The 1,153,433-nt window shown below is 44.2% G+C and overlaps 2 protein-coding genes and 8 pseudogenes across 4 annotated transcripts; 9 read left to right on the top strand and 1 right to left on the bottom strand.

The window, feature by feature from the left end:
* Positions 1–494,777: 494,777 nt before the first annotated feature.
* Positions 494,778–494,896, top strand: LOC146856702 (5S ribosomal RNA; annotated as a pseudogene).
* A 112-nt stretch (positions 494,897–495,008) lies between these two features.
* LOC146856701 (5S ribosomal RNA) lies at positions 495,009–495,127 on the top strand (annotated as a pseudogene).
* Positions 495,128–495,921: 794 nt separating this feature from the next.
* On the top strand, positions 495,922–496,040 carry LOC146856700 (5S ribosomal RNA; annotated as a pseudogene).
* A 116-nt stretch (positions 496,041–496,156) lies between these two features.
* On the top strand, positions 496,157–496,275 carry LOC146856699 (5S ribosomal RNA; annotated as a pseudogene).
* A 1,667-nt stretch (positions 496,276–497,942) lies between these two features.
* On the top strand, positions 497,943–498,061 carry LOC146856698 (5S ribosomal RNA; annotated as a pseudogene).
* A 115-nt stretch (positions 498,062–498,176) lies between these two features.
* On the top strand, positions 498,177–498,295 carry LOC146856697 (5S ribosomal RNA; annotated as a pseudogene).
* A 778-nt stretch (positions 498,296–499,073) lies between these two features.
* On the top strand, positions 499,074–499,192 carry LOC146856696 (5S ribosomal RNA; annotated as a pseudogene).
* A 4,739-nt stretch (positions 499,193–503,931) lies between these two features.
* Positions 503,932–504,050, top strand: LOC146856695 (5S ribosomal RNA; annotated as a pseudogene).
* A 4,740-nt stretch (positions 504,051–508,790) lies between these two features.
* FLI1 (Fli-1 proto-oncogene, ETS transcription factor) lies at positions 508,791–1,064,221 on the bottom strand. 3 transcript variants are annotated; one of them, XM_085647184.1, is made up of 9 exons: positions 1,062,294–1,062,629; positions 794,708–794,919; positions 687,182–687,324; positions 672,464–672,667; positions 649,034–649,102; positions 525,759–525,824; positions 516,691–516,753; positions 514,625–514,672; positions 508,791–513,594 (listed from the first exon to the last, which is right to left on the bottom strand). In XM_085647184.1, the coding sequence occupies exons 1-9, from the start codon at positions 1,062,309–1,062,311 to the stop codon at positions 513,065–513,067; spliced, it is 1,353 nt and encodes a 450-aa protein (XP_085503310.1). In that variant the 5' UTR covers positions 1,062,312–1,062,629; the 3' UTR covers positions 508,791–513,064. The 3 variants fall into 3 exon arrangements, with proteins under 3 accessions (XP_085503310.1, XP_085503309.1, XP_085503311.1); XM_085647183.1 differs by lacking the exon at positions 1,062,294–1,062,629 and adding an exon at positions 1,063,789–1,064,221 and having other exon boundaries at positions 508,828–513,594; XM_085647185.1 differs by lacking the exons at positions 525,759–525,824; positions 1,062,294–1,062,629 and adding an exon at positions 1,063,789–1,064,221 and having other exon boundaries at positions 508,828–513,594.
* LOC146856694 (uncharacterized) lies at positions 956,843–968,262 on the top strand. Its single transcript, XM_085646763.1, has 2 exons — positions 956,843–956,952; positions 960,869–968,262. Exon 2 carries the CDS (start codon positions 960,912–960,914, stop codon positions 967,374–967,376), a length of 6,465 nt encoding a protein of 2,154 aa, XP_085502889.1. The 5' UTR covers positions 956,843–956,952; positions 960,869–960,911; the 3' UTR covers positions 967,377–968,262.
* Positions 1,064,222–1,153,433: the final 89,212 nt, after the last annotated feature.

The raw sequence follows: 1,153,433 nt of genomic DNA, 5'->3' as shown, positions 1-1,153,433 counted from the left end.
AAAATATAGTACCGATTGGGGCTATATTGATTTCCTTTCTACTCTTTGCTTACTCAGGGACCACTGTCTCTCAAAATAAGTTAGTTCCCAAGGTCCCTGACCGATCTAAAATTGGGTTCCCTTGTACTTTACAATTTGCTCAGTTAGACTTAAGACCAAAACTCAAGTTAAACTGAGGCAAAAGTCTAACTTTGGGGAGAGGAGTTGGCCTAACGGCTAGGGCGCTCAACCTCGGACCTGGGGGACTGGGTTCAAGTCTCGGTAATGACACTGAACATCCTGTGATTCTGGGCAAATCACTTAATCTCCCCATGCCTAACAAAGAATGAATGGGTGTCCTAATGTAACATAACTGGTGCTATGTAAAGCGCTCTGATACCTGATTGGATTCGGGTCAAGTTCGCGCTATATATACAACTCTGAAAAAAAAAAAAACTTTATGACTTTTGGTATTCACAAAGGGCATTTACGAGTAGTGAAGTTAGACTTTTGTCTCAGTTTATCTTAAGTTTGCACTCAGCTAGACTTAACACAAAAACTTAAGTTAAACTGGGACAAAAGTCTAACTTTATTAATCGTAAATGCCCTTTGTGAATACTGAAATTCATAAAGCTAAACTTTCGTCACTGGTTACCTATGTGAAGGACTTAGACGCAAGGCTATTACAGGATGGTAATCTTGGCCTCTAACCCCTGGATTTGTCTGATTCTGCTTTGATTGAATTAGGGGAGAGCAACCATGACATGAGTAAATAAGTCTTACTCTTTACTGATCAAGTGAGGTGAAATAGTCTCAGCCAGAATAATAGCCTTAGGAATGGCAGCACCATAGAATGGATTGACAATGGCTCGCAAAATACGGGGCTGTCGCTTCAATAGCATGGCTTAGGGCATAGTTTGTCTCCCTTCCCCGGTGACTCATCCAGTGGCGGCGTGCATGATTCGTGGGTGGGGTGGTCGCGCAGAGGGGGTTAATAAAAAAATAAAAGGTTACCTTCCTGGGGCCCGCGCTGTCTCAGCTCCTGGCCGGGTCCCGTGTTTTCCTGCCCTCCTGCCTCTGGCAAGAACAGGAAGCAGGCGGCCTCCCTCCCCTCCCCTAAGTCAATCACAATGGTGCAATGGCAGCGTTGTGATTAGTGGGGACGCTGACTAGCCAGGCTTCTATGGGGAGGCCATTTTCTCCATGCAGGCTGCATGCAGCCTATATGGAGAAAAGGGAGAGTGCACATGGCTGCTTTGGCCGGCCCCAGAGGACTGACCAAACTGTCAGGGCCCACAGCATGGGGCAAGTCACTCCTCCCCTGACCTTGAGCAGACCCGCCCACATGCCAGCCTCCAACCAAACCGTTCTGCATTCTCGCAGCGCAAGATGCAGAAGCATAAAATGGTAGTTTTACCATTTTATGTTTCTGATTTTCACGATGCGAGAAAGCAGTGGGCCGACGCTCCTCCACCCTAATGGAGGAGCCACCCCTAGAATCATCGCTAGGCACCAAGAGAGACTGTGAGTAACTAATGCTAGAGGCTATCATGGGGCTCAATCGCACCTCATATTGCATCAAGGTCTCTAATACAAGCATCAAATCATACTGATAACCTAAGTTCTTTGTCTCGCCCAAGAAATCCTTTAACAGCTGCCATTACTTCTATTGCTTCATTATTGTCTGCTACTGTTGATGCCATGAGTTATCTATCTATTAAAATAGACACTCATATAGACATCTTATTAAAAGTTGATGAGCAACTGAAAGGAACTGCTTCTCCAGCGAAATTATTGTCAAACTTGGAACATTACCAAGCATGATGCAGACAATGATCTCTTCATCGCAAAAAATTTGATTTGAGCACATGTGCAAGATAGGCGATCTGCAGATTTATCAGAGGCAGATCTGGTTCTCTACTCGAACTGATGTTCGGGTGAGGTGTCTGGTGCGTGTAATCTTTTGAATCAGCTTGAGATACTGCCTGATATGTTGCTAGAACAATCTCTTCCTAAGTCCGGCAGCCCTATAGTGCAACCGTTGGCTTCAAACATACCCGCCCACTCCACGGACGAAGCCAGGCTTGTCACAGTTGCTGCAAATCATTTGTCTCAGAAAAACAGAAAAAAAGTAAAAAAAGTTAATTAAGTGCAGGGAAACTAATCTTCCAAACTTTTTTCATAACTTCATATAAAAAAATGCAGATCGAATTCCATTACAGAGATACCAACTGAGTCTGCAATTGAATTTCACTAAATGCTGCCCCCAAATAGAGAGTCGGAAGGTGCTCAGGAGGCTGTAACCAAACCATACTCCAACCTGGGTCCTAAATCAGCACTTGAAAATTAAGAACTGAATACAATCATCCAGACTGGCACTACCAAGTCTAATGTGGGAATACTGAAAGTATGTAAGAAGCCCAGAGTGACTTAATTGGGAAACGTCAATCAGATGAAAAGAAGTAAGCTCCCTTCTGAGACTGTCTAGGAGGAACCAAGAGTGGCACATCGCCTCTTTCAAAGCTTGGAGGGTGATATATCCAATCATAAGTAATGTTTATCCCGCAAAAGAAGGGCCCTAACATAAAATTACAGTGTACCCTTCTCTATATCAACGCTCCCCAAAATTGGGATTCAACTTAACATCTCAGGAGACCAAGGGGCATAGTTAACAGCCCCTTACACCACCAGAGCACCTTTTTTTGTGGTGCTCTGGCGGCGCAAATGATGAATTCATATCTATGAAGCCATACAAAGCCACTATGCATGGCTTTAAATGGCCTCATAGATATGGAGTAAGGCAAGGCAGTGCAAATCACTGTGTTGCCTTACTCTGCACTCAGGAGGCATTTCATGGGTGTTGCAATGGGTTTTTTCATACAAAACCCATGGATTAGGTCGCTGCCACAGATTTACAAGAGCATGTAAACCTGGAGATGCACCAAATCCTTGAAACTTTTTATTTCTCCTAATTTTTAGGTCTTGCGCCTAGCGTTGCAGTGCGCAGCCCTGCTTGGCAGCACAAGACCTCTTGAACGGGTTTAGAAAGCTACCCACACGTTCATGCGTGTGGTTTTGCTTTCCCCGTCTGGCATTGGCTTGCGCGTGTTTTTTTTTTTTTTAAACGGCACCCGATTGGGCAAAGGTGGGACAGTTTCCCGCCTTTGAAACGGCCATTCCCGACGGTGGCCAGCACATGCAGCAGCGCACGTTCGCCTTGCTGTCGCTGCCGCGCTCCCTCCCCCCTCCGCTCCTCTGTGGTGCACGGCACCACTAGTTGTTGACAATAGCGATCGCGACGCGATTGCTTTCAGTGCCGCTTGTTTTCTTTACTTTTGGTGTAATCGCAGCACCCACGCCTTACTTTTGATGTTATAAGTAAAGCGCGGGTGCTGCGATTATACCAAAAGTAAAGAAATAGAAAAAAAATCAATTTCTTCACTTTTGCTATAATCGCGGCACCTGCGCTTTACTTTTAACATTAAAAGTAAAGCGCGGGTGCCGCGATTATACCAAAAGAGAAGAAATGATTTTTTTGCTATTTCTTTACTTTTGGTATAACCGCGGCACCCGCGCTTTACTTTAAGGGGTCGATTCCAATTCCGGCCGCTAACCGTATCGACCGACACGGACCCGGACCAGAGACTGACCGACACAGATCAGCACCGTACGACCCGTGCAGTACAATGCAACGCGTGTGAATTACAACCGACACGTACGGAATACAAGCTGTACGACCGAGCCGTAGGGAAAATAGTGATCAGGCCGGAAATCGACGCGAGTTTCACCGACCGACACAAATCCGGAATGAACCCAACCGACCCGTACCCGCGATGTCCGATCCACGCAGTACGATGCAATGCGTGTAAACCCAGACTGACTCGCACGGAGACCAAGCCGCACGACCGACACGTACAAAAACCCAGGCCCACAAGTAATAGAAACCTCCGCGACCGACGCGTATGAAACACAGAAGATAGGCAGCGTGAACGAGGTTGGGAAGCCCGCAGGAGACGACATCAGCGTCCGTTTCAGTCAGAAGAACGTCTCCTTCATGCCTACAAAACCCAAAGGAAAAAAGACAAAAAAAGGACCAAACAAGCAATGACAAAGCCAATAGATATCAAATAAAAAAAACCTGGGACAAAAACACACCCACAACTCCAACTAGGACTACAATCACTACCATGATCCCTTGCAAACAGAAGACACAGCCAGCAGCAAACACCATCACACAGCAACCACAGACACACTCACAACTCACCCATCACACAACTCACACACCATCAGCACCTCACCAAAAGCACTCACACATACAGCTAGCTAAACCAACACTAACCCACCCTCACTTGCACCCTCACACACACATCACTCACCACCACCACCCACCACCATGCCCCCAAAGAAGAATCCAAAGTTCACAGATAGTGAGTTAGAAGTGCTGGTAAACGAGATCATCAGAGTAGAGCCACATTTGTTTGGTACATTGGTCAAAAGGACCCCCATGTCACAGAAAACCAAGATGTGGGCGAGGATTGTGGATAAGGTGAACACTCAAGCACCAGCAAGGCGCACAAAGGACAATATCCAGAACAGGTGGTATGACGTGCGCAGGAGGGTCAAGAAACTCATCGAAAAAGATCACACCCTGAGTCAGTGCACCGGCAGTGCCAAACCAGTCTACTTCAGGACCTGGGAGGAGAAGGTGCGGGACATCCTACCACCAGAGAGCGTCCATGATCTAACAGACATACCAGAGCCTGGTGAGTACAAAATCAACATACCCAATATTGTGTGGTAAGGGGACAGTGAAACCATGCACCACAAGCAAAGCCACAGTAACTAATAGATAATCATCCCAAGATGTGTTTGCCAGTCAGACAATCACAATACCTGCCATCTCATAGTGAGTTGGAACTGTCATGACATGCACCAACCTACAAACAAATAGAGCATGCCAGTGGCACAAAGCTAAATAAACACTTCCAGACAGTTTGCCACCACAAACACACTACCTCACAGTGCAGCTGACTGACAGGAAGGAATAGTGGGGATGCAGGTGAAGTGAGTGTATCCAAAAGCATGATGGGGTTTATAGTCACAGATAATGCTCCCCCTCCTGATTGGCCCATCAAGACCTCTCTGAACCATGCCCACATCACAGGGAGTGGAAAATGACTGACAAGATGGCTGACACTGGGTCCTGCTGTGGGGAGCACAAGGCTCTGGTAGGGCTTGTGCGCAAATCAGAAGCAGGACACCACTGACTGACATCCTGAAAGACAACTTGCACACCCTACAATGGAAGCACGTTTCATGGTGGGATGTCTGGCCGGGTGGAAAGGAGGACTGACAGCTCTGACCATACTTACCAGCATGTGGAGACACCCCCCCTCAACACAAACTCCACACAACTCACCGGGTAGAATGCATTGACCCACACCTCAGTGAAATATCAGCAAAAGATACCCCGTACTGGGAGCTGCTGTGTGAAGCACAGGTGCTCTCTTTGGACTTGTAGCCAAACAAACACCAGGATTCAGCCATCATGCCATTGTTGCCACACCCCCTCACAGGGAAGCAGAGTCAAGAGGGAAGAAGTATGGGCATGCTAGGAAGGGGGTGTAGCCAAGAGTATGACGGAAGTTGCAGTCACAGGCAATCCACACCCACCCACATGGCCCAGCAAGCAAACACTGAACCATGCTCACCTCACAGGGAGTGGGAAGGGACTGACAAGATGTCTGACACTGGGCTCTGTTGTGGGGAGCACAAGACCCTGCTAGGAAATGGGCAACAACAAACACCAGGACTTCACAGTCAGCCATCTTGCCATTGCTGTCACACCCCCTCACAGGGAAGCAGAGTCAAGAGGGAGGAAGTATGGGCATGCTGGGAAGGGGGTGTAGCCAAGTGTATGATGGGAGTTGCAGTCACAGACAATCCACATCCACCCACATGGCCCAGCAAGCAAACACTGAACCATGCTCGCCTCACAGGGAGTGGGAAGGGACTGACAAGATGCCTGACACTGGGCTCTGTTGTGGGGAGCACAAGGCCCAGCTGGGAAATGGGCAACAACAATATCAAACTCTGTCCATGACAAGCTGGAAAAAAAGCAGTGTACAGGCATCTGTTCGTACAGTAGAAAATGTCATGATTGTGAACCATTGATGCCTGTAGAAACATAACTTACATTGTGTGTCTCTTCCAAACACCGGTGGTGCTGGGGACCCAGCACCAAATGAAGAGGATTCTCAGTCCCAGACTCTGGTGGACACTGAGCTCTCTGGTTTGACTCTGTCTCTGTCCTCTTCGGATGATGACGACCAACCTGGCCCCTCCGGTGTGAGTCATCATGCAGCACCAGCAGCATCAACATCTGCAGCACCTGTACCCACGCCTCCAGCATCTGGAAACTGACAGGGCACCCCCTCCAACACGGACAGACCAAGGCCACTGAACACCCACAGCACAGGGACACAGGACCCACCGGAAACTAGAGCAAACACCACCAGCAACACCACCCAAGGGGTCCCAGTGTCACCTGTGCGTCCTGCCGCTGGTCCTGCCCGTGTGGATAGGGGTGCTGGGAGGGGTGGGAGGCAGAGGGTGCGCCTTGCAGAGAGGTCTGGACTGCATGATGACCCCCAACTGGCACGCATCATAGATGCGTACCAGGATAGCACCGGAGGATTTGGCCAGGTAGTGGGGATCCTCAAGGACATGCAACAGGAACAGGCTGCTCACCATGCCCGCATGGAGGCAAAGTGGGATGCCCTTACTGCGGTGCATCGGGACATACTCCAATGCTTCCGCCAGATCAACACAAACCTGTCCACACCTCCCTGTGTGGCCACAACATCTGTTGCAACACCATCTGCCAGCGCCACAGGGAGGGAGGAGGACTCTGGTGGAGAGTCTCCTGCACCACAGAGGCCTGCACCTGAGGACCCCCCCCCCCAAGAAGAAGAGGGGTCGTCCGAAGAAGGATGTGTGAGAGGCAGATGTCCCAGCACAACCCCCAGGGCCTCTAAACCTGTTCTGGACAATGTTCTTTGTGCGCAACCCGTTCACCTTATTCAATCGCACACAACTCGCCCACATGACATGGAGGGTTCATGTTGGTCCAATGTAGCAGATGACTGTGGACTTTACTCTGGACATTTCATCTACCAACACTTCCAACTCTAATGTGAACTTTGGATTCCAAAACCAATGTACAGCACCCACCATCCTGTGCACTTTCCTCACACATGTTCGAAAATAAACTCACCAGTACACCATACTTGCCTCTGTTGTGATTCCAACTTGTCATGTGTCATGGAGATGTCGATCTGCTACACAACACAGTGCATGCCAAATACCGCAAAAATGTGATCAACGTTAGGTGAGTCATGGTGATGTGATACATGTGAGGGAGACACACCACTATGGCAACACAACACATACTCACTATGGCCATGTTACTCATCCCACACAATGATGTTGACCTGAAACACATAGGTATGCCCAAACAGAACACCTATCCACAGTCATTGGTAACAAGTCCACAGGTGAGGTAAGCAAATGTCACTCAGATGTGGGAAGACAGAAGGATGTGTGAGAGGCAGATGTCCCAGCACAACCCCCAGGGCCTCTAATCCTGTTCTGGACAATGTTCTTTGTGCGCAACCCGTTCACCTTGTTCAATCGCACACAACTCGCCCACATGACATGGAGGGTTCATGTTGGTCCAATGTAGCAGATGACTGTGGACTTTACTCTGGACATTTCATCTACCAACACTTCCAACTCTAATGTGAACTTTGGATTCCAAAACCAATGTACAGCACCCACCATCCTGTGCACTTTCCTCACACATGTTCGAAAATAAACTCACCAGTACACCATACTTGCCTCTGTTGTGATTCCAACTTGTCATGTGTCATGGAGATGTCGATCTGCTACACAACACAGTGCATGCCAAATACCGCAAAAATGTGATCAACGTTAGGTGAGTCATGGTGATGTGACACATGTGAGGGAGACACACCACTATGGCAACACAACACATACTCACTATGGCCATGTTACTCATCCCACACAATGATGTTGACCTGAAACACATAGGTATGCCCAAACACAACACCTATCCAGAGTCATTGGTAACAAGTCCACAGGTGAGGTAAGCAAATGTCACTCAGATGTGGGAAGACAGACAACACATCTAACAAAGCATAGCACAGGTTCATACACATCAGCAACATGTTTATTCAAAAATAGTTGCAAGGCAATTGTACGTTACGGTGGACACACGGTCACAGAGTGTCTGAGAATTATAGTCCAGGGGTGTGTGGCACATCACTTGATGTCAATTGACTACTCCCACACTGGTGTCGGATTCTGGGTGTTGGGGGTCAGTGTTGACCAAACAACAGGCAAATTACCCTGTGAAGGACAGACACCAGACACAGTCAAAAGCACAGCAGAACAGGAAAGAAATGCAATACGTATGCACAAAACATGTCACAAGAAACCTACACAGAAACAAGTTAGCAGTACTACCCTATTGTGGAGTACACACCACCTGAATGGACACATCACTACACGCATCCAGTCAAGTGGCACACAGACACACTCAGACAGCAACAGAGCAGCCACAACACATTCCAGGCTAACTTCATACATTGACATAACCCTGGAAACTCACATTCAGGTGAAGAAGTTGTTGATGAGCTGTGAGCGGACGTCACCCTCATCCTCATCATCACTGGCATCGTGGCCCAGGCCGGGATCCTCCATAGGTGGCGGAGGTTGGTCATCGTCATCCTGGAAGGCACCTTCTTCCGCACTGCCATGTTGTGTAGCATGCAGCATACAAGGATTATTTTGCACACCTTTGCAGGCTCATATGGGAGGGCCCCTCCGGTCTTGTCCAGGCAGCGAAAGTGGCTTTTCAGGAGGCCGAATGTCCACTCAATCACCCTCCTGCTCCGACCATGTGCCTCATTGTAGCGCATCTCGGCTGGTGTCACAGGGTTCTTGAGGGGTGTCAGCAACCACCACGGCATGTTGGGGTATCTGGTGACACCTACACACAAAAAAATGAACAAGTAGCTGATTTTTGTAGGAGTGTGGAATACAACATTGACAAACACACACAATGGAAAACAGTCAGTACACACTGACAAGCCAGGCACGCTGATCTGGCATCTGTGACATCAGCGTTGCAATGCGACTACTCCTCATTATGTAGGCATCGTGCGCAGAACCAGGGAACCGTGCACACACATGTGTGATAGACATGTCTCCAAGACATACCACCAGAGCATTGATCGAGTGGAAATGTTTCCTGTTACGGTATGCCTGCTCATGTGCCTGTGGTGGTATCAGGGCCACATGTGTCCCATCAATAGATCCGATGAAGTTCGGCATCCTCCCCAGTGTATAAAAGGCATCCTTTATTTCAGGGAGTTCAGCTGGGCTAGGGAACTTGATGTACAGGTCAAGGAAATGCAACATCCCCTCCAAGACATTGTGTAGCACATGACTAAACATAGTTTGCGACATACCACCTGCTGTAGCCACAGTGTACTGGAAGGTACCAGTAGCAAAGAAGTGCAGGGCTGCCATCACCTTCACCTCAGGGGTCAGTGCTGTAGGGTATGTCCGGCCAGGTAGCAGATGTGGCGCCAACTGCGCCGCCAACTCCTCAATCAGTGGCCTGGTGAAGTGGTACCGGCGGATGCAGTCGCGTTCCTGCATGGTTTGAAGGTCTGGGAACGGTCAATGGACAGCTGGTGCCCTGCAGAACAGAGATGAACAAAGGAAGATTGTCAGTTCATCCAACCATGTGGCCATGACCAGGCTCAATATCACATGATACATCATGAAATTACACAATGGACTGAGGTTTGTGCTGTTGGGCATGGACACATATGTCACCTACATGACCATCACCTCACATCTCAATTCCACATGTCCACATAAGTCCCTTGTAGTGCAATGGCCAATCATTTGGCTGTGTCACCCGACCTATGTACTGCTGTGACGTTACAAACACATACCACAGTGACAAGTGAGGCCTGATGTCTCCCAGGCATCACAGATCTTTGCCATGGAGATACCCAGGGTCCCTGTATTTCCACATCGACACTGGCATGGACATGGCGTATCACGTACACACCACAAGGCAAGCGTGAGTCCCACAGGTAGTGGCCACTGTTGTCCCTGCAGGCCCTACATGTATATCTCTTAGACACACACACACCATCAAGGTTGCTGCATGTACCACATGGATGTGGAGACTGTCTAACCATTGGGCACATTTGATCAGACACATCTGAGACACAACATGCACACAGACTGTTGGTGCACATCTGAATTGTGGCTACAGGTCTCACTGTGACGTACATGCCATCACCCCCCGGACTCAGGGTGTATGTGACATGTCCTAAACATATCCAACCTGCAACTGTGTCCGTGACTCATGCCCATTACTGTACATTTGCACATTACAGTGGTAATGTGCACAACACACACAGGATTCTGCCCCCATGTACACGTGCACAGCCTGGGAGTGGCTGAACAAAAGTGCCACCAAAAAAAACAAATGTTGCCCCCAATACACAGGGAATGCAGCCTTACATGCTATGGGACACTGTGTGGCCAATGCTGTAGTGTGGTAGGTGTGGACAGGTGTCCCTGGCAAGTAACTGTGTGTTTAATCCGTCAAATAGTGACACCAATGAGGTTTGAAGCGGGTGACAATGCGTATGCATTGCACGGTTCATGACCGAGCCGTGTGTATGCTTTGCCATTGACTGCAATGAGGTCCGCCACGGGTGACAATGCGTACGCATTGCACGGTTCATGACCGAGCCGTGCGTATGCTTTGCCATTGACTGCAATGAGGTCTGCCGTGGGTGACAATGCTTACGCATTGCACGGTTCATGACCAAGCCATGCGTACGCTTTGCCATTGACTGCAATGAGTTCCGATGCGGGTGACTATCATGCATGCGCGTCGGGCAGGCTTGGTCCGAGACAAGCGTACGCCTTGGCCATTGAATCATATGGAGATGGGTGCATGTGTATTTTCAAAATATGCATTGTACAGGCAGTTGACCGCACCCATTGGATCTGGACTGTCATGGAGAAGGATGCGGATTCAAAACTTGTACGAGTTGTGCTCTGGAAATTCAGTTGGATGCCTACAACAATGTTGCAATTCCTAGGGTTTCATGAAGGTGAAGATTTGAACAATGCGGAAGACGTGTACGAGTCTTACATTTCCATGGATTGGCCAGATTCATAGAATGCAACCGTGTTGAACCTATCACTTGGGACACATGGCACAGAGTCTGCCTCTGCAGCACAGACATAAGGCTGGCTGGCCCCCAGGGAGCTCACTTGCCTGCACTACATGCTACTGGACCACATCCCTGCTACCACTGCTGCTGTCTTTGCATCCTCTGACTCCTGCTATGGTACGTACTCTGGACAGGTTCCAGGTCTTCACTGAGGAGAAGAACCAGGCCCTGCTGGACGGGCTCCTTCCACAGTACAGCAAGCTGTATGGGAAACCAGGGGAGCAGGTGAGTGTGTAGTCCACTGCCTTCCTAATTGTGCATGTTGTCTGACTAGCAGTACTAGCAGTGTGTACACCAGCTGCAAGCATTCTCACTGACTACTTTCATCACCCAAAGTGTGTAGGTAAATGTAATGAACACGTGTTCTGCTGCTAAAGTGCATTAGTGCAAGCTTAAACTTCCCAGGCATTGTTAACATGTCAGACATGCAGGTTATTTGTCCTTTCCCATGGTTGCACTACCTGTGTAACTCGTTTTCCTTTGTGATGATGACATGTATATCCAAATGTGTGCATCACAAATATGGGGCATGTGTGTTAATGGAATTTTAACTTTGTCATCCTCACAGGTTGATACCCACCAGAAGCAGGAGATATAGCTGACCATCGCCCGGGCAGTTCGTTCGGTGGGGGTCTAGAAGCGCCGGATCAACAACTGCCAGAAGAGGTGGCAGGACCTTCGGGGCTGGACCTGGAGGATCGCTAGAGTCCAGCTGAAGCTGTCACCTCCACGCAGGAGGGGTGGACACCGGACCCTGACCCCACACATGCTAAAGATCCTGGCGGTGGTCTTCCCGGACCTGAATAGGCAGCTGAAGGCCAGACAGCAGCAAGGAGGGGGTAAGTCTATGCCTAATCTGTGTACTATGTCTGACATGCTAATTGCAGTCTTTTGGCCTGGTCACACTTCCACATTACGTAGGTCTTGTAGTCCAATACTCAGGCCCCTCAATAGTGTGATGCACCCTCCTCATCTGTTCCACAGGTGTGGCCCCTACAGTCTGTTGCTTGTGTCACTAGGGCACTGTGTCCCTGCAGTCAGCTATGCTTCAGCTTCCGGACAGCATCTGTTCCTGTGACTCTGTTGTGTGTTTCATGGGTGGTTCAATTGTTTACCCAATGTCTGGGATCTGACATGTGATCTGTGTGTGCCCTTGATATGTGTTCCAATTGCTGGTCTGACTCGCCACATGTGGCTGGGGTATTTCAAACAAAAGTATGCAGCAGGGGACTCCAATTTGTGGGCCTCAGGAGTAGGTATATAAAGTATGCCACACTTGCTTAACCACATGACTGCTGTCCAGGGCCAAACACTGTTTCACGTAGACCTGGGCAGTCATGCTTCCTCAAGGGCATTTAGAAACACTCTGTAATCCCACTCCTGTGTATCAACTTACAGGTTGTGCTTAGTGACATGTGCCTTCATGTGTCTGCCTCTGTGTCATTATGGTGTGGCTTCCTGTTACGTACAACTGGGGTGTCCATGATTTTGAGGGTCAGCAGGACATCTGAGATGTGACTGTGAGAGAAAAGACCTGTGTGACATATATGTGTGTGATCATCTGACAGTGCACAATGGTGAATGCAACTGTGTACTTCAGGCAGCTGGGTTACATGCACGGCAGACTGTGATGTGCTAATGTACAGGGAGTTGTGTTTGCAGAGACTCATATGTCTGATTTGCATGATGTGGGGTCTTCTGGGTCCTGGATATGTTGTTTGCAGGGGATGGGCACGTGCACTTGTCATCTGCAGAGTTTGCTTTACCCCTGAGCTATGATTGTGACACAGTGCATACTGTTGTTGTCTGGATGCCCTGCCCCTGTGACAGGAGACAGTGTTGACTGACTTTCCAGGCATGCCAGTGCCATGGCATTTAACTTGCTATGAGTGATCCTGCATTGTGTTCAAGTGTGCACCATGCACCCCATTGTGGCATTGACTATCAGGACATGAAAACATCATAGTGTGTGTTGCTGGCATGCATCACAAGCATGTGAAAGGAGTCTCTGCCCATCCCTTCATCCGGACACCTGTACTGAGTCAGTGGCAAGAGATGTGCTGTGTGTATAGTGACATACTCCTACATGTTCACTTGCATGTCCAACTAATGTGTGGGTGGTGCATGTCAGGACATTGGGGTATTAGCATCCAACATGCAACATTCATATGGGTGCAAGTCCAGGAGGGATATGAGTGCCATGGTTGATGGTGAGACTGACAATTGGCTTATTCTTAACAGTGTGAGCACTTTGAGCATTGTTCAGCTGATGATGCCAGGGCTTGCCCTGTGATGTGATGTACTCACTGTGGTGTGGTACAAAAGGGGGTGGTGATGGACGCCATAAGTTGGAAGGTTATGCTCAGACGTTAGTCCCTTGCTCACTTTGCCACTGGATTCAAGCAAGCCTGGCTGAAGACGGCTGAAATGCCAGAAACCGGTCCTAGGAAGCTTGTTTCCGGTCCAGGGAAGGCATGGCTTGGCAGTTCGGGCTGGACTGTTCCCATGAGGCACAGGGTCAGACTGATTTGCATATGGCCATGTCTGAACTGGGATGGCAGAGTGGGCTAAAGAACGGTGATGGATCAAACCCAGATCTGTTGCCTGGGTGTGAGTGTTTGATTGGTTCTGATGCTCCGTCCATCACCACCCCCTTTTGTACTCACTGTGGTGTGTGCAGTCAGTGCAGGTGACTGATGTTGTTCTCTTTCTTCCTATTCCTATCCAGACACGGCCACAGGAGGGTACAGCTCCATGGACCAGGAGGAGCCACAGAGCCTTACAGGGACAGAAGGAGAGAAGTCGGGGGGACCCAGTGGCATGGAGGGCGAGTGGAGCCACACCAAGGAGTCGTCAGCACCATCCACCCCAGGTGAGGGCCACAGCAGCTCTGAGGATGACTCCCTTGTGGAGGTGGGTGTCAGCAGCCACCAAACCCCAGCTAGTGAGGCTGTCCCTGCCACCACCACCATCACCACCCTCCCATCGGTTCCCATCCCAGAGGTCCGTGAAGGCTCCCGTGTTCAGGAGCATGTATCCTTTGTGCCAGACACCGCACCCCCAGCCCCTGTGTCCCCTGCTGCCTGAGTGAGGAGTCTGTGAACTTACGTAGACAGATCCATGTAGGGCAGACATCGATGCTGAGTGTCCTCCATGCACACACCACTCTGTTGACGCAACTGGTGTCGTTCATGGAGGGCATTTCATCAGGCATGTCTGCCCTACAGAGGACCAATCAGTCCGTGGCCTCCTCCCTGACGGCAGCAGTGTCCCTCCTCCAACAGTCCCGCACCCCTCCTACCCCTGCACCACCCACGATTCCTAGCACCCTACCTGTCCCAAGCACACACACACCTGCACATTCTCACAAAGTCACAGACACGGGCAGCACACAAACAACCAAACCAAGGGCTGGACGTGCACACAAGCAAGCGCAGGGCGCTGATACCACACTCACAGGTGCTGGTTTGCAGACACACACACAGTCATCCACAACCCCTCTGCAGTCCTCCAAAATCTCTCCCTCCCAGCCCCCTTCCCTTGCCTCACCTGCAACCCCATCTCCACAGAAGCTCTTCCTCTGTGACCTTGGCCTCTTCCCCACCGATCCAGCAGATCTAGATTACAAGGGGAAGAGGAAGTCCCCACACACAGAGGGGAGTGCCCCTTACACCCAGACACCCTCCCCCAGGCGCAGTCAGACTGAGGCCCCCACCCGCAAGTCCCCCCAGAGCCGGAGGAGCAAGACCCCACCACCGCCATGCAGCTCCAAGGCAAAGTCTCCGTCCTTCATCGCCCAGGCCACCACTCCAGATGTTCCCCTGCCCCACCCTGCCCCGGGTTCCCCCACCCACAGATACACCATTCCCAAAATGCTGAGGCCCTCCCCCCACCACTTGCTCCTCCACACCCGGTCAGACGGTTAGTGCCACTGATGTGGGGACTGTGTCCCCCCCTCTGTCCTGCCGACCTCACCTGCACCCCATTCCGCTCACATGGATTTAGGGGACCCAATCCACTCCATCTGACCTGCCCACTGAAGTTGTGCCGGCACCCACCCCATCTGACTTGTGCCCCACAGTTGTGACTGCACCCACCACTTCAGTCAGCTCCACTGCAGTTGCAAGTGACTCTCCTGAATCCACCACCCCTTCGCTGCCTCCTTCTGCTGCGCCCTGTTCCTGTCCCTGCGGTGCCTGGCCTGCCCCCATGTATGCCCCTCCAAGGGGATGTCCACTGTCCTTACCAGTGTAGGCAAGCAACGTGTGACAGTTGTCACTCTAGTTTACTCTTTGTCATTTAATAATGGACTGGCCATTGGCCTTTTGTTTGAACGGACGTTTAAATTTTCATATGCTGAAGAAAGCTTTTTTTCGTTATCCTTGTGAACTTGATTTAGCTGTACATTAGGTTGATGATGTTTAGCATGCCCTTGCACCTGTAATGCTTGGTTTCCAATGTTGAATACTGAGGTGTTGATGTGAGGTACTCCATGTGGTCCATGAGATATGTACCCTATTCTGGTCGGTATCCATGTCATCCTTTGCAGCAAACTAGGTGTGTCATGATCAACAATCTGTGGACATCTCTGTGAACATTTCATTTGCATGGTCACATCTGTGGCTTGCACCCATGCACATATGATGTGCTTCTCATTGTCCAATTTTGTCTATTTCCCTGACTTTGGGCACGTCTCCACAGGACCTACAGGTGTGGGCATCATTGGGATAGGAGCAACTGGGTCCTCTGTGCAACTTGCTCTACATATGTGTTGAGCATGTGCAGATGACTTAGGGGAGACTCACGTACCCAGGCTGTTGTGACCAGAGCCTTCATTGTGTGGTAACTGATGGCTGACTGACCAAGTGTTCTGCTGACATGAGTGAGACGTGCTGTGACTGTTTGGCACAGCTGGGCTTCCACAGGAGTTGGGTCCCCTCAGGCTATGTCATGGATGTGTTGTTCCGTGACATAGCCTGGGCCCATGGTGAGTGTTGTGTGAGCATGTGTGTGTGTCCACATCCCTTTTCATACACAGGCAGAGTTCCCTTGATATGTTCCTGTTGTTGATGCTTGCTGAGTTGTACTGTGTTCATCCCACAACTTTTCCATGGGCTACCAGATGTGTGGGTGCATGACACACTACTGTTAATTGATGTTTATCATTGGGATTTTTCAGTTCTGAGTTGCGGTGATGTTGACAGACGCAGATGGGACACAGTCAGGGGTCCCCAAGGCACTTGTTAGTTCGCATTATCATGTAGTTGTCCCTAGGTGCTACCTTTCAGTGATTGAGACATGTGTAAGTGTGTGTGACTGCTCCCACTTGTCGGGTTCAGGGCCGCAATGTTGGCAGGTGTCAGCATGTGAGCCTTGTGGTTCTCCTTGGCTTCTGCATTGTCTGGGACTGTGGGAGGTATTCTGAAGGTTACGTGAGCTTTGACATCATGGCCAGGTACCACATACTGTGCAGTATGTCTGTCATTCACCAGGGTTGTGAACTGTCCTTGTGTGATGAGTCTGTGCACCTTAGTTCCTCCCAACATTCCTGTGTTTGTCATGGGTGCATGTGCATGTGGGCTTCACAGATGCACATTGTTGCAGTTCAGGGTGTGTGGTGTTGAGGGTGGACTGATGTAAATGTTTGACTGGATGGGTCCCTAGTTCCCGTTTGTCCATTGATGATTGGCCATGCTGAGTGATTTGTGTTTGTGTAGATGTGATGTACATTTGTGGCACTGGACACATGTCTGGTTTTCACAGTTTGTACGACATCTACCTTTGTCATCACAGTGGAGGTGTTATGCATGCTTGTGTCACCCCAATGTCTGGTCCCTGGGGGTAGTGCTGTTGTGTGTCAGTCTCTTGCTGTGTTAGTTTATATTCATTCCAGCTTGTGTCACATCGGTCTGTTATGCTCCCTCTCATCTCAATATACCTGATTGCCCACTAAGGGGGTCCCAGTGATCGTTTACTTTTGTATGGCACTGTGTCCACATCTGTGTTTCTGTGGTTCAGCCCCCCTCATGTGTTGTGTAGTTTCCTGGGGATACTGAGACACACACACACATGTTGTGTCAGATGTGCAGTGTGAGGTTGCCTGTTTGTGTTTGTGCATCTGCGTCAGTGCATTGGTATTGCTGTTGTGGGCCATTGTCCGGATGCTGTTTCTGTGATTTTCCCCTGCTGTCCCTGTGAGTCATACCACATCATTCTGCACATTCCTCCTGGTTGTTAGGTGCCATTGCTGGCATGGAATGGGAGTTTGTGACCTGACACCTACAGTCTACATAGGTTGTTTTGATTAGTGTGTCTATTTTCGTGATGTGTGTATGCTTTGTGATGGTCACTTCTGCTCTTGTGTCATTGTACACTGTATGCATTGTCAGCCCCCATGTGTGGTGCTTGCCTGCACATGGCCGAGAGTATGTTTTGTTTTCACTGCACTGTTAGCCTCACCACATCTATGTGGGTATGGGACACAACCACTAGTTTGCCCCAAAAGTGTTTCATGTGTTGGGAGCAGGAATCATACATGCTGTTTGGTATTTGCAGCTTTGACCATGATGACACTTACCTTCTGGTCACTGTGATGAGGTGGGGTTTAGACCCCATCACCACAATGCTCGACATTTGCTGCAGTTTGGAACCCCACACTTAACTTTTGTTCTACACAGTGAGGGGGTGTTCTTTTTACATTGACACAGTGCTATAGTGATGCTTACCTTGTGTAGGCCACACTCATTTGTGGGTCACACATGTGCTGTTAGTTACATTGTATGTTCGAAGTCATAATCACTTTTGGGCATTTGTCACAGACTACACACTGTTGTCATGATGTTAGGGGGGATGTATTTTGCTGACATACCTAATGTTAGAGTATGATGGATGTGTGGCGCATCACCCATCCTATGGGTGGGGGTGGCAGGGGTGATGGGCAACAGATCCCCTATGAGTGGGGGTGGCAGGGGTGATGGGCAACAGGTCCCCTATGAGTGGGGATGGCAGGGGTGATGGGCAACATAAGCCCTATGAGTGGGGGTGGCAGGGGTGATGGGCAACAGGTCCCTTATGAGTGGGGGTGGCAGGGATGATGGCAACATAAGCCCTATGAGTGAGGGTGGCAGAGGTGATGGGCAACATAAGCCCTATGAGTGGGGGTGGCAGGTGTGATGGGCAACAGGTCCCCTATGAGTGGGGGTGGCAGGGGTGATGGGCAACATAAGCCCTATGAGTGGGGGTGGCAGGGGTGATGGGCAACAGGTCCCTTATGAGTGGGGGTGGCAGGGGTGATGGGCAACATGTCCCCTATGAGTTGGGGTGGCAGGGGTGATGGGCAACATAAGCCCTATGAGTGGGGGTGGCAGGGGTAGTGGGCAACAGGTCCCCTATGAGTGGGGGTGGCAGGGGTGATGGGCAACATAAGCCCTATGAGTGGGGGTGGCAGGGGTGAAGGGCAGCAGGTCCCCTATGAGTGGGGGTGGCAGGGGTGATGGGCAACATAAGCCCTATGAGTAGGTTGGCAGGGGTGATGGGCAACATAAGCCCTATGAGTGGGGGTGGCAGGGGTGATGGGCAACAGGTCCCCTATGAGTGGGGGTGGCAGGGGTGATGGGCAACAGGTCCCCTATGAGTGGGGGTGGCAGGGGTGATGGGCAACATAAGCCCTATGAGTGGGGGTGGCAGGGGTGATGGGCAACAGGTCCCCTATGAGTAGGGATTGTAGGGGTGATGGTCAACATAAGCCGTATGAGTGGGGGTGGCAGGGGTGATGGGCAACAGTTCCCCTATGAGTGGGGGTGGCAGGGGTGATGGGCAACAGGTCCCCTATGAGTGGGGGTGGCAGGGGTGATGGGCAACATAAGCCCTATGAGTGTGGGTGGCATTAGTGATGGTCAACATGTGCCCTAGAGGTGGGGGTGGTAGTGGTGCTGGCCATACAACCCCTATGGTGGGCTGTTGTTAGTGGCCAGGATGTGGATCCCCTGTCTGTGTGTGTGCCATTTTGCGGGTACGTGTCATTTGTTTGTGTGGTAGGTGTCTGACTTACCGTCTACGCGGTCTGCGTCTGTTCCTGATCCGGTCATAGATGTAGAGTACTGGTATGACCTGCGCGATGGGATTCATGATGTGTTCGTCTCGTACACGCTGCTTGTTGCTCCATCTCACACCCGTTGCAAGCAGGTCCGTCTCGTAGCCATGGATTGAGTTGTGGCGCGAATCGTAGCTGATATGCTTTTTTTCCAGATGCTGTGACATGCCGTACGTGGCGACCCGTCCGGCGCATAGGAAGTACGCATCGTACTTGTCAGGGCAGAAACTGCTATGGATACTGCTTCCGGGCGACTTGGTTCGGCGTTCGGAGGTACGGCTCGGACGGAGAATGAAGCTTGAATCAAAGCCTACGTGTCGGTCGGGTTTTTGGCAGTTATGCGCATCGTACTTCATCAACAGGACGGACCGGCTACGCGTACGTGTCGGTCGCAAGGTAAGGCTACGGACAGGTCTCGGAGAGCTGCCCAACCCGGATCGGAATCGACCCCTAAATGTTATAAGTAAAGCGCGGGTGCTGCGATTATACCAAAAGTAAAGAAATAGAAAAAAACATCTATTTCTTTACTTTTGGCATAATCGCGGCACCCGCGCTTTACTTTTAACATTAAAAGTATAGCGTCGGTGCCATGATGCTTGTTTAGTAGATTTGATCAGGAATTTAGTAAGATGTATTTGCTTCCGGTTGTCAGGAACCGGGGCATTCAGAGCTCTCTGGCTGTCCAGGAATATCTGCAAACTATGGAGTCACCCTCGAACTGAGTCAATATTTGCTCCTTGCTAAAATGTGCCATAAAAAGGAGGCACTCGTTTTAGTTGGTTTTGTCTGACTAATTTTTAAGCAACGATAATAGCATCACAGCGCTACCTATTTAGTTCCTCTAATTTCAGCTGTTTTTATCTGGAGTATCAGCCACAGGAGCTAAAAGATATATGCCCTTTAATGCCAGTAAGATCACTGATTGCTTTTATCCTCATGATGAATTTTTCACTAACTTGCGATGCATTTTTAACTGGACATGTACTGTCTTTTTTTCTATTGTCCTTTTATACCCACGTTTATGGGCGAAATAATGATTGAAATAAAATAATACTCTCACGACTTGTGAATGGTGAGTCCATGAGTGAGACAAAAGTGGAAATTGTTGTTTTTCCACAATCAATTGTTTACAAAGTAGGAATTTGACACTGCAGTGTGCATCTTTTTGAGGCTCTTGTACCATGACAAAATTCTGTGTTGGAATATGCAAGAAAGCCAGTGATATTACCTATGTCACAATGAATTGGAGCCTTTTCAACGCATTTAGTTTTCTTTGCAAAACTTTTTTTTATGAATTTACATATAAACTGACAGCTTGCTGCAGTCAGACACAATTATTTTTAATGAATTCAGTATTTTGATAGTCTTTTGTCCCAGCGAAAATGTAGTTGCCTGCTGTTCCATCCGGCGAGTAGATTTCAGTTCTTCAATTTGGTTCTCTTTAGGCTGTGACATGACAGAGGTAAAACCAATGTGTATCTTTTTGACTGTTTAAAGCCATATAGTTTGGCGCAGACACTGTACTGGGAGGCTAACCAAATATTTGCTACCTACCTGAAATGTGTCTTGTTATGCCTGGGTTTGTTGTACACGGACTGCCATTACACTTGTGCTCACTGAAGGTGGTCTGAACATACAATCAGTTTGCCTGCAAACAGTATGGAATTCTCAATACTTATTGAATCTTGCAATGTATGATGCATACATTACAATAGATACCGGACCTGATTCTCAAAGGGAGTCCCTGCACTCGGGGTGGAATCGCCGCAAAGGTCCACCATGCTCATCTCACCGACAAGCAACACCTCCGTTTTAGGCAGCTCTCTGTGAACTTGATGGAATTCTTCACCTGGCAATTAGTGAAATTCCAGTTTGTTTTCGGGTTTAACTGGCAACAAGAGATACTAAAGAGCCATTGTATAGGTCGAGCCTGGGCAGCGCATGTGCTGCTCTGCGAGGCATGCTGTATTCAAGTATGGACTTGAAGCTCAGCCCACTCTGCGCCCTTATTTTTCATTGGCTTTGTCATTGTCGACTGTAAACTGTGGGTTTTCACTGGACAATAAGCTTAGTAGTCCCTCCTTAGTATCGCCTTCTCTCATTTTGTACCCTCCCATGGCGACACCCCCTGTTACATGTGCCTATGAGTACTATTTTCTCAAATAGCTTTGACATGTTCTCTCCTGACATTTAAAAAAAAATCTTTATAGCACGGGCACTAAACACATATGCAAAGCAATAGGTCTTGCATTTGCAAGAGTTTAAGCTATTGGCATTGTAAATGACAATGCCTTTTATTTATCTGTTTTAAAAAAAACACAATAAAAGGCATTGTCCTATACAATGCCAATATTTCAAACTCTTGAAATGCAGACCTATTGCATTGCAAATGCTTGTTTCTTCTTTCTATGTGTGCTGCTATCTGCAGCACACCTAGAAAGAGGAAACATCTCTAAGGATTGCTTCCGTGCAGAAAGATGCCCCTTCATGCACAAAAAAACAATCCTGCCGACAACGCAGGCACCCTTGTCTGCTTTGGCGCTAGGCTGCTGAAACTGCACCAGAGCAGGGAAAAAGGACAAGAATGCACTGTATTGCATAAATATGGTGCAGCCTGCCCTTTCACTTTGGTGTAGGGCAGTGAAGCAAGATGACTTGTTGTGCTGCCCACTCCAAATCCCCGCAAATGAGGGCCGATTGTTCTACCTCCTCTCACATTATTGATTCGGATGACAGGATTAGAACATAGCAAAGAGATGAAGGGTGCCCTGCCGTGAGGCCTGATCACTTAAAGCATATTATTGCTTTGGACAACAGAATTAGAACATGGCCAACAGACAAAGCACACTCCTTCATCTATTCTCATTAGTTCCCACGCTCCCGTCAATTAAAACAACTGACAATCAGTCAGTGGAGTTTATTCCAAATCAGACAACCTTGTGCAGAAAAATAACTTAATGATTTCTATGGCATTTGTTGTAAAGCATATATGCATTGACACAGTTAACTCTAATAACATCCCGCTATGTGAGGACTTAGCCCGAGCATAAAACTCCTCTCAGTTAGCTGAGTTTGTGGAATTTGGCTACTCCGTGTTTTGTGGAGAATGTGGAGTTACCGTTAAACTCCGCACTTCACAATGGAGCAGGTTTTTTTTAGTGTGTATGCTTCAAATGTCATTTTGTGTGGGTGCCACTTGCCGTGAGCTCGAAACCGCTAACGAGATTTTCAGGGCCGTTCGCGTGCAGCATGAGATTTGCTTGCCGGCCTTATGCTCCAGCAAGATTTCGTGGTTGCCAATACATCATTCGAGCGTGACAGTGACTTCTGGGTAATGTTTTCTGCTGTACGCAATCCCGTACACGCAGGATCTACAGTGGCTGCAATCTTGGGAAGATTATCTCCTCCAGAAGCATCAAAATCTTACCGAACTGATGATTTTGGAGTTAAAAACCTCCTCAAATTGACATTTGGCTTTGTTTTGTTTTTGTGTATTATGAGTCTTTTTTAAGTAAGGATGTGCTCCAAAGTCTCCAACATCCTGTTCCTATCCAGCAGGCTCCTCTCAGTTCTTTGTCCAGCTCCTGGTCACTTTTCATTTGGATTTAGATCTGGAAGGATCGCTCTTTGTGTCTGCTGCATATCCCATTGGATTTAAGGACTTTTTGTATTTGAGATTTCACAAGTAAGTTGAAAATCTAGTATTTTTTGTTTGATTAGGGCCATGCACCGGGATTGTAATTTTGATGGATTTTTAAAATGTATTGTGGTGGGTGGCCTGTTGTTTCAGTACGGACATAGTGATCACTGATTTCTTTGCATTTTATTTTTCTTCTTTTGTAAAAGAAACATGTTTCACAGTTTACTAAATTTTCTCCATATTTTTAATACATTTTCAATATTGATTTAATTCACTACGTGGACTAGTCTGCCAATTAGCCTTCCACCCAGTAGGCCCAGTTGTGTGCACGTGAAACAACTGTTTCTGTGGTGTCTGTTTAATTTGAAAGAGCATTTAGGCCAATAATGGATTTGGATTGAATAAAAAAAACGTTTTATGGTATTTCACATATTTGTTTTCCTGCAAACAGTGTATAGGACTATCTGGGATAATGACTTTGAAGGATGTGTGTTGTTGTAAACATTTTTTCTCACCCTGTTAATTTTCATGTTTGGAATTGTTAAATTAATGCTGTGTTCTGTGTTTACCATGTCTACTTTGTCTGGCCAGTGTGTGTGTATATGTGTGTGATTGCTTGCCATAGGCCACCATTGCCTTTATTCCAGATGCCATGTGGCTACTAGCCAGGGTCCATTTTGTATAGTCAGTGAACTATCCATAGGCGTGCATGTGCTCTTTGCTTTACAGGCCTCCTGCCTCTTGTTGTGAGTGACCATGTAGCTGTCGTCCATTTTGTGTATCCAGCCGGTGTGCTTTTACCATTGGTCTGCATGCGTTCTTTGTTCTAGGCCTCCAGCTTCTTGTTGTGATAATGTGGCTGGAGGCCATTTTGAGTAGGAAGTCAGTGTGCTTTTGCCATAGGCCTGAATGCGTTGTTTCCTAGGCATCCTGCTTCTTTTATGACCATGTGGCTCACTGCCCTTTTGTGTAGGCAGCCATTGTGCTTTTGCCATAAGCCTGCAAGTGTTCTTTGTTCTAGGCCTCTTGCTTCTTGCTGTGGCCATGTGGCTGGCAGCCATTTTGTGTAGGCAGCCAGTGTGCTTTTGCCTAGGCCTGCATGCGTTGTTTGTTCTAAGCTTCCTGCTTCCTGTTGTGACCATGTGCCTGATGGTGATTTTGTATAGGCAGCCAGTGTGCTTTTGCCATAGGCCTGCATGCGTTCTTTGTTCTAGGCCTCCTGCATCTTGTTGTGACCATGTGTTTGGTGGCCATTTTGTGTTAACCCTAGCCATCCAGTGTGCTTTCCCCATAGGCCTGCATGTGTTCTCTTGTTGTGATCATGTGGTCGGTGCCTGTCTATTTTTTTGTGTAGGCTAGACAGACAGTGTGCTTTCCCTATAAGCCTGCATGTCTTCTCTTTATTTCTAATACCTTCCTGCTCAGTATTGTTATAGATGACAATATGGCACTGGCTAACCAAATTCGACCCTTTGCCATAGGGTGCATGGATAGTTGAACAATGAGATAGCAGTGAAATAACTTATTATTATATATTTTTGGATAACTTCACTTATGTTAAAAAGAATTAATTTTAAGTTTTTCAATTTATTAATTAGTCAATTCTATTTTTTTGTATAATTTTTAATTTTTAGGTTCATAGTTACCACTTTTCCACTATATCTGGCATCAGTCAAGTCAACCCCATGGCTGTTATAGGTGCACAACATCATTCATTGTCTAGGGATTATTCCTTCCATTGTCATTTGTCAGCTGCACCTCCTTGAGTGCCACATCACATGTGAAAGACGTCCGTCACATGATGCACATAAAGTAAACAGTTTCATCTGGTTGTTGGTGTTGTATTTGCTGTCCCTTATCCTTCCTAAGTGTACTGTCAGTCACCATGAAAGTTAATTTTGGTGTGTTTCTCCGTAAAAATACACTGTCAGTGGCGTAGCTATACGGTATGCTAATGCTTTTGCTGCCTGGCCGTCGGTAAGAGAGGGGGTAGGGGGGTGCTGACGATTTCTGCTTGACCCGCGATGAACGTAGGTAAGAGCAAGGTGGGGCGGACCACTCCCCACTCCTTCCTTGCTACGCCACTGTACATTGTATTGTTCATTATTTATAATAGGGAGTAACCAGTGACCACACTAAAAGATATTGTGTTTGTTTGTACTACTAATCGAACAGCAACAATGCCATGTTTCACTGATGTCCTTCTTGCTTCTTTTCTTTTAGGTGCACTAGAGATAACATCACCCACAGTATTGCCAGAAAGAAGACCTGTGCACAGCGTGATGCGTGAGTGACCCACATATCACAGACATCTCTTCCATTTGTGAAGCTAAGTGCCACTGCTAAGTGACAGCTTCAAGATGGCCCCAAAGCAACGTGCTAAAACTGCTTCCAAGAAAGTGGCAAGTGAGAAGAAGAAGGAGCTTACTACCACCACCACCACTTATATGTCACCCCAGATCTTTTTTGCAAAATAAAAAACTGTGCCTGCCACTCCAGCCTCGGAGTAGCAAGCTTGGAGCAACACCCCCCAATCTAGGCCCAAGTCCATGTCTGTCACAGAGGCAGCCAGTCTAATCATGTCAACGCCGATGAGTAGTGATGTTGAAATTGACTTCTCTATACCACAAAGTAGTACCCAATCATTTCAGGGAACTCAGAGAAGTGGACATCAACAACAGTCACAACTGCCAATAGCAGTTCGTCCCACAGTAGGAGGAGTTCAAGAGATTGAGCTTCATGCTGAGGAAGTAGAGCAATCTGCTGCAGAAGATCCTTGTCTTCCAAATCTCCAGCTTGAAAAAGGAGGGTTAGTAGTGCATCTTCTTCTTCTTCAAGCCCCCCTTCTGAAGATCTAGACACCACTTGGATCCCACCTCAGTCTGAGAGTGAGACATACCACGAGATGAGGCTGGGAAAAAGGAAGGTTCCAGAAAGCCTTAGAGTTATGAGGCAGATGTAGAAGAGGAGGATGACAACGAGCCAGTCATCATGGATGTTAGCCCAGCCCCAATGGAGATCGACGTTACCCTATCCCAACTTCCCGGGGGATGAGGTAGTGGCACCACAGATCCTACCACCGCCAGCTGATATATTTTCAAAGTCCCAGCAGTGACATACATCCACAACCACCTCAGTAGAAGTAGGTACTGCAGAGAGTCAAATGTCAAAATGCTCACCTACCGCCAGTTCATCTGACATTGGCAGTGGCACCAGCATCAGAAAGTTGTACTCCCAAGTTTGAGAGTTCTTTTCAGTTAGGTAGAAGAAGGCGAACATTGCCATATGTTCCCTTTGTGGAACAAGTGTTAGTCGGGGTAAGCTTGGTACAAACTCTGGTACTGGGGCCAAACAACCCATTTGAGGAAGCACCATACGATCTGTTGGGAGGTGCACCTTAGTGACCAAAATAACTGCAAGTGTTGTTGGTGAAGGGGTGAAGGATGGCTGAGCAGGGAATCTGAATCCAATCCGATCACAGTGGAAGGCGAAGAAGAGGAAGACATCTTCATTATGCAAAGCAGCCCTGTTCCCAGCAATGCAGTAGTATCACCCACATCAGCAACATCGCAATGGCAGAAGACTCAGGTTGACACACCAAAGTAATAGAGGACAGTGACTTCCCCACCAAAAATCATATTAAGCCTACCACCACCTGCTCTCAAGGAGTCGCCTGCATCAGGGGCATCAGGAAAAAAAAAAATGCAGGCTACTATTTCTACCATGTTTAGGCTGAAAGGGCAGTATGAACGCAACCACCCAATGGAATGTTTGTGCAACATGAAGCTGGCTAAAATGTTAGCACTGGACCTACTCCCTTTTTCTTTTGTGGAAGGGGTTGGTTGTCCTCAAATTAGTGGGAGCCATCTGTCCAAAATGAAAGGTTCTCAGCTGGTCCTATTTCTCCAGAGTTGCTGTTCCAGCGCTACATTACGATGTGCTAGAAATGCTTGGACAAGCTTTGCAGCAGAGTGCTTTTCAAAATATCCACCTGACAACACACATGTGGACTAGTTGCCAAGCCACTGATTACATGTGCATCACTGCTCACTGGATCTCTATCATGGGGTTAGAGAAAAGATATCTGCAGGTGTTGACACTGCTGAGATTTTTAATGGTGCTCAGAAGCATGCAACTGGAGCCCTGTTCACCATAGAAAAATCCCATACTGCTGCAAACATTTTGGAAGACTTTAACAACTAGGTCTTTGAATGGCTGTGACCAAGAGGGCTTAAGATTAGATTTGTTGCCACGGACAATGGCAGTAATATATTTAAGGCCATGGCTGATGGTGGTTATGTGGTCCTGTGTTTGGCGCACTGCATCAACATCCTTGTACAGGACTTTCTCAAAATAGAAGGCCAAGTTAGCAACTTACTCTCCACCTGCAGAAGATTCTGTGCTCATTTCAGCCATTCGTCAGTCAGTCAAAACACTTTATTCGATTAAATTAAAATCATAAAAGTACAGATTTCATACAATAGATAAAAACAATCAAAGAACATGATGTATACAGACAATATTTACAACATATCCACAAAGTTAAAAATGCCATACCTAGAAACGATCACTAAAAGGTCAGTCAGGATTACACAAGCTGGGAGGGATTTTTAGTTTGCAACGAACGGCTGCGACCAAGAAATTTGCCGCACTAAAAACAGTGCGGGTGCTGCTCAGCTGCTAAAGAAATAACAGAGCAGGTCTAACTTGTAAAAAGCCGGCTTCCTTCAGAATTGGGAGCAAATATTTTTTCCGGCTAGCAGAATAAAACTCACAAAACATGATAAAGTGCAGTGTGTCTTGGAATGAGAAATTATCACATTGGCACAGCCTGCTACATTCAGGTTTGACCCAGGACGGATAAAAACCAAGTGAATAATGAATCAGGTTAAATCTAAATCTCAGCAGTAAAAATCTATGGTGTGGATTAGAAACAATGCTTAAGTAGGGTTCCAGCGAGGGAGATAAGAGAAGCATAAAATGCGCTCTAAAACGTGGTTTTGTAAGTTCCCTTTCTTCGCAATCCAATTTTGCCCTGTCTATAAAAGACTGCTTAATCCATACTTCATCTGCCTTAACAATATGTAATGGGGATGAGAAAAGCTCAGGACGCCCAAGACGGGAGAACGCCGCTCTAACGTACTCCAGCCAGGGTAAACTTTTAACATTGTCCATAGCTAGAATATCATTAAGAATCATATGGTTGAGAGTGATTTCCTGATTTAACCAGGTTTTCGCCCAACACAATAATGAGGCCATCTTCAGTTTATCCGTAACATAACCCAGGCCAACCTCCGAGTGAATAGAAAAATGGGAGTAGATTGGGGAATTGAGAGCAAGTGTCTCAAAAATCTATTTTCTTCCACTTGAATCAGGTCCTGAGCAACATAGCCCCACAGTGCGGCGCCATAAGTGGCGATAGCCATGCATTTCAAGATGTAGACTTTCAGCAGGGCCTCCATCGGCCTTGCCCCCAGTCTTTTGGCCAAGCTCAACAACGCTGAGGTGGACCAGGCTACCGAGTTACTTTTAAGCTTGATTTGCGGGCCCCAAGTGCCTCTCTCGTCAAAAAGGACCCCCAAATAACAGAAAACCTTTACTCTCGAAATCTCTTTCCCATTACAGAAAAAAGACCTAGATTTAAACTTTTTGCCCTGTTTCCCCACTACCATAAAATGAGATTTCTTTATATTCACCTTAAGGTCTATGGCAGCCATAAAGGCGCCAAAGGCATTCAGCAGTCTCTGAAGCCCCACACCAGTGCGAGCCAGCAGGATAGCATTGTCCGCGTATAGGAGAACCGGTATAACTAAATCCGCTACACGCTGCGCGTCCGCCCTCGGGATCCCCAGGGACTTTTCCAGGCCGTTAATATAAATAGTAAAGAGGAGTGGGGCCAGGATACACCCTTGCCTCACCCCTCTCTCTGACCTAAAGTGCTTAGTGCATTTCCCGTCCTGAGTGACCCTTACTGAGGCAGAAAGATCCTGGTGGAGTGCTGCTAAAAAACTCACTAGGGGGGGGGTCAATACCTAATTCCAGCAAAATAAGCCATAACTTTGCGACCGATTAACTAAATCAAAAGCAGACGACAGGTCCATAAAAGCCATAAAAAGGGACCTGTCCTTCGCCACCGTATATTTACTAATTAAAAGCTGGAGATTTAAACATTGATCCAAAGTTCCCCTATTTGCTCTAAACCCATATTGCAAATTGGACAAGATACCCCGACTGTCTAAGGCATCCCTAAGTTTGAGGAGTAAGACCCTACCCAAGATCTTCACTGCTGAATCTAACAGGGAGATGGGTCTATAGCAAGAGGGGTCTCCACGCTGACCCTTTTTAAAAATTGGTATGATGACCGCGGTAGCCCACGATGCGGGGAACCTGTAGCCAGAGACGGCATTAAAAACATTTGTTAAAATCCTTGCCCATAGTTTAGGAGAGGAGCCATATAAGTCCGCCGGCACGCCATCGGGGCCCGGCGCCTTGTTTCTAGAGGATTCCTTTATGGCTCTCTCCACATCCAAAAAATCAAAGGGTAAGCAAGGCAAAGAATGGGGTTCTAGAGAAGTACTGCTGCTTGAGGGACTTAAACCACCCGCACCATACATGTTGCTAAAATAATCAAACCATTGCTCATCCGGGATTACGCAATCCAGGTCTGAGCCCTCAATGCCTGAAAAGAATGGGTGATTAATTGTTGCCCAGAACTTACCACTGTCCCGTAGGACGTCAATAGATAGGAGATTATCCCAAGCCTCCGATTTTATCGCCTTTTTCCGTTTGGCGATAGCCTCTTTATAAGCCCCTCTCGCTACGGCAATTGCCGCCTTGTCCCTAGGACTGCTTTTTAGCGCCTGGTGCAAGACCCTATGGGCCCTGGAGCAACTTCCATCAAACCATTTTAGGAGATTACTACATCTGCGGGTATTGGTGGAAGTCAGGTCCCTAGAGATCTGTAAACAGATTGCCTCAAAAGCACTGACTACCTCTGCAGCTGGCAAATTGTCATTGAGGCAAGTGGCCCAAGGCCCTTCAATTTTTGCACAAAGCACCTCCAGAAAAGTTGCAGGGACCACCTTGGCCCATTTGATCCTACGACCCTGATCTTTCGTGATCAGGGGAAGGTCAATTTGGCAAGCATGGCGCGATTCGCCCCAGCTCTCCACCATATCCAAATTCCAAGTACACCGGATTGTGGTCGCTGAAGGCAGACGGGACGGCTTTGTAAGCTCTTGCCCTCGCTAAGGCACCAGAGGACATAAAAATATAATCTATCACTGTCCCCGAGGTAGTGCCTTTATATGTGGTAACCCTGCCCCCTACCTCTACAAAATTGGACTCAAAGATGTTAATAGTGGCAAGAAATTCCTCTAGGGCCTCCCCCTGCCTGGTGTGCTCAAAATGAGAGGCGCAGCACCTATTGGCCCCTCATGAGCTTCGTAGACTCTCGCATGACACTCAACATCACATGGATGAACATTAAAATCGCCCATAAGGACGATCTCGAAACCAGTGTTTTGTTTTTGACTGTACTCTAAAATGAAACATTGCAAAGCGGCCACATGTTGATTAAAGTCAACACAGTCCCTAGAGTTATAAAAATTAATCATTAGAATTTTTAGAGAATGGAAGACGGACCATTCAACACAAAGAAAGTTATTCGAATCAGAAACCAGACGAATAAATGTGCCCTTCAATTGTAGTGCAAAAAGAAATATTAAACCCCCTTTCACTCGTCCCGCCCCATCCATGACTGCCGGTACCACAAAGCTAGATTAGCCATCCAGACAAAAGTTGCTTGAGGGGTCCCATGATTCCTGCATGGCAATAATATCGTATTTACCTAAAAAATCAAGCCAAATTGGATTCGCTCTTTTGGATCTAATCCCAGCAACATTCCAACTAATTAATTTACAACTAACCCCTGCAGCAGGGGTTACGTAACAGGGTACGGGTGGCTGATCCGACACTGTCAGTCAATCGTTTGCCTCCAGATTAGACAATGGGGAATAGTAATTGTTCAAAAATCAAATTAGTGGGATGGAGCAAAGAAACATTAGTAGGTAACTGCCAGTCTCCAAGCCTTGGCATCTCCCCAGAACTTTGACACCCCACTATGGTTGGCTGTCTGTGAGAAGGTTGTGACCTAGGGGGTGGGGGGAGAGTGTTTTTAACAGCACGAGCTTCATCAGAGTGACTGTGTGTGCTGCATGACATTTTTATTGGGGGTGGGTAGAAAAACCCTAGGGGTACTGGTCTAATTCCCTTTAACACTACCTCTGACCCATCCCAAAACAGTCTATCAGCTATGTCAGGGCTGTTAAATTTGACTATTACACAATCACCCACAAGCCGCTTCGGCCACCGCCCAACCCACCCCACCCTTCTCGCCATGATGATATTGGAGGAGATGTCCAGTCCCCCACAGCTGAAGGCTGTGCACCAAGATCTAGTCACCCTCAACAGATCATGAGTAGATTCCAACAATCCCACACGGAGGGGTGGGACCCCTACAAATACAGCCACCAATGGGGCCGCTTCCGGGGGAAGGTCAAGGGTAACCGGACAGCCCCTTGCCTGCCTCACACTTCGACCCAAGGGCTCGACCACATCATGGCTAGCCATACGTGGCGTGTTACCAGAGGTGTGCCTGCCTAATAGCGGCTGGACAACGGAGGGGGCTGGTCCCATGCTCTTCACCCTGCCTGGGGTACTACAATTCACACGAGGACATGGCTGGTTCGTTGGCCCCAAAGGCACTCCCATGCCCCCCTCTGGCCTTTGTGGGCTATGCATAGCCTGACTAACCCCCATTTGTTGTGAGCTAAACTCTTTAATGGAGGCAACAATTTTGGTACATTTGTTAAGCAGGTCAGCAACACAAACGTTCAACGTCTCCACAATATCTTTTGCAATGCCCACAAGTAGCGGTTCCAATCATGAGGTAATTATGTCTTCCAATAGTTCCACCAAAAGGTTCCCTGTTGGGCCCTCAATAGTCTGCGGAGCTTTAGGGGGTTTGGACCGTTTAGCATTCTTCTTACAGAGCCTTTCAGGCCCTACATTATCCTGGACATGTTGCCCCAGTTGAACAGCAACAACCTGGGTAGCGTTAGCAAAATCGCTCACGATGGGTGGATTAGACACAACCACCACAGGCTCCAGGGGTATGCTAGGCACTGCCACACAGTCAGTAGGTTCGCAGGGCAAAGAGGGAGGTACCAAACCAAGTTCCTGCTCTGCGTTAGTAATTTCTTTAGATAAGACCCCAACTGCAGTGGACAGATAGGAAATTATGCTGTCCGATTTTCTGGCAACCTTCGCTTTCTTCCCTTCCGCCTCCAAAGTAACTTGTTTGCGCTTACCCATCGCAGAGCTTTGGGAGGGTAGCCCGGCCCGGCCTCTTTCGGCCTCTGACGGCCGTAGACGGCCCGCCCTTTGCCCGGGCTTTGCCCGGCGCCACCCGCGCGCGTCCCGCGGGCCGGAGGAAGCAACTGTCAATATCCGGAATGAGGGGGCGTGGCCGGGTAGCGCTCGTGCCTCTCGCGCTGCTTCCACCCGCCGCCCTGCTCTGATTGGCTGGTCCTGGGCCTGGGCGCTGCGTCTCCCCATTCATTTAAAGCCCAGAAACAGCCAAGGGTCATTCAGCATGGTAATAGAATGCCAGTTAAAGCACTCATGCAGGAGGTGCCAACATGCTAGAACTCCACTTATTACAAGCTTGAATGCCTGTTTGATCCGTACAGACCTATCGCTGAATGTCATGCAAAGAGGTGATGCAAATGTGAAAGGCATGATCATTGAGTTGGATCAATGGGGCCTAGTAAAATGCCTGACAGAGATGCTGCTTCCTTTTGAGGTGTTCACACGGGAAGTCAGCAAAGCAGACAGTGCCATGGGCCAAGCTAGCCTGTTGTTGCACCTGCTACAGGAACAGCTAAAGGAGGTGTCTGCAATGTACACAGATGTGGAGGAAAAAAAGATGTGTATGATTTGATAGAGAGCTTAATTCTTTGCTTGTCTGCAGTGTACACGGTTGTTGAGGAAAAAGAGGCATATGACTTGGTGAAGAGCTTAATCCTTCACTTGTTTGCTTATACAAGGGTGCAAAGAGACATTATGTCCTCCAAACATTACAACTGTGCCACAATTCTTGATCCATGGTGCAATTCATTACTGTACACTTTCATTCCTTTTACAGACAGGGGTTTTAGAAAATACAAAACATGGATAACTGAGCAGGGCAATGAGCTAGAAAAAGAACATGAGGGAATTAGAGTCCTACTCCTCCAGGGCACAAGTCCTGCGGGTGAGGAAATTCGATTTTCGATCGTGATCGAATCGACCCGCCATTTTGTGCTCCGCCGCCATTTTGTGTTGCCCTCACTCAGGCAGCACGGCGAACATAGTCTTTTCTGCTTTTTCTGCAGCTTCGTGTCGAAATAAGCCTTCTGCCTCTATTTACAAAGCTGATGTTAGCACTGGCCGAGTACACTAATCCCCGTCTGGTTTTTCTAATCCCTGTCTCAACTATCTGTTGGTTCACGCTATTCTCTTCTGACTTTATCTTATCGTCTGGCCTTCGCTGTCCTCTGCTCGTATTCTCTCGTTTCACAACTGTCCTCCAAAACATACAAACGTAGCTCGTCACCTGCGAGTCGACCACAAACCTGTTAAGGAATTAGTTCTTGGGGAGGGGTGACAAACACATTTGGAGGAGAGGCTCTTTGAGTTATCCGATACTTTGTTTTCAAACCTTTCCTATTGGTTCTGTTCTATTTTCCAACTTTTCTTATTGGCTCTTTCTATATGCTTTAGGTGTGTTCTTGGTTAATGTATATTTCACGTATGACCTAGATAAGATTGTGCGCCACGGAGTGAAGTGGCAGTCTCCTGAGAACATACCGTGTGTAATTCTAGGACAACTGTACTAGCTGCAGCTAATACAATCTGATCTTTTACGCCGACGGAGTGTCCCCGTGTCTCTGTGTAGCTGAGCAGGAGAACCCAGGAGATTAAGGCGTACCCTGCGCCGCCGGACCCAAAAGGATCCGGTTCTTCACGGGGCAGCCTTCAAGTTCAAGGCCTGAGGGCAGTGCTATTGGCTCACAACAGCCAAAAACAACAAGAAGAAGATCATCAACAACAAGACCAGGAACATCAGCCCCAACATTTGCAACTGAGTGGTTTCTACTAGGAGTGCTCACGTCCAGTGCAGAGGCAAAGGCAAAAGAGGTCAAGCAAAGTGAGGCACCAGAAATGAACACTGAGCGAATGGTCTAGGCATATCTGGATGATGCAACAGAGGTCTACCTTGACCAAAACCCATTGGTGTATTTGTATGGGAAGAGAGGCCAGTGCTCAGCAGTCTGGAAATAAATGATCTGGCTTGCCCTGTAGCCAGTGTCTCAGCTGAGTGTGTTTTCAGTGCTGCTGGTGCCATTGTCAAAATGAGAAGAATCAGTCTCTCTCCCCAAAACGTGGAGAGATTAACAATGATCAAAATGTATCAGCACTTTATCTTTATACCACCGGATTACACCATACCTGAAGTACCACAGAAGGAAGAAGAGGGAGACTCAGGTTATGGAAGTAGTGTGTTAGATGACCTGCTTCTGCGCGCACCACCAGAGTTTGAGGATGAGCTCTACTTCCCTGACTAGTTGGTCTGGGCCAACAACAACCATAGAACTTTCTCTCTCCGTTTGTAGTTTAACACTGAGCTACTTTCTTTCTTTCTTTGACACCCAAAAAAAGAAATTGCTACTAAGGAACAATATTTACTTTATTATTTGTGTGTGTCTGGTTGACCAATTCATCCCCACCGTCTTACTCTTAGACATATTTTATTGCCGGATTTGAGTTGCAACTGTGTGCAGGGAAGAAGTCCAGACTCCATCCACTTCCATTTCCCTCAAGCCAAGCATTGGACGAAGAATACAAGCAAATGTGTGCCTGCCTCCAATCCTGGGCCATGGCTATCTATCCTTTCCTCCCCTAGAGAGACTGCCCCACATGTGACATTCTAATTCGATTTACACTGGCAATTCTCTGCTTCATGAACAAATGGATCTGCATTTTGCAATGTACCACAAATCGATCACTGTGAGCACACCAGAAGAACAAGTAAATACTGGCATGTATTGAACGCTGAATGATTGTTGTTTGTTCTGATGTGAACGTGTTGTGATGTGTCATCATCATATGTGTTGAGAAGAGATGATTCATGTGGTAGTAGGCAGTGTAACACTGGGTGTTTATCTGTAACTATTACACTTAATGTGTCAGTGATGAATTATAATGTTGGTGGTCTACTGACGGTTGGCACAACCCTCAAATGAACAGCCTCTCCTGGAACCTCAGTTGCATGTGGCAACTGATGACAATCAACTGACTTCAAAAATCAGTTTCGGTCAGGATGAATTTCTTGCTTTAAACAACTCTGGTTAGATGCTGCTGTGGATCCCAGAATTTAAACTGAGGGGCTTGCAAGACCTCTTAAATTGCTCAAACATCCTAAAATTGCTTAAAGCCTTGCCGGGCCTGGCTCATGTAAAGTCTGATGACATCTTTTCAATTAAGTTCCTGCTGGCGAGAAGAAGTCAGCTCACGGACTCCACTCTAGTCACCATCTCATCCTCGGTGCTTCTGGCTGTGAATTTGGAAAAGAAAAAGTATCTAAAAGCCTGGGGCATTGAAGTAACTTCCTATCATGTGCTCTTTGCAGGGCCATCAACAAGTGAGCAACTGGCTCCCAGTGTGTCAGTACTAAGAGGAGCTGGCGGAAGGACCCCCCTGTGGTCCATCACAAATTGGACTCAGATTTCACTAAAATATCTATCAAAGTAATTAACGAAATAGTCGCTGGCCTGACGCGAAGACTGGTAACAACCAATGAGCAACAATTCTCTTGGGGTTTGTTACCGCAGGCTTTGTCTCGAACTAGGAACAGTCAAGACTGAGGCGAGGGAAGGCCACCAAAAAAGGTTCCAGGCTGCCTGGTAGTCTGTTCTTGGAAAATCAATGGTCTACAGTCAAAACATTTGGGTCCAGAATTCATAGGATTCCTAAGATCCTTTGATATCTTAATGTTCCAGGAAACTTGGGCACAGACTTCTATCTCTCTCATCGGCTACAAACAATACACGAACCATCAAAAGAAAGAGCGCCTTTGGGAGGACAAAAGGGGGCCTGGCAATTTATACAAACATTAACATAATAAGTGAAACGGTGGAGGTGTTCGTGGACGACCCAAATATGCTGGTATTAAATCTGGAAGGTTGGGCTAATAATTTTAAAGAACCAATTATTGTTGTAAATCTGTACATCAATTCAAAGCAAAAAAGTGACATCTTCCAGGAGAATAGCAGCTCACTTATCCCAGTTAAAGATAGCCATGTAAAGGCACAATGGCTAGCTTCCGGTGACTTTAACCTTAACCTTTTTCATTTTTCCTTGGAGGAACACATGGTGGGCCCCCTCCCAGAGCAAGCAATACCATCAAACTTACGGAGGGACAACTCAGATAAAGAACTCATAAAAGCCTGTGAACTATTGTGCCTGCTGGCACTAAATGGCCAAAAACCATCTGACATTCCACCAGTTTGGTCAAGGGTCTGTGGTAAGACAGTTTCAATTAAAGATTATACCCTCGTTTCAGTGCCCCTTTACCACCAGGTTTATGACTATAGTATATGCCATGGTGTGGAAAGCGATCACAACCCTAAGGTCATCAGGGTGAATGTATCCCTGCGCAAACTTGAGGCATTTCGTATGTTGTTGGGAAAACACACCCAGAAAACCTGAAATGCCCGAAGTGGAGCCCTGGCTCCATTAACTCATTAGCAGAGGTTGCAGTCTCAAGTTTACAGGACCTAGCTCAACTCATTCTCAATCCAATAGTAACATGGGAGACTCTTGCCAATAATATGACTAAAATCCACAGTGAGATGAGCCAGAAGAAGGGAACTCGTCTTGATCATGGCAAATCGTCCATTATCCCTGTCCACATTCGGAACATAGGAAAGGAAACAGGCAAACTTTTCCGGCAATCACGACCTGGATCTACTACAATAAATCCGCAATGAAAGACGGCAGCTACAAAAAGAGATCTGGAAGCATAAACAAGCCAAACAAGAAACATTATGGGCTCAGTTACGACTCGCCCCTAAAACGCACAACTCGAAAAGATTCTGGCAGATAATTAATAGGAATGAGAAAGGCCCTGCAGCTGCAAAATATGCTAATATCAACAAAACAGAATGGGTACATTACCTAAAGTCACACTTCAAGAGCGGTTTGACTCCTTCAGCTAGTACATACTGTCCTAAGAATACCACTGTGGCACAGTGGCAAATTACAGCAACTGAAGTAGAGAAGGTCATCAATACATCCCGGGCCGACTGTGTCCCCGGCCCAAATGGGCTACCACAGGCATAATTCAAACATCTTTCCCCACAATGGGCGGTCAATGTTTAATTTCATTTTGGAAAATGTTATTCTTGATAGCTGGAGGGGCTCCATACTTCATCCCATTTTTAAAAAAAAGGCTTGGCATGTTTACCTAGCAACTATAGGTTAATAGCATTGATGGATGTTGAGTTAAAATATATTTCAATGTTGCTACTCCATGATCTGGAATCCTGGTTGCACGACAATAGAAGAATCCCCTTAAATCAAACTGGCTTCCAAAGGTGCCAAGGTACTTCACCCAAACTTATGGCCCTGAACCTAATCAGGAACAGAGCAAAAGCAACTAGGACACCCTTTAATCTGCGCTTTGTAGATTTTAAAGCAGCTTTTGATGGTGTCCCCCAGGACAAATTATGGGTCACGCTTCAGGAATGGGGCATCCCACCGAACTTCCTACAAGAAATTAGGCTGGTATATTCGGACACCTGGGTCAAGATTAAAATTGGAGATGGCTTGTACATATCAAGGAAGGTGCTAACAACCTTAGGCGTAAAACAGAGCTGTATCCTAGCCCCCTACTTCTTTAATCTATTTTTCGCAGATCTCTCCACTGAGCTAGACGAACAGAAGGTTTATGCTCTGCGCGTTGGAGGACAACAAATGTCACATATCCTCTATGCTGATGACCTAGTGCTGTTCAGCAACACTCGACTAGGAGTTCAAAGGCTGCTTAACACTGTTGGAGCTTGTACCGAAAAGAATGGCCTAGAAATACATTTTTCTAAAAGTATGATGATGTGTGCAACCGTCCTTCTAAGATCAATAAAAAATGGCTTATCAAAGGAAACAAAATTGACGAGGTCAAACTCTATGTATACCTAGGAGTGAAAATAGATGCAAATGGCTCCTTAGTTTCCCAGAAGAAGGCGATATGGGCGAATGCGCAGGCCCTCAATTATGGCTTCTCGTCACTGGCCAGATCCATTCAAGGCCATGATCTAAAGCCCATGGGATCAGTTTGTCAAGAATTCCTGTCATACAAGGGAAACACGCCCTTATGTAAATAGGAGAGCTGTTACATAACTCAAGGAAAACACGCCCTTATGTAAACAGGAGAGCTGTTACATAACTCAAGGGAAACACGCCCTTATGTAAACAGGAGAGCTGTTACATAACTCAAGGAAACACGCCCTTATGTAAACAGGAGAGCTGTTACATAACTCAAGGAAAACAGGCCCTATAAAGGGAGGAACCGGGAGGTACAACGCTGTCGGATATTGTGTTCACACCGACGTACCTGCTTCGTGAAGAGCAGTGTTCCGGAGTGGTGCTCCAGTAAGGCAAGAACGGAGGTAGGTCGAGTCGTTACTCCCTGGGCCGTGTCTTGCCCCATCGTCACCTGTGAAGGACCCGGAAGCTCTACCGGTCAACCATTGAGCTTCGCTTTTTGACTCGGCTGAGTCCAAGCGCAGTGGCGCTTTTGCTGGTTGGAGTCGTAACTCCCAGCCCGACCAGAGACACAGGGACTGCCAGCTGTAACGCACACCAGGAGGTGTTTGCCGCGTTACAGACTCGGAAGTCCACAGGATCGATCGAGCGGCTGCTCTCGGTTCAGTCTTCTTGCTTGTGATTGGGGTATCGGTGACGCATCACCAGGAGGTGACTCCGCGTCCCGGTGCAGTCTGAGGAAGAGGTTGAGCGGCTGCTCCCTTCAGGTAGAGACCCCGGCTGGGTGTTTCCCTGACTCCTCGATTCTCCCCAACACTCTTCGTGCCCCTCACAGCCTACCGATTGGCATTGTCGGCCATTTCATTTCTGCCCTCTGTTGGCATACGCCGGGACCGGCGTATATGCAGAGGACGGTTAGGACCATCCGTGCTGTGGGCTGGTAACGTACTTAGCCTGGAGGATTCCAGTGACTATAACTTTTGTTTATTCTTTGTATTATATTTGCCTTCATTAAAACAACTAACCCTTCACTAGTGGTTGCGTCCTCATTGTCGTGTCTGTTAAACGATCCTGAGACGTTCAGGGCGTTACAAAATATCCGACCGTCCAAGTCTCCGGCCGCCTCGCCACTCTTCTTCATCCCGAAGGCTAATGGGGAGCTGAGAGCCTGTGTGGACTTTAGGGCATTGAATGCGATAACCATAAAAAATCGGTACCCCTTGCCTCTCATCAGTGTACTTCTGGAACAGGTCAAGAAAGCTCGTATCTACACCAAGTTGGATTTGAAAGGGGCATACCATCTGGTGCGCATGAGGGACGGAGACGAGTGGAAGACCGCCTTTAAGACCAGGTTCGGCCTTTTTGAGTACCTCGTCATGCCGTTCGGTCTGTGCAACGCCCCGGCAGCCTTTCAGTACTTTTTGAATGAGGTATTCAGAGAGGAGTTGGATATCTACGTGGTCGTATATATCGACGACATCCTCATCTATTCGTCCAGTGAGGAGGAGCACGTACACCACGTCAAAGCTGTGCTCCAAAAGCTGAGGGAAAACATGCTGTTTTGTAAACTCAGCAAGTGTGACTTCCACGTCACATCCGTGGAATTCCTCGGAGTGATGCTGAGTCCAGAGGGACAGGAGATGGCAGAACGAAAGATCAAGGCGGTGAAAGAATGGCCGGTGCCCCAAAGCGTGAAGGACGTCCAAAGTTTCATTGGCTTCGCCAACTTTTACAGGCGGTTCATAGATGGATTTTCAGGAGTGGTGGCCCCAATCACACAGCTACTGAGGAAGTCCAAGGAGTTTGTCTGGTCCCCTGAAGCGAACAAAGCCTTTGAGGCCCTGAAAAGCGCCTTTGGTAAGGCGCCGGTGTTGGCTCACCCCGATCCGGATCTCCCCTACGTGGTGGAAGCGGACGCGTCGGATGTGGCGCTGGGGGCTATCTTGTCCCAACGCAACCACGACACAGGGGTGCTTCATCCCGTTGCGTACATGTCCCGCAAACTCAACGACGCCGAACGCAACTACCATATTGCGGAGAAGGAGCTTCTCGCAATCAAGGACGCCTTCACCGAATGGAGGCATTGGTTGATGGGGGCAAGACATGTGGTATCGGTGTACACGGACCATCGGAACCTACAGTTCATGACGGCCACTAGACACCTTTCTCCCAGGCAGCTGCGGTGGATGATCTTCTTTGCGGGGTTCAACTTCCGCATCACATATCGGCCGGGGACGGAAAACCGAAAGGCGGACGCCCTGTCCCGTCAATCTGCAGTTAAGGAACCATTGCCTGCGACCGAGCGTTCCATCATTTCCCCGAGGATGGTATTGGGGGTTATCCAACCGGATACTTTCCTGAGGGGAATAAAGAGAGGGATCAGGTCATTCGCATGGCGGAGGTGGCTCCTCAGTCACAGAGAATGGCAGCTGAAGGACGGGATACCCCTGAAGGGCAGGTGCCTATTGATACCCACGCCTAGGCTAAGGAAACAAGCATTCATCTGGTGCCATGACTCTCCATGCGCAGGTCATTTGGGCTTTGAAAAAACGGTGGCTAGCATGGGACGGCATTTCTGGTGGCCAACCATGAGAGTGGATGTCAGGAGGTGGGGACAGGAGTGTCCTACGTGTGCTACCATGAAGGCCGACCATGGCCGAACCCGAGGGCTCTTACATCCACTTCCAACCCCGGATAGACCATGGGATAGCATATCACTGGACTTCGTGGTGGGCCTACCGGTAGACCAGGGGATGACGGCAATACTGGTGGTGGTGGATTACTTGACGAAAATGGGGCACTTCATCCCCTGCAAGAGAGTCCCTACGGCCGGGGAATTGGCGTCACTACTCCTAAAGAATGTGGTACGACTGCATGGATTACCTGGGGTGATCGTGTCGGACCGGGGGTCGCAGTTTACTGCGCAATTCTGGAAGACTTGGTGCACTGCGCTGCATGTTAAGACCGCCCTGTCCACCAGCTACCACCCTCAAACGGACGGCCAAACCGAGCGCCTGAACCAAACGCTCAAACAGTATCTGCGATGTTTTGTGGACCAGGGCAGGGAAGAATGGGTCGACTTGCTATGTGTTGCAGAGATAGCCTATAACAACGCCACTCACAGCTCCACACAGTCATCTCCGTTCTATAGCAACTATGGCCAACATCCCAGGTTCTTGCCATTTCTACATCCGTTCAGAGAGGACAGGATTCCCGCCACAGCGGACAGGGTGGCACACATAAAAGACACATTGATGCGCTCAAGGGCTGTCCTAATAGAGGCCAAGAGAAGATACAAGGCTGCGGCAGATAGGAAGAGAAGGCCCGGGCCACTGTACCGCACTGGAGACTACGTCTGGATATCCACAAGAAACATGAGGTTTCGAAAGAACAGTGTGTTCCATCCCAAGTACATGGGCCCCTATCGAATTACCAAGTGTATGGGTCCCGTGAACGTGAAGGTGTGCTTGCCCCAGTCATTGCGGATACACCCTGTCTTTCATGTATCATTGCTCAAACCAGCACCCTCCAAGCCGTCTGGGACACCTCTGCCGGTATGCGTGGAGTCGGAGGTGGAGTATGAAGTGTCGGGCATACGGGCGTCCAAATGGCGCAGGGGGAAGCTGTGGTACCTGGTTGCGTGGAAAGGCTATGGCCCGGAGGAGCATTCATGGGAACCGGCTGAAGGGGTTCATGCTCCGCGCTTGGTCTCCTTGTTTCATCGGCGTTTTCCTGCCAGCGCTGGACCCGTGGGGAGCCGCTGAGAGGGAGGATGTACTGTCAAGAATTCCTGTCATACAAGGGAAACACGCCCTTATGTAAACAGGAGAGCTGTTACATAACTCAAGGAAAACACGCCCTTATGTAAACAGGAGAGCTGTTACATAACTCAAGGGAAACACGCCCTTATGTAAACAGGAGAGCTGTTACATAACTCAAGGAAACACGCCCTTATGTAAACAGGAGAGCTGTAACATAACTCAAGGAAAACACGCCCTATAAAGGGAGGAACCGGGAGGTACAACGCTGTCGGATATTGTGTTCACACCGACGTACCTGCTTCGTGAAGAGCAGTGTTCCGGAGTGGTGCTCCAGTAAGGCAAGAACGGAGGTAGGTCGAGTCGTTACTCCCTGGGCCGTGTCTTGCCCCATCGTCACCTGTGAAGGACCCGGAAGCTCTACCGGTCAACCATTGAGCTTCGCTTTTTGACTCGGCTGAGTCCAAGCGCAGTGGCGCTTTTGCTGGTTGGAGTCGTAACTCCCAGCCCGACCAGAGACACAGGGACTGCCAGCTGTAACGCACACCAGGAGGTGTTTGCCGCGTTACAGACTCGGAAGTCCACAGGATCGATCGAGCGGCTGCTCTCGGTTCAGTCTTCTTGCTTGTGATTGGGGTATCGGTGACGCATCACCAGGAGGTGACTCCGCGTCCCGGTGCAGTCTGAGGAAGAGGTTGAGCGGCTGCTCCCTTCAGGTAGAGACCCCGGCTGGGTGTTTCCCTGACTCCTCGATTCTCCCCAACACTCTTCGTGCCCCTCACAGCCTACCGATTGGCATTGTCGGCCATTTCATTTCTGCCCTCTGTTGGCATACGCCGGGACCGGCGTATATGCAGAGGACGGTTAGGACCATCCGTGCTGTGGGCTGGTAACGTACTTAGCCTGGAGGATTCCAGTGACTATAACTTTTGTTTATTCTTTGTATTATATTTGCCTTCATTAAAACAACTAACCCTTCACTAGTGGTTGCGTCCTCATTGTCGTGTCTGTTAAACGATCCTGAGACGTTCAGGGCGTTACACAGTTATGAAAGCCAAACTGTTGTCAACCCTTGCATACGGTTTGGAGATTATGCTGGACGACGATGCTCTTTTGTTAGAAAAACTGATAACAGCCTATAAACAAATCTTTAGGCTCCCCAAGTCGGCCTCTCCTGCGCAAATCCGGCTAGAATTTCTGCTTACAAAACAGACACATTTTCTAGACAGGCGGCCTTCATAAAGATTTGTCATAACCTGCGAGCAACAGCTGAAGACACCCTGGCTAATCTAGTCTGGATCGAAATTAACTTACAACGAGGCAATGGTGCTCACAAGAAATATTTGAAAAACAGCATTAGGACGCTTGAACTGAGTGACCTTTGGTCCTCTAACACCTCTGGGCAAACCTTTGGGAATCTATTAAATAAATCTTCTGAACTGCAAAGTTGGGTGGTAGACAGAGAAAGCCTGTCTAGACGTTGCCATGGGTGGCTGGTGTTGAAATCATATTCCACTCTGAGAGAATCAGCCCTGCTAGCCGCACCTTTCCATCGGAAGATCACGCTAGACCTCATGCCAAAATGGAGGATGACCGGTCTAAGTGAAGATCAGTCCAGCCGTCTATGCCACCAGGGGAATGAAACACTGCTTCACATTATAATAGTTTGTCCTGTATTGATGGTTCAACGAAGATTTCTATCAAGGCGGGAGTTCCTTGAACGGGTAATTAGGTGGTGTAGGCCTGCACTGGTGGAGTTTATGGACCCAAAAAACACCATGCTGAACATTAGACTGACTCAGTTATTGAACATTTTCAAGAAAACGATCAGCTAACAGCTTATGCGATGTGTAATCTGGAGGGGGTCCCTGAATGTGATTCTAAAACGTGATAACTCAGAAACCTCTTATGCTAACTTATCATGCACAGATAATTGTTAAGGACGGGCTGCTAGGAATTGCAATAATCAGCTGCTCTTTGTCTATTTTTGTTCTTTTAATTGATGTGAAGTCTTGCACAATTGCATTTTAACAGCGGGACTCATAGCCCATTTGGCACTGTATTTGTGCCCGTCTCGTCTCGGCCCTGCTTATACGCATCTTAATTACACATATTAATTTACTTAAGGGACTTTTTAGCTATCTGCATGGCAAGCTTGCGTTTTTAGACATTAGGGTAAAGATGAGCCCCTGTTTAGTCACTTTTATCCAAGGTAGCTTAGTGGTTGGTATCCCGACTAAAATACCTAGGAAGGAAAGTTGAAGAAAGCAAAGGGCTTGCAGCGTGATGACTGGTGGCTGTATTAGTTGTATGACAAATCTCCTTTTTATCCATTTTGTATGTATCTTTAAACTGGGTGATTTTGTTTATGGTTTTAATTGACTAATAAACTAATTAACTACTACTAACGGCTGAGCAATAATTTTCCCCTGAAGGTTATTTTTTTTTCCTTCCCCTCTGAGAGATAGCAAGATTCCTTCAGCAGATCCGCTCCACAGTCCACACTGCTTTGTTTTATTGTTTTCTTCTTTCAACTCCTCAAAGAGTCAGACCCCATCAGTCCCTTAGATAATGCAATTACAAATCTTGTCTACACAAAAAGAACTCAACATTTCCCTTCTTGTTGTTCAACATCAAAACTGTACTACAGGGCAAACTACTGCATTTGAGTCAGGACTCGGGACACAGTTAGTATGGATTTGGACACCACACTTGGAGTCAGACTCGGGAGGATCAGAGATAATGGAATGACTCAGGGTTTGAATGCGACTACTTCGAGAACTGTCACCTGAAGAAGATGGAACTCTTAATATTCACTGATACCAGCCAATTTGGTGATGACTTTGAAGTGGCCTGAAGGTAAACAACAGACCTACACAACTCTGTGTAGTGGGGGTGAGTGGTGACTGACAGTGGTACGTTGGATTGGGAAAATGTTCTGTTGCTGGGGGCGTGTGTGTGCTCAGAGATGTCTGACTAAAATTCTAAGCTAAGTAGTGGTTGGGTGGGGTGCCTGTTGTTGAAGGTAAATGTAAACAGACATTTAGCCATGCTGCCTTTGAGTCTTCTCGGGGCACCCCTTATGCAGTTTAACTTTTTTCCTTGATTCTCCAATATTATGTTTGTTTTTCAATCTACAGGCTCTTTACCCTGAGACATTCTGGAAAAACAATATAACATGCTCACACTTACCTTACCGAACTGCATCCGCCAGGCACCCAAGACTGACGGACATTCCAAGAGGAATGCACATGCAACTCCCAATTTGGGAATACAGTATCATTTCTTCTCTTTAATCCAGAGCTTTCCAAACTGTGTGTCCCGACACAGTACTGTGTCACCTGCAAATGGTGGGTGTGTCGCGGGATTACACTGGTATTAACGGGCACTTAGCACATAACTGCTGCTAATTAAGAGGCATTCCTGTGAAAGCGTTGTTCTCACTATGCCTCATCTATTGCATAACGTCTCCCAGTAAATGGTCTTTTAAAGACCTGCGAAGTACTCAGGTGTGGCTGTGTGTGTGCCCGGGAAGCTGGGGTGAGGTGACAGAGGGTGACAGACAGAGGGAGATAGAGGAAGGAAGACAGAGGGAGGGAGACAGAGCGAGAGGGAGACAGAGGAAGTGAGACAGAGAGGGAGAGAGGGAGGGAGAGAAGGAGAGAGACAGAGGGATGGAGACAGAGGGAGACAGAGAGGGAGATAGAGGAAGACAGAGGGAGACGGAGGGAGGCAGATAGAGGGAGACAGAGAGAGAGGGAAAATGTGGGAGCCAGAGAGGGAGACAGAGGGAGGGAGACAGAGGGAGACAGAGGAGGGAGTCTAGGGTAGACAGAGGGAGGGAGGGAGAGGGAGACAGATAGAGGAAGACAGAGGGAGACGGAGGGAGGCAGATAGAGGGAGACAGAGAGAGGGAGAGACAGAGTGAGGGAGACAGAGGGAAACAGAGAGAGATAGAGAGAGGGAGGGAGACCGAGAGAGAGGGTGAGGGAGTCCAAGAGGAATGCACATGCAACTCCCAATTTGGGAATACAGTATCATTTCTTCTCTTTAATCCAGAGCTTTCCAAACTGTGTGTCCTGACACAGTACTGTGTCGCCTGCAAATGGTGGGTGTGTCGCGGGATTACACTGGTATTAACGGGCACTTAGCACATAACTGCTGCTAATTAAGAGGCATTCCTGTGAAAGCTTTGTTCTCACTATGCCTCATCTATTGCATAACGTCTCGCAGTAAATGGTCTTTTAAAGACCTGCAAAGTACTCGGGTGTGGCTGTGTGTGTGCCCGGGAAGCTGGGGTGAGGTGACAGAGGGTGACAGACAGAGGGAGATAGAGGAAGGAAGACAGAGGGAGGGAGACAGAGAGAGAGGGAGACAGAGAGAGAGGGAGACAGAGGAAGTGAGACAGAGAGGGAGAGAGGGAGGAAGAGAAGGAGAGAGACAGAGGGATGGAGACAGAGGGAGACAGAGAGGGAGACAGAGGGTGACAGAGGGAGACAGACAGAGGGAGGAGGGCGACAGTGGGAGGGAGACAAACAGAGGGAGGGAGACAGACAGAGGGAGACAGACAGAGGGAAGGAGACAGAGAGCGAGGGAAAATGTGGGAGCCAGAGAGGGAGACAGAGGGAGACAGAGGAGGGAGTCTGGGGTAGACAGAGGGAGGGAGAGGGAGACAGAGGGAGGGAGACAGAGGGAGAGAGAGAGAGAGGGAGAGAGAGAGGGAGACAGAGTGAGGGAGAGAGGGAAACAGAGAGAGATAGAGAGAGGGAGGGAGACAGAGAGAGAGGGGGAGGGAGACAGAGGGAGGGAGACAGAGACAGACAGAGATAGAGACTGATAGAGGCAGAGACAGGGCAGACAGATAGAGGCAGAGACAGACAGAGAGAGAGACAGAGGGAGGGGGACAGCAACATACAGGGACAGACAGAGACAGGGACAGACAGACAGAGAGAGTCAGGGACAGGGACAGACAGATAGAGGCAGAGACTGAGACAGACAGAGACAGAGAGGGAGACAGAGAGGGAGACAGAGAGGGAGATGGAGGGAGAGAGGGAGACAGAGGGTGACAGAGAGAGGGAGGGAGACAGAGAGAGGGAGACAGAGGGAGGGAGACAGAGGGACGGAGACAGACAGAGACAGAGGGCGACAGACAGAGGGAAGAGGGCAACAGAGGGAGGGAGACAGAGGGAGACAGACAGACAGACAGAGGGAGACAGACAGACAGACAGAGGGAGGGACACAGACAGTGGGAGGGAGGGAGACAGATAGAGGGAGACAGAGGAAGTGAGACAGACAGAGGGAGGGAGGGAGACAGAGGGAGGGAGACAGAGGGAGGGAGACAGATAGAGGGAGACAGATAGAGGGAGACAGACAGAGGGAGACAGACAGAGGGAGACAGACAGAGGGAGACAGACAGAGGGAGGGAAACAGCAAGAGAGGGAGACAGAGTGAGGGAGACAGGGAGACAGACAGAGGAAGAGAGAGGGAGACAGAGAAAGGGAGACAGAGAGAGAGAGGGAGACAGATGGAGGGAGACAGAGGGAGGCAGGGAGAGGGAGACAGAGAGAGAGAAAGACACGGAGAGTAAGACAGAGGGAGAGAGACATAGGGAGAGACAGAGGGAGGGAGAGACAGAGGGAGGGAGACAGTGGGACGGAGACAGAGGGACGGAGACAGAGGGACGGAGACAGGGACGAAGACAGAGGGACTGAGACAGAGGGACGGAGACAGAGGGCAACAGACAGAGGGAGGGAGACAGACAGACAGGGAAAGAGAGGGAGGGAGACAGAGAGGGAGGGAGACAGACAGAGTAAGGGAGACAGAGAGAGCAGGAGAGAGAGGGAGAGAGAGATAGAGAGAGGGAGGGAGACAGAGAGAGAGGGGGAGGGAGACAGAGACAGACTGAGACAGGGACAGACAGAGACAGATAGAGGCAGAGACAGGTACAGGGGCAAACAGATAGAGGCAGAGACGGACAGAGACAGAGAGAAGGAGAGGGAGAAAGAGGGAGGGAGACAGCGACATACAGGGACAGACAGAGACAGGGACAGACAGAGATAGAGGCAGAGACCGTGAAAAACAGACAGATAGAGGCAGAAACTGAGACAGAGAGAGGCAGAGAGACAGAGAGGGAGACGGAGGGAGAGAGAGAGAGGGAGACAAAGGGTGACAGAGGGAGGGAGACAGAGAGAGGGAGACAGGGAGGGAGGCAGAGGGAAACAGAGGGAGGGAGTCAGGTGAAGACAGAGGGAAGGAGAGGGAGGGAGACAGACAGAGAGAGAGGGAGACAGAGAGAGAGGGAGACAGACGGAGGGAGACAGACGGAGACAGAGGGTGACAGAGGGAGGGAGCGGGAGGGAGACAGCGAGGGAAACAGAGAGATGGAGAGAGAGGGACAGAGACAGAGGGAAGAGGGCGACTAGGGGGAGGGAGGGAGACAGAGGGGGAGAAGAGGGAGGGAGGGAGACAGATAGAGGGAGACAGAGGGAGGGAGACGGCCAGAGGGAGACAGACAGAGGGAGGGAGACAGAGGGAGGGAGACGGAGGGAGAGGGAAACCGTGGGAGACACACAGAGAGAGGGAAACCGTGGGAGACACAGAGAGAGGGAAACCGTGGGAGACAGAGAGAGAGGGAGACAGAGGGAGGGAGTCCGGGGTAGACAGAGGGAGGGAGAGGGAGACAGAGGGAGGGAGAGGGAGACAGAGGGAGGGGGACAGAGGGGGGGTGACAGCGCAAGAGGGAGACAGCATAAGAGGGAGACAGTGAGAGAGGGAGACAGAGGGAGGGAGACAGAGCGAGGGAGACAGAGTGAGTGAGGGAGGGAGACAGAGAGAGAGAGGGAGACAGAGGGTGACAGAGGGAGGGAGAGGTAGACAGAGAGAGGGAGAGGGAGGGAGACAGAGAGAGGGAGACAGAGGGAGGTAGTCTGGGGTAGACAGAGGGAGGGAGAGGAAGACAGAGGGAGGCAGTGTAGACAGAGGGAGGGAGTCCGGCGGAGACAGAGGGAAGAAGAGGGAGGGAGGCAGATGGAGAGAGACAGAGGGAGGAGACAGAGGGAGACAGAGGGAGGGAGACAGAGGGAGACAGATGGAGGGAGACAGATGAAGGGAGACAGACGGTGACAGAGGAAGGGAGAGGGAGGGAGACAGAGTGAGGGAGACAGAGGGAGACAGAGAGGGAGGGAGACAGGGAGAGAGGGAGGGAGAAAGAGAGGGAGACAGGGCGACAGACAGAGGGAAGAGGGCGACAGAGGGAGGGAGACAGAGGGAGGGAGGGAGACAGATAGAGGGAGACAGAGGGAGGGAGGGAAACAGAGAGAGGGAGACAGAGGAAGGAAGACAGACAGAGGGAAGGAGACAGAGGGAAGGAGACAGAGGGAAGGAGACAGAGGGAGGGAGACAGAGGGAGGGAGACAGAGAGAGGGAGACGGGGAGACAGAGGGAGCCAGAGGGAGAGAGACAGAGGGAGGGAGACAGGGGGAGGGATACAGAGGGAGGGAGACAGAGGGAGGGAGACAGAAGGAGGGAGACAGAGGGAGGGAGAGAGAGGGACAGAGACAGAGGGACAGAGACAGAGGGACGGAGACAGAGGGACGGAGACAGAGGGACGGAGACAGAGGGACAGAGACAGAGGGACAGAGACAGAGGGACAGAGACAGAGGGACAGAGACAGAGGGACAGAGACAGAGGGACAGAGAGAAGGAGACAGAGGGCAACAGACAGAGGGAGGAAGACAGACAGAGGGAGGAAGACAGACAGAGGGAGACAGAGGGGGGAGAAGAGGGAGGGAGGAAGACAGATAGAGGGAGACAGAGGGAGGGAGACAGAGGGACGGAGACAGAGGGACAGAGAGAGAGGGACAGAGACAGAGGGACAGAGACAGAGGGACAGAGACAGAGGGACAGAGACAGAGGGACAGAGACAGAGAGAAGGAGACAGAGGGCAACAGACAGAGGGAGGAAGACAGACAGAGGGAGACAGAGGGGGGAGAAGAGGGAGGGAGGGAGACAGATAGAGGGAGAGAGAGGGAGGGAGACGGCCAGAGGGAGACAGACAGAGGGAGGGAGACAGAGGGAGGGAGACGGAGGGAGAGGGAAACCGTGGGAGACACAGAGAGAGGGAAACCATGGGAGACAGAGAGAGGGAAACCGTGGGAGACAGAGAGAGAGGGAGACAGAGGGAGGGAGTCCGGAGTAGACAGAGGGAGGGAGAGGGAGACAGAGGGAGGGGGACAGAGGGGGGGTGACAGCGCAAGAGGGAGACAGCATAAGAGGGAGACAGTGAGAGAGGGAGACGGAGGGAGGGAGACAGAGGGAGGGAGACAGAGGAAGGAAGACAGACAGAGGGAAGGAGACAGAGGGAGCGAGACAGAGGGAGGGAGACAGAGAGAGGGAGACGGGGAGAGAGAGGGAGCCAGAGGGAGAGAGACAGAGGGAGGGAGACAGGGGGAGGGAGACAGAGGGAGGGAGACAGAGGGAGGGAGACAGAGGGAGGGAGACAGAAGGAGGGAGACAGAGGGAGGGAGACAGAAGGAGGGAGACAAAGGGAGGGAGAGAGAGGGACAGAGATAGAGGGACAGAGACAGAGGGACGGAGACAGAGGGACGGAGACAGAGGAACGGAGACAGAGGGACGGAGACAGAGGGACGGAGACAGAGGGACAGAGACAGAGGGACAGAGACAGAGGGACAGAGACAGAGAGAAAGAGACAGAGGGCAACAGACAGAGGGAGGAAGACAGACAGAGGGAGAGAGACAGAGACAGAGGGAGGGAGACAGAGACAGACGGAAAGAGAGGGAGGGAGACAGAGAGGGAGTGGGAGGGAGACAGAGGGAGACAGAGTAAGGGAGACCGAGGGAGACAGAGAGAGAGCAGGAGAGAGAGAGAGGGAGGGAGACAGAGAAAGAGGGGTGAGGGAGAGAGAGAGACAGAGAGGGAGGGAGACAGACAGACAGAGATAGAGACAGACTGAGACAGGGACTGACAAACAGATAGAGGCATAGACAGGGACGGGGCAGACAGAAGCAGAGACGGACAGAGACAGAGAGATGGAGAGGGAGACAGAGGGAGGGAGACAGCAACATACAGGGACAGACAGAGACTGGGACAGACAGACAGAGGCAGAGACAGGGACAGACAAACAGAGACTGAGACAGAGAGAGGCAGAGAGATGGAGAGGGAGACCGAGGGAGACAGAGGGAGAGAGAGAGGGAGACAGAGGGTGACAGAGGGAGGGAGAGGGAGGGAGACAGAGAGGGAGACAGGGGGAGACAGAGAGAGAGGGAGACAGTGGGAGGGAGGCAGAGGGAGACAGTGGGAGGGAGTCAGGCAGAGACAGAGGGAAGGAGAGGGAGACAGTCAGGGAGACAGAGTGGGGAGAAGAGGGAGGGAGGGAGACAGAGGGAGGGAGACGGACAGAGGGAGACAGACAGAGGGAGACAGATAGAGGGAGACAGACAGAGGGAGGGAGACAGAGAGAGGGAGACGGAGGGAGAGGGAAACCGTGGGAGACACAGAGAGAGGGAAACCGTAGGAGGCACAGAGAGGGAAACCGTGGGAGATAGAGAGAGAGGGAGACAGAGGGAGGGAGTCCGGGGGGAGGGAGAGGGAGACAGAGGGAGGGAGACAGAGGGAGGGAGACAGAGGGAGGGAGACAGAGGGAGGGAGACAACGCGAGAGGGAGACAGCGTAAGAGGGAGACAGCGAGAGAGGGAGACAGAGGGAGGGAGACAGAGGGAGGGAGACAGAGGGAGACAGAGCGAGGGAGACAGAGTGAGTGAGAGAGGGAGACAGAGAGAGAGAGGAAGTCAGAGGGTGACAGAGGGAGGGAGCGGTACACAGAGAGAGGGAGAGGGAGGGAGACAGAGAGAGGGAGACAGAGGGAGGGAGTCCGGGGTAGACAGAGGGAGGGAGAGGGAGACAGAGGGAGGGAGGCAGAGGGAGACAGAGGGAGGGAGTCTGGCGGAGAGAGAGGGAGGCAGAGGGAGGGAGGGAGACAGAGGGAGGGAGACAGAGGGAGGGAGACAGAGGGAGAAAGAGGGAGACAGGGAGGGAGACAGAGGGAGGGAGACAGAGGGAGACAGAGAGGGAGGGAGACAGATGAAGGGAGAGAGGGAGGGAGAAAGAGGGAGAAACAGAGGGAGACAGGGCAACAGACAGAGGGAAGAGGGCGACAGAGGGAGGGAGACAGACAGAGGGAGGGAGACAGATAGAGGGAGACAGAGGGAGGGAAACAGAGGGAGGGAGACAGAGGAAGGAAGACAGACAGAGGGAAGGAGACAGAGGGAAGGAGACAGACGGAAGAAGACAGAGGGACGGAGACAGAGGGACGGAGACAGAGGGACGAAGACAGAGGGACGGAGACAGAGGGACGGAGACAGAGGGACGGAGACAGAGGGACGGAGACAGAGGGCAACAGACAGAGGGAGGAAGACAGAGGGAGAGAGACAGAGGGAGGGAGAAAGATGGAAAGAGAGGGAGGGAGACAGAGAGGGAGTGGGAGGGAGACAGAGAGAGGGAGACAGAGTAAGGGAGACAGAGGGAGACAGAGAGAGAGCGGGAGAGAGAGGAAGCGAGAGGGAGGGAGACAGAGAAAGAGGGGTGAGGGAGAGAGAGAGACAGAGAGGGAGGGAGACAGACAGACAGAGATAGAGACAGAGACAGACTGAGACAGGGACTGACAGAGACATATAGAGGCAGAGACAGGGACGGGGCAGACAGAGGCAGAGATGGACAGAGACAGAGAGATGGAGAGGGAGACAGAGGGAGGGAGACAGCGACATACAGGGACAGACAGAGAGTGGGACAGACAGACAGAGGCAGAGACAGGGACAGACAAACAGAGGCAGAGACTGAGACAGAGAGAGGTAGAGAGATGGAGATGGAGAGGGAGACCGAGGGAGACAGAGGGAAAGAGAGAGGGAGACAGAGAGGGAGACAGAGAGGGAGACAGAGAGGGAGACAGAGAGGGAGACAGAAGAGAGGGAGACAGTGGGAGGGAGGCAGAGGGAGACAGTGGGAGGGAGTTTGGCAGAGACAGAAGGAAGGAGAGGGAGACAGACAGAGGGAAGGTGAAAGAGGGAGGGAGACAGAGGGAGACAGAGGGAGAGGGAGACAGAGGGAGAGAGAGACAGAGGAAGAGGGAGACAGAGGAAGAGGGAGACAGAGGAAGAGGGAGACAGAGGAAGAGGGAGACAGAGGAGGAGGGAGACAGAGGAGGAGGGAGACAGAGGGAGGGAGACAGAGGGAGGGAGACAGAGGAAGAGGGAGACAGAGGGAAAGAGAGAGAGGGAGGGATACAGAGGGAGGGAGACAGCCAGAGGGAGGGAGACAGAGAGAGAGAGGAAGTCAGAGGGTGACAGAGGGAGGGAGAGGTAGACAGAGAGAGGGAGAGGGAGGGAGATAGAGAGAGGGAGACAGAGGGAGACAGAGGGAGGGAGTCCGGGGTAGACAGAGGGAGGGAGAGGGAGACAGAGGGAGGGAGGCAGAGGGAGACAGAGGGAGGGAGTCTGGCGGAGACAGAGGGAGGCAGAGGGAGGGAGACAGAGGGAGAAAGAGGGAGACAGGGAGGGAGACAGAGGGAGGGATACAGAGGGAGACAGAGAGGGAGGGAGACAGATGAAGGGAGGGAGAAAGAGAGAGAAACAGAGGGAGACAGGGCGACAGACAGAGGGAAGAGGGCGACAGAGGGAGGGAGACAGACAGAGGGAGGGAGACAGATAGAGGGAGACAGAGGGAGGGAAACAGAGGGAGGGAGACAGAGGAAGGAAGACAGACAGAGGGAGAAAGAGGGAGACAGAGAGAGAGGCAGACAGAGAGAGAGAGGGAGACAGAGGGAGGGAGACAGAGGGAGGGAGACAGAGGGAGGGAGACAGAGGGAGGAAGACAGAGGGAGGGAGACAGAGGGAGGGAGACAGAGGAAGGAAGACAGACAGAGGGAAGGAGACAGAGGGACGGAGACAGAGGGACGGAGACAGAGGGACGGAGACAGAGGGACGGAGACAGAGGGACGGAGACAGAGGGACGGAGACAGAGAGAAGGAGACAGAGGGCAACAGACAGAGGGAGGAAGACAGAGGGAGAGAGACAGAGACAGAGGGAGGGAGAAAGATGGAAAGAGAGGGAAGGAGACAGAGAGGGAGTGGGAGGGAGACAGAGAGAGGGAGACAGAGGGAGACAGAGAGAGAGCGGGAGAGAGAGGGAGAGAGAGGGAGGGAGACAGAGAAAGAGGGGTGAGGGAGAGAGAGAGACAGAGAGGGAGGGAGACAGACAGACAGAGATAGAGACAGAGACAGACTGAGACATGGACTGACAGAGACATATAGAGGCAGAGACAGGGACGGGGCAGACAGAGGCAGAGACGGACAGAGACAGAGAGATGGAGAGGGAGACAGAGGGAGGGAGACAGCGACATACAGGGACAGACAGAGACTGGGACAGACAGACAGAGGCAGAGACAGGGACAGACAAACAGAGGCAGAGACTGAGACAGAGAGAGGTAGAGAGATGGAGAGGGAGACCGAGGGAGACAGAGGGAAAGAGAGAGGGAGACAGAGGGTGACAGAGAGAGGGAGGGAGACAGAGAGGGATTCAGAGAGGGAGCCAGAGACGGAGACAGAGAGAGAGGGAGACAGTGGGAGGGAGGCAGAGGGAGACAGTGGGAGGGAGGGAGTCAGGCAGAGACAGAGGGAAGGAGAGGGAGACAGACAGAGGGAAGGTGAAAGAGGGAGGGAGACAGAGGGAGAGGGAGACAGAGGGAGAGGGAGACAGAGGAAGAGGGAGACAGAGGAAGAAGGAGACAGAGGAGGAGTGAGACAGAGGGAGGGAGACAGAGGGAGGGAGACAGAGGAAGAGGGAGACAGAGGAAGAAGGAGACAGGAGGAGGGAGACAGAGGGAGGGAGACAGAGGGAGGCAGACAGAGGGAAAGAGACAGAGGGAGGGACACAGAGGGAGGGACACAGAGGGAGGGAGACAGAGGGAGGGAGACAGAGGGAGGGAGACAGAGGGAGACAGTCAGAGGGAGAAAGAGGGAGAGTGAGACAGAGGGAGAGAGAGAGACAGAAGGACGGAGACAGAGGGAGGGAGACAGAAGGACAGAGACAGAGGGAGGGAGACAGAGAAACGGAAACAGGGGGAGACAGAGGGAGACAGAGGGTGACAGACAGAGGGCGACAGAGGGTGTGAGACAGAGGGAGGGAGACAGCGGGAGGGAGTCAGACCGAGGGAGACAGACCGAGGGAGAAAGAGGGAGACAGAGAGAGAGGCAGACAGAGAGAGAGAGGGAGACAGAGGGAGGGAGACAGAGGGAGGGAGACAGAGGGAGGGAGACAGAGGGAGGAAGACAGAGGGAGGGAGACAGAGGGAGGGAGACAGAGGGAGGGAGACAGAGGAAGAAAGAGGGAGAGTGAGAGGGAGAGAAAGAGACAGAAGGATGGTGACAGAGGGAGGGAGACAGAAGGACAGAGACAGAGGGAGGGAGACAGAGAAACTGAAAGAGGGGGAGACAGAGGGAGTCAGAGAGCGGGAGACAGAGGGCGACAGACAGAGGGCGACAGAGGGAGTGAGACAGAGGGAGTGAGACAGAGGGAAGTAGACAGAGGGAGACAGAGGGAGACAGAGAGAGGTAGGGAGAGAGAGAAAATGGGAGAGAGATAGCTAGATAGATAGATAGAGGGAGGGAGACAGAGAGAGATATAGAAAGGGAGGGAGACAGAGAGAGAGAGAGAGAGAGAGATGTGTGTGTGCCGGGTCTGGTTGCTCAGTGGATGAAGGCATCCGCTGCAGGGGCCTGTGTTCAACCTCATGGTCTCAAATTTGCTTGACAATGCACCATTTGCCCACTTTTATTTCAAAATGTTCTTCTGGGGAGAGGACCCCCCCAGGCCCCCCTTAACACCAACTCAAGGCAGGGCGAGGATCTTCTTCAGCTCTAAGTATACCCCACACTAGCAATATTATATGTATTCAGATTACTCACCTATGCACAGTATTTGATATTTAATTTTTTTTCAGAGGAAAGTAATTCATAATTGCCAGCATCATCATCCTTCTGGCACTGTGTTGCGTGCATCAAAGGTTATGCTTGTCCACTTCCTAGCTCGAGTCGACTTCAGTTTGTAACTTTTACTAGCTCAACATTCTGATTATTTTAACTTAGCATTGTTTATCATATTTTCTCTATAGACTCTTTTATTGTTGTGTACTAGTAGTACTCTAGTCTCCCTCTAGTGACTGTCTCATATTTTTTGTAAATCTTGCATATAAAATGGCATTATATTCCTAATCCTACAGTTTGAGTTCGTCTAGGAGGGAGTGGAACCTCACTTCTGGATTTGGTACTTTCATTATTCAACTAGTGCACTAACATGCTTCTACTGTCTACTACCACCACCATGGCACACTGGGGAACAATGTAACCATTGCTTCATCTAATCACAGGTAAGAGAAGAGCTGGTGGGGTTCCCTGTTGAGCTGTAATAATCTATATACAATGGAAATTTACACACCCGCTCCCCCTCCGAGTCCTTAATAGTTCATATAGTTGCAGACTGTAGAGAGTAGGAGATACAAGTGAGGATACTGCATAACTATTTGTTGGTGTTTCACTATCAGCAGATCTTTAAAACTGGCTGCGGGTCTGCAGTTTAGGAAGCAGTGCAAAGTAAAATAGTAACCCCCAAAAAGATTTAAATCACATGTACAACTATAAAAAATGTATTTCCCTCATAAACTAGAAAACCTGGCCACCCCTCTCCCTAACCCCCAAACAATGTCCAGAGTAAGCTTAGAAAGAAAGTTCAAAAACTTAATTGTCCATAAATGTCCATAAATTAATAAGCAAAAAAACCAAGAATGCCCCAATTCCAACATTCCCATCCTCTCAGCAACACGTTCCACCCACCAAACAAAAGATTCAAAAAGGGACACGAGCGTTCTAGTGGTGGGCCTGGAGCTTTCTCTCCAATCTGTTAAAACGCTCCTCTATCCTGGCTTCCAGGCACATCATCCTCTGGAGCATACAGCACTAAAAGGCTCTATACAGTCTATAGAGGGAGTAGCAGTGGTTGAATGGCAGCGGGCAGCTGCCTGACGATGGTGCCAGACTACCAGTGGCCCTGGGGGCTTCCTAGGGCCTGGGGTAATGGAGGCTGCAGCTGCTGCCACCTCCTCCTCCTCCTCCAGGACCACCAGCTGCTGATTTGTGGCCCTGATGGCCTCTAGCTCCCTCTGCCAGGTCCTGGCTGCTATCTTCTGCCTGTTGGGTTGTTGTGAAGAAGATGATGATGGATTGGCAGGAGTAGCTATATCAAGGAAGAAAAAAGCCAGATTGAAACCAATACTTGAAGCAAAACAGTAACACATAAAATTATCTAGTGGCACAGTAGCACTGGAAGTACATAACATTTTCTGGTATCCTCGATTCCTCGCCCATTTGATTTGGATGTGATTAGAGTTTCAGGCATTAAGCAATTTAGAGTATACAAGTATTCTTCTTCTCTTTCTTGTACAGCTAAATGAATGTAGGGATGCCAGCTCAGCTTGCACCCTAGACAGACATACTAGTGTTGCGTTACTTTGCTACTGTGTGCAGGTGGGGCAGCTGTACTAGACAATTATCTCATTTCCTATCATGGCCAGGCTCTGTTAAAAATGCCTCAATTTCTGCCCTGACTAAAAAAAAGGCAGCTAAATTCTATATACCAATATATATGATATATATATATATGATATATTTCACGTGAGATACTACTATTATAACCATGCAGCAGATAGGTCACCCATGGTCATCACTGGTGAAATGCCATGGGTAGGGACTTGGAGGGAGGTGATTGATGAGGATGGGTGGGTACATGATATATATGTTGCACTTGAAAACTACTGTGAGTTAAGGGAGTAGTCTGAAATACCACCTCAATCCTTCGCTGCCAGTCATATTATATTTCACCAGTTCTTTCTCCTTCCATTTTTCTTTACCCTTTCCACCAACCCATCAAGGTCTGACTCTTCATGAAACTTTCTCTGCTGAGTTGAAGATAGAAGAAGCCATTAGTTACTCAACTCCCACTCTATATGTTATTTAAAGAGGGATGTCTTCAACTGTTCACAAGTCTCAACAGTACAATGTACACTCTTTAAGCGAGTATATAAATCGTCAATAAACAAGCAATATAACTTACCACTGCCTGCCACTGCCGAAGGCTCCAACCTGCAGCTACCGCATCGGTTTCCTGGATGGTGCTGCCGTCCCGGCTGCCCCCTGCAGTCTTGGTCGGTGCAGCTAGAAAAAACATTACATATTTTTTAGATGCCATATATGCCTCTCCCCTATTTATTTATACTTGTAGCAAAATTGAAAATTCATACACAACACTCATCACTACAATTTGAATACAGACAGTATGTTCTATCAAAATTATCCGGTTGGGCATTTTGTTGGTGGCATTTTTTGAAAAGCCTCTCAAGAAGACTACCTGTAAAGGACTAGACTAAGTGGCTAGAGTGGTTGTATGACATTACCACACGTTTATTCAGCTTGCATGTTTTTACTCCACATATTTTACAACACATACCACTACCATGCATTCACATTCACTCTCATTTGAAATACCTTCACGACGCAATTCACTTCCACGCATACTTTTACCACGCTTACTGTTAGTTTAAAAAGCAGTCACAGTCTAACACTGCTACCTACTGTCCAATAGTTACACATTAATTATTAATACTTTAATATATATATAGAACACCGCTAAACCTCCCTTTTAAATATATAAACTACTTATCACATGTGTTGTAAACATTTACGACTTGTGCGCTAAAGACTTGCTTGGTAAAAGTATTTATGATGTTAAAAATGTGTTGTAATTGCTTTTCGCTGTAAAGGCTATTCCCTGGCAAAAGCTATTGATGAACCTGAGTTTTTGAAAAGAAATAAGAGTGGCCAACTAGACATGCACAAGGTCTTTTTGGATGGCAAATGCAGTGGGGCCATCCTTCTCCTCCTCATACTTCCTTCCAGCCATGAGGCACTGTAATCAGTTCACCATCAACTATGGCTAATGATACTAGGCCAAGATACAACACAACTTTGGTGTATCCAACATGACCATGCCACTCTCTCATTTTACTGGTTGAGCAATGATAATATGAGAAAGTAAAAGAAAGCCTTCTTATCTGAACAAACATGCAAAGAATACATTACTTGGGCATGCAATCTGCACGGCAGAGTAGTAGTACTAGTACTAGTAGTAGTAAGTGACCATAACCAATGGATTCTCTGAGTCTTACAGTACCACCACTAGGCAGTCCACAAAATATGTAAGGGGAGAGGGAAAGCTGACTGACAAACCAGAAGAAATTAGGCTACAGACAGACCAGTATAGACAGAGACAGTTTGAGGAAAAATAGAGACAATAGAAATATAAAATAACTTAGTAAATAGGATAATACAGGGATAACAAGAATTTAGAAATGAATAGATCGAAGAGGATTTAGGAAAAAAAATAAAATTAGGAAATGGGTACAAATAAATAGTTCAAAATAAAGAGCTGTAATAGTTAGGGAAATATATATTATTATTAACAACAGGAGGACTTACTGGGGCCAGCAGAGCCATCAGCCGATGAGCTTTCTTCTTGGGAGGCACCTCCAGCTCCTGCACCCACCTTGGACGACCTCTTTCCCCTGGATGCTGATGTAAGACATATTTAAAGAGATAAAAAATAATTAGTGGAAAATAAATATTCCCTCCCCAAAAATTGTTTGACAGGAAACAGCAACTGCAACAACATTGAACTTTTCTAAATCAGATGGACTAGTAGTAGACTAGTATCATGGTCGCGGACCATCCTATTTATTTATTCCACATTTGCTAAACCTACCTAGCCTGCCTATTCCAAAGACTTTGGAATAACAAAAAATTGCAACTAATTATATTTGCTTCTAAGTTACAATCTAATTCGCAATCATCCTCCCCCCCTTTGACAGGCCTATTCACTAAGTCTGTAATTTGTCTTTAAATGCATAGATGGACACATGCATACTCCAAATTGGTTAGTTGCTTGTCACTGTGTGAGCTACAAAAAAGGTTCTAAGAACTGAATCGAGAGGACGCGCACCACTAAATTACTAACACTAACTACCACTATCTTAGTAACAGGATAAAGGAAAGGAGTCTCTCTCTAGTCTGCATTACTTAAGTTCTTACATAATCAGCCCAAGCGAGTGCAGAGTTGCAAACAAGTACAATTAGGTAGCACCAAGCAACTGTTTAGTGCAATTCACGTGATATTTCCGGACGAACACGCAATCCGCGTTGCGAAACAATCAACTCTGCCCACTCATAGGATGGCAGAGTTTTTTTACTGCATTGCGGAGTTCTGCATAGCACAGCTACGTGATGACTGCCTAGGCTTAGTGAGGACTGGACATAGCTTGTAGGCTCTATTGTACTGGGGCAGGGCTCATCATAGCTCACATCAGATCATGAACTGGATGGTTAGAGGCTAAACATCAAACTATTTCCATTCTTTCATGGAACATCGCCGGCATATCAAAGCTACATTTTGAGCAATACTCCCCACCATACACCAGACATTTATAATTGGGGCAGGGTTGCTGGGAACCTTGCCCAAAAGAACCAGAGACATTCCTGGCATAATGCACACAAAGGATCGGGGTGGGACAAGTTAGAAATAAAAACATCAACATAGTGACCTGGAACTTGGCCGCTATCACTAAGATCCTATGGAGCCAGGCTGCTCTTGCACTTCTATATGAAGCAGTTATCGTCTACCAAAAGGAGACATGGCATTAATACCTACCCTACTATCTGGATATGTCGAATTTCACAAACCAGCCAAAAAGGCACACTTATTTGGGAGGCCATCGGGAGGGATCTCTACATTCATCAAACACTCAATAAGCCTATCTTTTTTTAAAATAAACAGCGCCTCAGGAATGCTTCAAGCAGGCACCCCAAAAGGTCTTACAAGTCCTGCAGGAACTCTGGTGATATTAATCATCAATGTCTACTTCGATGTCCAGGGAACCGGCATCAGAGAAAAACTAGACCAGCTGATTGGCCATTTGGAAAAAGTAATAACTATGCACCCAGGCTTGGAAATTATCTTACTGGGAGATTTCAACATGCACTATTTTCGAGAGGGTAGCACAAGCACCAGGGCGGTCAGTGAAACAACACAGACACAACCCAAAGATTTAACCCCTACTTGCAGACGTATAACCTTGAATCAGTGCACACCGCATTAAAAAAAGAACAAACCATGGACTAATTTACACACCCTTTTTCAACAACTTAACTCCAATTGACTATGTCTTCTTGTGCCAGGGTCTGAGTGGATACTTTGCAAACTATGATGTGATTCAACAAATTGAGAATGATCATGCTGCCTTGATGGCTCACCTGGATGTATCAGCTAGAACTCCTGACCCCCTGTGCACAATAAGAACTACCAACGGCAAGGAGCACTACAAACTCCCATAGAGGATTAAATGGTCAACCACATCCATGAAGAATTTTGAGAGACAGAAAGCGAACTGGGAAGGCTTGCCTGCACGGCATCAAAAATCAGCTATCATCAAGGGCTGTTCTGGGCTGGTCCCGGAACTGTGTGCATTCCTACAAGGGAAATCCCCGACTACCGTCAAAAAGGAGGAACCCATATGCTGGTCCCAGTTCCAGAGATCAAAAAAGCACCCAGAATTTAAGGGTGAAACAGAGGGCACATAGAAAATTGAACATGCGCATCTCAAATGAGGAGCTGATGATGGAGCATAAGAGAAAAGTGCAAGATGGCAAGTAGATTAAAGTATTTGACTTGATTGTAGCCAATTAACACCAACAGTTTTGGCAGTATCTTAACATCTTATGTCACAGAAACTGCAATGGAGAGAATTCAGTTACAGGAGAAAATTGGATTGCACACTTTAAAGTCGTCAACACCGAGTCCTATGACAAACCCAGCATAGAGAAATTAGATCCCAGGAGGGAAGTAGAGGAAGTCAATATGACAGTAGCATAAATGGGTTACGCAGTACTGAACGATCTTGTGGTCAGCAAAGTCTTGAAGGAGATCAGAAAGGATGGCCCTCCCAGACCTAATGGCCTGCCAGGGTCATTAATTAGTTTTGGGCCTCAGCGCTTGCCCCACTGTATGCTGATTCCAGACTCCTTAAAGATGTACAGAATTCAAGGAGGGGCTCTCTCCTGCAGTCCATTTACAGGAAGTGCAACAATACTGATCCTGGAAATTATCTCATAATAGCACTGACGGACATTGAGGGTAAGGCCTATGCCAGTATGTTGCTGCAGGAGCTAGTAAACTGGGCTTTGACTGAGGGGCTGCTTCCCTTCTATCAAACAAGGTTCTAAGCAGGAAGATCAACAGTCTAACACTGTTTCCCTCTCCTATCTTGCCCATCAAGCGGTAACCCATAGATCACTCCCCATCTTCACCTGTTTTATTGACTACTCCTCAGCCTTTGACGGAGTAGTTCGGAACATCCTCTGGCATAAATTAAAGTGGTGGCACATCTGCCCTAAATTACTGCCCTTATTCATGTCACTTTACACCAGTACTTGGGTAAGTGCCAATCTCACAGGGGACACAGCAACAGCTAAAATTGCCACTGATCAAGGGTTAAAACAGGGCTGTGTGCTGGCCCCATATCTAATCAACCTATACATGGCTGACCTGGGCCTGGCTCTATCTAGTGAGAACTTAGCCACCTCAAAGGATTGGAGACAAGAAAATTCACCTCCTGCAATACACAGATGATTTTGCCCTTTTAGACCACACAAAATGTGGTCTCCAAAAAGTCATCAATGCCAGAATACATATAAGATAAAGAACAAGCTAATGCAAGCAAAACAAAAATAGTGATCTTCGAACGTTACCTGAAACAAAGGACCACAAGATGGTGTCCATGGCCACAAACGCTTGAACTCATACAAAATTACAACCACCGTGGAGCATGGCTGAATTAAACTGCAAGACCGACACTGCACCTACAAAAGATGAAGACTATAGGGAGGATGGTTACATATGCACTTTGCAAATTAAAAAAATACCCTAGACAGTCCAATGACTATGGCTATCAGGAGGGTGATTCAGGAAAAACTGCTTCCCTCTGTCATTTATGCTCAGCAGGTGTTTCCTGGCACGTTGGTGGCCGACCTTGAGAAGATCTAATGCTTGGGTTACAATAAACTGTTTCAACTACCCTCTTACACAAGGAACACGTTGTTTAGGCTTGAATTTGGCCTTGTTAATCAAAAACTTGAATGCCTGATTAAATATTTGTATAAAACTACAGCTGCTCTTGACAACACTATGAAGGCAGGCTGTATATCTGGATGGGGTTAGCCGAATCACCCTCTATGGCCTTGACTAAGTACTGAAAACACTCATACAAAGAACGGCCTTTGAGGGACAAATTGTATGTATTGTTCCATATGCAATAGAATATTATTTACTATTGAGTTATTGCAATCGCTTTGCATACATTACTGTAGAGATTGTCCAAAGAAAATGCTCTAGACAGCTGCAGCTCACATCATTCATATTTTTATTTTCTCTTATTATAAATTCATGTCTGTTACCACCTCATAATTTAACATACTGAATCATCAACCACTGTCACTTTTATATAAATATTAAAAAATGTATTATACACTCTTTCCTCATATATTTTTATCAACTGATAGACAGTCCATATCTTTGTTTAATATATTGGATCCACCTTGCGAGTAGTCCACATGTGTATACAATTAACATCAACTCAAATGTCGAAAAAGATCAACAAAATATTTGTCTTTGATTGATGTTTGTTGCAATAAGAACTTTTTCATCCCTTATGGACTCCTTAGATATTTAAAAATTTGATGCACTTCGTTCTTTTTCTGTTTATGGCCTCCTCAGGACTTTATAAGACAAGTGCTACCTTAAAATTATAAAAATACCCTCTGTCGGTAGGGGTGTCTATCCGACACATATGAAAAGAGTTGCCAGTGAGTTATCCATAAAGTTAGAATGAATTACAAAAACCTTTTGTTTTGAGTACTTTAACACACAGACATACACATGTGTCCTGGGTGGAATAATACATACAACTTGTCCCTCAAAGGCTGTTCTTTGTATCATTGTGAACACTATGAAGGCAGTCATAAAAAACAATCTTCACAAAAGATAACCCTGGCCAACAAATCTTACAATGGTGAGGGAAAGTCTTCAAATGCCATTAATTACACAGCCATTAAATTGGCAATAAAAAGCAATTGTACCTCCCGTCATGTACAGTGGACATGGAAGTCCTCCAGGCAACGGCCTTAAAAAATCCCGTAAGAACACCTCAAATAAATCAGTCAGGGAAGCCTCAGTTCCATCAGGCCGTGGGAAAAAGCTCCCTAAATCAAATAGTATGAGCAAAAATTGTACCACTCTCAATTAGAGAACTGAACCAGGCCTGAAAAACTATTGAAATCATCATGTGCTGCAGACTGAGCGATTACAGAAGGTAATCACTGTCTCATAAGTTACTCTATTGCCTGCTCCTCATCATGCCCGCCGCATCCTATTGAGGACAATCTTTTTACATCAGGGCACTCCCTCGGCCAAAGAGGCTCTACACCTCTTATACACCCCGGAAAATGTGGCAGACGTCGCCAAGTTTGGGAAATTTATACGTCAGGCTCACTCATTTCTAGAGGATAAGTTGCCAGAAAAACAAGCATTTACAATGCAATAGGTCTCGCATTTACGCGAGTTTGAGCTATTTGGCATTGTAAATGACAATGCCTTTTATTTATGTTTTACAAACAAAAACATAAAGAAAAGGCATTGTCGTTTACAATGCCAATAGCTCAAACTCGCGTAAATGCGAGACCTATTGCACTGCAAATGCTTGTTGCTGTCTGTAGACACTATGAATAAATGCCGTTGTACAGTGTGAACTGCTTTTAGAGTCCTGCATTTTGCGAAAGTAAAAGAAAAGGTGAAAGGGGATTGCTTACAGGTTAGTGGATGTGTGCAGGGCAATGGTGAAGTGAAGGAGATGCCTGGAAGTATGTGCAGGAGAGAGCCAGTGGAAAGAAACTGCTGTGTGAGATATGCAGGCGGAGGGTTTTAGAAAGATGGGGAGAGAAAAGGGGCATAAAGTGTTTTAATAGAGAAACCGTAAAGGAAAGAGGTGTGAAGTGAAGACCGGTAACGATTAAGACTCCGAAGACCTCTACTCCTTACACAGACCTCAGTAATGTTTAATTCACACACTCAAACTTCAAAATTCAAAAATGTGTAATTCTAATTAGTCACAATAAAATCATTGTTACATATTTATCTTTTACAGTTAATAAGCATTGACAAAGCCAATAGATCCAGCGTATTTTAAGCCTATGTCAGTTGTTGTTAATTATATGTCCGGAGGTAATAACAGAAAGCCCACAGAGACAAAATAAATACTCGTCAGATGGCTGCAATGGGAAGCACAGGTTTTTAATGTACACCTTTAAAGTCATGCTCTTAATTACTTAGGTCTGACCTATAGGAAAGGATTCCGAGTTTTGCTTCATAAGACCCGATCTTTTTAGGTACCCCCCTCCACCCACACACTTTTTTAATTTAATTAAAGCCGTGCCCACAGTGCCCCAAACTACACGTTTACGGACACAAAATCAGGACTGCCTCTCTGCCAGCTGAAATGTGTGTACAGATAAACAACCGGGCTGGAAGACAGCACAAGGCAGCACACCTCTAGTTCGAAAGAAGCGGGCAGGGGACCACGCCTGGCTGTTTACCACCACAACGAATGGCGCTCTGTAATATTACCCACTGGACTACCCATGCTGCAACATTATAAATTACTCTAAAATTAGCTGTAATGCCGAGTTTAAAGCAGTGAGGGTGAGGTAAACGCCCGAAGATTGAACCTCGATGAGTAAGTAATCTGTCAGGAAGGCGATGGTGAACCCAGCATTTAAAAGTAATGAGTGGAGCCAGAAAACACACTTTACTAGCTAATGCCGGTGGGAAAAGGGGTCGGCAGGGGATGAAAAGTTACACCATCTCCTGCCGGTTTCTAGGTCCTCTATCTATTAATTTGCCCAGCCCATTTGCTCCCGTAGAGATAATGCTTGGTAGGGAAGGCGGTGGATTATTCAAATGTGGCAAACACACGAGTCATATCGTATTTTCTACAGATGAAAAAAAAAATATCAACTCTGAGTCCTGGCCATACAGACTACACTTCTGAGATTAACGTGTAATGCAAAAAAAAAGCAAGCAATTGAAAAAAAATCAACCTAATGTATTATTTTTAAGAGGCTAGTTTACTGGTACCTGACGCCCGAAATAATCGTGCAGAAACTTTCCATGTTGCTAATCAAACAGTTGGCAAGTACATTAACCGCACCTTCTACTAGTAACCAATGCATGCACTGTTCCTCCGACTTTGTACATTTTTTTTTAAAACCAAAAGCACCATTTGCACTTTTAAGTAGATTCTACTTGGTACTGGAATTGCAACTTGTGAGTGAGGAACGGCATTTTTCATTTTGTGCTTCTTGAAACAGCTTTGCTGTATTTGATTTTCTGGGTGGGTCTGTAGCCAGCCTTCCACTGTGGGCTGAAAAAGGTTAAGAAAGAAACTACAAAATATGGCAGGGCTGGCATCAGCTGCGTGTGGCTGTCTGCTTTAAACTGTTCAGAACCATCAAATCAGCTTGAATTGAGCTCTTCTGTAATATGCGCACATTTTCTCTGATCTACATTTTGACTGTAAGCAGGTTTCTAAACATACACCGCGGCAGTTTCTAAGCACACAAACTGAAGTCGCTGGGCTTTAAAGCGCGTAGGAGTCGAGCTGCGAAGCAGAAGAACTAAGGGGGACCTTGGAAGCATGCATACAAATCTGCACTTCTACGCAGGTTACAGGAAGATTACTGCCAACACTCTGTGTAACCGAGTATCAGTAACACAAAGCACACAAAGGCTGGTTTAAAACATGCAGTTTACAAACGTCAGTAACACAAAGCACACAAAGGCTGGTTTAAAACATGCAGTTTACAAACGCAGTGGGGGTTTTAAGAGCACATCAACTGCAGCAAAGCATTCTAAGCCGGCAGTACACGAGCCACAGCCATCTCAAGAACTGCAACCAAGCTCAGAAACGGTAACCGAGCTTGGTAAACAAGCGCTCACAGAGGGCTTGGGGGCCGAGGAACTTCAGTAGGGAGACTGCGAGGAAGTGACTGGGAAACTTTGGAGGGCGTGACCGGTGGCATAGGGAGCTGAACCAAGAGCAGCTGTCGGCGATTCGGCGTGAGGCAGGACTAACAAGCATTGGACGTGCGAGACGTGATGGTGGGGGGGGGGGCGGGGAGAGAAGCGTCAGTGTGAAATAGCAGCAGGGAAGGGGGCGGAGAGGGGCTACGAGGGAGAGCGACGTAAAGCCATATGGCTGCTTTGCGCGCGTGCACGCCTCGTGCACTGTAGCTCTATGCCAGGGGAAGCACTTTAAAAACCCACATACAAAATATCTCAAAGAGACAGCTTTCGCTGTCTCAGCGAGACCTAAAAAATCAACTACTGGCCACCACCGACCCCCTTTATCCCTCTCAATGTTATGTCCGAGATACACAAAATTGGTTCTGTTCCACAAAAAAAAAGATGTTATTGTTTTTTATCTCATCGTTTATTCAGCTTCCATTAGATATAATCAAAAAATCAAATGGGAATGAATCACATGTCCTTTTAATACCAGGGTCTAGGGTTCTCATATGGCGAAGACCCTCATTTACATTAAATGTACGATGCGGGATATCTTGATTCTCCGCTCTGTTGTTAAGTGAATATTATCATCATTGGGTCTTTTTTCACTTGAGTGCTCGGTTCTCCAAGTGATCTCCTTATCCTCCACCTGGAGGTAGGCCGCCTTGTTTTTCAACAGTTGTGATGGGTAAGTGCAAGAGTGTGTGGTCAAATGTAACACCACAATAAGAACCTGTCCTCAATAAGAACCATTATTTGTCAAGAATGGGGCAAGATTAAAAAGGTGAGTTGATGGTGCTGTGGTGGAAGTGTCACTATTCCACTGCACCTGGTGATAGGTCAACATATTTCGGCCCTAAGTAGCCCTCACGGGGCTGTGGGCCTTCTTTAGGAGAAATTGAAGATAGCTACCTTTACATCAGCTTCTTGAGACTAAGCAAATTTGCTCACCCTGGTACTACTGTCTATAACTTTTAGTGGAGATGATGTCCTGTCTGCGCTTGTGCTGACTCATCTCTTCATGTCCCAGAATAGTTTTTATTTGTCAGCACACATTAATTAATCTTAACCTGCTTTTTCTCTCATACCTGGCCCATAATATTGGCTATTTTGGTCCCTATAAGCTGGGGTACAAATCAAACTCATTTGCCATTCTGCATCTGAAAACATTTATGTTCTGAGCCATCTCAAATGGAAAAATGTATTGCCTCTAATCGCTATTTTGTATCAACTGATTTAAATGTTTTCTTGCACTTTGTTATATGTTTCTATTTTGAATTGCATAAACTTGTAATGATTTTAAATAACGCTTGCACTTTATTATATGTTTTTATCTTGAATTGCACAAACTTGTATGGATTTTAAGTATCATGCTTCAGATGCAATATCATTGAAGAGTTTGATATTGTGTGTTTACAAGAAATATTGGAGTGGGAGGAATGTATCATGTTGTTCTACATTTTCTGGACTAATGCAGCTATGAGACTCTCAGAAAAGGGTAGGCCATCAGGAGGCCTGACAACCTTAATTAGTGTCATTTGGAACATAATGCAGCGAGTCCGGTGGTAAGGCCTAATCATAAATTAAGAACTGAATTCAAATTTCCAAGCCAAGCAATTTGTAAATCACTTTTAGTGTACAACATTTACGTCCAACAAGATACTCTCTGGAAACGTTCTGTGCAAAATGTCCTACTTAAACATTTGTATTCTTATTTACCACTCCCAATAGATGTGGAATTATTACTAACAATCGATCTAAATAGTATCTTAAATAATGACTTTTTGCTTCCATGACCCACTGAAGGATCAGGAAATCTATCCAAATTTTAAGCCTAAAATTCGGTTCAATCACAGTTTCTGGCACAAGCTGTTCACTTCAATGGCTATATCCTCCCTGAAATTCACTCAAAACCATGTCACTTTGTTGCCTCAAAGAGAAACCCATTGCACTATATCGTGGTATCCCCTACCATTTCAACAAATCTGCTCCTTTGAAATAATACATAAAACAGCAAGTGGCTATCTCCCTCAGGCAATTAAAGTGAATTGGAGTATTACGCATAGCATCGAATAGGAAACCATTTCTGAGACGGAGGAGGCAGTTAGATTGAATAAAATAAAATGAAACCCGTCTTCTGTTGGGTTTTATGAAAGATGGATAATTAAGTTTGGTAACTTCCCTTGTGACTGTTATATGATCTCTCAATTCACCCATATTGCTCAATCTGAACTGAGCGTAATTGTTGTTCTGGAGTCTAATCAAAATAGAAAAGATATTCTCAGAGACTCCCATATTAAACTAATTAGGTATAGTTACTAGGGGCATCACAGGTGATTTTTTTTGTAGATTGGCACAATTTTAGCACCATGCCATGATTGGAGTATTTCAGTGCCCTCTAATACACAATTTTTTTAAAGTTCAAAGAGAAAGTGTATTAATGCAAAAATAGTACAATCATGGAATATAAACAGTTGAAAAAAAGAGAAAAGTTAAATAAAAAAGGGGGAGGCGGAAGAGAAGAAAAGGGAATTTGTGCATAAGTTAAATAAATATACCACACATATCTTATTGTAAATAACAAAAAATCTGTAGGATATTAATAAAACAATAAATAATAAACAAGAAAAATAATGCGATCAAGAGTAGTTCAGGGAGGTTTAAGTACTTTGAGGAAAATAAAAATTATGAGGCCTATGTGTCCCCATGTGCCCCCCCAACGCTTATGTGCACATGCATGTAACCTATGCATTTCCCCTCCATGGCCTTTCTATCATGATGCTTATGCTATAACGTGGCCTGCCATCATCCAGTCTCCCATGAGAGAAACGACAAATCTGTATTGAGGCCTACACGTTTTTCATCATGTTTTCCTGCACCACATAAAAACCCGTGTTTTGTGGCTCAGCCAGACCCGAGAAGAGGTTTCAGGCCTCAGCTGCAGCTGTGTATCCTTGGCCTTGCACACTTGGGCCTCAGCCAAAGGGGCCCTGTCAGAGGTGCCGAGACAGTATTGAGCACGGTTATCTGCTTACTCCTACAGAGCCGCATTCCTGCCTGGAGAAGGAGGGATCAACATAACCCATCTGCAAAGGAGAAAGCCTAGCCTTTCTGTCTCTGTTTGTGAGATTGGAAAGCTCACGTCAGTAAAAAGCCCATAGCCCCCATGTAAGGCCTCTGCAGTAAATGAAGTAAATGAAGAAATAGATGCCACATCGGCTCTTGGTGATGGGCAACCTATGTCACAAATCAGTCCCTGCTCCAGACTTTAGATACCAGATAATACAAGATGTGCTGGTCGCCCTGACACTGAAGGTCTCTCTTCCAGACTTCCCGACTGCACAAGCAGCCTTCCCCCAGTCACACGTCAGTTACACGTCATGCTCGAGTTGAGCACAAGTAAGGCAAAGTTCCAGTAAAGTTCCAGCTGATCATGCAACCCCCTCCAGGTATCCACCCACCTATGACAAATTACCCATTATCATCAAGTGGACGCCCACATGGACGCCCACCTTCACACCTACTTACAGGCCCACATGCTCTTATCTCATTCTCTTTTGCTCTTTTGCTTACATACAATTGAGAAATGTATATATACTGTACTCTGTGAATAATGTTTTGAGAATACTTTTGAGACCCTTCCTGATCCCTTGTGGTGATGGTACTATTCTCCCTATGACTCGAGTTATTGGAATAAAGCCCTTTTTGAACCTGATACCACAGACTCAGCCTCTTGCTTTATGCATGATCTTATTGATATTATGAAATTATGAGAGCGTAATATTTTATTTACGACATAATGGCGCCCGAACAGTTCTATCTCTTTCCCCACACGCCGGAGATGAAGGTCCAGTTTTGCCCCCTTCCACAGCCGTGACGGACTTCGAGTGTACACGTCGCGGGTCTTCCCGCCAACTCCCTCAGGCCAACGAAGGAGACGGACTGCGACCAGGCATCCATACGAGGCGGTGTGGAATGCAGATTGTCCTACCCAGAGCCCACCTGCGAGAGAGCTGTGTCCGAGGTTTCTGGAGATCCACCTAAGATACGCCATTCCCCGCGCAGCGTCAAGTTTCAAGAGGCCTTCAAGTTCAAGTTCAAGTTCCGCTTCCCGGTGAGTTTTCTCATGGGGGTTGCAATCAAGACGGGTTCTCACTTGTGAGACCTGTATGTTCATGTGCATGCAGCTAGAGTTATAGGAAATAGAGATCTCAAAGTATTCAAGGTGCACCGATATAACTGTATGAATGTTATTGTCCTAGTCAGGTTCAGTTAGGTTTGAATGTGTCAGGTTTTTCTGTTTTTATGTAAGTTTGTTTCATTATAGTTTTTGTTTTTACAGCGCTATTGTGATTTTTGTTTTCGGTTACATTCCAACATGCCGTTATTTTCGAAACTGCGAACAATATGTACCAGAAAAGGTGTACTAGAGGAACAAGTTAACATTCCGCCTAGGGACACACCTGGACGTTTCATGTACTGTAAGCATGGTTTAGATGCCGTGTTGTTTTTCGAACTATGGGTGGATTACACGTAGGATTTAGAGTCAAAATATAGATGGCCTATCAGGGAACGTGGGATGCGGAATGCATTATGAAAGTAGAGGAAGAGATATGGAAGAGGAAATGTAGACCTGCTCAGAAGGATGCCATTGAGTTTTGGCGCAGGGAGTCACATAGAAGGACAGAGTGAGTGTTTCACAAAGCAGAGAGAAGTAGACAGGAGTCTGAAAATGCCAAAGAAAAGATGTTACAGGAGGAAGGGGAGCGGGTAAAAAGAGAACAGGCTGGAAGAGAAAGAGATACTGTCGTTGCTGGTATTTATCGCGTCCTATCAGGGGAACTAGCAAGAGTGGCCCCGGTAGATAGACCCGTTGGAGTGCCACCGCAAGTACCCCGAAAAATAAGGCCAACAGCATCCGAAGCGTTTGTTACCACCTACCTAGAGGACTCCCCACCAGCATACCTAGACGGATCTTTCCCTGCACCCCCAAACAGGCCCAGCTCCAGGAGTAGATGGATAGGTAACAACAAGCCCCTCACCCCGACCGAAAATGAATTAGCACGGTCAGCGACCCTGTGGGTGTCCCACAATGATACTTATAATGCTATAATAATGATATAGTAGCTCAAATGTTCTTGAGCCTCCCGCCAAGAGAACCGCGCATGGCTGGTGTTTACTGGTCCAAATTGTAATTACGTTGTCGAAAGGAAGTTGATAGTGGTGTAGCTAGAGAAAGAGCAACACCTGTAATTTGATGACACCGCTAATGTACAAAGTGTTAACGAAAAATAATTAGTGATCCATTGAGGGTTTAGCTTGAGAAATAGAATTGTGGGTATTTCGAATTTGCAAATTGTTCGAGTATACAGGTTTGTGTTCTTGGTGGTTCAGTGAGCCTATGTGCTGGGTCCAGACGGTTGTGGGACCTGCTTCACGCTGTACATGCAGAGACTCCCACCTCTACGACCCCCTGAGAACAAATTGTGTATAAAAAGGATCTTTCAATAGGGCGAATTATTGCAGTTTATATGGAATTGAGTAGACTTTTTGTCTTTGACAGCTTCAGAGTGAGGAGAAGGTGGGGGCTGAATAGAGCGGAATGTGTTACAGAAATCGGCGACAGATTCTGATCTTGTAGCCAGTGAAGGTGGGGGCCGGTGAGAGGAGCAGAACAGAGGCACTGCTTAGAAAGCTTCTCTGACATAGCATCTGTGTAATGCCAGCAGCCGGAGAGCCTTGAGGGCCAGGAGTAGAAAAAAAAAAAAAACAGATGGCTGGCAGCCCAGGCGCAAGCCGCGCTGAGGGGCTATTTTTAGCTTCTCTGATGAGACGGGGCAGCTGAGAAATGAAAGTCGAGAAACATTCCATTGTTCTATTCTGTGCAAAACCAGTGCCCCGAGGAAATGTCTACGGAGAAGATTTGTTTTATTTTTTAGCAAATGTTATATTGCTTCTAGACAGGAAGTAAAATGTTGCTCTTGCTTGAAATTTTAAGGGCTATATGCCTATATAAAAACGATTTTCAAATTCAGACACTTTTAAATTGTGGCGCATCAGTTGCCACCAGTTGGATTGGCAAAATGATCCAAAGGTTACGAGTATGGGAAGACTCATGAGATATGCGCCTTCAAATAGGAAGTGAGGGTACATTGGGTTGAAATAGATGCATGACACCTTTTCAAAATGAAATGTTCGTGTGTTCTTCATTTTTGATTATTCTTGCTGGTCGAGTGTGTAAGACTTGACACAGTCAGTTCAGCTGACAGCTGGTCATCATTGAGATGACCTACTGTCAGATGGGGGTGTATAGGGCAGGTAAATCAGTTATTGATTATAAGCCTGACAAATTAAGCAGGCCAGAATGTTCGCCTCTGAGCTGTAGGTACGGAAATTGCGCATCACTGCTCATTTATATATGTTATTGTCTATGCTTTCTGTGCTTGGTATACTGATGGCTTGGCATATGTATTTTATATGTGTTTTGTTTTTGTGTTGTATTGACCAGTCTGTTTAGCGTTTAATACAAAGTTCTCTTGTGCAGTACAGAGATGGTCGTGACGACGGCAATCTTTGCACAGCGCTTGGCTGGAACTTGTTCACAATTACTAAATTTCACAGACATGATATTACCATTATCATGCTGTCAAAATAGCAGACAACACGTTATCAGTGTATGTCTAATTGGTATTGGAGATGAATAAAACAAAAGAAAAAGGCTATGCAAGACTAAAATATGTTTCACATGACTGCCTTTCTCTTATAGACAGGCAGCCTCGGTCATATGTTTCCAGATTGGACATTAAGGAACAATTATGATCTGTACACTCGCATCTTAACTCTTGAAGAGCCTGTTTTGGATAAGGACTGCCACCCCAGAGTGACAAATGAGGCTCGGTATTTAGGGTAATGAGAAAATATCTGACAGGATTTCCTTTTTAAAGTTTGCTTTAGTAAACTCATTCTTGTAAGTGGTGGCGCCAAAAGTTGACTTGTTTTTAAATTAGGCTATTGGGTTTGGGCTTCTGAAGGGAGACGTTTGAATATGAAAGGCGAGGGATGCAGTTTATTGTATAGGTGGAAATTATTGCAAAATGACTGGTTTCTTTAGCAGATAAATTATTAATTATTAATTATCAACATTAACAACTATTCTTCAACTTGGTTTTCCAAATATTTAGGAAGTTTAGCATTCCTATTAGGGCCTCCTAGCATTAATATTGACTTCAGGTTGGTGTAGGTTCACATAATGGGGACATTTGCATATGAGATGTCATTTGGCCAGCCTATGAGCTCACACAATGAAGTTTGTACATTTGCTGGAGGGATTTCTCTTGAATTTCAACTGCGCTGTGCATCTCCTATACTTTTGCTTACGCCCAGTTGCTACACACAGGGTTTGATAGTGTTTGACAGCAGTGGAATCTGTTTCAGATTTCCTCCTGTCAAAAAGGGGGGAAGGAGGAGAATATTGGCTTCCTGCTGGCCCCTGAGGAGGTCCGCTTCCCGCAAGCCCCTTAGAAATTAGCCCCCTTAGAAATTAAGCCGAGGAAATAGGTATGGTGCTTTTCCCTTTTCTCATGTTTTATTGTGATCTTTCAGGGGAATTAGTTGTGGGCACCGGAACGTATTCAATTGATTTCTGGTTTTTCACAGCCCAAGACACAAAAGGAGGTACGTGCATTCATTGGCCTCACTTCATATTGCAGGCAGTGGATCCCCCAGTATGCTTACATAGCCAAGCCCCTAATACAGTTGACGACACAGGAGGCAGCTTCTACTAAAGTCCTCCCTTGGACACAAGAACACACTGTGGCATTTGAAGAATTAAAAAGAGCTTTATGTCAAGCACCAGTTTTAGCAATCCCTGATTACAACAAATCTTTTATGCTTTTTGTGACAGAACAGGATGGAACAGCACTATCTGTCCTCACACAAGATCATGCAGGAAAACACAAGCCCTGTGCTTATTTTTCTAGTACATTGGACCCAGTAGCACAGGCTTTGCCTGCGTGCCTAAAATCTGTTGCAGCAACAGCCTTAGCCATAAGACAAAGTGACTCGATAGTGCTGGGCCACCCCCTGACAGTACAAGTACCACACGCAGTGGAGGTTCTCCTGAACCGGACACAAACCCAACACCTGACTGTAGCTAGACTGACAGGCTATGAGCTGACGTTATTTCAACCACACATAGAAATCAGACGATGCAACATACTGAATCCTGCTACTCTTTTGCCCTCCAGTACAGAAAACGTTCCACCACACGACTGTGTTGAAGTAATACATACCGTGACTAAGCCAAGACAAGACTTGACAGACGTTGCACTTCCAGACCCTGACCTAACACTATATGTTGACGGCTCATGCATGAGGACAGGGGCGGGAGAATTAGTGGCAGCATATGCAGTGACTACTGCTACTGAAATAATAGAGACTAAAAGAATAGACATATTGTCAGCACAAGCAGCAGAGCTCATCGCCCTAACACAAGCATGCATAAGAGCTAAGCACCTGAGAGTAAACATTTACACCGATTCTGTGGAGAGAAAGAGGTTTCTTGACCTCTCACGGGGGCCAAGATACAGCATGGCCCCCTTATTCAAGCACTTCTGGAAGCAATACATTTACCAACAGCCATAGCTATCCTGAAATGCAAAGCACATACTAAAGCCACAGATACCATTTCTCAAGGCAATGATCTGGCAGACCGAACTGCTAAACAGATGGCTCAGACCCCACTAGCGAACTCACAGATACCATCAGTGTCCAAAGCCATGACAGTTAGGGATCCTTCCAGGGATGTACAAGACATACAGACACATGCTACTCTAGACGAATTAAAGAAATGGTCGGAACAAGGAGGGGTACTGACTGATCAGGGTTGGATGACTAAGGGTAAATCCACATGGTTTCTTCCTGATTCGATGGTACAAGTGATCATAAATACCGCACATAGTCCTGCACACTTAGGAGAGAAAGCAATGCTAGACAGCTTACAGAATATATGGTTCAACAAGCACCTGCGTGCAGCAGCGAAACAAAAGGTCAGAACATGTATGATCTGTTGCCAATTCAATCCAGGTAAAGGCATTCCGATGGAACAAGGTGGATTCCATCCACCTGACCACCCTTTTGAAGTGCTCCAAATGGATTATATCCAAATAAACAGATGTAGAGGTTACAAATATGTCCTGGTACTCATGAAGCAGGTGTCCCTTCTGTTAGGGTATACCTGGAAGTTCCATTGTGTGCGACCTCCTGAAGCAGCAGGCCTTGTAGAAAGACATAATCAGACATTAAAAAGATAAAACTAGCAAAGATTTGCGCAGACAAAGGTGTAGATTGGATGGTAGCCCTGCCGGTTGCCCTCTTTTACATGCGAATGGTAGCCCATTCTAGAACAGGCTTATCTCCCTATGAAGTGGTCTTTGGTAGACCACCGAATATGTGGGGCACTCCAATGCCTAAAAAGATTACTGATGTTGATAGTAACATGCTGACAGATTGCCTGGCTTCCTTGATGTCTGCACTACTCTCTTGTCGTTCGCAGGTTGCTGCCGCCTTCCCTGACAACACCCAGGTCAAGGAACACTCCATCGCTCCTGGGTATTATGGCCTAATAAGGAACTTTGATAGATCGAGCCCTCTTGAGCCAAGGTGGAAGGCGCCGAAGTCGTTAAAGTCAAAGGGCGGAAAGGATGGTTGCACCTTCACCACTCTTTTACAAAGGAAAATAACTTTTTCAGACTTTGAGCACCATTTACTAGAGGAGACTCCCCAGCAGGAGTAAACTTAGATCTAAAAAGTCAGAACCCGTTTGATCAATTAAGTCCACTAGATGGTGAAGCGGTTGAACATGTATTCTGGCTTGCATAAGATCTTGGACAATAACATTAAAAAAAAAAAAAAAATAAAAAGAGCAAGATAAAAAGCAAATACTGTAAAATATTACGTGGTAGATGTATAGTGACTGTGATTTTTCTATCTCTTCTGTGCATCACGATAATATGTATCAGCTTAATACTACATGCTATTTTTCCTCCTATTGCTTCACTCTTATACTTCTCCACTAATGATACCATAAAGCACACATTTAGTGATCTGCCATCGCATGAGCTATCATATCGACTTGCCTTACGCAACAATACCTTTATTCAGATGCTGCACCATTCAAATCAGACTAGCAATGCTACAGACTGCTGGGTCTGTGGCCGACTTCCCCCGTATCAGAAGGTGAAGGGAGTGTTGCCTCTTTTCCCTTTTCCGTTCTCCCATAATGGTTCTTGCGGAGCATGGTTTGCCTTAATGACATCCATCAACGGTGATGCCAAAGAATGTCAAGACAAGGAGTGTAGGGGCGACTGGGTATGGGGTAACTTGAATAAAGTCATGAATGAAGCATGTTTCCCAGATGAAGAAGGTCTTCCCCAAAGGAAAGGTACAGATCTAGAAAATGAAGAGTATCTGCAAAGAAATGCGACCCTCGACTTTATAGTGTTGAATGTCAAGCCCATACACAATTTAGGTCCATCCTCAATTACAGTCCTGCCAGTAAAAGGGAACTTGTGTGTCAGAAAAGAAGGCTCAGTACATTTGGGGCACAGTGAGTGTGATACTATAATAGTATTCAAAGACAAAGGAAAGTCCTATTTCAGAGCATCACGACACACCTACTTTATTTGTGGCCAGACAGCCTAATAACGCACCATCTGTATACAAAGCAATAACAAGGCTCCACAAGATTGCCCAAAGCATACACCAAGACCCAGGCACGTGGACTTGGTCCAGTTGGCTCTGGGGATTAATATCGGCATGGGGATGGAAAGTGTTGACCGTCTGTGGGTTGATACTATTAATAATATTCAGTTGTTGCCTATGTCTGCAGTGCGGCCCGGCCATTTGCGGCCTGTGTGCTACTGCATGTGTTCCACATCCCCATTTACAGAGCATTGAAAATGGAAAAATAATGCTGCAAGAACAGATCGACTGTCTCATGAAAATAGATGTTACATAAGGGGTTCACTAGGGAACAAGGAGGGAATGAGGAAAATAAAAATTATGAGGCCTATGTGTCCCCATGTGCCCCCCCAACGCTTATGTGCACATGCATGTAACCTATGCATTTCCCCTCCATGGCCTTTCTATCATGATGCTTATGCTATAACGTGGCCTGCCATCATCCAGTCTCCCATGAGAGAAACGACAAATCTGTATTGAGGCCTACACGTTTTTCATCATGTTTTCCTGCACCACATAAAAACCCGTGTTTTGTGGCTCAGCCAGACCCGAGAAGAGGTTTCAGGCCTCAGCTGCAGCTGTGTATCCTTGGCCTTGCACACTTGGGCCTCAGCCAAAGGGGCCCTGTCAGAGGTGCCGAGACAGTATTGAGCACGGTTATCTGCTTACTCCTACAGAGCCGCATTCCTGCCTGGAGAAGGAGGGATCAACATAACCCATCTGCAAAGGAGAAAGCCTAGCCTTTCTGTCTCTGTTTGTGAGATTGGAAAGCTCACGTCAGTAAAAAGCCCATAGCCCCCATGTAAGGCCTCTGCAGTAAATGAAGTAAATGAAGAAATAGATGCCACATCGGCTCTTGGTGATGGGCAACCTATGTCACAAATCAGTCCCTGCTCCAGACTTTAGATACCAGATAATACAAGATGTGCTGGTCGCCCTGACACTGAAGGTCTCTCTTCCAGACTTCCCGACTGCACAAGCAGCCTTCCCCCAGTCACACGTCAGTTACACGTCATGCTCGAGTTGAGCACAAGTAAGGCAAAGTTCCAGTAAAGTTCCAGCTGATCATGCAACCCCCTCCAGGTATCCACCCACCTATGACAAATTACCCATTATCATCAAGTGGACGCCCACATGGACGCCCACCTTCACACCTACTTACAGGCCCACATGCTCTTATCTCATTCTCTTTTGCTCTTTTGCTTACGTACAATTGAGAAATGTATATATACTGTACTCTGTGAATAATGTTTTGAGAATACTTTTGAGACCCTTCCTGATCCCTTGTGGTGATGGTACTATTCTCCCTATGACTCGAGTTATTGGAATAAAGCCCTTTTTGAACCTGATACCACAGACTCAGCCTCTTGCTTTATGCATGATCTTATTGATATTATGAAATTATGAGAGCGTAATATTTTATTTACGACAACTTCTTGAGCTGCAGGCAAAGGTGCAAATGATCTTTCGGCAGAATCATCTAAAAACTGTGCAATTGGTGCCCTAAGTTCTTGCAGTTTTAAAGCAGGAGGTACAGGTTGTATATAAGCAGTATCTAAGCTATAATTTGAACAAAACTGCAACCACTATGTTTTAGAAGACAATTGTTTAGTGTTTTCCAATGTTTAGTAATTTGCTGAAAAGCAATTGCTTATAGGAGAGTGTTGTATCTTCCCTTTTCCTCCCACCTTGGTACCTTCCGTCCACCCCCTCCGTCCCACTCACCTTGGTATCTCCCGAAGCTCACCTTAGAACGTTGACAACCTGCTCATGTCAGAGAGCGGATGGCTTGGAATAAACTGACAGTTATATTTCTATGTCTTCTTGTCAGTTTGATTATTACACTGGCGACGAATTTCCTGTGAGGGGGGCAGGACAAGCCATTTCCCCTTTTTTCTGTTGCTCTCAATTTTGGACTATCAGCGGAATATCCAGGTCCAGCTGTGCTAAGGGGAAAGTGACAGCCTTGGTGCCAGGGATACTGGTACGCTCCTAGTCCTGTGGCGTGGTGTTTCCTGCTTGCCCTTCCAGCGAGACCCTGCACGGCGGACGTTGGCGCCTACAGCGTTTCCAGGGTTCAGGACTCACGGAGCCTGGGGAGCTAAGCGACTCTGGCGCAACTAAAAAACACCTCAGGAGCGTGACTTTTACCTTCACCAGCCGAATCAATCCTCCGGATGCGCATTCCCTCAGCGACAGCTCCTCAAGTTAGGACGGCGTCCAGGAACCTGACGGAAGACGCACCAGTCGACGCCTCTACACGCCCACAAGCGGGCGGGAAGTAGGTGGTGTGTTCCGCGGGGTCCTGCTGCCCTGTTGCCTTTCGCAGGTTTCCTTGCCTGACGGCGTTTGTCTCGTTCCACTGCCCTTCTGTGGGCGGAAGAGTGTGCTGCGTTCTGCGGGGGGTCTTGCCGCTCCCTGGGTTCCGGCTGGCGTTCCACATCGCTACCAGCTGCGGATGCTGGGACCCGATCCTCGGGACTGTAGCTACGCGGCTATTCCTGTAATCAGCAGCCGGAACATTACCTGATGTTTTGAGGTACGTGCTAAGGGATTTTGGCAGCATTCCTTCGTTGTGGAGACACGTTCCAGTCAGAGACTCATAACAGCTGTCGGCAAAGGATTGACTTCTTTCTGCTCCTGCGGAGTCCTTGCCATGCAGTATTGGTTGTCAATGATTATTTGATTTAGCTTACAGCTTAGTCGGGCTTTACAGCTATTCGTCACATATGCGTATGTTACCCTTGGATTGAGCTGGGCATCACAGTGACTCCTTCCTCCTTTGAGCTGAGCGCTTGTGGAATAACTCAGTTTTTAGAGTACATTTCTGGTAGCTCACTTTTGATGTTTAGAGGTTGTCGGCCTCAGTAATCTGTACTGCTTTCTGCTGCAGCAGTCTTCATACCTCCTCTAGGGTTTGGTAGTGTTACCCACAAAGCACCTTTACCATATACTTTTCTTCCTTCCTGCGGCAAGTTGGGGGCTCCACCTTTTTTTTTTTTTTTTTTCTCAATGGGTACCCCGGGGATATGTCAACCTCCTTCATTTTTAAATGAATGTGGCGATCCAGATATCCATTGGAAGGAATGGACAAAACTGTTTGAGTCATACTTGATTGCCATGGGGGGAGAAAGATTTTCGGCCTTACGTAAGCAGCACATTTTGTTACACAACATGGGGGTGCATGGTCGCAAAGTGTATGAGACTCTTCCAGAACCAGAGCTGGACGAAGAAGAGGACCTTGATGTGTATGAGGTTACCATGCTAAAATTGGGTAATCATTTTGGGGATAAGATAAATGTGGTTCTGGAGCGTCATAAGTTTTTCAGTAGACTACAAGGGAAGAATGAATCGGTAAAAAACTACATTGCCAATCTGAGAGGCCTTACTCAAAGGTGTGATTTTGGGGATCTAAATGACTCTTTGATACGCGATCAATTAGTCAGATGCACAAGCAATAGCAAGATCCAAGAGAAGCTGTTGTCAAAAAACCCGTCACTGGAAGAAGCTGTGTCTATTGCTCAGTCCATTGAACATACGGCAAAGTGTATGAAAGAAATTAAGGTGTCTGAAGAAGTGGTTGCTGCAGTTCAGGCAGAACCCCCAAATAGGAATGTCCCTAAAGTCCGAAGTAAGGTTGAGTCATCCAGTAAGTTTCCTAAAGAACACTCTGACCTCAAATGTTATAGATGTGGGAGCAGTAACCATTTAGCTAACAATCCCAATTGCACAGCTCGCAATGCCCACTGTAAGAAGTGTAACAGAAGAGGTCATTTAGCCAGGGTGTGCAGAGACAGTGACAGCAGCCAAGTCAAAGCCATCAATGAAACCAACGACGAGCAGCTAAGATTTACGTTTCAAGTAAAAAGCACGTGTGGTAGCATTCCTTTTGAATACCCTAAGTGCAACATTTCAATTAAAGACACATGTATTGAAATGTTTGCAGATTCCTGCTCTCCCTTTACTCTATTAAACATGGAAGATTTCAGGAGAATCAAAGGGGATCCAGGCATGCTTATATCTGAACCTGACATCACACCCCAGGGGTATACCAAAGACCCTATTCCGTTGGTAGGCATGGTGGAGACGGAGATAAATTTCAAGGGGAGATCCACAGTGGCCAAGGTCTATCTCGTCAGCTCGGGCTCTAATCTCCTAGGGTGGCGCCACCAGAGGGAACTGGGAGTAATTCTCGATCCCAACGGTAGGGAACAGGTCATGGTGGTCAAAGGTACTACAGGGGAGTCACCCCTATGTGACGAATTCCCTAGCCTTTTCTCTAATGAGCTGGGATTGCTAAAGCACTATCAACATAAAATAAAGGTTAGACAAGGGGCTAAACCTGTTGTACATAAGACTCGCCAAGTTCCTCTACTGTTAAGACAGCCTCTGAAAGAAGAACTTGACAAACTCTGCCATTTAGGTGTTATTATCCCCATCGACGCTTCAGAGTGGGTGTCCCCCATTGTCATAGCTTCCAAAGCCAACGGACAGGGCATTCGCCTTTGCATTGACTTACGCAGTCTCAACGAAAGCATTTGGGTCGAGCGGTTCCCGCTTCCCAACATCAATGAAATGTTAAGTACCATGGGGAAGGCAAAGTTTTTTTCAGTCATAGACCTGTCAATGGCATACTACCAAGTAGATCTTCACCCAGATTCTAGACCACTGACTGCATTTTCAACTCCGTTGGGCACTTACATGTTCCTAAGGATGCCTTTCGGCCTTGCATCAGCGGCTGCTGTTTTCCAGAAAATGATGCAAAAGGTTTTGGAGGACATTCCCAACTGTATGTGTTTCCAAGACGATGTACTGGTTTATGGTGCCGATGAGGAGGAGCATGATGCCATATTTAGAAAAGCATGTTCCAGGTTGTCGATTGCAGGTCTAACGGTCAAAAAGGAAAAATGCAAGATCAAAGTCACGGAGGTGGACTATCTGGGACACAACCTATCCTTTGAAGGAATAAAACCCAAAATGAGCTTAATTCAAGCAGTGGAAAACGCACCTCTCCCCACGAATAAGGAGGAGCTCAAATCCTTTTTAGGGTTGGTGGAGTATATGGCCAAGTTCATTCCCAGGTTTTCTGAGAAATGTGAGTCCTTACGGGATCTGTTAAAGAAAAAGAGTGAATTCAAATGGTTAGAGATACATTCTGACTCTGTAATTGCCTTAAAAAAAGAGATTATGAGTTCACGTGCATTGGGACCTTTTGACCACAGGAAGAGAACTTTCTTATGCACGGACGCCTCCAACAAAGGTCTTGGGGCCACTCTATCTCAGAAAGGGGAAGAGGGAGAAACCATTATTGCCTTCGCCTCCCGTACCTTAAGTCCACCTGAACGGAATTACTCCGTGATCGAAAGGGAGGCATTGGCCTGCTACTGGGCCATCAATCATTTCAAGTTTTTTCTTTGGGGCAGTAAGTTTACAGTCCGCACAGACCACAAACCTCTCACGCACATCTTTTCATCTAAAAAATCCCTTTGTGAATCTCCTAGGATAGCCAAATGGGTTTTGGGGCTGGAGAAATTTAACTTCAGAGTTGAGTACTTACCAGGGAAGGACAACGTCCTTGCTGACTATTTGTCCAGGTCTCCCTTAGAAACCAACATGGGGGAGGACTCCTTGGACACCCCCGTCCTTTCTATTCAATTGCCTTCCTTCTCTAAAGAGGAGTGGGACAACGAAATGATGAAGGATTCGACAATGGAGGCTCTAAAAAGTCTAGTCATAAATGGCTGGCCAGATAAATGCGGGGATGTGGTGGAAGAGTTGAAAGTATTCTGGGAAGTCAGAAATGAACTCATTATTCAGGATAACAGAATCTACCGCAATTCTAAAATTGTGCCACCTGAAACCATGAGAGACAGAATAATAGACCTTGCACACGAGGGCCATTTGGGGAGAAGCCTCACTAAAAGCAAAGTGAGGAACAGCTTTTGGTTCCCAAGGATGGATGCTAGAGTCGAATTTAAGGTAAAGGACTGCCACAGTTGTGCTAAAGCTGACAAAACCAAGTCTCTACATAAGGTCCCACTCTCACCGGTGGAGGTACCAACCATCCCATGGTCTAAACTGGCCATGGACATAATTGGCCCCATGGATGCTTTAGGCCCGCAGAGAAGGTTTATGTTCGTGCTGGTGGACTACACCTCCCATTGGGTCAATGTCAAATTCACCTCTTCGACCACGACCAAGAACCTCGTGGCATTTTTGAAATCTGTATTCTCATTTGAGGGTATTCCATCTATTCTTGTAACTGACAATGGGGTACAGTTCACTTCAGATGAAATGTTAACTTTCTTAAAAGACCATAATATCAAGCATGAGAGAACGGCCCTCTACTGCCCGAAGGCTAATGGGTTGGTAGAGAGGATGAACCGTATGGTTAAGGAACATATTCAACTGGCAATGTCTAATGGATTCAATGTTGATGACTCCCTTAAAAACTGTTTATGGGCTTATCACACGGCACCCAACCTTGTAACTGGGATCTCCCCTTTTGTAATGTTAAGAGGTAGAGAACCAGGCACTAAGATGTTCCCTCTCTGGCTAGAAGGGGGTAAGAGGGTTGTCTATGACAGGTCCGAAAGTCAGATGAGGGTACAGCAACATCAATCCCGCTACAAAAACTGGTATGATAAGAAACACGGGGTGAGGGATTTGAAACCCATGGTTAACGATGCTGTGTTGATAAAGAAACCCACCAGGGTTAAAGTGGGACAGAGTAAATTCTTTCCTCTCCAGAATGTTAAGGGTAAAGGGAAAAATGTGGTGGAATTGGAGGACGGTCAAGTTTGGAGTGGGGACAGAGTAGCTAGGTAATGTTCTCCATTTATTTTCGTTTCTGTTATGTTGGGTAAGGAGATGTGTTGTATCTTCCCTTTTCCTCCCACCTTGGTACCTTCCGTCCACCCCCTCCGTCCCACTCACCTTGGTATCTCCCGAAGCTCACCTTAGAACGTTGACAACCTGCTCATGTCAGAGAGCGGATGGCTTGGAATAAACTGACAGTTATATTTCTATGTCTTCTTGTCAGTTTGATTATTACAGAGAGCTACTATTTGCACGTTAAATGGAACATTAGCCCACACATTTAAAATGCTTCCTAAAAATATACTTGGGATAGAATAAGGAATAGTAGAACAAAACGTGAAATTGATTTGAGCCCAAACTTGTAACCAGAAAGTGGAAGCATAATGACAAGTAAATATCAAGTGTTTCAGGACAGCCTGTTGTGTACAGCATGTTCAACAAGTGTCTGGGATATCTGGGTTGATAGTGTGAAGAACAGGTGTTTTAAAAAGCCTATTGTATATAAAGAAAATAGTTTGTGTTGTATTTGCTGCTCGAGAGGATTCCTTAATTTTGATCCAGATCTGCTTCTAAGTAGAGATAGGTAAAGTGATATGAATATAATTTTCCCAGGCAAGTTCTGTGTTTGATTTAGGGCGATCATTAGAAGTGAATTGGAGCAATGACATAGCAGGGGGGTGTGCAGGGGGGCAGGCTGCTTTGTGCAGCATGAGCTTTGGGTGTGGCTATTAACTGCAGCCATCGTGGGTGGCAAACGCAGGGATTGCCACCACCACCCCCCCTCCCTACCTGCTGAAGTCAGGGAGCAGCAAATGCAGGGGCCGCCATGGGTGGCAAAAGGTGTAGATATGCCGCTACATTAGAGAACTGAATAAACAGAAGTAGCTTTGGGATTTGTATGTAGAAGAATGGGAAGAATAAGGGATGTTTGTGCATTAATAAGAGAGAGGGACTGGAAGTGAGTATATGATTGAGAGATTATATTTTGTAGGGTCATGAATTTGTGGCGAGAATTAGATAATAAGCCAAAAAGTATTTGAGTTTGTGAAAAAGAAATAAGTGTCTTTATTATACACTTGTTTGTACCAAATTGGCACCTTAGATCTCCAAGCTGGCCAGTAAATGGGTCTAATTTTAATATGAATGTAGTGAGTATGCCAGATGGTGGAATCCAAAATGATTTGCAAATCTGTAGGGTTACATGAAATAACAGAACCTTGCAATTTACAAGTGTGTCTACAAATTGAGGTGGAAAGTTTTTGAGGTTTTTGCATGAAGATTAGAAATTCACAGAATAAGAAGGGATTTTATTTATTTACCTATAAAGTTTTATATAGCGCGAACATGACTACCGGGGGTATCAGAGCGCTTTACAATATATGTGGCAAGAGGGTACATGTAAACAACCAAGAGTAACCAAAGAGAAGGAATCATACACATAAAATATCACAGAAGGAGAAAATAAACGAAGTGATAATTACACAGTCATAGGTGTCCGAACATCCTCATGACCCTTAAAAGTCCAACATGGTAAACACAGCTAAAATTTCACAGTCAAAAGTGATCAAACATTCTCTGGAGTCATAAAATGTCAAGGCTGTAATATACAAAGCAAAAATTCACAGAAATGAAAAGTCCGAGCATTCAAATGCTCCAGGCCCCCGGGCCATGGATCGACAGTTAGGCCACGGCATCAAGTGCCGAGGCCAGACTGAGGTAAGAATTTCTTCATTAGGAGCCTTTTAGCTTCTTTCTTGAAGAGGAACATGGAAGGATTCGTCGTGAGTTCGGGGGTGAAGGAGTTTCAGATCCTTGGCGCCATACCAGAGAAGCCACGATTGTAGGTCTTTTTTTTCTTGAATTTATGGGGTTTGAGTAATAGGGTGCTGGCACTTCTAGAGGCTCTCGAACCACATGTGGGCTCCAATTCCTGCGCGAGGTATTGCAGAGTCTGGTAGTCGATGGCTTTGTGTGCCATGCATGCAATTTTTAAGTGTATTCGGGCTTCATAAGGAAGCCAATTAAGGGCTAACAAGTCCGGAAAGATATGGTTGACTTTCTTTGTGCCAGTTATGAGCCTAGCAGCAGAATTGAGGGCAACCCTAAGAGGAGCCGTCTTCACTCTGGGCAAGCCACACAGCGTAGCACTTCCATAGTCCAGCTTTGAAATCACTAGGGCTTGCACTGCAACCTTAAGGTCAGGAGCAGGAAGTAGGGTTTGAGTTTTCTGAGGATGTTGAGTTGGAAGTTCGCTCCTTTGGTGAGGGAACTGATGTGCTTCTGCATGTTTGGCTTTTGTCTAAAATGATCCTCAGAGAGGATGCCGAATCCATGAGGTGAGGTCTACATTTCAAGGCAGTAATCTGAGACAGCCATTGGTCCATGTCCAGGGATTTTTTCTGGGGAGAGATTAGGAGGTACTCAGTTTTTGAAGCATTAAGCTTCAGGTGATTGCGTGTCAGCCAGCATTGTGTTTTCAACAGGATTAAGTTGAGGGATTGAACGTCCTCGGCAGAAGCGATCTTCAGGTAAAGTTGAGTATCGTCCACGTACATGTGATAATGAATGTTGGATGATTTCAAGTTTTCTGTCAGAGGCTCCATGAACAAGTTAAAGAGCGTGGGAGATAGTGCTGACCCTTGTGGAACTCCAAGTGTAATCGGGCCGGGTGAGACAGGGATAGGTTCACCTTGAAGCACTGTGATCTATTGTGAAGGAAAGAGGAGAACCAGTTAAGTACAGGCCCAAACAACCCCATCCTGTGTTCCAGGAGGTCAGTTAGGTTATCGTGTTTGACCGTATCAAAGGCTGACGACAGGTCGAGAAGGATCAAAAGGCAGGCCATATTATGGTACAACATTCTAAGTGCATCATCTACGATGTGCGTCAACGCTGACTCTGTACTATGACCCACGGGGAAACCAGATTGACAATGGTTCAGGAGGTGGTAATGATCGATGTGGTTACAGAGTTGGCCGAGCACACATTTCTCCAGGAGCTTTGCCAAGGTGGGGATATTGGAAATTGGGCAAAAGTTATGAAGATCAGTGGAATCCGAGGATGATTTCTTTAGAATCGAGATAACTTGGCCCATTTTAAGGCAATCAGGAATATCACCTTGACTGAGAGAAGCATTTATGATCCTAGTCCAGAGTGTTAGTAGGGAGGATCTGACTTCCGGGAACAGGTTCGCAGGTAGCGGGTCGTTGTAATGATTAGAAGGTTTCAAAGACAACAGCATTTTGCGTATAGTGAGTTCATCAAGGGAGAAAAAAACTTGCGTTCTAAGTCTTTCCATAGCGGAGTACATGAAGGTGAAGATGTAGTCCAATACACAGATTGTTTTAGTATAAATGCTTGATGGTAATTAGAGAAATGTACCCCTCCTTCTTCTTTAGGGCATTTCATTTTAAATAAAGACATGCAGGGCTTTGTATTATTCTACAAAAAAGAGTATGTAATTGAGTAGATTTTCTGATAGGATTTATGCGGAATATTTCACAGAATATTAGCTACTGTAAGAAGAAAATAGGGACTAACACTCTTTTAATGAAAGCCAACCAACCCTACCAAGATAAATGCAGGAGATGCCACCTATTTGTTAATGACTTGATCTTATGTATGCAAGCATCTAAATTAATAGAAATGGAAGTGTAAACTGACTGGATGAATAGAAGACCATGGTATTTAAGTTGATTAGGATGACATTTAAGGTTTAAGGAAGAAAAGTCGTTTTTGAAGGTGAATTTGTTTAGTAGTAGGATTTCACATTTGTTATTATTTAATTTATATCCAGAAACCAAAGCATGAGATGCAACCTTTGGCGAAGAAGCGGAAAGTGAAGAGTGAGGTTGTGATAACAGGACGCTATCTGTGAGAACCGGACCTGCTTTCTCCGTCGTGTTTCTCATTGCTCGTTTTCGGAGACGTATTATTTTCACTTGATGCCATACATCTTCTTCGATTGATTGATTGAGCATACAGCCCTATTTAGTGCTTGGACTACGCGTTGTCAAAAGTATCCAGGTGTTTCAGTACTTGCATTATTACTTTCACGCTGATTACGCCTTCTTTCTTAGTGGCTACAGTCAGCCTGTCTTCATCGTTTTGTTTCAATCATGGAAGCATACACATAATATTTGAGAACGCCCCTGACGAAGGGACAGCAAAGTCCCGAAATGCATTGGGCTCATCATAAGCATTTTGTTGTGATTTCGTGAATATTATGTGGTATATCTATATATTGCATCGCTTATGGTAGATGTCTACCGTTTTTGGTAAATGTGTTGATACATTCATGATGTTATAATTTGAAGCTGTTGTTACATATATGCTGAAAATATATGTTCTAACGAATATCATTGTTTGGTGTTTCTTGAAATTTTGTCAATGTGATTAATTGTTTGTAACTTAGTTACATGTAGCACAGTGCGCAGCGTCAATCATTAGTTGATTGTACTGTCTGATCTTGACTTTCTTTGTGCCAGTTATGAGCCTAGCAGCAGAATTGAGGGCAACCCTAAGAGGAGCCGTCTTCACTCTGGGCAAGCCACACAGCGTAGCACTTCCATAGTCCAGCTTTGAAATCACTAGGGCTTGCACTGCAACCTTAAGGTCAGGAGCAGGAAGTAGGGTTTGAGTTTTCTGAGGATGTTGAGTTGGAAGTTCGCTCCTTTGGTGAGGGAACTGATGTGCTTCTGCATGTTTGGCTTTTGTCTAAAATGATCCTCAGAGAGGATGCCGAATCCATGAGGTGAGGTCTACATTTCAAGGCAGTAATCTGAGACAGCCATTGGTCCATGTCCAGGGATTTTTTCTGGGGAGAGATTAGGAGGTACTCAGTTTTTGAAGCATTAAGCTTCAGGTGATTGCGTGTCAGCCAGCATTGTGTTTTCAACAGGATTAAGTTGAGGGATTGAACGTCCTCGGCAGAAGCGATCTTCAGGTAAAGTTGAGTATCGTCCACGTACATGTGATAATGAATGTTGGATGATTTCAAGTTTTCTGTCAGAGGCTCCATGAACAAGTTAAAGAGCGTGGGAGATAGTGCTGACCCTTGTGGAACTCCAAGTGTAATCGGGCCGGGTGAGACAGGGATAGGTTCACCTTGAAGCACTGTGATCTATTGTGAAGGAAAGAGGAGAACCAGTTAAGTACAGGCCCAAACAACCCCATCCTGTGTTCCAGGAGGTCAGTTAGGTTATCGTGTTTGACCGTATCAAAGGCTGACGACAGGTCGAGAAGGATCAAAAGGCAGGCCTTATTATGGTACAACATTCTAAGTGCATCATCTACGATGTGCGTCAACGCTGACTCTGTACTATGTATGACCCACGGGGAAACCAGATTGACAATGGTTCAGGAGGTGGTAATGATCGATGTGGTTACAGAGTTGGCCGAGCACACATTTCTCCAGGAGCTTTGCCAAGGTGGGGATATTGGAAATTGGGCAAAAGTTATGAAGATCAGTGGGATCCGAGGATGATTTCTTTAGAATCGAGATAACTTGGCCCATTTTAAGGCAATCAGGAATATCACCTTGACTGAGAGAAGCATTTATGATCCTAGTCCAGAGTGTTAGTAGGGAGGATCTGACTTCCGGGAACAGGTTCGCAGGTAGCGGGTCGTTGTAATGATTAGAAGGTTTCAAAGACAACAGCATTTTGCGTATAGTGAGTTCATCAAGGGAGAAAAAAACTTGCGTTCTAAGTCTTTCCATAGCGGAGTACATGAAGGTGAAGATGTAGTCCAATACACAGATTGTTTTAGTATAAATGCTTGATGGTAATTAGAGAAATGTACCCCTCCTTCTTCTTTAGGGCATTTCATTTTAAATAAAGACATGCAGGGCTTTGTATTATTCTACAAAAAAGAGTATGTAATTGAGTAGATTTTCTGATAGGATTTATGCGGAATATTTCACAGAATATTAGCTACTGTAAGAAGAAAATAGGGACTAACACTCTTTTAATGAAAGCCAACCAACCCTACCAAGATAAATGCAGGAGATGCCACCTATTTGTTAATGACTTGATCTTATGTATGCAAGCATCTAAATTAATAGAAATGGAAGTGTAAACTGACTGGATGAATAGAAGACCATGGTATTTAAGTTGATTAGGATGACATTTAAGGTTTAAGGAAGAAAAGTCGTTTTTGAAGGTGAATTTGTTTAGTAGTAGGATTTCACATTTGTTATTATTTAATTTATATCCAGAAACCAAAGCATGAGATGCAACCTTTGGCGAAGAAGCGGAAAGTGAAGAGTGAGGATTTGATATCCTTAGCACCCATTAGTACGCGGACATTAGTAAGAGTACCATTACTACGCAAGCGTTACAATGCATGCGATGTAACAACGCGTAGCCTTTAGTACACAAGTTGTTACATCGCATGCGTTGTTACAACGCATGTGTAGTCGGTGAGGCGGCGTCCATTTTCAGGAAGAGGGGCTGCTGCGTGTGCAAGTTGGTGAGGGGGTGCGCGCATGCCCTCGGAACTCATTATTCTGCCTGCCCACGGCGGAGAAAGCCAGAAGAAGCAGGAAGGGGGAGAAGATTGGAACCAAGCGGGGAGGTGAAGAGAGGAACCACAAGGAGAGAGAGGTAAGAGGGGCTGTGTAGGGTCATGTAGGGGCTGTGTAGGGTCGTGAAGGGTTATGTACTTGTGTTTGTGTAGTGTAGAGTAGTGTAGGGGGTCGTGCAGGGTAGTGTACTGTGTTTGTGTAGTGTAGAGTAGTGTTAGGGTCGTGCAGGGTGGTGTTTGGCAGTAGGGACAGGACTTGGGTTAGGGGCAGTGTCATGCTGGGGGTAGTGTTTTAGGGTTTAGGGTAGTGTTCTCTGTTAGTATAGAGTAGTGTTTTAACATTTAGAGTAGTGTCGGGGGAACGTGCAGGGTAGTGTTTGGGAGTAGGGACAGGACTGGGGCTAGGGGCAGGGTCGTGCTGGGGTAGTGATTTAGGGTAGTGTTGTGGTGTTAGTGTAGTGTAGGGTAGTGTTTTAGGGTTTAGGGTAGTGTCGGGGTGTTAGTGTAGTGTAGGGTAGTGTTTTAGGGTTTAGGGTAGTGTCGGGGGTCCTGAAGGGTAGTGTTTGGGAGTAGGGACAGTACTGGGGCTAGGGGCAGGGTCGTTCTGGGAATTAGTGTTTTAGCGTTTAGGGTAGTGTTGTGGAGTTTGTGTAGTGTAGGATAGTGTTTTAGGGTTTAGGGTAGTGTTGGGGGGTCATGCTGGGTAGTGTTTGGGAGTAGGGACAAGACTGGGGCTAGGGGAAGTGTCGTGCAGGGGGTAGTGATTTAGGGTAGTGTAGTGGTGTTTTAGTAGTGTACGGTAGTTTTTTGAGGGTTTGGGTAGTGTTTTTAACTTTTGGACGTGTAGTGTATTTGTATGTTGTGTTGTTTTTTTTAACAAGGCAAGTTTTTAGTTCGCATACATTAACACTTTCAATGTAATGGTATGCGAACTAAAAACTTGCGTAGTAACGGTTAATGCTAAGAAAAAAACGCGTAGTAATGCCATGGGAACTAATTGCATGCGAAATAACGAGTCATAGTAAAATATCATCTGCATATGCAGCTAATTTAATTTGCTGAGCATTATTTGAAAAACAATTTTTAATTGTGTTTTGTCTAATTCTAGATAAAAATAGTTTAAGAGTTAGATTAAAAAGATAGATGAAGGGGACTTCCCTGTCTTACTCCTCCACCCAAGTAAAATAAGCAGAGGTGAGACCATTAGCATAAAGGGCAGCTTGGGGAGACAAATACAAAAGGGATATTAAGTTAATTATTTTGGGGCCCAACCTGAACCAGGGAAGAGTGTGAAATAGAAAAGACCAATTTACCCGACCAAAAGCCTTCTTGGCATCTAAAGCGATGGCTGCTAGGGATTCAGTTAAATACGCAGATTTTGAGATAAAATAAAAGAACAAATGAGTATTATCTGAGAGATAGCTGTCTGAGTCAAACCCCAACTGTTCCTTTTCTAAGAGAATAGGGAGGAAGGATTCTTATCTAGAAGCCGGCACCTTAGCGAAAAGTTTATGATCTAAATTAACCAAAGAGATGGGTCTGTAATTTTTACAATAATGTGGATCCTTTCCATCTTTCGGGATAAGGCAAATGAGTGCTTCAAGAAAGGACCCCGAAGAAGTGGAAGAAGTAAGTATTTTTGGTAAGTTTAGAAAAATAAACATAAAATTCAGTTTTAAAACCATCAGGTCCTGAAGGTTTATCTTTTTAAGGTCAAGCATAGAAATATGTAATTCTGTAGAAGAAGTAAAATCAATTTGAGAGAGGACCAGTATTTGGTTAGAGGAAAGATACTCTAAAATATCAAGCTCTGATGGTGTGTGCTCAGGTGCATATAAGTTGGTATAAAAATTATGCCATCGGTCTAAAATGTCTAAGTCTAAGTCTATGGAATGAGTCTAATCGGTATCATCTATAATTGATTCAGTAAGTAGTCTGTTTTGTTTAATTTTAAGGTAATTTGCTAACAACTTGCAAGACTTATTTTGGCACCTGTGATATTTGGCATGTACTTAAGGTGATAAGGTGAGGCAGAGTCATTAGATACTTTATTAAAATGTAACTTAGCCTTAATGGATTGTTGCAAGGAATGCTGTGTGAGAATTGTGTAATATGTGTGTTCACGGCATTTGATATCCTGGAATCCTTCTGTAGCGTGAGCTTGAGATACTTTTCTTTTCTTAGAAACAAAATTAATGATAAAATCACAGGCTGAGGCTTTAAAAGCATCCCAAATGACGAAAAAGTAGCATCAGAATTATTAAATTTAAAATATTCATGAAAAATAGAGGTATCCAAGGGCAGGGAGTTGTCTGAGTATGGCAAGAGTGTCTGGGCAATATGGGACCAAAACTGACAGACGGGAGCAGTAGGGCCATATATGTTAAACAAAAAAATTGAAACTTTGTTAATAGATAGTCTAAGCGATACCCATCTCCCTTCTGAATCTGGTTCTTGTGATACGAATTGGACTTGTAGAGACATGTGGCATAAAATCATAACATCCATTGCCAGGTGAAAATAACATTGCCTACCCAACCCTGTATATTTTCATACAATTATGTTCTTTAGGATGAGATCTTGCAAAAAAGCAATGTGCGCATTAAGTTTTGACAGGTGCGTTAAGACTCTTTGATGCTTAATAGGAAAATTTGAACCCTTAACATTCCAAGAAACCACTGCCCTTACTGTCTGCATCTGCTGGGGACTGCCTGCCTGTCCCAGAATCGAGCGTTTCCAGTGCTCCCCCCAGGAGGGAGGAGCTTGCCTGCATCAAAGCGTGATTCACCATCGCGGCGCAGGACGCCCTTACTGCCTGCATCTGCTGGGGACTGCCTGCCTGTCCCAGAATCCAGCGTATCCAGTGCTCCCCCCAGGAGGGAGGAGCTTGCCTGCATCATAGCGCTAAAAAGCGCGATTCACCATTGCGGCGCGGGACGCTCTTACTGCCTGCATCTGCTGGGAACTGCCTGCCTGTCCCAGAATCCAGCATTTCCAGTGCTCCACCCCAGGGAGGGACGAGCTTGCCTGCATCAAAGCACTAAAAAGCGCAATTCACCATCGCGGCGCGGGACACCCTTACTGCCTGCATCTGCTGGGGACTGCCTGACTGTTCCAGAATTAAGCGATTCCAGTGCTCCCCCAAGGAGGGAGGAGCTTGACTGCATCAAAGTGCTAAAAAGCGCGATTCACCATCGTGTCGCGTGACACGCCCGGGCAAAACCCGGGCCAAGGGCGGGCCCGTCGTTGCCCGTCATCGCCCGGAAGAGGCTGGGCTGGGCCAGGGCTCTTGGTCCTGCCTCTTGCTGTGACTGCTGGGAGATTGTGAACAATCAACTATCAACAGTGGTTCTGCCACCTGGGTGAGTCGTTTGATCAATCCCACCCTGTAACTGTATCTGTGCTGAAATACTCTTCACTGGTAGCCGTAGTGAAGGACGTCCTGCTTAGCAGTCCTCTAACAGACCCAGAAACTATCTGCTAAGACTCTACTCTATATTGGGACAGAGACCAAGGAGGAGTATAATTACAGTAGTACGAGACTCTGAGGACACCCATCTCAAAAGATTGAGCATGGGGAAAAGGAAATCAATGGATGGGTATAGCAGAGCCCCGGGAGGGGGGATAATGGCAGAGAACGCAAGGGGAAAAGGGTGAGGAAATCACTGAGGCAGAAGATACCAGGTAATAATTTTACTACAAATAGAATAGATACATTGATCAGCAAATGTGAGGACATCTTAGTTAGTGATACATCCATTCAAGCCTCTAGCAATGAATCTGCTACAGGCTCTTCCCATCTGGATAAACTCATCGTAGATCAACATATAACAATTCCCACAATGTTTCATAACAAAAAGAGGGGAGATACCATAGAACCCCAAACGGAGGGATCTGCAGCTAAAAGTGCAGTTCTAGGTGAGGGAAAGTCTGGCACCCCCGAGGTCGGGGAAACATTGGTTGCTTTTACCAATAGGTTTGCACCCCTCATAGATTTGCAAGAGAAAGAGAGGGTGGATGACTACTTGAATAATCCCCCGTCGCCGCCCCGTAGCCCGCCTCCTACATGTAATTCACGTAACATCATTGATTTTCAGGGATTACCTTCTCTTATCAGTGAATTAAAAGCAGAAGTAGCACTTATTCGAACAAAGTTGGTAGAACTGACTTCGATGGTTGATTTTCTGATACAAAGGATTCCTGTTCACCCAGAAACTCCCAATCGTAGGGTAAGGCAGCCTGAACAATCCAAGCAGACAAACAGTCAGGAACGTTGCCCGGCCATTACATCAAAGATCGCTCGGAGCAAGGTTAACACTCCATTTCGTTACAACATGGGGGGAGAAAATAGACCCAACACAGAGCCTATACCACTGGGGCGTCCCGCTCATATACATATCCTAAAATCAGATCAATTCCAAATGCAAACTAGGCGTCCTGCCACATTAGGTTTAGGGAATACTTTAAATAACTATAGGCAACAAAGCATTGCACCGTTAGGTACAAACTTGTCTCAGGCGCCAAAAATGTATATGGTCAACATCCCTAAATATGACAGCAGGAATAGTAGAGAAAACGCAGATTCACTCACTAATAAGGCAATACATTGGATTCGCCATGTCAGGGGATGTCGCTGGTTATCAGAGAAGATATCCTTAGAGCCCTTAGACTCTCTTCCCGGACAAATCCTCTAGATTGCATTGAGCTAATATTAAAAGATCATGAATTAGTTGAAAACCTGCTAGCCCTGGAGTTTCGTACGTCTTCTCCAGACCATTCTTTCATTCAGTTTAGATGTTTCCCTTTTGTAACTGGACAGGGTTGCTCTACAGGGCTATTAGATGGATCTTCAAATCTAGACTCTAATGACTGACTGTTGAATGCGTCTCAGAATGCCATAGGTACCAATGATCCCATTCCTTCAAGTAGAGAATCTAGTAATTCTTTCCACCACTCTACTGAGGTGGAATGTATAAGGAGTAACATACCCCCTGACCAGTGCTTAATTTGTGCCGGTGCTTTCCGGTGCTTAGCACCGGCACTTATTTATCAGGGCCGGGTCTACATAACACCACGCATTTGCAACTCTGACTCGGCCTGTCATATGTCAGGCAATCTGAACGTGGCATGGACTAGAGACTACTACAGTCAATATATAAAATTAAATTACCTCAGACTCGGCGCTCGCATCGCATATGATTGATTACTGACTGACTGTCTGCTCCAGAGCGTCCGACTCATTTTATTTATGTATTCCAATCACAATGCGCATTTCAAATTTGCTTTAGGTGGCAGGTGGCGGCTTGGGCCCTTCAGTGTTGCTGCCGATGGACGGGCCGCGGGACGCTGTTTGGGCAGGGGGCTGGATTTGGTTTTGTAGGGGTAGGGCTGTGCTGTGCAGAAGGCAGCACGTGCGTAGATTTTTTTCAAAATGCCACGCCCCAACACACCCGCACGCGCCGCCCCCCACCACGAGTCATCGGCTAGCCCAACCTTGAGTGCAGGTATCAACAGGCCTAGGCCGCCAATGAATAAAGACAGGCAGGCCAGTGCCCGGCCGCCCACCACCAGTAACTGTAAGTAGGAACGCTGTTTTTTTATTTTTATTTTTGCGTCGTGGGTGGCGTGACAATGTCTGTGATGGTCACAGGTTTGGTAGGCTAACTCCGGCTCCCGTATGCGATGAAGTTCGGAGTAATGGGGTTAAACTTTAAAGGCCCTGCACCGGCCCCTGCTGCCCTTCATCCAGCCTTCTGGCCGGGCCGGACAGTGGCAGTAGACCTTAGGATGTTTCCCTCACTTGGGACTCCCAGCGTTAGGTCATGCTGCGAGGCTTTGAAGCGGTATCGCGGTAACATGGTTGCGAGGCCTACTGAGGACCCCTACCACCATAGGTCTCGTAACAGTGGACCTTGGCATTGTACTTGCACACGGACGGTGCCGGTGCTGGAGGCATAATTGCTCAGGGCAGTGGACTTCACAGTTCACTTAATACGAGTCCAAGGCCTGCCCCGAGCACTCATGCCTCCGGTACCAGCACCGACCGTGTGCAAGTACATTGCCAAGGTCCACTATTGCGAGACCCATGGTAGTAGCGGTGGGTGACAGCCCTTGCTATTACTACCATTTCTACATGTCATGCTCTAGAGTGCACCGTTCGCCCCAAATTTTACAAATGTTTTTCTCTGAAATCCAGGTAGGTATTTATACCCCCACCCCCTATTTGTTAAAGTTCAACATACACCTCTGTTCAAACTTCTAAACAGCGCTGACAGCTCTGACGAATAGATGCAGTAAAGGCTGTATGTGGCGCTGGGGGCCGTGGCTATGCATTGTGCGTTCATTCAGCAAACACCCCGTGCACATGCACACTTTTCTTCTGGATTTACGTCCTTGCAAGCACGTGCGCTCCCGTGAACACATGCCAGATTCTCAAAGCAATTTTCAGTAATGTATGTATGTACGTATGTTAGTACAGTAACACTAAATAACGTGGTATTGGGCCATATTTATTTGCAGTACCATGGCATATAAATAATTGAAAACTGCATCTCACTCCAACGTGTGCCTTCTAAGCAGTGACTAATTTGAGCCAGTGGTTCAAGCAGCCTCCTGATGAGAGCCCCGGCACTTATTTTTTTACAAATTAACCACTGCCCCTGACAATAACATATTGATAACTAAGGGAGTCATAGAGTTAGCTAACCATCAAGGTAATTTGCCAAACAATGTGACACCTTCATGTCCAGGCAAAAATCTAGTGGCAGGTTTATCCGTGATATCATGGAATGTAGCTGAACTAAAAACCAAGATTACATCTCCAGACTGGCAGTCATTTGTTGTACAACATGATGTCTGCCTTTTTCAGGAAACCTGGGCGACAGATCCAACTTACTGTATAGGCTATCTAAATTATTATGTCCCAGCAATCGCTGGTGGAAAAGGTCGACCCTCAGGAGGGTTAACTATTTGGGTCCGCCAAGAAATTGGCTGTAGCTGAAAAACAGGCACATGGCTGCTGTTTATCTCCAAATCGTTGTGTTAAGACTGACAACGCACAACCCTCTCTTTCATGGACATAGAGCGTGAACGGCTTACTGTAATCCGGAGTACCCAACACAGGAGCAGAACACAGAGCAGCACGTAAATCAGTAAAACTCTTCTGACATTCGTCAGTCCAAGGAAGGGGTTGGGTTGTGTCTTTCAAAGTGAGTGCTAACAAAGGTTTGGCCAACAAAGAAAAATGTTGGATCCATTGCCTACAATAAGAGGTAATGCCCAGAAATGCACGCACCTCTCTTTGTGTGGATGGCACAGACATTTGCGCAATTGCTTGAATTTGTTCTGGGGTTAATCGTCTTCCCTCCTTTGATAAGAGATGACCCAAATAGGTAACCTCTAGACGGACATATTGTAGTTTAGAAGGCGAAACCTTATGATTAAGATCAGACAAGTGACGTAACAATGCAACAGTCACATTCCTGCAGACACCCTCTGAACCAGCAGCAATTAACAAATGATCCATATATTGAATAAGAGTAGCACCTGGGGGCAAAGGGAAAGCCTCAAGCTGACATGTCAGAGCTTGACTATAAATGGAGGGGCTTTCACAATAGCCTTGGGGTGCGCGCTTGAGCCGAAAACTTCGGCCTCCTAGAGAGTAACCAAAAATATCCCTACTCTCTTCAGCAATGGGAATGCTGAAGAAAGCATTCTTCAGATCAATAACAGAAAACCAAGCCGCTGAGGCAGGTATCATAGTTAACAGGGCAGTAATATCTGGGACAACAGGAAACTGTGGTATAACAATTTTATTAACCTCTCGAAGATCAATCACAAAACGATAAACAGGAGGCTGAGAAGGGACAGTGCGTTTAAGAACAGGAAGAATAGGACTATTACATAAATTTCCTCTCGTTTCCTCAATCACACCCTTCTGAACCAAACCATAAATGATATCCAAAAGCACTCTTTCACCTTCTTTGGAAATTCTGTATTGAGGAATGAGTGGCAATTTAACATTGGGCTTGAGAGTAACAACATAAGGCGGGATCTCAAGACAACCAACATCATTTGGACCCGTAGCCCAAAGCGTTGCAGGAAGAGAGAGCAATTCAGGTGGGAATTGATCTTTAGACAAATACATTGGAGAAGTCAATTTCTGCCCCAAAGTAAGATGTACACCAGAAGGAGAACAATATATCGTTGCATGCAATCTTTTCAATAGATCCAAACCCAACAGATTCTCGCCGCAACCAGTTGTTAAAAGAAGAGGAGCTTCCAAATCATAAGGGCCAATTGAAATAGGCAGAGGGCTAGAGACCGGATTACGAACTGGGGCGCCAGAAAATCCTACTGATACATTCGTTGAGCCAGACAAAGGTGCCCCAGGGAGTTTAGAGTGAATGATAGAACTTCTCATCGCACCAGTATCTAAAAGAAATGGCTCTGAAGCACTCATTGTAGTGACATTAACATAAGGTCCACTCTGATCTACTGGAATCAATACAACTCCCTCACTTTGTCTATAGCTGTCCTAGTTAGCGTGAAGGCTTTCATTGTCACCTTCAACATGATAATCATCATTGTAATACTGTGTAGACTGAGTATTTTGTTGATCAAAGTAGTTCATAGAATTTGGAGGGGGAAGGGAACGCTGTTCTTGGGTCAACACACCTCGACCTCTACCCCTGGGCGCTAACTGATAACTACCGCGACCTCGTGGAGCAGATAGTCCTCCACTACGCTGTAATAAAACCGGGCAACTATTCTTAAAATGACCCTCCTCTCTACAATAGGCACATTGGTTAGGACCTAATAAAGGTCGCGGAATAAAAGGCTCAGGCTTTTGATACACCCTCTGAAACTGTGGAGGCTGTTGAAACTGGCGCTGAGCAAGATGAGGAGGATAAGCCTGTTGCAGAAGATCCTTCGTTTTTAATTCTTTAGTCTTTTTCTCTTGCTTATCTTTCTCCTCTTTATCCCTGTTCTCATAATATTGAGCAGTAGCCAATATCTGAGCAGAGGAAGAAACAGCCCATGAACTTTCAGAGTCTTTCAACTTATGTGACAGCTCGGGAAGCAAATTAAATACGAATGTATCTACAAATACTCGCTGTCCACCCTCTGTAGTCATATCCTGACCACTGTGATCAATAAACGTCTCCTCAAAACGAGTGAAGAAATCAGAGACACTCTCATCTTTCTTCTGTTTACACGCAGTTAGTTTATCCCAATTAACTCGCAAGGCGGGCATCATCGTTTTCATTAAAGTAATAATCCTACCAGGTAGTTCTGAAATCAAAGCATCAGGCTTAGCACCACCCACTTGGGCTCTATCTGCGGCAATTATAGCATTCCAATCACCACCTAATGCTTGGGCGTGATCCTCTCTCCGAATTCGAGCCCATAATGCTTGTGGGACTACATTCCCCATCAACATATCAATATCGGCTAAATTCATAATGCAGGCATCAACAGTCTGGGACAACTCTTTATAATAACCAGCAGGGTTTTTACGGGGATCCGGTAGAGACTGTTTAAGAGCCAAAACTTCAGATCTTTTCCAGGGGACATGTACCCATATACGCTGGAAATGCGCGGGAACAGCTGGATTAGCACCTGCTGCTGCAACCGCTTCTCTCCACACTGGAGGAACCTCTCTCATTGGATAATGTTTCAATGTCAGCCTAACAGCAGGATCGGAATCAAGGAAAGTCTGCGAGGAAAATAGGGATCTAAACGTGACAAGTGTCTTTACGGCGTCCTCAACCTTAGGACCCACAATGAGTCCCTTATCGAAATTAGCCTGAACATCCAACAGACCCTGAGGAACTGAACCCAAATCCATATCCTCCCATCCTTTAACAAGAGTGTCACACATAACATTAAAAACATATCTCTGCGTGGGCGCTTCCCATTGATGAAAGGTGGCCATGATATCATTCACACTATACTGGGGACCCTTCTCGATCCATTTGCAAGCGAGAGAGTCCAATACCACCCGTTCATCGAAGGCTGGAAGCTGACTACGAGACTGTCTTCGAGAAAAAGCCGGAGACATATTAAGAGTCTCAAAGAAAGGAGACAGAAACCCAGAGACAGTATCTGTGATCCGTTTACGGACAGTAGGAGAATTGGACATAAGGACAGGGGACAAGGTATTGGGCGAACTAATAGGAGAAGAACTGGCAGTTATAAGAGGAGCCGAAGGCAAAGGAGATTGTGGTTCAAGAGATGGAGGTAAAGCAACCGGTGGCAAAGGAAGTGGGGGTGGCAATACTTGAAGGGGCAAATGCGGAAGAACCGGAGCAGGCGGAGGCGCAACTAATGGCTGAACTGGTTGTAATAATGGGGGTGCATTAGCACCTTGTGCATAGGGAGGAGGCAATCTCAATAGGTGAGACATCAAAGGGTCTTCCTCCAGTTCCTTACTTTTATCAGGAGGGGAAGTAGGCAACACCGGGTAGCATTTATCTATCGCCATACGATGCTGTCTCTCTGAAATTTCCATTTCATGATCAATCTCATTATCTTTAAACTGCTGGGCAGTCTGTATAATCGTCATACTTTGTGCTTTCTTATCTCGTTTTGCCTGCTTAATTTCTCTCTGTTTGGCTTCCTTACGCCAGAGGCGGAAAGAGTCAAACATTGCCGGCCGGGCTTTTCTTTTAAACAAAATTGCTTCCAAATTATCTAATATGTCAGGCTCAAAGCTACCATTCTGTGGCCACTGCAAAACACCATCGGTCTTTGTGTATCGGATCCATGCCTCATTAAAGGCAATGGGGCCAACACCATGTTTAAAATAAAGCTCATAAGTGGGAGTTCCAACCGAAAGAATTGGACAAGAGTCCTCCAGCCGGAAATCTCTATCACAATCAAAACAACAAAACTTCCTAAACTTACTCAGACCAGGCATCGTTATTTCACTGGACTGTTCACAAACATCAAGGGGTTAAATCAATTAACACAGCACAAATGTACTCACCCCTCGGCTTCGGCTTTTGCAATAGCCGAATCAAAGACCCAAATACAAAACAAAATAGTGGGAGCTACCCACCACCAATACTTAACTAAGTGTCTTCTTACGCCAACAGAGGCCCGTCTAACCATACATTACCAAAAAGGGCCAAAGCAAGGCGGCAGTCAGGGCAGCAGTCGTCAGCAGCTGTCAGGAAGGAGAAACCGCGCTGAAAAAGACCTTCGGACCACTTCGATATACAGGGTTCGCTTGACGTGGTTCGAGATTCCTCCAGATTTTTCTTGCGGGGCTCCTCATGACCTTCAGGCAAAACCGCTACCTCTGAAGCCGCCTCACAGAGGGCACCAATTGAAGAACCTAGGCCACTTATGAGCCTGGCTGCGCAGGGTACGCCTTAATCTTCTGAGTTCACCTGCTTTGTTGAACAGAGACACAGGACACTCTGTTGGGCGTAGAAGATCAGGTTTATTAGCTGCAGCTAAGTACAGTTGTCCCAGAAGTACACTCGGTATGTTCTTAGGAGACTGCCACTTCACTCCGTGGCGCACAATCTTTTATAGCACATAGATAGTATAAGATTAACAACGAACACTCCCAATACATACATGTTTAGCCAATGAGAAAAGTTTAAAAACAAGATATCAAGTAACCCAAAGCCTCTCCTCCAACTGTGTGTGTCACCCCTCCCCACAAGTCAATCAATAAAAGTGTATTTGCAGGTGGCAGGACACATTTGTATGCCTTGGAGGACAGTTGTGAAATGAGAGAATACAAGTGGAGAATAGCGAAGGCCAGAAGATAAGATAAAGTCAGGAAAGAATCGTGCGAACCAACAGATAGTTGAGACAGGGATTAGTCAAACCAGACAGGGATTAGTGGACTCGGCCAGTCCCTGACACCAGTTCGTAAACAGAGGCAGAAGGCTATTTTGACACGATGCCACAGGAAAAGCAGAAAAGACCTCGTTCGCCATGCTGCCTGAGTGAGGGCAACACAAAATGGCGGCGGAACACAAAATGGCGGCTCAATAGGATCGAGATCGAAAATCGAATTTCCTCACATGGTGCAGGTCTTTGAGTCCCACAGTAAGGATATATTAGCGCTTAGGTTGACGTGGGGAGTGGGCGAAAAGCTTGATGTCTATAACATCTATGCAAGGGGGACTAAGGGTAGGAAATCCGAGGTGTTAGTAGCTCTGGAAACACTTCTTGACCAACATTCCAGGGACACAGATGTAATATTAGCGGGTAATTTCAACATGACTTTTGAACCCCTTTTAAATGGGAACTCAAATTTTACTGATGAGGAAGATGATCTTTGGAGAATCCCCAAACTAGATCTAATCCCAGTAAAAAAAATGGACTGATGTGGTAGTCCAGATGAATTCCCACTGTATGGAGAAAGGACTAAGGGTTTTAAATGGTAGAACACACTCAAACAGAGATGGTGTATGTACTTTAAACAATGGCTTCAGTCATAGCCACATTGATTACTTACTGATTAATTGTCAGTTCTGGCATGTATTAAAGGACATGAAGGTAATTGAGCGGATAGAGAGTGATCATAATCCATTATTTGCAGTTTTTGAGATAGTGGTAGAGAAAGATGCCATTTATTCTAGCAGGGAATTGATAACTCTAGATTCAGTTCCTACAAATGATATGAGGCGTTTGAAATGGGTAAATTTAATAGTGAAGCCTGAAGTCCTAGATAGGATCTCACTAGATGTTGAGAATGCAACAATAGATCTGGAAGATCTTTTGGCTAACATGGCACCACCTGAGATGGTTATCGGATTTCATGCTGAGTTTTTTAAATAGCTTTGTACCTTTTTCTATAAAAACAGCAAAAATAAAGGTGCTCATGATAAAAAGGCAAGTAAATGGTTCAATAAGGACTGTAAGGAGGCTCGTAGCTCCCTGGGGAAAGCAATTAAGGAAGGCGATATGATTAAGGTTCGGTCTGCTAGGCAGAAATATAAGAAAGTCCAGGAGACAGCTAAGAAACTTTGGGACGATAATAGATGGCAGGATCTCAAATGTGCGTGCGAAAACAAAAACCATAAGCAATTTTGGGATGTAGTCAAATGGGGCAGTGATGGCCGACCTTTAGAGCCGACAAATCATGTAAGACAAGATCAATGGGTAATGCATTTTCAATCCCAATACGCTTGCAGTACAGATGATAGGGATATGTTTGAGCTCTCACACACTTACTACGATGGTTCGGCTTTTAATGAAGCTGATGTTGATACTGCTCTGGGTACTTTGATGGGAGGTAAAGCACCAGGCCCCAATGGAATCCCAGCCGATATATTCCTTTCCTATAAATCCAAATGGAACCGATATATCCTGATTTTAATTAATTAAATTGCTAAAGGTATGCCGGTACCAGATTCATGGAAAGGAGCGGAGATAATTCCAATATTTAAATAGGGGGATAAGTCTTTGCCTGGGAATTATAGACCCATAAGTTTAATCGATTCATTACAAAAGATCATAGGATGCCTTGTGTTAAACAAAATTCAGGGTTGGATTAGTGAGCAGGATATATTATCACCTTTCCAGGCAGGTTTCCGGTCATGTACAAGCACCATTGACCCAACCTTTCGCTTCACTTTACTCTACCGGAAAACGGTGGTTTTGGAAAAAGGCAGCTTGTATGCTGCCTTTGTGGATTTAAAGTCAGCTTTTGACCTCGTTTCCCGTAATAGACTGTGGAGAGTAATGCAAGACCTGAAGATGCCACAAGAATTATTAACTCTTATAGCTAGACTCCATGAGGACAACCATGCAAAAATCAGTTGTAGTAGCCAGGGCCAGGTCACCCCCCCCCTTTCCGAGTGGAAAGGGGGGTGAGACAAGGTTGTGTGATGGCCCCAACGTTGTTTTCCATTTTTGTTAATGGGATTGTAAAATGTTTGGAAGCGAATCCAACGGACTCTCCTATACTGCCGGGTGTGAAAATTACCATCCTCATGTTCGCCAACGATGCCCTGTTAATCGCTAAAACACCGAGCAGCCAACAGCGAGCCCTAACGCTCTTTGAGGAATTTTGCCATCTGCGGGGTTTGGAGATAAATGTATCCAAAACAAAGTTTATGACATTTATCCCCCATAGATCCTTTAGAGGAGCGATGGTGCTGAATAAGCGTCCTCTAGAGCAGGTAAAAGATTTTACATATCTTTGGGTCATTATGCAGGGTGACATGAGGTGGGGTAAGCAACTGGACATGGCCACACTGAAACATCGCCAGTTGGCAGGTACCTGGCTGAGTTTAATGCATAGTTCACAAAACTAGTTAGTCCTGTCTTGACCATCTATAATATGAAAGTTGTTAGTGCAGTATTATATAGGGCAGAGCTCTGGGGATTTAAAAACCTTCTAAAACTGACTGTAGCTGAAAATAGCTTCATACAGAAAATCACTAACCTTCCACAAAGCACACCAGCATGGCCATTACTTTGTGATCTATTCAGGAAGGCTTTGGCTGACAGTGCCAGACTACGCCCCCCTGCTGTACTGGAGGAGAATTTGGTCAACTCCTGAATTGACACCTTATGTTGAGGGCCTAAAAGATCTAATAAGAGCAGATCGTTACAAGAAAATCCAATGGTTACGGAATGTTAGATCTATACTAGTAAACTTTGGCATGGTTGCCCTTTGAGAGAATCCTGAAAACACTGTTTCCCTCCAAAGCTCAACTGAAGGAAAGATACTGGGGATGTGTGGATGGCAACCTTTTCAGGAATAGTGATCCCTCAACATTAACGGGCCAATTCCTAGTTGCTAAACCAATACCAAAGCTAGAATCTTACTGGGACACCATTATGAAGCCTCATGTTGGAAAGCTCTTTTTTCTACTGAGAGTGGGCACATTACCTGTCAAGTCTTTCACTGCAAGATGGGACACAGAAGATGACACTTCTTGCCCCATTTGTCATGCAAACTTGGAGTCTCTGGCCCATTTGTTATTTGTGTGTCCTGCTTACACAGTTCTGTGGCGTATATGGTTGGCCCCAATCTGTAGAGTTTTGGGTACTCGAAAATGTGAGGTAGCACTTAGATTAATCCGTACCGAAACATGGTCACCACTTGTCATATCCCTAGCTAAGTTTCTAGGATGGGCATGGATTATAAGATCAAAAGCGATGGCTGCATTATAACTAATGCATATTGTATGCCGTATTCTTTATTTTTTTTCTTGGCTGCTAAAATGATGTAGGGGTTTGTGTTTGCCTCACGTTTTAATGTTTTAATGTAAAAACTCTCCTTTGAATACATGCACATATTCTTGAGAGGAGCATTTGAATTTTTATTGTTGCTTCTATATATTTATATGGATTTTTATATTTGTGGGAAATTTCCCTTTTAACAGCCTTGTATACTTTGGTCATACATTTTGTACTGGAATCAGCTTTCATGACTATTTGTCAAATAAATCTATTATGACTGACTGACCACTGTTAAAAACATTGAAAAAGAACAGGACAATCTAACCAATCAGACCTGTATTTAAGAGAGATATAAAACATCTTACAAGTTTAAAAAAATAATAAAACCAATAGAAATTAAAAAACAATGTAACAAGACAAAAGGAGGTAGGCAGTGAAGGGAAAAAAGAGGATATAAGCAAAAAAGTTAAAGGGTAGAGGTAAGAAGGCTAGGAAAAGGTAAGATGAGACAAAAAAGACTGGTTAGCAATTGTCACTGAATACGATCTGATTTCTTCCCAGGAAACATGGGAAATAGGACCAATTGATTTAGATGGCTATTGTTCTTTTCACACTCCAGCCCGCCCCTCTGCTTCTGGTCGAACCGATTTATTCTAGTGAGGTTTCGACTGAATTCTATACAGTGTATGTTTTCCTATCCAGCAGGCATCTTCTCTATTTCTGATGTACCTCCCGGCCCGTGTGATGGCTCTTCTTCCCAATTTAATTTACATATTTTCTTTTTCTGTACATTTTATAGGGTTCATCGCAATAGATTTATCTGGCCGCTTTTACGTAAACATCACTTTATTCAATGTCGCCCAGCCTTGTACTTTTTACAATCCTTGCCTGAGAAATTAGTATGTTATTCTGTGGCATCATTTCTACTTGTCTCATGAAAGAGTGGGTGGCTGGGTAACTCTGTTTTATGAATTGTGTGTTTTTATTCTGTTCTTAAATCTAATGTTTTATATCCCCATCTCATAATATTGTCAATATTTGCACTGTGAAAGCTGTATTTTTAATGTGCTTTTTATATTGTGTATCTTGTACCTTTATGATCTTACTAAGTAAGTATCGAATAAAGAGGTTTTGACTGACTGAGACAAAAAAGAGGAGAATGAGAGAAAGCAGATAACGATAAAAATAAACATACCTATGAGAGTTCTGCTAGGAATGGGGGAAGACCACATGAGAAGACAGGATGTCGAAACGCCAGAGGGAAACGGAGGCACACGAAGGGCAACGTGTCATATAATGGGAGACAGGAACATGAGACATGAGGTCAATCCTGTAAAAAAAAAAGTTTTTAGTTACTAGGAGTCATTAAATATTAACCTAAAGAATGCTTTTCAACACTAATTCAGAAAATCAAACCAGGATATAACAAGAGGAACACATCAATCAAACATTTCTGCATAAGTCAAAAGAAGAGCGAGTGCCAGAGGAGAGAACATGAAGTCAAGAGTACAAAAACGTTATTTTGAAGATTGAGCTGGTGAAATAAAAATCATTTACACCAGCTTGTGGATTGCAAGAAAGTCTCTCAAACTAAATAGATTCTCATAAGTAACGATTTTATTATTATATGTGACTATGAAAAGACAAGGGTGAAAAAGCTCAAATTGAGCTCCAAATGGCCTTAGAAGTCTTCGGAGAAGAATACATCATGACCAGACAGTGAAATACATTTGAATTGTGTGGCTACTGATATAATCTGTATTATTTCCGTATATTCTAGAAAATACAAGATGACTCCTAGAGGTGGTCAAGTCTGTGGGCTCATTGTATGTTGAGTGGTGTGCCTTCAGGCAGGTCAAAATCTGTAATAGGAATGTTTTGAGAAAATGGATAAGATTTGTTCATTCTGTACCTCAGGTAAACCATAATGGCGAAGGTTGTTTCTTTTGTTGTGATTTGCTAAGTCTTCAACCTGCTTGTGCAAAGTAAATACTTGTTCTGGAGGAGATTTACCTTGCAAGGAGTATTCTTCAAAACAAAAACTTGCTGTTCCACACTGGAAACTCATTCCTCCGCAAGATCCCACCTGTCCGAGAGGTTCTGTAGTCTGACAATAGTTTCTTCCATGAAGGGGGAGCAAAGCTCTTATTTCTTCCAATAACATGTCTAGAAATGCATTAGGAGGAGACTTAATAGGGGATTTCGGATCTTTTGTTGATGCTTTGCCATTGTTAGATTGGACAGCATTAGTAGGTGCAACTGAGGAAGAAGATGCATCAGTGTTCTTATGCGTTGAATAGTTCTCCATGTGGAAATAATTTTGAAGCACAGAAGAACGTTTTAGGGACTTGCCTGAAGAGAGTCTGGTTGAGTGATTTTTATTCTTTAGTCTGTCCATACAGTTGTGAGGAACCGTTGAGTACCTCGAATAGTAGAAACTAAAATGAACAGTTCTTTAAAATATGCCTCTATATGAATATTCTCCTCCACAGAAAATGCAATACATGGCAATTGGAAACACAGTATACTATCAATTAATTGTATAAAACCATCATATTAGTAGCCAGAATACCCAATATGCGAAGCTTTCTGATATTAATGAGAATACACTCAGAGGCAATGTATTTGCCAAAAAGCCTGTCAAAACGACAAAGTGTTCCAAATAAAGGGAAACTGCAACCTTCAGAAAGTCACAAATCTGGAAATATAAGCAAACACCATTGTGCTTCCACTTGCAATGCTGGAAGTCAAAAGAGGCTCAAACACAGGTCGTCATTCTCTGACTGTGGTAAATATTTCATTACCGGTACTATTTTTTATGCGGTAAAGTCTAGTAAGAATAACTCAGTAAATATAAGAGGCAGAATCCGTGGTATTAGAGGTTCTAAAAGGCTTTATTCCTCTACAAAGGAAATACAATTCGAATTGCAGGCTTCACACTCCATCACCATGAGGGTTCAGGAAGGAAGGCAATACATTATTGACAAGTAATGGTATTTATATGGAAAGCATTACATTAAGACAGATGCAAGAGGCGTAACAGCTGATAAGAGAGATAAAATATGCATACGTAACCAAAAAGGCGGACATATAGGCGTAACTTAGAAAACGTCATTATACATGATGTCACAAGCGGGTGGATCCATAAGAGAATTCTGCAATGTCAGCAGAAATATTTGGCAGAGATGCGCGCGCAGCCGCATGACGTGTGATTGACGTGCAACTAGAGGGTGAAGGGGACTTGACATTTAGCTCTACATGTGGAGACAGAAGTCTGAGGGGTCATGTCAACCTAATCCCAAATCATATCTAATATCTTATGTTTAAAGAACTGTATTATCCAAAAGGAAAGGTCTCTCGGACGGAATCTTTTCTATACTGACTGTTAGTGCGTGTACAAGCGTCTAAGTGTCTACATGAGATGCGAGGGGGCAGGAATCTTCCATGGTAACAGGGGCTATGAATTACTTGCATGAGGACAGTGAGGCCTGGCCCTTTGCACGGTAGCTGGAAGAATGTTTACCTAAACTACTAGACAGGAATGCATCGGATGAGGAGCGGAGCAGATAATCTTGAAGGTGAAATACAGTTTTTGGCAGGCAACAGGCTGGATCAGGCACCGTTAGCCGCGCAGGGAGTAGGACAAAGTTCATGGATACAGATGCATGCTCGGACTGGAGCTTTCAGAGGCAGAAGGCAGGAAAAGGCTTGATGGCAGAATCCAGGGCCTACTCGCCTGAATCTGTAAAATGTGGAAAGTGAACCACATAAAGTCGGTGGCCTTTCATACTTAGGAATGGAATATCTGACCCATTCATGGTGGATCTGAAAGAGGACATGTTGACGGTGGACGCACATGTATTTGCGTCTTCAAAACTGGAGCTGGAGGGAACATACATGTACTTATAGCATGCACATGGAGCCGTTGGGGTCTACGATAGGGGACATAACTGATCACAAAATTCATATTTCCTCATTCCCTCCTTGTCCCCTACGGACCCTCAGGAGATATCGATCTTCATCAATCCATCGATCTGTTCATATAGCATCATTTGTTCTTCTTTCTTCTTCCGGGATTTTGAACGAAAACTTGGAGGTGGGATACACGATGTGGCACACAGGCCACAAATCGCTGGCCCACATTGTAGACATAAGCAGCAACTGAATAGTATGAGAAAGCCAATACCTAGGAAGGATAGGATCCTCCATCCCCAGGCTGACATCATGCTCCGGAACCAGCCGGACCAAGTCCAGGTGCCTGGGCTCTGGTGTATCTGGCTTATAATCTTATGAAGGCGGGTTATGGCTTTATATACTGATGGTGAATTTTCTGGTATGAAAATGCAGCAACTTGATCCGATGACTCTACAAGCTCCGCCCCTATCGGCCAGGATGACGTCAAGGACAAGACGATTTTGAAGCACAACAATCCGCATAGCAGACTGCTCTTCTGTTAAATTGCCTAAGGCGGAAGTAGTCTCGTTTACTACTGCTTCAAGGGTTCTAGTTAATCTACGTATCAGTTTACTATTAGTGACTGTTCCTATATAAGGAAAGAAACCTTTATTGAAATCTGTGTATTGCTCCCATGCCGTTTCAGTGTAATCGACAATCGGGAGATCTCTCTGCTGTCTATTGTGTACTAAATGGGTATTTCTGTGATAATCAGGAGGAGCTAGGAAAACTGGTGGCAGAAGGAATGCTATGTAACAGGTACCATCCCAATCTAGAGGTAGACGTATATATGCGGTCTGGCCACATATGAAGTAGGAATGACGGGAAGCTCTAAATGTAGATTTGCCTTGATCACTGAATTTTATTACAGTGGTGCATTTACTATGGCCCACGTGTATGGAACCATTCTTTCTTACACATAATTCCCCTTTAACTGGGAATACTGACATAGCGGGCAAGATTGGTGTGGCTTCGGATTCAACATTCAGGATCATGAGGTTAAGTGTAAAATTACCTAATCCATATACTTCATTTTCTAGATCAGTTCCTGTTCTTTTGGGAAGTCCCTCCTTGTTAGGGTAGCAGACTTTAAGCAAAACTAGGTTCAGGTTTCCCCATACCCAGTTGTCTTGATAAACTGCGGAATTTGAATCTAGGGAATTAATCAAACTAAACCATGCTCCACAGGAGCCATTGTGTGTGAACGGATACGGAAAGAGGGGCAAAACTCCCTTATAGTTCTGATAGGGAGGGAGTCGGCCACATATCCAACAATTTGTAGCATTGCTGGTCTGATGGGAATGATGTAACATACTAATGAATGTGTTGTTGCGCAGCGCAAATCTATAGGACAACTCATGCGGAGGTAATTCGCTAAAAGAATGTTCAGCAGTAACATTGTAAGCACGTTTAGAAATAGGGTAATACATATGCAGCAATATACTAAAAATGATGATCAGAAGACTTAGAGAAAACAAAATTAATAATGTTACTGTGCAGTGACTACGAAGTGATTTACAATACGCATGCTTTTTAAGCTGCATCTGTTGATTTCTTTCTCTATTCCGGTCTAGAGGATACATGTCAGAGACAAATTCAACCGATTCACCTTGGAGAGGACTTAAACAATCAAATTGTCTGACTTGCTAGACCGTAATTTCAGTTTATAAAGTTCTGTTTTCGTGGGTTCAACCAAGGGGAGCTTTGAGTCTGTCTGTGAGGAAATGCAGGGCTCAGTATCCACACTGGACGGTAGTCCATAAAATTTCTTGATATGACTCGAGTGCAACCACCCTTTACGTCCCTCGATCTTCACGGCTGTCCTTGTGGTTAGTAGAACAAGCTTTGGCGATTTCCACCTAGGCTCCAGTTGGGTCTTCCGGTCGAAATTCCGCACTAGGACCATATCACCTGGAACCACGTCATGGGGCTTTACCTCAGGGGTATCGGGAAAAGCTGCAGCTACCTGTGAACGACAAGATTGTAGTGCAGACATCAAGGAAGCCAGGTAATCTGTCAGCATATTACAGTCAACATCAGTGATTTTGCGAGGTATAGGCGTCCCCCACATATTTGGTGGTCTACCAAAGATCACCTCGTACGGGGATAGCCCTGTTCGAGAATGTGCTACCATTCTCATATAAAAGAGTGCAACTGGTAAGGCTACTATCCAATCGACACCTTTTTCTCTACATATTTTGGACAATCTAATTTTCAGAGTTTGATTATGGCGTTCCACGAGACCTGCTGCCTCGGGATGTCGGACACAGTGGAATTTCCATTGGTAGCCTAACAAAAGTGAAACGTGTTTCATTAGTTCGGATGAGAATGGCTGGCCGTTATCTGAGTAGACAACACGTGGCAAACCATACCGTGGGAAGAATTCTCGAACTAACTGTTTGGCAGTAGTCGGGGCAGTGTAATCTGAAACCGGGTAGGCTTCTGTCCAACGGGAAAGAGCACAGACAACTACGAGAACATATTTGAATCCTCGACATCGTTCCATCTGGATATAATCCATCTGGAGGACTTCAAAAGCATTATCGGGAGGTTGAAATCCACCCTGCTCTACGGGGATGCTTTTACCTGGATTAAACTGACAACATATCATACAGGTACGTACTTTCTGTTTGGCTGCTGCTCGCAAGTGTTTGTTGAACCAAATGTGTTGAATACTGTCTAGCATAGCTTTTTCTCCTAGGTGCGCTGGACTGTGTATTGTGTTAATGATGACTTGAACCATGGAATCGGGAAGAAACCATATAGATTTTTCCTTCGTCATCCATCCTTGATCCGTTTGGATCCCTCCTAATTCAGTCCATTTCTTTATTTCTTCTGGTGTAGCGTGTGTCTGTATGTCAATTATATCAAGGGCGGGATCCTTAACTGTCATGCAATGTGTTGGTGTCGAACTATTGTCTTTGTCGCGTCAGTTGTATGAGTCTGGTTCTGAGCAGTCTGTTTAGCTGTTCTGTCAGCTAGGTCATTACCCTGGGAAATGATATCGGTAACTTTTGTATGAGCTTTGCATTTCATAATCGATATTGCAGTAGGTAAATGAATCGCATCTAATAGGGCTTGAATGAGGGGTCCGTGTTGGATGTGGGCACCGTGAGAAGTTAAATAACCTCTCTCTCGCCACAGCACGCCGAAGTCATGGACGACTCCGAATGCATAACGTGAATCTGTGTATATGTTGACTTTCTTATTTTTGGCTTGAATACAGGCTTGTGTCAGAGCGATGAGCTCTGCTGCTTGAGCTGACAAAATGTTAATACAATTTGTTTCAATGACTTCAGTGTCTGTTGTGACTGCGTAAGCGGCCACTAACTCTCCTGTACTTGTTCTCATACATGAACCATCTACATACAATGTCAAGTCTGGATCTAATAAAGGGATATCTGTCAAGTCTTGTCTGGGTTTTGTCGTGATAGTAATGACTTCAATACAATCGTGTGCTAATGGATCTGTTCCATTTACTGGCAAAAGTGTGGCAGGATTTAACGTATTACAACGTCTGATTTCTATGTGTGGCTGAAACAATGTCAATTCGTAACCGGTGAGTCTCGCTATAGTCAAGTGTTGTGTTTGTGTGCGGTTCAAGAGAACCTCTACTGCGTGTGGTACTTGTACTGTCAATTGATGTCCTAACACTATGGCATCGCTTTGTCTGATTGCTAAAGCTGTTGCTGCCACTGATTTCAGGCACGCAGGAAGAGCCTGAGCTACTGGATCTAATGTACTAGAGAAATAAGCACATGGTTTGTGTGATCCTGCTTGTTCCTGAGTGAGTACTGACAAGGCAGTACCTTCGCGTTCTGTAACAAATAGTGTAAACAGTTTATTGTAACATGGTGTTGCTAAAACAGGTGCTTGGCATAAAGCTTTCTTTAAGTTTTCAAAAGCATGTGTATGTTCTTGAGTCCAAGGGAGGACAGTCGGTGTGGCGGCCTCCTGTGTTGTCAACTGGATGAGTGGTTTTGCTAGAAATGCATATTGAGGGATCCACTGCCTACAGTATGAAGTGAGGCCTATAAAAGCCCGCACCCCCTTTTGTGTCTTGGGTGGTGGCATGTTAGCAATTAACTGGATGCGGTCGGGTGTAAGCTGTCTTCCCTCCTTGGACAGCGAGTGCCCAAGGTAGACAACTCGCGGGACACAGAATTGCAGCTTAGAAGGGGACACCTTGTGCCCCTTGTCGGCCAGAAATTTTAAAACCGTCAGTGACGCTGCTTCACATTCAGGTTCGCTTCGGGCGGTGATCAGCAGATCATCGACATATTGAAGCAAGGCAGTGTTAACTGGCATGTGGATACTGTCAAGTTCTCGTTTTAGTGCTTGGCTATAGATGCTGGGGCTTTCTGTAAATCCTTGAGGTGCGCGTGTGAATTTAAAACTTCGTCCATTCAAACTGAATCCGAACAAATATTGACTTTCCGGATCTATCGGGACGCTAAAGAAAGCATTCTTGAGATCAATTACAGTGAAGAACGTTGCTTCTGAATCAATAGCAGTTAGTAATGAAGAGATATCTGGGACCACAGGGTATTGTGGTACAATACACTTATTTAATTCGCGCAGGTCAATAACTAATCGATATACTGGTGATGCTTTTGGATCCGTTCTTTTAAGAATCGGAATTATCGGGGAATTGCATACATTGGAGTCGGTTTCGACAACCACTCCTTGTGCAATGAGTTCGTCAATGATTTGCAGTAAGGCCGCAACAGCATCTGGTGGTAACCTATATTGTCGCATTCGTGGTAGTACTACTCCTGTTTTTAGTGTGACTCGATATGGTGTAATGTTCATGCAACCAACATCAGTGGGGCCTTGTGCCCATAAACGCGTAGGTAAGCTCTGCAGCCGGTGATCCATGTCTCTGGACACGTAGTGACCTTTAAAATCACGTAAAAATAATCGTACTCCTTCCGGAGAACAACATATTATAGCTCCTAGAGCTTTCAATGTTTTTATACCTAACAAGTTTTCTGGACATGATTTAGTAAGCAATAAATCTGTAGTTCGTGTCAATGGACCAACCGTAAGTGGAAGGGGCTGTGTTACGTCATTAATTATAGGTTTTCCTGAGAATCCAAGGGAAATATTTTGTGAGCCTGAGAGGGGTGCCCCTGGAACTTCACTGCGTCGTATAGTTGTTCTGCTTGCCCCTGTATCAAGTAAAAACTTTCTGTCTTCCCCTAATAGTTCACTATGTACATAAGGTCCCTCTTGATCTACAGGAACCTCAATAAGGGGTAAGCCAACTTCCCTCTCTAGGCTATTTCATGTGTATCGCTGATAATCAGGATAATCTGCTTGTGCATACTGGTACATCTGTTGCGTTGTCGCTTGTGTGGCAGCAATAGGCTGCGCTGGTGGTGGTGCTACGGTCTGTTGTGGAGCTGCCTGTTGCGGAGCTAGTTGTTGCGGAGCTGACCTATGTTGTGCATGCTGAGGAATTTGTTGTTGATTCTGATCCTGTCTAGGTGGACGTGGTCTTTCCTGAGTTCTACCCGTGGCGATATTATGTTTCAGAACTGGACAATCGTGTATATAATGACCTTGTTGTTTACAATAGTTACATGTCCCTTTAACTGGACCTGTTGAATCACCCTTTTGGTGACCATCAGCTGGAACTGACTGAGCAACAAGCATTTTCATTTTTGTATCTTTCATACGTCGTTGTTCGTGTTCTTGTTCTTCTCTAATTCTATTGTGGTGATATTGTAACATCTGTAACATCTGTGACGGGGTGTTACCCTGCCAGGTACTCTCAAATTTCAATACTCTATTCTTAACTTGCGGTAGGGAATTTTCAACTAATTTTGTCACAAACAAATGTGGATATGACTCGCTACTTGCTTTTATGCCACTATTAATACCAAAACATTTTTCAAATCGGGAATAGAAATCACTAGTGTCTTCATCTTGCTTTTGTTTACAGGCTGAGATTGCACCCCAGTCCTCCTTTTTCGTAGTTAATAAACGTGGCAGTACCTGTACTAGTAATCCTGGTAGTGCTGTAGTCTTTTCACCAAGCCCTGCTCCTGCAGCTCGGGCCTTTTCTTCGTTTTCTAATGCTGTCCAATCTATCTTTTGGTCTCCTACCTCCCATTCCTTTTCTTTGAGTTTCTCGTAAACACCGGCAGGCATTAACACTTTCAGTATTTTCATAATGTCGGGGTAGGTATACTCTCCCATGAGTAGCATGTCTTTTATCTCACGGTGGAAACCTGCTGGATCCTTGTCATGGCTGGGTACTACTTTCTTCATTTCTAATAATTCGATTTTAGTTATAGGCGTGTACACAAACACGCGTGTAAAGTTATTACCTTCACCTCTGATTGGGTGTACTTCGCGTAACGGATTCAGTCTATCTATGTGATACATTTTTCTTCCCATAGTGGGAACTGGAACGTGTTCTGGGCACACGAAAGTTATATACTGGTTTCGAAATTCTAGAATTTCTTTAATCAAATCAGTACCTGAACCTCTCCATTTATTCGTGAGTAATTCGGTCAATATGTCAGGTAAGGGTCCAGGATCGGAGTGTTGACTTTTATATAATATAAGGAGGTGTTGAATCATGTATATACTAGCTAAACGCTGTTCGTCTGGGGCAAGATTCAGAAACGTGTGTGCTAGTGCATCATCACTGTATTTGTCGGGACAGTCAGCCCATTGTACTGCTGACCTGGCTAATTCTTGTTCATCCATGGAATCGAGCATATGGTACCCCCTTCGGTCTCGGAGTAGTTTATCAGCAGCTTGGAATAGGTGTTCAGGGGACCTTGTATTTAACATAGGGGTTTGAAAATGTCTATTACATTCTGGACGTATCGGACGTATCGGATCATTAAAGCCTCTAGTATTATTATGGGGTCTTCCTCTACCTACGTAAGCTATCGTTTCTATTTTTTCTGATTCTTGCTCCTCCTCTCCCTCTGATTCAATTCTGTCTGCTTCTCTTCTTTCTTTATGTATTCGTTCTACTTCCTTGCGGATCTTTCGGCACATAACTACTATGCATGACTGTTTATCATGTTTCTCGTCTGATATGTTCTGACCCCATTTGGCAAGTTTTTGCATGGTATCATGATCTGCCCCAGGCCTGTCTTGGTTCCTGATCACGCAGTTTATGAAAAAACGTAGTAGTTGTCTTTGTACATCCACTTTCTGGTATTCCATAGCTTCGTTAATACTTTCTGGGCCTCGCCCTGTTTGGACAAAGTGATATATATTGTCTAGGTGTTCAACCATTCCTGGTATCGTCATTAAATACAATGTAGCCCGTCTTATACGTAGTGATGATATTAGCAATCTGTCCTGTTTACCTGGCACTGGATCGTATCTACAATCCACAAGATGTTCTCTAAACATGTCGGATGTTACTAGATGGGGTGTACGTTGGAGTGCTAAATCTCTAAGGGTATGTTTATTTCGTGGTGGTGTGGCAAACATGTCTGTCGTACCTCCTGTAGCACCGTCTGAGGTGCTAGGCACGAAAGGATTCGTTGGGCGTAAGATAGAAATTGTAGATGCGGGAAAAACAGTAGAGACGGACGGACCTGTTGGAACTAGTGCCGGAGTTTGTTGCTGAGGAGATACAGACGGATGCTCTTGGTGTTGAACACCATCGGCAAGCGGTGTGTGTGGTATGGTATTAGCATACTCGGGAGCTACGTCATCTAAATAGGAGGAAAGGAAAACGTCCTTTGCTGTTTTAGGATGTGCTTTTATCGGGAGCAATGGAGGAGTCAAGTCTTTTGGTATTTCCGGGGTAGCCTTAGGTAATCCTTCGGCCAGAAGAGGATACATACCATTCATAAGAGTATTTCTTTGTCTATCTACTTGTTCTGTTTTTACTCGGGTACCTTCCTCTATTAATACATTTTCTCGGGTTTTATTCGAATGCTCCCTACCTTTCTCTTCCTGTCTGAGCGCCTTTTCTGTACGTCTATATGATTCTTTACGCCATAATTCAATGGCATCTTTCTGTGACTGTCTGGCTTTCTTTTTCCATAATTCTTCTTCTACTCTCATGATGCAGTCTGCATCCCAGGTCCCCGCTGCGGGCCATCTTTGACTCTCTGGTAAATCCTTGGTGTAGTCCACCCATAAATCAAGAAATAACACGGCATCTAGGCCATGCTTATGATACATAAAGTACCCTGGAGTGTCCCTAGGTGGGATGGGAACAGCTTCTTCGAGTACCCCTTTTCTAGTTTTGATCTGTCTTAATTTCGAAAAGAACGGCATTTTTAGATCTGGTTACTTAATCTTAAACAACCTTAATACAAATAAACACAATAATGAACAGTCATTCACACCACAATATATAGAACGTTTTAAAACATTTAATATTTAACATTTAACGAATAATGATGACTAATAAGAAACTAGTTACTGACATAATACTTACACTAAATAATACTTAATTATATGCAAGACATACTAGATATACTGCTAAACAGTACAGATACACTGCTGAAACAGTGCAGACCGGATTTGTGTACCCAAACCCGTCTTGACCGGCACAGACTATGTGCACGTTTAAATGCCTCCCCGGCAATGGTACTCACCGGGTAGCTCGGAACGGAAGGCCTCGGAACTGAACTGAAACTGGACCGGACTGGACTCGACTCGACTGGACTCGGAACTTCGGAACCTGGTGGGCCTCTGTATACCTCGGATCTTGCTCTCTCAGCTAGGCTCTGGTCGGGATACTTCGCACTTCTCACCGCCTCGTCTGGGTGTTGATCGCAGCCTCAGTCACCTCCGCTTGGCCGGAGGGAGATACAGGAAATCCTGCAGGTACGCGTGTTTGTCCGTTCAGCTGTGGCAGGAGACCGGGCCTGCAACGCACCTCCGGCGCGTGAGATGAGAAAGTGTCCCTCTCTGGGCGCCAATTCTGTGGTAAATATTTCATTACCGGTACTATTTTTTATGCGGTAAAGTCTAGTAAGAATAACTCAGTAAATATAAGAGGCAGAATCCGTGGTATTAGAGGTTCTAAAAGGCTTTATTCCTCTACAAAGGAAATACAATTCGAATTGCAGGCTTCACACTCCATCACCATGAGGGTTCAGGAAGGAAGGCAATACATTATTGACAAGTAATGGTATTTATATGGAAAGCATTACATTAAGACAGATGCAAGAGGCGTAACAGCTGATAAGAGAGATAAAATATGCATACGTAACCAAAAAGGCGGACATATAGGCGTAACTTAGAAAACGTCATTATACATGATGTCACAAGCGGGTGGATCCATAAGAGAATTCTGCAATGTCAGCAGAAATATTTGGCAGAGATGCGCGCGCAGCCGCATGACGTGTGATTGACGTGCAACTAGAGGGTGAAGGGGACTTGACATTTAGCTCTACATGTGGAGACAGAAGTCTGAGGGGTCATGTCAACCTAATCCCAAATCATATCTAATATCTTATGTTTAAAGAACTGTATTATCCAAAAGGAAAGGTCTCTCGGACGGAATCTTTTCTATACTGACTGTTAGTGCGTGTACAAGCGTCTAAGTGTCTACATGAGATGCGAGGGGGCAGGAATCTTCCATGGTAACAGGGGCTATGAATTACTTGCATGAGGACAGTGAGGCCTGGCCCTTTGCACGGTAGCTGGAAGAATGTTTACCTAAACTACTAGACAGGAATGCATCGGATGAGGAGCGGAGCAGATAATCTTGAAGGTGAAATACAGTTTTTGGCAGGCAACAGGCTGGATCAGGCACCGTTAGCCGCGCAGGGAGTAGGACAAAGTTCATGGATACAGATGCATGCTCGGGCTGGAGCTTTCAGAGGCAGAAGGCAGGAAAAGGCTTGATGGCAGAATCCAGGGCCTACTCGCCTGAATCTGTAAAATGTGGAAAGTGAACCACATAAAGTCGGTGGCCTTTCATACTTAGGAATGGAATATCTGACCCATTCATGGTGGATCTGAAAGAGGACATGTTGACGGTGGACGCACATGTATTTGCGTCTTCAAAACTGGAGCTGGAGGGAACATACATGTACTTATAGCATGCACATGGAGCCGTTGGGGTCTACGATAGGGGACATAACTGATCACAAAATTCATATTTCCTCATGACTTGCCCCTTCATAGTGCAACAAATTGTCAGCTGCGGGTGAAAGGAAAAAGTTGCGTTGCCGAAATGAAGCTTTTCCATGCTCTTATTACATGAAAAGAAAAGGCATGGCATCCGGCTAACTTCCGCAGTGGAAGGCTGTCCTCAGAAGCAGTTATGTGCCGAGGAAACTGCTTTAAGCGCCGTCCCACAGAGCCTCAGCGATGCGCCACTATCTTCATTCGGCATCAAGCCACACCCCCTTTAATGTACTATTAATCAATTTGGTTATATATTGGCTCAAGATAATTAATTCAGAGAGAAATAATTGCCCTGGGATCTTGTCTGGCCCTGGCACCTTGCCACAGACAAGGTTTTGGATAGCAACTTAGGTTTCATCAAGTGAGATTACAAATGGGTTCGATGACATCAAGAGGGTAGATATAACTGATTCTGATTTGACTTTACATACATTTTCAACATCAGCATATAGTCCCGGGAAGTGATCTTCCCAAACATGTGGCTGGATATAGAAGTCTACCCTGGGAGAAGCCTGGTGGCTTCTATTTGCAACAATGTGCCAAATTGCTCTATTGTCATCGTTTTTGGCTGCTTCTGACAGATCAATCCATATCACCTTGTCCCATTCAGCCCTTTAAGTCTTTTTTGCCACTTTAAAACATTTCCTGGTTATTTTAGATCCTTACTTTTGAAGGCATATATAAGTGGGGCTTTAGTGTCCTTAGATTGCTTATTAAACCATCAGATCACATTAACTTGCTCATTTTTCAATTCGCTGTCTTCTCTAGTGATTATAGTTCTTCTGACCCCAAACGTTTGTCATGAATAATTAGAACATCATTTGAATCAGGGCAGGGATTCACATTATTACCCAGCTGATCTAGTGCTGCTGCTACTCTCCAATAAATGTGGGATAATATGTGTGAGGCGGAAAGCCGGAGGACTGCATTTTGCTCCTTGTTTTTAAATCTTGTACTTCACTGTTTTTGATTTAAAAAAAAAAGCATTGACCTCACCTGCATTGAAAGCGCCGGCTCACACGCGCTAAAGCAGCCCTCCTAGACCCCCCCTGATACAGCGACATCCAGCGCTGACACAGGGTAAACGGCCATACCGCCATCGCGGTTCGAAGGCGGAGCCACGCCCACTGCGAGGCCACGCCCACCAGGACACCTACAAAACGCTGACTGAAAGCGCGACGCACTATTGTTTTGTTTATCCTCTGAGGCGGAAAGCCGGAGGACTGCATTTTGCTCCTTGTTTTTAAATCTTGTACTTCACTGTTTTTGATTTAAAAAAAAAAGCATTGACCTCACCTGCATTGAAAGCGCCGGCTCACACGCGCTAAAGCAGCCCTCCTAGACCCCCCCTGATACAGCGACATCCAGCGCTGACACAGGGTAAACGGCCATACCGCCATCGCGGTTCGAAGGCGGAGCCACGCCCACTGCGAGGCCACGCCCACCAGGACACCTACAAAACGCTGACTGAAAGCGCGACGCACTATTGTTTTGTTTATCCTCTGAGGCGGAAAGCCGGAGGACTGCATTTTGCTCCTTGTTTTTAAATCTTGTACTTCACTGTTTTTGATTTTAAAAAAAAGCATTGACCTCACCTGCATTGAAAGCGCCGGCTCACACGCGCTAAAGCAGCCCTCCTAGACCCCCCCTGATACAGCGACATCCAGCGCTGACACAGAGTAAACGGCCATACCGCCATCGCGGTTCGAAGGCGGAGCCACGCCCACTGCGAGGAGACGCCCACCAGGACACCTACAAAACGCTGACTGAAAGCGTGACGCACTATTGTTTTGTTTATCCTCTGAGGCGGAAAGCCGGAGGACTGCATTTTGCTCCTTGTTTTTAAATCTTGTACTTCACTGTTTTTGATTTAAAAAAAAGCATTGACCTCACCTGCATTGAAAGCGCCGGCTCACACGCGCTAAAGCAGCCCTCCTAGACCCCCCCTGATACAGCGACATCCAGCGCTGACACAGGGTAAACGCCCATACCGCCATCGCGGTTCGAAGGCGGAGCCACGCCCACTGCGAGGACACGCCCATAACACTCACTACAAATGTGTCGACCATACCAGCGCAGCGGACGAGCGCAGCGGGAGCGCTGTTTGCGCGCCGAAGGCGCGCCTAAGGCAAGCCCGTCTGCACCCGTCCGCGCACGGCCGGGCCTAGGGCCAGAACCCCTGTCGTACAAAGCTGCCTTTAAGGTAAGCTACTCACGTCGGGACCTCTTAAGTCTCAGACCCACCATCGCTACTTCTTGTAAGTACGTTCATGATCTTGAAGGTCCATTCACCAGCTGCACCTTTTGCCACCCAGTCCAGCTCAAACTCCTTAACCGACCTTATAGGCCCTCAACCCTTAAACTCGCCACCCTGAACTGTCGCTCTCTCCCCAAACACGCGCTGTTAATTAACCATCTCATAGAAGACCATGAGATCGACGTTCTGTTCCTGACAGAAACGTGGCTCTCCTCTCACTCGGACTCAGATATGGTCCTAGCTACTCCCCCGGGCTTTCTTATTCAGTCCCTACCTCGTCCCTCCGGTAGGGGTGGTGGTGTTGCCATCATCCATCGGGATCATTTCCCCTGCAAAACTAACGATGCGCACGTCCTTGATTCTGAAAGCCTTCAGTTCACGATCAAGCTGGACCCGACAAACTCACTATCAGGCCTCTTAGTCTATCGCCCCCCCGGTCATCCAGGCTCTTTTTCCAATGCTCTCCTGGATACGGTAAGAGACGTGGGTGGTGCACTGCATAAGCTAGGTGAAAGGTATTTTCGTTCAATAAGGTCTGGGTGCGCAATCAGGGTGGTGTTATCCGTCCTAACACCATCAATGAACAGCTGAGTAGTGTCTTGCAGAGATCTGCAAGTACATCCCCTGGGTAGGCACTCCAATGGGTAATCAAACTAAGTTGATTCATGCAAAAGTGAATCCTTTTAAGATGCGTGTTTTTAAATGCTTTTATTCAGCAAATTAGTTCAATTCGATATTGTTTGGCATATCAAATGTTCATTTGTAATCCGTACTAGCAGATCTATGAATCTTGATCTCCTATGCATTTCGGGCTGGGACGCCCTTGGTCACGGAGCACTGTTGAGGAAGGGAGGGAGGGATGAGTCAGTGAGGGTATACCGCCTAGATTTACATATGCTTAATGTGACTAAGTGCAACAATAACTAAAACAGGTGTGTTTGCTAACGTTTTGGTGACTGAGTGAAGGTACTGGGTAGTGCAATGGAAATTACTGCGTGTGTCGGTTGAATGCGCGCTGCGCAATGACATGCTGGGTTCTGTAGCGCTGTGGGCGAAGAACACTTACTTCGTAGATACCGGTGGCAAAGCGTGCCGTCCATCGCTTAGTCGATGGGTCTGCGTGTGGTGCGGGCGGGTGCTCGTTATGTTTAAACACTCGGTGATGTGACGTGAAGAAACGTAAACATAAACAAAGGACTACTCGGAAGTATGCACGGTTGCGGCCATCTTAGAATGTAGGGAGATAGAATACAGGTAATGCAAACTGGGGAGAATGCAGAGAGACAATGTCAAAAAACAGAAGTAGTATTACATGAATAAACAGTAACATAATAAGCAATGCATCATATTAGTATTACGGGTAACAACTATACTCAATACGGTCATTAAGACCATGCGGCTTCAGAGTCTGTAACAGATAAATCCATTCAAGTTCTCTTTTTAACAAGAGTTTATGATTGTCAATCCCTTCTCGTTTGGTGAGGGTTTCAAGTACTATGAATTTTAATTGGGCGATGGAATGTCGAGCCTCAGCAAAATGCATGGCGATGTTGGATTTCTCAACTTTCAGCCTGATGTTAGATTTATGCTCGTTGAGGCGAGTTTTAATTTTCCGTTCGGTTTTACCGATGTACAGCTTTCCACAGGGACATTTCAAAGCATATATCAAATTCATCGAGTCACAGGTAGCATCAACTTGAAGTTTAATGTTGTGACCTTTCATTGGGTGCTGAATACTGTTGCCTTTGATGACACTATTGCAGTGATTGCAATTGAAGCAAGGTATGGTGCCACGGTGTTGTGTGTGGGTTTCAATGGGTTTAGACAAAATTTCCTTGAAATTTCTGCTTCTTGTGTGTGCAAAAATTGGTGGTTTCTCAAAAATGCCCTTGAAGTCGGGTTCACTTTGTAAGATGGGCCAGTGCTTCCGTATAATCTTCTTGTATTTAAGGCTGGCTGTGGAGTATTTGGATACTATCACCATACGTTGTTCTTGCACTCTATTGCTTTTTAAAAGGCTATCTTCTCTGGTGATGAGAGCAACTCTAGATTGTGCTTCATTCAGAGTATGTTCAGGATATCCTCTAGCACGGAATCGTTCACGCATCTCATTAATGCGCATGATGTATGTCTGTTCGTCTGAAACGATGCGTTTAACACGCAACATTTGCGAATATGGCAGGTGTTGCTTCAGGGACCCTTGGTGGAAGCTGGAAAAATGTAAGGTATTGTTTCTGTCTGTGTTTTTTCTGTGTAAGTCGGTAATGAATCCCTCTGGTGTGATCTTGATATTGACGTCAAGGAAGGAGATATCTGTGTCACTTATGTGCCATGTTAGTTTTATTCTTGGATCTTTGCTGTTGATTTCTGTTAACAGATCCTGAAGAGACTCTTTGGTGTTGGACCACATGAAAAACAGGTCATCTATATATCTGACGTACATTTTGGCATGATCTTTGAACTTAGAGTTGGTATATATGTACTGTTTTTCAAAGTTCTCCATGTACACATTTGCATACGTTGGGGCAGCACAATTTCCCATCGCCATTCCGGATAGCTGTAAAAACCATTGATTGTCTAGCTTGAAGTAACTGTGATAGAGAATAAATATCATCAGTTCCATGAGGAAGGCCTGCATGTATGTCTTTATCTCACTGTTAAGCAAAATTTGTTCGATGGCTTCAATGCCTCCAAGGTGAGGTATAGATGTATAGAGAGAACTCACGTCTGCAGTGCATAAGATCAGTGGTGGCATATTGTTGACTTGGATGGATGATAATTTCACAAGGAAGTCTGTAGTGTCTTTGATATAACTAGCTGTGTTAACAATGAGAGGTTGGAGGTACTTGTCGAGAAATTTGCCTGTATTCTCATGTATGGATCCTTTTGTTGACACTATTGGTCTACAGGGTGGGTCTGTAAGATTCTTGTGTATTTTGGGACACATGTGGATCGTTGGACTTCTTGGATGTTCTGTTATCAAGTAATTTTTAGTTCGGTCTTCAATTGTACCAGCTTCATGGGCTCGATTAATGATTTCTTTAAGTAGATTCTGGAACTCAATGGTGGGATTATTGTCCAGTGCCTGATAGGTCTCCGTGTCTTGTATATGTTCCCATAGTTTTTGTGTGTACATACTTGAGTTCATAATTACTAATGCACCTCCCTTGTCAGCTTTGGTACATTTTATTTTGGGGTTGTTGGCCAGTGCTTTAAGTGTGTCACGATCCTTGTTGGTAAGGTTGAATGCTCTCCTTGGTGCTTTGTAATTGATCGTCTGTAGATCGTTGCGTACTAGTGTTTCAAATAAATCAATACATTTATGACTACATGGAGCCTGGTAGGTGCTGGGGGGTCTTAAGCCTTTAAGCTCATCCTCTCTTGTGCTAGTTGTGGTGTTTGTTACTGGTAAGACATTGTCAAAGAAATGTCTAAGTCTTAGTTTCCTTGTGAACTTAAAGGTACTGACCTCTAGTTCAAGCAAATTAGTCACAGTGGTTGGAATGAACGAGGTACCTCGTTCAAGCAGATTCATTTCATGGCTCGAGATTTGTATGTCAGAGATGTTAATCACTAGACTGTCTTTTTTGGTTTCAAGTCCTTTTTGGCTACCATGCTTCGGGTGTTGGGTGGGCTTTTTTCTTTGTCTTTTGGCCTGGCTGCGCCTGAGTCTTCGAGTTCGGTGGTGTCCACCTCTAAAAAATGACTCATCGATGTTTGCTCATGACTAGTGGTTGAGGTGCTAGCTCTTTCAGAACTTGGTGCTGGTCTTGGGCCAGTGGTGGATTTTCTTGAAGTGCGGCTAGTGGTGTCGGAGTCAGGGGATGATGTGTCAGTTTGAGCATTAAAGGGTTTGTTGCGTCGCCTTTGGGCGTACACGTCGGCCCAGGAGTAAACCTCATCAAGCTTGTAATCAAGCGTGTCCCGTCGGAACTTTCTAATTTTGCGTTCATTGATGTCTTTTTGGTGTTTGTCCAGAATACCTTTGATGTCTTCTAAGGTAGACGATAGTTCCTCGGATGTGAGAAGATTTTTCATTTCATTGTCAATTTCTTTCATCTCTATTTCCAACTCTTTTAGAATGCCGGCTAGTTCCTCCACTATCAAGAGTATTAAGTCCAGGCTGCACTTATTCAATATTCCATTCCATTTTTCTAGGAAAGGTTTCGAATTTTTGCAAAGGGAAGGCTTCAATGCTATGCGCAATCCACGTGGGATTCTGAGTGCCCGGTGGTATCTCAGTAATGTGCTCGCGTGCAGCTTTTGGTTGATATGACGCTTGGATAGGTATAACAACTGTTTAATGCATTGCTCCTTGTTACGACTGGTAGGAGCAGGGGTGATGTCTTCCTCAATCAGTGAATATATTCGTTGTCTCTCAGTTTCATCATATGCTAATGTATGAGCTCTCGCTTCGGTGCTTTTACTAATTTCCTCGAATTGCATTGTGCTTGAAGTGCGTGCTAAACCACCTCGGGGCGGACAAACGTAGAATACAGAAAGAGACGTGGGTGGTGCACTGCATAAGCTAGGTGAAAGGTATTTTCGTTCAATAAGGTCTGGGTGCGCAATCAGGGTGGTGTTATCCGTCCTAACACCATCAATGAACAGCTGAGTAGTGTCTTGCAGAGATCTGCAAGTACATCCCCTGGGTAGGCACTCCAATGGGTAATCAAACTAAGTTGATTCATGCAAAAGTGAATCCTTTTAAGATGCGTGTTTTTAAATGCTTTTATTCAGCAAATTAGTTCAATTCGATATTGTTTGGCATATCAAATGTTCATTTGTAATCCATACTAGCAGATCTATGAATCTTGATCTCCTATGCATTTCGGGCTGGGACGCCCTTGGTCACGGAGCACTGTTGAGGAAGGGAGGGAGGGATGAGTCAGTGAGGGTATACCGCCTAGATTTACATATGCTTAATGTGACTAAGTGCAACAATAACTAAAACAGGTGTGTTTGCTAACGTTTTGGTGACTGAGTTAAGGTACTGGGTAGTGCAATGGAAATTACTGCGTGTGTCGGTTGAATGCGCGCTGCGCAATGACATGCTGGGTTCTGTAGCGCTGTGGGCGAAGAACACTTACTTCGTAGATACCGGTGGCAAAGCGTGCCGTCCATCGCTTAGTCGATGGGTCTGCGTGTGGTGCGGGCGGGTGCTCGTTATGTTTAAACACTCGGTGATGTGACGTGAAGAAACGTAAACATAAACAAAGGACTACTCGGAAGTATGCACGGTTGCGGCCATCTTAGAATGTAGGGAGATAGAATACAGGTAATGCAAACTGGGGAGAATGCAGAGAGACAATGTCAAAAAACAGAAGTAGTATTACATGAATAAACAGTAACATAATAAGCAATGCATCATATTAGTATTACAGGTAACAACTATACTCAATACGGTCATTAAGACCATGCGGCTTCAGAGTCTGTAACAGATAAATCCATTCAAGTTCTCTTTTTAACAAGAGTTTATGATTGTCAATCCCTTCTCGTTTGGTGAGGGTTTCAAGTACTGTGGTTTTTACAGCTATCTGGAATGGCGATGGGAAATTGTGCTGCCCCAACGTATGCAAATGTGTACATGGAGAACTTTGAAAAACAGTACATATATACCAACTCTAAGTTCAAAGATCATGCCAAAATGTACGTCAGATATATAGATGACCTGTTTTTCATGTGGTCCAACACCAAAGAGTCTCTTCAGGATCTGTTAACAGAAATCAACAGCAAAGATCCAAGAATAAAACTAACATGGCACATAAGTGACACAGATATCTCCTTCCTTGACGTCAATATCAAGATCACACCAGAGGGATTCATTACCGACTTACACAGAAAAAACACAGACAGAAACAATACCTTACATTTTTCCAGCTTCCACCAAGGGTCCCTGAAGCAACACCTGCCATATTCGCAAATGTTGCGTGTTAAACGCATCGTTTCAGACGAACAGACATACATCATGCGCATTAATGAGATGCGTGAACGATTCCGTGCTAGAGGATATCCTGAACATACTCTGAATGAAGCACAATCTAGAGTTGCTCTCATCACCAGAGAAGATAGCCTTTTAAAAAGCAATAGAGTGCAAGAACAACGTATGGTGATAGTATCCAAATACTCCACAGCCAGCCCTAAATACAAGAAGATTATACGGAAGCACTGGCCCATCTTACAAAGTGAACCCGACTTCAAGGGCATTTTTGAGAAACCACCAATTTTTGCACACACAAGAAGCAGAAATTTCAAGGAAATTTTGTCTAAACCCATTGAAACCCACACACAACACCGTGGCACCATACCTTGCTTCAATTGCAATCACTGCAATAGTGTCATCAAAGGCAACAGTATTCAGCACCCAATGAAAGGTCACAACATTAAACTTCAAGTTGATGCTACCTGTGACTCGATGAATTTGATATATGCTTTGAAATGTCCCTGTGGAAAGCTGTACATCGGTAAAACCGAACGGAAAATTAAAACTCGCCTCAACGAGCATAAATCTAACATCAGGCTGAAAGTTGAGAAATCCAACATCGCCATGCATTTTGCTGAGGCTCGACATTCCATCGCCCAATTAAAATTCATAGTACTTGAAACCCTCACCAAACGAGAAGGGATTGACAATCATAAACTCTTGTTAAAAAGAGAACTTGAATGGATTTATCTGTTACAGACTCTGAAGCCGCATGGTCTTAATGACCGTATTGAGTATAGTTGTTACCTGTAATACTAATATGATGCATTGCTTATTATGTTACTGTTTATTCATGTAATACTACTTCTGTTTTTTGACATTGTCTCTCTGCATTCTCCCCAGTTTGCATTACCTGTATTCTATCTCCCTACATTCTAAGATGGCCGCAACCGTGCATACTTCCGAGTAGTCCTTTGTTTATGTTTACGTTTCTTCACGTCACATCACCGAGTGTTTAAACATAACGAGCACCCGCCCGCACCACACGCAGACCCATCGACTAAGCGATGGACAGCACGCTTTGCCACCGGTATCTACGAAGTAAGTGTTCTTCGCCCACAGCGCTACAGAACCCAGCATGTCATTGCGCAGCGCGCATTCAACCGACACACGCAGTAATTTCCATTGCACTACCCAGTACCTTCACTCAGTCACCAAAACGTTAGCAAACACACCTGTTTTAGTTATTGTTGCACTTAGTCACATTAAGCATATGTAAATCTAGGCGGTATACCCTCACTGACTCATCCCTCCCTCCCTTCCTCAACAGTGCTCCGTGACCAAGGGCGTCCCAGCCCGAAATGCATAGGAGATCAAGATTCATAGATCTGCTAGTATGGATTACAAATGAACATTTGATATGCCAAACAATATCGAATTGAACTAATTTGCTGAATAAAAGCATTTAAAAACACGCATCTTAAAAGGATTCACTTTTGCATGAATCAACTTAGTTTGATTACCCATTGGAGTGCCTACCCAGGGGATGTACTTGCAGATCTCTGCAAGACACTACTCAGCTGTTCATTGATGGTGTTAGGACGGATAACACCACCCTGATTGCGCACCCAGACCTTATTGAACGAAAATACCTTTCACCTAGCTTATGCAGTGCACCACCCACGTCTCCTTCTGTATTCTACGTTTGTCCGCCCCGAGGGGGTTTAGCACGCACTTCAAGCACAATGCAATTCGAGGAAATTAGTAAAAGCACCGAAGCGAGAGCTCATACATTAGCATATGATGAAACTGAGAGACAACGAATATATTCACTGATTGAGGAAGACATCACCCCTGCTCCTACCAGTCGTAACAAGGAGCAATGCATTAAACAGTTGTTATACCTATCCAAGCGTCATATCAACCAAAAGCTGCACGCGAGCACATTACTGAGATACCACCGGGCACTCAGAATCCCACGTGGATTGCGCATAGCATTGAAGCCTTCCCTTTGCAAAAATTCGAAACCTTTCCTAGAAAAATGGAATGGAATATTGAATAAGTGCAGCCTGGACTTAATACTCTTGATAGTGGAGGAACTAGCCGGCATTCTAAAAGAGTTGGAAATAGAGATGAAAGAAATTGACAATGAAATGAAAAATCTTCTCACATCCGAGGAACTATCGTCTACCTTAGAAGACATCAAAGGTATTCTGGACAAACACCAAAAAGACATCAATGAACGCAAAATTAGAAAGTTCCGACGGGACACGCTTGATTACAAGCTTGATGAGGTTTACTCCTGGGCCGACGTGTACGCCCAAAGGCGACGCAACAAACCCTTTAATGCTCAAACTGACACATCATCCCCTGACTCCGACACCACTAGCCGCACTTCAAGAAAATCCACCACTGGCCCAAGACCAGCACCAAGTTCTGAAAGAGCTAGCACCTCAACCACTAGTCATGAGCAAACATCGATGAGTCATTTTTTAGAGGTGGACACCACCGAACTCGAAGACTCAGGCGCAACCAGGCCAAAAGACAAAGAAAAAAGCCCACCCAACACCCGAAGCATGGTAGCCAAAAAGGACTTGAAACCAAAAAAGACAGTCTAGTGATTAACATCTCTGACATACAAATCTCGAGCCATGAAATGAATCTGCTTGAACGAGGTACCTCGTTCATTCCAACCACTGTGACTAATTTGCTTGAACTAGAGGTCAGTACCTTTAAGTTCACAAGGAAACTAAGACTTAGACATTTCTTTGACAATGTCTTACCAGTAACAAACACCACAACTAGCACAAGAGAGGATGAGCTTAAAGGCTTAAGACCCCCCAGCACCTACCAGGCTCCATGTAGTCATAAATGTATTGATTTATTTGAAACACTAGTACGCAACGATCTACAGACGATCAATTACAAAGCACCAAGGAGAGCATTCAACCTTACCAACAAGGATCGTGACACACTTAAAGCACTGGCCAACAACCCCAAAATAAAATGTACCAAAGCTGACAAGGGAGGTGCATTAGTAATTATTAACTCAAGTATGTACACACAAAAACTATGGGAACATATACAAGACACGGAGACCTATCAGGCACTGGACAATAATCCCACCATTGAGTTCCAGAATCTACTTAAAGAAATCATTAATCGAGCCCATGAAGCTGGTACAATTGAAGACCGAACTAAAAATTACTTGATAACAGAACATCCAAGAAGTCCAACGATCCACATGTGTCCCAAAATACACAAGAATCTTACAGACCCACCCTGTAGACCAATAGTGTCAACAAAAGGATCCATACATGAGAATACAGGCAAATTTCTCGACAAGTACCTCCAACCTCTCATTGTTAACACAGCTAGTTATATCAAAGACACTACAGACTTCCTTGTGAAATTATCATCCATCCAAGTCAACAATATGCCACCACTGATCTTATGCACTGCAGACGTGAGTTCTCTCTATACATCTATACCTCACCTTGGAGGCATTGAAGCCATCGAACAAATTTTGCTTAACAGTGAGATAAAGACATACATGCAGGCCTTCCTCATGGAACTGATGATATTTATTCTCTATCACAGTTACTTCAAGCTAGACAATCAATGGTTTTTACAGCTATCCGGAATGGCGATGGGAAATTGTGCTGCCCCAACGTATGCAAATGTGTACATGGAGAACTTTGAAAAACAGTACATATATACCAACTCTAAGTTCAAAGATCATGCCAAAATGTACGTCAGATATATAGATGACCTGTTTTTCATGTGGTCCAACACCAAAGAGTCTCTTCAGGATCTGTTAACAGAAATCAACAGCAAAGATCCAAGAATAAAACTAACATGGCACATAAGTGACACAGATATCTCCTTCCTTGACGTCAAAATCAAGATCACACCAGAGGGATTCATTACCGACTTACACAGAAAAAACACAGACAGAAACAATACCTTACATTTTTCCAGCTTCCACCAAGGGTCCCTGAAGCAACACCTGCCATATTCGCAAATGTTGCGTGTTAAACGCATCGTTTCAGACGAACAGACATACATCATGCGCATTAATGAGATGCGTGAACGATTCCGTGCTAGAGGATATCCTGAACATACTCTGAATGAAGCACAATCTAGAGTTGCTCTCATTACCAGAGAAGATAGCCTTTTAAAAAGCAATAGAGTGCAAGAACAACGTATGGTGATAGTATCCAAATACTCCACAGCCAGCCCTAAATACAAGAAGATTATACGGAAGCACTGGCCCATCTTACAAAGTGAACCCGACTTCAAGGGCATTTTTGAGAAACCACCAATTTTTGCACACACAAGAAGCAGAAATTTCAAGGAAATTTTGTCTAAACCCATTGAAACCCACACACAACACCGTGGCACCATACCTTGCTTAAATTGCAATCACTGCAATAGTGTCATCAAAGGCAACAGTATTCAGCACCCAATGAAAGGTCACAACATTAAACTTCAAGTTGATGCTACCTGTGACTCGATGAATTTGATATATGCTTTGAAATGTCCCTGTGGAAAGCTGTACATCGGTAAAACCGAACGGAAAATTAAAACTCGCCTCAACGAGCATAAATCTAACATCAGGCTGAAAGTTGAGAAATCCAACATCGCCATGCATTTTGCTGAGGCTCGACATTCCATCGCCCAATTAAAATTCATAGTACTTGAAACCCTCACCAAACGAGAAGGGATTGACAATCATAAACTCTTGTTAAAAAGAGAACTTGAATGGATTTATCTGTTACAGACTCTGAAGCCGCATGGTCTTAATGACCGTATTGAGTATAGTTGTTACCTGTAATACTAATATGATGCATTGCTTATTATGTTACTGTTTATTCATGTAATACTACTTCTGTTTTTTGACATTGTCTCTCTGCATTCTCCCCAGTTTGCATTACCTGTATTCTATCTCCCTACATTCTAAGATGGCCGCAACCGTGCATACTTCCGAGTAGTCCTTTGTTTATGTTTACGTTTCTTCACGTCACATAACCGAGTGTTTAAACATAACGAGCACCCGCCCGCACCACACGCAGACCCATCGACTAAGTGATGGACGGCACGCTTTGCCACCGGTATCTACGAAGTAAGTGTTCTTCGCCCACAGCGCTACAGAACCCAGCATGTCATTGCGCAGCGCGCATTCAACCGACACACGCAGTAATTTCCATTGCACTACCCAGTACCTTCACTCAGTCACCAAAACGTTAGCAAACACACCTGTTTTAGTTATTGTTGCACTTAGTCACATTAAGCATATGTAAATCTAGGCGGTATACCCTCACTGACTCATCCCTCCCTCCCTTCCTCAACAGTGCTCCGTGACCAAGGGCGTCCCAGCCCGAAATGCATAGGAGATCAAGATTCATAGATCTGCTAGTATGGATTACAAATGAACATTTGATATGCCAAACAATATCGAATTGAACTAATTTGCTGAATAAAAGCATTTAAAAACACGCATCTTAAAAGGATTCACTTTTGCATGAATCAACTTAGTTTGATTACCCATTGGAGTGCCTACCCAGGGGATGTACTTGCAGATCTCTGCAAGACACTACTCAGCTCTCCTGGATACGGTAGCATCGCAGGCACACCCCACCACCAACTTTACGATACTAGGAGACCTGAATATTCATTTTGATGACCCTCTAGATACAGGGGCAGCCGACCTGATCACAGACCTGGCGGCCTACGACCTCCACCTCCTAAACTCCGGAGCTACACATAACAAAGGTCACTTGCTGGACCCGGTGTTCACGAGCACCCCCACCATGCAAGCTAGTGAGTCCCTCCCCCTCCCTTGGACGGACCATTTTTTAGTCTCCTTCCAGCTACCAGGAGTCTTCAGTAAACCTCACAAACCTCCCACTTATACCAGGGACAGGGCATGGTCCAAGCTCCCCACAGAAGACTGGGCCAGGACCCTGAAGGCAACTACCCCTTCTTATTCTGAAGACCCTGTTATCGCTGACAGTAATTTCAGAGAGTGGATTGTCACATCCCTAGACTCCATACTCCCCTTTAGAACCCGGGAGGATAAAAACGGGAAACCAGGATCCGCCCCATGGTACACCCCGGAACTTCGGATGCTACGCAAAAATTGCAAGAAAGCTGAGCGGCTATGGAGGAAATACTGGCAGTACGCTAGCAAGGAAGATTACCAGAAATCAGTGAGAATATACAAATCTGCCCTTAAACGCACCAAAGTCTCCCATTACGATACACGGATAAAAGACTCCACCAACTCAACAAGGGAATCCTTCCTTATCGTAAAAGAGCTACTGAAAATACCAGCTCCTCCATCCTCTAACACCCCCCCGGTAGACCGAAGCAACGAACTAGCTACCTACTTTAATGACAAAATCGCCCGCATTTTAGCATCCCTTCCCCCTCCCTGTCCATCAAGCCACATGGACAATGAAACCCCCATCAGTCAGACAGGAAACAGCTTGCGCCCCCAACTAGCGACGTTTAGGGCAGTAACCAGTAACGAGGTAGATGTAACCATGGCCAAAATGAAAAGCGGATCACCTCTGGATCCCGCACCTATTAGATTTCTCAAAACCGTAGCCCCAGTCATCGTACCAACGATCACGGAGCTTATAAACAGTTCGCTCGCCCAAGGCTCTGTACCCGCTAGCTGGAAGAGTGCAGTAGTTAAAGCACTCCTAAAAAAAAACCCAGCTGGACCCAGCAGATATGGCAAACTACCGGCCAATCTCACTCCTCCCTTGCATTAGCAAAGTAGCCGAGAAACTGGTCAATGGACAACTGTCACATTTTCTCGAGGTAAACAACATCTTACGGCAATCCCAAACTGGGTTTCGCCCTGGCCATGGCACAGACACCGCCCTTCTTGCCGTCATCGAGGAGGCAAGGCGCATTTTGGATTCAGGAGGGTCAGTGGCAGTGATCCTCCTGGATCTTAGTGCAGCCTTCGACACAGTCAACCATCGTGTCCTTCTCCATCGGTTGGCGGCAGCAGGGCTCACTGGGGCGGCGCTCAGGTGGATAGAGTCCTTCCTTGCTGGGCGTTCGTTCCAGGTATGGGATGGCAATCACCACTCGACCATCCTCCCCCTCACGAGCGGGGTTCCCCAGGGGTCGTCTTTAAGCCCCACGCTTTTTAATGCCTATATGGCCCCTCTCGAAGATGTGGTGACCCCCTTCGGGATCAAAATAGTGAGTTATGCTGATGACACACAGCTGGTCGTCTCTCTATCCCAACTGGACGACCACCCGGACAATCTGGCAAATTGCCTCACGGAAATTCACAGTTGGATGTGTGAATCATCACTTAAATTAAACGGGTCAAAGACCGAAGTTATGCTCATGGGAAAGCAATGGGCGACTATCCCCCCATCGGTCTGGCCAGACGTGTTCGGGGAAATTCCCACCCCGAAACAAGAAATCAAGACCCTTGGAGTCTGGCTGGAACCCGAGCTTTCAATGAAAACGCAAGCGTCCAAAACAGCAGGCACCTGCTTCGGGCTTATGCGCACCACTCGCAAGATTCTCCCCTTACTCCCGCCCACATCTAGAAAACTCCTAGTCCAAGGTTTAATATTGGCACGGTTGGACTACAGCAACACTGTTTATCTGGGAGCCCCAGAGGCCACTATGGCTAAACTTCAACGCACACAGAATGCAGCAGCCCGACTACTTATGAACCTTCCCTCCAGAGTATCAGCCAGACCAGCAATCAGGGCCCTGCACTGGCTGCCAGTGCGCCAAAGGGTGGAATTTAAGGCCATGTGCACTGCACACAAATTAATGAATGGAGTTGGCCCTATGATCCTCAGCGACCTGGTGACTCCTTATAAGGCCCCCAGATCCCTTCGGTCTGAGTATGAGCGACTGGCCAACATCCCCAAATACAGAAAGACACGGACTGGAGGCCGACGCTTCTCCGTGAAGGCATCTGCCGGATGGAACTCCCTCCCCCGTACCCTTAGACTGGAGCCCAGTTATCTGATCTTCAGAAAAAAACTGAAAACGCTTTTATTCCCAAAATAAAGTCCCTTCTCTTTCTTCCCCTCTCCTCTGGATAATACAATCAATATAGCGCGGGGATGCCTTCGGGTCAGCAGGCGCGCTACATATCGTTAAATAAATAAATAAATAAAATATGTGTAACTAGCAACCACTTCAATGTACCTCTAATATTTGAGGGACGTAAATCTATATGATCAGTGGTAGTCAGACTTCCCTCGATCTCTCTCTCTGCAGACCCTCTATTGTTAGTTGAAGGGCATTGTGATCACTGTCTGTTTTCTAAAGCACAACCATATCTTTTGATAATGCCCATGAGCATATGAAATGCTTAATATAATCTATTCTGCTAGAGTTTTTGGCTCCCCCAAAGATCAGGGCTCCTGCATTCTCAGATGCAGTCCGTCCATTGCAACCTCTAAGACCAAGGTTGACGGTCATTCCCATTAATTGGATCACTCATTTCCACCATTACTTGACTGAAGGTAGGTGTTCTGGCTAAGCTATAAAATGGGGTTCATATGTGATGTTATAATCTCCTATGACTATCAATGGTCCACTAGCCAAACTCCTCTCTAATGCTGTCTCCAGCTGATCAATGGTTGCAGACTCAATGCTTCAATCGCTGTTTCTGTTGTATATATTTATAATACACATTGTAGCCCCCTGTGTCACATAAGATTTAAGACCTAAGATATCCAAAGAAGGAATGGGTATTACTTTAATTCTAAGACTAAGAGATGTTTTTACCCAAATAGCTAAGCTTCCTACTGGCCTGCAACTATCTTGTTGGACTGCATCAACAGCATATGTTATGAAAAAACAGACCTATGAATCGGATTAATACACCAAGTTCCTAGAACAAACATATGTCATAAAGAATTCCCCCAATCATGGTCAAACACCTTCGATTGGAGACTGTTGCGAGGATTCTGCTCATGCACAGAACTATGCACAGGAAACCAGGACCTCAGTGAATTGTGGTGTACCAAAAAACTCACCTCAGTACCTAGAACCCCTATCCGACTAGCATCATTGTCTCATTTGTTCTCTGCACCATATCGAAGCTACCAATGATTAAACAACCCAGAACAAGCGACTTAGAATACTCTCAGGAATGGTGGGAATCAAGAACACCTTTTCGTTGTTATTCTCATATCAGTCCACAACGTGAGTAATCAGAGACACAGAAAAGTTTAAAATGTCTATTTTTAACTGCGTGCTCTAAGATGCAGTATTTTGGCTAACATAAGCAAACAAATTATTAGAAATAATACCATCAGCATTGTTACAATTCCATAGAAAACAAAGGAAGAAATGATATTATAATGATAGTGGAAACAGGTCCTATAATACCTTGTGTACCACCCTCCCCTGGCTATTAAGCTAGTTTTATATAATAATAGAAGGTCCCTAGGTTTGAATGGGGAACCCCATACCTCCAAGATCAGTTTAGGTGAATCACATCACAGGATCAGCACTGCTCTCTGTGCTTGGAAAGGTTTTCTCCAAGAGTGCCAGCATCATGCATGCAATGCAATATTAAAGGCACCCGAGTTTCAGATATTTGCAGCTGTGTGCTTGTTGTGTCTAGAGCATGGGTCGATCAACCTGAATTCAACAGCATACATTGTTATTTGACCTTGACGGTTTCTGCACACAGTGTTCAGACTAAGGTCGTGGTGCACGTCTAGGGATGTGAAAAACAGACCGTTCTCATGTGAAGAAAAAGCAAGCAAGCTGTTTTACTTATAATAACAGCTACCTGTAGTGTCGTGTGCAAAAGCAGCAAAGTGGCAAGATGGTGTTAACATCTAAAATGCATATGCTAACATAGCAATGTGTGCAGGCAAAACCGTGTCTTCACTACACCCTCCCTTGATCGGACCACGAACAGAATAGGGAAGTAATGTAGGAACGCAGAGTTCAGGTTCGAGTGAGACAGAACCAAGTTCATATATTGCCAATCCGTATAATTGGTAGTGAAAGTTCAAAAAGTTTGTTGGGAAAAAAGTAAAAAACAAAAACATCACTCATGGGCGATACACAGCCCAGTCTGGAGTAAAAAAAAAAAAGTAAAAAAATTGGTTAGTACGTGCGGAAGATGGACAACTGCCAATTTAATCCATCAACATATAGGCACAGTATGTCGCAACAGCCTCCAAAAGGAAGTCATTGTAATCTTCAGTAAATGATTCAGCCATCCAATCTAATAACGTAAATGAACATACATGGTCATCGATCACCGGAGCCTCTAGTTTCATCAGAGGTAAACTTGCGTGTTCTTCGAGATAACTTTGAGCCAGGAAGTCATGGGCCGCTGCACATATATCCCAATTTCCCAGGATTCCATGCGCAGCCGCACAGGCCATAATCCGGATGCCAGAACAGTCCAACTCATGAGCCACTAAGGGACTCATTAGTCGATCATAATCCGGGGCAGGAGACACCGTGTTTGACAGGCACAAATCCAGAGCCCATTCAAATGAACAATCTAGGCAATGGAAAACAGGTTGCACGCAAGTAAAGTATGAGAACCGAAGGACAATCCATAGGCTTCGCTCAAAGTGGCCAGAGGTAATGTTCCATAGTATTCAAGCATACGGTTGCGCAGTTGGAGCAGGCGGGGCAGACTGTCGTGTGACACAGATCGTGCAGCCATTGCAGAGCAAACAAATTAACAGCAGCACACCAGCAGTCAAGACGAGGATTAATGAAAGCCCGCCGAAGACGCTGGAAAAAATAGAATGAAAAAATGCCGATATCGCACCAAATATTGTTTGGAACGAGGTCACAAGGCCGGAGCCCACAAATTTGAAAAAATGTGCCAAGCCAGTTGTTGACTAGGCATTGAATATAGTGTAAATCAGAGCACCAAAATGAAGTGAGGGATCAGTATTTAAAAGAGCATGCACCTAGGTGTGGGTGTTAGCTACGTGAAGGACAAATGTTTCACGAGAGGAAGTTAGGGCGACTTCTTTTTGAGACAATAGAGCCCTTATTCTGCTCATCTTGTTGAACTCTGCTTTCAAGGTTGGTATGGAAGGCCAGATGGATACATTGAGTCTCCCATGCGGGGGTGGCAAAAGCACATTCTTACAATAGACTACTCGTTGGGAGACAGTTACAATGTACGGAATCCCTGCTAGCATCCCGCAACACGCTTCATTATTTAAAAGCAAATAGCTACCGTTAGCTAATAACGTGAATGTTGGTGTAATTGCTGGCACAGGATTTCCCTTCAAAATGCAAGCTAAATTTGGGGTGTGAACGTTTCAAGCGCCATGCAATTGGATGTTCCTACAAACTACTGAGTGATCAGGTGTGGAAGTGCACTACTCTCCTTTTAAATAAACCTCTTTACCTTCTCTCAGGCACCTGTATGTAAATGGCAGTGACCAAACTTCATGTAGGAAAGCGGTACCTAGTGGTTCATATCTACCTAAGGCATAGTGCTTCATACATGCACTGAACTTAAACAATGGAAAAGGTAGTGTGATTAACCCATGGATAAGCCACACAGCTGAGTTCGATTAGGCAACATAGAATGGTGAAGGTTCCAACTTTTCAATATGCAATAGTGAATATGTCGCATCCTTCATAGACATGAACTGTTGTTTATCAGTCAGATTAAACGGTAGGAATAAAGATGATGTATTCATGGAGTCCCAGGGAACTTTCCCAGCCTTCAATGTTTGTAAAGTCCATGCAAACTGCATTATAGAACGCAATTGATTTTGAGCATGGTATAAGACAGACATGTCATCCTGTACAATATCCACAACAGATGAAACAATACTATCTATTGTGTAAATCCTGGAAGAAAGAGTGTTAATGCTATTTTCAATGACAGGAAGCACTTTTTCTAAATTTACTTGATCAATAGCTCTCAATCATGAAGCAGCTTCAATTTGAGATCATTTCCAAACTTCGTTGTTAATAGCATATAGCCATCTTTTGGACCTGCCACCCACAGGGCCCTTAACAAAATCATTTAAATCTACATTGTCAGTTAATTTGGACAAATGAAGCTTAACTGATGCCAAGGTGGAATGTTTAAGCCAGTTTTGACATAATTTTCCTACCGAATAGGTAGTAACAGAATGGGAGGATTCAAACCAAGGGCCAACCCTAACCTTTGTGTAGCCTGCACTCAGCCCCAGAAAACGATGTTGACATGAGTCTGAAGTTTTTTGCCATATCAACCATCTTGGGGATCTAAGCTGGAAATATTGGAGGATGCATTTGTAATCAGTGACTGCAATTCATCCATGGACAGGTCTGTGTGATTATCCCAGGAAGGATAAGCACCCAGATCAGGAATAGTAGGGGCGTTCATCTTTTTAGAAGTAGCCAATCCAAAGCAGGTCGTCTGAATAATAGTAGAATTCAAAAATAACATATGGGTCGGGATAAGGCAAGCCTCGGTGCCTTGCATCTGCCAGATTTTAGAACCACAAACAGATTTAAGATCAATGGTATCTTTCCACAGCTCAGAGCCCCGTATAGCTAGTTCATCCCTAAAGGACTTTGAATACATTCATTTTGTATGTGTCAGTCTAACTTTGAAAGCTGACCCAGCAGACATTTTAAAATAAAAGGCTTGAGGTTTAGATACACTGAAATCTGTAAAATATGTAAATTTCTTCACTAAAGGTTTAGAACTCCCTTCAATGGGAGCTGGACAATGTTCCCATTGTGTGTAATTAACAACATTTCTAAATGTATTCGCTTTATGCAGAAAATGATCGCCATAGTGTTGGTAGAAAAATAACTCTCCATAATTTGCTGAGTCTAAATACAAATCTTCAGCATCAAAAGCAGCATAATATTTCAAATCAGAAAAAAGAGCCTCAACGGCTTGGACATCCCAATCATCAGAGCGTATGTTTTGTTTCACAACATCCCCCATAGAAACACGAAGCACATTGGGGACACTAATCTGTAGTAGAAGGCTTTATTCGAGTTATAAACTCATAAAAGCACAACATGCATATTATAAAAACATCACACTTAATCAGGGCATTTCATTCAATACATTAAAACAGTTGCGCAAGCTTAATCATTGTAAAACAAAACATTATACAAATAAAACATAATCAAAAAACATTAGGAGAAACAGAAAGGGCTCTCCGTCTAATGGACCAAGCCCACCCCAGGTACTTTGCTATTCCCATAACAATAGGCTCCTCAGAAGTAGTACAAATAATTCTCTGTGCCTCAGCCGCACTGGATGTCACCTCTGTGGGGCCATAAATTTGAAATTTTACAGCTTCCCATACAATCCCATCTAACACAGGCCAGGCAGTAATATTAACAAAAGTCTGGTCCCTCTTCATGATGTCTGATGAGGAGTGGGGTGCCAAAGTTCCATCAATTAATCTAATTGCAGATCTTTCGGTTAGACAGTGTCCATTCACAAGACGAAAAAAGACAACCACAAATCCAATGGACATGAACAAAAAAACAGATATGAGCACCAGCCAAATGTAAGTCCAAGGGGGAATTACAAAAATGTCTTCTAAACCAAAAAGCAAAAATTGAAATTTTTGATGGGGCACTCGATGATGTAGAGTTAGTGTCAAATGAAAAACGTGACTGGTCAACTGCACTTTATTGCACATAAGGCAACATCACATCTGTGGGATAGGCATACTCAGTATCTTCATGGGGACCACCAGCCGGTGGAGTCAATAAAGGATTAGTAACTATATGCATCTCAATGGCAATGTCAGGCCTGTTCGTATTTGCCTGATCCAAAACAGAATTTCTCAGCAGTGCTGGACAAGAGACCGCTGGAGTCTTACTAAAAGAATCGGCCACACGTTGTAGTTTGACATTGTCAATGGAGATGTACCTGTTATCCTTGCGACCAGGAAGTGGAGGTAAAATGACTGTTCTTGTACCCTGCACGCCAAGCACCGGAACAGGTGCACGATAAGAGGGGTGAACTCCTTCTTGTTCTCCACCTTCTCACGAACCAGGTCTCCGACTCGAGATAGCCAACCAACTACCGGAATCTGAAGTGCAGCATCAGTTGTGGAGGGCAAGTGTTCCTTTGCAAGACTGTCTCGAGCCTCTTGTAGATTCTGTAACACAGCAGAATGATCATCTACGTCAAAGAATGCGGGCGCCGCCGCCATGTCTGGACCATCAAGGTCCGAGACAAACATTTTTATGCCAAAGAGCATTTCGTATGGGGTCCGCCCACCCAAAGACTTTCTAGGGAGATTATTAAGTGCACGTTGAATGCTATACAAATGGGCCAACCAGTTCCTGCCAGTACCTAAAACCCTAGCTGTCAAGGATTGCTTTAAGTCACGGTTCATTCGCTCCACAACAGAATTGCCCTCAGGCCTATATGGAGACAAAAATTTGACTTGGACCCCCACAGATCTCATTGCATCCTTGTACGCCAAGGCGAACGCTGGACCCGGGTCCGAATGGAGGGTACCACATGCAAAAATTCCCACAAAGACACGCAAATCCCTGATGACAGTTCGAGCATCAGCACTCCTTTGTGGCTAGACCCATAGAAAGCGTGTGCACGAATCCACTGCAACTAAGATGTACTTATACGCAGTATCAGAGGAGAAAGGACCGCAGTGATGCAAATAAACACACCCAAGTGGTTTATTAGATATGTACAACTGTGTTTGAGGTGGACGCGCAGCAGTTGAAGGTTTAATCTGCTGGCAAATGTCACAAGTAAGGACATAATCACGAGTCTGTTTATACAATCCGCGCCACCAGTAACGTTGTAAGATAGTAACAGTCGCTGAGACGCCTGCATGGGCTGAAGCCAAACCTTCGTGAGTGGCTGTTATCAAGGCAAGTCTGCGGTCCGCGTTGGGAATCAACCTGTCACCAACGTCGTGAATTCTCACATAGGGAACTTTATCAGGACTTAAATGATAAGAGTATTTAGAAGGGAAACCTCAAGGGTAATTATCACCCTTCTCTGTTGCAGCAATGCCTGCCAAGATGTCATCATCAATTTTACTTTTGGATCTTGTAACGGCTGCTAACAGATATGTTGCCACCAGCCGCGGCCGGTAATGGTAAGAGCGGTGGGGCCAGCTGGGGGTGATTTCGAGAGACGCCCACAAGGGAAAATTAGATAAATGATTAGTTTTCTCTCAAGGTCGTGCCTTGAAATCCCCCCCAGCCGGCCTCACCGTTCTTACCAGCAGTGGCCGCGGCTGGTTGCCACTACTGTTTTCGCTGCTTCCTCAGCTAAACTGTTGCCAACAGTGTGTACTCCTACGCACTGGTGACCAAGAGTATGAATTACATTCACGAGAGGCGGACGTTGTTTAAGTTCTGCGACTCGAACCCAAAGCATTTTATGTTTGATTGTACTACCTTTGTAATCACGATATTCATTTTGAGACCAAAAGAATAAATTGTCGTTGAAAGACTGTACATAGTAGTATCAGTCACTTACAATAAGAGTAGTCACTCGAGGATCAGCAAACTCCAGTGCAAGCACCAGAGCCCGTAACTCTGCAAACTGGGCGGTACAATCACCCAATGAATGCATATGAACGACATCAGACTTGAATTTTCCATTCACAAAAGTACCCACCACTATTGCGCAGGCCGCTGAATATGCATGCTTAGATTCCGTCACCGGTTGCGCCGAACCGTCAGTGTAAATGATACAATGGTAATCCTCAAGCTGCTGCAAGGACAGAGGAGCTGGATGAACAAACTTATACTGCAAATACTCCTGAGTATGCAAAGAGGCTTCAAAGATGAGTGACATCCGAAGATGTCAAAGAAGTGGCCCATTGTAACCAACGTGGATGCAAAGCTTTAGAATTTAGTACACTGGCCTTTGTCACTGCCTCAAGGGCAATACGGTTTGACAACCAACATGCGTTTTCCTTGTGATAGCGCTCTCTCTTTTAGAATCGACATCTGTACTGCAGTTAACACCTTTTCTACTGTGGAAAAGCACATTTCAGCCGAAGTGTACAGGTGTGACTTGTAAGCAATGGGGACAGTGTCCCCTTTATTAAACGTCAAGTACGTGACACCCACTGCGCCAGGCACTATTCTGATTATGAGGTTTGTGTGGTTATCACGTGTCAATAAGTACTTAGAAGCAAGAAGATCAGCCTGCAAAGAGTGCAGGATACCTGAATGTTCCGGCAGCCAGCTCGATTTGGTAAAGGTAGGTTGTACCAAGGCATATAGCGGCTTGATACGCTGGGCATAATCGGGAATGTAAGTATGCCCGAAATTAAAAAAAAAACTGCAAAGAATGTAGTTTTTTCAGACTTGTCCGAGTGCGCAAAACATGCGCATTTCTACAGAAAGTGAGGTGCTAAACCTCGTCCTTCGTTGTTGAGTTCACAGCCCAAAAACAACACTGTATACTCTGCAATCTGCGATTTTGCAAAGTTAAATTTGTAACCGAAGACCGCAAACATAACAATGATGCGGTCAACGCGACACAGATGCGGCCATAATTCGTCATCTGTGAGATAAATATCATCAACATAAGAGTACACATCAGGGTCAATGCTCTCTAACAGAGAGACTACACGTGCGGCAAAGACGCCTGGACTGTTTTTGTAGCCCATGGCTAATCTTTTAAACTGTTTTTGTTTGCCGCCAGAAGTAAAGGCTGTCCACTGACTACTAATAGAGGACAGGTTATGGCTATAAAAGCCATTGGAGATGTCAAGTGTGGTCTTAAACCTTTTTCTCACAAGACTATCAATGAGGGCAGAACTGTGGGTATTTTGTACTGCGCACGTCCGACAATGAGAGTTCAAATGCCGATATTCCAAAACTAGGTGGTACGACCCATCAGGTTTGGTTACAGTGAAAAGAGGATTATTCATGGGTGACACACATGTTTCAATTACACCTTGATATTCCAATTGTTCAAGGATTTCTGCGACGTGAGATCTTCTCGGCGCATGGGATTTTGGGTTTGTGGCTGTGGCATAGACCGTAATGGAATCGCATGGCTTAGTGATAATTTATCCCACCCAACCTGAGTACGGTACAACGCCGGAGCAAGCACCAGTGCCCACTCTTCTGCAAAGTTCTGAGCTTGCTCCTTCGGCACTGTGTGTGTGAAAGATGGGAGGATTACCTGGTCCCCTCTAGGAGCGGCCAAAACAAAAGCTGGGGGCCAGTCCACCTCTGCTAACAAAATGTCATTTGTAGAGGTCAGACTTTCCCAAAAAATCCCTTTTCTGGTGCGTTGTATGTCAATGAAAAGGACTTTGTCATATAGTCTGTCAGGGCGAGCCACTCTAGTGTCAGCAGTTTCTACAGTAATAAATGTGTCATTTGCTGTTGCCTTCAGATATGGACGCAGTTGTTGCCGCACAATTGTAACATCCGCTGCGCTGTCTAGCAGCGTTAGTGCCCATGTCAGGTTTCAAAGCTTTGTTCTCACTATCTGTGGCATACCTCGCTGTTAGTGCAGCAACTTTCTTTTTCTGAAACGGCGGTCCTTGACGTGCAAATTCATCCTGCTTTCCTTTACCATCAGCCGGGCGGGGCTGCTCACGTCCTTGAGGGGCACCCCGACCTCTGCCACGTTCTCCTCCACCGGACTGTGAGACCGATGTTTCCTGTGAAGAACGAGGAGAACGTTGATCAGGAACCTGAAATTTATCAGGAGAACAAATTCTTGTGTGATCGCTCAATTCATAAGTGCGTTCAGTAGTCACTGGTATTGGTGACGCAGGACGAGACCCGTGTTTCTGTTGCTGCTTCTCCTGTTTCTTAGTTTTCCAATTTTGTTTTGGAAAAGCTGGACGGTCGTCTTTAGTAGACTTAACCATCTGAATTTGTGGTTGCGCTGTTGTTTTAGCAAAAGGCTTAACACCCAAACTACTGCAGCCAATGGTCTTATAAGCCGCCGCAATAATTCTCGGTAATTGCCGGGGTTTATCGACGTCGGCGATGAGGCGCAGTTCATTCGACACTTGAAAGTTAACTGCATCCCCCTTGACATTAGCAAGGATGAGATCAGCAACTACATCGAACACACCGACAAGCCTCATTCCCAACTCGACCGCCGCTTCCGGACCGTGCTCATCCTGAACACGCTTAATCACGGAGGGCAATACAGTCATAGACGGTGTGCCGAAGCACTTTGCGTAGACTGCTGCAAATACTTTACCCCAGTTCTCACAGTCTGTTACCTCTGGGACTAAGTCTTTCTGCAAACTAATTGTAAGGATCCTGTGTTTTTCCACAGGAGTAGAATTAGACTAATAGTGATCCCGGCTGGTCCAACTGGTTGCGTCGCAACCCCAGGTGCCCCCACCCTGGACATCTCGAGAGACGTATTGCACCAAAGCCCTAGGCACCGCAATCAAGGCGGTATGTAGTTGACGTAAGTCATCCAGCGGGGCTTGCAAATATCGTGGATGAGGTGTGAACATGGCCAAGACTGGCCAAGTGGCTCCAGCAATGGACAAGGGACCTAACTGAACCGGAGTTACGGTGCGAGGGAGGGCACCATTGAACCAAATACGATGCTGCCAAGCAGAAATAGGAATTTCTTGCGTCCTATACGGCATGTAATTCGCTGGAACTGCCGTAGGAGTGAACGAGTGGAACGTCATATCATCCGCATTCGCTCCCGGAAAAGTAACCCAAGAGTAAAAAAGCTCATAGGGGAACGATGCATCGGCACTCACTACAAAGATAATTGACATTCCATCGTCTGGCACCCCGAACTGCGTCAAATGACACCGGAGAGGCGCGCGACTATGCACTGCAATATCAACTTCAGCCATAAGGACGCAGAGAAGAAAAACAATCTATAATATACCGTAGCACAAAAAGGGGTAGTAATTCAATATGAAACCTTTTTAATTGTCAAGCTTGAAGAACCTATAATTCAACTATATAGGTAGGTTTAAACCATCACTCCCGGAAACAAGAGTGAAGGTGTTGTGGACAAATATAAGCACTACTAAGGCGTCTCAATCAGAAGACCAAAACGTAGGTGCGCCATGTTGCGGGGATTCTGCACATGCACAGAACTATGCGCAAGAAACCAGGACCTCAGTGAATTGTGGTGTACCAAAAAACTCACCTCAATACCCAGAACCCCTATCCGACTAGCATCAGTGCCTCATTCGTTCTCCGTATCATATCAAAGCTACCAATGATTAGACAACCCAGAACAAGCGACTTATAATACTCTCAGGAATGGTGGGAATCAAAAACACCTTTTCATTGTTATTCTCATATCAGTCCACAACGTGAGTAATCAGAGACACGGAAAAGTTTAAAATGTTTATTTTTAACTACGTGCTCTAAGATGCGGTATTTTGGCTACATAAGCAAACACATTATTAGAAATAATACCATCAGCATTGTTACAATACCATAGAAAACAAAGGGAGAAATCATATTATAATGATAGTGGAAACAGGTCCTATAATACCTTGTGTGCCACCCTCCCCTGGCTAATAAGCTAGTTTTATATAATAATAGAAGGTCTCTAGGTTTGAATGGGGAACCCCATACCTCCAAGATCAGCTTAGGTGAATCACATCACAGGATCAGCACTGCTCTCTGTGTCTGGAAAGGTTTACTCCAAGAGTGCCAGCATCATGCATGCAATGCAATATTAAAGGCACCCGAGTTTCAGATATTTGCAGCTGTGTGCTTGGTGTGTCTAGAGCATGGGTCGATCAACCTGAATTCAACAGCACACATTGTTATTTGACCTTGACGGTTTCTGCACACAGTGTTCAGACTAAGGTCGCGGTGCACGTCTAGGGATGTGAAAAACAGACCGTTCTCATGTGAAGAAAAAGCAAGCAAGCAGTTTTACTTATAATAACAGCTACCTGTAGTGTCGTGTGCAAAAGCAGCAAAGTGGCAAGATGGCGTTAACATCTAAAACGCTTATGCTAACAAAGCAATGTGTGCAGGCAAAACCCTGTCTTCACTACAAGACCTGCTGCATTCCATGAGAACAGATACACTTAGAGGGTTGAACATTGTTGGAGGGCAGAACACTGTTAGGTATAGCATTGTTAGAGAGTCAGTCCTCAGAGCCTAGATCAACTAGGAACTATATCTAAGTGGCAGTTTCCGAGTCACCAGCATGTTTCCTGTATATGGCAAATTGTATTTCAGGTGAATCCCAGTGTTTGAGAGGGAAGATGAACAAACAGCCAAAGCCAAAACATCATCAATAGATTTCCAAGAACTAAAGATTATTACAATGTAATCATGATGACAATCGGAAGGGGAATGTCGAATAGTGTTTAAAATGTCAGAGCTAAAATGTCAGAGCGGATCACAGATCGACAACCCCAAATTTCTATGACCCAATGGATTTCTTCATTTGTTACGGATGCCTATGCCCTATGCCCCGATGGTCTGGCAAGCAGCTCGGGAACAATATGGATATATATATATATATATATAAAAGGTAAAAAGGACACTGTCCGAGGGGGTCATTGGTACACCGTGACCACAGCCACAACCTATGCATGGAGAGTTCTGTGCTGCATTCCCTATGCTGCTGTTTCTGTCCCCATATTGAGTTGACATGCATCTTCTCTGCCATTGGGCTCAGTGTTTGACATACATGACTTCTGGATTGGAGCTTGTGACATTTCTTTGAAGATATTGGTTGTCACTGCTTGGAAATTGCTATCTTTAGAGTCTTCACTTTCAACAACTTTGTCAACGCCGATCTCCTGGTTAATTTTCACTTGGGAAGCTGCCATGTGCTCTGTGGCTTTTGCAAATAAGTCTCCCACCAGCATTTGAGGCCCACTATTTCTGCCTTCAAGTCATTCACTACCCTGATTAACTCTGCAGGGTGAAATGCTTGCTCAGTCTCAAGGGTTGAATATTGGCTTTCACCATCAGTTGTGTGTGTCCTGGTTAAATTCCTGCTGGTTCCTCAATTAATGGTTCAAGTTTATTATTGACAGGTGCAATTAGATTACAAACTAAAATGAAAAAAATCACTGAAATTTGCTAACTGTGGTTAGATACTCAGTTCAGAAGTCACCAAAAGCCAGGCAAACCGTAAGTCGCATACCAAATGCAATTCTCATGACCTCACCCTTGATGAGACAGATGCTATTTAAATTTTGTGAAAGTGATTTTAGGTGTTATGACTTATTGGTTTAAAATATTGCAAAGTTACAAGCATTGCATTTGGTGTGTAAGTTATGGTCTGCACAGCCAAACCTTGCGCACAACCCACCCATGGGTGACCTATCCCTGCTTTACATGTCTTTGGCCATGTGCAGAGGGGCTTTCCTAGCAGGCCTGGCCAACAGCAAGACCTTGCCTCCAAATTGTTGTTAGCTGCCAACCCCAACTGCACACAGCCTTCGGCCATGCACTGCATGGGTTAGTTGGATACCCTGAGCTGTGGCTATGGCCTCAGCCAAACCTCTCTTGGCTAGCCAGCCCATAGAGGCTGGCCCAATTTGTTTCACAAAAGATATTTTCTGACTTTTTTCCACAAAAAATGCCTGTTATGCTAATCACAAAATGGCAGTCACAAAATTACAATTTTCATGAAAATTTTTATTTTATTGCTGCAAATGTAATTTATTTTTTAGTTATTTTTCATAATTTTCCACACTAATGAGTGCTCCCCATCACTCCCCTGTGATCAGTAAACTTTCATTGCTGTCCATCCCATTGCTTAGGACATTTTTTCACCCTGCCTAAAAATCACAACACCTTATGGCCTACTTGGCTACTTTTCAAACACTTAGGGGGTCATTAGGATAGCGGGTGGACAAAGTCCGCCCGCCATCCTCTCGGGGAATGGGACCGCCCGCCATTGGTGTGGGGGGTCCCGTTGGCGGTATTAGGATGTGCCCGCCACACTGGTGGGCACATCCTGCATACTTGACATTGCGGCGACGCCCGCCACAATGCCAAGAAGGCATGTCGTGCACTTCCATGCACAACATGGCAGGCACCTCGCGGTGCCTGCCATGTTGTGCATGGAACTGACCATGTGCACCCCCCACCCCCCAGAATCCCTGGGGGTCTGCTACGGGCCCCCAATGGCAAAAACCACCTGCCTTTCCGTGGCGAAAGGCACGTCCCCGCCTGCATAGTAATATGGATGGGAGTGTCTACCAGACACCGTCACCATATAAACTGCTTTTCCGCCCGATAGTCAATCCGGCGGATTGCCTACCGGCGGATGGTCTTCCGCCGGGGTAATGTGGCGGGGAGGGAAATTTGCAGCGGGCGGAGGTTTTCGGCGGGCGGATCACCACCGCCCGTTATCCTAATGAGCCCCTTAATGCTCCAAAACTATTGAATGGATTTAAACCAAACCAAATAAATCATGCTTAATGAGTAAAGTTCTACCTTAAGTTAAGTTTTGAGTAAATTCATCAGCTTTTTTGCTGTAGGTGTCAGCAGATTTTCCTGTAGGAGCTAAAATGGAACAATATACATTTGTGCACCCCATTAACTGTTTTACCAGCATAGCACTGCATGAAAATTGGCAAGGCGGCCTTATCTGACTACGCTAAGTGAATTCAAGATTTGATGCAGATATGTCTAGGGTGGTTTTTGGGGTCAAAGGTTTAGGCAAATCAAAGTAGTATAATACACAGTAGCAATCTCTAATGTGTAGTTGTGGCTCAGAACGTGTTTCCATCAAAAAGGCTTATTTTAAATTTAAATATAATATGTGATTGCTTGGACAGATATGCACAAAACGTAGCAATTTACTTACGCTGTCAGCTATGTTTCATTAAAAAAGTTAAGGGGCATGAAATTACAAAGGATTTCTCATTTTAGCTATTATAGGAAACTACTGCTCACATCTACATCCCAAACAGCTGAATGGATTTACATCAAACTTGTCCTGAAAGTAGGATTTTACACAGATGACACTTTTTGGGTGTATATCTGCTCAGTAGTTTTTGAGATATAAGTAAGCCTAAGCGGAGTACGCGGAGCGAAGTGGTAATAAAGTTCCGCAAGCTACGTGGTGTTCCGTGAGTGGGCGAAGTTGCTTGCTGCACCTGCTTGCGTTACATTTTCCGTCAAATGTAAAGCGATGTGTGTACTCATGCTTAAAAGCGCACGCAAACAGCACCATGCAATTCGCATGGGCGTGGCAATCTTGGTTTTGCTCTGTTTTATGGTGCTAGGCCTATTTTTCAATCTCCTAATCTTCTTAATCCTACCCCTATAAAACCTATATAACCCAAAAAAAAATTTATTATATCCTTACCCTGTGTCTTTGTGTCTTATGTTTATTTCTCATTTTTTGTGTTTTTTGTGTGACTTTTTGTACTTTATTTTTCACTTTACTTTCTTTCTCTTTCCTTCCTTCCTTTTAATTCATCTACTTTCTTCTCTTCCCTGGCCCCCAGCCAGCACCATGGCAAAGCAGGGGAGCGGCAACGCCAAGCCCCCGTAACCACCAACCAGAGCCGCCTACCTTGCGGTAGGCTGCGCAGAGAAGGGGTGCAGCCCCGCACATTATTCACTGAGGTGGAGGTGGAAGCACTGTTTTTTTTTATGTGTCCGGGACCAGGACCTGTTAGACCTGTTGGGTCTGGAGGTTGCGGGGCTTGGTGAGTAACAATAATTTATTTATTGTGTTCTATCTATGCTCATATTTTTTCCCGATTACCAAGCATACTGGTCACACACAGGTAAATTAAGTTTATGTTACAAATATTATGTGATCACCCTAGAGTTGACAGATGCTCAGCGTTGCTACCTAATCCTACTCGTGTTGTTGGTGCTCCCTTGGACTCATTATTTATGCATCAGCATGAATGCAATGAAAAAAATGCAGACTGAGGTGATCCGCCAAAGGTTGAGAGATTCAGATTGAGATGAGTTTCAAAGATCAATATTGCAATTTAATAGTAGTTTCAATGTAATTTGGAAATTAAGGAATAGGTCCACGATAGCAGTAGGAGAGGAAATCAAATTTATAAAAGTTAGATCTAATGTTACTGCGTTTGCCTCTCCAAGTCAAAATATTTTGGGCGAGATTAACTGTACCACTAATCTTTTTTAAAATGTATTTTGTTTATTTCTTATGTCAGCATCCAGGGGCAGGAAGGATACGGCAGCGAGAACCACCACCACAGCGCAGGGGGCTGAGGGGGCTAGAGATGGTTCCACAAGTACAGATGGCTCTGCTTGGCCCAGTAAGTCCTCCTGTTAATATTATTTATTTCCCTAAGTTGATTCTTCTTTTACCTCTCCACACTTAGAACTATTTTATCTACTGTGCCTGTCTTCTAATCTTTTTCAAACTCCACTTTGATTTATTCTCTAAATCCTTCTCCTCCCTACATTATCCTATTTATTACTTACTTTCTCTATATTTATAGTTTCTGTACTTAACTTCAAAACTATCTGTACTAGTCTGTAGCTTCCTTTTTCTTCTGCTTTGTCAGTAAGCTTTCCCTTTCCCCTTATATACTGGTGGTACGGTAAGACTCCGAGGACATATTTTAGGTCAGGTAGTTTACTGTGAAGATTGCATGCAGTTACGGTATTCTGCGGATGTTTGTTGAGTAGGCTTTCTTTTTCTTGCTCAGTTTCAAACAGTGCTGTGAAACAAGTAAGTGGCCCTGGTCACTGTGGACCCCCCAGTGATGTGCATGTATATCAGCAGGTAATGACTGTGCAGCATGGCTGGAACTTGGAAGTATGATGAGGTGGACAGCTCCATTTCATATGCCAATTAAGACCATATGTCCTTCAGTCACCAATTATTGAACCACTTCATTGCACTCAATAACTCAGACTCATTACAGCTCTGCCCCAGCATAATTGAAAAACGTTTTTGTTTGGCTTGACTACCTGGCTTTTCAATAATTGCCAACCAACAAAATGCCCAACTTGATGTTTTGCATTTTGATGGTTATACTTTGTTTTTAAAAAACCTGGAGAGATTAATCTGGCATCTCAAATTATAAATGTGTAATTTTTTTCTAACCACACAGATCACCAGTGTCGAGAGACGGTGGTGCCAGCGGAGGGAATGCGGCTGCAGCGGTCACAAGTGAGGGGGGATAATCAGCGGCAGCAGGTGCGGGCAGTAGTAAGTCACATTGCTTACTTATTTACAAATGCAAGGGTGTTGACTGACTGAAGAAAAATGTCAGCTTTAGCAGATACAGTGGGAGTTGAGTAGGTATTATGTCCTCTTCTATCTGCAACTCAGCAGACAAAGGTTCATAAATTAACTTTAAGAATGACGGGTTGATGAGAAAGACAAAACAGAATGGAAAGAGAAAGGAGAGGTGACATGTATGTAATATATGTGTGAAAGGCCATATGTGTGAAAGGAATGATGCGAGGTGGGCAATGATTATAGGAATCAATCTGCATGGCTGGGTGAAGGATGGCTGAAAGTTAGGAATGCTTTGGTGGGTTAAGGCAAAGCAGGATAGGTGAATGGAGTGGCTGAAAGCAAGGATGCATGGCTACGTAGATGGTTGTTGGTGAAACGTTGTACAGAGCTATGTTTAGATGGATGGATTGATTGGATAATGATGTCTAGTTTTCTATGACAAAAGAGTAGATGAGAGTATGTAAAGCTTAAATGGTGCGTATCACAGCCAAGGGTGAAGATTAAGATTGCTGGAATATAATGGAATGCTGAATGAATAATGTAATTTGATTAACTTCTGTGGATGGGATAGTCTGTGATGAAGGTGCTGAAACTATATCACAATCCTTCATCCTTTCACTGACTGAACTGCAGTACATCGCTTTTCCCAATGTCTACTTATGCAAAAGGATGTAGGATTTAGCGGGGGGAGTCAAAGGATAAATTGGACTGAGGTGATAACACAATTAACATGCACATAACAATACAAGGATTCTTGTTTGGTAATCCTTGTTGACAGCTTGTATGACCAGCTATCAAGATGAAATCTAAATACCTTGACCCAAGATCCAAAAGGCTTCCCAAACATCGCAGAGAGGGAGACAAAGGTCCGATCACTTTGGACAGTTTGTAGTGGACTGTTCTCCTATGAAAAATATGCAAATGAAAAGGTCAGACCAGAGATGCTAAAAGAAAATTCCATTTTTCTGATCATATCAGAGTCAGTATTGTAGCAAAAACTAGACCATTCATTAGTAAATGGGCCTAATTTGTGAAGCGCTAAACCATCTAAGCACTGTACTAGGAACTCCTTCTATAGAAAAATATAACAGTTTTATCAAACTGGTATGTTGCTGTATTTACTCTGCCTTAATTCCTTTCAGACAGTTAAAGCTTTTGACATTTACCTTTAGTTTGATAAGAGTGGGTAATGGTGGCTGTGACTCTAATCACATCAAATCTAATGGCCTTAGGGGACCATCAGCATACTAAAATATCTATCACTTGTATGCTTGGGTGGGTAAATGTGGCCAGTGTGGACTATTGTTTCATTAAAAGGAGTAAAACTGTAGATACTGCAGTGAGTTGGTGTTGCTTTCACCACATCCGCCCCATCAAGTTATGATCCATTGATGGTGTTTTTGATGAATGGATGGGAAGGGAGATTTGGGGAAAGGTGTGACAAGACAAACACTACACAAGGACAACATTCATCTGGGGAATGAACAGCCAACCATCATAAATCTGTTATGGGAGGAAAAGGAAACAAAGGAATGAGTACAGGTAACTTAAATGCAAACCAAACCAAATTGTCCGTCTGCACCAGAGAGACATTATATATCTAAATTTCCTGTGTTACCTAGTTTTGACAGATAGCAAATATATTACAAATTGTGTGGAGGTCAAGGAAACAACACACACAGTTCTAATGATTATCAAACGAAAATGTGATACTGTATTGCCAAATTAAGAGTTGCATCTGCATTTCTTTTGGATTGTCTGTCAATCTTGGGTGCCTGGCAGATGTGGTCCGGTAAAATAAGCATGAGTGTTATTTTGTTTTTCCAGTTTGGCTCAGGGTAAGAGGGCCTGCAGATTGAAAAACAAAAATTATATTGTAGAATCAACTGCAGAGAAAGAGGTGAAACTTCATGAGGAGTGTACAGAGAAGACTCAGAGGCAGTACAAGAGAGAAAAGAAGAATAGTCCTTTTTGTTTGCAGTAATGCATTTTATGACTGGTGTGGGAACAATTAGGTGAGGACAATTTTACAACAACCAAAAATCACACAAGAGTGGCCCCATGTATTGGGTTGATCAAACTCACAACTGTCACGATCATCAATTCATCATCATGAATCATAACAATAATATGTAGCCTAACAACACGTGCATAATGGAATGGTCATTCATGACTAAATGTCTGTCTTTAGTTACCTACAACAGGCCCCACACCCAACCACCACTTAGCTTTAAATGTGAGCCAGACAGCACTGACCACACACATCCAGCAACATTACATTTTCCAAATCAAGTCAAATCAATGCACCACTGTCACCACTCACCAGCACTTCACATAGTTGGATAGGCTACTTGAAAGTCATCATCAAATTGGTTAGTTTCAGCAAATTTGAAAGCTTCCTTCTTCTGGTGGCACTTCTTGAAGTAGTCAGGCTCACACCTTGAGTCCTTCCATCATCCCTGTCTCCAACTCAGTACAGACAGTGTCCTGACTCAAAGGCAATTAAGCGACCTGTAGTACAATGCTGTTGATGCACAACTAGAGAAACATTGAGTCATTTTTTGTGTAGACTAGATTTTTGTTTGCGTTATCTATTCTAAAGGAACTAGTTGGGTCTGACTCTTAGAGGAGTATAAAGCAGAAAACAAAGCAGTGTGGCGTGGATCTGGCAAACAAATCTCACTAACTCTCAAAGGGGAAGGAAAAAATCACCTTTAGGGAAAGGTTTATCATCACAAACACATCTAAGCATAATAGTTGCAGATAAACAAACACCGAGTGTCACTGCCTACCCACTCATGAATCATCTCAACACACTCATGTCGGTCTATGCCGCTGTTATTGTTTTTGAGTTTTTTTTGTTCTTATCTATAACATCTGTTCAATTGCCCACGCTGAATGATCTGAAAAGACTCTGTACAACACACTAATGGAACCACATCACGAATGTACGGTGACTTTTACCCTTGATGGATTGGACTACCTGTTGAGGTTCAACCTGTAACTAAGTCAACACTGTCATCGACATGCATGTTAGATTTAATATCTGCTCAACTGAAATGTCAATTTGAAATTGATGGATGGTTCAATGTTTGGTCGGCTTTACACAATGCATTTTGTCTTTCATGCAGATGTGAAATCAAAATTAATAAAAACAGATTTAAACAAAAAAAAATGAATCATCTCAACACACTTACAAACAACAATCACTCAGCATGCAATGCATGCCATTTACCTGTTCTTCTAATTCAGGCGTGGTCACCATGATACATTCACGATCCATTGTTCCCAGAACAGACTTTGGCCAATCTAAATCTAATAATGTTGTGCCGGCCGGCTAGGAGAATAATAAACTATGAAAAGAAGATAGTCACTGCCTAGGGTTAGAGGCGGGCACAAATGTGTATGTATATCCAATATCCTTGAGGGAAATGGGTGGGGGGGCTTCTTCACTGCACACTGTTGTAACTCCAATCCAGCAATAAAATCTGTCTAAGATTAAGACGGTGGGCTGAATGAGTCAACCAGACACAAACAAATAAAATTAAATAATGTTCCCCTAGCTATATCTTTTTTTGGGGTATCAAAGCAGCTCAGCAATAGAGAGAGAACGTTCTATGGCTGTTGGCTCAAGCCTTATAGTCAGGGAAGTAAAGCTCATCCTCCAACTCAAGTGGTTTACCCAGAAGTAGGAAAGCTAACCCTACTTCCATGACCTGAGCCTCCTTCACCTTCCTCCTGTACTTCAGGTATGGAGTAAACTGGTGGTATAAAGTGCTGATTCATTTTAAACTTGGTTTATTTATCCACATTTTGGGGCAAGAGACTGGTTCTTCTCCCTGTGACAGTGGCACCAGCAGCACTGAATACACGCTCAGCGGAGACACTGGCTACTGGACAAGCCAGATAGTTTATTGCCAGCCTGCTGAGCACTGACACCTCTTTTTATACCAATACACCAATGGATTTTGATGAAGGTAGACCTCTGTTGGGTCATTCAGATAAGCCTGGACCTTCCACTCGATAGTCAATGGTGCTCCACCTTGCTCCACCTCTTTTGCCTTCACCTCTGTACTGAAGTTAAGCTCTGCCAGTAGAAACCATTCATTTGCAGATTTTGGGGCTGATGCTTCTGTTTTTGTTGTTGGTGGTGGTGTTCTTGTTGTTGGTTTTGGCTCTGTGAGCCAATAGCACTGCTGTTAGGCTCTGAACTTGAAGGCTGCCTTGCAGAACTTGTGTCTTGGAGGAGTGGGCCTCTAATTCCTCGTCGTTCTTTGCTCAGCTATCCATGTTTTGTATTTTGCAACATCCCCATCTGAAAAAGGAATGAAAGCAGATAGTAATGGTTTGTACCGTGGATCAAGAATTGTAGCACAGATGTAATGTTTGGATGACACAATGTCTCTTTGCAACCTTGCATTAACATTAACAGATAAGCGAAGGACTAAGCTCTCCACCAACTCATATGCATCTTTTTTTCCTTCTCTCCTGCATTTATTACAGACACCTCCTTTAGCTGTTCCTGTAGCATCTGCAACAACGGGATAGTTTGGCCCATGGTACTGTCCTCTTTGCTCAACTCCCTCAACTGGCTTCCCATGGAAGGGAGGTGTATTTACAAACTGGCCTGCATCACACACAAATCCCTTCACTCTCCGGCCCCTAACTACCTGAACAACAAACTGGTAAGAGCAGGTCAATCCAGAACGCTTAGAAGCTCCAACTCACTCCTTCTTATTCCTCCGAAACTGAAAAAGAAAACCACACAATACCGATCGTTCTCTGGCAACGCTTCCAGGATGTGGAACACTCTCCCTAGAGTCCTCAGATGCAACCCTTCCTTCTCCTGTTTCAGAAGGGACCTGAAAATCCATCTCCTTAACAAATACTTTCCTGACCAACGTCAACTAACCTAGACTTCAATATCCAAGTTTACTCATCTCTCTAGACATTCAAGGATAGTTGGTGACCGGACTGTGTTAACCACCTTATCTTCCATGCTGTATTTGTTTTATCCCTGGTTTGCTTCCTTACTGCCTGCCTACTACGTAATGCAATTTCCGTCTGTTTTATTTCTTTGCTGTATGTATGTAAAGCATTCTGATACCTACGGGTCAAGCTAGTGCTATATAAAACTTTTAAAATAAATAAATAAAACACCTTTAAAAAAGCAGCATCTCTATCAGGCATACGACTGGGCCCCATTGGTGCATCTCAATGATCATGCCTTTCACAGTTGCATCCTCTCTTTGCATGAAATATTCATTGATTGGTCTCTACTGCTCAAACAGTTGTCCAAGCATGTAATAAGTCAAGTTTGAATGTGTTGGCACCTCCTTTAGGACTGCTTTAACTGGCATTCTATTATCACGCTGAATGATCCTCAGCTGTTTCTGAGCTTTAAATGAATGGCTGAAATGAGTGCAGATTCTACTGTAGGTGGACAGTAAGTTGCTAACTTGGTCTTCTATTTTGAGAAAGCCCTCTACAATGATGTTGATGCAGTGCGCCAAACACAGGACTCTGAAATAGCCACCATCGGCTATGGCCTTAACTATATTGCTGCCATTGTCTGTGGCAACACATCTAATCTTAAGCCCTCATGGTCACAGCCATTCGAAGGCCTTGTTGTTAAAGTCTTCCAAAATGTTTGCAGCAGTATGGGATTTCTCCATGGCGTACAGGGCTACTGTTGCATACTTTTGAGCACTGTTAATAATCTCAACAATGTCAACACCTGCAGATATCTTTTCTCTAACCCCATGAAAGAGATCCAGTGTGCAGTGATGCACATGTAATCAGTGGCTTGGCAACTGGTAAACATGTCTGTTTCTAGGTGGATATTGTGAAAAGCACTCTGCTGCAAAGCTTGTCAAAGCAATTTCAGCACATCGTGATGTAGCACTGGAACAGCAACTCCGGAGAAATAGGACCAGCTTTGTGTGCCTTCTATTGGAGGCAGATGGCTGCCACAAATAGATTAAAACCCACCCCTTCCACAAAAGAAAAAGGGAGGAGGTTCAGCAACAACATTTTAGCCAGCTTTGCGTTGTACAAACATGCCATTGGGTGGTTGCGTTCATACTGCGTCTCCTGCCTAAACATGCCAGGAATAGTAATCCTTATCCTCTGCACACGCAAATATCATATACATGATGTGGCAAGTATTCATATACAATCAAAAAAGAGAGTAGTTTGATTCTTTTTTTTTCTTTGGTCTGGAATCCGAATTGCCCAGCCAACACGTGTTTCGTCGATAGGGAAGAACCCATGATTTCTTCAGAGCTAAAACAATATGACAATAACGAAATCAAATTTTAATTACATGTGAGCAAAGTAAAAAAAGCAAAACACATTTCATCACTGAGTGGAAACCCAAGCAAATGAATGTGGAAACACAACATTTTATAAAGTATTTTAAAATACCGACTGAACTTGTGTAACAGTCTCTATAATGTTAATAGGGTAACATCAACTCATGCGGAACAACACTCCAAAGAACTTGACGTGCATAATGGTGTCCTCACACGGGGTGTCTGATAAGTTAATAATGCCCACCCTAGTGTGCACCATGAGAAATAAGAACTACTGAGTTGTTAGGCCACCAATCCTACCAAGTGAGTTATGCTGTGCAACACAAGTAACATGCCAGGCTCCCCAGTGCAATAGTTTTGTCAAAGATTGTTGCAGGGATTCTGCTCATGCACAGAACTATGCACAAGAAACCTGGACCTCAGTGAATTGTGGTGTACCAAAAACTCACCTCCGTACCCAGAATCCCAATCCGACTAGCATCAGTGTCCCATTCGTTATCCGTATTCTTGCGGAGGTCCCAATGTATAGACAACCCAGAACAAGCGACTTAGAGTACTCTCAGGAATGGTGGGAATCAGAAATACCTGTTCGTTATTATTCTCATATCAGTCCACAACAAGAGTAATCAGAGACACGGTAAAGTTTAAAAGGTTTATTTTATAAACTACGTGTCCTAAGATGCAGTACTTTGGCTAACATAAGCAGACAAATGATTAAGATCAAAACCATCAGCATTGTTACAATACCATAGAAAATGAATGGAGAAATCATATTACAAATGACAGAGGAATACAACCACCTTCCCTTCGCTAATAAGCTAGTATTATTAGACTAATAGAAGGTCTCTAGGTTTAAATGGGGAACCCCATACCGTAAAGATCAGCTTAGGTGAATCATATCACAGGATCATCTTAGCTCTGCGCCTGGAAAAGTTCTTCTCCAGAATGTGTGTGTAATGCATGCAAACTGCAATATTAAAGGCTCTCGACTTTCAGGTATTTGCAGCTGTGTGCGTGTTATGGCTAGAGAGTGGGCCGATCAACCTGAACTCAAAAACATACATTGCTTGGTGGCTCAGACTGTTATTGCACACAATGTTCAGACCAAGGTCACAGTGCACGTCTAGGAATGTGAACAACAGACAGTTCTCATGTGAAGAAAAGGCAAGCAAGCAGTATACAAATAATAACATGTATCTGTAGTGTCATGTGCAAAAGCAGCAAAAGTGGCAAGATGGCGTTTCTAACATCTAACGCGCTTATGCTAACATAGCAATGTATGTATCTAAATCGCTGCCTTCACTACACCCCCCCTTGATCGGACCACGAACAAATAGGGATACAATGAAGGAACGCAGAGTTCAAGTTCGATAGAACGGAACTAAGGGCATGTAATGGAAATACAAATAAAGGGGAGTGAAGGTTCGAAGAAAAAAAACCAAAATGAAAGGAGAAAAAAAGGAAAAAAATGGAAAGCCGTTACATATTGCAAAGGCTCAGCGAGCCCAAATGTCGAATCACCCCCCCAAAAAATGTGTGTGTGACGACCTGCAAGTTAATCCATTAACATGTAAGCACGGTAAGTAGCTACAGCTTCCAAGAGAAAGTCATTGGAACGTTCTGCAAAAGTGTCCACCATCCAGTCTAATAAGGTAAACGAACATACATGTTCTTCGACCACTGGAGCCTCTAGCACATTCAGAGGACAACTGGCGTGTTCTTCAAGATAACTTCCCTCCAGGAAGTCAAATGCTGCCGTTCCGATGTCCCAATTCCCCAGGACTCCATGTGCTGCTCCACAGGCCATAATCCTGACACCAGAACAGTCCAACTCATGAGCCACTAATGGACACATCAGTCGATCATAATCCGGGGCAGGAGACACCAAGTTTGACAAGCACAAATCCAGAGCCCATTCGAAAGGACAATCTAGGCAATGAAACACAGGTTGTACGCATGTAAAGTAGGGAAACCGGAAGGACAATCCAGAGGCTATGCTCAGGGTTGCCAGTGGTAAAGTCCCATAATATTCAAGCATCCGGTTACGAAGATGGAGCAGCCAGGACAGGCTGTCAACTCGCGTGACACAAATTCTGCAGCCATTGCGCAGTAAGCAGATCAATAACAGCACTCCAGCCATGAGGGCGAGAATCAACAGAACTCGGCCAAAGACGCTGGAAAAAATAGAATGAAAAAACGCAGGTATCACACCAAAAATAGTTTGGAAAGAGGTCACGAGGCCAGAGCCCACAATTTTGAAAAAATGCGCCAGGCCAGTTGTTGACGAGGCATTAAATATAGTCTGAATCAGGGCACCGAAATGCAGTGGGAGGTCAGTATTTAAAAGTGCATGCACCTCTGTGCGGGTGTTTGCTACGTGAAGGACAAATGTTTCAACGGACGAAGTCAGAGCGACTTCTTTTTGAGACAATAGAGCCCTTATTCTGCTCATCTTGTTGAACTCTGCTTTCAAGGTTGGAATGGAAGGCCAGATGGATACAACCAGCCGCCCATGCGGGGGTGGGAAAAGGACATTTTTACAGCACAATGTAGAGAATTCCCACTAGCATCCCACAGCAAGCCTCGTTATTTAAAAGCAAATAACTACCGTTAGCTAGCAACGTGAAAGAGGGTGTAATAGCTGGCACTGGAATCCCCTTCAGGACGCATGCTAAATTAGGCGCTTGCACATTGCACGCGCCATGCAATTGGATGTGCCTACAGACTACAGAGTGATCAGGTGTGGAAGAGCATTCCTCACCCTTCAAATAGACTTTTTTACCTTCTCTCATGCACCTGTATGTAAATGGGAGTGATCAAACTTCATGCAGGAAAGCAGTACCCAACGGTTCACATCTGCCTAGGGCATAATGTTTCATGCACAAACTGAATTTAAACAAAGGAAATGGTAATACAATTAACCCGTGTATAAGCCACACAGCTGAGTTCAATTCGGCCACAGAGAAAGGCAAAGGTTCTAACTTTTCAATATGCAGTAATGAATATGTTGCATCTTTCATGGACATGAATTGTTTTGCAGTGAGATTAAAAGGAAGGAATAAAGATGAAGTATTCATGTAGTCCCAGGGGACTTTCCCAGCCTTTAACGTTTGTAAAGTCCATGCAAACTGCATGATAGAATGTAATTGATTTTGACCATGATACAAAACAGACATATCATCCTGCACAATATCAACAACAGATGAAACAATATTATCTAATGTGTAAATCCTGGAAGAAAGGGTGTTAATGCTATTATCGACAACAGCCAGTACTTTTTCCAAATTGGCTTGATCAATTTCTCTCAATCTGGACGCCGCTTCAATTTGAGATAATTTCCAAACTTCGTTATAAATAGCATACACCCATCTTTTGGACCTGCCACCTACAAGACCCTTAACAAAATCCTTCAAATCTATTTTGTCATGTAACTTAGATAAATGAAGTTTAACAGATGCCAAGGTGGAATGTTGCAGCCAAGATTGGCATAACTTCCCTACAGAGTAGGTAGTAACAGAATGAGAAGATTCAAACGTGGGGTCTACGCGAACTTGCGTATAACCAGATTTCAGAGCCAGAAAACGATGTTGGCAGGAATCTGAACTTGTCTGCCAAGTCAACCATCCTTCAGAATGTAATTTGGAAATATTGACTGATGTATTAGTAATGTATGACTGCAACGCATCAAGGGACAGAGCTGTATGATTATCCCAATTTGGATAAGCACCCAGATCCGGAGTGGAGGGCGAATTCAGTTTTTTAGAAGTAGCCAATCCAAAGCAGGTGGTCTGAAAAATAGTGGAATTCAAAAGCAATATGTGGTTCGGGATGAGGCAGGCACGATGCAAAGCTTCTGTTCCCTGTACCTGCCATGGTTTAGAACCCCAAACAGATTTAAGATCAATAGTAGCTTTCCACAGATCATAACCCCTGACCGCCAAATCATCCATAAAGGATTTGGAATACAATAATTTAGTGTGTGTCAGCCTAACCTTCGAGGCAGACTTCACTGCCATTTAAAAAAAAGGAGGCAGGATTTGAAACACTGAAATCAGTAAAATGGGCAAATTTTTTCACCAATGGGCTGGAGCTGCCTAGCATTGGCGTTGGACAATGTTCCCATTGCGTATAATTTACAAAATTACGATACATATCGGCTTTATGTAGGAAATGATTGCCATAATGTTGATAGCAATACAGCTCCCCGTAATTAGCAGTATCTAGATACAATTCTTCAGCATCAAATGCAGCATAATATTTTAAATCAGAAAACAGTGCCTCTATGGCCTGAACGTCCCAATCATCAGAGCAGATGTTTTGTTTAACTACATCTCCCATAGAAACACGAAGAACATTCGGAATATTAATAACTTCAGTGGGTCCATGAATTTGAAATTTAACAGCATCCCACACAATCCCATCAAACACAGGCCAGGCAGTAATATTCACAAAAGTCTGTTCCCTCTTCATGATGTGTGAGGAGGAGTGGGGGGCCAAAGTTCCATCAATTAGTCTAATTGTAGATCTTTCTTTAAGGTAGTGTCCATTCACAAGACGAAAAAATACCACCAGAAAACCAAGGGACATAAACAAAAAAATACATATGAGCATTAGCCAAATGTAAGTCCAAGGGGGAATCAAAAAATGTCTTTTAAACCAAACAGCAAAAATAGACATTTTTGATGGGGCTCTGGAAGTCATAGAGTTAGTATCAAAGGAGAATTGTGACTGGGTAATTGCGGTTGATTGTAAAACAGGCAATGTTACATCTGCAGGATAAGCATACTCAGTATCTTCAGGTAGACCACCAGCTGGTGGTAGCAACAAAGGAGCAGTAACTGTATGCATCTCGATGGCAATATCAGGCATGGTGGTAGAAGCCGGAGCCAAAACAGATTTTCTCAGCATCGCAGGGCAAGAGACCGCTGGAGTCATACTAAGAAGAATCGGCCACTCTTTGTAGTTTGACATTGTCAATAGAGATGTACCTGTTATCCTTGCGACCAGGAAGTGGAGGTGAACTGACTGTTCTTGTACCCTGCACACCAAGCACTGGAACCGGGGCACGATAATAGAGGCCAAACTCCTTCTTGTTCTCCACCTTCTCATGGACCAGGTCTCCAACTCGAGGTAGCCAGCCGACTACCGGTATCTGAAGCGCAGCCTCAGATGTGGAGGGCAAGTGTTCCTTCACGAGACTGTCTCTGGCTTCTTGTAGATTCTGTAATACAGCACAGTGATCATCTACGTCAAAGGGTGCGGCCGACGCCGCCATGTCTAGACCATCAAGGTCTGGGACTAACATTTTTATGCCAAAGAGCATCATGTATGGGGTCCGCCCACCCAGAGACCTTCTAGGGAGATTATTAAGTGCACGTTGGACGTTATACAGATGGGCTAACCAGTTCCGGCCTGTGCCTAAAACCCTAGCTGTCAAGGATTGCTTTAAGTCACGGTTCATTCGCTCCAATACACTATTACCCTCAGGTCGGTATGGAGACAAAAATTTGACTTGGACCCCCAAAGATTTCATGGCTTCTTTGTACGCCTTAGAGGCGAATGCAGGGCCCTGATCAGAATGAAAGGTACCACACGCAAAACTTCCCAAAAAGAAACGCAAATCCCTGATGACAGTACGGGCATCAGCACTCGGTTGTGGCCATACCCAAAGAAAACGTGTGCACGAATCCACTGCAACTAAGATATACTTGTACGCAGTATCAGAGGAGAAAGGACCGCAGTGATCTAGATAAACACACCCAAGTGGTCTATTAGATATGTACAACAGAGTTTGTGGTGGGCGCGCAGCAGTTGAAGGTTTAATCTGCTGGCAAATGTCACACTCAAGAACATAAGTGCGAGCGTGTTTATATAACCCGCGCCACCAGTAACGTTGTTGTAACAGAGTAACAGTTGCTGCAACGCCGGCATGGGCAGAGGCCATACCCTCATGAGCCGCTGTTATCAAGGACGTTCTGCAGTCCGCATTGGGAATCAATCTGTCACCAACGTCGGTAATTCTCACTAATGGGACGTTATCAGGACTTAAGTGATAATGGTAACGAGAAGGGAAACCTCTTGGGTAATTACTTCCCTTCTCCGTAGCAGCAAAAGCTGCCAAGATGTCATCATCGATCTTACTTTTGGATCTTGTAACTGCTGCTACTAGATATGTCGCCACTGCTGTTTTCGCTGCTTCGTCAGCCAAGCTGTTGCCGACAGCGTGGACACCAACTCGTTGGTGACCAAGAGTGTGAATTACATTCACGAGAGGCAGATGTTCTTTAAGTTCTGCCACTCGAACCCAAAGCATTTTATGCTTAATTGTGCTACCTTTGGAATCACGATATTCATTTTGAGACCAAAAGAATAGATTGTCGTTAAAAGACTGAACACAGTAAGACGAGTCACTCACTAAAAGAGTAGTAACTCGAGGATCAGCAAACTCCAGTGCAAGCACCAGAGCACGTAGCTCTGCCAATTGTGCGGTACAATCACCTAACGACTGCGTATGCACGACATCAGATTGGAATTCACCATTCACGAATGTACCCACCACAATTGCGCAGGCTGCCGAATAGGCATGCTTTGATTCCGTCGCCGGTTGCGCCGAACCGTCAGTGTAAATGACACAATTGTAATCTTCGAGCGGGCGCAAAGACAGAGGAACCGGATGAACAAATTCATACTGCAAGTACTCCTGCGTCTGCAATGAGGCATCAAAGATATAGGTGACATCTGGCGATTTCAGAGAAGTGGCCCATTGTATCCAACGTGGATGCAAAGCTTTTGAATTGGGTACACTGGCTTTCGTCACTGCCTCTAGGGCAGGATACGGTGTGACCACCAACATGCGTTTTCCTTGCGACAGCGCCCGTTCTTTAAGAATCGCCATCTGCACTGCAGTCAAAACTTTTTCGACTGAGGAGTAGCGCAGTACAGCCGAAGTGTACAGGTGTGATTTGTAGGCAATGAGGACTGTGTCGCCCTCATTGAACGTTAAGTACGTGAAACCCACTGCGCCTGGCACAATTAATATTACCAGGTTAGTGTGGTTATCGCGTGTCAGTAAGTACTTCGAAGCAAGAAGATCAGCCTGCAAAGATTGCAAAATAGCTGAATGCTCTGGCAGCCAGCTCGATTTGGAAAAAGTAGGTTGTACCAAGGCATAAAGCAGCTTGATACGCTGGGCATACTCGGGAATGTAAGTACGACCAAAATTCAGAAAGCCCAGCAAAGATTGTAATTTTTTCAGTGTTGTTGGAGAACGCAGACATGCGCACTTCTCTAGAAAGTGAGGAGCTAACCCTCTACCTTCATTGTTGAGCTCGTAGCCCAAGAACAGCACTGTATACTCTGCAATGTGAGACTTCGCAAAGTTGCATTTGTAACCAAAGTCAGCAAACATAACAATGATGCGATCAACGCGACACAGATGCGGACACAACTCGTCATCTGTGAGATAGATATCATCAACATACGAGTACGCATCAGGGTCAATGCTCTCTAACAGAGAGACAACACGTGCGGCAAAGACGCCAGGGCTATTTTTATAGCCCATGGCTAATCTCTTAAACTACTTTTGTTTGCCGCCAGAAGTAAACGCTGTCCACTGACTACTAATAGAGGACAGGTTATGGCTGTAAAAGCCATTGGAAATGTCAAGTGTGGTTTTAAACCTTTTTCTCACGAGACTATCAACGAGTGCAGAACTGTGGGTATTCTGTAACGCACACGTCCGGCAATGAGAGTTCAAATGCCGGTAATCCAAAACTAGGCGGTACGACCCATCAGGCTTCGTTACAGTGAATAAAGGATTATTCATTGGTGACACCCATGTTTCAATAACACCCTGATATTCCAATTGATCAAGGATTCCCGCGACGTGAGGTCTAGCTTCGCGGCGCATGGGATATTGGGGCTGTGGCTGTGGCATGGACCGTAAAGGAATCTCATGGCTTGGAGACAATTTATCCCACCCAACCTGAGTACGGTACAAACGCCGAAGCAAGCACCTGAGCCCACTCCTCGGCAAACCTTTCAGCGTGCTCTTTTGGCACAGTGTGTGCAAAGGACGGGAGGATCACCTCCTCCCCTCTCAGAGCTTCCAAAATGAAAGCCGGGGGCCAGTCCGCATCAGCTAAGAGAATGTCCTAGGAAGAGGTCAGATTATCCCCAAAAATTCCTTGTATTGTACGTTGTATGTCACCTTCAAATAAGAGGACTATGTCAAATAGTCTGTCAGGGGGAGCCACTCTAGTGTCAGCAGTTTCAACAGTAATGAACGTGTCAGTTGCTGTCGCCTCCAGATATGGACGCAGTGCCTGCCGCACTACTGTAACCTCCGCTGCGCTGTCGAGCAGCGTTAGCGCCCATGTCAGGTTCCGAAGCTGCGTTCTCACTATCTGTGGCATACCTCGCTGTTAGCGCATCAACCTTCTTCTTCTGAAACGGGGGACGTTGACGTGCAAACTCGTCCTGCTTTCCTTTACCGTCAGTCTGACGGGGTTGCTCACGTCCTTGTTGGGCACCCCGACCTTTGCCACGTTCTCCGCCACCGGACTGTGAGGCCGATGTTTCCTGTGAAGAACGAGGAGAACGTTGTTCAGTAACCTGAGATCCATCAGGTGACCTAATACTAGTGCGATCGCGCAAATCGTATGTGTGTTCACCAGTCGCCTGTACGGGAGAGGCAGGACGAGACCTCTGTTTCTGTTGCTGCTTCCCCTGATTCTTTGTTCGCCAATTTTGCTTCGGAAAAGTTGGACGATCGTCTTTAACAGACGAGCTCACCTTAGTTTGCAGTATTAAGTCAGGAATGACTATAGTCGGTTTAATCCCTAAGCTACTGCGGCCAATAGTTCTATAAGCTTCCGCAATAATTCTAGGCAACTCTTTGGGCTTGTCGAGCTCATTGATGCGAGCTAAGCCATTATCCACTTGGAATTGTACTGCATCTCCCTTGAGATTACCAAGGACGAGAGAGGCTACTACGTCAAAGACACCGACAAGCCGCATTCCCAACTCAACAGCTGCCTCTGGACCGTGGATATCTTGAACACGTTTAATGACGGAGGGAAGCACAGCCATAGACGGGGTGCCAAAGCACTTCGAGTAGACTGCGGCAAAGACCTTACCCAAGTTGTCACAATCGGACACCTCTGGGACTAAGTCCTTTTGTAAACTAATGGTGAGGATCCTGTGTTTCTCCACAGGGGTAGAATGCGGAAATACCGCTTCCAGTTGTTCAAATTTCTCAGCAAGCCAATAAGGCAAATCATCCTTATTCTGGGGGCGCTTGCCCACTACCGAATTAACCATGATGGGACTAATAACAACCGCGGCTTGGCCAGCTGGTTGTCCCGCAACAGCAGGTGCCCCCACCTGCGCATTGCATGAAACGTATTGCACTAAAGCCCTATATACTGTAATAAGGGCTGTATGGAGTACATGCAACTCATCCACGGCAACAGTCAGATAGCGGGGATGAGGCGTAAATCCGGCCAGCACCGGCCATGTGGCCCCTGGAATTGACAAAGGGCCCATTCTAACCGGTGTAACCGCATGGGGAAGGGCGCCATTAAACCAAATGCGATGCTGCCAGGCCGAAAGGGGAATCTCCTGCGTCCTATATGGCGTATAATTTGCTGGGACCCATGTGTGAGTATAGTTGTGAAACTTATTATCATCCGTATTCACTGCCGTGAGTGTCACCCAAGAGTAAAACAACTCATAGGGGTAAGACGCATCGGCACTCACCACAAAAATAACGGCCATCCCATCGTCCGGCACACCATACTGTGTCAAATTACGCCGCAGAGGCATACGGCTATGCGCTGCAATGTCGACCGCCATAAGGACACAGAGAAGAACAACAATGGATAACAGTATAGCACAAGGGTTCAGAAATCTAAAATACCTTTTTAATTAACAAGCTTGAGAGAACCTATCGAACCAAAAGGTAGACTAAAACCGTCACTCCCGCTATCCGGAAACAAGAGTGAGGGTGTCGTGGACTAATATAAGCACTACTAAGGCGTTTCAAATCAGAAGACCAAACGTTAGGTGCGCCATGTTGCAGGGATTCTGCTCATGCACAGAACTATGTGCAGGAAACCAGGACCTCAGTGAATTGTGGTGTACCAAAAACTCACCTCTGTACCCAGAACCCCAATCCGACAAGCATCAGTGTCCCATTCGTTATCGTATTCTTGCGTAGGTCCCAATGTATAGACAACCCAGAACAAGCGACTTAGAGTACTCTCAGGAATGGTGGGAATCAGAAATACCTGTTCATTATTATTCTCATATCAGTCCACAACAAGAGTAATCAGAGACACGGTAAAGTTTAAAAGGTTTATTTTATAAACTACGTGTCCTAAGATGCAGTACTTTGGCTAACATAAGCAGACAAATGATTAAGATCAAAACCATCAGCATTGTTACAATACCATAGAAAATGAACAGAGAAATCATATTACAAATGACAGTGGAATACAACCACCTTCCCTTCGCTAATAAGCTAGTATTATTAGACTAATAGAAGGTCTCTAGGTTTGAATGGGGAACCCCATACCGTAAAGATCAGCTTAGGTGAATTACATCACAGGATCAGCTTAGCTCTGCGCCTGCAAAAGTTCTTCTCCAGAATGTGTGTGTAATGCATGCAAACTGCAATATTAAAGGCTCTCGACTTTCAGGTATTTGCAGCTGTGTGCGTGTTATGGCTAGAGTGTGGGCCGATCAACCTGAACTCAAAAACATACATTGCTTGGTGGCTCAGACTGTTATTGCACACAATGTTCAGACCAAGGTCGAAGTGCACGTCTAGGGATGTGAACAACAGACAGTTCTCATGTGAAGAAAAGGCAAGCAAGCAGTTTTCAAATAATAACATGTATCTGTAATGTCGTGTGCAAAAGCAGCAAAAGTGGCAAGATGGTGTTTCTAACATCTAACGCGCTTATGCTAACATAGCAATGTATGTATCTAAATCGCTGCCTTCACTACAAGATCAGATATAAATCAAAGACGATATGTATTCAACCTACCTGTCAGGCTCTCCTGTTTCTATCTATATATAAGTGGTATTAATGGTCCCAAGTTAATGATAAGACCGTAGTATTACCATGTCAAATTAAATCGAACATTGCTAGAGTGAAGCATAATATATGGTATCCCTCGTTTTAATTCCGACCCGGCTGGTCTAATGTAATTGTGATTTTCCTTCTATGTGCAACAAAATTCATTCAAGTGATCCCTGTAGAACGAAAGACTAAAGTTATCCAAAACCTTTGATTAACCATACGTTATATGCCATGACCCCACCAAGTGACTCGACATTGAGACTGAGCTATTAAGTCTCACCTGTAATATGGACCGGCGTATCTCCCAACAAGAAATCGTCTGGGTAAACGACACTGATAATGGTCGGTATTCGTCCTGTACGAATGATATAAATAACTGAGTAAGTCATAACCACGTAAGCATAATGCTGAAGCGGTAAATGACAATTGACATCAAAGAATTACCTTAGCAAGCGAGTACGCTGTTTGGCTCTGCTGCCTTTGTTCAGGCCCGCTGCTTTGGCTATACAGAGTCCTCTCATGACCACCTTCAGGGCATCCCAGAGTGTGTCCATACCGACAGTACCCACATCATTCACCTCCAAGAATGATTTGATAGCGTCCCGTATCTCGGCAACATTGGTGTCGTATGTGAGCATTTTATTGTTCAATCTCCACGACCCCTGCCGAGGGGCACCCACAGGAAGGAGCAGGATTAAAACAATCAGGAAATGATCTCAGAACGCTGCCGCCCCAATAGACACATCTGTTGTAGCCACCGTGACCCCGGGTGAGGTCCAAAATAGATCTATACGGGCATACGTTTGGTGCGCCTCAGAAAAGAATGTGTATTCCCGGGTGTCAGATAGCGGTGTTGCCAGGCATCCCTGAGCCCAATCTCACCCAACCGCTGTAGCAGTGTGCTAGAGATGGAACCAGAGTGCCCCACCCGGAGCGCTCATCTGTTCAGATGGGTATCCGGAACCAAATTAAAATCCCCCCTATTACCAAATCCTCGCCCGGGACTCCAAGATTGTGTGTACCGTGTCCAGGAGAAAGGTTTCCTGTTGCTTGTTGGGACTATAAACAGAGGCAATTGTGTGTATGTGCGCCCACATCGATACCCTCAATGCCAATAGCCTACCTGCTACATCTGCGGGTACCACTATCACTGTCTGCGTGGATAAGAGGATTGCCACCCCAGCCTTCTTCTTCCCCACTCCCGCTGAAAAATATTGTCTGTCGAACCATTTTGACCAGAGCCTTTTCCAGTCAGCCCGCAGGAGATGGGTCTCTTTTAAGAGACAGATATCACATTTGGTATCTCTCAACAAAGCAAGAAGCGCTTGTCTCTTAACAGGTGAGTTAAGACCCCGAACATTGAAGCTAATAATAACTACTTAAAGTCTTGTCATGTGTTTATGTCTTGAGTGTACGCCTTAGCAACTGCTGGATATTGGCAAACTAGCCTAACTGCGCATATTCTCCTGGTCCCCTCTGCCCGTCCTAGTCTATTGGAAGGCCCCACAACTGCTCTGACCCCCAACCCAAGGAAAACGCGCCTCCCGCCTGGTGGAGTATAGTAATCCCTCTGTGTGTGGTGTTGCATGGGACGCCTTCGCTCGCCGGATTCCCTGTATTTCCCTCCGGGGGGATTACCGCCAGGGAACACAGGAGATGTGATGCTGATATCCATGGCACTCCCGCTGTAGCGACGCCCCACCCCCCCTCAGCCCTGCTTGCCACCTGTGAGTTACGATATCAAGGGGTTACCCTATCTGTCTGTGTGAGGGCTTCAAATCTCGTGTGGGTAGGAAAGAGAAGAAAAGAGAGAAAAAGAGGATAGCATGAAAGAAAACATACACCTTTTTACCACCTTCCGGCAGTGAGGAGTCGCACTTTCGTGCATGGGTCCATGTGTCAAACGGACAGTCATCACCTCTCCGGAGGTGGGGCTCCCCCCACAAAGGCCGAAAAGTCTAGCTCCTGGACTTGGACCTTCTTCTCCACCTCGGGAATCAGGTCTGCAACAGCTGAGGTCACTCACTGGCCGGGTCGTCAGTACCCTCCCGGTCCTGGATCTGACACAGAAGGGGTTCCCCTTACGTTCCTACGCTCCTCTGATGGCTTTGGGTTGTTTCCCCTCCTGAGGCCTCTTCTCTGTTTCGATTTAGGGGGCTTCCCAGAGGATGGGCCTCCCTCTGTCACCTCTGAGTCGCCTGCCTCTGCCAAAGCACTCCCAGGGACTTCCCTCACCTCCTTTAGGTTCCGCACCCCTTGCGTCTCCTTGTTCCAGATTAAAGACAGTCGAAATGGATGCCCCCATCTGTAGCGAACTCCTTGCTCTTGGAGGAAAACTGTGACCGGTCGCAGCTCTTTGCGCCTCTGTAGGGTAAGTGGCATTCTCCGCACCAACTCCGTGTCCACAGCCACTAGTCACACTGGGGCCGCTGCCGCTGGATGCCACTGGAATCAAATCTTGCCCTCAGGTCTGTGCTGTCCGCCAGCATTCAGGACACCCTGAGACCACTTTTTAACTGCCTCTCGGGTCTTAAGGCTGCAGATGGATGCTTTTGTCTGCCTCTGCGAGCGGAGCCACAGAGAAACGGTGCTACTCCGCCGCCATCTTGACCACGCCCCACCAGATCTGCGTGTTTAGACAACATACACAGCCAGCTTGGTGTCTGAACTGATTCCAGACACCCCGACCAGGTATGTTGGCCTGTATGCCAGCTAGCTCACAGTGCCACTAGAATCTCCTCTTATCAAGGAGAGAATAGTTCTTGGCAACTATAAAACATGCCAACCTTGATCCCTCAGAATTGTGGAAACAGTGCAATAGTTTTCGCTCAGTCATTCATGCTCACTTAGTCTCAGAGATGTACACAGAATAAACGGTATGGACGTTTTCAATAAGCATTTATTGAACATTCGTCATTGTAGTGTAAAAAAAGTGTGCTGAGACAATCATCAGACAGTAACAGATATAAATGATTAGAAGCACTAGAAAAGTGAAGGGATGGTAGATCTCTATCATTTTGTTATAATCATGAATACAGGCAGGTATATGAAATACATTACAATAAAATGCTTACTCCTACGATGCAATCCTAACTAGATGTACCTAAGTGTACCTAACATGTGTGTAGGTGTTAAAGCCAAGAATCCCTCATGGATAAAGTCCACCCCATTACCTGAAGTGATAGACTGCGGGACCCTGTCTTGGTCACGAGTTGGACACCCAGCAATGGATGCTCAGACCTCTGCGAGCTGGAGTGTCTGCATGTAGGAATCTCAGCATCTCGCGTCAGTGTATCAGCATGGAAGACGTGATCTCCTCTCTATCTAAGCAAGATGTGATGTTAAAGGTCTCCCCAGGGGTTCTACCTTGCTGTGCCATAGTCGGACTTAGGATGACGTTGGGAATGAACCTTGTACATAGTTATTATGTAGGAAATGATAGTCCTGCTGAATTTCTGATAATTCTGAATCCTCATGCATAATGTATGAGGCTATTGATCAGGGAAAACCCCACTTTCTGTAAGGAGCACTGTAACTAGGTGAAGGGTCAGTCCTAGCAGGCGTTAGGTATGTAATGTAGGGTCGAATATAGGTGAAAGGTTGTGATGTTACCTAGGCCTATATTGGGGTACCTATATGGAATATAACACTTGCCTTTATGTCTCGACTTGAGTCTAGTGCTATTGCGATGTTTCTGATGTGGGCGATACCAATGCACTGGTGGGGATAGGGCTGCTTTGAGTAACGAAAATGTCTTCCTCTTCTTCACCTTCCACCGTGATCAGATCGGATTCCCTGCTCAGCCTTTCACTCCCTTCACCAAAATCACTTGCAGTTTTTTGGCCATTAAGGTGCGCCTCCGACTGGATCATGTGGTGTTTTCTCAAATGGGTTTTGTGGACTCCAGTTTCATAGTTTGTACCAAGCTTACCCCGACTAACACTTGCTTCACAAATGGAGTATATGGCAATGTTCACCTCCTTCTTGCTAACCATAAAGAAGTCCCAAACTGCTGAGGTCAACTTTCTGACGCTTGTGTCACTGCCAATATCGTATTAAGTGGCGGTAGGTGGGCATTTTGACGTTTGACTCTCTGGAGTACCTACTTCTACCGAGGTGGTTGTGGCTGTAGGTCACTGCAGGGACTTGCAAATATGGCAGCTGGCAGTGATGGTATCTGTGGTACCAAATCCCTCACAGCAAGTTGGGATGGGGTAGCGTCGGTCTCCACTCAGGCTGGGCTAACATCCATGATGCTTGGCTCGCCATCATCCTCCTCTTCTACATCTGCAACCATAACTTTAAGGCTTTCAGGAACCTTCTTTTTCCCTAGCCTCTTATGATGTGTCTCAATCTCGGACTGAAGTGGGATCCAATTGGTGTCTAGATCACCATAGTGGGACCTGGAGAAGAAGATGGTGCACTAACGCTCCTTTTTCTTGCTGAGAGATCTGGAAGATAAAGGATCTTATGAAAGAGTGGCTTCCTCTACTTCCTCAGAAATGAAGCTCAATCTCCTGAACTGGTCCTACTTGGGAAGGATCTATTTGTGGTTGTGGCTGTTGTTGTTCTCCACTTCTCTGAGTTTCTTGCAATGCTTGGGTACTGCTTTGCAATAGAGATAAGTCAATTGCAGTGTCACTGCTTATCGGCATTGCCATGATTAGACTGGCTGCCTCTGTGACAGACATGTGCTTGGGCCTAGGTTGGGGTGGGTCCGCTGATGCGGGGCTGCTCCCCAGAGACTTGTGCGGCAGACACAGTTTTCTTTTCTCAAAAGAGGCCTGGGTCAACATACCAGTGGTGGTAAGCTCCTTCTTCTCATCGGCCACTTTCTTGGTAGCACGTTTCTTTGGGGCCATCTTGAAGCTGTCAGTTAGCAGTGGCACTTAGCTTCACACAAGTTGAAGAGATGTCTGTGATGTGTGGTCACGCATTATATCATGCACTGTTGCAGGGATTCTGCACATATACAAAACTATGCGCAGGAAACAAGGACCTCTGTGTATAGCGGTGTAACAACAACCCACCTTAGTGCCCGGAACCCCAATTCGACTAGCTATACTGTCTCGTTTGTTCTCTGTACTACAGCAAAGCTACCAATGATTAAACATCCTAGAACATGTCATTCCGACTCTCTCAGGAATCGCGGGAGCAAGAACACACTTTCGCTCACTCACTCACTCATACTTGTCCACAACATGAGTAATCAGAGACACGGTATAGTTTAAAATGTTTATTTTAACTAACATGCTCTAAAATGCAATACACGTGCCAGTACTATCAGCATAATGCATAAACACAATATAGTCAGCATTGTTACAATTCCATAGAAAATAAACGGGGATATCATTTTATTACTAGTGGAAAATGCCCTACTGTGCCTTGCCACCATTGCCGTGCTAGGAGCTAGTTTTTTATAGAAAAAGAAGACCTCTGGGCTTTGTCAGGGGGATCCCATACCTCCAAGTCTAGATGCCAAGGTTTACATCTCTGGATAAGCACAGCTCTTCTCTCTGGAAGGTTTTCTCCGAGTGTGTCTAACATGCATGCATGCAAATATTAAAAGCACTCGATTTTCAGCATTGCAGCTGCATTTTCGTGTTATGTCTAAGTGTGGGGGACTGACCACAGCAGAGTAACAAGGGACATTGTTTTTCGACCCTGAACATCATGTGCAGACGAAAACCACAGAGTACAGCCAGGAATGTGAAACGCAGACAGTTCTGTGAACACGCACAAGGAGACGTTTTGCGAAAACAAAGTCTTTTGGTAACGTGCACAACAGCAGCAACATGGCAGCCAACCTATGCTAACTTAGCAATGTCCGCAGTGAATCCTGCAGCCTCACTACACCCTCCCCTGGTAAGTCCATTGGATGTAGACATAGGACGACACAGCGTTCAACAAGTGAGAGAAGAGTTCAAGAGCCTCTAGAATTTGTTGAATTTTTTAGATAAAAAAAGATAAAAAAATTGTAAATAGGGGCCAGGCTAAAAAAAAAAAAAATGCTAAAAAATACAAAAAAATCCAGCACAGAAGTGTACGGTGAGCCAGCCATCTTAATCCATAAGAGTGTATGCGCAATAAACCGCAACAGCCTCCAAAAGGAAATCATTGTCATCAGTAGCAAAAAGTGATGCCATCCAATTCAGCAAGTACCTTTTCTAGATTTGCCTGATCTATTTCCCTTAAACGTGATGCAGCTTCAATTTGAGTTTCCATATTTCATTGTAAGCTGCGTAAATAAATCTTTTAGTCCTAGGACCAGGATGTTCCTTGATAAAGTCGGCCAAATCAATGTTTTTGGATAACAACGATACATGTTGATTTCAAGGATGAGAAGGAAGAGTGCTGTAACCAATTTTGGTATAACTTATCCACAGAATACGTGGTAACCAAATGTGTATTTGCAAAACGTGGATCAGGTCTGACCTGTTTATAACCAGGGACTGCGTTGTGGAAACATAATTGGCAGGCATCAGAAGTCGTCTGCCAAACTAACCATCCTAGTGGGTCTAAACTAGAGACATTCAATGTCATATTTTGAAATAAAGCTTGCAGATCCTCAATGGAATATTTGGAATGCAAGCTCCAGTTATTATATGTAGCCAGAGTAGGAATGGTAGGGGCATTCATCTGTTTGGCAGTCGCCAAACCAAAACAAGTAGTTTGATTAATCGAATCATTTAAAAACAGAATTTGTGTTGGGATGAGGCACGCGCTATATAAAGCTTCAGTGCAACAAACCTGCCATGATCTAGAACCCCAAACAGATTTTAAATCAACGGTGGCCTTCCAATGTTCATAGCCACCAATCTGACAATTTATGAATAAACGAATTGGAATATAATAGTTTTCTGTGGGTTAACATTACCTTGGGAGAAGATGAAATGTTTAATTTAAAATAATAGGACTCCGGGTGTGACATATCAAAATCTATTAAATACATTAATTTCTTTAACAGAGTATTTGAGCTGCCTTTTATGGTGTTGGGCAATGTTCCCACTGTGTGTAATTAAAAACATTTCTAAATGTATTAGCTATATGCAGGTAATGGTGTCCATAATGCTGGTAACAATATAAATCGGCATAATTAGCAGTATGTAAATACAAATCTTAAGCATCAAAGGCAACAAAATACTTCAAATCAAAAAACAAAGATTGTATTGCCTGCACATCACAAACATCTGAACGTATGTTCTGTTTCACTACATCACCCATTGAAACACAAAGTACATTTGGTACATTAATAATGTCTGTTGGACCATGAATTTGGAAATCCACTGCATCCCAGACTATGCCATCAGCGACTGGAAAGGTGGAAATGTTAACAAGAGTCTGGTCTCGTTTCATGATGTGAGAAGACGATTGCGGAGCCAAAGTTCCAGTAACCAACTGAACAGCAGAGAGTTCTGGCAAGTAGTGACCATTGATGAGTAAGAAAAAACTGTCACAAAACCAATGGACATGAACAGAAAAATCAGGACCAGCACCATCCAGATGTATGTCCAAGGAGGGACCAAATAAGTCTGTTTAAACCAGGAGACAAAAATACTGAATTTTGTAGGGCCAAATGATGAGATGGAAGTCGAGTCAAAAGGAAAACGTGACTGGTTGAGTGTAGTTGTTTGCAAACCAAGCAAAGACTCGCTTGTGGGATAAGCATATTCAGTTTCCTCAGTACAGGGGGAAGCTGGTGGGATTAGCACTGGATTAGTAACAGAGTCCATCTCGATGGCAGTGTCATTTTGCGCTCTATCAGATGCGTCAATCACAGGATTCCTTGAAATTGCTGGAAATGATGCAGCAGGTGTTATAATATTCAGAATCGGCCAGATGTTGTAGCTTCACATTGTCCACTGAGATGTCTCTGTTGTCTTTGTGACCAGGAAGTGGGGGTGAAATGACTGTACGAATACCCTTCACGCCAAGCACTGGAACCGGTGCACGATAAGAGGGGCCAAACTCTTTTTTGTTCTCCACCTTTTCTCGGGCCAGATCTCCAACTTTGGGTAGCCAGTCAACTACAACTACCGTAATCTGCAGTGCAGCATCAGTGGCAGAGGGTAAATGTTCATTTGCAAGACTGTCACAGGTCTATTATAAGGCTTCTAGGGAGGTTATTAAGTGCACATTGCATGCCATACAAGTGGGCCAACCAGTTCCTGCCAGTACATAAGACTCTAGCTGTCAAGGATTGCTTTAAATCATGTTTCATTCGCTCCACAATTGAGTTGCCCTCATGCCTGTATGGAGACGAAAACTGCACCAGCACCCCCAAAGACTTAATTGCATCCTTGTACGCCTTAGAGGCGAACGCTGGACCTTGGTCAGAATGGAAGGTACCCCAGGCAAAAATTCCCACAAAGACACGCAAATCCCTGATGACATTTTGAGCGTCAGCACTGCATTGTGGCCAAACTCAAATGAAACGTGTGCACGAATCAACTGCAACTAAAATGTATTTATAAGCAGGATCTGAAGAAAATGGACCACGGTGATCAAGATATACACAGCCAAAAGACTGATTAGAAATGCACAGCTGTGTTTGTGGTGGACGTGTAACTGTAGAAGGTTTAATCTGCTGACAAATGTCACAAGATAGTACATAATTGCGAGTATGTTTATATAAACCACGCCACCAGTAACTTTGCTGCAAGATATAAACTGTCACAGACACGCCAGCATGGGCCGAAGCCAAGCCTTTGTGTGCAGCTGTTATCAAGGAAAGTCTGCGGTCCGCGTTGGGAATCAACTTATCACCAACGTCATAATTCTTACATACGGAACCTTGTCGGGACTTAAACGATAAGAGTACTTTGAAGGGAACCATTGAGGGTAATTACCACCCTTGTCAGTAGCAGCAATCGCTGCCAAAATGTCATTATCAATCTGAGTCATGGATCTTGTAACGGGTGCAACTAAACACGTGGCTACTGCTGATTTGGCTGCTTCATCAGCCAAACTGTTAAAGACAGCTTGCGCTCCCACACGCTGGTGGCCAATAGTGTAAATCACATGTGTGAGAGGCAGACGTTCTTTAAGATCTGCCACTCAACCCCAACGCATTTTATGCTTAATTGCGCTGCCTTTGGAATCACGATAGTCATTCTGAGACCAAAAGAACAAGTTGTCATTGAAAGACTGAACACAGTAATAAGAATCACTTACAATGAGAGTAATCACATTAGGATCTGCAAACTCGAGAGCAAGCTCCAAAGCACGCAACTCAGCCAATTGGGCGGTACAGTCACCTAGCGCCTGCGTATGAACAACACTGAACTTGAACTCACCATTCACAATGGTACCTGCTACAATAGCACAAGCCGCCGAATAAGCTCAGACCCGGTGGCCGGTTGTGCCGAACCATCAGTGTAAATGATACAATCATACTCCTCAAGCGGGCGCATTGACAGAAAAGGAGGATGAACAAATTCATACTGCAAGAACTCCTGAGTCTGAAGAGAGGACTCAAAGATAAACGTGACATCCGGAGATGTCAAAGAAGAAGCCCATTGTATCGAATGGGGATGCAAAGCCTTAGAGTTTGATACACTTGCCTTTGTCACTGCCTCAAGTGTATGGTGTAACCACCAGAATGCGTTTCCCCTGAGTCAGTGCGCGTTCCTTCAGGATCGTTATCTGGCTTTTTAAAATGTAGGTTATATCAAAGCATAAAGCGGCTTGATATGCTGGGCATATTCAGAAACGTAAGAACGCCCAAAGTTAAAAAATCCCAGCAATGATTGAAGTTTTATCAGGGTTGGTGGAGGTCGCAAACGTGCACATTTCTCCAGGAAGTGAGGCGCCAAGCTTCTACCTTCATTATTGAGCTCATAGCCCAAAAGCAACAATGTGTACTCTCCAATGTGTGATTTAGCAAAGTTATATTTGTAACCGTAGTCCGCAAACAAAATAATGATGCTGTAGACTCGGCAAAGATGCATCCATAATTAGTCGTCCCAGAGATAAATGTCATCAACGTACGAGTACGCATCTGGGTCTATGCTGTCTAGCAAATAGACAACACAGGCGGCGAAAACCCCGGGGCTGTTTTTCTAGCCCATTGCTAATCGCCTAAATTGTTTTTGTTTACCGCCGGCTGTGAATGCTGCCCATTGACTGCATACAGGGGACAGATTGTGACTGAAGAAGCCGTTGGAAATGTCAAATGTCGTTTTGTATTTTTTACGAACAAGACTGTCTACAAGAGCAGAACTATGGGTATTCTGTACCGCAAAAGTGCGACAATGAGAGTTCAAATGCTGGTAATCCAAAACTATGCGGTACCACCCATCGGGTTTGGTAACGGTAAAAAAGGGTTATTCATTGGTGACACATATGTCTCAATCACTCCTTGATAGTCTAACTGCATTAGAATCTCAGAATCGGGACCTTTCACTTCCCGCCGGAGGGGATATTGGGGTTGAGGATGTGGCATTGACCGCAATGGTACCTCATGGGTTGGAGAATGCTTATCCCAGCCCACATGAGTACGGTACAGAGCCGGTGTAAGCACCAAAGCTCATTCTTCTGCAAAAGCCTCAGCATGCTCCTTGGAGACGTTATGTGAAAAACTCGGAAGTATTACCTCCTCCCCTTTCAAGGCTGCAAGAACAAAAGGTGGGGGCCAATCAGCCTCCGCCAACTAAATGTCGTAAGAAGCGGTTCGATTTTACCCAAAAAATCCCTTTAATGACATGCTGTATGTCACCTTCAATTAAAAGAACTATGTCAAATAGTCTGTCAGGGGGAGCCACTCCAGTGTCAGCTGTTTCAACTGTAATGAAAGTTTCAGTTGCTGTCGCCTCCAGAAATGGACGTAATGCTTGCCGCACTATTGTAACTTCTGCTGCGCTGTTGAGCAGAGTCACTGTCCTTGTTAAATTCAGGAGCAGTCTCGATGTTAAAGCCGCAACTTTCTTTTTCTGAAACAGAGGGCGCTGATGAAGAAAATTGTCTTGTTTTCCCTTCCTTTCAGTCTGATGAGGCTGCTCACGTCCATGTGGGGCACCCCGACCTCTGCCGCGATCCTGGCGTTCTCCTCCACCGGCTTGTGAGCCTGATGTTTCCTGCAAAGAGCGAGGAGAAAGCTGATCAGAAACCTGAAACCTGTCAGGAGATCTAATTCTCGCGCGATCGTGCAAATCATAAGTGCGCTCAGAAGACACAGGTGTCGGTGACTCACCACGCGACCCTTGTTTCTGTTGTTGCTTTCACTGTTTTTTAGTTCTCCAATATTTCGTAGAAAAGATTGGATGCTCGTCTTTATCAGACTGAGACTTCTGTTGTGTTTGCGTTTGAGGTGGTATTTTAGCAAAAGGCTTAACACCCAAACTATTGCGGCCAATGGTCTTATAAGCCTGTGCAATTATTTTTGGCAATTCGTGTGGCTTCTCACCCTCGGGGACGAGAGCCAAAGCATTAGCTACTTGACGTTTGCAAGGATGAGATCAGCAACTACGTCAAACACCCCCACCAACCTCATCCCCAATTCAACTGCCTCTTAAGGGCTGTGCTCATCTTGAACACGCTTAATCACGGAGGGGAGTACGGTCATTGAGGGAGTGCAGAAACGCTTCGCATATACTGCCACGAACACCTTGCCCCAATTGTTACAATCAATTAACTCGGGAATTAAGTCTTTCTGCAAACTAATAGTCAAAATCCTGCGTTTCTTCACAGGAGAAGTATTCAGAAATATCGCCTCCAGCCGGCCAAATTTCTCAGCAAGCCAATAGGGTAAATCATCCTTAACCCCTTAACTGCTGGGCCTTTACCCCCCCAGTGCTGAGCCCTTTTTTGGCTATTTATAGTAGTTTGCGATTAGGCCTCTGTAACTTTTTGACCACATAAGGTATCCCAGCAAAATTCACGTCCTTTTCTTCCAACATCATGGGGATTCTAAAGGTACCCTGGGTTTGTGGATTACCCTGGAGGGGCCCCAGAAATTAGCCAAAATACAGCTAAATTTTGTTTTTTTTGTGAAAAACGGGAAACAAGTGCTGCAAATGAAAGCGTCTGGGTTTTTCCCTGCAAATGGTATCAAAAAAGGGTTTGTGGGGCTGAAATCAACATTTTCCCAGCTTTTACGGAATTACAGACTTTTGTCAGAAAACCAAAACATTTTACACAGTTTTGGCATTTTTCTGGGACATAGCCTATTTTTGCTATTTTTTGTGCTTTCGACCTCCTTCCAGTTAATGGTAGAAATGGGTATGAAAACAATAATGCATCCTGGAAAGCTATACATTTTAGAAAAGTAGACAAAATTCTGAATTCAGCAAGGGGTCATTTGTGTAAATCCATAAAGGTTTCATTAAAGAAACTAAACAGTTAAATATAGGAAAAATGGAAAATTAGTTGAAAAAAACAGCGTTTTCACCTGTAACTTCTTCTAATTATGACAGCTCTTGAAAGCAATATACCGTTACATCCACTGGACCTTGCTGGTTGTGGGGATATATACAGAATTTGTAGGTTCACCCAGAGCCCAAAACTGAGCAGCATCTTGCAATGGTTTTTTATTATGTACCGGGTATATAGCAATTATTCTGGGAAAATGTATACATGGAAAATTCGGTATGAAAGACTCCGATGTGTTTCTGAAATGGGAACAAAATGTAGAGTTTAGAAACAGTATATATTTGCACATTTCCAAAATTGGGAATACTCATACGAGCATGTGAATTATTGGTCATTTTAAAAATGTTTTATTTTTTTTACACATTCTTTCATTTGGAAGGCAGAAATGCATCGAAAGTCAATAGGTAATAACAGTTGCTTTACAAATCTGAATTACCCTAAGTCTCCCGATAAAAATGGTACCTCACTTGTGTGGGTAGGCATAGTGCCCACGACAGGAAATGGCTCAAAACGCAATGTGAACACACCACATTTTCACAATGAAAAATTACCCTTTTTTTGTAAAGTGCCTAGCTGTAGTTTTTGGAACCCTAGCTCTGCCAGCACCTAGGGAAACCTAGCAAACCTATACATTTTTGAAAACTAAACACCCAGGGGAATCCAGCATGGGGTGACTTGACTGGCTCTCACCAGGTTCTGTTGCCCAGAATCCCTTGCAAACCTAAAACATTGTCCAAAAAAACATATTTTAATCACAGTTCTGTGTTGGAATGTTCTGGAATCTGCGTGGATCCACAAATTTCCACCCACCGCGCGTTCCCCAAAGTCTTCCGAGAAAAATAGTACCACACTTGTGTGGGTAGGCCTAGTGCCCACGACAGGAAACGGCGCAAAACACAACGTGGACACATCACAATTTCACAGTGAAAAATGACCCTTTTTTGGCAAAGTGCCTAGTTGTAGTTTTTGAAAACAGATCTGAGCTGACCGAGCCCATTGTCGTGTAGACTCCGCTGCCGCCGTGAGGGAAACAGCAGATCTTCTGACTCCCTGGCTGTGAGGGGAACGGCCCAACGAAACTACATCTCCCAGAGGGCCCTGCAAACCGGCACCCACGTCACCACGCCAGGGGCGCGATAAAAGCACAGCTTCCTTCCCACAGCGCGGGCCGCTCTTGAAACTGACCTGAGGTGACCGAGCCCATTGTCGTGCAGCCTCCGCTGCCATCGTGAGGGGAACGGCAGATCTTCTGACTCCCTGGCCGTGAGGGGAATGGCCCTACGAAACTACATCTGCCAGAGGGCACTGCAAACCGGCACTCACGTCACCGCGCCGGGGGGTGCGATAAAAGCACAGCGGCCCTCCTGCAGTGGGGGACCCATGCGGGCGTGCCCGGGCTGCGCCCGTCAGAGCCTGAAAGAGGCTGGGCCACCCCTCCAACGTCCACTCATGGGTAAGCGTAAACATCTGGGCAGTCAGGAACAGGGGGGTTTAAAAGCCAAAATCCTTAGAAAGTCCCCATCTATAATCTCATACGTGACCTCGGCCGTGGGAGCCTTGAATAAGGAGATAGCTAGCGCTGAAAAGGAATTGGGACTGGGTTCAAGTCAAAATCATGGAGAAGGGATTAAGGCAACCGATCCTCTGCCACACATTCCCGTACCTTTGGAACCGGTGGTGCTGATCAGTGGCCCAAGTACGAGGAGTGAAGCTCAGACCCACGATACTGCAGTGCCAGGGGGTGTGGATGCAATACCTGAAGTTTCCACACTGGTTGAGGAAAGGACACCAAGGGGGCCCAATTGAGGGGTCTGTAGGGAAAAAACGTACCAGCAGAAAAGCCAGTAAGCGGGATAAGGGCTCTAAAAACAGTACCCCCAAGTTGGTGCCGGTGGTGGATGAGAATATTCAATTGACATTGCGGAATCTGGTTGAGGACATTTTCAGTGCTCGGTTTGAATCTATATTGACTAGTATCGCTAAAGATGTAATTGATACTTTGAACTCTTGTGTGGCGGATTTAATAAAAAAATGTGAGCGGTTGGACTCCTTCATGGACTCTTTCATGAGGGATACAAAGCGTACCCCGGAGGTTAATACAAACATAGGCTTGTTACCCACTCCTCTATCAGAAATCAGACCCATTTCCCGAGGGAAACATTTAGGCAATCAACCATTCTCACTCTCGGGGGGGGGGTTGTAAAGCCTAACACTGTTGGTAGACCTGAGGTTTCTCAATGTTCGGGCCTAGGGGAGGGAAATCCTCCCATGTTGATACAAGTCCTGCCAACTCACAATCAAATGGCTCGTCCATGGCAATTAACGAGAATCCTGTTCAGCAAAAGAGATATATAAGTCCCAATGGTAGTAGAATGAATCTCCCCCCAGAAGCCATTCCTTTGGTTGCGGTCCTTGTAGGGGTTCCTCCTCTAAGTGCCCCTGTTAACGAATCAACGGCGGCCCTGCTGCGTATGACAAAAAACTGGTGTGACCATTACTGCTCTGGTCAATCCGACATCTCTGCTCACATTATAATGGCTAGACGGGTGTCCTGGGTGTGTAATTGACCCAAACATGTACCTGGTGACTGTATTATTGTCAGTTTTAACAAACCTGGATATAGTCAACAGGATGTTTTGGGACGCCACTGAGTCACATGGAGGAGGCATTAGGGCCTTGCCATTAGGTTATTTCAACACGCAGTAACTGCATTACGAGCTCCTGACAGGGTAAGCGTTACCAGTTCCACTAGTTTTTAGCAGTCCCAAATGTGCCCTTCTCGCAGTAAAAGTTCTGTACTCTGCCCTGGTAAAGTAAGTGGGGGAGGAGTAGTATCTTCAAAACTGGTAGCCCAGCTGCCAAGGTCTGAAGAGGAAGGTTTACCCCTCTCAAATAGATTTCTCCCACTTACCCAGATGGATATGAATAACTGACTGGCGGGGAAAGAAGATTGTATACTTGAATTAAGCTCTAACAACCATACCATAGGTGACATAGGAGCTGAAACCCCCACTAACTGTAGAATTATCAGCTGGAACATCGTGGGTCTTAGATGCAAAAGAGATGACCCAAATTGGTTAAATTTTATAAAATCATACGCTATAATTGCCCTTCAGGAAACATGGGACAGGGGGGAAAATTTCTGGCTGGACAGGTTTAGATCTTACTTCCTATCTGCCCACCCTGCTCCAGCTGGTAGAGCAAAGGGTGGACTAATGCTTCTTCTTTCCCTTAAGCTAATGGGGTCTACAAAAAGGATAGAGGTAGATTCTTTTAACTGTTTGATAGTAGAAGTAAGCACCTCTAACTACCCCAAACTATTACTTGTAAACTTTTATAACTCTGGAGAAAGTGATTTTATGAACCAACACTTGAGTAATTTGAAGCTCTTTTTAGAAGAGTACAGGTTGAAACAATCCACTTGTTACTATATACTACTTATGGGTGATTTTAATATACACTTGTGTGACTCGCATTGCTCTATCGTTGATCATTTTGGGCACAGTCACTCGATGATCCCTCATTTTGAGCATTCAACACAGATGGAGGGATTGGAGGCCCTTTTGACTGAAGCCGATTTTTTGAACCCGGCTTTTTTAATCAATCTGATCGATGTCCTACTTTTAAATCTAAGACCAGAGATACTATTATTGATTATATATTCCTGTCCCCCATGCTACTAGGTAAGGTTGTATTTTATAATGCCAGGTTGTCACCTTTTAGAGATCACAATCCTGTTATATTAGAACTGGATAAAAGTTGTGACCTATTGGGAATAGGAGGAAAGAATTCGGGAGCTAGTAGTGTGGTAACTCGTGATCAGGGGAGGAGGCTTAAGTGGTCTAAAGTGACGCCTGATACCTTTTTCACAGACTTGTGCACGAAAAGTAAAGGGCATATTATAATATGCGCTGATTCCACTTGCCCTAAGGATGTGGTTCTTAGAGTTTTTGATGGCATTTGCAGACAGATAGCAGCGGATCTGACCACTAGTATTAAACCCAGAACTACCCGTGGAGAAAGATGGTTCGATGACAATTGCTCACGTGCCCACCGTTCCCTAGTTTGAGCTTTGAAAAGCTTACCTCGAGATAAGGTATTGATTGCGAGATTACGGAGGCAGTATAAAATAGCAGTCTATAGGCAGAAATCAGAGATTAAGGCAGAGGCGTGGAATACTCTATTATCTGTCGAGGTGTTAAAGGAGAGTTCAAGGTTTTGGGCTGTTGTTAACACCCCGTTCTTCTCCGGTCTGGAAAATGACTCACAGGAAAGCAATATTACAGAGGCACAGTGGCTGTCCCATTTTGAGGCAATCTGTCTCCAATGAACTGGACTTTATTCCCAGGCCATCATCCCAGCAGGACATAGTACAGCTCGTTTTTTACGAGGAGGAAATTGAGGGAGCTATAAAGGAGACCTCTAGTAATAAGGCACCTGGCCCTGACTGCGTCCCTGCAGATCTTTATAAATGTGACCCTAAATTCTGGGCGAAAATATTAGTTAATGTTTTTAATGCCTCTGGAATGCTAGGGTTTCCTGTATCCTGGTCCCAGTCGATTATTATCCCAGTTTTCAAAAAGGGCCAGAGAGGGGATCTGCGGTGTTATAGACCGATATCTCTGATTGATTCTTCTGTTAAAATACTAGGTAAGGTGATCTTAACTAAAATTACAGATTGGGCTACTGAAAATAAGATTTTATCTACCTTACAGTATGGTTTTAGACAAGGTAGAAGCACTATGGACTAGTGTCTTAACCTATACTTATTAATAAGTAAATACACCATGGCTAAAGAAGGTTGCCTGAAGATGGCATTTATGGACTTATCCTCAGCGTTCAACCTGGTTAATCTTGTTGGAAATGGGTATTGACCCTTGTCTAGTGTATTTTTTGGCTGATCTTCATCATGACCTTTCAGCATCAGTTAGGATTTCCCAGGATGGCAAATGTACAAGGTCTTTTAAATCAGGAAGAGGCGTTCGCCAGGGGTGTATATTGGCACCTCTGCTCTTTACACTTTATATTAACGCCCTGGAGAAGTCTTTAGTGGAGGCGAGCCTGGATATTCCGCGTGTAGGAGATTTCCAATCCCGGTTCTCCTCTACGCGGATGATGCTGTTCTTTTAGCACGCACTGCGGTTGGCCTCCAGCGGCTTTTGGTTGCTTCTGGGACCTACATGCAGTCTTTGGACCTGGTAGTGAACATCGGGAAGTCACATATTATGCCAATGGCTCATGGAGCTAGAAAAGCTAAATCTTTTTATTGTAATGGGTTGGAAGTGTCTACGGTGTCCTCTTTTACATACCTAGGAGTACTATTTGATGAAAGATCTTCTTGGACACCCCAACAATTTTTTTTTTAAAACGCAGTCATTAGATCTACTTCAACCCTATTAGGGTTTGCTCAGCGTTTGGGGGCTAGACCTGCAGAGGCCATTCTTAAGATATATAGATCGAAGTGTCTGGCTATTGCGGCCTATGGTTCATCTATATGGGGATTTAAACAGCAGGCTGGGGTACAGATAGTTGAAAATAAATGTATACGTAGCCTCCTGTCTGTACCTCAATCCACCCCAACTTTTGCTATACATCAGGAATTGGGGTTGGGTTATGTCTCTGACTTCCTGAGCACAGCCCTGTTGCTTTGTTGGCTGAAAACCTGGCTCAACCCAGAATTAACCCTGAATCACCAGATCTTGCGGGACTGTGTTAAACTCGATAATTCTAGTAATATTAAGTGGCTGTCCTATGTTAAGCGTATGTTATCTAAAATAGGGCGGCCAGAATTATTTGAAGTCCCAGAAAGGATCAGGAAGGAAGACGTGAAGTGGGTCAAAATGAATTTTATGAATATATTGATGATGGAACGGGAAGAACAGGAACTACAGAAACCCTTAGTTAGGGCACACTTTTTTATAAAAACAACTATTCTAATTGAACCCTATTTGAAAATTGTGACCAAGCCTTTCCACCGCTGGCTCCTGACCAGGTTCCGTTTTAATTTGATTCACTTCTCGTTGGGTGATCTCCCGGGGTGGTGCAAACCTGAGGACGCAGAACTGTGTCAATGTGATAATTATTCACTACAGGATACTTTACATTTTATGATGTTCTGTGATTTTTATATTGATATTCGTAGGAAGTTTTTAATCCCTATATTGAAAGGAATGGGATTTTTACAGGTCCGACCTGCGTTGCTTTATTTGCAAATGCTGAGTAATCCCTGGGACATTTTTAATATTGCTTGTTTCCTTGGTGCTGCTGTAAGGCTCAGAAAAAAAAGATACCCCATGTCAACCAATGTATACATTTTAATATAATATTTTTATGGAACTTTTTTTAACTTTGAGATATCTGGCTATGATGAAATACACAAGTGTCGTTGTTTTATACATCTCGCTCAAATATTTTTATAGGAATGTGTTTTTTTGTATTTTGTGTATTGTACTTTTATGATTTTAATTAATCGAATAAAGTGGATTGACTTGACTTGACTTGAACTCTAGCTCTGCCGACACCTAGGGAAACCAAGCAAACATATACATTTTTGAAAACTAGACCCCCAGGGGAATCCAGGATGGTGTGACTTGACTGGCTCCCACCAGGTTCTGTTACCCAGATTCCCTTGCAAACCTAAAAAATTGTCAGAAAAACCAAATTTTCCTCACATTTCTGTGGTGGAACGTTCTGGATTCTGCGTGGATCCACACATTTCCACCCACCCCGCGTCCCCCAAAGTCTTCCAAGAAAAATGGTACCTCATTTGTGTGGGAGGCCCAAGTACCCGTGAAAGGAAACAGCCCAAAACGCAACGTGGACACACCACATTTTCGCAGTGAAAGCTGACCCTTTTTTTACAAAGTGCCTAGCTGTAGATTTTGAACACTAGCTCTGCCGGCAGCTAGGGAAACCTAGCAAACCTATACATCTTTGAAACTTAGACACCCAGGGGAATCCAGGATGGGGTAACTTAGCTGGCTCTCACCAGGTTCTGTTACACAGAATCCATTGCAAACCTAAAAAATTGTTAAAAAAAAAACACATTTTCTTCACATTTCTGTGGTGGAAAGTTCTGGAATCTGTGTGGAGCCACAAAATTCCACGCACCCCGTGCTCTCCAAAGTCTTCTGAGAAAAATGGTACCTCATTTGTGTGGGAGGCCCAAGTGCCCCCGACAGGAAACGGCCCAAAACACAACGTGGACACACCACATTTTCGCAGTGAAAACTGACCCTTTTTTTGCAAAGTGCCTAGCTGTAGATTTTGAACCCTAGCTCTGCCGGCACCTAGGGAAACCTAGCAAACCTATACATCTTTGAAAACTAGACACCGAGGGGAATCCAGGATGGGGTGACTTGGCTGGCTCTCACCAATTTCTGTTACCCTGAATCCCCTGCAAACCTAACAAATTGTAAAAAAAACACATTTTCTTCACATTTCTGTGGAGGAAAGTTCTGAAATCTGCGTGGATCCACAAAATTCCACCCACCCCACGTTCCCCAAAGTCTTCCGAGAAAAATGGTACCTCTCTTGTGTGGGAGGCCCAAGCACTCGCGAAATGTACTTGGGAAATGGCCCAAACGCAACGTGGACACACCACATTTTCCATGTGAAAACTGACCCTTTTGCTGCAAAGTGCCTAGCTGTAGATTTTGAACCCTAGCTCTGCCGGCACCTAGGGAAACCTAGCAAACCTATACATTTTTGAAAACTAGACACCCAGGGGAATCCAGGATGGGGTGACTTGGCTGGCTCTCACCAGGTTCTGTTACCCAGAAACCATTGCAAACCTACAAAATAGTCCAAAAAAACACATTTTCTTCACATTTCTGTGGTGGAAAGTTCTGGTTTCTATGTGGATCCACAAAATTCCACACACACTGTGTTTCCCCGGGTCTCCCGATAAAAATGGTGCCTCACTTGTGTGGGAGGCCCAAGTACCCACGACAGGCTAGGGCCCTAAACGTATTGAGGTGACATCAAAACTGCCTATCACAAAACAACCTGGTTTTGCAAGGGGGGTCACCTCGGTTTTTGGCCCCGTGCTCGGCGGCCAGCTAGGGAAACCTATCAAACCCAGATATTTCTGAAAGCTAGACACCCGGGGGGTTCAAAGGAGGTATAACTTGCATGGATCCCCCAACGTTTTCTTACCCAGAATACCCTGCAAACCGCACATTTAGCTAAAAAAAAAATCACTTTTTCCACACATTTTTGAGTGGGAAAGTTGTGGTATCACCGGGCAGACATGAATTTCCTACCACCCAGTGTTCCCCAAGGTCTTCCGATTAAAATGGTGCCTCACTTGTGTGGGAGGCCCAAGTACCCGCGGCAGGAAACGGCCCAAAACATTTTGTGATAGGCAATTTTGATGTTGCCTCAATACGTTTTGGGCCCTAGCCTGTTGCGGGTACTTGGGCCTCTCACACGAGTGAGGCACAATTTTTATCGGAAGAACTGGGGGAACACTGGGTGGTAGGAAATTTGTGTCAGCCCGGTGATGCCACAACTTTCCCACACCAAAAAGTAAGGAAAAAGTGATTTTTTCAGCTAAATTTGAAGTTTGCAAGGGATTCAGGGTAAGAACACATTGGGGGATCCACACAAGTCATACCTCCTTGGAACCCCCCAGGTGTCTAGTTTTCAGAAATATTTGGGTTTGATAGGTTTCCCTAGCTGGCCGCCGAGCATGGGGCGGAAAACCGAGGTGTCCCCCTTGCAAAACCATGTTGTTTTGTGATAGGCAATTTTGATGTCGTCTCAATGCGTTTTGGGCCCTAGCCTGTCGCGGGTACTTGGGCCTCCCACACGAGTGAGGTACCATTTTTATCGGGAGACCTTGGGGAACGCTGGGTGGTAGGAAATTCAAGTCTGCCCCGTGATGCCACAACTTTCCCACACCAAAAAGTAAGAAAAAAGTAATTTTTTTCAGCTACATTTTAGGTTTGCAAGTGTTTCTGGGTAAGAAAACGTTGGGGGATCCATGCAAGCCATACCTCCTTGGAACCCCCCGGGTGTCTAGTTTTCAGAAATGTGTGGGTTTGATAGGTTTCCCTTGCTGGCCACCGATCACGGGGCCAAAAATCAAGGTGACCCTCCTTGCAAAACCAGGTTGTTTTGTGATAGGCAATTTTGATGTCGCCTCAATACGTTTTCGGCCCTAGCCTGTTGCGGGTACTTGGGCCTCCCACACAAGTGAGGCACCATTTTTATCGGGAGACCTTGGGGAACGCTCGGTGGTAGGAAATTCATGTCTGCCCGGTGATGCCACAACTTTCCCACACCAAACATTAAGGAAAAAGTGATTTTTTTCAGCTAAATTTGAGGTTTGCAAGGGATTCTGGGTAAGAAAACGTTGGGGGATACATGCAAGCCATACCTCCTTGGAACCCCCTGGCTGTCTAGTTTTCAGAAATATGTGGGTTTGATAGGTTTCCCTAGCTGGCCGCCGAGCACGGGGCCAAAAACCGAGTTGACCCCCCTAGGAAAAGCAGGTTGTTTTGTGATATGCAATTTTGATGTTGCCTCAATACGTTTTGGGCCCTAGCCTGTTGCGGGTACTTGGGCCTCCCACAGGAGTGAGGCACCATTTTTATTGGGAGACCTGGGGTAACACTAGGTGGTAGGAAATTCGTGTCAGCCCAAGGATCCCACAACTTTCCCACACAAAAATGTGTGGAAAAAGAGGTTTTTTTCAACTAAATGTGAGGCTAGCAGGGCATGTTGGGTAAAAAAAGCAGTGAGAGCCACACAAGTCATTCACCCTTGTACTTCCCCCTTTGTCTACTACTCAAAAATGTGAAGGTTTGCCTAGGTGACGACTGAGCTAGGCCAGAAAGTCCCCTGCTACCCATTTTGACAAAAAGAAAAATATTACAAAAGGCCATGAAACTGCCTCAATTAAATATCTAACACTAATTTGATAAAGCTAATCAACCACTTACACTCATTGGTTTTAGCACCTCCAGAAAGGATGGCTTCAAAGCACAAATACTTATCAAAGTATAAAAATATTGAAGCCAAGCCTTCTGAAGGTGAGCCATAAGGCCACGTCACGGCACCAACCGCTTTATGGTCCATTCACATGCCATTCACACACCACATACAAGACTTCCATACCGCCAGCCACGGGCCCAAACAACGAAATCACTTCCACTCACACAAACATACTGCCGCCATGCAAGTGCCCATCACTTTCATATGCCACAAGACATAATGAGTTTGACTGCATTTTACCACCTGTCAAGTCTCCCCCTCCTTCTTCCTGAATGTTACTGAACGCATGCTGAGTGAGCCTTTACTACTGGCTTCCAAGACAGCCACATGAGGCTCAGTATGACATGTCTTTCATGCGCCTTTATCGCACTCACTATGCTAAATCCAACTCCTTCCAGTTTGTGGATGCAAGTTGGGGGGTGTCCGAGTATCCTTATAGGCCATATCTCAAACTGAGCGAGCATATCTACCTTTGAAACTAAGGCAAACATGCTGGAACTTTTCAAAAGAGAACATCATAAACTATGAAGAACGGATGAATGTGAAACACGGGTAGTCCGTGACAACGTAGCATATGTCCAATCCACTGTTATGTGCAGTGACTGTAATGCACTTATCATACAGCAAACTGACCATCTGCTAAGTTCTAATGGAGAATGAACATGACAGGCAGCATTGACCCATATGTTCTACAATCAATTCAGTGTGAGTGTGGCAGCAATGGATTTGAATCTATGGGTCAAGATGAAGTCAGGACATGTATCTATACTACCTTTACTATCTGCCTTCGCAATATTCCTCTGAAAGCGCAGCTACCGTAAGCTGTTCTAACCCGTTCGTGTGTCTATCCTCAGAGTCCTGACTAATCCTGTCCAATTGCTAAGAGATCCTATACTAATGCCTTCCAACTCTAGCTACTTGAAGCTTGAGTGAAAATTTCTGTCACGTGCTAACAATGCTCTCACAATGCTCCATCCAACTCCTTCTAGCTTGTGGATGCAAGTTGGGGGGTGCCCGAGAAGGCCGCAGAGACATTTCTCGAGCTGAGCAAGCATATCTACCTTTGAAACTAAGGCAAACATGCTGAAAACTTTCAAAGGCTTCCTAAAGAGAACAACATAAACTACGAGGAATGGTTGAATGTGAAACACAGGTACTCCATGACAACGTGGCATATGTTCTGTCCACCAGTATGTGCAGCGTGGGGACTATAATGCACTTGTCAATTGGCGAACAGAAAAACTACCAGGTTCTGAAAGCAGATAAAGGTGTAGAGAAGTTCATGATTTCATGAAATAGAGGAAGAAATATTCGGCAGCTGCTTGCATAGTTAAGGAGTGGCCCACAGACAGTAGGTATTCATTCACACCAATTGAAAAGCTTACCTATTGGCAGCTCCACCTCAGTCAATTTCCCAGTATTTTGCTTTAGTGTGATACAACATAAAGCAAGTAGGAAAACAGAAGGCAGGCTTACTTGGGCACTGGGGACAGTAAACACAAGTCTCCTGCCTCTTTACCTGCATCGAGCACACTTTATAACAACGACATGGTCGCTCCTTTTTGGGTGTTGCAGGAATTTTATCAGCAAAGTGTCGCTCCTGCAGCCTTGCCACGTCCTCTAGAACACAAGAAGTGGAGGCTGCTGCTTCTGTAGCAGTAAGACTTTCAATCACAGTCAACTGAAAGTCAAGGAAAGACATGAGTCTTACTGTGGTGGTCTCACGATAAACAACATACGCATTGTATGTTGTCATCTGGATTAGGTGCGTAAACAGTTTCTTATACCAAGTGCGAGTTTTACGACTCGCATTGTATGGCTGAAAAACCTGGTCATTCTTGTCCACTCCGCCCATGTACTTGTTGTAATCAAGTACACAGGTGGGCTTGTGGACGTCGGCCATTTGACCCCAAACCGTGACAGGGGTAGTGCTCTCAGCATAAATTGTAGTGAGCATGTACACGTCACGCCTATTTGAGAACTTGACTGCAAGCAGTTTGCTGGAACGTAACGCAGTGCTCTGGGATTTCTGGAGCTTCTTGCAAACAAGCTCCTGCGGGAATCCTTTGCGGCGACAACAAATTGTACCGCAAGCCACGGTGCCAGCTTTGTAGAGCTCACTGAACAGCTCTACCCCTGTATAGAAATTGTCCACATAAAGGTTATAACCTTTGTGAAGAAGTGGCTGGACAATCTCCCATATGATCTTTCCTGTGACCCCTAGCATGGGAGGGCAACCTAAGGGTTAAGAGTTGTGTCCTTCCCTGTATACACTCTCAAGCTGCACACATAGCCAGTGGAGCGGTCACACAGCATGTACAGCTTGATGCCTTAGCGAGCGCGTTTGCTCGGAATGTACTGCCTAAACAGCAGCCGCCCTTTATACAAGATCAAGGACTCATCAATGGCTATATTCTTACCACGAGTATAAACCTCTGGAAACCTGGCAGACAAATGTTCCACGACAGGCCGAATTTTGAACAACCTGTCATGGTCTGGATGGTCCCGGGGCAATGCAGCAGAATTGTCATTGAAATGCAGCATACGCTGCAATAGCAAAAAACGATCTCTGCTCATGTATGGTGCGAAAATGGGGGTTAACCAAACCGTGCGAGTAGACCAGTAGGATAGCAAGGATGGTTTATGCACTACCCTCATTTTAAGCGTGAGGCCCAAAAATATCTTCAACTCTCCTAGAGAAGTGGGAGTCCACATGCGCGCCCTAGATTGAGGCCCAAGAGTGCCTCCTTGCTCCCTCAGAAATTGTTCGGCACGCAAATTTGTTTGCTGCACAATTTCGTCTAGGAAGTCAACACCAAAAAAGAGATGGAAGTAGTCAATTGGCAAAACATTTGCCGTATCTACTTTACATCCAGCGTCACCAGTGAAAGGCGGAATTTGGGGCTGAACTAAATTGGGAGGCTGCCAAGACAGCACTCTGTGCTTGCGGCCGCACGTGCCTGCACTCTGGGTTGCTCTAACCTGATACGGGTGTCCTGCTGCACAGACTGTGCTGGCAAAGGGACAGCACGACTGACAGCATCTCCTCCAGAATCGCTGGACAATGAGTCATCGGATGGAACTGCACCGACTGAAAAATCACTCCCAGATTCGGCTCCATTGTCCTCTTCCTCAGATGCTGTCTCAGTATCTGCTGTCTCAGTCTCTGATCCTGCCTCAAAGCTGGACTCCAGAACCAGATTAAGGGCCTGGGCAGCATTCCTCCAACGATAGGCCATCTCTGCTAGTGCCTCAAACTATACTTTTAAAACACTATCCTACGTAGAAGGCAAATAGGTTGTTGGTTTTAAAGTGTAGGTGGGTGTGTGCGTGAATGAAGTGTTCAACAGTCAATAATGATGAAGTCACCTTACCTTTGCAAAATCCGTACGCTATCCAAAAAGACTAAGAAAGAGAGAAAAAAGACACAGTATTACTTTACTTTGCCACATACTCATCATCGGGGCCTTTTAGAGCTGGTGGAAGCTAGTGCGACCATCATTTTGGCGTCAAGATGCCTTCGGGTGAACGTGTGTTTTACAATTGCACACTATGACCTCCTTTGATGCGCCCACTACCCTCCTTGCGAACATGCCCCTCATCTCTCCATAGCCCCTCTCTCACATACATTTAATATGTGTTTCTACTGCGTGGCTTTACTTATCCACTTAGCTGTCTACATAATACAGATCTGTTCGTTTCAGCATACCCTTTATGGCATCAAAACTGCCACTACACAAAAGTCAGATAGCTCTATCTAGCACTCTGCAGCAGTACCACACTTTACTGTCGTTCAGGTAACTTCAAAGAGACTCAATATAGTTCTTTCAGTCTCATAATTTCAGCACTGATAAATATCTCTGTTAAGAAATATTTATATATATATAACAATTGATTCCCAATGTCAGTGCGCTCAATACCTGGTGCAGGCAGAAACAGGTAGAATCTTTACCCAATATTTAAATTCAGAAACACAAAGGATGCTGGACTCTAGAGACAGGTTTCAGAGTTGCTTTCTTTTCACCGCCACTACCACCAGTCGTGGTGGAAATAAAGCAACTCTGAAACCAATCTCTGGAGTGCGGCATCCTTTGTGTTTCTGAATATCTATCTATCTATCTATCTATCTATCTATCTATCTATCTATCTATCTATCTATCTATCTATCTATCTATCTATCTATCTATCTATCTATCTATCTATCTATCTATCTATCTATCTATCTATCTATCTATCTATCTATCTATCTATCTATCTATCTATCTATCTATCTATCTATCTATCTATCTATCTTTCTATCTATCTATCTATATATATATATATATCTCCAACCAACAGGAAACCCATTCGAAGAAATCGCCACACGAAGGTAATTTAAAGCTCAACTTTATTGGCCGACAGCCTGCCAGCAGGAACCATCAAGGAGCCGCAAATTTCAATCACATCATGCCAGATGCGTTTCAGGTGTAAACCTTTCTTCAGTGTCATTGGGTAAAAACTGACTGCATGCGCTGCTGGGAGCACACAGATTAATTTCAAAACCTGCCCAAGTGGGCGTGGCCATCCACATGGCCTTATGGGTGATGTAGTGTACTCCTAATGATTCCAAGTGGATGCATTGCCGCAGTCTTATAAATGTCCATAAGTAAATGATGCACATCTCCAAGGCGGGACCTGCCCTGCTTTGTGACTGTAAACCAGAGCTTTTCAAACTGGTTCCCCCCCTGTATATAATTTCTTGTAAGAGATTTTTTTGCTTACAGTGTAAATATCTTCATCTTCATCTTCGTTCAAATGCTACAGCACCATTGCCGGGAGCAATGTTTTAATTGTTATGGGGGGCCAAAAGGGGCTTACCAGCCCCGGGGACCGCCACCCCCCGAGGCTTTATGCTAATGTATGCGGGGGGCTCACGGCCACCCGCAGCCCCGGGGACCGCCACCCCCGGGGCTTAATATGATAATTTTTGGGGGGCCTCTAATGCCCCCTAAGCCCCAGGGAACGCCACCCCCGGGGCTCTATGTAATTAACATTGCAGGGGGGCACAATGCCCCCCCTCAGTCCCGGGGTCCGCCACCCCCGGAGCTTATTTTTTTGTACATTAAAAAAAAAACCTGTGTGGGGGGCTTGAACCCCCATACACCCTGGGGATCGCCACCTCCCAGGGATCTATATAAGTAAATTTGGGGGTCCGTGATGGACCCCCAGCCCCAGGGACCACCACCCCCTGGGGCTTTGAAGAAGGTGGGAGGAGGGCCACTTGGCCCCCCCTCCTGGAGCCCTCGAGGGCCCTGGGGACTGCCAACCCCCAGGGCCGGCTCCTGCAGTGTCCCAGGGTGCCCACCCCCGGGACACTGTAGTTTGCTATGGCAGGGTGGGAGCCTCGTGGCTCCCACCCTGCCATAGCAAACTGCTTTGCTATTTGGAATAGTAAAGCAGTTTGCTTTTCCACAGGGGGAGCAGCATGTTAGCTGCTCCCCCTGTGGAAAAGCAATGCTGGCTCCCGCAGGAGGTGGGCAGCCGGCGGGACCATGGGGGAGAGGGCCAGCCCCGGGGGATGGGGTCCCCGGGGCTATTAGTGGCCCGGGAGGGGGGCCACGCGGCCCCCTCCTCAAATAATAAAAAAAAAATCAAAGGCTGGCCCCAGGGGATGGGGTCCCTGGGGCCAAAAGAAGGGGGGCAAGTCAGCCCCCCTCCTAAAATATAATATTAAAAAAAGGGCCATGCCCCGGGGGATGGGGTCCCCGGGGCTGATTAAGGCCTCGGGAGGGGGGCCATGCGGCCCCCTTCCTAATTTTTTTAATTAAAAAAAAAATTAGGGGGAAGGCCCTGGGGGATGGGGACCCCAGGGCCCAAATATGAGAAAAAGAAGGGGGCTACACAGCCCCCCTTCTTAAAAAAAGAAAAAAAGAAAAACCGGTATCGCGGCCACTCCCCCTCCTTACTGCACTCTGCAAACGTGCCCCCTGGTGCATTTGCAGATGTGGAATGAATTCCCTTTAAATACTGGGGGTCCCTGGGGCCCAACTAGCCCACCAGGAACCTCCAGTATGCGCCAGGGGGCTGCATTGCAGAGAGGTGTTCAGAGGCCACGCCCCTTTTTACACCTCTCTGCAACGCAGCTCTGTGGCGCTTAGTGGAGGTAGCTAGTGGGCTAGTTTGACCCTAGAGACCCTTAGGATTGAAGGGGGCTTAATCTCTCAACTTAGAACGGTGACAGGGCGCGTTTACACAGTGGTGAAGGGAGGGGGCGGGGCCTGACGTGATGGTTGCAAATACGCCCTGTGGCGCGTTTTAAGTTGGGGAAAAAATTCCACTTCAAACCTGAGGGTCCATGGGGGCCAAGTAGCCCATCAGGTGCTTCCAGGAAGCGCCACTGCGCTGCGTTGCAGAGAGGTGGTGCAGGCCGTGCCCCTTTTTACATCTCTCTGCTACGCAGCTCTGTGGCGCTTACTGGATGTAATACGAATTCCGATTTACTCACCTGTTATCATGAAAGACCTCAGTCCTGCATCTTTGAGCCCAGTACTGATCCTGAAAAGTAATTTTAACCATACTTACCAGTAACTTGAATTTCCTTCCATAGGCTAACATTGACTGGTTTCACTTGGAAAGTGTGGAGTTTTGGAACTTTTAAATATTCACCTAAAATCATCCGAACAACGAATTCCGATTTACTCACCTGTTATCAGGAGAGAACCCAGTGCTACATCTTTTAGCCCAGCACTGATCCTGAAAAGTAATTCTAACCGTACTTACTAGTAACTTGTATTTCCTTCCATAGGAATCCATTGTCTGGTTTTCACCTGAAAGGTTTCGAAGTGTCTATTTTCACAAACTAAAAATATATTCCTAAAAAATCACCTGTATGACTTAAACGCATTCTTTCAACTGTTTACAGGAGATGCACCAGTGCTGGATCCAGGATCCACCACTGAGTAAGAAAAGGTAACGATAACACTACTTACCTGGTAAGTGAATTTCCTTCCATAGGGTAACATTGACTGGTTTCACTTGGAAATTCTTCTAAGTGTGGAGTTTTGGAACTTTTAAATATTCACCTAAAATCATCTGAACAACGAATTCCGATTTACTCACCTGTTATCAGGAGAGAACCCAGTGCTGCATCTTTTAGCCCAGCACTGAACCTGAAAAGTAATTCTAACCGTACTTACCAGTAACTTGTATTTCCTTCCATAGGAATCCATTGTCTGGTTTTCACCTGAAAAGTATCGAAGTGTCTATTTTCGCAAACTAAAAATATTCCTAAAAAAGCACCTGTATGACTTAAACGCATTCTTTCAATTGTTTACATTAGATGCACCAGTGCAGGTTCCAGGATCCACCACTGAGTAAGGAAAAGTAACGATAACACTACTTTCCTACTAAGTGAATTTTCTGCCATAGGATAGCATTGGTGATTCTATGTGAAAACATTTCTAAGTGTCAACTTTAAAAATACAATAATATTCCTTAAAAATCACTACTGTAACCAAAACGCTTTTACTCAACAAGTTATAGGAGATGTCCAAGGACTGAATCTAGGATCCAGTCCTATGGTTAGAAAAGTAATCCATAAAGTAACTAATTGCATTTAACTAGAAATTCACATTGAGCTCAATGTTGCATTGTGTTTGAAATTGTGTTGACCATTGCAACAACTGTAACTACTGTACTTAAAAGTCTATTGCCTATTTGCAAAGTATTTAAACTAAAGTAATTCATTCTGAGAAAGTATATTTTTTAACGTAATGTATAATGTAATTATAATGTGATAAAAAAAAAAAATATCTAAAAAGAAATAGTTTAAAAAATGTAATAAATCAGTATAAAAAAAATAAATATAACAATTAATACATTTAAAAATTGTCATTTACAAAACCTTTGAAATTCTCTGAAAAAACCATAGGTTTCAGGCCTGATATAGTTAGGAATTAGCATTTAAAAAACCTTAGAAATTCACTGAAAAAACCATAGGTTTTAGGGGTGTTATAGTTAGCTGGACATTTCACTCGTACAAAACCATTCAAATTCCTCCGATATAGTTAGTTGTACTAATTATATCTCGCGCGCCCGCAATCCACTGCTGATGATGTCACATATTACATCATTCATGATATGGTCAGTGACATCACTGATGACATCACTGATGACATCATCCAGTGAATGTGGTTTGGTTCATTATTTAAATATGTCTTATATATATAGCAATTTGCATTAAAGAATGATTGGATATATAAATATAAATATCTGGATGGAGGATTTAGTAGCAGTGTGATTGACTGTTTACTTGACTAATTTATAGTGTCTCACTAAATATATTAGATAGGGACTAAACTGTGTGAATATCTGTATCACTTTTTCAGTTGTTGTGTTAACTGCTTCTCCAGTTGGTTACTAGCTATGTGAAAGTCTATATTATTTATTGATTAGTTAACTGAGTATTTGTATGGGAGAGTGAATGTGTGTGTGGTTCGGTGGGGGGTGTGTGACTACCCAAAGATGTGTGAATAATTGATTCAGTAGGTATATGAAGTTGAAACTACATGTTATAACAGTTGTTTGGGTGAGTGAATATCTTTATGGGTTGGTGATCAGCCAATATATGTCTCAATGGTACATGTCCAACAAACTAGGGGGCGATCCATTACCACGAGGGCCGACCCCCCCAAGAGTTTCCTGGCCGTGGATAGCAGTGCTGCCGCGATCCACGACCAGGAAACCCTTTCAGGAAGGCCTCGTTTGAAAGGGGAGGCTCTCTCCTATTCAAATGAGGCCTCCCTGAAAGCTGGGGAGGCCGTTTCCGGACAGATTTTCCCATCGGAGTCGAGCACGGCCTTATCTGCTGCTGACCTCGGCTCCGGTGGGAAAATCCGTGAAGTCCGAGCGTCTCGCGGCGCGCTGATGTCACAGATGGGTGGGAGGGGTGCGGGGGAAGACGCGGAAGGCTTTCCGCGTCTACCCCAGGGAAAATTTTATGCACCTGACGATTTTTTAGAGACCTCCCCGGTGACGTCCAATGGACGTGCGCAGAACCAGGGAGGTAGTGATTGCACAGCACCAAAAGGGTTATTATGAGGACGTTTGCCCATTACCGAATTAACCAAAACAGGACTGATAGTCACACCGGCAGGTCTAGCTGGTTGTGCAGCAACTCCAGGTGGTCCCACCTGAACGTTGCGCTTAACGTATCGTACAACAGCTCTATGCACCTGTATCAAAGAGGTATGCATCACGCGGAACTCATCCACTGGAACTGCCAGATAACATGGGTGTGGGGTGTACCCAACCAAAATGGGCCAAGTTGCCCCATCAATTGATAAAGGGCCTAATCATATCGGAGTCACTGGGTGGGGGAGGGCGCCATTAAACCAAAGCAGGTGTTGCCATGCCGTTAGCGGATATTCAAGAGTCCTATAAGGTCGATAAACATGAGAAAGGGCCGAGGTAGCGTAAGTATGGAACAAATCATCGTCTCCATTCACTGCCGGAAAAGTGACCCAAGAGTAAAATACTTCAAAGTGTTGAGCTGGATCAGCTTCCATTACAAAGATAAGTGCAACACCCGCGTCTGGCACTCCATATGCTGTCAAATGTCGACGGAGGGCTGCACGGCTATATGCTACAATATCTATATCAGCCATGAAGACAAAGGACGTATAACAACCTAATGCGTGGCAGGGCAATAAAGGGTCAACAATTAAGAGTAAACACCTTTTAATAATATCAAGCTTGAAAAAACCTATAAAAACATCAATATAGGAGGTTACACCGTCACAGCTGTTTCCGGAAACAGAAGTGAGGGTATTGTGGACAAGCACTACTCAAGCGTCTTGCAGATAAGAACCAGACCAAAAACCCTTGGTTGCACCATGTTGCAGGGATTCTGCACATATACAGAACTATGCGCAGGAAACGGACCTCGGTGCACAGTGATGTACCAACAACCCACCTTAGTGCCCAGAACCTTATCCGACTAGCTATAGTGTCTCATTCGTTCTCCGTACTACAGCGAAGCTACCAATGATTAGACATCCTAGAACATGTCTTTCAGAGTCAGGAATCGCGGGAGCAAGAACACTCTTTCACTCACTCACTCATACTTGTCCACAACATGAGTAATCAGAGACACGGTATAGTTTAAAATGTTTATTTTAACTAACGTGCTCTAAAATGCAGTACACGTGCCAGTACTATCAGAATAATGCCTAAAAACAATATAGTCAGCATTGTTACAATTCCATAGAAAATAAACGGGGATATCATTTTATTGAACTAGTGGGAAACGGCCCACTGTGCCTTGCCACCCTCCCCGTGCTAGGAACTAGTTTAATATAAAACAAGAAGACCGCTGGGCTTTGTTAGGGGGACCCCATACCTCCAAGTCTAGATGCCAAGGTTTACATCTCCGGACAAGCACAGCTCTTCTCTCTGGAAAGGTTTTCTCCAAGTGTTTGTCTAACATGAATGCAAATATTAAAAGTACTTGATTTTCAGCAGTGCAGCTGTGTTTTCGTGTTATGTCTAAGTGCGGGAGACTGACCAAAGCAGAGTAACAAGGGACATTGTTTTTCGACCTTGAACATCATGTGCAGACGAAAACAACAGAGTACAGCCAGGAACGTGAAACACAGACAGTTCTTCTGTGAACACGCACAAGCAGAGGTTTTGCGAAAACAAGGTCTTTTGGTAACATGCGCAACAGCAGCAACATGGCAGCCAACCTATGCTAACTTAGCAATGTCTGCAGTGAATCCAGCAGCCTCACTACAGCACAGGCCTTCTGTCTGGCAGTGCTGTGAGTGATGTTGTCTCTTGTGCACCTAAAAGGAAAGAAGCAAGAAGAATATCAGTGAAATGTGGATTTTTTTGTTTGTTCAATTAGTAGTGCAAACAAGCAATATAATTTAACGTGGTCACTAGTTATTTTTATTTTATAAACAATTAACAATACAGTGTATCCATTCATAAAACGGAAAACCACACCAACATAAACTTTCATGGTGTACACTCAGGAAGGCTAAGAAAGAGCTACTACAACAAAACATACAGATGTAACTGTGTGCTTTATGCGCATCACATGGGATGTGGCACTCAGGGAGGTGCAGCTGACAAATGACAATGGAATAATCCTTAGATGATGAATGCTGTTGTGCACCTATAGCAGACATGGGATTGATTCATTGATACAAGATGGTATTAAAATGGTTAAAAAAAAATGTTTAAAAATGTCATTTAAAAATAACAATAAAAAAACAAAATAAAAAAATTATAAAAATGTAAAGAAGAATTTTTTTAATTTAAAAATACAATTATTATACAATGAATAAGTAAAGTTATCCTCAAGCATATGATTTACATTTATTGAACTGCTATTTCATTGCTCAAGCATCCATGCAAGCGTATGGCAAACGGCCACACTGGCTGGGCGCACAAAAAGGCTGCCTGCCATTGCCACATGGTTTTCAACAACAACAACACTGACCAAGAAGGCATTTGGAACAAAGAGAAGACATGCAGGCCTTTGTCAAAAGCACACTTGCTGCCTGCACAAAATGACCATCGACCAACCAAATGGTGAACCAGCAAGCAAGGAGGCATGGCCACAACATAATGATAAAACACATACAGGACTATGACAAAAGCACATTGTCTGGCTACACAAAATGTCTGCCAGCCACATGGTGACAACAACAAGCAGGAGGGCTGAAAAACAAAGAACACATGCAGGCCTAAAAGCATATTGGCTGCCTGCACAAAATGGACACTGACCTCATGGTCAAACACCAAGCAAGGATGCACGGCCACAACAGAGAACACATGCAGGCCTGGCAAAAGCACACTGGCTGTCTACAGAAAATCGCCACAAGCCACATGGTCACAACAACAAGCAAGAAGGCATGGGGAACAAAGAGACAACATACAGGCTGATGGTAAAAGCACACTGGCTGTCTACAGAAAATGGCCACAAGCCACATGGTCACAACAACAAGCAAGAAGGTATGGGGAACAAAGAGACAATATCTGCCTACACAAAATGTCTGCCAGCCACATGGTCACAACAACAAGCAGGAGGTCTGGAAAATAAAGAACACATGCAGGCCTATGAATGAATGAATAATTTATAAAGCACAACAATACCCTGAGGTGTCTAGGCGCTATCTGAAAAACACATATAATTGGAAAAAGAAGAGTGTTCTAAAGGGCCAAGTTTTTAGGTTCTTCCTGAACTTTAGTAAATTTGTCTCTCTATTAAGAGAGGTCGGAAGGGTGTTCCAGAGCCTTGCTGTGGTGCAAGCAAAACACTTTCCACCCAACTTGATCTTTTTTGTCCTAGGGACTATCACATTTCTGAGTTCTGCTGATCTTAGTGGCCTGGCCCGGAAATATGTTTTTCAAAAGCTTGCTAGTTGAGTTGGACCCATTTGATTCAGTGTTTTAAAAGCAATGCAAAAAGATTTGAATTGAATTCGCTCTACTACCGTCAGCCAATGCAGCTGCTAAAGGGTGGAAGTTACAGACTCAGATTTTGAAATTACCAGGAGAACCCGGACTGCGGTGTTTTGTACAATCTGCAATTTTTGAATACTAGGTTTGTTGCACTAGTGAGCAGGGTGTTACAGTAATCCAGTCTATTGACACTGACTATATAAAATGGCCCCTGGCCAAATGGGAAAAAAAGACAAATGGTGGCCTATGGCAAACACACTCACACACTGGCCAGACAAAGGAGGCATGGTAAGGATTCCACAGCATTAATTCTGCAATGCCAAAAACAAAAATGAACAGGGAAATAAATGTATACCAGTTACAACAACACACATCCTCCAAATTCATTCCCTCACTCTATACACTGTTGGAGAAAAGAAAAGTGTGAAATACCACAATAAAACACTTTTTGTATTTTAATCCTAATCCATCCCTGGCCTAAATAATGTTTCAATTCAACAGACACCACAGAAACAGTTGTTTCATGCACCCACAACTAGCATGGGATCTACTGGCTGGAAGGTCCATTGGCAGACCAGGCCACATAGAGGATTAAATCAATATTACAAATGTATGAAAAAGCATGGAGAAAATATAGTGAACTGTGCAACATTTTTCCTACTTAATAGATGAAGAAAAATGACTTGCAGAGAAATAATTGGGTCCCTACTGAAACTACAGTCCACCCACCACAATACATTTTTAAAAGCTATTAAAAGTAATCCAGGTGCAGGGCCCCAATCAAACAAACAACCCCATTTTTACAACTTACTTGTGAAATCTCAAATACAAAGTCCTTAAATCCAATGGTATATGCAGCAGACACAAACAGTGATCCTTCCAGCTCCAAACTTAAATGAAAAGTGACAAGGAGATGGACAAAGCACTAGGAGGAGTCTGCTGGACAGGAACAGGAGACTCTGGGTTCCATTCTTCCAGGTGTAAAAAAAAAAGTTTAAAAAACCAAAAGTACTTCTCGCACAAAAAACACAAAGCCAATGATCCATTTGAGGAGATATTTGACTCCAAAATGTCATTTCGGGAAGATTTTGATGGTTCTTGAGGAAAGAATCTTCCCCAGATTGCAGCCGAGGTAGGTCCTGCACATTTGCGATTGCTTATGTCAGAAAACATCCACCGGAAGTCACTTGTGTGCCCGAATGATGTGTTTGCGACCGCAAAATATCGCAGGAGCATGCGGCGGCTAGTAAATCAGGCACCGCTCTCAATCAGCTCTGAAAATCTCGTAGCCAATTGCGAGTGCCGGGCAAGCTGCTCACGCGCATGCGAAAGGACATTTCAAGCACGCTAACAAAAAAAAACTCTTCTCCGTTGTGAAGTTTATCGGTAACTCCACGTTTTTAAGCGGAACGCGGAGTTGCCGGACTACGAAGTATTACGCCCAGTTGCAGAGTTGGCTTTAGGAGGTTAATACTTTTGTGTACATCTACCATTTTAGCTCGCGAATCTTGTCAACTACATTTTGAATTTTATGCAAAATGTGATTCGCTGGATTAGGGCTCAATTCTTATCTGTGAGTTTCACACTTTGAAAGGAACAATTCTACAGCTGTGGGGCCCAACTTCAAGGGTGACTGACTCCAGGGCAGTGGTCAGATTGTACCGAGATGTGCAGAAAATACACAGCACTCCTGAGAAAAAATCGATAATAATGGCAAGTGACTTGCGAATCGGTGCCACTTGGTTCCTATGAATTTAGTTAGACTGTGGAATGGATCAACAAAACATATTAAGACAGGAACTAAGTCTTCATATATCATAAGTAAATGTTGGTTCGGCTAACTCACAGTGCTGCATCTAAATTCCTAAACCTCCAAAGAAATAAACCTCAAAGATGACCACCCTTAGTCCCAAGGAATTTGTGGAATCAGAACTCACCCTTTCATTTGTCACAAAGAGAAGAGACGACATACATTTTCAAATTTTTATTGAAAAGATCCACCCCTTGACAATAAAACATGAGCTGCGATCATTAGACAGATAAGAAACATCATTGTTATAAGCATTATTAGAATGGTGAAAAATGTGAATAATTCGACCATGTTGATCATTCTTAAAGTTACTCCTGTCTATGACTAAAATCTCTATACTCTGGAGAGCTTAGTGGGATTACCCTTCTGTCAGACCAAGCTGGCATGATCTAACCTCCTATCTCATAATGTATGCACTCTGTCTCAGTGTGCAAGTCTACACACATCTGCCTGCACAGCTATCTTCCTTCTTAGAATGTGTGTCGGGCCTGCAGAGCTGATTTCATTTACAGCTCTCCACAGGATCCATGATAACTCTGGTGTACACCTAATCTTCAGAGTAAGAGTCTAAGGGGCATATCAACAAGGACTTTATCTCTGCTTTTTTGGCTTTAAAAGCCAAAAAAGCAGAGATAAAACTAGCACCCTATCAACAACAGGGTGCTAACACGCAAATTTGCATGTTAGCACCCTTTTACTCTACGCTTCCCCTTGCATCTCTAATGAGATGCAAAGGGGGCGTTCCAGAGTAAAATAATAGGAGAAATGTCGCTAAGCGACATTTCTCCTATTATCAAGAATGTCGCTAACCCTGTTAGAGACAAAAAAAGCAGCGCTAACCGCGGTTAACGCTGCTTTTTTACGTCTGCTAATTTTCAGACTTAGCCATGATATCCTATGGAAGGAGGATATCATGGCTAAGTTTGCCTGTCCCTATCAACAAGGTAACGTGTGATTATCGCTGGGTTTCCAGCGATAATCTCACGTTAGCCTGTTAGCGTGTAGATTTTTATCGCTATTGAGATAAGCGTTGCTAATAGCACGCTATCTCAGCGATAAAAATTCACGCTAGCCGGCGATAATTATCCTCACGCTAATAGCGCTGAGCGATAATTATCGCCGGTTGTTGTTGATATGCCCCCAAGACCTTAACCATTAGGCCAGAGTGACTGTTTACCAGTTGGCCTGAAAACTAATATATGACATGCAGATCAGAAACCCATGGCTAGTTAGAGAAGTATGGTAGTGTCCACCAACAGTACTATTCTTTATAGTGTGGAATGGAAGGCCTGAGAGAGGGAACGATAGAGAGTCGTTTTTTTCACTGGGGTAAGACGTTCTTCATAAGGGATATACTCAAACATGAAGAACAGAAGAAATATTTCCCAACCTTACTGAAGGAAATACCATTGCCTACCCTTTAGACTGAACAAACAGGGACAATGAAAGACCAGGGATTAAACACCTAATCTTCAGAGTAAGAGTCTTAGACCTTAACCATTAGGACAGAGTGACTCTTTAGCAACTGGCCTGAAAACTAATATATGACATGCGGATCAGAAACCCATGGCTAGGTAGAGAAGTATGTTAGTGTCCACCAACAGTACTATTCTTTATAGTGTGGAATGGAAGGACTGAGAGAGGGAACGATAGAGAGTCGTTTTTTTTTTCATTGGGGTAAGAAGTTCTTCAAAAGAGATATATTCAAACAAGATGAAAAGAAAAAATATTTCCCAAACTTACTGAAGGAAATGCCATTGCCTACACTTTAGACTGAGCAAACAATGACATTGAAAAACTAGGGATTGAGCACCCAATCTTCAGAGTAAGAGATTAAGGGGCAGATTTATGAGCCCCTTGCGCCACTTTTGCGTCACTTTTCCCATGTTAAAAGTGACTCAAGAGTCTTAGACCTTAACCATTAGGCCAGGTTAACTCTCTAACAGTTTGTCTGAAAACTAATATATGACAAGCGGATCAGAAACCCATGGCTAGGTAGAGAAGTATGTTGGTGTACACCAACAGTACTATTCTTTATAGTGTGGAATGGAAGGACTGAGAGAGGGAACGTTATAGAGTCTTTTTTTTTCACTGGGGTAAGAAGTTCTTCAAAAGAGATATATTCAAACAAGATAATAAGAGAAAACATTTCCAAAACTTACAGAAAGAAATACCATTGCCTACACTTTAGACTGAGCAAACATTATCAATGAAAGACAAGACACCTAATCATCAGAGTAAGAGCCTAAGATCTTAACCATTAGGCCAGTGTGACTCTTTACCCATTGGCCTGAAAACTAATATATGACATGCAGATCAGAAACCCATGGCTAGGTAGAGAAGTAGGTTAGTGTCCACCAATAATACTATTCTTTATAGTGTGTAATGGAAGACTGAAAGAGGGAACAATAGAGAGTCGTTTCTCTCACTGGGGTAAGAAGTTCTTCAAAAGAGATATATTCAAACAAGATGAAAAGATAACTATTTCCCAACATTAATGAAGGAAATGCCATTGCCTACACTTTAGACTGAGCAAGCAATGACATTGAAAAACAAGGGATTGAACACCCAATCTTCAGAGTAAGAGTCTAAGACCTTAACCATTGGTCCAGATTGACTCTCAAACAGTTTGTCTGAAAACTAATATATGACAAGCGGATCAGAAACCCATGGCTCGGTAGAGAAGTATGTTAGTGTCCACCAACAGTACTATTCTTTACAGTGTTGAATGGAAGGACTGAGAGAGGGAACGATAGAGAGTTGTTTTGTTCACTGGGGTAAGAAGTTCTTCAAAAGAGATGTATTTAAACGAGATGAAAATAAAAAATATTTCTCAACCATACTGAATGAAATACCATTGCCTATAGTTTAGACAGTGCAAACAGTGACTTTGAATGACCAGGGATTGAAAACCTAATCTTCAGAGTAAGAGCCTATGACCTTAACCACTAGGCCAGAGTGACTCTTTAACAGGCAGCCTGAAAACTAAAATATGACATGCGGATCAGAAACTCATGGCTAGGTAGAGAAGTATGTTAGTGTCCACCAACAGTGCTATTCTTTATAGTGTGGAATGGAAGGACTGAGAGAGGGAACGATAGAGAATCGTTTTTTTCACTGGGGCAAGAAGTTCTTCAAAAGAGATATATTCAAACAGGATGAAAAGAAAAAATATTGCCCAACTTTAGTGAATGAAATACCATTGCCTGCTCTTTAGACTGAGCAAACACTGACATTGAAAGACCAGTGATTGAATAGCTAATCTTCAGAGTAAGAGTCTAACACTTTAACCATTAGGCCAGAATGACTCTTTACCAGTGGGCCTGAAAACTAAGATATAACATGCGGATCAGAACCCCATGGCTAGGTAGAGCAGTATGTTAGTGTCCAACAACAGTACTATTCTTTACAGTGTGGAATGGAAGGACTGAGAGAGGGAACGATAGAGAGTCATGTTTTTTTAACTTGGGAAAGAAGTTCTTCAAAAGAGATGGATTCAAACAAGATGAAAAGAAAAAATATTTTCTAATCTTTCTGAAGGTAAAATCTTTGCCTTCACTTTAGACAGAGCAGGCAGTGATATTGAAAGACGAGGGATTGAACACCTAATCTTCAGAGTAAGAATCTAAGACCTTACCCATGAGGCAGAGTGACTCTTTACCAAGCAGCCTGAAAACTAAAATATGACATGCGGATCAGAAACCCATGGCTAGGTAGAGAAGAATGTTAGTGTCCACCAACAGTGCTATTGTTTATAGTGTGGAATGGAAGGACTAGGAGATGGAATGACAGAGAGTCGTTTTGTTTCACTGGGGTAAGAAGTTCTTCAAAAGAGATGTATTCAAACAAGTTGAAAAGAAAAAATATTTCCAAATCTTTCTGAAGGAAAAACCTTTGCCTTCACTTTAGACGGAGCAGGCAGTGATATTGAAAGATCAGGGATTGAACACCTAATCTTCAGAGTGAGAGTCTAAGACCTTACCCATTAGGCCAGAGTGACTCTGTACCCAATGGCCTGAAAACTAATATATGACATGCGGATCAGAAACCCATTGCTAGGTAGAGATGTATCTTAATCTCCACCAAGAGTACCATTCTTTACAGTGTGGAATGGAAGGACTGAGAGAGGGAACGATAGAAAGTCATTTTTTTCACTGGGGTAAGAAGTTCTTCAAAAGAGATGTATTTAAACAAGACGAAAAGGAAAAAAAAATCCCAACCTCACTGAAGGAAACACCATTGCTTACACTTTAGACTGAGCAAACAGTAACATTGAAACACCAGTGATTGAACGCCTAATCTTCAGAGTAAGAGTTGACGACCTTAACCATTAGCCCAGAGAGACTCTTTACCAGTTTGTCTGAAAACTAATATATGACATGCGGATCAGAAAACCATGGCTAGGTAGAGAAGTATGTTAGTGTCCACCAACAGTACTATTCTTTATAGTGTGGAATGGAAGGACTGAGAGAGAGAACGATAGAGAGTCATTTTTTTTTCACCGGGGTAAGAAGTTCTTCAAAAGAGATATATTCAAAGAAGATACATATCCCTACCTTACTGAAGGAAATATCATAGAATACACTTTTGACTGAGCAAACAATGACATTGAAAGACCAGAGATTGAACACATAATCTTCAGAGCAAAAGTCTAAGACCTTAACCATTAGGTCAGAGTGACTCTTTACCAGTTGGCCGGAAAACTAATATGTGATATGTGGATCAGAAACCCATGGCTAGGTAGAGAAGTATGTTAGTGTCCACCAACAGTACTATTCTTTATAGTGTGGAATGGAATGACTGAGAGAGGGAACGATAGAGAGTCTTTTTTTCACTGGGGTGAGAAGTTCCTCAAAAGAGATATATTCAAAGAAGATGAAAAGAAAAAATATTTCCCAAACTTACTGAAGGAAATACCATTGCCTACAGATAAGACTGTGCAAATAGTGACATTGAAAGACCAGGGATTCAAAACCTAATCTTCAGAGTAAGAGTCTAAGACCTTAACAATTAAGCCAGAGTGATTCTTTACCAGTTGGCCTGAAAACTAATATATGACATGTGGATCAGAAACCCATGGCTAGGTAGAGAAGTATGTTAGTGTCCACCAACAGTACTATTCTTTATAGTGTGGAATGTAAGGACTGAGTGTGGGAACAATAGAGAGTCTTTTTCTTTCACTGGGGTAAGAAGTTCTTCAAAAGAGATATATTCAAAAAAGAAAATATATTTCCCAACCTTACTGAAGGAAATAAAATTACCAACACTTTAGACTGAGCAGACAGTGACTTACGAGGGATTGAACACCTAAACTTCACAGTAAGCGTCTAAGAACTTACCTATTAGGCCAGAGTGACTCTTTACCAGTTAGCCTGAAAACTAATACATGACATGCGGATCAGAAACCCATGGCTAGGTAGAGTAGTATGTTAGTGTCCACCAACAGTACTATTCTTTATAGTGTGGAACGGATGGACTGTGAGAGGGAACGATAGAGAGTCATTTATTTTCACTGGGGTAAGAAGTTCTTCTAAAGAGATATATTCAAACAAGATGAAAAGAAAATATATTTCCCAACCTTACTGAAGGAAATAAAATTGCCAACACTTTAGATTGAACAGACAGTGAAAAACCAGGGATTGAACACCTAATCTTCAGAGTAAGAGTCTAAGACATTACCCATTAGGCCAGAGTGCCTCTTTACCAGCTAGCCTGAAAACTAATACATGACATGCGGATCAGAAACCCATGGCTAGGTAGAGTAGTATGTTAGTGTCCACCAACACTACTATTCTTTATAGTGTGGAATGGAAGGACTGAGAGAGGGAACGATAGAGAGTTGTTTTTTTCACTGGGGTAAGAAGTTCTTCAAAAGAGATATATTCAAACAAGATTAACAGAAAAAATGTTTCCTAACCTTACTGAAGGAGATACCATTGACCACACTATTGACTGAGCAGACATTGAAAGACCAGGGATTGAAAACATAATCTTTAGAGTAAGAGTCTAAGACCTCAAGAGTGACTCTTTACCAGTTGGCCTGAAAACTAATATATGACATGGGGATCAGAAACCCATGGCTAGGTAGAGTAGTATGTTAGTGTCCACCAACAGTACTATTCTTTATAGTGTGAAATGGAAGTACTGAGAGAGGGAACGATAGTCGTTTTTTTCACTGGGGTAAGAAGCTCTTCAAAAGAGATATATTCAAACAAGACAAAAAGAAAAAATATTTTTCAACCTTACTGAAGGAAATACCATTACCTATACATTAGACTGAGCAGACAGTGATATTAAAAGACCAAAGATGGAACACCTAATCTTCAGAGTAAGAGTCTAAAACCTTAAACATTACTCCAGAGCGACTCTTTACCAGTTGGCCTGAAAACCAATATTTGACATGCGGATCAGAAACCCATGGCTAGGTGGGGTGGTATGTTAGTGTCCACCAACACTACTATTCTTTATAGTGTGGAATGGAAGGACTGAGAGAGGGGACGATAGTCAGTTTTTTTCACTGGGGTAAGAAGTTCTTCAAAAGAGATATATTGAAACAAGATGAAAAGAAAAAAAAATCCTAACCTATCTGAAGGAATTACCATTGACTACACTTTTGACTGAGCAGACAGTGACTTTGAAAGACCAGGGATTGAACACCTTATCGTCAGAGTAAGTCTAAGACCTTACCCATTAGGCCAGAGAGACTCTTTACCAGTTAGCCTGAAAACGAATACATGACATGTGGATCAGAAACCCATGGCTAGGTAGAGTAGTATGCTAGTGTCCACCAGCAGTACTATTCTTTATAGTGTGAAATGGAAGGACTGAGAGAGGGAACGATAGACAGTCATTTTTTTCACTGGGGTAAGAAGCTCTTCAAAAGAGATATATTCAAACAAGACGAAAATAAAAAATATTTCCCAACCTTACTGAAGAAAATACCATTGCCTACACATTAGACTGAGCAGACAGTGATATTAAAAAACAAGGGTTTGAATACCTAATCTTCAGAGTAAGAGTCTAAGACCTTAACCATTATTCCAGAGTGTCTCTTTACCAGATGGCCTGAAAACCAATATATGACATGCGGATCAAAAACACATGGCTAGGTAGAGTAGTATGTTAGTGTCCACCAACAGCACTATTCTTTATAGTGTGGAATGAAGGACTGAGATAGGGAACAATAGAGAATCGGTTTTTTTCACTGGGGTTAGAAGTTCTTTAAAAGAGATATATTCAAACAAGATGAAAAGAAAAAATATTTCCCAACCTTACTGAAGGAAATACCATTGCCTACACTTTAAAATAAGCAGACAGTGACATTGAAAGACCAGGGATTGAACACCTAATCTTCAGAGTAAGAGACTAAGACCTTACCCATTAGGCCAGAGTGACTCTTTACCAGTGACCCTGAAAACTAATACATGACATGCGGATCAGAAACCAATGGCTAGGTAGCAGGGTCGGCTTTAGTGCTGGTGGCGCCCTGTGCGACAATGTTTGTTGGCACCACCCCAAATACCACCTCCACCACAGGTTTTCTCACTAGCACCCTTTAACAGTGACCAAGTCTCCATAACCACAAACTCTCAGATGCATTGAATTAGTTATATAGCGCCACTCATACCGGTGTAGAGTGTCCGAGCACTTTGCATCACATGCACATTACACAGAGACAATCAATCATACGTGTGTAAATCAGTGTATAGGAAATGTTACATAAGCCAAAGGACTAAAAGTGTAGGAGTCACATGTCATCCATACTGGTAAGCAGTATAGTTTAAGAGTGCTTGGTGTGGAGAAGCACAAACTCGGAGTCGAAAAAGAAACAGCATAGTTGGAAGTTTTCTTTAATAATAATCGATTTCTAGCCAAATTAACCCTTTTTGCAACATTAATCAATGTTCTAATAATGTATACTTTGCAGTGTGTATGCAGTTCTAGGGTGAAAGTTAATAGATCACTATTCTATATGAGGACTTTAAGTTATAAATTGCAAGTAACAAAAGGATGCCTCTTTTGAAAGCAGTAACCTGCTGATCTGTTTACATCATATGCACTCTGTAATCACCTTGGTACACGTTCTTTGCAGCAGGCATATTAACTCTGCACTAACTTCACCGAAGTCAAACCTAAACTATACAAACTGCTGATCTCTCTCCAGGAAGATAATCACACGAGTTATCTTGACATTTGTGTGAGGCCTGGTAATTGGCGGCGGAAAGAAACGCTGCAGCAGGTGCTTCAAAAGCATAATAAACTTTCAAACAAAGCGCCCCCAGGAAGCCAGCACCCGGTGCGGTGGCACCGGTCGCACCGCCCTAAAGCCGGCCCTGCTATGTAGAGTAGTATGTTAGTGTCCACCAACAGTACTATTCTTTATAGTGTGGAATGGAAGGACTGAGAGAAGGAACGATAGAGATTCGTTTTTTTCAGTGGGGTAAGAAGTTCTTCAAAAGCTATATATTCAAACAAGAAAAAATATTTCCCAACATTCCTGAAGGAAATACCATTGCCTACACTTTAGACTGAGTAGACAGTGAGAGACCATAGATTGAACACCTAACCTTCAGAATAAGAGTCTAAGACCTTACCCATTATTCCAGAGTGACTCTTTACCAGTTAGCCTGAAAACTAATACATGCCATGCGGATCACAAACCCATGGCGAGGTAGAATAGTATCTTAGTGTCCACCAACAGTACTATTCTATATAGTGTAGAATGGATGGACTGAGAGATGGAACGATAGAGAGCCATTTATTTTCACTGGGGTAAGAAGTTCTTCTAAAGAGATATATTCAAACAAGATGAAAAGAAAATATATTTCCCAACCTTACTGAAGGAAATAAAATTGCTAACACTTTAGACTGAGCAGACAGAGAAAGACCAGGGAGTGAACACATAACCTTTAGAGAAAGAGTCTAAGACCTCAACCATTAGGCCAGAGTAACTCTTTACCAGTTACCCTGAAAACTATTACATGACATGCGGATCAGAAACCCATGGCTAGGTAGAGTAGTATGTTAGTGTCCACCAACAGTACTATTCTTTATAGTGTGGAATGGAAGGACTGAAAGTGGGAACGATAGAGAGTCGGTATTTCTTTCACTGGGGTAAGAAGTTCTTCAAAAGAGATATATTCAAACAAGATGAAAAGAAAGTATATATCCCAACCTTACTGAAGGAAATAAAATTGCCAACACTTTAGACTGATTAGACAGTGACATTGAAACACCAGGGATTGAACACCTATTCTTCAGAGTCTGAGACCTTACCTACTAGGCCAGAGTGCCTCTTGACCAGTAAGCCTGAAAACTAATACATGACATGCGGATCAGAAACCCATGGCTAGGTGGGGTAGTATGTTAGTGTCCACCAACACTACTATTCTTTATAGTGTGTAATGGAACGACTGATAGAGGGGACGATAGAGAGTCGGTTTTTCACTGGGGTAAGAAGTTCTTCAAAAGAGATATATTCAAACAAGATGAAAAGAAAAACATTTCCCAACCTTACTGAAGGAAATAAAATTGCCAACACTTTAGACTGAGCAGACAGTGACATTGAAAGACCAGGGATTGAACACATAATCTTCAGAGTAAGAGTCTAAGACCTTACCCATTAGGCCAGAGTGACTCTTTACAAGTCAGCCTGAAAACTAATACATTAAATTTTGATCAGAAACCCATGGCCAGGTAGAGTAGTATGTTAGTGTCCACCAACAGTACTATTCTTTATAGTGTGGAATGGATGGACTGAGAGATGGAACAATAGAGAGTCATTTATTTTCACTGGGGTAAGAAGTTCTTCTAAAGAGATATATTGAAACAAGATGAAAAGAAAATATATCTCCCAACCTTACTGAAGGAAATAAAATTGCCAACACTTTAGACTGAACAGACAGTGCCATTGAAAGACCAGGGATAGAACACCTAATTTTCAGAGTAAGCATCTAAGACCTTAGCCATTAGGCCAGAGCGCCTCTTTACCAGCAAGCCTGAAAACTAATACATGACATGTGGATCAGAAACCCATGGCTAGGTAGAGTAGTATGTTAGTGTCCACCAACACTCCTATTCTTTATAGTGTGGAATGGAAGGACTGAGAGAGGGAACGATAGAGAGTCGTTTTTTTTCACTGGGGTAAGAAGTTCTTCAAAAGAGATATATTCAAACAAGATTAACAGAAGAAATGTTTCCTAACCTTACTGAAGGAAATACCATTGACCACACTTTTGACTGAGCAGACAGTGACATTGAAAGACCAGGGATTGAAAACATAATCTTTAGAGTAAGAGTCTAAAACCTTAACCATTACTCCAGAGCAGGGGTCCTCATAGTACGGCCCGCGGGCCGCCAGCGGCCCGGCAAGCCTTCCCTGGCGGCCCGCGGACCTTCCAGACATCGTACCTGAGCAAGCACCGCCGGTTGCAGCAGCGCGGAGCTATGGGGGCCGGGCGATTTTTTAAAAGCTAAGTCACTTGTAAATGAGGCTTTGTTGTATTTCACCTCTTTTTAGCACCTCTGCATCTCCCCTCTGAATGAGTGGAGATGCAGGGGCGCTAAGAGGAGATGAAATACAACAAAGCCTCATTATCATCAGTGTTAAAGGCAGTGCCCCGACACTGCGATCAAAGAACAACAGACACTGCTGCTACGTGCGCCATCATGAAAGAACAGACGGCAACAGTTTTCCTCTCCTCACGTCTGCTCCACATTAAGACTGAAATGCGAACAAAGTCCAAGATTTATTGCATTGTATTAGTTCAAATTAGCAAGCACATTCTTATGGAAAGTGAGGTTTCAGATCCGGCTTCTTTGGTATTAAAATGCAACATATTTGCCAAATTGATTTCAGCACGTACACGAAATAACCGAAAATGCCCTGCAAAAAGTGGAGAGAATAGCAAGTCAAAAGACAAGTCATGCATATAAACTGTACTTTATGTTGACAAATATGATAACTTGCTCTCAGAAATGTCCGCAAGTTCCATTTGCCCTTTTGGTTTAAATAGGATTCATATTTTTCAAATTTCGAGGGTTTATATATTATTGAAAATCCTCACTGAATGCTTCGGTAGAAGAAGAAGATTGTTTGGAAGCATATGGACCTTTAGAAATTACAAACATGTCACCAATTAATATTTTCACTGTTGCTTGCTGACGTAAAGGTCACGCCAGGAATGTTTAGGTTTCCAGTTTGAAAGGCAAAACGTGCCACTCCCTCGTTAGTTGAAAAGCTAGAAATGTACATAAATTGCCTCATTACCAAGTGAATGGTCTTTAAAAGACCCGTGAACTACTTGGGTGCGACGGCTGTGTGCGCTCTGTCCACTCTGTGCCCCGCCCCGCCTCCCCTCTTATCGTGTGCAGTTCAGGAGAGAAATTGTTTGTAGAGAGGCAGATGTAAGGGAATATCGCAAGGACGCCTTTTAGGGCTGAATCGAGGTAGTGAATCACTAAAAAATCAGAGGGGGAAGACAGAGAGAGGGAGACAGAGAGAGGGAGAGACAGAGAGGGAGGGAGAGGGAGGGAGACAGAGTGAGAGGGAGGGAGGGAGACAGAGGGAGAACAGAGGAGGAGGGAGGGAGACAGAGAGAGGGAGACACAGAGTGAGTGAGACAGTGAGTGAGACAGGGAGGGAGACAGAGAGAAAGGGAGACAAACAGAGTGATGGAGACAGAGGGTGAGGGAGAGATAGAGAGAGCGAGGGAGAGGGAGAGGGAGAGTGATAGAGAGAAGGAGAGCGAGAGAGAGAAGGAGAGAGAGGGAGGGAGACAGAGGGGGGAGGGAGCCAGAGGGAGGGAGGGAGACAGAGAGAGGGAGGGAGACAGAGCGATAGATAGATAGATAGATAGATAGATAGATAGATAGATAGATAGATAGATAGATAGATAGATAGATAGATAGATAGATAGATAGATAGATAGATAGATAGATAGATAGATAGATAGATAGATAGATAGATAGATAGATAGATAGATAGATAGATAGATAGATAGATAGATAGATGTGAATGCCTGGTCTGGTGGCTCAGTGGACGAAGGCATCCGCTGCAGGGGCCTGTGTTCAACCTCATGGTGATAGTTTTTTTTTTGTCTAGCCCCGCCCCCTCCCCCACAGGCCCCACCCCCACCGGTGCGGCCCTCAGCCAGAAACCACACTGTAACTTTGGCCCCCGAGAGAAAGTTTGTGAGTACCCCTGCTCCAGAGTGACTCTTGACCAGTTGCCCTGAAAACCAATATATGACATGCGGATCAGAAACCCATGGCTAGGTAGAGTAGTATGTTAGTGTCCACCAACAGTACTATTCTTTATAGTGTGGAATGGAAGGACTGAGATAGGGAACAATAGAGAATTGTTTTTTTTCACTGGGGTTAGAAGTGCTTCAAAAGAGATATATCCAAACAAGACGAAAAGAAAAACTATTTTCCAACCTTGATGAATGAAATACCATTGCCTATAATATAGAATGTGCCAAGAGTCACTTTGAAAGACCAGGGATTGAACACCTAACCTTCAGAGTAAGAGTCTAAGAGCTTACCTATTAGGCCAGAGAGACTCTTTACCAGGTAGCCTGAAAACTAATACATGACATGCGGATCAGAAACCCATGGCTAAGGTAGAGTAGTATGTTAGTGTCCACCAACAGTACTATTCTTTATAGTGTGAAATGGAAGGACTGAGAGAGGGAACGATAGAGAGTGGGTTTTTTCACTGGGGTAAGAAGCTCTTCAAAAGAGATATATTCAAACAAGACGAAAAGAAAAAATATTTCCCAACCTTACTGAAGGAAAAACCATTGCCTACACATTAGACTGAGCAGACAGTGATATTAAAAGACCAGGGATTGAACACCTAATCTTCAGAGTAAGAGTCTAAGAAGTTACCTATTTGGCCAGAGTGACTCTTTACCAATTATCCTGAAAACTAACACATGACATGCGGATCAGAAACACATGGCTAGGTACAGTAGTATGTTAGTGTCCACCAACAGTACTATTCTTTATAGTGTGGAATCGAAGGACTGAGAGAGGGGACGATAAAGAGTCGTTTTTTTTCACTGGGGTAAGAAGTTCTTCAAAAGAGATATATTGAAACAAGATGAAAAGAAAATATATTTCCCAACCTTACTGAAGGAAATAAAATTGTCAACACTTTAGACTGAGCAGACAGTGACATTGAAAGACCAGGGATTGAACACCTAATCTTCATAGTGAGAGCCTAAAATCATACCCATTAGGCCAGAGTGACTCTTGACCAGTATGCCTGAAAACTAATACATGACATGCGGATCAGAAACCCATGGCTAGGTGGGGTAGTATATTAGTGTCCACCAACACTACTATTCTTTATAGTGTGGAATGGAAGGACTAAGAGAGGGAACGATAGAGAGTCGTTCTTTTCACTGGGGTAAGAAGTTCTTCAAAAGAGATATATTCAAACAAGATGAAAAGAAAAATTCTCGTGTAGCTCGTGTAGCGGAAGAATTGTGGACAGTGTTTCTGGCCGTTCTAGGGGAACTAACAGCAGCGGAGCCCTTTCCAAGACCCTCTGCGTGACCTGGGAGCATTTCGGCTCGGTCACCTCGGCTGGGGGAGTGCCTTAGACGCCACCTGCATAGGGAGCGGGACTGCGAGGTCCAGAAGTGCTTGCGCCGTCCACCGCGCGCACCTGGTTCCTCTTCCCGCCCCCTTCTCCCTCGGACCTCCCTGGACCCTCCTGGAGGTGTATTTAACTCCTCGCGGCCCCCGCTGGCGCGGGTGCCGCTCGTGTAGCGGAAGAATTGTGGACAGTGTTTCTGGCCGTTCTAGGGGAACTAACAGCAGCGGAGCCCTTTCCAAGACCCTCTGCGTGACCTGGGAGCATTTCGGCTCGGTCACCTCGGCTGGGGGAGTGCCTTAGACGCCACCTGCATAGGGAGCGGGACTGCGAGGTCCAGAAGTGCTTGCGCCGTCCACCGCGCGCACCTGGTTCCTCTTCCCGCCCCCTTCTCCCTCGGACCTCCCTGGACCCTCCTGGAGGTGTATTTAACTCCTCGCGGCCCCCGCTGGCGCGGGTGCCGCTCGTGTAGCGGAAGAATTGTGGACAGTGTTTCTGCCCGTTCTAGGGGAACTAACAGCAGCGGAGCCCTTTCCAAGACCCTCTGCGTGACCTGGGAGCATTTCGGCTCGGTCACCTCGGCTGGGGGAGTGCCTTAGACGCCACCTGCATAGGGAGCGGGACTGCGAGGTCCAGAAGTGCTTGCGCCGTCCACCGCGCGCACCTGGTTCCTCTTCCCGCCCCCTTCTCCCTCGGACCTCCCTGGACCCTCCTGGAGGTGTATTTAACTCCTCGCGGCCCCCGCTGGCGCGGGTGCCGCTCGTGTAGCGGAAGAATTGTGGACAGTGTTTCTGGCCGTTCTAGGGGAACTAACAGCAGCGGAGCCCTTTCCAAGATCCTCTGCGTGACCTGGGAGCATTTCGGCTCGGTCACCTCGGCTGGGGGAGTGCCTTAGACGCCACCTGCATAGGGAGCGGGACTGCGAGGTCCAGAAGTGCTTGCGCCGTCCACCGCGCGCACCTGGTTCCTCTTCCCGCCCCCTTCTTTCCTCCTCTACTTTAACCCCGCCTTGAACGCGTACGCGGGACGCGCGCGGACGAGGAAGCGGGCGAAGACCGGGCAAAGAGCGGGCCGTTAGAGGCCGGCAGAGACCGGACCGGGCCCCCCCTCTAACGTTGTCCCTGTCTCAAGGCTCTTCTCCATACTCCATCAGCCTGCGGCTTTGACTGTTCCTCTCGCCATGGCTACTAGAGTATCCAGGAGTAAGGCTGCCTACAGTGCTCTAGCACACTGGAAAAATTCTTTCCGAAGACCAGTGCTGTGGCTAGCAAAGGTCGCACAGTATCAGACACTCTCCTTGAGGTAAACTTAGAAAACGTGTCAGTTTCAGTGATCCCCTCGGACTCTTCTTCCATCGATGTTAGTACTCCAATACCCTTTGACGCCACCCATCTATCTCTCATGGATAGTATTGATCAGACAATCGAGACAGTCCTTCAACAACTTAGGACTCCGTCTAATCTACTGAGGGATAGCGAATCTCTGCGTCCCTCGGGGGTGGTGGAGACCACTCCGTATATGAACTGTGCGGAAATGTCTAAGGCGCAGGATGAAGGGCAAGTTGCAGCGCCAACAGATCCCGTAGGCAGTAGAGTGGACCATCCCCCGAAAAGGAAAAGGTCAAGGAAACTTAGAGGGGCAAAAAGGGCCAAAGTGGATAAAACCAACCCAACATTAGATGTTAGCTCAGACATTCCAGCTTCTCCCGTGGTTACTTCCCCGGGAATTGGGTCTGATCAATCAGACTCGCCATTAGCCACAGTGGTACCTGGGTGTTCTGGCCCGTTCATATTCGGTGGAAATCCTCCAAATGCGACAGAGGCTCTAATTGGCTCTTTTAGGGACATCCTTAGGAGCCTGTTGGAGCCCCTGTCTGTAAAATTGGACTCCATAGCTGCTAGACTCAGGGCTATGGAAGACGCACATAACAGGAATAGTCCTAGCAGGGGGTTGGGTCCAAGTGCACAGACGGCTCCCCGGGATTCTGTAGGGAATAGACCATCTACTGCTGGAATAAGCATACAGGCCCCGGCTGGGGCACAACACAGTGTTATAGGTAGTCATGCTCCCCCACTGCCCTCTTTACAAATGTCTAGGCCCCCTGTCCCTGCACCTAGAAGATCTAAGCAACCAACACTACCCCTTCCAACGAGTGGGGGGCGAGTTAACAATGAACATACTGGTCGCCCCACTAGCCCCAACATTAGGCGCAGGGCGGTTAATTTGCCCCCTGAGGCTGTGCCTTACACAGCGATTATGGTGGGAGTTCCTGAGCTCACTGGTGACACCAGAGAGCCACAGGACTCACTCCGTAATAAGGTAGTTAGTTGGCTTAATATTAACAGGCCCCTCCCGTCTAACATCAAAGGTGATGTGTTGATGGTCAGAAGGATCCCATGGATCGGAATCACCCCCAAAAACAGGGTAGGGGACTGTATCATAATTAGTTTTAAAAGCCCACTGGTTGCCCCTTACATTTGCAACTGGCTGGTAAGGCCGGATAAGTCCAACATAGAATTAGTGTCCCTCTCACACTTCTACCCAAATGTTTCCAACTTAGTAGTGGGGAGGGAACAGAGTTGGACCAGAGTGGGCTTCGCCGTAGATGGTTCACGGTACAGACCCAAGCACAACACACTGCCCGCCCATGGCAATTTTGTCCTTCAGAATAGATTCTCCTGCCTGGACCAAGTAGATTGACCAATAAGGGGGGACATTCCACAACACCCAGTAAATTTTGCCTATGGGTCTACACTCAGGGGGGAAGGTACATCTGTTTCCGTAAATGAAAAAAGGTCCCTGGCCCCTGCAAATGACGGGGGGACCGCCCTGGGAAGCATCCAAGTTTTAGATGAGGATCCACCAAACACATTAATTGTTCTTACAACGCAATTGGTGGAGCATGTTGAATTACTCACCCAGTCGCCCATTACTACTGGTTTGGGTGACCTGGGTAATTCTGCACATGACATCCCGTCTGCACTAAGTGAAGCAGGTCCCCAATTCCAAGGTCCAGGCCTGACTATCCTTTCCTGGAATGTAGCTGGTATCTCAAGTAAGGTGGATACCCCGGAGTGGGAAACTTTGGTCAGTAAAAGTGACATCCTCCTCTTCCAGGAGACATGGGCTAGGGCACCACAGCTTAGGAGGGGATATGACATTTTTGAAATCCCGGCAAAGTCGAATGGGAGAGGGAGACCCTCGGGAGGTTTAGCAATCTGGGTGGCGAGCCACATTGGGTGTCAGGTGGATAGAATGGACACACTTTCACCGGACATTCAGTGTGTGCTCCTCAGATGGCCTGGTAAAAGTACATGGGCTATTGTTAACGTCTACTCTCGACCAGTCGCTGTGGGTAAGGAATCCCCCACCCTAGTTGATCTTTCATCTTTTCTAGGGCAACTGCCAGGTGACCTGAAAATAGTGATGGGAGGAGATTTCAACTGCCACTTTGAACCCCTGGAAGGTCTAATGGAGGGTGTCTTTACTGCCGAGGATGACCACTGGGGAGTCCCACCTCCCTCCTCACCTCACCCCAAAGCTTGGTCTCCGTTGGCAGTACAACTTACCTCTCTCACTCTGAACTTTGCACTGAGGGCGTGTAACGGACGCACCCCCTCTGACACTCCTTCGGTGTGTACTTTCAACAAAAAGGGCCATGAGTCAAGGTTGGACTACATTTTTATAGATATTTCTCTGTGGCCCAAAGTTCAAGATTTTAGAGTGATCCCGAGGACAGACAGTGACCACAATTCCCTTCTGTTGGAGATCCAGCACCCAGCCCCTGATATAGGGCTGCTAACTACCGATTCTGGAGTCGACCAGGGAGACATACTACTCACTACAAGCAGGCGCCGAGTGAAATGGGGGAAGCTAGTTGATAAAGAAGAAGCTCCAAAAAACCTCTATGGCATAGCACTCCCCAGGTTCCAGGAGGTGGATGCTCTCATTAATCAATCTAGACCCTCAGACTACAATGAGAGACTATTTGGCATTCACCAGGCCTTAGTGAGGGACCTTGCAGATGTCTTCAATCCGGCCCTACCCACTAGAAGGAAAAAGACTCGCGCTCCGACTTGGTACACCTCCACTTGCAGGAAAACTAAGTCTGAGCTTCTTTCCGCAATTAAAGAGGGTAGCGATAAGGTGAAGATTGCAGCCCTTAGGAGGGGGTACAAGTTAGTACTGGCCAACGCAAGGGCAGAGTGGGATTGGAATCACTGGCATGAACTGTCTGAAGCCCTCAAATCCAAAGACTCTAGAAAATTTTGGGCTCTGGTAAACAATGGAACAGGGGATCTGCTATCCGCAGTAGAACCCAATATTGCCCCCTTTATTTGGGAGGCCCACTTTGGGACACTATATCAAGAAACCACTCTCTGGTCGGAAGGGATGGTGGTGGAGTCCCCCTGCCTGCCAGATGTGGCCTTGGAATTTTCCTTGGGGGAGGTGAAGCTAGCACTGGAGCGCTTAGCGCTGGGGAAGGCACCAGGGTTGGACAAGCTACCCGGTGATTTGTTCAGATACCACCCTGACATTTGGGCCCCGTACTTTCTTGTTCTTTTTAATGCTATTCTGGGAGGTATGGCGGTCCCTTCCTCTTGGTTAGGGGCTGAAATAGTTCCGATTTACAAGAAAGGGTCCCCTTTGAGTCCGGCAAATTACAGGCCTATTAGCCTGATAGATGTTCCCCAAAAGCTTTTTGCGCGCCTTATTTTGAACCATCCATTAGACTGGGTGGAGGAAAATGACATCATGAGTCCCCTGCAGGCTGGCTTCAGGAAAAACACGTCGACCATGGACCAGATCTTCCGCCTCGTTCTCCTCTACTGGAAGACGGTGAGGATCGAGGGCGGGAGATTGTACATGGTCTTCGTGGATCTGAGGTCAGCCTTTGACCTAGTCCCGCGCAGGAAACTTTGGGAGGTGCTGGAAAAGTTAGGAATTCCCCCCCAGCTACTTAACATCCTGGCCAGGCTGCATGAGAACAACTATGCGCAAGTCAGGTGTGGGAAAGATGGCAAACTTTCATCCAGGTTTCCTGTTCGTCGAGGTGTGAGGCAGGGTTGTGTCTTGGCACCGACCCTGTTTTGCTTATTTATTAATAACGTCATCTCACACCTGGAAAACGTCAAGGACAACGACGCCCCCTGTTTGGCAGGTAGGAAGGTACCGGCAATCATGTTTGCCGACGATACCCTCCTCCTTTCAAAATCCCCCATGGGGATCCAGAGGATCCTGGATGGATTTGGTCTTTTCTGTCATCAGCATGGGTTGGAGGTGAACACAGAAAAGACCAAGTTCATGATCTTCAACCCACCAACCAAAACTAGGCCCAATCCCACCCTGGGGACCGCCAGCCTTGAGAGGGTGTCCACCTTCATATATCTGGGGGTAACACTGCAGGAAAACTTAGCATGGGACCGACAGATAGTACGATCTAAGGCCAAATTATCCCAACTGTCGGGTGCAATCCTGAAAGTGGCTAATACTTCTTCCTTCAAGCCCATAAGCCCGGCCCTTGAAACTTATAAGACCCAGGCCAAGGCTGCGGCCATGTATGGCAGTGAGCTATGGGGATATAAAGCGGTGAAGGGCTTATCAACAGTGGAAAATAGTTTTCTAAGGCGCCTTCTAGCCCTCCCAAGTGCCACGCCACTTCAGCCTCTGAGAATGGACATGGGTCTCCCCCCTATTGCAGAGGAGCTTGTGTCAAAGCCAGTGAAATTCTGGCACAGGCTCTGGTCTACGGACGAACTTCATCATTATAGGGAGGATCTCACCCATGTCATGAGTTTAAACTGCAGCGGCAAAATCCCCTGGCTCACCTTTGTGGAAAATGAACTGTCTGCCATCAATCTCCGTGTCCTGTGGGAGGACCCCGCGCGAGGCTGCCAAACAATCTCGCGCAAAGCCCTGGCACAAATCTACAAAGCCAGGTCCCTTGCTCACTTGATGGACGCTCAAAATAGCGGCACCCTAACTTTGCGATTTTTAGAATCCAAAAATTCTTATGCTTTTGAACCTTTTATGGATTTTATCTTTCCCATCCTGGCGAGGAAACTGTATGTTCAATGGAGGCTTAGCACACTACCTATTAATTCATACACCTCGAAGTGGACAAATGGGGGCGATAAAACATGTCCCTGCTGTAACAACCATGTGGAAGATGACCCCCACATCTTGTTTGTGTGCCCTGCATACCAAAGGCCCAGAAAATACTGGATAGCACCGCTCTGTAAAAACCTGGGGTTCAGAGAGTATGCACAGGCATACAGGATTTTGAAAACTAGCACCCTGGGCCACATTGCGTTCGCTGTTTCCAAATTCCTTATGGCCATATGGTTGATCAGAAAGAAAAAATCGTCTGAAGCCCCTTGAACTTTCTAATGAATTTTCTAAATGCAATTTTAAATCACTCCTCGCTGGGAGAGCTGACTCTATTTAAATCTGTTTTAAAATAATGTTTTAATGTTTGTAATGTTTGCATTGCATCTTTTATGGTCTATATGGCCGAAATAAAGAATTTTTGGAAAAAAAATATTTCCTAACTTTCCAGAAGGAAATGCCAATGCCTACACTTTAGACTGAGCAGACAGTGACATTGAGAGACCAGGGATTGAACACCCAAACTTTAGAATAAGAGTTCAAGACCTTAACCATTAGGCCAGAGAGACTCTTTACCAGTTTGTCTGAAAACTAATATATGACATGCGGATCAGAAACCCATGGCTAGGTAGAGTAGTATGTTAGTGTCCACCAACAGTACTATTCTTTATAGTGTGGAATGGATGGACTGAGATAGGGAACAATAGAGAATGTTTTTTTCACTGGGTTTAGAAGTTCTTCAAAAGAGATATATTCAAACAATATGAAAAGAAAAAATATTTCAGAACCTTACTGAAGGAAATACCATTGCCTACACTTCAAAATAAGCAAACAGTGACTTTGAAAGACCAGGATTTGAACACCTAATCTTCAGAGTAAGAGTCTAAGACCTTACCCATTAGGCCAGAGTGACTCTTTACCAGCTAGCCTGAAAACTAATACATAAGATGCGGATCATAAACACATGGCTAGGTAGAGTAGTATGTTAGTGTCCACCAACAGTAATATTCTTTATAGTGTGGAATGGATGGACTGAGAGAGGGAATGATAGAGAGTCATTTTTTTTCCCTGGGGTAAGAAGTTCTTCAAAAGAGATATATTCAAACAAGATGAAAAGAAAATATATTTCCCAACCTTACTGAAGGAAAATAAAATTGTCTACACTTTAGATTGAGCAGACAGTGACATTGAACCACCAGTGATTGAACACCTAATCTTCAGAGTAAGAGTCTAAGACCTTACCCATTAGGCCAGAGTGACTTTTTACCAGTTGGCCTGAAAACTAATACATGCCATGCGGATCAGAAACCCATGGCTAGGTAGAGTAGTATGTTAGTGTCCACCAACAGTACTATTCTTTATAGTTTGGAATGGATGGAATGAGAGAGGGAACGATAGAGAGTCATTTATTTTCACTGGGGTAAGAAGTTCTTCTAAAGAGATATATTCAAACAAGATGAAAAGAAAATATATTTCCCAAACTTACTGAAGGAAATTAAATTGCCAACGCTTTAGACTGAGCAGACAGTGACATTGAAAGACCAAAGATGGAACACCTAATCTTCAGATGAAGAGTCTAAGACCTTACTCACTAGGACAGAGTGACTCTCGACTAGTAACCCTTAAAACTAATTCATGACATGCGGATCAGAAACCCATGGCTAGGTGGGGTAGTATGTTAGTGTCCACCAATACTACTATTCTTTATAGTGTGAAATGGAAGGACTGAGAGAGGGAACGATAGAGAGTCGTTTATTTCACTGGGGTAAGAAGCTCTTCAAAAGAGATATATTCAAACAAGACGAAAAGAAAAAATATTTCCCAACCTTACTGAAGGAAATACCATTGCCTACACATTAGACTGAGCAGACAGTGATATTAAAAGACCAGGGATTGCACACCTAATCTTCAGAGTAAGAGTCCAAGACCTTAACCATTAATCCAGAGTGACGCTTTACCAGTTGGCCTGAAAACCAATATACGACATGCGGATCAGAAACTCATGGCTAGGTAGAGTAGTATGTTAGTGTCCACCAACAGTACTATTCTTTATAGTGTGGAATGAAGGACAGAGATAGGGAACAATAAAGAATTGTGTTGTTTTCAATGGGGTTAGAAGTTCTTCAAAAGAGATATATTCAAACAAGATGAAAAGAAAAAATATTTCCGAGCCTTACTGAAGGAAATACCATTGCCTACACTTTAAATAAAGCAGACAGTGACTTTGAAAGACCAGGGATTGAACACCTAATCTTCAGACTACGAGTCTAAGACCTCACCCATTAGGCCAGACTGACTCTTTACCAGCTAGCCTGAAAACTAATACATGACATGCGGATCAAAAACCCATGGCTAGGTAGAGTAGAATGTTAGTGTCCACCAACACTACTATTCTTTATAGTGTGAAATGGAAGGACAGAGAGAGGGAACGATAGAGAGTTGTTCTTTCCACTGGGGTAAGAAGTTCTTCAAAAGAGATATATTCAAACAAGATGAAAAGAAAAAATATTTCCCAACTTTGCAGAAGGAAATGCCAAAGCCTACACTTTAGAGTGAGCAGACAGTGACATTGGGAGACCAGGGATTGAACACCCAACCTTCAGAATAAGAGTTCAAGACCTTAACCATAAGGCCAGAGTGATTCTTTACCAGTGGGCCTGAAAACCAATATATGACATGCTGATCAGAAACCCATGGCTAGGTAGAGTAGTATGTTAGTGTCCACCAACAGTAATATTCTTTTTAGTGTGGAATGGAAGGACTGAGATAGGGAACAATAGAGAATGTTTTTTTTCACTGGGGTTAGAAGTTCTTCAAAAGAGATATATTCAAACAGGATGAAAAGAAAATATATTTCCCAACCTTACTGAAGGAAGTAAAATTGTCAACACTTTAGACTGAGCAGACAGTGACATTGAAATACCAGAGATTGAACACCTAATCTTCAGAGTAAGAGTCTAAGACCTTACCCATTAGGCCAGAGTGACTCTTTACCAGTTAGCCTGAAAACTAATACATGCCATGCGGATCAGAAACCCATGGATAGGTAGAGTAGTATGTTAGTGTCCGCCTACAGTACTATTCTTTATAGTGTGGCATGGATGGACTGAGAGATGGAACGATAGAGAGTCATTTATTTTCACTGGGGTAAGAAGTTCTTCTAAAGAGATATATTCAAAGGAGATGAAAAGAAAATATATTTCCCAAACTTACTGAAGGAAATTAAATTGCCAACGCTTTAGATTGAGCAGACGGTGACATTGAAAGACCAAGGCTTGAACACCTAATCTTCAGAGTAAGAGTCTAAGAACTTACCCACTAGGACAGAGTGACTATCAACTAGCAAGCCTTAAAACTAATTCATGATATGCGGATCAGAAACCCATGGCTAGGTGGGGTAGTATGTTAGTGTCCACCATTACTACTATTCTTTATAGTGTGAAATGGAAGGACTGAGAGAGGGAACGATAGAGAGTCGTTTATTTAACTGGGGTAAGAAGCTCTTCAAAAGAGATATATTCAAACAAGACAAAAAGAAAAATATTTCCCAACCTTACTGAAGGAAATACCATTGCCTACACATTAGACTGAGCAGACAGTGATATTAAAAGACCAGAGATTGAACACCTAATCTTCAGAGTAAGAGTATAAGACTTTACCTATTTGGCCAGAGTGACGCTTTACCAATTAGCCTGAAAACTAATACATGACATGCGGATCAGAAACCCATGGCTAGGTAGAGTAGTATGTTAGTGTCCACCAACAGTACTATTCTTTATAGTGTGGAATGAAGGACTGAGATAGGGAACAATAAAGAATCGTGTTGTTTTCACTGGGGTTAGAAGTTCTTCATAAGAGATATATTCAAACAAGATGAAAAGAAAAAACATTTCCCAGCCTTACTGAAGGAAATACCATTGCCTACACTTTAAAAAAAGCAGACAGGGACCTTGAAAGACCAGTGATTGACCACCTAATCTTCAGACTAAGAGTCTAAGACCTTACCCATTAGGCCAGACTGACTCTTTACCAGATAGCCTGAAAACTAATACATGACATGCGGATCAGAAACCCATGGCTAGGTAGAATAGTATGTTAGTGTCCACCAACACTACTATTCTTTATAGTGTGAAATGGAAGGACTGAAAGAGGGAACGATTGAGAGTCGTTCTTTTCACTGGGGTAAGAAGTTCTTCAAAAGAGATATATTCAAACAAGATGAAAAGAAAAAATATTTCCCAACTTTGCAGAAGGAAATGCCAATGCCTACACTTTAGACTGAGCAGACAGTGACATTGGGAGACCAGAGATTGAACACCCAACCTTTTGAATAAGAGTTCAAGACCTTAAACATTAGGCCAGAGTGATTCTTTACAAGTTGGCCTGAAAACCAATATATGACATGTGGATCAGAAACCCATGGCTAGGTAGAGTAGTATGTTAGTGTCCAACAACAGTAATATTCTTTATAGTGTGTAATGGAAGGACTGAGATAGGGAACAATAGAGAATGTTTTTTTTCACTGGGGTTAGAAGTAATTCAAAAGAGATATATTCAAACAAGATGAAAAGAAAATACATTTCCCAACCTTACTGAAGGAAATACCATTGCATACACTTTAGAATGTGCAGACAGTGTCTTTGAAAGAACAGAGATTGAACACCTAATCTTCAGAGTAAGAGTCTAAAACCTTAACCATTATTCCAGAGTGACTCTTTACCAACTGGCCTGAAAACCAATATATGACATGCGGATCAGAAACCCATGGCTAGGTAGAGTAGTATGTTAGTGTCCACCAACAGTACTATTCTTTATAGTGTGGAATGAAGGACTGAGATAGGGAACAATAGTAAATCGTATTTTTTTCACTGGGGTTAGAAGTTCTTCAAAAGAGATATATTCAAACAAGATGAAAAGAAAAAATATTTCCCAACCTTACTGAAGGAAATACCATTGCCCACACTTTAAATTAAGCAGACAGTGACTTTGAAAGACCAGGAATTGAACACCTAATCTTCAGGGAAAGAGTCTAAGACTTTATCCATTAGGCCAGAGTGACTCTTTACCAGTTAGCCTGAAAACTAATACATGCCATGCGGATCAGAAACCCATGGCTAGGTAGAGTAGTATGTTAGTGTCCACTAACAGTACTATTCTTTATAGTGTGGAATGGAAGGACTGAGAGTGGGAACGATAAAGAGTCGGTTTTTTTCACTGGGGTAAGAAGTTCTTCAAAAGAAATACACTTTAGACTGAGCAGACAGTGACATTGAAATACCAGGGATTGAACACCTAATCTTCAGAGTAAGAGTCTAAGACCTTACCTACTAGGCCAGAGTGACTCTTGACCAGTATGCCTGAAAACTAATACATGACATGCGGATCAGAAACCCATGGCTAGGTGGGGTAGTATGTTAGTGTCCACCAACACTACTATTCTTTATAGTTTGGAATGTAAGGACAGAGAGAGGGGACGATAGAGAGTCGGTTTTTTTCACTGGGGTAAGAAGTTCTTCAAAAGCGATATATTCAAACAAGATGAAAAGAAAAACATTTCCCAACCTTACTGAAGGAAATAAAATTGCCAACACTTTAGACTGAGCAGACAGTGACATTGAAGGACCAGGGATTGAACACCTAATCTTCAGAGTAAGAGTCTAAGGCCTTACCCATTAGGCCAGAGTGACTCTTTACCAGTCAGCCTGAAAACTAATACATGAAATTTTGATCAGAAACCCATGGCCAGGTAGAGTAGTATGTTAGTGTCCACCAACAGTACTATTCTTTATGGTGTGGAATGGATGGACTGAGAGATGGAACGATAGAGAGTCATTTATTTTCACTGGGGTAAGAAGTTCTTCTAAAGAGATATATTCGATGGGGCGTGGCCAAGATGGCGGAGTGAGCGGTCGCACTCTCCGTGAGCTCCTGAATCCCCAGGCCCTTGGACCGAGGATTTTAGCAGTAGCTCCCCCATATCTGCTGGGAGATCAGGGGGAAAGAAGGGGACTACCAGCGACCTGGCGGTGGGACTCAGCGAGACCCTGAAAGATATCGCAGGAGGCCGCGGAAGGCAAGCGCGGGACGGAGCAGCAGGGAGGGGCCGAGAGCCGGAGCCTGCCGACGCGGACCACGGTGCGGAGCCCAAGCACCCCCTGAGCCGGCGAGAGCCTACCCCGATTGACGGAGAAACCGGGAACGGGACTGCCAGAAGACCCTCACGGGGAGAGGTCGACTGAAGACGGCGGGAGGCGGAGCCGAGGCCGGGGCCCGGAGCCACTACATGGCGCGGAGCCGGGGGCGCGGCCTACAGGCGGACAACGAGGTGGAGAGCGACAGCGGAGCCCCGCATCTGAGGCCCCGGTGCGGAGGTACTCTGGCGAGATAGCCTGGGCGGCAGCCGTTCCTGGGCACACGACGGATGGCCCCGCTAGCCGCCTGACGTCGGAGGAAGAGCGGCAGAGCGGTACAGGGCCCAGTGAGGAGTGCGGAGGAGCGTGGGGGCGAGCGCGGCAGGAGAAGAGGTCGAGGTGCACCCGGCGGCCTGGCCAAGGGCCCAGCACGCATCTGTCTGGGGGAGTCGCCCCTGTATTGCTTAGAGACGGACAGTTCGCCTGCCGGAGCAGCCGGTGAGCCCCGGAGGACTGCAACAGCGGAACCTGGGAGGACACGTGGCATCTTGCGAGGAACGGCCAGGGGCCTGCGAAGGGCGCCGCCTGCGTGGTTGGGGGCCGGGTGGTGGACACTAGTGTATCCGGCGAGACTCGGAGTGGACGGTTCCCCCCCCCCCCCCCTGGGCGGCGCTGTTCCCTGGGACGGGCTGCAGAGAGAGAAAGTAGGCCCCACGGACTCGCGCTGCCACCCAGGGGTGAGAGGCATCAGCACCGGGACTGAAGGCCCGAGAGAGGAGCAGGCTGCGGAGACCCTCCTGCGGTGTGTCACGTCAACGGGCCCGAGAGGTGAGGTGTGGGCTCGGCGGGGCCCTGGCAGTGGTGGGCTGGTGCCGCCCGACCAACCGACGCAGCAGGAGGACGGGAGACCGAATAAGCGTTGAGCGAGCCCCGTGGCCAAGCAACGCCGGCGGGCGGGTGGAGCACCCGAGACACGGGAGGAGCCAGTCGCCCCCTACCAATGGCGGGCAGCAGAAGCAGCAAGAAGGGGGACCGCACTCTCCCGGAGATGCTCAGTAGGAACCACCAGAGGGTGGATAAGGGGCAACCGTCGCCGGGCTCCTCCGGGGGTGCGCAGGAGACGGACGAGAGAGAGCCGCCGGTGACTAGAGCTTTCATGGAGTCACTCTTCAGCTCCCTTAGGGATGACTTTCAAACGCTGAAACAGGAGGTCGCTGGGGAGATGCGAGAGGTGCGCAGAGAGGTAGACGGCCTGGGAGAGCGGGTGGCTTCCGTGGAAGGTGCTGGTCAGAGGAGGGACGAGGACATTGAGCAGTTGCAGCAGGAGGTGCTGCGCCTCCGAGACCAGCAGCTCGACCTGCAAGCCCTTAATGAGGACCTCGAAAACAGATCCCGGAGGAACAACATTCGGGTCCGGGGAGTTCCGAGCGCGGACGAGGGGTCTGATGTGACCAGCTACCTACAGAACCTGTTCAGGGAGATCTTGGGAGAGGCGACGGACTTCCCCATCTGGATTGACAGAGCGCATAGGGTGGGCCCACCGAGACGCACGTCGGCACCACCGCCGGATATTCTGGCCTTTCTATCGGACTTTCCACTCAAGGAGCGAATCTTGGCTGAGGCAAGGAAGAAGTCATCCCTGACCTTTCGAGGACACCCAGTAGCTTTGTATCAGGACTTATCTGCCATAACGCTTCAGAAACGCAAAGCCTTCCGGATTGCCACAGACTTTCTGAGGGAGCACAGCACGCCCTACGCCTGGGGGCACCCCTTCCGACTCATCTTTCGGTGGAATGGCACTTTGCACCAACTACGCTCCCTGCGGGAGACCTGCGGGGTATTGGGCATTCCTGAGACGGAGGAAGATACGGCTACGCCGCACCGGAGGCGAGTTACCAGAGACGGCTGGCAGCGGGTGACGGGGCGGAACTCTTCTGGCCGCACCGAGAGGCCGGACTCACCCACCATCAGGGCTGGCATGGCCGGCGCGGTGCTCGAGGTGGCCAGAGACACTGCCGCTGGTGACGTCGCATTGACGGCGTAAGAACACTCCGGGGGGAGATCATCACAGCTTACTTCACTTTGCAGGTTTGGGGGCTCTGGGGGGGGAGGGGGTAGCGGGGAGGAGACGGTGGCTGGACGTCCACTTAAGTTACTCACCACAGACTAGTCCCTCGTGGGACTCGGCTGGGACTATGGTTCATTGGGGTTGGAGGACGGGGGTGGGAGGGAGGGAAGGGTGGGGGTTGGGGTTGTTCGACTGTTGTCCAAGGGGTTGCTTGTTGGGGTTCGGGGGGTTCGTTTAGGTTGTGGGGTTGAGGGAGGGGAAGGGAGTGGTTGGGGGTTGAGTGGGAGTGTGGGGGGGGCTCGGGAGGGGAGGGGGGAACGTCCAGTGCACCACAGGGATTACGGCCGCCTTGGCGGCGCTCTTGAGACGGACTCCGCGCCTGCGGAGGCTTTGCGCTACTTCACCTATCCTTCCCTATGCCGCCTACCACTCTTAAGCTCGTGACACTTAATGTTCGGGGCCTCAACAACCCGGTTAAGCGGCGCGCTGTGTTATCCCTACTAGAAAGCACCCAAGCAGACATCTGCCTCCTCCAGGAGACTCACTTGTTGCCTCGGGACTGCCACAGGCTCCGATCCCACAAATTCCCGACTCAACTCTTCTCTTCTGGCAATGCTAAGACGGCGGGGGTGGCGATTTTGGTGGCCAGGCAGTTCAGGGGAGAGATCTTGCACAAACAATCCGAACAGAAAGGGAGACTGTTAGCCTATAGGTTCAGGGTGGGGGGTATCCACTTCACAGTGGGATCTGTATATAGCCCAAACGAACAACAAGAACGCTTCTTACGCGCAGCTTTGGAAGATGTCACTGCCTCGCAGGACAGGCACATTATCCTCGGGGGTGACCTCAATATGGTCTTTGACTCGGCCCTAGACAGATCCGCGCTTCGCTCTCCGCAGGCGGGGGAATTCTCGGCCGGGTGTAAGACACAGCTGGCGGAGCTGGACCTCCACGACCTCTGGCGCCGCATGCATCCTACTGATAGAGACTATTCATACTATTCCCACGCACATAAGACCTACGCGCGCCTGGATCACTTTTTGGTCACCGCGCCGGTATGTGCGATAGCTACTGCGACAGAGATGGGGTGGTCTCCCTGTCTGATCACGCACCGGTCACCGTCGAGCTTCGACTGCCGCCGATCTCGGGTCCACCGCGGGTTTGGCGCCTGCGGGACACATTGCTGCATAGGAAGGCAGTAGTCACGCAAGTGACGCATGCCATTCAGGACTACCTGTCCCATAATGCGGATTCCAACACTTCGCAAGCGACACAGTGGGCGGCCATGAAGGCGGTGATACGGGGGGAGTTTATAGCTCTTTCCTCAGCCGACAACAAGGAGCGGCGGCACAAGAGGGAGGAGCTCACCCAGCGGGTCCGCGAACTGGAACAGGTGCACCGCAGGACAGGGGCTCCCCGGGTATGGCGGCAGCTAAAGGAGGCCAGAAAGCTCTTGGCGGCCCTGGACATGGACCGCGCGGAGTACGCGGCTTTGCGCTTACGCCATGCCTACTACACGGGAGGGGATAGATGGCCCCGCTTCTCACGCGCCTCTTCAACTCCTTCACTACTCCCGGGGCCATCCCACCGGACCTGCTGCAAGCCTCTATCACGGTCATCCCCAAACCGGGCAAGGACCGGACGCAATGTAGTTCCTACAGGCCGATCTCACTTTTGAACGTGGATCTTAAGCTGTACACCGGGATCCTAGCGGCCCGGTTGGCTCCCCACCTACCGGGCCTTATAGACCCAGACCAGGCAGGCTTTGTCCCGGGACGGCAGACGGTAGACAACACCAAGCGGATAGTCCACCTCTTAGAAAAAGCATCACGGATCCCAGGGGAGAGAATGATGCTTTCGGTGGACGCGGAAAAGGCGTTTGACCGCGTCCACTGGCCTTTTTTGGAGCAGGTCCTGCGGAAGGTGGGGATAGGGGACAGATTCCGATCATGGATTTTCAATTGCTACAAATCTCCGACGGCAGCGGTACGGGTGAATGGCTACAGCTCCAGAAGTTTTGCCATCGAGAGGGGCACGAGGCAGGGTTGCTCGCTGTCGCCCTTGCTCTTCGCCCTGTACATGGAGCCTTTCGCCCAACGGGTGCGTCACAACCCAGCAGTGAGGGGGGTGCGGTTCGGAGGCTTCACTCATGCCATTAGCCTGTACGCGGATGACGTCATACTGTCGCTGGATGATCCGCTCACTGCCCTTCCGGCGTGTCTCGAGGAGTTGGACTCCTTTGCCGCGGTCTCGGGATTCAGAATGAACGTGGGGAAGTCAGTGGCGTTGGACGTGTCGCTCAAGCCAGCTACTAGGACTTCGTTGCAGGACCTCTTCCCGATGCTCTGGTCGAAAGAGTTGGTGCCTTATCTCGGGATTCAGCTGGCTCCCACCTTGCCGGCTATGGTGGCGGCTAATTATGCCGCTTTGGGCAGGAAGATTCGAGAGGAGATAGGCCGGTGGGATCGCAGCGCTTTGACATGGCTGGGCAGAATAGCTGCCATCAAAATGACTGTTTTACCCCAGATTTTGTATTTGTTTAGGGCGTTACCATTGCAGCCACCTACGGGCTGGATCCAGCAGACGCAGTCGGACCTGGCGCGTTTCATATGGCGGGGCAAGAAGCCCAGGATGAAAAGGGCGCTCTCTATGCTCACGCCGGAGGCCGGGGGGCTGGGGATCCCGGACCTCCGCAGGTACTTTCAGGCAGTGCAGTTACGTTACTTGGTGGAGTGGAGTAGGTGGGAATCCGACAAGCACTGGCTTTTTCAGGATCAAGCGGTGGCGGGCAGGCCCTTGCAAGAGGTGCCGTTCCTTCGACGGGCTCACCGCCCGGCGAATCTATATGCCTCTTTCGTCACGCGAGTACCCCTACGGGTCTGGGATGCTACCAACGCTGTGCACGGCCTGACAACATTCCCTTCACCTCTCACACCCTTGCTGGATAATCCGGACTTCACCCCGGGACTGGAGAAGGGGGCCTTCGCTCTTTGGCGGGAGGCGGGGTGTCGGGCCCTGTGTCATATGTATGACCCGGAAGGGGTTATCCCCTTCGTGCGCTTCAGACAGGAGTATGCGCTCCCGGAGACCGAGAGGTTGCACTACCTACAGGCTCGCCACTGGGCGCTGCATCCACAGGTGCGAGAGACGGCTGATAGGAGACTTCTCCCGTATGAGCGATGGCTTTTGACTCGCACGTCCGACGCGAAGCTGATCACCGATCTCTACAAGCTGTTACAAACACCCTCCTCCCACTTCTATAATCCGGGACGGGAGCGCTGGGAGAGGGAACTGGGCAGGTCGCTGAGCCATAGGGAATGGGAGCAGGTGGCATATAGGGCCAGGCACTCAGCGTACCATATGGGACTCACTGACACGTTCACCAAAGTCTCGACGTACTGGTACTACACCCCGGAGCGCATACACGACATGGATCATAGCAAGGATTCTAACTGCTGGAGGGGATGCGGGCGGGTGGGCACGCTGCTACACATCTTGTGGGGCTGTCCGCTCCTCGACTCTTATTGTAAGGAGGTGATAGACGATATCGACTCCCATTTTGCCACTGAGCTGCCGCGCTTCCCTGCATACATATTACTGGGCCTCCCGAACGGGTTGATGTATCCCTTGAAATCCCGCAGGGGTAGACAGATAGCTATTACACTGGGGTCGGCGATGCAGAACATCCTCGCGCACTGGGGCTCCAAGACACTCCCCACTGTCACGGGCTGGCTTCACAGATTATGGCATGTGTTGGGGATGGAGAAATTGTCGCTTACACTGGCAGGGGATATAGAGCAGTTCAATGATCTCTGGCAGCCGTTTCAGTCCCTGCTGGTTACTGAATTTAGGGAACTGACCTGCCCGAGATATCTTCGCCTCCTGCGGCTTACGGCCCTGGAGGAATCTGCCTCTTAATTGGTAATGGGGTGGAGTCCCTCTGGGAGAGACGGGGAGGGGGAGACGGAGTGGATCAGACCTACGCACTGGACGGGGGGAGGGCAGGGGTTGGGGTGGGGGTATGGGAATTAGGGGTGGGGGAGGATGGTTTGGGAGGGGGGTGACCGTTTTCGATTGTTACGGCACTGTTCATCATCGAGGGTCACAGCGGACTGCCGTATTATTAGAATGTTCGCTACAGGGCCTCCAGCCCGGCATTGGACTTCGCCGCTGTACTCGTAAACATGATGTGTCGTATTGTTTGTTTCTATGCATTGCAATAATAATAAAAACATTTTAAACCTAAAGAGATATATTCAAACAAGATGAAAAGAAAATATATTTCCCAACCTTACTGAAGGAAATAAAATTGCCAACACTTTAGACTGAACAGACAATGACATTGAAAAACCAGGGATTGAACACCTTATCTTGAGAGTAAGCATCTAAGACCTTACCCATTAGGCCAGAACGCCTCTTTATCAACTAGCCTGAAAACTAATACATGACATGCGGATCAGAAACCCATGGCTAGGTAGAGTAGTATGTTAGTGTCCACCAACAGTACTATTCTTTATAGTGTGGAATGGATGGACTGAGAGAGGGAACGATAGAGAGACGGTTTTTTTTCACTGGGGTAAGAAGTTCTTCAAAAGAGATATATTCAAACAAGATGAAAAGAAAATATATTTCCCAACCTTACTGAAGGAAATAAAACTCTCAACACTTTAGACTGAGCGGACAGTGACATTGAAAGACCAGGGATTGAACACCTAATCTTCAGAGTAAGAGTCTAAGACCTTACCTACTAGGCCAGAGTGACTCTTGACCAGTATGCCTGAAAACTAATACATGACATGCGGATCAGAAACCCATGGCTAGGTGGGGTAGTATGTTAGTGTCCACCAACACTACTATTCTTTATAGTTTGGAATGGAAGTACTGAGAGAGGGGACGATAGAGAGTCATTTATTTTCACTGGGGTAAGAAGTTCTTCTAAAGAGATATATTCAAACAAGATGAAAAGAAAATATATTTCCCAACCTTACTGAAGGAAATAAAATTGCCAACACTTTGGACTGAGCAGACAGTGACATGGAAAGACCAGGGATTGAACACCTAATCTTCAGAGTAAGAGTCTAAGACCTTACCCACTAGGCCAGAGTGACTCTCAACCTGTAAGACTGAAAACTAATACATGACATGCGGATCAGAAACCCATGGCTAGGTGGGATAGTATGTTAGTGTCCACCAACACTACCATACTTTATAGTGTGGAATGGAAGGACTGAGAGAGGGAACAATAGAGAGTTGTTTTTTTCACTGGGGTAAGAAGCTCTTAAAAAGAGATATATTCAAACAAGACGAAAAGAAAAATTAATTCCCAACCTTACTGAAGGAAATAGCATTGCCTACACATTAGACTGAGCAGACAGTGATATTAAAAGACCAGAGATTGAACACCTAATCTTCAGAGTAAGAGTATAAGACTTTACCTATTTGGCCAGAGTGACGCTTTACCAATTAGCCTGAAAACTAATACATGACATGCGGATCAGAAACCCATGGCAAGGTAGAGTAGTATGTTAGTGTCCACCAACAGTACTATTCTTTATTGTGTGGAATGGAAGGACTGAGAGAGGGAACGATAGAGAGTCGTTTTTTTTCACTGGGGTAAGAAGTTCTTCAAAAGAGATATATTCAAACAAGATGAAAAGAAAATACATTTCCCAACATTACTGAAGGAAATAAAATTGTCAACATTTTAGACTGATCAGACAGTGACATTGAAAGACCAGGAATTGAACACCTAATCTTCAGAGTAATAGTCTAAGACCTTACCCATTAGGCCAGAGTGACTCTTTACCATTCAGCCTGAAAACTAATACATGCCATGCGGATCAAAAACCCATGGCTAGGTAGAGTAGTATGTTAGTGTCCACCAACAGTACTATTCTTTATAGTGTGGAATGGATGGACTGAGAGAGAGAACGATAGAGAGTCGTTTATTTTCACTGGGGTAAGAAGTTCTTCTAAAGAGATATATTCAAACAAGATGAAAAGAAAATATATTTCCCAACCTTACAGAAGGAAATACCATTGCATACACTTTTGAATGTGCAGACAGTGACTTTGAAAGACCAGGGATTGAACACCTTCTCTTCAGAGTAAGAGTCTAAGACGTTAACCATTATACCTGAGTGACTCTTTACCAGTGGTCCTAAAAACCAATATATGACATGCGGATCAGAAGCCCATGGCTAGGTAGAGTAGTATGATAGTGTCCACCAACAGTACTATTCTTTATAGTGTGGAATGAAGGACTGAGATAGGGAACACTAGAGAATCGGTTTTTTTCACTGGGGTTAGAAGTTCTTTAAAAGAGATATATTCAAAAAAGATGAAACGAAAAAATATTTCCCAACCTTATTGAAGGAAATACCATTGCCTTCACTTTAATAAAAAGCAGACAGTGATTTTGAAAGACCAGGGATTGAACACCTAATCTTCAGAGTGAAAGTATAAGATCTTACCCATTAGGCCAGAGTGACTCCATACCAATTAGCCTGAAAACTAATACATGACATGTGGATCAGAAACCCATGGCTAGGTAGAGTAGTATGTTAATGTCCACCAACAGAACTATTCTTTATAGTGTGGAATAGAAGGACTGAGAGAGGGAACGATAGAGAGTCGGTTTTTTTCACTGGGGTAAGAAGTTCTTCAAAAGAGATATATTCAAACAAGATGAAAAGAAAAAATATTTCCTAACTTACTTAAAGAAATACTGTTGACTACACTTTAGACCAGGGGTACTCACAAACTTTCTCTCGGGGGCCAAATTTAGAGTGTGGTTTGTGGCCGAGGGCCGCACCGGTGGGGGCGGGGCCAGTGGGGGAGGGGGCGGGGCTAGAGAAAAAAACCTATGAGCTTGAGCTTGAACACAGGCCCCTGCAGCGGATGCCTTCGTCCACTGAGCCACCAGACCCGGCATGCACATCTCTCTCTCTCTCTCTCTCTCTCTCTCTCTCTCTCGCTCTCTCTCTCGTTCTCTCTCTCTCTCTCTCGTGTTCTCTCTCTCTCTCTCCCTGTCTGTCCCTGCCTCTGTCTGTCCCTGCCTCTGTCTGTCCCTGCCTCTATCTGTCCCTGCCTCTATCTGTCCCTGCCTCTATCTGTCCCTGCCTCTATCTGTCTGTCCCTGCCTCTGTCTGTCCCTGCCTCTATCCGTCTGTCCCTGCCTCTGTCTGTCTCTGTCTCTATCTGTGTCTCTATCTGTCTCTGTCCCTGCCTCTATCTGTCCCTGTCTCTATCTGTCCCTGCCTCTATCTGTCTCTGCCTCTATCTGTCCCTGCCTCTATCTGTCCCTGCCTCTATCTGTCCCTGCCTCTATCTGTCTCTATCTGTGAAGAAGTGGGACAGGAAACGCTATAAGAAATCCTACTGACTTTCCCCAGCCATGCTGACATTGCCCTGCAGTCAGTAGTTTTGGTCATTGAGACATCACCTGCCCCCTGTCTGAGCCACTCAGCAAAGATTAGAGCCGAGAATGTAAAGCAGTTGTCACAACAACAGACTGACAATCTGATTACCAGGGAAACAAAAGGTGCTTCTAGCGGCCCTGCCCCCCCTGGCACTGGGCAGTGTGACTGCACCAAACACCCTTTCATGTGCTAAGTGTGTTTGCAGAAGTCTCCTCTGCTGGTGTGAGCAGTCTGGGACATCAAAAGCACGCAAACGCGAAGCGAAAACGAAAAGTTGTTCCACCAATTACAAATCTCATGTATATTTTCCACATATTAACACGCCGTTGACTTAAAATGTTCCTCACAGTGAGAACCTGTTAAACCGAAGGGGGCGTACATTTGGTTGGTACATTTGAAAAAAGCTGTTTTTCAATAAATACAACCAGAGGCGCAACTAGAGCCAAATTTCGGGGGGGGGGGGCTAAGAAAAAATTTCGGGGGGGGGCTGAATCTTTAAGAAATAGGCAGAGTGGAGCTGCAGGGGCTCTTAGAAGGGGTGAAACAACAGCAAGGCCTCATTAACATGCAAATGGTCTTTTGAAGACCTGTGAAGTGCTCAGGGGCGGCTGTGTGTGGCCCGGGAAGCGGTCTCATCCCGGGCTGCCACACGCGAGGTGGGGGCTGAAGCCCTTTGAGTCCAGTGGGTGTTGCGCGCCTGAATACAACAAAAGTAAAGTGTTTAATGTCATAAGAATTTGATATGAACTGTATGCTGGGTGAAAAACGTCGTGAAACTGTAATCTTACACGGCAGGGAGCGCTCGGCATCCTGTGATTCTGGGCAAATCACCTAATCTTCCCGTGCCTAACAAAATGCAAGTGTTAATCTGTAATGCAGCTGGTGCTCATGTAAAGCACTTCAATACCGTCAGGTCGAGTCAATGATGATCATCAAGTCCTGGGAGAATTATAGAAAACCTGCTTTGTGAATTTATCAGGGTTTATCTGCAAAATTCGCACTGTGTATTTTTAAGGGGCAAATAAATAAACTGGGGTAGATTTTTGATGGAATCTGCACGCGTTTTGCTTTTGATGCCACAAAAAACAAGTGGCAGCACACCGATAGTAGATATGACCTGAATACATTTAGGGAAGGTGGTTTATTGCGAAGAGGCCTTTGGGCGAGTCCATTTCTGACAGCTTCGAGGGTTTTCCGTGCATGCCACGGTCAGCCAAGAGGCAAGATTGCTTGCCTTCGAGGAGGCCTCATGGCACGAAGGAAGGCTATCCCGGGTGGTAACTCGAAGCACCATGTGATTTTCGACAGCTGCTCCAAAGTGCTCGCACTTTCCCTCCCAGTCACATAATTCTATTAGCGCCACCACTTGAACGTCTGCGCTCGGGCAGTCTCTTGAAACGCGGGCCTCGGAAATCAATTCGATTACCTCTCTGAATTAAGTATGCACAACTGAGAGCCCCTGCGGGCCGCCAAGGAAGGCTTGCCGGGCCGCTGGCGGCCCGCGGGCCGTACTATGAGTACCCCTGCTTTAGACTGAGCAAACAGTGACATTGAAAGACCAGAGATTGAACACATAATCTTTAGAGTAAGAGTCTAAGACCTTACCCATTAGTCCACAGTGACTGTTTACCAGATTGTCTGAAAACCAATATATGACATGCGGATCAGAAACCCATGGCTAGGTAGTGTAGTATGTTAGTGTCCACCAACAGTACTATTCTTTATAGCGTGGAATGGAAGGACTGAGAGAGGGAACGATAGAGATTCATTTTTTTTAGTGGGGTAAGTAGTTCTTCAAAAGAGATATATTCAAACAAGATGAAAAGAAAAAATATTTCCCAACCTTACTGAAGGAAATACCATTGACCACACTTTTGACTGAGCAGACAGTGACATTGAAAGACCAGGGATTAAAAACATAATCTTTAGAGTAAGAAGCTAAGACCTCAATCATTATTCCAGAGTGACTCTTTACCAGTGGGCCTGAAAACTAATATATGACATGCGGATCAGAAACCCATTGCTAGGTAGAGTAGTATGTTATTGTCCACCAACAGTACTATTCTTTATAGCGTGGAATGGAAGGAATGAGATAGGGAACAATAGAGAATTGTTTTTTTTCACTGGGGTTAGAAGTGCTTCAAAAGAGATATATTCAAACAAGATGAAAAGAAAAAATATTTCCCAACCTTGCTGAATGAAATTCTATTGCCTACACTTTAGAATGTGCAGACAGTGACTTTGAAAGACCAGGGATTGAACACCTAATCCTCAGAGTAAGAGTCTAAGACCTTACCCATTAGGCAAGAGAGACTCTTTACCAGTTAGCCTGAAAACTAATACATGACATGCGGATCAGAAACCCATGGCTAATGTAGAGTAGTATGTTAGTGTCCACCAACACTACTATTATTTATAGTGTGAAATGGAAGGACTGAGAGAGAGAACGATTGAGAGTCGATTTTTTCACTGGGGTAAGAAGCTCTTCAAAAGAGATATATTCAAACAAGACGAAAAGAAAAAATATTTCCCAACCTTACTGAAGGAAATACCATTGCCTACACATTAGACTGAGCAGACAGTGATATTGAAAGACCAGGCCTAGAACACCTAATCTTCAGAGTAAGAGTCTAAGACCTTACCCACTAGGACAGAAAAACTATCGACTAGAAAGCCTGAAAACTAATTCATGACATGCGGATCAGAAACCCATGGCTAGGTGGGGTAGTATGTTAGTGTCCACCAACACTACTATTCTTTATAGTGTGGAATGGAAGGACTGAGAGAGGGAACGATAGAGAGTCATTTTTTTTCACTGGGGTAAGAAGTTCTTCAAAATAGATATATTCAAACAAGATGAAAACAAAAAAATGTCCTAACCTTACTGAAGAAAATACCATTGACTACACTTTTGATTGAGCAGACAGTGACATTGAAAGACCAGGGATTGAACACATAATCTTTAGAGGAAGAGTCTAAGACCTCAACCATTAGGCCAGAGTGACCCTTTACCAGCTGTACTGAAAACTAATACATGACATGCGGATCAGAAGCCCATGGCTAGGTAGAGTAGTATGTTAGTGTCCACCAACAGTACTATTCCTTATAGTCTGAAATGGAAGGACTGAGAGAGGGACCGATAGAGAGTCGTTTTTTTCACTGGGGTAAGAAGCTCTTCAAAAGAGATATATTCAAACAAGGCGAAAAGAGAAAAAATTCCCAACCCTACTGAAGGAAATACCAATGCCGACACATTAGACTGAGCAGACAGTGATATTAAAAGACGAGGGATTGAAAACCTAATGTTCGGAATAAGAGTCTATGACCTTAACCATTATTCCAGAGTTACCCTTTACCAGTTGGCCTGAAAACCAATATATGACATGCGGATCAGAAACCCATGGTTAGGTAGAGTAGCATGTTAGTGTCCATCCACAGTACTATTCTTTATAGTGTGGAATGAAGGACTGAGATAGGGAACAATAAATAATCTGTTTTTTTTCACTGGGGTTAGAAGTTCTTCAAAAGAGATATATTCAAACAAGATGAAAAGAAAAAATATTTCCCAACCTTACTGAAGGAAACATTATTGCCTACACTTTAAAAAAAACAGACAGTGACTTTGAAAGACCAGGAATTGAACACCTAATCATCAAAGTAAGAGTCTAAGATCTTACCGATTAGGCCAGAGAGACTCTTCTTCAATTAGCCTGAAATCTAATATATGACATGCGGATCAGAAACCCATGGCTAGGTAGAGTAGTATGTTAGTGTCCACCAACAGTACTATTCTTTATAGTGTGAAATGGAAGGACTGAGAGAGGGAACGATAGAGAGTCGTTCTTTATACTGGGGTAAGAAGTTCTTCAAAAGAGATTTATTCAAACAAGATGAAAAGGAAATATATTTCCCAAATTTACAGAAGGAAATACTAATGCCTACACTTTAGACCGAGCAGACAGTGACATTGACAGAGCTGGAATTGAACACTTAACCTTCAGAATAAAAGTTCAAGACCTTACCCATTTGGCCATAGTGATTATTTACCAGATGGCCTGATAACCAATATATGACATGCGGATCAGAAACCCATGGATAGGTAGAGTAGTATGTTAGTGTCCACCAACAGTACTATTCCTTATAGTGTGGAATGGAAGGACTGAGGGAGGGAACAATAGAGAGTCGTTTTTTTTCACTGGGGTAAGAAGTTCTTCAAAAGAGATATATTCAAACAAGATGAAAAGAAAATATATTTCACAACCTTACTGAAGGAAATCCCATTGCATACACTTTTGAATGTGCAGACAGTGACTTTGAAAGACAAGGAATTGAACACCTAATCTTCAAAGTAAGAGTCTAAGACCTTACCCATTAGGCCAGCATGACTCTTTACTAGTTAGCCTGAAAACTAATACATGACATGCGGATCAGAAACCCATGGCTAGGTAGAGTAGTATGTTAGTGTCCACCAACAGTACTATACTTCATAGTGTGGAATGGATGGACTGAGAGATGGAACGATAGAGAGTCATTTATTTTCACTGGGGTAAGAAGTTCTTCTAAAGAGACACATTCAAACAAGATGAAAAGAAAATATATTTCCAAAACTTACTGAAGGAAATAAAATTGCCAACACTTTAGACTGAACAGACAGTGACATTGAAAGACCAGGGATAGAACACCTAATCTTCAGAGTAAGAGTCTAATACCTTACCCATTAGGCCAGAGTGACTCTTAACCAGTTAGCCTGAAAACTAATACATGACTTGCGGATCAGAAACCCATGGCTAGGTAGAGTAGTATGTTAGTGTCCACCAACAGTACTACGCTTTATAGTGTGGAATGGAAGGACTGAGAGAGGGAACAATAGAGAGTCGGTTTTTTTCACTGGGGTAAGAAGTTCTTCAAAAGAGATATATTCAAACAAGATGAAAAGAAAATATATTTCCCAACCTTACTGAAGGAAATAAAATTGTCAACACTTTAGACTGAGCAGACAGTGACATTGAAACACCAGGGATTGAACACCTATTCTTCAGAGTAAGAGTCTTAGACCTTACCCATTAGGCCAGAGTGACTCTTTACAATTAAGCCTGAAAACTAACACATGCCATGCGGATCAGAAACCCATGGCTAGATAGAGTAGTATGTTAGTGTCCACCAACAGTACTATTCTTTATAGTGTGGAATGGATGTACTGAGAGAGGGAACGATAGAGAGTCATTTCTTTGCAGTGGGGTAAGAAGTTCTTCTAAAGAAATATATTCAAACAAGATGAAAAGAAAATATATTTCCCAACCTTACTGAAGGAAATTAAATTGCCAACACTTTAGACTGAGCAGACAGTGATATGAAAAGACCAGGGATTGAAAACCTAATCTTCAGAGTAAGAGTCTAAGACCTTAACCATTATTCCAGAGTTACCCTTTACCAGTTAGCCTGAAAACCAATATATGACATTCGGATCAGAAACCCATGGCTAGGTAGAGTAGTATGTTAGTGTCCACCAGCAGTACTATTCTTTATAGTGTGAAATGGAAGGGCTGAGAGAGGGAACGATAGAGAATCGTTCTTTTCACTGGGGTAAGAAGTTCTTCAAAAGAGATATATTCAAACAAGATGAAAAGAAAAAATATTTCCCAACCTTACTGAAGGAAATGCCAAAGCCTACACTTTAGACTGAGCAGACATTGAGAGACCAGGCATTGAACATCTAACCTTCAGAATAAGAGTTCAAGACCTTAACCATTAGGCCATAGTGACTCCATACCAGTTGGCCTGAAAAAAAATATATGACATGCGGATCAGAAACCCATGGCTAGGTAGAGTAGTATGTTAGTGTCCACCAACAGTACTATTCTTTACAGTGTGAATTGGAAGGACTGAGAGAGGGAACGATAGAGAGTCGTTTTTTTCACTGGGGTAAGTAGGTCTTCAAAAGAGATATATTCAAACAAGACGAAAAGAAAAAATAATTCCCAACCTTACTGAAGGAAATTCCATTGCCTACACATTAGACTGAGCAAACAGTGATATTAAAAGACCAGGGATTGAACACCTAATCTTCAGAGTAAGAGTCTAAGATCTTAACCATTAAACCGGACTGACACTTTACCAGTTGGCCTGAAAACCAATATATGACATGCGGATCAGAAACCCATGACTAGGTAGAGTAGTATGTTAGTGTCCACCAACAGTACTATTCTTTATAGTGTGGAATGGAATTACTGAGAGATGGAACGATAGAGAGTCGTTTTGTTTCACTGGGTAAGACGTTCTTCAAAAGAGATATATTCAAACAAGATGAAAAGAAATATATTTCCCAACCTTAATGCAGGAAATTCCATTGTCTACACTTTAGATATAGCAGACAGTGAATGACCAGGAATTGAACACATAATCTTCAGAATAAGAACTTAAGACCTTAACCATTAGGCCAGAGTGACACTTTACCAATTGGCCTGAAAACAAATATATGACATGCGGATCAGAAACCCATGGCTAGGTAGAGTAGTATGTTAGTGTCCACCAACAGTACTATTCTTTATAGTGTGGAATGGATGGACTTACAGAGGGAACGAAAGATAGTCGTTTTTTTTCACTGGGTAAGAAGTTCTTCAAAGGAGATATATTCAAAAAAGATGGAAAGATAGAGAGTCATTTATTTTCACTCGGGTAAGAAGTTCTTCTAAAGAGACATATTCAAACAAGATGAAAAGAAAATATATTTCACAACCTTACTGAAGGAAATCCCATTGCATACACTTTTGAATGTGCAGACAGTGACTTTGAAAGACAAGGAATTGAACACCTAATCTTCAAAGCAAGAGTCTAAGACCTTACCCATTAGGCCAGCGTGACTCTTTACCAGTTAGCCTGAAAACTAATACATGACATGCGGATCAGAAACCCATGGCTAGGTAGAGTAGTATGTTAGTGTCCACCAACAGTACTATACTTCATAGTGTGGAATGGATGGACTGAGAGATGGAACGATAGAGAGTCATTTATTTTCACTGGGGTAAGAAGTTCTTCTAAAGAGACATATTCAAACAAGATGAAAAGAAAATATATTTCCAAAACTTACTGAAGGAAATAAAATTGCCAACACTTTAGACTGAGCAGACAGTGACATTGAAAGACCAGGGATAGAACACCTAAACTTCAGAGTAAGAGTCTAATACCTTACCCATTAGGCCAGAGTGACTCTTAACCAGTTAGCCTGAAAACTAATACATGACTTGCGGATCAGAAACCCATGGCTAGGTAGAGTAGTATGTTAGTGTCCACCAACAGTACTACGCTTTATAGTGTGGAATGGAAGGACTGAGAGAGGGAACAATAGAGAGTCGGTTTTTTTCACTGGGGTAAGAAGTTCTTCAAAAGAGATATATTCAAACAAGATGAAAAGAAAATATATTTCCCAACCTTACTGAAGGAAATTAAATTGCCAACACTTTAGACTGAGCAGACAGTGATATGAAAAGACCAGGGATTGAAAACCTAATCTTCAGAGTAAGAGTCCAAGACCTTAACCATTATTCCAGAGAGACCCTTTACCAGTTGGCCTGAAAACCAATATATGACATTCGGATCAGAAACCCATGGCTAGGTAGAGTAGTATGTTAGTGTCCACCAGCAGTACTATTCTTTATAGTGTGAAATGGAAGGACTGAGAGAGGGAACGATAGAGAATCATTCTTTTCACTGGGGTAAGAAGTTCTTCAAAAGAGATATATTCAAACAAGATGAAAAGAAAAAATATTTCCCAACCTTACTGAAGGAAATGCCAAAGCCTACACTTTAGACTGAGCAGACATTGAGAGACCAGGCATTGAACATCTAACCTTCAGAATAAGAGTTCAAGACCTTAACCATTAGGCCATAGTGACTCCATACCAGTTGACCTGAAAAAATATATATGACATGCGGATCAGAAACCCATGGCTAGGTAGAGTAGTATGTTAGTGTCCACCAACAGTACTATTCTTTACAGTGTGAATTGGAAGGACTGAGAGAGGGAACGATAGAGAGTCGTTTTTTTCACTGGGGTAAGTAGGTCTTCAAAAGAGATATATTCAAACAAGACGAAAAGAAAAAATAATTCCCAAACTTACTGAAGGAAATTCCATTGCCTACACATTAGACTGAGCAAACAGTGATATTAAAAGACCAGGGATTGAACACCTAATCTTCAGAGTAAGAGTCTAAGATCTTAACCATTATTCCGGAGTGACACTTTACCAGTTGGCCTGAAAACCAATATATGACATGCGGATCAGAAACCCATGACTAGGTAGAGTAGTCTGTTAGTGTCCACCAACAGTACTATTCTTTATAGTGTGGAATGGAATTACTGAGAGATGGAACAATAGAGAGTCGTTTTGTTTCACTGGGTAAGACGTTCTTCAAAAGAGATATATTCAAACAAGATGAAAAGAAATATATTTCCCAACCTTAATGCAGGAAATTCCATTGTCTACACTTTAGATATAGCAGACAGTGAATAACCAGGAAGTGAACACATAATCTTCAGAATAAGAACTTAAGACCTTAACCATTAGGCCAGAGTGACACTTTACCAATTGACCTGAAAACAAATATATGACATGCGGATCAGAAACCCATGGCTAGGTAGAGTAGTATGTTAGTGTCCACCAACAGTACTATTCTTTATAGTGTGGAATGGATGGACTTACAGAGGGAACGAAAGATAGTCGTTTTTTTTCACTGGGTAAGAAGTTCTTCAAAGGAGATATATTCAAAAAAGATGGAAAGATAGAGAGTCATTTATTTTCACTCGGGTAAGAAGTTCTTCTAAAGAGACATATTCAAACAAGATGAAAAGAAAATATATTTCACAACCTTACTGAAGGAAATCCCATTGCATACACTTTTGAATGTGCAGACAGTGACTTTGAAAGACAAGGAATTGAACACCTAATCTTCAAAGTAAGAGTCTAAGACCTTACCCATTAGGCCAGCGTGACTCTTTACCAGTTAGCCTGAAAACTAATACATGACATGCGGATCAGAAACCCATGGCTAGGTAGAGTAGTATGTTAGTGTCCACCAACAGTACTAGGCTTTATAGTGTGGAATGGAAGGACTGAGAGAGGGAACAATAGAGAGTCGGTTTTTTTCACTGGGGTAAGAAGTTCTTCAAAAGAGATATATTCAAACAAGATGAAAAGAAAATATATTTCCCAACCTTACTGAAGGAAATTAAATTGCCAACACTTTAGACTGAGCATACAGTGATATGAAAAGACCAGGGATTGAAAACCTAATCTTCAGAGTAAGAGTCTAAGACCTTAACCATTATTCCAGAGTTACCCTTTACCAGTTAGCCTGAAAACCAATATATGACATTCGGATCAGAAACCCATGGCTAGGTAGAGTAGTATGTTAGTGTCCACCAGCAGTACTATTCTTTATAGTGTGAAATGGAAGGACTGAGAGAGGGAACGATAGAGAATCGTTCTTTTCACTGGGGTAAGAAGTTCTTCAAAAGAGATATATTCATACAAGATGAAAAGAAAAAATATTTCCCAACCTTACTGAAGGAAATGCCAAAGCCTACACTTTAGACTGAGCAGACATTGAACATCTAACCTTCAGAATAAGAGTTCAAGACCTTAACCATTAGGCCATAGTGACTCCATACCAGTTGGCCTGAAAAAAAATATATGACATGCGGATCAGAAACCCATGGCTAGGTAGAGTAGTATGTTAGTGTCCACCAACAGTACTATTCTTTACAGTGTGAATTGGAAGGACTGAGAGAGGGAACGATAGAGAGTCGTTTTTTTCACTGGGGTAAGTAGGTCTTCAAAAGAGATATATTCAAACAAGACGAAAAGAAAAAATAATTCCCAACCTTACTGAAGGAAATTCCATTGCCTACACATTAGACTGAGCAAACAGTGATATTAAAAGACCAGGGATTGAACACCTAATCTTCAGAGTAAGAGTCTAAGATCTTAACCATTATTCCAGAGTGACTCTTTACCAGTTGGCCTGAAAACCAATATATGACATGCGGATCAGAAACCCATGACTAGGTAGAGTAGTATGTTAGTGTCCACCAACAGTACTATTCTTTATAGTGTGGAATGGAATTACTGAGAGATGGAACAATAGAGAGTCGTTTTGTTTTACTGGGTAAGACGTTCTTCAAAAGAGATATATTCAAACAAGATGAAAAGAAATATATTTCCCAACCTTAATGCAGGAAATTCCATTGTCTACACGTTAGATATAGCAGACAGTGAATGACCAGGAATTGAACACATAATCTTCAGAATAAGAACTTAAGACCTTAACCATTAGGCCAGAGTGACACTTTACCAATTGACCTGAAAACAAATATATGACATGCGGATCAGAAACCCATGGCTAGGTAGAGTAGTATGTTAGTGTCCACCAACAGTACTATTCTTTATAGTGTGGAATGGATGGACTTACAGAGGGAACGAAAGATAGTCGTTTTTTTTCACTGGGTAAGAAGTTCTTCAAAGGAGATATATTCAAAAAAGATGGAAAGATAGAGAGTCATTTATTTTCACTCGGGTAAGAAGTTCTTCTAAAGAGACATATTCAAACAAGATGAAAAGAAAATATATTTCACAACCTTACTGAAGGAAATCCCATTGCATACACTTTTGAATGTGCAGACAGTGACTTTGAAAGACAAGGAATTGAACACCTAATCTTCAAAGTAAGAGTCTAAGACCTTACCCATTAGGCCAGCGTGACTCTTTACCAGTTAGCCTGAAAACTAATACATGACATGCGGATCAGAAACCCATGGCTAGGTAGAGTAGTATGTTAGTGTCCACCAACAGTACTATACTTCATAGTGTGGAATGGATGGACTGAGAGATGGAACGATAGAGAGTCATTTATTTTCACTGGGGTAAGAAGTTCTTCTAAAGAGACATATTCAAACAAGATGAAAAGAAAATATATTTCCAAAACTTACTGAAGGAAATAAAATTGCCAACACTTTAGACTGAGCAGACAGTGACATTGAAAGACCAGGGATAGAACACCTAAACTTCAGAGTAAGAGTCTAATACCTTACCCATTAAGCCAGAGTGACCCTTAACCAGTTAGCCTGAAAACTAATACATGACTTGCGGATCAGAAACCCATGGCTAGGTAGAGTAGTATGTTAGTGTCCACCAACAGTACTACGCTTTATAGTGTGGAATGGAAGGACTGAGAGAGGGAACAATAGAGAGTCGGTTTTTTTCACTGGGGTAAGAAGTTCTTCAAAAGAGATGTATTCAAACAAGATGAAAAGAAAATATATTTCCCAACCTTACTGAAGGAAATAAAATTGCCAACACTTTGGACTGAGCAGACAGTGACATGGAAAGACCAGGGATTGAACACCTAATCTTCAGAGTAAGAGTCTAAGACCTTACCCACTAGGCCAGAGTGACTCTCAACCTGTACGACTGAAAACTAATACATGACATGCGGATCAGAAACCCATGGCTAGGTGGGATAGTATGTTAGTGTCCACCAACACTACCATACTTTATAGTGTGGAATGGAAGGACTGAGAGAGGGAACAATAGAGAGTTGTTTTTTTCACTGGGGTAAGAAGCTCTTAAAAAGAGATATATTCAAACAAGACGAAAAGAAAAATTAATTCCCAACCTTACTGAAGGAAATAGCATTGCCTACACATTAGACTGAGCAGACAGTGATATTAAAAGACCAGAGATTTAACACCTAATCTTCAGAGTAAGAGTATAAGACTTTACCTATTTGGCCAGAGTGACGCTTTACCAATTAGCCTGAAAACTAATACATGACATGCGGATCAGAAACCCATGGCAAGGTAGAGTAGTATGTTAGTGTCCACCAACAGTACTATTCTTTATTGTGTGGAATGGAAGGACTGAGAGAGGGAACGATAGAGAGTCGTTTTTTTTCACTGGGGTAAGAAGTTCTTCAAAAGAGATATATTCAAACAAGATGAAAAGAAAATACATTTCCCAACATTACTGAAGGAAATAAAATTGTCAACATTTTAGACTGATCAGACAGTGACATTGAAAGACCAGGGATTGAACACCTAATCTTCAGAGTAATAGTCTAAGACCTTACCCATTAGGCCAGAGTGACTCTTTACCATTCAGCCTGAAAACTAATACATGCCATGCGGATCAAAAACCCATGGCTAGGTAGAGTAGTATGTTAGTGTCCACCAACAGTACTATTCTTTATAGTGTGGAATGGATGGACTGAGAGAGAGAACGATAGAGAGTCGTTTATTTTCACTGGGGTAAGAAGTTCTTCTAAAGAGATATATTCAAACAAGATGAAAAGAAAATATATTTCCCAACCTTACAGAAGGAAATACCATTGCATACACTTTTGAATGTGCAGACAGTGACTTTGAAAGACCAGGGATTGAACACCTCCTCTTCAGAGTAAGAGTCTAAGACGTTAACCATTATACCTGAGTGACTCTTTACCAGTGGTCCTAAAAACCAATATATGACATGCGGATCAGAAGCCCATGGCTAGGTAGAGTAGTATGATAGTGTCCACCAACAGTACTATTCTTTATAGTGTGGAATGAAGGACTGAGATAGGGAACACTAGAGAATCGGTTTTTTTCACTGGGGTTAGAAGTTCTTTAAAAGAGATATATTCAAAAAAGATGAAACGAAAAAATATTTCCCAACCTTATTGAAGGAAATACCATTGCCTTCACTTTAATAAAAAGCAGACAGTGATTTTGAAAGACCAGGGATTGAACACCTAATCTTCAGAGTGAAAGTATAAGATCTTACCCATTAGGCCAGAGTGACTCCATACCAATTAGCCTGAAAACTAATACATGACATGTGGATCAGAAACCCATGGCTAGGTAGAGTAGTATGTTAATGTCCACCAACAGAACTATTCTTTATAGTGTGGAATAGAAGGACTGAGAGAGGGAACGATAGAGAGTCGGTTTTTTTCACTGGGGTAAGAAGTTCTTCAAAAGAGATATATTCAAACAAGATGAAAAGAAAAAATATTTCCTAACTTACTTAAAGAAATACTGTTGACTACACTTTAGACTGAGCAAACAGTGACATTGAAAGACCAGAGATTGAACACATAATCTTTAGAGTAAGAGTCTAAGACCTTACCCATTAGTCCACAGTGACTGTTTACCAGATTGTCTGAAAACCAATATATGACATGCGGATCAGAAACCCATGGCTAGGTAGTGTAGTATGTTAGTGTCCACCAACAGTACTATTCTTTATAGCGTGGAATGGAAGGACTGAGAGAGGGAACGATAGAGATTCATTTTTTTTAGTGGGGTAAGTAGTTCTTCAAAAGAGATATATTCAAACAAGATGAAAAGAAAAAATATTTCCCAACCTCACTGAAGGAAATACCATTGACCACACTTTTGACTGAGCAGACAGTGACATTGAAAGACCAGGGATTAAAAACATAATCTTTAGAGTAAGAAGCTAAGACCTCAATCATTATTCCAGAGTGACTCTTTACCAGTGGGCCTGAAAACTAATATATGACATGCGGATCAGAAACCCATTGCTAGGTAGAGTAGTATGTTATTGTCCACCAACAGTACTATTCTTTATAGCGTGGAATGGAAGGAATGAGATAGGGAACAATAGAGAATTGTTTTTTTTCACTGGGGTTAGAAGTGCTTCAAAAGAGATATATTCAAACAAGATGAAAAGAAAAAATATTTCCCAACCTTGCTGAATGAAATTCTATTCCCTACACTTTAGAATGTGCAGACAGTGACTTTGAAAGACCAGGGATTGAACACCTAATCCTCAGAGTAAGAGTCTAAGACCTTACCCATTAGGCAAGAGAGACTCTTTACCAGTTAGCCTGAAAACTAATACATGACATGCGGATCAGAAACCCATGGCTAATGTAGAGTAGTATGTTAGTGTCCACCAACACTACTATTATTTATAGTGTGAAATGGAAGGACTGAGAGAGAGAACGATTGAGAGTCGATTTTTTCACTGGGGTAAGAAGCTCTTCAAAAGAGATATATTCAAACAAGACGAAAAGAAAAAATATTTCCCAACCTTACTGAAGGAAATACCATTGCCTACACATTAGACTGAGCAGACAGTGATATTGAAAGACCAGGGCTAGAACACCTAATCTTCAGAGTAAGAGTCAAAGACCTTACCCACTAGGACAGAAACACTATCGACTAGAAAGCCTGAAAACTAATTCATGACATGCGGATCAGAAACCCATGGCTAGGTGGGGTAGTATGTTAGTGTCCACCAACACTACTATTCTTTATAGTGTGGAATGGAAGGACTGAGAGAGGGAACGATAGAGAGTCATTTTTTTCACTGGGGTAAGAAGTTCTTCAAAATAGATATATTCAAACAAGATGAAAACAAAAAAAATGTCCTAACCTTACTGAAGAAAATACCATTGACTACACTTTTGATTGAGCAGACAGTGACATTGAAAGACCAGGGATTGAACACATAATCTTTAGAGGAAGAGTCTAAGACCTCAACCATTAGGCCAGAGTGACCCTTTACCAGCTGTACTGAAAACTAATACATGACATGCGGATCAGAAGCCCATGGCTAGGTAGAGTAGTATGTTAGTGTCCACCAACAGTACTATTCCTTATAGTCTGAAATGGAAGGACTGAGAGAGGGACCGATAGAGAGTCGTTTTTTTCACTGGGGTAAGAAGCTCTTCAAAAGAGATATATTCAAACAAGGCGAAAAGAGAAAAAATTCCCAACCCTACTGAAGGAAATACCAATGCCGACACATTAGACTGAGCAGACAGTGATATTAAAAGACGAGGGATTGAAAACCTAATGTTCGGAATAAGAGTCTATGACCTTAACCATTATTCCAGAGTTACCCTTTACCAGTTGGCCTGAAAACCAATATATGACATGCGGATCAGAAACCCATGGTTAGGTAGAGTAGCATGTTAGTGTCCATCAACAGTACTATTCTTTATAGTGTGGAATGAAGGACTGAGATAGGGAACAATAAATAATCGGTTTTTTTTCACTGGGGTTAGAAGTTCTTCAAAAGAGATATATTCAAACAAGATGAAAAGAAAATATATTTCCCAACCTTACTGAAGGAAACATTATTGCCTACACTTTAAAAAAAACAGACAGTGACTTTGAAAGACCAGGAATTGAACACCTAATCATCAAAGTAAGAGTCTAAGATCTTACCGATTAGGCCAGAGAGACTCTTCTTCAATTAGCCTGAAATCTAATATATGACATGCGGATCAGAAACCCATGGCTAGGTAGAGTAGTATGTTAGTGTCCACCAACAGTACTATTCTTTATAGTGTGAAATGAAAGGACTGAGAGAGGGAACGATAGAGAGTCGTTCTTTATACTGGGGTAAGAAGTTCTTCAAAAGAGATTTATTCAAACAAGATGAAAAGGAAATATATTTCCCAAATTTACAGAATGTAATACTAATGCCTACACTTTAGACCGAGCAGACAGTGACATTGACAGAACTGGAATTGAACACTTAACCTTCAGAATAAGAGTTCAAGACCTTACCCATTTGGCCATAGTGATTCTTTACCAGATGGCCTGATAACCAATATATGACATGCGGATCAGAAACCCATGGATAGGTAGAGTAGTATGTTAGTGTCCACCAACAGTACTATTCCTTATAGTGTGGAATGGAAGGACTGAGGGAGGGAACAATAGAGAGTCGTTTTTTTTCACTGGGGTAAGAAGTTCTTCAAAAGAGATATATTCAAACAAGATGAAAAGAAAATATATTTCACAACCTTACTGAAGGAAATCCCATTGCATACACTTTTGAATGTGCAGACAGTGACTTTGAAAGACAAGGAATTGAACACCTAATCTTCAAAGTAAGAGTCTAAGACCTTACCCATTAGGCCAGCATGACTCTTTACTAGTTAGCCTGAAAACTAATACATGACATGCGGATCAGAAACCCATGGCTAGGTAGAGTAGTATGTTAGTGTCCACCAACAGTACTATACTTCATAGTGTGGAATGGATGGACTGAGAGATGGAACGATAGAGAGTCATTTATTTTCACTGGGGTAAGAAGTTCTTCTAAAGAGACATATTCAAACAAGATGAAAAGAAAATATATTTCCAAAACTTACTGAAGGAAATAAAATTGCCAACATTTTAGACTGAGCAGACAGTGACATTGAAAGACCAGGGATAGAACACCTAATCTTCAGAGTAAGAGTCTAATACCTTACCCATTAGGCCAGAGTGACTCTTAACCAGTTAGCCTGAAAACTAATACATGACTTGCGGATCAGAAACCCATGGCTAGGTAGAGTAGTATGTTAGTGTCCACCAACAGTACTACGCTTTATAGTGTGGAATGGAAGGACTGAGAGAGGGAACAATAGAGAGTCGGTTTTTTTCACTGGGGTAAGAAGTTCTTCAAAAGAGATATATTCAAACAAGATGAAAAGAAAATATATTTCCCAACCTTACTGAAGGAAATAAAATTGTCAACACTTTAGACTGAGCAGACAGTGACATTGAAACACCAGGGATTGAACACCTATTCTTCAGAGTAAGAGTCTTAGACCTTACCCATTAGGCCAGAGTGACTCTTTACAATTAAGCCTGAAAACTAACACATGCCATGCGGATCAGAAACCCATGGCTAGATAGAGTAGTATGTTAGTGTCCACCAACAGTACTATTCTTTATAGTGTGGAATGGATGTACTGAGAGAGGGAACGATAGAGAGTCATTTCTTTTCAGTGGGGTAAGAAGTTCTATTAAAGAAATATATTCAAACAAGATGAAAAGAAAATATATTTCCCAACCTTACTGAAGGAAATTAAATTGCCAACACTTTAGACTGAGCAGACAGTGATATGGAAAGACCAGGGATTGAAAACCTAATCTTCAGAGTAAGAGTCTAAGACCTTAACCATTATTCCAGAGTTACCCTTTACCAGTTAGCCTGAAAACCAATATATGACATTCGGATCAGAAACCCATGGCTAGGTAGAGTAGTATGTTAGTGTCCACCAGCAGTACTATTCTTTATAGTGTGAAATGGAAGGACTGAGAGAGGGAACGATAGAGAATCGTTCTTTTCACTGGGGTAAGAAGTTCTTCAAAAGAGATATATTCAAACAAGATGAAAAGAAAAAATATTTCCCAACCTTACTGAAGGAAATGCCAAAGCCTACACTTTAGACTGAGCAGACATTGAGAGACCAGGCATTGAACATCTAACCTTCAGAATAAGAGTTCAAGACCTTAACCATTAGGCCATAGTGACTCCAAACCAGTTGGCCTGAAAAAAAATATATGACATGCGGATCAGAAACCCATGGCTAGGTAGAGTAGTATGTTAGTGTCCACCAACAGTACTATTCTTTACAGTGTGAATTGGAAGGACTGAGAGAGGGAACGATAGAGCGTCGTTTTTTTCACTGGGGTAAGTAGGTCTTCAAAAGAGATATATTCAAACAAGACGAAAAGAAAAAATAATTCCCAACCTTACTGAAGGAAATTCCATTGCCTACACATTAGACTGAGCAAACAGAGATATTAAACGACCAGGGATTGAACACCTAATCTTCAGAGTAAGAGTCTAAGATCTTAACCATTAATCCGGACTGACACTTTACCAGTTGGCCTGAAAACCAATATATGACATGCGGATCAGAAACCCATGACTAGGTAGAGTAGTATGTTAGTGTCCACCAACAGTACTATTCTTTATAGTGTGGAATGGAATTACTGAGAGATGGAACGATAGAGAGTCGTTTTGTTTCACTGGGTAAGACGTTCTTCAAAAGAGATATATTCAAACAAGATGAAAAGAAATATATTTCCCAACCTTAATGCAGGAAATTCCATTGTGTACACTTTAGATATAGCAGACAGTGAATGACCAGGAATTGAACACATAATCTTCAGAATAAGAACTTAAGACCTTAACCATTAGGCCAGAGTGACACTTTACCAATTGGCCTGAAAACAAATATATGACATGCGGATCAGAAACCCATGGCTAGGTAGAGTAGTATGTTAGTGTCCACCAACAGTACTATTCTTTATAGTGTGGAATGGATGGACTTACAGAGGGAACGAAAGATAGTCGTTTTTTTTCACTGGGTAAGAAGTTCTTCAAAGGAGATATTTTCAAAAAAGATGGAAAGATAGAGAGTCATTTATTTTCACTCGGGTAAGAAGTTCTTCTAAAGAGACATATTCAAACAAGATGAAAAGAAAATATATTTCACAACCTTACTGAAGGAAATCCCATTGCATACACTTTTGAATGTGCAGACAGTGACTTTGAAAGACAAGGAATTGAACACCTAATCTTCAAAGCAAGAGTCTAAGACCTTACCCATTAGGCCAGCGTGACTCTTTACCAGTTAGCCTGAAAACTAATACATGACATGCGGATCAGAAACCCATGGCTAGGTAGAGTAGTATGTTAGTGTCCACCAACAGTACTATACTTCATAGTGTGGAATGGATGGACTGAGAGATGGAACGATAGAGAGTCATTTATTTTCACTGGGGTAAGAAGTTCTTCTAAAGAGACATATTCAAACAAGATGAAAAGAAAATATATTTCCAAAACTTACTGAAGGAAATAAAATTGCCAACACTTTAGACTGAGCAGACAGTGACATTGAAAGACCAGGGATAGAACACCTAAACTTCAGAGTAAGAGTCTAATACCTTACCCATTAGGCCAGAGTGACTCTTAACCAGTTAGCCTGAAAACTAATACATGACTTGCGGATCAGAAACCCATGGCTAGGTAGAGTAGTATGTTAGTGTCCACCAACAGTACTACGCTTTATAGTGTGGAATGGAAGGACTGAGAGAGGGAACAATAGAGAGTCGGTTTTTTTCACTGGGGTAAGAAGTTCTTCAAAAGAGATATATTCAAACAAGATGAAAAGAAAATATATTTCCCAACCTTACTGAAGGAAATTAAATTGCCAACACTTTAGACTGAGCAGACAGTGATATGAAAAGACGAGGGATTGAAAACCTAATCTTCAGAGTAAGAGTCCAAGACCTTAACCATTATTCCAGAGAGACCCTTTACCAGTTGGCCTGAAAACCAATATATGACATTCGGATCAGAAACCCATGGCTAGGTAGAGTAGTATGTTAGTGTCCACCAGCAGTACTATTCTTTATAGTGTGAAATGGAAGGACTGAGAGAGGGAACGATAGAGAATCATTCTTTTCACTGGGGTAAGAAGTTCTTCAAAAGAGATATATTCAAACAAGATGAAAAGAAAAAATATTTCCCAACCTTACTGAAGGAAATGCCAAAGCCTACACTTTAGACTGAGCAGACATTGAGAGACCAGGCATTGAACATCTAACCTTCAGAATAAGAGTTCAAGACCTTAACCGTTAGGCCATAGTGACTCCATACCAGTTGGCCTGAAAAAAAATATATGACATGCGGATCAGAAACCCATGGCTAGGTAGAGTAGTATGTTAGTGTCCACCAACAGTACTATTCTTTACAGTGTGAATTGGAAGGACTGAGAGAGGGAACGATAGAGAGTCGTTTTTTTCACTGGGGTAAGTAGGTCTTCAAAAGAGATATATTCAAACAAGACGAAAAGAAAAAATAATTCCCAACCTTACTGAAGGAAATTCCATTGCCTACACATTAGACTGAGCAAACAGTGATATTAAAAGACCAGGGATTGAACACCTAATCTTCAGAGTAAGAGTCTAAGATCTTAACCATTATTCCGGAGTGACACTTTACCAGTTGGCCTGAAAACCAATATATGACATGCGGATCAGAAACCCATGACTAGGTAGAGTAGTCTGTTAGTGTCCACCAACAGTACTATTCTTTATAGTGTGGAATGGAATTACTGAGAGATGGAACAATAGAGAGTCGTTTTGTTTCACTGGGTAAGACGTTCTTCAAAAGAGATATATTCAAACAAGATGAAAAGAAATATATTTCCCAACCTTAATGCAGGAAATTCCATTGTCTACACTTTAGATATAGCAGACAGTGAATGACCAGGAATTGAACACATAATCTTCAGAATAAGAACTTAAGACCTTAACCATTAGGCCAGAGTGACACTTTACCAATTGACCTGAAAACAAATATATGACATGCGGATCAGAAACCCATGGCTAGGTAGAGTAGTATGTTAGTGTCCACCAACAGTACTATTCTTTATAGTGTGGAATGGATGGACTTACAGAGGGAACGAAAGATAGTCGTTTTTTTTCACTGGGTAAGAAGTTCTTCAAAGGAGATATATTCAAAAAAGATGGAAAGATAGAGAGTCATTTATTTTCACTCGGGTAAGAAGTTCTTCTAAAGAGACATATTCAAACAAGATGAAAAGAAAATATATTTCACAACCTTACTGAAGGAAAGCCCATTGCATACACTTTTGAATGTGCAGACAGTGACTTTGAAAGACAAGGAATTGAACACCTAATCTTCAAAGTAAGAGTCTAAGACCTTACCCATTAGGCCAGCGTGACTCTTTACCAGTTAGCCTGAAAACTAATACATGACATGCGGATCAGAAACCCATGGCTAGGTAGAGTAGTATGTTAGTGTCCACCAACAGTACTATACTTCATAGTGTGGAATGGATGGACTGAGAGATGGAACGATAGAGAGTCATTTATTTTCACTGGGGTAAGAAGTTCTTCTAAAGAGACATATTCAAACAAGATGAAAAGAAAATATATTTCCAAAACTTACTGAAGGAAATAAAATTGCCAACTCTTTAGACTGAGCAGACAGTGACATTGAAAGACCAGGGATAGAACACCTAAACTTCAGAGTAAGAGTCTAATACCTTACCCATTAGGCCAGAGTGACTCTTAACCAGTTAGCCTGAAAACTAATACATGACTTGCGGATCAGAAACCCATGGCTAGGTAGAGTAGTATGTTAGTGTCCACCAACAGTACTACGCTTTATAGTGTGGAATGGAAGGACTGAGAGAGGGAACAATAGAGAGTCGGTTTTTTTCACTGGGGTAAGAAGTTCTTCAAAAGAGATATATTCAAACAAGATGAAAAGAAAATATATTTCCCAACCTTACTGAAGGAAATTAAATTGCCAACACTTTAGACTGAGCAGACAGTGATATGAAAAGACCAGGGATTGAAAACCTAATCTTCAGAGTAAGAGTCTAAGACCTTAACCATTATTCCAGAGTTACCCTTTACCAGTTAGCCTGAAAACCAATATATGACATTCGGATCAGAAACCCATGGCTAGGTAGAGTAGTATGTTAGTGTCCACCAGCAGTACTATTCTTTATAGTGTGAAATGGAAGGACTGAGAGAGGGAACGATAGAGAATCGTTCTTTTCACTGGGGTAAGAAGTTCTTCAAAAGAGATATATTCAAACAAGATGAAAAGAAAAAATATTTCCCAACCTTACTGAAGGAAATGCCAAAGCCTACACTTTAGACTGAGCAGACATTGAACATCTAACCTTCAGAATAAGAGTTCAAGACCTTAACCATTAGGCCATAGTGACTCCATACCAGTTGGCCTGAAAAAAAATATATGACATGCGGATCAGAAACCCATGGCTAGGTAGAGTAGTATGTTAGTGTCCACCAACAGTACTATTCTTTACAGTGTGAATTGGAAGGACTGAGAGAGGGAACGATAGAGAGTCGTTTTTTTCACTGGGGTAAGTAGGTCTTCAAAAGAGATATATTCAAACAAGACGAAAAGAAAAAATAATTCCCAACCTTACTGAAGGAAATTCCATTGCCTACACATTAGACTGAGCAAACAGTGATATTAAAAGACCAGGGATTGAACACCTAATCTTCAGAGTAAGAGTCTAAGATCTTAACCATTATTCCAGAGTGACTCTTTACCAGTTGGCCTGAAAACCAATATATGACATGCGGATCAGAAACCCATGACTAGGTAGAGTAGTATGTTAGTGTCCACCAACAGTACTATTCTTTATAGTGTGGAATGGAATTACTGAGAGATGGAACAATAGAGAGTCGTTTTGTTTTACTGGGTAAGACGTTCTTCAAAAGAGATATATTCAAACAAGATGAAAAGAAATATATTTCCCAACCTTAATGCAGGAAATTCCATTGTCTACACTTTAGATATAGCAGACAGTGAATGACCAGGAATTGAACACATAATCTTCAGAATAAGAACTTAAGACCTTAACCATTAGGCCAGAGTGACACTTTACCAATTGACCTGAAAACAAATATATGACATGCGGATCAGAAACCCATGGCTAGGTAGAGTAGTATGTTAGTGTCCACCAACAGTACTATTCTTTATAGTGTGGAATGGATGGACTTACAGAGGGAACGAAAGATAGTCGTTTTTTTTTCACTGGGTAAGAAGTTCTTCAAAGGAGATATATTCAAAAAAGATGGAAAGATAGAGAGTCATTTATTTTCACTCGGGTAAGAAGTTCTTCTAAAGAGACATATTCAAACAAGATGAAAAGAGAATATATTTCACAACCTTACTGAAGGAAATCCCATTGCATACACTTTTGAATGTGCAGACAGTGACTTTGAAAGACAAGGAATTGAACACCTAATCTTCAAAGTAAGAGTCTAAGACCTTACCCATTAGGCCAGCGTGACTCTTTACCAGTTAGCCTGAAAACTAATACATGACATGCGGATCAGAAACCCATGGCTAGGTAGAGTAGTATGTTAGTGTCAACCAACAGTACTATACTTCATAGTGTGGAATGGATGGACTGAGAGATGGAACGATAGAGAGTCATTTATTTTCACTGGGGTAAGAAGTTCTTATAAAGAGACATATTCAAACAAGATGAAAAGAAAATATATTTCCAAAACTTACTGAAGGAAATAAAATTGCCAACACTTTAGACTGAGCAGACAGTGACATTGAAAGACCAGGGATAGAACACCTAAACTTCAGAGTAAGAGTCTAATACCTTACCCATTAGGCCAGAGTGACTCTTAACCAGTTAGCCTGAAAACTAATACATGACTTGCGGATCAGAAACCCATGGCTAGGTAGAGTAGTATGTTAGTGTCCACCAACAGTACTACGCTTTATAGTGTGGAATGGAAGGACTGAGAGAGGGAACAATAGAGAGTCGGTTTTTTTCACTGGGGTAAGAAGTTCTTCAAAAGAGATATATTCAAACAAGATGAAAAGAAAATATATTTCCCAACCTTACTGAAGGAAATAAAATTGTCAACACTTTAGACTGAGCAGACAGTGACATTGAAACACCAGGGATTGAACACCTATTCTTCAGAGTAAGAGTCTTAGACCTTACCCATTAGGCCAGAGTGACTCTTTACAATTAAGCCTGAAAACTAACACATGACATGCGGATCAGAAACCCATGGCTAGATAGAGTAGTATGTTAGTGTCCACCAACAGTACTATTCTTTATAGTGTGGAATGGATGTACTGAGAGAGGGAACGATAGAGAGTCATTTCTTTTCAGTGGGGTAAGAAGTTCTTCTAAAGAAATATATTCAAACAAGATGAAAAGAAAATATATTTCCCAACCTTACTGAAGGAAATTAAATTGCCAACACTTTAGACTGAGCAGACAGTGATATGAAAAGACCAGGGATTGAAAACCTAATCTTCAGAGTAAGAGTCTAAGACCTTAACCATTATTCCAGAGTTACCCTTTACCAGTTGGCCTGAAAACCAATATATGACATTCGGATCAGAAACCCATGGCTAGGTAGAGTAGTATGTTAGTGTCCACCAGCAGTACTATTCTTTATAGTGTGAAATGGAAGGACTGAGAGAGGGAACGATAGAGAATCGTTCTTTTCACTGGGGTAAGAAGTTCTTCAAAAGAGATATATTCAAACAAGATGAAAAGAAAAAATATTTCCCAACCTTACTGAAGGAAATGCCAAAGCCTACACTTTAGACTGAGCAGACATTGAGAGACCAGGCATTGAACATCTAACCTTCAGAATAAGAGTTCAAGACCTTAACCATTAGGCCATAGTGACTCCATACCAGTTGGCCTGAAAAAAAATATATGACATGCGGATCAGAAACCCATGGCTAGGTAGAGTAGTATGTTAGTGTCCACCAACAGTACTATTCTTTACAGTGTGAATTGGAAGGACTGAGAGAGGGAACGATAGAGAGTCGTTTTTTTCACTGGGGTAAGTAGGTCTTCAAAAGAGATATATTCAAACAAGACGAAAAGAAAAAATAATTCCCAACCTTACTGAAGGAAATTCCATTGCCTACACATTAGACTGAGCAAACAGTGATATTAAAAGACCAGGGATTGAACACCTAATCTTCAGAGCAAGAGTCTAAGATCTTAACCATTATTCCAGAGTGACTCTTTACCAGTTGGCCTGAAAACCAATATATGACATGCGGATCAGAAACCCATGACTAGGTAGAGTAGTATGTTAGTGTCCACCAACAGTACTATTCTTTATAGTGTGGAATGGAATTACTGAGAGATGGAACAATAGAGAGTCGTTTTGTTTCACTGGGTAAGACGTTCTTCAAAAGAGATATATTCAAACAAGATGAAAAGAAATATATTTCCCAACCTTAATGCAGGAAATTTCATTGTCTACACTTTAGATATAGCAGACAGTGAATGACCAGGAATTGAACACATAATCTTCAGAATAAGAATTTAAGACCTTAACCATTAGGCCAGAGTGACACTTTACCAATTTGCCTGAAAACAAATATATGACATGCAGATCAGAAACCCATGGCTAGGTAGAGTAGTATGTTAGTGTCCACCAACAGTACTATTCTTTATAGTGTGGAATGGATGGACTTACAGAGGGAACGAAAGATAGTCGTTTTTTTTCACTGGGTAAGAAGTTCTTCAAAGGAGATATATTCAAAAAAGATGGAAAGATAGAGAGTCATTTATTTTCACTCGGGTAAGAAGTTCTTCTAAAGAGACATATTCAAACAAGATGAAAAGAAAATATATTTCCAAAACTTACTGAAGGAAATAAAATTGCCAACACTTTAGACTGAGAAGACAGTGACATTGAAAGACCAGGGATTGAACACCTAATCTTCAGAGTAAGAGTCTAATACCTTACCCATTAGGCCAGAGTGACTCTTAACCAGTTAGCCTGAAAACTAATACATGACTTGCGGATCAGAAACCCATGGCTAGGTAGAGTAGTATGTTAGTGTCCACCAACAGTACTATTCTTGATAGTGTGGAATGGAAGGACTGAGAGAGGGAACAATAGAGAGTCATTTCTTTTCAGTGGGGTAAGAAGTTCTTCTAAAGAAATATATTCAAACAAGATGAAAAGAAAATATATTTCCCAACCTTACTGAAGGAAATTAAATTGCCAACACTTTAGACTGAGCAGACAGTGATATGAAAAGACCAGGGATGGAAAACCTATTCTTCAGAGTAAGAGTCTAAGACCTTAACCATTACTCCAGAGTTACCCTTTACCAGTTGGCCTGAAAATCAATATATGACATTCGGATCAGAAACCCATGGCTAGGTAGAGTAGTATGTTAGTGTCCACCAGCAGTACTATTCTTTATAGTGTGAAATGGAAGGACTGAGAGAGGGAACGATAGAGAGTCGTTCTTTTCACTGGGGTAAGAAGTTCTTCAAAAGAGATATATTCAAACAAGATGAAAAGAAAAAATATTTCCCAACCTTACTGAAGGAAATGCCAATGCCTTCACTTTAGATTGAGCAGACAGTGACATTGAAAGACCAGGCATTGAACATCTAACCTTCAGAATAAGAGTTCAAGACCTTAACCATTAGGCCATAGTGACTCCATACCAATTGGCCTGAAAAAAAATATATGACATGCGGATCAGAAACCCATGGCTAGGTAGAGTAGTATGTTAGTGTCCACCAACAGTACTATTCTTTACAGTGTGAATTGGAAGGACTGAGAGAGGGAACGATAGAGAGTCGTTTTTTTCACTCGGGTAAGTAGGTCTTCAAAAGAGATATATTCAAACAAGACGAAAAGAAAAAATATTTCCCAACCTTACTGAAGGAAATTCCATTGCCTACACATTAGACTGAGCAGACAGTGATATTAAAAGACCAGGGATTGAACACCTAATCTTCAGAGTAAGAGTCTAAGATCTTAACCATTATTCCAGAGTGACTCTTTACCAGTTGGCCTGAAAACCAATATATGACATGCGGATCAGAAACCCATGACTAGGTAGAGTAGAATGTTAGTGTCCACCAACAGTACTATTCTTTATAGTGTGGAATGGAATTAATGAGAGATGGAACAATAGAGAGTCGTTTTGTTTCACTGGGTAAGACGTTCTTCAAAAGAGATATATTCAAACAAGATGAAAAGAAATATATTTCCCAACCTTACTGCAGGAAATTCCATTGTCTACACTTTAGATATAGCAGACAGTGAATGACCTGGAATTGAACACATAATCTTCAGAATAAGAATTTAAGACCTTAACCATTAGGCCAGAGTGACACTTTACCAGTTGCCCTGAAAACAAATATATGACATGTGGATCAGAAACCCATGGCTAGGTAGAGTAGTATGTTAGTGTCCACCAACAGTACTGTTCTTTATAGTGTGGAATGGATGGACTTACAGAGGGAACGAAAGATAGTTGTTTTTTTTCACTGGGTAAGAAGTTCTTCAAAAGAAATATATTCAAAAAAGATGGAAAGGAAAAATATTTTTCAACCTTGCTGAAGGAAATACCATTGCCAACACCTTAGGCTCAGCTGACAGTGACATTGTAAGACCATGGGTTTGAACACTTCATTTTCAGAGTAAGGGTCTAAGAACTTAACCATCAGACCAGAGTGACACTTTACCAGCTTGCCTGAAAACTAATATATGACATGCGGATCAGGAACCCACTGCTAGGTAGAGTCATAGTTAGTGTCCACCAGCAGTACTATTCTTTATAGTGTGGAATGAAAGGATTGAGAGGGAACGATAGAGAGTCGGGTTTTTATCACTGGGGTAAGAAGTTCTTCAAAAGAGATATATTCAAACAGAGGAAAAGAAAAAATATTACCAAACCTTACTTAAGGGAATACCATTGCCTACTCTTTAGAACGAGCAGACTGTGACTTTGAAAGACCAGGGATTGAACAGCTAATCTTCAGAGTAAGAGTCTAATACCTTAACCCTTAGTCCAGACTGACTCTTTACCAGTTGACCTGAAAATTAATGTATGAGATGCGGATCAGAAACCCATGGCTAGGTAGAGTAGTATGTTAGTGTCCACCAACAGTACTATTCTTTATGGTGTGGAATGGAAGGCCTGAGAGAGGGAACGATGGAGAGTTGGTTTTTTCAATGGGGTAAGAAGTTCTTCAAAAGAGATATACTCAAACAAGATGAAAAGAAAAACTATTTCCCAACGTTACAGAAGGAAATACCATTGCTAACCTGTAGACTGAGCAGAGAGTAACATTGAAAGACCAGGGAATGAACACCTAATCTTCAGAGTAAGAGACAAAGACCTTAACCATTATGCCCGAGTGACTCTTTATTAGGCGCCTGAAAACTAATATATGACATGCGGATCAGAAACCCATGGCTAGGTATAGTAGTATGTTAGTGTCCACCAACAGTACTATTCTTTATAGAGTGCGATGGAAGGACTAAGAGAGGGAACGATAGAGGGTCGTTTTTTTCACTGGGGTAAGAAGTTCTTCAAAAGAGATATATTCAAACAAGATGAAAAGAAAAAATATTTCCCAACCTTACTGAAGGAAATACCAATGCCTACAGAGACAGAAAAGGGATTGAACACCAAATCTTCAGAGTAAGAATGTAAGACCTTAACCATTATGCCAGAGTGACTCTTTACTATCTGGCCTGAAAACTAATATATGACATTCAGATCGGAAACCCATGGCTAGGTAGGGTAGTAGGTTAGTGTCCACCAACAGTACTATTCTTTATAGTGTGGAATGGAATGACTGAGAGAGGGAACGATAGAGAGTTGTTTTTTTACACTGGGGACTGGGGTAAGAAGTTCTTCAAAAGAGATATATTCAAATAAGACGAAAAGAAAAATATTTCCCATTCTTACAGAAGGAAATACCATTGCTAACCTGTAGACTGAGCAGAGAGTAACATTGAAAGACCAGTGATTGAACATCTAATCTAAAGAGTAAGAGTCTAAGACCTTAACCATTAGGCCAGAGTGCCTCTTTACCAGTTAGCCTGAAAACTAATATATGACATGCGGATCAGAAACCCATGGCTAGATAGAGTTGTATGTTACTGTCCACCAGCAGTACTATTCTTTATAGTGTGGAATGGAGGGACTGAGAGAGGGAACGATAGAGAGTCATTTTTTTTCACTGGGGTAAGAAGTTCTTCAAAAGCAATCTATTCAAACAAGATGAAAAGAAAAAATATTTCCTAACCTTAATGAAGGACATATCATTGCCTACACTCTAGACTAAGCAAACAGTGACATTGAAAGAAGAGTACGAGTCTAAGTGCTTAACCATTAGGCCAGATTGAATCTTTATCAGTTGGCCTGAAAACTAATATATGACATGTGGATCTGAAACCCAAGGCTATGTAGAGAAGTATGTTAGTGTCCACCAACAGTACTATTCTTTATAGTGTGGAATGGAAGGACTGAGAGAGGGAACGATACAGAGTCGTTTTTTTACTGGGATAAGAAGTTCTTCTAAAGAGATATATTCAAACAAGATGAAAAGAAAATATATTTCCCAACCTTACTGAAAAACATACCATTGCCTACCCTTTAAACAGAGCAAACAGTGACATTGAAAGTTCAGGGATTGAACACCTAATCTTCAGAGTAAGAGTTAAAGACCTTAATCATTAGGCCAGAGTGACAGATGACCAACAGGACTGAAAACTAATATATGACATGCGGATCAGAAACCCATGACTTGGTAGAGAAGTATGTTAGTGTCCACCAACAGTACTATTCTTTATAGTGTGGAATGGAAGGACTGGGAGAGGGAACGATAGAGAGTCGATTTTTTCACTGGGGTAAGAAGTTCATAAAAAGAGATATATTCAAACAAGAAGAAAAGAACAAATATTTCCCAACCTTACTGAAAGAAACACCATTGCCAACACTTTAGACTGAGCAAGCAGTGACATTGAAAGACCAGGGATTGAACACCTAATCTTCAGAGTAAAAGTCAAAGACCTTAGCCATTAGGCCAGAGTTCCTCTTTTCCAGAGAGCCTGAAAACTAATATGTGACATGCGGATCAGAAACCCATGGCTAGGTAGAGGAGTATGTCAGTGTCCACCAACAGTACTATTCTTTATAGTGTGGAATGGAAGGACTGAGAGAGGGAACGATAGAGAGTCATTTTTTTTCACTGGTGTAACAAGTTCTTCAAAAGAGATATATTAAAAAAAGATGAAAAGAAAAGGCATTTCACAACCTTACTGAAGGAAGTACAATTGCCTACACTTTAAACTGAGCAAACAGTGCCATTGAAAGACCAGGGATTGAAGACCTAATCTTCAGAATAAGTATCTAATACCTTAACCATTAGGCCAGAGTGACTCTTTACCAGTTGGTCTGAAAACTAATATATGACATGCGGATCAGAAGCCCTTGGTTAGGTAGAGAAGTATGTCAGCATCCACCAACAGTACTATTCTTTATAGTGTGGAATGGAAGGACTGAGAGAGGGAACGATAGAGAGTCGTTTTTTTCACTGGGGTAAGAAGCTCTTCAAAAGAGATATATTCAAACAAGATGAAAAGAAAAAAAAATCCCAACCTTACTGAAGGACATGCCATTGCCTACACTTTAGACTAAGCAAACAGTGACTTTGAAAGACCAAAGATTGAGCATCTAATCTTCAGAGTAAGAGTCTAAGATCTTAACCATTAGGCCAGAGTGACTCTTTACCAGTTGGCCTGAAAAGTAATATATGACATGCGGATCAGAAACCCATGACTAGGTAGAGAATTATGTTAGTGTCCACCAACAGTACTATTCTTTATAGTGTGCAATGGAAGGACTGAGAGAGGGAACGATAGAGAGTCGGTTTGTTTCACTGGGGTATGAAGTTCTTCAAAAAAGATATTTTCAAAAAAGATGAAAAGAAAATATATTTCCCAACCTTACTACAGGAAATACCATTGCCTACACTTTAGACTGAGCAGACAGTGACATTGAAAGACCAGGAATTGAACACGTAATCTTCAGAATAAGAGTCTAAAACCTTAACCACTAGGCCAGAGTGACTCTTTACCAGTCTGCCTGAAAACTAATATATGCCATGCGGATCAGAAACCCATGGCTAGGTAATGAAGTATGTTAGTGTCCATCAACAGTACAATTCTTTATAGTTTGGAATGGAAGGACTGAGAGATGGACCAATAGAGAGTCATTCTTTTTTCACTGGGGTAAGAAGTTCCTCAAAAGAGATATATTCAAACAAGATGAAATAAATAAATATTACCCAACCTTACTGAATGAAATACTATTGCCTGCACTTTAGACTGAGCAAACAGTGACATTGAAAGACCAGGGATTGAACAGTTAATCTTCAGATTAAGAGTCTAGGACCTTAACCACTAGGCTAGAGTGACTCTTTACCAGTAGGCCTGAAAACTAATATATGACATGCGGATCAGAAACCCATGGCTAGGTATAGAAGCATGTTCGTGTCCACCAACAGTACTATTCTTTGTAGTGTGGAATGGAAGGACTGAGAGAGGAAACAATAGAGAGTCGTTTTTTTTTCACTGGGGTAAGAAGTTCTTCAAAAGAGATATATTCAAACAAGATGAAAAAAATAAAAAATTCCGAATCTTTCTGAAAGAAATACCATTGCCTACACATTAGACTGAGCAAAAAGTGACATTGAAAGATCAGGGAATGAACCCCTAATCTTCAGAGTAAGGGTCTAAGACCTTAACCATTAGGCCAGAGTGACTCTTTACCAGTTTGCCTGAAAACTAATATATGACATGCGGATCAGAAACCCATGGCTAGTTAGGGAAGTATGTTAGTGTCCATCAACAGTACAATTCTTTATAGTGTGGAATGGAAGGACTGAGAGATGGACCAATAGAGAGTCATTTTTTTTCACTGGTGTAAGAAGTTTTTCAAAAGAGATATATTCAAACAAGATGAAATAAATAAATATTACCCAACCTTACTGAAGGATATACTATTGCCTGCACTTTAGACTGAGCAAACAGTGACATTGAAAGACCAGGGATTGAACACGTAATCTTCAGAATAAGAGTCTAAGACCTTAACCACTAGGCCAGAGTGACGCTTTACCAATAAGCCTGAAAACTAATATATGACATGCGGATCAGAAACCCATGGCTAGGAAGAGAAGCATGTTCGTGTCCACCAACAGTACTATTCTTTATAGTGTGGAATGGAAGGACTAAGAGAGGAAACGATAGAGAGTCGTTTTTTTTTCACTGGGGTAAGAAGTTCTTCAAAAGAGATATATTCAAACAAGATTAAATAAGTAAATATTACCCAACCTTACTAAAGGAAATACTATTGTCTACACTTTAGACTGAGCAAACAGTGACATTGAATGACCAGAGATTGAACACCTAATCTTCAGAGTAAGAGTCTAAGACATTAACCATTAGGCCAGAATGCCTCTTTGCCAGTTGGCCTGAAAACTAATATATGACATGCGGATCTTGATTGTTGCTTTGTAATGCCCTGAATTCATTGAGTTCCTTTAAAACAGGCAAACGATCATTCAATTCAAATGGTTTTATATCCACCACTGTACCTGCACAATCGAGGTCAGGTACTCACATTCTTGTCCCAAATAGGAGGGGATTTTCTCGTCACATTATTCAGTGCCCTCTGGACCCAATATAGGTGATTTACACAACTACCGCCCCACCTAATGCCCTTGCTGTTATGAATTGCTTTAGGTCCCAATTTTCTTCTCCACCACCGATTTTACCTGGATGGTAGGGGAAGGAGAACAGCGAGGCCAGGCCCACACTTTCCATGGCTTACTTGTAAGCCTGAGAGCTAAACACAGGGCCATGGTCAGAATGTAACGTGCCAATTGCGTGTGTCCCGATAAAGGCTCGCAAATCCTTCATAATAGTTCGAGCGTCAGCCGAGCGCTGAGGCCAAACCCATAGAAATCTCAAGCATGAATTGACTGCCACCAGGATATACTGGTAAGCCCCGTGATCCAAATAGACACATGCGAGAGGTCTGTCTGATATTTGTAATGGTGTTTGTGGTGGCCGTGCTACGGTGGAACCTTTCATCTGCTGACAGATGTTTCACTTTAAGACATAAGCCTTTGTTTGTTTAGACTGAAACTGTAGCAGTGACTCCTGCGTGTGCAGAGTCCAGACCCTCGTGTGCAGCTAGTAATAAACCTAATCTGCGATCAGTGTTTGGTATTACTCTATCCCCCACTACTGGAATTTGAGCATACTGTGTGTTTTGCACATCTAATTTATAGGAGTATTTAAATGGAAAGCACTTTGGAACGGCAGAGACGTTCTTTGAGTCGTTAATAGCTATCAGTATGTCTCCTTCTATCCTCGTGCTAGAATGAGTGATTGCAGCAACCACAGCAGTTTGTCACCTTGGCGGCTTCATAAGCCAGTGAATTCCTTTCAATTTGTATGCCAACATGCTGGTGACTCGAGGTGTGAATAACTTAAGCCCATGGCAGGCATGCTTTTAGCTTTGCCATTTGTTCCCATAACAGTTTATGTTTAATTGTGCAACCCTTAGATTCTCTAAACCCATTCTGGCCCTAGAAATGAAGATATTCATTGTAAGACTGCACACAGTAAAACAAATCACACACTATCAGTGTGTGGAATTCCTGATCCATATAATGTAGTGCCTATATCAGGGCTTTCAGCTGAGCTAACTGCGCTGTACAATCTCCTAGAGATTGCGTAGTCGTATTGCTGGGATGAGCTTACCATCCCACATACGACCCTTTATTATAGCACAGGCAGCACTATTTTGCTGTTTACCTCCTATGGCAGGCTTAGCAGATCCGTCATGGTAAATGATGTATTCATATTTTTCATTCGGCAGAGAGTATTCTGGTTCGTACTCCAGGAACACTTGTGTTTCTAGTGTAGAATCATATCTGTAATCCACATCTGTTGCAGTGAGAGAATTAGCCCATTGAATCGATCGTGGATGCAGTGCTTTTGCATTTGGAATGCTTACTTTGGTAACCGCTTCTTAAAGTTTGTACCGGGGTTATGACAATTATGCATTTTCCCTGTGCTAGAGCTCTTTATCTCACCACAGCAGTCTGTACTGCGGCCAATATTTTTTACATTGCTGCAAATCACATTTCAGCATTTGTATATAAATGTGATTTCTATGCAATTGGATATCCTGATAACCCAGAGACGACTCGGATCACCAAATTTGTAGAATTTACACATGTGTGCAAATGTTTAGATGTTATCATGTCAGCCTGAACTGAACGGAGAGTATCTGTGTGCTGCTGTGTCCACTGATGTGGTATGAAATCAGGTCTGATTAAGTTATAGAAAGGTTTTACTCTTTCTGTGTAATCTAGAATGTTTGTTCTGCCAAAATTTAGAAATCCTAAAATGGATTGCAGCCCCTTTAGATTCTTTGGAGGTTGGAGTGGCGGACACTTTTCTAAAAAGTTGTCTGCCTGGCTCTTGCCTTCACTTGATAGCTCATATACCAAAAACAGGACATTTAGATGGGCAATTTTAGATTTCCTGAAATTAAATTTGTAGCCCAAATTGGCGAATCCCAATATTATGTTGTTCATCCTGCTCAAGTGTTCAAGAAATGTATCGTCCGTCAGATAAATGTCATCTACATAGGAAAATAGCCGGGATACGGGGTGAGACCCTCAGCTTTGGGTTATATAGACAAAAAGGGATAAAACAGGCTATGCATATATTGTACGCAAACTTGGTTAATGCTGAGGTAAATTTAGCACATGGGATAAACCACGGCTCATTGATAGATCCTTTGCAGACGGAGGTCGCTAGGTGTAAGGCCAAAATTAATCTCCAATGGAGTAATGATATAGCAGCTAAACATAAACTTAAACGTGAAACCAGTTATGAATACGGTGAAAAGGTGGGACATTGCCTCGCACAGAGATTGCAAACAAATGAGAGAGCGCAACACATCGACACAATAATAGATGCACAGGGCATTATTAGGGAAACACCAAAAGAGATCCTTGATGTATTCCACGACTACTACAGTAAACTTTATACTGGGGAGGCCCCCGATATGCTTAATGGGGAGAGGCTTCTACGGGATAACATCGTAGCAAAGCTAGACCCCACTATCGCTGCTACTTTGGACACACCTATTACCCTTGATGAATTAGAAGGGGCGGTTAACAATTTAGCCTCTGGTAAAGCTGCAGGACCAGATAAAATACCCTTAGAATTCAATAAGATATTCTTTACCGAAATTAAAGATGACTTACTTGCCACCATACTTCAAGCACAAAACGCTGCCCCTCCGCCTTCTTGGAAGGAAGCGAATATAATTATCTTTAGGAAAAAGGATAAACCTCCAACCCTTCTGGCTCCTACCGGCCCATATCATTGGTTAATGTGGATGGTAAAATATACGCTAAAATTCTGGCTGACAGACTTGCGAAGGTCATAATATCTTTGGTATCCCCTAGACAACACGGATTCATACCAGGGCGGGGGACCACTAACCACATCAACCGTGTATTAACAATGATCGACTGGGCCAATGTAAAACATGCTGAATTTGGACTCATCCTCCTCGACGCAGAGAAAGCATTCGACCGGGTGGCTTGGGACTTTCTCTGGGCAGCCCTCTTACATGTGGGCTTGAACCCGGATTTTATCAAGGCCATTCGTGTGCTATATCAAGCCCCAACGGCAAAGATATGCATCGCGGGGAATGAGTCAGAGCCGATCCTGATCTCTAGAGGCACACGTCAGGGCTATCCCTGTTCACCCCTGCTATTTTCTCTACATATAGACACATTTTTAAATATGCTTGAACGCTCCCCAAGAATAGACTCTATACATTGATGAGACTATCCTAAAAGACATGACAGACCTCATAGGTGCAAAATGAAAAGGAGAGTTTTTATCCCAACCAGATTGATAGCGACATAAAGCTGGGGCCTGCGCAAGGGCCCATTTTGCAGCATATGCATCTTTGACTTCCTCCAAAACAAAAACGAACAAGGAATGTATTATTATATCTTCTCCTTGAGAAACATTTCGAACAAACTCCGGCGGCAAATCAATCTCAGTCAAGAGAATGTTGTATTCATTAGTCAAATGCAGTCAGAATATTGCTTTAGTTGTGCGGGGTACATCGCCCTTAATTTGGATGTCTAAATCATAAATTTTATCTGGAGGGCTAAGCCATTGATCTGGAGTTTCAACTTGTATGTATTCATCAATTGGTCTCACGACCATAAACTCTTGAAGAGTCTGGTGAACTATCGAGACCTCTGCATGCTGTTGCGAAGAGTTGTCACCCAAGTCTTGTTCTGAAAAAGAGTTCTGAGCATTTGTGGCATTTTTTGAGGAAATTCAAACCACTTTTTTTTTTTAATTGTGCTTTTTGTTGTGGAAGCTTGTCTTCTTTTTTATGCTATCTGAGGAGCGTTGTGAGTCTGTCTTTGTTTTCACATATGCCTCCTGTCTACGATCGCCTCTCTCTGACCGCTTGTTTGTAGAATCCTGCAAGGAATGAACAGAACTTGTATCAGAATACTGATACCGATCAGGCTTTTTAATTTTATCACAGTCATATAAAATATAATTACTGAAATACAGTCTGTGCTTTGGTCCTAGTCTTTTCTTTACTTTTATCCCAGAGTTTTTTAGAAGATTCATGTGTCTGCTAAGTGTTATCAGCTTCTGACTTGCCTTTCATTTGTGGGCTATTAGTCCTGGTTCCCAAACTATCTCGATCTGTATGAGTATAGATTTCAGATGTTATTTTAGGAAGCTCACGTTCCCAAACTATCTCGACCTGTATAAGTATAGATTTCAGAAATTATTTTAGGCAGATTTGCGCTCCTAAGCTATAGCTGGAACTAAAGCGAGCCGTTAGTGTTAATTAAAGAAGATGCCTCCCCGGAATACTGCTTAAACTTATTGATGACACTGTGGCACAGTTGCCAATTAGTTTCCCCCCAAATCCAGGGCAGGGACCGCTTCATCTTCAATCAATCAATCAATCAACCAATCAGTGCTTGTTCAGCACGGCTTCTCACTTATGAGGGTCTCAAGGCCCTTGAGGGGTTCAGGACCGACTAGACGCTATGGTTCAATAGAAGAGCCAGGTCTTGAGGTCCTTCCTGAATTGCATCAGGGATGCTCAGTCTGAATCTGTTTAAGCAATTCAGGCAAAACATTAATTGAAGGAGTACTATGAGTAAGAGTATAGATGCTAGCATATACAGTGCCCCATGGATTACCCTCCTCAACTGGGGGAACCATACCAAGTGGAAGACGCATAGTGAGAATTCTAAATTTATCTAAGGTCCCATATGAGGAAAAACCACCTCAATCTGATTAGTTTTTTGTGCTATCCAAAACACAATCTCTTCATATTTGTCTGGGATCTTACCCATAATAGCATTAATTGTCACTGAACTAATTGTAGGCACACCTAACTGCGCCAGTCCAGCGTGAGGAGCCCTTGATGGACAGTATTCAATGTACGCATTAGGAACTGCATCAGATGTCTATACAGTCTAACCAAACGATTTAAGAGAGCAAGCCTCTCTGGCTGTATTTAATGATTTGAATTCAGATATGGCTTATAGCCTGCTAACACCGGCCAGGTCGCACCATCTTTACTGAGAGGGTCCAGTCTTACATTCCGATGGGTATGTGGGAGTGTGCCTTGGAATTAATTGTGATGTTCCTGGAATATTAACAGGATTTCTAAATATTCATACGGTCTATATGCAGCTGGAACTAGAGCCTCACTGTATGTGTGAAATGTCTTCGAATTTGCACTGACTGCAGGAAAAGTAACCCAGGAATAAAAATGTCACATCCTTATGTTTAGTGATCATCAACTATGAAGGTAACGCTAATTGTCGAGCCCGTATATATTTAAATTTGCAGTTACTGCTGGTCAACAATTAACGGCACTATTCACTGGTACATTGCCATATTAATGAATGGAAATCAAAGAAAGGAAAAACTATAGGGGATTATATTTTTAAAACACCAAGCTTGGCCACCTATAGAAATAAATAGGTGCTGCTTTTTGAGACTGAGTAGAAAAAGCCTTATTACCATGGATGTCTCCATATGAAGGCAATATAGGACCTTTGGGCACACTGAAGAAAACACTCAGGAGACTAATTAAATAGGTACTGTAGGAAGACGGCTCTGTCTATACCAAAAACAAAAAGAAGTATAGTGTGCACAGAGACCAGTGAGTCCCCAAAGATATGGCAGAGGTTAAAGTACATAATAACTTACACTCAATTTAGCAGTAGCTGGGCTGAGCAGTTAGAATTATATGAGGTTAGTCTGCATTTGTTGTACATTCTCATACAAGGCAGAAACACACACTCAATGACTGACTCCGGGCCAATGTTTGTAGAAAAATATTACCTTTACTATTATTTCTAAGAACCAATTTGAACTTTGTTACAAGTAAGTGCTTTTCAATTGCAATATTCTCAGATTACTTACAATAGGATTGTAAAGTATCAATCAATACTTTGCATGTGCAAGGAATGCTTTTTAGTCTCAGAAATACTTTCGGGCTTATCAATCAGAAACAGTAAAAATGCAATGCAATCCTGCGGAACAGAAAAGCAGAGTTATGCATCAATAGGTCAATCAATCAATCAATCAGGGATTTATATAGTGTGCTACTCACCCGTGAGGTTCTCAAGGCGCTGCAGGTAAGTTGTTGGAGTGAAAATCTATTGAACAAACACCAAGAAAAACAAGTTGACACAGCAATATGGTTTTATAATAATAATGGAGAGAGGATCACTCACTACAGGAGAGATCATTTCACCTCCAAGGAGATGCAACTTGATGCCTGGAGTTTTAGCTCAAAAGCAGTCCTATTTATTCCCACAAACCACAAAGTAAAATATCACAAGTTAATCACTGATGTGAGCAATTTTCACACAGGACATACACAAAAGCATCAGTAGATGTAGCAATTTCTCAGAATCAGAAGTGCAGGTAGTTGGGCCTAGCCTCACATGATGTGCGTGGAAACCCCTATATGAGGTTTTGTTCTCGAAATCTAAGCGGAGCAAAAATATATTTATCTAACTGAACAGCACATGGTTATGTCCTACTCAACGCTGATTGGCCAAGCTTATCTGATCTTTTGTATGTGGTTTCTTCCATCAAGCCATCCAACCAGTTAGGTAAAAAGCTGTGGTTTCTTCAGGAGCGAGTGACCAGCTATCTGACTTGTAAGTGTGATCTCGGCAGAAGGTATTAAGACAGGATGTGCACCTGGTATTTCTTCCTATGTACGTGCTCAAGCTAAAGGTGTAAGAAACCGCAACGCTTCAGAGGCAGTAAACTCATGTGATTGGTGCATTTTGGCTCGTTCCTCTAGCAGATGGACTTTGTGGTAGCCTATTTTTGCCACTTCTGTGCTTAAGCACTACTGATTTCCTGAGTCTGGAGAAAGATATGATCTAAGTTTCATGCAGTAGCACAACTTACTGACTGCAAGCTATTTCCTAACCTTTTAATGAACAATGTGACCTAACTAGCTCAGCCAAATGTATTGTCCTTGGTAACATGTTATTTTCTGTGCAGAGGCCTCTATTCTATGGGGGGGCATAAAACTGTCTCTAATTTGAAAACTTTGCATGAAGTCTCAGGCTTCAGATGTGTGTGGCTCTGTATATAATGTATCCCATTTTCCCTATATCAAATTACACAACTTAGTTTTCCAGTCTCCAGGGTTTTAGACCAGCACTTGTCAAGGGTCAGTTTAAGGGAGGTTCTGCACCACCAGCGGCACTGGGGCAGCCGAGTGCTGGATTCACCAAGCCCAAGGCTAGTCAATAGAGGCTGGCGGCACCTGAAGATGGGAGGGGTTCAGTATCCATGCTGTAGCATGGATATAGGCAATGATGGTCACTCCCAGGGTCGGTGGAGAGCAATGGAGGTGAATGGGATTCAATAGACCACCACCTCTGGTACCATAGCAGTTGTCATCAGCGGGTCACTGGAAATCGAGGGCAGGCACCAACAGCCCAGCGGTTGCAGTCATGGGGTCGAGATGTGCAGGGGATGGAGGAGTTCTGCGGATTTTAAACCATCAGGGGAGGCTGCGGCCGTGCAGGTGGGGCAGGAGGAGGCCAACAGGGTTACTTGCAGGAGGGTACAGGCTCCCGGGAATGGAGCTTGAGTCAGCTTGGAGCTTTGGATCCAGAAGTTCCCTCTTGGTCGTTGAGTCCACCCAGCTGCGGTGCTTTCTTCTTGCAGGGCAGATTCGCATTGTCAGAAGAGTTGATCCTCTATTGCTGCGGTCTGGTGGATCCTTTTGTAGTAGTGAGTCGTGTCAACACAAGTGTTGGTCCTCAGCTACTACAGTCTTTGTACTGTCTGATGCTGGGGGCTAGCACCGCTAGCCCAAAGGGAGGTTCTTGGAGATATTTGAAGGCTGGGAGGTCTCCGGGGTTTCTTTGAGTCCTTACAGGGTTCCTGGAAGGACAGCAGGTCCAGTTGTCATACTGGCTACAAGCGTCGGGGTTCTTTCTGCAGCAGTTCAGTTCCTGGTCCGGCAGTAGTCTTTTTCTGTCTTCTTCTTTTGGTTCATTGAATATGAGGAACAAGGTTAAGGAAATCCCTTAAATACTAAATTTAAGGGTGTTACTGAGGTCGGGGGACAGTAGCCAATGGCTACTGCCCCCTAGGGTGACTACATCCTTTGGGTTCCCCCTCCCTTTGGAGAGAGGGGCTCATCCCTTTTCTCATTGGGCATTAATTCTCCAATACAAGATGGAGAATTTCTAAGACAGGGGTTCACCTCAGCTCCTGGTGCCCCTAGGGGTGTTGGCAGGGTATGGCCACACATGGCTCCCTTGCTCACTTTGCCACTGGATCTGGCGACTTCAATCAACACCTCCTAGTCACCATTCTAAATGAAGAGACCCAGGTCCAGTCTTTTAATTGGAACATTCCAACTCAAACCCATTGAGATCATAGAAGAACCTCTAAGTGTAATTTAGAGCTACTAGAAGATCTCGAGCATATTGGCCTAAGGGTGCTAAATGGAAGATTTGTCGATGACTCTCCGCTGGCCGCCTTATTTCATATGGGACACGTGACCTCCATAATTGACTACACCCTCGTATCACTTGCATTTTTCCAACACATAACAGGCTACTGCCTAGGAGATAAAGGAGGCAGTGATCATCGGCCTCAGGAAGTCCTAATTCAAGCACTCCCAGACAAATCAATTCCAAATAAGCATGCCACACCATAAATTTAAGAAGAATTAAGTCATCTATAGCAAACTCTGGGGAGGTCCTCTTGGCAGCTAAAGAACAGCTAATCAAGCTTGACAACCCAACTGGAAATCCTACCTGTATATGGGAAACTTTCACAGCCTTGTTTGCGAACACCCACTCATCCGTAGTCCGATACCTTCCGTTTAACGACCCCATGGCTGAAGGGAATGCCACAAGTGCACAGAGGTCCACCATGAAACGCCTCAAAAAATCTGTGAATAAACTACTGAGATTATTGAGGCTACGGCCGGGGGACAAGGTTCTACTCCAACAGCTCCGCAACAGCAAGGCCGAACTTGGGAAATTTAAGTGGGACACAAACAGACAAAATGAAAACAAATTCTGGGCCAAACTTTACTGTGATTCCAAAGGAAATAATAGTGCCTGATTCTGGCTAACGATAAACAACATTTTTAAACCAGCACATGGCGGTTTGATTTCGCATATCACAGAAAACACATGGACATCTTATTTAGAATTTCACTTTCACCAACAGGTATCTGGACTACCCACTCTTAAGGATAGCCAGCCAGCCCCTTTAACCCAAACTGTGATGACTAATGTGGTCGAGGCAAATTAAATCGATGCCTCCAAGATCAGGGAACAAATCTCTAAAGGGAGGAAAGAAGGAGCACTCGGGCCAAACGGAATTCCACAATCTCTCTTTAAAGAAGATCCAGAATACTTGTCATAAATTCTGACTCCTCTCTTCAACTCTGTTAGACAGTTTGGGTGCCTGCCCGCATCATGGAAGGGCTCCATTATTTCACCAATTTATATAGCTGGAGACAAAACCCAACCAAAAAACTACCACCTGATCGAACTGTTAGACGTCGAAGCAAAATATTTTGCAGGAATTCTACTAACAGGGCTACAAGAATGGGCATCAGAGCACAACATAATTCCCCCATGTCAGACAGGGTTTTCCAGAGAGACCGGCACAACAACAAACCTATTAGCGATGTCACTACTTATTGACAAGGCTAAATTAACCAAACAAACTCTGCATTTCTACTTTGTGGATTTTTAAACGGTGTTCGACAACGTCAACCGAGCTAACCTGTGGAGGAAATTGGCTCTCTGGGGGATTCCTCCATCTCTTCTGAATCTTCTGATACAATTACACTCCAACACATGGCTATAGGTTAAGCTAGGCAACGGCTCCCACCATTCGAGGCGCATATTAACAACTAAAGGTCTCAAACAGGGTTGTGTGGTCGCACCAACTCTTTTTAACCTTTATACAGCAGATATGACATCAGCCCTAAGTGCCTGCAAAGCGCATTCCCCTCGACTAGGGGAAGAAGCCATCTCCAGTTTGTCATATGCGGATGATGTTGTTTTAGCAAGCCATACACAAGTTGGACTGCAACGGTTACTTAAAACATTGCTTGAATATGCATCTGCAAATTGCCTGGAAGTAAACATCAACAAAACTAAAACCCTGACACTTAATGGGTAAAACCAGTTTCATGCTTGGTCCCTGGGCAAAATTCAAATTGTGAATACCACTGAGTATAAATACTTAGGCGTCAAAATTGACAAGGGTGGCCAATTTGTGAAACAGCTTGAGGCCATCAAAAGGAAAGGGATGATGATAGCGACAACGCTAAGGCAACTTAAAACAAAACTGACTGGACCAACTTTCTCACCACTGCTACGTGTTGCGCAAGCAAAAATTCCACCGTCAATCACCTATGGCAGCGAAGTACTGAGAGGCATAGATGCCTTACTGCTAGATACCACCTTGGCAAAGGCATAGAGAGTTATGCTGAACCTCCTGCCATATACCTCTCCAGCACAGATCCGGCTCGAGTTTGGATTAACAAAGCAACTCCTCGCAAGGCGAGGCTCGTACATCAAGTGCTGCTATAAAATCAAGAATTTGCCTAGGAACACACTGAATCGCCGGCTCTGGCAGGAACTGTGTTACACATCCATCTCACAGGCCAAAGCCTACTTGGTGGAATCACTTGCCAACACAGGATTAGCAAAATTTATGGGAAATCCCAACAACGCACTCGCACTTTAAGGTTATTGTAAATAAGATTATTAAGAGACTTTCCTTCATTGAAGACAAGGCCATCTTATCACATAGGAGCCATGCATGGATGACTCTGAGCAGCTACAAACTATTTGAGACACAGGCATACTTTGAATTGGGGTATTCCAGGAAGTCAAAAGAATCCTTTTTAAAATACAACATAGGAATTCTTCCAGCCATACCACATCTTATAATGTGGATGAGAGAGAATTGAGGGAAAGTATGCAGGCTTTGCGGAGTTGGAAATTAAGATATCGAACATTTAATATGCTCCTGCATTAAGCTCAAACAGGAAAGGGCAGATCTCCTAAAAAGCCGCTTTAATGAACGAGGCATACCTACCCGGAGACAAGCAGTGCTTGCCTGCATTAACCCAAGTGACCCGCAGTTAAACGGGAAGCTAGTCAAGTTCCTGAAACTAGTAGCATCCAAGCAAGGCCCGGTATCATCCTGTGTGAGTACAAAAATAACAAAAAGCCTAAACCTTGTCGAACTGTAATCTGTGCACAGACTCCGGAGGCTCAGAGAAAAATTGACACACTGAGAATTCTGTTCCACTCGAACACTCCTGCATTTTTATAAGAATTAAAAAAAAAAAGTCCTGACTGAAAAGGCTAACTAACCAAAATGTTTTATCAGAGTGTATTTTTGTAATGGTTTTATTTAATCAAAAAGAATAAATGTATTACTTACTTACTGATGAGGGGTGTTACCCCGAAACCGGTCCCAGTATGCTTGTTTCCGGTCCAGGGAGGACCTTGCCTGGCAGTTGGAGCTGGACTGTTCCCATGAGGCACAGGGTCAAGACTGATTTGCATATGGCTGTGTCCAAACTGCGGTGACGAAGTGAGCTCAAGAACGATGATGGATTCAACCCAGATCTGTGACTGGTGGTGAGTGTCTGAAAAGTTTCACCGCTCCGTCCATGATCTCCTTGTCTTTGCTCTGTTCGCCCTATGTTGGCAGGGTATGCCCAGACGTAGGTCCCTTGCTCACTTTGCCACTGGATTCAAGCTAACCTGGCTGATAAAGGGTGTTACCCAGAAACCGGTCCCAGGATTCTTGTTTCCAGTTCAGGGAAGACCTGGCTTGGCAGTTCGGGCTGGAATGTTCCCACGAGGTACAGGGTCAAGACTGATTTGCATACAGCTGGGTCTGAACTGAGTTGGCGAAGTGAGCTAAAGAATGATGATGGATTCAACCCAGATCTGTGACTGGCGGTGAGTGTCTGAAAAGTTTCAGCGCTCCGTCCATCATCTCCTTGTGTTTGCTTTGTTCACCCTAAGTTGGCAGGGTATGCCCAGACGTGGGTCCCTTGCTCACTTTGCCACTCAATTCAAGCTATCCTGGCTAATGAGGGGTGTAATCCCCAAAACCGGTCCTGGGATGCTTGTTTCTGGTCCAGGGAGGACCTGGCCTGGCAGTTCGGGCTGGACTGTTCCCGTGGGGCACAGGGTCAAGACTGATTTGCATATGGCTCGGTCCAAAATGAGGTGGAGAAGTGGGTCTGGGTGGGGGGGCAGCCATTTCCACTAGATGGAGCTGCCCAAATCAGCGTATCACAAGGTGAGAGCCTTTGAGGCTCACCAACAAGTGTTGCTGTTCCTGCCAGGGGAGTCGTGGAGCACCTCCACCCAGAGCAGGCTTTGTTTCTGACCTCCAAGAGCAACAAAGGCTCTCACCCCATGAGGTCATAGCCCTGTCTAGTGGTGACTGGCTAGCATGGACCAGTCACCCAATACACTAGAGCTCCATTGTTTTTCAGGGAGCATAAAGAAGCCCACTGAGTGCATTTTATAATAAATCCATCACCTGCATCAGTGTTTGTTTATTATGCTGAGAAGTTTGATACCAAACTTCTCGGTCTTTAATAAAGCCATCATGGAGCTGTGGATTTAGTGTTGACAAAGTCCCAGCCCATGTACTCAAAATGGTTTCACGCTACTTACAATGTCAGTGAAAGGCACGGACACTGTATGGGCATACTGTTAATGCAACTATGCCCTCAACTGTGGTATGGTGCACCCTGCCTTGTGACTGTGAGGCCTGCTAGATGGGTGACTTACCCATTCCACAGGCAGTGTTAGTTGGCATGGCACACAGGGCTGTGTGCGATGTCAACTCTTCAGTTTGGTTGGCACCAAAACATTCAGCCTGCAATGGCGGGGTGTAGATGTTGAGGTGAGTGGTCTCTGAGGGTGGCTTAATACACACTGCAGTCCTCAAAGGCCTTCTCTGGTCACGAGTCCCTTTGGTACCAGGGGTATTTTTTACAAGGGACTTGCATGTGTCCCAGAGGAGTGCCAATTGGGGAAACAAAGGTACAGTTTCAGGAAAGAACACAGGTGCTTGGGCCTGGTTAGCAGGGTCCCAGCACACACTTAGTCAAGTTGGAATCAGGTATCTGGCAAAAGGTTAGGGGGTAACCATGCAAAAACTAGCACTATCCTACACAACCACCCCCCCAAATGAAAGAGGATGAGACTAACGTTTCCCGATGAGAGTCTTCATTGTCATGGGTAGTCCCAGGTCTGTGTTCCACTGTAAAGTCCATTCCCTGTAGGTATATAGACTACCTCAACTGTTTGGGATTTTCACCTTTCATTTGCATTAGCCATCTGAGAGGTTTGTGGTCAGTTTTGGATTAGGAAGTAAGTCCCAAACAGGTAGGGTCTGCATCTTCAGCGATCAAACCTCAGCAAAGGCCTCCCTCTCAATGGCCTTCCAACCCTGTTCCCTGGAGAGTAGCCTCCTGCTTATCAAAACACACACAACAGTTGGCATGTATAATCCAAGAGCCCGAGCGGTCTTGAGCTCCACGTACATTCCCTTCATGCGCAGCTGCCCTCCGGGTGCATGCAAAATTGCAACATTGTCAATTGCGGGCCGGGTGGCGCAGACACTGCGACAGAGACACACGCATCAGTTGGTTTCCTGTCCAGCCCAGAAATAAACCACGTCTAGAGCCCAGGAATAATTATTCACACCCCTACGCTGGCCTGGCGTACGCCGACCCAGCCCACTCGGCTTACATATAAAGGGGGGGACGAGGTCGCTACATGTCCCAGTTCTTCCCAACTGCCGGAGGGGACATGGCTGCGTCCGCCTGGCATATCACGGGACTCAATCATTGAGGGTCATTGACTTGCGTTGCACAGAGTTGGTGGCACCGGATACACTGCGGCCGGCACGGGCCTACCGCCACGGGACGGTGACTTTCGGTGCACTGAGGTAGGGGCACCATAAGTGCTGAGCGGGTATGCAGCCTGCGATGATGCGCCGTCCTGGCAGTCTGGACTGGTAAGGATTTGTGTGAGCCCTGCTGGACCGCAGTGTAGGCCTGAGTCAGGGGCAGCACAGGCCTACCACCACGTGGCATTGCCTTGCAGTTCACAGAGTTAGTGGCACCTAAAGAGCTGGGCAGGTGTGCAGCCTGCGATGATGCCCTGTGCACTGATATGATATCTGCCATTGTGTAACCAGAATCAGGTGTGTGACCTTGTGGCCCGCGGTGCGGGGCTGCATGATGTAGAGGCTGCCAAGGTCGCGTGACCCGGACTTGGATCTTGCACCGGCACATGGTGGGCCCTCTTAGAGACACACCAGTGGCGGAAGGTGAGCAGTGAGGCCTGGTTGCACAGGTGCGGCCAATCACAGCTGCGCGGCGGGAGGGGTTGGTGTGCAGCAGACTGTGTGCGCAGGTGCGGGCAAGCACTAAAAGCGTGTGCAATGATGTAGACTCTGCCATTCATGATTCGGGAATCTGTTTCAGATAAGGGACCTGGTGGACTGCGGTGTGTACCGGCACGTGCTTGGAGACACACTGATGGCAGCAGGTGAGCAGTGAGGCCTGGGTCCGCAGTGTCGGCACACTCTCTGCCTCTCCCCCTTTCGCTGTCTCGCTCTTTCTCTCTCTCTTTCTCACTCTTTCTCTCTCTCTCTCTCTTTCTCTCTCTTTCTCGCTCTCTTTCTCGTTCTTTCTCTCTCTATTTCTCTTTCTCTCTCTCTTTCTCTTTCTCTCTCTTTCTCTCTCTCTCTCTCTCTCTCTCTCTCCCTCTCTTCCTTTCACTCTCTCTACCTTTCATTTTCTCTCTCTCTTTCTCTCACTCTCTGTGTCCTTGGATGAGCGCATGACACGCCTTCTTATCTTAAATTTTTGTCTTGCAGGCTGTGACTTACAGATTGTCCAGAGAAGACCCGCCATGACTCTTCCACATAGTTGTATTTAGTTTAATTTGAATAAATTGTTTTGTTTTGAAATTCAAAGATGAATGACTGATTTGCCTTTTTCTGACCACACATAACTGTCGATTGTTGTGATTGTGCGACATCAGATGGATTGTTTTGTTCAGGATGTTGTGCAGTTCATATGATATCTCTTTGTACGGGGGAGGGACAGTCACTCACGGTTCACGGCACCTAGGTATCGCTTAACCCATTTGAAGGAATGCTCTTTTTCTTATCTTGGCCCCAAGTTGTGGAACTCACTTCCAGCCACTCTCAGGAATTGCAACTCCTTACTGGTGTTTTGTAAAAATCTGAATACTTAGTTTTTTTGAGGGGGTTGTCGTTATCTGCATTTATCCTGCGCCAGGAAACCCCTCAGGGTAGCTGCACGTGTTACAAGTTTGTCAAATAAATAAATAAACATTGACTATTGTCTTTGTTTTGTCATGCGCTTCTTATTTAAAAGAGCCTTTACATCTTTCTTTAATTTGGTTCTCCTTAGTATGACTTGACCTTGGACCTAGCCTTTATTTAACAAAAAACTAAAATGGAACTCTATATAAGCTAAGGAAAAGTTTCATAAAGACCCACTTTCATTATTGTCTCAGTCTTTGATGTAGGTATGCTGCTTGTATCACTACCACCGCCAATGTCTGTCAAAGGCTAGACCTATTGGATTAGCCGTAGCTTGTTACATTATTTCTCGCCAGGTTTTGCGATACCAAATTGCTGTAAATAACAGATAATAATATTACATGATAGGATGGTACTCAAATTATTGACCTCAGTAGTCTGATAGGTTATCGGCATTCTAGTTTCGCATAGTGCTCAGCCGCGAGCGTTCAGCTCAATGAGATAGCTCATCATATTTGACTAAGTGTCTAAGGTTCTCTAAAGCTTTAGCAGAGTAATTGTTTCGTTATGACCATTACATTGGTGCTTTTGTAATGTGCACTTTCAGCTCAAATTTCTCTAGTTTTTCGCAATTAGATTTAATCGAAAAAGTGACACATAACATGTATTTAAAAGGCTGTGAGATGATTATAAAAGAATGGACTTACATTGTTTTAAATAGACATCATAAAAATTATGTTTACTATTGTTTTCATTGTAGAAAGAGAGGTATTCATTTCTGAAAGGTTACTTAAATTAGATGCAGTGCGCCACACACACACACACCTCTGCACCATAATGCAAGGGTATGTGTGTGTGTGAGTATAGCATAGGTTTTGCACTGGAAGGATAGCCCTCCAGTACAAAATACTACACTCAGATTAACTTTAAATTGTTTCCTACTTTGTATGTGTGCTATAGAGAGCGGCACACATGCAAAGTTGGAAAAGGAAGGAGAAATTAAATAATTTCTATTTCATAGTGCCTATTTGAAATGGGGCTATTTTCGGATGCTATGTTTACTTTTTTTAATTTATAGGGCTTAGCGTCAGGAAGCTGCTATGTTATGTTATGTTAAACAGGGATTTATATAGCGCTCAGCTACTCGACAGTGTCCCGGCGCTATGGCAGTAAAGACAGCGGCAAAGGCTATGCACCCAGACAATTGAAACAGAGGGGAAGCTGATTAGATTAGCTGTTGAAACATCCAGGTTTTTAATTGTTTTCTAAACTCCAAAAGGGAGGTAGTCTGTCTTAGGGGGAGAGGCAAAGTATTCCAAGCACGAGCTACTTGTACCTGGAAAGACCGTCCTCCACAACGTGCTCTGCAGAACCTTGGCGCTGAGATCAAATGTTGATGAGCTGATCTAAGCGATCTGCACGGGATGTAATAAAGAACTCTTTTACGCAAGTAATGAGCCCCTAACCCGTGCAAAGCTTTAAAAGCAAGGGTTAGTGCTTTGAAAAGAATCCTACAACGAACCGGGAGCCAATGTAATTTCTTCAAATGGGGCGAAATCCGTTCTCTGACTCCCAGCTTCAGAACTGCTCTGGCCGCAGAGTTCTGCACAACCTGAAGTCTGCTCAATAAGCCCTCCGGTATGCCAAGATACAGGACATTAACATAATCCGATCTAGAGGTGATAAGGGCATGCACAACCACCTTTATATGTGTCATTGGCAGGAGATAGAGAAATTTCTTAATCATTTTTAATAAGCCAAAACAAGTACCAGTTACAGTCTGGACTTGTGTTTTCATTGATAACATATCGTCCATTTTCACCCCCAGATTTTTAACCATGTTAACGGCCGTCTGGGGTGGCGACATTTCGTCAGGCCACCACTGTTTCCAAATGTCCGACGGAGGGGAACCGAAGAAAATGAACTCAGATTTCTCCGGATTACATTAAGTTGGTGGGATTGAAACCAGAGGAACACTTCGGCCAGGCAGGCTCTAATCTTCTGACCATGAAAGTCTTCACCCTTCCCACAAGTGAACAACAACTACGTGTCGTCCGCATAGGATATAATCTTAGCATCTCTTGCCTCCGCCAACTTTGCAAGGGGGGACATATACAGATTGAATAATACAGAGCTCAGAATAGAGCCCTGGGGGACCCCCACATTAAGGAGGGGGATCCTGGCTGTAAAGGGAGGAGACCAAACCTCCTGCTTTCTGTCCCTTAAAAAGGAGGCAAACCATTTCAGCAACGTGCCACCAAAACCACACTGCTGCAATCTCTGCAGCAGGCGATCATGGGGCATGGTGTCGAAAGCTGCCGAAAGATCTAGAAGAATCAGGACAGCTTTTCCACACTTATCAAGTGTTTCTTTAATGGTCTCAGGGACCTCAAGTAAGGTCGTTTCCGTACTGAAGTTAGAACGGAACCCTGATTGACTTGAATGAAGGAGGTCATTAGTTTCAGCAAAGTTGGAAACTACCGAATGTACATATTTGTCCAGCGTTTTAGCAAAGAATGAAAGAAGGGAGATAGGTCTGTAGTTGGAAAGTATAGTCTGATCTGCAGAGGGTTTCTTCAGCAACGGAATCACTTTCGCGCTTTTCCATAGTTCGGGTACTTGGCCCGAGCTCAAAGACAGATTCAGAATGGTATTTACTGTTGAATTCAGTATCTCTGCCAGTTTGACAATTTACAAATGTGGAATCTCTATTAACTGATCCGTCCGACAATCCAAAAGAGAATTGGATCTCTGTGATTTTAGAATAAAAAAAGCTGGCTAACTGATTCATCCAATCTGCGGTAAGAGAGGGATGGTTGACTCCCGCTTTGGGTGACGAGAAACTTTTCACTATGTTGAAGAGTTCTCAACTTTTATTCCCAGCACATTCAATTTTTCGAGTGAAAAAAGACTTCTTTTCCTCCTGTATCATTCTATGATAGATTCTTATTGTTTGCTTATATTTTTCTTTCTTTTCCTTACTAAAATCTCTCCTACACACTCTTTCCAGATGGTTACAGTCTTTCTTTGCCTGCAGCAAAGTGACATTAAACCACGGTGCAGACCTTCTTACCGATCTTACTGGACAAACAGTCAGGGGGCTAAAGATCTAGTGCCGAAACTGACCCAGCTTTCTAGGGGCTCCACATCCCGTTCTATATTCCCACATAACACCATGGGGTGCCTGGCTAATTCCTCTTTGAAAGCATCTGGTGTAATTGTATGCAGTGGTCTAGAGGAAATCAATGCCTGCCAGCCTGGGGCTGTCGAGGTTTGAGAACTTTCTGAATCTCAAAACTAATCAAAAAGTGGTCCGACCAAGGCAGGGGTAGGGGAGTATCGATTTGGATAGTAAAGTCCGTGAAAATTTGATCTAGAATATGTCCCTTAATGTGAGTCTGGGATGTCATATGCGGGCCGAGGTTCAATGATTTCATTGACTCCAGTAAAGAGGAAGCATCGGCCCTCTCCTGGTTATCTAGGTGGATAATAAAATCCCCAAGGACCAAGAAGTGTTTGAATCTAGGGGCCAACGAGGCTAAAGAGGCATCGAGGATTCTCAAAAAACCACTGGCGTGCCCTGGGGATCTATAGATTAATATCCCTGCTAAGCATTGATGGGGGGAAAGGATACATTGAAAACTGAGGCATTCCGCCCCTTCTATGTCCTCCATAGTAATATGAGAGATAGAATATTCCATTTTACTGATAATAGCAGTCCCTCCCCCTTTACTGCCTACACGGTCTTTCCTCAGGATAGAGTACCCTGGAGGAATCGCTATTGCTATGGTTGGATTTGAGCTTTCATTAAGCCAAGTTTCAGTCAGAAACAATAGGTCTGGGTTTTTCTCTATCAATAGGTCATAGATGTGAAGGTCATGTTTATTAATGGAGCGGCAATTTAATAGCAAAGCTCTAATATTTTCTTGTTTGATTATACCTACATTAGGGCTATAAATCGGGCAAAGCTCCTCATTTTCAGGGATCCCCCAATTACATTGCTTACACCCCTGATTCCCATCATCATTGAGTGGTGGAAAAACATACCTACAACTTGTGGGGGTTCTCAACAACAAAGAGCACGTCTCTATCATATCTCTGTCTTTTCGCAGTATGGCCTATGCAACCAGCAGAGTGTGCAGCGCCTCGCGCCTCCATGGCGCCGATGGGCGCAGACGGGCTTGCCTTTGGCGCGCCGCTGGCGCGGACACTGCATCCGTTTTTTTGTAGAAATGGCGCCCAAAAAGCTAGAGTGCTAACCAAGAAAAGCGGGACCGCTCTAACATGCGGATACCGCGGCCATGCGTTTCTTAGTCACTTAAGGATCTCGTGATTCAATTACCCCAGTGCAAGTTCCCCCCAAATTTTAAAAGCAACAAAATCACAGACAATTTTAAAATACGGGTCTCGCTCCCCTTCGATTCTCCTTTGATTCAATTTCCCCCGTGCAAGTTTACCCCGATTTTTAAGAGAATCAAACTCACATACAGTTTTTAAAAATATTTCCATCAAAGACTATAGTGCAAAGTGCATAAAATTAATTAAAAGAGATGCCGGTGCAACGCCAATGCAGCAAGGAGCCCAACAAAAGCGCTATGTCTACTTATTAAAAATTATAGGGCTTAGATGCTATTTCTACGTTTTTAAGTTTTAGGGCTTAGCGTCAGAAATCTTCAGTGGTTGCACGCTATGCGTAACTTTCAAGTGATATTCCAAGGCTAAAGCAGTTTAGTGCTGGAAAATAAATGGTAAAAATGATTTTGCATCACTTTTGTTATGCAAACACATCGTAGAATCTTAGTAAATAAACCCCTGAAGGGCTTATTTACGAGAGGCTTACGCATCCGGAGAGTCGCTTTTTTGATGCTCCGGCTGCTCCGCATCTCATTCATATTTATGAGGCAATTCAAAGTCACCCTGCAAGTCACTGTTTTGGCTTACTCTGCGGCAAGGAGGCATTCCATGGGCATTACATGGGTTTTCCCAAGCAACACCCATGAATTTTGACTCTGCCGCAGATTTACTTAATCAAGTAAACCGGGGGCAGTGAAAACACCTTGCGCATCCACAGAGCAGGCGTAACAAGGAGAAGTATTTTTATTTCTCTTTGTTTTTTTCTCTTTCCATGTGTGCTGCATTCCGCAGTACATATAAAAAGAGAAAAGCTCCTTGCACAAAAACAATCTTGTCTGCAACAGAGGCACCCTTGCACCATGGTGCAAGGGTGTCTACGTTGACACTAGGCAGCAAATGGTGCACCAGCGCAGGGGGAAAAGAACAGGAATGCACCATATTTCATAAATACGGTATATTCCTGCCCTTTTACAGTGGTCAAGGGCAGCACCGCAAGAAGACTTGTGGCACTGCCCTAAACCAATTCCTCATAAATGAGGCCCCGAGTGGCTCATATATATAGAAGTGATGCTGTGCAGCACAGCAATGTGACTTGTAGCGCTGCACTGCATGATAGGGAAAGAGCATGAATGCACTGCATTTAAGGCAAAACGGTGCATTCCTGTTCTTTCCCTTGCTCTGGCGCCATTTTGGCAGTCTAGAGCCAACACAGGCACCCTTGCACCATGGTGCGAGAGTGCCTGTGTTGCACGCTGGATTGTTTTTGTGCTGGATGGGGGACCTTCCTGCACAAAAACAATCCTGGGATACATATTCCTCTTTCTATGTGTGATGCAGAATGCAACACACATAGAAAGAGGAAGAAATGAGGAGAAATATAGATATTTCTCCTCATTACGCCTCCCCTGAGAAAGTGTACAATTTTGGCGCATCCCCAGGTTTACAAGTTCTTGTTAATCTGGGGATGCGTCAAAATCCATGGGAGTTGCATGGGAGCACCCATGCATCTTCCTTGGAACACTTTACCAGGGCATAGTAATGCAATGCACGATTTTCGCTGCATTGACATCCTCCAGACTTTTGAAGCCACCTAGAGCCATGCAAAGTGGCTTTGTATTGCTTCAAAATCTGATATAGAGGTTTGTGTCATGCATGTACCACGTTGTCTAGTGCAAACATGACGCTAACCTTTCATAAATATGCCCTCTAGTAACGCAAGGCAGTGCATTGGAAAGGTGTTCCGAGGGTGGAACATGAAGGTTCCCTTTGCTTCAACCCATACATTTTGGAGTATTCCCAGATTTACTAAAACTAGTAAACCTGGGAATGCATTAAAATACTACGTCAAGTGAAACTCAGTATTTCTATTAGTTATCTCCTCTTTCCACAGGTGCTGCATTCCAGAACACATAAAAAGAGGAACAAAATTCAAAAAATTGATTTTGTGCAGGAAGATATGCCTTCCTGCACAATAGCAATCCTGCCCATAACTCAATCTCCCTTGCACCTATGTGCAAGAGTGCCTGCATTGGTGCTTTGCAGTCTCAAATGCACCAGCACTGGGATAGAGCTGAAGAGTAGCATATCTTAGTAATTGTGGCACTTTTCAGCTCTCTCCAATTCATGCAATAAAGTGTATCAACTTCACTTGCTGCCCTGTGTTGTGTGAAATCTAAGTAAATCTGCCCCAAAATGTATTAGAACAGACAATTGTGTTGGCTTGAAAAAAAGAAAATACATTAGCGATCTTGAAAACTGCACAGAAGAGGGAGCACAGAGACAGCAGTAGTGAAGCTTATGTCCCACACATAGGGAATGTTGCGCTGCAGCTGAACATGTTCCTATTGAGCTTGTTACTTTTGTTAGGGATGTTTGAACTGCCAATAACAACTTTGAACTTGTTTTGTCTGACAGAAAACCATTGGGCAAGTTAGATGTTGAAAAGCCCTGGGCAAGATGGGGTCCAAGTTGATTTGTTCAAAATTAGCCCTGAATTATAGGCCCAGTTTGTGATAGGCCTATATGCCTAATAGATACTACAGTTAAAATTCTGGGGAGGGTTATTTTATCCCGCCTAGAAGGCTGGGCTACCTCAAATACCATCCTTGGAGGTGCAATACAGCTTTAGATAGGGTATGGGAATAGTTGAGCAGTGTCCACATTTGTCACTTAATGTGGGCAAATATACCAAGTCCATGAAGAGCTCTTTATATCTAGCATTTATGGATTTGGCGAGTGCATTCAACACTGTTAATCCTGCCACATTCTGGGATATATTGGGGGATATGGGGGTGGACGAACCCCTTCTTATTCTCCTCCGTTGACTGCTTTCTAATATTACTGTGAAGTTTCGGTCTGGCTCGGCAAGTGAGTGTATCCTCTCTATAGTTTCAACCAAGGGCCTATGGCAGGGATGTATCTTTTTATTCCTGATCAACATAAATGGTTTAGAGGCCTTCTTACTGCAAGAGAAGTTGGATTTTCCCAGAATGGGCACTAGATTTATTCCCCTTCTTCTTTACAAAGAGGATGTAGTCATCATAGCTAGAACAGAAAACAGTCTGCAAAAAGCTCTGGAAACCTTTGGCAATGTTTTTTAATGAAATCATCATAAATCCTACTTAATCATATGCGGGCCAAAAAGAAGTGAGTCCAAGGCTTTCTACATACATAGGAATTTGGCAGTTACGGTATCTAACTTTTGTTATTTAGGTCTTCTTTTTAACTTACAGCAAAGATGCGACCCACTACTAATCTTAAAGGCTCAACAAACCAATAGAGCCATTGCATAGATTTTCTGATTTTCAGTAGAATTGGGTAATAGACCTGTAAAAGAAATGGTAGCACTTTTAATGCCAAGTGTCCTTTCCATTGCTTCATATGGGGCAGGAGTGCGGGGGTATTTTGGCTGTTCCAGACTTCAAAGTTTAGAAATTGGTTTTCTTCTCAAACTATTGATGGTACCTCAGGGAACTTCGACTTTTTTGTCATTCAGAGGTGGGCCTACAAGTTCTAGATGATTGTATGGGTTTGGTTCCATTATCTATAGAATACACCAGAATCGATATTTGCCTAGGTTAGTAACGGTAAGTTTCAATTCTATTAAGGACACGGAGGCGAGGATTATGCTTTTCTTTCTCCGCTCTTTATTTTAAACAAACTCACAGCAGCTCAGAAAAGCCAAAAAAATGCTAATATTCCAGAAACACAAGGAAAAATGCATTTTATAAGAAAAATCTATGAAACTCCAGAGAAATCAAACTACAACTCCCATCAGTCCATGCGGGAAATGTACAACACAAGTCCTTTCACAGTGTCCATGAAGGCTAGAAAGGGCGTCCATCTTATGTCATCCTCCTCTTTCTTTGCGCGAGTTACGCCATATATTACTGGTCCTGTTTTGAACCGTCGTTCCCCAAAAGAAAAACCACAGCGCAAGCGTTCCGAAGGACATAACGCTGCAACATGACGGTGTCAAGCAAAAACATAACAGTATTTTAGCAATGTACAACTGTCCCAGGTAAATCGAGAAATAGATTACTTACATCGGTACGGGTGGGTTCGCAACCGAAGGGGAACCGGGAGGGATAATCCTCGCCTTCGTGTCCTTAATAGAATTGAAACTTACTGTTGCTAAGCTAGGCAAATTTCGATTCTATGTCAGGACCAGAGGCTCAGATTATGCTAGATTAAATCTTGCTTACCACCAAGTGCGTGACGTCCACAACTGGTTTAAAGTAAAACCTCTTAAAGGTGGAGTCCGAAGACCAATCCGCGGCGTGCATCAAGTCCTCCAAGTAAGCTCCCAGAGAAAAAGCCTTAGAAGCCATAGCCCCTCAGGTGGAGTGAGCTCCGAACAATTTAGTGTCAATACCCGCCTCATGCATGACCCATCGCACCCACCTGGATAGAGTGGGGGAAGAAACTGCTTTGTGTGGTTTTCGTAAGGCAATGAGTAGTTGTCTTTTGCCTGAAGGACGAATTTCTGAAGTCAAGTCTTCGTATGCCTTAGGGCACGGAACAACACATAGCTAGGGGACATCTGAAAAAGCTGGGTACGAAATTGTTCTAGACGAAAAGTTACCCCATCCGGGGAAAAAACTCTCGCTGAGATGTCTAATGCTCGGACATCGGATACTCTGCTACAAGACAACAAACACAGAAGCATGGCTAACTTGGCCAAAAGCTCTTTCAAGGAAAGGTATTTGTTAGGTTGCCATGACAGAAAGAGATTCAAAACAATATTGACGTCCCATAAGACAGAGTAATGTGGCTCCGGGGGTAACAAAAGTCGAATACCTCTTTAAAGTCGGCAAACAAAAGGATGTTCTCCAATGGGAGCTCCTTCTACCGAGTAGTGAGCCGCAGAAATCGCTGAACGCATTGCGTTAATAGTACGGTACGCTAGTCCATCTACTGCCAACTCTGCTTAAAAATTCAGAATAGAAACGACGCCCGCGACCAAGGGATCCAGGTCCGGTCAAAGATACCAATGCATCCATATAGTCCATGCGGACCGGTAATGCTTTGAGGTGCTGTCTGCTCAGGCCTTGGATAGGAGGTCCCTAGCTGGTCTCGAAAGGCCTGGAAGTGACCAGCGTCGCCAGAGAGCCACCATGCCATGAGGCAGAGAGAACCCTGAACGAGCAGGTGATGTTGCTCCCGTTCCGGATTGAGAAGAAGATGAGGAAACCGGGGGAGAAAGATTGGAGAATCCCAAGAAAGTTGCAGAAGAACCGGGAACCAAACTGGGGACCTCCAGACTGGTGTCACTGCAACCAATTCTACCTTCTGGCGGCGTAGCTGGGCCGCCGTTCTCACCACCATCGAGATGGGGGGAAACGCATAGCCCTTCTCCTGACTCCAGTCCTGGAGGAACGCATCCGTGGCCTCTGTGAGGGGATCTGGTCTTCAGCTGAAGAACCGTGGAAGTTGGTGATCCAGGCGGGAGGCAAACAGGTCCCCCGAGAAAGGACCCCAAAGGTTGTTCAACCATTGGAAAACTTGAGTGTTCATCTTCCACTTGCTGGTGTCCCTGAGGTGCCTGGAGTGCCAATCCGCTACCTGATTGGCTTGACCCAGTGAATACTCCACTGTTACGGAGATATGGTGGGCCAGACAGTAATCCCAAAACTCCTTTGCCAGGTTCGCCAGAGCTCAGGAATGTGGACCTCCCAGATGGTTGACGTATCGGACCACTGAGACATTGTCCATTTTCAGGAGCACACATGACCGTACCGTGTCTCTGGTCCAGCAGCGCACTGCGAAGGAACCCGCCAGAAGTTCCAAACTGTTGATGTGCAATTTCTGCTCATCTGACGACCAGGCACCGCCTGTGGAGAATTCTCCACAACGGGCGCCCCACCCCGACCTGCTGGCATCGGATTCTAGCATGAGGTCTGGGACGAACCCGAATATTGCTTGACCATTCCAGACCTCAATGGGGGTAAACCACCAGGACATCTCTTCTTTCACTTCCGCCGAGAGGGCAACCATCTGGTCGAAGGACAGACCCCTTCGCAGATGGTGCGCCATGAGGCGTTGTAGGGCCCGATAGTGAAGGGGTCCTGGGAAGATTGCCTGTATGGAGGAGGAAAAAAGCCCCACCACCCTGGCAATTTGGCTGAGGGAGGTATGAGACTTGGCTATTGTCTGACGCAGTACATGCCGAATCTTTGCCACCTTTTGCGATGGAAGACTTAAAGATGAATGGAGAGAGTCCACAACAAAACCGAGAAACACCACACTCTGAGACAGTGTGAGAACGGACTTGTCTTTGTTTATGACAAAACCTAACCCTTGTAAAAGGGAAATCGTTTGTTGAAGTTGAAGGGTCAACCTCTTGGGACATTGGGCCATCAGCAACATGTCGCCAGGTAGACAATCATACAGACACCCTGACTCCGAAGGAACCCCACCTTTGTGAAGCACCAGGGGTCCGATGAAAGTCCAAACGGAAGGGCCGTAAACTTGAATACTTGACCTCTCCAGATAAACTGTAGAAACCGACGGTGCAGAGGGTGAATGGGCACTACACAATACGCATCCTTGAGGTCTACCCGGACCATCCAATCGTTCGGGAGGAGAATGTCTCAGAGGAGATAAATTCCCCCCATCTTGAAATGACAGTAGATCAACCACCCGTTAAATTCTTTGAGATTGATTACCGGACGTCTGCCTCCATCGGTCTTTTCCACCAAAACAGTGTTGCTGAGGAAACCCGCAGGATGTCGAGTCGAACGACAAATGGTTCCCTTGCGGAGCAGGTCCGAGACCTCTTTGTCGATCAACTGAGCGTCAGGTACTAAAAAGTTATAGGGTGTGGAGCCCCTGATTGGTGGGGCTGATCCTAAAACTCTATGTGGAAACCGCGAATGATTTGTAAGACTCATGCGTCTGTAGTAATCTCTGCCCAAGCCCCTTGAAAGGCCGCTAGTCGCCCGCCAATCTGAACCAGTTTTGCTGGGATAACATTTACCATTGGCATTACTGTTGCCGGCGTTATTCTTAAAGCCGCCTCGGCCTCTGAACCGCTGCCCTCTGGTTGGACAGAAGTTTGTGTAGTTGGCAGTGGTTTTGTAGTGACCCTGCCCGGAGCCTTGACCCTTATTGGCGAATTGCTGACCGCCACAGCCGGTCGCACGGCCCCTACCACGGCCGGCCCCCTGAGAGAAAACGGGGCTGGAAGACCCTTTTTATGCTGGACTGGGCCTTGTCATACGAGGTAAACGTGGCGATGAATTTACTTAATTCTTTAACAAAAGGGTCTCTGAAGAGACCCCCCTGCGCCACAGCACCTGCATCCGAGGAGGCCAGATCTCCTAATTTTGGGTCTAACTTAATTATGAAAGACCGCCGGCGTTCAGCCGATAGGGCGCAATTGGCGTTCCCTATGAAGATGACTGCACTTTGCGCCCAGTTCGACAGGACGTCGGGGGATATGGCGGAGCCTGTCACCTTCGCCTGCTCCGCCATATCAAGCATCTGCGTGATAGGCCCTATTGTGTCGAGCAATTTATCCTGGCAGGAATGCTACGAGCGGTCGATGTCCTTGCAAGGGACTTTTATATATTTCACCAGGAAGGTGGCCATTTTAGAGTCTAATTCTGGTGTTAGGGCCACCTTCCCCTCCAATGTGGGCCTTGGGCATTCCCCTTGCAGACACCCTCTCGCTTCCTTTTCTAGGGGTTTGCGGAGGCGTCCCGCCACAAACTTCACCACTTTGTCCCCAGGCGTCAAGGCTGCGGATCGTAGATGGATTATTTCATCCGGGTCCAACATGCCCGTGCTGTCCTGTGGTAACTCGGAGACTGAGCCAGATGGGCGCCAAGAACGCAACGACCCCTCATTGTCATCAGTGTCTGCAGGTGAACCCCCGTCAGGGTATGGAGGGGATGTACCCATAGACACCGAAGTGTCCGGGGAAGGAAGTGGCGCAGGGGTGGGGACGGTCGCCTTAGCCAAAAAAGCGATACGCAGGTGCTCAAAGGCGTCTCTGTCCACCCCTTGCACCCCCTCGGGGCCTCCTTCTATGAGCCAGGGGTCCCTTCCCAGGTGTAATAGTGGGAGCGGTGGCCGGAGGCCCCAAATGGGTCTGCGCCAACTTTGCGCACTCGTCCACAATACAGTTGGACAGGCGGTCCTCCATGGGACCCACTAGTTTGGTGACGCATCAATAAATTGACCCGTCCACCACATCGAAGAACTCATCATTATATGGAAGACACTGATGAGTTTCTTCTTCCTCGTAGTAGTCGCCCTGCTCCATATCAAAGTCAAGCAGAGACTGAGAACTCCCACCCTGAGCTAACAGATTAGAACAAACACGAAAAACAGGGTGTCACAGAGGCTAGAACCTCTAAATATCTGTAATGAGGCTGGGAGACCCAGAGCAATTTGTGGGCAGACTCAAGAATTGCTAGGCTTTTTGGGCTGGTTAGAACCAGCGATCAAGGCAGCACACACCTCCTAGCATGCTGACCCTCTGCAAGAGACCTGGTCCAAACTGCCTTCCAGCGCGCTACAAAATACAAGCGTTCAATCAGTGCTATCATGCCCTCAGGTAATTGACGCGGTTAATACCGCTATACAGACCGCAGCAGGGCGTTCAGCAGAAAACGGGGCTTTTACAGACCCAAATGGGCATTTTGTTGAGGCGGCGGGGGCAAGTCTCTGGCGTGACATATTCCTCAGTGCGACTCCTCTTATGTGAGGCCTCTCATCGAGACGCCACAGCTCCCCCTAGCGGCTGCTATACGTACGGCAAATGAAAAGGGCGGCCGCAAAAGGAACGGAGAACGTTCCCGTAGTTGTACGGGGCTCTGAGGAAGCAAAACAATCACTAATTCAAAAAAGGTAATACATTGCTTGCGCTAAAGCCCCCCCAAATTATCCACAGTGATAATAACATACAGGCAAGGTCAAACATATACAGTTGAAGTACAGGCAAAAACAACTGAACTGGCTGCGAAGCAGCGAAGAAAGAGGGTGACATAAAATGGATGCCCTTTCTAGCCTTCATGGACACTGTGAAAGGACTTGTGTTGTACATTTCCCGCATGGACTAATGGGAGCAGTCGTTTGCTTTCTCTGGAGTTTCATATATTTTTCTTGTAAAATGCATTTTTCCCTGTGTTTCTGGGATATTAGTATTTTTTGGGCTTTTCTGAGCTGCTGTGAGTTTGTATAAAATAAAGAGTGGAGAAAGAAAAGCATAATCTGAGCCTCCGATCCTGACATAGAATTAGGATTCTCTAGACTCATCCTTCAGGATTGTTTGGCCCTGGAGAAAGCTGACAGGATTCCCTGGATTGCATATGCTCCGGCCCATTTTAGTATCTGGCAATTATCTACTAGAACCCACTCTGGTCAGATGGAACTTTTTACTTGCCCAATAGCGTGGAGGGAAAAACACAGTTATCAAAATTACTGTCCGCAATTTGCCATAATCAAGGACTCGAGACTTAATCTCTTGGCTCTCTGGTTTTTATTATCAGCATAAAGATTTGCAGATACAAAGTCCTCAATACGAGGCACAACAAGTACATAGGCACTAACACAAAAGCTACTCTACGGAGAATCCGCATACGGCTAAAAATAACTAAAAGTACAATCTCTAAAAGCATGAGGTAGAACACCACCAAGCAAATGTCGATACTAGGGACACTGAACCATACCATCTCTGTCCCTACTCTGCACTAGATGACATCCCTACTTGGCAATCCCTTGAGACCCTCATCGAGTAAAAGGTGTCAGAGTGAAACTTCATAAGAAGTCTTCACTTAGAGAGCTTGGTCTAAGTTGCCCCCTCTATCTCTTCGCCTAGCCTTCCTCTGCTCTGGGCTGCTCTGCTCTGCCTCCACCCTCGGGGCGCTGTCCCTAATACAGAACCCCAAATCCCAGAACACGCCCTTTGCGCCTCCTCTTCTGCGGGATCGTCTTTCAGTAAATTTCCACAGAGCGCTGTCCAGTTCCATCGTCCATCGCTTGGCCTTGAGTCCCAGACGCCATCCGCACTAGGAGTTACGATTGGCACATTCCAATACACTCCCATGTCTGGCTTTTACTACATAAGTCAATTTGTGAACAAAGAGCTTCTCTACTAACGAGCAACTGTCCTTGCACCTGGGGTGAGATCATGCAAAGCAGACATTCTTCACATCTTTTAAGTTGCAATTTACTACAGCCTAAAACCTCTACTGGAATAAATCCTTTTTGGCCTATTGCCCTTGGCTAACATAAGAAAATACCAGGCCTTTCGCCTCAACGATATATGCGAATTCTGGCCACTACTTCGGTTACACAAGCAGGTTTAAATCACAGTATTGACATTTACGTCTTTCTTTCATGTGTGGTCAAACTAAACAAACACGAATTCTAATCTACACGTTTTAACATCACATTGTTCAAAAAAGGACTAAGCTCTATGCATTGCTTCAATATATACATAAGATGCTTGTACATAGCTAACACTTCTATTAAAATCGATATAGGTTATACAATTCGTAATACATTGCACATAAAATACCTGAGCACACATTTGATTATATGCGGGTGCCAACTAACAGTGAATATAACGCACCCCTACAATTTTCAAACTTTTAAGCGCTACATCAGTTCCCCCCTTTGATGACATCCGTCATCACACCATTACAATTCTCTTCTTTAGAACTGACTTAGACCGCGCTAGTCATAACCTTGCCATGTCGAACTCCCTCCAGTCTCTTAAGACTCTCATATTGCTGTTCCTGGAGCTTCGCCATCCTTTTCTCGTTTGCCTTAAGAGCCCTTTCAACCTTGCCTCCTTGATACCACTTCCATGCCTTCACGCATCCCCACAAACAAATCACGCAAACCACAGCAATGATAATCGGCTTCAATACTGATCCCAGAAATCCTCTTCCCAGATTCGCAAACCAAGTTCCCACTCTTCCGAATCCTTGTCCAATCTTCTCCCACACATTCTCCTCCGTCAAATCCATAATCTCCTTGTGAATAGTCGTGATGTTGTCTATGTACTTCCCTATCTCCTTCGTGTTGTCTGGAATATATGTGCAGCATTCCTGAACCTTCAATAATTTGCAGACTCCGCCTTCTTTTGCTAATAATACGTCTAAAGCAAGGCGATTCTGCATAACCATATTCCGTATCGACAACATCTCTCCAGCCACCAACAACAAAGATCTCGCCGTGTTCATAGACAACTCATCAACCACAGTCGCCAACCTCCTGATCTTCACATCATTCAACACCACACCCATACTAGGTATCATTGCTCCGTATATGTCCCCAATCACTGCACCGGCGTTCGTAGCCCTATGTTTCCTAGACTGTCGCTTCGTCTCTAACAACTCCAAGTCCTCGGTGTGATAGATCTTCGGGAATATAATAGCCAAATAGCATATGCCATACCAATTCGCAGGTAGCCTGACATAAGCATTCTTCCCACATACATAATATACTGTCGGAATTACCTCTACTGGACCTACCATAAAATTCTTAGCAGAAGCTTCCACTGTGAAGGTCTGAGAACAAGTGCTATGTCCTACTGCGACCTTATCCGTATCGGATTGAGGCCGTCCAATACACAAATTCCCTCTCTGTACCTCATCTAACGCTATTGGTCCATAACTTCCCTTGGATCTGTGAGCCCTCTCCTCGTCTGTCCAATCTACTGGACTATCTCCGGTGTGTCGTGTCTGGGTCAACTTTCTGTATCTGTCCTCTACCTGATCTATGAATTTCTTCTCTGTCTCTGATAACGCACATGTCAGGTTATTCCTGTGAGCATGCGCCGTATCCAACTTCATAGTCGGTCTAAAGTACTTCAGGAGTCTGTCCTCTTTCTTATTAGAATCATATTTGTTCAAATGCTTGATTGCTGGAACTTCAGGAAGTACCGTGTCAAAATTTGAAAAGAAATACTCGAACTGTCTCCTGTCATAAAATAAACTGAGCAATAAACTACAAGAAATCCCATATGTCAATGGGAGATGATGATACTTGATACCCTCATCCACTGAAGCAGGCAACTGCATGCACACATAGCAATCCTTCACATCCATCGCATCAACATACTCATACAGCAACTTTGCATAAGCATTAAGCTTAAAATCACCCCTCGACAAATCCATGTGGAGTCTGCGATCATCCCTCAACTTCGATATTTCCTGTTCTCTGATACTGACACCTCTCTGCCCTGGGGTATTAGATGTGGGTGCTCCCTGAACCTTCCCCTCTTGCCGGTGAGCCACCATGTATGAACTTATCACTACCGCAAATATGGTGATTATCAGAACTCCTACCAATGTGCCTATTATCAATTTAGCCCTACGATGTGGGTTTGCAGGATCTGCCATCTTCGGAATATACTCAGTGTCCAATACAGTCTCTGAAAGGGTAAGTCTCTTTCTCATCAGTGTCTCTTTCGTGAACTTAGGCAAACCTCCCTAACTTTTCTTCGTTCTATAACGGAAAAATCCCTAATTTTGTTCTTCTTCCGCTCGGATCTAGGTTATCTTCTTCTCTGCTTGCAACCTTCTCAAATCAATCTAACATAAGCGCTGGTCCCAACAGTTCCAAGACTCCTTGCAATATTTCGAGCTTAAGAATGATCAGTTCCTGTGGGTCTGGCACAGTCGTGAACGTCGGGAACTCCAAATTGTCCAAGATCATACCTCGAATGACACTCAGGAATGGCGGACTCGGAATATGAATCGTCAAAATTCCTTCGATCTCCAATCCCGGAACCTTCAGCAACACTTCCACCCTCTGGAGCGGGACACTGTTGACCAATGTCATCGACCTCAACCTTCCCGTGCTCGGTAACCCTGGCATCAGTCACTTGATATGCCCACTCGGGTGAAGCGTACTTCCGACTTGGCACTCTTGTTCTCTTTGATCTTCTCACACCTTGAGGATTCTCCTCGTCGCCTGATTCTTCTTCTGGCTCTTCCGAAACTGGTGCAAGATCTGTGTCCGGTACCGACCTCAGGTTTACCCGGTTCTGTCTTGCGGGCCAAACCCTTTCTGCTTCGGTGGCACCTCCGGTCTTCCCTTCGATACCCTGTGCACTGATCTCCTCTTCTTCGGCAGAACTTGATTCTGTACTACCCACTGCACCTCTTGTTCCTTCGCCGGTTTCTGGGTCAGTACTTCTTTCACGCTCTTCCCCAATCCGATTCAGTGCACCATCAGCCGCTTCAGCAACCCTTACAGCTTGACTGGCCCTCTCAGGAGGCTCGGTCGGCTCTCTGGGATCTTGGTTCTCGAGAGGGGCTGTATCTTCCACGGGTGCTGGAACTCTACGGGTATGAGAAGCATGCACCCAGTTCGGTAAACCTCCACACTTGACAGCTGTGTTCGTGACAAGAATCACTTGGAAAGGGCCGCGCCACCTAGCATCCAAACAACTCTTCCTCACGTGCTTTCGGACTAGGACCCAATCGCCTGGGTCCAAGTCGTGGCACCGGTCACTCGCAGCTGGAACCGTTGCTGTCTGCACCTGCTGAGACACAGAACGGACCACGTCAGCAAGGCCTTTACAATAGTCCAGGATCATATCATCAGTGATATTTATCAGAGCAGTAGCAGGTATTGCAGGCAAACGCATCGCTCTTCCCATGAGGATTTCATGGGGTGACAACCCAGTCCTTCTATCAGGCACACTTCGGAGGCTCATAAGGACCAAAGGCAATGCGTCAGGCCATTTCAGAGACGTAGACGAACACACTTTCGCCATCCGAGCCTTCAGAGTTCCATTCACCTGCTCCACTATCCCTGAAGCTTCTGGTCTATAGCTACAGTGTAACTTCTGGTCTATATTCAAAGCAGCACAAAGCAACTTCATAACTTCGCTGTGGAAATGAGTTCCTCTGTCCGATTCAAAGGACGTCGGGAACCCGTACCTTGGAATGAGTTCTCTCAATAATAGTTTCGCTACTGTGAGTGTGTCACATCTGCGTGTAGGGTACGCCTCCACCCACCTGGAAAAGACACATACTATCACTAGTATGTACCTCAACCCATTACACTTCGGCATTTCGACAAAATCCAACTGCATCCTATTGAAAGGTCCCCCTGACCTCCCTATGTGGCTCAACGTCACAGCGGTTCTTTTCCCCACATTCATCTGTTGACAAGTGACACACCTCTGGCACACAGTTTCAGCCACTGCACGAAACTTCGGGTTGTACCAAGTCTGACGAAACACTCTCATCATGGCATCCCTACCCAGATGTACAGCACCATGTATCAACCTCGCCATGGGATTCAACAAACTTTCCGGCAACACCGCTCGTCCATCATTCGAAACCCATATATCCACATCTCCCTTCTCACATCCAGCTCGTATCCAGCTGTCACGTTCCTGATCCGAGACCCCTTCCTGAAGCTGTTTCAGTTCCTCCCATGAGTCTGCCATTGCTAACATCTGACCATACACCCTCTCCTCCCCAGTTTCCTCCATGTAGGTCTCAGTGAAGTTGCATCCCTGTTCTGCACAAAATCGGGCTACTTCATCAGCATAGTTATTTCCCAACGAAACAAAATCATTTCCCTTTGTGTGTGCAGCACATTTAACAACAGCAATTTCATCAGGACCTTGCAATGCTTTTAACAATTTTCGTACATGTTCACCATTTCTTATAGGAGAACCTGAAGACGTCATAAACCCTCTCTGGGACCATAGCTGTCCGAAGTCATGAACCACACCAAACCCATACTGGCTGTCCGTGTAAATAGTTACACGGATCTTGTCGGCTGCCAAACAGGCACGAGTCAAGGCAATGAGCTCAGCCACCTGCGCGGAGTGTACTCCTTCTAAACAAGCGGCTTCAACCACACCCGTGATGGTGCATACAGCAAACGCTGCTCTCAATCGACCGACACTGTCTCTTAAACATGAACCGTCCACAAAGAAAATCTCATCTGACACTGGGAGTGGTTCATCGACAATGTCAGGCCTCGGTTTGGTGCATAGTTCCGTAACGTCGAGACAATCATGGTCCTCACAATCTTCATTCTCATCTATAATTGGAACAGGTAACAATGTAGCAGGATTTACAGCACACCTCTTCAATGTCACATTATCGGCTGTAAGGATAACTTGCTCATAACGAGTCAGCCTATTATTCGTGAGGTGCTGTGTTTTAGTCCTAGTCATCAACAATTCAACAGAGTGCGGCACATGTACAGTAAGAGGGTGACCCATCACAATGCTCTCACATCTCTCGATGCTGACACCTGTTGCTGCAACGGATCTGAGACATCCGGGCAACGCAGAAGCTACTGGATCTAAAGTAGCTGAGAAATAGGCAACTGGTCTACGGACACCTCCATGATTCTGGGTTAACACTGCTAATGCGCAACCTTCTCTTTCGCAGCAGAACAATGCAAATGCCTTGTTGTAATCCGGCATTCCCAACGCGGGAGCGCTACATAAGGCTTCTCTCAGCCTCAGAAATGATTTCAAACAGTCGTCGTCCCATGGTACCGGATCACTTACATCCTTTCGCGTCAGCCGCTGTAAAGGCTTCGCTTCAAAGGAAAAGTTTGGGATCCACTGGCGGCAATAGCCCACCATTCCCAAAAACATTCTAACTTCCCTCTGCGTCGAGGGAACTGGCATTCTCAGAATCGCATCAATGCGATCTGGAGACACTTTCCTTTTACCCTTTTCAATCCTGTGCCCCAAATACTGTACCTCAGGTAAACAGTATTGCAACTTGTTTGGAGACACCTTGTGACCATTCTCTCCCAGGAAATTCAACAACGCAATGGTATCGACCCTGCAAGCGTCTTCTGTCTCTGACGCGACAAGCAGGTCGTCAATGTATTGCACCAAAACAGAGTTTTTCGGCAACACAAGACCTTCAAGATTCTTCTTTAAGAGCTGATTAAAAATTGACGGGCTCTCCGTATACCCCTGTGGGATACGACACCACGTTAATATACGATTCTCTAGCCTAAATGCAAAAAGAAACCTACTCTCTTCATGTAGGGGAATCGAAAAGAATGCCTGACACAAGTCAATCACTGTGAACCATCCAGCTTCGCATGGGATCTGGAACAGTATCACAGATGGATTCGGTACCACTGGACAACATGGAACAACTATGTCGTTTATTTTCCGCAGGTCTTGCACTATCCTGAACTTCCCACTTGGTTTCTGCAATCCCATAATGGGTGAATTACATGGACTACCCATGATCTCCACCAGAATTCCCTGCCTAATCATAGACTCGATCACAGGTTTAATCCCTGCAATTGTTTCAGGCGACAGTTTATACTGGGGTGTTCTCGGGAATTCCGCGTTCGGCTTAACCTGTATTCTCACTGGTTCCACTCCCCTGACTAAGCCGATCTCCTCTCCGCTTAGATCCCACACATCGGTCGATACAGACTCCCTCAAATCCTGTGGAAGCTCCTCCACTGTCAAAGCCGGGTACATTTCCACGCACACCCGCTGATGTGCAACCTTAAAGGTCGCGTCATCATCCCTTGTCTGTACCTCTACTCCTTTCGGGGTACAGTAGATTGTGCAATTGAGCTTACACAACAAATCTCTTCCCAACAAACAAACAGGACTAGAATCGCACACCACGAACTGATGTCGATCCCTAAAGTTTCCTATCCTGACTGGAATCGGTTCCGTTAAGGGGCTCACTAGCCTCTTGTTCGCCACTCCAACCACTTGTATGCATTCCCCCGAAAGGGCTACCCCCGGAATTACTGCTGATCTTATAGTTGACCTGGTAGCCCCCGTATCTACCAAAAAGGTAGTAGGGTGTCCATCGAGTTCTGCTTCCACAAAGGGTCCTCTCTGATCTACCTCTAGAATAGCCCTAAGTATGCAATCATCATCCTGACCTAACCTTAGCTGCGCCAGCAAATCTGCATCCCTCTCCTCTCCCACTTCGAACATGGGCATCTGCAAATAAGTCCGAGCTCCCTGCTGTATGTTCTGCATCCTGGGTGGCTGAGGAACCTGCACCTGCGAGACGCCGGTCCCCCCTTGCATCATTCTCGGTACAGTCACCGTCTGTACCTGTTCTGCCCCAGGGACCTGACCCATTCCTCCCTCCATCTGTGGCTGATTATAGGGGTTCAAGGGACACTCGCGCCTCCAATGTCCCACCTGGTGACACTGGTGACAAGCAGTCGTCTTCTTCAAGATCGCTACATCTATGCCTGTCCTAGGGTCAACGGGCCTCGGCCTTCCCTGACCCTGCGCGTTCTGATTCCCTGTCTGATAGTTTCCCTGTCTCCGCACCACCGGACCCCCATTCGGCGGTCCCTGAGCAGCTTGCATCTGAATGAGCAATAGGTTATCCTTCATCTTCTTGTGTTTCGACTCATCTCATCCGTGCAGTACCTGGCGTACCGCAAGATCTCATCCACAGGCTTATTCTGCCAACAGATCAAATGCTGCTGTATCATGAGACTGACTTCGGGCTTCAAACCCAGCACGAACTTAGACACAAACTGTCCCATGTCCTTCGTTTCCAGCTCATCTAGGCCACTGTACTGCTTAAAAGCCTTCAAAAGTCTCTCATAAAATTCATGTACTGTCTCCTTTGGCTCCTGCACCGTCCTATCTATCTTCACCCAATCAATGTCTTGGGGTGAAACCTTCGATTTCAACCAGGTAATTACTTTATCGTACAGCCTCATCACTACGGGCGACGGACCATTTGTAATCATGTTCCTATCAGGCTCATAGTCCGGCCAATCAACAGCAATTTTACATGCGCTCCACAGATCCCCTGGAACCACAATATCGAATAAGGTGTTCAGGTCTATCCACAACACCTTCGAAATCTTAACAAAACGCTCAACTTGCTTGTACCACTCTGCAGGCTTCTCCCTGAGCCTGGGAAAATCATTCGTAAATGATGCCAAATCCCCCCTGCTCCATGGTACATGCACATATCCTCCATTCGCCACTTCCCTAAGGGGAAAGGTCTTAGCTAATAGCAACCCCTCTGCAGGAGTTCCTCCGTCCGCTCCCCTTGGGGTCTTTTTCTTTGACCATTTCTCTTCCCATTTATCAAGCGTCAACCATGGCCGCATGGCTAGGACCAGTTCTCTAGTATGTGACCTCAGTCCAACAACCCTCTTCTCCTCTAGCTCCCGCTCTGTATAATGCATCCTATGGCTTCCTTGCAACGCTCTAGTCTTGGACAAATCCACACCATATTCCTTCGCCAATCCCCTCAATTTCTCGTGTGCCATTCGTGCTTTCCGCGTCACATCTTTCGCCACGAAAAACAGGTCATCTGGACTGTAGGATACTATCCTCTCAAGAGGTAGACTTCCATATATAATTTCATCTGCCTCTGCCTTAAGCCTTACTACGTCTATCATCCCTGCCTTCAAGGCTCCTTTCAACACCTGACAACTTGCTCCACGTCCCTCATCATATTCACATTCTGGCTCTTTCTCCCTCCTCTCTTCTGGTGGTTCTATGGGAGCAGAAGGGCTCTGAAAGGCAACTGGAGTTGTCCCCGCTTTGCCCATATTCCAGCTCATTTGCTTCTTTGGCGGTACCCATGACCTTAAATCTGATCTCGACTCCATCAGAGTCCTCGGCCTCTCCGATCTCTGGTCTTCCTCGCCCCTAGATGTGTCTGATACCGCTGCTAATGGTGTACTCCATTGTACAGGGCTTGGAGGTCGGGCCGTTGCCCCTTCCAACTCACTTTCCCCGCTTTCTCTCCTCGTTCTTTCTGCCACCCGTTCTGACCTCTCTCTTTCCTCTGATTCCGGACTGTATATCGACACAATCGGTCCAATGGTGACCGGTACCCTCAAGGCATCCGGTAACCTCATCTCTCTTTCAATCCTCCCACTAGCCTCAGACTGACCCTGTGAACTCGCGGTTTCAAACGAAACCAACCCTTCCACTCGGGTCTCAGGCTGGATTGTTACCCTCCTAGTTTCTCCCCTCTCACCCCACCTATCATCCGCTTCATCTGGATTATAAGGGGGTGGTCTCTCGTCTAGCAATCTTTGCAATACCCCATCATCGGAATCACTATCTTCCTCTTGTGCCTTCTCCTGTGCTTTCACATGGCGTATCCCCGTCGAATCTATTATCACGGGATACAGTTTCGCTTCCTCAATTGTCTGCACTCTCCATCTTTTCTCCGCTGCGTCCCACTTGGCATCCTGAAATGCCCTAATCGACTTCCTCATCCTCTCCTGACTTCTTCCCTTTTCCTTATCATGCGCTGCTCTAATCCACGCATGTAATGCTTCGAACTGTGCTGGTCTTGGCAAGGGTCTTAAGGACCCCATCACCGTCTTCAGTTGGTACAGCACCGCTAGTCTAAATGAGCCATACCTCGGGAAAGCTAGTTCCCCTTCGCCTTGTGTCATCTTGTGCCAATTCTCGATCCAAACTATAGTATGTAACCCCACATTCTGTGCCATGTAATGTGCCGGGGTATCCTCGGGAGGGGCTTCTTCTCCCCCACGAACAACCACATGCTTATCGCCTCTACACAACTCTCGCAAAGCCCTAAGGCACTTCATAATGAGCAAATTCGATCTCGCGCTCTATTTACTTCTTGTTCTCGAATCCTCCAATAACAGCGCGACTCACACCAACCGGCCTATCACAGCGCGACACTCTCTGACGTCACCTTCCTTCGTTCGCAGCAGTTCCCTTCTCCAAAACTCGTTTCACGCTTACTCACGTCCCATTCATACACTGAAATAACCAATTAAGTTACTTCTCTGGCTGTCCGTCCACAGCCTCTGACTGTTCGTCCACAGTCTCTCGACCTTGTTGACCTCAATTGGCGCCCGTCTGCCCCCGTCCGGCCAGACAGATCGCCTCTGATAGGTTACTAACACTCCGATCTGCACACCACAACCCACGACCAGCGTTAAGTTGCCATACACACACGCATTCGTTCCCCCTATCTCGGTCCAGGTGATCGATGGTACCTCACGATCTCCTTTGGGTGGTCAACAAAATCTATCTCCGGTGTCTTCTACACCACAATTCCCGGGCTGCGCGCGCTCACAGCCTGATCTCACAATCACACGACATACACATCAACTCCGCAAGACATCACACAACAAATCAACACCGCAATCTACAACATCTCATTTTCATACTCACTCCTGGAACTGCTGCTTCCTGCCGCACTGCTACTCGCCGTCGATGCTCATCTGCTGCCGTCTGCTGCTCGCCATCTGATGATTCAGCATCACTTATCGTCTTTTGGGCCTCAAGGGTCACTTATCCTTATCTAATCTTCCCTCGCTATCAGAAAGAAACCATCCTCGTTTGCTACCAACTGCTCCGGCCCATTTTAGTATCTGGCAATTATCTACTAGAACCCACTCTGGTCAGATGGAACTTTTTACTTGCCCAATAGCGTGGAGGGAAAAACACAGTTATCAAAATTACTGTCCGCAATTTGCCATAATCAAGGACTCGAGACTTAATCTCTTGGCTCTCTGGTTTTTATTATCAGCATAAAGATTTGCAGATACAAAGTCCTCAATACGAGGCACAACAAGTACATAGGCACTAACACAAAAGCTACTCTACGGAGAATCCGCATACGGCTAAAAATAACTAAAAGTACAATCTCTAAAAGCATGAGGTAGAACACCACCAAGCAAATGTCGATACTAGGGACACTGAACCATACCATCTCTGTCCCTACTCTGCACTAGATGACATCCCTACTTGGCAATCCCTTGAGACCCTCATCGAGTAAAAGGTGTCAGAGTGAAACTTCATAAGAAGTCTTCACTTAGAGAGCTTGGTCTAAGTTGCCCCCTCTATCTCTTCGCCTAGCCTTCCTCTGCTCTGGGCTGCTCTGCTCTGCCTCCACCCTCGGGGCGCTGTCCCTAATACAGAACCCCAAATCCCAGAACACGCCCTTTGCGCCTCCTCTTCTGCGGGATCGTCTTTCAGTAAATTTCCACAGAGCGCTGTCCAGTTCCATCGTCCATCGCTTGGCCTTGAGTCCCAGACGCCATCCGCACTAGGAGTTACGATTGGCACATTCCAATACACTCCCATGTCTGGCTTTTACTACATAAGTCAATTTGTGAACAAAGAGCTTCTCTACTAACGAGCAACTGTCCTTGCACCTGGGGTGAGATCATGCAAAGCAGACATTCTTCACATCTTTTAAGTTGCAATTTACTACAGCCTAAAACCTCTACTGGAATAAATCCTTTTTGGCCTATTGCCCTTGGCTAACATAAGAAAATACCAGGCCTTTCGCCTCAACGATATATGCGAATTCTGGCCACTACTTCGGTTACACAAGCAGGTTTAAATCACAGTATTGACATTTACGTCTTTCTTTCATGTGTGGTCAAACTAAACAGTCTACAGACACGAATTCTAATCTACACGTTTTAACATCACATTGTTCAAAAAAGGACTAAGCTCTATGCATTGCTTCAATATATACATAAGATGCTTGTACATAGCTAACACTTCTATTAAAATCGATATAGGTTATACAATTCGTAATACATTGCACATAAAATGCCTGAGCACACATTTGATTATATGCGGGTGCCAACTAACAGTGAATATAACGCACCCCTACAATTTTCAAACTTTTAAGCGCTACATCACATATATATGCTGCAGTTTCAGGCAGCTGGGGGTCAATGGACTTTTTGTAGATCCTAATCAAAATACCACGTGCAGCGAAAGCCTTAGTTGAGACTGCCTACTATGAACAGGCCATGCGTGCATGCAAACTTTCTGCAAATTTAGAAAACTTGATTTTTAATTGGGAGGCTGCATTCTATTCTACTCAATACAGATTTTGTCTGACAAGGATACATTTGGGTACTGTACACTTTTTAGTGGCATTTCCAGTCCAAGGCATGTGGCAAGATAACCTTCCGCCATGCCGGTGTGACAGTACCTCGAATCAAAGCACCTTGCACTTTTTACTTCTTTGTGCACTTTATAAATCTGTGAGGGGAAAGCTTTTAGTCCCTGTTTGGCGCTCTTGCTCTTTTAACTCATATGTTCACAGTTATAGATTTTCATCCAACTTTGAAACCCCAGAAGTTTGCCTAGCTGCTATAAATTTTACTAGAGAAGCACTTAACAGTAGAATGCGATTTGGTCAATCACTCTCTTTATGACGCTTTTAAGTGTGTGCCCAGTCATTGTATGATGTCAGTTGATGCTGCTGTAATTGACTCGCTGACTGTTTTTAATGATGCTTGTTTTATTTTTGTACGTGCACTTATTTTTTATTCTTTTAGTTTTATGTAACGCAAACTTGATCGGAAAGTATCAGAGCGCTTTACATGAGCACCAGTTGCATTCAGGGCCGGACAGGCCGTAGCAGGCACCGGGCAATCCCCCGGTGCGCCGCACGGGTGGGGGCCGGTTTTGGGCCCCTGGGGCCGTTTTTGTTACAGGGCCGTTTTTGCAGCATAGCTGCAAAATCGGCCCTGTAACAAAATCGGCCGAAAACCGGCCCTGGCAAAGGCCTCGGTGGCACCCCCAAGCCCCGGGGGGCTGGCCGAGCACTTTGCCAGGGCCGGTTTTGGTTCCCAGTCCGGCCCTGGTTGCATTACAGACGGACACATTCATTTTTTTAAGCACAGGGTGATTAATTGATTTGCCCAGAATCACAGGATGTCGAGTGTCCCTGTTGAGACTCTCGAACCCAGTTCCACACTTTTGAGGTCGACTGCTCTAACCGTTTAGCCACATCGTCTCCTTACCTATTGTATCCTGTAATTGGATATTGCCGTGATTGATCCAGTGAATGTTTTTATTGATAACTGTAATATTACTGTATTTTTTTAATGGCAATTTATATTAATATCTGTATTTTTATAGTATTCTTTTATGGCTGTTTAAGCAGAATACAGATTTATTGAGCAAACAACAGTGAACCTTGATGAATACCTGTTCACTACCTAAATGCCAAAATGATTCACACGTTCACAGTATGTGTGGAGCGTGTTGCAGGAGGAGTGCAGGGCACAAATAACTCAGAGCCCTGGGTGCAGGAGGGTGGGCGTAGAAGCTGCAAGAGGTGGAAACAGAGTTAAAGGTGGATGGAAAAGCTGAGCATCTTCTCACACACACAGTGCGAGCATCCCTTGCACATACAGATGCAGGTACCACATAGGCATCACTTGTGCACTGTTATCTTAGACATAAGAGGACTGCAAGGGCTTAACCTGTGCAAGCTTCCATTATACACAAAAAAGTATAATGCAAATGGAATAGTGCAGAATTCTCACACAAACACACGTAATTATAGGGTCAAGGTAAAGAGAGTTGTGTAGAGTAAGTAGAGTAGAGTGAGAGTACAGGAAGTAAGTTCGGTGGTCCTCTGTGTAATGCAGTAATAGCTGAAACAGAGTGGACGACTAATATATGGGCTATGGGGCCAGTTACACAAACATAAAGCAAGAATGTCTTCACTCATAACCACTGTTGATTAAAACATTGTGCATTGCTTGACTCGAGGACAGAATTATTATCCTTATACTAAATATACACATATGCACATGCTTGTGCACAACTCCACCACTGCTTATTATTAGTACCAGTTTCTGGACCCTTTTATCCCGCCCCTCGAAACCATTCATGGAGATGCTTCTTACTACTCAAGTCTGTAAAAGATACATGGTCTGCCTTCCCTCAAATATCCCCATGACATGCCACTTGCTTTATTTTATTCTAGACCATTCAGCAACACTTGTAAAGCTACAAGTTCTACAAACCGTGAAAGACAATCAGAATATACAAGAATGAGGTTGTATATTACGGTGTTGTGAATCTAGATTGAACAAATAAACCTGCAATCTGACAAAGCAATACTTTTATGTCGAGCCTGCGACAGTACATGGACTACATACACTGTCATGTGCGAGGAATATTGTTTTCAATGGGAGGGATTGGAGCTCTCCTATTGCTTATCATTTGTTGGTTTCAGTGTCACTCTTTGTTGCTGTCGCCTAATGGGCCAACGCCTGCCTAGCATCACCTCTGTTTTTTTCTTTGGAGTTTGGACCAAGCATATATAGATTCAGCTTAATTAGTGCATGTCTGCTGCTCACAACGTGATTGTGGTACTATTTCGTCTTCCCCCTCTCCCTTGTGCATTGTGTTTCTTTCCCTTTCCACCTATCCCTTCTCTATGTTGCTGACCTTGGCGATTCAGCTATTATTAGTGCACCAGGCTCCAGTGGCTTAAGGGGCCAATGCAGCCCTTTGTGGCTGTCGTCTACTTCCTACCAGGAGTGCAAGAAAGGTCTGCGCCTTGTTGCTATTACTACCCACGAGCCCTGGCCAGCCACTGCTCAAGACATCAGAGGACCTCAAATGTATTTTTACGAACAAGTAGCTTTCTTGTCCAGCGACTGTCTCTTCCCCAGCCCTTCCACACCTTTTGTAGACTCGTCTGAAAACTCCCAACATCCTTCCAAGGTCAGCAGAAACCATCTTCACCATTTTAATGTTATTATAACTCAGTTGCATGGGACTTGCCGTGGTGCAAGGGTGCCGGTATAGTTGGTAGGATTGTTCAAATGAAGGAAGGTGCACCTTGCTTCACAGAAACAATCTATTGAGGCATGTTCTATGCTGCATACACTGAAAGAGCAATAAACGAGGAGAAATACAGCTATTTCTCCTATTTATACCTCACCTTGGGAGGCATAAGGATTTTGCACAGCCCCAGGTTTACATGGCCTTGTAAATCTGGGGAAGCATTAAAATCCATGGATGTTGCGTGGGAACACCCACCGCAACGCACATGGAATGCTACCCATACACAGAGTAAGGCAGCGGAGCAATTTGCACTGCCTTGCCTTACTCCATATCTATGAGGCCATTTAAAGCGATGCAAAGTGCCATTGGTGACCTCATAAATACGATTTCGTTGTTACCCCCGACGGAGCATCACAAAACGTGACGCTATGGTGGTGCCTGGGGCTCATAAATGTTCCCCTTTGTCCTTGTCTCTGTTGACCCAAATAGGCACTTAGCTCCAGGCTCCCTTTTTTTATCAGAGGGGGCTTTACGTTAACTTTCCATTGACGAGAAGCCTGCAATTCGAAAAGTGTGGGACTTCAAATATTTTTGGCCAGGATCAGCTGCCCCCAGTCCGGCAGGGCCTGAATTGGGACGATGATGATGAACAGCAGGATAATGAGCTCCGCTTCCTGCTACTGAGGACATGATGTTTGCAGATGCCATTTTGTATGTTTACCATAAACTCTGTGTGTGTGAAGAGCACCTGGCTGTGAAGAGGCAGGCAAAGACAGCGGTCTTCACAGGTTCTGTACACTGTAGTATACTTTACTCCAGTGTTTAAGCGCTTTTACTGGCATCAACTCACTCACTTCATGTTCTCTAAATGTAAAAAACACTGAAAAGTATATTATACTATGAACACTGGTATGTACAGCCAAAATGCCTTATCAGGAGTAGCAGTACAAGGCATACACCACACATTCATCCCATGTCCTACAGACACACACACACACAATGATGCGAATACACAGCGGCCAGCAGGTCAATTGTATGTTGTTGTTTTTTTAGTCACAGACAAAACTACATTTTGTTGCTGTAGGGCTCTCTTTTCCCTAGCATCTGATCAAAGCCTTTTTTTGCCGTTTGCTGCCAGTCGGTTTTCTTTCATGGCATTTGTGGAGAAGCCTTCAGGTAGTTACTTACAGCTGCCTTAAACTACACAACCCAGAAAACTGTGGCCCTAATTTATGAAAGTGACGCATCGCGGCGAGAAAACTGCGATGTGTCACTTTATATTGCGTCCTCCTTGCGATAACAATGATGCGTCATATTTACAGTATGACGCATCATGTCGCAAGGAGTTACAGATACGTCAGTATTTCTGACCTATCGGTAGATGCAAAAATGACGCCTTGCTGGAGTGTGTCACAAAAGTGACGCATCTCCAGCAATGGGTCATTTACACATGAGCAAGTCCCATGGTAAATGTGCCTGCGTCAGTCTTACGCCTGCCATGAGGCAGGCATAAGATATTGACGCATTTGCGTTCTAGAAGTGGCGCAGAGAAATCTCATAGATTTCGCTGCATCACTTCTACGACCCTTTCCTACATCGGAACGCCCCCCGCATACATTATACATGCGCAGGGGTTTACATCTACCTAGATGCGTCACTTTGTAAATATGGAGCAACATGGCTCATTTTTTACACCGCTGGTGCGTCATAAAAAGTGAAGCACCGGCGGTGCAAAAGTGACACAAGGGCCCATAAATAAGCCCCTGTATTTGTAAGATTGGCGATCTATGAAGAAAAGAAATGTCACAATACACGTGACCCTCAAAGGGCCGTAAGAAATGGATCATGTCAAGTGTAGAGCCAGTGACTGAGGAAGACCTACATCAGCTTTAATACATAGAGAAGAAAGAAAAGAATCGGTCAGGGAGAGAAGAAAGAAAAGAATCGGTCAGGGGGATCTTATTCCTGCCATCTTGTTTCATTTATGAATGCAGATGCAGAGGCAACAGAAGCTTAAGGCAGCACTTACTATGCTGCTCCCCCAAGAAGTTGCAGGATGCAACAGCGCTGCATGGAGGTGTTGTCAAGTTGCAATGTTTGAAGCTGCAGTGCAATTGTTCATAAATCTTTATTCAACTACAAAGCCAAGAAAGCACATGATATCCGTCACAATGAAATACATAAAATCAATTAACCCATTACATGCTTCGGATGCGCAGGAGCTATCGAAACAAAAGTGCTCATGTGCGTCGCACAGCTCTCGTGCGTCCGACCACATGGCACTAGAAATGTATTTCTTTTGTATCAAAACAGCCTTGGAAGCTGGGGATGAGCTTGCACAGATCCCGAGGCTATTCTGATTTCACTGAAACTGAAACTGTAATGAGTTGATCGGCTTGTTTCAGTTTCACTGCCTACATGCTCGTGGGGCTATCTCAGCCACCGAACATGTAGGCAGACGGGAGAGGTACCATTGGAAGGGGAAAACCTCCCCTTTCCAATGGTACCCCTCCCTAGTGGATCCCTGCTTGGGGATCCCCACAGAAGGGTGGTACCCAAGCAGGGATCCATCCACTAGCCACCAGGGAGGGAGTGGCCTCTTGGGAAAGGACTTTTGACCCCCCCCCCATTGTCCTTGCAATATTCACTGTATCTTCCCCCTGGGGGGCAGATGGGGCAATAGCCCTCAATCTGCTCCCCCGGGGGGCATAAAGCTCCCTAGATACAAGGGATTTATTTCCTTTATGTATAAGGGAGTGGGGGCTGCCCAAAATGGGCATGCAAATGCCCCTACACCCAAGAAAATGCCACTGTCTTTCTGCCCACCCAGGAGGCAGATGTGGGCAAAAGCCGCAGAAAGCACAATAGGCACCAGGAATTTGTTTGTTGTTTTTTAATGCGTAGGGGTTGGGCTGACCAGAATGGGCATGCCAATGCCCCCAACCCCAAAAACATAATCTGGAACAGACTTTCTGCCCCCACCCCTGGGAGGAAGATGGGGCTTGTTGTCCCCTATCTGCCCCTCCAGAGAGCAGAAAGTCCACTAGACAATAGGGTTTTTCATTTTTTTTGGGTAATATACGTAGTGGTGGGGGCTGGCCAGAATGCTAAAGTAATGGTAATTGTACACCAATAGCGTGAATTGAAGTTCAATCGTTTGAAATGTGTTCTGCGTGTGACCAGGGTATCGCTGTCTGATTAATCAGCGTAGAGGTTCAATAAATGAATAGCGTTATCCAGCTGGGTAATGTCCCCCGATGGCACAGCCAAACTCCAATAAGGAGCAGCCCCTTGGGTAAGGACTTTTATCCCCCCCATTGTTCTAGCAATATTTACTCTATCTGCCCCACGGGGCAGATGGGGTAATAGCTCCCAATCTGCCCCCCGGGGTGCATAGAGCACATTAGATACCAGGGATTTATTTCCTTTATGTATATAGGGGTGGGAGCTGCCGAGAATGGGAATGCCAATTCCCCCACTCCCCAAAAAATTGCCACACTCTTGCTGCACCCCGGTAGGCAGATGGGGCCAAAATCCTCTGATCTGCCTAACCGTGGGGGGCAGAAAGCCCACAAGGTGCTATGAATTTGGGTTTTTTATCCTTAGGGGTGTGCCAATACCCCCACCCCCAAACACAAATAGGACAGACTTTCTGCTCCCCCTGGGGGGCAGATGGGGGTTGTTATCCCTGATCTGTCCCCCAAGTGGACAGAAAGTCCACTAGACAATAGGGGTTTTCTTGTTTTATGTGAAAGAGCGTTAGGGCCTGAGTACAATGGGATTGGCTGTTACCCCACCTCACATAAAAGGGGACTGAAGTCTTTCTGCCTCCCGTAGGGGGTTGGTGAGGCAATAGCCCCAGGTCTGAAGTGTACTAGGCACCAGGGACTATTTTTTTCTTAGTGTAGGGGTGGGGGCTGCCTAGAATGGGCATGTCAATGCCTCCACCGCCCATAAAAATGGGCACAGTATTTCTGCCCCCGTGGCATATGGGAGCAATAGCCCCCGATATGGCCCTGGCGGGCAAAAAGCCCACTAGGCACCATGGGCTATTTTTGTATCTTAGTGTAGGGCTGGGGGCTGCCCAGAATGATCATGACAATGCCCCACCCCCCAAAATATAGCAACAGTCTTTCTGCCCCCCGTGGGGCATATCGGGGCAGTAGCCGCCAATCTGCCTCCCCAGGGGGGCGGAAAGCCAACTTGAAACTGACCTTTTTTGTGCCTATCTGTGGATTTTGAGCCCTAGCGCAGACAACACCTAGGGAAACCAAGCAAACCTGCACATTTTTTAATCCTAAACACCCGAGAAATCCAGGTTGGGGTGACTTGTGTGGCTCTCACCAGGTTCTGTTACCCAGAATCTCTTGCAAACCTCAAACTTTGAAAAAACAAAACACATTAGCCTCACATTTCTGTAATGGAAAGTTTTGGAATCTGCGGGGAGACACAAACTTCCACACTCTCAACATTCCCCCAAGTCTCCCCATAAAAATGGTACCTCACTTGTCTGGCTAGGCCTAGTGCCTGTGACAGGAAAAAGATCAAAACTCAACATGGACACATCACATTTTCCAGTGAAAATGGACCCTTTTTTCGCAATGTGCCTAGCTGTGGATTTTTGGCCCTAGCTCAGCCGGAAGCTAGGGAAACCTAGTAAACCTGTACATTTCTGCAATTTACATATCCGGTGGAAGCCAGGATGGGGTTACTTGTGGTGGTCTCACTAGGTTCTGTTACCCAGAATCCTATGCAAACCTCAAACTTTGTAGAAAGAAACACATATTCCTCACATTTCTGTAATGGAAAGTTCTGGAATCTGTGGGGAGTCACAAACTCCACTCACCCAGCATTTCCCCAAGTCTCCCGATAAAAGTGATACCTCACTTGTGTGGTTAAGCCTAGTTAACGTGACAGGAAATGGCCCAAAATGTAGTGCGGAGACTTCAAAATTATCAATCATAAAAAGACTTGGTTTTGCGAGGGAGTCACCTGCGTTTTTGGTCCCAAGATTAGTGGGCATCTAGGGAAACCTACCAAAACCCAGAAATGTCTGTAAATTGGATACCCGGGGGAGTCCAGGGGGTGTGACTTGCATGGCTCTCGCAACATTTTCCTACCCAGAATCCCCTTAAAAACTCCAATTTAGCTTAAAAGAAATCAAAGTTTCCTTACATTTCTGCCTGGGATCACTGCGCCGGCATAAATGTCCTACCACCCAGCATTCTCCTTTCTCTCCTGATAAAAATGATAACTCACTTGTGTGGGTGTTTAATGCAGAGTCAGCCTAAAAAATGCATTTATAAAAAAATGTATAGCACTTCAAGCTTGCTGTGCTATCCCCTCAATCTCTATGTTTTTGACACTTCCCAGTGGCAGGCACTTGGCCCACCCACACACGTGAGTTATCATTTTACTCGGGAAACCAAGGGGAATGCTGGGTGGTAGGAATTTTGTGCTGTCGCAGTGATCCCAGACAGACATGTGAGAAAAATGTGATTCTTTAGCTAAATTTGAGGTTTGCAGGGGATTCTGGGAAAGAAAACATTGTGGTATCCACGCAAGCCAAACCTCCCTGGACTCCTCCAGGTGTCAAGTTTTCAGAAATGTCTGGGATTCGTAAGTGTCCCTAGATGGCCGCCAAACCGGGGACCAAAAAACGCAGGTGCCCCCCTTGCTAAACCAGGTCATTTTGTGATAGATATGGGGCACCTGCATTTTTGGTCCCAGCTCGGCGGCCACCTAACGAATCCTACCGAACCCAGACATTTCTAAAAACTAGACACCCTGGGGAATCAAGGGAGGTGTGGCTTGCGTGGATCCCCAAATGTTTTCCTACCCAGAGTCCACTGCAAACATCAAATTTAGCTAGAAAAAACATATTTTCCTCACATTTCTGTGTTGGAAAGTTGTGGGATCACCGGTCTGACACAAATTTCCTACCATCCAGCATTCCCCCTAGGTCTGCCGATAAAAATGGTACCTCGCTGGTGTGGGTGGGGCAAGTACCCGTGGCAGGGAAGGGCCCAAAACATATTGTGGGAACATCAAAATTATCAATCACAAAACAACATGGTTTTGCAAGGGGAGAACCTGCGGTTTTTGTCCCTGGCTTGGCGTTGTATGTTGTGGAGGGCTTTGTAGGCATGTGTGAGGAGCATAAAGGTGTTTTTTTGTTGACTAGGAGTCAGTGGAGTTTTCAATGGTGTTCGGTGATGTGGCTGCGGAAGGATGTTGAGGACCAGTCTGGCTGAAGTGCTTTGAATGGCCTGTAGTTTCCTATGAGTTTCTGGGTGATGGCGGCATAGAGTGCGTTGCCGTAGTCGAGTCCGCTGGTGATGAGTGCGTGGGTGACCATCTTTCTGGCTTCGATGGTTATCCATCTGAAAGTCTTTTGAAGCAGGAAGAGGGTGTTGAAGCATGATGAGGATACGGCGTTGATCTGGTGATTCATTGTGAGCGAAGAGTCCAGTATGATGCTGAGGTTGTGACTGTGGCCCATGGCGGTGGGGGGGGGGTTCTAGTGCGGCTGACCACCAGGAGTCGTTCCAGGCTGAGGGGCAGGGTCCCAGGATGAGTACTTTGGTCCTATCCGAGTTGAGTTTGAGGCAGCTGTCTTTCATCCAGGAGGCAACGGCCTTCACCTTGTGGAAGTTGTTTCTGGCAGTTGTGGGTTCGTTGGTGAGGGAGAGAATCAGCTCAGTGTCGTCTGTGCAGGAGACAATGTTGAGTCTGTGTTTCCTAACAATGACGGAGAGGGGAGCCATGTAAATGTTGAAGAGGGTAGGACTCAGGGATGAGCCCTGAGGCACTCTGTAGATGATCTCTGTGGGTTCTGAGAGGAACAGAGGTAGTCTGACTCACTGGGTTCGGCCGGAGAGGAAGGAGTGGATCCAGTCTTGTCGGGATGCAGATGTCGAGCAGTTTCATGATTTGGATGCGGTGTGAGACTGTATCAAAGGCAGTCGTGAGGTCCAGCAAGATAAAGGCCGCAGTTTTGTTTTGGTAGAGGAGGGCACGAATGTCGTCGGTGGAGGCAAGGAGTGCAATCTCAGTGCTGTGGTTGCTTTGGAAGCCAGATTGGGAGATGTCCAGGGCATAGTTCACTTTTATGAACTCAGAAAGTTGGGCATTTATGGCTTTCTCAATGACCTTGGCTGGGAAGGGGAGCAGGGAGATGGGATGAAGTTCTTGAGGTCTATTGGGTTGGCGGACGTTTCTTCAGCAGGGGGTTGATCTCGCGTGTTTCCAGTCATCAGGGAAGGTGGCAGTCTCAAAGGAGCAGTTGATGGTGCGGCGAAGCTCAGGGACAATGGAGGTGGCTGCTCTATGGAAGATGTGGTGTGGGCAAGGATCCAAAGGGGCTCCAGAAGACACTCTTCACGGTCTTGAGTGTGTTGTCTGTGGGTCTCTAAGCTACACTACTCTACTCCACTCTACTCTACACCACTGCACTCCACACAATGCCACTGTATGCCACTCTATGCCACTCCGCTCTATTCCACTCTGCTCTACTCCACTCCACTCTATGCCACTCCTCTCTCATCACTCTACTCTTTCCAATGTTTCCGTGCGATGCTGGGGTTCCATTGCCCACGGATTATTAGCAGGTATGCAGACTGTTAAGTCCTTCCCCTCCGCCAATGACCAACTGATGCGTGCCTGGTGCCAGGTATTTTAAACGCCTGTGGCCAATAACTATTCCATTTACTGGATCGTGGGCTGAATGTTGTCGGCACCTATAATGATGGCGCCTTTAGCATTGCTGAGATCACTGTTCTGGTCACGGCAGTAGCATATCACACACGAGGCGATAGGTAAGCGTGTTTGGAGGCAGCACATTTCAGCCCTGTTGTTTGAGCTCTTTAACTAGGTCAGTTACAGCATCCATATGTTTTCACATGTTGATCACTGCCTGACACTAATATGGCGGCAATAAGAAGACATTGCGATCGACTTTCATTGCCTGACTTTAAAATGCCGGCCGTACAAAGACATTGTGATTACTGTACCCACTTTAGTTATATCGTGATCGGTATTATGGTCTTGACGCTAGGCTTGTAGATCATGAGGAGCACTCCTCCACGCTACTGATCTCATTACTATGGCGTTCCTTTGGTCAAAGTCACAACAATTGCAGGAGCCCTTGGACCCTACTGCCTATCATTAAATCAGCGTCTGTCGAGTACCTTTCAGACCACGTTTCGCAATCGTGTGTTCAGGTCCCAGAGCAGACCTCTTTCTGCTCCACGCCTATATCACCCCAGGCGGGTTCAAAATTGACTTTTGTCCCGTCCAGTGGCAGTCTATTGAGCCGAGACGATTTACAGGATGCCACGACTGCAGTAAATTACGGGGCCCCAATCATTGGCACTGTTTAGTAAGATCTCTGCACCACCCAATGTGCTACCATCACGCCCCCTCACCTTTCCACTGAGAGACCCAGGAGCGACGTCGTGCTCCCTCACCTCCTTTTTCTCCCCTCTGGTCTCCCATCCCCACTAGGATTCTTTGTCATAATGGAGATAAGTCCCGACTCCAATGGTTTCAACGCCTTCATCATCAATTACCCAACCGACCTCTCTAAAAATGAGGCAAAAAAATACAATCAGCGCACACTCAAAGCTAGACCAGAAACCCTATTCTCAGACCCCTACTTCTGCACCAACAAAGGAACTCTGGTTAATGACCTCATCTTCTATATCAGAAAACGGGCCTGCTGCCGAACTGTGCTCCACTCCACGCTTCGAATAACAGGTTCTAAGAAAACCTCACATGGCCTTAAACTTACAACGTCTCCCTCGCCCACCGTCAAAGCCACCACCACTATCACCCTCTACAATAATGGTATCATCATAATCCAAGCTTCTAATATCAACCTAGTTAAGATTGCTAATTTTTACCCCACTCTCAGAAAAGCGGTATACGGAAATTCCTCTGACCCATACTCTACCACCACGTCTCAGCTCGATCTAACCAGTACTCCCCCGTTAACAGTTGTGAATACTCCACTCTCCCCTGACCACTCTCCTCCTTTTACGGATTCCAGAGCCGTCTTGTCTCCAATCGGTTTTTGGCAACCCACTAGATCACCCTCTCAGCTGGTGGGCGGTTCTATGGGCTCAATCTCCTCAACGACGGTCAGGCCGATACAGGATGACTTTTGAGCTGAGAGGATCTCTCAAGCACCACAGTCTTCTCGATTAACAGACGATGTTCCTTCCCTCATCCCTATAACTTTGCCACAGGCTAGATTAGGGTCTGGGCAACGATTCTCCCCACATGCATCAACAGGCATACACCGAGGCCCTTGGTCGCCCCTCACTTCTCCCTCTCACCCTCCACCCCTCTCCAAACACTCAGACTTGGCTGCACGCCTTGATGACATATCTCTGCAGTTGCACCTTCTCACTTCTGAGCTACATGACCTGAAAGCCCTCTCAAATGATCTTTTCCCATGATCAGCTCTATCATCACCTCTGCAAATAGGCCCAGAGCATCCACTAGGGATAGTGATCACATGGGTCAGCCTGTTACCCCCTGCATCTCTAAATCCATTCCCCTACCCAAAGCCCCCGCCAGCCACAGAGGATGTGAGTCCCGCCCGGCGTCCTTTGATCTCCATGACCAACACAACTCTTGCCCTACATGGTCCAAATCTAACATGAGTCCGCCGAGACAAATACACCCCAACTTGGCTAAATCCCGCCTCCACCCCTTTCCTAGACCTCCTAGTACCTCCCACTTATGACATAATAAGGCGAGACAAAGATCTGAAGTTGGGTGGTGGCCTAGCCTGTATTCACAGGAACACACTCTCGATTTCTCACTTAGAGTCCTCTGCGCCTTCCTCCTGTGAATACCTCTGTCTCAGCATCTCAAGTAAGAACCTACTGGTTTGCAGACTTCACACCTTTTACCACCCCCCAGGAGATAATTTCCCCTTCACTGAACAACTAATGAAAATCATCACTAGCAATGTCGACTCAGCGGTGTCCCAAATCTTCCTTGGTGATTTCAACCTTCACTTCAATGACCCCGCTGTATCTTGCCTTAAATCATTCTTAAATGATAAAGATCTGATTCAGCACTGTGACCAGCCAACTCACATTAAAGGAGAAACTCTAGACCTCATCATCTCTAAAGGGCAGATTATCACCCTTGATTCCATTACCCCGTAATGTGACTGGTCCGACCTCCACAGCATCCTCTTTTACATTAAGTATAAGTATAAGTATAAAAAGGTTTATAAAGCGCTCGAATACCATGTGGTGTCTTGGCGCTGTGGTGTGAATGACTTACAGGGGAGTAGATTACAGCTGAGCCTGGAATAGGTGATGCTTGAGCAATTTTCTGAAAAAGACATAGCTAGGTTGTAGTCGCAACTCGACAGGCAGTTGGTTCCATAGTCTTGCTGCACAGATGACGAAGGAGCGCCCGCCCCATCTGGCAAGATTGAATCTGGAGATACACATAAGACCAAGATTGGCTGATCGCAGAGCACGGAGCGGAGTATAGGGAATGTAAATGTAATGTAATGTAATGTAATGTAAAAATTATTTGTAAAGCGCGGCATTCACCGGACGGTTTCTTCCCATCATTCGCGCCCCCGCCAAAACGAGCCCGATGCACCAAACAAAGTGCCTTGAACTTGATTCTCTGTTGAACCGGGAGCCAGTGGAGGGAATTCCTTCCTGCAGAGGTAGAGCAACCCCTGGGTAAATTAAGAATAACCCGAACTGCGGCGTTCTGCAAAGATTGAAGCTTTCTGACCTGAAATTTGTCGGTGCCCAGAAACAGGGCATTACAGTAGTCCAGTCTGGACATGAAAAGAGCAGCCATCACAGTCTTCTGTAATGCCAGAGGTATATAAGGAAGAATCTTCCGCAGAGTCTTGAGCAGAAAGAAACAGGAGGACGTAAGGCTGTTGACCTGGGCTGACATATTCAGCTTTTGATCAAAAACCACCCCCAGATTCCTCACCTTAGAGACTGGAAGGGGGCATTGCCCGGCTGCCACAGGCCACCAGAAGGAGTTCCAAACCGATGGCCCCTTCCCAAACTCCATCACTTCTGTTTTTTCTGTGTTTATTTTCAAAAAACTCCGATGCATTCATGACATCACATCGGAGAGACAGGCATGGAATTTGGCTGCTATTTGTTCAGGATGCTCAACAGCCGATATCACTAGCTGTGAGTCATCGGCATAGGACACCAACGTGAAACCATGCTTCCTAACCAAGCTGGCCAGGGGTTTAACATAAATGTTAAATAAGGAGGGGGAAAGGGCTGAACCCTGGGGGACACCACAAGGTAGAGAGAAGCTGTCCGAATGTAGACCAGCCCAATTTAAGCGTTGGGTTCTGTTTTCCAGGAAGGAAGAGAGCAGAGTCAGGGCTCGGCCTACAATCCCCACCTCCTGGAGGCGCTGAATCAGCACCCTATGGTTCACAGTATCGAACGCAGCAGACAAATCAAGAAGGACGAGAATAGCTCGCCCCCCTTTGTCTACTGTCGCCCGAATCCCTTCAGCTGCAGTTAAGAGGGCAGACTCTGTGGAATGCCTAGGCCGAAAACCGTGCTGGGACCTATCCAGCAGGGTGTTTTCGTCCAAGTACCCCATCATTGTTGATTGATAGCCTTCTCAGCAACTTTAGCCATCAGAGGAAGGCCCGAGATGGGGCGATAATTCTTAGGTTCAGAGGGGTCCAAGGAGGCCTTTTTGAGGAGGGGTTTAACACAGGCAGCCTTCCAGGCAGCTGGAAAGGTACCTGATGCTAGTACCTGATTAATTAGTATTGTAAGACATGGCACTATCCTATCCGCCACCAGATGAAAAATGTGCGGAGGGCATGGGTCAGAGGCGGCACCTGATTTTATGGAGCCTAATAGTGTCAGAACCTCCTTATTAGTTAAGGGATCGAAAGTGGTCAGCCTGCAAATAGGCGGCTCCTGCTGAAAATCCAAAGTGGGGATCCCAGAGTATTTGATAGATCCTCATAGATAGCAGTAACCTTAGTGTGAAAAAAGGAGGCAAGCTGGTCACAAAAAAACTGATCCGGGCTAAACTGGTTGTTCTGCTGCGGACTAGACAGGAAGGCCACCGTTTTAAAAAGTTCTTTAGAGGAGTTTCCGGCCTCGGAGATTTTGCGGGAGAAATAATCTTGCTTAGATTTCCTGATGGCCAGCTTATAATTGTGCAGGGCCTGGTTGTAGGCTGACTTATGGCTCCTGTTGTAGTCCGTTCTCCATAACCGTTCCTGCCGCCTACACTCTACCTTCAGTACTTTCAGCTCCGGGCCATACCAGGGGGAGCCCGGCGGGCGCCTGTTCTGGGTAGCTGACTGAAGAGGGGCAACCTGATTGATGGCGTCCCCAAACCATTTGGTAAATTGGGTGACCGCAGTATCATTATTTTCCTCCAGGATAGGGGAGGGGTATCCCAGTGCCTCCATCAGAGACACTTTAGTGACCTTACCCCATCTCCTGAAAAAGATCTTGGTGGGCTTTTGAGGATCACTTCTTACTCTCAAATTTAGGCCAATCTTAAAGAACACTGCCCTGTGATCGGTCCATGGGAGAGATTCAACCCCATAAAATACCAAATCTGGGTGGCTGGAAAAGAGACCATCCAGGGTGTGCCCCGCATCATGAGTTGGGGCTGTCACCAGTTGAGATAGTCCATATGCCTCCATAGTGTCCAGTAGTTTTGCAGAATCTGAGTTACTCTCATCCTCCAAATGGAGGTTAAAGTCTCCAAGGATCGTATAGGCCGCGAATTCTGTACAAGACTCTAGATGCACCTGGAGGGCCTCAAGAAAACTGGCTCTAGGCCCAGGGGGTCTATACACCAGTAACCCGTGGGCAATATTAGAATTTTTTAAGGATATGCTGAACAGGGAAGTGTTGTCAAGGAAGGCTCAACCAACGAAATCAAAGATATGGAAAAGAGACATCAGATCAATAGACTCTGATGGACTAGCTGCCCACTGTAAATCTGCCCTCTCCTCCCAAGCAAATCACAAAGAGTCAAGGCAAACCACTCTCTCTCTCAGTCCTCTCCTGTACTCCTGGTGGTCCCCCAAGGGTCTGCTCTGTCTCCTATTCTCTTCAACCTCTTGCAAATTCACTAACCTCCATGAACATTCTCTTCCACATGTATGCGGATAACACGCAACTCTATACGAAAATATCATCCCTGGAAAACATCATCTCACTCAACACTACCCTAAGATCTTCTCAAAACTCGTTAACTGAGAACCACCTCCTGCTCAATATTTCCAAAACTGAATTCCTGCTCATCTCCCTTCCGAACCACATCCCCAAACTAAACCTCTGGCTGACTCACCTCACTGCTTTTAACGGCACTCCTCTCATCACAGACTCAGCCAAGTCACTTGGAATCACCTTGGATAAGCACCTGAATATGAAAAATCATATCAGCAATGTACGTAAGGGAGCAAATCACTTGATGAGATCACTCAGAAATATCAAACTTTTCCTTCCACTAAATGATTTCAAGCAGATGGTCCAAGCGCTTGTCTTGCCGAGGCTAGACTACGGCAGTGCTACCCTCTGTGGCCTTCCCAAATACGCCCTGGCTCCACAAAGGGCATCCCTAAATGCTGCGGCAAGACTGGTTACAGATACCAAACGAAACGAGCATATATCCCCAGTACTAAAATCTCTCAAATGGCTGCCCTACGAAGCACGAATTCAGTTGAAGATTGCTGTTCTGACGCCCAAAGCCCTTCACTTCAATACTCCCATATACCTGGCTCAAAAACTTGAACTATCCTGTGGAGTAAGAGCCTCAAGAAGTGCCTCTACCTTCCTCTTGAAACCACTCATTCTTAACAAAAAGAGAACTTGTCACAGAGCTTTCTCCGGCGCTGCCCCAAAAATATGGAACTCTCTTCCATCGGAAGTACGCAGAATCTCCTCAGTGAGTGTTCAAATTGGAAGCCAAAAGATTCCTAATGAACAAATTCTTACCCTAAGAGGGATAGGCTTCACTTGCCCCTTGTCATTGTTCCTACTACCATTGTACCACATTTGTTACGGCTCTTCTTTACTTCATACTGTTGACCCCCACTCGTCGCCCACCTACACCTGTTGATTGTGTTACCCTCCTGGGTACAATTGTCCTGTAATCTGTGAATATTTTTGTGGCTTTTTGTGGGGTTTTTTCTTAATTGATGTGAATATTGCATTTATGTCCTTCCTTCCATCATATTGTAATGCGCTCTGATATCCCTCGGGATCTTGTTCACACTATATAAAACTTTATAAATAAATAAATAAAATAAATACTCTATGCTACACTACTCTACTCCACTCTACTCTATGCCATTACACCCCACACAGTGCCACTGTATGCCACTCTATACCACTCTGCTCTATTCCACTCTACTCTATTTCACTCTACTTACACCACTTCACTCAGTTCCATTCTAGGCCACTCTACTCTATGTCCCTTTCCTCTACACACTCCATTCTACACCACTCCACTGTACTATATTCCACTCTACTCTATGCCACTACACTCTATGTTACTCTATACCATTCTATGCCACTCCACTCTAATTTACTCTACTCCGTGCCGCTCCACTCCACGCCACTCCACACCACTCAACTGTACATCACTCCATTATGTGCCGCTCTTCTCCATGCCACTCTATGCCACTCCATTCTACTCCACTCCATGCTAATCCACCCACTCCACTCTGCTCTACTGCAGTCCATGCCTTTCGACTCTGACACTCCGCGCTAACAACTCTGCTCTTTGCCACTATATCCCACTCTACACCACTCCACTATACTCTATATCACTCTACTTTATGCCACTCTACACCACTCTATGCCACTGCACTCCAGATAATGCCACTGTATACCAATCTACACAACTTCACTCTATGCCACTCCACAGCACCCCTCTCTTTGATATTCTACTGAACTCTCTGCATCACTCTACACCACTTGACTCTATACCACTCCACTCTACGCCACTCTACTCTTCGTCACTCTACACCACTCCATGCCCGTCCACTCCAATCCACTCCACTCCACAGAATGGCACTCTAGGCTACTCTAAACCACTCCACTCTACACCACTCCACTGCATACCACTTTACTCCACGTAATTCCATTCCATTCTAAGTCACTCTATGCCACTCTACTCCTCATGACTCTGCTTTGTCACTCCACTATATGCCACTCCACTCTACGCCACTCTACTCCACACCACTCGAGTCTATGCCACTCTATTCAATTCCACTCTATTCTACTCTATGCTTCTTGACTTGACACCACTATACGCTATGCCACTTTATTGCACACTACTCCACTTTGCTATACTCCACTCTACGCCACTCCACTCCATGCCTCACCACTGTATACTATTCTATGCAACTCCAATCTATGCTACTCTACTCAATGTCATACTACTCCACACCACTCTATGCCACTCTGCTCTACATCACTCCACTCTGTGTCATCTACTCCATGCCACTCTATGCCACTCCACTCTATTCTGTTTCACTTTACTCAAATCTACTCTACTCCACTGAACACCACTCCATGCCACTCACCTCTGCACCACTCCATGCTACTCAACACCACTCTTGGCTCCTCTATGCCCCTCCTCTCTACTTTGCGCCAATCTACTATACGACACTCTACTCTACACCACTCTATGCCGCTGCACTTCACACAATGCCAATGTATGCCACTTTATGCCACTCCTCTCTACGCCATTCCGCTCCATGCATTATACTCCACTCCATGCCATTCCACTCTACACCTTGTTACTCTACACCACTTTACTCTACACCAATCCATTCTATGCCACTCTACATCATTGAACTCTACGCCACTTTATGCAAATCTAATCTACTCTAAACAACTATACTCTACTCCACACTATGCCTGTACGCTCCTGTCTACACCACTCCACTCTATGCCATTCCATGACATATCACAGAATGCCACTCTAAGGCGCTCTTCACCACTCTACTGTCACTCTACTCTATGCCACGCTACACCTCTCCAGTCCACACCACTATATGCCACTCCATTCTATGCCACTCCACTGTATGTCACTTTACTCTACATAACTCCATTCCACTCTAAGTCACTCTATGCCCTCTACTCTATGTGACTCTATGCCACTCCACTCTGCGCAACTCCACTCTACACCACTCTCCTCTATGCCACTCCAGTCTATGCCACTCTACTCTATGCCACTCTACTCTACTCTAAACTAGTCAGCTCTATGCCATTCTACTCTATGCGACTGTACTGTACACCATTCCACTCTGTGCTACTCCACTCTACACCTCTTCTCTCTACTCCACTCTACCCTACGATACTCCACTGTACGCCACTCTACTCCACTCCATGCCACTCCACTCAGCCCACTCTGCTCAACCCCACAGCACTAACCTTTATCCATACTGAACAGCAGTCACACTGTTGTAAAACATGGCTAAAAGACATTGGCAATGTCAATATCTCTCATAAAGTCGAGGTCTATTGGCTTTGTCAATGCTTGTTACCTTTTCTCGGTCTCTGATCTGGATCCTGTGATGTTGCTTATTTGATGGACTGGTGTGACACTGAGGTAGAAAAGGGTGAATGGACCCTTTAAGTAGACATTGGCTGGGCAGGTGGTGTAAGTAACAGTAGTAAGGATGTGTAAAATAGCTGGCCTTCGTGAAACGCTGAGCCAGGAAGAAAGCAAGAGTTTTGTAGAGGACTTCAGTGAGTCTGCACGGGAAATGTGTAGCTGATGATTGAGCAAATGGGGGTAAAGAAATTAGTTTGTGGCTTAAAAGTGCGTAGGCAATGTAATTGTCATCGTTCAAACCTGTGCATCCATTGGTTATTCTAGAAATCCAAAACTCTCGCTTTCACTGCCTTCACCATTAGGCTCTGACTTGCTCCTTCAGCGATGTCATTCATGAAAGGTTACAACACCAACTACTTTACAATCTCTCTGCCAACCTAGGCTGTTTCCCTTCCTTGCTCTGCCTCTCTTCTCAGTGTTGCTGTGTTTCTTCTGTATTTCTTTTTTTTAAAATTTTTATACCAGAAAAACATTCGCAAACAGTTGTTACAGGGTTAGGATGACACAATTGCCCTTTATACATCGCAGTTTATATAACTAACCCCACGTGGCATTATTTATTGAAGAAGAGAGAAAGGCAGACTGAAGAGAACAGGAAGCAAGGGGTGAAAAAAGAGATGGGAACAGGTAATGAGAAGGGTACATTCTTCTTAAATACATCTGAAATTCTGTGGTAATATTTGGGCTTGCGTGCAGGCCCGACATTGTTATTGTTATTGTTGTTAATTTTGATTTGTAGAGGGCCTTAATACCAACAGGTCTCTAAGCGCTTCAAGAAGAGCAACGTCATTTCCAGGGAGAGTAGAGTACATTTAGGCCCAGGCTCTGTAAATGGCTATATTTGGGTGCGATCATTGTATTTCTAAGTATGTATTGCCCTGAGTTCTCTTCCTGTACGCCTCGCTGTTCTGACATGTTGTATAGGTTTGCTGTTGCTATGCAGTATTCTTCTGCGTTATTTGGTTTCTGCTTGATAAACAAACCCTTTCAAATAAAATTATAATTATGAATAAAAATGACTTGGGTAAAGAGACTACTCAGCTGCCCCAGTTTATACTGCTTTAACAAAACTAGTTATATCTTTCAGAAAAAAAATAGAAAAACTACAATCGTGCTCTCATAAAAGACCTATGACCTTGCTCAATATTGATGGGACGATTCAGATGAGGATCTTTACCACCTGCGTAGAGGCTTTACTTCCAATCCTTACGCATGAAGATCTATCAGTATATTTAACAGGGCCCGTGAGACATTAGACAATATACGCAGGGTAGCTAGTCGAAAATGTCAATAAAAGGGTGCGGAAAACGGCCTTCATTGATATAGCAAAGCATGCAAGAGGGGATGGAAGGGATAGACGTTTCCTGTGAGGCTTGTGTCTAGACCTGGCCTAGGCAGAGAATATCAGGAGATGGTAATGGCTAGCTACATGGCTCTCAAGGCAGAGCTTATAATAGAGGGGATGGTCCCTAACAGTTTTCAGTTGCTTGCAAGTACAAGGCATGGGTGCTTGATGTCACTAGAGTTGTTCGTTCCTGCCATGGAACCCCTGCAGATAGAAATTAAAGCAGCCAAACGAATTAAAGGGATTGTTTATTATCCTGCTTTTTCGCAAGGCCATGGTCGTTCCTGCAGACCAGGTGAAGTCGTACACCACTTTATTGTCAGAATTAAAGGAATATGACCGAGTGCTTGGGGATAGAATGAATATGGGAATGCCTGAACTTTTTCTCAATAATTTGAAGGTGGAAATTAGTCAAAAGGGTGTGGTCCCGTTCTGATCCCCTAGCAGACAGTTCAATAACAGGGTGTGTCGTTTACTACCCATGTAATCCACTTCTTGTGGGGCAACATTCCAGCATCAATGTATTTACTCATGGTAATTGCACTTGCTTGGAAGCCATGCTAATTTAAAGTTGGCCTAACCTATCACCAAACCAAGTCACATGCACTTACAAGTATTTGATGCTCTGCACGTTTCGTGTTCTTTTTCCGTCTGCAGGTGTCTTATAGAGGGTCTCGTTAGCTTGAATAGGCTTCTTGTTATTGTACTGAATCTGTTAGAGAGTGGAAGTGAATTGGGATTTGGTTGTGCACACGAAGGCCATGATGTGTGAGACATCCTCCAGTACCAGGTAGACTGGATGAAAGATAAATCCAAGGATCGGGCTGATGTGTGTTTATTTGTCCGGCGCTGGGAAACTAGGAGGACTCCGTGTTCCCAGAGAACAGCATCAGCTGATTGGACCGTTTGGTGGGAACTGATGTGGAGAGAGTTCTAGAAATGTATTTTATATATCAATGATGTGTTCAGTAGAACAGCTGAGCAGACCCTGGGCTGACTTTGCGGAGAGAAGAACTCTTCTAGATGTTGCTGATTTCTCCTGACTGGGGTGTTGGGCTTTATGATTGCGCTCTCATGCCTATCCCCTAAACCTTAAACTTGCTTCATTTAATACTGACACCTTCCTATTAGAAATCCCATATTCCCCTTTCAGTACTTATTTAGAATAAAGAAGTTCCTTTATGGCACTAGTCTACTTAATAGTCTGCCTTCTGTATATCATGATCTTTTGCATCGTTTTCTTAAAAATATACAAATTCCAATTGCATGAGCATTTCAGTATAGATGCCAGCCGCCACCCGTACAGGTAAGAGCAGGGGGGTGGTGGGGATGGGTGGGAGGATTTCGACAGACGACAATGAGGCAAAATGTATAATTTATTTCATTTTCCCTTGCGGTCATCTATCGAATCCCCCCCAACCCGGCCCACTGCCCACCGCTCTTACCTGCACTGGCCGCTCTCGAAAGATGCTCATTATATAAACTGACGAGTTTGCTCATAATTAGTTGAATTTTACCATTGACTAACTTGTGAATAAAACCCTTATAGTTTAGACATCTTCCTCTCTGTCATTCTTGTGAAGTCACATTGATTGAAACGTATTGCTGATGCTAGCTCCTTCCTTATGCTGCAACTCGACAATAAACGGTCCATATGACCAGTGGACCATCGTATTTGAGGACTACACCAGAGATTGAGGATCCCCGAACCATCAAGATCTATCAAAGAGCAGAGTGCTCCATAAAGGAACACACATGAAGGTTCATGGCGCAATGCCAAAGTATCATGAGAAAGAAAATGACAAGAGGGGGGTGCAGCACCTAAGGATGGGTTAAGGAAAAACAGCTCAGCAATAAAGCACAGGGGGGACTCCTTTAAGGTGATGCGTTGGTACCTGACAATAGACAATGTGGGCAGGATATTGCCTGATACCTAAGGAAATCCTTGTAAAGGGTATGGTGAGACGCCAAAAAAGTGTAATCAATCAAGTTGGAGGGAGATAGAAGGAGATGTGATCCATTCACCTTCCAGTCAATCGTTTGTAATCAAAAATAGAATGGATCACTTGTACTTGTTTTCCATGGTTATATGGTTCTTCAACTATTCCTTAAAAAACCCTCATTCACGTTTAGGTGGTTCGTATGGCGGTATATCTTAATTCTCCGCCTAAATAACGTGACAGCATCATCATTGGGTTTTATTATTTCCTCATGGGACCCACCACTTGGACTGATTGTGCAGTGGACACATTATACGCCCGCTCTGCACAACTTCCCCCCCCCTTTTTATTCTTTTCCCATGTACCAGACAATAATAAAAAATACAGTCTAGGTAGCATGAGGAAATATCTCTCCCCATTTTAACATACTTTTTCACTGAACACGAGCACCTTACATTATTTTTTATCTCTGATCACTACTGCAAAATATCCAGTGGTTCCCCCTGGGTGGAGGAAGCATATATAAAACCCAATTATGATGCTGTCACGTTATTTAGGCGGAGAATCAAGATATACCGCCATACGAACCACCTAAACGTGAATGAGGGTTTTTTAAGGAATAGTTGAAGAACCATATAACCCTGGAAAACATGTACAAGTGATCCATTCTATTTTTGATTACAAAAGAGACGCCAAAAAATGCATGTTTTCTGGAACAAGGTTTGGTCCCAAAAAATGAATATGGAGCTCCTTAGTTTTGATGATCTGAATCTAGAGTTAGTGGGAATAAAACCAATAATTTCCGGGGTGGTAAATGGAGGCGAAACAGTTAAAACGAATATGTCCATTGCTCCTCACTGCAACATCAGTGTTAGCCGATGTTTGAAGAGAAAAGCAGGGCTTTCACTAGATATGTGGCACCTAAATCTGTGTAGCACAACGGGGATAGAAAGGTTGAAAGGGCATCAGCATAACCAGGGAGATGAATTAATTTATGCCTATTCTGGATCTTTTTCTTATATTCAGGAATCTAGATAACAGAGTTTGATCTATCTCATATCTTTATATTTAAACGTGTACTGCTCATCTAAGTTCACACGCATTGTGCCATTGCTTTATATCAAAGCCTTTGCTCAAATAGCGCCGTGGGCAAAAACACATTTGGGCCCTCTTCTATTCCTCCCCCATTGACTTTCCCTCTCACTCGCCTTTTTTTCTGCCTTTTCTAAGTGCTGTATATAATAGCCAATACCATGATACAATTTAATTGTGCAACGAGCGTGGAGGAGCAAAGGGCCATGTAGAGTTATGGAAGGTCTGTGCCCCGCCACCTTCACTGCTCCTGACCTTGTCTTCAGTCTTGTGTTCACAGGTCAGTCAGGTCCAGCTGATTACCTTAGCAGTGACCAGCCTGTGTGCATACATTGTCCTTCCTCCCCATCATCTGAATCACCATTTCAGATGTTACGGTGAAGGTGAGAGGTCCTGCGGGGCGGCGAGAGAGAGAGGGGAATAGGCAGGGCAGTAAATAAAGAGAATAGGAAGATTTATAGAGAAAATGGACAGGCACTGAGGGCCTGAAATTTTGAAAAAATCAATTAGTTTGATTAGTTCATTATTTGCCCCTGTAAACCCAGGTGTCTTGGGCATGGGTCCAGCTCGCCCATGCCAAAGGCCTGGCCTGCTCTATATGAATTGTCAGCATGATGGCCATGTGTAGATCTGATCCACCAGGAAGATGGACGTCGAGAAAGCGGTTGTGGACGATTTTGGGGTCGTTCTACGGGAAGGGATAGTGAAATTAAAAGGGAGTGCTGTCATGAATGACATTTTCTTTGACCTATGGAAGCCAATGCAGATAGAGAGTTATTGGTTGTGTAATTGATATCTGCTTCCAAAACGTAATAAAGTGAAGCTTTTTGCGCAAATGTGCCTGCTGGCTGTTAAAAGAGGGCATGCATCCCATATTTATTTTATTTATTTATTTTATTTATTTATACAATTTGTAGAGCGCACAACTACCCGTGGGTGTCTAGGCTCTGGCTTATCAGTTCAAGAGGCACACCGCAGTATTCAAGGCAATGAAAATAACATTTTTAGATAAGTAGTTGTGGTAAGTGTATGGGCTGCACCTCTTCAGCATCCTCCGGAATTAATATCGGTTTACCTCTTGCAAACATACATTTCTGTCAATTAAAAGATTAGACAATGATCTGATATTTTTAGTTACATTGAAATGTAATATATAGAGAAGATGTTATAGACGGGGTTATTATGGCTATTCTTTAACGCGGTAATACACAGTGCTTCATTTAGAGTTTACAGGAAAGTGAGAATCATCAAAATTCTGGAGGAAACTTTAAATACAGAATAGAATCATCTATCTGAATTTCCTCCACGACAGGCAAAGTGTTAAGGATCACAGTCGGACACCCTGACCTCCAGGTCATTTCTGGGACAGAGTCCTGAGTGACAAGCTCGAGGTCATCAACTGCCCGGATGCACTTCAGCCATCTCCTAAGTCTCTATAATGTGGAACCTTTGCATATGGCTACAGGACTTACAAATGTGTCGAAGCTGGCTTTGGTCGCTGGAGAAGGTCCTTACCCTCTGAGGAAGGGAACCCATGAACTTTATTTGGGTTCGAGCCTTCAGCATCCTCTAAAAGTACTCAGGAGAGTTCCCCTTCACCAACCCTAAAGCCACCATCTCTCAGATGGTACTGCTAGCCCTTAATGGCAGGTACCGATGGTTCTTCACCGAACTGAGGCTCTGCCCTGTCAGGCGTAGCTAACACAGTGAGTCTGCTGAACTCCTCAGAAACAGTTTCGATCTTCCCTCTTTGTACAGGCTCCTTGGAAGATTCTGAGACAAGAGCTACCCTCCGACAGGCTCCCTTTGGTGGCATGATGCTACTTAAGGCCAGCTTACACCAAGCCCTCTGCAATGGGATCGATTCCCAGGAGTCACTCTGTAAAAAGACCCTCTTCAATTCCATCAGAACACTTGTCAATTTGCCCCTTACCTGCAAGTTTACCAAGTTAGAGGCTGCATAAATGGGAGCTATATCATGGAGACTGACTTAATTCGCAGGGCTCAAGAATTGTGGTCATACCATATTGCGTCCGGTTCTACTGTCTCCAAGTAGCGGTTGCTCAGCCACAATCCACAAACACAGTTTGTTGGAAGAGTCTGCTGTGCAGTTGAACCTTGAAAACTACTCCCCAGGCTCTCTCTCCACAATCCTGAATCGCCACATCCAGATCATAGGGACCTCAGGGGCACTCCTACACCTTGAATCTGACATTGACTATCATGGTTTTTCACTTAATGAATCTCTTCCGATTTTATTAAACTCTTTCATGGACAGCAGGGATGTCAGTTCTGGACAGTTTCTCCTCGTGTGACATGAATAGGCCAGAAGTTTAAAAAAACTATCTTCTAACTTGCATCTGCCCATGTCAGGTTTATGACCCTCGAAAGAGGACCTATCCTCTTGGGCTTCTCTCCCTGCTGGGTGCCTTGGTGACTTTTATGCCTTTTTCGTCTGTTTTTAGCCATTCTGATAAAAGTTCGTTTCCCCTTTTCGCTAAGAGCTATGCTGCTCCAGCCTTTGTTTGCCTTGCCCACGAGCCATTTGTCTTCCCAAAGAGCGAGTCACTTGCAATAGGGCTTGGTCAAATCCTAAAAGTACAATCTGAGTGCTTGGAGGCTATTGCCAGTAATTCTTAGCATCCAAAATATCATTCAAAGCCTGAAAACAATTTGCTTCCGTTCCTTTCACCCACTCATTTGAACCTCATGTATTCAGATCTCAAACAAACCTCCATCACTCTTCCTGTCATCCTGTGACTTGACTTGGTATTGGGCCTGGTATTGAGCCAAACCTCCTAATGGTAGCCTTTTTCATATGCTCATTATTCAACTGCTATCTAATGGCTCCGCTCTGCACAATGTGGAGATGACTCAGTAGTGTCATGGCCTTGGCACTGGGTAAGTCACTGAGCTTTGCATGTGAGTTCAAAAGTGTCCAGCCAAGCTAGGACATAATAATCTATGCTTTAGGTAAAGGTTTTCTCTTTTGTACCCTTCCGATAATGATTAGAGGTTTAGATAGCAGAACCACTGTACTTCTAGAAATCTGCCATCGCAGACGCCATTTTCAGGGCTACTTTTCTCATTTTATTATCAGTTTTCACCACCTGAACCTCTGACATACTCTTTTCAAGGTCTCTTTCCTTGTTTTTCTTTGTTAATTCCCTTTTATAGGTCTCAGCTCTAGACGGCATGCATGTGCTGTCTCAACCCAAGATATGCTTTATCTGCTTTGTGGACTTCAGCCCGCCCATACGCTTGACATTTGCTGCCTACCAAGTTGCTCCGTTATTTCTTCTCCCTATTTGTCTAGGGCATGTATAGGTCATCCCTCTCTTTCTTTGATTATCCCTCCTCAAGCGTACCGCCTAACTACATTAAAAATACACAGCTACCTTTTTCACCCATTGTTTCAGGACTACTTTTTAGGTTGTGCTTGTGCTGTCTCTTGACATGCTGTATCTACTTCTGTGGGGTTTTACCACGCCCATTACATGCCTATCTCTTACATCAGTCTCTTAGCCTGTCTTTCAAAATTCCGTTCCTTTCTTTGGTGAATCCTGTACATTTGTCCCGCCTTTTGAGTGTTTTGTTACGGCCATGGAGACTGACCTAGTTACACAGATAAGGTAACTCTTGGGCATTTATTTCGTTTTGGCGCATTACCTTTGTATTCATGCTTAGTGCAGCTTCATGTCCACAGCGCTTCTTCACACAACATGGCAGCCGCACACCTTTCACTTTTTCAACACGGTGCCCGTAGGCTCTTACAATTATGGCACTGAAGGTCTCACCCCCCGCTGGGCTTTAGAGTCGCCACTGCAAAAAAACACACCAAACAGGACAGGCTTCCTAAAATAGCAGTGAGCTGAAGCCGGAAGTGCAAGCAGACCATAGACATAGAAACTAGCTCAGCTCACCAGCCACTGCAGACAGAATGATTTAGTGGCCATTCTAAAATGTAATTTTTCCACTTCCAAATGCTACCAAAGTAATGCAAATGTTAACGTTTTAAAAAAATACTTTTAAAATAATTCACAAAGTGCTACGTTCGTGAATATCTAAAAAAAATAATAATAAGTGAACCCTACAAAAGTAGTTAAATGTAATTTGAAAACAGATTGAAAAATACTCCATGTTAGTAAATACCTATATATTAAATTCACAAAAAAAAACATAGGTTTCAGGGACGTTATATTTAGTTGGACATTTGACTCATATAAAACCAGAGAAATTCGCCTGTTATAGTTAGTTGAGCTAACTATAACTCACGCACCCGCAATGCACTGCTGATGATGTCCCATATTACATCACTCATGACTTGGTCAGTGACATCACTCATGACATCTCAAATGACATCGCTGATGACATCATCCAGTGAATGTGTGTTTCCGTAAAGTTTAAATATTTTTCATATATATCTATGCAAAGGTGTATTGAAGAATGAATGCATTTACAAGTGCCTGAAGGGATTATTTAGTAGGTGTGTGACTGACTGTATAAGTGAGTGATTGAACGTGTCTTACTGAATGCATGGGTTAGTGACTACACTGTGTGAAAGTCTGTATTAGTCTCTCAGTTGGTGTGTAAGCAACTGCATGGGTTGCTGAATAGCTACATGAATCTATATGGGTTATTGATTTGTTGTCTGAGTAGCTGTATGCATCCCTGAGTGTCTGTATGGGTGGGTGGGGGGATGTATGACTCATAGATGTCTGAGTGGGTGATTCACTGGTTGTATGGATTTAAAAGTGCATCTGGGAAGGGCTGTATGGATGAGTAACTGTGTGTATGGGTGTGTTGGTGAGTCAATTAATGTCTCAGTGGTATATGTGTGACTAACTACATATGTTTTAAGGCACTATATGTGAGTGTTGGAGTATATAAATGACTATACATGAGAGTAAGTTATTTGAAGAGTTTGTGTATAAATGAGTGTCTGCTTGTATCAGTAATTGTATAAGACAGTAAATAAGTGATATGGTGTGTCTATAAATAACGGACGTGGTGTGTATAACTGTATACATGAGTAAATGAGTATGTGATTGATTCTTTGCTTTACTGACTAGGTGTGTGAGTAACTCTATGGATGAGTGGCAGAGTGTGACTGCATGTATAGATGTATGAGTGCATATTATACTACTGTATTGATGAGTAACTACATGTGTAAGTGACTGGATGTGTGTATAGACCTAGGAAACAGTGAGTGGTATGTAGTATATGGCATTGTTGTGTGTATAGTTTCAAAAATTGTAGTCTGCATTTTAGAATGGGTGTATCAAAGTTTATATTAGGGCATCAAGTGATGTCATTTGAGATGTCATCAGTCTTGTCATCAGTGATTTCCCTGACCATGTTATGAGTGATGTAACATGTGACACCATCAGCAGTGCATTGCAGGCGCGCGAGTTATAGTTAGCTCAACAAACTATAACAGGCAAATTTCTCTGGTTTTATATGAGTCAAATGTCCAACTAACTATAACGTCCCTGAAACCTATGTTTTTTTTGTGAATTTCAAAGGTTTTTTAAATACTAATTTCTAACTATAACGTCTGTAAAAACCTATGGTTTTTTCAGTGAATTTCGAAGGTTTTTTAAATGTTAATTTCATATTTTAATGTTTATAAAACCTATATTTTTTCTATTTTTTTGTAATATTTTGGAACTCTATTATACTTCTTTTTTTTAACTTTAAAAATTAAGTAATGTTTTATATCTTCCCAAAAAACATATGTATATCTTTTTTTTTTTTTAGGAGAAAACTGCACTCCCATACCGGTAGTGTACCAAGCTCCATCACCACGCAAATCCTATCCACCATATTGCTAAACTCGTAAAGGATGCGCATTTCGTATCCGACGGATTGGTGGTGATGGAGCAGGGTTTTTACTCTAAAACCGAATATCTGTTTCATTTTCGCATGTTACAACTAAAAGTACTACTGATTAATTATTAATGATTAAAAGTTTGTCGAATGTTGACTAATCAACCTTATTAACAAGAGAATTACACGTGGGAATGCTATTGCATGGCTAAATAATAAGTGAAAAGTGGGGGGTGCTTTAAGTTGTCCATTGTGGCCTGCCACAAAATGGCCGCCACCCGCAGCCTGCATTGGAGTTGCTGGAAATTTACAGAAAGGCTTTGTTCTGCCTGTGACCTTGCACCTCCAATGAACTGAAAAGCCATAAGCATGATGACAAGTCTGGGATATCTGCCAAAAGCCCCTGAAAGACGGAAAAGTTGATACGAACTTAGTGTGATCCCATTTTTGCAACAAATTCACCTAACAGAGACATCCGTGGATGTTGCGAATTAGTCATGAACATTCAATTCTGCTATTCATTATTTGGGATAATCTATGCGTGAGAATAACTCGTACAATATCAAAAAGTACAAAGATTACATTATTTCCGCCATTCATCCGTTTTGAATAAAGAAATGTTACTTTTTAGAATGTAAATTTGGGTATAAATAACAGTAGACTAGAGAGGTCTAGCGCCACTTCTTCCCGAGCTGATGATGCGAGGTCCCTATGCTTACGGAGAGGACGATGACTCTACATGACGGCAGAAGACTCTAATATTTCTACAGAGGACCGGTTCTGACTTAGGATCTGACATTTAGACAGAATAGGTAAATATGAGAGAAATGAAATTTGCATTTAATTGGCTTTTCTTGAAACTTTAGATAATGAACAATCTGTTTGAATTCCTGTCTCGGGTGATTATTTCTGGTCATGTTTATTGATTTTATTGTGTATTCTTTGAAATGTATTTTGCTAGATCCACAGCAATCAGCTGGTCACATTGACCTCAAAGTACAGGCAGATTAGATAGAGCATATGTAAAAGGTGTTTCTCCTCTACAGGGCACGGATAGAGTGGTTTAGGGGGAATGTTGGTGTAATGGGCCCCACCAGCGTATGATGTGTGTATGCGTGTTTGACTGTGAAATCATTCCGTCTATGGAAGTAGAGGGGATTTGGAAGCTCTGATCTGCACCAGTTTCTTGGTAGCAGAATGATGGTTAGCTATTGTCTTGATCTAGCGAAATTGCGTGTATATAGGCTTATTGATTGAAATTTGTACTAACACTATATGTTGAAGTCGTGTTGAGTTCTATGTATTGTGAACGGCTTCTGGGATGTAGGAAGTCGGTGACAGTTCCGTAGTAGAGCAGAGGGAGTGTTGCTCTCGGAAAAAGGCGGGATTGTTGGCCCTGTATGCAGACAGGGGAAAACGTGTGACAATTGAAGTTGCGCGTCGCATTGTCTGGGTTCGACAAGGTAGCATCGCCGTGTGTTGCCATTAGAAACGTATTTCTGTGTGAGAGAATTGTATATGATAGCAAAGGTTATCTGTGAAACTCTGGTCTCAAGTCCCAGGGATCCGTAAGGTTTTCCGTTAAAGCTTATCGCTGGAGAAGTAATAGGTATTCTCGGAGCTTGTTAGAAGGACAGGGCAGAGGTAAGCGCTGCTTTGTTAACGTATGATATAATTCTGTAGTAGGACAGACTGTTCGCTGTTCTCGGGAAAGACAGAATTCTGTGTGAATGTACTACATTTTCTGGTGTGTAAGTGCATGAATGAGAAGGCATTCTGGTTAATCGTGAAACTCTTAGGAACATTCCGGAGGGAAACAGTTAATTGATGCTTGTTAGAAGGGTAAAGTAGAGGGATGTGCTACTTTATCAACGGAAGTAACGATTCTGTAGTAGGGCAGAGGTAAGCGCTGTTTTCGGGAAAGGCAGAATTCTCGTGGGAAAGGTCTTTTACTGTTCTGTAGCTAGCGAAGCAGACAATGGAGATGTTTGTATGTTGTAACTAACGGACTCGTAGAAGTTGAAACAAAGTCTACCAAGTAGTCTTGTAAAGGAGGGGTAGACGGAAGAAACAGGAGACAGGAGCAGAAGCGACTGCAGCGGCTGCTGACGTCAGGAAGACCGCGCTGTGATTGGACAGTGGGTTAGAACGGAGGAAGCGCAGGGATTGGTGTACGCCGTGCTAGGATTGGGAGACATACAGGATGACGTAGACGCTCCAGGATTGGTGCGTTAGTGTGAGTCGCGCTGGGATTTGTGGACTGAGTTAGTGACGTAGACGCTCCAGGATTGGTGCGTTGGTGTGAGTCGCGCTGCAATTGGACAAAAGATCGTACAGCTGTAGTAAGAGTAAACAGCTAGTGGAAAATAAGAAAGATGTATTACCATGCTGAGGAAAAGAAGAAAAAGTCCTTGTTCAGTAAGGTTAAAACCTGGTTTGACAAGGATAAAGACATAGTAACAAGGGAAGGACAGTTATTGCCCCCGATAAGAACCCCGGCATCCTTTATGGTTGCGAAGTATGGGTATCATACCTGTATTTGGTTAGATAACTGGGTGAAATACACTAAAGACGACGGAGTGTTAGCGTTCCCAGAACATGGTTCATTTAATCTGGCCATACTGAGGAACTTACGAGAGCAGATGATGAACCTAGAGCCTCGGCCTAGGCCGACGCAATTTGAGGCATTAACTGAATGGGAAGACGAAATGCATGAACGAGAAAAGCAGAGGGGTGGGGGTAGTTACAGATACATGTTTGGGTGAAAGTATGATCGCGAAACCCATCATGACAGAATGAGAAGGTGGCGAGATGCCAGTATGACTGAGGGATTATATCCTGTAAGAACAGCAGAGGAATCAGGAGGGAGAAAGTGTACGGAAAAAGAACATAATGTAGAGACCAGAAGATATGGGGCGAATGAGTCTAATGATGAGATCTTAGAAGACATGCTCTACAAAAGACCACCCCCGTATAGAAGAGAACCAGAGGTAGGAACAGCAGTTACCCCAATGAGAAACACCCTGCGGATTATAAAGACAGAGGCTACAGCCCCTGAGCTGAAAAGCGGTTGTTCTCTGGCAGAAAGAGAGAGAGAGAGAGAAAGAGAGAGAGATAGAGAAAGAGAGATAGGCTAGGCTAGGCTACGTATGGAAATGGAAGAATTGATAGTAGGAACCATACCTACAGAAACACTGAAGAATTACCAGGAAGGGGAGATTCTCTTTTTATGTAAGAGCATCACATGGAGAGCAAAGAACATACATGACAGGTTGAAAGGAATAGCCAGTGAAGTGGGAGTTGACATGGATAAGGTGAAAGCTTTACAGAAGTCATACCGAGTGGATTTTTCAGACAAAGATATTGAGAATCTGAACAATGCAGGCCGAACAGGACAGATTAAGGAAATGATTGCCTTGTTAAGGAAATGGGGAGATGTAGAAAGATGGAAGGACAGATGGTATCGAAAGCGAGAGGATGGAGTGGATAGAACCTATTCAGCATTTCCCCTGACAGAAAAAGAGAAGGCAGTGAAAGCTTATCCCATGAGAGAGATTCCAGGAGGAGGGTACGTACATGTCCCATGGACCAGACAGGATATTTTATCATTTACGAATGATTTCCCTCGATTAAGGGAAAAGCCAGTGGAGTGGTACAGACAAGTCGACAGATTTGTAAAGCTGTCAAAAGTACTGTGGATTGACCTGAATAGTCTGTTTGATATAATTGTACCAGCAGACCTGTGGGCAGAATGTAAAATAGTCATAGACTGGCCCACTAAGGAATACCCGAGAGATCAAAAGACAGGAGCTCCAGACCCGGGGGTAATGAAAAAGTATGAGCAGGTTATGGCCTTCTTGAAAAATAAAGTAGCCCCCAAGTAGACAGACTGGGTTAAAATAGACCGAACACATCAGGAATTGAAAGAATCAGTTCATGCTTACTATGAAATACTGATACTAGCTTTTAAGCAGTTCAGTGGAGATGAACACCTGGGTGACAAGGATCTGAGTCATTTTGTGTACAGATTTGTGAATGGTTTGCGGCCTGAAATCAGTGAAATGATACAGCAGCATACCGTGGACTGGCAGAGTAAGAAGATTGATGAGATTTTGAGACATGCAAAATACTTCAGTGATGAGATTGAGGCAAAGCAGAGAAAACTAAAAGAAAAGGCAATGTGGGCACAGGTGAAAGTTGCAGAAAGACAGGAAGCTCAGCTGGTTGAACAGGCAAATAACCCAGGAAATAAACCTAGGTTTGGGCCAGGAAAAGGAAAAGGGAATATAGAGGAAGCAAAGAAAAAGTTCCCCTGCCACAACTGTGGAAAATTGGGGCACTGGAAATCCGAGTGTAAAAATCCACCGTCCACTAACGATGATAATTCATCATTGAATTCGCAGGTGCAGAGCGAGGGGTGTGGTCAGCATCGGCAACAGCAGAAGGCTGATAAGCAGCAGAATCAGGTGCCAAAACCACCCTTGCCACAGAGAAAAGGATCCCAGAAGTACAGCCAAGAATCGGGGTTCTACGATGAAGAACAGGTAATCAACCAAAACGTGCAAGCGCTGTATCTCAGTACTGGCTGAAAAATGAGGGAAGTGACTCTGAGGGAGACTTCTGACGATGCCGAAGAGAGGAGGAGGAGTGCGTACTTGCCGCAACTCTGGAAATAGACCAGGCAGTACCTTTTGTAGACGGGAAAATTAATGGTGAAAGCATCACTTTCCTAGTTGATACTGGGGCCACGAGATCAACTGTCAGGTCAGCTGATATAAAGAATCTTCCTCTCTCGGACGAAGCGATCCAAGTGGTTGGTGTGTCCAACACACAGATCAAAACATTACTTACTGAACCAGTAAAGGTTAGAATAGGGAAATTTTCAGACATGCACCGATTCGTGGTGTGTGACACCAGTCCAGTGAACCTGTTAGGCAGGGATCTGCTGTGCAAAATGAAATGCACTATTTTCTGTACTCCAGATGGAATAACCTTTGAGACACCTGATGAGGATGTGCTATACAGAATGACCATGGATAACAGAGAATGTGAGGCTTTGGGGACATATGCAATTTTTATTTCTGATGCATTACCCCCAGAGTTGAAACAGACAGTGAAAGCAGCAGTTTGGGATTTTACTGGAGAAGATGTGGGCCCGATGAGAAATGTAGATCCAGTAAAGATTACTGTAAAAGAGGGAGTGGTTTACCCAAATATACCGCAATACAGATTGACACCTGAAATAATTGAAGGGATAACACCCTTAATTGAGAAGATGATCCAGCAAGGGGTGTTAAGAGAAATATTGAGCAGCCCATGTAATTCACTGATAATGGGACTGAAGAAACCTAATGGGAAGTTCAGAATAGTACAAGATTTGAGAAAGATTAACAAGATTGTTGTGCCATGTTGTCCCATTGTGCCAAATCCATCAGTAATTTTGTATCAGATTCCTCATGATGCAGAATGGTACACGGTAATTGATTTGTGTCATGCTTTCTTTTCAATCCCATTGCATCATGACAGCCAGCCGATATTTTCATTTAGATTTGGAGAACGGATTTTGGCATGGTGCCGAATCCCACAGGGGTATACAGAGAGCCCCTCAATATTTAATCAATTGTTAAAGAAATCTCTGGAAAGTCTGACAATGCCTGAAAATTCAGTCTTGGTCCAATATATTGATGACCTACTTGTGGCATCAAAAACACGTGAAGCTTGTGAAGTAGATACCATTGCATTGCTGAATCACTTGGCAGATGGAGGGTTAAAGGTATCTCCAGCAAAATTGCAGTTCTGTAAGAAAGAAGTCCAGTATCTGGGACACAATATTGAGAAAGGCCTGAGAAAAGTGACCATTGACAGAATCAAAATCATTAGGGGAATGAGAGCCCCAATGACACAAAGAGAAGTGAGAATGTTCCTGGGAATGGTGGGTTACTGTCGTCAGTGGATAAGTAATTTTTCCCTGATTGCCAAACCATTGATTAAATTGACCAAAAGTGAGGTGAAAGATCCATTAGAACTAAACCCAGAAGAAATGGCTGCATTCAGAGAGCTGAAAGACAGACTTTGTGAAGTTCCCGCCCTAGGGATGCCTGATTATGAAAAGGAATTTGAATTGTACTGTAGTGAGAGAAATGGATGTGCACTTTCAGTGTTAATCCAGAAACACGGACGTCTGAGAAGGCCAATCGCCTATTTCTCAGCAACTCTTGACCCAGTAGCTGTGGGGTTGCCAGGTTGCCTGAAAGCAGTAGCTGCTACCTGCAAGAGTTTGGAACAAAGTGAAGGAATCATAATGGGATACCCTGTACGGGTATTTGTACCTCATGATGTGGCAATCCTTTTAACAAGGAGCCGGACACAGTTTATGTCTCATAGTCGGCTGACTAAATATGAGAAAGTCATTCTTGGTGCAACCAATGTAAGTCTGGAAAGATGTGTGAATGTGAATCCAGCGACACTGTTACCTGATGCTGAATGTGTGGGAGTGAGAAATGATGTCGATCATGACTGCCTGGATGTACTTGATTACTGCACAAAACCAAGGCCAGACATAAGAGATCTGCCACTGCCTGAAAGTAATCATGTGTTGTTTGTGGATGGGTCTTGTCTGAGAACAGATGAAGGAGTGTTGAGTGCTGCATATGCTGTGTGCAAAGTCTCAGAAGTCGTGGAAGCATCACCCTTGAAAGGAGTTAAATCCGCTCAGGTGGCAGAACTGGTGGCACTGACAAAGGCATGCAAGATTGGGAGGAGTGTGAGAGTGACTGTGATGACTGACAGCCAGTATGGCTTCGGAGTTGTCCATGATTTTGGCCAGCTATGGCTACAAAGAGGTTTCCTGACCTCAAGTGGAACTCCCATAAAGAATGCTGAAGTGGTTGGAAAACTGCTAGAGGCGATACAGCTGCCCAAAGAACTAGCAGTTGTAAAATGTGCTGCTCATGGTCATGGTGACGATTTTGTAACAGTTGGTAATAAGTTTGCCAATGACATAGCACAATATTGTGCAAGGAACAATCACTCAATTAACAGGAGCAAAGAACGGGAAATGTCTTCTTGTTCATTAATGTATACTAATGAAGTGGGGACATGGGAGGAAGTAAAACAGCTGCAGGATGAGGCAGAAGATGATGAAATGAGGGATTGGGTGAAGGCAGGTTGTGCACCCAGAGAAAAGGATCATGTGTGGGTCTACAGGGATGGAAGACCAGTCATGCCTAACAGCATGCTATCAACAATGGCAAGGATGTATCATGGCCAAGGACACCTGGGGAGGGATGCTATGATAAGAGCCTTTAAGCAAACCTGGTACAGTCCAAAGTTCAGACTGATAGCAGAAAGCCTCTGCCAGAGATGTCTGATATGTCAGCAAATCAATCCTGGAAAGAAAACAGTGGTGAGCCTAGGAACAATAGGCAGGGAGGGAGGACCCTTCACAAGAATGCAGATAGACTTCATTGAAATGCCCCCAGTCAACCGGTTGAGGTATGTCCTGGTGGTGGTCTGTTTGTTCTCAAGGTGGGTGGAGGCGTACCCAACAAGAAGAAATGATGGGATAACAGTGGCAAAATTACTGTTAAGAGAGTTCATCCCAAGGTACGGGTTCCCTGTAACCATTGAATCAGACAGAGGAGGACATTTTTATAATGAAATCATGAGTCTGATTTGTGAAGCATTAAGTGTACAGCAGAAGTTGCATTGTGCTTACCGACCAGAGGCTTCTGGGGTTGTTGAGCAGATGAATGGTACTATCAAAAACAGAATTGGCAAAATGTGCTTAGCCACAGGAATGAAATGGCCCGATGTCTTGCCTCTAGTCCTGATGACCATTAGGTCTACTCCAGACAGAACAACAGGTTTGAGTCCACATGAAATTATCATGGGCCGTGCTATGAGGCATGCATATGTACCAGTGAACAAGCTGATGACTATAACTGATGACATGATTTTGGATTACTGCAAAGGCCTGGCTGACGCAGTTCATTCTGTGTTTCACCAGGTTGGAGAAGACGCCACCACACTTGAAAAGAAACCAGCCCATGATCTGAGCCCAGGGGACTGGGTAAGGATAAAAGTCCACAGAAGAAGGAATTGCCTGGTTCCAAGGTGGGGAAGGCCAAGACAAGTCATCTTGACCACAACGACTGCTGTGAAGTGCGCTGGTGTGAAGAATTGGATACATGCAAGCCACACACTGAGAGTTCCAAATCCAAGAGATGGTACTGGAAAAGAATACTTTGAAGAATCAGACTCCAGTGATGATGCAGACAGTGAGGCAGTAAGAAGGAAAAAGAATCCTGAAAGTGGGGAAAGCGAGTCAAGAGAAGCTTTCATCCCACCAGAAGAGGTTCTGAAGAGAACAGTGCAAACTGCAGAAGCAAGCTCAGACTCAGAAGAATTGCCTGAGGTTCCAATTGACAGTGACCAACACAAAAAGAAAGAAAGAAAAGAAAAGAACATTCCAACAGAAGAGACACCTGAGTCACATGAAGGAATTGGACAAGTTCCACCTGAGATAAATATTGAAGAAAAAGGGACAGACAAAGACAGAGAGGGATAGATTGCGGAAAAACCCCGAGGAGGTGTAGGGAACATCAACAACAAGCTAGGTGAAGGGACAAGCAGACAGCAAGAAGATTGCGTGTCGGAGACCCGAGGAGGGACAGAAGCAGGGAAATCTCAATTGGTGGAAAAAGAGACGGTTGGAGAAAAAGAAGTTGTTAAAGAAAAGAAAGCTGTTAATGAACCAGTAGCAACTGAAACAGAGTCTGATGAAAGTGACAATGAGATACATGGAGGACGAGTTCTGAGAAAGAGAACTTGGCTTGGAGAAAGAAACAATAAAGAAGGAAAGCAAATGAGAAATGCTAAAGGAGATCTTTGGCCAAATAAGATAAAGAGACTGAGGTACAGACTGACACGAGTTAACTCTTCGAGAGCTGAGCAGGTGAACGAAGTGTCAAGTCAAAACCCAACCAAAGAAGAAGAAACAAAGATACCTGAAAGAGCAAAAAGAATTAGAAAACCAAACCAGAGGTACAAGTCACCGGAATGGACGTATATGGCACTGCCTGAAGAAGGAGAAGAGGCGGACAGCCAAGGAAGTCCAGAGGAGGCTTTACTGAAGGAGGTTGCTGAAGAAGAAGCTGTGGGAATCCTGAGAGTAATCTTGTCCGACATTGGAGAAGAGACGGATGTTCAGGACCTGATACAGTTTGATGATGATGAAGAGACAGTGAAAAGTGATGAAAATCCAAATTGAGTGAATCAAAGAAAAATCACTTGGAGAAGAGAAGAAGAAGTAATACTAAAAATTAGTAGAGTGTAATAATCTGTTGGGTACTTGCTGCCCTTAAAAGTTCAGTGGAGGAGTAGAAGAGGCTAAGTCAAAAGACATGGTCAAATTAACAAAATGGCTAACACTGAGAATAAAAGTAGATGTACCTTTCTGAAAAGATGGTGCAAAATGTGCTGCTGCTGTACAGGTTTATTAATGCTGCTTTGGAGCGTGCTTGCTCTACTGATTTCATTTAGAGTCACTATAGACACTTTAGAAGGTCATACTGAGAACAAGACTAATATAGGGAAGAGTCCGTTAAAAGTAGTTCCAACTAGAACTAGTAATGTACATATTCATAAAGATAGGTCAATTAACGATTTTTCTAGCAATGTTTTTTCTAAATTGTTGTATGAGTACGTAAAGACAATGGAAGTAAGGGATTGCTACGTCTGCATGCAATTACCTGCCTCTGTTTCGGAAGGAGTAACTTATCATCATCTTCCGGCTACGTATGGAATTTCCTGTAGTGTGTTGATTAGTATATTTTATCAGTTAGGGAAATTAGATTACAATATGTCTAATGTAGATAATATTCTTGGGCAGTTGCCTATGAATAAAGAACTGAATCCTGCAAAGGATGCTAACACTTTAGGTGAGATTTTTCTAGAAACCGAAGAATTAACCTTAGACTATGTTTTTAGAAACAATTTAACTTCCAAATTGAAAGGAGAAGAGAAGAATTTTCTAGACATGTTTGAGAGAAGAAGGTTGAACATGCACAAGAAAGCAGAAGGGCATAAAATGAGTGGCACAATGTGGGATATTGAGAAAGAAAAGGAGTTGAAAAATGGAGCCAGTCCAACCATGGCTATAGATGCCCCACAAAAAGGAAAACTGTGCATTACCAGGAGGAGATCCCAATATGATTATTATTTCATAGGGACTAGTGAGTGCCATGATACATACTTTATTGCAACCGGATGGGGATTTAGAGGAGGAGAAGATCCAGTTTTCCCGGGAGTGTATTATATTTGTGGGAACAAGGCTTATTACCGTTTGCCTGACCATTGGTTTGGTACATGTTATGTTGGCCTGGTCTTTTCAAAGATTTTTCACATGGATAGAGTAGATGATGCTGAACATTCTAACACATTAACACGCTATAGAAGAGAAACATGGACAGAAATTGTAGGGGATATTTTTGGAGCTTTAATTCCAGCAGTGGGAATTTCTTTAAATGCCGATGGCATTAGGAAGCTGTCAACAGTGGTAGATCGCTTGTCAACAAGCACCCCTGGAGGCTTTCTTTTGGTTAATACAGAAATGGTTGCTTTGCGTGCTATGGCAATGCAAAATCGACTTGCCCTTGACATTCTTTTGGCAAAAGAGGGTGGAGTCTGTGGAATGCTGAAAGTTCAACATTGTTGCACTTACATTCCTGACGAAAGTAAAGATCTAAAGGTTTACATCAAAAATATTACTGATTTGCATGAAGATTTAGTACCACTGGAAGCTGAAAGTATCTGGACTAAAATGGCTAATAAGATGATTGTTATTAAGAACTTTGTAGCTAAGATAGGTAGTACCATTTTTGGTAAGATAATATTTCCATTAACTTGTGTAATAGTTGCATTATTGATTCTTAGATTAGGATGTATGTGTTGTAGATATAGAAGAAATAAAAAGAAAATCACAAAAGAAAATGTTAAAAAGAGACAAAAGAAATCAGAAAGAGATCCACAAGAAATAGAACTAGAAGAGCTAAGAGAAAGCATGTATATAGAAACTAAAAAGGAAGATGAGATGGAAACTAGGGTCTAAAAAAAATAAGACCAAGAAGACATTTCAAATTCTTCTAAAAGGGGAAACTAAATTGATTTTTGGGGTTTTGATTTTTGTGGTGATTATATATCACCAAAGGGGGGATTGATGGAGCAGGGTTTTCTCTCTAAAACCGAATATCTGTTTCATTTTCGCATGTTACAACTAAAAGTACTACTGATTAATTATTAATGATTAAAAGTTTGTCGAATGTTGACTAATCAACCTTATTAACAAGAGAATTACACGTGGGAATGCTATTGCATGGCTAAATAATAAGTGAACTAAGTTGGTGAGCAAACTGACAGAAAACGATGTTGCTTATGTGATGTTATGGTGTTTTGCGCTTATAATTAATATGCATTAATGGCTTCTGATGTCGCAAATGGCTAGATAAATACACACACATAAGGATATTAGCAGGGGAATAACACTGTTCAATCATTTCTATGTAGTAATTCTGTTTTATGTCTATTTTGCTTTAAGTTGTCCATTGTGGCCTGCCACAAAATGGCCGCCACCCGTAGCCTGCATTGGAGTTGCTGGAAATTTACAGAAAGGCTTCGTTCTGCCTGTGACCTTGCACCTCCGATTAACTGAAAAGCCATAAGCATGATGACAAGTCTGGGATATCTTCCAAAAGCCCCTGAAAGACGGAAAAGTTGATACGAACTTAGTGTGATCCCATTTTTGCAACAAATTCACCTAACAGAGACATCCGTGGATGTTGCGAATTAGTCATGAACATTCAATTCTGATATTCATTATTTGGGATAATCTATGCGTGAGAATAACTCGTACAATATCAAAAAGTACCAAGATGACATTATTTCCACCATTCATCCGTTTTGAATAAAGAAATGTTACTTTTTAGAATGTAAATTTGGGTATAAATAACAGTAGACTAGAGAGGTCTAGCGCCACTTCTTCCCGAGCTGATGATGCGAGGTCCCTATGCTGACGGAGAGGACGATGACTCTACATGACGGCAGAAGACTCTAATATTTCTACAGAGGACCGGTTCTGACTTAGGATCTGACATTTAGACAGAATAGGTAAATATGAGAGAAATGAAATTTGCATTTAATTGGCTTTTCTTGAAACTTTAGGTAAATGAACAATCTGTTTGAATTCCTGTCTCGGGTGATTAATTCTGGTCATGTTTATTGATTTTATTGTGTATTCTTTGAAATGTATTTTGCTAGATCCACAGCAATCAGCTGGTCGCATTGACATCAAAGTACAGGCAGATTAGATAGAGCATATGTAAAAGGTGTTTCTCCTCTACAGGGCACGGATAGAGTAGTTTAGGGTGAATGTTGGTGTAATGGGCCCCACCAGCGTATGATGTGTGTATGCGTGTGTGACTGTGAAATCATTCCGTCCATGGAAGTAGAGGGGATTTGGAAGCTCTGATCTGCACCAGTGGCACCGCATCCTGCGTAACATTATATACGTATGAGTTTGTGCCAGCTGCTACATAGGTATCCCACGGGTACGCAGTACCAAGCCACGAGTTACGTCATGTACGTATGGGGTCGTGCCCGCTGTGCGCTGCGTATGCGACGAGTGCACGCTGCCAGGCCCTGTGTTACATCATAGACGTATGGTGTCACGCCGGGTACACCATTCCCTCATTTTTTTATGTCTCAAAACTATATCTAAAAAACTTTAAACTGTATATGAGAGCAAGCAATAATCTAAAATATTTTAAACATTTATATATTTCTAACTGTAATAAACTTATATTATGATAAATATATTTTCTCAAAATCTTGTCGGTGCGGCCTCCTTGCACCCTCGATGCGCGATTGCCATGTGACCTTAAAAAAAAGCATTTGATTAGTTCATAACATTTCCCATTGTAACAGTTGGAGGACCCCACCCATTTTAGTCATTCTCTCTAAAGTGTTTGATGAAACACACCCCTTCTGCTTAGAGAGCTTTTTTTGAAAAGTTTTTGTTGCTGTGTACACACATCTTCCACTACACACAACATGCAACGATCATCTTGATCAATATTCATGGTCTGTACATTAGCCTTCCACGAGTGATGGCCATGCATCTCAAACGTTACATCAAAAATCAAATGTGTGTTACACGATGCCCCTGGTGTGTGTGTGTGCACATTATTGTGCTGCCTTTCAGCCTGGGTATTGCTAGCCCGAAGGGGTATCATCAGCCATGGGCAGTGTGCACATCCTAGATCACATGTGACAAACAGTAAACAGTAATGTGTACATTTGTGTTGCTGTATTCTCTGTTGTCATGCTTTACCAGTATAGTAGTGTGTCATATGTGAGACTTTCAGATTCACGTTTGACATGCATTGCGTTGACTATAATGAACGTTATCACTATTTATGACATAGCCTCATTGCTGAACCTCCCTCCATCCGAGCACATTCACATGTGTACGCTTCGCGATAGCAACATTTTCAATAATACCGCTCACCATTGACATGAATGTCTGAGCATATCCACAACCTTGACAACGACATGTGATGTTGGCCATTCAATGTTTTCGAACAGCATCTCATTAGCGATAGTTGCCGCCCTCCCGATACATGCTACATTAATGTAAATTGCGCATTCTGCGACGTCAAAATTGCAACAGAAACACACATAAGTACACTTCCTGGCCAGGTAGGAACTGAACAACGCCCAGGTCCCTGGAATAATTATTCACACCCCTACGCTGGCCTGGCATACGTAAGCCCAGCCCACTTTGCGTACGTATAAATAGGATAACGACGATGCCACATGTCCCAGTTCTTCTACACTGCCTCAGGTGATATGGCTGCATCCACCTCGCATATCACAATGCGCAATAAAAAAAGGGATCCATAAGGCGTACACCATCGTCGCAATCAACACTGCACCTGAATTGTGAACACTGCTGCCCGTCGTGTTTGGACACACAACAATGACAGCAGGTGAGCAGTGGGGCCTGGGTGCACAGGGGCTGCAATTGAGCGCTATGCTGCGGGATGGGTGGGGTGCATCAGTCTGGGTGTGCAGGTACAAACAAGCGATGTTGCCCTGCTTAATAATGTGTTCTCTGACCTCATTCAGTCACATGTCTGTCTCATTTTAAGGACCTGCTGGACCGTACTGTAGGCCTTAGCCAGCGGGCAGTGCTGCCCTACAGGCACATGGCGTTGGCTTTTGGGGCACTGTAGTGAGCTGTACATGCACACATTATGCTTATACCATGCGCTCTGTTCCTTTGTATGTGAACATTGGCATAACATATTATTATTTAACCTTGTGTATTCTCGCGCACTCCAACTCCTCTTTGAACCACGATTACCACTAACAGGTAGAAGATAGTACTTCAAGAAGGAAGGATGTACTCAACTGGTGTTCTCTATTAATGTTGAAAGAAACCTTCATTTACCTCAAGACGTTTCCAACATTATATTTTTTCTCCCTTTTCAGAAACTGGGTTAGTGGAGCCAAAATGGGCGGAGCGGGTGCTCATCCCGTGATGATGCCCTGGGCATTCTGACGCCTTCCACCGTAGTATCAAGACACCGTCTCCGACCGGAGACCTGCTGGGCTACCCTGATAGCGGCACCCCGGACTTGGAGCTCGCACTGGCACGTCCTTGGAAACACCGGTTGTGGCAGGTGAGCAGTCAAGCCTCGGCGCGCAGGAGCTGCAATTGAGCACAGAGCGGAGAAAGGGGCTGGTGTGCAGCAGCCTGGGTTCACAGGTATAGGCAAGCGATGTTACCATAGATAATAATGTAATCTCGGGCCTCATTCATATCTCTGTTTCATTTTAAGGACTTGCTGGCCCGCACTCTTTCTGGCGGACCCCAGCGTCCCAGACACACGGGTGACGGGAGGTGAACAGTGAGGGCTGGGTGTAGTATGCTGACGCTCTGTCTCCTCCTCCCTCTGTTCTTTTCACTCTCCCTCCCCTTCTCCCTTCCACCCACTCGCTCTCTGTCCCATTCTCACTTTTCTCCGTTCATTCTCACTATCTTTCTTTTTCTCTTAGACATGGCACACATACTGATGTTTCTTTTTTGTCTTGCAGGTTTTGTACGCTGCTTCTGGAGGAGTCCCACCCACTTCTTTCATGTTTTACTGTTCGAATAAAGTTACATTTCCATTTATTTGTGTTGTGTTAATAAAAGTTTTTTTTTTACCAATAAATAACTGAGTGTATGGGTCTTCTTTTTCTGACAACACTTGTCTGTAGTTTATTGTGAAAATCGGCGGTTGATAGTAGGTTATAAGGGAAATTTTGTTTAATTTTCCAGTGCACCTACCAAATATAAACCAACAGACTATTACATAAATGAAGCCTGGGTAATTGTACAACGGCAAGAGTTCTATGAGTGTATCACTTTATAACACCATGAGTACTGCCCGTGTAATTTCAGAACCAATAAGGCACTGCCTAGGGCCACTGAGGCTTCAAGGACTGGCGAGGCCCACCCTGCCTATTTAAATAAAGCCCCGGAGGTTGCTGATCCCCGGTCTTGAGTTGGCCTTGAAGCCCCCCGAACAATTCGTAAACAATACCCGGGGAGGTGTCGATCCCCTAGTCTGCAAAACGTCTCTGTGCCCTCCCGCGCCTAATGTACATGTGAGATTAAGATCCCCAGTGATGCAGAGACCCCGCAATATAATAATAGGATTGGCCCCGGAACATTGCCCACCATTGGGCTTATTTAAATGAACGGGTGAGACCCCGCTTCATTTTTTTTTCTCCATTTGTACCATCCGGTTCCGCTTTATTGAAACAATACGAGGTTTTCCTCCTCTCGCTTCAATGATGCAAACAAGAATTTACTATCACAGGGTGCAAGCAATACTCCCGCCCTGTAAAAGCAAACATAAATGTCCCGCGCTTGCACATCCCAGGACATTGTATGATCTGCGCCTGGGAGGTGGCGCTCCATGGGACCATGATGCTTTGTTTAATGCATAACTACAGAATTAGTATAAACGCATACTAACACTACTTGCACACGTGTGGTACAGCAACCAGAGTGTAGTGAAGAGGCAGAAGAAGCCCAAAATCAAAAAATATAAATCTTACCAGAGGTAGGATCACATAGTTCGATCAGCCGATGACCCTGGGATGAGTAGAAACAGATTCACCAAGAAAATGGATGTTCAGCACACGACCCTGGGATGAGTAGAAACAGATTCTCCAAGAAAACGGGTCTTCAGCACAACGCAAGCAAGCACAAAATCTTGGTGAGTGCTGCCTTCTTTTCACCTTCTCCCGCTTGTCGCCTAATTTATGTAGTGAACAGGATGACAGCAGTGGATCCGATAAGTAGATTTATTGCAGGAAAAGAAGACCGCTTAAACAGCCACCAGCCGGACCAGACACCAAGGCATCCGTCTTCTCCAGCACTGTGTACAAACTCCCCAAGATTCCCCTCATGACAGCCCTACATTCTAACATTACATACTTACATTATAGTATCATTACATACTAACATTGTACTATGACTTACGTTGAAATAGTACACAGAGCACATCACTTTACAGCAATGAGCTCACGGTTTAATCCCCGAGTCTTCAGACCAGTAGGGGTGAGTAGTTCGCTTCCCACTCCCTGTATAGTATAAACGCATACTAACACTACTTACACACTTATACTACAGCGGCCAGTATGCTACAGCACCCACAGCCCATCACTTTACAACAATCAGCTCGGTTTGATCCCTGAGTCTTCACACCGGTAGGTGTAGTACTTCGCTTCCCACTTCTGGTATAGTATAAACGCACGGTAGAGCTCAGTAGTTCGCTTCCCACTCCCTGTATAGTATAAACACCTAATAACACTACTTCCACAGGTATCCTACAAACACCAGAGCACATCACTTTACAGTAATGACCTCCCGGTTTAGGCTCTAGGTTTCATACCCGACTGTAGCAGCATCTCATCTCAGCACCATGTCACTCTGAGCAACACCGCACTTTCAGACCGGTAAGTGTGACTACTTCGCTTCACACTCCCCCACAGAGGTTACAGTGCTCCTATCCTCCTGTTTTCTACTCTTTTCGCCCCTTTTCCCTCTTACTCACTTCAATGGAATCACAAAATGGCAGCCAACACTTCCTAGCTGCAATCACTCGCAGCGCTCACAACCAATAAGCAGCAAGCTCATGCTCGTAACGCCTCAGCCAATCAGATGGCAGAATTCCCAAATATCGATATCTGTAAATTTCAATATTTCTCCAAAACTACTGAACAGATTTACACCAAATAAACAAAAGCGTGCTTTCTAGACCAAGACCCTTCTCCCTGCCAAATTTGGGGCAATTCCCTTCACCCGTTCGACCTGTAATCTTCTCTAAAGTTTCCTATGGAAATTAACTTGGAGAAAACACGTTTTGGGACCCCCCTTTATTCTCGGCCCCCTCTTGACAAATCACCCCCAAACTTCTCACATAGGAGCTGATATGAACAAAGAATTAGTTTGGAAAATTTAATGAAGATTCATCAAATGACGCCAAAGTTATAAGCAAAACAAAAAATGTTCTTCCTATGGAAACTCGGTCCTAACTATAACTACCTACTGGCGACCGCCAGCAGGTAATTTACGGTTAACCTCATTACGTTCTCTGAGAGCAAGCTCCTGTGTAACATGGCTGTGTAAAGTCCACCGGTTGTCTCTCTTCTATGTCTACAGTTTTTCCTCTTCTTAGGCTGGAAACTGGTGTTTCGTCCTCTCTTCTCGGACACAGCTTTACTCGGCTTTGATAGTAAGAGTTGGGTAATATATGTTACCTTGGGGAGCAATATTGCCCGAGTGGTGGGCTGACAGGCTGTGGGGTGAAAGGCTAGACAAGAGGTGCCCTCGCTGTAAGAGAACTTCCTCCAGCCCTGTGGCGGAATCCTGGAGTGTACCCTGGGCAAAGAGCGTTAGCACCTCAATTTAGCTACTACGCAGGCGCGCAACGCCCATTGGGCTCAAAGGGCTTGTGTGTCAGTGTCGTGTGTGTCAGCCCAGCTGCAACAGCTTCCTGGGCCCACACACAGCCGCACCCGAGTACTTCACAGGTCTTTTAAAAACCATTTACTTGCTAACGAGGCTTTGTTGAGTTTTCACCCTGCACCTCCACTCTGCATATTGCTGGAAGAATCAGCACCCCCTGAAATTTTAGTACCCCTCACCCCCCAAAATTTGGCTCTAGTTACGCCTCTGCTACTACGTACTCAGATACAAGTTCCAAAGATTTCAGTGGCTACACACTGAGGTCACTGAAAGTTTTCAGGAGCCTGTGCACGAAGTGTAGAAGACAAGCTTGCTCATAGACTGCAGACTTCTGTCACTATGTCCAGGGAAGTGTTGTTCAGTTGCTATAGGATGTTAGAATTTAGAGAGTTGTTTACCTGGCTTCACTTATGACAGAAGGATAGAGCACCATACTCACCAACTATGCGGGATCAGCTTTGATGTTGTGTGGGGTAATCCCACATTTCGTTGTATTCCCCAATGTTCTAATGTAAGGTAATATTCAACTGTGTCACATGATATCAGGTAGGGTAATTCTATAGTCTAACATTTTATCTCTAATAACAGGCCACAGCATCCCTATAATTTTTTTTAAATTATTATTCTTATCGGAAGGTGTGTAATATAGTCATATGTTCTTTAATGTGATCTCTACTTTGCATGGAGCAGGAAGCTCGACTCATCCTGCTGCTGACTCAATGGAAGGAGTCCTTTTATAAGATATTTGTTGGTTTTATTGCAACAGTAGGCCTTTAAGCCGACTAAAGGAGCCTGTCTTTAATCAGCCCTGTGGGGCAGTGAAAAGACAGGGTGATGCGCCCCTCGATGGTAGTGTTTTAAATAGAACTGTGAGGTCGGTACAGGGAGCCTCTGCTGGGGAGCTCTGTTGGCACCACACAGGACATGGGCTGGGGCCATGATAGTGCACACATGACCTGTTATCCTTGAAGCTAGATATCAAGAAGACTGTGCAAATGGGTAATAAAACACACCCTGACATGTTCTCCAGGGGCAGATGTAGTCCACGAACTGCAGATGCTTTAAACGCATAGCGCCTACAAATTCAGTAACACAGAAACCACAATCCATACAGTCACAAAGCCCCCAGAGGTCAGATCGCTGTGAGCGCAACTCGGAAGATCTAAGTCCCTGGCTTGCTCATTCCCTCATTTATTAACTCTTTCAGTCACAGTGATTCGCTCACCCATTCTCCTAAATGGTCCCTGTCAGCCACTCAATTCACATAATCTCATTCAGCCCGCACCACTTACTAACCCTTTCAACCTTTCCGCTAACGCACACACACACACACAGTCACCATAGACTACTAACATATACCTTCACTCACTCACTGGGCATCAGTCACATATTTTCTAAGCCAGTTTTACCCCCGCCGCTCTTCTTTATTTATTGATACGGTATCATATTAAAATATATGTTCGTGATGTGACTTGATTTTGCAGCTTTTAGCTTGTTTATATGTTTTGATTGCATCTTATTGCAAGGCGCCTAGAAGCTATGCTTCTGGCTTTAACTCTGTGTTGTTTGGGCTACAGTCACTGGGTCTGAAGCTACCCTTAAGCACACAAACAAACTAATATACATGTGACACACAGAGGGAGCATACATAATATAGGTACACACATACATACATAAAAACATAAATATATACGAATATATTTACTTAGCTTCAAACACACATTATACTTAGGTACATCCAGAAACATCATACACACATATGAACTCTCACACAAACCTATAAACAAGTCTCATATATGCACACTCACACATTGGCAAACACAAGATAAATATACACTATCTGGTATAGGCTCACAGAGACACACACACACCAAGGTTCTTTCACCAGGCATAAACAAACACAGACGTTCTGTAAGAATATTAGATTTACTTTTTGATCTGGAGACAAGGACGCCTGCTTTCCAAAAGCCTGGTCTCTCTTTGGAGGCACATACAGCACTGGGTGGCAAAATTGTGTTGTTGTTACTTGTTGCATGTCTGCTGCCCCTGAGCAGCATGAGGTCTCTGTGTAGCGTGAAGCAGGCTGTGGTGCATCATCTCCTGGGGTGCTTGGCTGCACTCCTCACTCGGTTACGGAGACTCAAGTCCCCCACGGACCATGGGAGTGTGAACTCTCTGCACCAGAAGTCCACATATGTGACTCACACTCCCAAGCCACCCAGCCCACAGTGCCTGTCCTTCCATGCTTCTCACACCACCCCATCCTGTCAGTGTACCCCTAGATACCCACTCTCTGTACACACCAGTGCCCCAGCTCCTCACACTCAAGACCCCAGTGCATTGTTCATAGACCCGGTCAAGGTCAGATCAATCTCTCAGGCAGGAGGAATAATTCACAGAGAAACTTTTTATTGGAGCAGGAGCATCTGAAGCACAAGGTGCTGTTCCTAGAACACCGTGATGTGAGGGTTCGGTTGTTATTCAGTTTATGCATTAACATTACATGTCATGACCCTTTTCAAAGCATCTGGTGGAAGGCAAATGACAATAAATATTATATTATTTAATTGTCAATTCCATACTTCGGCCATTTGTGCAGCTACATAGTCCCCCTAAAAATCAGCCATCTGTTAATTCACTCCTAATAACCGTTTGCTATTCAAATGACTAATCACATACCTTTTCCTAACCTCTTCTCTCCCGTTGTTTATATCCCCTCGCCACCCAAAACAAAAAATATAACAAGCATATAAATCAGGCAGGCAAAAGTTGCCAACATTCCTCCAAAAAACGACTAAACTTTTTTTATATTATTTTTTTAATAAGGTCGTTCACGTATACATAACCTCATCTTAATTATAGACAAACTAACAACAATGCTTATAACACTTTTTTTATTATAACGTTGCAAGATGCTGCACACATGCCACACACTCTACAGCATAGCTTTAACACATTAGCAAAGTCAATAGCTCTGGCTAAACACTTATGAGGTCCTACAGGAGAGACCGTTTGGCTTTGCCAATGCTGGTTTTATGTGGCTGACTGTGTGTGTATTTGGCAGCACTTTCCGTGGACACAGGACTCGCCCCATTGATGACTAACTGAACAAGCATTTGCAATGCAATAGGTCTCGCATTTACGCAAGTTTGAGCTATTGGCATTGTAAATGACAATGCCTTTTATTTATGTTTTGGTTTTTAAAACATAAATAAAAGGCATTGTCATTTACAATGCCAATAGCTTAAACTCGCGTAAATGCGAGACCTATTGCATTGCAAATGCTTGTTTTAAATGACGCAGCTCGTCGCAGGAAAATTGCTTGCAGCACCACTGTGCTATTTTGTTGTAAATATCCCCCTTATTTCGAAACACTGTAACATATTTATGACAGTCAGTCCCATGCTGGCGCTCTAGGTTCAGGTGCCTGGTGGTTTAGAACCAATCATGTGCATGTGATCACATTTATTGTTAGCATCAATAAGCATAAGCATGTTTCTGTGCTGTAGCTCTAAACTCCCCAGAAACAAATGCCAACACCCTCGCAGTGACTTTGGGCTCGGTTTCGATGTGTGTGATGATGGCGTTAACTGTAACTGCATGGTTCTTTCTACTATTAGTGCCACTCAAACTGTCATGCTTTAGGCAAGAGAATTTCAAGCATAAGCACGCTGATAACACAGAAATGTCCCACATAAGGGGTCTGGAAACGTGACGCTATGCCAATGTTGGGAGACATTGGGGATTTCACAAGCAGGATGTCCAGGTAATGTTGCCTTTTTGTAGTTCCTGATCAGGGGTGTGATGTACGTATAAATGGAAGCTGTTGATGCATAAAAAGCCACGAGGTGATGTGGATAGCAGGGCAGCTTCCTGAAGCGGAGGCTTAATAACACTGGCGCGAGAGAGAGAGATGCTGTTTCCATCACTCCAACACAAATGCTTTAAAACGCGGCGGTGCGCCCCATTCTTAACCGGTTCTGCACGTCGCAGTCCCAGGCACGCGCAGATAATGCAGTAATTGTTATTCTCAAAAAGTTACCGGCACTACAGGAAATTGAACTGAAAGAAAGCACAACAAGCTGTCTCCGCGTGCACACCTCCTGTCGGCGCAGGCACAGCGAACAGGAGACAGGGAGGGACAGGAGATGTGCACGCGTGCACATTTCCTGTCCTTATGCGTGCACATCTCCTGTCCCCCTTCCGCCGAAAAACCGAGGACAATAGATCTAGCCAAGGCAAGCACCGCATGCGCTGCGAGCTAGGCGAGACTTCTTTTCAAGAACACTTGTAGAATTGCTGCGTGCATAGATTTGTGCCTAGCGTCTGTGTCATTCTTGTAGGATAGAGTTTCTATTTCCTCAATCTGTGTCCAGTAACCTGCGCGCAAATTATTGTTGTTACCATACACACTGAGAGAGGGTTTTCTTACCAAGTGCATGTAAATTGAGTATGGAATACTCAGCATCACGTTGCACTCGTTCGCTGCATTTTGCATGCAGCATGGTGAACTAGCCATATTGTAAATGGACTTTGCCATCTAGTGGTGTGAATACAAAAGTACAGTCTGCTTTATTGTGAAAATTCAACTATTGGTGTAATATTTGAAACAAGCCTAAAGCTGACCAACAAGCCATAAAAGTGAGCTGAGCATTACCGTAGAGCGTTAGTAAAATTCAACCTACCATAATAGCCATCATGCGAGAGTGGCCCGCTGGCGAAAATCATACAATCCTCTTAAAAAATAGTTTACTGTTGTTTGAATATGCAATAGATTAGATCACAGACACGACTGGAATCTCTGATGTTCTCATGCCTTGAACGCTCCCTAGAGGATTTTGATGCATACACTGCTTCTCATGTATGGTCTTCAAATTTCTTTTCTGAGGAATGAGCTCATAAAACACTAGGGTGGCCTCCTCAATCAAAGTCACCATGAACACTTTGGAGTCCTCGACACCAATAATTTGTGACTTTAAACCTCCAGTACTGCAATTACTGTCCATGAAGACAGAGAGCAAGATGAGACCCTATGACCATATTTACTCCAACCACATGCCATCAGCTCAGGATACTAATGGGACAGAAAATGGTCCCTGGCACCAAAATAAGTGAATTAGAGAGCTTAAAAAGTAAGTAGACCCATGTTTGCAAATTGGGTCAGTTTTGAACTTGGAAAGACCTGCTGTACAAGTGTTTTTTTCAATGTATGAAACACTGAATGGATTTGATCTTGCTGCAGGCAATGTTTCTTTTAATATTAGGCAGTGGGGTACCTACGCCTTAGGCCACCCACGGCGGCCCCTGCGTCTGCAGCCTGCTGCGGCCTAATCGAAGAGCAGGGGGGTTGCTGGTGCTTCATGGGGTAAGACTAGGGGTGGGAGCATGCTGATTGTTACAGCCACAGGTGTAAGCAGGGGGGGGCATCCGCCGCCCCATAACTCGTGCAGCCTGGGGTGGTCCGCGTTGAAGCAGACGCCCGGTTTTGATTTCCTAGTCTACCGTGCCGTACGACTAGTAAATGTATATCATACAATAATGTGTGTTCCAAGACCTAATTGGTGATAGTGAATGTGGAAAAGTGGACATACACTCAAGAGTGATATTTGGGCCTTGAAGCAGTCCCGGTAGGGACAAAATGCGTCGGCTATTGGATTTTATCAAGTTTGATGTATCATCATTTTCAATAAAGAACAATATCTGGAAGAAAGTACCAATACAAGACTGTGAATTTCTTCATATCGTCAGGAATGACTGTTATTTGATGGACTTTTATTAGGGGTTCAAGAAAAGTTCTCTGTATGTGAGGACTTCCTTCATTATTGAATTTGTTTTTGGGTATTCGAAATAGGGAGTAGAGAGGGGTGTACTCCCTGTTTTTCCTGCACCAGTATCACTTCCCCAGACTGGTATTTTGTCAGGTGCGGTTGTTCGTTTGTGCCTCAACCCTCGATTCGCCATTTGTTATATAGTGATAAAAACATCCTTATTCTCATACACTATACTCAGTGCATCACTCTACTATACGCACTACTCTACTGTATGCCAATCTAATCTACTGTGCACCACCCTACTCTACCATGCACTCTGTGCCACTGCACTTTGCACCACTGCACCACAGTACTCTGTGCCAATGCATTCTGTGCCACTGCACTCTCACCACTGCACTCAGCCCTATGCCACTCTACTGCACTCTACTCTTCATCACTCCACTGTGTGCCACTCTAATCTATTCTGCATCACTGCACACCGCCCCACTATACTCTGAGCCACTCTTATCTATTTTGCACACCAGCCCACTCCACTCTGCACCACTGAAATCTATTCTGCATCACTGCACACCACCCCACTCCATTCTGAGCCACTGTAATCTATTCTGCATCACTGCACGGTACCCCACTCCACTCTGCGCCACTCTAATTTATGCACTACTCTACTGTATGCCAATTTAATCTACTGTGCACCACCCTACTCTTCCAATATACTCTACCATGCACTCTGTGCCACTGCACTCTGCACCACAGTACTCTGTGCCAATGCATTCTGTGCCACTGCACTCTCACCACCGCACTCAGCCCTATGCCACTCTACTACACTCTACTCTTCATCACTCCACTCTGTGCCACTCTAATATATTCTGCATCACTGCACACCACCCCACTCCACTCTGCGCCACTCTCATCTATTCTGCATCACTGCACACCACCCCATTCCACTCCACTCTGCACCACTCTAATCTATTCTGCATCACTGCACACAACCCCACTACACTCTGCACCACTCTATATTCCTGCACTCTACCCTGCACCACTCCTCTCTACCTTGCACCGCTCCTCTCTACACTGCACCACTCCACCACTCCACAACGCACAATACCATTCCACATAGTTCAGTCCATCTCACGCAATCTCACTCTACATATTTCCATTACAGTTAATACCATTTAATTACTATGAACATAATTCCACAGCACACCATACCACATATTTCCACTACACAACTCCACACCACACAGTATTCCACAACAAACAATTCCAAAATGACCCATCACTACTTCCACCAACCCTGTCTTCTCTCCCCCACAAACCCACAGCCCCTTTCATCTCTCCCTCACACTACCACTACCCCCTCGTATCTCGCAATTTTACTGTGACCCTCTCATCACTCCCTCACACTCAGTTTTCTCTCTATACTGCCTGCTCACACATACTACCTTCCTATACCTCCTCGCACTGTCCACTGGTCTACCTCTTGCCTCCACCCACCCACCCATCCCAGATGCCCCTCCCAATCATCTCTTTCTCGTTGTCTCACGCACTCTTCTCATCTGTCATAAGGTTCACTCTGGGTCTTCAAACAGTTTCTTTCCTGTGCCTTTTCAAAATTTTCTTCCCTAAAACCCACACTCTCCTTCTCTTCTTAGGGTTTCTTCTGCATATACAGAAGCTACATCTTTATGCATCTATAGCCTGCTCTTCCCTTACTTCTCTTTTTCTCGCATACACTCCCTGCTCCTCTGCCTAGAGTTCATTCACCACTTTGTGCACAAAACACCTATCCATCTCTATCTTCCCTTCTATCTATTCTGTGCAGCTCTCACCCCGGTCTAATCATCATGCCACATAATTCCACTACACAAATACACTACACACCACACAATTCTACAACTAACACTTACAATCCAACCCACATAATTCCACTCCACATCACATACATCTACTCCACTCAAAAAACAAACACATGGGTAAAAGTCATTGTCATTTACATCAATAGCTCAAACTCTCACAAAAGCAAGACCTATTGAATTGGAAATACAAGTCTTGTTGTTCCCTCTTCCTTTCCTTCTTTTTCCAGTGTCCTATTCTATTTTCTCACTTTAAGTGCCCCCATTATTCTGGTGTGTGACATGATCATAGCAATCTCAGGCACCCTATCCTTCTCCTTTGTTAAACCTATGGACTTCTAGAGGTCCTGTTCTAGCTGTCTAAGTTGAACAGCCTCTTTCATGTCAGCTGCACCTGGGAAAGTCAGCCCTGGAACCAGAGGGGTTACTCCTATAAATTATCAAAAAAGCGTTCTGGAGGTAGTGTACACTGGGCGTCCCTCATCTCCAGAGTGTGTAGGGGCAGTCCTATCTTTTATGGCAGAGGTCTCCAAAGTTTACTGTAGTAAGAGCTACTTATGTTCAATGAAAAACAGCCCAAGCTATTGTTATTATTAGTGTTTTAAAACTGACCACATCAGACAAGACTATATTAGTGGCCATCATATACACGATTACCAGCAGTACTCACCTCAGTGCATGAAGCATGGTTCCCAGCAGTAACGTAACACATGCTTTATCAATGGGTAATGCCTCTACGTGGCCGATACACAACACCCATAACCGCAAAGCTCCTAACACCAAGGGAATATTATTCTAAGTCTTCCCAAGTATCACCATGAGTTCTTAACCCCTTCGGTGCTGATGACGGAGCGGTTCCGTCATGAGCAATGATTGGCATGTGCTCATGACGGAACCGCTCCGTTATGGCACCCACCCTTCTGGGAAGCACTGGCGCTCCCCCCATGGGCATCCAATTTTGCCCCCACAAAGGGGGATGGCAGCGGAAGAGTTTCCGCTGCCACCCCCGACCACCCCATGGGAATCTCATGACGTCAGCGTGCACAGCGAGCGCTGACGTCATCAGAAGTCCCAGACGCTCTGGAAGCCATTTGCTTCCAGGCGTCGGAGGGAACAAGGTAGGTTTCCTTGTTCCTGGGGGGGTTTGCAAAATGCATCGAGGCATAGGGGGAGAGGAAAGAGATTTTCCTCTCCCCTGATGTCTCTTTGCAGGGCATTTCTGCTTCACGATTGCGCCCAGCATCGTGATCGTGCAGCGGAAATGCCCCCACTAGCACCAGGGATTGATTTTATTTAAATGGAAGCGACCCCTTGGGCAAGGGTCGCTTCCAAAGGGGAGCAGATTGTTTGGATGTTTTGTCTGCCCCCCTGGGGAAGATTGGCCTGTTCTTTTGGCCTTTCTGCCCCCCTAGGCACCAGGGATGGTATATATTTTCAAATGGAAGTGACTCCTTGGGCAAGAGTCACTTTCAAAGGGGATCAAATTCATGCCATGTTTTTTCTGCCCCCCTGGGGGCAGATCGGCCCGGGGCAGAAAACCCCACTAGCCACCAGGGATTCATTAATTTAAATGGAAACAACCCGTTGGGCAAGGGTCGCTTCCAAAGGGGCTCAAAATTTGTGCTGGTATTTTTTGCCCCCCCTCCTCCACCCGGAGACAGATCTGCCTGTTGTTTTGGCCTTTCTGCCCACCCTGGCCCTCTGTGTTTTTTAGTGTGTGGAAGAGACCCCTTGGGCAAGGTTCGCTTCCAAAGGGGGTTATAATTTGTGGATGTTTTTTCTGCCCGCCCCAACCCCCTGGTGGCAATCGGCCTTGTTTTGGACCTTCCTGCCCCCGGGTATGGGGGGGCAGAACACCCCAGTAGACACCAGGGATTTTCTTTTATAGGTAATTGAAGCGACCCCTTGGCCCAGGGTCGTTTCCAAAAGGGGGTTAAATTATGTTTGTGTATTTTCTAACCCCTACAGATCTGCCCCTTTTTTTGGTCTTTCTGCCCTAGGTGGGAGGGGAAGGCAGAGAACCCTACTGGGCACCAGGGATCTATTTTTTTTTGCAAGTGGTGGAAATATCTGTCTGTTGTTTTCTGCCCCACCTGGGGGACAGAGTGGCCTGGCAGAAAACCCCACCTAATCCCCATATTACTCAGCCTTATTTGAAGGCCCATCTGGCAGATTGACCATTTAGGTAGTGACATTGTGTGTTATCATTTTAATTGTATTATTGTTTGTGAAATGTAATTGTAATTTTGTATTTCTCTGTTTTATTCTAGTTCAACGCCTTTGCTCTTTAGACTGTTCCAGGTTGCGGATTTGTTTTCTGGTGGTTCTACAGCTTGTGTAGTTGCATGTGTTTGGTAAGAGATTTGTTTTGTACTATTTACTCTAAATTAGTTTAATTTCCCTACATGAATGTGTTTTTTGCAAATGGTGTAATAATAGCAGTATGTTTTGCTTCAGTTTTTTCAGTGTCAAAATCTTTTTGAATTAGTGCTCAATGTGTACTTTGTTGTCTTATGACTAATTGTTTTTGTTTTTTCTTTCTAGTGGGATATCGTTGCTTTTTGCTGTGTTTCTGCAGAGTAGGTGCTGGTGAGTTTAGCTATCTTTGGCAAGAGAGTTATATTGTTTTTGAGTATATAGATCTTTGTGCTAAAGCCACACTTTGTTTATTACTTATTTTACACAGTGTTGGTTGTTGTTGACTTGTTTGTGCAGTCTCCTTTCTTAGTAAGGATAATGGTTAGCTGCAGGAATACTTCTCAGCAGGTTGTTGGTATGCTTTTTGATTCTTCCTCTGACCATGGTTCAGAGACTGACTCTGCATCTGAGGCAGAGGAGGGAGGGGAAGATTCAGGTAGTGAGTTTTTTCTCCACATGGAATCATCGGATGATGAAGCTACTCTCAGTGCGGATGAAGCTACTCTTAGTGCGGATGAAGTGCCTGTTTTAGGGGAGGACATTGATGTGCCGATAGTGCAGCAAGAGGCATCTGGGCTGCAGCTTGAGGTTGCAAGGCTTCCAGTTGGAAGTGATGACCTCTGGGTTGCCCCAGGCATGGTGCAGCCGGCATTGCCAGACTTTACTGGTGTTCCAGGGTGTAGAGTGAATAAAGAAAATGTTTGCCGATACATTTTTTTCAATTGTTTATGGACGATGTATTTTTGGCAGAGATTGTTGAGCAGACTAATTTGTATGCCAAACAGTTTTTGAGGGACAACAGTGCCAGCCTTAGGCCCCACTCTAGAGCTATCCGGTAGACTCCCACAAATCTGGAAGAGATGAAGAAGTTCTTGGGTTTAACTTTTTGATGGGCTTGCTCAGGAAGCCATCAATGTCTTCATATTGGTCTACTAGTCCCTTGATGTCAATGGATATATTTCCGGCAGTCATGATTCGTGATATGTATTCGCTTCTGCTTCGTATACTGAATTTTGTCGATAATGGTTTATCGTTGCCACTAGATCACCCTGATTGTGACTGTCTTTTTAAGATTCGGGCTGTCATAGATCACTTTTTTGATCGTTTTTCTGAGATCTCTGCTCCAGGGAAAGAGATAGCAGTGGATGCATCTTTGGTCTTGTTCAAGGGCCGCTTGGTTTTTAGGCAATACATTCCTAGTAAGAGGGCACGCTATGGAATTAAGCTGTATATGCTGTGTGACAGTAGGACTGGATATGTCTCGAATTTCAGGGTGTACACCAGTAAGGAATCCAGGATTAACCCCCTTGGTTGTCCGTCCACTTTTGGAGTGACTGAGAAAATTGTGTGGGAACTTGGTAGAGGACGTTTTAACAAAGGCCACCATTTATATATAGATAACTTCTACACTGGTGTGCGGTTGTTCAGGGAATTGGCCAAAGTGGACATTGTTGTTTGTGGCACAATCCGCTCTAACCATAAAGGTTTCCTAAAATAACTTGCTTGTCAAAAGCTTGTGCGGGGACAGAGCAGTGCGTTGCGAGGAACTTCTAGCTGTGAAGTTTTCAGACAGGAGAGATGTCTACATGCTGCTACCATCCATGATGAAAGGACTTCACCTGTGACTGTTTGGGGTCAGGTTGCTGAAGCACGCAAACCTGTGCGCATTTTAGACTATAATAGGCACTTGGGTGGTGTTGATAGAGTAGATCAGAAGTTGGAACCTTACACTGCTCTTCGTAAGGTTTACATTTGGTATAAGAAGTTGGATATCCATCTTTTCCACTTGGTAACCTTTAATGCTTTTGTTGTATTCAAGGATTCTTGTCCTGAGTCAAAGATGACTTTTGCTATGTTTCAGTAGTCTATAATAGGCAGTTTTGTTGTAGTGGAACAGGCAAGTGTTCCTAGAGTTGGAGTGGTGGAGGATGTGGCTAAATTGAAAGATCACCACTTTCCTGATCACATTCCTCCCACACTCTCCAAAGACTTTCCCAGCAGGAGATGTAGAGTCTGTTGGCGAAGAGGAACGCGGAAGGAGACTCGTATGTACTGCCCGAGTGTCCTTCTAACCCTGCGCTTTGTGTGCCTGCTTGTTTTAGAATGTACCACACGCAAAATAATTTTTGGGAACATCCATGAGTGGTAAAGTGAACTGCCTGGTCTCTATTGTTTTATATTTTTTGTTCAGTTTCAAAGTTGGCACTTGTGCAATGTATTTAGTTTCAGATTTTGTGTTAGTAGATTTGTATCTATTTGCAATTTGATTGTGTTTTATTTTTCTATAAACAAAATCCTAAATGTGTTGGCGGTGTGTGTGTAGGTTGGCACTTGGCTGCTGGTGTGCGTGGACTGGCGCTTGGCTGGCGGTGTGCATGGACTGGCGCTTGGCTGACTGTGTGCCTGGACTGCCGCTTGGCTGGCGTTGTGCGTGGACTGGCACTTGGCTGGCGGTGTGCCTGGACTTGTGCTTGGCTGGTGGTGTGCATGGACTGGTACTTGGCTGGTGGTGTGCGTAGACTGGTGCTTGGCTGGCGGTGTGCATGGACTGGCGCTTAGCTGGAAGTGTGTGAGGACTGGCACTTGGTTGGCGGTCTGCGTGGACTGGTGCTTGGCTGGCTGTGTGTGCCTGGACTGGTTCTTGGCTGGCTGTGTGTGCATGGACTGGCACTTGGCTGGTGCCGTGCCTGGACCGGCGTTTGGCTGGTGGTGTGCGTGGACTGGCGCTTGGCTGGTGGTGTGCCTGGACTGGCGTTTGATTGGTCGTATGCGTGGACTGGCGCTTGGCTGGCGGTGTGTGAGGACTGGCACTTGGCTGGCGGTGTGTGAGTATTGACTTGCTGCTGGTCACTACACACACTGCTAGCCAAACGCCACTCCACGCAACCCATGAGCTGGTGTGGTTGCTGTTTCAGGAACGTGGGCATGTGAAAGTGATGGGCCCTTGAATGGCGATGTCTGCTGGTGTGAGAGTTTTAATGTGCTGGGCCCGCGGCGCAAATGGTTTTGTATGTGTCACACGTATGAAAGGCGCATGAATGGCCTGTAAAGAGGTTGGTGCCTTGTCGTGGCTTTACAGCTCACGAGCTGTGAGTCAATGGTTCAGTTTCTTGTCCTTTCAATTATTAACAGTGCATTTCATTTTTGTAAAATCTCTGGTTAATACAACTGTATATACTGAACCATCACTCACCCTCATGCCAAATCCAACCAGTATGTATGTGTGCTTGAGGAATAGGTGGTTGTGCAGAAATATCATTCTTTTCTATCTTTTTCAAGCAGGGTGTACCTTGTCCCTTTTTGTGAATGTTGTAATGTGTGGGTTTCATGCCTGGTGATGTGAATGATCTTGTGTGTATCACATATGAAAGGTGTGTGAATGGCCTATAAAGCGGTTGGGGCCTTGACCTGGCTTTACAGCTCACGAGCTGCGAGTCACTGGTTCCGTTTTTTGTCCTTTCAATTATTGACAGTGCATTTAATTTTTGTGAAATCTCTTGTTAATAAAATGTATATACTGAACCATCACTCGCCCTCGTGTCAAATCCAACCAGTATGTGTGTGTCCTTGAGGGATAGATGGCTGTGCAGTAATCTTTGACTTCTTTGTCTCTCTGCCAAGGTGTACATTCCCTCTAAGAATAACCTACCAACTGTAGATATTATCATAAACTAAACACCCATGGGAGTACAATGTCCTGCAAACCTCTAAATGTGTCTGTCACATTTTCCTTGCATTATTGTGCCAAAATGTTCACGCTGCAGAAACAAACAACAAATTTCCTACCCCCGCCTTTCTCCAAGTATTCCAATAGAAATGGTACCTCACTCTCGTGGGTGGGTCAAGGACCCACGACAGGCAGGGTCCCAAAACCTAGTGAGGTGACATCAAAATTACCTATCACAAACCAACCTGGTTTTCAAAGGGGTCCCATGAGTTTTTGGCCCGTGGCTCAGCGGCCATTTAGGGAAACCTACCAAACCCACACATTTCTGAAAATTAGACACCTGGGGAATTCCAGGGAGGTATTGCTTGCGTGGATCACCCAACATTTTCTTACCCAGAATCCCCTGCAAACCTCAAATTTAGCTGAAAAAATCACTTTTTCCACACATTTGTGTGTGGGAAAGTTGTGGCATCACCGGGCTGACACAAATTTCCTACCACCCAGCATTCCTCCAGGTCACCCGATAAAATTGGTGCCTCACTCGTGTGAAAGGCCCAAGTAGCCACGACAGGCAAGGGCCTAAAACATATTGAGGCGACATAAAAATTGCCTATCACAAAACAACCTGGTTTTGCATGGGGGGTCACCTGGGCTTTTGGCCACATGCTTGGCGGCCAGCTAGGGAAACCTACCAAACCCACACATTTCTGAAAACTAGACACCCGAGGGATTCCAGGGAGGTATGGCTTGTGTGGATCCCCCAACGTTTTCTTACCCAGAATCCCCTGCAAACCTCAAATTTAGCTGAAAAAATCACCTTTTCCACACATTTTTGTGTGGGAATGTTGTGGCATCACCGGGCTGACACAAATTTCCTACCACCCAGCGGGTCTCCCGATAAAAATGTTGCCTCACTCCTGTGGGAGACCCAAGTACCCGCGACAGGCAAGGGCCCAAAACGTATTGAGGCGACCTCAAAATTACCTATCACTAAACAACCTGGTTTTGCAAGGGGGGTCACATGAGTTTTTGGCCCGTGCTCGGCGGCCAGCTAGGGAAACCTACCCCTCCTCCACCCGGAGACAGATCTGCCTGTTGTTTTGGCCTTTCTGCCCACCCTGGCCCTCTGTGTTTTTTAGTGTGTGGAAGAGACCCCTTGGGCAAGGTTCGCTTCCAAAGGGGGTTATAATTTGTGGATGTTTTTTCTGCCCGCCCCAACCCCCTGGTGGCAATCGGCCTTGTTTTGGACCTTCCTGCCCCCGGGTATGGGGGGGCAGAACACCCCAGTAGACACCAGGGATTTTCTTTTATAGGTAATTGAAGCGACCCCTTGGCCCAGGGTCGTTTCCAAAAGGGGGTTAAATTATGTTTGTGTATTTTCTAACCCCTACAGATCTGCCCCTTTTTTTGGTCTTTCTGCCCTAGGTGGGAGGGGAAGGCAGAGAACCCTACTGGGCACCAGGGATCTATTTTTTTTTGCAAGTGGTGGAAATATCTGTCTGTTGTTTTCTGCCCCACCTGGGGGACAGAGTGGCCTGGCAGAAAACCCCACCTAATCCCCATATTACTCAGCCTTATTTGAAGGCCCATCTGGCAGATTGACCATTTAGGTAGTGACATTGTGTGTTATCATTTTAATTGTATTATTTTTTGTGAAATGTAATTGTAATTTTGTATTTCTCTGTTTTATTCTAGTTCAACGCCTTTGCTCTTTAGACTGTTCCAGGTTGCGGATTTGTTTTCTGGTGGTTCTACAGCTTGTGTAGTTGCATGTGTTTGGTAAGAGATTTGTTTTGTACTATTTACTCTAAATTAGTTTAATTTCCCTACATGAATGTGTTTTTTGCAAATGGTGTAATAATAGCAGTATGTTTTGCTTCAGTTTTTTCAGTGTCAAAATCTTTTTGAATTAGTGCTCAATGTGTACTTTGTTGTCTTATGACTAATTGTTTTTGTTTTTTCTTTCTAGTGGGATATCGTTGCTTTTTGCTGTGTTTCTGCAGAGTAGGTGCTGGTGAGTTTAGCTATCTTTGGCAAGAGAGTTATATTGTTTTTGAGTATATAGATCTTTGTGCTAAAGCCACACTTTGTTTATTACTTATTTTACACAGTGTTGGTTGTTGTTGACTTGTTTGTGCAGTCTCCTTTCTTAGTAAGGATAATGGTTAGCTGCAGGAATACTTCTCAGCAGGTTGTTGGTATGCTTTTTGATTCTTCCTCTGACCATGGTTCAGAGACTGACTCTGCATCTGAGGCAGAGGAGGGAGGGGAAGATTCAGGTAGTGAGTTTTTTCTCCACATGGAATCATCGGATGATGAAGCTACTCTCAGTGCGGATGAAGCTACTCTTAGTGCGGATGAAGTGCCTGTTTTAGGGGAGGACATTGATGTGCCGATAGTGCAGCAAGAGGCATCTGGGCTGCAGCTTGAGGTTGCAAGGCTTCCAGTTGGAAGTGATGACCTCTGGGTTGCCCCAGGCATGGTGCAGCCGGCATTGCCAGACTTTACTGGTGTTCCAGGGTGTAGAGTGAATAAAGAAAATGTTTGCCGATACATTTTTTTCAATTGTTTATGGACGATGTATTTTTGGCAGAGATTGTTGAGCAGACTAATTTGTATGCCAAACAGTTTTTGAGGGACAACAGTGCCAGCCTTAGGCCCCACTCTAGAGCTATCCGGTAGACTCCCACAAATCTGGAAGAGATGAAGAAGTTCTTGGGTTTAACTTTTTGATGGGCTTGCTCAGGAAGCCATCAATGTCTTCATATTGGTCTACTAGTCCCTTGATGTCAATGGATATATTTCCGGCAGTCATGATTCGTGATATGTATTCGCTTCTGCTTCGTATACTGAATTTTGTCGATAATGGTTTATCGTTGCCACTAGATCACCCTGATTGTGACTGTCTTTTTAAGATTCGGGCTGTCATAGATCACTTTTTTGATCGTTTTTCTGAGATCTCTGCTCCAGGGAAAGAAATAGCAGTGGATGCGTCTTTGGTCTTGTTCAAGGGCCGCTTGGTTTTTAGGCAATACATTCCTAGTAAGAGGGCACGCTATGGAATTAAGCTGTATATGCTGTGTGACAGTAGGACTGGATATGTCTCTAATTTCAGGGTGTACACCAGTAAGGAATCCAGGATTAACCCCCTTGGTTGTCCGTCCACTTTTGGAGTGACTGAGAAAATTGTGTGGGAACTTGGTAGAGGACGTTTTAACAAAGGCCACCATTTATATATAGATAACTTCTACACTGGTGTGCGGTTGTTCAGGGAATTGGCCAAAGTGGACATTGTTGTTTGTGGCACATTCCGCTCTAACCATAAAGGTTTCCTAAAATAACTTGCTTGTCAAAAGCTTGTGCGGGGACAGAGCAGTGCGTTGCGTTGCGAGGAACTTCTAGCTGTGAAGTTTTCAGACAGGAGAGATGTCTACATGCTGCTACCATCCATGATGAAAGGACTTCACCTGTGACTGTTTGGGGTCAGGTTGCTGAAGCACGCAAACCTGTGCGCATTTTAGACTATAATAGGCACTTGGGTGGTGTTGATAGAGTAGATCAGAAGTTGGAACCTTACACTGCTCTTCGTAAGGTTTACATTTGGTATAAGAAGTTGGATATCCATCTTTTCCACTTGGTAACCTTTAATGCTTTTGTTGTATTCAAGGATTCTTGTCCTGAGTCAAAGATGACTTTTGCTATGTTTCAGTAGTCTATAATAGGCAGTTTTGTTGTAGTGGAACAGGCAAGTGTTCCTAGAGTTGGAGTGGTGGAGGATGTGGCTAAATTGAAAGATCACCACTTTCCTGATCACATTCCTCCCACACTCTCCAAAGACTTTCCCAGCAGGAGATGTAGAGTCTGTTGGCGAAGAGGAACGCGGAAGGAGACTCGTATGTACTGCCCGAGTGTCCTTCTAACCCTGCGCTTTGTGTGCCTGCTTGTTTTAGAATGTACCACACGCAAAATAATTTTTGGGAACATCCATGAGTGGTAAAGTGAACTGCCTGGTCTCTATTGTTTTATATTTTTTGTTCAGTTTCAAAGTTGGCACTTGTGCAATGTATTTAGTTTCAGATTTTGTGTTAGTAGATTTGTATCTATTTGCAATTTGATTGTGTTTTATTTTTCTATAAACAAAATCCTAAATGTGTTGGCGGTGTGTGTGTAGGTTGGCACTTGGCTGCTGGTGTGCGTGGACTGGCGCTTGGCTGGCGGTGTGCATGGACTGGCGCTTGGCTGACTGTGTGCCTGGACTGCCGCTTGGCTGGCGTTGTGCGTGGACTGGCACTTGGCTGGCGGTGTGCCTGGACTTGTGCTTGGCTGGTGGTGTGCATGGACTGGTACTTGGCTGGTGGTGTGCGTAGACTGGTGCTTGGCTGGCGGTGTGCATGGACTGGCGCTTAGCTGGAAGTGTGTGAGGACTGGCACTTGGTTGGCGGTCTGCGTGGACTGGTGCTTGGCTGGCTGTGTGTGCCTGGACTGGTTCTTGGCTGGCTGTGTGTGCATGGACTGGCACTTGGCTGGTGCCGTGCCTGGACCGGCGTTTGGCTGGTGGTGTGCGTGGACTGGCGCTTGGCTGGTGGTGTGCCTGGACTGGCGTTTGATTGGTCGTATGCGTGGACTGGCGCTTGGCTGGCGGTGTGTGAGGACTGGCACTTGGCTGGCGGTGTGTGAGTATTGACTTGCTGCTGGTCACTACACACACTGCTAGCCAAACGCCACTCCACGCAATCCATGAGCTGGTGTGGTTGCTGTTTCAGGAACGTGGGCATGTGAAAGTGATGGGCCCTTGAATGGCGATGTCTGCTGGTGTGAGAGTTTTAATGTGCTGGGCCCGCGGCTGGCGGTGCGAATGGTTTTGTATGTGTCACACGTATGAAAGGCGCATGAATGGCCTGTAAAGAGGTTGGTGCCTTGTCGTGGCTTTACAGCTCACGAGCTGTGAGTCAATGGTTCAGTTTCTTGTCCTTTCAATTATTAACAGTGCATTTCATTTTTGTAAAATCTCTGGTTAATACAACTGTATATACTGAACCATCACTCACCCTCATGCCAAATCCAACCAGTATGTATGTGTGCTTGAGGAATAGGTGGTTGTGCAGAAATATCTGTCTTTTCTATCTTTTTCAAGCAGGGTGTACCTTGTCCCTTTTTGTGAATGTTGTAATGTGTGGGTTTCATGCCTGGTGATGTGAATGATCTTGTGTTTATCACATATGAAAGGTGTGTGAATGGCCTATAAAGCGGTTGGGGCCTTGACCTGGCTTTACAGCTCACGAGCTGCGAGTCACTGGTTCCGTTTTTTGTCCTTTCAATTATTGACAGTGCATTTAATTTTTGTGAAATCTCTTGTTAATAAAATGTATATACTGAACCATCACTCGCCCTCGTGTCAAATCCAACCAGTATGTGTGTGTCCTTGAGGGATAGATGGCTGTGCAGTAATCTTTGACTTCTTTGTCTCTCTGCCAAGGTGTACATTCCCTCTAAGAATAACCTACCAACTGTAGATATTATCGTAAACTAAACACCCATGGGAGTACAATGTCCTGCAAACCTCTAAATGTGTCTGTCACATTTTCCTTGCATTATTGTGCCAAAATGTTCACGCTGCAGAAACAAACAACAAATTTCCTACCCCCGCCTTTCTCCAAGTATCCCAATAGAAATGGTACCTCACTCTCGTGGGTGGGTCAAGGACCCACGACAGGCAGGGTCCCAAAACCTAGTGAGGTGACATCAAAATTACCTATCACAAACCAACCTGGTTTTCAAAGGGGTCCCATGAGTTTTTGGCCCGTGGCTCAGCGGCCATTTAGGGAAACCTACCAAACCTACACATTTCTGAAAATTAGACACCTGGGGAATTCCAGGGAGGTATCGCTTGCGTGGATCACCCAACATTTTCTTACCCAGAATCCCCTGCAAACCGAAAAATTTAGCTGAAAAAATCACTTTTTCCACACATTTGTGTGTGGGAAAGTTGTGGCATCACCGGGCTGACACAAATTTCCTACCACCCAGCATTCCTCCAGGTCACCCGATAAAATTGGTGCCTCACTCGTGTGAAAGGCCCAAGTAGCCACGACAGGCAAGGGCCTAAAACATATTGAGGCGACATAAAAATTGCCTATCACAAAACAACCTGGTTTTGCATGGGGGGTCACCTGGGCTTTTGGCCACATGCTTGGCGGCCAGCTAGGGAAACCTACCAAACCCACACATTTCTGAAAACTAGACACCCGAGGGATTCCAGGGAGGTATGGCTTGTGTGGATCCCCCAACGTTTTCTTACCCAGAATCCCCTGCAAACCTCAAATTTAGCTGAAAAAATCACCTTTTCCACACATTTTTGTGTGGGAATGTTGTGGCATCACCGGGCTGACACAAATTTCCTACCACCCAGCGGGTCTCCCGATAAAAATGTTGCCTCACTCCTGTGGGAGACCCAAGTACCCGCGACAGGCAAGGGCCCAAAACGTATTGAGGCGACCTCAAAATTACCTATCACTAAACAACCTGGTTTTGCAAGGGGGGTCACATGAGTTTTTGGCCCGTGCTCGGCGGCCAGCTAGGGAAACCTACCAAACCCACACATTTCTGAAAACAAGAAACGTGGGGGGATCCATGGAGGTATAGCTTGCATGGATCCCCCAACATTTTCTTACCCAGAATCCCCTGCAAACCTCAAATTTAGCTGAAAAAAACACTTTTTCCACACATTTTTGTGGGGGAAATTTGTGGCATCACCAGGTCGACACAAATTTCCTACCACCCAGGTTCCCCTGGGTCTCCCGATAAAAATGGTGCCTCACTCATGTGGGAGGTCCAAGTACCCGCGACAGGCAAGGGCCCAAAACGTATTGAGGCGACATCAAAATTGCCTATCACAAAACAACCATTAAATATAAATAAATATACATATAAATTATCTCAAACAATCAGTTTAACATAAACAGTATTCTTTATAATTCAATTAGAGCCATTATTTAATCGGGAGAAAACCATAATTCCGAAACATGTCTCCACATAGAACACGAAAAAAGAAAAACAAATACAGATAACTTCACACAATAACAAAAACTCACAATATTACTATTGACTCAGACAAAAGACATCATTACAAATAACACAATTAACACAATTGCGCCGACGCGCGTTTCGGAAATCCCATGTATCATCCTTCATCAGGGCGCTGATTTCATGTGTTGTTTGGACTTCAAGGATACTTTCTGTCTAACATTTAAATATGTTTGTATTCCAATACATTCAGGGCTTCATAAAATATATATAGCAAACTCTGTGGGAACAAATGAGGCACAATGAATAATTTCCAAACATATTTATCATATCTCTATATGTTAAAAACACACACTGGAGCAATATTAATTAAGCCTGTGAGTCCAAGAAACCAACTACGTGCTAAAGAGCTAAAAAGTCACCATCACCAAAACTACACAAAATCGGGAAGAATAACAAAACAATGCAGAAACCCAGTGTAGACAATAAATCCCATGTGATGAAAGAATATAGATGAACGAATATAGATACATGACCAGCGAATAAGAAACAGTAAAAGTGAAATTCAAAAAGGCTACTCCTCGTACCTTTAGAGGCTATTCATTATCCCAGGCGCTGATCATAATCGACGATGCTTCAGAAGTACATCTCGAATTTAAAACCGTAAATACAGCAACTAGAAAAACAATCAGGGGTTTAGAATATTATCAATCCATCCTTCATTGGAATTTCTATAACCACAAAAGATAATGGAAAGTGGTGTGCCTACTTTAGCAAACCAATAGCCAAAGGCGTCCTGTGTTTGCTGTCTCCGTGATGAAATCTTCAGACTAAGAACATGACTCAAACTACAGTACGAGAAAGAGAAAAGAGAAGAAAACTCACTATCTCACACTATCGACTCATTACTCTAGGGTGAAGGGAAGAAAATCCATCCTTGTACATACTTGGCAAATTCAACGACGTAGTAAAAAACTGGTATCACCAGGCGTTATGGTGGGGTCAAAGTTTCGTTATTAAGAGGATCTATGTAAGAACCAACTAGAATAGTCAATAGACCCAGCAAATCACCCGTATTATGCAGTCAAAAGGATAAAGAAACTGCATATACTATAACTTACAGTTTAAAAAAAATATAAGATGTAGATGCGTTGGGCTGTCGCGGGCACCAGGACTATCCCCACAAGTGAGGTACTATTTTTCTCTATAGACTTTGGGGAACGCAGGGAGGGTGGAATTTTGTGGATCCACGCAGACTCCAGAACATTCCACCATAGAAAAGTGAGGAAAATGTGTTCTATTTGACAATTTTTTAGGTTTGCAAGGGATTCTGGGTAACAGAACCTGGTCAGAGCCAGTAAAGTCACCCCATCCTGGATTCCCCTGGGTGTCTAGTTTTCAAAAATGTATAGGTTTGCTAGGTTTCCCTAGGTGCCGGCAGAGCTAGGGTTAAAAAACTACAGCTAGGCACTTTGCAAAAAAAGGGTCATTTTTCACTGTGAAAATGTGGTGTATCCACCTTGCATTTTGGGCCATTTCCTGACGCAGGCACTAGGCCTACCCATACAAGTGAGGTACCATTTTTCTTGGAAGACTTTGGGGAACGCGGGGTGGGTTGAATTTTGTGGATCTATGCAGATTCCAGAACTTTCCACCACAGAAATGTGAGGAAAATGTTTTTTGTGGAAAATGTTTAGATTTGCAGGGGATTCTGGGTAACAGAACCTGGTGAGAGTCAGTCAAGACACCCCATCCTGGATTCCCCTGGGTGTCTAGTTTTCATCATCATCATCATCATTAAGGGGCATATGTATGAAAGCAAAAATTAGTCGCAAACGCTGCGAATCGCAAAAAACAGCGTTTGCGACTGATTTTTCGCTATTTCATATGTATGACACACTTCCAAACTGAAAAATAAGAAATCGCTAAATTAGCGATTTCTTAGGCTGCGAAACAAGAAAACTGCGAATTTCCTAGCGAATACCTAATTTGCGATTCCTTAGCGTTGCGAATATCGCTAACAAGAAATCGCTAGCTAAGAAATCGCAAACACATGTATGAAAAAATCGCAAATTGCGATTTCACGAAATTCGCTAATTAAGAAATCGCTATTAACACCAATTGCTTGCAGGTGGTAAACTGGTGCAAGGTACAAAAACCAGCCCACAATGCAACAAACACACCCACAATGGCTGCAATGTACGTGATAGCCAGGAGGCTGCGTATTCGGGCCCTTGCACACAGGAGAATGAGACAGGAACGTATCTTCAGGCTGCGCATCACCCTGTTACAGAACACTGAAGAGGAGATCTATGACAAGTACAGACTGCACCCACAGACCATAATGGACCTGATTGAGGAGCTGAAACCCCACTTGGCGCACCCTACTCGCAGGACACAAACAATTCCCACACATGTGCAGGTCCTGTGCTCCCTGCACCTCCTCGCGTCAGGGAGTTTTCAACGGGTCATAGCGGAGGTTGGTGGTGTGTCACAGAGTGCACTTTCGCGCTTCTTCCACGCCTTCCTAGATGCAATGCTACTGAGGCTCCCACATCACATTTACTTCCCCACCACCCAACAGGCATTACAACAAACGATACTGGACTTCTACCAGATTGCACGTTTCCCCCACGTCATCGGCTGCATTGACGGGACCCATGTGGCCATCACACCCCCAGCAGAAACTGAATATGTCTACAGGAATCGGAAATGCTACCATTCCCTCAACATACAGATTGTGTGCAACGCTAAGTATCACATCACCGACATCGTAGCCAAATACCCCGGCAGTACACATGACTCCTTCATCTTCCGACACAGTGGAATACACAGACGTCTGAGTGCTGGAGAGTTTGGGGAGGGGTACCTGCTCGGTAAATACATTGCACACATCAATACATCCACTACATCAGTTGAGGGGGGGGACATTGACTCACCTATTGTGTTTTTTTCCATGCAGGTGACAGTGCCTATGCAGTGCGCGACTTCATCCTGACCCCATACCTGGATCCTGCAAATGCAAGTGAGAGGAGCTACAACAGGGCACACAGATCTACACGCTGTGTCATTGAGCGAACCTTCGGAATCCTGAAGAGCCGCTTCCGGTGCCTGCATAAGAGTGGAGGCGCACTGCAATACAGCCCTGAGACCTGCTGTAAAATCGTGGCAAGCTGTGCAATGCTACACAACATGGCAATGAGGAAAGGCACCACAATTGATGTGACCGATACAGACACATCGGATGACGAGCGCCCTGCTCCCCCTGCCAGACCAGCACCAGGAGTTGGGGCAGCTGCTGGACGCCAGAGACGGACTGAGATCACACAAAACTACTTTTAGGTGAGTATTGAGGAAATGAGACTACAAAGCCTGATGATGTGTCAAGTGTTTAATCACACTTAACATGAAAGAAATTGTAATTGTCCCCAGCACATGTTGTACACACAGTGCAGAGAAGGCACAAGAAATAGGGCAAACAGCCTTTTGCGGGTTAATGCACCCGTGTTGCAGTCAGTGTCCCCGCAGATGATCACCTCCGTCGGTGCCGTCCAGGGTGGTTGACCCCCATGGTGCGCCCTTGGCCTGCTACCTGTCTGCCACTGCGGCGTCTTTCACCTGGCAAGGTTGGAGTGATGCTGCTGCGACTCGATGTGTCCTCACTCTCAGCAGAGGCCATTAGTGCGCTGCCACCTGCATTGGCTTTCTGCAGCTGTTCCACAGCAGTGGTCACCTGCGCCAGCCCTCGCGCTATGTCCTGGCAGCAATGTGCCATGTCCACCTGCATGGTTACGCTTCTGCGTTTGAGTGCGCTGGTGGTGGTGCAGAGGCGGTTGACTGCCTTGGTATAATTGTGTAGCCGTGCATTGGCACGTCGTCCAGCCCTGTCATTGGCAGCTTGGGTGTCCCTCAAAGTGGCACAGAGCTCTCGTATTGCCGCTACCATGTTGCGATTGTCCTGATGTAGGCGGCCTAGCTGGCGATTCATTGACCGCATTGCCTTGCTTTGCAGGCGCTGTTCCTGCAACATGCACTGTTCCAAGCCGGAGAACACGGTGCCTTCTCCTTCTGTTGCAGTGCTGCTCCTGGGCCTTGACCTGGAAATGGCCTGTTCCCTTTGCCTTGGTGTTGGTGCGTCATGACGGGGCATGTCTGTCACACCCTGACTCCCCTCTCTCCTGTCGGTGTCATCGCCTGTTGCTGGGACTTCATCCTCAAATGGAGGCAGTGGGGGCACATGTGCGCGCTTCCTGCGCTGAATTGGCTGCTGCTCTGTCTCATCGCTGGAGTCCGCAGGGTCTGCAGGCTCCTCTCCCTCAGCGCTGTCTTCTTGTGGCATGGCGTGTGCTGTGGATGTAAAGGGGACTATATGAGTTTGTGTTACTGTCTGCATGTGGCACTCAATAAAGTTACAAATCTTTGACGGCTAATCTCTGACACATTTCTATTCAATGATCCCCAAAACACATATGTTGCATTTACTTGTGATGGTGTCATGGACACACAGTCAGACACAGTACTACGAGTACCATGATGCATTGCTGGGTGTGCTGTAAGACCTGGGCTGGATTGGCATGTTGGGAGTTAACTATGCGCATTTGGGGGAGTGTGCAAGGGATGGGGAGGAGTGCAGGGTGATTTGGCATGCATCTTACCTTGTCTGCTGGATGAGGGGTCGGAGCTGTCGATTGCAGCCACACCACCAACGCTCTCAGGCAGGAGGGTTGACTCCACAAGCTCCTCATGGGGGGTTGGCTGCTCTGCAGTGGATGGTCCTCCTCCAGTCTGACTGGCATCCTTGAGTCTGGCTGCCACCCTCTCCTTGGACCTCTGGCGCATATCATACCACCGCTTGCGCAGCTCCTCGATGGTGCGTGTGGTGACTCCAACAGCATTCACCTTGCTCTGTATTTCCAGCCAGATTTTCCTCTTCCTGGCCTCTGGGACTTTGAGTGCCTTCTTCCCAAACAGGAGCTCATGGCTGCAGACCATCTCCTCAATGAGGACCTCCTGCTCCTTTTCTGAAAACTTGTGTTTTCTCTTTCTTTTTTCTGCATCTTTGCCCTGCTGGTTTTGTTTGGGATCCATTGCTGGTTGCTGTCTCCAGGAAAGCCTCCTCACACTCCACAAGCAGCCTCTGGGTGTGGCTCAGGTGAGCAGGTGCAGGCAATCACTACAGTTTCCTGTTTGTGATGTCATCAGCCTGCACCAGGCTTGCAGATTCCCGTTTTTGCGATTTCTTATTTAGCGAATTTCGCTATTAAGAAATCGCAATACGGGATTCTGCGAATTATTTGCGATTTTTAAGGAATCGCAAATGATTAGCGATTTATTTTATACATCCCGTTTAGCGAATCTGATTTTGCGAATCGCAAATTCTCGCAATTTGAGATTCGCTAAAGGGGAGTTTGATACATATGCCCCTAAGTCTTTATTTCGATTAAAATAGTCATAAAAGACAGCACAAACAGTATTAAGTCAAAATGCTTAAGATAAGAACACAGAGCCGTAAATAGCAATCATAAGAAATATCGCTAAAAACATTAATTAGTACTAAAATTTGTATCATGTAACAAGGCTCAAGAGTACAAAAACCATAGAAATACATCGATAAAATGTGTGAGACCAAATAATTCAACACCATTGTAAGTTCATTAACAGGGCCACGCTAAAATAGCTTTGCGTAAGAGTAGTTATAACTAGACTTGGGTTTCTCTTAGTTTTTTGGAACGGATAAGCCAAGCCCATTCCAAAAATTTCGCCATAGCAATAACTATTGGGTCGTTAGTGGATATCTGCAGAATCCTCAGCGCCTCAGTGGCAGATCTAGTACCTAGGTTCATACAGATAGGTTTCAACCATTTAGTCCTGGGTAACTTATAGGCCGGACACACAAAGAGAACATGAGATATGGATTCCTTCTAGGCCAGGCAAACAGGACAGTGATCTGGCCCATGCAGAAGCCATTTACTTGTAAAGGTGTTGAAAGGAAGAGACCCAACCCTAAACTGGTGGTCTAGTTTCCTATCCATTGGTTTTAGGATGACATCCCAGTAAGCTTCAAGCACAAAGTCCTGTTTGTGCGTCAAAAAGTCCCTCGACAGGGTGGGCCTAATAGTAGACGAAAAATAATTACTCTTAATCATGTCCCAATAGGCAGTCTTAAACTCCCTTTCTGTTGGGAATGGGTTTTCTTCAGGGTGCTCCTATAGACCACTCATCCCCATCCCTAATGTTGAAAAATGTATAGGTTTGCTAGGTTTCTCTAGGTGCCGGCAGAGCTAGGGTTCAAAAACTACAGCTAGGCACTTTGCACCACTTGCTCCATTGAAGTCAACGGGGATTCGCGGCTGTGTTAACAAACTGCACGCGTCCCCCGTGGGTCCTTTACTTACCTGCCTAACCTAACACTTCTAAAGGCCCTAGGCCTTGTCCCTTTGCAAGTCGTTGTCTCTAAGTCTCTTTTTTAGTATATGGTCTGATATGCCCCTAGGGCTTCAGCCATATTTGTGCTTAATGTATTGTGAAGCGTTGATTTGTGCATATGTTCCTGACTTCTAATCTCATAAAGAGATTAGTAGAGAGTTGTTTAGTAATAAATACATATATATTTGATATATATACCTGTGTGGTGTCCTTTCATTTGGTGATTCAAGAGATTATGTGGTAAAACAAGCTGCTTTACATTCCTCCAAGATTTAGCCTGAAGGCTGATCTCCCGCTACCACTAGGATAGCTTTCTTTAAAGGTTGTCTTAAACCTACTACCATAAGAGTCGAATTGGACTGGTGCAAGGTGTCCACTTTAACTAGTGAATAGCATATACCAGGCCCACTTCTCACATTATTGGGCAGCGTGTGGGATTCCAGCTTGCCATGGTTTTACCAGAAAATCTCTATTTGAATTACTACCTGAAAACCACTATAGGTACTCAAGGTACTTATAAAGTCAAGCTTAGTATCAATAAGTTCTGCTGAACTCAGAGCTGTGTGTCAAGGGATAGCACACCCTTTCTACAGCTCAAGCTAGGATCAGTAGGCCACAAACTAGTATAGGTAATACAACACTGCACAACACTAGAATGTCCTTAAGGGTTGGAACCAGTGGATCCACCCAGCCTCAGTATAAGCACATGACTTTCTTTGACTTGAAAGCCACGTGTGCTGCAAGGCACCTGAAGCTAGGACAGAGTCCCTCCACACTACACCTGATAGATCTGCTGACGGCAGATGATCTTAGATTAGTTCTAGGAGCTAATGGGTCTGAATCAGTGAGTGGGTCAATTACAGTGTCTGGGTCAGATGATGAACATCAAGATGACCAAGACTCTGTGGTTGAAGGGCCAGATCCCCAAGGGTCTGAAAAGGACAGAGGAATTCTCCCTAAGAGAACTGACAGAGTGGAGGAAAGGCCTAGGTCCCTTTCCAGGGAGTCTGACCACTCCTATCACTCTTGCAGATAATCTGTCCACCAGAGGAGCTCCTACTTCCCTAGAAGGGAGACCTCCTCTGACAGAATTTACAAACTGCTGCAGTATGAGGAAGCAAGATTTGCCCTCAAAACCAAACAGTTGGCATTAGATAGAGAAGCCTTTGAGCGCCTGAGAGCTTCTAGAAGAGAGGGGTTAGAACCCCCTGGTGGCAGCAACAGTGTCCCTAGAACAGAGAATATATTCCAGACCATAGGAACCTGAGCAAGGTTGTTCCTCCCTACTAGAGTGGGGATGATATCCACAAGTGGATAACTGCTATGGAAAGGGCCTGTAGAGTACAACAGGTCCCCCAAAAGCAGTGGGCAACAATCTTGTGGCTCTCCTTTTCAGATAAAGGTAGAGACAAGCTCTTCACTGTTAGAGAAGAGGATGCTGATGACTATGAAGTCCTGAAGAGTGTAATGATAGATGGGTTTGGCTTAACCACTGAGCAGTACAGGTTGAAGTTCAGAGACACCCAAAAGGCACACACTCAGGACTGGACTGACTTTGTAGATTATGCAGCCAAGGCTCTGGAGGGTTGGCTGTTTGGCAGTAGGGTTACTGATTTCAAGGGATTGTATAATCTAATGATGAGAGAACGGATCCTTAATAATTGCCAGAACCAGTTGTTGCATCAATACCTGGTGGACTCAGATCTGAACTCTCCCCAAGAATTGGGAAAGAAGGCAGACAAGTGGGTCAGAACCAGGATGAGGCAGAAAACCCAGAACCAAGGGGGTGACACAAAGAAGCAGGATTCTAAGGGCTCTGAGAAAGGTGGGGAGAAGTCAAAAGACCAGAAGTCTTCACAAGGACCCCAAAAATCTGCATCTGGTGAGGGAGTCACAATCCAACAAGGGAAAAGGCCAAAAGAAGCCCTGGTGCATATTCTGTAAACAGAAAGGGCCCTGGAATTCTGATTGTAACAAATCCAAAGACCAAACCACCACCACTCCAGCCCCTAAGGCAACTGTTCCCCCTATTTCAGCTACTGGTGGAGGTGGTACGCAGAATAAGGGTGTAGTAGGGTTGACCCTGGGTTCTGAAGTGGACTCTTTCCTAGTCAGAGTACCCACTCAGGCATTGCTGGTTTGTGATGGAGACATTGATATGTCCTTCCTAGTGAGCCCCAGTAACCTGGGCAAATACTAACAGCAGCCTGTAATAAATGGCAAACAAGCTTTGGCATTTAGGGACACATGTGCTAGTGTCACCATGGTGGCAGAGGATCTTGTGGACCCTGGACAGATCATCCTGGGCAAAATGTACCAGGTAACCAATGCAAGCAATGTCAGGACCAACCATTGTCTGGCAGTTGTGAATATCTCCTGGGGAGGGGTAACTGGCCTCAAGAAGGTTGTAGTCAGTGCAGACCTCCCTGTAGAATGTCTATTGGGTAATGATATTGAGACTTCAGCCTGGTCTGAAGTAGAGTTATGGACTCATGCTGAGATGTTGGACATTCCTGCAGAGGTATTTGCTGTGACCAGGTCACAAGCTAGAATGCATAACACTGAACCAGCTCTGGATCCTGAAACCATGGACCAGATGCTTCCCAAAAAGTGGAGCAGTAGGGTTAAGGCAGTGCCTTCCCCTCTGTCTCAGATCCAATATTCACCTCTTGAGGGAGGAGAAGCAGATCCTGAAGAAGGAACTGCCCCAGGGGCATTGAGCCTGATCAGGTTGAGTTCTTGGGGGCAGGGGTCCCTTCTAGGGAAGGCATGAGTAAGGAGCAACAGTGCTGCCCCTCTCTTGAACCCCTTAGACAGCAGGCTGCTGCTGAGGATGCTGGGAGTGCTAGTGGGTCAAATAAAGTTTATTGGGATGAGGGACTCCTAAATTCTGTTGGTAGAGATCCAGCCCCTGGAGCCACCAGGAGGTTGGTAATACCTCAGACGTTTAGTGGGTTCCTCTTGACCCTAGCACATGATATCCCTTTGGGATGTCACTTCGGCCAAAACAAGAACTGAGACAGGCTTGTTCCACATTTTCATTGGCCACATATTTCAGAAGACACAAAGGAGTTTTGTCGCTCCTGTGTCACCTGTCAAGCCAGTGGCAAGACAGGTGACACAACAAAGGCCCCCCTGATACTACTACCTGTGGTGGGGGTACCCTTTGAAAGGGTAGGGATTGACATTGTTGGTCCCCTTGACCCTCAAACTGCACCTGGGCACAGATTTATCCTGGTGGTAGTCGATCATGCCACCAGGTAACCAGAAGCAATTCCCCCGAGGACCACCACAGCCCCTGTGGTGACAAGAGCCCTCATTGGAGTTTTCTCCAGAGTGGGTTTTCCAAAGGAGGTCATCTCTGACAGAGGTACAAACTATATGTCAGAATATTTGAAAGCAATGTGGAAGGAGTGTGGTGTAACTTATAAGTTCACCACCCCCTATCACCCACAATGCAATGGGTTGGTTGAGCGTTTCAACAAAACCCTGAAAGTAATGATAAAGGACTCCCAGAGAAGCTTAGGCGAAAATGGGGCCTTCTTCTTCCCTGCCTTTTGTTTGCATACAGAGAGGTTCCACAGAAGGGGGTTGGCTACAGCCCATTTGAGCTTCTGTTTGGGCATCCTGTAAGAGGTCCATTATGTTTGGTAAAGGAGGGCTGGGAGTTACCTCTCAAACCCCACAAACAGGATGTGATGGACTGTGTACTTGGTCTCCACTCCAGGATGGCCGAATACATGAAGAAGGCAACCAAAAACCTGGAGGCCAGCCAAGAATTACAAAAAGCTTGGCATGACCAAAAGGCTGTGCTGAATGTGTACCAGCCAGGACAGAAAGTGTGTGTATTGGAGCCTGTGGCCCCAGCAGCCCACCAAGACAAATGGAGTGGCCCCCACACAATAGTTGAGCAAAAGGGAGAAGTCACCTATTTGGTGAATCTTGGAACTCACAGGAGCCCCCTGAGGGAGCTCCCTGTCAACAGATTAAAACCATATGTTGACAGGGCTGACATGGGCTTGCTCATGGCAACTGATGAGGAACAGGGGGAGGAGAGTGACCCTCTCCCTGACCTGCTCTCACAGAACCCTGATGATGGGTCAGTGGATGGTGTTGCCTTGGCAAGCAGCCTCACTGACCATCAACAAACTGAGTGCAGACAAGTTCTGCAACAGTACAGACATATGTTTAGCCTGACCCCTAGTCAGACTACCTGGTGCACCCATGAGGTGGACACTGGGGACAGTCTGCCTGTCAAGAGCATAATCTACAGGCAACCTGACCATGTCAGGGGCTGTATCAGGACTGAAGTCCAGAAAATGTTGGAATTAGGCGTGATTGAGCCTTCAGATAGCCCATGGGCTAGCCCAGTAGTCCTAGTACCCAAGCCTCATACCCAGGGTGGTAAGAAAGAAATGAGGTTTTGTGTAGATTACAGAGGCCTCAATGCAGTCACCAGGACTGATGTCTATCCTATTCCAAGGGAAGATGAGCTGATTGATACTTTGGCCTCAGCCAAGCATCTCAGCACATTTGACCTAACAGCTGGCTACTGTCAAATCATGTTAGCTGATGATGCAAAAGCCAAAACAGCATTTTCGACCCCTAATGGGCACTACCACTTTGTGGTGATGCCCTTTGGATTGAAAAATGCACCTGACACTTTTAAGAGGTTGGTGAACAAAGTTCTGCCAGGGATGGAAACTTATTGCTCAGCTTATCTAGATGATACTGCTGTCTTTAGTTCCTTCCGGGCAGGATCACCTGGTCCACCGCCAGGATACCCTTCGGGTGACAGTTTTGCGCTATATAAATACGCGATACAATACAATACAATACAATACAAATGTTTTGGAGGCTCTGCAGAAAGCAGGCCTCACTATCAAGGTCACTAAGTGACAGATAGGGCAGAGCCAGGTTGTGTACCTGGGCCACCTTGTAGGTGGGGGCCAGGTTCAGCCTTTACAGAGCAAAATCCAAACCATAATGGAATGGGTTGCTCCTACCACCCAGACACAGGTGGGAGCATTCTTAGGCCGGACTGGGTACTATAGGAGGTTTTGAAGGGCTATGGATCCATAGTGACACCCTTGAAAGATTTAACCTCAAAGAAAATGCCAAAAAAGGTTCAGTGGACAGCTAGCTGTCAAAAGGCATTTGAAGACCTAAAGCAGGCCATGTGGACTGCTCCCATCTTACAGAGTCCAAACTACACCAAAAAGTTCATTATCCAAACAGATGCTTCTGAGCTGGGTGTGGGAGCTGTACTGTCTCAACTGAATGATGAAGGTCAAGACCAGCCAGTAGCTTGTATTAGCAGAAGGCTGACCCCTAGAGAGAAACATTGGTCATCTATAGAGAGGGAGGCCTTTGCTGTGGTATGGGCCCTGAAGAAGCTGAGGCCATACTTGTTTGGCACTCACTTCATAGTTCAGACTGACCACAAGCCTCTCCTATGGCTTAAACAGATGAAAGGTGAAACCCCAAAACTTTTGAGGTGGTCCATTTCCCTACAGGGGATGGACTATACAGTGGAACATAGACCTGGGACTCAACATGCCAATGCAGATGGACTTTCAAGGAATTTTTACTTAGAACACGAAGACTCAACTGATCAAGGTTAGTTTAGTGTCCCTGCATTTGGGGGGGGGGGAGATTAGGATCTGCCTCTTATGTTGCCCCCACATTTTTTCTAATGTTTACACTGGTTTCTGGCTATAGGCTGGCTGGGACCCTGCTAATCAGGGCCTCAGCCTCTCTGTTCTCTCTAAACGACATGGAGTGCATATTAGGTGCACTAGTGATTGGAAACTGTGGTACCTTATGAGTCCCAAGTATATGGTACATTAGGAACCAAGGGCATAGGTACTTCACAGGCCTACCAGGGGCTGGAGCATGTATTATGCCACCCCTGGGAAGCAGACTAAATCTGACACTACAGGCCTGCTACTGCAGCCTGGGTGAGGTGGTGCTATAACTCCTCACTGAAATATAGGTTCCCTATATCTCTCCAGCACACACATTTAAACCTATCAGTCACCTCTAAGGCAGGCCCTATCAATCCTGAGGGCAGGATGCTTGGTTTCTATGTGGGAGGGTGCCGCTGCCTGAGCAGGGCCCCTCTGCAACTCTCAGAGTCCATTCTCTGGGGCTGTTTGTGAATGCGGTCAAACCATATACTCTTAAGTGCATTATAACCTCGCGGTAAATGCTAACTTTGAATGGCTGCATCGAAACATGTTGTGTTTGGTGTCAAACGCTTTGGAATCATACCCCCACACCAGTAACTGGTGTGGGAGTATGATTCCACCCTTCTAGATGGATAGACATGTACCTACTGTGGAAACGCCTTCAACAAGGCCGACTCCGTCATCGCACCCCAACTCCGAGACATCATCAACTGCTCCTTCAACATCGCCACCTTCCCGGAGAGCTGGAAGCATGCCGAACTCAGCGCCCTCCTGAAGAAACCATCAGCAGACCCCACCGACCTCAAGAACTACCGCCCCATCTCGCTCCTCCCGTTTCCTGCCAAAGTCATCGAGAAGACCGTCAACAGACAGCTCGACGCCTTCCTCGAGACGAACGGAGCCCTCGACCACTCGCAGTCCGGCTTCCGAGCCAACCACAGCACCGAGACCGCCCTCATCGCAGCCACTGACGACATCCGAGCCCTGCTCGACAACGGGGAAACAGCGGCCCTCATCCTCCTAGCCCTCTCCGCAGCGTTCGATACGGTCTGCCACCGCACCCTAGTGCAGCGCCTCAGCAACATCGGTATCCAAGAGAAGGCTCTAGAGTGGATCATCTCATTCCTCGCCGGAAGAACCCAGAGAGTCCGCCTCCTCCCGTTCAGATCCGAGGCCACCAAAGTCATCTGCGGCGTACCACAAGGATCATCACTCAGCCCCACCCTCTTCAACGTCTACATGAGCCCCCTCGCAGCCATCGCACGCCAACACAACCTCAACATCATCTCCTACGCCGACGACACCCAGCTGATCCTCTCCCTCACCAACGACCCAGCCACCGCCAGAACCAACCTACACGAAGAAATGAAAGACGTAGCCAAGTGGATGATGAACAGCCGCCTGAAACTGAACTCAGACAAGATGGAAGTCCTCATCCTTGGACCATCACCCTCTGCCTGGGACGACTCCTGGTGGCCCCCTGCCCTGGGCAGCGCACCCAAACCAACGGACCACGCACACAACCTGGGCTTCATCCTGGACTCCTCCCTCTCGATGACCAGACAAGTCAACCCCATCTCATCATCATGCTTCAACATCCTACGCATGCTCCGAAAGATCTTCCGATGGATCCCCACCGAAACCAGGAAGACGGTAACCCAGGCTCTCGTCACCAGCCGCTTGGACTGCGGTAACACCCTCTACACCGGAACCACAGCCAAACTACAGAAAAGACTCCAACGCATCCAGAATGCCTCCGCACGACTCATCCTGGACATCCCCCGTCACAGCCACATCTCCGGACACCTGAAAGACCTGCACTGGCTCCCCGTCAGCAAGAGAATCACGTTCCGACTCCTCACCCATGCACACAAAGCCCTCCATGACCTGGGCCCCAGGTACCTCAACAACCGCCTGACCTTCTACACTCCCACCCGCCAGCTACGATCGTCCAGCCACGCCCTCGCCGCCGTTACACGCATTCGAAGAGCCACCATGGGAGGAAGATCCTTCTCCTACCTGGCAGCCAAGACATGGAACTCCCTCCCCATCCACCTCCGTCTTACCCAAGACCACCTCTCCTTCAGGAAGCATCTCAAGACCTGGCTGTTCGAGCAGTAGCGGACCCCCCTTCCTCTAGCACCTTGAGACCCTCCGGGTGAGTAGCGCGCTTTACAAATTTCTTGATTGATTGATTGATTGAATCCTGAAGAGCCCTGGCATCACAAAATGGATGCCACCAGTCACAGACACTGGGCTGCCCTCCTGCTGATGACCGAAACTCGCAGTGGAGGAAGCCCAACAATAGGTATCCTGTCACAGGGAGGTGTGACCACCTCCCCGACAGGGTTTAGTGTATTGGGGCTGGGTGGGTGCACTCTTAGAGTGCTTTGAAGTCCTGCACTGGGGGAGTAGTAGGCTCCTCTGTGCATACACCAGTTCAAACTGGCTCAGAGGCTAACTGCCCCTGCTCTGGCGCGAAACTGGACAAAGGGAAGTGGGTGTAGCTAGTCCCTCCCTTCCTTCTAGTATAAGTTAGGGAACCCTTGCCATTGCAAACTAGATATCCCTGGATGACACTCTGAAGAAGAATCCCAGACCTTCGACGTTCCACTACCTCTGGAAGACTGAAGAATCTCCCTTGGAGTCAAGGAGTGACTCCCCTGCTTGGCAGGCACCAAAAACTGCAACAACGGTCGCAAACTCCACCGCTCCCGCCAGAGCCCGAAGTCCCTGCAGCCCAGGAAGAGGATTTCCTGACTTCTCTAAGGCCATCGTGAGTCTCCAGCGACGCTGAGGCCAGTGGACCCCACGAGTGACGAGGAACCGCAATCCCTGGGTACTGTGCACTATTGTCGAGTGCAACCCATTCACGACGTTCTATGAATCTGTGCATTGGGCCACATGTGGTCCAAGCCTCTAGCAGAGATCCCTCCAAAGATCAGAGGCCTACCCAGTCCCGAGTGACCGTGGGCCCCTGTTGAGTGGATCCTCATGAGGCGTCTTCGTGATCCCTTGCCAGCTGGCTTGTGGGTCCCCTGTAGACTTTTCTACAAATCCAAAGGGCTCCTCTGGTTGCTCCAGGCCTGACCTGACTTACCCTCACTGGGTGAGTCCCTCAGACCTTGCTGGTCTGCACCGCTGACTTTTTATCCCTTCCATGAGACTTGCTGTTGCCAAGGCTTGTTAACTCCAATCTGGTCGCTGACACCGCAGTAAGCTGCAGACTTCGTGGGACACGTCAAATCCAGCTCCTGGTCATCGACGACACCTCCTGGACCTCGTGGCTGAAGAGTCAAGACACCCATGAACTACCTGAAAACACCCAATGACTGTGGGCATTCATCTTCCTTGCCCCGGGTCACTGCCAAGTGACTTTGAACATTGTCCCCTCTCCTTTCAGGTCTTCCTTCTTCTGAATCCAGGCTTGGATTCCACGGGACACTTCTTCTTTCTTCACAAGCAGCAAGTCTTCACTGGCTCCCATTGAAAACGACGCCTCGACCCGACACCTAAAGAGACCTATGCACCCGGCTTCCCTGGGTGAGGTAACTCCAGCACTACGGTGCTCCTGTGGGTGTTGGCTCTAGAACTACTTACCCTGTACGTGACTTGCTTGTAGTCTCCTTCGAAGTGCCCTAAAACTCTTAATTTCCAATCGTGACTTGCTCCATTGAAGTCAACGGGGATTCGCGGCTGTGTTAACACACTGCACGCGTCCCCCGTGGGTCCTTTACTTACCTGCCTTGGGTGGTTTTGTGAGGCCCCAACACTTCTAAAGGCCCTAGGTCTTGTCCCTTTGCAAGTCGTTGTCTCTAAGTCTCTTTTTTAGTATATGGTCTGGTACGCCCCAAGGGCCCCAGCCATATTTGTGCTTAATTTATTGTGAAACGTTGATTTGTGCATATGTTCCTGACTTCTAATCTCATAAAGAGATTAGTAGAGAGTTGTTTAGTAATAAATACACTTATATTTGATATATATACCTCTGTGGTTTCCTTTCATTTGGTGATTCAAGAGATTATGTGGTAAAACAAGCTGCTTTACATTCCTCCAAGACTTAGCCTAAAGGCTGCTCTCCACCGCTACCACTAGGATAGCTTTCTTTAAAGGTTGTCTTAAACCTACTACCATAAGAGTCGAATTGTACTGGTGCAAGGTGTCGACTTTAACTAGTGAACAGCATATACCAGGCCAACTTCTCACAGCGATAAGCATGCTTTATTCTGTTAAAAGTCTGTTGGGCGCAAGTACTTTGTCATTACAGTGCTGGCATTTGTTGCACTGTTGTGATTTATTTATTCTTTTGTTTTTTATACATTGATTGGACAAGTTGTGTGTGTAATATGACAAAAGGTAATGTGTGGAATTTATCTCCAACACGGCACTTTTAGAAGCTTTAGGGGAGCCCATTCTAAAATTAAATGAATGGAAGGAGTACTTTGAAAATTACATATCAATCTTTGAGAATGAAGAAGAGTTATCACCGGAGAAAAAGAAGAAAATTTTACTTCATTGTTTGGGAGCCGGCGGTTTAAAAATTTATAATAGTATACTGAAGAAATTCAGGTCTCAGGTTTTCATAGGAAACAACAGGAGGAGCCTGCAGAAGACTATGTGGCAGCATTAAAGAAACTTAGCACTGACTTGTAGATTTTCGACCTTACATGATGAGCTCATACGCGATTAGATCGTCATGCATGCAGCAAAGTCTAACATCCAAGAGAAGTTGTGGACTATGGGAGAGGCTACACTCCAAGAAGTGATTTAAGTGGTTAAAAAAGTAAAGTTGATAGGCAGTTGTACCAAAGCAGTGATTCCAGAGAAAATGAAGAAATCTAGTGATGACAAGGTTGTAGTTGCGGAAGTTCAGTCTAAAACAATGTCTAAGAGTTTTTAAAAACCTAACATGAAGAAAGACGTTAAGGAAGAGGTGTCTGATCGTACTGATCTAACTACTTTTAATAGATGTCCTGGTTGTGGGTTAGTAAGGCACTTCTTAAGGTGTGTAGGAAACAAAAAGGCAAGACTGTAAATCTTTTTGAGCATTATTCTACTGCAGGATCGGAAGTGTCTGATGGTAAAAATGTAAATATGTGTGTATTAAATGTAGATGAGGGAGTACTGTAGGTGAATGTTCAGCAAAGGAAGAAACCCAAATGTCACATTACCATGGGTGGGGTGAACATAACCGTTACTGCGGATTCAGGCTCACAATACACCCTAGTAAATGAGAAAGTGTGGAGGGATAAATTTGATCCGACTTTGGGGAACATTTTAGAGCCCACAGATACGTGTCCAAAAATGTTTACAGGATAAGACATTAATATGGTAGGAATTATTATTTAAATTTAAAAATAGAGAGGTGAGTTGTAAGTTAACCGTTGCGGTATCAAGACCTTCAGTATTGGGTTGGTGGGATCAAGGAGAAATGGGAATAGTGCTAGATTCCAACAGTCCTGCCCTGTTTAAGTCATAAAATCAAATGGAGGATTGGAACCTGAGATTTTGAAAGAGTATCCTGACTTTTTTTTTGGGTGCGATGGGAGAGTTTAAAGGATTCCACCATAGGATAATGCTAAGGAGGGATGCTGTAACTCCTATCCATAAAGTAAGCAATATACCTTTAGCTTTGAAGGAGGAAGTTAAAGTAGAATTGGAGAGATTGTGTGCTGAGGGGGTGATAGAGAGAGTTTAAGCATCAGAATCTCAATTAGTTATTGCCAAGTAGACTAATGGGAAGCTCAGGTTGTGTGTGGATATGAGAGATCTTAACAGGAATATGATTGTTGACCAATTTCCACTGCCTAAGATCAGAGAGATGCTATTTACAACCAAGGGAGTTAGATTCTTCACGACCATTGACCTCACAGCAGCCTATCATTAGGTTCCATTACACAGGAAGAGCAGGTGTTACACTACGTTCATTACTCCTTTTGGGTGTTTTAGATTCGATAGAGTTCCATTTGAGTTGGCGTTTACAGCAGCAATGTTTCAGCTCATTATGTTCAAGCTGTTTAAGATGGTGAAAAGTGTGATGTTTTTCCAGGATGATGTTTTAATTATGGGGAAAAACCAGAAAGGAGCTCGATGAGAAGGTGAGGGAGGTCATGAATATCTTGAGATCCATAGGGCCTAAGGTGGAATTTATTAAGTATAAATTCGCCAGACAAAGTGTAACCTACTTATGGCATGATGTGTCTGTAGAGGGCATTAAACCAAAGAAGGAGTTACTAGAAGCAGTAGGAAAATCACCTGTAACTAACAGTAAAGATGAAGTAAGAGCATTCCTGTGACTTGTTGACTTTGAACAAAGTTTTGGGAGAATTTTTCTAGTAAGACATACAACATTAGGCAACTTCTTAAGAACAAAAATACGTTTGAGTGGACGCCACAATGTCAGCAAGAATTTGAACTCCAAAACAAGAAATGTGCACAGCTCCACCACTTCAAGGTTTTGATTGTTGCGTTGAGTTCCATAGAACAACCAAAGCTAGTGGAAAGAGATTAGGGGCAGTGTTACTAAGATGAACGAGCAGGAGTAAGAATGTGTTGTTATGTTTGGTTCATGTTCATTGACAGCCACTGAAGAAAAGTATTCAGTGATCGAACTTGAGGCTTTAGCCAGAATGTACATAAGTCACGGGGTGTAGTGTAGGGTGGTTGCTAAGGAAAGGGTTGAGAGATGTTACGAGGAGGTGGATGCACTGTGGTGCTCGCACCAGGATTGTACAATAGAGGTATGCTTACCTTACAGTGGAACAGCCACAGCTTCAACTGGATCGGGTGCTTTAAATATTGGGACCATCGTTTCACATACGACCATTCTGGATCCCCTTCCCATCCATCACCAGGGAGTAAGTCTTCAATATATAAGGCCCTTGGGGCCTGCATAGGTTGTAAATGCTTGCTCCCGTGGGGTCAAAGGGTGATTGGCTGTTAATTAATTCTGGGGAAAGAGGACCCAATGACGTAGTAGTTAATATTGCATCCATTCAAAGACGGGGAAGGATTCCAGCCCCCAGGCTCCTTCACTTCTTGCTGCCGTCATCTTTTCGTGCCCGGAGGCACATAAAGCTGCATCAGGGATCCCCCTGCACGGAACCCAAAACACTCTAGCCCCCAGGCTCCTTCACTTTTTGCTGCATGTAATCTTTTCACACTGAAGACAAATAAAGCTGCATCAGGGGTCCTGCTACATAGAACTCTTTTGAAGATGGGGAAGGACTCCAGCCCCCAGGCTCCTTCACTTCTTGCTGCCTATGATCTTTTCACTCCCGGTGGCGCATAAAGCTGCATCAGCGGTCCCTCTGCGCGGAACCCGTTCAGAGATAGGTAAAGGACTCAAGCCCCCAGGATCCTTCACTTCTTGCTACCTGTAATCCTTTCACACTGAAGGTGCATAAAGCTGCATCATGGCTCCTGCTGCGTGGAACCTGTACGAAGATGGGGAAGGACTCCAGCCCCCCGGCCCCTTCACTTCCTGCTGCCCAGAGGCACATAAAGCTGCATCAGGGGTCCCATTGCGTGGGATGCGTGGGGGCCAAGGGCAGACCTATCCCTGCGCATCATTGACAGGAAGAGGCAGGGCAAGGCCCCCCCCCTGCCTTTTCACTTAAAACTTCTAAAAACGGTAAGCTTCCTGCTCCCCCGGTGCTGATATCAGTGGTTATTTAATGGGGTTTTTCTATTTTTTTTATGCATTTGTCTTGGAGGCCACTGATTGAATAAAGATTGGGTTGGACCACAATCATTTAGAAGCATCTTCTTGTGCTTCATACCTTGTGGCCACCGTCGCAGCAGCAAATAGTGTGATTCTGACTTTGACTAGCATACTACATTTCTTAACTAGTCATGGGAACTAAATTGGCTTTTTATCATATTGATCAAAGGAATACTGAACGCTGCGCTACCACAGCAGATTATGACAGGAAATTTTGGTCCCGGAATTTAAACTAGCTAATCCAGTGTTTAATTTGAGCCGGAGCTATCGGTGCTGAGCACCGGCACTTAATTGGTTTCCGGTGCTCGGCACCGGCACCTTATTGTCAACACCACACTTAGGGCAGGCTGCCACAAGGTGGAGCTTCTCATGGAATTTAGAGATGAGCAGTATCACAGTTATTTAGGAAAACAATATACATTATACAATTACTAACACCTTCCTCCCCAGCCATTCCTTTAGCTTTGGGGACCTGGAATTATCTGAACTGTCGCATTAACATGCAAGAGAGATGGTTAGTAGTTGTTTTGGCAGCGATGACAAGGGGGTGGTGCAAGCTGCAGTGGCCTCCTGGTCAGAGCCCCGACACTTAATATTTTACAAATTAAGCACAGATCTAATCTGATCTGGAGATCTGTGTTTGTGCACGTGTGTGCCTGGATAAAGACTGAATGTGCTCTCACACTTAGAGGCCTGTGCATCTGGCTAGAGTCAACATAAGGGCTCCAGCAGGGTTGCTACTGAAAGATGGGTTCAGGTCTGAAGGCGGGATCAGCAGGGTTACACTATTATTCACTTATTTTTTGTAACCATCAAGGAATAAGGTGGGGCTTGGGTTTGACATCTTTTTCTCGTAGCAGGCTATCTAGAACATGTGGAAGCACAAGGCTGTGGAACTGGCTCTAAGGGTTGCCAAATATAGTAAAGCTACCCGACAAATGAATAGTCAAACCTTAAATGAGATCGATCAGTTAATCGAGAAGGTGGAATCCTCATTAGGGGCTGTCACTGCCCATACTGTTTCTTAAGAGAGAAAACGCCCTAAACAAATTCCAAGTTACTTTAAAAAAAACAGTGTTAAAACCCTTATCCAACATACAATTCCTGATCCACCAAAGGAAGTAGAGGACATAGTGTCACTCCCTGTTACGCCAATTGTTTGCCAAAGTAGGTTCCTCCCTTTGTTGGTGGATGAGAGAGACTTGCAAGCTACACATGAGGGTGACCTGGGGCCATGCCAAATTTGTTTTGTACAAGCAGCCCCTGACACAGCTATTTGCCTCTCAGTTATCATGGAATTGAAAGCTGAATTGCTTGAATTGAAACAGATGTTAATTCTCCTTATTGGGGAAATGGATCAGATTTTGCACTCACAGGGGAGATTGTTTCAGAAAGGCATGACACTGGGCGCCAATGAGGCAACCGTTAATGAAGCATCCTCTCTGTCTCAGCTGGAGAGAAGTATTTCTTACACCTCGAATTCCATAACATCACCACCATGGTACAAAACTCCCCCCACCTCTGTACCAGAGTAAAGTATTTTATGCCATATAGTGGTGTAAAGAGAGAGGGGAAATAAGTTAAAAGGCATGTTCTAGAGAGCATGCCCCATATCTTGAATGCGGTCGCAGAATCTCGGAGACATAACAAGCTGCCAGCCTAGCCATCTTCTGCAGCCTTGGCAGAGCCCATGGGTCCCGGACCATCATTGCCACCTCCATATGCATCAATGGCATTCTATTTCGAAAAGGGACCTTCGAAAGAAAGCCCAAATCTGGGCCACATTATAGTACTTTTTAATATCTGGGAGCGTCAATCCTTCCCCGGCACTTAGAGTTTCACAACACTGTTAGTAAAACTCTATCTCTCTTTCCATCCCATACAAAGAAGCCGATGGACTTCTGCAAGCATTTTAAATAGCACTTGGGTACCTTGACTGGGAGCACCTGAAAGAGGTAAAGCAATCTGGGGAGCCCTTTCTGGTTAATGTCTGCCAATCTCCCCATGTATCAGAAACAAGAGAAAAAGGGGAACCAGAGAGCTGATTAAGGTCCAGTGTCCATGCTCCCTATAACAATATATAAACCCAAAAAAAGGGGACACTGTTCCTACGGCCAGGCGCGAAATGTCACCCAGGCCCAAAAAGAAGAAAAGAGAGAGAAGAGTGAAAAGAAATCCTAGGTGAAGGACCCATTCAGCTAATGGAAGACTACTCTATGTCCTCTAATGCCCTCACACACTCCGAAGGATGTCATGCTTCATCATCGGGCAGTGCTGCTCGTAGGGCCGGCGCTGCAATTCCCTACGGGCCCCCCGAAGGGTCACTTTTTCGGAGATCTTCTGAGGACTGCCGGATGTTGCATGCAGGTGTGTGAATGGGTCCTTCACCTAGGATTTCTTTTCACTCTTCTCTCTTCACTCTTCTCTCTCTTTTCTTCTTTTTGGGCTGGGTGACATTTCGCGCCTGGCCGTAGGAACAGTGTCCCCTTTTTTTGAGCCAATCTCCCCAGCCAAGAAATTTACAGGAGTTTCCAATGTGTCAAGTTTGCTTTAATTGCAGTAAAAGGGTGCGCTTAATTAATTAGAGGCAGAAAGCTGACACAAACGTGGGGCAATAAAGACCCTCAGATACATAAGTCCTCTGCCTGCAGCCGAACGCAATGGAAGCTGGGCAGAGAGTTCAGCGCGCACCTCAGGGGATAACTCTAGACCCAACTTTCCGAGGTTCACTTGGAATTCAGATATCGGAGCATAGGCACACAGAGCCTCCATTACTTTTAGGATTGAACGCATGGTGTTTATCACTGTAAGGAGGACGTCATCTTTGAAGAGATGGATTGTATGCTATTCACCAACAAATGAAACACTGAACTTAAAAAATTGTTGATTAAAATCAAACGGAAAAAGTGGTTTATAGTGGTACTGTTTTGTTCAGTCCATGATTCAAAGTATCTTCTTCATATCTAGTGCAGCATTGGCAGTACTTTCGTTGTGTTAACTACATATTGACTTGGCCTTGCTGCCTTTTAAGTCAAAACCCAAGGTTGTTCCTAAGATTCACCAACAAAAAGCATGCCCTCAATGTGCATCTGTATCTCTCTGAATGGTTGCTGCCAAGGGTTCAACCGCAAAAACAAACAGGATCAGGGGTAATGTGCAATCCTGTCTAGTCCCCCTATACGGAGGGATTTGTTTTTTTCTAGATTTCCGTTTGCAAAGAGCATGAATTTATACTCACAAGCAAAAGAAATGTACAAATCCTTTATTACTTCAGACCATTCATGCCTATAGATAGTGCTAAGGAATACAAAAATGAGACCCTTAGAAAAGGCATTTATCATGACATTGGAGGGAAGAAACACAATAATTTCACACAGTAAAAATGGAGAGGAAGACGTTTTAAAAAATGTTTTGGAAGAAAGAAGATAAATTCAAAAAGAAAATGATTTATCCAAAATTGAAATTAGAAGACAGAAAGGAAAAATGTGCATTTACAAATAAAGAAGTAGAACGAGGCATGTAAGAATAGCTGTGAACATACATTTGAAATTACGGAAGGTACATGGCAAATTTTACACCTGGAAAAAACAGTAATTCTTGGAGTTTGTTTTGCATGTCAACAGAGTAATTTTTTACCCATTTCAAATAATTGTATTAGTTATTTAAAAAAAAAAAAAGAAACATACGAGACATAAAGCAATAAACAGTGTACAGCTAAATGAGAGTATTTTGATATATCATTTGGGGGATACATTTCAGTTTAAATTTAATGACAATCAGAGAACATTAACCCCAATGGTATATTTTCAATTGCTAACTGACTGGAACGGTACTTGGTACTTAGCTTTGCATTTTTCCAAGATCTATCATGCATATAGTATAGAAGCTTTAACAATGATACCATCACATAGACACACACGTAGTATAGGTATTGGAACACAACAAGATGGAGGCATTTTTGCCGCAATCATACCACCAGTAGGAGTTATTTTAAATGATGAGAAAATTCAAAAGCTTTCTACAGATGTTGACAAATTGGCAACCAGCACTTCTTGACCTTTATTAGTTATAAAAACAGAATTAGTAGTTATTAGATTAATGGTTTTACAAAATTGCCTAGCATTAGACATTTTACTCGCACAGAAAGGCAGCGACTGCAAGATGCTGAAAGTTCAGCATTGCTTTGCATACTTACTTGAGGAAAGTAAGAACATTTTAGAGTTCTCAAAGTAAATTTCTGAGTTTTAACCTGAATTAGAACCATTAGAGACACTTACTGTTTTACAAAATGGAAGCAAAGGAGGTTATGTAATTGGAAATTGGTTTGTAATAGCTGGAAAATGGATTATTAGAGCAATTTTTGTGCCAATATTAACCATAGGTATTTGCATACTGACCTTGTCCGCCATTTACGAATGTTGTACATTTTGTATTAGAAGAAGAGAAAGAGACAGAAGATTGGAAAGTGATTAAACAATAAATGATCACATTTATGATGAATACAGAAAGGCAAAACAATATGAGAGTTTGAAAAGAAAGAGAAAAGACAAATGAGAGTGACCGTAAACTCCAAAGATTCATCTATGTAGAAAATGTAATGGTTAATCTTACCATCAGGTGGGGGATAGAGAAAGAGATTTTTAATTTAACAAGAAAATAATATTGGTTATAATTAAATGTGCAGAATTAATGTGCAAACTTTTATGAAAATAACGTGTTTAGTATGCATACAAATCTAACCTATACTATTTACTCGAGCTAGGCCTTAGAATGGCTAAAGCACTGCCACTTGAAAAACAACCTTGAATCGAAAAATGCTGAATACGCGTAAAAATGGTAATTCTTGACCTGTCGATGAACATATTTTTCCATAATAATTAATAAGTTGCTTATATATGCTTATAAAATTAGATTTATTCAAAGACCACTATTTCCACATAACTAAATGTATTGGGGTAATGAGTTCATACATGAGCGGGCGTGGCCAAGATGGTAAATGAGACAGACACACGAAGAAGGAGCTCCGCACTTCTCGCCCACCCGACACCATCCTGCCAAATAGCTAACCCACACGACTCGACTATGTCGGCACCGTGCCCTCTTCTTCAGTGGCAGAGCTGGAGGCAGGATGGCGGGGTTAAGGTGCTTCCCTGTAGCGGAGGCAGCAATGCAAATGGCCTGACCCATAGGCCTACATTGCCTGTGTGGCCTCGTGGCTGACAGAGGAGCTCGGCCCCTCGTACAGGGCCAAGGAGCAACTTGGTGCACACCTAGGGTGTCATGCGGTGTGGAACTATCAAAACCCCTGAGTATATGGACACCACCCGTTGACGGTCGATAGTAAGGTCGGACCAGGACTGTCTGAGCTGCATCGGGTGGTCTTCCATTTTGGGCTTAGTCAACACGGCCTGCATCGGCCTTGGATTGGCTGCCTGGGGCTCCCCATCTGAGGCTGTGCCTCTGGGGCTCCCCTTTTGCTCAGGGTTCAGGATTCTTGTTTACCATACCGCCCTGCGGGAGAGGACCACTGGATGGAAATAGCAGCAATTGGGCCATGCTGTGGGAGGTTGAAGTATCCCCCACCCCATTTTCTTCTTCTCTTGCTGGTGAGTCAGGGTACAGCATTGTGGACCTGATCATGAGCAGGGCTGGGCCATGTGATGGTGTGGGAGCAACTTTGCTTTCTTTCTGGAGGTACCATGAGGATGTGACCTAGGCTGAGGCAGTGACTGTACTTTTTAAAAGGGTTATGTGGCCCTGGCATAGAGGAGGTGTGACTGGCCCCTATGATGACCCTGACTCTGGCCCGTGCTGCTGTAGAGTGCGGGCCGTGGATGGCAGCATGAGCCCAGTTTGCTAGATTGTTGTTTATGAGAATATCCCTGAATCATACTGGTTTGTAATGGCTCTCGGCTGGTTTGATAGGGGATCTTGCAAGTGGACTTGTAGGTGGGTGTGTTGACATCCTTATCGCCCAGGCCTTCTTTGCCACTAGATTGAAGTGGTACCGCATGCAGTGAGGTACTGGTGGTTGCTGCAGCTACGCTGGTCCCTGTGTCCATCCTGCATTGCTGCCCAATTGTGGGTCACACTCATGCCTGGAACCTGAGTGAGTTCACTGCCGGCGACGGGGATATTGCTGCTGCAACAGCCACTGGGGATCTAGCTTTGGGCACCCCATCAATATCCTCAGCCCTAATTACTTTCTGTATTGAGCCCTCACCAACTCATCATAGTTAAGTAACAAGGCCTAAAGGGCGGACTGGAGGCTAGGGGGAGGGCGCCACAATGTGCTCTCCCTCCGGAGGGTGGAGGCCCTCACAACCAGGCAGATGGGCCCATGTCTGTGGACATGTTTGAAGAGCTCCTTGGGGCTATCAGAAACGTTAAGGCCATGCTTGACTCTAAGTTTGATGCACTGATGGTTGAGATGAGATAATTAGGGCAGATCAAGCTAAGCTTAAAGACAGAGGGGAATCCAATTAGTTAGCACTAGCTGGGCCGTGTCCCTCAATGATAGACATGCAGTCTCAGCTGAAGGCCCTTCAGGAAGGGTGACTCTACTGAGTTACAGAGTGAATGAGGCCGAGGACAGATTGTGGTGTAACAATGTTTGCATAGTGTGCTCTCGGAGGGGGGCGGAAGGCCCCAACATGGACCTTCTCCTCAAGGACTGACTGCTCAACATGGTACTGCAAGGGCAGATATAGACTTTCTGCTCTGTGGAACACGCACACAGGGTGCCTGGCAGGCTGCCTCCACCCATTTCTCCCCGCAACCGGTGGTGGCATGGCTCTTTAATTACCGGGGCCACATTTTGCAGGTTACGCACATGTAAGGCTCCTAGCAGGTGGAAAATAGCCCAGTGAACATTTATCCGAATTACATAGCAGATATGAGGTTATGTTATGTTATAACAATTTATTATGCGCACTACAACCCGGAGGTATCTATGCGCTCGCGGTCTGCCATGCTGTGTCAAGAAACGCTAATTTCTAAAAATCCATGTCTTGAGCAGTTTCCTGAACTCAAGTAGGGATGAAGTCTTCCTAAGGGAGAGTGGAAGGGCGTTCCATTCCTTTATAGTGTTGTAGCTGAAACTCCTTCCCCCGAGTTAGTCCTTTTGATTCTAGGGGTAGGCATCAGGTAGGCATTTGCTGAACGAAGCGATCTGTTGGGAGAATACCAGCTAAAAAGATCCAACAGAAATTGTGGTCCTTCTCTATGCAATGCCTTGTATGCAGTGCAAAGAGCCTTAAATTTGATCCACTGACCAACTGGTAACCAGTGCAATTCCAGAAATGCCTGCTCTGATGGACTGGCATTTAGGAACATCCAACACCAGTCTAGCCGCGGTGTTTTGTACTGTCTGCAACCTTCTAAGTAAATTGGATTGTAAGTTAATATACAACCCATTGCAGTTATCCAATTCGGATAAGACAAGGGAGGCCAGTACTGTTTTTCTTGTATTTATGGGGATAAAAGGCAGGATTTTAAGTACAATTCTGATAGTGAGGAAGGAGGAGGAGACCACCTTAGAAACTTGGGACTTCATGTTGAGTTTATCATCTATGACGATCTCCAAATTCTTTGCCTTGGCTACTGGTGTAGGAGTACGGCCTAGTGTGTCTGGCTACCAAACTGGTGACCACTGAGGGGAAAGGTTTCCAAATAACACCACCTCAGTTTTTCCTGAGTTCAGCTTCAGGCAGTGCCTACCCATCCAGTTGCTCAGGGTGACCATACAGTCATGAAGTTGGATAGAGTAGTTGATGTCCTTGTCTACTGCTGAAATAACCAACTGAGTGTCGTCGGCATAGTAGGTGGGAATTAAATCAAAGCTTCTAATCCAGGATGCTAATTCGGAAACATAAATATTAAAAAGCATAGGGCTTAAAGAGGACCCCTGAGGCACCCCGCATGGCAAAATAAAAGGTGCAGATTTAAAATTGTCCAATTGCACAGATTGAGTTTGATCCGAAAGGAATGAGGTTAAAAGGCAGAGGGCCCTTCCTCCTATCCCTATGGTTTTTAAGCGCTCAACCAAAAGCATATGGTCCACGGTATCAAATGCCGTGGACAGGTCGAGGAGAACGAGGGCTGTCGACCCTCCACCATCTAGAGTCTTACGGATTTCCTCAGTAGTTTTTACTAGAGTGGTCTTGGTACTATGACCCGCTCTGAAACCAAACTGACTCTGATCCAAGATTTGATTCTCTGCAATGAAGGTGGAGAAATCAGTATTTAACAGTTTCTCAAAACACTTTGCGGGAAGTGGGAGCCTTGCAATAGGACGGTAGTTGACTGGATCAGTTATGTCCAAATCCGTTTTTTAAAAAAGAGGCAGTATGCATTCCTGTTTCCATATCGAAGGAAAGAACCTTTGTGATAGCATCGGATTCAACATATTAGTTAGAAGTGGACTAATAATATGACTGATGCTTTGAAGGATCCTAGGGGGACAGGGATCATCTGGGGATCCTGATTTGGTTGATGAGAGAAGTGTAGCTATTTGACTGGAGGAGACCGAGGAGAAATCTACAAACGACATTTTACCTGTAGCTACTTGTACTATGTCATTAGCGATAGATTTGTGCTTGGCAAATTGGTCATATATTTGGTCCACCTTGGATTTAAAGAAGTGGGCAAGAGTGTTACAAAAATTTTGATTTGAATTAGCGGTATCATCCTTGGGGACGGAAATAAGTTTTTTTATCGTTTTAAAGAGTTCCTTGCTGGACGTACCAGCCTTTTCAATTTGCATCGTAAAGTACTGGCTTTTTTTCAGCAATTAACCTTTTCTTATAATCTGCCAGTAAGGCTTTGTATTGATCTTTTTCTGATGCTTCATAGTTTTTCCTCCATCTTCTTTCCTGCCTTCTACGGGCTTGTTTTTCTAATCGTAAGGCTTCCATGAACCAAGGGGCTGATGGCACTTTCCTGTTTTTATTTATCACTGTGGTAGGTGCTACAATAGCAAGGTTGGACTCAAGCTATGCTGTGTAGTTTATGGCTGAAGCTTCTTCTTCCCAGTTCAAAGCAGGTTGATTTTGTACTAGCTGGTTTTCCAGTGTGCTCTGGTCAATTTTTTGCCATAGTCTGCCGAGGGTCTTACTGCTAAACGTATTACCAGTGTGAGATCGGGGCCGACTATAACTAAATAAGACAGCACAGTGGTCAGTCCAGGTCAGGGGGGGAAATAGATATATTAGAGATGGCTGGGTTGTTAGTAAACAGTTTGTCTAAAGTGTGTCCTGCTAATTGGGTGGGATCATGTATAAGCTGCTGCAGTCCTAATTCTGATGTGACGTCAAGGAGCTCCCGTGTTTCCCTATTATCTGGTAAATCAAGATGAAAATTCAGGTCACCTAAGATGGTGAAAAATTTAGATTGGAGCCCTAATTCTAATAGAGGAAGAACCTTAATCTGAAAGCTATTTCTGGGGCCAGGTGGGTGGTATATTAGCATTCCATTAAAAGTCTCTTGATCAAGAATAGAGATTTAAAAATGGATTACTTCACATTCTGGTGTAGATGCGGGTGAACAATGTGTATTGGGCTCGCTCTTATGAATGATTGCAAGCCCCCCCCTTTTTTATCATGTCTATCCTGTCTAATCGCTTTGTACCCATGAGGAACTGCGATGTTAAAATCCAGATCAGATGTTTGTTCGCCCCAGGGTTCAGTCACAAATAGGATATCCAAATTATTATCAGTAATAAATCCTGTGATATCGTACTTGTGTTAAATCAATGACCTAGCTTTGATAAGTGCGAACTGAAGCTTTAAGATCTCTGTAGCAGAAGTGGCCCGTTATTTATTGGGTTCAAGCAACGTCCGGGTGCTCCTGAAAATTTTGGTAAGACATTTTGGGCACTGAAAGTAATCTGCACTTGTCAGTGCTTTACAGGAGAACAGCATGCATGCCTTACTCCTAGGTCGGCGAAGGGCGTGGAGATCCTCACCCGAATATTTTAAAGAGTGCCTAACTTCAGTAATCAGCCCAGGGGTTCTGGCCCTAGGCCCGAGCCAGGCGCAAACCGGCGCAGACGGGCTTGCCTTAGTTAGGTCCCAGAGCAGCCCCTCCATGCCAGTCAAGCGTCAGCTCTTCCTTTTGAGACTGTTATTCCTTTATGTTCCCAGCCAAACTGCGGGTATTGGACTCTGGCACCACACTTTTTTTCACATCCCCAACAGAAGATTGGGAGTTGGTAGGAACAAAGAGAGTGGCACTGCCGTTGGAAGCCCAGATGGGTGCCGGGGGAGAGTGACAGCAGCCCCCCCCCCCAACTGGCGGGCCATTGGAGGGACAGGCTACCAGGGAGTGGGCCCTGGCGGTATCTGAACTGGAATCTAGTCACAGCAAGGCCCGAGCTCCCCTTGCCCGGTCATGGTCCTTCTTGGATGGAGAACAGTTGCACACTGTGATGGACATTCCCCCGGAACTCAGAGCTGATCTGGCTCTTACCCCAATGACTGCTGAACTAGTAATCTGGGTAATGGCACTATAACCTATTTTTCTCCTTGCTGTAACTGTTTGGGCACAGTGGGGATGTATCCTGTGGAATGCATGGGTATCACTGGTGGACTTTGCTTGACTTTTTTATGGTTTGTTATTGGTCATGGGCTTGCGCTTGCTTTGTCCTGAGGAGGGGAGTTGGGGGTGAATGGGTTTATGGTTGTTTGTTCACACTTTCTTCTTTGTCAGTGGTTACGGATGAGTTGCTAGTGGGGGCAGTGGGTAGTTTGGGGTGGGGGGAATGAGTGGGTGCCACACTGGTTTTGATGAGAGGTAGTGATTCTCTCCCCATTACAATTTTTTATCTTGGAATGTAAGGGATTGGGTACCCCTGGGTGATGCACCGAGTTCACTCATAACTAAGGTGCTGACACATCCACATTGCCTATCTACAGGAGACATATTCTCCCCCTAGCATGTTCAGACCACAGTGCGATTTTTAGAGCGGACATACAATGCCTCAGCCAATAGGCCCCCAACCAAACTAGGTACTTATATCTCTTGTGTGTGGCATACTCTGCAGCCAGATAGTCTACCTACAGAACTCAATAACTCGTATCGCACTCTATCCACCAATAGCGACATGGTGGCCTCTCAATATACATTATTGGTTGATAAAGCAGCCCAACTGTTAGCACCACCTAAACTAAGTAAAGTCAAACGAAAGACACTCTCAGCCCCTTGGTTTACAGCGAAACTAAAGGCACAGAAATAATATTGCCATGGCAGGGGAAAACCTGGAGACAATACTATGACGAGACTGAGAAGACCAAATATAAGCTCTGCCTAGCTGCATATAAATCTCTTATTTTAGAAGAGAAAATTTCCTACCTTACTGAAAGATAGAGGTAGCTAAAAATTCCTCAAAATAACTTTTTCAAACAGTGACTAAGCTGACCATGGATACATTCGATGCATCTAACTTAAGTAGCCAATCCTTTAGCAATAGCCTAGCAGACTTCTTTTTGAAAAAGGTGGAAGACGTTCACAACCTGTTCTATTCCTCTACCTCCATTTCAGATAATATCATGGCTTCCACCATTACATGCAAGAAAGGATCGAGTTTCTGTACATTTATTCCACCCACCCTAGAATAGTAACTAGCTCCCTGAGAGTAACTTCGTCTGGCTCTCCATCTGATCTGTGCCCTTCAAAGATAGCAGGATCAGTGGCAAGACTATTGTGCCCTCACTTATGGTCATCTTCCAGATCATGACTTTGACTGGCCAATTTCCATCTATCTGGAAGAGAGCCTCAAGTCTTCCAATCTTAAAAAAAAGCAACTCTGGACTCTAAAAGCCCTAGCAGTTATCGCCCAATATCGCAGCTCCCTCTGCCCTCCAAGATTATCGAGAAGTTTATAAACGTTCAAAAAATGGACCATAATCAATCTAATGACCATCTGGACACCATGCAGTTCAGTTTCAACAGTGACCATAGCACGGAAAGAGCCTTGATCAAAGCAACCAAAGAGATCAGGCAGGCACTCGATCGGAGCCAAGGGGCCTTACTTATACTGCTTGGTCTCTCGGCGGCTTTCGATACGGTATATCATGGAGTGCTATAAAACCATTTATCTGAAATCAATATCAGTGGCACTGCATGGGACCTACTGAAATCGTTTCTTTCCGACAGAGAACAGTCTATCAGACTTGGTGAGTTTGTATCTCAATCTTTCTTCTTTCCCTGTGGTGTTCCTCAGGATTCTTCACTCAGTCCCACCTTATTTCATATTTATTTCATCCCTGGCAAATCTAATTAAAAGCTTTGGGTTTTCCTTGACGTCCTATGCAGATGACAGCCAGATTGTCATATCACTGGCCATAAAGAACTGCATGCAGGGAGTAAACTCTTGGATGAGCGGGAATTGTCTCAAATTAAATGCAGACAAAACTGGAGTAATACTCTTTGGAGCAACAAAAATCCATCTGGACACCATTATGCTGGCCAGCAGAAATGGGCCCTATGCCTGCTCCCGTTACCAAGGCCCAAAATCTGGGCGTACTGTTTATCCACAAACTAACCTAGTGCTCTGTCATACTCAATATTTCTCACTTTGAGAATGCTAAAAAAGATCCTTCCTTTTATCCCTGTGGACTTGCAAAATACTCTTGCATCACTAGTGATGTCTAAGCTGGATTACTGGTATGGCCTGTTACTCACTGAGCATCAGTACATTCTAAGTAGGCTAAAAATACCACAAAATGCTGCAGCAAGACTACTGCTAAAGATAGCTAAACATCAATCTGTAGCCATAGCCATCAAAAATCTGCACTGGCTCCCTATCAGACAGAGGTGAACTTTGCACACTGCATTGCCTACAAGGCACTTTATGGCCTTATTCCACAGAGTTTTAACTGGTGCATCCCAGCTAGAACTCTACGATCTGCCTCTGTGAAACACATTGTTGTACCCAGATTTAAACTATCCACCTGCAGAGGCAGGAGCTTCTTTCTGGGCACTTGCAAAGCTTTAAATGCTTTACCAATACACATTAAAAATGCGCCCAACCTGCTAAGCTTTAGGAAACAGCTGAAGACTTGGCTCTTCAGCACTTGCTAGTTGATACATATCTGTTTAAATCTCTCTCCATTATTAAAGCCATTGTCAAGACACTTTCATGGTAATCAAGCGCTTTAGAAGACTTATTAACGTAACATAACACACATGATGTTGGTCGAGTTGTCACGCTTACAGCGCCACTGGAGTGGTCAGGTGGTGGGTACTGACTATTTACTCGGCGTATGCTGAAGAGATGATGATTTGGGAATCACACCCGCAGTCCCACTACTGATTGTGTGCCAGAGGGTGGACCCAGCGGGCGATATGTGGTGGTTGAGGGACACCTGGAAGGTGCACACATTGCTTTGGTGGTGCTCTATGCACCTAACTCGGGCAGTCTCACTTTCTGGAATCCCTCCCACCAACGCTAATTAAAGATTTATGAACTCTGAGCCTCTGAGGTGAGACTTTGACTGCGTACACAACATACAGATGGACAGGTCCACCCCTCTGCTTTGTGGCACACAGAAGATCAGGATTGCTCAGTCCATAGCACAGTGGGTGCTGCATGGTAGACTCCAAGATATCTGGTGCTCACTGAACCAACCCACTGCCGCACTAGTTCTCTCATATCTCGTAGGTCCATCAGCTTCAAAAGAGAATTGATCTCCTTTTGAGCAGCCTCGAAATGCTCCACTTTGTTCGAACAGCCGAATATCTGGGTCGAATGCTATCTAACCACAGATGAGTTGGGGTAGGCATCAGAGCCCAATTCCTGCTTGGAAACTACCCACACATGTGCTCCTAGATAATGAGTTTTGGGAGACTGCCGGCCCGCACGTAAAGTACTTTGAACTCAAAGAAAATACCATGGCAGATAGAGAGGTAGAGTGGACTTTAAGATGGGCATATGGGGCTTCTGCATTAAGACAGTCTATGGTGTAAAGGTAACTTTGCTGCATGAGTTGACGGAGATGGAGGTGGCAATTCAGCCTGCTGAGAGTTGTTCGGGAGAGGGGTAAGATCAGTAAGCCGTACTTAACACCCTGAGGGAAGGCCATAATGCTCTGATAAATAGATTAGGGTGACTGGAGTTTGCAGAGTATGCTGCTCAGCAACATGGAGAGGGTGAAAAGTTGGGGTATGTCCTAGCGTGGCTGTTGCACTCAGAGAACCAGCGGCCTCTGCTGAGGGCCATTAGGTCCCAAACCGAGATGTACTAACATCATAAATAGCCATTAACAAGACATTTTTAGGTCGAGGCTAGGCAGCGGACATGTGCCTTTCTGCTAGACCTGCTGTTGAAGACAACTACTTTATTACCACCCACTACTTACCATTGCCTTAGTTCAGTGTTGCTCTTCATTGGTCCCTCTTAACTGGTTCTGCAGCCGATAGCTCACTTTCATGTCTGAACTGAGGAGCACCTGTAAATTACAGTTTGCATACGCTGTCGGTGCTTCTCTGCTGTTTGGGAGAACTCTTTTACCTTTGCTACCTTTCACCCCAGATTGGAGAAATCTTTTTGCACTCAATCGGTTCGGTAGTCATGAGCAGTTGCCCGTTTGTCCCCATCTTTTTCCCCGGAACCATAAACTTCAAGCCCTGCTCATGTCATCGTTGCCATGTATTCAGCAATGGTCTTTTTACCTGTCTTTAAGTGGTCTTTTTACCTTTCTGTAGTATGCACTATTAGCTGTAAGTTTATCTGTTTAAATGCATGTGTGCATCTTTTAATGTACTGTAGTTATTTGAATGTATTGACCATTCCTAATTTAGATTCTAGAGTTGTAATGGAATGTATTAGGCTGCGCAGTTAGTCAGTTCCCTCTGTCAGCTGTTCCTGACAGACGTGCTTTATATTTGGATTAAATTTATTCTTGGATTTAATCTGATTGCTTCAAGAAGATTACTATATTTAATTGGCGACGTTTGGGATTTTTATTCATCTTCATTTGGATTTCAATTTTAACTTCCTGGTGGATTTTATACTTTCAGCATAATAAGCGGAACGTTAGTGGATGGAGCTTTGTATTGCTCGTTAAATCTAATTCACCGACGCTTATTTGTTCTAAACCTCATGAAGAACTACTTCCTTCACAGCGAAATTTTCAACACAAAGCGACTTCGGTGAGTTTTTTTTTTTACATATATACATTCAAACTTCAACTCACCATCGCTGTGTTTGTTTGAAGTCTCCTTCAGTTCTACCGCTTGCCGTTGTGAACTGCTTTTGTCCCGCGAGTCTTCGCGCGCAATGGACTAACGTGCATAGCAACGTTTACTTAGCAACTAAATACTCCTCGCGCTTTTCAACACGTGTGCGTTTGAGTATTTTCACCGATCGTAACTCAAAGGTTACGCAACGTAACCCAACGCGGTAAACGTGCCGCCATTTTGGATTTTTTTTTTTTCTCTTCATACAGCTTTCAGTAAGCTTCACCAAGCACGTCTGAATTCAAGATAGCCTGGCTGACGAGTGTTATGAACCCGAAACCGGTCCCAGGATGCTTGTTTCCGGTCCAGGGAAGACATGGCTTGGCAGTTCGGGCTGGAATGTTCCCATGAGGCACAGGGTCAGACTGATTTGTATATGGCCATGTCTGAACTGGGGTGGTGGAGTGAGCTAAAGAATGATGATGGATTAAACCCACATCAGTTGCCTGGGGGTGAGTGTTTGATTTGCTCTAACGCTCCATCCATCATCCCCTTTGGTATCGCTTTGTTCGCCCTAAGTTGGCAGGGTATGCCCAGACGTGGGTCCCTTGCTCACTTTGCCACTGGATTCAAGATAGCCTGGCTGACGAGGGTTATGAACCCGAAACCGGTCCCACGAAGTTTGTTTCCGGTCCAGGAAAGACATGGCTTGGCAGTTCGGGCTGGACTGTTCCCATGAGGCACAGGGTCAGACTGATTTGCATATGGCCATGTCTGAAATGGGGTGGTGGAGTTGAGGAACTTCGATTTCTGATCGTGATCGAATCGACCCGCCATTTTGTGCTCCACCGCCATTTTGTGTTGCCATCACTCAGGCAGCACGGCGAACAAAGTCTATTCTGCTTTTTCTGCAGCTTCGTGTTGGAATAACCCTTCTGCCTCTATTTGCAAAGCTGGTGTTAGGACTGGCCGAGTACACTAATCCCTGTCTGGTTTTTCTAATCCCCATCTCAACTATCTGTTGGTTCACACTATTCTTTTCTGACTTTATCTTATCGTCTGGCCTTCACTGTCCTCTGCCTAGCATTCTCACGTTTCACAACTGTCCTCCAACACACACAAACGTATCTCGCCACCTGCAAGTTAGTTATTAATCCGTTAATGAATTAGTTTAAGGGAGGGGTGAGAAACATAGTTGGAGGAGAGGTTTTCTTCGAGTCATCTGACACTTTGTTTTCAAACCTTTCCTATTGGTTCTGTCCTGTTTTCCAACTTTTCTTATTGGCTCTTTCTTGTATATTCTGGGTGTGTATTTGGTTAATGTATATGTTACCTATATGGTATAAAAGTTTGTGCGCCACGGAGTGAAGTGGCAATCTCCTGAGAACCTACCTTGTGTACTTCTGGGATAACTGTACTAGCTGCAGCTAATTAATCTGATCTTCTAACGCCTAACAGAGTGTCCCGTGTCTCTGTGTAGCTGAGCAGGAGAACCCAGGAGATTAAGGCGTACCCTGCACCGCCAGGCCCAAAAGGTTCTGGTTCTTCAACTGGCGCCCAACGTTGGGCGGTTTCATTGGTACCGGTTCTGCCTGAAGGTCGTGAGGAACCCCGCAAGAAAATTCCAGAGGATTCGCGAGCCACGTCAAGCGACCCCTGTATGTCGAAAGTGGTCCGAAGGTCTTTTGCAGCGCGGTTACTCCTTCCTGACGGCTACTGACGACCGCTGCCCTGACTGCCGCCCTTCCTTGGCCCTTCCTTTGGTGATGTATGGTAAGGCGAGACGATAGACTGGCTTCTGTTGGCATGAGAAGACGTCCTTAGTTAAGTATTTGGTGGGTCGCTCCCACAATTTTGTTTCTTAGTTGTTTACTCTTGGTTCTTAGATTCGACTATTGCAATAGTCGAAGCCGAGGGGTAAGTGCATTTGTGCTGCGTAAACTGAGTTTTACCCCCTTGAAGTTTGTGAACAGTCCGGTGATATCACGAGATGCCTGGTCTGACTTAAGTTTGGAAAATTTGTGTTGCTTTGGATGTATTAGGGATTCCCGACTTGAGGACTCTAGTCCGATTACTTCGGTTGGAACTCCCACATATGAGCTCTATTCAAAACATGGCATTGGCCCCATTGCCTTTAACGAGGCATGGACCCGATATACGAAGAAAGATGGTGTTCTAAAATGGCCAGAAAATGGTAGCTTTGAGCCTGATGTGCTAGATAATTTAGAAGCAGTTCTATTCAAAAGAAAAGCCCGTCCGGCAAAGTTTGACTCTTTCCGCCTTTGGCGTCAGGAAGCCAAACAGAAAGAAATTAAGCGAGCAAAACGAGATAGAAAAGCGCAGGGTATGACAATTATACAGGCTGCCCAACGATTTAAGGATGATGAAATTGATAATGCGATAATTTTCAGAGAGACAGCATCGTATGGCGATAGATAAATGCTATCCGGTGTTGCCAGTTTCCCCTTCCGAAAACAAGAAAGATTTAGAAGAAGATCCCCTAATGTCTCACTTATTGAGATTGCCTCCGCCCTATGCACAAAATGCCAATGCACCCCAATTGTTACAGCCTGTTCAGCCGCCAGAGGTACCTCCGCCTGTTCCGGCTCTTCCGCATTTGCCTCCTCCAGCATTACCGCCTCTGCCAGTTTTACCATCAACTTCGACTTCTTTACCCTCATCTCCTGATCTTCGATCTCCTTTACCTTCTGCACCTCCTGCAATTATCGGTTCTCCTCCTGTCAGTTCGCCTAATACTTTGTCTCCAATTCTCATGTCCAATTCTCCGTCCATGCGTAAGCGACTCACGGACACTGTCACAGGTATTCTATCTCCTTTCTTTGAAGCTTTAAATGTGTCTCCAGCTTTTGCTCGAAGACAGTCTCGTAGTCAGTTCCCAGATCCGGAAGAACGAGAAAGGTTAGAATCTCTTGCACATAGATGGATCAAAAAGGGTCCCCAATACAGTGTGCCTGATATTATGCCTACCTTCTCACAATGGAATGCACCCACACAAAGATATGTTTTCGATATAATGTGTGATACTCTCATTAAAGAATGGGAGGATGTGAATTTAAATTCGGTTCCTCAGGGTCTGTTAGATGTTCAGGCTGACTTTGATAAAGGACTTGTAGTGGGTCCTAAAGTTGAAAATGCTGTAAGCACACTTATTTCCTTCAGAAACTTATTATCCTCTCAGACTTTCCTCGATTCTGATCCGTCGGTTAAACTGACACTGAAAAATTATCCCATGAGAGAGGTTCCTCCAGTATGGAAGGAAGAGGTTGCAGCAGCAGGTGCTAATCCAGCTATTCCCGCTCATTTTCAGCGTATATGAGTACATGTCCCCTGGAAGAGATCTGAAGTTTTGGCCCTTAAACAAACTCTATTGTATCCTCGTAAAAACCCTGTGGGTTATTATAAAGAATTATCACAGACAGTTGACGCTTGCATCATGAATTTAGCTGATATCGATATGCTGATGGGAAATGTAGTCCCACAGACAATATGGGCTAAGATGCGTAAGGAGAATCACGCACAGGAATTGGGTGCTAATTGGGATGTTATAATTGCCACAGATAGAGACCAAGTGGGTGGTGCAAAGCTTGATGCTTTGATTTCGGAACTCCCTGGTAGGATTATGACATTAATGAAAACGATGATGCCTGCATTGAGGTGTTAATTGGGATAAACTAGCAGCATGCAAACAAAAGAAAGATGAGAGTGTCTCTGATTTCTTTACTCGTTTCGAGGAGACATTTATCGATCACAGTGGTCAAGATATGGCTACAGAGGGTGGACAGCGATTATTTGTGGACAAATTCGTATTTAATTTGCTTCCCGAGCTGTCACACAAATTGAAAGATTCTGAAAGTTCATGGGCTGTTTCTTCTTCTGCCCAGATATTGGCTACTGCACAATATTACGAAAACAGAGATAAAGAAGAAAAAGAAAAGCAAGAGAAAAAGACGAAAGAATTAAAAACGAAGGTTCTCTTGCAAGAAGCCTATCCTCCTCGTCATGCTCAGCCTCAATTTCAGCAGCCTTCGCAGTTTCAGAGGTTGTATCAAAAACCTGAGCCATACATTCCGCGACCTTTGTTAGGACCTAATCAATGTGCCTATTGTAGAGAGGAAGGTCATTTTAAGAATAGTTGTCCGCTTTTATTGCAGCGCAATGGAGCATTGTCTGTGCCACGAGGTCGTGCTGGCCTCCAGTCAGCAAACAGAGGTAGAGGTCGAGGTGTGTTGACCCTAGAACAGCGTGCCCTTCCTTCTCCCAATTCCATGAACTACTTTGATCAGCAAAATGTTAGGTCTACTCAGTACTACAATGAAGATCATTTTATTGAAAACGGAAATGAAGTCTTCATGTTAACTAGGACAGCCATGGACAAAGTAAGGGAGTTGTGTCGGTTCCAGTAGACCAGAGTGGTCCTTATGTTAACGTCACTACAATGGGTGTTTTAGAGCCATTTCTTCTAGATACTGGGGCGATGAGAAGTTCTATCATTCATTCTAAACTCCCTGGGGCACCTTTGTCTGGCTTAACGAATGTTTCTGTAGGATTTTCTGGCGCCCCTGTTCGTAATCTGGTTTCTTGCCCTTTGCCTATTTCAATTGGCCCTTATGATTTTGAAGCTCCACTTCTTTTGACGAATGGTTGCGGTGAGAATCTGTTGGGTTTGGACCTATTGAAAAGAATGCATGCCACAATATATTGTTCTCCTTCAGGTGTACATCTTACTTTAGGACAGAAATTGATTTCTCCAATGTATTTGTCCAAAGATCAGTTTCCACCTGAATTGCTTTCTCTCCCAGCAACGCTTTGGGCCACGGGTCCGAACGATGTGGGCTGTCTCGAAATGCCACCTTATGTTGTCACTCTCAAGCCTAATGTTGAATTGCCGCGTATTCCGCAGTATAGAATTTCCCCAGAAGGTGAAAAAGCGCTTTTGGAAATCATTCATGATTTGATTCAGAAGGGTGTGGTTGAAGAAACGAGTGGTAACGCATGCAATAGTCTGTCGCGAAGGAAGAGTCTTGACTCACCAGTCAGCCGGGTACAGCAGGAACGATGCGTTGCTAAGCGACCCTCTCCCCACAGGGGTGACACCCCTGCGTGCTCATAAAACACCACATGTATGTCACCCTTCTAGGGGGAAGGGTAAAAAGGGAGAAAAGAACCAAAACGAAATAATCTACTGCTGGCAGGCTCAGGCACGGGAGGTCTTTGCTAGATACTCAATCTCTGGTAAGGTCCACCCCAAGAAGCCCTGCAGGTGGGACAGAAGCACATAACACATCAGACACGCGCTCTGCACCTAACCCCCCTTCTCTTAGCTCCCCTCCCCGCTTATACACTTACTTTGGCCAGTCCTTGCTTTTCCCTTAGGTCTGCAGGTTTAAGAAACACACGTCTTAGATCCGTACTAAACGATAGGAATGTTAATAGTACTTATCTGCGGGAGTTTCCGATGCAGTGAGGGAAATACGGGATCTTCCTTGGTTACCTCACCAGGAAGTCTTGGTAATGAATCTCGGCATGCCCATCTACCGACGTATCCCGGGTGTCCTTGGGGAGTCGGCTCGGTAGGGAAGCACGGTCCCGAGAGGGTAGGGAGGAAGGGAACAGAGAGCCGCGCTCTCGCGGTAAGTTGGGGGGTGTGCGGTCGTCACCGCGATGAAAAGGGGGAGTAGCGGTTTGTCATCCGGTAGTGAACAGCGTAGAACCTGGTAACGCGTAGAGCACGTCCCCACCAGGTAGGCGAGAGTGTACCACGCACCCGCCCTTCACTCCGGGAATGGGAGCAGCGCTCACCACAGAGGGGCTTGAGGGTTTTCAGCTCCTTGCCGCGCTCTGGAAGGGCGGCAGTGGTGAACACGGGCCGAACGCCCGCGAGGAATCCGGGAAGTGGAGAGGTCCGTTCCGATGCCGAACTTCTCGCTCCGTAGAATGAGGCCAGTCAAAGGGATCTCCGTCTGAGACCCGGAAGAACTCAAAGTGACAAGCCCCGCGTTACCGGTAGGCGGAGCTTATAAAGGCCCCGCGCGACTCACCCGAGGAGTCTGGGAAGTGTAGTTCTAGTCTCTTAGTCGGTCTAAGCCTACGCTGCGCCTCAGCTATCTCCTCCGTCCCTACGCTGCGCCTCAGCTATCTCCTCCGTCCCTGCACCCTGACAGTACCCCCTCCCCAGGTCCGGCGTCTCGACGGCCTGCCTGGCTTCAGGGGGTGACGGGAGTGAAACTGCCGCAATAACAAGGGGCAGTGGAGATTGGACGTGGGTTCCCATGACCGCTCCTCTGGGCCGTACCCCTTCCAGTCCACTAAATAGTATACCCGTCCCCTGATGACTTTAGAATCTAGGATACTCTGCACTTCGTACTCCTCTTCTCCTTCTACCTCGATAACTGAGGGGCGGACCGGGACCCGTGTGTCTGGGTGACAGGGTTTGAGTAAGGAGACATGGAATACTGGGTGAATTCGCCACTGGGGTGTTGCCCTTGAGTCTTAAATGTTTGGTACTAAGCCATACCCGGTCTCCTACTTGATATTCTGGTTCAGGGTTTCTCTTTTTGTCTGCTTGTTTCTTGTCTCGCTCTTGAGCCTCTTTCAACTGGTTTGTGGCTGCGTCCAAGGTCTGTTTGAGGTGTGCATGGTGTTCTTGTATAGAAGGGTGCGAGGAGGTTCCGGGCTGAGCGAAAGGCAACATGTTGGGATGGAACCCTTGGAGACAGTAAAACGGGGAACATCCTAAGGAGGAATGGGTAGTGTTATTGTATGCAAACTCGGCGGACCACAGTAAGCTGCTCCATTCATCCTGATGTTGAAGAGTGAAGCACCGAAGGTACTGCTCTAGTGTTTGGTTAAGCCTCTCCGTTTTCCCATCAGTCTGGGGATGATAGCTGGAAGAGAGACGGGCATCGATCTTCATGCAGTCACACAAGTGTCTCCAAAATTTTGACGTAAATTGGGTTCCCCTGTCGGTGATGAGGACTGAGGGTACTCCGTGCAATTTCACAATGTTTTGTAGGAAGACCAAGGCTGTGGTGCTGGAATTTGGTAATTTGGTAAGAGCCAAGAAGTGCCCCATCTTGGTTAAATGGTCGATCACCACTAGAATGGTGTCATACGCCTGACTAATGGGCATCTCTACTATAAAATCCATTGATACAGTGTGCCATGGTGTTGGTGGAGTGGGTATAGGTCGTAGCAATCCACTGGGTCTTTGGTGTTGCGCCTTAGCTTGTGAACAGATGGAACATCGGGCCACATATGCGGCTACATCCTTTCGTAATGATGCCCACCAAAAATATCTGGCTAGAGTCAGTTCTGTTTTCAGAGTTCCCGGATGTCCCCCCAAGGGGGAGTCATGGATCCACTGCAACGCCTGTTGTTGGAGGTTCTCGGTAGGCAACAGGATTTTGCTTTCATGGAACAGGTAGCCCTCCTTCATATGTCGTTGGTGGGGGGCTTCTTGGATCCAGGTATGGGGATCGACTGAGGCGGAGTGTTCCTTTAGTTCGGTACAGAAGTCGTGAGACGACAGTATTGCCACTGTCTCTAGTGGAAAGGACGCCCTTTGCATGATCACGGGAGGTTCTTCGTCTTCTTGGGGGGCCAGGGGTTCTGCCACCGGGGGTCGCGACAAGGCATCTGCCTTTCTGTTCTGGGGGCCGGGCCGGTACTTGATCACGAAATCAAAGTCCGCAAAAAATAGCGACCATCTGAGTTGTCGAGGTGTCAGGGCTCGGGCACTTTTCAGAAAGAGTAGGTTTCGATGGTCCGTGTATATTTCCACGGTGTGTCTGGCTCCCAACAGATGATGACGCCACTCTTCGCAGGCTCTTTTAATGGCTAACAGCTCTTTGTCCGAAATAGTATAGTTTATTTCGCACGGAGTCAGCTTCTTTGAATAGAACGCGACGGGATGGAGTTGTCCGGTTCCTGGGTGACGTTGTGACAAAACACCTCCTATGGCGTAATACGAGGCATCCGTTTCAAGAATGAATGGTAGCGAGGCGTCCGGATGTCGCAATACCGGGGCGCTGACAAAGCGTTGTTTGAGCTCTTGAAAGGCCTTTTCTGCTAAAGGAGACCAGTGGAATGCCGCCCCTTTTTTCAAAAGAAGAGTCATGGGCTGAATGATTTTCGAGAAGTCCTGAATAAAGCGCCGATAAAAGTTGGCAAACCCCAAGAAGCTTTGCAGGGCCTTTACACAAGACGGCGACATCCATTCCCGAATGGCCAAGGTCTTCTTAGTATCCATACAGAGTCCCTTAGGGCCTATGACATACCCAGGAACTCCACTTCTGGGGAATGAAACAGGCATTTTTCGAGCTTCGCATAGAGAGAATGTTGTTGGAGTCTCTCCAGTACCGCAGAAACATGGGTAACATGGTCCGTCAAGGAGGTGGAATACACTAAAATATCGTCAATGTAGACGATGCAGGAGACGTCCAATAGGCCCCTCAACACCTCGTCCATAAAATACTGGAAGGCGGCGGGGGCGTTACAGAGACCAAATGGCATCACCTGATATTCATATAGGCCAAATTTGGTTCTGAAGGCCGTCTTCCATTCATCCCCCCGCCGCACTCGTACCAAATGATATGCTCCCCGAAGGTCCAATTTCGTGAACACTGTAGCCCCTTTCAATTGATCTAACAGGACCGGGATCAGGGGGAGAGGATATCTGTTCTTCTTAGTGATGCGGTTGAGGGCTCTATAATCGATACACGCTCTCAATCCTCCCTCACGCTTTGGTATAAAAAAAAGAGGGGATGACGCTGGGGAGGTAGAATGTCTTATAAAGCCATTGGCCATGAGGGTTTTGAGATATTGCTGCAGATATTCCGTTTCGGCTTCTGTGAGGGCGTATATGCGACTACAGGGAATGCTGGCTCCTGGTTCAATGTCAATGACACAATCATATTCCCGATGAGGCGGGAGGGTGTTCGCCTCTTGTTCACTGAACACTTTTTGGTATTTGAGGTATACGTTGGGTAGAGTTGCCGTACAATTCACGCTGGCGGGTACCTCACTGTTGGCCAGAAACCCCGCGGGGTTGATTGTGAGTGGCGGTGATGGTCCCGTTACTCGGGTACAATGCTCCTTACAATAAGGAGAGTTCAACGTAACCGTCCGAGCGGTCCACTGTATTAAGGGGTCGTGGAGCGTGAGCCAAGGCATGCCTAATATCAGGGTAAACTGGGGTGCGTCAATAAAATCAAAGCGGATGGCTTCTTGGTGGTGGGCTCCGATTCTCATCTGAATTGCAGGAGTATGATATCGTATGGGCCCTGATGTTAGTTCAGACCCGTCCACCGCCTTGACCATCTCAGGTATTTTCTTCTTCACCCCTTGTAGACCTATGGCTCTTGCATACGTTTGGTCAATAAAGTTGCCTGTTGCTCCGGAGTCCAGCAATGCATGCACCGATCTCAGGCCTATATCAGGAACGTCCAAGGTCACATAGATGTTGATATGGGCAACAGCGTTCTGGACGGTGTTGACCGCCGCGTGGCAGACCTCCTTCTCATGGGGCCGCAAACAAGGGGTCTGAATCGTGTTTGGGCCTTCTAGTTTTCCGGTGATTCGGGGGAGTAGGCCATCGCAGGCACTTTCTGTTCTCCCTTGCTGTCTCGAGACGGAAGTCGTACTCTTTCTTTGCATTCCTTGATGAAATGACCAGGCTTCCCACAATCTTCTCTCTTTCGTCAGGGGTAAGGGGTCCTCTGATCCCTCCTATTTGCATGGGTTCGCTTCCGTCTGTGCCAAGGGTAGTACTCTCGTTGGGAATGCGGGCGCGGGGTGTTGAGAATCGAACCTCTGGGCGCTGTTTATCCCCCTTTCTATCTAGGAGTCGATGATCGAGCTGTACCGTGAGATCGATTAGCTCGTCACATTCGGTGGGTAAATGTATTACCTGGGCCAAAACATCCTTTAGCTCACTTCTCAATCCTTGGTAATACAGTGTCACAGAAGGTGTCGAAATCTCTCAGGATCGGGTCGTTTCTTTCAATGAGGGGAAAGGACCAACTAGCAGCATTCCCACCCAGATAGGACATGACGAATGCGGTCTTTGTTTGATCATTATGGAAGATCTCGGGTTTACATAGAAAGTGTAATTTGCACTGCCCCAGGAAAATGCCGAATTTCTTTGGGTCGCCGTAATATCGTTCGGGAGGTGCCAGAGGCAGGTATGGGGGATGGAGGACCTGGACTGTCGAAGAACTAGCACTCCCACCTGTCGCTCCTCCTCCCATCCCTTGTTGAGTGGGTGGTGGTAGTATCCACGGTTTGATGTATTGGGACCCTCGCTTATCGCTAACCCCCTGACGAGATATCCCTGCGACTTCTCTCCTCATTGTGCTCATCTCATTGCGGAGGTCTAGATTCTCTCCACGAAAGGCGTCTACTTCCAGCCGTAAGGCTGTTAACGTTTCTAACACCGAACTAAGTACGGTGTTAGTATCCATTGTTCGGGCTGTACTTAAACGTGGGCTTGTCACTCTGTCGCGAAGGAAGAGTCTTGACTCACCGGTCAGCCGGGTACAGCAGGAACGATGCGTTGCTAAGCGACCCTCTCCCCACAGGGGTGACACCCCTGCGTGCTCATAAAACACCACATGTATGTCACCCTTCTAGGGGGAAGGGTAAAAAGGGAGAAAAGAACCAAAACGAAATAATCTACTGCTGGCAGGCTCAGGCACAGGAGGTCTTTGCTAGATACTCAATCTCTGGTAAGGTCCACCCCAAGAAGCCCTGCAGGTGGGACAGAAGCACATAACACATCAGACGCGCGCTCTGCACCTAACCCCCCTTCTCTTAGCTCCCCTCCCCGCTTATACACTTACTTTGGCCAGTTCTTGCTTTTCCCTTAGGTCTGCAGGTTTAAGAAACACACGTCTTAGATCCGTACTAAACGATAGGAACGTTAATAGTACTTATCTGCGGGAGTTTCCGATGCAGTGAGGGAAATACGGGATCTTCCTTGGTTACCTCACCAGGAAGTCTTGGTAATGAATCTCGGCATGCCCATCTACCGGCGTATCCCGGGTGTCCTTGGGGAGTCGGCTCGGTAGGGAAGCACGGTCCCGAGAGGGTAGGGAGGAAGGGAACAGAGAGCCACGCTCTCGCGGTAAGTTGGGGGGTGTGCGGTCGTCACCGCGATGAAAAGGGGGAGTAGCGGTTTGTCATCCGGTAGTGAACAGCGTAGAACCTGGTAACGCGTAGAGCGCGTCCCCACCAGGTAGGCGAGAGTGTACCACGCACCCGCCCTTCACTCCGGGAATGGGAGCAGCGCTCACCACAGAGGGGCTTGAGGGTTTTCAGCTCCTTGCCGCGCTCTGGAAGGGCGGCAGTGGTGAACACGGGCCGAACGCCCGCGAGGAATCCGGGAAGTGGAGAGGTCCGTTCCGATGCCGAACTTCTCGCTCCGTAGAATGAGGCCAGTCAAAGGGATCTCCGTCTGAGACCCGGAAGAACTCAAAGTGACAAGCCCCGCGTTACCGGTAGGCGGAGCTTATAAAGGCCCCGGGCGACTCACCCGAGGAGTCTGGGAAGTGTAGTTCTAGTCTCTTAGTCGGTCTAAGCCTACGCTGCGCCTCAGCTATCTCCTCCGTCCCTACGCTGCGCCTCAGCTATCTCCTCCGTCCCTGCACCCTGACATAGTCCTATTCTTCCTGTTCTTAAACGCACTGATCCTTCTCAGCCACCTGTATATCGTTTCGTAATTGATCTTCGGGAGGTAAACAAAATTGTTGTACCACAATTTCCTGTTCCAGATATTACTGCTCTGTTGACAATGATACCTTCCACAGCGACTTGGTTCTCTGTTATCGATCTAAAGAATGCCTTCTTTAGTATTCTCATTGCAGAAGAGAGTAGGGACATTTTTGGCTTCTCTCTTGGAGGCCGAAGCTTCCGGTTTAAGCTCGCACCTCAGGGCTATTGTGAAAGTCCCTCCATTTACAGCCAAGCTTTAAAATGTCATCTTGATACTTTTCATTTGCCGTCTGGTGCTGCTCTTATTCAGTACATGGATGACTTGTTGATTGCTGCTGATTCAGAAGATATTTGCAAAAATGTTACTGTTGCATTGTTACACCATTTGTTTAATCTGAATCATAAGGTTTCACCTTCCAAACTACAATATGTCCGTCAAGACGTTACCTACTTGGGTCATCTCCTATCAAAGGAGGGACGACGATTAACACCAGAACGAATTCAGGCGATTACGCAAATGTCTGTGCCATCCACACAAAGGGAAGTACGTGCCTTTCTGGGTATTACTTCCTACTGTAGGCAGTGGTTCCCTAACTTCTCTCTGTTGGCCAAGCCTTTGTTGGCACTCACTTTGAAAGATACGCCTCAGCCCCTTCCTTGGACTGATGAGTGCCAAAGGAGTTTTACTGACTTACGTACTGCTCTGTGTTCTGCTCCTGTATTGGGTACTCCTTATTACAGTAAGCCTTTTACGCTCTATGTTCATGAGAGAGAGGGTTGTGCATTGTCAGTTTTAACACAGGAATTTGGGGACAAACAGCGGCCATGTGCCTATTTTTCGGCTACGTTAGACCCAGTAGCTAAAGCATTGCCTAGTTGTCGCAAAGCGACAGCAGCAGCAGCAATTTCTATTCGACAGTCCGCTGGAGTGGTGTTGGATAACACTCTCATTGTCATGGTACCACATGCAGTGGATACCTTACTAAACAGAACGAAAACGCAGCATCTTACGAGTGCTCGTCTAACTGGATACGAGCTGACGCTTTTGTCCAGTCACATACACATCAAACAATGTAATACCCTAAATCCAGCTACTCTGTTGTCCCTTCCAGATGAGAAAAGTGTTGAGGAGCAACATGATTCTTTCTTTCGTACTGAGGAAGAGACAAAAGGAAGAATTGATTTGAAAGACACACCGCTAGAGAATCCGGATGGAACTCTATGGGTAGATGGTTCTTGCTTTAAAATGCCTAATGGAGATACAGTTTCAGCCTATGCTGTAACTACTTTACATACAGTTGTGGAAACAGCACGTATCAGACACAATTCAGCTCAAGCAGCAGAACTGATAGCTTTAACGAGAGCATGTATATTGTCAAAAGGGAAAAGAGTGAACGTGTACACCGACAGTCAATATGCCTTTGGTGTAGCGTTCAACTTTGGGCGTCTTTGGAAGGAAAGGGGATTCCTCACTTCACATGGCACTAAAATACAACATGGTCAGTTAGTGACTGATCTTCTTGAATCACTTGCCTTACCCACCCAAATAGCGATTGTGAAGTGTAGTGCACACACAAAGATTACAGATGATGTTGGCCGAGGAAATGCATTTGCAGATGAAGTAGCGAAAAAGACAGCGAGAGATGTTACAAGTCGAATGTATGTGGAGGGTCCTGCGAACTGGGGCAGAGAGAGAGGAATGTATGAGAATACAGTAGAAATTGTAAAATCAATTCAGGAAGAGGCTACAGAGAAGGAATTAAGTAGGTGGAAAGAAAGTACGGGGATGTTAGATGAAATGGGTTGTTGGGTGGAATTATCTGAACATCAACGTTGGCTGTTACCAGATGCCTATGTACTCCCAGTGGTTACTATGGCGCATGGTCCAGCTCACAAGTGCAAAAGGTATATGCAAACTTCTGGCTCCAGTGTGGCAAAATGAAGGAATCCCAAAGTGTGCAGACAATGTAGTGAAACATTGTATTGTTTGTTTAATCTACAATGCGGGAAAGGGAACCCCAACTCTAGCGGGTCACTTTGCTCCTCCAACATATCCGTTTGAGGTGTTGCAGATCGATTATATTCATATGGAGCGATGCAACAACCTTAAATACGTTCTGGTGGTAGTATGTGCCTTTTCAAGATGGATAGAAGCATACCCTTTAAAAGACAACACAGCCTTATCCACAGCTAAAGCTTTACTAAAAGAATTTTTCCCCAGGTTTGGTTTTACCGCGCATTGTCTGGAGTGACAATGGGAGCGAATTTGTGGGCCAAGTCATGCAAAAAGTTTGTGCGGGTCTTGGTATCAAGCAAAAGTTCCATGCGGCAAATCCTCCACAGTCAGCGGGTTTAGTAGAATGCTACAACGGTACATTAAAGTTAAAACTAGCGAAAGTTCAGGCTAGTACAGGACTCAATTGGCCCGATGCTTTACCATTGGCTCTGCTGTCCACCAGAACTGCAGTACACTCTCGTTTGGGACTTAGCCCTTACGAAGTGGTTTTTGGACGCCCGTTTAATGTATGGGGAGTCCCTCGCCCTAAGAAATACTCCGACTTGCCATATCCAATGTTGATTGACTACTTGCATGAACTTATGACTAAATTGCGTGTTCTCCATCAATAGGTTCAGAGTGCTTTACCGGAGGCTTCCACAGATCCAGGTCATTCCATCCGACCAGGTGATTGGGTCTGCACCAAGAATTTCCAAAGGACGAGAAATTTGGAGCCCAGGTGGAGGGAGCCTCGTTTGGTGCTTTTGACCACGAGAACAGCAGTCAAAGTTGAAGGAAAGAAAAATTGGATTCACGGTGTGCATTGTAAGAAAGTGCCTTTGCCTTTACCCTACGATCAATGGGTGCGCAGGGGCATTGGTGACTCTGAGAGTGAGAAGGTTCCATGATTCGTACCTTTTAGTGATGCAAGCCTGAATGGGACACTGTCTGAGAAAGAGGACAACGACATTCTGCAGGAAGCGATAACACCACATCGTCGCTTAGATACAACAAATCCACGAACATTGTTCCAAGACCAGACTGTACCAAACGAAGAACATTATAATTTGAGACCTAGACCAAAGAACACTTAAGATTTTTCTCTCTCTTGTGTAGTATTCTGTCCCGGTTGCAGGGTCACGGTAGGAGTCTTGATTGTGACCTGAGTAGTGGCAATAGGCCTGCAGGACTTGCAGTGTCCTAGGACGGCAGATAATCATAATTGAGTGATCGAGGAAGATTGCCGTGAGCATCCATTAGGAAGGTGGAAACTACACTAGGCAAACGAGAGAGAAAGGATAAAATGAAGAAAGAATCCTGTAAATTAATGTACAGTCGTTTTAATATAACCTTATGTGTTATTATATTATTGTGTATTGTTTTGGCGTTTATAGGTTGGATTATGTATGCTCTGCAGCAAAAAGTTGTCTCTCCTTCTTCCTCTTCGTCTTCTTCTACTGTCTCTCCACATATATTTCATACCCTTCCTCAACATGAACTCATTAGAAGAACTGAATATTATAACAATTCCTTTGTCCAGTTATTACATCAACACCAGTTAGTGGTCAACACGACTGATTGTTGGGTGTGTGGACTTATGCCACATACCACAGAGAAAGGAATGCCATATTTAGTTCTCCCGTTTTCTTATGAGGGTTCTGCTTGGGCTTATTTTGTCATTTTTTCCAATGCCTACTAAAGCAAGTTCAAACAATCCGTTAGTTCATATAGGGGTGGTCCGGATTTTAGTCATAGCTCATTAATTAAGGGAATGGTAGCTATGGCTAAAATCATGGAAAATAGTAAGATTTCCGTTGATGAAAGGAAAGCGTATACAAACTGGAACGTCACCCATTATGTCACTAGCCTTAGTGATAAGGTTAAACAAAGAAAATCTCCACCAATTTGGACGATTCCTCATCAGGGAAATTTCTGTCTGCAAATAAATGATCGCTCTTCTGACACCATACAAAGAAATAACTGTTCCCACACATACGTTTATTCCTTTCAGAACTCGCCTCCTCTAGTGCCATCTCAGGGTACGTATTTTATCTGCCACAATAGAGCTTACACGTGGTTACCAACGGGTTTTTCTGGTACCTGCTATATAGCTTTCCTTCTTCCCCCTACATACACCGCTTCTGCAAACTATCATCGGAACAGATATGGCAGAGGGATTATTGATTCAAAAGACACAGCAGGAGAAGAGGGAGGAGATTTCCTCAAAGGATTTCTTCCTTTTTGGGGTCCAATGGCCAACAGCAGAAATATAAGGCAACTGGTCCGTGTCGTAGAGACCACAATGACATCACTGTAGGAGCCTTAAGTAATATCACGGCAGAACTACAGGCGGACCGTCTTATGACCTTACAAAATCGAGTTGCCTTAGCTTTTCTTCTTGCAGATCGTGGTGTGTGCAAATTGATCGGGTCACGTTTCTGTATTTTTATAGCTAATGACGCTCCGACAGTATACCAAGCTATCTCCAAGTTGCATATAATCTCTGAGTCGATTCATCGGGACGAAGGAGATTGGTCCTTTTCGGAGTGGTTTTGGGGACTACTGTCCAAATGGGGTTGGAAAGCATTGACATTCCTGGGAATAATTTTGACCATTATTTTCTCTTGTTGCCTTTGTATGCACTGTGGTCCCACCATCTGTGACCTTTGTGCTACTATGTGCATCCCTAAACCCAAATCACCAAGAACAGAATACATAAGAATGATGTTACAGCAACAGCTCGATGACCTCATGGCTATCGACGTTGACTCAGATTAACATGAGTCTATCTTGCCTGAGTTCTGGCAAAAGGAGGGTCTGAGGAACTTCGATTTCTGATCGTGATCGAATCGACCCGCCATTTTGTGCTCCACCGCCATTTTGTGTTGCCATCACTCAGGCAGCACGGCGAACAAAGTCTATTCTACTTTTTCTGCAGCTTCGTGTTGGAATAACCCTTCTGCCTCTATTTGCAAAGCTGGTGTTAGGACTGGCCGAGTACACTAATCCCTGTCTGGTTTTTCTAATCCCCGTCTCAACTATCTGTTGGTTCACACTATTCTTTTCTGACTTTATCTTATCGTCTGGCCTTCACTGTCCTCTGCCTAGCATTCTCTCGTTTCACAACTGTCCTCCAACACACACAAACGTATCTCGCCACCTGCAAGTTAGTTACAAATCCGTTAATGAATTAGTTTAAGGGAGGGGTGACAAACATAGTTGGAGGAGAGGTTTTCTTCAAGTCATCTGACACTTTGTTTGCAAACCTTTCCTATTGGTTCTGTCCTGTTTTTCAACTTTTCTTATTGGCTCTTTCTTGTATATTCTGGGTGTGTATTTGGTTAATGTATATGTTACCTATATGGCTGTCGCCTAGGCGCTATCCTCCCCGGTACACGACAAGAAAGCCACTAGACGAGTGGATAGGGTTGAGGCTTTATTTATAGAGTGAGCACAGTTTTCGGATTTCTCTTTCTCTCAAGGTGATAGAAGGGTTGAGGTTGCCGTCACAAAAGTAGGGGTCCCGGTCAGGGTTGTGCCTGGTTCGTCCCGGTTGTCTTCACCTCGGCGGGGTCCTGGTCCTGGTCCTGGTGGGGTTTGCCTCAGCGGGATGCGTAAAGGAAGGTAAGAGCAAGGGTTAGTTTGCTGTCCTGATACGTCTGAGATTTGAGGGGGGAAGGGTAGTGAGGATTCACCGGGGGTCCGTCACCGTACATACACACGTGACCAGAGGGAAGCTCCGTGAGTGTTTCGGGTACTAGGAACACACACCCAGAGAGAGAGAAAAAAAAACCCAACCCCCAAGACACCCCGTGACCTCCCCACACAAAAGCAAAAACCCGCCCGGATTATCTCCCTCCCCTTGTGGACAGTAGCCCCAGGATCCAGCCCCGTACCTTTCCCAGCCACGCTCCTCCGGGCGCGTGGCGGGGCGAGATGCCGTGATGTTGGCCTCCTGGCTCCGCAGACTTCTCGGCTCCTGCCGCTCCTCCGCTCTCTGGCTCTCGTCCTCCGTACTCCTCCCGACTCTTCGTTCCCGTCGCTCTGCTCACTCCGTCTCCTGCTCAAAAGGCTTTCGCCTCGTCAGTTCTCCGGACTTCCACTTTACGGGGCTCACTGCTGTCTGATTCGTCCGTTCCTGGTGATGTCGTCAGAGCCGCACCTCCATCTGCAGCAATCCAGTCCACGTTAAAGGGGCCGCCAGCACCCTGCATGGGAGGTGTAAAGGTCCCGTCAATAGTGTCTTTCTCGAGGTTCTCCTCTGATCCCTTGACTAGGCGACACATCCCCATCCCCGGATTTTCCCGATCGGGGGAAATAGGGTATCTCGAGAGGAAGTCAGCATTGCCCTGACCCGACCCCTTGCGATGTTTCACCTCGAAGTGATACGGCTGCAATGCCAAGAACCAGCGGAGGATACGTTCATTGTGGCCCTTGTTCCGCTGGAGCTAGGTGAGAGGGGCATGGTCCGTAAAGAGGATAAAGGGCCTGCCTTCCAAATAATAGCGAAGCTTTTCCACCCCCCACCTCACAGCCAGACACTCCTTCTCGATGGTGGAGTAGACCTGCTCCCGGGGAAAGAGCTTCCTACTGATGTACAATATAGGGCGCTCAAGACCCTCGGCATCCTCCTGGGAAAGCACTGCCCCTATCCCAACCCCGAGGCGTCTGTTTGGAGGATAAAGGGTTTCTGAAAGTCAGACGCCACTAACACAGGAGAAGAGGTCAGAGCGTCCTTGAGGGCCTGAAAAGCCATAGCTTCCTGCACACTGGGAGCCCGCAAGCGGGGCGAAGTCTGGGATTTCCGTAGGAGATCAGTCAGGGGACTGGCTATTCTAGCAAAGTGTGGAACAAACCGTCTGTAATAGCCTACTAATCCTAAAAACGCCCTAAGATCCCTCTTCGTCTTGGGATAGGTCAAAGCCTGCACAGCGGCCACCTTCTCAATCTGGGGTTTTAGGTTCCCGTTACCGAGCAGAAACCCTAAATATTTTACCTGGTGATAAGCCACCCGGGACTTTTTGGCGTTTATGTGGAACCCAGCTTGGCAAATGCTGTCCAATATGCGGTTCAAGTGGTGAAGGTGGTCTGGCCACGATTATCTGAAGACTACAATATCATCTAGGTAGGCAGAAGCATAAGGAAGGTGTGGTCGGAGAAGGGTATCCATGGTCCGTTGAAAGGTTGCCGGGGCTCCATGCAACCCAAACGGGAGGACCGTAAACTGGTAATGCCCCGAGGGAGTTGAGAAGGCGGTTTTCTCCTGGTCACTCGGGGCAAGGGGAATCTGCCAATACCCCTTGGTGAGGTCAATAGTGGTTATATACTTGGCCTCACCAAGGCGTTCCACCAACTCGTCAACCCGGGGAAGAGGGTACGCGTCCTGTTTTGAAACCCTATTGACCGCCCTAAAATCAATACAAAAATGGATACTCCCGTCCGGTTTTGGCACCAGAACCACCGGGGAACACCAATTACTTTGGGAAGGGACAATGACACCGGTTTTTAGCATTTGTTGGATTTCGGCTTGGAAGGCCGCTCGCCGGGCCTCAGGTATCCTATAAGGTTTTTGCTTGACTACAATCCCTGAGGGGGTCGGTATAGTGTGTACAGCCAGGTGTGTTCTTCCGGGCTGGTCAGAGAATATTCCTGAAAAGTGATGTAGCAGGGAATCAATAGCGTCCCTCTGGGAGGTTGACAGTTCGGGGTTGATAGGTAATTCAGGAATGGTATGTGACAGAGGGGTGGAAAAGAAAACCGGTTGAGAAGAAGCCGGAGGGGTTCCCATCCATTTTTTCAGGATGTTAATGTGGTATAACTGAGTTTTGGTTCGAGACATTTGGAGAACGTAGGAGGTTCTACCCACTTTTCTCACCACCTGAAAGGGACCTTGCCACTCTTTTTTTCTCATCTTTTGAGCCGATGTGGGCAGCAACACCATGACCCAATCCCCCACATCAAGCTCCCTCCACTTTTTCCCCTTGTCATAGAAATACTTCTGTTTGGTTTGGGCGATGGCTAGGTGTTCATGGGCTAGAGTCCTTAATTTATGTAACCTAGACTGTAATTGCCGGGTATAGTCTAGGAGGGCCTCCGCTTCCTCTTTCCCCTCTGTTTCCCAAGTGTCCTTCGTTATTTCGAGTAAGGTTCTTGGTTTCCGCCCAAAAAGGAGCTCGAAAGGAGAAGCCCCTAAGCTGGACTGAGTTTGACTCCGTAACACAAACGGGGCCAAAGGCAACATTTGATCCCAATTCCTCCCATCCCCAGACAGAAGTTTTTTTAGGGTCAGTTTGAGGCTTCCGTTGTAGCGCTCAACCAACCCGTCCGTCTGGGGGTGGTATACTGAGGTTTTTATGTGTCTGATGTTGAGCTGGTGGCACACCTGTTTCATCAGTCTTGACACGAATGGGGTTCCCTGATCAGTGACCATTTCCCTAGGGAAACCCATCCTGGAAAACACTTCTATGAGGCGCTGAGCTATGGCGTTGGTGGTGGCTGCTCGGAGGGGAAAAGCCTCCGGGTATCGGGTGGCGTAATCCACTAAAACAAGGGCATACTGATGTCCTCGACTAGACTTGGGCAAGGGGCCAATGAGATCCATTCCTAGCCTATCAAACGGTTTGCCTATAATGGGAAGCGGTTGCAAGGGGACCGCCGGAGGCGTGTAGGGATTGCGCCGTTGACATATGTGGCATTCTTGACAGTATTTCTGGACCTGGGCATATACCCCTGGCCAGAAGAAATGTTGCAGTATGGCTTGCCCTGTTTTTTCAGCCCCAACGTGCCCCGCCAAAAGATGGGCATGGGCAAAAAAAGGAATCTGATCCCTGAAATCAGAGGGAACCAGTAGTTGAGGAACAGCGTCTTCCTTCGCTAAATGGTAGAGAAGACCCTTCTGTTCCACAAAGGTAGGGTACGATTTGGTCGCCTGGTTGTGCTCGGCCCTGGCTTTAGACCAGGCGTTAACAAGGCTTGCATCATTTAGTTGGGCCGTACGAAAGTGGGTGTCCTTAGCCCAGGGTTCGGGGGTCAATACGGAAACCGGCCACTGTTTCTGGGAAGAGAGAACTTCCCTCATCATGGAGGAAAAACAGGGATTGTCAGTTCCCAAGATGATGGGTTCTGGAAGCAGTGGAAGCACCCCCACTATTGCAGTCATGTTGGCTCCTGTAGATGTTTGTAACTGGATCGTGGCGAAAGGGTAATCCCTCACCTCCCCATGAACGCACCTTATACCAACCCTTCTACCTGGTAGGACCCAAGAGGAGTGTATGAGCTCCCGTCTGGCTACAGAGTGCTTACAGCCTGAGTCTAGTAGGGCCCTTACACCCTAACCCTGGATTTTTACACTCACGTAAAATACGGGTCCAGTCTCCTGAGCGAAGAGAAGAGAGTGGGGCAGACAGCTCACGTCCATTGGTTCCTCCTCTTTGTCCCTCTTCTTCCTGCAGTAGCGAGCTATGTGTCCCCACTCCCCACAATCATAGCACTGGGGTCCTGAGAAAGGGGGGTGATCAGGTCGGGTTCCCCGGTTTTGTACTGGCTCAGGGATCACTTTGTTATACTTCCGGTCTCCTCTCCCCTGGATGGCGGTTTTTATGGGTCTCTCGGGTTCCTTCAGAGGACGGCCTTGAGCTCGGGCGTAGGATGTGGCCATATTCACAGCCTGTTCTAGAGTCAAGCCGGCATGTTGTCACAACCACCGTTGGCTGGGATAGGGGAGGGCCTCCAGGAATTGTTCCAGGTATATCTTCCCCATTACTTCCTCCATACTGGAGTCCTGGGGTTTTAGCCATTGATCCGCCGCTTCTTTCAATTTAAAGAACAAAGCCTTTGGTAGGTCGCCAGGTGCCCCTCGCTCTTGCCGGAACCGCAGCCGATGAGTCTCGTCATCCACCCCCAGTCTGTCTAGAATATATTGCTTTATAATGGCGTAGGTAGCGGTTCCATCTTTATTGACAGTCTGATACGCCGCCTGGGCTTCCCCCACCAACAAGGGGGCTAGATAAAAGGGCCATCTCTCTCCCGCCCAAGCACTAGCCCAGGCGGCTCTTTCGAAGTTCAAGAAGAAAGCTAAGGGGTCCTCTCCTGGGGCGAACTTCTGAAGAGGGACCACGGTTCCTGGAGGGGCGGCCGCTCTACCCTGACCCAGAGAGACCGTAAGGTGAGCTTGTCCTTCGGCCAATTTGACCAGATTCTCAGCTTGCGTTTGGATGGCCGATGTGAAGACGGCCCGATCGGCCTCTGCTTCGGAGGAGGCCCGTTCTATGGCCCACTCCATTTTTGCCTGCCCCTCCTTCATTTGGTGAATAAGGGTATTCATCCTGTATCGGGTGGTGGTTCGCAGACGCTCCTATCTGGCTCGCCACTTGTCGCCTAGGCGCTATCCTCCCCGGTACACGACAAGAAAGCCACTAGACGAGTGGATAGGGTTGAGGCTTTATTTATAGAGTGAACAAAGTTTTCGGATTTCTCTTTCTCTCAAGGTGATAGAAGGGTTGAGGTTGCCGTCACGAAAGTAGGGGTCCCGGTCAGGGTTGTGCCTGGTTCGTCCCGGTTGTCTTCACCTCGGCGGGGTCCTGGTCCTGGTGGGGTTTGCCTCAGCGGGATGCGTAAAGGAAGGTAAGAGCAAGGGTTAGTTTGCTGTCCTGATACGTCCGAGATTTGAGGGGGATAGGGTAGTGAGGATTCACCGGGGGTCCGTCACCGTACATACACATGTGACCAGAGGGAAGCTCCGTGAGTGTTTCGGGTACTAGGAACACACACCCAGAGAGAGAGAAAAAAAAAAAACAACCCCCAAGACACCCCGTGACCTCCCCACACAAAAGCAAAAACCCGCCCGGATTATCTCCCTCCCCTTGTGGACAGTAGCCCCAGGATCCGGCCCCGTACCTTTCCCAGCCACGCTCCTCCGGGCGCGTGGCGGGGCGAGAGGCCGTGATGTTGGCCTCCTGGCTCCGCAGACTTCTCGGCTCCTGCCGCTCCTCCGCTCTCTGGCTCTCGTCCTCCGTACTCCTCCCAACTCTTCGTTCCCGTCGCTCTGCTCACTCCGTCTCCTGCTCCAAAGGCTTTCGCCTAGTCAGTTCTCCGGACTTCCGCTTTACGGGGCTCACTGCTGTCTGATTCGTCCGTTCCTGGTGACGTCGTCAGAGCCACACCTCCATCTGCAGCAATCCAGTCCACGTTAAAGGGGCCACCAGCACCCTGCATGGGAGGTGTAAAGGTCCCGTCAATAGTGTCTTTCTCGAGGTTCTCCTCCGATCCCTTGACTAGTCGACAATGGTATAAAAGTTTGTGTGCCACGAAGTGAAGTGGCAGTCTCCTGAGAACCTACCTTGTGTACTTCTGGGATAACTGTACTAGCTGCAGCTAATAAATCTGATCTTCTAACGCCTAACAGAGTGTCCCGTGTCTCTGTGTAGCTGAGCAGGAGAACCCAGGAGATTAAGGCATACCCTGCGCCGCCAGGCCCAAAAGGTTCTGGTTCTTCAGAGTGAGCTAAAGAATGATGATGGATTAAACCCAGATCAGTTGACTGGGGGTGAGTGTTTGATTTGCTCTAACGCTCCGTCCATCATCCCCTTTGGTATCGCTTTGTTCGCCCTAAGTTGGCTGGGTATGCCCAGACGTGGGTCGCTTGCTCACTTTGCCACTGGATTCAAGATAGCCTGGCTGATGAGGGTTATGAAGCCGAAACTGGTCCCAGGATGCTTGTTTCCGGTCCAGAGAAGACATGGCTTGGCAGTTTGGGCTGCACTGTTCCCATGAGGCACAGGGTCAGACTGATTTGCATATGGCCATGTCTGAACTGGGGTGGTGGAGTGAGCTAAAGAATAATGATGGATTAAACCCAGATCAGTTGACTGGGGGTGAGTGTTTGATTTGCTCTAAGGCTCCGTCCATCATCCCCTTTGATATCGCTTTGAATTAAAAGGCAGCATCATTTTTCTTCTACTGCATATGACATTCATTTACTGGTCATTTTACGTCAAGTAAGTTACATTCATCAGTTGTCTTAACTTATATATTCATTTTTATTCAAGGGGATTATTATAAGTACCAATGCTTCTACAGATTCTTCAGCCTCTACTTCTGCAAACACTGCAATTTCGTCCTCATGTATTAAGATTAATTTAAGCACCGCTAAGGAATTCTTAACTGCTCCAGGGGAACCAATTGTTAAATGGACAGAATGGAAGGAGTATTTCTTAAACTACATTGCTACTTTAGAGGATAATGTTGGCACATTGTCGCCTGAAAGAAAAAAAAGAATGCTTTTACACAGCCTTGGCCCTGAAGGTTTAAGAGTATACAATCAAATGAAAAACCTGAAAGGTCTGGTGACTTTGACATTTTTAAAACTGCCATTTCTGATTTAACTGAGCATTACTCGCCTACAGTGTGTATTGGAGTAACTAGACGCGCTTTCTTCAAACGGAAACAACTTCAACACGAATCTGTAGAAGAGTATGTTTCTCAATTAAAATTGTTAGCAACTCATTGCAAATTTGGTGTATTACATGACAAACTCATTAGGGACCAAGTGGTTGTGTGCTCAAAAAATAAAAGCATTCAGGATAGACTTTGGATTGAGGGTGAATCCTGTCTTAAAGACGTCATTACGCTCATAAAAAAGGCTGAACTTTCCGACAGAAGTTCCAAAGCGTTATCTGATCAAGCTGAATCTACTCCTACTGTTAATAAAATCACAAATTTTAAGAAAAACTAAGATTCTTCAAAAAAAGGAACTTACAAGAAGTTTCAATCAAAAGGGTTCAATGATCATTGATCTACGAAACCAAAGTTTAATCAAAATGACACGACCACTTTTGCTTGTTATCGATGTGGCGGCAAAAATCACAATGCAGGTTTTGAAAAATGTCCTGCTAGATCTACCAAATGTTCCCAATGTGGAGTTTTAGGTCATTTTGCTAAAGTTTGCAAGAAGAAGAATAGTCAAAGACTTAAGGTTTCATGTATCACTGATACTGACTCATCTGATTATGATTCTGACTCACTCAAATCTGTTACCAATTCAAAAGACATCAAACAATGTAATAGTGTCCTAAATGTTGATGATAATGAAAGGAGCAAACCTTTGTGTATTGTAAAATGTGGTGGCATTCCTTTACAGGTAGCAGCAGACTCAGGTTCGCCTTTCACTATAATTGCAAAAAGTGTTTGGGAGAAAGAATTGATTAATGACTTAGGTCCACATTTAGAACCTACAGATGTGCTACCTGAGAGTTTCACAGGAGATAAAATTGATATGTTAGGATTTCGCTCATTAGTATTTGAGTTCAAAAACCGTACTGCTGTATGTAAATTGTACGTTGCTTCTGATGGTCCTTCCGTGTTAGGATGGAAAGACCAAAGAGACTTACACATTATTCTGGACCCTAATAGTCCAGAACAAGTCCTTGTTGCGTGTGAGGGTGAAACCACCAAGAATTGGGTAGTTAAGGAATTCCCAAATGTATTTTCCGGTAAAATTGGGAAATTGAAAGGCTTTTCTCATCGCATAAGGTTAAAAAGTGATGCCATTCCTAAAATACATAAAGTGCGTAACGTTCCAGTCATTATTAAAGATGAAGTAAAGAATGAACTATTGAAATTACAAGAAAATGGCATCATCGAACCCATAGAGCAGCATAGTGGATTTCTCCATTGGTCGTAGCTAGACGGGCCAATGGAAAAATTAGTTTATGTGTTGACTTAAGAAGTCTTAATGACAATACAATTGTTGATCAATATCCATTACCTAAAATAGATGAGATGTTTTCATTAACCCGTGGTGCCAAATATTTTTCAACGTTGGATTTATCTTCAGCATATCACCAAGTTTCTTTGCATCATTCTTGTCGTGACGTAACACCATTTTGCACTCCTTTTGGGTGTTTCCGTTTTCGCAGGATGCCTTTTAGATTGGCTTCTGCGGCTGCAGTTTTTCAACGTTAATGTCACAACTTTTTGGAGATATTCAAGGTGTCATGCTCTTTCAAGATGATATCCTTTTAATTGGAAAAAATGTGCACCAACATGACTCCAGATTAAGGAAAGTTTAAATTGTGTACTCAATGACAAAAATCTTACTGCTGAAATTTCAAAATGCAAATTCTCAGAGAATAGTGTAGTTTATTTAGGACACGAGATTAGTAAACAAGGTATAAGATCTAAGACTAATTTGGTAAGAGCTATTTTGGATGCCCCTGCTCCTAAGAACAAGGATGATTTAAGATCTTTTTTGGGATTGGCCGAATTTTACTCTAAATTTGTTTGTAATTTCTCAGTTAAGACACATCCGATGAGGAATTTATTAAAGAACAAAGTCAATTTCTTTTGGTCAGACGAGTGTCAGCAAGCCTTTCTAACCATAAAAAAAGCCATTTGGAATGCTCCAAATCTTCAAGGGTTTAATCCTTGGGCTGATACACTAGTAACTACTGATGCTAGCTCCAAAGGCCTGGGAGCAGTTTTAACTCCAATTTCAGACAACAATCAGGAAGTGGTTATTGCGTTTGCATCCAGATCTTTGACCCCGACAGAAGAAAAGTATTCTGTAATAGAAAGGGAAACTTTAGCTGTAGTTTGGGGGTTGGAGCATTTTAGGAAATTTATTTGGGGAATGTTTTTTTGCATCAGAACTGACCATAAACCCCTTACTAAATGACTCACTACAGAAGGACTCAACAAGGCTTCTGCCCGCATTGCAAGATTGTCCATGCAAGATTTTCTATTTGAAATTCACTATGTACCAGAAGCAAAAAATGTTATAGCAGATTTTCTCAGCAGGTTTTCTTTACCCATTATAGAATCCGATCAAAATTCTTGGAATGATTTTTCAGTTGCAAATGTTACCTCAAATGACAAATTCATGAATAGTATTTCTCAGGATCAATGGCTAGAAGCTGATTACCTAGATATTTTATCGGAGGTCAAATCCAAAGTTATTAGTGGTTGGAGCAATTTGTGTAAAAAAAATTTTAACGATGAATTAAGAGGTTTTTGGGAGGTACGAGATGAGCTTTCAATTTCTGATTACTTACTTCTTAGATGGAACAAAGTTGTTCCTCCTTTATCTTTAAGAGACCAAATTGTACACTTGTCTCATGAAGGTCATCCAGGTATTTCTCGTACTAAATCTAGAGTCCGAGACCAATATTGGTGGCCTGGAATTGACAATAACATCGAGAGAATTGTTAGGTCTTGCATTAATTGTGAGTTATCTGATAAATCAAAAAAAACTTGAATCCACCTTTAGGCATTGTTGCTTCACCCAATCTTCCATGGGAAGATTTAGCGTTAGACATCATGGGTCCCATCAACTGGTTTGACAATACCATAAAGTACATTATAGTGCTTATTGATTTATTTTCCAAATGGTTTGAATTGAAAGTGGTTGACAAAGTCGACACTAAGAATGTTATCATCTTTTTAGAGTGCATTTGTTTTACAAGAAGGCTGTCCATCTTCCATATTAACTCATAACGGTGTACAGTTAAAATCTAATGAAATGGTAACTTTTCTTACGTCCAATGGTATTAAACATAAATTAACACCACTTTACCATCCTTCCAGTAATGGCACTGTAGAAAGGTTAAATAGAGTGATAAAAAATACTCTACAATTGTGTGTGAAATCGAAACTTTCTTGGGATAGTGAACTTAAAAAAATTATGTGGAGCTATAGGGTAACACCACACCCTTCATTAGGAAAAAGTCCATTTTCTTTGATGAGATGTAGAATTCCTTTATCCAAGACTAATCCAGGTTGGATGAAAAGAAATGACATGGCTTTCTACAATTTGGATGAAATTAGATCTAATCTTGCTACTTTACAGATCAAGAACAAAGTGTATTATGATACTAAACATGCTTCTAAACCTTCACATTTAAAAGTTGGTCAGTGGGTTTGTATTAAGAGTGCAAAGAAAGTTCCGACGGGTCACAGCAAATTTAGTACTCCAAAGAGAATTGCAAAATTTCATCATAATTCTGTGACATTGGATAACGGATAAAAATGGCACACGAGTTATTTAGCTTTAGCACATTCAAAAGATATGCATTTACCGGATGACCTAGATAGTTTTCCTAATTCTGAATGTCACTGTCATTTTTGGTGTTATGACAATATTGAAGGGGAAAATGTGCTTCATGATTCATCTCCCAGACTTACAAACCATGATGATGATAATGTCAACTCAGAATTGTATAACACTGAGATTGTTTCTTCTGATATGAAATCTTCCTTTGGTAGATGTGTCAAGAGACCTGTAAAGTACAATGAATTTATTTTTTATTAGTTTATTTATTTTTCTCTTTCCATAAAAGGGAAGATGTGTAGTATGCACTATTAGCGGTAAGTTTATCTCTTTAAATGCATGTGTGCATCTTTTAATGTACTGTAGTTATTTGAATGTATTGACCATTCTTAATTAGATTCTAGAGTTGTAATGGAATGTATTAAGCTGCGCAGTTAGTCAGTTCCCTCTGACAGCTGTTCCTGACAGACGTGCTTTATATTTGGACTAAACTTATTATTGGATTTAATCTGATTGCTTCAAGAAGATTACTACACTTTCTTTAAGCTTTCTGATGTTGCTACCTAATGTACCCGTGTGCTGCCAAGTCCCCACTGCCACCTCCCATCGCTCCTTGTTTAATTACACTTTACTTTCCTATGACATACGTTCACCACAATCATTTTATAAATGTATTTAATTCCAAAATAGCTGTTTTTTTATATACTGGTCGCTGTAATATCCCGCAGTCTAGTGATGCGACTAGACGTCACACCGCATCTGCAGGCCAGGCGTGGCCTGCGGGGTTGAATAAAAGGAGCCGCCCGCTCGAGGGCACGGTCTCCGCACTGCAAGCTGGTGTGGGCTGAGTCTGTCCGCGCCGTGCACCCGCTAGGCCTCTAATAAATATAATTCCCGTGCCTTCCCGGGCACCTTACACTGGCGACGAGGCGGGTCCTCTGTAACCCCGCACCCCACCCGCTCAGGGCCCGCGACGCATCGCGGGTGAAGACGGCAGGGTGAGAAAGACAACCAGAGAAGCCACGGAGTGCCGAGAGCAGCGCGCACTTGCACCAGGCCCCAGATGTGTCCCCCAGTCGGCAGTGCCAGCAGTAACGTGGCGGTGAGTGCAACGGGCCCCAGGAGGGGAAAATAAAGGGAAAGGAAACTAGCACAAGGCAATTCAACAGCCTATGCCACACAGGAGGCTGTGAGAGACACGTGGCCAATAAAGGAACAAAAGAGGAAAAAAAAATGTAATACATAGAGAAACAAGCACAAGGCAATCCACCACCCTTAGGCCCAAAGGAGGGTGCAAAGAAACGGACAAAGCAGGCCCACAACACACCCTACCAGGGGCTCAATATCGCCAGACGGCAGCAAGCCAGAGGAAGGTGGAGGGGCACGCAACAGGGTGGAGGTCACGTATTTTAAGACACCCCTACTGGTAGCACAAGCCCAGGACCACTAGCCACGCGAGCCGAACCACCGGCTTCAAGGGAAAGATGGGGGACAACGACGGGGGAGCAGCTCCAGGCCCAGGGGCTGTACAATGTCAAGCGGCCGGCCCAGTCCACGTTCCATTCCAACATGCGGCATCGGGAGTCCTGCCCCCATTCAGTGAACTCAAAGACCCTGCAACAGCCTTTCCCCGGTGGAAGATCTGGATAGAGCGACTCAACAACTACTTCATCGCAACCAGGGAGAAGGACGGCGCAGTGAAGAGGTCCCTACTCCTGCACTACGCGGGAGATGAGATATTTAAACTATTCAAACACCTACCCAACACGGGTGTAGCCACAGATTACAACGCGGCGGTGGCCGCCCTCGACACCCATTTCGACCCCCAATTGAACCCCGATTTCGAGCGGTTCAAGCTGCGCCAGGCTCGACAGAGAGAAGGGGAATCAATGTACGTATTCTATGCCAGGCTTCGAGAGCTCGCTAGCACGTGTACGGAAGATGACCAGCCCAAAGAAATACGCGCCCAGCTTTTCCAAGGGTGCCGAGACAAGACGCTGAGAGGGCTCATCCTGCGCCAACCAAAAATCGTGCTTGAAGATATGCTAGTACTAGCAAGGACGCATGACCTGTCAGCAGCCAGAGCAAACGAAATGGACAAGGCACTCACAAAACCCCCGGAATGGGCCAAAAACATCAAAGTGGAATGGGCGGACGCCCTCCGAACTAAGCCAAAGGGAGACGCCATCAGAAGTCAGAAGCCTGACGAGACCAAATCAAGATGTGGGTACTGCGGACATGAGCCACACGCCGCAAAGGACTGCCCCACGCAGGGGAAAACATGCGCCAATTGCGGAATTCCCAACCATTTCGCCTCTGTGTGCCGAAGACGCACGAGAGGCCGGGACCTCCGAAACCGGAGGCCCCCGACGAAGGCAGTACGACACCTATCGATGACGGAGGTGCAGCCGCAAGACGAATCGAAGGCGAAAGGGAGGAGATATCAGGAGATGAGCGGAGAATCATCAGACGAGGACGAGGGAGAAGCATACCTCATCTCTTTTGCGAGGGAACTCAAACTACGCCGTAGACCCCAACCAACATGCACAGTCCAAGTGGCGGGAACGGAAGTGCAGGCAGTCATCGACACGGGGGCCTCTGTGAACGTAATGGGCCTCCAACAATACCGATGCCTAAAGCCTTGTCCTCCAGTAAAGCCGTCCAAGATCAAAATCTACGCGTATGGAGCAGACACGCCCCTCCCGCTGAAGGGGAAAATCACAGTTCCCGTCAAGGCAGACGATCAGGAGTTCACGACGACGATACATGTGATTGACAGGGAAGCGGACACCCTGCTAAGCAGCAACACGGCAGAAGACCTGGGGCTAATATCCTTCGCGAGGAGAGTACAAGTACATCAAGTAGAAGAGTTGCTTAATCAATTCCCGGAGCTGTTTCAGGGCCTCGGACGCATCAAGTGCAGCCCAGTCAAACTGCACATCACCAAAACTGTTGTCCCGGTCGCGCTGCGACATAGGAGAGTCCCTTTCCACCTGCCGCCACTGGTCGAGAAAGAGCTAGAGAACTTGGAGAGACAGGGCATCATTGAGAAAGTATCCGGCCAGACGCCCTGGGTTTCACCAATGGTTATCACAGAGAAGCCGAAACAGCCGGGAGCGATACGCCTCTGCATTGATATGCGACTGACAAATGAAGCAATACGAGGAGAAGGACCCATCACGCCAACTATGGATGATATCATTGCAGACGTGAATGGTACGAAGTGGTTCTCGAAAATTGACTTAAACACAGGGTACCACCAACTCCCACTGTCCAAGGAAAGCCGCTACGTCACCACCTTCAGCACCCACTTAGGCCAACGGCGGTATAAAAGGCTCAACTTTGGGATATCATCTACGGCGGATGTGTTCCAGAACACGATACGAGAGTTGTTATCTGGGTTACCTGGAGTGCTAAACGTAAGTGATGATATCCTCATCCATTCAGCGACAGCCGCAGAGCATTACCAGCATCTCCGCGACACCCTGACATGCCTAAAAGAAGACGGGGCGACCCTCCACAAGGACAAATGCCAGTTCTTCCGGCCATCACTAGAATTCTTCGGGTATGTGTTCAACCAAGAAGGCATTCAGGTGGACCCCCGAAAGTCACAGTCCATTAAGGATGCACCCGCGCCGACAACCCCAACGGAAGTACGCAGTTTCCTGGGGATGGCAACATACTGCAGACGATTCATCCCCGGACTCTCCACACGAGCAGGACCCCTGAGAGCCCTCACAAGGTCGGACGCCAAGTGGCAATGGGGACCAACATAGGAAGCAGCGTTCCAAGGAATAAAAGATGCTCTGCTGGGAGAAGCCACACTTGCCTATTTTGACCCGGCCAAGAAGACAGAAGTTCTGGTGGATGCCAGCCCCGTCGGGCTTGGTGCGGTGCTGGCCCAGGAACAGGAACCAGGTCGGTGGGCAGCACTGTCAGTCGCCAGCAAGTCACTCACCCCGACAGAAGCCAGGTACGCACAAATTGAGCGAGAGGCGCTGGCCATTAGATGGGCCTGCAATCATTTCCATTTGTACCTCAAGGGACAACCATTTACAGTGGTCACAGATCACCAACCGCTCATGCCCCACTTCAAAGGGACGGCGCCTCACCCGCCGCCGCGCATTGAGAGATGGGCAGTCCAGCTGCAGCCGTATGAAATGGAAGTCGTGTATCCGCCAGGGGCAAAGAATCCGGCCGACTTTCTATCCCGGCACCCGGCCCCGACTGACGTGCAGGAAGACAGTGAGGATACCGAACAATATGTGCACCTTGTATCCACAGCGGTACAAAAGGGGGTGGTGATGGACGGAGCATAAGAACCAATCAAACACTCACACCCAGTCAACAGATCCGGGTTTGATCAATCACCGTTCTTTAGCCCACTCTGCCACCCCAGTTCAGACATGGCCATATGCAAATCAGTCTGACCCTGTGCCTCATGGGAACAGTCCAGCCCGAACTGCCAAGCCATGCCTTCCCTGGACCGGAAACAAGCTTCCTAGGACCGGTTTCTGGCATTTCAGCCGTCTTCAGCCAGGCTTGCTTGAATCCAGTGGCAAAGTGAGCAAGGGACTCACGTCTGAGCATACCCTGCCAACTTATGGCGAACAAAGCGGTACAAAAGGAGGTGGTGATGGACGGAGCATCAGAACCAATCAAACACACAGATGAAGGACAGAATGCGGGAGAAAGTCTGGTTCCCGGAGCTGGAAAACATGGTGGAGGAGTACGTTAGGCGATGCCCCCTATGCCAATTGACTGGAAACCCAGAGAGGCCAGCACCGGTGATCACCGAAGAGGCATGTACCATCCCGTGGTCACAAGTGAGTCTAGACTTTGGGAGCTTTCCGGGAGGAAAGCACACGCTGGTTTTAGTGGACGCATACTCGAAATATCCCATAGTAGAGCTAGTGACGTCCACGGCATTTGCCCAGATACAGCCGGTTTTAGAAAAAGTATTCGCCATGTTCGGATTCCTACAGGAAATCCGAAGTGACAATGGACCACCCTTCCAGGGAGCAGAGTTCGCCATGTTCCTAAGACAGAAGGGAATACACCACCGGCGAATAACCCCTCAGTGGCCCCAGGCCAACGGCGACGTGGAACGCTTCATGCGGACGCTGAACAAAGTGTTCCGCATCGCAGAGGTGGAACAAGTAGACCCGGAACTACGACTGCACGAATTCCTGCGGGAATATCGGAGCTCACCACACTGCACCACTCAGAGGAGCCCGTGGGCACTGATGCTCCAGGGGCCACGGAGAGACTTACTCCCGATGGCCCCAGGGTGGTCACCGCCCCCAGTGGAGACCGAGGCTGGACAGGTGAGGAGATCCCGGCCAAACCATCAAGCAATCATTCGTCGCCGTACCACGCCGAGGACCCTCTGCACAGGAGCCACCGTTCTGCTGAAGGACCGCCGTCCTGGAGGAAAGTTCAGAACCAACTACGAACCAGGGCACTGGACAGTAGTAGCGAAGCGAGGAACCATGGTGACAGCCCAAAAAGGAGTAGAGGAAGTGTCCCGCAATGTGTCCTGGTTCAATGAGGTGCCCCCACGCCACCCGGAAAGACTCCCGGAAGAGCCCGCCGAGACTACACTTTTGTCGACACCCGAAACCACCGAGGCCACTGTGACACAGACACCGAACTTGGTACCAGAGGGTGGACCCCCCATGGGTCCGCGACTGAGAGACTCTCCGCAAAGATACAGCCTAAGACCCAATCCCCGCCCCAGTCAGAGGTTGAAGGACTTTGCCTGCTGAAGATGTTCGGCGGTCCGCTGACGGGGAGCACGCAAGTACTACCCCTCTGGGGGTTTGAACTGTTTGAACTGTGTTTATGATCTGAGTTTGCATTTTTGTGTATTTTCTTTGACCGATTTGGATAGGGATGTAATATCCCGCAGTCTAGTGGTGCAACTAGACGTCACACCGCATCCGCAGGCCAGGCGTGGCCTGCGGGGTTGAATAAAAGGAGCTGCCCGCTCGAGGGCGCGGTCTCCGCACTGCAAGCTGATGTGGGCTGAGTCTGTCCGCGCTGCGCATCCGCTAGGCCTCTAATAAATATAATTCCTGTGCCTTCCCGGGCATTAACCGTACTTGAATAGTTTAAAAGTAAACATAAATCGGAAGCTCATTAGTCCAAGATGACAGCCGCATTAAATCGTTTTATAGACCTTTGTCTATGGTAGGAGCCGTCGCTCTCATTTCCCAGCATGCTCTTCTCTTGGAAGCCAAGTCCGGTGAGTGCGAGCGTCGGTGATTATCAGTTATTGTTTTTGTTAGCCACTCCCTAAGAGTGCATGTGTGTCCTTCACATTCTATCCCTCTCTGATTTGTTCCACCCTCAGATCCTTGCCTCCTTCCCTGTTCTCCTGCATAATCCCAAAATCTCCCTTCATGTATGCTTGTGGTTTCCCTGTTTGGATTCTGATAACACTATCGTTTTAAAAGTGTAAATCTACATGGGCAGGTGAACTGCTTTCCCAGGATGAAATCTTCCTGTTCCACTACTCGTATCAGTCGCCTTCTTGAGCAGTAGGCATACTGACCTCGCTGTTCCGTCTTTGAAGCCTGTCAGCAGGGCAGCATTCAGTCAGTCAGTCAAATTTCTTTATTCGATAACTTAATATCATAAAAGACATTGTACAATCATGAGCAAAAAAACAGTTAATTACATAGTTAAAAAATCTTGATATGTAAAAAGTTCATACTATACTTATTGTGAACTATTTGACCCATTATAACACATACATAAATATAATCTAAAATCCTTTTTTTTAAAAAGACTACCATAACATTATGCTATCCCAGTGCAGGAACATTTTAAGGTGCAAAAGATATGCTATTCAGGGCCACTTAGGGCCGGCAGTGAGGTATTTATCTTTTTCCTGATACGGATAGCGGCAACCAGAAAACTAGCAACATGAAACATTATTCGTGGTGAGTTAAGTAGCTGTAGATACACAAGTGCTGGCCTAACCTGTGTAAATCCCGCCTCCCTCAAAATTGGGAACAAAAACTTCCTTCTACAATCATTATAATGGTCACAAAACATAAAGAAGTGAAGGGTATCCTGTGTTGAAAAATTGTCACATTTACAGGGGTCAGCACGTTCCGGAGTACACCATGTTCGGAAAAAACCCAAAGAAAAATGTATCGGGTTAAGCCGAAATCTAATTAAAAGGTACCGATGATATGGGATGTTCACTATAGTCAGATATGGCTCAGGGCCTGGGCAGCTAACCAGGGCATAGTTAGCTCTTGCTACTGGTTTCATCAGTTCTGTCTCCTCTCGCTCTAATGATAACATGACCAGAAGGGCATTCCTTTCCTGCTGGTGACATTAGCACTGAAAGCACTCTGACACTGTAAGCAGAAGAAGCCATCTCGTCCGACCTCTAATAAAGACTGGGGTGGAGACAGCATTCCATTTGGGGAGTCGCTTAAAAGAAGCGATGCTGTATAAACTGTAGCACTCTGCTACTTGTACGCCATGCTTGCCAGCCAAACGTGAGCTTTACTTTAGAAAGGACTACTCCAAGTATTGAAATCATTGTATAAACTAAAGTTGTGTAACCATCAGTCAAGTGCCACATTTTTTTAAATTGAAGATTTGCTTCTATGCAATACTTTATCTTTCGGGTGATTTAGTTCTGCTTTTTATACCAGCAGCCAGGGACTCATCTTCATGGCATTTCCAACAGCATCCTTTTCAGTTTCCCCTAACGAATATATGTGGACTCCAATCCCCAGTTGCTTATGTTTTCTTTAACATTTGGGAGGCGGGGGGGGGGGGCTGGGGGGGGCAGGGTGTAATTATTTGAAGAAGGTTGAATTTGTTTTCATTGGATGCTTGCTTACTTTTCAGGCCTCCAACCCTTAGATGAATCGGAGTATCGGCTTGCTTGCAGTTCAGTACTTTTTTGATGTGTTTTCTGCAAGTTAAAGATGATCTAGTTGCCTTGTGTGTTGGCATTGCACTTGTGTAACTTTTTCACATATATAGATACGTTTGTATATATCTAATTGCGAGTGCTTGATCTCCACTTTTAATTTTACTTAAAGCACAATGTTTTTTTATTTACATTCACATTCAGACGAATTGTGGAAAAGGCTGGCATGTTTGTAAGCCTGAGAGTTTTGCATGAGAGGTAAGCACAAGAGAGTTGTTGTGAAACATCAGAGCACACCCTTTTACCTATGTATGACTTTTATTGCTGTACCAAGGTATTTGGTCAAACAAGAGTGTGGGTTTCATCCAGGTAGGACCTCTAGAATGATGCCGCCACCTCAGAAGAGAGACAGTTGCATTCCTCTGTCTTCTTCATACTGTCTTTCAATATTCTTGCCATTTTCTCACTTTGCTTGTCACACTGTTTGTCTGGTCTTTGCACAGACCATTTTCCTCAAGTTCTTGCTGTCTTTGATATGAAATCCTCCTTTGTGGCAGGCAAGTAAATGCCTCCATGTTTTAACACGCTGCATTTGCAGCATGCATGTTGCCAGAAATGCCTGCGGTTTCTTTTGATAATGCAGTTTCTTTTGATAATGCACAATGAGCTAAATCAGTGTCGGCTGCACCCCACCATCTTCTCAGTAGTTCTGCACTAACCAGCAGTTTGGAAAGTCCTTCTTGCAATGATTTTCCTTTTTTCAGCATTATGACAGTGTCTTTTTAGGTCCAGCCTGGGCAGCGCATTCGCTGCTTTGCGGCATGCCGTATTGGAGTATGAAATAGAAGCCCTGCCCACTCTTCGCCATCATTTGCTATTGGCTTGTGTCCTTTGTGAATGCTGGCTTCTGATTTGGTAATCGGCATGTTAGTCTCTCCTTAATACTACCTTGTCTTCATTTATAACCTCCCATGAGAACTTGCCCTTTTACTTCTGTTGTTACACGGTATGTCTTATTTAGTTTTTAAGCACTATTTTCTTTAATGAGTTTCTTCTACTACAGGCACCATATGCGCCCTGCGCGACCTCACTTTTCGAGCAGCCGGGAAAATGGCGGACGCTTTTTTGAATAGGTCTCGCATTTACAAGAGTTTGACCTATTGGCAAGGTAAATGACAATGCCTTTTATTTAATTGTTAAGTAGAAAAACAGATAAATAAAAGGCATTGTCATCCACAATGCCGATAGCTTAAACTCTAGCAAATCAGAGCCCTATTGCATTGCAAAAGCTTGTTTTATTATTATAGCGCCCTCTACTAGGCAAATGTGGGGGTTGTGGGACCCATGCTATCAGAATATTTGGACAGTCTACCAAACCCCTACCTCAAATCTCTCTATTGCCAAAGCCTGGATGTACTGCTGACACTTGCTGAGGTCTGCCTGGCCCTAGACCAGATGGCACATAATAAGATTTGGGAGGCCTCCTCCCACCATAGCTGTGTGATGCACAAACCAGAGAGGGATCTGTTAGAGGTGCGTTCCTGTCAGCCACTCTCCCTGCTTAACATGGACTGCAAGGCTCTGTGGAAGATTAACACAAAACATATGTTGCTCCATGCTGTTAATTTAGTACAAAGCGGTACAAAAGAGGGTGGTGATTGACGGAGCATCAGAACCAATCAAACACTCGCACCCAGTCAACAGATCTGGGTTTGATCCATCACCGTTCTTTAGCCCACTCTGCCACCCCAGTTCAGACATGGCCATATGCAAATCAGTCTGACCCTGTGCCTCATGGGAACAGTCCAGCCTGGCTGAAGACGGCTGAAATGCCAGAAACCGGTCCTAGGAAGCAGTTCGGGCTGGACTGTTCCCATGAGGCACAGGGTCAGACTGATTTGCATATGGCCATGTCTGAACTGGGGTGTCAGAGTGGGCTAAAGAACGGTGATGGATCAAACCCAGATCTGTTGACTGGGTGTGAGTATTTGATTGGTTCTGATGCTCCGTCCATCACCACCCCCTTTTGTACCGCTTTGTTCGCCATAAGTTGGCAGGGTATGCTCAGACGTGAGTCCCTTGCTCACTTTGCCACTGGATTCAAACAAGCCTGGCTGAAGACGGCTGAAATGCCAGAAACCGGTCCTAGGAAGCTTGTTTCCGGTCCAGGGAAGGCATGGCTTGGCAGTTCGGGCTGGACTGTTCCCATGAGGCACAGGGTCAGACTGATTTGCATATGGCCATGTCTGAACTGGGGTGGCAGAGTGGGCTAAAGAACGGTGATGGATCAAACCCAGATCTGTTGACTGGGTGTGAGTATTTGATTGGTTCTGATGCTCCGTCCATCACCACCCCCTTTTGTACCGCTTTGTTCGCCATAAGTTGGCAGGGTATGCTCAGACGCGAGTCCCTTGCTCACTTTGCCACTGGATTCAAACAAGCCTGGCGGAAGACGGCTGAAATGCCAGAAACCGGTCCTAGGAAGCTTGTTTCCGGTCCAGGGAAGGCATGGCTTGGCAGTTCGGGCTGGACTGTTCCCATGAGGCACAGGGTCAGACTGATTTGCATATGGCCATGTCTGAACTGGGGTGGCAGAGTGGGCTAAAGAACGGTGATGGATCAAACCCAGATCTGTTACCTGGGTGTGAGTATTTGATTGGTTCTGATGCTCCGTCCATCACCACCCCCTTTTGTACCGCTTTGTTCGCCATAAGTTGGCAGGGTATGCTCAGACGCGAGTCCCTTGCTCACTTTGCCACTGGATTCAAACAAGCCTGGCTGAAGACGGCTGAAATGCCAGAAACCGGTCCTAGGAAGCTTGTTTCCGGTCCAGGGAAGGCATGGCTTGGCAGTTCGGGTTGGACTGTTCCCATGAGGCACAGGGTCAGACTGATTTGCATATGGCCATGTCTGAACTGGGGTGGCATGGTGGGCTAAAGAACGGTGATGGATCAAACCCAGATCTGTTGACTGGGTGTGAGTATTTGATTGGTTCTGATGCTCCGTCCATCACCACCCCCTTTTGTACCGGTTAATTTAGTACACTCGGACCAGAACAGATTTATTCAGGGGAGGAAACGCGTTTGCTGGTTATTCCGTCTCATCATTAAACAATTCCCCCAAGACTCCCTTTGGTGTAGCCTTCATGGTGTATATTGAGACGGGCTTTGACTCTCTGAGCTTGTCTTATCTTCAGGAGGTGTTGCAATGTATGGGTCTGGGCCAGAGATAAGACAGTGGATGGACCTTTTGGGCACAGATCTAGTCACCAGAGTATGCACCGGTAGGGATGCCTGAGCGCCATTTCTGGTCTGTCGGGCACGGGTCAGGGGTGTCCACTTCCCTTCTCCTTTTTGCTCTGGCCTTGGAGCAGCTGAAGGGCCTCTTCCAAAGACAAGGGCTCATGTGGCCTTTCCTGGGAGGTGTTTTTGCTTTACATGAATGAAGCGTTTATATTTCTCAGTTTTTCATCAGACCCTGCCAAGGGTGATGGAGGCTTTGGATGGTTTTGGCATGGCCTCGAGCCAATGGTTGAACTGGTCTAAGTCCTGTCTTTTCCTCCCCCGGGGTATTCCGATTCCAGAATGATCTGGATTTGTGTGACAATTCAACACCTTTTGCTTTCTAGGTGACAACAATTATCATGTAGAATGCAGCCTGGTGAATGGTAAAGTGGACAAGTAACTGATCGAAGTGCGTCGATCACTGACTTTTTGGAGCTCTTTGCCTTTCTTCCCCATGGCAAAGGTGTTGATTGCAAAGATGCTGGTGCTGCCTTGGTTGCTTTATCACTTCTCAGCTGTTTCCAAATCCCTGCCCCAGCGCTTCTTTAAAGAGCTGAATTTGTTCCTTGCTGCTTCGATCTGGGGTTCCAGGAAGAAAAGAGTAGCATTACAGAAGTTGGGCCTATGTGCACCAAATTATGAATTTTACTACGCAGCTGCACAGTTACAGTGGCTTGAACTGAGCCCCACACTGGAGCGGACCTGCGCTGTCTGAGACCTAGACTGGCAAGATATCCTCAGTTGGCTTATGGATCCTTGATTCGATACAAGGAGGATGGGGTGCCTGACCAGGGGTGCCCGGTCATGCTAGGGCCTGTGACCTCACGTCGCGGCCCTGTTCCATATGACTCCTCCGTTCCGCTGTGGGTACTCCTTGGTTTCAAGAGATTGCTGGGCATGATGATGCGTGTGCATAGGCGGATGTGCGGGTTTTCACATTAGAGGGATCTTCATGAACACAAACTCCTGGTATCCTTCCAGGATATCCAGGATAGGTACAAGATACACAAGGATCAGTTCTTCACCAACAATGCATTGGTAGAAACGATTGGGGCAGCATGGGGGCTGAACCGAACGGAACCACCAGCATCCTTAGCCCTGCAGACGTTACTTGAGCATGGCTCTGGCAGGCATGCAATCAGACTGCTTGTTAGCAATGGTGTGAGTCACTGAATGTCTTTCAGCGGCCCTCCTCCCCTTCCCCTACTGGACCCTTGTGCATTACGCAAATTATTAGCTGTCGTCTCCCCCCTCATTCAACATCCTGACCCGCGGCCATGGGGAGCCCCTAACCACACAAACACCTTCTTATCTTTTCTATTACATAAATATAGCTCCTTCCTGTGCCTGTGGACTACATTTCACAGATACCATATAGTCCCTCTCCCCTACCAAGTGGGGTCAGTATTACCAGTGTCACCGATTGCTAGTACTATTCATTGGCTATTGATGCTATTTCATTTAAAGTTTTCTTCTATAGTTCTGTTGGCTCTTATTGAGCGTTTACTGCAAGTTTATTGATATTAACATGTAATGCACATGCCAGGATGGCTGTTGGCTAAGATATTGTGATACACTTTCCACTGTACATAAGGCTAAACAGAAAACTTGTATTATAATGATGCACATCATGTAAACATCTATAAATGACCGAACAAATTTTGTTTTGATAAAAAAAAATTTAATTGTTGTTTAAAAGAGATAAAACAGTGATAGTATAATGCAATTCAACATAGCATTCGATAATAAATGAAAAACAAAGAATTTACTGAATCAAAAACAGAATTCATATCAGCAATTAACCCTTTCGATGCGTGTGACGGAGCGGTTCCGTCATGCGCGTCGGTCGCGCTGTGCGCATAACGGAACCACTCCGTCACGGCCCCGCCCGTGCAACGAACCTTCAGCACGGCGCGGTAATCCGTGCCGCGCTGAAGGGGTTAATAAATTGGGATAGAAAAAAGGTAAACATATCATTATTTGGACTAGGAAAACCCAATATATAAATAGAGATGATAAATATTGTTAGACTTGGCATCTTTTGGCGTGTTTCCCCTGAGTTTTTGCTTTTTGACCTCCCGGTTTTGCTATTGTAATGATTCTGCGCACTTTTCTCACTGCTGATCAGTGTTAAAGTGACAGTGCTCCTGTAGTAAAATGTGTTATGGATTGGTGTTACCATGATTCGTCTATTTGATTTATGTGTCAGTCCCTAGTAAAGTGCACTGCGAGTGCCAGGGCCCATAACTCAAATGCTGTTGATGGCCTGCAGCACTGGATTGTGCCATCCACACAAACAGCCCGTAAAGTGTAACTCTGGCCTGCCATTGCAGAGCCTGTGTGCAGCCTGGGGCTGACATGTCGACTTGGCAAGTGCACCCACTTTCCAGTCCCTAAACCTTCCCTTTTCTACATGTTAGTCACCCCTAGGGTAGGCTGAAGGTACCCCTGTGGGCAGGCTGCATTGTATGCGAAAGGTAGGACATGTCCTGGTGTGTGTGGCATGTCCTGATAGTGAATTACAGCCTACCTCGCTTTTCACTATTGCAAGGCTACCTGTTCCCCAAAGGCCAGAATGGGCAGTTTGATTATAACTTCCTATAATCCTAACTGACCCAGGGAGCATGGTAGAAATTCGGGTTTAGTATGCCTGAACTCAGAATGATAAAATACATCTTTTAGTGAAGATGCTTTTAACATTCAGTGTTTGAAAATACCACTTTTAGAAAGTAGGTATTTTCTTACCTAACCATCCAGCCTGCCTCTGCTAGCTTGTTATTGTCTGTCTGGTTTGTGAGTGACAGGGGCTGGGGGAGACTCCAGGAGACAGGGTGAGTCAGCACAGGGTTGAATAGACCTATCTGCATGTAGATGGGTGAGAGGAGTAGCACCTGGGTCTGAATAGGGCTGTGCCTGCCTTCCACCATGCTGGCTCCACCTCCTGTGGTGCGTCTGATGACCCTGGCCTACACTGACAAAGGAAGAAGGTGCACACTGGCAGAATGCACCCAGAACTGGTTGAACTAGGTACAGGACCCTCTGCATTCCGAGGACAAAGGATTTGCTAGTATAAATATTGGAGCCCAGACCCCAAGATTTCAGAACTTGGGCAGTGAAAGGACTGGACTGAACTTTCTGCAATCTACTTTTGTGAGTTTCTCCAAGGGCTTGAGGTAGAGCTTGCCCCCTGTTCAAGAAGTCTTTCACTTTCTTGCGAACAACCATACCACAAATGACATGCGATGGACCGTCATCGAACAAATAAAGGCAGGTTGTAATACACAACAGAGACTTTTTGAAAAGGAACAGAGGTGGGTCTACAGGTTATCAACCCACGCGAATGGCCTTAATGAGAATATTCCCTGGAACACTGTACTAACAAGATAAGTATATAATTTGTTGCATAGTATGATGCCATACTGCTATCCAACTATTTATGTCTGTTTTTCCACCAGTATCCTATACACCAGTGGAGTGTATGAGTCCTGAGCTCATCTTGATAAATATTGACTAGTTTGTCGAAGATATGCAAGGATGAACACTTTAGAAACATCAAGCCATTCAATGAGACTATTCTATACACAGTTGAATTGTTCCTGTACTTTGCTAGGGACGATGTACTCCTTATGGGTTGCTACAATCTCTACACCCCTTAGACGGTCCATCTACCTTTGTCCCTGTATGCACTGCTTCAATGATGTTGGGACCTTGATACGTATACATGGTATTATTGTATTCCCTGTTTGATCTTTGTATTCGTATTTTTCTTTCGGTTCTGAGTGTTGTGCCGAGTCAAACGCACTTTTTGCTCTCTCCACGATAAGTTTATCCACTCATTCTGATTGCGGAATGATTGAATGTCACCCCAGTTTGTTTGTATAGTTTGTGTGTCAATGTTGATTATACGCCTTCAGCCGGCTGGGGACACGATTAAGCAATACCACCCTGCTGCTTGTTTACACACAGTACGTAAACACATTGCTCCGTTGGCCACTTTTTCTGTAATTTCAACTTTATTGTTCGGCCGACCCACACTAGCGGCTGGCTGACGTATCACGTTACCTTGGCGTCAGCGTCCGCACACGTGACCCAGAACAGTTTCCTCATCAGTAATACGCTTCCCGGGGCTCCCTGCAATGGGAGACTGGACTGATCACTGCTAGGCTAACACGCCGGTCGATTTGTGGGTCTGAGTGAGTACACTGGAGGGGCAGCGATACTACAATCATGCCCCAGCATGCCTGTTTCCTCTATTTTGTACGTCTTACTACCTTTTCTTTACTTTGATTTGATATCACAAATCGTGTGATCCCGTCTTCCCTGAGGTGCAAAATTCCTGCTCTCTAAGTAAGCGCTTTCCTTTTCATCCAACCCCTTTTTTCCCCCCCCCCCACCCTGTTGTTCTACTTCCGACCGTGGGTTCATCACTTACGGTTATAGGGTTACCACGCTATGCGACTTTGAAATTCACGTCGTGTTTAGAGGTACGCCCTTCGTATTTAAGGAGGTTGCGGCTTGTTACCCACCACTACACTTTAGTTACCCGTGTGTTCACTGTTACCGTGGAATTCGGGATTTTCCCGTTCTTCTCATGGTACTACTGGTGCACTAGTACACTTTTACTACTCTGAGAGTACATAGATACCCACTCCTTCGAGATACGTATGAGTGGCACTGAATAGTTGAATTCACTACTGTTCCCTATGTATGTTCACTGATCGCCTGCATTATCATTGTTCGTGATTGTGTGAATACACAAATGTTTATCATCGATGGAGTTCGTTGAATGTTTTACGAATGTGGCATCGAAACGGCTTTTCTTGGCAGATAATATGAGTACTGACTTCACGAACAGAATGACGACTATATATGTTTTTTATGTGTTTGTCTTTATGTTCGTTTGTGCTTTCTTCACAGATTTTTACTTTCAACAACTTGGAGAAAGTTTCCCTAACCGTGAGTAACGGATTAGGTTCACTACTGACCGAGGTCAGGACACACCTTAGCGAGTGTGTACCTCCCAGGTCATGTTCTTATGGTCCTGACGAAAACCTTAGTAATAACGCATTGGTTGAAACATGTAGACCTGCAAATACACTTTTTTTCACCCTTCTCATTAAGATACCATAGGTCAATTTAACCTTTCGTGGTATCTATATTAATTTTTAATCATTGTCCAAATTACCCTAGAATAAAATTATCTTTTGGTTTAAATCTGGCCAATTTTTATTTTTTCACGAAATTCACCATTCACCCCAAAAAAAAAAAACAGCTCCACTGTAGTCAGGTGTCGCAGCACACCCAGATGGCACTCGGCTCTCTGGGTGGGGCCCCGATGATGAAGCATGTCACCAACCAGGTTGGTGAGTGAGGGGCCTTCTAAAGAAAGAATATTTCTTTACCTACTCTTCTTGCCAATACCCCTAGAAAGGTTCCTGTCTGTTGGGTTGCACTCCCTCGTTTTGTTTAATAGGTTATCATTAGGGGAATGGGAGTGACCCCCTGGTTAATGGTGTTCCATTAACTTAATCCCTCTCTCTCTCTTTGTTTTGCAATTCATGACAGCGCACAGCTGTGAGAGCTTTTCTTCTTTTTTAGTGTGCTAAACCCATTTTCCAAAACAATGGGGGCGAATCAAGGACTAACCTATTCCTCTGAGGAAGTAGAAGCGTTACTAAGGGACACCTTTTTATTTGCTGATGCGAGCATCGCACAAACCATTTCACAGACCACTGACTGGGAAAAATTATCGGAAATGAAAAGAGACCGTATAAGAACAATCTTGCATGGGACAATATTAAAAGAATATCTGAGAAACAATATGGCACCCAAAGGCCTCCTTGTCACAAACGCTCCACGTATCTTCCTCGATGATGTTACATTTAGGAAAGACTGGGCACAAATCGCGTGGCACTGCACACGCGATTGGATTGTGCTGATTATCAAGACAGCTTTACGCTTGTCGGAAGCAATCATGGTTGATATACAATTAACAGAAGGACAGATTAAGACAACAATATCCGGATACAAGAAACGACTGGATGAACTTAATAAAGAAATCAACGAATATAGAGATCATCTAACTCAACAAAAAGTACAAAAGTTCCAGAAAGATCTTAAACGTTTCTCTTATACAAAGGTATATCCCTACTCTGACCCAGACTTCATTCCCTCCTCTAGAAATTAACAAGAACTAGATACCTCAAGCACCGACTCTACAGGTAGTAGTAACTCAAGCACAGGAAGCGGGAGACAACGACAAAGGGGAAGGAATAAAACCCAGAACAACTGGCAAGGGTTCAATCCACATATACCCTTTATCCCAGCAGGATTTCAGGGTACATTTAATCCACAACACCAACCCTATCCCATCTACGGTTGGCAGCCCCCATTCCCGCAACCACTATTCCCTCCCACTACCTACAGACCGCCTTTTTTAGGCAGAGGCAGGAGAGGAAGAGGCAGGAGAAGAGGAGCAAGTCAGGTGCATTGGGAAGAAGACGATCCGGTGGGGAACAACACCAGAAGCAAGACACAAGCACCCCAACCAGGACCGAGTACCAGCAGAGTCTAGTAACTAATCTAGCAACAAGATCCCTCAGCCCGGCAGAAGAAAGGGTTCTAAATAAGGGACTTGGTTTCGTTCCGACTACACGACTTGACAAATTCCATCTCCATTGTGAACTAGCCGCTTTCTTTAGAAAGTTGAGATTGAAGGCTTTTTTTGAAAAAAATGATTTGTCAACCAACACAGAGGAGTATAATGAAACAGGACTACGGATAAAATCTACATTTATTCCACCCCCCCATACTACCCCTGTCGAATTGGCAACATTTGAAGCAGTTTACAAAGATATTGAACAATTCACCGAGAAGAGACCCTTTACTAATCTGAACAAAGAAGAAGATCAAGCGTTGAAGACTCTTAAATCCTGCAACACAATAGTGATCAAGCAGGCAGATAAAGGTGGTGGAGTGGTTGTTCAAGATAAAGAGGCCTACCAAACTGAGTGCTTAAGATTACTGTCTGATAACAGGAACTATCTGCCCATTCAATCAGACCCTACTAACGAGTTAAGACAAGAAATCTCCCAGCTGGTGGAACACGCCGAAGGAATGGGTTTCATCTCAAGGCAAGAAGCCATTTTTCTGACCAACAGTGAGGGCAAGATCCCATATTTCTATACCCTCCCAAAAATGCATAAAAACAAGCTTCCACCACCAGGGCGACCAATTGTGTCAGGAATAGGATCCCTCTTGGAACCCCTCTCAAGGTTTTGCGACCACTTCTTAAAAGAACTGGTACAGGAGACTTCTACCTATCTCCAGGATACTAAGAGCCTACTGAGACTGCTCGAAGAACTAACGGTTGCTGAAGACACTATACTGGTTAGCCTAGACATCGAAAGTCTTTACACAAGTATCCCACAAGATGACACATTGGAAGTCCTTAGAAAATCTCTGGATTTAGCGATATGGACATATATGTTTTACGAATGTGGCATCGAAACGGCTTTTCTTGGCAGATAATATGAGTACTGACTTCACGAACAGAATGACGACTATATATGTTTTTTATGTGTTTGTCTTTATGTTCGTTTGTGCTTTCTTCACAGATTTTTACTTTTAACAACTTGGAGAAAGTTTCCCTAACCGTGAGTAACGGATTAGGTTCACTACTGACCGAGGTCAGGACACACCTTAGCGAGTGTGTACCTCCCAGTTCATGTTCTTATGGTCCTTACGAAAACCTTAGTAATAACGCATTGGTTGAAACATGTAGACCTGCAAATACACTTTTTTTCATCCTTCTCATTAAGATACCATAGGTCAATTTAACCTTTCGTGGTATCTATATTAATTTTTTATCATTGTCCAAATTACCCCAGAATAAAATTATCTTTTGGGTTAAATCTGGGCAATTTTTATTTTTTCACGAAATTCACCATTCACCCCCAAAAAAAACCAGCTCCACTGTAGTCAGGTGTCGCAGCACACCCAGATGGCACTCGGCTCTCTGGGTGGGGCCCCGATGATGAAGCATGTCACCAACCAGGTTGGTGAGTGAGGGGCCTTCTAAAGAAAGAATATTTCTTTACCTACTCTTCTTGCCAATACCCCTAGACAGGTTCCTGTCTGTTGGGTTGCACTCCCTCGTTTTGTTTAACAAGAAGTCTCAGGAACAGCAAAAACTTCAAGCTTGACGCTGTCTACAACGCCGCTGACCTTAAGGCACCTCTAAGGGCACCGCCGCACCGTGGCCCTGGTCTCACCGACGACGCCTGCTGACGCCGCCACCGAGCCGCTGGTTGCACCGCAACCTGTGAGCACCGCACTCCGCACCGCCTCGCTTCACCACGACGCCTTGGTATCCCCAACGACGCCGCTCCATGCCAGAATGGACGCCGCTGCTTGCACCGTGGTTGGAGGGCACTGCTCGTAAGGTTACAGCCTTGGCCTACCGACACCGGTGCCATCGACTACAGTTCGTCAGCCGACTACAGCGCTTCAGCAACGACGACGCCACTGCTTGCACCATGAGCTGTCAGTACCGTGACGAGCACCGCCTTCATCTCACAACGCGACCCTGGTCTCACCGCTGCCGCCGCCACTGAGCCGCTGCTCGCACCGTGACCTGAGGGCACCGCACCACTGCACTGCGCACCACAGCACCCGACTCCTGCTGACGCCAGCACTCCTGACTTCAACCAGGAGAAGTTCGATCTGCAACACGTGTGACTTCGAGGACCCCGACGACGCCTACACCGACCTCCAGAACCGACGCCTGCGGACGCCGTGTTTTCGGAAGCTCAACGAGCAATCATCGAAGCCCTGCATTTCTGAAAGGTACTGTTTGCATGTCTTCCCGATGCCGTAGCTGGCCCGCGATGCTGCGGTCAGCCAGAACTGTTTGGCTTTGTTTGCTCACGACGCCGTGATAGCCCCGGACGGAGCTATCAACATCAAGGAACTGTTTTACAAGGTTATTTTGATAACTGAAGATTTGTAAGTTTCGTATTGTGGATTTCTAGCGTTTTGGTCTTGTCTTAAGTATATAAAAATATTGGATATTTTTCTAAACTGGTGTGGTGTCCTTTTGTAGTGCTTACACTGTATCACTGTTGGTTATGTGAAAATGCTTTACACACTGCCTCTAAGATAAGCCTGACAGCTCATGCCAAGCTACAAAGGGGGTGAGGAAGCGTTCTTTTAGGAGTGTAACTCCCTTACCCTGACAAGGAAGAAGGGTCCCTGTTTGGACAAAGGTGCAAGCCCTTGCCAACTAGACACCCCCATTTCTAACATTATGATATGTTCTACAGTGAGCAGCTAATATTACAAAACCCAGGTACATGAAATTAATATAAAAAAGAACCCAGAATGAAAAAGAAAAACTGAAAAAAAGAAAAGACGCAAAAAAGCAAAGGATAGAAGAAAGAGAAGAGCGAAGGAGGAAAGAAAAAGAGGTGGGGACATCTGCTTCAAATGTAGAAAATAATCTAAAGAGTAGAGTCAAAGGGATACTGACCTATTAATCCCTGAGAGAACAAATTCATATAAGTATCCAGTGATCGCCATACATTACTAGAAATAGAAGGGGAGTAATGCTTCTCTTCAACAAAAGTGTCTGCTCCACGAAGGTAATTTACCCACGCCCACCAAGTATGATAAGACAGAAGATGAAAAGATTTCCATTCTGTTAATATAACTTTAACAGCAATGGATATAAGTAAATCCATTAGCTGCATATCCGTATTGTCAAGGGGTTAAGGAATAGTTGAAGCCCAAGGAACCAATAAGATCAAAGGCAAAGAAAGCTCCAACGAAATATTAAAGATTAGTGATAAATGTTTCCGTACTAAGGCCCAATAGGATTGTAGTAAAGTAAATTAAAAAACGTATGTTGATGAGTACCTGTTTGCAAATTACAATTCCAACAAAGATCACAAGCCCTTTCAATTTATGTAAACGAGCAGGGGTCCAATGAAGGAGATTTAAAGTAAAAAAAATTAGATTGAATAAGAGAAGGAGGAATTTTATTAAGTAGGGATAACTGCCCAATCACTTGCCAGGTCTCTTGTGAAATATGTTTAAAAACATCAGGGTCAAAGTAATGAGACCATTTATCACATGTAATTGTAGACTGTGAGGGAAGTGGAGCAGAGAGAAATGTATAAATTTGCGAAGCAGTATGGCCTGAACGATACCACATAGAAAGAAGTGAAACAGTAACCCAATCTATAGAAAGAGATACTTTAGAAAGAGCAACCTTCAACTTCAAAAATGAATAAAAATCCATATTAGTAAGGTTATATTTTTTAGCCAAAAAAGAGAATGGAAGAGGGTCATGATTGGAGTCATCAAGATCTTTGACCATACAAATACCACAAGCAGCCCACGAAGAAACCGTAGTAGGGTCAATATCAGTAAGAATTTTAGGATTGTACCATAAAGAAGACCACCTCGATTTAGGAATAGGTGTAGATACTTTATTTTAGTGCATTGATTGTGTCAAAAATATTATGCTGGGAATGGAGAAGAGCGAGTTTAGAGCAGTAATGAAAAAAGAAGTAGAAAGAGGCGAACACAACTCACGCTCCATATACATCCACGGGGTTGTATGTTGGGAGTCTGGCAGGAACCAAAGAGTACCAGAACAGAAGGCTTCCGGAGGTGTTTATAATCGATTCTAGCATGTTTGTCACTCCACAGAAATTTGGAAGTAAGTGAATCAATCTCATGGAAGAAGGAAGAAGAGAGCTTTACAGGTAGCATAGAGGATAAGAAATTAATAATCATGGTTATCATCCTCTTAAGAGTTTGAACTCGTCCCCACCAGGAGATGTATTTAGGAGACCAGGGAGACAAAAGGTCTTTAATTTTAGCTAATATGTGGGAGTCATTATAAGAGATCGTATCTGAGTGATCTTTACAAAACCAAATTCCTAAATACTTAATACGAGTTGATTGCCATTTAAATCCTGCATCACCCATTTGGGATGGGAAACCCAACGAGTTAAGGGAGAACATTTCTGTTTTCTCTTTGTTGGGAGAATATCCAGAGACCAGAGAAAACTCACTTATGGTATGAGAAATAGCAGGAATCGCTGCAGCAATATCTTCTGAAAAGATAAGGACATCATCCGCATAGGCGGCCATTTTAAGTGTATGTAAACCAAATTGAAAGCCTTTGATATCTTGGTTCAGGTTAAGTAAACGAAGAAGTGGATCAATCGACATTAAAAAAAGAAGAGGTGACAAAGGGCACCCCTGTGTAGTACCCTGACAAAGATTAGAAAATGAGGACGTAGCACCATTAACTCTTATATTGGCTTTTGGCAGCACATAAAGAGACATTACCATATTAATAAAAGAGTCCCAGAGGTTATGGGATTGTAGAACTGCTTGTCAAAAAGGCCATGGGACTTTGTCGAAAGCCTTTTCGGTGTCAAGGGCAACCGCTGCCGATGGCAATGACGACAATTTGGCTTTCTCTGACATATGACAAAAGGTTCGGATATTATCTGTAGCAAGCCTCGCTTTAACTAAACCAGTTTGAAAGACGTGAATAAGACTAGGGATATGACCTTCTAAATGCTTAGCCAAAATTCTGGCAAAAATCTTAGCTTCAATATTCAATAAGGAAATTGGACGGAAACTTTTAGGATCAGAATGATTCTTGCCATCTTTTGGTAGAACAACAATAGTAGCATCAGCCGTGGAGCCAGAAACCTTACCAGAAAGAACAAAATTGTCAAAAACATCCTTCAGATATTGAATTTTCGAGGAAGAAAAAGTTTTATAAAAGGCAATAGGAAAGCCTTCTGGCCCCTAATCCTTCCCTGACCGAGTAGCTTTTATAGCCTGAATTATCTTATCAGTCTCAATCGATTTCCCCAAATCAATCATATCAAAATGGGAGACCGTATTTGTCGGAATCGAGTGCAGAAACTGTTGACATACGGAAATGTTACATGGATCTTTAGGAGTGTATAATTTTTCATAAAAATTATGGAAGACTTCAAGAATTTCATGAGTATGAAATTTCTTTGAACCATTTTTATCAGTAATAGAAGAAATCTGAGTAGATTTAATATTAGTATTCTGAAATTTTAAGGTGGCAGCAAACAACTTGCCAGCTCTATTTTGTAATAACAAAAGGCGAGATTTTTGAGCGTATACTCCAAGATAAGCTCTTTTAGTAACTATAGAATTGAAATAATATTTTAGATTATTGATATCCTGTAAGATAGACTTATCATTAGAGTGTCTATATAGTAACTCCTTACTTTTGATCTCATCTCCCAAAGACTGCAACGATTTCCTGATATCATTATTCCTTTTTGACATTTTTGTGATATGACTCCAAATAGTACATTTAAATGCATCCCACAGAACTATTGGGGAATTAACCAAAAGTTCATTTTCTTTGAAGAAATTCTGGATTTCTTCATTAAGCTCCTTGAGCTCATCCTTGTCATGCAAAATTTCTGTATTAAGGCGCCAAGTGCGAGGGCCTCGTGTATCTGTAAGATTAAGGATAGTCAAAGAAACCGCTGCGTCAGTGTTTACGGTTGACAGGAAAACATGGCGTGCAGGTTGTGGGTGAGCTCAGAGCTCATCAAAACTTACCCCATGACATGAAGGGGGAATAGAAGCATTATTTTTGTTAGTTCAAGAAGGAGAGAGGCGAGTGGGCAGCGGTGCGGTACTATTTTGTACCTTTGTGCCATTTGAGGAACCTTTTCCGATGCTGTGAAGGAGGCGATTACCATAGCGGCAGCACGGCATCACACCAGCTGTGGTTCAGAGCGGCGCTGGAGCTCCACAGGGGGCGACGTGCCGCGAGCAGGATTTCCTTCCGGGGTAGGAGTGGGGGAGACAGGCAGAGCGCAATAGCAGCCCAGCGAAGGTCAGCGGGGAGGTGTGGCTGGAAGTAGATCAGGATGCAGGCATTGAGAATAGTGGGTGCATCTCAAGTCAAACACCACTAAAGGTCCCAACCTTAATAGTGGCGGCAAAATTGTTTTTTTTTTAAAATACCAACTTGGATTCTTCACAAACTGAGGGTGCTAATTTGGTCCATTCTGGTTCAAAACCGGGTAAAAGTAGGAAAAAGGTGCAGAGGGGGGTATGGCTGCTGAAGGGGTGAAGGGGATATCTAGGTACACGCTTAGAAGCACCAGGGGTGCTAACTCTGCGGTAACTGCCACTTTGGCTTTGGCAAGTGTTGCTCCCCAAGCTGAAACTAAAACAGGGGGAAAAGTGGATATCAGCAAGGAGGACAAGGAAAAACAAGCAAGTAGGATGAAGCCAGTTAAAGCAATTGTGGTTAAAGAGGCAGTAACATATAAGAAAGTTATTAAAAAGAAGCCTATTCCTGAACGGAAAGTGAAGGTTACCCCCTCACTCAGGACGTACTTTAAAATCCTGCCAAAAACTCTGACTCCAAGTGCTAGCGGTCCCACTGACAGCAGGAAGATGGACTTAAAGGGCCTTCATGGTGTTCCAGGTGTGGAGCAAGGGGAAAAACCTGTACCACTGAGGAGGCTCCAAATATGGGAGATTGGTCTAAAGACGTTACCCCTAATCGTTATCAGGTCCTTGCCTCGGACATGGGGATTACTGTGGAGCCTTTAACCCCTGCACCATTAAGGGAGAAAGGTACAGAGGAGCTAGGGATTAGTAAGGAGGTATGAGCTGCTTCGAAGAATCTGGATAAAGAGGATATTTCTATTAGCACTCTGCTTACAACCCTCACGCTGGAAATTAAAAATCGTTTTGAGACGTCAGAAACTAATCAGAAAGAGATTAGGACAGTGTGTGACAGCCTGGAGAAAAAAATTGACGACTTAAGTCTGAGAACTGTAATGTTAGAAGGGGAAGTAAAATATCTTAAAGAAGTGGTGAGAGTTAATGCTGCGGAAATTGAGCTTTTAAAAATGAATGAGAGAGAACAACAAAGAGGGTGGGAAGACTGGAAATTTTTCAGAGAAGAAGCATCTTGAAATCCTTAAAAATTCCGGAAGTCAAGGAGGGAGAGGACATCAAGTATTTATAGTCCACTTGATCAAAAGGGAACTACTTCTTGAGGAGTCAGAAGAAGAGATCAGTAAAGATATCCAGAGGATACATATGGACCCGTACAGACCCAATCCGAATAGGACCAAACCCTGGAGAATTTTAGTTAACTTTCTCACGTATACCCTTAAGGAGAAAATCTTGTCTAGGGCCCTGACTTTGAAGATGATGGAGATTGATGGAGTATGGTTTGAAGTTAGATCGGATGTGTCTAGCGTAACCTACAATAGGCAGTGGGACCTAGGGAAGAGAATCGAACCTTTAAGGAAGCTCGGTGCGACAGTACAGTTAAAATTTCCAGCCCTGTTAAAGGTAATGCATAACAATAAAATGAACTCTTTTCATTTTGTTGAAGAGGTTGATAAGTTTATCGGTAATCTGCAGGCGGGATATTAGTATAGGATCAGGTAGGAGACTGACTCTCACCTTTTTGTACATTAATTTTCAGACTTTGATGAATTGAATCAGTTTTCTTTTCTATATTTTCTCTTCCTTTTACTTCAAGCAATAGTTATTTTTTAGGGCTTCTATAAGATGCAACTCCAGGCAAATGGCACCCATAGGGCTTTCACCTAGGAAAGTCAGAGAAGAGTTTTCCATGAGTGGGAGGGCGGTGTGGGGCATAGGGTGGGGAGCATGAATGGAAGAAAAAACAATCTCGTTTGCCGAGCTGGTTTTTAAGTTCTAACCAATGATCAATTATAAAAAGGATCTCATACGTTGTCAGGATTACAAACAAGAAGCCCAAGTCAAGACTCTCTGTGAGCGTTTTAGCTTTAAGGCGTAAGCTGAGACACCGAACCGAGAAAAGAGTCACAGGCAGTTTCCAAGATGGCGGTCCAATTAACCGCGGTAGGAAACTACGTGGCGCGTTCTAGTTCTGCGGTGCAATCATTGTCGAGCAGGTGTCAAGCGCGAACTGAGGCGCACTTCACCTGAACCGTGAGGAGGACAGTACGCACTAGAAAATTCCTCAGCAAATTTGAACTTCGAAGGCCAACGCAGTTTCAGAGATACTTCGGCTTCTAGCAGAGAAGCTTCAGACTACAGTAAGACTGTTCCGAATTAATTCTCCAGCAATGTACTAGCGAGTGCTCAGGCGAAATTTTCAAGAAGACGCTTGAGTTTAATTTGTCTGCTATTACCATTTTAAGGAAGTACAATTATCCTAAGTGTGAAGAGACCAGAGTATAGGGCAAGAGCAATACCAGTCAGAAGGAGTACACGTTAACAAATTAGGTCGGCTAGGACAAATCACTAGCGGATAGCCAACCAGTAAAGAGAAGGTGATGCTAAGTCAGGACAACACAAATAAGAAGATTTCAACAACCTAAAGAAAAGACAAATCATTAATAAGACCAACTTGACCTAGGAGGTGAGGAATAGAGCAGGTAGTATACACTTATCCAGAAGACTAGAGGCAATAGTTTGAGAATAGTATTAACCCCAATATGTCGTTACAGAGAAACCAGGGTCAAGAATCACACAACCAAAAATAAGAAGAGGAGCAAGTTCACACCACATCAGGGTAGGTAGAGTTACAGAGGGGGAGTTGTGGGAGGAGTTAGGAGGAGTTCCAGCAGTAAAGTAATTAACGCATTTATTTACAGCAATATCTATTACAAGAAAGAACCAACAGCAGACGCCAGACGCTGAAGCAAGAAGCAGACGGTGTGAGCAGTCTCTTCTCTGTCCAATTCCCCTTTCCCCCTCTGGGGTTTCAGCATTGCGCGACTAACTAAAAAGCGCTTGTGGGAACACCTAGAAGGGGCATTGGGAGCTAACGTCCTTCTGCTCCCGTGCAAGTGGAACACAGCCTCTGACAGAGTGAAGTGCCCACGTTTTTAATCGCACCTGAGCAGAATGGCTGAGGGACTTGACCTCAAAAAGTTGGGGGAGGTTTTAGAAGGAATTCAGAGGGAGTTAATATCAGTGAGAGAGGAGAACAGTGAGCTTAGAAAGGAAACCGTAGACTTGACTTTTAAAATGAATAATTTCCTGTCAGCTCCTAGTGTAAAATTTCCCACTTCTCAAGAAGGAAACTCGAGTGATGCTTCAACCTCTCAGCCTAAAATTACAACTCAAGTAATTCATTCTTTATCACCTGTAATTCCCTTAGCCCCCCCAGAACGTTTTAATGGGGATCCCCAGAAAGCTCAAGTTTTCTTGACTCAGTGTACCCTTCATTTTATGTGCCGCCCCGCACTTTTCCCAGATGCGCAGTCTCAAGTGGCATTTATACTTTCGTACTTAAGTGGAGATGCAGCTTCGTGGTCAATGCCCATGGTGTCCAGAAATGACTCCATTTTGTATAACCTAGATGAATTCAAAAAAGAGTTCCTGAGAATATTTGACAGACGAAAGGCCACGCAGGCAACAGATAACGAGTTGCTGGAAATGAAGCAGGGAAACCGCGACCTAATTTCTTATTTGGCGCAGTTCAATAAGCTGGTGGTGGAGACGGAGTGGCCAGAAAACAAGAGGGCGGCAGTGTTCTACCGAGGCTTAAAAGATGAGTTAAAAGACGCTTTGGCTCAAGTACCAAATAGACCTTCGGAAATTTCGGCACTCATAGATTTAGTACTAGAAATAGACTTTCGTCAAAATGAGAGGAGAGGTGAGAAAAGGAAGGAGTTTCGCTCCAGTGTTCCAAGATTCGACCGAGTCAAAATAGAAGGTGGGAAGGAAGCGGATTCGGGTCGGGGAGGAGAACCAATGCAAATTGGAACTATTCGAGGTCCCCTCACAAAAGAGGAAAAGGAACGAAGAAGAAATAATAAACTGTGTCTCTATTGTGGAGGCAGCGGTCACTTTGTTCGAAACTGTCTTAAGAAACCTAAGCAATCACCGGCGGAAAACGCCTTGCACCACCAGTAAATGGAGTTGGACGGGTGGTTGCGAGTGAAGAAACAACTCCAGAGGCACATACTTTGGCCAATACCTTACAGTCTGCATCCCCACATTTAATTATAATGATGACCATGCGATTCCAAGAGAAGACCTTAACTCAAGTAGCCGTGATGTTGGACTCAGGAGCTACTGGCAATTTTTGCGATTTGAAGTTTGCTGAAGGAATCGGGTTGAGAGCCATCAGGAAGGAGCGCAGTGAAGCAGTGCGCGCAGTAGATGGTACCAACCTTTCATCTGGCCCCATAGTGAGTCATACAGAACCTGTAGAATTGGAGTCAGACGAAGGACACCTGGAAACATTGCAGTTTAATTTGATTGATGCTCCACAGTTTCAGTTAATCTTAGGCTTGCCATGGCTCACCGAGCATAATCCGGCAATAGATTGGGGGGCCCGAACTGTAGTGCTAAGATCAAAATATTGTGAGGAGAATTGTTATAAGAAATGTTTGGGTGAATCCACGAATTCTCCTGCGACATTTTTGAGCGAGAAAGAAGCAACGATCTGTGTTGTTACGACTACCGAATTGCCCGAAGAGTATTCTGAATTTCAAGATGTCTTTAGTGAGGTAGAAGCCGACAGACTCCCTCCACATAGGGACTACGATTGTAAAATCGAATTGGAGCCCGGTACAAACCTTCCGTGCAGTAGAATTTATGCTCTAACTGAGCGAGAGGACGCTCACCTGAAGGAATACTTGGAAAAATATCTCGAAAATGGGTTCATACGACCATCTCAGTCCCCAGTCTCTTCACCACTTTTTTTCATTCCCAAAAAGAATGGGGAATTAAGAACTTGTATAGACTATCGAGCCATCAATCGGATCACCGTGAAGAACAGGTACCCCTTACCTTTAATCTCTGTCCTATTGGATCAAGTAAAGGGAGCACAAGTATATACCAAATTGGATTTAAGGGGGGCTTATCACCTAGTGCGTATACGAAAAGGTGATGAGTGGAAAACCGCCTTCCGAACAAAGCATGGATTATATGAATACCAAGTAATGCCCTATGGACTGTGTAATGCTCCTGCAGCATTCCAACACTTCATAAATGATGTGTTAAAGGAGTTCATAGATCAAACAGTCATAGTGTACTTGGACGATATACTGGTCTATTCCAACTCAGTGGAGGAGCACGAAGAGCAGGTGAAAAAGGTGCTACAAAGGTTACGGGAGAACAAACTATATGTTAAGTTGGAGAAATGCGCCTTCAAGGTTTCCTCTGTGGAATTCCTAGGCTTTGTGCTCTCCCCTGAAGGAATCACCATGGATGAAAACAAGATAAGAGCAGTAATGGATTGGGAATCCCCGAAATCGGTGAAGGAGATACAAAGTTTCATCGGTTTTGCCAACTTCTATCGAAGATTCATTCAAGACTTCTCTAAGAAATTGATTCCAATAACCAAGATGTTAAAGAAGGGGGTGAGTTTTGAGTGGTCAAAGGAGGCAGAAGAAGCATTCATGCTATTGAAAAAAGACTTCACATCAGCACCAATTCTGCTTCATCCAGATCCTTCCGAACCATTCTATGTGGAAACGGATGCCTCTAACTTTGCCTTAGGAGGGGTATTATCACAAAGACACAAGACAACTGGGCAATTGCATCCAGTGGCCTTTCGATCACGAAAGTTAACCTCGGCTGAGGTTAACTATACCATCACGGAGAAGGAACTATTGGCAATAAAAGACGCCTTTAAAGATTGGAGGCACTACTTGATGGGCGCCAGACATGTAGTCACTGTCTATACGGATCATCGGAATTTGAAGTTTTTAAAATCTGCCAGAACGTTAACTCCCAGGCAATTGCGATGGTCCCTATATTTCGCAGACTACGATTTCATCATCACTTATCGGCCTGGATCACAAAATGGTAAGGCAGATGCCTTATCAAGATTGGGTTCAGAAGAAAATTCCGAAGAGATCCCGAGTCAAGAAATAATACCTGCAGAACGGGTGATTGGTGCGGTCTTAAAAGAATTCCCTGAAGGAGAAAATCAGAAGGTAATGACCTCGGAAGAAGTAGCTGAATGGTTAAAAGAAGATTCCAATCGAGAAGTAAAAGAGGGGTTACTGTATCACAAAGGAGCCCTATATCTGCCTACCCTGGAGATGCAACAAAAGGCCTTACAGGAATGTCACGATAATGTACTAGCAGGTCACAAAGGAATATCGAAGACCGAAGATCTGATCCGAAGAAGATTCTGGTGGCCAAATATGATCAAAGATATACATCAATATGTAGCCACATGTGAGACTTGCGCAAGGGGAAAATCGGAGAGACGAGCTCCACAAGGGTATTTGCAGCCTTTGCCTACTCCACCTTATCCTTGGCACACAGTCACCTTAGACCTGATTGTAGAATTACCCTCTAGTCAAGGTTTTGATACAATACTAGTTTGTGTAGATTCCTTTTCCAAAATGGCACATTTTATACCTTTGAAGGGAATACCCACTGCCAAGACACTAGCTCAAGTATTCAGTCAAAATATAGTTCGAGCTCATGGGATACCCAAGGTTTTAATCTCAGACAGGGGCTCCCAATTTCTTTCCCATTTTTGGAAATCATTCACTGAGAGGTTGAACATCGAATCCAGGTACACCACTAGTTACCACCCAGAAACAGATGGCCAAACTGAGAGAGCAAATCAAGAACTGGAACAATACCTTAGATTATGTCTGTTAGAACAAGAAGGGGAATGGCCAGAATATTTGTGGGCGGCTGAGTTCGCACATAATAATGCAAAAAATGTATCCACAGGCTATTCACCCTTTTATCTGAACACAGGTAGACATCCCAACCAATCTTTAAATTTTCAAGAAGCAGATGTCCCAGCAGTTACAGACTTAGTGGAACACATGACTAGGGTACATAGTTCGGCCATTAAAAATTTAATCATAGCTAAGGAAAATTACAAGCATTATGCAGACAAAAAGAGAAGAAAGGAACCAGAGTTACGAGAGGGTGATAAGGTTTGGTTGAACACTAAGAATCTAAGATTAAAAGGAAATAGGAAGTTTCAACCTAGGTTTATTGGCCCATATTCCATTGAGAAAAAGCAGAGTGCCTTGACTTATCGACTGAAGCTACCAACGGGATTATCTGTTCATCCAGTGTTTCATATTTCCTTATTAAAAAAGGCATCAAATGAGGTGCGCTTAAATCAACCACCTAAGCCAATTCAGACCGAACAAGGAGAGGAGTTTGAAGTGAAGCAAGTGTTAGACGCCAAGATTCGGAGAGGACACTTGTATTACCTTCTGGACTGGAAGGGTTTTGGACCCGAGGAAAGATCGTGGGAGTTGTCCACAGATGTACATGCTCCAAGATTAATAGATGAGTTTCATAAGAAATTTCCAGACAAACCCAAGCCGAGAGGAGCTACTTTGAGGGAGGGTACTGTCAGGATTACAAACAAGAAGCCCAAGTCAAGACTCTCTGTGAGCGTTTTAGCTTTAAGGCGTAAGCTGAGACACCGAACCGAGAAAAGAGTCACAGGCAGTTTCCAAGATGGCGGTCCAATTAACCGCGGTAGGAAACTACGTGGCGCGTTCTAGTTCTGCGGTGCAATCATTGTCGAGCAGGTGTCAAGCGCGAACTGAGGCGCACTTCACCTGAACCGTGAGGAGGACAGTACGCACTAGAAAATTCCTCAGCAAATTTGAACTTCGAAGGCCAACGCAGTTTCAGAGATACTTCGGCTTCTAGCAGAGAAGCTTCAGACTACAGTAAGACTGTTCCGAATTAATTCTCCAGCAATGTACTAGCGAGTGCTCAGGCGAAATTTTCAAGAAGACGCTTGAGTTTAATTTGTCTGCTATTACCATTTTAAGGAAGTACAATTATCTTAAGTGTGAAGAGACCAGAGTATAGGGCAAGAGCAATACCAGTCAGAAGGAGTACACGTTAACAAATTAGGTCGGCTAGGACAAATCACTAGCGGATAGCCAACCAGTAAAGAGAAGGTGATGCTAAGTCAGGACAACACAAATAAGAAGATTTCAACAACCTAAAGAAAAGACAAATCATTAATAAGACCAACTTGACCTAGGAGGTGAGGAATAGAGCAGGTAGTATACACTTATCCAGAAGACTAGAGGCAATAGTTTGAGAATAGTATTAACCCCAATATGTCGTTACAGAGAAACCAGGGTCAAGAATCACACAACCAAAAATAAGAAGAGGAGCAAGTTCACACCACATCAGGGTAGGTAGAGTTACAGAGGGGGAGTTGTGGGAGGAGTTAGGAGGAGTTCCAGCAGTAAAGTAATTAACGCATTTATTTACAGCAATATCTATTACAAGAAAGAACCAACAGCAGACGCCAGACGCTGAAGCAAGAAGCAGACGGTGTGAGCAGTCTCTTCTCTGTCCAATTCCCCTTTCCCCCTCTGGGGTTTCAGCATTGCGCGACTAACTAAAAAGCGCTTGTGGGAACACCTAGAAGGGGCATTGGGAGCTAACGTCCTTCTGCTCCCGTGCAAGTGGAACACAGCCTCTGACAGACGTGATGTTTAAGAGAGGTCTGAGATAAAAAATGTATCTTGGAATGAGAACGGTCTGCGGGTAAAAGCTAGATGGGAAAAAATATTGCAATATTTAAGGGATTGTCAGGCACAAGTAATTATTATTCAGTAGGCTCATTTGACAGCGGCTGAGAGTTGGAAGTATTTTAAGGCTAAAAAATGGATTTCTCAAGTAATTATTACAAAGCAGTCGTTGGTCACTAGAGGGGTGGCAATCTTGGTGAAACAGGGGATGAATATTACAATTGAGGGTAATGTCTCCAGTATTGCAGACCGCTGGCTCGTAGCAAAATTGAAGATTTATGGGGATAAGTATACATTGGTGGGCTATTATGGCCCAAATCAAGACGATACAGGCCCTCTGGAAGCTTTATTTGCCGAGCTACTAAATTTTCCTGACCCAATCATCATGGCGGGAGATTTTAATGCCGTTATGGATCACAAGTTAGATCCATAAATAGTAGGGCAGTGGTTAACCCTAAAATGTCGGCGTTGATACACCAAGTGATGAGACAATTGGGGCTTTGTGACATCATATCAGAACAAGATTCTAGTGCTAGAAGAGCAAATTCGGACTCTTGAAAAAGACTCAAATAATCTAAGTAATCAGGGAGAACAGGATATTAGGGTGAATAAAATAATGGAAACAAAGGCAACTCTATCAGCTATTGTACAAGATAGGGTTAGGAAAAGATGGGAGGCAACTCGCCTGGCACACTTCGAATATGGAGAAGGTTGTAGTAAGTTACTAGCCTGGAAAGTTAAGAGTGATCAGGTGAAAAACACGATTAAAGAGATCCAGTGTGAACAAACAGGACTACTACTCGGAGATAATCAGGCTATTGAATTAGCTTTTCACAGATATTTTGGTGAAGTCTACCAGGAGGATTTAGAGGTCACAGAGGAGGCAGTGCTTAAATGGCTAAGCCAAGACCCTGTTGAGCCTCTAACTGCTGAGGGTAGCGAACATCTGAACAAGACGATAAATACCGCAGAACTACAAATGGCAATAGGGGAGGGTAAGAAAGGGAGGGCAGCCGGACCAGATAGGTTGCTTTACGAAGTTTATAAGGCCTTGGCCGATATATTATGTCCCATTTTGATTGAACTCTTTAATGCATTTTTTTTAACTGGAGTGGGACTCCCTGACTCTTGGAGAGAGGCTACCATTAGGCTAATTCCGAAACCCGGCAAATGCCCTAAGAAGTGTGATTCCTATAGGCCCGTTTCAGGGCTGAATGGGTTTATATCTTTATTGTTGCATGAGGATCAAAAAAGATGTATATGGAGAAGAACACTGAAAGAACTGACATTTACCCTTAGAGGATCTATAGATGTGCCCACTATCCACAATCTCCCTTTGGCAGTTATGGCACTAGATGCTGCTAAAGCATTTGACCGCGTTAACTAGCTTTTTTAAAAAGCTGTGGTTAAATCTCTCAACCTCGGTCCTAATCTTTGTAGGGTTCTCGAGGGAATCTATGCTGCTCCAATAGCCAATGTTTTAGTTAACGGCGTCTTGACAAAACCTGTCCGGATTTCAGGGGGATGAGACAAGGTTGTCCCTTGTCCCCTCTTCTTTTCGATCTATATATAGAGCGCTGGCTAGAAGGTTCAAATTTGAAGAACAATTTTACCTACAAACCCATGGTACTTCCATGGGGAGTTTGTGTGCCCCCAGTCTAGCCTGCCTATATGTTTCTAAATTTGAGGAGGAAACTATCTTCTCACCGGCCAACCCTTTTTCGAATCATATTAGGATTTGGCGTAGTTATATAGACAATGTTTTTATCATCTGGAGAGGTAGTAGAGACTCTGGCCAGAGTTTTTTGACATGGCTTAATCAAAGGAACCCGTTCTTATATTTTACAGATATGACAACTAATGACTCACTCCCCTTTTTAGATCTAAACATTAGAGCAGAAAATGGAGCACTAATTAGCAGTGTCCATCACAAACAGACTGATAGAAATAATTTGCTATCTTTCCATAGCTTCCATCCCCGTTCACTCAGGGAAAACTTGCCCTATGGGCAGTTCCTTCGACTTCGAAGGAACTGCTCCTCGATCACAGACTACAAAAAGGAAGCGGATGGTTTGAGTGAGAAGCTCAGAAACAGAGACTATCCTGAACATGTTATAAAGAAAGCTCAGAAACGAGCGAGAAACTGTAACATGGAAGCGTTACTGGAGACCAATGAAAGAGAGACTGTAGAAAGGAGCATTTGTGTGACGACATTTAATACAGTATCAAATCAGTTGAAAAAATCATACAAAAGAATTGGCGAATTCTGAATGTAAATGGATTAGATAAACCTTCTCCTCTTTTTTCTTTTAAGAAAAGTGCGAGCATTAAGGACAAAATTGTGAGTACACGTCCCAGGATACAGAGTAACCTTCAAAATAACCAGAACCAGAATCAGCTTTTACCACCAGTAGTAGGCCACTATTCATGTGGGTATTGCAGGGCTTGTCCTCTGTCAATAAATGGGAAATGTGTAGACATTGGGCTGAACTGCCCATGGAAACTGAGACAACATACCACATGTAATACAGAAAATGTCATCTACCTAATTAAATGCCCTTGCGATATGCAATATGTGGGTATGACAACTCGGAGAGTTAAAACCCGCATATTGGAACATATGAGCACAATACGTTGTGGTAAAATGAATACCAAACTGGCTGCTCACTTTAAGGAATTTAAACACAGCGAAAGAGAGTTGAGGTGGACTGTATTGGACAAACCCTTTATCCCACCAAACATGAATGACATTGCCAATTTCCTCCTAGTAAGAGAACAACGTTGGATGGATAGGCTGAAGACTAGTGTAAAGGGACTCAATGATTGCATCCCCTGGTTCCAACTACATGGAATCACAAAGAAATAAAGAGATAAGACAGGGAATCATAAATAAATAAAGACATAAGTTATTATAATACCATTAAATAGTTTGTAGTTTCCCTGCAGTTTTCTTTTCTTTTCCCTTTTTCTCAAATAAAACTTTCAATTTTGTAGATACACGGGGAATGTGAAGTGCAATCCTCATTGGGGATTTAACAGCAAGTGACCACTTAATAACAACTAAATTCCTTAGGGTTCTGATGAATCAATAAAAGTATTTTCTTATGTTAACATACATTTGAGGCTGTTTAGTATTAAGGAAAAACATCTTACAAAATGGCTGCCAATTTGACAATCTCCTACGTAGTGATACAAGTTTGGTACTCTTTCTATGCCCATGAATTGCAGTGCCAAACGTGAGATGTGCTCACGTGACCGGAATGGGTGATTCAAACACTGCGAGGCTCTTTATAAGGAAGGAAGCGGTAAAAGATCGCGATCGGCGGACGACCAGTGTGAGGCTTTTGGAGACAGTGTCTCTTTGGAGTAGTAAGTAGAGGTGTAGTGGGAGTTGGATATATTGAGGTACAGTTGTAGACTCGAGTAACTATGATTTTTAAACTCCGTTAGATGGAACGTAATTTGAGTGATTTATTCTCTCTAGATCAGTGTGTTTGAGTCTTAGGAGAATAACGAGAGGTATTTGTATATGGAAAATCATTGTATACCATTTAATCCATACCTCTCCTATGTATTATTCTACTCTAGAGTGTGACAACAAGAGCACAGCCACACTAAGGTCCCGGGTTCAGAGAAGTACTCGTGAACTCTTGTGAGTAAAATTGAGCCATAAGACTATCGGCTCAGGCTTGAGGTCTGCGTTTCATGGGGTTAAGGTTACAGGTACCACTTTCTTGATAACATCGTAATAACACAATGCGACAGCTTTCTGTAGGAGTATGATTAAGATCTTTATTCTTTGAATACATGAGCGGATTGGAGGCTCGTTTTTAAATTCACTTCAGCTGGGGGTGTCTGTGTTCTTACGTGGTGTGGTGTTTTCCAACAAGACATATGTGTGTGCATTGAAGATTGGGCTGCAATGATATAATACATCTGTTTTAATGACAAATGGAGGAAGACAAAAACCTAAAATGTATAAAGAGAAAAAAGAGAGTTGGTTAGCATGATAACTATAGTTTTGCTTCCTTTTTCTCTTTTCCTCTTTTTTATAAATATGATTCCTCTTGGAAATTTCCAGAGTACGCGAAAATTGGACATTGTCTAACGCATAAAATAAAAAGGTAAAAACACCCGAATAGGGGTGAGGACCATAGATTAGGGACCTACACCCTGACGAAAGCCAGAGTGACCTGGTCGGGCACAAAAAAAGCTGGCAGCAACATGTTGGTATTTGCAGTGGGGATAGAAGGGTCTTTACCCTCCCTGATTACCCCAGATCTTAAGTTTTAATCCTGCCAGTGGTTTACAAAAATAAAAAATCGAGTGTTGACCACTAGGGAGTTTTAACTATTTGTATCTGCACTTTTTTGGTCCCGTCTTTAAGGGGAATATATGTTTTTCCTTTCAGTTGTGTTACACCTTTGCGTTTTGTTTTGTCTCTTCACATTTACTCTACCCTCACCACTATTCTTCATATAAAAAAACTTGTGCTCCATCCAGTGTGTTGGTCTGCACCTGGATGTATGATGCGGCCCTATGATGAAGCATGACACTGCAAAGTGTGCGAGGGCAGTATTGAGACATTTTTTGTCTTTTCTTATTTTGACTTTGGTAGGGTTGTACAAAAGGCATATTATCCCACTGAGGGTAGATGGAGAATTCTTAGTATCTTCCTGTCCCTCATTCTGGGGAACAGAACAATCCCTTCTTTTAGCTCTTCTCTGTTGCGTGAGATTTATATTCTGGTAAGGGAGTCAGAGAAGGCTCAATCCCTTGTCTCTTCAGATTTGTGATATTCTGTGGTGGAACATTGTCAGGTGGCTGCAGAGTGCAGGCTTGTGCGTATCGGTGGCGGTTCTCTGTTCGGGAAGGCATGGTTGAGGTAGAGGTCTTTTAGGAGTCTTTTGAATTTGATAAAGGAAGGGATAGTCCCGATATCGGCTGGGATGGCGTTCCTGATTTTGGGTACGTTTCCAGCAAAGGATTGTGCAGTGGTTTTTTGTTTGTGTGTTTTCATAGGGATGAGTAAGAGAGTGTTGGAGCTCCCGAGATATCTTGTCTGGCCAGCTTTCTTGAGTTTGGAGGCCAGGTATTCCGGTATCCCTGTGTGCAGGGCTTTGTGCATGAGGCAGGCAGTTCTAAAGCTGGCACGCATTTCGACTGGGAGCCATTTTAGTTCTCTGAGTGCAGGAGATAAGTGGTCATATTTCTTAACTCCGGTGACCATTCTGGAAGCTGTATTAAGAGTTGTTTTGAGGGGCGCTAGGTGGGATCGAGCTGTACCGGAGAGGACGGCATTCCCATAGTCAAGTCTAGATAGCACCAGTGATTGGGTGGCTTGTTTGAGGTCCTTGGGCGGGATGAAGGGCTTAATTTTGTTGAGAACCTTCAGATTGAGGAAGGCACTCTTTGCGGAGATCTTAATGTGTTTGGTCATGTTCAGTTTTGGGTCGAGAGTGATTCCTAGATATTTTACCGAGTTGGCCAGGGTGAGATTACCGTTGAGAGCATCGATTGCTTTCAGCCACTATACGATTTGAGGGTTTTCTTCTTTGTTGGAGATGAGGAGGATTTCGGTTTTCTCTTGATTGACTTTAAGTTGGTTTGCTGATAGCCGGTGTTGAACTTCTCTAAGAGTGTTGTTGAGTCTTAGAATGTCGTTAATGGAGGAGGTTTCCAAGTAGATCTGGGTGTCATCTGCATATATGTGGAAGGGGATGTTGGCTTTTTTGAGAAAGTTGGTGAGGGGTTCCATGTATATGTTGAACAGTTGAGGGGAGAGCACTGAGCCTTGGGGGATACCTCTGTTGACGGGGTGTAGGTCGGACGTAAAGGATTTGATTTTTATCCTTTGGGAGCGGTTGTGTAAGAAGGAGGAGAACCATTGTAGGACCACCTCGACCGCACCTACTCTGTCTTGGAGAGCCTTGATTGTGATTAACCGTGTCAAAGACTGCCGATAGGTCCAGAAGGATGAGTAGGCAGCATTGGTCAGTATCAAGAGACTTGTGGATGTCATCCACAATGTTAAGGATCGCGATTTCGGTGCCACAGCCTTTTCTGAAGCCCGATTGGTGGGGATCTAGCAGGTTGATGTTGTCTATGTACTGAGTCAGTTGTAAGAGAACGCACTTTTCAAGGATTTTGGATAGGAAGGGGACGTTGGAAACCGGTCTGAAGTTGTTCAGATCGTTGGTGTCGAGGCCTGGCTTTTTCAGTAGTGGCGTGACTTGGCCGACTTTGAGGCAGTCTGGTATGATGCCGGTTTTCAAGGAGCTGTTTATGATTTCGCACCAGAGTGGGACAAGGGAGAGTTTCAGCTTTTAGGTCAATTGGTTGGGTACAGAATCGAGGATGTGGGATGCGGGCTTGGAGGAAGAGATCAGTTTAAGAATCTCAGCTTCAGGTACGGGGTCGAAGGATTTCCAGGCTTTCGTGGGGAGCTTGCGCGTGGTGGTTTCGATTGTTGGGGTTGGTTTTTTGCAAGAGGAATTGATGTTAATGTCAAGTGATAGCTCAATCTTGGTGATTTTGTCATTGAAGAAGTTGGCGAAGTTGTCACACAGGTCTTTGGAAGCCTGGACTGGGGTTGCAGAGGTCTTGAAAGTTTTTTGCCTGATGATGTTAAAGATTTCTTTGGGCCTGTTTTTCGCGTTGTCAAGAGCGGTGCAGAAAAAGGTGGTTTTTTCGTTGTTGATATGCTTTTTGTAATTCCTTCGGGCTGTTCTGAGTTGCTCGCAGAGGCTTGTAGAGGGTTTGTTTCTCCATAGATGTTCTGTAGCTCTAAGTTGTCTCCTTTCAGCGTTAATGTCCGTGTTAATCCAGGATCTGGAAGGAATGTTCCTGTTTTTTTTTTTTTTTTAGTTTCAGGGGGGCTAATTGGTTTAAGATGGATGACATAGTTGTGTTGTTGTGGAATGTGAATTCTGTTGTGGAGAGACCGTCTGGGGAGATGGATAGGAGTGTGCTTATTTTTTCTTCTAGTTCGACCATGTTGATCTGTGTTAGGTTTCTCGTCCATGTGGGGTGGTCTTGGATGGGAGGTTGGTACATGATCGGTTGCGTGATGTCGAATAGGATTAAGTGGTGGTCTGAAAAGTCAAACGGTAAGATGTAGTCTATTGTGATTGCGTTGCGTTGGGCGATGATGGCATTCAGGATTCCTCCTTTGTTATGGGTTTCTTCTGAGCAGTGCTGGGTAAGGTTGTTGCTATGTAATAGCTCATTCGGGTTTTGTAATGGTGAGCTGTTTTTTTCATTCCAGTGCAAGTTGAGGTCGTCCAGAATTAGGTTGTTGGGGTCTCGGAGTGAGCAGTGTGCAACCAGGTCTGACAGGTGTTAAGTGAATGTGGTGGTGTTGCCTAGGGGATGGTATAGGAGATGGCAGTGTAGTATTTTGTTATTGCTAGTATTAATGTTGGCGGTTAGGCATTCAAAGGTCTTATAGTTGAAGGTATCTATTTCGGTCACGGACATGTTGTTGTTGAGAATGATTGCTAAACCCCCACCTCTTTGGTCTTTTCGGTCTTTATTGATGATTGAGAAGCCTGGGGGTACGAGAGTATCCATGATTGGAGGCGAGCTGTCGTTTAGCCAGGTCTCGGTGATGAAGGCTATGTCTATGTCATGGGTGAGGATGGATTCTGTAAGCTCTGTGGCATGTTTGGTGGCAGATCTGCAGTTTATGAGCATGCAGTTGGTAGGGGGTGTCTCTTTTTTTTCTTAGGGGTGCCATGGGGATGTTGGTGAGGGAGGCTGGGGGTCTAGGGGGTTTAGGAGTGGAGTGATCTCTTCTGAATCCAGTGATTACCTGAATCGTGGATTGAGAGATGTTAGTAGAGGGGGTGTCGTACGAGGAGGCCAGCTCAGCCGCGTCATTCGAGAACATGGCCTCAATAGTTCTTTTGGGTCTCAGTGTATGACTCGAGAGGGGGGGATGAGGTCCAACTGGGTCGCGTAGCCTTGGGGTGCCTTTGGTTTGTAGGGTTGGAGACGGTGGGAGTACAGAGGGAGCTTTTGGAGGGCTTGTGAAGAGTAGCGAGGTTGGTTAGGATTTCGTTAAAGTCCTGTATTATAATAGCCAATTGACTCTCAAGCAGGGAGAGATGACGACCCTTCTCATTTGGGGGGGGGTGGTTGGATTCTGGGCGGGGTCTTCCCGAAGGGGAGAAGGCCTGATGATGTTGTGTTGCCTTCTGGTAGTTACTGTGTTGTCTGTGAGGGCTTTGAGATGGGTTGTGGGCATGGGGTGAGGGGGGTCATGTTGTGGCAACTACTTTCTTTTGCAGGTGGTTATAGGAAGGTGGTTGGAAGTCTTAGACTGTATATTGTGGTCGATCAGTGTTGTTTGGAGGATGTTATGATCGGGGGCTGTTCAAGGGGACGAACCGGCGGGGTTGGGGGAGCCATGTTCCTGGTGCCAGAGGTGCTGGTGGTGTCTCGTGGTGGAAAGCAGGGGCTTATGATAGCAGGCACAGGAATGGTGTGGGTGTTCAGCTGAGGGGGCTGGCTGTCTGGGTAGAAGGGGTGGGCTGGGTGGGGGAGATGTGTATGAGAGGAGGCAGTCCAAAGTGAGGGGAAGAGGAAGTCAGATGCCTCAAGGTTGTCGTTGTTTTATGTTATGTTATGAGCATTTATAAAGCGCAACTGTTACCAAAAAGGTGTCCTGGCGCTCAGAGAAGGCCTAAAGAGGAATAATATGAGAGGAGATGAGGAATGTGGAGGATCAATACTTGAAAAGAAATGTTTTTAATGTCTTTCGGAATAAAAGAAGATCGGTCATACTTCCCAAAGATATAGGAATAGCATTCCATGCCCTGGTTGCGTTGGCCACGAAACCTCTACCACCCCAATTAGCCCTCTTCACCCTGGGAACTATAGCCAATTTGGCTTCCGAGGATCGTAGGTTTCTGGTAGGGAAGTACCAGTGAAGTTGTTGTATTAGGAATTTAGGTCCCATTCCATGGAGGGCTCTAAAGGCCAATGTCAAGGCTTTGAATTGAATATGTTGCCTCACAGGTAGCCAATGTAGGGCTTTAATTTGAGCAGAGATGGAACCAGTCCTAGGCGTGTCCGTGAGGAGTCTGGCAGCCACGTTCTGTAGGATCTGTAGTTTATTTAAAGATCCTTCATGTATCCCAAGATATAGACTATTGCAATAGTCCAATCTAGGCATAATGAGAGCTGTGATAACTATTTGCTGTGCTGCTTTTGGGAGTAGTGGCATAATTTTTTACAAGATTTGAGAATATGTGTAGTGGTGGAGACAACTTTGTTCACTTGATCCCTGCCACTCAGTTTGTCATCCAACCACAATCCCAGATTTTTTACTTTCCCTACAGGGGTGGGGAGTTGGCCGAGATCGTTCGGCCAGCAATCTGGAGACCATAGGTTAGGGTTGTTGCCAAAGAGAATAACCTCCGTTTTGTTGGAGTTAAGCTTTAGGCAGTTTATTGTCATCCACTCTCCCACTGCGGACATACAGTTTTGTAGTCTTGGGGAAATATGTACAGAATTTCCTGGTAGCTGGTTGACCACTATTTGGGTATCGTCAGCATATGAAGTTAGAGTGAACCCAAATGATTCAACAAGCGGAGCCAGGGAGGAAACATATATATTGAAAAGAGTCGGGCTCAATGAAGAACCTTGGGGGACTCCGCAGGGCAGGGAGAATGATTCAGCCTGGAACTCCTCCAGCGTTACAGTTTGTACTCTATCCGTAAGAAAGGATTTGAGGAGATTCCAGGCTGAACCCCTAACTCCTATCTCCATGAGGCGTTTCATCAGTATACCGTGATGAACGGTATTGAACGCCGCTGAAAGATCTAGCATGATCAAAGCGGCATTCCCTCCCTGGTCCAAAATGTTCCTGATCTCTCCAGTGGATTTTAGCAGCGCAGTTTCAGTGCTATGCTCCCCTCTAAATCCAAACTGAGTTGGGTCCAGGACTTGATGGTCTTGTAGAAATTTATTTAGTGGGGCATTAATATTCCTCTCTATGACCTTTGCTGGAAGAGGATTTCTTGATATAGGTCTAAAATTGTTTGGGTCATTAATGTCTAGATTGGGTTTCTTTAAAAGTGGCAAGATTGACGCATGTTTCCAGTCTTTTGGGAAGTATCCGTCTAGATACATGGTGTTAAAAATGGGGGTGAGTATTTTTCAAATTGGTTCTACAGCTAGTAAAATGACCCTACTAGGACAAGGGTCATAGGGGGAACCTGACTTTATCTTACACATTAGTTTCGATATATCAGATTCAGTTAGAGGGGCAAAATTCTGCAGGAGGGGACTTTTAGTCAAGGAATCAGTTTGAGGAGAAGCTAAACTCTGAGTATTTTCTTTAACTGCGTTAGAGAATGTGACAAAAATATTATTTACTATATTATTTGTTAGCTTGAATCAGGATTGTGCCGTTGGAGTAGATGGTCACAGAGGTGTTCCTGCTCCGCGTCGAGTGATTAGGGATAGAGAATGATAGTTTGCAGCTATGGGGTGTATTGGTAGTTTTCCACTTTTCGGGTCTTTCCGTGTGAAAAATGAGATCCATTTTTACCTGGCCTTTGGAGGAGCAGTGATATATGTCAGCAAACAGTGATTCTGGGTATTGCCTGATCAGTTTATGTTTGAGTTTTTTTTCGCTTTGGGTGAGAGGTTGGGGGGGAGACTAATCGAGAAGGAGTTTGGGCCATGCGGTTTTAAGTAGTTCGAAGTGAGGGGATTGGTGTAGGTGGGCGTGATAGAAGGCATTTTATCTAAGTTGGAGGAAGCGCTAGTTCCTTTAGGGCTAGGTGTGTTATGCTACCACAGAGGTCGGGTGGGTTGTAGTGGTGGACGAGACTTGTAGCGTGGTCAAGCCGCTTCTTTAGGGGTTGGATGGTTGGCTGCCAACATGCGGTTAGGCCCTGGGGGCAGGAGGAGTGTAAGAGCGGTGGGGGCATTGAGGTATGGCCCGTGCCATTTTGTTTCTGGAATGGGGTGGGTTGTTGCTGTTGTCTTGCCATTGAATTTCAAGTTCCGTAACCCACCAGAGTTCTTTTGGGGTAGCCACCAGGTGGTCAGGCAGTATGGGTCCGGCAGTGTGTAGATAGGTGCAGCAAGACAGGGATGTGGTGGGCCAACGTCACTGCTTTTTAGAGACCAATGAGACTGGATGCAGAGTTGGGTGGTCCAGCCCCTATTTTGAGAGTTGGTCGGTGAATCGTCGGTGGGGTTAAGTAGATAGAAGTAGAGCTGAGGCGGGCCAGCATCGCATTATAGTGAGGTCGGTGGGGAGCAACAGAGGTGGGCCTAGATGAGTGTGTCTCTCTAAGGAGCAGGGGGTCTTTCCAGTCTATTTGATGTAAGAGCCTTTTTGTCGGCCATTTTAGGGTCAGGCCCTGTGTGCATTTGGTTTGGGGAGGTGGCAGGCTCTGTGATGCAGGGGCCTTTGTTGTTTGTTCTTGTTGAGACCGCCAGGTACAGGGTGTATAGGGAGCATTTAGGGTGAAGGGGACTCACCGGTGCAGTCTGTTCGTCGGTGGGAAGTCCTACTTCCATGCGGCCATCTTGTGGTCAGGCGTTGCAGAGCCCCTCGATTACTTGCAAACTGAATGCCCAGTGGTGGTTAGTGTGACTTTTCAAAGGCTATTTGTCTTATGCTTCAGTACTACATCGATCTACATAGCCGCAGTCTTCGTGGAGAACTCGCATATGCGATAGGTTACCTTTGCTGTTTCAGCGTTGGGGTGGCCATCTTGGGGACAGGCGTCGTGGAGCTCTGTAGTAGGTCGCAGTCCGCATTCCGAAGTTCCCCTAGTGCCAGTTTGATGATCGTTACAGGCCTTAACTGTCGGGACTCTCTAGGGTCCACTGTGGGGTGCCTTTATGTAGTGAGCAGTCCATTGACCGTGCCGGGTTACCGTTGCCAAAATCAACGTCAGGGCGGCCATTTTGGGGACAGGCGCTGCAGAGCTCTGCAGTAGCTCATAATCAGCTTTCCGAAGTCCCGCCAGTGCCAGTTTAAAAATCAATGCGGGTCGGGACTCTCGTGTGTCCACTGTAGGGTGTCTTTGAATTGCTTGCAGTCCGCTTATCCAGCCGGGTTTCCTTTACTGCTTCCACATCAGTGAGGCCATTTTGCGGTCAGGCAACCAAAAAAAACAGAGGGATAGAAGGAAAACTAACAAAACGCAAGAAAGAATATACTGAAGCAGATGTCTCCAGAGGAAGAGAAAAGACTAGAAAGAATAAAAGAAAGAACAAAAGTACTCCAAAGAAAAAAGGAGCATAAAAAAAGAAAACCCCACCAGGGGATGTCTGTAATGGACAACTTGCATGGGGGAAATAACGTGGAGGAGCAACCACAGAGGCCAGCAAACACAATGCAGGATGCTCAACCATAAATAAATATTGCATTAAGCGACGGAACAAATGTAAAAATATTAATATCTACTAAACTATCAATAATCCATCAATAAGAATAAATAGTACAAGTACCCAGAAATATAACATATTTGATCAGTGACCAACATATTGTATATGCTGAATAGAAAGGTGAGACAACAATATTAGAGAAATATCAAGAGAATGCATTATAAATAACAATATCGGATAATATAAATAACAATCTAAGGCATAATAAATACTAATATTTGGTATAATAAATAGCAGTTTAAGGCAATATAAATGACAATGTAAAGCATTATAAGTCGCAAACCTTAACATACCAAACACTACAAAAGCGATCGCATCCACGAATAAATACTTTAGGAGATGGAAAATGAAGAATTGAAAGGCAAATTCTACATAAGAGGTAATTCATAACTTAAATACAAATATACTGAAATGAAAAAGAGTCAAAATAATAAATAAGTGAAGAAGTAGAATAAATAAACAAAGAACATGAATAAAAGAGGAACGAACAAAGAAAGAGATAGAAGAGATGCTTACTGTAACATAAAAATATGAAGTAATACACTAATGTAGAATGAAAAAAGGTGAGAGCCCTAAGGTCTGTGCTCACTCTTCATAGCTACGGCCCTACCCCCAGAAGGCATCTGATCTTCTTTAACCTCAGAAGTTAAGCAGGTTCGGGCCTGGTTAGAACATGGAAGGGAGATTGCCTGGAAATACCAGGTGCTGTAGGCTTTTCTTTTGTTTTTGTTTTGCTTTAAGTGAATGAGGATAGCTTTTCTCACTTATTATAGCCAGCACTGAAGTAGAATGAAGAAAGTTAAGAGCCCCAAAGTCATTACTCTTTATGCCTGCGGCCATATCACCCTGAAAGCACCTAATCTCGGCTGATCTCAATAGTTACGCATGGTTGGGCCTGGTGAGTGCCTGGATGGGAGACAGTCTGGGAATTCCAGGTGCTGTAGGCTTTTTTTGTTTTGCTTTAGGTGAATGAGGGTTTCTTGTCTCGCTTACCAGGGTCAGCACTGAAGAAGAATGAAAAAAGCTAAGATCCCCAAAGTCAGTGCTCTCAATGCCTCCTGCTGTACCACCCTGAAAGCGTCTGATCTCAGAAGTTAAGCAGTGTTGGGCCTGGTTAGTATCTGGATGGGAGCCCACCTAGGAATACCAAGTGCTGTATGCTTCTTTTGTTTTTTGCTTTAGGTGAATGAGGGTGGCTTGTCTTGGTTTCTAGGTCCAGGACTGAAGTAGAATTACAAAACCAAAGATCCCCAAAGTCTGTGCTCTTCATGCCTAGGGCCATATCACCCGGAGGGCACCTTATCTTAGCTACTTTTAGAAGTTAAGCAGGGACAGACCTGGTTAGTACCTAGAAGGGAGACCACCTGGGAATACCAGGTGCTCTAGGTTTTTTTCTTTTTTGTTTTGCTTAAGGTGAATGAGGACGGCTTGTCTCCCTTACTATGGCCAGCACTGACATAGATTAAAAAACTTAAGAGCCCCAAAGTCAGTGCTCTTAATACCTATGGCCATACCACCCAGAAGGCACCTGATCTGATCTAATCTCAGAAGTTAAATGGGTTTGGGCCTGCTTAGCATTGGAAGGGAGATCGCCTGGGAATACCAGGTACTGTAGGGTTTTTTTTGTTTTGTTTTGCTTTGGATGAATACGGGTGGCTTGTCTCGGTTAGTATGGCTAGCACTGAAGTAGAATGAAAAAAGCTAAGAGCTCCGAAGTCAGTGCTCTTCATGCCTATGGCCATACTATCCTAAAAGCACCTGATCTCATCTGAACTCACAAATTAAGCATGGCCAAGCATGGTTAGTACCTGGATGGGAGACTGCCTGGGAATACCAGGTGCTGTAGGCTTTTTTTATTATTTTTTTGCTTTAGGTGAATGAGGGTGGCCTGTCTCACTTACTGAGCCCAGCATTGAAATAGAATGAAAAAAGCTAAGAGCCCCAAAGTCAGTGCTCTTCATGCCTCCAGCCATACCACCCGGAAAGCACCTGATCTCGTCTGATCTCAGAAGTTCAGCATGGTCTGGCCTGGTTAGTACCTTGATGGAAGACCGCCTGGCAATACCAGGTACTGTAGGCTTTTTTGTTGCTTTGCTTTAGGTGACTGAGGCTGGCTTTTCTCGCCTACTATGGCCAGCATTAAACTAAAATTTAAAAAGCTAAGAGCCCCAAAATGAGTGCTCTTCATGCCTACTGTCATACCACCCTGAAAGCACCTGATCTGTCTGATCTCTGAAGTTCAGCAGGGTCTGAACTGGTTAGTACCTGGATGGGACACCGTCTGGGAATACCAGCTGCTGTAGGATTTTTGTTTTCCTCTACATGAATGTAGGTGGCTTGTCTTGCTTACTATGACCAGCACTGAAGTAGAGTGAAAATAGCTAACATCCTCAATCTCAGTTCTCTTCATGCCTACGTCCATACCATCTTAAATGCACCTGGTCTAGTCTGATCACTGAAGTTAAGCAGGGTCAGGCCTTGCTGACCCTTACTAACTGGATAGGAGACTGCCTGGGAATACCAGATGCTTTAGGCTTATTGGTATTTTTTTGGTTTTGCTTTAGTTGAATTAGGGTGGCTTGTCTCACTTACCAAGGCCACCACTGAAGTAGAATGACAAAGCTAAGAGTCCCAAAGTAATTGCTCTTCTTGCCCACAATCACACCACCCTGATACACCTGATCATGTCTGATTGCAAAACTTAATCAGGATCGCACCCGATTAGTACCTGAATTGGAGACAGTCTGGGAAAACGAGGTTATGTAGGCTTTTTTTCCTGCATTAGGTGAATGTGGGTGGCTTGTCTCGCTTACTGTGCCCAGCACTGAAGTAGAATGAAAAAAGCTAAGGGCCTCAAAGACAAGTACAATGTATGCCTCTGGCCATACCACCCTGAAAGCACCTGATCTCATCTAATCTTAGAAGTTAAGCAGTGTTTGGCCTGGTTAGTACCTAGATGGGAGACCGCCTGGGAATACCATGTCCTGTCGGCTTCCTGTTTTTTTTGCTGTTTTGCTTTAGGTGAGTGAGGGTGGCTTGTCTTGCTTACTATGGTCAGGAATTAAGTAGAATGAAAACAGCTAAGTTCCACAAAGTCAGTGCTCTTCATACCTACAACCATACCCCCCAGAAAACACCTGATCTTGTCTGATCTCCGAAGTTAAGCAGAGTCGGACCTGGTTATTTCCTGGATGGGACACTGCCTGGGAATACCAGGTGCTGTAGGCTTTTTGTTTTGCTTCAGGTGAATAAGGGTGGCTTTTCTCGCTTACTATGGCCAGCACTGAAGTAGAATGAAACAAGCTAAGAGCCACAAAGTCAGTGGTGTTCATGCCTACAGCCATACCACCCTGAAAGCACCTGATCTCAGAAGTTAAGGAAGGTCGGGCAAGGTTAGGACATGGATGGGAGACCGTCTGGGAGTACCAGGTCCTGTAAGTTTTTTGTTTTGTTTTTGTTTTCCTTTAGGTGAATGAGGGTGGCTTGTCTCGCTTACTGTGCCAAGCTCTGAAGGAAAATGAAACAAGCTAGGAGCCCCAAAGTGAGTGCTCTTCATGACACCGTCCATACCACCCTGCAATCACCTGATCTCATCTGATCTCAGTAGTTAAGCAGCGTCAGGCCTGGTTAGTACCTGGATGGGAGACTGCCTGGAAATACCAGATGCTGTATACTTTTTTAAAATTTTTGCTTTAGGTGAATGAGGGTGGCTTGTCTCACTTTTTATTGCCAGCACTAAATTAGAATGAAAAAAGCTAAGACCTCCAAAGTCCTTGCCAGTGCTCTCCATGCCTATGGCCATACCACCCTAAAGCACCTGATATCGTCTGATGTCGGAAGTTAAGTAGCATGAGGCGCGGTTAGTACCTGGATGGGAGACTGCCTGTAAAAACCAGGTGCTGTAGGCTTCTTATTGTTGCTTTGGGTGACTGAGGATATCTTGTCTCACTTACTATGACCAGCGCTGAAGTAAAAAGAAAAGAGCGCCAATTTCAGTGCTTTTCATAAAATCACTTGATCTCATCTGATATCAGAAGTTAAGCAGGGTCTGGCCTGGTTAATACCTGGATGGGAAAATGCCTGGGAATACCAGGTGCTGTAGGTTTTTTTGAATGTGGGTGGTTTGTCTTACTTACTATGGCCAGCACTGAAGTAGAAAGAAAAAAGCTAAGAGCCCCAAAGTCAGTGGCAGTGCTCTTCATGCCTACTGCAATACTTCCTAAAGCACCTGATCTTGTCTGATGTTTGATGTCAGAAGTTAAGCAGCGTTGGGCCTGGTAAGTACCTGAATGGGCGACAGCCTGGGAATACCAGGTGCTGCAGGCTTTTTTTGTATTGCTTTAGGTGAATGAGGGTGGCTTATCTTGCTTACTATGGCCAGCACTGAAGTAGAATGAAAATAGCTAACATCCCCAATGTGCGTTCTCTTCTTGCCTACGGCCATACCATCTTAAATGCACCTGGTCTAGTCTGATCACTGAAGTTAAGCAGGGTCAGGCCTTGCTGACCCTTACTAACTGGATAGGAGACTGCCTGGGAATACCAGGTGATGTAGGCTTATTGGTATTTTTGGGGTTTTGCTTTAGTTGAATGAGGGTGGCTTGTCCAACTTACCAAGGCCACCACTGAAGTAGTATGACAAAGTTAAGAGTCCCAAAGTAATTGCTCTTCTTGCCCATGGCCATACCACCCTGATACACCTGATCTTGTCTGATTTCAAAACTTAATCATGATCACGCCTGATTAGTACCTGAATTGGAGACCGTCTGGGAAAACAAGGTTATGTAGGCTTTTGTTTTTGCATTAGGTGAATGAGGGTGGCTTGTCTCGCTTACTGTGCCCAGCGCTGAAGTAGAATGAAAAAAGCTAAGGGCCACCAAGACAGTGCAATGTATGCCTCTGGCCACACCACCCTGAAAGCACCTGATCTCATCTAATCTTAGAAGTTAAGCAGTGTTGGGCCTGGTTAGTACCTAGATGGGAGACCACCTGGGAATACCATGTCCTGTAGGCTTTCTGTTTTTTTGCTGTTTTTCTTTAGGTGAGTGAGGGTGGCTTGTCTTGCTTACTATGGTCAGGAATTAAATAGAATGAAAACAGCTATGTGCCCCAAAGTCAGTGCTCTTCATGCCTACAACCATACCCCCCTGAAAACACCTGATCTCGTCTGATCTCAGCAGTTAAGCAGAGTCGGACCTGGTTAGTACCTGGATGGGACACTGCCTGGGAATACCAGGTGCAGTAGGCTTTTTGTTTTGCTTCAGGTGAATAATGGTGGCTTTTCTCGCATACTATGGCCAGCACTGAAGTAGAATGAAAAAGGCTAAGAGCGTCAAAGTCAGTGTTCTTTATGCCTACAGCCATACCACCCTGAAAGCACCTGGTCTCAGAAGTTAAGGAGGGTCGGGCAAGGTTAGTACATAGATGGGAGACCGTCTGGGAGTACCAGGTCCTGTAAGTTTTTTGTTTTGTTGTTTTCCTTTAGGTGAATGAGGGTGGCTTGTCTCGCTTACTGTGCCAAGCACTGAAGAAAAATGAAACCAGCTAGGAGCCCCAAAGTGGGTCCTTTTCATGACACCGTCCATACCACCCTGAAATCACCTGTTCTCATCTGATCTCAGAAATTAAGCAGGTTTGGGCCTGGTTATTACCTGGATGGAAGACCGCCTGGGAATACCAGGTGCAGTAGGCTGTTTTTGTTTTTTGCTTAAGGTGAATGAGGGTGGCTTGTCTCACTTACTATGGCCAGCACTGAAGTAGAATGAAAATAGCTAATAGTCCCAAAGTCCGTGCTCTTCATACCTACAGCTATACCACCCTGAAAGCACCTCATCACGTCTGATCTAGGTACTTAAGCAGCGTCAGGCCTGGTTAGTACCTGGATGGGAGACTGCCTGGGAATACTGGATGCTATCTGCTTTTTTTATTTTTGCTTTAGGTGAATGAGGGTGGCATGTCTCCCTTACTATGGTCAGCACTGAAGTAGAATGAAATGAGCTAAAAGCATCACAGTCAGTGTTCTTCATGCCTACAGCCAAAAGACCCTGAAAGCACCTGATCTCTTCTGATCTCAGAAGTTAAGCAGGGTCGGACCAGGTTAGTATTTGAATAGGCGACAGCCTGGGAATACCAGGTGCTGTAGGATTTTTTTTGTTTAGCTTTACGTGAATGAGGGTGGCTTGTCTTGCTCACCATGGCCAGCACTGAAGTAGAATGAAAATAGCTAAAAGCCTCAAAGTCAGTTCCAGTGTTCTTCATGCCTACTGCATAACACCCTAAACCACCTGACCTCGTCTGATCTCAGAAGTTAGCAGCGTCGGGCCTGGTTAGTATCTGAATGGGCGACAGCCTGGGAATACCAGGTGCTGTAGGCATTTTTTTTGTTTTGCTTTAGGTGAATGAGGGTGGCTTGTCCTCACTTACTGTGGCCAGCAGTGAAGTAGAATAAAAAAAAAGCTAAGAGCTCCAAAGTCAGTGCTCTTCATGCCTACGGCTATAGAACCCTTAAAGCACATTATCTTGTCTGATCTCACAAATTAAGCAGTGTCGGGCATGGTTAGTACCTGGATGGGAGACTTCCTGGGAATACCAGGTCATGTAAGCTATGATTCTTTTTCCTTAGGTGAATAAGGGTGGCTTGTCTCACTTTCTATGGCCAGCACTGAAGTAGAATGAAATGAGGTAAAAGCCCCATAGTCAGTACCCTTCATACCTACGACCAAACACACCTGATTTCTTCAGATCTCAGAAGTTAAGCAGGGTCGAGCCAGGTTGGTACCTAAATGAGCAGTGTAGGACTTGGCCTTTTCGGCTACAGTTTCCTAAACTTTTTGCTTTCCCCCTAGACCGTTGTCCTGACATAGAGTTGCCAATTTAGATACTTTGGGTACTTTGCCACTGCTCATCAGTGTCAAAGTACAAGAGTTGACGATGTAAAGTGTAACCGTAATTGGTTGGCCATGATTGGTATGTTTGCTTTACTAGTAAAGTCCCTAGCGATGTTCACTGTGTGTGCCAGGGCTAGTAATGCAAAAGTGCGCAGAGAGGGGAACTCAGGCCTGCAGTGTAGGGCCTGCGCGCAGTTTGCTAAAAGCCCCATAGTCAGTGCCCTTCATGCCTACAACCAAACACACCTGAAACCACCTGATCTCTTCAGATCTCAGTTAAGCAGGGTCGAGCCAGGTTAGTACCTAAATGAGCATTGTAGAACTTGGCCTTTTTGGCTACAGTTCCCTAAACTTTTTGCTTTCTCCCTAGACCGTTTTCCTGACATAGAGTTGCCAATTTAGATGCTTTGGGTACTTTGCCACTGCTCATCAGTGTCAAAGTACAAGAGTTCACTATGTAAAGTGTAATGGTAATTGGTTGGCCATGATTGGTATGTTTGCCTTACTAGTAAAGTCCCTAGTGATGTGCACTGTGTGTGCCAGGGCTAGTAATGCAAAGGTGTGCATAGAGGGGAACTCAGGCCTGCAGTGTAGGGCCTGCGTGCAGTTTGCTAAGTTAGCATGTTGTCCTGACAAGTGCAGCCACTTGTCAGGCCTTCCTTTCCCTTTTGCATAAACATTGTGCACCCCTATTGTAGGTCCTGAGTAACCCCAGGGCAGGGTGCAGTGTAGGTAAAAGGCAGGACATATACTGAGGTGTGTGCTATGTCCTGACAGTGAAAAACACTCCATTTTGTTTTCACTGGTGAAAGGCCATTCTGCCCATAGGACAGAATGGGGGTGGCTGGGTATTGTGTTTTGTTAGCCTAGTTTCCTATAAGTTTATAATGGATAGGTGAAGTTTAGTATGTATGAACTCACAGTGTCATAACACATCTTTCTATGAAAGTGGTTTTGTCACTGTTTGTTTAGAAACCACTCTTTTAGAAAGTGGCTGCGTTTTGAGCTTTAAGCATTTCTGTGTGTCTCTGCTGAATGTGGATTCTCTATCTTGATCTGAGAGGAGAAATGAGCTGGGGGAGGTCTTGACCCAAGGGAGGGGTTGAGATGGCACCAGGCTGACCTGCATCTGGAAAGTAGGTGAGGAGAAGCCCTCCCCCTCCCCCCCCCGGAGGTGAAGAGGCCTGGGTTGCTGCTATAAAACAATTGACCTGTCTCCTGCTGAGTGATTAATGATCCAGACCCCCAGTATCAAAGGGAGAAGGGTGACACTGGGAGGGAGACACCCAGAAATGATTTAGGGAGGGATCAGGGACCCCTGAGCACAACAAACTTCAAAGACATTAAGGGGTATAACTACGAGAGCTGAAACCCCTGAACATGGTAATGAAACAGTAATGGATTGAGACTGAAAAGGCTTAGACCCATTTTGTGGTCAAGAGGAACCTCTCCTAAGGAAGGAGCAACTGAAGAGACTGCTGGGGAAGACCAATCCTTGCTTTGTGATCTGGGATTGCTCTGCAGTTTGCTGTTCTAACCAAGGAAGAGGAAGAGGCTGTTAGGACTGCGCTTGGAGGCACTGGGTCTCCATGCTTGACAGAGACTGTGCTTTGTGCTGTATCTTGTAGCCCCAGGGGCCCGAGATGAGCTTGCTCCCTGTTTGGAAACACAGGAACATAAAAGTTTCCGGAGAAGTTTCAAGCGACGCGGTGGGCGAGTGTTGTGGCAGCTTGAGAACCTCGGAAGGTGTGCCCTGTGATCTTGGACACACAGAGGATAAGGTGAGACTCAGACGTGCTTGGTGCGTGTTGTGGTGCATAGGAGGCGTTGGTGAAGAGCGCCTGATCAACGTGTGCACCAAAGCTGAAGTGAGTCTCGGATGTGCTTGGTGCATGTCGGGGTGCACTGCAGGAGTTAGTGAAGAATGCCCGGTCAGCATGTGCACCAAAACTGGAGGGAGACTCGGACACGCAGGGTGCGTGTCGTGGTGCACCGCAGGCGCTGGTAAGGAGCACCTGGTCGGCGTGTGCACCGGAGGTGGAGTGAGTCTCGGACATGCAAGGTGCATGTTGTGGTACACAGGAGGCGTTGGTGAGGAGCGCCTGATCAACATGTGCATCAGAAGTGGAGTGAGTCTCGGATGCGCAGGGTGTGTGTCGTGGTGCATCGAGGGCATTGGTGAAGAGCGCCTGGTCATCGAGTGCACCAGAGGAGAAGTGAGGCTCGGACACAGTGAGCGTGTCGAGGTGCGGCCGAAGGCATTGGTGAAGAGCACCTGGATATCGGAGCACCGGTGTTGGATTAAGTCTCAGAGAAGCAGTGTGCGTGCTTTGGTGGAACCTGGGAATGTGGAGGTGATCGGCTGATCATCGGGTGCACCGGGAGAAAGTGAGTCTCTGCAATGCGGTGTGCGTGTCTTGGTGCCAACTGAGACCGCAGGAAGGAGTGCCTGGTGAGCGTGCACTCTGAGTTGACGAGGAGTCCCATCAGCGTTGGGTGTGTGGCTTCGTGCCAGAGGAGACCCGGAGGGTGTGGTGGTGAACTTGCATCCAGAGTAAAAGTAATCTCAGGGCTGTGGAGTACGTGTGGCCTGCGGCTGCCTGAGACCTTCCTAACGGTCGTGACCCGGACCAGAAGCCCCGAAGGAGCTGAGCTGCCAGGCCGAGCCGCTGAGGCCCATTGAGAGAGTTCTGCACAGAAGGACGAGTTCGAGGAAGGAGGAGAGGAGTGTGGGGTGCGGGCTCGGAGGGACACTCTCTCGGCCTCTCAGTCCTTCTGACGACGTGAGCCTTTGCTTCGGCTCGGAGTGGGGCCCGTACTGATGAAAGGAGTGGCAGTACAGGGGCCAGAGTAAGAAGCAGTACTCTGTGTCACCGTTGAACCGTGTGGGCGGGCAACTGTTATCAAAGAGGCTGATTGTCGCAATACACATTGCCAATATTGCTGCTAACGAACTGCCGGACTGTCTTATGACGCCTGACGTTATTATTGCATAACGAAGTACACGATTGTAGCACTACGCATTGCACTATTTCTCCCTTGCCAAGCACAGGATTGTAGCGGCCCGTATTGCATTATTTCTTCATTGCGCAGTACGTGAATGTAGTGGTACGCATTGCATTATTTCTCCCATTTCAGGTACCGGGGTGTATCGTTACGCATTGTATTATTTATCCTTTGCCCGGCACAAGATTGGATCGTTACCCAGTGCACTATTGTTTGTCCATTGCAATGTGTGGGATTCTAGCATTGCGACCAGCATAACATTTGGAAAGCGGTGGTTGGGATTAGAACCTACCAACCAGCCGTAACGAATATTACCCTTTATTCTAGTTTGGCTTATGTATCGTGTGGTCTAATCGTATATCTTTTTGTATAAAGATTCTACTCGTTTTTATCAAACTCGTGTGGAGTCCATTTGTGGTGTCACCAGGGGGTTGCTGTGGGCGTGATTGCACATACTAAACACTCATGCCTTGGAGATAGGCCTGGCTGCTCGTGCCAAGCTACTAAGGGGGTGAGCAGGGCTATCTCAAATGGTGTCCTTACTTGGCCTAACGTTGAATGGGGAGCCCCGGGTCTCGAACTTGGTGACAGTAGTGCGGGACTGGGACTCCGGCTTTCAACAAGGGTCAGCCTGGGAATACCAGGTGCTGTAAGCTTTTTTGTTTTTGCTTTAGGTGAATGAGGGTGGCTTGTCTCGTGTACTATGGGCAGCACTGAAAAAGAATCAAAAAAGCTAAGAGCCCCAAAGTCCGTGCCAGTACTCTTCATGCCTACGGCATACCACCCTAAAGCACTTGATCTTGTCTGGTCTCAGAATTTAAGGAAGTGTCAGGCCTTGTTAATACCTGGATGGGAGACTGCCAGGGAATACCAGGTCCTGTAGGCTTTTATATTTTTTCCTTTGGTGAATTAGGGTGGCTTGTCTCACTCACTAAGGCCGCAGTAAAGTAGAATGTAAAAAGCTAAGAGCCCCTAAGACAGTGCTTTTCATGCCTATGGCCATACCACCCTGAAAGCACCTGATCTCATCTGATCTCAGTAGTTAAGCAGCATCGGGGCTGGTTAGTACCTCGATGGGAGACTGCCTGGGAATACCAGATGCAGTATGTTTTTTAAAATGTTTGCTTTAGGTGAATGAGGGTGGCTCGTCTCGCTTACTATGGTCAGCACTGAAAAAGAATGAAGAAAGCTAAGAGCCCCAAGTCAGTGCTCTTCATGCTACGGCTATACCACCCTGAAAGCGTCTGATCTCAGAAGTTATGCAGGGCCGGGCCTCGTTAGTACCTGAAAGGGCGACATCCTGAGAATACCAGGTGCTGAAGGCTGTTTTTTTGTTTTGCTTTAGGTGATTGAGGGTGGCTTGTCTCACATACTATTTCCAGCACTGCAGTAGAATGAAAAAATGTAATAGCCCCAAAGTCAGTGTGGTTAAAAAATCACAAATACACCCTTGTCTTAAAATTTGGAAAATGCAAAAAGGTTGTTTGATGTGAATGGGACTTAGTGAGTATGATAGACTAATGATTTTGAAGTGTGTGTCACGGCTTGCTTTACATTTTGATGGTTTTTATTTCAAAGACCGAATAAAGTTTATTGATTGATTGATAGACTTAATGTAGTAACAAATAGGACATGTGATTATATTTGTGTATTAAATCATTTTTACATGCTAGGTAGCATTACCATAGTTTTTAAAGGAATTTATTACATTTCCAATAAGAATGCTTTTTTCACACTTCCACAAGGTTGGACAGGTTCTCGGTATTTAGCATCTATGTTTTCTAAAGTCTACCACATGAATAGTTTGAGTGAAGTGCATCATAAGAGTCAAGTGAGAAAGTGCAGGCTAACAAGTGCTACATGTGTTTGGTGTTTTGATTCCTCCTACATAAATTATGCTAAAATTACAAAATTGTCGACTCTAGAGGCACATTTGGCAAGTAGCACAGCAGGCCACTTAACATAAATCCAAGAAGAAATGTTTGTGATAAGATCTATGGTAATCTAAAAGCGTCTTGCTGTAGATATGCTTTTGGAAAAAGATGGCGGTGTCTGTCGAGTCGTAGGGAGTCAGTACGGCACTTAGATTCCAAATAACAGTAAAAATATTTACAAATATATTGATAACATAATTAATCTTGCAAGTGAGAATCACCCAATGGGACAATGTGTAATTTGAGAGAATATTGGTTTATGATTTGGAGAGATTGGTAAAGGTGTACTTATGAAAATAATAAGTGTAAGAATTGTAATTATAATGAGTGATGTCCATATATAAAGCAATTTGCATCATGGGTTTACGTTGCGATTGCAGAGGTAAGGAAAATAATACAGTGAGATAGACAAGTAAAGATGAAATCATACTTGATGAGATGGAAGCCAGAATGTATGAAGACTTGAATGCCTTGCAGGAGAACAAAGTGACAAAACCAGAATGATGAAGGAAATACAATAATTCGGCAGTGTGGTATGATAATTAACATGATAGCAATCAAAGGGGGTATATTGTTAGTGAGCTTTAATTTGCTGGAAAATCATTATTAATTTAGGCCTGCTTTAGTTAACATAACTAGAACACACCAGGCTGGATTGACAATCATTCATGAATGCTGCAAAAAAACGCATGGTCATTTTTGAGCATTTTGTGTTCTCTCAGAAATTCAATGGTTATGCACTGCTTTACCAATAAGAAGAAGGTGTTTTCTAAAGGTGTTGTATCAACTAATAGATTCAGTGGCTGTCATGAATGAAACATTTCTGCTCCAACACTTCCGCGTAACATCACATCATAAAATGTGTGGGCCTTCTATTCCTGAAACATTATAAAAGAGCGTGCTATTTGGAGATGAGCCAGGCCTTTTGCTAACAGACTTTTTTCTTTGAGGCTTTCTCTCTGTCTGAAACTTCTGCTTTGAAATTTAGTGCTCTGTCCAAGACGTTCTTGAGTTTTTCTGCAGAGGGCAGACCTTCTGCTAGTGTGCTTATTAAATTATGTGCTTCATTAACTACTGTTCCTTTCCGTAATGAAACTATATTTTGAATAAACCCACAAGGTTGAGAACTTTAGAATTTTCTCAGGTGCAGTTGTATTGATAGCCTCGGACTAAGTCTATGAGAGACTCAGATAGTCCAGTTCCTGCCTCATGACTCTCTTGATTTATTAATTAGAGTGTAAATATCCACCATTGTATGCTCCTGTTTCTCATCTGACTGTATGTATGTTTCTATGTTTATGGTCTGTGTATATATGTGCCACCTTGTACAATGTCTGCTTATCTGTAGTCCCCTGTAGTAGTAGTAGTAATTTTATTCGGTAGCCAGGTACCATCAAAGTATACAAACATATAACATTAAAATAAATACATCAGAGTACATCATAAAAATATCTTCCAGCACAGTTCAATTTCCCTGTTTTTTGCAGCAAATAGAGGCTTATCAAAATTCTCTCTCTTCCGTTATTATTAGCACATAAAAACAGAAGCTATGGCCTGGCTAGGCTATGTGCAAATTGTGCAAAACACTTTAAAATATATAAAATTTACCTTTCTACTTGATACATAAAATACATAGAATAGATAAAATTGATATAATTTACATCAGACAATAATTAAAAAAGAATTATCCTAAACACTAGAAATCAATTTTAGCAATCTACTGCGTTTATACCAGACTGCCTGTAGCAATAACAATACCAGGAGTAGTATCGATTTTTAAGATTCAAAGAGCCACTAAATATTTGTTCACCTTCGATTTAGGTGTTAGGAGTTAGAGGTGCACTGTTGGGAACAGAGACAAGCCGTCTAACATCTATTTACTGCGTCAGTAAGTGGGGAAACATCAGCACATCCCCATATTTCAGCTCCATATAGAGCAGCCCCTTGTGCCTTGCCGAGGTAAATCTCTATAGCCGGCGAAACAGCACAAGAGCTTGTTTGTTTATGCAGTCTACTAATAGCATTCGCTCTATGCTCAAGTAGTAGCATGCTTTCCCTGAGCTGATCATTCTACTTCAGGCTCTCCATTGCCTTGACTCCTAAATAATCAAAAGTCTTCACCCTCTCCAGTATTTCCTTCCCAGCACGTACCGCTAAGGTTTTGGCCACTCCCTTCCCAAACACCATGAACTTGGTTTTACTAGCATTGAGCTCCAGACCCTTTGACACACAGAAATCTATGAATTTGTTAACAAGGAGCTGGAGTCCCATTGGAGTCTTGGCGATGAGAAGGGAGTCGTCGGCAAACAAGAGAATCGGCACCTTGCTGCAGTTCTGTGTAGGGAAATCATTTCTGCAGTCTTTCAGGATGTCAGCCACTTCATTTATATAGAGGGTAAAGAGCGTATGAGCAAGGACACACCCTTGGCGCACCCCCCGCTGTATAGGAATGCGTTCAGTTAGCTCTCCTGCATGGCCACATCGCACCTTAGCAAAATTGTTATTATGCAGTTTGGACATGAGATGGACCAAGTTCCCAGGAACTCCCATCCTATTTAAGGTGAGCCATAGGTTAGAACGGGGGATAAGATCAAGGGCAGCGCTAAGATCAATAAACGCCACATGGAGCTTCTGTTGTTGAAGTAAAATATATTTCCAGTATAATGTGGCAAATCTAGAGACTTGATCTATAGTGCTCTTCTTAGAGCAAACACCTACTTGAAGGGGTGACATGATGTTATTTGTGTCTACCCAGTGTAACAACTCATCGAGTATTTGCAAAGATCTTCTGGGCGTTATCAATTAGGCTAATTGGCCTATAGTTAGAGGGCTCGTTGCCCTTCTTAAATATTGTAACGATCTCTGCCCCCTCCAAGAATCAGGTATCTCTCCCCCTCGTGCTATAGCATTAACAAGTAGATTAAAATAGAATGCACAAATCTCAGGTTCTGATTTATATAGATCCCCAGGGATCTTATCAGGTCCCGATGCTCTAGCGAGTTATAACGTGGAGTTGGCATTAGCATTGTCTTCTAAGCTAAATATTATAGCTGAACCATATGATTCTGAGGTATCACAGCAGGACAAATCCATAGAAGATCCTATGTTACCACATGTACTTGAGGGGGCATCAGTCGAAAACTCATACAGATTAGAAAAATGAGATACCCACTTATCAGCCGGTAGATGATGTTGGTAACTCTTTGCATTAATATGATCTACTCTATTTTGGGCCACAGTGCGCCAAAACAGACTATTATCATTTGTTTTAACTGCAAGCAACATGTCTTCCCAGATTCAATCATCCCAACTCTTTTTAGCCTGTTTTAACAAGACTTTATAAGCATGCCTGGCTTGGGATATCTGGCTTCTTTCCCCTCCTAGAATGGCAGTCCTTAGGGAGCATTTGGCTTGTTTATTCTGTACATATGCTGTCCTTTCTGTACCTGGAAATATACCAAAAAATGCAAAGCATTACAACAAAGGAAGCATTAAACTAAAATAACCTAGACCTACTCACATTGCCAGGGCATGCTTGTATAGCTCTTCATTGATTTGTTGCTCAGTTTGCTCTCTATAATTATCCACAAATGTATGCATGCTTGGGAAACTAAAAGAGACCCTCTGCCCCACACTCATCAGGCTTTCTACGAACTTGTTCCTGCAGTTATTGAAGAGAAAATCCCTTACATACATTCTGGGTTATCCTCCAAACATTTTCTTATGGGTTAAAGCTCTGGGATAAACAGTAGTTAAAAAAACAATTTTATTTCATTTAAGAAAATCATGTTTTGTGGATTAGTATTCGTTTGTTTAGCATTTCCAGCAGTATCCCTTAATATTGAAATCAAACTTACACTAGGAGAAAATATTCATTTAGAAGCCAAAAGATAAGAGAAATAATTCACAAATATCCTTTCAGTTAAAAAAACATTTATTTGGTCACATTTTTTCCATTTTTTTTTCAAGTTAGTCCTCCTACAACTTTTGTCCATTTTTAACAACACAACTTATAAACAATGCCAACGTTTACTTGCAAAATTATATATATTTAATATCCCAAAATATGTTGCATATATATATAGTAGCACAATGAAAAGGTTATGTTTTAATTATTGCAATAATGTAACATATGCACAGCCTGCAAGCACTTTAGGTGATTATGGCTAGAACATCTCAAACCACAGTGCATTTTTTTAAAAGGTACTCCACACATTGTCTTAGACTTGAAACGTGGCAGTAATTTAAATAATTAGAAATATTGCATGCTCAACATTGCCCTTGCATACAATTCACAGGCTAGGCTAACATTTTAGCACAAATATTGCCCTTTTACCAAGCTTCCCAAAAAATAGACATTTGGTCATTTAAAATATTAATGATGAGAGAGCCGAGTCATTCAATATGCACCTTTTGTGGAATATTGTCTCTTTTCAAGGTGAACGCACATTAGGCTTAGTCACCTCACTTTTGAAGGATTACATTTAATTAATGTGTACAATATTAACAGGTTATTAGAAAGTGTCCCTATAGATCTAGCTACTGCAGTTCCTGCTCAAAATGAGAGAAGATGACAATACCATGACATTTCATACCTCAGGAAACACACCTACAAATAATGTTTATTCCTTCGCTCTCTCCCACCATGTATTACAGGGTGCACATCACTAGGATGAGACACATGCAATGATTGTATATTCAGTTACTTATATGCATTAGTTCTGCATTTGGAATGTTGATTGTTTTGGTTAATAATTATAATTGTAACTTTTCTTGTATAACACATAATAACGCTCTTTGGTTATTTCTAAGTGCTGAAGTATGACAGGTGTTACTATGGCTCATTACAATCAAACTCAGATTTCTGACTCAGTAAGGGTGGTAGGTTGAGATGACTTTGCTGGCAGTGTATCGTTCAGTTTTCGGATCACAGTGAATCTCAGTACTGAACAATTTATTCATTGAGCTAGCTTGTGACAATGAAATAAAGTCAATAAATGGCCAGAGCTACCACATATTGAAAACATTGTGATGTCAAACAGTATTTAATCAGAACCAGAGCCTCAATCCATTTTTCAATGAAAACATGCCAAAATACACCCATCACAAACTGAACAATAAACATGCCTATTTTAAAACAGAGGAATTAAAACGAATTATCAAATTTAGACATTACCTAGAAAAGAGCTGTATAGTTTACACCCAACCTCATCCATTTGAAACACTATCAGAACTCTTCATTAAACTAAAATGCCTTTCCTGCTGCTCTATTCAAGTCAGCAATGCTGTTTGCACAACAAAAGGTGACTTGCATACGGAATATTTTGCATTATTAAAGATAGCAGAGCCAAGACTATGCTACTCTCTTTCCCAATCAAGATATTCGATTCTTTTTTTGGAAAAGCCACTTGGTCATTTGAGTGTATTCCAGTTACTTTTGAGGGATGATTAGAATTTATTTTAAAGTGAAGATAATAGTGGCAGCATTTTCTTTTTTTATGAGATGAAAATCTCTTCAATCGGCTGTAGAATAGTCCTCTCAAATTAACACACAAGGAATATTTTAACATTTACGGAAATTGTATTCATTCTAGTAATTTAATAATACGCATTGTTAAACAAAAGTTACTAAATTATCTTTTGATACAATTGCTGACAAGTGCACTATTGTCTTAACAATATACATTGGTTCTATACTTATGTGTTCATGTTAAGACTCTATTAACTGAATTTGGAAGACGTTAACCACAGTATTAGAATTATCTTTTTGTGTAGCACCCGTCTGCTTAGCAAAATAAGACTATTTAGCGTAAATAAAAACTGCCTGGTTTGTGCTTTCTTGAATTGCATATATTTCTTATCCGACAATCTGAAAAGAATCACAAATGTCTGTGCATCTGTCTCTATGACAAGGTTTTGTACTGAAAAACATCAGACCCATTTGACACATACTTCGTAAGGCGAAAGCCACCAAGAGCCCAGTAAATGGAAAAGCGCACAACATATTTCAGTCAGACCTGAGTCTGAATGTCTCATTTAATGTTCTGCATAAATGTTGGTACCATAAATAAAGAGAAAGAGAGTGGGTTTGACCAGGTTCATCAATAGAGCGCTTTAAACAAGTAGTGTAAAAGTGTACATGTTTAGTGTCTAACTGCATGATGAGCACAGACTCTTATATCTAACATTTTCAGTGGACGTAGTGAACATGTTTATTCATAACTACATTAAAATGCTTTCAGTCGCAGTGTACCCGCACCTTTATATTTTATCAGTTATCTCAAATGTCCCACTTGGAAAACACTTTTGATGTAATGTATTACTTGTGTCAAGAGGAAGAACAAGCTATGTTTGTTACAATGTGCTCCTTCTGAGGGTCTGAGCACTAAACCGCATTTCCGTTGATTAGGGCCTAGCTTAGGTCAACTTATGAATTCACATAAAATGCTGAATCACTTCTGGAAACTTAAAGTTTGGGTTTGATTTTAAATGCCATTATTGATAATCAGTAGCGGTCCGTGGAGGGAGTTCGGGGGGCAGTGAGGCGGGGCGGGGAAATGTAAACACCGGAATATGGATTAACGGAGGTAAGTACACATTTAAATAAATAAAACGAATTTCGTTGCGCGCGAGGCAGCGCGCGCAACGAAATTCGTTTTATTTATTTAAATGTGTACTTACCTCCGTTAATCCATATTCCGGTGTTTACATTTCCCCACCCTGCCCCTCCCCCGCCCGCCTCACTGCCCCACCGAACTCCCTCACTGACCGCTACTGTTGATAATTCAGTAACACAATGCATAAAGAAATTATGGAAGTCACAAATAAATACAAATTCCCATACAGAAAGAAATAAGTATGGAAATAGTCATAAATCTTTTTATGCCACCATGACAGGTGCTTAGACATATGTTTGGAATACCTTTAAAGTGAAAAACAAGTAGGAAATATCTTTTTGATTTCCTTTAACTGGTAGAGGCAGAAGTTCAGGTTAATATATATAGCCCAAATGTACAGACGGATAAAGCAAGATGTACAAATAATATTTAACGCCTGTTGATAGTTAAAACTGAATTTGTGACCGAGGTCAACTCGTTTAAGTATCTTCTTTCATAATGTGTGATATAGGAAAATAAATCTGCATAATTTAGACAATATCTTGCCATGTGATAGATTAACCCTTTTTGATGGTTTAACAAACGCACAGCGTTTGCGAATCATTACATATCAAAAATTGCATTTCTTTCGAACTTTGACAAAAGTTCAATAACCCATGGGCATTTCCTGTTATCCTCCCTCGGTATGCAAACAAGAAAACTTTGTGAACTCTGAAGTTGGCGTTAAACTCCTTCCAAGTTAAAGGATTGGTGGAATCAAATGTTGGGGCGAACTACAGTTGCTATTTCTCCTGAAATTGTTAAAGAACTTCCAACCATATCCATAATGAAGAAAGGTGGTGGAAGACTATGAATGCACAAGTTGCATCTTATGAGATGTGCCTCTGAATACGATGACATCAGTTTCTGATTTCCCTCTACAAGGAGTTTAGAGGAGCGGTGTATGCAGAGACTCACAGGATTGCTGCTCTGAAACCTCAGTGAATATTCTTATTAGCCTCAAAACGTGCATTTCAGAACCACTATTTTCCAACAGGTTTAAATGTCTTGACAAACATTTAAGACTCATCAATGCCCTTAAAATTTTGAAGTTGATAAAATGTACATGCTATTCCAGTCGGTTGAAAACCTTTTATGTCAGAAAATCCCCAAATCCATTATTCCAGCTGGTGAAAGACATCGCTATAAGGAAATAGTCCAACAGAAAACGTCAGGAATAGAGGACAGCTGGATATTCTTGAGAGGACCACGATGATGTTTATTCAATCCATAGACGCATGTATGCCATACCAAGAGAGATTCTAGTTGGTGAAATAGCTATAGTCATTGTTTGTATTTGTAAACAGGTGTTACAAGGTGTTCCAAAAGCAACTACATTTAAAAACAAAGAATTTGGCTGCAGGCTTACTGTCATCAATTTGCTTATAGTAAACAAAGTTGGATTTCAGCTTAGTCCAAAGAGAGCAAATTCCAAATCTTGTTTCTTTTTCATTGTAAATGCCACAATTCCAGGAAATGTCTATTTGACTTTGAGAAGTTAAGAATACCTAACAAGTCTTAAAGGCAATCTTGTCTAATAGTAGCCACCCAAGTGGGAAGGCACATGGGTGTTAGGATGACGAGGGACGTTAGGGTTTGGGTAGATGTTTCCAGTTGGTGAGTTCCAATATGGGGATGCAGCTCCAAAGAAGCTAGAGGAAGTCACAGGCATAGAAGAAGAGTGTGACTGAACAAAGTTCATTTTCTGTTGATGAGCATGATAGGAAGGCACATATGACAGCTCTGAGGGATATTTGTACATTGAAGACTCAGTTGGATGAGGCTGAAGAGCCTGTGCAATGCCATGAAAGTCAAACTTATAAGCATATCGCTTGCCATGTACTTTAGTCATAATGTTCTTGTCGTAGTAGTATCGCAAGGCACGGCTCAATTTATCATAATTCATGTTAGGTTTGCTCTTCCGCTCCCCCCACCGTCTTGCCACCTCATCTGGATCCGTCATTTTGAACTCCCCATTGGTGCCCTCCCATGTAATGCAGCTGGCATTGCAACTGTCTGATAGCAACTCTAAGAGGAACTGCCAGAGCTGGATCTGCCCACTTCCTGCAAGAAGAAAACAAAAGTGTAAGTAAATTGAAATTATGTGTTTCAGGAAACTGCTTAGCATCTGGCATCTGAAATCCAAATGAGGAGTAAAGATTCTATGGAAATTCAAACAGACAGTTTTCAGTTCATTAAAAATCCACAGAACTGAGAAACCATAGCAGAAGATTGTTTCCAAGTCCCATTATTTGAAATAATTTCAAGTATGTTTGTACACAGACGGTGTACTTTGCATTTTTGTGTTATCTTGTTTTTTTTATTGTTTATTATTGCAACTAGATTAGAAAGTAGGCTACAAGGAAGAACTTGTATATGATATGTTGGTAAGAAATAAATCTACATTTTTTATATAATGTTATAACATTCAAATAGAATGGATATTAGGAACACACTAACATCAAAAGGCCTAAACCAATTTATTAGAATTCAAAAAATCTACTGATGTCATTGAATTATAATGTTATGAAGCAAACAACCACACACATTTGGGTTTTATACGTATTGGCAGTACTGCATACTTGATTATTGTGCCTCACTACACCCATTGAAGTTCTTCCTTTCCCGTCCCACTTTGGAAATAAAGGTAACATGAAAGCAGTGACTGACCATAACAGTTTGTATGTCTTCATGAAAGGATGTTTGGAAGTTACATCTATGGTTATGGATTGCTTGAAAAGTTGTCTTTTGTAAGCCTAGTGATTCTTTTTCTAAATGTTGCCAATTTAGTCAACTTCACAAGTTTGGCAACTTTTTTTTTTTAAATAGCATGTAAAACACTACCAGAATGTAAGGGTTGAGGAGGATATGAAAACCCCAAACATCATAAAATGTTTTGGTGCAGCCATCTCATGTAAAACCTCTTTGGAAAGAACATTTAATCCATTAATGAATTTTGCAAACTAGACAAACTTGGCGACTTCAAACAACTGCAAATAATGTCACTTCATGCAACTTCTAATTTCATCTTTGTTACCTAGAATGCATGAACATGATTTCAAACCCTTCTGTTTGCCGTTAAGTTTGGTCTTACCTGGGTTTGCTAACCGACTACTGGTAGGCCCAAGAATCTGGTAAGGATCTACAAAAAAGTAACGGAAAAAAGAATCTTAAAGAGGCACGTGCAAACTAAGATAAAGTTTCTCCTGCATAAAATGGCTCATTTGAGTACCACTCCATCCCCTCTAGGTGCGAACTCTTTCTAAAAATGTTCTGAAATATTTTGAATAATCATATCATCAATAATACATGTACACTTTCATGGACGTCTTCACAAGACTGGGGTTGAGCACATCTAACCTACAATGAGTGAATGTCAAACCAGCTTTGCAAGTCAAGTGCTTAGGGGGTTGATACACATTATCTGTATTTTAAAGTATAAAAACATTTTAGAGACAACAATTTGTTCTACGGCCACCTTGAATTTATACAGCAGGCTATTGCATTTACAGTATCTGGTGAAACTAAAAGCAGGCTTTGAAAATGTTCAGTGATGCCATCAAATAAATCGTCTATGGGTGCAGTTAGGATTGTTTATGTAAAGCTAAATGACAGTTCGAGAGGGGCAGATATGCTGAAATTTGACAATGCCTTTCTTCATACTGACTTAAGGTCAGGGCCACTGGAATCATGTGATGGGGATAAATACATTATGCAGCAGGGCTGACAAGCATGTGGCAAGAAAAGACACATTTTGCAATATAATGCCACATATTTTGCGATAGTATTACCTCATTATACAGCAAAAAGCAATACAAATATTCAAAGTTAACCTTTGTGAAAGGCCTTCCTTCCTCTGATCCATCTGAGATAGGAACAACATTTATTTTGTTAAAATCTGCAGATTATGCAGCATATGATGGATTATGTGGCAAATAGATAAATCCATAATTACGGGGGAAATGCATCAGTCGGCAAAATTGCATAATTCCAGCGTCCTGCTTAAATTCTATTGAAGACCACTTGCATCATCGCTGGCAAGACAGAAATAAAATGAAGAATCAACGGCAGATTTTCCAAAAAACACAAATGTGTGTTTCTTTGTCGACTAAGCTTCCTGACAGTTTTATGAACTAAGCAACTAAGTGCACCAGAATCCTGGGAGGAGTGTTTCATTGCACAGGTATGTCTAACTCTGACACAAACATGCAGATTAGTGAATGGAAAATGTAAGCAATTGTTTCATCACAACTGTTTCATCATATGGAATGTCTGGGTGATGTGATTTGAACTCAGTTTGTCTTCCAACATTGACAATACAACCTCAGTGGCAGCATCGCCCAGGCTGCAATCAGCCCGCAAGGGATTGGTGTGATCATAATATATTGTTGTTATTCAACCAATCACCTTTTCTCATGCTTCTTGCCCATTACCTAAATTCAGTGAATTCTACAATAACTAGTTGGCAAGGGATACCTGTGATCTCACATGGCTTTCGTTGTGCTAGCAATATTATTGCAGTCATTGATTTAATATAACCATTGGAATTTTTTACTAAGACTTCCTAATAATAGGAAGATGTCCTACTGAGCTGATCTAGGAGGCTAATGAAAAGTGTATTATTTGGGTAAAGACCTCTTTACAAGACACACCTAATGCTTTTGTGTGTCAGACTGACGACCTCACAGTTCATAGTTTAAAACTGATAACATCGCAGTTTATGGCAGGAGGGTGATGGCTTAGAAATTCATTGTTATTAGATAACCCCACGATGTATTTGATGGAGGCTGGTGATATCTCAGGGAAGGGCAGGAGAGTGATGATATCACAGTCAAGGAAAATATGGTGCTGACTTTGCGGTTAAGAGTAGGAGAAGAAGACATCGCCATTTGAGGCAGGTGGCTGATGACATCACCCTGTACTAAAGACGTGAGATGGCATTAGTTAAGGGATAGGTGGCTAATGGCATCACAGTTTAGTACAGAAGTCTAATGGGATCATGGTGAAAGGTAAGGGCCGATCACATCATAGTTCATAGAAGAAGATGGAAGACCTCAAAATTGAACGTAGGATTCTGATGACCGCAACTCAGGGTAGAGAGACTGATGACATGACAGGTAAGAGTATAGTCTGATGACAAATTTATCATACATCCTGTACCTGGTTGGGGCCGCTGCTGTTCCGTGTTTTTATTCACATTTTGCGATCCTCCAAGAGGTGGACCTGTGAGAAGGAAATAGAATAAATTGGCTACTTTAATATTTGAACTGTAAACTTAGACCAGTTAAGACAGGGAAAGTTAATAAATTAATGCAAAAAATAATTAAACTAGTAGTTTAATGTGCAATGATAAAAATAAAATGTGATGCGGAAAAAGACAACCATTTGAAATGTGCTGATTTATAATAGTTACTCATAGTTACCCGTGTAGGCCATAGAAAAGCTATGAAGCAATTTTCCTTTAGCTAAAAGTAAAACCTAATAGTGCTGAAATGTGCACAAAGTGAATTAAAAGCTTTAAATTGACATGCTTAGAAATATGGCAAACACAAGGAGATGAAGGACGGAGGGCTGAAACGTTTCGGACACTCATCCCCATTCACATATTTGGGTTGAATCCATCTTCATTCTTTAGCTCACTTTGCCACCTCAGTTCAGACCCAGCTATATGCAAATCAGTCTTGACCCTGTGACTCATGGGAATAGTCCAGCCCGAACTTCCAAGCCAGGTCTTCCCTGAACCGAAAACAAGCATCCTAGGACCAGTTTCGGGCTCTTCCGAGCAAGCTGGACAGTTTTTGCTGGTAGATGGATACCATCTACTAGTAAGGGCTCTTATTGGTAGGGAGTTGTATCTCCATTGGAGAAAGAGTTTCCTTAAACCATTATGACTAATGTTATCCAAAACAGTCTCCATCTTATAATAGTCTTTAGATGTTATAAAGGTACTGGACATTATCCCCATTTGATCACTCAATAAACAGCTAGACAAATTATACTCATGATACCGGTTGACCAGGTCTTTGCGCGATAAATTTCTACTGGCCTCTTCCGGATTTGTCCACATCAAAGGACAACCCAGCCTCTCAAATTCCTGCTTTATGTGTTTTAGCCAGGGGAGTTCCCATATAAGTGGGATTTGTAATAGTTCCTTAAGCTCTTGCCTATAGCTAGAAAGTTCAGGGGTTACCCATAAGCGCCTGCAAAAAGTTAAAGGCTTCAGACCCAATTCCTCTTTTAATGGTCTTATTCCCAGATCAAGCCTGAGTGGAAGAATGGGTGAACTAATAGGCAGGGAAGCTAACTGCCTAAGAAACTTATTTTCCGTGACAGTGATTGCAGGGGCACACTTGTGTCCCCACAATTCACCACCATATATTATAGCCCCACGTGCCTGAATTTTATAAATTTCAAGGGGGGGCCCAATAGGTTTTATCGTCGACTTATTCCACATTTTAATGATCCCCCCTACCTTTTGTGTCAGCTTAAGTTGAGATTTAGTCTGGTGTTGAGCCCAGGTCATATTCTCGTTAAGAGTCAAAGCCAGATACTCAAACGTTTGTACTTTTTCTAGACTCACACCATCTATGACCGGATTTGGGCGGGTTGTCTTAGGAGGATTAAAAATCATAAATTTCGTCTTGGCAGTATTTATTTCCAACCCCCTATCAGAGCAAAGCGCGACGAAACCCTCTAAAACTCGCTGAATACCCATAGGTGTTTTAGCTAGTAAGAGGGTGTCGTCAGCGAACATAATTGCTGATATCCTTATGCCACCAAGCTTTGGTGCATCTCTGTTGGGGACCGCATTCAGGTGGGAGATAACTCCATTTACGTAAAGGCAGAACAGGGTTGGCGCCAAAACGCAACCCTGCCTAACCCCCCTATCGACTGGGAAGCTAGATGACAGATTGCCTTCTCTCCCACACCTGACCTTTGCGAAATTTTGAGTATGGAGTCTTATGATAATATCCAGTAGGGGTGCAGGTATTCCTAAGTCCCGTAGGACATTCCATAGTTTCCTACGTGGAACCAAATCAAAGGCCGCACGCAGGTCTACAAAGACAGTGTAAAGAGAGCCACCCTCGACCTTCGCCGTCTTCTAAAAAAGCATAGCCAATCTAAAAATCTGATCGATGGTGGATACACTCTTTCTAAAGCCTGCCTCATACTGTCTCAAAATCTCTGAGTCCTCTATCCAATCCAGGAGGCGATCAAGAATCAGCCTAGCAAAAAGTTTCTGATCTACATCTATTAGGCTGATTGGCCTATAATTGGCTGGAAGCAGGGGCGACCCCTTCTTAAAAATAGGGACTACCTCCGCTCCCAGTCAAGTATCAGGGACCGCCATACCAGCAGAGATGGCATTGAACATAGTCAGCAAATAGGGCGCCCAAACCCTGGGTTCGTGTTTGTAAAGATCTCCCGGAACCTTATTCAGCCCTGGTGCTTTTCCCGCAGGGAGTCTAGATATCGCAAGGTTAACCTCACTCAGGGTAAAAATAATCGCTTCTGAGCCATCGGCGCAACTCACCAACCTATCTCCCAAAGGGACTTCCAGACAGGGTCATCCCCCCTTATACAGGGTACTAAAGTGATCTTCCCATACCTCTGCAGCAATATTCGAAAATTCTGGTTGGTCGGGATCAGGTGAGCCTGTGGTCACAATCTGCCAAAATTTACGTCCGTCCTTGACGGCTAGGGCTGTAATTAGCCTAGCCCAATTCTCATTTCCCCACTCAATCTTAGCATGGTGTATTAGGTGGCGATATACTTGCCTCCTTTGCTAGATAATTTCCCTGCTTGCACTGTTCTTTACTGCATCAAGGAGTTCGCTCTTCGCTTGTCTACATGTCCTGTTATACCAGGATGGCTTCCTTCGTGTCCTTTTCCCACCAGAACCTGGGGGATTTAGAATATCTGAGAGTCTTATAAATAATAATTTATTAATATCTCCCAGTCTTACAAAGAAATCAGACACAGGCTGCTGTTCAATAAGGGCAGCCACATCAGCCAGTACTGGAATGACCCTAGCGTAGAGATCTGATAGTTCCTCGGGGTTGTCAACCAACTTATCCCATCTTACCCTGCGTCTATTACTAGAAAGGGTAGCCCTGCTAGGTGTACCAGAGAGCGATCGAAATCTGCTGTTGCCGGCATCTGGGACTAAGAAATCCAAAATCAAAGGATTATGGTCGCTCTCACTCCTAGGAACCACCCTAAAATCTAAGACTCTATTCCAGGCCCTACACTGGACAAAAATGTAGTCAAGTCGTGCCTCCCTCCGCGCCTTATTAAATGTAGGCATGGAGGGGTTATCGGATCTTGCACGACCGTTACAAGCCCTCATCGAGTGGGCAAGGGTCAGAGATGTAATTTGGACGGCCAGAGGAGTCCACATCCCTGCCACCGGCCCTGCAACAGGTGGGATTTTCCAAAGATCATCCTCCTCCTGATTTATACCATCCAGCAACCCTTCAAGAGGTTCAAAATGGGAGTTAAAATCGCCTCCCACCACGAACTTAGTACCCTTAGGAATTCTAGCCAAAACAGTGGACAGCTCTTCAATTGTCCCTGACTCAGCGGAAAGACTCACAGGTCTAGAATAGACATTAACCATAGCCAATCTGAAGCCGGTCCGCCACTCCAGAAACACACACTGGACATCATCAGTCTTAGTGTCCAGAACTATGGGTCTGCAGCCCAAATGGATTGCAACCCAGATCGTTAGACCCCCTGACGGTCGACCCTTTCCTCCCCACCTAGCAGGGACTGAGAAAGAGGCATATCCGAGACGGGATAGCTCTTCCCTCGCCCATGTTTCCTGGAAGAAACGGATGTCGTGAAGATCTATAAAGGATCCCCATTCAGGACAGGCCAACTTATTACCAAGGCCTGCTACGTTCCAGGAAATAATTTTTAATACAGATGGGCCTAGGGAGGTATAAAGGAGTTGTACAAGAGAAGCCTCATTTCTTGGGTTCACCAGTCGAAAAGGCGATTGACCTCGTGGTGAATGCCCACTGCAAGGGGCTACTGCCATTATCCCTGACTTCGCTAAATGACAACTCACACCTTCAGTTCTCTTAATATCATCCTCCCCAGAAAGTCAGTCAACCTGTTCAAGGCAGCTATACCTATTAATGCAAGAATAATCAACTAAATTAGGAATCTCATGTCGAGAATAGCTAAATCTTCTGCCTAGGGGTCTAGGTCCCACCCTTGTCTATTCCTCAACAGTCCCTGGATGGATACGAATATTGGATGGAGGATAAAAAAATGAGAGTGGGAAAGGTTGAATGGATGTACCTTCCTTACTACCCAACCAATTACAAATATAGGAAACAATTTGTGGATTTCTAAAATTTACCAGGATACAGTCACCCCTCAATTTCTTCTCGGTATGTCCCAGCCAAGTGACCCTCCTAACCATCAGCAGTTCACCTCTCATAGTTAGAGGGAGGGGTCTATGGGTGTTCAACCAACTGATGACTTTATTTTTTAGAGAGTCACAAGTTTCTGATACAGGATTAGTGAGCTCAGGAACACCAGTTAGAACAATTACATAGGGTGCAGCCTCTGGGGGAAGATTTACTACATTTTTCCCAATTAAACTGGGATAATCTTGTGTATTACGGCCATCTGTGTCATTCAGAGTCTTCCCTGATGTAATCACATTTAAATTGGCTACCAGGCTAGGATTCCTTACACCGGAATAAAGCTGCCCATGAGAGGGAAGTGAAGTTACAGTGGAAAGGGCTGGAGGTTTAAATTAAATTTGGGATGTACCCGGTAGGATAGATTGTGAACCTATCGTGGATTTTGCCAGGCTAATAGAATTAGGCAATGGGGGATCTACAGTATTTATTGGCAACACACTTTGAGAGCTTCCCTTGGTCTTCAGACAGTTCTCAATATCCCCTGCAACCAGTTCTATTTTTTTTAATCTGGCATCAATACAGTCAAATCTGGCCATCAGAGGGACAAAAAAATCTTTTAAAACATGAGTGATAGCATTGGTAAGGTACTCTCCCCCCCCCTCCAAGGCCCTCTTCGGAGATACCTGGAAGAGGATGTGATAACAACGATATTTGAACATGGTCAGGTAAAACTGGGGTGACATTAGAATTTAAAATTAACGGACTATCCGCTGGAGGAATCACAGTCGGTGGGTTATGACAAGGGTAATCTATTTTAGCCCTTTTACCACCCTTGAGCTTCCTCACTCCCTTCCTTTTTGGAACAGCACCCTCCCGAGACCCACGTGGAGAAGGTATTTTCGAGTCACTCCCGCCTTCAACAGTCGATACAACTTCAAAAGTAGCAGGAGGGAGACTCTCAAGAGTGGGCTGGAGTGTATCTCTACGGGAAGATGTGCTAGTCCTGAGTTCTTGTAGGACAGAATCTATTGTATGGTCAATACTGTCCATAAGGGCAGTGTGAGAGTCGTCCAAATTCTCCAGGGTTCTAACAGTTGACATTAAACCGAGGGACGATCTTCTGGTACTAGCAATCCCATCCGACAGACGTCTTTCAAGGAGATTCAATTCGTTATTCACCACAGAATGAGCCCTAATAAGGAAATTATCAAGGGTACCTGCAACCATGGGGACTGCTGGCGTGGCTTTACTTCTCGTCTCCCTTGATGACATGACCTCGTTCTTCTCCTGATGGTAGAGGGAAATGAGAAAGAGGGGGGCCCGGTCCGGTCTTGCCCGTGCTTGAACGGGCTTAAACGGGCCCGCCCTTTGCCCGGGCTTCGCCCCGGTCTGCGCCCCGCTCGCGTCCCGCTCACGCGTGAGTGGGCGTGGCTAAAATAATAGTGATGATCAAGGGGAGGAGTCGGGAAGAGTGCCCCAGCTGCAGGCAATGTTCAATGCGCAAGGCCAGCTGGTCCTCGCAGTCCCGACAATAGATTTCCCAACGAAAATAACACTCGTCCCTCAATATCGCCCGGTCTGCTCCTCCGAGCTGATTGGAAAGTGTCAGATGGTGTAAAGGAAATGTCCAAGCCTACGAGCGGCACCCGCGGAGCGGGGGCCGCGAGGCGATATATTCCTTAGAGGGGAGGAGTCGGGAAGAGGGCCCCAGCTGCAGGCAATGTTCAATGTGCAAGGCCAGTGAGTATCACAATTAGTGCTGCATGACCCCTAGTAGCATTTAATTTACAGACCCTGGGTGCATGTAGTATCACTTTACCAGGGACTTGTATACAAATTAAATATGCCAATTGGGGATAAGCCAGTACTGTAATGTTTTAAGAAGTGTATATTATGAACAAACAAGGAGACCCAAATATAGTCGGTCAGGGACCTTTGGGTAATTGAACTTTTTCTAAAGACAGTGGTCCCCAGACAAGTTATAATCAGTAAATATAGACCCAATCAGTACTATATTGTAGACATCTATCCAGCCGGACAGATATTTAATATGCAATCAAAACAATATTTACTAGCAATAAAAACAAAACAGTTTCAGTGGTACACAAGCCTGCGTCCAACTTGGGCAAGAAAGACATACAACATAAAGTGCCCTCTTTTTCATTCAGGAGCTCCATGAATTAAATTGGAAAACACAACAGAAGCAATTTCACAAGCACTTTGAGTGAACGCTGACACTACCCTGCCTGTAAACTAATTCCAGTTTCTTCTCTCTTTCCTCCTTTTTACCTTTTTCCATGCTTCATGCCACACGTAAACAGGCATGCCAATTATAATGTCCTGAAGATAATCCCAGCATTGTTTTAAGGGATCGAAACGCCGTCGACACCTTGTACACCATATACACTTTTAAAATGCTGTAATTTCTGTGTAATGGTGTCTTTTGTATATTTTGTTTGTTCTATAAGAAATGTGTTTGAAACAATCTCACTTGCCTGAACTCCTCACTTTATGTTGTATGTCTTTCTTGCCCAAGTTGGATGCAGGCTTGTGTCCCACTGAAACTGTTTTGTGTTTATTGCTTGTAAATATTGTTTTGATTGCATATCAAATATCTGTCCGGCTGGATAGATGTCTACAATATAGTACTGATTGGGTCTACATTTACTGATCACAACTTATTTTCTGTCTGGGGACCACTGTCTTTAGAAAAAATGTTTTAAGAAGTGAGCACATGCATTTTAGCACTGGTTAGAAGTGGTAAAGTGATAGAGTTCTAAGGCCTACATAAACAAGATCCGCAAAAATGGGAGGGCAAAATGTTTGGGGAAAGATCACCCTGAGGCTGAAAGGTCTAAAAGTGAGCAACATTTTACTATGGGAAGTGAAATATAATTTTAGTCTGCAAAGATTTGGAAGGTTCACAGAGGTAGCATATTTTGAAGAGTGCAAAGTTTTAAAAAATTGGAAAACATACTTTAAAATAACGTTGGTTTTTTAAGGATTTGCTGGCAAAAACGTTCGACAAAAATCCTACTTTGCCCTGATTTTCCTGCAGTCAAAACTTTGCATCCTTTGCAAAACATGATCAACGTTGAAAGGTTTTTAAAATATTTTTACAAATTATACAGAAAAATATTTTTATAGTTCCGCAGACCCCTACTATGTACATCTTTATTATGTAAGACAGGAAGTTTCCCAACCCACAGATATCAACAACAGTTATATAGTTTCAGTACACTGTTTAAATTGACATTTTCACATCCACTATGCCAAAGTCGATCAAAGCTGCTGTTCTGAATTTGCTTCGGGATTATTAACAGCAGTGAGGCCCTCTGGACAGCTAAAAATAGAGTGTAGAGTACTTAGTTAAGGAGGTAAGTCATGTTTGCACTATTTGCATACTCTGATCTTAGCTTTTGTGATTAGCTGGAAATTACAAGAGTAATACTGTTGAATTTGAATGCTTCTGTCTGTTAATGATATAATGCAGAGTGCTAACCATATCAGAACTTTAAAGAGGATTGAATAATGTCAGACCAGAAGCTGGAATACTGAAATTGAAGGCATTTAAACAGTGGAAATTGATTCAATACATGGAGAGACACTATGAAGAACGTTTTAAAAGTGCATTCTCTCTTTTTTATAACCCTCAGGGGACGTATTTCAATATGTTTCGGGGGGGGGGGGCAACGGGCATTTGCGCCTGCTTTGCACACCATGTGGCACTTTGGTATTACAGAAGGGGGCGCAGACCGTTGTGCAACCCCTTTAGTAATACCAATAGCGCTGGTGCACTTAAAGCGCCATTGCTACCATCAGGGACCTTTCCCTTGTTTGCATAAGGGAGTGCCCTATGCAAATGAGGGAATTTCTTTGCCTCTGTGCCTGCGTCATATTACAGACGCAAGCGCAGAGGCACCTTTTAGGTGGCACACTGTGAGTGCGACCCCAGAGAGCCGCCTTCTGGAGGGGATCCCCCCAGTCAACCCCAGTCACTGACTGCACCCGCCTGCAAGGGGATCTCTATTCCCCTTTAAAAGTGCAAGCAGCTGCTCAGTGTTTTCACATGAATGCGCTGCCCCCAGGGCAGCACAAGTTCACGGCTGCCCTAGGGGCAGCTCATTCAACATAATGAGGTGCAGTCATTGCACCCGGTGCACCTTTTAAAGGTGCGCCGAGCGCAAACAAAGACAACGAGTAATACAGCCCCAGATGCACTTGTACACACTCGCCAACTCGCCTATTTTTTAGATGGGAATAAGCATTGTTTTATTTTTCGCGGTGTCAGAGGCACTCATTTATTTAAAAGAGTATTTGCTAAAAATTGTACCAGGGCAGAACCAAATTCAGAACACATCCGTTTTTCGATTGTAATCTAACTTCCCAAGTTTGAAGGGGTGTGCAGCTGAATCACCATAACGATATACAATTTGAGAAGCATGTTCCTCTGTAGAGTTTGTGAATAAGTTAAAGAATAAGACTTAATTATTTTCCAGATGGAATAGTTTGGCGGTCAGAAACTGACTTTCTCTCTACACCTTCTTCTTTACTACTATGGATGACTCCCGTTTTTTCTCCTTCTTACCTGCACACCACTTTGAATAGAATAATGACATTCCATACTTCAAACTACTCAGCACTAGAGCTCTCAAGTGCTGACTTTTAAGCTTATTGGCCACTAACAAGATTAATTTCTACAATATATTCATTGGTGGAAGAGCTGCGAGATAACTGCATGTATCACTTCCCCCCAGCCACCTTCATTATCCTCTTTCAATTTTTTTCTTTTCTCTAATTTCCAACTCTGAAGATAGGAATGCATCTTTTTTGCAATTGCTGACTTACTTTTAGGGACTGCAGAGGTCATGTTATTACTCCATCCTGATCTTCTTCCTGTGTCATATGAAGGATCTGTCAATAATGAAGAGCAGAAACGTGAGCTTGGGTATCTCACTTTAAAAAAAACAATGTAATGTAACTAATTTAGATAAGTATTACTTCAACTAGTTGTTGTAGGAAAGTGGGTTTCTGTTGCACTAACTTCCCACTTTTTGCCTGACGCTTGATGCACTGTGACTTGATGAGCCCTGGTTCCCTGCCAATCAGGTTTTCCAGGGCCTGTGTTCTTTCCCAAAACTGTACCTTTTTACCCACAATTGGCACAACTCTGGCCACAGGTAAGTCCCTTGTAAAATGTACCATGCCTACCAAGGGCACTGTGACCAGGGCTGTAGTATCTATTCTGACACCCTCAGGGGCCCTGCACCTTAACTTCCACGCACTGCCATTGCAGGCTGCGTGTTTTGGTGCATATAAAAAAGTCAACATGGCACGCATGAATGTGTGCCATGCATGCAATCCACTGCCTATGGCCTAGCAGGGTGAACTAGACCACAGGTGAGGGTACAGTTGCATACGGACTGTACCACTACAGTGTCTAAATCCATTCTTAGACATTGTAAGTGCAGTAAAGCAATAAAGAGTATACGGTCTGGGAGTTGGTCACTGCAAACTCCACAGCACCATAATAGCTTTACTGAAACCTGGTAAGTTTGGTAGCAAACCTCTCAGCACTTAAATCCCACACTGATACCAGTGTGAGATTTAATGTAAAAAGCACTTGGAGGGCATCTTAGAGATGCCCCCTGAAAAACAACCATCCCCGGTGTGATTCCTGAATGGCTACTTGCCATTTGCCACTATCAGACAGGTTTCTGGATTCCTTGGTGGAGAAACTCTGCATTCTGGGTCCAGAAACAAAGCCCATCCTGGGCAGAGGTGTCATGCCTCCTCTCCCAGGATGGGCTAAGTCCACCAAGGTGAAGCTTCAATGGCCTGCCAACTTTGTTAGCTGACCATGCCTTTTGCTGCCCCCAGCAATTTGCTCTTGACCCCACATTGGGTGGGAGACTCTGCGGGGAAACCAAGTGAGGAAGAGAGGTGTGCTCACCTTTGCCAACCTCATCCCTCAGGTGGGGGAGACAAGGTGAAACACACATCTCAGTCCCCTCCATCTTAAAGATGAGGGGACACAGCCAAATAGATTGAGGCTCATGTCACCATCCCACTGAAGGGTGGCATAATAGGGGGTGTACTCATCCCAAGGAAGGGACCTATTAGTCATGACCTGCACACCCCTGCATTGCCCCTAAATGTAGTACTTAGGGGCACCCTGAACCTTGCCTCCCAAGATTTCTGCAACCTAAGAAGAAGAAGGATGGAAGAAGTTGCACAGCAGAGGAAACTGTAGAGAAGAACTGACATGGCCCCAGCCCTACCGGCCCAGCTGCAGTTTCCAGAGATCCTGTGCAAAAAGTCAACTTGTTCTGCAGCTAGCGACCTTCAGAACCCCTGGGAGTACTGATAGCCTTCAACACAGACCAGATCTCCTGTGAACAACAGGTCTGTTTCAAAGAAACTCCAAAGAAAAACTGTGAGCCTGCTGAGGACGAAGAAACTCAATGCCTGGAACAACCACTTCACCCGTTGCCTACGGCCCGAGTCCAGGTTTTCAACTGGTCCCAGTGAGGTCCTTCAGCACTCCAAAATTTGAGTCCACCATGAGGTGACCCCTCCAGGGCTCCCCAACGTTGCTTGCAGCCTCTGCACGGAGACCCCCCCAACCGCGAGTGGCCTAGTAAGGTGAAATTCGACCTCAAAAGGCACCCTTACCTCCGATGACCATGCGCCCTGGAGAAGAGGACCAGAGATGCACCTACGTCCGAACTCTCTAACTTACCTGCCCAGGTATCAGAGAAAGCCTGAACAGCACACCCTTATGTTGATTTATCAGTCCAACATTGGTATATGTTGATTAACAAACACAAGAAAACCTGTACCTGTCAGTACATATAGAAGAGATCAGTTCAATCAATCAGTAGTCTTCGTGTCCAACAGAAAATCCAAACCCAATCAATTTCGTAGATTCCCGTCTTTATTATTTTAAAAGGAATGCCAGCACAAGATCTAGCCGACATGTGTTTCGTCTTTACTCAGACTTTTTCAAGGCAATCAGCAAGTTGAAAGCATCGATGATTGTTATTCACAACGGTAATTGGAGAAACATCCAGGCAAACCGGATATGGAATGGCTGAAGAGAACTGTGAATCTAAATAATAGATGTCCACTTGCACAAATGTCATTATCTTTCCATTAACGGACATCTAACATATCACGTACAATGCCCCACCGGAGTAAGTCTATAAGTAATCTGTAGCTTCAAACAAGAGTGCAGACCAAATAATATATGGCAACCTTCCGCCACACTGTCAATATTAGGGGAACACCTCCATGATACGAGTGTACCAAGAAAGACTATCTTGACACGGTTCTCGAGAGCAACCGGTGGCAATGCTGACTGGCGGCAAAATAAAACTTCCTCGAACAAGCCTGCAGCCAAAATCCAAAAATGGCAACCTCTTTTGGATTGCATTGGGCTCCAGACCCCAGGTAAGCATCCTGCACCCAGCCACCCCTGCGACACTGGTGGCATTTACTTGGTGCCAAATTGAGGCCCCCTTTGTCCTGACCTTAACCCTAGGAGCTTTGCTCCCAAAACCAAGTGGCCAGCCAGTGAGCAGTCCCCAACTGAAGTTCCCCCTAGCCCTTTTGGGGCTAGCTATGGGCCTCTACACTCTGCACCCGGCCTCCCTAGAACCGCTGGAGGTGCAACTCAAGTGCGATCTTGAACATTGGGGACCATTGGTTCTAACCCTAAAAAGCTATTCTTGCAGGACATTTACTTACCTGCAAAATGATAACATTCTTTTCTGCCATAGGAACCAATGGTATGATTTTTGTCCCAAAAATGTTGTGTGTTGAACTGACTTTTTGGATGAAAATCCAAAGTAACTTTCTTTGATCTAAAAATTGTCGTACTTATCTGTGTTTTGGAAGACCCACGGTGTGGTAGTTAGACATAACACCCAGGGTAGTAAAAGTAACTAAAAAATTATCAAAAAGTACTCTTAAAGTAATTCCAATGTGTTTTTAACTGTTTTAAAAGCAAATACAAACCTGTAACGATTTCAATTTCAACCACAATTGCATGTTCTTCCAAAGTTTTGCATTTGAAAGCGTATCCTACTTACCTGTGCCAAGTCCTGCTTGGTTCTAGAAATAAAACATAAGTATACCTTTTTATACTTACCTAATTAATCTGGATTCTGTCTCTGAGTGTGTGCCATCAGCCTTGAGTAAGTTAATAAATTAAGGGGGATATTCTCAAGAACGTGTGATAACTACCGCAAAAGTAGCTTAACACAACTCTTCACATTGCAGTCTATTGCTGGAAAATAACTCTATGTTAACGTGGTATTCTCAACACTGCGGCACCATGCGATAGACCCACGACAACGCGTCAAATGAACACATTAAAATCAACGCGATGTCGCAAAAAAGCGAAACGCGAAAAAGTGGCGATGACGCCAATCGCGATACAAAATCAGCGAAAACCAGCCACAGGCCTGCAATCCCCACGCGTCATGCGGGAAAATGCACTATAAAAGTTGGGGAAAAAACACATACAAAAGCCAAACAACAGCAAAGCACAATGGAGTCAGCCGGAGAAAGTGCAGAGGACAACCAGAACCCCACAAGCCCCTCGGAGGACCAGCCTGGGACCTCAGGGTCAGGGAAGGGCAAGGATAAGAAGAGTAGGAAGAAAAGGTTAAGTCCGCAAGAAAACAGGATCAAGATAACAGAGGTGATAGAACACCATCAACTACTGTTCGTCACCTCAACTGTGTAACTGGCAGCCAAAAATGGAATATGACAGACCATCGTGGACAAGGTGAATGCAGTCGGAGTGCTGAAGAGGACAATGGAAGAGGTCAAGAGGCGCTGGAATGATGTCAAGCGCAAAACCAAGCAGAAACTCGCAAACAACCGGAAGGCAGCAATGCAGACTGGAGGTGGGAGTCCAGCGCCACAGGAGGAGCTGGACGAGATGGAGGCAATGGTGCCCAGAATCATCAGTTAGGAAACGGTGGCAGGAGTTGGTGGCCCAGACACTGCTCAACATGACCGGACACAACTGCAACAGGGTGAGTAACGACCAGGGACTGGGGGCACGGGGGGGAGATGGACACAATGTCACACGTGCACAAGTAAGCATAGCACATCTGTGGACAAACCATGCCCCAGACCCCCAACTCCCACCAAGAGACCAATGCACCCAAGTATGCAACATCTCAGCACTGTATAAGCACAGAAGTCAGAGGCACACCGCATGTGAGGGATAAGGGGCAGCTAAATCAGAGCTGCAGGGGCGACTCACCCAAAATGCACACACATAACATGCGGAGCACAGCAACATCAACAACAATGTGGTACAAACTGCAACATGTCCACAACAGAACAGAGGACACAACTGGTGCCGCTTGTGTGCAGACACTGGCCAATCACATTTGGCACAGCAGGGAAATGTGAGATGATGATGACCAGTACAAACACACATCCATGATGTTGTCGCAATGTCCAATGTCTCGCATCAAATAGGCTGCTCCCCCCAAACACTCACAATGTACACTGTCATGCAGTCTGAATGTAAACATGTATAATGCGTCAACACACATGTCAACACAATGTTAAACTGCATCTCCCCTTCACATTTCAGGGGGAAATCCAACACCTCCTGCAGAGCAGGCCGAACCTCTCTTCTCCGATGACGAAGAGGACCACCACATCTTCGACTATGACGCACTCCAACAGCTCGTGGAGAGTCTCCGCACCTCACCTCCAGGAGCAGAGCAGCCCAGCTGCTACGAGAAGAACCCACCCCCTGCACAGTACACACTGCAGGCAGCACCCACCACCACGGCTGCCTCCCAGGACCCTCACGACGAACACATGGCCTTCCAACTCTGTGTGTTGGGGTGCCAGGAGAAGCTGGCTGAACAGGTGCAGGTGGGGTTCGACTGCATGGCAGACAAACTAGACGCCATACGTGGGTGTTTAAGTCCCATCAGGGACCACTCACAGTCCCTAATGGACACCCACAGTCCGCTCCATGCTCTCCAACAAACCATGGTTGACATCATCAGAGTCCTGACTCAGAGACATGAACGACTTTCCAATCAGACTGGCTCCAGTGAGCTCGCCCGGGAGTTGGGACTCATGCGGAGGCTCATGTAGGACATGGAGTGGACGCGTGCGGAAAGTGCGGCTGCCACGGCTGCACACCAGCGAGAGGTAGCTGGGTCCCTCAATGCCCTAAAGACCATCCTCATGGCATTGCTGCCACAAGGCCTAGCGCTGATCCATGCTGCTGCTACCACTCCATCCACATCTCCGGCCCCTGATGTGTCAATGCCACACAGTGCGGCGGACATTCCACCTCCGGCCCCTGAGGTGTCACTGCCAGACAGTGTTGGAGACAGATCACCACCCCCCACATGTGAGGCACATGCAACAGCAGAGGACGAAGATGCAGATGAATCTGCTTTCGTGGTCAGAAAGACGCAGTTGCATGCATCTCTGCCATATAGCCTGTTTCTGCTTGGTTCTCCCCTCTACATCATCACCTTCCACTGTCCCCCGATGCTCTCTGCGACACTCACCTTGGACTTCGACATGGACTGCCATATTCTGTTTGGTCACCAATGACACAGCTATCTGACTACGGACTGAACTCCTCCACTTCTGATCTACTTGTCATTCCCTGAAGGACTCTGGCTGGCCCTCCACGGGCCAACGATACAAGGTGGGGTTTGCATGGACCTGTACTGCTCCAGCTACAACACTCCATTGAATGTGCATTAAACATTCATTGTCACACCGATTTGTCATGTCTAGGATCTTGCAAGTGTGGAGGTATAGATGAATGTAGGGTCAGTGATTCTCACTTACGTCCATGTTGCTCATGTTGTGGGACTTGGTTCACAGGGTGACACATTGCCGATTGCGTGCCGGGTGGCGCAGACACTACATTGGAGACACACGCACTTGTTACTTCCTTGTCCAGCCCAGAATGGAACTACGTCCGGGGGTCATTGTTCACACCCTTACTGTGGACTGGCATACGCCAGGCCAGCCCACTCCGCTTACACTCACGGGGGGCGACAATGCTACATGTCCCAGGTCTACCCTATAGGGATCTGCCACTCACAGGTCTAGTTGTCAGCATGCCACAGCCACTCCCTCACGGCTGGTTTACACCCACACCACACCCATCCAGCACAGCCGTCACAGGACATGTGACCCTGCCAATAAAAAGGGCCTGGCGCACGTGCTGGACGCCATTTCCACTCTCCAACTGGGTGTCTACGTGTGGGTATCATATATGCATGAGGGCCTAGGGTCCTGCCACCTCACATTGCCCAGTGCCGGGGGTGACATGATGGAGTCCGCACCACGGGACTCCATCATAAAGGGTCCATGGCTAGCAGCGCACAGACTTGGTGGCAGCAGATACACTGCGGCAGGCACACCACCACGGGACGGTGTCTTTCGGTGCACTGAGGTAGGGGCACCTTAAGTGCTGAGCGGGTGTGCAGCCTGCGATGATGCGCCGTCCATGTGGTCCGGAATGGTGGCATTAGTGTGAGCCCTGCTGGACCACAGTGTAGGCCTGAGCCAGTGGGCAGTGTGGGCCTACCGACGTGTGGTGTCGCCTCGCAGTTCAAAGAGTTAGGGGCACCTCTAGGGCTGAGCGGGTGTTTAGCCTGGATGAGGCCGTGTGCACTGATATGTTCTCTGCCATAGCGAAATCAAGACCCAGAATCAATTGTGTGACTTGGTGGCCTGTGGTGCGTGGCTGCCTGATGTGGAGGGTGCCAAGGTCACGGGCCCTGGGCTTGGAGCTCTCACCGGCACATGGTGGGCCCTCTTGGAGACATGCCGGTGGTGGAAGGTGAGCAGTGAGGCCTGGTTGCGCAGGGGTGGGCAATCTCCGCCGGGCGGCAGGAGGGGCTGGGGTGCAGCAGCCTGTGTGCATAGGGGCGGGCAAGCGATGATGGCGTGTGCTACTGTATGGACTCTGCAATTCATGTCTCTGGCAACTGTTTCAGATGAGTGACCTGGGGGACTGCAGTATGTACCGACACGTGGTTGGAGAAACACCAGTGGCAGCAGGTGAGCAGTGAGGCCTGGGTCCACAGTGTCGGCACTCTCTCTCTCCCTCTTTCTCTCTCTCTCCCACTCTCTTTCTCTCTCCCTCTCTCTTTCTCTCCCTCTTTCTCTCTCCCTCTTTTTCTCTCCCTTTCCCTCTCTCTCCCTCTTCCTCTCTCTCTCTCTTTCTCTCTCCCTCTCTCTCCCTCTTTCGCTCTCCCTCTCTCTCTCCAACTCTCTCTCTCCCTATCTCTCCCTCTCTTTCTCTCTCCCTCTCTCCCACGCTCTCTCCCTCTCTTTATCTCTTTATATCTTTATCTCTCTCTTTCGCTCTCTCTCTCTGTACTTTTATGAGCGCATGATACACCTTCTTATCTAAGTTTTTGTCCTGCAGGCTGTGACTTATAGAATGTCCTGAGAAGACCTGACATGACTCTTCCGAATTGTTGTTTTGAATTTATTCTATAATAAACTGATTGTTTGGTTATTCTGAGATGAATGCATGATTTTCCTTTTTCTGACCACACATGTATGTTAGTTGTTTTGATTGTGCTACTACTGGCGAATTGTGTGGTTCATGATTTCGTGGAGTTGATGTGCAATATCTTTGTCCAAAGAGGGGGGCTGGGGTAAGGCCCCGGGGGTGGTGGGGTCCTGGAGGTGGTGGCGGTGGGTGTTGTTGCCCTACCGGGGCTCCGGGCTGCATGTTCAATTGCTCCAGGGCATCTGTTCTTCATGTCTGGCTCTGGGCTGGGCACCCTTGTCTGATGCTGGGTCTCGTCCGACTTTACACATGGTCAGAGCAGGTGTTAGTTTCCTGCTGCAAACGTGCCTTATCGCCTGTTTTATGGTCTTATTGTCGATGTGGCTGATTGTTGAGAATGTTGCGGAGTGGTGTTGTCGCGACTTTTTGCTTGGGAACGCCTACTCTGCATCTAATTTGCTATAGTTGCCGGGGTCATCTGGGACGATGTGTTTTGCGCGTGCTATCGCAGGTAAACTGGTGATATGGGCTGTTAGCACCAGCTTGTGAATGGTGCGATAAATGCTACTTTAGCTGTGCTAAAGTGCCATTAACTCGGTGATAGATCCTTGAGAATATGCCCCTAAATGTTTAACACCCCTTCCTGATAAGCCTAACTGCTCAACCACACTACCACAAAGAGAGCTGTTAGTGATTATCTAATTTAGCTTCTACTATACCTCTGGGGATCCCCTGGACTCTGTGCACACTGTACCTTACTTTGGTATAGTATATACAGAGCCAGCTTCTTACAGTTGTCTAATATGAAAGTCAGAAGGCATACGCATGGGAAGTTCCGATTTAAATGAATAAGTGTACTTAATTCGGCAACTTGAGAGAATGGGATATGTAGGGATTTAAATCCATGACATACTGTGCAGTTTGCATCCCCAACATTTTTCTCATGTGCCTCTTAGAGTGTAACTGTGTTTTTTGTTTTTGGCAACAGTTTTTGATCCCCCATATCCAAGGACCCACTCATTAAAGGTTGATGCCCTCAGGGTAACATCTTGGATGAACCCTGAGAGAGAGGAGACAGCATTGTTCTCCTCATCCCTAGTCATCAGAAAGTACAATCCTTAAGCCTCCTCATACTGAGCCTTAGCTGTGACACCCGAGTTACAGTTTTGGAGATATGAAAAAGTGAATTATTAATTGGAGTGAATGGCAGTCCACCACAACTAATAAGGTCCCTATTTTGCCAGGTCCAGTTAAAGGTTTCAGTAGTTTAAACCTGAGCGTAATCCCTAGTAGCTATGGTATAAAGTAGTCAGGTTTAACGGAAGAAAAATTATAGAGCATTTAGAAGTACCAAAACAGTTTAAAAGTTAAAAACAGAACATAATAAAAATCCCAATCCAATTTATAAAAAGTGAGAATGATTTAGTCAACAAAATGATACCAAAAATATATAATATAAGCGGGAATGGAGATATGAGTTATATAAGATTTAATAACCAAAAATGGTGCAAGAAAACACTAAGCATCAATGCTAGTCAACTGGTCATGGTCATGGTAGATAGGAACCTAGGCATCATTTCAGGTCAACCGCGGCGGAGCGCAGGTCAGATACACCAACCAGATTTGACCCATTTGAAGGTTATGCCTTGGGACTTAGGGCCTGATTTATATGTTGGTGCTAAGGATACTCCATCGCTGTTGTGATGGAGTATCCTTACCACAAAAATAATGGTCCGCCCGCCCAATTTGAATGTGGACAAAACTTTGAAGTAACCATGGAAGAGACTACTTTGTCTTCACCATAGTTACACACCTCTGACAGCCCGACACAGTAAGGGCAGTTGGTAGGTGACCTTTACATCTGTCCATGTGATTTAGATGGACGGACATATAGGTCAGTTTTCAGGCAACCTCTGGTGGTAAGGTGCACTGAAAACTGCTCAATGCTTCCTTTGACATGGGATAGAGCTCCCATAGTGAGGGGAGCATATTTTTTTTTTCAAAAAGAAACTTACATTTTGGGATTTTCATTTTGAAAATAAAAATAATAAGTTTGACAGTCAGCTCTGACATGTTGACTGAGTTGTGTGTCAAACTTAAAATAGCATCAAAAAAGTGGTTCCTGCCAATGCTTTTGAAACGACCACCAGCTTGGTAGTCATTTTTAAATTTGGCAGAAGCTAAGTCCTCAACCAAGCTGATGGGGAATACTCCAAAAACGTACATTTGGGCTCTCAGTCTCATAATTGGAACTCTAAATCCTTCACTGAGTTTAGGCAGAAAGCTGTATTCGAAGAGAAATCCACAATGTCTGATACATGTTGGAAGAGGTCCCAATGAAGCTGTTGGTCTTTGCGGGAAAAGCTTAAGAAAGACATTTTTACGTTTGAACCCTGGAAACGCCTCTCATTAGCCAGATACTTTTGGTGCCTTCACTCAGTCAAGATTTCTACCTTATGACTTGAGTCTTTTTTCGGAGCTTGGAATCCTCTGGCAGGGCAAGGCTTCAGGCTGTTTTCCCTTCTACAAACAACCTCACAGTGCCCCTCACTCACAAATCCAATATGGAGAAGCTCTTCTTTCCTAGTGCAGAGCTGAGCGCCAACTAAGAGGTGTGGACTGGGCAGTGCTTAACTTGAAAAAGAATAATTTCCAGGGCCCAAATTTTCGCTCAGAAGCTTTTAGCTGCCGCTTTTCGAACGTCAGGGTGCAGAAACCAAGCTTAAATAGACTTGATTCCTCCTCAGGTCTCTTTAATTCACCACCAGACACTCCCTTCCTCTCTATCAAACTCTTGCAGGTTCTTTTGTCACTCCTGCTTTCTCCCCTTGTTTCTGAATTTCCGCCTTTCTTATTCTTCTTCTTTCCCCTTTTGTGTTTTATTCTCTACAGCTCTGGGCTAAAGCTTGTTGAGGAAAAATTGCTGGTCCCCACAAATGATTGCTAAGGGCTCCGCCTGCAACCACCAGCACGAATTTAGCACTGGGTCGGAGTAGCCCCTCCTCTGTAGTCAATCCAAACGAGTCTTCAGAGCAGCTTTGCCCGACATGGTTTGGTGCCTGCCTGACTGGGAGAACGAAGGAAGGGGCATATTCAGTTATCATCGAGGATCTACTTGAGACAGGGGAAGCCCCTTTGAAGTAAATTAAGTTGCTGGGCACAGCCCAACTGGTATTCCTGCCGGGGCAACACAAATAACTACCCACACACAGGTCATTGTCTTATCAGGGCTGATAATGTTACAAATAGTAATTTAATCATTTTCTAGCTGGTCCCTTGTCTGAAATAAATTATATTAACATTGAATGTATCTTCCTATTGTTTCTCTATGGGCCAGTCAGACTTCCTACAATTAAAATAGCTTCTGGGTACTAGTCACTATAAGTATCATTACATGCCTACAAGTCCTGTGTTTTTCAATACCATGCACCCTGCCTCGTGGACTTCTTCGCCAACGTACGGGTGGCTTATGACTATTTAAAAGAGATGCTTTCTCTTGGCAAAAGTGTCATTTTGATAGGTCAGGTTGCAGTTTTAAAACCTGGTCATGGTACAGTTGTATACCTGGAATGATGTTTCTGTTGGCACATTTGTGGAAGACACAGTAGTGATGTCATCAATGATGCAATGTGAGATGTCATCAGTGATGTCATTTAACATGTCATGAGTAATATGATATGTGAGGTCATAAGTCATGCATAGCGGCGGAGCAAGTTATAGTTAGTTCACTGAACTATAACTGGTGAATTTCAACTTTTTTGATGTATAAACATTAGTTTTTGACCATTTGTTTTTTTCAGTGAATTTCTGTTTTTTCAGTAAACTGAAAGATCATATCATTGTCATCTTGCCGTCCCTGATCCTCCTTCCACCTCCCCCCTGCCCTCCATTCTCCATATTTGTGCCCCTGTCCTGTTTTTCTGTCCTCCGTGGTACATTGTACTGCCACTGCCCATGCTACCCTGCACTACATGGTCAGCTTGTTGCACCTGCCGCCCTGCCCTCCATTATTGGTGTCCATTTTCCTGCACTCAACCTCCTGCCTGTAAATGCTTCAAGTTTTACCAGCTCTGAATCCTTCAAGATGGCTTCAGTCTTGCCACACTTCTGTCATAAATAGACCATGTTTGTGCTCTAGTTGTTGATTGGAACATTGAGGGAAGCTGCAGTAGAACACTGAGGAGATAACTGATAGACTTGAAAGTACATATTTCAGTCTGCATGTCAAAATGTTTTACTGATATGGGTGAGAAATACATTCACAGAAAATGTGTCCTTATTTTATCATTCCAGAGCACTGGCCGTAATTTCTAGACAAAAGAATCCCGTCATTTCATTTATTTCTTAAAAGAAATGCTTCAAGCTTTACAGCTTTGACTCAATCAAGTTGGCTTCAGGTGTGCCACATTACTTTCTCAAATACATAACATTATAACACATTGGGAGAGCTACAGTAGAACACTAGGGAATCAACTGACAGCTTGTTGCTACTCTTGGAAGTACATTGCTGAGGAAAATAGTGTGATTTTTTTTTAAAAAAGGTGCTCTAATTATAGCTTCCATAACATTTATGAAAAATCATGAGAGAAGACAGTTTTCTCACAAACATGGTTCATCAAATTCCAATAGAGTAACAGCGTTTTTCCTGGATAAAATACCTTAGAACAGATCACAAGTTCTAAAATTAGTATGGTATATTATATATTATGACTAAAATCTGTTGTCACCCTTTAAATCTGCTCCATTTGTGACCATGAAAACGTGCCCGTCAGTTTAATGCATTTCCATAGGGACCACGAGCCAGAGTCTTATAATGGGTGAGACAACATTTTGCCCATGTTGAGGCCAGCCAATCAAGTCACACCCGCACCATGCACAGTTTAATTATCAATAATTTAATTGCAAATTTTGCAGTAATACTATCAATGATGTCATAGAAAATGTCATGAGTGATGTAATATTTGGGAAATTAGCAGTGCAAGGCAAGGGTGAAAGTTATAGTGACATTAGAGCATAGGTTATAGTTACTTGAGATAAATATAATTGGTGACTTTCAGTGGTTTTGTTAGTTTCAAATTGCATGTTTTAACTGGATTTTTCACCTAACTAAAACATCCCTTTAACCTTTGTTTTTTCAGTGAATTTCTAGGCTTTTTTTTGTAAAGTAATATTTTATTACCATACATAAAGCCAGCCCAGCAATGACGTCCAGTATCCAACGGTCCACAGGCAGCCAACCCAATGGTGGGCCTGAGTTCCATTAACAAAGGAAGGGTGGCTGCACAACCCCCCTCCCCAACCCTAAATAGGCATTGAGGACCCCTACCCTGGGGGCTGAATTACATTAAAAGGGTAGAGTGGACGAGTGCCCCCCTCTCTGAGTCTTAATAGGCTCCGGTGACCCCATCCTCGGGGTCTGTGCTACTTCAGGGTTGGTGTCCTGGTAACGTTATAGTTAGGTGAAATCTTCAATAGGAACATAACTTTTTAAACTCTAAAAACCACTGAAACTCACCAGGTATAGTTATCGCAAGCAACTATAACTCATGTCCTAAAATAACAATAACTCGCGCCCTCACCATGTACTGTTTTTTCATCAATAATTTCATTGCAACTGTTGCAGTGGTATTATTAATGATGTCATAGAAGATGTCATGAGTGATGCAGTATGTGGAGCAATTAGCAGTGCATAGAGAGGGTGCGAGTTATAGTTACTTGAGACAACTATACATTTAACAAGTGAATTTCAGTTTTATTTAGAGTTTAAAATATTATGTCGTTACTGAATATTACACCCAACTAAAATGTTAACCTTTCGATTTTTCAGTGAATTTGACGTTTTTTTTAATGTAAAGTAATATTTAATTACCAAGCGTAAATCCACCTCCTGTCTGCACATCGGCAGCCGTGCATAGGTGGGGTCGGCTGCAGGACCGTGCCTGCAGCCAGGTCCCGCGGCCAACCCTCTTTCCTTGCACCTAACCCCACGTTGCTTACAGCCTTTGTCTGTGTGCAGTAGGGGGTTGGCCAAAAGGCCTGACCTACAGCAAGGCCCTGTGGCAAACCCACTCAAAAGGCAGCCACCACCACACTGTACGGGGCCTTCGATCTTGCACATCAAGGGGTTGACTTTGGAAATATGGGGCCCTACATACAAGATGAACTTGCCAGACGTAGGGATTATATAACAAAATGAAAAAGAGCCAATGCAAGTATACAGAGTTATATATATGTGCAGGCAAACCAATGATTACACCATCCAGGTTAACTTGCAGTGCATAGAAATATTTTACATAACTCTTGGTTTTTGATTCAAAAAATGTTTTTTAATTTTTATTTAATTTAACAAGAATAGGCCATAATGAATAATTTACAATATAAAAGCCATCAGTTTATTTTCATATGTTATCCAACATTTCAGTGTTCATGTAAAACGATCTATTTTCATTGCACATGTATAAACTTCCTTCTATCCTTATACATTGCAAATACAATTGACATTGAAACAATTAGAAACAAGGTGGATCCAAAGCATAAATGGTTGAAAAAAGGAGAAGGCTGGTGGTAGGTTGACACAATACACGTGTTTTGGCTGGGATGCCTTCATCAGGAGACCGTCGCAACATTCACTAACATTAAGACTGTCTTAAGCATCCAAGATGAATAAAATGGTTCTAGCTGTTTAATTCTGTCACAATTGCGTCCTTTTATTTTGTGATTGAGGTTCATTCGAGTGAGGATATTGTCAATCACATTAGGTTGATGAAAAATGGCTAATTCAGTGTCATATCTGGGTCCTTCAATTTATATGTTATGGATATGATGTGAAATTGATTATTCAGGTTATGGTGGCACAAAGGTCATATAGAACGGACACATTTCTTAAAGATGATTAGGGCTGTAAAGCTTTGCTAGGTGTCCATGTGATTGCCCGTGTTTCTTAATCCGTCCATATGAATGACGGAATTAAACAGCTAGAACCATTTTATTCACATCCTGAACATTCATTTACAAACTTATATAATTTATTGTACATGTAATATGCACGTGTTGATGTAAAGTGCTCTGACACCCTGCATGGGGATGAGTAGGGCTATATAAGAAAATATAGTGGTACTTAAATAATTTCAATGCCACCTCAGGGGAAGTAAGATCTATATAAATGCAATTTGTTTTGTGTAAATACTGGGAAAAACCAACACATCTGACATTCTTACAGTGCATTGGTATCTCCTAAACAGAGACTGAACAAAGTGAAAAGATGCCTCTCTTAAGTATGCTCCAAGCCAAGAGACTCGAACAAAAGTCGGCCTGATGACCCCTCAAATTCTGTCTTTGTTATGGGTCCAGCAGGAGTCTGAAATGAGAAAGCCCCGTCCCCGCCTGCACAGTGCTGCACCTTGTTGCTTGTGCAGATGGAAAGTAGACAACGTGCAGGCGCTGCTGAAAGTGTCCCGGTGTTTGGAAGTTACACTGGGACGAAATCAGCAAATTTTTCAGTGGGGCCCATATTCTTGGCAGGATGGATGGCGTTAACCCTGTGAAAATAGTGGGTGGAAGCTGTGCACCCGCGTGTACCCGCGACTCATGCCCTGGTGTACATGTACGGACGTCATCACACTGGGTTACACATGAATGCTGTAAGTGGCTCCGCAATCAACCCAACTGACGTCTTGGAGCCCCAGGGTGCGTCATTAATAGTCAACTGGCCCTACATTTTGCAAACACTACATTGCACGTATTTGTTATCCAACCAGCATAACTGTGTCTGCATGGCCATTTTGTCACCAAGAGGTTTTAAATGGTCATACTTCAACATATTATGTGTTCTAAAAACCCACTGAATAAATTGCCTTATATCGCTCGGGAAATGACAAGTAAATAGTTGTGTAAGAGGAGTGCCTGCCAGTATGCATTCACTGCAAATTCCACATATTATCGTAATCTGTCTTGAAACCAGGTTACTAAAACCAGTAATGAACAGTGAAACACCGTCGTTTACTTATGCCTGTTACCCCTCTCGACTTTCTCCCTTCGCTAATCCCTGCCATAGCCCGATAGGACCTGGTACTGTTCCCGTGCAGTACAAAGCCAAAGTATACAAAGTACTGCAAGCACAGAGTTCGACGAATAACTGGCCGTCTCCATTCAGACACGAACGGAAGCAAATTAAACCTTCAGCAGGTACCACCCCCTAACTCCACCCCCCGGAAAAAAAACGACCCCGGCGTTAAACGTAACAAAATCTAAATTGACCAGATGCATACGCCAACAGTTTAACTCGTGGAAAGCCCTTTTCCCCTAATAAACCAGTTCCCCAGCATGGGTATGAGCGAGCAGCAGACCAGGTTCCATTCGGAGGAGCTTTAACCCCCTCTCCTCCCCCTCCGGGGGGAGCCCTGTTCGTCTGCTCTAAGAAAAGGCTACTGAGAACGTGTCCCAGACGAGCTGTCAGCTCTCCATCGCAGAGCTGCAGTCCGCCTGCGGTTTGATGCTGGCGGCCCACAGTCCCCAGCGGACTCCGGCTTCCTGCCTCCCATCGTTCACACACAAGGGCCCTTTGTTCCAGGCCTGGGCAAGAAAACACGCAGGCTACTCGTGAGCAGGGTCAGATATAACGCAGACAAAACACGGCTCTGGAATTTGGAATGACAACAGCTAAGGAGAGCAAGCCCTCCCATCGAGCCCATGGCCGATTTACTGGGGCCTCAGGAAAACGATATCGTTTTGGAGCCCAGACTTGACAAATCACGAATAATGTTAGGATGGGAAGTCTTGTTTCTCGGGTAACGTCGATGTCCACCTAGCATAGCGTTGCTACTACCCCTAGCCCTTTTAGAATGCGAGGACCCTGACATCACAACAAATAAGTGCATAGCCCTGGCTTGGGAGGTGACCCCATATGAGCCCTCCTGGTCCACTCCTCCCCTCCTGACACCCCGAGGCCATCAATTAAGGGGGATACCCCACCTTCCACTCCTACGTTGGCCCGATGGGCTCACCTACCCTTCCAACAGGGGAGCACCACTTGGATGGTGTCCCCACATTGTCGCCCTGCGTGACGTGTCCAGCTGCATTCCCATTACAGCAGCACTGGTTTCACGTGGGTCTCTGCAGACTTCTAATGTAGTCAATGGGAATACTGGCACTAATGGGACTGGCATTACACTAGTGGTCACGTGACATAAAGAGCCATTCCTGCTCTTTAACCAACAGCACTTTCGAAATCAAAGATCCTATTTACATAATGTGCAAAGGAAGAGCTGTGACTTGGGGAGCCAGGCTGGAATTCTGCTGTCCGCTCAACCCCATGTGCTTTTGAACAAATCATTTAATCTCTAGGTGCCTAAAGCAGTAAAAAAGTGAAAAAACGGAGCCAACCTCCTGTAATGTAATCTAGTGCTGGTGCAAAGCAATACTACACTACACAAACACTACAACACTACCCTAAAACCTAAAACACTACACAACTACACTACACAAACACCACAACACTACACTACACAAACACTACAGCACTACCCTGAACCCTAAACCACTACACTGCACAAACACTACAACACTACAACACTACCCTAAACCCTAAAACACTACACTACACAAACACTACAACACTACCCTAAAACACTACACAAACACTACAACACTACCCTAAACCCTAAAACACTACACAAACACTACATCACAACCCTACTCACTAAAACACTACACACACTACAACACTACCCTAAACCTTAAAACACTACACTACACAAACACTACAACACTACACTAAACCCTAAACCACTACACAACACAAACACAACAACACTACCCCTAGCACGACCCCCTACACTACCCAAACACCACTACACTACCCTAAACCCTAATATACTACGACATTATAACACTACCCTAAACCACTACCCACACTACTCCCACCCCTACACTACCCTAAAACACTACGACACTACAACACTACCCTAAACCACTACCCACACTACTCCCACCCCAAGCACAATCACCCTTACCTCTCTTTCCTCGTGGTTCCTCTCCAGCGTAGCCGTCTCTGCTCCTGGTTCCTGCTTTGTCGAGGGGCGGTGCACGTCGTTGTGAGGAAACGGAAGAGCCTCTGTTTCCTCACAATGAGGTGGATAGGCATTACATCGCATGCGTTGAAACAGCGCATGCGATGTAAAAAGACGCATAGTAATGGCTACGCGTTGTTACATCGCATGCGTTGTTACGCTTGCGATATAATGGCATTGCGGGGAAACAGCCATGTTGTAATGGCTGTTTCCCGATATCAGTGTATCAAAAATTTAAAGTTTTCAAATTTGAATTTAGAAACATTCATGGCTCCCTCCAACTTAACAACAATGCCAATAGTGAATTAGGAGGCAAGTCATTTGTCACGTGCTCCCTCTGGGTGGCCTGGGTTGTTATTATACATAGACAACATTATAATTTATTAGATCAAACACAAGGGAAGGTTGTGTGCAGCACATATCCTGAACCCATGTACTTCAAGGTGCTCTTTTATGTAATAATGAAGAAAAAGGAGGCAAAGAGAAATAAAACAATTGTCTACGATCTGACAAATTGGTCAAGTGGGGGAGCCTGAATTGATCGCAGGTTTTCTGGCTTCACATTGTTCAATTCAGCCACTAGATGTGCATGCTTAATTTCTTGTATGCCAGAGGTCTCCAACCTTTTCAGTAATCAAAAGCTACTTAAGTTCAATGGAAATCATCCCAAGCTAACAATATATTATTAGTGTTGTAATAGCGACCATATCTGACAAGATTACATTAGTGGCAACCAAATGCAAGATTTCAAGCAGTCTATCAATTTGGAATGACTCTACACAGGTAATATATCAAAGCCATAATGGCAATACCATTGGAGACAAGTTAATAATATTGGTGAAATGTCTCCCCAGTGCCTCATGATTTATCATTATAATGTCAGCTTTAAAATTGTTTAGGAAATAATGAAGTCTAAAAATACACATATTTTCATTTGGAAAATACACTTTAGAATTTTGTACAACATAAATGAATTCAACCAAGCAAACACTTCTAATTTAGAATGCTGGGCTGCACACAGAAAAGCTTCTCACACGTAGCTGGAGAGCTACCAGTAGCTCGCGAGCTACTCGTTGGAGTAGCCTGCACTACACCTTCCCGCCCACCGCCTCTTCACTCAACCTCCACTCTTCTGGCATCAATACATCAATGCAGCCCTCAGACACACCACAGACCACATTTTTTGGCCCCTAGAAACAATTTTGTGAGTACTTATGGTTTACCTATTCATTCAATAACTTTATTCGACAAAAAAAGTCATAAAAGCAACATATATATACAAATACATTATACATGTTAAAAAACAGTTATATAAATAGTTAAAACCTTTATCACCATGTTTAAAAATTAATTAAACTAGATACATTTTTTGCCGAAGTACTTTTGAGAATAAAATATAGGGGATAGATCACCTTGCATCACTAATTTCATTACAGACAACTCCGATACGACTTTTATCTTGCTGCTCAATTTCTTTTAATCGAATAAGCCATGCCCATTTTAAGAATTTTGCCATGGCTAGTGCTATTAGGAGGCTAGGGTCTGTACACAGTATTCTCAATGCCTCCTCATGTTTTCGAAATCTGATTATACGACAGGTAGGTTTTATCCATTTGTTTCTTGGGGCAACATATAAGGGACAAAAGAACAAAAAATGGCTCAAACATTCTATTTTGTCTTTACATTTTGGGCATTTATCGTCGCCAAAACCTGCCCACCTTGAGGTAAATACCCTTATTGGTAAACAACCTATCCTAAATTGGAAATAGAGCTTACGATGCAATGGTTTTTCGATTGCAACCCAATACGGTTCCAGTGCAGGAAGGGGCTTAAAATGAAGGAAACGCCCTGCGAGATGGGAAGAAGCATTAGCAGCGCATTTTTCTGAAGTAATCATCTCCCAATATATCCTCTTCATTTCTATTTTAGAGGGAAAGACAGCATTTGTGGGATCTTCTCATAAGTCCATCAGTCCCATTTTCCCTAGAAGGATCCTTATTGAGTTTAGCCAACTGATTTTGTGAAAGTGGTCCTTCTCTATAAGGTCCTTGAGTCCCTTAGCATAATGATGTAGTTCCTCGGTTATCCAAAGTCTGCGCCAATATAATATTGGGCGCAGCATGGCTAGATCTTGGACTGATCTTTTACCAAGATCCCAAAACAGAGGAACTAAAGGAGTACTACGAGGTACATACGTAGCTTTCCTCAGGAACTCATTTTCTAGTGCCGTCAACTGCTTGACGTTTGTGAATCCCCACAATTCTGCACCGTATAGGACGGAGCCTAAGACTTTCATCCCATAGATCTCAAGTAATGGTCTAATCGGTTTTGTAAAAGATGACTTATATCTTTTAAGTAAAATGCCCGCCTGTTGTTTGTGCCTTAGTATCATCATTTCTAACTGGGCATTCCAACACATATCATTCTGTAAGTTAACCCCAAGATACATAAAAGCTTCAACCTGTTCTAGAGGGTTATTGTTCATATATAGCCTTCCCTTAAACCGTTTTACTGACTTGTAACGTTTGGGTTCAGAAAAGACCATCAATTTTGTTTTTGCGCAGTTCATTTCTAAACCACGCATATCACAAAAGTCAGTAAAACGCTGGAGCGCTCTTTGAAGACCACTTGGAGTCTTTGAAATTATTAGTGTATCGTCCGCGAACATAAGGATCAGGACGCGTTCTCCAGCGATCATGGGGGCATCAGTTGGGACCATGGAAAGATATTTTGCCACCCCATTTATTAAGAGTGAGAACAGGATTGGTGCCATAACGCACCCCTGCCTCACTCCCCTTTTAACCGGGAATACATCTGTAACTTCACCCGGCTTGCCCCATCTTACTCTGGCATAAGTATCCTCGTGTAAGCGGGCAATCAAAGTCACCAACTCCAAGGACATGCCCATTTCCTCCAGTACTTTCCAAAGCTTCCCTCGCGGGACAAGATCAAACGCTGCCCTGAGGTCAACGAAGACTGCGTACAATACCCCTTTGTCCAAGAAAACTGTACGCCAGTATAGGACAACCAATCTAAAGACCTGATCTATCGTACTAGTCCTAGGTCGGAAACCTGCCTGCAGTGGGCTCAGGATATCCCCCTCGTCCATCCAGGCCTGCATCTTTCCCAGAACCAGTCGCCCCACTATTTTCTGTAACGAATCGATCAAGCTAATAGGTCTATAATTAGCCGCAAGGGCCTTATCCCCTTTTTTATAAACAGGGACAATTTTGGCACCTTTCCAAGTGTTAGGAATAGCCATCCCCTGAGCAATGGCGTTAGAGAGATAACATATATACTGTCTCCATCTCTCTCTGTCACTAAGATAAAGGTCCGCGGGTATAGCGTCTATCCCTGGAGCTCGCCCCTTGGTCACAGAGTTCAAGGCACTATCCACATCCCCTAAACTAAAAACGATTCCTTCATACAATTTAAAACCTGGAGCTATCTCACTTAGGTTTCCTTCTATACAGGCATACTGGGGCTTAAAATATTCAACCCAAAAATTTATGGGCACATTGTTTTGCGGAGTTTCAGCGTGACCTCCTCCTTCCCATTTATAAGTGTTCCAAAACAATGCCTGATTCTTAGTTTTACATGCAACTTTAAGGTCCTGCCACAGTTGGTCATCCCACTCCCTTTTTGCCTCATGGATCTTTTTCCTATAGTTACTGCGTGCCATTCTTATTATCCCAGGGTTCCTAGTCTTTAAGGCTGTACTCAATGCAGCACGAGCCTCCCTACATGTTTTGTTGTACCACTTATCAGATTTTTTCATATTCTTTGACTTAGTAGTATATAACTTGCAAAATTGGGTTTTAAGATTAAGAAACAATTCTTTATGTTCGTCCTCAATTGGGCTATACTTTTCTTCATTACTAGCACCAGTTCCAATTTTTTCTAGGGTTTTTACTATTAGGTCATTAATAGCGATAAGTACATCCGGTTGATTAACGACATTACACCATTTAAGATGGCGTTCATCATTTGTTAAAATGATTTCAGGGTCTGTCAGTTCTTCTCTAGAGTTTAACAATCCTTCTTTTCCTAACCTAAATAATGCTGCTAAGGGGTTATGATCACTCTCAACACGGGATTTAACCTCCATGTCCACCAAAGTATACCAAAGTTTTAAATGGACAAGTATATAGTCGATGTTACTTGACCTTGTACCATTATCAAAGGTTTTGAATTTGAATTTAAAAGCATTTATTGAGCGCACTTACACCATGCGGTTTCATGGCGCTTTGGGTGGTGCAGTGGCCGTCGACAGTGGGAGGCTAGGCATTGTAGGCGCGCAGAAATAAAAAGGTTTTGAGGTCCTTCCGAAACTGTACATAGGAAGGAGATGTACGAAGGGCAGCAGGAAGGGAATTCCAAAAGAGCGGGCGAGAACAGCGAACTTTGCTCCGCCAGATTTATGTTTCTTAAAACGAGGAATGGCCAAAAGAGCCATATGGGTGGAGCGAAGTTCTCGGCTTGGAAGATAGGATTTTATGGCAGAGCATATAAACTTAGGGGCGGTTCCCGACCTAGCCTGGAAAGTGAGGCAGCCAAGTTTAAAAAGGGCGCGCTCTCTCACCGGGAGCCAGTGCAATGCTTTAAGCAATCGAGTGGCTCGATGGTGTTTGGGTAGGCCGTAGATCAAGCGGGCCGCTTGATTCTGTATAAGTTGCAAGCGATGAATAGCATAAGCAGGAGCCCCATTGTAAATGATGTTGCCATAGTCAATTCGTGATAGTACCATGGCCAACACAATGATCTTTAGGGCAGATAAGGAGAAGAAGCGAGAAACTTTCCTGATTACTCTTAGTGAAAAGAAGCAAGCAGAGACAACTGATCCAACATGAGAATGAACGGAAAGTTGTGAGTTTAGAAGAATCCCGAGCGTTTTGACTTTAGGGACAGGGAGAGGGGGAACACCAAGTGACAGGGGCCAGTGAGAAGGGGCCCACGGACTGCAACCACCTCCGGTCAAGACTAACTCGGTCTTGTCCGGGTTGAGTTTGAGGTGGTTGCAGTTCATCCAGTCCTGGATAAATGTCATAACTGTCCGGACGTTAAGGGCAGATGAGGAGGAATTAGAAAGATTGAAAATTAGCTGGAGGTCATCGGCGTAGTTGAACACCGTGACCTCCATCTGCTGTAACGAAAAAATGAGGGGGTAAATGTATAAATTAAATAGGAGGGGGGAAAGTGATGAGGCCTGAGGAACCCCACACTCCACCTTATGGGAGACAGCGGTGAAATCGGCCAAGTGGACCGCTTGGGCCCTCCCTGTTGGGAAGGACTCAATCCACGAGAAGGCCAAGCCTTCTATGCCCGCCGCCCTGACACGGTTAAGGAGGATGGAATGGTCCACCGTATCAAAGGCGGCGGACAGGTCTAGTAAGATCAGGGCTTGAGGGGAGTTGGTGTCAATTCCTTCACGCAGCTCGTCCATTACCGAGATCACCACTTTCTCGGTGGAGTGCAAGGGGCGAAAGCCAGCTTGACAGGGAGAGAGACAGTGATTAGTTTCTACATGGGTGCTTAAAGTGGTTGTGACATGAGTTTCCAGGACTTTTGCTAAGTAAGGCAGAAGGGAAATGGGGCGATAATTGGAGGGGGAGGATGGATCAGCATCGGGTTTTTTAATGATGGGTATTACAACCGCTGATTTATGTGGGCTGGGAACAGTTCACTTCCTTAGCGAGTCATTGAGAAGGGTCAGAGGTGGAATAGGGCAGGTTGAATAAATTTCCCTAAGAATATGGGCTGGGGCAAAGTCTAGGGGAGAACCCGATTTAACTCGACAAAGTAATGGGAGAAGTGTGTCATTAGTTAACAGGGGAATAAGATTGAGTTTGGGGGCCGTGGGCGGGGGGAGGGAAAGGTTGACAAATGTAAGGGAAGGTGGGGGAATGTTAAGCTTGATTTTTACCACTTTGTCAATAAAAAACTCGTTGAGCGAGTCACAGAGGGACTGAGAGGGGGGAATGGTAGCCGTAGTTCTACTGGATAGTGCCAGTTCATGGACCGTGGAGAAGATTTCCTTCGAGCAGGACTCAGCTGCCATTATCCTGCAAGTATAGAAATCAGTTTTAGCTTCAAGGATGCCCTTTTTATAAGTTTTTAGAACAGACAGATAGATTATCTTTAGCTCGGAACTGTAAGTTTTCCTCCAGGCTCGCTCGGCTCTCCTTGCAGCCAATTTCTTTACTTTTAGGTCTGAAGTGAACCATCGATTGGCTGCATGGGCCCGCTTAACTGTAAGCCACCTCAGAGGGGCGAACTCGTCACCCGCCCGGGTCAGCCAGTTGTTAATGACGGCCAATTGGGAGGTAGCGGCAAGATCTGCGAGGTCAGGACTGGTTTTGGCCAAAGTTGAGCAGAGAGGGCATGCCCGTTTTACCCCATTTCCTGACCCAGATATTTTTGGGGAGTGGGGGTTTGGCCATCACGGTCAGTGCAAGGGAAAAGGAAATGATAAAGTGATCTGACCAGGAACACGGAAATATTGTAGGGGATGTTGATGGAATATTTAATGCCCAGATTTGATCCAACATGTGGCCGTGTATGTGCGTGGGACTTTGAGAAAGCCGTAAAAAATTCAAAGAGATCATAAGATCAGTGAATTCTTTGGATTGGACGCTCTCAGCAGGTTCATTGGGCCAATAATTTAGGTCCCCTAGGACTAATACTGATGAGTTGTTGATCACCAAGGTGGCCAGGAGAGCCTGAATGCTTGGGAGGAAAGACGGGGTAGGTTGGGGAGGGCGATAAATTAGAACAAAAGTGAGTGGTGTCCGATGAAGAGTCGAGCGAGCTACAAGGTAGTCTACATCAGGAATAGGTGGGGAAGGGAGAGTCTGAAAACTCTCTTTCTGTCAGACAAAGTCTGACCATTGGCAGCCCTTAGTTGATTAGCTAGACAAAACCCATTCAAGTTAAGCGCAGCCTCGGTCCACTTAACTATCGGTCTACCCTCTAGTTCAGGGACACCCCACCTGGAGTCTTCCTCTTCCAACATATTTACGTTTTCCAACCCTAAGGGTTCGAAAGTTGTATTAAAGTCACCCGCAACTATCGGTAGGACCCCTTCTGGCTCCAATTCAATCAATGATTCTAATGCAATTAGCACCTCAGATTTTTTCCCTCCAGGGATTCCTCTAACATACACATTAAAGATATCAATTTTCAGACCATCCCCGATACTGAGTCTAATGGCAGAAATATCACAATGTCTAACTGGAAGTAATTGAATACTACAACTTAAATGTTGTTTAACCCAGATTATCAGTCCTCCCATTGGATGTCCCCTTTGCCCTCTCACAGCAGGGACATAGAAATTCAAATATCCTGGGTTGAAGACAGGTTCCACAGACCAGGACTCTTGGAAGAGACAAATATCAAATTCATTAATGAAGCCTAGCCAGCATGGGGAAACAATTTTTGTCCCAATGCCAGCCAAGTTCCATGATACCATTGAAATCGTTGGAATCAGACAAGCTAGGGTTTGCGAGCCCTTTACTAATGTATTCCTGGTTGGGGTTAAACTTGGCAGTGGCATCACATGCTCTGTGATAATTTGTGGGCCCCTTGCTAGCACAGTCTTTTTTGGGGTGGTGCTAGAGTTTAACATTGTATTCTCCGCAAAGATCGATAAATGATTTGAGCTAAGAACACAGGGTCCAGAGTAGGGGCTATTAGTAGTTGATCCTAGGGCAGTGTCACCACCTTTGTTTTACCTAAGATTCAATACTCTACCTGCCAGAGCTACACCTTCACTTGTTTGTCCCTCACCTTCAGCGATGCTATCGCTTAGTAAACCAATTACACTTATGTCATTACCCCCGTCCTGTGTTTGCTGTCAATCACATTCTTCCAATCCCGACAGTACTGAGAACCTGTTAAATAATCTTAAATTTCTTGTGGCAGAGTAACTAGATTGTTCATTCCATGAGGACACTTGTCTACTTTGATCCTGCACTGGGGCATAAAAATAGGTCAATGGCAAGGGTTGGATTGTAGATCTATTTTCTATTTGTGGCCAATTACAGATGTGTTCTACACATCGTTTGTCTCTAAAATTGACAATAACACAATCCCCCCAACTGTCTTAACATTTCTACCTATCCAGTTAACCCTTCTCACAGACAGAATCTCTGCCCTACAATGTACAGGTAAAGGCCTGTTGGCATTAAGCCAAAATGTGCACTTATTTTTTAGTTCTACATAAGTTTCCTTTTTACCCGCCACTAGAGATGGTACCCCTGACAATATAACCACATAAGGGGCCGATTCAGGGGGAAGTTCTATAGTTGGCAAGTTTAGAATCACTTGGTCCCGTTGTTTAGATAATGGTTGGCAAGCACCCGTTGCTGGTTTAGTAATCCCCTCATTATTTTCCTTAGATATCTGTCCCAACTTACTCAAGTCTAAACCCCTAGCTGATGAATTATCAGGTCTAACATTTTCTATCGTTTTTCCTTTAGAACTACTGGTACAGATTTGCAAATCATTCATAGATACACCCACATCCCCGGCATTTTTACATTGGGGTATAGACATTGCCGGCTTTCTAGTTATGTCATTATTCTGTTTACCCATCGTCTTCTGGACTAATGCCAGCGAGAGTTCCAGGCATGCTAATCTGGATTCAATATGATCTAGCCTTCCATTTATAGGGTGAATAGACTTCTTGAGGACAGCTTCTAATTTTTTCCAAAACAGGGTACCCGACTCGTCTGGAGGATTAAGCTCAGTTATTGGTAATGGCAATATTTCTTCACTTGCTAAGGAAGAAGAATCATATCTAACTATAGGTGCAGTATTCTCCTTATTGGGTTGTTCTTTAACTTTTCCTTTCTTTCCTTTATCATTTTTTTTTAATCTTGTGTTTGTGTTCTGGTTTTAGACCCAAAACTACTATTTTCTGTCATAGATACATTTGGTTGGCAGCCCAAACCCTTTTTTGCAATATTCGCTGACCTAGTTTTTATAGTAGGCAATGGCAGAATTCTATTAGAAGTGCTATGGCATTTTTTCCCTAAAGTAGATGCTGTTTGATTATCCAAAGCCGTGACAAGAGTTTCAGTACAAACAATAGGACTACTTAAAGCTTCAGCCAAAGAACATATTGTGTCATCAGAATCGACTTCATACAATGCTGGGGACCTAGCCCCAGCCATACTTCCCAAAGATGACCTTTTTTCACAGAGGGGGTCTAAAGATAACCTTTTCTCAGTCAGTTCAATATCTTTGGCCAAGGCTGTAGATACCCGTAGGATGAAATTATCTAAGGTACCCATGAGCGATCCACCAACGTTTGGAGCAATAGAACCACTATTATTAGGCATTGTAGACGCTGACATTGCAAATACCTAGCCGTCCTTCAATTACAACTAATTCAATGTGTCGGCAGGATTCCCGGTAGACAGGTTACACTCAACAAGTGCGACTATGACACAGCAACCTTATCTCTATATAGGCGTCCTTGAACGGGCTTAAACGGGTCTCTGCCCTTGGTCCGGGCTTCGTCCGGCGACGCGGAGGAAGCCTCTCCCTTTTCTGCGCCTCCGGGCGCGAAGAGAACGGGAGAACGGGAGTTGCCCGCTAGGCAACCTGGGAGCTGTAGTCCCCCCCCCCCCTGCTGTGGCCGCCGCGATGGTGTGGAGCGGCGGTAGGGGAGGCTCACAGCGTCAAGGCCCCAGGTGCGGCAAAATGGAGAGCGATATCAAGTGCAGCACCGTGAAGCACCGTGTCACAAATCTCAGCCGCCTCCAGTATGCAGCCCTACCACCATGTAACCATCACGTGAGCGCCTCGGGGGTCAATTAGTTTTTCAAGTTTTTCAAGTTCAGCAAGAGTTCCAGGTAGCTGGGGACTCAATTAGTTTTTTTTCAAGTTCAAGCTCAACAGGAGTTCCAGGTAACTAGGGGCCCCCCAGCGGTGTGGTGTGCCCGAGGTTCCGCTGCTGCAACACACCAGCAACACACCAGCAATCTCAAAGTTTCACCTCTGATGCTGTAGGGTCAAGGCTTCTAACACCCGCTACTGCCCCTCCCTATTCACTACCTGCTACCACCACTCCATATCTTTCCGCTCGGGGCAGGCTTCCATCCATCCATCGAGTTCACTTCACCTCACCTCTACTCGGAAGGGGGAGGAAGAACCATCCGGTGCACCGCTTTTCACCGCGGCTTTATCGATAGGAGGTCGCTCGGTCAAGGAGGCTAGCACGCACCAGTGGGATTCAGCTGCCTCCAGTCCTATACCGCCTCACATCCAGTGCGAAGGCCGCTGCCGAGTTCCGAGGGATCGAGTCTCCACCGCAAGGGCCGCCACGCCGCTGACTCGTGGCAACCACAACTCGCGGCGGCTCCTTGCTCCTTGCTCCTCGCTCCTTGTCCATAGCGTTTCGCGCTCGTGGCTCCGCCCCTTTCCCGATTACGTCACGGCGCTCCAAGTCCTATTACTGTTAGGTCAGATCCTTCAATGCCAAGGACTGGCAGTGGTGCATGGTATGATGGGCCAAATTCCTTCTCTACCACTATTATTTCATGCACAAGATCCTCAAATTGTGGAATCCAGCCCAAAAATGCTGGCTTCTCCTTAATTCTGATAGAGTGAGATGTCTTCACCTGCTCAATGGATCGGCTGTCGCAGACGTTTTGTAAATCCACATAAATCTCCGCCCGCTCCTGGAACCAGTGCGTCTTGTTACAGTAGCTTTGATGGAAGATTCCCGCAGCCCAGCCTCGGCCTCCTCGCGATCAGCTGGCCGTTCCCTTATGGTTTACAATATTAGTTAATTAATCTGATGCCAATGTTACTATGGGCAAAATTAGGTTGTTGAGAATTACGCAGAACATAAAGTTTGTTTGATCCAGGTATACATTAGGGTCTCCAACCAGTAGCTTGTGAGCTACTGTAGCTCTCCAGCTAACTCAGAGTAGCTCACCCGTGTGCAGCCCAGCTTGTTAAATAAGAAAGTTTTTGTTTGGTTGAATTATTGTACATATACAAAAATTTAAATTGTACAACACTAACATTTTTAGCTCTCAATGTGTTTCATTGAACATAAGTAGCACTCAGTACAGAAAAGGTTGAAGACCCCTGAGGTCATGCTTCTTCATCCTACAGAGAGACACTTGACTGCTCCGGTGGGTCACTGTGAGGCACTTTGGTCAGAAACCCCTTCATCCTGTGTAAGGAGAGAGTGGGGCTAAGTCAACATCTGCTATCACACCGTTTAGGAGAACTAACCTCAATATGCAGAGAATTGTGGAGCAATCTGTTTCTCACTCAATGTACACAATTTCCTAAATAGAAATCTAATTGAGAGATTCTAAAGGAGATCATGTGCATTTGTTTGATATTGAGTTGGACAGTTTCTGGCTCAATATTAAGGAAGCCTGGGAGGGTCTGTGTGTACCTAGTAAGAAAGCAAGGAGCTGGTACAGGTGGGGAGGCCTTGGTTGTCATGAGTTGCCATCTGTGAGGGATGGCAGAGTTACAGGTTTATCCTAAAACTTTATGCAACTACAAAGGCCTCCAGGTATTGGATCTTGGAGCCTAAAGGGAACTCCTCAAGCCACTGTGAGCACTTATGGCACTGCCTGGCATGACACAAGTGCAAAACCTGAGCAACTGTTGAGAGTGGCCTTGGTCCTGCTCCGACCTGTCAGGAGCACGACGCAAAAAGGAACAAATAGGCTGGAAACCCATGTGAAGTAAATGAGTTGCAAAAATTAAAGCGCATTGGTGGCCTATCACCAACAAGACAGTTCCAGCATTCTCAGGAAGGGTGTCAGCTGTTCGATGAACTCACTGTTGACATCTGGTTTACCTGTAAATTAACCCAACCTGTGTAATCAAAAATCGTGTGACATAATTTCATCCACAAAATAGTTGTCAGTGTTATTTATTGCGTCTTGTACATGGTAATGGTATTGTAAGGTTTCCTCTATCCTCACATCCACGAAGGGCTAGGAGTAGCAATGCTATGCAGATTTTAATTTAGTGCTGAACTAACTATCCCTGCTGCTCAGTAGCAATCTCCACCTCAAAAGTTGCTTTGGTGACCAAGAGCCTCTAGTTACAGTTTTGTGCAGGAGGTCCGCATCCAGGGATTTTTTGTTAAACAAATGCTATGAACTGAGTGTAAGACTACGTGCTGGCAACACCTGAATACATAAATCCATTTTCAGAGTTTATTTATCCTGATAAATACCCGAATAGTTGTGTGGTGAATTTAATCTCCAGTGATATGTGTACCATCTGGCGGATTCTGTCCCTTATGAAGTGGCAGTGACAAAAGCTATACTCTGGGACACTGGAATTATGTGGCAGGGGAGCACCAAATTACTGGGATGGTTGACTAAATCAAGTGGCATGAAAAAGGCAAATTATGTGCCAAATTCTTTGCTACTACTACTTCATTAATTTGTAATTTGTACAGATGGTAATACTGACTGGGCAAAGATTTCACCTCAATATTGCCTGTTTACCCACATAATACCGGAAAAAGCAACTGAAAGATCCCCAGTTACCCTTTGCAAAGGGCCCTTCAACTTGCATGAACCCACGTCGCCAAGTTTTAAAAAGCGGATGATGGAATATGTGGCAAATGTGGCAAATCCACAGTTATGCAAAAAAAGCCACAGAATAGCATAATTCCGGTAACCCTGGCTATACTTTATAGCAGTGTTGCAGATCAGATGCCATGACCGAAGAATATTGGGCAATAGCACTCACTCATCGGATGGAACTCTAACACCCTTTTTTCTTCATCAAACTATACATTGGCAATGTATCTAGTGCTCTGGAGTAATTGGAAGGTAACACACATGGTGTGTTCTGCAAAGCTCTTAATTAGATGGGGGGGCCAAGATGGCACTTCTGGGGACCGTCGCCACTCCTGAGTGGGGCTCCTGCCTTTGCCCTGATTTTCCACAGAAGAGTAATGGCACGCAGATCCTACTTGAGTTGCATGGCCTGTCGGCTCTATCGGCCTACTCCGGGGGCCCCTATAAGGTGAGACTTCACTGCGGCACCCCTCCTGTCGAGTGTTGACGGTGAGTGAGAGCCTGAGACTAATGTAAACCGCAAGCTGCTGGGAGCTGGGGACCGGTCTGGGTGGCAGGGATCAAGCAGTGGTCCAGCCTATCCACTGCTGGCCTGGATGTACTGAGACTTATTCTCCCCTTGCCTCTTGTCTGTCCGGACGCTGTGGCTTTGGCATGTTGTCCCTACTAATGTACATGGGAGACTATCTGTGCTTGGCAGCTGCCCTGCTGAGCTGCGGGCTGAGGCAGCAACACCTCTGGGGTGCAGCAGGACCGCTGCAGAGCACTGCCTGGTGCCCCCTCATGGTCCTCATTGTTGCACCTTGAACCCTGTGACGGCACACCCGCCTTGATACCCCAAATTATTGCTGACCATCGACAGGCGCATACACTGTGCCCCCCCCCCCCCCACAGGATGGGGAAGAACAAACAAACCGGACAGGCCCCAGGGCCAGGCAGGGGGTGCGTTGGAACCTGCAGACCGTCCAACGGACACCAACCAAACTGGAAAATCATCACCAGAAGCTCTACCAGACCACTCACATTGTTTCGACGAACTACTGGCAGCGGTCCTGGATATCAAATCCATCCTGGGCCCCAAGATAGATGCACTATGCATTGAAATGGGACTCGTGCATGAAGCTCACAAAAAATTAAAAGACAGGGTCGAGAACTCTGAATCGATGTTGGCGGCCCTGAAGGCCCCCGGTGAAGGTGGCAGAAGAACAAATCAGAACAGTACAAAAGGAGGTGGAACACCTCAGAAACCAGGTGGAAGACCAGGAAGGAAGATCACTCAGGAACACCGTAGGCCTCCCTGAAAGTGTGAGGGCCAAAGTATGGAACTCTACCTTGAATCCTGGTTTGTTGACGCGATCCTCCATGGCAAACAATCCAAATGTTTCTCGGTAGAGATGGCCAACAGCGTACCGGGTAGCGCCCCGCCTGAGAAACCCTCCAAGGACGGTGGTGGCACAACTCTTTAACTACCGCAAAAGAGATCATAAACTGCAGGTAATGAGAGCTCTCGGCCCATGGCTGATCGAAAACGCTACGGTGCACAAATACCCGGACTAAACACTTGCGGTGCAGTGACGCAGGTCCTCCTTCCTCAACGTGAAGAAGAGCCTGAGGGACTACAACGTGAAATATGCTCTCTAATTCCCAGCCACCCTACGGATCCAACACAATGGCAACACCAGTTTCTCTGCCACACTACAGGAGGTGTGAGCCTGGATGGAGCAAAATGGGCTAGCGCACAACTGGGGAAGAGTAGTTGAACAACCACAGAAGTGGTAGACACAAAGATGCCGTGGCACACGAAGAAGATGCCAACTACAGGGGCCCTCCAAAGTCCAGGCGGCAAGAGAGATAGCAGAAGCAGTAAAGAACGCTGAAAGATATGCAGCTTCCCTTCGTCCATCATCTTCGGGGTCGGAGGCGGAGAATCAATCGGAGGATAGTCCATAACTAACAGACTCGCGACAAACATCGGTATGGGGCGGCAGCCACGCAATCACTCCACAAACGTCCAACAACCTAATGTGAGAGCACTCACACAGACCAGCTACATAACCTGGCAACTGCGTAAATGCCATTGTGGACTACAAAAGGAACTCCTGGTCAAACAATACTGCACAAGTATATCCAGGGCTTTGCACAACAACTCTCACAAGCGGGCATTCCAAGCTCACCATGCTGCCATCGCTTTTCACCCACCTTGAGTGACTATTACAGAACCATTGTTGTACTACTTTTTCTTTTGTCTCTCTGCTCCTTTCTCTCTTTATTCCTGGTCTATATGCCTGTTCACGGTGAGATACCTCTCCGGGTGATTCAAGTGTGTTTTAAATGGCTTTAACATTAACATTCTTTTTTCTTTCTTCATCTGAAACTTTAGTCAAATCACAGTTAAGTGCTGATGACTGTCTGCCCGTTGGCGTATTGGCCTGGGAGTGGGTGTTGGGGACGGTTATTGTTTATAATGCACTGTTAGCACCACCAAATTGCACACATTACTAAGGATGTATGAAAACGCCTGTGTACCATATGGGGTTGATGCGTTCACGGGTGGGCACAGGACAAGATGTTGGCACGCCGGGAACCGACTCTCACCTCCATGACAAGTATCCATAAATGGGAACACTTGGAACCCATATATTTCTATTAACATGGAATGTCTGTGGCCATGAGGCGGCGCATGATCACCATTGCGCTCGTCCAGGAAACACACTTGGGCACTCAGTCAGTTGCCTCAATGCAGAAGTGCTGGAGGGGCACGATAGAAGGGACCACGTACCCTGGTTATGCTTGAGGGGCCCTGATATGGATGGCGCCCAGGATTCCACTGGAGATACTTAACACACGAACTGCTCCAGACGGGTGATATGCAATTCTGGATGGGATTTTTGGATGGCCTACTGATATCGCTAAATTCACACTATGCCCCAAACTAGCGCCAATCCTAATTTTTGCAATCCATGGCCCCAGCGTTGCTCCATGACCCATCAGCACCTATCTATTGAGGAAGGGACTTCAATTGCACCACAGATCTAGACATGGACCTCTCATGCCCCCCACTCCCAGGTGCACAATCCATCACCCTGTCACACCATCTGCATACGTGGCTCACCAATATGCATCTGCAGGACGCATGGTGAGGTATAAATCCTACCAGCAGGGAGTAGAATAGACCTAATATATTGTTCCCACAAGGCCTTGCCACGGGTGTCTCATGCGGAATACCTTGTCCGCACATTGTTAGACCACAGTCCCTTACAACTGCAGCTGACGTGGGGGAAAACTAAAGCCAGTATCCCTATGTGGCGTCTCCCCCTTGAAGCGCTCAAAGATGTTCCTTCATGCACCTCCCTATCACAATATATCACAACATACTTTCTAGGCAATGAGGGCACTGAATCCAATGCGAGAATAGAATGGGACGCATTCAAGGTGGTCATGCAATAAAAGCAGTATATGGTGCCCACATGTCCCTCAATAAAGAGCTGGAATCTGTAGAGAAGGAATTACAGGATTGCGAGCGTCTATCACCCATTGATCCACAAATCATACCCACACTGGCCCAAGCTAAGCTATCCCATAAAATGACTCTCGACCGGCTGTGTGCCTTGGACTATAAGCAATATCTGGCTAGAAGACATGAGATGGGGGACAAAGCGGGAAGGACATTAGCGTGGTTTTTGAAAACGGACTCATCCCAAACACCCATCACTGCCATTTTTAACTCGGAGGGCCGGCTGGTCAACTCGCAGATCGAGATTAACTCAGCCTTCTGCCGATACTACGCCTCCCTATACAGAGCCCCTTTGCCTTATGACAGACAGGAGCTACAGCTCTTCTTAGAATGCATAGCTTTCCCCCAGATCCCAGAGACACATTTCACCACCCTAGAATCTCCCATTACGGAAACCGAGATATCCAAAACCATTCAGCAACTGGCGAGAGGTATAATGACCCCAGGGACTGACGGTTGGCCCCTAGAATTTTATGCAGTATTTAGTACGCAATTACGTGCAAGTACGCGTTTTCAGTTCAGGAGGGTTGGGGACATTTTTAGGGCTTGGGGGGGATCCTGATAGTTTTGTATGGGCAGGGGGTCAGGGTAGTTTTTAGGGCTTAGGGTGGGGTTGGATACATTAGGGCTTGGGGGGATCAGGGTAGTTTTATGGGCTTTTGGGAGGTGGTTTGTTTTCAAGAGGGAGGGGGTAGTTTGAGGTCTCAGGACAGGGGTTTGGGGCCATTTTAGGGCACTGGTTCATGGATCGGGGTACCTTTTAGGGCTTGGGGGCAGCGAGGTTTTTAGTGCTCGAGGTAAGAGGTTGGTTTTCAGGTCTCAGGTTTTGGGGCTTGGAGGCTGTTTTAGGGCTCAGAGCAGGGGGTAGGGATCGGGGTACACTTACCTGAAAAGTCTTAACCCCACATAAGTCTTTGCCATACATGCCGTAGCAGCACATATTGCATTGTAAAGGTGTGCGTGGTTAAGACTTGCCTGGTTCAGACAGCGTGGAACTGGCATGTGTGGTAATCGCAGGCCTGGTACCACCACACAACCTTATTTAGATGATAATCCTTATATAAAATACATTAAAACCTTGGTTTGCTTCTTTCTCCTTTGACTAGGGTGATAATTTTTCTTTTGAACATGGCGCCAAGCATTGATAGACAGAAGGAAAAATCCTTAGAATTGGCTAAGTTGGGTTGTGCATTAGAGGGAGGGCTGTTTATGTATTTCTTTTGTCTTTCATTTATAGTAGTTTGTTGACCACACGTGTAAAAAGGTGTACTAGCACTCTACACTCTACATCAGAGAATGAATCGCTTTAATAGGTTTCTGCTCCTAGGGAGTGTATTTCATATCCTGAAGGATGTTGCTTAAAAGGCATTTCCACCATTTCCAATCCGACCCAAAGCCAGCCTTGAAATTTGGCTGAATTTTTCTGCTAAAAGCCAATGAGATTTAGCCAATCTCCTCTATGTACACATTTGAACATATATTTCTGTGCCAAGGGTTGTGACCAGAGGACAGGATAGGTGAAACATGCTGAAACGTACAACGTCACATCAATATTCTTCTTCCGCATTGTTGATATGGCTATGGTTAGCAGTCCATTATCCTTTATTCAGATGGTTTCTCTTTTCCTGCCCAATAAAAATGGCCACAATTTGTCAACCCACATAGGGATTCCTTGGTTATTAACATCAGCTCGGATTCCTTGGTTCATTTTCAATAAAATGACTGTCTTACTTTAAAATACCATGAAAATCAATCCTAATGAAAGTATCATGTCTTAGTTAGTGTCAGATGGATTTATTCTGATCAGATGATGGGTATTCATAGCATGCAGATAGTAGATAATTGCTAATCCTTCCTGGTCTTCCCATTTCATGGACTGCAGCGTAGACTCAAACAGACAGAGTGTAATAGTCTAGGCTCGATCGAGCAAACATTTTAATCCAATTTAAAGCAGTATTTTAATACCTCATTGAGATAGTTGATTTATTTGTTTATTCACCTATTTGTGTATTCTTCGCAACAACACACTTCGATTGGAGAGTCTGTATATAACAGTGCTGGCTTAGATAATAAATTAGCTATTTTTGAGGGATGAATATGAAAATGGAAGCATTAGAAAGTTGATGGATGTCAATCAATAACATTAAGATAGGTACATTTAGCATGTATGCGCATATACATAGATTCTAACAGTTTTCATTTTAAGACCAGCCAAGGCGACAGCTCTCTCTGATTTCCCAAAGGTAGATCCAGATTCTCTTGTGGTAGAAGACAACTAACTGGTCACAGTGTCAGACTGGTGCAGACTAGCCATTATGCAGATGTTTCACAATGAATGTCAAAGTGCCAAGAGTGAATCCCGTACTGTGTTAAACTACTAGTATCCTTGTCCTTTGACATACATTTAGGATGTGGTCTGAGATTCACAAGAGGAAAACAGAACTGAATCCATCAGTTTAAATTCAATCTCAGTCCCTTGCAGTGCCTAACTTGAGCCGGTAGTTTCCGGCGCTTGGAAGGGCACTTAATTGTCAACACTGGCACTTATGACAGCTGCCACATGGTGACGTTGTTTATGTGAGGTAGAGATAACAGAATAGCAGTTGTTTTACTATTTCATTTTACATTAAAAACATCTAATACGTACCGCCCAAGCTATTCTTTCAGCTATGGGGGCCTCAAACAGTCTGAATTGCAGTACCTGTAGAAGTCTGATGATTAGAAGTTGTGTAGGTACTGTGATGACAGCGCTGACAGGGCAATGGGTGGTGCAAGCAACAGTGGCTTCATCATGAGGGCCCTGGCACTTATTGTTTTTTACAAACTAAGCACTGGCCTTGAATTTGGACTTTGTCAGGATTTGTGCCATCTCTGAGAAACTGTGTTGCAAACTATGTAAAGATTTATGAGGGCGAAGTCAACATCTGGCAGGAATATGTGGTGGGCTGTTCTGAGAAATGAATTGGTTTGCATGGTAGATCAAGAGTAAGTTGGAAGCTGTAATGGCATAACAAAAACAAGCATTGGCATAGCCAATAGGTCTCGCTTTTGGGACCTTATTGCCAATAGGTCCCAAAAGCGAGACCTATTGGCAATGCCAATGCTTGTATGTGCATGTGTGTGCGCGTGTGTGTGTGCGCGTGAGTGTGCGTGTGGGTGTGTGTGTGCATGTGTGCGTGGGTGTGTGCGTGTGGGTTTGTGCGTGGGTGTGTGCATGTGTGCGTGGGTGTGTGTGCCTGTGTGTGTGTGTGCGTGCGTATATACAGACATATATAAGGGCAGCTTTGAATGTGCGGCAGCTTCCGATGCTCTTCTGTGCTTTCTTTAAAGTGTAGATAGAGACGTTAAGTGGAATATTATCCGTGACACCATAGTACTTGTACGTCTACTGTGCTCATGTATGGGGGCCTGGGCGGCTGCTGTTGATGCTCTGAAGATCTCTGTGGGTGGTGCTGTACACATACATACATGTAGGTATTCTGATTTTCAATTAGACCCGGATTACAAGTTGTGCAGAATCTTAGAAAAAGGTTTAGTAAATTCCATGTTCGACCTGCACTGTGATGACTCTAGCGCATCATTAAACATCTGAAGAATTTTTGAAAGAGGACATTGTCCGACTCGTTTTTGGATGCGTACATGCATGTAGTGGTCCGTAGATTTAAGGGGAGACAGTTCGAATTTCGAGTCGCACTCGCAGTGAAGGCCATCGTGGGTTCTCTTTAGAACGTTTGTGGTTCTGAGTATTGATATAAGCCCACCAGACCTTCTTGATTTAAAAGCAAGGTGGCAGGGTCTGGAATGGTGATGTATAACCTGGTGGCTCATATCTGGTTTCTCGTCGGTGGCTGCAGCTTCTCAATTAATTGTTTTATGAAATGGGATGTGGATTTTGTCTGTACACTGACAATGCACGCACTGTTACTGTACTGTGGCTTTAAGGCACCAGGCAGGGAACGGGTCCGGCAAGCTGAAGCTGCGCAGAGTTACATTGTTGCTGATGCACCCGTGAGCCGAAGGCACATCACGTGTCTAGACATGTACAAGTGAGGGGGGGGTTCCTTACTGCACGACTGGTGCATACTAATAGTCGATTAGAAACTGTCTGAGCACAGCAAAGGTGGTAAACTGAGGTTTAAAATTAATTGAGACAGTTGTAAAATATGCCGATATTACCACAGGCCTCAGGAGCAGCCACTGACCTGCACCACGCAGACAGAACTATTAGACGTCCCCAAAAGAACACCTACATTCTTGCACCATGTGAGTTCATGCACAGAGAGTAACGAGGCCTCTGCAGCCTGCACCCACATAAAGCACGGAGAAAAACAAGGCCTCCGAAGACTGAACACACATAAAACAAGGAGAAATACAATACATCTTAAGCCTACACACATTCAACACACTTAGAAAAACAAGCATTGAAAGCGTGCGTCATCGCGATCGTGATTGCTTTGAAAGCGAAAGTGATCGCGATGACGCACGAGTTTTCAAAGTGCTGCTGAAGGCTAGCGGTTCGCGCGTGAACGCAAGCGCTAGGCCAGCCAGCAGCACTTTGAAAACTCACATATACAAAATGTCTCTCCGAGCCAGCGCATGCGCTGGGCTCAGCGAGACCTAATGATGGGGACTCCCTTCAGAATGCAATTAGGGGCCCCTCAATCCTCATATGTCAAAGAGATGTATTGATCTTGGCCTGAATGGGGCCCCCTCGAAGGGTTATGGGTCCCGAGAAGGGTTGGCGGACACCCTGTGTGTCAGGAGCCGTAGGGGTATGAGTTACACCCCTGGGTAACTGTATGCAGTCAGTGGGAAGCATTAACAAGATCTGATGGAAGTCGTTGAGTGTTGAGAGTATGTGAAGATTTGTAGGCCATATGGAGTGGTTTATTTGTTGTGTGTGAGGGTTTGTTTAATCAGAATGTTTTCTTGGTTATGCCAGTGGCATTTGGGCTCTATATGACGGGCTCCTGTGGTCATTGTTATACGATGTTAGGGTGCATTGTGCACTATATTAGGTAGTTTTGTCAGCTGTGTCAGTGACTGTCATACGATGTTTTAAGATCTATTTAGGTTATCTGAAAGAGCCTTGGGGTTTACTAAAGGTTAGCTGGAGACTGTGGAAGGGCCTGTTGGAAAATACGTGAGTGTGTTTTGTAGTTGCGAGGAGTAGCATCATCGTAGGAGTACTGCACCACAGTCACACGATGGTGGGGGAAGCGAGTTGGTGCAGGGGGGTGGAATGGGCCTGTTTGCTCAGGTGACACCTGGAAAGCAAACCCTAACATTGAGGTTGGAGATGCAACACCCTTAGTGAGTACGCTGGTCTAGCAAATACGCCTTCTCTAATTAGGACTGATACAGTTCATGTGAAAGACACCCATTCAGTCAGAAATAAACCGTTTAGTAAACATGGCTTCATATTTCCACTTCTAAAATAACAGCCCATTAATTTAGTGTATGAGCTCATCTCTGCACTAAATACACATTGCTGCTGTATATCCATTTCTAGCCTATGAAGACTTCACGCTGTAAACAGTTTGTGAATGGTTGATTGGACGACCAGAATACCTCACTCTAACAAGCTTAGTGCATGTGAAACATTGGTTGAGTGTTTGTGCTTGTCACTGTATTGCCAGTGGCTTCACGTGAGCACTGTGAGGATGTGGTCTGACGGCTAGACTGCCGACTTTGATGCTGGAAACCAACGTTCGAGCCTCGGGATCGCGTCCACATCCTGTGATTCTGGGCAAATCACTTAATCTCCCCGTGCCTACGAAAACAAAATGAATGTGTCCTTGTGTAACGTAACCGGTGCTCATGTAAAGCGCTCCAATACCATCGGGTCAAGTTCGCGCTATATAAATCTGCAACAAATAAAAACGCCAGAGTAGAAAATGCCGCCTCAACATTTTAAAGGTTTTCTGCTAATACACCTTTCTGAAAAGGAAGCGTTCTAATGTAGGGAACCTCTGCCACAGCTGAGCAATAACTATAGATAGGCGAAATGAATCACTATGCCCAGAAAGCCAGGTGGGTTGCCTAACTTCGAACTTCATGAAAAAGTGCAAAGTTGACTGACTCTGCCTGAAGCATAGTTCCACTTCACCCAACCCCGTACCCGCTGCTGCACGCTCTGCCCAACTAGTACAGGACAGCAGGATGCAGGGAAGTTGGTGACACTCAGAGCTGTACTAACCATGAGTGACAGTAGGAAAAACACAACCACCACCACTAAGATATCACAGCATAACATGTTCCTATTGGCTGAAGTCACCGAAGGACTTCAGCCAATGTGGAATGAGTGGGAAGAGCGAACAACAACCAAAAACAGCTGCAGGGTGGCATGCCTGTAGCTGTGCATGGCAGCAGGAATGGTACTATTGGCCCGAAGGGCCTTTTCGGTATCCCTTTGTGTTTTTAAACACTTTGAAGGACAAAGAGCTCAATAACTTAAAAAAAAACTGAAGTTCAGAGTGTTAGAACTTCACACATTTCTAGTAATAAGAAGATATCCTGTTTATTCAAGCTTCTTCAATTGGGCTGGGTGTTCCCAGGTTCGACAAGTATCCTAAAAGCATTAATCATGACCCTGACAATATATCTCATCACAATGGCCAGCACATCTCTGTCCAATAAGGGGTGCCTAAAAACGTAATATCAGTCATTTACCATGGTTGTGAAACACATCTAATTGATCAGAAGAGTACAAGAGGTGTGCGAATTTCCTCTTTGCAGTTTAAGTTTTTTTAAAGCTGAACAAAACGCAGGAGAAATCTTCTGCCGAAACGAGTATTTCTTTAGCAAAATGATTTGTGAGGAAACTTCATTGCAAGGCATTTTCGCTGAACGAAATATCATAGCAGTGAAGTTGGAAGTCTTGGAAAACGTCGTAAACTGGAAAAAGTGCGAAGACAGCATCCTAGGTGAAGTTGGAATCCTCCCCCACACCTACAGACTACTAGAAAGGCAAGTTACTTAACAATAGAAGCTTGTTCAGAAACTAATCTTACACTCCTGTGACGACACTTATGGTAGTTTTAGGGGTTTCCTTTGTGAATATCATGGAAAGCAGGTTATAAGGTATGGATGGTGATTAAGTTCACAATCCTGACACTCTCACGACCCTGAAAACTCACAACATTATCAATCATGTCTCTTGGGGTGGGATGAGAAATTTCAAATGAACCTTCCGGCATATAAACTGGATTATGCCATCTTTATCAAAGGTGGAAATCTGTACAACACCCGTAGGCGTACAGTCCGTTCCTCACCCATAGATATGAAAATGAAAAAGCAAAAATATGCACAGAGATCAAATAATTTCCTACTGCAGTGCATTCTGCCAATTACCAATTAAAGTGTAGAGTACAATTGTGTAAAAACAACAATTGATGGACAGAATGCAGAACAATGTCATACATTCACCCCAGTACAGAGATCTGGGCCTAAATCCATCGTTTTTTTGCTCACCATGCCATTCCAGTTTGAACCCAGCCATATGCAAATCAGTCTTGACCCTGTGCCCCATGGGAACAGTCCAGCCCGAACTGCCAAGCCAGGTCCTCCCTGGACTGGAAACAAGCATCCTAGGACCGGTTTCGGGCTTTCAGCCCTCGTCAGCCAGGATAGCTTGATTCCAGTGGCATGGAGAGCACGGGACTCACGTCTGAGCATACCCTTCCCACTCGGGGTGACAAATGCAAAAACAACCATTGATGGACAGAATGCAGAACAATGTCATACATTCACCCCAGTACATGAGGCACAGGGTCAAGACTGATTTGCATATGGCCATGTCTGAACTGGGGTGGTGTGGTGAGCAAAATAACGATGGATTAAACCCAGATCTGTGACTGGGGGTGAATGTTTTGCCATTGTGCAACATTCCGTCCATCATCTTGTGTGTTTTGCTGTTCACCCTATGTGGGAAGGGTATGCCCAGACGTGGGTCCCGTGCTCACTACGCCACTGGAGTCAAGCTATCCTGGCTGATGACGGCTGATAGCCAGAAACCGGTCCTAGGATGCTTGATTCTGGTCCAGGGAAGACATGGCTTGGCAGTTCGGGCTGAACTGTTCCCATGAGGCACAGGGTCAAGACTGATTTGCATATGGCCATGTCTGAACTGGGGTGGTGTGGTGAGCAAAATAACGATGGATTAAACCCAGATCTGTGACTGGGGGTGAATGTTTTGCCATTGTGCAACATTCCGTCCATCATCTTGTGTGTTTTGCTGTTCACCCTATGTGGGAAGGGTATGCCCAGACGTGGGTCCCGTGCTCACTACGCCACTGGAGTCAAGCTATCCTGGCTGATGACGGCTGATAGCCAGAAACCGGTCCTAGGATGCTTGATTATGGTCCAGGGAAGACATGGCTTGGCAGTTCGGGCTGAACTGTTCCCATGAGGCACAGGGTCAAGACTGATTTGCATATGGCCATGTCTGAACTGGGGTGGTGTGGTGAGCAAAATAACGATGGATTAAACCCAGATCTGTGACTGGGGGCGAATGTTTTGCCATTGTGCAACATTCCGTCCATCATCTTGTGTGTTTTGCTGTTCACCCTATGTGGGAAGGGTATGCCCAGACGTGGGTCCCGTGCTCACTACGCCACTGGAGTCAAGCTATCCTGGCTGATGACGGCTGATAGCCAGAAACCGGTCCTAGGATGCTTGATTCTGGTCCAGGGAAGACATGGCTTGGCAGTTCGGGATGAACTGTTCCCATGAGGCACAGGGTCAAGACTGATTTGCATATGGCCATGTCTGAACTGGGGTGGTGTGGTGAGCAAAATAACGATGGATTAAACCCAGATCTGTGACTGGGGGTGAATGTTTTGCCATTGTGCAACATTCCGTCCATCATCTTGTGTGTTTTAGAGTACAATTGTGTGACATAGCTTCCATGTTGTGTAGAAAGTATTTGAGCGGTTAAAAAGGATATGTGACACGAGCTGTTATATCAAACCACCTGAATTTTATTACTAAACCTCAGAATACATTTTATACATAATCTTCAACAAAAACATTGTTTTTGAGTGTCTCACTTCAATGTGTTATGCTCCCACTTTTTACACAAAACCGCTGCACACTGTGAAGAAAGCTATCTGATTAACAAAGATAAAAATGAAAAAGACTGTCTATATCAGGTTCTCACTTTATAAGTGACACACTATTACTATCATTTTCAAGAGTCTGTTATCAGCCTGCGTTCTACCCAACTGTTTATGCCATAAGGCAAGAGCACCTTGGAGGAATGCAACCTAGACAAACAAGAAAACCCATACAGGGTGAGCTAGCGAGTCCATGGTACCGATGACTTACTGCACTTTTTCGTGTGATATCACAGCTTTTGCATAACAGACACTTCAAAAAGCATTGTAATGCATCCACTACATTCTGTGTGCAAAAGACATCTGATGCAATAGTAGCTTTTGGGAACATAAAACCTAAAACACAGAATAGAAAAATAAATAACACTACAACCCAGCATTAGCGACAGATTGCAATGTGTTTAGGGCCGGAAATTCTGCAATGCATTGGACCCCACAACCAGATCGCAAAATGGACACTACGGGAGCCATTATGATGGCGGGCGGATCACCACCGCCCGGCCGGCGTTGGTGATCCACCCGCCATCACAACATCCTTTACCCCCGCCACATTACCATGGCGGGGGGTACCGCGGCGGACAGAAAGTCTGTTCGACGCTTTTCCGCCAGTCGGCAATCGTTACGATTGCGGCCGGGCGGAACTGGGGCATGATATGGTGGCGGTGCCTGGAAGGCACCACCATCCATATTATGATGCCGGGTTTTTCGCCGCATGGAAAGGCTGGCGGGAATTGCTTTGGGGGCCAGTTGCGGGCCCCTGGGGGCATGGGGAGATGGGGGGCTGCACTTGGCAATGTACGACGTGCCTCTTTGGCACTGCAGTGGGTGCTGCTCACAGCAGCACCCACTGCAATGTCAAAGATACGGACTGCGACCGCCACGGTGGCAGTCGCATCCTAATTTGTGGTGCGGGACCGCCGCACCGCTTTCGGCTGGTCCCAACACCGCTAGGGTGTTGGGACCTAATGGGGCACTTAGCATTCAGAAAGGAGGGAAAACTGTTTTGCATCCTACAAACATATATTTGTAAAACAATTGCTTTATCTGTAATGTAGGTATATTTATCCTAAAATGCTTGCTTACGCCATACACTTCAGGCTTCTTGAAGAACACGTGAAGAAGTAGACCAAATAATGCATTTCAGAGCACCATTTCATGTACATCCTCTAAACAGTCATTGCTGTTTAAAGACATGAATACAAGAAGCATTTTTATTTTTTTGCATCTTTTATATAGCGTGAACTCGACCCGAAGAAATTGGAGCGCTGTACATGAGCACCATATTTACATTACATATTCAGGCACAGGGAGATTAAGTGATTTGCCCAGAATCACAGGATGTGGATGCGACCCTGAAGCTCAAACCCTGGTTTCCAGCACCAAAGTCGGCAGTCTAGCCGACGGACCATATCCTCTCCCCAAGCATAGACGATCTGATGAGTTTTAATCAAGGGTAATAGCAGAGAGCTGGAGAGAAAGAGCGTCCCATTGAATCTTCAAACAAATGAGTAAATGATGACTGGTTCAGTGTGAGAAGGAGATGCACTTGGGGTATATTTAAGGACAAAAAGAAGGCATGATAGCAATAAAGCAAAAAGAGTGTTAAATACAATATGTGAAAATGAGAGAATGTGGGATATGCAGAAATAGAGAGATAAGAGGACTGATCATATGTTACAGAGATGAAAAACTGTCTTTAAAATAATTGTTTAGAAGTACAGTTTCTTGCTTTTACAAAAAAACGTATGGACTGGTATAAACATTGTGTAAACTAAACATTTTTAAAAAACATACAAATTCATTAAAGAAGTACTTTTCAAAGGCATCACCATTCAGCAATTGACAAAATCAATGAAAAAAAGAAGGAATATCTAAAAGGAAACAAATGTGAAAAGACTATATAGTATTAAAGTGGTTTGAAAAAAGAAAGGGGTTGATGAATGAGTTTAACATTTTGAAGTATAGGTTCTTGCTTTTGCAAAGTTCGAACTGGTGTGGAATTTCTTTAAAACTATACAGATAACAAAAATGTATCAAATCTCTTCTCTGTCACTTTCTTTTTGTTTAATCTTTTAAAAAGTAATTAAAATAATTGATTGCCATTTTCTAATGTATTCTTTATGAACATCTGTAACAATTAATTAAACAAATCTATCCATATATAAATCAGAGTGTACCCTATCCAGCTGTACACAGCACAATAATCTCACATTAGTGTTTAACATCAAATACAAAGTCCAGCTAGACTGATTACCTAAATTCAATTTGATCAACTCAAATTAAGCAGAAGACCCGTATGTCTCTGGGGGAATAATCCCGGCCTAATTTACCCACAGTTGAACAGTCAAGGACTTTTTCTGGTGAGGTTAGCAGAGACAACAAGTAATGCATGTTTTGGTCTACTTCTGAGAAAATTTTGAATGATGAAACTAATATTGCATCCTTCCTAGTGGACAGAACAAGGCTAGTTTTGCCTACAGCTGGAAATATCAGAGCAAAAATAGAAGCCCACCAGTTTAGGTGAGCTTTTGCTGCTCTATTAGACTTGCCCTCACATCTGGTTGTGCTAGAAATGCTCATACATAGAGGTCACACAATCTCATTTCTGAAATGGAACATTGAAGTCTGCCATTCCATAGCCTTCACCACCTTAGCTAGCAAGAACAATCTCTGCTCACATATAGTTTAAGGATGTGACAGCCCAAGTTTCCTCATCACTATGCCACCCTTTTTCCTTGATTGTTTAAAACCCCTTGCAATCATTGTCCAAAGGGTCTTTTATTGTTTTCAGCAATGGGGTTAGTCAGTGTTTCATGCCTTTTCACATGAAATTCCTGAATCCATTATTCTTATACTGTATAGCATTCTTTAATTTTGTTCTATCACTTCTGACATGAATTTCGAGGAGGAGAAAATGTTGAAGTTGAAGGATGACGATGAAGTGGAATTAAAAGGGCAATGATAGCAGAAAAGATAGGTCGGAAGATGAAAGGAGGCATGAGGGTGAGAGAATTTGGAAAAAGAGAGAAGAGAATTGAATACAAGGGACAACCAGCAAGCAAAACGAATGGAGAGGATAAAAAGGAAACTATGTAGCTGAGAAAGCAAATAAAAAGAGAGGGGCTATTTTTACAGTGGCAATGTCAGAGAGAGAGAGGAAGGAAAGAAGTGTATGGAAGCACGATGTTATGGGAGATGGAGGAAAAGGTTTTACAACTAGGAGAAGTGACACTCCTTGAGTGAGGGAAGAAGAGACTGGATCATAAATATTATTTTTATATGTTGCTAGAGCATAGATGATATCTTCCGTCTATCTCTATGAACTCACCCTGGGAAAAAAGATTTGTGACATTTATTTACGAACATAACAAATGTGTGTTAGGTTACCATGCTTAAGAAAACGCTCTAATGAAATTTGATTTAGATACTGCATTGTAAAAGCATGCAGAATGTTAGACATAGGTTTGTGATTACATTTACCTGTAAACAAACTAATGTAAAGTTTAAAAAATATATTGATATGTTTTTCCTTATACATAAATGAACATAATAAACAAACGCTAACATAGAAAACTCTATAAAAGAATAAAACTGTTATGTGTTTACATTAGAACGTGTAATGTGAGCACTGACATTTTGGAGAAAACAGATGCTATAATGATTTGTGCTTTGTAAAGATTTATTTTAAATGTTCTTTTGAATCCTGAATGATGTTTTAACCTATAACATGAAAATAGAATTGCACATTAGCATGCAAAATAATAGGAAGTGTTGAATTTGTTTTTATTAGGGGTACTTTATAATCACATGATGTAGATGCAAATCATTAATCTGCCTAATTGATGAACTACTGCATGGTATTCAATAATGTGAGATTTCATGCACAAGCTGTGTTTCATGAAGGCCTCAAACTTCCTTTTCTTTCCTAGCATGAATTTACAAACTGAATAGTTTGAAGCTTATGGGAACCTTTCATAAAGTTTCTACTTGTGCTCTAATACTCAATAATTCATTTCACGTTTGTAGCCTTTTGACAGGACTTGCAACAAAATTGTTACTTCCTAGAGCACATGCTTGAGTAAGAACTGACAAAGTATGAGAACATGACCTCGCCTATTTCCTAAATGTTGCAACCAATCACATGACAAGGTACAGTGGTCCTAAGCAAGACAAAAAGCAAATTATTAATTCTTCCGGATTTGTATACTTTTACATTTTACATCATCTCATCCTACCAACTCTGACCAAAGGGACAGAGTGGTCTGACAAATTTGGTAATGTCAAGGGGTGTAAACCAGAAATCAATGGAGTATAATTGCCCAAAGTATGGACAGGGGCGGTCCCTATCTTGTCCACCTTCTCTACCCATCTTGCGGTACAGAGACTGATGATTTGGACTTCCAGAAACAATGTCAACTGTGACGAAATACTACGTTTGCTGCCAGCTGTGGCATTGATGGTGCAGTACAGACAGGGTAGAGGAAAAATGGCCGCAGTGGACACAAATTTGAAACAAAGGGAAGGATTTTACACATCAACAACACCTGTTAAAGGAATTACAAACAATATTCTTCATGTTAACCATATTTTATTAATTTGGAACATGGAATCTCTTGTTCATAAGATGTGACTTTAGTTAAGCACAATTGTAAAGAGGTGCCCCAAAAGGGAAGGAGGAGTAAGTGCATCAATGTGCAGGTGGGGGGGTATGTGAAGGAAGAAGGGCAGTGAACAATATAAACATCTAAATCATGAAAGAAGCCAATCCAGTCTTATCAAAGGCTTAGTCTATTTACAACACCATAATGTAAAAAACAGATTGAGGGTACACGGTGAATCAATCACTGTTGTCCACAAAGGTAAAAAAACAGTGAAGTCAGGCCAAAAAAGGGGGGACACCATAGGGACACTGGAGAATTCACTGTGGAATTGGATGAAGATGGGCCTTCCAGCTCCATGGTCAGAAAGGGACGAGTTTGTGGGATAATGGTTAGAAGTCCTGTCTGTCTTCTAATTTAAAGTTTATGGGCTTTGAAAAATCATTTACTCCATGTATCTCCACGTCCGTGTCACAGCAACATGGCTTCACTATATGAATAAAATATGGTTAACATGAAGAATGTTGTTTGTAATTGCTTTAACAGGTGTTGTTGATGTGTACAATTCTTCCCTTTGTTTCAAATTTGTGTCCACTGGGGCCATTTTTCCTGTACTGTTCCTTACCCAGGTACTAGTGACGTGTCTGGGACAACCCCTTTTTCTTGTAACGCAGTACAGACAGGGGCAGACAATCCTGTCCATGAATTGGAACTGGTCATTTGGTGATTTACTATACTTTCAATCCTAGGGTTTGTATGAGAGATTTTTTTATTTTTTTTATAGAGTTTTTTATAGTGTGAACTTGACCCGAGAAATCGGGTATCAAAGCGCTTTACATGAGCACCAGTTTCATTACAGATGGACACATTCATTTTTGTTGGGCACGGGGAGATTAAGGGCCTTATGTAGGTAGCCTAACATTTACCACTTCATAAATACCGAATTTTACCGATTCGGTATTTATGAAGTGGTAAATGCTATGTAGGTACTCCATTGGTGATTTTTACCGAATCGGAATGGGTCGGTAATTTAGAATCGGTATTTACCGATTCGGTAATGGTAACTGGCTTCCCATTGATTCCTATGGTCCAGGAGGCCCATAGGAATCAATGGGAAGCCAGTTACCATTACCGAATCAGTAAATACCGATTCGGTAATGGGGGGAGCACAATCAAGGGTGGCAGGGTGTCACAGTGACACCCTGTTGCACCCCTGATTCCTGCATGTGTGCACATGTGGCACACATACATGCCCTAAGGGCATTTATGTCTGCCACATTGCACACTTCAAAGTGCAAAGAAATGCTTTTTTCCAGCTATTCGTCATTTACCACCAACTTTTAGTTGGTGGTAAATAACGAATCCCCACAACATCCACACACTCCCCCTACATCTCATTTCAGGATTCGGTATTTACCGAATCGGTAAAATTACCGATTCGGTAAATTACCGAATCCTGAAATGTGCCCCCTACATACCAAAAGCCTGAATACCGGTCGGTAACGGGATAATTACCGAAAATCGTCCGTTACCGACCGGTATTGGGCTTCCTACATATGGCCCTGAGTGATTTGCCCAGAATCACAGGATGTTGAGCATTGTTGCCGAGACTTGAACCCTGTTGCCCAGCTTCAAAATCGACCGCTCTAGCCATAAGGCTACATCCTCTCCCCATAATAGATAAGAGATAATTGCTTTTTATAGACTCACTTCCTTAGGATATAATCTCCCTCGGCTGAGGAAGATAAATCCTTTCAAATCGAATTTCGCAGTTTGTTAATGTTTATTAATTCATTTTGAGTCATGAATTAGATTGGTATGCCAATCATTTGAAATTTGAGATAAATTACTCTGCTAATTCTGTTTCAGTATTTTGTTGTAGCTCATTAAATCGGAGAACTCACATCAGTAATGAATGAATGTTAACAATGAACTTATTCCATGTCCTCATTCGATAATTGTGCAAGGTAGAGAGGCCACTTCCACTTCCAGTTCAGCATTGGTCTTCGTTGGTGATGCATCAAGCCTGTGAAGCAATGCCATCGCTGTAGTCACTGCGGCTGCTTCTGCCAATTCCAAGCTCCCCCACAGAGACAGCCCGGTGCATTGAGGTGGAGACTTGGTGATGCCTGTGGGGGCCAGTACAGCTGATTCGCTTTCAGTCTTCAGGTCTCCCCCCCGTGGAAGCAGCCCGGTGTAGTGGAGACTGGGTGCAGCTTGAGGAAGGCACTAGTGTCAGTAGAGTTGCCAGTAGAAGCATGTGGTGAGGTGAGGGGGATTACCTCACCCCCATTTTGTCTGGTTTTGGTTTTGTACCATTAGGGCTACTTGAGGGCCCGCATGTCTGCACCTGCACTGACCCTCCCTTGTGGTGGCCCGAAGAAAAGAGTAGAGGATTACGGGCTGGACCAAGGGCACAATAAAGGGGTCAGACAGTGAAAGTATCCAACAGTGAGGACTGAGGAGGAGGGGAAGGGGGTCCAAAAGTAAAGGAGCTTCCTTCATGCCCCTACCTCTAAGCGAGACCCACCATGCCCCCCTCCCAAAGACTTGGTGCCCCATTCTCTCCCCCCATACCTGCACCTGCATCTGTTTCTGTGTCTGTGCGGTTCAGTTTGATCATTTTGACCAATCAATTTGAACAACCTGAGGCCAATATTGACCTCCCTTGCCTTGTTTCAAAGATTGTTGAATGTCCAGCTTGGCCAGATTGATTGACAGAACCTACCTTGGGAGGAGAAGCCATGCATTTCCGCATTGCATCACTGGGGAGGGACTACACCTCCCATCACCCCCTGCTGTAGCTGAACTCGCGCATAAAAGCCAAGGGCGAGCCGTCCACGGTTGTCAGCGCCCAAAAGGCTCGGGCAATGCCAAATAAGGAGTTTAACGTTCTATGGTTTGGTGATTTTAATGCCCAGTTATGTACCCATTCAATGGTTACTGTCTGTGTAATAGAAGACACAGAGGGAGATCCATTGTTCCATTTCACACACCATGAATATGGAATTATCCTAAATAGGTTTTTAATCACTAGGAATCTAGAAGTCTGTAATAAGGTAGTTTCATAATCAGGAGGCTTTGAAAAACTTTATTTCGTGACGTATATGAGTTGACAATTGATTTCATAGTGGCCTCTGCTTCCTGTTGAGGAAATATTTTCCATACTGACAGTAAGCTCTCTAACCTCAGTGACCATGCAATACTATTTGTATTGCTCTGTGAGGGTTGGTGTTAAGCACTCGCTAACAGAAAAGATACCGCAAACAATATTAGTAAGACAGACTGGCTACCAACTTAAATGGGATAACACTGACAAGGAGAGAAACGTCCAACATTGTGTCTAGTAAGTTGAACTCAGTCCTTAATTGCCTAGATTTTTATGTCTCCCAAGATACTCTAATTCTAATGTTTTTAGCACTACTTGAGGAAATTAAACTGTCCCTGTTCTGGCCTAAAACTAATAAGGAACATCGGAAACACAATGGGGTGATGAGGTCTGAATGAGGGCTGTAAAAGACCCACGTAGGGCTCTCAAACAGTCTCCTAGGGATCAGGTCCTTATTAAGGCATTATGTAAAAGCTATTGGACAGCCTGGGAAAATAGGGAAATGGAGTTGAAAGAAGATGCCTGGGAAAATGTGTCAAAGGCTGCATCCTCCAAGAGTTGTAGGGAATTCTGGAAGGTGATACACGCCTCTTTTTTCAAGAATAATACAGAGAAAACTTTGGATACTCGCGTGGGTGAAGATGCCTGGGTGGCGCATTTTAAGAAGGTCTTTGGGTCTGAAATTGTACCGATGTGTGAACCACCTGGCTCTTCCAAACCCTCAACGGACCATTTGTCATTCAACCTTGATGAAGTAAGAACTGCTTTGGGCAAGTGTAGTCGTGCCACAGCACCAGGTCTGGATGTGGTACCCATAGATTTTTTTCTAGAATACCAAGACCTGTGCGCCCCATTGCTAACCATGATATTTAATGTGATATCCAAGATAGGTCCTCTACCGTCTTGGAAAATGAGCATTATAGTGGCAATATATAAAAAGGGAGATAAATCTAAGCCTCATATTTATCGTCCTATCTCCCTTTTCGATAGTACTGCGAAACTGTTGGGGCGAATCCTGTAAAATAGGTTAGGAGATTGGACAAGGGACAAAAACATCTTGATCCCAGCCCAGTATAGATTCTAGTAGGGTAGAGGCACGATAGACCAGTGTCTGAATCTGAGCCTAGTTATCGCCAAGTATACCGCAGCAAATGGCGGCCAGATTTATATGGCATTTATGGACCCGACGGCCGCATTCGACTGCGTAAGTCATGTTAAACTTTGAAAAATAATGGTAGAGATGAGTATAGATCCTCAGCTAATAAACCTTATTCATCAGATGTACTCCCAGGCGATGGCATGTGTGCAGTATGGAAGGGATGGAGAATGTACAAGAACCTTTAAAATCATGAGGGGCGTTAGACAGGGCTGCGTCCTTGCCCCATTTTTAGGTCTCGCCTACGCAGCGCACATGCATTGCTTAGGAGGGCCTTTAGCCGTCGCTCTGCTCATTTTCAAGCACATACTCGTGCTTGTGGCGGCATCCACCTTGCGGGAGCGAGCAGGGGCGCGCCACAAGCACGAGTGCAGGGCATGAAAATGAGCAGACTGCGCACGCATGCACGCACCACTCCCGGGTTTGTTCTTTAAAGTGAAGAATGCGTGCGCACGCACGCACCACTCCCGGGTTTGTTCTTTAAAGTGAAGACTGCACGCGCAAGCACGTAAGCACCACTCTCGGTCTTGTTCTTTAAAGTGAAGATTGCGTGCGCGCGCGCACGCACGCATCACTCCCGGGCTTGTTCCTTACATATGGCAGAGCTGGTGGCCTGGTGAAATCAACATGTCAAGGACGATATACATCGTTTGCTCCGGCCTTACATCTTATTTACCTTACAATGAGCTGCGGGCGTATTAAGAGAAAAAAATACGCGTTTAGTGCTGTGCAGCTCAGATTAACTATACTTCATGACAGGACTCATTCCTCAAAGCCAGTCCTGCTGACTTCCCAAGAGCAGGGTTGCTGGAAGTAATTCGCCCGTCGCCCCCTCCTCCACATACTCTGAATTCTTCAGTAATGAGCTATGAACTGCAACACTCAGCACACTGCCGATGTTCGGGGAGACGCCAGGGCTTTGGTTTTCGGTCGGTGATCATGAAGGCGCTTGCTTCTCGTGGAGAAGGTAGGGTGCTGCTTTTCTCCAAGTATAGTTTGTGAGAGCGCACACAACACCCGGATCGATACTTTTTTGTGGTATAAAAATTGCTGTTAAGTAAACACTCTGAGGGCTCATTGGACGGCAACAGCTACATACTAAAGGCTTAAGAAGGGCCCGCATTTCCCCATATTTGTTTAAAATCTTATGCCACTGTTGAAAAATTGAGCAGCTCTGGTATCTGGTAAAGTATAAAAAGATTGCTTAAGTGTATTCTGAGATTGGTTTTGAATCAAGGAGAGCATATGAAAGATTGTAACACGACAGACTACAAGTACCAGAATGCACCATTGTCTCAATGGAAACCAAAGTGTTTATAAAATGAATCCAGTTTCATGCTAAATTGCAGTGAAATTAATTTGAAATGAAAAATGTGTCCTTCGGGTCCTTTTCTTGTTACTCTCTGGTTGGCTGTGTCCATGGTCTACCCCAGTGAGGTCTGGTTACTTTCATCTCTACTTTGCTGGTTGAAGTATGCTTAGTTTCATGTGTAGGATGCAGACTGTGGCTGAAGGGGTCAGCAGTGTTTGTTATTTTCATCACTGAGGCCCTTTCATTGTTTATTCAGGCTGGTTTTTACTGACACTGTAAATGCTCAGAAATGTGTCTCAGTAAGTGGCCCTCATTAGTCCCACTCCTAAAAGCCCACTAGCAAGCCAAACCTGGGGGCTAGCAGTTTTATTTCTGCAACAAAGAGCAAGCAACGGCAGAAGAAGGGATATTGGAACAATTCAGCCATGTTTTGGTAACTGACCACATTTTGCAAACTCTGTGTGTCCAAACGCGAGACAGCAATTGATGGGATTTAAAACAAACATTGGCCTAGCCAATAGGTCTCGCCTTTGGGACCTTATAAGAGTTTAGGCATGCAACAATTGATGTTGTTGCACCAAGGATATTGTGCTGGATAACTAAACACTTATAAGGACCCAAAGGCGAGACCTATTGGCTATGCCAATGCTTGTTGTTTTTGCTTTACACAAATGGGGTGGAGGCTGCCCTAACTGGTGCCACATTAGATGTCCCTTCTTTCCCTCCTGCCACACTCCCGATCCTGGCTTACGCGGATGATGCTGTCCTAATAGCCAGGACAGGCTTAGCACTACAATGCCTTATATAGGCCTATGTGAGCTTCATGTCAGAGTTGGACCTTAGAGTAAATGAGTCCAAATCCTTTGTTCTAGTCAAGGGATTACCCCCTCTAAATGAATCCCATCTTTCCATATTGGTAGTCAAAAAGTAGAAATAGTGGAGACTTTTCCCTATCTAGGGGTATCTTTCGACAATAAAAAATCTTGGTCGGGGGCGCTAGAGGGCGATCTGTGGAATGGCTGCACACTAGTGCTACTCCGCCGGTCAGGGACATAATCCGACAAGAAGCTACCAATTTTGGCGACATTTGATGATCGGAGAGCCCTGAATATCACGTTGGAATAGCTGCACGACGAGGCACCGGGGCTGGATCTACAAAATAATGTGTCAATGCGATGAAAAACGCCACAGAAGGTGAAGCGCATCGAGGTTACCAACGGATCTAAGATGGCGGCACCGAGCGCGATGAATTAGGTGAAAGTGAAACTGACTGTACATTACCAAGCCGCTCGATATTAAGATTGTAGCTGACATTTCGGCATCTTCATCGCGCTGCTGCCAGCGGCTGCCGGTGTGTAGGATTGCCATTTGCCCTGCAGGAGATTGTCTCATCATCTCACAAGACATTGGTCAAAGGTTACGGAAAATGGCGGCACTGTGTGAGGACTGCCCTACCGGAGCGCCCTGCATGGCATGAAATCTCCGCGCCATCCAGAACCTCAGCAGCGGCAGCCTAGAGGTACATCTCTTTGATCGAGGCGCACAGATCCATCATACTGGGTGTGGAGATTCCGCCATTCAGGCAAGTGCTGTGCGACAATTAACTGGTGAAACCCGACACCCTCGGCTGACACATGGCACATCGTCGCTGACACACATGGCGCGATTGGGGCTCCGGATGGAATCTTGCCACACATGCTTCTAAGTAGCAACGGCTAACCTTTCACCAAGTCGTGACCACCAATAGATGCCGCGATCTCTCTATGCGCTCTGGCGGGAGGCACAGCAGATCGTCGCTGGCGCATACACTCTGCAGGGATACAACTGACGAGAGCCCAACCTCCCCCGCTTACCACCGCTACAACTGAATTATGCCCTGGTGCCCAGTAACCACCATGCACGCCCAATGGCTAATGATGCCTTTGTCGGTGCGGGGCGCCGTGGGGTACTGAAGTGAACATGTTTATTGTTATATAGGAAACCCATGCTGAGGTCCACAGGCTATATATAGAGCACCAACTGACCTGCTAAATCTATGTGAAATGCAACTCTACTGATTACGCCAAAGGAGGCGTGGACCAGCACATGCACTGCATCACAACTTCACTGATTGCGTTTAACTAGGCTTGTGAATACACTGCCCTCTTCCGACACACCAGGTATAAGAATATACAACACACGATCGGATGGGACTGTAAGTACTTCTCCCTATGGCTTCTGCAGGTTCACTGCTATAATGAATATGCTCTTGCTACTGGATGATTGTGCATAGCTGCTGCCTAAGTTAAAGCCATAAAACGAGGCAAGCCCAAAATTTACAGCCTGCATCCACACCGGAGGATAACACTGCGGAGCATTGTTTAAGACGCTATCCTGCAGAAGACTACGCACGGCAAACTTACCTGCTTAAATGCGCCCATGTCACCAGAGACTACTTGTCTAATGCCTCAATTCTGCTGCACTCAGTAAGCTATCTACTGCTGCTAGGTAATTATACATTTGATACTCCGTATATACTGGCTAATCTATCGTCCAATTGAAGAGGGCAAACGAGTTGTGGGCCAAGCATATCCACTGCCACGAAAGGTACCTGTGTTGGTGTGCGCCACTTGCAAATTGAGCACTACTACGGCATTGTAACTCAGCCAAATACCACCTTATTGGAAACGCAGTGGGCACCGTGCACTACTCTGAGAAGCACACCACAGCTGTGTCAACTGCTCCTGCATTGTATCATCAACACGACAACATCCATTGACTCGACAACTACCCGATTAAACAACGTGCGAGCAGACGGGACCACAGACGCCACTCCTAACCACTCTCCTCAGATTGCTAGTGTCATGGGGAAAACGGATAGACAACAACCAAAACTCTCCTTCGACACCTGCCGCACACCTCAGGTAAAACAGCGCATTTAGACACTGAGCTAGATGCGGAGCAGACGGCAAAAAATACCATGGAAGCTGCCCTAGACTCCATACAGCACAGCCTACAAGCTATAAATGGAAAATTGGACGCACTCACCCAAAGAGTTACCAATATATCGGCCAAGCTGGATAAGCAGGGAGAATTACTAGATGCAGCGGAGGTCCGCATATCTGCGGTGGAAGATTAATTCAGTACAACAACAGGAAAATGCACAGACCTAGAGAAGATCCTAGAAGTCATTAAAAACAAAGCTGAAGATTTAGAGGCGAGGTCACGCCGCAATAATGTACGCATCATGGGAATACCGGAGAGCACCAATACAGGAAGACTGGAAACATACGTGGAAGACATGTTGTGAGATATTTTTGTAGCGGATAGTTTCTCCTCTGTGCAGATCGTCAAACGCGTCCACCGGTCACTAGCGCCCGCGCCACCACTGGGCGCCCCACAGAGACCCATTATTTCTCATGTCCTCAACTACAGAGATCAAGATGTGATTTTACGATTGGTAAGAGAGAAACAACAAATTACCTACCAAGGCAACAGTGTGTCATTTTACCCAGATTTTAGGATGGCAGTTCAAGCGACGCGTAGAGACTTCAACCCTGCCAAAAAAAAACTAAGGGAACTAGGCATAGAGTATGCGATGCACTATCTGTCAAGATTGCTTGTAACCTGCGAGGGGCAGGCGAAGATGCTACTGACGCCGAAAGCAGCACAAGACTTCCTAAAAAAGACAATCGCTAGAAGAAAAACAAAGGCCCATATGAACACAGACCCGAAATCAGACTGAGATGGCCACTGATGTATATGGCAGGCTGTTAATAGGAAACAACAAATCACCTATTAGGATAACAGCATCTCGTTTGCCCAGACTTACCAGTAACAGTACAACCAGCCTGTAAGACACTCAACCCTGCAAAGGAAACACTGAGAGGAATGGGTATCATATAAGTGATGGCATACTCTGAAAAACTACGAGTAACTTACAAAGGTCGAGTGGCAACTCTCCAGACACCAAAGGCAGCACATAACTTTCTAAAGCAGAAACTCGCCAGCAGGAAGGTACAAGGCCTCATGAACATCGACGTGGACTCTGACTGAGAAGACTCATGATGGTGGTAATGTATATGGCATAAGATTGCACCCCTAACTCTTGTGTGAGGGTGTTTATCCTTCCATCTGGGTATACTCTACTATATACTTTATCGGTAGATGATTGATTCAATATACGTGTGGACTATAACAGGCACGGACACCAGGACTGTAAACGGACTTATGGATGTAAGATATGTGTGGAAAATATAAGATTGATGCTCTCCTAGTTAGGAAGGGGGAGGCTGGGTATTGCTTATATACTTGAATAGGTATACATGACTAGCCAAATGATGTAATGTTACAATGTGGCAGAGAGCTTTAGGAGATACGTGCACTATTGTACAGCAAACTGATAATGTGAAAAAGAGAACCTGGGCTCAAGATGTACTTAATGTGATACACTCATTACCTGTCTTACATATATGGAGCTAAAACACTCAGGTAATGCCCGACCACATCCGTTCATATGGATGTTGATGCGAGCACTCAGCGCCCCCCGTGAGGGTGTTCCCCGTAACTGTTCTTGCATTGTTAATGTTGTTTCAAAGGGTATGTCTTTGGCATAATTGGGATGTCGAAGTGGGTGGGGGTGGGAGGGATTGGTTTGTTTTGGTTCATACAGGCTGTTGCAAACTCAGTGCACTACAAACAATCATATCCAAAATAGCCATCTATGTACAACCATACTGTTAGCGTATGCGACACAAGGTCTATATATGAAGAGAAGATATAACGTCACTATGGGAATATCTCATGCTAAAAAGTTATGAATAGACTAAAGCCATCGCATGTTAAGCTGTTGTCCTGGAATTTCAGGGGCCTAAACAACCCTAAAAAGATACGTCAGCTCTTTACCTACCTTGACAGACTCCAAGTTGACAGAGCCCTATTACAAGAGTCTCATTTGGCCAAAGCAACCAAATGTACATTTGGTAGCAAATGGGCTGAGATGGTCATAACAACCTCATACTCCTCCTACTCTAGAGGTGTAATAATACTTGTGAAGAAGGGAACTCAATTCCATATAGACCACACCATAATGGATTGACCTAGGTCGCTATAAAATTGTTACTGGTCGTTATAGAGGACATCGCATAGGTCTGATTAATGCATATGGCCCAAACATACACGGTCCAGAATTTTTTAATACCATAGGGCGGAAACTGGGAGAGCTGCCTGAAATGGAATTGCTCTGGGGCGGCGACCTAAATTTAACCCTCAATGAGAGCTTGGATAGATCCTGAGTAACTAAGGAACCACACAAACGGGCGGTGAGGGCAAAGTTAAACATTATGATTGAATCCAAAGTGGTAGATATCTGGAGACTGTGACACGCTCATCAAATGGAGGCCAGACATAACTCTACAATCCACAACAGTTAGTCATGCATTGACTATTGGTTAGGGACGGAGGGAGCTGCATCATGGACACAACATATACAACACTTACCATAAACATTGTCAGCCCATAAACCAGTCCTGCTGACTATTGAACTCCCACATTATATGCCCCCTCCGTATATATAGTGCTTTAACGCCAAAGCACTATTAGACTCATCGTATAACGACAGCATTAGAGAGGCCATTATCGAATATTTTCAACTTAATCAGTCCTAACTAGATGACCCTAGTTTAGTATGGGAAGCGTTTAAAGCTACCATACGGGGAGTTTGCATTAGCACAAATACCGGCATCCTAAAAGATATCCGAACCCAGCTTACCCAACGTGAGACTAAGCTGCAAACTTTAGAACAAGACTATGAGCGCACGCAAAACACGACTATACTGAGTGACATAAGGAAGGTAATGACTGAATACCAGGAATTTGCAGAAGACGAACTTAAATATATCTTGAAGAGACACATTGCTCGTACATACGGAGAAGGGGGCAGACCAGGGCGTGTATTAGCACATAAAATATGCACTGGAAATAAGGTACACTCTGTCCTTAAAATAAAAGACAATAATGATATCCTACATTATGATACTGAAGGCATATTAAATGCCTTCAGGAGCACCTATGGAGACTTGTATGCATCACGGGACACAGCTACCCCCCAAGAGATCCTATCATACCTAGAAGATGTTGCGATAGCCTGGTTTTTAGATAATCAAAGAGACTACCCTTCGCAGCCAGTGACAGTGGAAGAAGTTATGAAAGTGGTCAAAACACTGCCAAATGGTAAAGCTCCTGGCCCAGACGGATTTACCAGCGAGTATTACAAAGAATGTCGACTTGCTAGCTCCTCCCCTTGTAGAAATTTATGGGGAGGCCCACAGCAAGCAGATACTACCCCCCACATTGAGAGATGCCATGCTCATTGCTCTCTTAAAACCGGACAAGGACCCCGAGAAGTGTGAATCTCACAGGCCATTAGCATTAATTATCACAAACACTAAAATATTAGCCAAACTACTTGCTAAACGCCTACAACCAATAATGCCCAATATAATGCTTCCGGACCAATCGGGATTTATACCTCATCACTCCACTGCCCATAATATTCGAACCCTGTTTGCATTATCACACTATTTAGCCCCAGACTTCCAAGCAGCTGCAGTCCTACTAGACGCAGCGAAATCATTTGACTCGGTCGAATGGCCATATATTCTCAGAGAACTAAAGAAAATGGGCCTCCCCCCGATTTTCATGCAGTGGATCAAGATAATCTACACAGCGCCTGTAGCGCCGATAAGAGTGAATCAATTTGTATCAGATACCATAGAAATTGATAGAGGTACACGACAAGGATGTCCCCTCTCCCCCCTCTTAATTGCATGCCCATGACCCTTTAGCAGACAAAATACGGCAGTGTTATAAGTATGCGGCTCTGCAATTCCCGCAACGACCCTTGAATATATCACTATACGCATATTACATGGTACTTTATATCAGAAATCCCGCTGAAAATCTTTCCCCTCTACTTTGAGAGTATACAAAATTTGGATGACACTCGCGCCTCTATCATTGTCCCCTTAACAGAGAGCACCCAACCATACCCTGCAAAGTTTCCACTCGAATGGCAAACCGACCCGATCAAATATTTAGGTATCTGGTATCATCGTGACCCCGCAATAGTCATCCACACAAATTATGGGACAGCTATTAGTAAGCTCGAAGAGAAAGTGGAGCGCTGGATCCAGCTGCCACTATCCTTAGCAGATCATATGGCCATTGCCAAGATGGTCATTCTGCCTAAATTTCTATATCTTTTTAATAATATCCCCATAACCCCACCAGGGACTGTATTCCAAAGACTAACAGCAAGCGTTACTCATCTCATATGGGTAGGTAAGCAAGCGCGCATCGAACTACGTGCTTTGACATTACCATTTTCTAAAGGTGGGTTAGGGTACCGAATCTCCTCCTGTATTACTTGTGCGCTCAAGCACAAGATGCGCACTGCTGGCATCATCCAATTCGCTATCTACCCCATATGGCAGTTGAAGACGGAGATGCGCACCCAATTCCACTACAAAGTATATTATCACACCAGCGTAACCACACATCTAAACACGAAATAAACACAATACGTACTACCAACGCAGCATGGCAACGAATGGGGAAATTGGCACATAAATTACCATTGTACGCACCCGCAATGCCTTTACAGTACCACCCAGCATTATCGGTCACTCAAAGTGTGGGAATGGAGTTACTACAGCGGGTGGGTATTGACAAAATGGGCGAGCCATATGACAATGGCACATTCATAGAGTTCGAGGATCTTACCTAAATTAGCAACCAAATGCTGCTTTTTAAATTCACATATCATAGATTGAAAGGGGCCATAAAAAAGCTATACCCTACATTTCCCGATGAACTTCCTCAGATTAATGCATTGCAAATAATCATCACAAATCCCCATAACACTCATTTAGTAACAAAACTATATGTACAGCTCCAAGAAGATATAGGAGATAATACATTTAAAGCACTGGAACGATGGAACAGGTTGCTCGATGTACACCTCACAGAAGACGAGTGTTCTACCTGTTGTACCTTGACTAGTATGCTCTCTCCTAATGACAATCTGCGCATATTGCATTATAAATATCTAAAACAAACTTATCATTCGCCTACTAAGTTACACAGATACGGGCTCCGATCTGATGCACGCTGTCAAAGATGCGGTATGGACAATGCTTGTTTCTATTCACCTAGCATGGCAGTGCTCTCATATTAGGGATTCCTGGACGGAAATTACTAAAATATTGGACGAGATACTGGGAACCACAACACAATGTACAATTTGAACATGTCTGCTGGGCCTAGTAAGCACTATACGATCTACCAAGCGTAAATTCTGTATGATAGATCTATTAATGGCAAAAAGACAAGTATCAATATATTGGGGGAGTAGGTAATATCCACAGGGTAAACAGTGGATTAGAGATATGGCATATTGTAAAGATACACAAAAGACGTACAAGGAGGAACTTGCTTCTGGGTCTAAACCCAGGGACTACTGGACACCTCTGGTTGATTATCTTCAATCTCACCAAACTGCATAGATGTGCTATGTTGCATGGGATATTGTATTGTGGTTGGTAATAATGCAAAAGTTTTGTATTGTACTGTATTGATTATCAATGCCTATTGAAAGACTGTATGGTTGTTGTAAACTGTATGACTATAATAAAAAATAAAAAAAAATATTGATCACATATGGTGGATAACAGGGCATTAATAATGGAGCGAACAATGGTTGCTTTTTTTAGTTTTATCTATAAATTGGGCTCAAAACACATTGCCACCATAAAAAAGATCTATAGTGCTTAAACAATCTCAGCCACAACATATGGGGAAGGCTGTGGGGAACAGCTTCAAAAGATTCTCTTCAAAAGTTAGAGGATGGTTTTTTCAAGCAGGTAATTTCTCTCCCTGGTTCATTTTCTAACTATGTCTGCCGCTTAAAATTAGACTTACCCTACCTGACTGACATTATAAGACTTGCCCCTATTATGTTATGACATTCAATATGGAAAAGAGACACAGTAGACGTAACTCAGACTATAATAAAAAATTGTCTGTTACTGTTACCTCTGAACAATTTGACCTTCATGTCTTTTTTTTCTGTCACTTTGATAAAGAACAAAGATCTAGATATATTCTACCACTCTGAAAACTATATAAATTTGCACAATGTCGTATTACCCTGTTTTTCTTTAAAAGCTTAATGATCCCTGTGTCTGTTTCTCTGTTGCCTCATTTCTCTGGGCTTGTAAGCAAAGGAGACAATCTATAAAATTAAGAGCCGTCTACATTTTAATAATTGACTAATCGTGCCTATACATCATTAAGGAAATTATGTAATTGACTTAAGAATGAATTTTTTTTCTTTTAATCGCGTTTGTGAATTTGACAGTCGTTTTGGCTGTAATCAATTTTTAGCTATATACTATTTGTGATTTTTGTAGGCAATCGTGATAGTCGAATTTGCACTGTGTTCACTTTACGGATTAACAACATCAAATATATAAACTCTGTATACTGGGGAATTGTTACATTTGAAGTGTCATTGATTAGGGCTTGTAATAGGTACTTTAAATATTTATTTATTTATTTCCCAGTAGATATAGTAAAGAAGAGATGTGAGATGACTTCACTGGGATTCAAACCTTTCACCTGCAAATCATAGAGCAATGAGTGTTTAACTCACTGAAACATTTTAACAGCTATGTTTCTCTTTGAGCATAGAACAACCCCAGGGTCTGTCTGGCCGATATCGGTAAACAAGCAGTGACAGTAGTCTGACAGGTCAATGGTTAAGCCATTTTTTGGCTGTTTCTGGTCATATATTATTGTCTGGAGGTCCGATTTGAATATTGACTTACCTGATATTACCACAAATATTACCTACAGCAATCACAATTGCAATTTCCTATCTCTTGCATCGCACGTTTACAGTGTGTCCAGGTTAAAAACTTCCCTGATTTGCAAATGTGCCCACTGTTTAACCTATCTGGTTCACAAATGGGAGCCACTATAATTTTGATATCTGGGCCTTGTAGGAGCCTGCCTTTCTGTACAGAGTACTGAAATGAAGTACACTATGTAGGGAGTGCAAGGGATCCCCAAAAGAAGATAGAGGCAGTGAGTAGATAATACTAACTCTCTTTTTGTGGCAGTGTGAGTGAGCAGTTAGGCTTATCAAAGGTCAGTTTTAAGCATTTGTTGTACTCATAGAGGCAATAAATGAGACAAACAAGAAATGTTTATGAATGTATTTAACCATGTTTTCTTTTATGATTATAAAATTTAAAATCGAAAAAAGCTGATTTGAATTGAGACACACACTCAAGAATAAATCCGGGACCAATTACGTATAAAAATACCAAGATTCTTTATATATGTTTTGAGAAGAACCATTTCAAATCGGAAATATATTTTATACTGTTTCAATATACGAATAAATACTTTGTATGCTGGTGGTGATCAAAATAAATGCAGTGTAGTTCAAAGTATGCATTAGTCTCAGTATTTAGGCATTCGGTGGATGATACAGTCAAATAGTCACCCTCGTGCTCGGCGGTGAGCACTGGAAGTGTACAGCGTAATGGAGTTCAGTCGATCGCCAACATGGTTACCACCTCAGTCGCCGGCAGCAGGTCACTGGAAGCAAATGGATTTGGAACACTGCAAACCCAGCAGTCACGGTTGCTGGTATGGGTTCTTGGTAGGAGAGGACTCCTCCACAGAATTTCGGATGACAACGGTCCCTCGGAAGATCAGAGGCCGTCATTGCTGAAGGGATAGAGGTCTTTGGGGGCCCAGGATTTGGGTAAAGCAGGCAGTCGGGTTGTACTGAAGCAGAAAGACTCAAGGTCATGGGTGCTGGTTACAGAGGTCACCAGCAGCTGTCTGGCCACAGGTGCGATGCAGAACAGGCTGCCATGAAGGAGGCGGTCGTGCCAACACTGCTGCTTAAAGGCGTCAACGTCACTGGCAAGAGGGTACAGCTCTCAGGAATGGAGCTGTTTCCCTCTAGTTGATGGAGACTTGCAGGAGTCAGTTCCACCAGGCTGGTGAACCAACAAGCCTTGGTTGCTGCAACGTCAGTTCATCAGTAGTGAGTCGCATCAGCACAGTGCATGCCAGTCCTCAATCACAGTGGTTTCTTTGCTGGCAGATGCCAGGGAATAGAGCCTCTAGCCCAAAGGGAGGTTCTTGGAAATTTGCAAAAGGATGGAGGGCTCCAGGGTTTTTGGGAAGCCTTACAGGGGTCAGGAAGGACAGCAGGTTGTAAAGAGCGAGTCTTTGGCAGTGGCGGGGGTTTGTGCCAGTTTCTTCTGCGTCGAGTCTCAGTTCTTGAACTGCAGCAGTCGTCTTCTGTCATCTTCTTGCGTTCGTCAAATCTAAAGTCAGGTTCTTGGGAAGCCACATAAATACTGAATTCAGGGTAGTAATCAAAGGGCTTCTTACCGGCAGGGTGCATACACTCTATTTATGTACATCCCAAGTGGGGGGTGGGCATAACATGATTCCTAATAGATTACTATTACCATCCTCCAGATTGGAGATAGCGAAAAGTGGGGTTTACCTCGCCTGTCCCACCTGAGGGGTGGTACAGGGTGAAGGTAGACCCACCTCCTACTTTACCTAATTTTCCCACCAGTCCTCCCACCAAAAGTCGGGCAGGACAGGGGGGGGGGAGGGTCGCCAGCTGCTTCTAACATCAGAGGCTAGGGCAGGGTTCAAAGGCTGCAGGGCCTTTGAAGTTTCTGCTTCTGCCAAGGCAGATCCTGGAGGGGGGAAGGTATGACCACCTCCGCTCAGAGCAGGCTTTGTCTCTGGATCCAGAGGGCGCTGTGCCCTACCCAGGGACTCAGAAACATGTCTGGGGATGGAAGGCTGGCTAAAACTAGACAGGGACCACACCAATGGTTGATAAGTTTTCAGGGGTCCCCCTAAAAGGGTCACCTGTGTGAATTTATTAATAAATCTGATGCTGGCATGAGTAAGGATTGATGAAGACAAGATTTTTGGTACCAAACATCTTACAAAAATAAGTGAAGCCATCATGGAGATAGGAAACTCATGTTAACAAGTATCCAGCCCATGTACTCTTTATGGCTTCCTTCTTCACTTAAAATATCTCAGACTAGACATGGACATTGTAGGGGCATGTCTGCTCAGGCTGATATACCCACACATAGGATATAGTGCACCCTGCCTTAGGGCTCAAGGCCTGCCTTATGGGTGGCTTACCTATATCTTATGTAGTGTAAGGATGGCATCGTGCACAGGGCTGTGTGCCATGTTGACTCTTCAGTTTGTCCTGACCTGAACACACAGCCTGTGACAGCACCACTGCTGGGTCTGGGTGAGGGGACCCTAGTGGACCTTCTTCCATCTCCATGCCCTGGGTACTGGGGGTACTGTTTACCCTGGGCTTACAGACAAAACAGAAGTTATGTCAATCGACGTACAGTTTTAGAGAAAGGAGATCTGGCTCTGGGACCCTGGTTAGCAGGGATTGAGTGCACTTACTGTTCAAGATTACATCAGGCAAAAAATGAGGGGCTAACCATGTCAAAAGAGGCACTTTCTTACAGGCCCTTACTCCATCCTAGTAGGAAACTGTACAACCTAGGAAAGTGTTGGAGACAGGTGAAGAGAGTGATATAGTAAAGGCCAAATATTTTGTCCAAGAAAAGCGAGAGAGAAAGAGAAACGGTGAGAGAGTCATAACCGAATGAACTACAAGATACATAACAGGCCAACAAATAGATTACACATTCAATAGCTGCCTTTCTGCACTATATTATTCCAATGCAGGTGTTGCAGCTTTCCTACACCGCCACACTTGTGCAAATAACAAAGCCTGGCTAGCTTTTATTAGGCTAATTCCGCCTGCTCCGTCCACTGATGATCCGGGTTGCACCTGGAGCTGGGTTGGCAATGTTCAACAAGCAACTCAAGTGGAAGGGACTATTATATGCCAGACAAAGGGCGCTACTGCTAAGTGCATCTTTAATAATATCTGCAAGATTCAACAGCCAGGCGGGCTTTGAAAGGAATGGCAGCCAAACACACTGAATGGGGCCCGTCGCTCCACCGTCCACCTCACGGGTCTGAAGTGTTGCTTTAAAAGCGCAACGAAACAAAGCTGTCTGCTCAGTGAAGTGCTTATTCTTGTCCCTTCTCTTTCGTATTACCAGATGCCTGCACCTCTTTTGAACAGACCCCATGGCCTTGCTATATTATGGTACCATTAGAGACTGCCCTTTTTAAACCACAGTTACAATAGTTTTTAATCTAATCTGATGTGCTCTTACGTTTTTATTCATGAATTATTTCCAAATTGTTCATCGTAATTTCCTAGTGCTGTTTATAGCTAAATGGCTCAATTGCACCACCTCTCCTTTTAAGGCCTCCCCAAAGATAGTTTTATTAATGTGGGCACCCACCAAACACCCACCCACACAGCATACAACCCAACATGCACATTCATATGAGAAAGGCTTTTGGACAGCCCCGTTCAGACATTAGTAACTGTAATCCCGCTGGTTTTTGGCACTGGCTGCCCATAAGTCTAGGTATCATCTCATGGTCTTTTATGGATGTGAACACTTTTTAAAAGAAGCTCACACACGTATTTGCTTCATTTGTGTGCAGACAGCAGACTTCTTGGGATGGTTAAAAAAGTTAACCACTGAGGGCACACATGCAACAAGACTTGGCAGAGCCAATAGTTTGTCTTTCACCTTCTAAAGTCGAACTATATGCTTTGCCAATGCTCATTCCTTGTCTGACTTACATACTCACTCAATTCACCTTGGTAGTATTCTCCTATTTCTTCATCCCCCTTGCTCTATTCCTTCATCTCCTTTTCACCCTTCTCCTCTTTAATTCATCTAACAATCAAGTTCGCCAATCGCAACATTCAACACACCTCATATCATTTAGTCGCTACACCCAGCCTCAGATTGACAAGGCAAGCCAATGGGTCTGTGGTTCAGACCTGTTGTTGGGCCGTTTTTGGATCGAGCCTAAGACAGCACTTGCACTGTCTGCAGGACATGTGGTAATCTCTTCTTGTGGGCTTTTGGCACACCTGTGCTGGGCCGTTCAGAAATACTGCCTTCTTATTGGTGCCTTCGTTGTATTTGTCCCTCCTTTGGGTGCCTGGTTGACACCCAGGCGATTTCAGTCATTGTTCTTTCGGGTGGACCATCACAACGGGGACATGGTCCCTTGTAGTTGGCCATCCCTTCACAGATGCGCTTTTCACTTTTATTTCAAGAGAGCAGGGACCGTGTGCGTCCTTTGTAGTCCTATGTTTGTTTCTATTTTCCGATTTCGAGCTCCGGCAGTCCTTCTGCAGCCATTTTAAAAAAAAGCATTTGCAATGCAATAGATCTCGCATTACTGAAAGTTTGAGCTATTGGCGTTGCATCATTATTTGCAACGCCAGTAGCTCAAACTTTAACTACTGCGAGAACTATTGCATTGCAAATGCTTGTTGTTCTTTTGCCTCATCTTAGAGCCCCTGAATCACCACTCTGCCTATGCTGGAAGAATTACCCCCCTCCCGCCAGATTTGTTTCCTTAGCCCCTCCCTCCCCCCCTCCCCCACGAAATGTGTCACTAGTTTCGCCTCTGGTATTTACACAGAGGCAGGGTTTACCTCATTTGCATAGGATTCAGCCTTTGGTACATGTGTGCCAAGACACTCAGTATTACAGTAGTGGACGCACATCTGTAATAAAACCTGGGTACCCTGGGGGGTGCAGAATGCACGCGCACTGTCTGTTACACAGTAACACTCTCTGGACACTTATTGTAATACAGACCCTGACAGGGATAGAAATAGACCTGAGTAGGATAAGAAATCGACTGCCAAATAACAGCGAAAAGGTTAGGAAGAGGGGAAAACATTAAGAAACTAAAGTAACCAAAGTATGCCAGCACTTTTTAAAGAAAAAACAGACATTACTGTCAGGGCGGGAGCTTGACCCAGTGACGTACAGCCCGAAACGCACACTATCCTCCGCAGTGAAAACATATTAAAAATATCCTTTACAAAAAAATGTGCCCACAAGGACTAACGATTATGTTCTCTTTTGTAAAGTCTTCAGATGTCATGCCCGCTGCAAGTGTAATTAACAAGCGGCAGTGAAAGAGATCGCGCCACAGCGAGCCATATGTTTTCAATTATAGCACCCGTGTCTGGGCACAATAATTGAAACCACATGGGCTTTGGTGCATGTAACAGACACCAATAGGCCATGGGCGGAGCAATGCGCCCTCCTTTGGCCTATTGCGGGCTCTGTTTTAAAAACACACGCACTCAAAGCCCAATAGCGGAACCCAAAAGGAAAAGCACACGCACAAGCGTGTGCGATTCCAGGGTCCGTTTTCAAACCCCGGACAAAAGGGCTCTCGCCTTCGCGAGCAGTGCTTCGCACTGCAACGCAGGGCGCGAGCCCTGAAAATTGCTTACATATTGCTTCCAATAAGCACTTAGGGCTGCTGCATGACTTGTTTAAATTTTGCTTCTAGTAAGCAAAGAGAGCTGCAATTGCATATGTGGTTTATGACGTCTAATACATATACTACGTATCTAAAAATGTTATCTGGTGCAAACTAGGGTTCAAGAAATTGAGAGTGGTTTTGAAGGGTGAATGTGATTTCACTTCTTGATTAATGCATACTTTTTTGTTTGTATCGCCTTTGACCAGCAGAGGACAGCATAAAATGTTATCTGGTGCAAACAAGGGTTCAAGAAATTGAGAGTTGTTTTGAAGGGTTTATGTGATTTCACTTCTTGATTAATGTGTGCTTTTTTGGTTGTATCGCCTTTGACCAGCAGAGGACAGCATAAAACTAAAATTTACAGCAAGATGCACTGTTCTTTGAGGGAAAGCAATTTGTGGGGGATTTGATATTGTTAGATCTTGCTGTAAAAAGACAGCTCTTTTGTACAGCCCTGTGGAGTCCTGGAATGCATTGTTATGGCGTTAGTCTTTGAATTGCCGTACTTCTGGCAGACTATATGCTGCACACAAAAACACGAAAAGATTAGTGATGATAAGGAAACAATTAACCATCACTTAACAGATCATGAAAACATCAGGGAATGGTCTCCGAACGAAAATGGAATATGACCCATGACTTGTTTCATTACCTAACTGCTTTTTTGCCGGGTGAGTATGTTTGACATTAGGGTGAAACACTGGGAATGCGAGTGGGTTGATAAGTACAAAACAAAACCAGTAGATTTTACACAAAATCGTGATCAAGTTTCGAAATTTGTCTTTAGCAACAGTAGCAAGTTGTTAACGGTGTCTAGCATCCACACCGTGGGATAGGGTCGGATTGGTAACGCGGGCACTCGGGAAATGGCCGAAGGGCCGGTAACCGAGTTCTAGCTGTGAGCTGCTTTTTTGGCAGCCTGGGGGCTGTCTGTGCTGTAAGGATGCCACCAGCGGGTGCCTGAGTGGCCTTTCTAGAGGCAGACGGGCTGGCCCATTAATGTATGCTGATTGAGCACGGGGTAGGGGGCCTGAGCAGAAGTGGTCTCACTCGCATTCATGTGTGGCTCAGCATTGTGAACTAATCTGTGCATTTTTTTTTTATTTAAGTGAAGTTAAAAAAACATGCCTCCCACCCCCTTTCTTTTAATAAAACTTTGCTGAAGCAGTGTTTTGGGGAAAGGCAATACGCAAATGTGGGCCACTTTTTTGTGGTGTTCCCGGACCGCTTTTTGGTCCCAATCCAACCCTGCCATGGGATGTATAAGAAGCTGCACTTAAGTTTAGGCAGCGTACTATGCTGGAAGGCCCACCGGCAGGAAGCGGAACGGTCAGTGGTTGCGGGTCTAGACTAGTGCGGCTGGCTTTCCGTTCCGTACCTGATCCAGTGCATCTCTGGTCCAGCCCTATTACAGAACATGGGCTTAGGACTGGACAGAGAGGTGAGTCTTGGTCTGCAGGCTATTTTATACTGGTCTTTGGGAGACCTGACTTTTTTGATGGACACTCACACATGCAGATTGCTTACTGCTAAATATCATAGGTGCCAGCCAGGTATTTTCCTTGCGACCTGGTATAGAACTTAGGACTTTTAGCGACAGTTTGAAAGACTTGGTAAACTATAGTTCTGCCTCTAACTGAACGTCTACAATGACAATACATTGACAATATCTTGTCCGCAATGATTACCTTAAACTAGAATATTTGTAATCCTTCTAACTATCAGGGCTTTTAAAGTATAAACCGGTAAATCATTCTTCATTTTGTTCTAACTTTTTGGCCTACTAGAACTTTTATGTGATGCACAAAAATTCCATTCCTCCGCTTCCACAATAATCTCCAGGATCTTTTGAGAAATATGTAGACGTTGCAACTGACTGTTTCATAGCATCACCCACTAATAAGTATCTTTCCACTTTTTTCTCCTTGCAATCAAACTCTTAAAAATAAAAAAAAGTCTACAAAACCGATTTGTTGTTCTTTTGAATCTGATGACATGAATATGCATTAATGAATAAACAGAGTCCTTAAAGCATTTTTAAGAGGGCTGAGCAGCAGCCGTCTCTTTTAAGAATTTGTTGTGAGAAGCTTTTAGAAGGTAAAGTGAATAGATGCAGGGACACGTGGCCCTACCGAAAACTCTACAAGTTTTAGACATCAAAAACGCAAATGTTTAGCCATACTACTGTTAGCCTACCCTTGTGTATACAGCACCTGAGTGCTGTGCGACAATCTAAGCAAAGGAAATGGAGTGGAGTGCACAACAAAACGGGTGTGATCGCAGGTTTTGATGCTGGATGCACAGTTTGATCTCCTGGTACAGGAAGCCCTCCAAGGTACTTTGGTTATCGATTCTTTCTGCCTTGGCTTGTTCAGAGTGCACACTGTGCTGGTATTGGGCACATGCCTGTTACTGTTTTTTGTGCTGTTTTTTTTCTTCCATGTGAAGGCACTAGGGCATAGGTGGCTTGAAATCAGCCGGAAAGACATGTATAAGGTGCTGCTCCTGCTTGCAGCTACCAGGGAGTCCAAATTCAGAATGAGCTTCATCCTTACCAGGCCGGTTAACTGTCAGTGCCATGCTAGTCAGGGTGAATCTCGCTGTCAAAATGAAATGGGCCCATTAAAAATGAAGGAACATTTATTATGAGGAAGCTTTACTTGTTATGTATTAGACAAAGTACAATTGGTACAATCGGCAACAAACTGTCAGAGATGGAATAGTAGCATAAAAAAGTAAGCCATCCAAACAAAATACTCAGTGGAAAAATAATTGAAAAAGCAGCCTCACCCCAATATCGGAAGCAGATCAACAGGAATTGTCTTTACCAAAACTACCAGTCTGGCTTCAGGCCACAATGAAGCACATAGCCACCCTTCCAGTAGATGATAACTTACTCCTTATCAACAACAAAAACAGCCTTAAGCTTCTAACAGAAGACAACCAAGCCTTAAATGACCTACTTGGGACGCAAATGAGCTTCTGTGAATCAGTCCTGCAGTACTTCACCTCTTAACTCACTAACTGCTACAAGTTTAACCATATGGGAATCAAAAGATTCTGTACGTGGAACCCCTTTGATCGATACTCGTCAACATTCTCATCCGTAGCCATCAGTACTCTTGATGCACAACTTCATCTCAACATTTAATCTCACAACTTTGAGTGCCTCAAATAATGTCTCAACCCAATACAGAACTGGCTGCAGAGCACCTATGTTCAACCTCACAATGGTCCTCTGTTTTCCGACAGTACCAAACAATCTCCCATTCAAATTTAGCCATAAGCAATTAATTTAGATGGTTTTGTGTCTGAGCTAAAGGGCTAATTCAAAATCACAGTTAACCTGTCCACATAGACGGCTCCTTAAACTAACACATCTCCAGATGTACATAGTAGCAGCTTGTAGTAACAACATAAATCCAGGTGCGTTTTAAGACTATTATGAACAACCTCAAGGGGGAAGCAGATCCCTACAGGTCTAGCACCAGTTTTCCAACTTCCCTTCAGCATTCCAACCCCACAATATATATAAGAACATACCCAACATATTCTACAATCTACATCATACCCATTAAATACATAACCGACCAAATTCTACACAGTTGATCTCCTTTGAAAAAAAAACACCTATCTGAAGCAGACTTCAGAATGGTGCAAGCTGTGGTCCTCTCCCACCTGGGTGGAGGCAACAATACTCAGTAGCATCCCAGACTTCATATTGACATCCCTAATAGGCATTCTAATACAGGTGTAATGATGCACTTCAATAATTTCCCTTCTCTCCCCTCTGTCTTAAGGGGCCATAATGACCCCTCCACGCCTAGCTGAGAAACTTTGATACCTCAGGTATACTGCATCACACCAGGACATTGTCAGGTCGGAGATAAAGAAACAGACACAGTAGAAGATAAGGATGGCTTTCTTAATTTATGTACCCCGGATTTGGAACCACATCCCCGTCAGAATAGTTCCTACGTCTTGCAGGCCAGAACAGATTTGAGCACACATATCTTCATGGGTCACTCTCACCCTATTTGATAGGAACCTACTTATTACCTACCAAAGTAAATGTGTGGCCTCGCCCGTTGTTCAAGTGGTGCAGTATAATTACCATAACACACATCCTATACACTGAGAATGCCTGGCATCACACACACACTGCAATGAAACCAACCACTCATTGAAAAGGTTGCTTTCCACAAAGGGGTGAAAATGAATCCTTGTCGGTGATTGGGCACCTTGTCTTAAAAAGGTGGAAGGGTGTTTGTAACACAAGGCTCACTGAGAGGAGTGGAAAAAAGGTTTCACTTGATGGACAAAGCCTTCTCATGACCAATAAACCATCAGGTACTCTTGCATTCTAGACAAGTGTCAAAATGTAACAATGCCACTGGTTGAACGCTGCAGCAGAGAGGTGTGAAAGTCTACCTGACACTGTAGTTAAGGAAGCATTAGCATTGAGCAGTCCATGGGGGAATTATCTGGGTGCTCTTTAGGGTACACCACATATATGATGCAACTCGTTGCTACTTCATGTTTTGAGGCACTAAAACATTAGGGAATTTTATTTGTGGTATCTGTGAAGTACAGAGTAAAGCATTTGCATTGTCTTGATGTTAGATGCCCTGTTAGGGTAAGCAGTGTGTATTTGGATAGGAGGGTTTTCTGAAGTGGGTGAGGTTGTCTTGGAAATAGAACTGGATTTCATCGGGCCTTTTTGTGGGTGGGACAAGCCATGTTTTCAGTCATTTCATCAAATCTAGGTGATGATTGCCCTTTGTGTGTTTTCACTACAGTTAGAGTCCGTACTTGCCACCTGATGTTTAATGCAGTGAAGAAACTGAAAAATTGTGACACCTCCCATTCGGGTACAAATTAGTTATGGTTTGACCATGGGTTGCATGTTATAATGGCACTGCAAAGATCCAGGAGTACAGTTAAATATAATTACTAGTGATGGTGTTTTGCAGTTGTGCCTATTCATCATGGAGCATATTTTTGGTCTTCTCATAGAAAATGGAACATGCTTTTGCAATGCATTGTTTGACAACATGAGGACAATATTGGGCAAACTATGTGCTTACATGATTAGCTGCTACAGAAAAACACTGCAGGCCTTTAATGAGTAGGTTCACCTAGGCAGGTCATACTTTGCCACCCCTGCTACGTACCAAGGCACTTTGGATAACTCTATCTTTACCTGGCCTTTCGTGGCTGTGCTCCGTAGAATGATGCCTATGCTCAGTATATTAAAAACGTCAGTTTTCTCCTTTTTCTTTCAACATCAGGAAAATGTATTAGCAGACATTTTTATATAAGGTTGAATGTCAAAGTGAACACTGCAATCCTTTGGCCACCCTTTTAAATCAGTTGTGACATATATGATATGAGTTTACCATTTGTCATCATCTGTCACTTGTTGTTCATAAGCCTGGTGATTTTCTTTAGAAAGCAGCAATAGTTGATACAGTTCTTTTCTGCTAATCACATCTAGGTCTTGGTTTTTATAATAAGTAGCTTGACTCTGGTTGGTTGTAGGTGGATCACATCTTTTGCGCAATTGTCTATTTGGGATGTAGACTGTCTGCTTTGTGAAGGATCTTGTGCCTTGGTAGGGTATTTTGCAGCTGCCTGAGACAACTGCTGGCAGATGTGGTGGTGCCGAATCTTTGGAGGGGTGTGAACAGATAGGAAGGTTTACTTGGCTTGTTGGTGCTTTGCCTAAGGAGTTTTAACATTGGTGTATACTTGCTATTGGTGTGTAGTGGAAGATGATGGGGCTGAGAGCCACGTGTGCCATTTGTATCTTCTATGTGGTTGATGTGTAAGATAGTGGTACACTGAAGGTATATCTCTCAGTGGTGATAATAGATTCTGAGGTCTGCATCATCTCCTGAATGTGCACTCTTGTCAATCAAATTGTAAAATAAAAGTATATGTATTTTTGGGCTTCATTTAAATACAATCTGCTCAAGGAGTTATTTTGGGCGGGGTGAAAGTAGATGTTTGGGTGCATGAGATAAACATGGTTTAGTTAGAGTCTGAGGCTTACATGCCAGTGTCCAGTAGAACCACCTTGATACGCAGAGACGACTGTGAACATTTAACTGTGGAGATGGCTTATTACAGATCAATTAGTATCTGCTACATAACAGGTTAAGCCCAATCTTTGGTATGTGTCTAGAGGTGGAGTATAGAATATGGCAATATTCTGTTGAAGGCATGTGGGGTGGTAATTGAGACCTGTTGGTCCCCTAGTTGGAGGGAAGTGGTGAACGTTGATGGGTGGGCACATGATTTTTCAGTAGTATGGTAGATAGGATGGTTGTGCGCAGTGGCAGAAAGTGCAAGAGCTGAGTTTATATGTGTGTGTGTATGTGGGCTTTGTCGTTTTCTGATTTATAATTGCTTTGAGCATTTCCTTTCTTCATTATCCAGCATTTTCTTCATATAGTCTAACTCTTAAAATTTCCATTTCGCTTGATGCTCCTTGCTAGGCCGAGGCAAGTTTTAAGCCGGTACTCAAAGATGGATGATACTCAGTTGGGTAAAGCCATAGTGGGGTTCTGCCACTTGAGCCTCATAAAATGTAGGCACTGGTTTTATGATTAAGTGACTGCAGACAGTGATGGGTCTGTCTTTTTGACAGTCTCTGTCTTACCTATAGGTTTTTTTGGTCGTTCCTCGGCAACGCATCATTGCTCTGTGAGGCCTGCTATTCCTGGATTATGGGCTTTAAGCACTGCCCATGTTTTGAATTGGCTTCCTATTGGCTTCCTGTTACTGTTGTTTATAAATGGTCACTAGTGATTGGCTATTCGGCTTGGTAGTCCCTCCTTTTGGACTTTCGTATTATCTCATGAGGACTGCCCTTGTTACATGTGCTTTTATGCATTACGTTATTTCCCAAACTTCAATCACACTCTTTTTATTAGGTTGTTGTTGTAATAAAGGCAATGTTCATTCCAGGTAGTATCTTCAAGTTGATATAATAAGTAGGATGTTACAAGGGAGAGAGCCCGACCAGGAGCAGCCTCACTGCTGTTCAGCCCATCACCAACTGACATTCACACACACGCACATTCCATTCACCAACATTCTCTTACACAGACACTCAGGCTGAGCAGCAGCAGTATAACACACACCCTTTCTTTGTAATGGAAAAGAAGGAATTCTCAAAAGGCATTAAAAACATTGCTAGAAATACATAAGATGACAACTTTCTGAAGCATAGGATGAAAAATTAAAGATGGAACATTCATACAAAGAAAATGAAGAAAGAAGGGAGAAACATAACACAAGTACAAAGACTCATGCACACCATCCTCCTTTCTATCGCAAAAACAACCCAAACACTCCCACACTACAGACTAACCCAAGTACCTGGATCGTGAAAGCTGGCCAGGCAAACACGAGAAGCACAAGAGAACCAACAACAAAAGTGTGGAAGAAAACTAACCAATAAGAATAACAGTATGCATGCGTGGAAAATATCCATACAGAACAAAGTAACAAGCACAATAATAGCAAACTTCCCTCAACAGCCCAAGTTGAGGTGTGATGTATGGAAGGACTCCACAAGGAACCAGAAAAACATATCCTTCGCAACCATGGTGTGCAAGAAATGTATGGACAAGGAGACTTCCCCCAACAACAACTTGGGGTGTGATGTGTGGAAGGGGCTTCACACAGAACAAAAGGACTCCCAACGCAAACCCTGACGTGCGAGGGAAAAACACAAATCTAGCAAAGTAAACCTTGACGTCCAAGGGAGCAAAAGTGCAATACATATGAAACCAAGAAGCAATCGGGGAATCACGCAAGTAAATGCACATAAAGTAGGCACACAAAACTCTTCCCCAACCTCAAGTTAGGGTGAGATGTGTACAGAACAGTCTACACAGAACAAATCAGGCACACATCAATTGACTTAAAATGTAAGGAACTCCCCCCAACTCAAGATGGGGTGTGAGGTGTAGAAAATGCTCTACACGGAACACGTAAAAATCAATGCAATCACCAACCTTAAATTACACCCAAACATAAAGTTGGGTTGTGATGTGTGGAAGGGACACCACACGGAACAAAGATAAATGAACATAAGAAAAGTAAATGCATATAAGGTAAGTAAATGCACAATTAAATGACAAAAAAGACTCATGCAGACACGCATACTAAGTAAACACTTGAAAAGACCATCCGTTTCAGGCAAACACAATACATCCGTACTACAATGGGTGGTTATACAACACTCACCCATAACCACGTAAAAGTGGGAGATATCACAATAAATAAGTGCATCGTTCCAAACAAACATCTTACTATAACTGTTACAGGAAATAGAGGAACATGTACCCATGAAAAAAAATCCCATGACCGTAACAACGAAGTTGACCAATATAAGAACAAGGCATAGGGGATAATGACAGCAGGTGCGAAAAATGTATGGTACAAAGTAGTACATTGATAAATAATAGGTTAAACAAAAACACCACCAACATGTCAGTACAAAACATCCAGTTTTAAAAAAACAGCCTCAGAAAGGAGGTTCACAAATGACAAATGGTTGTCGTTGTAAGTAAAAGAGTCGAGAAGACCAAAAAAAAAAAATACGGAAATCGAACTGTCTCACCAGTTTCTTCATGCATAAAACCTAAATACCTTCACCAATCAGATTACATTCTGACTTGGACTACTAGCAAGGAACACAACGCCGGAAGTGCATAGGGAAACTGCACATGAAAACTGGACTTCGTTGCTGATGAACAACATAGAATGTCTCGTAGTAGAAAAGGCTTGAAACATTACCTCAATAATCCCCATGAAAATCAAAGATCTCAGTCTGGTCCAACGATGTCAGCAATAGCATCTTTAAAGCAAGAGCAAGTGCATTAAAAGTCAAGTGTTATGTTATGGGGATTTATATAGCTCGCGATTACCCAAGGGTGTCCTGGCGCTACCCATTATTCCTAAAGGAGGGGACAGAAGCTTTCACACTACCTATTAAACAACCAGGTCTTCAAGCTCTTCCTGAAGGCCAGAAGATCAGGGGCACATTCTAAGATAGGGCGGAAGGGCGTTCCATGCCTTGGTGGCAGTGGAAGTTCTGGCAGACATTCATTGCGAACACAAACGTGGTTGGCAAGCAGGAATCTTCAGTAAGCCACATAATATAGAAAAAGAGTGTTGGGACAATCCCAAAATGACGGCACGCACGGTGACGCTGAGCTGGATGGCTCACATCAACAGCGTGCTGCAAAGCTTCTGAAGGAAAGACGTCACTGAGGAGCACTCGGGAAAAACGTGCGACCCCATGCACACGCGCCTAAGCCTCGAGGCAAGTTTGACAGTTTTACCAACTTTAAAAAAACAGTCAAGAAGGTGCACGTTCAAATGCAGGACGGTAGTTCCGATGCCTGGCGTCACGCGTAGCTGACACTGAATGTAAATAGGCTGAAAGTCAAAGTCTGTAAAGTGCAAGCATGGACCGCGCACAACATACATGCCATACATTCCTGCGGGATGAGGGCAGGTTGCCACCGCGAAGGAGAGCAGGTAGAGCAGGCACGGTGCTCATACCACAGATGGCAGCAAGGCAAAGTAGGTCTCCGGTACACTTGGCAGTAGAAAAAACAAGGAGGCTGTAACTCGACACAACACTGGGAAACTTCACTAAAGGGAGGCACTCTGCCAATACAGCAAGAGAGGAACACTTCATCCAAGGCAGCAGGGTGGGTCCACACCAATACAATATGAGGAACACAGCAGGATAAAATTGAGAACTAAAGGTCACTGATGGTATGTTCACCCAAAGTATCAGGACAGGCAGGTAGCAATAAATCCCACCCTCGTCGCCAAAATATGTTGTAATAAAGGTAATGTCCATTCTATGTAGTATCTTCAAGTTGATTTAATAAGTAGGATGTTACAAGGGAGAGAGCCCCCCCAGGAGCACCCTTACTGCTGCTCAGCCCGTCACCAACTGACACACACACACACACGAATATTCCATTCACCAACATTCTCTCACACAGACACTCAGGCTGCTCATGTTACTGCAATGAAACCTTCATGGCTGCTTCTTTTTCTGGCACCTGTTGTGCCCTTCCCCCCACCACCTCACCCCTCCCACAACTATGCATGTCCACCCTCAACACTTAACCTTATTTTAAAAATGCTTCATTCCTTTATCTTGACTAGAAACTTAAGTGACTCTCGAAGTTTACTTGTTTAGGAAATGTTAGAGCTCTTGAATGTTTATTTTTATGTCCCGGTACCAGAATTTTTGTCCCGCCTGCCGCTACGTATAAGGCAGCAAAATCTCTAGCATGCGTTTGTTCCCTAGCGCCGTGGCCTTCCCCTAACAGCTTCTGGAGACAAGAGACCACTACAAATCTCAGCGACGCCATTGCTGCTCCAGCTGACAGCTGCTGAGAGGAGGGCTTCACCGCTACCTCCCAAACCATATTTAAAAAGCAGGTGCTTTTAAAACGAGGTTTTACATTTTATTTTGCTTCTCATAAAACCTTTGTGGATGCTTCTTTTAACAGCACACATTGTGTTGCTCTTAATCTCCCCATGCCCCTTTCCTCACCCCTCCCATAACAGTGCATGCCTGCCCCCAACACTTACTTATGGTGGTGCTTCTCTAGAACGCACCATTGTGGCCCACAAGAGGGTGGCATACAGAGTTCATTAAAATACTGGATGCCTACAAGTACAGATACTGTAAAAACATTTATTTTGCAAAGCCAATAGCTCTAACTCTAAAAAAAATCAGAGACCTTTTGCATTATAAATGCTTGTTTTGGTGGCCCTCTCCGTCTCCACCGCAAGGGCACCACGTCAAAGGCATAGGCTAAAGGCTTTGCATACATATAATGAGCTGATGCACATTAAGGTCAGGCTGCTGCATTGTCAGAGGCAGAATGACAACGGGGGACACCGACTGTCACTGCATAAGGTGTGTCTCCCCTTTGGCTCCCTTCAGGTGTGAGCTGCTGATGGGAAACTATTAGCATTTGCTTTGCAGGGGACTGGGGCAGGGGAGAGACTAGAGCAGTTGGTGGGAGTTGGTGAGGGCCAGCAACATGGCTCTTCAATTATGTTTTTTTGTCTCCTGTCCCCTGCATGGAACTGGCAGGATAATTTAGTTTCTCCTTTGCCTGCCATAAATCAATTCAACAAGGAGCGATTGTAGCCTTAGCCGATTTTGAAACTGGTAAACCAGGTTTGAATCCCAGCCTGAGCTCCACTTCCTGTGATTCTGGACAATCACACAAAACTACATTAGCCAAAAAACAGAGACTCTGACCATCTGTAATGTTATAGGATGCACTCCAATGCCCCTGGGTCAATTTTGTGCTATATAAAACTGCATGTATTTGAGGAAAGTGACACAATTTTTAGTTTTTTTTGCATTTACGCACTTGCATCGTTCCATTTATTGGAACTTACACGTGATGTTAGCAGTAAAACAAAAAACACGGGTACACCTTTCATCAACGTCTATACATTGAAGACCTATCTTAAGTACTGTAAAAAATAAATATCAAAAAGCCCAGGGTGAGAGTAAAAAGTAATTTAGGTCTGTGCCATTACCGCAAATGTTTACACACAGTTAGCTGAATGATCTTAACTAAACAGTTTATTGCGAAAGGGTGCGATCTGCGAATGTGGGCCACTATTTTTGGCTTCCCAAGCCTAATTGTGGCTTCAATCCAAACCTGACTTCACCCACTCCTCGTCTCTCTCTTTATACTTAAACATAATAACCACACCCGTCTAGGAAATGGCAAGTACCATCTACTATGAATTATGACCAACTGGCAAGTACCATCTACTGTGAATTATGACCAACTGGCAAGTACCATCTACTATGAATTATGACCAACTGGCAAGTACCATCTACTGTGAATTATGACAAAGGTGCTTCAGATCAGCAAACCCTGCTTAATTGTCTGTACATCAGCATTCATTGCTTATAAATGGAGCTGGGTATATCAGCACACATATTGTAAAATATGTCACAAGCATAAATCAGCGATCTCTGCTGTAAAACGGCACGGGCATTTATGTCTGCATATTAGCACACATAGCATAAGCATATAACTGGATATCAGTATATGATTCTGTGCATGATGACAACTCTTTGTATGAGCACACATTACTGTGATACCTTGCATAGGCATACGACTCGGTATATGAACCCATTTTACTGTAAAGATTGGACATTGTCACAGTACACAAGCATAAAACTCTTGGCACTGCCCTAAAATATGGCTTATTTATTTAGGTATATGCAAATTATGTTGTATGTCAACATATTGGTTTAAATCATGGCACGCAATTCTCAATATCCTTACACATTGTACTTAAAAATAACACTAGCATACAAATATATATCACCACACAGTGCTGTAAATGTGGTAAATGAACACAGCTTTGTAATAACACTCACTGATGTAGGTGGTGACATGCAGCCTGGGCATATAAATCTGTCAATTTAGAGACGCTGGTTTAACAATAAGGTTTATAAACAATATGCATTTTAGCACACACTGCTTACAAGTAGATCATAGACATAACTTCGACTAAAAGCCACCCACCTGTAAAACACGGTGTTCACATATATCTTTTCTCCCACCTGTAAAACGCGATTTTCACATATATTTTTTCTATAGCAATGCTATAAAAAGAATATACGAGGCCAGATTCCCAAAAATGTTTTTCCCAATAAGGGACAGTGCAGATCTGTTGCACGTGCACAACATTCATCATACAGTTTTCACAATTTTTTTTTTTTTAAAGGTTCTGTTTATGCACATTTTGATTACACACATATTTCTAGTCCACATTAAAAAATGTACCCTTGGGAGATGTCTCACACCAAACATGCCCTTGGGTGCCCATCAGGTGGGTCGTACGCACAGATTACAATGCATCTGCTCATCGATATCATGCACAGGCAACGATGTAACAGGGAAGACGTAATAGAGGAAGGTGAGAAATATGTACCCTGTCTCCGCCCCTTTTACTATGGTCACGTGGCTAATTTATAGTAGAGCCCTGGGCAAACACCCGGTTTTGAGTTACAGTACTGCTTCAGCACCCATTTCATGGCCATTCCATGCCAAGAAAGCCCAAAGGGAGTAGTGAGCCAAAACAAGAGAAAAATAGCCACACATTTGCCAAATCCACCTGTGCTTATTACAAAGATACAGCTTCTTTTTAGCTCTAGGTTTTAAAAGGATATCTGCCAATCAGTCCAACTGTATACAACATGCATTGAGTGGGCTTTAGATCTGTCCCTTCTAGGGTCAGACCGGAAAAGAAAATAGGCCCAGTAACCAACATAAAAGTGGCTTCCATTAGCAAATCAGATAGCTATAAAAGTGCCCCACTTCTGCATATCGGGCACTTTTGAACTTATGAAGACATGTTGCATTGGGGTTTTGCAAGTTATGGAAGACCGCATGCTTTTGTGCATGCTACAGGCAATGTTTGTGGTAATATCAAAGAAATCAACAGGTAAAACCGGCCCACCTGACAATAAAACTGTCCCACAAACAGACAAAAACCCAGCCCACTCACTGACCTTACAGGCCCACCTTTCAGGCCCTTGCCCTTTAGGCCAGTCCAACCCTGGCTCGTTCAAATATTAGCTTTTTTGGCCCAATTACTTTCATCCATTGGTTTGAGCATTGTCGATCACATCTCGGCTCAGCCAGTGGAATATTTTATTCTCCCCTAATACTACTGAGGGGGATATTCACAAGGACTTATCTCCAACTTATCTCCATCTTAACGCATCAAAAGTGGGGATAGACCTAACACCCCATTCACAAGCTGGTGCAAACTGCAGACATCACCATTATTCCCGTGATAACTGCTCCAAAATTTATCACCATGGCGGACACCACCAACTAACCTTAATGAGATGCAGAGTAGGCATTCCCGTGCAAAAACACACCTGCAGTAGGCAACGAAGCCCCACACACAGCCACACCCGAAGAACAAACAACGCCATGGAGCTACTCATCATGCAGCTTGGAGCAGCAACAGGACCACAACACCCACAGCCACCACCCCTAGGACCGCCACCACCCCCAGGACCCAGACCCGACTCCCCCCCCCACCTGGACAACTACAGAGGCAGTGCAGAGGAAGACAGCGGACCTACCGAAAACGCACCACTCTCACAGACCTAACGCCCGAGGAAGTCATTGCCCACTACAGGCTCAAAAGGGCAACCATCCTCCGCATCATGACCCACATCGCCCACGGGCTGACGGTCCCAACACAGCGGAGAACCAACATCCCTCTGCTGACAAAGCTTCTAGCTGTGCTGCACCTGTTGGCCTCTGGTACCTTCCAACCAACAACTGCCAGAGTCGGAGGGGTCTCACAGCCAGCCCTATCAAAGTCCATCACACCTGTCTGGATGCCATCCTCAGCTTCATACCCCAGTACCTTCACTTCCCCAACACTGCGCAGGAACAGCTGGAGACAAAGCAAGGCTTCAATGCCATATCCGGATTCCCGACCGTTTTGGGGGCAATCGACTGCACACATGTCCCACTTGTGCCCCCTGCGGATACTGCACACCACTACCGCAACAGTAAGCATCACCATTCCATCAATGTTCAGGCAATAGTGGACCACCGGGGACTCTTCACCAATGTCGTCGCCAACTACCCAGGCAGTGTGCATGATTCCTTCATCTTCCGACAGTCAGTCATCAACCAGCACCTCCAGGATGGCACATATGTAACAGGACTGCTCGTTGGTAAGTGCCAAATCAACACATCACACACCCCAAAGCCACCAACACACAACGCACAACTGTGGGAATGCACACGTGACCAAACCACATACAACATGTCAAACTACACGACCACCTACCAGACACGACAACACCACACCATGATCATCCTGGGCTACCCCTGCACCCAACACAGACATTTCATGGCACCACAGCCACACAACAGCTGAATGTGTGGAGAAGCAGAATGCACCCATGTGCGAGGATGCAAGTGACCCATGAGTGGGAATGTACACGAGAAGTGAGGCGTGGATGTGCAGGACAGACATGGGAATGTAAACAACTGATATGTCCATGCAGACCACAACTGCTGGTGACTGGAGAGTAGTGAGCAGTGGACGCAACCATGTCACCCCAGCCGTGGAACAGATAGCGGAAGTGTTGCACGCTGCCTCCCCCATGTGTGCGTGAGCGTAGTGGGTTGGCCCTGAGTACGCCAGGGCTGCGCAAGGGTGTGGTGACAAACCCCATTGTGCAGGGCATGGTCCACTCCCGAGAAGGCCAACGTCACTGACAGTGCGGCGCCGCGTGGCCTGCCACGAGGCCGACGCCGTGAGCAGCGGGGCCTGCGACCCTGTGCGCCTGCTGCACCCCAGGACACTGATGCACAGACCAGGCCTGCCCGCCCCAGTGCACCAGTGCCACACTGCTCACCTGCCGACACTGTTGTCTGTCAAAGAGGGCCCAACACGTGCCGGTGCAAGCACCAAGCCCCAGTCCTGCAACCTCGGCAGCCTCCGCAGACCATCGCTGGCCCCACCCGATGCCGGTCCCCTTCACTCCTTACTAATTTACATGCTCCACCGGCGTCCTCTTCGTCCAAGTAGGTCCCACATGTGGAACAGTGTCCTGAGTCCTGAATGGCAGTGACCTCAAGTCCGTGGCAGCGGCCACAGCACAAGACTCCCTTTGCTCAGTGAGGCATAATTCCACATCACAGGCCTGCAACTCGTGGTGCCACTAACCCTGTGCACCATGAGTGACCGTCATCCTCTGGCGGAACATCGTTGGTGTCTGAGCCTGTGGCGTGGGGGTTGTCATCAGCAACAGACAGGTACGGACTTGGTGTCTGGGCTGGGTCTGTGGCATTCATATCCGCCATGTTGTCGGACACAGCTGGCATGTACCCCCTGCATCATGCCCTGGGGGTAGGCCTCTCTTTCTCCCCGTGACACTCCACGGAAGGCACCCATGACACATGTGAGGCCCTACTCTGCCCTCATGACCCTACCCCAGTCTCCCGCAGGTCAGCGTCCCGTGGCGGTGGGCCCGTGTCGGCCGCTGTGCATCCGGGGCCACTGGCCCTGGCGACTCGAGTCATTCCCCCTTGTTGTACTGACATTGCATTTCTGAGTGCCTGGTGACTGTTGGAGTTGTTGCCTGCACCAGTTACTCCCTGAGGGCTGGCTAACACTCACCCCACACACAGCCAGCACAGGCGTCACTGTATTAGTGGGCCTGCCATCACATCCTGCCGAACTAAGTATTGACTCTTTTCTCCCTGCACTGTCACAGGTGATCAAGGATATGCACTCTGCCCTTGGATGATGACACTCCTCCGAGACCCGGACACACCCGCCCAGAGGCAGTACAATGCGGCCCACATACGCACCAGGGGCATCGTTGCGCACATTTGGAATGTTGAAGTCACGTTTCAGGTGCCTGGAAGGCACAGGTGGAAAGCTCCTGTACAGCCCGGTTCATCGTGTGCAAGATGATCGTTGCATGTTGTGCGTTGCACAACATCTGTGTTTGCACCAATGCCCCATGGATCCCAGTTCCAGAGGTACCGGACGATGATGGTGACGATGGGGCAGGTGGCCCACATCCCACTGTAGTTGCGACAGGAATGGCCCATAGGAACTCCATCATTGACACTAATTTCTCATGAGCACGTCACATTGTGGCAGTCCATGGCACTCATGGGACAATAGTAGATGTCCAATTGCACTGCATGTGTGATTAAAACATATTTGCAGGTTACAGGTTGTACTTGTACATTGTCATGTTACATTTTCATGCGGTTTCAGATGTGATTTGACATGTTGTGCACATTTGCGGAACCAGTTGTGTCCTGTGTTCAGTTGTGGAGGGGTTGCTGTTTGTACCGGGATGCTGTCAATGTCAAGGAGCACTTCTGCTTATGTCCGTATGCTGCACAGTGGGAGAGTCACTCCTGCGGCTCTGATTTGTCTGCCGCTTGTCTCTTTCATGCGGTGTGCCTGTCGGTTCTGTTCTTCCATGGTGCTTGGATGTTGTGGTGTACATGTTGTCCTCTGCAGTCAGTCAGTGTGCATCCGTGGTACTCTGCTGTTGATGTATTTTTTTCTGTGGCATTTTCGGTATGCTGTTCTTGTGCCTTTTCCCGCATTACGCGTGAGTATTGCTGCCCTCGTGCTGGTTGTCACTGTTTTCTTATCGCGCTTTGGCCCATCGCAGGTTTTTTGGCGTTCGGGTTTGTGTTTTTATATCCATGGAGGTGGTTGTCTCGCGGGCATTGGCCACGGTTTCGGCAAACTATCGCATGGGGCAGCATTGTTGTGAATTCCACATTGACACAGGGTTATTTCCCGCGATAGGCTGCGATGTTGAGAGTTGCATTAAGCTACTCTTGCGGTATTGCGAGTGTATTGCCCCACCTTTCTCATGCTTGCAGTGCAAAGCAAGAGTAATTATTTTATATCTACCAGCCTCTCCTTTAATGAGCTCCTTGTTGTTCCTTCCACTTTTCATTTATGTGTCACCTAAAGTTTGATAACCCCCACATGCCTCTCTTTCTGTGGAGTGTTGCCTTCGCTTTCATCCCTCGTGCCTATGGCGGATTGGTAAAATGGGCACTTGGGCATCGAGCTCTGATCCGGTGCCTGAGGGCCAGATTCGTGCCCCTTTTGTATTGCAGCCGAGGGTCAGTTTTATCTCCTGTTTTACGAACAGAGGATTGGCAGTCTGTTCAAGCTAACCCCCATATGCAACAGCCCCTCACCCCCTTCTATCAGCACACACTCTTGGCCGGTCCATAGTCACCTTCTACAGAATGAGAATGGTCCTTAGGGGTCACGTCATGTGGCATGCTTTTTTCCATCCTGGCCTTGAGGCATTAAAGGCAGTCCACAAACGGTGATCTTCTGCTTCTCAGCAGCAGAGGGCGCATTCCTCTGCCAATGGGGCGAGAGGCTGTGTGGGTGGTGAGAGAACTTGAGAGGGTCTGCCTTCAAATCCCATAGCAAACTTAGTGCCTCAGGATGGCTACCACCCCATTCGCAATAACAAGGTGAGGAAGGTTGGACTGCATCACAATTTCAAGTGTATAAAATTAAGCATTGGAACTGTGATTCTCATATTAATGGGATTGGGGTCAGTAGGTATAGAGATGAGGCAGAGATGTGGCTACAATAAACAATATACTTTGCAACTACTTTATTGGCTTTGACTTGCAAATACCTGCATATACAAGATAATGCACACACCTTAAATGACAAAAATGCAAGTTACACCAATCTGAGGGAACTGCACTCTGCTTGGGATGGGAAAGCTGAGTTGGTGAATGTAACCAATGTAGGTCAGTGCTTAATTTGAGCTGTTGATTTCCAGTGCTCAGCAGTGGCACTTAATTGCCAACACCGGCACTTATGACAGCTGCCACATGGTTGCGCTGTTTATTTTAGAGATTAGCTGAACTACTTTACTAGTTCAATACATATTAAAAACAAATAGTACCTTTCGCTACAGCCATACTTATAGCTTTGGGGACCTCAAACAGTCTGAATTGTCACGCTTGCAGCAGTGTGATGGTTAGTAGTTCTGTTGGTACGGTTATTGGTAGGTTTGAAAGTGGCAATGGGTCATTCAAGCTGTGGAGGCCTCCTGACGAGGGCCGTGGCTCTTACTTTTTTTCAAATTAAGCACTGATCGAGATGACTGTGTGTAACAGGAGAGAACCAGATAATGAATCCTAGTTGGTGCACTGGAGAATAGCTACATGTCTTTCATAGTGCTCGAGGTCCCAGCCTGTGACAGAAAGCACTGTGAATATATTGTTTTTTTAAGCTGCATTGCACACATTATAGTATTGGTTACTGCAAAATGTGCAGAGATTGTGTTTAAGATAAAATAAGCGCTTTCAGAATATATATTTTTAGTAAGAGCATTTAGACTGTACCTAGTGCAAAACCTTAACACAAGTTTACATTAAAAGGACACGCTCCAGAACTCACCTGCTGAAGTACTTCCACTACTTGTTAAAATAATTATTCTTTGCCAGAATGAACCTCAAATGATTCCATCAATGAAAACCTACACTGGCTTCTGAGGAGCCTTTCGATTTGCTCATTATCCAATTGCACACATTTACGTTTCCTCGAGTTAGCAGGCACTATGGGGAGGGGGCTTGCTTCTTCTTTAGCTACACATCCATTGTTCTCTCTCTTCACAGTGGAGCAGTCCAACTCCCTCCCTTTTAACCTGAGGCACATCAAGGTCTGCATTAACCTTTCAAGAACAGTTATTTGTAGCAAAATTATAGGAACTGTTTTTGTAGAAATAAAAAAATTGTTCCTAAGAGATCCAGACTATTTCAACCCGTGAGTTGTATTGATTTGTAGCTTGCAACCTGTTGGTGTCCTATCACTAGGGTGAATCCATCACCATCATCCACAGAGAGATCTCTCATGAAAAGCTCTCAGCGTTCTTGCTGCCAGAGGCTAGGGGCCCTTTCGGCTTCGGGAGGCAGGGCCTGTTGCAATTAGTCTTCACCTTGTAAAAGTCTGGCTTCGAGCACATGAGGGCGATCTATCTTTAATGTAACCTAGGCATTATAACTCATGAAAAACATTTCCTGGATCTATTCTGTTTTGCCCTTTCTGCCCCGCCATGGTTTTCCCACGGTGGAATGAAATTTGGTAATGGAACAGAAAGTAGATGAGGAGCTCGCTGTGCATCATACTCAGAGGCTGCACTGTAATAGGGTGCACTGCTTGCTACCCATTATCTTAAAGGTGCAAATACTGTTAACCTAAAGGAAACCTTTCTGCAAACTACTAGGTTTGAAACCAGGTCACCGCCAGCCATACATGAAGTGTACTGGGATGGCAGGCTACAATGTCAAGTATAAACTCACAATTATTGAGGCACAATGAAAGATACCAGGCAGGAAAAGAGCAGATGGATGAGACAGGGGCATAGCCAGTGTTAATGAGTTTAACTTCCACTTTTCCCTCTTCCCCACTTTAATCACACGCATTCTTCCTTTTTTTTTTTTAACTACAGAGAGTAGTAGACCTTCCCTTGATTCACCAGTTTGCCACACATTTCATGTAGAAAACACAGGCAAGCACATACCCAAATACTATGTAGTAGTTTGTTGTACATACAAATGTAATGGATATTTTAGAGAAGAGTGTAAGGGGAATATGGAAAAGGATGACTGGGGACACAATTATACTGATCACTCTTTTCTGGAGAGTAGTGAGGAAAGTGGCAGAAGCTTCACAGTTTATTTCCCTCTGTTGCTTGAACCTATGGTTGCTGGCCTACTACAGTTGATACAAGTAGAGATTTTTTATTTAAAGCACACCATGAAATGAAATGTCACCTGTTTCAAAATAATTGGTATTTTCATTATCTAGTGCACTGCAACCCACGTAACTGTCTTGAAAGGAAAAAAAGAGCTGAGTTGGCCCTACCAGCATCCAGTCCTCTGGACTTTAATTTGCACATAAACACTTAGTAGTTTGAACATCACTCAGAGACTTTGCAGACTAGGTCAATAGTTTATTCGAGCTATACGGCCACCAGTTTTACTCATGGGGTAAAGTCTTGCAGTCCCAAGTAAAGTATGCCTGCTTATATATAGTGATTTTTTGAATTATACTCTGCGTATCCTGAGACTTGCTTCAGATTAGGCAATCGAGCTAAAGAAGATTTGGGAGGAAAGATGGCCATTGAAGTTTTAGCCCGTCTCACCGCTCCGCTGACTTGGATTTTTCTCTTGGAAACCATTATAATGTAAGTAACCATGCAGGCAAGAGCTAGCTGATCTTAAAGCCCCTTGAGAGAGGACAGAAAGGGGGAGATTCTGAAGCATTACTTCATTTGTGGATGATCAAAAGTTATCCTCATTCAATGAGGTCATGTGTGAGTCAAGACGTTGGAAGTGAGCAAAGGTAAACCTGGGGAATGTAGAATAAACAGGTAAGCAGAGCTTTTGAAGACCAAATGGCTAGCAGGGGCTTTGGGAACTTAGAGCAAGGCCATAATCACAGAGAATGTAGGGTAAGCTCAAGACTAAACTGAGCAGGGCCTTTGTTTGGAACCTAAGAGTGAGAAGGAGCCCATGTGGCTCAGGGGTGATTAGAAGCTGTGGGGATCGGGTACTGGGTGGGAATCTCAAGGCCTTAGTGTGTGCAGAGCACCAGGGGAGCTGACATTAAGCAGAAGCTGCAGGGAATTTCACGGTGAAGACGGGCTTCACTGACCTGAGTGTAAGCAGGGCTCAGAGTAAGAATGAGCAAGAGATGCAGGGCCTAATTGTAAACAGGGATATATGGGGACCAGAAGGTGAGCAGGATTCCACTGGCACCTGAGAGTGAACTTCTAAGTACCTCAGTTTGAGCAGGAGCCTCAGGATTTTAAGATTGTGCAGAACCTTAGGAAACCTGGAAGTGGAAATGCGCTTGCAGGTCCTGAGGGAGAGTGGGTACGTTGAGACCCACTAATGATGAGCAAGAGCCTCACTGTCTTAGGCTGTACAGGGCACCCAGTACCGTGAGATCTACGTGTGAACAAGATTCTCTGAGGACCTGTTGGCCAACCGATAGTGAGAATCTCATGAATGAGCTGGAGCTATAGGGCCTCCTGGCAGAGAAGGGAACACAGAGATCTGATCATGAGCAAGGTTCAAGGGAGGTTTATAGACCTGAAGATGAGCAACAGGAAATGTATGAATGAGCTGCAGTGGAATAATGGTTTTCCAGACTTGACCAATGTTACTGACTCTACAAGCTGTAAATTGATTTATGTGCCACAAATTCTTCCACAATTAGCCCCTGTACTAATCAAACAATAATTTTTAGGCTGCCCAGGCCTAATTTTGATCCTGATCCAACTCTGCTCTTGAACAAGTGTGTTGCACTTTTCTCCTCCCACCCATCGTGCATCTTTGCCCTGGTGTCTTGAATGATTCTTAAAGTAGCTTCTCATCTAAGCTGATGGGTATATAGTCCTTTGTTTCCATGTCTTAAAAAATGAATGAAGGACTATAATGCCTCTGACCATTTTTTTAATAGATACAAAATAAGGGTTCTTTCATTGTAGACTTTCCGTTATTCGATTTGTGCAAAAGCTTTGTCTGTGTGTGTAAGCGCAGTAAACTCATGCCTATTGCCAGTGTCAAAGCATAATTTGCTGTCTTTCAGAGTACTGTGATGTAAAGCACAACTTGGCCACATTACTTGGTATGCCAGCACAACCTCCTTTATGCAGCAGCTCCAAAATGTAGTGCTTAATTTGTGCCCCTGGTTGCAGATGGTGGGTGCTGGCTCCCAGTTTTCAAGATCAGAACTTATTTTTAGTCTTCAAACTTTGGCCCGGGGCAAGGGATAACATCAGGAAAAAGAGAAAACAGGAGGAAAAACTAGGAAAACAAGGAGAATAGGAGAAAGCATGGATGAAAAGAACCTGCACGATTAGGGTGACCAACCGTCCGTAAATTTCACGGACTGTCCGTAATTTGGCCCTCACGTCCGTTGTCCGTGAGGGTCTCTTTTACGGACGCCTTTTGTCCGTAATTATGGCCATTACAGGGAGCAGCACTGCTCCCCTGCGAGAAGTCTTATCCCCCTGATGGGGCCGCCTCGCACTCCTCCTCGAGTACAAGAGCAGCCCCTCCCCGCCCATTGTCATTCTGTATGGGGCTGATTGCCACATACAGAATGACAATGGGGCAGTCTGGGCTGTAAAGCATGTGGCGGCCTCCTCCTGCCTGTGTACAGCAGGACATTCTGTTAGATGGATAAAAGGTCCATGCTGCAACATGAGAATACAGTTTATATAAAAAAAGCCTGTGAAACAAGTAAGAAAAGAATGGGTTATAGTTCTTTCACTGTCTCATCATTTTTAACTGACGCATTTTCAATACTATATTCAACAAAGCCATGGTTGCTGCTTTTTTATTTTAAGTAATTAAACACCATTGACAAAGCTAATAGTCCTGGCTTGTTGTTGGTGTAATGATACTGGCTGTATTATATATCTGGATGCAATGACAGAAACGACATAATACCAGTCGGGCGGAACACTATGCTAAGCACCGATTTTTAACCTGGGTTTTTTAAGCCACGTCCTTAATTACATCGAACACCCCCTTTGAAAAGACCCCACCCCCCCCATTTTTTTACCCCACTTAAAGCCCTGGAAACAACACCATGCCACAATCACCTCATGTCCTGGCACTGTGCATCATGCATGACTCATGACTTCTAAGTTTTTAGATTGCCTATGTGCATAGTGAACCCTCCCCCACCCGACCCCTTGCATTAGGAACTACAGCGAGGTGAAGTTCTTGATGGGGCTCTTCTGTCTGCAACTCTGCAGACAAAGGCTCAGCTTATAATGTGAAAGTGTGGGTGAGTAAATAAGTAACAAAATGTGTAAATGGCTGGATGGATTAGTGAATGGATGAATGAAGGGGTGAATTGATAGATAATGAAAGAAAGGATGGATGAGTGAGTGGAAGGATGGATGAGAGAAAAGGTAAATAGATGGATGTATGGGTGGAAGGGTAGATGGATGGGTAAAAGGGTGGATGGGTGAGTGAAAGGATGGATGGATGAGTGAAAGGATGGATGGATGAGTGAAAGGGTAGATGATGGGCGAGTGAATTGGTGGATGGATGAGTGAAAGGATGGACGGCTTGATGAATTGATAAGTGAAAGGGTGAATGTATGGGTGGATGAGTGAAAGGGTGGATGTAAGGATTGATGAGTTAGTGAAAGGGGGTAGATGGACAAAAGGATGGATAGATGAGTGAAGAAGTGAAAGGTGGATGGATGAGAGAATGGATGGATGGATGAGTGAAAGGATGGATGAGTAATAGGGTCAATGGATGGATTCGTGAATGGATGAGTCGATGGGTGGGTGGAAGGATGGATGGATAAGTGAAAGGGAGATGGAGAGAGAAAGGGAGGATAAATGACTAAAGGGGGGAATGGATGGAAGGATAAGTGACTGGGTGGATGGGTGAGTAAATGAAATGATGGCTGGATGGGTGAAAGGGTAAATGGCTGGATGGATGAGTAAATAGATGGATGGATGGAAGAGTGGATAGATGAGTATACGGATGGATGGGTTGAAAGGGTGGATGGATGAATAATGGCTGGATGAGTGAAAGGGTGGATGGAGGGATGGATGAGTGAAATGATGGATAGAAAATACATGGTGGATAGGTTTGCAAATGGTTGAATATGTTTGGATATAGATGGGCACACAGATGGAAGGACAGAATGAATGGTGAAAGACTGAATGATAGATAAAAGAATGATTACACCCTTTAGCACCCATTATCTTAAGTAACATTTCCTATACATTGACTTTCACTTTTATATGAGTCATTGTCTCTATATGATGTGTGTGTGATGTAACGCACTCCGACACCCAGCCCTACATACTTGGGATGAGTAACACTATAAAAGAAATTAAATACACATGAGAGACGGTCTTTGTGAAGAAGAGGGGCACCATTGGAAGGTGGTAGCAAGGCCGGACTGGCTGGACCGGGCATTGGGTGTTTCCCTGGGAGGCTGCAAAAGTGGAGGAGGCGGTTTTGTTACTGGGGGCTGGCACTGCAAAATCCCTTGTGCATCCAGTAGTTTACAATCAACAATAAAAGCGGCCTCACTTATATTCAGGTGTGGTTCACCATTGTCTGGTGACTAATACCTGCTGGAGCGAGATGCGAGTTTTGAATCATCTAAGGTAGCAAGCTGTGGGCATACTAAAAAAAACGTGAAGTGCACGATTGTCTCGACCTAATATAAACTTATTTTTACTTGCACTTAAGTGGTTGTCTATTTACTTACTTTTATACTATTGCGTGACCTCCTCTGACATGTCTGTAAAACTTACCTTTTGTACCGAAGTTTTGTCCTGAATTTTGACCTCCTGCCCTGAATTTTTGTCCTGAATTTTGATCCTTCGTCCTGAATTGTTACACTTACCATCCAAAATTTGCACTCTTTCCAGTTGATCACCCTATGCACGACTGAAATGAAGAAACAAGAAGTGTAGCATGAAGCTTGAAGTGGAATCTAAATAAGGCAACCACGAAATCTTGCTATCAGAGAATAATGCTGGAAAACATTGTAGAGGCAAGTACCTCGGATGATCAATTACTGCTCTTGCAAAGCATGGTGTGAGGACATAACTTTATATACCAGCACACTGAGTTGCGAACCATCCGTGAGGCAGACAAGTTTTCTAATCCACACCTCAGCGAAACATGTAGCATGACAAGAGTGCATTGCTTTCCATGTGAGTATTTCTTATCGCAGCATACATGGCACCGCTGGATGGGTCCCTTCCCTGCATACTCTGCTACAGTGTTATACACGTGCGGTTGACTCCACTTTTAAACATTTAGGGGCATATGTATCAAATTCCGTATTTGCGATTCTCAAATAGCGATTTTTAGGGAATCGCTATTTGAGAATCGCAAAACGGGATGTAATAAAAAATTCGCAAATGTTTTGCAATTCCTTGGCATTCCTTAATTGCGATTAGCAAATTGCTAATCGCAATTAAGGAATCCCTTCCCATTCATTCCTATGAGCTAGGAGGCCCATCGGAATGAATGGGAAGACATTCTCATTTTGCGATTCCCAATTTGGGAATCGCAAAATGAGAATGCAATTTCAAGGGTGCCATGGTGTCAAAAGGACACCCTGTTGCACCCCTGAAATATGTATGTATGCACATGTGGCGCACATACATGCCCTAAGGGCATGTCTGTGCGTCACATGGTACTTTGAAAAATGCCAAAAAGTGCATTTTTCAAAGAAATCGCAAATTACCACCAACTTGAAGTTGGTGGTAATTTGCGATTCCTTATGGCCAAATTGCACTTTTTCTAGGCTTCATACATTGCATTTAAGGAATCGCAATTTGCGATTCCTTAAATGCAATCTCAAAATAGAGAATCGCAAATTTTGCGATTCTCTAATTTGCAATGCCCTTTTGGGATGATACATCCCAAAAGGCCTTTTCCCGTTCGCAAACGGGCCGATTCTGAGAATCGGCCCGTGTGCGAACGGGAAAAGGGCTTGATACATATGCCCCCAGGTGATGTAACAATTGGCACACATATAGCTTCCCAAAATATATTTTATTATCAAAAATAACATGATACTCAGTCAAACTGAGCAATTGAAATGAAACCCTTGATATATGATTGCTTATTTTAAACCACAGGACCCGGAGTTACACTGCAACTGCAAGCTAGTGAAGTGTCTAAAACCAGTACAAAACAAACAGTCAAGAGTAAGCAAAAATAGCCTCGAAGCACCTTTGGCCGCTACTACAACAAGCAATTGCATTTCTTAACTTAAAAACCTTTATCTTTGCAGATAGTGCCCCTCCATTCAGCCCTGAACGAAGGAGTCTGTAAATCAAACTGACTCTTTTCAGTGGTTGCCAAGATTTGCTATTTTTAACAATTTGTCATTCTATTAAAATTGCTCATGTACACAGCTAAGCCAATATACCAATGAGCACGTGAAGCAGCGCACTTTTATCTTAAAGGTTCTTTTAATGCCACTGGATGGAAATCAAACTGGATTCTTCCAAGACATGCTGCATTGACCCTTGCCATTTTGAATAATCTGTTATTCTCTCAGACCTGCTTATTTGCACAAATTGAGCTCACATATAAATGAGCACATATAGCACTTTATTTTTATTCTAGTATCTCTTTTAATGGCATCAGCTGAGATTCTGTTGTACAATGCTAAATGCTGTTTTAAAAAACGTTTTTCCTGTTTTTTCGTTAGTGTAACAGTTTTAATTACTATACACTGTATACATAAACTTGAAATGATATGTAGATCAGTAATGTACTATAAAAAATGATTTGGGCTTCTTCAGTACAAGTGTTGAAGAATATAAAATACCCTTAAACTGCTATTGAGAGTTTTTGATTCTTCAAAAAAATAAAGCTAAAAATAACATATCTTTGGGTTTCCAACACAATCAAGTAAGCAGAAAGACTTTGCTGGACTTTCTGCTGATTGGTGACGGGCCACTGTGTTTTAGGACTACCTGAGTGCAGTGGAAGAGGAGCCCAGTTTGCCTGCGCCATGTTAAGCTTTGTAAGCTCAGCTGTTTCACGGCGGCACAGGAAAGGCTTTGCTGGACTTTGTGCTGGTTGGTAGTGGGACTTTGTGTCCCAGGACTCCCTGAGTGTGGCAGAGGAGGACCCCAGTTTGCCCACGCCGCGCTTTGTAAGCGCGGCTATTTCACTGTGGTGCGGGAAGCGTGCAGACCCGGCCGGGCAAAGCCGGGCCAAGGGCAGGCCCATCTGCGCCTGTCATAGCCCGGAGGAGGCTGGGTCGTCCCCCCCTCCTTGGTCTTTTACTCCTTCCATCCCTTGTCACTCGCAGCGAGCATCTAGTTTCCTTGGATCGTGCTTGGAGAGCTTGGAAAAGTGGCCGAGGTATTTGAACATTATCCCTTTAATGGGCACAAGATAGGCCAGGCTAGTTTCTCTGCCCTAAGATTGGGCATCTAGCATTCATCTTGACCTATGCAGTGTTAGTGAATATTGCCCCCTCCTGTATCACGTTGCCCTGGTCAAGCTAGTTTAAGCTAAGGACAATAACCCGTTGTTCACCATCTTACTTGTCAATTTACCTTTGCTGCTGGCCTAAGGGTATTGTGATAATTGTGAGAACTGCACTCGGCCTGCACTTGATCTGCATTCAGCCTCATGGGAAAGCGAAAGGTGGCAGCATCAGCCCCTGTGACCCCAGCAATAACAACAATGGACTCTTTTCTTCAGCGAACAGTGGGGGTTATAGACAGGGAGATTGAGATAGTGGTGCGCCAGCTCTCTCGTTTACCAGCAAACCAACTGTTTCCCTGTCTATCCAATCAACTAAGGGGGCCAGACTCTATATTGTGCAACCCAGAGCCGGCTGAGGGGTTCCCTCATGTACCATCCACGGGGAAGGAACAAGAACAAGTTGTTGCCCCGGACATCATGGACAAGGACATAAGGGCAAATCCATTAACAGGGCTCATAGCTGGATGCAGCACAAATTCCCTTAAGCTAGCGGTGCATCGCTTTCCTGCCGGGGGGGGCACTAGCGAGGGTAGTGGGAATGGGGCTAAACAAAAGTGTTCCCTGACAGGGGTAAGGCAAAGCGCTCTAGAGCGGAGGTGCCATCGTGTACCCCTCTGGGCTTCCAGGTTCTTTCTAAAGCTGATCTGGCAGCCATGTTGGAGATATCTGTGGGATCTCTCTTGGCAGGGCTAGACTCGAAGTTGGAACCAATTAGGTTTCGCTTGGACTCCATCGAGAAGGTACTTTTTACCTTGACACAGCATGACAAAATGGGCAGCAGTGTAGATAACAACCATCCTGTGTCACCATTGGGACATTTTGGCCACAAAGATCTTAGCCAACAGGACACACATATCATAAATTTGGAGGCCCCATCTAGCCATATTCATTCGCATGAGAACCCCATCCGACCTGAACAGATACCTCTGCCTTCGCTTTTAAAGGAAGGGTCAAAAGAGGATGCGACCACTACGGGGAATCCCGGGATCATGAATCGACCTGGGTGTTCCAGGGATACCATGGGCACCCACCTCACCAACCAGAGTATCAAGGATGTGCACCCAGGGTTCTACAACTCTTCACTTATCCGCAGAAGCTACACCGTTTGTGGTGATTTTGGGCAACGTACCTGTGTTAAAGCCAGGTGCTACAGAAGACTTCCAGCAGCTAAAGAATAATGTTCTGCATTGGTTGAATAATAACACAACCTTGATGCTAAGAGTGGAGGGATTTATCAACATGGTGCAGAGTCACATGGGTTGGAAGGTCTAACAAGTTTTAAGGGAGTGACTGTGTTATAATCAATTTCAATTGACCGCACCTGGCAGAGAGAATTCTTCATGCAGCCAGTTCTTCCTCTATCTTCGGCTCTGCCACCTCCATCGTGTCCCCTCCCCTTGACTTCTTCTACAGACTTCCGCACCTTGTAACATATCCGACATCATGGCACCCGAGGAGACCTCCTGGTCTGTCTAACCAGGAGTGGTCAGTGGTAACTCCATATGTTCAAGCCTTAAACCTCTATGATTCTCCTGGGTTTTTTGACACCTGTGATTGACTTTTACCCCCAGCATTGTTGAATACAATGGCCCCCATTTCGAACCCTGAGCCCACACATCAATCAATCAATCAATCAATCAATCAATCAATCAATCAATCAATCAATCAATCAATCAATCAATCAATCAATCCATTTGTAAAGCGCACTACTTACCCGTGAGAGTCTCAAGGCGCTGGGGGGGGCTGCTGCTACTGCTCGCAGAGCCAGGTCTTGAGGAGTCTTCTGAAGGTTAGCAGGTCTTGGGTCTGCCGTAGGTGGATGGGGAGGGTCTTCCAGGTCTTGGCGGCGAGGTGGGTGAACGATCTGCCACCGGAGGTCGCTCTTCGGATGCGGGGGACTGTGGCGAGGGCGAGGTTGGCGGAGCGAAGCTGGCGGGTGGGGTTGTAGAAGCTGAGTCTTCTGTTGAGGGACCCTGGTACTGTGTTGTGTAGTACCTTGTGTGCGTGGGTGAGGAGCTTGAAGGTTATCCTCTTGTTGACGGGGAGCCAGTGCAGGTCTCTCAGGTGGGGTGTGATGTGGCTGTGGTGAGGGATGTCGAGGATCAGGCGTGCAGAGGCGTTCTGGATGCGTTGAAGTTGTTTCAAAAGTTTGGCCGAGGCTCCTGCTTAGAGGGCGTTACCATAGTCCAGCCTGCTGCTGACTATGGCCTGGGTGACTGTTCTTCTCGTTTCGGTGGGGATCCACTTGTTGATTTTGCGGAGCATGCGGAGGGTGTTGAAGCAGGAGGATGAGACAGTGTTGACCTGTTTAGTCATGGAGAGGATGGAGTCGAGGATGAATCCTAGGTTGCATGCGTGGTCGGTGGGTGTTGGAGCTGATCCCAGTGCGGTCAGCCACCAGGAGTCATCCCAAGCCGAGGGGGTGGATCCGAGGATGAGAACTTCACCCTGATCTATTTTATAAAGGCAGTACTGGAGGCAGATTATTGGATGAAAATAACCACTGTAGACTCATCTCATGGAATATAGCAGGCCTGGCTAGCGAGGTTAGGGACCCAAGTCGGTGCAGTTTTGTAAAAAGCTTTGATGTCATATGTTTGCAGGAGACGTGGACCATCACAAACGCCTGTCTCTTGGAGGGGTATAAGTCCTTTTTTGTACCGCATCGCCTTTGAGGGCTGGTCAATATAAGGGTGGCTTGATTGTATATGTCTCACTCAGATTGAAATGTAGTATTGAAGAATTGTCCAATGATAATTTATGCTTACAGGCACTGTTACTCTCAAGTGGGTCTAGTAAACATTTGCTTCTAAATTTTTATAAGGCTACTTCGCCTCTACCAGAGGTCTGTAATATATCCCGGTTGGATAGTTTCCTAGCCAATCTCAAGGTTACCAAACACATTGGTTCACATTGTATTGGCTGGTGAGTTCAATGTTCATCTATGCAGGTAACCAAGAATGTGGGGTGCAGGGGGTTCACCAGGTCCCCGTTTCTCAGGGATGCATCTAGAACACAGTGGCCCGGGGGGAAAATCTAAATGCGCTCGTAAGCGAATTTGATCTGTTACCAGCAATAGGCAAACTAGATTTAAGTCAAAGTGATAGTACTCCAACTTTTAAAGGGAGTCTTTCATAGTTTTTATTTTTGTCTCTACTCCCCTTTTTTACCTAATCTCGATTTCTCCATCAAAGAGAGCATTTTTTGTGATCATAATCCCCTGTGTCTTAAAGCCAGCTGGCCCCTCCTAGGTCACAACGGGAGGGAAAGAAGAGGGGCTTATTGCAAGCAATAGAGGGGGTAGAAGGCTCAAATGAGCTCAATTCATCCCAGAATCCCTCCATGAGGTGCTCCTAGATAAATGTCACAATGATATACAGACCTGTTTGACCCCCCAGGCGGATGCCAGGAGAGCTTGTTGTTAATGCCTTCGCAGTTATCTCCCACTCTACTGCAGATTTACTGAAGGCCCGGTCTCCAAAGGGCACCCAGATAGGGCCCCAAGATGGTTCAATTCTGCCAGCTCAGTTGGGTCCGGAACCTATAAGAGGCATTACGTATTATTCCTAGGGACTCCTTCCAAGTTAGAACTTGCAGAAAGCTGTATAAAGAAGCCCTGGGTAGGCATAAGGTGACCCTGAAGTAGGATGCCTGGAGCAAGCTCATGGAGTCTAGAGCCATTAAGAGCAGCACCAAGTTTTGGAACATTCTTAATAGCTCCTTTCTGGCATCGGATTCAGAAAATGCTCTTGATTTCCATATCACAGAGATTGAATGGGTAAGTCACTTTGAGGTAATATTTCAGAGCCCCCAGCCTCAGAGCGTCCCCTGTGGAGTGGGAGGGTTTAAATCTACCCTGACATTATCCGAGGGGGAAGTCAGGCTGAGTATAGTTGGGTTGACCCGTAACAAGGCCCCAGGACTAGACAGAATTCCCCAATCTTTACATTTTCAATCTGGAGCTCTGGGACCCCATCCTAACATCAGTAATCAACGAGGCCGTCAGAGTTGGACCCCCGGCTTCCTGGGACACCTCCATAATTGTTCTAGTTTTCAAAAAAGGGAACAGAGACAGCATGCACTGTTATAGACCCATCTCCTTGGTTGACTCTGTAGTCAAAGTGGTTGGACGTATCTGATTAGATAGATTATCGACCTGTGCCAAGGAGAACAACATCCTCTCAGAAGTCCAATACGGCTTTCGGCCTGGTTGTTCTACCATATATCAATGTTTGAACTTATTTATGATCCTAAATAAGTTCACAGTAGCTCGTCCTGGTACAATCTACCTGGCCTTCATGGACCTGTCCTTCGCATTCGATTGCGTGAATAGTTGCAAGTTGTGGCAGACCTTGTCATCTTTGGGGGTGGACAGGGACATTGTTCTTTTTTTACAAGATCTCCACGAGACACGAAGGCCGTAGTTAGATACTCAAGAGATCGAATGTTTTGCGCTCATTCCCTATTCAAAGAGGGGTCAGACAGGGCTGCATATTGGCTCTTTGTTTTTTTAATGTATATATAAATAAATTAGAGAAGGAGTTACTGGAGATTAAGGTAGACTTTCCTCAGGTTGGTCGGCGTGGCCTTCCGGTCTTGTAGTACGCGGACAATGCCGTCTTGATGGCCAGGACTGAGAGGGGCCTGCAAACTCACTTAAACTCCTTCGCTCAATGAAAGATCAGGACCTGCTTGTTAACAACTCAAAGTCTTACGTGATGCAAGTAGGTGCTTGCTCAAGCAGGCCTCCCACCTTTAAGGTTGGGTCTACTTTGATCCCAAAAATAAGAGCTTTCTCATATTTGGGGGTTTCGCTGGATGGCAAGATGAACTGGGGGTTCCTAAAAACCTGTAAGAACGATCTCACAAGGGCAACTGCAGCTATCTTTAACTTTGCTGTAAGACTGGGGAAAAGACCTGTTGAGGCTATGTTGCAGCTTAATAGGGCCAAGTGTGTCTCAAAAGCTTTGTAAGGTGATGAAAACTGGGCCTACACTGCTTTAGAAGAGCTTCAAATTGTCGGAATTCTTTTTTGCAATGGCTTTCGGCAGTCCCTCAGGGTACCCCCACTTTAATTATACACGAAGAGCTCGCCATGATTTATTTAACAGACCTAATAGCCTACTGCCGGGTGTCACTGTGGGTAAAAATTTGGTCTAGTAAGGCAACCTCTTTAAATAAAACATTATAAGGGACTGATTGGCCCTCGACCATGCTTCCCATATCCCGTGGCTCAAATACATTAAGAAGTGCCTCGTGAGCCTGGGAGAGGAGACCTTTTCGCTATCCCTGATGTGTGTAACAAGCGGGATTTGGTTGACATTAAGGTGATGTGAGGGGGTGTTGAGCGGGCCCGCCGTGGCCCATATATCGTGGCGGAGACCACCTACCTATAGGAGTTAGGACCCAGACTCCAACTTCACGCATGACGCCCTTCAGGAGGATAAACACACCCCTCCGTATTCTGCCCATACAGGAACCACTTCCTCAGGACGTCACAGGTGAAGGAGGGAGTAACCCCGGAAGTGGTTACAAGGCGGAAGAGAAAAGGAGCCAATCAACTCCAAGCGGGCGCGAAGAAGACGGAGAGAGGAGGAAGTCAGCGAGCAAAGAGACGGTGAAGCAGGAGGACGCGGAATCGGAAGAAGACGAGGAACCAAGAGGAAACGGAGAAGAAGAAGGAGAAGAAGACGAGAGGTGGTTTGAAGAATGGTGGTCCCCACAGGAGGAGGCTGGAGAGCGAGGAGGCAGAGCTGGTGAGTGTTTTGGGTCAGGGAAGAGGGGAGAGTAGGGAGAGAGGAGGGGAGAAAAGCTAGAGAGCAACAGTGCAGGCACAATTGAGTTTTACCTAATGCACTATCCTCACATAAGATTGACCTCTACTGTTGGTTTTAGGCTTGATAAGAAGCGCAAGAAAAAATATCCATTGTGCACCTTTCCCACCCTTTTCCTTAGACACATAATTTCCCTACCCTCACGAGTGACCCTGACCTGCCATAGAACCGCATTTTACCGCCCACTGGGTATGGTGACGGGAATGCCCTAGCACACGGGCCTGTTATACAAAGAGAGGACTGACGGCTCCTTTTTTCCTCTTACTTACTCCATTGAGCCTCCGTGGGAGAACCCCGGACCGAGAAGAAGACCAGACAGACGGGGGAACTACTGAAGACGACGTTTCACCTGAAAGAGAGACAAAACCTGAGGACACCGAGGAATCACCAACCCCCTTTAGTTCCATATCTGAATCTGTGAATAAAAGCCGCCGACTGGCACACTATATACAGCCTCCTCGTCGGTTTATCCGGCCTGCACTCCCACAGGTGGTTTTTTCTAATAGCAGTCCATGGCTAGGGAAGAAAAGGAGCTATTAAAGCCTAGTGTCCATCGCTATATTATTTTAAGGACCACACAGACAATGGAACTGTACCTATTAGGGTTTGTGAACTCATATGATCGTTTTTTATTGACTACTTTTCGGTTCAACCTTTTTTCATCTTCTCCTCGCCCATCTTAGGGGCAGCGTACAGGACAACGCTTGCTGCCCTGTGGCTGCGATGGAAAGTCTCCACAGGACAAGCTCCCGTTTGTGATGTTTCGCAGTTTTTATGATCTGCCCAGAAAGTCCTTTATTATCCTGATGCTGAAAAAAGCTAATTTTAGGCAAGTGTGTCCCGCTTATATTTATTTTACAGATGCTCACGGGGCAGTTCAGTTTTTTATGTGCTTGGTTTTTTAAAATCTGCAGTCAGGCTTAGGGCCAGCTGCAATTAACTGGTGTGTCCCCTATCTCTTATCTATGGCACGATGAATTTTGTTATTTCTTGTACACTTTTTATGTTTATTACTTGTTGCTGCAGGATGTGTCTCTATCAATTGTCATGCCCAGGTCATCTGGAAATATTTGTATCTTGTTTATGATATTTATAATTGGCTATTTTCCAATTTTATATGGCTCATTGATTAACATTTTTATCTTTACTGTATGTATTGTTATGGTTTTATTTCATGACGCTGAATAAAGAAATAAATAAAGTGAGCAGAGTTCTGAAATTAATAAAACTTCGAGACAATTCTTCAAATAAAAGTAGCCTACACTGTTGCAAAGAATTAAGGGTGCATTCTAAAAGGATAAACAATACATTGAAAGTCACTTCTGAATTATTTAAAAACATCAAAGCACCAGAGTATGACAAAACACCGATTTAAGCATTTAAAATGCAGCCAGCACCTCCAGCTAGGTCTGTTTCCCCTTTGCCCTGCCCCTCCTAAATCTAAACTATTCAGCTGGCCCAAACCAACTTTACCCCCCAAAACTCCCCCATCAAGTATTAGCTATATACAATTAATAACTGCTTACTTTCACATAGCTCTTACTATCAGGGTTTCCTCTATTTGACAGACATGGAAATAACAGGAGTTATTATCACCTACTACTAGCCTAAACATCACCCTAACCACCAACTTTGCCACCACCACCCTAACCAACCCTACCGTAACTACCACTGATGGAGCAGGATTTTTGAAAAAAGAAACCTGCTCAGATTAACACCCCCATAATACATACTAACAGTGTGCAGTGAAAAAATTACCATGCAAATCACATGAACACACTGGAACACGCTTTGTGCATGAGTGCACTAATGTGAACTAATGTATGAAAGAACTAGGCCGTATTTACATTACGCTTTGAAAGAAAACAAAATAATGCATGACTAGGCTACATTTCGCATCTTGCATTTGCTTTAATAATAATATTAATAAATAATGCCACTTTTGCTTTAAGATTCTGCTGAGAAAGTATTAACAGGGGATAGTGCAAAGGTGGGTGGTAAACCCTGAAAAGTGCATTTCCATGTATTAATGAATGTATATGTTTCATTCGCCATAGTGAGCGAATGGGCCTGCAGTTTCTTAAATTGACCGGATAGATGAGGGGATGGAAAATGAGAAAGAATGACCTGATGAAACAGACAGAAGCGCTGAGCGCTGTAAAAGAGGAACAAAAGTCCAAGGTTGTTGAGCTCAAAGAACATTGTTCGCCTGCCAAAAGATGAGACTGCCCGTGGGACCCTAGACTTTTTCCACGGACGTGGCTCAGAAACTTATATGAAAATAATGAAATGTAACAAGTACTAAATTGTATGAACTGGTCAAAAAATGATGTAATGTGAAAGGATGTAGAACAATGAGCATGTAGAATTACTAATGAAATCACGGTGGTGTCATACACCACCTCCCAAACCGACCAATGAAAAGTTGAATTCTATTAATTGTTTCAACTAATGTGGGTTGGACATGAAGGTTTTAGGGTATAACTGGGGTGCCTTTGGGGGTGTAGTTTATGCTTAGCTTGGCTCAGGCCGAGTGCAGAGGAGAGAGGGGTGATTTTGTCGCTGTCCGTCGGTTTGTAAAGAGGCCTTGCTGTTCCTGTCCAATTCCTGATTCCTGGAAATGTTGTTCTCTGACTCTGTTTCAGGGGACCCCCACTATCTCCTTGGCCAGGGGCGTGGCATTTCACAGATCCTTTGGGTTTGTATTATTTTTCTGAATCGTACTTTGCATAATTATTTGCAAATGTATTTTTTGTCTCTGAAACTTATGTCTCTTCATCTATCCACTCCGTCATATGTATATCATTTCGCATTATTTTGCTGAAACTTATGTCTCTTCATCTATCCACTCCTTCATATGCATATTGTACAATTTGATGATGAGTATGACACTGTTTTCATTTTGTTGATTGTTTTTCTCTCCTTTTGTGAGATTTTTTGTTTGCATTGTAACCTGTATGCAATGAGCATTAATTATTCACAAACATTTTAGATAAAATAGTTAGATAGTACTATTATTACCATCAACTACTCAACTAATTGGTCCATCGACCAAGAGGAAAGAGTGTTGATATATCGATCTAGTTATGTATTTAGAAATGTTAAACATGAATCTGTGAAGGAAACAATTTTCATGTCATTAAAACTTGACTCCCAGCGCAACAGGGATTTATGAGTTGGATGAATGTGTATGGGCCATTTGTATGAAATATTAATGAGTATCGATCCCTGATAAAGTGTAGCGCTGGATCAGTTTTCTTTTAGGAGAGGATGGTTTAATTATTGATTAGTTTGGTAATAATTATTGATTATATGTTCTTAACAAGCAAAGTTAGTGTCTTGTTCTATGTTGTCTAGAAGTACATTACGGAGGTATCTGGGAAATCCCGGGATGGAATTTTAGCTTGAAGTAGGCAGAAGAAGAGTGTGGATAAAGACATTACACTGCAGAAGTACTTTGTTGTTATAACACTGTACTGCGGAAGGCTGTAGGTGTTATATTTAGGGGCAATTTTGTATGCGAGTAGAGTGTCTGAAATAGCGAAGGGTCCACTTCTGAAACTCTGGCCTTATCCCCAGGGGAGTAACAAGACCTCTTTAAGTAAAGTCCTCTTGTGAAATTTTGGCCTTATCCCTAGAGGAGCACCAAGTCCACCTGTAGCTTGTTTGGGTGTAAAATAGCGCTGTTCTTTGTTCTACTTGAAGTGAAAGAATCTCGTTTTGAAGTGAAGACTATCTCTTTATTTAGTGGAGCAGACAAGGTAGCATTGCTTTATGTTGTTTCTAACAAGAATTTTGATTAAGAGAACTTAGAAATACATTGCCGTAATATTTTGTAAAGGGAGGGTCAGTAGCAGGAGTAATACTGATGTCACAAAAAGGCCGCGCTGGCATTGGTCAGGCAGCGAGCGTGAAGTAAGTTCTGATTGGCCGGTTGGTGTGAGCAGCGCTGGTATTGTTTGAGATAGCAGATACGTAGAGAGCCATGATTGGACGGTTGTTGTGAGTCACGCTGGTATTGGACGAGAACTGACAAATAAAATAAGTAGAATTATGGAAAGGTTTCCTTGTTGTTTTGCTGAGATACATCAGCATAAAGAGTCGGAAAAATGAAGTTGCTTAAAAAGATAAAGAATTTCTTTAAAACAGACAAACCAATAGTGACTAGAGAGGGAATTCCTATTCCACTACCAAGAACGCCTGCTGCCTATATGATGTTGGAGCGAGGGTGCCATACGTGTACTTGGTTACAGAATTGGGTGGAATATACAAAGGATGATGGTGTTATAGCTTTCCCACAGCATGGTTTGTTTATTATAAGGATTTTGCAGAATTTGAGAAATCGAATGAGTTCAGTAGAGCTAAATCCCAGACAGGTCCTTCACCAGAGTAATTAAATGATTAGATAAAGGGAATGGTAAAGCGAAAACTGCAACCACAGAGTATAAGTGTGAGCCAATTGAAAGTAGATTTGGAAGAGATGATTATTGGTACATTAAGTTTAGACAGACTAGGGACTTACCGAGATGAAGAGCTGTTGTTTTTGTGTAAAAGTATTAATTGGAAAGCGAGGAATCAGACTATGTGATGTTTGTTGATGGATCATGTTTAGGGAATGAGAAAGGTGAACTGTGTACTGCCTATGCTGTTTGCATCACAGCAGGAGTTTTAGAAGCATTCTGTCTAAAAGGGGTAAACTCGGCCCAAATTGCTGAATTGATAGTTCTGACTAGAGCGTGCAACATTGCCAAAAGCCTGGGGGTAACCATATTTACTGACCGTCAATATGGTTTCGGGGTTGTCCACGATTTCGGTCGGCTTTGGATGCAAAGGGGATTTCTGACTTCTTCAGGTTCCTCTATAAGGAACAGCAAAACTGTAAAAGATTTATTGGATGCTTTACCATTGCCCAAAAGGATTGCAGTGGTCAAATATTCCACACATAAGTCAGGAGATGATTATGTGATAAAGGGCAACAGAACGCAGATCAAGTAGCGCGTTTCTTTGCATGAAATTTATTTGCCCTAAACAGAGGGATAGAAAAAGAAAATACCAATTGCCATCTTATGTTCTCGTCTTCATTTAAAACCTGGGATGAAATTAGACAGTTACAGGAAGAAGCAAGTGATGAGGAAAAGGAAATCTGAAAAAATTTGAGCTGCAGAGAGAGAGCAGAGGACAAAGTGTGGATCTATATAGACGAAAGACCAGTCATGCCAGATAGTTTAATATCCCAAATGGCAAGGGTATACAATGGAATTGCACATGTTGGAAGAGATGCAATGATCAGGCTCTTCAGGCCGTCATGGTATAACCCAAAGTTCATGGTCATTGCAGAGAGTCTTTGCCAGAGGCGCATCACCTGTCAGCAGCAGAATCCAGGTAGAAAAACAGTTGTTAGTTGGGGACGAATTGGAAAAGCAGCAGGTCCATTTACCTGACTCCAGTTGGATTTCATTGAGCTCCCCCCGTGCAATAGGCTAAAATATGTTTTGGTTGTTGTCCGCTTGCTCTCTTGCTGGGTGGAAGCCTATCCAACGAGAAGGAATTACAGTCTATCTGTCACAAAGCTGCTTCTAAAAGAACTGATACCTAGATTTGGATTTCCAGTCACTTTAGAAACAGATAGAGGAAACCCATTTCAATAATGTGATAATTCAGATGATTTGTGCAGCATTACAAATTGAACAGAAGCTGCATTGTGCCTATCGACCCGAAGCATCTGGAGTGGTTGAGCAGATCAATGGCACAATAAAATCTAGGTTAGGAAAAGTGTGTGCATCCACAACACTGAGATGGCCTGACGCTTTACCCCTTGTATTGAGGAGTCTTAGAAGCATTCTTGACAAAAAGACGGGATTGAGCCCACATGAAATCCTGATGGGAAGAGCAATGACACAAGCATTTGTACCAGTGAACAAACTGATGAATATATCTTATGATCAAATGCTTGATTATTGCAGAGGATTGGCTGATCTGGTGCGTTCTGTGTCTCACAAGGTTGGAGAAAATTCCACTACAACACAGCTGAATCAAGCTCATGATTTGATACCTGGAGAGTGGGTTCTTGTGAAGAAACACGTAAGGAAATCGTGTTTAGAACCCAGGTGGAATGGACCTTACTAAGTGATTCTGGTGACGACAACAGCAGTGAAGTGTGGTGGTTTGCCAAATTGGATTCATGCGAGCCATACCAGACGCATCCCATGTCCACTTGAAAGACAAGAAGAGCAGCAACTAGTAAACCGAAGACAAAGACCAGAGGCTGAAGTGTGTGAAGCTGAGGAATCTAAAGTGACAGATTCTGAAGAACAAACTGATGATGAACAGCCAAGCACAAGTCAAGTAGAGTGGGCACCAGCTACTGAGTCTCGTGAGTCTGCTGTTAAACAAGAAGAAAGTGAGTCTGCTGTTGAACCATAAGAAAGAAAGATTACTGTTGAATCAGAAGAAAGAGAAGTTACTGAAAGTCAAGAAGAAGAACAAATAAAAGAAAGGCCAAGTGAAAGAACCTGTGAATCAGAAAAAGAAGGCGAAGACGTAGCGCAAACAAAAAGACCAAGAAAAGGTGACAATTGACCAAGTGGAGTGAAAAGACTGAAATACATTCTTGTGAGGAAAAGGTTAAAGAGAAGACAGAGCAAATTAATGAGGTCTCAAGTCAAGCAAAACAAGAAGAGTCAGGAGAAGATTCAGTACGGAAAGTAAGGAGAGTAAGAATTCCAAGCAAGAAATATACAGATCCAAGTGAAGAAAAAGACAGTACTGACACTGAGCAAGTTGATGAAAGCAAATTGAAACCACCTTAAAAGAACTGTGAAAAAAAAAAAACTTAAGGTGCAACGTTGCCAGACGAAATGGATTGAATGACTCAGAAGACTTAAAGAAAAGAAAGAAAAGAAAGGGGTAAAGAAGAAAAACCTTGAAGTGTAGGATTACACTATTTTTCTGAATTATTTTAGTAAGTTTAGAATTTTTTAAATTCATAGTTTTATATTTTTAGTAGAATACAAAAATGGCCGAAGCAAAAGTGACTGAACATCCAAAATCTAGTCTAAAATATAGATGTATTAAAGTTTTCTTATGTAGTGGCTTTTTACTAACATTTATGTGGATATTATTAACTGTCATTGTACCTATCCTTATGGTAACTAATAACGAAAATAATACTAATGATGTAATAAGTGAAAGAGTGAGTGACCCTACTAAAGAAACCCCAAACATTAACATAGAACATAGATAGAAGCCTTCTCCATCATGATAAATCAATTAGTGATTTCTCGTTAAATGTTTTTACTAAGCTGCTGTACGAGTACGTTAACACAATGAATGTGAGCGATTGTTATGTGTGCAAGCAATAACCTTCTTCTGTCTCAGAGGGGGTGACCTATCATCACCTACTTTTAACATATCGTGTGTCTTGCAGTGTTTTAACCAGCCTATTTTATGTGACGGGGAAGCTGAAGTATCATTATTCCAATATAGATTCAGTATTTTCAGAAATACCTATTATAAAGGAACTAAACAAGGTTTTAAGTAGCAAAAATGCAACATAGATGGATGAATTCTTCCATATTATTAAGACACTAGATATAGAATATGCTTATAAAAATAATCAAACATGTAGTTTGCGGGTTGAAGAGAAAGTGTTTATAGACATGGTAGAAAAAAGAAGAGAAAGTTTCCAAAGAAAAGCTGCTGAACAGAAGTCACCGGTACTACCGTGGGCATTTAGAGAGGGAAATTATGAGAAAGGCGAGACATTTGCTGCAATGTCCCTGGATTGGTATCAAAAGGAAAAAATCTTTTTGCTTAGATTGAAAACTAACTATAACAATTATTTCATAGGTACTAGTGAATGTGAGCATACTTTCCAAATTACTGGAGTTTGGGGATTGAAGGGTGGAACTGATCCTGTTTTCCCAGGAGGCTATGTGTGTGGTAAGAAAGCCCATTACAGGTTGCCTGCACGTTGGTATGGTAGTTGTTATTTTGCTATTGTTTCACCGAAGGTCTACCATGCAGACAGAGATAACAACAGAATCAATGAAATAAAAGAAGGCCAAACTCGTAATAAAAGAGCGAGTTTCTCAGAAACAATAGGTGATATTTTTGGTGCAATGATACCATCAGTTGAAGTCGTTCTGAATTCACACAAAATTTGAAAATTGTCCACATTGGTTGACCATTTATCAACAGATACTGCTAGTGGGTCCTTGATGATTGACACCGAAATTGTTGCAATCAGATCAATGGTTTTGCAAAATCGACTTGACCTTGATATCTTATTGGCAAAAGAGGGTGGAGTCTGTGGCATGTTGAAAATTCAACACTGATGCACTTATATCCCTGACAAAAGTAAAGGTATTGAGGGATATATTCAGAATATTACGAAATTACATGAAGATTTGATCCAACTGGAGGTTGACGGTGTCTGGGAGAGACTTGGTAAGAGTTTTTCTTCTGTAGGTAAATTGTTTTCTACCTTTGGAAGTGGCTTATTAGGAAAAATAATAATGCCAATCATTTCAGTAGCTGGAGTAGCCTTAATAATAATAACAATATATAAGTGTTGTAAGTGTCAGTGTGAAAGAAAAGAAATGACAGAATCCAATAACGAACAAAAAGCAAGAAAGAGAAAAAGGTATGAGATAGAACTAGAAGAAATGAAAGGAGATTATAATGACAAAATAAAGGATTTAGATGAGAAATTGATGAAAGGAGAAAAGAGCACAGTAAAGATGGCACTTGGTATGGCGGGTATTTTATGTTGGCTCCAGAAAGCCATCAGAAGGGGGATTGATGGAGCAGGATTTTTGAAAAAAGAAACCTGCTCGGATTAACACCCCAGTAATACATTCTAACAGTGTGCAGTGGAAAAATTAACATGCATATCACATGAACACGCAGGAACCCGCTTTACCCATGCTTGCACTAATGTGAATGAATGCATGAAAGAACTAGGCCGTATTTACATTACACTTTGAAAGAAAACAAAATAATGGATGACTAGGCCACATTGCGCATCTTGCATTTTCCTTTAATGATAATATTAAATAATGCCACTTTTGCTTTAAGCTTCTGCTAAGAAAGTATTAACAGGGGATAGTACAAAGGTGGGTGGTGAACAGTGAAAAGTGCATGAATGAAATCACAGTGGTGTGATACACGACCTCCCAAACTGAACAATGAAAAGTCGAATTCAATTCATTGTTTCAACTAATGTGGGTCGGACATGTAGGTTCTAGGGTATAACTGGGGTACCTTTGGGAGTGTGGTTTATGCTTAGTTTGGCTCAGGTCGCTGTCTGTCAGTTTGCAGAGAGGCCTAGCTGTTCCTGTCCCTGTTACGTTTCTGATTCTTGGAATCTTTGATCCCTGGCTCTATTTCAGGGGACCCCCCACTATCTCCTTGGCCAGGGGGGTGGTATTTCCCAGGTCTTCTGGGTTTGTATTATTTTTCTGACTCGTACTTTGCATAATTACTTGCAAATGTATTTTTGTCTCTGAAACTTATGTGTCTTCATCTATCCACTCTGTCATATGTATATTGAGCATTCTTCTAAAGGATTGACACCACTGCAGGAGGCTGCACCATACCTGGATTTCTCCCTGATTCTTGGCCCGCGCACGCTGTCTGTTTCCCTCCCGCCGCCGCAATACAAGCGTGGCCGCTGTGCGGAGGGGAACTACGCTTCCCAGCACCCTCAGCGCTGGAACAGGAAGCGGAACAGGAACCCGCCCACCGCAGTTTCGCGCTTGGAGCCCTTTAAAATCAATCTGTGTCACCGCCACGCGGGGACCGCACGCGGGACTGCGCCGGGAGAAGCCCGGGACAAGGGCGGGACCGTCTGAGGCCGTCCGAGGTTGGACTAGGTTGGGTTGGGCCAGGGACCCTGCCTGAAAATCTATTTGTACTATTCCTGTACATACGAGCAGCTTGGTCTAATTAGGGGAATTATATCATCTGTTTGAATCTTGTGCTCCAAGTGTATTGATTACCTCAGCCACCGTATTGACCTTACTCATGCCTGGAAAAAAACAAACCCCAGCTAATAATACTATAGATAATTATCTTATCCAAGTTGTGGCTAAAATTAACAGTGACAGGAGATCCTCACTGGGATTAGATTTATCTAACCAATTCCATATGGCCGACAAAGTGTATGGGGATTCCTCGGCTTTACACAATAGTAGTACATCTTGTGTGGCTCATGACCCGCTTTACGATACAAACCCCATTTTGCCTAGTGGCGTAGTTGTTCTTACTGAAGCCAACAGTGATAGCGAAGGGGTGTCAGTGACATCTACCAACATCGAGTCCCCTTTTTCTACTACCCCTGTTCCATCCCCGAGGGTTACTAGGGGTAAAAGCAAGGTTATCCCAAAACGAGGGGGTCTAAGATCTGGCAGAAACAAAATTGCAACCCCTTCGAGGAAAATATCAGAGGACGAGGAGGAGGAGGAGGAGGTTGATCTGCTCAGTGAAGCTCACGTTACCCTTTCTAACGCTCAATTTACTAAACTATGGAGCATGATGGACACAAAAATTAAAGGTATAGTTAAACCCCTGGTTAGTAAAATTGATAAATTAACCGCTGAGGTCAATAGACTAGGTGGTTTACTAGAGAAAACTTTGGCGAAGACAGGAAATATTACTGAAGTTGCTGTATCTAGGGTAGAGCCAGTAATGAGTAAAACAACACTTGTTGAGAATAGTGGATCTCTCTCTAATCCTGTACCACTGTCTAATGTACCTAGTGGTGCCCTTGTAGATACACCCCCTGTCTCTGCCACTAATAATTTTAACATGGGGAAAGGGTCTTTTGAGCTTGTAGTTGAAGCCTCTCCATTAGTTCTTGTCCTTGCAAATGTCCCCCCTTTGGCTTCTGGGGAGGTCGAATCTGCCCCTTCTTTATTAAATAAATCTTTATCGTGGCTTACCAACAACATGGTAATATCACCTTGGGGGAAGCAACAATTATCTGTAGAACTTGTTAATGCCAGAAAGGTTGAGTGGATTGGTAATAGCGTTAAGAGGTTCCGAGGGGATTGTGTTATTCTTACCTTCACTGACCCCGAGGTTTTATCAAACATCTTGCCTAATATCTTGCCTCCACAGCGAAGGTCAACTTCAATTGTACCATTGACCCTGGACTTCTTTTATCCCAGGAAAGGAAGAGGTCCGAATCCTAGTATTCTAAGAACTAAATGGAATGTTGTGACCAATAGGAGTAGTAATGATGCTGGATTTCGCGAATGGGGTCTCTGTGTGGAAAATAGGTTTTCTGCCCTGTCAAACCTGGATGCTTGTGATTGACAACCATTCCACCATTTATCTGAGTCACACTGTATTGATGAGCTAGGTCAACGAGTAGGTACTCGTCCTGAGATTGTTAACTCGGAGGCCATAGCTGGTTTAATTACTGAAAATGTAAAATACAATGGTTTAAACGATACTGCGATGAGTGGGCATGACTCTAGCCCCAAACCTGTAATGGCACATGATATTGGGAACTTATTATCCTGGAATGTGGCTGGGCTATGTTCAAAGCTGGATTGTGGAGATTGGTTTAGGTTTGTTAGCAATTTTGATGTTTGTATTTTTCAGGAAACATGGGCTTGTGACCCCGCTTTTGCTTTGGGGTACTTACATTTTCATGTACCAGCTTCTAAGGGCCCTAAAGGGCGTCCGATGGGGGGCCTTACTATATGGGTCAAACAATCTTTAAAGGTTGTTGTAAAAAATATGGAGACTGGTCAAAAAGATATTCAGCTCATTAGACTTACGAGTAATTTATCCTTATCCATCGATATTTATAACATTTATGCCAGAGGTGGAAATGTAGGAAAATCTGAGGTTCTTCTTACCCTGTATAATCTCCTTGAGACACATTCTAGTGGGAAAAACATAATAATTGCAGGGGATTTAAACCGTACGTTTGAACCTCTAGACACAGGCGAAGCCTTCTTAGGTGCAGAGGAAGACAAACAATGGGACATCCCCTTACTAGATACTATCCCAGTAACTCGTTGGACAGAGGATATTCTGGGTTTGAATGCAATGTGCCTTGAACAAGGGTTAAGAGCTTTGAATGGAAGGACAAAGTCAGATAGAGTACCAGCTATGACCTTTAACAATGGGAGAAGCAAAAGTCGTTTCGACTATATCATTTGTAGCTTTTCCCTTTGGCCAACTGTTAGAGATATGGTTGTATCAGAAATGCCAGAGAGTGACCATAATCCGCTATGTGTTACTCATAAATGGTGGCAGTCTGAATCCAATGCTTCTATTCCTCTGGATGATTGCCTACCCCCACTTATTGTACCAACAAATGATATGCGTAGGCTAAGATGGACAAGTGTTAGGACGGACCAGCAAGCTATAGAAAATATAGGAGTTGCGACCGATAAGGCCATTACTGCCCTAGACGGTGAAGCAGGGATCACTTCAGGTCAAGTCAACACTATTGAAGTACACGAGTCTCTTTTCCAAGAAATTAAAAGCTACTTTCTGAAACCAGTAAACTCTAAGGTGACACGTGTTCATAGAGCAGCTAAATGGTATAACCATGCTTGTAAGGTGGCACGAATTTCTTTGGGAGTTGCAATTAAGAGCAAAAATCTGGGGGCCATCCGCTCTGCCAGAAAGTTATACAAAATTTGTATTGCCAAAGCAAAAAAAGATTGGGACGAAGCCCATTGGGATAAATTGAAGTGTGCTAGTGATCGAAAAGATTCTAGATTATTTTGGCATATTGTCAAATGGGGGCAAGAAAGGTCTGAAGAGGCTTGTAATAATAATGTCCCGCAGGATGCCTGGATAAACTTTTTTAGTGATCAGTACGCCACCAGGGATCAGATTGTAAATAACATCAGCCCTATCTATATAACTTCTGAGGACAATGTCTTCACGAAGGGTGAAATTCTGTTGGCCCTCAGAACTGTACATAGTGGACGTGCTCCTGGCATTGATGGAGTCCCAGCGGACGTTTTCTTAAATGACACTGGAAGGTGGTGTAAATATATTCACTTGTTAATAAACCACATAGCTAGGGGTGCAGCTATCCCGGTATCATGGCGGGGTGCTGTTATTATCCCTGTGTACAAAAAGGGTGATCGTTCCCAGCCTTGTAACTACCGCCCGATTAGCCTAATCGATACAGTGCAAAAAATCATTGGGCGAGTGATTGTTAATCGATTGCTCGATTGGGCGGAAGAATTTAATATTCTATCTCCCTTTCAGGCTGGGTTTCGCAGGGCCACTAGTACTGTGGACCAAGTTTTTCGGTTCCAGCTGATCCAGTGGAGGACTGTGGTGCTAGGTGGGGGCAGTCTTTATGCGGCTTTTGTCGATTTGCGGGCTGCCTTCGACCTGGTACCAAGGGCGAAACTGTGGGAAGTACTTGTGGCCTTAGGGGTCCCAGGAGTCTTGTTGACTATGATCATGAGATTACATGAAGGCACCTATGCTAAAATCCAATGGGGTGGATACGGTAAAGACACAGCCGAATTTCCTGTTGAGCGTGGGGTTCGGCAAGGGTGCTCAATGGCACCAACTTTGTTCACCCTTTTTATTAATGGCATTGTCCCCCGCATTCAATCACAGGCAGTGGATGCTCCCTCTCTTGCAGGTGTAAAAGTTCCGATTTTAATGTTCGCCGATGACACGTTAATTTTATCTAAAACTCCAAGTGGACTGCAAAAAGCATTGGACATTTTCGATAAGTTTTGTGGGGATCACGGACTGGAGGTGAACGCGTCTAAAACAAAACTCATGGTTTTTAATCCGTATCGAAATCTTAAACCTAACATTACCATGAGCGGACGCACTCTTGAGGTTGTATCATCATTTACATACCTGGGGATCCTTATTTCTAATGATAATAGGTGGAACCAGCATTTAAATATTGCAATTTTAAGGCATAAGCAATTAGCTGGAACCATTATTAAGGAGCATAGGAAATCATTGACTAAACCGATCAAACCACCCCTGATTATATATGAGGCAAAAGCAATTGGGTCAGCATTATATGGGGCTGAGTTATGGGGGCATGAAAACCTACAGGAGTTACAAATCTCAGAGAACAAATTTTTTAGGAAACTAACGGGTACCCCACAGAGTAGTCCGTTATTGCCTCTGAGATACGAGCTTGGCAGGAAAGAAATCTCGGAAATGGGCAAACTATGACCAATTTTATATTGGCGTAGGTTATGGACCACACCTGAGCTCATTCACTATGCGGCCGGGTTCACTGACGTTATTAAAGCAGATTGCTTTAATAAAATTAGATGGTTCAAATTATTAAAACTTGCACTATCTGAACTAGGCCTGAATGCACTATGGTCCGACCCAGCTGGGGCATCATTTCCTAATAAGACTACCCTAAAAAACATTTTTGGGGAAAATGTTGCTAATAAAAGTTTGCTCAGTATCAACTGTGGGTCCATGACTGCTAGTTTTCTTGAGGTTAAACTGTACCCCATGTATGAACTGTATTGGGATTATATATCCAAACCTTTGGATAGGAAACTGCTTTTTCAATTAAGGGCGGGCTCTATTCCTCTTCGTAACCTAACATCTAAGTGGAGGGAAGGAGGTCCAGCAACATGCCCAGCTTGTGGGGTAGGTAATGAAACACTTGGACATTTTTTGTTCTCCTGCAAACCATACTCTACTCCTAGGCATGTTTGGTTGGCACCTATGTGTAGGAACCTGGGTACTAAAAGTAGTATGGTGGCTTTGCGCATAGTTAGATCGACTACATTAACTTGGATCATAATTGCCACCGCTAAGTATCTGGGGTGGGCATGGATAATCAGGCAGAGATTGCTAGTCCGGTGACTACTCTCTGCCTAGACGTTCAGAGACTGCTAGAGTACTGTCTATTCTCTGTTCAGTGTAATTTATCGTGTCATCTGGAAAAATTTTTAAACGATTCTTTTTTAGTATAAAGATTTTACAAATTATACTTAATTGTATCATCAACATCAATGAACTTTACACCTGTGAAATGAAATTCTAAATGGTTCTTTTATTAGTACAAAGATTTTATAAACTGTACTTAATTGCATTATCAATACTAATGAATTTTATTCCTGTGATTATGTATATTTCTTTTCTGAAAATAATTTGTATTCTTTTTTGAAAAGTGCGTATGTCAATTTGACATCTCAGATTTAATTGTTTTTTATTATATGTTTGTATGTTTGCTTTTATGAGTAACACTCGAATAAAGCACTAAGAAGAATTAGAATTTTTTATATATATTTATATTGTTTCGCATTGTTTTGCAGAAACTTATGTCTCTTCATCTATCCACTCCTTCATATGCATATTGTACAATTTGATGATGAGTATGACACTGTTTGCGTTTTGCTGATTGTTTTTCTCTCCGTTTGTGAGATTCTTTGTTTGCATTGTAACCTGTTTGCGATGAGCATTAATTTTTCTCAAAAATTTGAGATAAAAAAGTTAGGTAGTACTATTACTACCATCAACTACTCAACTAATTGGTCCATCGACCAAGAGGAAAGAGTGTTCATATATAGATCTAGTTATGTATTTAGAGATGCTAAACACAAATCTGTGAAGGAAACAATTTTCACATCATTAAAACTTGACCCCCAGCGCAACAGGGATTTATGAGTTGGGTTAATGTGTATGGGCCATTTGTATGAAATATTAATGAGTATCGATACCTGATAAAGTGTAGCGCTGGATCACCACCAACCTAACCTAACCAGCCTACAACCACCACCTTTCAACCCTACACCTAACCGTACCACCACCCTAACCACCACCACCCTACAACCACCCTAACAAGGACCCTAACCACCACCCTCTAATAGGAAAACATTGGGAAGTCCTTAACATATGTTTAAGCTCTAATTCCTGATTAGAAAGGGGTAGCTTTTTCATGTTTCATATTTTTGGAATGGCAATGATAAGTCCTCTTTACTGATAAAGTCGGATTTAACATTACTATTTTAGAAATGCCACTTTTAGAAAGAGTACTTACACAACAGAGCAACCAAATATTCTCCCAGGGAACTGAATATTCAATATGGAATAAAAATATGTTCCTGGAGGTATTATTTCTGTTTACTTACAACATATGTTGGCCACTCCAGCCAACCGTACAGAGCAAAGAAAAATCTGGCGTATTGCTATCCCAATGTTATTTATATATTAAAACATATAATACATTGTGTACAGTAAACAAAGGATATTACATGGTCAAAAGCAATGTGGACAAAAACAACACTGATGCCACCCAAATGATCACATTGATATTACTCTAACAAGTCAAATCCAAGGATCGTTGGGAGGTGTAAAGTCCTATGAACCATGCAGGTTATTAGATCCTGAGTTGCATATGTTTTATATTGATTCCAACATTGTACTCACTGCATGGAGAAGATCGATGCATCTTGTTTCTTCCAACAATGAAAGGTACTTTGTTCACAGGGGGCTGCGTGGGTCCTGTAGCCAGCCAGTGCTCCATCGTAGTCGGCCTGAACTTTGACTTTGCCCCTGTCCAGCACAGCCTAAAGTATTCTTTTTAGTGCTATTTGCTTCTAAGCGCTTTATTGCATTTGTTTCTGCAAAATTCAGTATCTTGACCTCTACTAGATGGATTGTCTTTTTGGTCTTGTTTTGTTCAGAATATAATAATCTATATTTCCAATCTGGTGTGGAGTCTTTTTTGGTGAATGTATTGTTTTGTTGTATAAGTTAGTGTGCAAGTACTTTACACATTGCCTTCTAAGTTAAGCTTGTCTTCTCTGTGCCAAGCTACCAGAGGGTGAGCACAGGATAATATAGGATTATGTTGTGATTTACCCTGACTAGGATTGTGGTCCCTACTTATACAAGGTGCATACCTCTGCCAACAAAAGACCCAATTTCTAACACACACCACTCTACCACCACCACCCTACCACCACCATACCCACCAATCTCACCACAGCCTCCCCAAATAACCCTACCTCCCACAACTCTACCCCACCCACCACAAATATCCTACTCTAAGCACACTAACCTGGCCCCATCCTAACTACCAAAACCAACGTGCCATAAGCAACACCCTACCCTAACCAGCACAATCATCACCCTAACCACCACCATCAACCTAACCACAAGCAACACCCTAAACACCACTACATTCATCACACTCACCCTACCACCACCACTACTTTACCACCAGCACCCCACAACCACCACCACCTACCACCACCCTAACACCACCCTAACCACTACCACCTTACCACATCATCACCACCACCCTGCCACCATTGCCACCCTATCTCCACCACCACCCTAACCCCCACCCTAAACACCACCACCACCAAAAGTATTACCACCATATTTTATAATAAAATAATCAGCATTTTTTCCAAATGTGATAATAAAAAAAAACATACACTCCTGAGAGTCAGTCAAATGACTTGTAGGCAGTGCTCTAGAAGTGAACTAGCCAAGCAGACGAAATATTAGTTTGAGCAACCTGATAAATGATCCTGCAGTACAATAATCAAAAATGCAAGCTGGCAACAAAAAAGTTGAATTTGAAAAAAAAAAAGAAACTGGATTCGAGTTTAAGAAACCCACTTGACAGTACTCAAAAAAATTACATTTCTGGACAATTAGAGATGCCAATTTTGAGTGGATGCGTTTTTTTTTCAAAGCAGATGCCTTATCTTGCTCCTGCCACCCTTCCTAAAGAGAGTGTCATTCCTCCTCCCACCTGCACCTACTGTAAGGGGAGATCTCAATTGATTGACTTCATATGACCTAGACTTGCACTTCTAGATTACTATTAGTCTAAAATATTCAGTTTTTAAGCCAGCAAATTGAAATTAAAGCCCTCTTGGGCTACATTGCGCTGATATATCAAGTATTCAGGCAACAGTCAATTTCAATCCATGACGGCAGCAAGATCAATTATTACCCAATATTGAACATCAAATATTGCACTTCTTTCAAGGAATAACACAAAAAATCATGAGGTTAATTTCAAAGAATGATTTTAATTTAGCCGTATTAGAGCAGGCTTAAATTTTAGAAAAACTTTGCAGGACTTTGAAGATCTAAAATGGAAACTTCGAAAGACTTCGAACAGGGGTTTTCAGACTAACACTAGCTAGATTGCTTTAGATTAATTTAGCTCCTAAATAATACAATAATGAATTCATTGGAAACCGATCAAATTAAGCATGTAAGTAAGAATGTTGTAATGCGCAAAATGTGAAAAAACATTTTAAATATATGTTGTAATGCTTATTTAATCGGTATAATTGGTCAGTGCATTAGTAGTGTACCAAGGAAGAAATATAGAATTATAGTTATGAAACACATTGCCTGAAAAAAAAATGCTTAGATTTAGACATTAAGCTTGGGCAGAATTTCACATACTCGTAATGGGTCATTAAGAACTTTGCGCAAATTTAGTTGCACAATCTTTCCGGTGCGAATTCCATTTGTCTGGAGTGTTCTTCGTGTTTTTTAATCATATTTACACATCCTGAAAACTGAAGAAATAATAATGCCAATGTCATATCACTTGATTTGCCAATGTTTACTTCGGTGTTTTTCTAATGTGCTCTTGCGCTTACCACATGGAGAAATTGGTAATAAATTCAAGGCCAAAGCAGGTGTGAGCACCATTTCTGCTCAGCTCGAATTAGATAGTGAAAAAATCGGTGCAAATTTGTGAAGGACTCGAGAGCGGCCTAGGTGTGAGTGTATCACAGTTTGCCTGGCAATAAGGGGAAGGAAAGTAATGCAATGAGGCATCAAATACCGACGCATATAGATTGACAGTTAGGAGGCAAATAAATTTAGGATTTTTTTTTATAAATGTAAATAGAGATCTGAATGCACACAAAGTCAGGGGTCCCAACTCAGGCAACAGGCTAAAACTATGATAGTGGTGATCACCCAATAATGTAGATTAGACAGTCCAAATGTTTACAAAGAGGTGCGCATAGAAACAAATAGCAACACAGTTGGGTTTATTGGTCGGTTGAGTAAACAGTTTTTTTTTTTTTTTAGCATAAATAAGGTCTTTGGTGAGAAAACACCAGGCAAACCAATATTTGTGACTGGAGTCGACAATGTTTTAGTAAGCCAGTCAGTCAGTCAATAGGCTTTATTTCGATAAAATCTTATCTTAAAAAGCAGTACATGCAATATAGTAAAAAAAAAAAACAACAAATAAAAACAATGCCATAACAATACAATACAGTCGATAAAATATACCATAAGCAAATGACATTAATAAGTTACCTTGAACAGACAGATTTAAAATCCTCCAATTAATCAATTAATTTAAGCCTTCTTGATCTGATCACCCAAGCCCAACTTAAAAACTTTGCCATGCCACACACAATTAGGGGCCGTGAGTCTGACTTCAATATTCTCAAGGCTACCATATAGTGCCTAGTACCCAACTCCTTACATAATGGTTTTAACCATCTAGATCTAGGCGCTTTGTAGGCAGGACACAAACAATAGATGGGCAACCGACTCAGTCCTCTGTGAACAGAAAACACACAAGGGACTAGTTTGAGCCGGGATTTTCCAGCGGGCAGTCAATTCTCCCACAGGTAGAACACCAATTCTAAATTTGATATACAAGGCCCTGTCTCTGGGTTTTGAAATTATGTCGAGATAGGGTTCCCGACACGACACATCCTTTAACCAAGAAGAATTCGCTGGAAGATCTACATAAATTTGGGTTAGAATTGTTCCTACCCACTAACTAATTCCAAAAAATCTTCTTCAAGGTGGATTTGGGAGGGGCAGACCTGGAATACCATGACTCCCAGAGACCCAATTCCCCCAGCAAAAATTTAACATCCCTTAACCACCCAATTTTTGACCAGCCAGGCAGCGATAAAATCTCCCTCAGCCCATCTGCATAACTCACTAATTCAGGGACTCTCCATAGGCGAGCCCAGAGGAGCAAGGGGCGAAGCCTGGCCTGATCGCTAATAGAGCGGCAGCCCATATCCATGAATAGAGGTAAGGACGGGGTACTATAAGGGAGGGACAACAAATCTTTCAGAAATTTACTCTCTGAACAAGCTAGTAAGTCAGTGTTCTGCAAACCCCATAGCTCAGCACCATACAGGGCCGCACTAACCCCTCTGGCTGTGTAGATGTCCAACACAGGAGCGATGGGTTTTGAGGTGGATAATCGTTGCTCTTTAAGAAGAGCCCCTATCACCCTTTTATGACTCAGCAACATCTTCTGGAGATGGGAAGTCCACCGCATGGTATCAGTGAGATGGATACCAAGGTAATCAAACTCCTTGACCCTTTCCAAAGGCACCCCATTTAAAATTGGAAATTTTCCAAGTTTCTTCGGGGGATTAAGGATCAGATATTTAGTTTTATCTGTGTTAATTTGAAGACCCCTTTTCTCGCAAAAAATTTGGAAACTGTCAAGGAGACTTTGTAAGCCCATCGGGGATTTGGAGATGAGCAGGGTGTCATCGGCGAATAGTAAGGTGGGTATTCTCCTGCTCGCCAGGGATGGTGAATCGGTAGGATTTTCCAAAAGATGCTCCACCACACCGTTCACATACAAAGTGAACAGAGTGGGAGCAAGCACACACCCCTGGCGGACACCCCTATTCACCGGAATTCTAGCGGTCTTCTCCCCCTGCTTGCCCCACCTCACCTGTGCAAAATTTCCTGTATGGAGCTTCATTACCAAGGATAATAAATATGCGGGCATTCCCATTTCCGACAGAACCTTCCACAAACAGCCCCGAGGGACATGGTTGAGTAAACAGTTTTTGTTTTTTTTAGCATAAATAAGGTCTGTGGTGAGAAAACACCAGGCAAACCAATATTTGTGACTGGAGTCGACAATGTTTTAGTAAGCTTAATGTGCCAGATTTTTGTCAGGAGAGAAACACAGTGCAGAAGTGTGGCAGATATCACTACAAGGACGGCAGGAAATTCTGGTTAGTCTGGCACTTAACTTTCGCTTGGAACTTCAACTTTCCAAAGAAATGCCGTCAGGTCTCGCATTTCATGGAAAGGCACATAAGTCTTTGACTGGTTGTTGTGACACCATATATTTTGCAGAGAGACTCGTACACAAAGGGAACGGGAGACATAAGCACTTACCTTCTTTGGAATTCAGGCGCGAGGACTGGTCTGTGTGAGAAGGTGTATTATATCCTAATGAGGAGCTGCCTGAGGAGAGGTGAAGAGATTATAAATACCAGATGTAAACATTCAAAGCGCAACCTGTCCATGCTCAATACTAGCTAACAAATAATGCGCCAGAGGCGAGCGTCACATGAGTTACCTGCCCACATAATGATTTGCGATATACAATAGGAGACAGAGAGACATTTTACATGAAAGACTCGATAGACAGATGCCTGAGGAAGTCACCACAGGAAGCAGCACATTGATTAAATTACTTCAAAATGCCCTCGCTGCTCGGTGAGGTGAATGCCCTACAGGCCAAATGTCATTTCTCCTGGAGGTCTGAATGTCTTTTCACCATAGCTGGCGAAAGGAGCAATGGAAAAAGCATCCACTTTTCAAAACACAGAAATAGATTGTTTTGCATGTTGTGATTTCCGCCACAGAATGCAGCCTTTTGGCGCTGAAAATAACGGAAGCTACGAATAGCCTGAGGTATGCACCTCGGAAGGATGAGAAGCTGAGGCAACCCATCATTAGCTTTCACAGACACCTACGGTGGAAACCAGAGACCATAAGCCTTCTTAGGTTTTACAGCATACTGAAAACCCAGATCTAATTACCTCATTTCACTCATGCTCGCTATGGATTCCTAAACACCTTGATGAAACATTGTGGGGCGCATATCTCACTGTCAGCAGCTGTGGCCCGTGCCTCGTGATGCTATGTCGAAATACCCCCCCCACACACACACCTGGGCCTCACCCCTCTTACCTGCATGGACTGCGGCTTACTGTCTGTATATCTTTATCTCCACAATGGACAAACAAGCCCTGAATGTTTGTGAGAAATGATGATCCTTTAGAGCAAGAACACGACAGAAGGACTTCTGTGGCCATATCGCCAGCTATACGTTCAAGTGAACATAACAGTGCTGTAGCTGGCATGTGGTCCACCTCCTAGGGTTGCTTTTGACCCCGGGGGTTTCATACCCCGTCGCACAATGTATTTTTCAGGAGGAAGGTGGCACGTGGCCCCCATTCCCAGGCTGCTTTTGGCCCCGGGGACCCATTCCCTGGGGCCAGTTGTCTTTTTCAGGAGCAGGGGGGGCACGTGCCCCCCCAGGCTGATTTTGACCCCGGGCACCCATTCCCTGGGGCCAGATGTCTTTTCCAGGAGCAGGGGGGCATGCAGACCCCCTTCCTGAGCCTGTAAACGCCCATTGCACCCACCCCCCGGGGTCGCAGAATTAAGTAACAATCATTCACATAGCCAATAGGTCTCACCTTTGGGACCTTATAAGAGTTTAGCCATGCAGCACATTATCCTAGGTGCTGTGCTGCTAGTTCTATAAAATTGCTACATATTAGGCCATGCAGTCTGATTTAGGAATACATGCTTGCCTCAGGAAACATTGAATTAAACATACCAGCGCTGACTAGAGCCGACCTAAAAATTAAATACATCAGATGTTTTTCTGAGGCTGACACTTGGGACATTTTATGGGGGAGGGGGTTACATCACACTACAATGTGTCACTTTATAAAATATGTTCTATAAAATGGGGGCTATTGAACATGGCACGTGTCTGTAAACAAGAACTTTAGATAGAGAAGAAAAACAATTTGATTGGTGTTTACAGTTTCCTAATTATAATTAGTCACATGGCTCGGCTACTGGCATATGTAATGGAGCAATGCAATTCAAAAAGCGTGATACATTTGTAAGAAGCAACAAACTGATTATTTTGCAAATGTCACCCACTTTGAATGAAAAATCAGGCTAAAGGCTATTGTAACTATTACACCATGTATACATCTTAACAAGCAGCATGAAAGTATACAAAAAGAGATAACTGTGGCAAAAATTTGCATGTATGTTACTTTGTTACCCAAGAAAAACAAAAAAACCTCTAAAGACCATACATTTTGAGCCATCTGCCAAGCCAAATAAAAGTTCACACATAGCTGTGCCCCATTTCTGGGCTAGCATTGCCTTCCTTGCAATGCACAGGATGGGACGTTCGCACTGTCGAGCCCCCTGTAGATGGGGATGAGCGAGAAGCTAAAATATCTTGGCACACTGAACACCAGCACTAGGGTGCATATTTACAATATTTTGGCTAGGGCAGCACTGCAAGCCTTCTAGTTGCACTGCCCTATGGCAAAAGAAAAGGGCAGGAATATGCTGTCACGCAAGCACCCTTGCACCCACAGCAACACCCATGAAACACCACTTCCATGCAGAATCCAGATTTACATGGCCATGAAAAGCCACACAGGGTGGCTTTGCATGGGCTTGTAAATATGTGCTGACACACTGCGCCTTAGGAGTGTCATAAAAGTGACGCTCGGGTGGCATATAAGTGCTGCAGGGGCATTGTAAATATGCCCCACAGTTGGTTAGTCTATTTAGTAGAACTATGAAAAATGGCAATAAATTGGAATATGTGAACAAAAATGATGATTCTTGGCAGCACATTAATGTTTGAGCTGCACCTAGTAAGTTATCACAGCAAGGCAACCTTATAGTGCAAATATTTCATTATGGTCCCCCAAAACAATATATGTATTTGACTGGTACAGAGGTGGCAATGGATACCTATTGGCTGCCAAAATAGGTTTGTTTTATTTACTCCAGTTAACTTCACTGTCAGAACAACATTACTTTGAATTTTATATCAGAAACTGTTGCCCATTCCTGAGAATACTTTTCAACGTAACTGATTTGGCGTGCTGGCAGTGGAGACTCCAGTCTACCTTTACTGATGGCACAACAAAATAACAAAGTGGTGGAAAAAGTAGAACAAAGGTATCAAGCTCTGTAATGAAACAACGTGATCGAGGCAGGCTGCAGAAATGGTGGGACTGCCTAGCCACAATGTGCATGGTAAAGGGATTTAATTAGGACTTCAGGAGGCATCGTGCATTACCAGACATACACAAGCTACGTGGAAGCGGGAAATTCTTCAACTCGTTAGGTGTGTATATTGATATGGTCTTAACACTAAAAGTTTAAAGCATAGAGGCTGCACTAAAGCCTGTGACTTAAAATATGATGCACAGGTCCACGCAATATTCATGTTTGTGGTCATTACCGGGCAAAGGTGGCCTCTCTCATTAGTTATAAGCTGCCGCGGCCCGTGGAGGGAGTTCCGTGGGGCGGAAAGGCGGGTTGGGGGAAGGGCAGCATGGGGGGTACAAAAAAACGGAATATGGATAATTGGAGGTAAGTAAACAATTAAATAAATAAAACGAATTTCGTAGCGCGCCCTACATCGAAAATTGCGATGCAGCACGCGCTACGAAATTCGTTTTATTTATTTAATTGTTTACTTACCTCCAATTATCCACATTCTGGTTTTTAGTACCCCCCACCCTGCCCCTCGCCCGCCCCGCCTTTCTGCCCCACGGAACACCCTCCACGGGCCGCGGCTGGTTATAAGTACAATGAGCATGGGGAAGGGGGAACACAATGGACATCCTGTACAGAAGGACAACGCTCACCGCCGTGTGTGCAGTAAAGGAATACCTTCGGCGAGACTGAGAGGCATATTTAGTAGAAAATGCCGTAGAGCGGTGCTGTAGGGCCATTTTGCTGTGTGGAGCTGTACCATTGGGAAAGTTCTGAGATGCATCATATTTAAAGCAATACGACACATCCCTGTACTATCCTCTGCTCTGCCACAAAATATTTTGCCTAGCGCCAACACAAACGCCCTTGCTACATAGTGCAAGGGTGCCTGTGTTGCAGGAATGATTGTTTTTGTGCAGAAACTAACACCATCTTGCACAAAAACCATAATTGATGGTGTTTTCCTCCTTCTATGTGTGCTGAAGAATGCAGCACACACAGAAAGAGCAAGAAACAAGGAGAAATAAAGGTATATCTCCTTGTTGCATCACTTTAAGGCCTTTCCCGGGGAGGCATTAGAATCTGATGCATTCCTAGGTTTACAAAACGTGCAACTCTGAGTATGTGTCAGAATCGATCGGCATGGCGTAGAAACACCCACAGCAACACCCATGGAATGCCCCTTTCACACAGAGTAATGCTTGGAAGGGGGCGATATTTACAAGGCTGTGAAAGCCACTCAGGCTGGCTTTGCATGCCTTTGTAAATTTGGTTCAGCATTGTGCATTACCGGAGTTTCAAAAAGAGTCGCGCGGTGGCTCAAGGGCCTTGTAACTATGCCCCTGAGTTTTCTTAACCAACTATTCCATGAGGGTTTAGTTGCACTGTCAACACAAACACAACACCCTCCCACGAGGATGAGTTTAAACAGGTGGGCCAGAAGGAATCATGGACAAAACTCCACCTTGCCACAGTGTAGCTAAAAGGGAGTCAGACAAGAGCAGAGCAAACCAACAAGTGTGGCGAGGAGAGCACCAGCTGGCATACTCAATCACAGTGGATGCTGTACATGGATTTGTGCATGAAATAGTTCCTAAGTGGGTCGCATGGCAGGGAAACACCACATTGTCCGCTAATGACAGATCCCACAAAAAATTGGCATTATCTGCTCCTTGTAGCGCCAGAATTCAAGGCACTCCAGGTCCACAACATCAGTGGGGGGGCATCTCAACGGCGAGGCACGCCGCAATTAACATTTCCCCAAACCAAGTTGCCTTGCAATGAGACGCCTGCACAACAGATAATATTGCCTTCGTTTAATGTGAGCAGCAGGCACGTCATATTTCACTCCCACCAGCAAGTTCCAAACATGTTTCGGGCTCCTTGCCGTTTGTCAATGGCTGCATACACAGAATCCCGGCTGCTGTGTGGACTCTTAACTACATAACCCGTCCAGGTGGGACTTTGGTTCGCAGAGTTGCTTTCTAGTGTAAGTAGTCCAATACTCAATCACAGTGGATGCTGTACAGGGATTCGTGCATGAAATAGTTCCCAAGTGGGTCGCATGGCAGGGAACACCACATTGTCCACTAATGACAGATCCCACAAAAAATCGCCATTATCTGCTCCTTGTAGCACCAGAATTCTAGGCACTCCAGGTCCACAACATCATGGATTCGTGCATGAAATAGTTTCCAAATGGGTCGCATAGCTGCGTGGACTCTTAACTATAAGTTAATTCTGGCGTTACAAGGAGCAGATAATGCCGATTTTTTGTGGGATCTGTCATTAGCGGGCAATATGAAAATGGTGAAGTGGGTTCAGCGTTTGCACACACCGTCTCCGTTCAAGCCTCTGAAGAGAAGCATATGGAGCTTCGAAATGCGTCAGGCAATTCCATTAAGGAGTGGCTTTTACAAGCGGATCCTCGTCCCTGCTTATCATAAATAAAGCTGCTGATCGAGTGTTACTCACCTGGTGGACAACCTTTAGAGCAGAATATATATATCTATATATATATATATTATATATATATATATATTATCTACTGGCGGTTGCCAGTAGATAGTTATAGTTAGGACCGTGTTTCCATAGGAAATCCGCAACATTCTATTTGGAATAACTTTGGCGCCGTTTGACGAATCCTCGCGAAATTTTCAAAATAGGTGGGGCGCTCCGCTCCGCTCCACTCCTACCCTGAAAGTCTCGGGGGGATTCGTCAAGCGGGGGCTGAGAAAAAAGGGGGGTCCCAAAACGCGTTTTCCCCATGCAATTTTCCATAGGGACCTTTAGTCCAAGGAACAGCCCGAACGGCTGAACAGAATTACTTGAAATTTGGCAGAGAGGTAGTCCTCAGCTCAGGGATGTGCCTTTTGCATATATGGAGTCAATCTGTTCAGTAGTTCCTGAGAAAATTGCAGTTAAAAGCACATACATATCTACAGCCACGCACCGTGCGCGCACCGTGCGAGCACCCTAACGTGCACGAGCGTAATTCTGATTGGTGGTTACATGTTAGTCAACGTTCGAATCGGTCGAAATCAGGAAGTGTCGGCCGCCATTTTGTTTGTTTTCAGTGCGAGAGTGAAAAAGGAAGGTGGCGAACGTGAAAAGGGGGCAGGGTAGAGAGTTCCTGACCCCCTAGCCTTTGTCAGGGGGTCTCTGAAGGACCCCGAAGGCCGAAAAAAACATTTAAATTTTTTTTTTTTTAAATCTCGGGGGTGCGCTCACGGTGAAAAACCAAAAACAAAAAAGAAAAATGTTAATTTTTTTTTAATACGTAGTTTATTGTAAAATAAATATATTAAAAAAAGAATTATACATACATAACTTAGCATTTAAAAAACCGTGCAAATTCACTGAAAAAACCATAGGTTTCACACACGTTATAGTTAGGAATTAGCATTTAAAAAACCTTGCAAATTCACTTAAAAAACCATAAGTTTCACACATGTTATAGTTAGGTGGATATTTCTCTCGTAAAAAACCAATGAAATTCCCCCGTTTCAGTTAGTTCAGATAACTATAACTCGCGCGGCCGCCACTCTATCACAAGGATGATGTCATCAGTGATGTCATGAGTGATGCCACTGAGCATGTCATGAGTGATGTAATATGTGACGTCATCAGCAGTGGATTGCGGTCGCGCGAGTTATAGTTATCTGAACTAACTATAACCGGGGAATTTCATTGGTTTTTTATGAGAGAAATATCCACCTAACTATAACATCTGTGAAACCTATGGTTTTTTAAGTGAATTTATATATATATATATATATATACACACTGAAAAAACATAGGTTTCAGGCATGTTATAGTTAGAAATTAGCATTTAAAAAAACCTTAGAAATTCACTGAAAAAACCATAGGTTTCAGGCACGTTATAGTTAGTCATTTGCATTTAAAAAACCTTTGAAATTCACTGAAAAAACCATAGGTTTCAGGCATGTTATAGTTAGAAATTAGCATTTAAAAAACCTTAGAAATTCACTGAAAAAACCAGAGGTTTTAGGGAAAGTTATAGTTTGAAAATTTCACGAAGATTCGTCAACCGGGAAAAGAAAAAACGCTTTTCCTATGGAAACTAGGTCCTAACTATAACTACCCACTGGCGACCGCCAGTAGGTAATATATTTATATATATATATATATATATATATTCAGTGAAAAAACCATAGGTTTCACACATGTTATAGTTAGCTGGACATTTTACTGATAAAAAACCAATGAAATTCCCCCGTTATAGTTAGTGCAGGCAACTATAACTCACGCGACCGCAATCCTCTGCTGATGCTAATACTGTATTTAGACACTTATTTGCCCATGTCTTCTTTCATTAAATTTTAGCTATACATATATTACAAATATTTTCTTTTCATAAAGACACATATGTCATCAGCAGAGGATTGCGGTCGCGTGAGTTATAGTTGCCTGCACTAACTATAACGGGGGAATTTCATTGGTTTTTTATCAGTAAAATGTCCAGCTAACTATAACATGTGTGAAACCTATGTTTTTTTCACTGAATTTGCAAGGTTTTTTAAATGCTAATTCCTAACTATAACGTGTGTGAAACCTATGGTTTTTTCAGTGAATTTGTACGTTTTTTTAAATGCTAAGTTACTTTACGCCATTCGTGGCGTGCGCGCCCACTTAACGCAGTTCGTTCCGTGCGCGCACGGTGCGCTTCGCGCACCGCGCGCCCACTTTACGCAGTTAGTGCCGTGCACGCACGGTGGGCACGCGGTGCGCTACGCGCACCGCGTGCCCACGTTACGCTAGATGGGCCATGTACGCACGATGCACTTCGCGCACCGTGCGCACATGGAGGACATATGATGCGCTTCGTTGTGAAAGGTAATATTTTTATTTTTCACATGAGCTATATGCCGTGCACAAATGTTGCCATTCGGGCACCATTTGCACATGGGGTGGGGAGAGTATGGATATTTTTTTTTTTTATTCATTTTTACCGTACGCGTACGGTAAGCGTAATCGGCGAAATTATCGAAAAAATTAAAATTCCGTTTTTGGCCTTGGGGGATCTTTGAGGACTCCCTCAACATGGCTAGGTGCTTAGGAGCTGTCTAAACAGCCCCTTTACATGTTTTTGGCCTTTGTTTTTTAACCCCCTCTCAGAGTGCGAGAGAGAAAATGGCGGCCGCCACTTCCTGGTTACGACCGATTCGAATGTTTACTAAGATCTAACAGCCAATCAGATTCGCGCTCGCGCACGGCACCGTACGCGTACGGTAAGCTTACCGTAAGCGCACCGTAAGCTGCCACAGATATATATATTGATTTAAATGCTATTTTCTCAGGAACTAATGAACAGATTTACACCAGACCTACAAAAGGCACTTCCTTGACCTGAGGACTACCTCTCTGCCAAATTTCAAGTAACTCTGTTCAGCCGTTCGGGCTGTAGCTGTGTCTAAAGGGCCTTTGGAAAAATGCATGGGAAAAACGCGTTTTGGGACCCCCCTTTTTTCTCAGCCCATGCTTGACGAATCCCCCGAGACTTTTAGGGTAGGAGCGGAGCGTAGCGCCCCACCTATTTTGAAAATTTCGCGAGGATTCGTCGACCGGCGCCAAAGTTGTACCAAATAGAATGTTGCGGTTTTCCTATGGAAACAGGGTCCTAACTATAACTACCTACTGGCAACCGCCAGTAGGTAATATATATATATATATATATATATATATATATATATATATATATATATATATACACAGATTCCGGAAGTGCGGAGCTTCTGTTACGACGGTCCTGGATGGGCTCCGGTGGCCCCAAACATTCCAAACACACCTTTCCGATAATCGCGAAAAGAAATCCAGGACACCCAGGAATGCTGTTCACCAAGTTTTTAATCCAGGCAAGTGATAGCCTTCACCAACGCGTTTCGCAATAAGCTTGTTCACGGTGAACAAGCTTATTGCGAAACGCGTTGGTGAAGGCTATCACTTGCCTGGATTAAAAACTTGGTGAACAGCATTCCTGGGTGTCCTGGATTTCTTTTCGCGATTATCGGAAAGGTGTGTTTGGAATATATATATATATATATATATATATATATATATATATATATATATATATATATATATAAGGTAATTTATATAGGGAGGTTGTGAAATTCATTAAATAATGTGTTTATGTGATAATAACATACAATGAATTATATTTTCATTTTCAATATGTCGAAAAAGTAATGGTGTTTAACTTACAGCACTTTTGTACAGTGGGAAAAAGGCCCAAAGCCGAAACACGTCCTGTGTTCTATCTCGGTACAATAAACTAACCGAGTTTCATCTTCGTTCGAGTGCAGTCCCTTCATTTTCCAGTTGGCGGTGAAGTTTTGAGCCCAATGTTTATCCAAGGACCTGCACCCACTCCCGAGTGCTTTAGCGACTTTTGGTGGAATCGAGCTTTGAAACTGTCGTCGCATTACAGCACAGCTGCCCTGCATCTAAGTTGAAGAATACGCAAGCAACTGAGAGCGGTGAGTCAAAGAACACACTAGTCTGTATCTTCGTGTTATTGTTAATAGTTGAAGGTATTATCGATGAATATCGGATATAATTACACAGCTGGAGTGGTTCGAAGGTGTTTTCAGAATTCATTTGTGAAAAGTGCTGAGTTTCCAGACATAACATATTTTTTTCGATGCATCCCGCTGTGAGGCAGAAGCCGATGTGTTCAAATGCACTTCGATGCAGCGTACAGAACGGGACTTTGGGAATGGCATGCAAGGTTCTCTATGGACACAATTTAACAAATTAGAGCGTCTGTTTGAACGTGAACTCCACTAGTGGTGGGAAGCCATCTCATTGCAGAATTATATTGAGTTTAAACGCATACCACGTGGATTACGGATTTACACAATCCCATCCTATGAGAATCCGGATCCGGCTCTTCTCGATGAGTGGTCAGCATACACCACAGACGTCACAGTGGGTATGCTGAAAATACTCATTAAATTTGAATGGAGCGACTGTGAGAAATGTTTGAAGGAAATCGATGAATTGGAAGCTCTGGTTGCCCAAAATCAAGATAGCAACACCAAAGATGAACTGCGCGAAAACATGAAAAAAAGTCTTATCAGTTATGAGGAGAAAATCAAACTGAGAAAACATACAACGTTTAACAGAGATGCTAGAGATTACAAACAGGGCAGGATTTTAACCTTCGCACGAAAGTTTGATGGTCCGCGAAGGCCGTTTTAAAAATTCAGCCTTTAAGACAGCAGACCCAAAGGATACTTCCGAATCCAATGTGAGCACGGATGCGGAACAATCTGGAGATGATGGTTCAGACAATGCATCTGCCTTGCCTGCAAGAAGCCGTTTTTTCGAGGAATTCCAGCTTATGCGGGATTCAAGACAACGGGGAGGACGTGGCAAGCCCCCAGAGCAAAAACGCCAAGACGCTGCAGGAAATCGAGAAGGGGTGGCTACAACAAGTCAAAACCAAGGCATCGCAGGCCAAACCCGCAGCAAGAGGGGGTCCAGGAGATAGCACCAGTTGAAGATTTGACAATTGTTAATCTTACAACCAAAAAATTGACTAAAGACGAACAGACTGTGCTTAAAAAAGGACTTACCTTCTGTCCAACTAAGGAATTTGAATACACCCAAACACGCATTGATCTCTACCAGTTCACCAGAAAATTAAAGCTTCATAAATACTTCAAATTGAAAGGTCTACACCAGCAGGCTACTGACCATGCATCTATAGCAATCTCTAGTTCCCGATCTGAAAATTCAACAGATATCTTAACAGGTGATGATCTATCGACATTACAAATCATGGCCAGTCAACAAGTTGACAATACACAAGATGTTATCCCAGATGTTTCCAACATTGTCAGTCTTGGTATAGAACAAAAATCTGTGAAAACACATTTCAGACCAAAATCTATATATATAACGATGACTCCTTTTGACACCATTGATACCTTCGAGGAATCATTCAAGAAAGACTTAATGAAATTACAAATAAACAAGCCTGGTAACACACGTGCAAATTTAACTATAGGAGAGAAAACAGCGTTACAACGAATTCATAATGATCCTAATCTTATCTACAAACCCTCGGATAAAGGAGGCAATATAGTACTCATGACACGAGAATATTATGTACAGGAGGCATTACGACAACTTTTTGATGTGAAGTGTTCTATTAGGATAACAAAAGATGAATATGTGGACAGCATCAAAAACTATCATGCACTTATCCAGAAATGGGCAGATAAGCACATGCTCAACGATAATGAATTACATTTTTTGACATGTCCACATCCTGTCACTCCAACATTTTATCACCTGTCAAAAATTCATAAGGATGCCCTCCCACCACCTGGACGTCCTATTGTATCCTCTAAAGGCAGTTTAACAGAATCAATGTCTCAATATATTGATTTCTTTTTGGCAGAGTTTGTAAGGATGTTGCCATCGTACATCCGCGATACCACTCATGTCATTAGGAACATTATGGACATTTCTTGGGAACCTGATATGTTGATGATTGTTCTCGATGTTACGAGTTTATATACCTGTATCGAACACACGAATGGCCTACGGGCCTTACGGTATTTTTTAAAGGGAAGATCTTTAATGTTTACAGAACATAATGAAATGTTGATTGAATTCATATGGTTCTGTCTAACTAATAACATCTTTTTATTTAATAAACAACATTACCGTCAGATACAAGGTACAGCCATGGTCACCTGCTTCGCCCCCAGCTATGCAAACTTGTTCGTAGGCTGGTGGGAGAAGCAGGTGGCCTGGGCTGAAAAATACAATCATTGGGTTAGATGCATAACAGGATGGTATAGATATATAGATGATCTATTTATACTATGGAAGGGCTCCCAAACTGCTGCTGAGAGTTACATTGCAGAATTAAATAAAAATTAATTGAATCTAGATTTTAGCGGACACTTCAGTACCACAGAAGTTGCTTTCTAGATTTAAAAGTCTTCGTTAGGGATGGAATAATCTGCACTTCCCTATTTAGGAAAGAAACTGCAGGCAGTTCCATATTGGAAGCACATAGCAGTCATCAAAAATCTTTCAAGAACAGTATACCTTACGGAGAATTGCTCCGTCTGAAAATAAACTACACCCTAAAAGAAGATTTTAATGTCGAAGCATCAGCAGCAATAGAGAGATTCAAGGTACGAGGTTACTGCCCGGATTTACTGGCCAAAACTCTATCAAGAGTAGAGAGAATTCCTAGACACTGTTTGCTATAGGACAAAGAGAGGTTAAATACTCAAGAGAATGAAACCTTTCAATTCATTACTTATTTTTCGAATGATGCAGGCACCCTAAGAAAAATATTGTGTCGTAACTGGCATATCTTACAAACAGACTTGGTGATAGGGAAAAACCTGCCGGGTTATCCACAAGTGAATTTTAGATGGAGTAGATCATTAAAAGATGTACTTGTCAGAAATCATTATGAACCTATCCCGTATAATCCTAGGATACGTACATTAACTGGTTTCTTCCCCTGTTCTAAATGTAAGGCGTGCAGACAGAGCTCGAAAAGTTTAACATATAGAATACTGGGCATGACACAACCAAAGGCTATAAATACATTTATGACCTGCAACACTCCATTTAGTGTGTACTGTTTGCTATGTCCTTGTGACAAGCTGTACATTGGGAGCACCATATATCCCACTAAACGAAAAATCCTAGAGCTTGCCAGAGCTATAGAGAAAAAAGATGATACCTACCCTGTAGCAAGGCATTTTGCCACATTTCACAAAAGTGATAGAAATTTATTGAAATTTTTCTGTATAGATCATGTTCCTGCCAGTGACCGGGAAGGAAATCGTGAATTGAAATTACGTAGGCTGGAATCTAGGTTCATAATTGATATGCAAACCACTATCCCGAATGGTTTAAACACGGAAGAAGAACTTGCAATTCATTTACGATGAAATCCAGTGATGTCGGATATATCTTTTTTTAAATGATTTGCATATATTATGATTGATATAATGAGGGAATTATAGCAGTTGATTGAGTTGTGCATATATAACACTTTTATTTCCTTGTCCATTCAGGACTTTATATTTATAATTTAAAGGCATTATTGATTAATTTTTCATTGCAAATTTTTGACGCATTTACTAGGATGAAATGTATTATCAAGTACTTCAATACATCATGCCTCACTTTTTATCTCTGCCCATTCAGGGCTCAATTGTGTACAATGAGAGGTAATTTATATAGGGAGGTTGTGAAATTCATTAATTAATGTATTTATGTGATATTAACATACAATGAATTATATTTTCATTTTCAATATGTCAAAAAAGTAGCATTTCCTTCACTGACTAAAGCAGTGTTAAGATGGCGCCTCCCTTTACCATATTATCTGAAGTCCGTTGTTGATGTTGTTGCTGGATGCACCAGAAGCAAAATGTGAATAGCAGGATATAATGGTGTTTAACTTACGGCACTTTTGTACAGTGGGAAAAAGACGCGAAGTCAAAACGTGTCGTGTGTTCTATCTCGGTACAATAAACTAACCGAGTTCCCCATTTCTCCGCTGCCAGAACAATCACGTTCATGGTTTTCAAGATACTCCATTACCTGCTGGATATCTGGAGAGATTGTTGAGATGTTGGCAAGGCATACATCCATTCGCCAGTCGAATGGGCAAGTTTTGCAATCAAACGATGGTTGTACGCATATTGCATAAGTGTAGATAAATGTTATGTTGTAGCTAGCTCCGATAGTAGATAGCGGCAGGCAGCCGAAAAGGTTTTCCGTTTTTTTACAGTATTGATGTAGCTTGGCATAGAGGCGTATTCTGCCGGACATAGTTGTTACCATAGAGAGTGTAGCCATTTCTAGAAGTAGAATTAGTAGTAAGATGGCCGCAAAGACGCTGAGAATTATGGGCACTATTCCTGTTATTCCAGAGATGATCGAAAGAATGTCTGAATGTAGTCTGGTATTAAAAGAAGAACAGTTTGTAAGCGTGTTAGAAGGCTGTAGGAGACCGTGTTAAAAAAGTGTGCCAAACCTTGAATGTGACAAGTATTGAAAATTTTGTAACAATTCACAAAGTGTAATAGGCGGTTCGTATTAAAAAGGGAGTGTATTTTATTTGAAGTTCATGGTATCTGCAGTCGATAAATTTATTTTGCAGAAGTGAGGGAGACTTCTGTTCTGAACAAAAGTGCTTTTAGTTTGTTTTGTTTCTTGAAATGTGTTTTCAAACTAGGAATTGAAGGCCAAGTTGAAGTTTGGGAGTTAGTTTGTGTGGGTGGGAATAGATATTGTCACACGAAGTTACTGTGTTTGAAACAGGACATGCGGTATGCCAGCTCATATTCCATAAGAGTGTATGTTATTGAGAAGCAGATAACTGTCGTTAGAAAGCTGGGTGAATGTTGGTGTGATTGTGGGAGTTGGCGTCCTTTTAAGAAAGGACGCAAGATTGGTGGCTTTAAGCTTAGAAGCGCCGTGTAGTTGGACATTCTTGGATAGTAATGAAGGACTGCCATTGTGGTCGCACTATTCACCTGTGAGAAAAACGTTTGTATGCTCTTTAGAACAGCGATATGTAAATGGAATAAGCCACTGTTCGTGAATAAACGCGCTACCTTATATAATGACATTCAACATGACAAACAACATGTGCACGTAGCAGACTCAATGACACTACATACTGTGGGAACCGTGGCTAGCCATGTATACAAACTAAACATGGCATGGCACCTCTACCTCACTATGCAGAATGCGGGGAGAGATGAGAGCAAAGTATGTGTGGAAGGTGGCAATTAATTCTCGATTATAAAAGTATACAATGCAAAGTCTTGAGGGGATGTGCCGGACAGACTTGAGTATGCAGAGCACAGACATGTACATGTCAACATACACTGATGGTCTTTTGAGTGAAGTGGACAGTGGACGCATCCATGATAGTACAGTCAGTAGGGAAGATTACGGATTGGTAGCGCGTACGTGCCTCTTCCCCCCCCCAAATGTTTAGGGAAGTGGTCTGGCTTGCCGTACACAAGGCTAGCGTAGGGGTATGAATAAAAGGCACGTTTCTTTGGGTGTGGTTCTCTTCCAGATTGGCGAACGTGTCTGTGAGGTCTGCGCAGCTTACACCACCACGAGGCTGACGCTGTGAGCGAAGGTGGGTGCGTGAATGATGCTCTCGGCCTGCTGGTACTCAGAAACCGTCATGGCCACTGTGACGCATATATTCCCCACAGTTCACCTTTCGACACCGCTGTATGTGAAAGAGGGCCAACCACGTGCCGGCGGAAGGTCCTGGGCCGAGGTCTGCGAGCTCGGAAGGCTCCTGAGATTAACGCTGGCTACCGCGACACAGGCACACAGAGCCCAGCCTGAGGCCCAGGAGCGTAGAGTGCTCTGTATAATAGTAACACAGTAGTCCGACAGGTACCGACAGTGGAACGGTATTTTGATACCATAGTGGACGATGTTAGACCTGTATCTGAGAGTGGAGATGAAGGTACTCCCTTCGACGAGCTGCAACCAACTCTGGGTCCCAACAGTGGAACGGTATCTTGATCCCATAATGGATGATGTCCGATATTACCTGCTGCTGAGTTTTCAGAGAACTCCCTCCGTTGAGGTGCATCAGACTCTGTGCTTCCGTAGCTAATTGCTGCACATGATTATTGGGCTTGGTTGACTGCAGTCGGTGGAGTACACCGTGGTACAGCAGGTCGGAACAGTGAAACGGGGTCTTGATTCTATGATTGAGGATGTCAGAAGTTAAAGTCTGTGATGATTTTGGTGTACCCCCTCCGATCAGGTGCAACCAACTCTAGGTCCGAACAGTGGAACGGTGTCTTGATCCCACAATGGACGATGTTAGAACTGCATCTGCGAGTGGAGATAGAGGTACTCCCTTTGACCAGCTGCAACCAACTCTGGGTCCCAACAGTGGGACAGTGTCTTGATCCCATAATGGACGATGTCCGATATTACCTGCTGCTTGGTTTTCACAGAACTTCCTCCGCTGAGGTGCATCACACTCTGTGCTTCCGTAGCTAACTGTTGCACATGATTATTGGGCTTGGTTGACTGTAGTCGCAGGACTACACCGTGGTACAGCAGGTCCGAACAATGAAACGGGGTCTTGATTCTATGATTAAGGATGTCAGAAGTTAAAATCTGTGCACCCCCTCCGATCAGGTGCAAACAACTCCGTGCTTCCAAATCCAACGGCACGTGGCTGTGAGGCGTTAATGACCACTGCCTCTGGCCTACACTGCGGTCAGCAGGGCTCACAATTCAGATCGAGTGGTGATTGTTAAATTACAGAATCCAGTAGGCAACTAACTACAACGTCTATTGAAATATACACAATATCCTTTTAGTATACTTGCTTGAAGAACTTTTTTTAGATGAGTTATAGGTTTAGTACAATGACCAAATTCTTCTTGGTAGTGGAAAAGAACAATGAATAACAGTCTACACTGTGGACAGCAGATATCGCAATTCGAATTGTTTTGATTTATTTATTGCAGAGTTTTTTGTAAGTTATGTTGTTGTATTTTGTGAAGAGGAAGTGCGAAAAAGTATTCATGGATGTCTGTGCTGAGTACTGCCTTCAATTTACACTGCAGACAGCAGTGTTCACAATTCAGATCGAGTTACTATTGTAGATGACGCAGTCCTGTAGGCAAAAGACATTGCTGCAGTGTGCTCTGTTCGCACTACGCATACGCATCATCGCAGGCTCCGCATACGGTTTTTGTTGCTTCGCGTACTGCAAACAGGACAGCTGAAGTCAACCCCATGTGGCTGTGGGCCCTTGCTGACCGCTCTCTCTGGCCTACACTGTAGACAGCAGTGTTCACAATTGCAGATGATGCAGTCCTGTAGGCAGCAGACATTGCTCCTAGTACGGCCCGCCCGCAGCACGGATCATCGCTTGCTCTGCACATGCTGAATGGTTTTGTTGTGGCTATCTGAGTGCACAAGAACTGATGGACCCTTTATGATACAATCTTTTTATGTATTATTTCAGATCTACTGCCTGTATCTCAGTATACCACAAGTTATGGTTCTTTTACGATAGAATCTTTTGTGTATTATTTCACATCTACTGTCCCTACCTTACTGCAGCACAAACTATTGACCCTTTTATTATTGAATCTCTGTGTGTGATCCAATGATTCCTGTTGTAGTTGATGTCAGCGTTTAGGACGTATTTCTTAAAAAAAAAGGCAAAACTGATTTCAACTGCATTAGGAGAGTGTTTACAGCAATCAATAAATGGTTGACCACCCGTGTTTAAGAGTGCGCCGTACTGCGCTATGAATCCCTGCTGGGTGGAATCGATTCTACATAAGATATTACATAAATAAATATAAGGGAGCTGTTAACTTTATTATTTTGTTCCGAGGTGGGGGTCTGTCCTTTAACTGAAGACCCAATAAGAGATGGCAGCTAACACTTGTTTGAAGAGGTGACCCCTTTCACTGGACCTATTTACCTCTCTTATCACAAGTGTCGGGTCCCGCTGTCCCCAAACTAACCGCTCCAACCACCTTTTCAGATCTCTTATCCGTCACCAGCGGCCTCCGCCCATGCGAGAGACATTAAACCTCTGTTTGCACAGAAGGGCCAAGTGTCTGGTGTCAAAGAACGGCTGGTTATACGGGGGCTCGTTCACAGGGCCTCGGCACCCGCTTTGAAGAGAAGTGAGGCAAACACGCCTGCATCCTGCAGCCAGCCAGCCGAGCGTGGTTCGAGTCACTGCGTGCCGAGCTGGAGGCAGCCGCTGCACTACAGAGTAACACTTTTGGCGCGCATGCGCACAATGTAAAGCATCGAGCGCATGCGAGAGTCTGGACAGGTCAGGCAAAAGAAAGTGCGAATGCAGGCAGTCAATCAGATGGAAAATAAAGCATTTGCAAATGCAATAGGACTCGCATTTACGCAAGTTCTATTGCATTGTAAACAAAAATGCGGGTGCCGAAGAAGGCAGGAACGGGAGTGGGTGGGGGGTGGTGGTGGAACAGGGGGAGGCAGGGGAAGAAAAGAGTTGCTGAAGTAAAGGGGCTGATAGCCATGGAAGGATAAAAATAACGTCATGGCAGTAAGGAGGCGGGACTAATACGCTGGCAACCAATGAGAATGCAGCATTTCTGATTTGAGCCAATCAAAAGCATGGGCAGAAAGTGGGTGGAGCTTCCCCCACAATACTGTATATAGCATCTCTCTCCGAGACAGCGCATGTGCTGCCTAGGTGAAACCTAAAAATGAGGGATTTGTTTACCTGGAGCGACACCACATGTCTATGACGTAACACAGGGCCTGGCAGTGTGCACTCGTCGCATACGGATCACGCAGCCAGCACGACCCCATACGTATATGACGTAACGCGCGGCTTGGTACCGCGCACCCGTCGCATACCAAACTAGCAGCTGGCGCGACCGCATACGTATATGATGTTAGGCGGGATGCAGTGCCACAAACCCGTCGGATACTAAATGCGCATTCTTTACGAGTTTAGCAATATGGCGGATAGGATTTGCGTGCTGATGGAGCTTGCTACACTACTGGTAAGGGACTCCAGTTTTCTCCCCCCCCAAAAAAGATATACATACTTGTTTTTGAAGATATAAAACATTACATCATTTTTAAAATTAAAAAAAGGATAATAGAGTTCCGAAATATTACAAAAAAATAGAAAAACTATAGGTTTTATAAATATTAAAAAATGAAATTAACATTTAGAAAACCTTCGAAATTCACTAAAAAAACCATAGGTTTTACAGACGTTATAGTTAGGAATTAGCATTTGAAAAACCTTTGAAATTCACAAAAAAAACATAGGTTACAGGGACGTTATAGTTAGTTGGACATTTGACTCATATAAAACCAGAGAAAATCGCCCGTATTAGTTAGTTGAGCTAACTATAACTCGTGCGCCCATGATGCACTGGTGATGACGTCACATATTACATCACTCAAGACATGACATCACTGATGCCATCTCAAATGACATCAATGATGACTGATGACTGATGACATCACTGATGACATCATCCATGTTATAACCTGATGCACATACTGATGCCCTAATATAAACTTTGATACACGCACTCTAAAATACAGACTACTGTTTTTGAAACCATACACACAGCAATGCCAGATACTACATACCATCCACTATTTCCTAGGTCTACACACACATCCAGTCACTTATACATACAGTTACTCATCAATACAGTACTATAATATGCACTCATACACCTATGCATACAGTCACACTCTGCCACTCATCCATAGAGTTACTCACACATGTAGTCAGTCATGCAAAGAATCAATCATATACCAATTTACTCATGTATATAGTTATACACACCAACTACGCTATTTATACACACACCACATCACTTATTTATGCAGCTACTAACACATACTTACTTTGTTATACATTCACTGATACAATCAGACACTCATTTATACAGCCACTGTTCAAATAACTTACTCTCGTATAGTCATTCATATGCTCCAACACTCACATATACTGCCTTAAAACATATGTAGTTGCTCACACACATACCACTGAGACATTCATTCACTCACCAACACACCCATTCACATATTAACTCACCCATACAGCCCTTCCCAAATGCACTTTTGAATCCATACAACCAGTGAATCACCCACTCAGACATCTATGCACAGAGTCACGCCCTCCCACCCACACAGACACTCAGGCACCCATACAGACAACAGATCAATAACCCATATAGACACTCATGTAGCTACTCACCAACCCATGCAGCCGCTTACACACCAACTGAGAGACTAATACAGACTTTCACACAGTTTAGTCACTAACCCATGCATTCAGTAAGACACGTTCAATCACTCACTTATACAGTCAGTCATGCACCTACTAAATAATCCATTCAGGCACTTGTAAATCCACTCATTCTTCAATACACCTTGGCATAGATATATATGAAAAATATTTGAGATGTCATCAGTGATGTCACTGACCATGTCATGAGTGATGTAATATGTGACGTCATCACCAGGGCATTGCGGGCGCGCAAGTTATAGTTAACTCAACTAACTATAACGGGCGAATTTCTCTGGTTTTATAGGAGTCAAATGTCCAACTAACTATAACGTCCCTGAAACCTATGGTTTTTTAGTGGAAAAAAAAAAATATATATAGATATATATATATATATATATGTATATATATCCACAAACACAGGTAGCCCCAAAGTAGTGTAGCCTCCGACACGTATTAGCTCACATATTTATTGGCGAATTGCAAGCAGGGAGCTAACAATCTCTTTTACATCAAATGCCCAATGGGGCAGGACTTTTAGTACACTCAATGATTCGAGTCCTGATAGCCCATCCGGGCTTTATTTGTGAATGTAATTATTACAATGAATTTTATGATGTATTATATGCAATTTTTCTATACTTGCCATATAATTATGATTCAATATTATCGAACGTGGTGGCATTTTAACGATGTAAATTTATTTTCGAGCAGTCAAGTTTAGCGCATAGGGGTAATATGTCTGTAATGCTTTTTGCCCACAGGGGCTCAAATTGGGCATCAAGGTATTTTACTGAATATATGGTGAATTTCTTTTATCATGAATTTGATATTGAGCATGACTTTTTGTGTGCATAGACTTTCGTAATGATTTTATAAAATTAGGTAATATATTTTACAGTGTTAATATGGCCGCCACAGTTCTATGCGCTATCGTAGTCACGTTGTGGTGATGTAGTCCGCTTTTTACTTCACTGAAATGAATTTAAAAATGGAAGTGTAATTTTGAATCTTTGTAGACTGTGAAGAAGGCGTAAGCCGAAACGCGTTGTGGTGCCATTAAAACTTTCATGCAAGCATATTGGAGTGTTTGTGTTTTCCTACTGATCTGCAGGAAGACGTTTTATAGATTTGGGTTATCCGGTAACCAGAGCCAAACCGCCCATCTGACAGCCTGAAATCCCGACCGGAATTGGTGTTTTTTGATATATATATATATATTCACTGAAAAAAACATAGGTTTCAGGCCCGTTATAGTTAGAAATTAGCATTTAAAAAACCTTAGAAATTCACTGAAAAAAACATTGATTTCATTGACGTTATAGTTAGTTGGACATTTCACTCGTACAAAACCACAGAAAATCCACCGTTATAGTTAGTTCAGCTAACTATAACTCGCGCCCCCGCAATGCACTGCTGATGACATCACATATTACATCATTCATAACATGATCAGTGACATCACTGATGACATCTCAAATAACATCACTGATGACATCTCTGATTACATCATCGAGTGACTGTGTGTTTCTTAGTTTAAATATGTTTTATATATATGCCAAGGTGTATTGAAGAATGAGTTGCTGTATAAGTGTCTGGATGGAGGATTTAATAGCTGCGTGACTGACTGTATATGTGAGTGATTAAATGTGTCTTACTGAATGCATGGGTTAGTGACTAAACTGTGTGAATGTCTGTATCGGTCTGTCTGTTGTTGTGTAAGCTGCTGCATGGGTTGGTCAGCAGCTACATGAGTGTCTATATGGGTTATTGATTGGTTGCCTGAGTATTTGTATGGGAAACTGAGTGTGTGAGTGGGTGGGTGAGGGATGTGTGACTGTGTATAGATGTGTGAGTGGTTGATTCACTGGTGTATGGGTTCAAGAGTGCATGTGTAAACAGCTATATGGGTGGGTGAGTGTGTGTATGGGTGTATTCGTGAGTGAATGGATGTCTCAGTGGTACATGTCCAAGTAACTACATATGTAAAAGGCAGTGTATGTGAGAGTTGGAGTATATAAATGACTATACGTGAGAGTCAGTGATTGTGCGAATGGCTGTATGGATAAGTGTGTACTTGTATCAGTGATTATATAAGAGTGTAAGTATGCATTAGTATCTGTATGAATAAGTGAGGTGGTGTGTGTATAACTGTATAGGTGAGTAAATGGGAGTGTGATCGATTCTTTGCATGACTGATTAGATGTGAGAGTAACTCCATGGATGAGTGCCTGTGTGTGAGTGTCTGTATAGGTGTATGAGTGCATATGATAGTGTTGTATTGATGAGTGACAGCATGCATGAGTGATTGTATGGGTGAATGAGTAGATGTGTGTGTAGACCTAGGAATCAGTGAGTGCGTATGTAGTAACTGTTATTGGTGTGTCGATGGTTTCGAAAAGGGTTGTCTGTATTTTACAGTGGGTGTATCAAAGGTTATATTAGAGTGTGAGGAGGTGCATCAGATTTTCACGTGGATGATGTCATCAGTGATGTCATTTGAGATGTCATGAATGATGTAGTATGTGACATCATCATCAGTGCATTGCGGGGGTGCGAGTTATAGTTAGCTGAACTAACTATAAAGGTGGAATTTCTCTGGTTTTGTACGAGTGAAATGTACAACTAACTATAACGTCAATGAAACCTATGTTTTTTTCAGAGAATTTCTAAGTTTTTTAAAATGCTAATTTCTAACTATAACATGCTTGAAACCTATGTTTTTTTCAGTGAATTTCAAAGGTTTTTTAAATGCTAATTTGTAACTATAACATACCAGTCGCGTTTCCAGAGTGGTGGAGAAAGGTGAGCGTGGCCTCAGAAACACCTCTTAGCAATCCCACTGTGTGGGATTTACTGGAGGTAACAGGGGGAGTAGTTAGCTTTCAACATCAACCTTGGGGGCCAACTATCCCTTTTATTATCACTAGTAAGTCTCACACAGCAGGATTGCTAACTTCTTATATCAGGCCCCTCCTCCCTTCACCACTGTGCAAACGTACCCCCTAGCATGTTGTAAGTTGGGAAATTAAGTCCCCTTGAATCCTGAGGGTGCCTGGGAGCCAACTACCCCACCAGGTACCTCCAGCAATCTGCTTTGGATTTTGGAAGCGAGAGCAGGAAACCACCTCTCGCTTCCAAAATCCAAACCAGTGTTTGCTATGACAAAGCGGGAGCCACACACAAGTACCAGCATGCCAATGATCGGATATGTACTGGAGGTGCACCGGAAATACTTAAACAGACTGCATGCAATGATAACGCTGTCAGTTGCACCCGATGTCACTCTCTGAAGAAGGAGCCGAAGTCCTCTGAAACGCGTAAGAGACCTTTTAATCTGGAGGTGTATTGCCGGTTTTGATCATTAAAGGCTTTTGAGAAGCACGCAACTGTCTTGGAGGCGTCCTTGCTTCAGGGCAATTTTTGTGGTATAGATATATATATATATATATATATATATATATATATATAGTTATATGCCAAACATGCACATTGAATGAAAACGTATGTAGCCTATATGATTAAACAGGTACAGGTTGGTTCTATAGCTAAGAATATTATCTGTTACCTACAGGCTCCGGAATTTAATCCTTTCATTTAACATTTTAGAACTAGAAAGAGCCATAGCTTTAAATTAGAATTGAAGCCCCTTTGATTTAGAAAAAAAATACACATTTCTTGTTGAGTAAAATCCCAAAGTGGTACAGAGTGGTAATGCTTACTTTCCCTGAGGTAATTGAGGTGAGAGAGCAGGACTTCAGTGTTGTAAAGAGATGTGGTCCGCAGCAAATCCTCCTTGTTCAGTTTACAGAGTTCTTTGCCATCCATGTTCTGGAAAAGGGAGGGATCGATTTCCATTAGTCCGTATTCCTTGATAGCCCACTCCAACCACTGGTGTACGTGTTCTTGGCTCCACAAGGTAGGATCTGACAGAAGAAATCATAACTTAGTGTTTGTGTGTAACCATGTCATGACAGTGTACCACCTGCTATCTTCCAAACCATGACACCATACCACCAGCTACCATTTAAACCCACCTCCCTCTAAGCCTGATCAGTGTGTGGCACATTCAGTATTACTGCAGACGTAGATGATTAAACAATATTTTGTACAAGTCCAGGAGTACTATTAGTGAGTGAATAAGTTATGAAGTCCCTTGGATAGTAAATTAACAGCAATTTACAAGGGGAGTGTTTAGGGTTTGACTTCCAAGTTACGATTCTATATCAGATGTGTCAATGATTTTGACCGCAATTCCATTTGCATACCATTGAAAAGTTACCAGCACCACAAAGGAAGTGGTAACTCACTCAAAAAAGGGAGGGAGGCCCATTTTGGAAAGGGTCACATTAGGACTCCTTCCCCTTTCTGAATGTTAAAAACAAAGGTTTGTTGGAGAGTAGGCAGTGGTCCATGGGACAGCTATGAACCTTCAAACAAACTTTATTTTAAAAAAGTATCCATTTCTATCTAAACACAACTTCATTTTCATTAAGGAAGCATGCTGAATTAAAAAATAAGTTTACTTTAACGGCAATCACAGACATGGTGGTCTGCTGACTGTAGCAGCTCCCATTCGTGTTATCCGCAATTTGTGTCTCGCTTCATTAATATTCGTGAGGTAGGTCAGATTATCACCCTCTCTGAACGGTAATTTTGTGAACCAACCAACTAGCAGGGCTACGGAATTATGCAACTGGGAAGCACCCAAATTATGTCAAGAAAAGGAAAATTATGCAGCATAATACAGCACTTTTTGTGACGGTATTATTTTATGATTTTGTCATTTTTGTTACATATATGGGCACTGTCTGGGCTAAGGTTTCATCTCATTAGTATCAGCATAACACGCACAGGAAAAAGCAACAGAAAGGTGCCAGTCAAACGTTGTGAATAACTTTCCACTCCACTGCAAGAAGCATTGCAGAGTATTTAGTAACTTTTGAGTCTTTCATCCATATGAACTAGAAACAAGCATTAATGTGGTAAAATCTGCAGCAGATAATGGATTATGTGGCAAATGGGGCAAATCCATAAATGTGTAGAAAACATCACTGCCGAACAGGTGCATAATTGCAATGGCCTTGCCTTTTAGTACACAGGTTCACAAAATAAGAATCGATTTGCAAAAAGTTGAAGCACATTTCGCGACGGATTATTTGTACATCTTGCCCTATATTCATTAATTTGCACAACGCTTTACTTTCATTGGCAAAGTTTTCAAAGGTGACATTTTTGAAACACCATGTTTAGTTAGTTATTTATTTTTGAAATTTCTAGTAAAATTATGTTTTGTGGTTAAGGGCTTTTGCTGTAAAAAAACTTTTTGGAGATAAACACTTTTGTTTACAGTGGGTTTTAGCATGAACTTTTTTCTCTAAAACCTATTCCGCATGATGTGTGTGTGGGGGGGCAGATTCAGTAATACTCTGACCTGGATATAAAGCAGCATTCCTTTGAATACATCTTTAATTGTTCTGAAAATGCCTTTTCTAACCACCAACCTTGGACCTCTGGTCAACATGACTCATTTCTGCTTCTAAGTTGAAATTGCCTCATAAAGAAGAGAATACAGGATTGTATATGGTAATTCTTTTTAGTTATATTCAATTTAGAGAAGCAAGAATCGGTCATATTTAGCAGACCAGACAGCAATACTGTATTACAACCAAATCTGTAGCATAGGAATCTCAAATGCCACTTTGAAGAAATCATTTGCCCTCTTCCCCTCAATTGAAACACCTACTACTCACAATACACCATCACTCCAACTGGTGAGACGCTAGTGTCTGAAGGAAGACTACTCCAATCCACAAGTTCCACAAAGCCCTCAACAACATCGGACCCAAATACCTCAACGAGAGAGTATCCTTTGACGTACCCAAGAGGAACCTCCGCTCTTCCGACCTCACCCTGGCAGAAGTCCTCCGCTACCGCAGAAACAAAACCGAAGGGACAGCCTTCTCCTACATCGCAGCCAAGACCTGGAACAAGCTCCCTGGGAACATCAGACGCTCCCCGACCCTGCACACGTTCAGGAAGGACCTCAAGACCTGGCTCTTTGACTGATCCGGAGCCGCTCCCCCCCACAGCACCTTGAGACCCTCACGGGTGAGTAGCGTGCTATATAAACCCCTGATTGATTGATGGTGCCTTCATTATTCCTTCTGCTTGGTCCCCTTCATTCACCTCCCCTGATACATCCTTTCCATCTCTTCTGGAACCCCTACTATGAGGTAAACACAGGGTGATATAAAGCACTCTACAAAGAATGAACATGGCAAAACATAATGAGAAATGACACTAACAAATACAAATTCAATACTATTTACTTAGTCCTGGGGTAACTGATCCTAACCCCTCTAGTGGATGTGAACTCAGTAGGATAAGAAGGTTATCAATATAAAGGACTATTTCATCTTTACACTGAAGTCAAAAGGTATGACGTTCTGTAAATGGTGCTTAACAAGAATCTTCCATTAAGTTACAGAATTGCAAGTCCGAGAAGCATTCTCTTCATAATGCAGTGATCCTCATCCACTAAGATTTGCATGCTACATCATCGCCTCATCATACTCCGCATTGAGTGGGGTGTTCAATATCGAACAGGCTTCATGTTGATCTTTTTTTTTTTAGATCTTTTTGGTATGAAAATCAAAGGACCTCAAGGTTGAGGTACCTTGAGACCTGTATTTTTTGGTTTTTAGAGCGTGAGTGGACATCTTTAGCCTTCCTCTTGAGAAAGGCAATGGCAGTGAGAGAGGTACTAGATGACTGCATGACAAACTATGATGAGCGCTATCTCATTGTACAAAAAAAATGGGAGTCTGTAACTTTCGGTGCCCCGGCAAGATCAGAGCTGTGGAAAAACCAATGAGAAGGAGGGAACATACTATTTGACGTTGAGATTAACTGGTAGAGAATTAACGCAACATAACAGAACACAGATTGAAATAGAATTGGTTCTAAGGTTTCTTTAACATTTGTGAGTTAGAGGGTGCAAAAGATATTGCAATAATGTAATTCCTGCTCAACTTCCAGCTATGCTCATAACACACCTGATTGTGAGTCCAGTGGAGAGGGTTATGTGACATTACAATGCATGCCATCACCCCGCATGCCGTTGCAACGCCAAACTTTTCCCCGACTTGCTGTTGGGGGAGCCATGGAAGTTGGAATAGATTAATTTTCTATTCCAACTCCAGTGTGTGCAACAGTAGGAAAGGTGTTGGAGTTCAATCCAACACCTTCTACCCACTGCTACACACATCTTTCATTGCAACGGCATGCGGGGGAAATGCATGCGTCGTAACGGTTGCGGTGTAAAGGCTGTTTCCCGAGGAGAGTAATTCCACAAAGGGTGCAAATCTGCCCGTGCACAGATGGTCTGGTATTGCTGAAACTCAACTAGCAGTGGCTAGTCTCACTCTTCCTTCATCAGCCATCTGATTCCTTCCTTTTTTTGTTTATTTGGAAAATGACACAATGCTACTGGTTCATTGACCTTGTGTTCACTTTCAAATGTTTCCTCTTGTCCACACTTAAATGCCAAACAACTCTCACACATAGAACATCTTCACAAGATTACCAGACACCAATTTTACATCCTCAAACTATAAAGGAAACCCGATAGGATTGGCTCTTCTTTCACGTTAACTCCTGCAACTTCTAACTCACTACCTTCCTTATCAGCTACCTAGATTATGAACCATTAGTTCAACACACAACTGCCCCGATCCTTCATCACTCGGTTAAGTGCTAAACTATTCTCAAATTTCCACATGCGCTGCAAGGCCGTTCTAATGGCAATACAGAGCTCAAAAATCGGTTGACATAACTTAGCATGCTATTTTACTATCTTAGTGCTACCAACTGTGTCTGACAAAACACTCCACACTGAAGTTCAATCTAACTTCACAACTCTTTTCCTGCTACAGCCCAGTGCAAGCTAAGGGTGTTAGTATAAGAGCAAACAAAGGGGGAAACAATAAGGAGATGAACGAATTGCTTGAATTAATCTCCACTGGTAAATACTCTGGCCACAGTCCAGTCCATCGTTGAGATGATGATGATCATGAGCCAGCCATATACAAATCAGCTTGGTCCTAACCCAAACAGAACAGTCCAGCCCGAACTGCCAGGTAGGTCTCCTCTGAGAGGGAACACAGGCTACACCTGATGATTTTCGTCTTATTTGGGTGACAGTTATGCCCAGATGTGGAATCCGTGCTCACTGTTCCAAAGGACTCAAGCTATGCCTCAATGACGAGGACAATGTAGACTGAAACAAGTCTGGGGTTGCTTGTGTTTCCATCTGGAGGAGACATGTCCTGGCATTTTGGGCCGGACTGTTCTATTGGGGCAGAATCAAGACATATTTTTATATGACAGGTGTCTGTCTAGAGTGGCATAGTCCTTGACAAATAGTGGACTAGATTGCAGTCCAGAGCGATTACTGGTAGCAGAAAATAATTCAAGCATTCGCTCCATCACCTTCTTATTTGTTGCAACGAGAGCAGAAACTGTAACCACAAATTTATTTAATCCATAAAGAAAGAAAAAATATTTGAAATTGATTGAAAGCAACGGTTACACAATTACTTGCAAGAAATTGCATTCACTGTTTATTTAAGAAGCACAGAGAAAGAATAATGCTTTGTCTACAAAGTGGGCAAATGTAATCAAAAATCCCTATTGCATTCACAATCATTATACAATGTATATAGTAAATTCATATAAACAAAAAGTGTATAAAAGTTACCTTGATAAAAAAAACAAAGAGAGTAGCAAACTGTAAAACCGATATAACCGAAAAAGACCCAATGCATCAAAATACAACATAAACTGATAACCACCTCGACTCGAATGCCCATTGTCTATGAACAAGCTCAATTGATACACAGGGATCATTATTCATCAGAAAATAAACGGTTCTATGGGCAAGATTATGATGAGAGAATTCATAATTTACCCTGGGTCTTCACAGCTGTGGTGAACAGGATCAATGGTTTGCATAATTTAATTTATATTCTCTACTTCATTTTGTCATACAGGTGATATTTCATTTTGATGAACTTCCTTACATATGATAAGCACTGAGTGTCAGATGTTCTAAGATGAGGAATAGGGGTCTCCTAATTGCGATTTTCTGTGAATCGCAATCTGAAAATTGCTATTAACAATGTATGAAACTTATTGAGTTTTAATTAGCGATCCCTAGTGGGTCACAAATTGACCTACCGCATGAATGTTAATGAGGTAGTTCGCAGTTTTTGACCAATTAGGAATGACAGCCATCACTGGGATTGTGGCCTGCTGGGGTCAGCAGACCACCATGTCTGTGATTGCTTTTAAATAAAGCCATTTTTTTTCTTTAAATGTAAGGAAAATGTGATGTATTTCAAAAGTAAAAAAAGTAAGTTTACATTTTTTTTTAAGAGTAATCAGTACTCTGCTGGATCACTGCCTGCTCTTATAAACTTTTTTTTACTTTCTCAAAGGGGAAGGGGTCTCATGGGGACCCCTTCCCATTTGAGAAGTGGATACTACATATTTGGATTTGTGGTAAAATATTAATGTTTTCCAACCAGAACTCCGTCACAAAACATGAATACATATTATTGTGAATTGCCATTTGGAAAGGACACCCTAAACAGGTCTTTCCAATCACCGAATTGCCAACATAAATTGTGATTCAGTAACAACTTACTGGTCACAATTTGCCATTGGTACAATTTTAAAAGCATTTTTGCGGTTGCAGGCGGCCTGATTCTGCAAATCGGGCCATTTGCTTTGTACAAATAGCCCTAGTTTTCTGAAAAATTGAATGCAAATATGACAGGAAAAATCAGAAAAGAGACACATGGCAGAAAAAGAGCACAATAAAACAAGGGGTAAAATGGACAGGAATAATGAAAAAGGGGAAGAGGTATTAAGGTAATGCTTGGGGTGAGTGTTTGTGTAGAGGTGGGGGTGGGGGTATTGGAGTGTATGAAAGAGTGAGGCACCATGATGGTTAGAAGTAGAAGGAATAGGGTATATGCAAGGTAGAGGTTCTAGAACATAGTATTTATGTAGTAGGGCATATGTGGGGGTAGAGGTGCCAGGGCGTATGGATAGTAAGAGATAACATGCTATGGATAGGCATAGAGGTGCTAAGGGATATAAGCAAGGTAGATGTACTAGGCTAGGGAAGTGGCGTAGCCGCGTAGGGAGGCACTGGAAGAAGTAGAAGTGTGTAGTAAGGAAGTGCAGTAGTGGTTATAGGTAGATGTAGAGGTACTAGTCATAGAAAGGGGTTCTAGGGTCTAGCTAGGGGTAGATCTGATAAGGTTTAAGTATGGGTAGATGTAAAATGGTTTAGGTTGGAGCACTGGTGCTAGGTCATAGTAAGGACAGAAGATCTAGGATAGTGTAGAACTAGAGGTATTATGGTACGAAGAGTGAACAGGGATAAGAAAAAATAGAAGCAAAGGTGAATGTGCAAAGAACTGGCTGGGGTAAACAAAGGGGCATGCAGAGAGAAAAGTAGAAAATGGTGTGTGTCAACTTCAAATAAAAAAAAGATGCTGAACAAGGAGGTGGATGAAAAGAGGTAGGTGGGGGAATGTCCCCAATAAAACGGAAACAAGCAAAATATGTGGCCCACGGGAAAAAGAACGGCTGGAAATATTTACGACATAAAGGTCATTCACCATTTAGATGTTGCCAAGCTCAAAATCCTCAGAATATAAAATAGAGGAAATCGGTAAGTGTGACAACTTTTTGAAGAGCAGGCTTCGTTAAGCACACTTATCTCCAGAACCACTTATAAGCAATATATTTATTTGCTGTTGGGCAGATCAGCAAGAATGGCTCAGTTTGCCACGAAGCTCACATATTGAAACAGTGGCTCAGAAAATGCAGTTTTCTGTGGACATTGGCCTTTTCATATGTATTTTTTTCATTTTTTTTTGTTTGTTTCATTTATCATTTTAAAACGTAACACGAAGGTCATGGCTGGTAAAAATGGAGAGACACGGTGAGTACATTAGGTCAACTAGATGTTAGCGACAAATTACAACAATCGTAATCAATCAGGGTAAGTGTACCATTACGTCCACAATGCACTTACTTACAGTAGAGATATAAATTAGGGCACATAAGGTAGGAGAGCTACAATATCTCATTCTTGCATGTACGGCAATATAACAGTCAAGTGCGGAGGGCTGCAAGACCTGGCGCTTCAGAATAAGGACCCGGTGCCTAAAGGAATATAGATGGTGGTAGAAAAGGTAATACTTAGGTGCCGATTCCGATCCGTTAAAAATATTTCCCGTAAGAATCGTATCCGGATTTTTTTACGTACGAAACGTACAAGTCCCGTACAAACTGGCAAGTACGATTCGTTTGTTAAAAAATCCATACGAATCGCATTGGGAAAATTCCCCGACACGTCTTCGGGTCGGAAAAAGTGTCCGACACATCCCCGGACAGTTTTACGTATGAATTGGGAAACTGAAGTCCGAGCGCGCAAGTACGATCCGTCCCGTCCGTCCGAATGCACAACTGTATGGAAAAAACACCGTACGGAGCGAACTCCCATAGCAACCATGGAGACGTCCAAACATGTGCCCGCATACGCGCCGAACACCCCCAGCCCACCCCCCCAGCCCACCCCCCCAAGTATGGTGTGTACCCCCACCCCCCCATGTACGCGCCGTACCCCCAGCCCCCCCATGTCCGCGCCGTACCCCCACCCACCATATGTACGGTGTGTACCCCCACCCCCCATAGGGGGTACGCACCGTACATACGGGGGTGGGGGTACGGCGCAGACATGGGGGGTGCTGGGGTACGGCGCGGACATGGGGGGGTGCTGGGGTACGGCGCAGACATGGGGGGGTGCTGGGGTACGGCACAGACATGGGGGGGTTGCTGGGGTACAGCACGGACATGGGGGGGGTGCTGGGGTACGGTGCAGACATGGGGGGGCTGGGGGTACAGTGCGGACGTGTAGGGATGGGGGTACGGTGCGTACCGGGCCCCCTTTTCGCCGTGCATCGTGGCATACTTTGCTTTTCCAGCACTTTTTGGGTCCCATAAAAATATTGCCGTGCGAAGTGCTGTGGGTACGAATCGTACTTGCTGGTCCGTAAAATGCTGCCTGACTCTGTGCGAATGTCGCGTACGCGGTGTCCCGGATCGGAATTGTGGGTATATTTTAGCCGGTCGGTGTTTTTTAAGATTCGTACGGAAATGGTGTTTCTGTACGAATCGTACTTGCGGGTTTGTAAGGTGGTTTTCCCGGGTACGAGTCGGATGGAGAAAACGCTCCGTCCGACGATTCGTACCCGGTTTTTCCAGGATCGGAATCGGCCCCCAAATGTTTGTTTGGATTAGGCTATGGAGATGTGTGCGTAGGTGCAGTATGAGCCATTTCTTTTGGTGACTGCGGCCGCCCATGCAATGAACGGGGCCCAGAATTCTTTGGGTCGTGATGTGGTGGGCATCAGGTCCCAGTTCGAAGAGAGCATCTCCTGACAGTAGGTGATGTCTCTAATCCACATGGTGATGGTGGGTGCGCTTGGTGATCCCCAGTGTATAGTGAATTGGTGCTTGGCAAGTAGGAGCATCATGGCCGACAGGCGTCCGGTGCCGGGGGGTGGAGGGGGGGCGTCCGCTACATGACCAAGGAGGGCTGTGAGGAGAGTGTGGGCTTGTTGGAAACCTGTCTCTTCATGCATAATATCAAACACCCTTCCCAAAAACAAGGAGATAGGGCCGCAGGCCCATGCCAAGTGTAAGGCTTGTGTCTCCGCACAACGCCAACATGTGGCATCCAGTCGCAAGCCCATTTTATGTTGTTGCAATAGTGTACGGTATAACCTGTGCAGGTATTTAAAAATTTATTACCTCAGCTTGTAATTTGGAGAGAGTTGTGTGAGCTGAGCACAGCAAAAGACCCATTGTTTGTCAGTTGGAGGTGGGTCGAGGCCTGAGGACCACTGCGCCAGCACAGTCGGTGTCGTGATCGGCGGCAGTTAGCTCTGAGTTGGTGATCAAGTAACAGTTCCAGGAGGGGGGCACGTGCATTGTCTGAGCTTTGTGGCTGAGGCAATAATTCCTTGGCTGGATACAGGTCAGCAAAAGTGGAGAGCCCCATCTGGCGGGCTCTTTGAAAAGAACCAGCGTCTTGCATTGGGGGGAAGCTAAGGTGGTGGGCTAATGGCATGGATGGAGAATAAAGTAGTGGAAGTTTCGTGCGGCATAGGAGTCTCTCCCATGCCCAGCGTAGAGTTTCCACTGTGTTGATTTCTGCGTTGGGCTTTTTGTAGGTGTAATAAATAGGGACTGGGAGTGATTCTGGGAATGCGACATCTTTTTCAACTGCCACATGAGGTTGAAATGGGATAAGGAGGGCCCAGTTGTGAAAGTATTGAGCCTGAGTGATCAGAGCATAGAGTTCGAGGTCCGGTGCCCCAAGGCCTCTCTGCGTCAATGGCAGTGTCAAGACTTCCCAAGAGATACGCGGTTGTTTACCCACCCAGACAAGAGAAATTAAAAGGGAGCATAGGCATTTGAAAAAGGCCTGCGTAAGAGGAAGGGGTTTGTTAGCGAAAAGGTACAGGAACTTAGGCAGGACTATCATTTTAGTGAATGCTATCCTACCAGCCAATGACAGGGGCAATTTAGCCCAGATGGAGATTTTGCTTTCAAGCCGGATGGTAAGCCGACCATAATTTAAGCACCAGAGCTCCTGTAGCTCCCTGGAAAGCCATATCCCAAGGTATTTGACCGCTGTATCCACCCAGGTAAGCGGAAATTCGAGGTCCAGTGCAATTGGGGCCGATGTTAGGGCAAGGAGGGTCGATTTGGACCAATTGACCTGTATGCCTGACATGCCTCCGAAGAGGAGAATCTCGCGTAGTATCTGGTTGAGGTTCGTTTCAGGCTCGCAAACGTAGATTGTGATGTCGTCTGTATACATTGATATGATCAGGCCTCTGTCCGTTAGGCCTAGTCCCCTGGCTGTGTGGTTTTGGCACATCCTGGCTGCAAGAGGTTCCATAACTATCGCAAACAATAGAGGAGACAAGGGACATCCCTGTCTAGTGCCTCAGGCTACGGGAAATGGTTCAGAAAGCAAGTTGTTAACACTGAGTCTGGCAGTTGGGTCAGTATACAGCAAAGAAATAAGTTTGAGGAAGTTGGGGCTTATGCCAATCCTGTAGAGTATGGTGAAAAGGAATGGCGACTCAAGAAAATCAAACGCCTTTGTGGCATCTAAGAACGCAGAGAGCACCGGTAGGTCGGGGTCTAATTGATGAAGTATCGAAAAAAGGTACGTAGGCTGTGTGAGGTGGATCTCCCGGGGATAAAACCGGATTGGTCCGGTCAAGCGACGAGGGGTAGGATCGGCTGCAGTCTATTGCCTATTAGTTTGGCCAGTACTTTTGCGTCGATGTTAATAAGGGAGAGCGGGCGGTAAGAATCGCATTTATTTGCTGGTTTATCTGGCTTCAAAATTGTCATGATCACAGCTTCACACATCGTCGGGGGGAGGTGGCCTATTTTGAGGGATTCCTGGTACACTTCTAGTAGGTGGGGAGCAAGTTCAGAGGCGTACCTATTATAGAAGAAAGCTGATAGGCTGTCTAGGCCAGGTGCTTTATATCCAGGTAGGCTGGACAATGTCCTCTTTGGTGACTGGCACGTCTAAATACTCGCGGTGGGCATTGCTTAACCAGACCAATTCTATAGAGTCTAAATAAGTCTGCAGCACCGGGTGAGGACGGTCCTGGGTTGCGGTATTGAGGGATTCGTAGAATCTCCTCATTCTGTCTAGGGTGGCAGACTGCCCACATGCGGAGCCGGAGTTGTCGTGCAGGAGCTTGGTAATGTAAGAAGAAGAGCGTTGTTGTTTAAGTGTGCAGGCTAAGGCTTTACCTGGGCGATCCCCCTCCCCATACCGCAAAGTGCTTCATCATCATATTCTGAGAGTTTCCCGCTGATGGTGGCGAGGTGCGACTTGAGTTTGGAAGTATAGCGTCTCATCTTGTTGTATTTCCTTCTCTATCCGTTCCAGGGTGGAGCGGATGGATTTTAACACCCCGATTGCTTAGAAATACATACACTGCGTATGACAGTTTTGAAGGCTTCCCATAGCATGGAGGGGGACTCTACAGATTTTACGTTTATAGCTAAGTATTGCAAAAGTTCCTCCCGGACCTCCTCCCTGAATCCAGTGTCTCGCAGTGCATGCTGTGGCAATCGCCAGCTGAAGGCTCGCGGCTTAGTTAATGGTACAGTCCAGGTAAACCGGATTGGAGAGTGATCGGAGAGCATGTCCAACGCTAGTGTTCCAGGAGGCTACATCCTGAGTGACCAAATAGAATTTCAGCCGGGACCAGGCGTTGTGATAGGAGGAGATGCCCATGCCCTCCATGGGGTGTAGCTGTCTGGAGGTTCCTACGCGATCCAATGAGTCCTGCATGACTGTATTGAAATCGCCCCCCCCCCCAAAAACAATTGTATCTTCCCCAAAAAGGGTAATCGTGGACCATATGGTTTCGAAGAGGGCAGGGTTGCCAATGTTAGGACCATAGACGGCTGTTAGGGTTAGCGGTGTAGTGTGCAGTGTGCCTTTTAGCAATATGTAGCGACCCTCAGGGTCAATATACGAGTCAATCGTAGTCCAACCAATATTGCGTTGGATCAGGATGGCTGTACCTCGGGCGTAATTGGAATACGTGGCTGAGTGAATCTCCCCCCAATACCTATTGTGTAACTTGGGAGCCGCGGCGTGCAGGAGGTGTGTTTCTTGAAGGAAACAAATGTTAATTTGGTGTCTGATCAAATAGGCATGTGTGAGCCTCACTTTTCTGTGGTTGTTCAGACCCCTTATGTTCCAGGTTAGAAATGATACTGCGGTCATTTGGCGTGACATGTGGCACCGTGCAAGGGTAGCATGCTGGTGATGAACGGCCTGTTGGGTAAATGAGATGTGGCATCGCATTTGGATCCGAAGGGCCCGATTCACAGAACTAACTTAAGACAAAATCCTAAACTTACTACCATTTTGGTATTCACAGAAGGCACTTACTCATTTTGGTATTCACAGAAGGCACTTGCTCATTTTGGTATTCACAGAAGTTAGGAGTCCTAACTTTAGGACTCCTAAATGCCTTCTGTGAATACCGAAACTCTTAAAATTAGGAATGTCTCTTCTCCACTGCCACGGGCAGGATATGCGGATTCCCAGATGGGGGGCAGCAGCTCAAGCAGCGGCCCTCCGGGTAAATGCAGGGACGGGAGGACACGCAGTGGGGATCGCTACTCAGGCCGCGGCGGCCACGAGAGCGCTCCGCTACACGATGTCCGTAGCCACAGTTATGTTATGTTATTCGTGATTTATACAGCGCACGGCTACTCCAAAGAGTGTCCCGGCGCTACAGATGACCACACACAACCAACAAACGCAGAAATAGATGCCCATAGATGCCATCCTAAAGAATAAAAAGGGGAGAGCTAGAGCTGAAAGAGCCACGTCTTCAGATTTCATCTGAAAGACAAAAGATCAGAGTTCTGACGAAGTGAGATGGGGAGACCATACTACACATTGCAGCCCTAAAAAGGCAAAGGCTTGCTCCTCGTCTTACGCCTGATTGAGCACAGTAGGGCAGGGTATGCAAGCCCTCCGTTGGTTCAAGGAGGATGCAGAGCCCCTTCAGAAGGCGGCTATCTTGCTGCACGGCCAAGCCATGCCCCTGCCCTTTTCAAATGGTTGAAAGAATTTTATCATGCATATTCAGGCTGCCTCCTCGTGCCGTTGTGTTTGGTTAGTGACCATATGCTATCAATACCAGGGTCGGACTGGTAAGGTGGGCAATCGGGCATTGGGCCGGTATCTAAGTTTTTTTGGGCAGCGTGGTGGCCGATAAGGGTTCTGTCAGTGCTGTTCAGATGCTTCCAATGGCCTAGTGGGGGCTTGAGAAGCCTTTCTGCAGGCCTGTAGCTGGAGGCAGATGGGTCTCTCTTGCCACCCTTTCACCAACAGGCCGTGGGTGTCTTTTCCAGTCCCGCTGGGCTGGCCCATCCATATAAGAAGTTGACTTGGGCGGCTATGGGCACAATAATGTATGCAGATTGAGCAGGGGAAGGGGCGTGAGCAGAAGTGGCCTCACTGATATTCAGGCCTGCCTCATCGATGTGAATGAATTCGTGCACAAGTAGTGCTGCCAATGTTTGAATTTGTATTTTTCAGTGAAGTTAAGAAAACAGAAGTTGTGTCAATATGCGATTGAGAGATCTTTACAGCGAGACTGACAGCCCGTCGGTTAAAGTTCTCCCTGCATGACCATGTTCATCTTCAAAACGTTACAGGTGCAGTTACCCATAATGCCATGGTTATAATATTGTTAACTGCAGTGACAGGCGCCAAGTCCTATGTTCCCGCGATGGATATTCTGGGGCTTTTTTTTTTTTTTCTTTTGGGACTTTGATACTTCATCAGAAGGATTAAAAGGAGAGCCTATTATGGCTCCCTCTCCAATTATGGCTTCCCTAATTGGTAAATCCTTCACGGTTTTATGTTCATCTTCTAATAGTGTACTTGGGAACACGTCTGGATGTAATAACTGAAAACTCACAGCAAGCTACCTAAATACTGGTAAGGCACAGGAATTTAGTTCACATGTTTTAAACCACATCCTTAATTACATGGGCAATGCTTCTGGGAAATAATTAAGTTTCACCTTTTTGGCCATTCCTCTTTTACAAAGCCCCCCCCACTCCCCTGTTTATATTGTTTAAAACACTGAAGAAGTGTTTTGAACGAAGGTAAGTCTGCAAATGTGGGAATCTTTTTTGGGGCGCCTAGGACGACTCTTGATCCCAATCCAACTCTGATTATTACCTTTTTAGTGCTACTGAATGCAAAAACTCAACAAAACCAATAAAAAAATTGTACAATGTTCAGGCCTGTGCACTTATGAATGAGGAAAACATGCGTTTGTAATTCTGCAAATTGTATCCCCTACAAGTCTGCATGGACCTACTACCAAAAGGCAAAACCTTGTGATGATTGTATATGCAAGCACAGGTGGTGTAACACTACACTCAAATCACAATTTGAACTATTGCAAAATGCTATAATGGGTGCGAGTGCAAATAGTGGTCATTCTTAACACTAACTCGTGGGTCTAAACAGGCCAGAATGCCTAGAGTGGGGATCAAACTTGATGGAATAGTGTTCAAGGAAGCCACATATTGGAGCAAGACTTCATGGCTAAGTGAGACAGGAGTCTTGACATTCCATGCTACCAGAAGGACAAAGATTGCGGATGTCAGCGTTGACACCTTACACAATGGTAGAAGGGAAAGAAAGGGCATTTTATTTTAAAACCCACCTGCGTTGTGGTGAGTGGCAAGAGCACAATTTGTTGTGGTTTGGCACTTACCTGCTGGGACAATCACTCTCCTTTCATTGGTCGTCATGTTTGGTGGAGGTGGTCCATTTTTCTCGTCCATGTAGGTGGTATAACCAAGTTGGTTTGCGTCCAATTTATTGCATTTGTTTAGGCTGCAGTCCACTGGGGATTCCCTGCAATGTAAGCAAGAAATAAAACATGGTCTAATAAACATTCCTTCATAAAAGCCAAGTAGAAATAAAACAGGGTGGTGGCAGAGAAAGGTGAGAGAAGGGATGGAGAAGGAAAAAAAGATATGGAGAGGATGAAGCACAGGGAAGTAGTACCAGACACAGAAAGAGAAGACAATATCGTGGAATAAAGGAAAGAGAAGGGACAGTGAAGGCAAAGGCTGAGGCATTGGGAGTGAGTGGTGATACTGGGCATATACAACATATAATGAAGAGGAGAAAATGTACATGAGATAGATACACGAGAAAGTACAGAAACATAAGGAGGAAAATTAGCGAGAGAAAGATGATTGTGGAAATTATTTGATAAAAGCAAAAGAGGGAGGGAGGGTGTTGTGAAGGCGCTAGACATCAGTATGAATGCAAGTTTTTTTTTTGTGACTAGGCACAGATGGAGTACAAAAAATCAAACTGGAAGACAAAAGACAGGCAGAGCCCTTGGAACAGAGGGATGGAAAGTGGAAAAGCAGAAAAATACTGAATATCAAGGTTAATAGATTCCAAAGAAATTGACAGGCGCAAATCACAATGTGATCAAGGAAAAGGGCAACGAGTATATTATGGACACTTTGAACTTGAAAGAGATCAGGGGAAAGGGGGTATATGGAAAATGGGCAAAACCTTAGAGAAAGTTGAGAAGTAAGTGCAAAAAGGAAGAGGAGGAAAGAAAAATGGGGAAAAAAAGACATCACAGCAGAAACAAACATTAGAAAATGTAAAGAAAAAGAAAAGAATGGGAAAAGATGAGTCAGACAGAGAAAAAAGAAACACCAGCTAAGCCAATAGGTTTCGCCAACACAAGAGCTATTGGCTTTGGTAATGTCTTTTAGCCATTTTATACAGCAGCATGGAGTGGAGTAAAGTAGACTGGCATGGTGTAGAGTGGTGGGAAGTGACATTGAGTGGAGTGGCTTGGCGTAGAATGGAGTGGAGAACAGTGAAGTGGAGAAGAGTGGCCTAAAGTGACCTAGAATGAAGTGGCATAGATCAATCAATCAATCAATCAATCAAAGCATTTGTAGAGCGCACTACTTACCCGTGAGGGTCTCAAGGCGATAGGGGTGGGGAATGCTGCTACTGTTCGAAAAGCCAGGTTTTGAGGAGTCTTCTGAAGGTCAGTAGGTCTTGGGTCTGTCGTAGATGGATGGGGAGGAAGTTCCATGTCTTGATGGCGACGTGGGAGAATGATCTGCTGCAGGTGGTCATTCTTCGGCTGCGGGGGATAGTGGCGAGGATGTGGTCGGCGGAGCGGACCTGGCGGGTGGGGGTGTAGAAACTGAGTTGGCTGTTGAGGTACGCTGGTCCGGTGTTGTGGAGTGGTTTGTGTGTGTCGGTGAAGAGCTTGAAGGTTATTCTATTGTTGACGGCGAGCCAGTGCAGGTCTCTCAGGTGGGGTGTGATATGGCTGCAGTGAGGGATGTCGAGGACTAGGCGTGCGGAGGCGTTCTGGATGCGTTGGAGCCATTTCAGGAGTTTGGCCGAGGCTCCTGCGTAGAGGGCATTTCCGTAATACAGTCTGCTGCTGACGAGGGCCTGGGTGACCGTCCTTCTCGTTTCGGTGGGGATCCACTTATAGATCCTGCGGAGCATGCGGAGGGTGTTGAAGCAGGAGGAAGAGAAGGCGTTGACCTGCTTCGTCATGGAGACGGTGGAGTCGAGGATGACCCCTAGGTTGCGTGCGTGGTCGGTGGGTGTTGGAGCTGTTCCTAGTGCGGTGAGCCACCAGGAGTCGTCCCAGGCTGATCCGAGGATGAGGACCTCCGTCTTGTCCGAGTTCAGCTTCAGTCGGCTGTTTTTCATCCAGTCGGCAACGGCCTTCATTCCTTCATGGAGGTTGGTTTTGGTGGTGTGGGGGTCCTTGGTGAGGGAGAGGATCAGCTGGGTTTCATCGGCGTAAGAGATGATGTCGGGGTGCCATGGGCGAGCGGTGCAATGTAGATGTTGAACAGCGTTGGGCTGAGGGATGAGCCCTGGGGTACGCCGCAGATGATCTCGGTGCCTTCGGAATGGAAGGGGGGGAGGTGGACGCTCTGTGTTCTGCCGGAGAGGAAGGAGGTGGTCCAGTCCAGGGCCTTCTCTTGGATCCCGGCGTCGTGGAGGCGTGTTCGTAGTGTGCAGTGGCAGACCGTGTCGAAGGCGGCTGACAGGTCCAGGAGGATGAGGGCCGCGGTTTCTCCGTTGTCTAACAGGGTCCTGATGTCGTCGGTGGCGGCGATTAGGGCAGTTTTGGTGCTGTTGTTGCTGCGGAACCCGGACTGGGAAGGGTCCAGGATGCTGTTCTCCTCGAGGAAGCTGGTCAGTTGTTTGTTGATGGCCTTCTCGATGACCTTCGCCGGGAACGGGAGCAGGGAGATGGGTCGGAAGTTCTTGAGGTCCTTGGGGTCTGCCTTGGGTTTCTTGAGTAGGGCGTTGATCTCGGCGTGCTTCCAGCTCTCCGGGAAGGTTGCTGTCTTGAAGGAGATATTGATGGCTTTCTGGAGATGGGGTGCAATGGTGATGCTGGCTTTGTTGAAGATGTGGTGTGGGCATGGGTCTGACGGGGATCCGGAGTGGATGGTGTTCATGATCTTGATGGTGTCGTCGTCGTTGATGTTGGTCCAGGAGAGCAGGCGGTTGGTGCGGGTGGTGGTCGAGGGGGTGGAGGTCTCGGTGGTTGCCGGCAGGTCGCAGCGTTGAAGCTGTCGTGGATGTCTGCAATCTTGCGGTGGAAGAAGGTGGCCAGCGAGTCTCACAGGTCTTGTGAGGGTTCGATGTCGTTGGTGTTGTAGCTGGGGTTGGAGTGTTCCTTCACTATGTTGAAGAGCTCTCTTTGCTGTTGTGTGCGTTGTTGTCTAGACGGTCTTTGAAGAAGGCCCTTTTGGTGGATCTGATGAGGTGGTGGTGTCTGCGGGTGGCGATCTTGTGGGCTGCGTAGCTTTCCGGTGTACGTTCACGGATCCAGTTCTTCTCTAGCTTTCGGCAGGTTTGCTTGGAGGCCCGGAGGTCTTCAGTGAACCAGCTGGCTTTCTTTCTGGTGTGGCTGTTGGAGGGTTTCTTGAGCGGGGCAAGGGTGTTGGTGCAGTCGTTGATCCACTGTCTGAGGTTGCGGGCATCGGCGTCGCGGTCAGTCGGGTATGCGGGTGGGCTCCGGGTGAGGTTGGTGGTTAGCTGGTCTTCGGTAACTTTGCTCCAGCAGTGGCGTGGCATCTGTTGGGTGCGGTGGTGCGAGGTGGGTTTCCGGAAGGTGAAGTGGATGCAACGGTGGTCGGTTCAGTGCAGTTCGGTGGTGTGGTTGAAGGAGACGTCAGGGCTTGCGGAGAAGATGGGATCAAGCGTGTGGCCGACGGAGTGGGTGGGTGTTGTGATGAGTTGTCTGAGTCCAAGGTTGGCAAGATTGTCAATCAGGGTGGAAGAGTTGGAGTCATTGTTCTCGAGGTGGAAGTTCAGGTCCCCGAGGAGGATGTAGTCCGTCGAGGCAAGGGCGTGTGTGCTGACGAAGTCGGCGATGGAGTTGCTGAACTGTGGTCGGGGTCCGGGGGGTCTGTAGACGAGGGTTCCTCTGAGGGTGGTGTTGGGTTTGGTGTGGATCTGGAAGTGCAGGTGTTCGGCGGTGCTGAGGGTGTCGTCGGTGTTTGTCGAGACTTTGAGAGTGTTCCTGTGGACGATGGCAATTCCTCCTCCTACTCTGTTGGTGTGGTCCTTGCATGTGATCTTGTAGCCTTCCGGGATGGCTATGGCGATATCGGGTGCCAAGGAGGGTTCAGCCAGGTCTCCGTCAGGAAGGCGACGTCTGGGGTGTTGGAGTCGAGTAGGTCCCAGAGTTCAACGGCGTGTTTGCGGGCGGAGCGGGTGCTGAGAAGGATGCATCTGAGGTAGTTGGCTTCTTTGTTAGGTGGGTTGGCAGGCCGGATGCTGGTGAAGCTGCAGTTCCGGCAGGAGAAGGGTACTTGTGTGTGCTTCGGGGCGGCCAGGCAGCAGGTGCGTGATCGTCCGGCATTGAGTGCATGGAGGGTGCTGAAGTCGTAGCAGGGACGGGCGTCGCAGCGTTCGCGGCATTAGCGGGGGGCAGGGGTTCTAGCACTGGGCGCGGTCCAGGCGCAGGCGGGCTTGCCTTAGGCACGCCATTGGCGCACCCGCTGCGCGGCCTCCATATGAGGGGATGTGGGAGGGAGGAGCAGCTGGAAGGCAGGAGCGGAGCGGCGAATGGGAGAGCAGGGGGTAGGGATGCAGCGGCAGGAAAACAAAGGGGGGAGTGGACGGGGGCTACAGAAGGCAAATAGAGGGCACAGACAGGAAAAGAAAGAACGGTCAAAAGACAGATTGCAGTGGCATAGACTAGAGAGGTGTACAGTGGAGTGGTGTACAGTGGAGTATAGTGAAGTGGAGTGGTGTGGAGTGTAGTGGCATGGAGTGGAGTGCCATAGAATAGAGATGAGTGGTGTACAGTGGAGTCGAATGAAGTGCCATAGAGTGAGTGGTGTGGAGAAGAGTGGAGTGGTGCAGAGTGAAATAGAGTGGAGTGGAGTGGCATGGTGAAGAGTGGTGTGGAGTGGATTAGAGTAGTGTAGAGTGGAATAGAGTGACAGAGTAAAATGGCATAGAGGGAAATGGAGTAGAGTAGAGTGGCTTGGAGTGGCATAGAGTAGAATAGAATGGTGTTGAGTGCAGTGGCATGGAGTGGAGTGCCATAGAATAGAGATGAGTGGTGTACAGTGGAGTGGGGTCAACTGAAGTGCCATAGAGTCACTGGTGTGGAGAGGAGTGGAGTGGAGCAGGGGGGAAAAGAGTGGAATGGAGTGGCATGGTGCAGAGTGGTGTGGAGTGGAGTAGAGTGGTGTAGAGTGGAGTAGAGTGACATAGAGTAACATGGCATAGAGTGCAATGGAGTAGAGTAGAGTGACTTGAAGTGGCATAGAGAAGAGTGCCGTAGAGTGAAGTGGCATAGAGTGAAGCGGCATAGAGTAGGGTGGCATTGTGTGGAGTGAGGTGGAGTGGCATAGAGTAGAGTGACATAGAGTCGTGTACAGTGGAGTGACATAGAGTGGAGTGGTGCAGAGTAGATTAGAGTTGTGTGGAGTGCAGTGGTGTGGACTGCAGTGGTATGAATTGTGCAAAGAAGAGTAAAATGGTACATACTGCACTGGCATAGTGTGCAGTGGCATAGAGTAGAATGGTGGAGAGTCGAGTAGAGTGGCTTAGAGTGCAGTGGCGTAGAGTAGAGTGATGTAGAATGTGCTGTAGCATAGAATGTGTGGCATAGAGTAGAGTGGTGACATAGAATGCAGTGGTGTAGGGTGCAGTGAAATAGAATGCAGTTGTGTGGAGTAGAGTGGTGCAGAGTAGAATAGAGTGGCGCAGAGTGCAGTGGCCCAGAGTGCAGTGGAATAGAGTAGAGTGGTGCATAGTAGAGGGCAGTAGACTGGACTGCAGTTGCATAGAGTAGGGTAATGAAGAATACAGTAGCATAGAGTGGAGTGGTGTAGAGTAGAGTGGCATAGAGTGCAGTTCCTACAGTAGAGTGGTGCAAAGTAGAGTGTCATAGAGTGAAGTGGCATAAAGTGAAGTGAATTAAAGAAGAGTGGTTCAGAGCAGAGTATAGTGGCATAGAGTGCAATGATGTAGAGTGCAGTGGCATAGAGTGCAGAGGCTCAAAGTGCCATTGGACAGAATAGAGTGTCATAAAGTGCAGTGGTGCAGAATAGAGTGGGTTCAGAGTAGAGTAAAGTGGTGTAGAGTTCAGTGGCATAGAGTAGAGTGGTGCAGAGTAGAGTACAGTGGCATAGAATGCCGTAGCATAGAGTGCAATGGCGTAGAGTGGTTCAGAGTAGAGTGGCAAAGAATGCAGTGCTGTAGAATAGAGTTGTGAAGAGGAGAGGAGAGTGGCATGGAGTACAGTGGTGTAGAGTGAAGTGGTGCAGAGTAGATTGCTGCAGAGTAGAGTATAGTGATGTAAAGTGCAATGATGTAGAGTGCAGTGGCATAGAGTGCAGTACTACAGAGTAGGAGAGAGTGCAGCAAAGTGCAGTGGCATAGAAAGATGCAGATAGATTAGAGTGGTGTAGCGTGCAATAGCACATAGCACAGAGTGCTGTGGCACAGAGTGCTTTGGCGCAGAGTAGAGTATAGTGGTGTAGATTGTAATGGGTAGGGTGCTGTAGACTTTAGTGGAGTGCACTGGTATAGAGTAGAGTGGTGCAGAGTAGAGTAAACTGATGTAGAGGAGAGTGGCATAGAATGCAGTGGCACAGTGTAGAATGGTACAGAGTAAAGTATAGAAGGGTAGAGTTCAGTGGCGTAGATTGCAGTGGCATAGAGTACAGTGGTGCAGATGAGAGTGGTGAAGAGTGCAGTGGAATAGAGTGCAGTGACGTAGAGTAAATTGGTGCAGAGTAGCATGGTGTAGAGTGGAGAGGTGTAAGTATTGTAGAGTGTCACAGAGTGCAGTGGGATAGAGTACACTGGTGCAGAATAGAGTGTTGTAGAGTGCATTGGCATAAAGCACAGTGATGTAGAGAAGACTGGTTCAGAGTAGAGTGTAGAGGCATAGAGTGCAGCAACAAAGAGTGCAGTGCTGCAGGGTATAGTAGAGTGCTGTAAAGTGAAGTGGCATGGAGTGGTGCAGTGTAGAGTATAGTGGCATAGAGTAGAGTGCCACAAATTGAGTGGCACAGAGGAGAGGAGAGTTGTGCAGAGTACAGTTGTGTAGAGTGCAGTGGCATAGAGTAGAGTGGTGCAGAATAGAGTGCAGTGTGATAGAGTAGAATGGTGTTGAGTAGAGTGCAGTGGTGTAGACTGCAGTGGCACTGAGTGCAGTGGTGCAGAATAGAGTTCAGAGTTGGGGTTGAGAGGGAAAAAAAGCAACATAGAAGGGAGTGGGTGAGTGGGAATAGAAGCTATATGGACAGTGATGTGGGAGATGGACTGAAAACACAAGCACTGAAATGGAGTGCTTGAACACAAAAAGGTAACTTAATAACTAGAAGCAGTGGATGGACCCAAGTACTTGGTCCATGCTAAAGGAGAGGGCCAAACACAAGAAGAGGACATGATGCCTGCATGCCATGACAAACAGGAGCAGAGCAAATGAGAGTGGCACTGAAGCTAAGAAATGATAAGCTACGGTAGCCTGTATGCAAACAAACTGTCTTCCAGAGACAGCTCATGTGCTATCTAGGCGAAACCTAAAAAGAGAAGGGATAGAGCAGAAGAGTGAGAGAGTGAGGGAGAAACCAAAAGAGTTAGAGAAAGGAGACTAAAGTTGTGGAAAGAGATGAAAAGTAAGTGAAAAAGACTAAAAGTGGAAAGTCCAGATATAGAATGGAAAAACAAAAAAAGCAAATGAGCAAGAAAGAGAGGGAGATGGAGTGAAGAAAGAAGAGAGAGTTTAGAAGAAAGTTAAGGAATTCTGCCCTCTTACAAGGAGCACATCAATACATAAAGTAGTTTACCATTAGTACCAGGGACTAATATAGCAATGTGCGCTTTTTGAAATCCCCAAATATTTTTGCTTTTAGCCAATTATGTTTTTGTTGATGAGATCTCAGCAGCTATCCCAACTGTTGAACTTGGCCAACTCTTTAGGGTCACTCCTAAATGTTTTGCCTTCGCTCCTCCTTCTTTCTGAATCCGTTTGTTTGGCTACTAATGCTCTGTGCTTACCACTATTAAGCAATGTTAACGTGCGTGTGCTCTCTATCCTTTAAACCTGTTAAAATTGGCTTACACCCATGTGGCACATTTAATTTACGTAAAAGTTCCTAGCAAAGTAGTATTAAATATACCCAGGGCCTGTAAATTAAATCCTACTATTGGGCCTGCAGCACTTGTTGTGCCACCCAATTAAGTAACCCTGTGAAATATGTCTGCATTGTAGACTGTGTACCGTTTTAAACTGACATTTCGATCTGCCCTTTTTTCAGGTCGAAGCTTTCTTTTTCAATACATATGCCACACCTACGGTTGTCCTTAAACAATCCATAAGTAGGAGTGCATTGTATTTAAACATGTGGACAAGCACTTTTAACATATGCATGTCTTGGTAGAGAAAAATACAAAAATTATTTTTTTTACTACTGTGAGGCCTACCACTCCCAAAGGAGAACATTGAGTTACCTTATTGCATTTAATAAGTGATAACAGTTGCTTGTGAGCATGTCAAAATGCCATGTTTGATGTCTAAGCAATTGTAATTCAAAAACCTCTTCAACTGTAAAATTGGATTTAAGTCACAATTCTGAAAATGCCACTTTAGAAAGTTGGCATTTTCTTGTTCTAACCATTTGGTGCCTGTAGCCTGTATCCTGGGTCACATGACTATGTGTAGTTGGCAATTGGCCTTTGTGTATTCTTCCCAGACAGTAATACAAAGTTAAACATAGTAGGTGTTGTCAGGATGGGCCATCTTGTCAGGATTGGAATGGCAGAGCTGTAACCAACCACACATGTACTTCAAAGGAATTGCCTCAGCACACACACAAAAAACTTCACATGTCTTTTGTGACCCCAGACCCAGTGGAGCATTGGCAAGAAGGCAGGAAATTCCAGCAGCATTTGTGGGGGGAAAACTCTAGAAGTTCTTTCCACTTCAAAGCTGGAACCAGGTATGGAAATAGTACCCTCAGACCACCATCAAATCATTTCTGGACCTGTAAGAGACCCAGAATATGTACTGTTCTGCTGATTTGCTACTAGGACTGCCCTGCTGCTCTGTTGCTGGAGTAAGAAAGACTGGACCTGCTTCTTGAACCCACAACCACCAGAGCTACTCCAAGGGCTAGCTGACTTACCTCCTGTTCTGAGCTGCAAGGACATAACTAGCTTCATAGACCTTTCCTACATCTGCCCAGCTGCCCAAACTCAACTGGATGTGCCTGGGACCGGCTGCTGGCCTCTGCTGGAGTGAGCCCTGATCCCCAAAAGGTGACCCAAGGTAGTGTCTCAGATGGCCAAACCTTTTAGGATAGAGGCTATACGTCTAATGTCTTTGAAAAAGTGGTCAAGAAGGTTCAAAAGATTACCCAGGACAACTGATTGTTTAAATAAAATGTTTTAAAAAACTGTGAAAAAAACCTTTGCTAACCACTACATGCAATGCTAAATTAAGGGAGTTATGAGGAATCTTAAAAAGACACTGTAAAATATGAAAACGTGACTGAGATGTAAGCCCAGATTTGGTGACTGTCCCAATGATCACATGTAGAATATTCAAATCTATAAATTACTACTTGGTGTACAGCTGTCTTACGGGTGCCGCAGCTGATTCAGAAGTATCATCGAGTCAAAGCACAATCAGGTCGAGCCAGGGAGGGTTTATTAACAATAATATCCAATACCCTCCCAATAAGATCAAATAACTTTTTGAAGGTGTCCCCGTATTTCCACTCTTTGCTATCAGTGGGTTCAGGGGGGCAGGACTGGTTATTGATAAACCTTTATAAAACAACTTTGGAGCTAATATGCATTTGGTGGTGGTACAATTGGAAAACGTGCTTGATTAAATTGGGGGTGGATTCTGGGAAAACTTTAATATCGTGTAAATACTCCACTGAGTCAGTTTGTGGTATTGTGGATGTGGAAGGGGTCCCGGCAAACCATTTGCTCACCATGAATATGGTCAGAGTCTGAACAGGATACTTGCCATTAGAAATTTGGCAATAAGAAACAGACTGGCAGCATCTTCCGGGGAGTTTATAAAGACTTTCATACGCAATGATTAAGAGTCAACTATTGACTTTGTATTGACTTAAGAACTTCTTGGTGGGAAATAGACAGGGTTGGAGTCAACATTTACTACCTTCAGTGACCATGCCATCCTCTCCCTTTCCATGACATTGGGTCCCCCCGGGATAGGCAAACTAAAGTTAAAGAGACACTGGTCTTAGGAAGAAAGAACAGATATCAACTAAAATGGGATAGTATTGATAAGGAAAATATAACCCATCAAATAGTAACTAAGAACATGGATTATATACAACACTGTTTGGATACAAACTTTCCCGATGAACATCACATTTCCGATTTTACAAAATTACTAAAGGCAGGAACAACTACACCGTCCCTCAAAAGAACTTCAAATAGGGCTCCAGCAAGGTGTTGGTTTGATCATAGCTGCTGTCAATCCTTAAAAGATCACCGTGAAGCCCTGAAAGAAGTACCCAGAGATCAAGGGAAGTTAAAGTTACTGCGTAAGGCATATAAAGAAACAAGGAAACAAAGAGAAAAGGCCCTGAAAGAAGAGGCCTGGGAAAAACAAGAAAGGGCAGCATTAACCAACAATAGCAGGGACTTCTGAAGGGTGGTAAATAAAACCCATTTTAAGGACGCTGGGGATCCAACTTTGGAATCTCATGTGGGAGAGAACGCCTGGGTGTCTCATTTTGAGACGATTTTGGGGTCAAGGGAAATTTGTCCGATCAAGCAGTCGCCAGTCCCCTCGGTTCATTCAGACCCCCTTGTCTTCACTGATGAAGAAATAATAAAGGGGTTGGGAAGGTGCAACAAGTCAAAGACCTTGATCTCAGATGGGGTCCCAATAGACTTTTTCTTGGAAGATCACGTTCTATGGGCCCCCTTATTGCGGAACGTATTTAACGCTATAGCTAAGGTTGGCTCCCTGACTTCATGGAACATAAGCGTTATTATTCAGATCTATAAAAAAGGATCTAAAAATGACCCAGGCAACTACAGGCCCATATATTTGCTAGACAGCACCTCAAAATTAATGGGACGGTTACTATTATATAGGCTGGAAGAATGGGCCCTTGAGAGAAACATATTGATTCCGGGCCAAAATGGCTTCCAGCGGGGAAGGGGGATGATCAACCAATGCTTGAACCAGAGCCTTGTTCTAGAAAAATATACCAGGGCAAAAGGGTAAAAAATCTACATGGCCTTCATGGATCTCACCACAACATTTGACTACGTGAATCATTGCAAAGTATGGGAGATAATGGAGTCCATGGGAGTTGATCTGCCAATTCTTACATTAATTCTGCAATTATATTCTCAGACCACCTCATCTGTGCGGTATGGCAAGGAAGGGGAATGCACCCATTCATTTTGGATTTTAAACGGGGGTTAGGCAAGGATGTGTCCTTGCCCCATTCCTGTTCTCATTATATACAAACGGTGTCAAGGCAGCATTGGCAGATACAACACCAGACATTCCAAAATTTGGTTCCCTAACCCTCCCACTGCGCGCCTATGCTGATGATATAGTCCTAGTCACCAGAACAGGTAGGGCCTAAAAATATATGATAACGGCCTATGCCTCTCTCATGATTTCCCTCGATCTAAGGGTCAGCAAATTGAAATCTTTTATATTTATAGCAGACCCTACAGGGAGTGGGAAAGCACAATTTTTCCATCTAAGGGCCCGCAGATAAGAGGTAGTAGGCTCTTTCTCCTATTTGGGAGTCATGTTTGACAAAGGTCACACCTGGGCTAACATGGTCAAAAACAGGGCGGTAGTGATGGAAAGTAGCATGGCAGCTATCACTAAATGTGCCATGAAACTGGGTACAAACCTATAAAAGTTATAAAGAGTATATATAAGGCCAAGACAATCTCATCTACTACTTATGGAGCAGTAGTGTGGGGGATGTCTCCATTTGAGTAGTTACAGTTTCTTGAGGATAAATTCATGAAGCGGCTGGTTTCTCTCCTGGTATCATGCTCCAATTTTAATTGTCATGCGGAATTGGATTTCCTCTATGTCAGCGACCTAGTCAGGTTTGCCCCATTAGCTTTATGGCATTCAACTTGGAGGAAGACAAGGTATTTTTGACACAAAAGGATTGCCTTAAATTAGACATGCTTACTGATAAACACAAGATTAAAGTGACATTAAAAGCACAACTAATATTTAAAAACTAAAAAGCACTGAAATTCACAAATATTATTTAGTGAGCTTACTATAACTTGTGCTATGCACTGCTTATGACTTCGCATATTACATTAATCAGTCAACTGTGCTATATAGTGCAACTTTTCACCCGTGAGGGTATCCAGGCGATGGGCTAAAAGTCTCAGTTGAAGGGCCAGGTCTTGAGTCCCTTCTTGAAGTCAGCCAATGAGGGTGATGTTCGAAAGAGGAGGTGAAGGGCTTTCCAGGATTTGGCAGTGAGGTGGGAGAAGGATCATCCTCTGGTGTGGTGCATGTGCAGTGTCTGTGCAAGGGAGAGGTTAGCGGAGCAGAGGTTTCTGGGTGGCCTGTGGAAGTTTAGGCAGTAGTTCTTGTATGCTGGTCCTTGGTATGGAGGGCTTTGTAGGCGTCGGTCAGAAACTTGAAATGGCCTCTCTTCTGGATGGGGAGCCTGTAGAGGTCACTCAGGTGCTCGGAGATGTGGGCCCTTTTGGGCAAGTTGAGGATCAGTCTGGCTGCTGCATTGTGGATCATCTGGAGTCTTCTCATGAGTTTGCAGGTGGTGCCTGCATAGAGTGCGTTGCTGTTGTCTAGACAGCTGGTGATGAGGGTCTGCTTCACTGTTTTTCTGGTGAAAGTGGGTAGCCATTTGAAAATTCTGTGGCGCATGCAGAGCGTGTGGGAGCAGGCTGAGGAGAAGGCACTGACCTGTCATTACATGGAGAGTTTGCTGTCTAGGATGATGCCAAGGTCGTGGGCGTGATCTTTCAGAGTGGGCGTGGGTCCAAGTTCTGACAGCCACCAGAAGTCATTCCAGCAGGAGGTGTTGCTGTAGAAGATCAGCAGTTAGGTTTTGCCCATGTTGAGTTTCAGGCAGTTGTCTTTCATCCAGGCTGAAACATTCTTCATGCAGTTGTGGAAATTGTTTTTCATCATAGTGGGGTCCGCTGAGAGTGAGAGGATGAACTGGGTGTCATTGGTGTAGGAGATGATGTTGATGTAATGGGCTCTGACGATGTGTTGAAGATGGTGGGACTGATAGACAAGCCTTGTGAGACACTGCAGATGGAGGGCTCTGGCTGAGAGGTGAAGGGAGGGAGACAGACCTTCTGTATGCACCCCGAGAGGAAGGATGCCATCCATCTAAGAGCGTCTTCTTTGATTCCACTCTGGTGCAGTCCGTTGATGAGTGTGGTGGGAGATGGTGTCAAAGACAGAGGAGAGGCCGAGAAGGATCAGGGTGGCTGATTCCCCTCTGTCAAGTAGGGTGCAGATTTTGTCCAGCACGGCGATCATGGCCGTTTCGGATCGTGGTTGGCTCGGAATCCTGATTGGGAGGAGTCGAGGAGGTTCTTTTTCTCCAGATGTTTGTGAATTGGAGGTTGATGGACTTCTCAAGGACTTTGGCATGAAACTGGAGCAGTGATATTGGGTGATAGCTCTGAAGGTCGTTGGGGTCTGCTGAGGGTTACTTGACCAGGGAAGGTGGCTGTGGTGATAGATGGTGGTGAGCTGGTGGCTGATCTTGTCACTTCTGAGGTTGAAGAGTTGAAGGGAGCACAGGTCATTAAGTGCTTCTGAGTGAATGGAGTTCATTAGGGCCTTGGTGTTTGCTGTGCTGATTTGTTCACATGTGGTGAGCAGGTGGTCAGCGGTTGTCTTTGCAGGAGTGCGGATGCTGAGTAGGTTGGTTGCTTGGGGATCGAAGTTTCCGTATATATGGTGACTATTTTGTTGTGGAAGTGGGCTGCAAGGGAGTTGCAGAGTTCCTGTGAGAAAGGAATCAAGTTTTCCGTGGCTGATGGGCAGGTGAACCCTCTGATGATGGCGAAGAGTTTCTTGGTCTGGATGTTGCTAGCCTTGATGTGGTGTGTCAGGGCCTTTCTTTTTGAGACTTTGAGGAGGTGGCAGTAGTTGTTAAGAGCAGACTTAAAGACGGCTCGATCACTGTTGTTTTTGCTATTGCACCATTTTCTTTCCAGTTGTTTGTATCTCCGCTTCGTATAGCGGAGTTCTCGGGTGTACAATCTGCCGTGTTAGGTGGGTTCGTTCAATCATGCTAGTTTGGTTGGTCCGTTCAGTTTGGCATCACATTTGAATGTCAAAAGACATAATTGATCACAATGCTGATAATACCTCAAATGAGATAATTGATGACATCACCCAACCTAATGCTCCTCAAATTACCCTATAAACCACTACATCATTAACTACATCATTTAGTCTACATATACATGTGTATTAGGACTGGGAGTACTTTTAATCACACCAGAGGAATCAGAGTAATTTTGGCAATTCCACGTTACTCTTTGATGCAGAAGTACTGATAATAATGCAATTAGGCCCACTTGAAGTAATTAAGACTAATTTGTAGAAATAAATCCTACTGCAAGTGCACATTTAGTGAGCACAAGGGGCTGCTGGCACTACTGTTCATGTTCTGTTGCATTTAGCACTATTTTCTTAGTACAAAAATCATCCTTGCGTCCATTTTGGATGCAAGGCTGCATTTTGTGCTAAGAAAGTAGCGCGATATGCCGGGAGCAAATTTAGGGAAAATCCTATCCCAAGTGCACATTTTTCCAGAGTGAGGGCCTGCTCATGATGCTCTTCATGTTATATTGCATTTAGCACTATTTCTGTGTAAAATGTATGCTTGTGTCCTCTTTGGAATGACAAGGGGCATTTTTGTGCTAAGAAAATAGTGCTAAATGCATAATTACTCTTCTTGTGTAATGTCACATAATCCTGCATAATTTTTAGATAATTCTACTTGATTATGCTGCAGGGAATTACGTGAGTTACTCTCAACCCTAATGTGTACATGCACGAAATTAAAACAGTATAGTACTGGAGACAAGACTGATTCGGTATGCTTAAAGATTTATTGTGCACACTTCAGCTACTAGTGAAGTTAAAAGTGAAAGTTGTACTACATTTAAACAAGGTAGAGAATGAGCACAACTAGTGTGAGTGGCACACATACAGTTCAAATAGGTTGTGGCTTAAAGGCCTCTTGCCAATAAATGTGAGAAAAACTGAAGCTTCTCCTTACAATATATTATTCACCTCTGTATTTCTGCACAAATAATAACATAAATAGTTCTCATATAGTGCTATTGACATTTGTATGGAAAATGAAGATTTCTAAAATGCAGATATTTATTTCTTTAAACTGTGGGCCCTATTCACAATGGTAAACTTAGACCTGAAGTTTAAGTTGACCTTTGTGAATTGAGCCCTCAATTAAATTCTGAGACATTATACATTCAAGTATAATGTGTAATGTGTGGGTTACTCACTTAAAGTTTTCAGGAAGTATGATTATAAATGTTGTTAAAATGGTGCATGCCATTCTGCTGCTTTCAGGAACATGTTAAATGCTTTTACAAACTACTGAGGGTTGGTCATAGAGGACGTAAAGCCTTTTATTTAAAATTCTATGCTAGATGAGGTATTTAACAGGCTCATATCATTAGGGAAAAAATGACCATACACTTTTTTGAATGCTATTCAAGGTTTAATAAGTTGTTGATTACATTAATATCTACAGAGCCATTACATTTTCTACACACCTGAATACCAATAAAACAGATAACATCTGCTAAATATGGATGATTGCAAACATATGCTTCATGCCTTGCATATTGCAAAAGGTTATGCTTAATAGCACTACAGAGGTGATATAAATTTTCCTCTAGGTGTACCCATCAGTCAATTCAAAACGTTACTCAACAAAAATCCATAAAAGTCATAAAACACATAATAACAAATAAATAAATATTACATTTCCCCGCTACAATTAGAGGTACACAATTCATAGCACAAAAATCAGTAATAGAATCATACAAAACGGACCTCATGCCTTTTTCTAATGGCTAGAGCCATACTAATACAATTTAGAAGTGCATAACAAATCTCTATAGTGCAGAGATTCTGTAAAAATATGAGGCCTTCACCGTGTACTCTCAGTTTTGATCTACGTAAAACGTGGATCAAAAATGAGCACCTAGGTTCTGCATATAGAGGACAAAACAATATAAAGTGACAAGTGTTTTACTTAACAGAATTATTAGAGAGACATGTGGATAGATTGTGTGACCATACACATTGCAGGGAAAGGCAACCTTAAAATGTATCATACTAAGTCTAAAATGAGTTAGGTAGCAATGATGGATGGTGTTTGAAATACTAGGTAAAGTTCAAGATCGCAGTTGATACCGGTACATATCTAACAACTGACCCCGACGACTGAGCTGTATCCTCAGATCCAAACAATGCTTGGGAAAACATTGTTTAACTTCCTCTTTACTTTTTAAAGTTTTCACCTGAGGATTATCAAACAGTTATTTCAGAAGTATTGTTTCATAGTTTTTCTTCAGGTATGCGATCCAAGGAATCCGAGCAACCTCATACAGAGATAAACAATCAGAAACGTAGGACCTGACAAAGGTTGCCACCTGATTTCCCCAGATCTTAACCTACAACACAAGCGGAGCAAGACTCACCTGATCCTCAAAAAATAGGAGGCTTAATTCCTCATGACAAATCAGGGTGGCGGTCCCAGAGGGAACCACAAGTAGCCTCCATTTGAAGTTGTTTTCTACCCGTTGGAGGATTGTCGCATTTGTATACCCACACAAAGCTGCTCCATAAAGCCTCACAGAAATACATTTAGTTTTATACAAATTAATCATCTCTCTGATGGGTTTCTGTCCCAACCTATGGGGAAATCTGAAAACTGACTATATATTCCTACTACGTTTTTGTGCTCTTGAAGTTAAAAGTGAATTCCATTTAAAAGAGGAACTCAAAAGAGCTGTTTTCCCCATAGAAAAGGATTTTGATCTCATATTGGGCGGTCTACAGGTACTTATAAATGATTTTGCTAGGTTGACTTGTAGACCCAGTTCTTCCACATATGAGGATAAATAGTCCAATAGTACCTCTAGGCCATTTGCTGTGCTGGCAATCAACACTGCATCATCCACATACAGCAAAAATGGGATGGATTGCCTTTTGATTCATGGAATGTTCCTTTCCTACCTCAAATAGATGTTTAGAAATTCTATTTATGTAAAGGAGAAAAAGAAAAGGAGCTAAGATATAATCCTGTTTCTCACCCTGTGTTTATCTAATTTGAGTAGTATTTTTGTCCTGCAAGCCATAAGGAACATTGACAGTTCGCTACTGATGTAGGTGTTTAATTATGGTGAGCAGTTCAATCTCCACCCCATGCTTTCCCTCAGGGCCCAGAGTTTTGAATGATTGACCATGTTCAAAAGTGCTAGATAAATCAGTAGACACGAGATGCAGGGTTAATTTTTGGCCATTGCATATTTCTCTGCTATCATATAAAAGCGTAGACACTGGTTGATATAGTCCCAATACCTGGTCTAAAGCCAAATTGCACATTGGGCAGGACATTATTTTCTATGGCCCATGATTCCAGGCGGGACAGAAGCAATCTACCCAAAATCTTCTTGCTAGAATATAACAGCAAATTGGTCTATAGCATGCTGGTGTCAATCCTGTTTTTAATTATTTGGGATAATTGTATCTGTATTCCGGGAACTGTATATTTGGCTCATCACAGCACTCCTGAACATGTTAGTTAGCAGGCGTGCCCAAAGGTGTATGTTGGATTTAAAGATATCTGCCAGACACCATCACCATTCCGTGTTTCACATTTCCCAAATAGCGCTAACTACTTCATTGATTGATTATTCTAATTTACCTGATTCCTAGAGGGGTGGATAATGATTGGCTACACCTAGAATGAAAAATGTCTGTCAGACGAGCCGCCCATAAATATGCTAGACTTAGTACTTCAACACTCAGGCATCTTGCTCTGCAAAAAATGGGTGATTAATTATTTCCTAAAATGAGGTATTGTCTCCTAACCTGACAGCTGCTGAAAGATCCTCCCATTCTTTAACTTGGATCTCTTTCTTTCTCTCCACCACAGTGCATTTATATGACCTTCTTACAGCTCTAACATTATCTAGAGACCATGGGTGGTATTTTTAGTGTTGTCTTTAACTGCTACTGCACCAATGTACAAGCTAACTTGAACCATCTATGTGGTGGCTCCCTCAATTGAGAGGTTCCTTTAGGTCATTTTATCTGAGATGGATCTACATTTAATATAAAAATCCTCTAAGACAGAGTTGCTGCGTTATTCGGCAGGCAATTTAAAACAATTTAAAACAGTAACTATATTCTGGGACACAATCTGACTATTAAAAGCCTCAGGGTCCAACATAGCCCATTTAATTTAAATATTTATTTTCTAAGTACTCTATTGCAACATTTATTCTTTGTGGGCTTTATTATCTGATGATTTAGTGATAAAATGGAAGGGATATGATCACTCGCACACTTTGCAACGATATTAAAGTCGGAAAGACATAAAACCGACTCTGATGTCATAAAGATAAAATCTATGGTGCTCCCTCTAACACTACCCATAAACATAATGTGAGAATAAAATCGCCAACCCAGATTAGAACTGTCTTACGTTTGGCTACCAAATAGAAAGAATCCAGAAAATCATCAAATTTCTCTATAGTGACAGTGAAATGCCAGTTAAAATTATAATAATAAACATTTACCAACAATATATCATGCTCAATTGGGAAGGATAGCAGAATTACCAGCAAAGGAGGCAGACCAAACTTTTATGACCTTAGAAGCTGAAATTTCAACTGTTATAAAAGTTCTAACTGGTGAACCAAGGGCTGGCTCAAAGAAGGTGTTAAACCCATTTATTTGAAAGGCCTCAGTCATCTATGTTTCTTGGCTACAAATAATGTCTGCTGAGTTTACGAAGACAATCCAGTCGGAATTTAGCGTGCACCTGCAATGTTCTAGGAAATAAGACTCCAGCTATTGCTTATTAAGGCAGCGCTGGCCCCTTCCACCTAGCCAGCATTAGCAGAAGAATGTTGACTAGGAGAGGGAGTATGGGCAGGAAGACAATCCAGTTGGTCCAGCTGTGCAATGGGCGTAAATCTCATGGAAATTGTCACAGGATAAAAGGGAATCTTAGGGGCTGGGACTATTCTGTGTGATGGCCTGTAAAAAAAACCAGAACAAGTGCTTCAATTGACTTAGGAGGTAGCCGTGAAATGTTAAGCATGGACTAAATATCTTTTGTCACCACCTTGCATTTAAAGTTAACAATGATACAATCGGTATTGTCCAGTTGTAGAGTATTACCCACCCTTGATACTCTCTGAACATGGATGATCCGGCTATGCGACAGCTCTGGACTCGCAGACTACCATTTACACAATGTGCCACTTTATTCATCAGTTGATCATGGTCCTCCCTCATATCCTGCCTCGGGGGGGAGACCTTTCAACACCATCACGAGGGAGGTTGCTTGAGGAGGTGCTTTCAGTATTGGAAGCTCCGTAGGCTCTTGGGGACAACCAGGATTATTACTTAACAAGTTATGGTTTCCTTTGGCTTGATAGGTGTATCTTGCTGAATACCTTCCAGTCTGAAAAGTGATGTCTTGACATGAAGGATGTAATATGTGGGGTCAAAAGCAGTGCATGGCAGGCAGGATTTTTAATTAGCTCATTACAGTATACCTGCTAAATTTCACTGTGTTTTTGGTTTATAAACATTAGTCTTAGTGTTAATTCAATAGCTACACAACTTTAGTTTTTTTGTCAGTGAATTTCTAGGGAATTTTTACTTGCAAGCTTAGATCTTATTATAATACCTAAATATAACGTCACTTTTTCCTTTGTTTTTTTCCATGAATTTTTGAGGCTTTTTTGATCATATTCAGCAAACTCTCCTACTGAGCATGAGATGTAATATGTGAGGTCATAAGAGGTGCATTGCAGGGGCAAGAGTTATAGTTAGCTCAGCTATCTACAACTGCTGAATTTCTCTGGTTGTGTACGAGTGAAATGTCAGCCTAACTATAACATCCCTGCAACCTTTTGTTTTTTCAGTGAATTTCTAAGGTTTTTTCAAATTTTATTTCCTAACTATAACATCCCTGTAACCTTTGTTTTTTTCAGTGAATTTTAAAGGTTTTTTAAATGCTAATTGTTAACTATAACTTATCTGTAACCTTTGGGTTTTTTTTTAGTGAATTTCCATGGGTTTTAGGTCTCGCCTTGCTATCGCGTAAGCGATCGAAAGCGAGACTATTGTAAGGGGCTTTTAAAAGTGCTCCCAAAAAGCGGATTGCATGGCTAGCACGCGCAAAATCACACGCATCGTGCCGCCATGCAATCCATTTGGCATCGCACTTCAAAGGGTCCGCTCCCCCGCCTGGAATGCACTCCCCCGCCCCCACCAAGCGCGCACACCACGCTCCACCGGGCTTGTCTTGTTAATTAAAGCTTGTTTGTCTTGGAACTGTACAAGTGTGAACTCTGCACTTTTCGTCATTGCTAGCTCGTATGTACTTTTTTTCCCCAGTGACTTCTTGCTCGTGTCTGCATTGTGTACTGCCGTGTGCTTTGATTTCCACTGGTGCTGCTACATTCCAACAATGGGGTGAATAATTCAGGCCAGGAGGCCCCTGCAACTTGTTTTCCTTGCTTGCATTCCGTCACTTGGCGTCTTTGCTACCCACAACCATCTGCGGTTTAGAATCCGTGCTCTGACTGGCAACAATGCTCGAATGGCCATGCTAATGGTGTTCTCACTTGTACAATGTTCTAGTGAGAAGCCTGGAGACAGCCGTCCATCACAGACAAGTCACAGGGCGGTGTGATCCTCGGCACAACCCTCGGACCGGTGCGGCGCAGAGGGGAGGCGAGGGCTTCAACACCCGCCGGGACGGCGTCTACTCTGCAGGGACACACAAACACACACACCGGGGAGCTGTGCAAACATCCAAACCACAGAACGTGCTGTACGCACTTGAGGCGATTGTCGACACCGAACAATCTATCTCAGCCTATTTTAAATATAGAGTGAATGGGGCACATGCCTGGCTGCTGAGACTTCTGATCCTCTGCACCCCAGCCCTTTCTCTCAGACAGAGCAGCATGTGCAGTATCGGCCCTTCACATGCCCCAGACATTTTTACCCTTGTTTTAGTGGTCCTGCGGACTGCCGTCTGCTGAGGATCAAAAGCGCTCTGCCCTAAAATGAGTGCCGTGGTTGGGGATTTGGGCAAAATTAGGCTGAGAGAGCAGTGGGGTGCCAACATCTCTGGAAGGTCAACACAGTGTGTCAGTTGCTGGCAGCTGCTAGCTTCCTCTGCTCTCGCACTCGGTAGTGCCTGGATGTTTACATAACTATATGGGAAGAGCCCAGAGAATTGAATAAGTGCATCAGTAGTGCCTACCTAATTAGATGAGTGCATGACTACTGTCTGAGTGACTGCATGATTCCATTGTTAAAGCTTGAGAAATTGGATGAAAGTAAGTATACTGCTGGGGTGATTGTATTAAGAGTACATGTATAGTTTCTGGATAATTGAATAAATCCATGGATATTGAATCACTGATTTGATGACTGCCTGAGTAGTGGCTGGGTGATTCCATGAGTGCCTGAATACTGCCTGACTGACTGAGAAAGTACCTCCATTGCTGTTAGATACATAACAGTTGCCACTATATCTCTGAATCATTGGTTATCTCCTTCTGTCAGTATCAAACTACCTGTTTTAATGTATACATGCTTTTCTTCAGAGCTATGTGTGAGTGAAATCTAGGTATCACACTTGATATATAATTGCATAAATGGCCCTCTAGAAACATACACTGATTTGCTACTGAGCGTGCACATGCATCAGTAAGTTTCTAAAATGGAAAACAACATATTGACATTTTTCAAAGCACAAAACCGTTTGCGAATTGCATACCGACATCATTTCTCAAATACTTCTTCTGCGTCTAAAACATATGTTCAGCATATCTCAAACAAAGATTACATTTGAAATGAAGCTAGCACACGACATCGAGGCATTCTGCACTATTAATCCTTCTCAATTTTAAACAAATCATGTTTAAAGAAAAACACTACCCCTACCATATACATTAAATTTTCATCAGCCTTACCGAACACAGATCACCATGTATACATATATGCGATTTCTTAATAGATGTACACCTTCAAGACATCTTTCCCAAAATATATACTTCCCTGCATCTTTAAGTAAACTCAACAGTCGCACCGTATATATAGTTATGTGCAAGCACAGAAACCATCTCTCACTCACCATCTAAGCATATGTAAAGCGGTCATATAAGTTAAAAACCACATTGACAAACACTTCCCTATATGTACATAATAAGTATTACTTCTTTCTAATTCATAGACAGGTGGACAACATGTTTTCATGTTTTATTTTGCAATACAATATTCCTGTTTAATAATGTGGCTAAAAGTACTACAACTCCCAGAAAGCAAATAACAGATGTATCTATTCTGCACATTATATTTTGACATTTAAAACATTCTTAGTTCCTTATTGTAACTTTACACAAAACTATACTGTTATTTTTCAATAAAATACACAATGCAATAAACAGGCACTGTATAATTTTTCTCTAACTTCCCAACGCATTGACCACTAACCTCTTAAACACATACCCACAAAAAGATACAGTTCATGTCATATATTTTTTCACACCACTGTGAAACTCTTTTTTTATCAAACTACCATATACATCCTCACTTCTAATGTACATTTTTAAATTAATTACAAAGTTATATACATACCACTGAAATTAGTTTGTAGATTATAATGTTGTTTCATCTCTTTCTGCATAGTTTTGATACTGTACGATTTGTAAAAATAAAGCAAAAGAATGGTACACCACTCTCGTACAAAGCAAGTCTAAAATGGCAACCTCTTCAACATTCCACTCTGTCATCATGAGCAAGGCAGCAAACGAAATAATGTTTTACATTTTAGACCACTGCATCTCTACTTAGGAATGGTTAGCATCTGTTAACCCTCTCTCTCTCTTTGGAAACAAGGTTCCTTTCGGCGTGTTTTGCGATGTTTTTGCAATCATAGCACAGAAATCGCAAAAAATCGTGAGTTCAAACCTATATCAAACTTCATTTTTCTGAAATACTACACAACAGTTTATTCCATTGTACTGAGTTGGGAATTAAAACTTTCCATCACTTACATTTGGTCATCACTCCTCAATGTTTCCCAAAATAATTCTGTCTCTTTAACACCCTTTCCCCCAATACACTCTTATCTCAGTGTACCTAGCAACCCAGTGGAACCAGTAGGTCACAAGTTCACAGCACATTCTAGAAGGAACATCCTACTTCCAAATCAGATACAGATACAGGTTTACTTTACAGATCCAAAAGCATATCAATGTCTGTATAACATTTCTTGTTTCAAACAACAGCCAATAATAAGACTTCTTCCTGAGCCAACCAATACCCTACCTAATGTTATTCACTTTCATGCTGACAGCATCTGATGAAATATATATATATATATATATATATATATATATATATATATATATATATAACGCTCCAAAGTTGCCCACAGGCGAGGACGCACTCGGGCTGCCGCAGATTTCCCCAAATCACCACACCCAAGCCGGGATGTAGCCTGACGCGTTTCGGATAGATTCCTTCTTCATAGGCCGGTTCCAAAGAGTACACAGCGTTTCTGACCACACCTTTATTTAAACAATAAGCTGCCTTCCAATAGCCCAACTTTGCTCCAATGAACAGTCCCCCAAGGTGTTATGGGATATGTAGTGCGGTGATTCTACCCTGATGGGTGCTGCATGCTCAAGGTCCCCAATCAAAGCCCTTGGATGGGCCCCGAGTTGTGCGTGGTTCCTGGTGCTGCTGCCCCGTGATGTGAGCCTGACTTGATTCCAAGCTCCACGGCCCGCTCCTTATTGCGGTGGTGCATCCTCCACGGCCGGGCCGCCGTGTAAATATAACGCTCCAAAGTTGCCCACAGGCGAGGACGCACTCGGGCTGCCGCAGATTTCCCCAAATCACCACACCCAAGCCGGGATGTAGCCTGACGCGTTTCGGATAGATTCCTTCTTCATAGGCCGGTTCCAAAGAGTACACAGCGTTTCTGACCACACCTTTATTTAAACAATAAGCTGCCTTCCAATAGGCCAACTTTGCTCCAATGAACAGTCCCCCAAGGTGTTATGGGATATGTAGTGCGGTGATTCTACCCTGATGGGTGCTGCATGCTCAAGGTCCCCAATCAAAGCCCTTGGATGGGCCCCGAGTTGTGCGTGGTTCCTGGTGCTGCTGCCCCGTGATGTGAGCCTGACTTGATTCCAAGCTCCACGGCCCGCTCCTTATTGCGGTGGTGCATCCTCCACGGCCGGGCCGCCGTGTAAATATAACGCTCCAAAGTTGCCCACAGGCGAGGACGCACTCGGGCTGCCGCAGATTTCCCCAAATCACCACACCCAAGCCGGGATGTAGCCTGACGCGTTTCGGATAGATTCCTTCTTCATAGGCCGGTTCCAAAGAGTACACAGCGTTTCTGACCACACCTTTATTTAAACAATAAGCTGCCTTCCAATAGGCCAACTTTGCTCCAATGAACAGTCCCCCAAGGTGTTATGGGATATGTAGTGCGGTGATTCTACCCTGATGGGTGCTGCATGCTCAAGGTCCCCAATCAAAGCCCTTGGATGGGCCCCGAGTTGTGCGTGGTTCCTGGTGCTGCTGCCCCGTGATGTGAGCCTGACTTGATTCCAAGCTCCACGGCCCGCTCCTTATTGCGGTGGTGCATCCTCCACGGCCGGGCCGCCGTGTAAATATAACGCTCCAAAGTTGCCCACAGGCGAGGACGCACTCGGGCTGCCGCAGATTTCCCCAAATCACCACACCCAAGCCGGGATGTAGCCTGACGCGTTTCGGATAGATTCCTTCTTCATAGGCCGGTTCCAAAGAGTACACAGCGTTTCTGACCACACCTTTATTTAAACAATAAGCTGCCTTCCAATAGGCCAACTTTGCTCCAATGAACAGTCCCCCAAGGTGTTATGGGATATGTAGTGCGGTGATTCTACCCTGATGGGTGCTGCATGCTCAAGGTCCCCAATCAAAGCCCTTGGATGGGCCCCGAGTTGTGCGTGGTTCCTGGTGCTGCTGCCCCGTGATGTGAGCCTGACTTGATTCCAAGCTCCACGGCCCGCTCCTTATTGCGGTGGTGCATCCTCCACGGCCGGGCCGCCGTGTAAATATAACGCTCCAAAGTTGCCCACAGGCGAGGACGCACTCGGGCTGCCGCAGATTTCCCCAAATCACCACACCCAAGCCGGGATGTAGCCTGACGCGTTTCGGATAGATTCCTTCTTCATAGGCCGGTTCCAAAGAGTACACAGCGTTTCTGACCACACCTTTATTTAAACAATAAGCTGCCTTCCAATAGGCCAACTTTGCTCCAATGAACAGTCCCCCAAGGTGTTATGGGATATGTAGTGCGGTGATTCTACCCTGATGGGTGCTGCATGCTCAAGGTCCCCAATCAAAGCCCTTGGATGGGCCCCGAGTTGTGCGTGGTTCCTGGTGCTGCTGCCCCGTGATGTGAGCCTGACTTGATTCCAAGCTCCACGGCCCGCTCCTTATTGCGGTGGTGCATCCTCCACGGCCGGGCCGCCGTGTAAATATAACGCTCCAAAGTTGCCCACAGGCGAGGACGCACTCGGGCTGCCGCAGATTTCCCCAAATCACCACACCCAAGCCGGGATGTAGCCTGACGCGTTTCGGATAGATTCCTTCTTCATAGGCCGGTTCCAAAGAGTACACAGCGTTTCTGACCACACCTTTATTTAAACAATAAGCTGCCTTCCAATAGGCCAACTTTGCTCCAATGAACAGTCCCCCAAGGTGTTATGGGATATGTAGTGCGGTGATTCTACCCTGATGGGTGCTGCATGCTCAAGGTCCCCAATCAAAGCCCTTGGATGGGCCCCGAGTTGTGCGTGGTTCCTGGTGCTGCTGCCCCGTGATGTGAGCCTGACTTGATTCCAAGCTCCACGGCCCGCTCCTTATTGCGGTGGTGCATCCTCCACGGCCGGGCCGCCGTGTAAATATAACGCTCCAAAGTTGCCCACAGGCGAGGACGCACTCGGGCTGCCGCAGATTTCCCCAAATCACCACACCCAAGCCGGGATGTAGCCTGACGCGTTTCGGATAGATTCCTTCTTCATAGGCCGGTTCCAAAGAGTACACAGCGTTTCTGACCACACCTTTATTTAAACAATAAGCTGCCTTCCAATAGGCCAACTTTGCTCCAATGAACAGTCCCCCAAGGTGTTATGGGATATGTAGTGCGGTGATTCTACCCTGATGGGTGCTGCATGCTCAAGGTCCCCAATCAAAGCCCTTGGATGGGCCCCGAGTTGTGCGTGGTTCCTGGTGCTGCTGCCCCGTGATGTGAGCCTGACTTGATTCCAAGCTCCACGGCCCGCTCCTTATTGCGGTGGTGCATCCTCCACGGCCGGGCCGCCGTGTAAATATAACGCTCCAAAGTTGCCCACAGGCGAGGACGCACTCGGGCTGCCGCAGATTTCCCCAAATCACCACACCCAAGCCGGGATGTAGCCTGACGCGTTTCGGATAGATTCCTTCTTCATAGGCCGGTTCCAAAGAGTACACAGCGTTTCTGACCACACCTTTATTTAAACAATAAGCTGCCTTCCAATAGGCCAACTTTGCTCCAATGAACAGTCCCCCAAGGTGTTATGGGATATGTAGTGCGGTGATTCTACCCTGATGGGTGCTGCATGCTCAAGGTCCCCAATCAAAGCCCTTGGATGGGCCCCGAGTTGTGCGTGGTTCCTGGTGCTGCTGCCCCGTGATGTGAGCCTGACTTGATTCCAAGCTCCACGGCCCGCTCCTTATTGCGGTGGTGCATCCTCCACGGCCGGGCCGCCGTGTAAATATAACGCTCCAAAGTTGCCCACAGGCGAGGACGCACTCGGGCTGCCGCAGATTTCCCCAAATCACCACACCCAAGCCGGGATGTAGCCTGACGCGTTTCGGATAGATTCCTTCTTCATAGGCCGGTTCCAAAGAGTACACAGCGTTTCTGACCACACCTTTAATTGGCCTATTGGAAGGCAGCTTATTGTTTAAATAAAGGTGTGGTCAGAAACGCTGTGTACTCTTTGGAACCGGCCTATGAAGAAGGAATCTATCCGAAACGCGTCAGGCTACATCCCGGCTTGGGTGTGGTGATTTGGGGAAATCTGCGGCAGCCCGAGTGCGTCCTCGCCTGTGGGCAACTTTGGAGCGTTATATTTACACGGCGGCCCGGCCGTGGAGGATGCACCACCGCAATAAGGAGCGGGCCGTGGAGCTTGGAATCAAGTCAGGCTCACATCACGGGGCAGCAGCACCAGGAACCACGCACAACTCGGGGCCCATCCAAGGGCTTTGATTGGGGACCTTGAGCATGCAGCACCCATCAGGGTAGAATCACCGCACTACATATCCCATAACACCTTGGGGGACTGTTCATTGGAGCAAAGTTGGCCTATTGGAAGGCAGCTTATTGTTTAAATAAAGGTGTGGTCAGAAACGCTGTGTACTCTTTGGAACCGGCCTATGAAGAAGGAATCTATCCGAAACGCGTCAGGCTACATCCCGGCTTGGGTGTGGTGATTTGGGGAAATCTGCGGCAGCCCGAGTGCGTCCTCGCCTGTGGGCAACTTTGGAGCGTTATATTTACACGGCGGCCCGGCCGTGGAGGATGCACCACCGCAATAAGGAGCGGGCCGTGGAGCTTGGAATCAAGTCAGGCTCACATCACGGGGCAGCAGCACCAGGAACCACGCACAACTCGGGGCCCATCCAAGGGCTTTGATTGGGGACCTTGAGCATGCAGCACCCATCAGGGTAGAATCACCGCACTACATATCCCATAACACCTTGGGGGACTGTTCATTGGAGCAAAGTTGGCCTATTGGAAGGCAGCTTATTGTTTAAATAAAGGTGTGGTCAGAAACGCTGTGTACTCTTTGGAACCGGCCTATGAAGAAGGAATCTATCCGAAACGCGTCAGGCTACATCCCGGCTTGGGTGTGGTGATTTGGGGAAATCTGCGGCAGCCTGAGTGCGTCCTCGCCTGTGGGCAACTTTGGAGCGTTATATTTACACGGCGGCCCGGCCGTGGAGGATGCACCACCGCAATAAGGAGCGGGCCGTGGAGCTTGGAATCAAGTCAGGCTCACATCACGGGGCAGCAGCACCAGGAACCACGCACAACTCGGGGCCCATCCAAGGGCTTTGATTGGGGACCTTGAGCATGCAGCACCCATCAGGGTAGAATCACCGCACTACATATCCCATAACACCTTGTGGGACTGTTCATTGGAGCAAAGTTGGCCTATTGGAAGGCAGCTTATTGTTTAAATAAAGGTGTGGTCAGAAACGCTGTGTACTCTTTGGAACCGGCCTATGAAGAAGGAATCTATCCGAAACGCGTCAGGCTACATCCCGGCTTGGGTGTGGTGATTTGGGGAAATCTGCGGCAGCCCGAGTGCGTCCTCGCCTGTGGGCAACTTTGGAGCGTTATATTTACACGGCGGCCCGGCCGTGGAGGATGCACCACCGCAATAAGGAGCGGGCCGTGGAGCTTGGAATCAAGTCAGGCTCACATCACGGGGCAGCAGCACCAGGAACCACGCACAACTCGGGGCCCATCCAAGGGCTTTGATTGGGGACCTTGAGCATGCAGCACCCATCAGGGTAGAATCACCGCACTACATATCCCATAACACCTTGGGGGACTGTTCATTGGAGCAAAGTTGGCCTATTGGAAGGCAGCTTATTGTTTAAATAAAGGTGTGGTCAGAAACGCTGTGTACTCTTTGGAACCGGCCTATGAAGAAGGAATCTATCCGAAACGCGTCAGGCTACATCCCGGCTTGGGTGTGGTGATTTGGGGAAATCTGCGGCAGCCCGAGTGCGTCCTCGCCTGTGGGCAACTTTGGAGCGTTATATTTACACGGCGGCCCGGCCGTGGAGGATGCACCACCGCAATAAGGAGCGGGCCGTGGAGCTTGGAATCAAGTCAGGCTCACATCACGGGGCAGCAGCACCAGGAACCACGCACAACTCGGGGCCCATCCAAGGGCTTTGATTGGGGACCTTGAGCATGCAGCACCCATCAGGGTAGAATCACCGCACTACATATCCCATAACACCTTGGGGGACTGTTCATTGGAGCAAAGTTGGCCTATTGGAAGGCAGCTTATTGTTTAAATAAAGGTGTGGTCAGAAACGCTGTGTACTCTTTGGAACCGGCCTATGAAGAAGGAATCTATCCGAAACGCGTCAGGCTACATCCCGGCTTGGGTGTGGTGATTTGGGGAAATCTGCGGCAGCCCGAGTGCGTCCTCGCCTGTGGGCAACTTTGGAGCGTTATATTTACACGGCGGCCCGGCCGTGGAGGATGCACCACCGCAATAAGGAGCGGGCCGTGGAGCTTGGAATCAAGTCAGGCTCACATCACGGGGCAGCAGCACCAGGAACCACGCACAACTCGGGGCCCATCCAAGGGCTTTGATTGGGGACCTTGAGCATGCAGCACCCATCAGGGTAGAATCACCGCACTACATATCCCATAACACCTTGGGGGACTGTTCATTGGAGCAAAGTTGGCCTATTGGAAGGCAGCTTATTGTTTAAATAAAGGTGTGGTCAGAAACGCTGTGTACTCTTTGGAACCGGCCTATGAAGAAGGAATCTATCCGAAACGCGTCAGGCTACATCCCGGCTTGGGTGTGGTGATTTGGGGAAATCTGCGGCAGCCCGAGTGCGTCCTCGCCTGTGGGCAACTTTGGAGCGTTATATTTACACGGCGGCCCGGCCGTGGAGGATGCACCACCGCAATAAGGAGCGGGCCGTGGAGCTTGGAATCAAGTCAGGCTCACATCACGGGGCAGCAGCACCAGGAACCACGCACAACTCGGGGCCCATCCAAGGGCTTTGATTGGGGACCTTGAGCATGCAGCACCCATCAGGGTAGAATCACCGCACTACATATCCCATAACACCTTGGGGGACTGTTCATTGGAGCAAAGTTGGCCTATTGGAAGGCAGCTTATTGTTTAAATAAAGGTGTGGTCAGAAACGCTGTGTACTCTTTGGAACCGGCCTATGAAGAAGGAATCTATCCGAAACGCGTCAGGCTACATCCCGGCTTGGGTGTGGTGATTTGGGGAAATCTGCGGCAGCCCGAGTGCGTCCTCGCCTGTGGGCAACTTTGGAGCGTTATATATATATATATATAGCAAAATTTTGATGCCAATTCAGTAGTTAATTTGACAGATATCAACTTAACGATGGCGGAAAAGTGAAAACTGGCATTGGGTCTTTCATATAGCCCAGAAAGTAGCTTTAATTATGCGGAAACCCGCATGGACGTTTTCAAATTCATCAGAAAATTAAAGCTGTGCAAATTCCACACTTTCCAAGCCAAGAACAACCCTGTAAATGCGGAACCACCAACAAAAAGCCCATCTCTATTAACAGCAGGGGATATGAATTTATTCCAATATCTTTGGACACTACAAAATGAACAGTCTGTCGATACATCTATTTCAGGCCTAGAGGAAACCGGTTTTAGCAGCACAGTTAAAACACCATTCAAACCAAAGTCCCATTTCCAGCCAATAATGCTACACGATAACTTGGATGTTTATCATGAACAAGTTACAATGGAACTCAAACAGTTGTATAAATTAACCAACAATGCCCGCCATAGAAACAACAGACAAAATAATTGTTATATACAGCTAATGAAGAAATTACAGAATAACAACAATTTAATTGTGAGACAATCAGACAAAGGGGGCAACGTTGTCTTGTGGCCCTGTAAGCTGTATATGGAAGAGGCATTACAACAGCTGAAAGACATTGAATGTTACAAAAAAGGCAGTATACACATTGTCAAATCGGCATGGAATGAGTACTATTTGAAGCTATTGGTATGGAAGAGTGGGAGGTTGATAAGTGATGACGAATATCGCTTCATAAAAAATTAACATCCAGTCATCCCTGCTCTCTACTTCATCCCAAAAATTCACAAAAGTGCTAGCAAACCCCCGGGCCGGCCAATAATATCTGCCATTAACAGTGTGATGGAAAATACATCAAAATATGTGGACTATTTTCTGCAAGAATGGGTCGGAGGCCTGCCATCATATCTTCAGGATACATCAGACTTCCTAAGGAAAAAAAATAACATCACATGGAGTTCTGATTTATTATTAATAACATTGGACGTTACATCACGTCTATTCGCCATCATGATGGCCTCAAGGCTATCGAACATTATTTAAACTAAAGGCCTATGTATTTATCTATGCACAACAAAATGCTAGTTACTATGTTCTCTACATGTCTGGAACAAACTTTCTTCCTGTTTGATAACCAAGTATACCAGCAAATCAGGGGTGTTACAATGGGGGCCTGCTTTTCTCCCAGTTATGCCTGTTTGCATATGGGGCTGTGGGAAGAGCAGGTCCTCAGGGGACAATTTAAAGACACAGTAGATCAGCATGTGCCCATTTGGTTCCTGATCCTGGGGGGGGGGGGGGGGGGGTCTGAGACAAGCGCTTTCCAGTTCATTGAACAGATTAACAACAATCGTCTCAACCTTCACTTCACTGATAACATCAAATCGTCAGTAGATTTTTTAGATGTGGAGGTGTTTGTAAATGACACAATTGCAGCCAAACTGTTCAGAAAACCTACTGCTGGTAACACAGTGCTACACGCTAGCAGCCACCATCCGCGTCACTTGATACAGAGCATCCCCTATGGGGAGATGCTGCGCATCAAGCGCATTTGTAGCACTGAAGAAGATTGCTATATAGCTCAGGATTTTAGTAGATAGAGGTTCCAGGAAAGAGGTTATGCCCTGCACATTATAGACAGAGCTATCAACAAAACAAAAATGCTGTCTAGAACCGAGGCGCTTGCTGTAAAAATGAGCCGAGATAATATAGGCCAAGATCACTCTGAGCAGCAATCCAGGATAATACTCACCTACAATAGGCAGCATCAGGCCCTTAGAAGGGTATTGAACAGAAATTGGAGTCTGGTGCAAAGTGATCCCATTTTCGGCATACATCTATCCACAAAACCTGCTTTGACCTTTATAAAAGTGAGGTCCATGAGCGACAGCTTGGTTAGAAATAGTCCAGAACTTAAATCTTCTACCAACTGGCTCACATCGCTTAAAGGATTCAGCAAATGTCCAACTTGCAAAGCATGTAAATTCGCACGCAATAAGACTCATTACAGCAGTCCCTTCAAGTCAGACCCCATACCTATTATTAAGAGACTGACTTGTAAAACGGAATTCGCAGTATATGTGCTGGAGTGTCCCTGTGGGTTGCGCTACATATGTAACACAAAGCTACCAGCCCACAAGCGAATACTCCAGCACATAAGGGCTATCAAGAACAGGGATCAAGCTTATCCTGTAGCTAGACATTTTGAGGAGTGTCATGACAGTAATCCAGTACAATTATAATACTTTGTCATTGACACAATCCCCCCCTGAGAAGAGGAGGAAATCGTGAAGCCAAACTGCGCCTTTTGGAAACGAGATATATATTGGAGATCAATACCAAGACTCCGTTAGGGTTGAATGCTAGCGAAGATTTTTATACATGCTTATAATGAGCAACCAATGATGTCAGGAAATATATATTTATAGGTATGCTTGTTCCATCTTGCTTAATTATCAGACAGAGTACACATTTAATCAACTTTTCAACCCCTCCTATCGCAGTAACAATATTTCTTAAATTATTTATTTTGCACTTTGCACTTTTCTGCACCTTTATTGGTTCAGTAGGGTGACACTTCCTTTTGGAATTAAGAGCATGGTGACTACAATTGTACATAGTGTTATTTATAGCCCACTTGGGCTTAATTTAGAGGAGCATCTACAATAACAAAGAGTGTAACATCTTGACACTCAGACTTTTTTACATTTTAAATATTTTTTTACATAATGGTTTTAATTACCAAGTGCAATAATAATGATGGTAATTGTAAAACCAAATGAGTTGGTCACGAATGGTGGCATTTTTAGCTTTTACATTTCCAATCAAGGAATGTTTTAAATAGATTTTAAATGCTGCATTACAGTGCCATTGTCTTATTCTTCATGCATTTTTATCATTTGATATATATTCATGTATTTATTATGATATTTATTATGTATGCATATTTGCACTAGGTGAAGCTTTTGTTGAGAAGCTCACAATATATTTTTACTATGTCTATGAATTGGTCACCTGCTTGTTTTGCACACGTTACAATTTGCACGAGCACTTTAAATTCTGGTTACGTATAGAGCAACACATCATGTGATCAAGGCCCGTGTGGGGGCTGAAACGCGTAATGGCAGAGATGCTGGGCATGAAATAAATTCACCTTTATGCACCAAGAACTTAGGGTCCGCTTTCGTCCTTCAAAAGGGAATTGGAGATGCTGTGGCGAATCCTGTGATATATATATATATATATATATATATATATATATATATATATATGTATATATATATATATATATATATATATATATCTCTGCAGAAATCGCTGTGAGTAGCCGCTCACCCTCCTTGTGACGCCGGTGCCAGCAGCGGTCACAACACCGCTAAATATATTTTCCACACGGAAGTCGTCTTGCACAATTACGAAGAAAACTCCAGCGGCACACCATAGGACGAGTCCAATAAAAGGTTTTATTGTCTCACAAACCAAACAGTACGACGCGTTTCGGCGAAGCCTTTGTCAAGTAAATGACCTGTGCCCAATTCCCCATAGAAATAGGGGTCATAGTTCATCAACAGTGAAAAAATACTTCTGTTTACACAGGCACTCAGAAACAGACAGATTAGAGCGTGACACGTCAGGATATCTTAGAATACATTACTTAGTATGAACACTTCATTATTCTAAAACAATCAAGGCTGTTTCTGCAATGCAGTCCAAAATCATAAATTTGAGACAAAAGTGATGTTTTATGTAGCGGCGCGCATAATTGGTAACATGATTATGGCATATAATTGCTCTGTTTAAATTCACCATGCGCTGCCATAAATCCACAAATATGCATTTTTGGAATGTCAACATAATTGGGCAATTGTCGTTTCCGTATATTATTAGTGCATGCGCTACGATATGTTCAGAGCCATGTAATTGCATATATCGTCTTCATTCCTAAGAAACCGCAGAATAATTGACAGTCATGTGCTACAAAATCGACAAATGGCGATCAGGGGTAATGTACCCAGAATTACATCATGTCAACGGTATTTTTATACTTTACACATGATTGGAAATAATATACTAATACTCTTATGCCCAACATTCTAGCCATATGATTCAATAAGAAATAAGTCATAATGCATATGTCTGTTATTCTCAAATTATATACGTAATTGGGTCACAGGTCAGGTGCTGTTTGTAGTGAAAATGTATACAATAATCATGATTCATAATGTGCCAGGGTGAACAAAAGGAAAATGAAACAGTTTCTGCATTCCTCAGAGACCATCGTGTGGGCTGTATCTATAACAACAATTTGTGTTTTGACATGCATGAAATTTATAGAAATGATGGAGTGAACTTTACCGATAAGAAACCTGAAGCTCTGCACCAAGGTCTAATGTGTAGCAGACATATACGCACAAACAACACAATGCCTCTTGTCATAGCCACCCTAGTACCCGAAATGTTGTGAAGTGTTTTTCTAAAGGTTTTTTTTTCCTTCCGTTTTTGAGAATCTTGGTGACGATGTCGCAATCCCCATGGACACGTCATGAAAACAGAAAACAAAAGCAGACCTTCAATGGCCACCAGCACACCCAAACATAATATGTCAAAAAATCGACTCTGAACATTGGCCTACAGACATTACTATATACATACTTATTTCAAAGCATGTTTAAACTCAGATTTTTGTACTAAGTTTCTTTAAAAACCATCTTTCAGACCTATTTCCTATTTTCATGGCTATTCGGGCCATCACAACGTTGCCGTTAACAGCGACAATCGTGTCTTTTCCATAAAGTGAAACACATACATGTACACACATTACAGTATTCTACAAACTAGATGTTTATTACTGTACACTTCAAACTCACGTTTTTCTACTGTATTTCAAGAACAACCATTTCTAAAACCAATTTTCCATTTTCAAGGTGACTCTGGACATCGCAATGAAATCGGTACTCGCGATTCCCGCAGGTATTTCAATAGGCACCACCACATTCAAAACTTATACCTATATAATTAATTCTAACCATCACAATAGATAACTCACTATATAAATAACTCTATAAAAAAAAATCAGACTATCAATATCTCTATAAGAATGCGCATTAATGATTCACCAATCTTCACGACGTCAGTAATCGCGACGTCCCTGTGACAGTACATGGGTGCTGCGCTGGGGTCATGAATGCACAGCAAAATGTTTTAAAAACAAGCGCTGTCTCCCATGCATGTTTATACTATGGTCCCTGGGTGGTCCTGGTCCCGGGGCAATGTAGGCATTAAAAGTGAAAAGGACATTAGCCCCCTCCTAAGGATCTATAGAGCCCCAGGAACCACCACGTCTCTGGGGTTTTATGATTATAATGGAGGGGGACCACGCTGACCCCCTCCTTGGGCCCAAAGGAGCCCTGGGGAACCACCTCCTCCCCGGACTTTATTTTTAAAAGGGAGAGGGGCCACTCGTACCACCGCTCCTAGGGCTGTTTGAAGCCCTGAGAACAACCACATCCACAGGGCTAAAATGAATTTTTTTTAGAGGGGTTGCGCAGACTCCCCCAGGCCTCGTGGACCATAAACTCCCCAGTGTCAATGACATATCGAAAACTGGGTGGTCCCTGGGGCCATATGTTGCCCAGTGGATCACCACATCTCCGAGGCTGGCCCATGAAAGGAAATGGGCATCGCAACCCCTCCTCCTGGGCCAGCTCCTGCTATCTACTGAGGTGCCCACCCTTGGAAGATAGCTGTTTGTTTTTGCTTGGTGGGAGCTGTGACAGTTCCCACCAAGCGAGAGCAAACACTAACCACACTACTGCTCCCACTTGCTGGAAGCAAAGTTTTCATTTGTTTTCTGGCCCGCGGGCAGGGAAACAGTTGCAAGATTGCACTCGCACAGAGGGAGCTGCATATTTAGCAGATCCCTGTGTGCGGGAGTAATGCTGGCACCAGCAGGAGGCAGGGAGCCAGCAGGGACAGTCCCCGGTCCCCATCAAAGCACACTGGGATCTCTACCATTGGCTTTAACATGGAAGTTATGACCAGTGGTGCAGTGCCTTATCTAATGCTGCTTCGAAGAGGAGAACATTGAACAAATTCGACCTTTGAGGGGGAGCAAGGCAGCAACAGCTACTGCAGGATAGAGAGGCATAGAGTCTGGGAGGCTCCACCCGCTACCTCCAAGAGAGCACAGCAAACTAATGCCCCCCACAGAAATCATTATGCAGCTTTTAGTCCAAATATCCAAATGCAACGCTCCATTCCTTGTTTTATTCTCCTGAGGTCAATAAAATGGATGAATATGGTCAGTTGTTGCAGTGCCCAGGAACCAGCACACAAGCGCTCCATAGAACGTAATGTTATGGAACATTCTTGTGACATGCCTTTTCCACTAGGGCCACAAATGATGGCACTGCATGCAGCACCAGTTGCAGGGAACATTGGCTTTCACACCGTTTGACTGTTTGTTTATAGGGCCAAAGTTAAAAGAGTTAGTATCAGCATGAAACAATCATCACTGAGAAAAATGTCAAGCATTTGAACAAACATGCTGTATATATCAGATTAAATAAGAAAGATTCAGTGTCTGTACTGCATGAACTTAACATCTGTGAGTTTCTAAAGCTTGTGTACATTACAGTAAGGATTAGAAAATACCATGCTTTAAAACAGAAATCAATATAACTGTTGCTCACCCCATCCTTGTTTTTTAATTAAAGGTATTTGCAGATTATTGACGCTTTATGCAGCACAGGTTACCCAAACCCACCCTCGTCATTCAAATTCCTCATAACGCCCCCCTGGCATGCCTCACTGACACTGTATGCTGAACCCATCTTCAGGCCTTTGCATGACTTCAGCCTGACATGAGCATGCTTCTCAGATCCAATAGCCATCACCCCTGCTAATCTGAACCAGCTTCGGCTGTACTGTCATCCGTGCCACGGTTTTATGAACCCCCTTGCATGGAATGTCCTTCTTCTCTAATTATGATGTTTAGAATTCAGTGAGGTGTTTGTTCAGGTGTGAGTGTGCAGTTGGTGTAATGAAAACATTTTCAGTTGCACGTGTCCTGTGTCCATCCTCTTGTTTTTTCCGGGTCAATGTCAACACTTTACTAACCGTGAGACAACGTACATGGATGGACTGGGACCGCAAATTGTACTGGGCATCAACATAAAAGTGGCCCGCATTAATTCATTAGAAAGCTAAAAAAGTTGCCCATGTTTGCAAATTTGGTTTGCTTTGTATTTGTAAATGCAGACTGTATGAGGGTTTTTTTTGCATGGTATGGAAAACACAATGGATTTTAGTTTGCAGCAGGTAATGTGTGTTTTAATATGTAGTAAACCAACAGTAAAAACCCTGTCCAGCAGGCCATAAAATGGGCCCACACACAGCCAGGAAAGCAGCCCACACACTAACCTGTGAGACCAGCCCACCAGGCACTGTCTGATTGCCCTAAAGGCCAGTCCGACCCTGGCTACATATTCTGTTACACAGCCTGGGATCGTGCATTCATGCTTTCAAACAAACCCTGAATCTGTTCTAAAGCCTCATGCATATCTGATTTATTTATCCTCTTCAGCTCATTTGACCTCTTGAAGGTATACTCAGTAACATGGTGAATTATTTAATTGGTCATACATCGGCTGTCCGGTTTTAGGTTTAAACCTATGATAACTGATAAAACCCTACTGAAAGAGAAATAGCCCTCACCAGTGAAAACATATAAACAGTGAAAAAACACCTGCACAACCACAAACTAAATGCCATTCAAAGAAAGGAAAAAGAGAGTGAAAGAGCCATTTTTTTTCTTCATGAAGGGGCCAATACAATGTAACGTTGTTATACAAGCTAGCAGTAAGAAAGCATTGGTTAAGAATTATTCTGCTTGTGTTTTGTTGTTTAGGGATGCCACTAAAATATTGTTTATTCTTTCTTTAGTTTTTTTCAGTTTTGTGGTTTTTGGTCTAAAGATGCAGGATTTAGAAGCATGTTTTAGGTCTTGTTTAATTATTTTATAAATTGTAGAGAACCAGGAAATATCAAAATCATATTTGATGTTTTGACTGCATTTGATTCTTTCACTGTTAGGTAAAATGGCTGGTTTCATAAGTATCTTTTCTAATATCTTTTATCACATTTACCCACAGAGAATGGGTAAAAACCCTTAATACATCAGCCCCCAATTTCTAGTGAGTCAATTTTGATAGTAGGCGAATTGCCAACACCTCAGGCTTTAAAAAATTCAAAGCAAGGTATAGTGGCGAGTATATGTGAAAAGAACACTATCATCAAGCATCTGGGATAGTGGTTAACACATGACACCTGACTTTTGGAAAACATGGAACACAGTGTCACTTGGAATGCTCTGCAAAAAAAGGTTCTTTCCAAGTGCAACAAAGATTGGAGTGATACTGTTTGTATTTGCAGTGAATCAGCTACGCATATGAAAAAGTTGTGTGATGACCTGTCAAAATTGATACCTGAGCTGAAGTGCTCCCCTGTAAGAGATCCTTGCCACTTGTTAGATGGTATGCTGAAAGCATCTTTACAATCTTCAGAGTTAATGAGGAATGCTATTGACTTTTTAGTCCATTCTGGTGCACTGTTTTCTTATGCACAGGAACTAAAACGCAAATATTTATAATTTTGTGCTTTGTGTGGCGTCAAACAAAGAGTCATCCCAACTGTGTCCCTTAGCTGATGGTTCTCAGTCCAAGGGGCTACGAATGCTATATTATCCATGTGCCAACTGTTTACAGAATTTTTGCTGAGTGATGATGCCAAAGACAGGAAATGTGAGCATCTTCGGTCACATATTGATAGTGATTTGAAAAAAAAACACTCTTCTGCATTCTTAGATTTTACAGGAAAACGTAACTGCTGTAGTGGACATAATAAAAAAAACTAGAGCCTGAAAACACCCTTGTCTGCCAAGTGTTCAACATAATTGGTGTAGATGTGAAACATCTCTTTGAGAGTAGGCTGGGTGACACCTTTAGAGTGCTTGCCACTTGGTAAGCAAAGCAATGGTGAAGAGAAATTCAGGAACTTTTATTTTACAATGTATGTAAAATGGCTTGCAATGATGTATAGAAATGTCCCTTCACCACCAATGGTATTTGAAGTCAATGAAACCTCACTGTGGTACTCTGTTCTAGATCCCTTTAGTAAAGGGGAATTTCCTGCATAGTTTCAAAAGTGTTGCTTCATTTTTGACCGCTTCAATAACTCTGTGGGCAGAAGCGCCCTGAACAGCGCAAATGTTGCAGAACCTGCCCTGAGAATCATAATCTTCAAGTGAACCAGTATTGGCATGGAAAGCTATGTCAGTGGCCAGAGTTAACAAATTGAGTACTGGCTGTTTTGGTATTGCCCATCTCAAGTGCCAATGTTGAGAGGGTCTTTTCACAGAAGTTTACATGATTCCTACAATACAGGGACTTGTAAATTATGCAAATGAGGACTTAAAACTAGTCGCAGAGCTGTTCGGGTTATCTTGGTGAGGTCGCCATGGCTCCTAAAGTAAACAAAGGGCAATCCTCTTACTTATGTCGACCCCCTCTATTCCACAGACGTACCACCCCAACAACACCCACATCTTCCATAAGAATGATGCATCAATAGTCTAATTTGTCTTATACACTGTTATATCATTCTTTTTCAATATCGAAGGCATGGCTTTCACTTTGTACGTCACGATCCTGCACCAGTGGTATTCTCCACATTGACTTAAGGGATCTCTAGATGTTCCTTATAAATGGTGCACATCTGTCAATATTTAACATAAACTGTGATGTTAACAACCCGTACATAGGAACCCTTCATTGCTGTCATGTCACTTTACCAATGGATTGATGACAGACCCCTAACTGAAAATGAGTTCCAGAGACCAGCCACTGCAGAGGATTTCTAAACTGAAAGACAGCTGCCGGTGGTGACACTCATGCACTCACTCACATACTCACTCTGGAAGATTACAGGTTACAGTTAGGAAATACAATTTTAAAAAGTAGTAATTCACAAAAAAACAAAGGTTACAAGGATGTTATAGTTAGCAAATAACATTAAAACAACTGTAGAAAATCACTAAAAAACAAGGGTTACAGGGACGTTATAGGAAATAGAATTTTAAAAAAAACTTAGAAATTCACTGAAACCAAAGGGTACATGGACATTAGTTAGGCTCAGATTTTACAATTTAAAAGTTCAGTAGTTAAAGTTATCTGAGTTATGCACTGCTTATGACTTCACACATTACATCACTCATGACATGGTCAGTAACATCTCTGATGACATTACTGATGGCATCTAAGATTACATCACTGATGATATCACTGATGGCATCATCTACAGAACCACCTACATACCCACTCACACATCTATACAACCTCTCATTCACCTACTTACATACCCACGTAACTACTCACATACCCATTCAACCCATTCACAGACCCATACAAGGACTCACAACACCACTCACTCATACATAGTCAATCACACACCTACTCACTCACTCATCTAGCCACTCACACATATACACACTCACCCATACAGCTACTCACACACCTACTTATTCACCTATACAGCCACTCACACACCCAATCACTCACCCATACCGCCTATCAACACAGGCACTCACTCACCTATATAAGCACTCACTCACACACTTACTCACACACCCACACAGCCACTTGTATAACCATTCACACACCCATACAAGCACTCACACATCCACTCACTCACCCAAACAGCCATTCACATAGCCACTCACTCTTTACAACAGCCAGTCACATACCAACTTGCTTAACCAAACACCCATTCAGCCACTCACTCACTCATACAGCCACCACTCACACACCCACTCTCTTATAAACCAACACAACACTTCCATATGCATTCACACGTCCATACAAGCTGTCACACACCCACCTAATCAAACATACAGTCACTCACCCATACAGCCACTCACACAGACACTCACTCTCCAATACAGCCACTTAAGAACCCACTCAGTTAACCAAACGCCTACTAAAACAGCTACTCACTCACCCATACAACCACCTACACACCCAGTCACTCACCCACACAGCCTCTCACACAGCCACTCAGTCACCATAAAGCCACTCACACAGCCACTCACCTGCCCATACATCCATTCACACAGCCACTCACACACCCGTATAGCCACTCATACAGCCACTTAAATACCCATTCACACATCCATACAGCCACTCATGCAGACACTCACTCTCCAAAACAGCCAGTCACATACCAACTCACTTAACCAAACACCCACTCAAACTGCCTCTCACTCACTCATACAGCATCTCAATAGAGCCACTCAGGCACTCATGCAACTTCCCACATACCCACTCACTCACACACCCTTGCAACCACTCACATATCTATTTACACATCCATACAGGTGAGTGTAAAATCTGAGCCTAACTATAATGCCCCCAAAATGTTGCTTTTTTCCAGCAAATATGTATATATGTTTTTTAAAACTTAGAAATTCATGGAAAAAAGCAAAGGTTAAAGAAACGTTTAGTTAGGTGAAAATCTCAGTGACAACATGTAACGTTTTGAACTACAAAAAAGCATAACAATTCCCCAGTTATATTTAGCTGAGCTAACTCTAACTTTCGTCCCCACCATGCACTGCTTATGGTGTCACATATTGCATCACTCATGACATGTTCTGTGACATTGTTTATAACATCAATGGTTACATCATTGATGAGATCATTCAATGAGTATATAAGTTTGTTTTATAGTTTACATAGTTGCGAGTATCTACCATATTAATTTACAACATCATTTTGTACAGCCTGTGTCCAGCTAATGGGTGTAAGCGTTTACTAGATGTATGTACGCCTAATGCATCATAAGTGTGTAGAGGTGTTGCACATCTTGTAAATCTTTACATTGAAGAATAACTCTGTGTGCAGGTGATGGTTGATCACTTGTGTTCAGCATGTTCCAAAAAAGTTTCTATATTATAGACTAAGTATTGTAAGCAGCCTTGACTTATCAGACAGAATCGTCACATCATGGGAATTTATACATAATAGAAGACTGTTTGTACCTGGTACTAACCTATTCACATGTACTTCTTTTGCTTCAGAAGATGAGCTATAAAGTCTTCAACACAGTATGCAGGCTACAGGTAGTATAATCTTTAGCACATTCAGACTTTGGTTGCTTTAGGTGAATATTTTATTTTTTGATAAGTGTTGCATAGCGTGTACACTGTTTCGAGTAGATAAATTGTAATACTCTGTGGTTTATTTCTCATGAGAGTTTCACTGTCTGCAAACAGTGTGGTACAGAGTAAACTCTCTCCATAGAGTAAACGCTGTTTACAGTATCCACTCAATGTAGGTTCGGTGACTGTGAGGGGTTTGATACAGATAAAATGTGACATTTTTGGCCCCAGGAGCTAGGTATCACCCCCACATCAGTGCCGGTTGTGAAAAGTCTGGGCATAACAATTGATTCCGGACTTTCCATGGCCAACCAGGTCAATTCAGTGGTCGGCATATGTACAGGTCTTATGAGGCAGTTGTGGAAACTAGTCCCCCTCCTTTCAACCACCTCATTACAGACAATTGTGTCAGCCACTATTGTCTCAAGGTTGGACTATGGCATTGCCTTATATATCGGTCTCCCCCAGAAACTTATGAACAAACTACAGGTGGTACTGAACGATGCAGCTAGGGTGATTTTCAGGCTTCCAAGAAGGTCTCACGCCACCCCGCTGCTGGGTAAGCTGCACTGGCTCCCCATCAGGCAGAGAGCAAAATTAAAAGGCCTCTGCATTGCCCACAAAGCAATCTATGGGCAAGCCCCAGCCTACATCAAAGAACACCTTGAGAACTATGTTCCTGGCCGTATACTGTGGTCTGCCGAGGCCCGCCTCCTAGCCCTTCCACGCTGCAATACTGCATCCAAAGGGGGCAGAGCTTTCTCCGTCCTGGTTCCACAACTATGGAACCAACTGCCTGAACACCTTTGCAAGGAACCCGCACTGCTCCTGTTTAGAAAGCAGCTCAAAACAATCCTGGTTAGAGAATCCTTAGACACCGTTTAGCGCCCTGTCCCTTCACTGTTTATAGTACCGCTAGCAGCTCTGACTTCTCTATCCAATGCGCTAAGGGACCTGCCGGTTATTATATGCTATACAAAAACCAGTTTTAACATTAACATTAACAAGTGTATGGTATAGGGTCAGTTTGCGCATAACATGCTTACTACACCTAAGGGAGTTGTATCTGTTATGGCAATAAAGATGCTTCCTATTATTCTGGGTTTTTTTAACTTACTTTTAGGCCTCTAATGCAATACTAGTTTATAGAGTACTGTGTACAAAAGATGCTTGGAAGATGTCATCAGTGATGTCATAGAACATGGCATGAGTGATGTAATATGTGAGGTCATAAGCAGTGCATGGCAGGGGCGCAAGTTACAGTTAGCTTTGCTCAGTGTAACTGGTGAATTTCTGTGGCTTTTTAGTTCAAAATGTTAATGTTGTGACTGACATATTTACTGCACAGTAACGTTAATTTAAAGTTTGCTTTTTTCTGTGAATTTCTATGTTTTTTTTAAGGTGAAGTTCTAGTGTATTTTTAACATAAAGTAATATTTTATTACCATACATAAAACCAAACCCCCACAGTGCACAGCCTTTGGTCAGGCCCTGCAGCAATCCTCCCACAGACAGCCAAGCCCACATTGTGCGCAGCCAACCCTCCCGGAGCCAGCACTGTTGCATACCACTAGCGTGGAAAGGGCGGGACACAAAGGGCAGAGCTTGTAGGTGATTTGGAACCTTTGCATACTCAACAGCAATTAAAAAGGAGAACCATGGGCTCTACTGTCAGACAAGAAGATGACAAAAACAACCCAGTCACTCTGGACAGTCACTACAGAACAGATAGCACACAGAAAATCACTGATGCACTCACCTACAGCAAGTATTCCAGATTGTTTTTCAACATGCAATTTTAAAGAAAGCACATTGTCCATCAGCCTGGAAATGTCATGAACACCGTTGCATACTACTAATTGGAAGGGGCGGGGTCAAACGGTCACAGCTTGTAGGTGATTTGGAGCCTTTGAATACCCGGCAGCAATTAAAAAAGAGAACTTTGAATTCTGCACCAAGACCAGGAGACAACAAGAAACAACACACTTGTCTTGGAAACTCACTATAGAAGAGATTAAGTTCTAATAAATTAACAATGCATTCACCTACATCAAGGATTTCAGATCGTTTTTCAAAGTACAGTTGTAAAGAAAACACACTCTCCATCAGCCTGGAAAATGACAGGAACACCATTGCATACTACTAATAGGATGGGAGGGCAAACGGGAAGAGTTTGTAGGTTATTTGGCACCTTTGAATACTCAGCAGCAATTAAAAGCTCTCAGACCAGGAGACGACAAGAAACAACCCACGGACTTGGACAGCCACTATAGAAGAGATTGCACACTGATGAATCAATAATGCATTCACCACAATCAAGGATTTCAGATAGTATTTCAATGTACAATTGTGAAGAAAACACACTGTTCATCAGCCTGGATAATGACGGGAACAACGTTGTATGCTATTAACTGGAAGGGGTGGGGCAAATGGGATGAGATTGGAGGTGATTTAGTCCCTTTGCATAGTCAGCAGCAATTAAAAGGGAGGACTGTGGACCAGGAGATGACAAGAAACAGCTGACTCGTCTTGCACAGTCACTAACAGAAGAGCTGGTGCGCCAATAAATCAAGGATGCATTCACCTCAATTGAAGATTTCAGGTCGTTTTTCAATTTGCAATTGTACAGAACACACACTGTTCATTGACCTGGGAAATGGTGGGGAAAATTTTTACATACCACCAACTTGGAAGGGGCGGAGCCAAATGGGCAGAGCTTGTGGGTGATTTGGTGGCTTTGCATTCTCAGCAGCAATTAAAAGAGAGAATCATGACTCTGCTTTCAGACCAGGGGACAACAAAAAACAATGCAATTGTCTTGGAAAGTCATTGTCTTGGAAGATATTGTGCTCCAATAAATCAATGATGCATTCACCTCCATCAAGGATTTCAGACAGTTTTTCAACAAGTAATTGTAAATAAAACACAATGTCTTTCAGCCTGGAAAACGTCGGGAACACCGCTGCATGCTACTAACTGGAAGGGAGGACAGACGGGCAGAGTTTGTAGGTGATTTGGCATCTATGCATACTGAGCAGCGATTAAAAGAGAGAAAATTGGACTTACATTTTTTGAAACCCCATCCCCCATGGCTGTTTCCTTTTTAAAGGGGCGGGAGGCCACACTCTTGAGTTTATTATGACCTTGCGAACCCCATTCCCTGGGGCCCTTATCATTTGAAGGTGGGTGCCCTGGTGCCCACCCAAGGTACCCACCATGCATAATGTTGGGGGCTACGTGGGGAGCCCCAGGGTCTCCGTGACTGCAACCGGCTACCTGCATGCTGCAAAAGCCAAAATTGCTTCCGCCTGCAAGAACAGATATTTATGATGCTCCCTCCGGGCAGGAGCAATCTGTTGATCTGTGTCCCTTCCCATCCCCTTATTAAATAAATTAGGGCCCGGGAGATGGTATCGCTGGGTCTGAAAAAGGCCCTCAGAGGGATCCTGCACGCCCCTCCCCGTCATTAAAGAATGCCGCCCATGCCACTATTTTGGGTTTTTTTTGGTCCCACGAGATCGTGGCAAATATCGCAGGTTTTCCATAATTTTGGAAGGACGCGACATCCCATGCATGTGAGGACTTCTCATCTAGATGGGATGTCGCTTTCTCCTACATGATTTTTGCAGGTTCCACTGGGGATACAGATATAGTGTCCTCTCTTTTGTGGTGCATACTAACCAGGAAGAATCATTAAGAATAAAAACCAACCCTTATGCAGTCCCATGTTGAAATGCGTTGAATGGGCTGTTGTTATCAGGTATAAACAAAATCTTGTTCAGAAAATCATATCCTGGCTCCAATATTATATTGCATTTATAAGAAGAACTCTTGTGTGTGAAAAGAATTTGGAAGGACTTTTGTTAAGGAATTTAATGTTGAATTTTTGAATGAACAATAATTGGACTTCCTTAGCACTCCCTTCTTGCATTTTTATTACATTTTTTATGGTCTCTGAGCAGTAGGACGATTAGAAGGTTGATTGTTTTTGTTCTCATAATTATGGTATGAACACCTGTGCAGCAAAACTAGAGCCAATAATGTTCTTTTTGGAGGTACTTGACAGACAGACAGACAGACAGACAGACAGATAGATAGATAGATAGATAGATAGATAGATAGATAGATAGATAGATAGATAGATAGATAGATAGATAGATAGATAGATAGATAGATAGATAGATAGATAGATAGATAGATACCAGTCCAGTCCTGCCAAATGTTTTACAGAGATATAGAAAAGTATGTAGTGTACACACATGCACACATAAAGGACAGTGACATTACTGCAAACATTGTAGGTACGAGCTATAGGGGAGGCTGCATGATTTGACCTGTAATGGTAAATAGGGTCCCATACGTGATGCATATGACAAGTCTATGTCAATTTCCATCCGGAGGTGTTCGGTTATGGTGCTTGACCTGTCATAGTTCAGAGCAAAGAAGATGCCAGGTATACTCCTCCTACTGGTCTACAGGTGGGAAAGTTCCCTTTACCATTGGAGGGAGTGTGCAGGGCGGGTTTCAGAAGCAGGAAGTGTTAAACAGATCTAGAGGAATAATTGTTAGACCTGATCGGTTGTCCTGGTCTAACAATATTGTGGGCTGTACTCACTCATGCGCAACTTCTTGTAGCTATGGACCTACAGAGGTACAAGTTGAGGCGGTTCATTGTGGAGAAAAGAAGTGAGCTTCATGTTTCAGTGTGCATCACACACACATACGTTCTACCTTGCCGTTCACATCAGTACCTCGTGGCGGGACAAGCCTGTGGGAAAAGGAGGATTGTCGAATGTGTGAAGGCTGTTATCAAGGGTGTAGATTTGACACGTAGAGATGGAAAGGACTCTGCTATCAGACGAGATGATGCAATTGTTAGACATGATGTTGATATAAATGAAAAAAAAAACTATAAAACCATACGTTGCCTTCTAAGACCCATTACATATACATGTTGCTTTTAAAATCAAGAAATCAAATGCTCTATCAATGCATATGTTCTTTATTTCAGGAATAAAACGACCACAAGTACCAGACCATGACAACTGAAACCGAAAGTTCAACAGCGGTAGGCTTAAGGAGTTTTGTATGCATTTCACTTTTTGGCTAATCATTTTCTGTTATAATCCACGTTTCATTTTCTTCCAAACCTGCTGAATTTCAGGGGTGCCAGCAATGTTGTGCATCTGCTACTTGAATATAACGTCGCATTTTTGTTAACTAGAAAACGTATTTCATGCAATTATGGCTGTTATACCTTATGTTTGCATTACTGGGAACTGCTTAAAACGCTAGACTGACATTCATATCTTGCCCTTCCCCCCTCCCTTTCTCCGTCTGCTTCCTGGACCTCTCCCCAGAGTTTCACCGGGGAGAAAATGCATGAAATTTATGTTTTTGCAGCCAAGAGGGAATTACATTTGGAAATCACCTCCATGAGACTCTCGAGATGAATGACCTGCTGGGATATCCAAAGTTCAGCCATAATTTGTTCCTGATGTTCTCTTCTGAATCAACCTTGCTTTAATGGGGAGCTGGGAGAAAGGAGGTGGCTGTGTCCAAATACAGGTTTCTTTATGCATTTTTTTTAGATCTGCATTTTTCTGGGCAGAGAACCAAAAACAGATTTTATATCCCCCATATGGCCAATGCCACATGCTCACCGGATGAAGTTGCGATTGACTTAAATCTGTTGAGGGGGGATGGTGAGAGGCAGTCAGATAAGTACTGGATATTCTATTGTGCAAATCAGCTTCAATGAACTAATTGAACTTTCCCTCCTGACTGTCAGTCTTCACAGAAACTAGCTGAGAATTTCCATCCACTTCAGGGGAACTATATTTCTATTTTTACTACATCATCACCACAGGCATGAAGGGGTGGGAAAGGCCAAACCCCCACAAGGAATACACTGGGCAAAATGGATTCTTAGGGCCCTAATAGCAAAGGTAGATATACACGTTTATGTTTAATCTGGTGTATGTTTGCTGCTACATGTCGGTGTAACTCTAAATCTTCTTGCTATTCACCATTTACAAGTGCAGGTTTAAACCAAGCTGCACACTTAATTGTCTATAGCGCCCAGTGCTTTAAGTGGGATGAATAAGGTGTTGGTTCTCAAAAGGGTCATATCCAAAAAAGCATAAATAGAAATCCTTGCCAAGAGGCTTGGCCAGGGCCTGCTCTAGTACGGTGCGATCAGTGCCACTGCATCGGATATAGTGGATTTAAAAGAACCTGCTGCAGCATTCCTTGCCTCCAGCAATTTACAAGCAACCATAAAAATGTCAAGATAACTCTGGTGGTTAATGAACCTGCAGGGAGAGATAGAGCTTTTTGTAGTGGAAGTTGCGACTCTTCATAGAGTAGCCCAGAGGGATAATGTGCCTGCTGCAAAGATGTGTATCAATCCTAATGTACAACACTGAGCTATTAACTTCTATCAAAGATCTGCGTGGAAACTACAAGGTATAGGTTAGAGTGTTATGATCGTTCCCCAGTGTTTCATCATCTTAATTTTACAAAAAGGGTTAATTTAGGTAGAAATCAATTATTAATAGTAAAGACAACCCCCAACCATGACGGCACGTTTTAAATTGTGAATTTGTGCCTCTCCAGATCATGCACTCAAACTATATTGCCTACCAGTATGGATGACATGTGACTCCTACACCTTGTAGTCCTCTTTCTTATGCAACATTTCCTATAGATTGATTTACATACACCATTGTTTCTGCGTAACTTACATGTGATGTAAAGCACTCTGACACCCTACACTGGTAAGAGTAGTGCTATAAAACAAAAGTAAAGCATGTGAGATAGAGTGGTTATGGGGGATTGAGGGGCACTGTTTAAAGGTACGAATGTAAGAATTCATGGAGAAGGAGATCATTGGGGGATGCAAACAAACATAGTCGCACTAGGCACTTCTAGCGCTAAATCCGGCCCTGGGCTTGGCCTATAGAATTAGGCCATGGCTTAAAAAATGTAATCTAAAATATTATGCTTGAGAGAGCATTCCACCTGACCAGTATGAGTAAGTCTTTTGTTGTTGCATCCAGACAAGTCACACAGCAGCAGACACATATGAGTAAATAAAAATGTTGGTGCAACCAATGCTTGGTGGCTGTATCAGAAACATGAATAATAACAATGATAGTGGTAGGAATCATCACAATTGAAAATGTTTCAATTCTAAATATGCAAAATTGAGACAGAAACATTACTAAAGTGTGTGAAAGCGGCAGTGGCCCTTGGAGTGTCTGAATCAATCCTGGCCTACCTTTCACATTATTTCCATATGCAGTCTGCCACTCTGTTAGACACTTCCCACTTTTTTCTCCCCACATCACTCTGAAATCCTCCATCTGCATATCTCACACTTTCCCACAATTGAGATTGGCTCATAGGCAACCACTGCTTTGTGAACTCTGTACAGAGAACAAGGACTGGATTTACATGTAGTCTACACAACACTATTACCCACTTATATTTAAAGAAACTCGCACCTACTTCTGCTTCAAGTTAAGAGCTCTCAATCGTGTTCTTTTTGGCCAAAACAGCCATTGTCAAGTGACTGGGCAAAGGCCTTTGGACTCAAATGTGTTGTGTGGCATTCTGGATACAACAATAAATCTTGGAATACCACCTATGCAGGAGTGTGTCATTTCTATTCGGTGCGACAGTGCCCAGTGTTTGGAAAACTGATAAAACCACTGAGGATGCAGCCCATGGGTAAGTCGGACATTACATGGCAATGAAGAGTGAAAATATATATATATATATATATATTACCTAGTAACAGTTTCCACTGGGTAGGTATAGTTAGGACCACTGTTCCATAGAAAATTGATTTTTTGGTTTGTCTTTAACATTTAGCACCGTTTGACGAAGGCCAAATGCCATGCGCAGGGGGCGTTGGCTTTATGTATGGTAATAAAATATTAATTTATGTTAAGAAAACTTAAGAAATTAAGCAAAAAAAAACCTCCATGAGCCATTAAAGGCCCAGAGGACCCCTTTCAACAAGTCTGGCTCAGTAACTGTGTCCCAGGGAGCCCACCCCTGGGACACAGTAGTTTCCCTGCCCGCATAAGAAACTTTAGACAAGGCTACAGGTCGAATGGGTGAACGGAATTACCCCAAATTTGGCAGGGAGAAGGGCCTTGGTCTAGAAAGCATGCTTTTGTTTAATTGGTGTAAATCCGTTCAGTAGTTTTGGAGAAATATTGAAATTTGCAGATATCGATATTTGGGAATTCTGCCATCTGATTGGCTGAGGCATTACGAACATGAGCTTGCTGCTTATTGGCTGCGAGCTGTTGCAACTAGGAAGTGTTGGCAGCCATTTTGTGATTCCGTTGACACGAGTAAGGGGAAAAAAGGGTGAAAAGAGTAGGAAACAGGAGGATAGGAGCACTGTAACCTCTGTGGGGGAGTGCGAAGCAAAGTAGTCACTCCTACCGGTCTGAAAGTGCGGTGTTGCTCAGAGTGACATGGTGCTGAGATGAGATGCTGCTACACTCGGGTATGAAACCGAGAGCCTAAACCGTGAGTTCATTGCTGTAAAGTGATGTGCTCTGGTCTTTGTAGCATACCTGTGCAAGTAGTGTTAGTAGGCGTTTATACCATACAGGGAGTGGGAAGCGAACTACTGACCTCTACCGTGCGTTTATACTATACCGGAAGTGGGAAGCGAAGTACTCATGCCTACCGGTGTGAAGACTCAGTTATCAAACCGAGCTGATTGCTGTAGAGTGTTGGGCTCTGGGCGCTGTAGCATACTGGTCGCTGGAGTATAACTGTGTAAGTAGTGTTAGTTTGCGTTTATACAATACAGGGAGTGGGAAGCGAACTACTCATCCCTATCGGTCTCAAGACTCGTGGATGAAACCATGAACTGATTGCTGTAAAGTCATGTGCTCTGTGTAGTATTCCAATGTAAGTCATAGTAGAATGTTAGTATGTAATGCTACTAGAATATAAGTATGTAATGTTAGAATGTAGGGCTGTCATGAGGGGAATCTTGGGGAGATTCTACATGGTGCTGGAGAAGACGATTGTCTTGCTGTCTGCTCCTGTTGGTGGCTGTCTAAGCTGTCTTCTTTTCCTGCAATAAATCTACTTATTGGATCCACTGCTGTCTGCCTCTTCACTACATAAATTTGGCGAAGAGCGGGAGAAGGTAAAAATAAGGCAGCACCACCAATATTTTGAGCTTCCTTGCGTTCTGCTGAAGACCCGTTCTCTTCGTGAAGCTGTTTCTACTCATCCCAGGGTCGTCGGCTCATCGAATTATGTCATCCGACCTCTGGTAGGATTTATATTTTTTGATTTGGGGCTTCCTGTGCCTCTTCACTACACTCTGGTCGCTGTACTACGCGTGTGCAAGTAGTGTTAGTATGCCTTTATACTAATTCTGTAGTTATGCAGTAACCAATGCATCATGGCCCTATGGAGTGCCACCTTCCAGGCGCAGCTCATACTATGTCCCGGGGTGTGCATCCGAGGGACATTTATGTTTGCTATTACAGGGCGGGAGCATGGCTTCCACCCTGTGATAGCAAATCCTTGTTTGCCTCGTTGAAGCGACAGGAGGAAAACCTCGTATAGCTTCAATAAAGCGGATCTGGATGGTAAAAATGGAGAAGAAAAAAAAGAAGCACGGTCTCACCCGTTCATTTAAACGAGCCCCCTGGTGGGTAATGTTCCGGGGCCAATCCTATTATTATATTGCGGGGTCTCTGCAGCACTGGGGACCTTAATCTCACATGTAAATTAGGAGTGGGAGGGCACAGAGATGTTTCGCAGCCTAAGAGATCGCCATCTCCCTGGGTATTGTTTACTTATTTTTCGGGGGGCTTCGAGGCCAACAAAAGTCCGGGATCACCACCCTCCGGGCCTTTATTTAAATATGCAGGGTGGGCCTCGCCAGTCCCTGAAGCCTCGGTGGCCCCAGGCAGTACCTTATTGGTTCTGTAATAACATGGGCAGTACTCATGGTGTTATAAAGTGATACACTCATAGAACCCTTGCAGTTGTAGAATTACCCAGGCTTCATTTATGTAATAGTCTGATGGTTTATATTTGGTAGGTGCACTGCAAAATTACAAATGTTTTCCCTCATAACCTCCTATCAACCGCCGATTTTCACAATAAACAACAGACAAGTGTTGTCAGAAAAAGAAGACCAATACACTCACTTATTTATTGGTAAAAAAATAACCTTTATTAAAACAACACAAAGAAATGGAAACGCAACTTTATTCGAAGAAACAACAGTATAACATGAAATAAGTGGGTGGGACTCCTCCGGAAGCAGCGTACAAAACCTGCAAGACAAAAAAAAACATAAGTATGTGTGCCATATTCAAGAGAAAAAGAAAGGTAGTCAGAATGAAAGAAAGAAAGTGAGACTGGGACAGAGAGCGAGTGGGTAGAAGGGAAAAGGGGAGGGAGAGTCAAAAGAACAGAGGGAGGAGACAGAGCGTTGGCCTACTACACCCAGCCCTCACTGTTCACCTCCCGTCACTCGTGTGTCTGGGACGCTGGGGTCCGAAAAAGTGCGGCCCAGCAAGTCCTTAAAATGAAACAGAGATATGAATGAGGCCAGAGATTACATTATTATCTATGGCAACATCGCTTGCCTGCACCTGTGCACCCGGACTGCTGCACCCCAGCCCCTTCCCCCGCACTGTGCTCAATTGGAGCTCCTGCGCACCGAGGCTTCACTGCTCACCTGCCACCACCGGTGTGTCCAACGATGTGCCGGTGCGAGCTCCAACTCCAGGGTGCCTCTCTCAGGGTGGCACAGCAGGTCTCCGGTCAGGGGCGGTGTCTTGATACCACGATGGAAGGTGTCAGAATGCCCAGGGCATCATCAAGGGGCTGAGCACCCGCTCCGCCCATTTTGGCACAACCAACTCAGTGTCCGAAAAGGGCGAAATAATATAATGCTGGAAACGTCTTGAGGTAAATGAAGGTTTATTTCAAGCTTAATAGAGACCACCAGTTGAGTGCATCCTTCCTTATTGAAGTACGATCTATCAACTGTTAGTGGTAATCGTGGTTCAAAGAGCAGTTGGAGTGCACGAGAATACACAAGGTTAAATGATAAAGTGTTATGCCAACGTTCACATACAAAGGAACAGAGCGCATGCTAGAAGCATAATGTGCGCGTGTAATGCAGTGGCGCAAGACTGTGTGCATTTACACTTAGTAATCAGCTCACTACAGTGCCCCAAAAGCCAACGCCACGTGTCTGTAGTGCAGCGCTGCCCGCTGGCTCAGGCCTACAGTACAGTCCAGCAGGTCCTTAAAATGAGACAGAGATGTGACTGAATGAGGTCAGAGATCACATCAATATGCACGGCAACATCGCTTGTACGCACCTGCGCACCCAGGCTGATGCACCCCCCCCGCTGCACCATGCTCAATTGCAGCCCCTGTGCACTCAGGCCCCATTGCTCACCTGCTGTCGTTGTGCGTCTGAACACGACGGCCAGCAGGGTTAACAATTCAAATCGAGGTTTGATTGTCAGGATGGTGTACACCTCATGGATCCCTTTTTTTTATTGCACATTGTGATATACGAAGTGGATGCGGCCATATCACCTGAGGCAGTGTGGAAGAACTGGGACATGTGGCGTCATCCTTATCCTATTTATACGTACGCAAAGTGGGCTGGGCTTGCGTACGCCAGGCCAGCATAGGGGTGTGAATAATTATTCCGGGGACCTGGGCGTTGTTCAGTTCCTGCCTGGCCAGGAAGTGTACTTATGTGTGTGTCCCTGTTGCAGTTTTGATGTTGCACAATCCGCAATTTACATTAATGTAGCATGTACCGGGAGGGTGGCAACTATTGCTAATGAGTTGCTGTCCGAAAACATTGAATGGCCAACATCACATGTCGTTGTCAAGCTTGTGGATATGCGCAGACACGCATGTCAATGGTGTGCGGTATTATTGAAAGTGTTGCTATCCCGAAGCGCGCACATGTGAATGTGCTCGTATGGAGGGAGGATCAGCAGTGAGGCTACATCATACAAAGTGATAACGCTCATTACAGTCTAGCAATGCATGTCAAACGTGAATCTGAAAGTCTCACATATGACACACTACTATACTGGTAAAGCCTGACAACAGAGCATACTGCAACACAAATCTACACATTACTCTTTACTGTTTGTCACATGTAATCTAGGATGTGCACTCTGCCCGAGGCTGATGATACCCCTTCGAGGCACCAATACCCAGGCAGAAAGGCAGCACAATAATGCGCACACACACACACCAGGGGCATCGTGTAACACACATTTGTTTTTTGAAGTAACGTTTCAGATGCATGGCCATCACACGTGGAAGGCTACTGTACAGACCATGAATATTGATCAAGATGATCGTTGCATGTTGTGTGTAGTATAAGATATATGTACACAGCAAAAAACTTTTCAAAAAAGCTCTCTAAGCAGAAGAGGTGTCTCTCATCAAACGCTGTAGAGAAAATGACTAAAATGGGTGGGGTCCTCCAATTGTTACAATGGGAAATGTTATGAACCAATCAAATGCTTTTTTTAAGGTCACATGGCAATCGCGCACCGAGCGCGCAAGGAGGCCGCACACGACGCGATTTTGAGAAAATATATTTACCATAATATAAGTTTATTACAGTTAGAAATATATAAATGTTTAAAATATTTTAGATTATCGCTTGCTCTCGTATACACTTTAAACTTATTTAAATATAGTTTTGAGAAATGAGGAAATGGCGTACTCGGCGCGACACCATACGTCTATGACGTAACACAGGGTTTGGCAGCGTGCACTCGTCGCATACGCAACACGCAGCAGGCACGACCCCATTCGAACATGACGTACCGTGCGGCTTGGTACTGCGTATCCGTCGCATACCAAAGTAGCAGATGGCGCAACCTCATACCTATATGATGTTACGCGGGACGCGGTGCCACGAACCCATCGGATACAAAATGCGCATAATTTCCGAGTTTAACAATATGGCGGATGGGATTCACGTGCTGATGGAGCTTGGTACACTACCGGAACAGGACTCCAGTTTTCTCCCCCCCAAAAAAAAGATATACTTTTGGGGTCCATTTTTATGTGTGATTTTTAACAATATTTTACTTGGGATGGATATACCTGAATCATGGCTAGGGGCAGAGGTTATCCCTATATTCAAAAAAGGCTCCCCACTTCTCCCATGTAATTACAGGCCAATTAGTTTGCTTGACGTCTCGCAAAAGGTCTTCTCCAGAATTACCTTAGATCGAGTCCAAACCTGGTTAGAGGAAAATGAAATTCTGTCCCATCTTCAGGCTGGGTTTAGATCGAAAATCACAACATTAGATCAGGTATTTAGGCTCCAGCTCCTCTACTGGAAAACGGTGGAGGTTGAAAGGGGGAGTCTCTATCTGGTCTTTGTTGATTTGAGAAGTGCCTTTGACATGGCACCTAGAAAAGCACTTTGGAGGGTACTGCGGGAGTTGGGGCTTCCCCCCTACCTCCTTGAGACAATAAAACGCCTCCATGAAGGGAACTATGCAAGAGTGAGATATGGGAAAAGGGGGGATCTTACCAATCCTATCCCAGTTAAGAGGGGAGTGAGACAGGGATGTGTCTTAGCTCCTACACTCTTCTGCATATACATCAATGGCCTGGTGCACGCCCTGCGCCAATGTGAGAATATTGATGCACCTAGGCTGGCGCAGGGTCTTGTACCGGCGTTGATGTTTGCAGACGACACACTCCTTCTCTCTAAAACCCCTATGGGGCTCCAGAGGATTTTGGACGGGTTTTTAAGCTTTTGCAAGGATCGTGGTTTAGAGGTCAATGTACAAAAGACTAAATATATGGTCTTTAATGCATGAAAACACACCCATCCTGGTCCTCACCTGAAAGGAGTTCCTTTAGAAAGAGTTCAGGAATTCAGGTATCTGGGGGTGACCTTAAATGAAAAAATGCTCTGGGACACCCAATTAACCAAGGCTAATCTCAAATTAATCCAAACCTCAGGGGGCCTAGCAAAATTTCTTAAGAACACACATTACAAACCACTAAGTCCTGTGATAGAAATTTATAACACCCAGATAAGAAGTGCTACTTTATATGGTGCCGTGATTTGGGGACATTCTACAACTAACTCCATCACAATCACCGAGAACAAGTTTCTCAGGCGGTTAGTTGGGCTACCACAGAGCACTCCCTTGACTCCTTTGCGCCTAGATCTTGGCGTAAGACCTATCACTAAAGAGGCTGGTTGTAGGCCTCTCCTTTACTGGAGAAGGATTTGGACTACCCCGGAACTAGTGTCATTTAAAAATGAGCTGATTGAGATCCTTGGTACCCCTGGGAGTGGGAGATATCCATGGCTTGCATATATTTAAAAAAATCTAATTCTCATGGGGCTAGGCGTTTTATGGGATAATCCAAGTGTCACTTGTTTTACTATCACACGTAAAAAGCTGATTGAAAGGTACTGGGAGGTACATATGAATGATATGAATACAGGTACCAGATCTGGGCCTATGTCCTCTACATTTTTAGAGTTTAAATGTATATATGCCCTGGAACCAGTCCTTGATGTGATCCAACCTACCCTCGCCAGGAAACTTTTTCTGCAGTTCCGTCATGGATCTCTCCCGCTCCATGCTGTGACGAATAAATGGTCGAACGGTACAGATAAGTGTTGCCCTGCATGCCTAGCTAATGAAGAAACTGATTTACATGTTCTGTTCTTTTGCGAAGGCTATTGTAAAATCCGACGGAGTGAGCTCATAAATTTATGCAGGAATTTGGGCTCTTCACGTTGTATGGAAGTTTATAGACTGCTAAAAACCAACACTGATCTTTCTATTGTCTATGCAGTATCCAGATTTTTATATCGTATGTGGTGCACTAGAGCAAATTTTTTGAAAGAGAAATAATTTCTTACTTATTTTTAAAACTTGTAAATATCTTAAACTTGTTTTTTATCCAACGATTTGTAAAATGGATTTTGTATATTGATGTCTCTTTTATGGCTTATGCCGAAATAAAGATATATTTTTGACTGACTAACTGACATTTTTTTTTGTAGATATAAAACATTGCATAATCTTTAAAGTTAAAAAAAAGGATAATAGAGTTCCAAAATATTACAAAAAAAAATAGAAAAAATATAGGTTTTATAAATATTAAAATATGACATTAACATTTAAAAAACTTTCGAAATTCACTGAAAAAAAACATAGGTTTTACAGACGTTATAGTTAGGAATCAACATTTAAAAAACCTTTAAATTCACTAAAAAACCATAGGTTTCAGGGACGTTATAGTTAGTTGGAAATTTGACTCATATAAAGCCAGGGAAATTCGCCCGTTATAGTTAGTTGAGCTAACTATAACTCGCGCGCCTGCAATGCACTGCTGATGACGTCACATATTACATCACTCACGACATGGTCAGTGACATCACTAATTACATCACTGATGACATCTCAAATGACATCACTGATTGCATCACTGATGACATCATCCACGTGATAATTTGATGCACTAATATAAACTTTGATACACCCACTCTAAAATACAAACTAATATTTTTGAAACCATACATACAACAATGCCAGATACTACATACCACCCACTATTTCCTAGGTCTACACACACATCCAGTCACTTATACATGCAGTTACTCATCAATACAGTACTATAATATGCACTCATAGACCTATACATACAGTCACACTCCGCCTTTAATCCATAGAGTTACTCACACACCTAGTCAGTCATGCAAAGAGACAATCACATACCCATTTACTCATGTATACAGTTATACACACCAACTCAGTTATTTATACACACACCACATCACTTATTTATGCAGATACTAACACATACTTACTGTCTTATACAATCAATGATACAAGCAGACACTCATTTATACACCCACTCTTCAAATAACTTACTCTCACGTATAGTCATTTATATACTTCAACACTCACATATACTGCCTTAAAACATATGTAGTTACTCACACATATACCACTGAGACATTCATTCAGTCAACAACACACCCATACACACACTAACTCTCCCATACAGCCCTTCGCAGATGCACTTTTGAATCTATACAACCAGTGAATCACTCACTCAGACATCTATGCACAGAGTCACACACCCCCACCCACCCACACAGACACTCAGGCACCCATACAGATACTCAGACAACAACTCAATAACCCATATAGACACTCATGTAGCTACTCACCAGCCCATGAAGCCGCTTACACACCAACTGAGAGACTAATACAGACTTTCACACAGCTTAGTCACTAATCCATGCATTCAGTAAGACACGTTCAATCACTCACTAATACTGTCAGTCACGCACCTACTAAATAATCCCTTCAGGCACTTGTAAATCCACTCATTCTTCAATACACCTTGGCATAGATATATATGAAAAATATTTAAACTTTACAGAAACACACATTCACTCGATGATGTCATCAGTGATGTAATCCGTGATGTCATTTGAGATGTCATCAGTGGTCATCAGTGATGTCACTGACCATGTCATGAGTGATGTAATATGTGACATCATCAGCAGTGCATTGCAGGCACGCGAGTTATAGTTAGCTCAACTAACTATGACGGGCAAATTTCTCTGGTTTTATATGAGTCAAATTTCCAACTAACTATAACGTCCCTGAAACCTATGGTTTTTTAGTGAATTTAAAGGTTTTTTAAATGTTGATTCCTAACTATAACGTCTGTAAAACCTATGTTTTTTTTCAGTGAATTTCGAAACTATAACATCCCTGAAACCTATGGTTTATTAGTGAATTTCAAAGGTTTTTTAAATGCTAATTCCTAACTATAACGTCTGTAAAACCTATGGTTTTTTCAGTGAATATATATATATACATATATATATCCACAGACACAAGTTACGGGAGTCCGGTGCTTCAAACGCGGCGGTCCTGAACGGGCTCCGTTAACCCAATATTCATCACCAACTTTTGCTTATCCAAAAGAAATCCAGGACACCCAGGAGTGTATGTTGCAAGATTTAATGGGCAAGGTAGCGCCTCCCCAACGCGTTTCGCTTTGCAGCTTTTTCACGGTGTGGTTAACATTATGCACTTCCTGTATTTACATCCTCCCTAATTCAATGACATTGAAGAAGGACTTCAAGGATAGACTATGCTTACTGATACACATAACAGCGCCATCTTAGCATGTTGTGAAATACAATATCTAGTTGTTACAGTAGCCGAATGTTATCAACTACGAAAGCAAAAAATGATTTTAAAACATCATATAAGGCAATGAATTATTATAGCATCGTGCCATATATATATATATATATATATATATATATGTATATATATATATAGTAACCACAGTCCTTATTGCCACATCCTTAGCAGCAAAAACAGGTATGGACCACAACATTGAGTTCAAAATAAAGTCCTTTTTATTGCAAAGTGAAGTGCATCCAAAAATTCAGCAAGCAAGTGCCCAGCCTGACGCGTTTCGACTGCGTTACCACGGTCTTGATCACACATATATATGTATATATATATATATAATAAACACGCATTACCTACTGACAGTCGCCAGTAGGTAGTTATAGTTAGGACCTTGTTTCTATTCAAAAAGCGTTTTTTCTTTTGCCAATATCTTTGTCGCTATTTGATGAATCTTCGCAAAATTTTCATAACTAATGGCCCGCTCCAACCAGCTCCTGTCTTGAAGGTTTTGGGGTAATTCGTCACGCGGGGGCAGAGAAAAAAGGGGGGTTCCAAAACACGTTTTACCCATGTTCATTTCCATAGGACATTTTGGAACAGGCTATAGCCCGAACTGCTGAACAGAATTACACCAAATTTGGCAAAAAGGTAGCTCTTGGTTCAGAAAGTGCCTTTTTTTAATGGTGTAAATATGTTCAGTAGTTACAGAGAAATTCAAGAAATAAAAAATATATATCTGAGCACCGAGGAGGGTTTGCAAACCCTTCCGAGCAGGAGCTGACTTCTGATTGGCTGCCAACGCTTCAAACCAGGAAGTGTTGGCAGCCATCTTGTTACTCGGTTACCAAGTCACAAGAAAAACGTAAAAAACAAGAAAAGGGGGCAGGGTAGAATCACCCTGACCCCCTAGGCCTGCTCATGGCGGCCTACAAGAACCCCCAGGCCCAAAAAAAGCTATTTTTTAAATAATTTCTGCCTTATTCATGCTGGGTGCGTGAATTCGGCCTAAATCATTTAAAAAATGAAGCGTGGGCTCCTGCGCTTCGTTTGTTAAAAAGCCCTTGGGTGGGCCAGGTCCCAGGGGCAATTCTAAATTAAGGTGTGGGGACCTGTGGAGGTCCCCACAGCCCCAGGGACCACCACCTACCCGGGGATTCATAATTTATGCGTAGGGGCAGGCGGACCCCCGCAGCCCCAGGTACTGCTACCTCCCCGGGGCTTTAATTAAATAAGGGTGGGGCCTTGTGGGGCCCCTCAAGCCTTTGGGATCACCACCTCCCGGGTCACTAAATATTCAAATGCGTGGGTCCGCTTTGTTAAAATTGGGGAGGGGGCCTCGTGGCCCCCCCCCAAGCCCCGGGGACCACCGGCTCCTGCAATGTCCCGGTGTGCCTATCCCGGGAACATTGCTGTTTACTATGGAGGGGCGGGAGCACGGCTCCCTCCCTGTCATAGCAAACTCCTGCTTTGGTTTTTGGATGCGAGAGCAGGAAACCTGTTTTCTCCCTTCCAAAAACCAAAGCAGATTGCTTTTGCACAAGGGGAGCTGCATGTCAGCAGCTCCCCTTGTGCAAAAGCAATGTTCGCTCCTGCAGGAGGCGGGGAGCTGGCTGGGGTCGTGGGGGCATTGGGGCTCCCCCCACAGTCCCCAACAGTGAGGCCAGGTCCCAGGGGATGGGGTCCCTGGGGCCAGAAGTGGATGGAGGAGGGGGGCCACACTGCTTCCCTCCCAAAATAGCAATAAAAAATAAGGCTGGCCAGGCTCCAGGGGATGGGGTCCCCGAGCCATAATTGGCCTCTGGAGTGGGGCCACGCTGCCGTCTCCCCAAGATTAAAAAAAAAGGCTGCCAGGCACCAGGGGTTGGGGTCCCCAGGGCCAAAAGTAGCCCGGGGAAGGGGGGCCACGTGGCCCCACTCCCATAAAATAACACATTTTAGAAAAAGAAACCGGCAACTCGCCGGAGGCCCCGCCTCCTCCCTGCTTGACTCTGGAAATGCTCCCCCTGGCTCGTTCTTAGTTGGGGAATTAAGTACCCTTGAATACTGAGGGTCCCTGGGGGCCGACTAGCCCACCAGGTACCTCCAGTAAGCGCCACACAGCTGGATTGCAGAGAGGTGGTCAGAGGCCACGCCACTTTTTACACCACTCTGTAAACGAGCCTTGTGGGGGCTAACTACCCCTTCCGTTTCAGGGACATTATAGTTAGAAATTAGCATTTAAAAAACCTTAGAAATTCACTGAAAAAAACCTAGGTTTTAGGCACAGTTAGAGATGGGATTTTTGGTAGGCTAGGGCAAGTGCCAAAGTGAGGCAGAAACCACCACTCTAGTCAGGATAAGGGAGTTACACCTTAAATAACCCCTGCTCACCCCCTTGGTAGCTTGGCACGAGCAGTCTGGTTTATCTTAGAGGCAGTGTGTAAAGCATTTGCACATAATCAAAGGTAATACAGTGTAAGCACTACAATAGGACACAATACCAGTTTAAAAAATAGCCAATCTTTTTATATACTTAAGACAAGACCAAAAATTATAAAAATCCACAATACAGTACTTAAAAATCTTCGGTTATCAAAAAATACTTGAAAAACAGTTTCTTGATGTTGATAGCTCTGTCCGGGGCTATCATGGCGTCGTGAGCAAACAAATACAAACAGTTCTGGCTGACCGCGGTGTCGCGGGCCAGCTACGTTGTGGGGAAGACCCGCAAACAGTACCTTTTAGAAATGCAGGGCGTCTGCAACCTCTCGTTGAGCTTCCAAAAGCACGATGTCCGCATGCGTTAGTTTTGGAGGTCGGTACAGGAGTCGTCGGGCCCTTGAAGTCACAAGTGTTGCAGATCGAACTCCTCTCTGTTGAAATCAGGAGTGCTGGCGTTGGATGCTGCGGTGCTAAGTGCAGCAGTGCGGTGTGCAGTGCCCTCAGGTCACGGTGTGAGCAGCGGCTTGGTGGCAGCGTCAGATGGCGTCATCGGTGAGACCAGGGTCGTGGTGCAAAGTGATTACGGTGCTCATCGCGGTGCTGGCAGGTCACGGTGCAAGCAGCGTCGTTGCTGAAGTGCTGTCGTCGGCTGATGAACGGGAGTTGATGGCACCTGAGTCGATAGGCCAAGGCTGTGGTGTGGGATGAGAGTGGTACATCGTGTAACTTTACGAGCAGTGCCCTCGAACCACGTTGCAGGCAGCGGCATCGATTTAAGCAGGTGTCATCGGTGAGACTAGGGTCGCGGTGGGGCATTGTGTTGGTGCCCTCTGCAGTGCCTAAGGACACGGAGTCAGCAACGGCGTCGTAGACGTCATCGGGGGATTCTTTTCTTCTGTTGCAGTACAAAACACACAGTTCCCAGTGCTGAGGGCAGAAGAGCTTGAAGTCTTTGCTGTTCCTGAGACTTCTTGAACAGGGGGCAAGCTCTACCTCATGCCCTTGGAGAAACTCACAAAGTAGATTGCAGAAGGTTCAGTCCAGTCCTTTCACTTCCCAAGACAGAAGCAGCCACTGCAGGCCAACACAGCAAAGCACACAGCAAAGTGGTAGTTCCTCCTCACAGCTTCTCCAGCTCTTCTTCTTGGCAGACTTCTTGGTCCAAAAGAGTTCTAAAGTTCAGGGGTCTGGCCCCCAATATTTATATCCCAAAATCCTTTGATCTCTTAGACAGAGAGTGTCTGTGCCCAGCCAGAACCAGTTCTGCCTTCTCTGGTGTGACTTCCTGGCAGGAGGTAGAGATGGTATGGTCAGAGGCAGACCAGGCCCTTTGAGGTGCAAGGAAATCTCCTCCTTCCCCAATTGCAGCCCAGGTCTATTTAGCCCTTTCCTGACCCACATAGACTATCCGGAGCCACTCCTGCTCCCCAGTCTTCTGTCATCCAAAACCCAGACAGGCAATTCACATTCCAGCAGAGGCACACGGGATGACTGAGCAAGAAAATACCTACTAGATTTTCAAACACAGAATGTAGAAATCAACTTCACTAAAAGATGCATCTTTAGATTCTGAGTTTGGGCATACTAAAATGTATTTTCCTACCTAATTCCCAGGGCCAGTTATGTTTATAAGATGTTATAAACAAACTCCCCATTCCGTCCTACAGGACAGGTAGCCTTGTAATAGCGAAAAACGAAATTGGCCGTAATTCACTAACAGGACCTGCCAAATACACCAGGGCATGTCCTACCTTTCACATACACTGCTCCCTGCTCACAGGGGTACCTTGGCCTACCTTAGGGGTGGCTGACATGTAAAAAAAGGGAAAGTGAGGGACTGGCAAGTGTGTGCACTGGCCAAGTCAACATGGCAGTTACAAACTGTGCGCAGACTCCGCAATGGCGGGTCTGAGTTACATTTTCCGGGCTACTCATGTGGGTGGCACAATCAGTGCTGCAGGCACAATAGTAGCTTTTGATTCACAGGCCCTGGCACACTCAGTACACTTTACTAGGGACTAATAAGTAAATCAAATATCCAATCATGGAAACACCAATCCATAACTTAATTTACCACATCAGCACTTGCACTTTACCACTGATCAGCAGTGAGAAAAGTGCGCAGAAACACAACGCCAGCAAAAACAGAGTCAAACTGGGAGGTCAGAAAGCAAAAACTTAGGGGAAACACGGCAAAAGATGCCAAGTCTAACACATGTCCCCGCCAGCTGAAAATAGGGAGAACTACCCACCCTCCTGGGAATTCTCTTCACTAAGGCGGAAGAACCTGGACAAACCTTCTGCATTGGTGTGTTTTGTGCCAGGACGGTGTTCCACAATAAAGTGCATTCCCTGTAGGGATATGGACCACCTCAGCAGTTTTGCATTTACACCCCTCATTTGCATCAACCATCTGAGGGGCCTGTGGTCTGTCTAAACCCAGAAGTGAGTCCCAAACATGTATGGTCTCAGCTTCTTCAGTGCCCAGACCACAGCAAAAGATTCCCTTTCTATGGCACTCCACCTCTGTTCCCTGGGGAGTAGTCTCTGGCTGAGGAAGACTACAGGCTGGTCTAGGCCCACTTTGTTCAGTTGTGAGAGCACCGCTCCTACTCCGTGCTCTGAAGCATCAGTCTGCACAACAAATTCCTTGGAGAAGTTGGGTGCCTTGAGCACGGGTGCAGTGCACATGGTGGTCTTCAGGGCATCAAAAGCTTTCTGGCAGGACTCAGTCTAGATCACCTTCTTGGGCTGCTTCCTGGAAGTCAGCTCTTTTAAGGAGGCAACACTGGTGCCATACCCCTTAACAAACCTCCTATAGTACCCGGTGAGTCCTAAGAAGGCCCTCACCTCTGTCTGGGTCTTGGGGGGCTTCCAAGCCAGGATGGTGTCAATTTTGGGTTGTAGGGGCACCACCTTGCCGCTTCCTACCTGGTGTCCCAAGTACACTATCAAACCCTGTCCGATCTGGCACTTACTGGCCTTGATCATGAGGCCTGCCCTTTGCAGCCCCTTACACACTTCACCGAGGTGCTGCAAGTGTTCTTCCCAGCTGGAGCTGAACACTGCAATGTAATCCAGGTAGGCAGCACTGAATTCCTCCAACCCAGCCAACACCTGGTTGACCAACCTCTGAAAGGTGGCCGGGGCATTCCTAAACCCAAAGGGTGTCACCCGCAACTGGTAATGTCCTTCTGGGGTTGAAAATGCTGACCTCTCCTTGGCCCCATTGGTTAAGGCAATCTGCCAGCACCCAGACGTCAGATCAAACGTGCTGAGGAACTTGGTAGCTCCCAACCGATCAATGAGCTCATCAGCTCTGGGGATGCGGTGTGCGTCAGTCCTGGTGATGGCATTGAGCACCCGGTAGTCCACAAAAAACCGCAGTTCTGGAGTAGCACCAGGTGCATCAGCCTTTGAGACCAAGACTACTGGGCTGGCCCAAGGACTGTTGGAAGGCTCGATCACCCCTAACGCCAACATCTAGAGACCTCCTCATTAATGCTGGCCTTGACCCGGTCAGTCAACCTGTAAATCTTGTGCTTCACAGAAGGGCTGTCACCGGTGTCCACGTCACAGGTACACCAGTGTGCAACACCTGGGGTCAGGGAGAACAGTGGGGCACCGCTCTGCTGCTCTGTAGTCAGTGTAGGGAGAGGATCACACCTTCCACTGACCCATCGCGCTCCTTCGTAGACAGGAGGTCAGGGAGAGGTCCACTCCCCTCTTTCACCCCATTATCTGTCGCCAAGAGCATGCTCACTTCGGACCTCTCGAAGTGATGCTTGAGGTGGTTCATGTGGAGGACCCTCAAAGGGTTGCTTGGAGCCCGCAAATCCACCAGGTAGGTGACATCACTTTTGCGCTCCACCACCTCAAATGGCCCTGTTCACTTGTCCTGCAAGGCACAAGGTTCAACTGGGGCCATGACCCACACTTTTTGCCCAGGTTGAAATTCGACCAGAGTGGCATTCTGGTCATACCACTTCCTCATTTCTTCCTGGCTTGCTTTTAGGTTCGCCTGAGCGAGTTTCCTGAAGCGGGCAGCTCCCAGCCTTCCTTCACCAAACTCAGAGGTCCTCTCATGGGGTGACCATACAGAAGCTCAAAGGGACTGAACCCAAGGGACTTCTGGGTACCTCTCTGTATGCAAAGAGAAGGCACGGCAAGAGGATGTCCCACTTACGACTCATGGGTTCTGTTAGACCCTTAATCATGCCCTTCAAGGTCTGGTTGAATCTCTTCACCAGGGATGTCATATATTTGGATATGAAATTGGTTCCCCTGTCAGAAACCACCTCTCACTTGGGAAAAGATCCCCAGTAACGCCCGGCCCACCACTGGCGCCGTTGTTTTCCTGAGAGGGATTGCCTCCGGGTACCGGGTGGCGTGGTCCACCAAGACCAGGATGCACCTGTTGCCCATGGCTGTCTTGGGATCCAGTTGCCCGACAATGTCCATCCCTACCCTTTCAAAGGGCGTTCCAACCACTGGAAAAGGTTGGAGAGGAGCTTTGACCTTCCTCCCACTCTTACCATTTGCCTGGCAAGTTTGGCAAGGCCTGCAATGTCCATCTGACTGCCTTCACATTTGGGGCCCAAAGAAGTGGGTGACAAGCCTGTCAAAGGTCTTGTCCTGCCCCAAATGTCCTGCCAAAGGCACATCATGAGCCAGATCCAGTAGGAAAGTCCTGAAGCGCTGGGGTACCACCAGCACACGGGCTGACCCAGGCTCAGCGACCTTAGGCTCACTGTACAGGAGATCATTCTCCCAGGGGATCCAATATGATCCGGACTGATGACCAGGTGCCTGGTCTGCAGCCTGCCACCGCAGACCCTCCAGAGAAGGGCACTCCTTCTGCTCCTTGCAGAAATTCCCCTTCAATCCTTTTTTTTTTAAATTCCTCATTAGCCTCGGTTACCAATGAATAGTGTTCCGTACTCCGGGGCCTCCCTTGGAATAGTGCCAGCCAGAGATCTTTATTCCACACCAAGGATGGCTCACTCTATACCTTGCTGACTAATCTTCAACCATAGGTGACTTGATTTCACACAGTCACTTGTGAAGTCACCGAAGGGTAATCAAGCAGTATAGTATAGAGGCCTAATCATCGGACTATATTTAAGTAGATTGCTTCACCCAGTTCTCATAAGGAAGCCAGAACTCGTTACGCTTTTTCTTAAATGACCAATCCAGCCGATTAGTATATTTTATTGACATCATCCATTCTATTTTATTTAGGGGAGTAGATTTAACCCAATTTTTACAAATTTCTCTACGGGTCAATAGTATCAGGTAGAAATTCTATTTTTTAGTGTTTTTTGACATAACTTCACCGTGCTCTGTGATCCCAAAAAAGACAAGAGTTTTGCTTATCTGGAGTGATTCTCCAAGTATTAAAGCTATTGTGTTACTCACATCCTCCCAGAACTCCTGAAGTACGGGGCATTCCAAAAACATGTGAGTGTCGTCTCCTTTTTCCTTACCACACTTAGGACACTCGGTGTGGGGCCTTTCCCCATTTTGGACAGTTTATACGGAGTCCAGAAACTCTGTGAAGACAGAGAAGGTGGTTCCGCCTTAAATTTGCAGCATGGACCGTGGAGTATAAAAAATTACAAGATACTTGCCATAATTCTTGAGTCTGCTCTCCGGGCAAGATCTTCTCCCACAGAAACGATAGTAGATTGAAGTCTCCGTATGTCAATTCCATTAAAAGCGAATACCAGCTCGCCACCTCTTTTTTCCGAGTCACATTCGTCATCATCCTTGATTCCAAATCATTTCATATTCCAACACCAGCACCAATAGAAAAGAACCAGCTTTTTATTTGTAGGTTTTTAAATCTTGAAAGCTGATTGTTGGCTATTCCTTGACATTCCTCCCATGAAATCAGTTCCCCATCTAATATCAGTTGTTCCCAGTGTACTATTTCTGCTTTTTTCAATAGGAGAGCCGGGCTATCTTTAGACCACTCTGGTGAACCGGGGGAGTTCCAAATACGAGCCATTCCGCTTTGATAATTTAATTTGAATTCTTTCCTGATTTCGTACCATATCGCCGCAAAGGACTGTAGAGTCTTAAGTCTCACTCTTTTAAAAAGAGTGGGTCTCCATACTTTTGTATAAACCCATATTCACCCCCTTCTACCTCCTGAAGCATTGCCTTAAACATATTCCCAAGATCAGAAAAGTCCGGAATACTAAAACGCATTTTCCCTGATTTTAATAGAAGTACCCGAGCGTAATACGATAGATCTGGCAGTCGTAGACCTCCATAGTTTCTTCCTTGAGATACAAACCCCTTTTGAGACCCAAATAAAGCTGGTAATTTTGTTTTGAGCCTTATTGGGCCAAACTTCCTGAAACACCATCGGAAAATTCTGGAACAAGAAAGTGTACTTAGGAAGGATGGACATTTTTACCAGGTTGATTCTGCCATATAATGTCAAGGGAAGAGGGTCCCAACTTAGTAGCAATTTTCCCACTTCTTTATTTATCTTTTTAAAGTTGGATTCCAGGATTAGTTCTACTTTTGATACTATCTTCGTGCCCAAGTATCTCATCTCCTCCTGAATACAGTCCAGCTGCTAGTTAATATTCCAGGCATTACTACTGTTTTATTTTCATTTATCTCATATCCTGAGATAGCTCCGAACTGCGATGCTAGCTCATAGACCATAGGGAGTGAGGAGTCAGCTTCTGAGGAGTAAACCACCAGGTCATCGACATATAACCCCGCTTTTTTCTCCCACCCTCAGGATTTAAAAGAAGAAATACCCTCATGGTTTCTTATCTTTTATGCTAAAGGCTCAATATATGTATTAAATAGGAGGGGAGATAAAGGGCACCCTTGCCTAGTACCCCTAAAGATGTTAAATGATTTTAACAGATTCCCATTCACTACAATTCTAGCTGTGGTACTTTTATATAGTAGGTCTGTTGCCCTGCAAAAATCCTCTCCGAGATTAGATGATTTTAAAATCTTCTGTAGATATGACCAGTTAACCCTATCAAAGGCATCAGTTGCATTCACTGTAATCACTGCCAGAGGAAATTTATATGTGGTGGCTATATTTATAGTCCCGATTAAACTATATGTAAGGTCTTTTATTCCCCTTCCTCGTACAAACCTCTTCTGATCTTCATGCAGGAGGTTCCCTACCACCCCACTAAGCCTATCCCCCAATATTTTCGAAAAGATCTTATAATCTGAAGTAAGTAGTGAGATAGGCCTATAGGAATCACAACAATTTGGTGGTTTATCAGGTTTTAATAACAACATCCCAATTGCATCATCCCAGGACGGTGGAATCTCTCAGCCAAATTTAAAAAATAGCTGATAATAGCTTGCCCATTATTGGAGATAAACAATCCCCTAACTTTTTATAAATGTCGATAGGGAGACCATCCGGACCTGCTGCTTTATTTGATTTCCCTGCTCTAATGGAATTTCTTATTTCCTCTACTGTTATTGGGCTATTAATAGCTTCTCTCTGGGCATCTGTAATTTTCCAAGGGGTATCTTTACCCAACCATTCTTCCACTTTCCCCTCCCCCGTGGTTAGATCTTCCGTATATACTTCTCCAAAATAGTTCAGAAAAGCCTCCTCTATGCCTTCTCTTGTCTCAATTAGGCTCCTTGAACCTTTTTGCTTTAGCACTTTTATAAAGAATTTTACCTGGTCATTTTTGGTCTTCCACGCAAGCAGTTTGACACATCCTTCTCCATAATTAAAACGGGCAAGTTTACTTGCTTGCCACCTTTCTTGTAGTCTGCCTTCCACCACTCATGCAAGGTTGTTTTTTAGAATCTGGATGGAGATTTGCAAGGGTCCTTGTGCTATCCCATTGTCCGACAGCTGTTGTTCTAAAAGCCAAATCTTTCTCTCGATACTTGCTATCTCTTCCCTTCGTTGTTTATTTTTGTGGGATTGAATAGATATTATTTTCCCCCTTAAAAAAGCCTTATAGGCATCCCAAACTATACCTATTGATGCTGTATCTAAATTTTTCTCAAAAAACTCTTGGGTTTCCATCCCGAGTTTATTAACTGTATCCTCGTCAAACAATATAGTACGATCCATAGACCACCTCTTTTGTACTGCACTATTTGAAGGTACCAAAGATAAAGTGATGGAGAGTGGTCTGACATGTGTGATACCACGTGATTCACGGTTCCAACCTGATCCTTTATATTCTGACTGATTAAAAATAGGTTAATTCTAGATAGGTGCCCATATTTTTTTTATTATTAAAGGTGTAGCTTTTAAGGGGTCGCTTCCTCTCTCTTCAGATGTCACACCAGCCTCGATCCTTTATTGAATTTTTTATCAGGGATCGCATTTTATTGTTTATCACCGCTCTACTTTTCCAAAACTACATTGAAGTCCCCCTGCCAAAACCACAGGGTCAGGGAAATCCAAAAGTTCTGTCAGCAAATTACCAAATGGAGTGGGGTCATCTAGATTAGGGCCATAATAGCCAACCACTGTATAGGCCTGATTATCACATCTTATTTTGGCTATCGCCCACCTACCTGCCCTATCTACTTTGCTATACTCTATTATTATCTGGGGATTCGTTTTCACCAGAATCGCTACCCCCTCTGATGGTAAGCTGTTGATCAGTGAATACCGTTTTCTGTATCCATTTCCTTGATTTAAGAACCTCTTTCATCTCTTCACTCATTAGATGGGTCTCTTGTAGAATTATAATCTGGGCTGGGGCGTCTTTTAAATATTGCAACAACTTCCCCCTTCTATGTTTCATTCTAAGCCCATTGACATTCTGGGATAGTATTTCTATCTGCATTTTCTGGCTGGCTGTCATCTTGTATTCCTTAGAATCATTATCTTATAAGAGGCTTGATTATATCTTTTTCAACGAGGACCACATTTTTCTGTCTTTTTTACCCACTGTTCCCTCACCCGTGCACTAATATCTACCTGTGACTCCCATCCCCTCCCCCCTCCCTTGGAAAACCCTCCTCTTACTTCTTGGTGGCCTAAGCCTGAGGAGGCCCCCTGAATTTGAGAAACCATTCTAAAATAAAATGTACAGAGAAAAGGAAAATAAATAAATAATAATCATTCCGCTATTACCCAATAGCAATCAGAGAAAAATCAAAACAGTAGCCAGGAGAGTGAGGTGGTGCAGACTAACTGCATATAAACTACCTATCAACTGCAGAAGAGTGCTAAAGAAGCACACACCTCTACCCCCGCCCTGTATCTAGCGACTTAAGGAATTCTGCAGCATCTACCCTTCTAAAATTGTGCAATTTGTTGTTGTGCATCACGCGAAGACTAGCCGGAAATCTCAACTGGACCGTTGCGACCATTTTTTTAAAAGGCTCAATCATATTACTCATTTTCCATTGCTTATTAGCCGTGAATTGTGAAATGTTCGATCTTATTTAAAAAAAATTGCCATCAACTGTTAAGGTTTTCTGTTTTAGGGCCTTTATAAGAATTTCCTTCTTGACCTTATATGTTTTAAAGTTAACAAGAATTTTCCTTGGTTTTGTCTTATTTGGGGACACTCTAAAGGGGTCTCTATGAACCCTCTGTATATCCTCCACCAAGTCATCTAGCGTACACTCAATCTGTGTGCTTGATTTTAAAAGTCTTGCCACAAAGGCCTTCAAATCTTCACCCTCTGAGCCTTCTGGGATTTTTAAAATATGGAGGTTGTTTCTTCTCATGTTATTTTCCAATGATTCAATTTTTTCCTTCCAAATCACCTCATTCCCCTTTAATATCTTAATCTCCTTAGTGTTAGCTTCTGTTTGAAGTGTAAGGTCCTTTACTGAGGTTTCCAACTGAGTGGTCCTACTGGCAAGGTCGTCCATTTTTCTCTCTAAGCTACCACATGCTGATCTGATCTCTCTTTGATTTACTTCAGAAACTTCAAACCTATTTCTTACTTCCGTTGCTAACACCCTGATTAAATCTATAACTGATTGAGACTGCGGTTGAACTTGTGGTTGGGAAAGGGACGCCGCTAGTATTTCAGGATTATGTGGAGCCTGGTTTACCTCCTCCTGCCCTTCAAAGGATAAAGGAGGAACTTCCGAGGGTGTCCCCTATAACTCTTGCTGCGTTTCACCTGTGTGCGGAGTACTAGGTTCCATAATCCTAAGGGGGGGGTAAACTCTTTCCTCGACCTGTGATAATCTAGGCTCCTCTGATACTACTACTTCCTGAGGCTCTGGGGGACTTGCCAAAACCTGAAATCTGTTTGGGCTTTCTATATCTCTATCCTCACCCTGATTATTCTGTAGACGAGCTTGAATTGGATTTTTTAATACCAAGGTCTTTGACACTACTTTAAAGAAGGTCCTTAGTGATGGTGTAATACTCCAACTTATTGTCGGAATCTCCTCCTTTTTACCTCGTGGCTTCCATCTTCTGGGGATCTCCTAGACACTTTCTATTATACTGTGTTGTTTTGAGGCAGTAACGCCTACAACCTCTGCAGCTTTAGTTGCCGTGGAGTCTCCGGCTTCTCAGCTGACACCTGTTCTGGTAAGTGCCACTTTCTGACTCCTCCTTCACTCTTTTAGAGATTTGCGATACCACTTTACTTATTTGGTGTTTTCCTATCTATCCAAGGAAAGAGCTACCAGTTTTTTTTTTTTGTATCTGTGTGTGCACTCTTTCCTTCCACCCACAGTTATTTTCCTCCACTTTTATTATCCGATATTTATCAGTTGTATCTGCTATTTTATTGTGCCACTGACCTGGTTCTGGAGCTGTGTATCCTACCGCAACACATGTTCCCAAGATCATCCAAGACTTCAAACTTGCACTGGCCAAAGGCACCTGCAACTTGTTTTGACTGCCTTCTTGTTGAATGGAGCTCTCTATCGCTCCTGTTCTGCCTCTACCTCTGCCTAAGCTGCCCTGGATTGAGCTCTGTGCTACCGCCCTCCTCCCCCTGCCAACCTCTCTAGCTGCGCGTATCCAGCAGGAGTCCCGGTCAGACACCCCCGCGGGTTTCTGTGAAACTGGTCGCCCGCCAAGCTTTCTCACCGCCAGCCCTCTCACCGCCAGCCGGCCGCACCCTGAACTCCTGGAGCAGCCAGAAACCTGCGTCACTACTCGGTAAGATGCCGTTTCTTATACCGCGAACCTGCGCCACTTCCAACTGCTACACAAAGTATTCTTCCCTAATATTCTTTGCTTTGCCTTTCCTTTCACACGCATAAACCAGGAGCACATTGGTCTCTCAGCTCGGGAGCCTCTGCGACCGCGTCTCAAGCGGCTGCCATGTTGCCCCCCCTTCTTGCTGCCAACGGGTCAGCTCAGAGATGCCCCCCAGTTCAGCTACATGCTCTCCTGAAGGCACCGGGGTGTCCCCCTCAAGGTCCACCTCCTCCTGGTCCACGGGAACTTCAGGGTCCGGTTTTCCGAGCCCCTTGCCCTTTCTCTTGGCAGGGACTTGGGCCACTGTTTCAGGCTCCAAGTCCTCTTGATCACCCTCTCTGGACACCATTAACCGAGTGGACACGCATGCCCACTCTGGAAACCCAAGCACCTCCAAGTGAGACCTGAGCTCAATATTCTTCCATAAGGACTGATCCAGGTTGTTACCTAGCAGACAATCTACAGGCATGGAAGGGCTCACAACCACCCTCAAGAGACCTGAGACCCCCCCACTCAAAGGGAACCTGTACCACCAGACACTGGCGCTCTGAATAGTCCACCGCAATTACTTGGTGGAATGCCCCTGGGACTACCTGCTTCTTAGAGACCAGGTAACACCGGACTGAGTTCACACTGGCTCCAGTATCTCTGAGAGCCTCCACCCTTTTCCCATTGATGGTCACCCAGGTGCTGTATTTCTTTGTGTTAGGGGGCACTGGGCTTCCTGCGACAATCTCACTGTCCCCTAGTGAGACGAGGGTCATTTCTGTGGGGTCCCCACCCTCCTGTGGGTACTCGTCCCCAAGCGCTACACTAGCCAAAACCTTGGACTGCCTACTGGTGGGTGGCTGTGCCCCCTTAGGGCACTTGAGATCCCCCTCCATGTGACCCACCTGGTCACATGCAAAACACTTGTGGGTCGGTCTCAGCAGGCTTTCCTGATGAGACCCCTCGTTTCTTATCCCCTGGGAAATGGGAACCTTTACCCTGGGTGTTAGTTTGGGGCCATTTAGAGAACTCCTGTGTTTTACCCCTGTCCCCCCCCCTTTTTTGCTGGGGACCCTGCCCACCTTTGGCTGAGTCTTCCCCCATACGCTTTCCTGTGGACCCTGGTACTCACTCAGCAGTCCTTCTCCATAGCAAGCTTCTTGGGGTCAGTCAGCTTACTATCAACTAGGTGCTGGCTCAGATCTGCAAAACATAGACTATACAAGTGCTCCCATGGAATCAAATTGTAGAGCCCCTGAACATCTGTCACATTACTGTCCTTCATCCAGCCATCCAGTGACCTGCAAAACAAAACAACCAAGTGTTGGCATCGGACTTCTTACTGGACCTGAACTGATCCCTGTACTTTTCAGGAGTGAACCCATACTTGGTGAGAAGGGCGTCCTTCATGTCTGGATAGGTGAGGTGATACCCCTTACCCAAAGCCATTAAAATATCTCTTACTTCTTCTGGGAAGAGAGGCCACAATCCTGCTCCCCAATTCTCCTCAGGGACCCCATTCATGTGTATCACTGCCTCGTAACCCTGAAACCACCTTTGTATGTCATCCCCCTTCTTGAATTCTTTGCCTACATTCTTAGGGATGTGCACAATCCTGTCTGCTTGTCTTGACAGGTTGCTGCCACCATCTGAGCTGGCTCTACTCCTCTGATCCAGCTCCTTTATCCTGAACTCATGCTCTAACATCATCCTTTTCTCTTCCATGGCTAACTTAAGCTTGTCCAGTTCTACTGCAACTCTCCTTGCTTCCCACCTGTCCTCCAGCTCTCCTGGGGACAGGCCATTGCTGTCTGGCCTGGAGGGTTCCCCCTCCCAAAAGCACATCCACCCTAGGAATAGGCTCCTCCGCCTCTCCACTGAGATCACCAGACTGCTCGCTGGCATGTCTGGCTGCTACCCAGGCCCTCAGCACCTTTTGTAGCTCCTCCTCCCTTGTGAGGCCTCTGACTTGGACTTTTAGGTTTTTGCAAATTGATTTCAATTCCCTAACATTGTAGGATTCCAACCTATCCTCCTCAAAGGCAATTTCCAGGGATGCAACAGATTATGCTCTTGATTCAGGCATGATGAAGTAGCAAGTTCAAACTGGCAAGATCAAAAATAGGCCAAAAAGAAAAAGAACCAGTATGTGGCACATAATGGTCTGCGATATGGTAGTAGTGAACACCAATTACTGTAAGTGAACTGCAAACGCAAGTCCTATCCCACCACTACCACCAATGTTAGAAATGGGATTTTTAAAAGGCTAGGTAATGTGCCAAAGCCCGGCAGAAACCACAACTCTAGTCAGCTTAAGGGAGTTACACTCCTAAAATAACCCCTGCTCACCCCCTTGGTAGCTTGGCACGAGCAGTCCGGCTTACCTTAGAGGCAGTGTGTAAAGCACTTGCACATAACCAACAGTAATACAGAGTAAGCACCACAAAAAGACACCACACCAGTTTAGAAAAATATCCAATATTTTTATATACTTAAGACAAAACCAAAAAGAATAAAAATCCACAATACAGTACTTAAAAATCTTTGGTTATAAAAATATGCTTGAAAAACAGTTCCTTGATGTCGTAGCTCAATCCAGGGCTATGACGGCATCGTGAGCAAAAACATCCAAACAGTTCTGGCTGAATGCGGTGTCGCGGGCCAGCTACGGTGTCGGGAAGACCCGCAAACAGTACCTTTTAGAAATGCAGGGCGTCAGCGACCTCTTGTTGAGCTTCCGAAAGCACTGCGCCCTCAGGCGTCAGTTCCGGAGGTCAGTGCAGGAGTCGTCAAGCCCTCGAAGTCACACGTGTTGCAGATCAAACAACTCTCTGTTGAAGTCAGGAGCGCTGGTGTTGGCAGGTGTCGGATGCTGCGGTGCGAAGTGCAGTGGTGCAGCATGTGGTGCCCTCAGATCGCGGTGTGAGCAGCGGCTCGATGGCAGTGTCAGATGGCGTCGTCGGTGAGACCAGGGTCGCGGTGCTGACAGGTCACGGTGCAAGCAGTCGTCGTTGCTGAAGCACTGTCGTTGGCTGACGAACGGGAGTCGATGGCACCGGAGTCGGTAGGCCAAGGCAGCGGTGTGGGGTGAGAGCGGTCCGTCATGTAACTTTACGAGCGGTGCCCTTTAACCACGGTGCAAGCAGCTGCGTCGATTTCGGCATGGAGCGGGGTTGTCAGGGATAGCAAGGCATCGTTGTGAAGCGAGGCGGTGCGGAGTGCAGGGCTCACAGGTCGCGGTGCGAGCAGTGGCTCGGTGGCGGCATCAGCAGGCATCATCGGTGAGACCAGGGTCACGGTGCGGTGTTGCAGCAGTGCCCTCTGCGGTGCCTTCAGGACACGGAGTTGGCAGCGGCGTCGTAGACGTCATCGGGTGGCTTTTCTTCTGTTGCAGCACAAAACACACAGTTTCCAGTGCTGAGGGCAGAAGAGCTTGAAGTCTCTGCTGTTCTACCTCAAGCCCTTGGAGAAACTCACAAAGTAGATTGCAAAAAGTTCAGTCCAGTCCTTTCACTGCCAAAGACAGAAGCAGCCACTGCAGGTGAACACAGCAAAGCACACAGCAAAGTGGTAGTTCCTCCTCACAGCTTCTCCAGCTCTTCTTCTTGGCAGTCTTCTTGGTCCAAAAGAGTTCTAAAGTTCAGGGGTCTGGGCCCCAATATTTATATCCCAAAATCCTTTGATCTCTTAAGCAGAGAGTGTCTGTGCCCAGCCAGAACCAGTTCTGCCTTCTCTGGTGTGACTTCCTGGCAGGAGGTGGAGACAGTAGGGTCCGAGGCAGACCAGGCCCTATGAGCTAAAAGGAAATCTCCTCCCCCTTCCCCAATTGCAGCCTAGATCTATTCAGCCCTTTCCTGACCCACCTAGACCATCTGGGGCCACTCCTCCTCCCCAACCTTCTGTCATCCAAAACCCAGACAGGCAATTCACATTCCAGCAGAGGCACACAGGATGACTGAGCAAGAAAAGACCTACTTTCTAAAAGTGAGATTTTGAAACACAGAAGTAAAAATCACCTTCACTAAAAGATGCATCTTTAGATTCTGAGTTCAGGCATACTAAAATGTATTTTCCTACCTAATTCCCTGGGCTAGTTATGTTTATAAGATGTTATAAACTAACTCCCCCTTCTGTCCTATGGGGAACAGGTAGCCTTGTAATAGCAAAAAACGAAATTGGCCGTTATTCACTATCAGGACTTCCTACACACACCAGGGCATGTCCTACCTTTGACATACACTGCACCCTGCCCATAGGGGTACCTTGGGCCTACCTTAGGGGTGGCTGACATGTAAGAAAAGGGAAGGTGTGGGACTGGCAAGTGTGTGCAGACTCCGCAATGGCAGGTCTGAGTTACCTTTTCAGGGCTACTCACATGGGTGGCACAATCAGTGCAGCAGGCCCACTAGTAGCATTTGATTCACAGGCCCTGGCACACTCAGTGCGCGTTACTAAGTAAATCAAATATCCCATCATGGAAACAACAATCCATAACACAATTTACCACAGGAGCACTTGCACTTTACCACTGATCAGCAGTGAGAAAAGTGCGCACAAATACTACGGCAGCAAATACACAGTCAAAATTAGCAGGTCAGAAAGCAAAAACCCAGGGGAAACACGCCAAAAGATGCCAAGTCTAAAAGGGATGTTATAGTTAGAAATTAGCATTTAGAAAAACCTTAGAAATTCACTAAAAAAACATAGGTTTTAGGGACATTATAGTTAGAAATTAGCATTTAAAAAACCTTAGAAATTCACTGAAAAAACCATAGGTTTCAGTGACGTTATAGTTAGTTGGACATTTCACTCGTACAAAACCAGAGAAATTCGGCCGTTATAGTTAGTAGAGCTAACTATAACTCGCGCCCATGCACTGCTGACGTCACATATTAAATCAGTCATGACATGCTCAGTGACATCACTGATGACATCACTGATGACATCTCAAATGAGATCACTGATGACATCATCCACGTGATCATCTGATGCACCTCCTCACATCCTAATAAAACTTTTCATGCACCCACTCTAAAATACAGACTACCAGTATCGAAACCATAGACAGACCAATAACAGTTAGTACATCCCGCTCAGTGATTCAAACGTCTACACACACATCCACCCACTAACCCATACAGTCACTCATACATGCAGTCATTTATCAATACAGCTACTGATATATCCACTCATATACCCGTATAGACACTCACACACTGCCACTCACCCACAGAGTTACCTAAAAACCTAGTCAGCCACCCAAATAATTAATTACACTGCCATTTACTCACCAATACAGTTATACACACACCACGTCACTTATTCATACAGATAAGTACTGTCTTCAACAATTACTGACATAAGCACACACTTATCCATGCAGCCACTGTCACAATCACTCACTGTTACATATACTCGCTTATATACTCCAACACTCACAAATACTGCCTGTTAGACCCGGGATCCTTGGTTGGCTGAGGTAGGTACCTTGAGCCAAATAGGGACCCGCAGTTCCTCATCAGGGAAAGGAAGGTCACCTTCTGAGATATAGCCCCGCTTACCCTCTTGGGAGCATGGCACGAGCAGTCAGGCTTATCTTCAAGGAAAAGGTGTAAAGTATTTGCAAACGCGCTCACAGCAACCCAATGATAACACCACAAATAGACTCCACACGAGTTTTATAAAAACGAGTATAAACTTTGTGTAAAAAGATATACGATAAGACCACACAATATAAATCCAACATATGCGTATTTGTAATATTCCTTCTGGCCGGTTGTTAGGCCAGCCAGCACTTGTAAGTTCTGGCGATATTAATGAGCACTTCTAAACAGTCTACTGTAATCCTAACACCATGTTATGCAGATCGTAATGCTAGAAACAGGCACTTTTGCAATGTAAAAATAATGCAGTGCGTACGCAACAATCAGGTACTTTGCAAGGTAAAAATCATGCAATGCGTAAAACAACAATCAGGTACTTTGCAATGTAAAAATAATGCAATGCGTAATACAACCACGAAGTACGTTGTTATGCAGAAATAAGGCAATGCACAGTACACTAATCAGGTAGTTCGTTATGCAGAAATAATGCAATGTGTAATACGCTAATCAGGTAGTTCGTTATGCAGAAACAATGTAATGTGTCATATGACAATCAGGTAGTTTGTTATGCATAAATAATGCCATGAGTCATACACTAATCAAGTAGTTCGGTATGCAGAAATGATGCAATGTGTAATACGACAAACAGGTACTCCGTTATGCAGAAATAGAGTAATCCGTAATACACTCAGGCACCGATCACGGTGCCTCAGGCGGTTCCTCCGCCACTCGTGCTGACTTTCAGGTAGCCTCTGACAACAGTTGCCCCCCACATGGGTATGGTATAACACAAAAAGTGCAGCTTTGCACTCCGGCCCCGGTACTGCCACTCCCTTGGCAATACAGGCCGCGATACGAGCCGAAGCAGAGGCTTGCGCTGCTAAAATAAGAAAGAGGCCGAGAGCATCTCCCTCTGAGCCCGCACCCCGCCCCAGGAGTCAACACACGTTGCCTGGGGGGCACAAATTCACTCTAATCTCCTCGTCTAGCGACTTGGGCCTTCGATGCAATCTTTGGGACTTGGCAACGGCAGGCTCGGGACGGCGACTCAGCTCCTCAGGGGATGCCGGTCCGGTCCACTACTGCTACGAAGATTACAGGCTTCCACAGGGCACACGCACACAGCATCACTGAGACTTCCTTGAGCTTCGGGTGCACGATCACCAGACACTCCACACGAAGTTCTCAGGCTGCACGATGGACACGCATGCGGCGTCACTGAGACTCACTTTAACTCCAGGTGCACGACATCAAGGCAATCCTCATGAAGGTCTCCCACTGCACAAAGCACACGCACACAGCGCCATGGAGACTCACTTGGATTTCGGGTGCACGATACAATACAATCCTCACAAAGTTCTCCAGCTGCACAAAGCACATGCACACAGCATCGTGGAGACTTACTTGGATTCCGGGTGCACGATAACAAGGCAATCCTCACAAAGGTCTCACTCTGCACAAAGCACATGCACATAGCGTCGTGAGACTCACTTGGATTCCAGTGCACACAATAGCTGGACAATCCTCACAAAAGCTTCAGGCTGCAAAAAGCACACGCACACAGAGTCGCTGATCCTTGCTTGAACTCCAGGTGCCCATGATCACAGGGCACTGCTTACGAGGGTCTCAGGCTGCAACAAGCACACGCCTACAATGCCGATGAGACTCTCCTGGAAGCTTTTGTGTTCCTGAGTTTCCGCAACAGGGAGCCAGCTCACCTCGGGCCCTTGGGGATAAGTTACTTCAGGACACAGCGCAGCAAAGTCCTTTCAAGCAGGGGGACACAGCACACAGCAAAGTCCCTTTAGCCTTTCCTTGGTTAAAACAGCAAACTGCAGGCCAGCCCCGGAACACACAGCAAGGGTCAGTCCTTTCCTTCAGTCTATTCAGTTGTTTCTTCCTTGGCAAAGGTTCCTCTTGACCACGAAGTAGCTCCAGTCTTGTTCAAACTTGATCAAGCCATTCTCCAAAGTTCATTGTTATACCTCTTAATGCTTTGAAGTCTTTGTGTTCAGGGGGCACTGACCCCTGTTCAAACTAGTTCTGGGTGCCTCCCTACCAGTGACACCTTCTTCCTTTGATTAATGGGGGTCTGGATTCTCAATCACTCAGCAGGAGATGGTACAATTGTTTTATAGCAGCAACCCATGCCTCTTCACCTCTAGGGGCTACTCCTCCCCCTACACTCCAGATGCAGGTCAGCCTGTTGCTGTCTCACCTCCTCGCCTGGGTCACGACATTCCCCAGATATTATCGCTTTCAAATCCAGACAGTATATCCACAACCAGGCAGAGACACACAGAAATGTTAGAGCACAAAAACAAAGCCACTTCTAAAAGAGTGGCTTATAAACACACAATGCAAAAACCACCTTCATAAAAATATGTGTTATTACATTGTGAGTTCAGACATACTAAACTTCACCTTTCATTCTTAAGCCTTTGGGAAGATAGGCTGAAAACATATTACACAGCCTTCCTATGCTATCCCATGGGCAAGATGGCTTTTCCACAGTGAAAAACGAAATGGAGATTATTTCACTGTCAGGACATGGCACACACCTTAGTACATGTCCTACCTTTCATATACACTTCACCATGCCCAGGGGGTACCCTAGACCTACCATAGGGGTGTCTGATGTGCATAGAAAGGGAAGGGCAAGGTCTGGCAACTGAGTGCACTTATCAGAACAACATGGCAGTTTAACAATCTACATGCAGGCACTGCAATTGCAGGCCTGAGTTCCCTTTTTAAGGCTACTTGTGTGGGTGGCACAATTAGTGCTGCAGGCCCACTAGTAGCATTTGCATTGCCAGTTCTGGCACACATAGTGCACTTTACTAGGGACTTTACTAGCAAGGCAAACACACCAATAAGGGACAACCAATTACCATTACACTTTATACAGGGAACACTTGCACGTTGACACTGTTTAGTAGTGGCACAGTGTCCAAAGCATCTAAGATGGCAAAACAAAATGTATCACAGCACCAAAAATAGAGGAGTTAGAGGCAAAAAGACAGGGGTAATCACACCAAGAAATGCCAGGTCTAACGCTAGCTTTCACATATGTAGTTACTTACATATATACCACTAAGACATCCATTCACTCACCAACACAGCTATACGTACACTCACACACCCATACACTCCCTAACACACGCGCTCATAAATGCATACACCCAGTGAATCACCCACTCCCCCATCCACACAGACACTCAGGCACCCATACAGATTCTCAGATAACCAATCATTCTTCAATATACCTTGGCATAGATAGATAGATAGATAGATAGATAGATAGATAGATAGATAGATAGATAGATAGATAGATAGATAGATAGATAGATAGATAGATAGATAGATAGATAGATAGATAGATAGATAGATAGATAGATAGATAGATAGATATATGTCAATATAACTTTAGTTCATTTAATATATGTTCCTATGGAATGTTATTTTCTTTCCCTGCCTCCACTTTTTCAATGTGAGTGTTTTGCAGACCCTGTGAGTGTTCATGTGCGGTACTTGGCTTATTCCTAGGCTGGACTGGAGTACATTTGAACCTCGTTTGCCACCTTAAGGGCTGTTCTAACTATGAAATGTTGTTAGTAAATTGCAATGCTCTTAGTCTTTTGTGTGTATGTGTATGAGCATGTGCTCCCCTAAAACCCAATGTATAGTTTCCTAAACCCCTCCAATTTAGTGGTAAGTAGTCCCCCATTTGCTAGCATCCCCCCTTTTCCCTCCCACATTTACTACAAAATTGTTTACCTACATATGCAGAGACATCTATCACCTTGGCGGAGATCTGCACACTGCAAATATATGGGAAAGACAGTGGTCTATAGCCATAGGGTCGTGAATAGCATTTTTTAGTATGAGTAATAATAAGGTAGTACTACTTTATGTACTCCAAAATGAAGTTTGTGAATAGGCTCCCCAGTGTTATTAAAAAAGGAAAATGGATTAAAAACATAGAGATAGTTAGTTTTTGAAAAAAATGGTCTGCCTCTCTCAAGGAGTCTATGCATTTGCTTATTGTCACTACTGCTAGAATGTGAAGCTGAAAGATTTGGAGATATGAATTACGCTATTCCACAGGATAGTCATGTAGTGTTTATGCAACCAAGATGTCTCGTCCATAGTGTGTGTCAGACTCATAAGCAAGTGTACACCATTTGCCCAACACAGCAGAAGACATTATGTAGAGACTTAAAATCAACCCACCCCAAGAAATGAGCAGTAAAATGGACCTAAGAGTTGTATCTGGGATAGAGAAAAGTCAAGAGACAACACAGGCAGGACAGTATGTCATGCTGTTCTTTGAACCCATGAAAAATAGATAACTGAATGAGCAGGAAGGCTTCACTACAAGAGCCATTGCCAAGGTGACAGAAGGCAGGGCAGCATGATGAGTGAACATGATTTCTTAAGCTGGAGAATCCTTAAAGAGTTTTCAATATGGTGAAAGTTAGGCTTAAATTTTTATATTTTACATTGATGACTTGAAATAATATCCTTAGGTAACGAGTGATGCTCTATAGAAACGTTTGTGTTTTCTTGGGCTGGATACACTTTTGGACGATCAGGAAAGAGAATGACTGAAGTCAAAATAAGGTATTCTTGTTTTGCCCGAAGGTAATGCAAGAAAGTTTTGAAGACAATAAGTAGCCACTAAAACTTACAATTGTTGAGATCTTCAGCACCATCAGCCCTATTTCTAGGGTGTGCAATGCTCGTCCATGAGAGATTTATCTATGGCAGATTTTCTTTACCTTTATAGGGTGAATAATTTTTATAACAATCCAACATGGCACCAGCCCTTCATATAAGTAATGGACATTCCTGTTCTCTGTGGAATTTAAAGGGATAAGGAGTCACAGTAGCAATCTGGCCGCTGCTTTCTGGAGAAGATGCAGAACACGTATTATCACTGTTTCTATCGATTCTGTTTCTTCCATCAGACAAATTACTTACATTATGAATGATGGCTTATATCAAGCATCACCCTCTTACCAGACTTAACTCTTGCACATAGATATCTCCTCTGGCTTGACTTGCTGCAGTCTTTAGTTTAAGCTGGTGTTTGCAGATGGGGCCTACCAGCACTCATATTTGGGAAACAGGAGCTCTTTTTCACCATCAGACCCAGAACGAGAAAAAGAGAGCGAGAGAGAGGAAGGCAGAAATGGCAGAAATTGAGGGGAAGGGAAAGATGGGAAAATAGAGACAAAGGAATAAAGCAGGGGTGAACAAGAACCTACAACAGTGAGATAAGGGGGCAAAGAGTTGACACTATTGGATGAGGGAGGGATGAACTGAACTCAAGACTGAGCAGCTGTTAAATTTTGCAACCCTGACATTCAGCAATAGTATCCGTTGGCTCTGAGAAAAGTGTCTTGGAACTTATTTTTTACAAATCAAGCACTGGCCTTGCTGTAAAATAAGCAGTTATGCTTAAAACACAGTGTCTTGTCAACAAGACACTATACAGCGTTACCCCGAATACCACTGGTAGCCTCTTTGTGCCTTATGAACTAACCCTCATTCACAGGTCTGCTAGAGATACTTATTGGTCCCCATAGATTAAAATACAAGCGATGCTTCGGCTGTTCCCTTCATTACCGGGGCTCATTTAACTCTAACTAGTTAACCAGCCACCTGAGACGTGAAAAGGATGACCTCCGACTCAAGGCACACCCCAAAGATGCACCTTTCCTCGCTGTCATTTGAATAATTCCTCTAGCTCATTGAAAGAAAGCTTATCCCAGCTTTCTTCTAGTCCAGTAGTCAGGAGCCTCTGATCAGTCTGCCCCATAAACCTGGGTTGCCAGCTTTTGGAGCCCCAAGGGTTTTACCTCAAAGTGAATTAATTACTGGCACAATTATATGACGTAATATCAGAAGGCCTGACAAGTCCACACTGCTTCATGTGGAGCTTGTGGCTGACCCGTTTAGTCTCACTCCACTCCACTATGACTTTGACACCACGAAGTATGCGGTAAGTAGCGCTTGATAAAAACCCTAAATTAATTAAGGAAAAAACCCAATATGTTCTAATTGTATTCCCTTAGGAAATCCATGAAATGTTCACCTAAATTGCTCACTTTACACAAAATGCACGTGCCTGGTACTTTGCATAAAAATTGAACGTGAAGGTTTCGTTTGCATATGAAAGTCAGGTGAGACACTGGCGGGAGACTGGTTCGGGCAGAAAATGTCTTGGGGCGCTAAACACCTCTGCATCGGGTCCCCACAGTATATTTTCTACTTGAACAAATCTCCCACCACGGAAAAATTACGTAAACAAGCATAAGCGCCTAAAGAATTATTTGAAACAAATATGCGGAAATATTACTCAGATTAATAAATATCCGTTGCAGATAAACTCAGAATGTCAGCCATTCTTCTTCTTTGCCAGCTTAAATAACAAGCGACGCTGACATTGAATACAGACTCGCGAATGAATTCAGTTGTGTGCAGATGGAGGTCTAATGACTGAGACTGAGGGCAGCTGCCGGCTCTGAAGAGCGCCCACTTGAGACCTAGGACACGTCGAGCACAATGATTAGACGGAAGGGAGGGCTCACTGCCACCAACACGCGCCTGTCGCATGTGGGACTTGAGCGACAGAAGCAGGTGACAAATGGAACGAGGAGACTGGCACACGGTGATACTGTTCAAATGTTCCACTTGTTTCATCTCGAAATGAAGGGATAAAAGGAATTCTGGCAAAAAGGAGATCTAGGCAGAAGGGTGTCCTGAGACGGGCAACCAAGCGTTAACAGGCTGTCCATGAAGTTACACGGAATTAATAATAATAATAATAATCAACAATACAATATGTAGTTATGGAATCGCTTCCCCACTCACACTCGCTACTTCAAATTTCAGCAAATATCTCCTAATATTTTCCCAACTCAAAAGCGTTCATTTTTATCGACATGGAAATATTAGTAGAAGTTGAGGGGAACAGGCTCTCAAGCAGGGTCTAGTGATAAATCAGTAGTAATGCTGCATGGCAAAAATCGAAATCAGCTGATTACCCGTTTACTTTTTTCCAACATATGAAAGAGATAGCTAGCAGTAATCATGCTTAAATGCACATTTTTATTTCTATTGGTATCTGGGAAGATATTGAGATGGCAGTCTCTGGGGGGTTTAAAATAATGCGTTGGGATAGAAAAGAGCAAATGGGAGGTGTAGTAGCGAGCACATTTAGGTCTACTGTTGGCGCGGTCAGTGAATTGATGCTGAGTTATGGGTTGGAGGAGGTCCTGGCTTGTCGACATTCATGACTGTTCCCTGCACTATCTCTATCCTAATGGTTTAGCCTAAACCCTCCCATTCCTGCTGCCCCTGCCATACTTGAAATAGCTGGCAGAGGCCATTGGCTGCCTACCTATTCATTTGTATAAAGTGATTGCGCTTGGTGATTTGAACTTGTTGTACAACTATCCTTTCTCCATATCTGTGCAGATGTTTGCAATCATATGTCAGGTTTTGAGCTAACTCAAGAGGTTAAGAAGCTAATTTATCAAGGAGTCACATTATTGATCTTAGTTTTGCCTTCAAAACCATACAAAAAAAACTAAGCGGAAGTTCAACCGGTCACTTGCTAAAGGTTGTAGCAGCACATACGGCTCGGAAATTATGGCCACCAAGGACTCTAAAATGCTAAACCTTGCCCAATCAAGATTGTTTAAAAAACTCTTCTCAATTCCGCGACATATTTCCCAAGCGCAAATACGCCTGGAATACGGATTAACAAACCAGATACCGGCCAGACAAGGGGTCCTGGCCAAATATATTTTGCGCATGAGGGACGCTGAAGATAATACGCTTGCCCATCTCTGTTGGGAAGAGGTCGAAAAACAGGCTAGGCAGACCAATTCCACATGTAAGTCTCTTAGGCAAGCGCTTCTATCACTAAATCTCGAAGAAGTTTGGCATTCACAATTGTCATATTCTGCTTTTAAACAAACTACCAACAAAGCCGTCAAACAAGCATCGTTGCAAATAGACAAAGCATTAGTGGCTGGTAAAGGTCATGCCTGGATCGTGATGCCAACATATAAACAACTGAAACAACAATCCTATTTACAAGAAAGTTTCAGGGATCACTATAAGAGGAAACTAAGCTTACTGAGGTTGGGGTGGTTTCCGAGCAAAGTTCTTACCCCAAAATGGTTATGGACCTGGCCAACTCTGGATTGTCGCCTCTGTGACAAGGGACTAGAGTCGCTACTGCATCTATTATGTATCTGCACTGCCTAACAAAATCTAAGGAAGATCCTCCTGAGGCCATTCCTAAGAGAAACACAAGTCAGGACCTGCAGGGCGGCTGTGATAAAATGCCTCAGCGGGTCTTCGATACAACTTTCCTGTAAAACGATAAAATTTCTGACATTTGCTGCTCAAGAGCTCGAAAAAAAGGTAGCAGCAAAAGAAGAACTGGGACATATGGACACCTTGCAGTAGGACCCAGATCCTCTTTCATTCTCTTTACAGCCATGCTCCTCCCCTTCTCGTTTATTCTAAAGACACTGCATGCACTTTATTTGAGACAAGAGGGGACAGTTACATCTATCAACTATAAGCCCTTATGTGTGCAGCACCCCCTGTTATAACAGTTATTTGTTGGCCCCAATCTTTTAATGAGAGGGTCATTGCCTTATATGTGCTACCCCTGTTTCCTGTCACCTTTGTACATTTAAATAGGTTCTCCCTGTTTTTACTTATCATGTATTATCTGTGCAAAGTCGCCCAGGACACGGGGGAATGTTTTATGCTGTTTTACGCTGATTCAATTTGTTGATGTTTATCACATGGTGATAAGTTCCACCCTTTTACGATTTTAACAAATCAAATAAAAGTATTATGTATGTATGCCTCCCCTAACCTAATCAAGGTCAATTAAATTCTAGCCATGTTATGGTCATACGATGTTTTGATACATTTTGATATCATAAATACTGTCAATACCACAATTGTGGCTCCCTGGAGCAATTCTGTATACTCCCATGTCTAGTCTAGGATTAGGCTTGAGGATGCCATGCAGGAGTACATAAAACTTTGAACTTCTACTCCACCAATTGCACACCAAGAGAAGCTTTCCTCGGAATTTCCAAAGTACTTGCATATTGTCTTCAAATAATCTCCCACAAGCAAATGCATTCACACTTCTAGACCAACCTGAGACTAACTACTTGAATTCAGCTAAATTACAACTCCTTATGAACTTGTCTATTAGACTGTTTTTTTGTGCTGCATACATTTGAATATGTTATGAAGGTGCACCATAAATTTAATAGCCTTCCAGCGGAGCAGAGAACAGATTTCAAATTCTTATGCCTGGCACATGTGCTCCTGCAATTCCCACCCACATTTCATGATCTACCCCTCACACTCTCTCCACTTGTCCTCACACTCTATGACATCAACTCCCTATCTTCAGGCAGGTCCACTGAGAGGCAGGGCCTTCTTATCCTTGTCTCCATGTTGTGGATCTTCACCTGTGTTCAATCACTAGCATACCTTTGTCTGCAAAGCCTTGACTCATCTTTTTCAACAATTTTGACTTATTCTTCCATTAAACGTTATGACACCAGTTCCATCACAAAGATGCCAATCACAACCTGCATTTGTATTGGTGGCCTTGGTCAGTTGTTTTCTTAATGGAATGTGGTATAACCACATTACTCTAAATATGCAAAAATTGTTAAATGCTTCATAATCTGATTTCTACACGTTTGAAACATTTCCAGGCAACCTTAGAGAGACCCTGTGCCATGATTCAAACCTGCCTTGACAGGCTGGGTACCGTTCCCAGGAGCAGGTGACTAAACCACAAAGATAATTCACAATGCGAGGTACTGTCGATTTTCAGAGCTCCATTTATACAACAGTCACTAACTCGTGAGACATTTTAAGTCTCGCCACCACCCTTCCACACCTGAAAACTACTCTTTTGAAGAACAAAGAAAAAACTACAATGAAAGAAAAAATAGTAGACTATTCCAAGTCGAATGGAAACATTTCTTGGTCTCAGGGTGAAACCACTGCCCAAGATTTTAGAGAGACAGTGGGGGCGATTGGTTGATGTGGTAATAATTAAATAGCACCTAATATCCTATCTCTCCCCCTTGAGTTTCCATATTGTGCCCCAAGTTTTGGAAAGATGAACTATATCCTTTTTGGCAACTAAATCCATCGTTTTGACACAAGTTCATGGCCAAAAAGGACGGTTCAAAAAAGTGGACATATAATTAGTAAATTGTCATCAGTATTCTGCTAAAGATATTCTACTGAATGATACGAACAGACAATTTGATTTCTGTATGACATAATGTAATTTTTCTTCTGAAAAAAACTGACTTCAGCGATGGTGAAAAGTTCTTAAAGTAAATTCTAAGTATCCCTACAAAATGCACTCAATCCTAGAATGTTTGCATAAAATGAACAAAATTCTTGAATTGAAACCGGGAAGCATGTTCATAAAAGCATGGAAGTATCTGAAAGAAATGTAAAATATAGTTTTAAAACAATAGTCCTCTTTCAGTGGGGGATTTTCTTCTTTTGACCAGTGAAAGAGATGCTTTGATTTAAAAAGGTAAATGATGAGACCTGCTTGATTTTTTGATTTTTTGATTTTATTTTTCTTATGTTGCAGTTGGAGACTGCTAACTTTAATATGTGACTAGGCAAAATCAGTTTTATGGACAGTACATTACATAGCATTTGAATTAACCTCAAAAGAAGCCAGATATTATGTGCTTACAGCTCCCCTGAAGATAAAACAAAGTCAAGTATAGTAAAGAGACATCTGTGTGCGTTAGAATAACGCTCGATAAAAGGAGGAAACTAGCTGAAAAGTATATTTAATAATGTCACTTTTTAGATTCCCAGTTTTATTAGGCTGGCCCAAATTGTTTCTCTTTTTTCACAGATTTCCTCCTTGGCTGTTAATCATTGAAAAAAAAACAATTTTCAAGGTCTGTAGTTTTTCCTTACAGAACATGTTGATTTGACCGTCATAAGGCGTGTATGCAATGCTTGCTGTCTGAGTAAGACAACAGTCTGCGGAAGCATTCGTCCCCCATGCACTTTGGTTGATATTAGTTACCTCTGCGCCGAGAGCAGGGCACGAGCCTAAGGAAGATTTCATGTGTTTTTCTATTTTTTTTAAAACTATTTTTTGGATTGAGGATCTAGAGCTTTTGTGGTTTCCACTCATCAGTCAGGCTGGACACCGAAGATGGAGTAAGTCCACTCGACTCATTCAAATCCCAAGTGATGGATAGCTCCACAGAATAAGTCCTCAACCCTTTCATCTGTCTCAGCTCAAAAATAAGTGTCCTCTTTCCGAATCTTTTGTGGTATGAGACCTGCTTGATGCCATCATTTTTCAATAGGAACTGTCTTCATGCGGTACATCATTTGTTGTTGACATTTCTCTTGGCCAAAAGACTCCTTTCTGAGATTCTGTGGCAACTGGCCAGCTTAGACAAAACTGTATTTGGCAAAATGTTTCCCAGATATTACCACAAAGCAGGAGATATGTGCCCTTGCCCTTTTCATAGAGCTTCCAGACAGGCCATTCACTGAAAACCAGTTACATCAATGAGCTGCAGCCTCCATTTTAAATAGTCAAATACACGCACCAATGTGCTTTAAGCAAAACGTTAGTTTAAATTAACTGAACGAAATCATTTAAGTCAAACTTCCACCAACAAGTTTTCTAATCAGCTCTCCCAGACATTTTTTGGAAATGATTGCTCTTGACGAAAATAAAAGGCATATACGTTTGCATAACACTACACAAGCAGATTTACTCAGATTTCCTGCAACGCAGTTTAGCAACGAAGGTTGCTTGAATGGAGAGAGAAGAACAGCCCCATATCTACGAAGATACACTAGATTATAGTGCTGCTTCTCTTTCTACCTGTGCAGGCACATCTTTGGCTGACTTGCACCAACTCACACACCCTTGCGCTATAGTACAAGGCTATGTGTGCGATGTGAAGCATAGTTTTTGTACCAAAAGGGTACAATTTCAGTACAAAATACCATTCTTTGTCAAAGTTAACACTTTTTTTCACTTTGTATGACTACTGTAAAGTGTCCAAGTACCACCCATGGATTGCCCCTTTGACGCAAAGCATTGCAAAGTAATAGACAGCACTACTTTGCTTAAATGGGGCTACTTTCACAATTCAAATCAGAATTTGTGGCAGAAAGTACTTCCTAAAACTATACTTTATACCAGTTTGCATCACTTTTGTATGTGTAAATGTTTAACAATGATTTCGGCAGGATTAGTTGTTATGTGTGTGATTCAAACTTAATTCTAGCCTAGAAATGAATTATCAAATCAAAGATGGATAGGCTAGCTGTACATGAATGCAGTTATCCTGGTCTTTGCATATTGCTGCATGGATGAATTATTTGGGAATAATTGAAGTGAGGTAACATGCACAGATGGGGATAGGCTATATGCCGTATCACGGAGAGCAGGATAGTACCCTATGAGTGAAGAGCCATACCTACTGAGTGAGGGAGCCACTAGCAATGACAATAAAGGCAACAAAGCACAAATGATATGGAAGTAGCCTTGTTAGTTAGCTCTTTACATATATACGGTTTGAGTCAGGTCTGAGCATAGCTGTTCAATTTTCTTCATGCATTGACACCTCCCAAAGGAGGTTTGTTGGCAGAGAGTATTGGCAGTCACAGAACTTTTTTTTAAAGTAAGCACTACCACAATGGGACATCCATCGGCTCAGAAACGTTTGAAGGAGGACTGGGAGAGGACAAACTTCGGACAAGCATTACCAAAGCCAATAGGTCTCACCTCTGGGACCTATTGGCGTTGAATATTTTTTTTGTAACGATTCTGTACAACAACCCAATGCTGTGCAGCATGGCTAAAGTGGAAACCAAAACAAAAAGTCATTATAACCTGGCCACACATTTGCTTGTAGGCCTACGCACCTGCAAAATGAAGCGGAAGCTTTCTTATTTTTATTTTACCCATTCAAATTGATTGAAAATGTTTTTAAAAGTATAGCAAAAACGTTTTTTTTCAAAAACATGTGGCTGGAAAACACACAAAGAGCATGGGTAGGAAAAAACAGCACAGAGGGTGAGGAATATGGGAGGTAACAACACAAAGGGTGGGGGTTACAGAAGCAACACAATGGGCGGGGTTGTGGAAGCAACACAGGGCGTGGGGAGAAGTATACACCACAGGTGAGAGAGAGCAACATAAAGCAGGCCCAGAGGAATAGAAATGCACAAGGGAGACTGCTGGAAAACACACGCATTCTCATGGAGTGCTTAGCAAAAAAGAACAAGCATTGGCATAGCCAATAGGTCTCGCTTTTGGGACCTTGTAAGTATGTTTACTTTTGCTATAATCGCGGCACGTAAAGCGCAGGTGCCGCGATTATAGCAAAAGTAAAGATATAGAAAAAAAATCAATTTCTTTACTTTTGCTATAAACACTGCACCTGCGCTTCACTTTTAATGTTAAAAGTGAAGCGCGGGTGCCGCGATTATAGCAAAAGTAAAGAAATTGATGTTTTTTTCTATTTCTTTACTTTTGCTATAATCGCGGCACCCGCGCTTTACGTGCCGCGATTATAGCAAAAGTAAACATACTTATAAGGTGCCAAAAGCGAGACCTATTGGCTATGCCAATGCGTGTTTACTTTTGCTATAATCGCGCTGGGGAGGGGGCTGCGAGATTCCCTAGCGGGAGCGTGCAACCATATGGCACCACCATATGGCGCCGCGTGCTCCCGCAAAGAAATCACCAGACGTGCACGTGTTGCCATTGCAAGCAATGCAACGCGTGCTCGTTTTTGCCCCCAAAGCTGTGCCGATGGCATTAGGTCTCTCTCCTATGCAGCGCATGCGCGCTGCATAGGCGAGACCTAAAAAGTAGTGCCTGAAAATTATGCAGCCGAAGGACACAGGGAGGCACAAACACAAGAAGATGAAGGAAAGTCCACACAAGCTGACGAATAGAAAGCAAGAAAATAAGACAAACACAGGTAAGCAATGAGTGGGCTCTCAGCCCATAATAGGTCTTTTTGCAAACAGACAGCTTGTGCATTCTAAAAAAAAGATGAGCCTGAATTTGCTTATAAATTGAACAGAAAAGACAAGCTTGCAGATGAAATAAAAAAACAAATATGAGATGAATAGCATATTACTTTCGTTAATATTATCTCACATCAAATAGAGGAGATTGGGATGAATCTCTCATTTATTAAATACAACGGTACTGACTTTACCATTGCTCAAAATTAGAATTAATTTAACTAATCGCAAAGCAAATAAAGACGAGTAGGATGAATCCCTCAGTAATCAAATACATTGGGACTGAAACTGGCATTGCTCAAAATAAGAATGACTTTCATTACAAAAGGAGATTGTGAACCTCACATTGAGAGTGAATTTCATTTAACACACAGAGTAGGAGTACCTTTCACCTTACTAAAATAGAAGGGTGACTTTCACATTAAACAGAGACAGAGAGCACACATCGCATTACAGATAGGTAATGAGAGGGAGTGAATCTCAGATTACACAGAGACAATGAGAGTGAATCTCACGTTACACATATACAATAAGAGTGAGTCTCACATTACACAGTTACAAACAGAGGGAATCATGCTAAACACATGCAACAATGATCATATCTCAAGTTACAAAAAGTAAGAGTGAATTTCACATTACACAGAGCACACATCTTACCTTACACATAGGCAATGAGGGTGGATTTCACATTACACATAGGCAATGAGAGTGAGTATCACATTGCACAGTGACAGTGAGTACTAACCTCACTAAATACACAAACCATGAGTATCTCTCACGTTACAAACATGCAAGAGTGGATTTCAGATTACACAGAGGCACTACGCACACATCTTACATTATACATAGATGATAAGACTGAATCTCATGTTACAAATAGATATTGAAGTATGAAACCAATGTATGGGTCTAGAAAGCACATTTTCACATCTTCCTAGGCCTCCAACTCATCACTCTTAGCTTTCTTCATATTGTTGCGCAATTAATGGTTTATGGCATAATACTAATAACATAATAGTAGCTAGCTGCTCTTCTACAAAATTTGAAAGGACTTACAAGCAATCTCTTGAGAATAGGCTCTAGTATATGCCCTAGTGTGAGGGAGTGTATGCAATTGCTTATGCCTGTTTATCTTGTATAAATAAAAGGAAAGCAAAAATAAAAACAAAATAAAAAATAAAAAGAATTGTGAGTGGGAATTTGGCAGGAAGCACAGATCATAGCGATCTATATCACAATACAGATAGATAATGAAGGTGAATCTCACAGTAAACGCACAGCAAAATTACATCGCGGCGATGTGAGCGAGTGTCCTAATCGAGCTATAAACAGCATGCGGCTCTTACACCTTGTAACCCTCACTCACTTATTTAACAAAACATGTACATCGATGTACGCACTCATGATTTATTGTCAATATATGTGTATATTTGATCTAAAGCGCTCTGACACCCTACATACGGATGGGTAGCACTATAAAAAGAAATAAAAACACAATAGTGGTATTTAAATTGTTATTTGTGCAAATACTTTAACAAACCAGCTTATATGGCATTATTATAGTTCATGCATATCTCTTATATATACGGACTGAACAAAGTCAAAAGCAAGCCTCTCTTGAAGTGATAAGCTTTGAGCCTTTCTTTTCCCTCCATTGCATTCAATCAATCAGTATTTTTATAAAGCGTGACTACTCACCCGTAAGGGTCTCAAGGCGCTGAGTAGGGGGGGGGAGGGTTTGCAGTTCAGTCGAAGAGCCAGGTCTTGAGGTCCTTTATGAATTGCGGAAGTGATGGTGATTGCCTGAGGTGTAGAGGCAGGGAGTTCCAGGAGTTAGGAGAAGGATCTTTCCCCAGCAGTGGTCTTGCGGATACACGGGATGGTGGCCTGGGCCAGTTGGGCGGAGCGGAAATGCTGGTGGGAGTGTAGAAGGAGAAGTGGTGGTTGAGGTACGCAGGTCTGGCATTGTGGAGGTGTGCGTGAGGAGCTTGAAGATAATTCTTTTGTTGATAGGTAGATCATGAAGGTCTCTCAGGTGACCGGTGATGTGGCCGCGGCATGGGATGTTCAAGATGAGTCTGGTGGAGGTGTTCTGGATGTTCTGCAGTGTCTTTTGGATTTTCTGGGTGGGGCCAGCTAGAGTGCTGATGATCCCATGGGCGACTTCCTGTAATCTGTGGGGATCCATAGGAAGATCTTATGAAGTAGATGGAGCGTGTGGAAAAAGGAGGGTGAAACGGAATTGATCTGGTGGTTTATTGAGAGCGAGTCGTCCAGGAAGATGCCAAGGTTTCATCTGTGGTCAGTGGGTGTGGGAGGGTTCCAAGTGCTGCGTGCCACCTGGGCCACCAGAAGTCGTCCCAGGCAGAGGGGGTGGCAGCACTGTGGGGTGGGTCCGAGGATGAGAACTTAGGTCTTGTCTGAGTTAAGCTTGAGGCAGCTGTCCCTCATCCAGGTGGTGACTGCCTTTATGCCGTTATGGAAGTTGCTCTTGGCAGTTGTGGGTTCTTCTGTTAGAGAGAGAATCAGCTGGGTGTCGTCAACATAGGAGACGATGTTGAGTCTGTAGCTTCTGACGATGGCTGAATGTCGGGTTATGTAGATGTTGAAGAGTGTGGGGCTCAGGGAGGAGCCCTGAGGCCCTTTGAAGCTGATCTCTGTGGGTTTTGAGTTGAATGGTGGAAGCCTGACTCTCTGTGTTCGGCCAGTGAGGAAGGAGCGGATCCATCCAGGGCCTTGTGGCTGGTGCCGGCGTCGTGGAGTCTTGTGCAGAGGGTGTGGTGGGAAACAGTATTGAAGGCAGCTGAGAGGTCCAGGATTATGAGGGCAGCTGTTTCGTCTTGTTTAAGGCATTTGCATCTAGGTGTGAGGCTCCAGATAGCTCCCTGCAACCAAAGTAGGCCTGATGGCCCTTTAACTTCGGCCTTTGTTATGGGCCCAGCTGAACTCTGATGCCCCCCTTGCATGTTGCTGCTCAGAATGAAGGCAGACAATGTGTAGGGGCTGCTGAATGTGTCCCTGTTACAAATTGGGATTTTGGTTGGCTAGGGTATACACCTAAGCCAGGTAGAACCCACCACTCTAGTCAGGTTAATTCAGATACACATGTATGATTACCTGTGCTCATCGTCTGGTAGCTTGGTGCAGAGCAGGCAGGCTTATCAAAGAGGCAATGTGTAAAGTATTTGTGCAACACATAGTAAAGTAACACTGTGAAGGACACCACAAAAAACTCCACACCAGTTGTAGAAAAATAGTCCATCTTTACCTATTTAAAATCAGGCCTAAAGGACAACAATCTAATCAGTTTATCAAGAGTTATGCCAGTAGTAAAGTTAATGGATCATTCTCCTGGGGCATCACAGTGCTCAAGAAAGATGCAGGTGCTCCCTTTAAGAGAGTTACAGTAATCCTCAAATGAGACAACAGGCCGCCTCCACCTCAGAAAGGTCTTCGGAGCAGTGGGTGTAGAAGTCAGGCCGACTGGGCCCTCAAGACAGTACCTGGGGATTTGGAGTCGCTGCTCTGGCTGTCGGCAGTCCAAAACATGGGGTCCATCTGGCAGGAAGATGATTTGGGCTACGGCATGGCTGCAGGAGCACAGGCAAGTCTATGGCCCCATACTGCTGTGTCGTCGGGCCTCACACATAGAGCCCGTGTTGGTAAGAGTCACAGCGCAGGCAGGGCTGTGGTTCAGCCACAGTAGAGGCAGTCATCTGAATCTTCGGCCCAAAGAGCCTGGAGAGAGCGTGCTCAGATTGCTGTGTTGCTTTGCTAGGCAACCAGAATGCACTCGCCGCTCGGTGCATCCGGCGCTGACTGAGGGAAAAGGGCTACACTGCAGCTCTGCGGTATCTTAGCAATCTCCAGTACGTCTAGTAGCAAAAGGTGATCGGGTGCCAACACAGCAGGCGCTAGGCTGTGTGAGTATGTCTGGCGGCCCAATAAAAAATACAAATATTCTGCAGCAGATGTTGTTTTGCATAAAGTGCTTGGTCTGGGTACAAGGAAGTCTTTTATAGCCCTGATTCTTCCATAACAGGAGGCAAGCCAACAAGCCCTTGGAGTTTCTTGGGAACTTGTAGGATATAGAGGACAGTTGCCCCTCACTGCAGAGGTAGCGGGGAACAGGCCATCACAGCAGAGCACAGTGCAAAGAGGCAGTCTCATCCGGCAGTACAGCAATCATCAGGCAGCAAGTCAGCACAGCAAAGCAAGTGACAAAGGGGCAGTCCCTCCTGGCAGCGTAGCTCCTCGTAGTTGCAGAGTCTCCTCCAGATCCCAAAGTGAATTAACTTGGGGGTGTCAAAGGTCCAGTACTTATACCAAAATGTATCTTTGAAGTGGGAGAGGCAACAAATTAGCGCTGCCTTTGATCCTCGAAAGGGTGTCCTTCCTTTCCTGTTTGCAGCTACTTGTGTGGGGACAGGCATAGCCCTATTCAGGTATATGTGTCAGCCCCACCCTCTTTTCACTTTTTATAAAGTATTTTCAGTGCGGTGCTATAACTTGACTTGATAATGTAAAGGTTGCAAATGTTATGAAGATACATTTTTTTTAATTTTGAAGAGCGTTCACTTTTCACATTTGCAGTCCTGTCAAGTACCCCCTATCAGTGGTCAAACTAGTGCTGGTGTCCGCATCACCACACTAGAATGCTTTATTCATTCAAACTATAGCACCCCTGGGCCCTGACCATCCTGCGTGCTATATGAATAGCTGAATTATAGCAGCGAGCACACTGACAGTAAGTGCACTGTGGAAAGCATGCAATCTGTCCCACTTATTTACTTGGCACAATCACATTTCTGCCATTCCTGGACAAATGTAATCACAATCTCTTGCCAAACTGGCTGCTTTCTTGAGTGTAAAACACTTTCTTCAATTAGTGCAAGTCCCGAACAAAAATAATTCCAGACCCAGCTGGCAGGCAGTGCGCCAAGTAGAACCAAGGAGTGGCACTTTGCTAACTGTTGTTTCCGGAAAGGTGCTGGACTATAGGCTGCTTTGACGGGGCAGTGGGCTTAGTGCTGAATGTTTTCAACCTTGGGGTCCGGTTGCTGGGAAATGATCACTGGCTTACCTGTCCCCTCACTCTTCAGCCCCTTGAATGTAGCCATTATAAAACCTAAACACACCATCCCTCCTCGAATCACATGAGGTGTTCCCATACCTCTGCTCACTACACCAACAGGATTCTAGAGTTCGGGCACAGTGCCACAGGCACTCACTGTAATGCACACATACTCAAACATACACACACATTCGTTCACATAGATTCATGTTTAAACATGTGCATACACTTCTTTGCAGAAACATGCAACTCTGCACAAAATTGCACACCTCCATGCTTGCAGAGGCCCAGGAGCTCACTTGCACTCATGCAAATTCCTTTAAAAACTGGAATTTATTATTTTTTTTTTTAAACAATAATGTACAGGAAGCACATTTGCTAGAAACATTACATGAATGCAATGTAATTGTTGGTCATAATTCTTGTTTTAATTATTTTAGCACATGAAAAATTGGAGTTAAGATTGGTCGTTATATAATCATATTCAAGATCAGTACTGAGAGATATGGAAAGAGGACACATGGTGGCTCTGGCTCTGCTGCAACCGGACCTTGATCGAAACTCAGCCTCCTGCTCCTTGACTTCAGGCCACAAGGTGGGACATGCTTCGCTATTTACCGCAATATTTCATATTCAGCTCTATAAGGGTGCCAAAATTGTGGTGTTTAGGTGTGGAGGCCTGTTGGTTTATCCTAGCATAACAATTCAGAGAGTATGAGGTTGTGGCGAGTTAAAATTTCAAGGGAATCAATTAGTGTTTTTTATTATTAACTATGAAAATTCCCAAAATTTTGATTTTTAAATCTTTTATTATTGTATGAAGTCTTTCATGTATCTACCTGTAGCCTAATAATCCCTTACTATCCCTTAATGCTTTACATCCCTAAAGCATTTAAACCCAAAAATTCCCATAAATTCTATCCTCTCTTGAAGCTTAAAAAATGTACTACGCTTTAATTCTACCCTGATTGATAATAGCCCTCCTACTACTCTTTAGCGATACCCTAAAATCCCCTATCTACCTATTAATGCTAACTTTACATGACTTATTCAATTGCATTGCTAGTCTCCCGCCCCTTTCCCCTACCTCATTTTAAATGTTCCTGTCTACTTTAGGAGGATGCCCCTTACCCTGGCTCCCAGTGCACTTATGTTTGCTCTATAATGCATGACATCTTACCATGTTTTAAGCCACTACTTATTTTCATTCTATTTTTTCAGTTGACAATATTTTTGACACCAATGTTTTTCAGTCTACCTTATCCCCCCACAATATTTTTTACTGCACACAGAGTATGTACAGTGAGTAGGATATATTAAATCGATCATGTGTTGTGACAGTATGACTGCTGTCTTATTTATTAATAGGATCACTAATAGGACTAGTAACGTCTATAGACTGTAATTATAGTCTGTCCTGTGTGCAAAATAGCTCAGTTAAAAAATGTGTAGAATCTTTAAATGGTCTAACTGCAATGTTACACTCTTAATTGGAAAAATATACATTTATTTCACTGTGCTTGGTACAGATGAATTCTGGATATATAAGAGATCTGCCTAGAACGCTTTTAAAGGATTGCTCAATGAGAATCATATGCTTTTTAAGAACATTTTCAATACATCTTGTATTATTTGCCATCTAAAGTCAAGTCCAAATGTATAAGTACTTTGCTTTAGGTTTACTCCTAACATATAGATTTTTTTATCCTTATTATAGTAACTCAAGAACCCATAATTTGAATACCCCCTTTAAAATTCAGGCAGATCACTGAATTGGCATGCTCAAGTTTTTCGATTGTCACTGGTATTGTGCATGCAATGGCACCTAGCCTCAAAACCTACACCATATTACAATTATTAACAGGATCCCAAGAGGAATACTGCAAATAGTTCAAAGGCTATACCACTTGGGGACAGCTGTAGGTGCTGCTGCAGTTGCATTCAGTAATGAGGATGGATGACTAATTGCTGTTACTTGTGTGCAGATGACAATTCATATTACTGTTTATTTAGTATTTTGCATAACATAGTTTTTGTGTCTTCAACCAAGGGAATATTTAAAAACAGGCTTGGTTTTCTATTTCCAGTCTGCTCTATTGCTGGACAGAATGAACACAGTTGACAGTTTACTCATAAACCCATTTTTGGGCTTGACACATGCAGATAAACTGCAAGTGAAAGCATTAGGAGCGTATAAACCTGAAATTAAAATTGAACAGTCTGCAAAAGATAGGGGAAAGGGTTACACACATTGGTTTACCAGAACATGGTATGATAGGATGGAATGGCTAACTGGTAGCACTTCTAAAAGTGCTTTATACTATTTCCCTCGCTTACTCTTTAGAGGTGAAGTTACCTGGACAAAAACAGGAGTTACTGAACTAAAGCATCTGGCAGAAAAATGAAAAAAATACATGACTCCTGTAAATCTTATTTGACAAATATGTTATAATCATCACTTTTTGGAAAATCAGACATTGTACAACAATTGAATAAAGCATACCGTGTGGGAGTAAGAAAACATTATGCAGAAGTGGAGAAAAAATGATACATTTTATCAAAATTGATTAACTATTTGTTTTTGTGGTGCCTTTGAATGGCCTAGTTGATTTTGTCTTCAGCATTGACAATGCTATGGAAACACATTTAAAAACAGCCACAGTGTTTAAAGACAATTCTAAAACTATTCAGAATGAATTGCTGGACTACATGCTGGAAATAATAAGAGTATATATTACGCACCAGTTGAGAATCACTGATTCTGTGGCTGTACAAGCTGACGATACAACTGATGTCTCTACAATGGGGCCAATTGCGATCCGGAAAAACTACGAGCCGTACGCGTGTTTTCCGCCCGACTCGTACAGCTGTACGAGCGAGCATGTACGATGCGAGCTACATGACATTCACCGACCGAGTCGTTTCCGGGTCCGAACCGCTCCGTACGTCTCAGTCGTAAGCTAACCGTGGCGTGCAATGGATGCGATTTACGACCGAGCCAGTATGATGCACGCTTCGGAAAGCCTGTGCGAGCCGGAGTGTCCGGCTCGCAAAACGTCCAGGTGGTTACCTTTGGGGGTCCGTGTCGGACCCCCTGAGACCCGCAGCCCTACGACTCGGACACAGGGGGAGACCCAAGGGTCCCCCCAACACAGGCATGTATGATGCGGATGGCACCGACGCGTACCCATTGTAGGGGGCGCCCTTGCGCGAGACCTACCCATTCAGTCAATGGGAGCCCATGTACGCGTCGTACGACCGGCTCCCATTGACTTCTATGGGAGTCCGACTGAACCGAGTCTGGCAGCATACAGCCGCATCGTACTCGCTCGGTCGGACTGCAAGACTCCGGTTCGGTCGGAAAACACTCCGGATCCGGCTCGGTCGGAGTGGTTTCCGACCCGGGTTGGAATCGGCTCCTAAGACTCTGCCAGTTCTGGTCTTTCACTACATTGATGGAAATTGCAAGGTAGATGAAAGATTTTATTGTTTCACACATCTAAAAGACTCATCTGCGAAAACAATTGTCTCAGCCATTCTTAATGAATTGAACATTGTTTTCCCGGAGCAATGAGCAAAAGGAAAAGTAATTGCTCTAAGCTACAATGGTGCCAGTGTCATGCGTGGTGCAACTGGTTACCGGGTTACCAAGGGGGTCCCTCAGGGCTCTTGTTTGAGTCCAACATCTATGTGACCCCTTTGGCGAAACTTATGAGAAGTCTGGGTTTCAACCCCATTTCTTATGCAGATGATACCCAACTCCTCCTTACCTTTGATAAAAACAGATCTGATATTCAACATATCTTCTCCCAGGGTATGATGGCTATTGCCTCGTGGATGCAAAGTAATTTCCTCCAATTAAACTCTGAAAAATCTGAGATTATGCTGTTTGGAGGTGCCGCCATCTGTTGGTCCCCCACTTGGTGGCCTGAGGAGTTGGGTAAAGCCCCTATTCCTAAAGAAGAGATAAAAAATCTTGGCGTCAAGATCGATCAAAAGCTCACTTTAGATGCCCATTTCAACTCAACGATTGGCATCTGCTACCATGTTCTGGGCCTACTCAGGAGACTTTTTTCCTTTGCTCCTGTGACCAGGAAAACATTGATACAGGCTTTGATTATGAGCAGAATCGATTACTGTAACGCTCTGCTTCTTTCGACCCATGAAGCCTCCCTAAATAAACTGCAGGTTGTGCAGAACACGGCGGCCCGTCTAGTTATGGGAGTTCCGCCCAGGACTCCCTCCATGCCCCTGTTAACTAAGCTCCACTGGCTTCCAGTAAGAAAAAGAGTGAAATTCAAGATAGGATGCATGGTCTTTAAGGCCGTCTCAGTCCGTCCTATCTCGCTAGTAAATTAACTATTTACACCCCTCTACGCTCTCTTAGATCTGGATCTAAATGTTTACTCTCCACTCCCAGAATCAAGAAGTCACGTACTGGTGGCAAAGATTTTTCTTACCTGGCCCCGATCTTCTGGAATGAACTTCCACAATATCTCCGTGCTGATATGACCATTTCTCAGTTTAGAAAACTTCTCAAAACCCATCTCTTTTAATTAGCTCGTCGAGGCAGTAGGATTGTTACAAGCGCAGAGATACCCCTCGGGGTGATTCAGCGCTATATAAATCATAAAAATAAATAAATAAATAAACTGGTGGGGTGCAAAAGAACATCATGGATGTTTACCCAAATGCACATCATATTCATTGCTATGCCCACAAACTTAAACTAAATTATGGAACAGGCTTCCTCCAAAATATCTAGAGTTAAATTTTCAAAAGTGGGTGGTATAACAACATTTTGTGCATGTTCCCCGAAAAGGACTGATATTCTTGAACAAATAGTTTCAAGAAGACTTTCAAGAGGGTCTGCAACTTGCTGGAGTCTTGAATGCATGACAGCCTTTGCAAACAGTAGTGATTTTGAGTCCAATACTATATGTGAAGCTAATGGATTTACTAGAACTTTAGAAGATAGGGAGTTTATATTTTTCTGTTTCTTTTTCATAGTATATAATGCCCCACATAGACATTTTAAATAATCAATTGCAAAAACGAGACATTGACACTGTGTTTGTCCAGAAAGCTACTACAGACTTTGTGACAAGCTTCACCAAAGTACAGGAAGCTATTGACAGTTTGGATTCTACATTGTCACAAGAACCTAAATTTGTAAACCGGAGACTGCAAATAAATACTTTGACCCAAGAAGCAAAATAAGTCTGTGACATTACTGTGGTCCATGCCAGAGAGTGTTTTGCATTCACAAAGCATCTTGTAAGTGCAACACTATTGTGAAGTAACCTATTTGAAAGACATGTCAAATCTTTCCCAGCCGAGGCACTTGCAGAAATGATAGAAGCCTATCCTATGCTAGACAAAGCCAGATTGCGTACAGAACTTTCAGTCTTCTATGGAAGACGTGACTTCCGTCAGGCTACTGGTGGTGCCATGGCTATATTTAGGTTTTGATGTGAAAACAACTTAGAGAAGTCTTTTTCTGAGACCATAAAGCTTTAAAGAGTTTTCATTACTACAACCATGACAACAGCAAGCAGAGTCTGAGCGATGTTTTTCCACACCGAAGAGGGTAAAAATGTTTTTACGAAACACAATGACTCAAGCTAGACTTAATGCATTGGCTATGCTATCAATGGAAAAAGGGCTAATAAAGGAAATATCAGAACTCAACAAAAGAACAATCAAAACGTTTTTAATATAAATAGAAAATATGAAACTGATGTGTGATCATAGTTTCAGGTGTTTATAGCAAGGTTTGTTTTGTTTGATCACATTAGGAAGTGCTGTTGGCAACTTACTCATTCAATTTAATATTCATACAACTCCTGTACAATTGATATGTATTTATATATGTGTGTTTATGTATCTGTGAATTCATATATATTTGTTTTCATATTTCATTTTTATTTAAAATAGTTTTCTTGTTAGTGTTTAAAAATATGTTGGTTTTTTAGGTATATTTTGTTAAATGTACAACATATCGTTATTTTTATAATTTATTTAACCATTTTTTATTGTACGGACAGGCACAAGAATGTGAGATTGGCATGCAAAGCATTTAAATACAATTTTTTTTTTAAAAAGTGTTTAAAGATACCATATTGGTTTTTAAATTTCTTAAAATGCACATTTATTTATTTTCGTTTGTATAAGCTTTATTTGACAAAAATGTCATAAAAGCTACAGTTTAAAAAACAAATTTTCATAATTTCTTTTTATTTAACTCTTTTCTGCTGTGCTGGCTGACAGGCGCAAGGGCCTGAGAGTGGCATGCAAAGTATTTAAATAGTATTATTTAAAATAATGTTGTTGTGTGTTTATAAATATATTGGTTTTGAAGGGACATTCCTTATAAAGTAAATTTATTTCTTTTCATAATTTATTTTTATGTAAGCATTTTCTACTGTACTGAGAGTAGCATGTAAAGTATTTTAAAATAAAGCAAAACATTTTATTACCTAGCCTGCTTATACATATAAAGTTTTGTTGTTTCTTTCTTTCTAAAAAAAAAAAGGAAAGATTTTTAGTGGATAGTGCATTTTAGTCTAATTCCATTATTTATTTTTATTTTGTTGTTTTCTAAGGTACTGATGGACTCAAGGGCTTCAGAGCGATATATGAACTATTTTAACTACAATATTTACTTAATTAGATTTTTTTCGCAAAATTGCCTTGTGCACAAATGCAAAGTGCTGGTTTCCTAAAAATTAAATGTTTGTTTAAAATGGATATTTCTTATACTTGTAGCTATTTAATATGTCATGAAGATGACTGGGTTATCAACGTTGAATAGCTGATGAAGAAAAGTAAGTGGCCAGCCTGCATTATCGGTAGAAACAAAATTACAAGTATGTTTCTTTGTGGACGTTTATGCACCTATGTTATGTGTTTTCTGTTGAAAAGGGTAGAGCCAAAGCAGTCTTGCTTATTACCCTAGCCCCCTTCTGAAGTCAGAATTGCTTGGCAACCCAGAAATTCTCTGAACTATTATATTAGTTTCCCTTTATGAATGCCTATAAAAACTGCATTTTTAGTTCATTTATCACATGAATAGTGCTGGAAATTTCACTAAAATACACATTTTTTTTAAACATTTCTCTGTGGGAGAACCCCCCAAACACCCCTTATTGCCGTTGGGCTCGCTTGTTTCACTCTCTCGCTAGCATTCGTTGATTTATTATGCTTATGCCTACCATTTTAAAATTCCTCTAGCCGCCGCTGTCCTAATACACACAGACAGCATGTACGGATGTCGCATTACTCAGAAGCAATGAGAGTTAATCTCATATTACACTGACTGCTACCTGACAGTACATGCCATCACTGACACTGAAACCTTCAAAGTAAGGCAGTTCAAGTGAATCCGACAACTCTCTAAGACAAAAAGATAGAGTCTCAAAGCACACACAGATAATGACAATAAAATGAATACACGCACAAAAAAGAGCGATTCTTGTAATATATATAGCAAAGGAAAGAGGGAAGTTTATATTATACACAGGTACTATGCCTCGACCAAATAATGCGCTGAATTCGAGCCCTTTGCCTCGTGCAAAAGGCCCTTTCCCGCTATTATATTGCTCCAACCAGCTGCCATCGTGCAGGTCAACTAAATTGCTAGGGTCACTGTTAGAACTGGCATCTTCTGGCATGTTTCCCATTTTTTTGCTTTTTGACTTCCCTTTTTTTGACTCTTTTTTTGCTGGTTTAGTGTCTCTGCGCACTTTCTCACTACTGTTCAGGGTGAAAGTGCAAGTGCTCCTATTCTAAATTGGATTATGGATTGATGTTTCCATGATTGGCATATTTGATTTACAGGTAAGCCCCTAGTAAAGTGCACTGAGAGTGCCAGGGCCTGTAACTGATTGTGCCACCCACAAGAGCGGCCGTTCAAAGGGTTCTCAGACCTGCCACTGCAGTGTCTGCCCATAGTTCTTAATAACATGTCGACTTGGCAAGTGCACACAATTGCAAGCCTTAACATTCACTTTTATTGCCTGTGAGAGAAACCTAAGGTAGGCCCAAGCTACCCGTTTGGGCAGGGTGCAGTGTATTTGAAAGGTAGGACAAGTACTGGTGTGCATGACATGCCCTGATAGTGAAATACAGTATATTTAATTTTTCACTGTTGAAAGGGTATCTGTCCCATAGGATAGAGTGAGGAATACTTGGCAACATTTTACGAGTATATCTTTCCGTTGGGACAAGGTAGAGAAATGGAGTTTAGTATGCCTGAACTCAGAATGGAGAAAGGCATCTTTTAGTAAAGATGATTTTTATGTTCTGTGTTTGAAAATACCACTTTTAGAAAGTAGGTATTTTCCTGCTTGGCCATCCTATGTGTCTCTGCTGGGATGAGGATTGACTGTGTGGCTTTGGAGTGACAGAGGCTGGGGATGTGCATTCTCTTCAGACAGCCACTAGGGGAATCAGTGTGTGTCCTACCTTTCCTGGATGAGTCAGGGCTGGGCTGAATAGACCTAGGCTGCATTTAGAGTAGTGGGAGGATATTTCCTTGCACCTCAATGGGTCTAGTCTGCCTTGGACAATGCTGTCTCCACCTCCAGCCCGGAAGCTGGGCCAGAGAGGACCAAACTGGTGTGGACTGATCACAGACACTCTCTTCCCGAAAGATCAAAGAGAAACAGAGTATAAATATTGGGACCCAGACCCCAGAACTTTAGAACTCGCTTGAATTAATGAACCTGCCAAGAAAAAGAGCTGGAAGAAATTCCAGGAGAAGTACTACCCCTTTGCTGAGTTGTTTCTTTGCTGGATTGGGCTGCAGTTGCTGCTTCTGCTCTTCACTTTAAAGGTGAAGCAACACCCAGACACAGAGTAAGTCTCACATCATAATAACACAGAAAGTGAGTTCCAGATAAATTGAGAGTGAATCACAATGTGCAGAAAGACAGTTGGAATACATTTCTTTAGAAAGTGATTTAATCTCACATTAACAATGGATAGTGAAGTTACCATTGCAGTGAGGCAACCAGCAGATGAGGAAAGAACAAATAAATGTAAAAAAAGGAAATACTTGAAGGCAAGTGAACACAAATTAATTAAGCATCAAAAATATAACGGAGAAGAATGAATACATGAAGAAAATAGAAAGTAGCAGGGAAACGAGAAGGATGTAGATATATACTTACAGTGGGAAGAGAAAAAGGATTGGGGCAAATGTTTGATGGGAGAGAGGGCTGTGGAATGCAAACAAAGGAATAGAGAAGAAGTGAAGAAGTAAAATGAGGACAGGAGTAAGAAATAGAGCAATTGGTGGAGCAGATTTCTAAAGAAAAAAGGGAAAGTAACATTTTTCAGTAAGGAAGTAGAGCTAGGAGAGGGTAATGCCATGAAGAAGGATAGAAGGATACGTTGTTATTCTTTTGTACTTACCTTGATCCATTCATATGATCATATTCCCTCTTGATATTCACCCGGGTAGACTGATTGATCCACTCTTGCTGAGGTGGTAAGGGGTTGATTTTGTGAGGCTGTCCATAGTCTGGGTTCCCTGAAGCAGTCATGTCAGTCTTTGAGATATGGGCTGCAGCGCCGTATGTTGACTCAAAGAGTGACTGGTCGTCACTCACCACCGACAGTGCCTCCTGGTGGAAGAAAGGAAACTCAATCACATTAGTTCCACAGTAACTGAACCAGATGCTAGTGTCCTGCACAAGCTGCAAGCATGCCTGCCCCATCACACACCCACTGCTAAAAAGATCATTGCTCTGAAGGATATCAGCCACTTGGATAAGTGTTGTCTGTACACATATGGATCTAGGTGTCCCCATTCTGACATTACAGTGTCATCATTTTTAAATTGTTACCTTGTGTGTGCCCCAAAAACGAGGTGGATGGTAAATACAAAAAGCCATTGCACTACCTCTATTTAGTTGACACCTTTCAAATTTTGAAGGAATAACGACAAGTGTCTAACTAATTGCTCTATGAACTCGGATTTGTAGGCTGACGAACAGTGGGCCAGTCGTACAAGTCAAGGAAATGTTTAATCAGCACTACTAGCGTATGAAACCTTAATTATAATTCCAGTCAAAAAAAACAATTCATTGTAGTAAACATGCAAAGTTCGAGGTTCTGTTTTTGAGATTTTAGCCCAGGTGTACTTTAGTTCCTCTGTAACCAGACTTGAAAGGCTTGCTACACAGTGTCATACTGTGCTGAGCTCTTCCAGTCAAATTCAGTACACTAGGAATAAAATATGTAAATTAAACATTTAATTGTTTTTTGTTACATAATTTTTAGGTCTTGCCAGTGATAGTGCATGTGATGTATGCGTTCTCGCTTGTGAGAGATATTGTATACAACAAGGGGCTGCAGCCTGCCCATTGATTAACATTTGTTGGCTTAATTTTCTCTTATTTGCTGCCATATAGTTGGCTAGAGTGTGTTAACTTAACTTCCTCTTCTTTCGGCTGGAGCATGGACCAAGCACTGATTGCTTCAGCTTGTTTGCTGTCCTTGCTCTGATCATGCTGAACTTTAGGTACTACTTTTACTTTTCTTTTCCTCTGTTGTCCTTATTGAACTTCTTACCATTTGTAGCTATGCTTTACTATGCCACACACACTTCACAGGAGCACTTTTCTCCTTTGAAATGGATGCTTATTGTCATAAAATATGTTATCTGCTTTTATTGTGACAACAGATGTTATCTGCTTCAAAATGTATTTTCACTACGAGATGGACAAGGGCACAATTGCTTTCTTTATGTGATTAGATTGTTAACCAGATTACATTTTCTTTTTCTTTTTTAAACATGGGGAGATTAACTGATTTGCTCAGAATCACAGCGGTGTTGTGCCAGGACCTAGCAAGCATTGGCAAAGCCAATATGTCTCGCCTTTGAGACAATAAGCTCTTAAACTACCTTTTGTTCATGCAGTACAGCATGTACATTGCTGACTCTGGCAATGATATTTAACCATGCTGTATAGCAGGGTGGCTGCTGTGCAGCATGGCTACAAATATTAATTAAAAAAGCACTGTAACGCATCCAGTGCTATTGCACTTTTTGAAAACAGTGCATTAGCCCAACTGATTTGCCAAATGCTTGTTTTTGCCAGCAGCCATTTGAATATTCTAAAACGCTGAAAGCTAAATAATACATCAAGTCAGCTTGTGCCTCTGCTGTTGAAGATGTAGCTCATTGCAAGAGACATTTTCATGTAAACTCTTAGTGTGTTGCAAGCAGCTTTCAGCTCCATAATTAAATTTGTTGGTGGGATTCAGCATACTTACCTGTAACAGTGGCAGACATGTATATATATAATAGTGTGAGTATCTGTGTGTTTTAGCTTTGTTGGTGGATGAATCTTGCAGGCTGCAGCTCCATCAATCGCTGTCTGCAGGCACACTTTGTTTTTAATAAAGTTCCACTTGTCTTACCAAAACTCTACCATCTTACACAATGCAGTCTTTTGTATCATTTATCTACAACCAATAAAGTAGTGAAAGCCAGTATTTCACTTACTAATTTTAATAAACATTTCTCTGTTTGAAAAAAGCAAGTATACAAAAAATGCAAAGCAATGCTTTTCTCTGCACTGCTCGACACTGCTTCAATTACAGAGCAAACATGTATTTTGTCTTTGTTATAATCACCGCAAAGAAATATCAACCATCCACAATTTTCTCCTTAGGTACAGTGGTTTTGGAATGTACTTAAAAGTCCTCCAGAAATCCTGACTCATTTATGCATGTCTGCATGGGTGTGGGTGTTTGAAAGTTTGATGCTTTAAGAAGTGGCTCCAAGGTCAGGATCTGAATTTAGTCTTGGGAGAGTAAAATGCTGTTAAAAATTTTGGAGGTAATATAGACACTTTTTAAGAGGTTTGCAGCTAGGCAATATTGTGACTGAGAAAGTCTCAAACTTTGAAGATAATTGTTGAATACTTTTTATGTGATTATGAACATCCCTGGTTATAAGCATTACTTGAACCTCAAGATTCACTGGAGGCTATTTTTGTTGTTTTCAAACATAAGTTTGTTAGAATGGACCTTAGCTGGCATACCTTTCATCGCGCATAATATCACTGCTGGGAATAAAAGAGGTAGCTACATTTAGTGCAAATATTCGCTTACTGGAGACAGTTCTCCATATTTCCATATTGGACTGCTTCAGCTCTCCATCCCAACCATAGATCATCAATGGCAATCAACAATGTAGTCTCAAGTATTTTCCATTGTGAATTGGGAAAATACGTACACACACGTATAACCATTCTGTTTCTATTATGTAACAACAGGAGAGATACATTCTCTTTTATATCCAAAGACAATATATCCCATTGCAAGTAAGAGGAGTACATGTCATTCTCAGGCATGCCTCTAGCAGGCATATTCAAGGATAGTCTATGTTACAGCAGAACTGCATTTTGGGTTAATTCTGTCAAGCAAATAAGAACCTGGGGTATTTAAAATCCTCCAGTTTAGATGTATAGCTCCATAGAGATTCCAAAATATTATTAAGCCGAGCTTGAATTGGTGTAGTGCAAATTGGTGGTGAGCGTAGGAAGAAATCAGTTACCAGTAGATTCAGTTTTTTGGTGGTGGTGTAATATCCATGTCTAAACAGCTCGCTCCTTTTGAGGAAGCGATTTTCTGATATAGCTGAGTTTCATCAACATAGAAGTAAAATGAGATATTGAAGTTGCTCAGAGTGGAGGTTAGTGTCTCCAAATAAAAGATGACTCACTACAATGTGTACTAATACCACGCGTCCCATTACGACGCAGGTATTACTACGCGTTGCAATTACAACAACATGCCATTACATCGCATACTTTTGCCATGCATATGACTTTAGCACGCATGCCATTACAACGCAAAGGCATGCGTGGTAAAGGTATACTCATGGTAAAAGTATGAAATGTAAGTGATACTGCCCTGCCCTGCCCTAAACCCTAATTTAGTACCCCTGCTCGACCCTCCCCCGACCCCCAGTCCTCTCCCTACATTTACACTACACAGCACGACCCCTTGACACTTCCCTAAACCCTAACACTCCACTGCACTACACACACACCAGGACACTACCCTAAACCCTAAAACACTACTTCCAGCACGACCCTCCCCCGACACCCAGTCCGCTCCCTACATTTAAACACTACCCTCCACAACCCCCGACACTACCCTAAACCCTACCCTACACTACACACACACCATGGCACTACCCTAAACCCTAAAACACTACCTCCAGCCTGACCCCCCCCCGATCCCCAGTCCGCTCCCTACACTTAAACACTACCCTGCACGGCCCCCTGATACTACCCTAAACCCCCAAAATACTAGCCTGCACCACACACACACCACAACACTACCCTAAACCTTAAAACACTACCTCCAGCACAACCCTCCCTCAACTCCCAGTCCGCTACCTATACTTAAACACTACACTGCCCGACCCCCAACACTACCCTAAACCACTACCCCCAGCACAACCCCCCCAAGTCCGGTCCCTACATTCAAACACTACCCTGCACGACCCCCTGACACTACCCTAAAAAAGTAACCCCCACCCCAGGCCCAATGCCCCGTACTTCTCTCACCTAGTGGTTCCTCTCTCCTCCTCTCATGTCAGCTGAGGGGCAGTGCAGAGTGCACGTCGCTGTGAGGAAACAGAAGAGCCTCAGTTCCCTCACAACAAGGTGGGTCGCCATTACATTGCATGCATTGTAAAAGCGCATGCGATGTAAAACATGCGTAGTAATGGCTACGCGTTGTTACATCGCATGCGTTGTAACGCTTGCGATGTAATGGCATACTGGGAGACAGCCGCATTGTAATGGCTGTTTCCCTGCGATGTAGTGGCATGCAGGGAGACAGCCGCGTTGTAATGGCTGTTTCCCCTCCATGTATAGGCTAAGGAGTGTGAGAGAGAGAACAGAGACTTGACAGGCACCCTTAGGGTTAGACAGTGTGAGGTATTGTTATGCCTTGGCACAGAATTGCCAGGCATGAAAAGAAGGAGCTTTTACCATTTATTTTTATATTTGAACAAGAATTGACCTGGGTGCTTGGTTCTGCCTGCTTCAGTGGTATCTGCCTTATGTAGGTTTCATGTGGCGCAGTAGATTCTGGGGACAATTTTTACCTCCTAAGAACAGTTCACATCAACTTCATTTAATTATCTCTGAGACAAAAAAATTCTCTCAGAGAAATATACATAACATACAGCTTGTTTACAATCTTTTATCGAAGGATTAACCCCCACAAAAATTCTGAAATCCCTTCACTAGGTTCTGGAAGAGGAATATCAAAAGCCATATCATGATGTTGGTTCTGCACCGCGACAGCGCAATAGCGATCTGTGCACTTCTTTTTGGTGTCTTGTGTGCATGCATTAACTCAAAATGGGAAACATCCTTATCCACGCAACCATTACAACGCGTAATGGTTACATCGTGGTTTTAACAACGCAAGTCATTACGTCGACTTGCACTGGAGGGCGCTCTAGACTAAGGAATAGTGTGAATTACTATTCCAACACCTTCCCTACTGTACGTAGACTGGAGTTGGAATAGTAATTCACACTATTCCTAAATCCAGTGCCCTACAACGCAAGTCGATGTAACGACTTGCGTTGTCAAAACCGCTATGTAAAATACCGCGTTGTGTTGGTATGAGTGGTATCATCATACATTCCTCAAAATATCTCAGAGTTAATGCATGTTAGTGACAGCAGAGTTCAGAATCACAGGGTGGTAATCACCTTTTTATGTTTCCTAGTTTTGCTGACAGCAACACATGCAAACTCCAACAATGTATAATATGGCAAATCAACAGATACCATTGGATTTTCCCACTCATTTCACAATTTAGTTGAGAGGAGCTCAAGTATTATCACAAGTCATATGTTTCCTATGGCAAAATGGTTAATTTTTATCCACAACTTGTTCATAGGAAACACTATCCCTCTCAAGATCAGTTAACTTGTCTGTTGTGTTGGTGCCTCCGATATCTAGGGAGTGCCGGCAATGGTTGGAGGTGAGCAGCATACAGGCAGCCCACTTGGTTGGGCCTTTGCAAAAAGGAGACACAGACGTAGTGTGGGTATCTTAGGTCCTGGCGCAGATGGTCTCCCTGACCCGCCTGCCCGGCTTGATATTTATTAATAAAGTTCAATGTGACATTGAGACTGCACCAGCTATATCCGTGGGCGGTTAACAATGTCTAAACACCCCTGCAATTACAGTTCAGGGTCAATCTAAAACATATACCAGTTGTGTCACTGGTACGACATTACATTCCTCCTTTATTTTGAAATAAATGCAACAAAACCTATGCACACCAACACCAGTTCGGTCCCTGAGCATTAACGTAACATTGCAGGCACAACAGCCAACAAGGTAACAGTTCAGTTTTACACAGGTGTAGAAAACTTAAGGTTACCTTGATCTCCAGGCCAGGGCATCACACCACATGATCTTGCAACCAGAATCATGACACTGGATTCCTACGTAACTCATACCTGGTGCGCGTGTCCCGGCTCACCAACTTGTCAGGGTGGGAGAGGGAAGCTTCATCAGTTGAGGCTGCTGGGTGGCTACTCACTACGGTGCTTTCACTCACTGGTTCAGGAGAGCTAGCGGATCGGCCTTCAGGTACTAGGATCATCCAAGTCAGCATCGGTCTCTTCAGTTCCTTGATTGAACTGGGAAATGTTCCGGGACAGTTTATCCTCTCCACGGCATGAGGAAACTTTGGTGCCATGAATGTGAACAATAGTGCAGGGATGACATTCTAACGGCAGCCTGAACTTGCTTCCAGGAAACTGGTCCATCACCAGCACCAGATCTCCTAACTTGAGGTGAGATCAATTTGCCTTACGGCACTGGCTGGCGCAAGCATTTGAACCTTGTCATTTGGTCAGAACTCTTTGATCATTAATAGGCCTTGGAGTCTACTCCGAGTGGTGAGGAATGGAGTTTTGCAATATTTGCCCCATGATGATGTGTCTGAGAGCCTGCTCCATAGTAGAATATGGAATGTGGGGATACTCACAGAAGAAAGAGTAGATGGCCCTCGTAAGGCTGTTGATTAGCATGTCCAATCCTGATGACTTTGTTCAAAGTCCTCATGAAACGTTCCACTTCCCCGTTGGCTTGCAGCCAATGATGGGTGACTTTCTTGTGAATGATGCTTAGGGTTTGTAACTATGCTTCAACTTTTTGTCCTTGAAATGGTGGGTCATTGTCTATCCTCAGCTCCCTGAGAAGACCATGGGTGGCCATTGTCTTTTCCAGTTTAGGCAATACATCATGTGCACCTTGGGAGGTGATAAATTCTACTTCAGGGTACAGGGGGTAATTGTCAATGATCACCCTAGCATATCTCCCATTCAGAAGTCTTCCAAAATCTAAACTGGCTTAAACCCACAGCTGTTGGGGGTCCTCTTTCTGTTATTATGGGAGCTGCAGGATTTTTGCACCATGGACAGGATCTAACCATGGTCTCGACTTGCTCATCCTTCAGTGGGACCACGCTTTTGTGTGAAGTCAATTCTTAGCTTTGACCATTCCCTGGTGTCCAGCATGGGCAAGTTGCACAACCTTTTTAGTGAGACTGGTAGGAATAATAAGACCATGTCCTCAGAGAAGACAGCCATCGGGGTCCGCAACCAGCTTGTGACGGGCAAGATACAGACTCTCAAGGATGCGGTGAGCTTCTGGGGTCCGCTGGACCCAGTTAGTTTTGAACTGATGCCACTGGCCACTTCAAATGGCCTCCAGCATCCTCTGAAGACACTCATCCTGGGCAGTGACTTGACATATGACATCTAAAGAGATGAGCAATAAGCGGTCAGTGATGTAGTTTACCTATTATGACTCATTTGCTTCTTCTTCTTCTTCTTCAGGGTTGGCAGCACGGGGATGTCTCGACAGGCAGTCTGCAGGATCGGTCATGCCAGGACTTCTACCTGACAGTTATAGTCCTGCAGTTTAAGCATCCACATTTCTATTCTAGGTGGTGTTTAGAAGCTGTCCCTCTGAAGATTGGAAGAAGGGGCTTATGGTCTGTGTTGACCACAAACGGTTGGCCATATATGTATAGGTGGAAATGACGGCATCCCCAATGTATAGCTATGGCCTCCTTCAATTTGTGAGTACTGTTGTTCAGTTTCTGTGAAGGACCGGCTCGCAAACGTCACTGGGCTTCATTCTTCACCATCAGCCCACTGCAGCTGCATGGCTCCTAGGCCCTTTGTACTGGCATCTACAGTTATGGTGGTTTCTTCCGAGGATTGAAGTGCATCAGTGTGGTGTCTGACGACAACGCATATTTTGTAACTTGGAAGGTACGTTCCTGTTCCTCGCTCCAGTTCCACAGGATTGCCAATTAGGGGAGTTCACTAAGAGGTTGCGTCAAGGTTGTTAGGTCTTTTATATATCAGATACAATAATGAACCATGCCCAGAAAGCTATGAACTTGAGGCACAGTGGAAGGCGGGGCTGCCTCTTTGATGCCTCATACTTTTTGGGAGACAAGTACTATGCCCTCGACTGAGATGTGTATCTGAAAAAGTTAAGTCGTTGGTTGAGGAACTCATATTTGCTTTGATGGAGGGTGAGTACCGAGTCTCATATCCACTGGAGAACCCTCCACAACCTGGTGTTGTTTTCTGATACTGATCTGGTATACCACAATGTCATCACTGACATTGAACACTCCAGGCTTGTATGGTGTTTTGAAACATCTTACTGGCACTCCAGCTCTTGTATGGTTTTTTGAAACGCCTCATTGGTGCTCAAAATGGTGAAATTCAGTGTTCAGTAGAGCCACAGGCCTACATGGGTGGAGAAGATTGCTATATACATTGACTCCTCAATCAAGGTGAGTTGCTGGTAGCCAGACCTGAGTTCTACCTTAGAAAAACAACTAGCTCCACTCAGCTCCCTTATCCGGTCATCTATAGTAGGGGTGAGGTGGCATTCTCTTATTATAGACATGTTGGGGAGCCTCATGTCTATGCATAGGCGTACTTCACCAGGTTGCTTCGGCTTCCGACTCACCATAATGGGGGACACCCACGGGGTGGATCCAGATACTTCTTCTATTATCCCCGCTGCCTCCAGCTTCTCCAACTCCCTTTCTACCTGAGGCCTCAGGTGAAAGGTGATTTGCCTATGTTGCAGGGCTACCAGCTGTACCAATTGATTAATGTGCATCTTTATCTCCATCCGTTTCAGGCACCCAATGCCTTCAGACACTTCTGGGAACTCTGCCAAGATGTGTGATACTCCCTCCTGGTGGACAACAAATGCAAATGTTTGTATTCACAGTTCTTCGGCTGTGCGGCATCCAAACAGCATACCATGTCCTTCCACAGTGACCAGTGAGTCCATGGATAGCTGTCCATGGATGATTGGTGTCTAGAATTTTCCTCAAATGAGTAGAGGCTTGTCCTGTCCATATACAAACACTTTGACAGCTGTTTTCTGGAGTGATGGAGTAGGCTGTAGCGTTCAGTATGCCTCTGCTGATAGTAGATTGATGGGTGCCCCTGTGTCCACGGTGGCCAGTATAGGGTGTACTTCTACATGTATCTGACATTGGGGTAAGTGGTGCTGTGATTGCGAGGCAGTGCCTATGTACAAACAGAGGTTCATTGTCGTGCATATCCCTGTTGCGCTCTTCTATTTCAGACATGGCATTGACAGAGGTGTGGGGTGCCTACCCTTTACTTGATCGACAGACTTCTGCGAAGTGATTGTATTTCCCAAACCCTGTGCATTTTTTGCCTTTTGCAGGGTAATCCACTGGGTGATGTGCTGGACCGCCTTGGTACCCACATGGTCGTGTTGTCACTGAGGCTTTCTTGGGCTTTCCAGAGGTCTATTGTGGTGCTATGGCATGGACAGGTTCTGTCTTTATTGTTCTTTGTGGAGCAGCTTCCATGTGGGAGGTGTTGCCTTTGGATAATTCTTTGTTCCTGCCTATAGCTAAAATGTCTGCTAAAGATTTGCCTGATTCTTGTAGGATGTGTTCATGAAGTTTTGTTGACGCTAAGCCTCGGATTATTTGGCCTCGTATTTCTTCCCCCTTATCTGCAAACTCACATGTGCTTGCCAATTCTTTCAATCAGGTGTAAAACATGTCGATTGCCGCCTCTACATGTTACCGGACGTAGCGGATGATCAATCTTCCATAGTCCTGATTGGTCACAGGTTTGAAGTACACTTTGAGTACTTCTATCAGTGTTTCATGCATCTTCGGGATAGCTTCTGTGATTGTCTTTGAGATAATGCATATAGTCCTACCTTTTAGATATAGTATCACAGCTCTTTTCCTTTCATCTGCTATCTCAGTGGCTTTCAAGTATAGCTCCACCCTCTCCACCCAGTCTCACCACCTGGGTGCTTGCATAGATGGGGCTTTTTCCTCTATGAAAGGTTATAGGGAAGAAATTTTGACAGGAAAGCAATGGAGACGTGCGCTACCTCAGAGAAGGGGGGTAAATCACTGATCCGGTGAGTGAGTTGCTGCTGGGTTGGCTGGGGCTATTACTTTCCTCAGGGTGGAGTTGTGGACGCGTGGGCCTAGGTTGCCAGAGTAACGTACAATTCAATAGCCCAGGCATGGAACTTATGGTAGTAAACAGCCTCTCCTTTCCTTTGATTGATTTAGCGTGAAGCACAGCCCCTCGTTTCTTTTTTAATAATAGCGAGCAATCCAGCATCATAATGACCCATCTTGTATTTGCCTGCCCAGCGGGGCTCATGAGTGCAGTCAAGGGGCAGAAAACACTGCAGTGCTTCGGGACAGATCAACAAGTCACTCACTGCTCTGCACGCCGCAGCACACTGACAGTCTACCTGGACGGGGCCTGGTAGAAGCCGTACTCGGACATGCTGTATCACTGGTAGAACCCGCGCAGCACAAGCACCATGCACTCAACAAGGGAGCACGCAACCGCTGCACACAGACACGCAAAGCCGATGACACGCCAGGAGAGTATGCATCCCACCCTCACCAGCAATGTTGTGTCAGCAGCTCAGATATCTAGGAAGCGCTGATAATGGTTGGAGGTGAGCAGCATGCAGGCGGCCTTTGCAAAAAAGGAGATACAGAGACATAGTGTGGGTATCTTAACTCTGAGCGCAGGTGGTCACCCTTACCCCACCTGCCCAGCCATATATTTATTAACAATGCCCATGTGACATCCGAACTGCACCAACTACACCTGCAGCGCAGGTAACAAGGTAGAAGCACCCTCGCAATTACAGTTTAGGGTCAATGTAAAACACATATGTTACATCACTGGTACGGCATTTCACTGTCTACCTTTCACTATGTGGCTGGAGAGCTGCAAGTTAAAACAGGCTCGGGCCCGGGCTGAAGGCGAACCTAGTCCTACCAGGAACAGATCTGGTAACTTTGCTATTACCCGTTTGTTTGGCCAATTAGGATATTTTATTAGCATTAACATAAATAGCTTCTGTACCACCTAAAATGTACTCAAGCAATGGCACCCCTCCGAAATTGCACAAGTAGCCGGTTCCAAACACCAGCTCCAATAACCTCCCTGTCAGAGTTCAACTTATCAGTCCAACAATGACTGTCCAATCACCAAAACCTCTCCCAGTAAATCCTCTGCTACTTGGCAAGCAAAGAAGTTTGCCATGTCACTCAAGTTATTATGCTTTTACTCATCCATGTTACAGAAGCATTTTACAAGGAATTGGGCTGTCGCGAGTTCAACCGCAGATTTGTGCATCTAATTTATAGCTTGGCACATGAGATAGTAACAAACACAGAGGCTGTTTGTTACCCCGAATCATAAAGTACCCCCTGTTGTACATTATAAGGATAATGCAAGTCACCGAGCAGATCCATAACCATATAGAGGAGCGAGGTCGAAAGCCAAGTTCATGTATAAGGTTATGGAACTCTGAGGTGACTTACAATATCCTTATCATTTACAACAGAGGGTACTTTATCCCATATAATATATGCTCACACCAACGCTGTGCCTAGCTCTTCCGTATGAGTAAGCATGTTTGCAAACATGAAAAATGAAAATGCAACATATATTGCAAAAATTAAACACATCGAAATATTTGTTGTAAACAGTTATTAGAAACAGTTCAATACATGTCAGCTTTTTTTTCATCTTTAAAAGGCTGAGTAGCTCGGAATGTGTAGAAAGATGCAGAAAGATTCTACCATTTCATATTCTCACTGCTAGGCATTGTAAACTATTAAAATAGAGCAGAAAGAAAACAACTTCAGTTTTCATTGCTTTAAACAGCTGCTCTTTTATGCTCTGAGAACTGAGCTGCCTTTCACCTTTGCTCAGCTGCTGGCTCTGGCGGCAGGCATTTTGATGTCAGAACTGGACTGTAATAACATTATAATAGTCAAGTTCTGAGGTCTTTTCACAAGGTCGCAGATTATAAAGAAATTAGCGACTGCCATTTATAAAGGGACTACAGAATCCCAGGTATTATAAGTATATTTATCTCTGATCCATTGCATCACTCTACGGAGAAAAGACCAACCCCAGGAAATTCTGTCTCTTCCATCTTACTGGACCTCATCTTTGGGTTTTTATTTCACTGGTCACCCATTTCAGTCGAATGGCTCACCAGAAGCTTTGCTTCACACCTGGGGATTGTGGCTAGCTGCGCAGCATGCTGCAGAATATGTGTTTACTTGCTAGTGACCCATGTGTGTAACCCCAATGACCACAACCCTATTCAAATGTAACAACAACATTCTGGCCTCTAGATGCAGCACAGAGTTATTTACACACTCTTTCATAGTATTTTTCAGACCCGAAGATAAAGGATCAGGGTGTCCTGAAAACTAAGTGTATCATGCTATCTTTCTGCTCATTTTGTTTCTAAAATAAATAAAATCAATACCTCCAACAAACACAGGATATATATAATAGGCGCTGCATATTATAACAAACTAATGTCGGGAAGGGGTTCTGATGATGTAAAACAACTCAACCCCAAGTAAAGTCTAATAAAATGAATAGCACCATGTTCAATGTTGTTATTGAAAGACTGAGAGTGTGTAAATACAACGTGTTGGCTTAAAAATCACATTTTATGTTAACAGTGACGATTTTCGCAGCTACTCTCTACAAAGTTCACAGAACTATGGGCCCTGAATGCTGATAGAGTGTGTAAGCTTTGTTTCCCTTTCATAGAATGAATAATAGATATATTAAGAACAATAACAGAATTGTCCAATGCGAGCTGGTGTTTTCATTTTCTAGGTGCACTGCCATGCTTCGAGAGGAGTTAGTCAGCGCTGCAAAAATCATATTCAATGTGAGCCATCGGATTAATTTAATAAATCACATGAATTACATGTTTTTCATGAATTAAAAATAACTCATATTGAAGATAATATCCCATGAAAAATATGTTTTAAAATCACACATTTTTACACACTAACGACAGCAAAATATGTCAGATAAAGACATTTCTGATGAAAAGCAAGAAGTCACACTGCATTCAATCAGTGAAAAAGAGATGTATTCATATCCTATTTCACTGTATCATGCAGCATGAACTAAGACATGTTGTCCTATATCATTGAAAGACTTTATTAGACTAAACAGTGCTCATGCATGCTTCCGGTTCTACCACTGTGCATTAAACTACATGTACTAAACAGCATTTCAATGATATGAATCCCACCAAATAGAAAGGGAAATACAGAAAGGGTTTAAGCTTTTCACCTAGGATTCGTCCATACACAAGCAATTGTATCTGGGATTGGTTGGTATACAACTATTACTCACACAATATGTTGGAGAAGGAGGGCAAACTCTCTCTGCTACTCTGGGCTTTCATTTTAACCCTCTTGAGATAAACAATGTGCATGTTCTGATACTTTGCAAGTGTTCAACAGTCCTTGAGAAGTTATTGCAAATAGTGTGGTATTCAGATTATAAAACATGGAAGCCTGCAATCCCTGTATAAAAGACAATCTCTAATTTCCTTATTACAGACGACTTGTCCCTCCCCAAAAATAAAGAAATGATGCACCTACCCAAGTGTAACAAGCATTGGCATAGCCAATAGGTCTTGCCTTTGGGACATTATAAGTGTTTAGCCATGCAACAGTTGATGTTGCACCAAGGATCTTGTGCTGCGTAATTAAATACTTATAAGGTCCCAAAGGCGAGACCTATTGGCTATGCCAATGCTTGTTTTTTCTTCTTTCCGAGCAATTGTAAAGTACTCTGATACCTTCACAGGTCATGTTGGCGCTATATAAAGCCTAATAAATAAATAAATGTAAATAAACAGCAGAGGTGTAACTCAAACTGATGTGGTCTCCCTGCAGAATATAATTAAAACACAGGTAGTGTCCCATATACCAAAGTTATACATTTGGCATTGGGCTGAAGGTGGTCCCCTGAATGGTTCGGGGGCCCTCGTGCACCGCAGCGGCTGCAGAGGCCGAGTCACATAAACTTCGTGAACTGCAATGTTTTGAGAGACCTATTTGAGATTGTAGCACAATCCAAGGTTTGTATGCCACAGATAGGAGCAGTTTTGACAGTCGCCAGGCAGCAACAGCATTTTTCAGCTGTGTGCACACAGAACTGGGTGGAAAGGCGGTTTCAGCAATGTGGTTTCATGTGTCAGTCCCAGTCACTCTCCGTCTCTCTATGCCTGGAGCCCAGGCCTGCGCTGCGCATGCACAGTGCACCACAGCCGACACCATGTCATGTGAGCACATCTGCACTAGGCTAGCTAAAAAAAGTTCCCATTGAAAAGTGTATTTCAACCTGAACTACCAACATGTCATCGCCGTTGCTCCTTTGTGTATGTCGTTCGTTACTATGACATTGTGTCTTAATGCCCCAAAAAATATTGTCTGCATAGTTATGATCTTATGTATGTTATCCTCTGGGCAGTAGAGTGTGAAAAGGAAATTGACCGCTGTTTGTTCGCGGTGTGAAAAAAACACCTTGATGTTTGTGTTCTAAAAGTCACGCATTCCAAATGTAGCTTTGCCTGCGGTCAGTCACGCTCCCACAACGCAACTGTTCATTTATCCTGCGTTTTCATCTGGCTTTCAAGACGCAATAACAGATAATGATAACATGACATCAAAAAGTTATTTTACCGTGTGATACTGAGTTATTTAATCACACTTTTGCAATCAAAGTGGCAGTGACAAAGTGGGCTGGCTGAGACAATGTCGAAGGCCGCTATGCCGTTGAGAGGGACCGTTTTTTTTGCATTTGTTTAAAGAGTTCAGCAATCAAGCCTTTCTCGCAAGAACAATATAATGCAGAATAAAAAAAGCGAGTGACCTGCGACGTGAGCACATGTTAAAAAGATTTGCCAAAAACAAATAAAAGAAGTCATCAACATGCGAACTGCGTGGTGCGCGCGCGCTCGTGTGACACCAGCTGTTTTCAAGCACACTCGTGCTTGTGGCACCATCCGCCTTGCGGGAGTGAGCAATGGCCAATTAGCATGCACGCCGCTGCTCGCTCCCGCAAGGTGGATGCGGCCACAAGCACGAGTGTGTGCTTGAAAATGAGCAGAGCGATGGCTAAAGGCCCTCTTACGCAGCGCATGCACGCTGCGTAGGCGAGACCTAAAAATGTATTACTGTTGAGTTTCTATCACAATGTTTGCTGCCTGCAGCCATAATTAAAGCTGCAATTTTAAATGAAAAATGAAATGTAATGGTTCTTTCTTCTCTGTTTTTCTAGATGAACAGCATAAGCAACAAACATTTGCAATGCAATCAGTCTCGCCTTTGGGACCTTATATGTATTTAGCTATGCAGCACATTAGTCTGGGTGCTGAAACATCTCTTGTTCTTTAACACGGAGGGAAAGTAAGCACCAAACTGTGTGACACTCCAGGTATGGGAACACATGGAGAGAAATATTGCCTTTCAGCGGGAAATGGTATAGTCCAAAGCTCTGTTTTTAATATAAAATCAGGGCCTTCGGTGGTCATATCACTGAACGTACACAATTTGAAAAAAATATTGTCTATGGGTGCTTATGGAAGTCAATTTCTATAGACTGGAATCTAGAGAATGCTAAATCGATTCTGGTATTCTACTGAACTCTGCTGGTCGTTTTCTATCAAGAAAGTTAAATAGAGGCAGTTGCAAGGAAAATAAAAAAGGAAAGTCTCTCGGTAGAAAGCAATTATAGTATTTTACTGACCTCTGCTCGTCGTTTTCTATCAAGACAGTTAAATAGAGGTGTTGAACAGAAAAAAAAAAGTCCCGAAGCGGAAGCAGACAAGTCCTAGGGCGGATCTTCAGAGCCAACAAAGTGCGTACACATATACGTATATAACAAGTATATACTAAAGTATATACAAGAGGTCTTGAATGCTCTACCTAAAGAGGAGATATTTATAGCAACTTGTCTATTTTTCAATGCTTTAGGTAATTCTAAGAAAGATAGAATATCTCTGCATGTTTCTACACGTTCTGTGCTGGAGTATTTTTGTAAATGTGGCTCGTATTAAACTAATGCCAGTGTCTATTTGCAACAAGTATCTAACTGCTTTTTGGAGTGTATAATTTTACACTAGCAATTTTATTGTATTGTTTTGGTTTCACTTGAAAGTGCAACACACCAAGGATTTAAGCATTTTGTGAGAAGAATAGTTTTGAATGCATGTATTATAATGAATAAAATACCCCCTGTTGTGCAATATAAAGGATATTGCAAGTCATCTCAGAGTTCCATGACTTTGTATAGGAACTCAACCTTCAGCCTTGGAACTCATAAATGACTTGCAACATCCTTAAAATGTATGTCAGGGTACATTATCCTTTATATAACGCTGAATTCTCCTATTTACACCACAACAAAAAACCTACATGAAACAAGTCATCTAGATACAGAGGAGATTCAACTGCACATCGGACTGCATGCATATCACATTCTAACTCTCAGGCAGAAGCTTGTCTAGTCCTTTCACCTTTTATAAGCATGGAGTATGAAATGATAAATACAAAGCATAGTGCTGCATGAAAGATCACAATAATAGAATTAGGGAGCTATACAAATAAAGTCAACATAACATTACATGCATTGGTATGTACACCGATGTGATTCACATTGTGTGTTACAGGGGAATTTAATGATGACATCTAGATCTACACACACTAGAGCAGGTCCATTGTTGCTCAATACAGCCATAGCCAAGTTTCAGCATGCTATGACCCTCAAACCTGCTGTTGATCTGAAACATGTAGAATCTAATGTCCAATTTACTAAACTCTGTTCACAAACCATTATATGCTAATTGCCCACACTAACTAGTTTGTGAAGAGGGCTTCATTTTGATAACAACTGATGTACTAAATGTGTGTTCTTAGGCGGTTGTGAATGATGATAAGATAGGTGGCATTTTGGACCCTGTGCTAATGCTTGCAAATGCAGGGATGGAAGTCTGTGGTGGAGGTATGGGGCCCTTTTACACATAGGGTGCACCTTTTCTGTTTGAGCCATGGCGCACCTTAAAACAGGTGTACCAGGTGCAAACAGGGAAAATGTGCCCTGCTACATTGAATGCACTGCCACCAGGGCATTGGATTCAAGTGACAAACAAAGTGGCTTTGAAACAGTGTTTCACTGTGCAGGTGGCAACCCGCCTGAACTTTTAAGAGGCTAGAGAGATCCCCTTGCAGGCGGATGCGGTGAGTCACTGCCCCTGCCGGCAAGGGGATGTCGGAGGAGCCCTCCTCCAGAGGGCTGCCATCAGAGGCCGTACTGACAGTGTGCCTCCTGATACCTTCTTTGCCTCTGTGTGCATGTCTATAATATGGCACAGGCACAAGGGCAAAGGGATTCCCTCATGCCATGCCCCCATGTAAGTGAGGGATTATTCTTTGATGATAGTGCTGGCGCTATATGTGCGCCAGCGGTATCTGTATTACAGAAACGGCCGCACACGTGCCTGTGGACCGTTCCATAATACCAAAGTGCCCCACTGGTGAACAAAGTAGGCGCACATACCCATTGCGCCCCCGAGGCACTTTCCATAATACAGCCCCATGCGACAAACATTTGTTTGAAAGCAGACATGTGAGAAAGCTTGCTTCCTGGGAATCATAGTGAGTGTCTTTGTGGGAGAAGACAGAGAAACTCGACATTGCATTCTCTCAAGTCTTTCCTTCTAAGTGAACACTGTGTTTAGGGATTTTTCTTTTTTAAAGAGCGTTTACTAGTAAGGAAAGCCATTTTTAAAATCAGCCTGAGTCCCTTGGAACACTTTCTGTTTGGGTCACACTGTGTAAAGTATCTTGCCCTAGATGTACATAACAGAACAAGGCAGCCCACTCTCCTTAAGAATAGCTATTGGGTCTGGACTGAACATTAATATATTTGATGGCCCCTACCTGCCAAATGAAGGCGGGGAAAAAGACCAGTGGGTGCAAATATGTCACTACCCATGAGGTTAAGCTGAAATCCAAAGGAGATTCTTTAAGGCCCCATCTTCTGAATTTCAACAAAGGCTTCAGAATTAATTTGGGCAATGTGACCGAAACAGTAATAAATTCATCACAGTTCCTTTTAAGTGATGCCAGAAAGGACAACAGGAGCATTTACACTTTAACCTGAAATACTTGGTTAGGAGAAAGCATTCTACCTGGGTGTGCAGATGCAGTACTTGCATACCTGGTGCTATATAATGAACCTATGAACTCATGTAGGGAACAGCTATGCAACCCCTTTTATGCGATTTCATTGTAATAAGTGCATACAGTTAACTCATTCTCATAGCCCAGCTTGAAAGAAGTGAGCAATATACTGCCTGTCTCTCTTTCCAACCTATGCTGTCTGCAGCTCTTGAACTAACTAATAAAAGAATGAGTTCAACATAACTACAGAAACAGACACATAGTCAGTGGTCAATTTGTAAAAAAAGAAGTGCCGGGGCTCTCGTCAGGAAGGGCTTTGACCAGCCCAATTCTGTGGAACAGATTAATTTTAATCTGCTTGGTGCAGGGTCACCACGCTTGCCACGGGTCCTTATCAAGTAAGGAGGAATCAACAGTGGAGCGAAGTACAAACCATAGGTAATTTATTAAGCATTCAGAATGGGTCTCCATCCAATGGGCACCATGGAGTTACTCAAGGAAGGAGCACACTTGAACAATGGCTACATAGGTTTTTATAGGGAAGATCACAAACAAGGAACGCCCAGAGGTACATAGGACTTTGGAAAGAACACACAAATGAGCTAAGACAAGAATCTGACAACCTCGGTGTCTTGTGCAATTTCTATGTTTTAAGGCTGAACAACAAAATGTGCTATTCTGAGTAGACTTTACTTAAGGATTAACTATTGCCTGAAAACCTTCGAGTAAGCTGACTCTGCATGTTTACGCAGCCTACAATGCCTCAACTTTAGCTTTGTGACCTAATGTTTATGCAGGTGGCGTCAGGGACAGAGTCAGGCTGAAAACAGGTCAAAGGTGAGTATGGATGAGGCATATCTGAATCAGAGATTCAGATTTTAAGGTTTCACAGTCTTTCCTTTTCAGCTGTGCTGAATCCATAAGGAATGTACATGTATTAACTTATATAACAATTGTCATTATTTCATCAATTTCAAGTTGTGCCATCATTTCTCTATTTAGTTCATGAACATTGACTGGGGAAGGTTTGATTCTATTGCAAGTAGTTATATAAGCTGTACATGGCACAGGGGCATGCTGAATGCAGCAACAGCAAGTGTGAAAGATGGCTCCTATAATCACTATTCCCTTTAATTATGTCCAGCCCCAAGCAGAAACAATACCTCAAAACCATTCTGACCAAGTCCATGCTCCTTTTTCCTGGTGTAATTCTGTAGTTATTTGATGAAGCTTTTGTGTGGCTCAATTAACATTAGGGGTGTTTTATGTATTTTTGCTAAATCCTTAAGAGAGGACAAGGTGAAGTGATAATGTTCAGATGCGGTAGGAGTAGGGGGCCCTAGGCTATGAACAGGATAATATGTTTTAAGCCTCAAAAATAGACCCAAAAATCCTAATACTAACGATAGAAAACATACAAATATACCTATTTTTCTCTTTCTAATCCAAAACTGTCAGCTTATAGCAGAGGCATTCGGGGCAAGTACTTCAATTCCTCCTAATAGGTCAAAAAAACACCTTCCCAAAGGGCCTTAATGGCAGATCGACAACTCTACCTATTTCAACCTAATCTATATACAAATACCGATTTCAGAAGAACACATATCACTATTATCTATACTGATCTTTTATATTCAACCTGTATATTTCTTAACCTTCCTTCCTCTTACTGTAGGATTTGTTGTTTGATTGCCAAGGTAACAAAGAGTAGCGTAACGATCAGCCAGAAACAGAGCAATGTAATTTCAATTCTCCTAAAATTCCCTCACTACACTATCAAAGAGCATTAAGTCCCCAGTGTCTTTTGTTTTCAAGCCTCACTGGCAAGCTTATGTACCGGTCCAGACGTTGGCGGTCTTGACCACCGACATGGGTTGCTACCTCTCCAGAGATAGTTTCTTCAATCAAAGGCTATAGTTCTTTTCGGCCATTGGCCACACTTGGTATCAAGGCTACACAATGTCAGGATGCTCAAACAGAATCTGTTCATTTTGGTCAGGCATGATAAATCAGGTATTCCTCTTGTTATCCACTGATCCTATGGCAAAGGGAGTGGCGCTTGCTTTCTCCACATCACTGGCATGGACCTGGTGTCTGTGCCCTGTGCACTTAACAGCAGTCTGGGTGGCGAAGAACACATGCCCTGGCCTCTGAAACTGTTGGGTAAAGACACTGTCTCTAGGCCTCTGCTTGTGACCTGGACCTTTAAGACTGGGGGAGAGACTGGCCTTCACCTGTGAATGGATCAAATGCAGATCTTTAGTCAACACAGTAATCAACAAGAAATGTATATTCAATGTCAAGAAGTCCTTTTATCTTGGTACACCCTATACATTTGCTGGCCTCCCCATAACCACCTCAACTGGTTGCAAGACCTTCAAAGGGCAGATCTGGGGGTGCAAAATATCCTGTTGAAACAGGGTACATTTTCCTGTGCTATAAGTATGGCACATCATGCACCTCTTGACATAGAACTCTGCCACCCTGGGAATCAGATTATTGAACCATACATGATCTGACGTGGCCACTATTCCTTTAGCACTGATATGGGCTGAACTGTGGGCCATGGTAACAATAGCATTCACATAATAATTTGGAAGCATTCATCTTTGCTTTCCTGACAGATCTATCCAACATCCTGTTGCATCCTGGCACCCATATTTTTTACATTGTTCCTTCTGTTCCTCCGTAGCTTCTTCCTGTACTTCCCTAATGAAATCTAGAGTTTGATTAAACATAGTCACTTCTGGTGTCCATCTAACTGTCCCTACAATATACATTAAACTATACTCTAAATAGGCTGATCATTTAGCTGTTTCTTTGGCAAAAGTATTTTCCTGTATTACCTCATCTATAATTTTCTTGTGGACAAAACATTTAACAATAGCAACTCCTTTTGGTAACATCAAGGTATCTAGTATCTTTACTATTCATTCCCCATACTGTATCTTATCACCGTGCAAAGTCAAAAAGCCCCCTTTTGTTTTTATAATCGTCCAAATGAGTGGGCAACTCCAAAGGCATATATATTGATATTTACAGTCAAATCTTTACTTAATTCACAAGCTCTAGTCAAAGCTGTCAGCTTCACAGATTGCTCTGAGATTTGTTGTATTTTTCATAACTCAACCACAGATTACTAGGGAGTAACTGTATAGGCTGCTGTACTAGAGCCATCAGGTAGTTTGTAACACGCAACATCCACGGACAGTTTCCCTGGTGGATCAGATATAAGGGTATCTGTCAGGTCTACCCGTCCCTTAGTCTCCTTCTCAGTAATAAAATATGCAATCATGTTTCTCATCTTGTTGGGACTCAGAAAGGGGTAGTACAGTGGCTGGATTCAAAAGGTTACAGCATTTCAGAGTGATGTTTTGGAGCAAAAAGTATCAACTCATACCCTGTTAATATCGCACTGGTCAGGTTCTTGGTCTGAATAATTCTTTTTTTTAGATGTCCACTAAATGTGGTACCATAACTGTCAAATTGTGACCTTAAATATACATTTCAGATTGCTTTATCTCAGTGGGGTCCAATGTGTTGGAGAAATATGCACATGACATATTCCTTCCTACATGGGACCGTGCCAAGCTGCAACCACCTTTTGCATGCACAGATTTGTAATAATCAAGTTTTACCTAAAGCAGGAGCATTACATATAGCATTTCTAAATTGCAAAAAGACAGCTTCACACTGATTAGTCCAAAGAAACCGGCATGCATACGTGCTTTAATGTTAAGGCAAGCAGGGGGTTTGCTTTTTTTGAAAAAATTGGTAATAAACGCATAGATATTAGATTGAGTCAGTGGTTTGTGCAAGTCCTGCACCAATTATATCCTATGTTGGTGTATCGTCTCACCCACCTTTGACAGGAGGAGACCTAAATAGGTAACCTTCTGTTGACAATACTGTTATTGAAAAAGAGATACTTTATGTCCCAAGGATAACAAGTGATGCAATAATTTCACTGTAACTTGTTTCAAACCTTCTGCTGTATTGCTATGTCTCCAGTGAGTAGCTTACCAGTGTACGGTCCAACCTGTATTTTAAAATATAAAACTCAGGCATTCATGACAACATTTCATTTGTATTTTCACAACTCATAAACTGATGCCGACAGAGAAAATAGGTGACGTTTTGAAAATGTATTTAAAACTATTATTTCAGATGGAGATGTTTATTAATCATTTTTATACCTTGGTGCAAAGGGTATTGTAGCTATGGTTTGCATGCACTACACAAGTAGTTCTTCAGTTTAAATTGTCAAAGCCTTGCTTTTTTTTTCGTTACTGCTGAAAACCCTGCCTAATGCACCAATGTGATCACTGCTGATACTCTTGGATGAGGTGCTCATTTTTTCATCACTAGTGACTTTTGTTTCAGAAAATGTTGGTGACCCTTGTACTAACATTCAGTTGTTGTGAAATAGGGCTTTGAACGGGGATGCCAGAAAATCCCACAGGTGTATTAACTTTACCTGAGAAACAACAAGATATTGAGGGACTACTATCTTGTTACTTTTCTCTCAAATCAATCACAAATTTATAAACTTTTATCCTGTATTCCATTCCCCCTTTTAAGGACAGGAAGAATAGGGCTATTACATACATTAGAGGAAACTTCCTCAAAGCGAGTAAAAAATCATGGACGGCCTCTCCCTGTTTTTATTTACAAGCAGTAAGGAGTGCCCAATCTATTTTCCTAGCTGGAACCATCGTTTTTATATAAGTAAGTATGTTACCATGGAGATCCAGAATGAGCTGACTAGGTTTCTGTCCAGGTTTCCTATCCCTATCAGCTGCTATAATGGCAGTCCAATATCCTCCCAAATCAACAGCATGATCCTATTTCCAGGTAAGTCGCCACATATCAGGTGGTAGGATCATACCAAAAAAACATATCGATATCCACTAAAGTCATGATACAGGAATCAATGGCTGCCTATACATGATCATAAAATCCCCTAGGAATTTTCCTTATGACTGGTAAGGAGGCTTTTAAAGTAAGTACATCCATCCTATTCCAGGGCGTATATGTCCAATTGTATAAAAAATGGGCACTAGCATTGGGACTATTTGGGTCATCATTATCCTCATTCCTTCTTCCAGGAATGAACTGTGGGACAGCTTCCCTCATAGGTCTTTATTCAAGGAGAGGAAGAGAGTTCATTCCGGAATCCAATTATTGTTGCTTTGGCAGCATTAACTCTACTTACAGAGAAGTCCCCTATCTGACATTGTCGGTTAATAGCTCTAACATCATCTGGGTCATTTCGCCCTGTAGTCATCTCCCATTGAACCATAAGTTGACGAGAGAGCTTATTTATAAGACAACTTCTATTTCTAAATCACTTAACCAATTTAATAACATCAATCTTATCGCATCCTGACGAAACTGAGGTACAGTACAGTGAAGAACTCGAGGGCTTAGAACAGATGCAGAAAGTACAGAATCATTAGACATTTGAAGTGCAGTGGCCTGAGGTGGAGGCGCAGAGGCTTGGGGTGGGGGTGCAGTGGCTTGGGTTGGGGGTGCAGTGGCCTGAGTTGGAGAGGGTAAAGAGTGTACCGGTACTGGTTGAAAAATAAGGGGCTGAACAACCGCAGGCAAAGGAGGTGGAACCGGGGGTACAAGGGGATCAACATTCAATGGGGCAGGGGGAAGAGGTGTTAAAGGTACATATGGGGGTGGGGGTCGTTCTATCAACAACCCATCAATATCTGAATCCACATCTTGTTGGTGGACCTGAACTGCTACAGTTGGTCTAACTATATATATTCCTTAGATATTAATAATCTATGCTCCCTATCTAACCATTACTTTTTCTCCTGAACTTCCTTATTCTTCGATTCCTTATATTTCTGATACTCTGTTTTCCTTTCCTGTTTCATTTGTACCTTCTCTGCCTTGAGCTGCCGCTCCCTAACTTCTTTTCTCCACATACACAAATTGTCAAACATAACCGGCCTCACTTTCTTCAAAAACAATTGATTCTCTAAATACTCGAGTTTGTGAGGGTCCATGGTTCCATGGTTCCCTCTAACTGCCATTCTAACTGGGGATCCCCTTTTGTATATTTGTTCCAGAATGCATTATACATGATGGGACAAATACCATATTTGATGTACATCTCAAAATTTGGCATAGCTTCTGGCTAGCTTGCTTCCAAAATGCTCTGCTTATCACAGCAGCAGCAACAAAACTTCCAAAGAGTGCTAATCACAGGCATGTTATATAAGATTGAAAAAAACTTATAAACAGAGAGAAATAAAAAATATTCTCAAATTACCTGTAAGAAAAAATGTTAGCAAAAACAAATAGCAAGTTCCAAAACAGAGTCTAAGTTTCAAAATTCCAACCAGATCCTAGGTTTCAAAATTCCAAACAGATTCCGAACGGAGTACCAATTCCGAACAGATTACCAAACAAATACCAAGTCAAGACGAATATCAAGTCAAGCAAATACCAAACAAATCCTAACCAAATAAACAAATGAACCGGTCCAATACAGATTTACCTCATGCGTAGTCTTCAACTCCTACCTGCCGATCCTCCCTGATCCAAAAATGACCATCCGAAGACCCCAGTCAAGGCTAGCAGTCACCGGGAAGATCAGAGTTGGAGAGCTACAAAATCACCTTGGACCACGAGCAACACTAATCTCATCAGGTAGGGCGCTTCCTCAGCGAAGTTCATCTTACCGACCTGATCTCCTGCCCCAGTCCGACTGCAAGCACTTGATGGGGCCCCACGTTTGGGCGTCAATTTGTGGAACAGATTAATTTTAATCTGCTTCGTGCAGGGTCACCACTCTTGCCACGGGTCCTTATCAAGTAAGGAGGAATCAACAGTGGAGCGAAGTACAAACCATAGGTAATTTATTAAGCATTCAGGATGGGTCTCCATCCAACGAGCACCATGGAGTTACTCAAGGAAGGAGCACACTTGAACAATGGCTACATGGGTTTTTATAGGGAAGATCACAAACAAGGAATGCCCAGAGGTAAACAGAACTTTGCAAAGAACACACAAATGAGCTAAGGCAAGAATCTGACAGCCTCGGTGTCTTGTGCAATTTCTACGTTTTAAGGCTGAACAACAAAATGTGCTATTCTGAGTAGACTTTACTTAAGGATTAACTATTGAATGAAAACCTTCGAGCAAGCTGACTCTGTATATTTACGCAGCCTACAATGTCTCAACTTTAGCTTTGTGACCTAATGTTTATGCAGGTGGCGTCAGGGACAGAGTCAGGCTGAAAACAGGTCAAAGGTGAGTATGGATGAGGCATAGCTGAATCAGAAAACAAGAGGTTCAGATTTTAAGGTTTCACAATTCCCCTGTTAGCACTGCCTAACACAGAACCAACCAACCTTACAAGTGGGCTGGGGGTGGTGTAATGGACAGAGTTGCCGACTTCGGACCTGGGGAACCAGGTTCCAGCCTCAGCATTAGCTCAACATCCTGTGAATCTGAGAGAATCACTTAATCTCTCTGTGCTTACCAAAAATGAATGCGTCCTTAACTGGTGCTCAAGTGCTGGTGTTGATGATTAAGGCCTTCATGGCGATGTCGGTTGGACTTGCCTCTGACCGACACCATTTTTTTTTAAGGAGCCGCCTGAGCATAGGGCAACAATTCTGACCACACAATTAGGATGCGACTGCACATGGTGCAGGGTGCAGTTGCAAACTTACATTTTTCAATGCATAGCCAATAGGTCTCGCTTTTGGGACCTTCTAAGTATTTAGTTATGCAACTGTTGCATGGCTAAACACATAAGGTCCCAAAGGCGAGACCTATTGGCAATGCCAATGCTTGTTTTACTTTGACGTCCAGGAAAAAAATAAAGGAGATGATCAAAAAATATACAACTTGAAAGCTAAGTCAAATGACAAACTCTACAGCTCAAATGAACAATACCAAGTCAACCAAAGCCAATTGGGCAAAGCTCTGATAACTCAACAGCAATTATCTCACGCCAACAGCATTTAGTTAATGACAGCTATAAAAGCCACCAAACCCCGAGCATGCAACATCACCTTCTAGGTATTTATCGAGCTAGAAATATTGTCGAGAAAACTATTTGCGTAAGCTCGGTGATGAACAACCAACCAAACAGTTAAAAAAAAGCAGCAAAATTCATCAGCAGATCAACCCATTCGTACAGATAAACACTATAAAGATCTGAAGTGAGATTAAACTCATTTTACTTTCATATTAAGTTACAAGTACTACTAAAAATATATTTAATTTTTTTTTTACTAACTTTACAAAAACCAACAACCATACACAACAGGAAGATCGAAATACGGTAAATGTGCAAAAAGGAAGTCCGGATTAGGAAAGCATTGTGATGATATACCAGGAGTCGAAGGGACATAACATGTACCCTGTTATCCTCTGTGTACAGAGGGGGTAACGTTTTTTTTCATTGTTTTTTTTATTGAGCAGAAGCATAGAACAATCCATTACAACATGAAACGTAAAAATGCCATTAACGATATTTTTCTTTATAATAAATAGACATCGTCGTTAAAACCCAGGGAACAAATATGGCTTTGATGCTATATTCCAAAGCCTTTCTTAAACAGCAAATAAAGTAAAATGTGCCAGCAATGCCTTTAAGAAACCTCCTTTTACATTAACGAGACATATAATTCTAGGACAGAAACATCAATCCTCTGTACTCCTTCCAGACTTGGAAAAAGTGCATTATGCCAATATAAATAGATACTAAAATACATATTTTATATTTCATATTGTATAATAATACATCCAAACACGGTTCAATAAAGGGCTATAGTTCATTTTCCACCTTTCCTAACTACCAATTACAATGGGGTCTGGTATTATTGACTCTAGCTTACACTATGGGCCAGATGCATCAAAGGGTTTTGTCCATTATGTGTCTATAGGAAAATGTGTTCATGCATATGGCCCTATATCCCTTTCTTTCTACTGCCGCCATACATTTCCAGACAATAACAAAACGTTTAATCGCATTGACCATTTTTGCATAGGCTCCTTCATTTTTCTTTCTGCGAATAATTTTTTTGTGCCATTCTAAGTATGACGGTACTCTAGTTGTCCTCCATTTATGCAGAATCAAGGATCCTGCCACTAAGGAGGCAATCGCAATAAATACTCCTCCCCCCCTTTTACTTGTGACAAAAGTGTCTACCCTTAAGGCCTTATTACCCAGTTGTGAGATCGTCTGCCACTCGACCTCCGAGAAGGAGCATTGCGTTGTCTCTGTAATCTTACCCAAAAATTTATTTATTGAGTGTCATACCCCCTGACTCTGCAGAAATCTGTACCAGTTACCCACCCCTCTTAACTTTGCTCTAAACAAAAGCCGCCATTAATGGTGATGAGCCTGCGCTGGACCTAAGACAATATTTTTTCACTTGATGCGTAATCTGTAAATATATGGGGAAAAAAATAACTTACTTTTGTGGACCCATTTGTTACTTTCTATATAAATCATGGAAATGAGTTCTTTTTGAATTATATTGTGTACTTATAGGTTTTTACAAATCTTCTTTGTGTTTTATGTATTTAGTATGTTATGTTATAATGTATATGCTTTTATGGATTGAAATTAACTTTCCGAATAAAGCTTATTTTGATTTGAACTTACTACGGTACACACACCTAGCTTGAAGTTCCTGGAAAGTAATGCATCTCCCTCCCACCAGGAAATGGCCCAGCTCTCTAAAGCCATTTGCATTCTAGAACCTTAAATGGCGGCATTGGATTTGTAAGCCCACGACTTTACATTCCTTGAGCTGCAAATATTCATATCCTGCAGACGTAGCATTTACTGAATACAGAGTCTGGAGTCTTATACGATACTCTTGTAGTGTCTTGTATCTAGTTTTTTGGGGAGTTTGGCTGTCTTTATAAAGACCGAGAGCTGAGATCCTGCTTCCTTCACCATCTTATCCAAAAAGAAGCTATCTATGGATCCCTTAAAGTCGATTATACAAACCAATATGTCTATTAGAGAAGCTGCAAAATATATGCATATCTGGGACAATTCCAGTCCCCCCTGGTTAGTTCCCAGTTTTCCACTCTTATTATTTTTGCCCTGGGTTCCTTCTTGTTCCAGATGAACCGTCAAAAAAGTGCTTTTAATTTTTTTAATATATCATGTTAATTATTATCGGCAAGTTTGTGAACAAAAACATTTATAAGGTTAAGATTGATATTTTTATAAGAGCAACTCGGGCAATAAGTGTAAGAGGGAGAAGTGTCCATATATTTAATAAATCCCTGATATTTTTTAGCATTGCCTCATAATTTAATTTATAGAACTCTGCATAAGAATTAGTTATATATACCCCAGGTATCGAATCAGATTACTAGAAAGAGCCTGCTGCTGAAGAACACCAGAGAGGAAATTATAAGAGGTATTTAACATCAATATTTCTGTCTTGTTGTGAGTAATTGTATACCCTCCAATCGATTGAAACTGCACAAACTCTGCCAGCATCGTTTTAACATTTTATTCTTCAGATCGTAGATACAAAATGATATCGTCCGTGAACAGTTTTAGTTTAGACATGCCTTCTATTGGTGCTCCTATACCCCTTTTGGCAATGAGCCTTACTGCTAAAGGTTCAATAAAAACAAGCATTGGCATTTGGGACCTTATAAGTGTTTAGCCATGCAACGGTTGATGTTGTTGCACCAAGGATATTCTGCTGCATAACTAAATACTTACAAGGTCCCAAAAGCAAGACATATTGGCTATGCCAATGCTTGTTCTTCTTTATTTAAATGCAAGTGAAAACAAAGACAGCCAAAACGTGTTTCGCCCAAAGGGCCTGCAGACCAAGGGCTTTTTCAAGGCAACCTGTGACAGTTTCTGATTGTGTGGTCTAAAGTCATAACAATGAAATCTCCATATATGATGCATCCCCAATCGGGATGCGTGGAGTAGTCTCTGCGGTCCGATCGTGCCGCAGAGACTACTCCACACAATAAAGAAGAAAAAAAGACTATAACTACATAGTATTGTACTTCCTGTATCAACAACGTGAATCTAGAAATTAGGATTTCATTACCCTGGCATTTTCTATACTTATCGTGGGCACCAACCCATCTCACTTCTGGAAAACGTACCTAATACTGGATGGTCCCTGGGTGAAACCACCAGATAGGCATGTGCTATAGACAATATTGGGTGACTAATTGTGTGTGAACCCTGGTAGCACCCTAAAGCAGAATCCAGATGTATTGATCTAGCAGTAATATAAGCAACAACACCATTAGCCAAAGCATGGACATCCTCCATAGGACCTTTTCTGAAGCAAGTGACAATGGGTCCAGAAATGGGCAGAAACAGAGAGCACTATTGAAAATACATATTTTGAATTTTACTCCTACATAGGTTTGCAAAAAAACACAAATGGTTTATGTGTAAAATCCATAAATCTATATGTATACACACCTACTAAAAGCCTTTTGTATGCATTTAAATATGAACTTGCATTGATGGCCAGTGGAAGTCCATCATTTGATATGTATTTGTAATAATGACCCCTCCCGAATGGGCCTTAATAGAATCTCACCTCGTTTACAATAGAAACAGAGCACATATAGGAAGCCAGGGAATTAAAGAAAAGAAAAGAAAACAAACAAAATAATTAACTCACCACGATAATCGGGTACAATTCTTGTGACCGTCTTAGTGGCATAGAACAGGAGCAATGCAAATCATGCCCCTCAGACAACACAGACAACAGAGAGGGAGGCAAGGTCCGTACGTACCACGTTTATGAAACGCCACCATATAAAATATGCTACCAAACACAACTGGGCCTGAAACACATCCTGCCTGCACACACTATTCCTTATAGCTAATCCACACTAACTACACCAACAGCTTCCTCAGTTAACAGGTTAACGTTTTTAGTTCGCTTCTGATTCTCTTGTTGAAGAGAACCGAAATTCGGAAATCATAATCATAACGGTGAATAGTTTAATGACAAGCACAACATTCTATACAAGACAACACCTTCGGAGTAACAGTCACGCTTTAGAAATTGGAAGATGCAAACGGACAAGGTCACACAATAACGAGATCGAATCAACAAAGCATTTTTGAGTAATCAGCTGGTTTGTTTCATCCAATAAATAAGAACGATTATAACTTATGATTGCACAATGTATTACTGAATGATACAAACCCAATCTTACAATGAGGAATGCAAAAGCTTTGCGATAAAAAACGAAACGCTATTAAAAAGTGTTTCAATAAAACTGGGGTGTGCGTGTCACAACCACAAATCGGGTGTGCACTTCTACGCTTCTCTGCCAGCGCCCAAGCTTTTAACTTACCAATATTCCGTTTTAAAACCACTAATAACACATAATAATATCACTGGAAATTACATCACACAGTGGGTACAGTGGTTCACTGGATGCTGCCATTACACGAAATTATATCGCATGCAGTGTGAACCAGAGCACAGATCAGGAAAATGTGCTTATTGAACCAGATGGCATAACAGAAAATAAATGTTATTACATAAAAAAAGGGACATTTGAGCACTGTGATGTACTGTTTTTTCTCACTAGTAAATGTATTTAAATGAAACATACATCTTCTATACAAAACATGCAACACTACACCTGTGCGCACAGAGCACAGCGCTGGGGCACTTGAACTTATACAGAACGTCGAATCCATGTGTGATTCCCGTACGCCGATAGAAATGCTATTTAATGAACTGGTACACTGGATGACATGAGTGTGCATGATAAACGAAAACAGCCAAGGGTAGAGTAACAATGGATTGTTTCACAATCTCTGTCGCGCATGCTACCAGAGAAATGCATGACTGCATAAATGCATTTGAGGAGGTGGAGGGAATTCTTTTGGGTCCATCACCTACGAGTATTGAGAGGTCCCCAAGAAACATACGAAAGCAGCCAACAAGCACATTCTGCAGCAGCAGTGCCTGTCACTAAACAGAAGATTATTCCTCCACTCGCGCGCCGCCGTGCTGGATTACCGGTGTTGCTGCTTGTGTGTGCTTTGTTTACCCACACCACCGACCGAAATCAAAACAATGTTTAAAAGTAATGGCCACGTGTCCATGAAAGCGAAAGTGATCGCGACTGCGATCAAGGTGAAAGCGAAAGTGATCGTGATTGCGAGGACACGCTCTGTGGTAAGCACGCGAGTGGTGCACACGCAGCAGTGATCACGCTGGAAGGGAGGCAGATGGCGGCTGCGCACGTGCATGCTGGCGTGAACGCAAGCTTTAGGCTAGCGAGGTCTGGCAGCACTTTGAAAATCCCAGTACTAAATGTCTCGCAGCGCATTCGCTGGCTCAGGCGAGACCTAAAAAGTAAATAATATGGGTGACAAGTAACAGCCCTGGCAAGTTCCCCAATTTATAGCTACTGTGCCTGGTAAGGTGGAATTTACAAAAACCTGGGCCTGTGCTCCTTGTTATACATTGCGTAACATATTGGTAATTTAACTAGGAAATCCCACTCTCTTAAGACCATAGAAAAGGGCATCCCAGTTCACGAGGTCAAAGGCTTTCTCAGGAACTACCATCATTATAAGTGCAGACGTCTGATTAATGTTAAAAAAAAGTCTAGTGTATGTATTGAAAAAACTGTTTTTGATGACATTTGCCTTCCTGCCATGAAGCCTGTCTGATCGGTGTGACTAACCTTCTGGGCAGCTGGAGTAATGCGCTTTGAGCAGATTTTCCTTGAGACTTTATAATCAGTGTTTAAAAGACTGATTGGGCTATATGAATTAACATCACAGGGATTATTTCCCTTTTTAACAAAGCTGACAATAGTGGATTCCTTAAAAATTGATGGAACCTCTCCGCCTATTTTCACAAAATTAAAAAGCTCTACTAAAAAAGGTATTAACTCTTCTTGAGATGCTTTATAGACTTGGTTGTAAGGTCATCATTCCTACAAGCCTTTCCGGAGGGCATTGAGGCTAAAGCCTGACATATTTCTTATGTGGTAATATCGACCATTAGTCCCTATTCCTGGATATTTAAGAACTGTGGTAAATTGATATCTAAAAAATACTGATGTATAGCTTCCTTTGAGGCCGTATATTTAGTCGCGTACAGCTTATTGTAGTGGTCAATATCATTTTATGCCATCCTTTCCTTTTCGGAAACCAGAACTCCTATCCCCGGCTCCTGTAATTCAGTAATTAATGCGGCTTTCTGTTTCACCCTGGTTGACCAAGCCAAAAATGAGCCTACCATGTGGCTTTCTTCATATACCAGATGGTAAAACATTTGTGAGCTATTTATTTTTTCTATTACAAAATATTCCCTAAACTACTGTTTGGCATTAGCCAACTGCAAATCTGCCACAGTTCGCCCCACCAGAGAACTTGTCTCCATCTGCAGGGCTGTATCAAATGCTAGTTGAAGTTCGGCTATTAGTGCCCCGCAAATTTTAGATTGTGCGGCTATATAGGCCACCATCTGACCTTGCATTGTTGCCTTAAAAGCTCCCCAAGCAGATCAATGTTTTGTGGTGTCGTTATTTACCTGAAAAACTTCTTTAATCCATTTTTTTCATATCTATTAACCATTCCTGATTAAGGAGAAGGAGATGGTCCAACTGCCACCTGCACCTTTCCCTTCGTCTCCCTTCTATTTCTATCTTCACTCTAACCACTGAATGGTCCGAAAATGAATTTGCCCTCATTTAAGAATCAAGACACCTAAGAAAACGAGAGATAAGAATAAAATCTAAACTATAGGCAGACTGGAATTGTTGAGAGTAACAAGTATATTGTGACATTCCCGGGTGGGCTGTGCGCCATGGGTCAACCAATCGATGGTCTTGTATCATTACATCTAGTACTTTTTTAGTATTGTTTTTCAGATTTTTTTGTTTTAATCGAGGTATCCCTTGCTAAATCCTGAATATAATTGAAGTCACCACCTAAAATTATATAGCCCACCACTCCTTTTTTAATTAATGTGCTCCTCAACACCATTGCTGACCTGACGGTCCCAGCCTCCATTTGGACGTTTTGAGTTTTAGATTTAAGGTCTGCAGCAATATCCGCGTTTGTCATTATGTTGGACACTTTTAAATGCTTTCCCATTGTGATGGGCTGTAGAATTCACTCTTTAGACATAGGGTGGACTTTGGGGGTAGGATTTATAACAATCTATAACAAAGAGTGCCCTTCCGATAAAAACTCCCTTGAGTGGCTACTCCTGGTGTGAAACCTGAGGACACCGTCTACGTTGCCCTTGAATTCTGTGAATTTTATTCTCGAGCTAATAAGGGCGTGGGACTACACTTTATAGTTTCCTGCAGTGAGATGCACCAGTCAAGTAGATGGTTGGCAGCGCAAAGGACAATAGGGAGAGCAGGTCCAGAGGGGTGAAGTTGCAGGGTGTTGGCCACTGCATACCCCCCTCTTAGTGTTTTAAATCCTATAGCAATTAATAATATCACCCAAGAATCACCATGTTACCTTCTCATGATGGAGGAAAGGCTCAGTTGGCTTGCAGAGATTTAAACGTGTGACTTCAAGGGGAAACAACCTTTACAAAGCAGTCATTACAACGCACTACATTTACAACACAGTCATTACAATGCAACAGCCTTTACATCATATGCCATTACAACGTAGCCATTACAACACATGTCACTATAACGCATGCCATTACAACACATTTCACTACAACGCATGCCATTGCAAGGCATTATAAGGTAAGTAATGGGGAATAGGAATTTTTACCCCTACACTATCCAACACTTACCCTACTGTTGCACTCACTGGAGTTGGAATAGTAATTTTTACCCCTACACTATCCAACACTTACCCTACTGTTGCCCTAAAAGTATTATGCGTTGTAATGGAATGCGTTGTCAATGTAGTTTCTAAAAATGCATTGTGATGGCATGCATGTAAAATCATGCGTTGTAATGGATGTTGCGATGTAAAAACTGCATGTTAAAGGCATGCGTTGTAAATGGTTGCATTGTAACGTGTCCTATTCGAGTTCAGGTAGCATAGACATCTTTGCAGCAGCCATATCAGCCTAAAGAGCTATTTTAACAGAATAAAGGGCTTAGCTATGCTTTGCCTAATGGTGGCATCAGTCAGGGTACCCTATACAAAAATTCCCAAATATTACACCTGGCTGAGCAGATATTGATTAGTGCTGTAATTCTTTTCTGGTGTTTTGGAACAGCTATTAACACAGGGTGGCGTAGAACATCAGGCAAAGACTAGGAGCCAGAGGGAATTTCAGGGGTGGCATGACACCAGAGAATACGTATGCATTTCATGTAATCAGCAGAGTGTCTTTATCGTCTGTCTTTATTGTTACATGTGTATTTATTTGTAAAGCACACACTCACTCTTTTAAGGGGTTTCTTGGAGCTACAGATTGGATTTTTATACTTCCCAAACTCAACAGTACTCATTTTATCAGGAGGATGAAAGGCTGAGCAGACCTAACAGGATTCAAACCTGTGATAATAGCACCAAACGCATGTCCGTGCAGTGGTCATGATCATACCCTGAGCAATCCACCCCAATATCCCTTTAGTATAATGTCTTCCATTGCTGGCAAAGGAAGTCAATATTTCGCTTACTGCCTGCACAGGCGATTACGGAGTGGCTTCCTGGGTTGCCAATTGGCATTCCTTCTCACCCCACACAGATCCAATCCGACCCGTGTCACTAGAACTTGTACCTAACTTCAGGGGGTTTGGCACGGAATGCTACTCAACTAATCCTGCTATCTCCTTTCCCTGACATGACCACACTGCCTTGTCTCTGCCCAGGCCTGATATTGGATGACCAGCCGACGAGCGAAGTCCAACAATAACAGTACTGCTCAAGACGCCCAGATAACGCCCCCTCAATCTCGCCTGAGATACGTGAGCGGGAAACCTCGGATCTATCGAGGGCGTCCCGGGACAGCAGGAGTGAACTGATACCATCCTCTTGTGCAGAGAGGCCCTCGTGTATCTTGGCGGCACACTCGTTGGTTTACCACGACAAATCCAGTAATCTTGAGATTGGAGAGTTTGCATTAAGCGCTGAGCCTCCAGAGCTAGATTTCAAGAGAGCTGAGATTATTGTACAAGTTCTGTCCAAACATAATATAAAAGGGCATCACCAAAAAACTGACAGGACTTGCAACTTAAAGCCGAATTTATTTTAACAATGGGCCAACTCGTCAAAATGACAGCAATACGATTCTGGTTCTATTACAGTGATCTGCCTCACACTACGAATAACCGATATCAATGCTATAAACCGTTTGGGGGCCTTGGGGTCTAAGTCTTGGTGTGATCCTGGGGCTAGATTGCTCACTGAGAAGATGTTCTTGCTTCTGAGATCTATATGTACCCACTGATATAAACAAACAGCCGTATTTGTAGAACACACACTCATTCCCAAAGGGGGTTTCCTTAGTGCTACTGTTAGATAGTGGCTATTTAGCTCAGCGGTAGACATTTCGTCACCCTCAAAAGAACGCAACAGGATTTGAACCCGTGACCAACAGGCCAACCACAGACTTTGAAGTAGATAGATGTGTTAGTTCACAGAACCACCAGAACCCGCTTAGTTCATGTCTCAGATTAAAAATCATTTTGATCACTGACAAGACACCAACTTCAGCTTGCTAACCTATTTATTGCTGAATGTTTGATAAAAAGTGTGTAGTTGAACACATTAATAAAAGGCACTGTTCTAAAATAAGCCAGTGTGGTAAAAGGACATCATAAAATAGAAGTTCATATTTTTGCTTCAGAGTATGAGTAATTGCAGCAGATCATCAACTCCAAATGTTGGCAAAGTTTTGAAAAAAGAACAGCAGTTGGACAATATCACAACATGCAATTTCCATGGAAGAAACAAACCTATTCTTTGAAAAGTCAATTCTCTTTGCAAGACAGAGTTCCCATATTCACTAAAAGTTTTCAAAACACCACAAATTAGTTAAATTGCAAAGTTCGCCTCCATTGCAAACCAAATTATAGTTTCGTAAATCAATATTTGTAACTATGTGTATTTTGCTTGAAATAAACGAGCTCAAATGTCTTGTCTCATTGACCTGTAAAAACCCAAAGTTTCTTCAATAGGAAATCGTAGTCCCTTAAAGTTGGGCTAGCCAACTACAGTTGAATTCTGACGTTGCAAGATCTGGTGCCAGAGCCAGGAGCCAAGAGCAAAGGCAGGTCACAGAGCATAATTAAACGTGCACTTGGGGGGCGTGGCTTGGAGCGTCAAGATAGCGGTCACCAGGGCCGGACTGGGAACCAAAACCGGCCCTGGCAAAGTGCTCGGCCAGCCCCCCGGGGCTTGGGGGTGCCACCGATGCCTTTGCCAGGGCCGGTTTTCGGCCGATTTTGTTACAGGGCCGATTTTGCAGCTATGCTGCAAAAACGGCCCTGTAACAAAAACGGCCCCAGGGGCCCAAAACCGGCCCCCACCCGTGCGGCGCACCGGGGGATTGCCCGGTGCCTGCTACGGCCTGTCCGGCCCTGGCGGTCACACTTTTTAGCTAACATATTAAACTGCTTCTATCATCGTTTTGCAACATATATAACTGATTTTTAGTGTATTACATTTTTCACTAGAGATGCTAACTTTATCTTCACGTTTACAAACATCTAAGCTCTGTCACATCAAAGAGCACACACCAAGGGTTTAAGCATTTTGTGGTAGGGGTGGTTAGTGGTTATGTATTAACGAAAAAGGTACCCTCCTGCCATAAAGATCAGGATATCGGAGTTCTATGACCTTATAAAGAAAAACTTTAAAAGCCACTGAATTGAGAAGAATCTAACATGCATAACTGAAACTTTTCCACTTGTTCATTTTGACGAGATTCCATGTTTCATTGTGAAGATTCTTTACCATATTTTTTAGGTCTCGCCTTGCTATCGCGTAAGCGATCGAAAGCGAGACTATTATAAGGGGCTCCCAAAAGTGCTCCGAAAAGCGGATTGCATGGCGAGCACGCGCACAATCACGCGCATCGTGCCGCCATGCAATCTGTTTGGTATCGCACTTCAAAGGGTCCGCTCCCCCGCCTGGAATGCGCTCCCCCGCCCCGCCAAGCGCGCGCGCCACGCTCCGCCGGGCTTGTCTTGTTCCTTCAGCCGTCTGTTTATAGATTACTTCTCTTATGGCAAGAAGGTGGGGGGGAGCAATTTAAACACCCCCAGGATCGAGAGGGCGGCTTCGGAGAGGCGCTGCTTTCAAAACTATTGTTCTAGTGCATCGTGATAATTTTTTTTTAAATAAACGTTTAACAGTACTACAGGCACAATGGTGGACCTGTGGCGCAGACAGCGACGCGCACAAAAAGCAGTTATGTGCCGCAGGCAGGTGCTAGACCGGCATGGCGCAAGGAAACCCATGCCGATCCAAAGGTGACGGGAGAGTTTATAAAGTATGTAAAATAAAAAAAATAAAAAGAGCATGTTTTATATATAAGTGGACTTTTAGAGGCGAGCCTAGCACATGCCTGGCTTTTCCCCAGCAGGCTGGCATTCAGACTTTTGAGCAGTTCTGCAGGGATGGCGTGAGAGACATTGCCCCAGGACCCTTGACCGTCCAGAGGTGAGCATGACAGTTAAATAACTCTGCAAGCTCCTGCCTGACCCTCACACTGTCTGCAACCCAAGGCCAGGGCCCTAGGGGGACTCGGCAAGGGCCACTTTCCTGTGCTTCGGACCCATTAACCTGCTGAATTGTCTTTGCTTTCGCAGGGCGCCCGGGCGCCTCTGTCGACTATCTTGGCCACAAAGGCCTGAAGGGACCCTGTGGGAGTCTGACGAGTGTCCCCTTGTTTTCTGCGCTGGACGCGAGGCAGACCAGGACGAGACGAGCATGTGCAGTGCATGCCTTCTGCCTTCACTGCGGACTGCACAAAATCAGCTTATTGCGCTTTTGTACTTTTTGGTCATTAAAACCGCAACAAAACCGCGAATTGTTCTAAACATGCGGTTTATGACAAATATTGCGCTCTCCTGTTATCCGCTCATGCGAGATCGGAAATACCACATGGGCGAATAACGGGAGTTAAAAATGCGGTATGCAGAGGAAGTGTAAATAATAGTGTGGTATCCGTCTAGGGCAGTGGGGTCACATGACAGGCATTTGGAAGACAAGGTTGTGAAATCTGTCATGGTATAATGTAAACCGCATCAATGCACAACATACCTGCGCAGAAGTAAAATCCAGAAATTAAGATCCCATGCCCATTCAATCATTGACCTCACTACAAAGATTGTCAGCAAGGGACAGTTTTTCCTCACTTAGGGCCTCATGTAGGTAGCGAAATACCGGTCGGTAACGGCCGATTTTCGGTAAATATGCCGTTACCGACCGGTATTCAGACAAGTGAGATGTAGGAGTCCAAAAACCACTTTTCGGTAAATATGAGGCGGTAAATACCGATTCATAGTTACCGAATTCTAAAATACCGATTCATATTTACCGAATACATCATTAACGAATCGGTAAATATGAAGTGGTAAATATGAAGTGGTAAAAATTTAAAATGACATGTAGGAGCAGTCGGTAATTAAGAAATCCAGGAAAATCGGTAAATAAGAGTCGGTAATTAACACGGATGGAAAGCAGGTGGTAACCATCAACAATGCACATAAGCAATCCCAAAATGCAACAGCGTGGACAACATGGCCGCCATGTACGTCATTGCAAGGCGCCTACGTCTACAGGCAGCAGGACTGAGGGTGTGGCGACGGGAGGAACAAATCTACAGACAGCGCATCACACTATTCCAGCTGACTGATGCAGAGATACATGAGAGGTACAGGCTACACCCCGAAACCATCATGGACCTGATAAGGGACCTGCACCCACTCCTGGACCAGCCAACAAGAAGGGCGCACGCCATACCACCACATGTGCAGGTGCTCTGCAGCCTACATCTACTGGCATCCGGCAGTTAGCAGGTGGTGACAGCTGCGGTGGGTGGTGTATCCCAGAGTTGCCTGTCCCGTTTCTTCAGGAAGTTCCTGGATGCCATGATGCAGAGAATGCACCACTACATAAGCTTCCCAAACACACAGGCTGCACTGCAGAAAACGAAAACAGACTTTTATCACATGGCACAGTTCCCCCATGTCGTCGGCTGTATCGATGGTACACACATCCCAATCTGTCCACCAGCTGATACAGAGCACATCTACAGGAACAGGAAGTCCACCCACTCCATCAATGTGCAGGTGATCTGTGATGCAGGGAACATCATCACAGATATTGTTGCAAAGTTTCCTGGGAGCACCCACGACTCTTACATCTTCCAGAATAGTGGGATCTACACACGACTGAGAGCCGGAGAATTCGGAGAGGGATACCTGCTGGGTAAGTAACAGTGACGCCCCTTGAAACCTGCAAATCAGAGTGTATAGAGGCATGTAACTGATGGTTCCCTTTTACTCATCCAGGCGACAGTGCATATGCATGCCGTTCATTCATCCTCACTCCCTACCTACACCCAGCAACCCAGAGTGAGAGACGATACAACGTGGCCCACAAATCTACACGCAATGTGGTGGAGCGCACGTTTGGACTACTGAAGAGCAGGTTCCGCTGCCTCCACAAGAGCGGAGGCGCACGCCAGTACAAACCCATCACCTGCTGCAAGATAATTGCCACTTGTGCAATGCTGCACAACCTTGCCACGAAAAAAGGTACAGATGTGGAACTAACATATTTTGAGGACAACGAGGATGAGTCAGGCCAGCCAGAGGGCAGCGCAGCTAGAGTGCCAACTGCAATCGATGGGAGAGAGAGACGGGCAGAGATCACATGCAACTATTTCTGAGTAAGTGAGGGGACACAGCGAGTTGTGAGAAGTCATGACGTAGTTTAATGTGGCACCACGCCATGAACACATGAACAGGCCAATCTGGCAATATGCCATCTATACAATGAGTATGTCCAGGGTTACGTCACCCAATGGCAAGTGGATAAGCAGGGCCACATCAATGTTTGCGCATACGCGCTGCAGTGGTGGATTGCACGGCCTGTGCATCCTCACTAGAGCCAACCCCAAGCCGCCTGCTGCTCCTGCGTGCTTCGGGGACGGGGGGTGTGATGCTGCTGCTGGTGTCGATGCTCTCCGCAGCATCCCCTGCAGCAGTTGTCGACGCCTGACTAGTCAATAGCACCCCTAGTGCACTTGTCACCTGCACCATCCCCCGAGACAGGTCGCTGCAGCACTGTGTTAGGCCCTCCTGCATCGTCACAGAGCGCCGGCAAAGTAGGGAAGTCGCAGTTGCCAGACGGTTGAGTGCCCTGCTGGTAGTGTCCCTTCTCTGGCGTTCCCGGCGCCGTGCTTCGATGTCAGCATCTAACTTGCTGCACAACTGCTGGATTGACTGGGACATGTCCCGAATGCCCGCAGCCATGCCGCCAATGTTTGTGTCCATGTTGACTAAGCTTGTCTTCATCACCCGCATGTGCCTCTGGACTGACATAACTGCCTTTGATTGCAGGCGCTGTTGCTTCAACATTTGGCCCTCGAGCCCCAAGAAGACACCATGGCCGTCAGTGGGTGCTGGTGGACTCTGGACACGCGACCTGCGGCGCCCTCTTGCTCCCGTCTGTGCTGCCTGTGAGGTGTGGGGCACAGTGGGATGGCTCCCTTCCTGGGGCCCGGTGCGGTCTTCTGGGCCCATGCTGTCGTCTGACGAGGTGTCTAAGGCTCGTAGCCTGGCTGCTGGACGCCTCCTCATTCTCACACCTGCAAGCGGAGATGTGGCCGGTGTATCGAACATGAGTGGCGATGCTGGCTCTGGTGGTGGTGATGCTGGCTCTCGGTGAGGTGATGCTGGCTCTGTGTGCGGCGAGGCTGGCTGCGTAGGTGGTGCGGCTGCAAGTGGGCCTGCTCCCTGGTCTGAACTCGTGCTGGCTAGAGGTGATTTTTGTGGCCGGTGTGCCGTCTCCCCTGCAGCATGCCCTGTACTGCATGATGTCACATCTGTGGACAGAAAAACAACATTGGCTCAGTGTCCCCGAAGGGCTGCATTGCAAGCGTCACAATAAATCATTTCACATTCCAATCTGTCCTCTGTCTCCTTGTGCCTCGAGTGCGTGACATGCCTTGTTGCCCTGTGACATTTACGTCATGGTTAGTGTTGCCCTGACTACATCTCCCGGAATGCATTGCCTGTCTGCACTGACACGTGTGGACTGCAGTGTGATTCTCGTTTCACAATGGGGGATGTGGGATAGGGGTAGGGGAGGCTACATTGCTGTGCTTTCGTCTTACCTTGCTGTGTTGCGGCTCTGGCAGAGCTGTCGGCGTCCCCAAGACCCACGACGCTCTCTTGCTCGAGTGTGGCCGCCACCAGCTCCTCCAGTTCGGTGAGGGCAGGTGCCCTGTTGGTTCCACCTCCGGTCTGGCTGGCCTCCTTCTGGATGTCGCCCATCTTCCTCTTGGTCACAATCCTCAGGTCATACCAGCGCTTTTTGAGGACCTCAATGTCCCTGTGGGTCACTCCCACAGCATTGACCTGCGCCTGGATGGCCAGCCATATGTTGCGCTTTTCGGCCTCAGGCACTTGCAGGGATTGCCTCCCAAACAGCTTCTGGTGCTGCTTCACCACCTCCTCCACCAGCACCTGGAGTTCCTTGGGGCTGAATTTGAGCTTCCTCCTCCTTTCCCCTCCGTCTTTCTGTGTTCTCTGGCTGGACATGCTGTTCGTTTCCCGCTCGCACATGCAACTGCTCCCTGCCTCTCCTCTGCACTCCGAGCCTCTCCAGGGTCGGCTAATTATGTACACCTGCCTGGGTGTGGCCACTTCGGCTAATTGTGTACACCTGCCTGGGTGTGGGCAGTTCCTGGTTGGGTGGGCTGTCGTTGCACAGGATTAGCTGTTTCGTCAAGTCATGTGATGTTATTTACCGAATCCGTACGTACCGATTCGGTATTTTCCGATTCGGTAGATACCACCTCGGTATTTTCCGATTCGGTAGATACCACCTCGGTATTTTCCGATTCGGTAATTATCACCTCGGTATTTACCGAATCGGTGAATTCCGATTCGTATTTACCGAATGTTACCGAATCGGTAACTGTTACCGAATTTTTACCTACATATAACTTACCGATTCTAATTTACCGATTCGGTACGGCTCGGTATTTAAGAACCGGTAAAATTTATTTACCTACATGAGGCCCTTAAAGTGTAACATCCCTGCTGGGAATTGGTGTTACTGCTCCAAGAAATGTGCCATTACTGGCCCGTTAAACACACTGCAGCCCTCTGCACATCAGTCTTGTTACAACTATACTAATTCAGTTCAGAATCGTAAGAATGTTACAGTACGGATACGGCAGCCATGTAGAGTTGTGCTGTAGTATTAACCCATTAGAGGTGGGCCTGGCGTGCGTTTAGCCATTAAACCACAGCAGCCCTTTCCAGGAAAGTAAAGTGGATCACGTTGAACTTACAGCAGACCTACTGAGATGGGCTTTCAGGTCATGCTGGTAGTGTAGCAGCCCCACTGAGCAGTGCTGGGACACTGACACATTTTGTCCAGTTTGCAATATTCCTTACAGAAACAAGTATTTGCAATGCTATAGGTCTCGCATGTTTGCAAGTTTAAGCTATTGGCATTGTAAATGTCAATGCCTTTTATTTATGTTTGAAAAACAAATAACAAAAATAAAAGGCATTGTGATTTACAATGTCAATAGCTCAAACTCGCGTAAATGCGAGACCTATTGCATTGCAAATGTTTGTACTTGATTGTTGGTGCACAGTTTACATGGCAGATATATTGGTGGCTGGCCCATCTTGTGGCTCTTTGGACAAGCCAGACCCTTCGTTCAGCTCTGGCTCCCCTCCCCCTGTTTACTTGGTGGACGGCCTCAGACGGCCTCACCTTGAACAAGCATTGGCATAGCCAATAGGTCTCGCCTTTGGGATCTTATAAGTGTTTAGTCAGAGCTATTGGCTTTGCCACTATATTTAAGCCATGTTGTAGAGTAGTGTGGCTATTGTGCAGCATGTTGTAAAGTTATAATATATAAACCTGCCATGGTTACATTTTCCTTGCGCAATCCCCTATATAAAACACCAAACATGTCTGAGGCACGCAGCAATATTGTACAGACAATATATGACGTCATATGAGCTATAAAATGTATTCACAAAACATGAAAATGTACGAAACCCATGGAAATGTAGGTATGAATTCCATATATGAAAATACAGTCAAATGTGCAGCACAGAAGGACGCATGGGAAGGGGGTCACTAGAAAGAGAAGGACAGAGGAGCGAGCATGAGAGGACAGTGGAGGGGGACTTGTAAAGGGGAGCACTAAGTTGAGGTGAAGTGTGGGGAGCTGGGAAGGAAGAGCAGAGGCCCGAGGATGAGATGCAAGAGGGCAGGAAGAATATGGAACTGAGAGAAAGAAGCAGAGAGAAGACCATAGGAAGAAACTGATCAGAGAGAGCGAGTGAGGACAGCAAGGGGCCTTGGGTGGAATGGGAGAGAGTGGGGACTGCCAGGGGGAGGAGAAAGAAAATGTGGTGGGAGGTGAGCACTGGCGGTGAGCATAAAAGGCAAACCCATATGTATAAAGGTGGGGGCTGGCTGGGAGAGGGGCCTTAAAGAGAGACCAGAGGAAGAGAGAGAGGTAGACTGGGGGGAAATAAAATGAAATAAAATGAAGAAGGGAGGGCGTTGAAGTGTAAGAGCCAGGAGCACCATACTGAGGGATAGGGCCGAAGTAGAAGGTACAATAAAGGAGGGTGCTCTGAGAGCTGGGATGCAAGAGCATGGACTACAAGGAACAAATACAGCGAGATTGGGCTTCAAAGACTATTAAAAGGAGAGATGGCGAGTGAGGGAAGAGATGCTGTGAAAGGGCGGAGGGGGCGACGGGGGTGAGGGTGAAGGTCAAGAGAGAGATGAGGCAGCAGAGGAGGACAGTGAGAAACAAGTGCTATTGAAACTGAAAGAGGAATAAATAATACGTGATTAGAAAGAGAGGGTTTATGAGTGAGAAAGGAAGAGATGGGGGCAAGAAACAGACACAACAATGTCGTGCGAGTGAAGCAGTAGGGCGTAGGATCGCAGAGAGAGAAAAAAGATCTATCAGAGAGGAGGGAGAACTGAATAAAATAAAAAATAAAACTAATTCGCTATCACAGAATACAGGAAACGAGACGGAAGACATGTGCAGCCTGAAGCGTTGGGCTGTGTGAGCCCCTCCCCCAAGCAGCTTCTTGATAGGATGTCTTGTAAATGCCGAAACCATGTGCCTTGAGGACTGCCCGCCTGGCTCTTGGCGCTGGACAGTTTCAGTTCAGCCTCAGAGGAGCGGCACCAGTAACATTAATGAATTCAGGGGCCAACTAGGGGAGGTACAGAGCGAGCCATGCTGGAGAGGGAGCCGCGCGGGAGGCCATGTGCGTGTCCCAAAGGTTTAGAGGTGCGGGGACTGGCGCTGCATCAGAGAGTGATGGGTGGTGCAGGCTTTGCTTTGCCGCAGAAGAGTGAAGCTCCAGCGTTTTACAGTGACTAAATATAAAATTTAAGAAAGCAAAAAGGGTGACTAAATGGCGAGAAAGGGAGGGTAAAGGGTGTAAATATTTGTCTAAGGAAGGAACGATGGAAAGGAGGACTGGTGAAAGAGCAGGGGATTAACTGCTGGATTAGATAGATTAGTGCTTTGAAGTGAGGGGATGGCCATGCATAATAGCTGGTGCGCGCTATTGGTGCAGATTTATAGACATTGGGAGGACGATGAAGTGAAGGCAAGGACAGCCGAGCAGAGATGACAAGCCTAGTCAAGCACTCGTGCTTGTGCTGGCATCCACGAGAGCGAGCAGCGGCACGCAGGCCATCTGTTTTCAATTAGCACGCGCGCTGCTGCTAGCTCCCGCTAGGTGAATGCCAGCACAAAAGAACTGAACAATTTCTAAAGGTCATCTCCTAGAGCAGCGCTGCCTAGGCGAGACCTAAAAAGGAGTAGCAGCCATTGTGCAATCCATAGACCATCTGTAGAGAGTTTTTAAATAGCAGCATTGTTGGTTGTGCAGCATCAACAAGCAGAAGCATCAGTTCATGTGCACTTGCAATGAGATGGCATAGCAGAAAATGTAGGGACCAATTATCATAGTGACACTCCGTACCTTGGTTTAGTTTTTTATTTGAAGCATTTTGTTGAAGCGCTGAATGACACTGAATGACACTGCCAGGATTCGGTAGAGCTCTTACGGGTTGGGAGTGAGAAAATGCCAATGGTAAGAAGAATGACATGGAGTTAGGTGTGTCCTTGGTGTTCTGCAATGTTGGTGAAGCCTTGGTAGTACACATACTACTGAGGTGCCTTTGAAACACACTCAATGGCATCTACCAAAGCCAGTCCTTTGTCTATATTATTAGATTACCGTAAGGACTTGTGCTACCGAAGACTATTACTATGACAGACAAAGTAGAGCAAAACATTGAAAAAAAAGAAATGAAACTGAGGACATAGATTGATTGATAAATACTTGTATTTGATTTCATAAAAAATCATAAAAGGGTGGAAAACCACCATACAAGAAATATACATATTGAAGTAAAAGTCGCAGAGGTACGTGCTCAGCTTTTAGGTTTAAAAAAAAAGAAAAAAGAACAGATGAGTATAAAACATACAAACCATACCATAAGTGAGTTTCTAGACAGGTTTACTAAAACGTATTAAGTTAGTTATTGGTTTCTTTTCTTTCCAGTTCTGTTGCTGCAGTTTTCAGGAATTTTATAGCTCTACCGGACAGTTGGATTGATAGTCCTCCACGGCATTGGATGACGGCTACTATCTATAGATAGATATACAGACAGACAGACAGACAGACAAACAGACAGACAGACAGACAGACAGACAGACAGATATATAGATAGATAGATAGATAGATAGATAGATAGATAGATAGATAGATAGATAGATAGATAGATAGATAGATAGATAGATAGATAGATAGATAGATAGATAGATAGATAGATAGATAGATAGATAGATAGATAGATAGATAGATAGATAGATAGATAGATAGATAGATAGATAGATAGATAGATAGATAGTCTCTACTTGGCTACTAGAGATGGGCAAATAAGCATGCTGTGCGAGTGATGTGTTTGTTGTTGTCACACATATGATGTGTTTGTTGTTGTCACACATATTGTAGACAAAAATCCTGAAAGTAAATTACAGCTCACATGCTTTGAAATCCACTGAAAAAAAGCAAAGGTTACAGGGACGTTATAGTTCGGCTCATATTTCACTAATACAAAACCAGTGAAATTCAGCAGTTATAGTTATCTGAGCTAACTATAACTTATGCACCCAAAATGCACTGCTTATAAACTCACATATTACATCACTCACAAAATGGTCAGTGACATCACGGATGACATCTCAAATGACATCACTGATGTCATCACTGATCGCATGATTCACAGAACCAATCACACAACCATTCACCCTCCTATACAACCTCTCATATACCTACTCACATACCCACACAACCACTCACATCCCCGTTATAGACCCTTACAAGTACTAACACAACTGCTCACTCATCCATAGAGCCACTCACACACACACTAACTCACTCATACAGCAACGTGTACAACCATTCAATCACCCATACAGCTACTCATACAACCAGTCACTTACACATACAGCAACTCATACAGCCACACATTTACCCATACATGTACTCACACACCCACTTGTTCATCTATACAACCACTCATACCCATTCATTTACTCATACAGCCTCTCAACACAGCCACTCACTCACCCATACAAGCACTAACACACCCACACAACCACTTATATACCCATTTACACATCCATACAAGATCTCACACATCCACTCACTCACCCACACACCCACACACCCATTCACACAGATACTTACTCTGCAATACAGCCATTCACACACTGACTACCTGTTCTGCTCGATTTTCCTGGCCTTCTTGTGTTAACAAGTGATTGGATGTGACTTCAGTCTCTTATCATTCAAGCCTAAGGGTTAGAGTAGTGAATGGAGCCTATTTACTAGGCACTTTGATATGATTCTGTGCTCTTCCCCATAGATCAGGTCTTGCATATATAGCCTAGGGGATAGATTCGTTAGTATTAGGGATAACCTGTCCTATAGTGAGAGTATTTCATGGAGCTGTGCTGAATTCAGGCCTGTTAGGCCTCAAACGGGAGAGACTCCATCTTTCTTTCTGCTTCGGCAGCTTGGGATGCTTCTAGGCCAAAAGCTATGTTTTAGTTATGAGGTGTTATTCGCTTGGAGAGAACCGGTTCAGGCCGGCCCTTATCGAAGGATTGTATTTTTCTTCATGCCGAAGACACTACATCAGGCCGGCCGGCTGGGAACGTGTCCTTGGTACGGGGAGGTACAAGAATTTGGTGGGCGGCAGGTTACGGGCCGGAATTTTCCATGAGGAAATGCACCTCTATATTAGTGAAAGTCTTAGGCAGTTACACGTTCAGTCCGTAGGCGGCATCTGGCCGTTAGCAGTAAAGCTACTACTTATTCCAGGGAAGACAGACGCCATCTTGAAGGCGGAGAAGAACCGAGAGACAGATGCTTTCCTAGCAGAATAGCCAGAGAGGAGAGAGTAGCCGATAAGGGAGAGGTCCCAGTGACTCGAAGAAGGGTGACTCCCGGCGAGCCGAGATACAGACGAGAAGGGAACCTAGATGACCACTGAGTGCAGGCTACATATTACTAAGGTGATGTCGACCCTTTCTTATTAGAGTGTACAACTTAATCTTTCACTTTTCTTTGCAGGTTATGTGTTATATCGTAATGTTATGTGATTATGTATGTAATGAGTAATAAAATATTCAGTTTGTAGTGAACCAACATGTACTGCGTGTTCTTGTATAAGAGGGTAGCCTATTCTTCTAGTCAGCTGCGGCTACATGAACAGATGTTAACCCTGATCAGGTAAGTGGTAACTGAATAAGGGAAAGAGGAGCCCCTCGAACCTGAGAACAGGCTGTACTCAAACTGACAATCCTTGTGTGATCTGATGAATAGTGAGCCCTTTTTGTATGTTATGGTAACCATAGGATGAACTGTCGTATGAGACTGCCATCTGGGTAGAGAGGTCTGGGTTCGTATGGGACCGCGAGGCCGCCACTTGTGATACTGTCGTCTGGGCAGAGAGGTCTGGGTTCGTATGGGACCGCGAGGCCGCCACTTGTGCTGATACTGTCGTCTGGGCAGAGAGGTCTGGGTTCGTATGGGACCGCGAGGCCGCAACTTGTGATACTGTCGTCTGGGCAGAGAGGTCTGGGTTCGTATGGGACCGCGAGGCCGCCACTTGTGCTGATACTGTCGTCTGGGCAGAGAGGTCTGGGTTCGTATGGGACCGCGAGGCCGCCACTTGTGATACTGTCGTATGGGCAGAGAGGTCTGGGTTCGTATGGGACCGCGAGGCCGCCACTTGTGCTGATACTGTCGTCTGGGCAGAGAGGTCTGGGTTCGTATGGGACCGCGAGGCCGCCACTTGTGATACTGTCGTCTGGGCAGAGAGGTCTGGGTTCGTATGGGACCGCGAGGCCGCCACTTGTGATACTGTCGTATGGGCAGAGAGGTCTGGGTTCGTATGGGACCGCGAGGCCGCCACTTGTGATACTGTCGTTTGGGCAGAGAGGTCTGGATTCGTAGGGGATCGCGAGGCCGCCGATTGTGAGATCTTGGTATACATAGTAGGAATCCCCTGTCCTTAGGTGATAGATATATGTGGTTGTAGGATTGTAAATAGGTTCTAGGGAGGGGGTAACGTTCTGGCTGGGTTAGTGAGGCCCTGATGAGTGGGTTCTATATGATCCGAAAACCCAAGCAGAACACTACCTTAACCAGAACCCCCACTCAAAGAGCCACTCACTCACCCACACAGCCACTTACACAGTCAGTCATTCACTCATACATCCATTTAGGCACCCACTCACTCTCCCATACAGTCACTTACACACAAACTCACCCACCCATACAGTCACTCACCCATCTAACCATCAATACACCCACTCATTCACCAATACAGTCAGTCACACAGCCACTCACTCACCAACACAGATACACACACACCTACTTATACAGCCATGCAGCTACTCACACATCCACTCATGCACCCATAGGAACACTCAGATACCTACTTACACAAAGATACACACAGTGACACACCCACTCACATAACGTATGTTAGAAACATTATCACTCAGTAGTACAGGAAGTATACTATTTTAACTTGTGAAGTACCTTTGTATATATGTTTAACACTCATAAACTTTTAGAAAACCCTCACACTCACTGGATGATGTCATCAGCGATGACATTTGAGATGTCATCAGTGATATCACTGACCATGTCATGAGTGATATAAAATGTGAGGCCATAAGCAGTGCAATGTGGGGCGTAAGTTATAGTTAGCTCAGGTAACTATTACTGCTGAATTTCTCTGGTTTTGTATGAGTGAAATGTGAGGCTAACCATAACATCTGTGTAACCTTTTTTCACTGAATTTCTGAGGTTTTTTTTAATTCTACTTCCGAACTATAACTTTCCTGTATCCTTTGGTGTTTTTTTAAGTGAATTTCTAAGGTTTTTTAAATGTTATTTCCTGACTATAACCTGTAACCTTTGAGAGTGAGGTTTGAGTTACTGCATGAATGTCTGAGTGGGTATATGAGGGAGTGCATGAGTGTCTCAATAGGTGTGTTAGCAGGTGTGTGAGTGTCTATATGGGTCTGGGAGCATCTGCATAAGTATCTCACTGGTTGTTTGAGTGGGTGTGTGAGTGTCTGAGTGGGTCTATCAGTGGGTGCATAAGTGTCTGAGTACTTTTCTGAGTGGGTGCATGAGTGTCTGAGTGATTATCTCAGTGGGTCTGTGAGTAGGCATGAGTGTGCCTGAGTGGGTTTGCGAGTGCCTCCATGAGTGTATGAGTCAGTCTTTGAGTGAGTGAATGAGTGTCTGAATGGGTCTATGAATGGATATTTTAGTCTCTCTGTTGGATTGTGAGTGTGTGTATGAGTCTCTGAATGGGTCTGTGAATGGCTATATGAGTTGTTATATGGGTCTGTGAGTGGGTGCCTGAGTGGGTCTGTGAGTGGATGTATATGTCTAAGTGGGATTTGGAGTGGGTACATGAGTGTCTGAGTCCATGTGTGAGTGAGTGAGTGTCTGAGCATCTGAATGTGTCTATGAGTGGATGCATCAGTGTCTGAGTGGGTCTGTGAGTGAGTGCACGAGTGTCTGAGTGGGTATGTGAGTGTGTACATGAGTGTCTGGTTGAGTATCTGAGTTAGTGCATGAGTGTCTTAGTGGGTCTCTTAGTAGGTGTGTGAGTCTCTGAGTGGGTCTCTGAGTAGATGCTTGAGTGTCTGAGTATGTCTGTGAGAAGGTATATGTGTCTGAGTGGGTCTGTGAGTGGGTGCATGAGTCTCTGAGTAGGTTCTTGAGTATCTGATTGTGTCTGTGAGTAGATGCATGAGTGTCTAAGTAGGTTTGTGAGTAGGTGCATGAGTGTCTGAGTGGTTGTGTGAGTGGTTGCCTGAGTGTCTGCATGGGTCTCTGAGTGGGTGCATGAGTGTCAGAGTTTGTCTCTGAGTCAGTGCATGAGTCTCTGAGAGGTTCTTTGAGTGGATGCATGAGTGTCTGAGTATATCTGTGAGTGGCAGTATTAATGGGTCTGTGAGTGGGTGCCTGAGAGGTTTCCTGGGTCTGTGAGCAGGTGTATGAGTGTCTGAGTGGGTCTGTGATGGGTGTGTGAGTATCTGAGTGGGTCTGTGAGTGGGTATACTCTGATGGTGTCTCTGAGTGGGTGCATGAGTCTCTGAGTGGGTGTGTGATTGTTTGAGTATGTCTGTGGGTGTGTGTCTGAGTGGGTCTGTGAGTGTGAGCATAGTAATCTGACTGGGTCTGTGAGCAAGTGTATGAGTGGGTGTGTGAGTATCTGAGTGGATCTGTGAGTGGATATGGGAGTGTCTGAGGGGGTCTGTGAGTGGGTGCATGAGTGTCTGAGTATGTGTGAGTGGGTGCATGAATATCTAAGTGGGTTTCTGAGTGCACAAATGAGCATCTGAGTGGGTGTGTGAGTGTCTAAGTATGTTCTGAGTGGGAGTCTGAGTGGGTCTGTGAGTGGGTTTCAGAGTGTCTAAGTGTGTTTCCAAGTACTTCTATGAATCTGTGAGACCATCTTTGAATGAGGGCATGGGTGTCTAAGTGAGTCTGTGAGTGGGTGCATAAGTCTGTGAATGGGTGTGTGAGTCTCTGAGTGAGTTTCTGAGTGGGTGTGTGTGTCTCTGAGTCAGTCTGCGAGTCGATGCATGAGTCTCTGAGTAGGTCTGTGAGTGGGTGTGAGAATATGAGTGGTTCTGTAAGTGTGTGCATGAGTATCTGAGTGGGTCTGCAAGTGGGTGAATATGACTGAGAAGGTCTGAGTGGGTACATGAGTGTCAGAATGTATCTGTGGGTGGCTGTGAGAGTGTCTGAGTGGTTCTGTGAGATGGTTCATGAGTGCCTGAGTGGGTGCATGAGTGGGTTTGAGAGTGTCTGAGTATATCTGTGAGTGGGTGCAAGAGTGTCTGAGTGGATCTATGAGTATGTGTGAGAGTGTCTGAGCATGTCTGTGAGAGGACAAATGAGTGGGTCTGTGAGTGTCTCAGTGGGCCTGTAAGTGGGTGTGTCAGTGTCTGAGTGGGTCTGTGTATAAGTGGGTATCCAAGTATCTTTGTGAGTATGTCAGTAGCTGTGTGAGTGACAGGGCCACAACAGAACTGTACCTGCTTCTTTATCCAACAAGAGTCCCACAGTTTTGCAAAAAAATCTATCCAACTGGACTACTTTCTACTGGTTAATTTCTAAAGGCTACCTCCTTCAGTAAATGTCCAGTATGTATTGTATGCTACAGCTGCATAATGGAGCACAAGTACATTTTCCCAGTGACCTTGTGTGCATTTTGGCAATGTGATTGTTCCTCATGCGTCTTTATCAAGAAATTTGTGATATCATGAATCTTTCAATAAAGAGGACAACAAGATTACGATAAGGTAAATCTCCACCAAACAAGGGTCCTTCTTTTTAACTATATTAGGTAAGTGCTTCTTTGTTTGGTGAAGATATCCTCACATCCCTTTGCTGTCAAGAACCCCTCAACAAAATCGTCAGGAAACACGCTGGGGGCCTCTTGTTAGTCTGTCCATCATCCTGGCAAAAGGCAGAAAGACCTTTGCCTACTACTACAGGTTACACTACAACAGATCAACAATGCATTCACCCTCAAGAAGGATTTCAGATCATTTTTTATGTGGAATTGCTGAGAAAACACACTTGCTTTGTCTCTTACAAGCGAAGGAATAAAGATTATTTGTCTTTTATAGAAACGGTGTTGTGCGGCTCCCCACCCCGGGCCTATTTCAGCCCCAGGGACTCCATTCCCTGGAGTCCGGCTACTTATTCAAAGGGATGGAGGCCGCACAGTAACACTCCTATTTCCCTGGGGGCCTATCCCCCGGGGTCCAGCCTCTTTTTCCTTGGTGCCCTAGATCCCAGCAAACACAAGGAGATGATGGACGGAGCACTGAAACTTGTAAGATACTCACCCCCAGTCACAGATCTGGCTTGAATCCATCATCGTCCTTTAGCTCACTTCACCACCCCAGTTCAGACCCATCCATATGCAAATCAGTCTTGACCTTGTTCCTCATGGGAACTGTCCAGCCTGAACTTCCAAGCCAGGTCTTCCCTGGACCGGAAAGAAGCATCCTAAAGAGCGATGATGGATTCAACCGAGATTTGTGACTGGGGGTGACGGTCTGAAAAGTTTCAGCATTCCGTCCATCATCTCCTTGTGTTGCTTTACCCTAGAGCCTACCCAGATCACCGAGTGTGCTATGTTGGGGACAACGGGAGGAGCCTCAATGCCCCTGTGGTCCTTGTCACCTCCCCGCATCTATTGGGACCCGGCATTGCTCCTGCACATAGGGAGCAGCAAAACATTGTGCTCCCTGCATTCAGGAGCAAATCTTTCATCTGTTTTCCTGCCTGCTTGACAACGGGCAGAAAAACAGATGAAAATTTAGCTCACAGCAAGCCTGAGCAGTTTTCCTGCTCCTGATCGCTAGTAGCGGAGTTTCTCTCTGCTCTCGCTTGATGGGAGCTGCAAAGCTCCCGCCAGGTCAGAGCAAACAGCTATGTCCCAGTCTCGGGCACCCTGGGACATAGGGAGTTGATTCTAGGGGATGGCTGTCCCCGGAGGCCAATAATGGCCTCTCTCCTTTTGTTTTCAAATGGCTGCCCTGGGGAGGTGGTAATCCCAGAGGGCCGAGAATGGCCCGGGAAGGATGCTGTATGACCACCCCCTACTTCTAAAAAACGTAGAAATCCCTAGGAAGGTGTTAGCCCCTGGGGCTGGACATGGCCCGGGAAGGGACCGCTCGACTCCCTTTAAATTTAATTAGTAGCCCCAGGGAGATGGTGTTCCCCAGGGCCATCGAGGCCACAAGGAGGGGGTCCATGGGCCACCCTCTAATTTTTTTTATAAAGCCCTGGGGTGATGATGGTCTCCTCCACTTAAAATTACATCGACCTGCCCAGGGAAGGTGGAGGTCCCCGGTGCCAAGATTGGCCAAAGCTCCCTCCAAGTGAGAGCAAACAGCTATGTCCCAGGCTCGGGCACCCTGGGACATAGGGAGTTCCTAGGGGATGGCAGTCCCCAGGGCCAATAATGGCCTCTCTCCTTTTGTTTTCAAAGGCCTGCCCTGGGGAGGTGGTGATCCCCGAGGGCTGAGAATGCCCTGGGAAGGAGGCTGTATGACCACCCCCTACTTCTAAAAAAAACTTAGAAATCCCCAGGAAGGTGTTAGCCCCCGGGGCTGGACTCTCCTCCCCCTTCAAATTTAATTAGTAGCCCCGGAGTGGTGGTTGTTCCCAGGGCTTTTGAGGCCACGAGGAGGGGGGTCCATGGGCCACCCTCTAATTTTTTAGGTCTCGTCTGGTGAGACTTTTAGTATGTGGGCTTCAAAAAATGCTACCACGAGCTGGCCTCAAGCTTGCGGTTACGCGCGCGGGCGCGCGCTTTTGATCAGAGGCGCCATCTGGCTTTCCTCATCATGCTCATTAAGCTCATCGCTCGCAGTGCGTGATCGCGATCACTTTCACTTTCTCGGCCGCGTCACTTTCACGGCTGCGTCACAAATGCTTGTTGATATTTGCAAACCTTTGCACTGCCTTCTCACGCGAGTCTGCACTTGCTAAGCTTCCGCCTGAATGTATCAGGTGTAAGTAGTGCTTTAAATGGGCAAGTACTGACCTGCACTTCTTTAGTATTAGAGTGCAATGCATATAAATGGGAGAGTACCAGTACTTCCTGACACATTATCGTGATGTATCCTTTCTGCCCCTTTAATTGTGTTATATATTTTATATACATGTTTTTTTCTTTGCATGCCAAGCCTTTGATATTCGGGTGCAGCTTTTCTGTGCATAGTTTAAGTTGTAGCTGCGTGTAGCACTTTCAGTGTTTGCTTCCAGGCACGCTATTGAGTTTTCAAGTGCTGCTTGTGGGATACCTATGTGCATATATCATGCATACATCATGTGCTTTTTCTTTAATGCAGCACATGAATGATGTACATGCGCCACACCAGTGTGTGCCTTACTTTATCTATCCCCCTGTTACCTGGATACTGTTGGAGGGCGTGCAAACCGAGCCAGAGGGGAGCTCTGGAACTCACAGCGACCTGAACATCTTCTGTCCTGAAATGTTACAAGGATGAACAGGCACTAACAGATGCCACCAGCGGTCCTCAAACGGTGACTCCTATAGAAAGGGCCTGATGAGAGGAAAGAACAAGCATTGGCACATCCGATATGTCTTGGCTTTGCTAGCACAGATGTTTTGGCTTTCCCAGTGCTTTTTGCTGATTCTTTTCTAAATCGGCAAAAAGGAAAACAAGCATTGGCATTGCCAATAGGTCTCACCTTTGGGACCTTATAAGTATTTAGTTATGCAGCACAATATCCTTGGTGCAACAACATCAACTATTGCATGGCTAAACACTTATAAGGTCCCAAAGGCGAGACCTATTGGCTATGCCAATGCTTGTTTTATTAAGCCCTGGGGTGATGATGGTCCACAGAGCTCTTAAAAGCCTTGTGAGGGGGCTGCGCAGCCCCCCTCCACTTACAATTACTTTGGCCTGCCCAGGGAAGGTGGCGGTCCCCAGTGCCAAGTTTGGCCATGGGCCGCCATTTTATATAGAATAAAGAAGCCCTCAGGACCTGGCCCACCCGGGGGGCTAAGCATTAAACACGCGCTGGAGACCACACTTGTTTTTTTTTTATTTATTTTGCCGCTAATACTCACAATTTCATAGCAAAACATTTTCAAAAAATGCTTTTTGTTCTGGCGGGGTCCCTGGGGGACCCCGGTGTAGGAAGGTGGAATCTGACTACATGGTTGCCCCCCCCTCCTTTTTCCTGGTGTTTTGATGGTTTTTGACTTAGTTTGGCTGGGAATCTGCTATTCAGGTCCCCAGCCTATCTGCTTTCTCTTACAAATTGATTATATGCACTTTAGGTACACTCCAGATTGGATTCTGGGGTACCCTTGGGAGTCCCTAGTATATGGTATACTATATACCCAGGGCATAGGTACCACAGAGGCCTACCAGGGGCTGAAGCATGTATTGGTCCACCCCTGGAAAGCCTTCCAAAATGACGCCACAAGTCTGCTACTGTAGCCTGGGTAAGGTGGTGCATGCACCCCTTACTGACGTATAGGTTCACTATACCTCACCTATCACTGCATATAGAAACCTATCAGTCACCCCTATGGCAAGCCTTATCAATCCAGAAGGCAGGGTGCTTGGTTATATGTGAGAGGGTGCCCAGGCATGAGCTGAGCCCCTCTGCAGCCTTCGGAATCTCTTCTCCGGGGTTGTCAGTGGTGCAGCCTGACCATATACTCTTAAGTGCATTATAACTAAAACGGTTAATGCCAACTTTGGACTGGCTGCACGGAAACATGTTGTTTTTGGTGTCAAACACCTTGGAATCATACCCCCACATCAATTCCTTATGTGAGAATATGATCCCACCCTTCTAGAGGGAGAGACATGGCAGTACTGGTATACCCGGTAGAAACTTAACAGAGCCCTGGCATCACAAAATGGATGCTCCAGCCACAGACACGGGTCTGGCCTCCTGCTGCTGACCGAAACTCCAGCAGGGGAGGCCTGGACAATAGGTTTCCTGTCACAGGGTGGTGTAACCACCTTCCAGACAGGATGATGTGTATCTGGGCTGGGTGGGAGCACTCTCGGAGTGCTTTGAAGTCCTGCACTGGGGGCACATTTGGTTTCCCTGTGCATAGTCCAGCTCAAACCGCCAGAGCATGGGCTTCCAGCCCATGCTCTGGTGAGAAACTGGACAAAGGATATGGGTGTAGCCAACCCTCTTTCCAAACCCTCCCAAAGGTGGGTACCTACAGCTAGTCCAACCCCTTCCTTAGGTATAAGTAAGGAACCCCTGGCAACAGGACTTTAGATATCCCTGGACGAAACTCTGAAGCTGAATCCTGAAACTTCGATGTTCTACTCAAGACTAGAGTACTAAATCAATCTCCCTTGGGATCAAGGAGTGACTCCCCTGCTTGGCAGGCTCCAACAAAGCATTTTGCCAGTCTGCATCTATGAAGCTCCCGCCACACTCTGAAGTAGTTGCAGCCCAGGAAGAGGATTTCCAGACATCTCACAGGCCGACCCGAGTCCCTAACAAAGCTGAGAGCCTCAGCCCTCGTGAATAATGTGGAACGGGATCTCCTGGTCACTGTGCACATTTGCAAGTGCATTGACTTCTCAACATCTCTTGAAGTCATGCTTGGGGTTACTTGTAGCCCCCACCTCGAGCACCATCTGAACCGAAGATTGTGAGCCTACACTCCACGAGTGTTCCGTGAGCCCGCTTCTTGCATTTCAGCTCGAGGCTCCTTTGCAATCTCTGGCCCGTCGACTGGTGGGTCCCTGAGAAGGCAACTCTGATTTTCTTTGGGCTTCCCTGGTTGCTCCAGATGTGCCCCGACTCCCCACCACATGGTGAGTCCCTCAGACCTTGCTGGTCTGCACCGAAGCATCTTTCTCCTTACTGCGTGGGTTGCTGTTGCCAAGGCTTGTTGTATCCAATCCTGGCACCGACACTGCAGCACTCGACATCCTTTGTGGTGCAACTCGAATCCAGCTCCTGGTTGTCCTCGACGCCTCCTGTTCCTCGTGGCTGAGGAGTCAAACTTCACCTTCTTCACCCGACTTCGGTGGGCAATCACCAATCGGCCTCCTGGTCACTGGAAAGTGACCCAGACTCTGTCCCCTCTGCTTTCAGGTTCCTCTCAACTTCGATCCAGGCTTGGATCTCTTCGGACACTTCGCATCTTCCCACCAGCAGCACTTCTTTGCCAGCTCCCATTGAAATCGATGACGTAACCCGACACCAATTGACACCTATGCACCCAGCTTCCCTGGGTGAGGTAACATGAGTACTCCAGTGCTCCCATGGGTGTTGACCCTAGAACTTCCTAAGTCCCAAAGGGTTTGGTCCTGACTCATTTCTAAGTGTCCCTAATCTTTAAAAATCTAACTGTGACTTTCGCCATAGAAGCTAACGGGAGTTCGCGGCTGTGTCCTCACACTGCACATGGCCCCCGTGGGTCCCCTGTGTCACTACCTTTGGTGGTTCCTTGGGGTCCCAGCGATTCTGCAGGCTCTAGGCCTTGTGTCTAGTTAAGTCGTGGTTCTTATACCACTAATTTAGTATATGGTTTGGCTGGCCCCTAAGTCCTGATGTGTATTTGTGCTATTTTACTGTACTATTTGAAGTGTAACTTATGTGTTTTGACCTCTAGCCTCATAAAGAGACTAGGAGGGTGTGTTCAGAAATAAATACGTATATTTTATATATATATACCTGGTGATGTTGTCTTTCATTTAGCCATTCAAGAGATTATAGACTGGTAAAACAAGCTGCTTTACATTCCTTCAAGACTAAGCCTGAAGGCTGCTCTCCATAGCTACCACTAGGATAGCTTTCAATAAAGGTTGTCTTTAACCTATCATCAATAAGGGGTTGTTTGGACTGGTACAGGGCTCCCACTATAACTAGTGGACAGCATATACCAGGCCAACTTCTCACACTCGGCACCAGGACTAGGGGGTCAGAGTCTTCCTACACTTCCCCTTTTTCTTTATTTTTATGTTTTTGGGTGGGCTCGGCTGAGGCAGAGTCGCACAATGGCTGTTAACACTTCTTGGTTGAAGTTTTGGCAGCCAATCCATCTCTGCACAAGATCATGAATATTCACAAAGTAGTCGCTATCCTAGATATACAAATTTGGGTCTTCTTTAATATCTCAAAAACTACTTGACAGATTTCAGCAAATAATAAAAAGGTCACTTTCCGGATCAAGATCTAGCTTACTGCAAAACTTGGTGTTCAGTGGTTCGGACAGCAGTTGTGTCTAAAATTCCCTTGGGAATAAAAACATGGGAAACACAGCCTCCTTTGCCTCTGCTTTACAGATCACCCAGACACTTTCCATGCACAATAACACCGACTGGCACACTTTTTTTTGGAAAAGTTAGTGAAGATTCGTCAACCTGTGCCGAAGATATAAACAAGTCAAAAAATATTGCCTTCCAATAGAAACTAGGTCCTAACTATAACTACCTACTGATTTCTGGCAGTACGTAATATGTATATATATATTTGGTGGGGATTCGGATATATACCGACCCCTGCGCTTAGTGCCAGAAAGCCCAGGGTCTGGCGAGGAGCTCCCCAACAAGGGTCAACATAACAACAAGTGAGGTACTCTTGAATCGATTGGCAGTGGCGAAGGGAGGAGAAGTATGCATTTGGATACTTTGGGGGTTTCATTTTCCAAATGCGAGCAGATGAAGGCAGAACGCCGAAACGTGTCCTCGCTTAATAAATGGATGAAGGAACCCCGCGAGTGCAGTGTGTGTTTTTGACACAGGAGCTTTGATGTTTATGAATGGACCCACCTCCATTCTTGTCGGCACCCGTCATCAAGAGTGCAGTGTGCGCAGAGGTGGAAATTGGAGCAAAATGTTATTAGCGTGTTGTACCGCCATATGGGCACCTTAGGCACCAGTGTTGATGGAGGCGCTTAGTGCCATATAGCCCAGGGTCTAACGAGGGGCTCCCCAACAAGGGTCAACATAACAACGAGTGAGGTACTCTTGAATCGATTGGCATTGGCGAAGGGAGGAGAAGTATGCATTTGGATACTTTGGGTTTGCCATTGCGGCGTAATATGCAAGACAGACAACTGTCATTGGGACTGCAATAATTTGTATCGAACATTCCCGAGATATGTATCCTGCTATAACAACAAGAGTGGAGAAGGACTTTGGTATGCGACCAGCCAATCCCCTCCTTCCTTCTATCCACTGTGTCCGATGAGAAGTCATCTGTTAGTTTAAAGTACCGTCACAGATATGCTGTTTCATTTTCCAGATGCGAGCAGATAAAGGCAGAACGCCGAAACGCGTCCTTGCTTAATAAATGGATGAAGGAACCCTGCGAGTGCAGTGTGTGTTTCTGACACGGGAGCTTTGATGTTTATGAATGGACCCATCTCCATTTTTGTCTGTACCCGTCATCAAGAGTGCAGTGTGCGCCGAGGTGGAAATTGAAGCGAAATATATATATATACATACACACATATATATATGTATATATTCTCTATGGAAAAAAGAATGAGGAAATGAGTTTGGGACCCCCTCTTTTTCTCTGCCCCTGGTTGACGGAACACCATGAATTTTCCAGGATGGAGCTGAGGTGGATGAACCTTTTTGTAGAAAGTTTTCAGAAAATTCATCAAGAGGCACCCAAGGTGTTAGGAACACAACAAAAAATTGTTTTCCTATGGAAATGCAGACCTAACAATAACTATCCTGTTGCGGCCACCGCTCTGTAATATATATATATATATCACCCATTCCCCAGGGCTGCAACTTAAATTGAAAGGGAGGGGGGCACGGGGCCAACTCAAATACTGTGTTCCGGGGAGTCAACAGCTGGGACACAGCAGTTTCCCTGCCTGCACCAGATTGGGCAGGGAATCTTGTATCTTCTCGCGCCTGGCTGGAGCATTTTTAAAAGTCCTGTCAAATGGGAGGAAACTCAAAGTCTGGTTGCAGCAGACAAGATCTTTAAAAATGCTACTGCAGCTGGGAGCTAACTTGAGTTCTGTTTCCCTTTCCGCACTGATGCGGGCAGGGAAGCAGATCATGATATTGCTCCCGCCCAGCAGAAACTACATAAATTGCTACTCCCTGCAGGTTGAAGCATGAGAGGAGCCAGCTAGTGCTGATGGGGCCCTGGGGCTCCCTCCATGGCCCCCAACATGGTGCATGTTGGGTGCCTTTGGGGGGCACTGGGGCACCTACCTTTAAATAATGCAGGCCGACAAGGGATGGGATCCCCAGGCCCAAATAGGCTTGGGAAGAGGGGCGCGTGCCCCGTCCCAGTTAAAAAAATAAAACATAATCAATTATATCATTTGAGGTGTCATTAGTGATGTCATACATAAATGATGCAATATAACATGTCAAGAGTGATCTAATATGTGAGGTCATAAGTAGTGCTTGGCAGGGGTGCAAGCTATAGTAAGCTCTGCTAACTATAACTGTTGAATTTCAGTGTTTTTTTTATTTCAAAATGGTAGTGGACAGTGGATGTGAGCTGCCAATAAAAGTAATACTTATGCAATTATTAAACTTCATCGTATTTAGTTAAATTAATGTGTGTTAAATGCAGTTTTATCCAGTGTGCAAGCTTCCATGCCTGGCTCCGAGTAAAAACGCACCCGAAAAATCAAAATAAATAGAAATCATTCTCAATGTGTTTCCCGGTATACACTTGTGAAAGGGCTATACAGTTATCTGGCAAGAGATAAATACATAATTCAGGATAAATCATCGTGAGATGTGGTGACATATTAAAGCACCACCCGCCAAAATACAGGAAAAGTAATTAACTACTTCGAACCAAACGCTGTTACATTCTGAACGCGACGAGGCCAAAATAATAGTAGACAAGCACTGTACAAATACTCTTGATGAGACATAAATTTATGATTAGATTACAGTTTAAAATAAAAAAATCTTTCAATATGTAAAAAACCTGACTAACTTAAAATCTCTAACTAAACCATGTGTTATTTTGCATTTTCAGTTTCATTTTTCAAAATGGCATTTTCGATCAACTCTGTGTTTTTTCCCGAGCGTTGTCAGCAAATCATGGTACATTTTACTTTTTTTGTAGTTTTATTTAGCTCAAACTCGAGTAGAAGGTATCAGAGTGCTTTGCATGAGCACCAGTTGCATTACAGACGGACACATTCATTTTGTTTGGTCCTGGGAGATTAAGTGATTTGCCCAGAACCACAGAATGCTGAGCGTCCCTGTGGAGATTTTAACCTGGCGTCCAGGTCGACCGCTCTAACCGTTAGGCCACCTTAGTGTTAGTGTCCTGAGGGGTGGGCCGGTGATTGAGCACTGTTTACATACGCAGAACTCTGGGTGAAACTGTGCTGTGTGCTTTCCCATAACAATTACTACCGACTGCACGGTCTCCTAACGATTGAGAATCAGGGGCCCTTTGCATTTTGGGATTTCTGGTCTGCTGAAGTCACAGTGGATTGGTGCCCCTGTACTTAGTTGTACCCCAAGGCAAGAACCGTCACAGCGAATATCTGTGATATGGAACAGCGGTACGATAACTCAGAAGCTCACCAAACGCTGAAGGTATCTGTGTATAATCCGCGAATAACATTCAAACAGTGACTCTGCCATGTTGCAGGAATATGTAAGGTCTGGTAATCGAATTTCCGGTCTTAACAATGTTATTGTTTTCGAACATTTTACATGATCGTATTTGAGTTTACGCTCTTTCTTTAATGGCATTGCGCCGAATGAAGCTCTTTGACTGACTCAGCGTTTCATCCTTCTGAGGTCGATAACATGAACCACCTAGAGTTAAGGAAGAATACCAGCGCTTAGCCTAGGACGTTTTAAGAGAACTTTCAGTCTGCGTATGCTCTTTATGAAAAGTACCTATAGTTCGATTCCTGCAGAGAATGGCCTCGTGGTTACGACAAAGGATGTTCATTCCCCAGCAGGGCTGGCCGTTCCTGCAACGATCCATTTGCCATCTCTGGTGACCCTTCGGTTTTATTGCATTGAAAAAGGAGCAGGCAAGCGGCTCATGTTTCCTGAGAATGGGTGTAAAGATACGTCTCCGGGAGACCAGAGATAACTACATCATAGTGAAAATAGCGCCATGAAGACTCGTCTCGGATGGTTGTGTGTCTAGAGTTGGTGGTCTGTTTAAGACAACCGCACCTTAACAAATGTTCTAGAGTGGTGATGCTTAACAGTCGGAGTGTGCTCCCCCCCCCCCCCCTATAAAAGTCAGCACTCCTCTCAGTGAGAGGAAAAGCCTGTCAAAGGGACTTATTGAGAGGCCAAGGAGCAATGAGGGTCACATCTGCCTGCCAGATCCGCTCTGTTCCTCCTAGCCTTCTGAAGGGGTGACATCGTAGAGACTACAGGGGGAACAAAAGGACCCATTCATAGGAAACGTCCCCCTTGGAAATTCTGTAACAACACAGCGAGTGTCACAGGCGTGCAGGAGAATCGGAAGAGATCCTGACAACCCCCTCTGCCCCCCCAAACCCCGCTCCCCTGAAAGGTGGTTAAGGTTCGAGAAAAGTCTGCGGCGTATGCAACAACTCTGCCGTAGCCGTTCCAGCCTTTCAGAGGAAATAGCCTGTCTGGACTTCCAGATATACTGCTACTACACTTCTGCTACTAACAGTGTCAGCCTAGCATGCAAGTGGGTGGCTATATAGGGTTTGTTTGACTGCTTTGTCATTGTCGTTCACTGTTCCTTTGCGCCCGCCACCATAGCACTAATGACCCAGAGGCAAACAGCCAACAGGCTTGTTAACACAAGAGTTCAGAATGTGTCGTTTGAAGTCCGCACGCGAGGCTGGACTGAAGGTTGAGCTAGACTAGAGTCTCCGGATCCCCCCAAGGAAGTGTTCTACCCTAAGAGGAGTGGGGGGTATCATGTGGTGCAATCCCAGCTTGCTGTAGCCCACTTCTCGCCTCACTAGAGAGAAGAGAGGAGGTTATGGACGTTGATGGTATGGGATGTGGCGTTATGATGCTGCCTGCCATGCATGCCTCATTGCGTGAGATCCTGGCAGCCAGATTGCCCCCACAGTTAAGACCACGAGAACTTCAGGACATACATTTTCCAGCTCCAGTGTACACAACTTACACCTTTCCTTCGTCTGCTTTAATTTTTCCAGAATTCTCTAGGACCTCACTCCATGAAAGTGCACTTTAATGAACCAGTGTATAAGACGGTAAGCAGGTAAGACTTTTGAGAAAAGTAGTGGGTTGTCCCAGGCCCTAATAAGTGAGAACCCCTGTCATGTCAGGATCCTCACTGGCACTCTTTGATCTCAGGAAAGCCTCTGTAGTTTGTGAGACTGCATTTATTTAACAACTGTTTGAAACTGAATATTGCATCTGATAAAATGATTCTATCTGCTGGAAGGGATTCGTAAAAGAGCAAGCATGAGGAAAACAAAGTTATTCTCAAATGTAGAGGTAACTGCCTACGCCCATAGCCCACATGTGAATACGAGTGAGCCAGCTGAGTGCACCACCAGGAGCGATTGGTTCAGACCGAGTGGGAATCTTAGCATCAATGGAAGGTGTTCGATGGGAGTTTTACTTTTGTGTACTCACTCATCAGATGCATCATGACAAATGGCAAAGTATGATGACTCCATACAAGTCATCTCAAAGGACCTCAGATGTGCTTTGGGGACTGGGAGTTTGGAGCAAGGGCGAAAGCCACAAATGGCGAGCCCATGAGAAAGGAGTAGGAGGAGGAGCGGGTGGCCAACTGCAGCTGCTGGAATTTGAGAGAGGTGGTCTCCTGCTGTGACAGCAGCCATTGGGTGCTGTGCGGGTCACGGGGACACCTTGGCTATCAGCAGGGGCAGGTTCGATGGGTTAAAAGCAAGGCAAAGTCACCTGTCACCACCTAGCTGCCTTGCTGCCCCTGACTGTTTAGAACCCAAATCCATAGTATGTCAAATCATGAACTTCTTCTAGACCTTCACAACACAACATTATATGAATTATGCATTCCAGAACCTTGCTACAGCATCGACTTGTCTCTCTGACTTTAAGGGCCAACATCCACCCTCCAACATCATCTAAAGCATAAATCACATATGCATGAAACCTGGGAAGCCTGACCTGAGAAGCAGCCATAAACCTACACTGAATGTCCGAGCATGTGACATTTTTAAGGAAGCCCAGAAGAGGGATTGAGCGCCACTGAATCCGAGTCTTCCTGTCATATCTTAATCAACTTTTAACAACTGACTTGAACACTGCTGCTCCTGTTAAAGGAGCCGCAACAAAGATTTGCTATCTGCCGTATTCGCTACTTTTCATAAACTCTTGCACATTTATAATAAAGTCCGACCTTGACCTAGTTGATTCTGCTCTTATCTATGCTGAAATACTCTGTTGAGGCTTGCCTCGATTAAAAGCTGCTGGATTGCTCAGTCTCATACCAAATGTAACTCTAACCAAATGAGTTTACAATCTTGGCATTTTACTCACTAATTGATGGCCACAAATACCCACCAGTAAACGTGTTGTTGAAGTGCAAAATGCCCTTTGTTAATGCCCGTGCTGATTACTTTCAGAAAAAGATTGCATGACAGTTTCTGTTCTATTCATGCTCCAAGAAGTGTGAATGCCCTGACAACCTCTAGATCAGGCCAGTGCATTAACCAAGGAACTTTCAATGAGTTCTTGGCAAAGGAGAGGATCTTGGTCTTTATCCCAAAGGACTAACATCAAACATAGATAGTCAAGGCAACCAGTGCCCTTTGTGGCCCCATGGCAGTGTCAACTAACAAAAGAAAACCAGAAGCATAAAAACGCACTGGAAGGGTCGCTTTACCCAAGCCTTTGGATTTTAGAGTGGTCCCCACCAGACAATGACAATATATTTAGAGAGATGTTAAATAAAACATGTCAAATACCTTTCAAAAAAAGGGTGCCATTATACAACGTTGGCACATTCCAGTTTGCAAAAATATTCTATTATTGTTCTCTGTGTGCGAATCTGACTTGGTTTCATTTAATTCTTCATTGCTTCAAACATTGCGTCAAAGCTCACAATATGAACTCATAGCACACAAAGCCTACATTCAATCAAACAATAAGCTAAAAGTAATGCAACATTTAACAGCCAAATAATGTAGCTACATGCTTAAAGATGAACTACCCAGACCTAATAGATTATTTTTTTACAAAAAATGTCAGTAAGTCTTAAAACTAAGACAGTCCATTGCCACAGAGTACACTTAGTGGCACACTATTCCATAAAAAGGCAACAGCCACACTGAACATTTTTCCTCCATTTGTGCCGAGATTGCATCTCGAAACTTGTTTGAGGTCGATTGACTATCATGTTGGTTCTCGAAAAATGAAGCTCCTTGTGCATACAATTGATACCGGAGATCATGGGCATCAACGAGACAGACTAATGGCGTCAAATAGTCCTGGTGGGGCACCACAGTCCAATGAGCTCAACATGTTTCAATTCTACCAGTCGGATGCACTGTGCATGACCTTAAAAGTAGAATTAGATCCAACCCAGTGCTCCACCTCGTATGCTCACCCAGGGTTGGCTTTAGAGATGGTGACGCCCAGTGCAAAAGTCTTTATTGGCACTGTAGGAAGCCAACTCTTTATGTGGTATACTAAAAAGAGGTATACTGTGCAAATAGTCCAGATATTCCCTTACTAGTGGACAGGGGCTTGATCTAGCAATTCCAATTTGCTCCTCTAAGGGGTAGTGTGGTCGAACAGCCTCAGGCTTATCAGAGAGGAGTGTTAGACATCCCTGGCACACACACAGCCAATAAATGACACACACGACTCAATAAATAAGGAGATCCACACCAATTTATAAAAATAACACTTATCTTTATATAACTTTAGGCCCCAAGATCATCAAAATCAGGTGATACTTTTCAAACTAGCTGGTTTCAAGAAAACAGGTTTTTGATACTTTAAATCTGACTTGAAGCACTTTGCAGCAATGTTAATTTAGGAAGGAAAAATATGCTGCATACCATCACTTAACAACGAGTTCAGGAACCTTCCCCGGGTCTTCAGGTAAGTAGGGGGCAAGGTCCCAGGCAACACCAACAGGTCACCTTGGGAGGCACTGGGGCGTCCTGATGCAGAGGTGTGTTTTTCACACTGGGTAGAGTTTAATACATTAAATCAGGATTTAAGCACTTCGTGTTACTGTTAATTTCTGGAGGAAAAACATGAATTGTATTTGGGCACTCAACAGCGACTTACGGGACCAATTATCTGGATTGAAGGTGAGTATGGGGCATGGTCCAAAGCAATACCAACAGTTCACTTCGGGCAGCTCTGGGGCAGCTGGATGCTAATGTGCCTAACAGTGTCGCCCTATTCAAGTCTATGGAGATCGGTAAGTCGAAAAAGAGTATGCAGGTTCAGACCGGGGGGCCAGTCAGGCTGAACCAACAAGTGGGCTCAACACTTGCGATGCTTTGGGTTGTCTACGGTCCTCTTCTCCATGGCCCGGGTGCAAAGGTGTCTTTAGGTGTTGGACTTTCATCACCGAGAGCACGTGGGGTCGAGGGGGCCTGCAAACAGAGGCGGCAGGCAGCATTGGGAAGTCCACAGTGAGCAAGTCCAAGGTGGGCTTTGTCTTTGGAGGGCCGGGAACCACACTGGCACCATGGGTCCACTTAAGCTCGGGCTTGGAAGCATGGGTGCAGTGGTACTTTGCTGTTTTGAGTTTTTGCAGTTCTGGAGTCTGTCTTCTCTGGGGTGCCTGCCAGATGCTGGGAAGCAACTCCTCAGCTCCACAGGAGTTCCTGGGTCTTTACACAAGTGCTGGCAGATCTCCCAGGCTTTGCAGGATCAGCAGCTTGCAGGGCGAGGCAACTTTGGTGCAATTGTTGAAAATAGGCGAACAGGCCAGCAGAGCTAGTGCTAAGTCTGTTGCTTCTCCGCCAGTTGTTGCTTTCACGGTTCTTTGGCCCTTCTTCTTCTTTTGATTGGCAGGATCTAGAGACCACATTGGCTCCGTTGGCCCACTTCAGCTCGGACTAGGCGGTTCAGGTGCAGTGGTGCTTTCCAGCGTCAAGTTCTCCAGTCTTGGAGCCTCACAGCTCAGTCTTTGGTACCTGCTGGATGCAGGGAAGTAGTTCTACTGTTCGATGTGGTATCTTGGTTCCTGGGTGAAGTGCTCGCAGGTCTCTCAGGATTTGGACACACAGCAGCTGCAGGACAATTTGTCTTTTGGTGCAATTGTCAAAGTAGGCAGGCAGGCCGGCAGGGTTGGCACCAAGTCAGTTGCTGGGTCGTCTGTTCTCGTTCTTTGCAACTGTGTACATTTATCTTCTTCTTTCAGATATGCAGAATCGTATTTCCTGGGGCCAGGGCTCCCCAAAATATTGATTTAGGGGTGTTAGGGGAGTATAGGGTAGTAGCCAATGGGCTACTTACCCCTGGGGTCACTATGCCCCCTATATGACGACTCCCTGGGGAAGTGGGCATAACCCTGTTGCAGAGATGCTAAATTTGCCATCACCAAGATGGTCACTTCTGAAAAGTTGCACCCTCTTCAGGTAACCCAGTTCAGGGGGCTGCTCACCTAAGGGTGGACATGCCTGTCCTACCTAGCTAATGTTCCCACCTTTCCAAGTGCCTAAGGGCTTTGGAGAAAAAGGGGATCGTTTCCCTCTTCTGTGAGAGAAACCACATTCACTTACCAAATGCAGTGGGCTTCTTTGAGGCTCCCCAACCCTGGAATGCCAATCCGCAGGTCATCCTGTGGGAGGGGGTACAAAGCACCCGCTGCCGAGCAAGCTTGGTTTATGGCCCCCTGAGAGCATATGCCCTCACCCTTGGGGGCAGACACCCTTCTCTGGTGGAAGGCTGACAAAAACCAGCCAGTCTGCACACCAGTGACTAGTGGGTTCAAGGGGCCAGCTCTAAGGTGCCCTCTGGGTGCATGTGTTATTAAATCTGACACTGGCTTCAGTGTGGATTTATTAATACGGGATGCTTCATACCAAACACCCCTATTTTCAGTGAACCATCATGAAGCTGGGGAACTAATTTCACCAGTGTCCAGCATATGCTTTTAAAATGGCTATGCTGATCACTTGTACTGACAGTAATAGAGAAGACAGCACAGGGATATATATGCTAATGCCGGTATTTCCTTACATGTAATAAAATGCACCCTATATAGGGCTGTAAGGCCTGCTGTAGGGGTGACTCACAAATATTCTGGGCATTGTTGGGGACATGGCACCCAAGTGTGTGCTATGTTGTGTTTTCACTTTTTTAAGCACCTTGTCACGCAGCTTGCAGTGGCAGTCTGAGAGTTTGGTGCTGGGTCCCTTATGGTAGCACAGGATGGGCTGCAGCTCTTAGGGACCCTCTTTAGTACCTATGCCCTAGGTACTAGAGACACCATTTACTAGGGACTTACAGAGGTGCTAAAGGCTTGGGAATCAAGTGACGAGTTGTCTTGTTTTAGGGAAGGAACACTGCCATTGGGGACTAGGTTAGCAGGAGCCCAGTGCACTTCAGTCAAAGTTGCATCAAATACCAGGCAAAAAGTGGAGAGGGGTACTAAAACAAAAACCCAGTTTTCTATGTGCACCCCACCAGATGTAGCATATTAATGCTATGTGCACTAGAACCCTTGTGGTTCTGGGAAGACTCTAAACAGGAACTGCATGATATGCGGGCGAGGTGTTAAAGTATGGTTATGGGAAGTATGACTTAATGCACAGAGTATGAATGAACGTTGGGGGATAAAGATATGCCCAACAACAGCTCCTGTGTGTGGCATAATCTGTTTGCATCATCATATTTCGACATCTAGAACCACTGAAGAATATCTAAATGTTATTCTAATGTCCAGCACACCAGCGGCTTAGTCTGTGGATTAAATAACTGCTGACACCAACACAGACAACGACATGACTGTCGTCAAAGACCTCTTTGAACCACAATAATGGAGACAAAGCACATGGCCTCTGGCCAATCACGTTGAATTCCAAAAGCTCAAAAAAAGTACAGGATGAGTTAGTGGTAACACAAGAAGGCATAATACTGAGAGTATCAATATTCATCGCACCTGAGAGCCTGAGGAGTTGGCCCATGGAGGACACCATGGAATTGAAAGCATTAAACAAGCATTTAGAGACAGAGTTTGGTAACCTCGACTAGATAAGTGAGTAGAAAAGGAATTGAAATCATGCCAGATCTGCAATTGCCTGTCCCCCAAGGTGACTCAGCATCTGCTGACAATGTCTGACCTTCCTGCCCATGCTGGGAGTGGACTTGCTCGGACCATTAGGAAATGAACAGCATCTCCTTGTAATCATAGATGAGTATTCACATTTCCCCTTGGGGTAAACACTGTCTTCGACAACTCATGATCAAATTATAGAAAGGCTGGATGACATATTTGCAACCTGGGGTATCCTTCAGTTCCTCAAATCTGACAATGGCCCACCCTTCAACAGCAAAGAGTTTCTTGTAAGATTTAGCATCAAACACCAAAAGAGTACACCCCTCTGGGCCCAAACCAATGGTGTAATCTAAAGATTTATGAGCACCCTCAAAATGGTAATTCAACGAGTGTCCATGGAAGAATTTGACTTAAGCCAAGCTGTATGCATTGCCCTCTGGGCCTATTGATCAACTCTTCACTCTACATCGCGTGAGAGCCCAGCTACCTGGTTGTTTGGGAGAGCCATCAGAACAAAACGACCTCAATGGGCATTAGAGGGGTCAGTGAACACTGACAAACTTCGAAACACTGATGCTTCTCATAAGAAAAAAATGAAGGAGTATGCGGATCAGAGCTGGCCAGCCCAGGAAACAGTCTTTGACTAAGGAGACTGGATGCTGGTAAGCGGAGACAAAAGCAAAAGACAGACCCCGCCATTCACCACTGAACCTCTACAGGTGGTGACACGCAAAGGAAACATGACTACACCACATCATCCTGGGAAGTCCATCACTCGGGACACATCACATTTCAAAAACCTACCTCTTCACTCGCCAGCTCCTGACCCTACCTTGTAGGTGACCACATCTCTGAGTATGGCTCCTGAGCCTGAACCTGTGCCTCCAGTGCCTGATGAGGGTGGACCTCAATGACGCCATGTCACCCGAGCCTGTGGACAAGTGTGAGCTCCTTGCATACTGATTGAGGAGATGTGATTTAAGTGATGTCTTCCACTTTCTATTTAACAAAGGGGGAGATGTAACATATTTACGCTATGCACACTAGGACCCTTGTGGTTCTGGGCGAACTCCGAACAGGAACTACGCAATATGCAGATAAGGTGTTAAGACGTGGTTATGGTAAGTATGACGTAATGCGCAGAGTATGAATGAACGTTGGAGAATAAAGATAAGCTTAACCACAGCTCCGGTGTGTGGAGTAATCTATTTGCATGCTCCAAGGCTGGGAAGATGCTACACCAATGACTTACTTCTTTACGGATTTCCTCAATGCCACCTTCCAACAGTCCCCCCATCTCTCTATAGTCCCTCTCTTACATGCATTTCATTTGCTTTAACGCGCTACTAATACCACAGTAGGGTGACAGTGCACTTTACATCACACGTTCATTATACAGAGCCATTGAATCATACTGTTGTAAATCTCTCTAGGAAATGTTACATAAGACAATAAGGATTACAAGGTGTAGGAATCACATACCAGTATGCAGTATATTTTTAGAGTGTTTGGCCTGGAGAAGCACAACCTCAAGATTTAAAACATACCCCAGTGGTTGGGGCTTTTCTCTTACTAATGAGAAAGTATTTCTACACAAAGAAACCCTTATTAGCAACATTAGGATACTGAAAGACTGGTGAAAAACATACCAACCTATAGCATGCAGCTCTTTGATGACGGTTCGTAGGTCACTGTGCTATATTAGGATTGTAACTTGTGAACTGCAAATAACAAAAGGATCCCTTCGGCAAAAGCAGTAGCTGACTGAGCTGTCTACATAAACTACAGTTCTGTGATCTGTATTCATGTTCTATGCAGCAGGCATAATAACCCACTGCGCTACTTTGTAATAAATCAAAACTGCCACTAGACATAACTCCAGTCTCTCTCCAGCAGAAGCATTAATCACCAGTGCTATCTTGACAATTTTGTTGTTGCCTGAAAACTGCTGGTCACACAAGTAAAACAGATGCAGGTGCTTTAAAACTAATAAATTATTTCTAAAATTCTAAACACAGCGATCCCCCAAGTGCAGCTGTACGGGTCGCAATGCCCTAAAGCCAGCCTTGTGCTCTCTTTTGATTCCAATGTCTTACATGGCAGGCCATGGTCTGTGGTATCAATGCAGTAGACACGTAACATCGAAACCGGGGGTTGTCTCTTTTTCAGTAATACAAATATTTGTTCCTCTATGAGGATGGAACCCATATTGGAAATTTGTGAAAAATCCATTTACTTCTAAATAATATTGAAGATGCAGCACTATAACAGCTTGCATCATTTTAGCTGTAAATGAAAGGGTGGATATAGGTCGACAATTGTGGGTATTTTTGGCTCCATTGTGAGTTTTTCACCAACGGGGTGGCTATGGCATTTTTTAATATTGAGGAACAAGCTCATCTGTTTACTATTGCATTAACCAGATTTGCTATGTCACCTAATAGCATACTAACATTCTGTTTCAAAAAAGCAGCCGAGAAAATATCATCCCTAAAGTCATTAGGTTTGAGAAAAACTACAATAAAGCATATATCTCTTGAGAATACTAGCTCAAATGTATTCAAATGGCACAATGGATTTGTGGAATTTTTTTTCGACAATTGAAAAGCTGCTTACATCTTTTCAGCAAGTATTCTGTTTTTTAAAAACATCTATTTTCTACGAAAATGGCTACTTAACATCACAAACAATTGAGAGCCTGCCTTAAAGGGCCTAATATAATTTACTGAAGAGGACAACTCTTTTTAAACCAATAAAAGTTATAGTATAGTACTAGCAGGGTTAATTCTGGCTACATAATAATTGTGCAGTGCCTTGGTAATCATTTTTTTGTATTTATACATGCTAATTTATCATCGGCTTGCTGCAAGTTGTGCCAGATTCTCTTGAGTTGGTGTCCCTGTTGTTTTAGTTTTTAATAACTTCTCAGAAAAACAAGGATTTCAGTGTCAGCCAAATATTTTTTTTAGTTTTGTTTGTGGCAAATACATAGAGTATTATCTCATAATTCTTCAGAAAATTCTGTGACATGGTTTAACGATTATCACGGATATCAAAGGCCCTACCCACAGATGTAAATGTCATGGAAATCAGGGAATGGTAAGCAGACCAACGGGAGCCTATATCCGATGATGGTTGGACCAGGACTTGTGCACTGTTTATTATTTTAAACATGTTTTATTGAAGTTTATCATACGAGCAGTCTACAACCATTATCCATGATTGCATTGACTTTGCCTTACAATACATCAAAGCTATATAGTTGTCCTCAGAAACAATCATTGATCCAACTCCCCAAACTTCCCGCCCCTCCCCCATAAGCTGTGCCCCGTAGTCATTCCAACATCAATGGAGGGATCACAATCAATGATGCCCCCTTACTCCAAGCAGGTTGCAGATATAGTCAGCGTGCTCATGTCATGGACCGGTTCACTGGTTAAGGAAGTGTCTGAGATAGCTCGCTCTAAGTTGGCAAATTTTTATATCTTACACTGCACATACCTGGTTATATATAGGGCTTTAAGTGGGATGAAAACACTGGGGGGTTTCTCAAAGGGTTGTGGCCAATGTAATTAAGGGTATGGCTTAAAACACGTAAGCTAAAAATCTGTGCTTAGCATAGTGTGCCGCCCGACTTGTATTTTACAGTTTCTGTCATTGCATCCAGATATATAATAACCAACAAGTAATATCATACCTACAACAAGTCAGGACTATTGGGTTTGTCAATTTGTTAGTTGCATAAGATAAATAGGCAGCAACTATAGCTTGAATATATAATAGAAAAAGCTTCCACTTAAAGCCCTTGTTACACCACGACAATGTTGCTGCTCCTGAGTTTCAAAAAGAGAAGAGAAATCCAGATACAAAAGGACTCTCTTTAAAGGATTTCCCTTCCCCCTACAACGCTAACCTGGCATGACATCATGCTGCAACTATTAAGAAGTAAGCAGTGTGAGCACGCGCACATCGATGTGCCTGCTGTCACTGCAGTCCCAAAAAAATGGACCGGCTGTGCCAGGGCACAAAACAGAGCCCAATAGCGATCCGTATCGAGGTCCCCTTTATAAAACTGCCGGTGCTCAGCACCCGGATAGACCCGGCCCACTTGAAGCCCTGGTTATATAAGCAGGGCACAAGTCCTAAAAAAAGAAGTGGGGGGACTAACCTAGTTAATTAGTATGCAAGTGGCATCACAGCGCGTGACATCACGGCACGTGACATTGCGGCACGTGAGGCGCATGACATGACAGCACGTGACATCACAGGAAGTGGCATCACAAGAAATGACATCAGAACTTAAGCCCGCACATATATGTTTAGCAGGTGTATCAGGAGTACATTGGAACACATTTTGAGTATTCTTGCAAACCCTCCTGATTTAGGCAGAAGATTCACACTTTTGTAAGCTACACATAAAGCAATGTTGCCTTTTGTCACCGTAAAGCTTACTCTGCTCATAGTGCTTTAAAAGAAAAAATAGTGATATTTAAATTATTACAACGCCTCTTCAAGGGTAGTAAGCGCTATATTTATTTTTTTAGAATATATTTTTATTTTTATTTTGCCATAGAGAACAGTGCAACTGCAGCGATAAATCTTGATGCAATTAATACCTTAGATATAAATCGATATAAAGCTAATAAAAACCATTATCAGCTAAAACAAATATACCAAAGACTAGCTAATTTAAGATAATAAGGGCTGTACACAGACAATAAAAATGTTTAGAGGTTAAAACAGGTACATTTGTCTCTTCAAGTAAACAGAGCTATATACAATAGAAGGATAAAAGACATAAAATACAACGGCATTTCATCATATACACCTTACCCTGAATAATTATTACCAAACATTTCATTCAGGCTGTGTAAATGGAGTGACCCAAGTTGTAAGCGGCCCCAAATCATTTTCCCTTTAATCCTACCCACAATACCTCTTCGCTCATAAAGTGCTTTTTCAAGATTATAAATGTGCAAAAATCGGCCTTTCCATTGGTGAAAAGTCGGGGGTTGCGGATCTAACCAGGCTGAGGCAACACAAAGTCTAAAAACTGACATCGCAATGAAAATGTGCTCTTCTCCCTTTTTTCCCACTATTAATTCATTCACCCCTAACAACATAACTTGAGGTGACAATTAGCTCCACCTGCCCAGACCCTGCAGCGCTGCCAGCTTTTTAAAGAAGAAAGTCCCTTAATTGTAAAAAAATAAAAAAATCCAGGGGGCCTATACTAAATCTTTCCCGAATTATGTTATTATGTTATGTATTCCCTGGCCAAAAAATCCCCGATCCTATAAAAGCCACCTCTTCCCCACCTTGCCAAGCACTCACCTTGAAGGGGCATCGGGAGCTGATCATTTCCAATCAAAGGGGTATACCTACTGAACCTTCCTACCCTTAATTTTTTCCTTACACCAGCCCAGTTACGAAAGGCCATAATTAAGACCTTAAACCGAGTTTTTTTTAAAGTAACTGGCCTCATAAAATTTCAAAAGACAGCCCATTAGCCCATGTGCCGATCAAGATTTCAAATATTGAAGGGACATAGCTAGGGTCATTTCCATCCCTAGCCTTGACTCCAAGAAGAGGCCCACAATATTGCAAAACTGCAGCTAAATAATATAGCTTAAAATGGGGGAGTCCCCATCCCCCCCCTCCCTTGGGAGGGATAGAAAAGCGTTTGTTCTTCTTGTTCTACCATAGGACCAAATAAATCTCGCTACCTCCCTCTCAATTTGTCGAAACCAAAAATTGTGTATTTCCAAGGGGATTGTACGAAAAATATCCAGCAGTTTTGGCAAGATCATCATTTTGATGAGATTGCACCTCCCAATTATTGACAATTTCAAGTTGTCCCATCGCTGGAGGTCATTTTAAATTTTCCCCATTATGGGAACCATATTTAGCTCTACAATATCCTCCACCATAGCAGTAATGTATAGCCCTAGATAAACCTCTTTTTCCACAATCCTAGTATCCGAGGCTGTAACAAATCTATTTATCAAGATCTGTGTTTTAGCACTATTCAACGAGAAGCCCGAGTGAGTCCCAAAATCTTCCGCAATGCTTTCCACAGCACGCATTGCTCCATCGGGGTCAGAAGTGATTATGGCCACATCGTCGGAGTACGCCAGGAGTTTAGTATTCCAACCGTGCAGACTAACAGGAATGAAATCTGCCGAGGCCTCCAGCCATCTAAGAAAGACATCTATATATAATGCAAATAGCCAGGCGAGGAGTGCCGCCTTATAAGGGGTTGAACTCTGGGGGCACTCTAATCATAGGTCTTTAGCCATCACAGAGAACAACTTCCTTAGACAATTGCTAGGGCTACCAATAGGCTCCCCCTTAGTTCCATTGCGTATGGACCTAGGGGGTTAGATCCATTGCTGAGGTAATTGCCTGTAGGCCACTACTCTTTTGGCGGCGCCTTTGGGTAACACCGGAATTGTCCGAGTACAGACTAGCGCTTTCAGAAATCCTGAGACTCCCCGGCTCGGGGAAGATGCCGTGGCTTCTATTTGTCAGGGAGAGCCTCTATGAAATAGGTCTAAAACAATTATGGGACAATCCCGACACAGCCTGTTTGAGTATATCACATAAGTCTTTGAGTACTAGTTATTGGGGCAGACTATCCGCAAAACGTCATGCAGAACCAGCACATGGCACCCTCACTTCACTCTTCTTGGAAGTAAAAGACACTTGCAGGCTGGAAGCATGTCTTGACGAAATCCGCCCTGCACTAGGAAGGAAACTATATGTGCAGTTTCGCTATGGCTGCCTGCCTCTGTGTTCTTTCCCTGGTAAATGGTCGGGTGGAAACACAAGTAGGTGTCCGGCATGTAATTTGTGTGATGAGACCGAAGTCCATGTTTTCTTTTTTTGCCCGGGGTATCAAACATCAAGACATAGATGGCTGCTTCAGCTGTGTAAAAACCTGGGCACAACACATTGCATGGAAGCATTTAGAATCTTAAAATACAACACAGATTCTCATATAGTCTATGCAGTTTCATGTTTTTTAAGTTCCATGTGGTGGGTCAGGAAAAACTTCCTCAAGATGCAAGATCAAGGACTTGATTGTGCCTGATTTTATTATCATTTGTTAACCTAACAATGTATTATCTTTGATGAATTGTTTTTATTATTCTTAAAATTTTACTTGTTTGTATATATTTGTGGCTGTTCTTTTATGGTGAAATACCGAAATAAAGAAATATTGGACTGGACTGGAATGCAAATAGCAAGGGGGAGGACGGGCAGCCCTGCCTAGTCCCCCTGCCGATTGAAAATGCCTCTGTTTCCTCCCCCATAATTCTTAGTCATCCTATGGGGTTGGTGTACAAAACCCGTATCGTGTTCACAAATGAATCCCCCAAGCCATTAGCCTCCAAAACCTTCCATAAATAGTTCCATGACACCCTATCGAACGCCTTCCCGGCATCCAAGAAGGCAACCCCCATAGGGTTTGTGAAGACTTCAGTAGCGTCAAAAAGTAAGATTACCCTTCTGGCGTGGTCTGCCGCCCCCCTCCCCTGTATAAAACCATAATGCCAAACTGAAACAAGTTGATACATCACAGAGTTCAACCGAGTGGCAAAGATCTTTGAGTATAGTTTGGCATCACTGTTTAGCAGTGTAATGGGTCTATATGAGCTCATGCTAATAGGATCTTTACCCTTCTTTAAGAAGACAATAATATTAGCTATGCCCCAAGAGCCAGGTGGTAGAGCTCCTTCCCTAACCTCCTTAAATAAGCCAAGCAACACCTGACAGGTCTCACAAAAAAAACCTTATAAAACTCTATAGGGATACAATCGGTTTCTGTTGCTTGATCTGCTGGTAAGGCTTGAAGTGAGCAATATAGCTCCCCCTGTGAAATATCCAGCCCCAATAGTGAGCCCTCCTCCTGGGAGACCCTCCCTCTCGGGATAAATTCCCCCAGTTCATCATTCTCTATACGACCCATGGATGGAGAAGCCCTATACAAATCCTCATAAAACTCCCTAAAGGCCTCTCTGATATCCCCAGGATCTGTAACTACAGTCCCCCTCATATTCTTGACCTGTTCAATTTGACCTGCCGCAACCTGTTGCCTAGCCTTGACTGCCAATACTCATCCAACGTTGTCCCTGTGCTCGTAACAGTCCTGTCTCTAGGCCAGGAACTTCTCTGATGTCCTCTCAGCATTAAAGTTGGACAGACAAGCTTTGGTAACCATAATGGAATTCAAGGTTGCGGAGGTATCGTATCCCCTAGCCACCTTGTATATTAATTCTGTTTCCAGACGGCCAAGCTTTTGATAAAACAATTTAATCTGTGCGGCCCCTTTTTTCTGTTTGGTCAGGCTATATTGCAGTGTCTGCCTTCTCACTGCCGCCTTGAAAGCATCCCACATCATCCCAGGAGCAGCACTACCAATATTATTATCAAAAAACTCTCTAATCCAACCCGTCATATATTCAACATATTCATTATCCGATAGAAGTGCCCTCTCAAATGTTCAACTCGTATACTCCTTTCGTGTTCTAATGAGTGGCATTTTCAAGACAATAAGGTTGTGGTCTGATGGGGAAATAAAAAAATAATCAACCCTGGCAAATTTTCCGTGGGGGGCAGTATAATAGGTATAACCAGGATCATCGGCTTTCAATTTAGCCCATACATCTACCAAGCCAATATCCCTTAAGAGATTTTTATACACCCTCATAGAGTGTGGTTTACGCCCTTTGCTAGATACTCCAATATCCACTGAGATTCCTCTTGAACCATTAAGATTTAAGTCTCCAGAATCAACATATGGTGCCGACCAAGAAGGTAATTCATTAGCTAGAAAATGCAATAAACCTGGGTTGTCTAACACTGGTGTATATATTGAGAGCTACATCTACATTCCATTATGACCCACCTACCATTCCTATCCACTACCTCTTTCCTGGAGTAATGGCACTACCTTTCATAAGGATAGCAACACCCTTAGTCCTAACATCTTGTGTTGTATAAGCTACGACTTTCAACCCCAATTATTTAAGCATCCAGGAGACTCGAACAAGAGGAGGCCTGATGACCCCTCAGATTCGGCCTTTGTTATGGGCCCAGCAAGAGTCAGAAATGAGAGAGCCCCATCCCGTCCTGCCTGCACGTTGTTGCAGATGGAAAGCAGATAACAACATGCAGGCGCTGCTGAAAGTGTCCCGGTGTTTGGAAATTACACCGAGACCAATTCAGCATCTTTTTCAGTGGGGCCCAACTTTTGGCAAGGTGGACTGCGTCCAAACTGTGAAAAAAGTGTACCCCTGACTCATGCCCTGTATAGAAGATATATTTGGCTTGCTCGGATGAGTGTCCGAGGTGTAGCAAGGAGGACCAAGGGTTTATTCACATGATCTGCGGATTTAAAACAATTGCTCGATACTAGAAGGAAGTAGTTCGGCACCTGCGGCAGCCAACTAGAGTCCAGCTGGAGGCCACGGTGAAACATTGCTTGCTCAGGCTCATACCGTACCACAAAGATGGAAGGATAGGTTATAGATTTGCAATGCTAGCGCTACTATTAGCCAAATGAAAGATTGCTATCGACTGATGTGTTCTACGGGTCCCAGGATGCCTACATCGTCCATGGATATGACCGGATTAGCACTAGCAGAAGAAAGGCACATGCAAGAGTTTAAAACCAATGAGCACATGGAGGACAATTGTCAGGAGTAGACGGATTTGCTACACAGCTTAGTAGCTACACCGGGGATACCCCCCTCTGCTGAGGGCAAAGACGAAATAGCACCAGGCAGAGACCCGACAGCATAAGGAAGCATCATGCAGGGGATGGGGCTCGACGGTGTGAATGTTGATCACTACCACTCAGCAACCAAATCTGGCGTGGCGGCGGGTCGGCCATAAGATGAAGTCCAGAGCACTTCTGGAAAGCCACAGAGTGGTGATAGGACGTAGCGTACGGGGAGGAGATCCGGGGCACAACTCTGACTGCGTACCATATGCTTTGATATACATTCCCGCTGTACTGTTTGTAGGCTGAAGTTGTTACTATTTATGCAAAAATAAAAATCTAAAAACAATGCAATTTAGTGTTTTCGTTGTTTGCTACATTCTCTTATGTACTGTCATATTTTCTTCGCCCAGATATTAAAATGCAGTTGGAATAATATGCGAAATAAGTTTATTAAGCACACATATAAACCATCTTGTGTTCCTGCCTTGCCCTGAGGACCATGTCAAAAATCTTTAAGAAGTTAATAAATGAACATTGCAAAGACACCTCTCCCCAAGACGTTGCCCATCCAGTCTTTCAGGGTTCACAGTATTGCATTATGCATTACCAAGTGGACGTTTATAAAACCGCTGTGAACATGTGGGTTAATTGTGTTCTTTTCAGCCTTATTGGTTAACTCCTGCACCAAAAAGTGTGTGCATTTCTTCCCAGGTGCATTGAGCAGTGTAAATGCTGTTAAATAAACCAAGCATGGCATGACACCAGCAAGGATTAGGGCGATTTTCTGAGAGCAGTGAGGCAGCAGCAGAGCAATGATGGACTACCTGACTATTTGCATCCGTGCAGTAGCTATCGCCATATCACCAGCCCTTCTGTTTTCACCTTATAGGTACAGGTGAGATCTCATATTTCATTCAGTAGATCTGTTTCTGATGGATCATAGAAGGGGTATGTGGGCTCTGAACAGCTTGATCACTGGATATTCTATGCCCCTTCAGTTTCTTCTGTGTGTATGAAACAGACGAATGAGCATAGAGGCTATATTATGGTCTGCGGAAAGGAAGCCCGATTTTCAAATCCCAAAATCCGAAGGTAACCAAAGCAAGCACCAATGTGTCGCAATGGCCATCAGTTGACTCATCTGTGATCAAAAATGTGAAGCACGATAGAATAGAAATATGTATAAAATAAATATAGTACAACAAATTTACACTTGAAAAAGTTTTCCAGAAACTATTAAACGTATCTCTAAAATATACACACATCTCAAGTCCTGTATTTATTTCTTAAATGTTAAGTTGCCCCAATACAAGGGTAAAACACCAACACTGTTCCACTGTTAAAATACTAGCATGAATACCCACTAAAATACTCAAGGTGCATACATAAACAAGCACTGGCATAGCCAATACGTCTCGCCTTTGGCACCTTATAAGTGATTAGCCAGATGTTTTGGTTTGGCCTTTGTTTTAAGCTATGTTGTAGAGCAGTGTGGCTGCTGTACAGCTGTGTTGCTTTGTTACATTGAGCTGGCTTTGTGTTGATGTTGTTTTAGTTTATGCTGATGTAGTGCATCACTAATGTTGAAGTTGTGCTTTGTTGGTGCTGAATTGTGGCTGTGCTGGTGCTGATGTGGGGCTGCACTGCTGGTGTTGTAGTGATGCTGATGTGGAGCAGCGCTGAAGCTGAGGTGGTGCAGCACTGTTGCTGAAGTGGTGTTGTGTTGGTCCTGATTTTGAATTTTGGCTGCGTCGGTGTTGGAGCATTAATGCTGGGTGGAGCTGCGCTGATGCTGAGATGGTGCTGTGCTGTGTTGATGTTGAGGTGTTGGTGCACTGGAGCTGAGGTGGCGCTGTGCTTTTGCCATTTTGGTGAGGCACTGTTAGTGGTGCATTGATGATGTTGTGCTGTGTTGGTGCATATGTGGTGTTGTGGTGGTGTTTATTTGCTGCTGTGCTGGTACCGATGTGTTGCAGAGTGATGCTGAGATGGTGCTTAGTGATGTTGAGGTGTTGCTGAGTGATGCTGTGGTGCTGTTTATTGATAATGATGTGTGAGAGTGATGCTAATGGTGTTCTGTGTGATACTTTGGTGTTGTGGTGGTGTTTAGGTGGTGCTGAGTGGTACAGAATCACATGACTTAGAGCAGAAGACAGGATGTTGTCCCGGTTCAAAGTCAGCAGCGCTTACCACTATGCTACATCCCTTTCGTAGTGACTGCATGCTGACTGATACATGAAACGAACATGTGGCATGGAAAACGTGGGTATTTTGTGTGTGGAGTATACCAAGACTGGTACGAGGGGCAGTGTTATCCCATTATGTTTGCAGCTACCCAAAAACTAAATTAGTATTATCAAAGAAAAAATACACTTTTTTGTAGCAATACGATTCAAACTTTGTTTTTTGAAACAAAAATGTTGGTTTTACGCTGGTTCGTGCAGCTGTGTGAATAAATCCCACTGTATTAGCATTTGTTTTGGAGGAAAAAAGGAGCCTGAAAGTCTGCTGTAGTGTGAAACAGTAGCATGTTCCCTACAGCTGCGAAAGGAAACCAAGACGAGCTAATTGAGTGTAAATAAGCCTCATTGTAAAGATCCTAATCTTTGCTTCTGCAGCATCTGTGAGATGCAGATCAGTAACTTAAAAACAACGTGCAAAAACAACTGTAGGTCACAGCTAAATTGTACAAAAAACAAGAAACGCGACACACGTAAAAGGATTTTAAAATTTACAATTGATTTTATGGATTGCACACAGGTCCTAAAGTACATGGGACTACATTTATTTTATAAAAGCGTTCCAGTATGTTTATAGAATAAGCCACAACTCTTCCCATACCTATGTTCAGTAATATTTCAAAGATAATCACTTTACAGAGTATAGAGACAAGCTGATCCACAGCTCATTTTCAGATCAGTCTTTCTAGTTTTTTAAAGTACTATAAACATACTCATGAAAATTCATTGTCGGCATATTTTTAAACTTAATAACAAGGTTTGCATTGAGTAATTTGTTTAGGTCTCGCCTACGCAGCGCGTATGTGCTGCGTAGGAGGGCCTTTAGCCGTTGCTCTGCTGTTTTTGAAGCACACACTCGTGCTTGTGGCGGCATTCACCTTGCGGGAGCGAGCAGCGGCGCACATGCTAATTGGCTGTTCCTCACTCCCACAAGGCGGATGGTGCCACAAGCACGAGTGTGCTTCAAAACAGTCACTAAGCAGTGCGTGGGCCGCTTTTTTTTCAACTTTCAGTGTGAGGCACGCGCGCTTGTGTGTTGCTTTCCTATGGCTCGTTCTGCCACTTCCCGCTTGCTTTCGTCATTTTCTGTTTACCCCACTGCATTTTCTACACCTCCTCCCTTTCTCCACCCTGCCCATTCCTTTCTCTGCCCCTTTTCCTGGCCCGGAGAACATCACAACAGACCGCCAAATATGCAGACAGAATTCTTGCACATTGATAGGTCGCTGCGCTTTGGGTTTCCAGCGACCATCTCAACCCCCCACCCACACCCCCCTCTTACCCCATCCACTAATAACTCAGCAAGAGCAGACTTTTTTCCACCAACTGCAGGAGATGCTGCTAATCTTTGAATAAAAGATGCGTTTCAATGGGCTCTGTCTGGACGGACTATAATAGCCCGCGAATACGGCCCTGTTAATATTAGCAGACAGTTGTTTGGGTGCCTCAGCCGGCGCTACTGCCCTACTTTCTCCGGCTGCTTGGAGCTGGCAAAGGACACAAAGCCCCCGAAGGGCACCACCTACAGGCAAGCATTGAACAGGGCTGGTAAATAATTGATCCCAATACACTTACCCGCATTAGCATCATCCTCGCTCGGGAAGCGCCGGCCCACGGGGGCCTCTGACAGCAGCTCTGTCACTCCATCTCAGGCACTCTCCCTGCCACGCCTGCTTCCTTATATGCGTGGTGTGCGTGCCGGGTACCGCGGGCGTCCTCTTCAGTCAAAGATGATTGTAGGTACGGCTCAATGCCAAGAAGGAAAAGAGCCCCCAGGAAAGCATTACCCCGGCGCCCCTTGCCCTATGGGGACTGGAGTCCTTGTACACCATGGGTCATAAAAGACAGGGGATGCTGGCTGCCCATAAGCCCTGGAATAATGCACACACACAGACCCCATACAGTAAGACAATTAACAGACAGGGGATCGGTAGGGAAGAAACAGGCCATCTTCCTGCTTTAAACATTGTTGAGCAGTATTGCACTTAATCCTGCTTCCCGCGAGTGTTTTTCTAGCTGCAGCTGTAGACGAACAGAAAGACATCCAAGAAACACCAGTGTGTTTGTGTAGCGGTAAACATATGTGAAACGTTTCCGCCATTTTTTTGTGTGGGTGTGTGCTGCTGCTACACATGATAACATCAAATCAAGGGAACACGTTGCTTACAAGACAGTTTTAATTTATTTTTGTCCCTATCTTACAGCGACAGGTGCAGTAGCACCGGGGAGGTATGAAGGAGCCCACTGGCCATACCTGTCTTTGCTACTCAAACGAGGATGGGGCAGTTTCCTTGTCTTCAGAGGAACGCTTCTTTGCCCCTGACCTCAACGGACACCAGGCTCGGTCCAGTTAGAGGAGCAGAGGCCCACCACTCTCATACCGTCCACAAGTCCCTCCTTGCGCAGCTGCCACAGCGACTAGGGAGGGACATCATTCGCCGGCAGAGGTAGGCCCCTCTGGGTCAGGGTTGAGGTCACTGACAGGGCAGCATGGGCCGAGAGTCTCTCTCTCTCTCGCATGCCCAGAGCATATCTGTTTGCTGTAAGCGACCAGAAAAGGCCTCTCGCTGTTTTTGTTTTCCTTGTGCGTTTGCGTGTGTGACTGACTACGCATGTGTATTTTTTAATCATTATTAACCTGGACCTTGGTGTGTATTGACCAGCTTGGTGCCGGGCTTTCGTGCAGCAAAACAACATTTGTTAATGCATTGGGGTTTGTTTATTGGCCCGAGTGGACGAGTCACTCTATTAAAAGGTTACTAAATAGTGCACGCCTCACCATCAACGTCACCACGGCCCAGCAATACACCTGCTACTCCCGCGCAAGCACTGTGAGGTTGACTTCAAGATTTCCGGTGACTTTTGGATTTTTCATAGATCAGATGTACGAATCTGGGCACATCTTTTTCCTGATCTAAATGTTTCTTCTTGGTTCTGGACAAAAAGATACATTTGAAAGCACACAATGGAGACCCTTTGTGATATGGTACAACAGATTGCTGTTCTCTTCAGGAAAGCTTGTAAAATACTGCCATGTCCAGAAGTGGGATCCACTGCAAAACGCAATAAAACATAGATGGGGTTATTCACAGGGTTATGTATCTTTTGTTGGTTCATATTGATGTTTTAGACAGAGTATGACTTTCAAGATCAAAATATATCTCCTCACAAGTGAGACACAACTCGCAGCTCTGATCGTTTCTTTTATCTGATTGTTTATGCTTCTCATGCAAAGGGTGTCTGTACACGGTGACAATACGACGTTAAAATTCACAGCCAATATACATCAAACAGTTGCTATCATCTCAGATGCCTGTGATAAATTCAGTGCAACCAAACTCCGCGTGAGTGCAATTGATCGGGGGTGAAATAAACAGTAAAAGTATACTCTGCCAAAGGAAGGCGCTATATAATTTACTGTACTTACTTGTGGCGCTGCCGTGCAGTGTCAAACAAACAAATGGCTTTGGGGAATTGCTGCTTCCCGTTTTCAAAACTCCAAATGACATAGAATAAAGGACAGTAAAACACTACAATCTAATTGTGTGTGAACCAAATGCACTGACAATCAAGGCCAATGAACCACGCATGTGCTAATATTGTCCCACAAACGTATGTGACATGTTTTAACTAAATTAAAGTGATTCATGCTGCATCAGAGTTTTAATACAATTTCACGAAAGTTTCTTATCTTAGTTTATGTGTACCAAAAGGTGCATTTTACAAAAGTGGTTGTTTTATATGTCCTTCTGAGAACATATAATTTCCAAATATCAACCCACTGAATGAACTTTAAGGGTCACTAGACTTCCAAGTCACAGACATTTTTAAAATCGTCATAGTATTTTGTCTTGCCGCGGTCCGTGGAGGGAGTTCCGTGGGGCGGAAAGGTAGGGTGGGGGTACTAAACACCGGAATATGTATAATTGGAGGTAAGTAAACAATTAAATAAATAAAATGAATGTCGTAGCGCGTGCTGCATCGCATTTTGTGATGCAGCGCGCGATACGAAATTCGTTTTATTTATTTCATTGTTTTTATACCTCCAATTATCCATATTCCAGTGTTTAGTACCCCCCACTCTGCCCCTCCCCCGCCCCGCCTTTCCGCCCCACGGAACTCCCTCCACAGACCGCGGCTGCGCTGCGTAGGAGGGCCTTTAGCCATCACTCTGCTGTTTTTGAAGCACACACTCGTGCTTGTGGCGGCATCCAACTTGCGGGAGCGAGCAGCGGCGTGCATGCTAATTGGCTGTTGCTCGCTCCCGCAAGGCGGATGATGCCACACGCACGAGTGTGTTTCAAAACAGTCATTAGGCAGGGCACGGGCCGCTTTCTTTTTTTAATTTTCAGCACGAGGCGCACGCACTTGTGTGTTGCTTTCCTATGGCCCGTTCTGCCCCTTTCCGCTTGCTTTCGTCATTTTTTTTTTACCCTACTGCATTTTCTACACCCTCTCCCTTTCTCCACCCTGCCCATCCCTTTCTCTGCCTCTCGCACCAGTTCTCTCTCCCAGTCTCTCGTTTTCTTTGCTCTGCCCCCTCTCTCTCACCAGTCCTCCTTCCCGCTCCTCCTCTTTCTTGGTTGATTTGGCCCTTTTCCTCTTAGGCTTTAAATTCCTCGCCACCTTTCTATACTCATCTGCTCTTATCGTCACTAAGTTATATTTTGCTTGTTTCGTTTTGTTTAGGCACTCTGAGAGAGTGCTTGTGTTTTCCAGCTCTCTCCTGAGTAGTTCGCTGCCGAGCTCGCTCATGTTGCTCAATCGCTGTGTGCCACCCCAGGCCTCCTCTATTTTGTCTGTATGCTTCTCCCCTTCCCCATGTTGCTTTATCGCTCTCATCCGTATTCCCCCCTCTCTCTGTGTTGTTAACCCCCACCCGCGCCTTGCTTGCACCTCATGACTTCCTGTTGCCTCCCCAGCCCTATGCCTTCCTCTCCTTGTTGCTATCCCACAACTATGCTACCTTGTTTTTCTTCCTTTTACCGCTCCCACTCGGACCGGCAAACAAAAAGAAAACAAGCATTTGCAATGCAATAGGTCTCGCATTTATGCCAGTTTGAGCTATTGGCATTGTAAATGACAATGCCTTTAATTTTGTTTTGGTTTTTGAAAACATAAATAAAACGCAGTTTCATTTACAATGCCGGTAGCTTAAACTTGCGTAAATGTGAGACATATTGCATTGCAAACGCTTGTTCATATACCCTTGGGACTAACATCTAAGAGTACTATGTTGTTTGTGACAAGAATGGCAGTAATGTGCTCTTCTGACACACTGGGGGAATTGGCCTTTGTCCCACTCACAGTAGTTATGTTTTCTTTTATAGCCACAACCTGTCTCAATTAGCAAATCCAATGCAAAGTCCACCAAGCTACTGCACCACCCACTTAAAAAACCTTTGCAGTTAAACCCAGTGCCACCACAATGTGCTTGGTGGACACCCACTGCCTAAAGTCACTTCACAAATATTTGTACACTGGGGCATAAAAACCATATTATAAGGTAACATCCAGGTTTGTTTTTAAGTACCTTTGTATGTATTGGCATTTGGACTGTCCTGTTCAATGTAAACAGAGAATTACATTGCTATACATTTTCCTACTGGGGGCTCATTAACTGAACTGTTCCCACCTAGTGTACATATGTAGAGATAGTATGGTCAAAACACATTAACCACTGCCCTACATTGCTTCTAGCTTTCTGTTATTGTCAAACGGGAATCATCATAATAACCCAATGCATTACAGTCAAACTCTGTAATCTGTTTGGCCATCTAGTACAGAGACTTAATTTTATTTGGTCATATGTCTTCACTATTTTCACACTTCCTTTCTCTTACATGCCCCTCTCACCCACAGGACACACAAGTACTTTATTTATATTCTGGAATTTGGCACATTATCCCCCAAATTGTTAATAGTGATGTTTCATATTTGATAAATATCTTGCATGGCTGTCCAATGTTCACACTCTCTTCAACACAAATCGACATAGAACCAAGAGTATTGCCTAGTACTTCCTATTTTCTTAGATAATGCAGTTTCAACGTCACCATCAAAGGAGGACTTCATGGTAATCTGCCTTATGAGGACTGATATGGGATTACATATTACATCACATAAAACATGTATTATGCGGTCATTGTTTCACCTGCCAAAAAGCATCAGAAGTACATGAAGCCTGGTCCAATATAACCCAGGAGATCTAATGTCTTTAGATGCCATGATTACTCTTAATTTTGTACGAATGCATTTCACCAATGAGAACTGTCCATCTCTGTTTCTCCTGAAAACTTCTCCATATCCCCTCTTCAATAAATTCCCATGAGGTAAATCAATCACTTTGATGACTGAAAAGGTGGTGATAATATGTGAAATGTACCTAAACCTTCCTTACAGAGGAGACAACGGGATCAGTTTAGACAATTTATATCACATAATTTGGAACTGATATCTGGGGTACCTGGGGCGTCCACTCTGTTCCTCCTTTTCTTTAATGTCTATATTCTTCCGCTGACCTGGCTGATTGGAAAGAATGACTTACACTGTCAAAGGTACAGCAATACAAATATTCTTGACACCATTATTAACCATCTGATGAGACGATTCAAATGATTCAATGATTAAAAGATGCTCCAACATGAATAAAATCAAAGAGATCTTGTTGAATTTGAGCTAAGTCAGAGTACTCTTTGTCTATAAGACCTCAAACAACTTTCCATGGCAATGACTTCAGTTCGTTTTTATTGGGTGAGTCACCTACTCCAGTGAAACCTGTGCACTGGTTATGATAATTATGTTTGAAATCCATGGCTGCCTTGCAATTAATACCATAATATCTATGTTACATCGAATATTGGTCGTATATTAGAAATCAAGCATTGGGAACTGAAACTTGAGGTTGTGTGGCGATGCAGGCATATTTCAGTGTAATACATTTATAGACTAGCATCTTTGCACCTCCCCAAACTGGATATTTGATACTGGTAACTAGATCCCTAATTGGGCCACTGTGTACAGTTGCCAGCTGCAATGTTTCTAGATGTAAAGATGTAAACGAGAATTGTATAAAGCTTGGTGTTAAGGCATTAAAGTTCGAGTCAATGAAGCTCTGGCTTCTGCTACCTCTGTATATTTGATTGACTCATAAATTGAAAAATCTTTCAAGAAAATCACTAAAATCATGTTAATCCTTGGGGAAATTGAAAAATATGAGAACATGATTCTTGAATTCTCTACTCTCATTTTGCGCTATGCTTAGAGTCGTCTTGTGATACATATTATCTAAAAGGAAGTGTTTACATTCGAGTGTTTCATATTTGTATTTACCCAGACATGCCCATGAATATATTCCAAGAAACTGCCAAAGGAACTGATTTGAAATCCCTTTTCATTCTAGAGTTAGACAAGCACAAGCAAATAGGTCTAGCTTTAATGTACCAACAAATGTAATGCACAGGCATTCACAGATATTGTTTGTATGCGTTGTATACAGAAATGTTTATCACAGTTAAACCTGTCTTGCTGGCTCTGCTAATCCAGGAAAAATTTGCAAAAACAGCTTTCTCTGTAGAATGCACATTGGAGAAAACGAATTGAATGTGACAAAGAGCATAGCTGAGTTTATTTTTCAGATTTAAAATGATCCCTCCTTCATTCTAAAGGAAGCACATACTTGAAGGAGGGATGATACATCGCCAGCTAATAGCATAAGGTGAGAGACAAAGTCAAAACCACCACTAGGAGCCAAGCCAAAGCCCACTCTAGGCACATTTTAAAGAATTGTTAAAAATGTGTCATTCAGGCAGCCACCAAATGCTGTAAAGCCAGACCTAAAAAGGAAAATTTACCTTCTCTAGATAGGCCTTATTACGAAAAATGTTAAATAGCCTTGCACTAATATTTGGTGTATTTTGTCATTCACAGACATACTATTTTGGTTTCATATAGAATTTGTAGGGTACAGAAAAGGGTAGAGAAAGGGTTTAGTAAGGGATTTTCCCGGGTCAGGAATGGGTAGCATTAGACATAGTACAGGGATTTTTAGGGTTCAAGAAAGGGTAGAGTTAAGGGGTAATTAGAGGTTTTTAGAGTTCATGAAGGGTAGAATTAAGAGATAAAAAGGAGTTTGTAGGGTTCAGGGAAAGGTAGCATTATAGAGCAGGAGGCATGTTTTAGGATTTGGGGAAGGGTAATTCAAAATTCCAGTCCATTAAATAAATTCATTATTTTGATTTAATATATAATAATGTTACCTTTGAAATAAATCAGATACCATATTAGTAATGTAATTTTTTATAAATGAAGCAATAAATTAAAATTAATAATTACATTAACTTTTGGAATCCGAGTAGCTTAAAAAAGTCTTTATGGCCCATACGTCTTAAATATAGTTAAATATAGGAATGAGAAAACATTAACACAATTCTCTCAAGGAGTATCATGGTAAGGTATCTCTAAAGTCTATGATAGAAAGGGAATGGGGGTGGTGGCTGGGACTGCAAAACAGCAATACATTCCTCCTTACCGCCCTCCTCTGTCTGTGCTGTTTCCAGAGAAGAAAAAAACTTAATTGTCTAGGTGATTTATAGCATTGCAGTGACATATATTCAATCAAAAGGTCAAGCTCTGTTGCAACACAATAGTTAGACTTGATAAGGAGCTGTGGCTCAGTCAAATCGATAAACAAATGATTAAAGCTCTTGGATTTTAAGCACGTTTTCTGCAAAATCACACAGATTCTCCCCAATCAAAACATGTACTCATGTCATTCAACATGTGGGCGAAGAAAAAGCCCTGTATGTGGTACTTCTCAAAGCTCTTTTTTAGATTGATCACATACGTTCTAGCTACGGCTGTGCTAACCAAAATCTAAAAAACCTAACACAGACCTAACAACGGGTTTATTCATTCATTGTTCTCATCATAAGCCTTTACAATGTACATTATGCAACATTAAAATCACAATGGTACATTGAAAAAATGTTACATAAATACTGACCAGCATGAAACCACAATAAAATCAATAAAAGTCATCGGTTTTTTAAATAGCAAGGATACAAATACGGTCCAGTTGTGACTTTTGCTGACCTACCTACTCAAACATAAGCAGTAAGTCCTGTTTGATCAGCATAATAGGTTACATAATACATGATACACTACAACAGTGTTCATCACAGCTAAAATCTGTCTGATTTTCCCTTATTCTTGGGTTTCCCAATCATAATCCATGCATTCCAGATATCCATGGAGACTGTAAGGTAAGTTGGTGGATGGTCTATCTAATAGCAGAGGGCTAAAGCATCTGCCTCATTCAATATTTTACAAGCACTAAATAATGGAGTAAACTCAGACTTAAACAAGCATTTGCAATGCAAATAGGTCTCGCATTTGTGAGTTAGAGCTATTGACGTTGTAAATGGCAATTTCTTTTTTACCTACACGTTTTATTTTTGGAGTGAATGTATGTAGTGTGTAAAATCCCTTGGAAAGGTCCTGCACTTCGTAATAAATATATTGAAAAAGACGCAGTGTGGATTGTGTCAACAATTGCTTGGTACGTACCTCATGGGTGAAGTGTTGTCACACGTGCACACTGTGGTGCTTTAATAATGCGAAACTCATTAATAAAAGTAGTGCTTACAAACTAAACAACGCGATCGGAGCATGTGAATCTGAATCCCGGCTTCTCTTTCATTTTCTGGACTTTTTGACTCACTATCCTGCGTCTTGGTTATCGCCAAAACACTGGGAGGCAATGAAGTTTGCCAATGGGCGGGGCAGAAGGGCTTCGGGAGTACATGAAAATGTATTCATTGCCTAGTTGTCAAAGGTCGCCCGATGCTATTAGTTAAAAGTGTGCAGATTTCATTAAGATATTAAGAGTACTTTACTCGCATCCATTAGGAAATCGACATTAACTAAACAAAATGCCAGAATGCGTGTCAGTTTTCAGTGTTTTAGACAGTACTGGTTGCTTAGTTTCATTGCATACATTTTTGTATTTACTCTTTTACACAGCATCCAAAGTAGGTTACCTAACCCCAAAGGCCCGAGTTGTTAAATGACCCATAGAAGGGAGTCTTTTACAGTTGAGCAAATGTGTCCAAATGTAGTTTTGGTAGTGCCATGGAATGATCAGCCAATGAGGTACTCGATGAGCAGTTATTTAACTACACGTTCAAAACGTACGGTATTGTGGCAGTTGTTTCTTTGTACCCAACCACCTCTTTGAATGCGTTTATTGACAAAGAGGTTCATCTACCAGACAGTGCTCACAGAGGGGCGACTAAAGCACAGAACAAAATTTATTGATTTATCCTGAGTGTGAAGGCACCCGGAAGGCTTAAGTGCCCGCCCGGAGAGGCTAGGGATCTTAGCGCTTCTACAGACTCTGCCGTGTTCATCTGCACCAGCAGGGCACAGCTCAGAATCTGCCGCTTCTGCTAAGAATAGGTCAGGGGGATGAGGTTGGGGCATGCAGGAGTTGCCGGCAGATTTCCAGGTTATTGAAAGTGATGATTCTGACGTGAGGCAATGGAGACTGACTTTGTCTGTTTGTCTGCAACAGTCTATTTTTCTACCATCTACCGGGCTCACTGTCATGTATCCATTCATCTCCCTTTGTTAGAGGTGCGCAAGCCAATATATTAATTAGCAGGTAGAGCCAGCGGGAGAAGAGCCAAGCGTATACGAGCCAGTGGGCAAGACGTGAAAATGATCGGCATGTTAATCATACAGTAAACATGATGTAAATGTGCGATAATGTCTCTTCAGAATTCAAATAAGTGCATTTCTTTAGCGCGTCACCTCAGTACACAAGATTATAGCACTGAATTGAGAGGAAGTTATTAAAAGTGCTTGTTTTAAGCATGAGTTAAAACACTGCCGCTCCTCCTGCCTGACAACAATGCCATTTGTGAACTAAGAGGCGTCAGTTGCCATGCACACCCCGAATGTTGCCTAGAGTCTTATTATATTTAGAGTAACATTAAAATCTAGTTAATTAAACAAGAGAAGTTTTTGTACAGCACGCATCTTGAACGCGCATATTTAATGGTGGCAATAATAAAGATGAAAACGGAAGTGCCGCCAGGCAAGAAAACACGAATGAGAGTGGGGGGGAGGGGCAGGGGAGGTTCAAAAGTCACAGACTGAGGGAGGGGGCGATGGGGTGGGGAGACAGGGAAGAAAATTGTGTTTGGAGTAAAGGAGCCAATAGCCATGGAAGGATACAAATGACGAATGAGGAGGGACTAACAAGCCTCAAACCAATCGGAAGGCAGCATTTAAGACAAAAGCCAATGGGCAGAGAGTGGGAGGATCTTCCACGAAGCTTCCACACCACAGTATATACTGCATGCTTTGCAAAGCGATGGCAGCGCATGCGCGCTGCAATGCTAGACGAGGCCTAAAAGAAAATAGTGCTAGGAGTAAAGGGGCAAGTAGCCATGGAAGGATACACATGATGAATGAGGAGGGACTAACAAGCCTCAAACCAATCGGAGGGCAGCATTTAAGACAAAAGCCAATGGGCAGAGAGTGGGTGGAGCTTCCACTACAGTATATACTGCATGCCTCGCAAAGCGATGGCAGCGCATTCACGCTGCAACGCCAGGCAAGACCTAAAAACTAGAACATTCTAAGCAAGATTATGATTGGCTACAGCTGAAAAAGTCACTGCCTTACAGTTTAAACATACAACATAAGAATTAAACACAATGCAAATAAGAAATGTCGAGCTGTGTTCATAAATAAAATAACAAAGAAAATGTGCAAAATCAAATATGGTAATCTGATTGGTCTGCTTGTGGAACAATCCCATCACTCCCCATAAAATGACTGACCTCTGTTTTTGACGCACAAATGCTGCACCAATGTAAAGTGAGATATTTGGCTTGAACAATGCTCCAAATTTTATTCGTGTGCTACGTTCACACCTTCTTAGTCGCCGAGCATATTTGTATAAATAGTGTCATTTAACTCATCTTCAAAGAGAATGCTGTTTTTTCTTAACTATTCCAGGTTTTGAATGGTATTAACTAAAGGAAGTGTGAGAATACATTTACTGACAACATGAGAAGCTTGCAATCCAACAAATAATATATCTTGCATTATTTTCCTACAAATTAAAATCTCAAACTCCTTAGCCCTCCTTATAAAGTCAAGTGGGCTTCACACACAAATATCTACTATGAATTCAAGAACCAAAACAGCAATTCTGTGATGTCTCTGCTCTAAGAAAGAGAGCATTTTTCAACCACAACATATATTCCACAACATAGCAGAATTTGGCGCCCAGCTTTCCCAAAAATCTTACATTTCTACATGTGAGGTCTTGTATGTATGCATTACAAAGATGTAAGACTTCTTTGGTGATTCCTTAACTCAAAAGGATACACCTTGGAGATTTACACTTTTTGTTCAGTAGCAGGAAATCCAAATGCCCAGAATTAATGGACTTGGAAAATGTCACAGATTTCTTTCATGGGCAAAACATTTTCCATATTCAGACGTCTGCTCCCCAGTTCCCGTGGCCAAACACTGTGCCACATTTTTTGTACCAAAAAAGTTTAGAAATGAAGAGCAGTTTTGGATAAACATCACAAATGACTCAAGTGAACGAGTGAACAGTGAAGTGGTGTATTTGGACAATGGTTTAAAGACAAAATGGGTTTGACATTCGACAATTGTTGTGTGCCTTAGAACCAAAGATGCTTAGGCAAATGTCTTGAAATATGATCCGGACATAAAAACCAAGAATCGTTTGGACTGCTGCCTTTCGTATGAGTTAGCGTTTAACCGCCGAATACCCTGAAGGAACCGAGTGTAAAGAAGAGGCATGGTCCAAGACAGAGACTTTGTGGCTTCACTGGCAGATTAGTGGCAATCCAGAGCAGGACCAAAAGATTTCACATTGGAATTTGAGCCATTAAAAGCGTCTGAAAGTCCGATTATTTACCAGAGATTTCAAAGAGAGACGGTATTAAAAAATGTAACCCAAACATCTGACTGATGAAGATAGCACAGCATTCATACTAGAAGGCTGCCAAGCATCTCACCACAGCCTGGAAGGGTTAACTATGACTAAATCATTCTCATTGCTGGTGCTAGGTTTGAGAGGGTTCGAACTCATCCAACTGGCAACTGTCTTCAGACATTGTTCAAAGCAAGTCTGCAAATCCATTGGCTGAACGTTCACTCAGATGAGGGACTAGGTAGCATCAGTGAAACTTAAAAATGCAAAAACAAAACACAAAATGAGATGGGCAAGAGGAGTGACCTTTAGATTAACAAATGTTCTCTGGTATCTAAGAGAGAACCACAGAGCGACCCCACATTTAAAAATTTTAATGATGGTTCTGAAAAGAGCAATGGAAATCATCTGAGAGTGGTCTTGGTAAAAGTAGTCTTGTCAGTTTAGTCCTAGGTCTTTCACTCCTATTGTCTCAGACATTTAAACCAGATGATATTTGATGATTTTTTGAAGCTGGAGGAGAGTTTTGAAAGAATTAGGGCTGTTCTACGAACCCTGTGGAAGGGTCGTGTGAAGGTTGTCAAGCACTGTAACCTAAGTTGAATGGGTCCCTCAAGTGGCCACAAACCAGCTTGAGCTGAATCAAATAAAGTGTGGACTTGCAGGAACCTAGACAGCTACATGTTCACAATGTGTTTGATAATCTTGGTCACAACAGGTATGAAAGAAATAGGGAGGTCATTTTGCATCATCTCTGCACCAATTGTACATTTTTGGAGTGGGGTTGCATGCCACCTGTTTCTAGGGCAGCAGTACCTGGGCAGTTGAAGAGCTATATAAATAAGTCAAGACCATGCTGAAAATTATCACACAATAAGGACTGACAATAGAATTACTTTTGGTCGAATTAAGTTTGTCCAGAGTGTAAGAATAAGTGGGGCATGAAAAAAATTTAAGGCACTTTAGCTCACAGGCCCAACTTGCAGTAGAGGTCAGCAAGGTGTTACTTATGACCACTGGTCGAAGTGGGGGGTCTGAGGGGCAGGATGTGCCCATACTTTTTTAATTTTAGAAAAACAGTTGCCCTAATTTTTGTGAAAAGACAACCGTCCAAGGATGGTTAATTCCGACAGTTGAAATACTTCAGCTGAAGCGTAATGCAGGGAGTCTCCTGTGCTGTGAAACCAAGGGAGGGGCAGACAGCTAAACAAGCCCTCTTGCCAGGATGCCTACTAGTCTGAAAGCAAGGTAAATATGTGCAGCTGGTCAATCTGCAAAAGTAGAGGGTACTTGGAAGCCGATATTGGCTTCAATTGATACAATCGCTTGAAGCTTCCTGATGACACACACTTATTCTTTTCGAGAGGTATTATAAGGTATCTAACAGCTACGTTGTGAAGTGAGTGCTTTTAAAAGGCAGTTATCAAAAAAAAATTGCTTCCATATGATACACATTTATTCTTTTTGAATGGTTTTGTAAGGGGACTACCAGGTAAGCTGTAAAGTGTGTGCTTTTAAAAGACTGATGTGTAATGCAAATGTAAAATAATAGCTTACATGTTCACAGTGCTTTCTGTCACAAACTGGTACCTTGTAACACGAAACTTGCACAAGTTACTATTCTCCACCACACCAACCAGAATTCAATTCTGCAGCTCTTTAGAGCACTGAATTCATTAATAGAGGTTTCCTAAGGTACAATAGTGTACTTCCCACTAATTAACATAACTCGCATTTAATTTTCATTTGAGATAAGCGTTATTTTATATGTAATTACCTAAAGGTGAACAACAGTAAAAAATTACAGAATAATTAACTTTTTTGAGCCGCGCATTTGACCACACCCCCACGGTCACTCACCACATCCCCATAGCCTACAGTATCACAGTTCCCATACTTTTTTTAATGCACTTCAGCCACTGCTTATGAATAGAGATATATCTTATTCATGGCATCTAATAATACGTTGATTCTTGTTTTGTTAAAGAGGTTTGGCTTTTGCGAATGTAATGTTGTTAGTTTATTTGCGTTAATCTTATGTATACTTGCAACACTTTATGTATCTTTCCTAAATTAAAAGGAAAAATTTCTATTTTGCTATAATCCAACTTAATGTAAGCTCAGTATATGACTTAAGTAGTAGTAGTACCATAGTATTTGTATCTGCCTTATAACCATATGCTGCAAATAGCGCATTGCTTGTTGACCAAGTGTGTCCATCTAAACTAAGAAGAGGGCACAAAATCAGTACAGTATTTACTGTCCATGTGTCTGCACATGTCAGCAACATGGTAAGATGGTACAGCATTTACAATCTGCGTATTTATTTAAAATGTATTTATTGTATACCACTCACATCAAGAAAAAACGCAGTTCAATTGTGCTGAATAATGGTTCAACAGAACACTATCCCTATACAATCCATGCTTTAAAATCCGACAAAACAAATAAAAACTTTATAATCTTAGTTCCATCGGGTCATTCTTGACCTGAACCATATTTCCTCAGCACATTTAAAAAAGAAGTGATGCTTGGATTGCCCTGAATTTAATGCAGCAGCTGATTCAATGGTAAAGAGTATGTAATTGCACTATCGACACAATACAAATAACATTCACAGACAGAAATATAAGTCAGTGGGCTATGGATATGTTCAGAAAGATGCAAATTACAGCCTAAACCTTGACAAGGCTGATTCCTCATTTTATACTTTAATAGCTGGTATAGCCCTGCTACGAAGGGCTATAAGGCTATTAGAACATTCTGCTACTAGAGGGCAGAATGTTCTAACAAATAAAACAAAGCCTTCAGGGAGTGCAAGGGGATTTAAATCCCCTCAGGCTCCTTGGAGCCTTTGTTCACAACCAGAGCTGTGAATAAAGAAACATTGGAATGTTGGAGCTAGCCATTATAAGCCCGGAGCACTCCATTGTTTTCAATGGAACTTCCAACATTCCAATGTTCTAATTTATGTTATACAATACACTGATGATGTAAAAGATTCTCATACAGATTTGCTGCATGCAAATATATCCCATGTAATTATCCTCGAAATCTGGCACAGATCCAACTACCCTTGATATAATGTGGGACACAACTTGGACCAGATTTACAAACTTTTTTGCGCTGTTTGCTTTACAAAATTAACGCAAACCAGCATTAAATAGAATTTCTGTCATTTACTTTCCAGTGCAAAATTTGTTTTGTGCTGGAAAGTTATCAAAAAGTAACGTAAAGCGAGGTGGTGAACCTTTTGCGAGCTGACCTTCAGAAAATTTCAGACAAGGTATCCACAGAGGAGGCTGGAATCGGGGGCCTACAATCCAAAACTAAACGTCTTGAAGACCGGGTTGCCACACTCACAAAGAACCAATCGGACATTTATGCCCACCTCGAGGATCAGGAAGGAAGGGCCCGGCACAATAATATCCGTTTCGTGGGCGTGCCAGAGGGAATGGAGGGACAGTCCGTAGACCGGTTTCTGGAAAATCTGATTCTGAACCACCTGAAGCACAGATGTTTATCAAACATTTTCTCAATAGAACATGCGCACAGGGCTATGGGAGCAGGCCTCGCCCTGGAGCACCTCGTGTACGATTATAGCCTGCATATTGAACTTAAGGGACAGGGATGCCATCGGCACGGTGACCTCTGGCTCGAGAATGCCACCATCCGTTTCTTTCTGGACTTTACACTCCATGTCCAGCGCCAGAGGTCACACGTTTGATGCTGTTAAAAGAGCCCTTTGTGAACAGAACATGAAGTATATGATGCTCTTCCCGGCTAAACTCATTGTAAATGAGGGGAAGACGTACTTCTTCAATTCACCAGCGAAGGCGGGTGACTGGCTGGAGGGCTGGTGACTGTTGCTTGCAAGGGCAGCAGAAATCAAACAATGGCAGAGAGTGGCTGCGCTGTTGCGGACCAGTTGGCGGAACAGTCGTCCAGTGGCCAAGCGCAGTAACAGCGGACAGATAAGTGAACTGCAGGATACTACCTGAGTTATTGTGAGCTGAACTTCTCCATGTACAGACTGGTCACTCATGTGCTTCAATGAGTATGGATGCTGCAGTATTGTATTGTATGGGCTTGTCATTATGCATTAGCAGATCAATGGTACTTCATGCTGGAGGCTGGCTCACGGCTTCCCATGAATATTTCTTCATACACAGTTTGGGCAACAGCCACTCTGCAAGTTTGGGAGGTGGGAGGTTGGGGGCTCATCCAGCAGGGTTGCATGGAGGGGGATGTTGGGTACACTGTTTGTTTTGTTTGGGGGGGATGGGGATCATGCTCAGGACCAGGATATTCAGCACATACAGGAGAACAACATGAAGGATACCCGAGTGGTGAGGGAACACTCAATTGCTATCCACCTTGTCCGTAGCGATGGGAGATCTAGCCAGTATGCGGGTGTGGACCTGGAACGGAAACGGATTGGGGAACAAGATTAAGCACACATTGGTCCTGCAGCATGTCAAGAGACATTCCTCAGATGTTGTATTGATCCAGGAATCACATTTGTGAGGGAGTAAGTGTAAGGCACTAGGGGGCATATGTATCAAACGATTTTTTAATCGCAAACGCTGCGATTCGCAAAATAACAGTGTTTGCGATTAAAAAATCGGTAATGGGGATGTATGAGCCAAATCCCATCGCAAAATTAAGGAATTGCTAATTTAGCGATTTCTTAATTTTGCGTAAGCATTTAAGAAATCATAAATTGCGATTTCTTAAATGATATGTAAAAAGCACCCAAGTTGTGCGAATTATCCGTAAGAAATCGCAAATTACCACCAACTTCCAGTTGGTGGTAATTTGCGATTTCCTTACAAAAAGCACTTTTTTGAATTTTACAAAGTGCCACGTGGCGCTCATACATGCCCTTAGGGCATGTATGTGCGCCATATGCACACACATGCTAATGTCAGGGGTGCATCAGTGTGTCATCATGACACCCTTGCGCCTTTGAAATTATTCTCAAATAGCGATTAGCAAATTGCGATTCGCTATTTGAGAATTACTTCCCATTCATTCCTATGGGTCTCCTGGCCCATAGAAATGAATGGGCAGGTATTCCTTAATTGCGATTTCCCAATTTGCTAATTGCAATTAAGGAATTTTAAGAAATCGCAAAAAGTTTGCAATTTTTTAAATACATCCCGTTTTGCAATTCTCAAATAGCGATTCTTTAAAAATCGCTATTTGAGAATCGCAAATGGTGATGTTGATACATATGCCCCTAGATCGCTTTGGGTACAAACTGGTGGCTCACTCCGGGTACTCGTCCAGGGCTCGTGGGGTAGGTATCCTGGTGCACAGCACGCTGCCCCTAGTTATTACAGACATCAGGACAGATGACGCAGACTGCTTTGTAGTGGTTGCTGGTAAATGGGAGGGGCGCATGCTTGTGATGTGCTCATGCTATATACCACCGGGTCTCCATGCTGTGGTTTTCCCGAAGTTTAGCTCATTCCTTACGGACCTGCCTTTGGGTACTCTCCTGATTGGAGGAGATACAAACACAGTCATGAACCCGGCACTGGATCGGTCTGACTCTCTTACGGACCACCAAGGAGAGGGCAGACTGGCAGATTTTGTTATGGCAATGGGTGTTGTGGACCTGTGGCGGGCGCACAACCCACAGTTAAGGCAAAATACTTATTACTCCTCACGACACAACTCCTTTTCTATGATCTACCACTTCTTTACATGTAATGACCAGGTGGGTGATTTCTTTAATCCCAACTATGGCAAGGGGCATCTCAGATCATTCCCCGATGTGTCATGATTAAAGGCCCACTTTGGATAGAGCTGCTTTTCCAAAAATTGACCCTTGGCGCCTGCGGGACCCAATGCTCAGGGACAAGATCCGAGAGGGTTCGGAACTCTATTTCAAGGAAAACATGGGCTCAGTAGACTCACACATTATGCTATGGGAGGCCTGCAAGACGGTCCTGAGGGGGCAGACACAGAAGGAAGAGGAATCCCTGCAAATTCAGCCACTTGAGCAAGACGTCCACCAGTTAGAAGTAGATAACGCTGTAGCAACTAGTGCTGACCTGAGACATAGGCTATTACTGAGGCAGAAGGACCTGAGGTCCCTGGCGGACTGCGAGGCAAGGGCATATGCCCTGGCGACACAATACAACTTGTACGATGTAGTGGACAAGGCATTGAAGCTCCTAGCCTGGCTGGAAAGGAGTGACAGAGAGCGATCGTGGGTGACTGGGGTTCGTGATGGAACTGGGTCACTGAAAACCACAAGTCGCAAAATAGCGGAAGTCTTTGGTACGCACTTTGAGCGAGTGTATGCACCGGTGTGCACGAGACCTGAAAAAGACTGTGGGGAACTGTTGAGGGACTTTGCCCTGCCCGTGTTGTCTGGGGAAGCGCGTGAAGCGCTAGACGCCGACCTCACGGAGGAAGAAGTGGGTGGCGCCCTGGGTTCTCTTAAATCAGGGAAGGCGCCGGGCCCGAATGAGCTCCCAGTGGAGCTTTATAAAATACAGGCCTCGGTCATAACACCACCGATAAGAGGCATGTTTATTGAGGTGCGAGAACGAGGGCAGTTCCCCTTAGATCAGCGGGTGGAGATGATAGCGGTAATTTACAAAGCCGGGAAACCGCCAGATCAATGTAGCTCGTACCGTCCTATCTCTCTTATTAATGTGGAGGCCAAGGTGTTGGCCAAGGCCCTAGCGGATAGGTTGGTGTCTGTGATTGCGCAACTGATCCATGTGGACCAATCAGGCTTCATGCCCTGCAGAAGCACCAGGCACAATCTTCGGAGACTATATGGTGTACTCCACATGACGAGTGATCCTACAGCCCAACAGATGGCACTGATGGCGCTGGACGCGTCAATGGCGTTTGACAGTATCGAGTGGCCATATTTGTTCATGGTACTATAGCGGCTGGGCTTTGGTCCTAACTTTTAAGGGTGGGTCAGGCTAATATACGAGATGTCCACGGCTTGGGTGCGCATTAATGTGCTGCGGTTTTGCTCCATTAAGCTGAGGAGAGGCACTAGACAGGGGTGCCCCCTATCTCTGTTACTGTTTGCCCTCGCGCTGAAACCGTTGGCCACTGGATTAGGAGGGACCCGATGATCTGGTGTATAGTAGTGCAGAGGGTTGGGAGGAGCACATTTCGCTCTATGCTTATGACATAGTCTTATATCTTGCACGACTCTACCACTCAATGGTGCGGATGCTCCACATCTTTGAGTTATGTGGTTGCTACTCAGGATACAATATTAATTGGATCAAGTCAGTTTTTCCATTGTCTGGTCCCCCGCCCGGGGTTCCTGCGTGGTGTTCGGCCCAAATCGTGTCGGACGGTTTTAAATATTTAGGCATCCACATTACGCAGGACCATAAGGAGTTCCTAGATAGGAACCTTGGGCCCCAGATGTGCGGACTTGGTATTGATGTCAATCATTGGCGCTCTCTCCCACTTTCACTTATGGACGGGGGGATCTGTTTAAAATGATGGTGCTGCCGCGTCTTCTTTATATTCTCCAAAACACCCCATACCCTGTTCCTCTGACAGTCTTTAAACGTATAGCGCAGGAGGTTAGAACGTTGATGTGGCAGGGTGGTTCTCCCAGAATTGCTCTTCACAAGTTGCCGAAGGGAGTATACGATGGTGGCCTGGCGATTCCCGATGTCAGGCTAGATTACTGGGCCTCACAGCTCCAGGTCATAAACGACTGGGTGTACACAGACGTTGCAGAACCGGCATACAGAACGGATTTGGCTGCCATGCTGGGAGGGAGCTGCGAGCCTCTCCTCTACTCCCGTAAATCACGTCCTGAGTGGTCGATACACACCAAAGTGGTGATACAGTGTTGGAGAGAGGCCAATAAATGACTTGGCTGGACCGGGAAACTAACTAGCAGAACTCGGTTGTTGGTGGGTGATCTTCTACGCGAGGTGGCTGCCTTCATGGGTTTCAAGGGGTGAAAATTGATAGGCATTGAATACTTGGGAGACGTTTGGAAAGGAGATACTCTCTTCACCATTGAGGAACTTCAGCGGGAGTACAACTTGCACCAGACCCAAAGGTACCATCATTTGAGACTACTGCATGCACTCCGCACCCACATTCACGGTGGCGCTTCTGTACCGGAATATTCCCAGTTGGGGGATAGGTTACTGATCGATCCAATCCCCGAGAAGGCAACTTCCACGATATACCGAAAACTGATAAACAATATACCGACCCCCAGACGACCCTCAGAGAGGCATGGGTTAAAGATTTGGGAAGTATAGATGATGAGCAGTGGCAGGAGGCAATTCAGAGCCCAAGAGAGATTGCGATTAGATCCCAATTTAGGTTGGTACAACTTAAGATACTACACTGCACCTATTATCCTTGTACACACCTGTACATGTGCGGAAGGGCCCCTACAGCATTGTGCATCATGGGATGCCAGCGGGAGGGTACCTTCCTACATATATTATGGGAATGTCCAGAAATCGCAAGGTGCTGGAAGAGAGTCACCAATACCATGTCTGTGGTGGTGGGAGTGCCGATAACCATGGACGCTAAATGGCTTTTACTAATGATTAAGGGCGACTCTGACTGGTCCAGACATGTGGGCATTTGGTTCGCTCTTGCAGGGGGGATAGCTAAGCAAAACATACCCAGGGGGTGGGGGCATCCTTACCCCCGGCACCTCAGGAATGGGGGCGTGACCTTGACTGGTGCCAGCAGACGGAAGAAACCGTGTACAAGAGTAGGGGGTGTGTTAAGAAGTGGAGGAAAACATAGACGCCCTGGCAAACTACAGGGGAACGTGCATGGGAGATTACATACACCAGCCGTAAAGGTGTGGAGGGGCACTGTGTTGTGTGACCCGGGTAGTGCTACTAGCTACATGTATTTTTTATGGTGTGCAGGTTCACCAGGAGAAACGTTTCCTAGGCTCTTCTTGTCTCATGTTCCCTCAGGATGATTCCTAGCATTGATGTAGTGTATCCACATTACTCTATGCCACTGGAAGCAATTCATGTAGTGTATGGTCTATTGAGCAATGTTAATAAAAAGAGTTTTAAAAAAAAGTAACGTAAAGCAGAGCAAAGCACTGCTTGAGCTACTAAGCATCAAGGGTGTATTACATGAGTGGTACATGGGCATTCCCATGCAGCCATCCATGCATTTTGTTCAAAATCCTACCTACAAAAATTTCACAAAGGGTTTTGCGTAAAAAATGAATACCACTTAAAAGCAGGCTTTAAAAGGAGAAATGTTTTAATTTCTCCTTTCATTTCTGACTTTGAATGTGTGCTGCACTATACAGCACACATACAAAATAAGAAACATTTACAAAGTTGTTTAGGCATAGTATTTTGTACTGGAAGGGAACCCTTCCAGTACAAAGCATATACTATACTCATGCACACACTCTTGCACTGTGGTGCAAAAGTGTGAGCGTGGCGCTAGGCAGCAAAGTTCTGTGCCCGCACTAGGGAGAGGGGAGGAGAGAGACATATCTCTATAGGTATGGTGCTCTCCTGCTCTCTCCTTCTCACACAACGCAGCACCGCATTTTTGGTTGTTGTGCTGCATTGCCCAAGACTTTAACAAATCTGGCCCCCTATTTATTACAACAAAGCCAGAAGTATTGAATGTGGTGATGTCCTATTTATTTTGTTTGGGTACCTATAGTTTTATGAAAGTGTCTGACTGTACATTTAGATACCGTCCATTTGTTCCATTATTAGAGGCGGCAGGATATGAGAGAGAGGATGCATCCAAAGCACTTGTTTATATCTGGCTTTACAGTACAGTTGTCTGCAAAGACCTATTGTTTCCAGTGCACTAAATATAGATATATTGAGCTTCGGCTCTACCCAGTGAAGTATTTTTCTCTCACCTCATGCTATTAGGTGTTTGGTTTATCCTTCCATCCTCTAGGACTTTATTTCATAGGTTAACTTTTTTTTCACTGCAGCAATTTGTTTGAATTTTTTGTCAGGGCTCAAAATGCAAGTCAGACCTACTCACTTTGCTAATACTTGGTGCATACATTGAATGGAGCCATCACTTCCATGCCAATTCACATGCTTCTTTTCCTGTTTGTGTTGGCACTTCCATGAATTTGGTGAACTCTAACGACACAGAGGTCACTTGCACCAGCCTCCATCATCCACCTTGTCGTCTCAATGTGACACCAATAGAGCCCTGGCATTTGCCAGTAAGGTTGCTTCTTTTACAGTTAGAAAACAGTCTCCAGGGTGTGTGCTTGTAAAATACACTAGAGAGAACAATTAATGACAGAGTGTAATTGTAAGTACTTCCTGGACAGTGGGAGTTGTATAACCAAGACCTCTTGTTTTATGTGGCAGGGCAGGACCAAAATATGCAGCAGGGTTGAGTAAATTATGTGGCAAGAAAATGCAAATTGTGCGCGTAATGAGGCACAGTTTGTGATAGTATTACTTGCTTATGTTTTTCATTAAGTCTTGCATGCACTGTCATTTGGTGATGATATGTTGTACCTAAAAAAAGTATAAAAAGTGGCTTTTAGCCCACCCATTACTTACCAGTTGTTGGCATCATTATCACTCTTCTTTGCTGCTTTCCAATTCGGCAGCACGTGCAAGGCATCACTTCCTTGTCTGTGTGTGGAGCATGGACCAAGCACAGACTGATCCAACTTTATCAGTGTTCTTCCGATCCACCCATTTTGATTGATGTACCATTTCTTTTAATTTTTTAAATATTTTTATTGATTAAATAGGACAAAATTGAGCCATATTTTAAATCCTATAAAACAACAATAAAAGCTTTTCTGAGTTCGTAAATCTTGTGATATTAAGAAAAGCAGTATATGTTTTGAGGTGGTCAAATAAAAAGTATTACAAAGTGAAAGAATAAGGATTAAAATTAGGGTAAATTTTCTGATGCTACAAGAGCTTTTAAAAACCCCACTCTTACTTTCCAAAAATAGTTGACCAGCTGTGGATGCCAGTTACCTTTTGAGAAAATACACAAACCCTCATTCCCTTTGAGAACCAAACATATTACTCCACTTATACATTTATAATCTGAGAGGTACTGCTGATGCTTGCCATGCTCGGTGTGGCAGTAGCATAGGCAGGGACGTCACTATGTGAATACTGCAGCAGCATACAGGCAAAGTTACTTTGAGTCGCCCATGTTCCCCCAAAGTAGTCCAGGAAGCATATTTACTATTATAACACCAGTTTTGTAATATTTCGGGGATAATTAAAAAAAATCCCAAATATTTTAAAAGTGGTTTCAAATGTTATAATGTAGCCTCAGGGAGCTCTTAACTTTCCCAGACTAATGCATAAAAAGCTCATCCAAGGCGGATTCATGTTTGGTATTTTAGGACTTGCAGACCCATTTTACTCCATTAAAAACCAAGCACTACTCTTCCAGAATGCAAAGCAAGAACTTCAGCTGTTTAGGTTACACAAGGGCCTAAGAAATTGGAGAGCTGAAGTCTCATAGCACTACTAAAGATATTTTTTTTTAAATACTGTCAAGGCAGGCCGCCATGCTTAGCAAAATAGGCAGAGAACTTGTCTCTCTTATTCTCATCTATGAGGGGACTCCTGAGAGGTGTACAGCTATCAAGTGGTCAGTCCCGACCTTTAAACTATAAACACATGCTACATTTCTGTGTCTAATTTTACAAGAGAAACAAGTCTCAAAGGCGAACACCCATTACAACGATGTGCCTACTTCGCGGGGACATCACAACGCAATTTTTACTTCGCAGGAACTTTTACATCGTAAGGCACAGCAACGCAAGCCCTTGCATCGCACTGTTGTTCACATCGCACGCTATTATGACGGTTTTCGCGCCGGAACCCTTACAGAGTAAGGCTTAACAACCCAATCCCTTATTTATCACAAGCCCTTATTTATCACACACAACGGTTGCCCTTGCATCCCAGCGTGACGTATGTACACAGCTGTGACGTTTGCTGATGTGACGTACTGTGACGTTTCAGACGGCATACGTACTTTCAACTATAAATACAATCACTGATTATACAATATCGAACCTCGCTTTTTTCAAATATATTGCTAGCTACAGTGCAGACTATCGGCCAGAGTATGGTAATTTGCCCCAAATAATTGTTCTCCGGATAACTACCAAGACCTTTAGTGTGAGAAACTCACCGATGGAAGATGCCCACTCGGATAACCTAACAGGTTAATATGGAACACCCGTATCTCTTCTGTAATGGTACGATGTGGTAAATTGCCAGAAGACTGCAATCACACAAAGAATAGCTGCATCACAGTATGGAAGCAGCTTGTCAATCTACTACTGGTGTCCTATCCCATCACAGTTAACACAAGGCTGATAGCAGGTTATAAAGATACTTGGATAAACAATCGTCTCAAGAATTCCGCGAGTTGAATTAGTTGCAGGGCTACACTTAGTGGATTATTCATAATTTCCATCATTTTAACAATCGTCTCACATTGATATTGTGCATATAATTTAATTTAAATGCAACCTTAAGTAAAAAAAATCGGTATCTGGTTTTCCTTTTGCTTGGAACCCTTACAGAGTGAGGCTTAACAACCCAAGCCCTTATTTATCACACACAGCGGTTGCCCTTGCATCGCAGCGTGACGTATGTACACAGCTGTAACGTTTGCTGATGTGATGTACTGTGACGTTTCAGACGGCATACGTACTTTCAACTATAAATACAATCACTGATTATACAATACCGAACCTTGTTTTATTCAAATATATTGCTAGCTACAGCGCAGACTATTGGCCAGAGTATGGTAATTTACCCCAAATAATTGTTCTCCGGATAACTACAAAGACCTTTAGTGTGACAAACTCAAGAGGTTAATATGGAACACCCGTATCTCTACTGTATTGGATAAACAATCACCTCAAGGATTCCGCGAGTTGAGTGGGTTATTCATCATTTCCATCATTTTAACAACCGTCTCACATTGATATAGTGCATATAATTTAATTTAAATGCAACCTTAAGTAAAAAATCGGTATCTGGTTTTCCTCTTGCTTGTTAAAATAGAAAGGGCATAATTCAAAGCAATTTTGAGGGACATTGATTCTCTAAAATCATTTTAAAAGCCTTTTCATGAGGGTGCTAATAGGGGCATAAGATGTTCACTCGGCGTTTAGGCTACTGTATGAACTCTTTATAGTGCAGGATACATAAAGTAGGCGCCCTAGAGAACACACATGTGTGACTAATATATTTTAGACATGTAATACAACATGCATCTCACTATGGTTTATTTTATGAGTAAAAGGCCGCAACACCACCTACTCATTTGGAAATGTTGTTCATAAGCGTAGCAGAAGAGTGGCTCCTTCAGGGCAACTTTTAAACTTTTAACATTCATACTAACAATGTAATTAATGATATCCAACGCACTGTCACTGAGGCAGCCGCGGTGCGTCCATTGGGGCGTAGGGGCGTAGCCCCACCAGCCCTGCTTGCCCCACTACACACGCGGTGCGTGCTGCTGTGTGCAATGAATTTGAATTGGTAGCTTCAAATGAAATCAATACCGGCCGGGAGTCGGGACATGAAGGGGGTGGGGCCGGGGGGCGAGCACTAAGGTTGAGTGACAGTTTCACCTCACCCACTGACTGACAGCGGCTCGCAATTTGCGCATGCTTGAGTTTGTTTCATGACCAGCACGAGCATGCGCATTCGCCGCACTCTCTGTCAGCCAGCCAGCCACTAGTTGTACTGAGAGGGAGGGGACCCGAGAGGTCGAGGGTTGCCTCATGCAGCAGCCCCCGTCTCTCGGTATGGGCGAGCCCTATCTGTGCTCTTTAGCCAATCCAGGGCAGGCGCTGCTAATGCAGCGTCTCTGGATTGGCTGAGACAGTCTCAGACACCGAGCGGCACTGTTGAAGGCGCCAACGGACCCGAGGTGGCGCGGACCAGGTAAGATTATTTTATTTACCCCCCTCCCCCGCGAACCCCCTCCCTCGCAACCCCCCCCCAACCTCCACCCCCAAGATGTAGACTCTCCGCCATTTGAGTTTGTGGGCCGCTTAATTTCATACTCCAACCGTCCCAGGCGGCGGCTCCTCCGGCTTCCTGGAGGTGCCGGGCCAGAAGGACAGCGCACCGGGCCTCAAGCATGTCGCCTCCGAGGGAGAGATGGACTGGCAGGCAGCGAAAGCCTTCTACGAGAGCATGGGCACCAAGAAAAAGCCCCGGCCCGTGAGTGCGGGGAAGAAAAAATGCATAAATAAGAGCGGTATTATGTGGTAGAGAGAGGAGGTGGGGTGGCATGAAGGGGGTAGTGAGGGCGGAGGGATGCGGAAACGGGTGTTGGCAGAGAGTGAACTTAAAGTCTTTTGTGTCGTAGATAGATAAGAGTGGTGGGGAGATGTCATACGGTGAGAGACTGAGTAGTGGAGAAGGGGCGGGGGCTTTGGGGAGGGGGCAACACCAAAGCTTGCGTGGCTTCGAATGTTTGAGTTTGAGCACATTGAAGACTCTGCTTCCAAGGTTTCAGTTGGCCTACATTTCCATGCTTTCAGTGTGCGTGAGCTCCAAAGACAGCTGCCACAGTTTCACTCTTCTTATTAATGTTTTCAGTGTACCTTATTTTTGTGATTCACGTAGTGCCTTTGAGTGATACCTCATCGCGAATTGAATTTATCGAATTATAGATGGGTAGCAGTTTGCACTCAGAGCCCGGAGGTGAAAAACGTCCCTTGAATTTACTGTTATCTATCTGCTGTAATTATATGTTATGTATGGCCCACAAAATCATCTGCCTTTGCTTGCTACATGCAGGCAGAGGAGGGATGGGGGAGCTATACATCAGTCATGGCTGCTGCCAAAGCAGTGGTGGGTCAGCGGCAGGGGTGACAGGGAAGCAGCAGCGGCAGCTGGGGTGATCCTACCTGTTATTGTTGGACGGGTTGGTCCAACCCGTCCAACAATAACAGGTAGGAAAGCACCGCTCTTCCCTTCTTTCATTAACAGAGGCCTTTCGGAAATGGCTGGTGCGGGCCCTTGTCGCGGGGGCGCAAAATCACGGCACAAATGCCAGGGACCACTGGTCCCTCGCCAGCACTAACTTTCAATTTCCGTCAAACCTTTCCACCCTGAGATCTGACGGCGGACGACAGATAGGTTACCACAGAAACAAGACAGGCCTACTCGGAGCCGGAAAATCCAGCATGTTGCCCCATTGTACTCAACTGGTTTAGAGGCCGAGTTTTTTTAAACGGTGCCCTGCGAGGCCCATTCGCTAATTAATCGTTCCTAATCTCAAGAATGCCTTTTGCTTTGTTTGTGGTAACTGCCAGCGACAATTCACAGGAAATGGAAATATAGTATTATCTCGTTTTTTCTATGCATAGCGTTATTGTTTTTTCCCCCACTGTGTGCCCATGGTAGATGGCTCTTGATGAGTAACTTTGCTCCTTTCTTTTTAGAGCAACATTAAAAACTTTTTTTAAGGAAACAGTTTAATAGGATGTTTATGCGCTATTTATGAACTGGGATGCATTACGGTATTTAAACCACAAACGAAACTTGACGTATTTGTGTCAGAAGTAATGCTAAACAGCTTATGAAGGGGTCTCCTATACATTTAAATGGATTCTCCCAACCATAGGGTGACTAGAGGTTGAAAATCAAAAACCGGGACTTTCTACTAATATAGAAGTAGGACTGCACTTTGCATAGACAGAGGGGCACAGAATGATTCAATTCACAGCGCTCTCCAATATAACACACAGTAGAACAAACAGAGAATGAGGCACTGAGTCCAATGTTGAAGATACTTTTAATTTGTTTGCATAAGGAATATTCTGTAGCCTGCTCACTTTTTCACATGACATTTTATACAGTCCCTCTTGCACGTTGCATTATGGGTTTCTAAGGCCATGTTTATAAAGCTCACATTAACCTCATCTCAGAATGCGAAATGTCCGTGGCTAAAATGCCGACATTGCTTTAGTGTGTCACAAGTGACGAGAACCCACTTGACAGCGATGTCTCGTGCCATTTTTTCGAGGCTAGATAGCCTTGCGAACCCGAGGGCAGTTTGGAGATGCTGTAATGATATTGGTTAAAAGTAAAAGTGCTTCCTGCTGTGGCTACAAAAGATTTGAGAGTTGATAAATCGAAGGCGTGGAAAACATCACTCCAGTCCCATGCAGCACACAGTCAATGGTTTAATCACCTTTTTTGTTGATTCAAATGCACACCTTGGGAAACACTTAAATAAAATGGCGGTCTTTCTGGGTAGATAATTACTTGCCCTCCTTCGTTTATTTGCAGTTGAATGTGGCTCAGGGGGAACTGCATCGCCCCAAGGTTTGAGTGCAACCTGAGGCATGAATGAATAACAATATCACGTCATTGAATGATTGGCAGTAGTATACGCCACATGCCATTATGGGCCAAAACTTTGGTGTTTGACTTTGTTCACCTGGGAGCTACTCAGAGGTCGGAGATAGGATTTTGGGAGCAATCTCCTAATAAAAGGTAAAATGTAAAATTGGCACACTCTACGTCTGATGCTTTGGGTCAATAATTGAATGTTGATTTCTTTTTTAATGCATGTTGTACTTGTACTACTAGAGCCAGGTGTGGCAGTGATTTCACACAGCAGCTCTTGTTTCCAGATGGTTTGACACAAGCCAAATGTAGCTTCTGTGTTGCTTTGTAACTGGTGATAGCAGTGGTGTGTTGCCGTGAGCATATTGGATATAATGATTGCTCTTCTATGGGTGTTCAAATATTAGTTTCCCTGGTATATACTTGCAAGTAAATCCTTTGACTTCATATGATGAGAATATTGTCCTATAGGCATCTTTTCTTGTTTGATGTACAATGCAGCAATGTACATAGCATCTCTTGATTAACCGAAGTGTATGTTTAGTGATGCCAATTAAGCATTATTGTGTTGTAGTTTATATGGCACTGCCCAGTTCTTTTCTGTCCCGATCCTCATCCATGTTCACTTTCACATGTATTTGGTTTTCTCTTTCGATATTGTTTGCATAGCAACTTTCAGTTCAGCTCAACCAGAATCACGGTAACAGCGCATTGCGCTGCCTCTTTTATATTCAGTATATTGTAAGGCTGTTTTTCTTCCCCCGCCTTTCCTTGTTTTGTTCCCAGTTTTCCCCTTGCGTGCCATTCGTTACTCTAGAGTCTAATAGAGTCGGAAGGCCGTAGGGGAAGACTGTGGACTTTTCTTCAAGTTCCTGACGGTCCTGCGGAACGAACCTGGCAACCATTACACTGCTGTGCAACTTCTTCTACTCTTAGAGCTGAGATTTCCATGAGTCTTATAGTCTGAATTCAGCACCTGAGCATAATAGGACAGAATGTATGAAGCTCTGTGGTAATACTGAATAAGCAGCTACCTATGTTATGCCATCTATTAATGTAATAACTGCACTTTCACAATTGCTTTATTAACCTTCCGGCTTTCTCAAATTTGCTTGAAAATGCACGATTTTTCTTCTTTTTTTCAAAATTTTCTTGTGGGGGGTAACCCCCCCAAACCCCCCTTTTGGGGTTCGGGCTCGCTCGCTGCGCTCGCTCGCTGCGGTGCTGTATGCTCATTCGTTTGCGCCCCACCACTTTCAAATCTCACCCACCGCCCCTGCACTGAGGACAGCATTCCACACATTATCAAATGTCCGCCGGACTAGGAAACAAAACCGGCCCTAGCAAAGTGCTCGGCTGGCCCCCCCGGAAGGGGAGGGAGGGGGGGGGGGGGTTGGAGGTTCGGTCGAGCTTTTCTAAAACCTTAAAGAGCACATTTCTACTACACAAATTTGGCACGCACTCAACATTGGCCAGCCTCAGACCATGGCACAAAACTGACAGCAATGAAACTTGCAGACTCTGTGTCGCAGACAAAGAAGCTTTACTCCACGTCTAGGCATATTGCCAGCATTATTAAGTGCATGACTTCAGCTGTATATTCAATTATCAGTACGCACCAGCGGACAAGCTGTTAAAGGGAGCCTAAATTCAAACAACACAAGCGTGCAAGCCAGAGTTACAAAATGTATGCTTATTTATGACAAAAAGTTTGGCCAAATGTTGTAAGACAGCTCAGCACTTGGCACTTTAACAGGCATAGACTACGACCCTGCCACACACAAAGACCTGGTTTCGCTGTAGCCGCATTACAGGGAGTTTAAGAGCACCATAGAGAAAAAAAATAGGCATTGTAATGGCGTGCGATTTTTTAATGTGCGATCTAATGGATTTCGCAATAGGGTAAACGGCATTGGCGTTGAAACGCCATGCGTTGGGAAAACTTGCGATGTAACAGTCTTTGCGATGTGGGAAGCGCGTGGTAAAAGCACGCGTTGAAATGGTGTGTGATGTACTATCATAGATCCATCTCAAACCGCAAAGAACTAATTGATAAAAATGTCACATGATACACAGGGCCTTTGTGAGTTCGCGGAATGTGAATGTTTACTTTTCTTAACATCTTAGGGTGCAAGGGGTAAGTCTTGTCATTATTGCCTCTCTCTGTATTTTTTTTCTAGTTTTATGTAGTGCAAACCTAAAGGAATTGGAGAACTTTACATGAGAACCAGATACATAACACATGGTCACATTCATGTCTTTTAGCCACGTAGAGATTAAATGGTTTGCCCAGAACCATAAGATGTTGACCCAATACACAGATTCAAACCTGCTTCTTCAGTTCTGGAGTCAGAGGTGGGGGAACATGATGACGGGCTGACTGCGGTCACGGGAGCTCCCGACCCGTGGAGGGAATGCAGGCTGGTCCTTGTTTGGCAACAACATAATACTACCCTTTAAACCAAGGATGGACTTACTGAATTAGGTTTCTCTTCTCTACGGCGGCTCTGGGGTGTTTGTTTCGGTTAGGACGCTGATGGGATTCGACGCAAAGCAGCCTCTGGATTCTGGGTGGAGTTGGCCGTCTGCCCTCCTGCAACGCTCCCGGGCTGCTATGGCTCACGCTGGATTCCGGGTGGGCTCTGGCAGATTTAGCACAGAAACATGCCGCAGAAAGTTTGCAGCCTCCGGAAAAGGGGGAACAAAGAGGAAGCAACGGTCTCCTAAATGTCACCAAAAGCAGCTTAACGAACTCAGCGCATGGAGGCATGAGAAACTGAGTGAGAAGGGCACTGGCAGCTTGCAGGTACAGCATACATCAATGGAAAGAGACTCCCTCCTCAGGTACAACCAGTATTTAAGGGCCAACTGGAGGGGGCTGAAGGAGAAGGTGTTAGTGTGGGAGGTTCCTTGCAGCACAGTGTTGAACGCATAGTAGAAAGAGTCTCCCTAACAGATACACGCTAGGTATCACATTTAAAAAATAGATACCAGCTAAGATCTTCCCCGCAGAAAAAAGTAAAGAGCCTAAGGGTAGGGAAGCAGACTGCTAATGAGACAATTACTGTGTCTCTCATAAAAAAAATCAGTGAAAAGCGCTGGGTGACCCAAACACTGTGGCTCGAAAGAAAGCTGTGCTTTCTTAAACCTACACCTTCACTTAACTCCTATTTCAAAATCAATGGGCAGGCAAAGACTGCCGTACCAGTTCGGGGGGGATAGAGCGTCAAGAACAGGCCACCTGAAGCCCTCGGTGATTTCTATCAGTAACCGCTTCTCCCCTTTGGAAAACTTAGTTGATGGAGGACGGGAACCGGTAGGCCAAAGGGAGAGTCAAGTCCCTACAGAGGTATCCACTGAGGCAAGCCCATGTCAGCTGGAGGCCAGGTCCCCTGCTGTAGAAAGAGCTGAAAACCCTCTGGAAAATATAATATTGAGCCTAAGGTCCAACATCCTTAAGAAATTCGAGATCTCAGAGGTAAATCAGAAAGATATACAGGAGAAATGTGAGGTGTTGGTGAAAAAACTGGATAGAATTGCAGAGCATACTGCAACCCTCGAGGAAGATGTGGAAGTTCTATCAGCAGGGATGAGCTGAAATTCTCGAGAATTTGAGGCACTGAAAATGCAAAACAAAAAATTACAAGAGGATCTGGAACGACTGGAATCTCAATCCAGGTGGAATAACTTGAGGGTACTTAACATTCCGGAAGGTGCAGAAAAAGGACATATGAAAAGCTTTAGCTGTAAATTATTAAGAGAGGGGATTTTACTAAACAGGCGGGATCTCAACCTCGAAAATGAAATCCAAAGTGTGCACAGAGATCCATTTAAATTAAACCCCAATAGAAAGTCTCCTAGGAAAATCTTGATCAACTTTCTAACCTATGCGGTCAAAGAGCTGATACTGGGCCGCACATTGAAGGAGAAAAACTTGAAGTTTGAGGACTTTGCTTATCACTTGAGGTCTGATATAGGAAGGAGAGTGGTGCAGAGACAATGGGAGTACATTTCTAAGATGAATGACCTACGTAGTAAAGGTGCTCAGGTCCAGATAAAATTACCAGCGATGTCAAAAATCATGTGAAGGAATACGATATACAACATTAGTGACCCTGGAGAGGTGGATACTTTCTAAGCTCAGATAGAGGGAACCACAGCCACCACATCTAGCTCTTAGAAGTCCACTTTCAGAATTCATAGATAAGTAATACTGAATGGAGGCATTATATATTGAGGCCAGCTTGATTTACGTTTTTTTGTGTTTGCTTGTTTATATATCTTTCTGCAGGGGTTCGCGAATGGTAAACATCCTCGCCTAAGGATAGGAGGGTGGTTCCACAGAGGGTGGAGTGAGGGGGTGCACAGGGTGGGGGGAGCATAGAGGGGAAAAAAGGATAAAAAACTTCCTCATCTTGCAAAATGATAGCCATAGTAAGACCGTTAAGAGGGATGTTTCTGTTAAATACGCTTAAACAGGATAACCGGTAGGGAGAGTTTAAGAGGGCACAATATGAGGGTAATGAATAAAGTTGGAAATATTCAAATCATATCATAACTTGGAATGTAAATGGTTTGAAATCCAGGAAGAAGTTTACATTGGTGACAGAATATCTCAAGAACAGTGGGGCACATATTATAATGCTCCAGGAGACTCATTTAGAGCAGGGGGAGTGTAGGTCCTGTTTCAGTAAATTACGTTGGGTACAGGATGTAGTGTGCTCAGATCAGAGTGGTAGTACCAGAGGAGTGGCCTTAGTAATAAGAAAGAATTCAGGAATAAAGCTACTGAAGTATGATGCGGATATTTCTGGCAGATGGCTGTTTGCTAACATAGGGATTCAGGATAGGCTGGTATTGTGTGCAGCTTATTATGGTCCAAATAACAATACTCAAGATGTGCTAGAGAAGTTGCAATCCTGCCTCCTGGAGGCTATGGCTTCCATTATACTTGAAAGGGATTTAAATATAGTTTTAAATAGAAACCTTGATAGAACATTAAAGGTAAAATATGTAAGCTCCCGTAAGACATTTTCTAGATTAAAAAATATGATGATCAAACTAAATCTATTAGACATCTGGCGAAGGAGGATGGGGGCAGTTAGAGGTTTTACATTTGACAGTAAAAAGTATGGCCATCACTCATGCATAGATTACTTCTTGGTGGACCAGGCTCTAAACGATAAGGTTGAGTCTGTGATCCATGCTCCTGCAGTGCTTTTTGATCATTCTCCGGTGGTCCTATATTTAGACAACCACAAACAATCGGGCAGAGGAGGTGGACTCTGGATAGAACTATGCTGTTGGATGAGGAGGTGGTAGTAGCCCTGGAAGGCAAGACTGCTGATTTATTTCAGTTTAACCCCTTCAGTGCCCATGACGAGCTGGACTCGTCATGGGCTGCGGTGGCGCTGTGCCCATGACGAGTCCAGCTCGTCATGAACTCCGCCCGCTAATGGAAGGCGCGGCACTGGGCGGGGAAAGGGGCGGGCATGCAAGGGGTTAATAGAGACTCTGCTAAGCCACAAGTAGTGTGGGATTCATACAAAATGTACTTAAGTGCAATAATAAGTGCCATAATGATTGGTACGAGACGAACTACACGGTTGAGAGATGAGGTTGTTATAGCAGAAATCAAGCTGAGAGAAACCAAACTTCAGAAGGCCTCACTAGAGGGAACATCTAGGATACCAATGCTCCGAAGAGAACTAGAGGGCCTGCAGGCAGAGTATGAGACCCAGCTGGTTAAAATAATTCAGGACAGATGGAAGGTTAGCAAGTTACAGCATTTCTCCTATGGCGAGAGGTGTAGCTCGCTTCTGGCCTGGAAGGCTATTGTAGATAGAGCCAGGAATTTGATACCAAATCAGATGAATCTGGAGACTAGGGTGCTCTTAAAAACAAATGCAGACATCAGAGCGGATGCATGGAAGTATATGAGTAGTTGATATAGAGACGATCTAAATCCAGGAAACAGTTTAGTGGCCTGGTTAAGGGAGTTAGATCTTCCAATAATAACAAGGGAGCAAGTAGCTAGAGTTGGAGATCACTGAGTAGGAGATAAGGGTACAATGTAGGAATATGAGTGGTGGGAAGGTGGCTGGCCCAGATGGTCTTCCAGTAGAGCTCTATATAGGAATTATTGAGAAGGGAATTTTCAATACAATATATATAGAGGGTGTAGAAGCGCCGGCATCTTGGTCAGAGGCAACTGTGGTCCTCGTTCTGAAACCTGATAAAGACCCTGTCAGAGCAATCATGTAGACCAATATCTCTGTTGAATACCGATTATAAGATTGTTTCTGAGATATTAGCTTCAAGGGTTGTGCAGGTTATCAGTGGCATTATCCACTCTGCTCAAAGGCGTTTTATCCCGGGGAGGCAGCTAAACAAGCGTACATATTTGATGATGGGGGACACTGATATGGTAGAAGTGCTGAAATCCCCTTTAAGGGTAGTGGCAGTAGACGCGGCTAAAGCCTTTGATCAAGTACACTGGGAATATCCTTGGGAAACCCTTAAAAGCTTTGGATTCCCTAAAAATGTAGTACCTGCAGTGCAAAACCTGTATAGGCTGCCCATTGCAGGGGTGTTAGTGAATGGGGAGCTCTCGGACTGGTTCCGCATTACTTGGGGTACGAGACAGGGTTGCCCTGTCTCCTCTACTTTTTAACCTGTATATTGGGCCTCAAGCACATCAGATTAGGGGCAGATACCACCATAACCCCCTTTAAGTCATCTGGGTTGGAGGTTAAACTAGCTCTGTATGCCGACGATATGGTGGTATATACAACCAATCCACAGACAGCAATACCCAGTCTGATGTAGAGGGCAGAGAGCTTTGGCAAGATATCAGGATATAAGGTAAATGGGGACAAAACTGAAGTTATGGATTGGAACCAGGGAAAGATCAGCCAGTGGGCAAAATCCCAAATGAGATATTTGGGCATCTTAATAACTCAGAGGTTGGAGGATATTCCACTTGTCAACTGGAGAAAAGTGAGCCAAGAGGTGGGGAGACTTCTGGTAAGATGGGCTAAAATACCATTAAACGTCTACGGCAGAGTTAAACTTATTAAGATGATTTTGCTTCTAAAAATCACCTTTCTCTTTAACTCTATACCATTTACTTTCCTCAGGGGGGATGAAGCTAACCTACAGGGCAAAATTGGTAGTTTTATCTGGGCGGCGAAGGGACCTAGGATTGCCTGGAAAAACTTGAGGCAAAACCTTGGGGTGGGGGGACTAGCTATCCCAGATCTTCTGATATATTGTTATGTTTTTCACTTTTAGAATTTTCATATGTTAGCAAATAGGACAGATAGTTCATTAGTGGGAAGATTATATGGGGCAATGCTCAGTGATTTGGGACAGAGTCACTTTTTGTTTAAATATGGTGACCCGAAATATTTTAATAAGGTTATGCTGAAGGTTTTGAAAATGGCCTTAAGAACATGGCTGTATCTCAGAAGAAGGTTTGGTGTACCGTATTGTACGTCTTCAGCACCAATTTGGGATTCCCCGGGCACCTCAGATTGCTTGATAGACCATCTCAGCCAATCCTTTAAATCAGCATATTTAAGCTACTGGGCAGATCTTAGAGCAGGATCAGGCTTGGTGGACTGGGAGGTGTTAAAAAATTGCACAAAGGGTCAGCTAACGAGATTCAAATACTATCAGTTTCGATCATGGTGGGCTTCCCAAGAGTGGGCTGAAGAAGACAATGAGCCTTGGCTTTGGGCTTTTTTGGCGGCAGAAGATAAGAGCTTGCCAGATATAACCAACATGTGGGAAGAGGGAGATTTGGAGGGAAACTTAAAGCAAAAATGGCAAGTAGACTTCTCTACTCTATGTGCAGCGGTGAAACCTGCCTCACATAAGAGAAATCACCTGCTAACTACACACAGGGCATATTGGTCATCAGCCAAGCTTTTGAGAGTCACCGGGAAAGAATTTGGATGCCCGAAGTATATGTTTCCATCAGCGGATGACGTACATATGTTCATGCAGTGTCCGAGGATTGGCCCCTTTTGGACATCAGTATGCAACTTCATCAGGGAGGTGATTAGACATCAGATAGAGGTAAGCCCTCAACTTATATTTTTTGGGCTACATCCAGAAGCAAGCTTACGGGTAAGCTCTCCCATAACAAAATGTGTCTTTTATGTGATCTTGTTGGTGAGATGGGAGATATGTAGGCTTTGGGAATCTGAAAATCCCCCACTTATAGAAGATTGCCTTAAAAGCATTAAGTACACGAGCCAGGTGGATATTGCTAGTGACTCAAAAAGTCTGGAGAGGGTCTGGTCGCTCTACATAAACTGCCTACAAACAAGTGGGTCACAATGATTAAGCCATATATGCTGGAGGTCCCGGCTTTCTCCTCCTCTTTTCTATGTATCTGAGGGAGGTTAATGTGGAAACAGCATTATCTTTGCGCAGACAGGCTTACCCTCTTCCACAGTGGAGATGAGAGCTGTACCAGCAAGAAAGATGGCGGGATGAGGACAAAAAAGAAAAAAAATAAAGTCAGCAGCTCTAGCCATGAGGCCTTATACTTGTTCCCTCCCAAATGCCATGACTCGTGGGCCTTATCTACTTATACATGCAGAATCACTCTCAACATCTCATGCTGCACTCATATCACACCACACCTGAAGGACCTCCATTAGTTCTCCATCCACAAACGAGCGCAATTCAGACTCATCACCCACATTTTCAAGGCACTGCATAACACTGCTCATAAAGCACAGAACAACCTGTGACTACACATAAGAGCCTCCTCCTCACGTTTTGAATTCTGCAAGTAGTTTAAGACCAGGCTTTGCACATAGTCCCACTAGGTCTTGGGTGTCCCTGGAGTCAACACCTGCTGAGTGCCAAGATACCATCCTGGGTGATAGCATGCACTCTACAGATCTGCATGAGCTACCATAAAATGCAATTCCACTGTCATTCAAGATTCCCACTTCCTACGAGCCCCGTTAGGTTCTTGACCTCCAGGTTTTGCCTTACTCGCATGCAGCCTGATGTCACTAGAATGAGCCATGCGCCGTGGAGCGCCCCATGTCTCTGTTACTTAAGAGTTCAGCATGTACTGGAACTACGGCTACAGGTGAGAGAGCCCTGTTCCTTTGTGCAAACCATTCTAAGATCTTTAAACTAGGGAAATATGTAATTTACCAGACAAAGCATACTGGATTGAGCAGGGTGCCAGAGAGGCACCTTGAGTACTGTAGTCCACTCAGTAAGCGACTTTAGGGGAGCTAGCTAAATGTTTTGAAGTTATTTTGAAGCCTGAGATTGTCTAGTCAGAAACTTGCATTTTGACATCTGTAACTTTTTAATGGAAAAATATGTGTTGGTATCTGCAATCATTTCCGAGTAAAGTAGTATTAGATCTGTAGAACAAATATTAGGGGAGTCTGCAGCTGGCAGGCCGCCAGGATTCTTTTTCCAAGGAGGGCTATGGAAACGCCTTGGGAAGCCATGAAGGTGCTGAGGGTAGTGCACAAAAATTAACAAAGGGTTTTGGAAGGTATGCTATTGAGACACTGGCAATACCTGTCTAATATGTTCATGTCTAAGAAGTGAAAGCTACATTTCTTGTAATCTACTGCAAATCACTGTTGACCATGCTCATGGACCATATTATTATCTCCAAATCTTAACTAAATGTAATGGGAGTTTTGGCTTTTGCTACAGTGGGAAAGGCATTGCATATGCTGCTGTTCAGTTTTGGGTGAATAGTAGACATATGATCGAACATTAGCTTTTATCCTTGCTGAGCTGAAATCTCTGAACACATTGCTACATTGTCACTTGGCAATAGTTGAAAGTATTTAAATAAACTTTCTATAGGAGTTAGGATTTTTCTATGGGGATACTGGAAACATAAATTACAAACTGAACTTTCATTTTCTTCAAAACTTTTATAAAAAAAAGACATGAAAATGCATAATATGGCAAGAACCCAATGTCTTTAGGAACACTCGGCAACACCCCTCCTCTGTATATTGTCTGGAGGGGTACTGCCCTGGACAACTACTTCAAAATGAATTTACTCCTCTTCAACCATGCCTCTGGCTTAATTTTGCTGCAGATTTCACTCCAGAGAGCTTTGGTTGGATTTGGGTACATATTATATTATATATACATAAACACACACACACCCCAACCAGGATTTTGGTTTAATATTTTTAGATATGAGACACACTCGCAAACAGGAGCTTGGAGCTGGCATTTATCAAATGAATCGCTCCACGCAATTCCATACTGTGCCATCTTTGACACTCTATTCCACTCTACAACAATCTACTCTACTCTACGACACTCTACTTCACGCCACTCCACTCTACGCCACTCCATTCTACTTCACTCTAACCTATGACACTTTCCTCTACTCTATGCCAATTCTTCTATGAGACTCTACTCCACTCTATGCCACTCTACTATACTACACTCTACTTCAATCTATATCACTCCACTATATGACACTGCACGGCACTCTACGACACTCCACTCTATTGTAGTGTAGTCCCTATATCCCTGATACGCTATACTCATTGGAATAATATACACTATAGTTTTGACATAGGACTGAGGTCAGTATGTCTCTATCGAGTACATTAAACTTAATTACTTGTTTGTGCCAGCCAACTCAGAGGTCACTAGAAACTTCTCGAATAAACAAGAAGGGATTAGTTTCTGACAACTGCATAAACAAGACAACTTTGTTTCCCTTGGAGTCGGAACAATCTCAGAACTGTGGAAACAATAGATAACAGTTTCACTCAATCGTGCATGCTTCGTTTCTACAGAGTTGCATAGAAATAGAGAGATGGGCGTTTCAATAAAAAGGGTTTATTGAACAGTCTTATTTCTCGTGCAAGAGATATGAACTGCCACAATCGTAAGACAGGCTGCGAAGTACAATATGTATAGAGTTAGCAGTAAGATAAAGTAATACTGCAATAGCATGGTTTGTAGCTATGACATATATTAATTAAAATACATACATAAATAACACAGGCTAAAATGTGAATACTCATCTGATGCTTCTAAATAGTTCTACCCCAGTGTACCTAACCTAAGTGTAGTACGAGGTAAGAAGTAGGTGCTGTTTTCTAAAGTATAGCTAGCTATAGTTTTACTTTTGCCAAGAGTTTCCAAAAGTTTCTCGAAGTTCTAGTCTGGTCCATACCTTAGAATGCGCGAGGTTGGAATCTCTTTCCGGGCCTCGATATCTAACACCCCTCAATGGGAGTCAGAAACACTGGAGCTGGATTCTCTGCAAGGAGGATTACAGCAACAGGTCAGTGCATCAGGTTGGAACTCGATCTCCTTCCGAACTTGCCGTGGCGAACCGCAAGTAAGCAGTCGAGCTGGCCCGTACCGGAACCGTGGTTTGCCAGGGCAAGTGCAGGTATATTTATACCTTGAAGGTGTTTAGGAATGCCTGTATTGACGTAAAAGTCGGGCATCGGAACGTCATGAATGAACCCCTAATGAATAGATGTTCATGCATAATAATGAGTTCTTGGAGAAAACAATATCCAAGCAAGGGAAATTCCTAAAGGCTTAAGAGTCTGGTTTTCCAAGAACTCGTTGTGACGTGGATTGACAGATGTAGGAGACCATGCCTGTATTTGGTCAGCATGGATAATGCCTAAATAAGGGCTGGATTTTCTATGCTTAAATAAGGACAATATGAAATGTACCTAAAAAAGGGCATAAATCGGGAAACCTATATACAGAATCTAAATCTACACACAACACTATGATACTCCACTCTGCAACATTCCACTCTATGAAACTCTACACCACTCCACTCTATAATATTCCACTTCACGCCACTCTGCTCCACTCCCCTCCACTAACATTTAGCCATGCTGAATAGCAGCAACACTGGTGTACAACATAGAAAAGCACATAGGCAAAGTCAATAGCTCTCACATAACTGAGACCTATTATTTTGCCAATGCTTGTTTTTACACAGGGTAACATTGCCTGGGCAAAGGTTCCACCTCATTAGTACCAGTTTAACACCTAAATATACAATGTGCAACAGAAAGGAGACCACACAACTTTCGAAAGGGCCTTTCACTGCAGAGCAACATGTGTTGCTGCACTTTTAGTAATTTTTGATCCATTTGAGCTAGAAGCAAAATTATTTTGTTGTTAAAATATTTAGATTATAAGATTGATAGAGGATTATGTGATAAATGGGAAAACTCCATAATTATGCGGAAAACACCACAGTTGATAAATCACATAATTACAGTGGCTTTTATATAGCTCATCATTCAACCATTGAACTGTCAGTTTGCATTCAAGATGAATATATTTTATTTTTAATTAAGAGTGATTTTATTTGTTGTCCGAACTCAAGTATATAAGTCTAGTCTTGCTGCTGTCTCTGTATGTGGCCGGTGCTGTAGCGCCCCTGATGTTCGGGTGAAACGATCTGTCTTGTGTGACCCTGTTCTGTTTTTAAAAAACAATAAAAAGATTTTCAACAAAAAAAAAAGAGTGATTTAATTTTCAGATGATGCAGCTTCACTATAGTGTGAACATGAAATTTGACAAACAAAAAAAACACTAAAATGTCTCAGTGGAGCAGTTTTCAAACTGAACATTATCGAGTTTGGTTTAATGAATAGTAAATTACCAGCAAATAATGCACTAGAAATAAAATATCTTCATGAATGTCTACCCACAGCACTTCTTCCCTATAGCACAAATTTAACAGGACAGTAAAAATGCAACCATGAATTGCTAGTGTGTCAATTTTCACAGGTGACCGCTGTGTTTTAGAGTTAATATAAATTCCACTAAACTGGGGCATTTACTTAAGTTCACTAAAGGTAAAAACGTATAATTTACACTTTTATATTTCAAAATAAAATATGTACCCTTAATGAATTTTGTTACTCATACCTTAGGATTTAGAGACGGTAGATACACGACACTGTCATTCCTAAATTCATAAAAGTGTCCCCTCCCATATGATTCATTTTTGCAATTTCATTTAAAAAAGAACAATTGTTCGGTAGAAGTAGAATATTAAACTATGTTTGGTTTGATTGAACTTTTCGTTATTTGATTACATTTTGTGAGTTTTGATGGTTATATTCCCAGATTTATTTTTATGTTAAAATGAAAATTAAATCTTTGCAATAAAGATTGTCACCAAAGATATACACGCAAAAGTGGATTTAAAAAAATAATACTTGGTCATGCTTTGAAATTAACATGGGCTCTTATTAATAAGTGTGGCAGGCTGACAGATTAAGTGCATAAATCACTTTCTAGAATTTGATATTTAGTTTAAAGCTACTTAAAAACATTTAAAGTCGTGTCTTATTGTGAATAGTTTCTTATCAAAACTGTGGTCGCTTACAAATAAACATTGTAATATGTTTGTGCTTAATGTATAGTGGCGATTGCCAATATGTGATTTGAAAAGAATATAAAGGGGCGTAATAATTACATTGTTTCTTTGACAAATGTTCAATTTGTAGAAACATTCTAATGATAAAGAAATAGCACCAGATATCAAGGTTTTTGTAAGTAGGCCACACTGCCTGGTAGGCAGTTCCTTTCTCTGCACTTGTGATATGTACTTTAATTTTTGGCGCAAATGTACAGCTTGCTAATGTTTAAACCTTTTACAAATTCCATTGCCCAAATGCAAGGGGTGGAAAATTGGCAAAAAGTACTACCTACCAGATGTCCCTCACGAAGGGGCGTATTTATGAGCCCTTGCGTCACTTTTGCACCACCGGTCCATCACATTTGTGACGCATCAGCAGGGTAAAAAATGTGCCATGTTGCATCATATTTACAAAGTGACGCATCTAGGTAGATGCGTCACTTTGTAAACCCCTGCGCCACATCATACCTGCGCCAGGTATAATGTATGCAGGGTGGGCGATCTGATGCAAGCAAGCCTCGTAGAAGTGATGCAGTGGAATTTATAAGATTTCACTGCGTCACATCTAGGACGCAAATGTGTCAATATCTTACACCTGCCTCACAGCAGGCTAAGACTGACGCAGGCACATTCGAAATGGGACTTGCCCATGTGAAATGACCCATTGATGGAGTTGCGTCACTTTGGTGACACACTCCAGCAATGCGTCATTTTTGCGCCTACAGATACGTCAGAAATACTGACTCCTTGCGACTTGATGCGTCATACTGTAAATATGATGCATCCAGCATGTCGCAAGGCGGGCACAAAGAAAAGTGACGCATCACTGTTTTCACGCAGCAATGCATCACTCTTCATAAATGAGGCGCAAAATTTGTATTTCCAACGCACCATGGTATGTGCAAAGACGTTATTGCAATTTTTAACGATTATTCAACTATGAGCGAATTTCTACTTAATATGGAGTTGTGATGAATATCATTGATGCGGCTGTTTATTTACATTTTGGTTGATGCTTACTTGTGTTTGTGTTCCATTTAATCTTATGGTTGTTTTACAAAAACGTTCACAAACGAGATATTCCAAATGAGATTAAGTGTTGACATTATTGTAACTGATGTTGTAGGTAAAGAAGAACAAACATAAATCGCAGAATAGTCCAGTGATATTTATCTTTTTTATTAACCCATTGGTCAATTATGCAGCAATGTTTTACTTCGGAAAAAAGGCCCATATATTCTATTTTTTGTAACCAGAGCCACACTGGCTCACAAATGCCAACTTTCCCTTTTACTTGTTGGATTTGCTTTAATTTCTGTGGCAAAGGTAATGCTTTTCCAGTCTTTAACAAGTCACAAATTCCATTGCTACGATGCACAAAGGGAAAGATTGACAACGCCTGCATCTGCCCTCCAGATGTCCCCGGTGAGTCTAGAACTGCCATGAGCCTATGCTAAAAATATTAAAAAGGCATTTAAGCACATTTACAAAACGTGGTAAAATCAAAAGTGATTTCCTGTTCTTATTATGTTAAATGTCACTAAGAAGGTTACATTCATTTCAAATCAGTTGATTCTGTTTATGATTGTTTAGTAATTTTTGATGAAATATAACAGTGCAATCAAAATCTAAAATTATGATTCCCATTGGGGAATCATTTACCAATCATAGACTTGCTCATATCACGGATTAGTAGCTGTCTGCTGATGTGCATTCTCAGATGTTGAAAATTGCTTTTGGCTCTTCTATTAAGCAATTTATGGTACTCATTTAAGAACCGATATTTTTGCATGTACACAATTTGCATCCATGTGGTATACGTGGGAGGAAATGTGAATTAGTGGTTCGAGCTGCAACCTTTGGTTCTGCAGACCAGCCTAGCACTAGGCTCACCATAGTGTGAATACGGGCAAATCAGATAATATCCCCATGCCTAAATGCGAGTAAAATATATTTGCGTTATCCCCACGTGTGTGATTGGCTCTGAAACTATCTCTTAATGTGCAGTGTCATGTTGCTTCAGACATAGCTTCACAGTATATAAATACCAATACATATAGAGCTTAGCTAATGTTTTACTCAACTCCCACCTATGCTCCAGGATTTAATTTACACTCACTCATAAAATATTGCTTTAACATGAAGTTCTAACAACTCCCCATTGATAAGGGCGGTTTGAGAGCATACATGTGCAATATGTCTGTTCTCATCTAAAACAAGTGACTTTTGAAGTTGTACTTCATATCTTCCTGTCTGCTGACCATTTATCCTCATGACATTAAGTTCTACATTAGCATAGCAATCATGGAACTAGAAAAAACGTCTGTACACAACTTCATTTGATAGACGCGAACAAACATGGCTTTGCTACTTTACCATTAATATTCATCGATATCTCGTTTACAAAAAACATTATTTCAGGCTAAGAGGCATATAAGCAGCTAAATTATCAATATTCATTCCAGCAAGTGTATCACTACCTCACAGACTCCCCAGTTCAGCTACAACTGTTGTGCTCAGTTTGTCATTCACCCCAGTGCCATAATCACGCAAGAAATAATACTGGCACAACAGCAGCAGCAACTTATGTGAGGAAAAGAAAACCCATGCCTGGCCTCTAACTATGGCATTTTTAGGTCGCATACTAAAGTTGACCTGGAAATGCATTCCACCCATGGCTTGCTATAGGCTTTGTGGTTTGTAACTCATGTTTTCTGCCTTTCCATTTGCTGGCTTTATTTGCTTTAGGTATTGCAGCTTGAGTTCATACCTACCCATGCAAAAGCCATGCTTACAGCATTCTTCCACATACTATTTTTTTGTAATAAACATGAGTTTAAATCTGATTCTAATCTCGACATATATGTTTGGCATTCAAAGACCAAGGTCAAATGTCAAACTGTGTTTTCATGGAAGACTTGTGGTTAGTTTTCTTTTGGCTGACTTCAAAGTGAGAGCATTTATAAGGAAGAGGAATGCAGCGTAATTTCTCCATGGAGCCTACTTGTGCCTTTTTAAAAAATTATTTTAAACATAGCCATCTCAAAAGGTTTCTTGTTCTTCAGCTGCACAAAACATTTGCACGTTTTTGGCAAAATTCCTCTTCCTTGGTGAGTCCATTTAATTTGTGAAACTGCCTTTTAGGAACAAAGTACAAAACTGCATTTCAGTCTCAGCCTCACCCTAACATATGGAGCTCTTGGGCAATTTACACTGTTTATGGCCCATTCATTATCAAGCATAGGGTAAGATCATGTCATAGGAAAGAGCCAGCCACAGTGTAACACAATTTAACAATGCTTGGCTTTCACTTTGATGTGTAATGCATATGCTTTATTTATGACATCTCTGGCAACTCATTTTGGAGAGTTGTATCAGTTTAAGAGAACTTTTTAAGAAAGCTTTTGTGTTTATGTTTAGCTACACAATAATTATCGATTCCATCTGCAACTGTGCCTTTTTCGGAACACATATATTACTGGATATGAACAATTTCCTCAGTTGTCCTTGCAGGAACTAATGCCATAATTTCAAAGGAGCAGCAGGTGGCAGGGGCACAGGGGCCAAAAGGTCTAGGAAACCCACTTAGCACTGATTATTGCTATATTTTACCACTAAATAAGCAGTCACGAGTGCAGTTACCTTTCACGCCCTGTGGCCATGATGTGGCTGGTGAAGCAGATGCAGTGGCACAGGGGCCAAAAAGTCTAGGAAACCCACTGAACACAGATTATTGCTATATTTTACTACTAAACAAGTAGTCACAAGTGCAGCTACTTTGCAGGCATTAGGGTCATGATTTGAATGGTGGGGCTGGTGTGGTGGCACAGGGGCCAAAAGCTCTATGAAACCCACTGAACACCGATTATTGCTATATGTAACTAATAAACGAGCAGTCACAAGTGCAGTTACCTTGCAGGCACTAGGGTCTGTTGGAAGGATTCTGCTCATGCACAGAACTATGTGCAGGAAACCAGGACCTCGGTGTATTGTGGTGTACCAAAAAAGCCACCTCAGTGCCCAGAACCCCAATCCGACTAGCAATAGTGTCTCATTCATTCTCCATACTACAGCGAAGCTACCAATGATTAGACAACCTAGAACATGCGACTTAGTAAACTCTCAGGAATAGTGGGAAACAAGAGCACCCTTTCGTTCACACTCATACTTGTCCACAACGTGAGTAATTAGAGACACTGTATAGTTTAAAATGTTTATTTTTAAAAACGTGCTCTAAGGTGCAGTACTCTAGCCAATACGAGCCTCATAATGCATAAGAACAATATAATCAGCATTGTTACAATTCCATAAAGCACAAAAGGGGAAATCATATTATAATGACAGTGGAAACAGGACTATAGCGCCTTCTACCACCCACCCTGTGCTCATGAGCTAGTTTAGAATAATTATAGAAGACCTCTGGGCTTTGTCAGTGAGACCCCATACCTACAAGATCAGATGCAATTAATTACATCCCAGGATCAGCACAGCTCTTCTATGTTGGAAAGGTTTTCTCCAAGTGCCTCCTCATGCATGTAATGCCATATTAAAAAGCATCCGAGTTTCTGTAGGGCTGCTGTGCTTCATGTTATGTCTATGTGCATGGGACTGACCAAAGTGAATCAACAGCATACATTGTTATTCGACCTTGAACACGCTGTGCAGACAGAGAGCACGGTGCCCAGTGGATATGTGAAAGGTAGAAAGTTCTCATGTGAAGCAGCGCCAGCAAAGTATTTAGCGAAAACAGAGCCATGTAGTGTTGTGTGCAAAAGCAGCAAAATGGCAGTCAAGCATATACTACTTATTCTAATTTAGCAATGTCTGCAGTTAACCCCATTTCCTCACTATAGGTCATGATTTGAATGTTGAAGCAGGTGTTGTGGCACTGGAGCCAAAAGGTCTGGGAAACCCACTGAACACCAACTATTGCTATATTTTACTACTAAACAAGCAGTCACAAGTGCAGCTACTTTGCAGGCATTAGGGTCACGATTTGAATGGTGGGCAGGTGTGGTGGTACAGGGGCCAACAGCTCTATGAAACCCACTGAACACCGGTTATTGCTATATGTAACTACTAAACAAACAGTCACAAGTGCAGTTACCTTGCAGGCATTAGGGTCATGATTTGAATGGTGCAGCAGGTACAGTGGCACAGGGGCCAAAAGGTCTGGGAAACCCACTGAACACTGATAATTGCGATATTTTACTACTAAATAAGCAGCCGGAGTGCTTTTTTGGTTCTTTTGTAACCATTGCACCCAAAGTAACACATAGCCAAAAGCATCACTATAATAAAAGCTGTAACCTATTGGACTTTACTGTCTGCCTATAACTTATGTTACATTTAGCGCATTTACATAGAACATTTTCACAGTTTTTGCATGTTCCCAAAATTCTTCTGAATCTGAACACACTGACATCTTGGCAACAACATTCTCCATTCTATAACTTTAGCACTTCAGCCATTGTAAGCACTATATACATTCTTATAACTTACCATATGTCATTCCATACCAAGCATTGGCAAAGCCAATAGGTCTCACCTATGTGGGATCTATTGGCTTTGCCAATTCTTTCTAGCATATTATATAGCAGCGCTAGCTTCAGTGCAGCATAACTGAAGTTGTTGTTAAAAGTGCTATAATGCGGACAACACTGGATGTGTCTTACAGCTTTTTTTTACATTACTTTCAGCCATTTGAAACATAGCTAAAACATTAGCAAAGCCAAGAAAACTCACATCGGAAAGACCTATTGGCTTTGCAATGCTTGTTTTACTTGTAGCCATTTTACACAGTTTTAAAGGATTTCATTGCTTAAATCACAGCTTTTGAAGAAGTGGTAGGAGTATTTTATTTTTATTATTTTTATTAAGGGCAAAGAAATAGTGAAAATCTGGTCACATCCAATTTTATAAAATAGATACACACATGGAACCTGTTGGGATCAAAGATGTAAATGAGAAATGATGAACAACGAGCAAGTGATTACAATGAAAATGGGTTTAATGAAGGTTTTTATTTATGAATGGATTAAATGCAAAATGGCCAATGTCATGACCTATTCTGACAATGCCTGTGGAACACAAGGATCAAAAGGATTCATGTAACATCTATTGTGTCACAACAACTAAACATATTCACACACAGCAAATGTACAAGTAGGAAGACAGCACTCCAAAGCTTAATTCATGTATGTTACCAAATTTAATAGATTTACAAAGAGCCAACCGTCATATATTTTAAAGAATGAAACTAATGCCATACTGTTACAAAAAGATTTAATGCACCTCTTTGTACCATTCGGACGTTAAAAAGTGTAGAGCAAACACCCATGATCCAACACACAGGTTGCATGTAGAACTATGATTCCACGCAAAGCTAGGTTGGGCTACGTTAGTATGTCTGGCCTTCTTGCAGTCCTAGTTGTGTTTGTTCCTGCCCTTGTGACCCCCTATGCGTATCTTACTATGGGTTAAATTTGCAATTTAATGTGAAAGCTGGTCGGTGACTAAATAAATACATTTGTATATGTGTACATGTCTGTGCCAACCACTCAATTAATCCAACATCTGCATACTATTTATACACCTGAGTCATACCACCGACACAAACAAATTCAGCACGACCTACTATTCAAAATAAACAGAATAACATGCATGCTGCAGTCAGTCATTTGCATTCTTTCCCTAATCCACCACGTGATGATTGAATACAAATCCATGACTGTGAACACATGTGCGCACCCCACACACATTCCAACACATGATCTACCATTCCACACAGAATAAATAAACATCCGTTTGTGGTCACTTGCATGTGTGCACTAGTCATCAAATGCAACACACATCGAATTAAAACAGCTCAATGCACAATTAATATTCAACATATTCAATGCACATTGGATCCAAAGGAAATTGAACTAATAATAAATATATACGATTCATGTAGACTGATTTCTTCCGTGGATGAAATGTCAAAGTAATGGATTACGTTTTTCAATACATCATTAATTGTGGAAATGTCTGATACTAAAAAGAATCTTCAAAAAGTCCTTAATAAAATTGTTAAAACGGATGGCTTGGGTCATTTGCATTTACTTTTAGTATTCTAGTTTTAATTAGATAGAGTATTAAGACTATCTCATCCTCCAATTAACAGCCAGAAGCCAGAGGTACGTTGGAGGGGTTTATTTGTAAAGCTGGTTTCCCTGCAACAGGACCGTAGCTATCCCTTGCCAGCTCCAGCATAACTGACTGCACTGGAATGCCAACTGAGTACAAAGAATGCAGAATGCAGGTTGCCCCGACACTCCACCATTCCCATCCAGGGTTCCTAGCGCATGGCATCATAAGACACCTAAGCACAACACACTTCCCCCTTACGAATGAACAATATACATAAAAGCAAAAATAAAATACTAATACAGTTCAAACATGTACGTATACAAATTAGAAATGACCACTTGAAATGTTGTGAATGCTATTGGCCAAATTCCCTCCAATCCACAGGTGGTTTCGGACTCCTGACATTTCTTGGCACAGAATTCCCATCACCAGCAACTGGAACCGCCACCATGGCATCACGAGCGCCCAACACTGAGGCACTACTGGTTTGCGCATGGGAGATACTCAAATCCCTATCACTCATTAGCATGAAAGCACTGATGTTTTGTTCCTCACCAACCCGACTTTGACTACCTCACTGATATACAGTGACAAGCCTATTGTTTCAGATTTTCCCATTTTCCAACAGTATGGAAAAACAACAAACCTGCTTGACCTTAAATGGCCCCCTGAACTTGGAAAAAGCCTCCTCCTTTCCAGGCACACAGAATTTTGACCCAGTCACCAACCTGAAGACGAGTGCTGCACAACTTGTACTGAACATGTTTCTCCACATGCGAGTCAAAGAATGCTTTATCTCTCATCAGGCTGGAACTAACTTGGTGTCCGCAACCTTCCCCTCCTGAGTTCCAAAAAGAATCCTTTGAGCAACCTCATGGTCACTGGTGCGATAAGAGGCAAATCATGTTTATCATCATGCTACCCACATTACGTCCTCCCATAACAGTCTACAGCCATTTGAAGAGTGCCCTTAACAAACGTATTCGCCCTCTCCACAATACTATTACTTTGTGGGTTGCAAAATGAGGTGGGATTCTGTGCAATCCCACAAGACTCCAAGAAGTTACGCATCTCAACAGAGACTAATTGTGTTCCATTATCTGCAATGATAACATTGGCAACGCCTTCTTCTAGAAAAATTTCCTTCAACAAAAGAAATGGTTGCTCTGGTGGTAATCGCTTTCATAAATTCAACAATTAACCACTTTGAATAAACATCAACCACTACCATGGTATACCTCAACTAATTACTCAGTTCATGAATAGGGCCGATAAAATCTAGACATTAAGGTTTGTCACGATCATATATGTGACCCATGTCCGATTTGACTCCTACCGTCAATCTCTTTTCACCCTCCTTCCACACCACACAATTCTTAACACATTTTCCACTTCTTCTCCATACCAGGCCACTACCAATTTACCCTCAAACTTTACTTGATTTAGGCTGTCTCAGATGTCCCCCATGTGCCATACTTATCAATTTGGACCAAAGACCACACTGTGGCACATATTCCCAACCTCTCAACATAACCATGTCATCATAAAAAGATAATTCATCAAGGGCTTTCATATAAGGTCTGACAGATACAGACATGGTGCTTTCCCTTCTACCACCCAATTTCACTAAATATTTAGTTTCTAAGATCACAGGGTCCAAAGTAATTTCTTTGATCCATTCATCTTTGGAGATAGAATGCATACCTCCCAGTTCCAAGACATCCTTTACCAACACCGCAGCACCTTCCTTTTCTCTGGCCAAAACAGCCGGACCACCAACTACCTACCCATCTAGTGAGAGTTTGGACAAACAATCTGCTTGGCAGTTCTTCCACCCCTGAATATTCTCTATATCATAGGAATCCCCTTGGAGCCTAGCCGCTAAACTTGCTAGTCTTGTTGAGCCATTACCTGCCCCACCAGCAATACCTTGAATGACAGTTTGTGGTCCATACATAGAAGAAATTTGGTTTCTCACAGATTGTTCCTAAAATATTCTGCCCAAAACATTCTTGTTGCTTCAGCTCCAATCAAAAGTAACTTCTTTTTTCAACAGTACTCTCAAGCATTCTGTTTTGTTAGAAAATTCTCCACAAACTTGGTGTTAGACCTGTCTTTTACAGCGGGTTTATCACCAGATTTTTAGCTTTGTGGCCTTCTGTTTCTGACCTGTTTTTGTTGGTTTTATGACTCTGGGCACTTTACCACTGCTGATCAGTGCTAAAGTGCATATGCTCTCCCTGTAAATTGTATGTATGGATTGTTGTTTCCCTAATGGGCTGATTTGATTTACTAGTCAGTCCCTAGTACAGTGCACTGTGTGTGCCCAGGGCCTGTAAATCAAATGCTACTAGTGGGCCTGCAGTACTGATTGCGCCACCCACATCAGCAGCCTATAAATGTAACTCAGGCCTGCCATTGCAGTGCCTGTGTGCAGTCTAATACTGCAATGTCGACTAGGCAAGTGCACCAAATTGCCAGGCCCTTATCTTCCCTTTTCTTACATGTTAGTCACCCCTAAGGTAGGCCCAAGGTACCCCTGTGGGCAGGGTGCAACGTATGTGAAAGGTACGACATGCCCTGGTGTGTGTGGTATGTCCTGATAGTGAAATACTGCCAATTTCGCTTTTCAACAGGGTATCTGTTCCCATAGTATAGAAAGGGAGTTTGCTTATAACATTTTATAAGCCTAACTACCCCTGAAGAACAAGGTAGGAAAATAAAGTGTAGTATGCCTGACCTCAGAATGTTAAAAAGCATCTTTTAGTGAGGGTGATATATACATTCTGTGTTTGAAAATACCACTTTTATAAAGAAGGTATTTTCTTGCTTAGCCATCCAATGTGACTCTGCTAGGATGTGTATTGACTGTCTGGCTTTGGAGTGCAGGTCTGGGGATGTGCAGTGGCTCCAGAGAGTCTGGATGAGTCAGCGCTAGGCTGAATAGGCCTGGTCTGCATTTGGAGTGGTGGAAGGGTATCATCTGCACCTGAATAGGGCTGTGCCTGCCTTCCACAATGTGGCTCCGCCCCCCCCCCCCTGTGGTGTGTCTAGAGCCAGGGCTTACACTGACAAACGAGGTTGTTTTGCACTTGCAAAGTGCCCCCCAGAACTGGTTTAGACTAGGCTCAGAGCCCTGGGGCAGGAGAGAACAAAGTGTTTCACTGTTTATTAGGGGCCCAGACCCCAGACTATTAGATCACTGCCGAACTAAGGAACCTGCCAGGAAGAAGGACCGGGAAAGCTGGAGGAGGAGTACTGAGCCTGCGATGTGTGCTGTTGGTGTTGGCCTGCAGTGGTAGCTTCTGTCTTGGGTAGGGAAAGGACTGGACTGTGGTTTCATCATCCTGCTGTTAGATTTTTACTCTTTCTGAAGTAGAGCTTGCCTACTGTTGGAAGTCTCAGGGATAGAAAATACTTCAAAGATCACTTCTGGGAATCAAGAGGGACCTTTGCCAAGGAGAAGAGCCAGAGAAGCTGAGGAGGAATAATGCCCCTGTGTGGTTTGCTGTCTGGGTTGGCCTGCAGGGGTTACTTGCTGCCAAGGAAAGATGAAAGGACTTTGCTGTTTGCTGTGTCCCCTGCTTGAGGAAGTTCCCCAAGGGCTTGAAACTGAGCTTGCCTCCTGTTCTGAAGTCTCAGGGACACAGAGATTTCACCACCAGCTCCCCTGAACATCCTTGCTGGGAGTTCTGACCTGCTAAGAGGTGCCTTCTGTTGTTTTGGACCTCTGGAGGCTGTTTGCTGATGGGAGCTGGAAAAAGTAACGCAATTTAGAGAAGCGCAACGCATCCGCACCTGTTTCTGATGCATCGCCAAAGAAATCGTCGCAGCGCCTGCCTGCTGCTCAAGAAATCCCTGCACACCGCATCGAGTGCACCGAAGTCCAGGATCACTGCAGCGATTCCAACGCAAGCCCTGCTGTGGGGCTGCAAGAACCCACGTATTGTCCCAGATTGTCTTATCGCATCGAGGGGCCAGGTCTGTCGCATCATTGGGGGATGCACTAAGAAACCGACGCATCACCTCCTCACGCAGTGAGAGACCGACACATCACCTCCTCTCCGGTAAGGAACCGACGCATCACTTTCCCTGGGCAGCAGTAAGGAACCGACGCATCACCTCCCCCGGAGCAAGGAACTGACGCATCACCTTCCCTGAAACCCTTTTTGTTTGTGTGCATGATGCATCCAAGGTACTTTGTGTAAAAAGTGTTGCATCTGCAATTTGCTTTGAACTGAACTATTCCATTTGAAAGTCATATTTTTATTACTGTATTGTGGATTTTTTTTGTTTGGTTTAGATAAAGACTACTTGTTTTTCTAAACTAGTGTGGTGTCCATTTGTAGTATTTTCACTATATTTGTTCACAAATGCTTTACACACTGCCTCTGAGATAAGCCTGTATGCTTGTGCCAAGCTACCAAGAGAGTGAGCAGAGGTTATTTTAGAAGTGTATCCCCCTTACCCTAACTAGAAGCAAGGATCTCTATTTGAACAAAGGTACCTACCTCTGCCAACTAGAGACCCCCATTTCTAACACTTGGCTTAGTGCCTGATGAGTCCCAAGAAGAATCTCAACATATCTTTGTCTGTATGGGCTGAGCCAACTTGGTGGCCCTCAACAAATTCTCTTTAGGTTTTTCCTTCTCTGCAGTGATGCTGTATCCCAAGTAATCCATCTGTTCAACCAAAGATTTACATTTTTCACAACGTAGAGTCACCCACCTTCTTTTACCCTGTGCAATGCCAGTCTGAGAATAATGTTGTGTTGTTCAATAGTGTAATCTAAAATCAAAATGTCATCTTGAGAGTACAAGTTATTCCTCATGCCCTTAAACAGTTCACCCATCATTCTTTGGAATACACTAGTTGCTGATCAAAGACCAAAGGGCATACAAGAGAATTGAATGAATGAATGAATGAATATTTATTTATTTGTTGATTAATTAAAACCATTACAAAAAGAGGACAAAAATAAATACAAACCAAACACATTACCTAATTGAACATTCCAGGATACAATGCATAAAGTTGACCACAATCAATTAACTTTTTCCAGTTCGGGATAATTCAACATTATTATTTCATTTTTAAAATAGTTTACAGGACGTGGCAGTTTTCAAGAATAAAGTGCACATGTGCCATTCTATAAAAATAATAAACAATATAAATGGAACAGTTATCTAAAAGTAGTATTTTAAAACAAACAATTAGTACATTATCTAAAGGTAGTACTATAAAAACAAACAATTAAAAAGTGCCATAAAGATAATTCATCATCATCTTAAAAACAGCAGCATCATCATTTACAGCCTTAACAAATTCAACATATACTTTGGGTGTCAACCTTACATAATTTCTTTTCCACTGCAAGTATACATTTTACAAATTGGTGTATAATATAGACGTTGACACCACTTAGGCAAAATATTAATGCCGATCTACAAGTCCTAAGTCCCATTTCTTTAAAAATAGGTTTTAAAATTATTTTCCGTTCCTTCATCATTTTTGGGCATAGTGTTACAATATGCAGCAAGGTTTCGTCATACTGCCCACACAGCCGACAAATATTTGATGCCCATTTGAACTCCCATTTAGGGGTTCCATCTTTGGTTGGATAAATTCCAAACCTTAATAACATAAATTTCTTCTTAATTAAGGGTTTTTGGTGATGAAAAAGTAAATAAGGTTGGGCCAACATTTTGTCGAATCAATTGGCAATAGACCAAAAGTGTTTTTTTTTTCTCAGCTCATATTTATCCGACAATTCTGACAGCAAGGCGACGGTTGAATTAATTATTTTTTTATAATCCATTTTACTCTTTGTTTCGTCTTCCAATTTGGGACATTCGAATTTTAGGAGACACTCAGCTAAATAATCCTGCCAGCTTCTAGAGTATTCACTGGTCGAAATCTCGCTCCAACACATATTGGCCAACGTGCCCTCCTTGGCTCGAGATAATGCCAATAGTGTTTTTACAAATGATGCTTTACGCACTAAGAGCTGTTTCCGTAAGCCAAATTCCAGTCTTAAATTGGCACATGAAATCTGACTAGGAATCCTAAAGACTGATTTATATGTCCTCGAAACTATGGCCTCCAATACTTTCACGTCTCTACCCTTAAAAATAATAGACCCATAATCCAGGGAGGGAATAAGTTTTGCTTTCATAACTTTAAGTAGATGGTCATAATTGGGGCATACTAATTTATCTCTTAACTTTCGAAATGCGAAGGCAAGTGAGGAGCCTTTAGCCTCCAAGTTATTGAAGTGCTGTCTGAATGATAGCCGATCATCAAATGTAATTCCCAAATATTTATAAGTTTTTACACAGTCCACAGACAAACCATTGATACTCAAGTCCTTTACCCCAAGTTTGCCTTTTCCTAATAACATAATTTTTGTTTTTTTTATATTAATTGTTAATCCATTTTGGGTTACATATATATTAAAAGAATGTATTAATCTTTTTAATCCTATCATAGTTTGGCTAAGTAAAATAGTATCATCAGCATACTGTAAGTATTTAATTTCTTTACCCATTACAGAAGGGGAATGTGAATTTACGTCATTAAAATGGGTTGGGAGATCAGACATAAATAAATTAAAAAGACAAGGAGCGAGCACACATCCTTGTTTTAACCCAAGATTTGTCTCAAGGCGGCGGGTAGTATGTCTACCATTGCCGATTTTGACCTGCACCCAGGTATTTGAGTACAATAATTTAATCATTTTTAAAAGAGTTTCTGATATACCCCAATTCATTAACTTTTTCCAAAGAATATTTCTGGGTACAGAGTCAAACGCGGCTTTTAAGTCAATAAAACAAATGTACAATTTTTGTTTCCTACATATGGCTCTTTCTCCTAGTAAAGACAATAAAATCAAATTGGTAAGAGTCGATTCTCCCTTCCTAAATCCTGTCTGAAAGATTGGAATCAATTCTTCTTTTTCCGCCCAAGACTCCAACTCCTCTAACAGACAACTTGCGAATATTTTAGCATCTACGTCTGTGAGGGTAATTAAACGATAGTTTGCAGGATTCTCCTGGGGCCCACTTTTGTAGATCGGCTGTATTATACTTCCCCTCCATGAATCCGGAATACAGCCTGTCTTACGAATTTCATTGAAGAGGACCGTTAATAACTCTGGCCAATACTCAATTTTGACTTTAAAAATAGCGTTCGGCATTCCATTAGGTCCAGGGGCTCCATTTGATCTAATTTTAAGTAAAACCTTTTTAACTTTATCTACCGACCATAACTTAATATTCGTAGAGCCTGGTGTGTCCCTTACACCAAAAGGGTCACACCCTTCAACTGGCTCCAATTTACCTTTATAATCAAGACATTCAAACTCCTTTATCAGTTGGCTTCGGGAAGTTAATTTATTATTAAAAAAATGTATCCAGCTTAATTCATCTATATTGGCACTTGTATTTCTAAAATTTCCATTTTCTAAATTATTAATTATGCTCCAAAACATTCTCAGGTCCTTAGATTTACATGCGTAATGGAGTTTAGCCCATGACTCTTCATAATACAATCGTTTAGCCCTCCAGATTTCATTCTTGTAACCCCTCTTTAAATTTCTGATTTTAAGCGATGTTATGAAGTAACAAGATCCCTTAGCTTTTCTATATACCGATCTTATTGATTTATTAAGAGATCGTTTCAGATATAATAAACGATGGGAAAACCAACCCGGGTTCCTAGGATTCAAAATTCCACCCCCAGGTCGTCCCCTATTGGGGAATTTATTCAATAGAGATTCACATAAGGTTGGCCAAAGGGCAATCATCGAGATTCCATCAGAGTATTCGACCCGTGCATTTAGGATTAGAAGAGAGAGAAAGTCAATAATATCTTTTTCTGTTTTCTCATTCCATATTAACCTTTTTAAATTAAAAGTGACCGGGGCCGATCTTAATATTTTAGTCTCTGGTAAATACTCGAAGGGTAAATTGATCGTAAAAACTTGCGGATTGTGGTCGCTCTCAATCCTTGGCACAACCTCATAGCTTTGAACTTGATCTGCGAGTTTATCTGACAATATCGTATAGTCAATTATGGAAAGACAGTCGGCTTTATTGAATGTTGGAAGATGCTCCCTATCATACAACATCGTTAAATTGTATTTAATAAATTCACAATTAGACCATTGGGATAGAAGATCTGAGAGGGTTTCCCGGTTTTTATACAATAAAAGGTGAGTATTAAAATCTCCCGAGATGATCATCTGGGCATCCCTATGATCATAATATAGCACTTTCACCATCTCCCATAACTCAATAAGTTGAAGTGATCGCACCTTTTTTTTTCGAACTTAAATAAACATTTAAAATGATCAACGATTGACTGGCTATTAATTTAACACATTGAATCCATTTAACTTGAAGATCTATTTCATAGTGTTCAACATTAAGATTTAAAGAAACATATATTGAAAGTCCCCCACTTGGTCGACCATAAGCAGCTTCCCTACACGCTACATTCAAATATTCGTAATAGCCGATCAGCGGTGTGCTGGCCAAATTCCACGTTTCTTGCAGAAGTAACATATCAAACAAATTAAAAAAACTTACAACATTTACATCTTCTACAAGAGTATTAAATCCGTTTGTATTCCAAGAGCAAATTCTGACTGCTGTTGGAGCATTGAATGAAGAACCCCGACAAATTCTGACTGATGTTGGTGCATTGAATGAAGTACCCCAACATCAATCAGTCTTTGCTGAATTTTTTCCAGATAGAATAGCCGGAAGCCAACTCCAGTCATCAGCTGCCGCATGAACCCCTTTTGATTCCTCACACACACGTGACCCTGGCTGACAGCTTTTAATTTTAATGCCACCTAGCCTATTTAGGGCTGAAGATGGACCTGAAGCTCCTTTCAATACTCTAAATTGGTTAACAGCAGTTTGTTTTGGGGCCTCCTTTTTCACTATGGGTATTAGTGGGGTCGGGTATTGCAGACCGTGTAGTCTCCATACTTTAATCCCCCAACATTCAAAGTTTTTAGAATTCGCTAATATTTTCTTTACAATATCATCCTTTAGCCAAGTCGTGACGGTTATCTCCCTATTACCACCATCTATCTTAAACTCTACAGAATCCAGGTCTTCGGTTGCAACATCCTTAAGATCAGAAGTTGCTTTTAGTAATTTCAGAATATTCCCTCTATTCAGAATATCATGTGAACCGCGAGTCGAATATAGAGGGCAGAACACCACTTTTCGATTTTCAGCTTGCAGTTTGGGTGATTCAATATTACTCCTAAGCCCTGAATCCGATCTACCCATATTCCCAGCAGACACCAATAGGGAACTATCCTGTAATTTGGGGGATTCAATATCCCTCCTAAACCCTGGACCGGATCGATCAGTATTGCTCCTTAACCTTGAATCCGATTGATCCATATTCCCAACAGTCACCAACAGGGGATTATCCGGTCGATTTAAACGATCAGGCTGCCCTGGCTTAGATTGAACCAGAGTACTGGAACCCTCAACCTGTTCATTCTTGTTGGGATGCGAAGGATGAGGATTTATTAATTTTCCATAAGGTAACTTTTGGTCATATACACATGGCTGTATTCTCGGACTAGTCTGGTCCGTAAGGGAAAGGTTTATAATTGTTTCAATGGCCATATGTTTCTCACCTTTTGAGACTACTCCTTCATCTCTAGACCAAACGGACTCTATTTCTTTTGGATAGGTATGTATATTATTGTTAGACCCTATTAATTCTTGAACTGGGATGATCTCATTCTGGAAAAGGTTTTGAGAACCCTGATAAGAGTGTGAATCATGCATATGCTTATCTCGCCCTACCTGGTTCTCTCGGATTGACAGTGTCTGGGTTTTAGACCCCACATTTAAAATAGGCTCTTCCTTTATCCCTTCACTTCCAGCTTTACTGCATGGCTTAACCTTTCTATTGGCTCGAAGTGCAGTCGAAGGTGTAAAAATTGGGAAGAGGGCTGCGGGACCGGGATTCAAGTTTAATGGGCCGCTATTGTTTGCAACCCCGTACTGCCTTGTTATGTGTTTTTCTCAATCTTTTCCTCGCCCTTTTTGATAATACTTCAGTGACTCCTGTTACTTCGGTGACCGTAGTTACTATTGAGCTGTTATTATTTGCCTCCAGATTTATCTTTAAATTAGGGGAGAGTAATGCCTCTGAGGGTACCTCAATATTACCTACTACGGGTCCGGGGGCCCCACTTTTAACACTGGTCAAGAGAATTGAAACATTCCCTGCATGGTGATAAAGGACGTTAGGGACTTGGAATCTTCATGTAATTTGACTTGGTGGTAGGCATTTTTCAAGTCAAGCTTAGAAAAATATCTACCACCACCCAAGGCCAAAATTAATTCACTAATGTTGGGTAATGGTAAGGTGTCTACCACAATTTGATTGAGTGACCTCAAATCCACTCAGAACCTGTACCGGACATAAGATTTTTCCATAATCACAACCAGAAAAACCTAACTGGACGCCTCCACTGGTTCAATTACAGTACTCACAAGCATCTCCTCCAACAAATCTTTCATAGTGGAATGAGCAACCAAGTGAATTTTTCTTACTTTGTGTTGAACAGTCACCACGTCAGGCTTCAACACAATTTTAAGGGTGTCATTCTTGAAGTGACCCAACTCCTCTCTAAACACTTCCTGTGCTTCATCCAGAATATGCGTAAGTGATATTTCATCAATTATCATCACCTGTTGAGTGTATATAGGATTGATAATAATGTTAAGATATTATTGGTGCACCCAACCTAATTTGGGTGGCCCATCTTCCACCACATACACATTTCCCTTCATCTCTGTGCCTCCAAACTGCATATTTACTTCCATATATCCTACCAAATTAATGGTCTCTCGTTGATAACCGCATGGATGGATGTACTTGGGTTATAGGTAATTTTCCATCCAATGCTCCACAAACATACTTTTTGGGATTATGGCATACATTGAACCACAGTCTACCATGAGTTCAACATAACTCCCATCAATCCTAAATACTATCTAAGGTCGTGACAACTTGCCTTTCATGCCCTCAAAGCAAAGAATGTGTTCTTTAACAACTTTCATTGCACTCACCTTGTCCACAGTAGCCACTCTAAATTTGCCACTCTGTCGGTACACCGAAGCAAAGTGACCCCTACAACTTCATTTTTTGCACTCCTTATTGAGCGCCACACATTTTCTATACTCCACAGTATGATAATTACTTCCACACCCATAACATATTTTGTTACATTGGTTAGGTTTTCCAAGGTGCTGGAGAACTTGACCACCACACCCACATTAGATTCCTCTCTAGATACATGCACAACATTACCACTAGAAATTGTTATCTTCTCCATTTCCCTCAGGTACAACTGTGACTCTTCTACTACCTTAACCATATCTATAGCATCCTTCAAGGATAGGTTCTTGACAGCCCATAGTCGCTCTTGAAGTTTCTTGCTTTTGCAATGAACTATTAATTGATCAAGTACCAGTTAATCTGTCATTGCCCCAAACATGCATTTCATGGACAACTCCCTCAGCTTCCCAACAAAGTCATCAATAGTTTCATTCTCCAATTGAGGACAAGTATAGAATTTGTCCCTGTTCATCACTACATTAATTTCCTTTGCAAATCTGCATTCCAGACATTTTTTCGCTTCAATATAAACATCTTCAATGGGATTCCCATTAGGCTCTGTGCATATTGGAAGATACTTAAAACACTTTGAACTTCGTTGCAAGGATGCCCAAAAGCAAAGCTTTTGTTCTTGCAGCACTAAACTTTTAACCATCCAGAGGCTCTATGTATGTCTCAGACATTTCTATCCAGTCCTCCCAGTCTACATTTAGTGGGCCTGATTGAGCTAGAAATAGAGGAGGGGCAACTAAAGCACTCTGGATCTGCATAATGAAAGCAGTAAAGGTAAAGTGTAAAAAGCATGAAATAATAATATATCACTGACCCCAAACAACAAATAATTGAGGAACTAATGTAAGTCCCAACAGTAGTTATCTTAGCAACCAAAACGTAGAGGCAGTCCTGTGACATCAACAGTCAGATGCACATAGACACCTCAAACCTGCACACAAGGCGTTTGAAGGATGCGCTGCAGTGCCTGTCATCCTCGCGCTGAGCACATATGGAGACACCGATACCAAGGAGTGGGGCCCAGCACGCTGCTGGATTCAAAGCTACCTCCTAAAGCTGCAGGGGATGGCTGGCCACCTCATCGCCAATTCGTGCACCCTCCAAGTAACAGCCAGAAGCCAGAGGTAAGCTGAAGTGGTTTATTTGTAAAGCCGGTTTCCCTGCAACATGAGCGTAGCTATCCCTCGGCCAGCTCTAACACAACTGACTTCACTGGAATGCCAGCTGAATGCAAAGAATGCAGAATGCCGGTCGCCCATACAGGGTTCCTAGAACGTGGTATAATAAAACACCTGCACATTGTCACTTTAAATAGAGTGTTTGTAAAGAAGGACTCTATGGTCTAGTGGAAGGCACATTTTTGAAACGCTTCGGCCATTGCTCTTGCACAATTGCACCTTTTTGTTGATGACACCTAAAAATAAAAGGAAATAAAACGTTTGAGGTTCAATCGGATTTTGCTGCCTTTTTCTTAAACATGTAGAGTGCCAATGAGATAATGGAAAATGGTCCTCTTTTTTAAATTTGAGGGTGTGACCTTGAGCGGCAGGACCATGTCACTAAAAAATCAAAAGAATGCGTTTTGTTGCCGAAATAACAATGTGTGGCACTTCCAGATCAGGGTTGTAATATCATTTATTGAAACTGTGGAATGGTTCGGTCAACGCCCGATGCATTTCAGTCCTCCTGGACCTTGCTCTCTGGATATCTTTTCCGGTCCTTTTACTATTTTTATACCCGTTTCACAATTCTTTCCTTTCCATTACATGGGAAATGTCGTTTTTACATGTGGTGTTCTACACAGTGCAATACATTTTATGCAAAACCAGTGAAAAATCGTGAAACGTCTAAACTTTAAAAATAAGAAGAGTGCAGATTTAAAAAGGAAACATCATAATCATTTTTAAGATTGTTGTGATTTAAGCGCAACATTATCAAAACAGTTTTCCAATTGATCGTGCAAATCATTTCTTTACTAGTCCCAGAAAAGCACTGTCTGATTTTAGTTACTTTACCCCCTTGTCAATCTGTCTTTTATTGCAAAAGCGCTCTTCGTGATCTATTCCTTCATTGTTTTTCAATCCTGCAACGATGTGCATGCTAGTATTTGCAGTTCTTTGTTTATTTCTTTCTTTCACTGCCCTCCTTTGGGCTAATTCTTCCAACGAGCTCTGCATGATAATTTCCTTCATTGGTTTTCTATCCTGTCATGCTTTGCATGCTGGTATTTGCAGTTCTTTCTTTGTTTCTCTATTTCACTGCCCTCCAGTGGGCTAATTCTTCCAGTTACTGTTTGTTTCTCTTTTCCTCTGATTTGAACATTTCTGCAATCATCTTTATTTTTTTTGTTTTGCTTTTCCTATTCAATATTACTATTCTTAGTGTGGTGCAATGCACTTGTTTGAACAATCTTTAGGTCATAATTGGTGAAAAAACGATGCTGGAAGTAAAAAGTGGAACAAGTATGAAAAAGTGACTGCATTAAAAGCGGCGAACATGGATGTACAAAAAAAAGGAATGTTGTTCCAGACAAGTTTAAAAAAAAAATGACTCAATGACATTTCATTAATAATTTATTTCAGTTCACCTTGTTGTTGTTTTATTTATTCCTTGGATTATGCATTTTCTTGCCTCCATATCACTGTGATTTAATTTCCAGAGGCTCCATGCATGGTCATATTTCTTGCACATTTTTTCCCTTTTTCATATGTGTGTTGAAGATAAGGTGAAGGTGATTTATCTAAGCTGTCTTCATTGGTTTGATTTTTTCTTTTTTCTTTTATGCACATTGCTTGTAAGCTGTGAATTTCTTCAGTATTAAGACCTCCACATTAATTTCTTTTTTCAATTGTCCTTGAGTGGATTTGATTTCACCAGAATTTACTCCACTAGTTTTCCAAGTTAGAACTTGTCAAAATGTCTTTGTTCATTTATTCACCTTCTGATGCCCTCCAGTGTACTTTTATTGTGCATCATTAATTACTGAGAATATGTCTGTGTGCTTATTCCATATCTTGATTTGATCATTTTGTCATCTCTAATTATGTCATTTAGCATCATATATACTGGTCCTTTGTGATTTTTGCAAGTTGGTTTTGCCCTCTATTCATATTCTTGTTCTTGTGCTATAGATGGACATATAGTGCCTCATCTTGATTAAGCCCATTTGGAGTTATGGTGCGTAGTGACAGGATACAGCGAGATTCTTGCTGTCGCAACCTGCGTTTACTGTCCCCTCCTCATTCCGCCCTTTCCTCTCAGTCAATTGCATGGAATATCAATTTAGAGTAATCACTTTGATGATGCTGTTCCATATGTTTGGCCACAAGGTTGCTCTTATCCTTGTTATTCGTAGCACTCACATGTTCTAGGATTCGTTTATCTAATTTGAAAATTATACTTCCAATATATGCAATCCACAAGGGCATTCAATGACATAGGCTAAATATATGCTCTTGCATGTGATGTTCTGTTTGAATTTGTTTCTTTGCTGTAGCAAACTCCACTGTTTCTGTTGCAATGTTGCAATCTTTACACTGTTTCCACTTCCAGAATCCTAGACGTGTTAGCGAATGTGATTTTTCTGATTCAAAATAACTATACACAAGTATGTCTTTGAGATTTTTGACTCTTCTGAATGTGACATTGGTGTGATTTCTCACTATTTCAGCAACAGTTGGATCCAGCTGAAATAGACCCCAATGTTTTCTGAGAACCTGGGGTACTTTCTTTACTTCTGCTGAATAGGTTGTGATTAATCATATAGATTCTGTGTCATTTTGTTTAGTTTTGGCTAACCCTGGGGTAATCACATATGTTTTGGATATTTTCTGGATTGAAATCGGTTTGCAGTGTTTCTTCATTTTTCTTTTCTGGGAGCAGTTTCTTTTGATTCTCAGAAATTCCCTGTAGGGGATACTCCACTTTAGGTTTTGTTGGTGGAGACTGTCTGCTTGAAACACAAAATTGGTGGTGTTTTTGTGTGGTGTAAAGTTGTTTGGATCATGTATTCATCAATGTATATCTCTGTGTCTAAAAATATTGCTTTGGATTCACTGATCTCCTACATGAATTTGAGTTTTGCTGAGTTATTGTTTAAAATTATATCCTGCTTTACCCTCCCAAATAAAAGAAATTTAGCACTCCCCAGCAGAGGCACCTTGTAAATTAAGAAGGCACCTGGAAAGGGGTCGTCACACTCATGAAATGAGGCACATCAAACAACAGTTTTTAGAATAAAGTGCAGGGTTTTAGAGCAACTCTCTATAACAGAAAGGCTTTCCGAGATGTCAAATGAATCAGATAAAACAACATGCAAATGTATATTAGATATATATATATATATATATATATATATATATACCCATATGAAAGCACACCACAATTGAGGCGCCGCACACAGTCGTTAAAATCACCTTCTTTATTGGCAAGACAGCAGGGAGGAGAAAAGCACCCTGCTAGTTAAAATCTTCCCCAAACGCGTTTCAGGCTCTCATTTAATTTAATTGGGATTTTATAAAGCGCAAACAACCCAGAGGCCTCGTAGCGCTGTGTATAGTCAGACTGTTAAGATAAGTGAGTTAAAAGAACATACAGTTAAAAATGAGGAAAATTAAGCAAATAAGTGGGTTTTTAGTTCCTTCCGAAATTTTAAAAGGTTAGGTTCGCTGCGAAGGGAAATGGGCAAAGAGTCCCATGACTTTGCGGCGTTCCAAGAAAAGGAGCGTCCGCCCCATCTGGTGCGTCTGATTTTGTTTACAGTGGCTAAAGAAGCTGTGCTAGATCGCAAAGCTCTGTGGGGGAGGTAGGGGTTAGCCAAGGAACAGATCATAGTTGGAGCGGTCTTCCACATGGCTTTGTGCATGATACACATGGATTTGAATAGCACTCTGGCTTTAATGGGAAGCCAATGCAGCTTCCTCAAAGCCGCTGTGCCCGATTCCCGTTGATTTAGCCCCAGTAAAAGACGAGCCGCAGCGTTTTGGGCCACCTGCATCTTTCTTGTTGTGGCGATGGGAGCCCCTAAATATAGGGAGTTCCCATAGTCCAACCGAGACAATATAATGGCTTGCACCATTATTCTGCGGGCTTCAAAAGGGAGAAGTGGCAGCACTTTCCTCAACATGCGCATGAGCCCAAAACACGTGGCGGACAGAGTGGTAGCTTGTTGCAAGAAGCTGAGGTTTGCATCCAGCCATATGCCCAAGCTCTTTATATGAGGTTTTGGTTGGGGCGGGGGGCCCATACATGGGGGCCAATCCGTCATAGGGCTGGGAATGGTTGAATTACCTAGCATCATGAGCTCCGTTTTTTCGCCATTTAATTTCAGATGTGAGGCAGCCATCCACTGGGCAACCGCTACCAGGCAGTTACTTAGGTTCAAACGGGAAGAGTCAGATTGATTCATAGACACAACTAATTGTGTATCGTCGGCGTAGGTCACTATGCCTACGCCGAATGAGTGCACTATGTCAGCAAGAGGCTGCATATAAATATTAAAAAGTGTAGGGCTCAAGGCAGAGCCCTGCGGCACGCCTTGAGCCAAAGGCCAGGTTTTTGAATGGGTGGTACCCTCAACAACCTTGAATGAGCGATTTTCCAAAAAAGACTGGAGCCAGTGCATAGCTTTCCCAGAAATTCCCATTTGGTGGAGGCGAAGTAGAAGGATGCTGTATCGAAGGCGGCACTAAGGTCGAGCAGCATAATTGCCGTAGTGCCGCCCTGATCCATTTGTTTCCTAGCCAGCTCGGTTACCGCCAAAAGAGCTGCCTCTGTTCCTAACTTAGGACGGAAGCCTGCTTGGGACTCATGAAGTAAATGATGATTTTCCAGGAATTGAGTGATAGATGCATTAATATGTTTTTCTAGAAGTTTACTGACCCACGGAAGAAGAGAAATAGGTCGGTAATTGGCCATGTTTTCAGGGTCCAAGCTAGGTTTTTTCAGTAATGCCCTAACTTGTGCCTGTTTCCAAGCCGTGGGTACTGAGCCCGTAATAATAGAGGCATTCAAAATGTTGAGGATAACCGGTTTGATGGAGTCTTTGACCTTTAATAGCTGACAGGGGGGAGCCGGATCCGTGGGAGACCCAGATTTAATTTTCAGCATGAGAGCCTCAAGAGTTTCCTCATCAAGCAGCGGAAACTCATCTAGTTTGTGAGTCACGGTACTAGGTAAAATAATTCCTTCGTCCTGAATGAGATTGGGAGCGTTAAAAGCCGATGCGATTTTCTGTATTTTATCATGGAAATATTCCGCTTGACTATCGCAGCGAGTCTGGGCTTTGCTAGGGTCAGTGGGAATTAGGGGGATATCAGTGAGGAATTTAGCTATTTGAAAAATTTCTCTAGATGAATTGGAAGCAGTCGCAATTCTTTCCTCGAAGTACAAGGCTTTGATGCATCTAATTTCTGTTTTATATTTTTTGATGGCTTCAAGATGGATGGTTTTGTCTATATTGCTCCTAGAGATTCTCCAATTCCTTTCAAGCTTCCTACATACCCTTTTTAATTCTTTAAGTTGGGGGGAGTACCACGGTGATGCCTTGGATTTAGTCTTTTCTTTAAGGGCTTTAATGGGTGCGATAGAATCCAGGGAAGCATGCATCCAGTTAATATAATTCTCATACTGAGAGGTCGGATCTGTCTCACTTTGGAAGGGGGCCAAGGAGAGAGAATTGGCCCATTGATCTGAGGAGATTTTCGACCAATCTCTACCTAATATGGTGGTGCGATGGGGAGCCTGGAGTGGCATGGCCGGCATCCACTGTAGAGGTATTAAAAAATGATCCGTCCATGTGAGGGGCAAGGGGGTCCCTACCTCCAGTCTATGATCATTGCTGAAGATCCCATCTAAAAGATGGCCCTTTTCATGTGTGGGTTCAAAGCCCTTCTGTACAATCTGGAGAGCCGCTAGACTGTCCAGAAGTGCCTTGGCCGAGGAGTTATTAGGGTCATCTAGATGAATATTGATGTCTCCCAATAGAGAAAAGTAAGGTTTATTGACTACTAACTCCGCGATAGTAGAATGGAGTGAGTCCAGGAATTCTCCCAATTGATTAGGGGGGCGATAAATAAGAGCGCCAGAGAATGAGACAGTAGGAGAAAACTCCAGTGTGAAAAACATACTCTCACAATTGGAGATATTGGCCGAAGTGGTCCTACATAGGTAATGGTTTTTGTAGAGAATACCTAAGCCTCCTCCTCTACCTTCTGGCCTGTCCACCCTCTGCAATGCATATCCCAGTTGCAAGAGAGAAATAATGTCTGGATCAGACACATCTTTTAGCCACGTTTCAGTCAGAAATATAGCGTCAGGGCTAATCTCTTCTAAAAGAAGTGACATTTGTACTGCATGTTTGGTAAGTGATCGACAGTTTAACAGGAACATTTTATAAGTTTTGGCAGGGTGCAAGTTGCCTTCATGGCTAGAGAGTAGGAACTTGCAGTGGGAGCAAGTTCCAGTACTAGTGTTAGGATGGATAGAGTGCCGGCAATTATCATCAATTAATGGCATTAAGTTTTTTAATAAGGTGGCATCATACTGCTTGAGCGTATTGCAGTCTGTTCTGCTTTGAGCAGGGGGGGTGGCCCCTGGTCCCGTCCGGTCGCGGACGGGCGCAGACGCCCTTGCTCACTGGGATCTTCGTTCAGGCAACAGCGACAAACAGTTCTTTCCGCCGCACTAGCGGCGTTTAAATTGCTAACTCCGCCCCAATGGGCATGTCATCCGACGGCATTCTGGGCTTTGAAGTTTTTAAAGTCCATGTGGCATGCCGCTGTGATCCTGTCTCGACTTCAATTCCTATAGTAGGTAACTATGCAGGTTACTATAGAGTCCCTGCTAATATTGATCTTGCCACACTGGTCACGACGTTCCTCTTGTGCTCTAGGTCATCAGCGCTAAGGAGCTGCACGTCCGCAGCGGGGCACCTCGCGATCTGGCATCGACCGCTATAATATCCATATGAAAGCACACCACAAGTGAGGCGCCGCACAAAGTCGTTAAAATCACCTTCTTTATTGGCAAGACAGCAGGGAGGAGAAAAGCACCCTGCTAGTTAAAATCTTCCCCAAACGCGTTTCAGGCTCTCATAGCCCTTGCTCACTGGGATCTTCGTTCAGGCAACAGCGACAAACATTTCTTATATATACACACACACATGTGTGTATATATATACCCAGACACACACACACACACATTTATTTATATATGTGTGTGTGTGTGCAAGCCAATAATAGTGCAAATACATGGGATAAAACACAAGCAGATAATTATGGTAAAACACAGGCAGATAATAAACACTTACATGTCAGATAATAATGAAACTTTCACAAGTGAAATGCAAGGAAGTAAAACACAAGCAAATAATAAATGTTTGGGGGAATAACTGTATGTACATAAATATATAATGAAGAACAGAAATACTTCACAGGCTGGTCACTCAGGACACAGACAAAAACACAATTAGAAATAACTGTATACCTATACATATATCTCAATACCAATGATCAGAGAAAATACTGCACCGGCTGCAATATCTTCATCTTAGCCCACACAAGACTGGGGGATCCAAAATTACAGCCCCTGGGGTCAAGAAACTCCTCAAGCCTGGAAATGCAGCACTGAGCAGACATGTCTACCTCTTAGGAAAGAACCTAGTTTTGAGCCAAGAAATATCAGTAAAAAAACACCCTCAAAGAGGAAAATAATCTTGAACGCAAATAACCTGAATAACCGTGAGTAACCTGGGGGCCTGATTGTGCATGCAGAACTCAAGCCAGACAGAGTTAGATTTCAAGATGGACTTAGTGCACGTCAAAGCTAACAGTTAAAACTCAATTTCTCAATGCACATTTACGCACCACTGCCTAAAGCACTTCACTATGAGATAGAGATGCACATTACACACATTTCTCTCTCGCATGCTTTTAAACGCACATCCTGCACGTTCTGTTCAAGGCAAAGCTGTTTTTTTCTGTGCTAAACACTCCTACTCTGAAGCTATAAGGAGACACGAAATGAAATCACAGGTCAAAATGCAAGCGATCAAAAAAATATGTTGTACATTCAAGATAGAGTAAGTTAATACACATAGAGTCAATTAAAATGCTCTTAGTCAATTAAAATACTGGTAGTCATAGGTCATCACATCACATGGTCCTAATAAATATGAGCGCATATAGCGCTACAAATGATGAAATATTTCTCGAATTCCCCTGCTCTGCCATCCCAGATTATAAATAGGTAATCTATGAAACACAGCCACATGACCTTCTCGTTAACATATTAATAATTTTCTGGTGCCCAGACTATCTCTTGTTCCCACCATCCTATGAATATATTCGCATAACTTTGACTAAAGGCAAATCCAATCACTCTTCCTCTTGTTTGTTTATACACCTCCTTATTAAATAGGAAGATGTTCTTGGTGAGGCATATAGTGATCATTTCCAATAGCATCTGATTGTGATGATAGAAGTGTATATTTCTCTTGTTTAGGAAGCACTTGCAACCCTTTATACCTATTTAATTTTCTTTGCTCGTCTAAAGTGAAACTGCATCCATAGTTATTAATTGTATGCTGACTGCCATGGACTGTCCTGTAGATGTTGTAGTAGATCTCCCATGCTTTTGAGATACAAGCTAAGGTTTTTTGACAAAGGGTGCAAGAAAAAAATCAAAATAATTTGACACTGGTTTTAGCAGTGATACTTTTGCGGATATGATGGGTTTGCATTTTTGCATTTTTACTGTATGTTAGGCAAGAAATGTATTGCCGATCTGACTGGATGGTCTGTAGTCATATACTTCTGTTCATCTAGATCAATTAGGTTCATCTCTATCCAGTGTGCTAGTTTTATTTGTAATTCCTTGTTGTGTTGTGGTGTTGGATTGTTTGTTAATTTCATGTAGCATTCTTTATCTTATAGTTGCCGATTTGCTTCCTTAATGTAATCATCCTTGGTTAGAATGATGATATTCCCGCCCTTGTCTGCCGGCTCAATCTTGAGTTTTATACTGTTGTAATTTCCATAGGGAGTTTCTTTACTCCTTTGCCAAGTTATCTTTAGTTCTAGTATTTAAAATTTTGTATAGATCTTGTATGACTGCCTCATTAAATGAGTAAAAAAAATTCCAGGTGGTAGATTAGGATAGTAGTACGATTTGGGGTTTTTTCCGCTTATACGAGCCTCAAGACGGGTATTTTGATTATCCAACCTGGACGGGTCTTGACTTTTATATGTTTTATTTAGGTTGATTAAAGTAATGAGTCTGGATCTGTTTTCAACAGATACATTTATCGTTGGTTTTTCTGTTATATTGGTGTCTCTAGGTTTATATTTGGCTTCTGCAAATATGTTTGGCAATTTGATCTTACTGATGTATTTATATATATCTATTCTTGTCTGTATGGTATCAATGTGTGCAGCTGGGCAGAAGTTTAGTCGCTTCTTCAGGAGAGTGATTTCTGAGTCCATCATTGTTCTCTTTGAGAGGTTAATGACATTCAACTCTGCTTTGTTCTGTTTGAGATTCCCATTCGTGCGGACACCTGGTTGTTCCTTTTCTTTTTCCTTTCTTTCCCCTCTTCTGCCTTGGCCTCTTCAATTTCCTCTTCCTTTGGCTCTTGGTGTACCCATGTTCTTTTCTCATTGTTGTTGTTGCAGGGCGAGGCACATTTCATTTAAAAAAGTTTAGATTTTGACCAATGGTCACTGTGTGCTAATTTTCTTCTCTTCCACGGACATCCGTGCCTGTGAGCGAGGATGCACTGCTGGATATTTTTGTAGTGGCTATGTCTAGCTGTTCTAGTTGTCTGACAGTGTTGAATCTTCTTCCGAATATAAAAATGTACGCCTCTTCGTAATCTTCTTTGTCTCTTTGGAATTTGATTTGTTTTCTGAGTTTAACATCCTCCTCATGCTTCTCAATTTTGTTTTCCAATGCCGCCTTAAATTGTCTTAGTTCTTCTGACAATTCCACTTTTTCTAGTTCTTTTTCCAGTTCCCATAGTTGTTGTTGTATAGATTGTAGTGCTATCTCTGTATGTTTAATCAGAATCACTGTTACGCCAATGGATGAGTTTAAAATATGTTCCCCCATTCCTGTAAGAGTTTGCTGCTCATGTCCTGGTGGCTTGGCATTAGTGGGATTCTCAATCCCAAAGGTACCATTTGATCCTCAATGTATTTTTTGAGGGTCAGCACTTCCCACCAGTTGTTTATCTCTTTGCGTGATAACCTTTTCCGAGTTCTTAGTTTGCCCTTTATATCCATTGTTTCTCATCCTTTTTGTGCACATGCTCCTTTTACCTTGGTTGCATCTTTCTTTAATTCATCAAGCATTGTGGCCACCATAGCACTCCATTTGGCCTCTCTTCATTCCAGTGCTCCTCCCCACTTTACTCCAATATGTGAGTAACATCCTGCTGAAATGCTCCGTGTCTTTGGCAATTTTTACCTGTGAATTAATTAAATCCCTTTACTTATTTGCCACTCAGGCTCACAGTTGACATTGCCCCTTGCTCCTTACCTACTGGGCTGTTACGCTGTGTTAGCTACCCTCCGGCTGTCGACTGCCACGCTTCTGCTGTTCAGTTCTTGATTCTGACAGTTTGCCTTTGTGGTTCTTTGCAGGCGGTAGCTGCCTGCACCAGCCCTACAATACTCATCCAAGCGGTCCGCTGTTACGGGCGATGCTGCACTCTTTTTTAAATTTGGTGGTGCGAGCTTGATCAGCAGGACCACGCTGCTAAAAATCCATAGAACAAGTTGCTGTTGCCAGTATACACAATAAGTTGCACTCCCAGATCAGGATTGTAATTCCATTTATTGAAACGGTAGAATGGTTCACATAATGCCCAACGTGTTTCGGTCCCCCTGGACCTTGTTCACAGGATATTTGTTTCACAGTTCATTACTATTTTTATATCCGTTTTCAAATTCTTTACTTCCCATTGTGTGGTAAATGTAGTTTTAAATGCAGGTGCTCTGCGCAGTGCAAATTATATTCACTGAAAAAACCATAGGTTTTACAGACGTTATAATTAGGAATTAGCATTTAAAAAACCTTAGAAATTCACTGAAAAAACCAAAGGTTTCAGGGACGTTATAGTTAGTTGGACATTTGACTCATATAAAAGCAGAGAAATTTGCCCGTTATAGTTAGTTGAGCTAACTATAACTCGCGCACCCGCAATGCACTGGTGATAACGTCACATATTACATAAATCATGACATGGTCAGTGACATCACTGATGACATCACTGATGACATCACTGATGACATCACTGATAACATCATCCAGTGAATGTGTATTTCTGTAAAGTTTAAATATTTTTCATATATATCTATGCCAAGGTGTATTGAAGAAAAAGTGAATTTACAAGTCCCTGAATGGATTATTTAGTAGGTGTGTGACTGACTGTATAACTGAGGGATTGAACATGTGTTACTGAATGTATTGGTTAGTGACTATACTGTGTGAAAGTCTGTATTAGTGTCTCAGTTGGTCTATAAGCGGCTGCATGGGTTGGTGAGTAGCTACATGAGTGTCTATATGGGTTATAGATTTGTTGTCTGAGTATCTGTATGAGTGCCTGCGTGTCTGTGTGTTGTGTGACTCTCTGCATACATGTCTGAGTGGGTGATTCACTGGTTGTATGGATTCATAAGTACATCTGGAAAGGGCTGTATGGGTGAGTTAGTGTGTGTATGGGTGTGTTGGTGCGATACAGTTCTAACATTGTCCATTGTGGGATCAAGACCCCGTTCCACTGTTCGGACCTGCTGTACTGCGGTGTACTCCACCGACTGCAGTCACCCAACCCCAATAATCATGTGCAGCAACTAGCTACGGAAGCACAGAGTCTGATGCACCTCAACGGAGGGAGTTCTGTGAAAAACAAGCAGCACGTAGTATCGGACATCATCCATTCCTGGATCAAGACACCGTTCCACTGTTGGGACCTAGAGTTGGTTACACCTGGTCGAAGAGAGTACCTTCATCTGCACTCTCAGATGCAGTTCTAACATCGTCCATTTTCGGATCAAGACCCCGTTCCACTGTTCGGACCTGCTGTACCGCGGTGTACTCCACTGACTGGTGTCAACCAAGCACAATAATCATGTGCAGCAGGGACTTCTGTGAAAATTCACAAGCAGCAGCTAATATCGGACATCGTCCATTGTGGGATCAAGACACCGTTCCACTGTTGGGACCTAGAGTTGCTTGCACCTGGTTGAAGTGAGTACCTTCATCCCCCCTCTCAGATGTAGTTCTAACATCGTCCATTGTGGGATCCAGACACCGTTCCACTGTTGGGATCTAGAGTTGGTTACAGCTGGTCGAAAGGAGTACCTTCATCTGCACTCTCAGATGCAGTTCTAAAATCGTCCATTGTGGGATAAAGACACCGTTCCACTGTTGGTACCTCTTCGACTACTGTGTTAGTAGTATACAGAGCACTTCACGGTGCTGGACCTCAGGCTGGGTGCTGTCTGCCTGTGTTCGTGGTAGCCAGCGTTGATCTCAGGAGTCTTGCCAGTTTGCAGACCTCGGCTCAAAAGCTTCAGCCGGCACGTGGTGGGCCCTCCTTCACATACGACGGTGTCGAAAGGTGAACTGTGGGGCATATGTGCGTTGCAGCGGCCATGACGGTTTCTGGGTAGCCGCAGGCTGAGAGCATTATTCCCACAGCCACCCTCGCCCACGGCGTCAGCCTTGTGGCGCTGTAAGCTGCGCAGACCTGACAGACATGTTCACCAATCCGGAAGAGAACCACACCCAGAGAAACGTGCCTTTTATTCATACCCCTATGCTACCCTTGCGTACACCAAGCCATCCCACTACGCTAAAGATTTGGGGGGAGAGGGCACGTATGCGCTACGTTTTCATAATCTTCCCTACTGACTGTACTATCATGGCTGCGTCCACTGTCGACTTCACTCAATAGACCATCTGTTTATGTTTACATGTAAATGTCTGTGCTCTGCATACTCAAGTCTCTCCGGCACATCTCCTCAACACTTTGCATTGTATACTTTTATAATCCAGAATCACTTGCCACCTACGCACATACTTTGCTCCCATCTCTCCCTGCATTCTGTATTGTGTGGCAGAGGTGCCATGCCATGTTTGGTTTGTGTACATGGCTAGCCACGGTTCCCACAGTACGCAGTGTTGTTGTGTCTGCTAGGTGTACATGTTGTTTGTCATGTTGTATGTGATTTTTTAAGGTAGCACGTTTATTTACGAGCAGTGGTTTCTCCCATTTACATATCGCTGTCTTAAAGAGGATACAGAGGTTTTTCTCACAGGTGAAAAGTGCAACCACAATGGCAGTCACTCATTACTATGCAAGAAAGTCCAACTGCATGACACTTCTAAGCTTACAGCCCCCAATCTTGCGTGCTTTCTTAAAAGCACGCCAACTCCCACAATCAGACCAACAATCACACAGCTTTCTAACGGCAGTTATCTGCTTCTTAATAACATGGACTGCTACGCAATGTGAGCTGGCATACTGTATGTCCTTACTGTTTCAAACCGGATAACTTCTTCTGGCAATCTCTATTCCCACACACACAAAGTAACTCCCAAAGTTCAACTTGCCCTTCAATACCTACTTTGAAAACAGATTTTATTAAACGGAGCAAGCTGAAAGCGCTTTTGTTTCAAAGAGAAGTGTCCCTCACTTCTTCAAAAGTAATTTATCGACTGCAGATAGCACGAACTTCAAGTAAAATACAGTCCCTTTTAAATACGAACCTCTCATTACACTTTGTGAATTGTTACACAATTTTTAACACATCTGACATTTAAGGTCTGGCACACTTTTTTAACATTGTCTCCTCCGGCCTTCTCACAGGCTTTCAAACTGTTTTTAGTCTAATACCAGACTTCATTCATTCGATCATCTCTGGAATAACAGCAACAGTGCCCATAATTCTTTCTCTGTTTGCGGCCATCCTACTTATATTTTAGCTTGTTAAAAATGGCTACACTCCCTGTGGTAACAAGCATGTCCGACAGACTATGCCTCTACGCGAAGCTACATCAATACCGTGAAAAAATGGAACAACTTTTCGGCTGCCTGCCTCTATCTATTATCGGAGCCAGCTACAACATGACATTTATTTACATATACACAATCTGCGTGCAACCATCTTTTTATTGCAAAACGTGCCCAATCGACTGGCGAATGGATCTATGCCTTGCCAACATCCCAGGAAACGCTCCCGATATCCAGCAGGTAATAGAGTATCTTGAAAACCATGAACTTGATTGTTCGGGCAGTGGAGCAATGGCGGATGCAACGCAAAAAGGTATCCTGGTGGAATGGGATTTCTGCGCAGCCGCGAAAGATCTCCTGCAACGTGCGACCTTTGACAACATTGCAAATTGCCTGCCAATTCAAATTGCCGCTCCAACATTCGAGGAACATTACTGTCCCTTCGAGGATATGAATTGGATCACTTCGCTTTTCTCACACGATGGCAACAATCGCCTCTTGGAACATTACGCATCTCAGCCGCTGAAGAACTTCTGGACTGCGATCTCCAAGACTTGTAAGAAATTCACTTTATTCTTGGATTGATTTTTTCCAACTTTTTTGACTTTTTCCTATTAAATATTTTAATACACTTCAATTCAACTATTTTCATATAATGACTTTCTAAGTATGCTTAGGCATTTGAACTCTGTTTTCATTATTGGCCCTCACCTCTCCACACTAACCAGGCATGGATAATGTATGGCCTACGCAAATACTCGATTTACTTGCTAAATTAGCCTAAACCCGACATCCATTTTGAAACCATATTGATTCTTTGTACACACGTCTCTCTGCCTGCCTCTTATCCACGAAGCCCTTTCACACAAATTAGCTCATCCTCAGCCTCTGCTCATGAACTGGCGATCAAGATAAAAAAACACGGCATTGTTTAGGGACTAGTTGGCCCAGTGTGGTAATCGTATCCTACCTTTATTTTCATTCTACAATTTACAGTCATTCATGTCTAATAGGTATTGTTTATGTCACATGGAACTGTAACATATAATGTGGAATTGACTGATGCAGGAGCTTAGGTTTGAATACAGCAGAAGCGGTTGGAGTTTGCCTCAGCTGGATGACTTAGCTCTTGCATCAGTGGTTCCATTTATGGCACTTACATAAAGACACTTTTTATAAACCTTGCAGACTCCATGCTTTATTCCACACAGCCACTTTCTTAAACACATCCGATTTCCCCATTTGTCTTCTGTGGCATTGCAACATTCTGCATTATATTCTTCACGATTACTTCTTTATTTCTGCTTGCTAAAACACTCCATTTGAGTCTTCAGGCTGGTAGGGGTAGTCTAAACCCATACTAATACTACTTGCACAGCTATGCTACAGCAGCCAGTATGCTACAGCGCCAGAAGCACATCAGTTTACAGCAATAAGCTCACGGTTTCATCCCAGAGTGTACTGGCACCTCACCTCAGCACCATCTCACTCTGGTCAAAACAGCACTTTCACACCGCTAGGGGTGAATACTTCACTTCACACTCCCTATATAGCACACCCTAACCACCCCACAGAGCTCACATCGCTATACTCTAAACCCATACTAACACCACTTGCACAGCTATGCTACAGCGGCCAGTATCCTACAGCGCCCAGAGTACATCAGTTTACAGCAATCAGCTCACGGTTTAATCCCTGAGTGTACCGGCACATCACCTCAGCACCATCTCACTCTGGGCAAAACAGCCCTTTCACACCGGTAGGGGTGAATACATCGCTTCACACTCCCTGTATAGCACACCCTAACCACCCCACAGACCTCACAGCGCTCCTACCCTCCTCTTTCCTACTCTTTTTGCCCTTTTTTTCCCTTACTCGCTTCAACAGAATCACAAAATGGCGGCCAACACTTCCTACTTGCAACCGCTTGCAGCGCTCACAACCAATAAGCTGCAAGCTCGTGCTCGTATGGCCTCAGCCAATCAGATGGCAGAAATCCCAAAGATCGATATCTGTAAATTTCAATATTTCTCAAAAACTACTGAACGGATTTACACCAAATAAACAAAAGCGTGCTTTCTAGATCAAGACCCTTCTCCCTGCCAAATTTGGGGTAATTCCGTTCACCCGTTCGACCTGTAGCCTTGTCTAAAGTTTCTTATGGAAATTAACATGGAGAAAACACATTTGTGACCCCCTTTTTTCTCTGCCCCGTCTTGACGAATCATCCCCAAACTTCCCAAATTGGAGCTGATATGAACAAAGAATTAGTTTGAAAAATGTCATGAAGATTCATCAAACGACGCCAAAGTTATAAGCAAAACAAAAAATGCTCTTCCTATGGAGACTTGGTCCTAACTATAACTACCTACTAGCGACTGCCAGTAGGTTATATATATATATATATATATATATATATATATATATATATATATATATATATATATATATATATATATATTACCTACTGGCGGTCGCCAGTAGGTAGTTATAGTTAGGACCACGTTTCCATAGGAAAACCTCAACATTCTATTTTGAATAACTTTGGCGCCGGTCGACGAATCCTCGCGAATTTCTCAAAATAGGTGGGGCGCTACGCTCCGCTCCTACCCTGAAAGTCTCGGGGGGATCCGTCAAGCGGGGGCTGAGATAAAAGGGGGGTCCCAAAACGCGTTTTTCCCATGCATTTTTCCATAGGACCTTTAGACAGGGCTACAGCCCGAACGGCTGAACAGAATTACTAGAAATTTGGCAGAGAGGTAGTCCGTAGGTCAAGGAAGTGCCTTTTGTAGGTTTGGTGTAAATCAGTTCAGTTGATTTTGAGAAAATAGCCTTTAAATCAATATATATATCTGAGCCAGCTTACGGTACGCTTACCGTACGCTTACGGTAAGCGTACGGTGGCGTGCGCGAGCGCGATTCTGATTGGCTCTTAGATCTTAGTAAACATTCGAATCGGCCGAAACCAGGAAGCGGCGGCCGCCATTTTGTGTATTTCACTCTGAAAAAAAAGAGTGAAAACAAGGAAAGGGGGCAATGAGGAGAGTTACAGACCCCCTAACAATTGTAAGGGGGTCAAAGAAGGACAGAAAAGTACAAAAAAAACATTTATTGATTTTAAAAAAAATCACGGGGTACGCGTACGGTAAGCTCACGGTAAGCGTACGGTAAAAAAAATAAAAATAAATAAATGAAAATCAGATTTAAGAGTTTAGAAATTAGGGAGCTCTAAAAAGAGCTGTTGTGTTTATGGAGTCATTTTTTTAGTGGTACCTACAAGTAAGTACCGATGCAGAGTCTAAGGTTCAAGAGGAAGACTCTGTTCCCTTCATCATTGAAGTGCACACCATCTCCTCTATAAATGTCTTGCATGTCGTAACGCAAGTTGTTGTGGTAAATGGCACCCATACCATAGTCACGGAGGAAAGCAGAAACAGATTTGTTGACGTGCTTTCTTGCTTTGTCAATCTGTGGACAGAAATGATTGGACCAGTTCCATTTTTGCCTTTGGCATATGTTGGAAAACACAAAGGCAGTTTTAGGGAAAAGTGTAAACAGTTGTGCAAAGGTGTCCTTCATAAGCATTTCCAGACCTACCCCAGTCAAAGTGCCTAGGTCATTGCCACCACAGTGCACTATTATGAGGTCAGGGTGTTGGATTTGCATGAAGGATTTCACCAATGGCATCAATTGGTGCCACTTTAACCCTCTCTGACCAATCCATTTAATGTCTACATTTGGCAAAGCAAGGTCTCTCACCATATCTGTTTTCTCTGCAAACTTTTCACTCCAGAAGACATAGCTGTGCCCTACAATCCACACTGTGAACATCTTCAAAGGAGAACTGGATGCACTCAGGAGGTGTCTTTCAGTAGAATGGCAATATGAAAAGAAAGACAGTTTGGAAATGGAGGCATACATATTTTTTACAAAACAAAAAGAACTGATTGGCTGTTTCATACCATTCTAGAAAAAAAACTAGGCTGTATGTGAAAATTAATAGAAGCATGTTTTGTATTGGTACAAAAAAATGTGTAACCAAAGAACAGTACTATGGATTTGCAGTTAGGTTTGAAAAGTCAAGCACTCTTGCTCTGTGGAATTGAAACATTGTGTGTCGAACTTCTGACCTAACTGCACACAGCAGTGTTCCATGAGCTGTTGCTATGGTAGCAGGCAGAAGTCAAGTTGGGGGAAGGGTACTAGGCAGAAGTCAAGTTGGGGGCAGGGTACTTTTGGAAAAGGGTTGGTTTTCAACCAATAGAAATGTGTCATTACATTTGAAAAAAAGGGGGAAGCACTGAGATTTGAAACTTACATGTATATGTGTGGAAAAATAGAGGGAAAGTTTGCCATTATCTGGTTCTGCTGAGAGGAGAGAGGTGTACAGAACAGAGATCCTGGCTCTGATAATCTGCTGTTTGAGTGACACATTTCTTTCACAACTAACTAATTTTAAAGGTGAGTTTACAGTTTGAGAGGGGATGTATGTGGTAACTTAAGAAATGAATAATAGAAATGGGAATTGTTTTTGTTGTAGTTACACATGGTGGATTCATAATGTGTCAGTCTGTAAAAGAGATTTTCACTTGGCCCGAAAAAAAAAGAGCAGTAAGTGTGCTTTCAAATTGGCAAAGAAATTTCGTTTTGGCACTAATGTGAAAACATGACTGTGTGTGCATAGAAGAATTATAGGCAGAAATGTATTGCGTCTTGCTCTGGTGATTTCACAGTTGCAGTAGATGGAAAAGAGGAGCGAATTTTTGGGGGAAGAAGCAGAGGTTTAGCACACACCCATGTGCTTGCCATGTATAGTCATGCACAGTAATTAGAAGCGAGTGGGGTTTTCAGGTTTAAGTCTGTAATGCAAATACATTCAGCATCACTAAGGCTGGTTGCCCCTGCTGGAGTGTAGGCAGTCACAGAGAATACACACGGTGGTGGTCTGAAAAAAAAACAGCTTGGACATGTGCATTTAAATAAATTTAAAAAAAAAGGTTTCAGAATGTGTCAGTCTGTAAAAGTGATTTCAAAGTGTAAAAAGAGATTTTCACTTGGCCCCGAAAAAAAAAGAGCAGTAAGTGTGCTTTCAAATTGGCAAAGAAATTTCGTTTTGGCACTAATGTGAAAACATGACTCTGTGTGCATAGAAGAATTATAGGCAGAAATGTATTGCGTCTTGCTCTGGTGATTTCACAGTTGCAGTAGATGGAAAAGAGGAGCGAATTTTTGGGGGAAGAAGCAGAGGTTTAGCACACACCCATGTGCTTGCCATGTATAGTCATGCACAGTAATTAGAAGCGAGTGGGGTTTTCAGGTTTAAGTCTGTAATGCAAATACATTCAGCATCACTAAGGCTGGTTGCCCCTGCTGGAGTGTAGGCAGTCACAGAGAATACACACGGTGGTGGTCTGAAAAAAAAACAGCTTGGACATGTGCATTTAAATAAATTTAAAAAAAAAGGTTTCAGAATGTGTCAGTCTGTAAAAGTGATTTCAAAGTGTAAAAAGAGATTTTCACTTGGCCCGAAAAAAAAAGAGCAGTAAGTGTGCTTTCAAATTGGCAAAGAAATTTCGTTTTGGCACTAATGTGAAAACATGACTCTGTGTGCATAGAAGAATTATAGGCAGAAATGTATTGCGTCTTGCTCTGGTGATTTCACAGTTGCAGTAGATGGAAAAGAGGAGCGAATTTTTGGGGGAAGAAGCAGAGGTTTAGCACACACCCATGTGCTTGCCATGTATAGTCATGCACAGTAATTAGAAGCGAGTGGGGTTTTCAGGTTTAAGTCTGTAATGCAAATACATTCAGCATCACTAAGGCTGGTTGCCCCTGCTGGAGTGTAGGCAGTCACAGAGAATACACACGGTGGTGGTCTGAAAAAAAAACAGCTTGGACATGTGCATTTAAATAAATTTAAAAAAAAGGTTTCAGAATGTGTCAGTCTGTAAAAGTGATTTCAAAGTGTAAAAAGAGATTTTCACTTGGCCCGAAAAAAAAAGAGCAGTAAGTGTGCTTTCAAATTGGCAAAGAAATTTCGTTTTGGCACTAATGTGAAAACATGACTCTGTGTGCATAGAAGAATTATAGGCAGAAATGTATTGCGTCTTGCTCTGGTGATTTCACAGTTGCAGTAGATGGAAAAGAGGAGCGAATTTTTGGGGGAAGAAGCAGAGGTTTAGCACACACCCATGTGCTTGCCATGTATAGTCATGCACAGTAATTAGAAGCGAGTGGGGTTTTCAGGTTTAAGTCTGTAATGCAAATACATTCAGCATCACTAAGGCTGGTTGCCCCTGCTGGAGTGTAGGCAGTCACAGAGAATACACACGGTGGTGGTCTGAAAAAAAAACAGCTTGGACATGTGCATTTAAATAAATTTAAAAAAAAAGGTTTCAGAATGTGTCAGTCTGTAAAAGTGATTTCAAATTGAAAAAAGAGATATACACTTGCCCCCGAAAAAAAAAGAGCAGTAAGTGTGCTTTCAAATTGGCAAAGAAATTTCGTTTTGGGACTAATGTGAAAACATGACTCTGTGTGCATAGAAGAATTATAGGCAGAAATGTATTGCGTCTTGCTCTGGTGATTTCACAGTTGCAGTAGATGGAAAAGAGGAGCGAATTTTTGGGGGAAGAAGCAGAGGTTTAGCACACACCCATGTGCTTGCCATGTATAGTCATGCACAGTAATTAGAAGCGAGTGGGGTTTTCAGGTTTAAGTCTGTAATGCAAATACATTCAGCATCACTAAGGCTGTTTGCCCCTGCTGGAGTGTAGGCAGTCACAGAGAATGCACACGGTGGTGGTCTGAAAAAAAAACTGCTTGGACATGTGCATTTAAATAAATTAAAAAAAAAGGTTTCAGAATGTGTCAGTCTGTAAAAGTGATTTCAAAGTGTAAAAAGAGATTTTCACTTGGCCCCGAAAAAAAAAGAGCAGTAAGTGTGCTTTCAAATTGGCAAAGAAATTTCGTTTTGGCACTAATGTGAAAACATGACTCTGTGTGCATAGAAGAATTATAGGCAGAAATGTATTGCGTCTTGCTCTGGTGATTTCACAGTTGCAGTAGATGGAAAAGAGGAGCGAATTTTTGGGGGAAGAAGCAGAGGTTTAGCACACACCCATGTGCTTGCCATGTATAGTCATGCACAGTAATTAGAAGCGAGTGGGGTTTTCAGGTTTAAGTCTGTAATGCAAATACATTCAGCATCACTAAGGCTGGTTGCCCCTGCTGGAGTGTAGGCAGTCACAGAGAATGCACACGGTGGTGGTCTGAAAAAAAAACTGCTTGGACATGTGCATTTAAATAAATTAAAAAAAAAGGTTTCAGAATGTGTCAGTCTGTAAAAGTGATTTCAAATTGAAAAAAGAGATATACACTTGCCCCCGAAAAAAAAAGAGCAGTAAGTGTGCTTTCAAATTGGCAAAGAAATTTCGTTTTGGCACTAATGTGAAAACATGACTCTGTGTGCATAGAAGAATTATAGGCAGAAATGTATTGCGTCTTGCTCTGGTGATTTCACAGTTGCAGTAGATGGAAAAGAGGAGCGAATTTTTGGGGGAAGAAGCAGAGGTTTAGCACACACCCATGTGCTTGCCATGTATAGTCATGCACAGTAATTAGAAGCGAGTGGGGTTTTCAGGTTTAAGTCTGTAATGCAAATACATTCAGCATCACTAAGGCTGGTTGCCCCTGCTGGAGTGTAGGCAGTCACAGAGAATACACACGGTGGTGGTCTGAAAAAAAAACAGCTTGGACATGTGCATTTAAATAAATTTAAAAAAAAAGGTTTCAGAATGTGTCAGTCTGTAAAAGTGATTTCAAAGTGTAAAAAGAGATTTTCACTTGGCCCGAAAAAAAAAGAGCAGTAAGTGTGCTTTCAAATTGGCAAAGAAATTTCGTTTTGGCACTAATGTGAAAACATGACTCTGTGTGCATAGAAGAATTATAGGCAGAAATGTATTGCGTCTTGCTCTGGTGATTTCACAGTTGCAGTAGATGGAAAAGAGGAGCGAATTTTTGGGGGAAGAAGCAGAGGTTTAGCACACACCCATGTGCTTGCCATGTATAGTCATGCACAGTAATTAGAAGCGAGTGGGGTTTTCAGGTTTAAGTCTGTAATGCAAATACATTCAGCATCACTAAGGCTGGTTGCCCCTGCTGGAGTGTAGGCAGTCACAGAGAATACACACGGTGGTGGTCTGAAAAAAAAACAGCTTGGTTTCATAATGTGACAGTTTGTTATACAGATTTTCACTTGCCCAAAAAAAAAGAGGAGTTTGTGTGCATTCAAATTGGCAAAGAAATTTCGTTTTGTGACTATTGTGAAAAGAAATGTAGTAATATATTTAAATTCAATAAAGAATTTTTTTTTTAGTTTTTTTGCAGGTATTGCTGAAGAACAGTGAACAAAATTTAAGATGCCTACAAAATCTCGAGTTCAAAAAACGCTAAAAAAAAAACTATATTTGAGGACAACTGGAGGACCAAAGTTAGTAGAAGATGCTGATGTTGGGAAAAAGAAAAAATCTTCTGGTAAGCAAAAAAGACAATTCCTAAACAAAATATTGAAAACAAACAAAAATGTACAAAATGTCTGTTCTCGGAAAAATGTAACAAAACCTACAGAACAGCAAAAAATTGAGGATTTAGTTAATGCAAATATACCTTCTGCAATTGAAAAGTTTAACATAAACAGAAAAACAGCATTTAAAGAGATACGTAGAAAAATGTTTCAGAGAAGAGTTATGTCCAATTTGATAAAGGATATAAAGAAATATAAGCAAAAGGCTAAATATTATAAGAGAAAAAAAGAAATTGAAGCCATTGCAGCAAAGGCATTAGAATTAAAAAGGAAACTATTCATATTAATTTTGAATAGGATGCGTACATTAGATAAAATGGTTAATGTACTGAAATCACAAAGCAAAAGCAAAAGAGTAGTGAACAGAACAAATTTTTGTAAAGTGTTTTTAGGAAAGTGGATGCATAGCTCAAGTAGTGAACCTTTTTTTAATGAAGAGAGCTATTTTCAAAGTAATAGTTTGCTGCATGCAGTTGACACCAGAGGTCGTTCATACGAAGTAAAAAATGGTTGCATAATGGAGAAGGAGATAATGGTTCCAAGAGATGAGGTACAAGTGATGGCAGATGAGGCAATGGGGAGACGTCCTAAAGCCCCAGTGTACACTTGGAATTGTAGTAGTATTTGCACTGTGCGTCAGGAATCTATTGACAGATTTCGAGAGTTTCTAAGAGAATATAGTAAAAAAAGTGTAAAACAAAAGATTAAGGTGCTTCAAAGTCTGGATCCATGCAGAGTGAGAGAGAATACTGGTTTGCAGGGTCATTCTCTTGCTTGTCTATCTAGAAAAGTGTGCAATAGTGTTTTCCATCATTTTAGGATGCTGGCTGTTCATCATACTGAAATGAGAAAGTTTGTGAGACGGTTGTATTTTGCCAAAAGTCCAGCAATAAAGTTAAATGAATTGAATAGGGCTCTGTTCCGAGGAACGGTATCAGATGTAGAGAAGGTTGTTGATGAAATTCAGTTTTGTTACTTTGGTCCTGAACAAAACAGTGCAGAGAAGGACACAGTAAATGAGGCAGAAGTGGAAGAGAATGTAGAACCTTGTGTAAGTAAGACATTTAATGATCACATAACAAAATTTGCAATAGTCTCTAATGAAAGACCAAATGTTACTTGTATTTGTTGCCGCAGAACTCATTATAGAAAACAAACTAGGAATGTTGATCTCTACAGAAAGAGTGAAAATGAAGATAATTATAAGTGGATGGATTTTGCAACATATATATTTCTTGAAAATTGTTTTGAATTGGGTGAAGATCAGCGTATTTGTAAATACTGCTACAACAAGTTAGAGGAAAATAGAATGCCGACCAGAGCTGTACATAATAATTTAGAATTGGATGCTATTCCTGCTGAACTTTCTGAATTAAATACATATGAGTCTATACTCATTCAATGTGTTCATCCGTTCCAGACCATAGTACGTATGGAGCCCAAAACTGGTAAATTACCTCCTTCAGATTTAGTGAGAGGTTTAAAAGGTAGAGTGGTGTATTTGCCCTTGGATTTGAAAAAAAATATGGAAACTATTGATGCGGATACTTTGGAAACTGAACCATTAATTATTCTGGTTAATGGTGTACCTACAAAGAATAAGAAGATTTGGCAGGAGCTGGTAGATGTGCGGAAAGTACAAAGAGCAAATTTGTATTTGAAAAAAAATAACAAATGGTATGAATCAATTTATATAGTAGAAGAAGAAGAAGAAGAAGATTTACAAGGAGATACAGAAACACCAAGTGGACAAATTGAAAAAGTGGACAAGTCAAAGGAAGAAGAAATTTATGAACATTTTAGCATACATCCTCTCCATTCGAAAGAAGTTATGGGAGACAATATTGATCTCTTTCAGATGAAGAAAGCAAAAGGAAATCCCGTGAGTGTATGGGAGGAGAGCTTGGAAGCTCGATGTTTTCCCCAGCTGTTTCCTAAAGGAAAAGGAGGACGATACGATGAACGTCCGGAACAGATTCCAGCTTCTGAGTATCGGACTACAAGACTATATGCTGAAGATCCCAGATTTCGACAAAGTATCCCTTATTTGTTCCATCTTTTATTTGAAAGCGACTTGTCTGCACTGTCTTATGCAGTAAATCACATTTTAAAAAGTGGAGTACATTTACAAAATGTGTCTGCTAAGGATTTTATGGAGAAAGTGCAGCACCGAGATGATCATTTGGAAACACAACTGATCAATCTGATGGCTTGTCAGCGTGGGACAAATGAATATTGGTACCGACGCCATGGTGAACTAAAATGCATGTTACGCAATTTAGGAACACCAACATGGTTCCTTACCCTAAGCTGCGCCGAGTACGCTTGGGATGATTTACTGGATTTTCTACGAGAGGCCAATTCAAACATTGAAAACATCGAATACAAGACAGCAGGAGAACTGTGCTCATTGGATCCGGTTAATGTTTGCAGATATTTCAATCATAGATTTGAGGCTATGATGTCCTTCATCTGCAATAAAAAAAATCCACCCCTTGGAGAAGTAGTGGATTTCTTTTGGAGAAAAGAGTACCAGGCAAGAGGTGCTCCTCATATTCATATGCTGCTGTGGATCAAGGATGCCCCAAAGTTTGGAACAGATACTGATGAAGCAGTGTTATCTTACATTGAAGAATATGCAACATGTGCTATACCTAAAAGCACAGAAGAGTACAAGTTAAAGGAGCAAGTTCTACGTTTCCAAAGTCATCGGTGTGGAAAATACTGTCGACGGAAATACAAGAGCAAAGAAAAATACTACACTAAATGTCGATTTGGATTTCCTAGACCTGTTCTTACAAATGGAAGAGTCAACAGTTTTATGTCAGCTGTGAGACATACTATCACAAGAAAATCACCTAAGAATACCTACAACCTTAAAAGAAAAGAAGAATCAAAAAATATAAATGACTACAACCCAGTCATTTTATCCATGTGGAACGCTAACATGGATATACAGTATGTTGCTGACAATTCCATTGCTGTTGCTCGATATGTAACGTCTTACATTACGAAATCAGAAAAAACAGAATTGAAGGAAATGTGGGAAGAGATTTCTCACGAGAAGACTGTCAGTAAGAAGCTGTACAGTTTCAGTTTGAAGATGTTATCGCATCGAGAAATTGGATCCTACGAATGTTCAGATAGATTATCTTCTGCAAGTCTCTACTCGAAGTCAAGAAGAATAATTTGGGCAAGTTTAGGCCTTGCAGCAATGAGAAATCGGGTACTGAAATCTGTTGGAGAAATTGAATATTTGGCACAGTTCGAACCTGAAAGTACAGATATATTGAAAACAAACATGTTGGACACATATTATCCCAAGAGAAGTCATCATCTGGAGAACATGTGTCTCTATGAAGTGCTGCAGAACTACATTTATTCACGGAAAGCTGCAGAAGACATCAATAATGGAAAATATAAAGTCGTTGGTGAAGAAGGATGTTTGGTGAAGCAAACCAAAGGAAGTTTGATAAATCACCGGAAGCTGAGTTGCGACACTACCGACAAGAAAGAATTTTACTACTTGGCTCTTTTACAGTTGTTTAAACCATGGCGTTCAGAGGATGAACTACTGGGAGAATTCCAGAGCTATGAAGATTCTTTTAATGCTTGCAAAGACAGCATACAATGCAGTACATTCTCAACTTATCTGCAAATGTTAAATGAAGAAATTGAACAGGAAACTACAATTGCAGCAGAAATTGCTAGAGACAGTTCTCAGGACAGCCAAAGTTCAGGAACATACAGTCAAGATCCCCTAGGACAACCAATCGTTGAAAATGAAGCATCAATAGCCATGAATGAAGTGGAAACGGCTATGAATCAAGCTCAAGAAGAATTTATAGACTTAGAAAATTTGGAAAGACAACTGAATCAAGAGCAGCAACAAATTTATGAAGAGATCAAAAACAAAATTGAACACGGATTTCTACATGAAAAAAAAGAGTGCTCATGCACATCATTTCATCCAATCAGGATGTATGTAAGCGGACAAGCTGGCACTGGAAAAAGTTTCCTAATTAAAGTCATCAGAAGCTACCTAAAGCAAAAAACAGATTCTACTTTGTCTTGTGTGGTTACTGCTCCAACTGGGTTAGCAGCATATAACATAAAAGGAATCACCTTACATCGTTTGCTAATGTTACCAGTGGAGCATGAGAACAAAATACAATTCAACAAGCTAACTGGAGAAGCATGCTTGGAAGTTTCAAGAGTATTGAAGAAGATGCAAGTTCTCATTATTGATGAGGTGAGCATGGTATCAAACTTAATGCTTGCCTTTGTGCATTTAAGAATGCAGCAAATTTTGAAGACAGACTATGACGTGTTATTTGGTGGAAAACACGTCATCGTTTTTGGGGATCTTTTGCAACTTACTCCGGTTAAAGGACAACCAGTGTTTAATACTGTGACACATGAAGACACGAAGAAGTCATTGGGAAGCATCGGTAATACAAATATTTGGTCCTTCTTTGAGTACAAGGAACTTACAACTAATATGAGGCAAGCAAACGATGAAGAATATGGAAGTATTCTGAAAGATATCAGGATTGGACTACTCACAGAAGCTGGCAAAAAAGCATTACAGACTCGGCTGCTACATAATTTATTTCCAAAGGAAGAAATAGTTGCAGAGAAGATATACAAGAACATTGCAGAAAACAAAAGTGTCATCTGCTTAATGCCAACTCTACGTGAATGCTCAATATTCAATGAGGAGCTTTTGAAATTGGAAAAGGAAGAGATCATGAAATTGGAAGCAGTGGACAAAATTGAGGATGGAAGAATTACTGTCACAGTAACAGGCAAACTGAAAAATAAATTGGACTCACTAGAGAAGAACATCTCCAAAACAGCAGGATTAGAAAAAAATCTATATGTTTGCATGAACTGTAGAGTGTTTTTAAGGAGAAATTTGGATGTTGAAAAAGGCTTAGTAAATGGAGCGATGGGAAGAGTTGTGGGTTTTATTAATTATCAGAAAAAAGATGGAATTGAATGGTTAAAAATAAAATTTGATCAGATAGAGGAAGTTAAAGACATTTGTCGTTGTTCAGTTCGTTTCATGCTTGTGAAAGACTTATATGTACGTAGGAAGCAGTTTCCGTTTTCTCTAGCATATGCTGTAACTATTCACAAGTCTCAAGGATTGACTGTAGATTGTGCATTTGTGAACATTGGATCTAGTGTGTTCAAAGAAGGTATGGCATATGTTGCTTTGTCACGAGTCAAAACATTATCAGGTTTATTCATGATAGACTTCGATGACTCAAAAGTTAGTGCTGATACAAACTGTGTAAAGGAGTATAATAGATTAAGAAGAAGCTATGCTCCTCATTTAGGTCAGTATCCTGTGTTGGAGAAACGTGTAGTTTCTCGTAAAAGGAGAAATGAGAATATCTGTAATGAAGATGTAGAGAAGAGGAAAAAAAAGAGGAGTGATGTAATTGCAAGCAAAAAGAATAAGGAAAATGAAGAACAGGTTGTAGGATGTCATTTTGAAAATAGCTCTGGTGTCAACTGCTACGCAAATGTAGTGCTGAATGTTGCTTTTTATCTGGAAAGTTTGCAAGAGCAGATAATAATAAATCAGGGAAAAAGATTCTGTTCAGAGCTCAGTCTCCTTTTTCAAAAGCTGAGTAAAGATAAAACTCAAATAGAAAGTGCTACTGATATTAGAAAACTTTTAGATGTATGTTCAGGACGAACACAGTTTTCTCAAAATGAACAGCAAGATGCTCACGAATTTTTGATGTATTTTCTTCAGGTAGTGGAAGAAGAAGGAGTTCCCATTGACATTTTTTTTGGTCTCTCTTATAAATGGGAACATAGTTGTGATAATTGTTATAATATAAGTGGTTCTATTGTTGATAATGAAAGGTTTATTTATTTGACATTGCCAGAGAGTAAAACAGTCACTTTTGCAAACTTAGTTAAAGATGCTAATCATAGCATGAAATGTGGTGAGTGTAATTCTGACATGTTATCAACATTAATTTTAAGGGAATACGGACAGTATGTAATTTTAATGATGCAACGATGTAGAGCTGATGGATCAAAATTGGATACTTTAATAAAGAAGTTTACAGGACAGCAATTATCAATTTCAGGAAAAACTTTTGTAACTGTTGCAATAATTTTCCATGATGGACCTACTGTTACTTCTGGACATTACACAGTTTATCTAAAATGTGAAAAAGGATGGACACTGTGTAATGATTCCCAATTGATTTTCAAACAACGTTTGCCTTTTGATTTAGCAAATTCCTATCTAATCTTCCTGAAACCTAAATTTTAGAGAGACTTGGCAAGATCTGGACAAAATAATTTTACCATTTTACAGGATTACCATTGCAATTTTGTAGAAAAAAGATTTTTAAAATTATCATTTGGCCTAAAGGAAAGATAACCAATTGTAATGTGGACTTTTTAAATTTTTAATGCAATTTTGAAAAACCAATAATTTAGAGATTATCGGTAACTTCTGCACATTTTAAATTTTGGAATGTTATTGGACTGCCACTGGAAATTTTTTCAAAAATAATTTCAAAAATTACTATTTGGCCATGTGGAAAAGTAAGCAATTCTATTGTGGACTAAATAAATTATTCGAAAAATTTTCGTGAACCAAAATGTTACAGAGAATCGGTGAGATCTGGACAGATTAAACTTTAGAATTTTAATGGTTTTCCCTTGGAAATTTATTCCAGGGAAAGAATAAAAAATACTATTTGGCCTAAAGGAAATAAAATCAGATGTATTTTGGAGTTATTTGAGATATATTATTGTGAATGTACTTCTGAAACAAAAATATCAGACGGTATTTTAAAGAAAAAAGTATTGTTTTTAGATGACATTTTTTAAGAATAATATGCATTTCTGTAATGATAAGTTTAAGTGAGAAGAGATTCTGGGCTTTTTTAATACAATCTTTGAGATTGTTATTTTTTTTTGCCCGCTGTAAAATGATGAATGCAATTGCTTTCACAATTTATAGTGAAATGCAATATATTCTGAAAACAGCAAAAATAAGGCAAAAATATTTTTTGGGAAAAAATGTAAATATGTGTACTGTATTATAAAATGTTTTAAAAATATTAATACTTTTTTCTTTTTTTTCAGATCGATATAGAAAATTTTCGTAAACTACAACCATTTTAAAAACTATTTTTTAAAAAAACAAATGAATAAATATTTTTTTCAGTGAGTATGGTAAGTCAATAGTAATAATTGTAGTCTTTCAAGGACCTTGTAATGTGAAAAATGATTTTTAGTGTTTTTTTTAAAAAATAAAAAAAAAGGTACGCTTACCGTACGCGTACGGTAAAAAAAAAAAGTTTTTTAAAAAAAATGTAAAAAAAAGATGAAAGATAAGGTTGGCTCTTAAAAGAACCGTTGTGTTCATGCAGGGACAGAGGAAAGGAACCATGGGAAAATCATTCAAAGCTACAAATGTGCTGATCTATTTTGTTATTCACTAGGGAAACACTGGTCTCCCTATAACAAATTAGAGCTTTACAAAATGTGCAATGAATATCAACCTTCCGAAATCGAGGGTTCATTTCCAGAGGGCCAGCAAAAGGAGATTCTCCCCCCACAGATGAAGGGCTCACCTGAGCTGCAGAAGAAGGAGTAAGCTCTGCAGGTGATGGTCCAGGCTGAGCTGCTGTGGATGTACTGGCTCGTCTTTCTGAAGAGTTACCTCCAAAAAGTTGAGCATGTGTCCTTTTGTGTACATCCTTGAGGTGCCTCATCATGGTGTGATTCCCAAAGGAATACTTCCTGTCAGGATTACCTCTAGAAAGTACACGCTGACACAGCTTGCAAGTAACTAAGGGTGCATTCACCTTTTGCTGGCCTTCTGGAAAAGTAAAATAATCCCAAACATAAGAAGGTTTTACTTTCCTCGCTCTCTGCCTCAAGACAGTGCTGCTGGTGCTAGCCTCACTCTCAGAAGAGCTCTGCTGTTCTGCCATCGTATCCCAAAGACAAACCAGCTCCTTCTCCCAAGGGATCACAAGCAGAAATGAGGGGAATGGGTGTGGTGTAGGAGAGTTCTAGAACTGAAAGTAGTTTCAACCAATCAAAAGTTGTGTTTCAAGATCACATGACCTACCGTACGCTTACGGTACGCTTACGGTGCGCTTACGGCAAAAAGTATGCGTGCGCGTAAAAAAGACACGCGCTTGCGCACATGCGCATAACAGTCATTTCCCGGCACTTCCGCGTAACGTGCGCGTGTTGCGTAAGCGCGCACGCGTCCCACGCGCAGTACGCGCGGCTACGCAAAGTGCGTAACTATACGCAAGCAGCGTAGATAGATTACGGACGTTGCGTAAACCGTACGCTTACCGTGAGCTTACGGTACGCGTACTATAAAAAAAAAAAAAAAAAAATCTGGAAATAAATTTTACATGTTTATTTTAAAAAATATATATAAAAAAAATATTTAAGGATTTTAAAAATTAAAGCATAGTCTTTATAAAAGATAAGAAAATTAAAATAAAAATATGTTTGAAAAAAATGAAGAATATAAAAAAAAAATAGCATTTAAAAAACCTTGCAAATTCACTGAAAAAACCATGGGTTTCACACACGTTATAGTTAGGAATTAGCATTTAAAAAACCTTGCAAATTCAATGAAAAAACCATGGGTTTCACACACGTTATAGTTAGGAATTAGCATTTAAAAAACCTTAGAAATTCACTGAAAAAACCATAGGTTTCACACACGTTATAGTTAGGAATTAGCATTTAAAAAACCTTAGAAATTCAGTGAAAAAACCATAGGTTTCACACATGTTATAGTTAGCTGGACATTTTACTCGTAAAAAACCAATGAAATTGCCCCGTTATAGTTAGTTCAGCTAACTATAACTCGCGCGCCCGCAATGCACTGCTGATGACGTCACATATTACATCACTCATGACATGGTCAGTGACATCACTCATGACATCACTGATGACATCTCAAATGACATCACTGATGACATCACTGATGACATCATCTAGTGAATGTGTGTTATTCTGAAAATTAAATATGTTTTATATATGTATATCTCATGGTCGATGGAAGAATAAATGGGTATATAAGTGTCTAAATGGATGATTTGTTTTTGAAAAATTGATTGTGTAACTGACTGATTAAGTGTATCATAGTGAATACATGGCTTAGTGAATAATGTTTAAATATGTAAATATCTGTATCAGTCTCTCACTTTGTGTATAAGTGGCTGCATGGGTTGGTGAGTAGCTACATGGGTGCCTATTTAGGTTATTAGTTGTTTTTTTGAGTATCAGTCTGAGTGTCTGCATGGTTCGGTGGGGGGTATTACGTAGTGCATCGGTGCATGAATGAGTGACTCACTGTTTGTATGTGTTGAACACAGCATGTGTGCAGGACTGTATGGGTGGATGAGTGTGTGTATGGGTGTGTTAGTGAGTGAATGACTGTCTCAATAGTGTCTTCAGGAGTAACTACATACGTTTTAAACTAGTATATGTGACTATTGGTGTATATATGTGAGTATATGTGAAAGTGAGAGATTGAAAGAGTTCCTGTATGAATAAGTATGTGTTTCTATAAGTGATTGTTTAAAAGACTAAGTATGTGTAAGTTTCCGTAGAAGTAAGTGTGGTGGTGTGTGTATAACTGTATATGCAAGTAAATGTATGTTTGATTCTTTATTAGCATGAGTGACTATGTGTGTGAGTAACTCTATGGATGAGTGGCATTGTGTAACAGGATGTATAGATGTATGAGTACATATGATGAGTGAGTACATGTATGAGTGACTGTATAGGACTGTTGGTGAATGAGTGGATGTGTATGTGGATCTTAGAATTACTGAAGAGGTTGTTGTAACTGGTATTGGTATGTCCATTGTTTTGAAATTTTTAGTCTCTATTTTTGAATGTGTGTATCAAAGCTTATATTAAGGTGAGAGGAGGTCTGCCACTCTATCACAAGGATGATGTCATCAGTGATGTCATCAGTGATGTCATTTGAGATGTCATCAGTGATGTCATGAGTGATGTCACTGACCATGTCATGAGTGATGTAATATGTGACGTCATCAGCAGTGCATTGCGGGCGCGCGAGTTATAGTTAGCTGAACTAACTATAACGGGGCAATTTCATTGGTTTTTTACGAGTAAAATGTCCAGCTAACTATAACATGTGTGAAACCTATGGTTTTTTCACTGAATTTCTAAGGTTTTTTAAATGCTAATTCCTAACTATAACGTGTGTGAAACCTATGGTTTTTTCAGTGAATATAGTTATAGTTAGGACCGTGTTTCCATAGGAAATCTGAAAATTCTATTTTGAATAACTTTGGCGCCAGTTGACGAATCCTCGCGAATTTTTCAAAATAGGTGGGGCGCTTCGCTCCGCTCCTACCCTGAAAGTCTCGGGGTGATTCGGGGTGCGCGCATGGTGAACAACCTGAAAAAAATAAAATATTAATAAATACATAACTTAGCATTTAAAAAACGTACAAATTCACTTAAAAAACCATAGGTTTCACACATGTTATAGTTAAGAATTATCATTTAAAAAACCTTGCAAATTCACTTAAAAAACCATTGGTTTCACACATGTTATAGTTAGCTGGATATTTCCCTCGTAAAAAACCAATGAAATTCCCCCGTTATAGTTAGTGCAGGCAACTATAACTCACGCGACCGCAATCCTCTGCTGATGACGTCAGATATTACATCACTGTATTTAGACACCTATTTACCCATGTCTTCTTCCATTAATCTTTAGCTATACATATATTACAAATATTTATTTTTCAGAAAGACACATATGTAATCAGTGATGTAACATCTGACGTCATCAGCAGAGGATTGCGGTCGCGTGAGTTATAGTTGCCTGCACTAAGTATAACGGCGGAATTTCATTGGTTTTTTACGAGGGAAATGTCCAGCTAACTATAACATGTGTGAAACCTATGATTTTTAAGTGAATATATATTATAGATAGTTATAGTTCGGACCGTGTTTCCATAGGAAATCTGAAAATTCTATTTTGAATAACTTTGGCGCCGGTTGACGGATCCTCGCGAAATTTTCAAAACTAATGGGGCGCTCCGCTCAGCTCCTACCCTGAAAGTCTCGGGGTGATTCGTCAAGCCGGGGCTGAGAAAAAAGGGGGGTCCCAAAACGCGTTTTCCCGATGCATTTTCCCATAGGACCTTTAGTCGAAGGTACAGCCCGAACGGCTGAACAGAATTACTTGAAATTTGGCAAAGAGGTAGTCCTCAGGTCAGGGATGTGCCTTTTGCATATATGGTGTCAATCTGTTCAGTAGTTCCTGAGAAAATTGCAGTTAAAAGTACATAAATATCTATAAGCGCGCACCGTGCGCGCACCTTAACGTGCGCGAGCGTAATTGTGATTGGTGGTTACATGTCAGTCAACATTCGAATCGGTCGAAATCAGGAAGTGTCTTCCGCCATTTTGTGTGTGACAGTGAAAAAGAAAGGTGGAGAACGCGAAAAGGGGGCAGGGTACAGAGTACCTAACCCCCTAGCTTTTGTCAGGGGGTCCCTGAAGGACCCTGAAGGGTGAAAAAAACTTTTTTTTTTTTTTAAATCGCGAGGTGGAAAAATCGCACGGCGGAAAAAAATCATAAAAAAAATAGAATTAAAAATCAAATTTAAGTGTTTAGATGTTAGGTGGCTCTAAAAAGAGCCGTTGTGTTAATTGAGGAACAGAGGAACAAAAAAATGAAAAAAATTATGGGGTGCCGTATGTGTGCTGCTGTATCTTGCTCTCTATTAGGGGAATGCTGGTGTCACCATAAGAGAGAAGAGCATTGCACGCATTGCACCGTATATGCACCCTCTTGAACAGAGGGTGCATATCCAGAGGAACAGAAGCAGGTGAAGCTGCCGCCGCAGATGAAGTGCTCGGCTGAGCTGCTGATGATGTGCTCGGCTGAGCTGCTGCGGATGTGCTCGGCTGAGCTGCTGGAGGGTTGTCTCTAGCAGCTCGAGCAAAAGCCACAGGATGTACTCCTTTAACGTGCCTGTTCATAGTGAAAATACTAAAAGAGTATTTCTTTTTAGGATCTCCTCTTGATAAGACAACACCACAAATAGTGCAGGTGACTTTTGGAGCATTCACCTTCTTCTGCCCCTCTGGAAATGTAAAAAATTGCCATATAAAAGAGTCTTTCTGTTTCCTCTGTCTCTGTAGCACAAGGGTCTCCTGCTCACTCCCAGAAGATGACTGCTGCTCTGACATTCTCAAGTACTGGAGTACTGGAAAAGCTGCTCAGCTCCTTCTCCCAGGGAATCAGAAGAAATAATGAGGGGAGTGGGTGTGGTGTTGGACATTTCTAGAACTGAAACTACTATAAACCAATGAAAAGTGTCGTTTCTTAATCACATGACTTGAAACTACTATAAACTAATGAAAAGTGTTGTTTCTTAATCACATCACATCGCATGCGCGTACGGAGCACGCGCGTACGGAGCACGCGTGGATGCGCATACAGAGCACGTGCGCATGTGCGTACGGAGCACGCATGACGTACGCATGTGCACGTGCAGCACGTATGCATGCGCACACAGAGCACGTATGCATGCGCGCACCATGCGCGCACGGTCAAAAAACCTTAAAAAAATATATTTTTTAAAGTGTTTATAAGTTTATAGAAGATATTAACTATGCTGTTCAACTTTATCCAAATAAAAAAAAAAGAGCTGAGCCATTTCATATTACAGGATACAGTCAATCTATAACTATATACATAGGTAGCTTATTGTAAAATAAATATTTAAAAAATAAATTAATACATTCACAAATTAGCATTTAAAAAACCTTGCAAATTCACTTAAAAAACCATAGGTTTCACACACGTTATAGTTATGAATTAGCATTTAAAAAACCTTGCAAATTCACTGAAAAAACCATAGGTTTAACACACGTTATAGTTAGGAATTAGCATTTAAAAAACCTTGCAAATTCACTGAAAAAAACATAGGTTTCACACATGTTATAGTTAGCTGGAAATTTCACTTGTAAAAAACCATTGAAATTCCCCCGTTATAGTTAGTTCAGCTAACTATAACTCGCGCGCCCGCAATCCACTGCTGATGACGTCACATATTACATCACCCATGACACGGTCAGTGACATCACTCATGACATCACTGATGACATCTCAAATGCTAATTCCTAACTATAATGTGTGTGAAACCTATGGATTTTTCTGTGAATATATATATATATATCCACAAAAACAGTTGCATGCCTAAGAAGGAAGCCTCACAAGAAGATTAAAATTCTGCCACAGGGGTGGCCGCGCCTATCAGGGCGGGACTTTATTATTTAAAAGTGGTACCTTTGAGGAAGTGCTCTATGCAAGAAACGCGTCAGGCAGGACTTTACTTCGCTGCAAGATGGTGTTTTCCCCATGCTGTGTCCACCTTGAATAAATGTGGCAGAATTTTAATCTTCTCGTGAGGCTTCCTTCTTAGACAGGCAACTGTTTTTGTGGATTGTTTGCGGCTTGCCTGAGACGCGAAGTGAAGCCCTGGGGCTGTTCACAGCCCTCCAGCACAGACTCCAAACGGCGGCTTTGCATATGGGCGATGATGCCGGTTTTTGGTGGAACTATTAAAGCAGCGTGGACGTGAACTCTGCTGTACAACCCACTGGGGTGTTATTTTAACAATGGGGATTTGTCACGACAGCTCACTTGAGAAAGATTGGTACCACAAGTACCATCAGGCCACAGGGGTGGCTGCGCCTATCAGGGCGGGACTTTATTGTTTAAAAGTGGTACCGAAACATGGTAGTGCCATTTCCTGCTCAGTCGGGTGCCTTTGAGGAAGTGCTCTACGCACGAAATGCGTCAGGCAGGACTTTACTTCGCTGCAAGTTGGTGTTTTCCTTATGCTGTGTCCTCCTTGAATAAATGTGGCAGAATTTTAATCTTCTCGTGAGCCTTCCTTCTTCGACAGGCAACTGTTTTTGTGGATATAGATATATATGTATGTATGTATATATATACAAATTCACTTAAAAAACCATAGGTTTCACACATGTTATAGTTAGCTGGGCATTTCACTCGTGAAAAACCATTGAAATTTCCACGTTATAGTTAGTGCAGGCAACTATAACTCACGCGACCGCAATCCTCTGCTGATGAAGTCAGATATTACATCACTGATGACATATGTGTTTTTCTGAAAAAAAAATATTTGTAATATATGTATAGCTAAAAATTAATGGAAGAAGACATGGGTAAATAAGTGTCTAAATACAGTATTAGCATCAACAGAGGATAGCGGTCGCGTGAGTTATAGTTGCCTGCACTAACTATAACGTGGAAATTTCAATGGTTTTTCACGAGTGAAATGCCCAGCTAACTATAACATGTGTGAAACCTATGGTTTTTTAAGTGAATTTGCAAGGTTTTTTAAATGCTAATTCCTAACTATAACGTGTGTGAAACCTATGTTTTTTTCAGTGAATTTGTACGGTTTTTTAAATGCTAAGTTATGTATTTATTTATTTATTTTTTTAAAGTTTTTTCACCGTGCGCGTACCGTGCTGTACACACCACGCTGTGGGCCCACGTTACGTGGTTCGCAGAATTTTTCCGTTCCGACCGTGCGCGTACGCTACGCGCACTTCGCGATTTTTCGTACAAAAATTAAAATACATTTTTGCCCTTGGGGGTCCTTCTGGGACCCCCTGACCAAGGCTAGGGGGTCAGGAACTGTCCAGCCTGCCCCCTTTTCACGTTATCCACCTTTGTTATTCACCCCCTCAGACTGCGAGAGACAAAATGGCGGCCGACACTTCCTGGTTTCGACCGATTCGAATGTTTACTAAGATCTAACAACCAATCAGAATCGCGCTCGCGCACGGCAGCGTGCGCTTACGGTAAGCTTACGGTACGCGCTCGGAGCGCGCCTATAGATATATATATTGATTTAAATGCTATTTTCTCAGGAAATACTGAACAGATTTACACCAGACCTGCAAAAGGCACATCCCTGACCTGAGGACTACCTCTCTGCCAAATTTCAAGTAATTCTGTTCAGCCGTTCGGGCTGCAGCTTGGACTAAAGGTCCTATGGAAAAATGCATGGGGAAAACACGTTTTGGGACCCCCCCTTTTTCTCAGGCCCCGCTTGACGAATCCCCCCGAGACTTTCAGGGAAGGAGCGGAGCGGAGCGCCCCACCTATTTTGAAAAATTCGCGAGGATTCGTCAATCGGCGCCAAAGTTATTCAAAATAGAATGTTGCGGATTTCCTATGGAAACACGGTCCTAACTATAACTATCTACTGGCGACCGCCAGTAGATAATATAGATATATATATATATATAGATATATATATATATACACATACATACATATATTGATCGGCTGCACCGTGATTTGAAAAAGTAAACATCATACCGGCAAGCAAAATTAGCTCATTGAGTTGTCTGTCTCTCTTTCTGGTGCCTGGAAGCTCTTTGGAGTGGTAACTGGACACACACACACACATATATATATATATATATATATATATATATATATATATATATATATATATATATATATATATATATATATATATATATATAAATATGTATATATATATATATGTATATTTAAATTCACTGAAATAAACAAGGATTAAGAGGACGTTACAGTCAGGTGAAACATCAACATACCATTCTAAACCAACAAAAAAACTGAAATTTACCAGTTATAGTTATCTAAAGTAAGTATAACTGATGTGTTAATGTAACTAGCACTACCACACTCTCCATGGACTGCTAATGACCTCACATATTACATCACTCCTAACATGTTCTATGACATCATTGATAACATCACTGCAATATCTGAAACAACATCATTTATGACAACACTGTGCATGGCAGGAGTGCAAGTTATAGTTACTTTAGAGCACGAGATATAGTTACTTGCAGTGCTTAATTTGTAAACAAATAAGTGCCAAGGCCCTCGTCAGGAGGCCAGTGCAGCCTCATCATCCATTACCCCTGCTAGTTCTGCTAATGACAATACCAATTCAACTACTAACCATCACACTCTAGCAAGTGTGACAATTCATACTATTCCAGGCCCTAAAGCTATAAGAATGGCTTGAGTGGCAGTGATTAGTCATTGTTAATGTATATTCAATTAATGAACAGCTATTGTTGTGCTCATCTTTAATTCGGCAGACAGTACCTCCATGTGGCACACTGTCATAAGAGCTGGAGCTAACATTTAAGTGCCGTTGCTGAGCACCAGGAACCACCGGCTTAAATTAAGCACTGGTTACTTGAGATCTGGGTGGCAGCTAATCAGATCTTTACCTTAAGCTCTGTTGCATTCGCTGGGCTTTGAAAAATGTAATATACATAGTTTTGAGCCTTATTTCTCTAGAACTACTAAACAGATTTACACCACATCTCAAAAAGCAAATTTTCTGGACAAGATTTAGTTTTCTGCAAACTTTTGTACAATCAGATTCAACAGTTATTGCAGCATCGCTGTTCAATTTTCCTATGGAAACATTAATGGGAAAAATGTGTTTTAGAACTCACCCCCTTTTTCTCTGCCCTCTCTTTGTAGATCACCCTGTGGCCTGTGTTACGCCCCTGAGCAAGGGGCTGAATCTTCTGCTTGGTAGCGGCGGTTCCACCACCGATCCAGTCACGTCCCGCATGACTCGTGGGGGGGGGGGCCGGGGGGGGTGTTGTGCGGGGAGGGGACTTACGGGGGGGTTAATTTAATAATATAACAAATTTAACTTACCTTCCTGCCGGCCGGGTCCCAAGTCATCTATGCTCCTCTCTTGCCTCTGGCAGGAACAGGAAGCAGGAAGCAGGCAGCCAAGCTCCCACCCCTAAGCCAATCACAATGCTGCAAGAAGCATTGTGATTGGTCGGGACACCACCTAACGAGGGGCTCCATGTTCTCCATGTAGGCTGCATGGGGAACCCTCACCACTGCACTTCGGCCAGGGAGCTCCTTATAGAGTCTGGAGGGGGCCCCTCCACATACCTTGCAGGGGGGGCCCCTCAATTACCGTCACGCCACTACCCTTGCTTGGTAACACCAACGGTGCTCCTCATAAATAAAGAAAAACGTCACAAAACAGAATAAATATTCTATACAGAAAATTCAAATTTAGATCTTGAAACGCAGGCCTCTAGACAAACAGATCCGATATGGACAAATGTGGGGGGTGTTCTAATTGTAACAAATGAGGACTGAAAAGTAGTGAATGAGATACAGCATTGAAATTGGTGACAACAGAGGCATTGAGGACTAACGTACTACAGCAATCAAAAAGAGATGTCAAATGTCGATTCTTGAAAAGTATTAGCCCATCCTGCATACTTTTTTCTTAGAATGCTGGCAGTCATAGCTCCTTGTTTATATTTGTTAATTTTAATTAGCATTTGTATAAAGAAAAAAAAAACATGAATCTAAAAATACCTAGAATCTACTGAAATAAATGTTCAATCCTGCCACGGACCAACTATAAATATAATTACTAATTCGAAATCTTTGTCTGACACAAAATGAATGGGCAGGTCAAATAAAAACCAGACCTCTGTTCCTGGAACAATTAGAAAGATATATGAGGAAACAACAGTTACTCTACGAGATCAACCGAGTCTCTAACATCTGCCTTCCAAATAACACCCCAAATAAACATGGTTAAAAAACACTCCAAGACTGATGGCCGCCTTCATAGTGAGACTTTTTTATGAGAAGTATAAAAATGATTGCTGCGATGGACAAAGGTCCCCTAGAAGACTCAGCAGAGTGATCAATCATCCTTGCCTATTGTTGTAATAGCAAGGTGTCACTTTTAGAACTTCTCCTCACTACCCATAGCAATCATGTACTGGAGATATTTCGGTGACACCGATTGAAACCCAGATTAAGACCGACTGGGCTCTATGTTCAGAGGAGCACAGCGTTTGCGCCTTCTATTGCACGTATGTGACTACAGTCAGCTCATCAGTCTATAGAGGCTTGATAGTGATGGCAGCATCACCTACTCTAGTCTTCCTGCCTGTTAGTGAGAGAATCTACCAGCCTCTCGTATTTAAAAGTGGCATATCAGTAGCTACAGTCTAATTATGTCTAAGATGAAGAGTTAGAGAGAGCCTAGACAGCAAATGTGAAATGGAGACTCTGTCAGAACATCTCAGGAATTCTTTTTAGTGGGTGACATAGAGTTGTTTAAAAAAAAGAAGACAGAGGGCCTCTTTGGAGCTTAGGGACTGTCCCCCTGCCCTTTCCCCGACCTTAGTTCACTGGAAGGGCTACTCACATAGGCTAACCGGTAATCAAGCAGGACAACCTGCTCGTTTTTCTACCCATGTTTTAAGTCTCTTCTGTCACTGACTCTCAACTCCAACCCATCTTCAGACTAGAACCTTGTGACAAACATCTTGGATGGACCAGTCAAAGTGGAATAAGCTAAGGGGACAGAACTGCCCAGAACTAGATTCAGAACTGTCTGTTGGCATGCACAACTACTGTCAGGAAACGTGCTAGAAAGATGGGGCTGATTCTTTAGTCAGGGTGCAAATCTCCCTCTGCTGGAACTCAGCGGCCCACAGTAGTGGTTTCTAAAGAACTTTTTTGGGCTCCAAGGTTGAGCTATCAACCGCCAACTCTACTTGCCAGACCCGGAACCAGAACCCAGGGAAATTCTACTATCTGCTAGAAAGAGGTGCTTTGAAGCCTGCCTTGAAGGAAGGAGCGTCCCAAATGATGAGAAGCAGTATTAATGGAGGATAGCAACTGACTGAGGAGGTGACAAAGTGTGATTGCCGCAGTAGCCTGTGGAGGACCTTCACCTCTGAGGGCAATGGATGAGGTATGGGTGACCTGAGTGTAACTGCAGTGTATGATGTCCTCCGGAAGTGCCTGAGACTGATCCAAACCATTTAGTGCTAAGTGGGTGATCTCACTACTAGAATTTAGTGCCTAAAAGAGAGAAGCCAAGAAGGAAGGTGGCCTCCTGTTCACATACCCGACCGTCAGACATCGCCTAACACACCACTGCAACCTGGGTGAGCTCCCAGCTTTTTTTTGGGTGGGGTGGTTCTGTCTGAGCCCAAGGAAGAACCCATGATGCAGAACTTACCCGACCACAAGCTACTGGTACTGGCACTGCTCAAGTGCACCTGACTGCACATACACTGGCACATCTACTGCAAATTGTAACAAGTGTCAGAACAGACAAAGAAAAGAGCAGACAAGACTAGGTTGATGGGCCATGCACACGCACACCAATTTGACTAGCATGGCCACCAACCAGTGACAAATTGAATGCTAACCCCACGTGAACCACCCCAAGGACAGAAAAAAACGGAGTCATTGTGACCCACCAACGGGGGAAAGGGGAGGGGAGGGAAAGGGAGGTGTGCCAACATTTTTGTGGACTGAAAATGGTATCTCTTTGGCAGAAGGGTAAATTGAACTTCTGAAGCTGCCTCCATGTGCAGCCCTCCTGAGATTCTCCCTTGGAGGTCCAAGGGCCTTTGAGCACTATCACAGTAGGGAACAGTTTAAAACGTACAGATAACTGTAGTTACTCTATTATATATATATTTCTTGCAAATGATGCCCTTTGGTGATCATGTGCTGTACTGTACTTTGTTAGCACTAAAGCATTGTTTTTACAAAGTAATATAATGGTTGGGCAGTGATTTATTATTTTTTATCAGATATGAGTTGAGTACTGATTCTATAACCATATGCCCCATTCCTGAGATCTCCTGGGGCTAACCTGAGGGTCAAATGCTAAAGGGATGTACTGGGTGTTCAGTTTAAGGCTAAATAGTATGGCCACCATTCTTAAATGTTCTGGCTGTCATAATCTGAGTCTAGTAACTGCTGATTGGCGAGAAATGGTTATCTTATACATTTACAAACACTTTTGAATATTACAATTCAGCACGTTATCACTCTGGCAGCTCAATTTTTAAATGTTTTGTCTTTGAGTATAGCAGATACCTGAATACATTTTGATACAGTATTTCAATTATACTTGATACATTTATATGTAATCTTCCACAGTTAGTATTATGCATCACATAGGACATGCATAAGGGGACTTAACGAATTTCCACACCAATTGTATTCAAACTTATCATGGAAGAGCCTGGCCAAAAATAGGATCATAATAATAAAAAAAACGATAAGTGCGCTAAGGATTTGTCTCGTTTTACAACACAATAATTCCAAGAATCGTGGAAGTAGGAAAATGTTGGCGTGTTGAAAGACAAAAGCATATGCAAAGAGTACACCAAAAACTACACCGGCAGCTCTTCACTGTTAACTATGTGTGTTCGAATGATGACATTGCCAGAGTAGATCAAAGCACTGGGACAGTGTGCAAGGTCTTGATGCAAGTAATCTCTCCGTCCCCATAAATTGTCTTGCAGTTGACACCACAATATCTTTGCAACACGTTTAATAATTTCCTAGGGGTTATCTGCACCAAGATAGCATCCTGAGTCCAGACACAAGTCACTGACTCACACAAAAATAATGGAATTGCCCTGGTAACACCAGAGAACTTGGTGAGAATAGTTCCATATTATGGTCTATTTTGTTCCTCTTCGAGACCATATAATACAAGGAACTCAAAATGTGTATAGACAACTAGTTATGGTAGTAATGGTAACTCTGCGCTCACCTATGAGTCAAGGACTAATCATCTAAAGTGTGCTTTGCTTACACTCTTGCTCCAACTTGTCATTCATGCTCCAAGTAGACGGAGCAATGGGAAAAAATGTCATTGCGTAGCAGTGGCATTTTCTGCGTCAACATACATTTGCTGCAATCATCACATAATTCATCATATGTTGCATAATTTGCAGATGTGAACACACACAATTGTTTCTAGTTTAAACAAAGGGTTATTCAGTTGCTGCGCACAGGGTTCAAAGCCCAGACACTTGGTTAAAGTTAACAGTAGTACTTAAGCTGTTGGTCAGTGTAGACAGGCTTTAAAATAGGTGACAGTATTGCCCAAGTTTAGTAAACAACCCTATTTGAAGGATGGATCAACGGAAGGAGGTGCTAAAGTGTTCAGAAGAAAAAAAAACTTTCATACTTAAAGGCTAGTAAAGCAGGGTGTAAAATGATTTCTTCTTTGTCATTATCATTTTTGGTTCATTATTCGCACAAATTTCTCTTCACCTTACAGACAGCTCTCAAAAGTTAAATGAAAAGGATATTTAGACTTAAGAGGCAATCTGAATATGCTGCAACTTTTATTAAGGTTCCATGTCTTGAATTATACTAACTGACAGTTGGGACACATACTTTATAAATTTGAAATGTACTTCACTGTTCTGAAAAGCTTTTATGTAACAAAAAGAAAGTATCCGAGAGGTCCAATAGAGTGAATGCTGGGCAAACAAGACATTGAAGCCAGGTTTTAGCAAATAAGTGGGATGCACCTTGTAAATGAGGTCACTGAAATCAAAGGGTGTAACCTTGTTAGGTCTTCCGGAGTGGAGTGTCATATATAAAATCAAGCAAAACAAAATCCCTAGGTCAACTATATTTCGCTCATGTGTCAATAAAAAAAAATCACAAACACTTCTTTTTTGTGTCAGCTGCATATCTACAGTCTAATTGGTCGTTTTCATGTTATTTTACATCAGACATGAGCTATATCAATGGTACCTTCTCTGAGAGAAGGACCCTATGTCACCAGGCTTGCAGCAGCAGTTTCTTTAGGAGGGCAGGAGAGTGCCCCCCCCCCCAGCCCGCTGCCTGCTGCACAGAAAAAAAGTTTTGACATTTTAGTTTTGCCGATGTGTGCACTGCAGCTGCCTGCCTACCTACTGTGAGTCCAGGGGTGTGTCCTCTGCTGCCTATTGGCAGCATGGAGGACTGAAGCAGTGACTGACCATCCACTTCAAAGTGCACATGCCAATTTGGCCGGCTATCTTGCACCAGCCAAAGTGGCACATGCACTTTGAGGCTCTCTACCCAGCTGTCTTGGACAACTGGGTGGACACCGTGCCTGAAGGGTGTCCAGCCAGCCCGCTCCACCCAATCCAGGCGCTTCTCTCATGCAGGCTAAAAGCATGAGAGCAGCATTTGGATTGGTTAGGGGAGTTCGACTTCCACAGCAGACTCAGAAGTGGAACACCAAGCAGGTCGTGCAGCCATGAGTAAGTACCATTTCTTTTATTTATTTAAAATGTTATTTTATTGTATTGTCGTTTTTTTTGGAGGGAGGAGTTGTTTTATGTTGGGCATTTGGTGGAAGGGGTATTTTATTTAGGGTTTTTGGAGCAAGGGGTGTGGTACTTTGGGACTTTGGATTAAAGCGGGCGTTTTATTTTGTTAATTTTGTTTTTTGGGAACTAGTGGGGCACTTCACGCACCCCAACACTTCCAAAGAGTACTTCCACCCCTGCAGGCTTGCTTAAATCTTATAGAAAATGGAATGGAGCAACGAATCAGCCATAGGCAAGAGGCGCTGTTGAAGAAAACACATGAAAAATAAGGAAGCATAGAGAGAGCGCAAATGAGTCATGGTCAGCGAAAAACTACCAACCGATATCAGAGAAGGTAAGAAGAAACCATCTGCAAGTTTAGGAACCAGTAGAAGTTTAGCATTAGAGCTCCAATCGCCAGGAGTAAACAATTTCATCTGAAGAGAAATAGAATTTCTTACAGCATCCACTGTACTGATGAAGAACTCATTAGAACAAACAGCCCACCACAGAGGTGGTGGGGTGTTCACTAGGGGTGGGTGTAACTCACATAATTTAATGTAGCATAATTATGTGAAATTAAAGCAAAATTGTGTGATACTATGCACAGTTACGTGTGGCATGTAAACCAGCACTTAGTACTGTTTTCAAAGTGCAAAACACACCCTTGCATCCAAAATGGGCCCATGGATGTACTTTGTACTGAGAAAACAGAGGTAAATGCACCAGAACATGAACAGTAGCAACCAGCAGCCATTCATGTGTTCTTCAGTAGGCATTTTTCCTCAACTTACTTTAAATGATGCAAACAGTCGTAATCATATGATTGGCTGTAATTTCACGTCACAAGAGTAATCGAAAAGTACCAAAATTACCCAGATTACTCTAGCAAAATGAACGTTTCACCCAGGCCTAGTGTTCACTAAGTGAGTCAATTAGAAGAGTGTACAATCTCACAGGAACATTTCTAATACACATAAGAGAATAAAATGATTCTGCAGAAAACAGATACTTCTTTTATTCTCGTGGGGAATGATAGATTCATATCACATGTTTGGTAATGTGTACTGTAACCTCATTGGTTCAAAACGTCCACGATATTAACATGGGGGGTAAGCTTATAGAAATAAGTGAAGTCCTAGGAACTGTTCATGAAGCTCACGTTTGATGTAAAACAAAGAAAAACAGTCCATTTTACAAAAGCTACGTACCTGATGCAAATAAACAAATGTTGGATTTTTTTTCCAATTGCTATATAAGCGAATCTGTAGCTGATCGGGAGGTTTTGCTTCTATGATGTTAAGCCTTATAAATCAGGTCCACCTTTCATTACAACAAGTATGCAGACACAGTCTTTATTTCTGATATGGGCCCCTTTCTATACGTTTTGCATATTACATTATACATTGGATAGCACAAAGAACTGCGTTCATAAAATGTTGTTCATGTGCTTCCATGCAAGAATACATAATAACTATTCTTTAATTAGATCGAATTCGATCCCTTATGTATAATTTAGTCACTTAAGAAACCTATGGATTTTTACATCGCTGAAATTACTTTCGAATCAATATGTTAAAATGCTAAAATGTGGAGACAGACATTAATGCCACAAAATGAGCAACAAAATTTGCCTTGAACAGCATAATATGCTGCATAGTTTGTCTGGCCTTGTTCCATATGTTTGTCGACCCTAACGCATAATTTGGTAATCCGGTGTCACATAATAAAAGTAGCCTTGACTGAAAGAAGTGGTTAACTTGTCCTGCTAATTAGATGGTAAGCTGCTTGCCCTGCTTACCAGATATTTTTTATCGCAATTTTCTCAAACAGCACCAAAGGCAAATTAGCATAATCACCGAATGACCTTCAACAAGTTTTCCCCTAATTCATACATTCAAAGCACCACACTATATTGTAATCACAAAATGACCCTCAAAATGTTTGCTATAGGGTAATTATTTCACAAAGCACCACGCCCATCAAATTCTTTATGGTAGGCATTCATGTGCTAATTAAAAAAAATATCTTATAATAATAAACTCATATAATATTAGCTTATAAAGTTCTAAGTCAATAATTAGAAATCCAGGTGCTTTGGGTTGCCCAGGATATTGAGTATCTACACCCTTCAAAGGTAAGGTGGACAATGGCACACTGAACTCAAGTGATGGGTCCATATTAAGGAAGGACTGAAATCCTGGCACTGAGTGCTAGCCAAAAGCATCTAGGACCACCACACATAAGACTTATTACCATATGCCACTCATATGGCCGGTTGAATACATGTCAGGAAGACAATAATATCAAACAAGCATTGGCATTGCCAATAGGTCTCGCCTATTGGTACCTTATAAGTGTTTAGCCATGCAACAGTTGCATAACTAAATACTTATAAGGTCCCAAAAGCGAGACCTATTGGCTATGCCAAGCGGCCGTGAAAGTGATCGCGATCAAACATCAAAGCTGCCGTGCGGCCGCGAAAGTGAAAGTAATCGCGGTAAAGCAGGCCTAGATAAAACGAATAACAAGCATGCGCTGGGTCAGGCGAGACCTAAAAATGACATTTGCATATAACACCTATGTTCTAGATACTTCTCATACTGGAAAGCTTCTCCCAATCTAGGCATTGGATGCACATCCTGCTGTATTTCAGCTACCTAAAGATAATCACAATATTTAAAAAGAACTGTGACCTAGAACAACCACCAACATAACAACCATTGAGCAAGTAAAAAGTGTATTTGCATATAGTGATTTTTAGGTCTCGCCTGGCCCAGCGCATGCGCTGGTCTGGCGAGACTTATTGAGAGGGCTCCAAAAAGTGCTACCAGGCCAGCCTAGAGCTACAGTGCATGTGCGCGGGCGCGCGCTCCGCGCGTTAATGCGATTACTTTCACTTTCGCGGCCGCACGGCCGCTTTGCATAGCCAATAGGTCTCGCTTTTGGGACCTTATAAGTATTTAGTTATGCAACTGTTGCATGGCTAAACACTTATAAGGTCCCAAAGGCGAGACCTATTGGCTATGCCAATGCTTGTTATTCGTTTTATCTAGGCCTGCTTGGGAGCAGCAAAGAGCTTTACAAAGAGCACAAAGAAGTGGCTCCTGTATCCAGTCCATTGCAAGTACAATCAGACCACATTTAACAGGTGGATGAAGGTGAGGGGGCACAGAAAGAGGAAGAGAAATGTGAATAACGGGACGAGCAGGTTCGTTCAGTGAATAACAAAATGGCAGGGTTAATAAAGGTGGGATGAGGAGAAATAGAGAAATGTGTCGCCTTGAGCCCCTGGGCTGGCGGTTAGGAAAGACACAAGGGATGGTAGAAGCAGGATGTGGGAGGAGGAGAGCATACAGAATCAGAAGCCTAGTGTTGCATTCAAAATTATACAAATACAAATTAATATAACATAAAAATGCATTACATCTTTTTCTAGTTTTTTGCTCTCACTAATGGCTTTCAAAACCTAATGTTTAGGCAAAACAACATAAGGTTTTGCAAATTATTATCTGTCTTCTGCTGCGTTTATGCTGCGTTTATGTAGCACAAACTTTGCTCAAAGGCATTAGTGCACATTAAATATGCACCAGGTTACATTGCACAAGGTCCGTTTTCTTCTTTTTTGTTTAGACCCAGGAAGATTAGGTGATTTTCCCAGATTCACACGAGGCTGAACCATGGCCCGAACCTGGTTTTCAAGCTTTACGGTCGGCGAATCTGACCGTTAGGGAACCTCTCCTTCCTTTTGTGCTGTTAATGAATATAATGTTGAATCTAAGTGTCTGTGCAACTTATAAATGTTAAATGATACACCAGATACGTTTGCAAGACAAGTTAGAAGAGATCTTTGATCAATCAAATGCGGGCCTCTGTGCACCACAAAACCAAAGTGAACGCGCCCAAATGGGTGCCTCAAGCACTGTGTGTCAAACGTATTTTCAATTACTTGTTTGGTTAAAAGAATATAACACACATGCACAAGACAAGAGAGATGGTTTTTCAATGCCAAACAAGGAGACTATATATCGCACAGATATGTTGTGTATCTATACATCTTTGCCCACCAATGCTACCAAGTAACAGGCATCACCAGACTTGACCTCAAGAAAGGCGAGGAAATTCTGGAGAAATGTCTTCTGTCCAATGTCTCGAAAATCTTAGATAACAACCCTCCACAAAGCTGACTTGCCCAGTGTCCTCAAACAACTAAAATATAATCTCTGGGAGGAGCACTTCACAAGAAACTAACCTCTTATCTCTACTAGCCTCAAAGTGTGACAACAAATAGCTCTTTTCTCCCCATCTCTCTTCACACTTGATCAGAGTAGGTGCTGGCAAGTATTTTCAGAGGCCACATCTCAAAATTTAATTTTGCCAATTAGGCTTTCACTTTTTCCTACTAAAAAAGGCCTTTAATTAAGCCACTTGTCGCAATTCGGTACCCTGGTGTGGCTATTTATTGAGGTGGCTTAAGTAAGCTGTCTTCAATGGCATTAACGTAGGATGTGTTTTGCACCTAATGTACACAATATTTAAGTGCTCCTTAACCCCTCTTTGAACTCATTTACAAATCATACCCTGCCCCATAACTATGAATAGAGCTTATTGCTCCCCTGGTAAGGTGTGTGCCTTATAAATGTGCATAGCGATACCAAAGGGGATGATGGACAGAGCGGTTGAGCACATCAAACACTCACCCCAGTCTGGGTTTAATCCATCATCATTCTTTAGCTCACCCCACCACCCAAGTTCAGACATGGCCATTTGCAAATCAGTCTGATCCTGTGCCTCATGGGAACAGTCCAGCCCGAACTGCCAAGTCATGTCTTCCCTGGACCAGAAACCAGCATCCTGGGACCGGTTTCGGGATCATAACCCTCATCAGCCAGGCTATCTTGAATCCAGTGCCAAAGTGAGCACGGGACCCACGTCTGGGCATACCCTGCCAACTTAGGGCGAACAAAGCGATACCAAAGGGGATGATGGACAGAGCGGTTGAGCAAATCAAACACTCACCCCCAGTCAACTGATCTGGGTTTAATCCATCATCATTCTTTAGCTCACTCCACCATCCCAGTTCAGACATGGCCATATGCAAATCAGTCTGACCCTGTGCCTCATGGGAACAGTCCAGCCCGAACTGCCAAGCCATGTCTTCCCTGGACCAGAATCAAGCATCTTGGGAACGGTTTTGGGTTCATAACCCTCATCAGCCAGGCTATCTTGAATCCAGTGGCAAAGTGAGCAAGGGACCCACGTCTGGGCATACCCTGCCAACTTAGGGCGAACAAAGCAAAACCAAAGGGGATGATGGACCGAGCGGTTGAGCAAATCAAACACTCACCCCCAGTCAACTGATCTGAGTTTAATCCATCATCATTCTTTAGCTCACTCCGCCACCCCAGTTCAGACATGGCCATATGCAAAACAGTCTGACCTTGTGCCTCATGGGAACAGTCCAGCCCGAACTGCCAAGCCATGTCTTCCCTGGACCGGAAACAAGCATCCTGGGACCGGTTTTGGGTTCATAACCCTCATCAGCCAGGCTATCTTGAATCCAGTGGCAAAGTGAGCAAGGGACCCACGTCTGGGCATACCCTACCAAATTAGGGCGAACAAAGCGATACCAAAGGGGATGATGGACGGAGCGGTTGAGCAAATCAAACACTCACCCCCAGTCAACTGATCTAGTTTTAATCCATCATCATTCTTTAGCTCACTAACAATAGTTCTTTTTGCATTTATGCACATTTATAAATGTGCATAAGCACTATATACAAATTAAGGTAGGTGCTGAAAATGACTAAACATTTGTACAAAAATAGCGCCCCTTAGACGAATAAAACATATCCAGAGAAATAAAGAAGGTATTAAAGAGATGGGAAAAGGAGGAACCCCTGGTTTATTGGGTGCAGAGAGCAATAGTTTCCCTATGCAGTTACTACATTAGCACAATGTTCTTTATAAATGTCCCCACTCCTCCCCGCCCCTTTAAACCGTTCTGTTCAGCATTACAGGAGACTAACGGCCACAGAAAAGAGTCGTGAGAGGACTAATTAGCCAGAGAATATTGTAGCACAGCTGTTTTAAATGTTCAGTTTTTGTAAGCACCCCTCAGCTCGTGAGAAAGGGGCCGACAGCCCGCTCTAGACAACAGACTGAAGGAGTGATCGATCGCCACATGACGGGGGTTCGGCATCTGACACACCGGGGAGACGGGCATGCCAGAGTCAGACAGCAGGAAATATGATAGCCTGCCTCCTCTCCGACTCCCATTCACACTAACAGGCACCGTTCGTTAACGAGAGACAGGCGAGCCCCTCAGAACCTCACACCGCCTACAAGTTAAGCATGTGACAAAAGGGGAAGCCACTGAAAGACCAATAGCTACGTTTAGGAGGAATCGCGAAACTGGAAGCAATTATAGACAGCATGGTGCTCAACTGCAGAAATAGCAGCTTTCAATAGTACATCATAACCCATTTTTCCACAGAAGGGTTCTGAGGCGAAAGATGGAGAAATAATTGTTTCTGTTGCTGTTTGCACGTCCTTCTATTACAGACGTTGGTATGAGCAGCAAAACGGCAGTGGGTCTTGCAAGGGTGGCAACTGCCATTGTCTTTGGGTTTGAAGACTGACACCCCTGCTGCCAATATCTTGCCTTTAAGGCCATCTTTATACAGAAAATAAATCGCTGCTAAAGGTAAACACTTGATCCACTGATATCACTGCCTCATAACGTTGCAATAACGCAGTTCTGCACGTGGTATTGACTTACTGCTAGGAGCAAGTAAGAATACAGGTAGCAAAACAAAGTTTACTATGCAGCTAGGGGCGTATTTATGAAGGTTCTGCGTCTCCCTTGCTACATGCAAGGTGTCACAAGGGTGACGCAAAACCTATGTCAGATTTATCAAGTCATGCAAGGCGACCTTGCGTGGCCCTGCCTGGCTTGATAAATCCAGAGAAACGTAACGCAGTGCAAATCGCTGCGTTGCATTACTCTGACCCAGAGAGGCGTTCCATGGGTGGAGAATGGGTGCTCCCACACATCAACAATGGGGAGGCATAATGAGAATAAATATGTTTATTTCTCCTCTGTTTTTGTCCTTTCCATGTGTGCTGCATTCTGAAGCACACACAGAAAGAGGGAAATGCCTCAGGGGGTTGTTTTTGTGCAGAAAGGTGTCTCTTCCTGGACAGGAACAATCCTGCATGCAGCACGGGCACCCTTGCACCATGGTGCCTGCATCGGTGCTAGGCAGTCCATTCTGCAGCAGTGCTGCGAAATGACAGGGATGTGGCATACATTGTTAAGTACTGCACATTCCTGCCCTTCCCCTTTCCCTATCACACAGCACAGCATGGTGCACTGCGGGATTTCTTAAAAAATGTAAACTACAGTACATACAAAATACCACTGGTAGTATTTACATTGGACAGTAAAATTTCCTGTTGGACAGTAAAAATATAGCTAGGCAAAAAAAATAATTTCAGGACCAGTGATAGGACCTCGTCAGGGAAAATCACTTCTGCATTGCTTGAGTATATCGCGACCAGTCATATACGGAACCTTATGATGGGGAAGGTGGTAACTTGCTTGTAGCTGATATTATTATAGTTATAAAAATACATCGTGTATAAATAGTATCTTTTATGTGCAACAGGATCTCTGCAGGTAATACATTTTCAGTCTGTAATTATATTCCCCACAGCTGAGTTAATTTACAGTGGAATTATGGCCTTCTGTAATGGGTAGGGGTTACTAGCAGCAATAATTCCCTATTAACCTGTACGTTATTCCCACCAACAACCATCATAATCCCCAGAACCTTGAAGGAAACACGTTAGCTCTGGGGATTGGGCACCTGCTGCTGCACTACAGTTTCAATCACAGGTGGGGTTTTCAGTCTGCAATCTTCTTCGATGAGAGTATGGAGCAGGCATACATTTAACACTACACATTTGGTTTATCCTACCCAAATAATAAGGCTAAAACCAGAATCCATTCACTAGAACCGCATACCTGTTCATAAAGCAAAGCATTGGGTACTATTTCAGGGTTGTGATGTTGGTGTATTTGTACGAACGTATTTACCTTTCATCTTTATTGTCAGTATAGGCCCTGGACATCCATGGTGCTCATTCACAAGAGTAATGGGCTGGGGTCAACAATCTATTAGAAAGAGTCTTGTTTAATCGAGCAATGCCATTCGTTTCACCATGCTTTGTTTGCTATGGTTCATTACGCTATCTATAAATTGCCGGGGGGTTCAGTAGGCTGCTTAAAAATGGAGTGATTGGAGTCCTATTATATCCAACATTGGAAAACCACTGATGATGGACACATGGGACCTGTAGTCATCTAGAATGAGATGATGCTATGTCATTTCCAAGGTTTCTTTCTTATATCCACTACTGTACATAATGTAAAAATTCAACGTCTTTTATTTGCCAAATGTGCAGTGGTAATCCGCAGACATGTAGAATGAGAGAAATAATATAAAATACACAGTTTTGTACGTGCACAGGCAAAAATAATTCTCTAGAAATACCAGAAACAGCTCTGTGTCGTAATGTCCAGTTTCGCAAGATGAAAATATTGATCCCATTAAATGTGTGCCCTACACCCACCCTAGACCTGTGCCTAACTCCATCAATAGCTCACCCCCTAATTCTGAACAGGATTTGGTGAGCAGCTCCACATTTTCTTTGCCAATTAAAGCCCTGACTACACCTTGGTGTCGAATTACCAAAATACGACCTGAGAGCAAGTAATGTTTTAATAACCGAGGTACAATCTTTTAACCTCCTAAACGTTTCTCTCATCGACGCAATCATCACTCTTCAGTACACTCCTCTAAGGCGAGGTTATCTGGTGGTTCATATTTTAATTTTATCTGCTACTAGAAACACCTTCAATACTGCCTGCCAAGCAGTTTTTCTAAAAACATAATCACTGTAAATACCAAGAACTTATTTTTTGTCTCAAATCGGTTCAAATATATGTTTAATATAGAATTATATGTTTCTCCCTATGTTTGTGCCTCTACATCAAAAGTGCTTCCCTCGTCTGCTTTAGATGAACTTAAGAAATGCCTGTTCATAGCATTGTGTAAAACAATTCAGGTGGTATTTTGAACGGTTTTCTTGCAGTACTTTATTTTTTTCTCAGTTTTCAGCCAACTAATCACAGGTGGAGATGATTGACAGCTATGGCTGGAATGTGTAATATGAAGGAAATCTCTTGTAATCAATAAAATAAATTAATAAAACATATATAGCATATAGATGGCATTTGAATCAGCCCTCTTCATCCACTAATTTCTTCAGCTGTCAATTATTTATTTACATTTTGCTTCCACCCAGCACAACATACAGCATGGGGCAATGGGTCAGCCCACTTCAGCCATTGACTCTCTTGCACGGAGAGTGATGGCATTTTGCCTCATCCAATTGCCCTGATTACTTACCAGTAATCTTCAATACTCTCAGTCCTACGGGTTCTCAATCCAGTCCTTAACCATGAAGTTATTTACCCAATCCCTGGTCAGGAAACAAATTAGGAAATGCTACTAAGTCACTGCCGCTCTTAACTGGGAACTAAAAGAGCATACCCCCTCATACCCCCCCCCCCGGACTTCCTGTAAAACCAAGCATCTGATCAAAAGGCAACTACAAAAGGAACAGTTGGTGGGAATGAATGACTGGCTCCAGGACTAAGAGTAATGAAAATTATTGGTGATTAATCAGGACATTGCCTCTACATCCCTCGTCCTCGAACCAGTCATTAACCATGAGGTATGCCAAAACACCCAGGAGATCCAGGCATGATGCAATACCAAGTGATTTCATGTCAAGAATCTCCCAAACAATAAGCAACCGGTAAATACCATTAAACCATAAGTCAAAACTGATTGTAAAACACCAGGGCTGAAATTCTGCTGTAAATGCAAAGGTTCATGCAACCTGTAAAGCTTCACAAATGTGTGCTTCAAAGTCCAAGTTCCATCCCTACAGCTGTCCCCCAAAGGGACACCTTGAAGTTCAGCTACACTTCTCATTGACTGTCCCTGCAGGCCAGAAGGTTTCGGAAGATTGAAGCTAGCATATTCCAAGGAAATAGTCTCTTTGATCCAGCAACTCAATGTGATCTAGGATGCCTTCTTCTCCTTCCCTGTGATGCCAAAAGTGATGAACAGAGAATTAGATTTCCTGTAGTATTTGGATTTGTCAAGGTAAATCTAGAGAGCACGTTTAACATCTCACAAGCGCAACCTACATTCCTCTGCAGAACAGGGGTTCAAAAAGAAAGTAGGAAGAATTTGGTCCTGAGAAACATAACATTTTGACGGCACTTTAGGAAGGAAGGAGGGATCCAGATGAAGAACCACAGCATCATCCAGAAAAGAAAGAAAAGGAGGATGAAAGAGTAGAGCAGACAGTTCCCCCAACTGATGGGCAGAGGTGACAGCCACCAAAAACACAGCCATAAATGAAAGGAATTTAAGATCCACCATTTCCAAAGGTTTGAAGGGGGTTCTGAAATACCTTCAAAACCAAGGGAAGGTCCCAAGAAGGAAATGAAGACTTCACCGAAGCTCCAACTAAGAAAGGGAGGTACCCCTTGAAGTTTTTAGGGACGAGGTAAGTAAAATGCCACAACAAAACAAAAGTTCCCCAAGAGAAAGAAGCATATATGCAAAACAAAGCTCATACTTAGCCTACTCTTCCATTAATGATATTTTTCAGAACGATCACTATATCGTATGGGGTTACTAAGATAAAGACTTTTATAATTATAACACAGTACAGCATGCAGTTTCAAAAAGACATACTATTCAATATAATCATAGTTAAAAACGAATTTTTATTAAAAACATTTTGTGTAGTTAATCACGTGCTACATGTAATTTTCCTCCCATGAGGGTTACAATCTAGCATTAAGAATAAAAACAGACAGTCGACGCAGCGTTTCGGTGTTCAATTCTATGGTTTCACCTTCCTCAGGACCAAGAATTTTCATAAAATCTATACATGAAAATACATATAAAAACAGTCAAATAACCTTACATGTACTGTGTATACTAAAGCCTTATACATTTGCTACTACCCCAAGTTTATTTTTACTATTCGTTACTCATTTGATTAAAAGATTATCGTCACATGGTTTAAATAAACCCCACAAAACAATAAGGACCCAAATTTTGCTATATTAAAAGCATCCTTAGCACTACATTGATGCGGTTACAATACAGTTTTATACGTGGATATGGATATTTTTTCGTACCTTAATTTTATAAGGAATTAAGTTTTCTTAGTTACAAAATCCTTTTTGGCACCTTATCGTCAACTTTATGGTCTCGATATAGGGCGTTTCTAAATGATAAGAAAAAAGGGCGGTATATGTAACTTGTCAACAGAATTATTTATAATGCTTAAAGAGCTCGTTTTTAATACAGTTCGTTTTACCCATAGATGATTAGTTGTTTTTCTCGATATCCGTTGACGCCACCGTTTATGTGGTTTAAAAGTATAGATGATATCAATCCAAACTCTTTTATCTATGAAGTTCAAAAAATAAAAAGTGTATATGTATATAGCAGTACATATTATTGCGTGGAACTAGGACTCAGACACAATTCATTACAGATATAAGCTCACCAATTATAAGAGTCGAGTGGAAGCTAATTTCATTTCTTAGGATGGCTTCTCTTTATTGTGATGCTTTTGATGTCGCATTCACGATATCATAGTAGTCTGAAAAACAGATTTAAGTATCCCCTTTGTATTAATGAGTACTTTTGGATATCTATGCAAGTAGAATGACATACTGATTCCAGTTTTTGTTATAGAAAGTCTACCTATCACTATGACTTCTTGTGTTGTTAACTAAATACTGTCGGATCTTTTCGATAAAGTAATATTTACGGGAACAAAAAGTTTTCTTAAACTTATAAAGGGAAAACGCTGAAATCATACGTGGATGGATCAAACGTATAATTAACAATTGTAACAACCGTCCTATAGAGTGCCGGCTGAACGGGAAAGAGGATGAAATCCCTAGCGCTTTTTTTAAAAGAACCAAAGTCTCCCGCTTTGGTGAAAAAGAAAAAGCAAGTTCTTTCTTTCTGCATACCTGAAAATGTGTACGCGGCCTCCCTGCGTCAACGGATATCCGGGGTTCTGGTAGTAACTGAACTTCCGGTAGTCCGTTTGTTTATATAGCGGCTCTCACGTCACCCGGATGTTTATTTAAAAAAATAGCGAATTGATTTATCTCTATTTTCTTCATTATTACATGACACAATATATTATTATTGGCTGCTGAAGCATACGAGAACATCCTATATTTTTTGTGTATGTATTTCGATCAATATATACAACGTTGATTTTTGCCGATAAAGTTACGGTATTCCTAAGTCAGCCATCTTGTAATGTGCAAAAATATATTGTGCTGTGCACCAAAACGCATCAAAAAACTAAATACAAAAAACACAAATCATATGATTGATCTTATGTTGTGTTAATGTCCTTTCTACATCAAGGGGCATTGCATTCCCTATTGAGACCCATGGCGAATCACGTGGTATGTTCTGACACGTTTTAGTCAGCCATGAGTATAATACCTACACATTAAGTAATTATGGACACTTAGCTGTTCCAATGAAGTCTGATTTATTCTACATGTGGATTTACAACACCATATAAAGTGAGCAATATGACAATAAATGTGTATATTAATAAACTTGATTCTTGTCAGATGGCTATTTAGTCAAGCCTCGTCAAATGGTTAAAGGCTAACTGCTGTATTTATATTAATCTTTCCCACTCCTCTTTGTTGTTAAGACCCTTTTTATAGGTATCAAAATGGGACATATAGAATTGCTCGCGTTTTTTTCTTTTGCTATCAGAATCACCTCCTCTGGTACTGATTTGAATAATTTCTACACCGCACCATTTTAATTCATCTATTTTATGGTTGCTGGTCATCCAGTGTTCAACTAATGGGGCTGTTCTTTTACCGGTTCTAATTGCAGATTTATGCTCAGTGATTCTAGTCCTGATCTCTCGGGAGGTTTCCCCGATATAGCCTTTATTGCAAGGACAGACAATTAGATAAATAAGATTTTTAGACCTACAGTTAATGAAACTCTTTACTTTATGTGTTTTTCCATTGTGTATTATGGTATCGCCTTTGCAGATACAGTCACAGTTTTTACATGTGCCGCATGCAAAATTGCCAACTGGCAATGGGGCACAGTCAATACTTCGTTGTTTACATCTTGTTTCTTCTCTATATGTATGTACCAGTTTGTTACGAATGGTGCAATTCCTTCTAAAACTGAACATAGGTTTAGGTAATGTATCTTCGTTGTTGTCATTTAGGAGTTGCCAGTTCCTGTTGATGATATTTTTAACTTTATTGCTCACATTGCTGAAATTGGTGACAAATATTAATGGGGCATTTAGTTTTGCTTCTGCTCCTGTTTTGGGTTTCAAGAGGGATTCCCTATCATAATATTTGGCCCTTTTGTAGGCTTGTTTGATAAGTCTTTTGGGGTATCCCCTGTCTTGTAGTTTACCGGTGAGGACGTCAGCATGTCGGTTAAAATCATGCATGTTTGTACAATTTCGTCTGATTCTTAGATATTGTCCAAACGGTATGTTGTCCTTTTGACAGCATGGGTGATTGCTTTGATAATGCAACATAGTGTTGCGGTCGGTAGGTTTGGTAAAAAGCTCAACCGACAATGTACCAGCATTGTGTTTAATCTTGATATCCAAGAAGTCGCAACTTTCTTTGTTTATACTTGAGGTAAACTTTAGGTTCATATCCCCAAGATTGAGCCAGTCTAGAAATTCTGTGAGGTGTTCTTTAGTTCCTTTCCACATGAAAAAAACATCATCAATATATCTTGACCAGCAAGAAATATTTTCATAGAAAGGAGCTGCGGTGTTATAGATGTGTTTATTTTCAAAAGCGGCCACATATAGGCAAGCCAGACTAGGAGCACACGTGGCTCCCATGCTGGTACCTTTGATTTGTTTATAGTAATCTTTCTTGAACAAAAAAATATTATTCTTAAGTATAATTTCAACGCATTCTATCAAGAAGGAAGAATGTGCTGATAAGTCGTTTGAGTCATCAGATAGAAGGCCCTCTAACATCTTGATGGTGTCATCTTGGGGTATATTGGTATACAAAGCCTCGATGTCGAGGGTCACCAGCCATTGGTTATCAATATTATATGCTAATTTCTCTACCTTAGTAATCATAGCGGTAGTATCTTTGATGTATGCTGGTTGTTTAACCACAAGGGGTTGGAGAAATTTGTCCACATACTTGCTTAAAGGTTCGGTCAGGGAGTCAATGCTCGAGACAATAGGCCTCATAGGGGGGTCAAGAAGATTTTTGTGGACTTTAGGGAGACCATATATCGCCGGTACCTTGGGGTTGATGTTTCTCAGAAAGTTATATTCGTCGGGGCACAGAATCTCATCATCTTTTGCATAGTCTAACAGTCTCATCACTTTATCAGTCAGAGCAATCCACTCTTCTTCACCTGATTTTTGATAGTGTAAAGTATTATTTAAAAGTAGCATTATCCTATTCTCATAGTCTTCTGTATCCATTACTACGATACTACCACCCTTATCACCAGGTTTGATAGTCAAATCTTTACAGTTTTCTAGATTGGTAAGGGCTTGTTTCTCCAAAGTGCTTAGATTATTATTCCAGAAAAGTTTTTTACTAACTAAATCATCTACATTTTTTTCTACCACTTTTTCAAATAATGCAATGTTTTTATTATTAACAAGATTAAGTGACGGGGTCCATTTTGACTTGGGTTTAAGGCCTGATTTATTGTTGGCCACAATAGAGTTTTCCTTATTTTTAAAAAAATCTCTAAGGCGAATCTTCCTAAAAAAGCCTTGTAGGTCTCTCTCGAGATTAAATTTATCAAGGGGGGTACAAATTGCATATCCTAATCCCTTTTCTAATACTGATATTTCGTCCTTGGTAAGCATTTTGCTGGAGAGATTAATAATTGGTGCCTTTTTGTTTAATCCCACATCGTTTGGCTCCTGGTTTTCATGTACGGGCGTTTTTGTGGTGGATTCTGGGGGTAATAGTTTCCTCTCCCTCTCCCTCTGCCACGAAATTGCCCGGGATTGAATTGTCGCTGTTCTAAAAAAGAAAGCGATTCCTTACTAGTACTGGGTGTGGGTTCGGTACCTTTTCTAATTTCTTGTGGTTTTTCATTCTCTGATTCTGAGCTTGTATAGGAGGAATCTAAAAAAGTTACTCTCTTCTTTTGGAAATTTCTTCTGGGTTGTTGCCAGTTATTCCGGTAGTAAGTATCCTCTCTTGGTCTGTCAAAGAAATCTTTTTGAAGATATGGATATACGATTTCAAGGTTATATTTAGTGACATCTTTTTTAAATTTGTTAGATTTTTTATTAAGAAGATATTCCCTGTATCCAGCTATATCGTTTTGGATTTCCTCTAGCTTTTTTTTAGCGTCTTCTAGCGAGGTATTTTCTTTCAATTTCATTTCCATTTCCTCAATCTCAGATCTTTCTATGATTAATACTTCATTCGCAGTTTCGATAATCAGCAACATCCAATCGCGACTACAGCGGTTGGCTATGAAGGTCCAATTTTCAATAAATTTAGGATTTCTGATGAATATCCCAGGCTCATTTTTTACTTGTAGGCCCCTTGGTATTATTCCTTTTTTGCAATACTCGATTAAGAAATCGGCATGCAGTTCAGTTCTAATAACTCTTTTCTTATTATTCCATAAGGCTCTCCATTTTTCTTCATCACCGTTATGAGTCGTGATTGAAGATATATTTTTTGACGTTCCATTGATAATTTTATTGAACTGTTCTTCTGAGAAGCCATATGTTTTTAAGGCATCCATTCTTAATTTAGGAAGGCCAATATTTCTATAGAATGAAAAACTCCCCAGCTAACAAGCTGTGCAATTAAGATCCAACTAAGAAAGGGAGGTACCCCTTGAAGTTTTTAGGGACGAGGTAAGTAAAATGCCACAACAAAACAAAAGTTCCCCAAGAGAAAGAAGCATATATGCAAAACAAAGCTCATACTTAGCCTACTCTTCCATTAATGATATTTTTCAGAACGATCACTATATCGTATGGGGTTACTAAGATAAAGACTTTTATAATTATAACACAGTACAGCATGCAGTTTCAAAAAGACATACTATTCAATATAATCATAGTTAAAAACGAATTTTTATTAAAAACATTTTGTGTAGTTAATCACGTGCTACATGTAATTTTCCTCCCATGAGGGTTACAATCTAGCATTAAGAATAAAAACAGACAGTCGACGCAGCGTTTCGGTGTTCAATTCTATGGTTTCACCTTCCTCAGGACCAAGAATTTTCATAAAATCTATACATGAAAATACATATAAAAACAGTCAAATAACCTTACATGTACTGTGTATACTAAAGCCTTATACATTTGCTACTACCCCAAGTTTATTTTTACTATTCGTTACTCATTTGATTAAAAGATTATCGTCACATGGTTTAAATAAACCCCACAAAACAATAAGGACCCAAATTTTGCTATATTAAAAGCATCCTTAGCACTACATTGATGCGGTTACAATACAGTTTTATACGTGGATATGGATATTTTTTCGTACCTTAATTTTATAAGGAATTAAGTTTTCTTAGTTACAAAATCCTTTTTGGCACCTTATCGTCAACTTTATGGTCTCGATATAGGGCGTTTCTAAATGATAAGAAAAAAGGGCGGTATATGTAACTTGTCAACAGAATTATTTATAATGCTTAAAGAGCTCGTTTTTAATACAGTTCGTTTTACCCATAGATGATTAGTTGTTTTTCTCGATATCCGTTGACGCAACCGTTTATGTGGTTTAAAAGTATAGATGATATCAATCCAAACTCTTTTATCTATGAAGTTCAAAAAATAAAAAGTGTATATGTATATAGCAGTACATATTATTGCGTGGAACTAGGACTCAGACACAATTCATTACAGATATAAGCTCACCAATTATAAGAGTCGAGTGGAAGCTAATTTCATTTCTTAGGATGGCTTCTCTTTATTGTGATGCTTTTGATGTCGCATTCACGATATCATAGTAGTCTGAAAAACAGATTTAAGTATCCCCTTTGTATTAATGAGTACTTTTGGATATCTATGCAAGTAGAATGACATACTGATTCCAGTTTTTGTTATAGAAAGTCTACCTATCACTATGACTTCTTGTGTTGTTAACTAAATACTGTCGGATCTTTTCGATAAAGTAATATTTACGGGAACAAAAAGTTTTCTTAAACTTATAAAGGGAAAACGCTGAAATCATACGTGGATGGATCAAACGTATAATTAACAATTGTAACAACCGTCCTATAGAGTGCCGGCTGAACGGGAAAGAGGATGAAATCCCTAGCGCTTTTTTTAAAAGAACCAAAGTCTCCCGCTTTGGTGAAAAAGAAAAAGCAAGTTCTTTCTTTCTGCATACCTGAAAATGTGTACGCGGCCTCCCTGCGTCAACGGATATCCGGGGTTCTGGTAGTAACTGAACTTCCGGTAGTCCGTTTGTTTATATAGCGGCTCTCACGTCACCCGGATGTTTATTTAAAAAAAAAGCGAATTGATTTATCTCTATTTTCTTCATTATTACATGACACAATATATTATTATTGGCTGCTGAAGCATACGAGAACATCCTATATTTTTTGTGTATGTATTTCGATCAATATATACAACGTTGATTTTTGCCGATAAAGTTACGGTATTCCTAAGTCAGCCATCTTGTAATGTGCAAAAATATATTGTGCTGTGCACCAAAACGCATCAAAAAACTAAATACAAAAAACACAAATCATATGATTGATCTTATGTTGTGTTAATGTCCTTTCTACATCAAGGGGCATTGCATTCCCTATTGAGACCCATGGCGAATCACGTGGTATGTTCTGACACGTTTTAGTCAGCCATGAGTATAATACCTACACATTAAGTAATTATGGACACTTAGCTGTTCCAATGAAGTCTGATTTATTCTACATGTGGATTTACAACACCATATAAAGTGAGCAATATGACAATAAATGTGAAATTATTCAAATCAGTACCAGAGGAGGTGATTCTGATAGCAAAAGAAAAAAACGCGAGCAATTCTATATGTCCCATTTTGATACCTATAAAAAGGGTCTTAACAACAAAGAGGAGTGGGAAAGATTAATATAAATACAGCAGTTAGCCTTTAACCATTTGACGAGGCTTGACTAAATAGCCATCTGACAAGAATCAAGTTTATTAATATACACATTTATTGTCATATTGCTCACTTTATATGGTGTTGTAAATCCACATGTAGAATAAATCAGACTTCATTGGAACAGCTAAGTGTCCATAATTACTTAATGTGTAGGTATTATACTCATGGCTGACTAAAACGTGTCAGAACATACCACGTGATTCGCCATGGGTCTCAATAGGGAATGCAATGCCCCTTGATGTAGAAAGGACATTAACACAACATAAGATCAATCATATGATTTGTGTTTTTTGTATTTAGTTTTTTGATGCGTTTTGGTGCACAGCACAATATATTTTTGCACATTACAAGATGGCTGACTTAGGAATACCGTAACTTTATCGGCAAAAATCAACGTTGTATATATTGATCGAAATACATACACAAAAAATATAGGATGTTCTCGTATGCTTCAGCAGCCAATAATAATATATTGTGTCATGTAATAATGAAGAAAATAGAGATAAATCAATTCGCTATTTTTTTAAATAAACATCCGGGTGACGTGAGAGCCGCTATATAAACAAACGGACTACCGGAAGTTCAGTTACTACCAGAACCCCGGATATCCGTTGACGCAGGGAGGCCGCGTACACATTTTCAGGTATGCAGAAAGAAAGAACTTGCTTTTTCTTTTTCACCAAAGCGGGAGACTTTGGTTCTTTTAAAAAAAGCGCTAGGGATTTCATCCTCTTTCCCGTTCAGCCGGCACTCTATAGGACGGTTGTTACAATTGTTAATTATACGTTTGATCCATCCACGTATGATTTCAGCGTTTTCCCTTTATAAGTTTAAGAAAACTTTTTGTTCCCGTAAATATTACTTTATCGAAAAGATCCGACAGTATTTAGTTAACAACACAAGAAGTCATAGTGATAGGTAGACTTTCTATAACAAAAACTGGAATCAGTATGTCATTCTACTTGCATAGATATCCAAAAGTACTCATTAATACAAAGGGGATACTTAAATCTGTTTTTCAGACTACTATGATATCGTGAATGCGACATCAAAAGCATCACAATAAAGAGAAGCCATCCTAAGAAATGAAATTAGCTTCCACTCGACTCTTATAATTGGTGAGCTTATATCTGTAATGAATTGTGTCTGAGTCCTAGTTCCACGCAATAATATGTACTGCTATATACATATACACTTTTTATTTTTTGAACTTCATAGATAAAAGAGTTTGGATTGATATCATCTATACTTTTAAACCACATAAACGGTGGCGTCAACGGATATCGAGAAAAACAACTAATCATCTATGGGTAAAACGAACTGTATTAAAAACGAGCTCTTTAAGCATTATAAATAATTCTGTTGACAAGTTACATATACCGCCCTTTTTTCTTATCATTTAGAAACGCCCTATATCGAGACCATAAAGTTGACGATAAGGTGCCAAAAAGGATTTTGTAACTAAGAAAACTTAATTCCTTATAAAATTAAGGTACGAAAAAATATCCATATCCACGTATAAAACTGTATTGTAACCGCATCAATGTAGTGCTAAGGATGCTTTTAATATAGCAAAATTTGGGTCCTTATTGTTTTGTGGGGTTTATTTAAACCATGTGACGATAATCTTTTAATCAAATGAGTAACGAATAGTAAAAATAAACTTGGGGTAGTAGCAAATGTATAAGGCTTTAGTATACACAGTACATGTAAGGTTATTTGACTGTTTTTATATGTATTTTCATGTATAGATTTTATGAAAATTCTTGGTCCTGAGGAAGGTGAAACCATAGAATTGAACACCGAAACGCTGCGTCGACTGTCTGTTTTTATTCTTAATGCTAGATTGTAACCCTCATGGGAGGAAAATTACATGTAGCACGTGATTAACTACACAAAATGTTTTTAATAAAAATTCGTTTTTAACTATGATTATATTGAATAGTATGTCTTTTTGAAACTGCATGCTGTACTGTGTTATAATTATAAAAGTCTTTATCTTAGTAACCCCATACGATATAGTGATCGTTCTGAAAAATATCATTAATGGAAGAGTAGGCTAAGTATGAGCTTTGTTTTGCATATATGCTTCTTTCTCTTGGGGAACTTTTGTTTTGTTGTGGCATTTTACTTACCTCGTCCCTAAAAACTTCAAGGGGTACCTCCCTTTCTTAGTTGGATCTTAATTGCACAGCTTGTTAGCTGGGGAGTTTTTCATTCTATAGAAATATTGGCCTTCCTAAATTAAGAATGGATGCCTTAAAAACATATGGCTTCTCAGAAGAACAGTTCAATAAAATTATCAATGGAACGTCAAAAAATATATCTTCAATCACGACTCATAACGGTGATGAAGAAAAATGGAGAGCCTTATGGAATAATAAGAAAAGAGTTATTAGAACTGAACTGCATGCCGATTTCTTAATCGAGTATTGCAAAAAAGGAATAATACCAAGGGGCCTACAAGTAAAAAATGAGCCTGGGATATTCATCAGAAATCCTAAATTTATTGAAAATTGGACCTTCATAGCCAACCGCTGTAGTCGCGATTGGATGTTGCTGATTATCGAAACTGCGAATGAAGTATTAATCATAGAAAGATCTGAGATTGAGGAAATGGAAATGAAATTGAAAGAAAATACCTCGCTAGAAGACGCTAAAAAAAAGCTAGAGGGAATCCAAAACGATATAGCTGGATACAGGGAATATCTTCTTAATAAAAAATCTAACAAATTTAAAAAAGATGTCACTAAATATAACCTTGAAATCGTATATCCATATCTTCAAAAAGATTTCTTTGACAGACCAAGAGAGGATACTTACTACCGGAATAACTGGCAACAACCCAGAAGAAATTTCCAAAAGAAGAGAGTAACTTTTTTAGATTCCTTCTATACAAGCTCAGAATCAGAGAATGAAAAACCACAAGAAATTAGAAAAGGTACCGAACCCACACCCAGTACTAGTAAGGAATCGCTTTCTTTTTTAGAACAGCGACAATTCAATCCCGGGCAATTTCGTGGCAGAGGGAGAGGGAGAGGAAACTATTACCCCCAGAATCCACCACAAAAACGCCCGTACATGAAAACCAGGAGCCAAACGATGTGGGATTAAACAAAAAGGCACCAATTATTAATCTCTCCAGCAAAATGCTTACCAAGGACGAAATATCAGTATTAGAAAAGGGATTAGGATATGCAATTTGTACCCCCCTTGATAAATTTAATCTCGAGAGAGACCTACAAGGCTTTTTTAGGAAGATTCGCCTTAGAGATTTTTTTAAAAATAAGGAAAACTCTATTGTGGCCAACAATAAATCAGGCCTTAAACCCAAGTCAAAATGGACCCCGTCACTTAATCTTGTTAATAATAAAAACATTGCATTATTTGAAAAAGTGGTAGAAAAAAATGTAGATGATTTAGTTAGTAAAAAACTTTTCTGGAATAATAATCTAAGCACTTTGGAGAAACAAGCCCTTACCAATCTAGAAAACTGTAAAGATTTGACTATCAAACCTGGTGATAAGGGTGGTAGTATCGTAGTAATGGATACAGAAGACTATGAGAATAGGATAATGCTACTTTTAAATAATACTTTACACTATCAAAAATCAGGTAAAGAAGAGTGGATTGCTCTGACTGATAAAGTGATGAGACTGTTAGACTATGCAAAAGATGATGAGATTCTGTGCCCCGACGAATATAACTTTCTGAGAAACATCAACCCCAAGGTACCGGCGATATATGGTCTCCCTAAAGTCCACAAAAATCTTCTTGACCCCCCTATGAGGCCTATTGTCTCGAGCATTGACTCCCTGACCGAACCTTTAAGCAAGTATGTGGACAAATTTCTCCAACCCCTTGTGGTTAAACAACCAGCATACATCAAAGATACTACCACTATGATTACTAAGGTAGAGAAATTAGCATATAATATTGATAACCAATGGCTGGTGACCCTCGACATCGAGGCTTTGTATACCAATATACCCCAAGATGACACCATCAAGATGTTAGAGGGCCTTCTATCTGATGACTCAAACGACTTATCAGCACATTCTTCCTTCTTGATAGAATGCGTTGAAATTATACTTAAGAATAATATTTTTTTGTTCAAGAAAGATTACTATAAACAAATCAAAGGTACCAGCATGGGAGCCACGTGTGCTCCTAGTCTGGCTTGCCTATATGTGGCCGCTTTTGAAAATAAACACATCTATAACACCGCAGCTCCTTTCTATGAAAATATTTCTTGCTGGTCAAGATATATTGATGATGTTTTTTTCATGTGGAAAGGAACTAAAGAACACCTCACAGAATTTCTAGACTGGCTCAATCTTGGGGATATGAACCTAAAGTTTACCTCAAGTATAAACAAAGAAAGTTGCGACTTCTTGGATATCAAGATTAAACACAATGCTGGTACATTGTCGGTTGAGCTTTTTACCAAACCTACCGACCGCAACACTATGTTGCATTATCAAAGCAATCACCCATGCTGTCAAAAGGACAACATACCGTTTGGACAATATCTAAGAATCAGACGAAATTGTACAAACATGCATGATTTTAACCGACATGCTGACGTCCTCACCGGTAAACTACAAGACAGGGGATACCCCAAAAGACTTATCAAACAAGCCTACAAAAGGGCCAAATATTATGATAGGGAATCCCTCTTGAAACCCAAAACAGGAGCAGAAGCAAAACTAAATGCCCCATTAATATTTGTCACCAATTTCAGCAATGTGAGCAATAAAGTTAAAAATATCATCAACAGGAACTGGCAACTCCTAAATGACAACAACGAAGATACATTACCTAAACCTATGTTCAGTTTTAGAAGGAATTGCACCATTCGTAACAAACTGGTACATACATATAGAGAAGAAACAAGATGTAAACAACGAAGTATTGACTGTGCCCCATTGCTAGTTGGCAATTTTGCATGCGGCACATGTAAAAACTGTGACTGTATCTGCAAAGGCGATACCATAATACACAATGGAAAAACACATAAAGTAAAGAGTTTCATTAACTGTAGGTCTAAAAATCTTATTTATCTAATTGTCTGTCCTTGCAATAAAGGCTATATCGGGGAAACCTCCCGAGAGATCAGGACTAGAATCACTGAGCATAAATCTGCGATTAGAACCGGTAAAAGAACAGCCCCATTAGTTGAACACTGGATGACCAGCAACCACAAAATAGATGAATTAAAATGGTGCGGTGTAGAAATTATTCAAATCAGTACCAGAGGAGGTGATTCTGATAGCAAAAGAAAAAAACGCGAGCAATTCTATATGTCCCATTTTGATACCTATAAAAAGGGTCTTAACAACAAAGAGGAGTGGGAAAGATTAATATAAATACAGCAGTTAGCCTTTAACCATTTGACGAGGCTTGACTAAATAGCCATCTGACAAGAATCAAGTTTATTAATATACACATTTATTGTCATATTGCTCACTTTATATGGTGTTGTAAATCCACATGTAGAATAAATCAGACTTCATTGGAACAGCTAAGTGTCCATAATTACTTAATGTGTAGGTATTATACTCATGGCTGACTAAAACGTGTCAGAACATACCACGTGATTCGCCATGGGTCTCAATAGGGAATGCAATGCCCCTTGATGTAGAAAGGACATTAACACAACATAAGATCAATCATATGATTTGTGTTTTTTGTATTTAGTTTTTTGATGCGTTTTGGTGCACAGCACAATATATTTTTGCACATTACAAGATGGCTGACTTAGGAATACCGTAACTTTATCGGCAAAAATCAACGTTGTATATATTGATCGAAATACATACACAAAAAATATAGGATGTTCTCGTATGCTTCAGCAGCCAATAATAATATATTGTGTCATGTAATAATGAAGAAAATAGAGATAAATCAATTCGCTATTTTTTTAAATAAACATCCGGGTGACGTGAGAGCCGCTATATAAACAAACGGACTACCGGAAGTTCAGTTACTACCAGAACCCCGGATATCCGTTGACGCAGGGAGGCCGCGTACACATTTTCAGGTATGCAGAAAGAAAGAACTTGCTTTTTCTTTTTCACCAAAGCGGGAGACTTTGGTTCTTTTAAAAAAAGCGCTAGGGATTTCATCCTCTTTCCCGTTCAGCCGGCACTCTATAGGACGGTTGTTACAATTGTTAATTATACGTTTGATCCATCCACGTATGATTTCAGCGTTTTCCCTTTATAAGTTTAAGAAAACTTTTTGTTCCCGTAAATATTACTTTATCGAAAAGATCCGACAGTATTTAGTTAACAACACAAGAAGTCATAGTGATAGGTAGACTTTCTATAACAAAAACTGGAATCAGTATGTCATTCTACTTGCATAGATATCCAAAAGTACTCATTAATACAAAGGGGATACTTAAATCTGTTTTTCAGACTACTATGATATCGTGAATGCGACATCAAAAGCATCACAATAAAGAGAAGCCATCCTAAGAAATGAAATTAGCTTCCACTCGACTCTTATAATTGGTGAGCTTATATCTGTAATGAATTGTGTCTGAGTCCTAGTTCCACGCAATAATATGTACTGCTATATACATATACACTTTTTATTTTTTGAACTTCATAGATAAAAGAGTTTGGATTGATATCATCTATACTTTTAAACCACATAAACGGTGGCGTCAACGGATATCGAGAAAAACAACTAATCATCTATGGGTAAAACGAACTGTATTAAAAACGAGCTCTTTAAGCATTATAAATAATTCTGTTGACAAGTTACATATACCGCCCTTTTTTCTTATCATTTAGAAACGCCCTATATCGAGACCATAAAGTTGACGATAAGGTGCCAAAAAGGATTTTGTAACTAAGAAAACTTAATTCCTTATAAAATTAAGGTACGAAAAAATATCCATATCCACGTATAAAACTGTATTGTAACCGCATCAATGTAGTGCTAAGGATGCTTTTAATATAGCAAAATTTGGGTCCTTATTGTTTTGTGGGGTTTATTTAAACCATGTGACGATAATCTTTTAATCAAATGAGTAACGAATAGTAAAAATAAACTTGGGGTAGTAGCAAATGTATAAGGCTTTAGTATACACAGTACATGTAAGGTTATTTGACTGTTTTTATATGTATTTTCATGTATAGATTTTATGAAAATTCTTGGTCCTGAGGAAGGTGAAACCATAGAATTGAACACCGAAACGCTGCGTCGACTGTCTGTTTTTATTCTTAATGCTAGATTGTAACCCTCATGGGAGGAAAATTACATGTAGCACGTGATTAACTACACAAAATGTTTTTAATAAAAATTCGTTTTTAACTATGATTATATTGAATAGTATGTCTTTTTGAAACTGCATGCTGTACTGTGTTATAATTATAAAAGTCTTTATCTTAGTAACCCCATACGATATAGTGATCGTTCTGAAAAATATCATTAATGGAAGAGTAGGCTAAGTATGAGCTTTGTTTTGCATATATGCTTCTTTCTCTTGGGGAACTTTTGTTTTGTTGTGACTTCACCGAAGCACAAGAGATTGAAAAATGTTTTAATTATCTAGACACCAACAGAAGTGCACCTTTGACCAAGTCATGCATAACATGAAATGCCTTAATTGAATACCACTGTGACTTCAAAGTTAAAATAGAAAGATTTTTATGAAACCCATTCAAGAGGAGCTGGAGAATAGAAGAGGCTGAACATTCAACAGATGAAACCCCCTAAGTAGAACACCAGTAATCAAAGACCTTCTGGTGTTTAGAATAGGAAGCAAGCGAAGAAGATCTTCTAGATTTCTGAACAACATCCATAAGAGACCTTGGGCCTCATGTAGGTAAATAAATTTTACCGGTTCTTAAATACCGAGCCGTACCGAATCGGTAAATTAGAATCGGTAAGTTATATGTAGGTAAAAATTCGGTAACAGTTACCGATTCGGTAACATTCGGTAAATACGAATCGGAATTCACCGATTCGGTAAATACCGAGGTGATAATTACCGAATCGGAAAATACCGAGGTGGTATCTACCGAATCGGAAAATACCGAGGTGGTATCTACCGAATCGGAAAATACCGAATCGGTATGTACGGATTCGGTAAATAACATCACATGACTTGACGAAACAGCTAATCCTGTGCAACGACAGCCCACCCAACCAGGAACTGCCCACACCCAGGCAGGTGTACACAATTAGCCGAAGTGGCCACACCCAGGCAGGTGTACATAATTAGCCGACCCTGGAGAGGCTTGGAGTGCAGAGGAGAGGCAGGGAGCAGTTGCATGTGCGAGCGGGAAACGAACAGCATGTCCAGCCAGAGAACACAGAAAGACGGAGGGGAAAGGAGGAGGAAGCTCAAATTCAGCCCCAAGGAACTCCAGGTGCTGGTGGAGGAGGTGGTGAAGCAGCACCAGAAGCTGTTTGGGAGGCAATCCCTGCAAGTGCCTGAGGCCGAAAAGCGCAACATATGGCTGGCCATCCAGGCGCAGGTCAATGCTGTGGGAGTGACCCACAGGGACATTGAGGTCCTCAAAAAGCGCTGGTATGACCTGAGGATTGTGACCAAGAGGAAGATGGGCGACATCCAGAAGGAGGCCAGCCAGACCGGAGGTGGAACCAACGGGGCACCTGCCCTCACCGAACTGGAGGAGCTGGTGGCGGCCACAATCGAGCAAGAGAGCGTCGTGGGTCTTGGGGACGCCGACAGCTCTGCCAGAGCCGCAACACACCAAGGTAAGACGAAAGCACAGCAATGTAGCCTCCCCTACCCCTATCCCACATCCCCCATTGTGAAACGAGAATCACACTGCAGTCCACACGTGTCAGTGCAGACAGGCAATGCATTCCGGGAGATGTAGTCAGGGCAACACTAACCATGACGTAAATGTCACAGGGCAACAAGGCATGTCACGCACTCGAGGCACAAGGAGACAGAGGACAGATTGGAATGTGAAATGATTTATTGTGACGCTTGCAATGCAGCCCTTCGGGGACACTGAGCCAATGTTGTTTTTCTGTCCACAGATGTGACATCATGCAGTACAGGGCATGCTGCAGGGGAGACGGCACACCGGCCACAAAAATCACCTCTAGCCAGCACGAGTTCAGACCAGGGAGCAGGCCCACTGGCAGCCGCACCACCAACACAGCCAGCCTCGCCGCACACAGAGCCAGCATCACCTCACCGAGAGCCAGCATCACCACAACCACAGCCAGCATCGCCACTCATGTTCGAATCACCGGCCACATCTCCGCTTGCAGGTGTGAGAATGAGGAGGCGTCCAGCAGCCAGGCTACGAGCCTTCGACACCTCGTCAGACGACAGCATGGGCCCAGAAGACCGCACCGGGCCCCAGGAAGGGAGCCATCCCACTGTGCCCCACACCTCACAGGCAGCACAGACGGGAGCAAGAGGGCGCCGCAGGTCGCGTGTCCAGAGTCCACCAGCACCCACTGACGGCCATGGTGTCTTCTTGGGGCTCGAGGGCCAAATGTTGAAGCAACAGCGCCTGCAATCAAAGGCAGTTATGTCAGTCCAGAGGCACATGCGGGTGATGAAGACAAGCTTAGTCAACATGGACACAAACATTGGCGGCATGGCTGCGGGCATTCGGGACATGTCCCAGTCAATCCAGCAGTTGTGCAGCAAATTAGATGCTGACATCGAAGCACGGCGCCGGGAACGCCAGAGAAGGGACACTACCAGCAGGGCACTCAACCGTCTGGCAACTGCGACTTCCCTACTTTGCCGGCGCTCTGTGACGATGCAGGAGGGCCTAACACAGTGCTGCAGCGACCTGTCTCGGGGGATGGTGCAGGTGACAAGTGCACTAGGGGTGCTATTGACTAGTCAGGCGTCGACAACTGCTGCAGGGGATGCTGCGGAGAGCATCGACACCAGCAGCAGCATCACACCCCCCGTCCCCGAAGCACGCAGGAGCAGCAGGCGGCTTGGGGTTGGCTCTAGTGAGGATGCACAGGCCGTGCAATCCACCACTGCAGCGCGTATGCGCAAACATTGATGTGGCCCTGCTTAGCCACTTCCCATTGGGTGACGTAACCCTGGACATACTCCTTGTATAGATGGTATATTGTCAGATTGGCCTGTTCATGTGTTCATGGCGTGGTGCCACATTAAACTACGTCATGACTTCTCACAACTCGCTGTGTCCCCTCACTTACTCAGAAATAGTTGCATGTGATCTCTGCCCGTCTCTCTCTCCCATCGATTGCAGTTGGCACTCTAGCTGCGCTGCCCTCTGGCTGGCCTGACTCATCCTCGTTGTCCTCAAAATATGTTAGTTCCACATCTGTACCTTTTTTCGTGGCAAGGTTGTGCAGCATTGCACAAGTGGCAATAATCTTGCAGCAGGTGATGGGTTTGTACTGGCGTGCGCCTCCGCTCTTGTGGAGGCAGCGGAACCTGCTCTTCAGTAGTCCAAACGTGCGCTCCACCACATTGCGTGTTGTTTTGTGGGCCACGTTGTATCGTCTCTCACTCTGGGTTGCTGGGTGTAGGTAGGGAGTGAGGATGAATGAACGGCATGCATATGCACTGTCGCCTGGATGAGTACAAGGGAACCATCAGTTACATGCCTCTCTACACTCTGATTTGCAGGTTTCAAGGGGCGTCACTGTTACTTACCCAGCAGGTATCCCTCTCCGAATTCGCCGGCACTTAGTCGTGTGTAGATCCCACTATTCTGGAAGATGTAAGAGTCGTGGGTGCTCCCAGGAAACTTTGCAACAATATCTGTGATGATGTTCCCTGCATCACAGATCACCTGCACATTGATGGAGTGGGTGGACTTCCTGTTCCTGTAGATGTGCTCTGTATCAGCTGGTGGACAGATTGGGATGTGTGTACCATCAATACAGCCGATGACATGGGGGAACTGTGCCATGTGATAAAAGTCTGTTTTTGTTTTCTGCAGTGCAGCCTGTGTGTTTGGGAAGCTTATGTAGTGGTGCATTCTCTGCATTATGGCATCCAGGAACTTCCTGAATAAACGGGACAGGCAACTCTGGGATACACCACCCACCGCAGCTATCACCACCTGATAACTGCCGGATGCCAGTAGATGTAGGCTGCAGAGCACCTGCACATGTGGTGGTATGGCGTGCACCCTTCTTGTTGGCTGGTCCAGGAGTGGGTGCAGGTCCCTTATCAGGTCCATGATGGTTTCGGGGTGTAGCCTGTACCTCTCATGTATCTCTGCATCGGTCAGCTGTAATAGTGTGATGCGCTGTCTGTAGATTTGTTCCTCCCGTCGCCACACCCTCAGTCCTGCTGCCTGTAGACGTAGGCGCCTTGCAATGACATACATGGCGGCCATGTTGTCCACGCTGTTGCATTTTGGGATTGCTTATGTGCATTGTTGATGGTTACCACCTGCTTTCAATCCGTGTTAATTACCGACTCTTATTTACCGATTTTCCTGGATTTCTTAATTACCGACTGCTCCTATATGTCATTTTAAATTTTTACCACTTCATATTTACCACTTCATATTTACCGATTCGTTAATTATGTATTCGGTAAATATGAATCGGTATTTTAGAATTCGGTAACTATGAATCGGTATTTACCGCCTCATATTTACCGAAAAGTGGTTTTTGGACTCCTACATCTCACTTGTCTGAATACCGGTCGGTAACGGCATATTTACCGAAAATCGGCCGTTACCGACCGGTATTTCGCTACCTACATGAGGCCCCTTGTTCCTTCAACCTCATCCTTTCAACTTCCAAACTGAGAGGGAAAGACGGCAAAGCTGAAGCTGTGAGCAAGACATCGGGGGAGCAGGAGAGAATGGAAGGAACCATGGTAGGCCCAGTGCCATGTGCCTCAGGAGCGGGAACCAACTACGTCTGGGACAGTAAGGAACCACCACAATTACTTGGGCCTTCTCCTCCTGAATCCTGCTCTAGAGCCTCTGGGTCGCAGGACTTTGAGAGAAGGCAAAAGTAAGCTTCCGGGGACATTCCAAGGTCACTGCATACATACCTCAAACTCCCTTCTCCAGGAACCTGGAGCCAAACCTCTGAAGAAGCACACTGAACCTGGAAGCAAACAGACCCAGAAAGGAGAGGCCAAACCACTTGCAATTGGCCTTGAAAATGGACTTTCTCCGCTGTAGATCTTGGAAAGGGGGAAACTGCTGACTCAGAGAGTCTGCCACCACATTGTTCAGACCCTTGATGTGAACAGAAGTCAAAGAGAGGAGACAAGTTTCCACCCACAGACCTGGACTGCAGGCCAACTCATTCAGTGATCGGCAACGAGTACTTCCCTGATGACTGATATATGCTATCATCACTATGCTGTCTGATTTAATCAACACATATTGTTTGAAGAGATTATCATTGAAATGACGAAGAGCACCGAGAACTGCCATCAATTCTTTCCAATTCGATGACCTCCGTCCTTCTGTCCCAGAACATTTTGCTTTAGCTGAGAGGGTCCCCAATGATGCACCCCAGCCCACAGCACTTGCATCTGTTGTCACAATCATTGGAGGGTCTGGACCCATCAGTGCTCCCCTTTAAGACTGTCCTTCACCATCCACCACTGAAGAGAGAGTTTGACATCTGCCTGCAGGTTCTTCATTGACAGGGCCTAATGAGAAATAAGATAGTACAGGAGTGGTCTCATATAAAGCCTCGCCCATGGAACTGTAAAAACAGTGGCCACATATGTCCCTGAATCTTCAACCATTAAAACAGGGAGGCAGAATTGCTTGGCAGGAGATTCACCAACAACTCCTGGAGCTGGATCATCCTGTCCATCAGCAGAAACACCTTACCCAGCTGAGTGTCGAACCATGCTCCAATGAACTGAAGATCCCTGGAGAACAGAAGATGACATTTTGGAAGGTCAGGAGGAATCCAAGATGGTTTAGCATAGCAATGGTCAAAGATAAATGATGTTCGAGGGTCGACGGTGAATTAGTTTGGACCAACCAATCGCCCAGATAGGGAAAGTGGAGACACCTTTGAGATGAAGATGTATCACCAGGAAGGCTACCATCTTCGTGAAGACTCTTGGAGAGTATCGGAGGGCAAATGACAGGACATTGAAATGCCAATGTTTGCCCCAAACACAGAACTGGTGGAAACTCTGATGCCGGAAGCACAGCGGGATATGTAGGTAGGCAGGCATCAAATTCAGCTTGGCTAACCAGGTATTTGATTCTGTCAAGGGGATGATTCTTTGCAGAGTTTCCATTGTGAAGGATATTTTCTTCACAAACTTGTTCAATGATTTCAGTTCCATTACAGTGATCAAACCTCCATTGGCTTTGGAGAGAACTAGAAACACAATTGAGTATGTTCTTTCTCCCTCCACTGCTCTTGGAAGGGGAACAATGGCTCTCTTCTTGACCAGAGACAGAATTACTTCCTGAAAGGCCACCTTTTTCTCGAAGGAGCATGGAACAGGGGGGACAATGGTTCATGATTGGGCTGGAGGGGCGATGAACTTGATCTAGTATCCCCTCTGCAGTACCTCTAGAACCACTTGTCCAAGTTTGTGGAGCACCATGCTTGCTGTAAATATTGAATTCTGCCACCAACCTCATACTTTGGATCATCTATCATCCCCAACCCGGGATAGTCAGGAGCGATGATTGGCATTCTGTGGATCCTGTTTACCCTTCCTCTGAAACTTCCTAGAAAAAATTCCAAGTTGGAATTGTGACCTCTGCTCCATTTCTGCGGTCTCCTTGAAGGCTGTCTGAAAGATCTTGCCTTAAACTGGAAAGAGTTCCTCTGGACAGATTGCTTACAAAATTAAAAGGAGTGCTTCCTTTCTTATAATATCTTGTGAAACTTTTCATCCAATTCATTTCTAAATAAAGTATCACCTTTAAAAAGCATTCCAAGAGCTGCAGACTTTTGAGCAGAGTCTGTAGTCCAGTGCTTTAAAAACAAATTCCTTTTTGCAGCCAGAGATGCACCACACAAGAGGGCAGCTGCACGGACAGCATCAAATGAGATATAAGATAATAACTCGGCCAGTTTCTCCATGCTTTCCAACAGTTTGGGATATTGTACACCCTCCTGCATAGATCTGAAAAGTTCTTTAAAGTCAAACAATAACGGCTGTGCTGTGTAAACTCCATAAATCCCACTGCTAAGGGTAAACCTTTTTGAGGGCTCCATCAACCTTTTTTTCTGCTGGATCCCTGAAAATGCTTTCCTCTGCCATCAATGAAAGACCCACAAGGCTCGCCACAACAAAATAAACATGTACAGAGTCAGGAAGCCTCTCCTCCATCCCTTCCAACTGATACAACTTGGACAAAAAGTGAGGAAAATAGACTCCTACAATGAAGGGAGCAAAAGCCCAGCAAACAGTTCATAGCATTCAGAGCTGGACTGGGAACAGCAACCAGCCCTGGCTGATTGCTACTCGGCCGGCCCTAGTAAAAAGTACCACTCACGCATTTGTTACAGGGGGCCGATATTGCAAAACTGCTGCAAAACCGGCCCCCAGTGACAAAACAAACTCCCATGCTATGGCCAGTCTGGCCCTGATAGCATTCCCTATCCCAGTCCGAAGAACAAGTAACAAAACAGGAAGTCCTTGGAGAGGACTATGCTCTTGTAGTTTCCATTTGAGGGTGGGTGTGGCTTAGTAGCATTTCCTATTTTGTGCCTTGTCCTGGGATTGGGTAACTAAACTCATGGTTAAGGACTGAGTTGAGAAGGGATGTAGATGTAATAGCACAATCACCTAAAGATAAGTAAACTTCAGTTTCAGGGTTGACTTCCTACTGCTGTACTTTGTCAATGCTGTTTATCCCATTCTATATCTTTTTTTACTTTTTTTACTCATCCTGGTACGTTTAACATATATCTTCAGTTGATAGCAATTAAAAGCCAATGGTTCCATTTCTTTGCACCAGTAAGGATCATATTTTCCTATAATGTGCATTAAGCCTAAGAAGAGGCTTTGTACTTGTTATGAGCAGACCAGCCCACTTGGAAGCCTATGTATGCTTCTATAAAAAAGTATATGCAGTGCTACTTTATTTTTAAATTTAACATTCTTATTGTGAGAATATGGCTAGCAAATGTAGGCGCTGGCATATTTTCTCTTTTTTGCTATCTTTTTTCGTTGCATGTGCTTTATCTTAATTTGATCACATTTTATGTCAGCCCTTATTTCAAACACACACCAAGCCCACCACCTGGCACAAACCAGTGCAAGTTTCAGTCTGCGACCCATTCCGCAACAAAAATTATTCTCCGAGTTCAATCTATTCTTGATCTGCCTTTCACTTTCTATGAGATCAAAAGCTATGGCCCTTTCACAACGTTTCACAAACATTGAGCAAGTCAGTCAGATATGGATGACCATCCCATTTTCTATTTTTCTGTAATCCTAAATTATCACCCGGCCCAAATAACCCAAAGGGTCTGCAACTCTCCACTGAAGTAATGGTTCAGCTTCTGAGAGACCGCCCGTCGATTTAAAAGCTAGTTACACCCCTCATACTTTGTTCTCCTTTTCCAACAACTTTCCGACAGTGTGCACCAACATTAATTATTTTGGGATACATCTTACATAAATAAAGGTGATACAGTGCAAAACTGCTATTTTAGTCCGAGATTGGCACCTTACTGACCGATGTATGTCAACATGATCAGTTTCCATCTGCCTTCGAGATCGATGTTATATTAGGCAGCTTCTCCAATATCCGTGTTCTTGGTTTTACCTTCCCCTTTTAAGAGTTGATACTGGGGTCACCAGATCAGACCAAGTCAATGGTAGGCACCTCTTTTATTATTCCACTTTCCTTTAACCCCTTCGGTGCTCATGACGGAATGGTTCCGTCATGACCCACGGTTGAGCTGTGCTCATGACGGAACCATTCCGTCATGACCACACCCGCGCAAGATTCCGTCAGCACAGCGGCGGAATCTGCGCAGCATCGAAGGGGTTAACAGATATTTGTTTTCTGGTGGGTCAATAGAAAAGAATCAAGACAAAAACTTCCAGTTGTTAATGGAAAACTTGGGACTGAAAACAATGGGCATTATTACGATGCCGGTCAGACAAGCATCTTATCGGCACCTTATCGGAAGCAGGACTACCCGACATGGAGTCGGAGGTCCTGATGCCATTAATACAATGCAACAGCCTTCAAGGCGGTTGCAAAGTGTATATTTTCCATTGCCGCTTGCGGTGTGGGCTGCAGCACAAGACACAATAGAAAATGTACACTTTTAAAACATCCCTGCACTGTGTGGCAGGCACCAAGAGGTGCTTGCCACATGCTGCAGGGATGTTTAGGGGGGCAACATAGGTTCCCCCAATTCCCCATAGCAGATGGCCAGGGGGCAAGGGGAGAAGGGGGCCCTGCCAGGGGTCCACAAAGGCACTTTCCACCTGCCTTTTCATGGCGAGCGAAGCACTGTGAAAGGGCAGGCCGAAAGGGACTCTGTAATCCCTACGGCAGTGCCTGAGGAGGTACCCTTCCTAATGTAGGGAGAACTGTACGTCGGATGGTCCGAAGGGCTCCTTGAGCCTGTCGTAATGCATCGGAATGTCCCTCTGTCTGCTGTCTCTGACCACACATATTGTAATGCAGCAGTCGGACCGCAGCAGCAGATGGCGGTCTGACTGCAACCGACGAGCCGTTAGATGCGGCCCGACCCACATCAGAATGACCCTCAATGTGTTCTGCTGACACAGGTTCATCTGGTTAAACTAATCTATATCAACAATGAAATCCACCATCAATATCGTTTACCCATCAGTCAAACAAACCAGAGTATCAAGCTTTTAAAAATACCCTTTTCCTTGTAAATAGCTGATGGCGTCTCATATGACAGGGGTCACCTGGCACCTGTCTCCTATTTTTAAGAAAGACTTGGTGGATTCCCATTTTTATTTAGGGGCACGGGCTTATCTGTCATTAGTGTGGCATGTGCACTGGCACTGGGGCTCAGGGGTGTGAGGGCAACTCAGCCAATTATTAATTTTCCTTTGTGCATAACATGAGCAAGACACCTAGGTCAGCACAGCGTTTATCATGCAGGTACTGGTTACATACGTCGAAATATATCGATTAAATAATGTTCATATACGTACAGTAAAGGGTGTCAACGGAGAATGTTATGCCCACTTGGAGGAGAGTGGTGGTGAGGTCCACAGTGTCATGATACATTTCTAGCACCAATAGGTCCTAGTTAGGATTGAAAAATGCAGTGCAAAAGAACAACTTTACAGCGGTCTTTTACTAGCCAATAGCGGCGAGGGCGGAAGTTGGCAGCCAGTGTTTCTTGCTTGCATTAGGGCCGAAGGCCTCCTTGCTCCATCACTGCTGCGGGGGAAGGCAGCAGGCCCTGCTTCCAAATGCCAATAGCAGGGCACGGTCAAAAGGTTTTAGTGTAAGAAGAGACATCATAGACAGTGAGCCTTTTCTTTATTGTTAGACTAGAGAGAGTAACCAAAAAACACGGCTATTCTTTTGAGGCTTCTCGTCTATAGATTATATAAAGTAAAGGTGTCCTTGCAGTTATGGTTCAAAGGAATGCTGCAAAAGGATGTCTCTGGACTCGGTACAGCTGAGTTCCTGATGTCACGGTCCGCCCTCTGTGGAGTCCTCCCCCACATGGGAGTCCTCAGCCTGGCCCTACGCAGATGCTGTGCAGAATCATAACAGGAAGCGAGCAACAGTATTTATAGAGCAGAGTGGTGTGTGTTTTTTTCCAGCAGTAACGTGAAGCAACGAAATATCATTCAGAGAAGGAAGAACTATCAGCGCGAGCCACGTGACGCACTTGGCACGTGGTGCACAAACACAACGGGGCAGGCTGCAATAACGGAACGAATGCGATATGTGCAGACAGACGGAACCAATTTTGATGTATCTGTCTTTGATACAAACAGTTAAAAAGACGCGAACAGCCAAACAACAATAACCACTTCAACTCAGATGAATACTTTAGAGTAAAGAACTAACTAACGGAAACAGTAGTTCAGCAGTAGCAATTGAGCAATCCTGAAACAGAACAGCTGCTTCTCATCTGGTTCTTTTTCTGCTCCGTTTACAGCAACACTGACAAGTCTTCCTGTGCTTCAGTGACGTTTACATTTTGTTGGGTTGTGTACTTTTTAATCGGTCAGGTAGATTAAAGTCCGCTGGTGAGGCCGACTCCCCTTACTGTACATCGTGTGCTAGTCAGAGCAGCTTTATTTGTAGTTCCTCTAGGTTTTCAGTGCATTAGGGCAATATATCTAATGTTAATAACCGAGTTATGTCTTGTTTCCCAGCTCTTTCTTCACATGTTCTAGGTATGTGGAAGTGTCCACAAGCCCTTTGTATTGCTATGGCCTCATGCTCAATATGTGATTAGCGTTGTTCAGTCTCTGTTAGGGACCTACTGGCACAGGCTACTGGGGTCCAACTTTCTCCTTGTTGTTGCATAAATACCGCTCCAAGACCATGAGTGCTTGAATCTACAGCTACATTGATGGCATTCTTGGGATCGAAGTAGGACAGAGTGGTGTCCACTGATGGTGCTGCTTTAGTCTGTCAGAAAGCTGACTCTTGTTCTGGACCCTGTAGTGAACTGGATTGCCTGTCTTGATTCGTTTTCAGAGGGGTCTGTGAGACCCTTGGGGTCTGGGATGAATCTTCCACAGAAAATTCACTATAGAATGAAAACTTCTCTTTTACGAGATGTTGCAAGATGCTGGGGTCTATTGCACGGCAAAAAGTAACAGGAGTAAACCTGTGCACCCAATTGAGACTGGGTAATATATGGCAGCAATACACAATGTCTCAACAGGCAATTCACGTGAGGGGACTATTCAATAAGTAATCAATCCTATAGCACAAGGAAGGACAAGGGAGACCAAAAAAAGTGAGAAGTTGTTATTTCGCATATAGAGACACAAAAGCACAAAATTGCAGTAACCATAACAACCAAAGTGCACTGAAAGTGTAGAGTGAGTAAACGGCGCAGTGACAACTGTGGTAAAAGACAACAATCGGCGGCACGAACACTTCGAGGAATGATAAAGGTCAACAAAATTATTTCACATTCACAGACATAATTTCATTCTTTATGGTTGACCATTGGGCCGGCCGCAATTGGCGTTGCAGGGTCAACGGCGTTTCGACCTCTTTAATTCGAGGTCATCATCAGGACGATGGTTACGTGACTTATTAAAAGGGCTCTATAGGTATAAAGAGATAGAAGGAAAATCAGTAAGGCACGTCCAGGGTAATGTTATAGAGATAAGGAAAGACAGTAATAAAGAGGTACCTGTTATCAATAAATGAAGGTAAGGGAAATGGATCGGACTGTATCGATAGCCAGGAACTAATCAAAAACCAGGGTAAGGACCTAAAAGGCAAGGACAAAGGCGTCAGGTCAGCATGGTGATGGGCCGGGGGGGGGGGAGGGGGTCGGGGGAGGAGGGGGAGGGGGGGGCAGAGCAGGAGGGTTTTGGCACGAGGGATTCACCAATTCGAAGTCCAATTTCCAAGAAGGGAGGGAGGTGGGGTTGAATGTGCAAACAGGAGGGAGGCAGTGACCTAAAAAATATGGAAAAAACAAAGGCAGTAAGGAATGGATAATGGCAGCCGGACAAGGCAACCGGCAGGATAATCGGGTATTTGCTGCGGAACTTACCGGGGAAAGCAAGGCAGGGTCCCGGGATAGGAATGAATCATAATGAATCCTACGTGTAACAGGTAACAAATACGAGTGCTGGTCTTAATCCAAGCCAACTGGGATACTGGCCGGAAGAAATATATCAGGAAAAAGATTGCAGAGACCGGTCAAGTGAGAGTGATGGCGGGTCTCCTACGAAAACACTAGAGCGTGAGGGCGGGGAATAAGTGCCCCGGGGGGACCGAATTCAAAGTGAAGGGGGTGAAACGGAAGGGAAAAAACCAACAACGGACAACGAGGGAAAAGGCCACAATAGACCCAAGAGCCGAAAAAGCAAAGAAGAAAGCACCCGAAATGTGCATAAGACTTTCTAACTATAATATTCATACCATTAAGGATACTTTTAAATTGGAAATTATAGTAGACATAGCAAACAATACTTTGCACTGGAGTATAGCCCTATTACACATCATTCTATTGAAAAAGCTTGGTGGTACAAACAGGGTCTATTGCACATCACGCACTTTCTTGGGATCTGGGGCAAATCCTTTCTCTGAGAATGGGTATCCAAAAAAGCTGATTTTCTTCTTCAGAAACCCACACTTTTCTTAATGTAAGGTAAGTCCAGCGTCCTTAATTCTTTTCAATACACTTAGGAGATGGTCATGGTGTTCTTTCAAGGATTTGGTGTAGTCAAGGATGTCATCACATTGATGATGTCGGGTATCTCCCACAGCAGCTCCCTTATAGTGTTTTGAAAAACGTTTGTCGCACCGGATATGCCAAAGTTGAGGCAGCGATACCTGCATAAACCTACATGTGTTGAAAACATGGTTATAGATCTTTAGTTGGGTGGAGCGGTAGTTGATGATATTCAGACTTGAGATCAACTTTTGAGAACCATTTGGCGGCGCTCAATTCACCCAGTATGTCATCTATTGTGGGGGGTTAGGTGTCGTTCCTACATGATGGCAACATTAGGCAGCCTCCTATCCACACATATACGGACCTGCCCTGGTTGTTTTGGCTTTTTGGCTACCACATTCAGGAAAACCCACAGAGTGGGCCCTATGACCTTCTGAATGATGCCAGCTTATTCAAGCTTATCCAGCTCTTCTTCCACTTTCAGTCTCAGGTGAAAAGCTATGCGGCGATATTGTAGGGCCTCTGGTTGGATAGAGGTGTCTTTATGGAGCTTGACTTCTTTGTTCTTGAGGCAGCAAATTCCACTAAAGACGGTATTGAACACTTCTAGGATTGTCGACAGTTCTTCTTCCTGCATTTCCAAGGTAAAGGAGCACAGGCCTAGGGCCTCTGCGGTTACTCCATTGACAAGCATACTGTGCCCTTCTTCTGCGTGATACACTATCATATCTGCACTGTTTTCATAATGGAACACCCATGAGGGAAATCAGTGAATTCTGTCCATATGCAAAGATTATGATTCTTGCTTTCTCTAGTGGGGGGCTCTGATATATGGCATGATATGTGGTCACTGACATAAGTTCGATGGATGCCCCGGTGTCTATAGTGGTGGTGGTCCATTGATCACCTATCTTGATTTGGCATTGGGGGAGATTTCCATGGGTTCAAAATGGGCCCTGAGTGCATTCAGAAATGTGACATATGTTTTTGGCGTTGCTTCCACTAGTGTTTTATAAATTCTGTGAATGTCCTTCCATCCAAGATGCAAAAGTAAAGCTCTCAATCTCTTTCTCAAGCTATGCCAACTCCTTCAATGTAAAATTGGGATCATTCCGTCCAATCTTTCCACTTCGGCACTAGAGGTGATAGCGCATCAACCACCACAAAAGGCTCAATTGCAGGGATTGACGACATGGTGGATGAGGGGTGGGATATCACCCTCCTTGGGAGCCTCGCGGCACTAGCACTGTCCTTCAATTGAGGTGGTAGGGACAGCCACCTGGCCGAGGAAGTAGGTATTTGATTTGGCTAGCCTTGCCCCTGCAGACAAATGAGGGAGTCAATTAGATGAGAGCATGGGAGCCAGCGTTGGGTCGTGATAGCAGTAGGCCTCTGCAGCATGAGGCAGGGTGTCTGGGAAACTCTCCAGGCAACTAGCACCAAGAATAAGGTGAGACAAAGACCATGGAGTCCCCTCAAGGCGGTGGGGACAACGCTGGCCGATCAATCAAATGCTCAGTTGTGTTGGAATGTAAAATGTTTTTGGTCGACTTCCCCTTGCATTGTACGATTTAGGTTAGCATTTGCGGCACCATTTTGAATTCGGCCGCCATTTTGTACCATGACCGAAACCAAGCTTCTGTCTCATTCTGTTTGTCTCAGCAGAAAGCAGCCTCAATGTTTGTTCTATTTCTCCAAGGTTGAGCTTCGCACTAAGGAATAGACTGTTTTGTCATTACATATCTTTCCCGTTAGATAGGCCTGCTCCCACCCTTAGAGTGGCAGGCACGGGTAGAATAACCTTGAAACTGAGATAGCATGTACCCAGTCTTAGGATTGCAGCACATCCTTCTGTGTCTCCTTTGTTCACCAGCTACTAACTGGAAAATTACAGTCTGGGCATGTCCTATCATGTATTACCATGTTGGCGGGGATCAGTGCCTCTGCAGCAATCAAAGGAGGCTGGTCAGACTGGACTCCGCTCGAGTGAAGGACTAATAAATAACTTTGGTTTGTATTCTCTACTGTCTGACCGACTCTTCATTTGTTTGGAAGGCTTAGAGGCGGTCACGAGTGACCCGTTGACCCGATTCGGGTCACTTCCTTTAGTTTTGGGCTAGGCCATCTCAGCACATGTGGATTAATCAAATGCTCGGTTGTGGCCTAGGTAGTCTCAGTGCACGTGCTAATGTCAGTGCAAGCTGGGAGGTCCGCGAAAACCTCCATAGGAACACAGCAGGGTGGCCTCTTTAACACTGCGGCCATACCCAGTAAACGCTCCGCACCATTGGGGAGGGGCCACAGAGCTGACACGGCATGCAGAGCAGTGAGGTAGCGGTCATGTCAGCCAGCCTTGTGATACTGCGGACATGCGGGCGGTACGTGTCGATGACTCCGGGGTACAAGACAAGACTTGGACCAGTAGGGCCCTCTTACCCAGACAGCGGTGGCTGCTATGGGGATGTTGACGCCCCGGGAAGTCACCTGCACATCAGCAGCATGCACTGTGACATCCAGCACCATTCTGTTACTCCAACAGGCAGTTGGCAGATAACCTGGTAGGTGGCAGGATCAGTGGGCCACCTTTATTACCAGTGTAAAATTGGGCACCACCACTGGTGCCTTTGTGGGGCAAAATATTATCTGGGGCCTAGAAATGAACACAGCACCACCGAGTGTTAGTGGTATCAGGGCCTGCTACTTGACTGCCAGGCAGCTCCACCCCTGGATTATTTATTGGGCTCACTACGTCAGTGAGGACCCAACCACAATCCACATGCACGCAGGTGCATTTACTTTAACCACACCATCAACTTAGTGACATGGTACATTACAAGCACTATTTTCTGAATGTATTGGCTACAGTGCTTACTTGAATTGAAACTCAGGAAATATTCTAATACTTCCTGGTTTGGGTTAGTACCTAAAAACATTAGTCTCACAGCAACAAATCATTCTTGGGTTTTTGAGAAAATCCTATGCATCTCACAAGTGTGGCTTTCGGAACTACAGGGATGGAGGATCCATTCATCCCTGTAAGCATCTCCACGTTCTCAAACCACAGGATATTTTACTGTGTCCATTGAAGCAAGCAGGCCTTGAGCACAGGCATTTCAGTTCGCGTTCAAGTTGGTCTTCATCCATGAAGAAGCAAATTCTATGAACTGTAGTATTTTCATTATTCCATCTTTCAACAGCACAGCCCTAGGACACCTTTGCATGTGGTCCAAAGTGAACAAACGACCTGAGCAGGAGGCTCAGACATTGATTCACAAAACTCTGCATAGGGAAAGCCCTTAAGAAACCAAGTCTGTTGTATCCATAACCAGAACCCCACAGGTCTACAAAAGAGGACACATTGCGAGTAACCACGGACCTAATAGATGTAACATAGTAGCAGGTGTGTACGTATCAGTTGGGTAGCAGATACACCCACACCAGGGTTAAAGGATCTGAGGGGCCCAACTACATCCTAGTTATGAGTGCATTTGATACTCAACTATGGCCCTGGCAGTGCATTTTTATTTTCTTGCATTAGAGGCCATGATACATTTGCTTCGCTACTAAATGGTAGCATTTTAATAATAAGGACAAAGATCTTTGGTTTAAGCATGCACAGCATATAACCTCAACTCAAACTGACAGATCATGGGAGATCGCAAATAAGACTCTAGTGCTGTGGTCTTTAAACTGTTTAATGCTGCCCCCCTCCCCCGAAAGTGAAAAGAAGTAATTGCCCCCTCAGAACTTTTCACAATTATTCTATTAAATTGGCAATGCTTACCTATGTTCAGACTTATTTAAACATCACCGTTGAGTTCTGTTACTGTTTTAAAAACGCACTGAAATATACATGATTGCCAAATATACTATTCTTGTCAGACTGGCCTTACGTAATGCCTGCAATTATCCACAGTGTGATTATTAGAAGTGGGGGTGGGGGTTTTGAAGAACATTTTGAGCCCCTTCTCTTTTGCCACATATTCCCAGCTAGGATTTAAATGACAAAACATGTTAGTGATGGCCCATTACAGAGAGGATTACTGCTGCACATTGTTTTCAGCTTCAGACAAAGCCCTGTTATCAGCTTAATGCTTCTTTTGGCCTCGGGTTTGAAACCCCCAGAAACACTTGAGGCCCCTCTAGGGGGGCCTGCCTTCCCAATTTAAAGACCCCTGCTCTAATGCTTCATTTATGAAAATATTAATCACAAATGAATATGTTTTGGTCTGTAAACATGAACTAGTCCATAACTAATCTCCATTTCTACTCATATACCCACTTATGCCCAAGAAAAAGTGCTACATTGTGTGCACATTGTATTTGCACATGTTTTAGCACTAACTTACTTCAGGAGTTGAATACACATTCCATTCCAGTTGTATTTGCCCAGGTAGGTTTTACTTGGTTTTATTTGCACGTGTAAAACTGCAAAATAGCAATAATAATATTCACACAAAGGTTTAATTTTAATTTGTATATGCAATTCCCTATTTCTTTGTGCACAGGTGTTAATCGGGTGAAAAAACGCAACTTAATGCCAGCTCAAATTTTATTTGTCAGGATGTGTTTTTGCAACCCCTGACACTTCATGAGTCTTAAGGACCCTGTAAATGTACTTCATATTATAGCAGAGTGTGTCCTTCATGAATGCTCTAAAACAGATGATAGTAGAATGGTACCTGACTCTGTCACTACGCGCCATGAAATTATAGACATGGAAGTATTTGTCTCCAGGATTAATCAACATGGAAAAGAGAGTTGCTAACAAAGTTAGCTCTCAAAAGAAGGTTGTTTCATAATGTATTTTATTGATTAGGTGTAGCCAAGGCTCGATGATACAGCAGCATTCTAAAGTTAGGGATGTGCATTTTTTTTATTTTACCTGTGTATTCAGAATTCAGCAATGTTGCTCTTTACAAGGAAGTGCGAACTTGTCTGACTTTCCCTGAAATGAAGATTAGCCTCACACCACTGCCTCACTATGCTGTTTGCCCTGTCACAGTCACAAATGCCGTTGGACATATATTTGCAGGTAATCATGTTTTCCGCAGTCTTCGGGCGTTCCTGCAGCAGGGAATCACAATTGCTTCCATTTAAAGTGACACGTCATAGCCCACGAATGGACAGGCATGTCAAAAGCCTTGGTGGGGCCAGCGGGCCTAACTTTGGCGGGCCTCTCTTACGCTGCTCTGCGAGGCATGCTGTAATGTCTCTGTGGGCTTTTTGGCACGCCCATGCTTTTCCATTTGTTATTTTGTGTGACTTTGTAAAAGGCTGGCTTTTCATTGGTGCACTGGTTGGATTTGTCTCTTCTTTGTATGCTTGCTTACCTCCCATTGTGACTGGCCTTTTTACATTTACTCTTTCCCTCCTGTCGCACCTTGCTGGTTGCGCAGCACTATTTCTGTTTTTCCTCTTGGCTTGTGTTCGGCTGAGAGGAGCGGAGCGTGTGGAGGATTGGCCTTTGAAATGCTTGTGTTTTTACACTTCAAATGAAATGCGCTTATCGCCAGACATACACAATGAAGTTATCCTTGTTGAGGGTAGAGGGTAAGCAACAAACATCACTGGGGTGCAATTACTGAGCAGTAATGGCCCCGCTTGTGTGTTCCACAGACAGTCCGCGCTGCTTTAATTACCCATATCCCCTCAATGGCTCCTCTACCTGGGGCCGGCATTCACGTCCCTTTCCCAGGGAAGGAGCACTGGAGTAGCAGCTGCTGTGTGGCGCAGCCCCCTGAAGGCAGACGTTTCCCGACCTGCGGTCTCTGTGTGCACTTTAAATTGCTTCAGAACCATCAGTTCTCTGTGCTACACACACACGTGACATGGTTGCTCTACATTCAGCGTGTGCTAGGCGTTTCATCATTTGTGGCACCATGGTATGGAGTACTTCCCCCACTTTGACAGCAGCATGCAGCTCGTGCAAAGCACCCCCTCACCCTTCAAGAAGGAGTACTTCGAAGGCAGTGCATGGTAAGTGCTTTGTTTGCCTTAAACAGGCCTGAATCTGAAGCGCACACTCCATAGTGCCCACGGGGCACAAGCAGGCATCCACTTTGGTGCAAGTGCGTTCAGAGTTAAAAAACAGCTGACGGACACCAGCATCTGCTTTTGTTTTTCTGCCTGCAAGTTTCCCACTTCTGTTTCAGTGGGAATTGGCAGCTAGTGCTCATTTACTTATGAGTAGCTCTAACTCCAAAAATGCGAGACCTATTGCATTTCTAATGCTTATTTACTTTTGGTACTTTCTAGTCTTACCGAGCCCATGAGTGGCAAACAGAAGATAACTCTAAGGCGAAGGGTAAGACAAGGATTTAACTCTGTGGTGCCACGGCGTTCAAATGGTGCATGACGTCACATATGCCACTTCTGGCATTTATTGTGAATTGAAGCACATTCTAGGCAGACCAAGAATGTGCTTCTTACTGTCAGAAAACAGTGGAAATTACTTTTTTCTCCCTGCTCTATTGAGTTATAGCTGTTAATTTAATCACCCCTCATTTGTGGGTCCAAGTGAGAGATAATAAGGGTAAGGAGAAATTATTGTCTGCTAACACTCTCTAGCACATGGGCAATATTTATTCACACCATTCCTCCTTACCTCAAACGTCATGGACAGAGAAATATTACCAGTGCATCCAGTCCTCATCATGCACCTACTTGACATTTCCACTAACGTAGAAAGCAGGCAAACTCCTGTAATTAATGGCTCTTTCCCAACCCTTCTGAATACCTGGCTAATCTCAATATGTCAATGACGCAAGCTTATAATAATTTATTTTCAGTATGGCACTTGGTGCCACTGTTCTGCCATTTTGTATAGCTGTAAATATTATGTGTTACTATTACTCAATTTAATGCCCTTAGAAGGGTGAAGTTCAGGGTGAGTTTTACTGGGGTTCACACGTGTGACCAGAAAGTCACACAATGCTATCAGTATCTGGTACTTAACTCACTGAGCCATCGCACAAATGAATCCTAGCATCTCTACAATCCTACAGCATAAAAGTACCCTTAGTCCTGAAAACCTAGACTATTTATAACAAGGGCTGCCAGTGCACATCTTTCATGTTGTCCTATGATACTGTGCGTGAATATGTGTGTGTGTGTTTGGCAATGTTTTTACTTATTCTCCATGTGGAGAGAGAAAAAGGATGTGTAAGTGTCACGCTCACTTAGGTTGATTGCAACCACTGCAGACCATCTTCAGGAGGTAGAGTTGGAGCTAACATACAAATGCATGGATATTTGCAATTTACAGGACTGTTTTCCCCTGGGGATTGTTGTGAATTTGCCAAAATGTGTTGTACACAAATTATAACTTTAGTGTAGAATATATATATTTAAATTATTTGATTAATTGAGCCCTCTGTCAAGGAGCACATAGAGACGGGCTCTGGTGTATGCTGTAAAGAGAACACCTGATCGTTTTAAGAGTCTTGTGATGCTGAAAAATATGTTGAATGAAGATATTTTAATTACTAAATGGAATGAACACTTTGTGAGTTGAAGAGTAGTCCAGCTTTTCTTAAGCATGGTTTATACACTGACCAGGGAACTTTTGACCCCAGTTCAAGAGAGCTGCAATCCTATTTAAAGTCATGTGGTACACGATCAGCCCAAAAAAGGCTCTTGTGCAAACTTTGATTGTCTATCAACCTCACGCCCTCAGTTGACCTGAGAGCTTATTATCAGTTTTCACAATAACTAGGCAATCTTTCAGTCAGTGCAGGCAGGGACTTCCACAGAACTTTAGCTCCCAGCTGTTCAAATGCATTTGTGAGTTTCAGTTATTGTTGAGCTTATGATATTCGCAAAAACTAAGGCAGATCGTGTACATTTTGCAAGCGCTGTGCATTTTTTGCACGGCCGGACAGTTTTGCACTGATGCCTGGCACTTTTTTACCAGTCATGGCCACACATTTTTTCCAGCTGACTGGTACAAAATTTCAATATTTGCACCATTCGGTGAATATTAATGTCATTTGTTACTAGCAAGTTGTGCAACTCCAATAGCAATGGAGGCCCACGTTAACATTTATGTCATCTGACAATTGTGTGCTTTCCATAAATGAGCGTCTGCATACACTGCCCAGATAGTTACATTTTTCATATTTAGACTTAACAATTAAAACAGTCAAAATAAAATGTTGGTTTTGATTTATTTTTTGTACTGTTATTTTATATTTGATTTTTTCTTTGTATTTTTGTGCTTTAGATGTTGTTTGTTTCGCATGGTATTAAATAGCGGTTTACCCACTAACGAAGCCACGGTTGTGCTTAAAGAGGAAGCTAGCCTTTTCAGGAGTTTGTGGTCAGTGGCTATTGCATTGTTTGTACAATGAGGTAGTAGTGGCGGTTCATTTCCTGGGTACAAGAAAAACAGGTGAGCAAAGAGTAAAGGGAAGATTTAGGGGTATATTCACAAGAACGTGTGCTAAACATCTCCAAAAAATGTTAATGCAACTTTACACATCACAGCCTATCGCGGGAAAATAACCCCGTGTCAATGTGGAATTCACAACATGATGGTACCACGTGATAGTACGCCGAAAAGGGCAGCCAATGTCTGCAATACAACCACTGCGACGGAGATAAAAACACAAACCCCAACGCGTAAAAAGACGCAGTGTGCCCAAACGCGATGAGAAAACAGTGACAACCAGCGAGAGGCCAGCAATACCCACGCGTAATGCAGGAAAAAGCACAAGAACAGCATACGGAAAATGCCACTAAAAAACAACATCAACTGCGGAGTACCACGGAAACACTCTGACAGACTGCAGAGGACAACATGAACCCCACAATCCCAACGGAGGAATACCCAGGAGTGCAGGGCCCTTGGAAGGGCAATGAGAAGAGGAAGAGGAAGATGGGGTACAGTCGCCAGGAAAACCCGATCACCGCCATGGATGAGCCAGAAGACCACCACCAACTGTACGTCACCGGCAACGTGTCATTGGCAACAAAGAGGCAAAGATGGCACACCACCTCGGACCATGTGAATGCCCTCGCATGGCAGAGGAGGACAATGGAAGAGCACAACAGGCTCTAGACTGATGTGAATGGCAAAACCAAGCAGAAACTCGCTGCCAACACCAAAGCAGCAACGCACCCCGGAGGAGGGGGGCCAGCTGAACTCCAGGAGCTGAATGACATGGAGAAGATGGTGGCCACAGTCACCAGTCGGGAGACGGTGACAGGAGTCGGGGATTCGGACACTGTCCAACGTGACCCGACACCACATCAACAGGGTGCGCACCAACCAGGGAGTGGGTGGACGGGGGGAGATGGGCACAATGGCACACATTCACAATTAAGCAGAGCACACTACACACCCACAATGACTCAGGATCATGTCCCTGATCCCACGGAAACACTTCAGCACACACACAAACACCAAGGAGTTCCACGTACACCATGTGCCAAAAGGGGCAACCACCCAAAAGATCACCAAGCCCAGAACCAACACATGCACACGTGCGAAACACAGCAAACATGCATATATGTCAGCCACACTGACAAGACAAGAGACACCACATGACGAGTAGCATTCCTGCAGTCCAATCACCATGACAATGTACACGGCACGACACTGAGGTGGCTGAGTGCTGATCACAACCGGAAAGGAGCAGGTCACATTTGGACACAACCACCTGTGTCAACGACACATCTGCAGACAAACCATGCCCAAAAGTCACAACTCGACAAAGAGCACAAGTTACCCAAGTCTGCAATATCTCAGCACCATGGAAGCACAGAACAGACAGGCACACCGCATGAAAAGGGACCAGTGGCAGACAAATCAGAGCCGCAGGAGCGAATCACCCACCGTGCAGCATACGCACATAAGTATAAGTGCACCTCGACATTGACAACATCCCGGTACAAATAGCAACACCTCAACAGAACACAGGACACAACTGGTGCCGCAAATGTGCACAACATGGCAAATCACATCTGGCACAGCAGGAAAACTGTGACATGTCAATGTACAAGCACAACCTGTAACCTGCAAATATGTTTTAATCACACATGCTGTGCTTCTGGACATTTTGTACTGTCCCATGATTGCCAGGGACGGCCACAATGTGACATGCTCATGAGAAAAAATTGTCAATGATGGTGTTCCTACGGGCCATTCCTGCCTAAGCTGCAGTGGGATGTGGACCACCTTCCCCATCATCACCATCATCGCCTGGTACTTCTGGAACTGGGATCCATGGGGCATTGGTGTGTACACAGATGTTGGGCAACACACAACATGCAACGATCATCTTGCACACGATGTCCGGGCTGTACAGGAGCTTTCCACCTGTGCCATCCAGGCACCTGAAATGTGACTTCAACACGCCAAATGTGCATTCAACGATGCCTCCTGTGCAAATGTGGGCCACATTGTACTGCCTCTGGGCGGGTGTGTTCGGGTCTCGGAGGGGTGTCATCATCCAAGGGCAAAGTGCATATCCTTGATAACCTGTGACAGTGCAGGGAGAAAACAGTCAATACTTGGTTGCGCAGGATGTGATGGCAGGCCCACTAATCATGTGACACCTGTGCTGGCTGTGTGTGTGGTGAGTGTAAGCCAGCCCTCAGGGAGTAGCTGAGGCTGGCAACAACTCCAACAGTCATCAGGCACTCAGAAATGCAATGTGAGAACAACAAGGGGGGGATGACTTGAGTCGCACAGGGTTAGTGGCCCCCGGATGCACAGCGGCCAACACGGGCCCACCGCCACGGGACGCTGACCTGCGGGAGACTAGGGTAGGGTCAAGGGGGCAGAGCTGGGTCTCGTATGTGTCAAAGGTGCCTTCCGCGGAGTGTCTCGGGGGACAATGGGAGATCTACCCTCAGGGCATGATGCAGAGGGCACATGCCAGCTGTGTCCGGCAACATGGCGGATATGAATGCCACAGACTCATGCCAGACACCAAGTCCGTACCTGCCCGTTGCTGACGACAACCCCCAGGCGACAGGCTCAGACACCAACGATGTTCCGGCGGAGGCTGATGGTCACTCACGGCACACAGGGTCAGTGGCTCCACGTGTTGCCAGCTTGCGTTGAACAGGGTTAGTGGCACCACGTGTCGCCGGCTTGCGTTGAACAGGGTTGGTGGCACCACGTGTTGCCGGCTTGAGTTGAACAGGGTTGGTGGTACCACGTGTCGCCGGCTTGCATTGAACAGGGTTAGTGGCACCATGTGTCGCAGGCCTGCGATATGGAATTATGCGTCACTGATCGAAGGGAGTTTGGTGCTGTGGCTGCTACCACGAACTTGTGGTCACTGCCTTTCAGGACTCAGGACACAGTTCCACATGTGCGACCTACTAGGACGAAGAGGACGCCGGTGGAGTATGTTGATGAGAAATGAGTAATGTTGGACAGCTTCCTGTGGACCAGCGAGGGTCTGCGGAGGCTGCAGAGGTCGCGGGACTGGGGCTTGGAGCTTGCACCGGCACGTGGTGGGCCTTCTTTGGCACACGATGATGTCCGCAGGTGAGCATTGCGGCCCTGGGTCGCTGCGGCGGGCAGGCCTGGTCTGGGTATCAGAGTCCTGAGGTGTAGCAGGCGCAGAGGTTCGCCGGCCCCACTGCTCACTGCGTTGGCCTCGTGGCGGACTGCGAAGTGTCAGTGAGGTTGGCCTTTCCAGTTGAGAACCACGCTCTGCGCCACAGGGTTTTTGTCCACACCCCTGCGCAGCCCTGGCATACTCAGGGCCAACCCACTACGCTCACGCACACAGGGGAGGACGCAGCGAGCGACATTTCCGCTATCTGACCCACGGCCTGGGGTGACATGGTTGCGTCCACTGTTCACTACTCTCCAGTCATGTTCATTTTGTAGAACGCGGCATCTAGTCTCATGCGGCATTCATCTTTTTTTAGATGTGAATATCTTTTTTTTTTAATATTTGTATTTTGTTTTGAATTTTTAATGCAACATAATATAAAACAGGGCGGCCATAGCCATGCCTCTTTTGCCACGACCTTTGATGTGTATTCTTAAGCCAAGAGTGATGTTACCACGGCATTCTAGGGATTTGATGCAGTGAGAAGCTGTAGTGGGATGCAATTGTGGTTCATCTCAAACAGTCAGTCCTGCGCACATTCATGTTGGTTCTGACTGGTGACGGTCTCTAACTCCTTCTTCAGGTGCTTGAGCTCAAGGTAAGTCGTAGACATCCAGGTATTATTGTTTAGAATTATGGATCAATCTACCTATTTCTTTAGTTTAGTGAAACTTTTTTCGTTTATGTTTACGGATATTCTTCCAAGCATTAATATGCAGTAAAAGATGTTTGCTCATAACATCATTACATTGTCAGGTTATATAGATTTCTGTGAATTGCCCCCAATTTCCTGCATGAATGAACCATTTTAATTAGGGAGCATTCCTTTTGTTCAGGCAACACATCAGTGTTCAAGATCTTTTCTTTCATCAATCTCTTTATTGGGTCTTCTATGTTTGGTGCATCTAGCAACACACAGCAGAGTTTTCTCCCAAGAAACAGCACAAAATTAAAACTTAAATCCATACTGTTAACAGCAGAACAGGTGAAGGGTATAACTTTTGCTGGTTTGGTACACGGAGCGCAAAACTCTCATAGACATATTCAGAGGGAATAACAGACAAGTTTATTGTGTTTTCTCCAATGGTTTACGAAGTTGTTGAACTTTTGATAGTGCTATCGTTTTACGGTTAAAAATGGTATATGAAGCAAAATAAAGAACTGCTTCCGGTGTTGCCTATAGTCAGCTCGCAGGAGCCCTTGCTATGGGACCTTGATGGAGGTGGCTGGCTTAAGCTTGTCTTTGTTCACTGACAGGAAACAGGAAATACATCAGGAAGTCATGAGGAAGGGCACAGGAAGACATGCTTCGGCAGATAAAAGAAGATCGTGTGACACAGGTTCCGGTGTGGTGTGCTGCCCAACATTGACTGAAATAACAAAACACGTTATTCCGAAATAACTGGTAAGATTGGAACCGGAGTGTCATTCTTCGTGGCCCCGCTCCGCTGTCTCTGTTTAAGAATGATATGGACTGTTTTCTTTTGTTACTGGTTTGCTCAAAGAACAAAGGATAGGAAGGAAAATGGAGTCAAAGCAATTAAGAAAGAGCAACAAGAACACAAATAATGGCTAGTGATAGGAAGAAAAAGAACAAAAGGGATGGCATTGGGTTTACAATCCCCACTGAATTTTAAACACAGAGTACACCCATTCAGGAATTCAATATGTATTGCAGAACGCTCCAAAAAAGTTGCAACTGTCACAGATTTCTGGAATCACTGTTAGTTTCCGCACATTTAATCATTCAGATGCACGTTTTTGCATTTTCCCCGAAAGAATTTGAATACACTCATAGGCTTGTGAGTTTGTGGGAGTCCGCTAACTGTTGTAGGTGGACCCACTTTGCAACACTGCCAATTACGCCTCTAACAGCCCATTTTCTCACATAATAAACTCACCCTTGTTAGCAGAATTTCACTCAAAATGAAATTGCTTGTATTACAAAATCCCATCATTTTTTCATTTTTCGAATGAGAAATACGATTTGCTCTTGTAAGTGTATGTTTCACGTAGGAGTGCAAATAAATGTGTGAGTTGGGCCACAAAACAATAGTACCTGCTGCTTAAAATGTTAATGCATTTCAGGAAGTCTAAAGACTGAGTAACTAACATCATGAACAAAGGATTTATATTAGATAAGCAGCCGAAAAATTAAAAGGTAATGGGAACCAAGTGAAGAAGAACAAACAAACAAAAACAAAAAAAAGAAAGAAAGAAAAAGAAAGAACGAAAGAAAGAAAGAAGACAGTCTGGCCTCAAACACAAAAAGAGAACGAAAGAATGGATTATAAAAGTCATGGCAGAGAAGAAGATGCAATATGAGACGAAAGAGAGGGACAGAGAAATAATGAGTTTTAGGTTTCAGAGCGTATGCTGTGGATGTGTTTAGATCAATTAAGGCATCCAAAGTTTGAATTGTTTCTCCACTCACAGAAGCATTAAACGTGTGGCAAAGTGAGGTGAAAAATTATGGGTCTGAGTCACAAACATTTTTGGACACCCAAGTAGAATCTAAACCCTCAAAAAAGTGCAATTGGTGTCAATAAAGTCCACATCCTGATTTACAACAAATAGATTTGAGTGATTTATCGGGCATTTAGATCGAGGAGAGTATGCCTTCTAGAAGCAGTGACTGAAATCACAGGCAACACACACAAACTGGTAGTGACGTGAGTGGGTAATCACAAACGTTTAACTGCTAGTCTCCCCCGCCCACAGGAAATGCATGTGCAACTACTGACGGAAAAGGCAGGACTGTGGGAAAGGGAAGGACATGCCGACATATTTCGTGAAGGAGGGGTGGTGGTTCTACACAATAAAAATATTTTCATTTTTGAGAAAAAATGAACATGTACACGTGCAGAAGCACATTTCCATAGATTACACATATTTTGTTCCTAATGAAAAGCAAGCATGTAAATATAATAACACAAAATCGATATATTTCCTGTAAGAGTTTGTGCCCCGTGCACAGAGTAGATATCTGACTTTTCTTGCCCCCCCCCCATTAGTCAATCAGGTCCTGGGATGAAACTTTTGACAATGTGGAAAGTCCAAAAAATTAAAAGGAAAGTAAAAAGCAAACATCCACATGCAAGGAACTACAGACAGTGAAAAAGTGAGAGTCATAGAGAAAGAGGGTTATTCTGGCGACAGTTTGCAAAAGACCCCAGACAAAAAGGTACCTGGGCAATCCACCAAGTTATAAACATTTCCTCTCAGGGCAACCCCGATTTACCGTTATTTGAAAGTCTTACTTTAGGAGTTCCAGCTGAGACCAGTGCTTCCCACAATGCTTTTCAACAACAGTGACGTGTCAGCTTAATGCAGGGATGTGGATTCCGTATTTTTTTCTTTAGACCTTAAGTAAACAGTTTGTCTACGGTGGTTTGCTCCGAGTAGCATAAGTCCTCCATGCACTGAATTCAGTGATCCCCACAATTTACTTGAACAATATCATTTAGGTGATTTGAACAGGAGGGAGGGGGCACACTGCCTGCCTGACTGCATACGTTCTCCATAGAATTCTGATAAATGCAGTCCCTAAATAGTGTTCATACTCAAAGTCATTCAAGTGTTTGCCACCCAGTGTTGGCACGCCAAGGGCTGGTTACCCCCAGATAAGCGCTACATGCTGATTGGCCTTCGCTGGCAAGGAGCAATCTATTAATTTGGGGGTGCTTGAAATGCTGCTTTCAGTATAGCAGGTTCTGAACCAGTCCCAGCACACACGTGCATCCCCAGGTTTCAGCCACCAAACATCCTTTATTAATTTAAACAGCGGAGGGGGGGGGTGGGAAGAGGCGCACACCGTTATCCTGCCTGCACCAGTCCTCCGAACGCGTTCTGGTAAATGAAGTCCCCAATGCTGTTTATACTCAAAATCAGACAAGTGGTTGTCACCCTATCCAACATTCTTAGAATGTAAATTTATCATGTGTGTCTAACTTGAAATCTGGCACGCCTCTTGCTCAGTGCTCATTGTATGCCGAAGTGTGGAGAAGTGTGGCTCAATGATTAGAGCGGCAGACCCTGATGCAGAGGTCTAGCCCGGGACCAGGGTTCAATTCCCCGCTTCGGAGGGTCTTGGGCTCAAAATTCCATGGACCTGATAATTCTCGCTTCGGTGCCATTCCAATCATGGAGTCCCACTCTGCAACTCTGGGCAATAGCTTGCTTAATCTCCACAACGGCCCCCACAACGCTAAGGATGCCTGGCCTCCACCTTGGGGGTGCCCAGGAGTGGACACCTCACAGGGAAAGCCAGGATGGGTTCCACAGCGGTATTCGTACAAGTGCCTTGAGACGCTTGTGGGCGAGTAGTGCGCTATACAAGTATCAATTTACAAGATTATACTAAGAATCATAAATTTCCCCTGAAATGTTGGGCCCATTTCATTGTCAATTCTCATGCCAAAGATCAAATAATCACCATGGTTCAATGGAGGTTATTCCTACGGTAACACCTGGGTCACGGGGGGGCGTGATGTATTCAGCTGAAAGGTGTGACTGACAAAATACAGTTTACATTGCATGACAGAAGGAAGGGGCCACTCATAGTTAGGGCAACACCGGGTTGTGGCAAAGCATCATGTGGCAATTCCCGAGAAGGATAATCATTTTAAAAGCACTGTATGTTCCCTGTCCTCATGGCGCAGAAGCAGGCCCAGTGCAGGCATCTCAATTCTATGATTTCAAAAGCACAGACACAAAATATAAGTGATTTATTAGGACTATTCTACAAAAATGCCTTTACTTTCTTCCTGATTTCTGGACAGACACAATTCGCTTTTCCTCCTAAAGACCTTATGCGGAACACTTGCATGCAGGTCATTCTTTCTGACAGTATTTTGTGAATCAAATCATTTCTCTGACACTCCCCAACAATGACAGTGTGCATTTTGCTAATAGAGTGGCAGACTTTCTCTACTGAAAAACTAGAGCATGCTTGATAGTCCAATACTTTTAAGAGCTCGCGGTGCTGAGGCCATGCTAGTTATGTTTTGAGTATACAGGGTAGAGCTTGACACTGACCAAACCACACCAACCGAGTAGTAACTTTTTGCAGCACATTTCTCTTCCTACTGTTCTTATTCAGAGCTTTTCAAATTGTGCTGTGTGCCCCACCCGGGGTGCAGAATTGATCTAAAGGGGGTTCTAGACTCCAAAAGGAACATTGAACATGCCACTGGGGAACAGAGACACGTGTCGTGGTGAAAGTAGTACTGTGGTTTTCTTGAAAGAAAACAGAGTGACAGTGAGCCACTTTGTACTGGACCATCAGAAACATATTTTTCACTCTTGTCCTGGCTGGGAGTAGGTGTCAAAGTGGGCTCTACATAACTTTCAAGACCCCCGCCCACTGCTTTCTGATAGAGCATCGTACTGTTGATACTTTTATGCTTTTAAGGAGTCCAATTGCCACTAGCATGTTGGCTATCATGAATGTGATTGCATTTTTTTAATGGATATCTGAATACAACTGCAATGTTTAAATTGCTAAATATGTTCTGAGCTGCAAATTTTAAATAATAATTGTTAGAAGATGTTTTTCATTCTAATGGACCAAGATGAAATGTACTGAAGGTGGAGACTGGCATTAAAACGTTTAAAGACCATTGATCTAAGGGGGGGAAGGGGGGCTCTATTTCTTTCAGTCTCCAAGAGCGAACCATCTCCAATGGGTTCATAATACAATAATACTATTACTGCCTTTCAATCATTAAAACAATATAGGTATTAAAATAAAAACAAGCAGTATGACAAACCTCTATGAGGCAGCCTTCTATTCTCCAAAGATACCTAAATGTAGAGACTTCACAGGACCGTAGAGTTATGTAAGAACAGAAATGGAGACTAAAAAGAGGTCAATTAAAAGGTTTAGTAGATTCACAAAGAAGGGGCTTACTTGTAAGCCTCGGCGGAGTTTATGGAGGTCCGCTACGAGGTACTCCGATAAGTTAAAAAAAAAAAAAACCAGCCGCGCTACAGGGAGTTCCGGGAAAGCGGCGAGCTTTAAGGTCATGCCGTTCGTGGTGATTTTGAGCGGCAGGTGTTTGTCCCGCGCTGTAACATCTTCACGATCATCTGGTGCAGCGCAAGAGGGCGCATCTTCCTTTATGCTGCTCGAGTAGATTTTCTACTTGAGCAGCAGCTTTCTCAACGCGAATGGAAGGTTTCTTAATGCGAGTGAATGCAACCTGCCTCAACCACTCGTATTGAGGAATCCGACCACACGAGTCAAGAAATCTAACCAGGAGGTTTATTTTCCTTGCTCATGCTCACCAACTAGACCATGGCGAGTGCGAGCAAGGAACAATCGCACTGAAAGGTGGATTTTCCTTGCTCGCACTCGCCAAGTTGAGGTTGATGAGCGGGAGTGAGGAAAAAAACTCTGCATGCTCTGCGGAGTACGGAAAACTCTGCAAACTCCATGAACGGAGTGGAGTTCACCACCCAGGGTTAATTTTTGTTGTTGAAGGCTTTCGGATATGGTGTTCATTGCACCTGTTTTATACAATGGACTGTTATACTGAGGTGCCTCTCGGTTCCTCAAACAGTCCACCACTGACATTTTAAATTTTAAATGGCTGTTCTATTTCACTGTTTCAAACCAATGACATTCACAGCCATATCATAAGACACCAAAGAGTAGCTCTATTCATTGGAATGCTGTGAAAAGGGAAACCATGTTTAATTTCAATGTAAGCATGTATATGGTATTTTTAAAGGGCAAATCAAGCAATAAGGCAGGGGGTTGTTGGACATGGAAAAGACAAGGATAAATTCAATGAGTAATAGGAGAGGCAGTGCTTTAAATGGAAACAAATAAGTGCAGGTATTCACTAAATTGAGTTAGAGGTGTGGCTAGTGGGCGGGGCTAGGGGTGGGACATGATAAAATGGCACTACTTTCATCTGTTGTGTATTTATTTTGTAGTTGTGGGTGGAGGTCTGTGCCTGTTACTCAAACCTATACGGAATAATAATTTTCCGTATTCCAGGATCGCAAAGACCACATTGCTCCTTTCATTGTTTTTCAACTATAGGGCCACAAACTGAAATCCCTGTCTTGAGAAAGCCCACGGCCATTGGGCGAAACACGTGTCAGCTGTCTTTTTCGTATTATGATTTCACCTTTCGAATTAATAAAACAACACATTCTGCCAAACCAAGCACATATGAATATGAGATTTGGAAATTATTATCCTGTATACAACGTTTGATTAACAGGCACAGACTTCCACCCACAGCTGCGTTTATTCTATTTCCAATTGCTTTTGGGTGTAGCCATTTGTGAGGCGCGTGCCAGCCTAAACATTGAGTCCTGACCAATGTGGCGTGAATCCTAGACTCATCCACCCATCTCAGCAAACTACCTGTATTTATTTTGTACTTGCATTGTCCTTGTTAGTCATCTCAAATTTCCCATATGTGCAGATTTCCTCTGTGCATGTGACATAACACATGCTTAGTAATTAATAGCTTTTGCTGTTATGACCTACTAAAGTATGTATGCAGCCCATTGCACTTGAAGTGATCTTGACATATTCTGTGTGGTCTTTGGCCAGAAGTGTTTTCACACTGCTCAACACTGTGTGAATTTTAAACATTCCTTGTCTGATCTTGCGCCATTGCTGTGATTTAGGCCAGCACTGACTGATGTTGGGCCACCAATGTACTATCTTGTGCCAGTGATGTGGGGTCCTGGTTTGCCCTATCAGACCTTGCCTCTGGAATGGGGGATGTGGCCAGCAGCCGATAAGAGCGCACGAGAACTGAAGAGCTCCAATCGCCGCTACCACGTTACCATATATCCTGAGCCTTCAAATATCCCTGTGAAGGCGGATTCCTAGACCGGGAGATTCCCAGAGTGAATAGAACAAGTAGGCGAGTCCAAATCACCCGTAGTGCTGCTGTACGAGCAGAAACCGGAGTCAGCGGACCAGTGCGGAGTGGTGACAAGATGGCTCCCATGTGGTCACTGGTGATCGCGGATCGCCGTCGAGACAGTTTGGCCCAACTGCGGATCCCATCCTGCCAAGCCAAGGAGTTTATCGAGGTGACGGCGGTGTGAAGGAGCCGGAGCCAAGAGCAACCCTGCACGTTTGTAGAACGGCGTCTGCACACTAGGGGACATGACTGCCAAATGGTGCCCGCACCTCCGGTAGCCTGAATCGGCTGACGTGGCGGTGAGGCGCCCCTGCTTCCCCGCAGAGCTCCAGACTGCAGTGATCAGAGGCGGATGCCCAGGGAGCGCAAGGCCACACAAACTGAAGTGCGAGAGCTGCCTGATCTGACCTGCCCGAGCCTGGTCGATGCAATTGGAGCAGGATGCGGGACCCGGCAGGGAAGGGGCCTGCACAGAAGGCGGAGCGGTGGCGTTGAGCAGGGGTCCCTGTGGGAGCGCCTAGAAACAGAAAGCCACCACTTGCCCACACTGCTGCAGTGGGACCTCTATGGGGAGTTGACCCTGAAAAATATAGCCGCGAGGCGCTGACTACAAAATGGTGGCTGCGCCATAACTGGATTGCCGCGAGTGCCGCAGTGCTGGGACACCTCTGCTCCTCCAGAGGGCTCCGGAGTGTGGCACCTAGCGCTAAGAACATAGGAAGCGCAGCACCACACAAGAGGCATCGGTGCCACCCATTAAAGCCCGCCTTTGTCTAATGACGGTGACTGGGAGGCCCTGAGATGAGATATATTACACGCGAGTTGAAGGCGTAAGGGGTGGCGGAAGCGGCACAACGGATTTGATAACACTCGGAATAGCTGACCGTAGCGGACACAGAACTCGGTCCAAACCACACCAGTACGTAGCGGGTTGGCAATGGGTAGAATACAGAAGAAACGGGGGTTCGCTGCCCTCAGTGTGGGTGCCTCAGGACCCCACTCAGAAGAAGAGAACGACTTGCCCGCAACAAGTAGAGACCTGCCCTCCCGGAAACCTACTCTGGGTGACATCATGGAGGCCATAACATCCTCCAGAGAGGCGCTGGAAGGGAAAATTGATGCTATTGGGACGGACCTTAGCCTTCTAAAGGATGATCATCGCAAGCTTAAGGACAGAGTGTCCAACAATGAAAAGGAGATGAGCGGCATGCCGGAATCTGTCCACGAGATATGCCAATCCCTCGCTATCCTGGAATCTAAAGTGAAAACCCTGGAGATGCATGCTGAGGACAGTGAAGGGAGGTCAAGACGTAACAACATCTGAGTTATTGGGAATCGAGAAAAAATGGAAGGAGTGAACATGGTCCGGTATCTGGAGGACTGGCTCCGCTCTGAGGTGGCCCGACGGGACTCCCCCCTTCTACGCCTTGGAACGGGTTCACAGAATTCCAGCAAAACAACCAAAACCAGAGGCTCCTCCCCGACCGATTGTGGCCAGACTCCTACATTTTCAAGACAGGGATCACATCCTGCAAAGTGCCCGCCAGAAACAGGAACTGCGCATTGACAATAACATTATCATGATTTTCCCAGACTTCACGAGGGAGGTTCAGCGAAGCAGAGTGTCCTTCGCAGCTGTCAAGGCTAAACTACGAAAATTGAACCTGCCCTATGCAATGTTATTTCCCGCTCGACTTCAGGTGGCTGACCTGGCAGGAGCTCATTTCCTTAACACGCCACAAGAGGCTTGGGACTGTCTTGAAGGGCTTGGCACGATCGATCGCCATGCTTTGACTCCTGGGACCCCACAACAGCGCCCTCGCAGCCCTAGAGTTGGAGCCAAGACCCCTTCACCCAGGAAACTCAGCCTGTAACGTCGCAAAGCGCTGCAGGCAGTGATATTGCACAATACTCACAATAAGAAGAAGGGGGAGAAGGTAAAACCCCTACCTCATCCTCCTCAAAAATTCAATAACCCACAAACAAGGAGGTAGGGGGAAGGCCAAATTTTATTCAGCAAGTGCTAGGCTGATCAACGGGAGCACACACACTCTGTGAAAACTGCCCTCACCCACAACAAGTTGTGGCATGCTTCATCATTGGGCTGCTACTGACGCCTCTGCGCAAACCAACGCTAGAGGCGGAGCAATAGGGAGGGGTAAACAATACAACAGTGACACAAACAAACAAAAAAGGCAGGATCCTTTAGTGCAGAAATAATAAATGTTAAAACTGGTCCAGGGATATCTCAATAACAATTTTATTCCTGGATTCCCTAGTCAGATTAAAAAAGGTGTATATAAAAAGATATATATACACCCAATGGATAGTGGTGGAATGAGTTAATTTAGGTGCTCACCACCCCTCCATTCTGCATAGCGGTCAACATGTTTCTGCCATTACAATATCAATTTTCCGGCATTCTTCAGGACAAGTCAGATCCCTATGCCTTTTTACAACCCCTCATACTACCCACGATCGTGGGTTTATACTCCACCTGTAAGTTTGGAGTCTTAGATGTCACTTACTCTTCCCAATAGGAACAGAGTTTATCAAGTAAATTGCTCGAACAGGCACTGGAGTAGAGAGCGACCCTCTGTAGTCACACATTCGTCAAGAGTGGTGCGCCTCTCACGTATTCCGTCTCTCCTGGTGCCGTGTAGTTCACCATCTGATGATCTAACTCATTCCACCACTATCCATTGGGTGTATATATATCTTTTTATATACACCTTTTTTAATCTGACTAGGGAATCCAGGAATAAAATTGTTATTGAGATATCCCTGGACCAGTTTTAACATTTATTATTTCTGCACTAAAGGATCCTGCCTTTTTTGTTTGTTTGTATCACTGTTGTATTGTTTACCCTTCCCTATTGCTCCGCCTCTAGCGTTGGTTTGCGCAGAGGCGTCAGTAGCAGCCCAATGATGAAGCATGCCACAACTTGTTGTGGGTGAGGGCAGTTTTCACAGAGTGTGTGTGCTCCCGTTGATCAGCCTAGCACTTGCTGAATAAAATTTGGCCTTCCCCCTACCTCCTTGTTTGTGGGTTAGTGATATTGCACAGCCAAAAAAACCCTGACTCCCCTCTGAGTGGGAGTGGACACCACAATGGCAGATCGGAGACCTCACCAGACTTCAGCGACGACAGCATGGGACCAGACGTGCCACAGGTTACGCCCCAAACAGCTGATGATCTAATGTGAAGACCAGGGTGGGTCACTAAATACGGAGATTTCCCGGCACCTTTCATCCCTCTACCGCTGGTGCAGTGCCAGCGGACTTATGCCTTCCCTGCATTGAGTTATGAGTAATATTCAGTGGACTTGGGGCTTGATGTCTAGATCTGTTACGGTTGCGGCACTATGAGGATCTCACCAAGGTTCTTGTCGGGTGACCACCCTTTCCACTGTCACAGGATGGTGGTTTGTTAAACTACGGTTTGGACCGGGATTCTTGTTTGGATACCTGTTCTGGGGAGGGGGAGTTGGGGTTGTTTCCATACTTGTTTTTTTTTTTTAGGGGATCCGGGCGTGTCACAGGGGTAAAGGGTTTTAAGGGTCGTAATTGTAGGCAACACCAATGGGACGCCCATTAGGCTTGACTTGTCTCTCGTCGAATGTACGAGGGATGCACTCCATGATCAGGCGCCATAAGGTACACGCTTATTTGATTTGCAGGGGCATTCAAATCGCATTTCTCCAGGAAACTCATATGCTGGCAAAAGAAGGGAAGGCGTTGCAACACCGTTGGAGGGGTCAGGCCTATTATACCATGTACTCCGCCTATGCGAGAGGAGTACTGATATGGATACGGGCAAGGGTTCCATTCCAATGTACAACGCAGTTGATTGATTCAGAGGGCAGATACGTGGTGGTGACGGGGAGACTTGACGGTAGGGACCTCACTCTGAGTAGTATTTATGCACCCAATTCGGACCAACCGGCCTTCTTCTCCCTACTGTCAGGAAAGTTAGCGACCGTCCTTATGGGGTCAATACTACTGGGAGGCGACTTTAATTGCACCTCTGATGTTACTCTTGACCGCTCTCATTCCCCGTTCCCTAATGCACCGCCATACAGACTGGCAGAGTCACGTCGTAATTGGCAGCAGAAATGGGGTTTAATTGACACCTGGAGGACGCAGCACCCCATGACCTGAGACTACTCCTTCTTCTCGGCCCTCCACTAATTACATGTCAGACTAGACGCCATCCTGTGTTCCCCTGATGTCCATGAAGGGGTTGGGTGCAGCGAATACCTCACTAGGACACTCTCCGACCACAACCCTGTCCTGGTGCAGTTGCACTGGTCACGCTCACGCCCCAAAATCCCCACCTGGCGACTGCACCCAGAAGCCCTAGATGACCAAGCTTTCCGCACTGTAATAGAATCAGCTATCACTGACTACTTTTGGGACAACGGGGGTACAGTCACATTCTCCCTAGTGGAGTGGGACGCCTGTAAAACAGTCCTTAGGGGGAAGTGTATTTCTGAGCTGGTTGGAGTTAGGAAGGTTCTCCTCCAAGACATAAAGAGAGATGACGAGCGCTTATGCACCCTAGAAAAAGACAGACCTGAGAACCTGGATATGCAACAGGAGGTACTAGAGGCTAGAGAGGCAGTAGCCGCACAGGTGGAGCGTCTGCGATGCTTTGATTACAAAAATTACATAACTCGCACACACTCGGAGAGGGATAAGTCGAGGGCCCTTCTGGATTGGCTTGCAAACCCGGCCAGGCAGGGGTCAGTAATACTGGAGCTTAGAGAACAAAATTGGGTAGCTAGATATGACCAACAGGGGATTCAATCAATCAATCAGGAAATTTGTAGAGCGCACTACTCACTTGTAAGGGTCTCAAGGCACAGGGGGGGGGGTGCTGCTACTGCTTGAATAGCCAGGTCTTGAGTAGCCTCCTGAAGGTTAGGAGGTCTTGGGTCTGCCGTAGGAGGATGGGGAGGGTGTTCCAGGTCTTGGTGGTGAGGTAGGAGAACGATCTACCACCAGAGGTCGCTCTTCGGATGCGGGGGATGGTAGCGGGATTAATGACCTATTCTTGGAATATTATACAGAGCTCTATCGAAGTCAGCTGTCCCCAATGGTTGAGGAACTGCAGGAGTTCACGCGGGGGATCGCACTGCCTGAACTGGATGAGGACACAGCAACATCGCTAGGAAGAGAGATTGAAGCCAGAGAGGTGTGTGCAGCTATCAAGAGTATGGCCTGTAATAAAACCCCAGGCACTGATGATTTCCTAATAGAATATTTTCTCACATACATAGACCTCTTAGCTCCCAAACTTGTACAACTATACAATGACGCCAAAAGACTTGGCAAACTACCTGTCTCAACTAGAGAAGTGATCATCATTCCTTTGCTAAAGCTGGGCAAGCAGGGATGGGATAAAATAGCGTGCCGCCCCTTATCTATGCTCAATCTCGATTATAAAATACTAAGCAAAATTTTAGCCTCCCGTTTACTCCCTCACATGACCACCCTTATACATAACGACCAGTCCGGATTCATCTCTACTAGAAACACAGCGCTCAATATTAGAAGGCTCATGCATGTCTTAGATGCGGATACTTACCCAGCAGATACTGCAACGATATTCGCGGTGGACATAGAAAAAGCCTCCGACAGTCTAGAGTGGGCTTTCCTGTTCCATGTGATGTGGAAGATCTTTGTGAGCTGGACGGCTCTTTTATACACTGACTCCACCGCCAGAATTAAAACTGGCAGCCTAATCTCGGACGCTTGTGGGGTGGGGCGTTGCACGCAACAGGGTTGTCCCCTCTTCCCGCTGTTGTTTACTCCGGCGATGAAGCCCTTGGCAGCACATGCCACGTCAGGGCGGACATATTGAGGGCTCAACGTGAACGGGCAGTTTCATCATATTGTCTTATATGCTGACGACCTTTTGCTTTTCCTCGCTGACTCGGAAGCGGAACTCTTGGGGGCGTAAAACCTACTGTAAGCTCTCAGCAGAGTAGTGGGACTGAAGGTAAACTGGTCGAAATCTTGCCTATTTCCGGTGCGTGAGGATAGGGCAGGCCCGCAAAGCACAGAGGGTATGAACTGGGAAGACCGGTGTCTGCCCTACCCGGGCACACATATTTACCACAAACAACAGGACATCATTGAGGGTAATCTTGGGAAGGCCCTCAGAGGGGCAAAAGCTAACTTCGAATTTTGGGGTTCTCTGCCGCTGTCCGTGGCTGGCCGGGTGGCCCTCCTCAAAATGGTAACTCTCCCGAGGCTCTTATATTACTTAGGGACATTTCCGATCTGGATCCCAGCAACGTATTTCAAGCAGCTTTATTCACTGGTCACAGCCTTCCTTTGGGGTAAGGGCAGACATAGGGTGGCCCTCATTACCCTCATGCGCCCACGGGCAGAGGGCGGCCTAGCAGTTCCAGATTTTGAGACCTATTATCTGGCAGCACAATTTCAATGGCTCACACAGTGGGTGGCGAAGATCACTAGGGGAGTTGACGAGTGCAGAGAGGACTTGGGGCCCCTGTTGTTGCTGTCCCGCATTATTATGCGGCTTTCGGTCGGCACCGCGCCCCTTACCCTGGAATTTGCCACGGCACGGAAATGCTGGAACAGATATCTACGTAGAGCTTCTATCAAATGTCCATATGCACCAGAAATGCCATTGATAATGTGCAGAGCCTTGCCACATGGTGGCAATTGGCAGAGATTGGAGGCTTGGGTGAAATAGGGGCTGACTGCCATAGGGGACTTATATGAGGAGGGAGTCATGACCCTGTTTAATGACCTACAGACTCGCTTTGACTTGCCTAGGGGTGATTTCCTACTATACATGGCCCTCACTGCATCTATCAGAAAGCACTGGGGTAGGGGACTTGCGGAACCCCCAACATAAATGGGCTGCCAGTACATAGTGTTGTCAGCAGGCACCTTTAAGGCAGTGACGTGCCTCTATAGACGAATGACTTGGAATCCATACTCGCCCTGTCTGACCTGAAACTCAAATGGGAAGGGGATATAGGGGGGGACATTCCAGAAAAGGCATGGGCAAAATTAGTGGGGGGGATGCCTGGAAGAACACAAGGAATGCAAGGTTTCAGCTAGTGCACTTCCATATTCTGCATAGGGCATACCTTACCCCAGTAAAGTTGCATGCATATTTCCCAGCCCAGTCAGCAGCCTGCCCGAGATGTAGCGCAGAAAGTGCAGATTTTAAACACTTGTTCGGGGCTTGCCAATTCCTAGAAAATTATCGGGAGGAGGTATTGACATCACTGGCAGACCTCACTAATAGAGAGTTGGACCCAACCATGGCCCACTGCACCTTACACTGGTTCCCCCACACATCAAAGAACAAAATCACTAGCAAGTTCATAGATCTGGGTCTGCTCCTGGCCAAAAGGAACATCACCACTGGTGGAAGGCGCAACAGGGCCCTAGCACAGCAAAGTGGAAAGCGGAATTCCTAAAAATGGGCTGAGTGTGAAGGAGTGATCAGGTTACAAATAGCGCAGCATACTGAGAGTGAAAAAGCCCTGGTGTGAGCGAGAGCTTGGGAAGCGCTCGTTGTGGCAATCAAATCTCCCGAAGCAGATGAGGATGATGCATCTGTAGGTAACCCTGCGGCAGCTATAAACTGACGCACAAACAGCTCCAAGACCACCTCAAACTGTAACCTCACATTTGATAGAGGGGAATGCCAGACGGGCCTGATAGCACTAGGCTGTAGCAGCATTCTAATCAAATATGCATCCCCATTGAGATACTAGTTCTGCCGGCCCCCTGTAGCCTACACTTAAGTGACATGCCTGGGAGGGTGGTGCGGGAGGAAGGGGTTAGTTGGGATTGGGAGTTTTTCAATGGTCGTAACTATTTATCGTGATGACTGTATGCAGTGTCTGAAATGTTGGCATGGACATCAACTGGAGCTGCAACTGCACCCTACATAACCTAATTTACACTGTGATTATACGGTCTACCTGGGGTATGTAACCGAAACCCCCTTTTTTTGGGATGTAAGAAAACTCAATAAAAATCTGTTTTAAAAAAAAATCAGACCTTGCCTCTGGAATTTCAGATCTTTGCTCGGTACCTTGTTCTTCACAGAGAACACGGACCACGAAAAGATCAGGATGAGCTCATGAAGAATAGCACTTAGTTCATAATGCCATGCATGTGAAAACTTGTGAAACAGAGGGGAGACTTTTAGCTTTGAATTATATTTTAACTTTCTCATCCTTTTTTCTCCATTCTCAAGAAAGCTAACAGAAAATAAAATTGAAATGTATCTCTCTAATATTAACTCTTAGGTATTCCCAATATGTTGACATGTATACATTGGAAATCCGTTATGTAAGTGGTCATGGTCCTTCCACCTATCTTTACTACATGAAGGGAGATTGCAGGGGAAAACTCTGGCACAGCAGTTTCAACATGCACGCTTATAGACTACTGCTTAGCCATTTTTTTCTTTTAAACCAGGTAACACCAAACAGTATTTGCACAGTCCTGGGCAACGTCCCTCCTTTAGCACCATAGTTTTCAAGAGATTCTCATTTAAAGGGCTCATCCTCATTTCCTCTTATACACAATGGGCATATTCATGCATCCTGTTCTATTTATATTGACTGGCCAGGTCAGACCATGTGAAAGAATCCTCAGAACGAGTTTGACAAATTAAAAACAGTGCACATTAGTCATCACTGTGGGTTATGTTAGGCCTGCATGGTGTTTTAGGCCAGCATTATGATATCTCAGCACTGTGGGGTATTGGGTGTTGGTAGTTTAGTATGTTAATTTGGGTCATTGCTGTACACCGGACAAGCACTGTGTCATACTGAGTCTGCGGAGCAGAGGAGAGGGAGGCAGTTATGGGTGGGACCTGGGTTAGTTCATGGTTTTTAAGCACTATGAAAACCAGTCAATTTTTAGGTTCTGGAAGGGGGATGACAAACATCACAACTATTCCTCTTTATGAATCATGAATCCACCAGCCAAGGCGTGGCACAGACAAGCATGATGGCAGATGTGTAATCGTGTCTTCCTCCCACCTGGTCTTCTTACATCGTCGTTAGTTAGTATCAGAAGGTGAGTAGATAAATATTCTTTGTAACACTATGCACATCTCATTTTCTTAGCTCAGCTATATCTAAAGATGACAGACATTCTTTAAACAGTATTACTGTTCATGCATTACTGCCACCACACTATAGAATACTTACCATCTGCCACCCTCTGCTTGAAGCCACCGACCTTCTAGGAATTTCTAGGGTCCTGGTTCTAGCTATCCTATGTAACACATGGAAATATGTTTGAGGCCTCAAATAATCAAGACTGACTGACGTGTGGTGTCTTCTGGCACAGAAGGAATCTCAGCTCTCAACCCAATTTTTTTTCTGATTGGTGATTTAACAGGGGTGTATTGCCCACAGTGAAAGGATAGCCTAAAAGAACTCACTAAGTACAACGGACGGATTCTGCAAGTCTCTACGTTTGCTGGACATGTCTTGGAAATATACCCAATTCATCCATTCCCCATCTTAAAGATTTGTACAATGATAATATAGAGAAAAGTATCCTTATCTTACAGATCCTACTGATCCCTTTTAACGCATTTTATGCAGCTATGCCAGATTCTGTTAATTGCCACCCCCTCCCCACCATCACATACACACACACACACACACACACGCTCCTGTCCTCTCTCATCTTAACTGAAGACATAAGAAAACAATAATTGCAGTAAAAAATCATCACAGATCTGTCTTTCTTTGGCTTCTGCCCGAAAATGAAGCCCAGCTAACCTCTTTTCATTTTTGGGCTTGGTCAGAGACAGCTTTCGCTGTCTAATTAGCATCATGAAATTAAAATACATCCATAAATAAAAAATGCATACATGTAGAGGGGAATTTACTCCACCCTCTTCATCCATGGGTCTGTTCAGCTATCATTCACATTCTGCTTCCACGCTCCACAACAAATAGCATGGGGTAAAGCTTCAGCCCATGAAGGCAACTAACCATCCTGCACTGTGAGTGACAACATTTTTCCTGATCACATGGGCAAATTTGCCATAAAATGTGCACTTCAGGGCCAGGCTGGTGGGCCAGTACTTTAGTTTGGGAAATGTTTTTTTCTTTCCACTTTTTATCAATTTTTTAATCATTGAGTTTGTTTAAAATCGGTCTCCAGGTAACAGTAATTAAGGGCCAATAGTAGATTTTCCTTGCACCAATTAGAATCATATTTCCATGTGATGTGTATTAAAACTAAAAAGGGGTTCTAAACCAATTGGGGAGAGGATGTGGCTGAACAGCTAGAGTGGTCGACCTTTTAAGCTGGGGAACCAGGTTCAAGTCTTGACAGGGGTGCTTAACATCCTGTGATTCTGGGCAAATCACATAATCTCCCCCTGCCTCCCCAAAAAATGAATGTGTCTGTCTGTAATGCAACTGGTGCTCAAGTACAGCACTCTGAGGCCTGTTGGTCTAGTTTGAGCTATATAACCCCCCCCCCCCCATCAATGCTGTTAAATTATATGCAATGGTAAATCCTTTTTTAATTTAAATTAATTTTTGCATGCTTAGGCTCGCCACATATAGGAACTATGTTTTTTTTTGTGGCATATTAGTGCAATATTCTTTTTTGAATTAACGATTGCAACAGCGTTACCAAGACCATACCTAATGGCTTTGCCAATACTAGTTTATCTAGTGCAGCTTCTTGATGCCACACTGTTATCATCAGGGAAATGGAATTATGCAATTCCATTTCACATAAATTATGGATCTGCCGCATTTGCCACATCATCTGCTGCATAATCTGCAGATTTTAACAAAAAACATTGTTTCTATCTCGGACAATTCAAAAGTTAGTAAAATAGTAGCAACCCGTGCTACTGCGCAGTGGAAGGTCTTTTCCAAATGTTGACTTCTCACATTTCTGTTGCTTATTGCTATGTTTGGGTGTTAAACTGAAGTGCAACCTATGGCCTGACAGTATTAACAAGTATAAAAATATAAAAATAATGAATACAATCAGGAAATGTTCTGCATTACACCGCATACTTTGCCTTTTGTTGCTGCATAATTTAATCAAACCTGCAGCACAATTACAGTGGCTTTGATTATTATTATTTATTTGCATTGGGCTCAAATCAGTACTCAAATTCTTGTGTGCGCACACACTCACACAGGTCTGAACATACATGCACATACAAAGCAGTTCACACACTTTCTTTAAAACACCTTAGTAGAGTATCCACATTCTCTCTCTTCCTCTTTCTTTTACACGTAAACACACACACAAGCCGTTAAACACTCACAATCAGTCAAACACTCACACAAAAGGCTCACGCAGGGTAAAGGACAGTTTTAACTCCTCACCTCCCGTGGTTTCCTTAATTGCCGCTCTCAGCGGGTCGCCTGGATTCCAGGGTGTGCACAAATGCACACCATAGTGTAAATGTGATTGACAGAGCAGTGTCTGAACGGTATGGACACTGCTCTGTCAAGCTCAGCATCAACTGAGCTACTGTTGAACGGTTCAGCAGGGGCTCAGCACGGGGCTCCAGGGCCACTTTAACAGTCATCCACAGAATTAGCAATAAACAGTACATCAGACATGAGTACCGGTACTCTCCTTGGTGGGGGAGAAGTGCTGGTACTTGAAAGGATAAATATAAGAAGTGCCGGTACTCAGTACTGGTGAGTACCGGCCCATTTAAAGCGCTGAGGAGAGGATGCTGGGTTGTGAACACTTACTGCATTGTGATGTAGAGTTCTTAACAAGATGAGTTTCTAACTCTTTCCTAAGTTTGAGCTGCGCTGGGTCGTCCTAATGGATCTGGGGAAGTTGTCCCAGATACTGGATGCATAGATATAAAAGGCCTGCTGTATTGGGTTTTTTCAAATCTTTTTTACACTTTATGGTATGCAGTCTGATGGTATTCTGTCTGCTGGTGTGCCAAGAACCACTAAAGATAATGAGCCTGTTTGCAAAATATGTTAAATACAGCATCTGCTTTCCATTATCTGTGGCCTGATCCACACAGATTCCTTTTTTGGAAACTCCCATAGATGTTGAGGTTGAACAAAGTTAACAGTAAGAGTGGGCAGTTCTCCTTTAGGTTATTTTAGATTAGATGTTAGCATGTCCTCACAGGCATTTCACAGGTTTAGTGCACTTGACTGGGGTATGAAAGTTATCTGAGAGACGTCCTCTCACCACATTGCATATGTTGACTACCAAGCAACCTAGGCCTTTTCTTGGACCCAGTGGTTTTTGGCTGGCTGGGACACACCAAAGCCAGGCAGAATCCAACGATCCTAGATAGGATGAGTACAATACACTTGTCCGATAACCTGTGCTCTCCCTTGGCTAGCTTGTCAGAGAACAGTCAGGCTTGCCCTCAGGGTCAAAGTGTAAAGTATGGGCACAACCCCACCCTCGCGAACACACTGTGTACGCTACAAAAAGACTTCACACCTTATGTATAAAACACTGGTCTTTGTATTATACCCCACATTGAAATCAAAATGACATACACATTGGAGAAATACTTTACAGTTATATGCAAATGTAGAACTCTTCCATTAGCAGCAGAACAGCATGAACATATATGTACTAGTCATAGGTATTCACTTGCCCCGTTATCCCCTCACCCTCATAAGCAACATAAACCCATATGCATACTTCTCCAAGGTGCTCAGGATCCAAACAGTCACTCCCAGAATCAAAAGCGACAGTAACATATATGCAAGCTGTTCAGAAGTATTCCACCTTCCCGCTAACATGACATTCTCAATATCGCATACCCTAAACAGTTGTAATGGTAAAAAATCACAGGATCTGATTACGCGTCTTGAACCAGCACCTCAGCCACTCAAAGTACACCAGACAACGATACATGTTGCATCTGCTGGCAACACTTTGATTAGATTGTCAGGACCACCAAAAGCAGGACACAGTTACATGTTCTCTTCTATCCAGATTAGGTCTTAAGGCACCCAGCGGAAGCTTCACGAGTGCGGGATCACTATCCCGCCTGTACACAAAACAAATGTGACACCGGAAGCTGGCGCACTTCCAATTTGGAGAATTGTTCTCTTCCTGTGGAGGTGCGAGCTGCAGTTGATAGAGCCAGCCGTGGGTGCACACAAGCACAACAAGACCCCTCCGGCCCAGTCACGGTATTCTCAACAACAGAGCACTTTATGGCGTCGGTACGGAAAAGAAGGAGCCGGCGACCTTGGACAGAGTCCGCAATGTCAAGCACTGAGCATATGAAGGTCAGAGACAGTCTAGGCTGCCAGTTAGGGTCACTTGGACTCGGAAAAATTACTCACCCTATGTCACCCCCAGGTGGGTCACTTATCATTACAAGCAGACTCCTCGGAACAGTGTGATTACTGCATACACCAGGACGGCCTTTGTCTCAACCGGTGATCACTTCCACCCGCTTCTGCTGCACCCTGGATGGTCCCTACGACCTCGTGAAAATGGGGAGATCCATTCTGTCCCTCGGATCTCGTGGACAGGATACCTGCCAACCCCCCTTGGAGAGTGCTTAGAGACCTGGGCCACAACTATTGGCAATTAGATGTAGGCCAGAAACATCCTGCCCCAATAGATCCTCTTGTCACTGTCCCAGCGTCAAACCAGCATAGTATGGTTCCAATCCCACAAGCGTCTTTAACTCCTGAGGTCCCAGTAGTTATACCCACAATGGGCTTTAAAGATGAGATAAGATGAGATAAGTTCAAAAGGCCACCTTTGAAATGCACGTGCCCTCCCTAAATGTCCTGTCTGCCACCCTACCTCAGGAGGCATGATCAATATCTTAAGTGGGACCAAGACCCTGCCACTTAGAATGCAGGTGCCAATTCCACCCTCACTTATCCATCCCAGGAAGGCCCCTCCAAGTCAGAGGTCTGAAATTTCCCTTGTGCCCTTGGCTTATGATAGCCTTATCAGGAATGCACAGATTTAGCTGACCCCCCCAGCACCCAGATGTGGATTCAAGACAGGCTGACAGGCACACAGAGCCAAGAGCACAGAAAATTACACTTTCCAGAAGTGGTATTTCCACATTAGTAATGTCGAATTCACTTGTACCACCAGAGAGGATTTGCCATTACTAACTCATCAATATCAAACAATATACTGCCACTCTTCTGCATGTTGGAAATAAAGCTCAATAGCCTTTCCACAGATCCCTCATGTTAATCCAATGAGAGAAGCAGGTCCTACTGTATCGAACACACCATCCGGTGCCATTCACTACTGGTGCATGTAGCACACATGTGCATATGACCTACCTCTTCCAGACACTGCCCCCTGCCCCCAGGACTTAATTTGATGAAGTGAGAGACATGAAGAACCTTGGCAAGTAGCTTTTTAAATGCCAATCCGAGTCACAGTTACCTGCAGACACAGGCCCAGCCTTGGCAAACCTGAGGCACATTTGAGGAGCTACCTCCGTGGGTGGCACAACCAGTGCTGCAGGCCCACGGAGGAGAATTTGAGTTACATGACCTAGGTATATGTCTTACCCCTAGACAAGATACTTAGAGCTGGTTGTATGATACAACCATGCATGCCTAAACCTCGCATGAATACAACAGTGCGGTCTGAACCACGACCGTGTTTCTATCATGCATGCCTTTATCACGCATGCCTTTGCAATTTATTTCATTGTAAAGGCATGATTGCTAAAAGGATGTGCATGGTAAATTGCACACCCCAGCCTTCCACCCTGCCCACTATTACCCGATACCCCAGCCCTGCAATCCACCGCAGCCCTTAAAACTACCCCGACTCCCCGCCCTGAACCCGAAGACTCGCCCACTGCCTAAAAAACTATCCGGACCGCAGTCCCCCTGCCCTGAGCCTTCAAACTGCCCCCCTCCCCCACCCTGAAAACTTTCCCTTCCCCTTGCCCTGCCCTGAAGCCTAAAACTCGGCCCCTGCCAAAAAAACTACCTCGACCACAGCCCCTCCACACTGAGCACTAAAATTGAACCCCACCCCTGAAAACTTCCCCTCCCCTCGGCCCTGAGCTCTAAAACTTGACCTCAGTTCTCAAAACTACCCCAACCCGCAAGCCCTGAGCCCTAAAACCCTGCCCCCTGCCAAACAACTATTCTGACCCCCCTCCCTGAGCCTTAAAACTGACTCTCATCCCTAATAACTACCCCCCACCCCTCCAAAAAAAACTGGGCCCAGCCCTACTTACCAGGCTGTGTCCTGGAGCTTCCTCTCCCAATCCTTCCTGTTCCTCTCCCCACCCATTGGTTTAGGCAAGCATTATTCCGCTGCGTTGTAAAGGCTGTTTCCCCTTACAGCTACCTCAAATCAGCCAATCATGTATACACCAATCATCAGAATGTATATGACAAGCACATTGCTTTGGCACTGGATAGCAGTATCAAAGCGCTCAAAGTCCTATGCCAGCAAAACAAGGTCCAAACAGTAGGTTGGAAGCCAAAAAGGTCACGGGAGACAATGCAAACAGATGCCAGGTCTAACAGCCCTCTACTGGCATGGAGTGCTGCAGTGTGACCATTACAATACTGCAGAGATTATCGGTGTGCTCAGCACAGCACATCCCACTGTGATACATCTCATGCGAACACCAAACAGAACAGATTTGACAAGCCTCCTAGCACTGATCCAATACACCACGGATAAATCCTATAGTTGACACTTGCCATCAAGTAACGCTGTACACACACCAGGACAATGAACATGTCAGCAAATGACAAAGATGCATGACTCCATGCTCACACACCAAAATCATACACCCACACCTCATTCTGCAGTTACCCCTAAAAAATCCACCCACTGCCGCAAAATGGAATTGGGTGGATCTGAGAAAAACCCTTCTCATAGACATCTCTTGCCTCAGTACTACAATATCATCTACACTGGCCTTTCTAGGAAGCCCATTGCCATACAACAAAAGCTATGGACCTCAACAGTCAAACTGATTGTCAGTCTCCATAAACGCAACATTAAAACTGCCCATGATACCTGCCATCAAAACTATCCACTGTCTTCCAGAAGATGTAAGGTTCAAGTTCAAATCCTCTGCCACCACATTCATAAAGCTTAATGAGGAAAAGTCTCACCGTGCTTGAAAACGATTTCCACAAGGCTACCCCAACTAAAAGCCTTCACTTATCATCTGGAAAGTTGATTGACCAATGATCTTTCTAGAAACACAAACATGGAGACAAATCCCTTGGAGTACAGGACCAAAGATTTTGGAATACATAAACCCTACCTTGACAGCTGAATCAGATCCTACAGGGGGTTCAAACAACGTCTAAGTACACAGCTTGTCAGACTTGCTTTCAATTGAACTCTGGCCAGAATAGGAATCAAGAATGAAGACTATTGTGCAGAGAGTCACAACTCAGCCATCTGAGGTCATTGAAAGAGGAATCGTAGCCCCTTGTAAAGTCAAAAAATATATAGAAACATCAGAGCCATGTTGGAAAGACACCCAGACTGTCGACTGCGCTATATTGTCTCACCTGTGGCAGAGTGTGTGCTATACATATACCTCTAACGTAAAGCAATAATCGCTCTCTATAGCTCTGAGCTTTCAGTGGGCCTCCAACACCTGGTGAATCCCATGTACAGAGATGCTGTATGTTTATTGTATTGTTGTATTTATATAGTGCTTACCACCTGCACATCGGGGCGTACACCGGAGGTGGCACAAGGGACTTGTAAATAAGCCCCATAGGATGCTGAAGCGCTTATCCGAATGGGTTGCACAATTGACTGTGTGGAGTGTGTGGTTGGAACTTTGTTGTCTTTCTTTTGAGTGTATGTGGAAAGGTTTTCGGGTAGTGCCTGACTGAGCAAGAGGTGTTCTTACCTTGCCTTTGGACGCAGCACTTAAATGTGTGAAGGGTGAGTGGTGGGAGAGAAAGGGATTGGATCTGCGGATCCCATTATCATGTTTCTGATCAGTTTATATCTGGAGTCCAGGTTTTATGTGCTGACTGATTGTGTATCTGGGTGAGAAACTGTTTTCGCAAAGGATGCGAGAATTAGAGATCTGCATTGATGAGTCAAACTGTAAGGCCTTCTAGTGGTATCACTGCTAGGGAAGGGGTGGATAGCTCTCCTCCTGTGAGCAAACCCTAACGCCTACTACTGATGTCACTGCTTGGGGTGGATAGCCCTCCTCAGACGATCAAGCCCTAAGGGCCCTGCGGTGATTCTAGTGCTAGGGTGCCAGGAGGTGACAGCCCTTGCCACGTGACCAGGCCTTATAATAGAAACAGAAGTGAATTTATATCTCTGAACGCATCTGGCGATGCATACAAAAAAAATCTTGTTTTATGAATTTAAGTATTACCACGCGCTTCCATAGCACTCCAAAAACTACATCGTGAGGTACAATTGTGCTGCTGGAACAAACGTTGCTATTTTACTTTTTTAACCCGTTATCGTTTAACATTATTGGAGATCTAGTCAGTTTTCGACTGTAATTTATTTTTATCCGCTCCTCTTCAGTTTCAGAAAAATGTTATCCCTTCACTTTCTTTATTCTTGTAACAAAATGCGCTTCTCTTTTTTTTCCCCCCTCTTTCTCATTGTGTTTCCCTCGCTCTGTTCTCTTACTTTGTCTCCTTTTCGTTATTCCCTGTTTTCCTTTTCTTATTTCATTGGGTTTTCTGTGTACCTATCTTCCCTTCCTTGATTTTCTTACTCTCTCCTCACTTTCTACTTTTTGCGTTCTCCCTGATCAATTTTGCCTTTCTTTCCGTTTTAATTCATTCCATTAATAGTCTTGTTTGGATGGTCTTCATTTTTACCTATTTATTTATTCAATTTTTCCTAATTATTGGCTTCTCATAGAGCTAACAATTTTTTGTGTGCCTCCTTTCTCACAGTATGCTTTTCATGGCAGCGTAACAATAATATAAAGTGTGTTGAGACTGGGAGGTGAGATATAACTGTTGATTAGGGGAACATTAACAGGACGTAAACCAACACTCGAAGTACAAAAATACTCAGCTCTTAACTTTACTGCGGTAATGCATGGCGCGAGATCGACAGGCGTGCAGCATTTGGGCTGTGGTTGTGGGTTTTCCCAGCAGAGCTGGCCCGTGGCGTGGGGTCGTTTTCACTCATACCACCTCTAATCCCACCTCTCCGCCCAGATATCATGCGCCCCCTGCTGCTTTCAGCCGTATCTTGCGCGGCCACGTGCTGCACTTCCGGGCTTCATCAAAGGAGTTCAGCTGAAAAGGGGCGGCCCCCGGTGCCTGTATCTCTCTCTCTGTCAGATCAAGGAGTCTCATCAGGGCCCGGAGCCGTCACCGACTTCACAGCCCCCCTGGAGGGAGCGGCTAGAGTGAGGAGACGGAGGGTGGCCCGTGGCGATGGAAGGCGAGACAGAGGGATGGAAAGAGGCTTGTTCTGGAGAACAGTGAGAGCCCGCCCCGGGGGCAGAGAGAAGAAGGCTGAAACTGTTATCGGAAAAGAACAAAAATAGAGGAGTGGGATGGCAATGAAATGCTGTGAAAGATAGGTGTGGATGAGCACAGCAGGGGAGCTACAGGGGAGGCATGTTCTAGGGGAGCATGGGATGTTTAAAATACTCTCTATGGCCCGGTGTGAATCGCGGCCCCTTTTTCCGGGACACCAGTCCTGTGGCCTTCTGATGGGAAGGGACCCACTCCTCTCTACACCCACGTCACACCCTGGCCCTAACTCTGGCCCGTTCACAAGCAGGTACCCAAAGGTTTCCACCCATTGATAAACTGGTTTCTTGCGTGCCAATGCCATACGAATGGCAGATTGCAAGAGATAAGTTTGCCAGTTATCAGTAGCACTACGCATGTGGGATGGAGGTCAGTGCAAAGTAATAGTTTTTACAGGTAATAATTGCGGTTTTAGAAAAATCGAGTTTTTTTGTTTTGTTTTTTAAAGACAGTCTTAAAATCTGTACAATTAAAATCTTGAAAACAAAGTGTGCCAGGCCTCCCTCCCCCGACCTCTTACCCTTTTGGCCTCACCTCCTGACGCCATGGGCAATAAACTGGGTGGAGTGGGGTAGGGGGTGGAGTAGGCGCTCTCAACCTAAACAAGTGAAGAAGTGTGGCTCAATGATTAGAGCGGCAGACCCTGATGCACAGGTCTAGCCCGGGACCAGGGTTCAATTCCCCGCCTCGGCGGGTCTTGGGCTCAAAAATTCCACGGACCTGATAATTCTCGCCTCGGTGCCTATTCCAATCATGGAGTCCCACTCTGGGCAATAGCTTGCTTAATCTCCACAACGGGCCCCCACAACGCTAAGGATGCCTGGCCTTCACCTTGGGGTGCCCAGGAGTGGACGCCTCACAGGGAAAGCCAGCATGGGTTCCACAGCGGTATTCGTACAAGCGCCTTGAGACCCTTGCAGGTCAGTAGTGCGCTATACAAGTATCACTTACATCCTGTCTAGCAGGGGAGCACGCACCACTGCAATGCTGTTCCATTCTATGTCGACAGGCGATGTGGCCAACTGCAGTGGGCGAAAGAGTGAAACAATAATGAAACTTAAAAGAAGCATCCCTGTGAAGAGCCTTGTATTTTCACCCTGACCAGGCAGTTTATGTGCGGGCAAAGAGGCGGAGTACCACTTGAGGAATGGAAACGTAGCAAGCAGCTGTGCTCTGTCCACCGGTTAGCGTCGGAGCGCGTGCCCAATGGAATCCTGTTGTTTTTGAATGGGAGGTGAAATTATTACCTCTATCAATCTCACTCTTGCTGGTTAATTATCCATGGCACAGGAGACGTGGTCTGGTGGCTTGGTGTCAGGGAATTAAAACAGGATACCTGGTTTGAAATGCCAATTCCCTGCTTTAGTTAGAAAAATGTGTTTATACTTGTTTTTTTTAGATTCTCTCACTCTTAATCGTCCCCAAAGCAATACAAGTTAAATATCAAATTCAGCTCGACCGAAATTATGCTGCAAACAATTTCCAGCTCTATTGCTCACAGATGTCGGCATAACAGAACTCCGGCGTTTTCACTCGGTCAAACAGTGTGGCCCTGGGCAAAACCATGTATTTCTTTGGCATCGGTTCCTTGTCTGATAGCTTAAATCTCGATAAGAGGAGAGCTCATAGGAGCACCGCAGACCCGGCCTCTGTTTTAACGTTCACACATTATTCACATATGCCTGTAGCAGGCGCATTTAACTGTCAACTATTCTACTGGCTGGTGTGGAAATGCGCTACAAAGATGTAGGCATGAAAACACAAAGCGCTTAGAAACAACGGTGTGGAAATTCGCTACAAAGATGTAGGCATGAAAACACAAAGCGCTTAGAAACAACGAGTATTGATCACAACTTTAAACGAATACCAAGTTTCAGACAGAGCCCTGAGAGAGACAGCTAAATTGAAGACGTTGAAACAGCATGAAGCCACGTATGTGTGCCGCCACTACATGGATCTAAGCACCTCTCAGCGCTGGGAAGCAGAGAGCTCCCCTAACAATCAAATGTGACGCGCCTGATAGAGGACGGTGGGCGCTTACTCCGTTCCACCTTTACTAGAGACTCCAGGCACCCTCAAATTAAGTGATCTTTTTGAGTTTTTAATAGGGCAAACTTGACCCGAAGGTATCAGAACTTTTTGCATGAGCACCAGTTGCATTAGAGACGGACGCATTCATTTTGTTAGACCCGTGGAGATTAAGTGATTTGCCCAGAATCACTGGATGTTGGGCGTCCCTGCCGAGACTCATACCCGCTTCCCCAGCTTCGAGGTCGACCCTCTAGCCACATGAAGGTGCCACGGTGATGCCCCCACCTTGTGTCGCGGTACAGCTGCAGCCCCTCCCTCCTGGCCCTTCTCCTAGAGAGCAGGGGCCATTAACCCACCTCAACCACAGCCCCCGCACGCTCTCACCTTAATGGTCCCGTCCATCTGGAGGAGTCAGTCAGTTGGTCCCACATTGGGTCACCCTGGGGGAGAACAGCAGCCCCTTCCAGTGTGGTCCTGGTCCCCTGTCTCCCTCTCGTGACACAGAAAGGGCAGAAGACAGTTAACCGGATAGGCCTGTGTTTTTTCTCCCTCTCTCGGCTAAATTTGGGAAGTGAAGTCACTGGCGATGCGAAGGAGGAAGCAGCCTGGTCCTGCCTTAAAGCCCCTCGGACCCGTCCGCGCACAGGATACGTGTTCTCTGCAGATAAGGGGCGCAACACAATGGAAGCCTTCGGCATCCCTCCCGGGCGCCGTGTGCCCTTTCCGAGGATGTCTCTGCAGGATGCCCGAGCAGGAAGTGTGTGCGTTGAACGTTCAGTCTTTAATGCACATATTTTGCAATAGTTACTGGCTCAGCTGCAGCGCCTGAGTCACACACTCCGTCGCGTCCCACAGATTTCTCCACTGATGATTTTCCAGTAAAAGACTGGAATGTTGTGACTTGTGTCACTCTTGAACATTACATTAAACCCTCTTGGGTTTAATATCTGACGTTTTAAGCAATGCAGAAAATCGCAGGCTTACATTATTTCACAAGTTAAAATTGGGATTTGTAGCACATTGAAACTAGGGTTCTACGCCTCGAAGCGTATTACTGTTTTATTATTATTAAGTATTAATATTGTTAGTTGTAGGAGTAGTAGTATTTGTGGTGATAGTAGTAGAACTTTTACTATTCATAGTAATATTAGTGTTATTATTGTTATCGTTCGTATTGCTATCCTTACGTTTGCTTTTCGTTTTACTCTTATACATACACATCTAAAAAAAAGTAATATATTTTATTTTCAAATATGCAGCAGAATATGTTTTGGTTAATACCAGTTGCTTATCAAATTGTTTTCTTGTGAGACTTAGAGTCGACAACTTTCCCACCACAAATATAATTGTGTACAGCTCATTGGCCGACAACGCTGCAGTGTGTGGATACAGGTTGCAGATGGCCATACGTAATTTCGAAGCGGCCGTGATTTTATATACAGCCAACTTCCATCTCACTTGTATAGTGTTTATCACATTTTGAACTTGAAAGACAAGGCTATGTCCAGATCGTAGCTAAAGGTTACGGTTCTTTTGCCAAACATATGCTCTTTGGTTTGCATATACTATCTAGTTCTGATATATTTTTCAGTGAAAAGGCTTCACAATCTATGAAATCAATTAACGTTCTATTTACAAGACAGACAGGTGTGTTTCCATTCCATGTAAAATGTATGTTAAGCGTGTATTTTGGCGCATTCATATAGTGGCAAGTTAACCTACCCCCACCCACTCAAAATTAACATGACGAGGCAAATCAAAAAATACGAAAAAAACTATAAGTGAAAAGTCGCCCCTTAAAACTCAGAACAAAATGGGTGTATTTAATTCGGTGCTTTAAATCCCCGAGTGCGTGTTCGCAAGCAGCAGGCACCGTTACCTTCTCCAGAGTGGGTTCGTCCAGCCTCATCAGGGAGTTCTGGGGCCTCAGGTAATATCAAGAATCCGCCTTTTTTTCCAGTTTCGCCCAGTTACACAGCAGTCTAAGGCCCACAAAACATCGAGTGAATGAATGATGGCGGAAGCACAGCTCCCGTGAACCCCACAGTCGACCTGGGAGCGTGCGAGATGTTTTATTCCCCACAAGGGCCTTCTAGGTAGAGTATATGTTCGCCTGGGTCCTTTCCACGGGAGATTTTTCTCCTCTTTTGCTTGTTTTCTCATTCCATCCTTGCTTCGTCGCTCCACTTTCTCCTGTCGTCTGAGTCTCCCATTCCCACTTCTCCGTCGCTATGTCTGTACTCTTTCTCCCGTTCTTGCTGTCTGCATCTCTCGTATCTTTCACTCTTCTTCCTTCTCCCCCTACCTCCCTCTGCTTCCCTCCCCCACCTCTCCAACTCTCTATATAATTGCTTCCCTTCCGTTCTCCACTCCTCTCAGACGCATATCAGTTACTATTTCTCTCCCTCATTCTCCTCCTTCCTCACTGGCACTCGCTGTATTATAACATTATTGTCTCCTCCTCTTTCTTTCCCTGGGTCCCCCCACACTTTCATATACCTCCTCAGTACCTTCCTCCTTCTTTCTCAGATCTCATACTGCCACTTCTATCTTCCGCTTCACCGCGCTTGTTCTCTTCCCATAGTGTCGTTTTCCCGAAATCGGACTTAATCCTGCATTTCACCGTTTTCTATCCTTTTCTCTTTTACTGTACGTTCTTCCGCCTTTACTTTCGTCTCTTCATCTCTCACGCATTCCATCATTGAAGAAGCTCGCCTCCCTTTGCCACCACCTTCTCAGTCACACTTTCTCCCCCCTCTTTCCTCCTATGCCTCCCTTTTTTCTTTTCCTCCTCTACCTCATTTTTTTCACTTCTTTTCCCGCCTTCACATTTTCGAGGTTACTTTCCCTCGGTGTTTTTTATTCCTCTTCTCCCGCGCACTCTATTTTCCCATCATTCTGTCTCCCCCTTCTTGTGGCCCCTTGAAATTAGCCTCATCAATTCAAGTCTAATTTGCAGAGCAGATGTAGACGGGGCAGAACGTGATCAGACCAGGGGCCCGGCCTGCTGAAATCCAGGAGGGCTTTCAGCTCTGTATCCAGCCACGGTATATACGTGGAGAGTGGGAATGGGGATGTGGGGGTGATGGTCCCCCCCACCTCTGTCTGACTTCCTACAATCCAGGGGTCTGCCGCTGTCCCCGGGGAACGGCACATCTGGATGCAGCTAGCCGGGGTCAGGGCCCCCTGTGCCGAGGGCCACAAAGACTGGAACTCAATTAAAATAAATGTCGGCTAACCTCTCACTCCCCGGCGCTCTCTCCCTCCCCCTGGCCCCGGCCTGTCTCTTTAATGTTCCCACATGGCAGCTGTATGTATTCAGAGAGACGGCGGAGAGGCGAGAGCGGGGGAAATTTAATTGCGTCCTTTCCAACCCAAGACTGGTTCCGTTTCCGCACACTGGGAAAAGTTGGACCTTTGCGGAGATACCCGACACACATGTACCCTTCCTCAGCAGCACAGGAAAAGTGTGAGACCTGGAGGTCCTTGTGGGAAGAGTCTCCTCTTACTGGCAATAACATAAATTCGTGGCAATATTCTGCTTCCGAAAAAGATCACGAATTTGCTGCGATGTAGGCAAATCACACTTTGGCTAGTGTTTCTGGCAGTATATGGGGATATATGAAAACCGTGAAGTACGTTTAAAAGTCTCGCTTTAGCGTTCAAAAGCTCCGTGCCCTTGGGCACACATGAGCTATGAAAGATGTGACTTGTGGACTGAACTGCTCCTGGCTGTTCAAGGCAGTGGGAAGTGGTAAAACACAAAAGTATGCCCCTCCCTCTACAAAAGCTGCGCTAACATTTTAATTAAACGAGTTTAATACGAATGTACAAGCCTCTTGAGGTAAATGGGAGCACCCCTCACCCTGAGCTCTAGAGGCCTGGCTGTATTCTGCCCCTTAGGAAAGGCAGGGTTTGCCTGAATATCATATCTGAAGCCCTTTAGGTAGGCTTGCTTGCCAAACTCCTCATGGAGGCAATTCCAGGTAGCGGGGTAGAATGGGGCCTTGGCGGGGCGGGCGACCGTAGCGAGGCTTGCAGCCTGGGGTTTTTGGGCCGAGTGGTGCAGTCCGGGCCCAATTGGGCTCTCTTTGGGCTCCAATTGGGCACCAGGCGGGGGTACTTAGCCAGCCGTTTCGGGATGCGTGTCACCATTTTGGAAGGTGACACAGCGACCGTTCAGTGCAGGGAAAGGTTTTTCGGCAGTTTAAGTTAGTTAGGCAGTTTATGTTAGTTAGGCAGTTTAAGTTAGTTAGGCAGTTCGAGGTACAATATAATTGACGTGATGGCAGTATGGTTCGTGCGAGTTCAGGAGGCGATGAGACTCCTGGCGGAGGCCAGCCGCATGGAACTCGTCCAAGGCCATGCTGAGAAGGCAACCCGGCCACCGCGTCGCGTGGCTGGGGGCGTGGCGGTGCTAGCATGTTCCCCTCCGCGGACCGGAGCCCAGGAAAAAGCAGTGCAGGTGCGTGGCAGGGACTGCAGAGCGGGGGAAAAAGGGGAGGAGCGATGCAAGGCGCCCCCCCTTCCATTGGTGGAGGGGAACGGAGTAGCGGTTCCCGAACATAGGCGCCATGAGGGCCCAAAGAGGGGTCCAACATCTTGGGTGCGGGGGGGGCATGGACCCCTGGGGGGTGCTGGCAAGCAAGAGGGCCAGAAGAGGATTTTTGGGGGGAGTCTCAGAGGGCCTTGCATGAGGAGAGAGAGCAAGAGGCGGGGAGGGGGCCGGGGGTCCAGGTAAGAAAAGGAGGGTTGGCAGGCACGGGGACACCCAGCTGAGGGAGGCTGGGGAGCCCCAGGTGGTCCTTGAAAGAGAGGAGGAGGGGAGTTGGGGTCCAGAGTTGAGGCAGTAACGACTCTGGAAATTAGAGGGGGGTTAGACAGTGCCTCCTGGAGGTTGAAGAACAAATGGTCTGTCGGGGGGGGGGGTGGGCACAGGGGACCCCAGGGGGTAGATGAGCACCAGGGAGGGGGGGAGGGGGTGAGTAAAAGGTTTCTAGCTTGGCAGGGAGAAGGCTAGCTTCACTGCTAGAATGGAATGAGGGGAGGTCCGGGGGGGGGGGGAGAGACGCCAGCCGGCCAGGGTATATGGGCGACAGGGGGACAGGAGGGAGGTGGGCCCGGATAAGGGGGACACTCGGTGGGATCGGGCAGGGGCGGGGTCAGTCAGGTGGGGGTGGGGGATGTAGGGGGTTTAGTCAGGGACCCTCAGGTGGTTCAGGTCAAGCGGGGTATTTGCAGTGGTGCCCAGACCAAGGGCAGGCAGGGACAGATAGGGATACCAACCACGGCCTGCTGGACCTTCCATTTTCCTCTCAGGATCAACGAGCGTGGGAGGCGCATACCTCGAGTGAGTCGCATGCGGCACCACGATACCGGGAGCAAGTGAAAGCACGGTTTAGGGCAGCCAGCTGGACCACGGCGAGGTACTATGGTGGCAAGGATGAGTGGAGGTCTTAAAGGGTCACGTCTGGGCGACAGCCCAGTTGGGCAGAGGTGCCCTCTAGGGCAGCTGTGACAGTGTTCGTACAAAAATTGAAAGTCGAGGCGGAGGGGGAGCAGGAGCCCCTGCTGATTACAGGGAGCACTCTAGAGAAATGTATCCCAGATGCGAGGAACAGGTTGGGTACACAGTGTGCAAGAAGAGGGAGAGTGGGAGGACATCCCATTAGACTATGATGAGGATAGTTTGGAGGAGGGGGAAATAGTCGACGAAGAAAGGGGAGGGACAAGTAATTTTGTGCCTAGTGTGCTGCAGGATGCGGGACAGGAGGCAGGGTTCCCGGTCAAGCCCCGGCGACTCAACCCTCTGCACGACTGGTTAAGCAGTTGGAGCCACTGATCCAGCGGCATACCAACAACAGATACTCCAATACCATATACTCACCTGGGCCCACAAACACACACACAATTGAGTTAACCGCTGGAGTCAAAGTTTATGATATTTCCACAATACAAGATTAGTTTTCTTACTCTTGACTAACCTTTCACTGATCAAAAAGTTCTTTCCTCTGGTTGATGGACCATTAGTTGAACTAGTTGATGGTGAAGATTAACACTAACTTTATCTTATTCAATTAAAGTAAATAACCACAGACTCGGGAAGTTTTAAATCCTTTATCTCAATTAAATTCATGTGAACCATCTCAAATACACAGTGCATTCACCATCATTCTTAGGAGAGAAAATTCAATTAAATTATTCATCAAACACATACTTTGGACTCACGCAATGATCAATGCTCAGAAAGGAGAGGACACAGAGAAAAGAACATCTGCAAATAACGAGAAAATATAATTACCAATAATGGTGTGAAGACCAACCCCCCGGCCAAGGAGCTGGTAAGGGTTCCCTGAGATAGGTCAGGCAACAAAGACTTCAGGATAGGATTCAGGACAGGATATTAGACCTCTCTAATACTGACGGTTGCGTCACACCCCTCTCTGACACTCTCTTCCTCCTCGAGATTCTTCCGCGATCTTCTTCTCTAACCCAATTAAATTTGGATAGAAGGTTCTGCATTCAGCTTCTTCATCCGCATCTCACAGCATCTCTCCCAGCATCAACATCTCCCATAGCACCGACAGCATCCCGAGCTCTCGACCATTCAGCAAATTTTCGTCTCTCTAACTAACTAAAGCTATCTCAATTATACTTTCGTTCATCAAGTACCACCCACTAAAGTTTCAATATCGTAAAATTGTGAAATCTAATTGGTCAGGCAAGGGGGAAGATCATCACACCATGCTTACATGTCACTTTACTTCAGTTAAACCATTTGCAATATTTGTTAAAAATCTAACATGTAGGTCCATTCAGTTAAATTTTTCACCGTCCGTTCTCAGGATAGGATACTTTGCGTCCTTGGCTTTTATTCAAACTCCGACTCATCATTCCGGGTTCACTTTCAGTGGACATGCGCAGCTGTCACATGACTAAGCTTACTTCAGTCATACACGAGAGGCCCAAATGCGCACCAGAGATAAAGTCAGAAAGACAAATATTACTTAAAAAAATAAATGGTTTCACTGTATACTACCCATCTCTACTCTATTCCCCTTTACTTAATAATACTTCCCCTCATTAGAATTAGTAAAATGGCTTGTTTTCGCTTCAGCTAAGCAGGTGCCACACATGCGAGTCTTCAAGACTCCATTTTAGTGCCTTCTGCTCATGCGCCAGAATTTCCCTCCAAGCGACAGCTCGTCATATTGTGTAGATGCAGTTGACGCATGCGCAGTAATGATTTCCCCCTTAAAAGCAGTTTTAGTCCTTCTTTCATGTTATTAGCGTTAGTAAACACATAGGCAAGCTTCAGTAACCCGCGTGTTCATTTGGTGCATATTAGTTTTACACAAAACGTAATTAATAACATGTTAGTGAGTTTAACAATAGGATTTCTTCCGAGCAAGTCTCTTCTTTACGAGTCCTTTCTCTATCAATCCCCTCTCTGATGGCATTTTTGAGCCATCACAAAATTACCCATCCCTAACCAGATGCCAACTTTTGGCATTTCTCATTCTCCTTCTTTTCCTTCTCGTTTTCATCTTTGTTCTCTAAGTCTCTCATCTTTTTGTATATCCTCCCTTTCATTTCCTCCATCTGGATTTCCTCGTATTCCCTTTTTCTTTTCTTTCCCTTTCCATTCACTTTAATATTTCCTTCCTTTATTTCTACAACATTTGCAACAAATCACTATTGCTAAAACTATTATTACTATACCAACTGTTGTAAGAATTACTTGACCTAAGATACTTTTCCCTAAATCAGATAAACAAGTCCCTATTGAAGATATGCTTTTTGTTAGCCTTTCCCCTAAACTGTCAACCTCCGGTGGTTTCAGATTTTCATGAAGTTTTGTAATATTCTTAATGTATCCCCTAATTTCCTTACTTTTGTCAGGAATGTAAGTGCAACAATGTTGAACTTTCAGCATTCTACAGACTGTGCCCTCTTTTGCTAATAAAATATCAAGTGCAAGTCGATTTTGTAAAACCATAGACCTAATTGCAACCATTTCTGTAGTTATCATCAAAAACCCCCAGCAGTATCAGTCGAGAGACGATCAACTACTGTTGACAATTGACAAATTCTATGTGAATTCAGAATGACTCCCACTGAAGGTATCCAGGCACCAAATATATCACCTACTATTTCTGAAAAACTAGCTCTCTTTCTCCATGTTAGCCCATTAGTGTTTTCATTGTTTCCAGTGATTCTTTTTACATGGACATTTTTGGGAAATACTATCCCAAAGTAACAGCTTCCATACCACCGTGCAGGCAACTTATAATAAGCATTATTCCCACACACGTAGTAAACCCCAGGAAATACCGGATCAGTTCCCCCTTTTAGTCCCCAACCTCCCAAAATTAGGAAGTTATGTTCACAGTCACTGGAATCAATAAATACTTTATTATAATCTGTCTTTAATCTATGGAGGCAGGTTTTCCCTTTCTTTACAAAGTCCAGGGACATCGCAGCATGAGCCTTGCCAGTTGTACAAATTCCCTCTTTCCCAGCCCATGGTGGTACATGGGTTTTCTGTTCAGCAGATTTCTTTTGGAAATTCTGTCTTTTCTCAACTAAATTCAAAAATATTTTCTCTTCTTCATGTAATATACATGTTAAATTATTCTTGTGTGCCTTGACTATATCTATTGATTTCATTGTTAAGAAAAATTCACCCATAAACTGTGCATCTTGGCTACTAAGTACTGGATTCATATTCTTTAGAATAGGAAGCTCTCAAAATACTACATCTAAGTTTGAAAAATAATACTGAAGTTTACCAGTTGCATAAAACAGACTTCCTAAGACACTACATGATACACCATATGTTAACGGTAAGTGGTGATATGTGACTCTCTCTGATACCGATGCTGGTAATTTCATACAGATATAACAAACACTAATCTCCATTGTATCTAGATATTGAAATAACAATTTTGTAAAAGTATTTAAAGACGTGTCATTATCTATTACTGTGTGATGTAAATCTATCTCATCTGCTGCTTCTAACTCTATCTCCTATAATAGTAGCTGTCTTCTCATTAGTAAATGTATAATTTTTCTTATTTGTTATCATTAATAAAGGCACTTCTACTGTTAGAAATAACCATACTGACATTACTAATAAGATACTACATATGCAGGCTCTACAACATCTTCGTCCTAAACTTCGTTTTGGTTGCTCAGTGACTTTGTTTCACGCCATTTTAATCTGAGAAGATATTTTCTCCTCTTTCTTTCTTCACTTTGAATTCAAGCTCTCGTTTCTAAGGTGGTCTCAATCTCCTTTCATCAATCTGTGTAGCATTTACTTTTTCGGATTCCTCTCTTAAGTCTAGATTCTAAAATTCTTCTAAAATTAAATAGGTCGACTCAGGGCCCTTGAATTTATTGTGCAATATTTTCAGTCTTGGGCTTCTTCGAGTGTTTTTCTCAGTTGACTGTTTAGACTTAGTTTGACTAGTGACCTCATTCACCTGCTCTGGTCTCTTGTTTGTCTTTCTCAGATACTATCTCAGTCTTTTCACTCCACTCGGCCAGTTATCACATTTTCTGACCCTTTTAACTTGAACTGCACTTTCACCCACTTCGTCTTTTTCTAAGGTTCTTTTATTTTCAGTATGTCTAGGCACAATCTGTTCTTGTTTTGAATCACTCTCTACTTATTCCTGTTCAGGTCTTCTATTTGTTACTTCATCCGCCTGAGTTTGTTGTTGTTGTTCTTCTATCTGATCTTGTTCAGGTCTTATTTCAAGTTGATCTTCTTCTGCCTGAACTTGTTCTTCTTACTCTTTCTGGTCCTGCTCGGGTCTTATTTCAAATTGATCGTCTTTTTCTGCCCGAACTTGTTGTTCTTCTTCTAGCTGGTCCTGTTCAGGTCTTACTGCAATTTGTTATTCTGCTGCCTGAACATGTTCTTCTTCTCCAGTCTGTCCCTGCTCAGGTCTTTGAACAGTTCTGTTTGTCTTCACTTCAGTATGTTCTTCTTTCCCTGTTTTGTCCTGCTCAGGGTCTCGAGTAGCTTCGTTCACTTCTTCCTGAGCGTGTTCTTCTACGCCTATCTAATGCTCACTACTTTCCCGTCTCTCTAACCTGGTTCTTCTTCTTGTTTGAATAACAACTCCAGGTGTGTCAATCACTGGTATCTCAACCTCCTGACTTGTGCTCGGTTGTTCCTCGTCTATTACTTCAGAATCTATCACTCTATATTCTTCGACTTCACAACCTTCAGCTTACTCAACTGGTTAACTCAGTTGTTGTTGTTCTTCAGGAGGGCCTGGAACTCTTTTGGTATGGCTAGCGTGAATCCAATTGGGTAAACCTGCACACGTCACTGCTGTGGTAGGGACCAGTATGACTTGACAAGGTTTTTCCCACCTGGGTGATAGGCACGACTTTCTGGCGTGTTTCTTCACTACCACCCAGTCTCCAGGATTCAAATCATGCGCCTTTGTTGGCTTCCTGGCAACTGCGTCTTCTCCAACCTGGTGAGAGACAGAACGCACTAGGTCAGCCAATCCTTTGCAATAGTCCAATACCAGATCATCAGTTATACTCATTAATTTATGCCCAGGAATAAATGCTTGTCTCACTGTCAGGAATACTTCGGAATCCCATCAACACAAGAGGCAATGCATCTGGCCATTTGAGTGATGTTGATGCACACACTTTCCCTAACCTTGAGTTGATTGTGCCATTAAGTTGCTCAACCACTCCAGAAGCCTCTGGGTGATATGCACAGTGCAGTTTTTGTTCAATATTAAATGCTTCACAGATTAATCAAATTATTTCATTATTAAAATTAGGTCATCTATCTGATTCCAATGTGACTGGGAAACCAAAACGAGGAATCAATTCCCTCAACAATAACTTAGCAACTGTGAGGCTGTCATTTCTCCTAGTGGGATATGCTTCCACCCATTGTGAAAACAGGCATACTATGACAAGGACATACTTCATTCTATTGCTCGGAGGGAACTCTATGAAGTCAAGCTGCTATCTCGTGAAGGGTCCTTCTGCTTTCCCAATTTTTCCCCAACTGACCACTGTCTTCCTGCCTGGGTTTTGCTGCTGACAAATTAAACATCTTTGGCAAAGGCTCTCTGCGACTACCCTAAACTTTGGATTGTACCAATTCTGTCTGAATAGTCTGATCATTGCATCCCTACCTACATGAGTGTCTCCATGATACATTCTTGCCATTTGAGAGAGTAGGCAGTCTGGCATGACTGGTCTACCATCAGTGTATACCCATACATCATCGTCTGTACTCCTTTCACAACCTGATTTTATCCAGATTTCCTTTTCGCTTACCTCAACTTCATCCTGCAATTGCCCAACCTCATCCCATGTCTCTAGAGCTGAGAAAAACATAAGTTGGCAGCTGATTTCACTTGTTCCAATTTTTCTGTTGAGCACCATGTTATTTCTTGCACAATATTGAGCTATTTGGGCAGCATATCTGTTACCTTCTGCCACATAGTCATTTCGTGACTGGTGAGCAGCACACTTGACCACTGGTATTTCTTTTGGCAATTGTATGGCTTCCAACAATTCTTTTACATTGTTACTATTTCTAATAGGAGATCCTGAAGAAGTCAGAAATCCCCTCTGCATCCAGAGCTGGCCGAAGTCATGCACAACCCCGAAACCATATTGACTGTCCGTATATATGGTTATTCTCCAATTTTTCCCAATTTTGCATGCCTTTGTTAAGGCCACCAATTTGGCTACTTGTGCAGACTTGACTCCCGGTAAACAGGATGCTTCAATGACCCCCGATACCTTACATACAGCGTACGCTGCACTGAGTCCTCCTCCCTCTGTTCTCATGCATGAGCCATCTACAAATAGTTCATGATCTGGCTCTTTCAGGGGTTCTACTTTTATATCGGGACGGGGCTTGGTGCACATCTCAGTCACATCCAAACAATCATGATCCACTTCATCTTTCACTTCTTCACAACATGGGTCTGGCAATAATGTGGCAGGATTAATTACCGTACATCTTATTACTGTCACGTTTTCTGCTCCCAGAATCACTTTCATATTTAGTCATCTGACTAGAGGTAAGGTGCTGTGTTCGAGTTCTTGTTAAAAGAATCTCAACTGAATGTGGGAAGTAAACTTTAACTGCATGTCCCATCACAATTGATTCACTCTGCTCCAGACTCATACAAGTAGCAGCTACTGCTTTTAAGCAGCCAGGTAAACCTGAAGCCACAGAACCCAAAGTAGCAGAAAAATATGCCACTGGATGTCGGCTTAATCCATGTCTTTGAGCTAACACTGAAAGTGCACAACTTTCTCTCTCACAACAGAACAGTGCAAATTATTTCGTATAATCAGGCATGCCCAAGACAGGGGCCTCACACAGACAATTTCGCAATTTTACAAATGCTTCCACGCACTCATCATTCCAAACAATTGGGTCCTTTGCTCTTTTTTGAGTTAACTGAATCAATGGTTTTGCCAGCAGGGAAAACCCGATAATCCACTGCCTACAGTACCCAACTACTCCGAGAAACATTCTCACCCCCCTTTGTGTTCGATGTAGTTGCATTTCTCTGATTATCTTTATTCTATCTGTGGTCACTTTTCTAACACCTCTTTCTATTTTGTGGCCTAAATATCTAACTTCTTGTTGACAAAACAGCAATTCTTCAGGAAACACCTTGTGTCCTCCGTCGGCCAAATGGTTCAGTAATGCAATCGTATCAGTGACTCAATCTTTTTGTGATTTTGATGCCATAAGTAGGTCATCAATATACTGTACCAGGACTGAATTTCGGGGCATGACCAATTTCTCTAGACACTTTTTCAGAGTTTGATTAAAAATTGAGGGACTCTCTGTATCCCCTTGAGGAACTCGGCACCAAGCCAAGACACGGTCTTTGAACTTAAATGCGAACAAATATTGGCTGTCTGGGTGCAAAGGAATAGAGAAAAAGGCTTGGCACAAATCAATTACTGTAAACCAGCCTGCATTCCAGAGTATCTGATAAAGAATCACTGCTGGATTTGGCACTATAGGGCAACAAGGAACTACAATTTTGTTGATTTTTCTCAGATGCTGCACTATTCTATATTTTCCCCTAGGCTTTTTAAGTCCCTTTATTGGTGAATTTCAAGGACTACTCATTATTTTTTTTAAAATGCCTTGTTTAATCATTCGGTCAATTTCTGAAGTAACTCCTGCTTTCACTTCTGGACTCAATTTGTATGGTTGTGTGTTTGGATAAACCGCACCTTCCTTCAATGTCACTTTCACTGGGTCTACATTCGACATCAGCCCAATATCCTCTCCTGTAAAATCCCACACTTCTGGGTTTACTCAAATTCAGAAGAATTTTCTTATTAAACGTTCCATGTTCAGGGAAAGCTAAAACTCCATCACCTTTTGTGTATTCTATCCAATTCTCCAACCATACACAGGTATGATATCCTCTCTCTATCATCATAAAGGAAGCAGGGGTTTTCGGTGGCGGAATAGGAATTCCCTCTCTAGTTAACACAGGTTTATCTTTCTTAAAGAAATTCTTAATTTTCTTTATTAATGACATTTTTCTCTTTTCTCCATACATTCTAGATGCACGATATATAAAACAATAATCTGCAAACCCTTGAGCTCTTCTATCAGTGCGACTCACACCGGCAGTCAAATCAGAATCCAACATACACATTTTCGAAGACCAATCCTAGCGCGACTTCTATCAATCAACCAATCAGGCTCAGGCTCACGCTCGTGGTCTGACCAATGCCAGCGCGGCCTTTTGTGACGTCACTATTACTCCTTACTACTGACCCCTCCTTTACAATCTGCTTCTGTCTCACGCCCACTGTTTCAACCAATCCCAGTGCGGCTCTCTGTGATGTCAGTACAACTCCGGCTACTGACCCTCCCTTCACAAGGTAATACGAAAAACGTATTTCTTAATACTTTTCATTAAATTCTTCGTTAATAACTACAGAGAAACATTTGCTACTCTGCCTGTTCCACTAAACAAAGGATAGATTTCTGATTAATTCTGGAGCTTCAGAATTACTCCTCTTTTACTGCGAGTAAAAACCTCTGTTTACCCTTCATTCAAGCTTGAGAGAACCTGTTACTCCTTCAGTGTTACCCTTACCAGGAAATATGACCAAAGTTTCACCAGGAAACCTTTTGCTATCACTCACTCTCAACCTTTATACAAAATAGTCCCTAGTTTAGTACTGCCAGCCCGACGTAGCTTCTCAGTATTACAGAGACGCTAACTCTTTTGTTAAACATAAATCAATAATCAATACTCATCACCAAACTAGTCAATAATAACCATAACTCTGCTACCAGAAAACTGATCCAGCGGAATACCAACAACAGATACTCCAATACCATATACTCACCTGGGCCCATAAAAACACACACAATTGAGTAAACCGCTGGAGTAAAAGTTAATGATTTTTCCAAAATACAAGATTAGTTTTCTTACTCTTAACTAACCTTTCACTGATCAAAAAGTTCTTTCCTCTGGTCGATTGACCATTAGTTGAACTAGTTGATGGTGAAGATTAACACTAACTTTATCTTATTCAATTAAAGTAAATAACCACAGACTCGGGAAGTTTTAAAACCTTTATCTAAATTAAATTCATGTGAACCATCTCAAATACACAGTGCATTCACCATCATTCTTAGGAGAGAAAATTCAATTAAATTATTCATCAAACACATACTTTGGACTCACGCAATGATCAATGCTCAGAAAGGAGAGGACACAGAGAAAAGAACATCTGCAAATAACGAGAAAATATAATTACCAATAATGGTGTGAAGACCAACCACCCGGCCAAGGAGCTAGTAAGGGTCCCCTGGGATAGGTCAGGTGACAAAGACTTCATGACAGGATTCAGGACAGGATAGTAGACCTCTCTAATACTGATGGTTGCGTCGCACCCCTCTCTGACACTCTCTTCCTCCTCGAGATTCTTCCGCGATCTTCTTCTCTAACCCAATTAAATTAGGATAGAAGGTTCTGCATTCAGCTTCTTCATCCGCATCTCACAGCATTTCTCCCAGCATCAACATCTCCCACAGCACCGACAGCAATACCCGAGGACCGTGCACTATTGTCAAGTGCAACCCTTCACGACGTCCTACGGACTTGTGCTTTGGACCACTTGTGGCCCAAGCCTCCAGCAGGTTTTGCAGTGAAAATCAGAGGCCTATCCCATCTCGAGTGACAGTGGGCTCCTGTGAAGCATTTCCTGAAGAGGCGTCTTCGCGATCACTTGCCCGTTGGCTAGTGGGTCCCCCGAAGAATTTCCTATCAACTCAAAGGGCTTCCCTGGTTGCTCCAGGCCTGCCCCCACTTACCCTTGCTGGGTGAGTCCCTCAGACCTTGCTGGTCTGCACCATCAACTTTCTTCAGTCTACACGAGACTTGCATTTGCAAAGGCTTGTTGGCTCTAATCCGGTTGCCGACACAGCCATCAGCCGCAGACGTCGTGGGACACTCCGTCATCATTGAGCTCTCCTGGACCTCGTGAGCGACGAGTCAAAACACCATCGATGACCTGAAATCAACTGACATCCGTGGTCATCCATCTTCCTGGCCACCGGTCACTGGCAAGTGACTTTGAACACTGTCCCTTCAATTTTCAGGTCTTCTCCATCTTGAATCCAGGCTTGGATTCCACCGGACACTTCTTCAGTCGACGCAAGCAGCAAGTCTTCTTTGGTCTCCATAGAAAACAGCGACGCGACCCGACACCAACAGACACCTATGCACCCGCTTCCCTGGGTGAGGTAACTCGTGCACTACAGTGCCCTAGTGTGTGTTGGCCCTCAAAGTACTTACCTTGTAAGTGACTTGCTTGTAGACTTCCTCGAAGTACCCTAGAACTTTAAAAATCAAACCGCGACTTGCACTATTATAATCTATAGGGAACCCGTGGCTGTGTTCACACACTGCACGCGTCTCCCGTGGGCCTGTTACTTACCTGCTAACACTGCAGCAGTGAAGCCCCAGCGATTCCCCAGGCCCTAGGCCTTGTCATTTTGCAAGTCAACATTCTTATACCATTTTTTTTAGTATATGGTCTGGTACGCCCCTAGGGCTCCAGCCATATTTGTGCTTAATTTATTGTGAAACGTTGACATTTGAATGTGTACCTGGCTTCTAATCTCATAAAGAGATTAGTAGAGTGTGTCTAGAAATAAATACACATATATTTGATATATATACCTGTGTGGTGTCCTTTCATTTGGTAATTCAAGTGATTATAAGGTAAAACAAGCTGCTTTACATTGCTCTGAGACTTAGCCTGAAGGATGCTCTCCACAGCTACCACTAGGATACCTTTCTTTAAAAGGTTGTCTTAAACCTCTCTACCATAAGAGTCGAATTGGACTGGTGCAAGGTGGCCACTATAACTAGTGACCAGCATATGCCAGGCCAACTTCTCACAACTACCCATCGCTACTCTATTCCCATTTACTTATTAATACTTTCCCCTCATTAGAATTAGTAAAATGGCTCGTTTTCGCTTCAGCTAAGCAGGTGCCACACATGCGAGTCTTCAAGACTCCATTTTAGTGCCTTTTGCTCATGCGCCAGAATTTACCTCCAAGCGACAGCTTGTCATATTGCGTAGATGCAGTTGACGCATGCGTAGTAACAATTTCCCCCTTAAAAGCAGTTTTAGTCCTTCGTTCATGTTATTAGCATTAGTAAACACATAGGCAAGCTTCACTAACCCGCGTGTTCATGTGGTGCGTTTTAATTTTACCCAAAACGTAATTAATAACATGTTAGTGAGTTAAACGAGAGGATTTCTTCCTAGCAAGTCTCTTCTTTACGAGTCCTTGCTCCATCACCACTGAGGACACCGACCTTGACGCCAGGTAAGAAAGGGGGGCATGGTAGGGCAGTTAGCCCAAGGCAGAGGTTATCCACCGCGACGGATGCTGGAGGGGACGAATGGGACAGAGAGATCAAATTATGCAAAGGACGATACATACGGGACATAGGGGTGGGTACAGAAGGGCAGAAGAGGGAAAAGGAGGTAGATCAGGGCAAAGAAGGGGGATTATGGGCGACAATGCACAGATGGACTCAGCATCGTAAAGGGCACAGGGCAGGACAAGAGCGATGGCCGACAAGTCAAGTGACGGAGGGCAAAGAAAGTAAGGAAGTCAGGTTGCCAAAAATGCTGTAAATGGGCGCGACAAAAACATTGGGGCACACCTCATGTTAGCTACGAAAGAATAAATCTGGAAGGGAGAGTACGTGGACATTTTGTAGCTCCTACATTGGGAATTGAGATCCAAGGAGGGATCAAAAGAAAAGGAGCTAGAGTTCGTACGACTTCCCAGAGTGCCTATGACCATAGAGAAGTGGACAGCAGGCTTTTATATTTCCGCAAGTGTGTGCTGCAAGAAATATCCAGATAGGTCTGTGGCCTTGTTTAAATACATGGACGTAGTTAGGAGGGCACAATTGACATACGAGGGTTACACGTGGTCACACTATTATGAAGAGTTCTTAGGCAGACTAGAATGGGACCCCGAGACAAACTGGGGGGAGATCGACATGGATTTGTATCAACAGACAATGGGGGCAGTTAAATTCGGGACGACAACATACACATCCAGTGGGCTGCCTTTAGTTTACCGCCCCTTTCAAAGTCGCCCCACCCAGGGGGGATGGGATACACTCCGAAGTCAGCAGGGGGAGGACCAGGGGCGCGTTGGGACTATAACAAGGGAACCTGCGCCAGGGAATATTGCAGATTTTGGCATGAATGCTCAAAATGCTAAGGAAGGCACCCATTGGTACAGTGTTTCAGGCAGGATATGCAGGGCAGAGCCAAACAGGGGGGCAGGATTCCCAACTCCAGAGTGCCAATAGTGGACAGCAGGGGATGGGAGGTAAAGGGAGGCTGAGGGGCACATGGTCACATGGCCAAAGGCTCACACACCCATTAAACTGAAATGTTTAAAGGCCTGGCTAGCACATTACCCACAAGAACAGGATGCTCAAATACTGAGTACGGGTTTCAGGGAAGGTTTTAAGTTGGGGTACGAGGGCCCGAGGTTGGCAAGCTGGGCAGAGAACCTGAAGTCGGTGACGGCTCACAAATCAGTTGTTTGGGGAAATTGCAAACGGAGGAACAAGAAGGGCGCATGGAGGGGCCATTCTCAGTTAGCCCGATAAAGGATCTGATTATTTCTCCTGTGGGGGTGGTGCCAAAAAAGGAGAGAGTCCAGTATCGTTTAATTCAGCATTTGTCATGTCCACAAGGGGGGGTCAGTGAGTGATTTCATTTCAGAAGACCTGAAATTAGTGTTGCACTCCTCAGTGGATGTAGCCAGGGCCCTGGTGGAAGGATTAGGCAAAGGGGCCGAGATGGCAAAATGAGACATCAAGGCCGCCTTCTGGTTGCTGCCAGTACACCCGAAGGATTTTCAGCTGCAGGGTATTCAAGTGGACAGGATTATTTTTGTGGATAAGGCTTTACCCATGGGGTGTTCAGTATCATGTGCTCTGTTCAAAAAGTTCAGTTAATTCCTGCAATGGGTTTTCTCTTGGAAAACGGGAAAAGAGACGGTGACAGACTACCTTGCTGACTTTTTCCTGGTGGGTCAGCCTGGTACGACGGACTGCCAGCAGCAGCTGGAAAGGTTCTAGGAGCTCATTGGGACACTGGGTGTGCCCCTGGCTCCGGGGAAGACACAAGGTCCAAGCGCAGTGCTGTAATTTCTGGGGATTGAACTAGATTCCATGCCTATGGAGGCCAGGTTCCCTGAGGATAAAAAACTGCACATGAGGTGGTTGATTAATGACATCTTGGCCAAAAAGAAAGTGACAGTGAGGATGGTACAAGTACATCTTTGACATTTGAATTTCGCATGTAGGTTAGTTAGGGCAGGACGGACATTTTGCAGGAGACTGAGCAGGTCACTGGCAGGACTCATACTGCCACACCACCACATGCGCTTGTCAACAGGGACAAAAGAGGAATTAGGAATGTGGTTCAGGTTTCTGTAGAAATCCAATGGGATCCCCATGACCGCACCAGAGGAGTGGAAATGGAATGTTTAGAAATTATTGGACGCCGCTGGAGCATGCAGGTTCGGGCTGTACTGGCAGGGCAAGTGGCGTGCAGAACAGTGGCCGCATGGTTGGAGGGGCAGGGGCAGGGGCATTGCCTTTTTAGAATTGTTTCCCTTAGTGGTAGCGGTTATGGTGTGGGGGCAAAGGCTAGCACATAAAAGGGTAACTTACAGGGTAGACAACATGGCAGTGGTGCAGGTGGTCAACAGGCAGTCTGCAAGGGATGAGCAGATCCTAAAGCTAATGAGAGTATTTATGCTCAGTTGCCTAAAGTACGACATACAGTTCATGGGCAAAGCACGTCCCGGGTGTAGACAATGACATTGTGGATGCTTTGTCTCATTCACAGTGGGAGAAGTTCCATGGGCTGGCAACGGAGGCGAAATCTCAATGGACGCTGGTGCCCGAAGGGATGTGGTCTGTAGAAGAAGAAGGATGCTGCAACTGGTGGTAGGGTCGTTAGCTGTTTCTACGAGAGGGGCTTACGGACAGGCGTGGCAGCAATTTCTGCAGGGAGGTGCGAAGAGGAGGTCTGGGATGTGGGCCAGGGAAGAAGAGGTCATAAAGTTCATTTTGTCCCTTATTGAGAGGGGTTTGTTGAAGGTTACCATAGTGGCAAAGCTGGCAGGAATAGCTTTCCTTTGGCAAGTTAATGTGGGGATATGCCCCAACAGCAGGTGAGCTGGGGAAGCGAATGCTAGAGGGTTGGGCTAGGAAATCAGGTAGGGAACAGTGGGTTAGTTTACCGGTGACAAAGGTTATGTTGGGCAGAATGATAGAGGTGCTACCGAGAATATGCATCAGTCGGCAGGAAGCAGTTTTATTTGCCTCGTTAATGTCTTGGTTGTATTTCGGAGCATTCGGAGTATCTGAGTTGTTGGGAAAGAAAGGGGTTTCAGGACTGCAGTGGGATGAGTTACAGGGATGCAAAAAGGGGAGCGACGCAGTCACCATCTTCCTCACGCACTCGAAGACGGATCATAGGGGGTCGGGAAGTCAGTGGTACTTTGGGCCAGTGAGGAGCCCCTGATATGCCCGGTGCAATGGGGGTGCAATTTGCAGGGAGGAGCAAGGAGGGAGGGAGAAGAAGTTTTTCACAGAACCTCAGGGTGGGAAGTGACATCAGCGCAGCTGCTATAGGTCATGAGGTGTTCGTTAAAACCTCTGGGTGAGGTACCAAAGGCCTTTGGAACTCATTAATTCTGGATAGGGGTGACTTCAGAAGCAGCAAGGATGGGTTGGGACTTAAAGCAGTTGGGGCATTGGTCATCTGACTGCTATAAACCTTATGTTAAATTGGGGAGAAGGGGGGTGGGGAGGGCTGTGGATATGTGATTCTTTTTTCTCTCACGCATATGTCTTTTCAGGTGAAGTAGCAGGGCCAGAGTCGGAGGCGCTATCAATTTGGATAGTTGGGCACTCTTTCATCAAATGGGCGGAAAGCTAGAACAGCAAAAAGGGAATGGTGTAAATCTAGGACTGGACCCGGCATTGTTTAAAGTCAGTTGACATGGCAAAGGGGGCATGCGTTGGCACAAGCTTTTTCCCATTTTAAATATGTTACTACATCGCCATGTTTGCCTAGATGTGCTGATAATTCACTTGGGGGAAAATGATTTAGTAGTGACAGTCAGTCAGTCAATGCACTTTATTCGATTAGTTAAAATCATAAAAGTACAAAACAAACAGCATACATAAACAATATTATAGATAATTTAACATAATAATTAAAATACACGGACAATGTTGCAGTTCATTTAAGCTTAATATTTAAAACACTATCACAGGATAAAACCCCTTATCCGAGTTACCCATTTTTTTTTTTTTTTAAATAACAATAGTCCATAAACTCTTAATTAAGAAGGAATCATCATCAAGTTTCTTTTTTTCTTTAACCTCACTGCCGCTACAAGAAAAGATGCAATATTAAAAATGTCACCAGGGTTACTCAATGACTGTAGAAAAACTAACGCTGGTCTAACCTGAGAAAAACACTTTCCTCTCAGGATGGGTGCCAGAAATCCCATGCGAATATTAGAATAAAAGTCACAGAACATCAAAAAATGTAAAGTATCCTGGGATGAAAATTTGTCGCATTGGCAGGGTTCTGCGTCATCAGGATTACACCATCCCTTGTAATCTCCCAATGTGAAGTGAATCAAATTAAAGCAGAGCCTAATTAGGAGCCAGCGATGATAAGGCTTATTTACCATTGACAGGTAAGGTTCCATATTAATAGTTGTTTTTAACAAGGAATGAGCCCTAACTAAAGGCTTGCATAGCTCCTGTTCTTCTCGCCCCAGCATCAAAAAATTCTTAAAATTCGATTTTACCCACATCACATCCTCCTTCCGGATTTTATCAGGGTCCTCATAAAGTTCTGACTGTCCTATTTTAGATAACATGCTTTTAACATACGACAGCCACTTAATTTTAGAGGACTTATCTAATTTAACGCAGTCCCGTAAGATCAGATGATTCAGGGTTAAATCAGGGTTTAGCCACGTTTTGAGCCAGCAAAGCAACGGAGATGTACTCAAAATATCAGTGACGTAACCTAGCCCTAACTCCTGATGTATAGCATACGATGGGGTGGATTGTGGTACAGACAGAAGACTCCGTAAGAATTTATTTTCAGCTATCTGTATCCCAACCTGCTCTTTGTAGCCCCATATAGAGGATCCATAGGCCGCAATTGCCAAACACTTAGCTCTTTAAACCTTTAGAATAGCCTCTATCGGTCTGGCCCCCAACCGCTGTGCAAACCCTAAAAGTGTGTAAGGGTTTCTCTTCTGAAACAGATGAAACGGGATTTGAAGGACATTAGGCAGCAGTGGTCAGGGTGCTTCATGGTTTGGAGCAAATTTATTGCCAGAAGACATTGGAGGTGGACCGGGAGGCCTGCTGCCATTGATAAGGCCAGGGGAAAAGTAAACAGGGACATGAGTTCTTTTTTGCAGGGAGGCAGGACTGTGTAGGGTAGAGCATCCAGAGCTAAAGTATACAGTAGTGTATTTTTTCAGAGATGATGGGGTCATTTGTCGCTCTTCGGGATGGAGTTGTAACTGATTCAAATAAAGGAAGTCGTTATATGTAGCCCTGGACATACAAAGAGATCCTAAAAGGGGCCTGGGGGGGTCAGAAAAGTTGTAGGGACTATTTCTGAGTGGCGTTGGGTAGCTATTTACTGTTTCATTTTATGGTTGGGGACAAACAGGTAGGATAGGGTATACTTAGTAGATAGATCTTTAGACAGGTAGGCAGGTAGAGAAGAGGTTACAGGGTTTAAAGGGGTAACAGGCTTGCACCCCCGGGATTTTTTGGCCGAGTGGTGCGGTCCGTGCTCAATTGGGCTCTCTTTGGGCTCCAATTAGGCTACCGTGCCGGAGTACTTAGCCGGTGTTAGAAATGGGATTTCTGGTTGGCTAGGGCATGTGACAAAGCCAGGCAGAAACCACCACTCTAGTCAGGGCAAGGAAGTTACCCGCTGAAGATAACCCCTGCTCACCCCCTTGGTAGCTTGGCACGAGCAGTCAGGCTTATCCCAGAGGCAATGTGTAAATCGTTTGCGCAACACACACACACACAGCAGCAACACACTAGGCACACCACAAAAGAAACTCCACACAAGGTTATATCAAAAATGGCCTTTGTATTCTCATAAACACATTAGAAACATAATCACACATTTACACTGTGCCAACTTGGCACTAGGCAATATTCACAGGGGACTATATACAGGACCATGCCAATCGGGCTATGGTCAGAACCATTAAATCAGGTAAGTAAATCTAAAACACAACCAATCACTACTGGTACCATAATGTACTTAGCATGAGCATATTAGCATTAGACACCATCCTAAAATATCATAGCATGACATTAGGCAATAAATCACATTAGACCCAAACCTCATTAGCATAAACATATTATGCATTAGGCCTCACCAGCATAAACACGTTATGCCTAAACCTCCTAAACATAAACACATTATGTCATAGGCATCACATTAGGGCCTTGCGCACTACCACAGAAAACTGACCCCCAGGACAACTGGCCTTCTCTAAGGCTCCAGTGCCCTATGTCCAGAATGTCAGGGCTTGGCTACCAATGCAGCTAACTCCAAAGTGTGCAATTGCGCTGGCACCACTGTGCCTCCTGGGTCCCCACTGGGACTCTTCCAAAGGGATCTGGCCTAAACGATGCAGCTGTCGCTAATGGCGGTGCAGCTGTAAGGCAAAATGTGGGCACTGGTACTACTGTACATGTAGGAGCCCCACTCTGGTGCTCTGCGGTAAAAAGATGCCCAACGTTGCAGCTGCCCGCTTCTGCAGTGCAGCTGTGTGAATAAGGCCAACGGAGCACTGGTCAATTTGGAGCCCCTCTCCGGGACTCTGAAATTAGAAATGCCCCACATGTTGCAGCGCCCGCATCTGCGGCACTGCTGTGGAAATAGACACACACGGGCACTTCTGGTGCCACTCCCGGCATCCTCGATACCTCCAAGAGCCCCCCACTCACCGGGACTCTTCAGGTTGCAGTCACTAGGGCCCGCAAAGCTCTCTCGGCACCTCCTTCTCCCCCGGGCTGCAGGCTCCTCACTGCGGGGTAGACTCCACGCCTGCAGGTCGGCTTCTACTGTGTGCCAGATGGCGGGGTGGGCTCCCGCCTAAAGTCGATGTGCCGGCGTCTCTCCTTCCCGCACAGGGCTCTCACCGCTCACGGGAGCCCCGCTCGCCGCAGCACTTCCGGATTCGGCCCCACCCACATCCAGGCAACTTGCCTGTCTTCCGGGTCGCCGTGGGCAGCGCGGCGGCTCTCAGGGTTCTTCGGCGGTGGCGTCACTCGACTGCGGGGTGGGCTCCCGCTTTTTTTATTTTAAAGTTCAATTATGAGGGGTGGGTAACCGCGAAGGATGGCAATACGGGGTAGGCTCCCGTTCAGTTAAAGCATAAAGCGGGTTGGGCACCCGGTGATCTCAGGAGCGCAGGGGAAAATCCCCCACTCCAGGATTCCCTCGAAGCAGGTCGCAGCCTAAGTGCTGCAGGATCCACACTCCTTCCTCCTGGCAATTTAAATGTAGTGCTCACAAGGCGCTAAGGAGTCTTAAAAGGTCCTTATAGTTCAGGGGGCAAAGCTGGGCCCAAGCAGGCCAGCACACAGGGCCCTCCAACAGGGAGACAGTCCCTTGTGGTGTTATGTGCAGATTTAGATTCCGTATATAGGTTTCCCGATTTATGTCCTTATATAGGTACAATTCACATTGCCCTTATTTCGACATAGAAATCCAGCCCTTATTTAGACATTGTCCATACAAACCAAATACAGGCATGGCCACCTACATCCGTTCATCCACGTCACAACGAATTCTTGGAAAACCAGACTGTAGGAGAGTGGCATCGACTGCATAGTTGCCCCCAACTTTTTGCTGATGTTTTTGCTGTTTTATGACTCTAGCCAGGCTGTGGCCCTGCTATCCAGGACCCCAGCCTATCTGCTTCCTCTGTTAACCGATGTGAGTACCCTAGGTACCACCCAATTGGATGCTGAGGATGCCCTGACAGTCCCTTGTAGATGGTACCCTAGGTACCCAGGGCATGGGTCCCTCAGTAGGCCTACCAGGGCTGCAGCACTTATTGTGCCACCCTGGAACAGCCATACAAACTGACACCACCAGACCACTACTGTAGTCTGGGTAAGGTGGTGCTAGCACCCCTTACAGGGATATAGGTACCCTATATCCCACCCCATTACAACACATATACTCTCATAGGTCACCCCTATCGCAGGCCTTGCTAATCCTACAAGGCAGGGTGCTGAGGTATGTGTGAGGGGGGACCCCTACATGAGTAGGACCTCCCTGCAACCTTCGTAAAACCATTGCTGGGTTGTTTGTAGTGTAGCCATACCATATACTCTTAACCGCATTATAAGTCTATCGCGATAACGCGATAACTTGAGAATGGCTACACAGAACCATATCGTGTTTGGTGTCAAACATGTAGGAATCATACCCCCAGTCCAGCCATGGGCATGAGGGTACGATTCCCCCCTGCTAGAGGGGCGATATGGGAAAAGCGGTAGAATTTGGACACCAATTTAAAAGTGCACAAGTAACACAAAATGGCTACTGCCCGCCACCTACACGATCCTGGCTGGCTGTTGCTGGGGAAAACCCCAGCCTTGCCAGCTGGACAATAGGTCTCCTGTGGCAGGGAGGTGCTAGCATCTCCCCAGACAGGATAATGTGGATTGGAACAGGGTGGGTGCACCAAATGTCCTTTCAGAGTTGCACGTAGGCAGCTGCAGAGCCCTCATTCTGCATACACCGCTTGGAACCGGTTCAGGGGCATCCTGCCCCTCGCCCAGGCGGGAAACACACAAAGGGGAGAGGGTGTAGCCAGCCTTTCCCGCCTCACCTCTCATTGGTGGACACTACTCTGGACACTCCCCTAATCTTGGGGATAAAGGTGAATAACGTGGCCCCAGAGCCTCAGATTAATCTTGAACTTTACAGTCTTCACCTTCGACTTGCTGCTGCCCAGCTGATGTAAGACATCTCCCTTGGGATAAAGGAGTTATCCCCTGCTTGGCAGGCACCTGAAACACTGCAAGTGACCTGGTTGGAACCTCGCTGCTCCTACGGACTTCAACGACTTCCAGCACCCTTGAGGTGGATTTCCAGTGCATCCCAGAGGCCAGTGAGTGTGCTCAATGAGTTTGAGCACCGTGGACCGCCTGGGTGCCGAGATCCCCAATACCCCAGGACACCGGCCACCTCTTGCGTAGCACACGACCCTGACCAGTGGGGAAGTTGTGCTTTGGCCCGTTTACGAGCCAACCACTCAACAGTAATTGGGCCAAAGACCAGTGCCCTAGATCCCTCTGGTGGCCCGTGGGTGCCCTTTTACGCACTCCAAATTGCCGCCTCCCGCAGTCCCTTGTCTCTCGACTTGTGGGCCCCAGCGGAGGTCTATTTCGACAATCAAGAGTTCCCCTGATTGCTCCAGGACTGCTCTACAATCTCCCAAAAGGAGACCTCTCCCAGACCTCGTGGGTCTGTACTGTAGCAGATTTGTTCATCTTGCATGGGTTGCGGTTGCCAAGGCTTAGTGGATCCAATCCAGACACTAACACCGCAGCGACCCTCATCCAATGTGGGACAGTTGCCCTCCTGAAGCTGGCCTTCCTTGAAGCCTCCCAGAGCCCGTGGCTGAAGATCCAAGCTACACCACTTCCCACCTGAAGCACCCGACATCGAAGGGCTCTTTGCTTTGAGCCTCCTGGTCACTTTGCCGTGACCCAGACTCTGTCCCCTCTGCTTTCAGGTTCTTCTCTACAATCTTCACATCTTTGATCTTCACGGCATCATCGACGCTTTTGGCTAGCAGCACTTTTGAACATTTTCCTATAGAAAATCAGCCCGCGACCCGACATCGAAAACGACCTATGCACCCGGCTTCTCTGGGGCAGGTAACAGTGGTACCTCGGTACTCTCGTGGTAGTGGGCTCCTCAAAAGCTTAAGTCTAAAGTTTTAACTTTGAACTCCTGCTAGAAGTGACTTTAATCTGTGTAATTTCAACCGCAACATTCTCCATAGGCTATAATAGAGATCCCGATAGCAGTTATTTCCACTGCACGCGCCTCCCGTGGGTCCCCTTCCTCATAACCTGGGGTGGATTCTTAAGGGGCCAGCGATCCTAAATGCCCTAGGCATTGTCTGTAGAATTGTCGTGGTTCTTATACCACTTTTTTGATATAGGGTTTGGTCCTCCCCTGGGGCCCTGTGATTCCTGTGCTATTTATTGTGTTTATTAATGCTTGTTTGAATTGTAACTTTGCCACAGCATCATAAAGAGACTGTGGGATTCTGTCTAGAATAAATACATATATTTTATATATATACCTGTGTGGGCTACTCTTTCATTTGGTTATTCAAGAGGTTATCTATGGTAAAACAATAAGCTTAACACTCCTTCAAGACTTAGCCTGAAGGCTGCTCTCCACAGCTACCACTAGGATAGCTTTCTTTAAAGGTTGTCTTAAACCTATCATCAATAAGAGTCGAATTGGACTGGTGCAAGGTGTCCCTATAACTAGGAGACAGCAGATGCCAGGCCAACTTCTCACATCGGTGTGCAGCGGTTGGATTCAAGCTTGCCATTGTTTTACCAGATAACAAATTGAATTTCTAAAGTGAAAGCCACTTGGTACCAAAGGTACATATAAATTCATGCTTAGAATACAATAAGTTCTACTGAACTTAGGAGTTGTGTGTAGAGGGTTTAGCACACCTTGACTACAACTCAAGAAAGGGTTCAGTAGGCCACACCTAGTGTAGGTAGATACACCATTATCACTACACTAGAAATGTCTTTAGGTTCAGGTGCCCATAAGGCTCTGGAAGGACCCCAAAGGGTCCCAATCGACAAATATGATCATCTCTCCTTTGCTGATCTTAGGGAGATGTGCACCTCTAGGAAACTTAAGACAAACAAAGGTGCCAATACCCAACGTCTCAGGGAAATCCTGCTCATAGCAGACTTTAAGCAGACTTTAGGGTCTGATGGGGTAGACAGGTTGGGTGGGCATCCATCAGAAGAGGACCCTCCTAGAGAGGACTCTGATGAGGACCAGGAAGAGGATGAAGATCCTGACCTGGAAGAACCAGACCACTCACAACATGGAGGTGATGGCCCAAAAGGCACTCTCTCCATCCCTAAAGGGAGAGTGGTGGATCCAAGTAGAAGGAACAGATCCCCCTCAGTGGGGTCCAACCATTCTAGGAGATCCAAAAGGACCTCTGCCTCTCCTCAGATGAGAGAATCCTCCCAAGAGAGGAAATGCAGATTGCTCCAGTTTGAGCAGGCAAAGCTACAGCTCAGGAGAGAACAGTTAGCATTGGACAGGGAGTCCCTGGAGCTTCAGAAAGCTTCAAGAAAGTGGGGTCTAGAGACCCCTGGTGGCAGTAATGAAACCCCTAGAGTTAGAGAGAAAGTCCCTGACAATAGGAACCTCCACAAGATTGTGCCCCCCTATCATACAGGGGATGACATCCACAAATGGATATCTGCTCTTGAGAGGGCCTGTAAAGTACAGAGGGTCCCAGTAGAGCAGTGGGCAGCAATCCTGTGGCTCTCCTTTGCAGACAAAGGTAGAGACAAGCTCCTCTCGGTAAGAGAAGAGGATGCTGATGATTATTATATCTTGAGAGATGCTTTAATAGATCGGTTTGGCTTAACCACTGATCAGTACAGACTTAAGTTCAGAGATACCCAAAAAGCACAGAATCAAGATTGGGTAGATTTTGTTGATTGTGCTACCAAGGCACTGGAAGGTTGGTTAACTGGCAGTAAGGTAAATGATTACCAAGGATTGTATAATCTCATAATGAGGGAGCAGATTCTTAATATTTGTCAGAACCAGCTCTTACATCAGCACCTGGTGGACTCTGATCTGACCTCTCCCCAAGAATTGGGAAAGAAGGCAGACAAATGGGTCAGAACCAGGATTAAGCAGAAGGTCCAGCCCTTGGGTGGTGCAACTAAAAAGGAAGATGCCAAAAACTCTGAGAAGGGTGGGAAAAGGGAAAAGATCAGCAGTCTTCAACAGGCCCCCAAAAATCTGCATCTGACAATACCCAAGCTACTAAAGCTAAGCAACCAAGGAAGCCATGGTGTAAGTTCTGTAAGCAGAAGACCCATTGGACTTCAGATTGTAATAAGGCCAAAAACTCCACAAGTACCACTCCACCTGCCCCTAAGGCAGCTGCTCCCCCTAGTGCAACCATAGGTGGTGGTACACAGAACAAGGGCATAGTAGGGTTGACCCTGGGATCTGGAGAGGACTCTGGCCTAGTCAGAACTCCTACTTAGGCTGTTCTAGTTTGTGATGGGGACCTGTCCCTGTTTGTGAGCCCCAGTGGTCTGGGCAAATACAGACAACAGCCAAAAATAAATGGAAGGGAGTCACTAGCTTACAGGGATACAGGGGCCAGTGTCACCATGGTGACTAAGGACCTTGTAGGCCCTAGCCAGATCATACTTGGGGAAATTTACCAAGTGACCAATGCAAGCAACGTTAGTACTGACCATGCTCTAGCAGTTGTGAACTTCTCCTGGGGAGGGGTAACTGGCCTCAAGAAAGTTGTGGTGAGTGCAGACCTACCTGTTGAATGTTTACTAGGGAAGGATTTGGAGACCTCAGCATGGGCTGAGGTGGAGTTAAGTACCCATGCAGCAATGTTGGGTATACCAGCAGAAGTGTTTGCCCTGCCAAGGTCAAAAGCAAAGCTGACAGGAACTGAACAGGCCTTGGATCCTGGAAAAATGGACCAAGGACCTTCCAAGAGGAGGAGTAGCAGGGGTAAGGCAGAGCCTTCCCCCCAGGAACAGTCTGTAGAGACTCTTTTAGCAGAAGAGGATCTAGCTCCTGAAGAAGGAACTGCCCTAGAGGAACTGGAACCTGATCAGGTTGAGTTCTTGGGGGCAAGGGGACCTTCTAGGGCAGACTTGAGCCTGGAGCAGCAGAGCTGCCCCACTCTTGAACCCCTCAGACAGCAAGCTGCTGCTGAGGCTGCAGGGAATGCCAGTGGGACCCATAAGATTTATTGGGATGAAGGGCTCCTTTACTCTGAGGGTCGAGACCCCAAGCCTGGTGCAGCCAGGAGGTTGGGCATACCTCAAAAGTGTAGGGGCTTCCTGCTCACACTGGCCCATGATATTCCCTTAGCAGGACACCTGGGCCAAAACAAGACTTGGGACAGAATTGTCCCTCACTTTCATTGGTCCCGGATGAGTGAAGACTGTAAGAGCTTTTGCAGCTCTTGCATTACCTGCCAGGCCAGTGGCAAGGCAGGTAAATCCACAAAGGCCCCCCTGATACCATTGCCTGTGGTGGGGGTGCCCTTTGAGCGGGTGGGGATTGACATTGTTGGTCCCCTGGACCCACCAACAGCATCTGGGCACAGGTTCATTCTAGTGGTAGTGGATCATGCCACTAGATACCCAGAAGCTATTCCCCTTAGGACCATCACAGCACCTGTGGTGGCAAGGGCCCTCCTGGGAGTCTTTTCCAGGGTGGGTTTTCCTAAGGAGGTATTGTCTGACAGAGGTACAAACTTTATGAGTAGTTACCTGAAGGCAATGTGGAAGGAGTGTGGGGTTACCTATACGTTCACCACCCCTTACCATCCTCAATGCAATGGCCTTGTTGAGAGGTTCAACAAGACCTTAAAGGGTATGATCAAAGGGCTCCCAGAAAAGCTTAGGCGAAAATGGGATGTTCTTCTGCCCTGCCTTCTCTTTGCATACAGAGAGGTGCCACAAAAGGGGGTTGGTTATAGCCCCTTTGAACTTTTGTTTGGCCATCCTGTTAGAGGGCCACTTTGTCTAGTGAAGGAGGGATGGGAGCAACCTCTCAAACCCCCTAAACAGGATATTGTGGACTATGTACTTGGTCTCCGCTCCAGGATGGCTGAGTACATGAAGAAGGCAACTAAAAACCTGGAGGCAAGTCAGGAATTACAGAAAGCCTGGCATGACCAAAAGGCTGTCTTGGTGGTGTACCAGCCAGGGCAGAAGGTATGTGTGTTGGAGCCAGTGGCCCCAGCAGCTCTCCAAGATGAGTGGAGTGGACCCCATACCATTTTGGAGAAAAAGGGAGAGGTTACCTACTTGGTAGACCTTGGCACTCCCAGAAGTCCCCACAGGGTACTTCATGTCAATAGGTTGAAAGCATATGTGGACAGGGCCGACATGGGCTTGCTCATGGCAACAGATGAAGGACAGGAGGAAGAGAGTGACCCTCTCCCAGACCTGCTCTCTCAGAACCCTGACGATGGGTCAGTGGATGGAGTAGCCTTGGCAGGCAGCCTCACTGACCAGCAGCAAGCTGACTGTAGACAAGTTATTCAGTCTTACAGACATATTTTTTCTCTGACTCCAAGTCAGACCCCCTGGTGCACTCATGAAGTAGACACTGGGGACAGTCTGCCTGTCAAGAATAAATTCTACAGGCAACCTGACCATGTCAGGGACTGCATAAGGACAGAAGTCCAACAGATGTTGGAGTTGGGAGTAATTGAGCCCTCAGATAGCCCTTGGGCTAGCCCAGTAGTCCTAGTACCAAAACCTCACACCCAGGATGGTAAGAGAGAGATGAGGTTCTGTGTCGACTACAGGGGACTCAAAGCAGTCACTAAGACTGATGCTCACCCAATTCCCAGAGCAGATGAGCTCATAGATAGATTGGCCTCAGCCAAATATCTGAGCACATTTGATCTGACAGCTGGCTACTGGCAGATAAGGTTAGCTGAGTCTGCAAAAGCCAAAACTGCATTTTCAACCCCTAGTGGGCATTATCAATTTATTGTGATGCCCTTTGGTTTGAAAAATGCACCTGCCACTTTTCAAAGGTTGGTGAACCAAGTTCTCTCAGGTCTGGAAGACTTTAGTGCAGCATATCTAGATGATATTGCTGTCTTTAGCTCCACCTGGGAAGATCACCTGATCCACCTGAGGAAAGTTTTGGAAGCCCAGCAAAAGGCTGGGCTCACTATCAAGGCTACTAAGTGCCAGATAGGGTAGAGTCAGGTTGTGTACCTGGGCCACCTTGTAGGTGGAGGCCAGGTTCAACCACTTCAGAGCAAAATCCAGACCATAATGGACTGGGTTGCTCCAACCACCCAGACTCAGGTTCGAGCTTTCTTGGGCCTGACTGGTTACTATAGGAGGTTTGTAAAGGGATATGGATCCATTGTGACCCCCGTGAATGACCTCACCTCTAAGAGGATGCCCAAAAAGGTTCAGTGGACTGTCAGCTGTCAGAAAGCTTTTGATGACCTAAAACAGGCAATGTGCTCTGCTCCAGTGCTCCAAAGCCCCAACTACTCCAAAGAATTCATAGTTCAAACTGATGCTTCAGAGGTGGGGGTAGGTGCTGTGTTATCACAACTGAATGATGAGGGCCAGGATCAACCAGTAGCTTTTATTAGCAGATGGTTGACCCCCAGAGAGAAACGTTGGTCAGCTATAGAGAGGGAGGCCTTTGCTGTGGCCTGGGCCTTGAAGAAGCTGAGGCCATACTTGTTTGGCACTCACTTCATTGTTCAAACCGACCATAAGTCCCTCCTATGGCTAAAACAGATGAAGGGTGAAAACCCCAAACTACTCAGGTGGTCCATTTCCCTACAGGGGATGGACTATACAGTGGAACATAGACCTGGGAGCAACCATGCCAATGCAGATGGCCTCTCCAGATATTTCCACTTAGAACATGAAGACTCAACTGGTCAAGGTTAGTTTAATATCCCTGCGTTTGGGGGGGTGGGGAGGTTATGTAGGAGAGTGGCATCGACTGCATAGTTGCCCCCAACTTTTTGCTGATGTTTTTGCTGTTTTATGACTCTAGCCAGGCTGTGGCCCTGCTATCCAGGACCCCAGCCTATCTGCTTCCTCTGTTAACCGATGTGAGTACCCTAGGTACCACCCAATTGGATGCTGAGGATGCCCTGACAGTCCCTTGTAGATGGTACCCTAGGTACCCAGGGCATGGGTCCCTCAGTAGGCCTACCAGGGCTGCAGCACTTATTGTGCCACCCTGAGACAGCCATACAAACTGACACCACCAGACCACTACTGTAGTCTGGGTAAGGTGGTGCTAGCACCCCTTACAGGGGTATAGGTACCCTATATCCCACCCCATTACAACACATATACTCTCATAGGTCACCCCTATCGCAGGCCTTGCTAATCCTACAAGGCAGGGTGCTGAGGTATGTGTGAGGGGGGACCCCTACATGAGTAGGACCTCCCTGCAACCTTCATAAAACCATTGCTGGGTTGTTTGTAGTGTAGCCATACCATATACTCTTAACCGCATTATAAGTCTATCGCGATAACGCGATAACTTGAGAATGGCTACACAGAACCATATCGTGTTTGGTGTCAAACATGTAGGAATCATACCCCCAGTCCAGCCATGGGCATGAGGGTACGATTCCCCCCTGCTAGAGGGGCGATATGGGAAAAGCAGTAGAATTTGGACACCAATTTAAAAGTGCACAAGTAACACAAAATGGCTACTGCCCGCCACCTACACGACCCTGGCTGGCTGTTGCTGGGGAAAACCCCAGCCTTGCCAGCTGGACAATAGGGCTCCTGTGGCAGGGAGGTGCTAGCACCTCCCCAGACAGGATAATGTGGATTGGAACAGGGTGGGTGCACCAAATGTCCTTTCAGAGTTGCACGTAGGCAGCTGCTGAGCCCTCATTCTGCATACACCGCTTGGAACCGGTTCAGGGGCATCCTTCCCCTTGCCCAGGCGGGAAACACACAAAGGGGAAAGGTGTAGCCACCCTTTCCCGCCTCACCTCTCATTGGTGGACACTACTCTGGACACTCCCCTAATCTTGAGGATAAAGGTGAATAACATGGCCCCAGAGCCTCAGATTAATCTTGAACTTTACAGTCTTGACCTTCGACTTGCTGCTGCCCAGCTGACGGAAGAAATCTCCCTTGGGATAAAGGAGTTATCCCCCTGCTTGGCAGGTACCTGAAACACTGCAAGTGACCCAGTTGGAACCTCGCTGCTCCTACGGACTTCGACGACTTCCAGCACCCTTGAGGTGGGTTTCCAGCGCATCCGAGAGGCCAGTGAGTGTGCTCAACGAGTTTGGCCACCATGGACCGCGTGGGTGCCGAGATCCCCAATACCCCAGGACACCGGCCACCTCTTGCGTAGCACACGACCCTGACCAGTGGGGAAGTTGTGCTTTGGCCCGTTTACGAGCCCTCCACTCTACAGCAATTGTGCCAAAGACCAGAGCCCTAGCCTCCTCCGGTGGCCCGTGGGTGCCCTTTTACGCACTCCAAATTGCCGCCTCCCGCAGTCCCTTGTCTCTCGACTTGTGGGCCCCAGCGGAGGTCTATTTCGACAATCAAGAGTTCCCCTGATTGCTCCAGGCCTGCTTACAGTCTCTCCAAAGGAGACCTCTCCCAGACCTCGTGGGTCTGTACTGTAGCAGATTTGTTCATCTTGCGTGGGTTGCGGTTGCCAAGGCTTAGTGGATCCAATCCGGACACTAACACCGCAGCGACCCTCATCCGACATGGGACAGTCGCCCTTCCGAGGCTGGCCTTCCTTGAAGCCTTCCGGAGCCCGTGGCTGCAGATCCAAGCTACACCACTTCCCACCTGAAGCACCCGACATCGAAGGGCTCTTTGCTTTGAGCCTCCTGGTCACTTTGCCGTGACCCAGACTCTGTCCCCTCTGCTTTCAGGTTCTTCTCTACAAGCTTCACATCTTTGATCTTCACGGCATCATTGACGCTTTTGGCTAGCAGCACTTTTGAACATTTTCCTATAGAAAATCAGCCCGCGACCCGACATCGAAAACGACCTATGCACCCGGCTTCCCTGGGGCAGGTAACAGTGGTACCTCGGTACTCTCGTGGTATTGGGCTCCTCAAAAGCTTAAGTCTAAAGTTTTAACTTTGTACTCCTGCTAGAAGTGACTTTAATCTGTGTAATTTCAACCGTGACATTCTCCATAGGCTATAATAGAGATCCCGATAGCAGTTACTTCCACTGCACGCGCCTCCCGTGGGTCCCCTTCCTCATAACCTGGGTTGGATTCTTAAGGGGCCAGCGATCCTAAATGCCCTAGGCATTGTCTGTAGAATTGTCGTGGTTCTTATACCACTTTTTTGATATCTTGTTTGGTCCCCCCCTGGGGCCCTGTGATTCCTGTGCTATTTATTGTGTTTATAAAGGCTTGTTTGAATTGTAACTTTGCCACAGCTTCATAAAGAGACTATCGGATTCTGTCTAGAATAAATACATATATTTTATATATATACCTGTGTGGGCTAATCTTTCATTTGGTTATTCAAGAGGTTATCTATGGTAAAACAATAAGCTTAACACTCCTTCAAGACTTAGCCTGAAGGCTTCTCTCCACAGCTACCACTAGGATAGCTTTCTTTAAAGGTTGTCTTAAACCTATCATCAATAAGAGTCGAATTGGACTGGTGCAAGGTGTCCCTATAACTAGGAGACAGCATGTGCCAGGCCAACTTCTCACACAGACCCTTAAGCCTTTAGGAATTTCCCTCAGCTTGAATATTGATTTCTCCAAGAACTCATTAAGTATGCATGAACATCTATTCCTTAGGGGTTCATTCATGACGTTTCTCTGCCCGACTTTTATGACAATACTGGCATTCCTAGACACCATCAAGATATAAATATACCAGCACTTGCCTTAGCAAATTGCGGTTCCCGGAGGAATCAATGCAACTCAGACTACGCGGTTTGCCACGGCAAGTTCGGAAGGAGATCGAGTTCCAGCCTGATGCACTGAACTGACGCTGCCATCCTCTTCGCAGAGAATCCAGCTCCAGTTCTTTCTGACTTCCCTTGTGGGGGTTTAGACTATCGAGTCTAGAAAAGAGATTCCACCCTCTCTCACTCTCAGGTATGGAGATGGCTAGAACTTAGAGAAACTTTTGGCAACTCTTGGCTAAACTAAAATATAGCTAGCTATACTTTAGAAACAGCACCTACTTCAAACCTCGTACTGCACTTAGGTTAGGTATACTGGGGTAGAACAATTTATAAGCATCAGATGAGTATCATATTTTAGCATTATGTTATTTATGTATGTATTTTGATTAATATATGTCATAGCTACAAACTATGCTATTGCAATATTATTTTATCTTACTGCTAACCTCATACATATTGTACATCGCAGTCTGTCTTACGATTGTAGCAATTCATATCTCTTACATGAGAAATAAGACTGTTCAATAAACCCTTTTATTGAAACGCCCATCTCTCTATTTCTGTGCAACTCTGTAGAAACGAAGCATGCACGATTGACTGAGTGAAACTGTTATCTATTGTTTCCACGATTCTGAGACTGTTCCGATTCTAAAGAGAAACAAAGTTGTCATGTTTATGCAGTTGTCAGAGACTAATCCCTTCTTGTATATTCGAGAAGTTTCTAGTGACCTCTGAGTTAGCTGGCACACACAAGTAATTGAGTTTAATATACTCGATAGAGACATACTGACCTTAGTCCTAAATCAAATCTATAGTGTATGTTATTCCAATGCGCAGAGCCTATCAGGGATATAGGAACTACACTACAGTGGCGGTTCCTCCTGGAGCCCAGCAGCAGCAACAGGCCCCTCCAAGTCAGGAACAGCTCCTGCATAGAACAACCTCATGGGGTCACAGCCTCTATATTTATATTAGGCATTCCTTTGTCTGCAGTGTAGGGTTTGGGGGAACCAGATGCAACTGGTTCAAGGGGGATTTGGAGCACTTTCTCTTCCAAGCTCCTCTTCCCCTTTGTCAGGTGGGGGCTAGCTGATCAGACACACCACAGGGGGCGGAGCCAGCATTGTCCAGGCTAGGCACAGATATTTTCAGGGTCAGGGGATTACTCCTCCCACTACTGCCTATGCAGATGTCCCATTTAGCCTAGTGCTGACTCACCCTGTCCCTCCTGGAGCCACACACACCTCCCAGCCCCTGTCACTCACAAGCCAGACATGCAATTCACATCAGGCAGGAAGACACATAGCACACAGAAATGCCAGCTTCCAAAAATGGCATTTCTAAAATAGTCATAATAAATCTGCGCACACCATTGCATAACATTTATTATTACCATTTCAAACATACCAAACTTGACCACGCTGCGCCTCTCATATCAGAGATTACCACTGAAACACTTCTCAGGGAATCCCCAATGCATTCCTATGGGAGGGCAGCCCCACAGTAGTGAGAAACCAAAATGGCTGTTTGCCACACACTTAAGGTACATGTCCTATTGTTTACCTACAATGCACCATGCTCATAGGGCTAGCTAGGGCCTACCTCAGGGGTGACTGACATGCAGTAAAAGGGGGTCACAGACAGGGCACACACTTTAGGTGCCATGTCACAGCGGCAGTAACACTGCGGGCACAGGCCCTGCAATGGCAGAGGCCTGAGATAGGTTTGAAAGGCTACTTTGGTGGGTGGCGCAATCAGCGCTGCAAGCCCACCAGTAGCAATTAATTTACCAGCCCTAGGTATATGAGATACCACTTTACAAGGGACTGACAGGTAAATTAAATGGGCCAAAACAGGTGTGGACCAATCCTTATCATATTTAACACAGAGAGCACACGCACTTTACACTCGACAGCAGTGCTAAAGTGCCCAGAGTCCTAGAACCACCAACCCCATGTCAGAAAAAAGGCTGGGAGAAAGGCAAAAAGTTTAGGGATGACCCTGCAAAAAGGGCCAAGTCCAACAGCTGGCCATTTTGGGAGCAGTGTCACTATTTTGGACAGCACCGATCAGTGCAGGGAAAGGTTTACCCCACCCACCCAGCCTTTAAGGGGGGGGGGAGGGTCCTGGTTTCTGGTAGTGGGGCGTTTTCAGGCTTTTTCATTGGGTACAGGTGCATCAAGGGGCAAATGATATATTTTGGTTGTCGCTTGAAGCAGGTGTGTGGCGTTTTGGTAGCTATTTTTGGCCAGTTTTACTGTTTCATTTTATGGTTGGGGACAAGCAGGTAATAAGGTTAGGATAGGATATACTTAGTAGATAGATCTTTAGACAGGTAGACAAGAGGTTACAGGGTTTAAAGGGGTAACAGTTATTGATCGAGTAGATAGATCATTAGACAGGTAGAGAAGAGGTTACAAGGTTTTAAAGGGGCAAAAGTTGTAGATCAAGTTGGGGTCTGTTAAATAAATTGCAATTGTGTTTGGGGCAACCTTAGGGGTGGGAGGAGGAGGAAACATAGATGAAGCCTGTATAGATAGTTTTAGTTTTGTGAGGCAAAGGCCAAGGTTATGTTTTTGTAAAGTGCACCTGTCTTTAAGGTCTGTGTATGGGAGCTTCTGTCGATTTTGAAGGTGCATTGGCAGATTTTTGCCCTTATGCTTCTGCATGTGATTGCCTTGTGGGTGTGGATGACGAGTAGTTTGAGGGTCATCAATCTTTAGTATCAACATGAGGGGAGTACAAGTTGTGGTCTGGGTGATCATCCTTGCTATGCTATATGTGCCGTCAGACAGTCAGTGGTTTTTCCTGTCTCACTACAGACAGTTTTAGCGGTCTGTAGCAGAAAGGGTTGTAAAAAATACTTTCACTTATCCTTAGAAAGGGCATTAAGACTGTCCCTTACTCACGATTGGATGGCCTTCTAGTATATTTCAATTCCCTGAACACGATTCAATAGCTTTTGTCCCTATTCTTGTGTTTCTCCAACCCTTGCAACATTTAGGTTTCACCATGTCTGTATCCTTCCTCTGCTTCATTTTGCAGGGTTCTGTGGCAATTGTTCTTTATGTGAAACCAGAGCTCTCAGCAGAAGTGGTGGGACTAAAGTAGTAACTGGATTAACAGTTGTCTCAGGCAGGCACATGATATTTGTAATGTGCAAAGCTGGAGAATATACAGGGTCTATGTGCCAAATGTTGCTAAGCACTGTTATGTTTCATACAGGTACCCCAATATAGGCTCAGGTAGTAACCAACCCGTTCACCTATATTTCCCCTGCCATTACACTACATAACGGTTCTTGGCACTGACCTTTTACCTAGTTATGGTACTGCTTAAAGGACGTGGGGTTTTCTCTGAAAACTAGCCTCATTCATTATGCATGAGAATTCTTGGAATCTCAGCAGGACTACCATCTCCTGCATATTAACTATGCATAAGGGTCATTCCTTCCGTCATCCTAGTCCGACATGACACAGACCCCTGAGGGTACAACTTTGGGTATATAAACACCATCTCTTTGCTGAGGCAGGGAGAGGAGAAACAGGACTTCCATGCTGACACACTGATGCTAGATGCTGAGGTTCCTGCACCCAGACATTACAACTCACAGTAGTCTAACATCCCTTGTGGGGTGTCCATCCTGAGACCAAGACAGGGTCCCACAGTCTCTCACTTCAGGTAATGGGGTTGACTTTATCATAGGGGGATTCTTGATAGGTACACTTAGTTACATCTAGCTAGGGTTTGCATCGTGGGAGTATGCATTATTACTGTCATGTATTTATATACCTGCCTGTATTCATTGTATTAACACTATGGTAGGAATCTACCATCCTTTTACTCTGTTGGTGCTTATAATCATTTATATTTGCTTCTGTCTTATGGTTATATCAGCACACCTATTTTACACTAGAAAGACGCTGGTTCAATAAATACTTATTGAAAACTTCCCCACCGTTATTCTGTGTATCTCTTTGAAACAAAGTGAGCACGGGTGAATGAGCGAAAAGTCGTGCACTGTTTCCACGATCCCTGTTTTGACAGAGTTGTCATGTTTGATAGTTGCCAAGAACTATTCTCTCGTTGGTAAGAGGAGTTTACAGTGGCACTGTGAGCTAGCTGGTGTACAGGCTAACATACCCAGTGGGGTTGTCGGAAATCAGTCTGGACACCAATCCCACAGTCTATGTTGTCTAAATGTGCAGATACTATATATGTTTATAGGAACTACAAGACACGCTGACTACTGAAAAGCTACAAGACCGGATGCCAATTATGCCAGAGTACATGCTGTGTACTCGGAAGTGGTACTCTGCTTGTGGATGTTTTTGAGCTCTAATGAGAAGAACAGGTACGTCCTCTTTCCAGTACACGAAGTGTAGGTGCTTGGAAGTTTGTAAGCATCTCACCATGAACATCAATGAATGGGAGTATGAATGGGCAGTCTACCTGTGTACACATGCATAGATCACTGAGGAGTTAGAACACTGGCTGTCTAAAGGTGCAGATGCATATGATTTTCTGAAAAATCATAACCAATTAATAGTCAGAAACATACCGCTAGTTAAGGTTGGACCGAGTTTGAATGCGAACAGTGATTATGCACATTCAGTCATGCTCTATACTGAACTAGCAATCTATTATCATTTTTTAAACATATCTTTTTTTAAATATATCTTTTTCATACAAAACCAGATTATACATGTCAATAGCAATCCTAACGCCAAATGCATAGATAGAGCAAATTTCATTATCCAGGCAATACCAAACTGATAAATATTCACAAATGCCATAATTATCTGAGCAGATATAATGGGAAATACAACTAATCTCTTTTTCTTGTGCAGCAGCTTTAAAGAATGTCAGTTCTGATAAAGTGCCGGTGCATCATATGAATAAGCATATTTCATTATACCGATAGTAAACAATCAGATACATATTCAAATGTAGCCATACAGATCAGAGCAGATATAAAGAAGAATATAACTACTCTCTTTTCTTGTACAGCAACTTTGAAGATGATCCCAAATCTAGTAAAGTGCAAGTGCCTCATACAGATAGATCCCGTGTTATTATTCTCCGGGGACCCATGTTATGCAGTCATAGGGAGACAGAATACAGAATAAAACAAAGATAACGTGCATGATATGATTATAGCTCTGCCCCTTAACCTATCCTGCTAGGGAGGGCTGAGAGCAGTTAATGTGAATTCAAAAAAAGATAATACATATTCTTCTTTTTGGGAATATTACTACTCAATTCATGTTTTGCAGGAGATTCCAGACCATAAAAAGATTGGGGCTCGCTGATTCAGCCAATGAATAGATTGCTCGAGGGAGACTCTCACTATAATCCTCAGTGGAACCAGTCTCATTCAACCATGTAATGAATGGGGTCCAGATCTTACGTCCCATAGCTTTTTTCCTTCGACCTTTCAGATTATATAGGGGCGGGGGGTTCTATGTTATAGACGACCAGGATCCTAGCCCTCCAGTTACTAAATGTAGGAGGGTCCATACTCAGCCATTGTGAAGTGGTACAAATTCTAGCAATAGCCATCTCTAAAAATAAAAAAAACTGTCTCTGCCATTACCACCCTGATAGTTTCAGTACTATCTAATACCCCCAAGATCATTAAGGCAGGGGTAATAGGCACTGATACCCCTAGGATCTTTACCAGGAACTCCTTAATATCCTCAATAAAGCTAGTCAGTTTAGGACAGGAATATAACATATGGAGGGTGTCAGATGATTGTAAGCCACATCTATTAAATTTTCCCCCTTCCTGGTACCCCATTTAGCTACATTCACAGGTGTATAATAAAGGTCGAAAATAGACATAACATTTTGGCTCCTAATACTCCCTATCATTAGTCCCTTACTTGCATGGTCTAGTTAATCCTAAATGAAAGTTCCCTCTATACGTAGCCTAGCTTCCCACTTTACATTCTGTGACTCAATATCATCAAGGGATGCTTGAATCAATATCTCATAGATTTTGCCAATCCAAGCCTTGCTCTTCAATGCTTCAACCAATGGTATTTTAAAAGTTGATCCTACCTCCTTCATGTTTCTTGTGAGAAAACACAGTAATTGTAAATACTTAAAACAATCTCCTCATATGACTCTTGTAGTTCTGAGAAGGATAGCAACTGCCCTTTCCTATAAAAATAACCCAATAATTTAATCCCCCTTTTCCCTCATCTGAACGTTACTTGGTCTTGAAAGATAACAGGATGTTACCTGCTGCCATCAATGGCATGTAAATATTTAATTTTGAGATATTTAGTTTACACTTTACCTGCCTCCATACTTGATGGGCTGCATTTAAGATTACAATTGTTGTCTTTTTTATAATAGCTAGGTTCTAGCAGTTTGACCAGACAGCCTTTAATATCACTTTCCCTAAAATTAATTTGTAAATAGTTGGTTTCTCTAAATCGAGAATCTTTGCTGGGTCACCAGAGATCAGGGTATCAATATGTTGCAGCATGCAGGCCCAATAGTAAAACAGAAAACTAGGGATTGCCCATCCAACTCAGTAACATGGGAGAACCATCCATTTTGATTCCCCTATAAAAACCTATAGCATATCCTTTCTAGACTCGATAACCAGAATAAGCTAATTTCTAAAGGGACAGTCCTAAAAATATATAAAACCTTAGGCAGGATCAACATCTTGAGCACGTTGCTCCAACCAAACAATGAAAGCTGTAGGTGAACCAATCGTTCCAGTTCTCCTCTAACATTATCTATCAGGCCATATTTAGATTGGCAATTTTATCAATAATAGCTGTGATTTTAACCCCAAGATATGTCACCTCAGAATCTACTAGTGAATTTCTGCGGATTTTCTGAGCACAGAATCTGCGTTTTGTCCGCATTTAGGTTATATCCAGAACAAGCTCCAAACTGGTCAGCTAAGGCCTTAATCTCCGGAAGTGCCATAATCAGATCAGTAGTGACTATCACTATGTCATCTGCATATGCCAATGCTCTGTATTCAGGCCTATTCACTGTCACTGGTTTGATAACAGTATTTATCTTTAGTTTATCTAAAAAGGGATCGATATGCATGGCAAATAGCAGGGAAAAACACGGGCACCCTAGCGAAGTGTCCCTTTTGATATCAAATGGGGCTGAGTCCTGCACTGCTAGGTGAAGAATACAGTGCTTTGATCGACCCAGCAAACTCCTTACAGAAGCCTTTACTTTGAAGAACTGTCCAGAGGAATTGCCATGAGACCCGATTGAGTGCTTTAACAGCATCTAATAGGATTACTCCTAGTAGTGCCTTTGTGGCCTGTGCCCAGTCCAAAAGGGTTATCACCCGGCGGACATGTTCCACAGTGTCTCTGCCGGGGATAAATCCGTGCTGGCGCGTGGAAACTAATGAGGTTATAATCCCACCCAGGCAATATGCGAGTATTTTAGAATAGATTTTACAATTGCAATTAATAAGAGATATTGATCTGTATGACCCGGGGTTCAGCGCTGGTTTTCCTTTCTTTTTGAACACGACTATGGTATTCCTCTGCCACAAAGGAGGCACATATCCAATTTGGGCCTGCAAATGTTTTTGCAGTATATCCTGTTGTAATACTCGGAAGAATCTTCTATAAAATTCCAATGGAATGCTATCAGGTCCAGAAGCCTTACCCCTAGCCAGCAAGTGTATAGCCGCTTCTATCTCTTCCCTGCTTACTGGGGCTGCCAGCCTGTCATTTTGTTCGTATGTAACCTTTGGCATATCTAGATCTTTGAAAAAATGTTCTCCAGCCTTGATCCCTTATGCAGTTATTTCTAGGCCTGGGCCAAAATTCCGTTCCGCTCGCGGAAATTGCGACAATTTGCCATTTTCGCGTTCCGCGGAAAGCGCGAAAATGTAAAAATTTCCGCAATCCGCATTTTACCGGTAATTTTTTTCTTACTCGCGCTGTAAAAAAATACATTCTCGCGTGCGCGCGATCGCCTTACCTGAATCCCCGCGTTTGCCGACAAGTTTTCCCGACCCGGTTGCATTCTCCACGAGATGTTGGATTGTTGGTAGACATTTTGCGCTGTCTCGCGACAGTTCGCGCCCGCATTAATGTAATTTGTCGCACAATCACGTCATTTGTCGCGCGATCACGTCTTTCTTCTCGCGATCATGCACCGCGAGAGTATGAGAAGATTGAGATCTCAAACACGTCATTCTCCACCGCGAGCGAGAGCGTGAGGACGCGGGCACGTCTAATCGAATGCGAAAAGGAGAAAGAGACCCCGAACACGTCATATCCAACGCGACAGGGAGCGAGAGAACGCGATCAAGTCATTTTGGACACGCCATCGACATCTGGCGGAAGTAATGTGAAGCTCGAGAACTCGAACATGTAAAATTTTCAATTTGGAGAAGAATATCAGCTCTAGCAGCATGAAACCTTCTGCAAATGATGATTTTGGATGAAAACAACACCTCAGATTGACATTTGGCTGTCCTTTTTTGTGCAAGGAGTCCTTTTTTAAAAAGGTGGGGAGAGGGAGGAAGTGCCGCAGAATCTCCAACTTCCTGTTGCTGTCCAGCAGGCTCCTCCCAGTGCTTTGTCCATCTCCTGCTCATTCTGCCTTTGGATTTTGAGCTGGAAAGATCACTCTTTTTGTCTGCTGCATCATTGCAATTGGATTTGAGGATTTTTTAATTGGATATTTTACAAGTAAGTGGTTGTTGTGTCTGTTTGATTGGGGGCATTGCAGTTGTTGTAACTACAATTTATTTTTGGTAACTATCATCATTCCTTTTTTTAAAAATGTTGTGGGTAGTAGTAGTCAGTAGTAGGCCCGAGCTAGTCATGGCCTCATGGGTGTGTGCATGATGAAGCAACTGTTCCTTTGGAGTTTTTTTTTATGTATTTCATTTTCAAGCATCATTTAGGGCCTGGATGGCATTGGATTTAGTTGGCAAATTTGTTTTTTTGGGGTGGGCTTTCTGTTGTTGGGCCTGGCCTTGTGGCTGGTGGCCATTTAGAAGCCTAGGCCTGCAACCTGCTCTGGCCTTGTCTGCCAACAGGCCTTCTTTCATCCAGTAGGATCAGAGCAGGTAGCCACAGCTTTATTAATCAAGTGTTTTCTGTGTGGTCTGTTGAATTTAGACATCATTTAGGGCATGGATGGCATTGGATTGAGTTGGGGAAGTGTGTGTTTTTGGGGTGGGCTTTCTGATGTTGTGTGGCCTGGCCATGTGGCTGGTGGTCATTTTGAAGCCTAGGCCTGCAAGCTTGCCTGACCTTGTCTGCCAACAGGCCTGCTTTCAGGCAGTAGGATCAGAGCAGGTAGCCACAGCTTTATTAATCAAGTGTTTTCTGTGTGGTCTGTTGAATTTAGACATCATTTAGGTCATGGATGGCATTGGATTGAGTTGGGGAAGTGTGTTTTTTTGGGGTGGGCTTTCTGATGTTGGTTGTCTTAAAGACATGCTTTTGTTGTGTGTGTCTGGTGTGTGTTGGTGTGCAATGCATGCACCCTGCGGCAGACCCTTTTGGGGCCTGTGAATGTTCGTATTTGCATTTTGTTGCATTAAAAAGGCAGAGCAGTGTGCTTTAGCATGCATCCTTTACCTGGCTTTTATAGGCCTTTTGTCAGCTCCTGGTGTTTCCCAGGCCCCCTGCTTGTTTGTGATTTGTGAGTGTCCATGTGGCTGGTGGCCTTTTTTTGTGTTGGGAGTTATTACTGTCCTGCTTTTGCCATATAGGCCTGCATGGTTTTCCTATTGGCTTACTGCTTCCATCCATCCACCCCCTTTGCCAGCAGCAGCTCCATGGATGCTGAGATGCTCAGATAATTTAATGGCAAATAGGGTCCACCCCACTTCCATTACATTTTTATTTTGGTGGTTCTTATTAACTTTCCTATCCTTCCTGAGAGTGTAGTGTGTGACTGTACACAGTAGTATAACATAGCCCTTGTCGAAAAAAATACCTTAATGGCTAGACTATCTTTTGTTTGCACTAGTACAGTACTAAGTAACTGAACCACAACAACAAATGCAACATTTCACTGATGTTCTTCTCCTGGCTTATTTGCTTTTAGGTGCACAAAAAGCCAGAGGAGGAGGTGTCATCAGCATCACCCGGCTACCCGTTGTACTGCCAGCCAGCCAGAAGTCCTGCTGCGCATCACGTCCACGTGTGACCAGAACTTGTTGTGCATCTGCATCCTACCTGACATCTGAAGAAGATGGCCCCAAAGAAAGGTACCAGGTCCAGTACCATGAAAGTTGCCGGTGAGAAGAAGGAACAGAAAAAGGAAGTGCCATTAACCACGACTGGTGGTGTGCCGGCCAATGTTTTTTTTGGCACCAAAAAAGTTACGCCTGCAGCAGCGTTGTCCGGGAACCAAGCTGGGAGCAGCACCTCAGCACCAGCGGTTCAACCCCACCAACCTAGGCCCAAGGGCTTTAGTGTCGCAGAGGTAGCCAGTCTACTAACGAGCAGTGATGTTGAAATGTCATTATCGCAAAGTAGTACACAATCAACGCAGGCGCATACTCAGCAGATAAGTGTGCAGCCGCAACAAGAACAGCAGCAGCCGCAACAAGACCAGCAGCGGCCGCAACAAGAACAGCAGCGACCGCAACAAGAACAGCAGCGACCGCAACAAGAAAAGCAGCGGCTGCAACAAGAACAGCAGCAGCCGCAACAAGAACAGCAGCAGCCGCAACAAGAACAGCAGCAGCCGCAACAGCCCACCATAGTAGTTGTTGCTCCTGACGTAGGGGCATTTCAGGAAATCGAGCTTCCTGCAGACAAAGTGGAGCAAAGTCAAACCACTGTTTCAGAAGATCTATTGTCTTCCAGACCACTAGCAAGGAAAAGGAGGCTTAGTCCATCATCTTCTTCTTCAAGCCCCGCTTCTGATGATCGTGATGCCACTTCGCACCCACCAGCTCAGTCTGAGAGTGATATACACCACAAGACAATGCTTCTGAAAAGGAAGGTCCCAGAAAAACTTAGAGTTATGGAGGTAGATGTAGAAGAGGAGGGTGATGTTGATGAAGACGAGCCAGTCATCACACACATTACTCCCGCCCCAAAGGGATTGGAGACCAACATTCTCACCCTATCCAGAAAGGCTGCTACTGAGCGGGATGTAGCACGGATATCACCAACACAGGTTACACCACCACTACCTCTAGCTGCCATATTTTCCAAGGCCCGGCAGGGACCTACATCCAGCTCAACCATCTCAGTAGGTAGTGGTAGTAAAAGTCACAGTCTAGGTGCACAGGGTCACATTTCAAGCACACCCACCAGTTCATCTGGTATTGAAAGTGGCACATCCAGCAGTGCCAGAAAGTTCTCCTCCCCAGTTTGGGACTTCTTTTCTGTTAGCACCAAGGAGGAGAATGTTGCTATATGCTCAATTTGTCGGCAAGGTGTTCGGCTGGGTAAGCTTGGTACAAACTATGGTACCGGAGGCCAAGCAAGTCATCTCAGAATACACCACACTATCGTGTGGGAGAATCACCTACTTCAGTTAAAAGAAAGTAGAAAAACTCAACTCATTGAAGTTGGTCAGGAAGAGTCAGGGAGCGATATTATTGCAGTGGAAGGTGAAGAAGAGGGAGGCATTTCTAGCCCTGTCCCCAGTAGTGCAGTGGTACCGCCCACATCCTCCTCAGTAACATCTGAGTGGCACCGCAGTAAGAACCATACTCAGAGTCAGGCTGAGACACCAAGGCGACCGAGTACCGCAATGAGACAAACTGTGTTGTTGAGCCTAAGTGGGTTAATGAAAACAGCACCACAAAGGAAAGTAAACCAGCCCACCATTGAGAGCATGCTTAGGTTGGAGGGGCAGTTCCAACGCAACCACCCAACGGCACGGTTGTACAATGCGAAGCTGGCTAAAATGTTAGCGCTGGACCTTCTTCCTTTTTCATTTGTGGAAGGGGTGGGTTTCCTTGAATTTGTGTCAGCCATCTGCCCTAAATGGAAGGTTCCCAGCCGGTCCTATTTCGCAAGAATTGCTGTTCCGGCACTACATCATGATGTGCTGGAATTGGTTGGACAAGCTTTGCAGCAGAGTGCTGTTCACAATATCCACCTGACAACAGACATGTGGACCAGTTACAAAGCCACAGATTACATGTGCATCACTGTACACTGGGTCTCTTTTGTGGGGGTTAGAGATAAGCTATCTGCACGAGGTGCTGTTGACACAGCTGTGATTTTTAAAGGTACTCGGAAACATGCAACTGTAGCCATGTTCGCCATGGAGAAATCTCATACGGCTGTAAACATTTTGCAAGAGTTTTGCAGCAAGGTTTTTGAATGGCTGCGCCCAAGAGGGCTTAGTATTGGTTTTGTTGCCACAGACAATGGCAGTAATGTACTTAAAGCCATGGATCTTGGTTCCTATTTCAGGGTTCCGTGTTTGGCGCACTGCATAAACATTATAGTTCAATACTTTCTGAAAAAAGAACCCATAGTCAGCAACTTACTGGCCATCTCCCGAAGAATATGCACTCATTTCAGCCATTCTTTTAAAGCTCGGAAGCAGCTGAGGATCATCCAACATGAAAATAGGATGCCAGTCAAGGCACTCATCCAGGAGGTGGCAACACGTTGGAACTCAACGTATTACATGCTTGATCGTCTGTTTGAGCAGTACAGGCCACTCAATGAATATGTCATGCAAAGAGGGGATGCTACTGTTAAAGGCATGAACCTTGAGATGGAGCAATGGAGCCTAATTAAATGCCTGACTGAGATGCTTCGTCCTTTTGAGGTCTTCACACGTGAAGTCAGCAAGGAGGACTGTACAATGGGCCAAGCTATCCCATTATTGCAAATGCTAGCGCATCAGCTGAAGAAGGTTTCTGAATCATACAAAGGTGTAGAGGACAAAAGGGAAGCCAATGACTTGGTGGAGAGCTTAACCCGTCGCTTAGCTGAAAATACAAGGATAGAAAATAAAATTTTGTCACAAGAACATTACATTTGTGCCACAATTTTGGATCCACGTGCAAAATTTGGACTGAAGACATTCTTTGCTTTTTCAGAGATTGATGGTGCCCACCACAAATCTTGTAGAGCTGAGGCAGCCAGTAAGTTGGAAAACGAACGGCTGCTAATTAAAAGCCCACAAGATCAACCCACAAGAAGTACTGCAGCAGGGCATGTAGGATCAAGTGCAACTTTGTTGGCTGAGGGCAGTGTGTTTGGATCACAACACTCACCATCACTATCGACAACAGCAACAATAACTGGATCATTAGGCCCAGTAGAATCGGTAGACGATTGGTATGTACAGGTAGGCATTAATAAGCACAGTGCTGATGCACAGAGAAAAGAGCCCGAAAGCTTACCATCAGCACCCCTGAACATTGAGCAGATGGTCCAGGCCTATCTGGACGACCTAACAGAGGTGTACATAGATCAAAACCCATTGCAGTATTGGTATAGGAAAAGGTCTGAATGGCCACTGCTCAGCAGGCTGGCGATAAGCTATCTGGCTTGCCCTGTCACAAGTGTCTCTTCCGAACGTGTTTTCAGTGCTGCTGGTTCCATTGTAACATTGAGAAGGACCAGTCTCTCGCCCAAAAACGTGGAGAGGTTAACAATGTTGCACTACACCATAACTTGTGCATTTGTTTCAACTTTGTTTCTCAATATCCCCTTTGTTTTTCCATCTACAATTACAGGCCGGGCCTTGCCCTATACTTGGGAAAACATTGCAATGCACACTTACCTTACCAATAAATCAACATTTTTTTTCCAGCCGGGCAGTGGCGAGTGGCGAGCGACACACCCAAGACTGATGGACGAGAGGACCAAGAGGAATGCCGAGATGCAAATCAAGTCCACATTTTTTACCAGGATAACACAGTAACAGTATCAACTTTTATCTTCTTTTAAATAATTTGAATCATTTTTTTGTCTACAATCTTTACAACAGTGTGTTCTTGTTGTTGTTATTATCATCATTAGGTTTGCTCTCTGTTTACGATTCTTCCCTACCAATATTTAAAATTTCTATTTGCTATCTGTAAAAGTATTAAGGCCGGAACAACAGAACAAGAAGTGTATGTAATCCGGGTCTCTCATCATCATGCATGCATTTCCTTTTTCTCCCTTAACATATGGATACGGTAGTCTTCAAAGATTGTCGTTTGTTTGCCCATGCATACTGTTTTTCAATGTCAAACCTTTCCCAAAACCCCCTTCCCATCCATTCAACAAACCCTAACCCTCTTCCCCCCGGGCTGTGTGACTTATTATCGAGGTGTGACTACATTAAATGTACACCAATACTTAATCACACGCTTGCTGGGGCGGATGTGGCGAAAGCAACAGTACTTCAATTTCAAGGCAGAGCGATGATCTTCTGCTTGCCCACCCATGAGTAGGATATTTTAGAGGTTATTTTATTTAACAAAGGAACATATACCTCAGCATTAATTGCCGGCATTGATTGGATTTGTTTGTTGTCATTCCTCATACACAGCACTAACTGTTAGGCTGTAGGCCTAGTCAAGTGACTCGACACAACTATAGTTTGTAACTCTGTCTAGTAGGCTATCCCAACCACCATTAATGTTTTGTTGTAAAATATTTTAGCATATTATTGTTGCTCGGTAAGTTCTGTACTGTACTTCATTCTACTACTCCTCTAACAGTCTCTCAAAGGCAATAGACTGTCTCCTTTTCTTTTTTTGCAAATGCTGCTGCCCTGCCAGTGTCTACTACTACTACTATACTACCACCACCACCCCAATCATGGCATGTTAGAAAAAGGAAACAATCTTCACCATGGAGCCATTGCTGTGCCTAAGTTAAACATCAAGCACAGGTAAGAGAGAAGTTTGGGGGAGGCAGAATTAATAATGGACATGTTTTCAATGAATTCAATTTTGCACACCCCTTTGAGTCCAGATAAAGAATGCATAGACTAGAGGAGAGACTGAAAGTACTAGTAGGACAAGTCAATCAGTGAGGGGTGTCGCATCTATCTGTTTGTGTCTTACACATTCAGCCAATTATTTAAATCAAACACTGGCTATGGGCGGCCCCACCTACAAAACATTAATAACATTGCATGTAACGTCGAAAAATATATTTAATTTACCCTAACAAAAATAAACTGAAAACCCACAGAAGCTGACCCACCCCCTCCCTAACCCCAACCAATGTCCGTAGGAAAGTCCAGGAGAAAATAGTAGTCCAAAAAGCAAAAACCCAATGCCCATACCAGTTCCCACCTACCCAAACAAGAATTAAAAAAGGGGTAAAAGACAGGGACTAAGGTGTGGGGCGGGATTGAAGGAGGACACGCATCTGCTCGTCTAAACGGGCGACGCGGCGTCTGAGGGCGTGGCAGTTGCAGCCCCAGTGGGGGGGGAACCAGAGATGGCATTGCGGTGGCGGTGGGCAGCCGCCAGACGGTGGCACCGTATCGCTGGAGGGCGGTGGCTGGGGCCCGGGGCACTGGAGGAGGCTTCAAGTGCTGCTGCAGTCTCCTTCTCCTCCTCTGCCAAGACCACCAGTCGCCGGTATTCTTGCTGGATTGCCTCCAGCTTCCGGCGCCGTGCCTTGGCAGCCAACTCCTTACGATTGACTTTAGGAGTAGCTGTGTATCAAAAAGAAAAAAACAAGACAATTGTAAAATATACTCTTAGAAAAACAGTAAGACAAGTTAATTATTTATACACATAGTGGCATGGTAGAATAGCACTATAAAGCACAGTAGTACATAACATTTTAAATCTCGCCCGTCCTTCTCCCTTCCACCCGTCTTTCACTTTTTAGTTGAACAGTGCACCAGATGCTCTTCTCCATAAAACTTTCAAAGCGGAGTTGAAATCAGATAGATGAGGCCATTGGTTACTCAATACTCCCGTTCCTATGCCAATTAAAGGGATTCTAGTCTTCTAGTTCACTCTTCAAACATTCACAACAACTTATACTTACTTAGGACATCGGATGGCGGGTGGACTTTGTCTGCCCACCATCCTCACGCTAAAAAGGGTGGGGGTCCCGTGGGGACAATTAGGAGGATGCGCCCGGCACAATGGCGGGCGCATCCTGTTTTTTTTACATTCTGGTTGGCGGTGCCGAAAGCAATGCTAAAAATACATGTTGTGCTGCTTTTCCAAGCACAACATGACAGGCCCCGCGCGGAGCCTGTCACGTTTTGCTTTGAAAGGCAGGGGGGGTACCATAATAGGTACCCTCCATGGGGACCCCAAGCATACTCTGCAATGTCTGCATGCCTTTCGGTGGCGGACGGCAATGCCGCCACGCAAAGGCATTCCAAAATGCAGATTATATGGCTGGCGGTGTGTTCAGAGAGACACCACCACCATATTGAACCCTTTTCCGCCTGGTCGACGTGGGGGGTCTGACTCTTTTCTACAGGGGTGGCGGGAGGTTTGCCCCTGCAGTGTAGGCGGTGAATATCGCCGGCCCGGCGGGGGCAATATGCCCGCCATCCTAATGGGGCTCTAAGTCTCAACAGTACAGTATACATACAGTACACCCTTGCAGTGAGTGTACTGTCAACAATAGTTAAGGATTATGAATCTAACTTACCACCGCACGCCACTGGTGCTGCCACTCCCCCTACCGCTCCATCGTCGGTATCTGCAGCAACTGCCGCATCCTCTCCCTCCGCGTCGCCTTCGCTGGCCCCGGCAATGGTAGTCGGTAGTGCGCCAAGAAAACATTACACATTTATTAGGCGTCATATACACCTCCCCCTATTGATCAGCAGCAAGATTGAAAAATGAGTTAATACTAACATACATGACTAGTACAAATCAGGTAGTAGTAGAGTAGACACTAATAGTTATAAATGGTCCCCCCTAGGGTCATTCTAACCTTTGCTTAGTTAGCCCGAGCCATGCAACCATTTTACCTTTGTGTCTTTTATTTTTGCACATGTGACGTTACCTTGCAGCTTTTTGTATATTACACCTTTGAGCCCACATGACCTGCCTCACACTGCTACTGTCTACGTGCTGCGTACAAGCGGTCAACAAAAACATTAACAAGCCACTTTTTTATGAAGTACTGGTGTACTGTTAGTCCATATTGCTTATCCATAATGCTACACTTTTTGGCACGGCTGAGAAATGCTTGCAAGTTGCAATATACTAACGCGCACCATTTCATTTTTCGCATTAGAGACGGAAGATTCCCTTCTACGAACCAGAGCTTTGCAGAGCTTATGAATGATGCAACAACTACCAGTACTAGGTTCTTCTAAGGTGAGGGGTCCCTTCACTCAGAGATCTTCATTTATATAAACTAAATTCCTAGGGGATGGTGGTGCTGCCTTCCACCACTGTTCAGTTATCATGATTTAATTCCCAACTGTAAGTAAGTGTAACAATGTTTATTGTTTTAATGTTAATGATTTTCCGGTTGGTGCTGCATTATATAATAGAACAATGTACAGAGCTTCTCAATTCAAAATAAACATTTTGAACTTACATAAACTTGGTGGTATTTGGTGTGGACTAACTTACACGATTGAGCAAATTAAAGGAAGGGTGTGCATGTGCATTGCTTCCACGACTGAGAGGTTGGGTGTGTTATGTTCTGGGTTGTCTACTTGTTGGGTATCTTGGGGGGAGGGTTCGGAGACCTAATAGTTATGACTATAGTCGAGCAGGGGATTGTGGTGGGTTCTGAATTTTTGATTGAGGTGTGTGAGGAAGGTCCAACACCTACCATCACCAACATCCTATTTTCTTGTGCAAAGGTCTGTATGTGCAAGATCCCTACAACAGTAGTAATATGTCCTATAGGCTATCATATCAAAATAGTAATAAATCTGGTTGGGAATTTGTTGATGTGAATTGTCAAAGCCTCAAGATTAACAAAGACTCAAGATCAATAAGACTAGCAGTAGTACAAGAGGACGACCCAAAGGACTGGACTCAATGGCTAGAGCTACTGGTGAATCTGAGTTTTATTACAACCTTTCAAATAAAGAGTGGCACTAGCCAACTGGGGAAGCTTAGCTACTACAGTACAGACAGACTGATAGTAGTAGTAGAACTGAGAGTCATCATAGCAGAGGCAGGGATAACAAGATTTTTGAAACCGTACAGATCGAAGGATAATTGTTGGTAAAAAATAGCATTGGGAAACTGAAACAATAGTTCGTGAAAAATATGGTTCAGTAAAAGTTATGGAATAAGAAATATTATTAAAAACAAGAAGATTTACTGGGGCCAGCAGAGGAGCCCTCGTTGGTGTCCTCCTGGTGGTGGTGTTCTGACTGTTGTCCCGCCGACTGCCCACTCCCTGTCTGTCTGCCCCTGGGTGCTGATGAACAGGAAAGATATAAGAAAGAGACAAACATTGATGGATGGTGTCAAACAAATACAATATTTTTAAAGAACGATCAAAAAACACTTATGTAGACAACATTTGCAATAACTAAATTGACCGATCTCATCTGGTCAACAAGTAGTATTGGGGGATTCGCGGATCGACTACTTAAGTTACTATTTATCAACAGTAATCCAGTCTTCCATTCTGATTCCAGAATATTAAGTTACAACTAAGCCTAAGTACGACGTACCACCCGACCTAGCCCACCTATTCCAGGCATGCCAATTGTACATTAAGTATGCATTTCCACTTTTTTTATTCCTCAACAATGCATATGATCAAATGGAGGACACATGACTACATTTTTTGTATACAACAAATTTTGGGTTGATTGATTGATGCTGATGTTCTGCTAGTGCTAAGCCAATTACCACCACTCATTGAACAAACTAGAAAAGGTTCTAATAAAGACTGGCGTACTAGCAGCATGTCACGTAACTGAGGGGGCATCACGCATACCACTAACAAATTAGAAACTCATACAAAGTACCTAAACCTAAGTATCAATCCGCCCCTATCTCTTAGTGACAGGACAAAGTAAGGAGTGGACTAGAGTCACTGTAACATTACGTAACTTAATTTCTCTAAAATAAACTCTTACAGAACCACGCTAAGCGAGCGCAAACGGAAAGTTGCAAACAAGTAAGATTAGTAGTAGCGCAGAGGAGCACCTGTGTCATAATCACAGAAGACTTTTAAACGTAATTAACCAGGAATGTAAGCAGCAACATTCTAGCTGGTTGGAAGAAAAAAAGATATTCGCAATATATAACACAGAGCAGAAGAACAGACACAAAGTAGTAATAATTAAATAGTTACTCACCAAGATCCGGGACCTCCACTCCTAGCAGGTCCAGCAGGTCCTGCTCACGGTCCAGGATGTCGGACCACCGGTGCGCCAACTGCGTCTGGGTGCGCCGGACCCCAGAGCAGTGTAACACTGCCCAGCGCACCTTCCCCACCGCTGTCGACGCTCCCGGAGGCCGTACCCGGACCCAGGCCTGCCACCTGCTGCCAGGGTTGAGGGGAGGTGGCGCTGCACAAAGAAAATGAGTGCAGCCAACTCCACCTCCCCAAATAAGGCCCGTGCCTGCACCCCTTGTGGGCGCTGCCTTCCACAAGGAAGGCGGTCGTGGCTCTGGCTGCGACGACAAGCCCTGCGCTTTGACATGGTTCTGGGATGGGGCGGGAAAGAAAAGGTAATAAAATTAAAAAAGTAAAGGAAATAAATAGCAGGCAATAGAAAGAGTGAAAAAGTAGCTAAAAAACAAAAAAAAAAGTAGACAAAAACCAAAAATATAGAAGCAGGAAAATAGTTAGAGAAATAATAAATAAGAAAGATTAAAAAAAAGTGGCTTTAAACAAAGGATTGAAAAGATGCAGGGAGGATTCAAAATCAGGCCCCAGAATCATGCAATAGAGTGAAAAACTAGATGGCCGCGCCCATTGCAACCACGTGCGCAAGTTCGCGCGATATTTTCTCCCCGAGCAAGCAAAAAGCAACGCGATCAAGTAAAAGCGTTCGCGAACAGGAAATATCTACCGCGAACGGGCACGAACATGCATTGCGCGACCCGGAACAGGAAGTAAGCATCGCGAGAGGGCGGGACAAGTGAAAACAAGATGGCCGCGCCCATGAGCAACCGCATGGGTAAGTTGGCGAGCCGCGATCACGCAAAAATACCGCAAACAGGCGGGGAAAAAACTTCTGCGTCTTCGCGATATTTCTGGCGTGTTTGCAGAGATTTTCAAAATTTTCGCGATAGTTTGCGAAAGTGAATTTCGCAAATTCCGCCCACCCCTAGTTATTTCCTCCATACAGAGTTGCTCATAGAATTCCTTAAAAATCCTGAGCTCCCCACATGGTGACTATTGTACCTGGCCTGACTGATCGCTAATGCTTAAAATCCGGTTGTCGCAGACGTTTTGCCTGCAGTCGCCCTTTTTTCTCCCCCGACTCATAAGATTCAGCCCTGTGTTGCGTAAATTTCATTGCCACCTCGGCCCGAAGTGGTGGTTAATTTTAGATTTTAAAATTGCTATTGCTTGTTGGATCCCCTGGATATCTTGACCCTTAATCACCTTGCTCATAAATTTTATTTTTGCTACTCTTAATTGTTTATACCAATCACGAATCTCAACCTGTATCATCTTCTGGTGGTGAAAAGAAAAGCTCAAGGTGCCCCTCGGACCCCGGCTTTAACAGCATCCCAGACTACGATGTCCGCGCAGATCCCCTATTAATCTCAAAGAACTCTGAGATCCATTTAGCCATATGATCCCTGTATGTTTGATTAAATAGAAGCTTTCTCTCAAAGGTCCAGGATGTTTGATCTCTCATAACACCAATTGTTGGAAATTCTATTACCAAAGAATTATGATCTGAGACAGCCCTCGGGAAACTCTCAATCTCGACTTGACCCGCCAATATAGTTGAGACAAAAAAATAATCTAGTTTTACTAATTTATTATGGGGAGCTAAGTAAAATGTGAAGCCTGGGTCACATGCTTTACATTTAGCCCAGATATCTACCAGCCCATGTTCCACCACCAGACCTTGCAGTGACTTGAAAACCTTAATTTTTTTCCAATGGTATACTTGATCTCCATAAAGGTCGGCGTGGCTATCTAAATGGATGTTTAGGTCCCCACAGAGAATTGAGGGGTGTGGCCATAGTGCAAGCTCTGTATTTAGATAGTCCAGTACCTCAGGCTTGTCTAGATTGGATCAATACACTGATTAGATCGTGAATGCAAACATGATGAAAGCACTCCTTTTTTTTTAACAGAGATGGGTTTACAGTCTCCGCACTGACCAAGTCGGATTAAATGATGATATCCCATGGGGAAGTTTGTCGACTGGTTGACCTCCTTGCTGTACCCAGTACCCAGTGATATAATGAACGTGCTGACTCTTTGTCTCCACTGAAAACATAATAATAAAGTATGGAGCCCATGATAAGAGGAAATATATAGGTTATGATGATCTTTGCTCTATTTGGCCTTGTAACTCTCCCTCTGCCCATTGGGAAAATCATGATTAATTCATAAGGGATTATAACCCTCTTCATTCACCCTCTCTCGCTTTCTCTACCAGGCTACAGGGGATTAAATCACCTCGTAGAACATTATAATCAACTTTTGCTGGTCTTTGCTACTAGAATGCGGGTAGTGCCAATACAAGTAGTTGTTTCACAGGTATCGGTGATGTCACTGACCGAAGAAGTATAATTCCAGTGGGTTTGACGCACATTATAATAGTCCTTGTCACTCCCTCAGTGGTTTTGGAAGTTTGTTAAAAGTCCACACTTGGAGTTAAAAGCTATTGTGCTCCTCTTGACCGTTGTCTAGCTGTATAAACGTCCTATAGAAACCTGAGGGCAGTAATGCAAATAGTCGGTATATTTAGTACACTGCGAGAACTCTCTCTTATATTTTTTATTATTATCCTACATGGGACATGGGTGTGTATTAACATTCGAACCCCAGGTGAGTTTTGAACTCCTGTTCGACTTACGATGTGATTGATGTTAATACATAGACCTGAGCAACAACGGTGAATTTGGCTGACCACTCTATGGACTTGGCCAGTTACCAACTACTGGCAGTTGAGAACACTGACCATACTAAGGGCCTGATTACGATCTCGCTAGGAAAGCCCTACATACGACTCTGATCCGGAAGGTTTTCCAAGCGAATCGCGCTGTGCGAGTTCGACCAAACGAGTAAGTATGATGCAGTCATATGCTGACGGCCTTGGTTTGTTCGGACTCCCATTGAACTCTATGGGAGCTTGTGTACCGAGGCATACACAGGCTTCCATAGCAAAAAGGGGTGGGTGGGAAAAAGCGTACACCCTGTAGCGAGCACCCCATGTTGCCTGCCACACTGTACATGCTTGGATCAGGGTGACCCATGTGCACCCCTGTGACCGATTCGTAGGGCTCCAGGTGAAGGGTGGCCTGCTACAGCCCTTGGAAGTCGGATTACGACAGCTGTTTCATCTCGCTGAGACCAAAGCGATACTGCTGTACGAATCGTGCATCGTACTCGCTTGGTCATAATCCGGCTCCATTGCACAGCACGATTCGTCTGCGAACGTGTCAGTAGGACATGATTGGGTTCAGGAAATGATTCGGTTCACGCAGATGTGATCTTCGCATCGTACTTGGTCGTTTGGAGTGGGAGACGACTCGGTTGGAAACATAGCTTCCGAATCAGATTCGCACTTTCCTGGAGGCCTTCCTAATGAGATCGTAGTCGGGCCCTAAGTGTACATTAGAACCAGCACAGGTATGCTGGCATTGCACGTACAATGTGTGATCTCCGCAATTAAACGGGCAGTGATTGAGAGAATGCATGTCTGATGTTTGAAACAGGGTGGGGTACGATGTGGTTATACTCATTATATTGAACATTGATTTATTTTTCTAAACCAGCAGACGGCTGGTGATGCAGCGTGCACCCTTTTGTGTTGTAATACTATAAATACAAAACAATGCGTTGGAATGAATATCAACCAATTAATAGTGGACAGGAAAAATTAATTAGTCCTTATAATGGATTCTAAATATTATCCATTAACCTTTATGGATTTGTAAGGACGACAGCAGATAGTAGTTTAAAAAGATATATATATATATATATATATATATATATATATATATATATATATATATATATATATATATATATATATATATATATATTATCTACTGGCGGTCGCCAGTAGATAGTTATAGTTAGGACCCTGTTTCCATAGGAAATCCGCAGCATTCTATTTGGAATAACTTTAACGCCGGTCGACGAATCCTCGCGAAATTTTCAAAATAGGTGGGGCGCTACGCTCCGCTCCTACCCTGAAAGTCTCGGGGGGATTCGTCAAGCGGGGGCTGAGAAAAAAGGGGGGGTCCCAAAACGCGTTTTTCCCATGCATTTTTCCATAGGACCTTTAGACACAGCTACAGCCCGAACGGCTGAACAGAGTTACTTGAAATTTGGCAGAGAGGTAGTCCTCAGGTCAAGGAAGTGCCTTTTGTAGGTCTGGTGTAAATCTGTTCAGTAGTTCCTGAGAAAATAGCATTTAAATCAATATATATATCTGAGCCAGCTTACGGTGCGCTTACGGTGGCATATGATTTGGATGAAAATTTAAAAGCTTACCTTTCACAACGAAGCGCATAATATGTCCTCCATGTGCGCACGGTGCGGGAAGCGCACCGTGCGTACATGGCCCATCCACGGCACTAACTGCGTAAAGTGGGCGCGCGGTGCGCGAAGCGCACCGTGCGCGCACGGAACGAACTACGTTAAGTGGGCGCGCACGCCACGAATGGCGTAAAGTAACTTAGCATTTAAAAAACCGTACAAATTCACTGAAAAGACCATAGGTTTCACACACGTTATAGTTAGGAATTAGCATTTAAAAAACCTTGCAAATTCACTGAAAAAACCATAGGTTTCACACATGTTATAGTTAGCTGGACATTTTACTGATAAAAAAACAATGAAATTCCCCCGTTATAGTTAGTGCAGGCAACTATAACTCACGCGACCGCAATCCTCTGCTGATGACATGTGTGTCTTTATGAAAAAAAAATATTTGTAATATATGTATAGCTAAAATTTAATGGAAGAAGACATGGGCAAATAATTGTCTAAATACAGTATTAGCATCAGCAGAGGATTGCGGTCGCGTGAGTTATAGTTGCCTGCACTAACTATAACGGGGGAATTTCATTGGTTTTTTATCAGTAAAATGTCCAGCTAACTACAACATGTGTGAAACCTATGGTTTTTTCAGTGAATTTATATATATATATATATATATATATATATATATATATATATATATATATATATATATATATATATATATATATATATATATATTACCTACTGGCGGTCGCCAGTAGGTAGTTATAGTTAGGACCACGTTTCCATAGGAAATCCGCAACATTCTATTTTGAATAACTTTGGCGCCGGTAGACGAATCCTCGCGAATTTTTCAAAATAGGTGGGGCGCTCCGCTCCGCTCCTACCCTGAAAGTCTCGGGGGGATTCGTCAAGCGGGGGCTGAGATAAAAGGGGGGTCCCAAAACGCGTTTTTCCCATGCATTTTTCCATAGGACCTTTAGACAGGGCTACCGCCCGAACGGCTGAACAGAATTTAATGAAATTTGGCAGAGAGGTAGTCCCCAGGTCAAGGAAGTGCCTTTTGTAGGTTTGGTGTAAATCTGTTCAGTAGATTCTGAGAAAATAGCCTTTAAATCAATATATATATCTGAGCCAGCTTACGGTGCGCTTACGGTGCGCTTACCGTACGCGTACGGTGACGTGCGCGAGCGCGATTCTGATTGGCCGTTAGATCTTAGTAAACATTCGAATCGGTCTAAACCAGGAGCGGCGGCCGCCATTTTCTCTCTCGCACTCTGACAGGGGGTTGAAAAACAAAGTGAAAAAACATTTAAAGGGGCTGTTTAGACAGCTCCCAAGCACCTAGCCATCTCGAGGGAGTCCCCAACGATCCCCCAAGTGAAAAAAAGCAATGTTAATTTTTTCGAAATTTCGCCGATTACGCTTACCGTACGCGTACGGTAGCCAATATAAAAAAAAAAAAAAAATATCCACATTTTCCCTACCCCGTGTGCAACTGTTGTGCATGGCTTATATAATTATTACAAAACATATATTTTACCTGTCACAAGGATGCTCATCATATGTTTCCTCCATGTGCGCACGGTGCGCGAAGCGCATCGTGCGTTCAAGGCCAATCTAGCGTAACGTGGACACGCGGTGCGCGAAGCGCACCACGTGCTCACCGTGCGCGCACGGAACGAACTGCGTTAAGTGGGCGCGCACGCCACAAATGGCGTAAAGTAACTTAGCATTTAAAAAACCGTACAAATTCACTGAAAAAACCATAGGTTTCACACACGTTATAGTTAGGAATTAGCATTTAAAAAACCTTGCAAATTCACTGAAAAAACCATAGGTTTCACACATGTTATAGTTAGCTGGACATTTTACTGATAAAAAACCAATGAAATTCCCCCGTTATAGTTACTGTAGGCAACTATAACTCACGCGACCGTAATCCTCTGCTGATGACATATGTGTCTTTATGAAAAAAAAATATTTGTAATATATGTATAGCTAAAATTTAATGGAAGAAGACATGGGCAAATAAGTGTCTAAATACAGTATTAGCATCAGCAGAGGATTACGGTCGCGTGAGTTATAGTTGCCTACAGTAACTATAACGGGGGAATTTCATTGGTTTTTTATCAGTAAAATGTCCAGCTAACTATAACATGTGTGAAACCTATGGTTTTTTCAGTGAATATATATATATATATATCCATCATAAGTTGCCACGAAAACAAAGGGGCCCACACAGGAAAAATATGCCCAAAATTTATTGAAAGCTTGCCGCTGGGATCATATCAAGGAGCACAGCTTCATCTTTAAATCCAGCCTGACGCGTTTCATGTCTTAGCACTTCCTCAGAGGCATGGAAACTGCTAGCGTGCACAAGTGTCTTGCGGGGCACTCTTTAAATCCATTTCGATACTCGCTCAAGTGGGCGTGGCCGCTCGCACGGCACTATGGTATCGGTAGTGCTCTCAGTTCTACTCAAGTGAGTTGTTGTGCCACGCAGCAGGATAAAGTTGATAATAAATCAAGTGGGGGGCTGTAAGAACCTTGTTACGCCCAGCAGACACGTTCCCGCTTTCAATGGCGACTCCTGTCCCGTCTCCTGGTCCCGCCGGTTGGCGTTACCTCGGGTCTGTGCTAGGCAGCAGGGCTCCTTCCACGGCCCGGGCTGGCCGTTATAAATCCATCATAAGTTGCCACGAAAACAAAGGGGCCCACATATATATATATATATTGGTTGCATAGAGTTTCCTTTATGACAATATATGCATATATATATTTTATACTAAAACACCCAGGGTTTTTTTAAAGGCGCACTCAACAGTACTTGCAAAGCTGTGAGGCTTATTAACTCAGAGAGCCAGCGTTTTCAGGCGAGGCCTTGAAACGCGTCAGACAAGAACTTTTAACCGCGCCTGAAAATGCTGGCTCTCTGAGTTAATAAGCCTCACGGCTTTGCAAGTACTGTTGAGTGCGCCTTCAAAACCCCTGGGGCTTCGGTATAAAACAAGATAACATGGCTGCCCGGCTGTGGAAGGCTGCACCATTTCCGTCAATGCAGGGAAAGGCTGTGCGGGACAGGAACTATGCCGTTACCGCAACTAGCACAGGTTCTGCGAGATAATTAGCCAGCATGACAGATGGGGGCACACTGGAGTGCAAATAAATGCTTTAAAGTAAAGACTACACGGAACCTACTTAGGGAACCATTTCCCTCCAATCCCAGCATACACTGTACTATACTAATGCACTTATCATGATCCACTGCGGATCTTAGCATGCACCTTAAAAAGTGATTGGAGGCATCTGTGCAGATCTTTTAGCTGTCCATGAGGAAGAGACTGTCGCCTTGAAACGCGTCGGAAAAGAGCTTTTAACCTCGCCTGAAAACGCTGGCTCTCTGAGTTAATAAGCCTCACGGCTTTGCAAGTACTGTTGAGTGCGACTTCAAAACCCCGTGGATTTGGTAAAAAAAACCAATAACAGATATATATATATATATATATATATATATATATTCAAAAAAAGGTTGCCCACAGGTGAAGACGCACTCAGAGTAGGTTATTTATTCGGCAAACCGGCATCTGCAGCAGGGTCATTTTCACCAGCCCTACGCGTTTCGGAGATCCATTCCCCTTGTTTACGGGCATGAAATGGGCGGAAGCAGGAACACAACAAGTCTCTAATGGCCCTTATATCGCCCTCTGGTGGGCGTAATTAGTCTTAGGCTTGTTGGGACTTGTAGTCCTGCTGAAATATTACCGTGATCGGTTCCGCCTCATAACGTGTATTAGTTCAGAGCTCTGGAATGAGCCCCCCAGTTGCAGTGCAAGTCTGATTTCAGCCAACCTCCAATCTGCTTGACGACACAGTGTATCCATGTCAGCAGTCCGCTTGTCATCATGCGGCGGTGCATCCTCCCGACCTGGACTGGCCGGAATATTTTCAAAAAAAGGTTGCCCACAGGTGAAGACGCACTCAGAGTAGGTTATTTATTCGGCAAACCGGCATCTGCAGCAGGGTCATTTTCACCAGCCCTACGCGTTTCGGAGATCCATTCCCCTTGTTCACGGGCATGAAATGGGCGGAAGCAGGAACACAACAAGTCTCTAATGGCCCTTATATCGCCCTCTGGTGGGCGTAATTAGTCTTAGGCTTGTTGGGACTTGTAGTCCTGCTGAAATATTACCGTGATCGGTTCCGCCTCATAACGTGTATTAGTTCAGAGCTCTGGAATGAGCCCCCCAGTTGCAGTGCAAGTCTGATTTCAGCCAACCTCCAATCTGCTTGACGACACAGTGTATCCATGTCAGCAGTCCGCTTGTCATCATGCGGCTGTGCATCCTCCCGACCTGGACTGGCCGGAATATTTTCAAAAAAAGGTTGCCCACAGGTGAAGACGCACTCAGAGTAGGTTATTTATTCGGCAAACCGGCATCTGCAGCAGGGTCATTTTCACCAGCCCTACGCGTTTCGGAGATCCATTCCCCTTGTTCACGGGCATGAAATGGGCGGAAGTCTCTAATGGCCCTTATATCGCCCTCTGGTGGGCGTAATTAGTCTTAGGTAATATTTCAGCAGGACTACAAGTCCCAACAAGCCTAAGACTAATTACGCCCACCAGAGGGCGATATAAGGGCCATTAGAGACTTGTTGTGTTCCTGCTTCCGCCCATTTCATGCCCGTGAACAAGGGGAATGGATCTCCGAAACGCGTAGGGCTGGTGAAAATGACCCTGCTGCAGATGCCGGTTTGCCGAATAAATAACCTACTCTGAGTGCGTCTTCACCTGTGGGCAACCTTTTTTTGAATATATATATATATATATATATACACAAAATTATACAAATAATATATACATGACAATCAGACCATAAACCTATACATATATCCAACTTCCTTTTTACCCAAAATTGCTACTACAGATGCCACACTATTATTATCAGTACCATTCTGTATATAGGAGATAACGCTTAAGACAGAAAAAAACCAAATGAGGGAAAATCTCTACCCTCTTTTGTAGAAATTATTATAATAATTAATTTCTTTTAAACACAATTTGAACTTGTTAAGGGCTTCTCCAATCTGTGGAGTCGACGCGTTGTATCCCGCGTTTCATGGGCCTCATCAGGACGAGGGCAAATAAGGAAACCTTATCTAGGTCCCAAACCAACTGGGAATTCTAATGGCATAACATCCAATGTAGCCTGGCGAAAGTATCTGGCTGTGGATGCGATCTAGGTGGAGATTCAGGGGGCACAAATGCTCCTATCCGTATATATAGATATATACATACTAGTCTCAAAATGTAAACGAGGGACCGTTTATTATATTATAAAGGTCACCCAAAAGGAGTAATTACGGAGGAACCACGTCTCGGATCCAATATCTTGTAAAAACGCTGTTCTTAAACGGTCCGTTACACGCTAATCCAACACTTCCATATCGCCGGCTCAGGTACTAGAACCACGTGTTGAAATACAGCCTTTAATAAGACACTTTTACAATAGCCTTTCTGGACCATCATGAAGAAACTAAGAATAATTGTAATCAATAATTTGATAAGGTGCTACACTATGGCACTTATTGATCTCGGTACTTCTGATGCTGCAACACCTACATACAGCTTTGATATCATTTCATTGGAGCTTACAGCTCGAGACCCTACCACATATGTAGTGGTGGCATATACTGCCACTATCCATGTAACTATCTGCAACTTGTATCTAGAACCTTTGTTGAGTTTGGACCTTAACTCAGCAATCTCAAGCAAAACTGAATTTTTATAACAGAAACAACTGTTCATTGGTTTTTCACATCTACTTTAATTCATTTTATATTGTCCTTCCTTCTTATGTTTTTCTTTTCTGCTAGTGTGTGACTACGAAGGCCACCACCCCTCCTTTGACCGAGTCTTTGGTATCCCCTAAAATCTAGGGTAAGGAGCAGGTGTATTTTGTACTTTGGTTACTAGTAATTTTAGTGGACTGAGTCTACTATGCAGGATATAAGCACTATATGGACTTGTGCTGTTTTCACACCAAAGTTGATAACACTTAATGTCACCCCCTTTGTTGTTCCTGGGAAGGGGTTTTCGTGTTTCATTACCCACTCACTCTCACGAGATATGTTTCATCTACTGCATGTTTTAGGTAGTGAATTCCAGCATGCAAGGATGCTTGTGGTTATAGTAGTGTAGTTCACCGTAGAGTGCGTTTATATAACTGTGTGGGGCACACAGATACATTCTATTGGACCTGTCTTTCTGTATTACTCTTTCCTTTCTGCAGGCGCATGATGATTTGTGTATAAGAATATCCCAGGTAGGATTCACTTGGGCACACCTTAGGTGTACTCTACTTTAGCATGTAATAGATATAGGGAACACCCAATAGCACTTCTGTAAGGATCCGACAGCCCTGACGAATGCCCCAGACCTCTTAGGCTCTGTGCGTGGGTAGAAACATGTTAGCTTATTGAAGGATGGACTAATACACATTATGCTCTGTAGATTCCATCAGCGTATTTGTTTTTAACGTACCTGAGGTCCTCACTAATAAAGATGACAACAGAGGAACCTCAAGGTAGTTTTAATAGAACTGGATCCTGAGCTTGTCCTGGAAGTTTCATGTAAGAACTCCCTCTTTTTGCCAAGTCTTTGCGGAGGGGTAGTCCCCCCTGGCAGCACTATCTTACCAGGGAGGGGAGAGGATGCATGCCTATGATTAAGCATGACATAATATTGTGTGTGAGGCATCCTCTTCCACTAAGGATGGCCTCTCCTTAAACTCCACATGACTTACAGTATTCAAATTTCCATATTTTATCACGGTTTCCTTGCTCAGTTTATTGGTATTGGTAACCTACTTCCTTTGTGTTTGTTACTTTTAAAATCCCCACGATGTTGGAAGAAAAGGATGCAAATTTGACATGGATACCTTATGTGGACAAAATGTTACAGGGGCCTAAACACAAACTACCCCAAACAGCCAAAAAAGGCTTATCATGGGGGGGGGGGGGGGGGGAGGGGAAGAGTCCTAGCAGTGAAAGGGTTAAGACAACAAAATTAAATAAAAACAACAATATATTGGGAGAACCACTCCTCCAATCCCATAACAGAGAACGAATGGAACAATACATGGAAATCGATCACCCCAGAAAAAATCTCACCAGTACTTTCACAAACTAAATACTGGCTACTAAACAAAGCTTACTGGTCCTCATCTCGTCTACACTCCCTAAAACCCCACCTGTTGGAATTGCAGCGAAGAGAAGGGCGACCTTGCTCACCTCATTCTTTACTGCAAATCACTGTGCCCATTCTGGGATAAAGTCTTCTCATTTATTTCAAAACTATTTAATTGCCACCCAAAGAAAGAACTCTCTTTCCTCATTAAAGGCTTCCTTGACCCCTGCCTCAGTTGATCAGCTGACAGTGCCTTGTTAGAACTCCTACTAAACCTTGCCTCAGTTGATTGGCTGACAGTGCCTTGTTAGACCTCCTACTAACATCAGTGACCAAAATAGTTATCTCTATTTGGAAACATACTACACGCACGGTTTCCTTTCCAGCCTGGATCAATTGGATATCGCACATCAGTGGAGCAGATAATATCGCACTCAATCATTCAACATGGAAGTCACTTTATAGACCCCTACGGGATACCTTGGACAACTACTTCACCATCAATAAATCACCTTAAGTACGAACACAACACATGTGCCATCCTGAAGACACCCATTCTCACATTTAAGCTTTGTTAGACATGTTTGTTTCTCTTACCCTTAAGGCTGTTAACTAGTCTATTAAGCACTGCATAAATCAGGAATCTCCAACGAGTAGCTCGGGAGATACTGGTAGCTCGCCGGTATCTTCAAAGTAGCTCTCTGAGGTGAAGTAAAGCCAGTATCAAATCCAGAGAGTAGGTTCCTATTAAAGAAGGCTGCACTGCTCATCTCAAGACCCTTGGAGTGACAGCCAGCCACATTAATGGCAGTAACTAATGCTAAAACTCAAACACACACTGTGTCGGCCTATAGGGCCTGCCACATGACCCTCTGTATTCAATCTCAATATAATTAAACCACAAGGAGATTGACCATTGTTGTTGTCCCTCCTTTATCCTTTATCACTCGCAACAGTGTACCATCAAAGAAATATGGCAGCAGTAGCCTGAGCAGTAATCAGTGACGACCCACTAAAGTGTGCGAATGGAGGAGTCAGAGTGAAACCGTGTCAGTTGGATGCATGATCAGCCCATGACCTGAGCAGAACAGGGTATGATCCAGACCAGAGAAAATTAAGAGATTCATCAACATTTATGTGTGTGTCCATAATAAACACTTTTGCTTCCTGAAACTATGCCTGGTACCAAGAACCGCCAAATGTATATGCTAGCCCCTATCATATATAGGCCGACACAGTGTGACACAGTGTGTGTTTGAGTTTTAGCATTAGTTACTGCCATAAATGAGGCTGGCTGTCACTCCAAGGGTCTTGAGATGAGCAGTGCTGCCTTCTTTAATAGGAACCTACTCTCTGAATTTGATACTGGCTTTACTTCACCTTAGAGAGCTACTATGAAGGTACCGGCGAGCTACCAGTAGCTCCCGAGCTACTCGTTGGAGATCCCTGCCATATACTCTCTTTATTAGCCTGGGCAAAAGCTACATGGTTTCATTGTAGGAGAGTAGGATCTGCCTCTTATGTTGCCCCCACTTTTTTTCTGATGTTTACACTGGTTTCTGGCTATAGTCTGGCTGGGACCCTGCTAATCAGGGCCTCAGCCTCTCTGTTCTCCCTAAACAACTTGGAGTCCATATTAGGTGCACTAGTGATTGGCTACTGTGGTACCTTATGAGCCCCTAGTATATGGTACCTTAGGTACCAAGGGCATAGGTACTTCACAGGCCTACCAGGGGCTGAAGCATGTATTATGCCACCCCTGGGAAGCAGACTAAATCTGACACCACAGGCCTGCTACTGCAGCCTGGGTGAGGTGGTGCTAGCACTCCTCACTGAGATATAGGTTCACTATATCTCTCCCTGCACACACATTAAAACCTATCAGTCACCCCCAAGGCAGGCCCTATCAATCCTGAGGGCAGGGTGCTTGGTTTCCATGTGAGAGGGTGCCTCTGCCTGAGCAGGGCCCCTCTGCAGCTCTCAGAGTCTATTCTCTGGGGTTGTTTGTGAATGCGGTCAAACCATATACTCTTAAGTGCATTATAACCTCGCGGTTAATGCTAACTTTGGAATGGCTGCATCAAAACATGTCGTGTTTGGTGTCAAACGCTTTGGAATCATATGATCCCACCCTTCTAGAGGAATAGAGATTTACCTACTGTGGAAACGCGGTAGAATCCTAAAGAGCCCTGGCTTCACAAAATGGATGCCACCAGTCACAGACACTGGGCTGCCCTCCTGCTGATGACCGAAACTCGCAGTGGAGGACGCCCAAAAATAGGTATCCTGTCACAGGGAGGTGTCACCACCTCCCAGACAGGGTTTAGTGTATTGGGGCTGGGTGGGTGCACTCCTAGAGTGCTTTGAAGTCCTGTACTGGGGGAGCAGTAGGCTCCTCTGTGCATACACCAGTTCAAACCAGCTCAGGGGCTACCTGCCCCTGCTCTGGCATGAAACTGGACAAAGGGAAGTGGGTGTAGCCACCCACTCCCCTGACCCTCCCATAGGTGGGGTCATAGGGCTAGTCCCTCCCTTCCTTTCAGTATAAGTTAGGGAACCCTTGCCATTGCAAACTAGATACCCCTGGATGATGCTCTGAAGACGAATCCTGGACCTTTGATGCTCCACTACCTCTGGAAGATGGAAGAATCTCCCTTGGAGTCAAGGAGTGACTCCCCTGCTTGGCAGGCACCAAAAACAGCATTCAACAGTCGCAAACTCCATGGCTCCCGCCGGAGCCCGAAGTCCCTGCAGCCCAAGAAGAGGACTTCCTGACTTCTCCAAGGCCATCGTGAGTCCCCAGCGCCGCTGAAGCAAGTGGATCCCGCGAGTGACGAGGAACCGCAATCCCTGGGTACCATGCACTATTTTTTAGTGCAACCCCTTCACAACATTCTACAAACCTGTGCATTTGACCACGTGTGGTCCAAGCCTCCAGCAGGAATCCCTCTGAATATCAGAGGCCTACCTCGTCCCGGGTGACTGTGGGCCCCTGTTGAGTGAATCCTCCCGAGGTGTCTACGCGATCCCTTGCCGGTTAGCTTGTGGGTCCCCAGAAGACTTTTCCACAGATCCAAAGGGCTCCCCTGGTTGCTCCATACCTGCCCTGACTTACCCTTGCTGGGTGAGTCCCTCAGACCTTGCTGGTCTGCACCGCTGACTTTTTGTCCTTTCCACGAGACTTGCAGTTACCAAGGCTTCTTGGCTCCAATCTGGTCACCGACACCGCAGTAAGCTGCAGACTTCATGGGGCATGCCGAATCCAGCTCCTGGTCATTGTCGATGCCTCCTGGCTGAAGAGTCAAGACACCTGTGGATCACCTGAAATCACCCGACGACTGTGGGCATCCATCTTCCTTTTCCTGGGTCACTACCAAGTGACTTTGAACACAGTCCCCTCTGCTTTCAGGTCTTCCTTCTTCTGAATCCAGCCTTGGATTCCACCGGGCACTTCTCCTGTCTTCACAAGCAGCAAGACTTCTTTGGCTCCCATTGAAAACGACGCCGCGACCCGATACCAAAAGACACCTATGCACCCGGCTTCCCTGGGTGAGGTAACTCCAGCACTACGGTGCTCCTGTGGGTGTTGGCTCTAGAACTACTTACCCTGTAAGTGACTTGCTTGTAGACTCTCCCGAAGTATCCTTAAACTCTTAATTTCCAATTGCGACTTGCTCCTTTGAAGTCAATAGGGATTCGCGGCTGTGTTCTCACACTGCATGTGTCTCCCGTGGGTCCTTTACTTACCTGCCTTGAGTGGTTTTGTGAGGCCCCAGCGCTTCTGAAGGCCCTAGGCCTTGTTCCTTTGCAAATTGTTGTTCTTAAGTCTCTTTTTAGGTCTCGGCTAGCGAAGGCTGCCCTTGCGCAGTCTCGCTCGCGAGATTTAATGATTTCAGTACGGGGCTTGAACCCGCCCCTCTTCTCCATTGGCTGGCTTCCTAAACGGAAGACAGCCATTGGAGGAGAGGGGCGTCTGTCCGTTTAAGCCCCGTCTTTTTCGGATTCGGGGGTGTGTTTTTTCGATTCTATCGGTCCTCTGGAATGTAAACATTCCAGCCAATGGCAAGAGGAACGAAAGAAAAACACGCCCCCAATCCGAAAACTGGTAACATGGTGCTGAAATATCGTGCACGCGACAGCAACAGGGTTAGAGCATCCAGCGCGTACATGCTTGGCCTACTCTCTATATCATCTCCTCTGGATTTTTCCATGTGTTTATCCACTCTCAGGGAGATAGCGGCACTCGCCCAGGATCATGTTTATTAGTTAAGTTAAAACAGTCATAGCTGCAGCTTAACGAGTGAAGCGGCTCAGTTCAAGGCGCCCATGTAACGTACGCGCGTCCGTCAAAGGCTTTGAAGGCAGCTCGTGCCAGTCTGAGGTCACGCGGGGCTGGGTTGGACTGTAGGTGTAGATAACACAAGGATACAGTTCAAGCCGTAGCAGACAACTAGCACTATGTAACGAGGACCACTTTTAGCCAGTACGGCGTTTTAATCCATCCGCGCTAAGTATTCTGGGACTTGTAGGCCCATACTCAGAATGGAAAAATGTATTGCTATTGCGGGTCTTGAAAATGCGTAGTGTAGTTGTCTGAAATACACTTCGATTGCATGTTCTAGTGGTGTCAACACAATTTCCATAAATTATTCGTCCCAGCATGCACCTCTGTGGGGCTCCTCTTCTTGCTTCACATTGCGCCACTTCTTTTATTATTTGTGATCGATCATTCAGCGCAGGTGGCATTGTTACATGGGATATACTCCCAAGTGAAATGGACCCCGCCCCCCCCAATCCCACCATCACACTCTCATCATAACTTAGATGGGATTTAGATAAATACGGGCTTTAACCGAGCTGCCGGCTCGTCTTAAGTCCAGTTCTATTAAGTCCAGTTCTATTATTAGCGGCCATTGGTTGACAAGCATCATTTGCTGTGTTCGAGGTGGCACAGGGGCCATGCCTTCCCTCGTGGATTTTCAGCTGTGAGGGGCTGTTTCTGTACGAGGATGTCGAGATCCCAACGCCCGATGAAGCCCGCACTACAAAAGGAGCCTGCGGTCCTATTGGACATGTAAGTACCAGCAAAACAGTTATACGTGTGTGGGCAGTGGGTTCGAGAGTAAGAGGGTTACCTGATATAAGGGAATGCCCTCCCACGTCGTGGGTCCATGTGTCCTTGTTGGGGAGGGATGTTTGTTATGTTGGAAGTTGTATGCAGGTGCATTGTGGTGTTCAGGTTTATGTAGGAGTAAGTCAACCAGTCCTAGTTTTCTTTTTCCACAGTGACAATTGTAGTCCTGTTTATCCAATTATAAAATCAGAACTAGAAGTCCCAGATTGCAGTGCAGGTATGAATCAGCGTGGAGGGTAGAAGCAGGGCCTCTAGAATTGCAGGGAGCACCAAATTATGCAGCTAGAAAAGGCAAATTCCGCAGCACAATTTTAATTGTATTAATTATTTAGTTAATTTTTTTTTACACCTGGTAATACTGTCCGGGCAAAAATGTCACCTCTTTAGTACTAATTTAACAACTACAGAAATAAGCGACTGAAAGATGGCTGTTAAACTTTGAGAAGGGTCCTCCACTCCGCTTTCGATCCGCCTGAGCGAGAAACATTTTTTGCAGCAGATGATTGATTATGTGGCAAATCCATAACTATGCCCACAAAATATAAAAAAATGATAAAATATAATGAAGTAATTCCGTCACAAAATGTGCTGCATCATTTGCCTTTTCTTGTTGCATAATTTACTTACCACCTACTTACTATTGCCGCATAATTGCAGTGGTCCTGCCTTCAGGCCCACTGAGTGGGTGCAAATGCAATAGGTCTCGCATTTGAGAGTGATTAAGCTATTGACATTGTAAATAACAATGCCGTTTCTTAAAATGTTTTAAAAACAAAAAACATAAACAAAAATAATGTCATGAGCAATGCCAATAGCTCTAACTTTAACAATGCAGAGACCGTTGCATTGTAAATGCTTGTTTAGTATATGGTCTGATACACCCCTAGGGCCCCAGCCATATTTGTGCTTAACTTATTGTGAAACGTTGATTTGTGCATATGTTCCTGACTTCTAATCTCATAAAGAGATTAGTAGAGAGTTGTTAGTAATAAATACATATGTATTTGATATATATACCTGTGTGGTGTCCTTTCATTTAGTAATTCAATAGATTATAAGGTAAAGCAAGCTGCTTTACATTCCTCTAAAGACTTAGCCTGAAGGCTGCTCTCCACAGCTACCACTAGGATAGCTTTCTTTAAAAAGGTTGTCTTAAACCTACTACCATAAGAGTCGAATTGTACTGGTGCAAGGTGTCCACTTTAACTAGTTAACAGCATATACCAGGCCATCTTCTCACATTCATTCTTTCTTCTCAATCTTGTTCTGTCTATGGCTTTTCCGAGTTTTGCCTATCGGCCACTCGCCATCTTGCACCTGAGAAAAAGGAGCCGTCTTTCTCCATTCCTCTCCCTCTTTCCAGGTTTCCCGCAATAAACTGTCCATATGTGGATAGTCTCTTCCCAATACCAAGGGTTCTGGCAGTTTTGGTATCAATTCCACCCTCATGGGAACTGGTTTACTTGTAGCTTCATGTTGGATCTGCACTTCAGTGGTAGGATATCTTTTCTTGTCCCCATGCACCCACTGGATATTCACCATATTGTTCATAGTTCTCACACCCCTAGGGACAGCTTGGGGTTGCATGACACTCTGTATACATCCGATGTCTATTAGAGCTTCCCTGGGTTCTCCATTGACTTTGACTTGGTGATGGTACCCAGGACTTGAGCCTTTATGTTAATGTTAATGTTACTGGGTATTTATAGAGCACACGGCTACTCCCAATAGTGTCCCGGCGCTACAAAGAAAAGGAGACCAGTGACAAAACACAACTGTACAGCCCCAAGGCCGCTGATCAGTTATACAAACAGCCAAGTTTTAAGATTGCGGCGAAAACTAAAAAGATCCTCCTCCTGACGCAGATCAAGAGGTAAGCTATTCCAGAGCCAGGAGGCCGCTACTTGGAAGGAACGTCAACCCAAACGAGAGCGAAGAAGCCTTGGGGTCTGTGAAAGAAATTAATTAGAGGACCTCAGGTTTTGAGATGGAACATAAAGCTGACATCTATTTCTCAAATACGGCGCCCCAATGTTATGGATGGCCTTATAGGACTACACCAAGGCCTTAAAGTTCACCCTCTTGTGTACTGGGAGCCAGTGCAAGGACCTAAGGTGAGGGGTCATATGGGTCCTGAAGTCAACCATAAGTATGGCTCTTGCCGTGGCATTCTGTACCACCTGAAGGCGGCCGATCAGATAGTCCGGCAGGCCGAGATAAAGAACGTTGACATAGTCAAGACGCGACAAGATCAATGCTTGGACTACTATCTTCCTGTGGGATACTGAGAGTAACGGAAGAAAGTTGCACATCATTTTCAATAAGCCGAAACAGGTGCCTGCCACAGTCTGGACTTGGGATTTCATGGGCATATCCTTCTCCAGTGTGACCCCTAAATTATTGACCGTAGTGGCTAAGGTAGTGGGAGGAGACATGTTCCATGGCCACCATTCACGCCACTCATCCCCAGGATTGCAGCCGAAGAAAATGATCTCTGATTTCTCAGAGTTGCAAAGAAGTTGGTTCTGTTTAAACCACCCAAATACTGTGGATAAACAGAGATTTATCATACTCCCGTTGAGAACCTCGCCCTTACCGCATGTAAGCAATAAATGAGTATCGTCGGCGTAAGAGACGATTTTGGCGCCAAAATGTTCAACCAATGGTGCAAAGGGACCATAAACACATTAAATAGGGTAGGACTTAAAATAGATCCCTGAGGGACGCCAACATTCATGGGCAAAATAGATGCCGCGAAAGGAGGGGACCAAACTGTTTGCTGGCGATTTTCCAAATAAGATCTGAACCACTGAAGGACCGTGCCTCCGATACTGCATCCTTGGAGACGACCCAAAAGTAGTTCATGAGGAACGGTATTGAAGGCCGCAGACAGGTCAAGCAGTATCAAGACTGCCTTCCCGCCTTTGTCCAATGTGGACTTAATAGATTCTGATATTTCCAGGAGAGCTGTTTCTGTGCTGAAATTAGCACGGAAACCAGATTGGCTAGAGTGTAAAACACCATTGGTTTCAACAAACTCCCCAACGACCTGATTTACAAATTTCTCCAAAGTCTTGGAAAAGAACGGTAGCAGCAAAATAGGTCTGTAGTTGCTGCCTATCGAAGGGCCGGCGATGTTTTTTTTAAAAGTGGGATAATTTTCCCGTGCTTCCAGCTATCGGGCAACACTCCTTCAACTAATGATAGATTCAGAACCTTATTAACTGCCGGGTTTATCACCTCTGCAACAGACACGAGAATTTTTGCGGGGCAGGGATCAGAGGGAGAGCCCGATTTCAGCGAGCGCATAATTTTTAATGAGTCTTCCAACGTGATCATAGGGAATTTCAGAAGGGACCCACCAGCATTGAGTGAGAGAGGCGGAGTGTTTTCCAGGTTGCCTACTGAAAGTGAGGATACAGCTCCAAATGAAGCTTGTATTGTAGAGATTTTCGTATAGAAATAATGTGCAATGCTTGCTGTCTATTCATCAGTGGGGGTGAAAGGATTCTTTATTGCACACGGGGCCGCAAAGTTTTTGACAATTTTAAAAAGTTCTTTGCTTTTATTGCCTGGCTTCTCTACTTTTAAATTTAGGAAGTTCTTTTTTTCCAAGCGAACTTTGGCATAATGGACTTTTAATGCCACCTTATAAATTTGCTTATCCGCAGGATTAAAATCCTTCCTCCAAATTCTCTCCAAACGTTTACAAAGACTTCTACTTTTCCTGAGGGCCTCCGTGAACCAAGGGGCTAATGCTCTGCCACTATTGGCAGCACAGAGTTTTGAAGGGGCAAGCTAATTAGCGCAGGTTTCCAAACAGCTCTCTAACGCAAAAACATCATGCGTTAGACTGTCTTTAAAACAGATCAGTTGAGTTTTAATGTTAAAAGTTTTATGTGCGCCATACAGCACTTTTGTTATGCCTACATCCATCGGTTCCTCCTTTTGGGGGCATATACGTGCAATATGTCCAAATAACCCACAATAAAAACATTGCGGACCAGGAGGGTTAGAAGGTTGGAAGGAAGGGGCTACAGGGCCTGGCATTAGGGTAAAACATTCTGTTTATTTCTGAGGGGCACTCTTTTGTCTCTTGGTTGGGACCCCCTGAAGGTTTCCAATTAACCTCTTCCTTACCCTTTTGTATCTCTTGTGCCCAGTAATAGTCACTTGCTATTTCCACCGCTCTTTCCAAGGTCCTTTGTGAATGCTGCCGGACCCACCGATGTATAGGAGGGTGTAGGGAAGAAAGATACTGGTCCAAATATATCTCGACTATTTCTTCTTTTGTTGAAGTGGAAAGTTTCAACCATCTGTTGGCTAGATCTTTCACTCAAAAATACAAGGCTCTTGGCGTTTCTTGTGCTCCTTCCTTTATCTGAATAGACAAATCCGATACGTTTCATCATCTAACCTAGTTTTTCAAGGATGCTTTTCTTCACCTCTTCATAAGGGCTAAGACCAAGGGGGCTGGCTGCTTGGTAGGCAGCTTGAAGTTCCCCAGAGAGGAGTGGTCCGAGATATTGCCCCCATTTGTCGACAGGTCAAGCCGCTGACCTTGCCATCCGTTCGAAATTTGCAAAAAAAAGTCCAGGTCTTACCCAGAAACTTATTTTTGCATTATCACTGAGGGGAGTGCTACTGTTTGTGGTCTCTGTTTGTTGAGTAAATCTGCCAACCTTCCTATTGTAGACTCTTGCATCTGTTTTTGCTTGGTCAGGGTTCTATGTAATTTCTCCCTGTCCTCTTCTGCGACGGCCAGAAAGTGCTCCATAATCTGTTCCAGTTTTTCCTGGCCCTCCACCAGCCGATACACAATGGCCTCCATCCTCTTTGATCCCACTTCTGACACCAAGTTTGTGAGGGATGGGCGGAAAATAAATGTGGGAGGCCGTATGTGTTTCTTAATCTTGGCGTTTTTATTTTGAGAGGTCAATGTAATAAGAAGAATTTGAGTAAAACACAAAGAAAAATATGTCTTGGTTCTGATAATTGTTCTTGGTTTGTCAGGACTTCTTCATTCCTTAGTGAAAATCTTTTCTTCTTGCCCTTTTCATAGGTCCCAGGTCCGGTCTCCAGTGATGCGTCATCCCCGGGTACCACGAAAGAACACAAGGAAGTCGAGATAAGTAAAATGGTCTGTCTGTTAAGTTCAATAATGACAGAGACCATCACCACACCCAGGTGTACATAGAGAAAAAACACTTTTCTTGAGTTATTACCCCTTAAGTCTTTATAGCATCTAACCCGCTAATAAAACGGTGGGGAAAGATGGAAAGATATTGTGCAAAATGAAGAGAAAGAGAAAATAAACACATGCGTATAAAGAAATCTGTGTCACTTTATTCTCTTGTTTTTCCAACTAATTACACAGACTTTTCTTTCAGTCTTCTTGAATCCTTTCTATGTCTTTCCTTAAGCTTCTGCCTTAATTGTTTTCTTCTTATACTCTTTGTATATACGTTTGTCTTTTGCTTTTATTCCTTTAAGTCTGCCTGTTTCTTTTGAGTTCAGTCATTAACATTGGTACTGAATCAGAGACTCTCTTTTTGATCCCTACACACCACTCGTCATGAGACTCTCTAAACTTCTCTCCTTTTGTTTCCCTTCTCCACCCCGAACAACCCCAAGGTAACTGTCACATCTCCCCCTTTTCACTCACCGGGTAAAGCCACAACTCTCCCCTGAGTTGCGGCAGGAACTTCAGATTTCCCAGGGCGACCACCACTCTAGCTCCACCCTTCTGGAGCCTCGTCATCCTCTTGCACTGTTCTCCAGTGTTCGGCCGCTGAACCTGGACAGCCTTCTTCTTCCTCTACCCCAGCGTCTTCGTCCTCCTCCCCTTTAAACCCTTGACTCCAGACTCCACCTTCCTTTCTGTAATCTTCCGGATACTGCCTTCCTCCGCCTTCTGTTCCAGGTCTGAGTGTCCGTCCCTCCAGGTCCGTGCTCGTTGCTGATTGGTCTTCTATGTTCCTGGCTCCACCTTCCTTCTTTGGCCACGCCTCTCCATTGTATGCCTTGACCTTTTTTTTCTTTTCTTCATAGACACCGGGTCCACGGGACAGGTGGTCGGTCTTGAGATGGAAAGGAAAGTCTGAATGGGATACGGGTGCTGAGTTGGGGTCCTGGGGATTCTTAAGAGGGGGCGGGGTGGCTCATCCTTACAGTATGTTATATTTATGTGTTTTGCCAAATATGTTGATAGTTGTGTTTGCCATGTTTGCAGCCCTGAAGAAGCCCGAAGTGTGGGCCAAACAGAAATGTTCATGTTTTCTGGCAAGAAATGAATGAAAGAAATAAAGAATAAAAAAAGAACAAAGGCCGCTCGCATCATAATTACGTTGTTTACTGGAATCTTCAAAGTGTCAACACTGATTCAATATCTCTTGTTATTTGCCTGTCTAATTCTTGTACATATGTTGTCTTATGAAGGGCCAATGATGGTGGCTGGCCTTTAGAGGAAGGCATTATACAGAGATCAAACATACTTATTTCTTTCTACACTCATAACACACGTAGTGGTGCGGCACACGGTGTCCCTTTTCGCCATTATCTGTAGAGTCTTTAAGATTCTTTTCTTGACAGAGAGCCAACGAAGGTCCCGCGGCCATGACAGTGGTAATGTGTGCAATGCTTACTCCACAATATGACGTGCCCTCAAAACAAGATGAGTATGTATGATGCGCACAGTGCTGTTACAGACACAAGTTTAGGCCAGATTGGGGATGAAATGTGGAACTTTTTATGATGGCAGTGCATTCTATCCATCGCATGACTCCCATACATATCTGGTATATCAATGTAATGCCTTATGCTGTGTTCCTACTGTGACTGTCTCTCTCACAACAGTGCTCAAGGTTTGAAAAATGTCATCCACCTATTTGTCTTGCATCGCTCCCACTTTAATCATGCTGGAATTTTGTATGTATGCTTTTTGCTGTCTAACATACATGATGTGAAATGATGTGTACTGCTCACTTATGCATCACTGTTAATTCACATGACTTTTGGCTGTATCTTGGTATAAGCCAGCGTGAACACTGTGGCCACTATCAATAAGTGTTTCCATTCCACACATATGAACCCTGGCAGAGGGAGAAGATGACTGCCTCTAGTGTTCCAGACATTTTCAGACTTGCTAACTATAGAAGAGAGAGATGTCATCAGGACGTTTTGCCTCAATAGGCAGACAATACAAAATCAATGTGACCAGTTGGAGCCTCAGTTGCATCCTAGAAGGACCTATTCCACAGTTCTGACACCTTTTGTGAAAGTGATGGCCACACTGCACATTGTGGCTATTGGTTCATTTCATTACTCCATGGCAATATCAAGGGGAATATCACAACCTAAGTTTGGTGAGCTGCTACATGATGTACTGTCATCACTGATGAGACACATGAACAGCTAGATTCAGAGTTCCTCAGACGTGAAGATTTGGCCACTGTGGAGGGTGACTTTTATGGTATAGGTCACATCTCACATGTCAGAGCTATTGATGGCACACATATTGCCCTAATACAATAGCAAGCAGATGAACAGGTGTATAGAAATTGGAAGCACTTCCATTTTATCAACATGCAAGTGACATGTCAAGCAGATTTATACATCTCACAAGTCTGTGCCATATTCCCAGAACCTGCCCATGACTCGTACGTAATGCAGAACAGAAACATACCCCAGTTGATGTCACAACTCCAACCAGAGAGGGCCTGCCTTGTTGGTGAGTGAAGTGTGTCCAACCTTTGTGTCTGGGATGTCTGGTGGTATCTTCTGCAAATGTGTGACTCATTAAAACACTTTTGTCTGTCTTCCATCTTGGTGACTGTGTGTATCCCAACCGACCATGGTTGTTGACCCTGCAGTGGAATCTGATAACACCGGTGGAAGTCCACTTCAATGAGGCCCATGGTAGAACACGGCGGCCAGTGGAGCGGGCTTTTGGGCTCTGAAGGCCAGATTCTGATGTCTGGACAAGACTGGGGGATACCTCCTCTACTCAACCGGGAAGGTCTGTACAATCACCATCGCCTGCTGCATGCTCCACACATTCACATTATGGCAGAACATCCCTCACTGCAGAGGATGGAGACCAGCAGGAGCCACCGGGTGAGGGTCCTGAAAAGTCAAATGATGAGGCTAGTGGTGAAGAGGAAGGAGCTGACATGCGTCAACTTCTTCTCATGAGTGTAAGTATGCTGTGAGATGTCATGATTTTTACTGTTACAGTTACTGTACTTGTGAAGCTGTGAGGAGATAGTTGATGGTTGATTATTTGGTGTGTTTAGCTGTGGGTAACTCTGTGCAGGGCTGTTAGTGGAGTAGCTCTTGACACATGCACACATTGTTGATGTAGCTTTTTGTATATTGATGTTATCCAGGTACTATATACTCCAGAAGTGGACTGTGATTAATGTAGTAAGTTTGGTTTCCAAGCTAATATCTGGGTTTTGGTCTGTTGTAGGTACCTTCCCCCTGTCATCTTCATGTGGATATTTCAGAGTTGTGACATCAGCTGGTATATCATGCGGTTCTGCAGAGGAAATTGGACATGGAATGTGCCTGGGAATGTCTGACACAGACTTTGGGTGTATGATACCAAGGCATCTTGCACAGTGATAGGGTGGAAGTTGCTAACAAACCATAGAAACTCTTCCCGGTCGTGTGGTATTTCTTGGGCAATATGTGTGCCATCATGTTCTCCAACACAATGTGGTTGTTTAGCCAAATCATGCTCGTCTCTCTTTACATTGGCTAAGTCAATATGTATGAACTGGATGTAGGTGTTAATGTGTCTCATCATTGTATGGCACAGAGGCTGTGGCATAACACTGGCAAATGTTTGTGACATTCAACCAGATACAGCTACAATTGTTTGGATGGTGCCTGTGCTCAGACACTGTACTCATTCCCTGTTGCGGTTCCTAGTATCATATGATGTGGGATTCCCATTGTGGGCTATTAGATATGGCTCTAGCTGATTCGATTACATGTTTGTTACATTGCGACAGAACTTGGTATATTCTGATGTATCCCCTCCAAAAATATTATTGAGGTATGCACATGACATTTTGGTCAGTGACCCTGATATGTTCACTGATGTGTCATTTAACTCTGTGCAAAAACATTATGGGTACCTAAGGTTGGCATACTGCACTAAAGATGTATTGAGGCTGTACACTTCTATGTCTGTGTTGGGTGACATGTTTGGTATACTAATGTGTCCTTTTTAGCAATTCTACAAGTCCATGCATACACAAGTTGCATCTACTAAGATATTGTGGTACACAAGGTGTTGACTTCATTATTTGCTAGATGTGAACGATACTACATGAGCTAATGATCTGTGAAAAGTGTTTTTATTGCAGTACATTTACAATGAAAAGGTAAACACACAGTGTTGAAGTTTTCAGCAATGGTGGATGGAAGCATTTCTGTTGTAGCCACATTGTCTGAAGTCCAAAGTCCAACAAACTCCTGCCATCAGAAATGAAATGTGGATAGAAATAATGAACAAAATTAACGTGCTGTACACACAGGCAGGCATCTGGGGTGACTCATCTTCCTGGCTTTGGTGGATGCCTTGCCACCTGAACCTCCTGCTGTTTTCCTCGGACATCCCCACTGCTGCAGGCTTTGGATATCTGAGGAGCCCTACTCTGCCAGGACCTCTATTCCTGTGGCAGCCGCTGATATAGATGGCCCAATTGTTGGTGGACCACAGGAATGGGTAGGTGGTGGGGTGAAAGCTGAGGGTGGTGTGGATGTCCCTCAGCACCCCAATGAGCTGGCCCATATTATCGTTGCGTATGTCCAAACGGTGGTCTTTGGACCTCTGCTGCTGCTTCATGCCCCAAACTGCCTCTAGTACCTCCCCACATGTCATTGATTTTCCTAATTTGCCCAGATGACTCTGGCAATGTTGGCCAGGGCTTCAGTGGCACCAGTGGCCTCACTTCACAGGTCCACAGTGACCCGCCCACCACCACTGCCCCCCACGGACCTGGGGCCTTTGTCCAGCCTTTACCCTCCCACTGGCTCCTTCATCCTCAGGGAGAGTGGTGGCAGTGCTCACCTTCAGAACTGGGACGGGGTGCAAGAGATGTTACTGCAGGAGCTAAGTCCATCGGTTGTTGGGGCAGTGGTCAGCTGAGATGTTACTGCTCGGGAGGGAGGTTGAGTTGGCAGACATATGCCTGAGCAGAGCGTTGTGTGTAAGGTGTTCAATCTATCAGTCATGTGGATCAGTGTTGACACGACTGCCAAGTGGCTATGGGGAAATGGCACTAGCACATCTGGTCAAGTGCTTAGGCAACAGGGGCTGATGGGAGTTTCAGACCTGTCATCCTCTCCCACCACACACTTGAGCAATGGATACCTACCAGTGAGCTGAACCTGAACACTGACATGGCTGCCGAATGGCTAACAGGAAATGGCACTAATACATCTGATCAAGTGCTCAGGAAACACGGTCTGATGGGAGTTGCAGTCCTGTCATCCTTTCCCAACCCACACTTGAACAATGGATACCTACTTGTGAGGTGAACCTGAATACTGACATGGCTGCCAATTGGCTATGGGGAAATAGCACTGATAAATCTTGTCATGCAGCAGAGCATGATGGTAGTTGTAGTATTGTCAATGACGATTTTCCACAAGTGGCAAAACTGCTTTGTGTGACATGGGTCCTGTGATGCTGCACTGATGGAAAAACACTTACCTGCAAAATTCCCATGTGTGGGCTGTAATGAAGGGTGAAACATTGCGCACTTTGAAGGATATTATTTTTTTGACAGGGAGCCAGTGGAGGTCGCGGAGGTGTTGGGTGACGTGGTCATGTTGTGGGATGTCGAGGATAAGTCTGGCTGCGGCGTTCTAGATGGTCTGTAGTTTGTGGAGGAGTTTTTTGTTGATTCCGGTGTAGAGGGCATTTCCGTAGTCCAGTTCCATATTTCATTCTTCTTAGCGACGGAGGCTTGTTGGGCTTGGGCTCCAAACATATGTGGCTCTACTCTAATGATTTTATCCACCATCAATGACAAGTCAGTGTAAAAAAAGAAAAAAATGTTTTAACCGGTGACACATTAACAAAAAAAAAGTCAAAGTGTGCTAGTGAAGATAACGCAAAATGGATATGAGTGAGGAATGAGAAGGAAGAGTGTGAATACAAATGTGTGTGGGGTGTGTGTGATGGTGTTGCATAGTTATGGTGGCTGCCTTCTCTTTCTGACAATGTGGTGTCTGGGCCTGCTGGGCAGTGTACTTGCAAAGGATCATGGTCAGGGATTGGGTGTGTTTTATACTTTGCATTGTAGGTGTGTCCACCTATGCAATGATCATCAGCTGTGTCCTTTAAATACATACCTATTGTACACTGTTGTGGTGTTTGCTTGTAGCAGTAGTTCGGCGTTCGATCGCCGTGATGAGACAGCAGATTCAGGACTGCCAGTACAGCGGCTTCATCGTAATCTGCTCAACGGTTGTACCAAGGAACTGCTGGCGTAGGAATCTCTATTGACAAGCTTTCTGATTGGCGCGAGCCATGCGGAGAGTTTTCCGACCGCCCCGGATGGAGGTTTTCACTTCATACAACTTAATACGGCGGAGGTTAGTTCATGGCCTCGGCAGTCAGTACTGAACAGCAACCACAACAGTCAGACTGCCAGTCTGACCGGCATTGTAATAAGGCCCTTAATTTTGTTCTGGGACGGACAAATATCAGACTTGGAGTGTTTTCTGAAATTTCTAAACAATAATCAACTAAATCTGAAACTTACCTTTGACATAAAGAATCAGGAGATCAAATATTTAGAGATTGGGATTTACATCAATAATGAGAAAATGTGTAAAAAAGTATACAGGAAACCCACCAGCACAAACTGTTTCTTATATGCAAACAGTGAGCATCCAAAATCACTCAAATGGAAATGGAAATACCTTATGGGGAATTTCTTGGAGCCAGACAGAGCTGCTCAGAGGAAGCCAAATCTGACCAACAAGTCATGGAAATGTTTGAGAGATACAGAATACAAAGATACCCTGATACTGTGTTAACTGATGATCTACAAAGAGCTACAGCTAAGAAACGTGAAACTTTGCTTGTAGCCAAACTAAAAGGAGCCTTGCTTGAAGAGGACATGCGAGCAATCTGATACTTAACAAATTATGACACGTCCTATAGAGATACAAGAGAACCATTACAGCAAAGTTGGAAGAACCTAAAAATGGACGATGATTTTAAAAACCTATTACCAGAATTTCCTAACATCACATACAAGAAGACATCTTCACTGGGAGACCTTTTGACTAAAAGCTAAATGAAACCAGATAATCTGGAAGCGAGTACATCTACAAATTGGCTAAAGAGCAAAAAGAAGGGATTCTGGAAATGTCCCAAAAGCAAGGTTTGTGCACATAGTTGGAACACCCCAGAATTCCAGCCAATATCTAAAAACATGAGTAAATTAAGGAAGAGATTACTTTTGAGAGTAATTTCATGGTATACGTCCTGGAATACACATGCAGCAAAACGTATATGGGAAGTACTGTAAATTGGCTCAAATTACATATCCTGAAACATGTTTGTGTGATAAAAAATCAGGACTTCCAATATGCCATGACAAAGCATATTTGGGAGATGCATAATGGAAAAGTAAGCTGCATGAGATATTATGGAATAACAATGGAGATTTGGGGTGTGCACTAACCGCTTGTGTATCATAGAAGTTGAATTGCTGTCGTGTGCCACTCTCTGAACCCAAGGAGTGTAAATTATCAAGAATTCTCATGCGCTGACTGCCAACAGACAACGTCCTTCTGGGCGCTACGTAAAATCTTCGCAAGGGCGAATTTGAAAATATAAATGAAGGTTGAATCAATGAAATTGATGCTCCTTTGTTTCGAAGTACTTGAACAAAACGTTATTGGTAATCCACAAATTGTATACGGGAGAGGTCCAAATGTGATTAACTCGCTGTTTGAACCTAATCCCCACTCTTAAGCGTGATCCCAATGCATTTCGGGCACACCGGGCCCTTCATCGGGGGAATCTGAATAAACAAGAAATGTATGTGTAAAACTAAATGTTACAATGAGGGGTCATGCCATACCAACAAAACATTATGTACATTAGGCATGAATAGGTTAATAACCCGTGAAAACACTACGTCAATGTGAACTAATCTGGAAATCAATAAAAGGACGTAATCTCATTCGTGATCTCATTCGTGATAATTCTAGGCGGTGTTAGATTCATGAAAACACTCATTAAATGTGAAATTTAGGAAAATGAGCCTGCTGTCTCCCGTTTAGAAAGGAAAGACATGGATTGAATGTGCGCGCCAAGTGGATTAAGAACGTGCTGTGGAGGCATCAATACCATGCCGTTGAAAGACGGAATTCGTTGTTTTTAAACAAAAGGTGCTGTTAAACATGCTGCATAACGTGCGTGAAAAGAAGACATGCATTTGAACTGACTCCATCAGAGAAGCCGATGCTGTTTAAACATAAAGCCAGTTGTTCCCGAAAAAAACGTGCCGGTTTTGTGCCATTAAAAAAAAAGTGAAACCAAAAAGAAAACATGCTCAGGTTCGAATTTACACATAGCTCGAGAAAGAAAAAACTAGATTATGACCGCCGGTATCACACCGTGCGAGTAGAAAGAATCATCATACCTGCTGATTTCGTTTGTGATGAACATCGATGTTGTCTGAAGTTTATTTGGTGCTTCAGAAAGCGCGTTCGTTTAAAAAGTGTCGTTCGTAAAAGACGGATACCGGAAGTGCATAGTGCATAGTGAACTAGAACGCGAACGTGTGTGGATGTGACCACCAATAGTGGGCGCCATGTTGTAGGTAGCGCGGGGTGTACAAGTATAGTGAATGTTTTTAACCCGTGAGAAGAATGTAAACACACAAAAGTGAACGCAAGATAAAAGAATAACGGTAAGAATTGAGAAATGCAGGAAGTGATAAAACATTGTAGAAAAGTGAATACTGCAATAAAAACAGTAATTAAATAAAGATGTTCAAAAAAAGTGTGAATGGCTGCACAATAACCAGAGATGCTGTGTCTCATAAATAACAAGCAAATTCCAAGCGGTCGTTAAGGCCCTTGGGTTTCAAAGACTCCAACTTGTAAATCCAAAAATTCTCTCGTTGCAAAAGAAAAGTGTTATTGTCTCTGCCCTCGATTTTCTCAACAGTCTCCAATATTGTAAATTGTAGTTGTGCGATGTTGTGCTGATTCTCAAGGAAATACGCTGCTATGGTTGATTTCAGGTTGGTGGTACGTATGTTGCTTTTGTGTTCATGTATACGTGTTTTGATCTTCCTTTCCGTTTTGCCCACATATACAAGGCCACACGGGCATTTCAATAGGTAAATCACGTTAGTGGTGTCGCAAGTGGCGTTGACATGTAGTTTGATGGGGGTGCCCCTCATGGGATGCGTGATTTTGTTGCCCTTGATAATGTTGTGGTAATTACTGCAGTTGTGGCAGGGGATTGTTCCCCGGTATTCTGTAATGGGTGGTTTAATAGTGGGTCTGATCAATTCTTGAATATTCTTACTCCTTGTGTGTGCAAACATTGGCGGTTCGCTGAAAATGCCATTGAAATGTTTTTCAATGGCCAATAATGGCCAGTGTTTTTTAATGGATTGTTTGAACCTATGGCGGAAAATCTAGAGACCACCACCATCCGCATGGTTGGTTGTAGCAGCACCTCACGGGTTGTGTTGGCTACCTTGGTGATGGCTTTCTGTAAGATCTCGTGTGGGTACCGGCGGGCTTGGAACCGGCGGACCATTTCCTGAGTTTGTGTTTGTAATTCAGAATGGTCTGATACTATCCTTTTGACCCTGAGTAATTGGGAAAATGGCAAGTGATTTTTCAATGATGGTTGATGGAAACTCATGTAATGTAAAAGATGGTTACGGTCAGTTGGTTTCCTGAACATGGTAGTTGTGAGCTGATCGCCTTGTTTTTTCAGAAGAACATCCAAATAGGTGATAGAAGTGTCATGGAAATTGAAAGTGAATTGTATGCGATCATTGATCACCTTTAAATCATCCATGCTGTCTTAAGAGAGGCTGAGGGGCCTAGCCATAATACAAAGATGTCATCAATGTAACGTAAAAAAAGGCGTGCATGTCTTTTCCAGATGTCCAGATTTAAAATGAATTTGCTTTCAAAAGCGTGCATGAAAAGATTTGCATAGGTCGGTGCGGAACAATTGCCCATAGAAGTGCCAGTTAACTATAAATAGCCTTGTCTTTTGATCGAACTTCGTTTGAACTTCTGTGTGCCCCTACCTGGGAATTCTTGTTGGGAGAACCGGGCTGCTGGTCAGACTTGTGCGCTGGGTGCTTGGGGTTTGCCTTGCCACTTCCTCCCGCCGCCGCTGCTGTTGGTGTCCGCAGCGGTCGCTGAGCGGAGGAAACGGACTACATTACCCAGAATCCCCGGCAGTGGTCCCGCCCCTACAAACACCCACTTCCGCGCCCGGAGGCGCCAAATACGAAAAGGCTCCCTCGGTGGAGCGGGAGCCTTGTCTTTTGATCGAACTTCGTTTGGACTTCTGTGTGCCCCTACCTGGGAATTCTTGTTGGGAGAACCGGGCTGCTGGTCAGACTTGTGCGCTGGGTGCTTGGGGTTTGCCTTGCCGCTTCCTCCCGCCGCCGCTGCTGTTGGTGTCCGCAGCGGTCGCAGAGCGGAGGAAACGGACTACATTACCCAGAATCCCCGGCAGTGGTCCCGCCCCTACACACACCCACTTCCGCGCCCGGAGGCGCCAAATACGAACAGGCTCCCTCGGTGGAGCGGGAGCCTTGTCTTTTGATCGAACTTCGTTTGAACTTCTGTGTGCCCCTACCTGGGAATTCTTGTTGGGAGAACCGGGCTGCTGGTCAGACTTGTGCGCTGGGTGCTTGGGGTTTGCCTTGCCGCTTCCTCCCGCCGCCGCTGCTGTTGGTGTCCGCAGCGGTCGCTGAGCGGAGGAAACGGACTACATTACCCAGAATCCCCGGCAGTGGTCCCGCCCCTACACACACCCACTTCCGCGCCCGGAGGCGCCAAATACAAACAGGCTCCCTCGGTGGAGTGGGAGCCTTGTCTTTTGATCAAACTTCGTTTGAACTTCTGTGTGCCCCTACCTGGGAATTCTTGTTGGGAGAACCGGGCTGCTGGTCAGACTTGTGTGCTGGGTGCTTGGGGTTTGCCTTGCCGCTTCCTCCCGCCGCCGCTGCTGTTGATGTCCGCAGCGGTCGCTGAGCGGAGGAAACGGACTATATTACCCAGAATCCCCGGCAGTGGTCCCGCCCCTACACACACCCACTTCCGCGCCCGGAGGCACCAAATACGAACAGGCTCCTTCCGCGTCGCGGGATGCGCGCGGGCGGTGCCGGGCTAAGCCCGGGCAAAGGGCGGGCCCTCTTAGGCCCTCAGAGGCCAGAGGAGGCTGGGACACTCCCCTGTCATTTTGTGATCAAACTTTGCTTATTTCCTCTGCATGGTGGGCTGGTGAGAGAAATCTTGACCGTTGTGAATACGCGTTTACGTGTGGACGTAAGAGTAAGATACTAGCTGGTCTATATTATTTGCTCAGTATGGCGAAAGTTAAGAGCAAAACAGGCATGAGGGCAATGGGTATGGGGACGCTTGATGGCTATTTGAAACAGGTAGAAACGGCTGTTATTAGAGAGATTGATCTAGTTGAGCGTAGATTGTCCCTGGATCCTATTAGCCATTCGGTTTCTCCGTCCTTAATTGCCCCTATTGATGTCCCTTTGGATCGGTTGCAGCCTCACATGAATTCTAATGGGTCAGCAGTAGTTGATAGCTCTACAAATTCACCTGCCCCCCCACTTGAAACCACTATAGTTCCTTCCCCTGTGGCTACATGTACTAGGCTATTGAGGGCCGGTCCTCGCACAGCAACTAATCGCAGTAAAATCGCCCCAATGAAAAGGAAGGCTAAAAACACTCTTCATGGTAGCCGGCAACAGGCTAAACAGCCAAGAAATAGCAAGTCCGCATCTGGGTTGGATCAAATTGAAGTTATAATTCCACCTATAGCCACTGAGAATTGTGGGGAGGGTAGTTATGATCGTATGAACCCAGTTACTGAACAGAGTAGTGAGGGAAGCATGCTGGATTTTGTTAAAATTCTGGAGACACGTCTCAGGTCATTTTCTTCGCCCTTAATGGCCAAGTTGGAATCAATAGAAGACCGCCTTAAGTCTATCGAAACACATTTGAATATGAAGGACTTAAATAGTGGGCCATGTACCTCAGCAGTTCAATCATTAAATGTCGCTACAGCCTCCGTTAATAATTTATTGGACTGCATAATCACCCCACTCCAACAACCCATATCTTTAGTTGATCACCAGGGGGGTGGACTTGGTGTTCCATCTTTAGCGCCAAGATTCAATGGAGTCACTCAGGGTGAGAAACAGGGTCCCCGGAGCCTAGTAGAGAGATCAAGTGTAATAAAGTAAATCCACACCAGATGAAGATATGTGGTAAGAGGTATTTATTACAGCCTCAACCAACAGCCAGCATATCAACTGTCATCATAGAACCCTCACATGACAGAACCTCAGAACAAGCTGGTTCCATGCCTAGTGTTCTGGCATGGAGCCATGTTACATCATTACACTTCTTCCTCTTTACATTAGAACAAAAGTAACATGAGAACAATAAACACATTTGAACAACAAGAAAAAGAAGGTAGAAAGAACTACACAAAATCACGTAAATGCAAAGGAAACCTGTGTGTTCTGACACCCCTACAAGTACTATCAGACCTTACATCAATGTCTGATGGTGTTGCAGGGATTCTGCGTATACACAGAACTATGCTTAGAACCCCAGGACCTCAGTGAATTGTGGTGTACCAGAAACTCACCTCAGAACCCAGAACCCAGTATCCGGCTAGCATAAGTGTCCCATTCGTTATCCAAGATTTAGCTCAGAGATCCCAATGAATAGACAACCCAGAACAAGCTACTTAGTGTACTCTCAGGAATGGTGGGAATCGGAAATACCTGTTCGTATATTATTCTCACATCAGTCCACAACAATAATCAACAGAGACACGGTGTAAATAAAAAGAGTTTATTTTTATAGACCACGTGTCCTAAGATGCAGTACTTTGGCTAATACAAGCAGACAAATGATTAATATCAAAACCAGCAACATAGTTACAATACCATAGAATATAAACGGGGTAATCATATTATAATGACAGTGGATACTACCACCTTCCCTTTACTAAGAAGCTAATATTATTATTATACTAATAGAAGGTCTCTTAGGCTTGAATAGGGGACCCCATACCTCAAAGATCAGCTTAGTGAAATCACATCACAGGAGCATCAGGAGACTTCTCGCAGGAAGGCTCGTCTTCGGTCTGAATAATAAACATGATGTCTGTGATATTAAAAGCACCAACTTTCAGGTATGTGCAGCTGCGCGTGTGTTATGGCTAAATAGTGGGTCGATCAACCTAGAGTGGAAAACATGCATTGTGTAATAATCCAAACTGTTTGTCACACCATGTACAGACCAAGGTCGCTGCGCAGAGCTTGGGATGGTAACAACAGATTGCTCTCGTGTGAAGCAAGTCTCGAGTCAGCAGTTTATTTAAGAAATAACATGTAAACGCAGTATCGTGTGCAAAAGCAGAAAGATGGCATTCTAACATCTAACGTGGTTATGCTAACTTAACAATGTATGTACGTATTCAGGAAGAACTCACTACACGCCCCCTTGATCGAAGCACTATTTAATAGGCAAGAAAAGAGAGAACGCAGAGTTCAGTTTCGTCAGAGCAGAACATGGCGTAACCAATGCATAGTTTCAGAATGCGCCAAAGTCCGAAACTACAAAAAATATAAACCAGGGTTATTTAATAAAAAAATGGAAGTAAAAAAAAAAAAACTCAAAACGACCATCAGGAAAAAAAGAGAAAGAAAAGAAGAAATGTTGCGCTAGGGTGCTGTCCAGTAGCACAGGCGCAAAGGACGACTGTCCAGTTAATCCATGAATGTATAAGCAGCATATGTGGCCACTGCTTCCAACAAAAAATCGTTTGCAGGTCCACTGAAAGTCTCAGCCATCCAATCCATCAACGAAAAGGAACATACGTGTTCTTCAACCATCGGAGCCTCTAGCACGATCAGAGGGCACCCGGAATGTTCCTCCAAATAGCTCATAGCCAAGAAGTTGTAGGCAGCTGTTGAGATGTCCCAATTACCCAGGATACCATGCGCCGCACCACAGGCCATAATCCGGACACCAGAACAGGCCAACTCGTGAGACACTAAGGGCCTCATCAGTCGATCGAAATCCGGCACCGGAGACACCAGGTTGGTCAAGCACAAATCCAAAGGCCATTCAAAGGGACAATCCAGGCAGTGAAATACAGGCTGCACGCAGGTGAAGTAGGAATACCTGAAGGATAATCCATATGCCAGGCTTAAAGTCGCCAACGGCAGAGTTCCATAAAAGTCAAGCATCCTATCACGAAGAAGATGCAGGCGGGACAGGCGCTCGTGTGGCACAGAAGGAGCAGCCATTCCGTAGTATGAAAAGTAAAAGCAGCACACCTGCCACCAGCGCCAGAAGCAGCGGAACACCTCCAAAGATGCTCGAGAAAAGTGAATGAAAAAATGCCGGAATCACACCAAAAATAGTTTTGAAAGAGGTCACGAGACCCGAGCCCACAAGTTTAAAAAAATGAGCCAGGCCGGTCGTGGACGAGGCATTAAAAATAGTTTGGATCAAAGTGCCGAAGTGTAGGGGGAGGTCAGTATTCAGAAGCGCCTGTACCTCAGTGCGCGTATTAGCAACGTGAAGGACAAATGTTTCACGAGAGGAAGTCAATGGCACCTCTTTTTGGGACAATAGAGCTCTTATTCTGCTCAACTTGTTGAACTCTGCTTTCAAGGTTGGAATCGAAGGCCAGATAGAAACATCCAGCCGCCCATGCGGGGGTGGAAAGAGAACATTATTGCAGCAGACAACTTTCTGCGAGACAGTTACTATGTACGGGATTCCCACTAACATCCCGCAGCAAGCTTCATTATTCAAAATTAAATAACTGCCGTTTGCAAGCAGCGTGAAAGAAGGCGTAATCACAGGCACTGGGATACCTCGTAGGACGCAGGCCAAGTTCGGGGCTTGTACATTGCATGCGCCGTGTAATTGAATGTGCCTACATACCAAGGAATGGTCTGGTGTCGTGGTACATTCCTCGCC

This window comes from Triturus cristatus, chromosome 3_2, assembly GCF_964204655.1.
Source record: "Triturus cristatus chromosome 3_2, aTriCri1.1, whole genome shotgun sequence".
In the NCBI taxonomy this organism is placed as follows: domain Eukaryota; kingdom Metazoa; phylum Chordata; class Amphibia; order Caudata; family Salamandridae; genus Triturus; species Triturus cristatus.
The sequence above is the reverse complement of the archived record's forward strand: the minus strand, read 5'-3'. Positions and strand labels throughout refer to the sequence as shown.

Coding starts and splice junctions, on each gene's coding strand:
- LOC146856694 (XM_085646763.1), top strand. CDS start 960,912: ATGCCTACAAAATCTCGAGTTCAAAAAACGCTAAAAAAAAAACTATAT.
- FLI1 (XM_085647183.1), bottom strand. CDS start 1,063,818: ATGAGGCTGGACGAACCCACTCTGGAGAAG. Junction 794,920..1,063,788: donor ACGAACCCACTCTGGAGAAG/GTAACGGTGCCT, acceptor TTCTTCCACCAG/GAGGCACTGTCGGTGGTGAG. Junction 687,325..794,707: donor GATCATATGAATGGATCAAG/GTAAGTACAAAA, acceptor CTTACATTGCAG/GGAATCCCCAGTGGACTGCA.